Below are 858,829 nucleotides of genomic sequence, written 5' to 3'. Positions count from 1 at the left end.
CTCATTTTTTCCCGTCTGATTTTGACATTAATAGGATTAAAAATCAAGATATTTCATGCAAATATAATATGCACAAACGGCAGAACATTATCTGAGGTGTGTTATAGGCTTATTATTTCTCAAATTCCTCGATAATCTTAGATTTCTATACTTTTTCTGCTGAGAAGTCACGGCCAAAATCGGTTAAAATCAATGGAAGTGGTAAAATATTTTCTCTCTAATAAATTCCTCCTCCCCCTGCCACCACTTAACACCGTTTGGGGATCGTTCACAAGGAACAGTTGAGAAGAGAACACCGGTTTGGCTTCGTAGTTCTTTCATGTGAAGTTATTTAAAATCACTAAACTAAGCTGCAGTGCTCTGTGGCGTAGTGGTTAGCGTGCTGGACAATTCAAATTATATTTTCACGTTCGCGCCGACCTACCGTAGTCGTTTTTTTTTTTTTTTTTTTTTTTCCTAAACAACTGGAATGGACTTTTCTTGGTGGCCGAACTGTTAACGTTGCAGATGTTCTTTTTTTTTGTTTTTTTCACACTTTATTTTCCTACTTTTACTCATGACTCCGGGTTTGATCCTTCCTACTTACCTACGATAACATTTTTTAAAACTGCCCCCCCCCCCCCCCGTCCCGGAAACAAACACTCGGGCAACGCCGGGTACTCCCGCTAGTGGTTAAATAATGCTGAACTTAATCACTTTTTTATGCCTCCTCCACTGTGCACTCACGGGGGACCATGCATGCTTCACTTGTTTTCTTTTTTTAATTTGTAACTGTATAGTCATCACTTATCAAGGCTCAGAGGCCACTCAAGCATAAGGACAAATGGGTACTGTGATGATTGGTAATGGTGGAAATTGGAAAATTTGTTAGAAGATGACTCATCAGGAACTTGTTTACATTGGACTTGAAAACGATCACGTTATAGTCAGCTGGGAAGCAGCTCCATGGTATTGTTTCTAGGGAAAACTTTGCTCATGGAATTTATGTTTAGTTTTAGGCACAGATGAAGAGCAAGGGAAATTGTTGATAGTACTTTTGTGTGAAAAAAATTTTTTTTTTTTTTGTTTTCAGCTTTTTCACAAAGCTACTTGTTGTGACCCAGTTTTAAATTGTAAATTAAAAACAACTTTCTCCTCCTACTCCCACACGCGTCGTACACTTCGAGAACAAGTAGCCACCCCCACCCCTAAAAAATATTCATTAAAAAATTAAATTCCACCATTGTACATTTCGGTTCATTTGTACACAGGTTAGCCATTTTATTCTTTCCGTAAATTATAAATAAAAAATACTCCCCATCCCAGAAAAAAAAAAAAAAATACACTGTGACCAAGCAAAGAAGTCAGTGAGAACACATCTTCTCCTTAGCATTTTACAAATACTTTTATATCGTGTATAAAAAGCTTAATATTTTCAGTGAATTCTTTCCGATCCATTTAATTCTAGGTATTTTGACTCCTAGTTTCTTCAATTTTCGTAGGTAACACTAAGACATAGTTTCTTCTAATTAACAAATTTACTTTTGTCGATCACAATAGTGAAAAAGTGATACTGATCCAGTTTACGAACCCATCTACGGCAATTTTGTATCACAGTTTCCTTGCAAGCTACATAAACAGTCAGAAGATGCAGAAACGAAGACTGCCAAATGATTAATTCAAAATGTAGCGTCCTCCTTCCTCCATGTTCAGAATATATTTCTGCTTAGAACTTAACACTGGGACGGATTTCACATTGACATGGCATGTTGAACATAATTTTTAGTTTAAAAAACGTCTTGATTTAATGAGCTTTCCCGCCTTTATTGAAACGTGTCTTCCGACAACTGATTGGTTAATCACTTCGGCATCTTTTGGCTGCTTTCGTAGGTTTTTTTTATACATATGCATCACCTATTATCAAGGCCCAGAGGCCACTCGAGGATAAGGGTTAAAGAGTGTACAGTAGTCAATTGGACAATATAGTAATCATTAGTAATGGAAATTCAGTAAATTTGTTACTTAAGTGGCACGGCTCAAGAACTTGTTTACGTTGGACTTGAAGACAACCATATTGTAGTAAGCTGGAAAGCAGAAAAATGTAAGCCAGTTCCACGGGTGTGCAGTTCTAAGAAAGAAGGTTTGTTCATGGAATCTACATTTAGGTTTAGGCACAGATAAAGAGTGGAGGGAATTATTGATAGTGTTTACAGCTAGACGAGTGTTTCTTGTGAAAGTTTGGCGAGGATGGAGGGGCATAGATTGAAGCTCAGTCGAGCACTTGCCATGAACATAACAATAAAGCAAAGACACTCGCAGCATCTCTTCTGTGAGAAAGAGGTTGCAGGGAAGAGAAAAGGACATCTACGAGGCTACGAAGTCTATTGTGAACTCTATCAAGGCAGGACTCCATAGATAGAGAATTGCATCAGAAGTGAGATATCTACTGGATCGATAGAAGGATCCCACCATTTTTCCAGCGGCCTTGGCAACGGTTTTAATGGATATGTTCCATTTCAGATCAGGAGTAAAGGTCAAGCCCAGAAACTTGTCAAAACATGAAGCCTCCCCAAGACAAGAGCCATTCATTTCAGTTGATACCAGATGGGGATCAGAGCATTGATGATGTAAAGATAAAAGCTTGGTTTTAGATGCCAACATGAAGTTGCCAGAGATTGTTCATAAATTGTATGAGTACCAAAAAAGTACATAATAGGGATCAATCCTGAACATTGTCTCCTCCTGCTAGTACATAACTCGACTAGCTACAACCATTATCAGCAATTTCCCTTACACTCAATCTGTGCTTAAAACTAAACAAAAATTCCATGGGCAAAGCTTTTCCTTGAATTGCTTGTCTGTGAAACACAATACCATGGGGCTACTTCCCAGCTAAATATTACATAAATGGTGGCATTTTCATCTAAGAGGTCATTCCAAAAGTAAAGCCTCCTATTTTTTAACTTATAATGTTGAAGAGCTACAAAGATAAGAGTGGTACCATTAAAATGAGCAACCTTTTTTCTCCGGAATCTATTTTTCTACATCGTCACCACCATTCTCAATGCGCTTTTGCCAGGAATTCAATGATGCATCTCTGCTTCTGATGCACATCCATGACAGGGGTTGCTTTCTTAGTCTCACACCATCAATATCTGCAACAGAGAGATGAAACTTTCAAGTCATCATAACTATGTAATTTGCAATCTCTTAGATCCTTTTGGCAGAATAAAAAATAGGAGGCATTACCTTAGGAACTGCGAGTTTCAGAAGAGATAGCTTGAAAATATGGAAACATAGTGAGTTTTCTAAATTAGATATGGATACTTAATTTATTCTTAACAAGAAAGCCAACATAATACAGTTTGAATATTCTCTGCATTTATACTCAAAATAAGTTTCAGTATGCCTTGAATAACTTTGTCACTAGTTGTCTTCAAGTTGAGGCCGGAAAAGGGAGTTAACTTCCTATGTTTATATAGGCTTGTTTGTTAACTGCATCACGTGGAATTCATCCCTTTGATCTTTGCGTTCTGCTTTGCATGTCTTCATTTTTTATTTCTATTGGCAACAAATACCCACAGCTACCGTGATTTAGAGGGAATTCAGATTTGTTAGTTGTTCAAAAATTAACTGGGATCAATTTTTTTAGGTTGATATTTTTGCAAGAGTCAATTCAGTTTCTTAAAACTTCGGAGTTGGAACCTTTTTTAATCAATATCACCTCTCCCTCTTCTGAGATTGTATTCAAATGTAATAATTGTCATTATCAGATTTTTTAATGGCAAACTTGTAATCTTTCTTTTTTTTTTTTCTTTTTTTTTTTTTTCTTTTTTTTTTTTTCTTTTTTTTTTTTTCTTTTTTTTTTTTTTTTTTAATATCTCTATTTTTATAAAGTCACAAATGTTTATATATTTGTACAGGATTTACTACAAACCAATTAACTATTCTTAAACTTGGAACACAGCTGCTAGGTGTGAAGCATCCAGATGGGATATATTTAATTTAGTTTTATGCAAAGGTAGTGGAAGCTCTTAAATTCAGGTACCTTATTTTTGTATAATTTTAACAATAGGTATAAAGCATCAATCAATGAATATTCGCAAAATTTCATTTTCCTTGGGGTATTTTAAAAAAAGTTTTCACGGCATTTTGAAATGGTTTTTTATAATAGCACAATTTCCAATTTCGATGTCAGATTTGCATTGAACTTGATCCATAGTCATTAGACAGTAAATAAGCAAGATTCCATGAAATTTGATTTCTTAAGTCCTCTTATGCTTAATCTTTAAATTGTAAACATTTTCTAGAATCAAAATCATGTAATGGGGTTTGATTAGAATCCAGAGTCTTACCACATTTATTTTAATCTTTGTAAGGCGATATAAGTGGAACACATCAAAATTAAAGAGAATACATTTTACCCTTCCTGGGACGGGTATTCTTATATTTATGCATACGGTTTGAAACCTTGGAATCAGATTTTTCCCCCCCCCCTTTTTTGCTAGTTAATTCTTTTAATTTTGGATAAAAAAATTCTTTTTCAATAATGTGTGTTTTTTAAACAGTTCACCCACTTCTAAATTCAACTTCTAAATATGCAGGACTTTACGTTGTGAACGAAACAGTCGCATTTACAAATGATTTTTTTTCAAGTGTCGAATAGAAACAATAAAAGGCTTATTTTTTGTTTGTTCTGTCACCAACAATCTTCCAAAACTCATTACGAGGGTTATGACAACAAAATATTATTGTTTTGATACTCGAGTATATATCTGTTGATATCTTATGTTTTTATATAGAGTGATGTGGTTCTTGGTAGATTAACTGTGCCAAACTGTCAGATATATACTTTAGAGTTAAAACGAGAAGGCGAATATTCTGTTGTCCTAACCCTACTAATTACTGATTGAAAAATGTTTTTTCAATCTTTTTTTTTTTTTTTAATAAAATGAGAAAAAGCAAATTCTTTAAACAATAAAAGTTTAATAGAATATATATATATTTTTTTTTTTACAGAGCAGTCATCACTTATCAAGGCCTGAGAGCCACTCGGGGATAAGGGATATTGCGTGTACAGTAGTCAATGGGATAATATCGTAGTAATCATTAGTAACGGGGATCTGATAAAGTGTCTTACTTAAGGTGGCGGTTTATCAGGAATTTGTTTATGTTGGACTTGAAGACCTCCAAGTTGTAGTCAGGTGGGAAATGGGCAAACGGAAGAGAGTTCCACAGACGTGCACTTCTAAGAAAGAAGCTTTGTTCATGGAATCTACATTTTGATTTAGTCACAGATAAAGAGTGGGGGAAAATTATTGACAGTGGTTTCAGCTAGACGGGTGTTTTTCTTGAAAGAAGGATGTTTTTATTTTTTTTCTTAATAAAGTATGTTAAAAAATATCTAAAGAGCTTCAAATGCTTATTACGTTCAAGTTTCAACATAAAATTCAGTGCATATTTAGAATTACAATTAAACATAAACAGAAAAATCTTTATGATGTACGTACTCATCACTGAACGAAGATGTGATGATTCTAAAAATCATGTGAGTTTGGCTAGTAACTTTTCTATATGGCTAGTATGAAAATCTTTAGTTGCCAATGGTCAACTAAAGATAAATTTGTCCGTAGAGCCCTGTCCAAGATGAGAACAGTAAACAGAATAATTCAAATTATCAATCCTAATCTAAAAATAAATTTGTTTGTGATTCATAATTCACTTTTCTTATATAAGAAAAGTGAATTATGAATCAAATTTTTAAGAAAGTTTTGCTCAATAACTTTTGTATATTTTTGCCTTGTAGGATCGGCACCTGCTAGCCCTGTAGCCAGTCCCCTCAGCCAACGCAGTGCATCTGGAGATGAAAAATCTGGTATGTAGTATTGTCACAATGGTGTAATTGTGGAGTGGGGTATACTATTTATAGACAATTGGGCATAGGATGTTTTTTCTTTGTGGAGGGAAAGATACCCATTATACTACAAGTCACTTTTTTTTTTTTTATCAAATTGATGAAACTTTTTCATAGTATAGGTTAAGATGAACAGACTATTATGATTATTTGAGGTAATATAGGCTACTGAAGTATTTAATTGAATAAACAATCACCTAATTCAGTCGTACTTCCATCTGTCAACATAAGGATGAGACAAAGTCTGATCTACGCTTTACTACATATACAAAATTATGCTATGGAAACATTGATGACTCAAAAATTATCCGATCAGGCTGAAATGTTGCATAGTGGTTAATGTTATTAAAAAGCACTGGAAACATTGGAAGTTGCATATAAATTTTTACCTTGATTGAATGTGTCAAAGTTCAAGTAAGATGTCAGACTTCATTGGCTACAATATAGACCATAGTGAGTGTCTACTATAGTTATCGCTAAAAGGGAAACTTTCCTCTTTTCGTTGACCTTTTGATCCAGATATCCCAAAATAAAATCTGTCCTAGGTTAAATTGTGACTGACAGTTTGACCCAGTTTGGTAACAATTGGTCAAACGGTGTGGACGTTTGGTTGTAGACAACCAAAATGACAATTGATTTTTTAAAAGTATGAAAACGATAGAATGTATTAATAATATTCCTTAGTGCAAGAGTTTTTATCTAAAAAAAAAAAAAAAAAAAATTAATTTTCTCCAAAAACATAAAAAAGCTATGATTTCAATTTTATAGGAAACGACACAAATGTTTGAGAGTCAACGTCTTCAGTATAGCCTAAAGTTAACATCTTTTAATACTTTAATTTTTACTTTGCATAGCATTAATACCAAACATTTTCTTTTCCATTTGAGCTCTTCTGGCCTTTTTTTCCGAAAAAATTTGGCTTTAAAGATTTTTTTTATACTTTTCCAACTTGAATTGTTTACATTCATTATTCAAAACAATAGTTATATACGATCTTTTATGATTTACAAAAAAATTAAAATACGTGATTTTTGTAATATAGTAATATTTAACTAATTGCGACATGACAAGAAGATAACATTGTTGCTGAAATTGAAAAAAAAAAAAAAAAAGTATTGTTAAGACCACTGAATGGTTCAAAACTGCAATTGAAGCACATGTTCCCGCACAGAAATTCTATAGCAAGCCCCACTCTCCCCAATGGTTTACTTCTGCTTGTGCAGCTGCCATTTGTCAAAGGCAGCATGCGTTCCGCAGATTCAACCGACATAAGTCCAGCTCAAATAAACAGAAGTTTATAGAAGCTAGAAATAATTGTAAGAGAGTGATAGAGACAGCTAAGACAGATTACTCTGAAACCACCAGAAAACACATCGAAGCACAGAAATTAGGAACCCGGGATTTTTGGAAAATCTACAACAGTGTAGTAAATAATGGACAGTCAACTATTCCCCCACTATCAAACAATCATGAGGTTGCTTGCACGGCAACTGACAAGGCTAATCTGCTTGCCAGTCAGTTTGCCTCAAACTCCACACTGAACTCAGTACACCACTCCCTCCCTGATTTTCCTCTGCGAACAGACACCACACTAGACGATTTGAAAATCACCCCTTCTCAGGTACATGCTATTATAAAAAACCTAGACACCTCAAAAGCATGTGGACCAGATCTCATCCCGGCTGTGCTATTAAAAAAATGCTCTGCCAAAGTTGCTCCAGTTCTCTCCAAACTTTACAATAAATGCCTTAACAAATCTTGCTTTCCCGACTGCTGGAAAACCGCCTCTGCGGTACCAGTCTTCAAGAATTCTGGTGAAAGAACTGACCCAATAAATTATCGCCCCATTAGCCTCCTCCCGCTTTTCGCCAAAATATTTGAGTCCTTAGTTAATCAAGCCCTAGTCCAGCACCTAACAGCTGCTAAACTCCTGGCAAACAATATGGATTCAGGCAAGCTCGTTCAACAGCAGATATCTTAACTGTAGTTTCTGAACGTATATACCATTCATTGGACAAAACAGGGGAGGGTAGAGCGGTGGCCCTTGATATATCTAAGGCTTTTGACAGGGTATGACACGATGGTCTTCTAAGGAAAATTAGATTATATGGAATCACTGGAAGAATTATCATGCAACACAACATTAGCTACTTTTACTTACTCTACCGCTCTCCCTCGACCCAAGACTGCACCATAATAAACAAAGTATCTGACAGCATAGACACAGCACTCTCCTTCGACACTAGCGCCCAAGTACATGTATTTGGTGACTTTAATGTCCATCACAAAAATTGGCTTGGATTCTCTACTTATACAGATGCAGCAGGCAGCGCAACTCATAGCTTCTCTGTATCTCACTCCCTATCGCAAATTGTTACTTTCCCAACCCGCTTCCCTGATCAGGAAGAGCAACACGCATCACTATTAGATCTGTTTTTGACCACAGTTCCTGATGATTGTGTAACGAAAGCCGACAGCCCACTTGGGAACGCTGATCATGCGGTAATAATGGTTGAAATCGCCCTAAACTCCAGACCCAAAACTGAAGAGCCAGTGCTCAAAACAACGAGATATTATAAAAAGGCTGACTGGGAAGCTATCAGAGATCTTATCAGAGACGCCCCATGGGGAAATATTTTTTCTCTTCCTGCTGAACAGTGTGCAACTGAGACCACTGAATGGTTCAAAACTGCAATCGAAGCGCATGTTCCCATGCGGAAATTCTATAGCAAGCCCCACTCTCCCCAATGGTTTACTTCGACTTGCGCAACTGCCATTGCTCAAAGGCAGCATGCATTCCGCAGGTTTAACCGACATAAGTCCAGTTCAAACAGACAAAAGTACATAGAAGCTAGAAGTAACGTTAAGAAAGAAATAGCGACAGCTAAGAGGGAATTTACGGAAACCACTAAAAAACGCATCGAAGCACAAAAATTAGGAACTCGTGACTTCTGGAAAATCTACAACAGTGTAGTAAATAATGGGCAATCAACAATTCCCCCACTAACCAACAATCACGAGGTTCTTTGCTCAGCAACCGAGAAGGCTAACATGCTTGCCAGTCGGTTTGCCTCCAACTCTACACTGGACCCTTTAAACCACCCCCTACCTGACTTTCCTATGCGGACAGACGCCACGCTAGACGATCTGGAAATCACCCCTGCTCAGGTGCATGCTATCATAAAAAACCTTGACACTTCCAAAGCATGTGGACCCGACCTCATCCCAGCTGTGCTATTAAAAAAGTGCTCAGCCGAAGTAGCTCCAGTTCTCTCCAAACTCTACAACAAATGCCTTAATGAATCTTGCTTTCCGAGCTGTTGGAAAACTGCTTCTGTTGTACCAGTATTCAAGAATTCTGGCGAAAGAACTGACCCATTAAATTATCGCCCTATTAGCCTCCTCCCACTTTTTGCCAAAATATTTGAGACCTTAATTAACCATGCTCTAGTCCAGCACCTTACAGATGCTAAACTTCTGACCGACCATCAATATGGATTTAGACAAGCCCGTTCCATGGCAGACATCCTCACTGTAATCTCTGAACGCATATACCATTCACTGGACAAAGCGGGAGAGGGCAGAGCGGTAGCTCTAGATATATCTAAGGCTTTTGACAGGGTATGGCATGAGGGTCTCCTCAGGAAGATTAGATCTTACGGTATCACTGGTAGAATACTTAACATAATTAAATCCTTCTTAGATAAGAGAAAATCCAGGTTGTCCTCGACGGTCGTACGTCTAAACAATATAATATAAATGCGGGAGTGCCCCAGGGATCTATCCTTGGTCCTCTGCTGTTCCTGATATTCATAAATGACCTCCCCGACAAAACTGCCTCTGAGATAGGTATATATGCTGATGACACCACACTCTATAGCAGGCACGACAGGAAAACAAATGAACATATATCTAAAGTAATGGCAGAAACACTAGAGGATGACCTCAAATCAGTAGTGGAATGGGGACAAAAATGGATGGTAACGTTCAATGCCACCAAGACAAAACTGGTTTCATTCAATAATTACAAGAAACCTTCTCTACCACCTATAGCAATGGCCAACAACTCTTTAGCTGAGAGTACGTCTTTCAAGCTCCTTGGCCTAACGTTCACAGGAAACATGAGCTGGAACAATTACATCGAGGGCATTGCCAGGGCCGCTGCGAGGAAGGTGGGCTCTCTCTACCGTGCTAGAAAACTTCTAACACCCGAAAGTATCATGTACCTCTATAAGGCCACTATTCGCCCATGTATGGAGTATTGCTGTCACATTTGGGCCGGTGCATCGGCTACTAGTCTCTCGCTCCTTGACGGTTCAAAAGAGAGTCGCAAATCTGATAGGCCCTAAACTGGCATCAAAACTTCAGCCTCTGTCCCATCGTCGAAACGTTGCATCCCTCTGCCTGTTCTACAAGTATTATAATGGTGAATGCTCTGAAGAACTGCAAGCACTTGTGCCCCCACGACGTGAACACCCTCGACAGACCCGACAAGCTACACAATCCCACCCCCACACTGTAGAGATCCCTAGATGTAAAAGATCCTTCTACTCCAGTAGTTTCTTCCCCAGAACTGCTAGACTTTGGAATTCCATTCCAGGTCACTGCTTCCCCAACTGTACTGACATGCATAAGTTCAAGTGCAATGTGAACCAACATCTCGCTGCCCTAATCCCTACATAGTACCCCAGTAGATGTTTCCCTTGATAGTAGCCCCCTACATTAAAGTGGCAATGTGCCTTGTTTGGGGTGAAAATGTAATAAAAAAAAAATTAAAAAAAAAAAAAAAAAAAATTCATAATGTAATTAAATCCTTCTTAAGTAATAGAAAAATCAAAGTTGTCCTCGGCGGTTGTACATCTAAACAATATGACATAAATGCGGGAGTACCTCAGGGGTCTACCCTTGGACCTCTATTATTCCTGATATTCATAAATGACCTCCCTGATAAAATTGTTTCAGAGATGGGTATATTTGCCGATGACACCACTCTCTATAACAGATATGAGGAGAAAACAAATGAACACATATCCAAGGAAATGGCAGAAACACTAGAGGATGACCTTCAATCTGTAGTGGAATGGGGACAAAAATTGTTGGTCACATTCAATGCTGCTAAGACTAAGCTTGTTTCCTTCAATAACTACAAGAAACCTTCTCTACCACCAATAGCAATGGCCAAGAACACATTGCCTAAAAGTACTTCTTTTAAACTCCTCGGCCTAACGTTTACAGGGAATATGAACTGGAATAGATACATTGAGAGCATTGCCAAGGCTGCTGCAAGGAAGGTTGGCTCCCTCTACTGTGCTAGAAAACTACTTACGCCTGACAGTATCCTATACCTCTATAAGGCCACCATTCGCCCATGTATGGAGTACTGTTGTCACATCTGGGCTGGTGCATCTGCTGCTTGTCTCTCGCTCCTGGACAGGGTTCAAAAGGGAGTCACCAACCTGATAGGTCCTGAACTGTCATCTAGGCTTCAGCCTCTGTCTCATCGACGAGATGTTGCATCCCTCTGCCTGTTCTACAAATACTTCAATGGTGAATGCTCTGACAAACTGCAAACACTTGTACCTCCCCGACGTAACTACCCCCGACAAACCCGACAAGCTACTAAGTCTCATCCCTTTACAGTAGAGATCCCTAGGTGCAAGAAAGCCTTTTACTCCAATAGTTTCTTCCCCAGAACTGTGGGTCTTTGGAACTCCCTTCCGGGATTCTGCTTTCCCAATTGTACTGATATGCAGAAGTTCAAGTGTAATGTTAACAAACATCTTTCTACTCCTCTCCCTTCATAATGACCCTGCTAATTAAGTCCCTGATAGTAGCCCCCTGCTTCAAAGTGGCACTGTGTCTTGTTTGGGGTGAAAATTGAATAAAAAAAAAAAAAAGAAAAAAACTCTAGTTTTTGGCTGCCAGATTTCGCTACAATAACGAAAATCTAAACAAGTGAAGAATGCTAAAAACTAAGGTGGATAACTCTTAATCATTTAGTAAGAGTTATTTCCCTTAACTTTGAAAGTGATTATTTAAGTACAATAGAACCTTTGGGATACAGCATTTAAAATTAGTGATAAAATACAGTACAGTATATAATAGATATGTATACAATCAAATAACAAATAATACGGCAGGTGGAGCAAATACCGTAATCAGGCCGGAAAAACACTGTATTCCACATCATAACGTAAAAGAAAAGTACCTTAGGGCCACCTTATTCCATATATATATATATATATATATATATAAATAACTACATTGCTGGACGAGTTAGGTGATTTTTTTTTTTTAATGTGTTGCAGTGTACAGCAAATAATGGATTCAAGGTTTTATTTGTCAGCTCTAATGTTATTTAGATTCAACTTTTCAAATCTAGAAAACTTATGTTTATACATAAAATCAAATTCTTTTTTGAAAAAAGAAGTAGCATTAATGCAACAAGCCATGCAAAAAGATGGATACATTATAATAGTATTATATTATATTGTTGGTAGAGGTGACTAAAATGTGCAGCCAAGACAATTTTATATATTAGAAAATAATCCCACACTTAAGATGAAACGAAAAAAATTGTAGAATTAAAGTAAACGGTTTTTGAGAATTAGCAAAGAACTTGGGATAAAAAGGAAGTTGTATTGATTCATTTCGTATGAATCAAGCGATTCTATTGTTGGCATTGGTTTCCTTGATATCTTTCTAGTTAGAATTCTTTCTAGAAATACATCAGGTACTTACAGGATTTGAATTTGGCACACCCAGATTGTTAATTTGGTGGATTTTTAACAGTATTTTGTATAAGTTTTTTAGTTTTAACTCATTTTCCAAACTTTATATATTTAGGCGATCATCGTGCCGCCATTTCTCTTGTTCACATCTATCTTTAAACACTATGATTTTTGAATCGATTAAACGTTTTAAAGTTTTTTTTTTTGTTTTTTTTTTTTTAATTACATTTTCACCCCAAACAAGGCAAATTGCCACTTTGGTGTAGGGGGCTACTCTCAGGGGCAACAACTACTGGGGTACTATGTAGGGATTTGGGCAGCAAGGTGTCGGTTCACGTTACACTTGAACTTCTGCATGTCAGTACTGTTGGGGAAGCAGGGACCTGGAATGGAATTCCAGAGTCTTGCGGTTCTGGGGAAGAAACTATTGGAGTAAAAGATCTTTTACATCTAGGGACCTCTACAGTGTGGGGGTGGGATCTAGTAGCCTGTCGGGTTTGTCGAGGGTGCTCGCGTCGTGGGGGCACAAGTGATTGCAGTTCGTCAGAGCACTCACCACTAAAATACTTGTAGAAAAGGCAGAGGGATGCAACATTTCGACGATGGGACAGAGGCTGAAGCTTAGATGCCAGTTCAGGGCCTATCAGGTTTGCGACTCTCTTTTGAACCTTGTCAAGGAGCGAGAGACTAGTAGCCGATGCACCAGCCCAGATGTGGCAGCAATACTCCATACATGGGCGAATGGTGGCCTTATAGAGGTACAGGATACTTTCGGGTGTTAGTAGTTTTCTAGCACGGTAGAGAGAGCCTACCTTTCTTGCAGCGGCCCTGGCAATGCCTTCAATGTAATTGTTCCAACTCATGTTTCCTGTGAACGTTAGGCCAAGGAGTTTGAAAGATGGACTCTCAGATAAAGAGTCGTTGGCCATTGCTATGGGTGGTAGAGAGGGTTTCTTGTAATTATTGAATGAAACTAGTTTAGTCTTGGCAGCATTGAACGCGACCAACCACTTTTGTCCCCATTCCACTACAGATTGGAGGTCTTCCTCTAGTGTTTCTGCCATTTCTTTAGAAATGTGTTCATTCGTCTTCCTGTCGTGTCTGCCATAGAGTGTAGTGTCATCAGCATATATACCTATCTCAGAGGCAATGTTGTCGAGGAGGTCATTTATGAATATCAGGAACAATAGAGGTCCAAGGATAGAACCCTGGGGCACTCCCGCATTTATATCATTGTTTAGATGTGCGACCGTCGAGGACTACCTGGATTTTTCTCTTATCTAAGAAGGATTTAATTATGTTAAGTATCCTACCAGTGATACCGTATGATCTGATTTTACTGAGGAGACCCTCATGCCATACCCTGTCAAAAGCCTTAGATATATCTAGAGCTACCGCTCTGCCTTCCCCCGCTTTGTCCAGTGAATGGTATATACGTTCAGAGATCACAGTGAGGATGTCTGCTGTGGAACGGGCTTGTCTAAATCCATATTGTTTGTCAGTCAGTAGTTTAGCATCTGTAAGATGATGGACTAGAGCATGGTTAATTATAGTCTCAAATATTTTGGCAAAAAGTGGGAGGAGGCTAATGGGGCGATAATTTGATGGGTCTGTCCTTTCGCCAGAATTCTTGAATACTGGTACAACAGAAGCAGTTTTCCAACAGCCCGGAAAGCAGGCTTCATTAAGACATTTGTTGTAGAGTTTGGAGAGAACTGGAGCTACTTCAGCTGAGCCCTTTTTTAATAGCACAGCTGGGATAAGATCGGGTCCACATGCTTTTGAGGTGTCAAGGTTTTTTATGATAGCATGCACCTGAGCAGGGGTGGTTTTCAGATCGTCTAGTGTGGCGTCTGTCCGCATAGGAAAGTCAGGTAGGGGGTGGTTGGAAGGGTCCAGTGTGGAGTTTGAGGCAAACCGACTGGCAAGCATGTTAGCCTTGTCGGTTGCTGAGGAGACAACCTCGTGATTGTTGGTTAGTGGGGGAATTGTTGATTGCCCATTATTTACTACACTGTTGTAGATTTTCCAGAAGTCTCGAGTTCCTAGTTTTTGTGCTTCGATGCGCTTTTTAGTGGTTTCCGTAAATTCTCTCTTAGCTGTCGCTATTTCTTTCTTAACGTTATTTCTAGCTTCTATATACTTCAGTCTGTTTGAACTGGACTTATGTCGGTTAAACCTACGTATGCATGCTGCTTTTGAGTAATGGCAGTTGCACAAGTCGACGTAAACCATTGGGGAGAGTGGGGCTTACTATAAAATTTCCGAATGGGAACATGCACTTCGATTGCAGTTTTGAACCAGTCAGTGGTCTCGTTTGCACATTGTTCAGCAGGGAGAGAGAAAATATTTTTCCATGGAGCATCTCTAATTAGTTCCCTGATGGCTTCCCAGTCAGCCTTATTATAATATTTCATTGTTTTGAGCACTGGCTCTTCAGTTTTGGGTCTAGAGTTTAGGGCGATTTCAACCATTATCACTGCATGATCAGCGTTCCCGAGTGGGCTGTGGGCCTTCGTTATGCAGTCATCGGGAACTGTGGTCAAAAACAGATCTAGAAGTGATGCGTGTTGTTCTTCCTGGTCAGGGAAACGGGTTGGAAACGTAACAATTTGTGATAGGGAGTGAGATATAGCGAAGCTATGGGTTGTGCTGCCCGCTGCATCTGTGTGAGTAGAGAATCCAAGCCAGTTTTTGTGGTGGACATTAAAGTCACCAAACACATGTATTTGTGCGCTAGTGTCGAGGGACAGTGCCGTGTCTATGCTGTCAGATACTTTGTTTATTATGGAGCAGTCCTGAGTCGAGGGAGAGCGGTAGAGAAAATAATAGTAGCTAATACTGTGTTGCACGTTTAGTCTAAAGCACATAAAGGCTTGATCATCTGTTTCTAGGTTTGTTTCTCTAGTCAAGGGAAGGGTATTACGAATGTAAACTCCAAGTCCGTGCATATGTCTGTCAGAGTCCTTACGGCAGAGTGGGAGATATCCAGGCGTGTTAAAGTGGTTAGAGGGAATGGAGGAGTGTAGGTTAGTCTCACTTAGTGCTAAGATATCCGGGGTATTTGTTAAGAGAAATGCTTCAACATCAGCTAAGTTAGTTCTAAGCCCACGGATATTTGTGAATGAGAGCCTCAAGGGAGGAGGCAAGTTGAATTTGTTTGTCCCTAATCCTGGTTTAAGCTTATTTTTAGATTGTACTGTCGTCATATTTTTTTTTAAGAGTTTCGGTAAGGGGGAGCTAAACAAGAGGTTATGCGGAGCTTCAGACATGCATCACAAGTAGACCATCAGCTGACCTTTCTCCAATTAGGATTGTGGCCTCAGGAAAGCCCACCGGGGATGAGTGCAGGGTCCCTTTCCATGCGCGTCATGGCACTGCAAACAACCCGATATTATTCAACTGTTGATGGAGCAGCCGCTCTAAGCGCTACCAAAGAGTTAGGGCTCCTGTACTACCAGTCGGGAGCAGCAGCCAGGAACTGTCAATCCGGTACCCTCAACCCTTTAGAAGAAGGTCAACCCAATCTAATCGCTCAGGCATATCTTATACTCAAGCACTCCCAAATGTTCAGTTTTAGGGGTGGGGCATGCTGGGAATGGGGAAGAACGGCGTTCATTGCCCTAGCCAGGAAACAAGATCTACCGCTGGGTGTTTCTGTCGAATCACTGAGATAGTGTCTCTGCGCTTGACTAATAGGCAAAGAAGGAGTATGGAAGCCGGGCGATAGACAGAGCCTATCTACTCCTTAAGCAATTTAGGTTTGCAAACCGGTGAATTTGTTTGAGTCACCAGCTCTAGGAAGGTTGTCATCCAAGACTGAAGAGGCCTCTCTCCCCTTTGGTTTAGTTTCAGAGTTTTCCTTCTCCTAGACGGATGATCTGGGAAGACCTACTGAGTCCGTCAGCCCTGAGAGGGTTTTCTCCGCGCCTAGGTTCTAATCCAGGTATTTCTGCGACCTCGCGTTGTTAGTGTTACTGGGTTAGTTTGTGGGGGATTATATCTCTACTGATTAGTTACACTCCTCAAAGTGATTTAGGGACATGCTATTTACTTGTTAATGGATAAAGGGGGTGGGTGAAGTTCATGCAGTGTAAGCGTCTATGTTTGTAAGAGGGCTTGTTAGGGAGGAGATAATGTGATTTTAGTCTTACCCTTTTTTTTTTATTTTATTAATGTTAGCTTAGGTCTAGTATAGTGTTACAGTATGAGTAGGTATTAAGAATTGAGCTACGAGTTGTGCCCGAGCTATTTTAGATGATAGGAGGGTTAAGATGTAAGTGCAATATAGCATGGATAAGACAGCAAGTTTTGAGTCATGCGTAATTAGGTGAATAGATATATGGGCAGGTTTTCAGTAGGTGCGAATAGAGTTGAAGTTGTAGGTATTTTTTAGTAAGAGTCATGGGGCGTTTTGCATAACAAGGAGTGTCGTTTCAATAACGTAATTAATCGTTGCAAAACTCGAGGAGACAGTTGTGTAGTGCATATCGCTTTGTTTCTGGGTACTTTGGCTGTTAAGTACCTGCCTTTGTGTGCATAGGCTGTTAAGTCCCTTACTGGATAGGAATGAGCTGTAATGCATGCCTTAGAGGTAGAAATGTTTAGATGTTTAGTGATGGCTAATTAAAACAGTTTGCATGTGAGGGATTAGGGGCTGGAAGTTAGCGATTCCACTACAGATGCGGAGCAATGTGGGAGTTTAGTAGCGGATAGGTTGGAAGGAGTAGATTGTTAGCGTTCAAGAGAAGAGGGGTTATTTATTTACAGATGGATTTCCATTAGGATTTGAGTTACAGGTAAGGTTTAGTTTGAAGAAGGGAGGAATTTTTTTTTTTTTTTTTTTTATTATGCATGCAGGTAAGACAAACGCAATCGTCTTGGAGGTAAAATGTATAAGATTTCGTAGCTAGCTATTAGGTTTTTCCCTCCCAGTTATAGGGACAGCTAGTTCGTTGGGATTTGGAATTGTAGTCATTAAGGTCAGGCGCAGAGTGTTGCATCTATTCAGAAAATTAGCCCTGGTATCACAGTTGGTATTATGTATATTGCAGTTACAAATATAGTGCCAGTCAAATTATGAGCCACGTGCAGTGGTTTGGTATGGTATGGGTATCATGGAGGACACTTAAATACAAGCAAGCGTACAGTGATTGCATATATTAAGTATACTACTTAAATAAAGTTCTTCTGTCTTCTATAGTAGAAAGAAAGGTGGTCCTAGCTCTTCTATATTCTTGCAGAGGCTATTCGTTATCGAGTAGAGTTCCTCTGACCATAAAAACGGCTCGCGTGGGACTAAGTGTTAGAGACCATTTTTACGCATATGTAATTAAAATGCATTAAATAAATACATTTAAAGAGAAGGTATACACAGTTGTAAAAGCAAAAAGAGAAATAAATAAACAAAGTGAATAAATAAATAAAAAATAAATAGAAGAAACGACTCGCATGGAAGCAAAGAGTTAAAGACAATATATGCGCATATAGTTAAAATTAGTCAAAAGAAAAAAAAAAAAAAGCAGTTGTGCCATTTTGGTAATATTAGGATTTGTTAAATTAACTTAGCTTATATTGTTTGCCCATCTTCAAAATTGTCGCGTCTGTCAGCGAGCATAACCCTGTTAGTGTGACGGCTTCCCTTCCTTTCCCCGGATTTTATATCTATTTATAGTGCGCACATGTGTATGGTAATTTTACTTTTTTATTTTTTTATTTTATTCTTTATTTATTTATTTTTTTTTTTAGGTTAAAGTGAGTAAAAACTTTTCCAGATAGGTAGAAGAGTAACTTATCTTGCTTTTGAGAACATTTATTTATATTTTTTTTAAATTTTACCACTTTTTCATACCTCTGTGGATTGTAATATAAACCCTAACCACTTAGCCACCATTACCTCCAAAGTACAGAGTTTACTTTTGCTCATAGGTTAATCTGATCCTAACGAACAAATAGAATTATTGTATAGTTTTAATAATCTCCTCCCCCATATAGAAAGATGCTGCAGCTAGTTGTCTATATATATATTTGGAAATTAAAATTTCTATTTTCTTTTTATTTTTAGGAAGTGCATCTGATTTTAACGAACATTCCGGTTCTGACAATGAGGGGAGCAATCGGTCTGTAGCTTCAGCCAAAAGTGATGCCGGAAGTGGACAAGAGAGTGGAGCAGAAAGTGCACCTGGGTCACCGCAACAGAGTGGCTCTGAAGTTGGCAGTCCAACTCAAAGTAACCGGAGCAGATCAGGCAGTCCACCAGGCTCACCTGCATCGTCTGCTGCCAGTGGCAGTGATGCCCGATCGCGAGCAAGTAGTCCTGCTGAGAGTGACCGAGGTAGTGTCCGGAGCAGTCGGGCCAGCAGTGTTGCCAAGAGTGATGCAAGTAGCCATCCAGCTTCCCCCGCACAGAGTGATGAGAGTCGTCCAGGATCTCCTGCAGGTAGTGATGCTAGTCGACCTGGCACCCCAGCAGAGAGTGATGCCAGTCGACCTGGATCCCCAGCTCGTAGTGATGCTAGTCATCCTGGATCTCCAGCTCATAGCGATGCCAGTCGTCACAGTTCTCCAGCACGTAGCGATGCCAGTCGTCATAGCTCTCCGGCACGTAGCGATGCCAGTCGTCATAGCTCTCCGGCACGTAGCGATGCCAGTCGTCACAGCTCTCCGGCGCGTAGCGATGCCAGTCGTCATAGCTCTCCAGCACGTAGCGATGCCAGTCGTCACAGCTCTCCGGCACGTAGCGATGCCAGTCGTCATAGCTCTCCAGCACGTAGCGATGCCAGTCGTCATAGCTCTCCGGCACGTAGCGATGCCAGTCGTCATAGCTCTCCGGCACATAGCGATGCCAGTCGTCATAGCTCTCCGGCACGTAGCGATGCCAGTCATCGCAGCTCCCCGGCACGTAGCGATGCCAGTCGTCATAGCTCCCCGGCACGTAGCGATGCCAGTCGTCATAGCTCCCCGGCACGTAGCGATGCCAGTCGTCATAGCTCCCCGGCACGTAGCGATGCCAGTCGTCGCAGCTCCCCGGCACGTAGCGATGCCAGTCGTCACAGCTCCCCGGCACGAAGCTATACTAGTCGACCTGCATCACCAGGTCAAAGTGATGGGAGCCATCCTGCTTCACCAGCAGAAAGCGAAGGTAGCAGACCGGCTTCCCCTACTCAGAGTGATGATGCTAGTCGACCTGCTTCCCATGCAGAGAGTCATGGCAGCATTGGTGCTTCTCCACATAGTGACAGGAGTCATCCGCCATCGCCTGCACATAGTGACAGAGGTAGCCATGGTGAGGGAGGACAAAAAATGGAAGTAGATAATGAAAGTGACAAGGGACATTCTGATGATGAGGGAAAAGCTTCTGGAGATAAACGTAGTAAGGCGAAGTCAGCGTCAGATGCTGAGACAAGCGAAAATGCAAAGGCCAAGTCTGGCAGTGATGATGAGGATAAACAGAAATTTGATAAAGCATCAGAAAAGGCTGGAAGTGATGACGAAGATGGCAATAAGTCCGACGGTAAGAGGTCGTTAAAAAGGCCACGTGTCAGTGATGATGAAAGTGGTGAGGAACATGCTTCAGACAAACGTTCAGATGCTGGCAGTGCCAGGAGAGCAAGCGACGACGATGATCACAAATCTGAGAAAGGCTCAGTAGCCGAAAGTGCAAAGGGCAGAAGTGATGATGAACGGGCATCAGGAAGTGAGAATGATCTAGATTCTGATGATGGGCCGAGGAAGAAAAAGAGGGCAAAACTTGCAGGTGAGTATCATCTTTCTTTTTTTTTTCTTGTTTTTCTCTGCTGTTTCGTCTTTTTCCTGATTTTTTCCCTCTATCTTTTTTTTCTTTTATCTTTTTTTGTTTTATCTTTTTTGTTTTATCTTTTTCCTTTCATCTTTTTCCTTTCATCTTTTTCCTTTCATCTTTTTCCTTTCATCTTTTTCCTTTCATCTTTTTCCTTTCATCTTTTTCCTTTCATCTTTTTTCCTTATCTTTTTTTCCTTTCATTTTTTTTTTCCTTTCATTTTTTTTCCTTTCATTTTTTTTCCTTTCATTTTTTTTCCTTTCATTTTTTTTCCTTTCATTTTTTTTCCTTTCATTTTTTTTTCCTTTCATTTTTTTTCCTTTCATTTTTTTTCCTTTCATTTTTTTTTTCCTTTCATTTTTTTTTTCCTTTCATTTTTTTTTTCCTTTCATTTTTTTTTTCCTTTCATTTTTTTTTTCCTTTCATTTTTTTTTTTCCTTTCATTTTTTTTTTTCCTTTCATTTTTTTTTTTCCTTTCATTTTTTTTTTTCCTTTCATTTTTTTTTTCCTTTCATTTTTTTTCCCCCCTTTGATCGTTTCTGTTGTTTTCCATAAAAAATTTACACATTTCAACTATAAAATTCATGATAAATGTAGCGGTACTCATTTATTGATTTTCCTTTAAGAAACCTGTATCTTGGGAAATGAGACCAAAATGGAAGCTTTATAAATCTGGACTAAATTAATCCGGCTCTGCTCATCACTTATTAACAGAGAAATACATTAAAAAAAACTTAGCTGGTTGAAATAGCAAAACAAATCCCAAATCACATGTAAAAACCCCCCTACTTAATAGGAAAATACCTTTTCAGTCAAAACCAGGGAAAAAATAGTCAATATTTTTATATATATATATATATATATATATATAATATATAATATGGAACTCGCTCAAGACTATATGAAGCCACTTGGTGTAAAGAACTAAAAAAAAATTTTTTTTATTTCAAGGTCAAAAACTAGCTAATGCAAAGTGTTTGATACATAAATTCCAACCAGAAAAACAGTCATTTTTCCTCTTTTTGTCAGAAACATTGCTCATGGAATGTGAGGACTATAGGACAATAAGCGAAGTAAGAGTTACAAGTCTGCTGAATGCAAAGTCAAGATTCATTTTCTACTTTCCTTGAACATAAACCGACTACAAACAGCATAACCCAAATATCAAGAAATTCTAGAAAAACTTCAACAACAAAAAAAAGAGGAGAGGAAATTACAAACTAAAGACAATCCCAATAAAGAAAAACATAAGAAATAATTGAAAAAAAAAAAAAATGAAGGGAAAATTTAAAAAAAAAAAAAAAAAAAAAGCCAATTAAACAGCAGGAAAATTTAGTCAAAACTCCTTAAATAACTCTCACTGAAATTTTAAGAATATAATTGCGAAAAAGGAGTACAAGAAAACGTAAATTTTTATCAAACAAGAAAATAAAATTACACTTCCTTCCATTCACTGTTAGAAAACAAAATACTAAAATGGACGCAGAATCACATTTCCTGTTCCAGATGACATTCATTTTCAGTTCCTGAAATGCCCATGGTTCCATTCTTAGGAAATTGATGTCAACCAATCTACTTTGAAGTTTGGCCAAGTAATAATTTTTTAAAATGCTGAACAAGTTTTTTTGTTTTTTTTTATTGTTAATCTTTTGATTTATTTTGTTGGATTTTTCCTTTAGATTCAGATTCCCATGCTAGTGAAGCTGGAAGTGATGATGAACAGGTTGTAAGAAAAAAGAAACGTATATTCAGTGACGATGATGATGATGACAATGATGAACAGAAAGAAAAAGGTTCCGATAATGAAAACATGCTTGGTGAGTTGATCGTTGCACTTATATCATTATAAAACTCTAGCCATTGATCATTGCATCTTGTCTTCGACTCGGCAATTTTATCTTTTTAAAAACAGGATGACAGATGTATATATATGCTAGTGATGGGATGGTTCCAATATTTTTCCCCGATTCCGATTCTTTGTAAATCTCTAATTATTTAACTATAATTTGCTATTTTCCCTGATTTTTGTAAAAAAAATTTAAATATGCAGATATTTTCCTAAACGTCAAAACACACTTCTGGAGTGTGATCTATCAATTTTAGCTTTACTGATATAATAAGACCAATAAATATTTATTTTATCATTATTAGCAGCAGTGGAAAATTTTACTTTAAAAAAAATCAAATTAACAAAAAGACAAAAGAATTGTTTTTGGCATCGGAAAATAGGTATCAATTTTTCCGATTCTGATTAATCGTGCCAACACTAATATATACATACATATATATAGAGAGAGAGAGAAAGAAAGAGATGAAACATTGTCTTTGTTTCCAGGTCAATTCCATTGTTTATAAAACTGAATTTCTAAATATATTTTCTTACATAAATATCTCTGTAATATTTTATTCATAAACATTCCTTTCTTTCAAAACATTCTCCATGCATATCTCTTTCTACAGTTTTACAAATCAATAATAATAATCGGGTAGACCTCTGCCATTGCCTGCCACATCATAACACAGGTACTGCACTGTGATCATAGCCAAAAGGCCCAACATAACATTCATTTTTTTGTGGAACTTTCAAATAACTCATCTTGTTCATCTTTCAAATAACTCATCTTGTTCATTTTTCCAGCTCTCCTAAAAAGCTATCTTAGTTTTTTTCATTCTTTTGTTTTTACTGTTTTCCATTGTTTCTTCTTCTGCTCTGCACTTCTGCACTTGCTCACTAATGGACCAGGAGACCAGGGTTCAGTTCTTGTCCAAGTCATACAAAAGACTTAAACCAAAAAAACCTACTTAAAGCCTCCTTGCTAAATATTCATTATTAGATCAAGCTAATTTTTAAGAGAGTATGGGTTATTTGTGTAATCTGTAATTCTAAAAGTCATTTTTTTAAATGTTTTGATAGTTATTTTTTATTAGTAAATTTTTATGAATCGGCATGGTACAATTTGACTGACTTTATTCTCTTGTTGGTGTTTTCCTAGATTCTTTCTAGAATCAGATCCTTACAGGAGGGACCACATGAAGGTTGCCAACATCAATAGGAGAAGTGATGCAATGGAACCAATAGGATTCGAACTTGGCATCCTAGATCATCAGTCCATGCTGTTATCCATTTCACTATTGCCAATAATTTTGATAATCACTTTATAATAGGATGGGTAAATTTTTCATTGCAAGAATTCAGATTTATATGATTTTATAAAGCCACCTTTTAAAAAAGTTTGTAATTTTATAAAGCCACCTTTTAAAAAAGTTTGTAATTTTATAAAGCCACCTTTTAAAAAAGTTTGTAATTTTATAAAGCCACCTTTTAAAAAAGAGCTCGTAATTTTATAAAGCCACCTTTTAAAAAAGAGCTCGTAATTTTATAAAGCCACGTTTTAAAAAAGAGCTCGTAATTTTATAAAGCCACGTTTTAAAAAAGAGCTCGTAATTTTATAAAGCCACGTTTTAAAAAAGAGCTCGTAATTTTATAAAGCCACGTTTTAAAAAAGAGCTCGTAATTTTATAAAGCCACGTTTTAAAAAAGAGCTCGTAATTTTATAAGGGCAGCAAGTTCCATTGATGTACTTTGAAAACAAACAAGAAGTCAATACTATGGTGGTGAAATGGACTAAACCATGGACAGTGTGAGATTTACTAGGTTAGACTTTTGTGGGTTTTTTTTATCCTTTCCACAAGATGTAGACTAGTCGTTGATGCACTAGTCCAGATGAAGCGACAATACCCTATGCATCTGCAAATGGTTTTGTAAAGATATGTAATACTGGCAGTTGAGAGAAGTTTTCTAACCTGGTAAAGGAAGCCCACCTTCTTTGCAGCAAATTCAACAGTATCAATTTTGTATTTCATGTCGGTGAGCGAACTAATATTACTATAAGATGAGGTATCTTTTCTGCATAGTCTTCAAGCAGCTGTCAACAATTTTACAATACACAGGGATCCTATCATATGCAACAGTGACGGCATACAACTCCTAATCAATAACAAAACATCTAAATAATATGATCCTAGCTGCAGTACATTGCATGGAGAAAATTGCTAGTTTTGCTCTACAGGCCTTCATGAGAAAGTATTTTGCCCAACATCTTGATTGGTATGATTAGGTCTGCTGTCAGTCATCTGAAACTCCAAAATGTGTCCTACATTGATGTGAAGGCTCAAAGCTACGTAGGAGGCTGCTTAAAACATGAAGATCATCGGTTGATGATTACTTGATCCTGGTGGGCAGCACAAGCAAAATGGCTATAGGCAGGAAGAATTGAGAGTAATTCCTGAAATGAACCTGAAGTATGAGACAAGTAAACGCAAAATGAAAATAATGTTATGTGTGAGTGTTAGGCTGAGAAATTTGTATTTTTGGGAAAAATGCTATTTGTCATGGCAATTGGTGGTCGCAAATGTTTCTTATGTATGTATATATATATATATATATATATATATATATAAAAGGCAAATGCGCGCGCATTTTTTTTGTATCTCTCGAAAAGGCTTTTTTCACCGGGATTCTGGGGGGTACTATGTCTTAGAACTTTTTATATGCCCCCTAGATAGTAATATATACGATTTGCAAAGGGATGTCGTGTCTAGATTTATTTTGATCAACTTTTATAAAAATCGCACGATTTTGCTGTCGTGTGTTTGTTTGGCTTTTTAGTATAAATAAAGTGGAACTAAATTGAAACGGTGTATGTTCGCCGCTTTCCTGCCGGAAAGTCCAAAAAGCAAATCAGCTTTTGATCAATGCCGTGAAAACAGTCACATCAAACAATAGCTTTCATTTGGACACCCCCATTTTTTATGGGAAGCTGAGTTTCAACCCAGCATCTTGGGGAAACAAAACCAAAACAAACTTAACTGCGGGATTGGTGTTTGACCTAATTCACTTTTTAGTTAAGTCATCACGCTTTTCTTTGTTTTTTGTTTTTTTTTTTTGTTTTTTTTTCACTTTCATCTCAAGAATTTAGGTTTGAGCCTACTTCCCTTTTTTCAAACACACGGGGCATAGCCGGACCTTTCTTATTACATCCCATTCATATTTAATTGTTTTTTTGTAAGGGTTATTACTTTGATTTGTTTTGATTTTACCCCCCACACACCTCTAAACACACGGGCAACACTGGGTACCCCCGCTAGTAATTATTAAAGGAGTTCTGTCTTAGTAGCATTTAATGTAACCGCCCATTTTTGGTTCCATTCCAATACAGACTGAAGGTAATTTTCTAAGGATTCAGCTATTTCCTTGGATATGGGTTCATTTGATTTGCTCAACAATAGTGTTGTGTCATCTGCAAATCTACCCATCTTGGATGCAATTGCATCTGGGAGGTTGTTTATGAAGATTAGGAATAAGAGATTTGAGGATTGTCCCCTGGGAAACACTCACGTTAATGTTTAGATGTTGGATCATCAAGGACAACCTGGATCTATTATATTAAGTATTCATCTCATAATACCATATGGATTAATTTTCTTGAAATATGTCATACGGTACCATCAAGGGTATAGCCAGGAAGAACCAAGGGAAGAGGGTTCAAACTTTTATAGCAAAAATTTTACAATGTTTTGTTGGTTTCGTTTTAGTAAAGTTTTCTTTCATTTTATAATAATTAGAGCAACCTAAAAATTGCAATGAATGTTATGTGAAATTTAAATATTTTGATTGAGTTATGAAATTTTTTAAATAATTATTTGTCAAATAACTCGACCTGATTATTAAAAGCAATTTTTGTGTTGCTCTATAACTTTTTGTGTTTCATAGTTTTTTTGTTAAACCTTGGTACCTTTTGCCACACTCTGGTTGTAATTAAATACTTATAGATGTACGAAACGATATGAAGTTTTGTTTTGTTTTCATACAAAAAATTTTAAAAATCCATAAATATTTGAAACAGAACAAAACGAATTCAACCCTGCCTGCAAAATTATAGGTAGGTAAACTTTGAGGCGTTATAATGAAATGGCAGGCAAAATCAAATCGCAAGCAGTAAATAATTCACTTGGTACCATCATAACTTCACCTGCTTTATCAAGTGTATGGTATGTGCTCAATGATAAGTGGATATTTTCAGTAGAATAGGATTTCTTATAGTGTTTGTCAAAGTTTATCATTTTGAAGATGGAAGATTGATTCGATTTGAGAGCGCAATAATTTTGCATGTCAGTTCTTTCGCCAGAATTCTTGAAAACTGGTACCAAAGAGACACTTATGGATTCAATAAACTAGAAATCAATTTCTGATCAAGTTTTTTTTTTTTCACAGCAACTGCCGATGCCATTTTTGGCGATATGGATGATGTATCTTCTGATGATGATGATAAAGGAGAACCGAAAACGGTAAGTTTGCAACTTGATTATAATTTCCAACAAATAAACGTGACATCTTTGCTTTTTATATGGTTAGTTGATTACAGATAAAAATTCTTGCGTGTCGACATAGAGATTTATGTAAAAATAGAGAACCAAGGTTAACACTAAATTTCTCTCTCTTCCCAAAAAACAAACTCTCCTAACCGGGATAGACAAGCAATTTTGGGAACTGCTTTGAAAGTTCTTAAGAAATTTCAGTCAGTCATAATTGTGTTTCAGTAATATGAACACTTCTTTGATTCAATATTCTGACGATCGATAATGGAGTGAACCACATTGTTTACTGAGTTTCTTCTGATCTCTACAACCCCTTTCTCTCGAAAGAAATTGCTCGTTTATCTCTACTCTTCCATTATTTCCTTTGAAGGTGCTCGACTGAGCTCCAATCCTTTGTTTCTTCTCATAAAACACTTACTGCGAGAACTCATCTTGCTAAAATAACAAAAAGAACTTTCTTTTATATGTCTAACATTATATAGAATTTTTATCAATATAGTTTCTTTTCAAGAAGTCCCTAAAGACTACAACATTTTTTCAAGTCTAATGTCAACAAATGCTTGTCATAAACCGTCATCGTAGGTAATCCATTCTTTCTACTCGTCAGTTTCAATCTCATAATAGTTTTCATTTTAACTAATGGTTCATTTTGTCTCTCATACCTCTCTTTGAGTGGCTTTTGGCCTTTATAAGTGATCACTTATTAAAATATGTAAGCAATTTGAATTTTGGGATTGTAATCGTACACTTTATTTACCTTGTGTAGATGGGTATTTTAATTAGTCTGTACTAAAAAGCTGTTAGCATGATTGTCGTTTCATTTATTAGCATAAATTTTTGATGCATTTTTCTTTTTTTTAATTGTTTCTCAACAGCAAGTTCCTGTTATTGAAGATGACGAAGAACAACCGGCAGCGGAAGAAGAACCACCAGAAACAATGATTGAAGTTGAAATCCCACGAATTGTGACGAAACTTGGCAAATCTCTTCATTATGTCAAGTTGCCCAATTTCCTCAGTGTTGAAACTCGGTAAAAAAGTTTTGCTGGTTACTTAACGTTTTCATTCTTTTATCTTCCCTCTCTCGTTTATCTTCGATTTCTTCCCTTCTCATTTTTGTTTTTGTCCAGAATTATTCCCATATTTAAAAAAAAATAAATAAAAGGAAAAAAACTCTTCATGAAGTTACCCGACAAAACGAAACAAAAATTCCAAAAATCATGTAAATTGATCAAGTAGTTTTATTTTTATAAAGAAAATCATTAAGCAATTAATGGGAATTCATAGTCTATCTATCTAGTATGAATTGAGTTATCTCCCTTTGTTTCTTGAAATTTTTTTCAAAATCGTTAGTAAGATGGTTACTCCTCAGATTCATAAAATTTAATTTTCTTTATAAAAATAAAACTACTTTATTATGTGATTTTTGGAACATGATATTTTCGTTTTGACCTATTTTAACTTATAAAAATGATCCATTTATATTTTTTCTTTTTGCTTATAGGCCGTTTGAAGCAATGACTTATGAGGATGAAATCGATGAAGATGAAGTATTGGATGAAGAAGGTCGAGCCAGGCTCAAACTTAAGGTCCGTAATGACGTTTCCTCTTGCAAATTTTTCACTTTAGTTTTTAGACAAAATCAAATTTCATCAAATGACTAATACCTTTTGAACAGATTCAGTTAAACACGGTTCAACATTTTAGCAGGATAGGAGCTGTTTATCGGAGTCTGAATAAGTTCATTGCTTTAGGAGTTGGTCAGACATTTTAAAATTTAAAGGGATGAAAACTGTTGAGGCAAAGCTGTTGCATTATTACTTCAGATTTATTTTAATTTTGTAACCAGATAATTAAAACGAGAAGTAGCTGTCGACAGTCACAGATCAAAAGTGAGATTCATGAAATCCTAATGAATCATCCACTGCAGCCATATACAGCATAATCACGTTGACACTTTGGTTCTCATTAGATCACCAAAGTTAAGCAACATTGAGCATGGTTAGTACGAGGTGGGTGACTAATTTGGAAGTACCAGGTGCTGTATGTAGGAGGATATCAACATTTCCCTGCAAGAATTGAAAAATCCTAACATTGTCACCTCCCCTAATGGGGATATACATGCGACTGGAGACTGCTTGTGAATTTCACACTCCCATGAAACTTCCTCTTTTGGAGGAAGCTGGTTAAACCTGCTTATGGTTAATGCTGTAACTTCCATTTTTTTCCATCCATTGCAGCCAATTCAACCATATTGATATGCCTTACATCACCAGTCGGATGCAACCAATAAGGCATCTTTCACGATATTGTCATTTTCTTTCAGTGTTACTCATGTTGACCCAAACCTTAATCTCCCACAACAAAATCCAATTTGTATACATTATCAATTGTTTGTACCAACGTGTGACGGAGAAAAACATTCCATTCCTTGTTTTCCCATTCCTGTGCTAACACGCTTGATGTTTGATTAACGCAGTTGCCATCCTAAGCCAACCACAAATAAGATCATCCACAAGTTTCCCCACACAGGGAATGTTACGTCAAGCCTCCAGAAATTTGTTCAACTCTGGATAATAAAATATTAACCTTCTGCTTGTGACTTGCACAACCACAATTAAATGAATTAGACTCTCGGTACGTTTTTTCATACACATCCCAGTTATGGTCAGGTACTCCTGTGTTTGTTCATCAACTTGCTGGTGAGCAATTGCTTGTCCATTTTGACAGGACAGTGAATACATAATCTGATTGAGCATTATGCTGGAGTTGGGTTCATTATTTGAAATGGTAGCTCCTGCTTCAGTGACGTGCACATCTAGCAGCTCTTCCAAATATCTTGGTATCATTGTCGCAGGGCAGGAGAAAGATATAAGATGCCTTCAATAAGTTTCCAAACTTTTCGTAGAGACATTTGAAATTCTTGTAGACTCTTGAAAGGTATTTTCTGGCTATACATCTTATGAGATGACTGATCAATTTTTATGATTTCAGGTTCAAGTGAACAGCTACCACAGAAATTGGAATACACCCTTGATTGTCACAGCTGGTGAATTTCAAAAGTGAAATCTGGACATAAGGATACTTTAGAAGAACGATATGCAATAAAATTCTGTTTTAAACTTGGAAAAATTGCTGTGGAAACGTATGGAATGCTTCAGACTACTTTTGGACCATATTGAATGAATTGAACATCAGTTTTTGAGTGACATAAGAGATTCAAGGAAGCTAGGGAGTCTGTGGGAGGAGTAAGGAAGTCAGAATGTCGGTGTTGATTGGCCAAATAAAGAATTTCATAGATAAGTACCGTCGTGTGTCTATAGAGACAATAAGTGCACAGTTTAATGGCAGTGTGGGAACTGTACACACAATTATTCCCGAGGAACTGAAGATGCAGAAAATTTACGCATAGTTTGTCCCAATGGTGCTCTGAGAAGATCAGAAAGAAAGGCGTTGTCACGATCAAGATGGGCATCAATACAGTTTCTCACCCTCCCTATGGTCCAGACATTTCTTCCTGTGACTTTTGATTATTCCTTAAGCTCAAGGAAAACTTTAGAGGCTATTGTTATGAGACAAAGAGATGTCAGAGGCTGTGATGAGTCATTGATACACACTCATACAAGAAGACTTCCATGGGACCTTCCAGAAGTTGTTAGAACGGTACAACAAGTGAATTGCATCCGGAGAAGATTACTTCAAAGGGGACGAAAGTTTCATGTATGTACTATCAATAAAAGTGCCTATACGGAAAAATTCTGGAAACTTATTGAAGGCACCTCATAAATCCTAAGACTCGCTCTAATTTCTTTTGGCCTCATAATTACCTTTGAGCATGAAAAGAAATCCAGCTAACAATCAAATGCCTCATCTATTAGGTCGTCGTTCACACAATCTTTCTCTACGAGTGCAGAACCTGATCCGTGTGCTTAGCTGACCTTCAACAGTTGGAAGTCTTTGATCGGTGGTGTCTTCGACACATTCTCAGGATTTGTATCTTCGATCACATCCCAAACGCCACAATGCCTGCGCAATGTAAGTTTTCTAGACCTGAGGCAGTACTTGTTAGAAAGCTCTGATTGTTTGGTTATGCACTTTCTCGTCTGTTAACTGGCCTGATTCACACGGCAATATTACCAACACTGCTATCAGGATGGCGCAAGTAGAGTGGTCGTTAACTGAGGATGTGGCTGAAGACAGTCAAAGTTGACTTGGAAGCTATGATCGATCTCACGTGTTCGGCATGCAACGACAGAATCACAAATGGCTCAAGTATGCTGAGAAATCAACAGATGACAAACCTGGATGGACTGTCTTTACTCGTGATGCAGTGAATTCATTTACAGTCACCTCAACTCACCCCAAGTGACTGCTGTTACAAGGATGAGTATGAACTCTTTAACGATGTTAATCTCCAAGAGATTAACGTTCAGCAATCATTAATCCTTAACATTCATCAGCCGAATCTTAATCGTGTCGAACCTATAACGTTCTCTTGCTAGCTATCAATACTCTCCCCTTCTCTTTCCACTCAGGGGTTTTCACTTGCTTGGGACTGGTGTCCTTTAACTAATGCTCTGATCATGTCTGCTTGATTCTATTGCAGCCAATGTACCGTTTTTCATGGCAAATTCTTCACTCTTGGCTGACTATGGTTTACAACCTTTTTTTTTTAATTATGAACTTTTTTGTCATGTATCAAGATGATATATCCCCTTTCAAAAAATGTCTGACTCAAAAGTATATTCATACTAACAATAATAAACTAACGCTAACAGTAATAAATTAGCGCTAACAATAGTTTAATACAAATGCTAGCAGAGAGAAAATTCAACATGACCTTTCAGTAGCAAAGCATAGTATTTTTTCTTTTCTTTTTTTTTTTTTTTTTTTTTTTGTGGCTCTAGATCCAGTTTATTTTCTCATCTGTGGTGCCAATTCCGCTCTGAAATTTTGGAATTCCCATCTGGTTGAGAACCATTGGTTTAACTTTTGTTGGCGTCTTTGCTTACAATTCTTCACTAAATGATGAATTCGAAGCAATAATAACAGATACATGAATTAGCAGCATGTACCTGGTTGCGTTTCTTGAATGGATGTGGAAACCTATTTCTTGTATCTATATACTTTCACACAGGTTGTACACAGAACACCTCAATTATGCACCAGTTACCTGCCCTTGTCTTGATTAACGTTTTAGCCGACAGACAGCGTTCTATTTCCCGTTCCGTTAGTTGCCTATCTCTATTCTTTCTCATCTAGCTGTCGATGTAGTACAAGCAATTTCCCCGCGTGCTTTGACTGAAGCATTATCATCTTAAGGTAAGACGATATCAAGCACCTTAAACTCTTGTATGTACTCACGCATACACAATGAAAATGCAATACATACACGCAACGAACATTCTAACTCTATACGTGTATACACAATGAAAATTTTTAACTTTGTGCTCGATTACACACAAACACACTCTGTATTGTTCAATACTTTTCCATGTAATTAATCCTTGTGAATGTGTAAATATGTAACTGTCTTATTGCGCTTCCTTTAAACGTCCTCGTTAAACTTGCTCCTTATTGTTAATTGTAACTAATGGCAACCTCCGACCTTCAACATAACAACCTCTAGGAAATATCAAGCACGCAACCTACAACTGGTAACAAGGTGCTTCTACAGAATTGGGATGAGATTTTGTAGTCGATAAATGGAGTTTTCAGATAAAAAAAATATGGTTTCAACTGATATTTTTTGCCAATTCTAATAAGTTACAATGGTAGCTTTCAAATTATGCAGTCGAAATTACCTGAATATTACTGAATTATTAAAAAAAAAACACTTTAATCATGTTAGCAGATGAAAAATTGCTGCCATCTTGTTTAAAATCAAAACGGAAAATAACCTCCCTTTTGAATTTTCTTGTATTTTACGATCGTTTTCATCAAATTCTATTTATCTTCTTTAATAAACAATTTTTTGCCTCATGAATTTTCATAATTTTTGATAAAATCATCTTAAAAATACAAGGAATACGTAGATACCATTGTTTTCATGTGAAATTCAGTTTTATGATTTCCGAAATTTTGTCCCAGTAGTGTAGAAATGCCAGTAACAATATCCGTTACATAACCTCTTCCCCATGAGTGATGTTGGTCCATGCTTGGAACTGTTTTAGTCATGATGTCCATTCTGGATCAGACGTGAAGAAAATCTCTAACATGTATTGGCAACCTCGACACATACACGCCATGCTTCGTTCAATGAAAACCAGAGTGAACTGTTGTATCTCCTAGAAAAACAGTTTTAAATATTTGTGTTTTGATGCGTGTGTGAATATAATTGCAAATTTTGAGAATTACTGCTTTCACCAGTTTATATAAGGATTATGTTTGATTTTAATTTACAGCTTTATTTTATTTTTATTATTTATATTATTAATTATATTTATGATTTATTTTATTTATTTTATTATTTTTATTATTTATTTTATTTATTTCATTTTTATTTTATTATTTTATTTATTTTATTATTTTATTTATTTTATTTTTATTTTTTATTTTATTTTATTATTTATTTTATGTATTTTATAATTTATTTTTTTATTTTATTTTTATTATTTATTTTATTTATTTTTTTATTTTATTTTTATTATTTATTTTATTATTTATTTTATTATTTATTTATTTTTTTTTTTTTATTTATTTTATTATTTATTTTTATTTTATTTATTTAATTTATTTTATTAAAGGTTGAAAATACGATCAGATGGCGGACAAAAAAAGATGAAGAAGGCAATGAGATAAAAGATGCAGAGGGAAAAGTTCTTAAAGAAAGCAACGCTCGGATGGTACGATGGTCGGATGGAAGGTGAAATACTCTTCTTTTTTGTTTCATTTTTAGAATATATAAATTTTTATTTTATTTATTCTCCAGTTATTGTAAAAATACAAAAGTTTAATTTAAAGTACAAAAAAACTAAATTTGAAAAAAACGAAAGAAAATCATTGCCATTTCTCTTAGTATAATATATATGTTCTGATATAATGCAGTTGACACCCTACATAGGTTGAACTAACTTCATCTGAAGGAGGAAGTGTCAAGGAAATATTTATAAGCAGACCCCAGTAGCATGTATATCCCAATCAGGGGAGATAACCATGTCTTCCTACATACAGCGGTCCTGGATATGACCTTTAACTATATCCGATGGTGAGGCCCCCAGCTTGTGGGCTTTGGGGAGTGTGGAGCCTCTCTTTAATTGCCATTGTTCCCAGGTTCACTTTGACCCAGAGTGGTAGTACCTGTTAGGGTCCCAATTATGGGTTAATTGAAACCGACTTGAAAACAACAAATATATTCTATTAAAAAATTTTTCCTTCAAAATCTTTGGATTCGGCGTTAAATAACCTGAAAAGGGTTGATATGCTGTAAAACAAAAACAACCAACCAAAACTACATACAACAGTCCTTGTGTTCTTAAATAGTCACCCATCTGATACTGACCAGGCTCAGCCTTGCTTAACTTCAATGATCTAACAAGAACCAGTGTGTCAACGTGATTTCAGATTGGCAGGTAAAATTTGCATTGTTAGGAAGTGAAGTGGTTAATTACCTCTGCTGTTATGAGATGCCCTTAATAAGTTTACAGGCTTTTTCATGTAAAAATGTAATAAAAAATAAATAAAAATAACATAATCTGTAAATTACATTCATAAAGAGCATCCGTAAGAATTGAATACTGGATTAAATTTAGTCAAATTTAAAATGAGTTGATAGGAATTTAAAAAAAAAAAAAAAAAAAAAAAAAAAGTTGTTTTAAATGTATTTAATTTTAATGTTTTCACTTTTTATTTATTTTAAAGTATATCACTCCATTTGGGTAGTGAAATATTTGACGTCCATCCGATGTTATTGCAAGGCGATTATAATCATTTATTTGTCCGACAAGGAACTGGTCTTCAAGGCCAGTCCATATTCAGAACAAAACTCACATTCAGGTCAGTCTATTCATCTTTTTTTTTTTTGTTCTTTAGAATTCAACCTAATTAAAATCAAAAATACAGAAAAATCTTTGCAACTGTTCACGGAACAAAATCATACTCCAAAAATCACATAAATTAATCAAGTAGTTATATTTTTAACTAAGAAAGTCAAATTTTATGAGTAAACAAAAAGGAACTGTTTTGCATCGCAATTTTGAAAAAAAACAAGGACATAAGTTCACAATAATTCAGATTTGTGAGATTAGCTTTGTAATGCTAGCGATTTCACATTAATTGCTTTAAATCATTTAAAAGTGATTTTCTTTATAAAAAGACTATTTGATCAATTTACGTGATTTTTGGAATTAGATTTTTTGTAGTTCTTTTTGTTTAATTTGAAATAAGTACCCTTTTTCTTATATAATCATTAATAAATATGCTTACTTTTGAGTTAATGCTTTTTTTTTTTTTTTTTCAGTTAACAATTAAGTTGATTCCCATGTAATTTTTTAATTTCAACAATTATAAAATTACAACATTTAATTTTTTGGCTAAGATGAGAATTTAGTATATATTTTAATACATTTCATTTGTTTGTCTTCTGTCAATAAGGATGAAATCCTTCCAGACTGAGACAATTTTATTTGCGTCCTAATCCAGTGTGCCCCTTTTTGAGGATTGGATTTTCCCCACATTAAAAACAAACCTAGCGTTTAACTCTGTCCTTATTATCCGGATATAAAGACAATGGTATTTCCCCACCACCTCCCACCCCGTATATATTTAATAGGCTTAACATTCACAGGCTATACAAACTGAAACAAATACATTGCAAAGGCTGCTGCAAAGACAGTGAGTTTCCTCTATCGAGCTAGAAGACTATTCACATCTGAGAGTATCCTGTATCTCTACAAAGCCACCATTCACCTATGCATCTAGGCTGGTGCATCTCTGTTTTGGATAGGGTGCAAAAAAGTCTTCAATCTAATAGGTCCCACTTTGTGAACTAAGCTCCAACCCCTCACCCATCGATGCAATGCTGCATCTCTGTGCCTGTTTTACAAATATTTTAATGGAATGTACTCTGATGAACTCGTTGCACTTGTGCCCCCTCAACGTACATATCCCCAACAAACCTACTTAGCAACAAAATCTCTCTCCTTCACTGTTGAGGTCCCTAAATGCCAGAAAGTTAATAGTTTCTTCTCTCAAACAGCTACTGCTACTCTGACTGTACTGATATGCAGAAGTTTAAATGTAATGTAAACCAACATCTTGTTAATCTTTCCTAGACATGGGACCAAATAGTAGCTCCTTACGTCCAACTGGCGATATGTCTTGTTAGGGGTGAACGCAAGTAAAGATTTAAAAAAAAAAAAAAAGAAACTTTGTTATTTTTAACAAATCTGACATTTTAATGGTGATGTGCAAAAATGGATCGATTTATAGATTTTCATAAAGATTAAATTTTTTCAGTATGGTATGATGCGGACAATAAGTTTTTAGTTTGATCCGATCAAACCTCAGAAATCATTAACTTTTTGGAAAGAAGTGTAGGTGCTTTTTAAGATAGTCGACAAATCCAATTTTTTTTAAAGATGTCGTTTTATACCACAAACAATATTACAAAAATAGTAAAAACACCCGTCTAGCTGAATCCACTGTGAAAAATTTCCCCCACTCTATATCTGTGCCTAAATCAAAACGCGGATTCAATGAACAAAGCTTCTTTCTTAGAACTGCACGCCTGTGGAACTCTGTTCCGTCTGCCTGCTTCCCTCCGGACTACAACTTGGATGTCTTCAAGTCCAATGTTAATAAATTCCTAATGAACCGCCCCCCTAATTAAACACTTCATCAAATCTCCACACTAACCTAATGTACTTGCAATAACCCTTATCCCTGAGTGGCTTCCGGGCCTTGATAAGTGGTGATCACTGTAAAAAAAAAAAAAAAAAAGTAATGTCAAAAAATTACAGAAAATCGAGTAGAAAATTATTTGTAGTTAAAAGTAATTTTTATTGAAAATTCGATAAAATTGCATTTTTTCTTAGCTGTCAAAAAGTAGACTGGAGGAATCTACACACGGGATATAACTATGAAACAAATACTTTAGATTACTTGTCATGGCTGCCATATTTGTTGTCTATAGCGATAGATTTTTTTGTTTTTTAAACTAAAAACACAAACGTTCAATGAATTTTCATAATTTTTAAATATGTTACTATTTTTGACATGATATTTAAGTATATAATGTTGTTTTTGCTTAAAAAGGCATATTTAAAAAATTGATATCTTAACAAGCATGGAAGTGTAGTATCTGTTCTGATACTATACTTAATTTTTTTCTCTCCTCAGTTATTGAAGTAGTAATCTTAGACTTGGACAATTTTTAATTTTGTTCCTTTCGGGGGAGGGGGTGCTGCATATTCCTCTCGCATAAAAAAAAATCAACTTTGTGTCGACTCTGCTCTCATGGGGGAACGAGTAAATAGGAACGTAAGAAAACAAAAATTTGATCGATGATTATTTTTAAGCTTTTCGTCACACATGAACTGTGCAATTTGAGTCTGGTTTTGTAAAGAACTTTGTTTTAAAAGTCTGTAAAAATTTGAATCTTTTTTTTGTTTTTTTTTGTTTTTTTTTACATTTAACCATTTTCTCCCTTGTAGACCGCATTCCACAGAGTCTTTCACTCATCGAAAGATGACAATGTCATTAGCCGATCGTTCAACAAAAACGCAAAAGGTTAAAGTTATTCCAATTGCTGGAAATGATCCGGATGCTCACAGAGAAGAAATGATTAAGGTAAAACTGATCGTCCGCCTGCTCACACCTACATATGATGTCGACACTTAAAAGCAACAAATTCTTTTGAATTTTTTGTACAATTAAAATTAACATACGTGTGTCAATTGGTTCTTTTAACTTAATAAAAAAAAAAATACATAGATTTCATGAAATGAGAATGCCATATTCCAAAAATCACAAATTGATCAGTTTTTTTTCTTTTTAAGAAAGTCAAATTTTATGATTTTTAGCGATTTTGACAGCCAGGGGAGACAACTCAATTCGGCTTATCAAGATCACAAATCAGTCTTGTATTGAATACAATTTTCTTTTTAAAAATTATAAAATGATTTTCTATGTGATAAAAAACAACTTAAGTGATTTTCGGAATATGGCAACGTCATTTCATAACAAGTACATCTTTTCTGTATTTTTTATTTTATTTAACGAGTACGTATAAATAAGCAAAGTTAAAAAAACTTAACAGGAAAGTGAGGAGGGAGGCTTCATTAACTATTCTGTACTTTAACCCAACAATTTATTAATCAAACAATATTTTAAAAATTGAATTTAACTTAAAATCCTATCGAAAAAAAAATAGCACGGTTCATAAACTGCAGAAGTACATTTTTGTTGTATAAGTTTAAAAATGTGGAAATGTGTGCAAATTTAAAAACTAAAATGACTTTTACTCCATCCCGGGCAACACAGAATAGATACAGCTGGTTAAATATAATGTTGATACGTTGATTGTGTTCAGAATTATATCACTAAGATATCAAAAGTTTTATCTTCATTCTACCAAAATGTCGATAAGTCCCACTTTGTCCACTAAGCTCCAACCCTTGTTCCATCACTGCAATGTTGCATCTCTGTTCTTGTTTTACAAATATTTTAATGAAATATGCTCTGATGAACTCATTGCACTTGTACCCCCTCGACATACATATCCCCAACAAACCCACTTTGCAACAAAATTTCACCCCTTCACTGTTGACGTCCCTAAATGCCAGAAAGCTTTCTACTCTAATAGTTTCTTCCATTGAATAGCTAGACTTGGAATTCCCTTCCTGCTTCCCTGACTGTACTGATATGCAGAAGTTTAAATGTAACGTAAACCAACATCTTGTTAATCTTTCCTAAGCATGGTTTCAAATAGTAGCCCCTTACGTCCAAGTGGCGATATGCCTTGTTATGGGTGAACGTGAGCAAAAAAAAAAAAAAAGTAAAGCATATTTTCTATTGTCAAATCCTAATGCAATAAGAAAACAATCAGGATTGCAAACAAAATGATTTTGGAAGGAGTCAACGTTGAATTCCTAAGAATTGGGGTCAGATTTTTTAAATCTTTGAATAATCAACTGTCTGAATATTGGAAGACTTTAAAGTATGGAATCAGAATTTTATGCATCGTAAAAGTTGGAGTCCGCCGTTGTACTGATTTTGTAACCATGGCAACCATCCAATTTTAGACTTTTCTCTCTTGCTCACATATTCCTCATCGCAAATTAACAAGTTCGACAGAAAGATTTGACAAGATTCACCTGGCAGAGGTCTATGGTTACATCAGGCAATGAGAACTTATGATTTCTGATCATAACTACTTTTAAAAATGAAGAATATTGCACTGATAATATATATATATATATATATATATATATATATATATATATAAGTGAGAATGTGTGTGTAAACACTTCTCAACCTATATACACAACAAGTCTTTTTTCTACAGACTTGAAATTTGGTGTATAAGGTAATCAGACATGTAGAAAACCTTTTAATCGGTTTTCATCTGGAAAAAAGGGCTGCTTAAGGAGTCAACATTGAAAAATTGGTATGGAGGGGGTAATAATAAGATTTTTCGTTGTTTATCAACTGTTTAACGACTGCACATGCGTGAATCATTGACATGACAGCTTATGTGAGGAATAAGGTCCGAAAACATTTTAAAGATCATGGCAAGCTGGCCTAATGGTTATCATACTTGACTCGCTGTCTTTAGATTTTAGTTTCGATCTCAGTTCGGGAATTTTTTTTTTTTTTACTTACAAGAAGTGAATTGTTTAGAAAAGACATACTTGTAATCGATAGAGAATCGTCTCTATAATAATACTTAATCAGCATGAATTAAAATATCATATTTAAGAGTATCTTTCAACTGGGCAATGCCGGGTACATCTGCTAGTGAATAATAAATTCCCAACAAATAAACATGATATCATGTCAAGAAACCAAAACGTTAAGATTTCAGTCTGAGGTTCCATCGACTTATTTGGACTTTCTTGTAAATAGTTTAAAACATTATCATGGAAAAATAATTCTGGCTTTGGTATCACATAGATTTCTGATTTACAAAAAAAGAATTCAAATATAAGTGATTTTTAAAAAAATGGTTAAATTTGTCAATAGCGTTTGTAATTATTTTAATAGTTTAAAAGATGTTGAAGTTCTTTAACAATTATAAAATCCACTTGCAACAAATCTGCAACTCAAGCGAGCATATTTTTATTAATACAAATAGTACAAGATAATTTTGCACAAATTTTAATTTAAAGATTTTCTGTTAAGAAGATTAAAAAAAGTTAGTCATCCTTTTTTTTCTGTTTTCTAGTCTCATTCGCCCCAAACAAGACACAATGCTATTATTTGGGATTATATCTACAGAGGCACTATGTAGGGAATTGAGCAACGAAATGTCTGTTCACATTACACTTAAACTTCTGCATGTCAGTACAGTCAGGGAAGCAGGAAACCAGGAGGGAATTCCAAAGTTTATCAGTTTGAGGGAAGAAACTATTGAAGTAGAAGGCTTTATGGCATCTAAGGATCTCGACAGTGTAGGGGTGAGATTTTGCTACTTGTCAAGTTAGTTGGGGTATGTACATAAGGGGGCCCACATCAGTTCATCAGAGCACATTCCATTAAAATACTTATAAAACAGGGATGCAACATTGCGGTGATGGGACAGAGGTTGGAGCTTGGTTGATAGTGCAGCACCTATTAGAGATATTTTGGACAATTTGTTTAAGTGATTTTAAAGCAAATACAATTTGTTTCTCTGCATTTGTGACTTATTAGCATCAAAATAAAATTCAATGAGACTTAAAACATTTCCTATTGATGTAATTACATGTTCCAAGCAAACTAACCTTTAAAGTTTCGTAACGTCAACAAGTGGTTAAAGTGTCTACTTTGCTCGGAACCAATATTCACAATTTTTAATCCATTATGACCTGAATAACGAGGTTGATGATTAAAAAAATTTTATTAATTTTAGTAAGTTTACTACGATTGTCTTCAAACTGGAAAAAATATGGAGTTCAATAGTTAAACTTCCACTGAAAATTTTTGCATTTTATAAACTTACCTTGATTATTGTTCATAGTGCTTGAAAAAAAGCATGTTTATGACAACAAATGAAATCCTCCATTCTCTGTGACAAATGGTGGCATACTGAATGTAAGCAATGGACAGTTGCAATATGGAGGTATCTGGCATCTACTCAGATACTGAACTAATATGTACAAGGCGTGTTTGAATCAATTCCCACTAAATTTATGCTGTTACATTTATCTTCATTTATGACTGAACAAATCAGTTCAACCAGGTCATAACAAAAATAAGTAGGCAAACCAAAAGTGTTTTTCACTAATTTGCTTAAAAATTTGCTCAAAAACAATTGATGTTGGTAATAGGAATGTTTACCAGCACTTTTGTGAATCTGATCAGTTATATTCAAATAATCTATTTACCCCCCCCCCTCTTTTTCTCTTTCTTCAGAAAGAAGAAGAACGACTTCGAGCATCAATTAGGAGGGAAAGTCAACAAAGAAGAATCCGAGAAAAGGCTCACGCTCGGGGCTTAAACTCCTCATATCTTGAAGGAGATGGAGATGACGAAGACGATGAAGATGACACTTCTATTTCTTTATCGGCCATTAAGAAAAACTATAAACCAGGAGCAAAGAAAGGTAAAAACAAATCCATGTTTTTTTTGTTTTTTTTTCTTTTGTGTTTATTTTGGAAGGTTAATTACGCCGGATGTGTACGTTTGCCTTTAAGTGTTGCATAACTTTTGCTTTTCTGAAAATTTCTTAGCTTTTCATATTATCTTGCATGAGTTTAATATTTGACCATTTTATTAATGTCGATTTTTATATGACGAAGAGTGCAATACTTGGGAATTTTGTTCTAGAAGCTGAAATGGATAAAATTGGCAGGACGATTTTTTTTTTTTTTCATTTCAAAAAGTTCTTCAGAAACTTCAAAATCTATCCCAAAACTCATATTAATGAATCAACAACAAAATTGATTGCAATTCATAAAATGTACAAAAACGTTTTCATCCTAGAAAAACACTAATTTTTTTTTTGTTTTCTCCTTTCGGAGAATAACCATGCTTCTTAAATGTACAAAAATTGCAATGTTTTAAATATTTCTATCTATAGTTATATATATATATATATATATATATATATATATATATATATATATATATATAGTCCTCCATATACACTGTTTCACAGCTCATCAGTGCGGCTAGACAGGCAACTACCTCAAGCCAGGATTGAAACCCAACTGCCTGTACGACAGTCAAGGCTCCTAACCATTACACTAATCGGTTGCTGCTGTGCAAGTCGTGAATTAACAATGTTTTGACATCGTCCGAAATACCTAAGCTCAATTTGTTTACACAGAGCATTGCTTTATATGCTAATGTTAATTCATGTATCACTTCTCAATATGCTCAACTCAAGATGAGGAGCATTATATATATATATATATATATATATATATATATATATATATACACACACACACATACTTGTGTATGTATATATATATATATATATATATATATATAATTCATAAAAACTGAATACAGAAAGTATAAAAGTTTATAACTTTATTCATTTTCTATTGGTGACTTGCAGAACTACAAGATATTATGAAAAAATTTAAAAAAACTTTTTACAAGAACATAATTTTCAACCGATCCTTCGGTCTTCATCAGTGTAGTGAAAGTGATACACATGCATTGGGGAAGATGAAGGAGGATTAGGTACAGCCAATGAGAAGGTGCCACGTCAGTCTTAAATACATATAAGTACACACATGCACACAATACATATGTGCATATAAAAGAAAAATTAAAAATTCAACCGTAAATAAAGATGAAGAAACGCACATTTAACTGTCTAATATATTGAATTCCAACGATAGTATTTATTCCAAGAGAGAATAAAAATCTAAAGGATATAAGACGTTTTGAGAAGAGACGCTGTAAAAACATAAGGCAGCAGCTATTTTTTCATTCGAAAAAAGGAACAGAAACATTGCTTTCAATTTCAACTAAATTTTGAAACAAATACAGAACGCTTTTATTTTACACATTTATATACACACACACATATATATGCATATATATATATATATATATATATATGCACACATATATATCTCTATAAAAGTGAGAATGTGTGAGAGAGAGAGAGGACACTTCTCAACCTATATACTCAACAAGTTTTTGATCTACAGACTTGAAATTTGGTATATAGGATATTCAGACATGTGGAAAACCTTTTAATCGGTTTTCATCTGGAAAAAAAGGCTGCTTGAGGTCAAAATTGAAAAATTGGTACATGGGGTCATCAGATTTTAATCTGTTTGTCAAATGCACGTGTGAATCGTTCACATGACAGGTTCTTTAAGATTAAGTAGGTTTGAAAACACTATTTTTTGTGTCAAGCTGGCCTAATGGTTATTATACTTGACTCACTGTCTTAAGGTTTTAATTTCAATCTCAGTATTTTTATTTTTTTTTACTTTCAAGAAGTGAACTGTTTAGAAAAGACATAATACTTGCGTGCACATGTCTCAGTTTCTTGCGGGGTTTTCTTTTTTTCTTTTCTTTTTTTTACTTCACTTTTTTTTTTTTACTTCTTTTTTTTTTTACTTCATTTTTTTTTTTTTACTTCATTTTTTTTTTACTTCACTTTTTTTTTTACTTCATTTTTTTTTTTACTTCATTTTTTTTTTTACTTCATTTTTTTTTTACTTCATTTTTTTTTTACTTGATTTTTTTTTACTTCACTTTTTTTTTTTTTTACTTCATTTTTTTTTTACTTCATTTTTTTTTTTTACTTCATTTTTATTTTTACTTCATTTTTTTTTTACTTCATTTTTTTTTCATTTTTTTTTTTACTTCATTTTTTTTTACTTCATTTTTTTTTACTTCATTTTTTTTTTACTTCATTTTTTGTTTTTTACTTCATTTTTTGTTTTTTACTTCATTTTTTGTTTTTTACTTCATTTTTTGTTTTTTACTTCATTTTTTGTTTTTTACTTCATTTTTTGTTTTTTACTTCATTTTTTGTTTTTTACTTCATTTTTTGTTTTTTACTTCATTTTTTGTTTTTTACTTCATTTTTTGTTTTTTACTTCATTTTTTGTTTTTTACTTCATTTTTTGTTTTTTACTTCATTTTTTGTTTTTTACTTCATTTTTTGTTTTTGACTTCATTTTTTGTTTTGTTTTTTTTACTTCATTTTTTGTTTTTTACTTCATTTTTTTTTTGTTTTTTACTTCATTTTTTGTTTTTTACTTCATTTTTTGTTTTTTACTTCATTTTTTGTTTTTTACTTAATTTTTTGTTTTTTACTTCATTTTTTGTTTTTTACTTCATTTTTTGTTTTTTACTTCATTTTTTGTTTTTTACTTCATTTTTTTTTTTTTTTTTTTTTTTTTTTTACTTCATTTTTTTTTTTTTACTTCATTTTTTTTTTTTTACTTCATTTTTTTTTTTTTTACTTCATTTTTTTTTTTTTTACTTCATTTTTTTTTTTTTACTTCATTTTTTTTTTTTTACTTCATTTTTTTTTTTTTACTTCATTTTTTTTTTTTCTTAATGAATGTAACATTACATTTAACACCGGGCAACGCAAGTTACAGCTTGTATGTATATATATAGTCCTCATAAAGTTAGGTTTAAATGTAATTTTTTTTTTTTTTTTTTTTTTTTTTTTTCATGTTTTTGCAAACTTCAAATATCTCCATTTCCTTTTATCTACATTTTCCGTCTTCAAATTCTTATTCATTTCATATAAAAACACTTTCCAGTTTGTTTGTTTTTTTAAAGGAACATGCATTTGACTCTAAGGAGTTCTTAGTGGGCTTCCACTATTCAATGGAACACATGTAAAATGCACTTCATAAAATATGAGTGTGAATTAAATACATCTCCTGATTTTGCAATTATGTTTAATGAGATTCAATCCTAAAGTAATTAACCAATTATGATGAATTTTGGAACACAGTTGCTAAGGGGTCCAAATGTGGGTTATATTTGTTTAATTTAGCTCAATTTTAAACTTTATTGACTTTTCACTCCTTTTGTATAAAAAAGGAGTGAAAAGGTCTTTTTCGAAAATTCAACTAATACTTCAGATTTTTATTAAATTTTTACTTTATTAGACAAATTGATAAATACTCTACAAATTTAAGTTTCTTTTGGAGTTTTTTCTTGGGGGGGGGGGCATAACATGACAGCAAATCTCCTTTTGAAAATTGAAACAGATTTGCATTTCAAAATTAAGCAAAATTCGCTGAATCACTTAAGAACCCTTAAATCTTGGACATTTTTCTAGAATTAAAACTGTCATATATCTCCTCCTTAGGATGGGGAAAATTCTCAGGACAGTTTTGCACAACTTAAATATAAAAAGCACTTCTGTGTGTGCAGATTCATTCCCTATGTACTCCAAAATGGCTGTGCTGATTTTTATTAAACTTTAAACAAATATACTTTGTGTGTGGGAGTGTTCTGAGATAGATTTTATGTCGGAATGCCTCTTATAAGTATCGAAAATCAATTTAAAAAATACGCTTGGAAAAGGAGCTGTCGAATTTTTAACAAAATTAACACCCTTACATCTTCTAACATTACAAGTTGAGTAGTTTTATCATCGCATAAGCAGGAGCGAATGAAATCAACAGTAGGTTCTTTGATAAGACAGGGGCGCATTAAAATGTTTCTGTTTTGGAGATAATTGAACTTTTTAGTTTTGAATTTTAAGCTTTAATTCAAGCCTTTATATGAAATTAATCAACAGTAGGTTCTCTACAGTGCAATGTAGATTACAATGTATTGTAGACTGCGGAAGGCACTTGAAGTTCTCTCTTGGTGCACTAGAGTCGATCCTCAACTAGAGCGTACAATCTATCGATTTGATTTAAAAATGGGCAATTTCACCGATTTCGATGACAATAAAAGTATGGTGTGGAACATTCATCCTCATTTAATCCCGGGCAACGTCGAATTTCCCTGCTAGTGTATATATAATCTTAAATTAAAAAAATATGATTTTATTAATGATTGTTTCATTTTTTTTTTTTTTTTTTTCATATTTTTGTTTCATTGTTTTGTTTCATTTTTCAATGTCTAATTTTTTTTCGTTTTAGATCGAGCCAATATTTATTCTTCTGACAGTGATGATGATGACAGTGATGACGACTCTGACAAGGAAGACAAAAACAAAAAGTCGTTGAAAGCGAAAAAGCTGGACAGTGATGACGAGGTGATTCTCATACCCTTTAATTAATTTCAACTTTTAAGAAAAATTGAATTCTATGTGCGTGTGGGGATGTTTCAGAAAATTACAACAACATCGGTACTATTGGTTTGAAATCCTAAATCTATTTAGGAAATGAAAGAAACTTTATAATTAATTGAATTAGCATCTTAAAATAAATTTTTAAAAAACATGTTTAATTACTTTGTTTTAAGAATAAATCTCCAAATCCCAAATATTTTTTTTTTTTTTTTTTCGGTTTCCATTTTCATTAAATGACCGGCCTCTAATAAGACCAGAAGTCTCTTGTCGCCTGACAATGTTTTTTAAAATTGAAACAGTAAATTTATTGTAGCGACTTATGATAATTTTATTTACATAAACTAAATAAAATAACATCCTGTTCTTTTTTAATTGAGCACTATCAACAACCTTGTTGAAATTCAATGGTTTTTACTTTTGAGTTTTATTAACCCAGAATATATATATATATAGTAGAGTCCCGGGATACGTTTTTTTCGGGTTATATGGAATACAATGTTTTTTAGCCCCTGGTTACAGTATTTGCCCCACCTTGTAGCGTTATTTATAATGTTATTTGATTATATACATGTATATTATATACTGTACTGTATTTTGTTACTAATTGTTAATGCTGTATCCTGGGGTTCCCCTGTGTGCGTGTATGTCTATCTCTATATATATATATATATATATAACTACTTCATTTACTCACATAAATTTAATATACGAAAGTATAGATTTATGCGTAAACTTGAAGTATTTACTTCAAAAGTGCTCAATACGTAGGTAGAGCTAGTTAGTAATTTATAAAATATATATGGCGACTAAGCTTGATTTAACATTAAAAAAAAAAAATTTATAAGAACATTTCAAAATTCATAATGATTGGTTAATTAATTCAGGAGTGAATCATTATATATATATATATATATATATAATGATTCACTCCTTAATTACTTAACCAATCATTATGAATTTTGAAATGTTCTTATAAAATTTTTTTTTTTTTTAATGTTAAATTTTTCTGAAACGATAATTAATAACTATTACTGGTTATCTCCCTTTACTTGAGCTATTCTTTTAGAAACTCTAGCAAGTATTGACAAGTGTATCACTAATCTTTAAAGCTAATGATTTATGTCTTGGCTTTTCCCATTTGTTTTGTTTTCAGTTTTATTTCTTTTTTTTTAATAGGATTCTGGGTCTGATTCTGCTCCTAAGAAGAAGAAAGCCCGTATTGTCGAGAGTGATGATGAGAACAATGCTGGTAGTGCCAGTCCAAATGAAGGCAGCGCCAGTGCAAATGAAGGTAGTGCCAGTCCAAATGCTGGCAGTGCCACCCCAAATGATGCCAGTGCAAATGAAAATGAAGATAACAATGATTCTTCTTAAACTAAAACATTTTGGAGAAAGCAAACACGGTACAATTTTCCACCTCAGATTGCATTAAAATGAATTCCTTCGCCTTGTCTGATTAATGAAAAATCTGACAGGAGTCAGTTAGTCGTATCTCTTCCAAATGACGTAACATTAAATAGTTTAATAGTTTGTTTTATTTTTTTTTAATAAGTCTTAACATAAAGTGTCTTTTGAGATTTCTAAAATTGTATCTGAACTGGATTTCTTGAAAGATCTTTTCAATTTTATCATCTCATTAATGCTTCAAAAACAAATGTTTGTCGCTCGCTTATAAAAATAATTCAAATCTTTAAGTTTTTACTTTGCTCAGAATTAAAACAAAAAAATTTAACTTTTTATTTGTCAAAGAGTTTTAAGATAAAATATGCTCAATCAAGGGTTTCATTTTTTTTAACTTTTGAGATGTGGATTGATAATTTACATTTGCATTATTGGGACTATTGTTTTCATCAACTACATCTGTAGATATCCGTTGTACTTTTGGGTGTGTGATACCATCGATTTTCTTAAACCCAAGCCTACCTGCATCTTAATTGTTTGTCGAGGCCATGTGAGTTGATCAATTCATCTCTGGTCTGTCAAAGCTGTCCTAATCTGATTGGAGCTGCAACCTGCTGTTAACTGTCCCAAACTGCAAACCGTTCTAAACTAGCTCTGACTCCTAAATTTATTAACTCAACCCACTCCAGTCCTTTGTCTTAGTCATCATCACACTTGATTAATAGAAAGCATTTCTGCATTTGCCCTGTCAGCTGGGAGATGCTGATTGTTTGGAAACTGACCATCTTCCCTCAAAACTCGGCCCTGTCGGTGGGGCATTAGAATACGCCGACTGCCCTCCCCCCCCCCCCCTGCAGAGGGTAAAAGTCCCTCAATGGGGGTCCTGGATATGACCTTAAACTATATCCAGTGGTGAGGGCCCCAGCTTGTGGGCTTTGGGGAGTGTGGAGCCACCCTTTAATTACCATTGCTCCCAGGTCCACTCTGACCCGGAGTGGTAGTACCTGTTAGGGTACCAACTATGGGTTAAATAGAAACCGACGTGAAAACAAATATATTCTATTAAAAAAATATTTTCTTCAAAATCTTTGGATTCGGCATTAAATAACCCAAAAAGGGTTGATATGCCGTAAAACAAAAACAACCAACCAATCCCTCAAAACTTCAAAAAGATCACAGCAGCTTTCTATCGTTATTTTACTAACCTCACTATATTGTCGGAGAGCAGATGTTCTATAATTTTGTAGATTAAAAAGAGTCTCCTTTGAAATTACGTCCCAGATATAACCTTAAACTATATCCAGTGGTGAGGCCCCAGCTTGCAGGCTTTGGGGAGTGTGGAGCCACCCTTTAATTGCCATTGCTCCCAGGTCCACTATGACCCAGAGTGGTAGTGCCTGTTAGGGTTCCAATTATGGGTTAAATAGAAACCGACTTGAAAACAACAAATATATTCTATTAAAAAAAATTTTTCTTCAAAATCTTTGGATTCGGCATTAAATAACCTGAAAAGGGGCTGATATGTCGTAAAAAAAAAAAAAAAAAAAAACAACCTTTGAAATTGCCATGTTCGACATACAGATTCCAAAATCCAACACGAGTCATTTGAAGAAAATTGAAAGTTACATCAGCCAAAGCGTTGTGAGAATAACAAGAGGTGGCGAGTAGTTGAAATAATCCAAAATATTAAAAAAAATATTCTTATGTCAAAATATTTTAAATGATTAATAAAAAATGCATAAAATTCAAATTCAGTTTGAAATTTGTTCATTAACATTTGAATCTTTCAATTTATTTTGTAGAAGAAAATGGAAAAATTTTAAAACATTCAGTCTTTTGGGAAATTTTTTTTAAGAAAAAAAAAAGAAAAACTGTTTTGGAATTCTTGTGTTCAAATGCATTCTGAGGGAATTACAGCACGCCCTAAAATATGGTTTATTGTAAATAATTGTCTTTTTATATTAAAAACTATTTTTATGGTGAATTTTCTGTCTTTATTTTATTTTTTACTTGATTAATTAAAAAAGAAAATCATCTGAAAGTGCACGTGGTTGTAAGTAAAATCAAATCAAATAAATGTTATAAAAAATGTTGGTTCTTTACTACAAGAGAGGTACTTGAGAAACACAAAGAAACCATAATTTTTTTTTTTTTTTTTTTTTACCGTTTAACTAGAATTCAAATCAGGAAATTGATTTTGTTCAAGTTAAAAATTAACGCATCAGCACATTTTTAAAAATCTATAAAATCATTCGCTAAGGAAATTTATTTTGTTTGCTGCTCTATTAAATGTGAACAATTAACTAAAATTCTTTTTGTCTTAGCAATGCGGTCTATCCATAGATGGTATATCTCTGTTCACACTGGATCAACATAGAACGGGAATATCACAAACTTTAATAAAAGTTTGTGATAGAATGCATTACAGCAATTTGTACAAGATACAAGTGTGGAATTTTCGTGGGTCCCTATGGATACAGCTTACTTCGTTGTCTTGTATTTCTGTCTAGAGTTGCCTGTTTTCACCTCAGACACAAAAACCGTCCCCTCATGACAACGATCGGTTCTACGCATGCGTCAGATGACGTCATGACCTGATTTAGTTTAAATAGTTGAAGAACTGACTAAATTTAATGTATGTCGTGTTAGCTCAGTTGGTTAGCGCGTTGGTTCATTATCTAAACGTTTTGGGTTCGAATCGTGGATTTTTTAAATTTAAATATTGAACCAGTGTTATTTAAGCCATTTTTCACGTAACGTTCGTGTTTTTTTTTGTTTTTGTTTTTACTTTGTACCCACCGATTTTTTTTTTTTTTTTTTAATTTTAATATCGAAACAGGCTTATTTATGCCATTTTTCACTTTTTATTTTTTTTTTAACATTCGTTTTTCTGTCTTTTTTGTATTTTCGATTTTTACATTTAACATCGTTCGTTTGCCTTACATTAGTTTGTTTTTTTTTTTTTTACAATGTTTTGATTTTTATTTAAGAGCACACACACCTCCAAACACCCGGGCAACGCCGGGTACCCCCGCTAGTCTATAATATAAATCTTACCTGTCTGTTTAAATGTATGTATGTATGTTTGTATGTCTGCCTAAAACTTTCGACAGAGGCAATGGATTTTCATGAGACTGGTAATGTTTTGAAGCTCCATCTTTCGGACAACAAATATTGAAAAATTGGCTAAAAACATTAATTCCTTCACCCTCAACTGGGCACTTTTCTTCCGAGAGGGGTTGCTTTTATTCGCCAGTATTTTCAAAAGACTAGCCCTAATTTAAACCTTTGTCACTTCCGGTTTGGCGATGGGTGCAACAGCAAAGACGTCACTTTTTTTTGGGGGGGGGTCACATTCTTTTCCTCCTTCGTGGTACAGGTTTGAGCTTGCCTGCCTACTACCACTTTTTTTTTTCTCAACACACACCTCCAAACACCCACACAACGTCAGGCACCCAGGCTAGTATAATCTATGCTACAGATAACTAATAATTATTTAATAGGAATCATTTAATAGGAATTGGTTCGCGTTACAGAAAATGACTTCAAAGTCCTTGTATGATACTTTTACCGTCCACAAATAATTTGCATATTTTTCAGGAATGTAATTTTCATTCTTAGCTCCATTGTCCAAACTGATTATCTCTCAACCAATAATTCCACTACACGTTTTCTATAACTAATGCTTGCAAGTACTAACTTGCTCCCAATTCCCTTTCCACAAACTAAGCAGGGAAAGTTTTCATCTTTCTAAAGGTTTTCCATCACTTTGGTGTTGGTAATAACCTTTATTCTCAGAGCTTCATTTTTAATAGAACTCTTTCAAGTCAATAAATGTGCCATTAATTTGAGCATGAAAAAACATTCTGTGCAGTACTTGAACAATCTTCAACTTGTTTGATCCTAATTACAAAAAGTGTGTATAATAAAAAAAAGTTTTGCATTTGAGATAGCACCCTTTTAGGTTTTCCTATTCTATAAGAAAAAAAAAAAAAAATTCTTTCAAGTTTTCTAACCCACCAGACCCCAAACAAAACGGGAAGAAACGTCTTTGACGTTTCTTCCTGTCCGGTCGGCTGTCTCTGCTGGGAAGAGGGTTGGCCTTTTTGGATCATGGCTCCTTGTTGTATGGATGACGCCAGCGGGTGCCTACTTACCCATGTTGTCTCCGATCCAAGTCACTCCAATCAGACTGGTGACGTCATAAGAAAAAAAACAAAAAAACTTGTAAAAAGTCTAAGAGTATTATAAAAGCAAAATAAAACACTAATTGTTTCGTAAATGTATAACAGTTGCGTGTTGGAACACTGCAAACGTCTGATTTCTTAAGTTCGTGATTATGGTAGGGGTAGGGGTTGAGCGCGGCTCACTTCTTTTGTTGATACGAGATTCAACACGTTTTGCCTCTCGTCCAGAAACTTCTCTACTGCTTTATGGGACATCAGTCATCTTGCGACCGGCGGTCTGTTGGCTCAACGTTTTGACCTCAGTAACAGAAAAGACAAGATTTACACGACTTTGCAATTTGCCATGGTTATATACCAAATTGCCAGTGGCGGTTAGAAATTGATCCTCCATTCATATGTATCAAGTGTTTAAACCGGTCAATTATCGTCACCAGACATTTGATACCATATTCCTACATATCAAATGTCGACGCATTCAACTTTCCTTTATTATTTTTCTCCATCCTATTTTTAGCGATGAATTTGTTTAAAACTGACATTTTTTTCTGTTTATCTCTTTCTTTCAAAAAAGAAAATGTAATTTAAGCTCTCTTAATTTATGAATTAAGTACCAGTAATTTTAAAACCCACTAGCCAGGTTCGATTTCTCATGCCACATTTCCCTAATATTCAACATCAGACGCTTGTGTGACATATCTAATCAGTTAATGTAAAAAAAAAAAAAAAAAAAAAAAAATCACATCACACACAATATCTTAGAAAATCTGTTTCCGCTACAACTCATGTTAAAGGCATAAGTTTATCTTTAGTAAAATCCTGATAGCTAAACAAAGACATCCATAATTCAGCTCTCGAAAATGTAGTTTATTTTTAAATTTGTTATGAGACTAAGCAAATAAGAGCAAGGCTAATGCAAAGTTTTTGTTCATTAACAAGGTATAAATAGGCTAGCAGGTGAGATGGCAGCTATTGAGTTACTTCAGCTGAATCTTTTACTCTTGCCAGTTTAGTTTTACAGTAGGATTTTGTCATGGGGAAAATAAGAGAATTGATGTGCAAGTTGATTTGTTTGACTATATATTATATAATCAATGTTACACATATAGATGTGAACGTATGTGCATCAGGTATTGAAAGTTTTGACATTTTTAAAGGAGCATTGTTTTGCCGACTTACCAAAAACTACAGCCTATTTTTTCACTGCTGTCCATGTTTGTGAACTTGTGTCTTTGGGAACTTTTGTCCCATTTGACTGTTCGTTGCTGGCCAATCGCAAAGATCCAGACAGCGTGGCTTTGTAGAAAAGTTTCATCACAGTTCAAAACATCTTTTGGATCATATCCACGAAAAATTTGCGGCAAAACATGTCACCCATTCATTGATAGAACCGTGATCTGTTGATGTTGATTCGCCATGAAATTTTTTTTAACAAAACGTTATTTGGCCTGCTTTCAGCACATGAGTCAAGCCATTGCTCAGTTCAAAATCCACTTCCAAGATTTATTATGGCCAGTTGTGATGCTTTCTGCCTACTGACATGATCAGTAATGGTAGCTCCACGAGCACATGCTTGCATAAACTATTGTATAAGCGCTTCATTAACATCCTTGTGCACGGATTGGTGCTTTAGTTTGCAATTAGTGTTTCCATTCATTTGCATGCAAAATCTGAGATTGTCTGGAGAATTTTTATTGCTGTTGAATAACACGTTCCATATGTTTTGGTTGCAGTGGACAGTTTGAGTTTCTTCGCTTTGACATCAATGAACTCCAGCTGTTCAGAGCTCAGAACTTTTTGAGATGCCAGTATAACTAATCACCAACAAATGCTTTTCAGTGGCAAAATTAACTTGAAGTGTTGAAATTTGTTTATTACTGCTGAATACTGTTCTGTGCGCACAAAAAAAAAAAAAAAAAAAATCCGTTTGTTTCTCACTGATAACTATAAAAAAAAAAAAAAAAAAAGCAGGCATTGTTTCTCACTGACGCACAAAATCATTTCAAATGAACCAAAATGCGGATTAAAAATTCAGAATTAAGATTTGAATTTTTTTTTTTTTTTTTTTTTTTTTAGTATTTAAGATTAAAAAAAATATTTTCAAATGAAGTTATTTTCCTCTCAATCCAAGACACATCTAAAAATTGTTGGGGACCAGAAGTGAAGTGTTCCACCTTCGTCTCATGGAATTTCTTTTTTTAGTTTATTAAATTAACTTATTTCCTTGCTGGGTTCACTGATTAGAATTGTTCAAGTATAATATTACTTCACATTTCTAGTATTTTACTCGATTTGTTTTCTTTTCATAAACTCTTTCGCCAATTTCTGAGACTAACTTTTTATGGAGATGATGGTTTTGGTATTCATTTTTGTTCATTTGAATCCTTTCCTTGGCAATTTCCATAATTATGCTTTTGTGAAGGTCTTTTTACTTGAAATTTTTATTATTGAATTATTTTGTTTCAAATTATCTTTTGCAAAAAATTTTTGCTTAGTCGATGCTAGTAATCCCCCTTGCATAATTTTCAAAATATATAAGCGGTTAGTACTTTAATATTTAAGCAATTTTATTTCGATTTTCACTCTGGCTTCATCCTTGAAGTATATGGAAAACATAGGATAGGGTTGTGATAAAGGGACATAACTCTTGTATCGACAAGATCAGAATAATTCAATGTAATTTCAGAAATTTATTCATATTCTGACAAATTTTTGCTTAACATAAATACGATTTTCCAAGGTAATAATAGAAATGCCTTTTCAAACATCATTGCCACTTGTTAATTCCTTTCTGAAACAACCTTCCCCCATATCATTGCACAATTAGGCAAACAAAGGTCAGATTTAGTTGCATAACTAGATTATCTCTTCAAGTGTGCATCTTTGGAACAAACCTAACTCGGTGTTCTGCTTTAGCTGCTGTGGGACGTAACATGGCGATCAGTCAATCACGACACCAAGTTTCAACTCAACACCTGTGCAACAGACGAGAATTTACATAATTGGAAGAGATCCATCATTTCTTACATGCAAATCAGAAAAAAAAAAAAATCTATAAAATTGAATTTTACCATCCTTGCCCAACAGCTCCAGACAATAGATTTTTGTCAGGGGAAACTAATGGCAAAAAAAAAAAAAATAAATGGAATCTGGGACCACAAATGCATAATAGAAAAAAAAAAAATTAACAGCTTAGGTTGGAGATATGGGAATATTAAACGTCAACAGCAATCTGGACTGGGACCATCACAAAATTGCGGGCATTATCAAACTGATATAACCTTGTTAGATGGCAACGAATAACTTCCAGCATGAATGCAAGTTGAGATCGGTGCACACTAGTCGATTAGAATTTCCTGTGAATTGAGATTATTTTCAAGAAATCCCTAGCTAGGAGGTTCAGGTGGAGATAGATAAGTCTTTTCAATTAAGGCAAATATAACGTCAGATTACTTACACAGGTCTTCAGTAAATACGATCCTGTCAATAAGAGGGTTTTTTTCATGAGCATACCAAACCGAAATGAAAAAAAAAAAACTTTCCATAAGAAAATAAAGTTTCTTTTTCTGTTGATATTTCATTTAAATTTATTTTCTTCTAGATAGCGTTGTTTTGATTTCATCGGTGACGCTCGGCCTAATCCAGCTGTTAACGTCATGCTCCCGAAAAAGCCGGGCAAACAGTTATGTCTGGTTCAAAAACAGCCTTTGCTTTCCAGACAAAGTCTTCTAATTACCTTGTAGGCTATTTGATTAAATTTGTATTAAAGAACAAGTGAAACAGAATGAAAGGGAGAGAATTGAGGGGGATTTTATTGAAAGCAGTCGAGTGGAGTACATTGTTATTACGTGCATGTTTGGGGGGGGGGGGCAAAAAAAAGTGAATTTATTGAAATTCTGGAAAAATGGATTACAATAGAAAAATGTGAGCATGAAAAGTAATATGGTTAAGCTTAAACATGAAAAAGTAAAGGACTAGTTGTTAAAACTGGAAAAGAGGACAAATTCTAGTAAAAAAAAATATATATATAAATTTATAACTTAAAATATTGCAGCATCAAAAGTTTTTTTAAAATTCTGTTTATAACAATCAATTCTTGCAATATTTCAAGTTATAAATTTATATTTTTTTTTTACTAGAATATCTTATCCTTTTTTTTTTTTCCATGTTTAAGCTTAACCATATGACTTTTCATGCTTGCATTTTTCTATTGTAATTTAACTCAATCCTCATTACCTTAGGGCCTCAATCTGTTACATAAATACAGTTTAGACAGGTTAGGGTTAAATTTCAAGGAGAGCAAATTAGAAAATTTGGGTCAATATATTTTGCCCTGCAATGTTCTCATGCCTTGAAATGTACGAACATTTTTAATGGATTATTTGGAAACATGAAAGCACTGGATATTGAATACGAATTATTAATGATCAAACTTAAATGTGAATTACACATTAAATAGTTGATTGTAACCATGTTCATCTTCTGCCAATTATTTTAACCCATGTGTTCTAACATGCAAATATCCTTGCAGAATTTTTGGATCACTCAGAACTAAACAGCTAAAATACCAACTTGTGTCTAGTATTATCTGCAATCACATTTTCAAAACATTTGTTATACTCATATCATACCAAGATTGCAAATAAGTTTTAAACACTCAAGATCAAAGATATCAAATTATGTCAAGTTATGTCAAGTTTTTTTTGTTTTTTTTCTAACGAGGTTTGCTCTTGCAAGTATTATCAAAGTTGACATTCTTTAAGAATCACTGGGTTACATTATCTCGTGCCCGCTTTATCTCGTGCCCGCTTTATCTCGTGCCCGCTTTATCTCGTGCCCGCTTTATCTCGTGCCCGCTTTATCTCGTGCCCGCTTTATCTCGTGCCCGCTTTATCTCGTGCCCGCTTTATCTCGTTATTTTAGTTAGTTTGGAAAACAGCTGCATCATCTCCAAGCAACATTAGGATAGTATTTAAATAAACCTAAAAATAGTATTTAAATAAACCTAAAAATAGTATTTAAATAAACCTAAAAATAGTATTTAAATAAACCTAAAAATAGTATTTAAATAAACCTAAAAATAGTATTTAAATAAACCTAAAAATTTTAACAAATTGAAGATTTAGTGTCAATCTGTCCTATCCAGAAAGATAGGACTAGTTAAAATATTTTTATTAGGACAAGATATTTATCTGAATAAGATAATTATCCAATTAGTCACTATAGCTGCTGTAAAAAAGGTCAATTAGCAAAAATGTATAGAATCACTTAAAATCCATGGATGCAATACTGTTAATCTTTTGTAAAGCTGAAATTTTGTTTCAGCAAAAACAATTCTCCATTCTTGGGAAAAAATAATTTCGTAACAATACTTAAAATGATTATCAAATTTATACTCAAACTTTTAAATTTCATCAGTTATATACTTTCAATATAATTGAAATACACCAGGTGAAACAGTAATATGCTCAGATTTGCATTTAAAATATAATTTACGGTTTCTTTTTAGATGGATTTAAAAAAATTTGCAACTTATTTGATTATTTTAAATATACAGAGTACAATTACAAAAAGGTTTTTTTAAATACATTTGTCATAAGTTGATTTACTCGCTTAATATAGTAATTTTTATGGCTTGATTTGGAGAAGTTTAGGATTGCATTCTGAATAGGACATAATTTCTGTTTAACATTTAATCCCTCACATTTCAGAGAGACAAGAATCTAGTCTGCAGGAGATTCAATAGACCATAAATTCAAATAAGTTTATAAAAATGGTAAGATACCACTTCAGATTAGTGGTAAACAAATTTATTTTCAGTCTTGAGAATTAGTAATAAAATAAAGGAACTGGTGTTAAAGAAAAAAGTTTTTTCATAAAGCTGAAATTTAAATAAAGCAAACTGGAAAATGTCATCCCTTTAAAGTTGTAAATCTTTGAAAAAATGAACTCAATAAAAAAAAATAAATAAAAAACAATGTGTTTTTCCAACAGCAAATTTATTATAAATCTGTATTTAGATATTGAATGCTGGCAGATATGTGTCAACTGCACGCCTGCCAGAAATGTTCCAAGATGATGTTGCTAACTTCATAAATATTGCATCAACATACCTCAAATACATCTTTCATATCAAGGAACTGCAGGAATTTGTAAATACTTGTTAGAAATACTGCACATTACTAATGAACTTAAAGCAGAAAAATGATGAAAAGTTATTTGGATGGGAGGGAAGGGGGTATGGAAAACGGTGTTTTTTGCCTGAAATTTTAAATGATGATTTGTGAGGAGTGCAGTGTTAAGTGTCTTCAAAAATGACAAATTTGTCAGTTGAAATTTGTTTTCAAGAGTTCCAAGTTGTTCAGCAAGTTTCTCTTTCCCCAAGTCATCCATTTAGCTGTAGCACTAATAGCCGTCATTACCCCACCGAGAACCACCTCTGGGATCTGAAATTAAAAATTAGTTTTAATTAAAACTATGTAAAATTAAAATTTTATAATCATAAGAGTTGAAAAATCAAAACAGAAACTTTACTTACTGTCATAATTTCTGCCACCACCACTGTAGGAATCTCCATTGTTACATTCTCTGGCAAAATGACCATTCTGTCCACATTTGTAGCAGCCACCACCTCCTCCACCGCCGCCGCCACCACCTCCTATAAAAGCAAAACCAAGAATCGGTAAAAATGAAAACGTTTGCGGATCACATTCTAATCACCTATAATTACGCAGTTTAGATACCCCACCCCCACAAATCCCATATTTTTTGCGAAGCTGATACGGTAATATTGTGAACATTACAAAAGAGATGACACTACTTATATGTATGGTCACATAATTATACAATCAAGATGCACATTCAATATAGAAATTTTCATTCTAATCACTTGAAATCTTACTCAACTAAATTTCAGAGAAATAGTTTTCTTTAGAAAAGATAAAATTAAAAATATTTTTTTTTTAAATATAAGTGTAGAAATTATAATTGATAGAACTTACCAAAACTGCGGCCACGGCTCATTCCACCTCCTCCGCTGCCTCCTCCTCCTGAGGAAGAACAGTCTCTGGCAAAGTGTCCAACATCACCACATCGGAAGCAGGCATTGTTGTTGCCACCGCCGCCGCCACCACCACCAAATCGGCCTCCACCTCCACCACCACCTGCAAGAACGAAGAATAAAGTTTATAAATATTCAAGAATTACCAAAATAAAATATGATTTCAATATTTGAAGCAGCCAAAATCTTACCATTCATCATTCCACCATTATAGCCATCTTGAAATGATCCATCAAGAACCTGTTCAATCATAATCCTGGCTGCATCTTGATTCTCTGGGATTCCCATAATCTCAACTCTTCGGTCACCATTTTCAGAATCACTGTTGTGAATCTAAGTAAAGAAAGGAGAATAATGTGGTATTCATGGATATAACTTCAGAAATATTTTATATCTACTTGACAAGTCAAAACGAGGAATCACCCCACCCCCAGTCTTCATGATAAAATGTTTAGTCTAATTCAACTTAATGTATAAAAACTGCTCAACACAATGTTTAAAAATAAAGGAAAACAAGTTAGTGTTCGTTTGATCATGAAACCAAGTGGAAATATTACGAGCATTGTCAGTTTTTCACCAATCCAATCATTAATACAGCCTACAGATTTTCATTCATTTCACATATCTGTACAGTTTTAAAGCATTATTCAGAATACGATTCATTACTAGCGTTGGTAGACAAAAAAAAAAAAAAAAAAATCATATTCTTCTCATAAAGCTTTTATTTGGATTCAGGTTGTGCAAGCAAAATTTCACGTTCCCATAATAAAAAAGTGCAGCTCTAAAAAAAAAAAAAATAAAAATAGATGAATCCGTACAACTTCCACGTTCAATATGAAACTAAAGCAATTAACTGATGGAAGAGGGTGAAAATCTAAAAACTGCACAAATATTCCAGCAAAACTCATGTCGAACTTTTCCACATTAACAATTTAGGCGAAACAATGTATCAACTTAATTATGAACCATGCTTTCAGTTATGACAGTTGAAACAAACTTTAGTGAGCAAATTCAAAGTATCATTCAATACCGAAACTTAAGGGTAGCTTATTGATTACAATCGAAAACTTAGAAAGAAAAAGAAAAAAGGGTTTTTCTTGAATACCATTGTGATCCATTAGGTGAACCGCCATATACCAAACCTTCAATTGTCATACTTCTTATATGATGCCAGTTTTATCAAAATGTCATGATTTGGGAGAAATCAGACATAACAGGTCAGCATATTCTTTGCCACATATTTCAGGTTTCAATCGGACTTCTTCAGTGATGAATTTGACCCCTTTAACCTCGTTATGGTTTTATATCACCGCACAAATATCTTGCTCAAAATGAATGTCACACCTTTAGATCACGTTATTGCCTTCATATTCAAATTGTCATCTTCCAATTACAAAAGATCAAAAGGATTCATTTATCAAAGAAACTTTATAAGTCCTCTAGCCTTACGACTTGATCATTTTAAATCAGTTTTGTAGGAACATAACAAAAACTTGAATTAAATTTTTTTTTTTTTAAATTTCCTTTTAATTGCAATGTTTCTTTGATTTCATATTCAAATGTTGAAGTTGTTCAAAGCGTCGAAATATGCGTTTTGTTAAAACCAATATAGATTTGAAAAAGTAGGCATGATCAGGTTTGAGACCCAATCAAGTTTTGTGACTTTTCATTGTGCGGCAAGCAACTATCAATTGAAATGTGGTTAAAGCAGCTGCAAAGCGACATCAATCTACTTCCAATCTACTTTATCGAACCGTTAGTAACCGTTTTGCTCATGTCAATCCATTTGCCTGTGGTACAAAAGAATAACATTAAAATCAGTGTCAATCAATGGCTCACGTTGAAAAGCATCCAAAACTGTTCACAAGTACAAAATTACAACTATTACACAATACTAATTCACCAAATTCTGCTGTATAAAACCGTTTCAATATCTGCAGAATTCAGTTAAGCATTTTCAGGGACATGCTAAGAAAAGCCTTAGAGAAGATCACTCCAAGTTCACATCAGCTGATTCTGTTCTAATATGTGTTTTATACTCAGAAATGCCAAAGTCAGATGCTAAAAGACAATATTCAATAGCTCTGCCAACTCTTAAAAAAAAATAAAATAAAAAATAAAAATAAATCAATAGTAAAATAATTTTAACCATAAAAATTATTTCTAAAAACAGCAGGACCCATACGTTATTTAATGGATTTGAGTAGGAACTGCTGCATTTAAAGTCTTGTTTTAACTTAAATCTTACGTTTCATATCAATAGAATGCAAGCTGATGTATCGCAGTTTACTTTGTGTACAATGACATGAAACTAAAGTCATTGTGTAATGCCCACGAGTTGAATCTTAATCCGAAAGAACCATAAGTAGCTGCAAACGTTATGTCAATCAATGCATAAAGACAGAATACACGTAACATCTTTTCTACCAGATCTCCAAACAATTCACTATCAACATCACTGTAGCTGTGTAGCAGCTACTTTAAAAAAAGGGGGGGGGGGCTCAGAGACAAGACAGTTTTGTTATTCAACATCTATTGTACAACATGGCTTAGGCATAAAGTTCATTCAACATCCTGATGTGTTCAAGTCTTACTATTCAGGTTGCACTTTATTCATTGCCATCAAATACTCTGCCACCCAAGCAGTCTCTTCTTAAAGTCATATTCCAGTGGATAGCTTAAAAACTCGATTCTTGTCGTTAACAGTTTTCCCCACTGAACATGTCAAAACTTTGGATTTCAAATTACTATTAACCAACAAAACCGGTAAAGAAAATACAGCCAACAGCAGTTAACATACGATTTAGTGGAATAAAACAGTGTTGCACAAGAACATTGCCAAACCATTCCGGGTGTCCAGATTGTTGGAAAAATGCAAATTAATCTTTTTAGCACATGTTACATTCGACAACACAACCACAAGTATTATTTTCCAAGTACAATATCTCACGCGTCCTTTTCCAAATAACCAGCAAATTCACAACATTATTCGACAAATTTCTAATTTTTCAGGTAAAACGGACATTATCCATACCATTTAAATGTCTTTTCACCAAAACAAATGAAAAACTACCAGTCGGCCAGTTACTTCAAACCAAAACAATTTCAAACCCATCAGAAAATAACTAATATAAATGTTCGACGTTTAATTTCTTGCAACTTTCCATTTTAAATGAGATCCATTTTAATTAAGTTAATCGAAAAAGCACCAAATCATTTTCTTTCAACATTGTGTATATATATATATATATATATATATATATATATCAAAACATTATGTGCACTCTTGACAACTCCACATGCAATTCATGAAAATTGAAAAATTCAAATGAGATTTAAGCTTCAGCAATATCAGCACAAAAAATAACGATTCAAAAGTTTAAATTTCCAGGTGTGTTTTCAGATAAAAATGATTTGCAAATGCATTCAAAACTTCACACTATTTCCAACATTTTGATAACTTAGTGGATTTTAACTTGCATTATCCGTGTTTAAAGAATTCAAATCCAAATTATTTAGCAATTAAAACAAAACATACAAATCCAGTACTAGTTTCATTGATCTGTTAAAAATACTGGGATAATTTCATAACAATTTTCCGCTAAAAAGAAAATGATACAATCAAAAAATATCCAACTTAAACATTTAAAATAACTAAAGTCACAATTTTAAGACCTTCACATTTATAAAATGTGAAAAAACATTTAAAATCAACAAAATGCCAACAGCAAAACATCAAAAATTTTAAACATTTTTATTTATCCCAGTAACATGTTTAGGTTAATATTGCTAAATCAAATTTGTGGCAATAAAGAAAAAAATCTAAGCCCTAGAAATGAAGACATTTTAAAAATATTAAAAAAAGCCTATTAAAGTTAAATGCAAATTAATGCAGCATAAAATGGGCAATGGTAATAAAAACATTTTTCATATAAACTACAAGAAAACAAACTATTGAAAAATGGTTGGCATTTCTGAATAATAATAAGACTTAAAAGAACCGTTACCTGTCCTGTTGGACAAGCGCTGAGTGACAATCCACTTCCGGAGGAGTTACCTGTCCCAGACAAACCATGGCTCGGCAGCCAACCTGACTTTATACCTTGATACGGGCTCCAGAATTCTGCTCCATCTCACGGATCCTTGAACCTTTCCTGCCTGCGAAATAAAAAAATGTTTTAGATAAGAAATTTTTTTACTAAGTTTCATGTTAAACATTTAAAATAGTTTTGTAACAAAATGTGCAGAATTTGATTAAGAAAAAAAACTTGATTACAAATTGAATAGCTATTTAGAACAAAATGTGATGCGTTAACAATCCAATTACTCATTGTTAATTATTCGTTTTTATGAAAAAGTGGGCAGGTACTAATTTGGGACGAACACAGCAATTGATAAAAAAATCAATTAACCAATTAAAATTTTTTTAAAGTTGTTAATGAGTGGCAGGAAGAAAACTTGCAAGAGAGTAAAAGCTCTTCCTCCCTCTAAATGCGACTAATCAAAAATAATCTGAATTATGTATTTGATGTAAATTGCAAAATACTAAGAATATATGCCATGTTTGCTATAAATTGGTAGAAGCGAATATTTTGTACAAGTTATTGCACTGTAGCAGAATTTGTTTTCTTTTGTCACCAAAATGAGCATTTTCATAAGTTTTTCATGTGTAAAAATACATTTACTCTTTTTGAAAAAATAAATTTACTTTTTAGGGATTATCTTTAAGAAAAAGAAAAAAGAAAATTAATCAAAAAATAAAATCATTTTGCCCGTACCTGGTAGTAAGCTTTACAAAGAAAAAGAAAATATTTTTCTTGTGGAAAGGAAAATTATAGACTATCAAACACGTCACTATTTTGAAGAATTTTATATATTCCCTAGGTTATATGTACAATTTGCGAACGCACGTCGTCTACATTTATTTTGATCGACTTTTATAAAATTGCCTCTATTCTGTCCTTTGTGTATTAGTTCGGCTTTCATATAAATGATGCGAAACTCCTCAAAGCAAGTCGTCAGCAGGCTTTCGTGCCAGGACATCTTCAAAGCAATAAGCTTTGATCAATGTTGGAAAACCCTTCATAGCAAACAATTGCTATTCATTTGGAGAGTTCCTGCTTTTTGGGGAGAGCTGGTTTTCCCCAACATCGTGGGGAAACAAATAAAACGGCATAAAAGCGTAAAGCTTAACTTATTTGTACAAGTCAACTGACATCGCTTAATTTGAATACTTTTCACTTCCTGTCTGTCTTCGCGTCATGGGTTCGCGCTTTCCCGCCAACACATTTTTTTGTGCTCAACACGCCTTTAAACAACTGGGCAACACCAGATATGCCCGCTAGTTTTAAAAGCTTCAAATTAGTAATATTAAAATTTTTTTTTTACAGTGTATGAAAATTCCAGACTAAAATTGTACTTATCTACGCTTTGAAACAGTGATCGTTTTTAAACCATAAACAACCCTGTTTAAAAAAAAAAAAATCTAGCAAAAGTTAACTAAAATTAAATTTCATGAAATTTCGATACGTATACAATTTTAAGTTAACTTATATTTTAAAAGCAGTTTTTATTAAATACTAGCCTGGGTGCACAGTATTGCCTGAGTGTCTGGAGATCTTTGGCGCAAAACAAAAAAGTGGTAATAGGCAGGCAGGCTCGAACCTGTACCGCAAAGGAAAACAAAAGTGGCAAAGGTTTTTAAGGCTACTCAATCAAAAAGAGGGGATGACTTGAGAATATCGGCGAAAAAAGCGACCCCCCCCCCCTCGTTGCAGAAAAGTGGCCAGTTGAGGAACTTGGGTTTTTGGTCAATTTTTTTTATATTTGTCGTCTGAAGAGTCGAGCTTCAAAATGATACCGATCTTGTGAAAATCCGTCGCCTCTGTCAAAGTTTTTGTGAAACAGATACATACATTTAAACAGACAGGTGAGATTTGTATTATAGATGTCAGGGGAAATATGTATTTTGTTTTTAGGTGTTTTCTAACTACCCCATATTTCAGGTTACAAAAAGTATAATTTTAGGCCCATAAAAATTGTAATTTTATAAAGCTAAAGAGTTTAAATAATAAAAAGTGGTTAATTTTATATATATATATATATATACTAGCATGGGTACCTGGCATTGCTCAGGTGGGGAGAGAGAGAGGTGATATACTAGGATCATTGAGCAACCAGCCCCCCCCCCCATTAAAAAAAAAATTAGCCGCAGTAGCCAGGCCTGAACTTGTAACACCAAAGAGGAAAAGGAGGTGAAAAAAAAAAAGCAAACACGCTTATGACGTCAAAGACCTTCAAAACAAGGTTTTATAAACGTACATTGAGATTGATAGGTATATGACTTGCAAAAATCGTAAACGCAAAGACTGACCCCCTCCTTGCAATAAAACAACCCACTTGATCAGGAGAGAATCTTTTTGACCAATTTTTAGATATTTTTCATCCAAGAGATTGATCTTTCTAATGATACCGATTTTGTCATGGTCCGATGCGTTTGCCAAAAGTTTTTAGCAGACATACAAAACAGACACATTTTCGCTTTTATATATTCAACTAGCGGGGGGTAAAACAAAGAATAAGCTAAGTAAAAAAAAAAAAAAAAAAAAAAAAAAAAAAACGAACGTTAAAAAATCTGAAAAACATGAAAAATGGCTTCAATATTAAAATTAAAAAAAAAAAAAAAAAAAAAAAGAAAGACATCTCACACCACGATTCGAACCCAAAACCTTTAGGTAATGAGGCTGCGCGCTAACCAACTGAGCTAAGACAACGTCCACGAAATTAGGTTGCTTTTTCAAAGGTGTGTGGTGTTAAATAAAAATTTAAAAAAAAAAAAAAAAAAAAACGGGGGGGATCGCACCCTGAGGCGAAGTTTGAAAATAAAATCGGCCAACCAGAATAAGTTACTGAAAGATGTTTGAATTTATTTAAGAACCAAATTGACAGGTGCGTGCACGGAAGTCGTCGAGCGTTACGACGTCAATGACCAGGTTTGTTTGTTTGTTATAAGCGAAGTAAACAAGAAAACGTTAAAACTTAAGGGGGGGGGAGACTAACATACGGCAAACGAACGATGAAAACAAAAACGAACACGTGAAAAATGACTTAAATAAGCCTGTTTCTATATTAAAATTTAAAAAATCGGTGGGTACCCGGGTGTTTTGGGGTGTGTTTAGTCAAGGGTGGATTAGCGAAGTATCAAAAAAAAAAAAAAAACACGAACATTATGTGTCAATATTTAAATCTTAATCGGAAAAAAGAAAAAAAAACAAAACCTCACACCACAATTCGAACCCAAGCGCTAATCGACTGACCTAACGCGATGTACATGAAATTTGTTCAGTTTTTCAACTATTTAAAGTAAATCAGGTCATGACGTCATCTGGCGCATGCATAGAACCGCTAGTCTAGCAGTGTCAGAAATTTCGTGAAAATAGCGAATAATTCCACCCCATCTTTCCAAGCTTATAACTCCTCGAAAAATGCAATTCAAGCCCTAATATTTTTTTTCAATTAAAGGAGCAAGGAGCAAGATTTCATTAAAAAAAAAAAAAGTGTTTTTTCAAAAAGGTTTTAAACTTCGGACTTTACAGGTAAAATTCTACAAGAACACTGTCTTTTTTTTTTTAAATTTGAATATATTATGTATTGACCTTTTCTCTTCAATTTGTGAGTAAATAATTATGTACTTATCCGGGTCTAAATTAATTATTAGACATTTACAAAATGGGAGGCGTGAATTATTCGACCCCCTGTCTTTCCAAGCTTATAACTCCTCGAAAAATGTAATTCAAGCCCTAATTTTTTTTTTTTTCAATTAAAGGAGCAAGGACCAAGGTTCCATTAAAAAAAAAAAAAAAAAAAAAAGAAAAAACAAATAACGTGGTTTAAAAGAAAGGTTTTAAACTTCAAACTTTACAGGTAAAATTCTAAATGAACACTGTCTTTTTTTTTTAAATTTGAATATATTATGTATTGACCTTTTCTCTTCAATTTGTGAGTAAATTAATAATTTACTTTCGGGTTACTAAATTAAGTATTTACTTTTTAATAGACACTTAAAAATTGGGATTGGGGGGGGGGTCGTGAATTTAAAAAAAAAAAAACGTTTGTCTAAAATATTATATTCGATTTATTGGAAAGAACATAAAATTTCACATTGACCCTGAAAATATCGTAAAAATAGAATCAATAGAAAAATTTTGATAGATTTTTAATTGAAAAATATTGAGTTCGGAAAATTCATTACTGTTTAAAAAAAAAAAAAAAAAAATTTCTATTACTTTTAAAACAACTGTAATAGTTTATTTTGGAAGTATAATCCATAAAGAAAATAAATAACCCACTTTTAACAAATTCCGAGATTTTTATATTGTATTCGCAGTTTCGTGTTAGGGGTGTCAAAAATTCAGATACACCTACCGCTAGTCGTCACGAGAAGACCGTTTTTGTTGACCCCCCCCCCCCCGTTGACTTGTGAAGTGTTAATCAGTAGGTGTATCAATTGGGGGGGGGGGAGGTTGACATCCCTAACACAAAACTTCGAATAAAATATAAACTCGTAATTTCTCTTGAAGTTTGGTTTTGGGTTGTTTATTTTCTTTATGGAATATACTTCCAAAATAAACTATTAAAGTTGTTTAAAAAATAGAAAAAAAAAAAGTTTACAAAGTGTCTTTTTTACGTAATGAAATCAATTGAATTTTATGAGTTAAATATTTTTAAATTTTTAAACCTTAAAAATCTATCCATTTTTCTATTGGTTCAATTTTTACGATATTTTCAGGGTTAATGTGAAATTTTATGCTCTTTCCAATAAACGAAATATTTTAGACAAACGTTTTAGTTTTTTTTTAAATACACCCCCTTCATTTTGAAACGTCTATTCAAATTTAAATAATTTACGCATTAAAGTTTTATATCACAAATTGAAGACCTGTAAAGTGTAAAACTTTTTTTTAAACCATATTGATTTTTTTTTTTTAAGTGGAAGCTTATGTTATGCTTGGATTGTCAAATATTGGACGCTGACGACAATTTTTTTTATTTTATTTCATTCAATGTTTTCTTTTAGATATTAAAAAAAAAAATTCACTCAATAAAGAATTAAAATATATTAAATCAAAAATTTATGTATTTCTTTAAGAGTATAAAAAAAAATTTAAAAATGGAAATTTGGTAAAGCGAATTTTTAGTAATCGGCTAAAATCCATGAATGAAATATTTTGCAAATATGGTAGCACATACTGACTACTTTGTAGTTGAAATGAAATGTCAAAAATACAAAATTCTTTGTTTACATTGGCGGGGCGGGGCGGAGTGGGGCGCAACAACACCGCCGCCACACCAATGTAAACAGAATTTTTGTGAAGTGTTAATCATGACTCTGCTCGATAAATTTCAGCACGTTACTTACGGAAAAATGGTTATGTTTGTAAACTGCTCATGAAAACTGAATTTTTTAGATCAATTAAAAAGCATTAAAAACTACGAAACATGAACCACATTTGTTTTGAAAATGCCCGCTAAAAATTCCTCTGCATGTGAACGCAAGAACCGAAATTACGTGAACAAATACAGCGATCCGATGCGATACTTACTTTTTACTTAAGGAAACTAATAAAATGCTGATTTTTTTAAATAAATGATTTCTCTTCAGTCTGTGCGCGTGCGTAATCAGCCATTATAGCCGATTTTATAAAGAAAATAATCCATTGGAAAAATATTAATGGTATTTTTTTTAGATTAGGTCCACCTTTTGGCGGCCATCTTGGGGGGGGGAGATTTCACTTTATTTAAAATAAAAACGAGAAAATTAAACAAGATTTAGTTTTTCCTTCAATGTTTCTAGAAACTTATTTTACCGAATCTGTACAAATGTAAAATAAATGTTTAATGTTTGTTTTATTTTATTCAAATCTTGTTTAATGTTTTCGTTTGTTTTATTTTATTTTACATAAAAGGAAAATTCCACAAGCACCCCCACCCCCAATTGGAGGGAAAAGAAACAAATTTTTAATAATTTTTTCGTTTAAGTGAAAATCCGTCTCCCCCCCCCCCCCCAAAAAAAAGGGCAGGTCAGGTCACTCGAAGAAAACATTGACTAATCAGATTAAAAAATGATTTTATGAAGACAAGGAAGGACATTTTTATTTTCAATTTCGATGATGGCGATAAAGTAAACAAAATAACCGGCTTCGATATTTTGTTCTATGCTTACAATGGTTATTTTTTTAAACAAAAAATACTATTTAGCGCAAAATAATTCGTTCAGCAATAGTGCCGATCCTCAAAAAAATTCTCTGGAATTTGTAACGCTAAAATTGGATTCAACCAATATATTTTTATCTACTAGTTCGAGTTCACGCTTTTTCTAAAATACAAAAATAAAATTACGTAACATAAGTGCATAAGCACTAACTGGTGGGGGTTGTTAAATCCTGCAAAATAAATAAAATACCGCAGGTATCGTAAAACTTTAAACTTAATATTCAATTTTCCTGTTAATAATTACATAAACTCCGAAAAAAAAAAAAAAAAAAAAAAAAAAAAATTCTTTCCTTGTAAAAATGATGTCTCCCTCAATCGAACAACGTTCAACATCACAGCCGATGCGTATTTCACTTGTACGTCGGCCATTTTTCCTTTTCGACGTGAAAGGGTTAGAGGCTATTTTGTAACCTAAAAATGGGTCTGCCCAATTTTCTTTTTCAATGTAAAGAACAGCTTCCGAAATAAACACGTCAACCGCTCTATGTTAAAAATTGTGGAGGTGGACCTAATGTAAAAATTTACCGTCATCCGTGAAGAACAAACTACACAGGTGTCTTTGTTCTTGAAAATTATAATATATTTGTATAAATTATACAAATACCGTGACAGCGAATTAGTAGAAAAAAATGTACCCTAACCCAGTTTTCAGATTCGTGTTCAGCACACCGAAACGTAACAGAATACTACGTAAAAGATTTTACTAATTCGCTGTCACGGTGTTTGTATAATAATACCAAAAAAAAAAAGGTACTCACTCAATGCCTATATATATTAAAGGGAAAGATCAAAGGGAAGTAGAGTTATCATGGGAGTGGAGTCGCGGCCTCTTTTACCACTTAGTGTGGCAGACAACGAAAAAGGAGCTTTCGAATCGCCCTCGACTATAGATGTTTAAGCTTTTAAGAGTACCAAGAAATTCAGTTACCAATCACATCGAACTTGTACACCAAGCTATTCGTCCCCTCAGGAGAGCAAAGACAAGTTTTTTTTTTTGTTTTGTTTTTATGGGAAATGGGATAATTTTCAAGAACAAAGACACCTGTGTAGTTTGTTCTTCACGGATGACGGATCATCGGAGGGGAGACGAAAGGGCGGGGCTAAACCTTTGCGGTGGTGATCGTTACAAAATATTTGCTTTTTTTTTTTTTTTTTTTTTTTTTTTAAATATATTCAGTATATGGGAGAACACGGTTTTCCACAAAATAAAATGCGATTTTCAATAAATTTTAAAGTGGAATTTTATACTTTACCAAATCATCTTATGTGGCAAATAAAAAGGGAAATGTGAAATGGGTCAAGATTGCCATAAAAAGATAACGATCCTATCAGCAAAAGCATTTACCTAAATAGTAAATAATGTGAAAAATTGAAATTAAATAGAGCTTTTAATTTTTCTTTTTTCTTTTTTTACAGCGAAAACAAAAAACTCGGACATTTTTACAGCCAACTACAAAATGGCGAGTTGAATACTAATCGCTGATTGGTTGAATCAATTGCAGCCAATGAAAATCGAGGAAGAACGCTGGCTGGGGGAGACGAGGCCATTTTTAGAAAAAAAAATAAATTATTGGACAGAGTTCATAATACATACATATAAACTGTTCATACATCATATATAAAGTTTTTTTTTTTTTTTTAAATAGCTTTAGAAAGCATTAAGGTATTTATGCAGATTACGGACCATGCTAAATTAAAATTCTTAACATGAAGAGAAGACACTTTGTAAATATTTCGTTACTTTCATCTAACAACTTAAAAGATATTAAACTAAAATTTAAAAAAAAAATTTAATTTGAACTGCGCGTAATTTATATTCCATATGGAATTATTTAGTATCAGAAGTGGAGTAGTTTTGATTTGCTAAAAATTGTACTGAAAATTTGAAGTCATTTAAAGGATAAATTAGGTCTTTCTCTTTGATAGAAATAGCTCTATCGCAACTTTTCTTTTTCCGCTGAATATGTAGTTGAATAAGATATTAAAAAAAAAAAAAAAAAAAAAAACATTGTTTAATTCTGATATAAAGTAAATTTTTTTTTTTTTTGGCAACACATGCAAATTTATGAACACGAGATAAAATAATTCGCATTCGATCATTATTAAAAAAAAAATAAAATAAAACACATTTACCAATAATAGCTCCTACACTTGATGAAGCAATTGTCATAAACATGGAATTGCCACCACCATCATCATAACTTCTAGATGAATTTTGTTGTCTTCTTTGGTTGTACATTTTGGTTATGTCAACGACTAATAAAATGCAGACTGCGTACGGTGAGGGCTTTCCTTAGAGTGAAAAGTCTTTCTTGTCGCTGAATGGTCGATATGGCTCACTCCACTTCTCGTTGTAATGAAAACAAAATCTCGTCATTGCGTGAATAAACGAATTATTAATTTAACTTACATTTTTTTTATTATATTTATTGAAATATCGATTAAAATATAAGAATAATTTTAAAAACTCTATCAAAATTAATTAATATGTGAAAAAAATACTGAAAAAAAAATTACCATTTGAAAGTTATGTTTACAATAGAAGAAATAGAAAAACATAGCTTCTATGGAAGCACATACGTGTTATGATAAAAGTGTTTCCTGTCTTTGCTTTGTTAATAAAACAATTTAATTTTCCTTTCATTTCATTGTTGAATAAAAAAAGATTTAGACGAAATAGTGGACATATTAGATCTAAAACATAGCATAATTCACTTGACTCGTCTGCATTCTCTACAGAGCTTCATCACGGCTTCAAACCGTTTTCTATTGTCCCTATCTTTAAAAACGCTGACGATCCGTCTGTTAAGTTTAGTCACTGAGAAGCTTGTTGATTTTCGGGAAAATTTAAGCCTATTTAGTGATGCTCAGAATGGCTTTCATGGTTTTCAACTGCTGATCTTTTAACTGTGGTAACTGAACGGATCTGTTGGTTTATGGATAATTCAAACGAGAATAGGACCATTGCACTCGACATTTCGAAGGTATTCGACAAAGTGTGGCATTCTGGCATTTTACATGAACTGCAAGGTTATTGTATTGGTCGTAAATTTTTGCCATTATTAGTTTTTCTTTCTTTCTGATCAAAGCTTGCGAGTAACTCTAAATGGGGTCTCTTCATTCGCTTGATGTAGAGGGTTGAGAGGCTTGAAGGTGTCAGGTGACCATACAACTAATAAAGTAGACACGAGGCAATGAAGTAATAGTAAAAGCAAGGAAGGATGACAAACACGGATGATCAGTTAAAGATGATGAGCATCGTGACTTTATTGTTTACCAAGAAAAAGGTAAAATGTACAGCAATGGATTTAGGATTAGCTGGAACAAGAATGGGCATTTTGCGAGATTAAGATTATTGGGTTCTCGTATAAATCATAATTTTACCAGCAATAAAATATATATATAAGATTATTGGGTTCTGGAGGTAGGAACTGGTAGCCGGACATTAGTGGACATTGGTATGGATAGCTAGACGTCAATGGGTGCTGGAACAGATAGCAGAACATCAGCCGGCACTGGAACAGATAACTGGACATCACTAAGCAATGGAATGGATAGCGAGACACCAATAGCCGCAGGAGCAGGTGACTGGTAGTGTTGGAGCTGCAAGAGGGAGCTACTACAATGAGCTGGAGTTGCTGCTGGAGTCACTGTAGGAGTCATTGGAAGCTGCATGAGTGAATTGAAGTCGCTGCAAGAGTTGCTGGAAGCCGCAGGGTTAAGCTGGAGTTGCTGGAGACTGCAGAGGTGAACTGGAGTTCTACAGGCTCCAGAAGTAAGCTGGAGTCACTGGAAGCTGCAAGAGTTAGCTGGAGTTTGTGAAAGATGAAGAAGTTGTTGCTATTTTCCTGCAAAGATTGTCAGAATGATGTGTGCAAGTGGGTCTGCAAGGTTGATGAGATGATTCATGGTGTTCGTACCGCTGCATGGTTGGTTGAAAGTGATAATTGAGTGCAAGTGAGCCTGCACGATCATTTGAGTTCTTAGTCTGCATGTGCATCTGCAGAGTTCAAGAGATAAATTCAAGTGAGTCTACAATGGTTGATTCATGTCAGTTCTTAGTCTGCATGTGCATCTGCAGAGTTCAAGAGATAAATTCAAGTGAGTCTACAATGGTTGATTCATGTGATGGGGTGAATTGTTGAGATTGATGATACACTATGATCAAGGTCAGTTGCACAAGGTTTGCAAGTGAGTCTGCAGGGCCAAGTACAAGTGAGTCTGTATGGTGTCAAAGCATGTTGCTCAAAGTGATTAGGTCCTCTGTACACATAGTGAATCATCGAACGTCCAGTCATTAAGTTCTTAATGTGTGTATTGCAGCTTAACTGGGACTGGTAGCTGGAGATCAGTTGGCTGGAGATGAGGAGTGAGCTGGGGAGCCTCTAAAGTGAGCTGGAGTTGCTGGAAGCTACAGAAGTAAGTTGGAGTCTGCAGAAGAAAGATGAAGTCACTGGAAGCTGCAAGAGTTAGCAGGAGATCTAATGGAGTGAGCTGGTGCTGGTTGTGCAGGAATGAATTAGAGTTACTTCCAACAAAAACCTAACAGCCAGCCATGGTTCTCCCCAGAATGTGCTGCTGCTATCGCGCACAGAAATCACTTTTTCCATAACTACCAACGTAATAGATGCACTGAGACTAAAGCTGCTTTCAGGACTGCCAGCAACCACTGTAAAAGAGTAATAAAAAATGCAAGAGAGCTATATGCCCAGTCTGTTAAATCCAAGGTAGCTGATCAGCGGCTTGGTTCCCACCAGTTTTGGCAAATAACAAATAGGATCTTGAACAGAAGTGTGCGTTCTATCCCAACCATTATCAATGGACCAGAGGTTATCTCGTCAGCATCAGACAAGGCCAAACTATTTGCAAAGAACTTTGCAGCTAATTCTACCCTATGCGACGAAGGCCATCAACTCCCCATATTTCCTCCTATAACACAGAACAAGCTAGGTAACATACAAATATCCGTGCATGAGGTCGCCAAGCTAATCAAGAACCTAGATTCCAGTAAAGCAACTGGCCCTGATGGCATCCCAATTATAGTGTTAAAAAAGCTTCAACCAGAACTTGCTCCCATACTTACGAAACTATTTAAGCGCTGCCTTAAGGAGAAGTGCTTTCCGACCCCCTGGAAGACCTCCTCAGTTTGCCCTGTATTTAAGAATTCAGGTGATAAGTCATCTCCCTCTCAATACAGACCAATAAGTCTCCTGTGTGTTATGGGTAAGTTACTGGAATCAATATTAAATAGAGAAATAGTAAACCACCTCAGCAGGAATAACCTTCTTAGTGACACACAATATGGTTTCCGCTCTGCAAGATCTACCGCAGATGTGCTGACGGTTATATCCCACAGGATTAGTGAATCTCTTGACAAAGGCTTCCTTTCTAGGGCAATTGCTCTCGACATATCAAAGGCCTTTGACAAAGTATGGCATAAGGGTCTACTTCACAAGATTTCCAGCTACGGTATAGCTGGAAATGTTTTCTCAATCATTAAATCATTTCTCTCTGATAGGCTCATAAGAGTAGTGGTAGATGGACAAAAATCGGAGGCCTGCAATATAAATGCTGGAGTCCCTCAGGGGTCAATCCTGGGCCCAACTCTCTTCCTGATCTACATCAATGACCTCCCTAAACACATACTTAAATCATTCGTTGACATCTATGCTGATGACACGACCATCTACAGCAACACATCAAAGGCTGTAAATGACGAAGTTCTCTCGGATTCTCTCTCCTCTGATCTCGAGCGCGTGGTTCAGTGGGGGAAGATGTGGCTAGTTACCTTTAATGCATCCAAAACCAAACTCCTATCCTTACATCATCAACGCTCTGATCCCCAGCTGGCATCAATTGTGATGGATGGCTCTCGTCTGGGTGAGGCCCCGTGTTTTGACAAGCTTCTGGGTTTGACCTTTACTCCTGATCTGAAATGGAACACGTACATCAAGTCTGTTGCCAAGGTCGCAGGAAAGATGGTGGGATCCTTCTACCGCTCCAGAAGATATCTCACTACTGATGCAATTCTCTATCTATACAAAAGCCAAGTACGGCCAAGGATGGAATACTGTTGCCATATCTGGGCAGGAGCTGCCAAAAACAGCCTATCATGCCTTGACAGAGTACAAAATAGACTTCGTGGTTTAGTGGGGGATGCCCTTTTCTCTACCCTGCAACCCCTCTCCCACAGAAGAGACGTTGCGAGCCTATCCTTGTTTTATCGTTATTTTCATGGCAGGTGCTCGTCTGAACTCCAATCCCTGGTCCCCCCTCGCCAATCTTTCACGAAAAACACCCGTCTAGCTGAATCCACTGTGAAAAATTTCCCCCACTCTATATCTGTGCCTAAATCAAAACGCGGATTTCATGAGCAAAGCTTCTTTCTTAGAACTGCACGCCTGTGGAACTCTGTTCCGTCTGCCTGCTTCCCTCCGGACTACAACTTGGATGTCTTCAAGTCTAATGTTAACAAATTCCTAATGAGCCGCCCCCCTAATTAAACACTTCATAAAATCTCCTCACTAACGTGATGTACTTACAATAACCCTTATCCCTGAGTGGCTTCCGGGCCTTGATAAGTGGTGATCACTGTGTAAAAAAAAAAAAAAAAAAAAAAAAAAAGTGAACTGGAATTTATAGTTCATCTTTCTGTCCAATTAAAATTTTACATAACTTTGCAAATGGTTCTATAAGATCCCTGTGTGTATATATATCTATAATATAAATCTCACCTGTCTGTTTAAATGTATGTATGTATGTATGTATGTATGTATGTATTTATGTATGTGTGTATGTCTACCTAAAACTTTCGACAGAGCAGACGAATTTGCACGACATTGGTATCGTTTTGAAGCTCGACACTTCAGATGACAAATATTGAAAAATTGACTAAAAACATTAATTCCTTTACCCTCAATTCCTGCATTATTTTACAGAGAGGGGTCGCTTTTTTGTCGATATTTTCAAAAGCCATCTCCTTTTTTTGATTGACTAGCCTTACTTTAAACCTTCGCCACTTCCGGTTTTAAACGCAACGGCAAAGACGTCAGGTATTTTTTATATATATACATATATATATATATATATATATATATATATATATATATATATATATATAGAGAGAGAGAGAGAGAGAGAGAGAGAGAGAGAGAGAGAGTCATCCACATACAGTACTGTTTCGCTGTATCACAGCTCATCAGTGCGGCTAGACAGGCAGCTACCTCAAACCAGGATCGAAACCCGACCGTATATTAGCAGAACTAATATACTGGCATTGCCTCATGGAAGCATGATTCAAAGCCAGAATAGGGTTGATAAAGGACCCCCCCCAAAAAAAAACAAAAAAACAAAACAAAAACAAATTAAACTACGGTTTTTAGTGGAGACCACTGATGGCCCTGAAAAATGGGCAAAAATCAATGAAGCCTAATTCTTACTACCTTGAGGAACTTTTGTTAGTATTGTTTGCTTTATCATTTTTAAAAATTTTATTTCGATACTAACATATATGAATGAGCAACCTTTCTTTGAAATGAATGCTTGCCTTAAAATCTCTTCACAATTCCATGTTTTTTTTTTTTTTCTGTTTTTATAGCATTTATGAGTTTTGCGGTGTCCACCTTCAACATAACAATTCTTAATGGCCCATTAGTTTTATTATTATACACTATAACTGAGACGGGGTTTATTTTGAAGAGTTTTTTGTTTTGCTTTTAACACTTATTCAAAAGTGCTCATTAATTTAATTATGGTTAATTACAGTTATCTTTAATTGCTTCAATTTGAGATTACTCTTTCTCCGTTTCTTTTGAAAGGTCTGTGCATTCTACTCTTTCTATTCTTCTTTTCTAATTGCATATCACCTAAAATGATCTGTTTCAGGTTGAATATATCTTCCCCATAGCAGGCCATTTTCTTTTATGTTTTCTGTCACAATTGGGATTGTGATGGTGGCTAAATTGTTAACAACATGAACTGAAGTTGATATTCCAAGTTTGAATACAGTTAATTTCTATAGAGGCACTCTCACTTAGGAAGGTTGGTCTCTCAGGAAAGTAGTAGATTTCTTTCTAGAAATAATTAGCAAAATCAAGGACGAATGACAACAGTGGCGGCTTGTGCTTAAGATTAGTGGGGGTGCTGTTTAAAAAAAATACCTATTGTTTTAATATTATGTAAAAATAAAACAAACATAAAAAATATACATAATTTATACGTATGCACACGTATAAAAATACAATAACTTAAAGGAATCCTAAATAAATGTAAATATTTTTATTATTTTACTTATTACATTCATTTGAAAGTAAACGTCATTTTTCTTTAATTTGTGAGAAAAGATTGATAATTTTCTCCTTAACTTCTGAATGACTGCTGAAGAACTTTTTTTCAATTGAAAGCACTGCAAGTGTATTTAGTCTTTCGCAACCCATGGTGCTCCTTAGAAAAGTTTTTTATTCTTTTCAGAGTAGAAAAACAACGTTCTGCCTCTGATGTAGTCATAGGAATTGTCAAGATAATTTTATGAGATTTGTGATTTCACTAAGAACATCGTTTAAATTGTTTTCCAAAATAAATTTCAGGAGATCAATTACTTTGCAATACTCATCGATATCTGACCTACTATAAAATATTTCTAGCTCAGTTTCAAACTTTTCTTTGTCAATCATGGGATATGCTTCAGTTGTCAAGGATATCTCTTCGGTAGGTAGTTCTTTCTTAAAACTAGCAAAGATTTTCTTGTTAAACAATTTAGCAAGTATTAAATGTTTAGTTGAAGAATATGTGTCCGTTATATCAACAGATATATAGTCACACAGTTCTTTAGCTTCGGCCTTGAGTGTTTGTGAAGGATTTTCACAGTATTTGGAGTTTCTTATCTCTAAAGTAGCAGTTTTGAAATTTGTTATGTATTCAATGACTTTATATATGCTAATTTCCCGAGATTGCATTTGATTATAAATAATTTCGACATGAGACATAATTTGATGAAATAGCTCTAACCAAAATATCAAATTTTCGGCGTTGAAATATTTCAGAATTCCTGTCGCTTCTGCAACGGTCTCATCTACATATGATGTTGACTGAATTTCAGTGGGACAGTTTTTTCATGCTTGAACATTTTCATGAACTCTATTTATGGTCCGTATGTTAAAGTTCCACCTTGTGGCGGATGGACGTGGATGCTTCTTGAGAATGGACAGATGCTGTGGTGATCTAGAAAAGAAAGTCGGAATAGCCAAAATGTTAGAGATAAATATTCTAGCATTTCGTGTAATGCTTGCTGCATTCCTCATTATTAAATTAAGTTGATGCGCATAACAGTGAGTGAAATGTGCATTGCTATAAACTGCTTTTATTTTCTCCTGAACACCCAACTTTTTTGCCTTTCATGACATTTGCACCATCAAATGTCCGAGCTATCAGTTTTTGGCGAAGGATTATATCTAATTGTTGCAGAATACATTTTGATATCCCATCAGCGGTTTGGTTTTCTGGAATAAAGAATCCCCAAAAGCGTTCAAGTATTTTTTCATCCAAGACGTACCGTAAAACAATGATCATCTGTGTATGTTCAGACACATCTGTTGTATCGTCAGCCATGACAGTTACAAAGGAAGCTTTGTTAATTTCTGCCCTTATTTCATCACGGTATATTTGTAAAAGACAGTCAAGTATGTCATGCTGAATGGTCTTGGAAACACCTTTGAAGACACTACTGGTTTCTAAGTGATTCTTTAAATCTGGATCTAATTTAGATGCAAAATTTAATAATCCTCTAAATACACCTGGATTTACTGAATCATCTTTTTCATCATGTCCTCGTAAGGGAGTTTCAAAGTTGCCACAAAAGAAAATACAATCTATTATTTTAGATTAAATTTCAAATGTTTGTTTTTAAAAAAATAATTATTAGATCAGGGTTAAAGTTTTGAATGAAGCAGATTTAATATTTTTCCATCATATTTTCCCTTTTGGCAATGGTTTAAACCATTTGTTTGATTAAAAATTCGATATTATGCATACACGCTTACTTTCTTAAAAGGTGTTATAATTTTGACCAGGACTATATATATATATATATATATATATATATATATATACGTAAAAAAAAAGACATTATTTTTGAACCAACCTAATACTATGTCATTCTAATACAGTTTCCTGCTCTAGTAGCTTCTTTCCAAGGTTGTGGAACTCTCTTCCTGCTCACTGTTTTCCTTCTACATACACCGTTTTTAAGACTAAGGCCAATAGGCATCTCTTGTGTTCGCGATAATCAGCTTCCCTTTCTTGTTAGCTCCTAACATAAAGTAGACTCATGCCTTGTCTCAAACGATTTCCATAAAAAAGAAGGCAAATGAATAGACTTTTGGTGTGAAAAAAAAGCGCCAAGTTTTCATTTATCTAATAAGTAAACTACAAATAAAGTTGGAAAAAAAAGCACCAAGTTATTATTTACCTAATAAGTAAACTACAAATAAAGTTGGAAAAAAATGCACCAAGTTATTATTTACCTAATAAGTAAATTACAAATGAAGTTAGAAAAAAAAGCACCAAGTTATTATTTTCCTAATAAGTAAACTACAAATAAAGTTGGAAATAAATGCACCAAGTTATTATTTACCTAATAAGTAAATTACAAATGAAGTTAGAAAAAAAAGCACCAAGTTATTATTTACCTAATAAGTAAATTACAAATGAAGTTAGAAAAAAATGCACCAAGTTATTATTTACCTAATAAGTAAATTACAAATGAAGTTAGAAAAAAATGCACCAAGTTATTATTTACCTAATAAGTAAATTACAAATAAAGTTGGAAAAAAATGCACCAAGTTATTATTTACCTAATAAGTAAATTACAAATGAAGTTAGAAAAAAATGCACCAAGTTATTATTTACCTAATAAGTAAACTACAAATAAAGTTGGAAAAAAATGCACCAAGTTATTATTTACCTAATAAGTAAATTACAAATGAAGTTAGAAAAAAAAGCACCAAGTTATTATTTTCCTAATAAGTAAACTACAAATAAAGTTGGAAATAAATGCACCAAGTTATTATTTACCTAATAAGTAAATTACAAATGACGTTAGAAAAAAATGCACCAAGTTATTATTTACCTAATAAGTAAATTACAAATGAGGTTAGAAAAAAAAGCACCAAGTTATTATTTACCTAATAAGTAAACTACAAATGACGTTAGAAAAAAATGCACCAAGTTATTATTTACCTAATAAGTAAATTACAAATGAAGTTAGAAAAAAAAGCACCAAGTTATTATTTTCCTAATAAGTAAACTACAAATAAAGTTGGAAATAAATGCACCAAGTTATTATTTACCTAATAAGTAAATTACAAATGAAGTTGGAAAAAAATGCACCAAGTTATTATTTACCTAATAAGTAAACTACAAATAAAGTTGGAAAAAAAAGCACCAAGTTATTATTTACCTAATAAGTAAATTACAAATGAAGTTAGAAAAAAAAGCACCAAGTTATTATTTACCTAATAAGTAAATTACAAATGAAGTTAGAAAAAAAAGCACCAAGTTATTATTTACCTAATAAGTAAATTACAAATGAAGTTAGAAAAAAATGCACCAAGTTATTATTTACCTAATAAGTAAATTACAAATAAAGTTGGAAAAAAATGCACCAAGTTATTATTTACCTAATAAGTAAATTACAAATGAAGTTAGAAAAAAAAGCACCAAGTTATTATTTACCTAATAAGTAAATTACAAATGAAGTTAGAAAAAAATGCACCAAGTTATTATTTACCTAATAAGTAAATTACAAATAAAGTTGGAAAAAAATGCACCAAGTTATTATTTACCTAATAAGTAAATTACAAATGAAGTTAGAAAAAAATGCACCAAGTTATTATTTACCTAATAAGTAAATTACAAATAAAGTTGGAAAAAAATGCACCAAGTTATTATTTACCTAATAAGTAAATTACAAATAAAGTTGGAAAAAAATGCACCAAGTTATTATTTACCTAATAAGTAAATTACAAATGAAGTTGGAAAAAAATGCACCAAGTTATTATTTACCTAATAAGTAAATTACAAATGAAGTTAGAAAAAAATGCACCAAGTTATTATTTACCTAATAAGTAAATTACAAATGAAGTTAGAAAAAAATGCACCAAGTTATTATTTACCTAATAAGTAAATTACAAATAAAGTTGGAAAAAAATGCACCAAGTTATTATTTACCTAATAAGTAAATTACAAATGAAGTTAGAAAAAAAAGCACCAAGTTATTATTTACCTAATAAGTAAATTACAAATGAAGTTAGAAAAAAATGCACCAAGTTATTATTTACCTAATAAGTAAACTACAAATAAAGTTGGAAAAAAATGCACCAAGTTATTATTTACCTAATAAGTAAATTACAAATAAAGTTAGAAAAAAATGCACCAAGTTATTATTTACCTAATAAGTAAATTACAAATGAAGTTAGAAAAAAATGCACCAAGTTATTATTTACCTAATAAGTAAATTACAAATGAAGTTAGAAAAAAAAGCACCAAGTTATTATTTACCTAATAAGTAAACTACAAATAAAGTTGGAAAAAAATGCACCAAGTTATTATTTACCTAATAAGTAAATTACAAATGAAGTTAGAAAAAAATGCACCAAGTTATTATTTACCTAATAAGTAAACTACAAATGAAGTTAGAAAAAAATGCACCAAGTTATTATTTACCTAATAAGTAAATTACAAATGAAGTTAGAAAAAAAAGCACCAAGTTATTATTTTCCTAATAAGTAAACTACAAATAAAGTTGGAAATAAATGCACCAAGTTATTATTTACCTAATAAGTAAATTACAAATGAAGTTAGAAAAAAATGCACCAAGTTATTATTTACCTAATAAGTAAACTACAAATGAAGTTAGAAAAAAATGCACCAAGTTATTATTTACCTAATAAGTAAATTACAAATGAAGTTAGAAAAAAAAGCACCAAGTTATTATTTTCCTAATAAGTAAACTACAAATAAAGTTGGAAATAAATGCACCAAGTTATTATTTACCTAATAAGTAAATTACAAATGAAGTTAGAAAAAAATGCACCAAGTTATTATTTACCTAATAAGTAAATTACAAATGAAGTTAGAAAAAAATGCACCAAGTTATTATTTACCTAATAAGTAAATTACAAATAAAGTTGGAAAAAAATGCACCAAGTTATTATTTACCTAATAAGTAAATTACAAATGAAGTTAGAAAAAAAAGCACCAAGTTATTATTTACCTAATAAGTAAATTACAAATGAAGTTAGAAAAAAATGCACCAAGTTATTATTTACCTAATAAGTAAACTACAAATAAAGTTGGAAAAAAATGCACCAAGTTATTATTTACCTAATAAGTAAATTACAAATAAAGTTAGAAAAAAATGCACCAAGTTATTATTTACCTAATAAGTAAATTACAAATGAAGTTAGAAAAAAATGCACCAAGTTATTATTTACCTAATAAGTAAATTACAAATGAAGTTAGAAAAAAAAGCACCAAGTTATTATTTACCTAATAAGTAAACTACAAATAAAGTTGGAAAAAAATGCACCAAGTTATTATTTACCTAATAAGTAAATTACAAATGAAGTTAGAAAAAAATGCACCAAGTTATTATTTACCTAATAAGTAAACTACAAATGAAGTTAGAAAAAAATGCACCAAGTTATTATTTACCTAATAAGTAAATTACAAATGAAGTTAGAAAAAAAAGCACCAAGTTATTATTTTCCTAATAAGTAAACTACAAATAAAGTTGGAAATAAATGCACCAAGTTATTATTTACCTAATAAGTAAATTACAAATGACGTTAGAAAAAAATGCACCAAGTTATTATTTACCTAATAAGTAAATTACAAATGAGGTTAGAAAAAAAAGCACCAAGTTATTATTTACCTAATAAGTAAACTACAAATGACGTTAGAAAAAAATGCACCAAGTTATTATTTACCTAATAAGTAAATTACAAATGAAGTTAGAAAAAAAAGCACCAAGTTATTATTTTCCTAATAAGTAAACTACAAATAAAGTTGGAAATAAATGCACCAAGTTATTATTTACCTAATAAGTAAATTACAAATGAAGTTGGAAAAAAATGCACCAAGTTATTATTTACCTAATAAGTAAACTACAAATAAAGTTGGAAAAAAAAGCACCAAGTTATTATTTACCTAATAAGTAAATTACAAATGAAGTTAGAAAAAAAAGCACCAAGTTATTATTTACCTAATAAGTAAATTACAAATGAAGTTAGAAAAAAAAGCACCAAGTTATTATTTACCTAATAAGTAAATTACAAATGAAGTTAGAAAAAAATGCACCAAGTTATTATTTACCTAATAAGTAAATTACAAATAAAGTTGGAAAAAAATGCACCAAGTTATTATTTACCTAATAAGTAAATTACAAATGAAGTTAGAAAAAAAAGCACCAAGTTATTATTTACCTAATAAGTAAATTACAAATGAAGTTAGAAAAAAATGCACCAAGTTATTATTTACCTAATAAGTAAATTACAAATAAAGTTGGAAAAAAATGCACCAAGTTATTATTTACCTAATAAGTAAATTACAAATGAAGTTAGAAAAAAATGCACCAAGTTATTATTTACCTAATAAGTAAATTACAAATAAAGTTGGAAAAAAATGCACCAAGTTATTATTTACCTAATAAGTAAATTACAAATAAAGTTGGAAAAAAATGCACCAAGTTATTATTTACCTAATAAGTAAATTACAAATGAAGTTGGAAAAAAATGCACCAAGTTATTATTTACCTAATAAGTAAATTACAAATGAAGTTAGAAAAAAATGCACCAAGTTATTATTTACCTAATAAGTAAATTACAAATGAAGTTAGAAAAAAATGCACCAAGTTATTATTTACCTAATAAGTAAATTACAAATAAAGTTGGAAAAAAATGCACCAAGTTATTATTTACCTAATAAGTAAATTACAAATGAAGTTAGAAAAAAATGCACCAAGTTATTATTTACCTAATAAGTAAACTACAAATAAAGTTGGAAAAAAATGCACCAAGTTATTATTTACCTAATAAGTAAATTACAAATGAAGTTAGAAAAAAAAGCACCAAGTTATTATTTACCTAATAAGTAAATTACAAATGAAGTTAGAAAAAAATGCACCAAGTTATTATTTACCTAATAAGTAAACTACAAATAAAGTTGGAAAAAAATGCACCAAGTTATTATTTACCTAATAAGTAAATTACAAATAAAGTTAGAAAAAAATGCACCAAGTTATTATTTACCTAATAAGTAAATTACAAATGAAGTTAGAAAAAAATGCACCAAGTTATTATTTACCTAATAAGTAAATTACAAATGAAGTTAGAAAAAAAAGCACCAAGTTATTATTTACCTAATAAGTAAACTACAAATAAAGTTGGAAAAAAATGCACCAAGTTATTATTTACCTAATAAGTAAATTACAAATGAAGTTAGAAAAAAAATGCACCAAGTTATTATTTACCTAATAAGTAAACTACAAATAAAGTTGGAAAAAAATGCACCAAGTTATTATTTACCTAATAAGTAAATTACAAATGAAGTTAGAAAAAAAATGCACCAAGTTATTATTTACCTAATAAGTAAACTACAAATAAAGTTGGAAAAAAATGCACCAAGTTATTATTTACCTAATAAGTAAATTACAAATGAAGTTAGAAAAAAAATGCACCAAGTTATTATTTACCTAATAAGTAAACTACAAATAAAGTTGGAAATAAATGCACCAAGTTATTATTTACCTAATAAGTAAATTACAAATGAAGTTAGAAAAAAATGCACCAAGTTATTATTTACCTAATAAGTAAATTACAAATGAAGTTAGAAAAAAATGCACCAAGTTATTATTTACCTAATAAGTAAATTACAAATGAAGTTAGAAAAAAAGCACCAAGTTATTATTTACCTAATAAGTAAATTACAAATGAAGTTAGAAAAAAAGCACCAAGTTATTATTTACCTAATAAGTAAATTACAAATGAAGTTAGAAAAAAACGCACCAAGTTATTATTTACCTAATAAGTAAATTACAAATGAAGTTAGAAAAAAATGCACCAAGTTATTATTTACCTAATAAGTAAATTACAAATGAAGTTAGAAAAAAACTCACCAAGTTATTATTTACCTAATAAGTAAATTACAAATGAAGTTGGAAAAAAATGAAAGAATCACGGGTATAATATTTATTTTGCCTGCATTATATGTTGCAACCACCTACGCTAGTATAGAGATGTTGAATGAAGACCTGGTTGGGTAAACGAAGCCCAGTTGAGAGTGAGGAAAAGGTGAGAAAGACTAGGAATGAATCCGTCAAAGTTAACCTCCATCAACGAAACGAATAGAAATGATTTGCATTATTCAGACTATACTTCTCATCTTGGATGTTATTCTCACGATGTTTCGGTCAATGTAACCTCTGACTTTCTTCAGGTGTGTCTTGTCGAACGCAGCATACACTTAACAGTTCCTACGAAAATGCCTACTGCTCAAACCTACAAAAATGTGCAGGTTTGCTGCAACATCGTGTCTGCAATCGTCAGAAATATGGATAACTAGAAGATGTACTCTGCGTTGTTGGGTATTAAACGTAACGTTAAATTCCTTAAAAAAAAGGAAATAAAAATTTTTTAAAAACCCGGAAATAAACTAAAACACGTGCATGCGAGTATTATGTTTTTCTAAGCATCTCCTGTTTTTTGCAATAATAATCTTTCATTCTTGTTAGCTTCATACATCAAGTGGCCTCATACCTTGTCTCAAGCATTTTCCATAAAATAAAAAAGGCTCACATACATATATTATTTCGTGTGCATATTATTCAACGTAAATTTGCATAAATGAACACTTACTGCAAACAACTGTTAGCTATATAATTATAAAACTCAAATGACCTTGTAACAGGTGTTGTAACCCCACATCCGGTTTATGACTTCCAGTTGCACATGCGTACATAAACATAAGCCCATAACAGTGTAAACAAATAAACACAAATCGCTACTTTTGCAGAATTTGACCTGCACACTGAAATATTAACGTTATTATTTAGAAATTATTATTTAACATGGGAAGGGTGGGGATATTTTGCAACTAATCTGTTTACAACTATACTGTCAAAATTTTCTTAAAAATAAATCAACTTTGACCCGTTGACAACCATAAGAACAATTTACAACGGCGATTTCCCAACCATCTTCCTTTTTTTTTTTTAAATTTATGCTCCATTTTTTAATACACCTTTCTTAAAAACATTCATACATTTTCTTCTACACTACCAACATAAATAAATAACCGCCGAAAATATGTTTTTTATAATTTGCGTTACAAATAAATAATCAATGCGACAATAAAACGCGTATGAGCCTTTTTCAAGTCTCACACAAAAACTCAAATTCACATTTCAAGCTATGTCATATACATACATGCACACAAACATATGCGCCCACGTCCACACATGTACACATATTCACGTTCGCGTACATACACCCACATTCACGTGTATAGACACACACGCTAACGCGCACACGAACGCACACATGGACAACGTCACTTCCGCTTTCTAAGGAAATATACACATGCGCAAATGACCACCGGAAAGAAGTATAAAACAAAGAGCAACAACCGGTTTCTTCCTTTTTCGAGACTAGACCCCTAGGGGGAATGTCGGCACGCTAGCCGCCGCCGTTTCAGCGTGCGCACACGCGTACCTCACGCCCACTTACTACTATGTATGGGGCACGAGCTAACAGACCGTATGTACACATTCACACTCTTTCTCTCTCTATCTACTACTGATCCCTGAGAACACCTTCGCGTAGCTGACTATTAACTGATGTCAACTCTCATATCCTCTTCTTTGTCTACACGCTGGACTGTCATTCTCGTTTCCACTACAGCACTCATTTCTCTTCCCAACCGCAAACAAACGATAGTGACCCGAACTTGAGATGAACACACATTTCCTTTTCTTGCTACAACACCAGTCCCACAACAAACATTGGTTACATATGCGCGGACATGAACACATGTTATATCTAAAACATGCATTATTTCTTTCAACAGCAAATAAACGACGTTTATCTTATCCATCATTTAAGTCTTTGTTTCCTTCAATTCCATTCGTTTCATTATTTTCTTGTGCCGAGCTAGCGTATTATTATTATATCCTGGTCCGCTACAAACGTACTGTTTTACTGTGTGCGTTTTCAGTGTCCCAGTTGTTTTTTTTTTTGTTTTTTTTTCGCGTTTAAGCAATCCAAATAAACAAGTGTTAATATTTTCTGCTTTTTTTTTTTTACATTGTTCATTTCCATATTATGGTTAAGTTATTTTAACATACTTTTCTTACAAATAAATCTACATTAATCCGTTGACAACCATAAGAGCATTTTAGAACGGCGATTTACCCACCGCCTTCATTTTTTTTTTTACATTTTCTTCGCCATTTTTTAATACACTTAGATTTTTTTTATCTACACTCTTAACATGAATAAATAAATCCGAAAGCATTTTTTTTAATTTTTCGTTACAAATACAAAATCCGTTTCGCCCATAAAACCTTCATTAAAATACAATAATTATAAACAGAACAACTCATAAAAATCTATCTATATTCTTTTTTCATTCAAGAGATGTTGCGAGTTTGTCTCTGATGTATCGTTATTTTCATGGAAAGTGTTCAACTGAGCTTCAATCTATGCTCCCCCCTCGACAAACTTTCACAAGAAACACTCTTCTAGCTGTAAACACTATCAATAATTCCCCCCACTCTTTATCTGTGCCTAAACCTAAACGTAGATTCCATGAACAAAGCTTCTTTCTTAGAACTGCACGCCTGTGGAATTGTCTTCTGTTTTCCTGCTTTCCGGCTGACTACAATATGGTTGTGTTCAAGTCTAACGTAAATAAGTTCTTGATGAGTCGTTCTATATAAGTTATCAAATTTGCCAAATTTTCATTACTAATGATTACTATATTGTCCAATGTCTACTGTACACTCTTTAACCCTTATCCTTGAGTGGCCTCTTGGCCTTGATGAATGGTGATGCCTATGTAAAAAAAAAATATATATATATACTTTCATAGAAATTTCTGTTATGTCACAAAAATTCTTATAAAATTTTCGATCTAAAAATGTTTTGTAAAGTTTTGTTTTCTCAATTTTTCGTTTACAAAACTTTATATTTTAGCTGGCACTTATTAAATGGTGATCCTTCTATTCTTTTTTAAAATTTTGCACAAACATTAAACATGATATGAGTAAAAAAGTAACAGAATGGATTTTCCAGGAAAACTCTGGTTGTTTCCCTAGAGGTGCCTTTCGGATTAAAATGGCTAAAATTGAGACTTTTGTGCTCATTAAAAAAAATTGATGCTTTGGATTTTTATAAAACTTTCTGAAAAGTTGTAACTAACTGATCTATATCTATATATCTATAAAAGTGAACGTGTCTGTCTGTCTGTCTGTCTGTCTGTGTGTCTGTCTGTCTGTGTACATTTCCCTACGCAATAACTCTGTCAATTTTTAGTCTATAGACTCGAAATTTGAAATACTGGGTACTGAGATTTGGGAAAATCGATGTGATGGGTGTCAGCCAGAAATTTGGCTGTTAAGGGGTCAAATTTCAACGATTTGACCTTTAAGAACTCTACCAAACTCCTCCGACAATTTTGGGTCTAGACACTTGAAATTTTAGATATAGGTTCCTTGAACCTGGATCTAACTTAATAAAGTGATTTGAGCCCGAAACTATAAATTTTAAGGGGTCATAATACGGGTCAAAGTTTTAAAAAATTAACCATTTTTTTTGTTTTTTTGCTTTTTTTGCACAGCATACACCTCCAAACACCCGAGCAACGCCGGGCACCCCTGCTAGTATATCTATAAAAGTGAAGGTGTCTGTTTGTCTGTCTGTCTGTCTGTGTGTCTGTCTGTCTGTGTACATTTCCCTACGCAATAACTCTGTCAATTTTTAGTCTATAGACTCGAAATTTGAAATACCGGGTACTGAGATTTGGGAAAATCGATGTGACGGGTGTCAGCCAGAAATTTGGCTGTTAAGGGGTCAAATTTCAACGATTTGACCTTTAAGAACTCTACCAAACTCCTCCGACAATTTTGGGTCTAGACACTTGAAATTTTAGATATAGGTTCCTTGAACCTGGATCTAACTTAATAAAGTGATTTGAGCCCGAAACAATAAATTTTAAGGGGTCATAATACGGGTCAAAGTTTTAAAAAATTAACCATTTTTTTTGTTTTTTTGCTTTTTTTGCACAGCATACACCTCCAAACACCCGAGCAACGCCGGGCACCCCTGCTAGTATATCTATAAAAGTGAAAGTGCCTGTCTGTGTGTGTATATCTGTGGTGTACATTTCCCTACACAATAATTCTGTCAATTTTAAGTCTACAGACTTGAAATTTGATATACAGGGTACTGAGATTTGGAGAAATCGATGTGATCGGTTTTTGGCCAGAAATTTGGCGATTAAGGGGTTAAAGTTCAACGATTTGACCTTTGAGAACTCTACCAAACTTCTCCGACAATTTTGGATCTACACACTTGAAGTTTTAGATATAGGTTCCTTGGACATGGATCTAATTTAATAACTCGATTTGAGCCCAAAGCAATAATTTTTAAGGGGTCATAATAGGGGTCAAAGTTAAAAAAAATCGACCGCTTTTTTTTTTTTGCTCAACATACACCTCCCAATACCCGGGCAACGCCGGGCACCCATGCTAGTTTCTATATAATTTTGTTTGTCTATACTTCATGATAACTCTTGGGTGTGCCCCAGGGGCTCTTTTAGAGCTAATAAAAACACTCCATTTTGGGGACTATTTTACCATATTTGTCCAAGATTTTCTGTGTATGTCTATTTAGCAGCTTTGCATGGTGTTTAACTCAAATTTAAATATGTAAAGGCTTTAGGGACTTTTGGGGCTAAATGGGGTGGGGGAATGATGGACTCCCTTTTTTGCATGGTGCAGATCTCAAATTTATATGTTAAGATTTAAAACTATCAGTTATTTTGAGTTTAGCGTGGTTTGTGAATTCATCATGAAGAGACTGATACTCGAGCAGCGTTTAATAAATTGCAAATGACACAATCAATTTACTGAGAGAAATATTTGATGAACGAATAATTTCACGAAATGGACCATTCAACTGGCCACCTCGTTCATGCGAATTAACCCCATTAGATTATTTTCTTTAGGGATATTTAAAGTCCCATGACTATGCTGATAAAGCAGACACAATAGACCACTTGGAAGACATTTGATGCATGATTTCCGAAATACAGCCTAATTTAATACACGCGTAAGTTGTGGGGAGAGGGCATATGCTCATTATTGTATTTAAATTATAGATGCCAAAAATTATTCTTTGGAATAAATCACAAATTTGTATAATAAAAATACTTTTCTGTGATTTATTTTAATTTAAAAGACGCTACCTCTAAAAAAAAAATCCTTTATTTATTGATGGGTTGGTTTATTCATTCATTTTTCTTTCTGATATGATTTTGATAATAGTTGTGAGCCTTGTTGCTATCCGCGATAGCCAATTCCTGTTTACTGAGTGGTGATGAAATATTTCTTGATAGATTGGGTTACTTAAGATAGTGATTATAGTGGATCATCTTTGTTGAAGACCGCCAGAGTTAATTTGCTCATAATGAATCTTAGCAGTCGTGTGTGACTGATAAGAATCTATTTAGCAAATAGAATTTCTTTTCCTTGGGTGTGTTTGGACTCTTACATGTGTAACAATATCCAACAGGTGCTCGGCTCCAAGGGTGTCTGTTTCTGATTGAATAAAGTTGGATCTTGATAACCAATCAAAATCAAGCATTTTATAGAAATCATTTTTTTCTACTGTTGTTTTCATTGTTGTTGTTACTTGATCGTACTGCTACTTTTGTTGTTAGTGTTCTCTCAGAACAAAATGTTATTAGTAAGACGTTATTTTTTTCTTATGTTTAATTTTTCTCTGATTAGACGAGATTGTGCGCTGACATAAGCCCTCCCATGACAGTTTTCTGAACCTTATTACTTCCATTCTGGCTCATGACAGATTGGAAGCAGTACTTTTATTTGTGACATCACATTAAAAGATTTCCCAGCTGAGTCAATGGGTTCCCGCTATCCAGTTTGGTTTTTCAACAGCCCCCCCCCTTTCCTAGATGTACAGTCTTCACACTGGCTGAGGAACTCTGTCTACCACTACATAGTAATTCTGCAGAATATCAGTGGGAGGCTAACAGGTGTTACACCTTGTACAAGGGTGACCTGGAATATACATAACCACATACCTAAATACATACAGCACCTAGTATTCCCAAATGGTGACCCATCTGATACTGGCCAGGCTCAATTTTGCTTAATTTCAGTATTATTTATTAGTTAGGAGAAAAACTTAACTCAGAATAAGATTCCGAAGAATCCAAAGAGTATGAATGTTTGTATACTATTTTCCTGTTTTTCAAAAGTCAGTGTTAAACTGAATTGCCTTGCAATGTTCTTGTTCCAGTCAAAAAGACCCGACATGCACAAGGCAGTTGGCTATAAAACCTGATCTGGGCAGATGTACATGCACCCGTTTGACTATACGTTTCCTCTTAACTCGTTATAAAAATCGGTCAATGAACTTTTTCTGTTTGTTGATAAAATGATGCATAAACAAAACTGATTACTAAATGAACCCATTCTCTATCTTACAAAATGCACACTTTGTCTTTATACAAAAATTAGCCTGGGTGCCCGGCGTTATCCAGGTGTTTGGAAGTGTGTGTGGTTTTGGGTAAATCAAAACACCCGGGTGTTTGTGTCAGGGAGGGGGGGTAAAATAAAAATAAAAACTTTTGGTAGGTAAGTATGAAGGATCAAACCCGAAACCTTGAGTCGAAGTTGGAAATTAAAGTGTGAAAAAAAAGTGCGACGTTAACCACTGGGCCACTTCGAAATAGTAACGGAAACGTTTGAATTTATTTAAGTATTAAAAATTGGCAGGTGCTCGTACTTAATGACTTAATGAGGTCAACTTTGACTGCGGGGCAGTATTTTATTTACTGTGGGGCAGCATTTCCCCAAGATGTTGTGGGGAAAACCAGCTCCCCATAAACAGGGGATTGTCTAAATTGAATAGCAATTGTCTGATATAAGGAGAAACTCCACATTGATCAAAGCTGATTGCTTTCGGATGTTTCTGGTGATCATGACCAGAACAATGCCGCCAGAAGTAGTTTCGCTTTTATTATACAAAAAAGGCGAATCTACACGTGGTGATTGAAAAATGCTGAATATTTAGCTTTTGAAAGTTGGGCAAATTAAATACACACGCGACCCCTGTTCGTAACTCGTAGATATTATGATTTCAACGTGATATAAAAAGTTGTAAGAATGAGCGATGACCTCGAGAAGCTGCCGGAAAAAGCCTTTTGCAGACATACACAAAAAACCAACATACATACATACACACATTTTCGCTTTTATATTTATAGACTAGCGGGGGTACCCGGCGTTGCCCGGGTGTTTGTAGGTGTGTATGGTGTTAAATAAAAAAGAACCTGGGGGGGGGGGTAGGATCGAACCGGAAGCCCTAAGGCGAAGTTTGAAAATAAAATCGGCCAGCCAGAATGAGTTAGTGAAAGATGTTTGAATTTATTTAAGTAAGAACCAAATTGACAGGTGCGCGCCTGGAAGTCGTCGAGCGTTACAACGACAACGACGACGTCAATGACCAGGTTTGTTTGTTATAAGCGAAGTAAAAAAAGAAAACAACGTTAACACTTAAGCGGGAAAAAAAAACACAAAAAAAACTAACATAAGGCAAACGAACGATGAAAACAGAAAAACGAATACGTGAAAAATGGCTTAAATAAGCCTGTTTCGATATTAAAATTTAAAAAAATCGGTGGGTACCCGGGTGTTTTTGAGTGTGTGGTCAGGGGTGGATAAGCGAAGTAAAAAAAAAACAGAAAAACGAACATTACGTGAAAAATGGCTTAAATAACACTGGTTCAATATTTAAATTTAAAAAATTGAAAAAAAAAAAAACATCTCACACCACGATTCGAACCCAAAACGTTTAGATAATGAACCAACGCATTAATCAACTGACCTAACGCGACGTACATGAAATTTGTTCAGTTTTTCAACTATTTAAAGTAAATCAGGTCATGACGTCATCTGACGCATGCGTAGAACCGGTCGAGAGGGCCGTTTTTGTTGACCCCCCCCCTGTCGAAAATTGTCGATTTCGGGGTGAAAAAATGAACGTTTTTGGCCAATTTTTCGATATTTTTTGAGCGAAGGATGGAGCTTCAATATGATACCGAGTTTGTGAATATTTGTTGTGACTGTCGAAAGTTTTTAGCAGACACAGAAACATACACACATTCATACATACATACATTTTCGCCTTTATATTTCTAGATAATGAATGATATTCAACTAATGCAGCCACACAAATCAGTATCCACGCATACAGTCACCAATTTTTTTTTCATGCATTATTCATGGTGAAATGTTTTATAAACTTCATAATAATTTACCTATCTATTAATGTTGGGACAATTAACTGAATATTGGAAAAATTGGAACTTTTGGGCTTATGGAAACCAGGAAATCTGTGCATATTATCTGATAGGAAAAACGATTCTTTAAAATTTTTTAAATTTGTTTGCCCTAAAACATAATTCACTATTTCTGGAACTAATGATAAAATGAATATTTACTGATTTTAAACGACCAGTTAAATAAAAAAAAAGCCTTCCCCATTAATGTATTTTTATATCTGCATAAATATATGCACATATTACATAGGTTTATTTGACAATCCAAAAAATAACAACTCTATATTTATTTAGAGATTTTAAAAGAATCAAAATCAGAATCAGAATCGGTAATTGTATCAGAATCTGAAATTTAGAACAGAATTCATTTTTGCCATTTTGTCATTTGGAAGCTCTTACCTTTCCAAAACTCTGCTAGCATCATCAAGCAATTGAAAATAGTGTTTTGTGAACTGAGCCACAAACTGAGTTACTTACTGACAATGGTGCAGCATTTTGCAGAGAGAGATTTACTGAGCTTGCACTGATATGGGATGTATATGTATGATTTCGGTGCACCCACATACCATCAGAAAATAGAATAGCTGTGATATCACATTGCACGATCAAGATCATTGCTACAAAAAATCGGTGCTCAATCTTGGAAACAGTATATTGGCACAATGTTACACCAGAAGATGACAAAACAGCTTTGACTGTCCTGGCTGACACAATCTACACCTATAAGATCTGAATTAAGGGTATAGACTAGTGTTGGGACAATTAATCGGATTCGAAAAAAATCTGAAAAATCGGAATCGGTATCGGAATCGGTATCGGAATCAGAAAAATTTGTACCGATTTTCCGATGCCAAAACGATTCTTTTAATTTTCATTTTTTTTTATTTGATTTTGTTTAAAGCAAAATCTTTCATTGCTGGTTAGAATGATAAAATAATAAATATTTATTGATTTTAAACCACCAGTGAAGCTAAAATCGATAGATCTTCCTCCACAAGTATATTTTTATGTTTAGGAAAATATCTGCACATTTAACATGTGTGTTTTTACAGTAATTGAAAAAAAAATACAACTATATAATTAAATATTTAGAGATTTGTAAAGAATCGGAATTGGAATCGGTAATTGTATCGGAATCGGGAATTTAGTACGGGGAAAAATATTGGAATCATCCCAGTACTAGTATAGACACAACATTTGTAGTTGATACTGCAGTTTCTAATCCATATATAACAGGAGATGTTGTTTGAATCAAGAATCTGCATAGAAAATGTATGACATGGTTTATCAACGTAACAGTGACAAAAAATAAATAGCTCGCAGTCTCTGATGATGAAATACAAGACCATATAAAGAATGCGTGTCCAGCATGCAAGGAGTATTGTACCATCAGTGACCATGTGACTTCCTCAGATGATGAAGCCCTCGATGTATGAAAGATCAGGCAAAGGACACTCTTCAAAGTGTGATGTGCCTAATAAACCAGGCAGGACACATCTGCAAGTCCAACATAAACAAATTCCTGATAAACCACCCCCTTAAGTAAGACACTTTATCAAATCTCCATTACTAATGATTACTACGATATTATCCCATTAATTATTGTACACGCAATAACCCTTATCTTCGAATGGCTTCTGGGCCTTGATAAGTGGTGACTACCATGTAAAAAAAAAAAAAAAAAGAAAAAAAAAAGAGGTACCTGAGAGCATACCGTTAAAAGAGAGCAACAGATAAAAGCTTGTTTCCCCACATTGCCATTTGTGTGATGTTGGGATCAGGGAGTAATGTGACTGACATGCGTGGAAGAATGCAGTGTGTGTACTCTTATTGGACATCCCTTTGAAGTCAAAAAATGCACTTGTCTGGAGGGCGATGTAAGGATTACAGTCAAGTCATTTGTCAGTGAGTTTGTAGGTCACTCTTAGTCTGTGTTGACGTAATCATTCGAGTTCGTATTGGGATTACTGGTTGAGTCGTGTCGATGTTTCCGTTCAAGTTCATGTTGATGTTATTGCTCAAATCCATATCTCCATTCCATTGCTGTTAGATGCATGCCAACAACAGTTCCAAGTCAAGAGTTTTCTTGTGTTTTCTTTTTTTTTTTTTCTGATGCAAAACATAACGTGTGAGTTGAGCTAGTTGGTTAGCAGACATAAAGGTAATATAATTCCAATTGGTCTTGAGTTTATTCCCGCCTTTCGCCACCATGATGATGAGCAATGGAGAGAGAGAATGCCAGTTTGTTTATATTGAAATTTTGACTCAAACTCCTTGTATTTGTCCAGGAAAATAGCTGAGCAGAAATCAGTTGGCTTCCAGTGTGCATACCATACTAAATACGAGGTACCTCGCTGTTTGCACCTCCCTTTTTTTTCTCAACAAGAGTTGGGATTATTCCAAATAAATTCCATTCCCTTCTCACATTACCTGAATTAACTCCAGAAGATCAACAAAAACTTTTTCTTTAATGACTAAATAAATTTAGGGATTAAAACAACAACAGCAACAACAGTTGAACAACAGAATCTGCTGTTATTTTCGTGCTTTATTGTAAAATAAACGATAACCTAAAGAAGCTGTTCTTAAAAATAAATATTGAATTCTTTTTTTGCGAAGTTCACGTTTGTAACAATTATTTGCAAGTTTTCAAATTCAACTACTTCGAGCCTTCCATATTTTGTCTCATCTTTTTCCGGAATAAACAAACGTTCTAATGATAGATATGTAACGTACGATTTACGAAGTAAATTTTTAAAATATATCAGAAACGAACGTATCTCATGTACTCCACTCTTTTTAAATAGGATTATTTACTGGCTATATTTATTTTAACCAAACTTATCAAATTAATTGGGAAAGATAAGTATTTATTATTTAGGCCATTCCATCACCACTAGTACTCCACACTCCAATCCATGACAAACTTGAACCAGATTTTCATCAATTAAACTCAAATATTTAAAATTCTTAATGTGTTTATGTGCAGTAATATAACATACGCTAAAGATTTCTTTTATGTATATAAATAAAATAAAGTAAATATAACTATTTCCAGATTATCTCCATCCATTGTGTTTTTCTGCTGATGAGGTCGTGATTAAGCAATTGAGTATTGTCGTATATATATATACACACACATATATTTTATGAAATAATATTAAAAAAACAATTTCTTTGTTATTTATATTTGAACATCATTTGTTTTGTTTGTTTTTTTTTAACCCAAGTTAATTATTTATTTGTATTTATTTTCGGGCGTAGATAAAAAAAAAAAAAAAAAAAAAAATTCTGTTTCTGGTGTAACCGTAAACCACCCTTTCTTGTATCAAACAGGAATGGTAGACAATATGGCGGAAAATGTAGACCCTCTCAACTGGTCGGTTGATATGGAAGTTAGTTTGTTCCATGCGATGCGTGGACACAAGCCTGTTGGTATGTTATAACCATTTATATCTTTATTTTACATATATATAGTGCAATGCGGCTGAAAAATAAATTTATAAAGTATATTTTAGTAAGAAAAAAATGTACTCGGTAATGAAGGCAGCATCATAGTATGCATTAAAATTTAGTTTTCCTTTTCAAATATTAAACAAAACTAGTTTCAAGTTTAATTATTTTTTCATGTTTAAAATATTTTATGTTACAGCATTAGAATTGATTGTTAAAAACCATTTACATTTACAAAATGTTAAACGTAACTCCGTTTTATTTTCTGACACTAATGCAGAATACGGACCGTGCTGAAATAATAGTGTTATTATTTAGAAACCCAGTCTTAACATAGGAAGGGGAGTCCGTTCTTTCTGTACTTTCACTTAACAAATTAATCAACAAAAGTTACCATAAAAAATTTAATTTAATTTAACTTGAAAATTATATCTAAAAAAATAGCACCGCCCGTATACGTACATTAAGTACCTATTTAAAACGTATTTTTTTTTTTTTAATTTTAGAATGGATTTTCTTAATTTAGAAATGCTTTAAAATAAAGTAATTATAATTTTCGTTTTAATATATTAATATAAAGACGTGATTTACCAGTATATGTAATATACGATGAAACCTTACAAATCATATTTACTTCGTTTTATTTTTATTAATTTATGTATTATTTATTTATTATTAAACAATTTGATAATCTAATTTTCACCTCCGTGTTTCCTGTGTTATATATATATATATATATATATATATATATATATATATATATATTGATTCCTGCTGACCGTTCTGCTTCACGATGAATGCCCTGGAAAAGTTTCTTTTAATTAATGTTTACCAGTTTTAAAATAAGCGAACGAACTTGGCTTATTTCCCCCCCCCCCCCAGGATAACAGAATATTTTAACTATTAAACACTAAGAGACTTTTCCAGGGCATTCATCATGAAGCAGGAACGGTCAGCAAAAACTGGGCGAAAGAAAAAAAAAAAAAAAAAAAAAAAATACGAAAACACGCGGAACTTGGGAATAACTAATTTTATTTTAATTCACTATGTGGCTTCAAATTTTTTCCTTAATTACATTTTAATGCGCCAATTGGTTTTGTGATGATTCAAATTTAATTTTAAAAATTTTTTATGTCAACATCATAACTTTCTATCGATCTCCCATGTCGTAGTAGCAGCAACATGACGTCAGTTGGTCATATTTCAAAATATGTTAATTTCTTATTTCAACTATTTAAGCTGTAATTTTGAGATTTTTTTTCCAGATGAAAGCGTCGTCGCATTTTTTAAAGAATGCGGATTTTTAAAAGTGCGAAATTTAATTGTCTAAGAAAGTATTTAGTTCTCTCTCTCCTACTGCAAGAAGAATTAAAAAAATAATCCCCTTTTTTCCCCCTAAGGATGATGGAGAGGATGGGGTGCATTAGAAAAAAATGTCGACATCCTTATCATCTTACTCAGACTTACTTGAAAATATTTTGAATAAAGTAGTCTACAGTAAATGTTTTTGTTTTTGTTTTTTGGCTGAAGTGAAACTAATGGGCACCTAAAATTAGTTAAGAAGTAAAGAAAGAACCCCCCCCACACACACACACATACACACCTGCAGCCCTAGTTTTTATGGCCTTGCACCTAACTTGTAAATCAGGGATATTTAATTTTGTGCTTCTTCGTTATTAGAGTGAAAATCGAAATATTGAAGTTCAAATAAAAAACAATGCTATCTACTGAATTGTTATGTCGCAGTAATGAGCATATCCAAAAGTTACGAAAAACGATAAAGTAGAAAATTAATTGGTGCTTATGCACTGCATAGCAGTATCAGAATTTTTGTAGGAATTTTTGACACCCCTAACACGAAACTGCGAATACAATATAAAAATCTCGTAATTTCTCTGTTAAAAGTGGGTTATTTATTTTCTTTATGGATTATACTTCCAAAATAAACTATTACAGTTGTTTTAAAAGTAATAAAAATATTTTTTTTTTTTTTTTAAACAGTAATGAATTTTCCGAACTCAATATTTTTAAATTTTTAAACTCAATATTTTTAAATTTTAAAATTTTAAAAATCTATCAAAATTTTTCTATTGATTCTATTTTTACGATATTTTCAGGGTCAATGTGAAATTTTATGTTCTTTCCAATAAACCGAATATAATATTTTAGACAAACGTTTTTTTTTTTTTATTCACGGTTCCCCCCCCCCCCAGTGTCTATTACAAAGAAAATACTTAATTTCGTCTCGGATAAGTACATAATTATTTACTCACAAATTGAAGAGAAAAGGTCAATACATAATATATTCAAATTTAAAAAAAAACGGACATCGTGTTCTTGTAGAATTTTACCTGTAAAGTTTGAAGTTTAAAACCTTTTTTTAAACCACGTTATTTGTTTTTTCTTTTTTCTTTTTTTTTTTTTTAATGAAACCTTGGTCCTTGCTCCTTTAATTGAAAAAAAAATTAGGGCTTGAATTACATTTTTCGAGGAGTTATAAGCTTGGAAAGACAGGGGGTCGAATAATTCACGCCTCCAATTTTGTAAATGTCTAAAAATAATTAATTTCGACTCGGATAAGTACATAATTATTTACTCACAAATTGAAGAGAAAAGGTCAATACATAATATATTCAAATTTAAAAAAAAACGGACATCGTGTTCTCGTCGAATTTTACCTGTAAAGTCCGAAGTTTAAAACCTTTTTAAAAAAAAAACACGTTTTTTTTTGTTTTTTTTTTTTTTTTTAATGAAATCTTGGTCCTTGCTCCTTTAATTGAAAAAAAAAATTAGGGCTTGAATTGCATTTTTCGAGGAGTTATAAGCTTGGAAAGATGGGGTGGAATTATTCGCTATTTTCACAAAAAATTTATGCACTGATGTAGCAGTATCAGAATTTTTGTAGGAATTTTTGACACCCCTAACACGAAACTGCGAATACAATATAAAAATCTCGTAATTTCTCTGTTAAAAGTGGGTTATTTATTTTCTTTATGGATTATACTTCCAAAATAAACTATTACAGTTGTTTTAAAAGTAATAAAAATATTTTTTTTTTTTTAAAACAGTAATGAATTTTCCGAACTCAATATTTTTCAATTTTTAAACTCAATATTTTTAAATTTTAAAAATCTATCAAAATTTTTCTATTGATTCTATTTTTACGATATTTTCAGGGTCAATGTGAAATTTTATGTTCTTTCCAATAAACCGAATATAATATTTTAGACAAACGTTTTTTTTTAAATTCACGCCCCCCCCAAGTGTCACCCATTTTCAACTTTCTCTTAAAAAGTAAATAATTAATTTATGGTTAATAGTTTTATATATCACAAATTGAAGAGAAAAGGTCAATAAATAATATATTCAAATTTAAAACAAAAAAAAAATCGCTTTTTTAGAAATTTACCTGTAAAGTCCGAAGTTTAAACCCTTATTTTATAAGAACACATTGTTTCTTTTTGTCTTTTTTTTTTTTTTTTTAATGAAACCTTGGTCCTTGCTCCTTTAATTGAAAAAAAAATTAGGGCTTGAATTACATTTTTCGAGGAGTTATAAGCTTAGAAAGATAGGGGGTCGAATAATTTACGCCTCTCATTTTGAAATGTCTATTAAAAAGTAAATAATTAATTTATGGTTAATAGTTTTATATATCACAAATTGAAGAGAAAAGGTCAATAAATAATATATTCAAATTTAAAACAAAAAAAAAATCGCTTTTTTAGAAATTTACCTGTAAAGTCCGAAGTTTAAAACCTTTTTAAAAAAAAAAAACACATTGTTTTGTTTTGTTTTGTTTTGTTTTTTAAATAAAACCTTGGTCCTTACTCCTTTAATTGAAAAAAAAATTAGGGCTTGAATTACATTTTTCGAGGAGTTATAAGCTTGGAAAGATGGGGTGGAATTATTCACTATTTTCACGAAATTTCTGACACTGCTAGCACTGATGTTACTATTTTTTAATAGTATTTTGAAGTTTCGCGGTATCTTTTTTTTTTTATTATTAAATTGTTAGATGGAAATACAGAATAGTTACAAAACACCCTCCCCAGCGTTATTTCAGCGCGATACAATAAGTGCCAATTAATTATTGAAAAAAATAGTTTTCTTAGAGTTTTGTTAAAAACAGCAACAGAAGAGTTTCACTGGTAACAAGGGAGATAATTATGTTCTTGGCTATGTTCATTACTGCGGCATAAAAATTAAGTTGATACTATCGATTTTACTTAAAATTCAATATTGCTTAATTTCGCACTCATTGGGAAAAGGCATTTTTAATTTTATTTACGAATAATAATCTGTTTAAGTTATATTTTTTTATTTACTCTAAAAAGTTTACAACCAAAACAGTAATAAACAAAAAATTAGGCACAAGAAGGCCGCTCAAAAATTGAGGAGGTGGTGTCTATAGTCCTCCTTGTCACTGTACCTTTGCTAGTCTATGCTTGATCCTAGTTAAAGTTTTCATTCACCACAATACTGGGGGGTCATACCTAAGATTCCCAAATCATATCGTGTGTGTGTGTTTTTTTTAAAGTAAACAATAAAATCATAAAACAATTAGAACAAAAGTTGATAAACTTTGGTTTCGTAATTCAATTAAAGGCAGCTACTGTGTTTTATGATACACTAGGGGGGGTACCCGGCGTTGCCCGGGTGTTTGGAGGTGTGTGTATTAAAAAAAAAACGTTGGCCGGGTGTTTGGAGGTGTAAAAGAAAAAAAAGTTTTAGTAGGGAGGTAGGATTGAACCCCGAAGCCGTGACGCGAAGGTGGAAACGAAAGGCAAAAACAGCCAGACACCTAACCATCTTGGCCACGAGGGGAGAGGAATTGATAAGTGAGTTTAGTTAAGATTTATAAAGTGAAATATACACGTGCGAGGAAGTGGCGTGATGTTTAACCTAGTTTTGCGCTGCAAGCCAGTTACTGTTTTCCCCGCTTTTCGAAGACGCGATGAGCTGGTAAAAGTTGAGCAAATTAAATACACATGCGATCCCCCCCCCCCCGTTCTTAAGTCGTAGATACTATGATTTAGACGCGATATAAAAAGTTTTAAGAAGGAGCTAGCCGAGCGAGAAGGCCGACAAAAAAAGCCTTTCTCGACGAAATTAATAAATAATACTCATCTCAATAATGAATTCCAATTAAATATGTTTCCATATCATTTCATGTTTCGTTTCATGCTTAGTAGGGACTGCCAAAAGTCACCACAGAATTACCCCACCCTATATGTAACACAAGGTAACTATCATAAATTAATATTATCAGTATAAATTTTGTACCATTTAAAAGAAGGGCAAAATAAACCAGTAATAATTTAAAAAAGATTTTTTTCATCAAACAAAAATAATGAAATTGCGAGACGAAAATCATGTTTACATAATTGGCGCTTTAAAATGACGTTCCCATGTAGTAGACATTCTGAACGTGAAAAAATACCCGTGTTTAACAAATCTAGCAAAAATCAAGTAATGGTCAGATTTTCGTGAAATTTTCGATACTTTTTAAATATAAAGTTATAATATAAACATGACTCTTGCCACCTATTTTATGACCAGATTAAAACCGATTCAAAATTAATATTGCGTTAAATTTTAAAGTTTATTAAACTTTTTTTTTTCAATTTTAGATACTTTTGTTGTATATTGGTTTATATTTGAGATGATATATTAAAACATGTCATGAGTTATCTAGTGGATGTGAGATATTGTTCTTTTAACAGACAGATAATAAACGTATAAATCGTATGTATGTTGTTTAGCCAGGAGGACATGATATTGACGTGTAAACTGAATCATGTTGTATTAGACTTACCGCACGGGATATTTTTACAGTTCATATGTAAGAAGAATAATATATGCTTCATACCTTTTTTTTCTTGAAGAGTTCCTCTGTATCTTTCTGCTGCCCCGTGACGAACCATGAAACGATCAGCACCATCCAATTGAGACATCTGTTCTTATTTGTGAAACCATAAAACAACTCTTCATATTTTTATAATATAAATTTATTACAGTTGTCTCAAATGGTTTTCACAGGATCTGCAGTTCATCTACATGTTCTATTCTTACAGCTCGCTCCCTAGCTGTCTGTCCACCCCTGTCTAGACGTCTGTCCGCTCTGGTGGTCAATCCTCAACTCTCTGAATCTCTCCAAAACTAACTACATGACGTGTTCTCTTACATCACCTAATTACGTGTCTAAGACCAACCTAATGTCCACAACTAGTTATTTGTTTATTCAAAACCCCAAAATAATGTTTACATCTATTTTCTATTTCACATTCCTTTTGCGATTCACATGTCAATCATTTCTTCCCCAATTTAATTGTTTATTCTTCTAATCATAATAACTGATCCAGCGACCATCTGTCGCTCAAATCAATTAATAATACAATAACAATAATAATAATGTTTTGATCCTTGACCCCGCTTGCCACAGTTAACAGATACTACGCTATGATCACAGCCTAAAGGGTCATAACATTACACTTCAAAAACTTCTTTCGTTAACGTTTGTTTTTAATTTTAGTAATAATGAAGTGGTCGGAGGCACTAAACTGGTAAAAGGGAAAATTATTCCCAAGTAGCATTCAGGAGGGAAAAATGGTCTTTCGTATAAATAATTTAAATCGTTCCAAAGTATTGAAAACTTAAATAAACAAATAACATGTGTAGTGAACTAACAAACTATTTTATTACCACTTTTGCTCTTCCGTAGAGGTCAAAAAAGTTATGTAACATTTTATTTTTGTGTTATGTTTTCTACCCCCACTGAAAAAAAACAGATTTTACTTAATTATTTCTAAAGATAATAGTGAATTTTATTTTACATTTCGATAATTTAATCTTTAAGTAAACTATTTGAATATAAAGTAAATTCCTATTAAATTCAATTAAATTCCGGTAGTAAATAATAGTTAAAAAAAAAAAAAAAAAAATCGTTCACCGTGGCTCGCATCAAGCACATCAATTGATGACATCACCAGATCATATGTACATTTTGCAAAAGTTCACATAAAAATGGTAGTGCCTAATGCTTAGTGACTTACGTTCCATATTTAGCTAAACCATGTCCACTTCCGGCATCTTAACTTTGTGTATAGAATTTTTGGATTTATCTTCAAATTGTAGGTTTTTCATTATTGTAGCGAAATTCTAAAAAATGATATTTCAAATGAAACCTCTAGTACTGAATTGTCATATCACAATAACGAAAATATCCAACAATTATGAAAAACAATAAAATAGAAATTTAATTATTCATGAAAAGTTTTTAACAACAATTAATGAAAATTAAGTTTTACTAAATTGGCCAAAGATTTTCAGTTTTCAGAAAATATTTACCTCCCTTTTGTTACAATTAGAACTCTCTGGTTTCTTTTTTTTTTTTTTTTGCAAAGCTCAATTTTCTGTCCTGATCAAATATTCTGTCGATAATGTAGAATGAAGAAAATGGGGAAAAGAGCACGACCTTGGTTTACACCAGTATACATATTGAAGAATTCTGATTTCTTTCTGTAACAACAGATTTTTATTTGCATAATAGACCTTTAGCAGATGAAACAGATTGGGTGGAAATCCATCATGACTCCGAAAGACTCTCGCGATTAAGTCTCATGCTGCAATAAAAACAGTGAAATATACAACAGTTGCCTGCTGATAGGACCAGCGTTGTTCCAAAATCCGCCTTCATGAAAAAGTCGGATCAGTGCAGATTCAACGTCTCTTGATTGGTTTTGTCAGGTTTTAAGGTTTGTATTTGAAAATGATGTAGGATAATTAAAGAGTTTTTTGATGACACGCCAAACACACTTATTCCATGATAGTTGCTGTGGATACGCCGAATACCTTTTTTGTAGAAAGAGAGAAAAATTGCATCACTGGAGGATTTTTTTCTCAGCACCAAACATAGCAGAGTATGGCTACGAGATTAGGACATTTGTATATTTCTGCTAGAAGCTCATCCATCATTACCAACTGATTTGTGGTTCTTTAACCTTTTTTTTTTCTTCTTTAAAAGTAAGGTCTTCTAATTTTTTTTTTTTTTTTTTTGAACTTAATACAAAAATGTTGAACAGCTATGAAGACTGGAGTGTTATCATTAAAACCAGCAATCTTTTGTGCTCCAGAATTTATTTTCCTACATAGTCACCACTATTCTCAGTGCACTTTTGCCATCCTCTTTTCATGCCGCTGTCATAAAATCTGGAACACACTTTGTAGCCACTCTGAAATGGACGAACTCGTCTCCTAACTGTGCTGACATCAACTGCATTGGTTTCATAAACGTTCAACAGGAGCCGATGAATCTTGATCAGTTCAATTTTTTCTGCATGGAAGAATTCAATTACGCATCTCTGCTTCGAATGCATGTCCATGTCAGGAGGGTTTCTTTCTTAGAGTCTCACATTGTCAATATCTGCAACAGAGAGATGAAACTTTCAGGTCATGAATGCATAAGTAACAATATAATTCGTAATCTCCTATGAACATTTGAGCGGAATAAAAAAATAGGAGGCATTATTTTTGGAACATCCCTTGTATTACTTTAATCTCATTTTTGATTGGTGGATCGCAGTTGGGATAATAGATGGGGCCAGCAGTTTTGATGCTGAGTATTTGCATGTAAAGATTGGTTCCTTATATTTTTGCTTCCACATAAACTTACATAGGTCCATCATTCTGTAATGTGTTTCACAGTGGCGTTTATTCAGTATTTTTGTATAACTTGACCCTAATTCATAACATGTCAAACAAGACTTATAGAAGTAGGTCAAAAATGTGGTCGCACACTTTGCATTGCTGGTGGGGGTATTTCTTTTTTTTTCTTTGTTTTTTTTTTTTGTTTTTTTTAACTCTTATTTCAATTTTTTTCTACAAAAGACCCGTAATTGCTAGCAAGAGGTCAATCGCAATCAAGTTAACAGTATGGAATACTGCTGCCATATCTGGGCAGGAGCTGCTAAAAACAGCCTATCCTGCCTTGACAGAGTACAAAATAGACTTCGTGGCTTAGTGGGAGATGTCCTTTTCTCTTCCCTGCAACCTCTCTCCCACAGAAGAGACGTTGCAAGCCTATCTTTGTTTTATCGTTATTTCCATGGCAGGTGCTCATCTGAACTCCAACCTCTGGTCCCCCTAGCCAATCTTTCATGAAAAACACCCGTCTAGCTGAATCCACTGTGAAAAATTTTCCCCACTCTTTATCTGTGCCTAAATCCAAACGTAGATTCCATGAACAAAGCTTCTTTCTTAGAACTGCACGTCTGTGGAACTCTGTTCCGTCTGCCTGCTTCCCACCTGACTACAACTTGGATGTCTTCAAGTCCAACGTAAACAAATTCCTAATGAACCGCCCCCTTAAGTAAACACTTCATTAAATCTCCACACTAACGTACTGTACTTGCAATAACCCTTATCCCTGAGTGGCTTCCAGGCCTTGATAAGTGGTGACCACCGTGTAAAAAAAAAAAAAAAAAAAAAAAAAAAGTGTATTTTTTTTCTTCTATACTAAAGAAAGATAGTATTTTTCGAACATGCCACTATTTAAAAAAACTATTTTAACGACTTTTTTTAACATTTTCTTAAACTTTTTTTTTTTTTTTAACTATTCTTGCTTATTCTTTTGTTTGTCTTTTTTTGTTTGTGTTTTTTTTTATAACAAATCCTACTTTATTTGTTTTTTTTTTTTGTTAGGTGTAAATCGGTTCTTTCAAATGATATGCATCCACGAAAAACTAAATAATGCCTCAAGTAAAAAAATTCCAATTACTGATGTCTGGAAACATTTGGGGGAAATGTATGATCTCATGGCATTGGTAAGTTCCTATTGCGTCTCAAAAATATCAGATTGTTATGATGAAAATGATCTAAATTTCATTTCAGTGACTGTCATTTACTAATTTTATATCAGAGTATTATTTTAACATGAATGATACGTATTATGTTTTTCCTTTTTTTTCTTTTTTAAATCCTTTTGAGATCAGGCTTTATAATTTGTGCATTCATTTTTTCATTTTTTAAAATTTTTTCTTTTTTAATTTTTTTTTTTTTTTTTTCGGACTGTTATCTTCATCTTCATAGTTGTTGTTTTCACCCTGCTTCAACCCACTCATCCTCAGGTGGTTAACCGCGATGGGATAAGAATGCTGAGTCTCTTAACTGTGTCCTCAGTAATTACTGCCTTCCATAGTTGTTGTCTTATCATGTTTTGGCCAACTTATCCTCTGGCGTGCTTGGATGGAAGAATTGAAACCGCTATCTTCAGACAATGCTCACTTGGAATGGGCCCATGGTGCAGTGGATAGATAGATGCACCCCCTCGACAATAAAAGTATTGGAAGTGTGGTCATCATTTGATCTCGGTCAACGTCGAGTCTCCCTGCTAGTGTGATAATATTTGATCTTTTCAATTATTTGAATTTTCAGATTGTAACATATTTTATTTAATTTTTCAGAATGAATCTGAGATTTTTCCCTTCCCGAATCGTCCGTGTGATTTTGAGCTGTCCTCTGCAGACTACCATGACCTTTTTAGCGGAGAATTTCCTCGCTACAAATCAGAATGTTCAGACTCGGCTGATGATGTGAACAATGTTTCAGTCAAATCTGAAATGCAGGGAGAAATCAAATCAGAGGGTAAAGGCAAGTTTCTTCTCATTGATTGATATTATTGGCCGTTCTTATTATAAGTCTTAATTAACCCATTTAATCCCAGGGTATCTAACCTTTTTTTTACTGTTGAATTGAAACTTTGTGTAATGTCTAAAAATGGGTTAGAATACATAAATTGAAAGATAAAAAGTTTATTCATAAAGCAAAATATTGACTGTTCTATAAATAGGACACTGATTACATGTGATTATATTTTCAAAATCTATGAGCTGTATAGTCAAGATCAAATTTACACATTACGATAAGGAGTAAAGCAGTTCATACAAAGAGTTACATTGCACTTTTGGCAATAAGTTAATGGCTTACTGTTGCGAGACTCATTTATATAAATTCATACATCATCGAAGAAATAGAATTTTAGTAAATTTCACAAGAATTTTTAAGAGGATTCCAACAACTCTTGGAGAGAAGTTAATGAATTTAGATGAATTTTATTCTTTCTTCAGAATAATTATGCAGTGAGCTGTGCTATTATATTATCATATAGATTTAAAAAAAAAAAAAATTGATGTTTGTGCATCTATGTTACCGTGCTATTTTTTAAATAATATTTTCAAGTTAAATTCAATTTTTATGATATTTTTGTTTATTAAATTGTTAGATGACAGTACAGAATAATTATAAAACACCCTCCCCCTCCCTATATTAAGAATGGGTTTCTAAATGTTATTATTTTAGCACGATAACATAAATGCAGAAGTACCAAGGAATTATTTAGTGTGCTATTGTAGCGTTATCGTTAACAACTGAAAAGTTCTTTCTAAGTTTTTTTGTTTTTTTTACATGTCTTTCACGTTCAACTCCTTCAATCTTTTCTACTTTCTTTTAATAGTCAGCGGCAAGTTTAAATGTCTTATCAACATAACATACAAATTACCTTTTTCTTTTTTTTCATTAGTAACTTTGCCATTTCTCTTCAATTTTATTAAGGGCCGTTTTATCGACTGATTATTTGTTTAACTGGGTCTCATTAAGAGATAATTTATTTATGGAGAGAGATTAATGTATCATTAATAATTATTTACTTCTTAAAAATAAATTACTAAGTTATGCCACCCGAAATTTGCAAAAGTTTTGCCTGGGCGAATTTTTTTTTTTCTCTCAAATTTTTTTTATTTGATTTTTTTAAATTTTTTAATAAACAATCTTCAAGTTTTGTGTGTACTAGAGTACTGATTAAAGATGTACCTTTTAAAAGTTGACTTTTTAAGAGTATTCAGATCTGTTTTGAGTGAATATCACATTCAAAATTGTTGCCGACAAGTAGTTTTCATGATATTAAGACCTTCATTATCCAATGTATTCCATATTGTTTTCACTGGTCGCCATGTTTGTTTTTTTTGTGCATGCAATTTGATAATAATCCACTGAAAAAAAATTGAAAAAAGATAAAAATAAAAAAACTATGTAGGAGACATATACTGTTCGTACGCTTGAACCAAATGATTGAATAGAAAAATAATTACAAGTAAAAATAAATTTTATCAAATAATGCAGTTTTATCATAATTGTTATATAAACTGTACGATAAGCTGACTTATCTTTTTTTTATTTTCCTTTAACTTCTGCAATTTTAAATCACAAAATGGCAGATCGAGAATCTACGAAAACAGCAATGTGTGTGTGTGGGGGGGCTTTTTTTCTTTTTTTTTTTTTTTGTAAAAAAAATAGTTCTAGAAGATCTATCATTTTTCATAATTTTTGAAATTTTTACTAACTAGCAATTCAGTCTGGCTTTGCTCGGGCCCTATGTACTGTTCATAACTTTATGTGTATATATATATATATATATATATATATATATTAAAAAAATTGACTCCTGTCCATGTAAAATTTGATTCGTGTAAAATTTCAAATATTTAGACCCAAAATTGGCAGAGGAGTTTGGTAGAATCTGCAAAGGTCAATTCTTTCAATTTTGACCTCTTGTCAGCCAAATTTTCGCCCAAAAACTGATTAAAAAGCTTGCTGCATATCTGAATATCCTTTATGCAAAATTTAAAATGTTTAGACTCAAAATTGGTTGAATAGTTTGATAGAGACTGCAAAGATCAAATGTTTTGAACTTTGATCCCTTAGCAGCCAAATTTTCGTCCAAAAACCAATTAAAAAGCTTGTCCTATGTTCTCTATGTCCTAAATTTCTTTAAAATTTGACCCCAATTTTGTTTTGGGCTCAAATCAAATTAAAGTTTGATCCATATCCAAGTAAGCTACATCTAAAATTTCAAATGTTTATACCCCAAATTGGCAGAGGAGTTTGGTAGAGTTTTCAAAGGTCAAATCGTTAAATTTTGACCTCTTAACAGCCAAATTTCTGTCCAAAAACGATTAAAAATATTTTCCCAAATCTCAATACGCCTTATGTCAAATCTCAAGTCTGTAGATTGAAAATTGACAGAGTAGTTTGGTAGGGAAATGTACACACACACACACACACACACAATTTCACTTTTATAGATATATAGATTTGAACATAACTTGTAATTACATAAAAGTGTTTTTATTTGAAATGCATTTTTTAAATATCCAATTATAATGCACAAGCACCCAAATTTTAAATAAAATAAGAAACTTGTTTCTTTTTCTTTCTTTGTAGGTGTGCAGAAAATTCAGTTGAAAGATATTTCCAGTGCCTTGTCAAATGCAAGCGCTCCGACCAACTCCCCTTTTCCCCCCTCTCTGGTATCTGCGCTCGCATCTGCAAATACTGCTGAGAACTCTTCTAAGCGTAAACGTACCAGACAAGTGCAGACCCCAGGAAGTGAAGGCTCACAGGCGAAACGCAGAAGATGATTTATGGGGACAATATAAAAATGAACAAAGTGGTGTGATTGTGAGAGAAACGAATCGATTTGTATGAAAAATGGGTACTTGTACAGTTTAATCACGACATTAAAAAATGAAAATATCAAAGAAAAGGTTAAATTGTACGTATTCGTTATGGAATGAAGTTCTCCAAAAAAAAATTCACTTAATTTTATCAAGCAGTTTTTTTTTTTTGTTTTTTTTTTTTTACACAGAAAAAACAATTTGTTATGATACCGAGCAAAAGGTTCAATTTTTAGGAAGAAAAGCCAGTATTAAAGATGGGGAGGGAGTGTCGGCGCTTTAAATTGAGTTATCTCCCCGTGGCGTGTTCTAAATATCCAAACAAAATTTTAAAAAATTCAAAAATGTCTACCTTCAACATGTTGTCATAAAAATGTGTTTTTCTGCTGTAAAAAAAAAAAAAAAAAAAACTACTCTATCAAATTAAGTCAAATTTTTTTTCAGAGATCTTCAGTCCAAACCGGATACGTACAATATTACCTTTTTTTGATATTTTTATTTTTTAATGTCTTGATTAAACTGTACAAGTGTCGAAATATATTAAAAGATGTAGAGAAAAAAGAAGCTGAAGTTTTTTTTTTCTCCATTTTCATACAAATTGTGGATTCTCGATATCACAATACAAAAAGACTATTTGCATATTTTTATTTATTTCATTAATTTTTATTTTTATCTAATTAAAAAAAGTGCTTGCAGCTCACTTCAAGAAATATGGTTTTTATTTTGCATTTTAATACTGACCATATTTTTATGAAGGTGGGAAATCACAAACTCAATTGGATTTGTAAATAAACATTTTTTATCAGTTCTAACAATTAAAAAAAAAATGTTATTACTATTTTAAAACATTGGTTCGTTGTTTTTATCTTTTATGGTTCTTGCCCAGAATTTGTTCTATTAAAAAACAAAAATAAATAAAAATCTGTATTATGTGCGACAGAGCGCAGCAAGAGTAGCAGCAACAACCAACATATGCAAATGACCGAGCCGTGTGCGAAGTGATGTTATAGCAAGGAAGAAGGAAAAAGAAAAACGTGTCCTGAAAAGGACAGAAATAGATGTGTTACACTTCTGACCCGAGAGCGACAGTGAAAGACGTGTCCTTAACATGGCCGGACAAAGACAGAGTACGATGTGTTTGACACGCCAGTCTTTTTAAGTATATTAGAGTCTGAGAAGACGTTATTCTGGAAGTACCTGTAAATAAATGTCTTGTTTCAACCGAAAAAAAGTGAGTCAAATTCTATTCTTGTCTTTGTGACATGTCTGCAAAAAATGTGTGAGACCCGAGAGTTGGCATATAACAACGATGTTACATATATACTTACCCATGACAAAGCAAAAATATCATATTCCAAAAATCACATGAATTAATGAGATAGTTTTATTTTTAAATAAAAGGATCAAATGTTATGAATAATGGAAGAGTGGCCATCTGCAAAAAAAGAAAATCAAGGGAGGTAAGTTAACAATAATTAAAACTTGTGCGATTTGTGTTGTAATGTCTACAAATCTATATATTAATACGATAGCGAGTGTGTTATTTTCTGTGTCACGCTTACATTTTTTTTTTCTAAGTGACTGTCGTGTGTTATGAGTTTCCATTTCTTGTAATAAATAATTTTACTAAGAATTCATAAGTTTTAGTTTCAGTTTTGATTATAGCTGAAGGAACTCGAGTTATATATATATATATTTTTTCTTTTTTTTTTTCTTCATAAGTTTTGGGTTCAATTTTGATTCAATCTGATGCTCCCAAATCATACCGATATATTTTTTATTTTCACAACTTCATAATATATAAGAATCGATAGAAAATTGACTATAATAATAAATGCTACACCAGGTATCCTTGCTAGCTTAGATAAATACTTTTGCAGTTTTAACAAAAGAGCTACAATAATATTAGGGTGTTTCCATTTACGCTGAACATACACAGAATGCCAACATCAATATATTACATATGAATGAGTTCACTGTGGAATTTCCACAGGTCCCGCTAGTTCCTTTTTTATATATATATACTAGCAAAAGTACCTGTCGTTGACTGGGTTCAAAAACAGCCTACAAAAAATGGACTTTAATTTATGAAAGTATGATAGGTTATGAAATGAAAAGAAGGGTTGTAAAGAGATAGCTTCGAATTTGGGGGTATCAAAACTAAAGCAAAATATGATGAAAGCAAAAATAAAATAGATAAACCCCATAATTTATTATACCATACCTGTTCATACGGAAACACTTATCACAATATTCTGTGGATCTATATTAAAAAACCTTGTTAAACTTTGTGACATATTTCCATTCTATTGAGGTCAGGTGCGAACGAACACCCCATAATTTTATTATACCATATTTCTTCAAACTGAAACATAATTATCAAAGTATACTTATGCAGATAGATATATGAATAGTCTTTATTAAAGTTTGTGCCTATTTCCATTCCATGGAGGCCAGGTGCGCATTTACGTTGGCTTAACTCTTTTCATGATTATTGGAAAAAAAGTTTGGTACTCCTTGGGCGTTGAGTTCCATGGCGACCAGCAGGAAAAAATAATAGTCCCTCCCTTAGTCCCTCCCTCCTAGTCAAGCCTGATGCATGCGCACATAACATTTTTCATTTACTGATGTTGCCGTTGGAACTAAACGATTATTTGTCACTTTTACAAACATTTATTATTTTAGTTATTTTTTTTATTTTTATTTTTTTACATTAGGTCCACCTCCACAGATGTAAAGAACGGCTTTCAGAATAAACACCCTCAACCTTTCCATGTTAACAACAGATTTCAGAATAAACACCATTTGGGGGGGGGGGGGATATTTACAAAATTTAACTGATATTTGTTGTCAACATACCCATCCGCAAATACTATTAAAAAAAAAAAAAAAAAAAAAGTCGATAAAAGTCGTCATTTAAAAAGAAATTTAAAATCGAATGTTTGTAAAAGTGAGAAATTATTAATAATTTAATAACATTTTTCTTTTAATATTCATAAAGAGTAAAACTTTTTTTCAAAGTAAATAAATAAATAATTGTTTGTAAATGTGACAAATAATCGTTTAGTTACGGCAACGTCATTAAATAAAATATGTTACGTGTGGGGTTGGAGACTAAGGGAGTAACATTTTTTTCTGCTGGTCGCCATGGAACTCAATGCCCAATGAGTACCAAAATGTTTTTTTTTTTTTTTTGTCAAATAAATAAATTTCAAGCAATTTTTGCAATAAATGATAAATAGCAACTTTGTTAATTTGACTCGCCCCAGCATATTATAAACACCCCATGTTAAAACGGCTTTCGGAATGGACACCCCCAACCTCCCCATGTTAAGAACGGCTTTTGAGGTTTGTGGAAGGGCATGTTTAATTTGAAAGCAGTTTTTAACATGGGGAGGTTATGGTGTTTATAATACGCTGAGGCATGTCGTAAAAATGAAACAGTTTAGAAAAAGTTAAAACAAACTTTTTTATGTAAACAATGCCGTGAAAGAAACTAAACAATTAAAACGTAATGTTTCATGAGTGAAAAGCCTTAAGATAAATAAAGGAATTTAAAATTAAAAAATTGGTAAGATACATAAATGAATTTAAATTTAAAAAATATGGGATTTTTTTTTTATGCTAATGTTGAGAGTGATCCGCGCTATTTTTTAAATCGTATTTCCACGTTTTTAATTAAAGTTTTATGTTTTTTTATTCAATTGTAAGGTTAAAGTACAGAATAGGTACAAAACACCCTCCCTTCCTCATGTTAAGAATGGCTTTTTAAATAATGTTATTATTTCAGCACGGATCACTCTCTGCATAAGTACCTTTTTTTTTTTTTTACTTATCTTGTAATTTGAGAGTAGTTGAAACGGAAGTTACCGGAAATAAAACCTGGCAGTCTCGCAGAAACGACTTACAAAAAATATTTATACTTTAATTAATATTTTTATAATTCGCTATGTTAAATTATTTTAATAACATGCAAACATTCATTGACTTTAGAGATAGATTTTCTGAAATTTCAATTAAATTGGTAATGTAGAAATATGGTTTATCGATGTTGAACGAACCAAGAATTACATTTATATATTATATATATATATATATATATATATATATATATAAACAAAAATACTCAATTTATGTAATTTTTGCAATATAATATTTTTGTTTGGTCATGGGTAGATACATTATACAGATTTCTTTATTTGTGTCTTTTAATATTGGGGAAATTCTGAGCAAGAACCTTTTTTTATTTATTTTTTTATAAATGAAAGCATGAAAAACGTATTCACAAATTACCATCAAGTCATCATTTTGGTTCTTATCACAATATTTCAGTTTTTCTCTGTCATAATTCTTCTGGAAAGATTGATCAAAACTTATTTAATCTGTGGTCCATGTCAGTGCTAAGGGTTCATGCCTCCCTTACCAAAATCTGTGGGTCAGAGCTCCAGTCTGACCATGCCGAAGCTAATTGTCCATAGCCTGCAGTGATATTGACTTCTTGCCTGGCAAAATATTGCTGCTTCGTTTGTCATTGCAGTTGGATAGTGACTTTCCCAAAACAAGTGAAGCCAACGTAGACTTAAGAATGTTTGGATGTAGATACTTAAGATAGTTAATTCTTTCTGCCTATCAAAATTTTGCATGTTATAAATGCTTTTTCAGTATTAATTATTTCTGTAAATAGACATTTAAGTTATTATATTTACACAAATGTTTCTGTAAAAAAATATCCCCCACTCTGAGTGAGCCATGAAACTCTATTCTTCTTCGAAGTAATCTCCTCCGGCTGCAATGCACTTGTACCATTTCAACAACTTCTGGAATGCCCATGGAATTCTCTTGTGTGAGCGTATCAATGACCCTCGTCGTCACAGCCTCTTTCATTTCCTCAATTGTCTCACAATGACAGCCTGTAAGGTTTTCCTTGAGCTTAGGTAATAACCAAAAGTCACAGGGAACAAGGTTTGGGTTATAGGGAGGGTGAGGAGTTGTCTTGATGCCTATCTTGGTCAAATAGTCTGTCTTTCTTTCTGATCTTTTCTAAGCACCCTTGGGACAAACTTTATGAAAATCTTCCATATTCTCAGTTTCTCACAAATAATTGTGTGTACAGTTCTCACACTGGCCTCAAACTGTGCACTTATTGTCTCTATAGACATACGATGGTCTTTGTCCATGAAATGCTTTATTTGGCCAATCAGCTTTGGTGTTCTAACTTCCTTACTCCTCCCACACCTCTCATCATCCCTCACAGACTCCTTGCGTTCCTGGAATCTCTTATGCCACTCAAAACACTGATGCTAGATTCATGCAAGATGGTCCAAAAGCAGTCTGAAGCATTCCTTGCGTTTCTGTGGCATTTTTTCCAAGTTTAAAACAGAATTTTATTGCATTTCTTCTACGTCCAGATTTCATTTTTGAAATTCACCAACTGTGAAAATTGGGCTTTTGTAGGGTGTATTCCAATTCCTGCTGTAGCTATTCATTTGAACCTGAAAGCATAAAATTGGTCAATCATCTCATAAGATATATAACGATAAAATACTGAATTTTCAAGTCTACGACAATTTTAAATACATGTTAAAAAAAAAAAAAGTCTGGAAACTTATTGAAGGCACCTCATATACTTAACTTTTAATCTTTAATTATAGTAATAACCGACTTTATAACTGCTAATTAAAAAAACTGAATAAGATTCTATTCCTTTAGGCGATTACGTGTGAATACTCTGAAAAAACTAAGTTGCAAAAAAAAAAAAGAAAAAATGATCAAAAATAATTTAGAAGTTAGAGTAGTGGGGATCATGTTTGGATATAAATTTAATGTATAATGATCCCCCATTTCCTGGTCATTCTTGCCTTTTAGAATAGTTAGTACTCCAAATTCTTTGGATATTTTTTCAATTTGAAAAGTTAGTATATATATTTTAAAAATTACACAACCACTAAATCTAGGTCCAAGTAACAAGTTTACCTCCTAAAAGTGTTGTCCTTGAACCTGTCGTACCATTAAGCTTAAATCTGAGTGACAAATCCCACCCTACCCCAAAATTTCTTTTAACCCTACCACAAACCAAAAATCTCTTTTAACCCTACCACAAAGTCCGAATGATACCCACTTTAAAATAAAAAAAAAACCCTTTCATAACTACCACTAACCCTAATTCCAAGTGACAAGTTTTCCCATTATACAAACTGGCTTAAAACCATACATAATTGTCTAGAAAAATAAAGAAAAAGACCCTCCCTCTTTAAAAAAACAGCACAATATTTGTCCTTCATAAAAAATAAATTAACTACTCTAAAACGCTAGAATGAACTGGAAATGATGGATTATTCTACATTTAATTTATATGTGAAATTAATCCCACACTCTAAAATGTTTTTTTTTTTGTGCCAAGTTTTCAGGGTGTTCCCACAGAATTTCCACTAATTTCCTGAAGTTTGCGTAACAAGCCTCCCCCTCCTCCTACAAAGACCTTCTTAAAAGCACACATAATAGTCAAAAAATGAAAAACAAAAAAATCACAATATTTATTTCTCATAGGAAAAAAAAAAATGATTAACTGCCCTAAATCATTAGAATGGCCCTAAAATCTAAGATTAAATTTTATATTAAATTTATATAGATATATATATATATATTTTTTTCCAAGCTTTTTAGTGTGTTCATGTGTCATTACCTAAAAAAGGGAGAATTACATATTTTATAGAGGCAGGTGGGGGTCGATATACGAGTAGCCGAATGTGTTAATCTATAATAATACCAAAGAAATCTTGCAATTTATACATTTTTAAACAGTTCTAGTGTTAGATTTCAGTTTCTTTACATAAAATGCATTACAATTCAACTTTGAGTTGTATAACTTTTTTTTAAGGATACATGGAATTTTTAAGTTATTAACAGATATTTATGTGCATTTACTGCAGATTACATGGAAATCATTAAGTTCTGGAGATTTTCAGTCCCATATTCGAATTCTTTACAGAAATATGGCAAATTTCATTGTTTTGTTTTTTTTTTTTTGTTTTTTTTTTTGTGTGTGTTTTAACAAAGATTAAAATTTTTACTGAAAAAATAGTGTAAAAAAAAATGTGACAAAACTCATATGATCTTAGAGGAAAAGATATCCAAATGTATGAGGCACAAAAATAGTCAAAACTTCATTATTTTTAGTCAGATTTTAAAACATTAAAAAGCTTTATTTTTAGATCATCAAGTTCTTTCTATGTATGCTATTACTGAAATATTTTAAGCCCTTTTCAATTTTTTCATGTGTATTGCCCTTAGCAATAGGATTTCGCAAATTGGATTTAGCAGAGAAGCCAACAAACGAAAAAAGGGTAAAAAATTTAAATATATGAAAAATAAATGTTGCCAAAGGCAAGATAAGTTGCTCTTCTACCTTACTAGATAAAGTTTGTGTGTTTTAACACATTTTAAAACTTTTATTCAGTTCAAAAAACAAGTAGTATCGAGTTGGTGAATTAAACTGACAACAACATGGCCGACAAGAATATGTCGTCTTTGGGGTGTCAATAATGTTTCAAAAGCCCAAAAAATTAACAAAATACTGATAGAAATCCACTAACGGGGGGGAAAAAAAGAAAATGTTTATTTATTCATTTTTTTTTTAAACAAGAAATTAGCATTAACTATAATAATCGTCTCAGGATGATTAACATGGGCTATATTTAGTTTGATTTCGTTTTATGTAAAGGAGGTAAAGTGTGGGGGTGGGTGAAAGCCCTTTGGGAAAATTCAAATAATTTTGGTTTTTGTGAAATTTAAAAAATTGGTATTAGGCATTAATTAATAAATATTCCCCAAACTTTCTTTTTCTTTGGGGGTATTTTAAAGAGTTTGTAAAGGACATACGATTGCAAACTCTTATTTTAAATTTAAATATTTAAGATTTGCATTAAATTTTATCTGTAATCATTAATTAATTAAGCAAGATTGCCTGAATTTCTATTTCTTCTTAAAACTTCTTAAATATTAGACTTTTTCTAGAATGAAAATCATTTAATGAATTTTAATCAAAATTGAAATAAGGATTATAGACAAAAGGCTTAGTAACATTCTATCTTGATTTTAATCTTGAGATAAATGAAATGTTCTAAGCAATAAAAAAGGGAGATAACCTCTAGTGTCACTGAAGTATTAGTGTTATAAGACATAAAAATAATACAAAACTGTTCTGTTTAGGGAGTTAATTTTACCTGCCCCAGGATGAATCGTCTTCTAGTTATCTATTTAAATGATATAACATTGAGATGACCAATCATATAAAATGTACAAATTTATTTCTTGTAATGTCCAATAAAACAAAATTATATTTTGAACATAATTGGCATCAGTAATTGAATACTCAGTGATCAAAGTTTTGTTGCTTGAAATATGAATCAAGTTGCTAAACTTGGATTTTTATAATATATGGGAGATAACTCAATGTTAGTTGTATTTAGGGGCGCTTCTTCATGATTAGAGTGAAATCTGGTTGGTTGGTTGTTTTTGTTTTACGGCATATCAACCTTTTTCAGGTTATTTAATGCCGAATCTAGTTATTTTGAGGAACGATTTTTAATGGAGTATATTTTTTTTTTAAAGTCAGATTCTATTTAACCCATAGTTGGGACCCTAACAGGTACTACCACTCCGGGGCAGAGTGGACCTGTGAGCAATGGCAATTAAAGGGTGGCTCCACATTCCCTAAGGCCTGCAAGGTGGGGCCTCACCATCGGATATAGTTTTAGGTCATATCCAGGACCTGAAATCTGGAAATCAAAATATTGAATTTCAAGTAAAACTAATGGTATCAACTTAATTATCATGTTGCAGTAATGAACATATCCAAAAATTACAAAAAAACATAAAGCAGAAAATTAATTATTAATGAAAACAGTTTTTGGAGGCAATTAACGAAAATTGAGTTTTGCCAAATTGGGCTAAGTTTTCAGAAAATAATTACCCCTCCCCCCTTGTTACGATTTGAACTTTCTGGTTAATTGTTTTTGTTTTTTAGTAAAACTCAATTTTTTGCTAATTATCTTCAAAAATTATTTTCATTAATAATTAATTTTCTACCTCATCATTTTTCGTAGATTTTGGATATGGTAATTGTTGTGACATGACAATTAAGTAGATACCAGTGGAGAGTGGAAGGAGAAAATAATTAAGAAGAAAAATTGTACTACCACCATTAATTTAGACATAGTTTGGATTGTGATGCTCCAAGGAAATAATATAAGATTTTATTATAACAGATGAATGCAACAGCAAATGTGCACAAAACCTATGTAAGATAGTGGCTAGTAGTCTGATCATAATCAATTTATATGTGGCATTTGCGTTTGCCAAGCTATAATTGTGTTTGCCTAGGGGAATAATTTCTATTTTATTATATGTAGAGAAGAGAAGAGAAGAAGATAGAAATCTATTACTAATGAAAGATTTGTATCTGTAGCAGCTGAAACTTGCTACAATCACAGGCAGGAGCTAATTCTTGTGGCCCGAGATCTGAAATCCATTTCCCCCCTGGCTTGTCTAATCAGTAGCCAGTTCTCAATCATGTGACCGAGTACATAAGAGGCAAAATCTGAAACTCCTACTCTCTCTTTCCTCCTGACCCTTCCAGGCAGCAGACTTCACCGGGGCCTTTTGCCCCTGGCCAAATGTGAGTACAACAAGCAAACTTGGCGACCTTCTAACTCCCATTTGTTTCCACATGCGGTACCCACACAAACTTTATTTATCATGCTACAGAACTGCTCTCGTCGATACACCGACACACCCACACCCACGACAACACATCAACACACTGAATACCTTTTCCTTTCTTTCTCCTTTAACCAGCCTCCTTCGTCCTGATGATGACTGGTTACAAACATGTGTAAACGGAACTATTCTCTCCTTCAACAGGCCTTACTAAAGTCTAATCTTCCTCTCCACCTCAGGTACTCTTTTCACAACTACTAGAAATACAAGTGCGCACGAATACTGAACTCTTCTACTAACCCATTTCTCTCTTGTACACACTACTAACAAAGATGACAAATAAAGTTGTTTATTAAATGTTAAAGTGAGACTTATTTATATTGTCTTCATTATTAACTAAAATGGTGACCCTGGATTACGAAACCTTCTATGGCTTTATTTATTATTTTCGTTTTCCTAGCCTTATAACGGGACCAATACTGTACCAACCACACCGGGTGTCCTTAACCTCGTCGGATTCCACCCGATATGACAGGTGTTCTTTCGATCGTATATTGTCCCGTCACAAGTTGGCCTGTTCATCGTCTTCACCCACTATGTTTTCATGGTGGGGCGCTTTGCCTCTCGATCGAATCGTCTCCTACCTTGTGTAGGTAGTCTCTGGGTACATCAATCACTCCGCTGGTCTTTGCGGCTTGCTGCAAAATGAAGAGTCCTTATCACAAACAAACAGAACTCCGGTCTATAATAATAACAAACTATTTATTAATTTAATTACTTCATAACAGCTACTGTCTAAAGTGAAGTGACTGACTATAACAGTGAAACAATGTAAGACCAGACCAGTAAAGTCACAGATTCCCCATTAACACAGGCTAGTTAACATCATAACATCAGGCCCTGAGGGCTCCAAAATTGGGAGCGCTTGACTAGCCCAGCCGTTCAGTTTGCTGGCTACAACTCTACTCTTTTTTTTAATTTCTTTTTCTAAATCCAACCCTTTTCCCCACCTCTTCAGAAAGTGGTTACCAACACCCTTTCTTTCTTCCTCTTAGAGCTTATCTCTACCAAATTTTAACCCTCGTTTGCACTGGCTTTTACTTATTATCAAATTAGGAGTGATTATTATTATTGTTTTTTCTTTTTCTGACAAAATCCCATAGACATTTCTGTTTTGTCCCAATCAGACATCAACACCCCCTCTTCTGTCCTCTCTTCCTCTATCCCGTCCAGTCAAACTCCCCCTCTCACCACAATATGCACCTCGCTGCATGCATTCATGACACCAATAGTATCATAGCCTCTTCAAAACAACAAGCTTTCAGTATCGCTAACATTTCATGTTGCTGCAGGATTCTTTCCTTTAAAAAAAACATCATCGCTACACACTATTAACTAAAAAGTTGAAACATTTTCAAAAACATGTGTCACAAAAAAAAACTAAAAACATTTTAGCGGAAATACATTTAACTAGAAATACTTCCCACATTTTCACGGAAAAAAAAGTTTCAATCGGATACATTTCCTCAAAACGAACAAAACAAAGAAAAATATTTTTCTTTCACAACGGCTACATACAAAAAAAGGAGTGACCACTTTCTTTATCTTTGAGAATACTCTTAACACTTGACTTGTATTTATTTTCATGCTACCTTTTTCTGTGACAAACTCCCTGCCTTTTACGTGCACCATGGATATTATAACAATAACGACAACAACAAAAACATGGGTCAACTCGACTCCATTTACACACGTGGCACAAATATTCTCTGTTACAAGAAACATTCTCCTCTCAAAATCATTTCACAGAAAAGCAACATTTTTTAGTTCAAATTTAAATAAATTATATTCAATTCTACAAAGAAAATTTGAACACAGTCACAAGCACCAAACCTCGTGTTCACAAAAAAAAACAGATTTTACAAGCAGCTGTCACTGACAGAGATATTACAAAATCCTCACTACCTCGAATTTTCTAAATTACAGCTGACACACATAAAAGAACCTTTCTTTTATTTTCATCTAATCTAACAAAGGGGTATCTGTAGCAGCCGAAACTTGCTACAATCACAGGCAGGAGCTAATTCTTGCGGCTCGAGATTTGAAATCCATTATCTCCCTGGCTTGTCCAATCACAAGCCAGCTCTCAATCATGTGACCGAATACATAAAAGGCAAAATCTGAAACTCCTACTCTCTCTTTCCTCCTGACTCTTCCGGGCAACAGACTTCGCCGGGGTCTTTTGCCCCAGGCTGAACATGAGTACAACAAGCTACTATAGCAACCTTCAAACTCCCATTTGTTTCCATGTGCTGTACCCACACAAACTTTCTTTATCATGTTACAGAACTGCGCTTGTCGATACACGAACACACACACACCCACGACAACACGTAAACACATACACACACACCCACGACAACATGTAAACACACTGAATACTTTTTCCTTTCTTTCTCTTTTAACCAGCCTCCTTTGTTCCGACGACTACTGGCTATAAACACGTGTAACCTGAACTATTCTCTCCATCAACCAGCCGGCATGATATTAAATCTATCTTTACACACAAGAACACTTCAACCTACTAACCTGTTTCTCTCTGGTACATGCTACTAACAAAGATGACAAATAAAGTTGTTTATTAAATGTTAAAATAAAACTTCCTTTCGTTATCTTCATTTATGACTACATATCCTTTGCTATTACTATTTTTCAATGCGTAATTCAAAGTAGTGTAGTACCTTTTCTGTGATGATATTATCCTCTCAGGGATTACCTCCTTTTCTTTGAAAGGCTATAGTGTAGTATTTGTTCTGTTGTCATAAGACCATACTCCCAAGCATTACCTCCTTTTTGATAATATTGACATGTCCTGTTGATAGAAACAAATGGAGGATCGAATAGAGTTTTATGTAAAAATGGAAACTAACTGAGCATAAAACGAAATACAAAACCAGCACATTACTCAATACACTGATTGGAACCAAAACGAAATAAAAAAAATTTATTCAAAAGAAGATATTTAGTTTATTAAAACAAAAAGTCTTGTGTAATTAGTAATTATAGTAGTCATCGCAAATGAACATAGTTTTAACATAACATTTTGTTGAGTCTCAAAGTTCCTTGTTCGACTAATTATAATAAATTTAATTGTACATTTTAACTTACAGTTTTAATTTTATTTCTCTTTTATATATATATATATATATATATATATATATATATATATATATATATATGTATATATACTAGCAAAAGTACCCGTCATTGACTGGGTTCAAAAACTGCCTACAGAAAATGGACTCTGATTTATGAAAGTATGATAGGTTATGAAAAGGAAGGGTTGTAAAGAGATAGCTTCGAATTTGGGGGTATCAAAACCAAAGCACAATATGATGAAAGTAAAAATAAAATAGATAAACCCCATAATTTATTATACCATATCTGTTCACACTGAAACACTTATCACAATATTTTGTGGATCTATATTAAAAAAACTTGTTAAACTTTGTGACATATTTCCATTTTATGGAGGTCAGGCACGAACGAACACCCCATAATTTTATTATACCATATTTCTTCAAACTGAAGCATAGTTATCACAGTATACTTACGCAGATAGATATGAAAAGACTTTATTAAAGTTTGTGCCTATTTCCATTCTATGAAGGCCAGGCGCGCACACAGACCCCACAATTTTATTATACCATCCCTATTTAAGTTAAAACATACTTATCAAAGTATTATTATGTATCAAAAACACTTGTAAACGTTTTTTTTTTAATTTTTAAATTTTTTATTTCCATACTTTGTGGACTAGGTGCATATGCAGACCCCACAATTTTAATCAATCATCATTATGCCAGATCAAACATACCCATTCCTGTGTCTCAATACATCTTCTATTATTATATGTGATCAGTTTTCTATAATAGTCAACCATATAGGAGCCTATTCATGACCAGACACACACACACACATGTTCAGCTTTATATATATATATATATATATATATATATATATATACATGCACAGACATGACAGTAAGGAATAGGCATCCATAGAAACAGTTTATTTCAATAAATATATAATTTATAGAATAAAATAAAAAATTAATGGTCACAAATTTAATAACTAATACTTGATTGACATTCCCTTTGCTGTTTTTAATGCTTGTACCCTTCTAGGCATGGCATTGATCAGTTGACAAATACCATCTTGAGAAATTTCTTGCCATGTCTGATGCAAAAATGCTAAAAATTCCGGCGCAGAAGACGGCTTCCTTTTCTTTTTGCAAAGGTTCCGGTCTAATATGCCCCAAAGGTTTCCAAGTGTGTTCATATCCAGAAACTGACTTGATCATTGAAGTTTATTAATCCCATTTTGGCTCAACCAATGCTGTGACAAGGAGCTCCATCTTTCATAAATAGGGAGTTAACTTGATTCATTGTACAACTTGGCAATATTGGTAGGAGTCTTTCATGTAATATTGAAATAGATTTAGCAGAATTTATATTTCCTTTGCACTCCACCAGGTCTGAGCGATCATCACTTCAAATTGCGCTCCATACCATAACTGAGAAACTCCCTTGTTTCAGCATTGGTTGCAGTGTTTTGAAGTCAAACTCTTGCTAAGAAAACCTCCATACCCATACTCCTCCACTGTTGGAAAATAATTCAAATCGTCACTCATCAGAAAAAATGACATTGGTCTAAAAGGTAATAGGTATCTCCACTATCTCACAAGCCAAATCTTTTCTGTGCTTGATATTGGCAGGATGAAAAAGAGGTTTCCTTCTTGCAGCTCTACTATATAGTAGTTCAGCTTGTGAAGATACCTGACAACTGTTTTAGGACTGACACCAGCTTGTGTTGCAATATCAGAAGCTTTGCACTGTTACAAGATGCAAGGTTCTTTCAGAGGGCCTGGGGAACCTGGATGAAGTTTCAATGTTGTTATATGCAATTTTAATTAGATACTCTAAGTTATTTCAGCATTATTCTTATCTGCAAATATAAATAAGCATAATTCTAGGATGCGAGACATAGATATACTAGAAAAATCCAAGTGTAATGGAGTAACCCCTCCCCCTTAGCTAGGTCTGACATGAATGTAATAACAATATAAGATGCCCCATAGAGGTGGCGAACTATACATTGACAACTCTATTTTCTTTAATTGCAGATTTGGCAACTATTGGTTCTAAATCTAGCTCTAGATATATCTAAGGCTTTTGACAGGGTATGGCATGAGGGTCTCCTCAGGAAAATTAGATCATACGGTATCACTGGTAAAATACTTAACATAATTAAATCCTTCTTAGATAAGAGAAAAATAGAGTTGTCAATTTAAAGTTCGCCACCTCTATGGGGCATCTTATATTGTTATTACATTCATGTCAGACCTAGCTAACGGAGAGGGGTTACTCCATTACACTTGGATTTTTCTAGTATATCTATGTCTCACATCCTAGAATTTAGTTTGAATTTATTATCATATGACTCAAGAACGGAATGGATTTTCCTTTATTGTAGTCTATGTTATGTTAACCAATGTAGATATGACTTGACCACAATTATGTGATGCTACAAACATGGTGGTTGTCACTCATATTAATGTTTCCAATGTAGCAGTAATAAGAGTAAAAATATAGCCTCGAACAAGGTGATATTTAAATACATTTTTTTTTCAGAATTTTTTGTGAATACACACAAATATTTTTCATTTTTCATGGGAATCGCTTCAGGCAAAGCATAAAGCCACTTGATGTAAGGAACTGAAAAAAAAAAAACTAAAACAAAAAATACAACTTGCTTATGATAAGTGTTAAATGGATAAATTCTGACTCAGAAAACAGCAATTCTTTCCCCTTTATTAGAAACATCACTCATGGAATGTGAGGACTAAAGGACAAAATAAGGGAAGCAAGAGTTATGAGGCTGATGAAAGTAAACCTAAGGTTGATTTTCTACTCTCCGTTACTTTGCTATTATATGGACGATAAAACATTTCAATGATCAAACATAAAAAATGTATAAATTAATTTAAAATTCAATAAAATTATAATTTTCACATAACTGACATCTTTATCATTGTTGAATACTCAGTAATTATCAGAATAGATTATTTTGTTCAAAATTGTTTTAAGCTATTAAATTATATATTTTTCATTTTCTTGAAATGTATAAAAACAAATTAGAAAAACAATCTTGGATTCTTATAATACATGGGAGATAACTCAGTGCTGGTTATATTTAGGAAAAAAAAAAGAAGAAAATGGTTAATTTTTTACAACTAGAATACCCATCCAGAATGGGTAAACTTAATTGCTTCAAATTTTGCACCATCTTTATATCCCATTAAAAAGACTAAAATAAAGATATACTGCTACTAAACCCAGGGTGATTAATGTGGGCTATATTTAGCTTGATTTTATTTTATGATAAGGAGGTAAAGTGGGTGTGAGAGCCCTTTTCAAAAATTTAGATAGCTTTGATTTTTCTGAGATTTTAACAATACGTATTGGATATCAATTAATAAATGTGTGATCTAAAATGCTACAAAAGGCAAAATAAGTTGCTTTTCTGTAATTAAGCAATAAAAAAATGAATACAAATCTGTTTGTGTGTAGTCTGTAGAGTTCTGTGTAGACCAAAAAAAATGAAAAAAAAAAAAAAAAAAAAATGGCTGCCTTTTCACTTTATATGCTTGTAATATGGTCACCTAACATGCAAATGAGATACTTCCGATTGGATATAAAAAACCTGAGTTTTCAGAGACTGGGTTGATTTTGGATTTGGATGTCAGAATAGCAGGCATTGTCAGCAGTGCGTTGTGTTCTAGAGTTGAGTTTTGACAGTAGAGTGTCGAGTTTTGGAGTAGCATGTTTTGGGTAGCAGTGTGGCGAATTTAGCATTTGACTGTTTTATTCTGTTCCTCTGGAGTATTTTAAAGTGTTTTTAAGGGGCATAATATGGGCACAACCTCAGATTTTGAAAATTCAAATATTTCAGATTTGCATTGGATTTGATTCATCGTGATTAGTATTATGGATTTTGAAAACAAGATCTTTTCAGATTGATATTGATGAAACAAGATCTTTTAAGATTGATATCGATGAAGCAAGATATTTTTTGCATAAATCTTTTTCAGGTCATTTTATTGACTGATGAATAGATTGGCCATGAAAGTTTAGACAAAAATATATAACTTCATTATATCTGCATTTAAGTTTAAAACAAAAACAGGATAAATTGTTTGAGATTTTTAATGGTAAAAATGCTAAACTGCGATCAAATAAATTTGAAAATACTTTTTTTTTTATTGCATTTGAAAATACATTGTGTTCCTGTTTAATTATTTTTTAATGGATATGCACAAATCTAAGACAATGGTAGAATCCTTAGAAAATGACCTCCAGACCGTAGTGGAATGGGGTCGTAAATGGATGGTAACATTTAATGCTGGTAAGACTAAACTGCTTTCCTTTAACAATTACAAGAAGTTTCTCCAACTACTGATGACTGTAAATAAAGGAAATAAAATAGAAAATTAATTTGCTTGACCGATAGTGGTGGTGGTGGTGGTGGGCGATTTGTTTTTTTAACTTAAAAATGAATCACAACTTGTTGAAGACCACATCAGCCGCCTTAAGGGAGGAAAGGAACAGTTGAACACAAATGCTAAACTTTTGTTGACAAAATAAAACAATCTGTTATATTACAATTCACAACAATCATTGAATCAAAAGACAATAATGAATAATAATCAATGTCTTTTTATAAAACTACGAGGGACATTCTGAAAGTAATACCTCCGATTTTTTATTCCGGTTGAAAGGATCAGAGGGGATTGTGAGTTGCATTGTTGTGACGACTGAACTTATGCATTCATGACCTCAAAGTTTCATCTCTCTGTTGCAAATATTTACGGCGTGAGACTCTAAAAAGAAAAAGCAATTTGTGTCATCGATGTGCATCAGAAGCAGAGGTGCGTTATTGAATTCCTCCATGCAGAAAAAATTGAACCGATTAACATTCACCAGCATCTGTTGAACGTTTACGAAGCCAATGCAGTTGATGTCAGCATAGTTAGGAGTTGGGTTTGTCGATTTCAGAGTGTTGATAGATATGTGAATGACGAAGCACACTGTAGACTTTTACGATCGAGGCATCAAGAGGCTGGCAAAAATGCATGGAAAATGATGTTTACTATGTATAAAAATAAATTCTAGAGCACAAAAGGTTGCTATTTTAATGGTACAACTCTTGTCTTCGGAGTTCTTCAACTTTTTGAGTTAAAAAATAGGAGGCTTTACTTTTGGTTGGTTGGTTGGTTGTTTTTGTTTTACGGCATATCAACCCTTTTCACGTTATTTAATGCCGAATCCAAAGATTTTAAAAGAAACATTTTTAATAGAATATATTTGTTGTTTTCAAGCTGGTTTCTATTTAACCCATAGTTGGGACCCTAACAGATACTACCACTCCGGGTCAGAGTGGACCTGGGAGCAATGGCAATTAAAGGGTGGCTCCACACTCCCCAAAGCCCGCAAGCTGGCGCCTCACCACTGGATATAGTTTAAGGTCATATCCAGGACCTTTAGTTTTGGAATAACCTTCATAATATGCAAATTAGTTAATCTTGCAACTGACATTGTATATGTATAAGCAATAATTTCTGCAGTTTACAGAAATCAAGTTACTAACTTTTTTGCAAATCTATTATAATAAAGGCATATTCCTGTCTGTCTGTCTGTTCACAAGTTAATTAATATGTACAAAAGATACACTGTTTCATAAATTAATTTTCATACTGACGTTCCAGCATGATTTCTATTGTAATATTATTTATTCAAAAGTAATCTACATTCAATGGGTAACCGCATTTACATATTAAAGAAAATCTATTTTTATAATTAGCTCCATATTATTAATTATTTGTTGTAATAGAATTATTTAATTGTTCTATTTAGAAATACTAGCACTTCAGCCCGGCGTTGCCCGGGTGTTTGGAGGTGTATGTTGAGCAAAAAAAAAACAAAAAAAAAGGTCAATTTTTTAAACTTTGACCCCTATTATGACCCCTTAACATTTATTGATTTGGGCTCAAATCAAGTTATTAAGTTAGATCCATGTCTAAGGAACCTATATCTAAAATTTCAAGTGTATAGACCCAAAATTGTCAGAGGAGTTTGGTAGAGTTTTGAAAGGTCAAATCGTTGAACTTTGACCCTTTAACACCCAAATCTCAGTACCCTGTATATCAAATTTTGAGTCTGTAAACTTAAAATTGACAGAGCTATTGCATAGGGAAATGTATGCAGACACACACACACACACACACAGACATGTTCACTTTTATAGATATATAGATTAGTTAAAGCTGATTTATTTAATTTATTAAAGTTATTTCCCTTTTAAGCTACTTTGCATTTGATTTTCATAATCCAAGATGTGTTTTATGCTTCCTTAAATCTAACATGTGGTCACTTTTCATCACAAGATATTCGGTGTATCTTAAATAGTATGTCACTATTCCCTCTGCCTGACAATATGTTTCAACAAGCAACGCTAGGTATATACAGCTAGTGTGTGATAAAAATCAAATTTGAAATAAAATTCTGAATTCTACACTACTTAAAAAATTATGCTCCATTTAAGGAACAATGATAAGAAAAAGGCTAATTTGAAATTGGGTATTTTCTCTTTGTGTGTGAAATGGGTTCAACTGTCTCACTTATTGGTCCCCCGATAAAGGAGGGATTGAACCTAGTAATTCACTCCTGGTCATCTGTTCGTTAGTTCACACATTTCTCAATAACCATGCCTTGGATTTTTTTGTAATTTTACACAAACATTAGTCAATTAGTCAAAAGTAAATTTTTGCCAGAATGCATTTTTTGGGATAACTCTGGTTTTTAAAAAAAAAATTGTACAAACGTTAATTATGCTGAAAGTAAATTTTTGCCAGAATGAATTTATTCACTCACTAGCATGGGTGCCCAGAGTTGCCCGAGTGTTTGGAGGCGTGCGTTGAGCAAAACAAAAAAAAGTGGTAGTAAGAAGGCAGGCTCGAACCCGTACAGCGATGAGGAAAAGAACGGGGAAAAAAATGTGACGTCTTTGTTTTTACGACCACCGCCAAACCGGAAGTGACATAGGCTTAAATTAAGGCTAGACAATCAAAAAGAGGGGATGACTTTCGAAAATATTGGTGAAAAAAGCGACCCCTTCCTGTAGAAAAGTGCCCAGTTGAGGGTGAAGAAATTAATGTTTTTAGCCAATTTTTCGGTATTTGTCGTCTGAAGGGTTGAGCTTCAAAACAATACTAATCTTGTGAAAATCCGTCGCCTCTGTAGAAAGTTTTAGGCAGACATGCAAACATACATTTATATATTGGTAGCTCAAATTTTCGACCCAAATTGATTAAAAAGCTTGCCCTCTCTCTTGAATACCCTTTATGTAAAATTTCAAATGTTTAGACCAGAAATTGTCTGAGTAATTTGGTAGAGATGGCAGAGGTTAATTCTTTTTTAACCTTGACCCCTATTATGATCCCTTAACATTTATTGTTTTGGGCTAAAATCAAGTTATTTAGTTAGATCCATGTCCAAGGAACCTATATCTAAATTTTCAATTGTTTAGACCCAAAATTGGCGGAGAAGTTTGGTAGAATTCTCAAAGGTCAAATCGTTGAACTTTGACCCCTTAACAGCTAAATTTCTGGCTGAAAACGGATTACAAAAATTTTCCCAAATCTCAGTACTCGGTATATCAAATTTCGAGTCTGTAGACTGAAAATTGACATAGTTAATGCATAGGGAAATGTACACAGACAGACAGACACTTTCACTTTTATAGATATATATAGATAGATGTAGAGGGATCCCGTATGCTCGGCTTCTTCATTTAGAAGTAGACAGCGTAAAATCAGAAGCAAGCTACCCACGTGAAAAGTCTTTCGCAAAGTGTGTGAATAGGGTGAGAGGATAGCAAAATTTGTTGGTGCTTATTCAGATTTGCACTTATGGCGGCAATTAAAAATAAAGAAAATACAGAACTGTCTGTATGGTGTACGTACCAGTCACAGAAGGAAAATGACATATTCCAAAAATCATATAATTTCATCAAGTAGTTTTTTTTTTATTATTCAAGAAAATCAAATTTTACTCTGTGCCGATGAGGTGGGGGGGGGATAGCAGAATCAAGGGCAGATAACCAATTTTCATTAGAATTTTTTGTTATTGTTTGATAATGTTGGAAAGACAACTGAAATTTAAGATTTAAAACAAACAATAATTGATTAACATAATGTGTATTTTTTAAATTATTTGATTTTTCAGAAAATAAAATTTTCAAATCATGAAAACATTTTTTTAGAAGGGTCATTTTATATAAGTTAAAAAATAAAATTTGAAGAATATCAAAATGGCTTTGACCTTCACTTATCAGTAAAAAATGGCAAATTTGTTTTCAAAAACAAAAAACTTGATCAATTTTTTGTGATTTTTGGAATATACAATGTTCATTCCATGACAAGTAAGTACGATAAAAAAGTTTTTCTTTATTTTTGTTTATCCCTATAAGTGCCAAGCTGAATAAGCACCAAATTTTCTGTTGCATAAAAAAAAAAAAAAAGATGACTGGATGAGATGGCTGTAAAAAAAACAAAAACAAAAAACAAAAACAAGAAAATATTTTAAAAAACCCCAAAAAAACCCACCGGTTTGGAAGCAAATGTCAGCTCCACCAAAACTCCAAATTGCAGATTGAAAGGTTTGGTGGTTCTTGTGTAGAATTCCTCTTTTTTATAAAAGAACAAAAATAAAGAAAAATCTGTACGACGTGGTGAAATGAAAATATCATATGCCAAAAATCACTTAAATTGATGAAGTAGTTCTATTTTCAAAAAAAGAAAATCATTTTAAGCGATTAATGGGAATTTGTAGGCATTACAACACAAATCTAATAAGTATGAAATTCTGTTGAGTTATTCTCCCTTTGTTTCTTGAAATATTTTTTCAAAATTGGCAAGACAGTTACTTCTCAGATACTCATAAAATTTGATTTTCTTCTTTAATAATAAAACTGTGGCAATATTGTGCATTCCAGGCGAAGTTAAATAACCCTGCTGGTAAATTCTCATGATTCATTTATCACTACCGGCAGAAATTTTAATTCCCAGAAAAATAAGCTGGAAAAAATGACAGGGGTTACTTTCTTAAGAGTCTCACACCGTCAATATTTGCAACAGACAGATGAAACTTTCAGGTCATGAATGCATCTTTCATCATAACAATGCAATCACAATCCCCTCTGATTCATACAACCGGAATAAAAAATAGGAGGTATTACTTTCGGAACGTCCCTCATAGTTTTATAAAAATCATTGATTATATATATATTTGATAGTATGTGTTATTTTGTGTCATGCTTATATCTTTTTTCTTCTGAGTGACTGTCGCTTGATTGTTATGACCTTCAATTTCTTGTAATAAATAAGTTTACCAAGAATTCTTCATAAGTTTTGGTTTCGGTTTTGATTATAGCTGATGAAGGAACTCAAGTTATATATACATATATTTTTTTCCATAAGTTTTGGTTTCGATTCAAGCTAATTCACCTCAATCATGTGGATATATTTTTTTATTTTCGAAATCGCAATTATTTATAAAATATAAGAATTGATAGAAAATTGACTATAATAATATATATAAAATCTGCATGAATTAAAATCTCATATTTAAGTGCATTTTACAATCGGACTTCCCTGCTAGCTTAGATAAATACTTTTGTAGTTTTAACAAAAGAGCTACAATAATACTTGGACTTTTGGGTAAGATCAAAGTGTAGTATCTGTTCCGGCAGATGCTGCAGGCTATGACTAGCTATGACTAGCAAAGACCAGATGTGGGGGCAACCCCACATGCCTGACCTTTAACCAGCTCCCATTTCCCACCTCTCCGGAGCTGGTCCCCCTTCCCCCCCCCCCTTCACTCCTCACATTAAAAATTGGCCTTGTGCCTAATTTGCTCGGTGGGGGAGCAAATAAATACCATCTGTTCTTCAGATGCAGCACTTCCATTTCTCGTTCTCTTTCAGTGGAGGAGAAATCCTTCACGACTGAGACAATTTTTATATTTGTACCTTTTCTCCATGTTAAAACCGACCCTGGTGTCTAACTCTGTCCCGTGGGGAGGCATTGTAAATAGGTATAATAATATCAGGGCATCTCCATTTATGTTGAATATCTCCAGAATGCCAACATCAATATATTACATATGAAAGAGTCCGTTGTGGAATTTCCATGGGTCCTGCTAGTTATTTGTTATTGTCTTTTAATTCAACGATTGTTTTGGATTGTAATATAACAAATGATTTTGTTTGCATGTATTGGTTTATTTCGTTGACAGAAGTTTAGCATTTGTGTTCAACTGTTCCTTTCCTCCCTTTTATTTTAGGGCAACTGATGTGATTTTCAACAAGTTGTGATTTATTTGGAACTCAAACAAGTTCCTTTATTGGAAAATCCCCTTGCTTGTAAGACAATCTCTAGCAATCATCACATTAGTTTGCTTCCAAGAATTAACTGCCAAGGAAAAAAAAAAAAGAAAGAGGTTAATTGAAGGCCAATTAAAAGTGCTTGTAAAAAGTGATTTTTTGAATGTGATATTTTTGCTTTGGCACAGGTACATACATCATAAAGATTTTTCTTTCTTTCTTTTTTTTTATATATAGAAAATTCTGGACAAGAACCGATACATTAAATGGCAAAGAAAAAGAATCAATTTGTGTATTAATTCTTTTGCGGACTTATCCTCATCTTTGTAGTTGTTATTTTCACCAACTCATCCTCTGGCCTTCTTCAGGTGATTAACCTCGATGGGATAGGAATGCTGAATCTTGTAACGGTATCCTCAGTAATTACTGCCTTCCGTAGTTGTTGTCTCACCATGTTTTGGCCAACTAATCCTCTGACCTTCTTTGGATAGGATTGAAACCGCTATCTCCAGACAATGCTCATTTGAACTGTACAGACTCAATGCCTCTATCCACTGCGCCATCAACCCTGATTCCAACTCCGAAGATGAAGATAACAATGAATACACAAATAATGTTACCTCATCTTAAAGGCTTCCAAAAGAAATTATATATATATATATATATATATATATATATATATATATATATATATATATATATATATGATTAGTGTTTTTGGAAAAAGAAATCCAGCAGAAACGAAAATCTGAAAAATAAGAGCATATTTATATTTTGTGTACAGAAAGTTGTTAGATGAGACAAGCCATTGGTACCGTCGGTTTCAAGCCCGATAGTTAGGACCATTTAAGATATCCATATCAAACTCTCTTCAGCCCATGACGAGTATTGGCTGAATATCAAATGATATCCATATCAAACTCTCTTCAGCAGACGAGTATTGGCTGAAGAGAGTTTGATATGGATATCTTAAACAGTCCTAACTATCGGGTTTGAAACCGACGGTACCAATGACTTGTCTCATCTAACAACTTTCTGTACACAAAATACAAAATATATATATATATATATATATATATATATATATATATATATATATATAAGAATAACAGTATAGTTACATTCCAAGGTCCAAATATTTATTTTTCATGCAAAACAGCTCTTCATGCATGTTCAAACTTTGGTACATGTTTTACAGATGTTTCATTAAGCAGAAACAAGTGATTATCATTATGTCAAAACTGTCTCTTTTCAATATAACCCTAGTTAACCAATTACAGAAAATAAATATTAGATAAATGAAATAATAGTAATAAAAATAAAAGTAATTTCTTTGTAGAATAAAAAGATATTCAAAACACTTTAATCATACGTTGAATAAAAGTCTCACTTTACAATACGAACAAAAATGGCTGTCGGACGAAGCATACAATGTTAAGTTTTCTATAAACTTTTTTCTTCTTGCAGCATTATACTGTCATGCATTTTTCTATTTAAGCAAAGAATTTCTAATGTTTCTGAAGAATTTAATACACAAGTCGATTCTTTTCCTTTGTTATTTAATGTACCGGTTCTTGTCCAGAAATTTCTTCATAAATAAAGAAATTCTCTAAAATAAATAAAGAAAAATCTGCACGATAAGAGACGGTATTGATATAATAATAACCGTTTGTTTCTGCATTATGAAATGGATCTGTAAAAGATGTACTGAATTTTAACATGCTTGAGGAGTTGTTTTGCATGAAAAATAAATGTTTGGATCTTGGAATATAATTGGTATACACAAAGAGTGAAATATAATTGAAAACATTTTACGAATAATTTTTTTTATGTGAACATACCATCAAAGTTTCATGTTCCGCACACGTCTCTATATTGTCCAGATTTAATTTTTCTAAGAGGTTATCAGATTTAAGCTTTTCTGCAAAACTCAATGTTACACATCCATCATATCATTCTCGTATCATTTCTCTTCCTGCAGCACGTCTTCAACTCTCACTTATATTACAAAGAGGTAATCTATCATCTTAATTTGTGTTTTAATGTTAGATTTTGCATTCATGAAAATATAGGTAATTTTTAACATTAGGTCAAATCCTTAAAAAAAATAGTAATTTTAGAAAACTTACGAAATTGTGAAGAGATGCATTTTTAAAAATTACTGGAAATTAGACAGTAGAAATGTACATTATTATTAAGAGGAAGATAAAGATTGTGGTATGTATATATTTATATATATATATCCATTCATATGTAATCACCTTTTTCTTCACCATATTCCCTCTGCTTCACTTGTATTGTTTTCAAGTAAGATCTTTGACTTACTTGTTTCATCAAATACTTTTGTATGCAAAATCCGATCCCGCATTTTGCTAATTCCTACCCTCTGATGAGAAGGAAAGTATTTCTTCGAAACTCCGCGGATTAAGGACTATCCACTCATCTAGTGTTTCCTTTTCAGATTAAATATGTTTTTAACTCATTTCAAAGTGTTTTTTTAACATGTTTTATTAACTGTTTGCTCGTATATATATATATATATATATATATATATGGGAAAATATGCTTATTTAATTATATTTCACCTTTTATTTATACCAATCTTTTCATTTATGAAGCTCGATGTAACTACAGAGCATATAGAAAGAAATGACAAAAAGTCTATAATCCAAATTTCAAGGTGTTGTCCATCTTACCGTTTATTTCTTTAAGCATGTTAAAATATTTAAGTCTGTACAGCATCTGTTTTGTAGCACACAATCATGTAATTATTGTGTCAACTTTTAAAATGTATTCCGCTCTTAACTCATCAGAGGCAAAGGAACTCATCAACTTTAAAAGAAAATAAAGGAATATTAATAATTAATATATGCAATTGTGTTTTCTTTTATTGACGCCATCTTTGATTCCAAGATGGCGTAACTAAACGAAAACACAATTGCAACTTCACTTCTGATTTTTGGATTTTGTAATCATGTCCATGTTTTTTTAGTTTCTTTTAAAGTTGATAAGTTGCTTTTCTTCTGATGAATTAAGGGCGGAATAAATTTAAAAATTGACATAATAATTACATGAATGATGCTGCGCTATGAAACAGGTGTTGTCAAGAATTGAACATTTTAACATACTTAAAAAAAAAAATGACCTGTAATCAGAACATCTTGAAATTTGGAATATAGACTTTTGTCATATATATATATATATATATATATACCAAAGGGGATTAAAGAATATTGAAAGATTCTTTAAATAGAGATTTATCAAAATATGAGGTGGAGCATAAACATATAAAGTTTTAGACAAGATAAAATAAGTATATACGCACACACATTTTCAGCATGAGAACTGCTTATGATATGACTAAGTTTAAATGATCTACCACCTACTAAAAATGCAAAATACATTATTTATAAATATATCGTAAATTATTTTTATATGACAGTATATGCATTTGTACGTTGCATTATTGCATCAATCCATGTTGCACAGTACAGCTATGTATATTTTTTGTCATTACTCTGATCACTTGCATTAGATGGAATCATAGTTAGATGGAATTATAATTATGGTTAGGCTAAGATTAGGGTTAGATTTAGGTTAGGATAAGTTTAGGTTATAGTTAAGGTTAGCTTAATATTTCAGTTAGATTAGGGATAGTTTAGGATAAAGGTAAGGTTAGAATTAGGTTTAAGTTTAGTTTTAGGTTGGGATTAGGGTTAAGTGATTATTAGTGTTTGGTTAGGATTAAGGTTAGGTTAGTAACTGCTAATAGCCTCAAGCAGACTTATAGATGCTCATCAGTCATGGTGGAGTGGTATTTGGACTTAATGATCTTCATGTGGCAAAAGGCTGACTAACATAAGTGCATCCAAATAATGCAGTTAAGAAGGTAGCACATCTCCTGATGTTGGGGTCCTCAGTGAGTAAGTTCCATAATTGTCTATGAGCTTTGGCCTTCAGCCGAATGTTGGCTTATAGTGTCAGAATCTCATCCCTCGCTCCAGAAGAGTTCAGGTGAAGCAGTGTTGCAATTTTTGATGTGACTGAAAAAAAAGGTTGTACGTGAATGTAGCAATTGGTTCAAGGAAAACAAAGTTTTGAAAGCGTTTATCGAACTCTGTTGGACAATTGCTAATTTGCTTTAACTATTGCGCACTATCAAGCTATGCACATCATTGCTCTTGTGTCTCCAGCTCTGCTGCAAGGTTCTGAAAGTTGGCCAGCACTAACGTTCTTTTTTTTCGATACCATGCGATCTACCCATAAAGTCTTGTAATGCCCCCCCCCATCAATGTTTTTTTGCCATATTGAACTGACAAGTTCATATATGTATATTTATTTTATCTTTTATTTATTTATTTGCGGACTTCATAGTTGTTGTTTCACAACGTTTCGGCCGACTATTCCTTTGGCCTTCGTCCGGTAGTTAACCGTGACAGGACAGGAATGCTGAATCTCTTAACTGCATCCTCAATAATTACTGCCTTCCATAGTTGTTGTTTGTCTCACCACCTTTTGACCAACTAATCTTCTAGCTGGCTTGGGTAGAATTGAAACTGCTATCTTCAGACAATGCACACTTGGAACCATAGAGATGCAACACTTACATCCACTGCACCACAGGCTCCAAAGATGAAGATAACCGTCCACAAATAAATAAATATATAAATTACTCATCTCAAAAGATTCCAATAAAAAATATATATACATAATTATTTTATCTTGTCTATAACATTTATACATTTAGGCTCCACATCCACATGTTGAGCTTCTTATACCTTGATAAATCTATTTAATGAATCCTTTAATATTCTTTAATCCCCCTGATATGTATATCTACATAAAAAAAAAAATACATATATATATATATATAAACACACACACACATACATATAAAAACACACACACATATACATATATATAAACACACACATATATACATATATATAAAAACACACGCACATATACATATATATAAAAACACACGCACATATACATATATATATTTAAATAAGGGAGTAGTCACCAACAATGTGTATTTTTTAACATTATTTTGTTATTCCGTGTCTTGGTTTTTCATTGAGAATTATGTTTGGATCATTGTAATAATGTTTTTAAGTCATTGAAATCGTTTTTATGCGCATTTCAAACGGTCTGTGATGCGTCCTCGTCAGAAATTATTTTTAAATGTGTTGGAGATGTAAAAATGGCGATTTTCGTAGTTAATTTGAAGTTTTTCCAAGGAATTTCTGACGAGGACGCATCACAGACCGTCTGAAACGCGTGTAAAAACGATTTCAGTGACTTAAAAACATTATTACAATGATCCAAACATAATTCTCAATGAAAAACCAAGACACGGAATAACAAAATAATGTTAAAAAATAAACATTGTTGGTGACTACTCCCTTATTTAAATATACATCTTTCTTTCGTTGGAATTTCTTAACCCATTTTATATATATATATATATATATATATATATATATATATAAACACACACACACACATATATATAAAAACACACACACACACACATACACACACATATATATATATATAAAAACACACACACACACATATATATATATAAAATACATATATATATATATTAAAAAACATACATAAAAACAACAGAATTGAACTGATTGTATGAAAAAAGTTGCAGTTTTCTTTTATATGAATACTAGTACAAATATTGAACATTGGATCAAAACGCACTAGTTGTTATATACAAGTTCAGACTATCTGGATCAGTATGCATCTACTCAGAGTACAGGGATTTGAGTAATAGTGATTTTATGTACAAAATTACCAAACGGCGAAGATTTGCTGATCCAAACATTTTTAATTAAAGAAGATGAATGCGTGTTCAATGATCATTTTTTATGCACATATGAAATAATTGAATCAAAGATGGAATACTCAGCTGAAAAAAAAAAAAAAAATCAATTTTAGAGTCAGTTTAAAAAAATGCTCACTCTGATTCTTGCAAACATTCCAGACTCCTTGTCTCTGAATTTAAATCATAATATTGAAAGATGAAGAAAAAAAGGATGCAGTCTTGCTTAAGGTGATGGCGTGTGTATGTGTATATATATCATGTATGCACATAAAATTTTATAAGGAAATATATTTTGTGTATCGATTTTCAGTATCTATTTCAACAGTGCTAAATACAGGAGTAGAGGTAGGTAGTAAGTTATAAAAATATATATGGCAATTAAGCTACACAAAATTTTTTATGCTTGATCCTTGTGAGTAAAACCAGTTTCATGAATTAGCCTGATGAGTTCTCACAAGGATAAAATTCTGTGTAACTTGATTACCATATATATTTGCATAACTTACTTATACATATATATATATGAAAGAAAGAGTGAGAGATAGAGAAAGAGAGAGATAGAGACAGAAAGAGTGAGAGGCAAAGAGGGGAGGGGAGAATTATTTTTCATGACATAAGAGTAGCCATCAAAAATTCAATTTTAATTATGAAACTACGACCAACAAGTTTCTCTAAGTTGACTTCCTGGAATGGTCCTTCAAGATTTTCCCATTTGCTATCTGAAACCACCGAAGTCTCCCGACTATGAGGCAAAGACTGAATATACACATGTTGGCCGGTGGCAGCCCCACTGCGTATGCATATCAGTTTGTCGCCTTTAGGCGAACCCAGCGTGATTGATGACGCAGTTCCAAGGGGCTCCATTTGCCCGACTCCAACGCAATTGCTGCTCGACAAGATCTGCCAACCCATCAGCTTACTCAAGAAGACGACAATGGCGAGATGATGAAATGCAATTTGCCACATGAGCAGGTCCTCTAGCTCTTTTGGCTCAAACGATAAGATACTGACTCTACCATCGCGACTTATTGCTTTTATAGTGTCCGTGCCAATCTCCAACACAAGTGAAGTCCTGTTAATTTCGTAACCTAATGAAGTGATGTTTATCTTCACACTGGATTCTAGACTGCTATTCAAACAACTCCAGTGGGTAGATATCTGAGGATCAGGCACATTAATAGCCATTCTATCTACTGTCTCCATCACACGCTTCCGCAGTACAGCATGCTTAGTTTGTTGAATAATCTGTTCCAAAAGGGTTTCATTCTCTGTCATGTCCATGAGATCTTGTCGGTTGTAACCATGGGGACCAGCAAGCCGCCTGCGTTTGCTTAATCCAAGAGTTGAAGTGACCGGTTGTGGAGGTGGGTGATAGATAGTCTTGAAGTGGGCCTCGCGTAGTAACTGGTGTAACGAGTGTTCGAGTACGTGATTGTGATCGACTTTCTGGGAACTTACTTTCTTGTCCTTGTCCGTGTAATGGCAGAGTACAACCGACAGCTGGACAGCCGGAAATATGCTCGCGATTATTTGGTTTCCGACAACCATGTGAGGGACTTGTGATTTCAGCTGCACAGCTTCCCGAGCTAGCTGTGAAAAGAGTTCTTTGCAAAAGAGGACGTTTTGTGCGACTTCCAGCTTCTGGTGCCAGTAGGCGTCTGAAGGGACAGGGCACAGACCGCTGGGCATTTTCAATGCAACGCTAGTAAGATCAGAGAGTTCTGGAAAAGTTTTCACTTCAATTTGAACATATGCAACTCCTTCAAGCTCACTTGGAATAATAACTTCAAGGCAACTCTTTACTTTACCTGCGCTTGCATCCATATTGTCCACATCTTTCGTGCTTTTCACCACTTCGAAAGTTCCACCTTGCCAATACCTGGAACCAACAGATTTATAGCTGAAATCTCCGAGTATTGTATTTCCTACTTTCTTTAATCGCCAATTGTGCCGAAGTTTCAACAATTCTATGTGGAAATCGGGCTGGGCCCGTGCGCTTGCTTCTTGTTGGGACTTCTTTAGTCGTTCGGTCCCATTTATAAGGACAGCAGCCGCGGAGACGAGACTCCTCTTTTTCGCCACCAGCTGTACGGCTGCTCGAGATTCACTCCGATCGCGATCGCCAGACACAGGATCGAGTACCATATAGTGTTTCTCTTTAGCGATATTAACCACATCATAAAGAACACTTATTTCAGTAAGAGCAGACTTCAATTTATTTCTTACCGAATCCCATGGCCAAAGTGATGGCTGGAATGGCGCTAATACTTTCTCCTCGGCATCTTTCTCTCCCTCGGATGTTGGCTTGCCTTTTTCTTCGCTTTCATCTTTGTAGAAGTCTATCTTGTGTGAAAGTTTTGTGAGGTTTTCGGACATGGAAAGCGGAGGTAAACATAATTCCTGTCCATCAAGAGTGACTTCTTGAATTTGTTGTTCGATAACAGACTCGACGCTAACGCACACCTCGCCGGTCGCCATTTTCTTACGGTGATTGTTATAAAATGCGAAACGGTATAACAACTGCGCATTAAAAATGAATAAATTAATAAATTTTTCTGTTAGAAGTATATTACTTCATAAATTTTCATAATTAAAAATATATTTTATTTTCGAAAAAAATTTTTTTTAAGGTTCTTTATAAAAGTAATGTGTTATTTTCAAATTTCGTTTCGCCAGCTTTGTTTGAAATGGATAGGGGAAAAAAATGTAGCGGAAGTTTGAAACCGGAAGTTTTGGTTTCTTTCTGAGTTACAACTTCGCCGGCGAGGGAGAACAATCCTCTTCCTATGCCTTTGTTTTTTTATTTTTTATTTATACGCCTAGTCAGATAATTTATTGTTTATAATTAATAACAATGAAGTGTCATTACGAATTACTCGGCGTGCCCCGTGATGTCGGGGACGAGGAATTAAAAAAATCTTATCGGAAATTAGCCCTTAAATGGCATCCAGGTAAAAATTACGCTTTTTCATTTCAATGACAGCGTGTGAGAAGTATTTCCGACCAACGTATTCATAGATAATTTTTAAAGAAGAAAGAAAAAAAAAAGACAAGAAAAATGTATAATAACGATGTTACTTGGTTTTTACAATTAAAAATAAACCTTTATTTCGTTTAACTTAAATAAAGATCAAAATTCAAGAGCATTTATAAGACGTTTTAATTTATATATATTATAATTGTTTTCGTCCGTTCGCCCATAACACATGGGTTCGTTCAATCAATCAACACATGGTGTCGATTTTCATTTAAATTATTTTGACGAATTTTAACTTGTTTAGATTGTAAATTAATATTATCGTATAATTTTGATCAATTTTATTTGAAATAATGGTGTTAGTGCACTTACTGATCCGCGCTATTTTTTAAAATCGTATTTCCAAGTTTAATTAAAGTTTTATGATATGTGTTTTTATTCAATTGTAAGGTTAAAGTGTAGAATAATTACAAAACACCCTCCCCATGTTAAGAACGGCTTTTTAAATAATAACGTTATTATTTCAGCACGGATCAATAAGTGCACTAATACCGGAATAATAAACTTTTATTTTTACTTATTTCAGTATTTTTTTTTTTTTACGACTTAACCCAGCGTAGTATAAACACCCCCAACCTTGCCATGTTAAAAACGGCTTTCGGAATAAACACTCGCAACCTCGAAAGCCGTTCTTAACATGGGGAGGTTGGGGTGTTTATACTACGTTTTGTTAGGTCGTAAAAAAAAAATATCTGGGCAGGGAGCTGCTAAAAACAGCCTATCCTGCCTTGACAGAGTACAAAATAGACTTCGTGGCTTAGTGGGGGATGCCCTTTTCTCTACCCTGCAATCTCTCTCCCACAGAAGAGACGTTGCGAGCCTGTCCTTGTTTTATCGTTATTTCCATGGCAGATGCTCGTCTGAACTCCAATCTCTGGTCCCTCCTCGCCAATCTTTCACGAAAAACACCTGTGTAGCTGAATCCACTGTGAAAAATTTCCCCCACTCTATATCTGTGCCTAAATCAAAACGCGGATTCCATGAACAAAGCTTCTTCCTTAGAACTGCACGCCTGTGGAACTCTGTTCCGTCTGCCTGCTTCCCTCCGGACTACAACTTGGATGTCTTCAAGTTCAATGTTAACAAATTCCTAATGAACCGGAACCGCCCCCTTAAGTAAACATTTCAGCAAATCTCCTCACTAACGTAATGTACTTGCAATAACCCTTATCCCTGAGTGGCTTCCGGGCCTTGATAAGTGGTGACTGGTGATCACTGTGTAAAAAAAAAAAACAAACATTTTTTTCTTTTTCAATTAATTTTTCCATTTTTATTTTTATAATTTAAACGGGTGAAAATGAAAATATTTTTTAGAAGGAAGACTCCAATAATCGGCAGACCTGAACAAGAATCATCCCCCTATAATTTTAACCGGTATTTCTGCAGTTGGTATTTTTTTTTTTTATTTTGTTTTACGACCTAACCCAACGTAGTATAAACACCCCCAACCTCCCCATGTTAAGAACGGCTTTCGGAATAAACACACCCAACCTCGAAAACTATACTACATACTAAAACATACTATAAAAATTATGAGGGTGATTCTCGTTCAGGTCCCCCCAATAATGTAATCGATAAAATTAAACAAACAATATTATTAACTTAAATTTGCTAAAACGATCACCCACTTCCGGACCAGGTAGTGTTTGGGGGTAAATTACTTAATTTATGGGGGTGAAAAAACACAATAATAATAATAATAACAACAACAACAACAAAAACAAAACGAAGATACAAAACAAATAAATTACTAGGTAGCAGTGCAGAGAGTGATCCGAACGTGAATAATAACGTTATTATTTAAAAAGCCATTCTTAACATGGGGAGGGGAGCGTGTTTTGTACCTATTCTATACTTTAACGTTACAATTGAATATAAAAACATATCATAAAACTTTAATTAAACTTGGAAATACGATTTAAAAAAATAGCGCGGATCACTCTCTGCACTAGCACCAATTACTAAAATCAAGATAAGTTACTCTTCTACCAATATGGACAAGTTTTTTCTCTTTGCATTTTTTATTTCAGTTTAACTTATTTTAATTTTTTTTTTTTTTAGTTCAATACAAAACTAGTGTAAAAAGTTAAAGCGAAAAAATGGCTGACATTACACTGTTACGTGGAGTTTTGGTAATAGCTCAAAAATTAAAAAAATCACCTGAATCCTGCTTAGCAGATTTCACCAACCTCCAAGAACAACTCGAGCCCGCTTCACTTGCAATAATTGATCCCAACATACCCCTTACAGTAGAAACCGATGCTTCGGACGTTGCTCAGGCTGCCACTCTCAATTAGAACGGCCACCCAGTTGCTTTCTTTTCCCGATCTCTTTCCGTCAGCAAGCAACATTACTCTTTGGTCGAAAAAGAAGCACATGCCATCGTCAAAGCATTGCGTAAATGGTATCACTACCTTATCGGTTTCACCTTTAAACTCATTACAGACCAACGCTCCGTAGCTTTCATGTATGACCTGAAACACTCAAGCAAAATAAAGAATGAGAAGGTAGAACGCTGGAGAATCGAACTATCGGCCGTTTACAATTATTATATTGTCGAGAGAAAGATAATGCAGCTGCAGACACACTTTCTCGAACGGTTTGCCTCACAACTAATTCAACCAGTCTATGAGACTTGCACGTTTTATTGTGTCATCCAGGCATCATATGAATATCTCATTTTGTACGTCTGCGTAACCTCCCTTACTCCATCGAGGATGTTTGACAAACTATTGGGAACTGTTCCATCTGTGCAGAATCAAAACTGCAATGTTTTTCATCCCGCTAATTTTTAGCTTATCAAAGTGACACAACCATTTGAACACTTGTGTTGACTTTAAAGGTTGCCTGACATCTAATAGTCAAAATAAATGCCTATTAACAATCAATCGACGAATATTTACTCTTCTCCTTTGCCTTTCCTTGTCAAGATATGCCCTCACAAACATTCCTAAATTATTTGTCGACTATTTTTGCTGTTTGGCATGTCTTTCTTTATTCACCCTGACATTCCTTTCAACAGAACTAACAGATTTTTTTGCATAGAAAGGGAATAGCAACGAGTCGCACAACTGCCTATAACCTGCAGGTAAATGGCCAGGTAGAACGAATAAATGCCACATGATGGAAAACAATCGCTGGCATTGAAGTTGCGAAGACTGATAATTTCTCATTGGGAATCAGTTTTGCGTGACGCCTTGCATTCCAGTCAAGAGCGAATATTCCAGTATAATCGGAAATCAACATCTGATACCTCTCTTCCCAGTTGGCTTTTGAATCTATGTCCAATTTTGATGAAACGTTACGCATGGTCATCTAAGTACGAACACTTTGTCGATGAAGTTGAATTGCTAGAATGAAACCCTCAATTAGACTTACAACTGGAAGGGAGGAAATGGTGTCACTGAGTCAACTTGCCCCCAAACTACAAAATGTAGCACCTAATACTAATGACTGTTATCTCATTGGAGACTCCATCTCTACAATCAGATTCCTCATTTGAATTGGGTGTATCTGAAGAACCTTCTGAAACTTCACAGGCTGATACAATGCTCGATAAGAACCTATCGAAACTCATCCTTAGACAACAACGTGTCCATCCCTATTATCTAAGAAACATAGATGCTTGAACCTTTGTATATCATTTCATAACCCCTCCCTGAACTCTTTCCACTCGGGATGAATGTCATATTAGCATTGTTACTTTGTGTAAAATCTTAGCAATTGTTCATTCTTCTATTTCAGATGTGATTTTAAATGAATAAAGTTTTATTAACTGGTTTTCATTTGTCTTTTATATTCTAAATCATTACATATACATTTATACATTTAACTGCATTCATTTATCAAGTTTGATATGCATGTGTCGTTAGCTCAAGGGGTTCTGAATACTAAAGAGATAAATATTTTGATTTTGATTCTTGCTGATGGCACCCAAATTATCTATTTTTAAAAAATTGAAATCAATACAGGGTGGAACGATAAATTTGTCGCCCTAAAGAAAACAAAACTACAGCTTTATTTTAAAACTTTTATTGAACAAATGAATTCAGGTAACTTGATTATGTAGTAGAGCTGACATATATTCAATGTAGCCGCCTTCAGCCTCAATCACTGCCTCTATACAGGTCTGGAATTGGAAGTATGCCTTTTTTACAAGCACCGATGGATGATCAGGTTGGCTTTGGTGTTGCTGGAGGTTATGTTGGTAATGTTCTCGACATATGATCAAGCGAAGTAGTCCAGTGGGTTCAGATCGAGGGGAAGAAGGGGCAGCAGGGAGAGCAGAGTACAAAGTCATAGCACTTCTCTTGAAACCAAACCGGGGTCTCTTTGGTCTTGGGGGTTGGTACCATGCCTTACTCCCACACCCAGGGTCTACCAACAGCCACTTGATTGCACCAGGGGATCACCACACTCTTCAGCACATCCAGGTACACTGTGGTGTTGACTTTCAAGCCGACTTCAAAGATATGATGTGGCCCCCATTTGAAACCGCACCTAAGATCATAACTGTGGCTGGAAATAGTTGAGCCGGGTCTTCAAGCATCGAACCATCTGTATTTGCATTTTGAGGGTGTTGGCAATGGTCCTTAGTGTCGATAATGACGTCTGTCTTCTGTTGAATGTTTCTGACATCATAAACAATCGCTTCTATTTTAATAAATGACATCATCCCTTTGTGATTTTATAAAGGATTCATCCAACTTCCAACTTCGTTTCTATGGATTAAATTATCTCTTTGTGATGTCATCCAGTGTATGCAGAGAGAGAGAGAAAAAAAACTAGTTTTAATAGTATATAGATAGATATAATCATCCATAAACTGTTTTGTTGTATCACAGCACTTTGGTGTGGCTAGACAGGCAGGTGGTTCAAACTGAGATTGAAACTCAACTGTTTTTTCTTTTGGCACTCATATTTCCTAATCGCTATGACATTAACACAATGGAAATGTTAATATTTATATAAACCATATCAATCACTGAGTCATTTTTTAAGAGCTTTGCATTATCACTAATGGTAGCTAGTGATTTAACTGACTGCACACACACACACACATACACATACACGGGGTTTCCAACCTTGCTGGTCATAAAATAAGCTTAAATATATTTTAATTCATGCAGATTTCATATTTATTATTACAGAGTCAATTCTCTATTGAATATTATATTGTACCTAATATATAATAATAATGATTTCAAAAGTTAAAAAAAAGAAAATATGACGTGGGTGTCATCAGCTAATGTACGGCACAATCACGTTCTAACCAGATTACTGAAGTTAAGCAATGTTGAGCCTGGCCAATACCAGATGGGTGACCATTTGGGAAGACTAGGCGCTGTATGTACTTTCTGGAAAGGTTGGGCGTGGGCCCAGCACCCTCACCCTGTAAAAAGAACTCCTTGCTACAAAAACATCTACGAAAGTTGTAGATGGCCTATGCCCCTCCAGGGGCTTAAAGGTAATGGGTCATCAGCTAGAATTGAAACCAAAACATTTAGCACTCCAGCCGCATTCCCTACCATTTGAGCTAACTCAACAGATAGATTAGAAAGTTATAAAATTAAACCGTTTTTAGCTATGATTAGTTTATGCATGCACAAACTAATAGAAATGTCAGCAAGTTGAAATGAACATTTTGCATTTCAAATTGCCGACTTCTGTACATGTTATTCATTGATTCAAACAAAGATTTTACTCGTTATAAACCATCCTTAGTGTATGATTACTATTTGCTGTTAATTTCAGTGTTATGTGACCAGTAGTTTTAAACATTATTAGTTAAATATTTACACACACACACACATCTACTATTTTATTTATATATAATATATATGTACATAATGAATGAATGACAAAAGTCTATATTCCAAAGTTCATGATGTTGACCATTATTTCTTTAATTCAGGTGACATTTACAATTCTTGGTAGTATCTATTCCATAGTGCAAAATCAATCACCTAATTATATCAATCAGTGAATCTATTTTGCCCTTAACTCATCAGAAGAAATAGCGACAAAAGGACATAAAATGCGTTTTTGACATGATTAAAAATCCGAAAATTGGAAGAGAAGCTGTAAATACCTTATGATATGTTTAAATTACGCCATTTTAGGGACAACTACCATACAGTGCGACATAATGCAGTGTATAACTATCTCCACTGGACACCTTTGTGAACTTAGAAAAGCCTAATAGTCAAAATAGAGAATCTTTTCATTGAACTCAGGAACTTGTACATATTTCAAAGTGTATCCTTTATTTAATTTGTGAGGACAGATTTTTCTTTTTTTTTAAATAGAAATTTCTCCAGACAAGGCATGAAGCCACTTTCTGTAAGAAGCTAAAAAAAAGCGGGTCAAAAACTAACCAACGATAAGTATTAGATTGATAGATCCTGACCCAGAAAACAGCAATTCTTACCTCGTTGGCAGAAACATCGCTCATGAAATGCGAGGACCAAAGGACAAAATAAGAGACACAAGAGTTACGCGGTTGCCGAAAGTGAACTTTGGGTTTACTTTCTATTCTAAGTATCATCATCATCATCAGCTGATCTGCAAGGTAATAGCATGAACACTGTTACCGGGATGGTGCAAGAAGAATGCTGGTCAACTGAGGATGTGGCTTGCAATGGTCAAAGCTGACTTGGGAACTATGACCAACTTTTGTGTTCTTGGTGTGTGACCAATGTTGGAATCGTGAATGGCTGAAGAATGCTGAGGAGTCAGCAGCAGGCAGACATGAATGGACTGCCTTGACTCGTGATGCCGCAAATTCACTTGGAGCTGGTTCAACTCACCCCAGATGAATGCCATCACAAGTACAAGTAGGAAGTACACGCACACACATACACATGTTTATATATAGGAAGAGGTTTGATGATCAATACTTCAAAGAAGATATGTGATCTCAGCAACGACAACAAGTGCAGGTTCTGCCATACAGAAGTAGAGTGTGAACTGTCTGATATCTAGTTGGAAGGTTATGCTGAGGGATAGCTACCATACACTGCGACATCATGCAATGTATAAATATCTGCACTGGATGATCTGTAAAAACAAGTCACGCACCATCCACTATGAGAAGTCACACACCATCCACTATGACAAGTCACACACCATCCACTATGACAAGTCACACACCATCCACTATGACTATTCAATTCCTTCAGCTACATGCTTAGAAAAAAAAGTTGTTTAACCTGACATAGTGATTATTTTTAAATAATTTGACTTTGCTCTTTTTATTAAAAAAAAAAAAATTTGGAAAAGACATTTCTCATTCAGCAATGAGCTTTGGAAGGTTGTCGGTAAAAAAAATGCACAAACGCCAAAAGATAAGCGTTTTATTATTTCTAATCGCCATTTGGAAAAATCATTCTCAAATGCGACTTTCACTCACAATCTTTAACCCTGGAAGTGACACAGCAGATGAATGGTGCTGATTTTACACAAGATGGGATGATTTGCTATCTATGTGGATGATATAAACAGAATCCCAGTTGTTGTGAGCTGACAATTGTAATAATTTTAATGTTTAAAAAGTTTTCCAATTAGAATTTATCTTATTAAATTAATCAATTATATCTGTGAAATTCAAGGGTACAGTTATCTCCCCTTAGTTGAAATTTAAAGTTAAATCAGAGTATTTATCTAGTTTATGACTCAATCTGTGGCAACTTTGCATTGGCAGATTATGTAAAAAGCTAAAAGATGTCGAAGCGATTATCCAATCAGCTGGCAGAAGATAAGTTTCAATGAAATTTAGTTTAACTAGTTTGTTTTATTGCAAGATTAGCTTTCTCTGCAATATTCTGCATTTACTGAATTTTTTTTATTTAAATCCTGTTCTGTTATTTTTAATTTCAAATCTTGAATTGGAAATTAAGTTGTTTTCCTGAATTTAAAAAAAACAGAAAAATCTTTATGATCTATGTGCCTGTCGCGGAATGAAAATGTCATATCTCAAAAATCACAAATTAATCAAATTTTTTTTTTTTGTTCAGAAAATCAATTTTTTATGATTTTTATTGATTAATAGTAATTCGTAGCCATTACACAAAAGCTACTTAATCAATTTGTAATTTTTTAGAGTATGACGTTTTCATTCTGTATTGGATTTTGTTTTTATATTTTGGGGTTTTAATTAGGTTGAATTCTAGACATGAACCGGGAATTTCCTTCCCTAAAGTTTTCAAAACATTATTTTGTGTTTCTCTTTACTTTTTTCTAAACGGAGATATGTCTTCATAAAAATGTAAAAGTTTGGAGTAGCATTTTTAAAATTATAATTTACGCAATATTTTGTAGAGGAGTTGTTTTTTTTTTGTTTTTTTATTCACGTTCACCCCTAACAAGGCATATCGCCACTTGGACGTTAAGGGGCTACTATTTGGAACCATGCTGAGGAAAGATTAACAAGATGTTGATTTATATTACATTTAAACTTCTGCATATCAGTACAGTTAGGGAAGCAGGGAATTTCAAAGTTTAGCTGTTTGAGAAAAAGAAACTATTAGAGTAGAAAGGTTTCTGGCATTTAGGGACTTCAACAGTGAAGGGGTGAGATTTTGTTGCTAAGTGGGTTTGTCGGTGATATATATGTTGAGAGGGTACAAGTGCAATAAATGAGTTCATTAGAGCACATTCCATTAAAATATTTGTAAAACAGGCACAGAGATGCAAGATTGCAGCGATGATGGGACAGGAGTTGGAGCTTAGTTGACAAAGTGGGACCTATTAGATTGAAAACTCTTTTTTGATCTGATACAACAGGGAGAGGATGGTGGTAGATGCATCAGTCCATATGTGGCAACTATATGCCATGCGTGGGCAATGGTGGCTTTGTAGAAGTGCAGGATACTCTCAGGTGTGAGTAGTGTAATTATTGATAACTGAATATTGATTTGTTTCTTTCCAGATAAGAATCCTGATAATATAGAAGAATGTACTGTACAGTTTCGCCTTATCCAGCAAGCGTATGAAGTTTTGGGCGACCCTCAGGAAAGAGCTTGGTATGACAAGCACAGAGATGCTATCCTTCATGGAGGTATGTATTTTATTTTGTTATTTAAAGATTAAAATAAAATTTTTTTGCAAATCACTCCAGACATGGCATGAAACCACTTGGTGTAAGGAGCTAACAAGAATGAAAGAGGATTATCACAAATAAAGAAAATGCCTATTGACCATAGTCTTGAAATAATCAAGGCTATAAGAAGGAGAAAAACAGCCAGCAGGAAAAGTGCTCCACAAGTCTGCAGTTCTTGGAAATAATCTACTAGAATAGGAAGCTGTATTACAGTGGGGGTATCAAAACAATGAATTTATGGAGACCACTAGACTAATAAGTCAAAGAGTTGGAACAAAGGAAGCAGAGAATAGTGTTGTCTAGTCGGTTTTCTCTGTAATGATTTATCTGTTTATCTCTGTCACATGTATATAATCATGTTTGTTGCATTTCTACAAAGATGCTGCTAGTAAATATAAACATTCCAGCATGTTCTAGCTATTCTGATAATCAAACACGGAGACGGTTTCATTCCAAAACTGTTTTTATCTAATTATTATTTTGCCTGTCAATGGTCACCCGACATGTTAAGCAAGGGTGGTGAAAAGTGAGGTTGGGTTTGACGAACTAACGACATAACGATCGTGCATCTCTCTCTCCTGTGTGTTCATCAGACCTCTTGCTTTTATTGACAAATTCTTTCTTTGTTCCATCAGAGGTCAATATGTATGTACAAGTCCTACCTGGTATTTTCTTTATTCTGTGCTAATCTGGAATTTGTGTGTGTACACGATCTCAAAATTCCTTTATCCAATGATAGATCAGACAATTTTTCACCTCTTATCAAGACCTGTAGGCCACTCTAGGATAAAGGTCAAGTGTTAAGTAGATGATGAGACAATATGATCAGTTATGGTGGAACTTTGGTAGCGCTAGATTATTTAAGAGGACGGCTCAATAGGAATATATTCACATTAGATTTGAAAATGACCATGTTATATTCATCCGAGAAGCAGTCCCATAGTATTGCGTTCTACAGATGGACAGTTTTAGGAAAGAAACTTGGCTCATGGAATTTCCATGTAGTTTTAGACACATATAGAGAGTAAGGGAAGTTGCTGTAGCTAGGCAAGTATTAGGGAGAGACCATAGATTGGAGCTCAGCCAAGCATCTATAATATAAAAGCATATTTTTTGTATTCTAGCAAAGGCTTTTGGATGGGAGGGGCGCTTGGGGGTGGGTTACTGTTTCTTAGAACTTTTTATATACTCCCTAGATTATAATATCTCCAATTTGCAAAAGGATGTCATGTCTATGAGCCTATCTTTATTTTATCGTTATTTCCATGGCAAGTGCTCATCTGAGCTCCAATCTCTGGTCCCCCCTCTCCAATCTTTCACAATAAACACCCGTCTAGCTGAAACCACAGTCAATAATTTTTCCCACTCTTTATCTGTGCCTAAATCAAAATGTAGATTCCATGAACAAAGCTTCTTTCTTAGAACTGCACGCCTGTGGAACTCTCTACCGCTTGCCTGTTTTCCTCCTGACGTCAACTTGGATGTCTTCAAGTCCAACATAAACAAATTCCTGATGAACCGCCCCCTTAAGTAATGACACTTTATCAAATCTCCAATACTAACGAATACTACAACACTATCCCATTGATTACTGTACACACAATAACCCTTATCCCCGAGTGGCTTCTGGGCCTTGTTAAGTGGCGAGCGACCTCCATGTAAAAAAAAAGAAAAAAAAGTCCAATGTAAAGAAGTTCTTGATGAACCATCCCCTTAAGTAATCCAATTTACCAAATTTCCACTACTAACGATTACTATGATATTGCCCCATTGAATACTGAACACTCAGTAACCCTTATCCTCGAGTGGCCTCCGGGCCTTGATAAGTGGTGACTCCTTTGTAAAAAAAAAAAAAAATGTCTATCTTTTATCTGAGTGACTTTTACACGCTGTTTTCATGGTATTTCCTGGTTTCTGCGTGTTTGTTTGGCTTTTCCATATTAAAAAGTTAAACAACCTGGAGCAAACGGACCTTCATGGCACCCGTGCCAGGGACGTCCAGCGTCCAGAAAGCAATGAGCTTTGATCAATGCAGGCAAAACCCGTCATATCAGACAATTGCTATTCAGTTGGACACTCCCCTTTTTATGGGGAGCTGGTTTTCCCCAACATCTTGAGCAAATATGCAGAAACTGGCTTGCAGCCAAAGTTAAGTGCATGATTTTATTCCCCTATGGCGTGATGTTTGACCTTGTTAAATTTACACCTGTAACTTTTTAATCGTTTAATTTCAACCATTCTCACTTCTCTGCCCTCTTAGCGTTGTGGTAAGATGTCAGGCTTTCTTTTTCGCCTTCGCGGGTTCCAGCTTACCTGCTTACTAAAACTTTTTTTTTTCTTTTACACCTCCAAACACCCAGGCAACACCGGGCATCTTCGCTAGTCTACTATAAAAGTAAAGATAGATAAAATAGAGACAGATTCTCAATGTCTTTTCTGTAAAGAAATAAGGAGTTGAAAAGGTCCTCTTTCACTAAATTTAAAAAATGGTTTCATGTCAAAGCAGGAAGGGTTACTCTTAGGAGCTCCACCCCAAATGTGGATACAGTACTTCATATTAGGACATATTTAACTCTTGTATGGTATTACTGGACGAATACTTAACATAGTTAAATCCTTCTATTATATAAAAGGCGAAATGGGCATGAGCGTTTGTTTATGTCTGCGAAAGGCTTTTCATATCGGGCTTCTGCTGTCGGTTAAATTCTGGGAAAAGTTTTCCTATACTTCCAAAGTCATAATATCTCAGATTTGCAAACGGACACCGTTTCTTTCCTTTGTTTGGATTGAGTTGAAAAAAAATTCCCACTGTGCCGTTGTCTCAGGTGTTTGTTTGTCCTTTTTGTATAAATAAAGCGAAACTATTCGAACGACAACACCTGGCCTTCGGGCCGGGTAGCATCTGTTCTGAAGGGAAATCCTTCATACTGAGATAATTACTATTTATTTGGATACTGCCAGAGTGCCCCGTTTTTGGGGGAGTTGGTTTTCCCTCAGATTAAAAATGACCTTGTGTCTAATTTGCTTTCGTGGGACATTTAAAAACAACGCCATTTCTTGTTTTTGATTGACTACGGTAAATTTAGACTTCCTGGCATGTCATAGAGTAGTGGAAAGATGTCAGAATTTCTTTCACTTTTTTCTGCCTTTGCATCACAGGTTCAAGCCTGCCTGCCTGCCTACTACCACTTTTTTTTTTTTTTCTCAACACACACCTCCAAACACTCGGGCAATGCCAGGCACCCAGGCTAGTCTTAAATAAGATTGTCTTTGATGGTTGTACGTCAAAACAATATGATATAAATGTGGGTGTACCTTAAGGGTAAATCCTTGGACCTTTATTATTCCTGATATTCATAAATGACCTCTCTAATATATTGTTTCTGTGATAAGTATATTTGCTGACGACACCACACTCTATAACAGATCTATGGTAAAATTTAATGAACATATATCCAAGGCAATGGTGGCAACCCTAGAGGAAGATCTCCAGTCTGTAGTGGAATGGGAACAAAAATGGATGGTAGCCAAGACTAAGCTTGTTTTCTTCAATAATTACAAGAAACCTTCTCAACCATAAATAACTATGACTAAAGATACATTAACTGAAAGTATCTCTATCAAACTCCTCAGCTTAACGTTCACAGGGAACATGAGTTGGAACAGATACATCAAACGCATTGCCAAGACTGCTGCAAAGAAGGTGGGCTCTCTGTCATGCTAGAAAGTTACTTATGCCTGGGAGTATCCTGTACCTCTACAAGGCTGCCATTCACCCATGTAGGATGTATTGTTGTCACATTTGGGCTGCTATTAGTCTTTCACACTTAAACAGAGTTCAAAAGAGAGTCGCCAACCTAATAGGTTGCACTCTCAGCTAGGCTTCAACCTCTGTTCCATCGACAAAATGTTGCATTCCTATGTCTGTTTTACAAGTATTTTAATGGTAGGTGCTTTAACAAATTATAAGCCCTTGTGCCCCCCTCAACATAGATACACTCAACAAAACCAACAAGCAGCAAAATCCCACCCCTACACAGTAGAGATCCATAGGTGACAGAAAGCTTTCTACTCTAATAGTTTCTTTTCTAGGACTGCTAAATTTTGGAATTCCCTTCTGGGTTCCTGCTTCCCCAACTGTACTGACATGCAGAAGTTCAAGTGTAATGTAAACTGACATCTTGCTGCTCAACTCCCTACATAGTATCACTGCAAATTATGTCCCAGATAGTATCTCACAACATCCCACTATGCCTTGTTTGGGGTGAAAATGCAAAAAAAAAAAAAAAAAGGTAGAGAATTGGAGTGGTAGAACAATCCCACCATTTTCCAGTGATTTTGGCAATTTTGGTCGGTCTATTATTTTAGGTCAGGGGTAAAGGTCAGTCGCAGAAGCTTGTCAAAGTAGGATGCTTCTTCACAACAAGAGCTGTTTATTTCAATTGGAGCAAAATGGGGCATGAGCGTTGGTGGTAAAAAGTTTTGCACCACATGCTCCAGGTCGGCAGAGAGAGAATCAGAAAGATCCAGGTCTTTGTGGACTTTTGAAGTGTTGCCATAGATGGTAGTATTGTCTGCATAGATGTCGATGAAAGAATGAATAATGTGATCAGGAGGAGACTTGGGCCCAGGATGAAGATCTGAGACACGCTTGCATCAATATTATGAGTTTCAGTTTTCTGCTCATCAACGACTACTTGATAAAACCTTTCAGAGAGAAAAGATTTTATTCTTGAAAGGACATTCCAGCTATTCTGTAGTAGCTGGAAATATTATGAAGTAAACCTTTATGCAAAACTCTATCAAATGTCTTATATATATCGAGAGCTATTGCTCTAGAAACAAAGCAAATGTCAATAGATTCACTGATCCTTTGTGATATTACTGTTAGCACATCAGCTGTTGATCTCTCAAAACAGAAACCATATTGCATGTCGCTGAATAGGTTGTTTTTGCTGAGTTAGTTGACAACTTCTCTATCACAGACTTACGCATGCGTTGGTAGTATTTATAGAAAAGACTGAGATCAACAACATGTAAAAACATAAATTTTAGGGCACAACTTATGTCTTTGTATTATTTTTTTGTCTTTCAGGACTCGGTCGCGGCGATTTTGAAGATGATAGTCTGGATGTTTTCACCTATTTTAATTCGTCTTGTTATTCGGGATTTGGAGATGATGATAATGTGAGTTATTTTAACCTTTATTTCTTTTAAGTTCTGGGTTTTACAATTTTTATTTTATTGCTAATATAATTTAAATTCATTATGCAAGTGAATTACGCATGATTTTTTATAAAAATATGAATTCATTTATTTTTAAAAGACTGGCCTACTTAGTATAATGGTAAGAGATTTCATTAATTGAGATTCAAGTCGTACCAAAGATGCCAAAAATTGTAATTGATACCTTGTTAGCGTCATAAGATGAATGGAGTTAATCTTCAAAACTGCCAAGCTTGAAGATCGAGATAAGACACTGTAAGAAAATGTCAGAACCCTGACCATAGGAAATCTCTATATAAAAGTGAGAATGTGCATGTGTGTGAGGACAATTCTCCACCTATATACTCAACGAATTTTTGATCTACAGACTTGAAATTTGGTATATAGAATATTCAGACATGTGGAAAACTTTTTAATTGCTTTTCATTTGAAAAAAGAGCTGCTAATGGGCTAAAATTGAAAAATTGGTACATGAAGATCATCAGATTTTTATCTGTTTGTCAACTGTTTCATGAATGTGCATGTGTGAATGATTCACATGACAGATTCCTTATGTTAAGAATAAGTAGGTTTGAAAACACTTTTTAAAGCTTATGGCAAGCTGGCCTGATGGTTATTGTACTTGACTCACTGTCTTTAGGTTTTGGTTTGAGTATTTTTTGTTTTACTTACAAGAAGTGAACTTTTTAGAAAAAAAAACATAATACTCGCATGCACATGTCTAAGTTTCTGTATGAATTAAAATACAATATTTATGCGTATTTTACGACTGGGATAATGATGTATCCTGATTGAAAACTAAAAGTAATAACTCTGTTTAAATATTAAAAAAAAACGAACAAAAACAACAGCAGAAAAAGTTTTGGCTGAAGTTAATAGTTTGACGACATAGCATTACGCCACGAAGCCAGGGACTTTAGAAACAGTCGAAAACAAGCATTTAAAAACGATGGTGGTTTTCTAGGTCAAATATCATGCCATAGCAGCAGGAGCAGAGAAAAACGAATTCACGCGAATTTTGTCGGAAGATAAAAGTGGTGGAAATAAAAGAAATTTACGACGTCGTTTCGTAAGTGTTAGATATTATGATCTTGGTAGCATATAAAAAGTTATAAGAATGAACGAGCAAGCCGAGAAGCAGTCAGAAAAAAATCTTTGCCAGACATACAGAAAAAATGCACACACACACACACATTTTCGCTTTTATATATATAGATGTCTTATATATTAGTTATTTTTTTTACTTACTTTTTTTTTTTTTCGAAACTGCTTCCCCAAAATCGGAAATTTATAATGAAGGGCCTGTTAGAAGCAAAGATGACTAAATTTATCGATTGAGAAAATAAAACGATAAATACATTCTATTTAACTGCACATATATCGGCAAAATTCTAAGAAAACAAGAAATAAGACAGAAAAAAAATAAAACAAAAAGAAAAATGATAAAATAACATTAGGAATTGTAAGCAATGCAATGTGAGGGACACCATTTCCAGAGAGACAGATGACCCCTAATTCACAATAGCCCTTTATGTCCTCGTGACAATATGTCTTATTTAGAGGTGAAAAAAAACAAATGTGATGTTTTTTTTTTGTTTTTTTTATAAAAAAAAAAATTTTTTTTTTTAGTTTTCAGTTTATTATTTTAAAATATCTTGTGTATATTCATTAGCAAGAGGACCCGATGTCGCCCGGGATCGAATGATGATCGACAAATGTTCCACAGTATATTTTTATTGTCATTAAAATGAGTGAAATTGCCCATTTTTCAATCAAATTGATTGATTGCCTGCTCTAGTCAGGGACCCACTGCAGTGTATGAGGAAGAAGCTTCACATGCCTCTCTACAGTGACTTAGTCCACAATACTTTGTCATCTGCATTGCACTGTAGAGAACCTACTGTTGATTTTATCAAATTATTTTTATACAATACCTCGAATTAAACTTGAAAATGCAAAAATTCAAGTATCATGGTTTGATTGTGTTCTGATTGTTTTAATTGTGTTCTAAACAGAAACATTCATTTCAAACGTGCACCTGTCTTTTCAAAGAACCTATTAATTTTATATGTCGGGCTCTTCTGCTTGTGCGGTAATAAAACTTCTAAAATGCATTTGTGATGTTAGGCTGTGTAAGGATGTTAACTTGATTTAGAATTGGACTGTTCCTTCTTTAATCAAATTATGTTTTTTTTCGATTATTGATTTTTGATACTTATCGGAGTCATTCTGATACAAAACCTATCTAAGAACACTGTCAGCCACATAATGTGCATAGTACCAGCTAATTCAGAGTCCATAGGGAATAAACTCACAAACGCATACAAAGTGCTTTATATATATATAGGAATTTAATATATAATTATATACGGCATAATCACATTGACACAAAAGTTCTCATCAGACCATTGAAGTTAAGCTACATTGAGCCTGACTAGTCCCAAATGGGTGACCATTCGGGAATTCTAGGTACTGTATGTGCTCTCTGCTTCATTGTTTCCAGTTGTCCTGAACCTCCACCTGCTACTGGTGTTTAACAATTCTGACTCAGGAAAGGTATAGTTGGAGACTGCACAACTGTTGCCGCAAAAATTCCACTTGCAGGCACCCTTAAAGTGGGTATTCATAGTCTGTCAAGACTGAAGGAAGCTACCACAGATTTAACTCTTTACCGACAAATTGTATTTTCAAGTCGCCTTTAAAAAAAACAAAACAATTTCTTACTCTTATGACTTATTGGCCCAACTGGTCTTCAAAGTACAGATCTATGCATGGTTCAACAAGTGGATGAGGGGTTCGTTTATGTCTGTGTGTCAGTTGCATGTTAACTTCTGTCACATGTGCGTTTCATGATTAAAAAATTTATTGCATAAAAAAATTCTGGTGATAAAAAGTTAATACTTATGTTTTTGAATCAATCTATTATTTATTGAATATTTTTTTTCTCTTCTATGGACGTTCCATCCATCCAGCGTGGCTGTAGCTGAGATTGAACTCACTACACGAGTTTGTAGCATAATTCAAATCTTGTCGGTAGCTGAATACTTGATGCTTCACCAGGGCTATCAAGGGTATTTTTTATCATGACGCCATCACTAAAAGGGGTGCCTACCACGGCTTAAGAGAGTCCCATCTACCCTCGAGAGAAGGATAGACCATGTCAGTTTCTCAACCTGGTATTTTACCACACGGTACAAGTTTTTCTTTTTTTTTTTTTTCTTTCAGGGTTTTTTTTCTGTGTATCGAAATGTGTTTGAAACAATTGCCCAAGAAGATTACAAGTTTATGGATGATGATAATGATTTTGAAATTCCTTCGTTTGGTTACAGTGACAGCAGCTATCAAGAGGTAAGTGGAAGGTTTTAAAAACAGTAGTTACTCGCATCAAGTGTGGGACTTTGAGTATAGAAATACATTAGTTTAAAAACTAGTCTGTTGAATAATTTTGTGCATAGTGAACACACAGACACAATTTGTAAAAAGGATAGAATAAGCTGTTGTCGACCTTTTGACCTCACCTCTGACAGGTAGGCATCAACACAAACTTCTGTCTAGATATCTTTTCCCTTTTTTCTCTCTTATTTTTCCCATGGCACGTGACAGTGACGAATGATGCACCACACGTTCCAAGTTTGGTTTACATACACACACCGACTCAGTGATGAAATGAACTACTGTGTACTGATCCAGCTTTACAGCAGTAAGCTAAACTTTGCAAAATTATGGACAACCTCTACAATCCATGAATTACCTCGGTAACAACATTAAACAAAATATTTAATCTCAATCCAAACATGATCACCAGAGATCAACAAATACACACGTACGCAATGCACACATGGTCTTTTACGTTTTCCAATAAAAGGTATTGTCTGTATAAAAATTTTTTTTTTGTTTTAAATGAAGTCTACATGTACCTCTATAAACTTAGCATCTATTTTCATTAATTTATGTTGCCAAACATGTAATGTTACGGCAACTTGAGTGTCTGGTTTAAGTTATGTCAGAGTTTCTGCATTACTTCCATTGGTTTTTTCCAGAATTTCCCCTATGTCAAAAAGCAAAAATAAGCAAAAATCTGTATGATGTACAATCCCGTGACAAAACGAAAATATCGTATTCCTAAAATCACATAATTTGATCAAGTCGTTTTATTTTTATAAAGAAAATCATTTTTAAATGATTAATGGGAATTTGTAAGCATTGCAGCACATAGCTGGCAAGTTTTGAATTATTGTCTAGTTATCTCCCTTATTTTATTTATTCATTTATTTATTTTTCAAATAGTGGGTAAAACAGTCACTTCTATGATATTCAAATTTAATTTTCTTATTTAAAAATAAAACTACTTGACCAGTTTACGTGACTTTCGGAATATGATATTTGTGTTTCATCACGAGTATGTACATTATACAGATTTTTCTTTATTTTTGTCTTTTAACACAAGAAGAATTCTAGACAAGAATGAAAATCTAAATCTAAAAGCTCCCAATACTGTCCATTCAATCTATATACCATAAGCAAAAAATTGATCAGTACTATTTTAAAAGCTAATCGCGTATGTATCTTTCAGATAACTCACCATCTTCTTTTAGCAATTAATTATTCTGTGTGTGTTTCTCCATCTCACTTTTTCTTTCAAAAATTAAAAAAAGAAATAACAAAATGACTCATTGATTATTATTTACAAATATTAATCTCTTTTTGCCCCAACACCTGAACGTGGACTAAGAGGACACAACCTGAAGTTGTTTCATTGGAGATTTCAGCTAAACCAACATAAAGCCGCATTTTCCATCCTCATAAAGGCTTCCTGGAATAGACTGTTGCTTGTCAGCATACCAATGACGGATCAGTTCAAGACAAAATTGTACAAGTGGTGGTCAACTGTATTTCCGACTGTCTAAATTCGTAATGCCTCTTCCTCCCTCCTTGTTCGCTTTGTTTTTTTTTTCTCTCTTCTTAATGGTAACGAAACATGTTTTTATCTATGCTGAATAAATTGAATTGAATATTTTTGATTCTGTCTCTCTCTCTATCTCTCTCAAAAAACAAAAAAAAAAAGAATCCATTTCTACAAATTAAAGAAAAAAAAAAATGAATATGGCTTACTGATTTTTATTTTTTATTGAATTTTTTTCTTCTTTTAAGGTTGTTAACAAGTTCTATGGCTATTGGTCCAGTTATTGTACGGCCAAATCGTTTGTGTGGAAGGACAAATATGATATCCGTGATGCCCCAGACCGTAGAACTCGTCGTATGATAGAAGCAGAGAATAAGAAATTTAGAGATGCTGCAAAAAAGGAAAGGAATGAAGAAGTCCGAGTATGTATTGTTCAAAACTCCTTTGAATTTAATCTCTCTCGATCATTATTCATCCGTGTTTTCATTAGATACTCACGTACATATGTCTGCGTGTGTGTGTATAGTGATGAAAAAGGAACAAATCAAGTTATGTGTTCATCAATGTCTTTATTTCAAGACTTCCTCGGGATGATTAAGTTGAAGAAAATAAAATGACAGTATAATATTTGAAAATATATTTGTTGTGAAAAGGATATCTTTGTTCTATTTCAGAATGAAAAAATCATTGGCATTTCAAAATGTGTATAGCAGGAGTGATTGATTGATTTTTTTTTTTTCATGTCATATAGTGATTTAGACATTTAAAAAGATATGCAATTTATGTTCCTTTTGAATAAGTATAGTCATTATAAATCAAATATGGATGTCTAATTGAAATGAAATGAGTATATCTTTGTTTTGGACACAGGTTAACTCACTTACACCATAGAAAATATTACCTATAATAAAAAATATATATAATCAGTCAATAAATAATAGAAAATATTATATATAATCAGTCAATAAATAATAGAAAATATTACCTATAAAAATTATTATATATAATCAGTCAATAAATAATAGAAAATATTACCTATAATAATTATTATATATAATCAGTCAATAAATAATAGAAAATATTACCTATAATAATAAATATATATAATCAGTCTATAAATAATAGAAAATATTACCTATAATAATAAATATATATAATCAGTCAATAAATAATAGAAAATATTATATATAATCAGTCAATAAATAATAGAAAATATTACCTATAATAATTATTATATATAATCAGTCAATAAATAATAGAAAATATTACCTATAATAATAAATATATATAATCAGTCAATAAATAATAGAAAATATTACCTATAAAAATTATTATATATAATCAGTCAATAAATAATAGAAAATATTACCTATAATAATTATTATATATAATCAGTCAATAAATAATAGAAAATATTACCTATAATAATTATTATATATAATCAGTCAATAAATAATAGAAAATATTACCTATAATAATTATTATATATAATCAGTCAATAAATAATAGAAAATATTACCTATAATAATAAATATATATAATCAGTCAATAAATAATAGAAAATATTACCTATAAAAATTATTATATATAATCAGTCAATAAATAATAGAAAATATTACCTATAATAATTATTATATATAATCAGTCAATAAATAATACAAAATATTACCTATAAAAATTATTATATATAATCAGTCAATAAATAATAGAAAATATTACCTATAATAATTATTATATATAATCAGTCAATAAATAATAGAAAATATTATATATAATCAGTCAATAAATAATAGAAAATATTATATATAATCAGTCAATAAATAATAGAAAATATTACCTATAATAATTATTATATATAATCAGTCAATAAATAATAGAAAATATTACCTATAAAAATTATTATATATAATCAGTCAATAAATAATAGAAAATATTACCTATAATAATTATTATATATAATCAGTCAATAAATAATAGAAAATATTATATATAATCAGTCAATAAATAATAGAAAATATTACCTATAATAATTATTATATATAATCAGTCAATAAATAATAGAAAATATTACCTATAATAATTATTATATATAATCAGTAAATAAATAATAGAAAATATTACCTATAATAATAAATATATATAATCAGTCAATAAATAATAGAAAATATTACCTATAATAATAAATATATATAATCAGTCAATAAATAATAGAAAATATTACCTATAATAATTATTATATATAATCAGTCAATAAATAATACAAAATATTACCTATAAAAATTATTATATATAATCAGTCAATAAATAATAGAAAATACTACCTATAAAAATTATTATATATAATCAGTCAATAAATAATAGAAAATATTACCTATAAAAATTATTATATATAATCAGTCAATAAATAATAGAAAATATTACTTATAATAATTATTATATATAATCAGTCAATAAATAATAGAAAATATTACCTATAATAATAAATATATATAATCAGTCAATAAATAATAGAAAATATTACCTATAATAATTATTATATATAATCAGTCAATAAATAATAGAAAATATTACCTATAATAATTATTATATATAATCAGTCAATAAATAATAGAAAATATTACCTATAATAATAAATATATATAATCAGTCAATAAATAATAGAAAATATTACCTATAATAATTATTATATATAATCAGTCAATAAATAATAGAAAATATTACCTATAATAATTATTATATATAATCAGTCAATAAATAATAGAAAATATTACCTATAATAATTATTATATATAATCAGTCAATAAATAATAGAAAATATTACCTATAAAAATTATTATATATAATCAGTCAATAAATAATAGAAAATATTACCTATAATAATTATTATATATAATCAGTCAATAAATAATAGAAAATATTACCTATAAAAATTATTATATATAATCAGTCAATAAATAATAGAAAATATTACCTATAATAATAAATATATATAATCAGTCAATAAATAATAGAAAATATTACCTATAATAATTATTATATATAATCAGTCAATAAATAATAGAAAATATTACCTATAATAATTATTATATATAATCAGTCAATAAATAATAGAAAATATTACCTATAATAATAAATATATATAATCAGTCAATAAATAATAGAAAATATTACCTATAATAATTATTATATATAATCAGTCAATAAATAATAGAAAATATTACCTATAATAATTATTATATATAATCAGTCAATAAATAATAGAAAATATTACCTATAATAATAAATATATATAATCAGTCAATAAATAATAGAAAATATTACCTATAATAATAAATATATATAATCAGTCAATAAATAATAGAAAATATTACCTATAATAATTATTATATATAATCAGTCAATAAATAATAGAAAATATTACCTATAATAATAAATATATATAATCAGTCAATAAATAATAGAAAATATTACCTATAATAATAAATATATATAATCAGTCAATAAATAATAGAAAATATTACCTATAATAATAAATATATATAATCAGTCAATAAATAATAGAAAATATTACCTATAATAATTATTATATATAATCAGTCAATAAATAATAGAAAATATTACCTATAATAATTATTATATATAATCAGTCAATAAATAATAGAAAATATTACCTATAATAATAAATATATATAATCAGTCAATAAATAATAGAAAATATTACCTATAATAATTATTATATATAATCAGTCAATAAATAATAGAAAATATTACCTATAATAATTATTATATATAATCAGTCAATAAATAATAGAAAATATTACCTATAATAATAAATATATATAATCAGTCAATAAATAATAGAAAATATTACCTATAATAATAAATATATATAATCAGTCAATAAATAATAGAAAATATTACCTATAATAATTATTATATATAATCAGTCAATAAATAATAGAAAATATTACCTATAATAATAAATATATATAATCAGTCAATAAATAATAGAAAATATTACCTATAATAATAAATATATATAATCAGTCAATAAATAATAGAAAATATTACCTATAATAATAAATATATATAATCAGTCAATAAATAATAGAAAATATTACCTATAATAATTATTATATATAATCAGTCAATAAATAATAGAAAATATTACCTATAATAATTATTATATATAATCAGTCAATAAATAATAGAAAATATTACCTATAATAATTATTATATATAATCAGTCAATAAATAATAGAAAATATTATATATAATCAGTCAATAAATAATGGAAAATATTATATATAATCAGTCAATAAATAATAGAAAATATTACCTATAATAATTATTATATATAATCAGTCAATAAATAATAGAAAATATTACCTATAATAATAAATATATATAATCAGTCAATAAATAATAGAAAATATTACCTATAATAATAAATATATATAATCAGTCAATAAATAATAGAAAATATTACCTATAATAATAAATATATATAATCAGTCAATAAATAATAGAAAATATTACCTATAATAATTATTATATATAATCAGTCAATAAATAATAGAAAATATTATATATAATCAGTCAATAAATAATGGAAAATATTACCTATAATAATTATTATATATAATCAGTCAATAAATAATAGAAAATATTACCTATAATAATTATTATATATAATCAGTCAATAAATAATAGAAAATATTACCTATAATAATTATTATATATAATCAGTCAATAAATAATAGAAAATATTACCTATAAAAATTATTATATATAATCAGTCAATAAATAATAGAAAATATTACCTATAATAATTATTATATATAATCAGTCAATAAATAATAGAAAATATTACCTATAATAATTATTATATATAATCAGTCAATAAATAATAGAAAATATTACCTATAATAATTATTATATATAATCAGTCAATAAATAATAGAAAATATTACCTATAAAAATTATTATATATAATCAGTCAATAAATAATAGAAAATATTACCTATAATAATTATTATATATAATCAGTCAATAAATAATAGAAAATATTACCTATAAAAATTATTATATATAATCAGTAAATAAATAATAGAAAATATTACCTATAATAATTATTATATATAATCAGTCAATAAATAATAGAAAATATTACCTATAATAATTATTATATATAATCAGTCAATAAATAATAGAAAATATTACCTATAATAATTATTATATATAATCAGTCAATAAATAATAGAAAATATTACCTATAATAATTATTATATATAATCAGTCAATAAATAATAGAAAATATTACCTATAATAATTATTATATATAATCAGTCAATAAATAATAGAAAATATTACCTATAATAATAAATATATATAATCAGTCAATAAATAATAGAAAATATTACCTATAAAAATTATTATATATAATCAGTCAATAAATAATAGAAAATATTACCTATAATAATTATTATATATAATCAGTCAATAAATAGTAGAAAATATTACCTATAATAATAAATATATATAATCAGTCAATAAATAATAGAAAATATTACCTATAATAATAAATATATATAATCAGTCAATAAATAATAGAAAATATTACCTATAATAATAAATATATATAATCAGTCAATAAATAATAGAAAATATTACCTATAATAATAAATATATATAATCAGTCAATAAATAATAGAAAATATTACCTATAATAATAAATATATATAATCAGTCAATAAATAATAGAAAATATTACCTATAATAATTATTATATATAATCAGTCAATAAATAATAGAAAATATTACCTATAATAATAAATATATATAATCAGTCAATAAATAATAGAAAATATTACCTATAATAATTATTATATATAATCAGTCAATAAATAATAGAAAATATTACCTATAATAATTATTATATATAATCAGTCAATAAATAATAGAAAATATTACCTATAATAATTATTATATATAATCAGTCAATAAATAATAGAAAATATTACCTATAATAATAAATATATATAATCAGTCAATAAATAATAGAAAATATTACCTATAATAATTATTATATATAATCAGTCAATAAATAATAGAAAATATTACCTATAATAATTATTATATATAATCAGTCAATAAATAATAGAAAATATTACCTATAATAATAAATATATATAATCAGTCAATAAATAATAGAAAATATTACCTATAAAAATTATTATATATAATCAGTCAATAAATAATAGAAAATATTACCTATAATAATTATTATATATAATCAGTCAATAAATAATAGAAAATATTACCTATAATAATAAATATATATAATCAGTCAATAAATAATAGAAAATATTACCTATAATAATTATTATATATAATCAGTCAATAAATAATAGAAAATATTACCTATAATAATTATTATATATAATCAGTCAATAAATAATAGAAAATATTACCTATAATAATAAATATATATAATCAGTCAATAAATAATAGAAAATATTACCTATAATAATTATTATATATAATCAGTCAATAAATAATAGAAAATATTACCTATAATAATTATTATATATAATCAGTCAATAAATAATAGAAAATATTACCTATAATAATTATTATATATAATCAGTCAATAAATAATAGAAAATATTACCTATAAAAATTATTATATATAATCAGTCAATAAATAATAGAAAATATTACCTATAATAATTATTATATATAATCAGTCAATAAATAATAGAAAATATTACCTATAAAAATTATTATATATAATCAGTCAATAAATAATAGAAAATATTACCTATAATAATAAATATATATAATCAGTCAATAAATAATAGAAAATATTACCTATAATAATTATTATATATAATCAGTCAATAAATAATAGAAAATATTACCTATAATAATTATTATATATAATCAGTCAATAAATAATAGAAAATATTACCTATAATAATAAATATATATAATCAGTCAATAAATAATAGAAAATATTACCTATAATAATTATTATATATAATCAGTCAATAAATAATAGAAAATATTACCTATAATAATTATTATATATAATCAGTCAATAAATAATAGAAAATATTACCTATAATAATAAATATATATAATCAGTCAATAAATAATAGAAAATATTACCTATAATAATTATTATTATATAATCAGTCAATAAATAATAGAAAATATTACCTATAATAATTATTATATATAATCAGTCAATAAATAATAGAAAATATTACCTATAATAATAAATATATATAATCAGTCAATAAATAATAGAAAATATTACCTATAATAATAAATATATATAATCAGTCAATAAATAATAGAAAATATTACCTATAATAATTATTATATATAATCAGTCAATAAATAATAGAAAATATTACCTATAATAATAAATATATATAATCAGTCAATAAATAATAGAAAATATTACCTATAATAATAAATATATATAATCAGTCAATAAATAATAGAAAATATTACCTATAATAATAAATATATATAATCAGTCAATAAATAATAGAAAATATTACCTATAATAATTATTATATATAATCAGTCAATAAATAATAGAAAATATTACCTATAATAATTATTATATATAATCAGTCAATAAATAATAGAAAATATTATATATAATCAGTCAATAAATAATGGAAAATATTATATATAATCAGTCAATAAATAATAGAAAATATTACCTATAATAATTATTATATATAATCAGTCAATAAATAATAGAAAATATTACCTATAATAATAAATATATATAATCAGTCAATAAATAATAGAAAATATTACCTATAATAATAAATATATATAATCAGTCAATAAATAATAGAAAATATTACCTATAATAATAAATATATATAATCAGTCAATAAATAATAGAAAATATTACCTATAATAATTATTATATATAATCAGTCAATAAATAATAGAAAATATTATATATAATCAGTCAATAAATAATGGAAAATATTACCTATAATAATTATTATATATAATCAGTCAATAAATAATAGAAAATATTACCTATAATAATTATTATATATAATCAGTCAATAAATAATAGAAAATATTACCTATAATAATTATTATATATAATCAGTCAATAAATAATAGAAAATATTACCTATAAAAATTATTATATATAATCAGTCAATAAATAAGAGAAAATATTACCTATAATAATAAATATATATAATCAGTCAATAAATAATAGAAAATATTACCTATAATAATTATTATATATAATCAGTCAATAAATAATAGAAAATATTACCTATAATAATTATTATATATAATCAGTCAATAAATAATAGAAAATATTACCTATAATAATAAATATATATAATCAGTCAATAAATAATAGAAAATATTACCTATAATAATTATTATTATATAATCAGTCAATAAATAATAGAAAATATTACCTATAATAATAAATATATATAATCAGTCAATAAATAATAGAAAATATTACCTATAATAATAAATATATATAATCAGTCAATAAATAATAGAAAATATTACCTATAATAATTATTATATATAATCAGTCAATAAATAATAGAAAATATTACCTATAATAATTATTATATATAATCAGTCAATAAATAATAGAAAATATTATATATAATCAGTCAATAAATAATGGAAAATATTATATATAATCAGTCAATAAATAATAGAAAATATTACCTATAATAATTATTATATATAATCAGTCAATAAATAATAGAAAATATTACCTATAATAATAAATATATATAATCAGTCAATAAATAATAGAAAATATTACCTATAACAATAAATATATATAATCAGTCAATAAATAATAGAAAATATTACCTATAATAATAAATATATATAATCAGTCAATAAATAATAGAAAATATTACCTATAATAATTATTATATATAATCAGTCAATAAATAATAGAAAATATTATATATAATCAGTCAATAAATAATGGAAAATATTACCTATAATAATTATTATATATAATCAGTCAATAAATAATAGAAAATATTACCTATAATAATTATTATATATAATCAGTCAATAAATAATAGAAAATATTACCTATAATAATTATTATATATAATCAGTCAATAAATAATAGAAAATATTACCTATAAAAATTATTATATATAATCAGTCAATAAATAATAGAAAATATTACCTATAATAATTATTATATATAATCAGTCAATAAATAATAGAAAATATTACCTATAATAATTATTATATATAATCAGTCAATAAATAATAGAAAATATTACCTATAATAATTATTATATATAATCAGTCAATAAATAATAGAAAATATTACCTATAAAAATTATTATATATAATCAGTCAATAAATAATAGAAAATATTACCTATAATAATTATTATATATAATCAGTCAATAAATAATAGAAAATATTACCTATAAAAATTATTATATATAATCAGTAAATAAATAATAGAAAATATTACCTATAATAATTATTATATATAATCAGTCAATAAATAATAGAAAATATTACCTATAATAATTATTATATATAATCAGTCAATAAATAATAGAAAATATTACCTATAATAATTATTATATATAATCAGTCAATAAATAATAGAAAATATTACCTATAATAATTATTATATATAATCAGTCAATAAATAATAGAAAATATTACCTATAATAATTATTATATATAATCAGTCAATAAATAATAGAAAATATTACCTATAAAAATTATTATATATAATCAGTCAATAAATAATAGAAAATATTACCTATAATAATAAATATATATAATCAGTCAATAAATAATAGAAAATATTACCTATAATAATAAATATATATAATCAGTCAATAAATAATAGAAAATATTACCTATAATAATAAATATATATAATCAGTCAATAAATAATAGAAAATATTACCTATAATAATTATTATATATAATCAGTCAATAAATAATAGAAAATATTACCTATAATAATTATTATATATAATCAGTCAATAAATAATAGAAAATATTATATATAATCAGTCAATAAATAATGGAAAATATTATATATAATCAGTCAATAAATAATAGAAAATATTACCTATAATAATTATTATATATAATCAGTCAATAAATAATAGAAAATATTACCTATAATAATAAATATATATAATCAGTCAATAAATAATAGAAAATATTACCTATAATAATAAATATATATAATCAGTCAATAAATAATAGAAAATATTACCTATAATAATAAATATATATAATCAGTCAATAAATAATAGAAAATATTACCTATAATAATTATTATATATAATCAGTCAATAAATAATAGAAAATATTATATATAATCAGTCAATAAATAATGGAAAATATTACCTATAATAATTATTATATATAATCAGTCAATAAATAATAGAAAATATTACCTATAATAATTATTATATATAATCAGTCAATAAATAATAGAAAATATTACCTATAATAATAATTATATATAATCAGTCAATAAATAATAGAAAATATTACCTATAAAAATTATTATATATAATCAGTCAATAAATAATAGAAAATATTACCTATAATAATTATTATATATAATCAGTCAATAAATAATAGAAAATATTACCTATAATAATTATTATATATAATCAGTCAATAAATAATAGAAAATATTACCTATAATAATTATTATATATAATCAGTCAATAAATAATAGAAAATATTACCTATAAAAATTATTATATATAATCAGTCAATAAATAATAGAAAATATTACCTATAATAATTATTATATATAATCAGTCAATAAATAATAGAAAATATTACCTATAAAAATTATTATATATAATCAGTAAATAAATAATAGAAAATATTACCTATAATAATTATTATATATAATCAGTCAATAAATAATAGAAAATATTACCTATAATAATTATTATATATAATCAGTCAATAAATAATAGAAAATATTACCTATAATAATTATTATATATAATCAGTCAATAAATAATAGAAAATATTACCTATAATAATTATTATATATAATCAGTCAATAAATAATAGAAAATATTACCTATAATAATTATTATATATAATCAGTCAATAAATAATAGAAAATATTACCTATAATAATAAATATATATAATCAGTCAATAAATAATAGAAAATATTACCTATAAAAATTATTATATATAATCAGTCAATAAATAATAGAAAATATTACCTATAATAATTATTATATATAATCAGTCAATAAATAGTAGAAAATATTACCTATAATAATAAATATATATAATCAGTCAATAAATAATAGAAAATATTACCTATAATAATAAATATATATAATCAGTCAATAAATAATAGAAAATATTACCTATAATAATAAATATATATAATCAGTCAATAAATAATAGAAAATATTACCTATAATAATAAATATATATAATCAGTCAATAAATAATAGAAAATATTACCTATAATAATTATTATATATAATCAGTCAATAAATAATAGAAAATATTACCTATAATAATTATTATATATAATCAGTCAATAAATAATAGAAAATATTACCTATAATAATAAATATATATAATCAGTCAATAAATAATAGAAAATATTACCTATAATAATTATTATATATAATCAGTCAATAAATAATAGAAAATATTACCTATAATAATTATTATATATAATCAGTCAATAAATAATAGAAAATATTACCTATAATAATAAATATATATAATCAGTCAATAAATAATAGAAAATATTACCTATAATAATAAATATATATAATCAGTCAATAAATAATAGAAAATATTACCTATAATAATTATTATATATAATCAGTCAATAAATAATAGAAAATATTACCTATAATAATTATTATATATAATCAGTCAATAAATAATAGAAAATATTACCTATAATAATTATTATATATAATCAGTCAATAAATAATAGAAAATATTACCTATAATAATTATTATATATAATCAGTCAATAAATAATAGAAAATATTACCTATAATAATTATTATATATAATCAGTCAATAAATAATAGAAAATATTACCTATAAAAATTATTATATATAATCAGTCAATAAATAATAGAAAATATTACCTATAAAAATTATTATATATAATCAGTCAATAAATAATAGAAAATATTACCTATAATAATTATTATATATAATCAGTCAATAAATAATAGAAAATATTACCTATAATAATAAATATATATAATCAGTCAATAAATAATAGAAAATATTACCTATAATAATTATTATATATAATCAGTCAATAAATAATAGAAAATATTACCTATAATAATTATTATATATAATCAGTCAATAAATAATAGAAAATATTACCTATAATAATTATTATATATAATCAGTCAATAAATAATACAAAATATTACCTATAAAAATTATTATATATAATCAGTCAATAAATAATAGAAAATATTACCTATAATAATAAATATATATAATCAGTCAATAAATAATAGAAAATATTACCTATAATAATAAATATATATAATCAGTCAATAAATAATAGAAAATATTACCTATAATAATAAATATATATAATCAGTCAATAAATAATAGAAAATATTACCTATAATAATAAATATATATAATCAGTCAATAAATAATAGAAAATATTACCTATAATAATAAATATATATAATCAGTCAATAAATAATAGAAAATATTACCTATAATAATAAATATATATAATCAGTCAATAAATAATAGAAAATATTACCTATAATAATTATTATATATAATCAGTCAATAAATAATAGAAAATATTACCTATAATAATTATTATATATAATCAGTCAATAAATAATAGAAAATATTACCTATAATAATTATTATATATAATCAGTCAATAAATAATACAAAATATTACCTATAATAATTATTATATATAATCAGTCAATAAATAATAGAAAATATTACCTATAATAATAAATATATATAATCAGTCAATAAATAATAGAAAATATTACCTATAATAATAAATATATATAATCAGTCAATAAATAATAGAAAATATTACCTATAATAATTATTATATATAATCAGTCAATAAATAATAGAAAATATTACCTATAATAATAAATATATATAATCAGTCAATAAATAATAGAAAATATTACCTATAATAATAAATATATAATCAGTCAATAAATAATAGAAAATATTATATATAATCAGTCAATAAATAATAGAAAATATTACCTATAATAATAAATATATATAATCAGTCAATAAATAATAGAAAATATTACCTATAATAATAAATATATATAATCAGTCAATAAATAATAGAAAATATTACCTATAATAATTATTATATATAATCAGTCAATAAATAATAGAAAATATTACCTATAATAATTATTATATATAATCAGTCAATAAATAATAGAAAATATTACCTATAATAATTATTATATATAATCAGTCAATAAATAATAGAAAATATTACCTATAATAATAAATATATATAATCAGTCAATAAATAATAGAAAATATTACCTATAATAATTATTATATATAATCAGTCAATAAATAAAAGAAAATATTACCTATAATAATTATTATATATAATCAGTCAATAAATAATAGAAAATATTACCTATAATAATTATTATATGTAATCAGTCAATAAATAATAGAAAATATTACCTATAATAATAAATATATATAATCAGTCAATAAATAATAGAAAATATTACCTATAATAATAAATATATATAATCAGTCAATAAATAATAGAAAATATTACCTATAATAATTATTATATATAATCAGTCAATAAATAATAGAAAATATTACCTATAATAATAAATATATATAATCAGTCAATAAATAATAGAAAATATTACCTATAATAATAAATATATATAATCAGTCAATAAATAATAGAAAATATTACCTATAATAATAAATATATATAATCAGTCAATAAATAATAGAAAATATTACCTATAATAATTAATATATATAATCAGTCAATAAATAATAGAAAATATTACCTATAATAATTATTATATATAATCAGTCAATAAATAATAGAAAATATTACCTATAATAATTAATACATATAATCAGTTAATAAATAATAGAAAATATTACCTATAATAATTAATATATATAATCAGTCAATAAATAATAGAAAATATTACCTATAATAATTATTATATATAATCAGTCAATAAATAATAGAAAATATTATATATAATAATTATTATATATAATCAGTCAATAAATAATAGAAAATATTACCTATAATAATTAATAAATAAATAACTGAATATATTCTTCAAATATGTTAAAAATTATAAGGCATACATTAATTTTTCAATTTTTAAAGTAATTTTGATTGCAGAGTGTAGTAAGTAGGAAAAATAACTCCAAATCTCCAATAAACGAAACACAAATATTTCCAGAAAATTATTACAAAACATTTAAATCTAAAAACCCTTATTTTAAAAATATTTTTGAAGAATTAAGTGCCTAAAAAATAGTATTTTTGTCATTCGTATCTTTCGTATCCTGAAAATTTTTTATATGCTGGAACAAAAAAAAAAATTACCTCACATTTCATAAGCTGAAAATTTTTTAAACATAGTCTGTTATATCTAGAGATTCCATTGTATATATTTTTTGTTTTAACTTTTCATTTCCTTCAAAATTCAGCACAAACTTTCTGGATAGATAACTATTGTATTCCTCTCATGATATTCGTTTTCTTCATGAGCACCTTCCACATCATCAGGTTTATCCAACAAGACTATTCAAATATCCTGCCAAGTATTTTTTTCTCAGTACTGGTACAGTTTAATCAAGACATTAAAAAATGAAAATATCAAAAAAAAGGTTATATTTTATGTATCCGTTTTGGACTGAAGATCTCTGAAAAAAAATTTCACTTAATTTGATCAAGTAGGTTTTTTTGGGGTTTTTTTTACAGTGGAAAAACACGTTTTTATAACAGCATATTGAAAGTAGACATCTTTGGATTTTAAAATTTTTATTTAGATTTTTCGAACATGCCATAGGGAGATAACTCAATTTAAAGCGCCGCCACTCCCTCCCCATTTTTAATACTAGCTTTTCTTGCTAGAAATCGAACCTTTTGCTCAATATCATCACAAATTGTTTTTTCGCTGTAAAAAAAAAAAACTACTTGATGAAATTAAGTGAAATTTTTTTTCAGAGAACTTCATTCCATGACATATGTACAATATAAACTTTTTTTCCGATATTTTCATTTTTTTAATGTCTTGATTAAACTGTACAAGTACGTTTTTCTCAAACACCCTATAATAATTATTGTAGTAAGCCTCTCATAAAACTCATCTTCTACATCTCCAAACCAGATTGTGGCGCATAAACATATATCACAGTAGTTCATACTATTTTAATTTCTAAAGCCAAATTTATTAGTTAATTTTATTTTGTAAAAATTAGGTGCAACAAGGTTTTCAACAAATGATCAAGTTTTTTCAATAACGCGTTTTTTATTTTTACCCAAAAACAAGGAAAAAAAATAGTATTTCTTGAATAAACAAAATGGTAAATATCAAAAAGAAAACTGTAGAAAAGATTATGATATGAAATTTTTACAAAAAGGATAAAACTTGAAAATTTTGTTAAAGAAATAATCTGAGTTTGTATTGGTTAAACTCCTTTGGATTTAATCTCTCTTTATCATTGTTCATGGTTTCATTAGATGCTAATGTATGTGTGCGTGTGTGTGTGTGTGTGTTGCGGTGATTAATTGGGAATTGGAAAAATTAGAACTTTTGGGGATAATGGAATCATAATAATTTGTGCCTATTTTTCGATGCCAAAATGATTCTTTTAATTGTATCTTTTTTTTTTAAATCTGATTTTGTTTACAACAAACTCTTCCACTGTTGGTAGTAATGTTAAAAAATAAATATTGAGTTTAAACAACCAGTAAAACTAAAAATTTCTAGATCATCCCCCACAAGTTTGTTTTTACATTTGAGAAAATACATGCGTATGTAACATGTGTTTTTTTTTTCGGTAATCAGGGAAAAAATAATAACTCTATAGTTAAATATTTAGAGATTTATAAAGAATTGGAATCCGGAGTATAATATGGAATCAGTAATTGTATCAGAATTGTGGAAAATATTGAAATCGCTCCATCACTAGTGTGTGTGTGTGTGTTTTTTTTTTTTTTTTTTTTTTTTTACAAGGTGGTCACTACTTGTCAAGGCCCGGAAGCCACTTGGGGATAAGAGTTATTGCATGTACAGTAATCAATGGGATAGTATCATAGAAATCATTAGTAAAGGGGGCGGTTCATCAGGAATTTGTTTATGTTGGATTTGAAGACATCCAGGTTGTAATCAGGTGGGAAACAGGCAAAAGAACAGAGTTCCACAGGTGTGCACTTCTAAGAAAAAAGCTTTGTTCATGGAATCTACATTTTGGTTTTGGCACAGATAAAGAGTGGGGAAAATTTTTGACAGTGCTTTCAGCTAGACGAGTGTTTTTCGTGAAAGATTGGCAAGGGGGGGGGCAGAGATTGGAGTTCAGATGAGCACTTGCCATGGAAGTAACGATAAAACAAAGACAGGCTCGCAACGTCTCTCCTGTGGGAGAGAGGTTGCAGGGAAGAGAAAAGGGCATCCCCCACTAAGCCATGAAGCCTATTTTGTACTTTGTCAAGGCAGATTGTTTAAAATATAATTATCCACTGACATATGTTTCGTCATCTATGACTTGTCAGAGTGGTTGAATCTAGCGAAATTCAAGATCGGGTCCCCATTGTAAGAAACCAAAACCTCTACCATTGGGCTATCTCGCACGACTGTATATATATATATATATATATATATATATATATATATATATATATATATATATATATATTTATTTGTTTTTACATGAGCAGTAATATATTTCTACACAGTCATGAGCATGTTTTGGTCAGCTAGTTACCAGTAACTAGAGACCTCTTCAGGTAATACAGCTTATACAAAAGCAAAATTTGCAATGAAAATATCAGGTCTTCTCATCACAGGGAGTTAATATCTATACAATCAAATGTTATTTTTCACAACATTTGATGGAACCTCCCGATATTAACAAAGTTTGAATTCTCTGAAGTTGCTTCGAGTGAATAAACTGGACAGTGTACTTCATGCTCTTCATAAATTGCAATCTGATCAACAGGTTCAGATATTTAGAAATCGGTTCAGATCACATCCTTATCCAACATGAGTTGCTCGTATTGACCATAATGCTTTATCGTGTTGATCCAACTCCATCCATATAACAGGCTGAGAGATCTAGTATATCATATGCTACAAAATGTTATATGCCATCAAGCTGATCACTGCCAACATGCAGACTTTGTTGTTTTAGCAAAGCATATCTGTAAACTTAGACTAGATTTCAACTTTGTAAATCCTCAGCTAAGACCGTTATGAACACGGGCTTTGGGGAGTGTGGAGCCACCCTTTAATTACCATTGCTCCCAGGTCCACTCTGACCCAGAGTGGTAGTGCCTGTTAGGGTCCCAACTATGGATTAAATAGAAACCGATTTGAAAAAAAAACAAATATATTCTATTAAAAAATTTTTCTTCAAAATCTTTGGATTCGGCATTAAATAATCTGAAAAGGGTTGATATGCCGTAAAACAAGACAACCAACCATGTAATGTGTAAATGTATAAAGCATCAAATAACCATTAAGCAATTATGGGTTGGGCTTTTCCTTTCATTTTGTTACATTATTGTATAATTCTAGTGTTCTCTGCAATGCGTTAGTTTTAATGTAAATCAAAAATATGTTTAGAGGCATGTATAAAAAAAAAACAAAAATGCAAAGGCTCATTATAAAAGATGCTGGAATGTAAATGGCCCTTATAAAATACTAGCAGGAAGACCAGACGTTACCCGGGATTGAATGAGGATCAAAAGATATTCCACATTACCAGTACTTTTATTGTCATCAAAATCAGTAAAGTCACCCATTTTTTAATCAAGTTGATTGCCTGCTCTAGTCGGGTACTCACCACAGTGCACCAGGAAAAAGCTTCACATACCTCTCCACAGTAACTTAGTCCACAATACATTGTAGTCTAATTTTTATATAATGGCTTGAATGAAAGTTTAAAATGCAAAAGTCAAGTATCATACTTTAATTGTGGTCTAGACAGAAACATTCATTTCGAACGCGCTCCTGTCTTATCAAAGAACCTACTGTTGATTTTACATGCTTGGCACTTCTGATTATGTGGTAATAAAACTTCTCAAATGCATTTACGATGTTAGGTTGTATAAGGGTGTTAACTTTTTTTAAAAATCAGACTGTTCCTTCTTTGATTGGATTTTTACAATACATATCTGAGGCGTTGCAATACAAAACCTATCTAAGAACACTTTTCAGAGTTTATAGGAAACAAACTCACAAACATACAAAGTGCCTTTTATATATAAGTAGATAGGTAGAGATGGAAAAATGCAATCCATATAAAAGAAGTAAAAAATACAAATATGATCATTATAAAAGATTAAAAAAAAAGATGCAAAATTTCTTCTTCATTGCAATTGTTATGAAGAAAACATCTCACTATTTTTTAAATCAGTAAATTTTGGGTAATGGTGACTCCAATAGAATTTGGCTAGCATCTCATTGGCAAACAATATTGATTTGTTTTTCTTTTTAATTTCAAATTTTCCATAAATATTATTACATGATGCTTGCTAATGACGTATTTTCAATTTCAGCAATTGGTTGCATTTGTTAAGAAGAGAGACAAGAGAGTAAAAGCTTATAAGGTAACCAAATTCTTTTCATTTGTTTTTTTTTCATGAAACAAATAAATTTTTTGTGTTCTTTGTTCACAACTTTTGAAAGTAGTAGTTTTTAATTTTGTTTGAGAATTGTTTTGGGGAGAAATTTCTTTTTTTTTGTTTTTGTTTTTGAGAAATTTCTTTTTATAAAAAACAAGATAAAATGTTTTATAAAAAAATGATAAAATGTTTTATAAAAATACAATCAAATGTTTTATAAAAAACAAAATAAAATGTATTATAAAAACAAAATAAAATGTTTTATAAAAAAATGATAAAATGTTTTATAAAAAGCAAAATAAAATGTATTATTAAAAACAAAATAAAATGTTTTATAAAAAAATGATAAAATGTTTTATAAAAAACAATAAAATGTATTATAAAAAGCAAAATAAAAAGTATTATTAAAAACAAAATAAAATGTTTTATAAAAATGCAATTATGTATAGTTTATCATATTAGATGAAGATGCCCTTCATTCTTTGATCTTAGCTAGATCCGGATCAGGATATGATCTTAAATTATATCCGATGGTGAGGCCCCAGGTTGTGGACTCTGGGGAGTGTGGAGCCACCTCTTAATTGCCATTGCTCTTAGGTCCATTCTAACCCGGAGTGGTATTACCTGTTAGAGTCCTAACTGTGGATTAAATGGAAACTGACTTGGGGAAAGAATAAAAATTATATTTTATCGTTATTCAGTTGTTTCATAAGTGTTTCTAATGCAAAGAAACCAAATCAGCCAAACATATGCAAGCAAAAATTCAAATTTAGAAATATCTACAAAGATTAATAAAAACAGATTCAAGGAACTGATAATAAAATCATATAAAAAGGGCCACACTGCTACACAAACCTATGAGGCTCTGTCGGTGGGGTATTAGTATACGCTGACTGCAAAAAAAAAAAAAAAAAAAAATTAAAAAATATGTATGAAATATTATTCTTTGCTAGTTCTATTTAAAAAAATTTTTTTAAAGTAAAGATTTAAAAAGAGGTTTTTCAATCAGTAATAAGCTTTTTTTTTTTTTCACCAACAATCTTCCAATCACCAAAAGATAAGCGTTTTATTATTTCTAGTTGCCAGCTTGAAAAATCACTCCCATGAGGCTACCTGTAATGCTTGAGCAGCCCAACTAAAGGGATGATGTGGCTTGCAACACTTCACTAATCAGCTTATCATGTTAGCCCTTTCTCAGATATACAAAAATTTGAATCAGGACAATGGCTATAGGGTCAATCTTGGGGTGGAAGTATGTATATCCAGGGCTTTACGTTGCGAGTGAAATGGTCGCATTTGGGAATGATTTTTCAAGCTGGCAACTAAAAATAATAAAATCTTTTGGTGATTGAAAGATTGTTGGAAAAAAAAAAGAAGCTTATTACTGATTGAAAAACGTCTTTTTCAATCTTTACTTTAAAAAAAAATTTTTAAATAGAACTAGCAAAGTCAAATTATTTAAGAAATAATATTTTATACATATTTTTTAATGAAGATTGTTTAAAAAAAAACCTGTTTATGTCTTCAAGTATCGACAAAAAATTTGGTGTATATTTAGAATTACACTTATTTAAAAATACAGAAAAATTTGGATGTACGTACTTGTCACAGAATGAAAATGTCATATTCCAAAAATCACACGAGTTTGGCTAGTAATTTTTCTCTTTGACTAGTAAATGAAAATATTTAGTTGTCAAAGGTCAACTAAAGATAAATTTGTCCGTAGAACCCTGTATACCCTTTTCTGTCCCCAGGTGAATAATTATCTTGGGAATGAAACCTCATAGATAGAATTTTGAATTATCAGTCATCAGCATGAATATATTGGCTATGTAGCCCTGATGTCACTGGGTGAATAGATTTCCTCCTAGGCATAACCCCTTATGGGGTTCCGAGGTGGGTGGGGAGCATAGCCAATGAAACACCAAAAATTTACATATAGCATTTAGCAAATCCCAAGCCATTGCAAGTAAAGTCATGAAATACAGTAAAAAATCATATCCAGAATCTGATATATATGCACACACAGATAACGCAACAGAGGAAATAACCACTTATTATCCAACATACATAGTTCTTGAGTTGGTGGATGACAAACCCATCACTAAACTCTCACCCTTCATAATAGAAAAATATCTCATAGCAAACTTGGTTCAAGTCAAAAACAAGAAGTTTTTTTTTTACATAGGCATAACCACTTATCAAGGCCCAGAGACCACTCGAGGATAAGGGTTAAGAGTGTACAGTAGTGAATTGGACAATATAGTAATCGTTAGTCATGGAAATTCGGTAAATTTGTTAACTTAAGTGGAACGGCTCATCAAGAACTTGTTTACGTTGGACTTGAAGACAACCATATTGTAGTCGGCTGGAAAGCAGGAAAATGCAGAAATAATGCTAAGAACCACCAAACTACACAACATGAGAATAAAAGCGTATCCCCATAAATCTCTCAACGCATCAAAGGATGGAAAGCTCAGAACTGGATGATTATACAATAGATGACATCAAATAAAACTTTCAAAAACAACTTGTAATAAGAAGTAAAAAAAGTCAAGAAATAAAAACACATACATCGTCACATTTAAATTTCCCAAACCTCCAACCAAAATTAAGATCGGGTACATAATAACTCAAGTGGAAATCTATATCCTTAATCCACTTAGATGTTACAACTGCTAGAAGTTTGGGCACCACGAGAACTGGTGTAACAGAAGGTAGATATGAAAAAATTGTAGAATGGATGGATCTGACCACCATGAAGCCACCTGCCAACAACTAAAATGTGTAAACTGCTAAGGCGAACATTTAGCTGACTCAAGATTCTGTGAAACATGGAAGAAAGAAAAAGAGATAATGAAAATTAAACACATCCAGAAATCCAGAAAAATTGTTGAGACTTCCTATCCAGCCTGCCCTTACTCAAGAGTAGCTCAACCATTGCAAACTACTTCCAATTCTGAATGTCAAAAATGTGATCTTCTCATAAGAAAACTGGCAAATATGAATTCAAGCGAACTCCTAACTTTTGTAAAAGAACTACAGATCTACACTCAATAATCTAAACAATCCCCATCCCAAAACTCTATCTACACAACCAAAAAAAAAAAAAATACTCGAGCAAGAATTAACGCCATTACAAGACTCACAGTAAGAAAAATCAACACAAAATCCCCAAATCCCTCCAAAATCAAGACCAACAAAATTTCCAAAAAAACAATCTTGCTGTACGGAAACCACACAAACATACAAAGACAAATCCCAGTATAAACAGTCTAAATCTAAATGTCATGACAAGCCACGTCAACGATCCCAATCCAGACACAAACAAGAAACAAAAACTACAAATGTAACATCTGAATTAAGCAACAGGTATAACACACTAGAAAAAATGGAATTGGAAGAAATTCCTCTAAACACCACAAACAAATCTCATAAAGCAGAAGATTCTCAAAAACACAAGACCTGACACTAAACCATTGTTGACATGGTAACGAAAAAAAACAAAAAAACATAATACAATGGGACTGCAAGAGTATAAAACCTAACACCAAAGAAATAAAATGTAAAATAACAAATTGCAAACCCGACATAATATGCTTGCAAGAAACTCTACTAAAAAAAACAGATAACATCACTTTCAAAAGATATAACATATATAACCAAATAAACAAATCAACAAGAAACAACTGACCTATTGGTGGCAACTCCATAGTAATCAATACTACCAATACAAACGAACCTCCAGGCAATAAAAGTTTTTCGCAGAACAATAAGCATCTGCTCAATTTACATCCCTCCAAAACAGAAAATAAACATAAAACAAAAACTAATAGGAATTGGTTTGACAACACTAACATTAAGCAAACTATTACTGACCTAAACTTTCGTCCGACAAACTAATCATTTTCAAATTGTACAAACACTACACACATATAAACCATATCTGGCATGAAATGACCCACTGTGATTGATTTTCTGTAAAACTAAACTGCTCCTCCTCCTAGTTAGATCCATAATAAGAAATTTATCTTATTTTATGATGGCTTTTGGAGTGCAGCTTTTTCGTTGGTGGGACAAGTACTCTTGTCCTTTTGGGGGTGAGAGATCACAAAGCTGGCATTCACAATACTAATCTTTGGAAGCTGTACAAGTTTTCTGAAAGAATACTTTGTTGAACCAGGAAATGTCATATTAAGCATATTATTTCCTCTGACATTCCAGTTGATCCCTACACTTTCTATGGATGGATTTTAAATGATTGTAAAACATTTTCTTCAGTCTTCCTACAGAATAAATTCTAGTTCTAAATTTTCAGAAAAGAACATGATCCCGGAGTTGATCCTTCAACAGGGAAATGACATTGCCAATTCAGCAGAACTGGCATTTGTCAGTTCTAAACGTGACACTCGTTTGCATATTACAGAAAAATAATAAAAGAAGTATATATAATGGTATGAGCCAGGTAAAAAAAAGAAGTTCCTGACAAACTCAATAGCTTTGCCATCCAAATATCCACATCCGAGTTTTCATCCATCTCCATTGTCTTACATGTCTTGCGTATAAACTGGTTATCCTCTAACTAAGCCCATCTTTAAGACTCACATTACATATTCATTGTATCATTCTTAAATCGTTTCTCTCATGCAATGCATGTCCTCAACTCTCACTGGCCAGGTTTCACTTTAATACATCATCTTAAACTATATCTGATGGTGAGCCCCCAGCTTGTGGGCTTTGGGGAGTGTGGAGCCACCCTTTAATTGCAATTGCTCCAAGGTCCACTCTGACTCGGAGTGGTGGTACCTGTTAGGGTCCCAACTATGAGTTAAATAGAAACTGACTTGAAAAAACATATTCTACTAAAAAACTTTTGTTCTAAATCACCGGATTCGGCATTAAATAACCTGAAAAGGGTTGATATGCCGTAAAACAAAACAATCAACCATATATCATCATACTGCATATACATGTCAGATAGACTCTTTCCTTGGTCGATAATGATAATAACTCTGCTGGTTAGTAATAGTAGAATTTCTCTGTACTTAACTCTATCCACTCCCACCTCGCAATCACGCAACCACCTGCTCCATCCTGTGCTCCAATTATATCACCAAGGTAACAAAACTTTGCCAACCTCAATATCTTCAAAATCCAAATATATTTTATCCACATTCAAATCCTCATCTTCATTGTCTTACACTTCTTGCATATAAATTGTTATCTTCTCACAACCTACCAGTAATTTGATTGCACTTCTTTGGTACTCAATGCTTACAAGTACCACAAAAAAGATTTGTACCTGATTCCCTGTTCACAAATTGAAATCAAAACAAGATGGCGACCGAATTTGACCTGATGTCATGTTAATCTACCAGTGAATCGATTGCACATCTTGTGTATCCAGTGTTTACAAGTATTACAAAAAGATTTAAAACAAGATGGCAACCAAATTTGACCTGATGTTGTGTGATTCTGCTTATTTACATAAGTTTGGTACTTTTCAAGCATGTTTTTCTGAATTTTAGATGCATAATACTAACAGGATTTTAAATGGAAATGATTCCTCATTTCGTAATGTATAACAAAAAACAGCATCAAGCTATTTTTAATGCCTAAACAGATTTTTTTTCTTGCATTCTTCCATGACTGCGCAATTTTATACATTATCAAAATTTTCAAACTCTATCCATGTCATTCATATTAAGTTCTGAAGAAAATAGTGATATTTTGAGATCTTAAATTGATTTGATTTTTAAGATATTCTTGTTGAACTTTGTGTTGATCTAAAACATTTTTATGGTTGGTGGCTAATGCTATTCATATTTTTAAATATATTTTTTTTCTTTTTTTAATTTTTAGGAACAAGTAGAAAAGAAAGCAGCTGAAATTGCCCAAAAGAATGAAGAGAAAAGAAAGAAACAGATAAGAGAACGATTAAAGTAAGTTTTTTGATTGACAAAATAATATTTTGCTAGGGATACTCAGCGAACAAGGCCATTAAGGTTGCATATTACGACAAAAAAAGTTCACAAAATATTTCTATTATAATAAACTTTTTTTCTTTTCTTTTTTTAAAATTTTTTTTTACCATTTCATTTTTACCGGGGAGGGGGGATCCTACCAGATATCAGACATTCCAACCATCCTTTTAAGTGCAATTGTTTGTATCTCTGTTGCACTTGCTTCACTAGGTATATTTGCCAGATAACTTAAAAGTTTTTTTTTATTAGTGTGGTTGCTTCTCTAATTACTGGAATGATAGAGATCTTCCTCAGATTCCAGTTTCTTTTCATGTCATACATAAGACCTTGGTATTTCGTTATTTTAAACTCTTAGCTCTGTTTAATCCAGCATCATTGGCGACACTGACTTCTACAAAGGTTGCTTCTTTCTCCTTCTTGTCCCATATCACTAGGGCCAGTTTAATAGCACTGTTTTTTTAGGTATCTAGCTCTAAGAATTGCATAGCCATAGTCGATGGTGCATGACTTATTTCCAATTGTTCTTTCTGGTAAACATGTTTCCATGACTTGCTGCTACAATCAATATTCAACATTTTTGCAGATGATCCAGTAGCGATATTTACACACTCTATTGTGTTGCATTTTGTAGTAAAACTTTTTGTTTTAATTTTCTTGTTTTATTTTTGCTGAGGATGGGGAATTCATTTGGATGCCAGACATTCGCCCACTATTTCAGTCACTCCAACTGAGAGATCTTTTTAAGATTCTAACTGTTTCTTTGAGTGCAATTTGAATGTTTATTGGTATGAAATCCAGGATAATATTAAAATAGTATCCCGGGGGGGGGGGTATTTAAATTGTAGAGATTATTGAAGAATTTGTATGGAAGAAAAATTATTTAATAAACATCAGTTCAAAAATAAAAGAAAATTGATGCATTAAAAATGAGTGAAAGCAAACTTATTTAACATATAAATTTATCCTGTCAAATATTCAAAGTCAGGCCTGAATAACATTTAGGCTGAAAATCAAATTTTTTTTCTGAATAGCCAAATTTCATCTGTTATTGTTGTACTATGTTATTGCCAATATAATGATATACTTAGCTACAATTTATTTCAAGAATTACTTTGTTTGACCTAATTGATTGCTAATATCAAACAGTTTTAAATAATCACATAAGAATAAAAATCTGCAAGGGGGATAACTCCTTTTAAATTGAAGAATGTAATAAAACTTGATTATTTTAAGTTTTCAAACTATGCAAACAAATAAAAGTTAAAAGGTTCTTCTTCGTTGTTATAAGAAAATTCGAAAAATGAAATATTGAATTTTAAGTGAAACCAATGATATCTACTGAATTGTTATGTCACAGTAATGAACATATCCAAGAATTATGAAAAACAATAAGGTAGAAATTAATTGTTAACGAAAACAGTTTTCGAAGACAATTAGTGAAAATTGAGTTTTGCAAGAAAAGAAAATGGAGAGTTCTAATTGTAACAAAGCAAAATTTAATTTTCGCTAATTATTTTAGAAAACTTTTTTCATTAATAATTAATTTTCTACCTTATCATTTTTTTGTAATTTTTGGATATTTTAATTACTGAAACATGACAATTAAGTAGATATCATTGGTTTCACTTAAAATTCAATATTTCATTTTTCAAATTTTGCTACAATAACGAAGAACTAATCAAAAACTAAAATGTCATTGCATCATATGTAATGTAAGGTAAATACAGCAAGTTTATAATTTTTATTTCCTTTTTGATCCTGAATATTTGTGGTGCGTATTCAGTTTTATCCCAATGTTAAAAACTGTTCGTAAAAAGAAAATAAACAAAAATTATATCATTATTTTCATGGCAAGTGCTCAACTGAACTCCAATCTATGACTCCTCCCCTTGCCAAACTTTCACAAAAAAAACAAAAAAACACTCAACTAACTACAACCAGTATATACGATTTTCTCCACTCTCTATTTGACCCTTAATCTAAACGCAAATTCCATTAACAAAGCTTCTTCCCCAGAACTACCCGCCTGTGGAACAGTGTTCTGCTGGCCTACTTCCCGATTGAATACAGCAGTGTAGCCTTCAAATCCAATGTAAACAAGTCAAGTTCTACCCAATTCACACCATTAACGATTCCTACACTATCACCTTACACTCATTAACCCTTATCCTTGAGTAGCCTTCGGGCCTTGATAAGTGGTGACTTGTAAGTAAAAAAATAAATAAAAAAGTTATTTACATGTTAGGTTTAAAAAAAATCACACAAAATCATTGAGTATTTTTTAAATAAAAAAAAACATTTTAATGGCAATATATCTCATCCACCATGTTTTTGCTTACATTAAGGTCAACAACCAAGGGACATAATTCAATGCACAGTCATCATCATAATAATGCTGGCTAGAAATTGTTTACTGATCAAATGTTTAATTTTTTTTTAAGTGTTTGATTTTCTCTTTTGGTAAATCTCCAGTTGAAAAACATATTTTATATCGAGCTATCTCTAAATTTCTTTGATATTACTGAGTTCCAAGTGTAATCACAGATGTATTTTTTTTTATGGAATTATACTTTTTCAATCTGGAATCTGAAAATGGCATTAAAGAACATATTTATTCTTAAGCATTTATATAATATAATGTTAGCCACGACTAGCAGGCTGTCTGCCATTGCCCAATAGACTTAAATATGATATTTTAATTTATGCAGATTTCTTATTTCTTATTATAGAACCAATTCTCCATTAATTATTATATTGCACCAAATATATAGTAATAATTTCAAAAGTAAAAAATAAAAATTATGATTTAGGTGCTATCAGTTAAAATTGAAACCAAAACATTTAGCTCTCCAACCTTATCGATTATTATCCGACCTAAATTCATATGCATACAAAAATTGCAAAAAATAATGTTGTTTAACGTATAAATATATATTTATGTATGTATAAATATATATTTATGTATGTGTCTAGTAAAAAATATAATACATTTATAACTTAAAATATTGCAGCATTAAGGATTGATTACATAATGTTATAAATTGAATTTAAAAAAAAAAATTTTGAATGCTGCAATATTTTAAGTTATAAATCTATTATATTTTTTACTGGAATATTTTGTCCTTTTCTTTTCCAGTTTTAACAACTAGCCCATTACTTTTCCATGTTTAAGCTTAACCATATTACTTTTCATGCTCACGTTTTTCTATGTAATCCATGATTTTTCCAGGCTTCCAATAAATTTCAGTCTTATTTTTTTGCCCGATAAACATACACATATGTAATAACAATGTATGGCACTCATCTACTTTCAATACTTGCTGGCAGTTTCAGCCATTCTTTTTCGTAAACTTTCTTCAATTTCTTGATGTTCTTGGGATCTCTTGCATGCACTCTTAACTTGAAAGTTTTCCACAGATTTTCGATGGGATTTAGGTCGGGTGACTGGCTAAGCCACTGTAGAATACTAATCACATTATCCTTAAACCATTTCTTAGTTATTTTAACCTTGTGCTTGGAATCATTGTCTTGCTGGAAGATAAAGTCACGGTCCAATCCTAAATCTGCATCACTCTTGAACAGATGTGTTGATGAAATCCTTGTGTATTTTGCTGCATTCATTTTTCCCTTCTATAATTTCTATTTCTCTTACTTTTTGCAGAAAAGCAGCCCCAAATCGTCACACTTCCACCTTCAATTTTTACAGCTGAAACGGCATTAGATAATTTAAATTCTGTGCCTTTTTTACTCCATACATGGGTGGGCATGTTTCTTCCGAAAAGCTCAATTTTTGTTTCATCTGACCAAATAACTTTGGTCCAGAAGTCATCCGATTTACATTAATATTTATAAACAAATTTCAAATGATCTTTCACATGTCTACGACTCAACAGTGAAGTCTTTCTCACTGATTTAGAATACAAGCCTGTACGATTCAATGATCTCTTGATTGTGTCCTTGCTTACTTTAAGACCTGCTTCCTGCAAATCCTTCTGAATTTCTGAACGAGTCAGAAATGTTCTTTCTTCACGTTACGAGCAATGTAACGAGCAGTAACATCATTTAATTTACGTGATCGAACACTTCTTAGAAGATTTTTAATATTACCATCCATTGTTTTCCACTTTCTCATGACATCCCCAACTGTACCTACCACCAAATTTAGTTCTGAAGCTACTTCTCTGTACCTCTTTGAATCTTTATACCTTGTTATGCTTTCCCGGCACATATCATTAGTCAGTTCCTTTGTTTTAACCATTTTAAAAGAGTAATGAAAAAGGCAACTTGCGCAGTGTCTAAGAGTTGTTATCAACTGACCTGTAAGGAGCCGGAACCCTGGGATACCTTCTGATTGGTTAAAATATTGTAGCAAGATGAAATGACTGTTTAAGAATGAAATTTGATAATGTGTTAAATACTTTTGCAGATGGGTAATTTAATTTTTTGTTAATAAATATTTGTCAATTAAGTATATATTCATTTTTGTTTTATTTTTAAATAGATAATATCTGTTCAAAGATTGAGTATAAATTTCATTCATATTAACTTGATATTTCTATAGAAATATGAAAAAAAACAACAATGTAACTTTTGCTACCTACTGTGTGTGTGTATATATATATATATATATATTAGTGGGAGACAACTAAGCAAAAATGACTCTAAGCAAAATTCATCCTAAAGCAGCAAAACTAAAGCTGGTTTGCCAGGACACTATATATACAAAAGTAGGCAAATTTGGTTTAAAAATAAAGATTCTTTTTTACCAATTATCATATATTTTAACCATAGAATAGTATTATAATCTTCAAAAAGCCTGCAAATTTTCATGTAGTTTCGTCCCATAGAACCAAAGATATGAGCATTTCAATATTCAATTTGGCTACGAGTACACACATATCCATATATATATATATATATATATATATATATATATATATATATATATACCACCTTTTTTTGGCAATTTTAAAAGTTCCAAATCTCAGCGACTATTGATCAGAATTTAACAAATGAAGGCTCATTGGAAAGGTAATTACCTGAATTGTGTAGTGGGTTATGTGACATTTGCTCTTAGGGTGGCACATTAAGGGGATCATCCATCATCCAGAGCCTATTTTTGGCACTCTTTTACAACCATAAAATGTTTCAATCATAGTCATTTGTTTTCCTAGTTTTGCTTAAGAATTACAAAATATCTGATATTTCTCCAAAACCTCTGACCTTGATGGAGGGGAGACTTGCTGCTATCGCTTCAAATGATCTGAAATAACAAAATAAAAATTGTCTCAGTCTAGAAGGATTACTCATCCACTGATCGAAGGTGAAGTGTAGTATCAGAACAGATGGTATTTATTTGCTCCCCCACCGAGCAAATTAGGCACAAGGCCGATTTTTAATGTGAGGAGTGAAGGGAGGGGGAAGGGAAAAAGGGGACCAGCTCCCGAGAGGTGGGAAATGGGAGCTGGTTAAAGGTCAGGCATGTGGGGTTGCCCCCACATCTGGTCTTTGTTAGTCATAGCTAGTCATAGCTTGCAGTATCTGTCGGAACAGATGGTATTTATTTGCTCCCCCACCGAGCAAATTAGGCACAAGGCCGATTTTTAATGTGAGGAGTGATGGGGAAATGGGGACTAACTCCCCAGGGAGTAGGAGAGTTGGATAGTGACAATTGGTATGAAGGGTTGCCCCTACATTGACCAAGGTCTTATATGTGAGGTTGCCCACACATATGGTCTTTGCTTGCAGTATCTGCCGGAACAGATGGTATTTATTTGCTCCTCCACCGAGCAAATTAGGCACAAGGCCGATTTTTAATGTGAGGAGTGAAGGGAGGGGGAAGGGAAAAAGGGGATCAGCTCCCGAGAGGTGGGAGCTGGTTAAAGGTCAGGCATGTGGGGTTGCCTCCACATCTGGTCTTTGCTAGTCATAGCTAGTCATAGCTTGCAGTATCTGCCGGAACAGATGGTATTTATTTGCTCCCCCACCGAGCAAATTAGGCACAAGGCCGATTTTTAATGTGAGGAGTGAAGGGAGGGGGGAAGGGAAAAAGGGGACCAGCCCCTGAGAGGTGGGAAATGGGAACTGGTTAAAGGTCAGGCATGTGGGGCCGCCCCCACATCTGGTCCTTGCTAGTCATAGCTTGCAGTATCTGCCGGAACAGATGGTATTTATTTGCTCCCCCACCGAGCAAATTAGGCACAAGGCCAATTTTTAATGTGAGGAGTGAAGGGAGGGGGAAGGGAAAGGGGGGACCAGCTCCCGAGAGGTGGGAAATGGGAGCTGGTTAAAGGTCAGGCATGTGGGGTTGCCCCCACATCTGGTCTTTGCTAGTCATAGCTAGTCATAGCTTGCAGTATCTGCCGGAACAGATGGTATTTATTTGCTCCCCCACCGAGCAAATTAGGCACAAGGCCAATTTTTAATGTGAGGAGTGAAGGGAGGGGGAAGGGAAAAGGGGACCAGCTCCCGAGAGGTGGGGTTGATATTTATTTGCTGCCCACATCAGCAAAATGTGGCACAAGGCCGGAAAGTGGGAACCCCGCAGGCTCCCCTAAAGGAGGGGCACTCCTGCAATTTTAAAAATTGCCTGAGTAACCCCGTCGGCATTCCCCGGTCGGGGCGCCTCAAGCAGCAAGCAATAAACTTGCCCCACCGGAAAGCCCGGTGGCAAGGCCTGGGAGGGTGGACCTCCTAGGTATTACCCAGGCGGTGTACCTCAGTCCAACAGGTGCTGGGCCGATTCCCGGCCCTTCACCTGTTGGGCTGAGTGTCAAGTGACGAATCCTTGACTTGACTGGTCAGATATGTGGGGTTGCCCCCACATATGGTCTTTGCTAGTCATAGCTTGCAGTATCTGCCAGAACAGATACTACACTGTGATCTTGGGCTAAAAGGCCAAGCAAGCATTGTTTCCTATTAGTTTGATTCATTCCTATTAGTGTTGAGTTGATTAATCAGAATCGGGAATCAGAAAAATCGGAACTTTTGGTGGTATTGGAATTGGAAAAAATTGTGCCCATTTTCCAATTCTAAAAATGATTCCTTTAATTATCTTTAATTGATCTTGTTTAAAACAAAATCTTTCACTGTTGGTAGTAATAATAAAATAAATATTTATTGATTTTAAACGATCAGTAAAACTAAAATCTATAGATCACCCCCCCACACACACACACACACAAGTGTGTGTTTTACGTTTAAGAAAATGTATGCATATTTAGCATGAGATTTGTATTGTATTTAGAGATTTATAAAAAATCGGCATTGGTAATTGTATTGGAATCAGGAAAATATTGTAATCATCCCATCACTAATTCCTATACACTATGAATGTCGCTCCATACCTTTGATTACTGAATGTTAATTATTTTTAATGTTTTTCTAGATTGATGGAAAATTATAAAGAAACAGAATGGTCATCTTCGTCTCAAGTTGAGTCTGAACTTAAACAACTTGAGTCTTTGCACCAAAAAGAGTTTGGCGATGTCAGTTCAGAAGGTACGTTTTTCTTTGTTTCTTTTTTTGTGCGTTTTAATTGATTATTTTAGACTTGTGCGATGTGGTTCAGTGGTTCACGACACGGACTGACAACCTGGGTGTCCCAAGTTCAAATCCAGTTTGTTCCACAAAATTATCACTTTCACTTAGGATGTTTGCAACCTTTACATGGTCCCTTATGTAAGAACTGATATCTTTCTAGAAATAATTCCGATGAAAAAAATATTGGAAAAAACCAATGCCAATAGTAAAATCTTCAGATTCATACAATGATGATGAGCAATCACTTTTACTTAGGATGTTGGCAACCTTCACATGTACCTGATATCTTTCTAGAAAAAATTATGACTAGAAAGATAGCAGTGAAACCAATGTCAACAATAGAATCTTTGGATTCATTCGATGATGATAATGACTTTACATTAGTGAGATGATATTTATCTATAAATGTTGCACATGAAAATGTTAATAAAATTCACAGTTCTTTCTGTCCTGAGCCTGTGATAACCTTCTTCAGTTCAGGAGATTGTTTTGATAAACAGTTAACTCCACGGATAAAAATTGGAATAGAGGGGAGGTTAGGTCTTGTGATTGTGGAGCCTATTTCATATCACAGGCAACATGAATTAGAACAAATACATTGAAGACATTGCCACGGTTGCTGCAAAGAAGGCGGGCTCTCTCTACTGTGCTAGAAAAGTACTCTCACCTGAAATTATCCTATATCTCTACAAAGCTGTCATTCACCCATGCACGGAGTATTGTTGTCACATCTGGACTTGTGCGTCTATCACTAGTCTCTCACTTTTAGACAGGGTTCAGAAAAGAGTCTCCAATCTAATAGGTCCTGCACTGTCTACCAAACTCCAATCCCTGTCCCATCACCACAATGTTGCATCCCTGCACTTATTTATTTTACAAGTACTTTAATGGAATATGCTATGACGAACTCGTAGCATTTGTGCCCTCTCAACATAAATACCCCTGACTAACACAACAAACAGCAAAATCCCACCCCCTACACTGTAGATATCTCTAGATGCCGGAAAACATTCTACTCTAATAGTTTATTCTCTCAGACTGCTATACCTTGGAATTCTCTTCGGGTTTCTTGCTTTCATGACTGTATTGACATGCAGAAGTTTAAATGTAATGTGAACAAACATCTTGCTGTTAAACTCCTTACATAGATTCCCTGTTGATATGTTCCCAAACAGTAGCTCCTGTGTCTTGTTTGAGATGAATAACAGAAAAAAAAAATCGTGTTCTCAAAGGCATTCCAATGAGTCATTTGAAGTTTAGAGATCGGCAAAACTATTGAGCATCTCTCATATCACCTCTTTGGTTGCTCATGGCTGCCTCAAATTTCTTAACGACCTCTAAATAAGTATTTAGTATTAATTGTGACGTATATTGAACAGTGATAAAATAAAGACATTCATGACAAACTTAGTACACAAGTCAGGCATAGACTGTAGTTTATTTTGTGCTTGTTAAGCTATAGTTGACAAATAGATTTTAATATATCGTTTTAAGCAAAAACAATATTACGCACTTAATTGTCATGTCGAAAGTAGTAATATATCCAAAAATTACGAAAATTGAGTAGAACAACTATTGTGTTTTTAGTGAAAAAAAGTCTAATGCTATAGACAACAATATTGCAGCTATGACACAAGTGATCTGAAATATTCTTTTCGGAGTTATGTCCCCTGTGTTCAGCCTGCTTACTTTATAACGTCTAAGAAAAATGCAATTTTACCCAATTTTCCGTAAAAATTACTTTTAACAACAAATAAATTTCGACCTCATTACTTTTCATAATTTTTGGATATATTACTATTTTTCGGCATGAAAAGTACATAATATTGTTTTTGCTTCAAACAACATATTTTTAAAAAATCGATCTGTCGGCTCTGTTCTAACAAGCACCATTTATTTACATTTAAGTATAGATGAATTGCACAAAGGATGGCGAATTTTATTAACGGTTCCGTTGGTAACATTTGGAGGTGGGACTATATATATATTGCACAGAAGTTAGCAATTTTTATAGATGCAAATTGATGAAATTTTTTTGGTGTATCTTTGCTATTAGAGCGAAATTCGAAAATCAAAATATTAAACGAAAGCATGCTACCCCTGTGGATTAAATAAAAGGTTCCGTTTGAAATTTGTACAGATTCTGAAGTTTGACAAGAAGATCGGAGGTTGACTGAAATGTTTTGAAAATCACACTCAAGACCAAGAACAGTATTCCGAAAAATCCAAATAATTCGGATTCTCATCTTTTTACAATATTTGATTGTTATTTTCATGTTTCGGTCAATGTAACCTCCGACCTTCTTCAGATATATCTTGTTGAACTTGAGGAATCTTTCTGTCAAATTTGGGAATCTATATAGAATTTCAAACGGGACCTTTTATTTAATCCATAGGAGGGTAACATACTTTCGTTCTGTCAGCAATGACTGAGTAGAAGTCCTAAGTAATTTGCAGTTCATCGAATTTCTGTTCTCATCTTGAGTGTCGTTTTCACAACGTTTTGGTCTATTTAACCTCCAACCTTCTTCAGATGTATTTTGTCAAACTCAGGAATTTGGATAAGGGAAAAAATTAAAAGAAAAAAAACGCAATAATATATATATATATATATATATATATAGTAAAATGTAGTAATAATAATTAGTAATAAAATAGGGATATTTACAACTAGAAATAAAAATAGGTTCAAGGCTCACAAAATTCGTACTAGAACTGGACATGTGGCGCAATGGTTAGAGTACTTGGAAAAATCAATTGTGAAAATGATATTCTCCTGAAGGTTGAAGGTTCAATTCTCAGTATGGTTGACCGAAAAATACAATTGTGAATTACTTAAAACTTCTATACAGTCATGGCTGATGAAACGAGAGTGTACTACTCTTGTGAGGTAAATAAAGTGTTCTATTCATTCCCGAGTTCAACAAGATACATCTGAAAAAAGAAGATAAGAGGTTACATCGATCGAGAACAGTAATCCGATGAATTCAAATAATAAAAATAACATTTCCAAAATTCAGAAACGTAATTTGACTGTTGCCTGCACTGAGGATTAAACCTTCAGCCTTCGGAAGAGTGCCAGTGACAAGTAAATTATATCAAGTATTTTATCCACGTATGAGAATAGTGATCTGAATAATACATATAAATTATCGGGGAGAGAGGCAATGATCTTAACTTTCTTTTGGTGCTTTTAATTGTAATTATTTTTAAACATTTTAATGGTTTAATTTTTCCCTTTTTTATTTTTTTTTAAATATCTAGATTCCTTGGGTCAGGAAGAAGAAGAAGAAGATATATCTGACTTATTTTGTGTTGCATGTAATAAAGCTTTTAAGAGTGATAAAGCGTAAGTATCTATACTATTAATAAAATTCTAAATGCTTATTTATTTATGTGTGTATATATACCAATAAGACTTTCGAATGGATCCACCGAATTGAAAATCTTTTTTTTTTTCCCTGAAAGGTGTGAGTCCCTAGATTGTCCTTATATGGTTCGTAACGAATAATGCCGAGTTACACAAAAAGTCTGAAATAAAAGTTTTTGGGCCGTTTCGTGCAGTTGTTGAAAAAGTTACCTGCCCATGTCAACAGAATTTAGCACTGTCTGTATACAGTTGCGGTAACATCTTTTTAATTTTAACCATCATTTTATCCAACGTTTACTCATTATCCTTACCCTTGGTTAGGGTATTTTTGTTTTTTTAGTGATTTTGTTTCGTGCATATGGGAATTTCCCATACCCAGAGTTCATGGGATAAGCGTTGATGGTAAGACGATATTGAGTGTACTCGATTTTGTGTTTAACTCGGCGTTGTGTGTGCTGACACAGCGCAGCCGCTAGTATTGAATATTTTCTTCCAAATTGTTTACTCACATTTATTTGGCATATTTACTGGATGAATATCCAACAAAATGTATAAAATAGAAAAAAGGATATAAGCCAAAAACATAAACAATTAGAACAAAAACAAATTATCATCAAGACATGATTTTGTTTACTTTTCAAGATTTTTTTCAAGAAAATTAGTTTTTCTTTTTGATGCTTGTGCATTGTAAATGGATATCAAAAAATACACTCTAAGTAAAAACACTATTATGTACTGGCATGTCGTGTTGAAATTAATAAAAATTCAAAAAAATGATAGCGTAGAAAATCTTCTAGAATTATTTTTTAAGAAAAATAAAACATTATCGTTTATTATTGATCCGCCATTTTCTATTTAAAATAGCAGAAAGTTAACTGAAAACAAGGGAGATAAATCAGTTTGTCATGGAATTGGCTGCAATGGAAGAAACCGATAAAACAGCATTATTCGATAAATTTTATTTTTTCTTGTAATTATTTTTGTGCTCAGTCATTTTTTTGGTAGGAGTACTAATTTCAACATGATGTAATTACGAAATGTTTTCATTCACAATACCTTTTTTTTTTTTATATCAAATTATAATGCACAGCCATCATCTTTTTGCTTATATCTTTTTTTTTTTTTTTCTTTGTACCTTTACATACGTATGAAAGTATGGATACAACAAAATAAGTAAAATAATCTTTTTTAGGAATAATGTTTTTTTTTATGGAAATCGCTCCAGACAAAGCATAAATCCACTTGATATAAGAAGCTAAAAATTTAAATATTACTTCAAGGTCAAAAAGTAACCAACAATCTCCATGTTAAAAAACGACCCTGGTGTCTAACTCTGTCCAGTGGGGGAGGCATTGTAAATAGGAACAATAAGTATTTGATAGATAAATTCCAGCCCAGAAAACAGCAATTCTTCTCCCTTTGTCAGAAACATCACTCATGGAATATGACAGCTAAAGGACAAAATCAGGAATGTGAAGGTTACGAAGTTGTCACAAGTAAACCTAAGAAGGCTCACTCTTTACTCTCTTTTGTTATTGCCAATATTTTGCTCAATTATTATATTTTTTTAGAAGCGTAACATTTAAATTTATAATATTTTTGTGAAAAATTAAAGTTAAGTAATGTTACTATTTGTATCTATATAAATTAGAATGCACATAAAATTTCGACTGAAATATATTTTGAGAATACCATATGAAAAAAAACGTTTTCATTTAAAATTTAAAAATAGACTCAAATTCAAAATTAAAGTTTTTCAAATTATTGGTCATTCTAAATTATTAAAAAAATTTTAATTTAAAAAAATTATTTAAAAGTTGTTTAAATTATTTTTCATGTTTTTTTCTTGCATTTATTCTACATAAGTAAAAATAAGTTTTTCAAATTATTTTCTTTTTAATTTTTCTTTTACTTATAGAAATATTAATAACAGTTGTTTCTAATAACAGCGGCTATTTACAAATCATATGAATGGTATACTTTATCTAGATGTGGTTCTGAAATCAGTCATCAGTGATGAATTGGTTTCACCGCAAGTTTTAAATCATTTAATCTGCTTCACCAGCAACCCAAGAATTTCTCAAAAGAAGATGGCTTCCTTTCCAAATACTACATAATTCTACGTATTGCATAAATATTGCCAGCTAAAAAATCTAACAAAAGAAAAATAGGGTATATGTGACATGGGCACTTAGCATCAACCAATGAAAATTGTTCCAGCAATTGTCAAGATTGATTTTTTTTCCTTTCTTTTCACTATAGTCACTGCTTAACAAGGCCTTGAGGCCACTCAAGGATAAAGGTTAACGGATGTCAGGTGAAAGAACACTGTGATGATCGGACATGGTCAAAATTGGATGAGTTCATTTATTTTTGAGGATGATTCATCAAGAATTTGTTGGATTTGGAAACCATATTATAGTCAGCTGGGAAGCAGCTCTGCGGTATTGTGTTCCACAAATGAGCAGTTCTCAGAAAAAAATTCTGCCCATGGAATTTTTGTTTAGTTTTAGGCACAGATAGAGAGTAAGGGAAATAACTGATAGTGGTTGTAGCTAGTCTTGTCGTGAACGCCTTATAGAAGGGAGGATATAAAGTAAAGCTCAGTCGAGCACCTGCCATGAAAATAATGATAGAGCAGAGATGGGCTTGCAACATCTCTTCTATGAAAAAGAAATAGCAAATGCTTATCACCTATCAGATTTCAAAGTCACTTTTGTACCAGGTTCAGCAGGGCTCTATGGACAAATTTTTCTTTAGTTGACCTTTGACAACTAAATATTTTTGTTTACTAGCCAAATAGAAAAGTTACTAGCCAAACTCACATGATTTTTGGAATATGACATCTTTGTTCTGTGATGAGTATGTACATCATAAATATTTTTCTGCATATTTTTAAATAAGTGTAATTCTAAATATACAACAAATTTTATGTTGATATTTGTAGGTATAAAAATTCTGATTTCTTCAGATGTTTTTTCAATAGCCTTCGTAAAAAAAAAAAGTATATGGTTCTATTAAACTTTTTTTGTTTAAATAATTTGACTTTGTTTTATAAATAAAAAAACTTGAAAAGATATTTTTCACTCAGTAGTGAGCTTTGGAAGATTGTCAGTGAAAGCAATACAATCGCTAAAAGATAAGCGTTTCATTATTTCTAGTCGACACTTTGAAAAATCACTCACAAATGCGACTGCTTTACTCGCAATGTAGAGCCCTGTCCAAGCAGAAAAGGGTGCTCTGAGCAGCTCCTACCCAGATTTAGCAACAGTGTTCAATCTTTGGGTGTGTTTGGCTCTTATACAGGTAGACAATTGCATCAGGTGTTGTTACATAGCGAGATGGTATTTATATGACCGTGTATATACAGTACTAAGTAAACGTACGTGTGTATATACATGTTTGAGTTCGTGACGTATTTGTGTCACGGAGGGGTTCTATACATGTGTATACTGTTTGTATTGTGATGTGTTTGAATGTGTACGTGTCACTACTAAATTTCTTTTGCGTTCTTATAATAACAGACCATATGTATGTAACTATGTACGTTGTGTAACAGACTGTTGTCCTTACCTAAAAGTCTATTTTAGCGGCCCATGATTCGTCTAGATGTTGGCGTGTGCATGTCAGAACAAATAACATATACATTTGACGACATACCTGTTCTTTTTTTTTTCTTCTGGGTGGTTAGCCAACCGTCCTTGGGGTGCTGGAATCTGTTAGAATGGAACATTCAAAACAGGATTCAAGATGATATGAGATTTTATGTATTTATTTCACTCCCAGGTATTCTCGCCATAGCAAAGGAGTGGTCAATGATCTTGGCTCATGGTGGTTCGTCTACGTCTCCATTCTGAGACTTCTCCCCCCTCATGGGGAGACCCATTTTAGCCCATCTTGTTCATTCGACATCTTCAATCCAACTCAACGATGCTTGCATAAACTGGAACACGTGACATGGGACACGTCATGTCTAGTCACCTGTTCGGATACTTTCCGGTGCAAACTGACCAGGTTACAAAGTTTGACAACCTCTCAAATCATGGTGCTTCCAATCTCTGTTGTCTACTTATCATTAGACAGATAGATATATTGATAGCTACACAGATAAATAGACATATAACAGATAATTTACTGCTTCTGCCTGACCACTTTCTAACAGAATGAGTCAACCATGTTTTTTAGCAACCTTGGCACAGAGTTTAATGCATGTGTTTATTTCAGATCAGAAATGAAGATCAGTCTCATTCATTTCAATAGGGATCAGGTGGGAACCAGAGTGTTGATGATGGAAAGGGAGAAGCCTTGTTTTAAATGCATTAAAATTAACCAGTCACCTTTTTCCCCCATTACACCATGTGCTCAAAGTCAGGAGAGAGAGAATGAGAAAGATCTTGGCCATTGCCGTCTTTTGAAGTGTCGTCATAGATTGTCGTGTTGTCTGCGTAAATGTCTATGAATGATCTAAGAATGTGATTTGGGAGATCATCGATGAAGATCAGAAAGAGAGTTGGGCCCAGGCTGGAACCCTGAGGGAAGCCAGCATTGATACTATGAGCTTCTGATTTCTGCTAATCAATAACTACTTTTATAAATCTATCAGAGAGAAAAAAAATAATAATTGAGAGGGCATTTACGGATATTCCATTACTGGAAATCTTGTGAAGTAGACCTTTATACCATATCCTACCAAAAACCTTTGAATATGTCAAGAGCAATTTCTGGGTCAGAATCTATCCATCTAATACCTATTGTTGGTTAGTTTTTGACTTTGAAGTATTTACTTTTTTACCTCCTTACATCAAGTGACTTCATGCTTTGTCTGGAGCAATTCCCATAAAAAACGGAAATTGCTCTAAAAATGAAGCCCCCATCTAGAGATTCACTGATTCTGTCAGCGTATCAACTGTAGATCTCTTACTTTTTTTCTATTGTGTTTTTCTACCTTGATGAGTTGTTTCTATATTCATAGATTTTATAAAATTTTGGTGCTAATCCAGAATTTCCCCTATATTACAAAACAAAATTAAAGAAAATTCTGTATGATATACATAGTCATGACAAAACAAAAATATCATATTCCAAAATTCATCAAGTAGTTTTATTTTTGTAAAGAAAATTATTTTTAAGCAAATTTAAGTTTTTCAGTGCCTCTCCATCCTCCCATCTTAAGAATGACCTTCTAAAATCTTGATTTTGAGTTATCTCCCCTTCCTCCCATTTTCTTTTTTTTCTTTTCAGAATGTTTTAAAGACAGCATCATGATATTATCACTGTTTGTTTAATCACAAAATATGATTTTTTTATTTAAAAAAATAATCACACTGAATCCATACGTATATTTTGGTATGCTCAACTTAATAATTAATGAAATAATCAATTTACATGATTTTTGGAATGTAATATTTTCTTTTCGTTATGTGTACATACATCATACAGATTTTTCTGTATATTTTTTTTTAATATGGGTGAAATTTTCGCCGAGCACCAGAATGTTTTTCTTTTTTTTTTTTTTTAAATATTCATTTTTGGTCCCCTGACAAAGGAGTGATTGGACCTAGTAATTCACTCCTCCTTGTCCATACTTTTGTCACTAACCATGCCTTGGACTTTTTAAAAATTTTACACAAACATTAGTCATGGTGAAAGTAACTTTTTGCCAGAAGGGATTTTCTGGGATAACTCTGGTTGACTCCTAGAGAGCATTATATGGTAAAATTGCCCTCGAATCGTTCATCCATACATTTGTTCACACTTTTCTCAATAGTCACACCATGGATTTTTTAAAAGATTTTGCACAAACATTAGTCATGGTGAAAGTAAATTTTTCACTTATGAAGAGGGACCCTGCATGCTTGACTTGTTTTTTTTTTTATTCATTTAGTTGTTTTGAATCATTTTATTTGCTGCTTAGTAAATTTGCTTTGGAATTATTTGTCTTCTTTCTAGTTTTGCCAATCACGAACGGTCAAAAAAACATAAAGAGAATGTCGCCTACTTAAAACAAGAAATGGAAAACGAAGATTTACTTTTATCAAATGTTGTTCATGAGAACGAGGTTTCCAAAGAGACAAACTGTGATGAGGATGAAATGAAAACTATGGATGTTGCTGAAGATGAAGAAGAAGTGATGTACACAGAACTAACATCAGACAGAAAACAGAAGTAAGTTTACTTTTTTTTTAATAAATTTTCAATAAAGATGTGGAGAGAGTTATTTCCCCTTTGTTTTTATGAGTTTTTCCAATTCACAACTTCAGATTTTGACATCAGACAATAAAATGATTTTGATTTTTTTATTCCAATTATAATGTGTTGCATTTTCATCTACATAACACGTCTGCATAATTATTTATATCAACTCATGTACATACTCAAATGCAGTATGCTGCATACTTATATATATATATATATATATATATATATTGTTTTGCTAGATTCAGGCGCTCTAATTAGTTGTGGATGATGAAACATATGTCAATGGCGAATTATATTTTAAAAACAATATATATACCGGTCCCCATTTGGAGGTACCAAATTGGTAAACGGGAAAATTATTCCCAAATGGCATTTAGGTAAAAATGCACTTTCGTATAAATAATTCATTCAAAACATATCACAAAAACAAATAAATAACATATATATATCAATACATGGTATATATATATATATATACCATGTATTGATTGTGTCTTTACATGTATGTATCAACAAAAGCGTCTATCATCAAGACAGTACCCCACCCTCTCTATAGTCCTAACCTAGCTCCTATGACTTTTGGCTATTGCCTAGGTCCAAAGAAAACCTTATAGGCTGCAATTATGAGACAGTTGAGGCGATAAAAAAGACTGTGATGAGGGTCATTGAAACGCTCACACAAGAGGATTTCCACGGGGCTTTCCAGAACAAATGCATTGCAGCTAGAGGAGATTACTTTGAAGAGGACTAGAGTTTCGTCTGTCTATTAACAATAAAAGTGCAGAAAAAGTCTGGAAACTTATTGAATGAACCACATATCTCATCTAAGAAATATCGTCAAATGATACCAGAAACATTGTTGTTGTGCACATAATTTTTTATTGAATTTTAAATTAAAAATAATTCCAACCCACCTGATTAAAAACAATTCCAACCTACCTGATTAAAAATAATTCCAACCCACCTGATTAAAAATAATTCCAACCCACCTGATTAAAAATAATTCCAACCCACCTGATTAAAAATGATTAAAAATAATTCCAACCCACCTGATTAAAAATAATTCCAACCCACCTGATTAGCAGCAAAATTTGACTCCTTCACTGTAGAGGTTTCCAGATGCCAGAAGATTTTCTGTTCTAATAGCTTCTTTTCTCTGATAGCTGCATTTGGAATTCTCTCTCTGTCCTCCCAACCATACTAACATACACAAATTTAAATGTAATGTGAACAAATATTTTGTTGACACTCCTACTTGTCTCTTTACCACCACAACCACCACCATCATTATTTTGGCCTGTATCACAATAGTCCGTTCAGTGGCCATACTCCTTGTTTATGATGAAAAAAAAAAAAAAAAAATTAAATAAAAGAGATAAATATCTTTTTGTTTTTTATATTAAGTAAAAATTATTTCTCAATTAAAATAATTTTAGACTTTGATAAATTATGTTGCATTGTTTTTTTTTTCTTTTCATGTTAAAAATAACTGAAATTTGTATTTTTAATTCATCAGCAGAAAATTTTAAGTTCATCATTAAATTATGTAATGTCATTCATATTTAAACCAAACTGATTTCAAGTTTTATAAAGATGAAAAGTATGACTAGGTGTCCCAAACTTATCGATATTCATATACAGTGATGCAAAATATTTTTAAAAAATACCAAATTTATCTTAGTATCTCATTTAGTGTCAGATTTATGGGCATTCAAAGTTAGTTGGACATTTTATTTTGTTCAAATATATATAATATATATTAGGCGCTTCTACACTATTAGGACGAAATTTTGTAAAACCCTGTATACTGGATGTCACATGAAAACAATGGTATCTATGTATTCCTCATATTTTTAAGATGATTATATCCAAAAATTACGAAAATCGATAAGGTAGAAAATTATTTATTAAAGAAAACAAAAAATAGAATTTGATGAAAATGATCTTAAGACACAGGAAAGTTCAAAAGGGAGGTAATTTTCCATTTCGCTTTAAACAAAATGGGGGCAATTTTTATCTGCTACTACGATTAAAGTTGTTTTATTTAATAATTCAATAATATATAGGTAATTCCAACTGCATAATTTGGAAGCTACCATTTTAACTTACTTGACAAAAAAAAAAATCAGTTGAAACCATTGTTTTTTATCTGAAAACTGTATTTATCGACTACAAAATCTCGTCCTAATAGTGTAGAAGTGCTATCTATTATAGTTAATACAAGGCCAACTTAAGATAAAAGCTTCAAGTGAAAAATCTTTACAAATATAACGCCATAGTTCATTAAAAGAAAATATCAATCAAATTACATAATTCTTACATCGACGCAGTCTTAAACATTTGTGAAAGTCACATGCTATCACAAAAATTACGAGGAAATGATATAGAAAAGCAACTTTTATTAATTAGTTAGGTTTTATTTTAGCAGCTTATGATTCATGGCATCATATAGATTAAGCTAATTTTGTTTTTTAATTAATACATCCACAAAAACTTTATTTCAATCATGTAAGCTCTGCTCAAAGCCTAATTTGTTAATTGGGCAGAAAAATGGATCAACTTTACATTTTATTTACCAAACCTTTTGTAAAATGTGACTCATTAACTATATAAGCCTAAAACTTTTTTTACTTGATTAATATTTGGATGAGGAATTCAAAATAAAACCTTGATTTCTTTCTGATATTGAAATCTTTTTTTTTTTTTTTTTTTACACGGTGGTCACCACTTATCAAGGCCCAGAAGCCACTCAGGGATAAGGGTTATTTCAAGTACAGTACGTTAGTGTGGAGATTTAATGAAGTGTTTACTTAAGAGGGCGGTTCATTAGGAATTTGTTAACGTTGGACTTAAAGACATCCAAGTTTTGTGGAGTGATCCAACTTTTTGGCATGTAAAAAAAAATTAAAAGGTATTGACGTCAAAACCTTGTAATTTGACATATAAAAGAAATCGGTCAATTTTAAAAAAATATTTACAATGGCGATCGGAGGGCACTTGAGGATAAAGGTTAATGAATGTTAAGTGGTCACTGAGACAACAGCCTGGTGATCGTTTTTTGGTGGGGATTAAGCAACGTTGGATTATTTAAGGAGATGAGATAGCAACAACTTGTTCATATTGGACTTGAAGATGACCATGTTGCAGTCAGCTGGGAAGCAACCAGCGGAAAAGAGTTCCACAGGTGCGCAGTTCTAGGAAACAGCTTTGTTCATGGAATTTGCGTTTGGATTTAGACACTGATAGAGAGTGGAAGAAATTGTTGGTAGTGGTTGTAGCTTGACGAGTGCTTTTTGTGAAAGTTTGTTTTTTTTACATGGGGGTCACCACTTATCAAGGCCCAGAAGCCCTTGGAGATAAGGGCTATTGTGTGTACAGTAATCAGTGGGGTAGTGTTGTAGTATGCATTAGTATTGGAGATTTGATAAAGTGTCATTACTTAAGGGGACGGTTCATCAGGAATTTGTTTACGTTGGACTTGAAGACATCCAAGTTGAAGTCGGGAGAAACCATTAAAGACATCCAAGTTTAGCAGGGGGACCATTGGATAAAGTTCAGACATTGGCTAGGATTCACTTCCATACATCATCACATTATGTACACATTCCTTATAGAATCATGGTAATGCTTTGCTGATTACTTAAAGTTTAGTTTTTTAAAGTATCGCTTCATTAGTTTTATTTGTATGTTCGAATAAATAGAAATAAATTTGCATACAATCAATAAACTAAAACTATAGAAAAAAATCTCAAGGAAGAATATTCTGTTGATTTAAATTTGATCAATAAATTGTTTGCTTTTTTCATTAGTCATACTCTTCTCATCATGGAGGTTTTTCTCACAACGTTTCAGCCGATGTAACGTCCCTCAGCATGAAAATCATCAAAATCTAGGCTATTATTGAAATGGTCTTTTCCCTATTGATTGCAGTATGTTGCTGGTCCTCTGCTGTTTTAGAAGGTTCACCTTCACCGTCTCCTTTTGAGAAGAAGGGTTAATTTATTGCTAATTGCCTGAGGCATCTCTACTGTGAGGAATGCTCAGACAATTTTGTAAGTCAAAGTGAGTTTTCTGAAGGACGCTGGTTCTTTAAATCCCACTCTCCAACCCTTATGTCACATAATTCTTCCATGAGAGGATGATAAAAAATTCATTAACTCTTATCCTCAATTTGCTTTTGGCCTTAATAAGTGATGACTCCTTAGTATTAAACAAATAAATAATTAGAAAAAAATTAGCAATCTTATCCATTGCAAACTAAAATCTTGTTGTATTCATAAATTTATTTGATTTTTAAAAGATGAGATCAGTAATATAGATAAGATGTTCATTAATGATTAAAATGAATAAAAAAACTTCAATCATGGTAAAATGTTAACAACTTATGGGATTTGTGTTGTAAGCAATGATTTATTTTATTGTTATAGACACCAAATCTCTATTATGATATATTTGTCTTTTCAAGCATTTTAAATGATAATAATATAAAATATATATATATATATATATATATATATATGTATGTATATATATATATATTTTAAGGGTTATGAGAGTTTTTTTTTAAGCATTTCGATATATATATATATATATATATATATATATATATATATATATATACTAGCATGAGTACCCGGCATTGCCCAGGTTGACATGAAGTTCCGTTTGAGCACACCTAAGGATATTAATCATTTTCATCATGGGCAACATCGATACCTCCACAACAATTTCAAAAATAAAAGAATGGATAAAAACATATAAATATAATCGCCCCCAAAAAAAGAAGTACGTGATACCCTCTCCACCAGATATTTCGGCAGAAGAGATACAAAGAGAAGTAATTATTCTCTGAATATTGAGCACTTTTTGTTGCCTGTGCGTTGAAAAGAATCCTCCCACTGCCCAAATAAATAAATAAAAATAAATCAAAACAACTTTTTGTTTCAATAAAAATAGCAGTGAGTGCCCAAACGACTGCAAAAAATAAAAAAATTAGCCAAGTAAGAAGGCTCAAACCTGAAACGCGAATGAAAGGAAAAGGTAATTTTGAATCTATTTTGCCCACTGTTCTAAGACGACTTTTGTACTTTATGAACCTGAAAAAATAACTTTATGAACATTAAAGTGTGCGTAATAGCGTTTTTTTTATTTTTTGTAAAGGCACGTTTTTCACTAGCTTTTTTTTTTTTTTTTTGTAAATAAAGGAAATTTTCGATTTGCTTTTTTGAGTGTGTGGTGGTGTTTCTAAAGTGTGGCTTAAGTTTGAATTCGAAGCAGTCAAAGTTTCAAGAATAATAAAAGCAAACAAATGAAATCTTTTCAGTTTATTCGTGTTTTTTTTTTTTTTTTTTTGAATATTTAAAAAAAAACAAAAAACATTTTGCTGTCTACACAGAATTATTTTTTCAAGCTAGAAACTTATTGAGATTATCAAATTATTTTATTTGGTGAAGAGTTTGTTCTTTTTATGTTTCAAAGTTTCTAGGGGGAAATAACTGTCTTTAAAAAAAAAGTTGATGTCGGAAATAATTCCAAATAAATTCAATTAAATATGTTATCAATTAAATTGTTATTTAAAGTTTATTAAATAACAATTTTAAATAGAACACTTAAAACAATTCTCTCGCTAGAAACATTAACTAACATACCGCTATTTAGTAAAATCGATTTTCCTTAATGCAATATGCAAATGATGTGGCCTCTTAATTGTATATTTTGCAAGAATCATACTATATATAGAAATAAATGAAAGAATAAAGTAACAGACCTTTTGTATATATTAATCAAATTGTGAACAAACAAACAAACAGACAGGAATACGAATTTATATTTATATATATATTATTTATAATAAAATTAGTAAATGTGATTTTTTTTAACTAACAGGCCAAGATCACAGTGTAGTATCTGTTCTGATGTTGCACTTAATCTTTTCTGTTCTCAGTCAGTGGAGGAGGAGTCCTTCATGCCTGAGACAATTTTTATTTTTGTTCCTATCCAGAGGGCCCCTTTTTGGGGAGCTGGATTTTCCCTACATTAAAAACCGACCTTGTGTCTAACTCTGCCCTCATGGGAAGGCAAGTAAAAAGGAACATTAACATCACTTTAAAAATATTCAATTTTAATATTCTATATCAAATCCATTTAGTCAATAAAAATTTTATCCCAAAACATAAAAACCTGTCAGCTCATTAAACTTTTAAGTATTTAATACTAATTTGTTCTTAATGATTGGTGAATCAGAAGAATAGGTGACTTGAAGCAAAACAGTGTCAGATAAAAAAAACATTGCATTATAATTAATTATTTTTTGCATAAAATAATAAAATGTTATTGAAAAAATTTAAGTTTATAGAAGGCAGAACAATTCAAAGCTGAGATGGGTAAACTAAAACTGATGCAACTAAAGATATAATGGTGGAACCAGCTATGCAGTTTCACTTTTATTGATCCAATTTATGTGTATCTGTATAACCCCCCCCACACACACACACATACACACACACACACACACACACATATATTTATATGTTTTCTTTATTTTTATATACAATATTTTACATTAGGATGTTACTTGCATCAGGTCAGGTGGTGTCTGTGATGCTATATTTCAGGATACCTTCCTTTCGTCAGTCATGTGTATAACTTTCAAACATACAAGGGAGGCTTTATTATAGATGGAGCCATCTGCAGTAAAACCTGCCATGCACATTTGAAAGTCATACACACGTCTGACAAAGGGAAGGCATCCTGAAATATAGCATCACAGACACACCACTTGACTTCCTGCTGCAAAAACAGCCTATCCTGCCTTGACAGAGTACAAAATAGACTTCGTGGCTTAGTGGGGGATGTCCTTTTCTCTACCCTGCAACCTCTCTCCCACAGAAGAGACATTGCGAGCCTATCCTTGTTTTATCGTTATTTCCATGGCAGGTGCTCGTCTGAACTCCAATCGCTGGTCCCCCCCTTGCCAATCTTTCACGAAAAACACCCGTCTAGCTGAATCCACTGTCAAAAGTTTCCCCCACTCTTTATCTGTGCCTAAATCAAAATGCGGATTCCATGAACAAAGCTTCTTTCTTAGAACTACACGGCTGTGGAACTCTGTTCCATCTGCCTGCTTCCCACCGGACTACAACTTGGATGTGTTCAAGTCCAACGTTAACAAATTCCTAATGAACCGCCCCCTTAAGTAAACACTTCATCAAATCCCCACACTAACGTAATGTACTTGCAATAACCCTTATCCCTGAGTGGCTTCCGGGCCTTGATAAGTGGTGATCACTGTGTAAAAAAAAAAAAAAAAAAAAAGTAAAAATGCATGTAAAATATTGTATTAAAAAAACATATTTATATTATACATATACACATCAATTGGATCAATAAAAGTGAAACTGCATAGCTGGTTCCACCATTATATCTTAAGTTGCATTAGTTTGAGTTTATCTGTCTCACCTTTGCATTGTTCTGCCTTCTATACATTTAAATTCTTCTTATATACACATTAAACAATGCTTCAAGCAAACTACTCTAACTTATTAAATGTTATTGTTTAACCCTTTTGAATTTGTTTTTATTATTATAAAAATATATAACTTTATGAAATATTTATTGATTTTTTTTTTTAGGAAAATAGAATAACTTTTTTTTATCTGTCACTGTTTACTGCAGACTTTGAGTTGCCTGTTTTTGACTTTGAGTTGCCTGTTTTTCTGATTCGCCATTTCAATTTTATTTTCTTTGTTAAAATTAAATATTTACATAAAGTTGTAGCTACTCTTTGTTTGTTTATAAACTCTTAGAGTTTTGGAGATAGACTCCCCCCCCCATCCCATAATCATATATTCTCTGCAAGAGTACTTGGGTAAGTATATTTCATTTTGATGAAAAGAGTAACGAATTATTGTAATCAGACTTTGCGCTAGACACTCATAACAAAGAAATACAGCATTTCACCATTTTTTTATCTTAAAATACTATTTATGACATGAAAATTAAAAAATTCGAGCAAAAGAACAGAAAGGTTAAGAGAGATTCAGGACTTAGAACAAGAGTACTTGGAGAAGAACATTTCATTTAGATCAGGAGAGTATAACATTATCATAATAAGGCTTTTCGCTTGACATCCGTACAAAAAGATACCACATTTTACTTTATTTTATTTATATCATGAAAATTATAGAAATTAAAAAATAAGAAATGTTAGAACTTATGCAGTTTGCAGACCGTGCTATTTTTTTAGATAGGATTTTCTAGTTAAATTCAATTTTTACATTATCTTTTATTTATTAGATTTTAAGGTGAAAGTACAGATTAGTTTGAAAAAAAAAAAAGCCCCTTCCCTTCCCATATTAAGAATAGGTTTCTAAATAATAATGTTATTTCAGCATGGTCCATATTCTGCATAAATACCCGCCCTCAAAATATAAATACTTTGATCGCATGGTTAATTTACTTCAAATTCTGAACCTCATGCAAATTGCTTTCATTCTGTTTGAGTATGACCCCCCCCCCCAAAAAAAAAATCGCATCCCAAAATAAAAGGCTTAAACAATTAGAACAACAAAGATTCAAAGTTTTATTATTATAAATCTTTCATTGAGCAAAGTCAGAAAATTTAAATCATTAGAAAAAATAAATACTTGCATAGAATACAGACTGTGCTATTTTTTTTTTTTAGATAGGATTTTCAAATTAAATTTAGTTTTCGCAGCATCTTTTGTTCATTAAATTGTTAGGTGAAAGTACAAAATAGTTTAAAAAAAACAAAAAACAAATACATGTTAAGAATGGGTTTTGTTAACGTTATTATTTCAGCATGATCCGTATTCTGCATAAATACTGAAATGTTCTTGAAACAGGAGTACAAAACACATTGATCCTCTGAAAACGTTGGGTATGACTCAGCAGACTGAAAGATTCTAAGTTTACTAATATTTATTATTTCAATTAATGTTGCTTTGTTTGCACGCCTTTAACCCAATCAATGTTGAATACCTTGTTGAGCTCATCTCTAAAAACTGAATATGTAAAATGTAAAAAGATAATGATAAAAAAGAGTATTAGAAAAGGATAAGATACAAATATTCATTTTAATGTAAATCTGATGCTTTCCGGATCAAAATTAATTCATATAACATTTATTGTTGAGTATTTTTTTGATTTTGAAGTGTGCCTATTTTATCTGCTTCTGTATAAGACTATGGTAGCACAAAATGATCATTATTTTATTTGTTTAGATGCATGAAACATCAAAAAATAACATTCACAAAACAATTGTGATCTTTATGTTGTTGGTAAAATGTACGATTAAAAAAATGAAAAAATTTGCAAAAAATAATTGTTTTTTTTTTGTTTTTTTTTAACAAAATGTACACGATTCTAAGAGTATATAAAAAAAAGTCCTCCTCCCCATGTTAAGAATGGGTTTCTAAATAATATTATTTGAGCATGTATCGTATTCTGCATAATTACTGAAATGTTAGTAAGACTTTCCAAGCTTGGAACAGGAGTACAAAATGCAATGGGTCTATATTGATCCTCTGAGAACATTGGGTATGACTCAGGGGACTGAAAGATTATAAATTTACTGATATTTATTCTTTCAAATTAATGTTGCTTTGTTTGTTTGCACTCCTTTAACCCAGTTAATGTTGAATACATTGTTGAGCCCCATTCTAAAAATTGAATAATAAAATGTAAAAAATAAGAACAAAAAATTGTATTATGGGCTGGTTGCAAAGGGACATAAGGTTTCTCACTCAATCCCAGCAATGCCGGATCTTCCTGTTAGAAATGGATAACAAATATTCTTTTTAATGTAAAACTGATGCGTTCTGGATCCAAATCAATTCATATAACATTTATTGTTGACTACTTTTTGATTTTGAAGTGTGTTTATTTATTTTTTTATGTATATAATTCCTTACATCAAGTAGCTTCATGTGTTGTCTTGGGCAATTTCCATTAAAAAATTCATTTTGAATTAACAATTATTTAATCGTTAGAATCAAAATTGCTGCCTTGATATACACCATTTAAATATGTTTGTTTTTATATATTTACAAGTGAAAGTTACTTGCATTATTTAATAGTTTATCAAATTGGGAAGATACATTGGAATTTGGTAGTTGTCCGGAATATTCTTATTAAGGTAGTCTCTTGCTTTAAACGCATGATGCGGTAGTGTTGAAACAATTTAAATCAAATCAATCATTGAAATTAAAGCAAAGAAAGTGGATATTAAAGCAGTATTGGAAGTCTGAAAATGCTGAGAATAAACATTACGATATGGCAAGAAGTTTTTTTACATTTCTCCACCTTCACGCCAGACAATTTATTAGATAAGAAATGAATTTGATAAATCTCGTTTGGTGAGCGATGCACCAAAATCTGGACATCCGAAAACTTCTGAAACTGAAGAAAATGAAATGTTAGTTGCTATGACATTTGTGAACAGTCGAAAGAAATCTACACAATATTCTTCTGCAGAACTAACCACTTCCTTTAATATCTGTAAACATACTTTTGGGCCACCTTATATATATACACGAGCAAACAGTTAATAAAACATGTTAAAAAACACTTTGAAAAAGAGTTAAAAACATATTTAATCTGAAAAGGAAACACTTGATAAGTGGATAGTTCTTAATCTGCAGAGTTTCGAAGAAATACTTTCCTTCTCATCAGAGGGTAGGAATTAGCAAAATGCGAGATCGGATTTTGCATTCAAAAGTATTTGATGAAACAAGTAAGTCAAAGATCTTACTTGATAACAAAAAAGTGAAGCAGAGGGAATATGGTGAAGAAAAAGGTGATTACACGTGAATGGATAGTTTGGTGAAAGATAAATAATCCAATGATGGTAAAATTCAAAAATATAACTTCAAGAAAGTTATCGAGCTTTTACATCTGGCTGAGATAACTTTATAAATATTAATTCTTTAATATTTATAATATACTTTAGTTTTACCATCTTGGATCATTTTGGTAAATTTAATTGTAATTTTATATATATATATATATATATATATATATATATATATATTTGTTTACTGTTTGTGGGAAAGAATTCCAGCAAAGTGCTCGATTATAAAGAAAAAACTTTTCAAAATAAGAGCTTAACATTTATTTATTAAAAATTGTACAGAAGGTCAGAAAAACATTGGTACCGTCAGTTTCACACCCAACATAAGGGGAACCAGTTAATCGTAAATAATGTTAGGCTCTCATCAGCCATTATTTTCTGTTTCATTCATTGGAAACCAGGGCCAAATATGTTAAATCTATTAATATATCTTAAATAATTTAATAAAACATAAACATTATTAGAGATAACATCGGCGGTCCTTGTTTGCTTGTTAAGATAAATAGAAAATAATGGCTGCCGAGAGCCTAACATTATTTACGATTAACTGGTTCCACTTATGTTAGGCTTAATACTGACTGTGCCAATGTTTTTCTGACCTTTGGTACAGTTTTTAAATATATACCAGTAAATAGATTATATATATATATATATATATATATATATATATACACACACACACACACACACACACACACTAGTAAATAGATTCTCCCTCAACTCACATATATTTTTCTAGGGTCGGAAGATATCAATGTGAATGAACAGCATACACTGATCCCCCCTTTCTCCAAAAGAGGAGGCAATGATTGAGAGAATAATATGATGAATGAACACTATCCCCCACTTCAAAAAAGTGTTAATGCCTATAAGGGTGATATCATGACAACAAAATAGATATTATGCTTATATTTTAAGTAGCTATAATTACATGAACCATTCATATTTAAATAGCTATAAAAATATACACAACTTACATTTAAATAATGATACACCATTTCTATTTAAATAGCTATGAAAATATACACCACTTATATTTGAATAACTATGAAAATATACACCATTTCTATTTAAGTAACTATAAATATATACACCATGTATATTTAAATAACTCTAAATATATACACCATTTATATTTAAATAGCTATAAATATATACACCATGTATATTTAAATAACTATAAATATATACACCATTTATATTTAAATAAGTATAAATATATACACCATTTATATTTAAATAAGTATAAATATATACATCATGTATATTTAAATAACTCTAAATATATACACCATGTATATTTAAATAACTCTAAATATATACACCATTTATATTTAAATAAGTATAAATATATACACCATTTATATTTAAATAACTCTAAATATATACACCATGTATATTTAAATAACTCTAAATATATACACCATTTATATTTAAATAAGTATAAATATATACACCATTTATATTTAAATAACTCTAAATATATACACCATGTATATTTAAATAACTCTAAATATATACACCATTTATATTTAAATAACTATAAATATATACACCATTTATATTTAAATAAGTATAAATATATACATCATTTATATTTAAATAACTCTAAATATATACACCATGTATATTTAAATAACTCTAAATATATACACCATTTATATTTAAATAACTATAAATATATACACCATTTATATTTAAATAGCTATAAATATATACATGATGTATATTTAAATAACTATAAATATATACATAATGTATATTTAAATATGTATAAATATATACACCATTTATATTTAAATAAGTATAAATATATACACCATTTATATTTAAATAAGTATAAATATATACACCATTTATATTTAAATAACTATAAATATATACACCATTTATATTTAAATAGCTATAAAAATATACGCTGTTTATATTTCAGTTGCTATAAACCATTTACAATTTAAGAAACTATAATCTAGGAACTGTTAAAGAACACTTGGAAATTTCACTCGAGGAAGGGAAAGGGAAAGACAACATGGATTTCTATGGATTTCTAGAATAGAAAGAAAAATACATTTTATTCACACATTCATTGAGTAATTAAAAAAATCAAACAAAGAAGTGATTACACCTTTAAAATTATGATAAAAAATGTTCAAAATTTGGGTTTTGAATTAATATGTTTATTAGATATTAGCTGAAATATCCCTCTCAGAACATGATCATAAAATGAATCTTACCTGATACTTTTTGTAAGCGCAAGAGAGCAGACTCCAAGATACTTCAAAACCATCATGAATATTTTGTCATTGTAAAAATAAAATAAGTATGTGAAAGTAGAGATTACACAACTGAAGTCATGGGATTAGAAAATGTTTTAATCTTGAAAACATAATAAAGAAATATAAGTTAGAAAGCAATTAGGATAATACTTAGATTTCCTGGTTATATATTTTTTTATTTTTCATTAGAAATTACATGTGTGCACAGTCAAACGTTTGTTTCCGTATCATATTGTTGTATTTGTAGATTGTGTGTGTTTGTTTGTGCGCTGTTAAGAAAAAAGAAGTCAGATGCAGTAGATACACATTTATCTGTGAATAATGATTCCCATGCCCAATATTTAATGATTGTTTTTCATTTGTTGAATGGATATATAGAGATAAATAAACATGCATTTCTTTTATGATTTCAATTTAAATTAGATTAGTCATTTTTATTTTAATTATTTATTTGAATTATAATCATACATATTTGATTGAATTTGTATATACTTTTGATCTTGGCATTCATCTATTTAGAAAAAAAAAGGTATTTCTATAATAGGTAATGAATGAAAACTATATATAGCCTGCTGCTAATGGCAAAATCTTTAAAGTTGAAAAAAAAAAAAAAAAAATTGACAATTTTCTTAAAGCAGATTACAATAAATCTCTCGTTTTTATATAATATTTATTTAAAAAGAAAAATATTATATTTAGTAATTTCACCAATCAATCTAATTAAATTAAGTATTTTGTTAAAATATATAATTTTTTTTCTTTATTTTAAAATAACTTTTTTTTTTTTATCAATTTGGACATTACTTTTCTTAAAAATAACTCTTATCAACATCTAAAACATCTAACCATAAAACTAGGTTTCTTTATCTTTGTATATTTTTGAAAGTGTTACAAAAGTGTTTATTAGTTGCAATACGCTTATGAATAGTGAAAATATCTTTTTGTTTATGATGCATGAAGATGTGTGTTTGTGTGATACATAAATTAATATTTTTCAAAACATTAATATGCAGAGAGCAGAATAAAAGTTGCTTTCACGTCACATTTATGAATGTATTTGGCCATTTAAAAAAATTTTCAATGCCTTCTTTTTTCTTTTTCCAAAAATTTCCACTTGAAAATGATAGTTTATATTATCATTATGTAACCATTGTATCATGGTCAAATATGTTTATAAAAACTGAAACATACATTTTTTTCTTAACGAAAGAACTTGAATCTTTGAAAGTTTGCAATTTTTTCACATACCTTTTCATTTGCATAAAAAAACGTGTCCTTGCTGTATATAGAATTCAGTCAATTTTTTTTTTATATAGAATGACAGATTTTTTTGGGAGGGGCAGGAGTAAAAATGTAAACTTATAAAACAAAAAAAAAAAAACTGTCAAAAAATCACTTGTGTTAATAACGGAAAAAAGGAGCGTTCTTTCTCTCTGAGCTGTCTTGATGTGTGGTGTTTTTCTTTTCGTCAGTCACCTCCCCGCTATCATTCGGATAATATCCATCAGTGCCAAATGCATCTTCTAGTTCATCAGAATTACCACGACGTGTCTTTTTCCCACTATTTCTGTGATTATTGTCCAGCCCGTTGAATCTGTTGTCGAGAAAGTGGTTAAATCCCGTTCCAGTATCGTACATGCTTGTCGGCACGTTGTATCCACGTTTGTGGCTGTTATGTCGACCAAGACTAAGATGATCGTAGTCTCTTCTGCCAGGACTGAAATTATAACTGTCAGCATTATCGTAATCCACGTGATTCGGATTAAATCTGTCCAGTCCAGAATCGTAGCCAGGTTGATTGTAATCAGTCATTCCATAATTGAAATCGTAATCGTTTTGGCCATAGTTCAGATCATAATCATTTCTGCCAACATTCAAATCGTATTCATTTCGGCCATAGTTTCTGTTATAGTTAAAATTCGTTGGACTTTTATCGTAACCAAATGAGTCGGGTGCTGAAACAGATGAAGATCTTCCTAGGTTCATATTATACACTCTTCTCTCGAAATCCGAATCGTCTCCTCGTCTATTCAAGTTATACCTGTCTCTGTCTCGGTGAATATTGAATGCCATACCAGCGCCATACCTGTCCCTTCTTTGGTTGATGTTGTACTGAGATCGTAGACGGCCTGATCGACGTGAATTTGCTGTTGCAGCAGCCTGTATCCGTTCCATCAGGGTGGTGTCATCTGAGTTTGCCTGGTCAAACATTAAGAGGTGGTTATTCATTTGACTGAGATAATCAGTATTTGGATTTCCATCCTGGAAATTGCTGCCTTTGTTTTCTGACGACTCTCCCGAGTCCGCCTGAGCACTGTTTTCATTCTTTGTCTGACTGTTACTATAGCTCGGATGTTGTCTTCCATGGAGATCCATATTAAAAGTCGGAAGCAACCGTACGTCTCCCAATCTTGACCTTTCCATATGGCTCACCCTGCTTAATCCGTTCGACTCTGAACTACTTTGCTGGTGGGTGTCTTCGTCACTACTTTCGTCTGATCCTTCTGGACCCCTCTCTCTTTTTTCTTCATCTTCAGGACCTCCACCTCCTAAGTGGTGTAAATCTCCATTCATTGGGTAGTTTGGAAAAGCATCTGGATCATAGGGGATGGGTAAAAGCTCAGAATCCGGGTATGATAATCCTGGATCAGTTTGTCCCCCAAGATGACCTTGGCCGTTAGTGGTTTCCAGGGGTAATAAATGCGTACCATATTCATCCCCAATCTGATTGCCATAAGGAATTCCGTCTCCTCCAGTTGGATACAGGCGTGGGACTCCATGTTCATCTATTCCATGGTACAGATGATGTACTCCATGTTCATCTTGGAAAATATGACCACCTCCATGTTCGTTCCCACCTGGGAAGCCACGACTATGTTCGTCCAGTCCTGGGAAACCACCGCCATGTCCGTCCAATCCGGGAAAGCCACCACCGTGTCCGTCCAATCCTCCAAAACCACGACCATGCTCATCTGTAAATTGATATCCATGGCCAGGTCTATGGTCACTTGGACTTTGGTAGCCATGACTGCCTGGTCTGTAATCATGTGTACTCTGATAGCCATGGTCTGGACTGTGGTCCTCTGGACTGAGATAATCACGTCCTATTCCATGTTCATCTCTTCCTTGATAGCCATGGCCAGTCTTATGTTCATCTGGATCTTGATAACCAGGACTGTGACCATCCATTCCAGGAAAACTACGTCCTATCCCTTGTTCATCTGTTCCTTGATAACTCTGGCTTCCTCCATGCTCGTCAATATCGGCATAACCACCCCCAAGTGTTCCTTGTTCCTCCGTGCCATGCGTTTCAGTCTTTCCTTCAAGCCCTGTATCACCTTCTTTTCTGCCGTCTTTGGAAATCCATACGATGCCAGCATTGCCAGCTTTCGCACCATCCGACAGTGTGTCCTCTTCGATGTTTTTTGGGTTTGTTGATTCCATTGGGAAATTGATTTCCGGTGTGTATTCCACGTTTGGCTCATTTGCACGAATAGCCATTGGTTGGAATCGACGTTTTCTTGACAATCCACCATCATAATTGTCATCTCCGTGCAAATCATAATCGTTATCTCCTTTCATTAGAGGAACATTAAAAGAAATCCGACTTTTCCGTGGTCTGCCAAACATCCGAGGGTATTGTTGTCGTCGGAAATTCATACTTCTGTGATTGTCATCTGTTCCACCGTAATCTTGCTCATCATGTTCAGCGTGGAGGTCAGCATTTATGTTGTGACCCATGCCCCAAGAATGACCAGCCTGATGACCACTCTCCTCATATTCATCTTCTTGATCATATGGTAATATAGGTGGCGGTCGGGTTGCTTTCACTGATATTATTGGCCTTAAATAATCTTGGTAGTAAATTTCTTGTCTTATGTTTTGAATCTTTCTATCTACGTGAGTTGGGGGTTCAGGTTTCAATTCTGGCAAAGTACTAATCAGTGGGGTTGTCGTGCTCAGTACAATGTTTTGTGTACTTTCCGAGCCTCCATCCGTCGTAGTTTGAAGCTCTTCAACGTTTTGGTGTTTTTCTTCAGTGTTTCGCTGATTCTCTTCGACGTTTCTGTGTTTCTCTCCAGCATTTCTTTGTTTCTCTCCGACGTTTTGGTGTTTCTCGTCACTGTTTCGGTGTTTGTCATTAACGTTACGGTGTTTGTCTTCAACGTTTTGCTGTTCCTCTTGTGGTGGTGGGGGTGGTGGTGGAGGTGGTGGTGTTTTTTCACTTGTAATCGATAGAATCGTTTCACTTGCATTTAATCCGTCGTTCTGACTCAGCGTGTCCAGAATTTCTGGGCTGAAGAAACTGTAGGCTTGCCTTTTTGCTCTGTGTAAGAACCTTTTCTTGATGTTTTTATCCATGTGGTAATGAGGTAGGTCCCCAGTGTAATTTCCGGTAATCCTCGGCTTTCTGCCTTTATATCCGCCCCGCAGTTCGCTTTTCAGGTGTTGCAATAGCCGACTGTGCACTTTGACGTTGCCAGACATTTTATCAAATTTCCGATTCATCATCTGCAATTGTCGATCATTTGAGCTCAGCTTTTTAACCAAGAATCTAATCATCGAATCAACATTGGTTTCTTCTTCCGCTGAACGAGGACCCATATTCGGACGTCCTGTGCCAGCTGTTATAAAAAGTAGCAGAATCAGCCCTGAGATGATGGCGGCATCCATGCTTAGAGGTAGTGTTAGACCAATGCGCTTGGTGGATTCTGCTAGCCACCTCTTTCTAAATCTGTCGCACACTGGCTTAGCTTGCTGCATGTCCGGTCCTTAAATAAGCTCCATCGTCCCTACCCACCTGCTTGCTGTTCCTTCACAGCTCCTCCCTCATATCATGATCTTGTCATATACCTTTGTTTGAATAAATTGCCTTTAAACTTCAAGGTGTAATTAGATACTCTAGATATTGTCATATATAATAGAGCACCTTTCTCGTTCTCAGGGATTTTTTATTATTTTTTTCTAATTTTCTTTCCTCCTCTTTCGAAGCCCCCCCCTCCCCATTCACAGTTTCTCTGCTGGGTTTATTTTGCTCTTTTTTTATTATTTTTGAATCTTTAGACAATGTTTCAGGTCAAACGGGTTGGTGGATGGATAGATTGTAGATGCAGGTTTGCTGGATTAAAAAAAAAAAAAATATCGTGTGGAAAAAAAAATGTTTTTGATCCCCTACCTCCATCTATGCACGGATCAATTTACTAAATAATTGTCAGCTCAAACAATGGCGGCTTTGTCGTCTGGCATATTCTGTCAGGTGAAAGAGAGAATAAGTTCATCACAACATGGACACTTTCGTTTAAAAAAAACAAGGAAACTCTTAACTCGTTGGGTGGGTTGTGGCAGGTATGGACCAAGTAAAATCTGTCTTTTTTAGTTCCATGGTTGAAATTCAAGGGGAATATTATTTGGAGATATAGTAAACATATACGGAGTCTGCTGGATACTAGCTAGCTTAACTGTCTAGGCATATCTTGACAAATTGAGTAATAAAATTAATTATGAGGACAAATTATCAAATAGAAAATGGAAGTTCTTATTGTTGTTATTTTTTTTTTTTCACATCAATTTTTTTATTTTCCTTTATCCGTGTTATTTTTTTTATTTCTTCAAACAGTGAAACCTAATATCTCAATAAAAATTACTTAACAGTGTGTGTGTATATATATATATATATATACACATACACACATTACATATAAAAGAATGTAAATTCTTAAAAGCAAACTGATTGCAAGAGATTAATGGATTTATAAGCAAAGGATTTTTTTTTAATATAATGTGCAGATAATATAAAAATTTATACTAATATATATATATATATATATATATATATATATATATATATTTCCATAAAAGTTTATCGATTTTCAGTATTTATTTACTAATATAAGTATATAAGAATAGTATAAATTCTTTAAAGACATATCTATCTATCTATCTATCTATCTATCTATATATATATATATATATATATATATATATAGTGTAAGTTAAATTCTTGGGATTAAAATATGTATAAAAAAATATATTCAAAATAAGAATTTATTGTTTGTAAGTAAGGAATATATGGAAACTAATTTTATTTATTCCTTAATCCATGGATTTTCAGTAATGGCTTGATAAAAAATATCATACAGCATAGACAATGAAATGAGTTCAATTATTTATGGGATATTCCTGTCAGGTCAGATGACATTATATAAAAAAAGGGGGAGTGTAAAATGTTTTTGATTCCTAATGGGGGTATGAGACGAATGGATTCGCCAATCATTTTTATAACCACCGGCTGTGCTAAACAAACAATGAAAACGTTTCAAAATTATTATAAAAATTGTCGAATTTTGGATTCAATCAGTTCGCCGTTAACTACGCCACGGACCGCATTTGATTCTTGGCCGCCATCTTGGTTACTGATCTGAACTACGATGCCATCTTTGTTCAACACAATGTCTCAAAACTTAACAGGTTAACTACGCCACGGACCGCATTTGATTCTTGGCCGCCATCTTGGTTACTGATCTGAACTACGATGCCATCTTTGTTCAACACAATGTCTCAAAACTTAACAGGTTAACTACGCCACGGACCGCATTTGATTCTTGGCCGCCATCTTGGTTACTGATCTGAACTACGATGCCATCTTTGTTCAACACAATGTCTCAAAACTTAACAGGTTAACTACGCCACGGATCGCATTTGATTCTTGGCCGCCATCTTGGTTACTGATCTGAACTACACCACCATCTTTGTTCAACACAATGTCTCAAAACTTAACAGGTTAACTACGCCACGGATCGCATTTGATTCTTGGCCGCCATCTTGGTTACTGATCTGAACTACACCACCATCTTTGTTCAACACAATGTCTCAAAACTTAACAGGTTAACTACGCCACGGATCGCATTTGATTCTTGGCCGCCATCTTGGTTACTGATCTGAACTACACCACCATCTTTGTTCAACACAATATCTCAAAACTTAACAGGTTAACTACGCCACGGATCGCATTTGATTCTTGGCCGCCATCTTGGTTACTGATCTGAACTACACCACCATCTTTGTTCAACACAATGTCTCAAAACTTAACAGGTTAACTACGCCACGGATCACATTTGATTCTTGGCCGCCATCTTGGTTACTGATCTGAACTACACCACCATCTTTGTTCAACACAATGTTTCAAAACTTAACAGGTTAACTACGCCACGGATCGCATTTGATTCTTGGCCGCCATCTTGGTTACTGATCTGAACTACACCACCATCTTTGTTCAACACAATGTCTCAAAACTTAACAGGTTAACTACGCCACGGATCGCATTTGATTCTTGGCCGCCATCTTGGTTACTGATCTGAACTACACCACCATCTTTGTTCAACACAATGTCTCAAAACTTAACAGGTTAACTACGCCACGGATCGCATTTGATTCTTGGCCGCCATCTTGGTTACTGATCTGAACTACACCACCATCTTTGTTCAACACTATGTCTCAAAACTTAACAGGTTAACTACGCCACGGACCGCATTTGATTCTTGGCCGCCATCTTGGTTACTGATCTGAACTACACCACCATCTTTGTTCAACACAATGTCTCAAAACTTAACAGGTTAACTACGCCACGGACCGCATTTGATTCTTGGCCGCCATCTTGGTTACTGATCTGAACTACGATGCCATCTTTGTTCAACACAATGTCTCAAAACTTAACAGGTTAACTACGCCACGGATCGCATTTGATTCTTGGCCGCCATCTTGGTTACTGATCTGAACCACACCACCATCTTTGTTCAACACAATGTCTCAAAACTTAACAGGTTAACTACGCCACGGATCGCATTTGATTCTTGGCCGCCATCTTGGTTACTGATCTGAACTACACCACCATCTTTGTTCAACACAATGTCTCAAAACTTAACAGGTTAACTACGCCAAGGACCGCATTTGATTCTTGGCCGCCATCTTGGTTACTGATCTGAACTACGATGCCATCTTTGTTCAACACAATGTCTCAAAACTTAACAATAATGCAAGGAGAAAGTTAAAGGTACTAGAGCAATCAGAGTTGAGGTAACATCCAGAATGTTCAAAATTCCAGTAATGTTTTTGCCAGTAATGTAATATAACAATTTTCCAAGTTGCAAATATCAAGTTGGTCATTTATTACTTTTCAAACGGTATCCATTACAATATTGTTTCATATTGCGACTAAGAAGTCTGCAAAATTATGTTATTGCTTCACCATAATCTTCGAAACAAGAAGGAATGGCAGAGCATATCGGTTGCATGTAAGTTGTCCAAAATGGTGTTTTTATAAGTTTTTTAAAAGTAAACATCTGATGAGTACGTGACTAAATATGCAGCAATAACATAATTTTGAAGACTTGTTAGTCGCAACATGAAACAATATTGTAATAGATATCGTTTGAAGAGTAATAAATGACCAACTGAGAAAACTTGATATTTGAAACTTAGAAAATTATTATATTACACTATATATATATATATATATATATATATATATATATATATATATATATATATATATAAATGAAAATGTCTGTTTGTGTATGTCTGTGTACATTTCCCTACCAAATAACTCTGTCAATTTTCGGGTCTAAACATTTGAAATTTTACATAAAGGGTATTCAGACATACAGCAAGCTTTTTCATCAGTTTTTGGGCAAAAATTTGGCTTTCAAGAGATTAAAGTTGAAAGAGTTAAGCTTTGCAGACCCTACCAAACTACTCCGCCAATTTTGGGTCTGAACACTTGAAATTTTAGATGTAAGTTACCTGGACATGAATCAAACTTTTTAATATATATATATATATATATATATATATATATATATATATATATATATATATATATATATATAGTAAGTTAATAAGGCATAAGCCTGACGAATTCTCATGAAAATGAAACACAGAATATTGCCATATATATTTTCATAACTTACTACCTAGCTCTACCTATGTATTAAGCACTGTTGAAGGAAATACTGATAAATTTATGCATAAAATTATATCTTCGTATATTTATGTGATTAAATTGAGTAATCGTATATATATATATATATATATATATATAACATTTCCTTTGCATGCAACTGATAGCTTTGTTGGAACTTGGAAAATTATTATATTACACTATATATACTCCCCCCCCAAACGGCATTCATTGAAATTTATATATAAAAAAAAATTTTTCTTTATAAAAAACTTTGAGAAAGATTTTTTTAATCCATTACAATTGGTGTATACAAACTGTGTACACTTTAAGTAAATGATTAACTGATATATATATATATATATATATATATATATATATATATATATATATATATATATTTTATTATCATTATTGCTGCATTTTCACCCCAAACAAGGCACATTGCCACTTTGTTGTAGGGGGCTACTATCAGGGACATAAGCATCAGGGGTACTGTGTAGGGAGTTGGGCAGCAGGATGTCGGTTCACGCTACACTTGAACTTCTGCATGTCAGTACAGTCGGGGAAGCAGGGACCCGGAAGGGAATTCCAAAGTCTAGCCGTTCTGGGGAAGAAACTACTGGAGTAGAAGGCTCTCTTGCATCTAGGGATCTCTACTGTGAAGGGGTGGGATATATATATATATACTGAGTTACAAGTTTTTCAACCTTTAAAACTGCATTTAAAAATTCTCCTTTGTTTATAAATCAATTAATCTCTTGCAATCAGCTTGCTTCAAAGAATTTATGCTATTCTTATATATATATATATATATATATATATATATATATATATATATGGTATCCACAAAGTCTGGCTACATTATGTAGCCAGACTTTGTGGATACCCTATATATATTAGTAAGTCTGAGTAAATACTGAAAATAGATTTATTAAGTGATGTCTAATACCTAGTGTTAAAATTTCTAAAAAATCGGAAGCATCTGAAATTTCATGAAGGGCTTCCATCTCTTTCTTTGCTCCCTTAGTATAAAACTAAATCAAACTAAATATAGCCCACATTTCCTACCTTTATGCATAATAACTCTGTGCCAACATTCATACATATATATAAACATACCTAACTTCATAAAAATATTTTGTTTTGCTACCAATTAATGTAAGCTTTTAGTTGGAGTTTAGATTTAAAATATTTATCCGTTTTATTGTTTAATGTTTAATTGGGTACATCGCATTTTGCGTTTGAACTCTTCAATTTCTTAAAATCTGTGGTTGTGTTTGCAAAATCCTTTTTTGTTTCAACTTATTTGTCACTGATCAGTGTGACTATGTGATTAAGTTTCCACATTCTAAGATTCTTTTTCTTTTTTCTTTTCTTTTTTTTTTTTTTTAGTATTTCAACCATTTTTATCAGAATTATCCTTGGTATTGTGTAATCCTCTCTTTGACTCCAATTTCTTCTATTCGTTTTTCCAGATTTTTCAGAACTATTTCCAGTTCTCCTATAATTATTCTTTGTATTCTATATTTACCCTCAATTGTAGCTTTATCCTACGATCTTCTCAGACGATAAAATCTACGAATTGGCAGGTTTTTCGTTCTTGTTGACTATTATCGTGTCTAGACTTTTTGCTTGGATTAGTTTATCCGTTTATATTTTCATGTTTCAGAGGATTTTATGCTTTTTCTAATATTGGTTAAATGTATACAACTTGTTTTCATTTTCAAATTTTATTTTACTTCAAGTTTCTTCTTGTTCATTGATGTTATCTTGTTATGTGAATCAGTTTTCTGTACTTTGAATCTATATATTAATACCGTTAGTGCTTTTAATGTATGTATGTATGTATGTCACGTTTTCCAGATTATAAATTATTCGATCGGGAGATCCTATTTATTAAAAAGGGATAGAAAATGATAACATACTCTGAACATTTCATTAGTATATAGATACGCTAATTTAATGTTTGTAGTATGTTATCACTTTCTTTCCTGCTTTTTTAATAAATAGGATCTCTCAATCACCAAAGACACAATGTAAAAAAAAAAAATTTTTTTAAATAAAAAGAAATGTTACTTTTGGGCCGTATGTGAAACTAAAATATACCTTCTTGGTCTTCTGGCTAGGATCCAAGGGTAGTATCTGTCTAAAGATGGTCTAATGATATTGTGGGGTTTTGTTCATGCCAGGTGTCCATACAATGAAAATATGTCACCGACTCCTATGAGGATATTGGAGATAAACCATAATAACCAGATATATTCTGACACTACATTGACCAAATTACTTAGATAAATACTTTTACAGATTTAAAAAAGGGCTGCATTAATATTGCAGGGTATCCATTTACACAAACTGTTTAGCAGCAATATATTACATATGAAAGATGTCTCTGTGGAATTTCTACAGGTCCCACTAGTTTTTTTTTTTTTATATTTCAACTGTTGGCCATGCTTTGCATGGTGTGAACCCTTTCTTTGATTCCAGTTTCTTCTTTTTTCCTTTTCTAGTAGTTTTACCAGATTTTCAGAACTGTTCCCAATGCTCCTATGATTATTGGTACTTCAATAATTTTCTTCATAATCCATATTCCTCTTTTTATATCTCTGGCAAGTCCCATTGTATTTGCTTAGTTTTTCTGTCTTGTTGTTCTTGCAGATCATTATCAGTGATCGCTTTCTGGTAAAAGCAGGTCATATTCCCTATAATCTGAGTGACAACAAGTCTCCCCCGATTTCCAATATTCTCTGCTTCTTCGATCACTGTTACAAATCAATTTATGTCCTCATTAATAACACTCGCATCTTACTTTGGAACTTGAGTGGCAATAAGTCATTTCATTCTCCCAGAATTTTCACAACCATTTTCTGTAGCACCAACCAATTTTTTTTTTTTTTTTTTTTCTGTAAAGGTGTGTGAGATTATTAGATGATTTTATTATTTTTTTTTAAATATCTAATCTTACGGTTTCAGTTCCATTAGTTTTGTGTAGTGTTCTTCCTATATTTTTCATTGTTTGCTATCACCTGGTTATGTGGGTTGATTTCTGCACTCAAGGATTTTTCTTAATATTTCAACTGTTTTCATCAGTTCCTTGTTTTGTATGGTGTCAATCTTCCTGTTGATTCTGAAACTGTTCCTAGTGCTCCTACAATGACAGTTTTTTTTTTAGCCTTACTACTTCCGTGGCAGCTCATGAAAAATTGGAAGCGGTCATTATTAGAAGATTGCTATACAGGAACAATGGGCTTCCTCTATCCGGTTTTGTTTGTCAATAGAGCTCCTCTTCCCTAGATATAGTGCCCTTATCACGGTTGAGGAACTCTACCTCGCGTATTGTAACCCTCCAAAATATTAGAGGGAAGCTAACATGTTCTACACCTTGCACAAGGGTGACCTGGAACTGTGCAAGGCAGGTGTATTCATCTCCCTCAGCTATTATACATACATGCTTATCTGAATACATGCAGCACCTAGTATTTCCAAATAGTCACTCATCTGGTACTGGCCAAGTTCAACATTGCTTAACTTTGGTGACCTAATGAAATCCAGTGTGTCAATGTGATTGTGCTGTGTATTTGATTAGTTTTTCTGTGACCTTTATCTGCACCTTATGACATGCTGGGATGCCGAAATCTATTGTGCGACAGTTTTTTCTTTTTGTAAACTATTATCATGTCCAATCTTTTTGCTTGGCTGAATTTTTCCATTTGTATTTCCGTGGTCAAGAGGATTTTGTGCCTGTACCTACATGTTCACTATGCACTTGTTTGCACAGTTCCTTGTGGATCACATTCATGACCCAATCGTGCCTGTTTTTGTATTCAGCTTGGGCTAGTTTTCAAATTTATCACTAAATACTTGTCATAGACCGTCCTCATGAGTAATTTTGTTTATGTCATTCATCATTTTCGATCCTCTCCATAATATTCATCATCATTCAACTGACAATATATCTATCTGTCTAACCATTATCCTTGAGTAGCTTTTGATCTTAGCAAGTGATGACTAGGGCTATGATAACAGCATATTCTTTTCATTGTTTTAACTCTTGAGTATATATCCGTTAACATCTTACATGTTTTTATATAGACAGATGTGGTTCTCGGTTGATCAAGTGTGTCTGTGTCGGATATCCGAGAGTCAAAAGAATGAAAAGAATATTCTGTTGTCACAGCCCTAGTGATGACTCATTAATAAAAGATAAATAAAATTCCCTTGTAATCTGCTTCAAAGATACAAATTGATAATTATTCCTTGAGCATGAAAGTGACATTTAATTGTGCTCTGTACACCCTTGACATACATATCCCTGACAAACTCGCTTAGTAGTAAAATCACACCCCTTCACTGTTGAGGTCCCTAAATGCCAGAAAGCTTTCTACTCTAATAGTTCCTTCTCTCGAACAGCTAGACTTTGGAATTCCCTTCCTGCTACCTGCTTCCCTGACTGTATTGATATGTAGAAGTTTAAATGTAACGTAAACCAACATCTTGTTTATTTTCCTTAGGCATCGACCCAAGTAGTAACTCTTGATGTCTAAGTGGTGATATGCTTTGTTTTGGGTGAATGTGAGTAAAAAGAAAAGAGATTTATGTAGAGAACCGCATGACTAGTTGAGCCATTGCTCTTTTCAAGGAGTACTTGACATATTCTCCCTTTTTTTTTTTCTTATCTCATTTTATTTTAACATTTTTTTTGTTATCTTTTACATTTGTCATTGTAAAAACACAAGACAAGTAGCTAATTGTTTTGTTTTTTGTTTTTGTTTTTTTTTTTTAGATTTTTATTTTTGTTTTTTAAAGGGGACAGCAGTCTTTTATTGACTTTCCTTCATGAGAAAGGAGACCCCTTGAATTGTGAAGTGTCTCTATTTCAGGACCCCCCCCCAAAAAAAAACAACCTGTACTTGCACCAAATTAAATACATATAAGCAATTTGTAAATAATGTTAAAGATATGGTCACCTTTCAGTTTTCTTTGGCTATCTAAAAATAAGCAAAGACAAACAAAGCTTTTTCAAAAGTTTCACTTGTATTATTTTATGAAATAATATTGGATAAAAATAGGAAATTGATGTTAACATATTTAATTGTAGCAAAAAATTCCTCTTTTTCTTAGTTTGAAATACATTTGTTTCCTTTTGGTTAAAAATGTAACAGATTTAAACTTTGGGTTATAATCAGGATTGTCTTCCCTTTTTGACATCCGGTTTCTGCTACACAGACGGGACAACAGTGAGAGGCAAAATATGGTTCCTTCTGATTAATGCTTATTTTCATCTTAGATAATGTGAATGTGTTAACTGTTGAGACATGTTGAACAAAGATGGTGGTGAAGAATCAGTGCAGTTCCGATCCTGAGTGTTAAGTAATTCCTAGTAACAAAGATGGCGGCGAAGAATCAAATGCAGGTTTGTGACAGAGATGACGGCGAATTGATTGAATCCAAAATTCAACAATTCTTATAGTAACTTTGGAAGCTTTTCATTGGTTGGTTATTATAACTTGTGGTTATAAAAAAGAGCGTCGAAATCGTTGGTGTCATACCCCTATTAGGAATCAAAAACATTTAACAGAAAGCCCCCTCCACCTTCTCCCATGTTAAGAATGGCTTTCTTGTCTGCTTGACCATGTTTAATTATTAAGTCAAATGGACAGCAGAAACTGGAAGTTGGAAAGAATAGCAAACCAAACTTTGTTTTCTGATTCTAGTCTTTATTGATAATGATTACGCCACTCACATTGCCTGCTAGTATTCTGATCAAGCAAATATCTCGATCTCCATATATAATAAAATGACTGCAGAAATTCCCCTCTGGACCAAAGTAGCATAGATATCCATCTTCACATTATTCAAAGTGACATTTTTTTTTTTTTTTAAACATTTCTACTTTAATGGAGATTTTTCTTTTCTTTTTTCTTATCAAATTGATTTATATCCTCTTAATTATACATTGACCATTTTTATAACTCTCTAACTTTAAATCAATTAATTTAACCAACAATACGGCATAATCATGTTGAACTGGTTCTTGTTAGACCATCAAAGTTAAGCAAAGTTGAGCCTAACTATTTGGGAATATTAGGCTCTGTGTGTAGGAGGACGTTGATACCTTCCTGCAACAACTCCAAAAACCTAATGTCGTCATTTCTCCTGATTGAGACATACATGCGACTAGGGACTGCTTGTAAATTTAATATTCCCTTGACATTTCCTCCTCCAGAGGAAGCCAGTTCAACCCATGTAGGGTGAATGTTGCTGGCGTACAATTTAACCAGCAATTTTACATTGGGTTTCCTCAATCTGACCATTGGGGCTAACAGTTGCTAAAAACAAAAACACAGGTTTATCAATTTAAAAATCTTGTGTTTCTTTAACTCTAGTCACATGTCGTATAGATAGGTCATTAAATGATTTCTTTTTAAAATTTATAAGATAATATATAATAGTAATGCTTACTGCATAATTGTACGGCACAATCATATTGACACACCGGTTCTTGCCAGATCACCGAAGTTAAGCAACGTTGAGCCTGGCCAGTACCAGATGGGTGACCATTTGGGAAGGCAAGGTGCTGCATGTAACTTCACCCCCACCCTGAAAAAAGAACTCCCCACTACAAAAACATCTAGATAGTTGTGGATGGCCTATGCCCCTCTAGGAGCTTAATACTATGTTGTTTTTTTATGGTTTTACTGCATAATTGTTCTAAAGAAACAATAAAAATTCATCTATATTCATCAACTTGTTAAGAGTTTTTGGAACCCTTTTGAAAATTCTTGTGAAATTTACTAAAATTCTATTTCGTCGATGATGTATGAACTTATATAAATGTGACTTGCAATAGTAAGTCATTAACTGATTGCCAAAAATAAAATGTAATTCTTTGTGTGAACTGCTTTGCTCCTTATCGTAATGTGTAAATTTGATCTTGAATATATAGTCTCCTGATTTCTAAAATATATCACATGCACCTAGTATCATATTTATAGGAGAGTTAATATTTTAAAAAAGAGCCCATGAGGAACGCCCAAGAGTTATTACAAAGTATAGACAAACAAAATTATATAGAAATCAGTTGGTTACAGCTTTTCAGAAAGTTTTATAAAAATCCAAGGCGTCAATTTTTTTTTAATAAGCACCAAAGTGTTAATTTTAGCCATTTTAACCCGAAAGGCACTCCTAGGGGTGCAACCGGAGTTTTCCTGGAAAATCTGTTCTGTTCTTTTTTTACTCATATCATGTTTTATGTTTGTGCAAAATTTATAAAAATTCCAAGGCGGACAGAAAAATGGACTAGGGTGAATTTACAGGTCCACCATCCTTTTGTCGGGAGACCAATTAAAAGTTTAAATTATTTCGCTACATCCATCCTTAGCAATGCCGTGTGAGTATAGCTAATTCATATATACGTATATATACTTTGCCAGTGTTTGCTTTAATATATAATATTATAGAGTTACGTCAGCAATTCAAATTTTCAGATGTAAATTATTATTTCTGATAACCTTAAAAAAAAAACAGCTACTGTTGACTCTTTGTTTAGAGTCGAGGATTTCTTCTCGAATTCATTTCAGATGGTGGAGTTGCTATTTGTTTCCCAATGCTTTTTAAAAATTTCAATAGGATAGGACCAAACTATCGTGAGTTCCAAAAAACCTAAATCACCTAAAAAATAAAAATCAGCAAGGAAGATAATTCATATTTTAGATTGAAGAATATGATAGAAGTTATCTACTTCATATGCAAACAAATAAAAATTAAGTTAAATACAGGCAGAATAGCATCCTTTGAAACGCTGCAGATTAAGGATTTCTTAATAATTTTTTTTTTTTTTAATATTCTGTCGAATAATAAATTTCCTTATAAATTCTAATTTCCAGTCTTGATTTCTTGATAGATACAAAGTGGAACGATGAAATTGTCACCTTAGAAAAGGCGACATAATTCCATTTCCATTTGATCAAAACCGTTTTTTTTTTTTTTGTTGCATATCATCTACTAATTGGCCGGTGTGTACATATCCCAAGAGCAATAGGAGCCTTCTATCATGTTTGAAAGTGACACAATGTTCAACGAGTGAGATTGAAGATGTGCCACTTTTTATTTTATATATATATATATATATATATATATATATATATATATATATATAAAATAAAAATTACAATTACAATTACTTAGCTCTCACGCAATCCTCCTATAACAGACACTAATATTTCGTCTTAAAGTTATCCTTCTTCCCATCCTCCATCTGATATAGTTACTAATCCAATATACCACGCGAGCAGCCCCTCCATCTACAATCATACAACTAGCAATAATAATAATAATGATGATAATAATAATAATAATAATATTGCTTCTAACAGCCATCCTAACACTAACAACACTCATTATCCCCTCCAAAACAATCGTCGTACTATCATTGTCCCACCCTTTGTTGAACACAATGAACAAAATTCAAACTATTTAACTAATACAAATCAGCAAATTAATATTAATATCAGACCGCGAGCTTTTAATAAAGTACATATATCGGCACTACTTCAACATTAATTAAGGAAAGAATATCAAACCACCTTTCTTCTGTTAACAATCATAATTCTAATAATAACCAAGGAACTTCTCTAACCATTTTAATTAAAAAACTTAAGTCTAATAATACCCCCTTTTCAATCAAATGGACTATCATAAAAAAAGTTAAGTCTTATTCTCCAGGCTCTAAGTCATGTCGACTCTGCACAACCGAAGCTATAACTATAATTACTTCCCCTCAAAGTAACAATATAATAAATTCTAAAAACGAACTGATCTCTTTCTGTAAACATAAGTCCAAATTTAATTATGGTAATTTTGAAATTACATAGCTATTACTTTAACCTTTCAGATATATATAATTTTTCTTTAACATTATCGTTTCTTTCTACATACTTTCTTAATACTTCATAACTTTATAATCCTTTATTTTAATTCTTTATTTTTTCTTTGCTTGGCCGTGTTTTTATCTGCAATTTCCGTTTTAGTCTTTAAATATTCCTATCTATCAATTATATCAATCTACTTACACATTCATATCCTTTTTTTTTTTTTCTTTACATAGGCATCACCACTTATCAAGGCCAAGAGGCCGCTCGAGGGTAATGGTTAAAGAGTGTACAGTAGAAATTGGACAATATAGTAACTGTTAGTAATGGAGATTCGGTAAATTTGTTAACTTATCAAAAATGGCTCATCAAAAACTTGTTTATGTTAGACTTGAAGACAACCATATTGTAGTCAGCTGGAAAGCAGAAAAACGGAAGACAATTCCATAGGCGTGCAGTTCTAAGAAAGAAGCTTTTCTCATGGAATCTACGCTTAGGTTTAGGCACAGATAAAGAGTTGGGGAAACTAGTGATAGTGTTTTCTGCTAGACGGGTGTTTCTTGTGAAAGTTTGGTGAGAGGGTACCATAGAATGGTGCTCAGCTGAGCACTTGCCATGAAAATAATGATAAAGCAGAGACAAACTCGCAACATCTCTTCTGTGAGATAGAGGTTGCAAGGAAGAGAAAAGGACATCCCCCACAAGGCTACAAAGTCTATTTTGGACTCTATCAAGGCAGGATAAGTCCTTTCTAGCAGCTCCTGCCCAGATGTGGCAACAGTACTTCATCCTTGGACGTACCTGGCTCTTATATAGATAGAGAATTGCATCAGCAATGAGATATCTACTGGATCGATAGAAGGATCTCACCATTTTTCCAGCGGCCTTGGCAACGGATTTAATGTATGTTTTCCATTTAAGATCAGGAGTAAAAGTCAAGCCCAGAAGCTTGTCAAAACATGTGGCCTCCCCAAGACGAGAGCCATTCATTTCAATTGATGCCAGATGGGGATCAGAGCGTTGATAATGTAAAGATAAAAATCTAAATTCATATCCTGTATGTACATTTACTTATATTTTACTATATGCATTTACTTATATACTTACTTGCTTTATCCAGAATTTGCATATACCGGCCATCCTCTCCCCTTAAAATTTTTATTTTATATCTATTTTTATTTTTTATTTATTTTTATTTATTTATTTATTCCATTTAGTGTCTTTTAATAACTCTTGCTGACATTTTCTTAAGTAATAACCTGTACATTTCAGTTGACCTCTTTTTTTGCCCTATATTATTTGCGCCTTTTAATGTTATCCTGTCTGGGTCATTTTGAAATTTGCTTTTCTAATTTATATTTAATTCTATCACCATTTGATCTTTTTTTTTTCTCTCTCTTCTTCTTTACTTATTTTTTTTAATTACACTTTGTTCTCGGCAGCCGTGTTAAAATCATATCTTATTTTTCTATTAATATTATTGGAATTTTTTCCCATTTTCCTTGTACATATTTGTGAATTATTCCACGGATTTCAGCATTTTGGATTATTTTGGACCATCTTCCAATTACGCGATTTCCTTGGATTTTACTTGTGCGAATGGAAAATAAAATACACTTTCTTGGACTTACATTTTTGGATTTTACCGTCATTGAATACTTTACCTTTCACCTGACTATCCATTCACGTGAAATCACCTTTTTTTTTTTCACCATGTTCTCTCTGCTTCACTTTTTGTTATCAAGTAAGATCTTTGACTTACTTGCAGTTTCATCAAATACTTTTGTATGCAAAATCCGATCCCGCATTTTGCTAATTTCCTACCCTCTGATGAGAAGGAAAGTATTTCTTTGAAACTATCCACTTATTAAGTGTTTCCTTTTCAGATTAAATATGTTTTTTAACTCTTTTTCAAAGTGTTTTTTAACATGTTTTATTAACTATTTGCTCTTATATATATATATATATATATATATATATATATATATATATATAATTTTAAATATATTGAACAAAAAATTGAATTTTTTTTTTTTAAATGTTCAATACATATATGTAGCAAAATTGTAAGTAAAATTATATAGACATCAGAAAAACCAAATACGGATTAATCAATGTTTCAACGATGAACCCCTGATGATATGAGTAACATCATCCAGACATAGATTAATCCATGTAGATACATTTTATCATTGCGCCCTGTATAATTTCACTTATATGTGAGAGATTATTCAATGTTTACAAAATTTATGCTCAGTAGTTTTATATTATCATGATAATCCTAGTATAAATTTATTTATTTATTTTAATTGAAGAACAAGGGAAGTGGCGGGGGAGGGGGTAATATGCAGAACAAATGTTTCCCAGGCAAGCTGGTTTTCCTGATTGTTCGTTTAACAATTTCAAGTGATTTTGTTTACATTATCGCGAATTGCAAAGAAAAGAGAGAACGGATAAAAGAAAAGGCCAGTCTATCATTTCCACCAAGCGGCACAACTGGTGGACTGTCACTGTATTATCTGTTGACACTGGGAAATTGATTTCTGTCATACGGCTCTACCAGTTGTTGAACCCAACAGACAAGTGACTTTACTGATGGCTGCCTAGCAGTCTTGCCTGTAATTGCACCCTGCAAGGATGGAGGACGGTGTGTACGGATGTGTTTTTGAAGGGAGGGGGTAGATTTGACACTGTCATCCAACAACCATGTTTTAGAAGACTAGAATAATACAACTGAATGTGTTTGCTGTCTGCTCTCAATAGCCTCTGTCTTTGGAAGGTTATTAACGTGTTTTTTTTTTGTTTTTTGTTTTTTTTTTTCAAATAACATTATAAACCATTTTTGTTTTATATATTTGTATTTTTTTTCCTAATTTTTTTTTCTTGTGCAGTTTCTTTAACAAATGATGATCTGGTACTTTAACAACAAAAAAAAGTACAGGGAAGAATTAAAAAATTTTTTTTTTTTAAATAAACGGACAATTTTATGTCTTAAATATCATAGTCTTTAAAATATTGTAAGAATTGTTCTTCAACTTGGAAAAACCATGCAATTGTCTTCTGCTAGATATTTTTTTCAATAAGTATTTAAAACTATTTGTATTCATTTGGTGAAATCCTATTGTGGAAGACTGATAGAAAAATAATTCAAAATATTGTCATTGCTACAGTCTTTTTTAGTAAGATTAAGAAAAAACAACTTTACTTTATTGTGAGAAGGATGTTGTAGTTTGCTTAAAGCATTGTATGTAGTTTGAAAGGAGTTGTGTTTGAAGACTGTATTAATGTGGTTCATAGGAAACACTGTGGACACGAGTTAGCATTCAATTATATTCTGTTTATTTATCAACATAATGTGTCATATAAGATGGTCGGTGTAAGTGTCTCTAATTTTCTGGAGTAGTATCTCTTCTTCAGGGGGCCGAATAGTTGTGCATGTTTCTTTTTATTTTCCCCCTGAAGAAGAGATGCTACTCTTGAAAATTAAGGACACCAACACCTACCATCTTGTACGACACATTATGTTGGCAAATAAACGTAACATAATTGGAAATTATTGAAAATTTCTTCTAATATTGCCATTATTCTTTTATATGTTAACTCATGTCCACAGTGTTCCCTATGAACCGCAGTGATATAGTCTTCAAGCATTACTCTGTCCAACTTTTGTCTTAGTTTTCTCCTCATTTTGATTTTCAATATTTTGTTATAATAATATTTATCAAATTTTATTTTGATTTTCAATATTTTGTTATAATAATATTTATCAAATTTTATTTTGATTTTCAATATTTTGTTATAATAATATTTATCAAATTTTATTTTGATTTTCAATATTTTGTTATAATAATATTTATCAAATTTTATTTTGATTTTCAATAAATATTTTGTTGTAATAATATCCATCAAAGTTAGCATTGTTTGTATCTGCACGCTCGCATTTAAAGTCCACCTTACACCTCTTCACAGTTTCCGATAGAGTAGAGTTCCTCAGCTTTACACGCAACACGAATTGGAACAAATACATTGAGGACATTGCCAAGACTGCTGTAGAAAAGGTGGGCTTCCTCTATCATGCTAGAAAATTACTCCCACCAGAGAGTATCCTATGTCTTTACAAAGCCACAATTCACCCATGCATGTTGCTATATTCAGGCTGGTGTGTCTGGCGCTAATCTTTCACTCTTAAACAGGGTCCAAAAAAGAGACTTAAACCTAATAAGTCCCGCAGTATTAATCAAGATCCAATTTCTGTCGTTTCACCCTGTACTTGTTTTACAAATACTTCAATGGAATCTGCTCTGATGATCTTGTAGAACATGTAGACACTCCCATCTACACTTGACAAGCAGCAAAATTCCACCCCTTCATTGTGAGGTCCCTAGATGTCAGAAAGCCTTCTACTCCAATAGAATCTTCCTTTGAACTGTTAGACTTTGGAATTCCCTCCTGGTCTCCTGCTTTTCTGACTGCATCGATGCAGAAATTTAAATGTAATGTAAACAGACACCTCACTGCTCAACTCCCTGCATAGTGTTCCTGAAAATATGGTCCTAAATTGCACTATGCCTTGTTAAGAGTGATTAAAACTATTTAAAAAAAAAAAAAAAGTAAAACAAACAAATGTGTAAAATAGAGTCTTGGAAAAAAAAAATTTTTTTTCATTTTCCAACTATTTGAAGTAAATACCGTAAATTAACTTGGTGTAAAAAATAATTTAATGGATAAAAGCACATACAAATTACATATTCAGAAAGATTATTTCCAATTATAACAGAAATGGAATCATGTCATCTTTTCTAGGGCAGCAATTTCATTGTTCCATTCTTTATATAAATATTAATGTTTATATTTGCTTTAAGTTTACAGAATAAATAAATAACGTTTCAAAGCTGTTATTGTCATTAAAAGCAACAACAAATCTTAAATTTAAAAGCGGTAAAGAACAATGCATTCAAGTTTTGAGTCATTGTAGCTCAGTGGTAGAACACCAGACTGTGGATGCTAGTATCATAAGTTTGATCCAAATGCATGCTGATGACGTCTGAGAGCTAGAAACATTCATGTCCATGGGTATATACATGCATGAAACAATATCTAATAATAAATCCAAATATGTTCCATAAAATAATATGTATATATATATATATATATATATATATATATATACACTATTTCATTTACTCACATAAAATTAATATACGAAAGTATAAATTTATGCGTAAACTTTAAGTATTTACTTCAAAAGTGCTCAATACGTATGTAGAGCTAGTTAGTAAGTTATAAAATATATATGGCGATTAAACTACACTGAATATTCCGCGTTTCATCCACTGTAGGTCTCCTCAGGCTTCTGCACGAATTTTGTGGTTGTCTTTCGTTTCGTTTTGTTCTTTTGTTTATTTAAAATGGACATTTGTTTCGAAAGACAACCACAAAATTCGCGCATAAGCCTGAGGAGTCCTAGAGTGGATGAAATGCGGAATATTCAGTGTAGCTTAATCGCCATATATATTTTATAACTTATATATATATATGTCTTCAAGTCCAATGTTAACAAATTCCTAATGAACCGCCCCTTTAATTAAACACTTCATCAAATCTCCACACTAACGTAATGTACTTGCAATAACCTTTATCCCTGAGTGGCTTCCGGGCCTTGATAAGTGGTGATTACTGTGTAAAAAAAAAAAATATATATATATATATATATATATATTATCACGAAATGAGCTTATAGCATTTCAAAGCTGTTAATATTGCTAAAAACAACAAATCTGATATCTATCTATCTATCTATCTATCTATCTATCTATATATATATATATATATATATATATATATATATATATATATATAGTCTCGCTGTTTGTTTGTAAAGAAACAAGCAGCTCGAGCACTATGAAAGCAGTGAGTGAATGTTTATTTAAAATGGACATTTGTTGAGGTCATTTATGAGCACCGCTCCCATGGGCCAATGGGTAGAACTGCTGACTATCAACGCAGTGGTTGTAGGTTCAATTCTCAGCTAGGGAAAGGTGCTGATCTAGCCGCACTGATGAATTGTGATACAACGAATAGTACTGTATGTGGATGACTATATTTTAAGCCCCCCTTCCCTTGGGGGAGTGCACTGTCGTAAATGAATTTCACCCGCTACTTAAGTGGCTATAAAGCTATGACACTATTGGTGTCATGAATGCATGCAGCGAGGTGCATATTGCGGTGAGAGGGGGTGTTTGACCGGACGGGATAAAGGAAGAGAGGGCAGAAGAGGGGGTGTTGATGTCTGATTGGAACAAAACACAAATGTCTATGGGATTTTGTCAGAAATAGAAAAAACAAATAATAATTGTTTTTATCTCATTGTCGTTATATATCTGTTAACATGAAAGGTTGTTTTTAAAACCTCTGTTGAGAAGTATGAAGAGATCCAGAGATCCTTAGCTGATTAAGGCTGACAACTTAGAATGGGGGTCAAGGGTAAGGGTTGCTGCCAAGCATTGTTTGACCTGGAATGACTAATCACTCCTAATTTGATAAGTAAAAACCTCAGTGCAAAGGAGGGTTAAAATTTGGTAGAGATAAGCTCTAAGAGGAAGAAAGAAAGGGTGTTTGTAACCACTCTCTGAAGGAGAGGTGGGGAAAAGGGGTTGGATTTAGAAAAAGGAATTCTAAAAAGAGTAGAGTCATTGCCAGCAAATTGAATGGCTGGGCTGGTCAAGTGCTCCCGATTTGGGAGCCCTCAGGGCCTGATGTTATGCTGTTAACTAGCCTGTGTTAATGGGAAATCTGTGATTTTACTGGTCTGGTCTTACATCGTTTCACTGCTATAGTCAGTCACCTCAATTTAGACAGTAGCTGTTATGAAGTAATGAAATTAATAAATAGTTTATTATTGTTATAAACCAGAGTTCTGTTTGTGGTGAGGACTCTTCATTTTGCAGCAAGCCGCAAGGACCAGCAGAGTGATTGATGTACCTGGATACTACCTACACAGGGTAGGAGACGATTCGATCGCGAGGCAAAGCGCCCCACCATGAAAACACAGTGGGTGAAGACTATCAACAGGCCAACTTGTGAAGGGACAATGTACGATCGAAAGAACACCTGTCATATCGGGTGGAATCCGACGAGGTTAAGAACACCCGGTGTGGTTGGTGCAGTATCGGTCTCGTTATAAAGCGAGTCTCACTGTTTGTTTGTAAATAAACAAGCAGCTCGAACACTATAAAAGCAATGGGCAAATGTTTATTTAATATATATATATATATATATATATATATATATATATATATATATATATATGATATTTCAAAATTCCTAATGATCAGTTAATTAGTTTAAGAATGGATACAAACATATGTACATATCTAACTTTATATAAATAGAGATGTTTTTATTGAAAAAATGCTGAAATGTTAAAATTATTTCCAGTTTTCGTTAATTTTTTTTTTTTTTTTTTTACTCAAATAAAAAAAGCATAAACTAGAAAAAGATTTCAAAAGGTTTCAAAACTCTCGGACATTTTTGTTATGCAATGTAAACCTTTAAAAAAAATCTGTTATTCTTGTCTTAAGAAACTGAAGAGATTCTTGACAATGCGTGCATTCCTTTTTGGTGATTGGCAACTAACCTATTTGTCATCTATTCCTCTTACATTTTTCTTTCTCTGCTTTTTTTTGTATCAGGCTATCAAAGAAACAAAAGAAGAAGAAAAAGCAACAACGGCTTCTTGCTCAGGTATTTTGCATTTTTGTCCTCTCCGTCTTCTTAGAATTTTTTTTTAACAAATTTCATACGAAAAAGCTAAGTGGTTAGACAATTATAAATGACTCTTGAATAATATGGTTTGTCAGTTTTGTTCTTTTATTCTATCGCTGTTCGATTATATATGGGGACACTTTGGTAATTGTCTCATTAGCAGGATGTTTGATCCTGAATGTGCTTCACTCTCTGGACCTTAATCCTCGACACATTTTTATCTGTGCGATTTTCAAAGGACAGTGTCTATCAAAACAATACCTGGACTTTTCTTGGATTGAAAATGTCCATCACAGCCAAAATAAAGGCAAAGTCAAGAGAGGTTGTTTGTTGGAATTATTGATAATTTTGCATTTAGGTGTGATGAAACAAAAACTGTTGGATATTAAGGACTAAAAGTTGGTGGACAAGACAAGCATAGACTAAAGTGTATTTGCACCAAATATGATTGCATTACAAAAAGGATTGTGAATTTTATTAAGATTTAATGGATGGTATTGGGGGGGGGGCATATCTGTATCAACTGAAATAAATGATTCATGTATGCTATTCTATTTTATGAAATTGTCTGCGCAATTTTAAATCTGGTCGGATCTATTTGCCTAATTAATACTGTTCAGAAAAATATGAATCCACAACTTCTCTTCTGTTATAGGTAAAATAGCAACTTTTGTTCAACTATTTGAATATAAGTGGGGAGACTAGGCCTCAGAAATCTGTAGTCCTGATATTTCTTTTCCCCTTGCACTAGCAGAGAGAAAGGCAATGTCAACAGCCCAATAAAATGATCCTTCTCCAAATTTAGGATCTAGTTATTTTCTTTGTGTTGCTGTGCCAAATTTTGATTTTAAAGCGAAAATATATTCCCACAGTATAGCAGCTACCAGGGGACACCAAGAAATGATTCCAGATGAAATATCCTCAGTCTTGAAGACCACTGTGTTTAAGCATTGAAGATACAAAGTATGATTTAAAAAGTTCATCTTCTTTTGACATTAAATCACCCAAAAGGATTGATAAGCTGTAAAACTGGCCAATGAAATTGGTGCATCAGCACAAAGTTTGTTAACAAAGTGTTTTGTGATGATTAATGTGTAATTAGGAAAGTGTCAATTATTATAGGAAAGGGACACAGATGACTCGGAGCTGATGTTATATCTCACTGATTGTCAACATTTTATATGGACCTTTTTTATGATAAGGTGCAGCGAACTAAGTATTATAGTATCCGTTTGATGCACAGTTATGGATTAAGAGATTAGCCACCACAATACCGCATTTACACTTTCATTTTCTAAGAAAATACTGGACTAGTATGGCTGAAATTTTGTATGGACCAAAGGTGCAATCAACTAAGTATTATGGTATTCATTCAATACACAGTTAAGGATTAATAGGAATCTATATATTAATAGGAATCTATATATTAATAGGCTAGTGTGTGTGTTATTTATTTTGCTAGAATGGATTTGACAGCTTAGGAGGTCAGTTCTATTTGTTATTGTTTTCTTAAAAAGTTTTCAGCAAAAATATATTGAGTCAAATTTGAAAGCATTAATAAAGTTGAACAATGCGATTTTTGGGGGTTTTTTTTAAGAAATAGACATATTGTTTATTTAATTACAAATTTTTGGTTTTCAAAGAAACTTTTTTCAAGTAGGGATATTAAAGTGTTTTTTTTTCTTTTTCTTCAACATTGTTCCGTTTGGTGTTTTTCACGGCCACGGATCACCGGGGATGAGTGCAGGGTCCCTTTCCATGTGCGACATGGCACTACAAACATCCTGATATTATACAACTGTTGATGGAGCAGCCGCTCTAAGCACTACCAAAGAGTTAGGGCTCCTGTACTACCAGTCGGGAACAGCAGCCAGGAACTGTCTATCCGGTACCCTCAACCCATCAGATGATGGTCAACCCAATCTGCTTGCACTGGCATTACGGTATTCAAGCACTCCCAAGTGCCCAGTTTAAGGGTTGGGATGTGTTGGGGGTGAGGAAAAACGGCATTCATTGCCCTAGTCAGGAAACAAGATCGACCACCGAGTGTTTCTGTTGATTCCCAGTGGTTCGACCTCTACGCCTGGCTAATAGACAAAGAAGGAGTATGGAAGCCGGGCGATAGACGGTGCCTATCTACTCCTTAAGCAGTTTAGGTTTGCAGACCGGTAATTTGTTTGAGTCACCAGCTGTAGGAAGGTTGTCATCCAAGACTGGAGAGGCCTTCCTCCCCTTAGGTTTAGCATCAGAGCTTTCCTTCTCCTAGACAGATGACATGGGAAGATCTACGGGTCCATCAGGACTGAGAGGGTTTGTCCCGCGCCTGGGTCCTAATCCAGGTATTTCTGCATCCCTCGTGAGGGTAGTTAGTGTTGTTACTGGGTTAGTTTATGAAGGTTATATATCTACTGAGAAATTATACTCCTCAAAGTGATTACGGGACATTGCTATTTCATTGTTTGTTACTGGAGGAGGGGGTGAGTAAGAGTTCATGCAGTGGAAGCAGCTATATTTGCAAACAGGTCTGTTGGAAGGAGTTAATATGGTTTAATGTTTTTTTTTCCTTTAAATTTATAATTGAGAAAATAAATAAGTAAAAAATAAAAAGTAAAATAAAATTTTCTTCCTTTTATTTTTATGTTGGCTTAGGAATAGGATAATGCGTTACAGAATGGCTTGATATTAAGAATTAACTAAAAATTGTTGTACAAGCTCTGGATATTTTAGATGGCAGAAGGGTTATGTGTATTCAATAGATACAAGTAACGTCATTTTCGATAAGTACAATACAGTACAGGTGGAAGTAAATTATACGCTATGGCGTCTACATTATACAGTAAATAGATATATGGGGAGATTTCCAGTAGATGCGAATGTATGGGGTTATGGGTGTTAAGTAGGTTTCCATTTCTAATAAGGATATCTTCAGCTTACGTTTATAAATCAGGAAATTGTATTTTGTGTTACAGAGTATCGGTTCAGTTTTTGTATTTAACATTGTAAGGCTAAGGAAGAGGCAGCTATTGCTATGTAATATAGATAGCTGTAAATCTAAGTACAGACCGCAGTTAGTAAGTATCTACTTAGTTAAGAACAAACTAGTGCATGCCTTAGGGGTAGAAATGGATGTTTAGTGATCATGACTTCCAATCGGTCAGCATGCGAAGGTTAAGGGCTGAAAGCTGAGGACCCCCATCCAAGTCGTGTGTAATGTATGCATGTTAGTGGCAGCTTGGGGAGTAGGGCAGATTGTTAGTTTCCAGGAGAGGGTTAAACCTAGATTACAGTAGAATTAATTATTAGAATTTTGAGTGTCAAGTAAAGTTTAGTTAGAAGAAGAAAAAAAAAATTTTTTTTTTTTTTAATTTAATTTAACATGCAAATCAGACATATGCAGTCGTCTTGGAGGTAAAGTATATATATTGGATATACATAGAATCCAGCAGGTGTTTGTACCGTAATGAGAGAAAAACTATTAGTGTATGGTGCGTCGGGATTCATAGTAAAATACAATCAATTTGGTACGGCTCAGTAAAAGTCCTAGCAACATAGCTATGGTCACTGCATTTAAGTTACAAATATAATTAAAAGTAAGACAATGTTCAGCGATTTGATATAGCTAGCAGGGAAGCAACATTTCAATACAAGCGAGCTTATAGTAATAGATATTAAGTATACTACTTAAATAAAGTCCTAGCTTCCTATATAGGAGAAAATAATTCCTGATTTTTGGGACATTTTGGAATTTTGCCTAGCCTTTTTATCGCTAGTTTACTTGAATATAGCATGGGTGCGAAGTGTTTTGCCCCTTTCGAGTGTGTGTGTGGGGGGGGTGTGACAATTTTCATCTTAGTTTGCAAGACAAAAATAAACAAAAATATACATTACTAAAACAAATAGAAAGACAAAATTATAACGAGGCACCATGGTACATTTGTTAGGAGTTAAGATGAGTTTTTAAGAAGAAAAAAAAAATTTAGTACTTAGCGCGTTCCGGTTTGCTTGGCCGAATGACAATGTGGAAATGTCTTTTACATGTGTGTTAATCGAATCTAAGCATAGATTTCATGAAACTACAATTCTTTTGAAAAGTTTTTGTTAAATTTCAAATTTTCTATTCTATATAAAATATTTAATAAATGCTGAAAATTAAAAAAAAAAAAACTGAAATAATTATGTGAATTTTGGTCATTAAATAAACAAAATAAAAAAGATTTATTAGTTTGTTTACAAAGAATAGTTCCCTATTAATTTAGAGTGCCCCCCCCCCCCCCCATAAGCCCCCTATTATTGCTTTACCTTACCTTCAAGGAGAGTCTAATTTTTTGTATGTTATTGTCAAATGAAATATATTTTTATGTGTTGTGTCTTCAACACTCAATCACAGTAGTCCTCCATCACAGAGGATACTTCATCCAAAATTGTCTCTTGTCATCCCCTGATGGCTGCAACACTGTAGGAATGCATTCTTGCCCTAGAATCAAAATTTAGTATAACAGAACAAAAAAAAAATAACTAGATCTCGAATTTGGAGATGAGCTATTTTATTAGGCTGTTAGCATTGCCTTTCTCTCTGCTAGTGTCGGTGAAAAGAAATATTGCTATGAATTTCTGAAGCCTGATCTGTTCATTTATGATTGATTTTTAAGTCATTTCTTTTCACATCTTGTCACTTCTAGCTTCTAATTCAGTCCCTGCTCTTCACATCCATTCCTGTATTGTGTGACATACTTCCTTCTAGTTCATGTTCTCACAGGAGACAACTCCAAAGGCCAACTATCTGACTATTATTTTTATGTGCTAACATTTTCACACAACGAATTTAAATCATTAAATAAGTAGTAATACACACGGACAAAAAAACGCTTTGGATAATCACAGATTTCAAGGTAGTTCTACTAAAATAGCCATATTTTTTAAACCAAAGCACTTCAAGTCTTCAAATTACTACTGTTTTGTTCGGAAATGAATATACTTTCAAATGAATTAATAAATATGAATGTACATTATATATTTTAAGAGTTTTAAGCAAATAAAGTGATAAAAATGTGAACGTCATAAAATGGCGTTTTCGGTAAGGTTTTGTAATGACCCCCCCCTGTTTTCTAAACGTCCGTACCGTGATTGTATGAAGAATTTCGTCATGAAATTTGGGAATCAATAAGAAGAGGTGTTAATCTTAATACTGTCAAGTGTCCGAAATATTTTTGACCATTTCTTTTTTTGTTGTGTTAAAAATAAGACTTTAATATGCCGAGTATCGAACATTTTCAAAAAAAAATTCTTCGGACACCCAGTAGTAAGTAAATCAATCTTTTTACTATCTTTATCAATTAAAAGTATTATTTTATGTTGAGTAGGACCGCGGTAATTGATAATTTAAAAGGACCTACCCGAAAAAAAAATTGTTTCTATTTTTCGAATTTGGTCAAATGAAATTAGTATTACTAGAAGCAGCAGCAGCTCCAGCCTGTAGAATCAGCCATAGCACAGTATATAAACAAACACGCGTTCTTTAATTTTTATTCAAGAACAAATTAAGAGAAACATGAAAATATGAATATAAATGTTCTTATGTTTAATTAGAGCTATTTTGTTATCAGAATAACATTAGTTTAGAACTATTCGGTTTTCAGAATGTATAATAACAACAATCCCAACCAATTCGGCATTATGAATATTTTTCGTCAAATTTAAAAACATGGTTAAAAAAAGCAAAATAAACTTTTGTAGATATATAGCTTGCATGCACGTTTATTCTTTAAATTAGTTTTGAACAGCGAATTAAAACAATGTTTTACTGCGAACAGCCACAAATGTTTTTTTTTTCAAAATCAAAATAAGTATCAAAATCTCGTTTATACATAGATTCGAAAAAGTTGTCAAAAAACAAATGTATAACAAATAAATGTTATCAAAGGCAAGATAAGTTACTTTTCTACCTAACTGGATAATTTTCTAGTGTTTTTATTTAATGTAGCATGTTTATTCAGCTCGAAAAACGTACAGTGTTTACCGATGTATTGGAAAATTAAAAATGGCGCCCGGCCCGACTCTCTTTGACACGGTAAGTTTGAGAAAAGGAGTTAAAAATTAAAAAAAAAAAAACTATACAAAATACTGTTAAAAACTCACCGAATATATGTCAGCCTATGTCACGGTAACATATATTGAGCGAGTTTCTAGCAGTATTTTGTCTACTTTTTTATTTTTAACTCTTTTCCCCAAACTTACCGTTTCAAGAGAGTCGGGCGCCATTTAAAATTTTCCAAAACATCGGTAAACACTGTTTTCAAGCTGAATAAACATGTTACATTAAATAAAAACACTAAAAAATTATCCAGTTAGGTAGAAAAGTAACTTGCTTTTGATAACATTTATTTGTTATATATTTGTTTTTTTGACAACTTTTTCGAATCTATGTATATAGTAATACAAACCCTCAAAATCTATATCAATATTCTTGAAATTTTAAAGGCAGTTAGAAAACACATCAAACTACAATTAGGAAGCTTTTTATTTCGTTAATTTTTTTTTCTACTTATTAAGTGAAAGATATTTTTACAACCTGCTCCAGCGTAGTATAAACGGCCTATGGAATTAACACCTTCAACCTCGAAAATAGAAATCAACAAATTTATGGAATTTTCTTTGAAATTTCGCAACGCAGTTTCTTATTAAATTAAAACTAAATATATAATATAAAGCCAATAATTATGAACCGCTAACAGTAAATATGAGTGATGAACGCTCTCTTTGAAAAAAAGCTCTCTTAACTTCACCTCTAATCCAAATTATGTGTGGCAAGTCTCCTCCTAAAACACTCTTTAACCCTAACAATAACACTAAGTTCGAGTGGCAAGCCCCCCCACCACCAAAATACCTCTGTAAGCCACATACAAGCATCTAAAACAAACAAACAAAAAATAGATCCTTCCTTAAAGAAAAATACACATAAAAATAAATTGGTTAACTGTCCTAAAATGCTAGAATGGCCTGGAAATGGTGAATTATTTTACATTAAATTTTTGTGAAACTAACCGCTCCCCCCTCTAATATTGTTTTTGTTAGCTTTATCTCTGTCAAGTTTTCAGTATGTTCACACATAATTTTCCTTAGCCCTACAATTAATTCAAAGTCCGAATGGCAACCCTCCACATATTCTCATTGCATAGAAACCCTCTTAAAACTACACATAATCATCTTAAAAAAAAAAAAAGCATGCATATTTTCCCATAGAAAAAAAACAGTTAACTGCCCTAAAATGCTAGAATGATCTGTAATAGGAAATTATTTTACATTCAATTCTAAAATAATTTGTTTATCTTTCATTAAAGTTTTTCATGGCATTTTATACATAATTTCCTAAAAAGGTAGAATCACATTTTGGAGGGGTGGTCAGAAGGAGTTGAGTGGGGTTAAACAGAAGGTGTTAATCTACAATAATACCAAAGAAATATTGCAATATATTCATTTTTAAATGGTCTTATGTTTAGATTTAAGTTTTTTGTACATAAAGCACATTACAATTCAACTTTGAGTTCTCCAACTTCTTTTCTGTTTATGGATACATGGCATTTTTAAGGAAGTGCTGCATATTTATGCACATTTACTGCAGATTATTTGGAAACCATAAACTTTGGGAGATTTTCAGTTGCATATTTTGATTCCTTGTACAAAAATACACTTATACAGTAAATTTCATTTCTTAGTCTTGTGTTTTAACAAAGATATGACATTTTTACTGAAAAAGTAGTGTAAAAAATGTGACGAAACGCATATGGTCTTAAAGAGGGAAAAATATCCAAACGTGTGAGGCACAAAAATAGCCATAACTTCCTTAATTTTAATCAGATTTTAAAAATTTAAAAATATTCTTTCTTAGCTCATCAAGCTCTTTCTATGCATACCAATATTGAAATATTTCAAGCTATTTCAATTTTTTCATGTGTATTGCTAAAATAAGTATCAGTTTACATGCCCTTTACTATTAAACATTTAGATAGGCACTAGAAAGGTTTATATAATTATTATAAAATCATCCCCTCCCCTAAAAAAAGCAAAACAAAACACTATACTCTGTAACTCCATTAGAGATGAAGACTTTTATTTACAGACATTATGCAAAAGCAGTTACACATGGCGATTACCGATAAAGATTTGATTATTGATGAACTTACATCAATCATGTGAATAAATGAAAAGAATTCAACACGTTTTTTACTAAGAACTGTAGACAAATATTTTCGGTTGTATCATTTGAAACTGTCGATTTAAAGTGTATGTTAGTTCAGTAAAACAAATTTGGACTTCCAAAGACACAGGTGAAAATTGTTCACCAAGGATTGTTTTTTGTTTTTTTTTTACTTGGGGGGTCACTACTTATCAAGGTCCAAAGGCGACTCGAGGATAAGGGTTAATCTATGTAAGGTGATAGTGTAGTAATCGTTAATAGTGTATATTGGGTGAAATTTGTTTATTTATTAGAATGACTTAACAGTAACTTGTTTACATTAGGTTTGAAGGCTACCATGTTGTATTTAGCCGAGAAGCATGCCAGCAGAACAGTGTTCCAAAGGCGAGCAGTTCTGGGAAAGAAGCTTTGTTCATGGAATCTGTTTTTACATTTAGACACAGATAAAGAGTGGGGAAAATCATATATAGTGGTTTTAGCTAGTCGAGTATTTTTTGTGAAAGTTTGGCAAGGGGAGACCTTAGATTGGTGTTCAGATGAGCACTTACCATGAAAATAGCGATAGAGCAAAGACAGGCTCGCAACGTCTCTTCTATGGAAAAGAGGTAGGGAAGAGAAAAGGGCATCACCTACTAGATTTCGAAGCCAGTTTTAAATTCTATCAAGGCAGGATAGGGCGTGCCAAGCAGCTTCTGCCCAGATGTAGCAACAGTACTCCATTGATAAACATTTGATTAAATGCATTTTTATAAATTCTTTTATCAAAATATTTGCAATGGCTTTGAAATAATACAAATGTTTGTTGATTATCTTCATTGTGAAATGAGTTGGATTTCTGCATGAAGTTCGTAAAGATTGTGTGTTACAATCGTCTTGTTTTTGTGATCATAGCTATTCATTAGATTTGAAGCTTAGTGGTTGCATACAGAGTTGAAGAAGGCTTGACACCTTCACTTCATTGATGTATAATTCCGCAGTGACTAGATGACAGCAATCCTAATATTGATTCCCCGTGGATTTTTCATCATAGCTGGATTGCTGCCCTAATACCACTGGGTGCCAAAATTGGACTTGACAGGAGTGTGGGTGTGAGGAGGGGGTAATGGGTTCACACTATCTAAGATTGCATAAAATGTTGAATGGCCTGTGCTACACTAGGTGAATCTGAATGTCAGATGTTTTAGAGGAAAGAAGACACCAGAGGAGCGACATTTATATATTTTTCTTGGAAGTGTTGCCAAACTTATTAAGAACCTTGTTGTTAGTAAAGCAACTGGTTCTGACAATATTCCAATCATAGTGCTTGAGAAACTGCAACCTGAACTAGTTCCCATTGTTACAAAACTGTTCAATCGTTGCTTAAAGGAGAAATTGAATACAGCATAATTACATTGACATTAGTTCTCATTAGATCATCAAAGTTAAGCAACATTAAATCAGTACCAGATGGGTGACTATTTGAGAATACCAGGTGCTGTAAGTAAGCGGATGTCGACAACTCTCTGCAAGAACTGCAAAAACCTAATGTCGTCATCTCCCGTGATCAGAACATACATGCAACTGGGGACTGCGTGTGAATTTAATATTCTCATGAAACTTACTCTTACTGGAGAAGCCAGTTCAACCTGCCTAGAATAAATTTCACTAGCATATATATATATATATATATATATATATATATGTATGTATAGGAGAAATACTTCCCATCATGTTGGAAAACTTTGTCGGTCTTTTCAGTATCCTTGAGTGACCTCTGGGCCTTGATAAGTGGTGATTCCTTTGTAAAAAAAAAAAAAAAAACTATTAAAAATTACTGAAGATTGGTCTTCTGCATCTCAATACAGACCAGTTTCCTGAGCATTATGACTAACTTGTGATAAATCAGGAAGTTGTCAATCACTTCAGCAAAATAATCTATTCGGTTACAAGCAATTTGGATTTCATCTTACAAGCGCGACAGCTGATGTGCTGACTGTAATATCACACAGGGTCAATGAATCTATAAACAGAGGCTTTGTTTCTAGAGCAATAGTTTTTGGCATATCAAAAGCGTTTGATAGGATTTGGCGTCCAGGTTTGCTTCATAAGCTAGTTATGGAATATCTGGAAATGTCATTTCAACCATCAAATTCTTTTCTTACTGATAGGTTTATAAAAATAATAATTGATCGGAAGAAATCTGAAACGGCTGGTATAAATATCAGTGTGCTTTAAGGATCCAATTTGGACTCAACCCTCTTCCTAATATTTATCAATGACCTCCCAAATCGCACTTTAAGATCATTCATTGACATTTATTCAGATGAAATGGTTATCTATGGTAACACTTCAAAGAGTATTAATAATCAAGATCCTTTATTTTTTTCTTTTGCTGACCTGCAGCATGTAGTGGGGAAAAAGATAGCTGATTACTTTTAATACATCTAAAATCAAGTTTCTCTCCTTCCACTACCAATGCTCAGATCCTTATTTTGCTCCAATTGAAATGAATGCATTTCTTCTTGATGAATACCCCTACTTTGCTAAGTTTCACTTTAGACCTGACGTTGAATATTTAAATCAGATCTTTTGCTTAGGTTACTAAAATGTCTGGAACATTCTATTTAGAAGAGAAGTTGCTAGTATTTCTATACTCTCGTTATTTTCATGGTAAGTGCTTGGCTGATCTCCAATTTATTCACGTTTAAAGAACATTCAACGCAAAACCTCGTTTAGCTACAACCATGGTAAATGATTTCCCTTCCTTCCTTTGCATACTTTAAACAAAACTTCCATGAGCAAAGTTTCTTTCCAAGAACCATCTGTCTGTGGCACACAATGCCATTGTAATGTGGCAGTTACACATTCCTTTAGTAATTCATAAAAATAAAACTTTAATAATTCATAAAAATAAAACTTTAGTAATTCATAAAAATAAAACTTTAATAATTCATGAAAATAAAACTTTAGTAATTCATAAAAATAAAACTTTAGTAATTCATAAAAATAAAACTTTAGTAATTCATAAAAATAAAACTTTAATAATTCATGAAAATAAAACTTTAGTAATTCATAAAAATCAAACTTTAATAATTCATTAAAATAAAACTTTAGTAATTCATGAAAATAAAATTTTAATAATTCATAAAAATAAAACTTTAATAATTCATAAAAATCAAACTTTAGTAATTCATAAAAATAAAACTTTAGTAATTCATAAAAATAAAACTTTAGTAATTCATAAAAATAAAACTTTAGTAATTCATAAAAATAAAACTTTAGTAATTCATAAAAATAAAACTTTAGTAATTCATAAAAATAAAACTTTAGTAATTCATAAAAATCAAGCTTTAATAATTCATGAAAATAAAACTTTAGTAATTCATAAAAATAAAACTTTAATAATTCATAAAAATAAAACTTTAGTAATTCATAAAAATAAAACTTTAGTAATTCATAAAAATAAAACTTTAGTAATTCATAAAAATAAAACTTTAGTAATTCATAAAAATAAAACTTTAATAATTCATAAAAATAAAACTTTAATAATTCATAAAAATAAAACTTTAGTAATTCATAAAAATAAAACTTTAATAATTCATAAAAATAAAACTTTAGTAATTCATAAAAATAAAACTTTAGTAATTCATAAAAATAAAACTTTAGTAATTCATAAAAATCAAACTTTAATAATTCATGAAAATAAAACTTTAGTAATTCATAAAAATAAAACTTTAATAATTCATGAAAATAAAACTTTAGTAATTCATAAAAATCAAACTTTAATAATTCATGAAAATAAAACTTTAGTAATTCATGAAAATAAAATTTTAATAATTCATGAAAATCAAACTTTAGTAATTCATAAAAATAAAACTTTAATAATTCATGAAAATAAAACTTTAATAATTCATAAAAATAAAACTTTAATAATTCATGAAAATAAAACTTTAATAATTCATAAAAATAAAACTTTAATAATTCATGAAAATAAAACTTTAGTAATTCATAAAAATAAAACTTTAGTAATTCATAAAAATAAAACTTTAATAATTCATAAAAATAAAACTTTAGTAATTCATAAAAATAAAACTTTAATAATTCATGAAAATAAAACTTTAGTAATTCATAAAAATCAAACTTTAATAATTCATAAAAATAAAACTTTAGTAATTCATAAAAATAAAACTTTAATAATTCATGAAAATAAAACTTTAATAATTCATAAAAATAAAACTTTAATAATTCATAAAAATAAAACTTTAGTAATTCATAAAAATAAAACTTTAATAATTCATAAAAATAAAACTTTAGTAATTCATAAAAATAAAACTTTAATAATTCATAAAAATAAAACTTTAATAATTCATGAAAATAAAACTTTAATAATTCATAAAAATAAAACTTTAATAATTCATAAAAATAAAACTTTAGTAATTCATAAAAATAAAACTTTAGTAATTCATAAAAATAAAACTTTAATAATTCATGAAAATAAAACTTTAGTAATTCATAAAAATAAAACTTTAGTAATTCATAAAAATAAAACTTTAGTAATTCATAAAAATAAAACTTTAATAATTCATAAAAATAAAACTTTAGTAATTCATAAAAATAAAACTTTAGTAATTCATAAAAATAAAACTTTAATAATTCATAAAAATAAAACTTTAATAATTCATAAAAATAAAACTTTAATAATTCATAAAAATAAAACTTTAATAATTCATGAAAATAAAACTTTAGTAATTCATAAAAATAAAACTTTAATAATTCATAAAAATAAAACTTTAACAATTCATAAAAATAAAACTTTAACAATTCATAAAAATAAAACTTTAATAATTCATAAAAATAAAACTTTAGGTCAGGAGGAGGAGGGGGGCAGTGTGAGAAGAATACAAAGTTGTAGCACTCCTTCTGAAGCCAAGCATGGGTCTCTTTGAACTTGTGGACCAGCGCTGAGCCCTGTTACCCCACTCAGTGCTTACCAGCAGCCACCTAATTGCACCAGAGGATCACCACACTCTTCAGCACATCCAGGTACACTTTGGCATTGACTTTCAAGCCGACTTTGAAGATGTGAGGTGCCATGATATGACCCTCACTTGAAACCACACTGAAGACCATAACGGTGGTCGCACACTTCTGTTGAGCCGTGCCCTCAAGCATTGATTCATTCGGAGTTGCAATTTAAGGGTGCTGGCAATGGTCCTGTTATCATAACTTGGATTGTTAGAAAGCAGGAGTTATACAGCAGTGCATCTTTAATCTTGCTTGTTGAACATTGCGTCACTTTCAGACATGATAGAAGGCTCATATCACTCTTGGGATTCGTACACAACTGGCCAGCTAGTAGATGATCTTCAACAAAAAAGAAAACCAGCTTTTATTAAACGGAAATGGAATCATGTCATCTTTTCTATTGTGACAATTTTATCATTCCACCATGTAATATGATGGAACTTGGATTTTATTGCTTGTTTGTTTAATTGTAGCTGTTGGATGCAAGAGAAATAATCCAATGCACTTTTTTTGCTTCCCATCGAAACAGAGTTGCTTCTCTTTTTCTCTTTTATTTATAAAGGAGTACTTTTTATTTCTTCGTTAAATTTATTTACAAATGGATAAGAGTCTCATACATGCACGGTGGTGGCACACCGGCCCACACTTCTTCTCTGCTTGTCAGTCATGCTATCAGGCTCTCTATTTAATCAAGCTTGGCGTCAACAGCAAACATGTTAAATAATCTTTTACTTACGTCATCCAATGTCAGCTTTGTTGTAAACGACTGTTTACACTTTATTTCTCTCTTTCCAAAATAAGGGGCTGTTTAGTTCTTTCTCATCGCAAGAACTTAGACACGAGGGTTGGAAAGTGGGATTGAGAAGTCGCCTCACCCTCCCAGGGGGAACACTCTGGCCTGCAAAAGTGCTTGAACAGCCCCGTTGACATTCCTTGATGAAGGTGCCTCAGGTGATTAGCAATAAACTAACTCCTTCTCAAAGAGAGAAAGCAAGGTCTGGGAGGATGGACCTCCTAGAAGTGCACAGAACTAAACTCCCACTGAAAAATCAACAGAGACTGGATCATTACTGGAATGGCTCAGGATAAAAATCTCTGGCCGAGTTTTTTCCAAATAATTCTTTATTTGGTTCTTTTTAAATTATTTGCAAACAATGTGTTGAGGCAAAGCCTGTGCTCTGCCTATTAAAATTACATATTTTCTTATAAGAATAATAGTGCTTTAATGTTAACACTGACGTACTCACTTGACCTTTTTGCCTAAGAGCAAAAAATAATAAAAAAAGATTTCTTTACATACATTTTTCACATCCAAACAATTGGGGATCATTCGAGAAGGTTTAACTCCACGGCGTGAATGAGGTATTGCGGTAAAGAGTAATCGCAAAGTTTTGTAGGTCATTAGAAAGACCCTCGATACCTCCATCCATCCTCCCAAATCCACAGAGCTCTATGCCTAAGTAAAATCAAAGATTTGAATTTTGAACTATTAAAATATTTTTTATCGTGATATGATATTATTGTAATTTTTTATTTTGCTAAATAAATTGGCTAAGAGCAGAGTATAGTATCTGTTCTGATACCACATTTCATCTTTTTTTTTTGTTCTTGGTCAGTGAATGAGAAATCCTTGTAGACCGAGGCAATTTTTATTTTTGTTTCAATTCAAAGTTCTCCTTTGGATTTCCTTACATTAAAAACTGACCTTGTGTCTGACTCTGCTCTCGTAGGGAGGAAAATAAATAGGAACATTGAAATGCTCTAATGTTCATATCATAGATTTTATTGTAAATACTCGATAAGTTAAATGCTGTGATTTGACAATAAGTATCCCCCCCTCTCTCGTTACAAAGCTTTGTTATAAATAAAATTAACTAAAATTTTGTTTTTGCTGTTTACGGATGTTTGGAACGACCTAGATCCCACAATACTTTTGTAAAATCAACAAATCCAAAGTAAATATCACCATCAGTTTTTTTTTCATAAACTTCTATTTAAAAAGAAGTTGTTTATCTTTGCATAGGGTTTTGTTTTTAATTCCATCCAAGACAAAAAGACTACAAATACAGAATGGTTAAAATCTGTATTTCAATATTTTGTCTTGATGAAGAAATAGTAATGCCAATAACTCCTTATGTCCAAGTAGCAGGATCCAAAAAAGAATCTTAAATCTTATAGGTCCCTGTCCCATTGCTGTAATGTTGTATCCCTGGCCCTGTTTTATAATTATTTTAATGTGCTCTGATGAACTCATTGCATTTATATCCCTTCAATGTACATACTCCTGAGTAACAAAATTTTACCCCTTCATTGTAGAACTCCTTAGATGTCAAAAAGCCTTCTACTCTAATAGCTTCTTCTCTCATACTGCTAGACTTTGGAATTCCCTCCCTGTTACCTGCTTCCCTGATTGTAGTTTTATGCAGAAGTATAAATGTAATGTAAACCAACATCTCGCTTATCTCCTCTAAACATGGTCCTAAATAATAACCTCTTACGTCCAAGTGCCTTGTTTCAGCTGAACATGACTAAAAAAAAAAAAAAAAAGAAGTTATTTAGAATCTTTTATGATTATTAAACTGTTTTAAGATTTCTTAAGGTTTTTACTTTTTGTAAATGAAAACAATTTATAGAAAATAGCTACAAGAAAGAAATTTGTGTTATTCGAAATATTGTTCTGCTGTGTATGTGGTGTCTAGATAATTATGGCATGACCGTGATCATCTGTCTTTGTGTGTGTGTCACATATAAGCAGATTTTAAGACATCTTTTTCTCCTTCTTCAGTAAGTGCCCCCTCGCGACAATTCATACATGCTCCCAAAAATTTGATTTGATATTATTATTTGAAAACAATATCTTTATTTTGGATTCTCCACGTTTCCTGGAAACATCTGCATCGCTGAATTAATTCCAATCTCTTTTTTTCTTTTTCCGTTTTCTTATCTTGAATCAAGATTTTCTTATTCTGACTAACTGACTAGAAATGCATGGGCGTCCCTATTTATTTTAAGGTGTATGTGTATGGCAGTAACACCCCATTAACCAGTTTGCACTCCAAATACACTAGCCTGCCTTGTGACCCCTGCTAGCACACAGTTGTAACACGTCTGTGACTTGAAGTAAACAAGTTTGAGACCGGTCAGTTTTAACCTTTTGGCCTCTCTGCATTCAATTTGAACACAAACAAGTTGGTTCCAGCCAGGACTGCGTTATCCACGTTATTGGCACACAACAATATTCTTCTTATCTTGTTTATTATTTTTCATATTGTTTCATTCAATGTAAGCTCTGACATTCTTTTACATGCATCTTTCTGAATTTGGGAATCTTTGTCAAACTTGGAAACAAGAAAAATCTACCCTCATGGATTAAATAAAAGGTTCAGTTTGAAATTTTGTATGGTGTTTCAAAGTTTGGCATAAAAATTTCCAAGTTTGAAAAATGATTCACCTGAAGAAGGTCAGTGGTGATATTGGCCGAAACATAGTGAAAATGACAATCAAGAAAAAATAGTCGTCCAAAAAATTCAAATATTAGTCTTCATCTCAAAAATAACAAATCATTGGAAGTTAATTATTAGCAGTTATTCAATTTATGATCGTATGATATTTTGTTATTCAATTCATGATTGTATGATATCTTTTGTTATTCAATTTATGATCGTATGATATTTTGTTATTCAATTTATGATTGTATGATATTTTGTTATTCAATTCATGGTCATATGATATCTTTTGTTATTCAATTCATGATTGTATGATATCCTTTGTTATTCAATTCATGATTGTATGATATTTTGTTATTCAATTCATGATTGTATGATATCTTTTTTATTCAATTCATGATTGTATGATATCTTTTGGTATTCAATTCATGATTGTATGATATCTTTTGTTATTCAATTCATGATTGTATGATATCTTTTGTTATTCAATTCATGATTGTATGGTATCTTTTGTTATTCAATTCATGATTGTATGATATCTTTTGCTATTCAATTCATGATTGTATGATATCTTTTGGTATTCAATTCATGATTGTATGATATCTTTTGTTATTCAATTCATGATTGTATGATCTTTTGTTATTCAATTTATGATTGTATGATATCTTTTGTTATTCAATTTATGATCGTATGATATCTTTTGTTATTCAATTTATGATTGTATGATATCTTTTGTTAGTCAATTCATGATTGTATGATATCTTTTGTTATTCAATTCATTATTGTATGCTATCTTTTGTTATTCAATTCATGATTGTATGATATCTTTGTTATTCAATTCATCATTGTATGATATCTTTTGTTATTCTATTTATGATTGTATGATATCTTTTGTTATTCAATTTATGATTGTATGATATCTTTTGTTATTAAATTTATTATTGTATGATCTTTTGTTATTCAATTTATGATTGTATGATATCTTTTGTTATTAAATTTATTATTGTATGATCTTTTGTTATTCAATTTATGATTGTATGATATCTTTTGTTATTCAATTCATGATTGTATGATATCTTTTGTTATTCAATTCATTATTGTATGATATCTTTTGTTATTCTATTTATGATTGTATGATATCTTTTGTTATTCAATTTATGATTGTATGATATCTTTTGTTATTCTATTTATGATTGTATGATATCTTTTGTTATTCTTTTTATGATTGTATGATATCTTTTGTTATTCAATTCATGATTGTATGATATCTTTTGTTATTAAATTTATTATTGTATGATCTTTTGTTATTCAATTTATGATTGTATGATATCTTTTGTTATTCAATTCATGATTGTATGATATCTTTTGTTATTCAATTCATGATTGTATGATATCTTTTGTTATTCAATTCATGATTGTATGATATCTTTTGGTATTCAATTCATGATTGTATGATATCTTTTGTTATTCAATTCATGATTGTATGATCTTTTGTTATTCAATTTATGATTGTATGATATCTTTTGGTATTCAATTCATGATTGTATGATATCTTTTGTTATTCAATTCATGATTGTATGATATCTTTTGTTATTCAATGCGTGATCGTATGAAATCTTTTGTTATTCAATTCATGATTGTATGATATCTTTGTTATTCAATTCATCATTGTATGATATCTTTTGTTATTCAATTTATGATTGTATGATATCTTTTGTTATTCAATTTATGATTGTATGATATCTTTTGTTATTCAATTCATGATTGTATGATATCTTTTGTTATTCAATTCATTATTGTATGAAATCTTTTGTTATTCAATTCATGATTGTATGATATCTTTGTTATTCAATTCATGATTGTATGATATCTTTTGTTATTCAATTCATCATTGTATGATATCTTTTGTTATTCAATTCGTGATCATATGATATCTTTTGTTATTCAATTCATGATTGTATGATATCTTTTGTTATTCAATTCATGATTGTATGATATCTTTTGTTATTCAATTCATGATTGTATGATGTCTTTTGGTATTCAATTCATGATTGTATGATATCTTTTGTTATTCAAATTTATGATTGTATGATGTCTTTTGTTATTAAATTCATGATTGTATGATATCGTTTGTTATTCAATTCATGATTGTATGATATCTTTTGTTATTCAATTTATGATTGTATGATGTCTTTTGTTATTCAATTCATTATTGTATGAAATCTTTTGTTATTCAATTCATGATTGTATGATATCTTTGTTATTCAATTCATCATTGTATGATATCTTTTGTTATTCAATTCGTGATCATATGATATCTTTTGTTATTCAATTCATGATTGTATGATATCTTTTGTTATTCAATTCATGATTGTATGATGTCTTTTGGTATTCAATTCATGATTGTATGATATCTTTTGTTATTTAATTCATGATTGTATGATATCATTTGTTATTCCATTCATGATTGTATGATATCTTTTGTTATTCAATTCGTGATCATATGCTGTCTTTTATTATTACATTCCTGATTGTATGATATCTTTTGTTATTCAATTCGTGATTGTATGATATCTTTTGTTATTCAATTCATGATTGTATGATATCTTTTGTTATTCAATTCATGATTGTATGATATCTTTTGGTATTAAATTTATGATCGTATGATATCTTTTTTTATTCAATTCATGATTGTATGATCTTTTGTTATTCAATTTATGATTGTATGATATCTTTTGTTATTCAATTTATGATCGTATGATATCTTTTGTTATTCAATTTATGATTGTATGATATCTTTTGTTATTCAATTCCTGATTGTATGATATCTTTTGTTATTCTATTTATGATTGTATGATATCTTTTGTTATTCAATTTATGATTGTATGATGTCTTTTGTTATTCAATTCATGATTGTATGATATCTTTTGTTATTCAATTCATGGTCATATGATATCTTTTGTTATTCTATTCATGATCATATGATATCTTTGTTATTCAATTCATCATTGTATGATATCTTTTGTTATTCAATTCGTGATCATATGATATCTTTTGTTATTCAATTCATGATTGTATGATATCTTTTGTTATTCAATTTATGATTGTATGATGTCTTTTGGTATTCAATTCATGATTTTATGATATCTTTTGTTATTCAATTCATGATTGTATGATGTCTTTTGGTATTCAATTCATGATTGTATGATATCTTTTGTTATTCAATTCATGATTGTATGATATCTTTTGTTATTCAATGCGTGATCGTATGATATCTTTTGTTATTCAATTCGTGATCGTAAGATATCTTTTGTTATTCAATTCATGATTGTATGATATCTTTTGTTATTCAAGTCATGATTGTATGCTATCTTTTGTTATTCAATTCATCATTGTATGATATCTTTTGTTATTCAATTCGTGATATTATGATATCTTTTGTTATTACATTCATGATTGTATGATATCTTTTGTTATTCAATTCATGATTGTATGATATCTTTTGTTATTCAATTCATGATTGTATGATGTCTTTTGTTATTCAATTCATGATTGTATGATGTCTTTTGGTATTCAATTCATGATTGTATGATATCTTTTGTTATTCAATGCTTGATCGTATGATATCTTTTGTTATTTAATTCGTGATCGTAATATATCTTTTGTTATTCAATTCATGATTGTATGATATCTTTTGTTATTCAATTCATGATTGTATGATATCTTTTGTTATTCAATTCATGATTGTATGATATCTTTTGCTATTCAATTCGTGATCATATGATATCTTTTGTTATTCAATTCATGATTGTATGATATCTTTTGTTATTCAATTTATGATTGTATGATATCTTGTTTTATTTAATTTATGATCGTATGATATCTTTTGTTATTCAATTTATGATCATATATCTTTTGTTATTCAATTCATGGTCATATGATATCATTTGTTATTCAATTCATGATTGTATGATATCTTTGTTATTCAATTCATCATTGTATGATATCTTTTGTTATTCAATTCGTGATCATATGATATCTTTTGTTATTCAATTCATGATTGTATGATATCTTTTGTTATTCAATTCATGATTGTATGATATCTTTTGTTATTCAATTCATGATTGTATGATGTCTTTTGATATTCAATTCATGATTGTATGATATCTTTTGTTATTCAATTCATGATTGTATGATGTCTTTTGGTATTCAATTCATGATTGTATGATATCTTTTGTTATTCAATTAATGATTGTATGATATCTTTTGTTATTCAATGCGTGATCGTATGATATCTTTTGTTATTCAATTCGTGATCGTAAGATATCTTTTGTTATTCAATTCATGATTGTATGATATCTTTTGTTATTCAAGTCATGATTGTATGATATCTTTGTTATTCAATTCATGATTGTATGATATCTTTTGCTATTCAATTCGTGATCATATGATATCTTTTGTTATTCAATTCATGATTGTATGATATCTTGTTATTCAATTCATGATTGTATGATATCTTTTGTTATTCAATTTGTGATTATATGATATCTTTTGTTATTCAATTCATGATTGTATGATATCTTTTGTTATTAAATTCATGATTGTATGCTATCTTTTGTGATTCAATTCATGATTGTATGATATCTTTTGTTATTCAATTCATGATTGTATGATATCTTGTTATTCAATTCATGATTGTATGATATCTTTTGTTATTCAATTCGTGATCATATGATATCTTTTGTTATTCAATTCATGATTGTATGATATCTTTTGTTATTCAATTCGTGATCATATGATATTCTTTGTTATTCAATGCATGATTGTATGATATCTTTTGTTATTCAATTCGTGATCATATGATATCTTTTGTTATTCAATTCATGGTCATATGATATCTTTTGTTATTACATTCATGATTGTATGATATCTTTGTTATTCAATTCATGATTGTATGATATCTTTTGTTATTCAATTCGTGATTGTATGATATCTTTTGTTATTCAATTAATGATTGTACGATATCTTTTGTTAATCAATTCATGATTGTATGATATCTTTTGTTATTCAATTCATGATTGTATATCTTTTGTTATTCAATTCATCATTGTATGATATCTTTTGTTATTCAATTCGTGATTATATGATATCTTTTGTTATTCAATTCATGATTGTATGATATCTTTTGTTATTCAATTCGTGATCATATGATATCTGTTGTTATTCAATTCATGATTGTATGATATCCTTTGTTATTCCATTCATGATTGTATGGTATCTGTTGTTATTCAATTCATGGTCATATTATATCTTTTGTTATTACATTCATGATTGTATGATATCTTTGTTATTCATTCATGATTGTATGATATCTTTGTTATTCATTCATGATTGTATGATATCTTTGGTTATTCAATTCGTGATCATATGATATCTTTTGTTATTCAATTCATGATTGTATGATATCTTTTGTTATTCAATTCGTGATCATATGATATCTTTTGTTATTCCATTCATGATTGTATGCTATCATGTGTATTTCAATTCATGATTGTATATCTTTTGTTATTCAATTCATGATTTTATGATATCTTTTGTTATTCAATTCGTGATTGTATGATATCTTTTGTTATTCAATTCATGATTGTATGATATCATTTGTTATTCAATTCATGATTGTACGATATCTTTTGTTATTCAATTAATGATTGTACGATATCTTTTCTTATTCAATTCATGATTGTATGATATCTTTTTTTATTCAATTCATGATTGTATGATATCTTTTGTTATTCAATTCATGATTGTATGATATCTTTTGTTATTCAATTCATGATTGTATGATATCTTTTGATATTCAATTCATGATTGTATGATATCTTTTGTTATTCCATTCATGATTGTATGATATCTTTTGTTATTCAGTTCCTGATCATATGATATCTTTTATTATTACATTCCTGATTGTATGATATCTTTTGTTATTCAATTCGTGATTGTATGATCTCTTTTGTTATTCAATTCATGATTGTAGTATATCTTTTTTTATTCAATTCATGATGGTATGATATCTTTTGTTATTCAATTCATGATCATATGATATCTTTTGTTATTCAATTCATGATCGTGTGATATCTTTTATTGGACTATTTTGTTCTCCTTTCCGTAGACAACTGAAGTGGAAGAAACAAATAATGTAGATGACGTCGCGAAAATTCTTGAAGAGAAACTGGAGATGAATGAGTCGGAATCATCAGCCTATGAACCAGCTGTGTAAGTAGCATTATTATATTGTCATCAGTATTGTTGTTATTAGTTTTCATTATATATCCAATTCGGTAAATTATATAATAATAATAATAAAAAGATGAACTATAGCTGTATCTATTTGATGTTGCCGAAGAAGCAGTGAAACCATTTTAGTTTTTACACTTTATCTCATTTTCACATTTTTAAACTTATACCGAAAAGGAAATTAATTTTTAGTTGTAATATAGATAACTCATATTGTATTCTTCAATTCAGTATGAGTTATCCCCCTTGATGGTTTTTATTTTTTAGGCGATTATTGAAAAATGTTTGATATGACAAATCACTAAAGTAATATTTTTTTATCGATTATGGCAACGTATGATATTATATTTACAATAAAATGGCACAACAATAACAAATGAAAATTGGATATTCAGAGGCAAAATTTAAGTCATCAGCTTAAATGTTATTTGGGTCTGACTTCGAAAATCCGACAAGATAACTTTATATGTTAGGTTGAAGAATAAAAAAAATATGTAAGAATAAGAAAGAAGAAATTATAAATATGTTTAAAATCACTGTTGACTTTATGATAACCTTATCAATCTTTGAGAGGTTATTTCAGGTATCTTTTTTTTATGCTAGGTGGCTCACATTAAATAAAGGAGTTTAATGACTTTTACTGTTGTTTATGCAAGTTTGGCATAAATACATTTTGACACACCACTTCCCGTTAGATCACTAACGTTAAGCAACATTGAACCTGGTTAGTACTAAAAGTGGGTGACCATTTGTAAATACCAGGTGCTGTATGTGATCTCTGCTTATCTCAGCATTTTTTCCAGTCGTCCAGGACTTCTCTTTGCCACTGGAATCAAATAGTGTTGATTCAAGAGCAGCATAGTTGGAGATCATGCAGCCCTTGCTTCACAATTACATTTGCAGCTACCCTTGCAGGGAGTATCCATTGTCTCTCGAAACTGAACGGAGGTGATGTCAGTACAAGTCCTATGGTCAGAACATTGTTATATGAACATCCATCAAAAGTGCTATTATGAAGTAGTGGTCACTGATGTAAACAAGTACTGTGTCAGACTGAAGGGGAGGGAGGGATCGACTTTTGAGGTTAACTTTTATGTCTGAAAGCCCCTCCTCCTCCTCCTACTACTACTACTACTACTCTTTCTTCTCAGTGTGTTATTCTTATTATAGTTATCTTTTTGTTCCCAGGATTGCACAAGCGATAACAAAGCACACTTCCTTTTTACAAAATGTTTTCTCTCAAAAAAAAAAAAAAAAAAACCTGCTTAAAATCGGTGGCAGGGTTTATAGGTGGCAGCACATTTGATGGAGGTGGGGACAGCAGCTTTTGTTCTCCTCTTTAAATAACAAATTACCTTGAAAATGAATTCTATGAAAAATAACAAACCCTTAATCTTTTTTAAAAAGAATGAAAAAAACAAACAAAAAAAATCAAAACCAGCAATGTCTAACTCGTGTCTTTAAGTCGTGCTGTGAAGTTAACTCCAAAAGTGGGGAGGTAGATGCAGAAATGGTAATTTGTAATCAGATTTTTTTTTTTTTTTTAAACACAACTGAGGGGTCTGATTTTATTTTTTCTGATTGAATATTCACTATAAAGCAGGGGAGATGGGAGTCAACAATTTTTTTGTAGGAGTTGGGTCAAGTTCTTCAAAACCAGGTTCAGAATTCCTATTTACTTATCTCCTCATGAGGTCAAAGATTTTAATGTGGAGAAAATTCAACCCCTTAGAAAGGGCCACTCTGGATCGGGACAAAAATTGAAATTGTTTCAATCTAGAAGGATTTCTCCTTCACTGAATGAGGATATAATAAATAGCATCAGAACAGATACTGCACTTTGCTCATAGCCAAACGACCCAGACAGAGTCAATCGTCGGATTTTTTTGTTTTTGGGTTTTTTTTTGCACACTTTCTCAGTTCTGGTTGACTCAAACATTCCTACCACTTTTTTGTCCAACTCTGATACTTTCTAACAACCCCACCCCTCTCAATTTTTGGAATGTTGAGTGGGGGGGGGGGGTCTATCGTTTGACAGTAAATCTAATTTATTACTATGCCTATCTGTCTCTAGTTTTTCAAAATGCATCTTCTCTAAAACATAAGGTCGCAGAGCAGCACAAGGCAGGTCAAATGATTGCATTTATTGTAGACTGTTCTTCTATGTGTTTTTAGCCGGTAAAAATAGCTGCTAATGGGTCAAAATTGAAAAAAATTGGAACTTAGCAGGTGTAAGTCAACTTAAAGTGCCCTTGTATGTATATGTAAATATGTTTATATATGATTTTTAACTATTTCTTATTCGTCTGACAATAACTCAAACGGTAACAACTAAGGCTGGAGTGCTAAATATTTTGGTTTCAATTTTAGCTGATGGCACCCAAGTCATATTTTGTTTTTTTTATCGTTTAAAATCACTATATATTGGGTACAATATAATAATCAATAAAGAATTGGCACTATATTAATAAATACAAAAAGTTTATTTTACGATCAGGCAATACTGGACGCCCTGCTAATGTACTAAAAATGTTAAAAAACAATAAAATGTACTAAAAATGTTAAAAAACAATAAAATGTACTAAGTACATGCGTTTCTGTTAATTATATCAGTGTTTATAACTTCTTATTTGTACTTGAGGTAGAATTGTGTTTTTAGTGGTCAAAAAAACAAAAAACAAATATATAACAAATAAAAGGTACTTGTGCACTTATGCTACCATGCTGAAATAATAACATCATTATTTAGAAACCCATTCTTAACATGGGGAAGGAAGGGTGTTTTGTTAACTATTCTGTACTTTCACCTAACAATTAAATAAAATAAAGCGTGAAACTTGAATTTATTTTTAACTCATTGTCAAGACCATTTTTTCGAATCTGTAAAACAAACTCGTTTTTTTTTTGTTTGTTTTTTTACTGAGGATATCTGAATAATAATAATTAGGTGGTTCGATAAAGAATTTCATTGTGATGCATTTTGTAAATTATTACCTTGTTTTCACCTTAACATTTTTTTTTTTTTAAATGACTACCTTTTAAGGTTTTCAGGTATGCTGAAAACAAATATCGCATTTAAATTTTCCGCAGATAAGTCGCTTTCCAGATATTAAGGAATGTCATTTCTTATGTTATTGCTGGTGGCCATCTTGGTATGCGCGTTTGCACATAGTTTCTTCAGGTGTCATTTACACGCTTGCACGTACCAAGATAATATAAAAAAAATGACATTGCTTAATATCTGGAAAACTATTTATTTGCAGAAAATTTAAATGCGATATTCGTTTTCAGCATACCCTAAAACCTCTAAAAGTAATCACTTTAAATATTAAGGTGGAAACAAGGTAAAAAAATTGCCATTTTATTCCTTTGTTTACATAGTTGAATTTTCAGTAAAACAACAGAATAGAAATGACAAAAATTTCCAATAACTGGTGAATATATAGTTGTTGCTTATCAGGATTCCTTGTATCTTGGTACTGTGAAAGCTACATCGAGGATTCATGGAGAGTACGATTTATGGTTGCATCTCAGGAAATAGGGGTGTATTTTGGGCCAGATAAAGAGGATTTACAAAATTGAAAATTGGACGGGTCCCAAAATGCATAAGTTCTGGTCGACTATGGGAATTTCTATCTTTTACAGAAATCCAAAATGTATATGAAAAATTTTCTTCAAATTATTTTTCAGATCAATTCATATCTACTCAATTTTTTTTCTTTGAGAGGAGTAGTAAATACCGGCCATGAATGCTCCTTAGGCATTTCATGGCTACACCCCAGATTAAGATCTCCTTCAGTGAGGAGGCAGGAAAATGCCTACTCTCAATAAATTATATTTAAATACCATTATAATACTTAGTTTTATTCATAGACACCCACTGTATGATACCATGCGCCAGTTTAAAAAAAAAATTGAAATTTTTACGTCTTAATGGCTTATGGTAAAGAGATACATCAGATTTGACTGCATAATCAGAAAGAGCACACCATTTTACATAAGAGTGCCAAGTTTCATGAGAATAGCTTGAAAAATAAATAAATGATGGCAAAAAAATGTTCACTGAAAAGCATAAATTTTGCCACTTAAAATTCTCATAACTTTTGAACTATTTTCAAACGGTTTTAAGCATCTTTTATATAGCTCTTTTTATGCAAGTTGATAAAATAAAAATTATCTATAAAGAAAAAATCAACTTGTAATGCTAATTTAAGTTTCTAGTGAATATACACTCCATAAAAAATAACTGGGAAAAATTATGCTTCACCAATTTTCACATCAATGTTCTTATAAAATTATAGAATTACAACAGTAATTTAATTTTAATTTAATAAATTATTATTTCTGATAACCTAAAAAAAAAAAAATACGTACGGTTGACTTTTTATTTAGAGGATTTTTTTCTGAATTTATTTCGTCCAGCCAGGATTGTTTGACTTGCTATTTGCTTTTCAATATTAGTTTTTTCTTATGCTTTTTTTTTTTTTTCATTTCAATAGGATAGGTCTGAACTAGCACAAGTTGCAAAAAGAAAACAAAACATCATTTTTTAAAGAAAAAGAAATCACTAACCATAATTTTGCTTTTCTTAAATTTTTTTCCTTTAATTTTCTTCTGTATTGGTGGGTGGGGAAAAGATGTCAGATGTTCAAAACATCACGTTAGTGATTGAAAATGATATTGAAATAGAACATAAATGTTGTTCATTCAAAGAATATCGTCGTTTTGTGCTATCAAACAGTACAGACACGCAAGCAAAACCCACACTTTTATAAGTATATAGATACTAGCAGGGAGACCCAATGTAGCTCGGGATTGAATGAGGGTCAACAAATGTTTCACCCTCCAATACTTACCTGTCATCGAAATTGATTGTATTCAAATCAATTGATTGACTGCTCTAGTTGGGAACCTACTGCGATGCACTGGCTGAAACCTTCATATGCCTCCCTGCACTGACTTAGTCCACAATACATTGTAGTTTACATTGTCTTGTAGAGAAACTTTTTATATAATGGTTTGAATCAAAGTTTAAAATGCAAAACTCAAATATAGTTTAGTTGTGCTCCAAACAGAAATATTTGTTTCAAACGCACCCCTGTCATATCAAAGAACCTACTGTTGATTTTATATATTGGGCCTTTCTGCTTGTGCAGTAATAAAACTACTCAAATGCACTTATCATGTTAGGCTGTATAAGGCGTTAACTTTAGTCAAAATTGTTCTGTCATTCATCTGATTTTTTCGGTGATCGATACTTACCAAAGACATCCCAAAACAAAACCTATCTAAGAACATTGCCAGGCACATAAAGTACATTTGTGTGAAATTTCCAAAAAAAAATCAGCCCAGCCATTTTGAAATCCATAGGGAATGAACTCCCACACATACACAGTTCCTTTTATATAATAGTAGAGATAAAGATTATCACTGGACTCTAGCGATGATGATTCAAGAGAAGTTGAAGATTGTACAACTTTTACTTCACTATAGAATCTCCATGCAAACATCTTCGCAAGGGATATCCAACGTCTCCAGAAACTGGAAGGAAGCAATATATATATCTAATATATAAAAGGCAGAATGTGTGTGCGTGTATGTGTGTGTTTGTTTGTTTGTATGTATAGCAAAAACTTCTGACAGATGCATCAGAACATGACAAAATCGGTATCGTTTTAAAGCTCGGTCTCTAGGCGACAAATATCGAAAAATTGGCCAAAAACATTGATTCTTTCACCCTCAACTGGCCGTTTTTTACAATGAAGGGTTGGTTTTTGCGTCAATATTTTCGCAAGTCATGATTGACTACCCTTAATTCCAACACTCGTGACTTCCAGTTTCGCGATGGATGCATCAGCTACGACATTAGGTTTTTTTTCCACCTTCTTTTCCTCCTTTGCGTTACAGGTTCGAGCCTATCTGCCTGTCTACTACCACTTTTTTTTTTTTTTTTTTGAACACCTTTCTCCAACTGGTCTGCCTACTGTTGCTTGGATCTCCTTCCTTAAGGGGTTCCTTACTACACCACCTCTCCACACCCGGGCAACGCCAGGTACCCTCACTAGTATATATATATATATATATATATATATATATATATATATATATAAGTTATTTTGGGAAATTTTAAAAGTTGGAGCTAAATAAAATTTAAGCTGAAATATCAAATTTTGATTCTGACTAACCCCCCCCCTCCTCGCTTTTTGTAACAATATTATTGCCACTATAATGACATATTTTGCTAAAGTTTATTTAAAAATTGCTTAGTCCTGCCCGAATAATTATTAAAATGGAAACATTTTTCAATTATAACCAAAAAATAAATCAGCATGGGGGATAATTCATATTTTTTGTTATTATTATAGAAGAATATAATAGTTGTTTCCCCTTACAGCTAAAAATCTTTTTTGTACAAGTTTAAAAAATGTCCTAACAAACAAAAACTAAAATGATTTCACCACATCCCAGGTAGGTAATACTAGTGTACGTAAATATATATATATATATATTTTAATGTTTGGATTTGTCCGAATAATCTTGAAACAATTGTAACTAATGATGAAATACACTGTTTGTTGCTATCAACCCATTCCTTGATGTCTTGGTTTTTGTTAAAACAATATATGAATGCTCAATTATGAAATATGATAATTTTGTAACCTACAGTTTAAGTCATCTTTTTTTGGCTTAAAATTTTATTGGTATATGAATGATTACTCAATTATATAAACCCAGTAAAATTCGGAATATTATGAATAAGACTATATATATATAAAAGTGAACATGTCTGTGTGCATGTGTATTTCCCTATGCAATAACTCTGTCAATTTTCAGCCTACAGACTCGAAATTTGATATACAGGGTACTGAGATTTGGGAAAATCTATGTGATCGGTTTTCGGACAGAAATTTGGCGATTAAGGGGTAAAAGTTCAACGATTTGACCTTTCAGAACTCTACCCAACTCCTCCGTCAATTTTGGGTCTAAACACTTGAAATTTTAGATATAGGTTCCTTGGACATGGATCTAACTTAATAATATGATTTGAACCCAAAACAATAAATGTTAAGGGGGCATAACAGGGGTCAAATTTAAAAATATTTACCTTTTTTTTTTTTTTTTGCACAACATACACCTCCAAATACCCGGGCAACGCCGGGCACCCATGCTAGTATATATATATATATATATATATATATATATATATATATATATAAATTATTAGCAATGACTTTTGATTTAAAATATTATTCTGTTAAGTAGCTTGTTATGGAAACCTTATTTTGTATCTTGCTTTACAGGTCAACGAAACAACAAACAACAGAAAAAGCAACCCCAAAACCTGTTAAAGAATCCCAACCAGAGTTGACAGAAAAAGAAGAAAAGTTAAAGAAAAAGATTGTTGAAGAGAAAAGTGCTACAGTGTGTATAATTTATTTTTCTTTTCATAGTCAATATTACCTGTTCTAAAAGTGGGACGAATATTGAAATAAATACAATGGAACCTCTAGATATGAAATTAATTTGTTTCGGTTTGGTTTTTGTATCTTGAAATTTTCATATCCTGAACTGCGTTTACGTGTAATCTATTCCAAGCCCTATTCATTGAATTTATAAATTTTATAAGGGAAAACTAGAATGAAATCAGAACCAAATAGTACTTAACATAACCATTTAATACCTTCACTTGCTGTTTATTTATTTATTTTACATACAAATATAAATTCAATTAAAAAAAAACTACGGATATGGCATAATTTTCTAATCATTATTTTAATCATTACTCGTAAGGTCATGACCTCAGTCAAATTTATGGGCACGTTTCGAAGAAAAAGGATTCAAAGTGAAATGAATTCTTTTAAATTTCTTACCTCTAATTTATGATTTCTAATAATAACAAACCCTTTACAAAAATTTCAGCAGGTGTACAATAAAAATTAAAACAAATTTTTCTTCAATCTATATTCTTTTTAATGTGGTGAAAATTGGAATGCGTACATTAATTTTTAATAATTTTAATTTTTTGAGAGGAGGGTAGAAAAAATAAATTCAAGTTCAAGAAAAAATGTTTTCCAGATAAAAAGTAAAAACGAATATTTCCAGAAAATTACTAACAAAAATTTTTTATTGAAAGGCAAAACAAAGTCTGCTGGACATTTTGGTGAATAAGTCAAATAAAGATTGAAGTTTATTTGTACCAAATATAGTTGGATTGCACAAAGGATTGTGAATCTTATTAACCAAAGTTATTTTTGAGGTCACCAAAACTAAGGAATCATAAAATTTTCAAAACTATTCAATAAACATCTGCTTTTTATAAAAGGCAATGCCATACTCAAAACAATGGCATCTCAACAGTTTAGAGATGATACCCAGACATTAAACACAGTTATATAGACACAAATATTGTTGAATGATGGCAACCTTTGATGATTAATGGCAACCATCTGTCTAATGAAACAATAGGATTCTGCATCTAATCTATAAAGTCAAAGCTGGAGTTGCCTCTCCAGATGCAGGAATGGATGGGCGATAAGGAGACCTAGATTTTCTCAATTACAAGAGTCCTCCTCTCAGCATTGCAGACCAAGTTTGACAGAAAAGTAAGTCCATATGGTAGAAGGCAGTGCAGCTGCCAGAAAGGTGTTACATACCATATATGCAATAGAGAATTGGCTCTGTAATAATATGAAATCTGCATAGTTTTATAAATAATTAAGCATATTTAATTTGTTAGCTTGAAATAAGAGTATAGTTATAATTTCTAACGCCACATCAATGAGTATTTCACGCATTCAGCTTTGATTTTTCTGATTAGCTTTTCTCTCTTTTACAGCAACTGCATTTTTGTAACACGTGCAGCAAAGATTACCCGACACGCAACAAACTTTTTGAACATTTAAGAGAGAGCGGACACCAGAACAGAATTCCTAATCCAAAAATGGCCGCCAACGCAGCCGTTCAAAATAAAAGTTCCAAGAAAGGGAAAAAGAAAGATCGAAGATGATGAAGAAATTAATAAATAATATTAATGGTACTTCATCGTGTTTTTGTTTTATTTGATCGCAAATATTAAGAATTTATGCTTTTCTTACTCTCCATTCATCTTCCGATTTCTCGAAATTTTTTCATTAGCTTTGCAAAATATTTTGCATGCTGGTCATGAATGAGGAACACTGAGATTGGTTGAAAAAAAATGGCAATACTTTAAAATATTTTAAAAATTTCCTGTCTTGGTTATGCTTCAAAATCCATTAAAGGTTTGGATTACTTATTATTGACATGAATTATATGCAGACAAAGAATAGAAAATGGACTGTAGATTTACTTTTGATAGTCTTGTAAACCCCCCCCCCTCCCCATTTTGTTCTTTAGTTTTCATTTTCCATGAGTAATGTTTTTTGACAAAGGGGGAAAGAATTGCTGTTTTCTGGGACAGCTCTTCTTTGGAGTGTCTGAAAACAAAATTTTAAATAAAGATTTCATAAGTTTCTGGTAAATATTATTAAAAAACTTCTCCATTTATTCATATAAATATTAACATTTTAGTAATTTTTATATATTGCATATATATAGTAAAAAATAGGACAATAATCCTCTCCTAGTATTCATCATCATTCTGTTAATCTCATTAACTTTGAGTATGTTTTAGCTTTCATGAGTATTGACTAAAACAAAAGAAAAAAGGTGAGCCTAGACAAACTTTGTTTTTTCTGAAAATGTCAAATGAAAAAAAAAAAAGATCACCACTTATCAAGACCCAGCAAAGGCCACTCGAGAATAAGGGTTAATGAGTGTACAGTGGTCACCAGGAAACCAGCGTAGTACTCGTTAGTGGTGAAACAAGAAATTGCTAAAAGAAATATGGTTAAAATCCAAGGATCCCTCATTTTATGGTCGTGTGACACTGCCGTTACAAAAAAAGAAGAGGAAATAAATAAAAATCCAGGTTGGCATTTTTTACCGTTACTCTGCTTTCTCGACACGACTTAAGTCTCTTGCTATCGTCCATCTTACCTGATGTATGCTTTTTTCTCTGACCTCACGCTGGCCGTAGTCAGCTATATCTCATCTTTGACTTTACATGTCCTTTTTCTTCGATGTCAACTTTGTTTCTCTCCTTTTTCTTGTCATGCCAACTCGTGTACACTTCCTAATTTGCATATGTGCTTTTTTTGGCTCCTGCTGCTAATATCTTTGCGAGCCAGACATCCTTTGCTGCTGCTGATGTTTTCCAATTTGCTCATATGCGCAATCTTACAGTCGTCTCTGTTGATTCATGTTGCAAGCAAAGCGGTGCAGAACTGCATATCAATTTAATAGGGTGGTGATGGGTGGCATTGCATCTTTCCCATTCTTTTTTGTGTGCTGGGTTAAAATTTTCCCTGACTTACATGAAATTATTGAGCCTTGACGTTCTTTGTATTGAAAGAGGCAATTGCACATAGCGGCAACCAATGAGGAGGACTTCATGCAGATCAGGCAATTATGATCTTTGTGATCTTTATGCAAAAGTCTGCCTCTCTTAACAATTTCAGCATCAGAATAAATAGATGAATGGGATGATGTTTGTAAAACATCTTTATGCATGCAGTCTTTATATGTGATGCGTTAAAATAGTCACTTATTTTGGGGTGATGGGGTCTCTTCCCTGATCAACCTCTTCAGGAGATCCTACTGACTCATCACTAGCAGAATCAACTGCATCAGAATTGTCCATGTAGACAATTCAAATGGTCTTTGACAATTAATATTTGTCATCACTAGTGCTACCAAATAAGGTCGTCTGAAGATACCAACATCCTGACTTAAAATGCACCAAACATTAATGTTATTGTTTGTTTTGGTTTTTTTTCCTTTCCCTTTGCAAAACTCAATCATGTTTTGCAAAAACAAAAACACTTTTCATCTGCAAAGCAACCAAAGAACATGAATAAATATTTGAAGATATAAAGAACTTTTACCTAAATGATCATATTTGGCATTAAATAACCCAAAGATGGTTGATATATTGTAAAACAAAAAAATAATTGTTTATCGTCGTCAGCAAGGTTCTTAGTGTTCTACAGATGAGTATCCATTTTGTTTAGAGAGTATGCTTTGTTGGTGTTCATGCATATACTCTACTGAGATATTTATTTTGCTTTGTCAGAATATATGAAGGATCCGTACAGAGTCCATTGCTTTTCATTTGTATCTTCGAAACATTGTTCATGAAGTTTTGTATTGGTTGTTCACAAGAGATGCTTTATGCTGTTCATTTATTATCTGTGAAACAAAATTTTTTTTTTTTATATTATTCAATTTTCACCCCAAACAAGGCACAGTGCTAGTTTGAAGTAGGAGGCTACTATCGGGAACATAATTTGCAGGGGCATTATGAAGGGAGATGAGTAGCAAGATGTTTGTTCACATTGCATGAACTTCTGCATGTCAGTAAAGTTGGGAAAGCAGAATCCCGGAAGGGAGTTCCAAAGTCTACCAGTTCTGTGGAAAAAACTGTAGAAGGCTTTCTTTCACCTAGAGATCTCTACTGTGAAGGGGTGGGACTTAGCTGCTTATCGGGTTTGTCAGGGGTATTTACATCGAGGGGGTACAAGTGCTTGCAATTCGTCAGAGCATTCACCGTTAAAGTACTTGTAGAACAGACAGGGATGCAAGATTTTGTCGATGGGACAGAGGCTGAAGCCTAGATGACAGTTCAGGACCTATCGAGTTGGCGACTCTCTTTTGAACCTTGTCCAGGAGCGAAAGACTAGTAGTAGATTCACCAGTCCAATGGTTCTCGCCACATCATAAAAGTTAAGCAATGATGAGCCTGGCCAGTACCAGATGGGAAAGCTAGGTGCTGTATGTACCAGGCCGAGTTGTAGAAATTTCCAAGTTGGTATCTGGGGCTGCGTTTAACTCACTGGAGGAGATACACCCCCCCCCCTCCCGAATCAAGACGGAAAGCAATGGGAAACTACCGTCTTTACTTGTCGTCCCAAGATTAACATGGCTCTACAATTTGGAGAACCGTGGTCGCCAATGTTTTTAAAAAAGAAAAAAAAGCAGCAAGGCTGCTGGCATGGTATGAAAACAATGGAAGGTTATTGGTTAAGTTAAAGGCTTGGCGGAAAGCTATGAAATACCAAAAGTCTGAGAGTGAATGTTACTAAAATCAAAGTGATGATCAGTGGTTGCAGTATATATAGTTCTGTTGTTTGTGGAAAATTTTTGTGGTACTAGTAAGCATTTGGTTTACTAGGAGTTGCGGTGGGATTACAGGTGTTGTATGCTTATATTTGTGTCTCTTTTTTTTTTCACCCCAAACAAGACATTGTGCCACTTTGATGTAGGGGCTATTATCAGGGACATAATTAGCAGGGATACTATGTAGGGAGTTGAGCAGCAATATATCTGTTTACATTACACTTGAACTTCTGTGAACTTCTGCATGTTAGATCAGCCAGAGAAACAGGGACCTGGAAGTGAATTCCAATATCTAGCAGTCCTAGGGAAGAGAGTTAGAGTAGAAAGCTTTCTGACATCTGGGGATTTTTACAGTGTAGGGGTGAGATTTTGCTGCTTGTCGGGTATTTATGTAGAGGAGGTACAAGGGCTTGTAATTCATTGGAGCACCTACCATTAAGATACTTGTAAAACAGGCTGAAAGATGAAACATTTCATCGATGGGTGTCGACCAGTACACCTTTTAGCCCAGCAAATATCTAACATGAGAGAAGATGACTTTTGTAAAAAAAAAAAAAAAAACCCTCTCAACGATTTCCCCTAAATTTAAACTCGGATTTCATGAACAAAGCTTCTTCCCCAGAATTGCCTGCTGTGGAACACTGTTCCACTATCCTGCTTCCTGGTTGAATACAACATGGTAGCCTTCAAATCCAATGTAAACAAGTTCTTTTTGAGCCACCCCCACAAATAATCAAATTCTACCCAATTTACATCATTAACGATTACTACGTTACCGCCTCATATTCATTAACCTTTATCCTCGAGTGGCCTCCGGGCCTTGATAAATGATGACTTCCAAGTAAAAAAAAAAATGCGTTGTCTTTAATGAGTCTATTAATTTATGATTGTTAAAGGTTCTGATATGTGAGTCATCTAGTGCGTTTTTTATGGTGTGTTAATATGTATACACACATTATTAATAGTTTATAGGCATCGTTGTTGATTGGAACACCAGCAAAAACATACTTCAAATCTTCTTCCCATGCATCCTTTCCATGTGTTCTGAAATTAAAGGTGTTGTTCTCTAAAAATGAAAATGCTCAGACATGAATCATCTTTTAATATAATCATTTATTCATTGCTGAATTCTTTTTCAGAGTTGACATGCTTTGTATAAGATTCCATTTCTCTTAAGTTGCCCCCTTCTGAATTCCATGGGCGTCTGTCCAAAATCCTTGTCCGTCTGCGTACCCATTGATCCTTGCTGTTTTTTTGTCACATACCTTTGTTTATATTATGGTTAGCTTAAATTCCATCTATCAAATTAACATCAAGTTAAAATGTTTGCAAAAATTTAAATGTAATGTGAACAGAGATCTTACTGCTTAACTATGCATTGTGTTCCTGTAGATGTGGTTTCAAATAGTAGTCCCTTAGATGATATATTTTGTTTGAGGTGAATAAGACTAAAAAAATGTTAGTAACTGTCGAAAGTCTTTTCTTAAAACAATATATTTTATAGTGAAGACAGCCGTGTTGGGTCTACGTGTGACAGGCGAGAGTATCTATGTCTTTCTTTGTAGCTGCATTAGAAGCTCTCTGACTGCACTGTCAACTTCTAAAGGTCACCGGATGGAGTCCTTAAAGGTCAAAATAACTACACCCTGATCGACCATTATGTGACCCCACAACATGACTAGGGCTGATTTTGGCCAGAGGAAACAGATCACAATGTTTATGACTTCTTATCGTGTGCTTTTTACTGACTTCACCCCTTTCAGCGTTGAGAAAAGTAGAAAGTGAATCTTGTAACTCTCACTTGATTCCTTATTTTGTCCTTTCGTCCTCATATTCCATGAGCAATGTCAGTAATTACCCGTGTAATATGTACATATATTTTTGGAAATGTAAAAAATTAGTGATTGGACGATGAATCAGAATCGGAATCAGAAAAATTTTAGCCTACTTTCCGATGCCAAAGCCGCTTCTTTCAATTGTCTCCTTTTTATTACTTTATTTTGTTTAAATTAAAATCTTCCACTGCTGGAAGTAATGCTAAAATAATAAATATTTGTTGAATTTAAATTACCACTAAAACTAAAATCATCCACTCCCACAAGTGTCTATTTTTATGCACATTTAATGTGTTTTTACGGTAACTGGGGAAAAATAACAACGTTATCATTGAATATTAAGAGATTTTATGAGAATCGGAATCGGTAATTGTATCAGAATCAGGAATTTAGTATGGAATCGGGAATCATATCGGAATCAGTAAAATATTGGAATCGTCCCATCACTAGTAAAAATACACTTGTGGGTATGAGGGAGGGTCAATAGATATTAGTTTCAAAATATATAAATATTTATTATGTTAGTTCCAGCAATTGAAAATCAAGTTTGAAACAAAGACAAACATGAAACAATTAAATTTTATTTGCAACAGCAGCAGGAGCAGCACTCCTCCTGAAGTCCACCCCTTCATCAACATGGTAGAGAGAATGGCAATATAGTAATGTTAGAGCTATGGAACTAACAGGTGAAACATAAGAATTAGCGAAGTAAATATCTTTAAATATTAAATAAAAATTAAATATTATATAAAAAAAAGTTAAAAATTAAAAAACAAACTAACGTAAGGCAAACGAAACAAAAACAAAAAAGAAAACAGAAAAGTGAACGTTAAAACTTCTTTAAAAAATCTGAAAAATACCCCCCCCCAAAAAAAACATGTGAAAAATGGCTTAAATAACCCTGTTTTAATATTAACATTTAAAAAATCGAAAAAGCTGGGGGTATCCAGCGTTGCCCGGGTGTTTTTGGGTGTGTGTGGTCGGTCGGGGGTGGGGGGGTGTTAATGAAAACCTAAAAATAAGCAAAGTAAAAAAAAACAGAAAAACGAACGTTGAAAAATCTGAAAAACCCCGTGAAAAATGGCTTAAATAACCCTGCTTCAATATTAAAATTTAAAAAATCGAAAAAAAAAAAAGTCATCTCACACCACGATTCGAACCCAAAATGTTTAGATAATGCGGCCGCACTCTAAGCAACTGAGCTAAGACGACGTTGATGAAATTATGTCGTTTTTTTTAATCTTTAAACTAAATCAGGTTCCGACGTCATTTGCGCATGCGTAGGACCGAACTCGTCATGAGAGGACGGTCTTGCAAAAACTTTCGACGCGGGTCACGGATTTTTACCAGATCGGTATCATTTTAAACTTCCAACCTTCGCCTAACAAATATCGAAAAATTGGCCAAAAACGTTAATTTCTTCACCCTGAAATCAGCAGTTTTCTACAAGGGGGGGGGGGGTCAACAAAAACTGTCCTCTCATGACGAATTCGGTTCTACGTTGGAACCTGATTTAGTTTAAAGATTAAAAAAAAGAACACAAAAAAAAATGATCTAATTTCGTCGACGTCGTCTTAGCTCAGTTGCTTAGAGCATGGCCTCATTATGTAAAGGTTTTGGGTTCGAATTGTGGTGTGAGGTGTCTTCTTTTTTTTTTTTAGATTTTTTAAATTTTAATATTGAAGCTGGGTTATTTAAGCCATTTTTTATGTAACGTTCGTTTTTCTGCTTCGCGTTTGCTTTACATTAGTTTTTTTTACTTTGCTTATTCTTAGGTTTTCATTAACACCCCCCACCCCACCTCCCCACTCCCGCCCGACCACACACACCCAAGAACACCCGGGCAACGCCCGGGTACCCCAAGCCATTTTTCACATGTTTTTTTTTTTTTTTTTGGGGGGGGGGTATTTTTCAGATTTTTTAACGAAGTTTTAACGTTCGTTTTTCTTTTTTTGTTTTTCCGATTTTTACATTTAACATCGTTCGTTTGCCTTACGTTAGTTTTTTTGTGTTGTTTTTTACTTCGCTTATTCTTATGTTTTGTATTAACACCCCCCACACCCGCCCGAGCACACACACCTCCAAACACCCGGGCAACGCCGGGTACCCCCCCGCTAGTCTATAATATAAATCTCACTTCTCTGTTTAAATATATGTATGTATGTCTGCATAAAACTTTCGACAAAGGCGATGGATTTTCACGAGATTGGTATCGTTTTGAAGCTCGACCCTTTGGACGACAAATATCGAAAAATTGGCTAAAAACATTAATTCCTTCACCTTTAGCTGGGCACTTTCCTACAAGGAGGGGTCGCTTTTTTCGCCGATATTTTCGAAAGTCATCCCCTCTTTTCGATTGACTAGCTGTAATTTAAACCTTCGCCACTTCTGGTTTGACGATGGACATAACGGCAAAGACGTAACTTTTTTTTTTTCATTTTCTTTTCCTCCTTTGCGGTTCAGGTTTGAGCTTGCCTAACTACTACCATTTTTTTTTTTTTTTTTTTTTGTGTGTGTTTGACACACCTCTAAACACCCGGGCCACGCCGGGCACACAGGCTAATATAACATAGATACTACTTTCTAAAAAAAGTCTCTTTTTGACATTTTTATTTCAAACGTAGACGCAAGCCAACATACACATCAGAGACTTGATTGCAGGTGTCAGAAGTTTATTATCGCCAGATTATTGGCCGTATAAGTGTCACTGTTAGCATTTTTGGGCTTTGTCACCAAGATTGGTCTTGTGTCACGATTCCAGTACGACTAAGTATCTTACTTTTAGCAGTAAACATTCGGCATTAAAAACAAAAACAACTAAAGGAAGCGAATGAATGACAACAGATGTGAACACGTTTTTTTTTTTTTTGGTTGATGTACAAAGTTATGATTAGACATTCTTCTTCAGAGGTGGGAAGGGGGATTAACTTGTATGTTTCACACTTAAACACTTAAAAACATTTTTTTTTACGCATTAAGTGACTGTAGGATGAAAATGCCACCTATGTAATCTATCTATTTATAAAAGTGTGTGTGTGTACGAGGACACTTCTCAACCTACATTATCAACGAATTTTGGATCTGCAGACTTGAAATTTGGTATATAGAGTAATCATACACGTAGAAAACTTTTAATAGATTTTCATCCGGAAAAAAAGGGGTCAAAATTGAAAAATTGGCACTTGGGGGAGGGGGGGTCATCGGATTTTTATCTGTTTGGTAATTGTTTCACAACTGGGCATGCGTGAATCGCTCACATGACAGGTTCCTTATGTTAAGAATAAATAGGTCTGAAAACACTTTTTAAAGATTGTGTCAAGCTGACCTGATGGTTATCGTACTTGACTCACTGTCTTTAGGTTTTGGTTTCGATCTCAGTTTGAGTATCGTTTTCTTTTTCTTTTTTTTTATTACTTATAAGAATTGAACTTTGCTTGACCAGATCAAAATCACACAAATCGCGTTACATAGTCCTTTGGCTGAGAGCTGCAAATAAAACCACTCAAGCTCTGGAGAGGCACATAAACCCAACTGTCCACTTCAAGCGTTCAACTCCCAATCTTCCTCTTTCTCTTTGGGGATGGGTGGGGGACTGGCTATGATTGCCTCTCCTTCCTTTCTCCTGAGACCTCTTCATGCTTGACTGGCTTTCACCCTTTGTTAATGATGTTTGCCCAGAGGTTGACTACTCCAGACACCCACAGAAGCTAATACCTAGGACTGCATCCATTCCTGGGGCTTACTTACAGATAATCCTGGGCAAGCTCCTCTCACAAAGTTGATCCCAGTGAGACTCTTCCCACTGAGACATTTACTTTTTCGAACAAAAAGAATATCTTTTGGGTGGTCTGATTGTGGCCAGAAATATCCTCGACCCTCTTACACACCTCTTCCTCTGGCCTCGCATCCAACAACTGTATGTCTACAATTCACATGCACTAGCAAAACCTGCTGCACAGCAAATATTTACAATTGTCCTTCTCACCATCAATATTTCTATTACTGAAGAAGGCCGAAGGGAACATCAGCTGAAACGTTGCACAATCATGGAATGAGAAATATCTTTAATCAAAAAATATGTTTTGATAAAGCTGATATTTTTCTGGATGGCATAAAAAATTAGTTTTTTAGACAGAAAAACAAATAACATGCAGCAAATATGAGTTTATAAAATTTCTATAAAAATAATAGCCATTGTATTTTAAATATAGAACTGACCCAAATGATATAAATTAATGATTACTAATAAATACTCATATAGCAATACTGTGCTACATAGTTCAATACAAATAATAATAAAAATTGTTAGAGGCAATTTTTATTTCATTCCTTCAGTCGAACTCCTATTGACAAACAATGTCCTTTTTGTCCTGTTTCTTTTGAATGTTCCCTTTTTTATGTAATGTTTCGCTGACTTCTTTTTTGGAGATGAACCATTGCATGTTGAAATTACTACGAGTTCTTTTTTAACCCCATTACAACAACGACCATATACTTTTATGATGATATTTGTACTTGGTATTTGTGTGTGTGTATGTGTGAGACCATCGACCCTTGAAACGCTAACATCCACTACTTAGTTGTCTGTCGAGGCCATGTTTGTCAGATCAATTCATCTCCTTATCTTTTCTGAGCCACAACCTTCCTCAAAACTGGCCATAAAACTCCCTCTATCTCATTTAAACTGTTTGTAAACTGTAAACTATCAACTGTTGCAAAACTCACTCTCACTCTTCAACTGTCCATAAAGTAGCTTTAAATATATTGGACCCCTATGTCCGATCTTTTGTTCTAGTTGTGACCACACCTTGATTAATTATCAGAAAGATAAAATATTTCAGCTTTCCTTTGTGTACCTTGGTGAACAACTCCTTCCCATTGTCTTTTTTTGCTGATCAACTTATTTTCTCTGTGTAATCATTTCCTAACACTTTGAAGGGAGAATGTCCATAGTATCACAGACCTAGCAAATAACAACAACTTACTAAATAAGATACAAAAATTGCTGAACGCGAATGAAATAAACCCATAATTTCTGAACACATAAATAATCAGACTAAAAAGTATACAAAACTGAATTCTATACACAACTTTTGTTTATAAAGCTATATTGGCCATTGAAATAGAAACAAATCTGATTTTATCTTATCTCTAAGTATATTATAATAGCTGGATGAATAGTTGCAATATTTTAAATAACAAATTAAAGTCTTAAATATGTGCAGGATGTTTGTACGGGTTTCTTTTAGTTTCTTCATCATCGCTGTTTCTCTTCGTCGCATTTCATGTTTGATTGTCTATTGTCTCCTCTGACTAAAATGAATAAACTCTTTTCATGCAGGAAAGAAACAAGGAGATGTTCGCTGAGTCTTCTTCAAGGTTTCATATGGAGAGAATAGACTTAGGAGAAAGAGACAAATGTTATTTACTTCTTAAACTTTCTAATGAGTAACGTAGACGGACAGACATCAAAGTAACATTCGCCTTACCTTATCAGTTTTCTACATCATTGGCAGTGGTGTGGCCTATTCACGCACATTCACAGACGTTAGTTTTCTCTCTGTTCAAAAACATGACATCATTCTTCATCATCTTGACCCCTGCATCAACTTTAGGTCACCCATCTTTTATTCAACCCTGGGAACGATTCTGTTCTACAGATCTGGGTTATCACTCACTAAGTGTGACTCTTGCCAAAGTTCATACTAGCTAACTTAATCACAGTTGCCGTAGGGTTCCTAAAATGTAACAACTGAAGAAGAAAAGACTTGAAGATGCTCTATTCTTTTTGCAAAAAGTTACGAATGGTATCTGGCATTCCACAATAAAGTATTCAGTTCTAAATATATATATTCAAACATTGGATCTCTTATTTACTTTTTAAAATACTTGAAATTAGATATAACGAAATGTAGTTCACACATCCTAACAATAAAAGTTAGAATTTCAACAATACTAATGTGGTAATTCTTTCTAACTTTGAAGATGCGTTAAAATTAGTGATGGGACGATTCCATTAGTCTCCCACCCATTCCATTCCAATACAATTACCAATTTTTTCAAATTTCCAAATCTGATAGAATTATCGATTCCAATTTTTTTTTTTTTTTTTATTACATTTTCACCCCAAACAAGGCACATTGCCACTTTAATGTAGGGGGCTACTATCAGGGGAAACATCTACTGGGGTACTATGTAGGGATTAGGGCAGCGAGATGTTGGTTCACGTTGCACTTGAACTTATGCATGTCAGTACAGTTGGGGAAGCAGTGACCTGGAATGGAATTCCAAAGTCTAGCAGTTCTGGGGAAGAAACTACTGGAGTAGAAAGATCTTTTACATCTACGGATCTCTCCAGTGTGGGGGTGGGATTTTGTAGCTTGTCGGGTCTGTCGAGGGTGTTCACGTCGTGGGGGCACAAGTGCTTGCAGTTCTTCAGAGCATTCACCATTATAATACTTGTAGAACAGGCAGAGGGATGCAACGTTTCGACGATGGGACAGAGGCTGAAGTTTTGATGCCAGTTTAGGGCCTATCAGATTTGCGACTCTCTTTTGAACCCTGTCAAGGAGCGAGAGACTAGTAGCCGATGCACCGGCCCAAATGTGACAGCAATACTCCATACATGGGCGAATAGTGGCCTTATAGAGGTACAGGATACTTTCGGGTGTTAGAAGTTTTCTAGCACGGTAGAGAGAGCCCACCTTCCTCGCAGCGGCCCTGGCAATGCCCTCGATGTAATTGTTCCAGCTCATGTTTCCTGTGAACGTTAGGCCAAGGAGCTTGAAAGACGTACTCTCAGCTAAAGAGTTGTTGGCCATTGCTATAGGTGGTAGAGGTTTCTTGTAATTATTGAATGAAACCAGTTTTGTTTTAGTGGCATTGAACGTTACCATCCATTTTTGTCCCCATTCCACTACTGATTTGAGGTCATCCTCTAGTGTTTCTGCCATTACTTTAGATATATGTTCATTTGTTTTCCTGTCGTGCCTGCTATAGAGTGTGGTGTCATCAGCATATATACCCATCTCAGAGGCAATTTTGTCGGGGAGGTCATTTATGAATATCAGGAACAGCAGAGGACCAAGGATAGATCCCTGGGGCACTCCGGCATTTATATTATATTGTTTAGACGTACGACCGTCGAGGACAACCTGGATTTTTCTCTTATCTAAGAAGGATTTAATTATGTTAAGTATTCTACCAGTGATACCGTAAGATCTAATCTTCCTGAGGAGACCCTCATGCCATACCCTGTCAAAAGCCTTAGATATATCTAGAGCTACCGCTCTGCCCTCTCCCGCTTTGTCCAGTGAATGGTATATGCGTTCAGAGATTACAGTGAGGATGTCTGCCGTGGAATGGGCTTGTCTAAATCCATATTGATGGTCGGTCAGAAGTTTAGCATCTGTAAGGTGCTGGACTAGAGCATGGTTAATTAAGGTCTCAAATATTTTGGCAAAAAGTGGGAGGAGGCTAATAGGGCGATAATTTAATGGGTCAGTTCTTTCGCCAGAATTCTTGAATACTGGTACCACAGAAGCAGTTTTCCAACAGCTCGGAAAGCAAGATTCATTAAGGCATTTGTTGTAGAGTTTGGAGAGAACTGGAGCTACTTCGGCTGAGCACTTTTTTAATAGCACAGCTGGGATGAGGTCGGGTCCACATGCTTTGGAAGTGTCAAGGTTTTTTATGATAGCATGCACCTGAGCAGGGGTGATTTCCAGATCGTCTAGCGTGGCGTCTGTCTGCATAGGAAAGTCAGGTAGGGGGTGGTTAGAGGGTCCAGTGTAGAGTTGGAGGCAAACCGACTGGCGAGCATGTTAGCCTTCTCGGTTGCTGAGCAAAGAACCTCGTGATTGTTATTCATTTTAAATCTTGAAATATTTAACTATAGATTTTTTTAGGAGGGGTTACTTTAATTACCTGTGTAATATGTACATTCAGAAACGTAAAAATACACTTGTGAGTAGGGGGAGGGTTCTATACATATTAGTTTCACTGGTAGTTTTCAAATATATAAATATTTATTATGTTATCATTAGTTCCAGCAATTGAAAATCAAGTTTGAAACAAAGACAAACCTGAAACAATTAAATTTTATTTGCAACAGCAGCAGGAGCAGCACTCCTCCTGAAGTCCAACCCTTCATCAACGTGATAGAGAGATTGGCAATATAGTAATGTTAGAACTAGCAGGTGGAAATCCAGGAAGAGTCGGCATCAAGATCTATCATCATAAAGTCACTGTCTCTTTCTATGTGTTTGACAAATAAAGACGTGTCAGGTGCAAAATCACAAATCAATCAAGAGTAACAAAGTTGCTTCTGTGCCATTCTTTTGTATGTTATTGGCCAAACCTTCCCTGACTTTGTATGCAACTGCTGAGTTTTGTTGTTCTTCAGTGTTAGGGATAAAAACCTGCAATTTTGCAGGTTAATGAATAGATGCAGCCAACAAGGAGGACTTCATGCAGACCAGACAAATCCTTTGTATGTAGATGTCTGCTTAACAACAGCAGCTGGGGAGATGATGATGGCTATGTGATACATAATGATACAGACTGAAATAGATTTCATGGCAAAAACATCAATTTTAATTTTTATTTGTTTGCACATTTTTTTTTTTAAAACAGAAAAAGAAATAAAAGTTTAGTTGTAAGGGGAAACAGGAGTCTTACTCCGAAATATATTTCTTTAAAAATAAACACCTGTTTATTTTATAAAAAAAATTTCGCGTTGCAGTTTTGGCTTCAAATGTATTTATACATGTTTTATTCTTCAAATTTCACTCAATGCTTTGAACAGATATACACAAAAATAACTCCCCAGATTTTCAAAATGCGCAACCACGCGTCACCTATCCGGCCTAATAAAACCCCGCAGTTAACAACATCATGTGAACTCTTCATCGAACTATCTTCCACTACATCATGTTGAGGAAGAAGAGAGAGAAAAAAAAAAGATTGATAAAGGAGTCTTACTCCGGAATATATTTCTTTAAAAATAAACACCTGTTTATTTTATGAAAAAATTTCGCGTTGCAGTTTTGGCTTCAAATGTATTTTTTTTTTACATAGGCATCACCACATTATCAAGGCCAAGAGGCCACTCAAGGATAAGGGTTAAAGAGTGTACAGTAGAAATTGGACAATATAGTAATCATTAGTAATGAAAATTTGGTAAATTTGATAACTTATATGGAACGGCTCATCAAGAACTTATTTACGTTAGACTTGAACACAACCATATTGTAGTCAGCCGGAAAGCAGGAAAACGGAAGACAATTCCACAGGCGTGCAGTTCTAAGAAAGAAGCTTTGTTCATGGAATCTACGTTTAGGTTTAGGCACAGATAAAGAGTGGGGGGAATTATTGATAGTGTTTACAGCTAGACGAGTGTTTCTTGTGAAAGTTTGGCGAGGGGGGACCACAGATTGAAGCTCAGTCGAACACTTTCCATGAAAATAACGATACATCAGAGACAAACTCGCAACATCTCTTCTGTGAGATAGAGGTTGCAAGGAGGAGAAAAGGACATCTCCTACGAGGCTACGAAGTCTATTTTGAACTCTATCAAGGCAGGACAAGTCCTTTCTAGCAGCTCCTGCCCAGATGTGGCAACAGTATTCCATCCTTGGACGTACCTGGCTCTTATATAGATAGAGAATAGCATCAGCAGTGAAATATCTACCGGATCGATAGAAAGATCCCACCATTTTTCCAGCGGCCTTGGCAACAGATTTGATGTACGTGTTCCATTTAAGATCAGGAGTAATGGTCAAGCCCAGAAGCTTGTCAAAACTTGAGGCCTCCTGAAGACGAGAGCCATTCATTTCAATTGATGCCAAATGTGGATTAGAATGTTGATGATGTAAAGAGAGAAGCTTGGTTTTAGATGCATTAAAAGTAACCAGCCACTCCTTTCCCCATTGTACTACGTGCTCAAGATCAGAGGAGAGAGAATTGGAGAGAACTTGGTCGTTTACTGTCTTAGATGTGGTACCATAAATGGTAGTGTCGTCAGCATAAATGTCTACAAATGATGTAAGGATGTGATTTGGAAGATCATTAATGTAGATCAGGAAAAGAGTTGGGCCCAGGATGGATCCCTGAGGGACACCGGCATTAATACTGTGAGCTTCTGATTTTTACCCCTCAACTACTACTCTTATGAACCTATCAGAGAGAAATGATTTAATAATTGAGAAGACTTTTCCAGCTATACCATAGCTAGCGATCTTATGAAGTAAACCTTTATGCCATACCCTATCAAAGGCTTTAGATATGTCAAGAGCAATTGCCCTAGAAAGATTGCCACCGTCGAGAGATTTGCTAATCCTATGCGATATAACTGTAAGCACATCTGCTGTAGATCTAGCAGAACGGAAACCATATTGAGTGTCACTAAGAAGGTTATTTTTGTTGAGATGGTTGATTACTTCTGTATTTAACACAGATTCTAGCAACTTACTCATGACGCACAGGAGACTTATTGGCCTGTACTGAGAGGGGGATGAGCGATCACCTGAATTCTTAAATACAGGGCATACTAATGAGATTTTCCAGGGAGATGGGAAACTATTCTCCTTAAGACAACGTTTAAACAGTTTTGTAAGTATGGGCGCTAGTTCAGGTTGAAGTATTTATACATGTTTTATTCTTCTAATCTTTACTATATTCTTCAATTAAAAATATACCCTTCCTTTTAAATTTTTATTTTAACTGATAATTTTAAAATGTTTCATATTACCAGTCGTCTAATCCAGACTAAGTCATTTTTTCAATAAATTGTAGCTAAGTATGTTTTTTGTATATTGTTAATAAGATGGTACTACGATAACAAATGAAAATTGGGGATGATAGTGGCTCAGTGGCTAATGATATAGACTGAAAACCTGAGTGTGCCAAGTTTGAATCCAATTCGTTCCACAGAAACTCTCACATCAAACCAACACTTGACCTTGTGTCAAACTTCCCAGAGAAGGGGTAAATAACAAATGAAAACTGGCTAGTCAGAATCAAAGTTTGATTTGTCAACTTTAATGCTATTTGAGTTTAACTTTGAAAAGCCGACAAGATAATTTTATATATTAAAAGTCCTTAGATGAGCTTTCTTAATGGGAGGTGATAGTGGCTGAGTAGGTAATAACACGCACTGACAACCTGGGTGGACCAAGTTTGAATCTAGTTTGTTCCACAGAAACACTTTCACTTAAGATGTTTCCAACTTTCTGGTCTCTCTTGTAAGTACCCAATGTCTTTTTAAAAAGAATTCTAACTAGAAAGATAACAGGGAAATGAATGCCAACAGTGAGAAAAGTATTTTGTCGGTGCATATGCACATATTACTACACTTATAGATGAATTCAGATGTTTTTATAAAAATTTTGAAGGTTTCAGAGGAGAAAGTTTTTTGAATATTTTACTTAAAATTAAAAAAAATATATATATATTAAAAGAAATAAAACAAACCTAATTCATTTCATTAAATCATTAATTCCAAACTAAAATTTTAGAGAATTTTATTATTCATACAGATTCTATTAAAAATCTTTATAAAAAAATGAAAAGAAAAAATAATGTTTTTATTCAAAATTTGACATATTACATTCTTTCAAACATCTGTACACAGATATATATATATATATATATATATATATCTCAAGTTGTCAATTATCAGGATATTTTATTTTCAGTCGGCTTTTATTTTAGAATCCAACATGATTGGACCAAGTTCTCCTGATCGGAACTTTTGTAGAATTATATTCGCTGCAGCGGTGAAATCTGGTCTGTAAACTATTCGACCTGAAAAATATCAAAAACATTAGAATAAAGACAACAATTTGGAAAAGAACATGCAATCAAGTGGAGTTAACTAAAGATTGAATAGAATTAAATTACTTTGGTATAAAAAAGATCTCTTCTTTGTTTTCATAGATAGTGGATACTCTCACTCTCTCTCTCTCAAACACTGACTTTGTACTAACTTTTCTTCAATTTACCATCAGGGTGAGGAAAAAAAATGCATAAAATTCTGAGGATGAAGCCTACCTCCGAAATATTAGTTTTAAACAAATAAATGTTTGCTTACTTTTCATAATATTGCATTGAAATTTGGCTTATAAACATATTTTATTATATATATATATATATATATATATATATATATATATATATAGATAGATAGATAGATAGATAGATAGATATAGATATATATAGTAATTAGTAATTTATAAAATATATATATATATATATAACTACTTCATTTATTCACATAAATTTAATATATGAAAGTATAGATTTATGCGTAAACTTTAAGTATTTACTTCAAAAGTGCTCAATACGTAGGTAGAGCTAGTTAGTAATTTATAAAATACATATGGCGATTAAGCTACACTGAATATTCTGCGTTTCATCCAACTATAGGATTCGTCAGGCTTATGCGCCTAAGCCTGACGAATCCTATAGTTGGATGAAACGCAGAATATTCAGTGTAGCTTAATCGCCATATATATTTTATAAATTACTATATATATATATATATATATATATATATATATATATATTACTAGCAGGCCCCCACCAGTGTTGCCTAGTCATAAGATACAATTAAATATGATAGTATAATTCATGCAGATTACATATTTATTATTATAGAGACAATTCTCTATCAATTATTATATTAAAAAAATATATATAGTAGTGAGATCAAAACTAAAAAAAAATATATGACTTGGGTGCCATCAGCTAGAATTGAAACCAAAGCATACAACTCCTTAACCTCTGAACCACACTCACACACATTTTATATATATATACAGTCCTGGTCAAAATCATAAGACCACTTAAGAAAGTAAGCATTTACACATATTATCGAATTTTTAATCAAACAAATGGTTGAAATCATTGCCAAAAGGGAAAATATGATGAAAAAAAAATGAAATCTGCATTGCATATATATATATATATATATATATATATATATATATATATATTATTACGAATGGTAATAAAAATAAAAAGACATTTATGAAATATAAATGAACAATGAAACAAAGTGCCCTCTGGGTTCGATAAATCTTGCTGAAACAGAAGAATGGGGAGACTCAAAACCCTGAAAATGTACGATAGACGAATGAACAACATATGAAAGTAATGAAAACCCAAACACAAGTGGTAACGTTTCAAAATTAATTTTATTATAAAAATAAACTATGAAAATGGGAATGAGGTTAAATAAAATAAAAATTAAAAAATTACGAGGATGTGGAAGGGGTATCTTAATCTACTATCTAAGAATGCTGACAAAAAATATATCGGTACAAAAAAATACACCAATACAAACAGAATGATGGCAAAATGAATAACTCGCCAATTTAATACACAAGAGAGAGGTATGAAGAGAGAGGGGACTTACAGTTTTTACTTTTCTTTTTTTCTTTCATTTCAGGGGTTGGTTAAAAACAAATATCTCTTTTCTTTTCTACGTGAAGTTTAACCACCATTCTATTCACTTCGGATGACTGTTCATAACATGCGATACTTCTATGTATTATTCATCCGGTGTTTTGCAGTATGTATTTTTGGTTCACCGTGTTCCATGTGTTCGTATGGCCGGCATTATCTCCTTTCTTTTGCCGTTTGGATGGGGTTTTTTCCCGGCATCATCTCCTCTGACAGTGTCAAGTCGTTTCTCCTCCCCTCCATTGTTGGGATGAAATTTTTTTCGCATCTGCCTGGCACAGTGTTTCGAAGAAATACTTTCCTTCTCATCAGAGGGTAGAAATTAGCAAAATGCGGGATCGGATTTTGCATTCAAAAGTATTTGATGAAACAACAAGTAAGTCAAAGATCTTACTTGATAACAAAAAAGTGAAGCAGAGAGAATATGGTGAAGAAAAAGGTGATTACACGTGAATGGATAGTCTGGTGAAAGATAAATAATCCAATGACGGTAAAATCCAAAAATATAACTTCAAGAAAGTTAATTGAATTTCCATTTGCACAAGTAAAATCCAAGGAAATCCCATGATTGGAAGATGGTCCAAAATAATCCAAAGGCCGAAATCGATGGAATAATTCACAAATATGTACAAGGGAAAAGGGGAAAAATTCCAATAATATTAATAAAAGAAAAATAAGATATGCTTTTCACACCGCTGCCGAGATATAAATATAAATAAGAAAGATCAGGGAAGAAGAAGAGGGGGGGGGAAGAAAAAATTAAATGGTGATAGAATTAAGTATAAAATAGAAAAACAAATGTCAAAATGACCCAGATAGGAAATGTTAAAAGGCGCGAAAAAAATATATAGGGCAAAATAATATAGGTCAACTGAAATGTACAGGTTATTACTTAAGAAAATGTCAGCAAGAGTTGTTAAAAGACACTAAATGGAAAATAAATAAATTTCATTTTATATATATATATATATATATATATATATATATATAGATGTTTGTTTTGGTTTTAGTGATATGTTTTGAATGAATTCAATTATTTACGAAAGTGCATTTTTACCTAAATGCGAGTTGGGAATAATTTTCCCTTTAACCAATTTGTGATACCCCCACATGGGGAGCGGTATATTATATTTTAAAAATAATATATATATTACTCCTATAAATTCGTTTTTCTTTTGTGTGTATTGATATTCACATTAAAAACCCACTTTTCTATTTATTTAAAAAGAAAATACAATTTTCTTATATATGGGTTGTGGAAATGCATTCACTAGCAAAAGATCTAGCTAATTTGCATATTCTTTTAAACATTCATTTAAATTAATTCCTTATTAGTTTTTTCGGTTTTCTTATGGGATGATCATCTAGAGTTAACTATTACGTGTAATTATATTCATGCAGATATTCTACATGATTTATACTTGCATAATATTTGCGTAAAATCTTTACAGTAAACAAAAAATTGTTTCCATATATATTTATGTATACGTATATATTTTTGTTTAATCTATTAGTCTATCTATCTATATATCTATAAAAGTGAATATATCTGTGTGTCTGTGCACATTTCCCTACGTAATAACTGCCAATTTTTAGTCTACAGACTCGAAATTTGATATACAGGGTACTGAGATTTGGGAAAATCTATATGATTGGTTTTCGGCCAGAAATTTGGCGATTAAGGGGTCAAAGTTCAACGATTTGACCTTTGAGAACTCTACCAAACTCCTCCGACAATTTTGGGTCTAAACACTTGAAATTTTAGATATAGGTTCGTTGGACATGGATCTAACTTAACTTGATCTGAGCCCAAAACAATAAATGTTAAGGGGTCATAATAGGGGTCAAAGTTAAAAAAATTGACCGTTTTTTTTTTTTTTTGCTCAGCATACACCTCTAAACACCCGGGCAATGCCAGGCACCCATGCTAGTATATATATATATATATATATATATATAGGAGAACAATAGAAATGGGAAATGAAGTCACAAAACTATATATTGGTGGATATAGATCGGTTCATTTATTCAATAAGGGAATACAAAACAATTAGTTTGGGGATAGAAAGTAGAGTAGATTCTAGGTAACATAATGGAGGAACAAAATAGATCAAATAAAATTATAGATGATGTTGGGGGAAGCTTTATATATATATATATATATATATATATATATATATAATAATTTATATATTATATAATTGTGCATATATATATATAATTATAATTTTGCAATAGCCAAGACAACAATATATTATAACAGGTTTAAGATGCATTTCTTAAGTGTTCAGTTTGGACAAGTTATTTTATATTAAACTTAAGCATTATTATTATTTATTTATTCATTAAGCATATATTCCAAAATGGTTAATCATCAAACACAGCATACAACTGTGATAAATATAAAAATATACACAATATTTTAATATTTATCACAGTAGTATTTTGTGTCTCATGATTAGCCATTTTAACAAAAGAATGTTGAAGCTTGTCCAAATGGTTAAGAGACGATTGTAACATTAAAGAAATACATCTTATGATAAATCTATGATAATATATTGTTGTCTTGGTTATTGCGAAATTATAATATATGTGCTCGATAATTAATACTGATAATCGTTGAGCTTAACTAATTGGGTCGATTAATATTGATTTTGCTTTAATTGGTATATGAACACTACCAGAATTTAAGTAAATTTTGGTTAAAATTATATATATATATATATATATATAACTACTTAATTTACTCACATAAAATTAATATACGAAAGTATAGATTTATGCGTAAACTTTAAGTATTTACTTCAAAAGTGCTCAATACATAGGTAGAGCTAGTTAGTAATTTATAAAATATATATGGCGATTAAGCTACACTGAATATTCGGTGTTTCATCTACTCTAGGACTCTTCAGGCTTATGCGCATAAGCCTGAGGAGTCCTAGAGTGGATGAAACGGCGAATATTCAGTGTAGATTAATTGCCATATATATTTTATAAATTACTATATATATTACTATATAAATTACTATTATAATTATAAATTACTATATATATTACTATATAAATTACTATATATATATATATATATATATATATATATATATATATATGTCTCTAAATGTCGGAAAGTGTTCTACTCTAATAGTTTCTTCCCTTGGACTGTTAGACTTTGGAATTCCCTCCCTGCTTCCTGCTTCTCTGATTGGACTAACCTGCAGAAGTTTAAATGTTATATGAACAGATATCTCGCTCATCTCCTCACAGTTTCCTGTAGGCATATTCCAAAAAAGTCTAAATGGCAATACACTTTGTTTGGGGTGAACAAGTGTAAAGTAAAAAAAAACTACTAGAGATTATCATGTCTGCTATTTCAGCAACTGGAATGAGAAAGTCTTCTTCACTGACCTTGGTTTGAATCAATTGATCGACGCTTGGAAAACTTATTGTTCTTCTGGGCAACATGGTTCAATAAAACAAGAACATCATCTGTTGGTTCAGTCAGTCCAAAAACTTTTAAGTATCTGACAAAAGGAAAATTAAAACTTTTTATTGTTATCATTCTTAGCGTCCATAGGACAAAAGTTATAAATATCAATTGGCTGCAATTAATCTCAGGTCGACATATTTACTTTATTATAACAGATTTTTTGTGTCAGTTTAACCAAAAACTATGACATTTGTCAAAGTGATTATATTATATTTTTTATAAATCTGGAATGCTGAAAATTATTCTATTTCTAGAATTTTCAGTCCGTTAAAAACAAATATAAGTTATAGCCGGGATTTTGAATCTAATTTTTTGCCCCGGATTAATTTTGCTAATCCATTCATATTATTAAAAATAACTCCACTTTTTTTATTTATTCATATTAAAAATAACTCAACCTATATAAATATATATATATATATATATATATATATATATATATATATACCTATAAAGTTAAGTTTTTTTTTGTTTTTTTTTTTGCACTGAACTTGATATCAAAGCTTATTTTTTCTATTTAAAAATTGTTAAAACGATCTTCTTAATGGACTCAGTCATGAATATGCAAGCAACTTCATAAAGCTTAACTAATTTGCATATTTCTTTGAAAAACGTGCATTCATCAATTAATTATTCATTTTTTATGGTTTCTAATTAGATGCTTATTTTCATCTGAGTATTACACTAATTTCTATTTATGAATAGTTTCTACATTATGCATAATTACATTGAATTTAGGATGAAAACATTCTAGCACATGGATATGCTTTTAAATATATATATATATATATATATATATATATATATATATAAGTAACTGTGTTTGTCTATGTGTGTGTGTCTGTGTGAAACATTTATCAAACTCTTTTCTATTTGGTCTACAGATTTGAAACTTGATAGATAGGGTATTTGGACTTTGCGAACACTTTCAATTCAATTTTTAGCTTGTAAAAAATAGTTGATGTTGGTAGGAGTCAATCAGAGCTTGAAGTCACTTAATTATTATTCATTTTTATCCATCTGGAGATAGTTGAAATGGTAACGCAGGCTGAAGTACTAAATAACGATTAAGGCTGAAGCGTTGAATGTTTTGATTTCGATTCCAACTGATGGCACCAAAGTTATTTTTTTAACCTTTGAAATTATTACTATATATATTGGGTACATGGGTACAATATAAGAATCAATAGAAAATTTGCTATCTGGCCTTCTATACTGAGGCAATTTTTATTTTTGCCTACTGCCAGAGTACCTCTTTTTGGGGAGATGACTTTCCCCCACATTAAAAACGACCTTGTGTCACATTTTGTTTTTTTTTGGAGAAGCAATTTGTTCTATAATAATCAATACAAAATCTACATGAATTAAAATATGATATTTAAGCGTATTTTACATCTGGGCAACGCCGGCTGACCTGCTAATATATATATATATATATATATATATATATATACAGTGATGATCATATTTATTGGCACGGTAAAATAAAAGTTAAATTTTGTCTAATAAATTCTAAAAAAGGGATTAAATTAAAGAAAATAACAAAGTATATTATGTATTTTTAACTGGCCTTTCCGATGCAGCAATCGGATTTTAGAAAAAATAAATAACAAAGGAACAACAAACATAATTGCAAAAAACCCTTGTTCAAAATTATTGGCACGATTTATTTAATAATCAATTGTATAGCCTTTGGCCTTGATTACCTTCCTCAGTCGCTTTTCATAGTTTACAACCAAGTTGTTGCACTCTTCAGTAGTAATTTTAGCCCACTCTTCCTGACAATAATCCTCCAATTGAATAAGATTCTTAGGCTTCCTTTGCATTACCCTCAATTTTAATGTTCTCCATAAATTTTCAATTGGATTAAGGTCTGGGCTTTGTGATGGCCACTCCAAAACATTAATATGATTGTCCTCAAGCCATTTCTTAGTCAGTTTAGCCGAATGCTTTGGGTCATTATCTTGCATGAACCACCAACGACGACCAAGTGAGAGCTCTTTAGCAGAGTCTTTCAGGTTTTCATCCAATATTTTAACATAATCTTCCTTTTTTATGCTACCTGTGATCTTAACAAGTCGCCCTGGTCCTGAGACAGCAAAGGATCCCCAAAACATCAAACTGCCTCCACCGTGCTTCACTGTGGGTATGGTGTTTTTAGGCAGGAAAGCTTCGCCAGATTTTCTGTAAATATAAGACACTTTATTATGGCCAAATAACTCTATTTTCGTTTCGTCAGTCCATAGAACACGTTTCCAGAATGCAACATCTTTATCAATATGACGTTTTGCAAAGGCTAGCCTTGCTTTCAGGTGCATAGGCTTCAATAAGGGAGTCTTTCTCGGACAACATGCTTTTAAACCAACTCTCTTCAAAACTCTACCAACTGTATGTCGAGATACATTCACTCCAGAGGTGCTCTGTTCATCAACAATCTCCCCAACAGAGATCCTTGGGTTTTGTTTTACTTGTCGAACAATTTTCCGTTCATCTCTTGGGGAAAGAATCCTTTTTCTCCCTCTATCCTCTAAACTCATAACGTGGCCTTGCGATTTGAACTTGTTTATTATGGCTCTAACAGTGGATTTGGGAAGGTTTAGCTTCTTTGAAATCTTATCATAGCCCTCCCCATTGGTATGGCATGCTACAACAAGCTTCCTGACGTCTTCGCTGTGTTCCTTAGTTTTAACCATGGCGATTGAAAATTATAATTTAGTCACTTATAATAGTTTAAATAAATCGCTATCTAAAAATTATCTGAAAAAAATTATTCACTGAATTAGCGTTAAACAAGCATAATATGGCTATAAAAAAGTTCAGAAAGCACGTAAACCGGAAATTGATTGATATTATACTGATACTAAAAGAAAAACAAAGCCGTGCCAATAATTTTGAACAAGGGTTTTTTGCAATTATGTTTGTTGTTCCTTTGTTATTTATTTTTTCTAAAATCCGATTGCTGCATCGGAAAGGCCAGTTAAAAATACATAATATACTTTGTTATTTTCTTTAATTTAATCCCTTTTTTAGAATTTATTAGACAAAATTTAACTTTTATTTTACCGTGCCAATAAATATGATCATCACTGTATATATATATATATATATATGAGCAAACAGTTAATAAAATATGTTAAAAAACACTTTGAAATGAGTTAAAAACATATTTAATCTGAAAAGGAAACACTAGATAAATGGATAGTCCTTAATCCGCGGAGTTTCGAAGAAATACTCTCCTTCTCATCAGAGGGTAGGAATTAGCAAAATGCGGGATCGGATTTTGCATGCAGAAGTATTTGATGAAACAACAAGTAAGTCAAAGATCTTACTTGAAAACAAAATAAGTTAAGCAGAGGGAATATGGTAAAGAAAAAGGTGATTTATATATATATATATATATATATAGAAAAGGACTTATAAAGTAGTAGTAGTAGTAGTAGTAGAAGTTTGTGTTATTCTGTCGGTTATTGACACAGCTGAGTTGGAGCTCCACTGCACCCAGCTGTCCACTTCATGCATAGGTCCAGTCCACCAGACAATTGATGTTGGAACTAGGGTAGCCTGGTGTTGGTAGCTGGTTAGGTATCTTTTCCAGCCAGACGTTCAATTGTTTCTTGAAAGTGTAGGGGATCACTCTCCTTATATTTCTTTAATAAATAAATTTATATCGTAAAATAATTTAAAATGCAGGTTTTAATAGATAATTGCCTCATGTTATTAATTTATAATTCTAGTGTGTGTGTGTGTGTGTGTGTGTGTGTGTGTGTGTGTGTAACATAAAATTTATTTTGCCGGATTTTCAAAGTCAGACCCAAATAACAATCTGTCTGGCAAATTGCTATTTCATTCGAACTAATCCTTTTTTTTTTTTTTTTTTACATCCATTACTAATCATCCAAAAATAACTTGAGTAAAATTGTTAGGAATTTTATTAGACTGGGACAATTTTTTTTATGACCTAAACAGAACCAACCGCTTGTGAAATTAATAAAAATTGTGTTAAGCTTTAGATTTATTGGTAACATGGAGGATTTTTTAGTTATTGCTTTAATCTATTAATACTACATCATATATTTATTACATTTAGTTGTATAGCAAAATTTATGTGTAAAATACTTTGTTTGAATAAAAACAAATGTATTTTCAATGTTCCAGTATAATGGATTTCCCCACTACATTCATAGCTCCTTTTTAGCCATAAATTGATTTCTCTTACAGTGAATTTATTCTGATTCATTTACAACTTTCATTACAACATAAACTACAAAAAATCGATTAGAAATATTTTATAGACATAGTTTACAAAAAAGAAAAAATTAGCTCCAATTTTAAACTGTTGTACACAATTTTCATACATTATTTATTCATTTACAACTTTCATTACAACAAACTACAAAAAATCTGTTTCTTAGAAATATTTTATGGACATAGTTTACAAAAAAAAAGAAAAAAATGACACAATTTTCATACATTATTTTGGCAATAAATAAACTTTACTTTTAAAATTATTATTAATACGCAATATTAATAGATGCTCTTGTGTGACTTTTTAGTCTTAATTAGTGATGAAATGATTCCAATATTTCCTTGATTTTGATATAATAATAAGATTTTGTTCTAAATTCTAAATTTTAAATCTAAAAAAAAAAAAAATACTAAAAAAATCAAGATGTAATTCTACTGAAACATATGTCTAAAATCCTTATTCTGATTTGGATCAAAAGTCATTAATTGATTTTTATTCTAGAACATGTCTCAAATGTAAGGTCTTAAGAAGAAATAGAAATTCATGGAATAAATTTGATATATTTGAATTTCCAAATAGGAAGTTTCTTTTCTTAAGACCTTTGAAACACTGGAGCTGAAATTTGGGAAATAAAATAAATTTGAAAAAAAAAAAAAAAAAAAAATGATTCACCCTGGCAGGGGTAAATCAATGGATCAAGTAGAGAATAAGTACCCCAATTGAATTCAATAGGAAGAAAGAAAAAAGGACGGCGGTTTAACCTTGACATCGGTTTAACCTTCACCTTCGTACGCACATTGGCTTTGTAAAGAAATATTGCAACAAGAAAACTTTTTTAACCAAACTTTGTATTGATATATATATATATATATATATATATATATATATATATATATATATTTTTAAATAATAATAAAAACAAGTTATATTATTATGTTGCGACAATAAAACTTTTAAACAAAACTTTGGATTGATTTTTTTTTTAAATAATATTAAAACAAGTTATATTATTCACTCACGGCCAAAGACTGATTTTTCTATAGAATGTGTTTATATATTTACATAATTTTTTACAAAATATTTTGTGGAGAACAGGATTTTCCCTACATTAAAACCCGACATAAGAATTGAGAATTTAGGATTCTGATCCCTTCCGCCAGCAGTCAGTTAAGGAGAAACAAGCAAGATTTGAAAATTACATTATTTTCATATAACTTATTTTTATAAAGATGAAGGGTAGTGTCACAACATGCAAACATTTTATAATCTATTTTCTATAAAAAAAAAACAAGCTATTTGCTTACCTCCTCACAAGGGCAAAAAACTACAGGTTATAAAAGCATTTCTAAATAAAATCATGCATTTTATTAATATTATTGATTATTATCAGGATGTTGATCTTTTTTGTCAGGGATCAATAAAGAAGTCCTTCTAGACGGAGGCAATTTTATCAAAATTACATAATAATCAATAATAAAATACATAATTTTATTTAGAAATGTTTTTATAGCGTTTATTTTTTTATAAAAAACAAAACAAAAAAAAAAAACATTGCTATTTGCTTGCCTCCCCACAAGGGTAAAATTAAATACAAGGTAAGTTTTTAATGTAATGAGCAAAACATATTTCAACAGATATCTCTCACCCAGACATCGATTTAATAAACAGTTCGCAGCTATTCTACTCAGTGTTATAAATTCTAAATTCTTACACTGGTTTTTAATATAGGGAAAATACTCTTACCCACAAAATGTTTTGTAAAAAAGTTATGTAAATCAATTTTGACCACAAATAAATAATATAATTCGTTTTATTATAAATAAAAAAAATAAAAAAAGCAACCCAAAGTTTGTTTTGAAAATAATTATAGTTATGATACAATAAAAAAAAAAAACTATATATCAATACAAAGTTTGATCTAAAAAGTTTTATTGTCGTAATATAATGATATCACTGTTTTTTTTTAAATCATTTAAAAAAAGAAGCAATCCAAAGTTTGGTTTAAAAAATTTTATTCTCACGATACAATAATATAACTACTTTTTATTTAAAAAAAATATATATCAATGCAAAGTTTGATCTAAAAAGTTTTATTGTTACGATATAATAATATAACTGGTTTTTTAAATTAATTAAAAAAAAAAAAAAAAAAAAAGGCAATCCAAAGTTTGGTTTAAAAAATTTTATTGTCATCATACAAAAACATAACTACTTTTATTATTAAAAAAAAATATATATCAATATAAAGTTTGGGTTACAAAGTTTTATTGTCGTGATATAATGATATAACTGTTTTTTTTTAATCATTAAAAAAAAAAAAAAAAGCAATCTAAAGTTTGGTTTAAAAAGTTTTATTATCACAATATAAAAATATAGCTACTTTTTATTATTATGTAAAAAAATATATATCAATACAAAATTTTTAAAACATTTTATTGTTGCAATATTTATTTACAGAGCCAATGTGTGTGAACTGCGAAGGTGAAAGTGAAACTGGTGTTGAGGGAAAGGCGTTCTTTTTTTTCTTTCTTCGTAGTAAAGTTGGTCAAGGGCTTTATTCTCTACTTGGTTCAAATCAAATAATTTCAGAGCATGCATACATACACATTTTTAGTTTTAAGTCGCTTAATTTTTATCCATTTGAAGATAGCGCAAACGATATTGACGCTCATCTCCTCCTGTTAAAATTTCACAAAAATCAGTGCATCTGAATTCTTGTGGAGAACTTTTTTACTCCATTTACATGAAATCAAATTAAACTAAATATAATCCACATTACCATCCCTTATGCCTAGCAGCCATGATAAATAATCATAATGATCGATTGATTAGTTTAGGAGTGAATCCTGTACATATAAACATAACTTTATGTAGTGTTATAAACATACAAAGAAAACTTGAGTAGAACACTTACTGAAATTTTTTATGTTTATTCAACCAAAATAACATGTAGTCTACAATAAGATCTTCTCCGACCAAATGATCCTGAAGGCAAGCTAAGAAAACAAAGAAACAAGATTAACAAAAAATAAAACAAGAAAGGTTTCAGCATTTTACTATTAGCAAAATTGAAAAGTGAAAATCTCTAAATAAGTTACATTCTCTTTGATTAGAAATATATTTTTTTTTGCTTCTAAGAATGCTCAATTTAGAAGAAATTGTTATTTGAATTATTTTAGTTTGTTTTAGGGCCATTTAATGTTGAAGCCGAATATTACTTCAAGGGAGACAAATATTGTTTTAAATATATATATAACCTCATAAAAACATTGCACTCAGGTCTGAACTCAACATTATTACTGCATAAATACAATAGATCTAATTGGATTTTCACTCAGCATAGTTGATTTCACAGTCTGCAACAGAATTCATATGATTAATCCTTCCTTTTCCAGCTATGTGTAAAGTAAAAATGTGTGATCAATTTAATTGTATTTCTGCATTAAATAAAGGGTTGACTTGCGGTAAAACAGACCAATATAATATAATTTATATAATTTAACAAATTTTAATTTTACTTGAATTCCATAAAATTTCATTTTCACTCAACAAATCATTAGGAAGAAAAAATAATACAAAGTTCTGAACATGATATGAAAAGGCAATGCCTTTTATAAAAATCAATCAAAAATTATTTTTATTGCATGTTATCTATAATATAAATCTTACCTGTCTGTTTAAATGTATGTATGTATTGTATGTATGTATGTCTGCCTAAAACTTTCGACAGAGGTGACAGATTTTCACAAGATCAGTATCGTTTTGAAGCTCGACCCTTCGGATGATAAATACTGAAAAATTAGCTAAAAACATTAATTCCTTCACCCTCAACTGGGCACTTTTCTACAAGGAGGGGGGTCGCTTTTTTCGCTGATATTTTCGAAATTCATCACTTCTTTTCGATTGACTAGCCTTAATTTAAACCTTTGCCACTTCCGATTTGGCGATGGACGCAACAGCAAAGACGTCAATTTTTTTTTTTCACGTTCGTTTCCTCCTTCGCGGTACGGATTAGAACCTGCCTGCCTGCCTACTACCACTTTTTTGGTACTTGTACGGTTTAATCAAGACATTCAAAAATAAAAATATCAAAAAAAGTTATATTGTACGTATCCGTTATGGACTGAAGATCTCCGAAAAAAAATTTCATTTAATTGGATCGAGTAAGTTTTTTTTTACAGCGGAAAAACATTCTTATGAGAGCGCATTGAAGTCAGCCATTATGGAATTTGTTGAACACGCCACGGGGAAATAACTCCAGTTAAAGTGTCAATACTCCCTTCCCATCTTTATTATTAGCTTTTCTTCCTAAAAATCAAACCTTTTGCTCGATATCATAACAAATTGTTTTTTCGCTTTAAAAAAAAAAAAAAAAAAAGAAGAAGAAAACTACTTGATGAAATTAAGTGAAATTTTGTTTTGGAGAACTTTGTTCCATAACGGATACGTACAATATAACCTTTTTTTTTTTTTTTTTTTTTTTTTCCGATATTTTCATTTTTTAATGTCTTGATTAAACTGCACAAGTACCACTTTTTTTTTTTTTCTTTTTTGCTCAACACCCGGGCAACGCCAGCCATCCAGGCTAGTAAAGAAATAAATACTACTAGCAGAACCCGTGAAAATGCCACGATAGTTGAAAATTTTTAAAACACATTATAAATAAAATGAATAAAAAATAAAATCAAACAAATAACGAATTTAAAACAATTTTTTAGCATTTTTTTTTCAAACCTTTTAAAGCTAAAAAGAATTGATCTAAAAAATTTAGATTTTTTGGTCAATGAAAATTCAAAACACAACACGTTTTTTGTTTTCTTTTCTGAAATTTTTATATAAATTATTAAGGAACAGATGCCAATCCACTTGCACATGTCTTTAAAATTCTAAAAAGAAACGGTACTAGTGCATTTATTGATCCGTGCTGAAATAATAACATTATTTAAAAAGCCGTTCTTAACATGGGGAGAGGAGGGTGTTTTGTAACTATTCTATACTTTAACCTTACAATTGAATAAAAAAAACATATCATAAAACTTTAATTAAACTTGGAAATACGATTTAAAAAAATAGCATGGATCAGTAAGTGCACTAGCACCAAAGAAACTATAATAAAAAACTTAGTCTACGCACAACATGACTTTTTTTTTAATTATAAAATAAAATAGGCAATTTGAAACCCTAAACAGACAGCCATGTTTTTTTGTTTTTGAAAACTTTTGGAGAGGAAATGGTTTTAATGATTTTTAACTGATAAAGAGCAACTATAAAGGGAGGTAATTCATTTCTCATTAATTGATATTTGCGATAATGGATTTTTTATGACACCGGATATACAGAGAAGTAAATTAATATTTAGATTTTTAGAAGCAAAATTAAACAATTATTTTTTTTTAACTTTGCGTAATTATGTTTATTTTTTACTTAAATCTAATATATAAAGTTCTTAAATTTTCAAAGTCAAACCCAAATAGCAACATATCTGATATATCTATATTTGATTATGACTATGCAATTGGTATTCATCTTTCTTCTACCATGTTCTTTGCAAGAAAATATTCTTTTTGATAAGAAGGACGTTCCAAAAGTAATGCCTCCTATTTTTTAATCTGTCCCAATGTATCGATAAGGACTACTAGCAGAACCTGTAGAAATTTTACGGTAGTTGAAAATTTGCAATTGGATTGCAAATTACATTGGTGTGATGATTGAACTGATGCATTCATGATCAGAAAGTTTGATTTCTGTTGCAGATATTGATGGTGTGAAACCCTAAGAAAGCAACCCATGTCAGAAGCAAAGATGCATCATTGAATTCCTTCATGCAGAAAAAACTGAACTGATCAACATTTACTGGCGCCTGTTGAACATTTACTAAACTGATGTGGTTGATAATCAGCACAGTTAGGAGATGGTTTTATCAATTTCACAGTGACAAAAAATGTTTCAGACTTTTACGACGAAAGCATCAAAAGAAGATGACAAAAGTACATTGAGAATGGTGGTGACTATGTAGAAAAATAAATTCTGGAGCACAAAAGTTTGCTCATTTTAATGGTATTGCTCCTGTCTTCGTAGCCCTTTAACGTTTCAGTTTTAGAGTAAAAAATAGGTCTTACTTTTGTAACAACCTTTGTATTTCTTTAATTTTGGGTAATTATTATATTTTTTTATTATTATTTTAATCTAATATATAAAGATGTTGAATTTTCAAAGTCAGACCCAAATAGTAACATATCTGACATATTGATATTTGATTTTGACAAGCTAATTGATATTCATCTTTTTCTTACCACGTTCTTTGCAAGAAAATAATAGGATTCTTTGATAAAATAGCCACTCTTGCGAGGAAGATTGTTAATATGGAGATAAATTTAAATAGTGATCCAAACAGCTGCATCATAATTCTTGTTCCCAAATTGAATTGAAAGTCATGTTTAATTTTAGAAGAGTTTCCTATGGGTAGCTAATCTGTATAAGTCCTGAGATTAAAAAGTTTTTAGTAGGTAGTTAATCTATAGAAGTATTCAACTGTAATAGTTTGCAGACAAAGAGCAATATTACTTTTTTGTGCAGACATGAAAAATTATGTGAGAATTCTAAAATATCCAGTATGTTTAATTGAGTGATTTCTGTTTCTAGCAGAGTGTGGCTCCATTTGATTGGTCAGTTCCTATCACCAGTGTCTATAAATAGGTCCTTCCAATTTTTTTTAATCATACCCTCTCATTATATCAAAAATATTGCAACAAGCTTAATTAATGTAAGGAATATAACTCTTCGTTTTTCATTTGAATTCAGTACCAACTGAATCGGGCAACAGCTGTAAACCGGTACAGTGAGCAAGACGATCACGATCTATTCAGTAAATGCACACACACACATTCATAGAACAATTTAAAAGAAGTTAAAAGGTCAGCTTCATATTAATAATAGGTGAAGATATACAGACATCATTTAATTATACGTGTGTTTAAAATTGGTTCATAGAAATCAAACTTAAATATAAAAAAAGATGTTTATCAGTTATAAACATTTTTTTTTTTTACTAAAATATAAAATCAGAATATGTTCTTTTACTTACAACAAAGAGCTAACTTCATCCCAGTGTTTATGTTTTTGACTTCTGGTGCTAAAACTCCTGGTGTATCATAAATGTAAATTTTGGGGTCAGCTGAAACCTTTGGAGATAAGAAAATGAAGAAAATTGAAAAATATATATAAAGACAAAATGTATATAGATATTTAATAAGGTTGCGTGCAATACAGAAAAAATATAATAGTGAAAGAGGAGATAAACAAAAACAAATAACTGAATCTTCAAAAACGGATCTACATTTTTTTTTACAGCAAATCTTTCATATTTTTTTTACAGCAAATCTTTCATAGTTTTTTTTATAGCAAATCTTTCATAGTTTTTTTATTAGCAAATCTGTCATAGTTTTTTTTTATAGCAAATCTGTCATAGTTTTTTTTTACAGTAAATCTTTCATATTTTTTACAGTAAATCTTCCATATTTTTACAGTAAATATTTCATATTATTTACAATAAAGTTTCCATTTTTTTTACAGGAAATCTTTTGCCTACTGTAAATAGAACTTGTGATCAAATAATTTGATATTTCAGTAGCATTATATATATATATATATATATATATTTACAAATTATATATCATGTCATAATTAATGTAGTGTGAAAAATGAAAAATGAAATTTCCTGAACAAAAATCTGGCTTTCAATTGCAATCTAAAAAAAAATAATAATAATAATAATAATAATAACGCCCCCTGCAAAAATTGCAACTCTAATTCCCAATCATAACCATGTTATAGTCATTCAGAAAGCAGTTCTACAGTACAGAGTTTCCACAGGCTGGCAGGACCGACCATCAATATGGATTTAGACAAGCCCGTTCCACGGCAGACATCCTCACTGTAATCTCTGAACGCATATACCATTCACTGGACAAAGCGGGAGAGGGCAGAGCGGTAGCTCTAGATATATCTAAGGCTTTTGACAGGGTATGGCATGAGGGTCTCCTCAGGAAGATTAGATCTTACGGTATCACTGGTAGAATACTTAACATAATTAAATCCTTCTTAGATAAGAGAAAAATCCAGGTTGTCCTCGACGGTTGTACGTCTAAACAATATAATATAAATGCCGGAGTGCCCCAGGGATCTATCCTTGGTCCTCTGCTGTTCCTGATATTCATAAATGACCTCCCCGATAAAATTGCCTCTGAGATGGGTATATATGCTGATGACACCACACTCTATAGCAGGCACGACAGGAAAACAAATGAACATATATCTAAAGTAATGGCAGAAACACTAGAGGATGACCTCAAATCAGTAGTGGAATGGGGACAAAAATGGATGGTAACGTTCAATGCCACTAAGACAAAACTGGTTTCATTCAATAATTACAGGAAACCTTCTCTACCACCTATAGCAATGGCCAACAACTCTTTAGCTGAGAGTACGTCTTTCAAGCTCCTTGGCCTAACGTTCACAGGAAACATGAGCTGGAACAATTACATCGAGGGCATTGCCAGGGCCGCTGCGAGGAAGGTGGGCTCTCTCTACCGTGCTAGAAAACTTCTAACACCCGAAAGTATCCTGTACCTCTATAAGGCCACTATTCGCCCATGTATGGAGTATTGCTGTCATATTTGGGCCGGTGCATCGGCTACTAGTCTCTCTCTCCTTGACAGGGTTCAAAAGAGAGTCGCAAATCTGATAGGCCCTAAACTGGCATCAAAACTTCAGCCTCTGTCCCATCGTCGAAACGTTGCATCCCTCTGCCTGTTCTACAAGTATTATAATGGTGAATGCTCTGAAGAACTGCAAGCACTTGTGCCCCCACGACGTGAACACCCTCGACAGACCCGACAAGCTGCAAAATCCCACCCCCACACTGTAGAGATCCCTAGATGTAAGAGATCTTTCTACTCCAGTAGTTTCTTCCCCAGAACTGCTAGACTTTGGAATTCCATTCCAGGTCACTGCTTCCCCAACTGTACTGACATGCATAAGTTCAAGTGCAACGTGAACCAACATCTCGCTGCCCTAATCCCTACATAGTGCCCCAGTAGATGTTTCCCCTGATAGTAGCCCCCTACACCAAAGTGGCAATGTGCCTTGTTTGGGGTGAAAATGTAATAAAAAAAAAAAAAAAAAAAAAAGTTCTATGAAATCAACTTTGTTCATTGAATTTACATTTAGTTTTAGGCACAGATAAAGAGTAGGGGAAATTGTTAACAGTGGTTGTAGCTAGACGAGTGTTTAATGGGAAAGTTTTGCAGGGAAAGATCACAAATTTAAGCTCAGTCGAACATTTGCCATAAAAATAGTGATGGAAAGAGATATAAGCGCAACGTTTTTTTTTCCTGTAAAAAAGAGATTGTAAGAAGGAGAAAAAGTCATTGGTCATTAGGTTCAAAATATTAAAAAAATTTTTTTTTATTATTAGCTATATGGGCTGAAAGCATAAGAAGAGTTCAACAGAATATATTTTAAAGTTTGTATGAAGTGCAATTTTAAGTTTATTTAATCATTTTTCACAAATGTAAAATAAATCCAGCAGTTAACAATTTTATTTATTTATTTTTTATGGAAATCACTCTAGACAAGGCCTGAAACCACTTCATGTAAAGGGCTAAAAAAATAAAAATTCTACTTCTCAGTCAAAAACTGGCCTACAATAAGTAGGAGATAAAACAGCAATTTTTCGCTTGGTAAGAAACGTCGTTCATGGAATGTGAGGAATAAGGTACAAAATACAGCAAGCAAGAATTACAATGCTGATAAAAGTAAACCTAAGTAATCCGTTTACTATTTTTTTTTTTTAATGCATGTTCACCCCTAACATGGTAGCTACTATCTGGGACCATGCCTAGGAAAGATTAACAAGATGCTGGTTTATATTACATTTAAACTTTTGCATATAAGTACAGTCAGGGAAGCAGGTAGCAGGAAGGAAATTCCAGTCTAGCTGTTCAAGGGAAGAAACTATTAGAGTAGAGATTTTCTTGCATTTAGGAAGCTCAACAGTGAAGGGGGTGAAATTTTGTTGATAAGCAGATTTGTCAAGGACATGTACTTTGAGGGAGCACAAGTGTAACGAGTTCATCAGAGTACATTCCATTAAAATATTTGTAAAACAGGCACAGAGATGCAACATTGCGGTGATGGGACAGAGGTTGGAGCTTAGTTGACATCTACACTGGTACTACAGAGGCCATCTTCCAGCTATTAAGGAAGCTGGGCATTTATTGTTGAGCTTGGAAAGTATAGGGGCTAGCTCAGCTGAGCATTTCTTGAGTAGTATAGCAGGGATGAGATAAGGCCCACACGCCTTAAAACTGTCTAAGTTTTTTATGATATTGCGGACATGAGAACGGGTGATTTTCACATCATTTAGTGTGGCTTCCATCTGCATATGGAAACTTAGGAGTTGTTTGTTGACTCTAAAATGGAGTTGTAGGTGAATTGCCGGGCAAGCAGTTCTTCCTTCTTGGTTGTCTCCTTAAATGATTTAGTTAAATATTGCTTACCTTGATTTTCTCCATAACTGATCGAGTAATTCCAGCTTTAGCACCGACAGGAGTGGCTTTGCCTGAAAATAATATGAATTTGTTTCATCAATTTTGTTAGGTGATCAAATATGTCTGCCATTTAAGCTGGCTTTGCATTTGTAAAACAAAATATATATATATATATATATATATACGACTAAAACTGTGTATTCTGCTTGTTTCTTTATTATTGTGTTTATTTGCGCCTGTGCACACTTGATGATGTCATCAAAATGACATCACTAAAGGATGTGATCGACTGCTCACTTGCCGTTATGACAATTTATATGAACATTCTTTTACCCTGGAATGCTTAATATTTCCCAATGTTTATTGTCTCAAATCCTTTGACTGATATCCTCTCACATATTAATGCTCAAATTATACATTCCAATAAACAATAGTGGAAAGCTTCGCATTTCTCAAATGGATCAATCTGTGTGTGCGTCTGCAACCCAACAAATTCCTCTCACCTGCCAAATATCCAACAATGACACCATCTATTAAAACAGAAATGAGAAATGACCAGACACAGTGGATAACTATGACTAACATCATCCTTCAAATCAGCGAGAGTGTGGCGACTTAATTGCAAAGTAATTCCTACAAACGCTAAAAATCAAATGGTTCTAATTGCTTACACTCTTTCCTTCTCTGCTTTCTTGGAATTTATTTTCCTCCTCACTTCGTAAAACAAGGAAGTTTACACAGAAATGTGCAAACTTGATATATTTTCCAAAACCTGCAAAATGACTAGTAGTAATAGTAGTATCAGATGGATTAGACCTCTATACAGCTGCTTTAGTCAGTTTGAGAAATTGTCTTCAGATAGATGAACTGACTGGACAGTGTAAGATCCAGCGGTCTATGACCTGGAGGGTTTCCTTGTATTTTGGGCAGATTGAGGAGTTTATTTATCTTCACCTGTTTGTTTACTGTAGTCCTGCAGTGTCTTGTTCCGATCCACTATGCGGCTACCCAGTGCTTCCTACTATTTGTAGCAAAATTTGGGAGGCGCAAAGTTGTGACACACAATATGGTTTCCGCTCTGCAAGATCTACCGCAGATGTGCTGATGGTTATATCTCACAGGATTAGTAAATCTCTTGACAAAGGCTTCCTTTCTAGGGCAAGTGCTCTTGACATATCAAAGGCCTTCGACAAGGTATGGCATAAGGGTCTACTTCACAAGATTTCCAGCTACGGTATAACTGGAAATGTTTTCTCAATCATTAAATCATTTCTCTCCGATAGGCTCATAAGAGTAGTGGTAGATGGACAAAAATCGGAGGCCTGCAATATAAATGCTGGAGTCCTTCAGGGGTCAATCCTGGGCCCAACTCTCTTCCTGATCTACATCAATGACCTCCCTAAACACATACTTAAATCATTCGTTGACATCTATGCTGATGACACGACCATCTACGGCAACACATCAAAGGCTGTAAATGACAAAGTTCTCTCTGATTCTCTCTCCTCTGATCTTGAGCGCGTGGTTCAGTGGGGGAAGACGTGGCTGATTACCTTTAATGCATCTAAAACCAAGCTCCTATCCTTACATCATCAATGCTCTGATCCCCATCTGGCATCAATTGGGATGGATGGCTTTCGTCTGGGAGAGGCCCTATGTTTTGACAAGTTTCTGGGTTTGACCTTCACTCCTGATCTGAAATGGAACACGTACATCAAGTCTGTTGCCAAAGTCGCTGGAAAGATGGTGGGATCCTTCTACCGCTCCAAAAGATATCTCACTACTGATGCAATTCTCTATCTATATAAAAGCCAAGTACGTCCAAGGATGGAATACTGCTGCCATATCTGGGCAGGAGCTGCTAAAAACAGCCTATCTTGCCTTGACAGAGTACAAAATAGACTTCGTGGCTTGGTGGGGGATGCCCTTTTCTCTACCTTGCAACCTCTTTCCCACAGAAGAGACGTTGCGAGCCTATCCTTGTTTTATCGTTATTTCCATGGCAGGTGCTCGTCTGAACTCCAATCTCTGCTCCCCCCTTGCCAATCTTTCACGAAAAGCACCCGTCTAGCCGAATCCACTGTGAAAAATTTCCCCCACTCTTTATCTGTGCCTAAATGAAAACGTGGATTCCATGAACAAAGCTTCTTTCTTAGAATTGCACGCATGTGGAACTCTGTTCCGTCTGCCTGCTTCCCACCTGACTACAACTTGGATGTGTTCAAGTCCAACGTTAACAAATTCCTAATGAACCGCCCCCTTAAGTAAACACTTCATCAAATCTCCACACTAACGTAATGTACTTGCAATAACCCTTATCCCTGAGTGGCTTCCGGGCCTTGATAAGTGGTGACCACTGTGTAAAAAAGAAAAAAAAAAAAAAAAGTTAAAGATTTGATTTTGGGAGATTTTTCAGATTTGTTCAAAAACTTTTATGCGAACTTATAACCTCTGTTTTATCTGGTGTACACATGTATTTTTTTCTTAATCTCTTCCTGCCTTCTTTGAATTTTTTATGCCACTCAAAAACTGATGTTTGATTCATGCAAGATGGTCTAAAAGCAGTCTGTGGCATTTTTTCCAAGTTTAAAACAGAATTTTATTGCATATCGTTTTTCTAAACTGTCTTCACATACAGATTGCATTTTGAAATTCACCAACTGTGACAATTAGGCTTTAGTAGGGTGTATTCCAGTTCCTGCTGTAGCTGTTCATTTGAACCTGAAATCATAAAAATTGATCAGTCATCTCATAAGATGTATAGCAATAATATACTGACTTTTCAAGACAATTTTAAATGCCTGTACAAAAAAGCCTGGAAACTTATTGAAGACACATCATGTATTGTATCTGGAGTAAAGAAATTACAAATTAAGTTTTATATAAATTAAAATGAATAAAAGGTTTAAAGTCACTTTAGTTTAAGAGTTTATCGGTTAAATATTTTCACATAGACACACACACATACATACATCTACTCTTTTATTTATATAGAAGAGTTGAGTTTAAATTTTGTTTTAAATTGCATCCCCCAAACAGAGGCAGACAGAAATATAGTAGAGAAGATTTGATTTGGGGAGATTTTTCAGATTTGTTCAAGAACTTTTCTGAGAACTTATAACCTGTTTTATCTGGTGTACACATGTATTTCAGTTTGTACTTTAAAATTCTAAAGTAAAATCCTTTTTTTAATCAAATTCTTACCTTTTTGTACATGCGTTCTTCTGACTGCGTTTATAAAGGAAGACTTGCCAATATTAGGCACACCGATCACCATTACATTGTACTCTGAAAGCTGCAAAGATATTGCAAAACAATTTTTCTAATGATAAAAAATAATATTTTATTATGTTCAAATTGTTTGCAAGGTCACTTCTATAAGGTGAATATTTACGACGTGCCTTAAATAAGTTTCCAGCAATCTGTAGCATTTTTTTTTTTCAAGTTTAAAACAGAAATTTTACTGTACATCGTTTTTCTAGTGTCCTTGCATTTTTGAAATTTACTAACTGTGATAATCCGGCTTTAGTAGAGTGTATTCCAATTCCTGCTGTAGCTGTTCATTTGAATATGAAATCATAAAAATTAATCAGTCATCTCATAAGATGTATACCAATAACATACTGAATTTTCAAGCGCCTACAACAATTTTAAATGCCTGTACGAAAAAGTCTGGAAACTTATTGAGGGCACATCATATATATACAAATCACACATAAAAAAACATATATATATATATACACATATATATATATATATATACACACACATTACACATAAAAAACATATATATATATATATATATATATATATACAAATTACACATAAAAAAACATATATATATATATATATATATATACAAATTAAGTTTTATATAAATTAAAACAAAAATGAATAAAAGTCACTTTTAAAGCCTAATGAAATTAAAATTCTAAAATTATGTAAAATTTACAGAATTTCGAATTTTTTTTAGATAAGAATTAATAATTTATATTCTTTGAATTACTATTTTCATCTCGGTTGTTAATTTTGCGGCATTTAAACAGATGTAAGCTAAAGGAAAGTTGGAGGTTACATCAGTTGAAGCATTGTGAAAATAACAACCAAAATGTGAATAGTACGAGGGTCATTTCAATAGTAAAGCCTCCTATTTTTTTTAACTCTAAAAGTTGAAGAGCTACAAAGACAGGAGTAGTACTATTAAAATGAATGACCTTTTGTGCTTCAGGATTTATTTTTCTACATAGTCACCACCATTTTCAATGCACTTTACAAGGAATCCAAATGATGCATCTCTGCTGCTGATGATGTATATCCATGATAAGGGTTGTTTTTTTAGAGTCTCATACCGTCAATATCTGCAATAGAGAAATTAAACTTTCAGGTCATGAATTCAGGTTAGTTATTATAATAATGCAATTTGCAATCCCTTCTGACCCATTCAGGCAGAATAGAAAAATAGGAAGCATTGGTTTTGGAACACTCCTCATAGGTTGAATAATCCAAAATATTATTTTATAATTTGTTGAACAGGTGATATTGTTATTACTGTTTTAAAGACAAGAGCCATAAATAAACATTGAATAAGAATTTAAATTATTCAGAAAGAAATGTTGTAAAACATTAAGCTGAATAAGGACCAACATTGAAGAAATTTCCAGCAATTCGGAAGCATAACTCAATTCTAAGGGAGGTAACTATTTTACTAAAAATTTTGATAAAAATGATTTTTTTTCAACTACTTTATTTAATATAACAAAATTTGGCACTTCTGTTTTAGAGGATCATGTAAGGAAGATAACTCCCATTTATTAAAAAAAGTAGCATTGCCGAAACAGTTTACGAAAATGAATAAAAAAGAAACTATATCACATATTGATCCCTTTTGGATTTTGGTCTCATGCCACAAGGCATATCCGGAAATTGTTGGTGACCAAGATTGAGATGTTCCACCTGAATCTCATAGAGTTTCTTTGGCGGAATAAGGAAAAGTATTCCCTCGCATGATTATTGCAATAAGGAATCAATATGTAATATAATATTTTTTTTATTAACACAAGTTCATTTATTTTTTGTAGTTTTGACATTGTTTCATTGTTACAGTTTTTTTTAGTTTGTTAATGGTAATTAACAAGTTGAATTATTTTATTACTTAACATTTAATTAAAAACGTTTATTTTATTACTTGATATTGTTTCATTTTTAGTTTGTTAATTACCTTGTTTCCTTTTTTAATTGATTAACTGATTATAATTGTTCAGGTATAGTATTCATGTATTAATATTTTTCATTTGTATTCGTTTTTGTTACTATTATTATTAAAATATTTGTGTATTCGTTTTTGTTAAAGTTTATTAATTAATGCGTTTCATTTTTGTAAACTGCTTCAACAAGTCTTAAATTATTTTTAAGTAACTTGGAGTTATCTCCCTTAGATAATCCGCCTCTAAAACAGAAGCGCCTAAAGTTTTTTTTAACATAAATAACAAAAATGTAAAATGCAACCATATTGTGATTTTTCTTAAACAACAGATCCGAGTAAATGTAAGAAATTTTTTTCAACTACTTTAGTAAAATAGAATTATCTCCCTTAGAACAATGAGTATTTGGCAATTCGGAAGCTTAACTCATTGTTCTAAGGGAGGTAATTCTATTTTACTAAAGTAGTTGAAAAGAATTTCTTACAGATATTTTGGTTTTGTTGCTTTAAATACTGCATAAACTAAATATTTTTAAAGAAACATTAAAATCGTATCTCATTTTTTGGAAGATTTTTCTGGCTCTTGAAAATTGAATATAATTATGGCTAGAAAAATCTAATGGAAATTGCAGATGTGATTAGTTCACTTTTGATTGGTTGCTTTTATAGCATGCCAACACTTGTTGGGTTATTTTAGGCTGGAACCTCATCTAGAAAAAAAACTAATAATTGCTTTTTGAATTATTTTGTAATCATTACTATAACCTATTATAGAGACCTGTTTTTTTTTCTTTAGATATTCCTTGATATTACAATTTTTACTCTAAAAAGTTCTAAGTTTCTGTATTATAGGAGGACATGCTTTTTTGTACGTTTCCTATAGTGTCATTGTTGAATTTTAATGAAAAACAAAACAAGCAACAACAATTTAAAATATGATTAAAAAATAATATACAAATGTTGTTTTTTTTTTTACATGTAAAGAAAAGAAACCTGAACTAGAAGAAATGATTTAAACTTAACTCTAAATGAAAATTTAATTGTTGTGAGTAACTATAAATTTACGTAACTTTTTTTTTGACTGTTCACATTTTAAGATAATATCGGCCCAGATAAGGGGAGATAAGTGCGATAAGCCATACTGCAAAGGGAGGTAATAAGGTATGGAAGTAGAAAGTGCAAAATTCAGATCTAATTCAGTTAATAAGCTTAACAGAAGTGCCCATTTCAAATTTAAAGAAAATGAAAGAAATAATCGGTTTGAGGTCTCATCAATACTTCTTTTGGATTAAGAATAACAACCAAATCTTTGAAGGGTTCCAAGGCATCTACAAGAGTTCTAGCCTGAAACACTCAAAATGGTGTCCATTTTAGGTTGATAGAGTTAAGGATAATAATCATAATTATTTTTATTTGGTTGATAGATTTTAAAATTAATGCTTATTTAAATATGTTACTTGTATATAATCCTTCTATGTTCTTGCTAGTAAAGTCAATCATCTAACAGGAATGTAGATGAAGTTTACCCTTAGAAAAAGCAGCAGCAGCAGCAGCAGCTTTGTGAGCAAAATTTCTCTACGTCCTTGCTAGCAGATTGACTTTGCTCTAGAAACTTAATCAACAGGTGTTGCTCAGATTTTAAAAAAATCAAAGAAATTATCAGTAGTTGGATGAAACGGATGAAGCGGGTTTGGTTTGGTTTGTTTTATCAACTTTTATCAAATTTTACTTCAGTCGAAATTCTCAGAAATCAAGGGGCCCACAACCTGGGGCTAACACTTGAACTCTATATGAGATACATAGATATTCGAATGTTCCGTTTAAGTTCTTTATCTCTCAAACACTGAGTTAGTAAAGAAATTGAGAACATAATTTTCCTCTCCCCAATAACACCATTTTCATACGTTGTAATATATCTTTCTTTTTGGTCTCTTGGCCTTACTGGATTCCAGGACAAGAATTTATCTAGTCTGGTGGAGTATCCAGCTTCGTGCTATTACTTGAGGTAACATCACTTGGAGAAGGTGCACCATTCCTCGTAAAAGCTAATGTGGGTTAGCCATAGTGAGGAGATCTTATTTGGGCAGCGAATACTATGTGATTTTGAATATTTGGTCAGAGTTTACTTTTATGAAAAAGTATCCTCATGCCAAGTTGTTTTGACAAACCCCTGTACAGAGACCTTAGGCACTCGAGGACAGTGGCTAGTAGGCATTCAAGTTCTCCCCCTTATCAACCATGTATGAGTAATTTAATGCTGAATAAAGTTGTCAACTTGAGTCCTCCCGGTAGGATAATTATTTTATATTCTTAGAAAATATTATTCCAAGAAAACTTTTATTTTAGAAGGAAATTTTACAGTGAATATGGGAACATTATTTAAAAAAAAAAAAACAAAAACATCATCTTCGACAATGATAATTTTATTTGTTCAGAACACAATTGACTCTCAGTCACCACTTTTTAGTATCTATTTGGAGGAAAAAAAATCTCTATCTCAACTATTATATAAAAGGAACTTTGTGTGTGTGAGTTTGTTCTCTATGGACTCCTAAACAGCTGGGCCGATTTTTTTTTTAAAGTTCACACAAATGTATTTTATGTGCCTGGCAGTGTTTTTAGATAGGTTTTGTATCAGAATGTCTTCAATAAATATTGATAATCGATCATCAAAAAAATCTAATGAAGAAGGAACAGATGCTTTTGACTAAAAGCCTAACGTCACAAGTGCATTTGAGAATTGAGAAGTTTTATAAATGCACAAGCAGAAAAGCCCGGCATATAAAATCAACAGTAGGTTGTTTGATATGACAGGAGCACATTCGAAATGAATGTTTCTGTTTAGAGCACAATTACACAGTTGAACTCATTATTAGAGATAAAAAAAAAAGTTAATAAAAATCCACCCCCCAAAATTAGAATTGTCCAGAAATTATCATCATTTTTACGTTAAAATTATAAATGAAACTGACCTCCCACTCTAAATTTTAAAATAATTATTTTCTTTTCTTTCCACAAAGTTTTTCAAGGTGTTCATACATAACCATTTTAAAAAATCTCTTTTTTTTTGGGTGAGGGGGTGATTATCTGCAGGTGTTAATCAACAAATTTATCATTATTATGAGTAATATTATTATTATTATTATTATTATTATTATTATTATTATTAATTCTATTCTTATTATTAATATTATATGTATCTTTTCATTTTACAGTCACAACTAATTAAATCTTTATAATTAGGATAAAAAATATGAAAATAAATAGGGAGAAAAATAGAATAGTTAACAATGTCCTACCCTTCTCATGTTAAGAATGGTTTTTATTATTTGGAAACTCATTTTTCACATGGGAAGAGGCTTTGTTAAGTATTCTCTTCCTATGCCATCTTATTTTGTACAATTTTTTATGAAAAAAAAAATTAGACAGCATTTTGTACACTAATGGTAAAGTAATACAATTCAGCCTTGTTTTAAAATTAAAATAAATCATTAAAAAAAAATAATTAATGAAAGTTCGTTTTTAAAGGAATATGCAAATTAGTTAACTTTTATGAAGTTGTTTGCATATTCATGACTAAGTATATTAAAAAGTTTGTTTTATTTTTTATATAAAAAAGTGGGCTTTTAATATCAATGTCAGCGCGACAAATAACTCAACTTTATATGTGTAAAGATATATTCCACAGACACTAAACCTGTTTGAAATGGAAGTTTACCTCTGTTCTCTTGTATCTTGGATGGGTGTCGATAAGTTTCATTATTGTTGGAATCAGCTGAAAGAAAGAAAAAAACATTCAAGTGAGAAAAAGTTAACAAATTTTAACTGAATGAATGCAACACATGAAGAACTTTACCTTTTTTCAATGCAGTCGCATTCAACTGTTCTACATCTACTAACTCAAGAACTCTTATCTATTATTTTTTTTTATTTCAACATGGCCATATCATCGAAGCTTCCTGTTCTGTACATATCTCCCTACCTATACTGTCCAGATTTAATATTTCTCTGAAGACTAACATAATACATCCACCACATCATTCAAACAGTGAAATAATTTCTATTGTGTATTAGAGATATAGAAGGAATAAGTTATATCTTTTATAAAGATGAAGAAATCATTTTCCAAAGAGAGAGAGAGAGAAAAAACACACACACACACACATGCAGATATTTCTATACCAAACTTATATAGGACTAGCCTGGGTGCCCGACATTGCCTGGGTGTTTGAAGGTGTGTGTTGAGCAAAAAAAAAAGAAAAGTGGTAGTAGGCAGGCAGGCTCGAATCCGTACTGCAAAAGAGAAAAAACGTGGAAAAAAAAAGGTGATGTCTTTGCCGTTGCGTCCATTGCCAAACCGGAAGTGGCGAAAGTTTAAATTAAGGCTAGTCAATTGAAAAGAGGGGATGACTTTCGAAAATATCGGCAAAAAAAAGCGACCCCTCCTTGTAGAAAAGTGCCCAGTTGAAGATGAAGGAATTAATGTTTTTTTAGCCAATTTTTCAATATTTGTCGTCCAAAGGGTCGAGCTTCAAAACGATACTGATCTTGTGAAAATCTGTCGCCTCTGTCGAAAGTTTTAGGCAGACATACGTACGTACGTACATACATACATACATACATACATTTAAACAGGCAGGTGAAATTTATATTATAGATGTCCCAAATGAAGCTGATGGATTAGAAATGTGAATTCAACTGAAAGTACCACTTCACGATAAATATCCGGTTCTCAATGATGTCATGACTCAGCTTCTTTTGGGACACCCTATATAAAAATAAAATATGAGCTGCTTTCAATAAGTTACCAGATTTTTTTTTTGTGTAAAAAATTATCGTAGACTCTTGAAAATTCAGTATGTTATTGTTATACATCTTATGAAATGACTAACCAATTTTTATGATTCCAAGTTTAAATGAACAGCTACAGCAGGAATTGGAATACACTCTAATAAAGCCTAATTGTCACAGCTGGTGAATTTTAAAAATGCAATCTGGACATGAGGACACCTTAGAAGAATGATATGCAATAAAATTATGTTTTAAGCTTGAAAAAAATGCCACAAAAACATGGAATGTTTCAGACTGCTTTTGAACTATCTTGCATGAATCGAGCATCAGTTTTTGAGTGGTATAAGAGATACAAGGAAGGTAATATTTTAATGATACTTAAAAAATTTTTTTATAGTATTTATTTGGATTTTATTTTTAATATTTTGACAAATTTTTACTAGACAAAGAATGAAATTTTCAATAAATTTTCCATATTTTCAAGGATTTTTCAAGGTAATAATAGAAATAAGGCCTTTTTAAGGCAAAAGTCAAAATTCAAGGATTTTTTTAAGTCTGTACGAACTCTGAATTCTAACTTTTATTTTCGTTTATTTGATATGTAGACTTGTTGAAATTACGTAACTTACATTCACTTTTATGGTTTGTGGAAACTGCTCCTTACAGTTTGTCCATAAGATTTCTTCGATGCCATCATTACGTAATGCTTGCAGAACCGTTTCCTTTTGCTCCATGTCACAGAGGTCTGCTTTGTTCAAGATGAGAAGATGTGGACGGGCTCGAAGTAATCCACTAAACTTGGGATTATTTCCTGAAATCGGAATCTTTTCATGCAGTTAAGGAAAGCAATGAAAAAAAAAATGGAAAAGGATAAAATAATTCACAGCATAAAAATAAAAAAAAAAAACAGTTACGTTTCTGAATTTATGAGATGAGGACTGATTATTCATATTATTTGGATTCTTTGAACTACTGTTCTCATCTTGAGTGTCATTTCCATAATGTTTCAGTCGATGTTACCTCTGACTTTCTTCAGTTGTAGGCTGTCGAATTTGGGAATATTTCTGCTGAACTTAGGAACTCTGGTCTGCAAAGACCCATGGTGCAGTGGTTAGAATACTTGGAAAAATCAATTGTAAAAGTGATATTCTCCTGAAGATTGAAATTCAATTCTCAGTGTGGGTGACTGAAATATAAAATTATAAATTACTTAAAACCTCTATCCAGTCATGGTTGATGGAATGAGAGCATGTTACCCCCGTGAAGTAAATTAAGGGTTCCGTTTGAAATTCTGTTCAAATTCCCGGAGGTTACATCAACCAAAACATTGTGAAAATGATACTGAAAATAAGAACAGTAGTCCGAAGAATCCAAATAATATGAAAAGTCAATTATTATCATCATAACAATCGATAACTGCTATAATTTAACCGAAAATTAGACCACAATGATAAAGGAACTAAACTACGTATAATCTAAAATTTATTTTTATATACACAGGCATGAAAAACGTAAATAGATGCCCTCCCCCCTAATTCATACATGTTTAACATTTCTGCTTTCTTTGAGGACAGCTAGCATGCAATGCCATAGAAAGCAGCAATAAAAGTTTGAAATATCAACATTTGATGCTAATTGACATTTTGTGTTTCAGATATAAATATATCTATCAGATATCACTGGCCAAAGGAGCATTAGAAAGTTCAGAGGATCTATAATATAGTTTGGTTTTTGGAGGTGGAAAACTTCAGGATTCTAGTTTCCATTGTTAACCAAGTGGTTTGTTCAATTTATCAAAGAGGAGAAAAGAATCAACATTATTTCACCTAGGTCCATCAGGACCCTATGACAACTGTCTTCATTATTAATGATAATAATTATGTGTGTGTGTGTGTTAATTGATTAATTAAGTTCAGGTATATTACTAACATGAACTAAAAACCAATATTATTTCAAAAGTGCTCAAAACGTGTGTAGAGCAATTATATAAATAAAATTGTATAGTTGGATGTCAGTGTGGGTACTGTGTACACAATTATGCGCAAGGAACTGAAGATATGGAAAATTTGCACAAATGCACCAGTTCATAACTCCATCTTTGTCACAGACTATTTGACCAAAATGGGCATCAAAACAGTTCCTTACTCTCACTATAGTCCAGACCTTGCTCCCTGTGGGAAAACCTTAGAAGCTATTGTTATGAGACAAGCGAGGAAATGAAAGAGGCTGTAACTAAGGTTACTGGCACGTTTACACAAGAGAACTTCCATGAAGCTTTCCAGGTTGTTGGAACAATACAGCAAGTGCATTGCAGCCGGAGGAGATTATTTTAAGGGGGGGGGGGAGGACTAGAGTTTTATATGTGTACTATCAGTAAAAGTGACTGTACATGTATTAATTGCCTTATATGCACCTTATATATATTAATTAGATTATTTGAACTATTATTATACTTATATATATGGGATCTGTGGAAATTCCACAGCGGCATCTTTCATATGTAATATATTACTGCTGGGCATTCTGTGGACGTTCAGCATGAATGGAGACCCTGTGATAATATTGTAACCCTTTTGTTAAAACTGTAAAACTATTTATCGAAGTAATCTGATTAATGTAGTGTCAGAGTATATCTGGTTATTATGGTTTATCTCTAATATCCTTATACTAGTCTATGAATTGAATCTTTAGACATAACAGATACTACCCTTAGATCCTAGCCTAAAAGCGACATTTTTTTTTACATTGCATCTTCGGTGATCGGGAGATCCTATTTATTAAAAAGGAGGATAGAAGGTGATAACTAGGGCTATGACAAGAGCATACTATTTTCATTATTTTGACTCTCGAGTATATATCAGTTAATATCTTATATGTTTTTAGACAGAGTGATATGGTTCTCGCTTGATTAACTGTGACTAACTGTGTCGGATATATACTCGAGAGTCAAAATAATGATAAGAATATGCTGTTGTCACAGCCCTAGTGATAGCATACTACGGCCATTAAATTAGCTTATACTAATAAGTTACTGTTCGTAATATGTTACAGTGTGATCCGGATATAAGAGATTTCTCATCCGGCTCGTAGGCTGTCTTATATCCGGGTTACATTACATCCGAGGTTCTTATATCCGGGTTACACTGTACATTAACACAGGCTCTAATTTAGGAGCAGAGAAAATTTAATGTTCGTAGTATGTTATGAGTTTCTATTCTCATTTTTAATAAATAGGATCTCCTGATCAAATAATTAATAATCTGGAAACCGTGATACACATACGTATGTGAAAGGTACTATAGTATTAATATTTCGATATTATTACAATATTTTTTGTAGCTTCAACTATTTAAGAACGAGTCTTTCTAAAAAAATATATTGATTTCCTCCTTTTATTATTTGCATTATTCGAACTATTGTTCTCATCTTAACCGCTATTTCTATTGTTCTCATCTTAACCGCTATTTCTATTGTTCTCATCTTAACCGCCATTCTCACAACATTTTGCACCAATGTAATGCCTGCACCAAATTTCAAATGAAACACTATATTTCATCCACAAAGGTAGCATGTTCCCATTCCATCAGCCCTGATTGAGGAAATGTTTTTAGTAATTCGCAATTGTATTTTTAGTATCACCCGCAGTAAGTCTTGAACCTTCAACCTCCAAAAGAGTATCACTTAGAACTGAATTTTACCTAGTACCTTATCTATTATGCTATGGGTTCTTAAGACTTCAACCTGGTCATAGATGACAGAGTGAGAGCTTGGTACCCCCATGGATTAAAGAGTTCCATTCAAAATTCTGTACATATTGCTGAATTTTACAGAAAGATTCCTGAGTTCAACAAGATACACCTGAAGATGATATCAGCTGAAACGTTGCGAAAATAATATTCAAGATGAGAATAGTAGTCCAAATAATACAAATTGTTAATCCTCATCTCAAAAATTCAGAAATAATAATTCACAAATCTGGTAAAGAAAGGATACCCTGGCATCTCGGATTTCAATAACACAATCTACTTTTTTCAATCGATTCAGCATCTGCTGCATGCCTGTGAAAAAAGAAAATACAAATTTTAGAAATGTCGCATCTTATTTAGAGATTTACATAGTCTCGTATTATTTAACAGCAATTTAACTTCTATTAAAATTTAAAAAAGATCAAGTAATGCAGAAATAAAGTAGTTAACCTATTAGCAATGGAAAATGGAAATGTGTTTTATTCTTAAAATGACATATCTTCAGATTTGACATGGATGTCCACATCACATCCATCCCAGAATAATAGCGAAAATGTCTGCACATAATTGCATATCATCAATTCAAAAAAGTGATGTCCAATTTGGCACACAGATCAAACTACATCTGCAAAGAAATCAAACCTGTTCGGTTGCTTTTGGATAAAATTAAAGTCAAAATTATTCTTTCTACAAGCATATATGTAACCTCTGCTTGAAAAAAAACAAAATAAAATAATAAAAAAAGAAAAAAAAAAGAAAGAATCTAATTACAATTCAATTTATTGAATTAACCATTCCATTAATATTTAAATGTAATTTTTTTCACAAAATTGCTTTAAACAAGGCATGAAGCCACTTAAGGTAAGAAAAAAAACAGTTCAAGGTCAAAAACTAACCAAAGATAAATTTATATGGATATATTCCAATCCAGAAAACTGCAATTCTCCTCCTTTGTCAGAAACAGCGCTCATGGAATGTGAGAACTAAAGGATAAAATAAGGGAAGTGAGTGTTACAAAGCTGCCGAAAGTAAAGACAAGATCCACTTTCTACTCTCCGTACAGCTAATTCTGACTAATGCTGATAGTTAAAGTGAGTTTAATACAAATTATTATTGCAGTTCCAATCTAGTTATTAGGTTGAAAATGCTTACATTAAAACAATGTTCAAAAGATATGTTTTTTTAACAATATTTATGCAAATTTCCTATTCCTATATACAGTAAGCATAAACAACGATACAATTAATGTTAAAACAATCATTGTATTTCTTCTTAAAAGAAATCTAAAAAAAAATCATTTAAAATAAATAAATCTTATCTGTCTGTATGTATGTATGTATGTATGTCTGCCTAAAACTTTCAACAGAGGCGACGGATTTTCATGAGATCAGCATTGTTTTGAAGCTCGACTCTTCGGACACAACAAATATCAAAAAATTGGCAAAAAAGATTAATTCATTCACCCTCAACTGGGCACTTTTCTACAGGGTGGGGTCGCTTTTTTTGCCAATATTTACAAGAATTATCCCCTCTTTTCGATTGACTAGACTTAATTTAAACTTTTGCCACTTCTGGTTTGGCGATGGATGCAATGGCAAAGATGTCACATTTTTTTTTTTCACATTCTTTTCCTCCTTCACAGTACGGGTTCAAGCCTGCCTGCCAACTACCAATTTCTTTCCTTTTTTTTTTTTTTTTTTTTGCTCAACACACATCTCCAAACACTCGGGCAATGCCAGGCACTCAGGCTAGTCTATAATATAAATCTCACCTGTCTGTTTAAATGTATGTATGTATGTTTGTATGGTTGCCTAAAACTTTCGACAGATGCAACGGATTTTTACGAGATCGGTATCATTTTTAAGCTCGATGTCTAGTACAACAAATATCAAAAAATTGTCCCAAAACATTAATTCCTTCACCCTCAACTGAGCAGTTTTCTACAAGGAGGGGTCGATCTTTTGCAAGCCATTTTTGCACGTCATTGTATCGGTGGGATTGACTTTGCCTAATTTTAACATTCCGAACTTTCGGTCGCGTCATGGAGTAGCAGTAAGACATAAGATTTTCTTTAACTTTCTTTTCTGCCTTTGTGTCACGGGTTCGAGCCTACCTACTATCATTTTTTTTTTTTTTTGCTCAAAACACACTTCCAAACACTCGACAACGCCAGACACCCAGGCTAGTTTAAAATAAATCAATCCAAGGCAGACAACTCTATTCTCATTTCTATACTATTTATTATTTATTAATAGAATATTTTCGTATGTTAGATTAATTCTTTATATGATTAAGAATTAAAGGAACAATATGAACAAAATTTTTTTGTAGCATTGAGGAAAAAAAATCTAAATGGATCATTAATAATATTCATAGCATAAAGAAATAAATTGTCAGTAAAAACTTTATATTTTTTGCATTAAATTAAAACGTTCATGTATCTTCAGTTTCATAAATTATCAAGATAAAAATAAACTATCAATAATAATAATAAACATATTTTTATATTTATTATTATTCGTATTATTTCTTTCTTTTTCTTTTTTGTTTTGATATGCAGGGTGGGACATAAGTCCTGTTACAAAATTTCAGAACTATATTTTATGATAATATTAGAATAAAGTTACTGTTTTATTGTCATTATATGATAATATAATATATACTTACTTATTTTTCAAAAACAGAAGATACTAATTTTTAACAATGTCTGTTTAATTGATTAGAAGATTCATTATAGAGCAGCATGAGAAACGCTTGCATCCACCAGAAATATTCAAGTTAGGGAAAGACCTAAAAATCAAGAGAATGTTTCTAAAAAGATGATTGAGCGTTACCTGGAAATTTCATCGATCAAACAATCAGATTATCCCCACACTTCAAGAACTCATAAAAAATGTTAGGGGAAAAATCAGGCGAAATCCAAGAAGAACCATGAGACAAATGGAAAAGGATACACACCAAGGACTATGCGAAGAATATTTCAAAGTGAGCTACAGATGTCATCCTATATGCTTGAAAAGTGAGAGCTTACGAGATCTCTGCACCCGGATTTAAATGCGCAACAGTAATTTTAATATCAGCACATGGACTTAGGGTTACTACTTGCACCCGGCTTAAAGAAGGTATGGGGATTTACCTCCAGAGATGGCTATGTGACTGGTCTCCAATCTCGTCGAGCGTGAGCAAATTTTATTGCCTATCGAATTTACCCGAGTTTAATCAAGACAGCGAAAAGCGAGCATGCAAAAAGGGCAGCACAAGAAAAAGAAAAAAAAGTTCAATGCGAAATAATGAGGAGGTCGGAAGCAGGAATATAGTTTAAATGTATTTTTCTTTTTTTTCTTTCTTTTATATGGGCTTTGTTTATCCTTTTTTTTTTTTTTCGTATAAAACAAATAAACAAACAAGCAAAAAAAAAAAAAAAAATAATAATCCAGGATTGCAATCACACAAAAGTCTCTTTGATGAGGAAATAGAGGAGGAGAAATTCATGAACCTTCATGGTCAACTCAGAGTCACCTGTATAATGTTTTAATTCTTTCTTTTTAAGGTATCATTCCCTTTTTTTTTTTCACTGCTCATTCCACGAGCCGAGCAAAACGAAAACATCGCCGAAAATACCAACTCAGACTCAGTCTTTTTCTGTCTTTTTTCCTCTTTTACCTCGCCTCTCAGCAGCTGCCACTTCTGCTCTATGGCCTATGGCATTCGCATGGTCTCTCATGGATTCTATAAATAACCTGCCCCTAGCAGGGTCGCGGTTGCTCTCCAATGAACTTACGTTCGTGACCTGGAGTCTCAGTTTTCTTTCCTCAGCTTCCTCTGGCTTCAGATTGTGACAACCGACAATTGCAAAGATACTCATCAGAAGTCAACTCTTGTTAAACTGTATCTAAGAGGACACGTTCAATAAGATCATCTTAAGGGAGGAACAGTTATTCTCACTTCAACAGTCCCACAATCCTCAAAACGATAGAATCCTTGCAAGAAGTCGTGAGGCAACACCTGATAAAGCAGGAAAGGTTTTCAGAACACAGAAACCAGCATCAGTGATGGTTTGGGCAGCCATTTCTGAGAGTGAGAAATCTCCACTTGTTTTTTTCCCCTCAAAGGGTTCAGATTAACAAAGAACATTACATTGAGGACATTCTTGAAGGTGCACTGACCCCATAGTGTAATTCCGTGTACGGTTATCAAGTTTTAACTCTCCAACAAGGTGGTGCGACAAGCCACACTGCTCATGTAACACAGAAGTGATGTAGAGAAAACTGTCCATCCTGAATAACCAAAGAAGGATGGCCTCCCTCATCACCTGATCTTAACGTCCTCGATTATTCTTTGTGGTCAATCCTGGACAGTGAAGCTTATTTTACTCCTCATTACAAATAATTGAAGCTAATAAGATAAAATATTAAAAATTACCTTAATTATTTTTTAATTATCTTAAATTTAACCCTTCACATTATTAGCATTAGTGCCTGGCGTTGCCCGGGTGTTTGGAGGTGTATGCTGAGCAAAAAACAAAACAAACGGTCAATTTGTTTAACTTTGACCCCTATTATGACCCCTTAATATTTATTGTTTTGGGCTCAAATCAAGTTATTAAGTTAGATCCATGTCCAAGGAACCTATATCTAAAATTTCAAGTGTTTGGACCCAAAATTGTCGGAGAAGTTTGGTAGAGTTCTCAAAGGTCAAATCGTTGAACTTTGACCCCTTAACAGCCAAATTTCTGGCCAAAAACCGATCACATCGATTTTCCCAAATCTCATTACCCCGTATATCAAATTTTGAGTCTGTAGTCTAAAAATGGACAGAGTTATTGCGTAGGGAAATGTACACAGACATACAGACACGTTCACTTTTATAGATATATAGATTTTTTAAAAATTTAATAATTTTTTTAAATTTAATAATTCTTTTAAAGTTTTATTTTATATTTATTTAAATTTTATCTTTACCTTTTTATTTTAAGTTTATTCTAAATAAAATTTAAATTCATATATTCATGCTTTATTTCATTATATATTTATTGCCGTTAATTGTCGTCCCTTTATTTATATGGGGTTATGTGTTCATTTAAACAGGACATTTACCTTTCAGAGAGGTTTTTCCATAACACCCCCCCTCCCCACCCGCTAAACATACATATATACACACGCGTGGGCGCACACACATATACATACACATACATGCACACACTCCCTCTCTCTCTCACACACACACACGCGCGCACACACACACGCGCGTGCGCGCACACACACAAACACACACACACGCGCGCTTTCTTCCTTTCATATTCATAATCTATCGGCGTCGATTATTAAGTTATGTTTTTAAAATTTGAAACTCTGAGCCTTAAAAGCTCGTTTAACGTTTTTTCTCTATTTGTTCACTTTGCTTTGTTTCAGTTTTTTCATTGTAGCTGATGAATTTACGCTGACTTTTTCCAACCTCTTATGGTTGATTCAGCGCAATGAAACCAATGGTACGACCTTGAAATATGTATATATAGTGTCGTAATAAATAGTGTATCTTCAGCTTTCACATCCACGATCGAGCACTTTATTGGATTTTTTTTCACCACCTCCTGACACGCTATATATATATATAAGTTAAAAAATATATATGGCGATTAAGCCATATATATTTTTTAACTTACTAACTAGCTCTACCTACGTATTGAGCACTTTTGAAGTAAATACTTAAAGTTTACGCATAAATTTATACTTTCGTATATTAATTTTATGTGAGTAAATGAAGTAGTTATATATATATATATATATATATATATTTCTGTAGAAATATATTTTCTTATAATATATACCAATCCTTATTTAAGAAGCTCAATATAATTACAGAGCAATATAATGAATAAATGACAAAAAGTTATATTCTAAAATTCATAATGTTGATCATCTTATAATTTATTCCTTTAATTCAGTTGACATTTACAATTCTTGACAGTATCTGTTCGTAGCACAAAAGCAATCACTTATTATATCAATCAGTGAATCTATTTTTCCCTTAACTCATCAGAAGAAATAGTAACAATGAATCCGTCAAAAGGAAACGAAGTGTGATTTGACATGATTAAAATCTGAAAATTGGAAGAGAAGCTGCAAATATCTTTGATATGTTTCCATCACGCCATTTTACGAATTTAATATTTTGCTAATGACTTTTTTTTCCTCTGAAGAGATGAAAATGGCGTAATGGAAAATTAATGGTGTTGACTTTCAAGCCGACTTCAAAGATGTGAAGTGGCATGATGTGGCCCTCACTTAAAACCATACCAAAGACCATAAACATGGCCAGAAACTTTGAACCGTCCATAGTTGCATTTTGAGGGTGCTGGCAATGGTCCTATTGTCATAACTTGGATCAGTAGAGATCATGACTTGTACACAGCAGTGCATCTCTGATCTCGCTCGTTGAACATTGTGTCACTTTCAGACATGATAGAAGACTCCTATCGCTCTTTGGATTTTTACACAAATGGCCAACTAGTAGATAATCAGCAACCAAAAAAGAAAACCGGTTTTCATCAAACGGAATTGGAATCATATTGTTTTTCCTAGGACGACAATTTTATCGTTCCACCCTGTACATAAACAACCAGAAGATGTTTTCCTGCTTTCTTTTTTTTTTTTTTTTAATGGCGTATTTCAATTGTGTGTTTACCAGCAGAAAAATCTATAGATTATATACTACCAAGCAATTATTATAATTCCTTATAATACGCTTTTTAAAGTAGGTCACATACTATAACGATTCCTTACGATTTTTATCCAAATTAAGATTTTGTAAACAAACAGAATTAGATGCAAAATGTAGTCTTAATATTGTAATGGTAAACTTTTTTGTTTGATAAATTTGACATTGTTCAAAGCAAATAAACATTAGTAGTTTCCATTAGATGTTTTATAGATATACTAACAGGACTCGTTTCCCGGCGTTGCCTAGGATGGAATATAGCAGAATGATTTAATATTGAAAGAATATCTGTAAAATATTTTAGGTGATAGAGTGGGAGATCATTATGTGTGGAATTTTTTTGTGCTTCTACAGAATTTGAACCAAACCAAATCGACTTTTGCCAGAATAGATCTAAAACCTTAGGTTAGAGTTAATTTAGGGTTACGTTAGGATGAAAAGTTAGCATGGTTGAAATTCTGAAAACTTATGAAAAATATTTTCAAACAAAGAAAACAACATTCTAATTATAAAAACCAGTTTAATATTCTCGTGTGTTAATAATAATCAAGTTTTTAAAATCAACTTATTAATTGCCCCCCCCCCTCCCCGCCAAATCTTAACTAAAATATAATGGGGCAAGTGTTTTTCTGATAAATACTTGTTGTGAATTGTAAAGTTAGGTTTTTACTGCATTTTCTTGAAAAAAACAAAACATGATACATTTAATAGAGACAAAGTTGTTTGAGATCCATTTCAGAGGAAATAATTTAGATTAGAATAATTTGAAATAGAAATTAATCAGAACTTGTTGTTAAGCATTTGTGTCATTTGTTCTATGAAGAAGAAAAATAAATGAATAAATCTAATCCATAATTGTTTAAAAAGAAAAAACGTGATTTACTATTTTTGTATTGTAAACGAAAAAGACAGATGTTACTGAAACATTATTTGTCTTAGTCTTATGTTTTGCTGTATTTAAAAAATATTAATACTTAATTTTTAAAGGAGACGTAAGAACTTTACTCTTTACTTTTTTGTAATATCTAAAATGGAACCGGTTGTTCAGGTTTGTAAGTATCGGTATTTTCGTGTGGTTTCGAAAAAGAAAAAAAAAATCTATTGTATGTGTTTCTACATAATTTGAACTAAACCGACTTTTACCAAACTAAACCTGAGGCTTAACTTATGGTTAATTTAGGGTTAGTTTAGGATTAAAAAGTGTTTGGTTCAAATCGTCTAAGTACTAAAAGTATTTTCAAACTGAAAAAACAAAAAAACAAACAAGCATTCTAATGAAGAATGATATTCTTATGTGGTAATAATAAAAAATTGTTGAAAACAATTTATCCCCCCACCCTGTTCACAAAAAAATCCTATCTAAAATATAACGGGTGGAGGGGGGGCGTTTTTCTAATAAACACTGGTTGTCAATTTAATTGTAAATTTGGTTCTTTTAATTTTTTTTTGTTTTTATGAAAATTTAGTGTGTTTAAAATAAGTGAACTGATCCAATATTGTTAAATTAAAAAACACCTTAGACTTGAGAATCATTGTGAAAACCAAATTCGATGGTAACAGATTTATTTTTCAATAAATAAATTAAAGCAATTAAATATTTTGATATCTTGAGAATTTATTTGGAACTAGCCTGGGTGCCCGGCGTTGCCCGGATGTTTGGAGGTGTGTGTTGAGCAAAAAAAAAAAAAGACAAAAACAAAAAGTGATAGTAGGCAGGTAGGCTCGAACCTGTACTGCAAAGAAAAAAAAAACCATGACGTCTTTGCTGTTGCCTCCATCACAAAACCGGAAGTGGCAAACATGGAATTTAAGGCTAGACAATCGAAAAGAAGGGATAACTTTTGAAAATATCGGCGAAAAATAAGCGACCCCTCCCTACAGAAAACTGCCCAGTTGAGGGTGAAGGAATTAATATTTTTGGCCAATTTTTCGGTATTTGTCGTCCGAAAGTTTGAGGTTTAAAACGATACCAGTTTCGCCACGTTCAGACGCATCTGTCAAAAGTTTTTAGCAGACATACAAACACACCCACACACAGATTTTTTTTCCCTTTATATAATAGACTAGCGGGGGGGGGGGGAGGTACCCGGCGTTGCCCGAGTGTTTCGAGGTGCATGTGTTAAAAAAAAAAAAAAAACGTTTGCCGGGTGTTTGGAGGTTTAAAAAAAAAAAAAAGTTTTAGTAGGAAGGTAGGATTGAACCCGAAGCCTTGATGCAAAGGTGGAAACAAAAGGGAAAAAAGCCAGCCACCTAACCATCTCGACCACGAGGGGAGAGGAGTTGGTAAACATGTTAAGTTAAGGGGTAAAAAGTGAGTCAAGTCAAAGAGGTTTGATTGACAGGTGGCTGCTTAATGAGGTCATCGTGGGAGCGTTATGATGACATGGCAGTTTTTTTATTTACTGCGGGACAGTCTTTTGGGTTTTTTTACTTTGTTTCAATGTGGGGCAGTTTTGGCTTCCCCAAGATGGTAGTGGGGGGGGCGGGGAACCAGCTCACCACTTAAAGGGGATTTTCCAAACTGAATAGCAATTGTCTGATATAAGGAGAAACTTCGAATTAATCAAAGCTGATTGCTTTTGGAAGTTCCCGGCGATCGCAACCGGAACAGATCGCGACCAGAACAATAACGCCAGCTCCGAATTAGTTTCACTTTTATTATACAAAAAACCTGAATCCATATGCGGCGATCCAAAAATGTGGAATATTTAGCTTTTCAAATTCGGGCAAATTAAATAGACAGGCGACCTCCGTTGTTAACTCGTAGATATTATGATTTTGACGTGATATAAAAAGTTTTAAGAATGAGCGACGGCTTTGAGAACCCGCCGGAAAAAAGCCTTTTGCAGACATACATAAAAAGCGAACATACATACATACATTTTTCGCTTTAATATATATAGACTAGCGGAGGGGGGGTACCCAGCGTTGCCCGGGTGTTTGTAGGTGTGTGTATGGGGGTTGTAAGTTATAAACCTGAAACGATGTTAAAAAAATCGGACTCCCCCCCAAAAAAAAGACAGCAGAAATGATAGCAGATAGCGAAATTAATGTCATGCATATGCAGAAATGAAGGTTGTTTTTAAATCTGGCTGAAGGCCAGTTAAACTTCCAGCTTTCTGCTGTTTTATTTATTTGATTTCCAACAATGTAGGGGAAAACCAGCTCCCTCCAAAAAGGGGGAACTCTGACAGTGTCCAAACGAACAGCAATTGTCTGATATGAAGGGTTTCCTCCACATTGATCAATGCTTATTGCCTTCAAGATGTCCCAACCAGGAAGGCCAAGCAGTATACTTTTGTTTCAATTAGTTTCGCTTTATTTATACGAGAAAGACAAGCAAACACTGGAAACCAGGGATTTTTTTTTAAAGTCAATCAAAATAAAAATAGAGACAATGTCCGTTTTCGAATGAGATATCATAATCTGGGGAGTATAAGGAAACTTCTCCAAAATAATAACATTGTCGAGAAGCCTAGCGAAAAAAAGCCTTTCGTGGACATACAAAAACGCGCGCACCCATTCTGCCTTTTATATAATAGACTAGCAGGTGTACTCAGCATTGCCCGGGTGTTTGGAGATGTGTGTTGAGCACAAAAAAAAAAGTGTTAATAGGCAGGCAGGCTCGAACCCCTGACGTGAAAGCGGAAAAGAAAGTGAAAGAAAATGTGACGTCTTACTGCTACGCTACGAGGCCATAGGAAGTGAAAAACATTCAAATTTAGCGATGTCAATCAAAAAGTTTTGCTAAGTGAATGAGTTCATGCAGGTCCAGAAATGAACATTGGCTGAAGGCCAGTTCAGCTTTCCGCCATTTCATTTAAAAAAAATCTTTTGTAGGTGTAAAAAAGAAAAAAAAAAGGGGGCATTGGTGGCAGGTAGGCTCGAACCTGGAGCTTTGAGACCAATAGGCTGACGCCAAACACATGCGCTACGGCGATGGAAGCAATGTAAGACGTTAAATATAGCGATTAAAAAGTGAATGAGTTCAAATTGAGGTCAAACATCATGCTATTCCGCAGTTTTAAAGTGTGTGGTTAATGAGGTCAAATCCTTTTACTGCGGGATATTTTTTTTGAGTTTGTTTACCCAACTTTGTCTGGTTTTGTTTCCCCAACGTGCTGAGGAAAACCAGCTTCCCCGTTTATTAGGGGAGTGTCCAAATGAAAGCAATTGTCTGATATGACGGTGACCGACATTGACCAAACGTCCATCGCTTTGTCAGGGAACTGCGGATACGATTCAGTTTCACTTTTTTATACTGAAAAGCGAAACAAACATTCGGCGATCAAAAACAATCTTGAAAATAGCGCGTAAAAGTCGGGCAAATTAAAGATAGAGGCGACCCCCATTCTTAACTCGTAGATATTATGATTTAGACAGTATATAAAAAATTTTAACAAGGACTGACCCGAACAAGCACCCCCTCGAAAAAAGCCTTTTGCGGACAGACACAAATAGTGCACAAACAAACACACATTTTCGCTTTTATATAATAGACTAGTGGGGGGTACCCGGCGTTGGCCAGGTGTTTAGAGGTGTGTGTGGTCACCCGGGTGTTTGTATGAGGTGGGGGGGTTAGAATAAAAAAAAAAAGTTTTGGTAGGTAAGTATGAAGGATCGAACCCGAACCTTTGAGACAAAGTTGGAAATTAAAATGTGAAAAAAAACGTGTGACATTAACCACTGGGTCACCACGAAATACTAACGGAAACACGTTTGAATTTATTTAAGTATTTAGAATCAGCAGGTACCCGTTTTAATGACTTAATGAGGTCAACTTTGACTGCAGGGTAGTATTTTATTTACTGCGGAAAGCTTTTTTTATTTTTTTTTGTTTCCCCAAGATGTTGGGGGGGGGGGGAAACCAGCTCCCCATAAGGGGATTGTCCAAATTGAATAGCAATTGGCTAATATAAGGAGAAATTCCACATTGAACAAAGCTGATTGCTTTCGGACATTTCTGGCGATCGTGACCGACCGGAAAAATAACGTCAGAATTAGTTTCGCTTTTATTATACGAAAAAGCCTAATCCACATGCGGCGAAAAATGTTGAATATTTATCTTTTCAAAGTCGAGCAAATAGACAGGCGACCCTCGTTGTTAACTTGTAGATATTATCATTTAGACGCGATATAAAAAGTTTTAAGAAGAAGTGAGTCGACTGTGAAACCGCCAGCACCTTATGTCATTCAGCCCCATCATCAGGCAGATCAGAAACACCTGCCAGTGATGTTCCAGCAAGAATCCCTGAACCAGCATCAAATGTGGAAGAAAAGTGATTTGAAGTGCCAACAAGCCCACTTCTCTCACCTGAGAGAGCCGTATACGTGGTCACACTGACAGTTAGAGACCCCGCACATACGGCAGAGCCGACACATGTTAAGCCTACTGTGCAGGTGGTCACACCAACAAATGCACATGCCACACATACGACTCCCCTACATACCGCCCCCAAGAAGCCCTTCCATGGCTTTACGCTGACTGGCACTGCACAATGCTCCTGGTATCGCTGAAGCCAAACTAGGCAGCAGGTCGCGCAGCCATCGCACTTGTGAAATTCAATGGTAATTGTATAGTGTAAATAGTTAGAATGGGCTTTGTACAGAATTTTTTGTCGTGCCTGCAAAAAACTCGCCGTACGTGAGGGAGATAGATAGTATTGTACTTATACCCCACATGTTAACCGCGTCATGCTCACTTACACCCGTCTCTATTGTTCCAGAGTGTGACCAGCAGTGCATTCTTTTCCATGTCATTTTCCCAAATTTCATATGAACTTGGGGGGGGGGAGAGGGATATTTGTTGGACCAAGCAAAGCTGCGGTCATCTTGTGAATGCTCATGTAAATATGTTCAAACGGCACGTGTCATTTTTGTTAAAGTCTAATCAAGTGGAACCCAGTCATCAGTTAACATAAAAAAATTGGTCGTCGCTACTCATGTTGTGGAAAAAAATGCAGAACATTCTTAAGCGCTAGGTGGTGAATTGGTATTCCAAAGATCTTCAAGCGCCTCGTGTCAAGACCGGTGGTTCCACTGCTCACTTGCCTACCAGTTCCCTGCTCCTGTCCGCTTGTTGGAAGGTGTGTCTACTCATCTATTTATTTTCATCACTTCTTCCCATGTTTTCCTTTAACCCCCCCCCCCTCTTGTGAACTGAACCTGCTACCCCAACTGCTCTACATCTACTAACCCAAGAACAAAGTCTTGTTTTGCACACATCTTCTTATACTATTTATATTTAATATTCCTCTGAGGTCATCTTTTAGTGATGGAGCAATTCTAATATTTTCCCCGATTCAGATACAATAACCGATTCTGTACTAAATTACCAATTCCAATACAATTACAACTTTTTTCCCCCAGTACCCATAAAAACATGTTAAATGTGCAGATATTTTCCTAAACGTAAAAATACACTTGTGGGGTATGTTCTCTCGATTTTAGTTTTACTTGTATTTTAAAATCAATAAATATTTTTACTATTTTATTATTATTACCAGCAATGGAAGATTTTGCTTTAAACAACATCAAATAGAAAAACACAATTAAAAGAATCGTTTTGGCATCGGAGAATAGGCACAAATATTTTTTATTCCGATACCAATTCTGATATCCTCAAATATCCCAAATTTTCCGATTCTGATGAATCGTCCAAATACTACTGTCTTTAAGATTCACATTACACATCCATCATATCTCTCATCATATGTACTGCATGAAACTTTGACACACTTTAAAATTTTCAATTCATCAAATAAGTTTTGTTATTTTTCATGATACGCATCTCTTGCAGTACCTTCCCATTAATGTATCACGAGAAGGTTAGAATCAATTAATGATCTTCAATAGTATTTCAACAACTGTTGGCTAGAAGTAGTGTTTGGTCAATTAATCGGAACCGGAAAAAAAATCCAAACTTTTTGAGGAAAAAATTGTGCCTATTTTCTGATGCTAAAGACAATTCCTTTATCTTTTTTTTTTTTTGATTTTGTTTAAAAACAAAACCTTCCACTGCTTTTAGTAATAATGAAAGAATAAATTCTAGTGAGACCTGTGGAAATTCCACAGGGGACTGATTCATATGTAATATATATTGATGTTGACATTCTGTATATATTCATTGTAAATGGAGACGCTCTGATATTATTGTAGCTCTTTTGTTAAAACTGCAAAAGTATTTATCCAAGCTAGCAGGGATGCTCGGCGTAGCCAGGTCGTAAAATATGCTTAAATATTATATTTTAATCCTTGAAGATTTTGTATATATTATTATAGAGTTAATGTTTTATCGATTTTTATATATTATAAAGTTGTGATTTCAAAAATAAAAAATATATCTATATTACTTGGATTGATCAGCTTGAATCAAAATCAATCCCAAACTTATGAATATATAACTTTAGTTCCTTCAGCTATAATTGAAATCAAAGCCGAAACCAAGACTTATGAAGAATTTTTTTTCTTTTTTTTACACGGTGGTCACCACTTATCAAGGCCCGGAAGCCACTCAGGGATAAGGGTTATTGCAAATACAGTACATTGATAAATTATTTTTAAAAAATAAAATAATTGGAGTGCCATTAGCTACAATTGAAACCAAAACCAAAATTAGGAATTCTTAGTAAAATTATTTATAAAAAAATTAAATGACTTGAGTGCTATCAACTATAATTGAAACCAAAACCAAAACTTATGAAGAATTCTTGGTAAAATTATTTATTATAAGAAATGGAAGTCCATAACAATTAAATGACCCGGATGTAAGCGTGACACGGAAAATAACACACACACACTATCGTATTAATATATAGATTTATTTATTTTAAACAAGCAATAAAGCTGAAAGCTATAGATAATCCCCTACAACTGTATTTTTACGTTTGAGAAAATATCTGCACATTTAACGTGTTTTTACGGTAATTGGGAAACAATAAAAATTTTATAGTTAAATATTTAGATATTTATAGAGAATCGGAATCAGTAAGTGTATTGGAATCAGGAATTTAGTACAGAATCGGCAATTATATCGGAATCAGGAAAAATATTGGAATCGTCCCATCACTAACTAGGAGCAAAGTGTAGTATCTGTTCTGATACTACAATTAATTTTTTTTATTTTCGCTTCTGTAAAGGGCAATTTTTATTTTAATTCAGAGCGCCTCTTTTTGGGGAGGTGGATTTTTTCCACATTAAAAGCAGACGCTATGTTTAACTCTGCATTCATGGGAAAACAAGTAAATAGGATCTGAAGGAGAAAAGAAAGTAAACCTTCAGTTTACTTCCAGCAGCCTTATAACACTTGCTTCCCTTATTTTGTATTTTAATCCTCACATTCCATGAGTGATGTTTCAGACAAAGGGGTAAGAATTACTGTTTTCTAGGTTGGAATTTATCCATCTAATACTTATCATTGGCTGTTTTTGACCTTGAAGCAGTATTTAATTTTATTGTTTTTTTTTTTTTTTAATCTTTTTACATTAATTGGCTTCATGCCTTGTTTGGAGCGATTCCCATCTAAAAATGTGTACGTGTGTTCCTCCTCACAAGTTGCTAAACATTTTACCTCGCTTTATAGTATCACGCGAAACAAAAATAGAAAAGGATTTGATGACGAAGACGAGTTACAATCTCTTATTTTCAAACCTACAACAACAGACAACGAATCACGTGCTTAGCAACTGAACAATGCTTCCAACAACCTCAGACTGTTTTGTCACCGGATACGTTTTCGTTTGTTTGTTTTTCACAATGATAACAGGCTCAATTACAGTTTAGTGGCTGCGTTTAATTTTTTAAAGTTTTTTTTTTTTTTTTTTTTTTAAGATCATCTTCAATAACTAACTTCACTGATAATGTGTTTTAAAAATGAATGGTTTCATTCAAAATACGATAGAGTACCAACCAAAGATTTACCTTTTAAAAGTTGATTTTTTTTTTTTTTTTAGGTATTAGGGAATATCACATTTAAATTGTCGCAGACGTACTTTTTATAATATTACGACTTTTATTATCGAATGTATAACCTTTTGTTTTCACTGGTCGCAAACGTTCTTGCAAGCGGGTATTCATTTTTGCGCAACAAATAAGTAATTTTTCCCCTCGAAGATTTTTCAGGTATGCTGAAAACGAATATTGCATTTATTTTTGCGTAAACAAGTAATTATCCGTATTTGAAGACATTCAGTATCCAATTTAATCACTATCGGTTTTACTGGAGGCCATCTTGTTTTCGAAAAACGAAAAAACACCAAAAAAAAAAAAAAAAAAAAGGCCAAATATGCTTTATGTAATTGTCCCGCCCTCAATGTAAACACAGAATTTCTGTGAAATGTTAAACAGTATTCTACTCGGTAAATATCGGCGCGTTACTTAAGGAAAAACGGTTAATTAAATTGCAGAAGCACCTGTTAAAGTACACAAGTTCTATGCTTGAATACCCCCCCCCAAAAAAAAAGAACGAAAAACATAAAAATATGTTTTGGAAACCGCTCGTGAAAACTTACTGACAGCATTATTTTTACAATTAAATGAGATGAAAACCTTATTATATGAAAAATATGTGTTGTCATTTAAAATGTCCGCCATGTATTCATGCACCTTGTGAAACGCCAAGTGACTACACGCGTGCGCACATTTCAGTAAAGAAACCGATCGCATGTAGCATAAACGAAGGCGGTGAAATGGCGTAAAGGAATCCCAGGGTCCAGACCATGCAAACGGTAAATTTGCGACGGGTTTGATTATCAGACTCGTTGTCAGCGACCTCAGGTACCCTAGAAAACCAAATTAGAGTAGTCGGTGTTCTGTTGTAGTGTAAGGTAATATTTACCGATGAAACTAAGAATGAAAAAAATGAATAATAAAATGAATAAAAAAATGAATAAAATGAATAAAAAAGAAAGAAAAAAAAATGAATAAAAAAAGAAAGTAAACAAAAGATTGTCCGTTTCGATAGAGGGAAGCGGAAAAATATCTGGAGGAGGGGAGGAATCATTTCGGCCTTGAAGCCGAAAAATGTTTTGGGGGCCATGTGTGGAAATTATCTTCCACCATCTTTCTTTCCTTTTTCTTTCCTTCTTTTTGCTGCTCTGTTCTTCCTTCCTTTCTTCTTAACCCCTTTCCTACCCCCTTCCCTAGCTTCCCCCTTTTTTTTTTATGTCACCTGACTCCCTTATGCCCGTTGATTGGATGCAACGTTTTCGCGCTAAATTGAGGCACGTGTGTGATATTTTGAGTTAAAATAGTCAGTTGTGAACAAGGCTTCGAGGGGACCAGAACGGTCGAACTGTAGGTCTCGGATAAAAAGGGACGCCTGGAATTTACTAAGGCGTTGTACAACTCTGTCTTGACGAGACATTAAATTCGTTGAAAAGAAAAACGTCTGGGGATGACGCCCAAAATTGAATGTCCCAAGTTTAGTGAAAAGGATTCAGAAAACGATATATTAGCCTTCCTTAATTTTCAGCGGGAATTCGAAAATAGCGTAGTGGACTTAGAAAATGACGCCCTGAGGTTAGTTGTGTTGAAAAACCATTTGTCTGGCTACGCCTTTCAACTGGTGCGGCACCTCTCTATATCTGAGGAAAACTATCGCATAGCCACCGACATTCTCGCGTCGGAATTTCTAGATAAGGACAACATTGTGGATTCTGTTTTTTCCCATATATTGGGTATAGAGAAGTTAAGCAACAATTTAGTAGCAAAGAAGTTCTTGAATTCTGTTAAGGCTCAGGTTCACGAATTAAATAGTTCCTTCAGTTTAAATTTCTTGGAGATGAACTCTCCCGGAAACAAGTTGTTAAGTCATATTGTTTTTAGTAAGCTGCCCACTCTTTTTAGGTCTGAGTTGATACATAAAATAGGAAATAATTACCCTACCCTGGAAGACATACTAGACCACAGTTCGGAAATATTTCGAACGATTGAGTTTTGTAAAAATAAGGAAACATATCCTCGGAAGGTGGCTAGTATACCTAAGAAAACATTTTCCCCTAGGTTCATGGGCTCTCCTGATGCTAAAAAACCTTCCACACTGGAAAATTTTCATATCCAGTCTACTAAGATTGGATTTAAGTGTAATTTTTGCCGAACCAATAACCATAACGGTTATTCCTGCAAGTTTTTTCCTTCTCATGCTGCCCGGTTGAGGAGGTGTAAGGAGATTGGCTTATGTAGCAAGTGCTCGAGCCCTTCTCATGCAGAAGAGTCATGTATTTGCAAGGGTAAGGAGTATGGAATGTGCTGGCTATGTAATAAGAAGGGTCACTGTAGAGTGCTGTGTCCTTCTGTTGGGGGTGAATCTACTGCTTCTAATGCTTGTTGGCACTTGAATAGCTCTTCGTTACTGCCTGTTGTTGAGGTTGCCGTCGACAATGGATCTGGTGAAAGTGTATCTTTCAACTGCCTTATCGACACTGGTAGTGAGCGATCCTATTTGTCTGGAAAAATGTTGGATGCCTTTTCTGATATTAATACTCCCATGAGAGATCGTAAGTTTCTGATTAAGACCTTTTTGGGAAAAGAAGTTAAACACTTGAAGGAAGTTAATCTTCAAGTGAGGTTTCCAAATTCATGCCATTCTGTGTTGTTCTTGGTGGATGATGATATGGACCTTTCTTTTCGTGTTCACGGATTGAATTCTGTGGTAGAAGACCTTAAGAAACATCAGGTCAAATTGGCTGCTAATTTCTCGGAGTTGAGAGATGACACTTTGCCTGTATATGGCTTACTGGGTGTGGACGTGCTTAGGTTTTTGGGACCTATGAATTTAAAGGAGTTTAGAGAGGGCCTTGTGTGGGAATTTCCCCAAGGAATGGTTTTGTTTGGTGATCTGGGGGATTTTGGGTCTCCTCCTCCCAAAGACCTGGAAAAGGGGTTGGAATTGAATTATGCTCAAGTCGTCAAGGAACACTCTGTGTGCGACCTCACTCATGTATATTTTGCGTTGAACCCCAAGTCTGTGTATACTGATCCGTTCAGTTGTTTTGAGGAGTCTTCTGTTGAGAGGACTGTGGAAAAAATGTTTAGTTTGGAAACCATAGGTATTGTTGAGGAGGAATTCAGTGATTTCGATAAGAATATGATTGAGTCCTTTCGCTCCTCCATTCGCTTCATAGATAACTCTTACTATGTCAGTTTGCCTTGGAATGAAGAAAAATTAAAATCGGTGCCTGCTAATCATCAGGTGTCTTTGTCAGTTTTGAATCGCGTATCGAAGAAGCTGACGGAACAGGGGTTGTACGAGGATTATTGTCAGGTCTTCTTAGATCAAGAAAAGGAAGGAATAATTGAAAGGATTGTGGTTACTCCTTCCGATTTTAACAAATATGTATGGATTCCTCATCGACCGGTGATAAAACAGGATTTACAGTGCACGACCAAGATTAGACCGGTCTTCAATTGTTCTTTGAGAACCGGTGGGAAACCTTCTTTAAATGACTGCGCTTATTCTGGTGTCAATATGTGCACTGACATGCTGGATTTGCTTTTGCGGTTTCGGATGAACCAGTATGTTCTACTGGCCGATATTCGGAAGGCCTTTTTAATGATTCGTTTGAATGACGAATGTGACAAAAATAGATTCTGCTTCTTTTTAAGATTGGGTGATGAGTTGATCTGCTTTAGATACAACACTCTTATATTTGGCTTTGTATCCAGTCCTTTCATACTGAGCTACATGGTTCGATATCATGTGGAGAAATACCCTCCTGGTCCTTGCAGGGAGATGCTTTTGGGCCACTTCTATGTGGACAATCTGGTGAAAACTCATAATTCTGCTGAAGTTCTGATGCAGCTGTACTTGGAAGCTGTTTCTGTCATGGGGGAAGGTGGATTTTCCTTGAGGAATTGCTGTAGCAACAATGAAGTGCTTGCTAAGCGAATGTTGCAGGATAACAGTCTCTCCTCCCACGGTTCTGACACTGAGAAGGTATTGGGCTATTTGTATAACCCCTCCTCTGACAAAATGCGAGTAAGTTCTTGCATTGAAGGAAGATCAGTATCCTCTAAGAGGGATATTTTGTCTGTAAATTCCTCTGTATTTGACCCCCTTGGCTTAATGCTCCCTATTACTATTAAAGGTAGGATCCTTCTTAGTAAATTGTGGAAGTTGAAAGTATCCTGGGACCAGCTGGTCCCACCCGACATTATGGTTGACTGGGAGAAGTTGTATAAGGATCTGGTACGTATTGGGGAGCTTGAATTCGACCGTTACTCCGTGGCTTCCGATTCTTCAGCCACGTTGATAGTGTTTTGTGATGCCTCGAACCTGGCCTATGGAATCGCGGTATATTTACATCAGCATGGAGAAGCCAGACTGATATTCGCTAAAGCCAGGGTTGTTCCCTCTGTTAAGAGAACCTTACCCACCTTGGAGCTGTTAGCGGTATATTTATGCATGAAGCACATTTCTGTTCTGGTGAAAATACTCCCTTTGGAAGTGCTCAGTTCTGTGATTATCGCTGTAGATGCACAGGTAGTACTGTCCTGGGTTTTATCTGACAATGTCCATACGAAATGTCAATTCACTCGTAACCGGTTAAAAGATGTAAAAGCGATGGTAAAAAATCTTAGTGATAAAGGTTTGACAGTGAAGTTTAAGTATGTGAAGACTGATGACAATCCTGCTGACTTTGTCACGAGGGGTATGTCCCTGAACAAATTTAAAATGATTTTTACTCGTTGGTTATTCGGGCCTGAATGGTTGAGAGGAGATAACTTGATCTGGCCTAGTTATGACCTGAATTGTCTTAATCCGGCTAGCCAGATGTTGATCAGTACAGTTACTGGTTGTGAACCTGTCTTTCAGGGCAGTTATATAATTGAAGTAGAGAGATTTTCTTCGTTGAAGAAGCTCATTGGAGTTTTGATTGCTGTATTCCGATTTATATCAAAAATGAGAGGTATTGTTCTCGACTCTAGTATTAAGGCGAGATTGTACTTGCTCAGAATGACACAAGGACTGTTCCTTTCTAAGGAAAAGGATTATTTGTCTAAGTCTGATGGCGGTGAAGCCCCCCCTTTGGTTTCTAAATTTAATTTATTTTTGGATGATGAAGGATTGATTCGCTCACGAGGTAGAATTGGTAAATCTACTTATTTTTCTGATGCAGTCCTTCATCCTATTCTGCTTCCTAAGTCTTGTCATGTTACAAGTTTGATAATCATGGATTGTCATTTGAAGTGTAAGCATCTGGGAATTGTGCTACGCTTAGCAAAATCAGAATGTTGGGATTTTGGATACCCAAAGCTAGACAAGCTATTAAAACGGTGATATCTTGTTGTGTCGTTTGCAAAAAATATAACACTCTTTCCTTTAGATATCCCAAGGTTACAAATTTGCCTAAGCATCGGGTTAATTTAGTTAAGCCGTTCTTGCACACCGGGATCGATTTTACTGGCCATTTGTGGGTGCATGAAGGTGATGAAACTAAAAAGATGTATATTTTAATCTTCACCTGTTTTAGTGTGCGAGCTATACACTTGGAACTGTTGCCTGATATGACCACTCAGTCTGTGGTTTTGGCATTTTTGAGATTTTTCAATTTTTATGGGGTCCCTTCTCACATTTATTCGGATAATGCAAAGTCCTTTGTGGCGGGTTGTGACCTTGTTAAACAGGTTTATTTGTCTGACGAATTTAGAGGGACAGTTGATGCCCATCTTATCAAACACGAAACGATACCTTTATATTCTGCTTGGTACGGTGCTGTGTGGGAAAGATTAATTCGAGTTGTTAAAAGTTGTCTTTTCAAGGTTATAGGACGTAGGAAGTTAAGTTATTTTCAACTTTTGACCGTTCTGTCAGATGTGCAAGGATCTGTTAACGATCGGCCCTTGACCTATCGTTGCTCTGATGACTCTGGCTTGGAGGTGATTACTCCTAATGCCTTTGTGCATCCCTTCCATAAAAACTCTGTGTTTTTGTCCTTAGAAGAAGATTGTTTCCTGAATAACCCCCCTAGTAAAGAAGATCTTATTGAGAGTCTGGGATGTAGAGATGAATTCTTGAATCGTTTTAAAAGGCTATGGTATGAACAATATCTCTTGGGTCTGAGGGAGTTGTCGCAGGATCTTTACCAATCTGATTTTGAAAATATGATTAAGCTGGGTGATGTCGTTTTGATAAAAAACCCTATGAAGTCTCGTCCTTACTGGTCCTTGGGAAGGGTGGTTAATCTAACTTCTGGATCGGATAGCTTAGTTCGGTCAGCTTTAATCAGAAGGAGTGATGGCAGCACTCAGGAACGTTCCTTAAGGAACTTGTGTCCTTTAGAACTTTCCATAACCCACTCTCACCAAGCTTCTAACGATGGAGAGGGCAATTCTCTGAGCTCGGGGACTAGTCAGGACAGGGAAAACTTTCAGTCTAGGCCTGTAAGGTCTGTTAAATCTTTAAATGAAAGAAATCCAGAATACGTTTGGTATTAGATTGTTGTTTGAGGATTTTTTCTTTTTGTCTTTTTTCTTTTTAGGGAGAGTGTGGAAATTATCTTCCACCATCTTTCCTTTTTCTTTCCTTCTTTTTGCTGCTCTGTTCTTCCTTCCTTTCTTCTTAACCCCTTTCCTACCCCCTTCCCTAGCTTCCCCCTTTTTTTTATGTCACCTGACTCCCTTATGCCCGTTGATTGGATGCAACGTTTTCGCGCTAAATTGAGGCACGTGTGTGATATTTTGAGTTAAAATAGTCAGTTGTGAACAAGGCTTCGAGGGGACCAGAACGGTCGAACTGTAGGTCTCGGATAAAAAGGGACGCCTGGAATTTACTAAGGTGTTGTACAACTCTGTCTTGACGAGACATTAAATTCGTTGAAAAGAAGCACCAAGTTTTCTAAGACACTTGAAAACTAATATCATTATCCAGAAAAGATAATAGAAGTTGAAAAGAAGAATCTAGTTTTCTAAGACACTTGAAAACTAATATTATTATCGAGAAGATAATAGAAGTTGAAAAGAAGAATCTAGTTTTCTAAGACACTTGAAAACTAATACTATTATCGAGAGAAGATTATAGAAGTTGAAAAGAAGAATCTAGTTTTCTAAGACACTTGAAAACTAATTCTATTATCGAGAAAAGATAATAGATGTTTTGAACAGAATATTCGCCGCAGGGAAGTTTTCGAAGATACCAGAAAACACCAGAATATACAGCCTCAAGAAATTTCGACCTTGCTGAAAGGACTACGAAAAACGAATTTCCAGGAAAAAGAAAGAAAAAGGGAACTTTTAAACAACACAAACTCCAAAAAATAAAACCCACAAGAAAACGAACTTTCTAAATGTTCCTTTCGTAAAAGGGCGCCCAGAAGCTTCCAGTAAGTGATCCCCTCCTTTTTCCCCCCTTCTTCCTCCTTCTCTTTCTCTCTTTCCTTCTATTTCCCTTCACTCTCTCTCCCCCGTTTTGGTTACTACTACAAGACAAGACTCTTGTAAGCCAGATGGACATTTTTGGCAGCCCATAGTGGTCATTACTTTTTCTTTAGATATCTTTGTTAATAAATTCTGTTTCTCCTATTTTTTCTCTTTTTGTTTGTAATTTTTTCCTTCAGTTTCAGAGTTAGTAGTAACGATTAATTGTTTAAGAAGAATTAACTTCCACGGGACAAAGTGGATAATAAAATTTCTTCACATGTTTTGGCTCTTTTGGCTCTTTTTTTTTTTGCGTTTTTTCCTAAATGGGAAAACAAGATGACCGCCAGTAAAAACTATAATGATTTCAAATATGGATAACTATTTGTTTATGCAAAAAATAAATGCGATATTCGTTTTCAGCATACCCGAAAACCAGCAAATGTGTAGTTTACCGGCGTAAATGATTTGACAGACAAAAAATTATAAAAATCATTTTCATATAAAACACATTATTAGACCCTAAGGCTGAAATAAAACTCGAAAAAATTTCATTTTTATTCCTTTTTCGACATTTTTTATTAGACTAAATGTGTGACAATCGAGACCGCCATATTGTTTTTCAAATTTGGCCTTTCTAAGGTTTAACAGATTGGCCTTTTTAAGGCCAAATTTGTTTTTTTTAAAGCCAAATTTTGCCCTTTTTTTTTTTTACACTCCTTGAACCGCCATATTTTTTAAATTTTTTTTTAATGACAGGGTAAAAACTTTTAAACAGAGATTTAAATAAATACTGGCAATAAACATATATATTTTCCGGTAAGAAATCCAGCCTAAAATTAATTCTTGTTTTGTGATATTATCACTGACTGTAGAGCCTGTAGCATGAACGGCTCTCCATAAAGTCAGCGGCTTTCACAGCAAATCCTTCAGTTCACCTAGGAAGTTAGGAGTACTCCCATCGAGACGACTCCACTCTCTACTGCTATCTGTCACTCTAGTTTTTGAACCTGCTTCAACTCCAGCTTCCCGCTCACTCCTGCAGCTTCCAGCAACTCCAGCACTCCCAATTACCAGCTCCTGTGGCTCTTGACGTCCAGCTACCTACTCCATTACCCACTGACGTTTGGCTACTTGCTCTGGCATCAGATCCCATCTATACAACTCAGATCAATCTGACGCACGACATCTTACCTCAGGGAGCCAAGAATCTCAACCCTGCAAGACAGACGCCCGTTCTCACTTGAGCTGATCCTGAATCTATTGCTATGCATTTTACCTTTTTTTTAATTTATTTCATTTTCACCCCAAACAAGGCACGATTCCACTTTGACGTCGTTGTAGGGGTACTATGTAGGTAGTTGAGCAGCAAGATGCTTGTTTACATTACACTTGAACTTCTGCATGTCAGTACAGTTGGGAAAAGTAGAATCCCGGAAGAGTTCCAGAGTCCAGCACTTCTGATGAAAAAAACTCTTACAGTAGAAGGCTTTCTTACATCTAGGGATCTCTACTGTGAAGGGGTGTGATTTTGTTGCTTGTCGGGTTTGTCAGGAGTATTTACGTCAGAGCATCCACCATTAAAATACTTGTAAAACAGGCAGAGGGATGCAACATTTTGTTGATAGGACAGACGTTGAAGCTTAGATGACAGTTCAGGACCTAGCAGGTTTGCGACTCTCTTTTAAGCCCTGTCCACGTCCGAGATGCACCAGCTCAAATGTGACAACAATACTCCATACATGGGCAAATAGTGGCCTTGTAGAGGTACAAGATACTTTCAGGTGTAAGTAACTTTCTGCCATGGTAGAGAGAGCCCACCTTCCTCGCAGTGGCGCTGCCAATCTATCTGTTCCAACTCATGTTCCCTGTGAACGTTAAGCCAAGGAGTTTATAAGAAGTACTTTCAGGTAATGTATCTTTAGCCATATCTATTGGTAATTGAGAAAATTTCTTGTAATTATTGAAGGAAACAAGCTTAGTCTTGGCAGCATCGAATGTGACCATCCATTTATGTCCCCATTCCACCACAGATTGGAGGTCATCCTCTAGTGTTTCTGTCATTTCCTTAAATATGTGTTCATTCGTTTTCCCCTTGTGCCTGTTATAGAGCGTGGTGTCATCAGCAAATATACCCATATCAGAGATAATTTTATCAGGGAGGTCATTTATGAATATCAAGAATAATAAAGGTCCAAAGATATACCTCTGAGGTACATCTACATTTATATCATAGTTTAGATGTATGACCGTCGAAGATAACCTGAATTCTTCTCTTATTTAAGAAGGATTTAATTATGTTAAGTATTCATCCAGTGATATCATATGATCTGATTTTCCTGAGAAGACCATCATGCCAAAACCCTTAAATATATCTAGAGCTACCGCTCTACCCTCTCTGCTTTGTCCAGTGTATGGTATATACGTTCAGAAATTACAGTTAGGATATCTGCTTGCCTAAATCCATATTGTTGGTCGGTCAGAAGTTTAGCAGCTGTAAGGTGATGAACTAGAGCTTGCTTAATTATGGACTCAAATATTTTGGCAAAAAGCAGGAGGAGCCTAATGGGGCGATAATTTAATGAGCCTGTTCTTTCACTAGAATTCTTGTAAACTGGTACCACATGATATTTTCCTATTCAAAAATTTGAAAGAAAAAAAAAGTTCAATTTTATTTTTATTAAATAAAAATATTTATTAATAATAATTTCACACTCGTCTGGTCTTTCTAACCGTTAAATCTAAAACACTTTCTTTTATATTTTACTAGCGGGGGCGGGGGGGGGGGGTACCCGGCGTTGCCCAGGTGTTTGTAGGTGTGTGTATGGAGGGGGGGGGGAATAAGTAATAACCCTGTTAAAAAAATCGGAAAAAATAAAACAAAAAAAATCAGAAAAAACACATGCAATCTTAAGATAACAACGTTGTGTGTGTAGAGGTGGGGGGTAAGAAAAAGTCCCGGTGTTTAGAGGTGTAAAAGAAAAAAAAAGTTTTGGTCGGAAGGTGGGCTCGAGAGTAAGGCGGAAAAAAAAGCTCGATGCGTTACGCATTCGCCAAAGACAAACAAGTAAATTGTGACAAAATGAAACGTTTAAAAAAGCAGCACGTTAAACTAACATGAACGTTTTCTAGGTCAAACATGACGTCATGGTCGCAGTAGTCGTGGAAAAGGCAAAATGAAGGAAGGATTTTTTGCTACACCCTCCTCGTACAAAACTGATAATTTTAGGTGAAAGAATTAATGTTTTTGGCCAATTTTTCTGATTTTCCTCTGCGAACAGATGCCACACTAGATGATTTGAAAATCACCCCTTCTCAGGTACATGCTATTATAAAAAACCTAGACACCTCAAAAGCATGTGGACCAGATCTCATCCAGGCTGTGCTATTAAAAAAATGCTCTACTGAGGTTGCTCCAGTTCTCTCCAAACTTTACAATAAATGCCTTAACGAATCTTGCTTTCCCGACTACTGGAAAACCGCTTCTGTGGTACCAGTCTTCAAGAATTCTGGTGAAAGAACTGACCCACTAAATTATCGCCCCATTAGCCTCCTCCCGCTTTTCGACAAAATATTTGAGTCCTTAGTTAATCAAGCCCTAGTCCAGCACCTAACAGCTGCTAAACTCCTGACTGACAAACAATATGGATTCAGGCAAGCTCGTTCAACAGCAGATATCTTAACTGTAGTTTCTGAACGTATATACCGTTCATTGGACAAAACAGGGGAGGGTATATATATATCTAAGGCTTTTGACAGGGTATGGCACAATGGTCTTCTAAGGAAAATTAGATCATATGGAATCACTGGAAGAATTCATAATGTAATTAAATCCTTCTTAAGTAAGAGAAAAATCCAAGTTGTCCTCGACGGTCGTACATCTAAACAATATGACATAAATGCGGGAGTACCACAGGGGTCTATCCTTGGACCTCTATTATTCCTGATATTCATAAATGACCTCCCTGATAAAATTGTTTCGGAGATGCGTATATTTGCTGATGACACCACTCTCTATAACAGATATGAGGGGAAAACAAATTAACACATATCCAAGGAAATGGCAGAGACACTAGAGGATGACCTCCAATCTGTAGTGGAATGGGGACAAAAATGGTTGGTCACATTCAATGCTGCTAAGACTAAGCTTGTTTCCTTCAATAACTACAAGAAACCTTCTCTACCACCAATAACAATGGCCAAGAACACATTGCCTGAAAGTACTTCTTTTAAACTCCTCAGCCTAATGTTTACAGGGAATATGAACTGGAATAGATACATTGAGAGCATTGCCAAGGCTGCTGCAAGGAAGATTGGCTCCCTCTACCGTGCTAGAAAACTACTTACGCCTGACAGTATCCTGTACCTCTATAAGGCCACCATTCGCCCATGTATGGAGTACTGTTGTCACATCTGGGCTGGTGCATCTGCTGCTTGTCTCTCGCTCCTGGACAGGGTTCAAAAGTGAGTCGCCAACCTGATAGGTCCCGAACTGTCATCTAGGCTTCAGCCTCTCTCCCATCGACGAGATGTTGCATCCCTCTGTCTGTTCTACAAATACTTTAATGGTGAATGCTCTGACGAACTGCAAACACTTGTACCTCCCCGACGTAACTACCCCCGACAAACCCAACAAGCTACTAAGTCTCATCCCTTTACAGTAGAGATCCCTAGGTGCAAGAAAGCCTTTTACTGCAATAGTTTCTTCCCCAGAACTGAACTGCGGGTCTTTGGAACTCCCTTCCGGGATTCTGCTTTCCCAACTGTACTAATATGCAGAAGTTTAAGTGTAATGTTAACAAACACCTTTCTACTCATCTCCCTTCATAATGACCCTGCTAATTAAATCCCTGATAGTAGCCCCCTGCTTCAAAGTGGCACTGTGCCTTGTTTGGGGTGAAAATTGAATAAAAAAAAAAATAAAAGCTTTAAAATGATACCTATCTGGCAAAAATCCGTGGCCCCTGTTGTAAAGTGTTTGTGAGACATACAAACACAAACATTTTCGCTTTTATATATATAGACTAGCGGGGGGGGGAGTACCCGGTGTTGCCTGGGTGTTTGTAGGTGTATGTATGAGGGGGGGGGGTTAAGTAATAACTATGTTTAAATATTATAAAAAAGACGATATTAAAAAAATCGGAAAAACCAAAACAGAAAAAAAAAAATGGCATAAATAAACCTGTCGGATCGAACTTGCAATCTTAAGATAACAACGCTGTGTGTATGGGGGGTGGGGGTAAACTAAAGAATAAGCGAAGTAATAAAAACCGTTGCCCAGGTGTTTAAAGGTGTAAAAGGAAAAAAAAATAGTTTTGGTCGGGAGGCGGGACTGAACCCGGAAGCCTTGACGCAGAGGTGAAAACAAAAGCCAACTACTTAATCGTCTCAACCACGAGTGAGAGTAAGTTAAGGCTTATAAAGTGAGTGAAAGAGGTTTGATTGACAGGAAGACGCTAAATGAGGTCATCGCAGGATCGTTACGATGACGTGGCAATATTTTTAGTTTTCGCTTCCCCCAGATGATTGTGAGAAGAGGGGAAAGCAGCTCCCCGTTGTCCAAATCGAATAGCAATTGTCTGATATAAGGAGAAACTCCACATTGATCAAAAGCTGACTGGACGTTTCGGCACGAAAGTCGAGAACAATGTCGTGTTTGAATTGATTTCGCTTTTTATACAAAAAAGCCGAATCAACACGTGAGAAGCCAAAATAGCAATAATTTTGTAAAAGTCGCTGTAAATAAATCTAGACGCGACCCGCATTCCCAAATCATAGATATTATTATCTAGGAGCTATATAAACAGTTCTAAGCGATAGTACTGTAAGCGAAAAAAGCCTTTTCGAGACATAGAAAAAATGCGCATGCACATTTGCCTTTTATATATATACTAGCAGGGGTACCCGGCGATGCCCGGGTATTTTGAGGTGTGTGTGGTTTTGGGTAAATCAAACTAAACTAAAATAAAAAAAAAGTCTTGGTAGGTGAGTATGAGGATCGAACCCAAACTCTTGAGGCAAAGTTGGAAATTAATGTGTGAAATAAAAAGCGTGCGACGTTAACCATTGGGTCATCGTGACATACAACGGAGGCACGTTTGAATTTATTTATTTAACTATTAAAAAGAGGTGTCCACAATAAAAGTTGACTCTGCTGCTTCCATTTGACCTAATTAAGAAGGTCAAATAGAAGTCACGCAGTTAACTTTTGCTGCAAGGCAGCGTTTGGGTTTGTTTACCCAAATTTTACTTTTTTTCCCCAACAGATGTTGAGGAGGGGAAAACTAGCTCGCAATTGTCCAGATTGAATAGCAATTGTCTGATATACAACATTGAACAAAGCTGATTGCTTCTGGACGTTTCCCAGCGCGATGCCGAGAATGTTGTTTTAGTTGGAATTAGTTTCGCTTTTTATACGAAAAAGCCCAATCAACACGCGAGAAGCCAAAATAGCAATAATTTTGTAAAAATCGACGTAAATAAATCTATACGCTACATGCGTTCTCAAATCTTAGATATTATTATCTACGGCCTATATAAATACTTCTAAGCGATCGTTACCTCCCCGGGACCGTGTGCGAGAAAAAGCCTTTGCGAGACATACACAAAATGGTCACACACATTTTGCCTTTTATATATATATATAGATATAGATTTAGTTACTAGCAGGATCCATGTATCGGCATGTCCCAGTGGAAGTATACCCCCACCTGTAAAAATAAAAACAATTAAACTATGGTTGTTAGTGAGAGCCACTGCCGGCCCAGCAAAATAGTGGCCACTGATTGTACTGTGCTAAAGTAACAACAGTAGTACCTATAAATCCATTCTTAACATGGGAGTTTGATTACGCGCTGTGTTCATACTGTGCTTTCACCTAACATGTCAACATTGAAACAACTAAAAAACACTGCTGCAGACCTGAGCAATGATTTCACTAGTCTTTAAATTTTCCTATCATCAAGTACAGGCTTAATTTTCAGATTAAACACCAAATTTTAAGTAGTATTTTTAATGACTGTAATAGTCAGGGAGCAATTTGTAACGATAACGATCTAAGAAACGGAACATACACTTATTTTGACACATTAGATGTTAATGCTACCCCTAGCCATTAAATGTTTCTCTTTAATGGTTGTAAGATGTAAAAAAAAACAAAAAAAAAACGCAAATATTTAGGAGTTAACCTGTTCAATATAGTCCAGAGTGAACATCTTCGATATAGCCCTAACTTCCGCAGTTTTCTAATTGTTTTTTGCGTTTTTTTAATAGAAATCTTAATATAAAAGATGCAAATATTTGGGAGCTAAAGTCTTCAATACATAAATATGTATGTAATATGTTGGTTTGAAACATCACCAATCTACATGTACTGTGTGTAATGGTATAAAAACACGATAGCAATGGGTTTTTATTTTTTCTTTTGTTTTGACAAAAACGTAATATATCTTTTACTGATACCATAATTTAATATTAGTAAGCATCCGTTTATAAAGCGTAGAATTGTATTGTGGAATATCAGAATATATAGAGCTCAGTCTATCAGAATGGACAGACTTGGAAAGGGAGCCTTTATTATTTACTAGCGGGGGTACCCAACGTTGCCCAGGTGCGGAAAAGTTTTAGCGTAAGAGTATTGAGCAAAGCCCTAAAAAAATAGCAGTGTAAAAAAAAGTTAGCCGCAGTAGCCAGGCTTGAACCTGTAACGCTAAGAAGAAAAGGTGAAAAAAGGAAACGCTTTAGTCATCTTGCCCACGCGACTTGTGACATCACAGGCCTTTGAAATAACGTCTTTTATACGTCTGCAAAAATGTTGACGCAAAAACTGACACCTCCTTGGAAAAAACAGCCCAATTGACGAACAAAGAATTGCTATTTTTATTTGCATATTGGTCGAACAACTTATTGTTATTTCAGATGGTACCAGTATCAACCCGGTCCAATGTGGCTGAGAAAGGTTTTTGGCAGACATACACATACATACAGACCTTTTGCCTTTTATATATATACTAGATAGGGGTACCCGGCGTTGCCCGGGTGTTTGGAGGCGTGTGTCTTTTTGGGTAAATGAAAACAAAAATCGTTGGCTGGGTGTTTGTTTTAAAAAAAAAAAACGAAGCCTTGATGCGCAGTTGGAAAATAATAAAGTGTGAAAAAAAAAACGACGTTTAACGGCAGGTGCGCGTTTTTGATGATTTTTTTTTTTTTTTTTTTTACATAGGCATCACCACATTATCAAGGCCAAGAGGCCACTCAAGGATAAGGGTTAAAGAGTGTACAGTAGAAATTGGACATTATAGTAATCATTAGTAATGAAAATTTGGTAAAGTTGATAACTTATATGGAACGGCTCATCAAGAACTTATTTACGTTAGACTTGAACACAACCATATTGTAGTCAGCCGGAAAGCAGGAAAACGGAAGACAATTCCACAGGCGTGCAGTTCTAAGAAAAAAGCTTTGTTCATGGAATCTACGTTTAGGTTTAGGCACAGATAAAGAGTGGGGGGAATTATTGATAGTGTTTACAGCTAGACGAGTGTTTCTTGTGAAAGTTTGGCGAGGGGGGACCATAGATTGAAGCTCATTCGAACACGTTCCATGAAAATAACGATACATCAGAGACAAACTCGCAACATCTCTTCTGTGAGATAAAGGTTGTAAGGAAGAGAAAAGGACATCTCCTACGAGGCTACGAAGTCTATTTTGAACTCTATCAAGGCAGGCCAAGTCCTTTCTAGCAGCTCCTGCCCAGATGTGGCAACAGTATTCCATCCTTGGACGTACCTGGCTCTTATATAGATAGAGAATAGCATCAGCAGTGAGATATCTACCGGATCGATAGAAAGATCCCACCATTTTTCCAGCGGCCTTGGCAACAGATTTGATGTACGTGTTCCATTTAAGATCAGGAGTAATGGTCAAGCCAAGAAGTTTGTCAAAACTTGAGGCCTCCTGAAGACGAGAGCCATTCATTTCAATTGATGTCAGATGTGGATCAGAATGTTGATGATGTAAAGAGAGAAGCTTGGTTTTAGATGCATTAAAAGTAACCAGCCATTCTTTACCTCATTGTACTACGTGCTCAAGATCAGAGGAGAGAGAATTGGAGAGAACTTGGTCGTTTACTGTCTTAGATGTGCTACCATAAATGGTAGTGTCGTCAGCATAGATGTCTACAAATGATGTAAGGATGTGATTTGGAAGATCATTAATGTAGATCAGGAAAAGAGTTGGGCCCAGGATGGACCCCTGAGGGACACCGGCATTAATACTGTGAGCTTCTGATTTTTGCCCCTCAACTACTACTCTTATGAACCTATAAGAAAGAAATGATTTAATAATTGAGAAGACATTTCCAGCAATACCATAGCTAGAGATCTTATGAAGTAAACCTTTATGCCATACCCTATCAAAGGCCTTAGATATGTCAAGAGCAATTGCCCTAGAAAGGTTGCCTCCGTTGAGAGATTTGCTAATCCTATGAGATATAACTGTAAGCACATCTGCTGTAGATCTAGCAGAACGGAAACCATATTGAGTGTCACTAAGAAGGTTATTTTTGTTGAGATGGTTGATTACTTCTGTATTTAATACAGATTCCAGCAACTTACTCATGACGCACAGGAGACTTATTGGCCTGTACTGAGAGGGGGATGAGCGATCACCTGAATTCTTAAATACAGGGCATACTGATGAAATTTTCCAGGGAGATGGGAAACTATTCTCCTTAAGACAACGTTTAAACAGTTTTGTAAGTATGGGCGCTAGTTCAGGTTGAAATTTTTTGAGTACTATAATTGGAATACCGTCAGGGCCAGTTGCTTTACTCGAATCAAGGTTTTTGATTAGCTTGGCAACATCACGTACAGATATACGTATATCACATAGCATGTTTTCTGATACAGGAGGAAATATTGGGGGTTGGCAGCCTTGATCGCAAAGGGTAGAATTAGCTGCGAAGTTCTTGACAAAGAGTTTGGCTTTGTCTGATGCTGACGAGATTACCTCAGGTCCATTGATAATAGTTGGGATGGAGCACACGCTTCTGTTCAGGATTCTGTTTGCTATTTGCCAAAACTGGTGGGAACCAAGCCGCTGCTCAGCTACTTTGGACTTAACAGAAAGAGCATACAACTCTCTTGCATTCTTTATTACTTTCTTACAATGGTTGCTGGCAGTCCTGAAAGCGGCTTTAGTTTCCATACATCTATTACGTTGGAAACAGTGGAAAAAGTGATTTCTGTGCGCAATGGCAGCAGCACATTCTGGAGAGAACCATGACTGGCTGTTAGGTTTTTGCTGAAACTTTTTCGAGGGTATGAAACGGTCAATACCTACAATTAACCATTCCGTCAGGTCTAATACTATAGAGGACACATCCTTTTTAAACATGGAATGCAGATCAGATATAAATGTACGGAAGCTATCCCAGTCAGCCTTAGTGTATCGATATACTGTACGATGGAGAGGTACGTCTGGGGACTTATTACATTTCATTTTTATCTTAATTGATACAACAGAGTGGCCGGAAGAGCCAAGAGGAGACAGAACAGAAACTGAACATAGTTCAGGGCAAGTTGTGAGAAAAAGGTCTAGTAGGCTCGCATACTGGCCATCATTGTCGGGCACACGGGTGGGTTCCTGAACAATCTGAGTGAGGTCATAGGCAATGGAGAAATCATGACAGAACCTTCCCTCATCATCGGTCTTGTTAGAGTGGGTCAACCATTCGACGTTGTGAACATTGAAGTCACCACATACGTGAATGTTAGCTGAAGGATAAGCAGATAATTTTCTTAGATATGCTTTGAAAGATAGTAACTCCGCTGTTATGGGGGCGATAGAGAGTAAATATAAATGCCGTAGTGTGAGCTAAAGCAACCCGGAAGCACATATAGGGTAAGTTAGGATCTTCCCGGGAGATGTCCCTACCACATGGAAAGTTATCCCTAATATAGGCACAAATTCCATGCCCATGGCGATCTTGGGGGTCAGATTTAGAAGTTAAGTTAGAGTATCCTTTAATTGCGAACTCTTCTAGGGAAATAGCCTGTCCAATGCCAGTTTCACTTAAAAATAAAAGGTCTGGTTTAGTCTCCTGTAATTGGGTTTCAACCTCTGGAAGGTTAGAACGTAGACCCCTGATGTTGGAGAAGGAGACATGGTAGTAAGAGTCAACGTTAGAAGTTGGAGAACCGGGTTTAATCGTGTATTTTTTCTTGAAACTTGTCATGATGAATTTTTTGAATTTGTGGACTAGGTCGTCAGATTTACTTAGAGCAGGACAGAGAGGGGAAACTAAGAGAGAAAAAGAAACGAAGAATTTTTTTTTTTATTTGCAGCTAATGATAAGGTAAAGCCGTAACAATTACCCACTAGTATGGCATTGAGAGGCCCCACCAGAAGCTACTGCATGGTTCAGAATCCATTCACCAAATGGCAATACAGCTACTTCAGTACTTTGCACCTGCTGATAGGACAGCCTCCTTGGTGGTTAATCCAAGGTTCGGGTCCCTGACTATCAGGCGGATAACGTCAGCCCAGACAAAACGTTTACCTCCAGCACCCTTACTAGTGACATGGCTACAAGGATAGACATAGAAACAGAAAATTTCCGCCATCTCTGCCAACTGTTCGCGCAAAATACTGCCAACCTAGAAAACAGCTTTTTCTTCTCCCTTTGTCAGAAAAATCACTCATTAAAAAATGAGGACTGAGGGACAAATAAGAAGAAGCGAGAGTAACAGGAGCTGCCGATAACGCATCCACAATGCGTTTTCTACTCTCCATTAAAAAAAAAAAAAACTATTAAGTATTGTACTTAATAAAAGTCCAACGGACGTGTTTAAGGGAAAGTATGGTGATAGATTCCCCTCCCACGAACTAAGAATGAGTACAAATTCGTAATCTATTTTTGCAATCAACTTGGTAGATAAATAAACATTTATGGACGAGAAAAAAAGCTAGCATTTAATAAAACAGAAATACATAAATTAAATACTGAAATAAAATGGAGTTATTAATATTTGAATCTAAAAATAAAAAGTATGATTAAAATTGAAAACACTTATCTCAACAAAAAACACGGCCGATTCCAAAATGTAAACTGAAATGAGGAAATTTAAGTTAACAGCGTTCAAAAAGATTTTTTTTTTTTTTTTCAAATTAACCGTTAAAAGAAAGCGTGATTTTATTCTGAACTTTAGCTAGTCACGTTATAAGAAATTTACGATAAAAAAGAAAAGCGTATGGGAGGGGGGGGTCTTCCGAAAGTTACTTAATGACATCAACTTTGTGTGCATGACGGTGTTTTATTTACTGTGAGTCTGTTCGCTTCTTTCTTTATACGAAAAAGTCGAATCGACGTGTGGCGATCGAAAACTGTTGAATATTTAAGTTTTGTAAGTCAGGCAAATTAAATACACGCGACGCCAGTTCGTAACTCATACATATTATCATTTAGATGTGATATAAAAAGTTTTAAGAAGCAACCCGAGCAAACAGCAAGCGGAAAAATCCTTTCTTGGACATACACGAAAAATGCACACACACACACACAAACATTTTCGCTTTTATATTTATAGATATATTTTTTTTTTTACAAGGCCTGGAAGCCACTCGGGGATAAGGGTTATTGCGTGTACAGTAATCGATGAGATAGTAATTGTTCGTATTGGAGATTTGATAAAGTGTCTTACTTAAGGGGGCGGTTCATCAAAAATTTGTTTATGTTGGACTTGAAGACATCCAGGTTGTAGTCAGATGAGAAACAGGCAAACGGAAGAGAGTTCCACATGTGTGCACTTCTAAGAAAGAAGCTTCGTTCATGGAATCTACGTTTTGGTTATAGACTAGTGGGGGTACCTGGCATTGGACGGGTGTGGTGGGGTGTATGGAGGACTTAAATCAAAACAATAATAAAATAAACGAACAAAAATAATGTTTTAAAAATCGAAAAAAACAAAGACAAAAAAAACAGCCAATGTGATGGAAAATAAAGAATAAGTGAACGAAAAAAAATGGCATAAATAATTCTGTTTAAATATTTAAACTTTACAAAATCGAAAAAATAAACGCCATATATGTCAGCGTGAATATGCAACCTTAAGACAACAACGCTGTCACTATAACCACTGGTCTACGATTGTATCAGCAAATTAACATCGTTTTATTCCTATTTAAACTAATTAAAAAAAGAATGTTTTTTCTCGCATGCGTGTTTAGCTAAATTGTCATAAAGGAATGATTTTTTACCAACTCCCTCATAGCGAACGTTTATTTCTATAGGAAATAATTGACCGGTTATTCTCATTTTCACATATTATTTGACAAGACATCAGCATTTCAGACGGTGCCGATTTTGACCTTGTCCGATGCTGCTGAGAAAAATTTTAGACATACATACATACATACATACATACATACATACATGCATACATTAAAACAAACAGTTGAGATTTATATAATAGACTAGCCTGAGCGCCCAGCGCTGCCCAGGTATTTGGAGGTATGTGTTGAGCAAAAAAGAAAAAAAAAAAGTACCTGTACCGCGAAGGAGGAAAAGAACATGGAAAAAAAGAAAAAGGCGACGTGTTTGCCGTTGTGTTCATTGCAAAACTGGAAGTGGTGAGGGCTTAAATTAAGGCTAGTCAATCGAAAAGAGGGGATAACTTTCGAAAATATAGGCGGAAAAACGACCCCTCCTTGTAGAAAAGTGCCCAGTTGAGGGTGAAGGAATTCATTTTTAACAAAATTTTCAATATTTGTCGTCCGAAGGGTCGAGCTTCAAAACAATACTGATCTTGTGAAAATCCATTGCCTCTGTCGAAAGTTTTAGGCAAACATACATACATACATACATACATTTAAACAGACAAGTGAGATTTATATAATAGACTAGTGGGGAGTACCCGGTGTTGCCTTGGTGGAGGATATTGGCACAATGACAAAGCGGTGTTAAGAATGGTTTTCACATCGTTAAAATAAAAAAAAGATAGAGAGAAGTGGGTAATTTGTTTTCCATGCTAATCATTAGGCCAAAGAGGACAGTGAATTCAATGAGTTGATTATTAACTTTTGCCCGGGTGAAGGATATTGGCGCAAGGACGAAATAAAAAATTTAAAAAAAGATAGAGAGAGAGGTGGGGTAGGGTCGAAGAAGGAATGGGGATGTTGTGGCGGCCGCGGCAAAACTTAATCTTTTAGATCAATCAAAAAGCCTTAAAAACTACGTTATCACAAAAAAAAAAAAAAAAAATGAACCAGATTTAAAAAAAAAAAAACTTTCTTGTTTCAAATGTCTGCTAAAGATTCCTCCGCGATGTGACAAGTCACTTTACTACGCGAACGCTGTAAGAAATTCTGCAGAAATAAGCAAGCTTTTTATTGGACGGTTTCTCCACCCATGGATTTATTTTAACCAATCAAATTGCATGTTATAACTGCCGAGAATGTTCTCAACGCCAAATTCCTTTTCAGACCAGAATCCAAAAAGACGTAGCGTCGGATACACGTGGATTTCTCACTCGAATCGAGGCAGCGAAAATACTTTGCTGCTTCGAGACGTTTTAAATGCCCAAATGTGGAGTGGAACTTTATTATTGCAATTACCAATGCCCTTAAGTAGGGCGAATTTATATTTGAACGCTTGTGTTACAATTTGATGTCTGTCGAGACGAAATTAAGGTCTGTGGTTTAAGGTACCTTGTCCGCCATTGGCCTAACTTTACAGGACTCCTCATGTATGCCCAACTAGCAGCATCCGACTTGGAAGTCACCTCAACATATCCAACTTGCGCACTCTTTCGTCAGCGGGAATTCTACCCAACTTTTATCGAAGACGAACTATTATTCCCTTCGGGAATGTTACCAGCCCATAATGGCAGACAGCTGAAGATGGCGCATCTTTTGCAACAAGGACCTTTTTTTACTTTAATAAAATTTACGTTGAAGTCATAAGGTGAGCTTGTTGTAATTTCAGTTTGGTTTTCTTCCATTCTGCCAGGGGCAAAAACTTTGTGAGAGAAATCTCACAACGCATCATGTAAGAAAAACGTTAGCGAAAGTGGTGAAATGGCGCACAATAGTCCCAGGTTCCAGGGGTTAATACCATGCAAACGGTAAATTTGCAACGGATTTAAATGCCAGATCCGTTTTCAGCAAACTCGATAACCCCTAAAAACACAAACTAGAATGGTTGGCGTTGTGTTACACTTAAAATATTTGCCATTGTATTTTCAAGTTAAATTCGAGTTTTACGATATTTTTTATTGTATTGTTTTATTGTATGTTAGATGAAAGTACAGAATAGTTACAAAACACCCTCCCCCTATGTTAAGAATGGCTTTCTAAATAATAACGTTATTATTTTAGCACGGTAACATAAATGCGTAAATACTGTTATCTGTAGTATCGCGCTGTTGCGCCGTCGCGGTGTACTGGAGTGACTGAATCACTGAATCTCTCTCTCTCTCTCTCTCTCTCTCTGTCATAAATATGTATGTAAACATAAAAGGATAAAAATTAAAGATAGCATACTTTAAAAGGAAACGCTTTTATGGATATTTAAAAAAAAATTAAAGCCTATCTATTAAAAAAATAATAATAAAATAAAAAAATAAATAAAAAAATAAGGTCAATGTGCACTAGTTGTCCAACCTGCAAAGGGTGTTTATTCCGAAAGTCGTTCTTAACATTGGAAGGTTGAAAATAAGAAAATGCTTTTCGAAGTAAACACCCTCAACCTCCTCATCTTAAGAACGGCTTTCGGAATAAACACCCTAGTCCAGTATTGCAGTGCACTGCAGTAGTACTACTGCACTGCAGTACATTGACCAAAAATGGTGCTAGAGAGTGATATCCGCGCTATTTTTTAAATCGTATTTCCAAGTTTAATTAAAGTTTTATGATATGTTTTTTTTATTCAATTGTAAGATTGAAGTATAGAATAGGTACAAAACACCCTCCCCATGTTAAGAACGGCTTTTTAAATAATAACATTATTTACGTCCGGATCACTCTCTGCACTAGTACCCCAAAAATAATGGCTATCTTTAGCATTAAAAAAAAAAAGTTACAGCATAACTATTTATTATACCTTTATGCATGTGACCCGGAAACCATTTTGTAACATCCTTGTCAGCAAAAGTGAAGGATTTCCTAAAAATATTTACATTTTTGACAATGTTGTTGATGTTAGCCATGGTTCATATCTTTTTTTCACACGCCGTTACGAAAAGCGTATGGGAGCAGACATGTTTTACGTAAACCGGATGTTTGGGTATTTTTCATATTCTAAAAATTTAAATAAAACGAAACGAAACAAAATGAAACGAAACGAAACACGATGTCTGGTAGAATAGATTGATTTCTTTCAGTTAAATCAAGTGTTTTTGGTCTATATGCATATAATATTTTTCTTTCATATAAAATAACAGTGGCAAAATAATATTTTGTCTAAAAAAAAGCACTGTTTTATGTTATGTTAAGATTTCTTAACTTGTGGAGCGGGTAAGAAAAAATAAAAAATAAAAAGTACTTTATCGACACCAAGGTCAAGTTTTTCTCCAAAATTAAAAAAAAATGCTATTTCGACTATTAAAAATATATATAGATAAAAAAGCTTTATGCTAAATTTAAGTTAGACTATGAAATTTTGTATATAGGCATCTATCTATCTCTCTCTCTCTCTATATATAAAACGTTATCAAAGGTTTTACATTATAATTTCATAATTTTAACATTGTCGCTACTGACGACGACGACGACGACGATGATGATGCTGAAAAAGGCGTTGTTGTTGTTGTTGTTGTTGGCGATGAGGAAGAGGAGGAGAAACAGAAAAAAGGATGAAGAGGATCTCGTGATATAAGTATTTACGCTCGTATTTTTATCTTGTCCGTGCTGGATGCCGGATGTGAGGAGCTAATGTTTATGTGAGAAAGAGAAAGTACCAACAATGAGCGACTCTAATTTTATTAGATTCTCGTCTAACAGTGTCGGTGTCGGGTGTTGTTGCACAACACGCTTATTATTCAAGACTTTCTATTAAATAATAATAATAAAAAAAAGGCCCACCATCCTATAAGCGGATTTTTTTTTTAAGAAGCAAACTCGTGTTTGAAAAAGGAGGATGGAGGTTAATATCACTGGACAGGCGAAACCCGTGGAGGTTACTTGCGTGGCTGAAGTGAAACCTTTGGATATTGGAACCATTTCATCGGAGAATGGGGAAGCGACGCTGTCCGCTTTTGGGGTTTGCGAGGACGATGAAGAAGACAAGTTGTGCGGTTGGTTGTCAGTCAGGCCGAACACAAGACTTCTACCCAAGATAAATAAGCAAAGATATTTCGTCTTCTCCGACAAAACTTGCAAACTTTATCACTATAGGAGTCAACACGATATGCTTCCATTGGGAGAAATTGATATTTACAATGCCTCCTTCAACTTTGAGGCAAGTAATTTGGATAAGCCGGGTCTCTTTGAAATCAGGTAAGTTTTACAATTTTCTTTTTATTTTGTGGAGATGGGGGGGGGTTGTTTGCTTACAATTCATTCATATTCCGACTAGTGTCTATACGGCTATGGATTAAATTATTTAATCCATAGTTTGAGGACAGTTGACATCCAAGTCTTAAGTGTGCAGCTAGTCAAAGAGAAGGATGTGGGGGGGGGGACACTTTTTCTTTTTCTTTTTTTTTTTAATCTCTGGATTGTTTCCAGTCGATCTGAACTTTTCCTTTCCACTGTGCTTTAATGCCGTTCCAAAAAAATTATAGAGATTGCGCAACCCTTGCTTCATTATAGACTTGCAGCAGATGGACTCTAACAGGATCTCTCGATAATTAAGACTGGAAGGAGGCCTATCTACATCAAAATAAAATTACTTGCACATAAATATTTTATTTGTGTGGTCGTAAAAAGGTCCTGCCTGCAGTCGAAATGTTATGTGAAGTTACTAGTAATAATAATAATAATAATAATAAACACTTAAGCGATAAATAATAAAATAAATAGCTTCCTTCATTAAAAAGTCATGAAGACTGATCTAAATAATTATCTTTATTAAAAACGATCTTTGGGTTTTAACAATTTTATTTTCAGCGTTTTCTTTTCTGCACATGTGAGTGTGCTATGGACGCCACCCCCTGTTAATTTGAACGGCAAACAGAATCGATAAGTCTTATTATTTAAAAAAAAATACTTTAAAATAAAATACGATGAACTGTTAGGATAAAAAAATAGTTTTGTTTACAATTAAAACAATTTCATTTGTAACGCGATAATTATTAAAACGTTCTCAATAAGTGTATTGTTTTGTTTTGTTAAGAGGCCGAAGACATTTTTTTTTCTTTTTTGACATTTGTGCATGCCGTAAAATCAAAGTTCGTCTAATTAAAATATGCGATTTACTTTCATCTTTGATTGATTCGCATTGTTATAAAAAGAATAACAATTTATGTTTTTTACTCGGCTTTCAGAAAAGCTAACAAAATAAGTTGCCAAAATCTACGACAGTTCAGTTGTTTATATTCGGCGACCCGCCCTCTTGTTTTAATAACTAAAAATGAAAGTCTAAAAAAAAAAATCACAATAATAAAATTTTTAAAAAGTACACCTACATAAATTCTGATTGACCCTTTTTAAAACTGAATTTTTTACAATGTAAAAATTGAATTAACCCTTAAAAGAAGAAGAAAAAAATGTTAAATTCTAAATCGATTTTATTTTTGTTTTTGTTATTTATTGTTGATCGTTTCTTACGAAGGTCACGTTTCTAGTCCCGTTAAAATGAAATTTCAATATTTAATGCCATTTTGTTTGTTTGTTTGTTTCAAACATTATTTATGGAAATTTTTCCTTTGCATTTTTGATTCTAAAAAAAGGTTTTATTATTCATTAATAATTATTTTATTTATTAATACTTAAGATCATTCTGCAGTTTGCAGACCTTGCTATTTCTTGCGTATGATTTTCAAGTTGAATTAAATTTTTTACGGCATCTTTTCATTAAATTGTTAGTTAAAAGTACAGAATAGTATGTTAAGATTAAGAATATTTAAAAAAATTAATAACGCTATTATTTCAGTTCATAAACTGCAGACGAATCGAACCATAAGAGGTCCAGTCTCCCAGGAGAAGGGGTTAATCGCCTGAGGCGCCCTTACCGGTGAATGCAGACAAGACTGCCCAGGCACTTTTGCCGGTCACTCGGTCAGTGTCCTTCCTCGGGGACGCTGACTTCTCAATCCCACTTTCCTACCCTGGTGTCTAAAAGTTCTTGCAATGGAAGAGAATTAAATATCAAACGTGTAAAAAATATAATGTGGGAGGAGATTATTTTTGCGGTATCACCGGTCAAAATGTGTGACGTCACACTTGGCCTCCATGGCACACTTATCATCAGTATACCCACCCTTTTTTTTTTTTTTTTAATAAAGTTTACATTTATTTTATTTACATTTTATTATTTTTTCATAAAGCATAAATGTTCATACTGCTACAGAATTTGAACTGAACTTTTTTGTTTGTTTGTTTGTTTGTTTGTTTTTTAACCTCTCCTTAAATTCGACAAAAGTAGGTTTGCTTCGGTTCAAATTCTGTAGAACCACCAAAATTTTAAATGTTTATATTCGTGGCAGAACCAAACAAGTTAGTTGTGGGAATTTAGCTGAGAAGCCAACAAACGAAAAAAGGGTCAAAATTCCAATATATCATAATATATATCAAATAAATGTTGCCAATTTAAAAATGTGAAAAAATAATTAATTTCTCAACTATTTTAAGTTGCATTTTTCTTGTTTCTCGTATTTCGAATCTGTTTTTGTTTCTTCAATTTAGTGCTTATGCACTTATGCTACCGTGCTATTTTTAAAAATATTATTTTCAGGTTAAATTTAACTTTTACGATATATTTTTTTATAAAATTGTTAAGTGAAAGTACAGAATAATTACAAAACACCCTCCCTTCCCCATCTTAAGAATGACTTTCTCTTTCTAAATAATGACATTATTATTATTTCAGCACGGTAATATAAGTACCAAAAATTTAATCAAATCTTTGTTGTTCGTTTCATTTATTTTTTCTCACAAGTAAAAAAAAAAAAAAATGCTTAAAACTGACATTTTACGATAAAAAAGTTCTCGGAGGAGGAGGAGGAGGAGGGGGTAATTTAAATTTCAATTTATTGATTCATTATTTAAAAAATGGTTCTTTATTATTACTGTTTCCACTTCACTTCCGGTTATCCCCCCCCCATGTAAGAATTTTTTTCTAAAAGAATAACTTTATTATTTAGAAAGCCTTTCTTAACATGTGGAGAGAGGGGCGGTGCTTGTAGAATCAGTGGATAGCGCAAAGCCAATCAGTCAATCTTTAATAAAAAGAATATCATTAATACATGGAGATGATGTATTTCTACATCTCCCCCTGGTGCTAAAATTCCTTTAAGCCACGTTTGTTAAATGGCTGTAGATTTTTCAATGCCCGTGCCATCTGTGTGATATTCGCATTGGGTCTGACAATGGGTATATCCGCTGCATCAGAAACATTGTTGTCTTGGAGTAAGTTCGGCACTGACAAGCTTGTTGGACTGGTATTGTGCAGGTCTTGTGGTGAGGAATTGTCAATCTTGATTAGTTGTTTGCTTCTGGCAGGAATTATTGCGGTTAGCATTGGAATCGAGCACCTTTTTAAAAATCGCCTATTCTCCAGCGATACCCTCCCTGAGTGGCGCATCCAAACATGGTATTGCCGACAGTAGTGCCTGATTTGAGCCACTTGGTTTTCTTTGTGTTCTTGAACCCAAACGTGGGGTCCAACTTCCAAGGACGGCAAAGATCGTACATCGTTATTGTATCGATTTCTCAAGACCTGATCGCAGACGGCGAATTTCTTCTTGCGTTGTTCAGCGGAAATGATCCATTCATGATGGACCTGGTTATGTTGAGGATTTGAAGGGATATTGCCTCGGAGTTTTCGATAAAACAGAATCCGTGCAGAACTTAATCCCAGCTCCGGTATAAGCGTGTTTCTGTATTGAAGGATCGCATGAGCCGCTTTGTCATTATTGAGGCTGCCATTGGCTGATAGATTGTTGTGGATGATGTGTTTCGCAGCTTTGACTGCCAATTCAGCATGTTTGTTTGACTTTGGGTACACAGCAGATGATGTTTTGTGTTGAACGTCACACAACAGCAAGAACTCTTCAAAAGTGGTGGACTGGAATTGGGGTCCTCTCTCAGTACTGAGTTCTTTTGACGCATCATAGGCTATGAAGAGCTCTCTGAAAATTTGGATGAGATGGGCCGAATTCATCTGATTTTCTGCAATGGTAGATGCAGGGCCAGCAATTGAACCTGTTCACAACAACAAGGTAACTCTCTGATTTCAAAATAGTCGCTGCAAATTTTTTCCAATGGGAATGTAGGAGGATCATAGAGAGAAAATGGTTCTGGCAGTTGAGTAGGTGCATTTTCTGTGCAATCCCTGCGACTGTCGCGATGGTACTGAATATTTCTGGTGATTCCTGGCCAATAAACAAAAGCTTTTGTATTATTCTGCATGGCACCGGCTCCCTGGTTTGCCAAATGAAGATTTGTCAAAACTCGGTTGCGAAGAGCATGAGGAATCATGACACGGTCATCAAAAAGGACGAGGTCATCTATGATGGCCAATTTATGACGAACGTTCCAGTATTCCCGAAGGTGAGAAGGGAAAACCCTGCTGAATAATGTCAATGAGGTCTTTGCATTGTGGGTCAGCTTGCGTTGTGATGCTGACTTGTTCCACAGTGACGTGTAGCAGGTTCTCGGCAGACATAACCATCATGGACTTTTCCAGGCTTTGCAAATGTTTTGATGAGCTGATTTCTTGATTGGTAGGCTGTTCCATGAAGATTGATGACACTGCAGAATGTTCGGAAGGAAAACAAGGAAAGTGCATCTGATGTGCGATTCCATTTACTGGGGAAATGTATCCCGTTGAATGTCCATGGAAGGGTCGACTCCTTTTATGATTAAAGTTGTAGGTTTAATATGCTTGAAAGTTTCTGTCCTTAAAAATTCCGAGTAATTGTTTGTGGTCAACACTTACCGTTAATTTCTTGCATCCCAGTGTGAACATTCTAGAGTGCAAGAGGTTCCAGGAAAGGGCCAATGCTTTGCCTTCTGTTGGGGCGTAATGCGACTCTTTGGGAGTGGGGAAGCATGATCCGGCAAAAATGATCCTCCAACCATCGTTACAGCAAACAGGGAATATCGGCTGGCATGTGCAGTATTTCTGCGACAACACGTACCTGATCCTGGTCTTGTTCCAATCCAATTGGATAAAAGTTTTTCGTGAAACGTCAAATGAACGTACACCTTTTTTTAACAAGTTGAATAATTTTGTATGTATGGAATTGGAAAATTTGCAATTGCAAACAATGTTTTTGCTGCCGGGTAACACTGTTTGGGGTAATTGAGAGGCCAGCAAGATCGATAGTGCGGCGTCCAAACTAAAATTTCTTGATGTTGCCAATGATACCATTTGTGTATAAAAATGTGAGAAAATCTTAAATGGGATAAAAGTGATCCTTGGTACACTCATCATAAAGCAAAGCGTCATCAACGATCTTGAATTTTTGTCGTATATCAGATAATAATTCATCATATCGGCAGATATATGCATCACCAGCAGCAAAGAAACCCTGAGACATTCTGTAATGAATGTGGTCAGAGATTGACTTTGGTCATTGAGAAGCATTGAATGGTAACCGTCGATGGTGTTAATCAGTTTTCCTTGTGTTTGCTGGCACTTGGGATGCAACATGAAATGGGATGGAGTGTGGTGTGTTTCTTGCAACGCCTGACTATTGAGATGGCAGAAGTCTATGGTGCATCAAGGTGATCCATCTGGTTTCGTTACTATGACCATTGAGCTGCACCAAGTCACAGGAGTACCCGGGTCTGTCTGCGGTATTTGGAACTACGTGTAGGTTTCGGATGATGTCTGCAGCTTGGCTTGATTACAGAGGGTGAATTCAAAAGCCTCAGCGTGATTCACGATTTCGTCTATACTTTTCAACTGATGAAGATGTCAGTTTGCAGCAGGTGATTTGAGATACTCTGTATAAACTGAGTTTTGATGTTTTCATTGGCAATGTCAGTTTGGCAATTTGGACACAAAAACACACAGTCAATGGCAGCAGCACGAGGACGAGTAACAAAATATTGGCTCGTTTCATTTTCATGCTGACAAAGATTGTTGAACGTCATTTTGTGTACCACGACTCTGAACAAAGTTACCTCATCCAATTTGAAGAACGGCGAGTGTGAGCTGACAATCACATTTTGTACAGTCAGCTCATCACAATTAAGCAATGATCTATGATGAAGGCAAGTTTGTGAGTTACTTGTACATGTCCCAATCAACACAGTTTTCAGAATTTTTTTTTTTCAAAGGAGTCACCACTTATCAAGGCCCGGAGACCACTCAAGGTCAAGGGTTAATGAGTGTACAGTGGTCAAGGGGACCATGTCAGCCATCGTTAGTAGTGGAAATTTGGTAAATTGGATTGCTTAAGGGGATGGCTCATCAAGAATTTGTTCACATTGGACTTGAAGACAACAATATTGTAGTCAGTTGGAAAGCAGGAAAACGGAACAGTTTCACAGGCGTGCATTCCAAAGAAAGAAGCTTTGTTCATGGAATCTACGTTTAGGTTTAGGCACAGATAAAGAGTGTGGGAAATTATTGATAGTGGTTTCAGATAGACGCGTGTTTTCCGTGATTTTTTTGTTTTTTGATGAATTTTTGTAATTTTTGAATATATTACTATTTTCGACACAAGTGCTGTTGTTTTCGCTTAAAACATTGTGAGTGTTATTTTTACAACGTTTCGGTCAATGTAACCTCTGACCTTCTTCAGGTGTATATTGTCAAACTCAGAAATCTCTATGGAATTTCGAACGGAATCCATCATTCACCGAACAGGGGTAGCATGCTTTCGATCCATCAGCCATGATTAGGTAGAAGTCTCTAGTGCTGACCGAGCATTGGTTGAATGATAGATCCCGTTCGAAATTCCATAGATTCCTGAGTTCGATGATATTGAGCATGTAGTACAATGGGGAAAGGAGTGGCTGGTTACTTTTAATGCATCTAAAACCAAGCTTCTCTCTTTACATCATCAACATTCTGATCCACATCTGGCATCAATTGAAATGAATGGCTCTCGTCTTCAGGAGGCCTCAAGTTTTGACAAGCTTCTGGGCTTGACCATTACTCCTGATCTTAAATGGAACACGTACATCAAATCTGTTGCCAAGGCCGCTGGAAAAATGGTGGGATCTTTCTATCGATCCAGTAGATATCTCACTGCTGATGCAATTCTCTATCTATATAAGAGCCAGGTACGTCCAAGGATGGAATACTGTTGCCACATCTGAGCAGGAGCTGCTAGAAAGGACTTGGCCTGCCTTGATAGAGTTCAAAATAGACTTCGTAGCCTCGTAGGAGATGTCCTTTTCTCTTCCTTGCAACCTCTATCTCACAGAAGAGATGTTGCGAGTTTGTCTCTGATGTATCGTTATTTTCATGGAAAGTGTTCGACTGAGCTTCAATCTATGGTCCCCCCTCTCAAAACTTTCACAAGAAACACTCGTCTAGCTGTAAACACTATCAATAATTCCCCCCACTCTTTATCTGTGCCTAAACCTAAACGTAGATTCCATGAACAAAGCTTTTTTCTTAGAACTGCACGCATGTGGAATTGTCTTCCGTTTTCCTGCTTTCCGGCTGACTACAATATGGTTGTCTTCAAGTCTAACGTAAATAAGTTCTTGATGAGCCGTTCCATATAAGTTATCAAATTTAACAAATTTTCATTACTAATGATTATTATATTGTCCAATTTCTACTGTACACTCTTTAACCCTTATCCTTGAGTGGCCTCTTGGCCTTGATAATGAGTTGATACCTATGAAAAAAAAAAAAAAAGAAAAAGTCCAATGTGAACAAGTTCTAATTGAATCGTCCCCCTAAGTAATCCAAGTTTCAAAATTCCCACTGTTTACTATGCTAAAATCACAATGACTAATGTATACCTATTAACCCTTATCCTCGAGTGGCCTCTGGGCCTTGATAAGTGGTGACACCCTTGTAAAAAAAACAAAAAAAAATATACACCTGAAGAAGGTCGGAGATTTATGTTGTGAAAATAACACTCAAGATGAGAACAATAGTCTGAAGAATCCAAATAAATACGAACAATCATGCCTCATCTCCAGAATTCACAATCAAATGTAATTTGCACACTAAAAATAATTAAATAATAAAAACGATTTTTCAAAATTTGAATTATCTGAGAACAGTTCAAATGTTAGTAATTATTTGCACTTGTGACTTTCTTTTTTCTGTTTCGAATTTAAAAAACGGTGCTTATTCAGATTGGCACTTATGGTGGCAGTTAAAAGTAAAGAAAATACAGAAAAGTCTGTATGATGTATGTACCAGTCACGGAATGAACATGAAATATTCCAAAAATTACGTAATTTGATAAAGTATTTTTTTATTCAAGAAAATCAAATTTTATTCCTTGTCAATGCGGTGGGTGGGGGAGCAGCGTTCATGAAGGAATCAAGGGTAGAACCGATAATTTCAATTTTCTTCCTTTGTTTTTTTTTTTTTGTTTGTTTTTGAATAATGTCGGAAAGACAACCGAAACGGAAAATTTAAAACCAAACAATTTATTAGCATAAACCTATATTTTTTTCAGAAAATAAAATTTTCAAATAATGAAAACACTATTTTAGAAGGGTCATTTTATACAAATTAAAAACAAAATTTGAAAAGCATTAAAATGGCCCAGGCCTTTACTTATCGGTAAAAAACAAATTTGTGTTTCGAAAAAAGCAAAACAAAACAATCTATTTGATCAATTTTTGTGATTTTTGGAATAAACCATCTTCATTCAAGTAGGTACACGATAAAAGTTTTTCTTTTTTGTTTAGTGACATACGTGCCAATCTTAATAATCACAATAAATAAATAAATAAATAATAATAAATAAAAAAAAAAATAGTACAAATTTCAGTGTCCAGCGTTCGTAAAGCTAGAATGATTTGTTATGCGAGTGCAAAGTATTACAAGCGCATGTTTTTTAAATTACAACGACCATTATGAGTTGCATCTTCCGCTTCCGGTGCGGATTGCAAACCCACGTGACTTATTTTTCAATATTTCTTCTGATCCAGGGCAAGTTGGTTGATGGACGCCCAACTGTTGAGAGATGTTCAATCAAAAACATTTTCTCTCCATCTTCTTCATGGCTTTCCTCTGCTTCTTTTACCTTCTAACATACCCTCAAAACATAACTTTGACAGGCCAAATGGTTGATCGTTTGACATGACTAAAATGTTTAAGGGTTTTATTTTTGATTTTATCAAATAGAGAGGGTAAGGAAGTAGTTTAACGGAGGGTGGATATATATTTTTTTTTTCGATCAGGCAATATCCCGTAATGAAATGCATTACGTGATTTTGAAACATCTCAATGCGATTGGTTAGTTGTTTAGTCCCTTACAGAGACTAAACCAGGCCATATAAAATTACTGGGAGGACAAATTAAAAAACAAAACAAAAAAACTTTACTTTTTGATTTTAGAATGGTGCTGTGTTTTTGGAAAGCCACCAAATCCAACAACTAGTAAAAGCAAGAACACACCTGTGAATGACGTCATTCGTTTTAATTCTGTTATTTGATTGTAGTATCTGTTTCTGTCTGACCCATATCCGGTCACAGTTGACTGGTTTGCTATGGAGCAGACTGTGTTTAGCCCTTGGAGACCGTCCTTTCAGGTATTATCCTCTTCCATTGGGATAAGAAGATTTGTTTATCACTAGTGTGAGAAAAATAAGTTAAACTCACCTGACTTGAGGAGGTTGTGATCGGAGGAGGGTCGGGTTCGTTTTGAACTAAGCAAAACCAGGTGACGTTTGACTCGTGCTTATATCTACTGCTGCTGCTGCTTCTGATGGAAGTGCTTGCATATGAATGACTGTTACTATTTAAAGGATTGCTTCCATTGGGGCAGAGTGTGCTTAGATGACGGAAACTTTCAGTGGACATTATTTATTACCGATAATAAGGGTACAGACGCACAGGTTGATCTCAAAGACTTGTGTTCCTTGACTCCTTATTAGAGCTGAGGGTCGCGATCTTGCAAAATTTCGCAACCGTTGGCCCAACTCTGATCTACCTACTTTCTTTTGATGTCAGAATTTTTGACACTAGGCACCTAAGGTGCTCCTACCGGGGAATTCCAACGAGCGCGATCACTGCAAATTTGCATCCAGAATTCCCACTTTTGTGAGAAACTCGACCCCCACCCACTATGTTAAACTGACTTCATGTCTAATGTTGCTGTAATCGGAAGTCGCTAAATGACCTCTCTTGCTTAGCTTTTCCTTTTGTCTATTGTTAAACTGATGAAAAGTTTATCTCATCATTGTGATGAGTCACCGGGGGGGGGGGGGAAACATTAAAAAAAAGTCATAAGATTCTCCCCTCGTTTTTAATCGATAGTTCCCATCCCAATTTTTTCCTAACGAAAAATATTAACATTTTTTTTGTCAATAATTGGTATCAATAAAATAAAATCAACCTTGCATGATTTTATTTTCTTGCGCCTGGCCTTGCCTAGTCGTAAAATACGCTTAAATATGTTTTAATTCATGCAGATTTTGTGTGAAAAATAACTTGGGTGCCACTAACTAAAATCGAAACCAAAACATTTAGTGCTTCAGCCACATTTCCTACTGTTTGAGCTATCGACATAAATAAAAAGGTTGTAAAATTAAACCACTTGAAGCTATGAATAATTTGTGCATGTGCAAAAGTAATAGAAATATGTTGGCAACTTGAAAGAAACTTTTGGCATTTGCCAACAATATTTTTGTACGCGTTATTCATCCAAACAAAGATTTTACTCGTTATAAACCATCCTTGGTGTATGATTACTATTTCCTGATGATTTCAGTGTTATGTGACAGTAGTTTAAGAATTTATCGGTTAAATATTTGAACACAGACAGACACACCACAGCTACTGTTTTATTTATATAGACTAGCAGGGAAGCACGGCGTAGCCCGGTCATAAAGTACACTTAAATATATTTTAATTCATGCAGATTTCATATATATTATTATAGAATTAATTTTCTATTGATTCTAATATATTATAAAGTTGTGATTTAAAAAATAAAAAAAATATTTTTATCTATATGACTTGGGTGCATCAGTTTGGACTGAAACCAACACTTATGAAGAATTCATGGTAAAATTATTTATTACAAGAAATGGAAGGTCATAACAAACGACAGTCACTCAGAAGAAAAAAGATGTAAGCCTGACACACAAAATAACACACGCACTATCGTATTAATATATAGATTATGAGTAAGCTTCTGTCCATCCTTGGACTTACCTGGCTCTTATATAGGTAGAGAAATGCATCAGCAGGTAGATACTGGATCGATAGAAGGATCCCACTATTTTACCAGTGACCTTAATAACGGATTTGATGTATGTGTTCCATCTCGGATCAAGAATAACGGGTCAAGCTCAGAAGCTTGTCAAAACATGGAGCCTCACCAAGACGAGAGCCATTCATTTCAATTGACTGAGGGGATCAGAGCGTTGATGATGTAAAGATAGAAGCTTGGTTTTAGATGCATTAAAAGTAACCAGCCAGTTTTTTCCTCATTGTACCACATGCTCAAGATCAGAGGAGAGAGAACTTGGTCGTTTACAGCCTTTGATATGCTACCATAGATGGTAGTGTCGTCAGCATAAATATCTACGAATGATTTAAGGATGTGATTTGGAAGATTATTGATGTAGATCAGAAAGAAAGTTGGACCCAGGATGGACTCATGAGGAACTTTTTTCTCTGAAATGTGCATCCGTACATTCCTATCGTGAACATTTGTCTAATTTTTATCATTTTTTAATTTAATTATTTTTTATGTTCCAGCTTTTAAATTAAAAAAAAAAGTTTTATTTTTCAAGATTATATAAAAATTATGTTACGCCGAAAATTTCACATTCCTGCAAGCAAGGAAAATATTAGAATCACACATATAAAAGTTATGCGAAACCTGTAATTCAAAAAAAAAAAAAAAGTAGAAATATTTTTTGCAATCATAATTTTTTTTGTGTGAAAATATTAAATAAACAATACTTAATTCAATGATAATATCGGTAGTTCGAGAAATTAATTTTTCGTTGAGTTATAACAAATTCATTAATACGGACTTTAGAGCTTTTTTGGTAATGTTCCTATAAAAATTGAATTTTTTAATTGTTATAATTTACGATGCTTTATTTTCATAAAAAAGCAAAAATAAATTCATGCATTTTTTTTTTTTTTACTACTGAAAATCATAAGTTTAATAAAGGTATTTTTGTTTAAACAATAATGCATTTCCACTAAGATTTAAGTAAAAATAATGATTTCATTATATCCAGTGATTTAATAAATACTGAAAATTTAATTAAAATTTGTTAATTTTCTGATTTTTGGTGAATTTTTAAAAAAGGGAGGGTTCAAAATATTTATTCATTTTGAGCATCGGCATTCATTTTGCACGTACCTAATAGAAACATCTATCCACGCTTTTTCTCTATTAGAAAGTTCGGGTTTGTATTACTGTACACATAGATTCGAAAAAGTTGTCAAAAAACAAATGTATAACAAATAAATGTTATCAAATGTAAGATAAGTTACTTTTCTACGTAACTGGATATATTTTTCGTGTTTTTATTCAATGTAACATGTTTATTCAGCTCGAAAAACATACAGTGTTTACCGATGTATTGGAAAATTCAAGATGGCGCCTCACTCCCTCTTTAACACGGTAAGTTTGGGAAAAGATGTTATAAATAAAAAACTAGAAACAATATTATTAAAAACCCGCCGAATATATGTCAACCTATGTCACGGTAACATATATTGAGCGAGTTTTTAACAGTATTTTATCCAGTTTTTTATTTATAACACCTTTTCCCAAACTTACCGTGTCAAAGAGGGAGTCAGACCCCATCTTGAATTTTATAATACATCGGTAAACACTGTATGGTTTTCGAGCTGAATAAACATGTTACATTGAATAAAAACACGAAAAATGCATCCAGTTTGGTAGAAAAGTAACTTATCTTGCCTTTTGATAACATTTATTTGTTATATATTTGTTTTTTGACAACTTTTTCGAATCTATGTGTACAGTAATACAAACCCGAAAGTTCAAAGAGCAAAATTTTAAAGAATGGGAAAAGGAACTAACGAGTAAGAAAATGATACTCCATTTCAACGAAATTTAATGAATTGAATGACGTTTAATTTATACTTTCGGGTGCCTAACTAATTGTTGAGTTCATTCACATGAAAAACTTTAATTCTCGTCTCCGGTTTGGTATATTTGAAAAACCCGATAACATATATCAATCTTAGCTTGAAGATTTTTTTCCTTAAGCTAAAATTTTCGAACAGTGAATTTGCTAAAACCGCCTTGATCACAACGTGAATAAGAGACGAAAATTGAATTTAGAGTTCCGGAACACATTCCCAACATTCGCAATTACCACCCGGGACTTAGCGTTAATAAAGAACAGATTAAGTTTAGAAAGAATTCATATATAAAGTCACTAAATCATGGCGTGAGTAGCTTGCGAAAAAAAAAAAAAAAAAAAAAAAGATCCGTGTAGGCATTAATATTTATTTTTTTTTTTTTTACTTTTATGGTAAATAATTATTTTAACTGTAACACAACGACAACATTCTAGTTTTTATTTTTAGGGGTTATCGAGGGCACTGAAAACTAATCTGGCATTTAAACCCATCACAAATTTACCGTTTGTATGGTATTAACCCATGAACCCTAAGACTATTTTGCGCCATTTCACCGTCTTCTTTTACGATACGCACGAGCGGTTTTTACTGAAATGTACGTTTGCGTATGTGCGCAGTCATGTGACGTTTTATAGGGTGGATGAATACATGGCGGACATTTTAAATATACAAGCACCTCATTTAATAGTAAAAATAACCTACCTATTTGAATAAGTTTTTAGTGTTTAACATCACCGCATGAGTGCATGAATACAAAAAAAAGGTAAAAGTGCTGTAAGAAATTTTTCAGTCATAATGCAAGCCCTAACTGCCATTGTATCGATCGATTTGATTGGTCGAATCTAACCAGATATGTCACGTGCCTTTCCAGACCAGCGAAGGAAGGACTCATTTTATTATGTCTTCTCGGAAGGAAACTTGGGTGCTAACATTAGTACCTTCTTTGCCGTGGGTGAAGTATGAAACATTTGTAAAAGCCTACGAATTAGGCTTACTTATAAGACAGAATGTCTACAACCGCATAAGACTTTTCTTATTATCGTGAACTTTCCATCTTTGGTATTCAGCCTGTTTGCGTCGTTACCAATTTTTTAAGGTCATGAGGTCCAATGGAACACGGCTAATTTCATCCTTCCCTGCAACAGATTGCGACAACATTGCCGAATGCAAAAGGACTCTTACTACCGCTTCATTGAAGCAAAATACCAGCTCCAAAGTTGGACGCAAGATGGGCGCACTATCTCGCAATAATATCCTGTGTACCAATAAAGTTTGTCTTGAATTTTACAGGTAGGGTTTGTTGTTTTGTGATTGTCTCATTTCTTGCCTTCAACAAAGAACATCGAACATATTAGATAAAATTCCCATCTTGACAAATAATAATAATAATGATGATAATAATAATAATAATAATAATAATAATAAAATAATAATAATAATGATAATAATAATAATAATAAAATAATAATAATAATAATAATAATTCCTATCAGTGCAGCATCTTTTCACCCTAAAATAAACCTTGGGGATCACTGTTCTATATTAATTTAACATAAAATGAGCACCCACTTTTTGTTGGGGGTTGGTCAATGTAAAATGGGTAATTGTGACTTAGTAGACCAACACAAAACCTACCTTAAAAAACTTGTTTTGTAGGGGGTTTTGGGTGTGCTGAAACGAATATCACATTTAAATTTTCTGTAAGTTTCCAGATATCAAGCAATGTAATTCTTTGTTATAAGTGGTGGCCTCCCCTCAATAAAAAGTGGGCGCTCATTTTATGTTAAATTAATACAGAAAAGTGATCCCCCATGATCCCCCAGGTTTATTTGAGGGTGGAAAGATGCTGCACACTTTTTTTTTTTTTTTTTTGTAGTCATGCGCTCACGTGGTGGTAGTAAACACTAAAACCTTATTCAGATAAGTAGAAGAGTGACTTATCTGTTATATATTTGTTGTATATTTGTTTGCTTTGACCATTTTATTATTTAGAAATAATTTCTTAATGTAGGCGGGGACTTTTTTTCTTTTTTTGCAAATTGAATTGAATTTCAAAATACTAATAAGTGTATTTTTACTTAAAAAAAAAGGATTCTTTTAACAACCATTTTCTATTTTGACACTGATAGCATTATTTTTACTACTAAATGAAGTGAAAGCTTTATTTTATGAAAAGTATTTCTTGTAATTTAAAATGTTTGCCATGTACTCATCTGCCTTGAGAAACGTCACGCGTGATTACACACATGCACGAACATACATTTCAGTCCCTTCTGATTAATGTTTACTAGTTAAAAAATATTCTTTTATTCTAAAAAAACAGCCAAGTTCATTAGCTTATTTTAAAACTGGTAAACATTAATCAGAAGGGACTTTTTCAGGGCATTCAACGTGAGGCAAAGCGATCCGCACCAAATAAAATGAAAGTAAATATTTTGTAAACAATCACAAACTGGACTTGAACATTGAACAAAACAATTTCTGGTGATTAAAGAAAAAAAAATGCTGTTGACTTTTTATTTCCAAATTCATTTCAGGTAGTGCGGTTATCTGGCTTGCTATTTGCTTTCTCGCACCTTTTTTACTTGGGAGTTACTGCATATCAAGGCCTAAAGGCAACTCTAAGATAAAGGTTAATGAATGTAAGGTGGTCACTGAGACGTCAGCCTAGTGATCGTTGGATAGTATATGATTATTTAAGGGAGCGAGACATGAAAAACTTGTTTATATTGGACTTGAAGATAGCCATGTTGTAGTTAGCTGGAAAGCATGCCAGCAGAACCAAGTTTCCTGCACACATATCAGTATTTAGTTGTGATCTTATCAAAATCAATTAACTACACATGTTTGCATATATGCTGCAAACAAACTTCCAAAAAATCTGTTATTGTGATGTGTTTGTCGAATGTCAGAAGTCAAGATAATAATGTGATGTGGTCTCCGGTTTTAGTAGAGGCCATCTTCGTCTTTGTGTATAGCCAAAAACCACACTGGCATGTAATATGAATTTGGACAAAATGTTATTTTAATGAATGAAGAAAATGGAGATATATATATATTCTCTTTAAAGATGCCACATTAATAGGGATAGACCCACAGGCATTTATTCATTTGTGTGTCTATCCCTATTAACGTGATATCTTTAAAGAAAATATTTATAGCTCTAGTATTGCACTATTGAGCTATCTAAATGAGAACTTATATATTCATATATAATCACTGCCCCCAAGTAGTTAAATTACATATAAATATATAAGCCATATATATATATATATATATTAGTCGCAGTTTCAACCAAAAGAAACCACTCATCAAAAAAAGATCCCAATTCAAAAAATAAACATTGCACAGCCAGCGACCCTTCGACAAGTACTTTGACGTGAATAATTATCCCGTGGAACACTGTAATAGTACAATTCTCGCTAGAATAATATTCACAGCTTTCTCAGTTTCAATTTGATATGACACATGAATATAAACCTCAAACAGATGACTCCCTACAGTCTGTTAAAACACAAAACGAAAATGACGACCAGCACTGGAAGCTGCTTTGTCTTCAACTACGTCCACCGGATGAGTATAAATATAGCGTTTTTTTTTTTTTTTTTTTTTTTTTTTTTTTTTAACAAGCAGTCAGTTGCAGCTAGATCACCGAATGATGAGGTTGGGGCCGTCAGTAGCCTAACCCAACACAGCAGCAGCCATGCCCACACACAACGGATTAGACTTACCTTGCCGACAGCGGCCAAGCCCAGTAGAAGCAGCCAGCAGCCACTCGCCGTTGACTCACTCGATTTTCAGCAGTCCAGCATCTGAAGTCAGCGCATATTTCCTGTAGCCACTGGTGATGACCTCGTAGCCGTATCAGTCCAAACACCAGCTGGACTCCAACTCTCAGCCTAAGACCTCCTACTTCCATTCGGTTTCTTTTTGGAAAATAAACCTGAGCACATTTATATCCATTCACGACGGTACCTACTGCGTTTGTCATCTCTTCTTTGCCCTCATCGTTTTTCGTCTTTTTCTTGCCTGTGTCATCTTTTAGTCGTAGGGTCGATTGCAACCGGCATTTGGCCCGCAACACACATATATAACATGCACGCATAATAAACCGAAATAAAATGAAACTTTGAAATAATGAGTCACCAGGTAACAAGTGCTACGTTAAAGATAAACATAGTTTTTATGTATGAAAAATTAGAAATACCAAAGTTTTGAAGCAAACCTTTTCTATAAGCAATAAGAATATGTTATTTTAAGTTAGTAGACGTGTTTAGGTTAAGAAGTTGAGTAGATATTAATTACAAATAAAGATGTTCCTTGTGTGACTATATGTGTATTTATGTATTTGCCAGCAAATATGTATATGCGTTACCTTTTGGTTATTGTAGTACATGTTGGATATGTGAGTCATGAAATTCTTTCGCCTTGACACCTATTCCAAAGGCCCGGGTGGAGGTCCTTTATGCATGTGTGGCTAGTAAAGTCTGAATCGTTTAGATTGTTTATCTCATTACTTAATAGGAATTTCTAATTTTGCACTGGTTTATTACTTTCTCGTATAGGTGTTACTTTCTGAAACTTGAAAAGATTTTAATTGGTTGAAAATTATTTGATTTAACACCTTCATGTTAACGAAGCAGAGAAGGAAAGAGTATAATCATAGTCATTGGTATTTTAACATTAGTAGGAATTCTATTTTTATAAAAAATGTCTAGCTTGCTATTTCATACAGTGTTCAGTTTCAGCACAACGGTCCCAAGCATTGATAACTATGAAAACCCTGCCAGTAATGACACCTAACAATGTCAAGAAGATCCGATGACAAGACCAGTCAAGCAAACGTAGCTGACGTTGTATCAATCCCTGGAACTAAGGGGATGTGTTTATCGTCATATTGTATCTAACGACAGAGAAACTGGTTGTTGTGCTAGGGCGTAACAACCATTCCAGACATGTCTCCATAACACAGCCACTAGTGTCACAGGAGAAGAAAAGGTTGTATGCAATCATAGCTATTTGTATTTTAACGTTTGTAAGAATTTGATTCACGATTCAATCATCACAAGATGACCTAAATACACTCTTTTACTGTTGAGATCCCTAAATGCGAGAAAGTTTTCTACTCTAATAGTTTTTTCCCTTGAACAGCTAGACTTTGGAATTCCTTTCTTGCTATTTGCTTCCCTGACTGTACTGATATGCTGAAGTTTAAATGTAATGTAAACCAACATCTTGTTAATCTTTCCTCGGCATGGTTCCAAATAGTAGCCCCTTACGTTAAGTGACGATATGCCTTGTTAGGGGTGAACGTGATAAAAAAAAAAAAAACACATTCCTGCAAGAATCGGAAATAACCATTATATTTACCTTTTAATAAGTCACACGCCCTTTATACCCCTTCCTCGCAATATTTAGTTCAATATGATATATAATCACGCAATATTTAGTTCAATATAATATATAATCACACAATATTTAGTTCAATATAATATATAATCACACAATATTTAGTTCAATATAATATATAATCACACAATATTTAGTTCAATATAATATATAATCACACAATATTTAGTTCAATATAATATATAATCACACAATATTTAGTTCAATATAATATATAATCACACAATATTTAGTTCAATATAATATATAATCACACAATATTTAGTTCAATATAATATATAATCACACAATATTTAGTTCAATATAATATATAATCACACAATATTTAGTTCAATATAATATATAATCACACAATATTTAGTTCAATATAATATATAATCACACAATATTTAGTTCAATATGATATATAATCACACAATATTTAGTTCAATATAATATATAATCACACAATATTTAGTTCAATATAATATATAATCACACAATATTTAGTTCAATATGATATATAATCACGCAATATTTAGTTCAATATGATATATAATCACGCAATATTTAGTTCAATATAATATATAATCACACAATATTTAGTTCAATATAATATATAATCACACAATATTTAGTTCAATATAATATATAATCACACAATATTTAGTTCAATATAATATATAATCACACAATATTTAGTTCAATATAATATATAATCACACAATATTTAGTTCAATATAATATATGATCACACAATATTTAGTTCAATATAATATATAATCACGCAATATTTAGTTCAATATAATATATAATCACACAATATTTAGTTCAATATAATATATGATCACGCTGACACATTGGTTTCCATTAGATCACCAAAGTTAATTGCCATTGAACCTAGTCAGTATTAAAATGGGTGACCGTTTGGGAATATCAGGTTCTGTATGTGAGAGAGCTCTCTGCTTATTACAGCATTGTTTCCAGTTGTCTTGGACTTCTTTCCACTGGATTCAAGCAATGTTTGTTCAGGAGAGACGTGGTTGGTGATCGTGCAACCCATGTTTTACTATAGATTTCCTGCACAGGCACCTTTACAGGGGGCATCCATTTTCTCTCAAGACTGAATGGGGGCCTTTTTATCTATTGTTTACTTCTTTTCCACCACTGGAAAGTGTGACACAATAAGGAAGGTCGGCAAAGTCAAATCAGTGCCCCTAAAGGAGGAGCACTCTGGCTTAGCAAAATTTGCCTGAGCAGCGACGCCTCAGGCAGTAAGCAATAAACTTACTCCACCTAAAGGACAGGAGACAATGGCCTGGGAGGGTGAATTTCCTAGCACTGCACAAGACTAGCAATACACTGCAGTCAAGAGAGTATAGGCCATTTTTTTAATGGCCTATACTCTGTTGAGTTTTGGTACCGAGAGAAAAATCCTCCACTTGTTTGAGTGACTACACCACTCACTACTTGTGCTTTGTTCACAGTATGATGTACCTATTTACAATGCCTCCCCACGGGACAGAGTTAGACACCAGGGTCGTTTTTTAACGTGGAGAAAAGGTACAAAAATAAAAATTGTCTCAGTCGTGAAGGATTTTTCCTCCACCGAAAGAGAACAAGAAAATGAAGTGCAGCATCTGAAGAACAGATGGTATTTATTTGCTCCCCCACCGAGCAAATTAGGCACAAGGCCGATTTTTAATGTGAGGAGTGAAGGGAGGGGGAAGGGAAAAAGGGAACCAGCTCCCGAGAGGTGGGAAATGGGAGCTGGTTATCGTCCTTTTATGCTTGGTTTGAATGTTATCAAGGATTAAGCATCACTGAGATAATTTCCTATTTTTCTTCTGAAAAGAGGAAATCATCTCAGTGATGCTTAATCCTTGATAACATTCAAACCAAGCATAAAACGACGATATGGAAAGTAGAAAGTGGATCTTGGATTTACTTTTGGCAGCTTCATAACTCTTGCTGCCCTTATTTTGTCTTTTAGTCCTAACATTCTATGAGCAATGTTTCTGACAAAGGGGGAATGCTTACTGTTTGCTGAGCTAGAATCTATTCATCTAACACTTATCGTTGGCTAGATTTTGATTTTGTAGTCTTAATTTATTCATATTTAGCTTCTTACGTCAAGTTGTTCTGTTGTGGGAGGGGATGGGGCATCTGCTTATATTGATTCAATGTTCATATTTACCACATATCAGCCTTTTTGAGGGGTTTATAAGAACGAAATAAAACATACCTTTATATCTTGTCCCTCGCATCTTTTGACTGTGTCGGCTTCTCTGGAACAAAAACTTATAACGACAATGCCAGTCTCATTTCTCTGGACAATTGGAACTTTATTTATTTCACGGTCAAAGTCGCGTCCCTGTTCTCTGCCTATCTTGGGAAAGAGGATGGGAATTTCTCCATCGATTCAACTGCCATACATCGCTACCTCTCGCTACTTCTACGAGAAGTCTCTACAAATAACTAATGACTGTGTGTCTTTCGGACTCAAACTGTTGACTCTAAACTCAGACATGTACGTTTCTATATATTTTAGGGGTAGAGGAGGGATATGGGTCCCTATGTCACTGACACGTCATTATGCACATCCTTGTCAAGATTGTTCCAGTTTTAAGCCCAAGTCAACCAGTTTGATTTGGTTTGACCTCCTTATCCCGTCTGCCATAGAAAGCCTGTTTAACCTCTGTCAGCTTGGTCTTCATTACAAAGTGGCTTCATGTCTTGTCTGGAACGACTTCCATAAAGAAAAAATATTTATGTCACTAGTGTTATCATTGGGACTGTGTTTGATCCCATTTCTTTAAGATACAAAAATCTATCATCCGTCTCTGATATTACATGAGGGAGGGGACCCAACAATGACGTGTAGAGGTAAGCCTTGTCACATTCTGTAACTAAGATCTTTGTTTAGGCGCTCGGTCCTAGGCTATCCTATTTGGCATAACCTCTGGGATAGAGTTGTCTTTATGCCAGCTGCTTAAGGCTCTGCTATCGGAGAATATCATCGCATACAGTTCAGACTATTTTTATTAAGCTTACAGAATGCCGACTTGGTGACCCCCATATCTCCAATATTAAAATGACTTTAGGCCTAAGCTTGCTGCAGTGGATAGCCTGGAAATAAGTATGGAATGTAGAAGAATGATTTGGAATATTTTTGTAACAATTTATCCTTTTTTTTAAGCTTTGGTCTGTTATATCCATTATTTATTGACTTAAAGCCAGAAAAAATTATTTATTGGAAAAAGCAGGAATAAAATCCATAAAAAACATTCACTAAAGTAAAAAAAATATATATTTAAAAAATAATTTTAATTTTGGGCTTTAATCCGAAGCAAGTTGTAACAAAACACACATTTTAATTCGAAAAAATATTGTTTTATTTTCATTAGAGAAATCACTCCAGACAAGGCATGAAGCCACTTGATGTAAGGAGGTAAAAAAAAAAAAATCACTTCAAGGTAAAAAAAACTTGATAAGTATTAAATGAAATAGAGTCTGACTCAGAAAACAATTTTTCACTCTTTCTCAGAAATGTCGCTCATGGAATGTGAGGACTAAAGGACAAAATAAGAATCAAGAGTTACGGAGCTGTTGAAAGTAAATCCAAGGTCCATTTTCTACTCTCCACAGTTCATTTCACGCACAACTGTCGATACTCCTTTTGAATCAGCCACCTCTTCAGTACTCTACTCTTTTCCCTCAGGCGATTCATTCATAATTGACTTGTTTTAGCTTTCCCTTTCACTTTTAAATCGCTTTCCCCTCTTCTCTAATTTCATGGAATCGATCAATGCTTGATTCTGCAGTTTGATAACGTTTTTAATATTCATTCTGACATCAAGGAAAATAGATTAGTTAATATTTTTTAAAATTTTTATTAGTTTTATTTTTATATTTTAGATCTAGGAAATATCATGCATATATACATGTAAAATATTACGTTACGTGTGCTATTTTTTTTTTTTTTTGCAAGCACATAAAGCGATTACGAATAGAAGACAATTATTAATTTGTATAGTATGCTTGATAGTGAATACTGCTGCATAGTTGTGTTTATTGTGCACGCAAACATGGTAGATGAATGAGTTTTGAATTATGGGATCGATTTCAAATTAATGCCATTGTCATTGCCGATGCATCAGTCACCGCTAATGTAAAACAAAAAAAAAAAATGAACTAGCACAAAAAATGCTTTAATTAAATGCTGTCCATTTTAGGATTTGAACCTGCGACCTCAGCATTAGATGTTATTGTTGTGGGTGAGGTATCTATCTATAATGATCATTCTTATGCTGGAAACAAAGATACTATGGCAATGGGCAAATACGATGATAAACACAGAAATTAAAGTTCTATAAAAAAAATAGATGGAATAATTGTTTTTAATTGAAAGCCATGTTTAATTTCAAAAACGTTTCTGATGGGTAGCTAATCTGTATAAGTCCTGGAGATGAAGAAAGTTTTCGGTGGGTAGCTGATCTATATAAGTCTTGAACTTGAAAATTTGACAGACAAAGAGCAAAGAGCTTTCTTGCGTGGACACGAAAAATTACGTACAGGAAGTCTAAAAGAACCAATATTTTTTATGGAGCAATTCCAGTTTCTGATTGGTTGCTAGCAGAACGTGGCTTCATTTGATTGGTCAGCTCTTATCGCCAGTGCCTATAAATATAACTTTCCAATTTTCTTTAATCATCCTCTCATTATAAAAAAAATATTACAAATTGGAAATATTGTGACATTAGATATTATGGCAGTGAGCAAATGTATAAATCTATAGAAGTGAGTGTAAGGACACTTCTCAACCTATACACTCAACGAATTTTTGATCTACAGAATTGAAATTTGGTATATAGGATATTCATACATATGGAAAACTTTTTAATCGGTTTTCATCTGGAAAAAAGGGCTGCTTAGAGGTCAAAAGTGAAACATTGGTACTTGGGAATCATTGAATTTTTATCTGTTTGCCAACTGTTTCACATATGCACATGTGTGGTAGGGAAACATGACAGCTTTTTTGTGTTAATAAGATTGTTTGAAAACACTTTGTAAATGTCATCTCAAGTTGGTCTAATAGTTTTCGTACTTGACTCACTGTCTTTGTTTTGGTTTCGATCTCAGCTTGAATATTTTTTATTTACTTACAAAAAGTGAACTATTTAGAAAAAACAGAAGACTTGCATGCACATGTCTCATTTTTTGTATTAATTAAAATATAATATTTATGCATATTTTATGGCCAGGCAACGCTCGGCGGCCTGCTAATATGATGATAAATACAGGAATTAGTTGCAAAAAAAAAAAAAAATAACAAAATAAAAAAGGGATAAAATAGTTGTGAACGGTTAGGTTCAGTCGCCGGCATCACAGGAATTGAAATGTTGAGTGCCTGGCCAGCATGCTTCTCCAGCAATGATGATTCAAATGTTGAGGTCGCATTGCAGTTGAAGGACAACTTGAACTGAAAAGGATAGGGTTTGTTCTGAGAAGCACAAGCGGTATTTGTAAGTGTTGTAGTTTATTGTTCATCGTTATCTTAAGAAAAACAGCATATTTTCAAGAGACTAAGCAAGCTGTGTCTCAATCGACTATAAGATGTCCTCTTTAAGGCTTATGTAAACAAATACTTGTTGAACTACTATCTTGCATAATTAATTCCTTTGAAGTAATCTTCTGCCCATTCAATCTGTCGTTTGTAGTGCTAGCCGTCATCGTTCAACTGATAATATCTTTAACACTGATCTTCAAGTGGTCTTAAGCATTGATCCAGAGAACAAAAACAAAAAAACAGTTTTTTTTTTTTACTTATAAAATAATTAAAGACAAATACAATGAATTTTAGTTAGTATTTAGATAACGGTCTCTCGTTCAAACTGGGATCAAATACTTTTGCATTGAAACTTAAGTTGATGCCAGAAATTACTTTGGTTTTGTCAATTTAAAAAGCTTAAAAATTACTTTCGAATTCAGCAGTATAAAATCAACAATTATGAAAATAAATCCATTTTTATCTTTTAATAAACTAGCAGGAGAGGAGGCCGTGCCAGGTCGGAAAATAGGCTTAAATATATTTTAATTCATGCTGATTTCGTATTCATTATTACAGGGCCAATTCTCCATTATATATATAATAAAATACGCATGAAGTGCGCTTGAAAGCCAAATTACAATGCAATTTTAAGAAAATAAACAAATATTTTACTTGTTTGAAATTTATAATTCAAATATATTTCGGAGTCAAACTCCATCCTCAGTATTTTGTTTATTCTTTTCTTCTTCTTTCATGCCATGTTGTAAAGTTGGAGAAAGAAAAGTCGATAGTAAAGATCCGCGCGTTGTATCTCAGCGGTTGTATTTTGAAATGTCTGGAACGGTGTGTTGGCTACGCGAGATTAACGTCAGGTGTGTGAGTTCCGTTATAGAAGCGTTGATTTAATTTTTACAAAATAAGATATGCATCAAGTGCATTTGATGCATATTTTATTTTGTAAAAACAATTCTCTATCGAATATTACGTCGAACCTTATATATACGTGTGAGATCCTAACTAAAAAAAATATATATATCATATGACTTTGTTGCTATCAGCTAGAATCGAAACCAAAACATACATCTTTCCACTCTCATTCCTTAGCCTCTAAGCCACGCCCCCCATATATATATATATATATATATATATATATATATAGTAAAAATAAAATAAAAATACAAGCGATGGTTGACGTTATGTTATTTGAGAAGGAAAACCGAGAATTAAAAAAATAGTAATCAACGTTTCGTCCCTATTTCAGGGAACATCATCAGGATTTTGTAGGAAAAAATGTAGAAAAAAACGATTACAGACCACATGCGAGTGAAAAAGGAAAAAAATCCTAGTCTTTCCCATTTATTTTTTCCGATTGTTAGTCACTTGCGTAAAAAAATTTTTTTTTACCAATTGCATATTTGTTGCTTTAGTGGTCAGTATTTTTAAACGTTAAACTAACAAATATATATTTTCTACACAATGACATTGCAACATAAAAAATAAATTATATTTTAAAAATTTATTTTAAATTCTCCAATAGAACCATGTAAGAAGCATAAATAATTAGTGATTATTGAAACTGAACATGCCGGTATATTGTTTTTTTTTTTTTTTTTACCAATTGCATATTCGTTGCTTTAGTGGTCAATATGTGTGTGTGTGTGTATGTATATATATATATATATATATATATATATATATATATAAATTAACAAATATATTCATTCATATTTCCTACAAAACTACATTGCAACATAAAAAAAATAATTATATTTTAAAAATTCATTTTTAATGCTTCAATAGAATCGTACAAGTACAAACGAATAGCAGTTATTCCTGGTGTATTTTTTAATTCCAAGTTTTTCTCTCTCTCTCACACACACTCACACTGTGTTCCTATTTACTTACCTCCCCACGAGGGCATAGTTAGACACAAAATCGGCTTTTAATGTGGAAAATTCAGTCCCCGAAAAAGGGGGACTCTGGAGAGGAACAAAAATAAAAATTGCCTCAGTCTAGAAGTATTTCTCCTCCACTGATTGAGGACAAAAACGTTAAAGTGTAGTTAACTCTGTTTCTCTTCCCACTCTCTCTCTCTGTTTCTCTCCATCTCTTCCCCCCCCTCTCTCTCTCTCTATCACCCTTTTGATCTCTCTTTGAGCCCCTTTCTCTCTCTCTCACTCCGTCTCTATATATATCTCTCTCTTTCTCTCCATTCTTCTGTCTCTCTCCCTCTGTCTCTAATTTCCCCTCCCCCTCTCCCTCGCAATCCCTCTCTCTCTCTCTCTATTTTCCTCTCTCTTTCTCTTTTTCTATCTCTCTATCTTCCGCTCTCTAATCCCTCGTCCTATTTTAGTCACATAAATTACTTACAGTGAATAAGGCATTGTTAAAACATAAAACAATCCTGTTTTAGTCACTTAAATTACTGTGAAAATAGAAAGTTATTTGAAAATTACTGCTAATTAGGACAACATCAAGAGGAACTGGTATAACCTTTTTAAATAAATTGATTTTGACAACCATTCAATCACAAAATGGCATAGCCTTAGCTCCTGCTTCATGTGGAATAGCTGTGACCTTACTTCCAGAACTGCTCATTCTGCTTTGAAATTACTATTAAATGTTCAATTTTTCAAAACTCCCATGTTTAATATCTCCAAAACATTCAGTATAGGAAAAATATTTCAGAAATGCAAACTCATTGTTTGGGATAAATGCGCAATGGCACACAAAAAAATCACTTGAGGCTCTTGATCAATCCTTGCCAGATTTGCGTGGCAATGTCAGATCATTCAGGAATGCAGTAATATTGCTTGCAGGAATAACAAAGTAACAAACGTTACCTGTAATTCCTCAATCAACACCAGCAGATAAAATAAATGCTTCCCTCAAATACTTTACTTGTTAGTGCTATGTGAAGACATTAAACTTTACTCTAAATATGCGTATCCAGTTGCAGAATGATTGATCAGCAGAGAAATTTTTGCATCAATTGTTGGAAATTGCGAATGGAAAAGTGCTGGCTGATCCGAGTTCAGGGTGAATTTCGTTGCCTCATAACTTCTGTCATTTAGTTACACCAAAAGAAGAGTTGGTAAAAAAGGTTTTCCAGATATTCAAATTAATTATAAGAATTCCAGTTGGCTGAGTGAATGAGTTATTCTTGCAGCTCAAAACAAAGACGTGCATAAACTTAATGATATTATTCACCATCATCTTACTGCTGCTAAACAACTGACCGACAAATAATATGGATTTAGGCAAGCACGTTTCACAGCAGACATCCTAACTGTAATCTCTGAGCATATATACCATTCACTAAACAAAGCAGGGGAGTGTAGAGCGGTAGCCCTCGATATATCTAAGGCTTTTGCCAGGGTATGGCATGATGGTCTTCTAAGGACAATTAGATCATATGGTATCACTGGAAGAATACATAATGTAATTAAATCCTTGTACAGGGAACATGAACTGGAATAGATACATTGAGAACATTGCCAAAGCTGTTGCGAGGACGGTGGGCTGTCTCTACTGAGCTAGAAAACTACTTACATCTGAAAGTATTCTGCCACCATTCGCCCATGTATGGAGTACTGTGGTCACATTTGGACTGGTGCATTTTTTACTTGTCTCTCACTTCTTGACAGGGTTCAAAAGAGAGTCGCCAACCTGATAGGTCCTGAACTGTCATCCAGTCTTCAGCCTCTGTCCCATTGACAAAATGTTGCATCCCTCTGCCTGTTTTACAAGTACTTTAATGGTGAATGCTCTGACGAACTACAAGCACTTGAACCCCGACATGAATACCCCCCCCCAACAAACCCGACAGGCAGCTAAATCCCACCCCTTCACAGTAGAGATCTCTCGGTGTAAGAAGGCCTTCTACTCCAATAGTTTTTTTCCCAGAACTGCTAGACTTTGGAACTCCCTTCCGGGATTCTGCTTTCCCAACTGTACTGACATGCAGAAGTTCAAATGTAATGTGAACAGACATCTTGCTACTCATCTCTCTTCATAATACCCCTGCAACTTATGTCCCCGATAGTAGCCCCCTACTTCAAAGTGACACTGTGTCTTGTTTGGGGTGAAAATTGAATAAAAAAAAAATTCAGCTTAAAATTCCAAGCAAGGTAGTCGCATACAAATCCGTCAACACTGTGGAAGCAGATGAAGTGGTTAATTATCCAGCAGAATTTTTGAATTGCCACCGCATATACTGCAATTGAAAATTGACATACCAATTATGTTGCGAAATATAAATCAACCCAGGCTTTGCACTGGCACATGGGTTGCAGTAAAAAAGTAATGAATAACATAATAGAAATAACAATCTTGACAGGACCTTTCAAAGGTGAAGGTGTCCTCATTCCATGCATTATGATTTCACTGGATACACGATTTCAATTTAGGAGATTACAATTCCCAATTCGATTGTCGTTTGCAATCACCATTAACAGAGCTCAGGGACAATCTTTACAATTGTGTGGCTTACATCTACACATTGACTGTTTCTCACATGGACAATTTATGTTGCGTGTTCAATAGTCGGCATACAGAAAATCTCTATATCTGCTCAGAAAATGGAACAACAAAAAATTGTGTATCCACAAGTACTGGAAAATTAAGCATAAAAGAAACACGCATTTTCTTATTTTAGGATTTTTTCCATTTTACCGAATTGAGCCACAGTAACATGTGCAGGGTACAGCTAGTGTGTGTATGTATGTATGTATGTATATATATATGTGTGTATATATATATATATATTTTGTTTGAATTTAATTCAGAAAAAAACATTTTTCAGAACAAATTTATTGTTTGAATAAAAAATACAGTTAAGATTTTTTTCCTTAACTCATGGATTTTCGATGTAGGCTCATCTCCTCAGAGGAAAAGTCATTGGCAAATATTAGATCTAATTCGTAAATCTGATTTGTATCCTTTATTCAAACGATAAATTTCTGTTCTTAAAAATTGTTTTCTGAATGAAATTTAAACAAACAAACAAAAACTATAAATTCCATTTGCTCTATCAAGTATATTGATTTATTCTCTTTTTGGCTGGGATTGTTTTTAATATTACCTCCTAAAAATATTCTATAAGACTCGATACCACATGATTCATTAATGTGTGTTCCTATTCGCCTCAGGATTCTGATATATATATATATATATATATATATATATATATATATTTGTTTACTGTATTTTGGGGAAAGAGTTCCAACAAAGTGCTCGATTACAAAGAAAAACTTTTGATATAAGAGCTAAATATTTGTTTATTAATTATACAGAAGTTCAGAAAAACATTGGTACCGTCGGAGCTGAACATCATTTACGTGTTACCATTAACGGTTTCCCCGTTGTGTTGGGCTTGAAACCGACGGTACCAATGTTTTTCTGAACTTCTGTATATATATATATATATATATATATATATATATATATATATATATATATATATATATATGTGTGTGTGTGTTTGGCAGCATCAGTGAAAGCCTGCAAGCAATTAAAATAAGCAGATCCCTTGACAGATTCATATTCCAATTGATTGCCATGGAAACGAATAGAACAATTGGTTCCATCACGTTCAAGATACTCAGTTGCCTGGGTCTGTCAATGACCTGCCACACCAGGGACCATCAAGAGTTGACTTGGCTCTATGAACGCCTCTCCATTGCCATTATTTGAGGGAATGCTTTGATTCTGCTTTCTACCTTCCATAAAATGAAGAGCTATAAACACGTCAGTGACACCATTAAAACGAGTAGCCTTTTGTACTCCAGAATTTATTTTTCTACATGGTCACCACAATTCTCATTGCACTTTTGCCAGGAATTCAATGACACCTCTCTTCTTCTGACATCCATCCATGTTGCTTTCTTAGAGTCTCACACTGTTGAAGGTGCAACAGAGAGATGAAACTTTCAGGTCATGAATGCATAGGTTCAGTCGTCATAACAATGCAATTTGCTATCCCCTTTGATTCATTCAGACGGAATAAAAAAAGGAGGAATTACTTTTGGAACGCCTTCGCGTGTGTATATAATATATATATATATATATATATATATATATATATATATATATATATATATATATATATATATATATATATATATAATAAGTTTATCTAAATAATAATCAAAAGTCCTATATCCATGGGATGTTTTTGTGGAGTAAGACTATTTCTGATAAACAATTATCATAAATTTTATCAAAAAATAAATAAAAGAAAACAAAAAAAATCATTTACAACAAAGACATTATTGACTGACCAATATTGTTAATTTCACACATGAAAGTCGTTTCATCTTTGTATTGTAGATAAATGCGAAGATATAAGAACTAATTGATGGATGGTGTAATGTTTCTTTGATGTTGTTCATGGCGGATGAGATTTGTTGTAAAAGTGGTTCAATAAGAAACTGGATAATTCCTCGTTGATACCGTGAAATAGAATATATACACGCACATGAATTGATTATTTCAGCATCACTGCAAATAAAACAATTTTAAGAGCGAAGAATGCTATTCCCTTTTGTTTCACTTGACTTCAGTCGAAATTCTCAAAAATTAAGTGCCCCCCCCCCTTCTTGGGTCTAACACTTGATCTTTATATCAGATACATAAATATTCGAATATTCACATAAAAATATCCTTTATTTCTCGAACACTGAGTTAGTAACAAAAAAAAAAGTTGAGAACATTATTTCCTTCCACTCCAATTGACCATTTAAATATGCTATAGTGTATATTTCTTGGATTCCAGGATGAGAATTAATCTAGTCTGGTGGAGTATCCAGTTTCATGTTGTTACTTGACGCAACACCATTTGGAGAAGGTGTACCATTCTTTGTAAACGCCAGTGTAGGTTAGCCATACCGAGGATATCTTATTTGGGCAGCAAATACTATGGGTTTGGAATATTTAGTCAAGGTGTACTTGTAAGGAAAAAGTATTTTCTTAACAGATTGTCCTGATTAATCTCTGTACAGAAAGATTTTAGACACATGCAGATAATGTCCAGTAGGCATTGATGATGGACAATCAGACAAGGATGCATTTAAAAATCCATGCTTTTGAAAAGATTGAGCGTGACTCTGAAAATTCGGATTTTAAGAAATGTTTGTTAATATCTAAAAATACAAATGGTTTCTCTTTTTATATCAGTGTTTTGGTTCATTTTACTTCAGGAAGTTCTCACTAATCAAGGGTCCCTTAATGGCATTAACACATGATTTCTCTGTAAAACACATAGCTATCTGGGTATTCAACCAACACCAATATTCTCCTTTGCATCTTAAACGTTGAGTAAGTAAAGAAATGAACATTTTCTTCTTCCAAATTGGTTAACTATGTTCTAGTATATTTTGTTTCTTATTCTTACCGGATTCCAGGACAAAAATTCATATAGTCTGGTAGAGTATCCAGTTTTGTCCTGTTACTAGAAACTGCAGTATTCCAGATTATCCTCATCCTTCAACTGTCCATGATCAATGTCTTGAGTATTTTTTTTCCTTGAGAAATCGCAACTCTAAAAAAAATCATGAAAAAAGAAAACCTTGTTACTTATTAAATCAGTTGATGCGGTTTCCAGGCCGGTTGGGAAACTGATGACAAATGCTGGCGGCCATATTGAATTCTAAATGAAACCTGTACTATACACTTTCTTATCATATTCTTTTCTTATAAGAATTATATTTCAGTAATAACAAGTTACTTTCCATACATCCTGTATGTGTGATTTCTCTGATCGGTCTCAACGTTGTTTAATTTAGGTGGTCAGACGAGAACTAATGTTTCAATGCGACAAGGTGTTTAGAAAATCAATGTCATAACTTTAAGATTATGTTCTATAGGTATGAAAGATTCTCATTTGGTGTGGCCACTGCTTTTGTAATACAAACTCCATTACTCGTCTGATTTCTTTTTAATTTTCCATTTCTTCCTCTCTGGTTTGTGCTGATCATATTTATTTACCTTTATTTGGTCTACTTTATTCTGTTACCTGAAAGAAGGGCCACAATTTGCAAGATACCAACTGGCGCCTCCATGTTCGCTTCTCAAAGAAACCCCTGACAATCAAGACATCTTTCTTCTGATCCCTATAGCCTTTATGCTTGTTTGGTGCCATTTTGTCATGGTTTTGTTGAGTTTTGTTATTGTTTGTGGCAATATCAGTTCAGACTTATTTCACTTCACATGTCTCTATCGTATATGTAGAAATAGCAGTGTGTTAGCACACACATACATTATGTGTTAGATATTTACAATAAAGAATGTTCATTAGTGTTTGTTTTATAAACCCAGCAAGTTATGTCCTCGATTTTCCAAAGAACCTGTATGCATATAAAAATACTTATATTAATTAATCTTGGAACGAGTAATCAGAATCGGGAATCAAAAAAAATCCAAACTTTTTGGGCTATCAGAATTGGAAAAAATTGTTCATGTTTTCTGATGCCCAAAACAATCCTCTTTATAATTTTTATTTATCTGTTTCTGTTCAAAAATTATTTTCCATGGCTCGTATTACTGATGAATGTTTAATCTACCAATAATACTAAAATCTATCGCCCCCTCCCCCTTGATAGGTAATCCCCCCCCCCTAAATGAAAATTTAAAAAGAATCAGAATCGGAAAAAATATTGGAATCATACCATCACTAATGTAACATAGCGCGGACGCACATTTGCAAATGCATGTGAAATGACGTCACAGTAGGAAAAAATAAAGACTTTAAAAGGAGATCATGTTAGAGATCCAAATAACGTTCGAGATCAAGTAAGAGGCATGGATGATGTCCGAAAGCATGATCACGTGAGGGAAGCCATAATGGTAACAAGAGAATGAGGAAATAAATTTCGTACAACAAAAAAAACCGAGTTGAAGTTCTTTTCTGTTTGTCTGCTTTGCGACTGAGGCATACAACGTGTTGGTTCCTGGACAACGTTACACTAAGAGAAATACATACATCTTTATTTTGTGTAGATTGATGCTGTAATATTCTTCTTTCAGCTTTCCTAAGAGACATTTTATTTATTTTTGTCCGAGTGTGTATTTGTTGCTTGCAAACAATACCTTTTTTATGTTCTTTGTTGATCAATATTGAACTGTCTTATTTTAGATAAAGTTCGTTTTATTCCTTGTAGACAACTGTCTCTTCTTTGAAAAGTTCCTTTTCAGGATTTTTCAAAGACATTGCGAAAAAAAAGGAAAGTTTTCTTTGATTTAGCCAAAGATTCTTTCAGAAATTTTATTTTACTGCAAAGTCCACAAAACATGTTAGTTCCATAAACCTACGTTTAGTTTCCTTTTATATGTACATTTGTTGCTTTTTTTTTTCTTTTTTTTTTTTCAGCATTTCTATTGCATTTTCATAGTTTCTGTTTTTTTTTTTGCTTTAGCGTTTGTAAAAAAAAAAACAAGAACTAAAATAAAGTTAATAATAATAATAAACTAGCACAACCTGTGGAAATTCCACAGTGACATTACCCTCTTTTATCCCAAACAAAGCGTATTGCCACTTTGACGCAAGAGGCTACTGTTTGTGTTAATATCTAGCAGGAGACTGGCGGAAATTGTGCAGCGAGATGTTTGTTCACATTACATTTAAATTTCTGCATGTCAGGGAAGCAGAAAACAGGGAGAGAATTCTAAAGTCTAGCAGTTTGAGTAAAGAAACTATTAAAATAGAATGCCTTCCATAATCTAGAACTTCAGCAGTGCAAGGGTGGGATTTTGCTGCTTGTTAGGTTAGTTGGATGTACGCTGAGGAGGCAGAAGTGCTATAAGTTCAGCAGAGCGCATTCCATTCCCTCATCATAAAATGACTTGTCAGCTAAATATTCTCTTTAAATAAAAAAAGGGGAACGTTTTAGCATATTTTTTGTGAAATTTAAATATATTAAAAGTATTAAGGTGCTCTCGCAGAATTTTTAATTTTGATTTCAAATGATGTATTTTCAAATAAGTTATAATAGCTTTACTTTATATATTATTTTAATGAGCGTTTTTCGCTCTATCTAATCGTTTAAATTACAATCGTTTTAAAACAATTGTTTTCTTTTCAAAACGTTGAATACAAGATGGAGAAAAAGTAAATTTGCACAATTTTTTTTATTCCAATTTAAGTTAGGCTGAAAAGCTGCTGAAACAGCTTGTGATATCAATGAAGCATTTGGCACAGGAACAACTACTGAATGCACAAAAAAATTGTGGTTTAAGAAATTTCATGGTGGTGACAAGAGTCTTAAAGATGACAAGTATAGCGGTCAGCCATCGGATGTTGACAACGATCAATTAAGAGCCTTAGTCAAAGCCAATCCATGCACAACTGTTCGAGAACTTGCTTCTGAATTAGACATAACGCATACGACAATTTCCAACCACTTGAGGGAGATTAGAATGACAAAAAAAAACTTGATAAATGGATGCCTCGCGAATTGAACGACAACCAAAAGAAATAGCGTTATGAAGTGTCATCTTCCCTTTTTTTACGCAACAAGAACGACCCGTTTCTCAACTGGGTTGTGACCTGCAATGAAAAGTAGGTTCTTTACGGCACTTGGCGATGCTCAGCTTGGTAGTTAGACGTCGACGAAGCTCCACAACACTTTCCGAAGCTAGAGTTGCATCAAAAGATGGTCATGCTGACTGTTTGGTGGTCGTCGACCAGTCTTATCCATTAGTTTTTTTAATGTAGGTGAAACCATTATGGTGGAAAAGTACTGTCAACAAATGGATGAAATGCATCAGAAACTTCAACAACAACACCCAGCATTAGTCAACAGAAAACACCCAATTCTCCATGACAATGCCTAACCGTATTACTTATTTTCATTGCAGTTGGAGTGATCGGGTGATCTCATCTTATAAAAAAAAGAGGGATTGGTGATATACATGCAAACATGAAATACCTTAGCATATTATAACGCTAAATTATTAATAAAAAAACATTTTTTTCTATTGCAGATAGACATTAAATTTATTTTATTTTTTGTTTCTCCATGGGGGGCAGTTAGACATGAGGGTGGTTTTTAATGTGTCGAAAATCCAGCTTTCTGGGGAGCTAGATTGGGAGAGATACATACAAATGCAGTAAAAAGGATGATTAGAATCTTAAAAAGATTTCTTGGTTGAAATGTCTGAAATATTAAGATGCTCCTTCCCTTACTTAGAAGCATTCCCATCTAGAACAAAATGATAACATAAAAAAAACAACAAAAATAAAAAGTATGATAAAAAACAGATACATCTATAATCATGTTGACGTGGTCCTGTAAGATCAAAGTTAAGTGACATTGAGCCTGGCCAATCCTAAAATGGGCAACCATTTGAGAAGACCAGGTGCTATAACAAATTTTTTTTTTTTTTTTTTTTTTTTTACACAGTGATCACCACTTATCAAGGCCCGGAAGCCACTCAGGGATAAGGGTTATTGCAAGTACATTACGTTAGTGAGGAGATTTGCTGATATGTTTACTTAAGGGGGCGGTTCATTAGCAATTTGTTAACATTGGACTTGAAGACAACCAAGTTGTAGTCCGGAGGGAAGCAGGCAGACGGAACAGAGTTCCACAGGCGTGCAGTTCTAAGAAAGAAGCTTTGTTCATGGAATCTGCGTTTTGATTTAGGCACAGATATAGAGTGGGGGAAATTTTTCACAGTGGATTCAGCTAGACGGGTGTTTTTCGTGAAAGATTGGCGAGGGGGGACCAGAGATTGGAGTTCAGACGAGCATCTGCCATGGAAATAACGATAAAACAAGGACAGGCTCGCAACGTCTCTTCTGTGGGAGAGAGGTTGCAGGGTAGAGAAAATTAATCTACAAATCTATTTTATAGATAAAAAAGACACGTAATTTCAACATAAATGACCCAACGATGGTTGATATGCCATAAAATTACTGACTAGAGCTAAAGCACTTATGTTGGGTAAAACTATAATCTCAAAAATATGCATCCCTTCCATCCTTTTATAGAACTTTACTAAGCAAGATCTTTTTTGGACCCTTTAATAACTGTGCCAGAAAGTAAAATAAATTTTATAAAAATATATTTAGTTATTAAATATTAAAAATTAGTTATAATCAAAACTGTTAAAGTAGAGCCTATATAATTGGAAATATTGGCTTAGAAAATATTTAATTTATGAAGTTATTTTTTTTTATTATTAATGAATCCCGGCTTATGAAGAGTAAAAGTTATTTAAGGTCAATGAGATTATCGATTGGATTATGAACAATATGAGAGGATTGGAAAACGATGCTGGACCAAAATTTGATTTCTCAAGTGGATCAACAAGTATACACAAAAATGTGGACAAAAATTTTATTACTTAAGAGGATCGCTCAACAAGTAAAGGTATTATATACAGTGGTTTGAAATGTCGTTAGATATATTTGAGTTTATGTGTGTATACATAACTATATACATTTGAATATTGATCTCTAGTGGTTATATCAACATGTGTATAACATTTAAGGAACTGTTCAGAAGACCTATACACCTTGCAAAACATTGAAGTGGACAATATCTTGTCAAAGGTTCTTGGTTTACCCGTTTAACCTGGTTCTTGGTTTACCTGTTTAACCATCGGACCTGGGATAAAAAATTTTCAACATCTCTGAATAAAAAGTCCAACACAGAAATCATCAATAAAATAATATTTGCACGTCTTCATTCCCGGTAGTCCCTTTTCTTCTTAAACTTGCAAGCACCGTTCTTATTCACATTTCTAGTCTGTTGGATTCGACCTGCCTCCCGGTCGTTTGGAGAAACCTAACTTCTCTTGTCAACTCCAAAAATTCAACTCCTCTAACTAACTCAATCTCCACGTCTCATCCTAAGATCCACGTCATCTTAAGTGACCTCTACGTCAGACTACTAAAAGTTCAAACTATTTTTAAATGATTATTATCAATTTAATCGTTCTAAAATCCATTTTGTTTAAACTATTTTTCTAAACATTATCTTTCTAGTTTATATTTATATAACATTTATTTTAACTAGAATTTAATTTCAAACAACAAATTAATCCTAGGCTAGCAAGGTTATCTGGCAGCGTCCAGCATTTATGTTACAAAAGTTGTTTTTTTTTGTTTTTTTTCCAGAGTTAACGAACTTTAAATTAAAATAAATCATAGGAAAATATTTTTATTAGACAAATATGTGGTTTATTCTAAAGATTTTTTTTTTTTTTGGCATTTATAATTTGATTTCAATTTCGGGCATATGGCTTGCATGTATATGACGTAATCTGGAAGTCCAATTTTCAAACTCTACATATTAGCCTGTATTTTGACAATAGCACATCAAATGTTGTCTTCCAAGTGGTCTGTTGTGTCTGGTTTATCAGTGTAGACATGGAACTTCATATATCCCCAAAGAAAATAATCTAATGCGGTTTAATTGCCTGAACGATGTGGCTAATCGACAGGTCCATTTGATTAAATTATTCACTCATCAAATGTTTGTCTCAATAAATTGATTGTATCATTTGCAAATGCTGCTATGGTGTCAGTCTCTTCATGGTGAATTGCTAAACCAAACTGAACTCAAAATAATCGATAGTTATCAAATCTGCAATTAAAGAAAATAATTATCAATTTAGACGGCTCTAAAAACAACACTCTATATTTGCTGACATTGGACTTGGAGGTGTAATCTGCAGGAAAGCAGTATCGTGACAATGTGTTCTGATAGCACATTCTTGGAAAAAAAAAACCTCTGTCCAGGGAAATTTTTAAAAACCATCTGATTTACTTGAGAGAATTTACAGGTAATCATAATAAGGCGGCAGTCATTATCTAAATTTGTCCATCTTGTTTTTAGATGTCTTCAAATTTTAAGCAAATTATGCAATTTTGCTAAAACAAATGAATAAAAAAGATGCAGTTAAAAAGAGGCGTGACTGAGACAGGAAATAAAAAGAAAGAAATCTCTTTGGATATTAATATTTACGGAAAAGTATTTTTAAAGGCCAATGCACAAAACTTTGAAAAGGAAAATGTGTTAGAAAGAAAAATCCGTTTGAATTGTTTTCCATTTGGTTCGTTTCTATTCATGAATATGAAAATAACGATCTTCAATATCTTATGACTTGATATCCAAGAATAATCAATACAAGAAATTCTTTACAAATCAATAATTCCCTTCCATAGGAAAATCGATGTGTGTGTTGCGGACACAATAATTAAAATACTCATCCAGGTTTAATGAAAGATTAAAATGTTTATTATGACAAAAGTAATAAAACTAACCAGAAGACACTAGAATGGAATGGTTAATTACTAGGGATGTGACAACAGCATATTCTTTTCGTTGTTTTGACTCTTGAGTATATATCTGTTAATATCTTATGTTTTTATGTAGACTGATGTGGTTCTCAGTTGATTAACTGTGTCTAACTGTATCGGATATGTACTCGAGAGTCAGAAGAATGAAAAGAATATGCTGTTGTCACAGCCCTATTAATTACAAACAAAATGGAATATCACCACAAGAGAAATATGGGGTGGAATGATGTGCTATTTTAAAATTTTTATTGAAAAAATCACTTCAGGTAACTTTATTATGTAGTAGAACTGACATCTATTCAATGCAGCTGCCTTCAGCCTCAATCACCATCTCAATACGAGTCCGGAAATGGGAGTATGCCTTTTCCACAAGGGTTGGCGGGAGCTTGGCGAATACGGGTGATTAGGCTGGCTTTGGTGTTGTGGGAGGTCATGTTGGTGATATTCTCGACATATGATCAAAGTAGTCTTGCAGGTTCATGTTGGGAGAGGAGGAGGGGGTCAGTGAGAGAGAAGAGTACAAAGTCGTAGAACTCCTCCTGGAGCCAAGCCTGGGTTTCTTTGGACTTGTGAAATGGTGTCGAGTCCTGCTGCCACACCCAGGGTCTGCCAATAGCCATCTGATTGCACCAGGGATCACCACACTCTTTAGCACATCCATGTGCACTTTGGTGTTGACTTTCAAGTCAACTTTAAAGATGTGAGGTGGCATGATGTGGCCCTCACTTGAAACTACACCAAAGAACATAACCGTGGCCCAAAACTTTGTTTTTATCACCCTGGGCATGCCCCTGTTATTCGTGGCAATCCAGCGATACATTTTGAGGATGCTGGCAATGGTCCTGTTGTCATAACTTGAATCCGTAGAGAGCATGAGTTGTATAACAGCGCTTCTCCGATCTCACTTGTTGAACATTGTGTCACTTTTAGACATGATAGAAGACTTTCATTACTTTTGTGATTTATAAACAACTGGATAACTAGTAGATGATCCGTAACAAAAAAAAAAAAAAAAAAAAGACACCGGTTTTCATCAAACAAAAATGGAATCAGGTCTTTTCTATGGCGACAATTTTATCGTCCCACCCTGTACTTTTAGCCGTAGCTTGAGAGGGAAAAGAGATAAAAAGAGGGATGGAGATATAACAAACAGAAAGAGACTAATTTTAGATTTAGTTGTTTTTTTTTATGTATTTCTTTATAATGATTAACACTGATCATGAGACATCATTATTATAAAAAAAGTGACCCGTTGGATCACCTATTGAACTCTGGTTAGATCACTTGAATTGTAGAAAAAAAGTGAATTTGCAAAACCAGTTAAATAAAAAGTAAAGACAAAATCCAAAATTAGTCTCCTCTTTACTATCTTCACCTCTCTTTCTCATGGTTCCCTCTCTAACTGCAGGTTAAAAGTATTATTACTATGGAGATATTTCCTTTTATTTATAATGAACTATTCCAATCTAGTGTCTTCTAGTTAGTTTTATTACTTCTGACTTAATGATAAGTCACCAAAGGAAGAGTGAAACCCTATAAAATAATAGTAATGGCATGCTGAAACAACATAGTGAGGTAAGAGATGATTACCTAGTGAGTTAATTGCAAATTACGGCTAATAAGAAAAATTCAAATGGAAGTCTTTTTGTTTGTTTTTTAAAACGCATCTCTTTTCAAAAATTGAGGAATATTTTAGCATGTATTTTGTGATTAAAATATAGAAACAAAAGCCTAAGGAAAACCGATATTGATTAGCTCAGATTTGGTATAAATCTAAAATATAGTTATTCACAGACAGCTGTTTTGTTATTCGTTTCATATGCTAAGCTACCAAAGTTAATCTTCCTCTTAAGTCATCAAATCTAAGCTTTCCTTTAAGACTCACATTACACATCCATTGTTTCATTCTTATATCATTTCTCTTCATGCAACGCATGTCCTCAACCCCTAATGGTCAGGTTTCATATCCATACATAATTCACACTGCATACACATGTCTGATCGACTCTTTCATTGGTTAACTGTGGTAATGATTTGCTGGTTAGTAATGGCAGAAGCTCCCTGAACTTCATTCATTCCTAACTTTTGCTATGACACTAGCACCTGCTCCGACCTGTGCTCCAACCGTATCATGAAGGTAACAAACGACAACCTCACTATTTTTCACCATCCAGATACCAGTAATTTCATTGCACTTCTTATGTATTGAATGTTTACAAAAATATGAAAACATTCCATCTTGATTTCTTAACCTGTGATATATCTGCAACGACAGACATTTTTCATGCATAACTAAAAATAATAAGTTTCCCTATTTCTGTAGTATCTTCTGGTGCTATCGGATTAGGCTGTCTGAAGATACCGGCTTCCTGATTAAAAGTGCACTAAAGATTGATGTTATTGTTTTTTTTTTGTCTTTAAAAAAACTCAGTCATGTTTTGCAAAGTCAAAAACAACAATTTTCCTCTACAAAACAACCAAACCAAATCAAATACCATGAATAAATATTTGAAGATCTAAAGAACTTGAAGCGTAAAGAGTTTCCAAAATAACTGGATTCAGTATTCAGGGTTGATATGCCATTAAACGTAACAACCAAATCAAGTCAATGTATGAATACTATAGAAGTAAAGAGAGTCGTTTTGGCTATTTAATTTACTTGCCTGTTTCAAGTCTGTATGAACACACCATGTAAATTTGATAACAAAAAAAAACAAGAAACATCACTAAAAGCAGAGAAAGAAAATGTAAACTTACTTGCATCATTTGTAAAAATAACATTTTTGTTTTCATATTTTTGTAAACATTCAATACATAAGAAGTGCAATGAAATTACTGGTAAGTTTGTAAGAAGTGAAAAACGGAGATGAATGAAAATTCAGGTGTGGATAAAGTATATCTGGATGGTGAAAAATATTGAGGTTGTCGTTTGTTACCTTCGTGATACCGTTGGAGCATAGGTCGAAGCAGGTGCTAGTTTGAAAGCAAAAGTTAGGAATGAATGAAGTTCAGGGAGCTTCTGCCATTACTAACCAGCAGAGCACTACCACAGTTAACCAATGAAAGAGTCTATCAGACATGTGTATGCAGTGTGAAGCATGTATGGATATGAAACCTGATCAGTAGGGGTTGAGGACATGCGTTGCATGGAGAGAAATGATATGAGAATTATACAATGGATGTGTAATGTGAGTCTTAAAGGAAAGCTTAGATTTGATCACTCAAGAGGAAGATTGAGTCTTGATAGTATAGCGAGATATGTGCCGTGGCTTTGTTTTCCATCTTTTATCGTTCTTGTTTTGGCCATGTCGTTGTCGACTTTTTTTTTACACTGGTGACTGTTGAGAGACGCACGAGTCCACAAGTATAACATTTAAATAAACACGAGAAATAAAAAAAGCACAGACTCTGATGCTTCATATATATATATATATATATATATATATATATATATATATATATATATGTGTGCGTGTGTGTGTGTGTGTGTGTGTCTATATGCTAAGGTTCACATCTACATCCTGTGGAGGTTGAGTTCATCTCGATCGTCCAAAGCTTTTCCGACCTGAACCAAGCCACGATCTGTCTACGACTATAGTCAAAGTCCAACTGTTCAAGCGTCCAACTCCATTCTCAACTCTCATTATTGTAAAAAGTCTGACTCACACTGTCGTTGGTCCGTCTGTGGAAAGCTAACCTTTGTCATAAATCGTTTCTATTGTTGTTAAGAACTCATAGGCTGTCGCACCCTGTGGCACTCCCTAGCGACATAAAACTAAATATCTCTATCTAGTATTCAGTCTTTTTGTTATATTCATTCGTCACACTCGAATTTAAATCTACTTTTAAAACAAATTTCTGTCCATTGATAAATCTATTTACTATTTTATTTGTTTTCCTACTTCCTTCGGCCGCAGGTCAACGATAATATCACAATGGTATGGCCGCATTAAAAGAATAGATGAGAATTCTTGAGTTAATATATGTAGAATAGCTGAGGTAGCAGATTCGGTTCACAAGGGAAGGCCAAAAAAAAAAAAAAAAAAAAAAGCAGGAAGGAAGGAGCGATAAAAATGGGCCGGAGGGATAAAGACTTGACCAGAGATAGGTTACTTTCTTAAAGCCGTCTAATGCATGCCAATGGACGTTACACCCAAACTGATGATTACTTATTTTTTAATTTAATTTTTATTCATTTATATATGTCGATTTTTATTCATTTCTATTATTATAATGTACAAGATTCGTCAGTGTTCATTTTTAAGAATCTGTTTGCGTCAGTGTTCATCTGGAGCGAGTTCAGCTGGTTCTAAATGAATTTGTAGAATCATTAGTCAAAGCAATAAAATTTTTATGGAAAACGGTCAATATTAAATAGGTTCAGTGATGAGACAAAATCTATCAATATCTTTAAAATGTGTGTGTGTTTGTGTGTGTAAGGACACTTCTCAACCTATATACTCAACAAATTTTTGATCTACGGACTTGGAATTTGGTATATAGGGTATTAAGACATGTGGGAAATTTTTAATCGGTTTTCATCAGGCAAAAGGGCTGCTACGGGGTAAAATTTGAAAAATCCTTATTTTTTTTTTGGGGGGGGTATCATCGGATTTTCATGTTTGTCAACTGTTTCATGATTGCATATGTGTGAATCGTTCACATGATAGCTTCCTAATGTTAAGAATAAGTAGGTTTGAAAACATTTTTAAAAAATCGTGTCAAGTTGGCTTTTATGGTTATCGTTACTGACTCACTGTCTGGGTTTTTATGGTTATCGTTACTGACTCACAGCTCGAGTCTTTTTGTTTTTTTTTACTTACAAGAAATGACACGTTTAGAAAAAACATAATACTCGCATGCACATGTCTCAGTTTCTTTCCGTTATTTTTAATTTCATTTTTTTTTTTTTCTAGTAAAGCTATAAAATGACAAATTAAACTTGCTACTAAAGGTTATGTGCCGAAAGTTTTCATTTTTTGGCATTCAACTTTTCATTTGCTATTTTATAGTTTAGTTATCTTACACCTATATTACGTTGAAATACTGGTTTTCATCAGATCATTGAAGTTGAGGAATGTTTGAGCCTTAAATGAGTGACAGTTTGGGAATACTGGCTAAAAAATCATTTTCTCTAAGTTATGCTTCAATACTAACAATTTCAAGACTTGTTATGAAGGAAAAGGAAAACTCGGAAATGCTACTGATCGTAGCCTCTAGTTATCTTCGATTTCTCCTTATCAGTCGATTTTAGGATTATGCAAAGCTTGCTTCATTATAAGCTCTCCATTGAGTAATAAGTGTTTTATTTTTTTTCTTTATTTAAATGTTTAATTTTTCCTATTGAAGTGCTGCTTAAAAATCGTTGTTTATTAGAAAAGATTTGACTTTCATACATTCCACTCGGTCTAGTGAATATGAAGAACCAAATTTCATTTAGTTTTAACAATGTTTAAATTCAGTGGACGCAGACTACATATACTGTGTGATTGTTAAAAAAATATTTTATAAATTACTGAAACAATTTGCTGTAGACTGTCAAGACTGTAAACTTGTTTAAATAGTTTAAAAAATAATATTGGCTTATTTCGTGATATATATATATATATATATATATATATATATATATATATATATATATATTATTAGTATTGGGACGATTCTTAAATTTTTAACAATTCCGATACCAAGTACGATTCTGATTCCCGTGGAATTGTTGTTTTGAAATATACCATTATATAATTGAAAGTTTTTATGTAGTGAAATAATTTGGTACAGCGGAAAAAATGGAAATACAATTACGGGAATTTTGAAAACGATTTGATTTTTTTTTTGTAAAATTTCTTTCATTGAAGATGAAAGTCAAAACAAACATTTTAACCATGAATTAAACATGCACCGTGAAATTAATAATCAATTAAATATGCAACATGAAATTAATCAATTAAATATGCAACATGAAATTAATAATCAATTAAACATGCACCATGAAATTAATAATCAGTTAAATATGCTCCATGAAATTAATAATCAATTAAATATGCATCATGAAATTAATAATCAATCAAATATGCACCATGAAATTAATAATCAATTAAACATGCATCATGAAATTAATAATCAATCAAACGTGCACCATGAAATTAATAATCAATCAAACGTGCACCATGAAATTAATAATCAATTAAACATGCACCATGAAATTAATAATCAATTAAACATGCACCATGAAATTAATAATCAATTAAATATGCATCATGAAATTAATAATCAATTAAATATGCACCATGAAATTAATAATCAATCAAACGTGCACCATGAAATTAATAATCAATCAAACATGCACCATGAAATTAATAATCAATTAAATATGCACCATGAAATTAATAATCAATTAAACATGCACCATGAAATTAATAATCAATTAAACATGCACCATGAAATTAATAATCAATTAAACATGCACCATGAAATTAATAATTAATCAAACATGCACCATGAAATTAATAATCAATCAAACATGCACCATGAAATTAATAATCAATCAAACATGCACCATGAAATTAATAATCAATTAAACATGCACCATGAAATTAATAATCAATTAAACATGCACCATGAAATTAATAATTAATCAAACATGCACCATGAAATTAATAATCAATCAAACATGCACCATGAAATTAATAATCAATTAAATATGCACCATGAAATTAATAATCAATTAAACATGCACCATGAAATTAATAATCAATTAAACATGCACCATGAAATTAATAATCAATTAAACATGCACCATGAAATTAATAATCAATCAAACATGCACCATGAAATTAATAATCAATCAAACATGCACCATGAAATTAATAATCAATCAAACATGCACCATGAAATTAATAATTAATTAAGCATGGACCATGAAATTAATAATCAATTGCATATGCACCATGAAATTAATAACAATCAATTTCAGGAGTTATTTTATATATTAAAAAATATAAAGAAAAAGTAAGTCATGATTAATTCAACAAAAATACAATAACATCAAATTTCAAGGGGAATAACATATTTTGTTTATCTTTTGATATTCATTTTTTTGTTTTATTTTCTCTTTATCTTCGATAACTCTTTAAAATTTAACATTTTTCTCTCAGCTTCAATCGCTAACTGATTTTTATTTCACTTTCTAGAATATTATTTATAAATGGAATTTAAAAATAACTAAATCTTTGATTATATTTTTAACCTTTTATATTCAATCGTCTCAAATTATTCCTATTTATTTATTTGACTTAAAAATATTTTTAACAATAATGTTATTTTTAAACTTAAATAAATTGGTTTATTTCTATATTTATTTTTATTATATAATTATATACTTATCGTCCTTTAATGTTTATTCTTATTTAATGTCTTAATTTACCTTTTATTTCTATATAAAGTAAATTTTTGGTAATTGTTTATTTCTTTTGTTAAATAAAAGTAATTTATTGAACTTTTTAAATCGTCTCCGCCTTAATGCTGTTTATGACAACCTTTTTATTATTTTTTGTTAGGGGTTGGGAAACATTTACCTATGCTCACATAACGACTGTGATACCAGGCATCGGTGAATGACGACTAAGCCCCTACAGTCCTTTAGTTGAACGGCTCTGAGAGACTATTCAAAGGATTAAAACAAAAAGTTAGAAGGTTTTTAATAAATTTTTCACTTTTTTTTGTTTTTGTCGTGTAAAGAAGTTTCAAAAGAAATGTTTAATTGCTTCATTCACAGAATATTTTAATGAAATGTAAATTTCTAAAAGAAAAAAAAATTAAATTCACTTACTGCATTTATTTAACAGATAGCAAAATGATTGTTTTCTTTTGTTTTCGAAAGACCTGAAGCGGAACCGTCAGTCAGTATAATATGTAGTTCTAACGTTTTTGTTTTTGTATACTTCAAAAAAGCCGACACCGACTGTCAAAGTTTTGTGAACTAATACCGCGTGATCAGTTTCGTTTTAGGTTTAGAAATATTTCCTGAAACCGCCTTCATTCAGAAAACAGAAAGTACATATATTGTTCTATTAAACCTTTAGATAATTCTTTAAATTCTTTAAATAATTTGACTTTGCTTTTTTTATTTTTAAAAAAATATAAAGATGGACAAGACATTTTTCATTTACTAATGAGATTTTTCATTCATTTACTAATAGAAGAGTGTTGGGAAAAAAAGAAGAAAACTGCCAAAAGATAAGCGCCCTCTGTTTAAAAATTTTTTTGTTAGTCATCAGTTGGAAAAACCACTGATTTTTAACATGATTTACTCGCAATGAGAGCACTGTAAAATCTTTTTTTTTCTAAGGGTTAAGTATTCATCAACTTTTTCATGGACTTGATGTAGTTAGGCTGTTTTATACATAAATAAACTTCGCTCACAAATGAAAACAATGTTACCTCACAGCCTCTAAAGTTTCGCAACAGTACAAACATAACTAATCATGGGCCTCGAAGTTTCGAAATAGACAAACAGCGCCTATGTATGTGATGGAATAAGAAAACTCATTAAGATAAATAAAGATTACCTTTAAAGTAGTTACAAAATTCTTGTATATCATATTAAATGTGTTATGAAAGGTTCTGACATTTTTATCATAAATTTTTGACAGCATTAATCTCACTTCAAATAAAAAGTTGAACTTAAAAATATAAGAGAATCATAATGAAAGAATCGTAAATCTAAGGTATTTTTTAGTGATGTAATTCCAATTCCTCCCCCCCCCCCAAATACACAATTCTTACGATTAACGATTCTTTGGAATTACTATGTGGAGCTGACTGACGGTAGTCAAGTAAATTATATAGTTTTGAAGATGGGTGATACTAAAATCTCTCTAAGAAATAATAATGGTGAACTTTGTTTCTGTATTCTGGAAAACGTCTTTTTAATTCCAACATTTTAAACAAATTCTGTGCAAGCTGCCATTAAATCAAGGTGTAAATATAAACTTTAAACTCATTCAATAAAAATTGGTTTCTTCAAATGGAACTGTATTCGATATTAAAGAAAATGTTAGATTATATTCTTTAAAAAAGTAAAGTAGTCCCACCAAATACCACCTGCATGATTTGGAAACTTGGCATAAAATTCTAGGACACTACAATATTTCAGATATCAAAAAGTTACTGAATGTAGTTGACGGAATGAAAATAAACTTAAAAACTTCACAAATTGAGACGCTTGTTCCTCATTTATAATTAAATGTTGACGCATTTATACAGATATTTTTGTTCAATGTCTCTTTTTGGGGAGTTAGAATTTCTCATTTAAAACGGATCTCATACAAAAACACTGACAATTTCTTTCTCCTTTTCTTTTTTTCTTTGCTCCCTTTCCTTTTTTTTCTTTGCTCCCTTTCCTTTCTTTTTTTCTTTGCTCCCTTTCCTTTCTTTTTTCTTTGCTCCCTTTCCTTTCTTTTTCTCTCTGCTCCCTTTCCTTTCTTTTTCTCTCTGCTCCCTTTCCTTTCTTTTTCTCTCTGCTCCCTTTCCTTTCTTTTTCTCTCTGCTTCCTTTCCTTTCTTTTTCTCTCTGCTCCCTTTCTTTTTCTCTTTGCCCCCTTTCTTTTTCTCTTTGCCCCCCTTCTTTTTCTCTTTGCCCCCCTTCTTTTTCTCTTTGCCCCCCTTCTTTTTCTCTTTGCTCCCCTTCTTTTTCTCTTTGCTCCCCTTCTTTTTCTCTTTGCTCCCTTTTTTCTTTTTCATTTTGCTCCCTTTTTCATTTTGCTCCCTTTTTCTTTTTGCTCCCTTTTTCTTTTTGCTCCCTTTTTCTTTTTGCTCCCTTTCTTTTTCTCTTTGCTCTCATTCTTTTCTTTTTGTTTTTGCTCCATTTCTTTTTTCTTTTTCCTCCCTTTTTCTCTTTGCTCCCTTTTTCTCTTTGCTCCCTTTCTTTTTCTCTTTGCTCCCTTTTTCTCTTTGCTCCCTTTCTTTTTCTCTTTGCTCCCTTTTTCTCTTTGCTCCCTTTCTTTTTCTCTTTGCTCCCTTTTTCTCTTTGCCCCCTTTCTTTTTCCTCCCTTTCTTTTTCCTCCCTTTTTCTTTTTCCTCCCTTTTTCTTTTTCCTCCCTTTTTCTTTTTCCTCCCTTTTTCTTTTTGCCCCCTTTCTTTTTCTTTTTGCCCCCTTTCTTTTTCTCTTTGCCCCCTTTTCTTTTTGCTCCCCTTCTTTTTCTTTTTGCTCCCTTTCTTTTTCTCTTTGCTCCATTTCTTTTCTTTGTCTTTCCTCCCTTTCTTTTCTTTCTCTTTGCTCCCTTTTCTTTTCTTTTTCCCTCCCTTCCCCTTTCTCTTTCTTTCCCTTTCTCCTCTCTTTCCCCTTTCCCGTCCCTTTCTCCTTTCCGATCTGTTTCCCCCCCTCTCACGTTCTCTCTCATCATGACCCAAATAAAATTCTTTTAAAACGTTCAAAATACAAGAAAGTCATTTTTTTCCACAATAAAAATTGTCTTCCCCCTCTCGTATACACTAATTTGATCCCTATTTATCTCGAGACAACACTAAATCTGATAAGGTGTGCTTATTGTATCTCGTGTAGTTTGTAACTTTTAGCAGTTCGCGCATACACACATACAGGAACAGAAAAATACGATTTTCCTTTATATTATAGGATGATGGACGAGTGACCGTGTAAAAGTGCTTCTCACCTTTTGTACCTCATTATTCATATTTATTGGCAGCGAAACTCGATGTTGTCTTCCATATCACTGGCGTTTTTGATCAATTAAAACTTTCTATAGGATATGACGTGCATCATTAAATCTCATGATATATCAAGAAGCAAACAAACGATACCTTGTTTTGATGGAAGGAAGCCTTTTTATTATGCTTCCTTTAACCTAATCATTTATCTCAAGTCTTCGTTGTGCAACTAATCTGAAATAATGCCGGTCTTTCTCTGCTCACACTAGTATTGTTTATAGTTGTCCTGAACTTCTCATTGCCACTAGACTCTAGCAATGCCGGTTTAGAAGAGGTGTGATTAGCGATTATACAACCTTTACCTTACTATCGACTCCCCACACACGGGAACCTTACAGGGATTATCCATTGTTTCTTGAAATCAAACAAAGATCTTAAACATGATACACATAATGTGAAGATGACTTTTTTTTTTTTTTAAATTTGTAATTTTTCTCATTAATTTTTAATTCATCTATATATTTATAAGTGTATGTAAGGACACTTCTCAACCTATATACTCAACGAATTTTTGACTACAGACTTGAAATTTGGTGTATAGACATGTGGAAAACTTTTAATCAGTTTTCATCCAGAAAAATGGCTGTTAAGGGGGTAAAATTGAAAAAATAGTATTTGTCAACTATTTCACAAAAGCACATGTGTGAATCGTTCATATTATGTTAAGAATAAGTAGGTTTGAAAACACTTTTAAAGAGCTGGTCAAGCTGGCTTAATGGTTATCGTATTTGACTCACTGTCTTTAGGTTTTGATTTTGATCTCAGCTCAAGTATGTTTTTTTTTTTTTTACTTAGAAGAAATGAAATGTTTAGAAAAAAACATACTTGCACACACATGCCTCAGTTTCTTTCAGTTTTTTTTTTTTTTTTTTTTTTTTTTAAAGAAATTTAATGTTGCGTTTAATACCAGGCAGCGCCAGGTACATCTTCTATTAATTTATATTTTTATCAGCAGTACTATTATACTTTTGAACGTCTTAAGGCACACCCAGCATCACAAGGGTGTTTCATGCTAAATTTTGCAAGGTTTTGGATCCTTTATGTAGTTAGTGTCTTTAGTATAATCAGCAATAACATGAACATTTCTACAACACGGAATCTAAAGGATGTTTCATGTCAATTTCGTATAATTCTTTTAAGTAGTGTTGGAACCTATAAGTGACCAACAGATAGACAAAAATTGTTAAATAATAGATATCAGTTGAAATGTAACATTATACACGTTTACACACAGGACCCACACGTTGTAGCACAGTACATCGTAAGGAACATAGGACAGGTAATAACTCGACTTTTTCTGTTGTAACAACGCGATTTATTTCCGGGTACTTTCCTAAATAAAACATGATCGTCTTCTCTCAAGTGATTGTGCTCCTTCACTCTAACGTCTGTCATCTCTAACATCATCTCGAACGTGCTCCTTCGTCTGTTCCGCACATTCTTTTTTTAAATATTTTTTTATCCTTACGGTGACGTCATTTCGCATTTTGTATGTATTTGCATCCCATCACTTACCCGTCTGCGATGACATTTGTTTTCTAAAAGAAAACAAAAAATAAGCACATAAAATTGCTTGCACTTACACGGCATACTTTATTAAATATCGGAAATGTAATTTATGCAACCGCTTTTCATATGAAAACAGTTTGAACAATGTTTTCTCTGTTTAGAGCTAAATGAATAAATAAAAAAAGCAGAGCTAAAAAAGTCCAATCCATTATTGGACAACACATGAACATAATTGTATAATTCGTTTGCTTTTTGATAATAAAACTGATAGTTGTTTACATCAAAGTGTTTCAACTTTTGCTGCAATCTCGTATTAAAAACAGAAATTATCTTTGAAGAAAAGAAGTTTGCAATTAATAATAAAAAATCTTTAAAAAAAAAAAAAAGATGAATCTATTTTTTCATAAAGTAGAAGAGACAATTTATATCTATAATTATTATTTTTGTATGTCTTTCATTTATTACGTGTTGATTTCAAAAAGACTCTCTGAACGAAAGAATTATGTCAAATCTAGCATAAATAACCCTTTTAATTCCGGGTTAGTCATAAAAGTGGGGATAGAATGAACATAGTATTATTAATGATTATGAAAAATTACAGACTCCAAAACTATTGTGTAAAATTGTACCAAAATTGGTATAAAGGGCCCAGGAGAAACTGACTCTAACATAATAAAAAAAACTAATTATGATGTTTAAATAAAAACTCAAAAACTCTTCTCATATACTGGACCTGGGATCAGTAATTCATTCAACCCCATAGATCGGATCGTGCTATAATTATGGGTCATGGGCCAAGGTTATTAATGAAAAAAAAAAAGGAAAATCACAAAGCCCTGTCAACCTAATATTTAAAACCATAATTAAGATAAACATTGAGTATATATATTATTCCTTAACTAGCGGGGGTACCCGGCGTTGCCCGAGTGTTTGTTTCCGGGACGGGGGGGGGAGTTTAAAAAAATGTTATGGTAGGTAAGTAGGAAGGATCAAACCCGGAGTCATGAGTAAAAGTAGGAAAATAAAGTGTGAAAAAAACAAAACAAAAACATCTGCAACGTTAACAGTTCGGCCACCAAGAAAAGTCCATTCCAGTTGTTCAGGAAAAAAAAAACAAAAAAAAAAAAACGACTACGGTAGGTCGGTGCGAACGTGAAAATATAATGTGAATTGTCCAGCACGCTAACCACTACGCCACAGAGCACTGCAGCTTAGTTTAGTGATTTTAAATAACTTCACATGAAAGAACTACGAAGCCAAACCGGTGTTCTCTTCTCAACTGTTCCTTGTGAAAGATCCCCAAACGGTGTTAAGTGGTGGCAGGGGGAGGAGGAATTTATAAGAGAGAAAATATTTTACCACTTCCATTGATCTTAACCGATTTTGGCCGTGACTTCTCAGCAGAAAAAGTATAGAAATCTAAGATTATCGAGAAATTTGAGAAATAATAAGCCTATAACACACCTCAGATATTGTTCTGCCGTTTGTGCATATTATATTTGCATGAAATATCTTGATTTTTAATCCTATTAAGGTCAAAATCTGACGGGAAAAAATGAGTTCATTTTATTTATATAGAGATTGGAATTCATTTTTGAGATGAGCATTATATATATTAATTTATTTTTATTTCGGACTATTATTCTCATCTTTATTAGTTGTTTTTCATCTTTTATCGGTTTGTTTATTCACAACATTTCAGCCAACAATTCCTCTGGCCTTCGTCAGGTGGTAACCGCGATGGATAGGAACTTTGAATCTCCTAACTGCATTCTCAGCCATCACTGCCATCCGTAGTTGTTGTTGTCTCACCACATTTTTGGCCAAGTAAACCTCTGGCACGCTTTGGGTGGGATTGAAACCGATATCTTCAGACAATGTTCATCTGGAACTGTAGAGATTCAACATCTCTATCAACTGTGCCACGGGCCCCGAAGGGCGATCAAGGTTGGATTCTTTGATCTTATAAATCCACGTTTATTTATTATCTGATCTTCCATAGTCGGGTCCATACCGATTGGTATATATATTATTCTTTAATTGGAATTCATTTTTGAGATTAGCATTATACATATTAATTTATACTTATTGAATTATTATTATTAAACATTGAGTAATCAGAAAAACAAAATTTAAAAAAAGTCGCCTAACAAAAATTAGTTTTCTCTCAGAGAACGTCAAAATGCTTCAAATGAAAACAATCAGTCAAATTGAAAGGAATGCAATTATGATGTGTATGTTTGAAACTATCATTGAAAATTGTACCACAAACAAAAACGTATATATGAGTACAAATAGTTGCAAGAATACATGCATGCAATAACATTCATGAGGCATGAAATAGAAAACTGACTGAAACAACATTGTCCTTTTCAAGCTGTCCCTGCCTAATGTTAGTCGCTGAAATTTGACCCCTTGACAGCCAAATTTCTGGCCGAAAACTGATTAAAAAGATTTTGCCAAATCTCAATACCCTTTATGTCAAATCTCGAGTTTGTAGACTGAAAATTGACAGAGTAGTTTGGTAGGGAAATGTACACACATACACGGACAATTTCACTTTTCTAGATATACAGATTTTGTCAAATTAAAATTATACTTTCGTTGAAGCTGCTGCTATCTTCCTGATATTTTGTTAGGTGAATCTCTTTATTTGTTGCGTTTTTGAGGTGTAAATGAATTGCAGCCATGCATGCTTTCTGCAGTAATTAAACAATTACAGAGATCACTTTTTGAAGAATGCAGAATTTTTTCAATCACACCCCAACAATTAAGTTGCTATTACTTTCCATCGCTGGCAAATCATATCAGCCACAAATAGTTGCTTTATTGCGAAAAGGTTAGAGGGAGGGAGGTAGAGGGAGGGGGGAGTTAATTACATGTTAAGTGCATTGCTTTATTATACCATTTTGCTCGATCATTTTTTAAATGCATATTCTCAGCTCGGTTACTTTTAAACTGATGAGAACTTCCTTTATTTCTCTCTCTCTCTCTCTCTCTCTCTCTCTCTCTCTCTCTCTCTCTCTCTCTCCTTTGTCTAACATCACATCTGCCTAAATATCATCAACTTCCTTTTCTCACGATCTTATACAAGGATGGTCAACTATTTGATTTGTTGACGTTTCCATCTAGAGTACATTCTTTTTAACCATTAATATGTACTCGCATATCAAGATCAATATTTAACGGGAGCACATAAAAATATCATGCCATACTTGGCAAAAATTGAAGGTTCTATATTTAAATGCTATGAGATAAACTTTAGATTAAAAAAACATTCACACAAATACAGACTTTATTCAATGTTTTTATTCAATTATACAATTTTTTTTAATGTGAATATTGCGTTTGGTGTCTTTTTCTTTTTATAATTTCTTCCGTATTTGGTTTGATATCCATTAAACAGATTTTCATTTTTTTTTTTTCTGTTAAGAGTCTTGCTAATTTCTTTTTCAATAAAAGCCTTTTTTTTACCCATGTAGGATATTCCGGTTGTACTAAATGTAAAATCACAAGGAAAGAGAGAAGGACCTCTCTCTCTTTCTTTCTCTCTCTCTCTCTCTCTCTCTCTCTCTCTCTCTCTCTCTATATATATATATATATATATATATATATATATTAGGGATAGGACGATTCCAGAATTTTTACCGATTCCAATACAATTACTGACTCCGATTCTTTCTAAATCTCTACATATTGAACTATAAGTTATTATTTTTCACGATTACCATAAAAAACACATGTTAAATGTGCAGATATTTTCTTAAACGTAAGGATACACTTGTGAGGGATGATCTATCGATTTTAGTTTTACCAATAGATTAAAATGAACTATCAGCGATAGAATATATTTCTTTAAAGAAAATCAAATAAAAAAGACAAAAGAATCGTTGTTGGCAGCGGAAAATAGGCAGAAATTTTTACGATACCGATTCCGATACCCCCCAAAATGTCCAATTTTTCGGTTCCCAATTCTGATTAATCGATCTAACACTAATATATATATATTTATCACACACGGCAGTACGACTGCGACAACCATCATGTCAACTGAACAACAAACGTAAACTGAACACTTCCATCTACACGATTCAACACTAACAATATCGTTGATGCAAATCGACATGGTACCAAACACTTCCGTTGACACAACACGATCCCAAGCAACTCTGTTGATATGATACGGCACAATCCCGAACAGCTCCATTGACACAATGTTAACAATTCCATTGATACGACCTCACACACTACCAGAGCAATCTCGGCAGTTCCTCGCTAATGATTCTGGCATCATCTTTTGTAGCCCTTGAACGAACTTATTTTTGCCGTAGGTGGACCTGACTAAGATACTGACATGAGTCTTATGCTCTATCGTGCATGCCCATCATATTAAAATCCTAAATGTATCAAAGAGTACACTTTTTTTTTCATTTTAAATCCTTGATCACTAGAATTATTTATTTTTATTTTTATTAAAAAAATGCTAGTTTATTCAAATATTAGCATTGGCACATGACTACTTTCATGTATATTTGTGTAGTTACACAATTAAAAGGATCGTGCGGTACACTATGGCATGGGATGGAGGTTGAGAATCCCGGTGCAAGGATCAGTCTGTGTGTACATTTGTATGTTCACTTCAACTGAAAAAAGACAATGAATACCCACAAAGTTGGTATTTTTTTTATCAGCCTTGTATAGATAATATCTAAAATTTAGGAAAAAAATTATTCATTATTTGACTCTAAACTGGCAAAGATTTCATCAGAGGGAGGGGCGGTTTTCCCACCAGAATATGTACTAATTAACGGGAAGTAACTCCTATTTTTTAATCAAGAAGTTACTTCCCTTATGTCCTCAAGGAATCTATAAATGTGTATGTGCGTTCAGAGAGGAATGGGCTGAGTGGAAAAGGGAGATAGATAGAAGTTTAAATGAAAATGTTACATTTTTTCCCCAAGTGACGTCGGGTAACTGTACTAGCTCATAAATATAAATAAATTTGAACAATTGAAAATATTTTGAGTAGAGTTACCCGTAAAGTAAATGTGCCATTGTGGTAATTGTTAAGAGTAGGATAGACCAAAGATGAATATTGACCCTACACTTTCGAGGGCCTTGTGCCTTATTTGTTAAATTTGTATAACTATATTCTTTTGGCACATGAATAATTCCAAGTCTACTATCTGTTCTGTACTCTTTTAGAGATGAAATCTTTTTGGACTGGGACAATTTAAATTTTTGTCCCATCCAGGGCCTCTTTTTTTTTTTTTTTTTTTGGAGAGCTGGATATACCTCACATAAAAAAACGACCTTGTACCTAACTTTCACTGGTAAGGAGGCAAGTAAATAGAGATTAAAGCTCGTCCTTATTGGCTAGTAAAGTCTAAAAGAAACCAGTACGATGTTCTTCCTATGTGCACACGCATACAAACAATATATGATGGTTTTCAATTGATTTACTTGATATGAATATCAAACACTGTGTTTTTTTTTTGTTTGTTTGTTTGTTTTTTTTTTGGTTTTTATTTGGTAAACATTTCTTTCCCGCGAAGAGCTTCATGTGAGAGCAAACAAATATTTTTGTTTTTTTAATTTTTGTTTCTCTCTTCTGTAAGTCTTGCGTATTTACTCATTCAATTAATGGCTTGTCTTCAAGCACACTACTTAATTCTGAAGATAACAGCAGAACAACCTTTTCTATTCAATCATGTTAGATTCTGAAACATAAAACCAAATGATATTTGTTTGAGTGAGCTGACAAGGAACTCTTGTTTCATATAATGTACCATATCGGTGTTGTGTACACTTTAATTAAATGTCGATGCACCAAAAGATAAGAACGACCGGACAAGCATTTTTTTCTTTTAGTTAGAAAAAACCCTGATCTCTATATTAATAAAATTGTGAGTAAACGTGTTCAGCCAGAACTTATTCCTCATATTAAACTTCATCCATAATATAACTTGTTCTCATATTAAACTTCATCCGCAATGTAACCTCCGGTGAATTTTTCAGATTTCCTCTATTCGATAGTTCCAACTGTTAGCAAGTGATAAAAACTATATATACTTCATTGTAAGTAATTAATGAACTATGCATTCTATATAATACAAGACCTCGGATGGAGTTTGTTTGGGTATTAAAAATATGGAATCAAATTACCTATTTGGATACTTATTTGTATAAAAGAAATTATTTAAAATAAAAATTTGTACAAAACTTTTACAGATTTTCTTTAACAATTATTTGATTATTTTTAACCAAAGCAACCAATTTTGATTGAACTCTGTTTACTGTGAATCTCTAATCGGTCGTTCTTCTGGTTTGCAAAATTGTGTGACCACATCTTGTACGCGCATGCGCGCTTCATCTTTATGTGGCGTATGCATTATTGTTTTTATTATTTACTCTTAATCGATGTTTTATTGAAATAAAAAATGCAATATTGTAAAATACAGTGAAATGAGAAAAAATCACCTTTTAAAGAAATAATTTAATTTCGAAATTAAATCCATCAGGATGTATTTTGCTTTCTTTGTAAACAAATCAATCATTTTTAATCTTTTTTTAATAGTTGGAAAAAAAAAAAAATAAAGTGAATTACTTCGTGACTCTTCCAAATTTGAAAAGAACTTCGAAAGAATTTAAACGGCCAACTAGAAAATTATTTCTAGCTTTAAATTCTTATTAAATCCTTTTGTATTAAGATTGAAGTTTTGGAAGCTACTTATATCCAAAAATTTTATAAATAGATTTGTACAAGACTACATTAACAAAATTAGTTTTATAACAATTTTGTTGAATTAATGGTTTAATGACCAAATTATATCATAATAAAATGTAACTTTTAAAATCTTATTTAAAATAGTGCTAAAATACACAAACGACACAATTACAAAAGAAAAAGTGAAATAAAAATGAAAAGATTCCCAAGTAATACCTGGTTGGTACAGATGATAAATTTCTCCAGCTCTCCTAAACACTTACTAAGTTTAATAATAGCACACTAGTGCTGATAATGAGGGTATAGGAGTAGATTATAAAATACAGCTTAAAAAAGTGACACTAAGACAAAGGTCCATAAAATGCATTAGATGAAATGGGGGCAACTCAAAACCGGCAGAAGAAGGAACGAAGAAAAACATCAGTGTGAAAAGAAACCATTAAAATTGCAAGCATATTATATATGCAATTGTCAATGATAGTTAAAAGTTTTATGTGTCGACTCCATTAGTCTGTTTAATAATCTTCCGGAGAAAAAAAATCTCATACTTGAGCTCTTAACCTTTTTTTTTTTCTGTGAATATATTCTTTATTTTAAGTTTGAAACAAAGCAAATCAAAGAAAGAACCAAAAAAAAAACAAAACAAAAAAAAAACAAAAACAAAAAAAAACAACAAAAACGCCTATTAATATCAAGGGGAAATTCTTTTGGTATTTGAAAGTGTGTTCTATGAAAATTTGAATCACATCTAATAATGCGATTGTCTCCTGTTGCATCATTATTTTATGCAAGTTTTTTTTATTGATTTGGTGATATAAGCAGCTATGCTAGGAAATTATAAAACATTAGAAGAAAAACTAACTTAATTCCAATAAGGTTAGTGAATTAAAATATAGAATTCGGTGAGAATTACATTGTGATTACATACCGTATCTCTGTCTATAATATTAACTAAGTATGGATATAATCACTGAAAAAAATTGTGAAAAAGCTTACATCTGAAGAAGGTCAGAGGTTACATCGACCAAAACGTGAAAATCACACTCGAGATGAGAACAGTAGTTCGATGAATCCAAATAGTACGTATTCTACATCTGTTCATCCAAAAATTCATTCTTTCAATGTGACCAAATAGACGATTTCCTCTTCTGCACATATCTCCCTATATTGTCCAGATCTTACCTTTTCCTGAGGTTATCAGATTTATAATACTGTTGATTGGATGGAACCCTGGTGCTTCACTGGTATATCTAGTTTTGAGAGATTCAACTCCTAGGCCAGATGGACTGTCCGCTAATTACTACAATACCTACAGGCCCTGATTACATTAGATATATCCACCAGTAGATATCAGGCGGGTGTATATGTGTGTGGTTGGTTGCATGATAGAATGGATGCACGTAGGTGAAAATGACAAATAATTGTTTAGGTTAAAGATATCTCTTCTTATATACATTTAATCTTTTCCTGTGATTATCAGATTTAAGCCTGTCTGTATGACTCGCATTACACATCCATTATATTCACATATCATTAATCTCCATATCAACCCTCACTGGGCAGATTTCACTTCCACACATCGTTACACTGCTCACACAAGCCTATATTTTATTTAACCAACATATGAAACCTGACAGGTACTACTACTTCGCGTGAGTTGGCCTGGGAGTACTAGCTACTAAAGAGTAACTCCATACTCCTAAAAGCTTCCGAGGCCTTGCTTACAAGATATTAATATCCAGTTTGTAATTTAATAAGTTGAATATATGTATATGCCGTTTTCATCCAACAGCAATAGCAGGCTGACTGTTCAGTCTTTAGAAATAATGGATACCCCCTGTAAGGTTGCCTTTGTGGAGTCAATTGTGAAGCAAAGGTTGCATAATCTTCAACCATACCTCTTTTAAATTGACACTTCTTGATTCCAGCAGCAAAAAATTGCACGACTGGAAACAATGCTGAGATGAGCAGAGAGCTCTCCCACACACAGTATTACAAAATGGTCAGTGCAAAGCAATCTTAATGTTGCTTAACTTTAATGGCCTATAGGAACCAGTGTATTAATTATCATCATTATTTGTTTAATATTATTAGGAGTACACGATTATAGGTTATTAGGGCTAAAAAGTCTCATTTTCATAAATAGATGCTTGCAAGAGAAAGTTGTAATATTAGAGAAAAATATAACTGAAGGTTCCCTTGCATAAGATGACAGAAGAAATAAAAACAAAAACACAAAATGACAACAAAAATGTCTTCACATAAAACTTCATTATCATCACTAACAAGGTTTTCTAACAGTACTAGAAAGGAATATTCTGAACAAAGCCCGTGAAGAAATGATATGTGCATTTATTCATTGTTTTTTTTTAATAATCTGATATTATATTCATATATTCATTGATGTTCGGCATCAGCATTAATTTGTTTTGTACATTGTGTTCACGACAGCAGCAATAAAATAAGTGTTGCAGACGGAAGCTTCAAACAGATTTATTTGAACAAAATCTTTGGAGATCAAATGCATTCAATGACAAGGATAGTTAAAATATATAAATTTTTCTTAATAGGAATTTTAGTGCAGCATATCATTTTATTTTACAGGCTATTTTTTTTTAAAGTTTGTTTAGTGATATTTCGGAGGAGAGAAAAAGAAGCTCTTCACTCACATTTCTAAGTCACTTATATTTCAAACCGGATTTTATTTCAAACATTTTTATGTGGATAGGCAGCATTCTATATTTTAATATTTGTAGCAAATCTTTTTTTTTTTTTAGTTTTAGTTTTTCTTAAAACTGTTTCATGTCAAATAAACATTTTGTAATCTGTATATCTATAAAAGTGAGAATGTGTGTGTGAGGACAATTCTCAACCTATATACTCAACGAATTTTTGTATCTACAGGCTTGAAATATAGAGTATTCAGATATGTGGAAAACTTTTTAATTGGTTTTCACCCGGAAAAAGGGCTGCTAAGGAGTCAAAATTGAAAAATTAGTACTTGGAGGATCATCATATTTTTATCTGGTTATCAACTGTTTCACAACTGCGCATGTACGAATCGTTAACATGACAGCGTCCTTATGTTAAGAATAAGTATATTTTAAAACACTTTTTAAAGAACGTGTCAAACTGGTCTAATGGTTATCATACTTGACTCACTGTCTTTAGGTTTTGGTTTTCATCTCAGCTCGAGTATTTTTTTTCTTTTTTGCTTACAAGAAGTGAGTTGTTTAGAAAAAACATGATACTCACATGCACATGTCTCAGTTTCTTTCCTTTCTTTACTTCATTTTGTTAAAAGCGATTTAACGTTACATTTAATATTGGGTACATCTGCTAGTAGACTATACAAAAATCAGTCTTTAAATTGGATAAAAGATTTTTTTATTTTTGTTTTCAATTTTTTTTATTCTTGAGCTTGATAGTATTGTTTATTTTTGTAGAATAATCAGAAAAATTCTATGAAGCAGTTATTCACGCTCCCTATCTCCCCTTTTCAAAAAGACAACCCGCCAAGTAAGGTCACAAAAAATCCAATTGTTCTCAAACTGATAACTACTGATTATTTACTTCCTTTCCACTATCTTCAGACAATGTTCATCTGGAACTGTAGAGATTCAACGTCTCTATCAACTGCGCCAATAAAAGATGAAAAACAACAACTAATAAAGATGAGAATAATAGTCCGAAATAAAAATAAATTAATATATATAATGCTCATCTCAAAAAGAAATTCCAATTAAGGAATAATATATATACCAATCGGTACGGACCCGACTATGGAAGATCAGATAATAAATAAAAGTGGATTTATAAGATCAAAGAATCCAACCTTGATCGCCCTTCGGGGCCCGTGGCGCAGTTGATAGAGACGTTGAATCTCTACAGTTCCAGATGAACATTGTCTGAAGATATCGGTTTCAATCCCACTCAAAGCGTGCCAGAGGTTTACTTGGCCAAAAATGTGGTGAGACGACAACAACTACAGATGGCAGTGATGGCTGAGAATGCAGTTAGGAGATTCGAAGTTCTTATCCGTCGCGGTTACCACCTGACGAAGGCCAGAGGAATAGTTGGCCGAAACGTTGTGAATAAACAAACCGATAAAAGATGAAAAACAGCAACTAATAAAGATGAGAATAATAGTCCGAAATAAAAATAAATTAATAGGTATGTTCACTTTTTGTGTATGTCTGTAAAAGGCTTTTTTCCGAGAAGCGGTCGGGCGGCTCACAACTTCTTAAAACTTTATATATATATATATATATATATATATATATATAAAAGGCATATATATATATATATAAAAGGCATATATATATATATATAAAAGGCATATATATATATATATATAAAAGGCATATATATATATAAAAGGCATATATATATATATATATAAAAGGCATATATATATAAAAGGCATATATATATATATATATAAAAGGCATATATATATATATAAAAGGCATATATATATATATATATATATAAAAGGCATATATATATATATAAATGGCATATATATATATATATAAAAGGCATATATATATATAAATGGCATATATATATATATATATATATATATAAATGGCATATATATATATATATAAATGGCATATATATATATAAATGGCATATATATATATATATAAATGGCATATATATATATAAAGGGCATATATATATATATATATATATATATATAAATGGCATATATATATATATAAAGGGCATATATATATATATATATATAAAAGGCATATATATATGTATATATAAAAGGCATATATATATATATATATCTATATATATTAAAGGCAAATGTGGCATGCGCATTTTTGTACGTCTCAAAAAGGCTTTTTTCGCCGACGGTCCTGGAGGGGGGGTACTATCGCTTAGAAGTGTTTATATACCCCCTAGATTTTGGTTTTCATCTCAGCTCGAGTATTGAAGATTTGGGAACGCGGGTCGCGTCTAGATTTATTTACAGCAACTTTTACAAAATTATTGCTATTTTGGCTTCTCACGTGTTGATTCGGCTTTTTCGTATAAAAAGCGAAACTAATTCAAAGCTAAGACGCTGTTCTCGGCAATTGCACCGGGGAACGTACAGAAGCAATCAGCTTTGATCAATGTGGGGCCAAACTCCTTATATCAGATAATTGCTATTCAATCTGGATAATCCCCTTTTCATGGGGAGCTGGTTTCTCCCTCCCCAACATCTTGGGGAAACAACCAGCCAAAGTTGGGTAAACAAACCCAAAAGCTGCCCAGCAGTAAAAATTAACTTTTATTGCGGGCACGGTTCAATTCTGTTTTTAATACTTAAATAAATTCAAACGTGTCAGTTACTCTTTATTGCTGGCCGAACTGGTAACGTGTCAGGTTTTTTGCACACTTTCTTTTCCACCTTCGCCTCAAGGCTTCGGGTTCGATCCTAACTACTTACCAAAACTGTTTTTTTAAGCCCCCCCCCCAAACACCCGGGAAACGATTTTTTAAAAAAAGTTTTACATTGTTTTTTTTAATATTTAAACAGGGTTGTTACTTCGCTTATTCTTTTGTTTTGATCCCCGCCTCCCTGCCAAACACACACACACACACACCTCTAAACACCCGAGCAATGCCGGGTACCCCCGCTAGTCTCATATAAATCATAATATCTACGAGTTAACAACGGAGGTCGCCTGTTTATTTAATTTGCTCTACTTTGAAAAGATAAATAATCAATATTCTTCTTTTCGCTCGCCGCATGTGGATTAGGCTTTTTCGTATAATAAAAGCGGTACTGATTCTGGCAGTATTTTTCCGGTTGTGATTGCTGGAAATGTCTGAAAGCAATCAGATTTGATCAATGTGGAAATTTTCCTTATATCAGACAATTGCTATTCAATTTGGACAATTCCCTTGTTATGGGGAGCTGACCCCCCCCAATATCTTCGAAAATAAAAATAAAAAAAGCGTTCCCGCAGTAAATAAAATACTGTCCTGCAGTCAAAGTTAACCTCATTAAGCCATTAAAACGTGCACCTGCCAATTCTAAATAGTTAAATAAATTCAAACGTGTTTCCATTAGTATTTTGCGGTGGCCCAATGGTTAACGTTGCACTTTTTCTTTTTTTTTTTTCACACTTTAATTTCCAACTTTACCTCGAGGGTTCAGGTTCGATCCTCATACTTACCTACCAAAGTTTTGTATTTTACCCCCCCCCCCGACACAAACACCCGGGTGTTTTGATTTACCCAAAACCATACACACCTCCAAACACCCAGGCAACGCCGGGTACCCACCGCTAGTCTATATATATAAAAGGCAAAATGTGTGTGTGTGTTTTTATGTCTCGCAAAAACGTTTGACATGGGCCACGGATTCTCGCCACATAGGTATCATTTTAAAGCCTGAACCTTCGCCCGACAAATATCGAAAAATTGGCCAAAAACATTAATTCCTTCACCCTAAAATCATCAGTTTTCTACAGGGTGGGTGTAAAAAAACCGTTCTCTCATGATAAGTTCGCTTCTACACATGCACAAATGACGTCGGAACACGATTTAGTTTAAATAGTAAAAAAACCGACCCAATTTCGTCAACGTTGTCTTAGCTCACTTGATTAGAGGTCAGCGTCATTATCTAAAGGTTGTAAGTTCGAATCGTGGTGTGAAGTATGTTTTTTTTTTTTTGCTTTCGATTTTTTTTTTTTTTTGAAACGGGGTTATTTAAGCCACTTTTCACGTTCTATGTTTTTTTTTTTTCGGGGGGGGGTTATTTTTCAGACTTTTTAAAGAAGTTTAACGTTCGTTTTTCTGGGGGGGGGGTCCATCACATTTACGTTTTCTTTTTTTGTTTTTGTTTTTCCGATTTTTACATTTAACATCGTTCGTTTGCCTTACGTTAGTTATTTTTTTTGTGTTTTTTTTCCGATTTTTTTATATAAAATATTTAATATTTAAAAATATTTACTTCACTTATTCTTATGTTTTGATTACTCCCGCCCGAGCACACACACCTCTAAACACCCGGGCAACGCCAGGTACCCCCCGCTAGTTTCATATAAAAAGGAATAGCCCAAAATTTGAAAGTATTTTTTAAAGAAATCTATTTTTGACAAAAAATAATTCCCCAATAAAGCTTTAGGAATTACATTTTTCATTTATAATATTGATTTCACAAAAGTAAAATAAATGATAATGAATCATTTTTTTTTTTTTTTTTTTTTTTTTTAAAGAAATAAAAGATGATTCTTGATATTCTAATGCATTCTTTTATTATATTTGTGATATCATTGTTTTTCTGTTCGGCGATGCAGTTAAAAACAAAGGCCTATATCAAGATCAAACAAATTTTCATGTTTAAAGCAATTTTTAGAAGAATTATTACGTTTCTGAATTTTATAGATAACGATTGATTATTCCTATTTTGATTCTTTAGACTACTCTTCTCATCTTGAATGTTTTTGTATGTGGTCGATGTAACCTCTGATCTTGTCGAACTCAGAAACTTTACAGATTTTTAATGGAACCCTTTTTATGATCCATGGGAGTAACATGTTCTTGTTCGATCAATCAGCAGGGATCCATGGTGCAGTGGATAGAATACTTGGTAAAATTCAGTTCTGAAGGTTGAAGGTTCAATCCTCAGTGCAGGTGATCCAAAAATACAATTGAGAATTACTTAGGACTTCTATCCAATCATAGCCGTTCAAATTTCTATGCATATTCCAGAATTCGACGAGATACACCTGAAGAAGGTCAGAGGTTAGATCGAACAAAATGTGCATATAATATTCAAGATGAAAACAGTAGTCCGAACAATCCAAATAAGAGAGTTCTTGTTAATTACATATTTCAGACTGTTGTACTCATCTTTGTTTTTGTTTTTTTTTTGTGAAGGAGTCACCATTTATCAAGGCCCGGAAGCCACTCGAGGATAAGGGTTAATGAGTGTATAGTAGTCAATGGGACAATATAATAATCGCTAGTAGTGAAAATTTGGTAAATTGGATTACTTAAGAGGACGGCTCATCAAGAACTTGTTCACATTGGATTTGAAGACGACGATATTGTAGTCAGCTGGAAAGCAGGAAAACGGAACAGAGTTCCACAGATGTGCAGTTCTAATCTTGCATGTTATCTTTATAAAGTTTTGATCACTTGTACTCTTTGGCCTTCTTCAGCTGTATTTTGTTGTAGCTGACAATCCTTCAGAAAATTCCAAAGATTTTTCTTAAATTAACCTGTACTGGTGCTACCCAATCAGGTTTACTGATGATATTGACTTCCTAACCAAATATTGATGCTATTTTATTTTATCTTTTTTGTTTTTCATTGCAAAACTCAATCATGTTTTCCAAAGCCAAAAAACAAAAACGTTTTTTCTTCTACAAAACAAGCAAACCAAACACAATGAATAAATATTTGAAGAGATAAAGAACTTGAAGCATAAAACTTTTACCAAAATGACCGGATTCACCAGTAAATAACCTGAATAGGGTTGATGTGCCATAAAACAAAATAACTAAATAAAATTCACTGAAGTCGGTGGCCTTCATTTTGTACATGTATTTTTAGATATCTTGTATTGTTGAATCTGTCCCCATGGATCCAAAACATCATTTGAAATAGGAATTGTTAAGGTGTTAAATAATCCAAAAACATTGATATGCTGTAAAATAACAAAGTCATGCAGTTTGTTTTCATTTCCTTTCTATGTTTTTCTCTTATCCATTTTGAACATACGTTATTGGAATTTTATCTGAAAAAAATTGATAATCAAATGAGGTCACTGTTTTGCAAATTTGGCTCAACAACTTCTCGCTTATCTATGAACTGTAACTCTTTAAGATATTTTGAATGAACAACTAAAGTAAACATATTTGACTTGTTTGTTTTTTAAGTATTTTATCTTAACCTCTTGTTAATAGATAATACACGGGAGTTGAATGTGAATATAATTATATATATATATATATATATATATATAGTAATCCACATAAAGTACTGTTTCGCTGTATCACGGCTCATCAGTGTGGCTAGACAGGCAACTACTTCAAGCCAGGATTGAAACTTGACCGCCCAAATAACAGTCAAGGCTTCTATCCATTACGCTATTCGGCTGCTGTGTGGGTAGTGAATTAACGATGTTTTGACATTGTCCAAATGCCTAAGCTCGATTTGTATATACATACACACACGCATACATATATATATATATATATATATATATATATATATATATATATATATATATATATATATATGTGTGTGCGTGTATGTATACTTTATCATTTTATATATCAGCATGAAATGTTATCAGGAGATATAATATTTTATGCATTAATTTCTCGGTATTTACATCAATAGTGCTAAATATGTGGGTAGAACTAAAAAGTTGAGTCACACCTATACAAAACGAAACAAAGAGGAAGCAAAAGTCAGTTGAACCTTTGTCTAAGAGAAGTCCTGCTATTGGCTAGTGAAAGCATTAACCTATGGACGAAGAATCATATATATATGTGTGTGTGTATGAACTTGTCTGTGCATGCATGGAACAGTCACTGCTAAACAACTGTCGATTCTTGGTCTACAGACTTGAAACTTAATGTATAGAGGATTCGAACCCATGGAACAAATTCGATTTGGTTTTTAACCGGTAAAAGTAACTACTAAGCGGACAAAATTGAAAAATCGGAACTTAGCAGGCATAAGTCGACTTAATGTGTATCATCTATGCATGCACATCTATAAATTTATACGTTTAATTGCATTAATTTTTAAAATTTCGATATCTATGTGTCCTTATGTCAGATGTTCGTGAATACCGCTGGAGAGCTAAATGTTTTGGTTTCAATTCTAGTTGATGGCACCTGTCATATTTTTTTTTAACTTTTGAAATCGCGTATGGTCAGGCCACGCCAAGCGGACAATACTATGTATTGAGTACAATATAATAATCAATAGAGGATTGGTTCTATAATAATAAATACCAAATCTGCATAAATTAAAATATGGCCAATGTCAGGCGGCATGCTAGCTTAATTATGAAGTCGGTGTAACAGTCGAAACAAACTTTTTTAGAAGTTTTTTTTTTTTTAATGCAGACAGAAATAATTCCTATCAAATCTCCTTTTTGTATGGAACCTAAATTAGTTTGAGATGCAAAAGTTTACATTGTTGCTTGTAATAAGATAGGAAGAATAAGGTTTTAAAGACCAGAACTTTAATTCCAATCTTTCTAACTCATCTGAGTGTTTCTATTAATAATTTCTACAATAACCTATTTTGCCTAACACAAAAACTCTTCCTCTAAATAACGCCATTTCCCATCTTATCCATTTCCAGAATGTTTACGTTTTTTTAAATTTTTCTAGTCATCTTAACATTTGAACTGTAATACAACGAAATAGTCTCTTTGGATGACTCTCTCTCTCTCTCTCTCTCTCTCTCTCTCTCTCTCTCTCTCTCTCTCTATGTATCTGTCTATCTCTCTCTGTACTTTTATCTCTCTCATTTTATCTCTATCTCTTCCTCTATCTTTCTCTCTCTCTCTCTATGTATGTATGTATGTATGTATGTATGTATCTATATATATATATATATATATATATATATATATATATATATATATATATATATATATATATACCTTCAAGAAGTAGTAAGATGGTGTGAATATTTTCATTCTCCAATTGACATACTAACCATTGAGGCACGTCTGAGGAATCTCGCCAGCTCTGGCGGAATGAAATGAATTATAATACAAAATGTCTAAAATGTTGGTTTGAGTTCATTCTTTTTTACTTGCATATATAATCAGATAGATAGAACGAAAATGGTTTATTTATTTTTTTACTAACCCCCAAGCCAACATGCGAAATTGATTATGCAATGATATTAATGTATTAATTTAAGTGCTACCCTAGGTAAACCATGCAGCACTAATTTGCTGCCTTTAACAGATGTGTATATCTTTTCCTGTGAGTAACCATAACTCTACAAACGACATTGTGTTCTTCAATTGAATAGTACCTCCACACTCTGTAATTAAAAACTAGCTAACTCACACAACAAAATCTCAACATGTAAGTACGAATGCCTCCTATTTTCTTTTATTCCGCCCGAAATGATCAGAGGGGATTGCAGATTGCATTGTTATGATGACTGAACTTATGCATTCATGACCTGATAGTTTCATCTCTCTATTGCAGATATTGATGGCGTGAGACTCTAAGAAATAACCCTTGTCATGGACGTGTGTCAGAAGCAGAGTAGCGTCGTTGAAAAAATTGAATTGATAAACCTTCATCATGTAGAAAAAATTGAATTGATAAACCTTCATCGTCGCCTGTTGAACGATTATGAAGCTGATGCTTCAGCACAGTTAGAAGATAGATTTGTCGATTTCAGAGTCGTGACACATGTGATTGACAAAGCCAGCTCTGAACTTTAATTACCAAGGCATTAAAAAAGGCTGGCAAAAGTGCATTGAGAATGGTGGTGACTATGTAGAAAAATAAATTCTGGAGCACAAAAAGTCGCTCGTTTTAATGGTGTGGCTTCCATCTTCGTAGCTTTTTAATGTTTTAATTTTTGAGTTAAAAAAATAGGAGGCTTTACTTTTGGAACGATCCTCATATAATAAAGAATAAGATTATACTTAGGAATATGGGGAGTAATTTAAGAAATCAATACTTCTGCATTTATCAACCCGCAATTTCTACAAAGTTACTCGGGTGTGCTCGGCAGATGACGGAAATAACCGAAAACGGTCATCTGAGCCTTCCTTCATTGTTAAATCCCTACGAGCAAATGATATTGGTAAACAGAAAAACATGGAAATACAATAAATATAAAAAAGATAACATTAACCTACAGTAAGTTTGCCAATAAAGAAATAATTTTTTACTTGTAAGAAAATATTTTGGTTTTATTTAGATTTTTTAAAATTTATTTTTTTATAGTTTTGACAAAGTTTTTGAATAAAACTTTAAGGAAGAAAGTTTTTGTGCATTTTTTGTTTGTGTGTATGAAAACAGATGTTTAAAGAATGGATGAAGAATTCTAAGGAAAGCTTTCTTTCTTTCTTTCTTTTTTTTTTCCAGAAATTTTTTTTTTTTTTTTTCCAGAAATGTTTTTTTTTTTTATATGTTACTGATTAGTGGTTGAGGAAGGAATCTGTAACAGGCCAAGAAATATTTCCTTTCTCTCAGACAAGGATAAATTAGTAACACTGTCTTCTTCCATTTTTTGCTTTCGGAATAATTTACTTTAATTTTTAATTTTCTTCCAATTTATATACATAAAAAAAAACTCTGCTTACATTCTTATTGACTAAAGCTTGAAAGAGCATTTGACTTTCCCGATGGTTATTCTTTTCTACCATTGAGATCGGCCTAAGCGTTTATCAAATTGCATCCAGCCGTTTCTGCCGGGCACATTCGAGTAACTTTGTGGAAATCGCGGGTTGATAAATGCAGAACTACCAAAAAATCTGACACCACAAAGGGATAAATATAATATGAGAGACTGGTAATCTTGAACTTAATATTTATTCATCACTGACCCACACTGAAGAATTGAACCATGCACCATGTTATGGAACTCTCATCACTTTGTTCTTGGAAGAATGAAATCAACTGGTATTCAATGTATTGTATTCTTCGTTCATGCAAGTATCTCTATTGACTTTTGCTTTATGTTCTAATTCCTCTCTTTTGATTGCCTTCATCTGATGGCCTCCCATTGCACTTGAGGGTTGTGTATTCATCCTTTGCAATCATGCAAGGAAGAGTTGGGGGGAAACTACGAGATGGTAGTGTGTCTATCCGTCTTGCAAACCAGTTTTTAACCCACCCACAGATTAACATATAAATGTCAATGGCTACTCGAAATTGCACTGCTTGGAAGATTACGGATTAATAAATATAATTATGATGGAAATACTTACAGAAAATTGGGAGTGTGTATAAATATATATATAAACTTAAAAACATGATGCACTACACTAATAAATTTAAGTAAAAACCTAAAACACTGCTCTTTTATACAATTAAAGTATTTAGTTTTGTTTTTGTGGCATATCATTTCTGTTTTATTTAATGGTGAATTCGATCATTTTAGAAAAAGTTTCTATGCTTAAAGATCTATCTCTTTCTCTCTCTCTCTCTCTCTCTCTCTCTCATATATATATATATATATGTATCTTATCTGTCTGTGTGCAGAATAGTTTCTATCAAGCAACTCTGTCAATTTTTGGTCTACAGATTTGAAACTTGATGTATAGAGAATTCGGATCTGTGGAACAAACTAGCATTTTTTTATTAGGCGGTAAAAATAGCTGCTAAGGGGTTAAAATTTGTAAAACGTCGGAATTTTGGAGACGTAAGCTGACTAAACGCATATTTTCTACGCATGTGCAAATAAACATTTATACTTTTGACTACATTAATTTGTAAAGTTTTGATATGCATGCAAACTTAACTCAGATGGTAACGAAAAATGCTGGAGAGCTAAATGTTTTGGTTTCGATTCTAGCTGATGGCACCCAGGTCATATTTTTTTTTTTCAAAAGCAAAAGATACCTGTGCAACCTCATCACCATTCCTGGGTAGAAATGCCTCAGGCGATTAGCAATAAACTAACCTCTTTTAAAAGAGACAAAGCAAAGTCTTGGGAGAGTGGACCTCCTAGAACTGCACAGAATCAGCATTACGCTGCAATCAACAGGGAACAAATCATTTTTGAAATGATTTGACTACGTTTATCTCTGTTTTTATAAAGATATGTGTAAGATAATGTTTCTGTGTATAGAATTCACTCCTAAACTAATCAACCGATTTTGAATTTTAGAACACAAATGCCAGGTATAATAGTGAGTAATGTGGGCTATATTTAGTATAATTTAGTTTCATACAAAAGGGATGGAAGCTCTTCATGAAAATTTGGGGAGCGACCATTTTTTTTGAAATTTTAACAATAGGTTAATAGACATTAATAAGTATTCTTCGATTTTCAATTTATTTGGAGTATTTTAAAGGCATAAGATGAGTACAGCCTCCTATTTAAAAATTTATTTGGAGTATTTTAAAGGCATGAGATGAGTACAGTCTCTTAATTAAAAAAAAAATTGTATTAAATTTGATCCATAGTCATTAGACACAAATTAAGCAAGATTTACTTAAGGGTTCTTAAGAAATTAGAATTAAGTTTAAGACATTTCTAAAATCAAAATCATTTGATGAATATTAATAAAAACTCAAATAATGTTTTATATTATGTTATCTTGATTTGAATCTTTGTAAGGGGAGATAAAAATTGTGTTGAATTGTTCGGTTTTTGGAATTCATTTTACTGGTCCTGCAATGAGAATTCTTCTCGGTGTTTAAATAAACATTGTAGATGTAATTTACAAGCACTTCTCTTGAAGCCTAATTGTAAGAACTGTTCACTCTCAACTAGATAGTTGAGGGTTCAATCCCAGGCTAGAGAATGGGCATAATCACGAGTTATCATTAGATCACTGAAGTTAAGTAACCAGATGGGTGACTATTTTGAAAATACCAGGCGCTGTATGTAGGAGGACGTCAACGTTTCCCTTCAAAAACTGCAAAATAGTGTCACCATTTCCCCTAACTGGGATATGCATGCGATTAGGGACTGTTTATGAATTTGATGTTTCCTAGGCACTTCCTCCTTCAGAGAAAGCCGGTTCAACTCGTTTAAGCTTAGTGTTGCTGGCTTAGGAAGTAGTGCTAGTCTAGCCATACCGAAGAGCTGTGATACAATGAATGATGACTATATATATAATAAGTAACACCAACACGTCATGAGCACTCTCATTCTCCAGTTGATATACTACTAGTTATTGAGGCATATCAGAAGAATCTTTCTGGCTCTGATAAAATGAAATTATAATGTGAAATGGCTAAAATGTTGGTTTGAGTTCTTTCTTTTTTTTTATATATATATATATATACTAACTATACCCTGCCACGCGTTGCTGTGGCTCAATTTGGTGTAATGGAAAAATCTAAAAAAAATAAAAAGAGAAAATGCATGTTTCTTATATTCTTAGTACAGCAATCCATTCCAAAAGTGTTTAAAAAAAATATCAAAATGAAAAAAGCGGTACTCTTGCAGAATCTGACCTGGATCCTTAGGAGTTTCCATCAATTATGGCTTGGGCTCGACCAGAAGTCATTGGATTAAGCCGAACATTGCTGAAATGTTGAAACGGTTGATCGAGTGTTTTTTTTGTGTGTTTTTTGTAAATGTTACGTTTCAAATAATATTTTGGTGGGGAGGGGGTACTATACACAGATTCAAAAAGTTGTCCAAAAACAAATAAATAAAAGCAAAGGTAAGATAAGTTACGTTTCTACATAACTGGATAATTTGCTAGTGTTTTTATTTAATGTAAAAGGTTTAATCAGCTCGGAAAAGCACACAGTGTTTATTGATGTATTTGAAACAGACAAATGGTCGTAGACTCTGTTGAATATGTTAAGTTTGGGAAAATAAGTAAAAAACTATACAAAACAGTGTAAGAACCCCGTGAATAAACGCCCCCAACCTCGCAATAATAAGAACGGCTTTTGGAATAAAAACTGACAATCTCTCCATGTTAAGAACGGCATTAGGAATAAACACCCTCAATCTTCCCATGTTAAGAATGGCTTTCAGAATAAACACACCTAACCTCTTCATGTAAAAAACAGCTTTTGGAATAAATACCCCCGTCCTCCCCATGTTAAGAACGGCTTTCAGAATAAACAACCGCTACCTACCCATGTTAAAAATTGTGGAGGTGGACCAAAAGTAAAAATTAACTTTTTTTATTGAAAATAAGTTGTTAGTTTAAAGCACAACGCTAATGAGTATCACAGTTTTAATAAAGAAAAAGCAATCATATTTTCTTATATAAAAACAACTCCAAAAAAAAAAGTGTACTTTCGAGTTTGTTAAAATAAGTTTTAGGGGGGGGGTTACTTATGTTCACGGAAAATGGGCGTGTAAATTTCTAGTTTATCGATTTTGAACAAACCAGACATTTGATTTTTATATATAGATATATATATATATATATATTTCGGATGATTTCAAAACCTCGTTAATTCACGTCTCGCACAGCTGCCGCCGATTAGCGTAATAGTTAGGAGGTTTGACTGTCGTACAGGCAGTCGGGTTTCAATCCTGGCTTGAGGTAGTTGTCTGTCTAGCCGCACTGATGAGCTGTGAAACAGCGAAACAGTACTGTATGTGGATGACTATATATATATATATATATATATATATATATATATAAAGAGGGTGTCAGTAAAATAAGAAAATGACAATATAAAAATATATATTAATGTATATAGATTTATTCAATATAACTCCCCTGTACACACACACATACACACACACACACACACACAAATATGATTGTTTTTTTTTGTTTTTTTTTACTACCCCCCCCAAGCCAACGTACGAAATTGTGCAATGGTATTAATATCCTTATTGATACATTAATATAAGCGCTACACTAGGTAAACCATGTAGCACTAATTTAGTGTCTTTAACAAATGTTTATATCTTTTTCTGTTAGAAATAACCAAATCTTATGTTTTCTTTTTATTCCGGAGATGTTTGTCATTTATTGTTTTAGTATGCATAGCTTTGCATACAGGTGCACCCATCATTATTTTTATCACCATATGTGGGAACCTTCAGTACGATTTTCCAAGTGATATTAGAAATGTTTGTCGACCTTTTTCCGTTGGTATTCCAATAATGCTTGGATAGCATTGTCCTCGATCATTTGCATCTTCAGATTACTGTTTTCATCTTGAGAGTTATTTTCACAACGTTTCGGTCGATGCAACTTCCGATCTTCTTTCACGTGTGTCCTGTCAGACTCCAAAATCTGCATGGAATTTCGAACCCCATGAATTGAATGAAGGATCCCATCTGAAATTCTCGAGTTCAACAAGAGATACCTGAAAGAAGGTCACATCAACTGAAACGTAAAAATAACACTCAAAATGAGAACAGTAGTCCGAATAAACCAAATAATACGAATAATCAATCATCATCTCAAAAAAAAAGAAACATAGTTTTGTTTCATTCGTACTATTTTTTCAGATCTCAGACATTCGTTCACTCTCTCACACAGTTAGACCAAAAGATCTTTATAAGCTTATAACCGTTCCTTTAAATGCAATTGTTTGAGTCTCTCTTGCACATGGTTCACCGGGTGTTCGTATATGTATGTATATTTTTTTTAAATATGCTATGCATATTGTATTGATGAATTGAATTCAGTTCACATTGTAACAAAGCGCAGACGCACACATGCAAATGCATACGAAATGTGAAATGACGTCACTGTAAAGAAAAAGACTATGAAAAGGAGAGAGAACGTTAAAGAAGACGATCACGTGGGTCTCGCCACAACCGTAATGAGAAGTCACACATGGCGGGAAAATGAGGAAATGTCGAAACGGTGAATTCGAGTTATTCTTTATCGTGGTCTCCTTTGCGACGTACTCTGCTACAATATGTTGGATGTATATAAACCTTACAACATGTGTTATAAATCTGCTTTGCCCAAACATTGTTTACTAATGTAAAGCCAAATCAAATCAACACAATTATTTCCCAAAAATTTGTTTCCTTAGAAGGAGTAGCTTATGTGAAGTGAACAGGATGTACATATAAGTTGGTTTGCACATTAAACACTTATTTAAATACTTTGAAAGATAATAATGTTACATTAAATTTTGAAGTGTCATTATTTCCGCTAAGAATATTTAATCTCAAATTATATTCTAATAATAATAATAATTATATATATACATAAAATACTATTGTTTCATGCTTTGGCAATCATCAGTGCAGGAAGTGACGATTGCTGTTGGTTGAAGGATTCAAATCCCACCATAAAGCCACCTTTGACTCCATTAGTAAGGAAGGTTACCCCTGGGCCACTATCAACCGCCACGAGAATCAAGGGAAATTTAACATTTATAAAACCAAATACAGGCAATGTCATTAAGATGATCTTTAGTGATCGAGTGACCAGAAACGCGATCTTGCACAAATCTAGCCGACCACCTTTTATTTCCCAAACAGTGCTCAACTTTTAAGAGCTTCTTAAAGGGGCGTAATATATAAACACACCCCATTGATATTTGGTTAGATTGTTTGAATCGGATAAAAAAAGGACTTTGCAAAACTAATTAAATTTCTTTTTTTAAAAAGAAATACAATCAGATGGAGAATTTCATAAGCATTAAAATCATTTTCTAAGATTTCTAATTTAATAGCGGTAATGTTGAGTGTGCTGACCATTTTGGAGAGGTGAGAGAACCTCATGAAAAGAAGGTCTCAGTCTTTCTCTACAATCTCACCATAGATCGTAAGATATATTAATGATATTGTTTTCAAACATAACTCAATCCTAGAATTTATTATTTTATCATACAATGAAGTGACTTGACCCATCCCCTCATCCCATTAAAATTATTTTTTAAATACATATTCATTGCTCATCGTCTAGACATGTTAAGCCCCATAAATCTGCATATAAAGATGTTAAGCTGCATCTAATATTTCTTTACCAGATTATAATGCTTTATGAAACACTGTCAATATACGAAGGTCATTCAAAAATTTAAGCCTCCTATATTTATACTTAAAAAGTTGAAGAGCTATGAAGACGGAAGTGCTACCATTAAAACAAGCGACCTTTTGTGCTCCAGAATTTATTTTTCTACATAGTTACCTCGATTCTCAATGCACTTTCGTTAGGAATTCAATGATGCATCTCTGCTTCTGCTGCACACATCCATGTTGCTTTCTTAGTCTCACATCGTCAATATCTGCAACAGAGAAATGAAACTTTCAGATCATGAATGCGCAAATTTAATCATCAAAACAATGGAATTTACAATGCCCATGATCCATTTAGATGGAATAAAAAATAAAAATAGGAAGCATTACTTTTGGAACAACCCTCATAATTATTAATAATCTGAGAATCTCTCCCATACAACCTTAATACAAAGTGATAAGATTAAAAACATTTTATGTTATAAAATAATTAATTTAATGAAGGGCAGTTGTCTGTGTTTGTATGACCTATGAAAAATGTAAAAATACAAAATAAACACCCACAAAGTTGGTATTTTCTTGATCAGCGTTACTCCGGATGTATAATATCTGAAATTTAGAAGAAAAAAATTCTAATTCTTTGGGGAAGAATTAGCACATAATTAGTTAGGGGGTAGGGTCATGTTTTCCAGTTTTTCCATTAGAATGGAATCATCATCTACGCATGTGGCACTCAGCCTGAGCGTCTTGAATTTGCTTCTTCTAAAGGTGGAAGTTTCATGAGAAAATCAAATTCACAAGTGTTCTCCAATCACTTGTATGCATACATAGTACTTTTTACCATTTTCTTTGTAAGCACCGAAAATTGTGTTTCCTTTTTTGAATTATGGTTTTACATTCACCTACGAAACTTCAAGTAAACCAATTCTCTGTAATCAACAATTAAAATTGAATATGATTAATTAAAGCCTCTTTAAAACAATCCTAACTTTTCTTATTCTCAATAAATCACAGAAAAAAAGAACTCCAACGTTCTGAGAATCTAATTATATAGTATTTAGTTTTATCAGTGCTTTTCATTATGTTAGTGTTTTTTTTCTTGTTTTTTTGTCAAACGCCATTTTTAATATTGTAGGAAATGAACACTGTGTATTGTGCTTTATAGTAAAAACAGGATACATGAAATAAAGTGTTTGAAACTTTGAATTCATCGCATCAAACTTAGTAAAAAAAAAATACCTATTCAGATGCTTACTTCTAGGAAACATCAGTTAATGAAAAAAAAAAAATAAATAAATAAAAATAAGGAACCGCTTATCCAGGCAAAAAGAGACTCAATGATATGGATTGAGATTGATTGTTGCTTCAATGATGATGAGTGTTATGAGAGGATTGAAAAAGATGAACGAAATGAACAAAATTTGATTACTTATGGTGACGGTTGATTTGAAGACGACCATGCTATAATCTACATGGAAGTAGTTCTATGGTAATGTGTTCCACAGGTGGGAAGTTCTTGAAAATTTTCGTCTGATACTGGGCACACAGGGGAAGAAATAAAAGTTCTTTTCAGTTGTGTGATAGCAAGATAAGTTCTTGTTGTGAATGTCTTAGAAATATGAACCAGTAAATGGAGCTCAGTCGAACATGTACCATGGAAATAACAAGTGTATGAAGACTAGCAACGTCTAGAGACTGTAAAGAATAGACGGACCAGTCTCCTACTAGATTGTGAAGTTGATTTTTTAATTTAATTCAAGAAAGAATGCTCTGAGCGACACCTCCCTGGATGTGACAACAGAACTCCATCTAAATTTCTCAATATAAAGAGAAAGAAATTAAAGAATAAAACAGATTTTAAAAAATCCATTTAATGACACTTTTCAATCAAACACTTTTCCCTGTATATGGTTTTTGCATGTTTATTTCAATATTTGTATTACAAATATATGTATTTTAAACTTATTGTAAATGTATGTATATAATGTATATATTTCTTGTCTACCTTGTTCGTCATTTTTATGCATAGCACGTCATACATTAAAAACTATTTCCCCATGTATTTTTACCTGTTGCTTCCAATCGAATAAATTTGTTGCTTAATATAGAATTGGTACTGGGTAAATAAGGATTAAAAATAAATTACGTTTGTGTGACATTTTATAAAAATCGGGCCAGCTGTTTTGGAGTCCATAGGGAACACAAACACACACACACACACACACACAGAGCTCCTTTTATATAATAGAAGATAGATAAATATATGTATTTAACGTATGTTCTTTTGTCTACCTTGTTCATCATTTTCATGCTTCATACATTAAAACTATTTACTGGTGTATTTTTACCTCAGCCTTTGGATCGAATAAATTTGTTGCTTAATATAGAATTGGAGCAGGATAAAGATTAAAACCATGATGGCTATATTATTGATTTCCATAATGTTCTAAAATAAGTTTTCTTTTCAGTAGGTCAAGGTTGCAAAAAAAAAAAAAGCAATTTTTTTTTAAATTTCATTTTTTGATTTACTTTCTTTTTGTCCCCTGTAGAAGCTCAATTCGGAAACCAATTTAGAGCCTCTGTCCTAACCTGTTATAATCATGATAAACGTTTATTTTGATTTATTGAGGCAAATTGGGAGATTGCCAATGATGCTAGCATCGTCAGTTCTAGTCCTCATAAAAAGATATCCCGAAGTGCATATCAATTGGCGTGTTTTAGTCATGCAAATAATCTGGTGTAATCCTGTGTAATTACATTGGGTGAGAAGGGATGCATATTCTGGCGCCTACTCTGCTTATCTCCCTTTCTTGAGCAAGTATTTTTAATCTGCTGAAATTAAGGTTTTAAAAGATTTCATGAATGATTAATTTTCATGACGGTCACTTCATTCATGCTCTGAATAAAACTGTCATAGAGAGGCAGGCTGATAGGAAACGTACATCTGGTGCTACGGAAGTAATTGTGGCTGTGAATATTATGTCTGCTTTTATAATTGGATATTTTGGCACGGGTAGATGATCAAAATAGATTGTACTATTGACATATTTGCATAATAATGATGGTGCTGGGATATTAGTTGACAGCATCTCATTTCTATATAGGAAGATGCGTGGTGTAGAGAGTACAGATGCAGACAATTGGTTCAACGTGCCAGTGTATGAGCTATTGCATCGCTATCACTAAACATATGAATCCATATATTTTCCCCCTCTCTAGTCCTACTGAATCAAACTGTCCAAAGATGTTGGCTTCCTGACCTAAAATGCACCAAACATTGATGTAATTGTTGTTTTTTCCTTTCCGTTTATGAAACGCAATTCAATTATGTTCCACAAAGGCAAAAACAAAAACAGTTTTTTTTTCTCTACAGAACAACCAAATTAAACACCATCAATATTTAAAGATATAAAGAACTTGAGGCCTAAAAACGTTTACCAAAATGACTGAGCCTGAAAAGGGTTGACATGCTGTAAAACAAAACAGCCAAACTAAACACCATGAATAAATATTTAACAATATAAAAGAACTTGAAGCATAAAATCTTTGCATAAAACATTTTTACCGTTTTTTTCTTTCCCTTAGCAAAACTCAATCATGTTCTGCAAAGATAAAAATAAAACAATTTTCCTCTACAAAACAGCCAAACCAAACACCATGAATAAATATTTGAAGTTGCAAAGAATTTGAAGCATAAAAACTATTTTCAAATTACTGTGTTAAGCATTAAATAATCCAAAAACTGTAAAAAAACCAACCAAACAGACAATAATTTCCCTCCAGCTATGGGTTAAAAAATAAGACCAAACGCCCAAGCTTTGGTTGTGTAGCTCATCTAAAAAAACTTTGAAATAGCATTGGTCTTTCTCTGCTCATCCAGCATTGTTTCCAGTTGTAATGAACTTCTCCTGCCACTAAATTTAGATAATACCAGTTGAGAAGATGTGTGGTTGGAGATTGCACAACTGTTACGTCACTATAGATTTGCTATGCAGACAATATTGCATTATCTTCTAAAACTGAATGGAGGCATTTACATATATTTTGGGGGTGAAAAAAAACCCAACTTTTTTTTTCTTCCAAAATACTCGCTGAATGACAACAACCATTAACAATTTCCCTCACTCTCTTTCTGTGCCTAAAACTAGACAAAAATTCCATGAGCAGAGTTTCTTTCCTAGAACTGTCTGTCTGTAGGACACCATACTATGGGGCTATTTTTCAACTGTGGATTTGTGTGTGTTTGTATATCCGCTAAAAACTTTTGTCATGTGCATCATACCTACACCAACGCGGCATTGTTAGAAAGAGCGATCTCTTGGATAAAAAATATTAAAAATTTAGAAAAAAACTGTCCATTATTTTGTGTGGAAATATCGTTTTCTTTAAAGGTGGGGTCAGATAAAAACCTTGCTTTTGCAAACTGCGCATGCGCCAATTGACCTTATTTTCTTCCATAATTTGCAACATTTACACGTCTGCATAATTGTGGGCACATTGGTAAAAGCGTTTGGTTACTAACTTCAATTATGCAAGTTCGCGCTCAGCACGTGTCATTTTTTTTTTTTTTTTTTACACGGTGGTCACCACTTATCAAGGCCCAGAAGCCACTCAGGGATAAGGGTTATTGCAAGTACAGTACGTTAGTGTGGAGATTTAATGAAGTGTTTACTTAAGGGGGCGGTTCATTAGGAATTTGTTAACGTTGGACTTGAAGACATCCAGGTTGTAGTCAGGTGGGAAGCAGGCAGACGGAAAATTTTACTTTTGGTTTCATTTCTGGCAGCTGAGTCCCGGTATTTTCTTTTTTTTTTTGTTTGTTTTTAAACAACCGGGCAACACCAGACCCCCCCCCTCCTACTAGTCTTCCATAAATTTCAAGCATTTGTTTTAATAAAGCTCACTATATAAGAAACAATATATCCCAAGAGAAAAGATTTTTCAACATAAAAATAGTTTGGTAATTAAAAGCTGATCAAAATATCCTTATGGTATGGCAAGAATGTTTTGCACTTTCTGTCTTAAAAAATTAAAAATCTAAGAAACTTATTTTTGAAGCCATGTTAATATCAGGGGACCTTGATTTTAATATAAACAGGATAATCTTGATTCTTGAACTTCTGTCGGTTTATGCAGCTGTGGTTGTCGTCATCAACAGCAACAGCAGCAGCAGCAACAGGGAAATGACGGTGGTTAAGTGGTTAACGACAAGGACAGACTACCTGGTTATGCCAAGTTCGAGCCTAGTTCATTCCACAGAAACATTTTAATTTACAAAATTTAATTCAAATTTAAACAACGCTTCTATCGCAGGAAAAAAACCCTCCTCATTAATATGATATTAATGGATATTTTCAAAAAAGGTGGCTAAGCAACGAATTTAGAATGAAGCAAGGTTGAATAATCTCTAACCGGGCTACTACAGGGTAGAATGATAAAGCTGTTGCCCTAAAGAAAACAACACTACAGCTTCATTTTAAAACTTTTATTGAAAAATTCAATTCAGGTAACTTGATTATGTAGTTGAGCTGACATGTATTTAATGTAGCCACCTTCAGCCTCAATCACCGCCTCGATACGAGTCCAGAACTGGGAGCATGCCTTTTCCACAAGGTGCTGGTGAGAGCTCTGCCAATACTCAGTGAATGGTGGCGATCAGGCTGGCTTTGGTGTTGTGGGAGATCATGTTGGTGATGTTCTTAACATGATCAAATGAAGTAATCCAGCGGGTTCAGGTTGGAGGAGAGGAGGCAGTGAGAGAAGGGTACAAAGTTGTAGCACTCTTTCTGAAGCCAAGCCTGAGTCTCTTTGGACTTGTGGGCCGGTGCCAAATTATGCTGCCACACCCAGGATCTGCCAGTGGCCATCTGATATCACCAAGTGGTCACCACGCTCAACACATCCAGATACACTTTGATGTTGACTTTCAAGCCAACTTTGAAGATGTGAAGTGGCATGATATGGCCCTTGCTTGAAACCACACCAAAGACCATAACTATGGGTTATCCGATGCATTGAGCTGTGCCCTCAAGCATTGAACTGTCTGGATTTGCATTTTTAGGGTGCTGGAAATGGCCCTGTTGTCATAACTTGGATCGGTAGAAAGCATGAGTTGTACAGTGGTGCATCTCTGCTGTAGCTCGTTGAACATTGTGTCACTTTGAAACATGATAGAAAGCTTCTATTGCTCTTGGGATTTGTACACAACTGACCGACTAGTAGATGGTCTGCAACACAAAAAGAAAACCGGTTTTCATCAAACAGAAATGTAATCATGTCATCTTTTCTAAGGATGACAATTTTATTGTTCCACCCTGTACAAGTTTAGCATTGTTCAAGTCCAGTGGCAAGTTGCAATTGTAGATGACCAGAAGCATTGCGAGGATAAGCAGTGAAGAACTAGTGTTTTATCAGAATTTTCCTTTTACACTAGTTTCTCTCATTACATTTGAGTTTTGTCTGCGTTATTATTTGAGTCATAGCTAAGAAATCGATCCATACCATTCTCTTGGATATTAAAGAAAGCGTGATTTCAAATTCCTAATTCCAAGATTAGCTTTTCAAAACAATTTATATCTCACTACTTATTTTGATTCCCCCCCCCCTAGTTTCTTATAAATCATTAGAAAGAAGAGAAAAGATGAAGAGTTCAACAACTATCCTGAAAGGTTATATTTTATTTTAGACAATTTATATTTTTATGATGATCAATAGTCTATTTTTGGTTTCACTGAAGTGTTCAGATGCCAGTATTGTTAGGAGTCATTTATCTTTATGGTCAATATCCATAGATTCATATTCTTTGGACGGTGTATAGAAGACAAAATTTATTCGAGTCTAACATCAATACCCGGGAGATGACCTCAAATTGTAGAAATAAATTGTCCACAGAATTCTCATTATGGTTTTCTATAGTGTTGCAGGGATGCTTCCCAGTTAACTACAACATGGTAGTTTTCAAGTCCAATGTTAACAAATTCTTATCGAGCTGGCCACTTAAGTAATGAGTTTCACTCATTTCCAATCTTCTGAAGGTGTTGTTCAACACTGCCAACCTTGTTAGCCCTTATCCTGGAGTGGCTTTTGGGTATCAATAAGTTATGCCTCTCAAATAAAATAGTTGCATATAATTAAGTGAATACAAGTTGATATTTAACTTGTAGTTTAATAGATGTTCTCACCTTGGCTACAAAATTCAAGAGAAGTGCTGGGGAAGTAAGTAAATAGGGATTTACTTGGAATTGTTAATCAAGAATAACTTTGCAGGCTAAATAAGATTCATTTGAAATTCCGGGATATATTTCTTTTCGTCTGTCTGTTCATTCCACTTTTTGTCAGAAACTTCTGGTCCAATCTAACTGAAATTTTGCATAGACCTTTGTTATAAGTATTATATCCGCTCAATGAACAGTTAGTGATTAATAGGGATTAGTATTCAATGCAAAAATAAGTATGTTTAACCGGGTTCAACCATTAATTTGACATAAGCACTCTTTTTAAGTTAATGTTTAAGTTAAGTATAATATATATATATATCCTCAAAAGAGTTAAGTATAATATATATATATCCCTAAAAGAGGGGAGACTGGCCTTGATGGAGGGGAGACTAAAACTTGCTGCTATAGTCTCAAATGATTTGAAATAACAGCAAGAGAAGACTTGACTCCAAATATTTCTCATATGTGATATCCTCTTTTCTTTTGGAAATAAGGTACGATTATGAATATCTCCAGTATCAAATAATCTGTGAAATTTACTTTATGCATGAAAACCAAAAAGGGGAGATATAACAGATGAGAAATATTTGGAATCAAGTTTTCACTTCTGTTTCAGATCATTTGAAACCATATCAGCAAGTTTTAGTTTCCCCTCCATCAAGGCCAGAGGCTTTTGGAGGAAATATCAGATATTTTGTAATTCATATGCAAAACTAGGAAAACAAATGACTATAATTGAAACATTAATAAAGGTGCAGTATTCTCCCACCTTCAAAAAATCCTTTAAACTTACCACCAGTATAGGTTTTTGAGGATGCTAAAAACGAAAATAATGTTTAAAATTCCAGGAAACGAGTAGTTTCAAAGATATGAAGAAATTATAGTTTCAAAAAGTGAGGATCACTTTTCTATATTAATTTAACGTAAAATGAACATCCACTTTATAGCCATCTTTGGAGGGGGAGGGCGTTTGTTATTTTTTTTATGTGGTGGTGGTTATTTTGTGATTATGACCTGGTAGACCAACATTAAAGGAACCTTTATTTTCAAACCAATAAAATATGCCCAAATTTGCCTACATTTATATATATATATATAGTGTCCTGGCAGGCTAGCTTCAGTTTTGCTGCTTTGGGATGAATTTTGTTTAGGGTTTTTCTTGGTTTAGTTGTCTCCCCTGTCGCCTTGCCAGATAACTAATATATTTGTTTGTTTCGCATATGATAAATTTATAGGTTGTAATTTCAAATTCGATCGATTTTATTAAAAATTATTTTAAAAAATCAATAGAATACAACAGACAATAGAGATATTCAAGTAGTCTCTCTGCTACAATTAACACTTTCTTCCTCATCCCAACCCCCACCCCGCTCTCTCTCTCTCTCTCTCTCTCTCTCTCTCTCTCTCTCTCTCTATCGTATATCATCTGTATCTTTTCTTTTCTATGTAAATGCTATATGTAAGCCTTCGCCTTTCTCCCTCTGTTTTGGTCATCATGTGATGCTTTTCGCATAACGATTACATGACCTTGAGGTCACATGCAAATTATATTTGATTAGACACCGAGTTCAACATGTGCTTTGTATTTTAAAGAAATCTGGCTTAACTCTGAGCAAAGTGAAGTACCTGTGCTGATGCAACAACTACTCTGTCAATTAGAAAACATGTCTATATTTTATGATTTCAAGATTTTCAAAGTTTCTTATTTGATGGAATACAAGTTCTAGGGAACAAAAAAATGAATAAATAAAATAAAATAAAAAAGGTAAAATTTTCAGCGATCTATTATAAGTACTTTGTCCTGCACAGAATTTATCTCCCATAGTAAAAAAAAAAAAAGTATCGTCTAATGGCCCAGAATTGGGATCATTTTACTTTACATTTTTATGCCGAACTGATCAATTTAAATTCTAAAATAATTGTTCTTCTTTTTCTTTCCACAAAGATTTTTAGATTGTTCACATGTTATCAACCCCCTCCCCGCCGCCCCAAAAAGTAAAATCTCATTTGTTTGTAGTAGCGAGGATGAGGGAAGGCTCCGCGAAGGGTGTTAGTCTACAATAACACTAAAAAATAATAGATAGCAATAATATGTGAGGTAACTTCTAGCAAGGTTTATCGTATTCTTAAATGCTGAGATTTAAATTCCCACTCGAGTTAAAAATTAATATTTCAATTTTATATGTATTTTAAACTTTAAAAAGTTTTTTAATCCTGACGTTTCTGAAGGAAGGACCCGTACTTGGAAAAATCAATTGTAAAAAATGATATTCTCCTGAAGGTTGAAGGTTCAATCCTCAGTATGGGCGACCAAAAAATACAATTGCGAATTACTTAGGACTTCTAATCAGTTATGGCTGATAAAACAAGAGTATGCTACCCTCGTGAAGTAAATAAAGGGTTCCATTTGAAATTACGTCTAAATTCCCGAGTTCGACAGAAACATTCCAAGAAAGTCTGAGGTTACATTGGCTGAAATGTTGTGAAAATCACACTGAAGATGAGAACAGTAGTCCGATGAATCCAAATAAGATGAATTTTTTAATCGCCTTTGACGATATGAGGACCCATCACGGTGCACCGGGAGTAATGTCTTCCCACAATAACTTAGTCTACAATAAATTGTAATCTACATTGCACTGTAGAGAACCTACTGTTGATTTTATAAAATTATTTTTATATATAATGGCTTTAATTAAAGTTTAAAATGCAAAAGTCAAGTATTATGTTTCAATCAAGCTGTAAACAGAAACATTCATTTTGAATGCGACCCTGTCATATCAAACATCTTATGTTATTCTATATGTTGGGCATTTCTGCTTATGTGGCAATAAAACTTCTCAAATGCACTTGTGATGTTAGGCTTTATAAGGTGTTAATTTTGGTTAAAATCGCCTGTTTCTTCTTCGTCGGATATTTTTTTTTTTTATTGATACTTATCAAAGACATTCAGAAACAAAACCTGTCTAAGAACACTGTCAGATACATAAACTACCTTCATGTAAAAACTAATAAAAATTGGCCTAGCCGTTTCGGAGTCCATGGGAAATGAACTCGCACACATACACACAAAGTTCCTTTTATGGAATAGTATAGATTTAAATCATTTATTTATGTAAAAAGATCCTTATTATACAAAATGAATCACCACTTACCAAGGTTAAAGGCCAGTCGAAAATAAGACTTGATGAAATTGTCAGTTGGCATCGCATTGAAAGGATTTGAAACATCACCAACAATTGTTTTTAGAATTACTTGCAGTTGAACTCCCTCCCCACGCATACACATATTTTAGAATTGACAGTGGAGAATTAGTTACACATACAGGGTCGTGCAGCTAAATTGGGACTAACATAACTTTTTGTAAATTCGCTATTTTCAAAGGCAAATAATGATAAAACGTAATTTTAACTTATATTTATTTCTTCTTTATTGTCTACAGAACAAAATCATTCGATGTGAGCACCCTTTGCGTCAATAATTTGGGAGATTCTCGAGCGAAACCGTGAACAACTCCTTTTTACATTCTCGGGGTCAAGATTACGAAATGCCCAACGAATGGCGGCCTTCAGAGAGTTGACACTTGGATGTGAAGTTACGTTAGACTCTCCCTCAATGGCGCCAAACAGCCAATAGTCACAAACATTTAGATCTGGGAAGCTGCTGGGCCAAATATCCTTCGGGACCATCAAAGGAAGATTCTCCTTCAGGAAATCCTGAACTTTCTTTGCTCCATGAGCGGGCGCAGAGTCTTGAACGAGCATCACTTTGAAGGGGTCGTAGTTCCTACGTATCCAAGGCATCAAAACATCTTTCAGAATTTTCAAGTACTCCGCTGTGTTGATTTTAAGGCCCGCTTCGATGAAATGAGGAGGTATCACCTTACCATCACTTGCGACGGCTGCAAAAACCATCACAGAGGCGGGATTTTTGCTCTGCATCACAGGAGGACCTTCTGAAGGATCGTAGGCAATTACCTGAGTGTTCTGGCGATTTGCAACCTCATCAACAACGAACTTTTTCTCGTCAACAAAAACGCGGACATGTCCTCCTTTGTGTTTCAGATAGTTCAGAAGCTTTGGGAATCTTTCAGCTCTTAGGGCTTTTGCGCGGGGTAGTTAAAAGGTTACGGACTCTCCTTACGTATGACTTCATACCAAGGTCTTTCTTGACTGCCCTGCTGATGGTGCTACGACTCACTCTGCGCTTTTGTGCCAGTTTTGACATCGACTGACTTGGGTCTGCCTTCAACGTCCTTTTCAGCCCAGCAAGGAATGTTTTGGTTCTCTTTCGATCACGGCGGGGACTGTGTCGACTTCTCTGAACCTTACCCTCTGCATCAAAAGCAGCAACAACTCGATAAACAGTCGATTTCACATAGCCTGTGCTCTTAATAATGTCCGAAACAGAGTTCCCGGCGCGTCTCATTTCACATATCGTCGTTCTTCGTGCTAATTCCGCCATATTTGAGCGAAGTATGCCAGATCTTGATCTGAAATATTAAAGCAAAGTGTTTTATAGATTGTCTGCAAAAAAAAATTTAGTCATAGGTTAGAAATTACGGAAGATATGTGCTGTTAAATTTAGTTCCAATTTATCTCCACGACCCTGTATATCTGTTACTGCTTTAAAAACAAAATTTACTTTACTTACAAAATATTCCAGAATATATAAATATTAACATAATACCTGTATTTTGCTTCTTAATCATATTATTGGCGTTCTCCCCTATTTCTTTCAATGAATTATAGAATCAAATATTCCCCTGTAAAAATTATTCTTTTTTATCTATAAGAGAAGAAAAGCTATGTTTAAGATTGTAAAGCCTAAATGTTAGCTGACGTGATATTGTAAGCAAACATAGGTGGAATTTGATGAACGACATTATCATTATTATTTAAAAAAAGTTTTTGCGAATTAGTCCACTGGGCAAATTATTCCAAGAGGGTTGATTCTATAATAATACATATGCAATCTGTATAAATCAAAATATCATGTTTAAGCATATTGTATGATCGGGCAATGCCGGGCGGCCATCTAGTAATATATATATATATATATATATGAACAAATGATTAATAAAACATGTTAAAAGACATCTTGAAAAAGAGTTAAAAACATATTTAATTTTAAAAAGGAAGCACAAGATAAGTGGATAGTCCTTAATCCGCGGAGTTTCGAAGAAATACTCTCCTTCTCATCAGAGGGCAGGAATTAGCAAAATGCGGGATCGGATTTTGCATGTAAAAGTATTTAATGAAACTACAAGTAAGTCACAGATCTTACTTGGTTAAAAAAAGGGTGAGGTAAGGGGAATAGGAGGTAAAAGAAAATGATAAAAAGATTTCACATGAATGGATAGTCCGGTGAAGGGTGAAAAATCCAAGAATGGTAAAATCCAAAACGGTCGAATTAAAAATTTCCAATCCAATGGGTAAATTCCAAATGGTCCAAAATGATCCAAAAGACAGAGTTCCTTGGAAAAAATCGCCAATGGAATGAATTCCAAATCATTAAAAGAAAAAGCACTGGAGAGAATATTTAAAACACGTCTGTCAAGGCTGGAGGAATCAAGTAAATGAAGGTTTAAAAAACCCAAAAAAACCCCGGAAAAGCGGTGAAAGTTTAAATTTGAAAAGCAAGGTCAAACTGACCCAGACAAAAAGCGTGAAAGTTAGCGTTAATAATTAGGTCAACTTAGATATGCACGTGAAAGTCCCAGAATTAAATTAAGAAACACAAGTCAGAAGAACAAATAAATGGCTAAGTTTATGAAATGGAGCGTCTATTATATTAAAAAAAAAAAAAAAAAAAATGAGAGTAAATAAATTAAAAATCAAAAAGTTAAAATTTAAAAAAAACAACCTATATATACATATAGTAAGTAAGTATGAGGATTGAACCCGAACCCTTGAGGCAAAGTTGTAAATTAAAGTGTGAAAAAAAAAAACGTGCGACGTTAACAATTGCCCCACCGCGAGATGCTAACGGAAACACGTTTGAAATTATTTAATTACTTGGATTTGGCAGGTGCTCGTTTTAATGAGTTAATGAGGTCAAGTTTGACTGCGGGATAGTATTTCATTTACTGCTGAACGCTTTTTTTCCCCCAAGATGTTATAGGAAAAAGACTAACCCACATGCGGCGAGCGACGAATGTTGAATATTTATCTTCCCGAAATCGAGCAAATTAAATAGACAGGCGAGCTTCGTTGTTAACTGTGAGATATTACGATTTATATGTGATATAAAAAGTTTTAAAAAGTTGTGAAGCGAGCGACCGCTTCTCTGAAAAAAGCCTTTTGTTGACATACAGAAAAAAGCGAACACACATACATACATACATTTTCGCTTTTATATATATAGATAGATAAGATGTTGAAAAAGGATTGTGCATGATACTTATGGAGGCATATTGTTTGAATTTGAAATTAATCTTTTTAAACTGCGTTGGTATACATTTTCTATTTAACTTCCGTTAATACTTTATGACCTTTCTAATGTAATTTTGTGAGTCATCTAAAAAAAAAAAAAAAAGAAAGGAAAACAGATAAACAAAAGCAAACTTATTGTCTGGTGGGGAAAATCCGGTTATTACTTTCAATGTGTGACTTTTCAAGATTATAATACCGCTACCATACCATTAAGCAAAGTGCATTTTTTACATTTTCTTCGATAAAGTTGTGGCCAATCAGTGGCCGGAATTTATCACTGTGTGTTTTCCTTTATTAACTAATCTTTTCATGTAGTTTAGCATTTTTCTTTCTTGGAAGTTGTGATGAAATGAAGTGTGGAAGTGGGTAAGCCTCTTACTCTTATCAGCTAATGTAAGTGTAATGAAACGGTCATACAAAACAAGAAAAAAAGCCAAGCATAAAAAAAACAAGAAAAAAAGCCAAACAAAAGAATAATCATTTCTTTTTTTAAAATATAGTGAAAAGGTCCATGGATAATTATTACTAGAATGCAAGTCAGGATGTGATGGACTTGGGCCAATTCAACTTCTGTCCCAGGAAGGATCTTTAGAAACAATATTTCTACAAATCTTCTCTTCATGGATTTAACAGAGAAGAGTAAGTCTATGGCCTTTATGGAAGCAACAGAGCATCACTTTTTGTCACTCTAACTTACTTGATGCAATTAAATGAAGGAATAGGGAGAGAAAAAGAAAGAGGATGAATGTCTGATACTTTGTTTTTCATTGGTTTGATAATTTTTTTAGTTCATTCAAATGTAGAAATTAGACATTCCTGTGAGCTGTTGGGTCACACGCATTATTTATTTAGTTTTGATTTAATTCATAAGAATACCCATAATGCATTGCAACACAAGCACTACCATTATTTTAATCCTGTCATACAAACATATATAACTTTATAGAGATAGGAGGTATATCCTAATCTATTGGGTTATAATCATTACTATTATCTATATGCCTATAAAGTTGAGTTTTTATTCTTGCTCTGATATTGATATTAAAAGCCTATTTTTTTTCTATTTTTAAAACAAACTTTTTAATATACTCCGTCATGAATATGTGGGCAATTTCATGTAGATTAACTAATTTGCATATTGCTTTGAAAAACAAGCATTCATTAATTATTCATTTTTTTATGATTTCATATTAGGCGATTGGTTTCATTTAACTATTAAGCTTAATTCTTTTTATGTATAGTTTCTACAGTGTGCATAATTGCCTAGAATTTAGGATGAAAACGTTTTAGCACAGATATGTTTTTACATATATGATCTTATCTGTGTGTGCAAAACGTCTCTACCAAACTCCTCTCTAAATATTTGGTCTATAGATTTAGAATTTGATATATAGGATATTTGGATCTTAGGAACACTTTTGATTTGGTTTTCTAGTCTGTAGAAATAGTTGCTAAGGCGTTAAAATTGAAAAAATATGGTTGATCTTGGCAGGAGTAAATCAACTTGCTTCTGAGCATGCATACATATACATTAAAAAAACTTTTGTAATTATTACTATATATATATATATATATATATATATATATATATATATATATATATTGGGTACAATATAATAATCGATGGAGAATTTGCTCTACAATAATAAATACAAAATCTGCATAAATTAAAAAATATATTTAAGCTTATTTCACAACTGGGCAACGACGTGTGGCCTGCTAGTTTATTCTACTTTGATTTCATCCGAAAATTTATAAACCTTATTTCAAATCTGTTTAAGATATTCTTTTTGCATAACTAAACATAAATCTCTTATAGTAATTGTCTGTATTTTTTAGATGAGTTGTTTTCATTGATTGAGATTGTCTGACTGACTTCCTCATCTTGGTTGTTATTGTCACAACGTTTCGGCCGTTTTGCCCTCCGGCCTTTGTCAGGTGAACGGTTTGTTAGGAGTCTCGAACCCAACCCTTTATTATTATTACCGGGGTACCGTGTTCGGACTCCAGCTAGGCTTTGGGACATAGTTGCTGATTCTCTGTTTTTCAATGTTACTTTTTCACTGCCTTCGTTCAGGATTGAACTCAGCACCTTTGGGTAACTGTAAACTTTGATACAACGTCTAGGACCACTCGGCTAGGACAATTCTTAGTTGGTTTTTGTTAATGTTAAATCTATGTTGTTATTCAAGGTTTTCTCTCTCTATCAGAGGTGTCCAAATTGCATTCAGCTCTATGCTTGGTTTGCTCAGTAGGTTGTTATGTCCGAGCATGTGAGCTGTTTGTTTAAGTTTTCTCACTTTCCAATGGGTCTCTCTGTTTATTATTTTTACTTCATCCCATAAGGGGCGATGATCCCCCCTCTCCATCCAGACATGGTTGGCTATACCCGATTTTTCCGTCTCCCCTTTTGTTACCGCTTTTCGGTGTTCTTCCACCCTTACTTTAAGGGGGCGGCATGTTTCACCCTTGTAAACCTTTCTGCAACTGCATGGGATGGAGTATATGCAGTTTTTGGTCATGTTCTCATCCATGCGGGGCTTCACTCGTACCAGGTGTCGTCTGAGTGTTGACTCGCTTTTGAATACCGTCCTGATGTTGTAGGGGGCACATATTCTCTGAATCTTTTCGGAGATGCCTCGTATGTATTTTAGTAGCTCCTGCCCAGATATGGCAGCAGTATTCCATCCTTGGACGTACTTGGCTTTTAAATAGATAGAGAATTGCATCAGTAGTGAAATATCTTCTGGAGCGGTAGAAGGATCCCACCATCTTTCCAGCGACCTTGGCAACAGACTTGATGTACGTGTTCCATTTCAGATCAGGAGTGAAGGTCAAACCCAGAAGCTTGTCAAAACATGGGGCTTCTCCTAGACGAGAGCCGTCCATTTCAATTGATGTCAGATGGGGATCAGAGCATTGATGATGTAAAGATAGGAGTTTGGTTTTAGATGCATTAAAGGTAACCAGCCATGTCTTCCCATACTGAACCACTCGTTCGAAATCAGAGGAGAGAGAATCAGAGAGAACTTTGTAATTTACAGCCGTTGATGTGTTGCCGTAGATGGTCGTGTCATCAGCATAGATGTTGTCAACGAATGATTTAAGTATGTGTTTAGGGAGATCATTGATGTAGATCAGGAAGAGAGTTGGGCCCAGGATGGACCCTTGACAGACTCCAGCATTAATACTGCAGGCCTCTGATTTTTGTCCATCAACCACTACTCTTATGAGCCTATCAGAGAGAAATGATTTAATGATAGAAAGAATATTTCCAGTAATACCGTAGCTGGAGATCTTGTGAAGTAGGCCTTTATGCCATACCTTGTCGAAGGCCTTTGATATGTCAAGGGAAATTGCCCTGGAAAGGAAGCCTTTGTCAAGAGATTCACTAATCCTATGAGATATAACCGTTAGCACATCTGCGGTAGATCTTGCAGAACGGAAACCATATTGCGTGTCACTAAGAAGGTTATTTCTGCTGAGGTAGTTGACTATTTCTCTATTTAATATGGATTCCAGCAACTTACTCATGACACACAGAAGACTTATTGGTCTATACTGAGAGGGAGATGACTTATCACCTGAGTTCTTAAATACAGGGCATACTGACAAGGTTTTCCAGGGTGTTGGAAAGCACTTCTCCTTAAGACAAGGTTTAAACAGTTTCGTAAGTATAGGAGCAAGTTCTGGTTGAAGCTTTTTTAACATTATAATTGGGATGCCGTCAGGGCCAGTAGCTTTACTGGAATCAAGGTTCTTGATTAGCTTGGCGACCTCATGCACAGATATTTGTATATTACCTAGTGTGTTCTGTGTTATAGGAGGAAATATGGGGAGTTGATGGCCTTTTTCGCATAGGGTAGAATTAGCTGCAAAGTTCTTGGCAAATAGTTTGGCCTTGTCTGAAGCTGACAAGATGACCTCTGGTCCGTTGATAATGGTTGGGATAGAACGCACACTTCTGTTCAGGATCCTATTTGTTATTTGCCAAAACTGGTGGGAACCAAGCCGCTGATCAGCTACTTTAGATTTAACAGACTGGGCATATAGCTCTCTTGCATCTTTTATTACTCTTTTACAGTGGTTGCCGGCGTTCTTGAAAGCAGCTTTAGTCTCAGTGCATCTATTATGTTGGTAGCTATGGAAAAAGTGATTTGTGTGCGATGGCAGCAGCACATTCTGGGGAGAACTATGGCTGGCTGTTAGGTTTTTGTTGGAATTTTTTGGATGGTATGAATCAGCCTATGCCTACAATTAACCATTCGGTCAGGTCGGATACTATAGAGGACACATCCTTTTTAAACATGGAATGCAGAGGTAGATCAGATATAAATGTACGGAAGCTATCCCAGTCAGCCATGGAGTATCGGTATACAATACGGTGGAGGGGTATGTCTGGGGACTTATTACATTTCATTTTAATCTTAACTGATACAACGGAGTGGTCGGAGGATCCTAGAGGAGAAAGAACGGAATATGAACATAGCTCAGGGGAAGTTGAGAGAAAAAGGTCTAGGAGGCTTGCATATTGACCTGTAGTATCGGCCACACGGGTGGGCTCGTGAACAATCTGAATGAGGTCATAAGCAATGGCAAAATCATGACAGAACCTCCCCTCATCGTCCGTCTTATTTGAGTGGGTCAGCCATTCCACGTTATAGACGTTGAAGTTACCGCAGATGTGGATGTTAGCCAAGGAATGTGCAAACAGAATGTGGTCTATTTTCTCAGATATGCTCTTAAAGATAGTAACTCCGCTGTTGTGGGGCCGATAGAGGGCAAATATAAATGCAGTAGTGTAAGCAAGTGCAACCCGGAAGCACATATAAGGTAAATTAGGATCTTCTCTAGAAGTATCTCTACCACAGGGGAAGCCATCTTTAATGTAGGCACATATTCTATGCCCATGGCGATCTTGAGGGTCAGATTTAGATGTTAAGTTAGAGTATCCGTTAATTATGAACTCATCTAGGGAAGTGGTCGGCCCTATTCCAGTTTCGCTTAGAAAGAATATGTCTGGTGTCGTCTTTTGTAATTGGGTTTCAACCTCTGGAAGGTTGGAACGTAGACCCCTGATGTTGGAGAAGGAGACATGGTAGTAGGGGTCTACATTGGAAGATGGGGTTCTAGGTTTATTCAAATTTTTTTTCTCGAGATGTTTCATGTTAAGGTTTTGGGATTTGTGGAACAGGTCGGCATACTTGGTTAGAGCAGTACAGAGAGGGAAAGTAAGAGAGAAAAAGACAGGAATTTTTTTTTTTTTTGTAGCACATGAAAAGGTAAAGCGGTAACAATTACCCACTAGTATGGCATCGAGAGGCCCCACCAGAGCCTACTGCATGGTCCAGAGTCCATTCACCAAATGGCAATACAGCAGTCCCAGGACAGCCTCTTTAGTGGTTAATCCAAGGTTCGGGTCCCTGACTATCAGGCAGATAACGTCAGCCCAGATGAAACGTTTACCTCCAGCAACCTTACTAGTGACATGGCCACAAGGATAGACATAGAGACAGAAATATTTCCGACATCTCAGACTACTGTTCACCAAGTACTACCGACCTTTAAAGCAGCTTTTTCTTCACCCTTTGTCAGAAAAATCACTCATTTGAATGAGGACTGAGGGACAAAAAAGGAGAAGTGAGAGTTACTGGAGCTGCCGATAACACATCCACTGTATTATCTATTCTCCATTAAAAAAAAAAAAGAAATGGGGGGGGAATGGGTACAAGGGACTTATTAATATCTACTTCGTCCGGTGCTCAATTATCAATTCAGGACGCTTTTAAAGATAATCTCCCCTCCCATATTAATGGGTGGATGTTTTTGGCATTATATATCTCGAGTTTGAATCATTCGAGCTTCCCCTTATAATTAAAATCCAATGATTAACTTTTATCAATTTGTGAAGTCGACTTAATATTAATTTACATTTGAGTTTAGATAATTATTCAAGATTTTAATTTGGGAGGTTCTCGTTTACATAGGTGACTTTTTTTTCTTTTTCTTTCCGTTTTACATGTAACAAGACGATATTGGTTAACAGCATATTTGACAAATATTTCAGAACAGAACAAAAAAGCAAGACAAGATAAAATTTAGTTACGAGTTTTTAAGTCAAAGCCATAATAAGAAAGCAGCGGTAATTAGTACAAATTAGGTTCAAAAGTTGGAAACATTTTATCTCCAGAATGGCGAGGACTTCATCAAACTTTCACAAAAAACACTTGTTTAACTACAGCAATTAGCAACAATTTCCCCCACTCTCTACATGTGCCTAAATCTAAACGTAGATTCCATAAACAAAGTTTCTTTCCTCGAATCTCCAACCTGTGAAACTCTTGCCTGCTTTCCGACTAAAATATGGTCATCTTCAAGGCCAATGTAAACAAGCTGTCCCCTTAAATAATCAAATTATATCAAATTCCCACTACTGTGCTGTTGACTTGATGATTACCATACACTTAACCTTCATCCTTGAGTGGTCTTCAGGCCTTGATAAGTGGTGACTCCCTTATATATATAAAGTTGCCAACCTAGTAAATACACTTTGATTTAGCATTCTCCGGTAGTGTATTTACTGTATTTATTTTATTTGTTTTTTTTTTTTTTTTTTTAGCTATGCCAGATTTTTTCCAAAATATTATTTTTGTTCCCATCAAAGGGAAATGATCCCAACTCGAAAAAAGTACTTTTTGAAAAGAATTAAATCAAATAAAATCTTTTTTTATTTTTAACATGGTGCAACGATCCACAAGAACCCCCCCCCTGATAAACTAGAATGGTATATTGATTTTGTAGGAAGAAAGCTATCGATGACAAAGAAACGATAAAGAGATTTACTTCACTTGATATATACTTTACTTTCACGATGTGCATTGGATGAAAAACAAAAAGCTTCAGCTCACCCACCTTTTACACTTTTGAACAAGTTTTTCAAAATATTTCTTCATTCTATTATTGGTTAGGCATCAATCGTCAAAATTATTGAAAACAAGATAGAAAAGAAAAACAAACATTTTTATAGGGATTTAATTATGACTTAGATATTGTGTAGACGAATGTTATCGCTTAAGCAGATAGAAAAAGGGACATAACTTTAGTCCTTTTATATTAATATGATTGTCAGAATAAAATTACTACTGGAATAGTAGTAGAGATTTGCAATGAAGCAAGCAGATAAGTGTTTTGAAAGAAATCGCTTACCATTTCGACTTCCAGTTAATGTTGGGTTATCAGGAGAGAATACATGCTATTTCAGGGCCTTGCTCTTTTTAGTTTATTCACTTGTAGACTTGTATATAATCATGTATGTCATCTTTTTTCACTTGTGGGATATTTCATTTCATCCTCCGAATAATATCGGGTCATCAGGAGAGAATACCTACCGTTTCAGGACCTTGTTAATGATTGTCATTACCTAGCTACAGATCTCACCAAAGCTATATTTTACCTGATACAAATAAAAACACCTATATATGGTGGATTATTTATAATTATGTACATGTATATGTGTGTATAATAAGTATAGATCTATAGTGCTAAGTATTATGGTTGCACATCTAAAAATAAAAGTAGGTTTACGGCTCTCAAAATTCATACTATAATTGTCCACAAGAACTCCTGACGTAACGGATGAAATATAAGGTAAATTCAGTTGTAAATCACATTCCTCTGGCGATTAACAGTTCGATCCTCAGTGTGGGTGATATAATTCAATTGTGAATTAAGACTACTATCCAGTCAAGGGAACAAACAAAAGCATGCTATCCCCCCATGGATTAAATAAAGAGTTCCATTCGAAATTCTCTGCAGATTTCTGATTTTGACAAAAAGATTTCAGAACTCGGCAAAATACACCTGAAGAGTAAAGATGAGAACACAAGTCTGAATTATCAAAAAAATCAGGCCTAATCTCAAGAAGTCTGAAGAAAAAGATTGGAATGGTCCATTATAAACAAAAGTGATATCACTTGAGTAATAATACTATTTAACTCGTAGTTGTGTGTATATATATATATATATATATATATATATATATATATATATAATGTGTGTGTGTCTATATATATATATATAGAGAGAGAGATAGATGGGGAAGCAGGGAGAGACTAATTTTTTTAATTTAATTTTTTTATATTTAACTAGCTTTACAAACTCAGATTGCTTGAATCAGGAAAATCTTACTCGATTGGAATGGATGACTCAGCAGATGGATTTTTTTCTCATGTAATAATGATTGTATATAATTCTATTTTTACTGTTTTTACTTTTATTTATTTTTTTGTTTAATAACATTGAAAATATTCCATTATGACATTAACTAGAAAGAGAAATGTGTTTATTTTTCAACACTAAAAGTCTAATTTCATTGACATGAAAGAGAAATAAAAAATATTTTTTAAAATTCTTTGGATGACATCAGATATTTTGACAGTAATTAACCTCATAAACAATTTCCCTTACTCTCTGTCTGTTCCTAAAACTAAATGAAAATTCCATGAGCAAAGCTTCTTTCCTAGTGCTGCCCGTTTGTGGAACAATACTATGGGGCTGCTTCCTAGCTGACTATAACATGGTCGTTTTTCAACGTAAACAAGATCTTATTGAACTGTCCTTGTAAATAATCAATTTTTACCCAATTTTCACGGTTACTGATTATTATGGTGTTCATTCAGTAAGCTTTACTTTTAAGTGGCCTTTGGGCCTTGAATAGTAATGGCCCCCTTGTAAAAAACAAAGCAAAATAAAAAACAATTTGCAATATACTTTTCTGTAAAGTTCGTTATATTTGGCTTTGTCGCAGTGATATCTTAAAGAAATATATTAATGATATGCTTTAAAGAAAATATCTATGTTTTAAAGAAAAATATGTTTTAAAAATATTTATTTTTAAAAATATTGATTTCAAATAAAAATATTGATTTAAAAAAAATATTGATTTCAAATAAAAATATTGATTTAAAAAAAAATATTGATTTCAAAAAGAATATTGATTTCAAATAAAAATATTGATTTAAAAAAAAATATTGATTTCAAATAAAAATATTGATTTAAAAAAAAATATTTATGTTTCAAATAAGAATATTTGTTTTTTTAAATAAAAATATTTGTTTCAAATAAAAGAATATTTATGCTTCAAATAAAAGAATATTTATGTTTCAAATAAAAATATTTGTTTTTTTAAATAAAAATATTTGTTTCAAATAAAAGAATATTTATGTTTCAAATAAAAATATTTGTTTTTTTCAATAAAAGTATTTGTTTCAAATAAAAGAATATTTATGTTTCAAATAAAATAATATTTATGTTTCAAATAAAATAATATTTGTTTCAAATAAAAAGTATTTATATTTCGAATAAAAATATTTCTTTCAAATAAAAATATTTTTATTTCAAATAAAAATATTTTTGTTTCAAATAAAAATATTTTTGTTTCAAATAAAAATATATAGAGTAAGAATAATAGAAGTGATTAAAAAACACAACTGATAATCAGCATAGACAACAGTTATATGAATCGTAGGAAAGAAAAGACATAAGTGAATGGAATATTGTAATTTTAAAAGTATTTAAATACATTTACATTTTACTTGCAAGTCATTTAATGGTAGATCTCTTAAAATGAAAACATTTTTATTATACCGCAATAATTACAGTTGTATTATTTGAATGATTCCAACTATTGTTCTAATCTTGAGTATTATTGTTAGTGGAAAGCACATGAAAGAATAATCGAAGTTTATTATAAATTTATGAATTCATGATAATCGATGATTATTATTAATTCAGAAATTAATTAATTGTATTTCGTAAATTATATTATAGGAATGTTAAAATCTTAGTTGCTATTGTTATTGGAGTCGAAGTTAGAGTTGACGTTAACAAAACAATTCTGTAAGGAATTTGAAAATCTATGGACCAAGTCAGCTGGTAACAACGTGAATTTATAATCGCATGTTTGTGAGCGTGATGGATGACGTCATAGGGATTGTTGATGTAATATAGAATTAAGTTTTTGAGTTGAGATCGGAGGATCGAAAAGAGGGGATTGTAACGCTGGAAACGGCATCAAGGGAAATCTTCACGATGTAGTAATGTGGCATTTTGTGGTTCTAAAAAATATTTTGCCTGTGAATAATAAATGCCTAGAGTTGTAAGCCATGTTTACTTTCAGCACAATTTCCGATGGTTAGTTGTTCTACACAAGTCCTGGAGGTGACTGGTTCTCAGTAGACAGAACAAAAGATTCTTCATGTGTTGACACGAAAAAAATATGCAAAGTTGTTACAGAAAATGTTTAATATTTATGGAGCAATTCTGGTTTCTGATTGGTTGGTAGCAGAACGTGAATTAATCTGATTTGTCAGTTCCTAGCAGCATCGTTTATAAATAGAATCTCCCGACTGTGCGGGATCATACCCTATTATCAATCAAAAATATTGCAACAAAATGTATGTATGTTTGTATAAAAACTGGTTTTTGTGTTTGTCTTTTAAACCCAGGTACGTAATTTTGCCTTGTCATCGTTAACACAAAGAACATTGTCCATCCTTCATAAACACCCACTCTTGAGTATATAATGTAATGACTAGGGCTATGACAACAGAATATTCTTTTCATAGTTTTGACTCTCGAGTATATATCCGACACAGCTTCTCAACCGAGAACCACATCAGTCTATATAAAAACATTAGATATCAACAGATACACACTAGAGAGTCAAAACAATGAAAAGAATATATGCTCTTGTCCTAGCCCTAGTAATGACACAGCCTTCATCCAACATATATGCGCATATTAGTCCTATACATTACCTTGGTCCTCTCTTCTATGTTCCTCCGGCCGCATAACATCTAGTCTCTCTTCTGTGCTTCCCTATATGCAACATTATTTGCACAATGTTTTCGTCAGTGTAATCTCCGACCTTCTTCTAAAATTAAGCAATGATGAGCCTGGTCAGTACCAGATGAATGACCATTTTGGGAATATGAGGCACTGTATTGTGTTGTGTTGGGATGTAGAAATTTCTAGGTTAATATTAGGGGACACGTTAAAACTACTGGGAAAGATGCGCCGTTAATCTTTTAGACATTTATCTAGAAGGAAAATTCTGTAAAACTTGTGGTCTACTGTCTGCTCTGTCTTTGTAGCAATCATTTGCATTGACTGAGGCTAGCAGTGGTTCCAGAAAATGTGGAGTGTCCTACACACAGCCTTCTCCACTGTAAACAAATCCTCTGTGGATTTCTGGCAACTTAGTTGCCTGTACCTTATACGTTGAGATTTTACAGGAGAGTCCATTTTATATATATATATATATATATATATATATATATATATATATGATTTCACATACATAATATGTAGTAATAAGTTGAGATCTATAGTGTTAGCTAGTAAGATTGTACATCAAATATAAAAATTGTCTGCATGGGCCCGTGGCATAACAGATAAAGTACTAGGTAAATTTACTTTTGACGCTCTTCAGGAGGTTGAAGGTTCAATCTTCAGTGTGGGCAAGATGAAAAATACAATTGCAAATTACACAAGACTTCTACCCGGTCATGACTGACGGAATGGAAGACTGATATCCACAATGGATTAAATTGAAGGCTCTGTTCAAAATTCCATGCAGATTCCAGAATTCAACAGGTTACATTGGCCGAAACATTGTGTGAATAACACACAAGATGAGAGCAGTAGTCCAAATAATATGAATTATTGATTCTAATCTAAAAAATTCAGAAACTTAATTACACTTGTTTAGAAAAAATTAGATAGAAATAAATATATTTTCTAAATTGATTTGATATGTTATAATTTGATTTCAAGCATCACCTCCAATTGCTGAGATATAAATGTACACAGAAAACGAAGACTTGAATCTTACGAGAAAAAAGTGTTCAGTTATGAACATTTATTTGAATAAGTTTTTCTCTTTTTGATAAACACACACACGTTTTATGGTCTTCGGTTCAAGATCGATGTAGTATCTGTTCTAACGCAACACCACCTTTTCTGTCAGTGGAGGAGAAATCCTTCATGACTAAGACAATTTAAAATTTTGTTCCTATCCAGAGTGCTCCGTTTTGAGGAGCTGGATTTTCCCTACATTAAAAACCGCCATTGTGTCTAATTCTGCCCTCGTTTTTTTTTTTTGGGGGGGGGGGGTGAGCGAATAGTAACACACACACACACACACACACACACACACACACGTTTATGGTAAACGTTTGAGTGCATTATGGTTGCTATAATAAACGGACAAAAGAAGAAAAAAACTAATTGTTCCATTCAAATTAAATCTTTCTAAAAACAATAATGACATTGAGGCTTTCTAAAAATAACATTCTTCAAAGAACTTGATGGCTTAATATTGGCAAAAACAAATCAAAACATTTACAAAGACAAAACAAAAGCATACTATTTCGTCTGAAATGTGATTAACAGTAATACAGCATTTAAAAGAGGCTGATATTTCCTTTACTAAAGCTATATAAAAAATAATATATGTGATGTCAATTTCAAAGATATAATGATAATTTCTCAGTTGGCCCAAACAAGTAGTTCATTCAGCAAAATAATAACCATGCAAAAAGGAAACCATTTTGTTAAATGACCCGTTCCTCTCTTAAGTAATAAGTCGGTGGAAATAACCTAATGTATATATTTATTGCATCTATTTATTCCACTCCACTTATTATGGTAATTCATTATGAGTTCTTATTTCGACGCCATTTGAATGCTCATCACCGAGATGTAGCCAAGTGGATGCCATATTGAATAACACTTGACAATATTCCTGGAAGATAACGCTCACAGTTGGATGGTTCATAAGTGTAAATGTCAGGGTTTTCTATATAGGTTATACGACAGGCACACTTATACGCAAAGACGGAAGTAGTCTTGATCTAAAAGAATGACTCGTTGAGTTTCTTTGTCTTTCTCTTATAGGCTGAAGCCATTTATTAGAAAATAACTAGTCTGAAACTCTTTCACACGAAAAACATCGTTGGAAAGTTTATGGTAGGGCATTTCATGTTAAATAAGTACAGTTTATCATCAATAAAATATAACAAGAAATTTCAAAAAACAACCACAAAAAAACAAAAAAAACAAACAATATACTTATCATTGGTTTTTATTTCCTTGTAAATCCTGGTGCCTTAAAGTGGTTTGAATAGTAAAAAAAAAAAAAAAAAAATGCATGCTATCATTAGTCTAAAGAGGAGAGCAGAAAGTGTATCTTAAATTTATTTTTAGAGAGCTTCAGCTTCATAACTCTCGCTTCCACTTATTTTATCCTTTAGTTCTCACATTCCATGAGCGATGTTTCTGGCAAAGGAGAAAGAATTGCTGTTTTCTAGGCTGAAATCTATCCATCTATATTTAGAAATTGTTTAAAATGTTAAGCGTAAGCGATTTTTAAAAATTGAAATTTGGGGAGTTTTGCTTAATTGCGATCTGATGACTATCGATGAAGCTTAATGCAAATCTGAAATATTTGAAGGTTCAAATAGGAGGTTTTGTCCATATTATGTCTTTTAAAATACATTTAAAAAAGAACCCCCTAAAATTTAGGGAATATTTATTAATTGATGTCGTTAGATATGTTTTTATTATTTCTTTGCATCAAGTGGCTTCATACTTTGTCTTGAACAATTTCCATTAAAAAACAAAAAACAAAAAAACAAAACAAAAACAATGATTCTGGTAAAAAGAAAGTGATATTCGGTTTTTATTTTAGGCTTTTCAGCATAGTGAGGTGATTAAAAAGCTGATGTATGCATTCAGGTCCCACATTCTGCAAATCCCAAATATAAAAATATTGATCTATCTATAAACGAACAGTTTGGTAGTTTGGATTAAATGTATTTTCAGCACCCTCAATAATGTTAGCAGACTGAAAGGAACTTGTTTAACATGACACTGTATACAACATCTGCATTATTGGGATTATTTGAACTATAGATAAAATGAAATAAAAAAGGAAAATAATATAAAATATTAACACTTATCTTACATTATTAGGTTTAAAGAATAACAACGGTGGAAATTGGTAGGGTGACTCCATAAGAACTTGTTTACATTGGACTTGAAAACTACCATGTTATATTCATCTGGGAAGCAGCCTTATGGTATTGTTCCACAGACGGGCATTTCTAGGAAAGAAACTAAAAAAAAAATTTTTTTTACAAAGGAGTCACCACTTATCAAGGCTCAAAAGCCACTTGAGGATAAGGATTAATGAATATAAGGTAATAGTGTAGTAATCGTTAATCGTGTAAATTGGGTAGAATTGGATTATTCAAGGGGACGGTTAAACAAGAACTTGTTTGCATTAAACTTGAAGGCTACCATACTGTAGTCGATCAGGAAGCAGACCAATGGAACAGTGTTCCACAAGTGAGCAGTTCTAGGAAAGTAACTATCTTTGTGGAATCTGCAGTTAGATTTAGGCACACATAGTGTTGATAGTGGTTGTAGCTAGTTGAGTGTTTTTTTGTGAAAGTTTGGCAAGAGGGACCATAGATTGGAGCTCAGACGAGCACTTGCTATGAAAATAATGATAGAACAGAGAAAGGCTCGCAATATCTCTTTTGTGGGGAAAAAGGCTGCAGGGAAGAAAAAGGTGCATCACCTACTAGGTTTTGAACTTGGGCTTGAAATCTACCCAGGCAGGATATGGTGTGCCAAGCAGCTCCTTCCCAGATGTGGCAACAGTGCTCTATTTTAGGACGTATTTGGCTCTTATGCAAGTAGAGGATGACATCGGCAGTGAGAATGATTCAATCATTTTTCTAACGATCTTGGCAACAGATTTGATGTATGTGTTTCATTTTAGATCAGGAGTGAAGGTCAGTCCCAGAAGCTTATCAAGACATGGAGGTTTCCCAAGATGAGAGCCATTCATTTCAATTGATGCAAGATGGAGGCCAGAACGATTATGATGAAAAGAGAGAAGCTCGGTTTTAGCTGCATTAAAATTACCCCCCCCCCCCGGTCATTGCACCATCTGCTCAAAATCAGAAGAGAAAGAATCAGAAAGATCTCGATTATTGGTAGCCTTTGAAGTGTTGCCATAAATTGTGATGTCATCAGCATCTATCTATCTGGTCAGGCTCCTTGCCCAAACCAATGTGACTCTCTCTCTCTCCAAATTTTCCTATCTTCATCAGCTGCCGGTCCTGGATATGACCTTAAACTATATCCAGTGGTGAGGCCCTAGTTTGCAGGCTTTGGGGAGTGTGGAGCCATCCTTTAATTGCCATTGCTCCCAGGTCCACTCTGACCCGGAGTGGTAGTACCTGTTAGGGTCCCAACTATGGGTTTAATAGAAACCGACTTGAAAACAACAAATATATTCTATTAAAAAATTGTTCTTCCAAATCTTTGGATTCAGCATTAAATAACCTGAAAAAGGTTGATACGCTGTAAAACAAAAGCAACCAAACCAATCCATCAGCTGCCACTGATATTGCATCCAATGCAATTTTCTGGATGTAAGTGGATCTGGATTGTCCTATGCTTGTGTGTCTGTGCCGTGTAGTCCACGGCAATACATTTTTCACCAGCTCTTGCTTGCTCCTATGGCAGTGACTAACAAATCATAGACACTACTCTGTGATGGTAGAAAATATGGCAGGTAGGTTGCCATAAAATTGTTGCTTCATGGGATGATCTAGTCAAGATATATTTAACACTGTTCGTAACATACAGGTGTACATGCTGTCTAGCTTCCTTTTCAGTCTTTTGGTGCGTGTCCAAGTTGTACCACCATAAACAAGGACAGACTCCACCACTGCTCTGAAGAACTGCCATCAACATAAATGTCTACGTATGACCTAAGAATGTGATTTGGGAGATCATTGGAGATCAGGAAAAGAGTTGGACCCAGGATGAAATCTTGAGGGTCGTCAGCATTGATACTTTGAGCTTCTGATTTCTGCTCATCAACAACTACTCTTATATACTTATCAGAAAGAAAGAATTTAATAATTGAGAAGACAATTTCCAGTTATTTCGTAGCTGGCGATCTTGTGACATAGATCTTTATGCCATACCTTATTAAAAGCCTTTGCTATATGTATCAAAAGCTGTTGCTCTAGAAACGAAGCCTTCATTGAGAGATTCACTAATTAAAGTTAGCACATCAGCTGTAGATCTAGCAGAATGGAAACCATATTGCACTGAGTAGGTCATTTTTGCTGAGGTGGTTGACCATTTCTCTATTTCTTACTGATTTCAGCAATTTGCTTATGACACAGGAGACTGGTGAAGTTTTCCAGGGTGTTGGGAAGCATTTCTCCTTAAGGCAATGTTTAAACAGCTTTGTAAATATGGGAACTTTGTTCATGAAATTTTCATTTAGTTTTAGGTACAGATAGAGAGTAAGAGAAATTATTGACAGTGGTTGTAGTCAGACGAGTGTTTGAACTTCTCCCCAGATGTGGGATGTACTTAGTTTTTATTCAGGTTGAGGATAGTGTTAGTCCATTGTTTTGGCTGATGTAGTTTCAACCTTTACAAAATTGGGAATCTTCATGTTGAGCTCAGTAACCTATGAGGAATTTCAAATTAAATTTTACCAACACGGTGACGATCATGAAGAATCTTAGTTTAGTCATAGGTCCAAACAATGTCACCTTAAAAAAAAAATTAATTTTAGATACACACAAACATTTGCCTTTCTATTTATATCATCAGCCCACGCTGTTCTGCGACCTTAAATTAGACTAGGCATAGTCATGATCCATTGGGTCACAACCATTTGATTTTATTTGAAAAAAAACCCAACAAAAACATGATATTCTATTAAAGTTATTCTTGCTTAATTAAAAACTCTTTATGCCTACATAACCTTTATGGATGACTTAAAAGTAAATATTCTTATTTTGCTATCTAATTTACATGTCTGCTTATGATGTGTACGTACACACTGTTTAAATTAGATTAAAATAGTCACCCTTTCTCTAAATGCTCACAGAGATATTAAAGGATATTAGAAAGTGGTTGAATCGTCAACATATAGTGAGAAAGAGAGAAATACATATATAGCTAAGAGAAATATGAGTGACTTGTTCAGTTAATGAATTCAAGATAACTCCATCCTAAAACTAAGATGTACTTTGCTATATATTTTGTGTTATTCAAGTATATAAGAAAAAAATCTGTAACAAAACAAACGTTGATCAACTCACATTTAGTATAGTAATAGAGTGCTAGTAACTAATTTAGTTTTGATATTTCTAATCTTGTCAAAAACTTGATTTAATCTTTATTATATTTGTGGTGTGTCTGTCTCTCTACTAGAAGATGCAATTGAAAAAAAAAAAAAAAAAAAGAAAAAAACCCCGAAGCTCTATACTAGAATAAAATAACTTTTATCATGTAAAACTTTTTGAGGATTCCAAAAGTGATTTAGTTGTTTTTCTTTTACGGTATATCAATCCTTTTTGGGTTATTTAATGCCAAATCCAGTGATTTTGGAGAAAGTTTTTATGCTTCAAGTTTTTTTTATATCTTCAAATATTTATTTATGGTGTTTGATTTGGTTGTTTTGTCGAGAAAAAATGTTTTTGTTTCTGACTTTGCCAATAATTTGTTTTTTGTTAAAATAAAACTGCCTCCACCCCTAAAAAGGAGATTTATTTTACTTACACTAAATCACACAGATGTGATGTATATTTGTTTAAACATTTTTTTCACTGCCAAATTGAATCATTAAGATGATTGTTTGTTTTGCTTTTATGGCATATCAACACTTTTCAAGTTATTTAATGACGAATCCAATAATTTTGGAGAAAGTTTTTACACTTAAAGTTTTTTTTATATCTTCAAATATTTATGGAGTTTTGTTTGGTTGTTTTGTAGAGGAAAATTTTTGTTTTTAACTTTGCAAACGGCGAATAAAAATCAGAAACGTGTGTTTGCTTAAACATTTTCACTGTCAAATTGAACGATAAAGATAATTGATTTACTATGAATAAATAAGTATTTGCTAAATAATAAAAACACACCATTTCATAAACAAAACCAAAAAAAGATTTTGTATTATTATTATTAAGTGATTATATTTACGTTTATAAAAACAAATAGTGTAGAAAGAAAATAAATTAAAACTTGACTCTGAAAATCAATGATTATTGTAATTATATAAGATAACTGAAAACAATGTGACAAAGGTAAAAATGGATTTATCAAGGCAAATAGTTATATTACAAATCTTAATGAGAAAAAATATGTGATCCATAAAAATTTGGAATTATTAATGTGAACAAAATATGTGATCCATAAAAATTTGGAATTATTAATGTGAACAAAATATGTGATCCATGAAAATTTGGAATTATTAATGTGAACAAAATATGTGATCCATAAAAATTTGGAATTATTAATGTGAACAAAATATGTGATCCATGAAAATTTGGAATTATTAATGTGAACAAAATATGTGATCCATAAAAATTTGGAATTATTAATGTGAACAAAATATATGGTCCATAAAAGCTGCAGTAAGATGAAAAATTAATGCTGAACGAGTTTGTCGGGGATATGTACGTCGAGGTGAGGGGGTACATTAAAATACTTGTTAGACAGGCACAGGGATGCAACATTGTGGCGATGAGACAGGGGTTGAAACTTAGTTAACAGTGTGGGACCTATTAGATTGAAGACTCTTTTTTAGACCATGTCTGAGAGGGAGGTTAAACTAAAAGAAACTGATGATGTATATTTTACATCTGTTCACGAAGTAAAAGAAATATATTTATATACACATCATAAAAAGCATGGAATGGTTAAAGAAGCGACGGAATCAATACATCATCTTAAAAGATTCTGTTGATGAATAAAATCGAATTTTGTTATTGTTTCATTAATCAGGCCTAAGACTTATTGCGTAAAGTGTTATATTGTTATTCAATTTTGGTTCTCGCTAACGCTTTTTCTCACACTCTTTGGTTCTCGCTAACTTTTTTAGCATTAATTGAGATCAGATGAGTTTGAAGGACAGACGTATTTGAACACAGTAGCATTTTCTGTCGCAGAAAGTCTTGTACTTTATTTGATCCAGGAGTTGATCTTGAAGAAACATTACTTTGGTCGAATGAAAATGACTTATTATATCTTGCATCAAAACTTTTCCAAAATGAATATGGCTGGCATCACTCTCTCATTACTAGCAATAGCGTTGAACATAATTATTAATGCTAGAATTTTACTTTGCCTAACCAAAAGAAACGGATGATATTCAGTTTCAGTATGTACTAAAGATGGTAACCAAGTTTTCGAAAAAAAATTTCTCTCCTCCCATTCAACGTATTTGACTGCTTTTATGATTGAAATGATTAATGATATACAACTATCACCCTAGGTTGGTGGAAACGGCTATCTTTCCAATGAGCGAGTCATATGATTTCTTCCATTCCAGCTAAGGTGGTTCATCAAATCCTACATGGTGATGGTGAGTTATTATATCTTCTGGCATTGGATTTCATAAATTGTTTATCCGGAGATCCTTTCTAGATCTGACCCATTTTTTTCATTCTACAGTTGAAATGTAGTATGCCGCAAAAAATATTTCAACTATAACATTTCGTTAATATACTATTATTATTATTATTTGGGAAGGAGGCGTGGCGCAGTGGATTCTCTACGGTTCCAAGTGAGCATTGTCTGAAGATAATGGTTTCAATTCTACCTAAAGAGTTTGCCAAAACCGTAGTGAGACAACTGCTATGGAAGGCAGTAATTCATGGGGATACAGTTATAAGACTGAACATTCCTATCACCTGAAGAAGGCCAAAGGATTGGTTGGCCGAAACCTGGTGAAACAACAACAACAACAACAACACAGTCCACAAATAGATAAATATAACATTTCTGGTTGGATTCTATAGTTTTCATTATTTTACAACAACGTTCATATACCTTAAGTACAAGCGTATAATTTAAATATTATCATAGACTTATTATTGTTTGAAATTTTACTCTGAGGAGGATTTAATCTAAAGTTTTAGATCTGATGACCTCAGAGGATTAAACCAAGAGTACAGGGAGATGTGTGCAGAATATGAGATTTCGTTTGTTTGATCACATTGAAAGAATGGATAAGTTTTTAGGTTAATAGATGTAGAACAGTTGAAGTAACAAGGCCAGTTGACAGTGTAAGACCAAGAAAAACATGGGTGTAAGTGATGAGGATGCGTTTGAGAAAGAAAGGATAAATAATGACCCACCCGAACAAAGATTTTACTTGTTATAAACCATCGTTGGTGTATGATTACTATTTCCTGTTGATTTCAGTGTTATGTAACCAGTAGTTTAAGAGTTTATCCGTTAAATATTTACACACACACATATATCGATCTGTTTTATTTATATAGATTAAACGTTTTAAACTGAAAATAAAATATATTTCGTTTTATGTCAGTTGGCAATTTTCAGAATCTAATGTTTGAACGTTTCCTACTCATATGAAAATACACTTATGCTTTAGTTTCTAGTCATCGATCTGAAGAATATCTATATATTGACTTATATGCTTGCTACAGCCATCTTTCTATATTTGTAACAAAAACTATAAATATTTCTTCGATATTATTCCGTATTTATGCATATTAAAAAAATATTCAAATAAATGCAAATATTATGATGGCTAGATAAATCCATGTCTCCCACTTGCAGCCACTTAAAAAAAAATTAGTTTGTAAACATTAAAGTTTTATTGTACAACGCCATTATTGATCGATGTCAGCCTAGTTATCCTCTCCTTGTTAGTGGTCTTTCTCTATTGTGTTATTGGGCAGTTGTAGCTATGCGCATTTTGCATCTCGTGTTTCGTAGCTACAGGAAATTGCCTCAAGAACCGTACCACAGGAACTGCACAAGCCGTAACCTTTTGTGCCTCTCTCTCTCTCTCTCTCTCTCTCTTTCTCTTAGCGATTGTGTATTTTTCTTTAAATGAACGAGCTATTTGTGTTTCTCGTAGTGGCTCTATGGCAAACAGCTACAGACAACAATTGTTCTCTTTCCCAATGAGAAAATATTTACATCCTTGAGATCTGAGGAATTGGAAACAGAAATGGCTAAGATTAGTTCTGCAGAATCAATATATTCTGATGAATACTAACTGACAAACGCTTCCTTGAGCTGAACACTCAACATCCAAGAACCATTCTTAATGTGTGTCAGCATCTGTGGCCCAACCTTCAGTCATCTCAAGTATACTAAATTATACTAGCAGAACCCATGGAAATTCCATGGTAGTCGAAAATTTTTATAAAACATATTATAAATAAAATGAATAAAAAATAAAATAATAATAACGAATTTAAAACTTTTTTTTTTTTTTTAGCAAATTCTTTAACCTTTAAAAGCTAAAAAGAATTGATTTAAAAATTTTGATTTTTTTTTTTTCAATGAAATTCAACACAAAACACGTTATTGGTTTTTTTTTCTGAATAATTTTTAATAGAAATTATAAAGGAACAGATGTCAATTAATTTGCACATTTTTTAAAAATTAAAAAATATATATATAATAAAAAAGTTAATCTACTAAACGTGGACATTTTCTTTATTATCAAATAAAATACCCAATTTCAAACAATAAACAGACAGCCATGTTTTTTTATAGGCATCACTACTTATCAAGGCCAAGAGGCCATTTGAGGATAAAAATTAAAGAGAGTACAGTAGAAATTGGACAATATAGTAACCGTTAGTAATGGAGATTCGGTAAATTTGTTAACTTATATGGAATGGCTCATCAAAAACTTGTTTACGTTAGACTTAAAGACAACCATATTGTAGTCAGCTGAACAGCAGAAAAACGGAAGACAATTCCATAGTCGTGCAGTTCTAAGAAAGAAGCTTTGCTCGTGGAATCTACGCTTAGGTTTAGGCACAGATAAAGAGTTGGGGAAACTAGTGATAGTGTTTTCTGCTAGACGGGTGTTTCTTGTGAAAGAATGGAGCTCAGCCGAGCACTTGCCATGAAAACAAAGATAAAGCAGAGACAAACTCGCAACATCTCTTCTGTGAGAAAGAGGTTGCAGGGAAGAGAAAAGGACGTCTCCCACAAGGCTACGAAGTCTATTTTGAACTCTATCAAGGCAGGATAAGTCCTTTCTCGCAGCTCCTGCCCAGATGTGGCAACAGTACTCCATCCTTGAACGTACCTGACTCTTATATAGATAGAGAATTGCATCAGCAGTGAGATATCTACTGGATCGATAGAAGGATCCCACCATTTTTCCAGCGGCCTTGACAACGGATTTTATGTATACGTTCCAGTTAAGATCAGGAGTAAAGGTCAAGCCTAGAAGCTTGTCAAAACATGAGACCTCAAGACGAGAGCCATTCATTTCAATTGATGCCAGATGGGGATCAAAGCGTTGATGATGTAAAGATAAAAGCTTGGTTTTAGATGCATTAAAAGTTACAAGCCACCTCTTTCCCCATTGTACCACTTGCTCAAGATCAGAGGAGAGAGAATCAGAGAGAACTTGGTCGTTTACAGTCCTAGATATGCTACCATAGATAGTAGTGTCATCAGCATAGATGTCTACGAATGATGTAAGGATGTGATTTGGAAGATCATTAATATAGATCAGGAAGAGAGTAGGGCCCACGATGGACCCCTGAGGGGCTCCAGCATTAATACTAAGAGCGTCTGATTTCTGCCCATCAACCACTACTCTTATGAACCTATCAGAGAGAAATGATTTAATAATTGAGAAGACATTTCCAGCTATACCATAGCTGGAGATCTTGTGAAGTAAACCTTTATGCCATACCCTATCAAAGGCCTTTGATATGCCTAGAGCAATTGCCCTAGAAAAAAGGTAGCCTCTGTCGAGAGATTCGCTAATCCTATGAGATATAACTGTAAGCACATCTGCTGTAGATCTAGCAGAACGGAAACCATATTGCGTGTCACTAAGAAGGTTATTTTTACTAAGATAGTTGATTACTTCTCTATTTAACACAGCTTCCAGCAACTTACTCATGACGCACAGGAGACTTATTGGCCTGTACTCTGAGGGAGATGACCAATCACCTGAATTCTTAAATACGGGGCATACTGATGAGATTTTCCAGGGTGATGGGAAGCAATTCTCCTTAAGACAACGTTTAAACAGTTTTGTAAGGATGGGCGCAAGTTCTGGTTGAAGTCTTTTGAGTACTATAATTGGAATACCGTCAGGGCCAGTTGCTTTACTGGAATCAAGGTTTTTGATTAGCTTGCCAACATCACGTACAGATATTTGTATATCACATAGCATGTTTTCTGATAGAGGAGGGAATATAGGAGGTTGGCAGCCTTGTTCGCAAAGGTTAGAATTAGCTGCAAAGTTCTTGGCAAAGAGTTTGGCTTTGTCTGATGCTGACGAGATTACCTCAGGTCCATTTATGAGAGTTGGGATAGAGCACACGCTTCTGTTCAGGATTCTGTTTGCTATTTGCCAAAACTGGTGGGAACCAAGCTGCTGCTCAGCTACTTTGGACTTGATGAACTGAGCATACAACTCTTGCATTCTTTATTACTTTTTTACAGTGGTTGTTGGCAGTTCTGAAAGCGGCTTTAGTCTCAGTACATTTATTACGTTGGAAGCAATGGAAAAAGTGATTTCTATGCGCAATGGCAGCAGCACATTTAGGAGAGAACCACGGCTGGCTGTTAGGTTTTTGCTGGAATTTTTTTGAGGGAATGAAACGAAACGGAAATGATTTTAATGATTTTTACTGATAAATAACGACTATAAAGGGAGGTAATTCGTTTCTTATTAATTAATGTTTGCAATGATAATTTTTTTTGTGACACTGGACGTACGGACAAGTAAATTAATATTTAGATTTTAGAAGCAAATAGAAGAAATTCATGTTTCTTGAGTGTAAAGCCATTCTTGTAATAGAAAAATGACGAAAAAGGAATGGCTAAATAAATAACTATCACAGAGAAAAGAAAATTATTCAATTCTAAATATTACGAGAGCCAATCCAAAAGTAAGGCCTCCTATTTTTTAACTAAAAAAACTAAAACGTTAAAGGGCTACAGAGATGGAAGTGGTATTATCAAAACGAGCGACTTTTTGTGCTCCAGAATTTACTTTTTACATAGTCACCACCACTGCACTTTTGCTAGTGATGAAAGATGGCTAGGTCAAAGGTTCAGTTTATGACTCCTATCACTGTCGTCACCCTGAAATCGACGAACCCATCTCGTAACTGTGCTGACATCAACCGGATCAGTTTCATAAACGTTCAACAGGCGATGGTAAATGTTGATTGGTTCAATGTTTTTCTGTGTGGAAGAACTCAATGACACATCTCTGCTGATGCACATTCATGACAGGAGTTGCTTTCTTAGTCTCACACCGGCAATATCTGCAACAGAGAGATGAAACTTTCAGTCATCATAATGATCCAATTTGCAATCCTCTCTGATCCATTTGGGTGGAATAAAAAAATAGGAGGCATTACTTTTGGAACGCCCCTTGTAAATGTAGTTGTCCCAAGCAAAAATAGGTAGCATTAATCCAGTCAGAAGTTTTGAATTGTGAAGAATTCCAGGTAAAAAAAAAAAAAAAAAAATTGGTAGTATTAATCCAGTCAGAACCAGCAGTTTTTTTTTCTTTTGCTTACGTCCACCCCTAACAAGGCATATCGCCACACTTGGATGTAAGATGCTACTATTTGGAACCATTACAAGATGTTGGTTTACATTACATTTAAATTTCTGCATATAAATACAGTCTGGGAAGCAGGTAGCAGGAAGAGAATTCCAAAATCTAGCTGTTGAAGGGAAGAAACTATTAGAGTAGAAAGCTTTCTGGCATTTAGGGACCTCAACAGTGAAGGGGTGAGATTTTGTTGCTAAGCGGGTTTGTCAGTGATATGTACATCGCGGGGGCACACGTGCAACGAGTTCATCAGCACACATTCCATTAAAATATTTGTAAAACAGGCATAGAGATGCAACATTGCGGTGAGGAGACAGAGTTTGGAGCTTAGTTGACAAAGTGGGACCTATTTGATTGAAAACTCTTTTTTGGACCCTATCCAAGAGGAAGAGGTTAGTGGTAGATGCCAAGTCATTCTTAACAAAAACTCAGTTAAAAAAAACAAAAAATTTTAAATGCTGACATAAAAATAATTTTTTGCCAATGAATCAGGTTTTAAATTTCAGAGGCAATAGAAGAAAGAAGAAAGGAAAAAGAACCTTATATTTCACTCCCACGCACATTCTCATTCGTCATACAATGTAAAAAAAACAACAAAAAAAACCCAAAGTATAGCTACTTTTGTCTTAGATTCCCAAGAAAAAGCATTCAAATTCCAAGTTGTTCGATTTCTGAGAAATCAATGTACGACCTTCAATAAGTTTCCAGGCTTTTTTTCGTACAGGCACTTTTATTGATAGCATACACATGAAACTCTAGTCTCCTTCAAAGTAACCTCTTCCGGCTGCAATGCACTTGTTGTACCGTTCCAACAACTTCTGGAAGGCCCCATGGAAGTCCTCTTGTGTGTAAATGACCCTCGTCACAGCCTCTTTCATCTCCTCAATTGTCTCATAACGACAGCCACTAGGGTTTTCATTGAGCTTAGGGAATAACCAAAAGTCACAGGGGACAAGTCTGAACTGTGGGATCTGAATTGATCAGCTTAACCATCTCCCTGCTGTCATGACAGCATCTTTCTTTCTGATCTTCTCTGAGTACCTTTGGGTCAAACTTTGTGCAAATCTTCTGCATCTTCAGTTCCTCGTGAATAATTATGTGTACAGTTCTCATACTGACCTCAAACTGTGCACTTATTGTCTCTATAGGCTTAAGTAGGGTGTATTCCAATTCCTGCTCTAGCTGCCCATTTGAACCTGAAATAATAAAAATTGGTCAGTCATCTCATAAGATGTATAACAATAAGATATTGAATTTGCAAGGGTCTACAGCAATTTTAAATACCTGTACAAAAAAAGTTTGAAAACTTCTTGAAGGCACTTCGTATATACTCTATAGAGCTTCTCTACAAACTTCTAAACAAAATTCTGCCACTTATGATCTTGGGCTAGTCTTTCAACTGCCAGGAGTTGCATGCCAGTTTCAACTTATATCTAGTGAGCCTATCTCTAGTGAGCCGATGATCCGCATGATTTTTTGTGAATAAAATCTACTTGATATCAAATCTGATAACCAGGAAACCTGTTCAAACCATGTTAATCTTTTTTTTCTCCAAATATTGTTGATGGATTTGTTAATATTAAGCCTCGTTCTGATGTCTGCATTTCCTCCTCTATTTCACAAAGTTACTTCAAGAATAGTTTTTTAACATTTAATCTCAAAGACATTAACTTCCCTCTCATACTCTGCTAGTATAATCCATATTTCGCTTGCATATACAGCAACAGGAACTATCAATGCATTGTAAAGTCTTAACTTCAGGGGGCATTGATATGCCCTTCCTGCTCGATATTTTTTTTCCTTTAAATGTCCAAATGTAGATGTTTCTAATCCAAACAAAATCTTAGTTTTCTTTTTATTTATTTATTTATTAATTTTTTGTCTTGTATTACTTGAACTACTGTTCTCATCTTGAGTGATATTTTCAGTGTTTCAACCGATATAACTTCTGACCTTCTTCAGATGTATTTAGTTAAACTCTACAAATCTTTCTGCCAAACTCTGGAATCTGCATGGAATTTCAAGTAAAATCCTTTATTTAACTCATGCTTTTGTTCCGTCAATCATGCCTGGGTAGAAGTCCTGAGTAATTTGTGTGATGTAACAAAGTAGTTGATAAAATTCAGTTGCAAGTGACACTCTTCTGGAGGTTGAAGGTTCAATCCCTACTACAAGTCATACTCAGAAAACAAAAGCAATTATGAATTACTTTCTACTTCTACCCAGTCATGGCTGATAGAATGAGAGCATGCTACTACCATGGATTAAAGTGTTCCATTCGAAATTTCATCCAGATTTCCCAAGTCCGACAAGATACACCTGAAGGAGTTCGGAGGTAACATCGGCAGAAACATTCTGAAAATGACTTTCAAGATGAGAACAGTAGTCCAAATAATTCAAATAATATAAATTATCAATCCACCTTTGAAGAATTTAGAAACAGTTTATTATCTATTAAAATATCTCCATTAGATGAAAAGGTTTTATATTCATAAATAAAATATTATAAATAAAAAAAAAAGAAGCTTAACCAGGCCTAGGGACAAACAAATCCAACTTGCCTCCTCCCTTGAGGCTTGTATTCACTAACATTCGTGGGCTTAGAACTAATTTAGCTGATGTTGAAGCATTTCTCCTAACAAATACCCCGGATATCTTAGCACTAAGCGAGAGTAAACTACACTCCTCCATCCCCTCTAACTACTTTAACATGCCTGGATATCTCCCACTCTGCCATAAGGACTCTGACAGACATATGCACGGACTTGGAGTCTACATTCGTAACACTCTCCCCCTGACTAGAGAAACAAACCTAGAAACGGACGATCAAGCCTTTACGTGTTTTAGACTAAACATACAACATAACATTAGCTACTTTTATTTTCTCTACCGCTCTCCCTCGGCCCAGGACTGCACCATAATAAACAAAGTCTCTGACAGCATAGACACAGCACTCTCCCTCGACACTAGCGCACAAGTACATGTATTTGGTGACTTTAATGTTCACCACAAAAACTGGCTTGGATTCTCTACTCACACAGATGCAGCGGGCAGCACAACACATAGCTTCGCTGTATCTCACTCCCTGTCACAAATGGTTACGTTTCCAACCCGTTTCCCTGACCAGCAAGAACAACAAGCATCACTTCTAGATCTGTTTCTGACTACAGTTCCCGAGGATTGTATAACAAATGCTGACAGCCCACTCGGGAACGCTGATCATGCAGTGATAATGGTCAAAATTGCCCTAAACTCTAGACCCAAAACTGAAGAGCCAGTGCTCAAAACAACGAAATATTATAAAAAGGCTGACTGGGAAGCCATCAGAGATCTTATCAGAGATGGGAAAATATTTTTTCTCTTCCTGCTGAACAGTGCGCAAATGAGACCACTGAATGGTTCAAAACAGCAATTGAAGCACATGTTCCCATGCGGAAATTTTATAGCAAGCCCCACTCTCCCCAGTGGTTTACTTCTACTTGCGCAAATGCCATTGCTCAAAGGCAGCATGCATACCGCAGATTTAACTGATATAAGTCCAGTTCAAACAGACAGAAGTATATAGAAGCAAGAAGTAACATTAAGAAAGAAATAGCGACAGCTAAGAGAGAATTTACTGAAACCAATAAAAAAAATGCATCGAAGCACAAAAATTAGGAACTCGTGCCTTCTGGAAAATCTACAACAGTGTAGTAAATAATGGGCAATCAACAATTCCCCCACTAACCAACAATTACGAGGTTGTTTGCTCAGCAAACTAATATGCTTGCCAGCCGGTTTGCCTCAAATTCCACACTGGACCCTTCCAACCACCCCCCTGCCTGATTTCCCTTTGCGGACAGATGCCACGCTAGACGATCTAAAAATCATCCCTGCTCAGGTGCATGCTATCATAAAAAACCTTGACACTTCAAAAGCATGTGGACCTGATCTCATCCCAGCTGTGCTATTAAAAAAGTGCTCAGCCGAAGTAGCTCCAGTTCTCTCCAAACTCTACAACAAATGCCTTAATGAATCATGCTTTCCGGGCTGTTGGAAAACTGCTTCTGTGGTACCAGTATTAAAGAATTCTGGCAAAAGAACTGACCCATCAAATTATCGCCCCATTAGCCTCCTCCCACTTTTTGCCAAAGTATTTGAGACCATAATTAACCATGCTCTAGTCCGTCACCTTACAGATGCTAAACTTCTGACTGACGAACAATATGGATTTAGACAAGCCCGTTCCACAGCAGACATCCTCACTGTAATCTCTGAATGTATATACCATTCACTGGACAAAGCGGGGGTGGGCAGAGCGGTAGCTCTAGATATAGCTAAGGCTTTTGACAGGGTATGGCATGAGGGTCTCCTCAGGAAAATTAAATCATACGGTATCACTGGTAGAATACTTAACATAATTAAATCCTTCTTAGATTAGAGAAAAATCCAGGTTGTCCTCGACGGTTGTACATCTAAACAATATGATATAAATGCGGGAGTACCTCAGGGGTCTATCCTTGGACCTCTATTGTTCCTAATATTTATTAATAACCTCCCCGACAAAACTGCCTCTGAGATGGGTATATATGCTGATGACACCACGCTCTATAACAGGCATGACAGGAAAACAAATGAACACATTTCTAAAGAAATGGCAAAAACACTAGAGGATGACCTCCAATCTGTAGTGGAATGGGGACAAAAATGGATGGTCACATTCAATGCTGCCAAGACTAAGCTGGTTTCCTTCAATAATTACAAGAAACCTTCTCTGCCACCAATAGCAATGGCCAGTGATTCCCTATCTGAGAGTACATCTTTCAAACTGCTTGGCCTAACATTCACAGGGAGCATGAGTTGGAACAATTATATTGAAAACATTGCCAGGGCCGCTGTGAAGAAGGTAGGCTCTCTCTACCGTGCTAGAAAACTACTGACACCTGAAAGTATCCTGTACCTGTATAAGGCCACCATTCGCCCATGTATGGAGTATTGCTGTCACATTTGGGCTGGTGCATCTGCTACTAGTCTCTCGCTCCTAGACAAGGTTCAAAAGAGAGTCGCCAATCTGATAGGCCCTGAACTGGCATCTAAGCTTCAGCCTCTGTCCCATCGACAAAATGTTACATCCCTCTGTCTGTTCTACAAGTATTTTAATGGTGAATGCTCTGACGAACTGCAACACTTGTGCCCCCACAATGTAGACACCCTCGACAAACCTGACAGGCAGCTAAATCCCACCCCACGCAGTAGAGATCCCTAGATGTAAAAGATCTTTCTACTCAAGTAGTTTCTTCCCCAGAACCGCTAGACTCTGGAATTCTATTCCACGTCCCTGCTTCCCCAACTGTACTGACATGCAGAAGTTCATGTGTAACGTGAACCGACATCTTGCTGCCCAAATCCCAACATAGTGCCCCAGTAGTTGCTGCCCCTGATAGTAGCCCCCTACACCAAAGTGGTAATGCGCCTTTTTTGGGGTGAAAATGTAATAAAAAAAAAAAATTTAGCTGGGTTCACTTTCATTGTCCATTTCTTGCAAGAGGTTTTCAGCATGTAAAAACGTATAAGCAATAATAATTGAACTGATGCGATATAAACAATATTTTGTATTATTTTGATTAATTGTACTTCTGTACTCATCTTGGGTGTTATTCTCACAACGTTGCCCTGGAAAAATGTCTAAAATAAAAAAATAAAAAAATTCTTTGAGGGTCAACTGGGCAGTTCTCACATAATGTTATCAGGACATAAACGGTTCTTTTAATGTTTTCATGTAGTAATAAATGTATAACGTTAAAATAATGTTATCAGGACATAAACGTTTCTTTTAATGTTTTCATGTAGTAATAAATGTATAACGTTAAAATAATGTTATTAGGACATAAACGGTTCTTTTAATGTTTTCATGTAGTAATAAATGTATAACGTTAAAATAATGTTATCAGGACATAAACGGTTCTTTTAATGTTTTCATGTAGTAATAAATGTATAACGTTAAAATAATGTTATCAGGACATAAACGGTTCTTTTAATGTTTTCATGTAGTAATAAATGTATAACGTTAAAATAATGTTATCAGGACATAAACGGTTCTTTTAATGTTTTCATGTAGTAATAAATGTATAACGTTAAAATAATGTTATCAGGACATAAACGGTTCTTTTAATGTTTTCATGTAGTAATAAATGTATAACGTTAAAATAGTCTGCAGGAACCCATGGCGCAGTGGTTAAGGTATTTGGAAAAATCAGTTGTGAAAGTGATATTCTACTGAGGGTTGAAGGTTCAATTCTCAGTGTGGGTGACCAAAAAATACTATTGCGAGTTACTTAGGATCTCTATCCAGTCACGGCCGATGGAACGACATCATGCTACTGTTAAGTAAATGAAGGGTTCCGTTCGAAATTCCGTCCAAATTCTGGAGTTCGATGAGTTACACCTGAAAAAAGTCGGAGATTACATCAACCAAAACGTTGTGAAAATAACATTCAAGACGAGAACAGTAGTTCGATGAATCCAAATAATACGAATAACAAAACCTCAAAAATTCAGAAACGTTAAAACAAAGAAACACAAAATTTATATGCCAGAACAAAATTGGTTAACTACTCCAAAATGTTAAAATAGCCTGAAAATGGTATATCATTTTGTTAAATTTAAATGCCAAAATGACCTTATTATTTCTAAAATAATTCTTTATTTTTTGTTTTGTTTTGTTTTTCTTGAGGATTTGATAATAAAAATTTAAGTAAATCCTTTAGTAGTTTTTACACTACTTTCAAAAGTTTACAGAAATATGCCGGCAAGTTGAAAAGAGAAATGTTCATTTTAACTTGCCGACATATTTCTATTAACTTTGCGCATGTGCAAATTCATTCATAGCTTGAAATGGTTTAATTTTTAAATCTTTTTTATCTATCAAACGGTAATAAGCACTGCTGGAGCACTAAATGTTTTTGTTTCGATTCTAGCTGATGGCACCTAAGTAATTCTTTTTTTTTTTACTTTTGACATATTAGGTACTATATAATATTTGATAGAGAATTGACTCTGTAATAATAAATATGACATCTGCATGAATTATAAGATATTTAAGCATATTTTATGACCGGATCCCCCCCACTTCCTGCTAGTGATGTAATAATTATGAAAAAACCGAAAATGACTCAGAATTTCTTTAAAAGTTTCAAAATTAGTAGACACTGACTTTGGATTTTATTCATCGTTTCTTACGTTTCTCTTTAGACTATTGTCATTATCAACACCATTCCTCTTCAAAGGTAGAGAGGAGGAGGAGGAGGTAATTGCAAAGAGTGGTTTCAATAGCGTTCTACATGCCTCCTAATTTTTATTCATTCACTGCCCACTAAAAAAAATGAAGGATTTCATCACATTTAAAATTACAAGACACTAAATTTTCTTTAGGTTTTCTCAACGTAATTTTGTTTGGTACTATTTAAAAACACCATATTATCGATATCGTCAGCACTATTTCAAAACACCTTATTATTGTTTCAATCAGTACATTCAATGAAAAAAAAAAAGGGATGAGGAGAGGGAGGGGAAAAAAAGGAGGAGGTTGAAATAGAGAAAGCGATAAAAGTTTTATATAAAGGTGTTATACACACTTTTTAATTTCTGTTTTAGTTTTTAAGGTCCCAGACAACGCTGGGTAACCCTGTTTAAAACTTCTATATTTAGTCAAGAGTAAACTACCTCTGCAGACTACATAAAATATTGCATTCAAAATTTTGTATAGATTCTGGTGTTTGACCTGAAGAATTTCGGAGGTTACATCAACCAAAACGTTGTGAGAATAACATCCAAAATGATAATAGTAGTTGGAATAATCCTAATAATACAAATTAATTTTCATCTCAAACATTCTGAAACATAAAACTATTGGTACCTGTGTGTTTTATGTTTGGAGGAAAAGTTTTTGCTTCCATTTTTGAAGAGTTCTAGTGAAGAATTTCAAAGGAAGACAATTCATGACTTTCTTAAAGTTCATAACTTTTAATGATTATTTTGATTTACTAGAAGAGGTAATCGGTGTTGCCCGGTATAAAATGTAACGTTAAATTCATATATATAAAAAAAAAATGAATTAAAAAAACGGAAAGAAACTAAGACATGTGCATGCAAGTATTATGTTTTTTCCAAACAATTCTCTTAAGTAAAAAAAAAAAATTCGAGCTGAGATTGAAATCAAAACTAAAAGACATTGAGTCAAATATGATAACCATTAGACTAGCTTGCCATGTCTGAATACCCTATATACCAAATTTCAAGTCTGTAGATTAAAAATTCGTAGAGTATGTAAGTTGAGAGTTGTTCTCTCTCTCTCTCTGTCTCTGTCTCTCACACACACACACTCACTTTTCAGGCCGCCCAATGTTGCCTGGTTGTAAAATATGCATAACTATCATATTTTGATTAATACAGAAACTGAGGCATGTGCATGCGAATATTATGTTTTTTCTAAACAGTTCTCTTCTTCTAAGTAAAAGAAAAAAAAATACAAGCTGAGATCGAAACCAAAACCTAAAGACAGTGAGTCCAGTACGATAACCATTATACCAACCTGATACGATCTTTAAAAAGTGTTTTCGAACCTACTTATTCTTAACATAAGGAAGCTGTCATGTGAACGATCCACGCATGTGCAATCATGAAACAGTTGACAAACAGATAAAAATCTGATGAACCCCGATTGCTAATTTTTCAATTTTGCTCCTTTAACAGCCTTTTTTTTTCTTTTTTTTTTTTTTTTTTTTTTTGAGTGAAAACTGGTTAAAGTTTTCCACATGTCTGAATATCCTATATACCAGATTTCAAGTCTGGCGATAAAAAATTCGTTGAGTATATAAGTTGAAAGTTCTCCTCACACACACACACACACATGCTCACATTCTCATTTTTATAGATATATAGATTACAAAAATTAAATTTGGAAAAATTCCGTTTTTTTTTTTTTTAAGTTATACATTGTCATATAATGACAACTTTCATTCATTTCAGAATTATCATTTCTTGCAAGAGACTGTTCATAAAATTTCGTTTTTGAAAAAGTCATCCATTTTCAAAAAAGGTTCCATCTTTTTTTATTAGTTGTACCTTTTCATGTAAATATAAAAAAATACCTGCTGTAATTTATTTTGAAATTCTATTATTTTATAAAAACTTGTAACATTTTTTTTAATTCAATAAATGTTCAGATATTTTATTTTGTGTTATTGTTAATGTAGTGTTTGTTTTGCTTTTACATTTTTGCCAATATGTAATACTAAACTTGAACAACTTTTTTTAATGGTTTCCCCTTAGAATTCTTCAAAAATGAAAACCAAAAAAATTGTCCTCCAAACCTAACATGCACAAGTGCCGAACTATTTTATTTCAATCTTCACATGTCTTTACAATGAACGACTAATACTTGTTAATTCATAACAGATGCTCTTCTCATGTTTTGCTTTTATAAATTGCTCTTCCCTCCAAGGATTCTAGCCATAATAGAAATGTCTATTTTTAAAATACTTGAATCGATAAATTTGCTCCTGAAAACAATGCCAAATAATTTGTATTTCCTTCAGTGTTTTCTATCTTGGGAATGTTTGTCCATTTTCAACTTGCATTTTTTAAAAAACTTTAGCTTCGCATAAAATTCTTATTTTAATCTTTTTTTTACAATTACAATGCAGTTTTCAATATGAAAGACTTTGATAATTTTGCTAATTTCTTTTGTTTTTCAACTTTTTATCTTTATCAGTTTTTGTCAGCATAAAAATAGAACGTTTCTCTTGGTTAATAATTAATTTAATTTAATAACCTCGGTGTTCGGTTTCCTTTCTGTTCTTTGGTTATCTTGAGAAATTTTAATTTAATGAGATGAATATCGATTGAATTAACAATGATGCTATGTTTTTTTTTTCCTCTCCAATTACATGTTGTATTCCATTAAAAAAGGAATGTCCTATCTGTCAATTAACATTTAAGTGTAAAATGACTGGCCTTGTGCCTTATTAGGTTGATCAGAATGTCAGATGTTTGAGAAGAAGTCAAAATTTGAACCCGTTGAAAGGAGGATCAAACAACTAAATCAATCTCTATTTTTATAAAGTTAGAGATGTGTTGTATATGGTAGTAATCCTGGTCGAGTGAAAAAAGTTTAGAGGTCAAAAGGGTCAGAAAGCGACACTAGATGGAAGTTATGCAAATCACGTGACTTTCTGTGGGAATTCCCTTGCTTTCTTAGCTAGCAAGATTTGAATGAGGAAAGGCGTGTTTTTGCATGCTGTCCTAAATATGTAAACAGCATGCGTCAGCAACTGATGTAGTGTATCTATCGCCTTCTCTCTTTCACTCACTCACTCACTATCTATCTATCCATCTCTATATTTCACTTACTCTCTATCTCTATTACTCTCTCTCTCTCTCTATCTTTATCACTCTCTATCACTCTCTATATCATTCTCTCTCTCTACCACTCTATCTCTATCTATCATTCTCTCTATCTCTATCACTCTCTCATTGTTTCTCTCTATTTTTCTCTATCTGTCTCTTTCTCTATCTCTCTCTTTCTATCTTTACCCTTATCCCTATTTATGCTCATTCTCATGAGATAATGCAAGTCCAGCAACATAGTCTGGTCAGTATCAGATGGGTGACCATTTGGAAATGCTAGGTGCTTTATGTCATCTTCTTATAACTTGGATATATATGCGGACTGCTTGTGGATTTGATATGCCCTGTAAACTTCCTCCTTTGGAAGAGGCTCTATCAGTGCGGCATCAGAATATGCTGTCTGCTCTTCTGCAGAGAGTAAAAGTCCTCCAGTGGGAAGAGAATGCCTATCCAACATGCTCTTACTCAAGAGTATCTCAACCATTGCAACCCACTTCCAATTCTGAATGCCAAAAATGTAACCTCCTCATAAGAAAACTAGCAAATATGAATCCAAACAAACCTCTAACCTTTATAAAAGAACTACAAACATCCATACAAGATCTAAACAATCCCCACCTCATTTTGGTTGTTTTTTTTCTACAACGTTTCAACCAATGTAACCTCCGGCTGTCTTCAGGTGCATTCACACTGGATGTTATTGGTAAATGTTGAAAAATAACGCTGAGTCTTTCTTTTTTAATAAATCCACGTCCATTCTGTTTTTTGATATGATGTTTGTATATTTTTGAGATGAGGCTTGATAGTTAGTGTATTATTTGGATTGTTTGGACTATTGTTCTCATCTTGGTGTTTTTTTTTTTTTTTTTTTTTTTTTTTTTTACCACAACGTTTCAGCCGAATGGACCTGGATTTATTAAAAAATAGAAATAGACTTGACACTATTTTCCACTATTCACCAATAACAAGATGGTTGGAGGTTACATTGGCCGAAACGTTGTGGTAAAAAACAACCAAGATGAGAACAGTAGTCCAAACAATCGAAATAACATAAAAAATAATTATGAAGCCTCATCTAAAAAATATATAAACATAATTATTTCAGTAGTGCAATATATAGATTTTCAGCTCAGTGAATATTACTCCAATATATCACTGGTAAACAAAAAATAATCAAAAACGATGTGGGCAGATTAGAGGCTGATGCAGTCTGAGGAAGTCCTCATAATTCCATTAGTGAAAAGGTCCGAATTCGACCTGGAGTGAACGAGCACTAAAGATGAGGAATATTAAGAAGGAACTCTTCGATTGCAGAGGTGACGGATTCTTTTGTAAATTGGCCAATTTATTGCCTTTGTGGTAAAAAAAAAACAAAACAAACTGAACTGATTAGTTATTCCCTTCGCATTAGTTCTATACAGGCTCATATACGACTAAAGATGAATGCCTCGAAGGTTAAACAGGAATCGATGGTGGAGATTGAATTATGAGTAGAGATCTAGAAAATAGAAAGACAAAAATTCTGTTAAACGAAGTGGATAACGTTTCCTATTTTCTGATTCCATTTGAGATGTTTGGTTGCAACAGCTTTTGAAGTGAAACAATACAAGAGTGGAATGAGAAATGGTTTTATGTTTCTACGTTACGACATATCAACCCTTTTTGTAATGAACGAACAAGAGAACATCCTGTTTTGCACCATTCATTATTGGGAAAATAGAGAAAAACTTACCTGAGTGAATGTGGCCTGACTCTGTGTCCAAATGGAAAAGTACTATCCATGCCGAGTGTAAATAACGTTAACATGAATCTCTGGGTAATATGCAAATTTTGGGGCAAGATTCAATTCTAGAGAAAGGATCAATTGGATGACTTGGTCAGAAAGGGAAAGAATAACTTTTTGTTTTGAGTTTGTGAAATGTGTTTGTGTTGCAGTTGGGCAAGAATTTTTGCTCAATCACGGGCAACCCAACACGTGTAAATGGTGTCACGGGCAACCCAACACGTGTAACTGGTGTCACGGGCAACGCAACACGTGTAGCTGGTGTCACGGGCAACGCAGCACGTGTAACTGGTGTCACGGGCAAGGCAACACGTGTAGCTGATGTCACGGGCAAGGCAACACGTGTAGCTGATGTCACGGGCAAGGCAACACGTGTAGCTGATGTCACGGGCAAGGCAACACGTGTAGCTGATGTCACGGGCAAGGCAACACGTGTAGCTGATGTCACGGGCAAGGCAACACGTGTAACTGATGTCACGGGAAGCCCAACACGTGTAAATAATGTCACTAACAAAAATATCTCACCTCTACATAAGGTATTATTTATATTAAAAATTTAAAAAATGGCTTAAACTTGTGGAATAAAAAAATATAAACTAAAATTCATATAAAATAGATAATTACATGATATGGTGTTATTGTAAAGTTCTGAAACAGAAAAATATTCGAATCATGTGATAGGACAGATAGATTTTACATTTTAGTAGCAATATGTCTTGTTTTAGGTTAGGTGATAACAAAAGTAGAAAATAAATATCTATTATGCCAATCATGCAGTCCTCCAAAATTTGTTGTGATAAGATTTGCATTTTTTCTTTAATTTTTTTTTTCTTTTTTAATTTAATTTTTTTTTTCTCTTTTTTTTTTTTTGCTCATTTTCACCGCAAACAAGGCATATTGCCACTTGGGATCGTGTCTAACAGGGGAGTGTGGTGAGTTGAGCAGCAAGATGTCTGTTCACATTGCTTTTAAACTACTATAAGTTAGTACAGTCTGAAAAACAGGAAACAGAGGGAATCTTTCCGGCATCTAGGAACCTCAACAATGAAGGGGTGGGATTTTACTGTTTGATGGATTAGTCGGGGGTATGTACATCAAAGGAGTATAAGTGGAAGGAGTTAATCTTCTGGAGGTTGAGAGTTCAATCATTACTACAAGTGATACCTAAAAATAATATAATTCACACTTCTATTTGGTCATGGCTGACGGGATGAAGACAATCCACTACCACGGATCAAATAAAGGAATCCGTTCAAAATATGTGTTCTCAAGTTCAACATAAAGATTTCCAAGTTCTAAAAGATGTGCCTGAAGAAGGCTGGAGATTACAACGGTCTAAACATTCTAAAAATGATAACACAGGAAATGTAGTCCAAATAATTCAAATTAGAAGCTTCTGTTTAAAATAATGTCACTTTTGATTTCAAAATCATTTACTCCATTTTCGTCTTGCTCTTCCAACAAATATTATTCATATTATTATTTGTTTGCGATTTAAACTGCAATTTTCACTTTGGTATTCATAGTCGTTTGTGCATCAATATTTGGGATAGTGTTTTAATATATTGATTTTTTTTTTTAAATAATTTTTTATGAATAATAAAAGGGCTTTTTTGATCTTGGTTTCATGGAAGAAATACTTAAAAAATTTTTTTACAATAATTCCGACATCTCGTTAAGAGTGGAACTCTGTGTAAAAAAAAAAAAAAAAGGAAAAAAAAATAAAAAAAAGATTTTTCATTGTTTAATCTTGTTTCGATTTTTCTTTCCTTCTAATTTTGTTTCCTTTTTTATGATCTCTTTGTTATAATTTTTATGCTCTCTCTTTGTCTCTCACTCTCTTTATGTGTGTGTCTCTCGCTCTCTCTCTCACTCTCTAATAGCTAATGTTGCAAACTATGGAATTACTATCATTGAGAGTATCTCTAGAAAAAATTAACCACATTCTGTCTGCTCATACCTTGGATAGCATCCGTTTGTGGAGACTTCAGTGTTCACAATGTTGAATGATGAGCTCAAACAAGACAGATGATGAGGGGGGGGGGTTTCTATCATGATTTCTCTATTGCACATGATCTAACACAGATTGTTCACGAAATCGCTCATACGACTACAATATAGTCGTCTTCAAGTCCAATGTAAACAAGTTCTTGTTGATCCGTCTTCTTAAATAATCAAATTATACTCAATTTCCACCCCTTATAATTACTAAGCTGGTTTTCTGGTGACCCCCATACATTCATTAACTTGTATCCTCAAGTGGCTCTTGGGCCTTGATAAGTGATGTAATTGTTAAAAAAAAGAAAAAAAAGTGGGTGGGTGACCCCCTGGAGTAAATGTGGTATTATAGCAATGAAAACCATAGACAAACCTCAAGTAAAATGACAAGGACGATTATAGACCCCCCCCCTCCACACTTTTGTAGTCTAGTCACGTAAGCAAAAGCATGCCTCTTACTGTTTAACTAAAAACTAAAACGTTAAAGAGACATGAAGTTGGAAGTGGTACCATTAAAATGAGCAACCTTTTGTGTTCCAAAATTTGTTTTTCTACATAGTCACCACCATTCTCAATGTACTTATGCTAGTCTCGTTTGATGTCCCAGTCATAAGTCTGGAGTGCACTTTTTCACTCGTATTTCTTTTGCGACTTTGAAATCAATGAACCCATCTCCTAACTATGCTGACATCAACTGCATTAGTTTTGTAAACGATCAACTTGTACCAATGAATGTTGAGCGGTTCAATTTTTCTGCATGGAGGAATTCAATGATGCATCTCTGCTTCTGGCGCACGTCTATGACAGGGGTTGCTTTCTTAAGAGTTTCATACTATTCATATCTGCAACAGAGATGAAATTTTCAAGTCATGAATGCCTAAGTTCAGTCATCATAACAATGCAATTTTGAATCCCCTCTGATAATGATAGTAAATGAATTACACACACACACATATATATATATATATATATATATATATATAACTACTTCATTTATACACATAAAATGTACGAAAGTATAGATTTATGCGTAAACTTTAAGTATTTACTTCAAAAGTGCTCAATACGTAGGTAGAGCTAGTTAGTACTTTATAAAATATATATGGCGATTAAGCTACACTGAATATTTGGCATTTCATCCACTCTAGGATTCGTCAGGCTATGCACATAAGCCTGGTGAATCCTAGAGTGGATGAAACGCCGAATATTCAGTGTAGCTTAATCGCCATATATATTTTATAAAGTACTATATATATATATATATATATATATATATATATATATATATATATATATTCAACACATTAACACAAGAGACGAATGGGTTGGGCGGAGGTGAAAGACAAAGTTGGGGAGAGAGAGAAAAAAGATAAAGTTCTTCCCTCCTTCTTAAAATCCTTTTTTTACAGAAGAGATGTTGTGAGTCTTTATCCTATCATTATTTTCCTGGCAAGTGTTTGATCAAGAATCTAAAACCTTACACTGTCGGCCAAGTTTCAACCTTTGTCTCATCACTGCAATGTTGCATTCCTGTGCCTGCTTTACAAGTACTTTAATGGAATGTGCTCTGATGAACCCATTGCACTTGTGCCACCTCAATGTACATACTCCCAACTAATCCAACACAAGTGGCAAAGTCGCAACCCTTCACTGTTAAGGTCTATAGATGTCAGAAAGCCTTCTACTCTAATAGTTTCTTCCCTTGGACTGATAGACTTTGGAACTCCCTTCCTCTTTCCTACGTCCCTGACTGTACTAACCTGCAGAAGTTTAAATGTGAAATGAAGAAAAATTTTGCTGCTCAACTCCCCACAGTTCTGTTAAACATGATCCTTAATAGTAGCCACTTAAGTTCAAGTGATAATATGTCTTTGTGGGGTGAAAAAGAATTTAAAAAAAAACTTGTCTAATAGGAATGTAATAGCATGTGTGAAGATATCAGCAGCAGCCGAAGAATAGATGGCTAGTAAAGGTATTAGCAGCAGCAACAGCCGTTTGAGCCCTATGCAAATTAGCAAGTGTGCACGGGCTTGCGTCAAAAGAAAAAAAGGACACCACATGGTCGGAGAGAAGCAGTTAATTATCTGTTTATCTATCTATTTATCTGTCTATATAATTATCTGTCTAGCGGAATAAACAACAGAGAATTTAAAACGTGACATGTTTTGACATGTATCCAACTTTGTGACTGAATTGCACCAGAATTATCCAAACGGGGACCAGACTGTCAGGTGTTCCGGTTTAAATAAGCTGAGTTAAGTTTAGCTGAGTTGGAGCCTGGATGCTGAACAAACAAGATGGGTTAAGAGGGTCTCCCCATGAAGGAGGTGACAGTTCAATAAAGAACCCCCCAAGCCAAAGATCGTCAGTGACTCCATTTCTGCTGACCGGATGCCTGGGAGTGAATAAAATATATATAAAAACACACATCGTCCTGGGTTCATGTCTTGAAGTGTCTTTGTTACAGCAGATTCCAGTTTCTCCAAGACGGTGGTGAATCCTCCAGAAGCGACCAGCAGCAGATAGGTATGTCGTCTTTGTTGACACATGCACCCAAAACACTAGATAAGTCACAGACCGTTAAGACATTTAGGACACGAGGACAACAGTCCGTTATACTAAGAACAATGTACATATAGATATATATGTCCCGTTAATGAAGGATATATGAAACCAACTTAATGAGGACAACACAACATATGTTAATTTGGTTCCAATGCAACACAATGAGTAGGGCCAGAAAAGAAGTTGCCACAATCAATCAGCAATGATCTTTATTTATTTGCAGAATGTTATCCTCATCTTCATAGTTGTTGTTTCACAAATAATAATATGCAAATTACTCATCTCAAAGGGATTCCATATATATATATATATATATATATATATATATATATATATATATAGTAGCGTCCAAAACTAATGGACAAAATTTTAAAACCTAATATTTGTTAGAAATAACAACTGTGAAAAGCTGAAATTTTGACAACTGGTAGTCGCTATCATCCATAATAACATGCTAAAATTTGAATCATTTGCAAAGGATGGAAAAAGTATTATAACAATTATTTATTTATTTTCAAAATAGGAACGTCAAAAAGTAAGGAACAAAATTGAGAAAAACAATGTAAACATATATCCTAATTTTTTATTTCCTCTAAAGAATAAGTCTTACTAAGTCATTTGTAAATGTTGCATAAGCCGGCACCATGGCGAAACGCCAAAAACTTGATTACTCTGCGAGACAAGCTATTGTGAAGCTACACAAGGAAAAGCACACCATTAGAGAGAGTTCAGAGAAAGTGAAACGTTCCAAAAGTGTTGTAGGCAGGGTTGTTAAATCTTACAATGATACTGGCAAAATAATTAGTGCTTTTAAAACCGGCAGAGCCCGCAAAACTTCTGCCAGAAAAGATCGAATAATGCAGCATATGTCATTAAAGGACCGTTTTAAGTCTTGCACAGAAATTAAAAGGGTTATGAATAGTACCTCGTGTGTTAATGTGTCAAGACACTGTTTCTAGACGACTGCAAGAAATACGGCTGTTTAATCGAACCCCAGGGAAGAAACCATTTGTTAGTTCGAAGAATAAGAAGAGATTAGAGTTTGCAAACAGGTATTTAATTTGAACATATGAAAATTGGGCAAAAGTAAAGAGACATATTGGTGAAAGATTAAGTACAAAGTGTACTAAGAAAACTGTTAAGTTTGGGGGCGGAAGCGTCATGGTATTTGGAATGTTTTCTAGCCAAGGTACAACGCCTCTTGTCCGGTTACAAACTCATGTAAACGCGCAGATCTATAAAAACATTGTTCAAGATCATGTTGTGCCAATCATACAGAATTCAGGTTTCGATAGGGCTACTTTTATGCAAAATAATGCCCCATGTCACAAGGAAAAGGTGGCAATGAGTAACTTTAGCGAGCAAGATTTCGTAATTATGGATTGGCCACCGCAAAGTCCTGACTTAAATCCAATAGAAAATCTTTGGAAGACCTTAGTAGTGAAAGTTATGGAAAGAAATCCCACTAACACAGATTTGTGGGCGAAGCTTCAAGAAGAATGCTCTAAAATTAGTATCGAGGATTGTCAAGAACTGATTCATTCTTGTAGTCGAAGATGTACAGCTGTCATTAAGAGCAAGTGCTCATTTACTAAATATTGATTATACATGTATTTTTATTGTTTTTTGCCTATTTACATTTCTTTTCTCAATTTTGTCCCTTACTTTTGGACGTTCCTATTTTGAAAATAAATAATTGTTATAATTTTTTTTCTATCCTTTGCAAATGATTAACATTTTAGTATGTTATTATGGATAATAACAACTACCAGTTGTCAAAATTTCAGCTTTTCACAGTTGTTATTTCTAACAAATATTAGATTTAAAAATTTTGTCCCTTAGTTTTGGATGCTACTGTATAGCAATGATCTTATTTATAAACCAAAACTATTCAAAATCTCAAGCCGCCATTATTTGCTGTTCAAACTTTTACTAATTGTTGTCTAGTGAAATTGTCTGCTACACATCTGATAATTTTATTAGAATCATTTATTAAATTCTGTAGGTCTGTCTATCTCTTTATGCTGGTCACTTTCAAGAAATATTAATACCCAAACAAAATAAATAAACACAGCACTCTGAATTTGACCAGTACTAAATGAACTGGACACAGAAAAAAGCGACTTTGCATTGAATGAAGAATTAAAAAAAAAAAATCTGAATAAATTGATTGAATTGAATCAAGAGGTTTTAGTCCTATTGTATGGGTTTGTGATTTCAACTATTTTGCACAGCAAATTATATGATAATGTGGCCAATTTGTTCCAATGCTTTATTTTTTATATCTTTTTTATTCGATTTTTATTTTAATGTTGGCTTTGGTGAAACTCATTTGCCAATATTTTTTTTTTTTTTTTTTTTTTTTTTTTTTTTTTGCTATCAGTTTATTCTTTTTCATTCTAAATTGTCACAAATTGTTTAAAAGAATATCAGTTGCATTGAAGAGGGGGGACAAAAAGAAAATACATGGAAAAATTAAAACTGGTAAATCTATTATATAAAGGAAAGTTGTCTGCCTGTGTGTCAAGCAAATAGTTAAAAACTATACAAGACACGCAACAAAGGTGTTATATTCTTTTTTAGCATTGCCTCAGACAAAATACAGGTACATTTTTTTTTTTTTTTTTGTTGATATATATTCATTCTTTTGGAGGCCAACAGGAACATCTCGTCAGCAGGGTCGACATTTAAAGAACGATTGTTTTTTTGTTTTTTTTAATGTTATGTCAATAATATTTTTACAATTGCCAATGAAGGGTTTGTTTTTTTTTTAAATAAAGATGTAACTTTTTTATCTTGTTATCCATGTCCCCAGACAACACCAGATAACCATGCTCATTCGCAGTAAATCTATTTTTTTAAATCTTGCACTAAATGATAGGATAATAAAGATAATATAAACTGGTATAAAATAATTCCTTGAATGTTGTTGAATCCTTAAAGGTTTCTATATAAATTTTTTTTTTAAATAAAATAGACGGAAGTTTCAAGAGCTCCTTCGGCTATCATCTCATCAGGAGAAAATCGATTGCGTAAAAAATAATATTATGTCGAAAGTTTAAAGAGTTCTAATGGGGAACTATTGAATGTGCCAAAAGTACAGGATCAACTAAGATTAAGTTTATTAACGTTTAAAAACGATTAAAATATTGGCACAACGAAGGGGGGGGGAACAAAAAAAAGACGAGAGAAAAGATTCAAAGTTCCCCAACGAGAAACAATGTGTTTGCTGTTTCCTTTTGCTGGCAGAAAGAAGGTTTACGCACCGCAATAGAGACAAACTCCGAAATTTTTAAATGGTTTCTGGAGTCTGCTCTATGTAGCGTCTTGAACCATTCTATTTTATATCTATTGGCACAGCACGGGTTGTCAACCAAATGCTGGCCAAAAGCAGAGTCCAAGGCTGCAGAAGGAGGGTGACTACCAGACCCTATCCTCCCTTGTCTGATCTTCGATGGAACATGCTGGTTTATATGAGTTAAAAGATGCAAGGATGTTCGCCCAACATAACCAGCATCGCATTGGCATTTGAATTGATACACAATATTGCTATTTTGGATGTAAGGCAAACTAACCTTGTGAAAAGAAGGAAATGCAGGTCTCGTAGTATATACCAAACGCAAGGACACAGAATAAAAACAGTCGTAAATACTTCTGCTAATCTGTTTGGAAAGTCTGTTACTCTTTTCCCCAATCCACAGTAATTTTAAATAAACCGGGCATTTCAAAGGTCCAAACTTTTTAGGGGATTTAAAATCCGCAACCTTTTTGAAAATACAGTCATTAATAAGGTCAACAGGATAATCATTACTGATGAATATTTCCCTGATCTTATCGAGTTCGGCCTCTAGTCTGTTAAGCGAACAAATCATGAGGGCTCTATGTACCAAAGTATTAATTAAGCTGACCTTATGTGATTTTGGTACAAAAGACAACCAGTTCGCATATAGGCCAGTAAATGTCGGCTTCCTATAAATTGTAGTGAGAAAGCCCCACACCCCCTTGAACGTTCGATAAGAATATCCAAGAAGGGAAGCGAATTGTCCTTCTCACTTTCCATAGTGAACTTTAGAGCTCCATGCAAAGAATTGAACCTATCAAAAAATATTGACGTTTCATCTTGCGATGGAAAAATAGTAAAAGTGTCGTCAACATATCTGAAATATGTAGTGGGTTTTGTTATAGAGTTGAACAGAACGGATTCATAGTATCCGACAAAATTGAATTCTTTGCATACAACTTATATATAAATGACAAGTCTATATTCCAAATTTCAAGATGTTGACCATCTTACTGTTTATCTCTTTAAGGATGTTGAAATGCTCAATTCATGACAGCACTTGTTTCGTAGCGCAGAATCATTCATGTAATTATGCCACTTTTTAAATTTATTTCACACTTAACTTATCAGAAGAAAGGAAGAGAAGTTGCAATTTTATTTTCTTGTTGTTACACCATCTTTGAATTTTAAGGTAGTCACCAATGCTAAGTTCACATATTAATAAGTTGTATTTATTTATTTGTATATGCTCTGTAATTATATTGAGCTTCATGAATTTAAAAAAATTTTTTTTTATCAATTTTCACCCCAAACAAGACACAGTGCCACTTTGAAGTAGCGGACTACTATCAGGGACTTAAGTTGCAGGGGCATTATGAAGGGAGATGATGTTTGTTCCCATTACACTTGAACTTCTGCATGTCAGTGCAGTTGGGAAAGCAGAATTCCGGAAAGGAGTTCCAAAATCTAGCAGTTCTGGGGAAGAAACTATTGGAGTAAAAGGCTTTCTTACACCTAGGGATCTCTACTGTGAAGGGGTGGGACTTAGCTGCTTGTCGGGTTTGTTGGAGGTAGTCGTGTCGAGGGGGTACAATTGCTTGTAGTTCATCAGAGCATTTACCATTAAAATATTTGTAGAACAGGCAGAGGGATGCAACATTTCGTCGGTGGGACAGAGGTTGAAACCTAGATGACAGTTCAGGATCTATTTGGTTGGCGACTCTAAAGGATTGCTATAAATTAAAGGTGAAATATAATTGAATAAACATATTTCCCATAAACATATATATATAACAGTTATGTATGGAAGCCCCTACGCTGATGGGATCAACATCATAGGAAGATTAACAGCAAAACACAAACACACAAAAATTAAATTAAAAAATATGCTTTTTTTTTTTTTTTTTTTTTTTTGAAGCATTCTTTGCTGAATTATGATTTTGCTTTAATCTGTTTCAGGTCTGAAGGGAAGATTTATTCTTTGGATGCTTCAAATCGGGTGAACATGATGTACTGGTTACAAGCCTTACAGAAAAAGAGACGGAAATACAGTGAAACAAGAGCCGCTAAAGACCCAGTCAGACAGGTAAGCAACTCTTTTTTTTTTTTTTTTTTTCAAACTCTTGAATATGTTTATATCATTTCCATAAAATCAAAAAATTAACATTATTCTTTTCCTCTAATTCTTATTTTATTTAAATATTGTTAAATAATAAATGGATGCATATATATTTTAAATTTAATATTGATTCAAGATATTTTGGGGCATGCAATCTAAGCCCATATACCATAAATCAACTATTGCTTTTTTGTTGAATTTTATTTAATGTTTTTGTTTTTAATTTTAGAAATCATTAAAAAAATTTTAAAATAATATTAAAATATTTTTTAAACTTAAATATGAAATAAAAATCTATTAAAATGTTATTTTTAATCCTAAAATTTAATTAAAAGACTAAATTTTATTTGAATCTTAGATTTAAAAAAATATTAACTTTCTATAATTGTAGTCTATTATATATTTTTATTATGGTGAGTGTTATTTCTTTACAAAAGGCCAATCAGTAACTGTGCAGTATAATGCGATTTCAAATGAATAAAACACTATTACATACTTGCGTGTCTTGTCAAAATTATTATAAATTCCAAAAATTATAAGAAAATAATCCAGTAGAAAAAAATTGTAGATAAAAATAGAATTTATTGAATTAATAAATTTTATCGTATGTTTTAATGTGGAAGGCTCTGTGACGAGTTTTGTATAATAAACATACTTCTCTCTTGCTTTCCTTCAAGTCCATCATTGAAAAAATAGAAAACATTTGATCGCTAGTATCCATGATTTTTTTTGTGAAAAATAAATTTAGTACATCTTTTACAGGACCATGTTTTTGTAATTTTTGGAATTTATACTAATTTTGACATCACACGAAGGGGTCATATCTTGTTTGTCCCAATCGCCCCATCTGGAATGTGTTCTGATGAACTTGTGGCACTTTCCTGAAATCTAATAAGTCCCACATTATTTTACAAGCTCCAACCTCTGTCCCATCACTGCAATGTTGCATCCTTGTGTATGTTCTACAAGTACTTTAATGGAATGTACTCTGATGAATTCATAGCACTTGTGCACCCTTGACCTACTTACTCCTGACTAATCCAACAATCAGCAAAATCTCGCTCCTTCATTGTAGAAATCCCTAGATACTGGAAAGCATTCTAGTCTAAAAGTTCCTTCCCTTAAACTGCTAGACGTAGAATTCCTTCCTAATCTTCTACTTCCCTGACTCTACTGACATGCAGAAATTGTAATGTGAACAGACATCTTGCTGCTCAACTTCCCACATGGAGTTTCTGTAGATATTATTCCAAATAGTAGCCCGTATGTCAAAATGGCTATTATGCTTTGTTTCGGGTGAAAAAGAGTTAAAAAAAATAGTGGAAACTGAAAGTTAAAAAGAAGGCAATCTTGATTTTGACGCAGTTGTTCATACATGTGCTCTTCTCAGATGGTTGCTACCATGGGATGTCATGTGGCCGAGTAGATTAGCTCTGCCACAGACACGGCACACATAGTTAGACTGAAATGTGTTAAGGACGTTTGACATGGATCACTTCCGGAGAACATGCCTCAAGTTGAAGTATTGCAGTCACCTTTTCTTAAATCCCCTACAGTCATCATAGATAGTCTCTCACCTAACCAATCAACTTAACACCTCCTTCTCCCACTCTTTCGTGCTACCAGATCAGGCTGTCTGAAGATAGCAGATTCCTGACCTGAAGTTCACCAAACATTCATGTTATTTTTTTCTTTGCAAATGTCACTCATGTTCTGGAAAGCCAAAAACAAAAACAATTTTTGTCCTACAAAACAACCAAACCAAATTCCATGAATAAATATTTGAAGATATAAAGAATTTGAAACATAAAAGCTTTTTACAATATTGCTGGATTTGGCATTAAGAAATTTGAAAAGGGTTGATATGCCATTAAAAACAAAGAAACCAAACCCTCTCCTCTGCATTCATGCTAAGGGCCTTAAGATTATTTTTAATGGCACCCTTAAAACGTCCCTTTTGCTTTCGTCTTGTACATTTACCAAATAACAACAATACACAAGTTTTTCACACGGCTTCATTTTGATGGTGATAGCGTTGCTTGACCATGCACTTTTCAAGTCCACCAAAGGATTTACTAGCACTTTTTTTTATCCTTAGATGCATTTCAGAAAAAAAGTGCTCACAGGATATTTGAATAAGTCAGTTATACTTAACCTGACACAGATGTTCATGTTTGATATACTGATGTCCTGGTGATGTAACGAACATTAGTTTTCTCCAAATTGATAGAGAGTTCAAAGATAGGATGCATTCTAGAGAAAAGGTTTGTTATCATCTGTAGAAGAATAGAATGTGGAATTTCAAAAGAATTGATCGAGTCGTTTCTGAGTCTTAAACACAAAGTTCCTTTTATATAATAGTAGAGATTTTAGATCACGTTCTGGCACAATCTTTTTTTCCCAATGGCTTCAGGAAAAATGGATGGCTCGACGAAGTTCTTGTGGACATATAAGATTTTGATATTGTGAGTAGAGCAACACTTTGGCCAATTCTGGACTGCCAACCACGATCTGTCACAATTCTTAGATTGGATTTACTTTTCGTTTCGACAAGCTTCTGGGTCTGACCTTTATTCCTTATCTGAAATTGAACACTTACATCGAATCCATTGCCAAGGTTGCTGTAAAAATAGTGGGTTCATTCTACCACTCCAGTAGATATCTCACTGTCGATGCAATTCTTTGTCTGTATAAGAGCCAAATATATCCTAGGATGGAGTACTGTTGTCACATTGGGGCAGGAGATGCTAGAAACACCTTATCCTACCTTGACAGAGTTCAAAATAGACTTCATAGCTTAGTGGGGGATGCCCTTTTCTTTTTCCTGCAACCTCTTTTCCACAGAAGAGATGTTGTGAGCCTGTCTCTGCTTCATCATTATTTTCATGGCAAGTGCTCATCTGAGCTCCAATCTATAGTCCCCCCTTGGCAAACTTTCACGAAAAACACTCGTCTAGCTAAAACCACTATCAATAATTTCCTCCATTCTTTATCTGTGCCTAAATCTAAACATACATTCCATGAACAAAGCTTCTTTCTTAGACGTGAGTAGAGCAACACTTTTTTCTGTTTCTCTGCTTACCAACTGACTACAATATGGTTGTCTTTAAATCCAATGTGAACGAGTCCTTGATGAGCCATCCCCTTAAGTAATCCAATTTACCAAATTTCTACTACTAACGATTACTATGACATTTTCTTATCGACTACTGTACACTCATTAACCCTTATTCTCGAGTAGTCCCCGGGCCTTGATAAGTAGTGACTCCTTTATAAAAAAAAAAAAAAAAAATTTCATCAACCTTGTAACTCTCACTTCCCTGATTTTGTCCTTTAGTCCTCACATTTCGTAAGCAATGTTTCTAACAGAGGGGGAAGTATTGTTGCTTTCAGAGTCAGAATCTATCTATTTGGCGCTTACTTTTAGCTCCTTACATCAAGTGACTTCATGCATTGTCTGGAGTGATTTCTATTAAAAAAAAAATTTTCCTTGGTGTGGATAATGAAGTCTGTCGTCAGTATAGTGGAGCTACCACATAAGGTTTTTGAAAGAGTTGGACTATGCATTAAAGTGGTTGAAGATCTTGCCAGTCATATGGAAACATGAAAACACTCAACATTATAATCCTGAAAAGCATAGAAAATGGTTATTACAAAATATATAGAAAAACATATCAATGCAAGGAAAGGATACCTTCGTTGACTGCAGAACATCTCTTGCCAAAATGGAAGTATCTTTTCAGGTCTTGATAAATTTATCTAAGAATTGTGACAGATCGTGGTTGGCAGTCCAGAATTGGCCAAAGTGTTGCTCTACTCACAATATCAAAATCTTACATCATGTCCACAAGAACTTTGTAGAACATTATCCATTTTTCCTGAAGCCATTGGGCAGAAAAGATTGTGCCATAACATGATCTAAACTCTCTACTATTATATAAAAAGAACTTTGTGTGTTTAAGACTCAGAAACGACTAAGCCGATTCTTTTGAAATTCCACAGGAAGGTATTTGATGCATCTGGGAGTGTTCTTCTATAGGTTTCGTATCAGAATGCATCTGATCAGTATTGAAAATCGATAATAAAAAAAAAAATCTGATTAAAGAAGTAAGTTCAATTTTGACTAAAGTTAACAGATTTATACAATCTAAGATCATAATTGCATTTGAGAAGTTTTATCACCGAACAAGCAGAAAGGCCCAGGGTTTAAAATCAACAGTAGGTTCTTTTATAAGACAGGAGCACATTTGAAATGAATGTTTCTGTTTAGAGCACAATTGAACCATGATACTTGACTTTTGCATTTTAAACTTTAAGTGAAGCCATTATTTACCGATAATTTTGTAAAGTCAACAGTAAATTCTCTACAACACAATGTAGACTATAAGATATATAGAGGAGGAGGAGGATCCCTAACTAGAACAGATAGTCAATTGATTTGATTAAAAAATGGACGATTTCACCGATTTCAATGACAATAAAAGTATGAGCGGATGAAACATTTATTGATCTTCATTTAATCCTGGACATCGTAGGGTCTTCCTGGTAGTCTTTTATTTATTCTTTAACTAAAATATTGGTTGATCTCTTTGGTAATTTGCATTTGTCGATCATAATTGAAAAATATTTCCATATTATCAGTTGTCCGAGTGGAACTAACTTTTAAAAAAATAAAAACGTAACAAAGATGTTATTAGAATGTAAATAATATGGTATAGTAAAACATGAAAATTAGCTACTCAAAATCAAATTTGGATATATCGGTTTAAATGCCATTTAAGTCCAACTTTTAATATTCCACAAGAGAGCTTTATATGTTAGAAGTTGCGATTTGTGTTGATTTTATTTAAAATCACTCTGGCGTTGTGAGATAATTAAGGGACACACTCGCCTTCTGATCTAATTAAGCAACAACTTTCCAAAGACCTTCCTTATTACTTCAAAAAACCTTTTATCTGGATAATTGCCACAGACAGAATTTGTTGCTTTCCCTTTGTATAGTGAAAGCAGAATGACATCTACCCAGTCCTGTGAAACAGAGGCACCAATCCGGGCAAAGTTTTGTGGTGATTTTGTCACCTCTATAATGGAAAACCTTACCAGAGATGCCATCAACCTCTAATTTTAGTGAGATCCAAACTGGCAGGAAATTATATTGCTTCTAAAGATTTATCAAATTTCATAAAAATTAAAACCTTCCTACGACCATAGTTTCAGTCATCTATTATTACACTTCTTACCATATTTGTACATCTTTCATTACTTTAAAATATGTTGTAGTTAGGTTTCAAATGTGACTCATTATCAACCCTGTTTCATAACGCTGAAAAATGTATGGAAGCACAGAGGTGTAAGAATAAGAGAAATGATAATATCCGTAGCACGTATGAAAGGTGTATGTTTTTTAAAAAAGCAATATTTGAATATTAAGAAATGTTAAAGACTATAATATAAATGTCCACCCATTTTGAACAATTATTGTTTATGATTATTTTGAAGTATTTTTTTTTTTTTTTTTTTTTTTTGGTTTCTTGAATTTATTAAAAAAAAAAAAAATGTAAAGTGTATCACATTATGAACCCGGAATGGCTATTCAAACAAGCATAGATATAATGCTTGTGTTTACCTTTTAATAAAGTTAACTATACCTGTCTGCATGTGTCTGAAACTTATGGCATGCAAAACGATGGATAGTTGAGCTGAAGTTTGTTAAAAATGATCTTTTTAAATTCCATAACTTCGGTTGTGTAATCTGTATTTTCACACACTCTTCCATCATACTAAGTTTTTGATTACTTTGAAGTGTGATCTTTTCAACTTATTAAAGATTCCGAATATTTTTCATAAATATAAACCTTGCCTTATAACACTGAAGAATATATGGAAGCACAGATGTATAAAAATATGCAAAATGATAATATATGTGGAACTTATGAAAGGTGTATTTTTATGCATGCGCTTAAATCTAAGTATATGTGAATGCAAAGATGAAAGATTATTACAGAAATGTTCACCCATATGAATCCTGATCAATTATTGTTTTTGATTATTTCAAAGTATTTTATAGCTTAGTCTCTTGAACATATTAAAGGTTCTGTGTCTTATTATAATAAATCCATCTAATATAGATAATTCGTAAAACAGACAAATCAAAGGAAAATTGAAACAAAAAAGTTCTAATTTGGTATAAGGATAAAGTAACAGAATTTACTGATTGGTTGTTTTTTTTTTTTTCTCTAATGATTGATAACTTTTATTTCAGTTCGTTTCCGTTTTAAAATGTTTTGTTTCTTTTATTAAGTGAAATATTTGAAAATATAATAACAGTATATTATTTATGTTGTATTTATTTTTTTATGTAATTGATTTAGTGAATCATTTTCAAACGTATTCACCTACTCTTCACAGGTTTGGATGAATCCAGACCCGGTAATTTTTTTAATAAATATTTTATTTTCGTTTTGCTAATTTCTTTTCTTCTCTCTTATTTCATAAGCATTTTTTTAATTTGAATGGGGGAAAAAAATCAACATTTCTGCTTGTTAATCGTGGAAACTTTTTACTTTTCCTACTAACAAGAGCTTGCTTGGCTTTTATTAACTATTTTAATATCTATTTCTGAATATATATATATATATATATATATATATATATATATATATATATATATATTAGTTGTACCTACCTGGTGTTGCTTGGGATGCAGTGAAGTCTTTATAAGTTTTAATTTATTAAATCTATATGGAAAAACAAATAAAAACTTAGTTGTAAACGAGACAATGTTTTTTTTTTTTTTAATATTCTTTAATTAAACATATGAATTGATTTTGTTGATTTCGATTTTTCAGTTATAATTGAAGAATATTTCAATATTACCAGATGTAAACTATTTTTTTTTATTGCTCATAAACTGTAGTGAAAAATGTTATAATGCTAATAACATAATATAACAATAATTAATGAAAATTAGCTAATCAGAATCAAATTTGGATATTCCAGTTCAAATACTATTGAAGTTCATCTTTTAAAATCTCTCAAGATAACTTTGTATGGTAGAAGTTAGTTCTTGACTTGTTTGTTGGTTGTTCACTCCTCCTATCTTCATAACCATAGATATTTTTAAAAGTACATTATGTAGGATACTTGGATAAATATATTTCATTTTGATCAAAAGCAGTAAAATATTGGAGTCTGCGTTTACATGGAACATTCATAAAAGGGCAATGTTATGTGTTATTATTTTACTTTATTAATAGCATTTACTTTATTTATAATGTAAAAAATAAATGTAGAAGTTAAATGAGATTAGGAATGTTCATAATGGGTTCAGAGCTTGAAGCAGGAGTACACAGATTTCTGAATTGATTCTCTAGAAAAGGCTTACTTTGAAGGAGTTAAATTTATTGAAATGTATTTCAATAAATCTCACTGTACTTGTACAATTACCACCTAACTCTAACTGATGCTTACATCCTTGAATCCCCCCCCCCTGAAGTTGAATTTATAAAATGTCAATATAAAGATAAAAATGTTAATATAGTGCGATGGGCTGGGCATCAAAATATATAAGGTTTCTCATTTAATTCCGGGCAAAATAGTCGTCATACTAGTATGTATGTATAAATTTCCAGGGTGATTGGAAAGTAGTTGCCTAAATGGTAATCATTTATTAATGAAATATGATTCTTACAAGAAATGAATCTGCTAAGAATGTGTTTCGCATAGAATTTTATTTAATATTCAATATGGACGTCAGCATTCGCCACCAGCTTCTCAAGCTACATGAGAACCGCTGATTTCACAAGGAAGACCTAGTGAATGTCAGCGATATAACTCTTTAGTTTTTGTTGTTTCTTTCCCTTTGAACTTTGACCTGCTTCTTCTTGGTTGTTAATTAAACATCTTTCAAAAAATTGTTGAAATGTTTTCCCTTTTCTTTCGGTTTTTCTCTTTTTCATTCTCTTATTTTCATTTCCACTCATTTTTTTTTATATCTCCTGTTTGTTTTTCAATTGTAAATATAAAAATTAAATATGATCTCTTTCTGATGAAATCTTTTGAATAATAGTACAGGTATAAATTATAGCATGTCGTGTTCAATGCTAACTCATGTTTTGTAGCAAATGATCCAGCATTGATTCACTATAAAACAGGCACATTAACACAAACCTCTCGTTAGATCTCCCTTTAGATTTATTAATGTTCTTTCATCTATAATTCATATATTGTGAAGAGGAAAGATTTGTCGAATTAGTAACATAGGACTTTCCATGTTGGCAGCATTGTGGAGTTATTGCATCCTATGAAAACTAATCATATATGCAAAAAAAAAGTGTAAAGAGTTTGCGAAATGCAGAAAAGAAATGAAAAATAAAAATTGCAAATGAAAGGATATGCAGTGATTAAGTCGTTCCAAGAAGGCGAATTGATCAGAAGATTGAATGTTCTCATAAGTAGTCACAGTTGTAATAGGCAAAATTGACATAGCGATCCGAATGAAAAATCCAAAATGAGTGTAATTTAATTATTCTGTAGAAATAAAAAAAAAAAAAAAATTGCCAGCGATAGAGGAAAAATTATTTTTCAAAGCGTTAAATTATTTATATATATATATATATATATATATATATGATTACTTAATTTAATCACATAAATTAATATACAAAAGTATAAATTTATGCGTAAACTTTAACTATTTAGTTCAACAGTGCTCAATACGTAGGTAGAGCTAGGTAGTAAGTTATAAAATATATATGGCGATTAAGCTACACAGAATATTCTGCGTTTCATCCATGCTAGGATTCATCTGGTTTATGCATGATGAATCCTAGCATGGATGAAACGCGGAATATTCTGTGTAGCTTAATCGTCATATATATATGGCATCAATTGTGATGGATGGCTCTCGTCTGGGTGAGGCCCTGTGTTTTGACAAGCTTCTGGGTTTGACCTTTACTCCTGATCTGAAATGGAACACGTACATCAAGTCTGTTGCCAAGGTTGCTGGAAAGATGGTGGGATCCTTCTACCGCTCCAGAAGATATCTCACTACTGATGCAATTCTCTATCTATATAAAAGCCAAGTACGTCCAAGGATGGAATACTGTTGCCATATCTGGGCAGGAGCGGCCAAAAACAGCCTATCATGCCTTGACAGAGTACAAAATAGACTTTGTGGCTTAGTGGGGGATGCCCTTTTCTCTACCCTGCAACCTCTCTCCCACAGAAGAGACGTTGCGAGCCTATCCTTGTTTTATCGTTATTTTCATGGCAGGTGCTCGTCTGAACTCCAATCTCTGGTCCCTCCTCGCCAATCTTTCACGAAAAACACCCGTCTAGCTGAATCCACTGTGAAAAATTTCCGCCACTCTATATCTGTGGCTAAATCAAAATGCGGATTCCATGAACAAAGCTTCTTTCTTAAAACTGCACGCCTGTGGAACTCTGTTCCATCTGCCTGCTTCCCTCCGGACTACAACTTGGATGTCTTCAAGTCCAATGTTAACAAATTCCTAATGAACCACCCCCTTAATTAAACACTTCATCAAATCTCCACACTAACGTAATTTACTTGCAATAACTCTTATCCCTGAGTGGCTTCCGGGCCTTGATAAGTGGTGATCACTGTGTAAAAAAAAAAAAAAAATATATATATATATATATGTGTGTGTGTGAAGTGAATTATTACTTGTGTCAGTGTCAGACCTTTTAAAATGTCATGAATTGGTTTAAAACATTTGGAATATAGACGCTTCAGCTCTGCTTATAACCAAAATAAATGTTTTTCAAAGAATTTGATTAATAAACAATGGCATTTGTTCTTAAGTAGCCTCTGGTCTCCTTGTGTTTTCAAATTGAGACCAATGCTGAAAAGAGGGAAGGAATTAAATCAATCATGTGTCGAATCTTACCTGTGTGAAATAGTTGGTAAAATTTAAATATAGTAATTAAGCAATTATTTCTTTAGTCAGGAAGATAACACAGACGATAGTCACAATGAAAGTAAAAACCATTGATTGACCAAAAGTAACAATCAGAAAAGTCTTTGTTTTTGGCAGAGTTGATTCTAGCCATTCGTAAAATTAGGCGACCTGTATGCATCTAGATATTCCTACTACGTTTTAAGCATTGTTTAGCAATAAAAAAGAGAACCTTAACCTTGAACTTGGTTGCTTTTAATTGCATCCCCAAGCAGGAGATAACCAAACAGACGGTCACCATAAATATAGTAGAACTATTGAAAGAGTTTAAAACAGGAAGCAATAAAGAAACAAAAAATTTTAACAAATAATAAATAGGCCGATTTTGGTAAATATTTTCTTAATCTGTTTTTTTTTTTTTTTTTTTAACTTTTATTTTTATGGATTATTTGAATTTTTCGGACTACTGTTCTCATCTTGAGTGTTATATACACAACATTTCAACTAATGTAACCTCCAACCTTCTTCAGGTATATCTTGTCGAACTCTGGAATCTTTCTGTCAAACTCGAGAATCTGTATGAAATTTCAAATGAAACCCTTTATTTAATCCACCGGAGGTAGCATGCTCTCATTCTGTCAGCCAACACCGGGTAGAATCAATTTTAGTTTATCATATCACCTGTACAATTTCTATCACCCACATTGAGGATTGAACCTTCAACCTCCAGAAGAGTATCACTTAGAACTGAATTTATCTAATATTTTATCTCTTACATCATAGATCTTTGTGGATAAAATACTAGGTAAGTGACACTCTTTTGAAGGTTCAATCCTTAATGTCGGCGATATGAATTGTGAATTACTTTTCTGTTTATAGCTTATAGAATGAGTATGCTACCCTCATGCATTAAACACAAGGTTCCATTGAAAATTTAATGCAAATTCCAGATTCTTTTTTCAAAATGGTTGCTATTGTTGTTAAACTCGCTAGCAATGACTTGCATGATTAATCTACTAATAATTTGTTTTCAATTCTGCAATCAAATATCTTTATTTTTCCTATCTGAACAGTTTATATTTTTCTTTTGGTTTGTTGATTCAAAAAAATTTTTTATTATAATTTTTTATTATCAATTACCCATAATGCCTTATGAAATTCTTCCCTTCCTATTTCCCGTCCAAGTATTTTACGTTTTTGGTTTAACTTTGTTGTTGGTTCTCCAGAACATGGGTAAAAAACAAAAAAAAAAACAAAAAAAAAAAACAGATAGAAAAACGTAAAAATTCTAAAGGCAACATTTGAGCTTTTATCAGGGATTCAGCTTAAAAATAAAACAAAGAATTTTTTTGACAAACTGAATTCTACCACTAAATTTGTCAGATTAAAATAAAAACAAATATTGGAGAGAAATTGATTTTTTAGTTGCTTAATAGCTACGGTTTTACATCAGTTCTCAGACACTGGGACCATAACAATATATAGATAAATGATTGACCATTCAGTAGATCACAAAATTTAATTACTCCATGATTTCACATTCTATATAAATAAAACAGTCGATGTATGTATGTGTGTCTGTGTGTCTGAAAATATTTAACCGATAAACTCTTAAACTACTGGTCATATAACACTGATAAAGAGAAAATAGTAATCATACACAAAGGATGGTTTGTAACAAGTGAAATCCTAGAATGGATGAATAACACATGCAGAAATACATCGGCAAGTTGAAATGCAAATTGTTCATTTCAACTTGCCGACATATTTCTATTACTTTTGCACATGTGCAAATTCATTCATAGCTTGAAGTGGTTTAATTTTAAATATATATATATTAGTTAAAGAAATATGGCTCTGTAATAATAAATTGGAAATCTGAATGAATTAAAATATATTTAAGCATATTTTACGATGGGGCAACCCCCCCCCCCCACGCGAGTAATGAAGTAAGTCTGAGAATAATTCTTATGTTCCGTATTCCTCCCCCACCACCCCCAAAAAAAGAAAGAAAAGAATTTTAAAAGAATAATTGATTCTGGTACAGCTTTTGAAGGACAAAAACCAAACTGTTTTTGTGTGGTTTTTTTTTTTTTGTAACCCTAAACCAAACTCTAATCGTACTCTAAGCCAGCCATTTTCAACCTTTGGTCCATCATTGACCCCTCGGCTTTATGTATTTTTCCATTTACCCCCTACTCCTATACAAAAAAAAAAAATTATAGCCATCATAAAATGATATCCAGAAACAAGGTCAAAAAGAACCTTTTTATTGTTTAAGATTTTAGGTTTTGTATGAAAATAGTATTATACATTCATATCACAAAAAATGAAGAAAATCAAAACGTTTTTCTAAATAGGAAATTATGAGTTAATTTGTATTACGTTTTTTAGACATGACACGATCTGAAAAGTAATAATTATTTTTTTAATTATCAGCTACTTCAATTATTTACACCTGACTATGTATTTTTTAACTCCTAGGAGTAAATTTACTCCTGATTGAGAACCTCTGCTCTAAGCTAAACATAACCTTTTGTCTGATTTGAAAGTTGTATCAATACTAATTAATTCCTTGATGAGTGGCAAAGATTCTCCCGCGCAGCTAGAACTAGAGGTAATTTATATTGCCCTCCAGGGTTGAGTTCATTTTAACATGCAGGTATGACAAGCCTGCTAGTGTTAATGATGAGTCTAATTAATCTATTCAACCAATCAGAAAAGTAATTTAATTTTACTCCAAACAATTTCAAAGTAATATCTACAAAGCTTTATTAACGCGTTCTGCTTCAGAACTCTTGCTTTTTTTCATGCTTGCTTTTTTTCTGTTTGTTCAAAAATTCCTGAATTTTGCATTTACTAATTTGAATGAAAAACCTATTTTTATTTTTCGTTATTGAAGCCGTTTAATTTTTTGAATGCAGTTATTATTTTGTGCATGCTTTTTTTGTTTTTGTTATCATTTTTCTTTTTAATTATCAGTTGTTTGATTTTTCTATTTCAATATTTTGTTTATCTAAAATGCTAATGCATAATGAACTTTCAAGCATAAAAGAGAACACAGATTTGTGCTAATAAAATCTCTAATATTCAATAATTTCCCATTATATTCAAACATTGAAGTATTAAATTGATGTTATGTGTAAAATCACGACCACCGAGAGTAAGAAGGCCTGTTAACCGAAAAACGTCTGCAGGCAATGTAGGTAAGATTTGTCAGACTGTCGGTACTATATGAGGGCCATTTGAAAAAGAGCAATAAAACATTTTTAAAAAGAAAAAGCAACACAGTTCGATTAATACTGAAACTGAATTTTATTTAATATAAAATATAAATATTATCTATGTAAAATTAAGTAATTTTAAAGCAATATACAATTTAATATTGATAAAACTGAATTTTGAATTTAGGAAACAAACAATTAAAGAAACATTAAACACAAATATTCTTTGGCCTTCGGAACAAGATCACAGTGTAGTATCTGTTTTGATGCTACACTTTACCTTTTCTGTCCTCGGTCGGTGGAGGAGAAATCTTTTGTGACTAAGGTTTTTTTTTTTTTAATTTTTTTTTTTATTCAATTTTCACCCCAAACAAGGCACAGTGCCACTTTGAAGCAGGGGGCTACTATTAGGGAATTAATTAGCGGGGTCATTATGAAGGGAGAAGAGTAGAAAGATGTTTGTTAACATTACACTTGAACTTCTGCATATCATTGCAGTTGGGAAAGCAGAATCCCGGAAGGGAGTTCCAAAGACCCGCAATTCTGGGGAAGAAACTATTGGAGTAAAAGGCTTTCTTGCACCTAGGGATCTCTACTGTAAAGGGATGAGACTTAGTAGCTTGTCGGGTTTGTCGGGGGTAGTTATGTCGGGGAGGTACAAGTGTTTGCAGTTCGTCAGAGCATTCACCATTAAAGTATTTGTAGGACAGGCAGAGGGATGCAACATCTCGTCGATGGGACAGAGGTTGAAGCCTAGATGACAGTTCAGGACCTATCAGGTTGGCGACTCTTTTTTGAACCCTGTTCAGAAGCGAGAGACAAGCAGCAGATGCACCAGCCCAGATGTGACAACAGTACTCCATACATGGGCGAATGGTTGCCTTATAGAGGTATAGGATACTGGCAGGCATAAGTAGTTTTCTAGCACGGTAGAGGGAGCCAACCTTCCTTGCAGCAGCCTTGGCAATGCTCTCAATGTATCTATTCCAGTTCATATTCCCTGTAAACGTTAATCCGAGGAGTCTAAAAGAAGTACTTTCAGGCAATGTGTTCTTGGCCATTGCTATTGGTGGTAGAGAAGGTTTCTTGTAGTTATTGAAGGAAACAAGCTTAGTCTTAGCAGCATTGAATGTGACCAACCATTTTTGTCCCCATTCCACTACGGATTGGAGGTCGTCCTCTAGTGTTTCTGCCATTTTCTTGGATATGTGTTCATTTGTTTTCCCCTCATATCTGTTATAGAGAGTGGTGTCATCGGCAAATATACCCATCTCCGAAACAATATTATCAGGGAGGTCGTTTATGAATATCAGGAATAATAGAGGTCCAAGGATAGACCCCTGAGGTACTCCCGTATTTATGTCATATTGTTTGGATGTATGTCCGTCGAGGACAACTTTGATTTTTCTATTACTTAAGAAGGATTTAATTACATTATGAATTCTTCCAGTGATTCCATATGATCTAATTTTCCTTAGAAGATCATCGTGCCATACCCTGTCAAAAGCCTTAGATATATCAAGGGCCACCGCTCTACCCTCCCCTGTTTTATCCAATGAACGGTATATACGTTCAGAAACTACAGTTAAGATATCTGCTGTTGAACGGGCTTGCCTGAATCCATATTGTTTGTCAGTCAAGAGTTTAGCAGCTGTTGGGTGCTGGACTAGGGCTTGATTAACTAAGGACTCAAATATTTTGGCGAAAAGCGGGAGGAGGCTAATGGGGCGATAATTTAGTGGGTCAGTTCTTTCACCAGAATTCTTGAAGACTGGTACCACAGAGGCGGTTTTCCAGCAGTCGGGAAAACAAGATTCGTTAAGGCATTTATTGTAAAGTTTGGAGAGAACTGGAGCAACCTCGGCAGAGCATTTTTTTAATAGCACAGCCGGGATGAGATCTGGTCCACATGCTTTTGAGGTGTCTAGGTTTTTTATAATAGCATGTACCTGAGAAGGGGTGATTTTCAAATCATCAAGTGTGGCGTCTGATCGCAGAGGAAAATCAGGGAGTGAGTGGTGTACCGAGTTCAGTGTGGAGTTTGAGGCAAACCGACTGGCAAGCAGATTAGCCTTGTCAGTTGCCGTGCAAGCAACCTCATGATTGTTTGTTAGTGGGGGAATAATTGACTGTCCATTATTAACTACACTGTTGTAGATTTTCCAAAAATCCCGGGTTCCTAATTTCTGTGCTTCGATGCGCTTTCTGGTGGTTTCATAGTAATCTGACTTAGCTGTGTCTATCACTCTCTTACAATTATTTCTAGCTTCTATATTTTTGTTCCTATCCAGAGTGCCCCTTATTAGGAAGCTGGATTTTGCCCACAAGATTATATGTTCAAATATTTAAATAACTATTATTTTAAATACAGAAATTATATTTAAAGTTTTGGTTTTCTGTTCTTCTATGTCCATTTTTTCCCCCCCATGTTTTTCATCAAAATGTGTAGCGTATTAGTTGTCTCATAGGCCATCATCAATGATCGCTCACTGGCAGTAACCTGTGGTGTTCCCAGGAGACAAAGTGATAACAAGTCTCCCCAGATTTCCAGAGTTTTCCACCTCTTGACCACTTGTGCAGATGATTGCATGTTATCACAACAGTTTTTGTCACTAATTTCTCGTTGGCATCGGCCATTGGTGTTTTTGGGGTTTGGGTGACAAAATGTCTCCCGAAAGTACCAGATTTGAACTGCACACTTCCAGTAGAGATTTGGTTAGTACTCTCTCACCTCGGTCTTTCCATCCTCCCTGACCCTTCACAACTAGTTGGAGTGGTGCCAGTCAATGTCATCTACATCAGTTTCTTCTTATTATTACTAATCTATATATTAATATGATAGCGTGTGTGTTCTTTTGTGTGTCACACTTTCCGGAAAATTTGATTGGTTGAAATTTTATTCTGGAATAGACATTTAATTTCGGAATATACTCTAGGTTCTATTCGATTAGCGTATTCTCACTGCTATATTTGTTTTTAATTTTATAAAATTTAGGGCTTTATCTTTCAAAAGTTGTTAAGAAATAATTGATTTTAAGTTAATCTGTAATGAAAAACTATAACACATCTCTCGGCTGGTGGGGACAAAAAATTGAGCAGTTATTTGTTTTTTTTCATTGTTTATTTTTTTTACATTTTTTGAAAGAAAGACAGAGCGCACGAGAGAGAGAGAGAGAGAGAGACGCTGATGTCTTCATTAATAAAATATTATTATTAACATGTAAACAAAAGCCAATATATGAAACATCGATCTTAGCGACACATTATTAGCGAAACGAAACTGGTTTTGTACATAAAATCTTTTTATAAAAACATTAAATCTGAAAAAAAAAATATATATAAATATATATTAAATGACAGTTCCTTTTTGTAACTAAATTATTTGGTCAATATCAAGTTTCTTTCCAACTCCTCAAAAACTTTAAAATGATGACTTTAAAAGGTTTTCGGCGGTGCTGAAAATGAATATGACATTTAAATCTGGGGCAAAGTAATTTTCATGATATGAAGAAATTACTTCTAAAAGTGGGGGATCACTTCCCTATATAAATTTAAAGTAAAATGAGCACCCACTTTTTGACCATCTAGTAATTTCTTCATATAAAACAAATTTAACTGTGGTATTCGTTTTTAGCACCCCTGAAAACCGGCGCTGTTTTTTTTACTAAGAGATTGGTTCATTTTTTTCATATGTTAGGATACTAATAAATAAGTAAGCTTACATGAGCAGTTCACAAAAATATACTCGTTTTTCGTTCGTTTTTTTTGAGGTGGGTATTCAATTATAGAGCTTGTATAGTTTTTAACAGGTGCTTCTGTAGTTTCTGTAAATAACGTGCTGACATTAATCATTAAACCATTAAAGCAGAATCGTTTAATATTTCACAAAAATTCTGTTTACATTAGGGGATAGTGAAAGGGCGGCTGCTACAACGTCACCTGCCCTTTCACCGTCCCCTAATGTAAACAGAAATTTTGTGAAATATTAAACTGCAGAAGCACCTGTTAACAACTATACAAGTTCTATAATGAAAAAGAACAAAAAACAAAAGTATGTTTTTGTAAACTTACTGACAGCATAATTAGCGTCCTAAATTATGAGATGAAAAAAATGAATGAATCGCTTAGTAAAAAAAACAGCGCCGGTTTCGGGGGTGTGGAACACGAATATCACAGTTAAATTTGTTTTATGATATGAAGAAATTACTAGGTGGCCAGAACGTGGGTGCTCATTTTACGTTAAATTTATATAGGAAAGTGATCCCCCATTTTTTGAAAACGTAATTTCTTCATATCATGGAAAGTACTTATCTGCCCCAAATTTAAATGTGATATTCGTTTTCAATACCACCGAAAACCTTTTAAAGTCATCATTTTAAAGTTTTTTGAGAAGTTGGAAAGAAACTTGACATTGACCAATTATTTTTATTACAACATTGTTTTAACTAAAATAGTTTCATGAAAAACTGTTTTTGCTTTATAAAGTGTTTTAATCTATATTATAATACGATAGCGTGTGTGTTATTTTCTGTGTCACATTTTTTTTTTGTTCTTCTGAGTGTCTGTCATTTAATTGTTAAGCCTTTCCATTTCTTGTCATAAATAATTTTACCAAAAATTCTTCAGTTTTGGTTTCGGTTTTGATTATAGCTGAAAGAACTCAATTTATATATACATACATTCTTTTTTTCTTCATAAGTTTTGGTTTCGATTCAAGCTGATGCACCCAAGCCATATGGATATATTTTTACTTTTGAAATCAGAAGTTTATAATATATAAGAATGGATAAAAAATTGACTCTATAATAATATATACGAAATCTGTATGAATTAAAATATCATATTTAAGCATATTTTACGACCAGGTTATGCCGGGCATCCTTGCTAGCTTAGATATATACTTTTGCTGTTTTTAAAAAAGAACTACAATAATATCAGAGTGTCTCCGTTTATGCTGAACATCCACAAAAATGCCAACATCAATATATTTAATATGAAAGAGTTCACTGTGGAATTTCCACAGGTCCCATTAATTACTATTATTATGATAATAATAAGGGTGCTTGTGCAGTGTACACACATGTATTTTAAATAGTATTTCCAAGTTAAATTAAATTTTGGGTTTGTATTACTGTACACATAGATTAAAAAAGTGGTAAAAAAGCAAATATATACCAAATAAATGTTATCAAAGGCAAGATAAGTTACTCTTCTACCTATCTGGAAAGGTTTTTAGTGGTTTTACTCACTTTAAACGTGTTATCGCTTTGAAAATCATACAATGTTTATCGATATATTTTAAAAAGAAAAATTTCGGTATGCTCGCTATTGAACTCGGTAAGTTTGGGAAAATGAGTTTAAACAAAAAAATTATACAAAATACTGTTAGAAACTCACTCAATATATGTTACCGTGACATAGGTGGACATATATTCGGTAGGTTTCTATGTCACGGTAACATATATTGAGCGAGTTTCTAACAGTATGTTGTATAATTTTTTTGTTTAAACTTGTTTTCCCAAACTTAACGTGTGCAACAGCAAGCATGCCGCCATTTGCATTTTTCAAATACATCAGTAAACACTGTATGTTTTTCGAGCTGAATAAACATATTACATTAAATAAAAATACTAAAAATTTATCCAGTTTGGTAGAAAAGTAACTTATCTTGCCTTTGATAACATTTGTTATATATTTGTTTTTTGACAACTTTTTTGAATCTGTGTATAGTAAAACAAACCCGTCATGTAAATTATTTAGTTAAAATGTTATAAAAAACCAAAAACTTGAAGTTTTAAATATATTTCCAAGAAATAAATTACACCTGGTGCTAAAATATTGAAAATTCACCAATTGTAAAAAAACCAAAAAAAAACTGTCGTCAAAAATGCAAACTTTAAAATATTTGGAAATACTCAATGAAAAGTTTTATTTATTATTAAAAGAACAGACTGAAAACTATTATATAAAAATTGTTTGTTTTGCAGTAAAAAAATAAATAAAATGAAATGTTCGACTTTCTCCGATAGAAAACAAAGTTAAAAAACTAGTTCACTTACTATATTTTTTTAGATAAAATTATCCCAAATGTGCAATTATAATAATTATTATCCAAATGGAGAATTGTTCTTTCTCTTTAGAACATAGCCATATATTTTATGCTTTTTAGCATGACCACGTGGTTGAATACCGGAAACTTTCTATACCTACAAGTTGAACAGGAAGTGACGTTACGCTGTCATGTTCACTGGCCTTCTCTCTCGGTGGTGGTGGTGGTAAAATTCATTCTAACACTACTTCACTGATAAATGTCAATGGACAGTGGTGGCTGGTCTGTAGCTGCAGTATTCTCTATCTTTACACATGCGCACACACACACACAGACAAGCTGGTCCACTAAGAAATAGTCATAAAAACTAATTACTTTATGCTTGTTCTGCATAAAATTCTATCAATTTCACCTTTATCACTAGGGCTATGATAAGAGAATATTCTTATTGTTTTGACTCTTGAGTATATATCCGACAAAGTTAGACACAGTTAATCAATCGAAAACCACATCACTCTATCTAAAAACATTAATTGATATATACTCGAGAGTCAAAATAATGAAAAGAATATTCTCTTGTCATAGCCGCCCTATCTATCACACACCCTAAGCATAAAACATATTTGGAGGTGTGTTGAGCAAAAAAAAAAAAAAAAAAAAAGTTGTAGTAGGTTGGCAGGCTCGAACCCGTGATGTGAAGGTGTGTATAAGGGTGTTGGTTGAGCAAAAAAAAAAAGAAGAAAAATAGAAGTAGTAAGCAGGCTTGAACCCGTAATGCGCCAGAGGAAAAAGAAAAGTTCCTATCGATGCGCCTACCGTGGTTGTGACATCACGGGCGGTCGAAATAACGCCTTTTATGTGACATTGTTTACGCAAGGTTTGAATGACTTGCAAGAACTGTCAGCAAAAAAACTGAGCCTCCTTGTAGAAAACTGCCCAGTTGAAGGTGAAGGAATTAATGTGTTTAGCCAATTTTTTGATATTTGTTGTCCAAAGGGTTGAGCTTCAAAATGATACTGATCTCGTGAAAATCTGTTGCCTCTGTCGAAAGTTTTAGGCAGACAAACATTCATACATACATTTAAGCAGACAGGTGAGATTTATATAATAGATGAAATTTTTAGTAAAATAAAAAGCATTACACCAAATAAACGTCATGTGACAGTCAAGCCAAATAATATCTGATATACACATACATAAAATTCATAATGATCGGTTAATTAGTTTAGGCATGGATCCTGTCCTTACAAATATATAAACATATGCTCATATATAAAATTCATAACGATCGGTTAATTAGTATAGGTTTTATCTTGTAAATAAAAGAATGTACTTCATAAACAATAAAAAAGAACATCTATTGTAGCGAGAGAAGAGTAGTTGAAAGAAATAGAGAGACACAGAAACATAGAGGGGAAATAGAGAGAGAGGGGTAATCTCCTTTGGGAACTCTTATTGGTATATCTTTTTTGCTAACTAAGCATTTCATTTAAATTATCTCCCTTGATAATGAACATTTTTGTAGTTTATTCTTTCATATTATAATACATCAATGAATTACTATTAATATTGACGAAAATTTTGCAGATATAGAGGAAAATAATACAGTAAAATTACAAATGAATAACAGCAAACATTAATTAATTGTAGACTATTTAAAAAGCGGTTATGCAAAGTAGATATTCGAATGTCTGTGTCTTTCGAGCCTACTATATGTAGATATATACATAATATTTCAAAATATTAGTTTAAAAATACATAGCCATATAGAAACTCATGAGAAATATATAGCATCTTTTCTTTGTCATTCTTTTTTCTTCGTCTTTTTGTTCATCTTTTTTTCTTCCTCATAAATATACATATATTTAATTGAAATTTATTTCTGATAGTGTGCTTTATGTTATGCATAACGCCGCTTTTTATGATGATGCTATTGTTTGCACAGATACTATTACTAAACAATAGATCATTTAATGTGCAGAGCTGGATATGAATAAAGAATATCACAACGTGAAAAATGAGACTCTCACAGAAATTAAACCTCTGAAAAGATTGACCGTCTAATATGGTCATTATCTAGGACTACCGGTTTAACAAACTATATGTCAAAAAAAAAAAAAAAAAAAAAATCAAAATTTTACAAATAACTTCTCTCCAAAGCCCTGCTGTAAGCTTTTGTTTACGAGTTTATGAAAAATGTAACCCTATCTCCTTATTGCATCGGCAGTGAAATATGAAGAACGTTTTTATGTTTTTAATATTGGAAATTTATTTTTACCAGTATACAATATGTTTTGAAGCTGAAGTAATATTATCCGTGCAAACATTAACTTCCTCTCCCCAAAAAATCAACTTTAAACAAGAAAAATTGAAAATAACAATTGAATAAATAACAACCAAAAATTTAAACAAGGAATTATAATAAATAAAAATCCTTAACTCATGGATTTTCAAAAATAGGCACTTTCCATCAGAGAATAAACATCAGTAAAAACTTACCTGTTTAGCCACACTAAAATGCTGAACAGTGTATGCGAATGACTATATGCATATGTACATACAGACATTTATATATATATATATATATATATATATATATATATATATATATATATCATCTACATACAGTACTGTTTCGTTGTATCACAACTTATCAGGGCAGCTAGACTAGCACCTTTCCCTAGACAGGGATTGAAACTACAACCATCATGTTGATAGTCAGCAGTTCTAACCTCCGACTCATAGGATCAGTGCTCGCAAAGAATCTCAACAAATATCCATTTAAATAAACACTCGTCCACTGCTTTTACAGTGCTCAAGCTGCTTGTTTATTTACAAACAAACAGAGTGCCTTGCTTTATAGCTAATTTAAGCAGCGAGTGGGATACATTTATGATAGTGCTCTACCGAAAGAGGGGAGTGCTTAAAATATATATATAGTCATCCGCATACAATACTGTTTCGCTGTATCACAACTCATCAGTGCAGCTAGACTTTCCCTAGCCAAGGATTGAACCTACAACCATAAGGTTTATAGTTGGTAGTTCTAACCTCTGGCTGTATATATATATATATATATATATATATATATATATATATAATAATGTTTGTATGTATATAGTTATTCACACTGTTTTGCTGTATCACAGCTCATTAATGTGGCTAGACAGGCAAGTACTTTAAGTCGGAGTTGGAGTGTTTTGTTGAGTCGACAATTCTAAGTACAAGACATGAGTAAGCAAAATCTCAATATTTATATAAATACTATCAACGATCGAAGAGTAGTTCATTAATCTTTCAAATGGCAACAAATTAATTCAATTTTTGTTCTGTTCGTAATTTGTTTTTTGTTTCTTACTTTTCGATTTTGTTTCTAATCATTGGAACAGCATATTTCTCAAGAGGGAAGCAAGTAAATAACAATTCTGATTATATCCTTCTGGGAAATTATTGCTTATCACTTTTGTTTCTGCTATTGTTTTCAACGATACACATTCTTTGTCGGAAAATCCAAGGAGTTTAACGATCATACATATGAACTGTGGTGAGTTTAAGCATCAGATCTGTTGTATTCACATAATAGCTTTGGAAAAATATAAACCTACTTTTCCATCCATCTATACATAAAAAAAATCAATAAAAATATATCTACAATTTACAGTAGTTGATCAGTTGTTAACAATGTCTACGGAGTTTATATTTGAACTAGCAGGGAGATCCGACCTTACCCGGGATTGAATGAGAATTAATGAATGTTCTACATTTCCAATACTTTGTGTCATCACAATCCATTTTTATTTTTACTTTTTTTTTTTTTTTTTTTAAATCAAATCGATTGATTCCCTGCTCTATTCAGGAACCCACCAGAGTGTACCAGGAAAAAATCGCATACCTCCCCACAGTGACTTAGTCCACAATACATTGTAGTCTACATTGCACTGTAGAGAACCTACTCTTGATTTTATAGAATTATTTTTATACTAGCAGGACCCGTTAACCGACATTGCCCAGTGGAAACATGACAGATCCAGAACAGAATCATTCAAGAATCCCCCTCAAAAACAAATTAAACTACAGTTGTTGTTGGTGGCCAATGCTGTCCCTGGAAAATAGCAGATACTGACGGCCATGATCCAAATGAAATAATCTGGCTTCCACTGTCAGGCATTGTTTTTCAGTGGCAGCTAGTGATTGTCAGCACTGTTGGCTACTAGCGATTAGTGTTGGTTTGGGGCAATAACCTGCAGGTTCTGGCTGATTCTAAAGAAAGCATTTACTAACTCTTTAGATTGAGCAAAAAGTAGATAGCTGCCTTCTACTGATGACAGTATCTTTCAAGTCGGACATCGTTTTTCTTCTCTGTATACTGCATGCATTTTTTCTAAAAGTAGTTCTAGCATATCTTCTAAATAATAAAATACTCCACGGAAAGTAATAAGAAAGCAAATATATAACAAATAAGTGTTTTGGTAACCAACAAAATGTATGTTGAGACCTACCTGCATAATATTTTTGTGTTTTAACTTATTTGAAGTCTATATAATCGCTGAAAAATCGAAAATTGAATATTGCTACCCATAAAAGAAATTTTTTTTTTTTTTTTTTTTTTCATAAGGGATATTTTGGGGTCAGGGTGTAGTGGCGTGTCAGTATGATGTGCCTATTTACATTGCCAAACCAATAGTGTGTTTACATTTTGAGGGTGTTCCGTCCGAGCAAAGAAAGAGCAGTATGTGTTTGATAACATTTTATGTTAGTTCTGTGCGTGCAAGGAAAGAGTTAGCAATATGTGTTAAAATGCCAACGTTCACAGGGAACATGAGTTTTTACAGATACATTGAGAGCATTGCCAAGGCTGCTATGAAGAAGGTGGGCTCTCTATACTGTGCTATGCGGCTAATCTTTTTTGTTTTGTTTTGTTTTTGTAGTTGCATGGGCACTCGCTATCATTTTTATTGAAACAAAAGTTGTTTTGATTCATTTTTTGTTGGGTGGGGGATTCAGATTTTTCTTCCGTTCTTTTTTTTGGGGGGGGGGGCTCAATATCCTTAGAATAGCAGCTGTGTCCAAACTAAATTTCATGTTCACCCAGGTAATGCTGGGTATCCATGTTATTTTTTAATAAGAAGTAAATGAGTAAAGTAAATTTTAGGGGGTAAACTAAATAAAATGAATAAAAGGAATTATGATAAATATGAAAGTATGACTGTTTCAGTATTGACAAACAAGTGAAAACACATTCTACTGATATTGTAGTTTAAAAAAAAAAATAATTTAAATTGAAAATAATATATAATAATTACCAAATTGGAGAAAATAAATTTAAGGAAGTAAATTATATTAAATAAAATGCATAAGAGGAATGATTATAAATACGAAAGTACGGCTGAAGGGGATAAATGAATAAATAAATAAAAAGATAGAGACCTGACCAACAATGGAAATACACCATCGACATCACAGATATGAATTTGACTGTTTGTGACATGTAAAGATTGTGTTTGAATGTTTTTTCTCCATAGAACTGTCTGAAGTATTTGCTACATTAAAAAATACAGTGATAACATATTTTTACTGTTTGTTGAAGATTGCTAACTAAACAGATCTGTAACATAGACTCTTGGAGAAAAAAGAACGTGTGTTTTCAAAACTTGTGAATTGAACTTTAATATATATATATATATATATATATATATATATATATATATACACTAGCAGTTCAGCCTGGCTTTGTTTGAGCTCTATGTACTGTTCATAACTTGCCCGATGTGTGAATACCCTTCATGTAAAACTTCAAATATTTAGACCAAAAATTGTCTGAGTAATTTTATAGAGACCACAGAGGTAATTTTTAAAAATCTTTGACTCCAATTTTAGCCCCTTAATATGTATTGTTTTGGTCTCAAATCAAAATAAAAAGTTTGACCCATGTGTAAGTTATCTACATCTAAAATTTCAAGTGTTTAGACCAAAAATTGGTAGAAGAATTTGGTAGAATCTGCAAAGGTCAATTCTTTCAACTGTGACCTCTTGTCAGCCAAATTTTCGCCCCTAAAACTTAAAATGCTTGCCGCATGTCTGAATATCCATGATGTAAAATTTCAAATGTTTAAATCCAAAATTGGCTGAGTAGTTTGCTAGAGACCGAAAGGTCAAATCTTTTGAACTTTGACTCCTTGGCAGGTAAAATTTTCGACCCAAACTGATTAAAAAACTTGCTCTATCTGTGAATACCTTTTATGTAAAATTTCAAATGTTTAGACCAGAAATTGGCCGAGTAATTTGGTAGAGACCGCAGAGGTCAATTTTTTTTTTAATTTTGACCCCATAATATTTTTTTTTGTGGTTAAATCAAATTAAAAAGTTTGATCCATGTCCAAGTAATCTACATCTAAAATTTCAAGTGTTTAGATCCAAAAGTTGTGGAGGAGTTTGGTAGAGTTTTCAAAGGTCAAATCGTTGAACTTTGACCCCTTGACAGCCAAATTTCTGGCCGAAAACTGATTAAAAATATTTTCCCAAATCTCAATACCCCTTATGTCAAATCTTGAGTCTGTAGACTGAAAATTGACAGTTATTTGGTAGGGAAATGCACACACAGACACACACATACTTTGTGCCATCTGAAATGAAATTGGAAGGAAATTCTTCACTCTGTTTCTATAATGAAATATTCTTTTTCTTTTCATTTCTTCTTCTATACCGATTTATTTACTTTATTTTTTTAAATTTTTAATTGACCAATTGAAACGTTATTTTATATGAATGCGAGTTCAAACAATGGAAAAGAATATTTTTATTATCTTTATTGACAGCTAATCACTCATATATAATGAAAAACTTTTATATGTTTGCAGCTTGGTAAGCAGAAATTAAAAAAAAAATGTTTTCAACGTTAACACATAATTTTTATAAATATATAGAAATTACTAGATGTACCCAATGTTTTTTCTAGATGTATTATGTTTTTTCTAATGGTTCACCTCTTGTAAGTAAAAAAAAAAAAAAATACTCAAGCTGAGATTGAAATTAAAACCTCAAGACAGTGAGTCAAGTACAATAACTATTAGGCCAGCTTAACACAATCTTTAAAATACATATTTTAAACCTACTTATACTTAACATAATGTGAACGATTCATGCATGTGCAGTCGTGAAACAGTTGAGAAACAAATAAAAATCCAATGACTTGCAAGTACCAATTTTTACCCCTTAGCAACCGCTTTTTTCCAGATGAACACGGATTAAAAAATTTTCTTCATGTCTGAATACCTTATATATCAAATTTCAATTCTGTATATCAAACATTCGTAGAGTATATAGGTTGAGAAGTATCCTCACACACATTCTCACTTACTGGAATCTTAAGGAGATATCAATCATACCAGTTATTATACGTGTCACAGGGCTTCTGAAATAGAACCTGAAGTCCTACCTAACATATATTCCTGGTGAACCAAGTGCAAGAGAGATCCAGACAATTGCATTTAAGTGAACAACGAGGATACTAAAAAGAGCTCTCGGTTGGTTTCAATAAAAAACGGGGGAATTCTGGCAGCCGGTTTGGCTGCCCCATACCCAGCATTACAATCTTCAAAGGAAGAAAATTAAAAAAAAAAAAAATACTATTAAAATTACATATAAGGTGTTTATTATTTATTTTTGTTTAGAGGCAGCAAATTTTAAATTAAAATAAATCACAGAAAATATTTTTTATACAATTATATGGTTTATTCCAAAGATTTATTTTTGGTATTTATAATTTAAATACAATTTTGGTATTTATAATTTAAATACAATTTTGGGCATATGTCCCTGCACGTAGATCGTGTAATCTAAAAGTCACATTTTCACAAACTCACTGCATTGAATATTGTCATCCAAGTGGTCTATTGTGTTTGTTTTATCAGCGTCGGCATTGGACTTTATATATCCCCCCCCCACACACACACAAGAAAATAATCTAATGGGGTTAAATAGCACAAACAATTATTCGTGCATCAAATTTTTAAAAATAATTTTCCAAATAAATTTGCACAATTTGCAACTACCGTTCTGGTGTCATGATGAATTGCCAAAACAAGCTGAACTTAGAATAATCGATAGTTGCGAACTCTGACATTAAAGAAAATAGTTGTCAATTTAAAGTTAACTGCCTGTAAAAAAACAAAAAAAAAAACACCCTGTACATTCCAAAAAATTATATGTAACACATACTTCTTTTAAAACCATCAACATTTTGGATAGAATTAAACATAATATTCTCAATGTATCTTTTCTCTCTATCTCTATGTATATATATACGTACATTATATATATATACGTACATTATATATATATATATATATACGTACATTATATATATATATACATACATTATATATATACATATATATATGCATACATTATATATATACATATATATATACATACATTATATATATATATATATATACATACATTATATATATATATATACATACATTATATATATACATACATTATATATATATATACATACATTATATATATATATACATACATTATATATATATATACATACATTATATATATATACATACATTATATATATATACATACATCATATATATATATACATAATATATATACATACATTTTATATATATATACATACATTTTATATATATACACATACATTATATATATACATACATTATATATATATACATACATTATATATATATACATACATTATATATATATACATACATTATATATGTACATACATTATATATATACATACATACATACATTATATATATACATACATACATTATATATATACATATATACATTATATATATATACATTATATATATATACATTATATATATATACATTATATATATATATATATACATTATATATATACATTATATATATACATTATACATTATATATATATATACATTATATATATATACATTATATATATACATTATATATATACATGTACATTATATATATATGTACATTATATATATATATATGTACATTATATATATACATTATATATATACATTATATATATATACATTATATATATACATTATATATATATACATTATATATGTACATTATATATATACATTATATATATACATTATATATATATACATTATATATATACATTATATATATATACATTATATATAAATATACATTATATATATGTACACATTATATATATACATTATATATATATGTACACATTATATATATACATTATATATATATATGTACACATTATATATATACATTATATATATATATGTACACATTATATATATACATTATATATATATGTACACATTATATATATATATATACACATTATATATATACTTATACATTATATATATACATTATATATATACATTATATATATATACATTATATATATATATATATATATACACATTATATATATGAAATAAAATGGAGGTGGAAGGACCTGGATACTCAACGTTTCGCCCGATTTATGCGGGCTTCTTCAAGAGGGATGGTCATTGACCATCCCTCTTGAGGAAGCCTGCATAAATCGGGCGAAACGTTGAGTGTCCAGGTCCTTCCACCTCCATTTTATTTCATATCGTCGGATTTAATCCAGCTCAACAATCATTATATATATATATACATTATATATATATACATATATATACATTATATATATATACATTATATATACATTTATATACATACATTTATATATATATATTTATATATATATATTTATATATATATATACATTATATATATACATTTATATATACACATTATATATATGCATTATATACATTATATATATAGATGTATACATTATATATGTATACATTATATATATATATATATATATATATATGTATACATTATGCATTATATATATATATGTATACATTATATATATGTATAAATTATATATATATATGTATACATTATATATATGTATACATTATATATATATGTATACATTATATATATATGTATACATTATATATATATGTATACATTATATATATATATGTATACATTATATATATATGTATACATTATATATATATATATGTATACATTATATATATATATATGTATACATTATATATATATATATGTATACATTATATATATATATATGTATACATTATATATATATATATGTATACATTATATATATATATATGTATACATTATATATATATATATATGTATACATTATATATATATATATATGTATACATTATATATATATATGTATACATTATATATATATATATGTATACATTATATATATATATATGTATACATTATATATATATATATGTATACATTATATATATATATGTATACATTATATATATATGTATACATTATATATATATGTATACATTATATATATATATATATGTATACATTATATATATATGTATACATTATATATATATGTATACATTATATATATATGTATACATTATATATATATGTATACATTATATATATATGTATACATTATATATATGTATATGTATACATTATATATATGTATATGTATACATTATATATATATGTATATGTATACATTATATATATGTATATGTATACATTATATATATTTATATGTATACATTATATATATGTATATGTATACATTATATATATGTATATGTATACATTATATATATATGTATACATTATATATATATGTATACATTATATATATATGTATACATTATATATATATATGTATACATTATATATATATATATACATTATATATATATATGCATACATTATATCTATATATATATGTATACATTATATATATATATATGTATACATTATATATATATATGTATACATTATATATATATATATATGTATACATTATATATATATATATGTATACATTATATATATATGTATACATTATATATATATATATATGTATACATTATATATATATATGTATACATTATATATATATATATGTATACATTATATATATATATATATGTATACATTATATATATATATATGTATACATTATATATATGTATACATTATATATATATGTATAGATTATACATATATATATATGTATACATTATATATATATATATATAAATAATGTATGTATGTTTAATTTTTTGGATTTTGACTAAATAACACAGAATGTACATTATATGTCTTAAGTATTATTTATTTTATAAAAACAAGATTTTCTTTTGACACAAAGTTAGTCTTTCTAATTAAAAAAATATTTATCTATTTACATCATATTTTAATAAACAAATTATTATTACAGCCTCACTTCCTGTTCGATTTCATCACTAAAACTATATTCATACAAAACATACAAAACGTTTCATTTGTTTATTACTATTTACAGACAGAAATAGACATTCGAGAGTAAGAGAAATATGCCAATTCAGCCATGCAGCATTGATTCGGGCAGTAATTTTTCTGACGAAACTGCAGCCATTGTTTATAATCGAACTGAGATATTTAAAACCACTCTCTTGAGAAGATCCTAGTCATCACTATTGATAGTCCAATGTCCGTCTTTATCATTGTCTCAAGTGAACCAGTCAATCTAGAATTGCACTTGCCGTTGCAGATAGTTTATTTTCAGAAACAAGAATGATGTTGTTTGTATGCGAGTGTTGGAATGTTGTTGTTTGTATGCGAGTGTTGCTACGATTAATCGGAATCAGAAATTGGAAAAATCAGAACTTCTGAGGATATCAGAAATGAATTGTTTTTTCTTTTTAATGCCAAAAACGATTATTTGCGTTTGTTTTGTTTAAAACCATTTTTGCTGATATTAATGATAAAATGATAAATGTTTATTGATTTTAAACTAATTATAAAATGATAAATGTTTATTGATTTTTAACTAATTATAAACTGATAAATGTTTATTGATTTTTAACTAATTATAAAATGATAAATGTTTATTGATTTTTAACTAATTATAAACTGATAAATGTTTATTGATTTTTAACTAATTATAAAATGATAAATGTTTATTGATTTTTAACTAATTATAAAATGATAAATATTTATTGATTTTTAACTAATTATAAACTGATAAATGTTTATTGCTTTTAAACTAATTATAAAATGATAAATATTTATTGGTTTTAACTAATTATAAACTGATAAATGTGTATTGATTTTAAACTAATTATAAAATGATAAATATTTATTGATTTTTAACTAATTATAAACTGATAAATGTTTATTGATTTTTAACTAATTATAAAATGATAAATGTTTATTGATTTTTAACTAATTATAAAATGATAAATGTTTATTGATTTTTAACTAATTATAAAATGATAAATGTTTATTGATTTTTAACTAATTATAAAATGATAAATATTTATTGATTTTTAAACTAATTATAAAATGATAAATATTTATTCATTTTAAACTAATCATAAAATGACAAATTTTTATTGATTTTTTATACCAATTCTAACATGACAAATAGTTATTGATTTTAAATCAATTCTAAAATCACAAATATTTATTGATTTTAAACTACTTCTGAAATGACAAATGTTTATTTATTTTAAACTAATGATAAATATTTACTGATTTTAAACTGATAAAATGATAAATATTTATTGATTTTAAACTACTAATAATATCTAAAATCTCTAGATCACCTCTCCATCAGAGTATTTTTTACATCTGTGAAAATATATGCATATATTGTTTTTACATCTGTGAAAATATATGTCTATATTATTTTTACATCTGTGAAAATATATTCCTATATTATTTTTACATCTGTGAAAATATATTCCTATATTATTTTTACATCTGTGAAAATATATGCCTATATTATTTTTACATCTGTGAAAATATATGTCTATATTATTTTTACATCTGTGAAAATATATGTCTATATTATTTTTACATCTTTTTTTTTTTTTTTTTTTTTTTTTAATTCAATTTTCACCCCAAACAAGGCACAGTGCCACTTTGAAGCAGGGGGCTACTATTAGGGAATTAATTAGCGGGGTCATTATGAAGGGAGAAGAGTAGAAAGATGTTTGTTAACATTACACTTGAACTTCTGCATATCATTGCAGTTGGGAAAGCAGAATCCCGGAAGGGAGTTCCAAAGACCCGCAGTTCTGGGGAAGAAACTATTGGAGTAAAAGGCTTTCTTGCACCTAGGGATCTCCACTGTAAAGGGATGAGACTTAATAGCTTGTCGGGTTTGCCGGGGGTAGTTACGTCGGGGAGGTACAAGTGTTTGCAGTTCGTCAGAGCATTCACCATTAAAGTATTTGTAGAACAGGCAGAGGGATGCAACATCTCGTCGATGGGATAGAGGTTGAAGCCCAGATGACAGTTCAGGACCTATCAGGTTTGCGACTCTTTTTTGAACCCTGTCCAGGAGCGAGAGACAAGCAGCAGATGCCCCCAGCCCAGATGTGACAACAGTACTCCATACATGGGCGAATGGTTGCCTTATAGAGGTATAGGATACTGGCAGGCGTAAGTAGTTTTCTAGCACGGTAGAGGGAGCCAACCTTCCTTGCAGCAGCCTTGGCAATGCTCTCAATGTATCTATTCCAGTTCATATTCCCTGTAAACGTTAGGCCGAGGAGTTTAAAAGAAGTACTTTCAGGCAATGTGTTCTTGGCCATTGCTATTGGTGGGAGAGAAGGTTTCTTGTAGTTATTGAAGGAAACAAGCTTAGTCTTAGCAGCATTGAATGAGACCAACCATTTTTGTCCCCATTCCACTACGGATTGGAGGTCATCCTCTAGTGTTTCTGCCATTTTCTTGGATATGTGTTCATTTGTTTTCCCCTCATATCTGTTATAGAGAGTGGTGTCATCGGCAAATATACCCATCTCCGAAACAATATTATCAGGGAGGTCGTTTATGAATATCAGGAACAATAGAGGTCCAAGGATAGACCCCTGAGGCACTCCCGCATTTATGTCATATTGTTTGGATGTACGTCCGTCGAGGACAACTTTGATTTTTCTATTACTTAAGAAGGATTTAATTACGTTATGAATTCTTCCAGTGATTCCATATGATCTAATTTTCCTTAGAAGACCATCGTGCCATACCCTGTCAAAAGCCTTAGATATATCAAGGGCCACCGCTCTACCCTCCCCTGTTTTATCCAATGAACGGTATATACGTTCAGAAACTACAGTTAAGATATCTGCTGTTGAACGGGCTTGCCTGAATCCATATTGTTTGTCAGTCAAGAGTTTAGCAGCTGTTGGATGCTGGACTAGGGCTTGATTAACTAAGGACTCAAATATTTTGGCGAAAAGCGGGAGGAGGCTAATGGGGCGATAATTTAGTGGGTCAGTTCTTTCACCAGAATTCTTGAAGACTGGTACCACAGAGGCGGTTTTCCAGCAGTCGGGAAAACAAGATTCGTTAAGGCATTTATTGTAAAGTTTGGACAGAACTGGAGCAACCTCGGCAGAGCATTTTTTTAATAGCACAGCCGGGATGAGATCTGGTCCACATGCTTTAGAGGTGTCTAGGTTTTTTATAATAGCATGTACCTGAGAAGGGGTGATTTTCAAGTCGTCAAGTGTGGCGTCTGTTCGCAGAGGAAAATCAGGGAGTGAGTGGTGTACCGAGTTCAGTGTGGAGTTTGAGGCAAACCGACTGGCAAATAAAATAAAATAAAATGAAATGACAGCTCAAGCAAAAGTTACGTTTAAACCAGGACCAAACTCAAAGAAAACCAACCTGCCTCCTCCCTTGAGGCTTGCATTTACTAATATCCGCGGGCTTAGAACTAACTTAGATGATGTTGAGTCATTTCTCCTTGTAAACACCCCGGATATCTTAGCATTAAGTGAAACTAACCTTCACTCCTCCATACCCTCTAACCATCTGTGAAAATATATGTCTATATTATTTTTACATCTGTGAAAATATATGCCTATATTATTTTTACATCTGTGAAAATATATGTCTATATTATTTTTACATCTGTGAAAATATATGCCTATATTATTTTTACATCTGTGAAAATATATGTCTATATTATTTTTACATCTGTGAAAATATATGCATATATTGTTTTTACATCTGTGAAAATATATGTCTATATTATTTTTACATCTGTGAAAATATATGTCTATATTATTTTTACATCTGTGAAAATATATGTCTATATTATTTTTACATCTGTGAAAATATATGCCTATATAATTTTTACATCTGTGAAAATATATGCCTATATTATTTTTACATCTGTGAAAATATATGTCTATATTATTTTTACATCTGTGAAAATATATGTCTATATTATTTTTACATCTGTGAAAATATATGTCTATATTATTTTTACATCTGTGAAAATATATGCATATATTGTTTTTACATCTGTGAAAATATATGCATATATTATTTTTACATCTGTGAAAATATATGTCTATATTATTTTTACATCTGTGAAAATATATGTCTATATTATTTTTACATCTGTGAAAATATATGTCTATATTATTTTTACATCTGTGAAAATATATGTCTATATTATTTTTACATCTGTGAAAATATATGTCTATATTATTTTTACATCTGTGAAAATATATGTCTATATTATTTTTACATCTGTGAAAATATATGTCTATATTATTTTTACATCTGTGAAAATATATGTCTATATTATTTTTACATCTGTGAAAATATATGCATATATTGTTTTTACATCTGTGAAAATATATGCATATATTATTTTTACATCTGTGAAAATATATGTCTATATTATTTTTACATCTGTGAAAATATATGTCTATATTATTTTTACATCTGTGAAAATATATGCATATATTGTTTTTACATCTGTGAAAATATATGTCTATATTATTTTTACATCTGTGAAAATATATGTCTATAATATACGAGTTTTTACAGTACTCCAAAAATAAAACAACAACTTTATAGCTAAATTTTTAGAGATTTCTCGCTTCCCTTATATTGTCCATTAGTCCTCACATTCCATGAATAATGTTTCTGTCAAAAGGGAAGAATTGCTGTTTTCTGGTTTGGAATCCATCCATCTAACATTTATCGTTGGTTATTTTTTTTACTTCAAAGTTTTTTGGTTTTTTTTAGCTTCTTACTTCAAGGGGCTTTATGCCTTGTCTGGAGCGATTTCCATTAAAAAAAAAATCAGAATCAGAAATTTAGAACCGAATTGGTAATTGTGTCAGAATCAGGAAAAATATTGGAATCATTCCATCTCTAATGCATACAGAATCATCCATGATGATATAAAAGAAATGCATGAAATGTGCTAATCGTTTGTGTTTGTTGAAAAACTTTTGGTATTTTTGTGTTCATTAAAGATCATTTTGGTCAAGTTAACCATTTCTGATGGGATGTTATGCACAAGTAGAGCATTCTGGATGACTGTTGAAGGCTTTTTCCAGATCAAGAAAAGCCGTATATAAAAGAATCTAGTTTTTACCAAATTTCCTATCAGTTGGACTGCGTGTATGGTATGTATTAGGTTGATGCAAAAATAATGTCGTTTATATATATATATATATATAGTTGAACGTCAAAAACATTATTTTTGCATCAACCTAATCCCACAAATCCATATGTCAGCAGATGATTTCTTGCATTGCTGATTCTTTCAAAGATTTACATCAAGGGAGAATTCTGTTTAATCAACCGGTAGTTGCAGCAATTAGCCAGACTGCTTTTCCTTTTCCAGATCGATATGATATAATACTGTTTTTCCAGTTAGATGGGATGCAGTAGGGTGCTAGTGGGTTAACTGCCACGCTTTCAATGAGATGATATCAGGCCAGTTTGCCTTGCTATAAACCACCGCAGCTGTGATCAGATGAAGAGTGCCATGAACAAGATTGGCAAGTGCAGTTGGATCATGGTGGAATTCCTTAGTCGATATCTTCTTAAAATAGCAATGTCTGTGCCCATTTCCATATCGATGATCAAACTGCTGTTTTCTTTATTCAAACGAGAAAAAAAATGATCAATATTTTCTGTTTTCTGATGATATGACTTGGCAGTAATGTTGCGCACTCTTTCGTGCATATTCCGTTTCTCATAGCGGCCTTTGAAACACATAGTTTTGACTGTTATTAGAAGTTTTTCTGATCTACCTCCGATTTAGCAGTCGTATCATATGAAACATTCACACAAATTAATGATTTTCTTGGACATAAAATTTCAAAGCATTTTATGCTAAAATCACACGTCCTACTGATACTATTAGTATTAGTGCTATTATTATTTCAATTTTTGTTCCCCCGACAAAAGGAGGGTGGACCTGTAAATTCACCCTTGTCCGTTCGTCTGTCTGCACTTTTCTCAATAACTACACTTTGGAAATTTTTGAAATTTTGCACAAACATTACACATGATATGAGTAAAAAAGTAACAGAATGGATTTTCCAGGAAAACTACGGTTGCTCCCACCCCCTCGCCCGGGGTGCCTTTCGGGTTAAAATGGCTAAAATTTACACTTTTGTGCTTATTAAAAAAAAAAAATATGATGCCTTGGATTTTTATAAAACCTTTTGAAAAGTTGTAACTAACTGATTTCTATATAATTTTGTTTGTCTATACTTCGCGATAACTCTTGGGTGTGCCCTAGGGGCTCTTTTAGGACTGATAAAATCACTCTATTTTTGGGACTATTTTACCATATTTGTCCAAAATTTTCTGTATATATCTAATTTAGCAGTTTTGCATGGTGCTGAACTCAAATTTAAATGTGCCTTAGAGACTTTTTGGACTAAATGGGGGGGGTAAATGATGGACATTTCATTTTTTGGTGCAGAACTCAAATTTACATATGTTAAGGCCTAAAACTGCACTATTTGTTCATTTTCACCAGGATTTGACTTTTGGACTTTTGGGGCAAAATGGAGGCGGGGAGGGGGGGCAAATGCTGAACATAGTCGTTTTTTTATGACTTGTTCACTGTGCACTCATGAGGAACCATGCATGCTTGAACTTGTTATTAGTATTTTTAGGGTTGCTTTTTTTTCCCAAATATGTGGAGTCCCAAATCATGTGATGAGGATTTAGCCACGTGATCACCAATATAAAAGACATGACTCACAAGTCATTTCCTCTTTACCCTTTTTTAGGGCTCGCCATCAAGATGGCAACATGTTTGCCAAACTCATAGATTATACTTCTTCTTCAATGTAACATGTGGTCCTACATATCTTGGTAAGTTTGCTTTTTTCATATCTCCTCTATGTATTAGGAGTTTGTGACTTAATTTTTTTACTTCTTTGCCAGGTTAGACACAAGGTCAAGTGTGGTTATGAAAATGCAACACACTAGGATGTAATAGAAGGTATTACTCATGCAAGCGACAGTTTGACCTGTTGACTGACTGGAAAAGAAAAACAGAAAAAACATAATTTTGTAGATGGGTTCTTTATATACATGTGGCAATAATTTGCATATGAGGGGAATAGTGGTTATTAAAAGAACGAATTGGAGAGAACAGACAGTTGAGTGTTTGGCAACAAAAGGAACACGCGAAATTGAAGAAGCTGTGTGACTGTTGTGGGAGTGCTGTAAATTTCTATTTTTTTTCTTTTTAGATTACATAGGATAGGCACACTATGCCTTACAAAATATGCCTGAGCAGCCTTCGTGATATTGTTCTGTAGGCGATTAGCAATATCCTTTCTTAGAGATCTCCTAGGACTAAACTTAATCTGTCCTTAAATCAACAAAGCCACTGTTATACTATTTTGTATCATAATTCTATGATACAAAATCTGTGACATGTGTTTGTGTACACCTGCACTTCAATAGCATTCTCTCTCTAATATCTTATGTCGACAGGGGTGCTGTCAAAAGTAGTAAAGTCTTCCACCCAACATGCTCACATTTTAAGAGACAATCCTCATTCTTTTTAGGGAGTAACGTTTTCATGTAAGCTTATAACAATTCAGTACGCATATAATTTGTTTTGTCAAAGTTCCACGGACTAATTAGGCAAACATATAGAAGTAAAGGAGCAATGCATTTTTACATGGTGCTTTTTGCATCATTTCTCTTTCTCTTCAAGGCATGAATTTTTTTTTAATAAGCACAGAAGTGTTGATTTTAGCCATTTTAACCCGAAAGGTACCCTTTGGGGGGGGGGGGAACCGGAATTTTTCTGGAAAATCCGTTCTGTTACTTTTTTACTCGTATCATGTCTAATGTTTGTTGCTCTTAACGGAATTGTAGGTCATTAAATTATGCTGTGAAAATCTTTGAAATGTAATAAATGTAGGTAAATTCTTGGTCTATAGTTACTTTGTAATCGCTTCCTTTTCACTGCCTACTTTTTATGTGATTCTCCTTTTAGATATTTCATACATGCACACACATGTATATGTCCTTTTATGTCCTTATATGGTGTGTGATGTTTTTTAGATGCAAAAAAATCAAATTAAAAAAAACAATACAAGATTTGCCCTTAAAAAGCAGAATATACATTTTTTATACTAATGAATCACCACTTATCCAAACCAAAAGCAATTTGAGGATAAGAGTTAATGAGATTTGCTGGATTGTCAGTTGAATCATAAAGAATATTATGAGAGGATTGAAAATAATGAATGGAATATGAACAAAATTTGATTTGTTTCTGAATTTTTGAGATGAGAATCACTGGCCGGCAATAAATTTGTTGTCTGCATCTTTTAGGACGAATCTGATGCGCTAAATCCAAAAATCACATTGGTTTTGCTTAATCAGGTCAAATTTTTGAGCTATGGCTACATGTTGTTTTTTACGTTTTTGTTCACATGTATGCATGTGTGGAGTATTTTAGAAGAAATTGGTGAGGGTAAAATGCCATAATTTGATTGGAAATGATTATTTTAATGACAAGAAATATTCAGGTCTGATAGTTCTGGGTGTTTATGCGGAAAAGGGATCAGTTTGAAGTCATAAAACCTAGAAATCTTCCAAAATTTAGTGCTCAGCATTACACAAAGAATGACTGGCCTGTGTGATGGGGGATGGGTTCCTTACAAAGAAAGGAACCCATCCCTCTCTGATGGACAGAGACAGAATACTCTCCCCAATGCTGCACATCAAACTCAGCTCATCATCAAGGCTCTGAACAAGGATGGTGACTGCTTCACTTACTTGTGCCAGGCTTTTCCAGGATTGACCATGGAGAAGTTGAAAACTGGCATCTTTATAATTTTTCATCTAGACATTATCGTTTCCGATGACCTAAAAAAATATGCCAACCATTGACTTTTATTATAGAATGGAGAATTTCTTTTTAAATTCAGCTTAGGCAGTGGGATCAGTATGAGGTCGTTGTCTGTCTTTCTTGTTTTACCATTTGAAATAGTTTCGTCTGAGGGGAGGCTAGAGAAAGGCACATGTTTTACCCGTTAACCTTTACATGACGAGATGGACGTTCATAAAATTATTCGTACTAGCAGGACCTGTGGAAATTCCAAAGCAACACTTTTTATATGTAATATATTGCCACTGGGCATTTTGTAGACGTTCAACGTGAATGGATACCCCGCAATATTATTGTAACCCCTTTTGTTAAAACTATAAAAGTATTTATCTAAGTAATCTGGTTGATTTAGTGTCAGAATATATCTGGTTATTAAGGTTTATCTACAATGTCATTATAGGTGTCTGTGACATATTTCCATTGTATGGACACCCGGTGCGAACGGAAACCTGATGATATCATTATACCATAAGACCACGAAAGTATATTTTAATTTCACGTACGACCAAAAGCGCAACATCATTTTTTTTATTTTAATTAAAAAATTTTTTTTTTTACATTGCGTTTTCAGTGATCAGGAGGATAGAAGGTGATACCATGCTATGAACATTAAATTAATATATGGATACGATAATTTAATGTTCGTAGTATGTTATCACCTTCTATCCTCTTTTTTAATAAATAGGATCTCCTGGTCAAATAATTTATAATTTTGAAACTGTGACATACGTGCATATGTTAAAGGTACTATTATATTAATATATAGATAATGATAAATACACGTTGGTCTTTATTATACAGTGATGGATTTTGAGAATCCTTATTCTTCCATTTTTCTATGCAAAGAGCAGCTATTCAACACTTGCACATGTTATTTTCTATTTTAATATCCTCATTCAATTACGTTGGCTTTACCAGCTATTTTTACCCCGAAATAAATTGCAGTTTATCTTCATAAAATCCTTTCAGGCTTTTCTGATGTTCCAAGAAATTCTTTGTGCCATACTTTATGGAAAGTTTCTTGACTAATCAATGGAAAACGTGTATTGATCTTCTCTATTATTTCTATTGCTTATTCCGACATCACTCCAATCATGAAAGTTATATTTCTTGCTCTGGTATTTTCAATAATTCCTTTACAATACTGTTCTTTCCTGATTAAATCTGTTACAAGTTCTCTTCATAGGCTTTTAATTTCAGAAATAACCAAGAGAATTACATTTATTTCAGTAAAATTGCCTGCTGACAATCTTGTGTCTTCGACTAAAACTCCAAACTTAAAATAGTCACATTAACAAAACACACACACACACACACACACACACACACACACACACACACACACACACACACACACACACACACACACACACACACACACAAGAGAAATAAATAAAGAGAAAGATCAAAAATCTTACTCTGCCTTGATAAAGTTCACAATAGACTTCACAGCCTAGAAGGAGATGCCCTTTTTTCTTTCTCGCATCCTCTTTCCCATAGAAAAGATGTTGCAAGCCTGTCTCTGCTTTATCGTTATTTTCATGGCAAGTGCTCATCTGAGCTCCAATCTATGGTTCCCCCTTGCCAAACTTTCACAAAAAACACTTGTCTAGTTGAAACCACTCTTAATACTTTCCCCCTAGTTTTATCTGTACCTAAACCTAAATGTAGACTCCATGAACAAAGCTTTTTTCTAAGAATTGTCCGCCTGTGGAAGTCTCTTCCATGTCCCTGCTTTCCAGCTGACTACAATATGGTCGTCTTCATGTTCAACGCGAACCAGTTCTTGATTAAGTCATCCCATTAAGTCATCCAATTTACCAAATTTCCACTACTAACGATTACTACAATATTGTCCTATTGACTACCGTACACTCATTAAGCCTTATCCTCGTGTGGACTCCAGGCCTTGATAAGTGGTCTCCTTTATTAAGAGAAAACTCTAATGCCTACTAGACATTATCTATGAGTATCTAAAGTCTCTCTATAGAAGGGTTTGTCAGGACAATCTGGTATAAGGATACTTTTCCCTACAAGTAAACCTTTAATAAATATGATATGACTTACATCAAGAACGGTACACCTTATCCAAGTGATGTTTTCTATAGTAACAGCACGAAGCTGGATACTCCACCAGGCTAGATGTATTCTTATCCTGGCATCCAGTAAGACCAAGAGACAACAAGAAAGATATACTATAATATTTTAAACTGGTCAAATGTGAAGAAGAAAATTAATATTTACTTCTTTCCTAACTCAACATTTGAGATGTAAATGAGAACCTTAATGCAATATGTAAATATCTATGTATCTCATATAGAGATCTAGGATGAGGCCTCTTGAATTTTTGAGAACTTTGATCGATGTAAAATGAAGGAAGAGACATATGTCAGTTTTTCTACAATAGAAGCATCGGTATAATGAGAATTTTGAAAAGCAGTAAAGAAACCAAATAACACAATGCAGGACATTTTTTTATTTTTATTATTTAATTATTTTTGATTCAAGGTGATACGGGCAATTTTTTGCTTCGTTGTCGAGATCTTACAACGTTGCCAAATATCTCGGATTTCTTTCAGAAAAGTGTAAAAAAATTATGCTTTTTTTTTTCTTTGAAGGAAAATAACCAACAAAATAAAAGTATACAATTGCGAGTTAGTATGAAAATTGTAAACTTTGAAAATTGTAATGTTCGCCGCTTTATCTCTCTCTATTTCTCTCCATGTCTGTCTGTGTGTGTCTCTCTCTCATATATATATATATATATATATATATATATATATATATATATATAAGCCTGACGAATCCTATAGGGGATGAAACGCTGAATATTCAGTGTAGCTTAATCGCCATATATATTTTACAAATTACTAACTAGCTCTACCTACGTATTGAGCACTTTTGAAGTAAATACTTAAAGTTTACGCATAAATCTATACCTTCGTATATTAATTTTATGTGAGTAAATGAAGTAGTTATATATATATAGATTTCCTAATTTTACATGTGAGTTAGCACACATTGGACAATATATATATATATATATATATAAAAAAGTGAAAATGTCCATATGAAAAAAAATCTTGCTCTTTGTTTGAAAATTTTTACAGTTCAGGACTTATACAGCTAACTACCCAATGAAAAATCCATTTTTTCGTGTCAGGACTTATACAAATTAGCTACCCACCGGAAACTCCTCTAAAATTATACAGCTTTAATTAAAAAAGGTATTACTTTTGGAATGCCCCTGGTTTATACCTAACTTTATGCAAGAGAAATTTAAGAGCCGGCCAATTATGTCCTCAGAAAGTGAAAGCGTATATTGGATTAGATATAAGTACTATAAAACAGCTTTTGTGCTTTGGAGGACAATAATATGCTCAAGAGCAATTAGTCAGAAAAACATCCGGGTTTTAGTGGTTTTATCACAACTCATCCTGTGTGTGTGATAAAATTTACTCCATAGTGTACTGAAACAAAAATCTATTGATATATATATAAAAAAAAAACACAACTGTTTCTACCAGAAAATATTTAATGATTTTTTTTCATTCTATCCGCATTAATAATGTGGAAAACGAGGCAAAAAAATCTTATGAAAGCAAAAGTGTAAAAATGATGAATTAACTAACCCAGAATAAACACTAATGGAGAGATCCAAAGACCGTCAGCTGGAATGTGATGATATTGAAGTATTATCTTGGTATCTAATTTACATTGTTGACAAATAAATTATGTAAATTAAATGGAAAAAAGTGTTCAGAGAAATATCTCTATACATAATAAAATGACATTTTTCCCCTTTAACTATCGAACTATTGGAAACCAAATTCCTATGCAAATATTTCGCACTCACCATTCAAAGTTAATACTGCAGTGTCTTCTCTTCCTAAAATACACACATTTCGTCTCCCTTCTAAAAATATATATTTTTTTTACCCTCCTTGCCTTACTCTCTCAACCACATAATCCCACATAGATAGTAGCATATATTTGTCCTCTTTACTTTTACTCCTCCCACAAATTTCGAAATCACTTTTGTTATTCATAGTCATACTTATCTACAAGACACCGGCTAATTATTCCACTCACTTACTTTAATTCCATACATATTTCTTTGACTGAAAATACAAAATAATGATTACTTCTGTTCATTCCATACTTTAGCAGAATGATGGAATCGGCAGAAACCAGCAATTGGATAAACACCTTAAGGTTAAAAGCAGTTGTTCTTTGATTAACAGAATATTATTTCCAAACACGGACAAAACGATTCTCAGTATTGATTTTGCGCTGCTCATTGCTGTTGTTTCTTTTTAATATGATTGTCAGTCATGTTTATGTGTTATTTATTAATTCAATAAGTCGCGATAAGCTGTTTGCATGGCAAATATTTTTAGATGTTAGGAACTCAATCTTGAAGTTGTAGTTTAAGAGAATCGTTCCTCAATGAAGCAATCCATTTGCAGTATAGACTAGCAGACCTTTCTTGGACCTAAAGATTGTTATCAGGTGTTCATGGTCTATTTGTAGTATGAATCATCTTCCATGTAGGTATCTGTGGAACTTTTTGACAACACATATTCCTTTTTATCAATTTGAGAATATTGCTTCTCAGCTAGAAGTAGGATCTGGAAGCGTGTGCTACAGCTTTTCACAAACAATCTGGCAGTTTATGGAGAATGCAAGCACTGATGCGGTATGAGCTTGCATCACTTCTTAGTGACATGCAATATGGTTTCCGCTCTGCAAGATCTACTGCAGATGTGCTAACGGTTATATCACACAGGATTAGTGAATCTCTTGACAAAGGTTTCCTTTCCAGGGCAATTGCTCTTGACATATCAAAGGCCTTCGATAAGGTATGGCATAAGGGCCTACTTCACAAGATTTCCAGCTACATTATTTTACTTAAAGTTGTAAATAAAAATGGATAATATTGATTTTATGCCCATTTTTATTTACAACTTCAAGTAAAATAATGTTTTTCTATATATCCATAAAAAATAAATATTGCCAAAAGATAGACATTGCCTGGTTGTAAAATACGCTTAAATATGATATTTTAATTTATGTAGATTTCGTATTTATCATTATAGAGTCCATTTTCTATAGATTATTTCATAAAATAAAAAAAAAATAACTTGGGTGCCATCAGCTAGAATTGAAACTGAAACCAAAATTTATAATGCTTGAGACGTTACAGAATCAGCCATTGTCAATTCAATAAGAAATAGTTAAAAATAAACTATTAACATACAAATGTATATATTTGTGCATGCGTAGAAAAGCAGTTAAGTCGACTTATGCTTGCCAAGTTCTCATTTCTTTCAATTTTTTACCTTCAGCAACTATAAAAAACCATAAAAAGACGTTCCCCCAAAAACAGTCATTTGTGCTGTCTTACGCCTCAAGAGATACAGTTTGAAAAAAAGGAGACAGATAGACATAGTGAGTTTATAAATGAGATTGTTTCTCATAGTAGTTAAGAACTCTGATATTTCAAAATGAGATAAATTCTGCAATGTATTTTTTACGTTTTAAAAAATTATGATGGATAGACAGATACTACTCATATAATATCAAAGATATTTTTAATACTTCTTTTAATCTCACCACTTTTAATTGTATTTTAAATAAACAAATCTGCAATCATGAATTTTATTTTTTTTTACAAGTTAGTCACCACTTATCAAGGCCCGGAAGCCACTTGGGGATAAGGGTTATTGTGTGTACAGTACATTAGTTTTGGAGATCTGATAAACTGTCTTACTTAAGGAGGCAGTTCATCAGGAATTTGTTCACATTGGACTTGAAGACATCCAAGTTGTAGTCAGGTGGGAAACAGGCAACCGGAACAGAGTTCCACAGGCATGCACTTCTAAGAAAGAAGCTTTGTTCATGGAATCTACGTTTTGATTTTGGCACAGATAAGGACTGGGGAAAATTTTTGACAGTGGATTCAACTAGGTGGGTGTTTATCGTGAAAGATTGGCGAGGGGGGACCAGAGATTGAAGCTCAGACGAGCACTTGCCATGGAAGTAACGATAAAACAAAGACAGGCTCGCAACGTCTCTCCTGTGGGAGAGAGGTTGCAGAGAAAAGAAAAGGGCATCATTCACTAGGCCACGAAGCCTATTTTGTACTCTGTCAAGGCAGGATAGGCTGTTTTTAGCAGCTCCTGTCCAGACGTGGCAGCAGTACTCCATTCTTGGACGTACTTAGCTTTTATGCAGATAGAGAATTGCATCAGGGGTGAGATATCTTCTGGAGCTGTAGAAGGATCCTACCATTTTTCCAGCGATCTTGGCAGCTGACTTGATATACGTATTCCATTTCAGGTCAGTGTAACGGTCAAGTCCAGAAGCTGATCAAAACATGGAGCTTCCCCTAGGCGAGAGCCACCCATATCAATTGATGCCAGATGGGGATCAGAGCATTGATGATGTAAAGATAGGAGCTTGGTCTTAGATGCATTAAACGTAACCAGCTACCTCCCCCACTGTACCACATGCTCAAGATCAGAGGAGAGAGAATTGGAGAGAACTTTGTCATTTACGGCCTTTGATGTGTTGCCATAGATAGTCGTGTCATCAGCATAGATGTCAACGAATGATTTAAGTATGTGTTTTGGGAGATCATTGATGTATATCAGGAAGAGAGTTGGGCCTAGGATGGACCCCTGAGGGACTCCAGCATTAATATTGATAGCCTCTGATTTCTTCCCATCAACTACTACTCTTATGAGCCTATCGGAGAGAAATGATTTTATGATCGAGAAAACATTTCCAGTTATACCATAGCTGCAAATCTGATGAAGTAGGCCCTTATGCCATACCTTATCGAAGGCCTTTGATATGTCAAGAGCAATTGCTCTAGAGAGGAAGCCTTTGTCAAGAGATTCACTAATCCTATGAGATATAACAGCACATCTGCTGTAGATATGGCAGAATGGAAACCATATTGCATGTCACTAAGAAGGTTATTTCTGCTGAGGTGGTTGACTACTTCTCTATTTAATATGGATTCCAGCAGCTTACTCATGACACACAGGAGACTTATTGGTCTGTACTGAGAGGAAGAGGACTTATCACCTGAGTTCTTAAATACAGGGCATACTGATGAGGTTTTCCAGGGTGTTGGGAAGCACTTCTCTTTAAGGCAACGCTTAAAGAGTTTTGTAAGTATGAGAGCAAGTTCTAGTTGAAGCTTTTGAAATGAGGATTGGTTATTCGTATTATTTGGATTCATTGGACTATTGTTCTTATCTTGAATGCCATTTTCACAACTTTTCTGTCGATGTAACCTCTGACTTTCTTGAGTTGTATCTCATCAAATTCTGGAATAAATGAAGTAAATAAAAGGTTCTGTTTGAAATTCCATCCAAATTCCCGAGTTCAACAGAAACATTACCGAGTTTGACAAGAAGAAGGTTGGAGGTTACATCAACCGAAACGTTGTGATAATGATACGCAAGATGAGAATAGTAGTCCGATAAATCCAAATAATACAAATCTATAATCCGATATTTGTTTTGATATTTATTTAGTAATTTTGTTTTCCTGCGTGTTAATTCCAGTTATTCTTGCTCAAAGTTTAAAAATGTGATTGCATATTTAATTAACAAATAGAAAATAACAGACAAATATCTTTTTATTTTTAATTGAAATATTTTTCTATCCTTCACAGCTGAGTAAGAAATCCATTCTTGCACTGTCTAATGAAAGTGATGGAACCGCTTCAACCTCTGAGAGTCAGACAGGTTCACAGACACCAGCTTCATCATCAAGAACAAGGCTTTGGTCTTTGGCAGCTCTTCAGTCAGAAATTGTTAATATTCTTAACAGTCATAAGCAGCAAAGAACTCCAGGTAAGCCATTCTAGTTTTCTCGTTGCTCTTAAATGTTATTTTGTTTCAAAAAATTCTCCATTTATAAAATAGTAGTAGGTAGAGTTAGGACAATTAATTGGAATTGGAAAAAAATGTGTCTATTTTTTTTATGCCAAAAACGATTCCTTTAATTATCTTTTTCTTAAAATTTGATTTTGTTTAAAACGAACTCTTCCCTCGTTAGTAGTTATAATAAAATAGTAAATATTCATTGATTTTTAAACTACCAGTAAAAAGTAAAACCTATAGATACCTCTTGCAAGTGTATTTTTTATGTTTGAGAAAATATGTGCACATTTAACATGTTTTTATGGTAATTGAGAATAATACCAATGTTATAGTGTAATATTTAGAGATTTATGAAGAATTGGAATTTGTAATTGTATCGGAATCAGGAAAAATATTGGGATTGTCCCATTACTAGTAGTAGGGCTATCAGCATTACTTGTTGCAAAGTGTATTATATTCCTATTAAAACTTCTATATCCCTCCTGTTTCCCTCTTCCTTCTTTTCACTCTCTTTTTTTCACCACTCAGTCATTCCTCTCTCTGGACATGCACGTATACAGAGACAACCTAAATCAGCATTAGGAAAATAACTCTGAAAAAAATTTACTTTTCTTTAGCTAGTGATTGGTAAAACATCTTCCCTTTGCCAAAATCTACACTGGTTTAAAGTCAAAGAATGAATAATTTTTTATAAATCTGATATGTTATTCATTCAGGGCATCGCAAAGCAAGAAAATACTAACTTTGTGAGTGATTTTTGTTTTTGTAAATATTTTAGAGTTTTAGTTAGACATAGATACACACGACTGCTCTTTATATAATAGACTAGCAGGAGTTTGGGGTGGAGGATCATGTCCAACACATGACAACAATAATAGTTGAATTCTTACTGGCAGTAATGTGAACAAAGTATAACTAAAAATAATCAATATTTTATTGTTATAATCGCAAATTACTTAAAAAAAACAAAACAAAAAAAAAAAAAACAAACAAAACTACATATGAACATACAAAAATCTAAAAAAAAAAATCCTGCTATTTGTTTGAATTTAATTTGTTATTGTCATCAGAACAAGTTGAATATTATGTAAAAAAAAACAAACAAACAAAAAACAATTAGTCTAACAATTAATTTAGTTTGACTCAGATAACTGCTAACATTAGACATTTTTGAAAACACTGAAGAATATAATAGGAGTTGTGTACTTTATATTTAAAAATATGCAAATAAATAAAACTAAAATGATTTTACTGCATCTTGGATGCTGCTGTGTAGGCACAGATAGTGTGTATATATATGTGTGTGTGTATATATATATATATACACATATATATATATATATATATATATATATATATATATGTATGCAAATTACAGAAATAATATTCCAACGTGATAGAGAAATGAAAAAGGAAGAAACTAAATTATGTTTTAATCAGTAAACTCGTGTTAAAAGAAGATAATTTTAGACACAGGTTTACTTATTTACACTATAGAAAAAATTAATATAATAATTATTCAATAAATAATAAAAACGAAAACTATATTCTTAATAACTTTTTTTTGTTCTGAAATAGAACAGCATCCTTTTCACATCACAAATGCAACAAGTATTTCCTCAAATATCCTACTGGTATTTTATTTTCTTCAAACCATTCATCCCAAAGAAGTGTTGAAATAGAGAAAACGTTGCTGAACAGATAATTTGGTTTGTAGCTTTTTCATCTCTCCATATCTATCTATCTATCTATCTATCTATCTACCATATATATATATATATATATATAAGGTAAACAAACAACAAATTTATGTACGCTTGTTTCTTAGACGATATTCTTTTATCGATATTGACGCTCCTCATTGGCACGGGGAATTGACACATAGTTAAAGAATAACATCATGACCAATATGAGATCAACGAGTATTAAATCGTCAAGAGGTGAAGATACAACAAGATGATTGCGAAGCAGAAACTTTTATAAAGGAACCAACTATTACCACGATATTATTCCATTGATTATTGTACACAAAATAACCCTTATCCCCGAGTGGCTTCCAGGCCTTGATAAATGGTGATCCTCATGTAAAAAAAAACTAAAAAAAAACATATTAAACATATATTGGGGCACAAAGAAAAGGAAAATTGTTCATATGATAGGCAAATATAAAAACACATATTACAATATATATTCTTGATTTTTAACTTTTGAATTGAATTTCTACAGTATTTTGAATGCTTGGTCATTACAACTATGCTCTCCCTTACTAAATAAGAATTGACTGGCTATTTATCCGTCTATTTTTTTTTCTTTTCTCTGGATACAGACCACTATTCTTATATATATATATATGTGTGTGTGTGTATAAGTTCCACCCAACATAAATTAGGCAAATGGTTAGCTGAGATCCTTACATCTGTTCTAGAGACATACTCTTGATTCGGCATTCCTGGTTTATTTTGGTTTGCTGAATTTATTTGAGATTAAGAGTTCTTCTAATACTGGGTATCTATGTTCTAATGACGTATTCAGCTTTTTGCACTAATATGCCTCTTAATTAAATTATGAGAATTTGTGCTGATAGTTCCCTTGCTAAGCCTCATATTTCTTGAATTCATCAGTTTAGCTACTAAGTTTGTTGAATTCAGCTTTGACTGAAACATCATCAAATGAATTGTGTAGCAATGGGAAGTATTTAGGGTCTAATATTGTCCAATATTTTTGTTGGGTTTCAAGAGCAACTGCTGTTTGACCAGTTGTCTAAATCGATGTGCTATATATCTGTAATGTAGATGCAGCTTTTTCCATACGTTCATCCTGTATCGAAGCTGAAGTAGTTGTTATAACATTTAAATTTGCTTCACTCTGCATTGATGTTTACTATGAAGGGTGAGGTTAATGGCTCATTACCGTTCTTGGATATTATTGTCAAAAAATCAAGCATGAGTTTTGTCACCAGTGTATACAGGAAACTTTACAAGTCAGTAGCTGGTGTTCATTCTACCCTAAAATCAGAAAAATAAATCTGATCAAAACTTTAGTTCATCGAACTTTGTTGATTTGCTCTAGTACTAAACTAAATGTTGAACTTCAAAACATAACGGAAATCCTTTTGGCTAATGATTATCCTTTATACATAATTACAGACTCAAAATTTGATATACGAGGTACTGAGATTTGGGAAAATCGATGTGATCTGTTTTCGGGCAGAAATTTTGTGATTAAGGGGCCAAAGTTCAACGATTTGACCTTTGAGAACTCTAACAAACTCCTCCTACAATTTTGGGTCTAAACACTTGAAATTTTAGATATAGATTTCTTGGACATGGATCTAACTTTAAAAAAAAATTGACTGTTATTTCTTTTGCTCAGCATACACCTCAAAACACCCGGGCAACGCCGGGCACCCATGCTAGTACTTAACTAAAGATGATCATCCCATAAGAAAACCAAAAAAACTAATAGGGAATTAAAATGAATATATAAAAGAATATGCAAATTAGCTAGATCTTTTGCTAGTGAATGCAATTCCACAACCAATCTATCTATATATCTATAAAAGTGAACGTGTCTGTGTATCTGCCTGTCTGTGTACATTTCCCTACGCAATAACTCTGTCAATTTTAAGTCTAGACTCGAAATTTGATATACATTGTACTGAGATTTGGGAAAAGCGATGTGATCGGGTTTCGGCCAGAAATTTGGCTGTTAAGGGGTCAAAGTTCAACGATTTGGCCTTTGAGAACTCTATCAAACTCCTCCGCGAATTTTGGGTCTACACTCTTGAAATTTTAGATATAGGTTCCTTGAACATGGATCTAACTTAATAACTTAATTTGAGCCTAAGGCAATAAATTTTAAGGGGTCATAATAGGGGTTGAAGTTAAAAAAATTAACCCTTTTTTTATGTTTTTGCTCAGCATACACTTCCAAACACCCAGGTAACGCCGGGCTGAAATGCTAGTATATAAGAAAATTGTATTTTCTTTTTAAATAAATAGAAAAGAGTGTTTTTATTATGAATATCAATACACACAAAAGAAAAAGGAATTTATAGGAGTAGAGATAGACTAGCATTGCTGGATGGCATTGTCCTTTCGAGTTGAAACTCCTACTTGTGAGATATTGGCTTGGGGTTATTAGCTGGTTGGATGACCGCGTCTCTTGTCGAGACGAAGGAGGTTCATTTCACAGTCGGATTTCAACACGGTTAGCTTGATCTGTGTTGGTTAATAGAAATTCTTGTGTGCGGGGCGTTTGCTCAGTTGGTAGAGTGCTTGTCTCGCATACAAGAGACTCGGGTTTCGAATCCTGAATTCGGATGTATCTAACTGATGAGCCCAAATGAGGGCGAAACTCGAGTCTTGGGTTTCCGGTTCGTTGACTGTCATGGCTCTTGTTCGGCTGTGGAATTTATCATATATCTGTGAAAATGTTTGTCTGTCTCTGTGTGTGTCTGTGTGTGTACATTTCCCTACACAATAACTCCGTCAATTTTCAGTCTACAGACTCAAAATTTGATATACAGGGTACTGAGATTTGGGAAAGTCGATGTGATCGATTTTCGGCCAGAAATTTGGAGATTAAGGGTCAAAGTTCAACGATTTGATCTTTGAGAACTCTACCAAACTCCTCCGACAATTTTGGGTCTAAACACTTGAAATTTTAGATATAGGTTCCTATATTTTAAGGGGTCATAATAGGGGTTAAAGTTTTAAAAAATTGACCGCTTTTTTTTTTTTTTTTTGCTCAACATACACCTCCAAATACTCGGGCAACGCCGGGCACTCTAGTATATTTATGAAATATTTATGGGCATGCTAGTATATTTATGAAATATTTATGGGCATGCTAGTATATTTATGAAATATTTATGGGCATGCTAGTATATTTATGAAATATTTATAGGCATGCTAGTATATTTATGAAATATTTATGGGCATGCTAGTATATTTATGAAATATTTATGGCATGCTAGTATATTTATGAAAGTGAAATTGTCTGTGTGTGTACATTTCCCTACCGAACGACTCTGTCAATTTTCTGTCTACAAACTCTAGATTTGACATAAGGGGGAAATCTTTAATTGGTTTTCGTCCAGAAATTTGGTTATCAAAGTTCAACGATTTGATCTTTGAAAACTCTACCAAACTCCTCTGCCAATTTGTGGTCTAAACTCTTGAAATTTTATGTAGGTTATTTGGACATGGATCAAACTTTTTAATTTGATTTGATCCCAAAGCAGTAAATGTTAAAGGGTCAAAGTTACAAAAAATTTGACCTTTGCAGTCTCTACCAAATTACTCAGCCAATTTTTGGTCTAAACATTTGAAATTTTACATAAGGTGTATTCAGACATAAGGCAAGCGTTTTAATTGGCATTTGGGGTCAAAGTTAAAAAGATTTGACCTTTGCGGTATCTAGCAATCTATTCAGCCAATTTTGGGTCTAAATATTTGAAATTTTACATAAAGGGTATTCAGACATGCAGTAAGCTTTTTAATCAGTTTTTGGGCAAAAATGTTGTTGCCAATAGGTCAAAATTTAAAGAGTTGACCTTTGCAGACTCTACCAAACTCCTCCATCAATTTTGGGTCTAAACACTTGAAATTTTAGATGTAGGTTACCTGGACATGAGTCAAACATGTATATATACATATGCACATAAAGTTATGAACAGTACATAGGGCCTGAAATGCTAATAAGGAATGAAATTCTTGCTTTTAAAGATGGAACCTTTTTGAACCCTCATAAATGTCTGGTATATGTGAAGCTCCCATGGATTTATGTTAAAAGCCAGGAATTTGCACACAAAATTTCTGCAGCTGTTTTTGTTCTTCGCAACTTAGGTTTGAACAGTGTTTAGGACAAGAAACGTTTTTCCCTCCACTCAGTACAATATGATTGTTTATTGCTTTAATGGTTAGTGTTGGGCATACCATTCAGCATTTGCAGGTAAGAATTTCCCAACACATCTCCCTTCAATACGTAGGCACAAAAATAGCCAATATTTGGACAGTTATAAGCCCATAAGTTGGCCATTGGTGAGCAGTTATTTCAGTGCCAAGTCTACACTGAAGGATACACACAGAGCTTTCTCTATTTTGCATAGAGCATACTCGAAAACACATTTAAAAATTCTCGAGGTGGTTGGTATTAATTTGCATCAACCATCTCTGTGCAAGCAAAGGAAATACACCCATAACTTGAATTCAGTAGACTTTTAAAATATTTATTTATTTATTTACCCCCCCCCCCGCTCTCTTTTTTTACAATGTCGAATTAAAATAAAAGAGAACGGAAAAAAATTTCGAAATGTTTTTTGGTTTTCCTTTCTAGTGACTTTTCTTCTTTCTTTAGTAAAATAAGTTAAATCTAAAAAAAAATTACCTCAACGATAATAATATCATTGCACTCAGTATTATTCAAATGTTTATGTTTATTAGTGACTTGGCAAGCAGCAAAATTGAAACTGGTCTGCAGGATACTATATATACAAATGTAGGCAAATTGGGCATATTTTATTGGTTTGAAAATAGGTTCTTTTTTTACCAATTGTCATGAAATTTTAACCATAGAATAATAATCTTCAAAAAGCCTGCAAATTTTAATGTAGTTTCGTCCCATAGAACCAAAGATATGAGCATTTCAATATTCAATTTGGCTATCAGTATAGCTATATCCATAGATATACCACCTTTTTTGGCGATTTTATAAGTTCCAAATCTCAGCGACTATTGATCAGAATTTAACAAATGAAAGCTCGTTGGAAAGTTAATGACCTAAATTTTGTAGTGGGCTATGTGACATTTGCCCTTAAGGTCGCCCATTAAGAGAATCATCCATCATTCAGAGCCTAGTTTTGGCACTTTTTAGCAGCCATAAAATGTTTCAGTCGTAGTCATTTTTTCCTAGTTTTGCATATAAATTACAAAATATCTGATATTTCCGCCAAACCTCTGGTCTTGATGGAGGGGAGACTAAAACTTGTTGCTATGGTTTCAAATGATCTGAAATAACAACACGGAGAGACTTGATTCCAAATATTTCTATTATGTTATATCTCCTCTCTTTGGTTTTCATACCTACAGTAAATTTCAGTGTATAAGAATTATTTCATACAGGAGATATTGATAATCGTACACTATTTCTAAAAGAGGGGAGATATAACATATGAGAAATATTTGGAATCAAGTTTTCCCTTGCTGCTATTTGAAATCATTTGAAACCATAGCAGCAAGTTTTAGTCTCTCCTCCATCAAGGCCAGAGGTTTTGGGGAAATATATATATATATATAATTTTAATTGGACTTCATTATTGAAATGAGTATTATTTATATTAATTTATTCATTGTGGACTATTATTCTCATCTTAAGTTGTTGCTTCAGGACGTTTCGGCCAACTATTCCTCTGTTTTTCGTCAGATCGTAACCGCGACTTGGCCAAAAATGTAGTGAGACGACAACAACTACGGATGGCAGTGATTGCTGAGAATGCAGTTAGGAGATTCAAAGTTCCTATCCGTCGCGGTTACCACCTGACGAAGGCCAGAGGAATAGTCGGCCGAAACGTCGTGAAACAACAACTAATAAAGATGAGAATAATAGTCTGCAATAAATAAATTAAAATATATACACACATGTGCATACATGTTTCTGTTGAAACTCCTTTAGAAAACCAGTGTCTTTAACAGTTACATCAGAAACATGTATTCACATATGTAGTCAATAATGTTTGTATTAATAAATATACTATAATTACTCTACTTGTCATTGAGTATTTTTTGATAAATATCTGTTTTTCAGTGGATTTACATTTAGAAAACTACAGCAATACAATCATATATATATATATATATATATATATATATATATATATATATATATATATATATATATAATGTTTATGCGAAAAATATGCCCATTCAATTACATTTCACTCTTTATTTATACCAGCCCTTTTCTTTATGAAGCTCAATGTATGTTAAGACAGAGCATATACAAATAAATTGATAAAAAGTCTATATTCTAAGTTCCAAGATGTTCAGCTTACCATTTATTTTTTTTCAGCATATTAAAATGTCCAATTCTTGACAGCACCTGTTTCATAGCACAGAAACAATCATACAATTATGTCAATTTTTTAATATTTTCCGCTCTGATTCACCAGAAAAATACAAACTCATTAATCCTAAAAGAAAATAGAAAGAATATGGGCATGATAACATAAATTTGAAAAAATCAAAAAAGTAATTTCAATTGTGTTTTATTTACGCTGTCTTTGATTAAAAAATAAATAATATATATATATATATATATATATATATATATATATATATATATATATATATATATATATATAACTTAATACATTGACTGACTTTTTCTGTGCATTTTTATTCAGAAAGTAGGCTTAATGATAGTCGTTGTCTGTAGTTGAACATTATTTTCAAATTTCATTCATCGTTTGATAAAACTTTTAAAGAAAAATATGCACATAGCCAAACTATAATAATTAAATGGAGAGAAGTGCTTCTATATACAAAGAAAATGATTGTGGCATTTGTAAATGTGTTTACATTAAGATGAATAAAACTAATAAAATAATAACACACACACACACACACACATATATATATATATATATATATATATATACATATATATATATATATATATATATATATATATATGTATACTAGATTACCCGTGACTCTTTGAGTCAGTTATATTAGCTTGGAATTCATGTATGAGCGTGGCACTTGTGACGTAAAGAAAATAGTTTTTTTTTTGTTGTTTTTTTGACATAACAGAAACATTTCTATGAAAGTATATTAAAACAAAAAAAGAATATAGATAAATTTCTATGAGTCGTTCTGTTTATTATCATTGATTATTTTTGAAAAAAAAATTTAGTTACTGAATTATAAGTGGTTGGTCATACTTATAGATAAATGTGCACTGAACAGATACCATTTTACTTATTATAGTTAAATTCAAATTTTGATATATCTGCTTTTTTTTTTTTTTATATCGTTCATTTCAGTATTATGTTTAAGTTATTTTAAACTGTACTCTTCCCATGTTAAATAATAATTTGGAAATAATAACGTTAATATATTAGTGTGCAGGTCATGTGCGCATGCACAACTGGATGTCGTAACCCGGAAATTGTTACAAGGTCATTTGAGTTTTATAATTATATAGATTATGAAGACATTTTGTTTAATAAATCGTGGAACTTTGACTTATGCTACTTGCAATATATTAACTTTCTGTACTGATCTAACATTGCCCTAAAGCCATTATGTTCAATAACTACACTTTTTTGTTAAGTTCCATATCTCAGAAAAAAAAAAAAAAAACAGTTAAGAACACTAGCTCTAAGTAAAAGAATAAATGTTGTTACTCTTGGCTTCTTTTTCTTTTTAGGTATTTATTTAAGAATGTGTGTATGTTAGCAAACTAAAAAATAAATTGTAGCAAACTGTTAGTTTATTGCTAATAACCATAGTATAACAATAAGAAATGAAAAATCTGAATTAAAGTGTTATTTGTCAGCTTCATTCATAGGTACTTATTCAGAATAAGGGCCATTTTATAGTCAGAATCGTCCAGGCGGTTTACGAAAAAAGCCAGAAAGTGTTGAATGAAAGTTTTTTGTAATAACTGGTCAATTTTATTAAAGAAAAAATATATTTCTATTATTTCAAAGATAATTCAATTAAAAATTGAGAAATAAAGACAATATTTTTTTGTTGTTGCAAAGAAAATGCAATAAATAATGAAACTTTAAGAAAATTAAAACTAAATTGATTAAAATTCGTTAATCGTTTTTGTTGACTGATTTGATTTAATTGGTTCAGCGTTTTGGCATTTTCCATAAATAACCCGGACGATTCTAATGATAGCATGGTCCTTACTGCATAAGTACCAAATGATATTTACGTCTAACTTTTAAAATTAAGCTGACATAATTTTATATATGTGATAGAAGATAAGAAGAAAACATGTTAGTATTATAATTTCAAAAAGATTCATTTAAAAAAAATTTATCAAAAAGATTAATTTAAAAAAAAATTATAATATCAAAAAGATTCATTTAAAAAAAAATTATCAAAAAGATTAATTTAAAAAAAAATTATAATATCAAAAAGATTAATTAAAAAAAATTATAATATCAAAAAGATTAATTTAAAAAAAAATATAATTTCAAAAAGATTAATTTAAAAAAAAATTATAATTTCAAAAAGATTAATTTCAAAAAATTATAATTTCAAAAAGATTAATTTAAAAAAAATTATAATTTCAAAAAGATTCATTTAAAAAAAAATTATCAAAAAGATTAATTTAAAAAAAAATTATAATATCAAAAAGATTAATTAAAAAAAAATTATAATATCAAAAAGATTAATTTAAAAAAAAATATAATTTCAAAAAGATTAATTTAAAAAAAATTATAATTTCAAAAAGATTAATTTCAAAAAATTATAATTTCAAAAAGATTAATTTAAAAAAAATTATAATTTCAAAAAGATTAATTTAAAAATAAATTATAATTTCAAAAAGATTAATTAAAAATAAAATTATATTAAAAAGATTAATTAAAAAAAAATTATAATATCAAGAAGATTAATTTAAAAAAAATTATAATATCAAAAAGATTTATTTAAAAAAAATTATAATATAAAAAAGATTAATTAAAAAAAAAATTATAATATCAAAAAGATTAATTTAAAAAAAAGAAGATTTTACCCTAAATGAATTTTTTTCTTATTTTAAAAGATAAAATTTAATTCAATGATTTTGTATTACTTTTCATATTCGAGGGTCGTTCCAAAAGTAATACATCCTATTTTTTAACAAACAAACAAAAAAAATAGTTGAAGAACTACAAAGACGGTAGTAGTACCATTAAGACAAATGACTTTTTGTGCTCCAGAATTTATTTTTCTACATAATCAACACCATTCGCAATGCACTTTTGCCAGCGATGGGATGGTAGCTGTTCATGAGCGTCCACAGTGTACTTTGTCACTGACATTTCTGTTGACACTCTGAAATCGACGAACCTATCTCCTAACTGTACCAACATCAACTGCATCGGCTTTGTAAATGTTTAACAGGCGCCGATAAATGTTGATCAGTTAATATTTTTTTTGCATGGAGGAATTCAGTGACGCATCTTTGCTTCTGATATGCATTCATGATAGGGGTTGCTTTCTTAGAGTCTCACACTGTCAATATCTGCAACAGAGAGATGAAACTTTCAGATCATCAATGCATAAGTTTAGTCATCATAACAATGCAATTTGCAATTACCTTCTTATCCATTCAAGCGAAATAAAAAATAGGAGGCATTACTTTTTGGAACGTCCCTCGTATTAAGGGCTACCATACTTTCTTCAGTGCTTAGGATCTCTAAAGGTCTCATTCCGGCTTGCTTACTCTGTACAATTATCTGACAAACTTGTATTTTCCTTATCTCATCTTTCTCTAAGCTTCCATAGATTATTTTGGTTATTGATTTTTCTGACTTGCAATGGAATAGCTTTGTTCCTACTTTTGAGTGCGAGTGATTCAACCATTCCGTATCTCCTCCCCCTTCTCCCAAAATATACAGTTCTTCGCATCCTGTCTATATTGCTATGTTTAGTCCATATGAATTAACCATCTGTCATTGATGTGTGTGTACACCATTGTCTAAAGCTGGCTGGATGCTTGCCAATCTTGGATGGCTCTGTCTGTATCGTAGTGAATATGACAAAGTAAATTTATGGTAATTTTCATGAGAAGTCGTCGGACATCATAAGAAAGTTTGCTACTATAATTATACCATGCAGGGCGAGATATTAATGAGTGTAATCGGATATGTATTTATATGGTATGAATAAGTGATATTGCTCTTGTCTTAGAGGTCAATATTTATAGTGATCAAAATGAGTTTTTCACAATTGCTTAACTTATTAAACTGGAACTATTTTTTCACGTGATCACAACAGTATATATTAGTTCATTGTAGTATAATTCTTTTTATAGGGATTGTGTATATTATCCTTCTTTTTATAGGGATTGTGTATATTATCCTTTTTATAGGGATTGTGTATATTATCCTTTTTATAGGGATGGTGTATATTATCCTATTATAGGGGCTGTGTATATTATCCTATTGTAGGGATTGTGTATATTATCCTTTTTATTATAGGGATTGTGTATATTATCTTTTTTTTTTTATATTATCCTTTTTATGTTATCCTTCTTATAGGGATTGTGTATGTTATCCTTCTTATTATAGGGATTGTTTTTATTATCCTCCTTTTTATAGGGATTTTTATTATCCTCCTTTTTATAGGGATTGTTTTTATCCCTTTAATAAAGATTATTTATAGTATCCTTTTTTTATAGGTATTTTTATACAGTGTTTTCCATTTTTTAGAAGTGGAAACTTTAAATTGACAACTCTATTTTCTTTAACTTCAGATTTGGCATGTATCAGTTATTTTTTATTCAGCTTGGTTTGGTAATTCATCATGACCTGACACCAGAATAGCGTTTGCAAATTATGATACAATGAAAACTTGTTCATGTAATTTAACCCCAATTGATTATTTTCTTTGTAGATATGTAAAGTCCCATGTCTACGCCGATAAACCAGACAACAGTACCAAAAATTAATCTTTGGAACAAACCAAATATTTGTATAATAAAAATATTTTTCTGTGATTTATTTTAATTTAGAACTCGTCCCCTCTACAAAAACACTCCACTTTCTTTCTCTATAGATTATTTATATTATCTTTTTCTTTTTATAAGAAGTGTTTTTATAAGGATTGTTTCTGATGCTTTTCTTTTAATAGAAATTCTTTATATTATCCTTGTTTTTATAGGGATTCTTCATATGATTCTTTTTTTGTTTTATAGGGATTGTTTATATGACAGTTCATTCATTCCTAACAAGGCATATCATTACTTGGATGTAAAGAGCTATTATTTGGGGCCAGGAAAGATTAACAAGATGTTGGTTTACATTACATTTAAACTTCTGCATATCAGTATAGTCAGGGTAGCAGGAAGAGAATTTCTAAGTCTAGCTATTCAAGGGAAGAAACTTTTAGAGTAGAAAGCTTTCTGGCATTTAGAGACCTCAACAGTGAAGGGGTGAAATTTTGTTGCTAAGTGGGTTTGTCGGGGATATGTACGTCGAGGAGACATAAGTTCAACGAGTTCATCAGAGCACATTTCATTAAAATATTTGTAAAACAGAGATGCAACATAGAAGCGATGGAACAGGGATTGGAGCTAAATAGATATGACATCAGAAAGTGTTTAGATATGATGTTAAAATAAATTACCGCCATTGGATGAGTATATTCTATATCATGTGATAGTTTTAAATTTGAAAACTGAAAATAAATCCATTTAACTAAAAGTCTTCATCTTTTAGTTCCTGTTGTCAGGAGTGTCTTTCAGTTATACATTTATCATAGTCATAGTGGCATACCATCTTTCACAGTAACTTGAGCCAGTTTTCTTTGTTGCATTACTTGATCCTCATTTTTTGTCTAGAATTTGATTTGAATTCATATTTCCACATGTGACATCTTGAAAAAAAAAAAAAAACTCCACAAACAACAATGCTCCCTCCTCGCAAGTTTATACACGCTACTAAGTTTTATGCATCCAGCTGAATCATTAAGCAAGATGGTTGAAGCCAATATCTTGGCATATACACTGAAACATCTACATACAAAAGACTCTGCTTACAAAATTTTCACCTTATGAAATGTGATGTGAAAATCTTTTTTGTCTCTGCATATGAAAAAAATCTTTCAGTATATGAAAGATACATATGACAGAAGACTATTTTTCAGGTACCTAATTTTTTGAAAATCTTTTTAAAATTGTAGTTTTATTTGATTTAAAAATTTTTTTAGTAATTTTCTGGACATACTTGTGTTGATTTTTATCTGGGAAAAAAATTTTTTTTACGTTAATTTTTTTCTATTATTTAAAAAAATTGAAAAATTAATGTACTCATACCGATTTTTATGCATTACAATTTTTATCTCATTTAAAAAATATAGATAGAGGAAAGATTTTCTGTTTGAATTTTTATCGTACACCCTCTAAAATTTTGTAAGGCTTGTAGGAGTTTGCTATTTTTCTTGGAAATCGCAAATTAGCAGTAACAAAGTAAATTTCAAGGTACGAAAACCAAACTGGAACCAATTAATTTTGTATTCAGAGGTTCCACTGTATTTTCCCTCTGGAATAGTTCATTTTCATTTTATAATTTGAGGTGTTCACCTGAGCTCATGACTCTGAAATCAGTTTACTTTGAATGATGTTCCGCAGTTGAGTCTCAATTTAGAGTTAGGTTTCTTTGCAGCAGCCATTTTCTTATATTATTCAAAAGTCAGTAGTGATAAAAAGTCAAGCATGAACCTTTAAATCATATTAATTTACACCCAACACTTTCTCCAATAATTTGATCTTTGCATGGAATGCATACAATTTCGTGATGACTTTATCGCTGCTGCTATTGGTTTCCTGCACTAAAATACACCAAACATGGATGCTATTGTTTTTGTTCCTTTCGCTTTGCAAAACTCAATCATGTTATGCAAAAACAAAAATTTTCCTATACAAAACAACCAAACCAAACATGATGAATAAATATTTTAAGATATAAAGAACTTTAAGCAAAAAAAAAAACTTTTCTAAAATTACTGATTTGGCATTAAATAACTTGAAAGATTTTACATGAAATTTCGGAACAATTTTATGAAACAAAACCATTCCAAATACTAAAGTTGTTTATCTCCCTCCAATGGCAGGAAAATTAAACACAGGGCCAAGAAAGTGAACTTTAAAAAACCAGCACCCTAGAAGAAAAAAACTCTGGCAGAATAAAAGTTCTGAAGGTGTGAGAAGGTAAATCCTGAGAATGTGGACCTCCTAGAACTGCATAAGACTATACCTCAGACTGGTAGAGATCAAGGCCATATCAGCCATAGCTTTCCCAAGACTCTGTTGGTATGAAATAACCACTCTGCTACTTATCACACTTTCTAAAAGTGAATCAGTATAAAGATGATTCCCAAGAAAAGTTTTCAACGTTTTGATATTGTTCACAAAGGAATTATTTGTGTCAGATTGAAAGAAAAGTTTCTTGCTGTCAGTTTTCTCGATGTACAAAAGCAATATTAACAAGTCTGTGTCTGCAAATGGCTGATTTTGCTGTTTCCACGTCTGCATTTCCATTTGCTTGTCTGACAGCTTTATTGCCTTGGATGCACTGTTATTGTTTTTGTTATTGTTGGAATTTACGACGTCTCAACCTTTGTCACATCATTCTATGCTGAAATCGTATGATTTTTGTGTATACTTGTTGATTCACTTGAATCAAATTTTTGTCCTCCATCGTTTTCCAATCCTCTTATATTATTGTTCATTCAATTGATAATTTCATTAACCTTAAATAACTTTTAATCTTCATAAGCAGTGACTCATTAGTATTAAAAAACTTGATAAAACTTCAGAAAATTAAATATTTTCTAAGCCAATATTTCCAATTATATAGGCTCTACTTTAACAGTTTTTATTATAACTAATTTTTAATATTTAATAACTAAATATATTTTTATAAAATTTATTTTACTTTCTGGCACAGTTATTAAAGGGTCCAAAAAAGATCTTGCTTAGTAAAGTTCTATAAAAGGATGGAAGGGATGCATATTTTTGAGGTTATAGTTTTACCCAACATAAGTGCTTTAGCCCCAGTCAGTAATCCAAACATCCTCAGATTCCTAAAATTTTAGAAGTTGTGACTTTGACCTACAAAATTTTCCATCAGTTGTTATTTTATGATTTTACAACATATCAGCCATCACTGGATCATTTTATGTTGAAATCCTCTCCTTTTTATGTATACGATTTGTAGATTAATATGAAGAGATTTGTTACATACAGCACATAACCGTTTAGTACTGACCATAGATAAAGTTGCTTAACTCTGTTGATCTAATAGGAACCAGTGTCTCTATTTGACTATTGCTGTATCAGTTATGATTATTATTAATAATTCTTTGTTGCTTTCATTGGAAAAGTAGAGCGCCTTCTTCCAAACAAATTTTATTGCCTTTGCAATATTGATAGCATTTTCCACAGCGTTAGTCTTCCTATGTTCGTGCTGGGTGTGATCCTTGGTATTTGTTAGGTCTTTCATATTTATCATAATTGCTTATATGGCATAATCATGTAAACCTTCTGGTTCTCGTCAGATCACTGAAGTTAAGCAACGATGAGCATTGCCAGTACCAGATGGGTGACCATTTGGGAATAGCAGGCACTGTATGTGCTCTCTACTTACCTTGGCATTGTTTCCAGTCGTTCTGAATTTTTACTTGCCACGGAAATAAAAACAGTGCTAACACAGGAGATGTGTGGTTGGGGATTGCACAACTCTTGCCACAAAAAATTTCACATGCAATTATTAAGCATTATTAGTGATGTTTGTGGTTTTCATCGATAGTGATGGACGGACAGTTTAATTGCTTCTCCATATTGTTAGACAATCAAAGATGCATAAAAATCAATAAGTGCTGACGATTTTTATTTGGAATTTTTATGCAGTTTTCATATTCTGTTATTTTTCTTAATGCAATTTATCTTCCAATTCTCCATGAACTAAAACAACCTTAAAACATTCCTTAACTGTTTCTGTGTTTTAGTGTGTCATTAGAGACTTGGGTATTATCTTTCTTGGGTCAAATCTTTTGAACATTATTATATCCAAAGAACTCAAATCATCACTCTGTAGTACTTATTCCCTAAACTTTTTTTCCCCCAAAACACTTTGGCAAAATTAAACTGAGTAACTGGTATCATCATGAATCGGATCTTCCACTTCTGGTGCAGATTGCGGACACATGTGACTTATTTTTCACCATTCCTTCTGATTTAGGACAAGTTGGTTGATGGACGCCCAACTGTTGAAAGATGTCCAATCAAAAATATTTTCTCTCCACCTTCTCCTTGGCTTTCCTCTGCTTCTTTTGCCTTCTAACATACCCTCAAAGCATATCATTTGACATGGCCAAAAAGATTAAGGGCTTTACTTTTGATTTTATCAAATAGAGGGGATAGGGAGTAGTTTGATGGAGGGTGGATATTTGGTTGTATTTTTTCGATTAGGCAGTGTCCCATAATGGAATGCATTACGTGATTTTGAAACCGCTCACTGCAATTGGCTAGTTGTTTTGTCCATCTGATACAATCAAGGCCATGTAAAACTACTGAGAAGACAAAAATAAACTTTTAGTTTAACAGTTATCGACACCCTTTTTGAGTAATGTTTAGGTTAAACTGTGTTTTAATTGTAGACATACATTCTGTTTTCTCTAGGTTTATTTCTAATCCTATCTCCTTTGCATTCTTTGCTGATACATCAACAAAAAACTTGACGTTCATGTGTGCATTCATTAACCAGAGCGATCTGATCAGCACAGGTAACAATGGTAACCTGGTTCTTAAACAGAACTTCATTGTGATTGGTTTACATATTTTGCCCATTTCTACCTACACAACATTATTACGCTCTTATCCAACATATCCAAACATTAAACTATATTTTTCAAAACTGCTGCGTCTATATTAACCTTTTATTCCATTCATAGTGGAAATTTTGGTTTTCTTTCATGCCAAGATAAATTTTCTGTTGTGCCAAACTGTTTAAGCTTATTTATAACGGACACTACTATCCAGTTTGAATAATAAAAAAATAAACTTAGAATAGCAAACCATCTTTATTGACAATAATTGCAGCTTGAATTCTGTTAAGTACAAATTTGTATTGTTCCCCGAAGGAATCTTTGTCCATTTTCAGCTAAAAGTCTTCAACTTTTGTAGTGATGATGGTATATTGACTCTTTACTTGTTTTTCTAAAATGCATCATACAGGTTAAATGCATGTTTACTAATATTAAGATTTGAGGACTTTGTTGGTCAGATAAAATGTTCAACTTGGGTAGAACGTTCTTTCTGCCACCTGGTAACAACTTTAGCTGTGTGAATTGATTCATTATTATCCTAAAAGATTGTTTCCGTCAGAATTAGTTGAACTTGGTAAACCCACGTTGTCAGTCATATCATTACGTCTCAGCTGCTGCTGCTGCTGCTTGTTATTGCTGTTGAGCATCATATGATGACGTTGATCAGATGAAAAGCTTAGTTTTGACTAATAATTCTGCCAAGATAAAACTCATCATAGAACCGCTCTATATTTTACGGTTGGAAGAAGACAGTTTGGACCAGAATGCTTCTTTTTGGCTGTCTCTTGCACTCGGCTGATAGCCGGAAACAAGGTACAGAATGACTCATCCAGGAAAATAATATTCTTTCACTGATCGAGAGACCAATTTTGTAGATTTTTTTGCTAAACGTTTTACGACATTTACTTTATGAAAGTCGTTTTGTAAAATCTGGCTTTGTGCAGCTCGCAACAAATATTTTTGCAAAAAAAAAAAAAAAAAAGTGAAAAACCTTCATTTTTCTTTCCCCAATCGACAAGTTAACTATGTTGTAGTATATCTTTTTGGGGTATTTTAGTCTTATCAGATTACAGGATACGCATTCATCTAGTCTGGTGAAGCACTTAGCTTGGTTCTGTTACTAAAGGCAACATCATTTGAAGTGTTGGGTGACCATACCGAGGGGTTCTTATTTGGCCTTGGAATATTGTCATTTTAAACATTTGATCAAGGTTTTCTTGTAGGGAATAGTATCCTCATACTAGGTGGTCCTAACAAACGCTTCTACAGAGAGATCTGAGATACTTGAGAACAGTGTCCAGTAGGCATTCAAATTCTTTCTATATGTGGCAATTGTTTAGTGGTCTGGCTTAGCAAATGGAGTCAAATGTAGCTGTAATGCTAAAAGGAATAGAAAGTGAAAAAAAAAAAAAGAACTGTTTAATCATCATGTGCGCTGTGACATATGATGTTGCCACCATTTAAATTAAGCTTAGTCATTGCAAGGCATATGATGACTTTGCAAAAATGTCGATGAAAAAAGTGACCCCTCCTTGTAAAAAACAGCCCAGTTGATGGTGAAAGAATTAATGTTTTTGGCCAAGTTTTCGATATTTGTCTGATGATTCAAATGATATCAATTTTGTAAGTGTTGGTTGCGTGTGTCAAAAGTTTTAACAAGACATACACACACACCAGCACACGTTTGATTTATATTATAGAAGAAGAAATGGTATACAGGCTCTGAAGGTGGAAATTAACATTTATTGAGCTTAATGCTTGTTACAATTCGAAATATAATCTATAAAATATATACCTCAGTAATATATACTATTAGAAAATGTACCTGGTGTTGCCTGGTATTAAACGTAACATTAAATTCCTTAAAAAAAACAAAAATAAAAAAAAACAGAAAGCAACTGAGACATGTGCATGCGAGTATTATGTTTTTTTCTAAACACTTCACTTTTTGTAAGTAAAAAAAAAAAAAATATGAGCTGAGATCGAAACGAAAACCTAAAGACAGTGAGTCAAGTACGATAACCATTAGCCAGTTTGACACGTTCTTTAAAAAGTGTTTTCAAACTTTGTGAAATAGTTGACAAACAGATAAAAATTCTATGATCCCTAATTACTAATTTTTCAATTTTGACTTCTTAGCAGCCATTTTTCTGGATGAAAACCGATTAAACAGTTTTCCACATGTCTGACTATTCTATATATGAAATTTCAAGGCTGTAGATCAAAAATTTGTTGGGTATATAGATTGAAAAGTGTCCTCACGCACGTTCTTACTATCATAGATACATAGATTTTATCTTGTGTGTGTGTATATATATGTGTGTGTGTGTGTGTTTGCATCTGAAAATATTATTCTGGTATTATTAGTGCAGGAAATGGGAAAGAATTTTGATGCTATATGAAGAAAATATCTTGCCATGCATTATTGATTTTGTTCAGATGAAATTTTGAGACATTCCATTTGTGTAAATCATATAAGTGTGACAAGATTTATTTTTCTCACCCTCTCTCTTTCTCTCATCCTTTCTCTCTCTCACTCTCTCTCTCTCTCTCTCTGCGCGTTTCTTTCTGTATCCATCTGTTTCTCCATCTGATTTTTTTGTTTTACTCTACATCTTTTCTTTCTCGCGTTTTAAAAATGTTTATTTTTTCAGCTATTTTTGCAATCTTTAGTTGTTTTTACAAAAAATCTGGCAATGTTCAGTCTTTCATTTAAATTAATTTAAATGTGCAAAAAATGTTTAAATTCACTTCCTCAATTATTTGTGCATCTACTTGATGTTTGAAATGAGGAAACTTTCTCAAAATATAGTTGTATTTAAACACATGTAAACTTTTGTATTTAAATACATGTAAACTTTTGTATTTAAACACATGTAAACTTTTGTATTTAAACACATGTAAACTTTTGTATTTAAATACATGTAAACTTTTGTATTTAAATACATGTAAACTTAAACTCTATTTACATCAAAAGACCTTTTGTTTATTTACTTCTATGACACATGAAATAATATTTTCAAATAATCTACAATGGATCACAAACACTTATAGAATTCCCTAATTTGCATACATGATAAACAATTTCTAATAAATTTTTAATCTGCAATATACATTTGAAATCCGTATAATCTTTATTATGTAGTTGGGGTGGGGGGGCCTTGATCAGTCATAAAATATGCTTAAATATATTTTCATTCATGTAGTTCCTGTATTTATTATTACAGTCAATTCACTACTGAGTATTTTATAGTATATATATAGTATATATATATATATATATATATATATATATATATATATATATATATATATATAGTATGTAGTAATGATTTCAAGAGTTTAAAAAAAAATAACTTGGGTACCATCAGCTAGAATCGAAACCAAAACATTTAGTGCTCCAACCACATTCCCTACTCTCTGAGCTATCAACAGATAAAGATATAAAATTAGACCACTTCAAGTTATGAATGAATTTGCGTATGCAAAAAAGTAATAGAAATATGTCAGCAAGTTGAAATGAACAATTTTGCATTTCAATTTGATGACATATTTCTGTATGCGTTATCCATCCATCCGAACAAAGATTTTACTCATTTAAATCATCCTTGGTGTATGATTACTATTTCCTGTTAATTTCAGTGTTATGTGACCAGTAGTTTAAGAGTTTATCGGTTAAATATTTTCATGTAGACATACATACATCTACTGTTTTATTTATATAGATATGCAAAACTTTTTTCGATAATAACAATATTATAATTATTATGAATATGTTATAAATGTTAATAAAGTGATGTAATAAAAGTTTAATAAAAAATCTTAGAATTTCATTTTCAAGAATGCTAATTTACTTGAAAACTACCAGGGATTACCTTCTTTTTTGTTTGTGTATGTTAAAACTCAGAAAATATAAAGACGTGCGTGTGTGTTTTCTATTTTCTTAGCCAAGACACAGGGCAAAGTCGAGTATCCCTGCTTGTAAAATCCTTCAAGTCCAATGTAAACAAGTTCTTGTTGAACCGTTACCTTAAATAATCAAATTCTACCCAATTTACACCATTAACGATTACTACACTACCACCTTACATTCATTAACCGTTATCCTCCAGTGGCCTTCGGGCCTTGATAAGTGGTGACTCCCAAGTAAAAAAAGAAAAAAAAAAAAGTTAAAATCTATTTTATTACTTATGATATTCTATTGGCTTTTCTATAATATTAGCTCAATTGCTTCCCAAAGCTTAAAGATGTGACTCTTTTCACACTATATGAGTTGCTCGAAGGATAAACTTCCAATGATATCAAGTAAATGTAATTTCTTAATTTTTTAGATGGTTCCAAGTGTACCAATCACGATGAGTATCACTGTCACCTTTGAGGTTTATTTGGGTTTTCTTTTTTTTTCAATTTTAAGCCCTAATATCTATCCATCTTCTCTTTCTCACTCTGGGTAATGTGCTGGTCTTCGGTTGGAGCTATCTCATCTGGTGCTCCCACTTTTGTATCTTTCTGTATTAGGGTAATGTTGTGTTTTACCTTCATAGTCATCTCCCAAGTAATTTTAAATTCTTCATTCTCTGTGGCTGCATGTGTTGACGTTTTTTTTTTAAATTTTATTTCAACCCAAACAAGGCACAGTGCCACTTTGACTTAAGGGGCTACTAATTGGGACAAAATTTACAGGGATACTATGTAGGGAGTTGAGCAGCGAGATATCTGTTCCCGTTACACTTGAACTTTTGCATGTTAGTACAATCAGAGAAGCAGAGATCCGCGAGGGAATTCCAAAATTTAGTATTTCGAGGAAAGAAACTATTTGAATAGAAGGTTTTCCGGCATTGTGGGGGGGGGGGATTTTACTGCTTGTCAGATTAGTTGGGGTATTTGTAAGTATTAAAGAGATGGTCAGGTTGATGATGATTGCCACCATAAGATGATTGAAACAATAGATGAAATGGGCAGAAGGTTACTTGAGAATTTATTATCCACGAGGACGACTTATCAAGTATTTGTTTATACTAGTCTTGAAGACGGCGATGTTGTAATTGGTTAGGAAGCAACCTTGTAGTATTTTAATACACAGATAGGATGTTCTAAGAAAGAAACTTTGTTCATGGAAGTTTTTTGTTTTTGATTCTGAGTGAGAAAGAAAGAAAAGTTCTTTGCTGTGGTCATAGCTAGGTGAGTTCTTGCTGTTAAAGTTTTACAGCATGTGTTGGGGAATAGCAATCAAGGATTGGAGCTGAATCGATTACTTGCCACATACTTTTGAAATACTAATGTCTCAAGTAATTTTAATATCTCCATCCTTTGTGATTGCTTTGATGGTCATACTACTTGTTGTGATACTCTGTTTCTCTCATATTCTCTATACATCTCTCAGGTGACCAGTAAAACTACTTTTTCTTGGTATTTCCTCCACTCTCTCTTGGGAAAATTTTTGGCATACATTGAAGTCTCTGAATACCAAATCTTGCTTTGTTTTGTTCTAAACATATGTATATATGCATATATTTAAATAGGTTGAGGAATTATGAAATTTGTTTTGCAAATATTTCCCAAATGCTTTTTTGCTCTTATTTATTTTGTTTTCAGCATTGGTGGACATTCGTTTGTAATTTGGATTTGTGCCACTTTTTATAGATTATTCACAGACAGATCAGAATTGGGGGATGCAAGAGAGAGAAACATTTTAACCTAAAAGTTTTGTTTTGTTGTATTTATTGGATGTTTAGTTTTGTGTTTACAGACGACTAACTGGACGTCTGGCGTTGCCTGGTCATACATTACAATTAAACATATTTTAATTTATACAGATTGCATATGTATTATTATAGAATCAATCCTCTATTGATTATTATATACTACAACGAATAATTTGCCCAGTGGACTAATTTGCAAAAAAAAAAAAAAAAAAAAAAATGTCATTCAGTTAACTGAAAAAGCCACAATCTCTCACTTAGTTATCTATGTATTTCTCTTACCCTCTCTCACTGTGTTGATTAAACCACTTTAATATTAACATCTTCATGAAAGTGTGATTCTTATTTTCCAACATTGATCACTACTTGCTTTAATTCTTTATCTAATTTGCATGTGTTAATGCTGTGCATGAACAGACCACAAATACACATGTAAATTAGATGACAAAATAATAAGTCTTTACTTGTATATTACCATTATTGATAGTATAGAAACAAAGACAACATTCTTTGTAGCTAAAAAGGAAAATGTCTTAACAAATATGTAACAGTTAATGGATTTGGGAATGAAATCAAAATGAAATAATAATGGCTTCAACTCAAAGGGTCGTGGATACATCTAATAAGACTATACTTGTATAAAACGTACAACCATCTATGGTAACACTTTAACGACCATCCATCCACCCCTTTGAGCCTCTGGAGGGGCATAGGCCATCTACAACTTTGTAGATGCTACAGGGTGAGGGTACTGGCCCCATGCCCAACCTTCCCAGAAAGTTCATACAGCACCTAGCCTTCCCAAATGGTCACCCATCTGGTACTGGCCAGGCTCAACGTTGCTTAACTTCGGTGATCTGGTGAGAACTGGTGTGTCAACATGATTGTGCCATACTTTGACGACCAAGATCTTTCTAATTCTTTCTTCTGATCTTGAGCACATAGTTTAATGAGGAAAAAAAAAATGGTTGGTTATTTTTTTTGTGTGTTTAAAATTAAGCTTCTCTTTTTTTTCATAGCCAACACTGGTCCCCACTTGGTCCCAATTGAAATGAATGGCTCTTGTCTTGAGGAAGCTTTGATAAGCTTTTGGGACTGACCTCCACTCCTGACCTGAAATGGAATACATCAAAACTATTGCCAAAATCGCTGGAAAAATGGTTCAATCATTCTATCACTCTAGCAGTTGTTATCTCACTCCTGAGGCAATCCTCTATCTGAATAAGAACCAATTATGTCCTTAGATGGAGTATTGTTTCCATATCTAGGCAAATACTGTTCAGAGCACTCTGTCCTGCCTTTTTAGGATATAACACCGACTTCATAATTTAATGGATGATGTCCTCTTCTCCTCCCTATTACCTCTTTTTCATAGAAGAGTCATTACTAGTCTTTCTCTACTCAGTTGTTATTTTCATGGCAGGTGCACGACTGGGCTTCAATTTATATTCCCCTTTTAAAACATTCACAATAAAATTTCATTTAGCTATGACAACTGTTAATAATTTTCCTTTCTCTCTTTTTGTGCTCCAAATTAAAAAAAATTTCCATGAGCAAAGTTTCTTACTTAAAACTATACATGTGGAACTAAATACTGCAGGGCTGCTTTTGAGCTTACTACAAGATGGTTGTTTTCAAATCCAATGTGAACAAATTTTTGTTGAGCCTTGGACCTTGATAAGTGATGACCCTTAGTGTTAAAGGAAAAAGGGCTGTTCCCTTTTCCTGTAAATAAGAACATTAGATAAATGGAAAATGAGATTAGGATAAGCCGAGACTCGAACCTTGTAAGCAAGGTTCAGAAATAGATTTAGAATTGGAATGTTAGAATTTTGCTATTGTTTAATTCCATATAAAATAGTTAGATATTGTTTGTATTGTAGAAAGAATTAATTGTTCATTCTTTTATGAAAACTGAATTAAAAAAGGTCAGCTAAAAAGAATGAACAATACAAATTAAAAATAGGTTAAAAAATAGGTTAGTTGAGAATTCTTTGTTTGCAGACATATGTTTTGAAAATGGTGCTTAGTCACGTGAGTTGGTCACGTTTTGGAACCACATATCTGACGTCATAGCAGAAAGGGAATTTCTCAATGTAGGAACGAGGATTAGCAGAGTCATCAGTAGGGCAGTCAAGTTTGAACAGTTAGCAGTCGGTTGGAAAGAGCTGACATGGTCAGAGGAGGGTCTCCTCAAAGGCGAAGGGGTTGAAGTTTAACCATGTAGAACCAATGTGAATTCCTGACGTCAAATCATTCGACCGGTCAAATGAAATAAAGAACATCATCGATTTTTGTAACTGTTGTCTTCGTGTCGTCATACCACAAATTGAAGGTAATGTGTTAATCATCTTATTATGAACTTTGTATAACCCCCTTCCAAGTAATGTGTCCCCTCCTCCATCATAAGTAATGATTCTCCCCCTCTGATGTAAAAGAACAGTATAATTCCCATCTCTCACTGTTATAAATGTCTTGCCACCCTCATCGTTAATATGAACTCCGCGTCATCTTAAATATGACCCCATCCCTATGTAACATTAGTAACAACAAAACAAAAAACAAAACATAATCCTTACTATAATGAAGATTTTATGTGTATATTTGAATCAAATATTGGAATTTTAAAAGAAACATGTAGTTTGATTGTTTGGATTGGGTATTTTATTTTTCAGCATATCAACCCTTTCAGGGTTATTTAATGCCAAAGCCATTTATTTTGGAAATAGTATTCATGTTGCATCCAGTTATTTTGTAGCAAGTTTTTATTTGTATCTTCAATCGCTAGTTTGTAATGTTTGATTGTTTTATAGAGGGTTTTATCGTTTTTGTTTCCTGCTCTGCAGAATATGAAATGTTTTTCAATGGAGAGGAAAAATGGTTACGGTATTCATGTTTGGTACATTTTAAGTAGTTTTAGTCATTACTCGGGAAGTAGGAGAGATAGAAAGAGAAATGGGAAGAAAAAAAAGGCGGGTTGTTGTTTTTGTTCTAGGTTTTGCAGAACATAATTAAGTTTTGCAAAAGGGAGTAGGAAAACAAAAAGCATCAATGTTCCAGGAAGCCAATATCTTCGGGCAGCAACGCCAGGAAACCTGTGGTGATTTATTGTTTGTTGAAAATCAAAAGTTAGTCCAGAATGATGAAATTCCTAAGTATAAGATTCATAGTTCCATGTGTCAGGATATATAAGATACACACCTCCAAGAATTGATAGAATTAAGCAACACATTCCAGCACGCATAATTTTAACTCTCAGCAGAAAGTGTTGTATTGCATTCATAGGTTGGTCAGTATTTACTTGTTAATCCTGTTTGTGTACAAACGTGACTTTTAAAATCTCGGTCATCTTTCTATTTAGAAGTTTTGGAAATGATTTACATTTTTTAACAGCCTTCATTTTTTTTTTTTTTTTTTACTTGAGAGTCACTACTTAGCATTTTGTAGATGAAATGATTTTGTTTTATTTCCTGAATCTTTTATGAACATTGTAAGGATTCCATCTAACGTATAATTTTGCTGTTATATCTAATTCCACTTAAATTCTTATCTTACTCTGTCTGAAATATGATATTCTTAAAGGATAAATGACCTAAAATTAACCATTTTTTTTCTTATTAGTTGCTAGATGCACCTATCTGGTGTTGCCTGGGAGTTAGAGAAAAAGGAATGATTTATTTACAAAAAAATAATTTCGGTGATTTTAATTTGATAATTCAAATTATTTTTTTAAATATGAATTTTTTAAAAGTTTATTTTTGTACTTATTGATAATCGGTTAATAGTAAGATAATATTAAATATTGCTAATCAATTAATAGGGAAGTAAGAAATACAGAAACATACTTGAAGTTTCATAATTTAATAAAAAGGAAAAAAGTCTATATTTCAAATTTCAAGATGCTCATCTTACTGTTTATTTCTTTCAGCATGTTAAAATGTTCAATTCTTTATATATATATATATATATATATATATTGAGCAACCACCTACCAGTCCTAAAAAAAATAAATGGATTTTGTTTCAAGCAAAATAGCAGTACAAAAAAAAAGAAATTAGCCGCAGTAGGTAGGCAGGCTTGAGCCTGTAATGCGAAAGAAAAAAAAGGAGGTGAAAAAAGCAAACGCACTAGTCATCTCGACGATAGCTACTTATGACGTCACAGGCTTTCGAAATAATCTTTTTTAAGTGTACGTTGAGATCACTAGGCATATGACTTTACAAAAATGTCGACGCTAAAAATTGACCCTTCTTTGCAAAAAACAGCTCAGTTTATCAGCACAGAATTAATCTTTTTGGCCAATTTTTAGATATTTTTTATCCGAAAGATTGATCTTTTTAATGATACCAATTTTGTCATTGTTTGATGCGTCTGTTAAGTTTTTGGTGGGCACACACACACACACACACACTCGAACATACATTTTGCCTTTTATATATATATATAGACTAGCGGGATACCCAGCGTTGCCCAGGTGTTTAGAGGTGTGTGTGTGTGTGCTCGGGGGGGGGGGGGTAAAACAAAACAAAAGAATAATCGATGTAATCACCCTGTTTAAATATCATAAAAAATATTAAAACTTAAAAATTTATTTAAAAAAACAAAAGAAAACTAACGTAAGGCAAACGAATGATGTTAAAATTTCTTAAAATCGGAAAAACAAAAACAAAAAAGAAACCGCGAATGTGATGGGAAAAAAACAGAAAAACGAACGTTAAAACTTCTTTAAAAAATCTTAAATAAAAACAAAAAAAAACATAGAACGTGAAAAATGGCTTAAATAACTCTGTTTCAATATTAAACCTTTAAAAATCGAAAAAAAAAAAGACATCTCACACCACGATTCGAACTCACAACCTTTCGATAAAGTGTGCAAAAAAACCTGACACATTACCCGCCAACAAAGAGCAACTGAAACACGTTTGAATTTATTTATTTAAGTATTAAAAATAGAATTGACACATGCCCGTTACTTCTATTTGACCTCATTAATGAGGTCAAATAGAAGTCACGGAGTTAACTTTTGCTGCAGGGCAGCTTTTGTTTTTTTTTTACCCAACTTTGGTTGTTTCCACAAGATGTTAGGGAGGGGTAAACCAGCTCCCCATTGTCCAGATTGAATAGCAATTGTCTGATATAAGGAGTTTGGCCCCACATTGATCAAAGCTGATTGCTTCTGGACGTTTCCCGGTGTGATTGCCGGGAACACGCCTTAGCTTTGAATTAGTTTCGGTTTTATACAAAAAAGCTGAACGAACACAAGACGGGCTAAAATAGCAATAATTTTGTAAAAGTTGCCGTAAATAAATCTAGAGGCGACCCGCGTTCCCAAATCATAGATATTATTATCTAGGGGCTATATAAACAGTTCTAAGCGATAGTACCCCCCCCCCCGGGACCATCGACGAAAAAACCTTTTTGAGACATACAAAAAATGCGTGCGCACATTTGCCGTTTATATATAGAGACTAGCATGGGTACTTGGTGTTGTCCGGATGTAGAGAGGTCGTATACTAAGCATATTGAGCAAGCAACCTCCTAAAAAAATGAAAATAGCGAGTACCGGTGTGAGCGCAAAAAAAAAGTTAGCTGCAGTAGCCAGGCTCAAACTTGTAATGTGAAAAAGGAAAAGGAGGTGAAAAAAAGCAAACACATTAGCTGTCTCACCCATGCAACTTGTGACGTCACAGGCCTTTGAAATAACGTGTTTTGTACATCAAGATCGTGAGGCATGAATGACTTTGCAAAAATGTTGACGCAAGAGCTGCCCCCCCCCTCATCTATGCAAAAAAATGACCCAGTTGACGGTCAAAAAATTAATCTTTTGGCCAATTTTTCAATAGTTGTCGCCCGAGAGATCGATCTTTCTAACGATACCAATTTTGTCATGGTCTGACATTGTTAAAGGTTTTTGCAAGACATACAAACATACACACACACACACACACATTTTGCCTTTTATATATTAAACTAGCAGGGGTACCCGGCGTTGCCTGGGTGTGTTGATGTGGTGTAGTAAGGAACCCCGGATGGAGAGAGGTGTTAAAAAAAGGGGTAGTAGTGGGGAGGATATATCAAAACAACAGTAGGCATCCCGAGTGGCGAAAGGTGTTAAAAAAACAAAGAAAAGTGGTTGTAGGCAGGTTCAAACCCATAACACGAAGGAGGAAAAGAAGGTGAAAAAAAACTAACTTCTTAGCTGATCCGTCCGTGGTGAAATCGGAAGTCGTGAGCATTGGAATTAAGGGTAGTCAATCGAAAGGAGACGATGACTTGCGAAAATGTAAAAAAAAAACTGACCTTTGTGGAAAATAGTCGAATTGAGGATGAAGGAATTAATGTTTTTGGCCATTTTTTCAATATTTGTTGTTTGACATGTCAAGCTTCAAAATGATACCGATCTCGTCAGAATTTGATGAAATACAACCGACAACTTTAAATTCATTTCAGTGTGTGTGTGTTTTTTTTTAAATATCATAATATTAAAATACGTTTTTTTAAATATTTACTAATTTTTTCAATAATCATCTCCAGACTATGAACTTAAAATGAATGAAAAATATCAAAACAAAATAAAAATTGTTTCTTATCAAAAAATTTAGGAGAATAAGATAAAAAGGACGATTCTAATATAATCTGTAAAAAGTTACTAATTTTCACAATTTACTATAATTCATAGAAAAAAAATATAGTTATTCTAACATTTTCGAATTTTTATTAGATTTTTTTTGACATTTTTCATTCTTTTTTCATTTTTTGCAAATTTTATAATACATAATTCTAACTCTAACCTTAAAACAAAAACGGCTCTTCAATGTGGATAGACATAGTGAACATTTTGCTAGTGTAGTTTTACAAGCTGGCACTTGTTAAATGCCATTTTAGAAATTGACTTTCAAACTGGCCAGGTCTTTATTTCTTTTAAATTTAAATTTTTAGTCGCGTGCAAGCGACTCTATAAGTCGGTCCATCGGTCGGTCTGTCCGTAACACTTTTGTGCTTGGCCTTTTTGGTTAAGATCAAAGGTCTGTTGTTAATAGATGCTGTTCTTAGTGTTTTAAGTGTAGTATCTGTTCTTACTACATGCTGTACTCGTGATATAAAGTGGGGGATCACTTTTCTGTATTAATTTAATGTAAAATGATCACCCGCTTTACAACCAGTCAGTCTCAAAGCCATTCAAGTCATTCTCCAGATCATTCAAGTTGTTTTTGAAGGATTTCAGTTATTTCTTAAGGTCATTCAATTCATCTTTAAGTTCATTAAAGTCATTCTAAGTCATTTACTTTTTTATTTATTACAGCCCATTTTTCGGTCATTTTAGTTATCTTTAAGAATTTCATGTCAATCCTACATTCACGCATTCATTCATTACATGAGAGCACGCAACTAATGGCTATTGGCCTTGTTTTTTTTATTTTTTTTACTCATGTTCACCCCTTACAAAGCATATCGCCGCTTGGACATAAGGGGCTACTATTTGGGGCCATGTCTAGGAAAGATTAACAACATATTTGTTTATGTTACATTCAAACTTCTGCATATCTGTACAGCCAGGGAAGCAGGAAGGGAATTCCAAAGTCTAGCTGCTCGAGGGAAGAAACTATTAGAATAGAAAACTTTCTGGCATTCAGGGACATCAACAGTGAAGGGGTGAGATTTTATTGCTAAGCGGGTTTGTCGGGGATATGTACATCCAGGGGGATACGAGTGCAACAAGTTCATCAGAACACGTTCCGTTAAAATATTTGTAAAACAGACACAGTGATGCAACATTGTGGCATTGGGACAGGGGCTGGAGCTTAGTTGATAAAGTGGGACCGATTAGATAGATTAAGTCCAAAAAAGATTTGTCAAAGAGGAAGAGACTAGTGGTAAATGCACCAGGCCAGATGTGGCAACAATACTCCATGCATGGGAGAATGGTGGCCTGGTAAAGGCACAGGATACTCTCAGGCGCAGGTAGTCTTCTAGCTCGATAGAGGGAACCCACCTTCTTTACAGCAGCCTTTGCAATGTCCTCTATGTATTTGTTACAGTTCAAATTGCCTGCAAATGTTAGGCCGAGGAGTTTGAAGGTAGAATTCTCAGGTAGGGTGCGATTTGTCATGGATATAGGGGGTTAGAGAGGCTTCTTGTAATTGTTAAAGGAAAGCAGCTTAGTTTTACTAGCATTAAATGTTACCATCCATTTGCGGCCCCATTCCACTATAGTCTGGAGGTCATTTTCTAACAATTCTGTTATTGTCTTAGATTTATGTACATCTGTTCTTCCCTCATGCATATTATAGAGTGTTGTATTATCAGCAAATATACCCATCTCGGACAATATTATCAGGGAAGTCGTTTATGAATATCAGGAATTATAATGGTCCAAGTATCGACCCGAAGCACTCTGGCATTAATGTTATGCTGCTTGGATATACGTCCATCAATAACATGTATGCTTCTATTGTCTAAGAAGGATCTGATTATATTTAGTATATGTCCACTTATATCATACATTTTAATTTTCATTAACAACCCTTTATGCCAGACTTTTTCAAAAGCCTTGGATATATCAAGGGCTACAGCCCTGGCTTTGCCCGCCTTATCCAGTACATGGTAAATGCGTTCAGAGATGATTGTTAAAATATCTGCAGTAGAACGACATTGCCTGAATCCATACTGTTTGTCAGAGAAAAGATTTGCTTTTGCGAGGTGGTGAACTAGTGCTTGATTAATTAATTTATCCCTCTTTTTCTCAAGTTTATCCTTATCCATTCCTCCTATGTTTTCCTTGGCCTTCCACTGTAGGCTGAGCCTGCTACCCCAACTGTTCTGCATCTACTAACTCAAGAACTCTAATCTATTCTTTCAATATGGCCAAACCAACAAAATCACCTATTTGCCACACATCTTACTAAATTGTCCAAATTTGATCTTCCTCTGAGGTTTTCAGATCTAAGCTTGTCCTGTAAACTCACATTAAGCATCCATCATATCATTCTTATATTTCTCTCCATGCAACACATGTCCTCAACCCTCACTGACCAGGTGTAAATATAAATATAATTAGACCTTTGACAGAATTGAAATATACACTAATTTATTTTTATCTTTTCAATTAAACTAATGAGGTTTTATTTTTTCAGGCTCCCTCTCAATTTCTCCAACAGTCAAGCGACACGGTATAATTTGTAAGGACAATCTCACTATTGTGATGGCACTTCTAATTTTAGTCTAAATTTTTCTTGCATTGTAGAACAATTAGTTCGTTTAGCAGTAGAGTAAATTGTATAGACATGCTTTTAAAATATGCAAGCCTAACACATTGATTTAGCATATTTTTTTATATTGTGAATATGCAATTTTTTTTTTTTTGACAATTGTTTGTAGTAGTCGATTTTGTAGTATAGTAGCAATGCACATGAAAAAAAAATTGAAATTGCTTAAAATATCGCAATGATGACATACATAGAAAGAGCTTTATGAGCTAAAAAAGAACCTGTAAATCTACAACTAATGAATTAAGGAAGTTATGACAATTTATGTTTACTTTGATTGCTGTTAAGTTTGTAGCGGAGTTTCATATTTTAAAGTAATATTATAATTATATTTATATATAAAATAACTTGCGAATTGATGCGCTATATTATAATATTAAATATTTAAAAACTTTATTAAAATGAATGAAAAAAATAGTTGATTTTTATCAAAAGATTTAAAAGAATAAAATAAAAAACAGCAACAACAAAAAACTGCTCGTCAATATGGATGAACATAGTGAGTGTTTTCGCTAGTGTAGTAGTTCTCATCATATTCGTTTTGCAAGCTGACATTTGTTGGATGGCTTGATTTGAGAAAAAAACTTTAAAAAATTTTTAATCTAAAAATAAGATTATGACTATTTTTTATTTTGCACATTTGGATGTTTTCCCCTCTTTCAGACCATCACAATTTTTATGCTACTTTTTTAGTAAAAATGTTATATCAAAACACAAGATTAAGTTGCCATATCAGTGTAATTTTTTGCAAGGAATCTGAATATTTCACAAAAAATCTACAGACGTTAACAGGTTTAAAATGATCATAATTATCCAGTAATACAATATATCAATTTAAAAAAAAAGAAGTAAGCTAGAAACTAGCAAAGAGTGGTTTTAGAATTTTTTAATAAGATAACTAATAGATTTCTATAGTTAATAATCAAACAATATTATTTGCAGCAGAGATGTTTATAAGAAATATTGGAATAATTTTGGATTTCTTTTCTGAACAAAAACATTTAAGATTACTATTTTCAGATACTTTTTTAATCTATTAAGTCGTCAGTGTAAAGTAAATCTAATATAAAATTTAATTGCAAATTTCCTTTTCGAGTTATTTTACTTTTTATGAACATATTTTTTTAAGTGTTTTTTCACCTCCAAATAATGCACAGTGCCACTTGGATGTAAAGGGCTACTATCTGGGTCAAAATTTGCAGGAACACTATATGGTGAGTTGAGCACCAAGATGTCTGTTTACATTACATTTAAACTTCTGCTTGCCAGTACAGCACAAGAAGTAGGGACTCTAGAGGAAATTCCAAAGTCTAGCAGCAGTTTGAGGGAAGAAACTATTTGAGTAGAAAGCTTTACAGTATCTGAGGGGATAGTCACAAGTTTATACATAAATGGCTTGAGTTCGTCCGAGCACATTCCATTAAAATATTTATAAAATAGACACAGTGATACAACGTTTTTGGACAAAATTTGCAGTTTGATCGACAGTGCAGAACCTATTAGGTTGGCAACTCTTTTCTGAATCATGTCTTGGAGTGAGACTAGTAGCAGATGCACTAGTCCAAATGTGGTAACAGTACTCCATGCATGATCGAAGAGTGGCCTCGTAGAAGTACAGGATAATTTCAAACATAAGTAACTTTTTAGCAAAGTAGAGAGAGCCCATCTTCTTCACAGTAACCTTGGCAGTACTCTCAATGTATTTGTTCCACAGTATCTGTGAACGTTAAACCGAGGAGTTTGTACAAAGAGCTTTCAAGTAGCCATGGCTATCAGTGCTTGAGAAGATTTCTTGTAATCATTAAAGGAAAGAAGCCATGGCTATCAGTGCTTGAGAAGATTTCTTGTAATCATTAAAGGAAAGAAGCCATGGCTATCAGTGCTTGAGAAGATTTCTTGTAATCATTAAAGGAAAGAAGCTTAGTCTTGGCAGCATTGAATGTTATCATCTATTTATGTCCCCCATTCAGTTCAGACTGGAGGTCTTCCCCTAAGGTTTCAGCCTTAGATATGTGTTCATTCATATTCCCCTCATGTCTATTATAGAGCAGAGTGTCATCAGCAAATATACCCATCTCGGAGACAATTTTGTCAGGGAGGTCATTTATGAATATGAGGAATAATAAAGGTCCAAGGATCCCCTGAGGTACACCCGCATTTATATCATGTTTTTTGATTTATGTATTTTTTTATTTTGCTGAAAATTTACAAAATAAAAGATTAGGCACAAGGTCACTCAAAAATTGGGGAGGGGAGATCTATGGTCATCCTCGTCACTCTACCTTTGATTGGTCTGCACCAATCCTGGCTAAAGTTCTCATTTACCATAATACCACAAACACACCAGGGGTCGTCCTACTTAAGATTTACAAATCAAATCGTTTTTTTGTGAATAAATAAATAAATAAATATATATATATGTGTGTGTGTGTAAAAATAGAATTCTATAAAAAATCATTTTAGTGCTATTTAATTAGTGTGGATTGGGGGGTGGAGTCCAAAGAAATAAATAAAAAGTGTTACTTAGACCCTCCCAAACCTTTCTAGATGGTAGACCACCCACTGGTTTCCGGCTTGATGTCTCCCCCACCCAGAAAACAAGCCGGTTAATCTCTAAATAGGGTTGAGATCAAAGAAAAATTAGAGTGGAGGAGTTGGGGGGAATATATGATATTGCTCCAAGATAAGATCAATTATTGGGGTGGTTGGGGATGGGGTGAAAAAGAAAAGTTGGGATGTGGCCATCTTAGAGGTTTCCTATCAGGGATGAAGGGGGAGGGCATTCACTCGCTTAGCTAAGAACCTAATCTAGACAGGGCTTACCTTAAGGGGTTGGAAGTCCCACAGAACCTGGAACCGTGTGTACCATGCTTGGGCGGAGAATACAACTCCAACTTGGCACCTCTTCATGCACACAATCTCACTATTCTCACCCATCTTCTGTCATAGGCTGCGGGATGTAATCACATCTGATCTTGACTTTCAGCTAGTGTTTGAAGAATGAGATCAGATCCTGATCAGCAAAAAATTCAACCCCACGTTTCTCATTCAGTTGTGACGTCCATATCACCATTCTAGCTGTGGCTAGAATCGCAAGAAACACTATTCATCTTAACGTTCTATGGCGGTTCGGCACTGTGGATGAAGTCTGACTGGATTTATTTTTGTGTAACCACAATTTATTTTTGTAATGGGAGTTAATTCTATATTCATCTATTACAGATTTACTTCCCTTTGTTTAGAAAAGAAAAATTATATTTGATAAAAGAAATGTGTCAGGTTGACAATAAAGCTTCAGGAAGTGCCATAGAGCTTCGTCGGTATCTAACCACTGAGCTGAACATCGCTGGTTATCGTAAAGAATCTACTTTTCATCACAAGTTACAACCCGGCTGAGAAACGGGTTGTTCTTGTTGCGTAAAAGAAGGGAACATGACATTTCATAGCGGCGTTTCTTTGGTTGTTGTTCAATTCGTGGGACACCTATTTATCATGTTTTTTGTCTTTCCAATCTCTCAAGTGGTTGGAAATCGTTGTATACGTTACATCTAATTCAGAAGCAAGTTCTCGAACTGTTGTGTGTGGATTGGTTTTGACTAAGGCTCTTAATTGATCGTTGTCATCATCCGATGATCGACCACTATGCTCATCATCCTCAAGACTCTTATCACTGCCACAAAATTTCTCAAACCACCATTGTGCTGTGCGTTCAGTAGTCGTTCCTGGGTCAAATGCTTCGTTGATATCGTGAGCTGTTTCAGCAGCTTTTCGACCTAGCTTGAATCGAAGTAAGAAAATTGTGCAAATTTTCTTTTTTTTCTATGTTGTATTTAACGTTCAGAAAATTGTTTTAAAACGATTGTAATTTAAACGATTAGATAGAAAACTATTTAAAATGATATATAAAGTAAAAGTATTGTAACGAAAACTTAGTTGAAAATACATCATTTGAAATCAAAATGAACAATTCTGCATCCTTGTCAACCTAATTCATAACTCTATTCGTTCATTATATACTTATTTTATTTATTTTTAAAAAAATATAGAAGCAAAATAAATTTCAAGTAAATAGACTATTGGACGACATTGCATATGTGTAGCTAGTTATATATAAGTGTTTACTAGTGAAAGATCAGTTATATCGGCTTTATAATTTTAAAAGTTTCAAGAGTTGGAATCAAAGTAGATTGTTAAAGCAGTAGACTCCGTGGTCATTTCATACTCATGGAAACGCAGAAAATATGCGTAGACCTCATTACACAGCAATAGCAATTCACATATTTTACATCAATATCGCTACGTCTCTCTTTTATAAAATAAAATAAAAGCCATACATAGTCAAGGGAATGTAGACGTTGATAAGCCATTCATGCAACCACTTGGGAAAAGCAGATGAAAGTGTAGACATCTTTTTATGTTTATTGAATTTTTTAACGCTCTTGCATTTTAAATTTGCAGTGCGCCTGCGCCATTAACGTTGAAGCATTTTTGATGCAGGGAAAACTAGTAAAAAAAACAAAACAACAACAAAAAACGATGGGCTAAAAACGATTAAGTTTTTTTTTTTTTTTTTTCATTGTTTTTACTAAATTAGTAGAAAATAAATGAAGACCCAGTTTTAACCGTCCTATTACCGTTTTCATTCATATTTTTTAAATATAATTTTCAATTTCAAGCTATAAAGAAAATAAAAAGTTCTCTACTAGCGCTAAACTCTATATTACTGGTTTCATTCATAGTATTTCTATAATTTTTAATTTTAAGTCAGAAATAAAAGAAAATATTTTCTTTGCTGTTTTTAGGGATGTCCGATATGGACGAAAATGACAATATTATTGTAAAATAGTTCTTGTGTTTTGAAGTCATAAAGAAAGTATCTGAATTTGGGATAATGTGAAAAAAAAAACAAAATACTATAGATTTTTTGGTGGACGTCTAAGAGATTGCCCCCCCCCGTCCAACCTCTTAATTTCACAATTTACACTTTTTTAAAAACCATTTTCACTTTAATCTCATATCGATTACAAACTTAACTTTCAAAAAAAAAATTTTTTTTAATAAATTAAAAAAAAATATTTATGACTTTTATTGTCAGGATCAGTTTTCAATTATAACATTCGGATCAAGTAAAGAATAGATACCCTGTAGCAGACGACGCCGCCTGGCGGTGACAAGCGCACAATTCAACTAACACCGGTGATTCGACCTTGACATTGGCACAAGCACATGGCGTCGGGTGTTTGTAAACACGTCAAATAGCAAACATGCTCGAATATTCACCAACAAATTTTTTTTTATATATTTACAAAACTTTTGAAGATTTAAAAGAAAAAAAATATATTTACAAAACATTTTTTTAAAGTAAGTAACAAAACAAACGTATTTAAATAAATGGGTGTCTTTCTGTTTCGGATTTTTTCCACCCAGATTAATATTTATGTACCGTGTTTTTTTTTGTGGGGGGGGGGGTTCTATGTGCGTTTTTAAGACAATTTATTATTTTTTTTATTACATTTTCACCCCAAACAAGGCGCATTGCCACTTTGGTGTAGGGGGATACTATCAGGGGCAACAACTACTGGGGTACTATGTTGGGATTTGGGCAGCAAGATGTCGGTCCACGTTACACTTGAACTTCTGCATGTCAGTACAGTTTGGGAAGCACTAAGCAGTGGCCTGGGATGGAATTCCAGAGTTTAATTATTCTTTAAAACATTACCTTCAGCGGCAATTAATATATTTTTAAAATAATATTTTTAAATATTAAATTTTGACGAATATTCGCTAGCACGATTTTTAAAAAAATAAAAGATATTTAAATAAATCAGTGTCTTTCTGGGTGCGTTTATAATATATTTACAGAACTTTTTAATAACTGTTTTATTCTTTTTATCAAACAAAAATAGAACTTTTATAATGGCATATATATATTATGGACTGTTTTTCAAACATCAAAATTTTAAAATTAAAGTTAGTTTTATAAAAAAAAAAAAAAAGACGAGGTGTTTTGTTTTCAATTAAATTATAAACTTTATTTTAACTTTCAACAAACTTTTATAGACATAAAAAAATAGACTTTATAGATATTTTATAATAATTCTTTTTAAATATATTTAACAAAAAGTGTTTTTTTATCATTTCATTGTTGAATAAAATTTTAAAGTGATAAATGGCGAAAAAAAAAATATCTCGAAAAAACAAAACACCTCGTCTTTTTTTTTTTTTTTTTTTTAAATAAAACTTTAATTTTAAAATTTCGATGTTTGAAAAACAGTCCATAATATATATTTCATTATAAAAGTTCTATGGTTTCTTTTTTTAAAATTTATTTTTGTATTTATTGACTGTTTTATTCTTTTTATCAAACAATGATAAAAAGAATAAAACAGTCAATAAATACAAAAATGAATTTAAAAAAAAAACCCAGTCCATTAAGTTCAAATAAAGACTGAATAAAACTTATTAAAAAAAGGTTCATTCTATACGGTTTTGGACATTTTTTTTTCTGTGTACGTTTTTAATACAATTCAATATATATTTAAAGTGCGATGTGTCGGTGGTTAGTGAAGGAGAAATAATTATAGGCCGAGGCAATTTTTATGCATAATAAAATCACAAGTATAAACAATCGAGATTTTAAAATATATTTTATTCACATATCTTTTTATAACTTTTATTTTTATAAAGATGAATTCTAGATAGAAATCTTTGGAACTGGTCGCGATTTGAGTTCCCTGCCGAACACCATAAAAAACACTGCCTTCTCCCTACGCATGAGCAAAGGACATGTTTTAGTTGCCATAGTAACTAAACGATCATGAATTTTTATCGACTTTTTATAAGTTTTACTGTTTATGAATATTGAAATAAAAGAAATTACTACACATTTATTAATAATATCTCACTTTTATCGCCTTTGTTTTTAATCACTTTTATCGACTTTTTTTTTTACTGTTTATGTGTCACTTTTATAAACTTTTTCTTTTCTTTTTTAAATAGCATTTTCTTTTTAAATGACGACGTTTTTACTGTTTATGAATATTTAAAGAAAAATAATTACTAAACATTTATTAATAAAAAAAAATGGGTGCTAGTGCACTTATGATCCGCGCTATAGTTTAAATCGTATTTCTAAGTTTAATTAAAGTTTAATGTTGTTTTTATTCAATTGTAAGGTTAAAGTAGAGAATAGGTACAAAACACCCTCCCCATGTTAAGAATGGCTTAACCTTACAATTGAATAAAAAAAACATTAAACTTTAATTAAACTTAGAAATACGATTTAAACTATAGCGCGGATCATAAGTGCACTAGCACCCATTTTTTTATTAATAAATGTTTAGTAATTATTTTTCTTTTAATATTCATAAACAGTAAAAACGTCGTCATTTAAAAATAAAATGCTATTTTAAAAAAAAGAAAAGGTCGATAAAAGTGATAAAAAACAAAGGCGATAAATGTCCTTTGCTCATGCGTAGGGAGAAGTCAGTGTTTTTTTTATGGTGTTCGGCAGGGAACTCAAATCGCGACCAGCACCAAATCTTTTTATAATTTTTATTTTTATTAAATAAAAACGCACTCAGAAAGACACCCATTTATTTAAATATCTTTTATTAAAAAAAAAATCTTGCTCGCGAATATTCGTCAAAAGTTTATATTTAAAAATATTATTTTAAAAATATATTAATTGTCACTGAAATGTTTTAAAGAATAATTAAATAAATATTGAATTGTCTTAAAAACGCATACAGACCCCCACTCCGTCCCCAAAAAAACACACGGTACATAAAAATCAATCTTGATCGAAAAAATCCGACACAGAAAGACACCCATTTATTTAAATATCTTTTATTTATTAAATACGTTCGTTTTGTTACTTACTTAAAAAAAATGTTTTGTAAATATACATTTTTTCATTTAAATCTTCAAAAGTTTTGTAAATATATTTAAAAAAAAAATTGTTGGCGAATATTCGAGCATGTTTGCTATTTGACGTGTTTACAAACACCCGACGCCATGTGCTTGTGCCAATGTCAAGGTCGAATCACCGGTGTTAGTTGAATTATGCGCTTGTCACCGCCAGGCGGCGTCGTCTGCTACAGGGTATCTATTCTTTACTTGATCCTAACATTCTACTAAATTGAACACCCACTTTGTGGTCATCATTGAGAAAAGAATGGCGATTCTCTCATGTGACCGGTGAATATTCTCGTCTACAAAAGGTATTAGGAAGGGAACTTTCTTAACCCCTCCCTTTTTCTAGATTTACCTCTCTCACTCCAGCTGTTTATCTAGGGTAAATTTTTACTTTCTTTCCAACTCAAAACTCACCTTTAAAATGACGATTTTTTTCTGCTAAAAACGAATATCATGGTAATGTCCTATTTTAGCATCGGAAAAAAAAATTCCAAACATATTTGAAAAAATTCATTCTTGGAGTAGCCATTTCAATTTTTACCAAATGCTTAAAACAAAAAAAAACATAAAATTTTTTTTTTTTTTTTTTTGTAATTTCTTATGGTTAAGATTCTTTCAAACGAGATGACGTGATTGGAATAGATAGCTGAAAGAGAGGTGGAGACGAGTTAAGTAAGTTCCCTTTGTAACCCCGTTTATAAACGGGAATATTCACTGATCACGTGAGAGAATCCCATTTTTTTCTGGATGATAGCCACAAAGTGGGTGTTCAATTTAGTAAATCGTTATTGTTTGAAAACTGATAAGTCATAAATTTTTTTTTTTTAAATTTTTTTCGAAAATTTTTTTTTTTAATCTGAAAGTTTGTAATCGATGAGATTAACGTGAAAGTGTTTTAAAAAGTGTAAAAGTTGTATTTAGAGATGAGGAGTCAATCTCATAGACATCCACTGAATTTTCTACGTTCTCATTTTGTAGCCGAGTTTCGTTGATCTAAATAAAATTTCGTACTTTTACTATTGTTTCGATTTGTTTTCTACTTATCACAAGACACGTTAATAATCTTTTCTGTGAACCAGCATATTTAATTTGCATATTTTATTTGCATATTTCATTTGAATTTTTAATGTGATAATCAGTGTCAGAAGAATATACATCATCCAGTGCTTAAATTAAAATTGAATTCAGGCATTTACAAGGTTCATCTTGCATATATATATATATATCCGATCCTGCATTTTGCTAATTCCTACCCTCTGATGAGAAGGAGAGTATTTCTTCGAAACTCCGCGGATTAAGGACTATCCATTTATCTAGTGTTTCTTTTTCAAATTAAATATGTTTTTAACTCATTTCAAAGTGTTTTTAACATATTTCATTAACTGTTTACTCATATATATATATATATATATATATATATATATATATATATATATACTAGCAAAAATACTTATGCTTTAAGTGGGACTTTGCTGTATGCTCGGGTACAAATTTTTACATTAATGTGAATGTTGAACTGCTGAAGGAGGGAACAATTTACTAGTTTGTGATTTCTTGATGAACATACCATTTTTCTTCATCCTTATTGGACCAGTCTTGCCTCCATCTTCTGGTTACCTTCACTTGAACTTGGGATAAGAGTGATGGTCTTGCTCGGTATACTGTAGAAATTCTTTAGGGTATTTTTTGGAGCGTTTGTTGTCGATCATACATGAGCAACTTGGATTCAATGGTCCATAAGGTCCGTGCACCGTATGTGACATCACTTTTGCGTGAAGGTCAGAGTCTTCCTCTTTGTCAGGGATCTCTGCAAAATCTATGTAGTTACAACAAATCTTGCAGCAACTGAGGCAGTGGTGGAAAGCTATCAAGTACAATCTTGCCAGAAGACCAATAACAACCAGGGGTTTCTCCTTTAAATTTCACAACTGAGAAATGCTGACATACTTTGGCCATTTTTCCTATGTCTACTGAAGTAAATGATTTTTATGGTAGAGCAATCTTTTCTATTGCAATTTTCTAATTTTTGTTCTCTCAAAGCAGTCGTTTGTTGTTTAGCTGCCTCTTTTTCTGTCGTTTGGCAATCATACGTTCTCTTCTTCCGGCCTCTTGCTCATTCCCTTGGGATAGGCAAAGATTTGTTCAGTTTCTGATTCATTCTCTCATCTTGGAGCTTCTCTCAACTCACCTCATTCACATCTTATTGTTTCTTCGTTTGTTTCAGTTTGTCGTATTGCTTCACTTTCCCAACCATCTCTTTACCTTTCTTGAATTTCTTTTTGTAATGAATTTAACCACCTTGCAGCATGTCTAGTTCTGTCAAATTTATTTTGGGTTGCTCTTTCCAAATTTGTTAATCTTGCTTTCCTTTCTCTTTGATGTAATCGGTTGAGCTCCAGACGTCTACTCCATGTGAAGCATTTTCATTGGAGCGAATTGCAGTAACTCTTAACCTGTTAGCTTCTAATCTTGCTAGTCTTTCTTCCTCAGTTTCGTTTTTAGTTCGTTTAGGTGGCATTTTTAGTGCCTATCTGAAAGGGGTAAGTATTATCTTAAATTTTTAAAAAGAATTCTATGCATCGCAAGAAAAGATCCTTAATGATCCATTACATTGGTTTTGGCAGCATTATTCTGTAAGGTCAAAGTTAAGCGATATGGTGTAATAAATTTTGGCCTATGTTATGGACCACTATCATGCTAAATTTCATCAAGATGAGGAGATGAGGGTGGAGGAAGGGGATCTGATCCAAATTCACAAAGAAGTTTGCCGGCACCGAACCACGACTTGGTGTGCACCATCCCTAGGTGAGGGAGTTTGTCAAGAGCTGCACCAAATATGACCTTAATCTTTGACCTTGAAAATGGTGTGCTCCATCCCTAGGTTGGAGACCATCATGTCAGGTTTGATCATGATTAGTCCAGTGGTGTGGTTTGTAGGAGAGTATATATACATACACTATGACTTTGACCTTTACCTTGGAAAATTGTGTGCACCATCCCTAGGTGGGGGACTATCATCATGCTAGGTCATGATCAATCCAATGGCATGGGCTGTAGGAGAGTTGTATATACACACACACAAACACTACTACTATATATATATATATATATATATATATATATATATATATATATACATACATAGCACAGGTATCTTTGCTAGTAGATATATATTAAGTTTAGAAAGCAAGTACAACACGGACTTAAAAAAAACAATTTGTTTATAATCAACTAAGTTTCAGCGATATAATGCCATTATCAGGTATAGAATCGGTTTGTGATTTTTCTTTTTCCTTCCTCGTGGCATGTTCTCACTAGAAAAGTAAAATTCGTGTGTGTGTGTGTGTGTGTGTGTGTGTGTGTGTTTTTTAACGTCGATATGTTAAATGTTCCAATCGGAAGGAACGTGTGGCTTGCATGAAATTAATGATTTTTTTTTAAGCATTGTTTGAAATTGAATCGAAATTTGTAAAATTAAAAAGCTTATACAATGCAGAATTTAAAAAAAAATTAAATATTTATTTGTTTGTAATCAAACGTTTATTCAAAAAATTTGTTTTGTGCTGGCTTTTAAAAACTTACAAATTTAAATTTAAACAGCGCTTACATCAAAGAAAAAATTCACACACACACACATATATGTGTGTGTGTGTGTATATATATATATATATATATATATATACAGGTGAATTTTTTCTTTCTTACATTGAGCTTCTTAAATAAGGATTGATATGTATTAGAAGAAAATATAGTTCTACAGAAATATATATATATATATGGTTTTTGTTTGAGAGAAAGAAATCCAACAGAATGCTCTATTATTAAGTAATAAGAACATAATATTTATTTTTTAATAATGTTACAGAAAATCAGGTCAAATCAATATGGTACTATAGGTTTCAATGCCAAAATCAAAAATTAATGTTTTGTTGCGTTTATTTATATTTAAAAACATGTCATCATTGCTATCTTCAACCATATTTGATTTTTAAGCTCTGAAACATTAATTTTCACTGTGAGCCCACTCCAGGCTTTAAACCTATGGTAACCATGTTGATTTAACCTGATCTTCTGTAATATATATATATATATATATATATATATATATATATATATATATATATATATATATATATATATATATATATATATACTAGTAGTTCAGCCCAGCTTTGCTCAGGCCCTATGTACTGTCCATAACTTTATATGGATATATATATATATATATATATATATATATATATATATATATATATGTTAAGAAGATTTTTTTTGTTCCTTATAAGCGCCGGTTGAGTTTGAATAAAATAAATACGTATTATATACGTTTGAAGCCAAAACAACGCATTATTACAAAATAAGCAGACATTTATTTTGTTTGAAATTTATGTTGAAATTCATAAATATATTTCGAGGCAAAGCCTCATCGTCATGTCTTTCTTTTTTTTAAAAAAGAAAAGTAAAAAAAAAAAAAAGAAAGACATACTGAAGATGGGACTTTGCCTCGAAGTATATTTATGAATTTCAACATAAATTTCAAACAAAATAAATGTCTGCTTATTTTGTAATAATGCGTTGTTTTTGGTTTCAAACGTATATAATATGCATTTATTAAAAAGTTTGACTTATGTCGAGGTAACCTACATCTAAAATTTCTAGTGTTTAGACCAAAAATTGGCGGTGAAGTTTGGTAGAGTTTTCAAAGGTCAAATCTGGCTGAAAACCGATTAAAAAGATTTTCCCAAATCTCAATACCTTTATGTCAAATCTCGAGTCTGTAGACTGAAAATTGACAGAGTAATTTGGTGGAGAAATGTACACACACAGGCACAATTTCACTTATATATATAATCTCATTGTTCACTTGTCTATACTCTCTGTTTAAATGGATGGCACCATCCTCTTTTTGCTTCAACATTTAGGACATGAAGAATTTTTTATAGATGTCTTCAACTTATTTTAGTGGATGATCTCATCTTTTGATGTCATCCAGTGTGCGTAGACAAACATACACGATAACAAACAACTAATGTCCACAGAGTTATTTATACATATAGATTAGGAAACCCTGGGTAGCCTGGTTCATCTCAGTCATTAGCACTTTAAGTCATCTCTGAAACATAGATTCATATGCCTTTTTTTTTTTTTTTTTGTCAACATTTTTGCGTGTATATAGTATACATTGTATATGTTGCAATATTTTTTATATGAGAAGGTATGATCACTGAAAACTGGAAGGTTCTATTTATAAGCACTGGCGATAGGAATTGATGAATCAAATGGAGCCATGTTCTGCTAGCAACCAAGCAGAAACCAGAATTGCCCCAGAAAAATATTCAATCTTTTAGCATTCCGGCACACCATTTTTTTATGTATCAACATGAGAAAGATCTTTTGCTCTTTGCCTGCAAAATTATAAAGTTAAAGACCTGTACAGAACAGTTACCCACTGAGAATTCTTCATCTTGTCCAGAATAGCCACCCATTGGAAACTCTTCTGAAATTAAACCTGGCTTCCAATTCAAGAGTATATATATCAAATAAACAAGCTCGTAAGCTCTGGATACCAGTTTTTCTAGGACCGGGAAACTGATTCCAAATTTCTGCTGCTTTATGACTATTCTTGTTCATGTGTACATGAAAGTTTTTGAGGTGAACCTAGGGTGAACCTAGGGTGAACACAGAAAAAAATATGGTAGGGAAATCCTGTTAGACAATATGCAGTTGTACGTACCTTTTTCCTTTCTTTTTTTTGGGGGTGGTGGTGCATCTTTTGCATCTGTATCTATACTCAGCCATCTTGACCTTATCTTGACACTAATATGTATAAATAAGAAAGTGAGGTTGATGATGAGCAACTTGTCATGCTATAATGCAATTCACTGTCATCAGTCATACGATTGTATCTTTTGACATTATCTTTAGTTGTCAGACTTGTTCAAATCAACTCAAACAGAACAAAAGAATATGAAATGGTTCGTGTTGTTGCAATATGAAAAACATCATCATATGATGGTCAAACGGGGAGGAGGGGGTAAAGGGTGATAAAATACGAACATTGGTGTATTATTATCTAGATTGAGTTTATGCATAAGTTTAAAAGATTTTGTATGCTGTAATTACAGGAAACGCAAAAAAAATTCGGCCAGCAAACTTATTATACTAAATCTTAGTTAATCAACGTTTGTTTCTCTGAGTTTTTTTCTATGTATTTTACTCACATAAATTATATGTTAAAATATTCCTTGTTTTTGGATGTTTAAAAACAATCCATTTGAATTGTTTTAAGTGGAATTTACAATTTACTCACCAAGTTGCTTATCTTTTACTGAGTTTCTGTTTATTACTCTTCTCCTCTCTCACTGAATTTTTGTGGACTTCCTGCTTTTATTTTGATCAGTATCACCCTCATCTCTCTCTTTATTTCTCTCTGTTTATTAACAGTCAGAGGTAATAAAAGTAACTATAGCATAGAACATTATAACTTTATAAACAATAGGAAATATCATTGCATGTATTAATACTATTTAGCTTATAGCTGGAGAGAACAAAGGGGATAGAAAAAAAAAACGATATAGCAAACAGAAAGATTAATTTTGTCTTTACTTTTTAAAAAATTTAACTGGCTTTGCAAACTCACTTTTTCATGATCCTAAGAATCAGTAGGTCTCATTTTTTATTAGTATTTTATGAATATAAATTGTACATTTTCCTTTATTGTTTTGTTGTATGCTTTTCTTGTGATAGTTCTAGTGACTTTATGTGAAGAACATGTGTGTACCATCTTAGATTCAATTCATCATTACTGCATTGGTGAGTTTATGACTAGAAACATTGTAGAATATTTAAGACATTTATTTATTCAATTCTATAACAGGCACTGGTCGGTTTGTTGGTTGATTCATAAACTTCTAGGTCTATAAATTATAATCTCCAAGTTTAAGTAATTATAAGGAAAAATCTGCCAAGCAAACTGTATGCTTCGTGTCTTTCTCTTACTGTCATAACATAACTATTTCCAAAGTACCCTCTCTCTAACTACCATCTCAGGATAAATTAACTAATTTCTAAGAAAAAAAGGGGTATGTTGCATAATTTAGATCAGTCTTCCTAACATGGGATGTTCCACTATGGAAATTCTGTTTTTTTTTTGTTTTTGTTTTTTAGTTTCTTTTTTTAATCATTTTGCTTTTGCTGGGGATGCGGTATCCTACTTGATGCCTGACATTCATTCACTATTTGAGAGACTTCAACCGAGAGATATTTTTAGGAACTTGTTCTTTAAGTGGAATAATATTGTATCTGTCTCGCAGCAGAACCTTACGATTGGATATCAGGGCTACAAATATGTGTTGTTCATAATAGAGTATCCAATGTTTTTCTAGAAAGAATGCTGACTAGAAAAATATCAGTGAAACCAATGTCCACAATAGAATTTTCGGATTTATACGATGGCATGATGAATAAAATATTGTACTTGTGCATGAATAACTAAAGATGTGAATTGAAATATATTTAAATTAGGTGCATAAAGAAAAGTAACTAAATTAATAAAAGGAATAAAAGATCTCCATGATAAAAATAGGTTAGAATTCTCAAGTTTAACTACTTTATTAAAAAGAATAAGTTTAATTGGGACCTTTAAAATAATTAATGGGATTTTTAAACAAGGAACAGTTTTAATCCCTCTCAGCACTAGAGATTTATTGATAAGAAAAATTTTAAAAGGTTACCACACAAATTTTTTGTGATAGGACAATATACTTTTTGAAAAAATAATTTAATCAAGTTAAAAACAGCACTAGTGTAAACGATTTAAAGAATGAGTTAAATGAAATCAGAAACAATGAACTTCCCAAAACAGTTTTTAGTCGTTTTGATGAAATGTTTTAAATGTTGTCTTTATAATCAATACTTACTTTGAATATCAGCAGCAGGGAGGTGGCAGTGGTGACTGGGCGTGCCAAGTTCGAATCCAGTTTGTTCCACACATAGACAACCTTCACTAGAAAAAAAATCTTAACAGAAATATATCGGAGAAACGAATGCCAACAACATTCATCATCAAGAATGATGCTCAACAATCATCATCATCATCATCATCATCATCATCATCATCATCATAACATCTCTTTTATGTTCTGGTATATTTTAAACAGCTTTTAGAATTGACTTTCAAACTAACCTACTTCTGTCCAAGTTTTTATTTATTTAACACTAGCCTGAGTGTTTGAAGATGTGTGTTGAGCAAAAAAAAAAAAAATTAGTAGGCAGGCAGGCAGGCTCGAACCCGTACCGCAAAGGAAGAAAAAAACATGAAAAAAAAAATGTGACGTTTTTGCCCTTGCGTCCATTGCCAAGCCAAACTAAAAGTGGCGAAGGTTTAAATGAAGGCTAGTCGATCAAAAAGAGATGATGACTTTCAAAAATATTAGTGAAAAAAGCGACCCCTCCTTGTAGAAAAGTGCCTAGTTGAGGGTGAAGGAATTAATGTTTTAGCCAATTTTTCGATATTTGTTGTCTGAAGGGTTGAGCTTCAAAACAATACCTATCTTGTGAAAATCCATCGTCTCTGTTGAAAGCTTTAGGCAGACATGCATATATACATACATACATACAGGTGAGATTTATATAATAGACTAGCGGGGGTACCCGGCGTTGCCCAGGTGTTTGTAGGTGTGTGTGGTGTTAAATAAAAAAGAGCCCGGGGGGGGGGGATCGAACTGGAAGCCCTGAGGAGAAGTTTGAAAATAAAATCGGGCAGCCAGAATGAGTTAGTGAAAGATGTTTGAATTTATTTAAGAACCCAATTGACAGGTGCGCGGCTGGAAGTCGTTGAGCATTACGACGACAGCAACGATGACGACGTAGGTTTAAAACAATGTTAACACTTAAGCGGGGAAAAAAAACACAAAAAAAACTAACGTAAGGCAAACGAACGATGAAAACAGAAAAACAAACACGTGAAAAATGGCTTAAATAAGCCTGTTTCAATATTAAAATTTAAAAAATCGATGGGTACCCGGGTATTTTTGGGTGTGTGGTCAGGGTGGATAGACGAAGTAAAAAAAAAAAGAAAAAGAAAAACGAACGTTACGTGAAAAATGGCTTAAATAACACTGGTTCAATATTTAAATTTTAAAAATCGAAAAAAAAAAGAAGACATCTCACACCACGATTCGAACCCAAAATGTTTAGATAATGAGCCAATGCACTCATCAATTGACCTAATGCAACGTACATGAAATTTGTTCTGTTTTTCAACTATTTAAAGTAAATCAGGCCATGACGTCATCTGACGCATGCGTAGAACCGGTCGAGAGGGCCGTTTTTGTTGACCCCCCCCCCTGCCGAAAATTGTCGATTTCGGGGTGAAAAAATGACGTTTTTGGCCAATTTTTCAATATTTTTTGGAGCAAAGGATAGAGCTTCAATATGATACCGAGTTTGTGAATTTTTGTTGTTTGTCAAAAGTTTTTAGCAGACAAACAAACATACACACATACATACATGCATACATACATTTTCGCTTTTATATATAGATTATTTCTCTCAAATCCATTCTTGTGATTGCCTTCCATATTTTCTTTAAGCCTTCTCCTGCTATCAACCCTGCTATCTCAACTGTTCTACATCTACTAAACGAAGAACTCTCATCCATTCTTTAAATGTGTCCAAATCTACAAAGTTTCCTTTTTTGCGTACATTTCTATACACTCTACAGATTTACTCTTCCTCCGAGATCATCATATCCAAGCTGTTCTTTAAGACTCGCATTACACATCCATCATATCATTCTCATATCATTTCTCTCCATGCAACGCATATCCTCAACCCTCATTTGCTAGGTTTCACTTCGATACAAATTCACACTGTACACATGCCTGATAAACTTCCTTTGGTTGACACTGGTAATGCTATGCTGGTTAGTGATGATAGAAACTCCCCAAACTGCTTTTAAAACTTTTGCAATCACATGAATACCAACTCCTCCCTGTGATTCAATGATATCACCATCGTAACAAAACGTCCCAAAACGGCTGCAGGGAAATGATGGTGGCTCAGTGGTTAATGACACGCACTGACAACCTGGGTGTGCTAAGTTCAAATCCAGTTCGTTCCACAGAATCACTTAGGGATGTTGGCAACCTTCATGTGGTCCCTCTTGTAAGCATCCATTATTGTTCTAGAAAGAATTCTTAATAGAAAGATAATGGAGAAACGAATGCCAACAAATCATCATGATTGATGCTCAGCAAGAATCAGAAAATGACTACTTTCAAAAAACAAATGTTGAAAAGCATTTAGAGTTGAGTAAAAATCTACAGAATTGGTCTCTTGATCAGTGAAAGAATATTATTTTCTTGGATGAGTCCTTCTTTACCTTGTTTCCAACTATCAGCCGAGTATATGTGAAAGAGACAACCAAAAGGAGCATTTTGCTCCAGACTGCCTTCTTTCAACTGTAAAATATAGAGCGGTTCTGTGATGATACGAGTTTTATCTTGGCAGAATTATTAGTCAAAACTAAGCTTTTCATCTGATCAACGTCATCATATGATGCTCAACAGCAATAACAAGCAGCAGCAGCTGAGAAGTAACGGTGGCTAAATGGTTAATGACACAAACTGACAACCTGGGTTTACAAAGCTCAAATCCAGTTCATTCCACAAAAAAAACTTTCATTTAGTGATGTAGGTAATCTTCATGCTAGTCCTTCTATAAGTACCTAGAAAAAATTCTAACTAGAAAGATATTGTAAAAACAAATGCCAACAAAAATCATCTGATTTATACGAAATGAACAAATGGTGCTTAATAACAATCAACAGTAACTTAATACCCGTTTTTTTTTTTTTTTTTTTTTTACTTCTAAAATAATCCATCTCTGGCTAAGTCCATTTTAATCTGTATTTATCTTTAAATTTAAGACTAGTTTTTTTTTTTTTAAATTGTGCGCCATCGTAAGATAATGCAAGAATTTGTTAAAACAGCGGAAGAAACATCTTAAAATGTTTTCGATATTAAAGCAGAAGGATATGTTTTGATAAAATTTAAATTGCAGGAAGTTTGAAGAAATTTTTTTTTTTCTGAATTTTTAAGATGAGGATTAATTATTTATAGTATTTGCATTCTTCGAACTACTGTGTTCATCTTGAGTGTTATTTGTCCGTAAGGCATAATGGATAAAGCATTGGATAAAATTCATTTGTAAAATTACACTCTTCTGGAGGTTGAAGGTTCAATTTTTAGTGCAAGCAACACTCAAAATACAATTGTGAATTATGTAGGACTTCTACCCAGTTTGGGCTGACAGAACGAGAATATACTACCCTTATGAATTAATTAAAGAGTTCCATTTAAAATTTTGTGCAGATTTCTGAGTTTGACAGATTCCCAAGTTCAACAAGATATACCTGAAAAAGGTCAGAAGTAATATTGACTGAGACCTTGTGCAAATAACACTCCGGATGAGAACAGAAATAATAAGAATAGTTTTTTTTTTTTTTTTAAATAATGTTTTTTTTTGCATAATAAATCATTATTTTAACACTTTTCACTCATTTTAGATATATGTGTATGCGTCTGTGTGTGTGTGTCTTCTGCATGTTGACATATGGACTTGATTCAGTTTGATTCAAAATTCATTTCTGGGCCGTTTGATGGTCTTTCACAAAAGTTTTAGCAATTTCCGAGGTTGCCTTTTTCATGAATCATTTCAACACGTCATCATATTGCTTACAAAGGCTTTTGTTGTATAACGATGGAACACGAGCAATATCATCAAAATGGCTGACCATTATTTATTACTGCGCAGATTCACCTGAAATTGTGCACTGTTGTGCATACCAGAGCTGCCAACCTTTCATGAAATATGACAGAACCAGCAGCCAACAACAGGATTATTTCATCGATGTAATTTGCATATCAATTTGGAAGATATGCATGCATGCATTGAAAACTGTTCTAGGCATTGTCCATTTTCGGGGAAATCTTTTCATATTAAAATATTAATGTTCTACGATAAGATGGTCGACTTTTAATGATTCGATTGAATGCATCTTTTGATAGTTTCCTCCAGCTGTTATCATTTTTGTATGCATGTCTCTACGACCATATCTATACACATGCAATACAGCACAAAAAAAGTAGTTTCACATTAAAATGTTGCATCCACGTGACTGTTTTACAAGCAGCAAAATCCCACCCTTTCACTATCTGGAGCGATTTCCATAAAAAGAATACCAAATTCTAATCTGGCTATAGCCATGCATGTTGAAATATTTGCCATTGTGTTGCTTTAGCTTTTGATTGCTTTTCAGACTTTTTTTTTTGCTTTTTTTGAATGAAACAATCTCAACAAGATGCAATAATATCTATATTTCGAGAAAGAGCTATCCATCAGTTGAAATTCTTCATTTTTTTAAAAATTTGCTTACATTTAAAACATTTAAAGTAATTCATTTGGAATCGTTAATTGTATATAATTCACAAAATTAAGTTATATCCTATATAATATTTTGATTGCAGAAATTCCCCTCTTGATCAAAATACCATAGGTTTGCAACAACATATGCTACATACAAATTTATTATGTCTAGATTATTAGCCACTATCTTATGTAACTTTGGAACGACATTTTACATGCATTTAGTTGTTATGATAAAGTCTTACATTTCATCCTAGCAACATCATCACAATCGCAACATCTTCAAAGTAGTTCCTATTTTTCCTTCTAAATCTAAAGTCCTCCCACCGCCGGCAGTCAAGACTGGGAAGAAATATACACATAACTATATTGTCCTGACACCCTTTTTAACTGGATTGTACACTCATAAATATACAATTACCATTCCACTTTCCAGTTTGAAAATAAAAATTTCTCCCTTCTAAAATTCCGGCAATTTTCATTGGTTGAGAGCTTACAAATCTATTATTCCAGATTAAACACCTTCTTACAAAAAAAAACGAACATGTTAGACCTTTACAACTATGGCCGCTCTCTCTACACAAAGCATTAGTTTTACAAATATTATACCATTTTATATTTTAATCCAAGGAACTATATAAATTGCAGGGAGAAATTTGTTAGGAGATATTGACAACAATGCTATCAACAGTCGTTTGGTTTTGTTGGTATGGGAGACCGACAATGTTATGAAAATAATTGTGTAAATGTGAGCTGTTAGAAGAGAGATCAATTTCATATTCAAGTTTTTTTTTAAAGAAGTTAATGTATCTAATTAAACTTTACCCCTCCTTTTTTTGTCACTATATTTAATAAAATGATAACATTTTTCCCCTTATAGGAAACCAAAGAGGCCATTCCTATGCAAATATTTCACACTCACAATTCAAAGTTTATGCTGCAGTGTCTTCTCGAACTAAAATATGCACACTTCATCTCCATTCTATAAATATCATATTTCATCTTCCTTGCAACACTCAGCTACGTAATCCGATGTAGGTAGTAGAAAATATTTTCACCTCTTTAGATTAACTCCTTCCACAACCTCCAAAATCACCAGATCTTTTTGTCATAGTGATACTTAGCCACTATGACATTGAGACGCAGTTACATATATGGAAGCCCATGCTAGCAAAATTGTACGTTTTTTTTCTCTAGATGTTTTCTTCATCAGACAGACTGTTATAACAGGACTTTTTATGGCTTCTTGGTCTCTGTATTGATAAAGTACTTACATTACTGAATAATTGTATTAGGTTTATTACTGTTTATATTTTCGATATTATTCTGATTATAATTTGGTAAATTCACCTAATATCTTTTTCTTATTGCTGTTATTTTTTTGTATTTACTGTCATTGTTATCTAATTTTTATAGACTCATATTGTACCGTAAAAAGATCCTACATTGATTAACTAATTTTAATGCTATTACTCTTATTATTATTATTGTTGTTGTTATTTGTGTTACTATTAATATTACTGCACATGTTATTTGTTTTTCTCAGTATTCGACAAATAAAAAAGCATGTTCCTCTTAGTGAACCAGCCTCTCTTTTTTAATAACCGCTAGCAGACATGTTTACGGGTTTTTTCTTAATTCACAACATTGATTTTGTGGTTTTATGTATTTTAACATAAAAAGGAAATGTACACGCACAATTTCTATACAATTTATATAAATAGTACATATTCTACAAACTATTGAAATCATTCAGTCGTAACAGTTTCGCATTTGTCTTATTTTTTATTTTTATTTTTTCTTTTGCTCAAGTATAATATTGCTTAGTTGTGTACACACTTTTCACATATTTTCTTTTTAATTTTGATTTGATTAGGTGTTTTTAAAAAAAACTACAATTCTACTTTGTTCAAAATGTGCTGCTGTTGAATACATATAAGATTTATGACTTTTAGGTGAAAGTAGTGCATAGTCATAAAAGTTCTTGTCCATACTGCACAGAAGTAAACCAACTAGGACTGTAATTTTTACTTTCACCTAACAATTAAAAAAAAATGAACATATTGTAACGTTATTGTCATCATTATTTATATGCCGCATCATGTGACAGTTAAGTGGAACATCAATTTGAAAAAGAATAGTATGGGAACTCTTTTTTTCTTTTTTTTTTTGCATAAATATAATACAAATATGGGTAGCGGGACAGTCAAGGGAAAAGTAAGACGCCTCCTTCCCTCTGCTTAAGAATCCACTCCCCCCCCATTACCATGATAGACAGGTGGCACCTGATCGCCATCAAACTACTCTACGACAACCAACAAAAAATAACGGGAAAGATTATGGGTAGAAGAAGCAAAGAATGATAGCGAGAAACATGTTGACAGTTTGAACACATGGGCAATATAAAAAATAATGAGTAACAATGAATTCATGAATGCCTTGAAGGAGAGAGATAGATGGAGAGCTGTAGCCGTCAATTCTGGAATGAACGAATGAATGATACAGTATTGCTTGGTTATGTACACACCTTTCACATATTTATATGTCCAATTCGATTAGGTATTTTATAAAAAATATGGTTCTAGTTGGTTTACTTCTGTGGAATATGGACAAGGACTTTTATGACTATTCAGTACTTTCACCTTACAATTTAACAAAAACATATTGTTTGTATATTATTATTATTTGTATACCATATAATGTAACATTTAATTCGAAAAATAGCATGGGACATATTCATTAAAAAAGCAGTAACAGCCTAAAAAGAATAGTGCCCGACAGTGACTGCCACTGCCATAAAGTACCAGCTTGAAGTGACTAAACACAGTCGATTTCATTTCAGAGCAGTCCAATGGGGTACAACATTGGTTGTGATCGATAATTGCAGAGAAAGACAGTGCCAACCAGTAAAAAAAAAAATAACTGTCTCAATTTCATTTTGGAGCGGTCCAATGAAGATCACGCCAGGAACCAACAGTGACAATCATAAAGGCATCCAAAGTCCACTAGTAAAAAAACTCAATACAGCACTAACTGCTACTGATCATCACTCCCTGTCAATGGATGTCAGTGCCCAACAGTTGAAGACAATTTCAGTTAGGAGCATTCCAATGGAAGCTGACACTGATCATGGCCACCAGTGAGTTCCAGTTACAAAGGCAGTCAGTGCCCAGCAAAAAACGCTGTAAACCAGTACTAATCGCCAGTAACTAACAATGATGACAATCACTGCCGGTGGTTTCTGCTATCTGCCACTGCCTGACAGTGGAAGCCAGATAGTTTTATTTGGGCCTTGCCCACTATTTTCTACAGCTGGCATTGGCCCTCCCACTAACAACCAGTTTTATTTGTTTTGGAGGTGTGGGTGGGGGTGGGGGGGTCTTTACCGATTATCTTCTGGCTTTGTCATACTTCCACTGGGCAACGCCGGTACACACGTTCTGTTAGTTATAAATAATTTAGAAATGATATCTCTTAGTGTTTTGTTTAATATTTTATTGACTTTATAAGTTTTGTAAATTTACTTTCAACTAGAACCAAAATACGAAACCTTGGAGTGTAGAGTTAACCCCCTTTTTACCTATGCCAAACATAGCAACTTATACAACTAAAGAAGGTTGGCGGTTGCATCAACCGAAACATTATACAAATAACACTCAAGATAAGAACATTAGTCCGATTAATCCAAATAATATAATCATTCCTCATGTCAAAAATTAAAAACTGTAAGAATTATTCTATTTCTATGTTATTGTTATCGATCATAACATGTATTGAGTCCTGTTGTCGTATTTGGTTGAGTGAATTTGCCTTATTTGAGGGTTCTTGATAAAAAACAAAAATGTGTCTGTAATTTGATTGGCATCAATTTCTTTTTCTCTGCAGTTTCTCTCTCACAGATGTGATGTTGCTAGTCAGTCTTTTTTCTATAAATACTATTATGGCATGCATTCTTCAAAAGTGTCTGATCTATTTCCTGCTTTCCTTGTACCAGCTCGTTTTATTTGTTGGTCTAGTGATTTCCATTAATTCGCTGTTTTGATATCTCATTGTAATACATCTTTCTAAGATGGTGGATTTTTTTTTTTCAGAACTGCAGACTTGTGTAACTCACATTCTGCCGACTGTTTTCTTCCTACGTGTAGCTTTGGTCTTTTCAAGACTAAGGCCAATAAGTATTTCCTATTTGTGTGATAAGCATCTTTCATTCCCATTAGCTACTTATATTAAATGGTTTCACACCTTGTCTGGAGCAATTTCCTTAAAAAGAAAATTCTATTCATGGTGTTATTTTTTAGCTGAATGCCAAGTTTTTCTTTGTTTTTTATTAAATTAAAAAAAAAAAATATTTTACAAGGAATTCAATGTTAGTATAAATTTTAGATTTCTCTTAATCTTTTCCCTAGTCTGTACAATACACTTAGAAAATTGTTGGTGAAATGCAATTTTTGATGGCCAAACTGCTTCGAAAAGGGGCCAAATTTGTGAAATTTGACTTTAAAAAGGCCAATCTGGCAACCCTGGACAAGAATATGATGGTGACTTCTCTTTGATGTAGCCTCGTTTTTTAATATTATAATAATAATGTGATCATTGCTTAAAGATTGTCAATCTTTACAACAATGATCATATATGTGCTTTTATTTTTGTCTTGAACTATGTAGCACAATATTACTTTTTGAGTATTTATTAGTCCTTATTAATTTATATGATTTGGGTCAGTTCTATATTTAAAATGGACACTTTTTTTCATAGGAATGTTAATAAACTTATATTTCTTTGATGCTGTTGTTGTTTCTGTGCTAGCTGGAAAAAAATCAACTTTATCAAAACAACAAAAATTTGTTGATTAAATATATTCCTCATTCCGTGGAATTTCCACAGGTCCTGCTTGTCATTAAATATTACACTTTTATTTTTTTTTTTTTGTTTCTTTCAGCTAATTCTTCCAAAAATGATGAATGGTTAATGGTAGACAATATCGGAGACATTCCTACAGTAACAGTAACTGATGCTTCAAAATGTTTTGAACACACTAAAAGTTTTGACTCTGCAAAAAGCTCAGACTCCTTGAAAAGTGGAGACACAGTCAAAAGTGGCGATACTCCTAAGACTCCTGATAATACCAGATCTCAAGACAGTGATAAAATACCCGACTCTCCCAAATTGGTGGATACTCCTAGCAAACAACTGGATGGTAACAAAACGGATACTTCAACAAAGAACCGTACACCAGAAAAAGGAAAAGGTCCATTTAAGTGGAAACTGAAAAAAACACTGAAAGGTTCTGAGTCACCGAATTCTGGAGTCTACGCATGCGAGAAATGCCGCCAGGTATGTTTTCAGAATTTCCTTTGAACCATTTAAAGTTTGTGTGAAAAAAACATGCGTTCATTTTTTTTTATTAACTTTAATTCAGCAAAAACAAGACATTGCTGCAGAGACATAAGGAGCTACTATGATTAAGGGCCAGATTTATAGGGACATCCAAAGTGGGGAGTTATGCAGCAAGATTATTCACATTACTATGATCATAGGCCAGATATTTGTAGTTAAAAAAAAAATGAAAAGTTCTCAACGTCTGTACTACTTTCTACGATCCAACCTACTCAGTTCGGTTTCAAGAACTAAATTTCCCTGCCCTTTCAATTTCAGTTTTTTTATAATTTCCTTTTGGGGATCAAGTCTCATTGATATACAAATTAATACATATCAGACTACATCCCCCATTATCTTTGAAGATCATCTCATAACTCCGTGCCCAGATCAGCACTCACATCAACTTCAAACACTGCTAGACACTAAACACTACTAACTTCTTGAGCACCACTAGAGACTACTAGCCTTTTGAGCACCGCTAGACGCTACTAGCCTGTCGAGCACCGCTAGACACTACTAGCCTCTCAAACATTACTAGACTTTACTGGCCTCTCAAACACTGCTAGAAACAAATTACATTTATAGTGGCATCCAAAGTGGGGAGTTGTGCAGCAAGATTATCCATATTACTATAAATTTGTGGATGTCGGTACAGTCGAAATGGGGAGCAAAGAGTGAATTCCAAAGACAAACGATCGAAAGAAAGAAAAAAAAAAGTAAAAACGTTTTCTGGCATCACTACAGTGAAAGGGTGGGATTTTGCTGCTAGTCAGGGGGGTATGTGCATTAAAGCGGTACAAATGCAGTAAGTTCATGGTAAAAGAACTTGTAAAATGAGCACAAGGATGCAATTGATAGTGCAAGACTTATTAGGTTAGAGACTTTTTTTTTACCATGGAAACGGGAAGCAGGGAGTGAATTCCAAAAGCAAATGATCTGAGGAAAGAAAAAAAAGTTTAAAAGTTTTCCATTATCTGGAGATCTTCTGCAGTGAAGGGGTGGGATTTTGGTGCTGGTCAAGTTTGATGGGAGTGGGGTATTTACGTTAAAGGGGTACAAGTGCAGTTAGTTCATCGGAACATATTCTGTGAAATTATTTGTAAGACGAGCACAGGGATCCAACTTTACAACGAAGGACAAGAGCTGAAAGATCGGGTTAGGTTAGAGACTCTGTTTTGGAACCATGTCCAAGATGGGAAGAGTAGTGGTTGGCGCACTAGCCCAGATATGGTACCAATATTCCATGCATGGGCGAATGGTGGCTTTATAGACATACTGATGGAGGGTGGGCGGCGCCAGACATTGCCCGGTCATAAAACACACTTAAATATATTTTAATTCATGCAGATTTTATATTTATAATTACAGAGCCAATTCTCTGCTGATTATCATATTGTACCTAATATATAGTAATGATTTCAAAAGTTTTAAAAAATTTCTTCCAAAACTTATAATTAACAACTTTTGTTGTTAACGAGTCATTGGAAATGTCTCATAATCTATCGATTTTTATTATTCCTAATTAATTTTTATCTTAAATTTGGAACTTTTTTATTTTTTCCTTATTGAAATATTTAGCTATTTTTCCTTGAATAAAAAGTTAATGGAAAATTTTATAAAAATAGAAACCTTGAAACATCTTATGATATTTACTTTTTCCAATAAAAATGGACGATTTTTTTTCCATTTCCATCGAAAGTGATATGAATAAATTCCATCTGTATTTAATTCAGATTTATAATTTATGTTTCGTATTATCTTGAATGATTTATTTCTTGATTTCATGAACTAGAACAATTTTTGTGATTGGTCAATCTTTGTATGAATTTAAAAACATTTTTAATTTATTACGTACACCTTTCCCCTACAATAACATCCGGTGAGTGACGTCACCAAATTCGGTCTTCCTGGGCTCCCGTTGGTCACTCAGAATCTGGTTGTCATTCTGGCTATGGTCTTGGGGGTTTGAAGGTCCTGTCTGACAAATCACCATTTCTCTCATGTTGAGAAAAGATCGAAAGAGCAAATCATCTAACGCTGGTCATCAAAGTTTGTATCACTGTGAAGCAAAGGTAATTTCAAATTAAAAGAAGAAAGAATAACGCTTCAACGACTGATCTTTTTGAATAAAGTAACAATAATTATTTATAGAAAGACTTTACAACCCTGGTCAAGCACAATTCTTCAACTTAAGCTCTTAATATTCATGTCTGGATGGCACTAAGTCTGGGCGATTTTTTAAGTTCAGTAATTTCAACTCTAAGTTTGAAGGTCAGTTTCTTAAAACCATGGAATCAGCGGGAAGCAAAGCTGAGTCTGGACGATTTTCAAGTTCAGTCATTTCAACCATAAGTTCAAGGGTCAGTCTCTCAGTGGCATGGAGTCAGCGGGGAGCAAAGTGAAGTTTGCAAAACTTGCTTATGTCTTGACTTATATGGAGAATTAACTAGAGGATGACTCCACTCGTCTCTCAAAAAAATTTCACTTACAATTCCTGATAAGACATTATTGGTAATATTATCTTGTCATGTTTACTGGTTCTAATATGCAAAGAATAACATGAAGCCTCTTCATGTAAAAGACTGAAAATAATGCTACTTCAAGGTAAAAAACTTGCCAATGATAAATGTTATATGGAATAGATTCTGACCCAGAAAACAGCAATTTCCCCCCCCCTTTTTGTCAGAAAGATCACTCATGGAATGTGAGGACTAAAGGACAAAATAAAAGAAGTTTGAGTTACACAACTGTTGACAGTAAACCTTACATCCACTTTCTTCTCTCCTTGTCATTGAACATAAACAAATCAAACTTAATCGCCTATCAGTTCTATCGATTCGAACATTTATTTTTTTGTGTTAAGTTTCAGAACTATTTTATAATAGTATATCACATAGCAATTTATTTTTATGTCATTTTTTTATTATATTTTGTCGATGAAATTAAGCTTGTTAATAAATTTACTTACTTTTATGACAAATATCTATCATCTATATATATATAAAACCGAAAATGTGTGTATGTATGTTTGTATGTATGTGTGTTTGTGTGTCTGCTAAAATCTTTCGACAGACAGAACAAAAATTCACAAACTTGGTATCATATTGAAGCTCCATCCTTCGCCCGAAAAATATCGAAAAATTGGCCAAAAGCGTTCATTTTTTCACCCCAAAATTGACAATTTTCTACGGGGGGGGGGAATCAACAAAAACCGTCCTCTCATGACGAGATCGGTTCCACACACGCGTCAGATGACGTCATGACCTGATTTAGTTTAAATAGTTGAAGAACTGACTAAATTTCATGTACATCGTGTTAGCTCAGTTGGTTAGAGAGTTGGTTCATTATCTAAATGTTTTGGATTCGAATCGTGGTGTGAGATTTTTTGTTTTCGATTTTTAAAATTTAAATATTGAAGCAGGGTTATTTAAGCCATTTTTCACGTAACGTTCGTTTTTCTATTTTTTTTTTTTACTTCGCTTAGTCTTAGGTTTTCATTAACAACCCCACCCCCGACCGACCACACACACCCAAAAACACCCGGGTACCCACCGATTTTTTAAATTTTAATATCGAAACAGACTTATTTAAGCCACTAAGCAGGGTTTTTTGACGTTCGTTTTTTTGGGTTTTTTGACTTCGCTTATTCTTAGGTTTTCATTAACACCCCCGCGCACCTCCAAACACTCGGGCAACGCCGGGTACCCCCTCTCCCCCTCGCTAGTCTATATATATAAAAGCGAAAATGTGTGTTTGTATGCATGTGTGTTTGTATATTTTGCAAAAACTTTCCACATGGGTCACGGATATTTGCCAGATCAGTATCATTTTAAAGTTCCAACCTTCGCCCGACAAACATAAAAAAATTGGCCAAAAACGTTAATTCCTTCCCCCTAAAATCAGCACTTTTCTACAGGGGGGTGGGTGAGCAAAAACGTTCTCTCATGACGAGTTTGGTTCTATGCATGCGTCATACGACGTCGGAACCTGATTTAGTTTAAATATTTGAAAAAGCGACACAATTTTTCAACGTCGTCTTAGCTCAGTTGCTTAGAGCGCGGCCTCATTATCTAAAGGTTTTGGGTTCGAATCGTGGTGTGAGATGTCTTTTTTTTTTTTTTTTTTTTTTTTTTTTCGATTTTTTTAAATTTTAATATAGAAGCAGGGTTATTTAAGCCATTTTTCACGTGTTTTTTTTGTTTTTTTTAACGTTCGTTTTTCTGTTTCATGTTTTCTTTATCGTTCGTTTGCCTTACGTTAGTTTTTTTTTGCTTCGCTTATTATGTTTTCATTAACACCTCCACCCCCATCCAACCACACACTGAAAAACACCCAGGCAACGCCGGGTACCCTCTGTTAGTCTATATATATAAAAGCGAAAATGTGTGTATGTTTGTATGTATGTATGTGTGTTTGTATGTCTCGCAAAAACTTTCAACATGGGTCACGGATTCTCACGAGATAGGTATCATTTTAAAATTCCAACCTTCGCCCAACAAATATCGAAAAATTGGCCAAAAACATTAATTTCTTCACCCTAAAATCATCAGTTTTCTACAGGGAGGGGTCAGCAAAAACCGTCCTCTCATGACAAGTTCGCTTCTAAGCATGCGCAAATAACGTCGGAACATGATTTAGTTTAAATATTTAAAAAAAAAACGATCCAATTTCGTCAACGTCTTCTTACCTCAGTTGCTTAGAGGGTGGCCTCATTATCTAAAGGTTTTGGGTTCGAATCCTGATGTGAGGTGTCTTTTTTTTTTTTCGATTTTTTAAATTTTAATAATGAATTGGTTTTTATTTTTCAGATTTTTTAAAGAAGTTTTAACGTTTGTTTTTCTGTTTTATTTTTCCATTACATTTGCGTTTTCTTTTTTGTTTTTCCCATTTTTACATTTAACATCGTTCGTTTGCTTTACGTTAGTTTTTCTGTGTTCTTTTTTTCGATTTTTTTAAGTTTTAACATTTATTTTTTGAAAAATATTTACTTCGCTTATTCTTATGTTTTGATTACCCCCCCCCCGCCCGAGCACACACACACCTCTAAACACCTGGGCAACGCTGGGTACCCCTCTCCCCGCTAGTATTCTATAAAAGTGAAAATATGTCTCTGTGTGTGAGGACACCTCTCAACCTATATACTCTCCAAATTTTTTATCTATGCACTTGAAATTTTTGTGTATAGAGTGTTCAGACACGGGGAAAACTTTTTAATTTGTTTTCATCCGGAAAAAAGTGTTGCTAAAGTGGTCCAAATTGAAAAATTAGTACGTGAGAAGTGACTGGATTTGTTTCTGTTTCCAACTGTTTCACAACTGCGCATGCACGGTCGTGAAATATGACAGCTTTCTTATGTTAAGTATGAGTTGGTGTGAAAACATTGTTTCAAAGTCATGTCAAGCTGGTGTAATGGTTATCGTACTTGACTCACTGTTTTTAGGTTTTGGTTTCGATCTCAGCTCGAGTATTTTTTTTTTTTTTTCTACAAGAAGCGAACTGTTTAGAAAAAACATAATACTTGCATGCACATCTCAGTTTGTTTGTTTTTTATTTTTTTTACTGCATTTTTTTTTTAATGAATTTTAAATTACATTTAATACCTACGTTATTTCTGTTTATAATCAATAAGTATTCTGCGTTTATTAAAATATAATATTTATGCATATTTTACCACCAAGCAATGCCGAGTAGCTTGCTAAAAAAAAAAAAAAACACTTTAATCGCAAAAGTGAGAATGTGTGTGTGAGAACACTTTTCAACCTATCTACTCAATGAATTTTTGATATGCAGACTTGAAATTTGGTATATAGGATATTCAGACATGTAAACTTTTTGATCGGTTTTCATCTGGAATAAATGGCTGCAAACACTTGTACCTCCCCGACGTAACTACCCCCGACAAACCCGACAAGCCACTAAGTCTCATCCCTTTACAATAGAGATCCCTAGGTGCAAGAAAGCCTTTTACTCCAATAGTTTCTTCCCCAGAACTGTGGGTCTTTGGAACTCCCTTCTGGGATTCTGCTTTCCCAACTGCAATGATATGCAGAAGTTCAAGTGTAATGTTAACAAACATCTTTCTACTCATCTCCCTTCATAATGACCCCGCTAATTAAGTCCCTAATAGTAGCCCCCTGCTTCAAAGTGGCACTGTGCCTTGTTTGGAGTGAAAATTGAATAAAAAAAAAAAAAATTGTAAAATTGGTATGTGAGAGTCATCGGATTTTTATGTTTGCTGTTTCACGAATGAGCAGTCATGAATAGTTCATATTACAGATTACTTGTGTTAAGGATAAATAGTCTTGAAAACACTTTTTAAAGATCGTGTCATGCTGGTGTAATGGTTACCATAATTGACTCATTGTCTATAGGTTTTGGTTTCAATCTTAGCTCGAGTATTTTTTTTTTTTTACTTACAAGAACTAAACTGTTTAGAAAAAAAACATAATATTTGCATGCACATGTCTTAGTTTCTGTATTAATGAAAATATGATAATTATGTGTATTTTATGACTGGGCAACGTCGAACAGTCTGCTAGTTTGTTTATATTTAATTTGAAAATTACCATATCATAGTATGCAGTCTTATGGTAATGTGTTTTGTAGATAGAAAGAAACTATGTTCATGGAAATTTCACATAATGCTAAGCACAAGGAGGAAGGAAAGAAAGTTCTTTTCAAAGCAATAATCTTAAAAATGTCCATACTCCCAATCTTTTCTCAGTGTTCTCTTATTTCTTCACTTATTTTCCTTGTCGAACTTAGAATGGGCTTCTCCCCAATTTTGCTTACATCAATCTAATCAAATGATGGTATTTATCGATGAATCGATCAGACAGCGATGGGGCTTTGGTTGAATATTCACAATTTGTATCCCCGTGACTACTGCAGTTCCTATTCTTATCCAAAATTGTATTGATTTGGTTGAGAAGAAATCCGTGTCAAATTGTATCCGACTTGAGTGTTACACAGGTGTGAATGTTAAATTTCTATATTTGGGTGCATCCCAAAAATAATGATGAACTTAATTTGGAACCAGGCAAAAATTTGGCATCATCTGTTGCTAAGGATTCTTCTTAGCTTTACAGCAAAGCAGATTTATGGCAGGTGTTAGAAAATCTATACTGTACTTGTCAGTCTGTCCGAGGATCCAATTGTAAACAAGATTTCCATGAACAAGGGTTTTTATGAAGAGATTACCATCTGTTGAAAACATTACAACAGGATTGCTTCCCAGCAGACTACAAGATGCTTGTCTTAAAGTCCAATGCCAACAAATACTTGTCAAGCTATCCTTTTAATCAATTTTTTTTGTCCACCCTATTTTTTTTCAATCTTCTCATAGTCTTGTTCATCATCCAACTGGCAATCTCATTAAGTGTTATCCTCGAGTGGCTTTTGGTCTTGGTAATTGGTGCCGTTAGTAAAATTTTAGGCGTATCCAATGATGGTATTAATTTTTTATTAGTGAGTTTTATAATTACAGTGTTAGGATCTTCGTTTGTCTCATACATCCATAAAGAGCAAAGACAACATTTTATCTTATCTATCTATAAATATAAAAGCAAAAATGTATGTATGTATGTATGTATGTTCGCTTTTTGTGTATGTCTATAAAAGACTTTTTTCCGAGAAGTGGTCGGTCGGCTCACAACTTAAAACTTTTTATATCACATATAAATCATTATATCTACGAGTTAATGGAGGTCACCTGTCTATTTAATTTGCTCAACTTTGAAAAGATAAATATTCAACAGTTTTCGCTCGCCGCATGTAGATTAGGCTTTTTCGTATAATAAAAGCGACACTAATTCTGGTGGTATTTTTCTGGTCACGATTGCCGGAAATGTCCGAAAGCAATCAGCTTTGATCAATGTGGAAATATTTTCCTTATATCAGACAATTGCTATTCAATTTGGACAATCCCCTTTTTATGGGGAGCTGGTTATCCCCCCCCAACATCTTGGGAAAATAAAAATAAAAAAAGCATTCCTGCAGTAAATGAAATACTACCCCGCAGTCAAAGTTGACCTAATTAAAACGGGCACCTGCCAATTCTAAATAGTTTAATAAATTCAATCGTGTTTCTGTTAGTATGTCGCGGTGGCCCAATGGTTAACGTCGCACTTTTTTTTTTTCCACACTTTAATTTCCAATTTTGCCTCAAGGGTTCGGGTTCGATCCTCATACTTACCTACCAAAACTTTTTTTTTATTTTACCCTCCTCCCCCGGGAGTTTTGATTTACCCAAAATCACACACACCTCCAAACACCCAGGCAACACCAGGTACCCCTCGTTAGTATATATATATATAAAAGGCAAAATGTGCTTAAGTTTTTGTATGTCCAAGAAAGGCTTTTTTTCAGGGGGGTTCTCGGGGGGGGGGTTACTATCACTTAAAAGTGTTTATATACCCTCCTAGATAATAATATTTAGGATTTGCGAACGCGCGTCGTGGCTATTTCGGCCCCTCTCATGTTGATTCGACTTTTTCGTATAAAAATGAAACTGATGTGAAACTAAGGCACTGTTCTCAACCCACGGGCCGGGAGCGTCCAGAAAGCAAATGGACGTTTGGTCAATGTCATTGTTTTCACTGTCATTGCTTTCATTTGGACACTCCCCTAATAAAGAGGGAGCTGGTCTTCCCCAACACGTTGGGGAAACAAAACCAGACAAAGTTGTGTAAAAAACAAACTCATAAGAACTATCCCGCAGTTAAAATTAAGTGCGGAATTTCATTTCCTTTGACCTAATTAGATTCGCCGCGCACCTGCCATTTATAAACGTTAAATTTGGTAAATAGGATATTCAGACATGTAAACTTTCCTTTCGTGTGCGAGCGGGTAACTTACCAAGTTTTTGCCTCAACGTTCCGGGTTTGATCCTACCTACCTACCAAAACTTAAAAAACTTTTTTTTTAAATTTTACTTTTTCTTGTTTTTACAGCATGTTCGTTGTTTTTTTCTGATTTTTCAAAAGAAGTTTAATATATGGTTTGGATCTACAAACACACACACCTCCAACACACACACTACCAAACACCTGGGCAATGCTGGGAACCCCCGCTAGTCTATAATATAAATCTTACCTGTCTGTTTCCATGTATGTATGTATGTATGTATGTATACCTACCTAAAACTTTCGACAGAGGCGAGCGATTTTCACGAAATCGGTATTGTTTTGAAGTTTGACCCTTCAGACGACAAATGTCAAAAAATTGGCCAAAAACATTAATTTCTTCACCCTCAACTGGGTACTTTTTTACAGGGAGGGGTCGCTTTTTTCGCCGATATTTTCGAAAGTCATTCCCTGTTTTTAATTGACTAGCCTTAATTTAAACCTACGTCACTTCCGGTTTGGCGATGGACGCAACAACAAAGACATCGCATTTATTATTTTTTTTTCACATTCTTTTCCTCCTTTGTGGTACGGGTTTGAGCCTGCCTGCCTACTACCAGTTTTTTTTTTTTTTTTTTTTTTTTTGCTCAACACACACCTCCAAACACCCAAGCAACGCCGGGCACCTAGGCTAGTTTTATATATAACTTGAAAATGATAAAATTGAGAAAATAAGAATAAAAATGGAAATATAGGGATTTGGAGTTCTTGAGTCAAGAAAACATGGTAATTCTAATTTATTTCCAGGCAAAGCTGATGGGTGTCAACTTTTTATTTATTTTTTTTTATTTATTTTATTTTTTTTGTATATTTGCACATGTGTAGGAATAACATGTTTAGTCAACTTACGTCTGGCAAGTTTCAATATTTTCCAATTCAGCAGCTATTTTACCGGCTAAAAACCAACTGTTTAACCCTTATCCCTGAGTGGGATCCGGGCCTTGATAAGTGGTGACCACCGTGTAAAAAACAAAAAAAAACAAAAAAAACTACTCCTATATAAACCTACTGGACTGTCCACCCACCTCCTTTTTTTTTACCCTGATCTTTGTTTGTCATTCCATTCACCAACAAAGAAACCTACCTGTGTTCTGTACAATTTATAACTCAGATATTCTTTATATATAATTTGTGTTACTTTGTTCTGTGGATATAAATTCATCACATTTTATTTGTCTGCAATCACGTGAAACACTGCTCACCTGATTAATGACTGAATTTTAAACACAAAAGTTTTAAAATCACCTGTTTATGAATTCATGTCCATTTGAAAGGTTGTATAGAAATAAATAGTTTGGGATGAGACGTTGATCTCAACTCTTACATTTCCTCAGGTAAGTTGAGAACTTGGTTTTGATTCATGTACTTGGACTTATTTTATACTAGCAGGCTGCCTGGCATTGCCTGGTTGTAAAATATACTTAAATATGATGTTTTAATTTTTATGCAGATTTTATATTTATTATTATAATACTAATTCTCTATTAATTATTATATTGTACCCAATATATAGTAGTGATTTAAAAAAAAAATGGCTTGAATGGCATCAGTGAGAATCAAAATATGTAGATTCGTAACCTTATTTGTTATTGTCTGATCTAAGTCCATGTGCACATAAAAACTTTAATAACGTTGTTAATGATATAAATGTATATTTGCGCATGTGTAGAAATAACATGTTTAGTCAACTTACGTCTGGCAAGTTTCAATATTTTCCAATTTAGCAGCTATTTTACCGGCTAAAAACCAAATCAAATTGGTTCAACATGTCCAAATCCCCTATATATCAAGTTTCAAGTTTGTAGACCAAAATTTGATAGTAATTTGGTAGAGACCATTCCTCTCACACACACACACAATTAGAGACTGTGTATTAAATTCCTGATTCTGATTCATCTCTAATATTTCTCTAAATATTTAACTGTAGACTTGTTATTTTCCCTGATAACCATGAAGACACAGGTTAAATGTGCAGATATTTTCTCAAACATAAAAATACATTTGTGGAAGATGATGTATAAATTTTAATTTAAAATCAATAAATATTTATTATTTCATCATTAATACGAGCCATAGAAGATTTTGTTTAAAATAAAATTTAAAAAAATTAAAAGAATCGTTTTTGGCATCGGAAAATAGGCACAAATTTTTCCGATTCTGATACTTTAAAAGTTTGGATTTTTTTTCAGATTACCAATTCTGATTAATAATTCCAACACTAGTAGATATATCCAAAAAGCAGACCATTTAAAAAAAAAAAAATCATTTCATGCATTCTAAGATTCTTTTATAATAAAAAATAAGTTTAAAGACTAAAAACATAACTAGCCTTTAAAAACAGGCAAAAGTTATAGCCCATTGACTTTATGCTACATTGATGATTGAATATCATTAAATTTGTGCTCAGTTTTGCATTAAATAATCCATATTAATTTCTAATTTCACATTGAGTGGATACAATAATATTTAATTCACTGCACCTTATTATAGCAATGGCCCATGTCAAATTTCAGTCAGACCGCTCAGTAGTTTTTTTAGGGAAAATGGAGCGGACAGAAAAAGAGAAATAAAATATAGAATATGATTATTATTAGTAAGAGTGATTAGTAATAAAAGCATTGGTATATCACACAGAAGAATCCTGAATAAAAATTGTTTTAGTTTTTGTAATGTCAAAAATTGTCTTATGGGGACTTTGAAAGAATGAGCGATAAAATTGCTGAATTCTTTTAAAGTTGTTAATCAATTTTATGAAATAGAATGAAAGTGTTTGGAGATATGAAATGTTTGATACTGTGACCCCCCCCCCCAAAAAAAAACAGTTGTTTTGGGTTTTCATACATTTTATTTCCTCAGGATCCTCTTCTTTATTATATGGATTTGAAAAGTTTCACCTTCAGATCACAACAGAGGAACTTTTTTTATCCATTGCCCTCAAGCTGGGTTAGCGTCCTCATCCCCAACTTTGAGAAGCCATTAAACAAATCTTTAGATAGACAACCATTGTTGGTAACATTTCAAAATGAACTACTTTTTATTTTAAATCTTAAAAACTATGGTCTTATGATAGACCTAAAATCACAACTTTATTGTCATATTTTTTAGACAGGAAATGGCCCGATTCCCCCTCCCCCATCATGCTACTCAAACTTGCAAATACAATCAATAAGTAAAACTTCAGTCACCAAAGTATATTTTACTTCACTTCCGTATTTAACCTATGAGAATTGTTTTCTTTTATATGAAAATCGCTCCAGACAAAGCATGAAGCAACTTAATGTAATGTAAGCAATGTAAAAAGCTTAAAAATAATACTAATTCAAGATCAAAAACTAACCAACAATGAGTGTTAGATGATTATATTCCGATCCAGAAAACAGCAATTCTTCCTTCTTTCTCAGAAAAATCGCTCATGGAATGCGATGACTAAAGAAAAAAAAGTGACAGGAAAGTTAAATCTGTTAAGCAATTAATATGAATGTTGTTTTTTTTTATTTTTCAGTACAAACAGAGAACCACAGAATAAATATATCATGTTTTAGTTTTCAAACATTTGTCATTTGCTTTGTTAAAACAAAGAATAATGATTCCGATGTGAAATTCTATTCCAAGCTTAAGTATTTTCAGTCAGTCAGTTGTTGGCATGGGCTTATCTCTCTACTTTCAAAATTAAATTGATTTAAGATTAAAAATCTGTACCTTTTGTTTCTAAGGATAGTGTTAGTGACTCATTTTGTCTTGAGAAATGAGGTAATCTATGAAACAGTACCTGCATTATTAAGAGTTCATGTTGAAGCTAAAGTTGCTTAATAACTAACCACATTGCTTAATTCCAGTGGTAAGAACAAACCCAAAATCACCGAAGATACTCAAATACAAAAACTAATAATTTAATATGAAAAGTGAATGCTCGACCATTGAATCACCTTTTCAACTAAAAAAAGGGAAAACAAAAAGAACAATTCATTGTGTGCTTAATTCACTTAGTCTAACATAGTTACGTCCCTTGCATTTGACACCCTATCCGACACAAGCATCAAGAAAAATTCATTGTAGAATGCTTGTATGGAGGTATTTTTTATTCATATTTGTCGGTTGTTTGATTCTAACATTTTGTAATTGTATAAATGAATAAAAGTTTCTGGTTAAGAGGTTGATAGATTTTTAATGGGGAATTCTTTCAACCTCAACAGATTGCCAACGGGTGTCTTGTTGGCAGAAATCTTGTCAACAACTATATTGTTAATTTATAAGTTCACCCTTCTTGGTAGTCGTAATGATGACCATGTCGACAGAAACAATTATTTGCTCTCATTTTCTCTTCTGTTTTGTAATAGTAATTGTAATAATGTAATAATTGACACTTTCCCTTTCAACTCCTTTTTCATAGATGATTTCAAATGTGTCCTCCCTCCATTTCTTATGACAATGTAATCACACTAACCCTGTTTTTCTTTCTTCCAGTTTTTCTGTTCTTTTTCTTTTCCCTTTTCTTTCCCTTTTTATTTTATTTTTATCTCCATTTTTTATCTTGTAAAGTCTTGATGTTCTTTTTTCCCCCTATCGTTTTCTGTGTTTGGAATCTAAAATGTCACTTAACCTACCACCCCTCCCTTTTAAATTTAACGTTTTATTTTTATTAAAAAATTTATTTTCTCAATTCTTTCATTTGAGAACCAGACGCTTTCAGTGGTACACAAACTTTATTACGTTGCCTGGCGAGGACTCTTGTTTTTTTCTGACCAATTATGTGGAACATTAGCATATTCAGTGTAGCAACTATGTAATATTTGTCCGTATAAATAAAAATATATATATATATATAATATTTTTATTTATGAAAATAAAACAATGTGAATTAAGTGAATACTTCTGTGACTTTGGAATGTTTAATAAAGTTATATATGCTTTTATAGTGTGAATTCATTTGTATTGACTTAAGTGTGGCAATTATGAATAACTTTATTGAATATATACATCATAAATAATAAGTATATATGTTTACAAACGTATGTGCATATATATATATATATATATATATATATATATGCTAACATGGGTGCCCGGCGCTGCCCGGGTGTTTGGAGGTGTGTTGAGCAAAAAAAAAAAAAAAAAAAGTGGTAGTAGGAAGGCAGGCTCGAACCTGTACTGCGAAGGAGGAAAAGAATTGGAAAAAACGTGACGTCTTTGCTGTTATGACCACCACAAAACATGAAGTGGGATGGGTTTAAATTAAGGCTAGACAATCAAAAAGAGGAGATGACTTTCAAAAATCTTGGCAAAAAAAGCGACCTCTTCCTGTAGAAAAGTGCCCAGTTGAGGGTGAAGAAATTAATGTTTTTAGTCACTTATTCGGTATTTGTTGTCTGAAAGGTCGAGCTTCAAAATGATACTGATCTTGTGAAAATCCGTCGCCCCTGTCGAATGTTTTAGGCAGACATGCAAACATACATACATATATTTATATATTGGTAGCTCAAATTTTCGACCCAAACCGATTAAAAAACTTGCATTATCTCTGAATACCTTTTATGTAAAATTTCAAATGTTTAGACCAAAAATTGGTTGAGTAATTTGGTAGAGACTGCAGAGGTCGAATTTTTTAAAACTTTGACCCCAATTATGACCCCCTTAACATTTATTGTTTTGGGCTCAAATCAAATTATAAAGTTAGATCCATGTCCAAGTAACCTACATCTAAAATTTCAAGTGTTTAGACCCAAATTGGCGGAGGAGTTTGGTAGAGTTTTCAATGGTCAAATCGTTGAACTTTGACTCCTTAAAAGCCAAATTTCTGTCCAAAAACCAATTAAAAATATTTTCCCAAATCTCAATACCCCTTTTGTCAAATCTCGAGTATGTAGACCGAAAATTGACAGTTATTGTGTAGGGAAATGTACACAGGCAGACAGACAGACAAACACTTTCATTTTTATAGATATATATATATTGGGACGATTAATTAGAAAAATCGGAACTTTTAGGGGCATTGGAATCTATATTTGAACCAGAAAAATTTATACATATTTTCTGATGCCAAAAACGATTCTTTTAATTGTCTTTTTTTTATGTGATTTTGTTTAAAACAAAATCTTCCACTGCTGGTAGTAACAATAAAATCGTAAAAAGTTATTGATTTTAAACAAACAGTAAAACTGAACTCTGTGTGTTTTACGTCTGAGAAAACATCTGCTTATTTAACGTGGTTTTCATAGTAATCGAGAAAAATACACCTACATAGTTAAATATTTAGAGATTTATAAAGAATCGGACTTGATAATTGTATCAGAATCGGAAAAAAATATTGAAATCATCCCATCACTTTTCTATATTGTTTTGGTAAAATGTTTCTTCAATTATATTTCACCTTTTGTGTATACAATCTTTTTTGTTTGGAAGCTCAACTTATGTTAAATATAGCAACAGAGCATATATAAAAGAATAACAATATACTTACATTCCTAGATCCAAATATTTAGTTTTCATGCAAAACCGTTTCTCCAGCATGTTACAATTTCGGTACATTTTTTATAGATCTGTTTCATTATGCAGAAACAAACGGTTATTATTATGTCAATACCGACTCTTTTTGTGCATATAATCTTCACAAAAATTAGAACTCTTTGCTTAGAAAAAAAATTGCATTACAATATAATGTCGTGAGAAGAAAACGAACATAAAAAATTGAACATTGTGTGTTTAAGTAGCCATCTTTATTCATATTGTTACAATGTTATTGAATTTTTGAGATGAGGATTGATAAATCGTATTTGGATTATTTATATGTGCTGGGCAATAATCACCTACTATACAGACCTAGTATAGAATTTAATATAATATGTGAACCATTAGTTATGAATAAGAGATGAAGTCACAACAATTTTATATATATATATATATACACTGCCCAGCGTTGTCCAGTCATAAAATACATATAAATATTATATTTTAATTAATACAGAAACTGAGACGTGTGCATGCGAGTATTATGTTTTTTCTAAACAAAAAAATACTCGAGCTGAGATCGAAACCAAAACTTAAAGACAGACAAGTATGATAATCAGTAGACAGCTTAACACGTTCTTTAAGAAGTGTTTTCAAAGCTATTTATCTTTAACATAAGGAATCTGTCATATGAGTCATTCACGTATGCGCATTTGTGAAACAGTTGACAAACAGATAAAAATCCAATAACTCCCATATACCAATTTTTCAATTTTGACCTCTTTACCAGCCCTTTTATTTGAATGAAAACCGATTAAAATGTTTTCTACATGCCTGAATATCATATATACCAAATTTCAAGTCTGTTGATCAAAAATTTGTTGAGCATATAGGTTGAGAAGTATCCTCACACACATATACACACGCATTCTCATTTTTAAAGATACTAGCAGTTCAGCCCAGCTTTGCTCGGGCCCTTTGTACTGTTCATAACTTTATGTGCATATGTATATATTAAAAAAGTGTGCATATGAACCGTAATAAGAGATAACATCCAGAATGCCTTTCTATATAATAGGCTTCCTTAACTACCATAGAGAAAAGTTGGTGGAGACAGCAGAGGTCAAATTTTTTTAAAATTTTGACCTCTTAACATTTATTGTTTTGGGCTCAAATCAAATTAAAATTTTTGACCCATGTCCATGTAACCTGCATCTCAAATTTCAAGTGTTTAGACCCAAAATTGGTGGAGGAATTTGATAGAGCCTGCAAAGGTCAACTCTTTCAACTTCGACCTCGTGGCAGTGAAATTTTCGCCTAAAACTTGATTAAAAAGCTTGCTGCACGTAAAATTTCAAATGTTTAGATCAAAAATTGGCTTAATAGTTTGCTAGAGAAGAAACAGTAAAATCTTTTGAACTTTGACCTCTTAGCAGCCAACGTTTCGATTAAACCGATTAAAAAGCTTGTCCTACGTGTGAATACACTTTATGTAAAATTTCAAATGTTTAGACGAAAAATTGACTGAGTAATTTTGTAGAGACCGCAGAGGTAAATTTTTTAAAAAAACTTTGACCCTAATTATGGCCCCTTAGTATTTATTGTTTTGCGCTCAAATCAAATTATAAAGTTAGATCCATGTCCAAGTAACCTATATCTAAAATTTCAAGTGTTTAAACCCAAAATTGGCGGAGGACTTTGGTAGAGTTCTCAAAGGTCAAATCGTTGAACTTTGACCTCATAACAGCCAAATTTCTGGCCGAAACCCAATTAAAAATATTTCCCAAATCTCAATACCCTACATGTTAAATTTCGAGTCTATAGACTGAAAATTGACAGTTATTTGGTAGGGAAATGTACACAGACAGGCAGGAAGACAGACAGACACACACACACATTTTCACTTTTATAGATATATATATACATATATACGAGGGGTGTGCAATAAGTAATGCCCCTGACCCACTTCCCATAGCAGTAGAGCAACGAAACTTGGCACAGTTATTAGTCTTTCTCTACATAGGAACCACCTAGAGTTATTCATTTCTCTCATTGTTTGATGCAGCTCTGGAGACCGTTTTTGTAGAACACCCCAGGTTGGTCCTCCAACGATGACGTGACTTCAAAAATCAAGGCTGCATCATCTGGGAAACGCTTTCGTTTCAAAAACAACTTCATAGCTGGGAAGAGGTGAAAGTCAGAGGGTGCAAGGTCAGGAGAGTAGGGAGGATGGGGGAGGATTTCATAACCACACGCTCGTGCTTCTGATCTGGTGACATGCGAGTTGTGGACCGGAACGTCCCACAGGAGGAGAGAAACTTTGCTGATCTTGCCCCGCCTCTTGATTTTGATAGCTTCCCTTAATTTCTTCAAAAGTGAAGCATAATAGGCTCCTGTAATTGTGGTACCCTTTGCCAGGAAATCTGTCATCACTACTCCGTCCTGGTCCCAGAAAACTGTGAGCATGACCTTGCCAGCAGAGGGCTGCACCCTTGCCTTCTTTGGAGGTGGTGAGTTCAAGTGCTTCCATTGCATTGACTGGGCTTTGGTCTCTGGATCATAGTGATGGACCCAGGTTTCATCCTGTGTAATCAGTCTTTTGAAAAACTTTGACTCATCTTCTTGGCACATCTCCAAATTCATCCTCGAGCACTCAACGCATTTTCCCTTCTGGAATGGTGTGAGCAACCTGGGAATCCATCTGGCAGACACCTTATACATATGCAAATGGTCATGAATGATAGTTTCCACAGACCCTGTACTAATCTTGACATCTTGGGCTATTTGGCACCGATCTTCCAAAAGGGCAGCCTCAACTTGACGGATAGATGCCTCATCAATGGCTGAAGGGCGGGGGGGGGGGACCAGGTCTGGGAGCTGTTTCCACAGACTTCCGACCATGTTTGAATTCACGATGCCAGTGTTTTAAAAGGTCATATGATGGGGCATTATCACCATAAGTTTCTTTCATTTCATCTTCATCAAAAGTCTCCTGTGGTGTGTGTCCTTTCAAATACAAAAACCGGATCACTGCTCAACAGGCTCCATTTCACACCTGACTCAGTTCAAACACCTGTAAAACAGAAACCACAATTAGTTCAGAGCTGTAATTTGCCACATAACCCGTAGAAATATAAATGATTGCACATGCAAAATTTCAGCTAGATCAGACTACTGGAAGTGGCCGGGGGCATTACTTATTGCACGCCCCTTGTATATATATGTATATGTAGTAATCCACAATAATAAATAGTGATATATAAGTAGTAAGATTGTACATCTAAGAATAAAAATCAGTTTAATGCTTCCAAAATTCATAGTAAAATTGTCTGCGAAGATCCATGGCATAGGGAATAAAGTACTTGGAAAAATTCAGTTGTAAGTTACAGTCTTTTGGAGGTTGATGGTTATCCTCAGTGCAGGTGACAATTGCGAATTACTTAGTACTCCTACCAGGTATGGCTGATGGAATAGGAGCAATTTACTCCTGTGATTTAAACAAAGGGTTCCATTTGAAATTCTGTTTCGACAAGACACACCTGAAGAAGGTCGGCGATGACATCGACTGAAATGTTGTGAAAATAACAATCAAGATAAAAACTGAATAATCCAAATACCACAATTTAAGTTTACATTTCAATGTGAAATTCAAACTATTTCATTTATGATAGAGAAACAGCTAAAATAAAAACATAAATAAATCTTGAATAAATGACAGATTGTGGTTGTTGACTTTTTCTTTTTTAGAAAGGGGTCACCACATATCAAGGCCCAGAGGCCACTCGAGGATAAAGATTAATGTGTGTACTATAGTCATTGGGACAATTACATAATAATCGTTTATAGAAGTAATTTGGTATAATTAGATCATTCACAAGGATGGCTGAACAAGAACTTGTTTACATTGAACTTGAAGATAATGATATTGTAGTCAGCTGGAAAGCAGGCGAGCAGAACAAAGTTCCACAGGCAAGCAGTTCTAGAAGAGAAGTTCTTTTCATGGAATCCATGTTTAGGTTTAGGCAACGATAGGGAGGGTTTGTGAAGGATTGGTGAGGGGGGGGCATAAAAAAGAGGTTATGTTCCATTTCTTGGAGAAAAGATAAATAATTTTATAGCATTTAACAAAAACGTAGGTAAGAAAGATTTTTAAAAATCGGGATAATTAAAACCAACAAAATGTGAAATTATTGCTTTCAAAATCAACAAGCTCAGTGACGAAACTGTAAATAACAACAAAAATAAAAATAAAATAACGCCTCTCTGAAAAAATGGTCAATGCTTAAATGTTGAAATTAGATCTTTGTGCGCCATTCAAAGAATACATATCGGGACATAAATGTCATTAAAGTTTCCTTTTTGCTTTGCAATTGAAAAACAGGCGGCATAAATAGTGTCATTTCATACAAGCAAATCCACTTATAATGACAGGTAATGCCAGCAATTATAATATTGTTATCGGAATCAATTGAATCGAAAGCATTCTATTAAAATTTACATAAAATTTTCAATTGAAACAATAGTAACGGATTTACCATTAGTGATCAGTATTTACATTATAAATCGGACGAGCCAATCAATAGTTAAGATCAGTTTATTTTAGAAAAAAAACAACCAGGGATGACACTCGTGATTGTCCACGTGTTAACTGAATGTGTGGAAGCAATATGTTATGTCCACATCAACTTATGTGCACATCCACACACATACATAACACTCATATACAAAACCATTACAAGAGTGTGATAGCCGCAGTTAAATATAGGTATACCGAGATGAGTAGAAAATGCATTAAAAATTAAAAACCGGCTTCTTCAGTTTTTGACAGACTATGGATACCCACAAAGAGGTGAAATTTTTGTGGTAGATGTACAATCTCCAACCATACCTCTCCTGAGTTGACATTGTTTAATACCAGTGGCAAGTGAAGTGTAGGTACAAGACGACTAGAAACAAATGCCGAGATAAGTGAAGAGCATATACAGCGCCTAGAATTCCCAAATGGTCACCCATATGGTACTAACCAGGCTCAGCGTTGCTGAACTTTGGTGATCTGATGAGAACCGGTGTGTCAATGTGATTATGCAGTATAGAAAAATGCATTGAGTTGCAGAAATTAGAAACTGGTGTTAGGGTTAAGTGGAAATGAACCAATGGGCAAACACTACTAAATCACCATGTTGTTACTTGCACAGCAAGGCTGAAGTTATAGCCCAACAGTTTACCTTAAACTCCACTTTGGACTTCATAAACCACTTCCTTCCAAAGTTCCCACTAACCACAATTGATCATCACCCTTCTCATGTCCTGAATATCATTATAATATTTTTATAACGAGATGAAGATGTTTGATGATGTTAAACAGACAACATTAAACGAGGCGACACATAGAACACGTGATAGCACATTGGATCACGTGGTCTTTCATGCACGCATGTGTACTGTTTACGCATTCAGCAAATGCATACTCACTGCACTTGTGGGTTATTGCTGTTCAATTAAATAAATATATGTGCGGTCTGATCTTCATTCCTGTTTGTCACTTTTTCCACGTGACCATATCTTGCATTGTTGATCACCCAATAGCTTGATCTCTATTACCTGAGATGAATAAACTCCATGTATGAAAACACAAGAGACTTGTTGGCGATTTAAAGGTTTATGAAAAAGAATTTCTTCATAGAAGAGGAAAGACTGTTAATTATTCCTTATAAAAAAATGGATTAAGATTATTTTCTAACTTCTAAAATATAAACTACATTAATATTTTCTTATATAACTTAAGAATTTGTTGATTGATGGATTCGACCAAGATTTGCCCGGATTTCTACATTAACACATCTGCTCTCTGGCTCCCCTCGACACAAACTACATAAAAACACTGTTTCAAATGTGAATCAGCTGAACATGTAATCTAACTTGTGTTGTAATTTCCTAACTCGCTAGTGAGTATATTTCACTTGCTGCCAGGCCATACAGAAAATGCACGTAAATGACGCAATCTTAAAATTTATACTAGTTGTCTCAATCTCTACCTACCGACATCTGGGCACAATATATAACATCATAAATAACCTTGACACCTCCAAAGCATATAGGCCTGAGCTTATCTTGCTATAGTAATAAAAAAAAATGCTATGCTGAGCTAGTCTCCAACTTTTCTAAACTCTACAACAAATGCTTTGCTGAATCTTGCTTTTGTACCAGAGTGCATATGAGCATATCAACAGCAGTTGAAGGATGGATAGTAAGCGATTGTATTAGCAGCAGCAGTGGCGTTTGAACACATATGCAAATTGACAAGTGTGCTCGGGCTTGTGTCTGAAGAAAAGGAAAAAAACACCATGTAGTCAGAAGAAAATATTCTGTTGAAAAAGATGGACGTGTAAAATCAAAGAGAAAAAATGGCTGTCTACAGCCAGCGTGTAGTGGAGTAGAAAGAAAAGTGTGAGCAAGGACGTATGGCCGCACGGTGGCAGAGAGACTCTTTATGCTGGTGTTGAGATAGGGAGAAAGAAAAACAGTAAAAAAAAAAAAAAAAAAAACGGTAATAAACAACTTGTGTTAAAAAAACAAAGAAAAGCTGAATCGGATTTATTTCTTCTTGATTGTTTATAGCTGTGACACATATGAAAACTGTGACGCGTATGAAAATATGAGCAGCAGCTGAAGGATGGATGGCAAGTGATTGTATTAGCAGCAGCAGAGTTTGTACACATATGCAAATTGGCAAGTGTGTTCAGGTTTGCGTCTGAAAAGAAAGAAAAAACACCACATGGTCAAGAGAAGAAAAAGTGCAGTTGAAACAGTTGAGTGTTTAAAGTTGAAGAGGAGAAATGGCTGTCTACAGCCAGCAAGTAGTAGAACATAAAGGAAAAACGCCAGCCAGAGGAGATGGACATGTGGTCTCGCAGTGGCAGAAAGAGACTCTTTAAGCTGGTGTTGAGTAGGGAAGAAAGAAAAACGGTAATAAATGACTTGTGTTAAAAAAGAAAAACCTAGTCGGATTTATTTATTCTTGTTTGTTTGTAGCTGTGACAGTACCCACGTTACACTTCTCTGATAGCTGGAAAATTTCCTCTGTTGTACCAGTTTCTAAAAATTTTGCTGAAAGAAAAAAATGACCTGTAAAATTACCCCTCTATAAATCTCCTCCCATTCATTGCTAAAACTTTTAATAATTAATCAATCTAGTGATAATCTGCTACATTCTCTCTGATGAATTTAGGCAATCATGTTCTGCTGCGGATATCCCAGTGGTCATTTCTGAATGCATATATCATACATGCATGGCTGGATCTATTAATTCCACAACGAACCAGTGTCAGTCCCAGCTAAACGTTTATAATTTATGAACATAAAATGGCGCCGCCATGAAATAAATGGCCGTCTGTGCCAAACTTTAAAATATTTTTACTTGTTTCATATGTATTACTATTAATTGTAGGTCATTGTGTTTTTATATAAATCGTTTCTGTACAAATTTCCATGAGTTGGACTCTGTTATAAGGAAACAAGTTATGCAATCGTTTTCACATAATGAATTCATATATGCAAGCACAATTGCTGTCTTGTGCAACAGCAAGTGTCAATTGATATTTGTCCTCTACAATAAAAATAAAAACAAAAGAAAACTACTGACTTGATTTTTTTTCTTTTCATTCCCAAGTTTTTTTTTCTTTTCATAGGCAAGCTATTCAAGTGTGGTTATCTACTGAACTGGAAAAAGAAACGTAACCATCAGATAGCAGAGACTTTTACTAATTATCCACACGATTTTGTGTATGCAAAAACAGGTGTTGTATAGATTAATGATGTTTTAATCCAATACATTTCAGGTGAAAATATTATTATGTGTCATGTCGACAGTAGTATAAATTCCAAAAATTATGAAAACTGATCCAGAAGAAAAATAATTACAAGTATTAATAAAAATAGAATTTATCAAATTATCGCGTTTTATTGTATGTTTTGATGTGGAAAAGTTATGCAACCAATTCATTATGACAAACTGAATTATCTCCCTTAAATTGACTTAAATTAAGTGTTTGTCATTTAGAAACACAAAATGTCAGAACGTAATTGTGGGTGATTTTTTTTTTTTTTTTTTTTTGTTGAAAATACATCTAGCACATCTTTTACAAAGCCATTTTTCGTAATTTGTGTGTATATGAATATGTTCCATCTCGTACATGTTGAATAGTAGGGTTTTATATTTTATCTGTATATTCATGTACGTGTAAATGCGTGTATGTATATACGTTGTATCATTTAGTTGATCGTCTAGTGTGTATATTTTAACATTTATGCAACAGTTCTAACAGGAAACGATTAACGTGGACGTATCGGAACAGTTGTAGACAAACAGTTTTTTTTAACAGATGTAAATAACACAACACATACCTGAATTATTTACCAGCATTTATTTTCATGATTTCAGCTGACATCTTTAAAGATTACAATGTTCAACTAACGACTGACTAGAATCTCCCCAAATCTACATCTCATTATGTGTCTCAGACGAACAGCTGATGTAACCTCAATCTAGTTATTTGTTTATGTAAACCAAAAATCATATTTACATCTATTTTCTATTTTTGCATTCCTTTTGTAGCGATATTATTATTTGCTGTCAATCACTTTTTCCCAATCTAATTGTTTATTTTTCTAATCATAATAATCGCTTCAGCGACCCGCCATCGCTCAAATCAATTAATAATAATAATAATGTTTTGACCTTTGGCCCTGCTTGCCACAGTTAACACAGATACTATGCTATGATCACAGCCAAAGGATCGCATTATAATGTGTAAATATGTGATACTGTTTTCATCTGAAATGTGTTAGTTTAAAACAGCAATAATCTACACAAGCACCCAAAAACATATTTCTTTATTTGTACAAAGTATGCATGTATCTTTATATAGTTGGGGTCACTGCTTATCAAGGCCCGAAGGCCACTCGAGAATAGGGGTTAATGAATGTAAGGTGGTAGTGAAGTAATCTTTAATGATGTAAATTGGGTGGATTTTGATTATTTATTAGAATGACTTAACAGGAACTTGTTTACATTAGATTTGAAGGCTACCATGTTGTACTCAGCTGGGAAGCAGGCCAGCAGAACAGTGTTCCAAAGGCGGGCAGTTCTGGGAAAGAATCTGTTCATGGAATCTGTATTTACATTTAGGCACAGATAGAGAGTGGGGAAAACCATATGTAGTGGTTTTAACTAGTCAGTGTTTTTTGTGAAAGTTTGGCAAGCGCGGACCATAGATTGGAGTCCAAACAAGCACTTACTATGTAAATAGCGATAGAGAAGAGATAGGATCACAATGTCTCTTCTGTTGGAAAGAAGTCAGAGAGAAGAAAAAAGGGCATCACCTACTAGGTCTTGAAACCAGTTTTGAACTCTATCAAGGCAGGATAGCGCATGCTGAGCAGCTCCTACCCAGATGTGGCAATAGTACTTCATTGTAGCGCACCTGGTTCTTATACAGATAGAGGATTGTATCGGGAGTTAGATAATTACTGGAGCAGTAGAGTGATCTTTCCTACGATCTTTGCAACCGATTTGATGTATGTGTTCCATTTCAGATCAGGAGTGAATATCAGGACACGGAGCTACCCCAAGATTAGATCCATTCATTTCAATTGGGGTGTGGTGGGGATCAGAGCAATTATGATGAAAGGAGAGAAGCTTGGTTTTCGATGCATTAAATTTAACTAGCCACCTTTTTCCCCATTGTACCATGTTCTCAAGATCAGAAGAGAGAGAATCATAAAGATCTTGGTCATTGCTGGCCTTTGAAGTGTTGCCATAGATTGTGGTGTTGTCTGCATAAATGTCTACGAATGATCTAAGAATGTGATTTGGGAGAGTATTGATGAAGATCAGGAAGAGAGTTGGACCCAGGATGAAACCATGAGGAACACCAGTGTTAATACAGTGAGTTTCTGATTTCTGCCCATCAACCATTACTCTTATAAACCTATCAGAGAGAAAGGATTTTATAACTAAGAGGACATTCCCAGCTATTCCATAGTTGGCGATTTTGTGAATCAATTTTGTGATAAAGCGATTATGCTTAATGAACTAATAAGTTCAAAACAAGCCTTTTTGAAAGAAACGACAAGTAATAAACTGGAAAAAGGTCCCAAATATCTGCAAAACAGTCACTTTTAAAAAGCAGTATCGAAAAATAACGTTCTTACACTGAAAACAAGTAAAATTTCATTTGATTAAATCTTGTTTGAAGACAAAATTTTTGGAAAGAATCATTTTCGAAACTGATAAGACTACTTTGCAAACTGTGAAAATGACGTGCATAAACTAGAGAGAGAGAGAGAGTCGGGGGGGGGGAGTACGTTACTACCTTGAATTGAAGTCACATAGAGAAAATTCGCCTACTTTATTTGAATGGAAAGAACAATATAATAGCATATTATATAGGAAAGAATGGTAGTTTTTTAGAGGGGGGGCATTATGAGATTACAGAACATTGTTTAGATTTATAGTGAGAGTAAAACAAGCAAACAGTATTATAAAAAAAAATTGGGTTATTTAAAAAAAATTTTAAGGGCAGAATATAGCACAATTACCCATTTAAAAATTCAAATATTTCAGATTTGTATTTGATTCATACTCATCAGCCACCAATTAAGCAAGGTTCCTTCAATTTCAATCTCTTCTTAAGACTCCTTCAGCTTAAGCACTAAATTTTAGACATTTTCTATAATCAAAATAATATAAGGAATTTCGATCAAAATTAGAATAAGGATTCTAGACATAAGGTTTTTTATTATTACATCTTAATTTTATTCTTCGTTGGGGGTGGGTGGATATAAAAGTGGTGCAAAACTAATTTAACCCATTGTGTGACGAGTATTTAAATATATGTATGAATTGTATTGGCTCTGTTATAATTTTTGTTTTTTTTAATTTAGCACATTGAGCACTCATGGAATACAAATTTATTAAATACAATTTCATTGCAAACGTAAATTTGTTTTCTGATTGTGAATATAAAAAAAATTATATTTACTAGATCTTCAGAAGGTCTAGCTGGTTTATCTTTCAATCATTGGTCGTCATAATGGATCTATGAATGAAAAATATAAGAATTCACTCATTTGTACTTTTATTCTCATATTTAAGTTGTTGTCTGTATATGGATGGTTTCTTCTTATTAACTGATGTTTTATAATGTGATGGTTCTGGTAGAATTGGATTAATGTATTGATGTGCTAAAAATAATCTGCATTTGATGTGTATGATGGCACTATATACCACTATGATAGTGGAGGTTTTAGTTGGAGTCAGAATTGTTTTATCCAATTCCGACTCCTTAAGTCCAATAAATTTATTTTTTTACGTGGTTTTCCTGTTTGGTTTTACCAATTGCACAATTTAGCATTTTTTTTTTTTTTTTTGTATGGTTTTGCTTTTATTTTTGGAGATATATTTTTTTACTGTACTGCAATGCTTCTACTTCAAGATATTTCGGTCCATCGGATCCTTGCAAATCCTGTCTGGACAACTGTTTTCGCTTTGGTTGTGACGTCACACAGGATCAATGAAAATTCTGTCTTTGAGTGAGATCACTGTGGATTACATCGGTCCTGAATCAAATGGAATTTGGCAATCGGATTAGTCCAGGATCAATCCGGAATTACAATCTTATCCGAAAAAAATGGGCCTAAATCAATAAGAAGCAACCCATGCTACTATAGCCTTTTATAGCTTATTCCTGTTTTTCCTTTGATCCCCTTTCCATGAAGGTAATATTATCTTTAAAAAAATTTCTCTGTATAATATGTCTTTACTCCCCGCTTTTGATGAGAAGCGTTTTGCTTCGAAATGCCATGACCTAAAGCGGTTTCCCTATCCTTAAATATTGTATTCCCTTTTTAACTGATAGCATGATAAAATTTCATTGTAAATGTTAAACGTAAAGAATAATATACATGAAAAGTATTTATAAAATGCATGCTGAATAGGTGTGGGAGGCTGATATATGGATCTACAGAATAGATCTCCACATAGGGATCCAGGAGTCGGGAGTCGGAGTCGAAAATATCAGTTGGAATCGGCACATCCTAGGAATTCTAAGAGTCGGAGTCGGATGATAAAAATCCGACTCTGCAACCTTGACTAAAAGAATCGATAAGAGTTCTTGGATTAAATATAGAATAGTTGATGGAGTAGGGCAGTTGGCAAAATGAAGCCAAGGAAAACATGGGATAAACAAGTGATAAGGATGGACTTGAAAGAAAAAGGGGTAAATAAAGACCTGGTCAAAGGTAGGTTTGTTTGCAAGTCAACTTCTAAAAGCTGTTCAACGAACGCTAGCATGTAAAACGGATATTAAATCGATGATGACACATAATAATTCTTGCAGTATGAGTATGTTGCGGTTAGTCCAGTAGAGAGTGGGGGGGGGCAGATACAGATAAAACTATAAACAATCATTTCGAAAGAATATCTAACACTAATTTTAATTTTTTGATATGTTTAGCATAGATCAAAAGATTATCACATTCGGATCAAGTAATTATAATGCATTGTGCTTGGTTGACTCAATTATTTGTTGGTTAGAAACATTACGTCCATTGTTTTTTTTTTTTTGTTTTTTTGTTGCTGTTTTTTCAACAAGATTTTTGTCATATTGATCCTCTTAATGAAAGCATTTCTTTAAATCTCTTTGAAATCGCAATGTTTTATTTTATAGTCCAAACTGCTTATTTAACACTCATAGAATAATGATTTATGTTATCAAAATTGTGTGACCACTTCTTGTGTGTGTGTGTGTGTGTTTCATGCAACGATGTGACGTACGTTGTTATATTTTATTTAATTTTACTTAATGAAATCATGCAAGGTAAAAAGTTCATTACTATACATACAAAGAATGAGAGAGTGAACATCTAATTAGTGTTCACTCTTTTCTCCCCTTCGTGTACACTAGACAATAAGTACAAGGCCACTCATCCCTCTCCGCATTCGTCACTTAATCAGCATTCTTCCCTCTTTATCATTGCTTGCTGGTTTTGGTGCTTGTGACTCTTTCTTTATCATCCGTGCATTAATAAAATTATCAAACAAGGTTTGTCTGTTTCTTGCTTATGTGTAAATTTGATAAAAAGATGCAGGGAATTTTTTTTGCATTTACCCATAATCGAGTGTTTATTGAAATCCAAAATAAAATAAAGGAAAACTAAAAACATTTTTAAAATTCTTATTTAAAAACAAAAAAAAACGAACAAACTGAAGCTATGATTACATTTTGAATCATTTTTGTCCAAGTCCTCCGCTCAGGAATATGTCTCCAGCCGGGCAACAAAAATTGCCACAAATCAATAATAATTGTTTGATGTTTTCCTGATAATATCAGTTTCTATTGAAAGTCAGTCATGGCAATCAGCAGAAGTTTCCGATCAGATCTCATTGGAACATACTGGACAGTGTTAATATAACACTGGACAGTGCTAATATAACGCTGGACAGCTGTACTGTCTGAGACTAGCGAATTCTATAGAAAGATGTCACAAAAGGTCCTTGTGTTTTCACTTCTTAAAAGTATCTGCATTCTTATGAAGCCTGTGTTGCTTGGATAACATCTTTGTTAGACACTCTATTTACCTGACAAGACACGTCTTTGAATGCTGTGGAATATTTGATTAGAAACTCTACAGCTTGTCAAGAAAAAGTTTCTTTCAAGAATACAGCTATCCTTTTATGCTGTCTGTATGTTCGATAATTCCTTGCAAACGGAAACTTTTAAGTTTGACCTATCATTCCAAACTATTCATTTTTCTACATTCTTCCCATGAAATATTTTCCAACAGTGAAAACGAAATCAAAGAATTTGCAACTGTAAACATGCACAATGATGCATGTTTAGTTATGGTGCTAGGCATGCTACAAACGACAGATCTGTGATGAGAAAAATGTATGGATTTGGATGTGATAACCCATAGCAGGGTTTACTAACCAGGGTTTTGTGAAACTTTGGGGTTCTTTAAGAGCTTGCCAAGGGTTCCTTCAAGAGATACAGATAAAGTCAGAGATTATTATGCCTTTGCACATATGTGCAAATGAATAAACTTGAAAAAGGGTCCAGTTCTTATGTTTGAACTTGTTGTCAGAAAATGTTTTCCAAATTCTCAATAAATTTGAGAAAAGAATTTTTTTTTTGTTTTTTAGCTAAATCGATTATAAAAAGAAAAATATTGATTGCATTGCATAAGAAGGAGAAATAAACATTGAAAATATTTTCTTATGTAAGGTTCTTTTGAGAAATCACTATTGGAAGGCTTCCACAAAAGTAAAAAAAAAAAAAGATCTAGGAAACGAATGCTATTTTGTAAAAAGTAATTTTTTCACCTCTTATAAACGAGGTTCCATACTGATAAATTTAGCAACTTGAGATCACACAGCAATTATGTCCACTTCAGTTGATAAACTTCCTGTTTTATCAGTTTTTATGTCCACTGATTAAACAGCTGATCATTCTGACTCCAAACACGACTGTCATTTGATGCCCCTTTCTCTCTCTCCCTATCTAACTATAATATATATATATATTCTAAGTAAAGCAGAAAAGGCAATTTTTGCATTTGAGCTCGGCTGGTGACCATCTGTAAGCTTTGCTCATTAGGAGATGTTTGGTTCAGTCGAGCTCTGAGTACAGTCAGGATTTTAAGTGAACCGTCTGCTGATTTTTATTTGGTAGAAAGTGACTGTTCTGATTTCAAGTCTATTATTTGGTAGAGAAATTAGGTATACTTTTAAACTTGTGTTCAAGTCTAACGTAAATAAATTCTTGATGAGCCGTTCCATATAAGTTATCAAATTTACCGAATTTTCATTACTAATGATTACTTATATATATTGCCCAATTTCTACTATACACTCTTTAACCCTTATCCTTGAGTGGCCTCTTGGCCTTGATAATGTGATGCCTGTGTAAAAAAAAAAAAAAATACATCTGTTGTGGATATTGACGTGCACACATGCACGCACTGTGTCCAGCATTTCATGCAATTTGCACCAACTGTTTAACAAAAGGACACTAAAAAAAATTGCACACAGCAAAGAATATAATTGGCCAAACGGAAGAAGAAACCACTTTAATATTTAAGTTTCATAAATATTAATGATGATAAAACTGACAAATGGACAATAACTATAAAACTACTTAAAAATAAAATGGAGATGAAAATTTATCTTGAAATAAGAATAAATATTTAACCAGAAAAACAGTGCTACAAAAAAAAAATCAATATCAAATGTAAATAAAACAATAATAAAGCTAATGGGCAGCAAACATAATGTCAAAAATCAATTAGTGACATTCATCGTAGTAAAAACAAACTCAATTCCAGTGCTGAAGAAATTAAATATAATAAAATAAATATCCAATCTAGAAACAGATTTAAAAAAACAAAAACAAAACTGCTTACAAAATATGAGCATTGCTTTGGTTTGTTGTTTTACGGCATATCAACCCTTTTTGGTTATTTAATACCGGCACCAGTAACTCTGGGAGGAGTTTATGCTTCAAGTTCTTATAGTTATATCTTCCAATATGTTTTTGTTCATTTGTTTAGTGGCATATCGACCTTCAGTATTACTTCATGCTTGAGTGGTTGTTTTGTAAATGGATCTATGCTGTATTTTGTGATTTTATGTTTATGCAGGGTGGCCCACTTAAAAGTAGCCCAGTAAATGTAGTAGAGAGGAGGAACATTATTTTATTGCTCAAATTACCTGTAGCATTGCTCAAATTATGTGTAGCATTGCTCAAATTATGTGTAGCATTGCTCAAATTATGTGTAGCATTGCTCAAATTATGTGTAGCATTGTTCAAATTATGTGTAGCATTGTTCAAATTATGTGTAGCATTGTTCAAATTATGTGTAGCATTGTTCAAATTATGTGTAGCATTGTTGAAATTATGTGTAGCATTGCTCAAATTATGTGTAGCATTGCTCAAATTATGTGTAGCATTGCTCAAATTATGTGTAGCATTGCTCAAATTATGTGTAGCATTGCTCAAATTATGTGTAGCATTGCTCAAATTATGTGTAGCATTGCTCAAATTATGTGTAGCATTGCTCAAATTATGTGTAGCATTGCTCAAATTATGTGTAGCATTGCTCAAATTATGTGTAGCATTGTTCAAATTATGTGTAGCATCGTTCAAAGTATGTGTAGCATCGTTCAAATTATGTGTAGCATCGTTCAAATTATGTGTAGCATCGTTGAAATTATGTGTAGCATTGTTGAAATTATGTGTAGCATTGTTGAAATTATGTGTAGCATTGTTGAAATTATGTGTAGCATTGCTCAAATTATGTGTAGCATTGCTCAAATTATGTGTAGCATTATAAAAGATGCTGGAAGTGCTCCCCGTTGACATCTATGCATTTCTGGGCATGTTTAACAATGTTTGTAGATACTGCCTGTAGATTTTCTCTGGTGATTCTCCTGATAGTGTTGATAATTGTTCTCTTTTAGTTGGTCTAGATTGTGAGGATTATTTGCATAAACTTTTATTTTAAAGTCTCCCAAAGATAAAAATCACATGATGACAAGTCCATGAATGTGGTGTCCATAACCCTTTGATTATTGTTCTCTCTTCTGTAAACATGTTATGAACTCGTGTCAGTGATCTGTGAAACTTGTGGCATGTAGCGCCATCTTGTTAGAAAAAAATTGCATTTTGTCTTGTTGTGTCAGTTGGTCGTTAAGAGAAAGAGAGATCGGGATACTTTTAAGTGGGCCATCCTGTATAATGTTGGTTTTGTTCGTTGTGTACATTTAGAGTTTTGGTAACTTTTCATATTGGTGGTAAAAAAAAAAATTAGATTTTGTTGTATATTCCACTTTTTTAAAGCAAGTCCATGATCATGATGGTTTCAATTTCTTTAAGTATTTTTTTTTTAATTTTCGTTTATTAAAATATTTTCCTTTTTGCTTTGGTGAAATTGGCAAATTACCATGCATGCATAATACCACGGGGGACAAAATTTCATTGGCAACAATACATCCAAGAAACAAACAATCAAGTTTAACACCAATTCCGAATGAAGTGGTCAAAACGCCATGGGCCAAAATAGGACCAGTTATTCAATAACGTTTTCTTAATAACAGTGGATTATACAACAAACATTTCTTAATAACAGTGAATTATACAACAAACATTTCTTAATAACAGTGAATTATACAACAAACATTTCTTAATAACAGTGAATTATACAACAAACATTTTGATATAGACCAAGTTTCAAATTTGCAATCTGAAGCAATACTACAAGCAAAATCATCATTTGCAGAATTTAGAATTCTTCAAATAATCATAGCTAATAAAAGACTGAAATTGAAATCACGTCATTTCAAACTATATTTTAAAACAATGAGATATTAAACATATAACCTGTAGTTTGATGTGCATTCATTTGCATGTCAATGAATTAGCTGCCCTAAAAAGATGTTATAAAAAGACCGTAAGTGAGAAGATGGGGTAGTGATTGGCAACGAATAGAACAAGATGAATATAAACTGTTGTAAGCATGCTGTCAATTATTTATTTTCTTAATGAGATTACATAAGTAATTTCGAGAGAAATATAAAGTTGATACGAGAGTCAGATTTTCTGAAAATTTGTCGTGAAATGGATTAAAAGATGACGTGGGTTGAACTTTATGGAAAGTGTCGTCAGTCATCGTAAAGTGGCAAGATTAAAATACAATTTGGGTTGGACTTTTGAGAAATGCATCGTTAAGTTATGGAGTTAAGTTACAATGTGAGCCTGACCCCTTTTTTTTTTTTTTTTTTTTTAGAATTGGCATCGTTGTGTAGTGTGAGCTAGTTGTGTCTATCCATGTAGTGAGGGCTATCTGTGTCTAGCTGTGTAGGGATAGCTGTCTAGCAATGTAGTGCTGGCTAGCTGTGTCTTGAACCCCTGGAGAGGGTAGTGTCAATCTGGGTCCTGGTTTATGTGAGATTAACCTTAAAAATCATAGGGGTGTATAGTTTTATATTCATGGATTTGCATATCAATGAATTATCTATCCTAAAAAGACGTTATAGAAAGATCGTAGGCAAGAGAACGGAGGAGTGGTTGGCCGCAAACAGAGCAAGACGAATGTAAAATAAGCATGCTGTCAATTATTTATTTTCTAATAAGATTAGATAATCATAAATCTAACCTATCCCCAATCAAAAGCGATGGGTAAAACTATGAAAATAGCACTAAAAAAAAAAAACTATAAAAAAAACAATCAAAGTATATGATATTACTAATATGACTGGTCCTGGATATGACCTTAAACTATATCCGATGATGAGGCTCCAGCTTACTGGCTTTGGGAAGTGTGGAGCCATCCTTTAATTGCCATTGCTCCAAGGTCCACTCTGATCCGGAGTGGTAGTACCTGTTAGGGTCCCAACTATGGGTTAAATAGAAATCGACTTGAAAAATAAAAAACAAATATATTCTATTAAATTTTTCTTCAAAATAACTGGATTCGGCATTGAATAACGTGAAAAGGGTTGATATGCCATAAAACAAAAACAACCAACCAACTAATACGATTAAAACTGCACCTTCACCAACTAAAGCACAATATACAGATATACATAGTAAGTTACCATACAATAAAAAATATTCAATCCTCATAGGGCAAACATTAAAATTCAAGTGAACTAGATACACTTAAACCAAACATCTAACAGTGGAAAAGTATTTTTTTAAATAATAAAAAAAAGTTAATTTTTTATCACTCATCATTTGTTTATAGTGGTGAAGGCTTTGTGTAAAACCAACCACACTTTTTGATATTACTGCAAACCTTCATCAGTGCAGATAACTGCCACAGGACAAAGTATACAGTAGACCACAGGTTTTTACATCAGAGTTTCCTTCTCTTAGATGCATGTCTTAACGAAGACTGGGGGTGCATCCTTTCCAGTTAATTAATGCACCTCCAGATACCAACCTGGGAATTTATATGACTCACCACGGTACATACAGCGAATAACCTTCCCAAATGGTCACCCATCTGATACTGACCAGGCTCAACGTTGCTTAACTTCGGTGATCTTGCGAGAACCGGTGTGTCAATGTGATTGTGCCATACTAGCATTTCAGCCCGGGGTTGCCAGGGTGTTTGGATGTGTATGTTGAGCAAAAAAAACGTGGTAGTAAGAAGGCAAGCTCGAACCCGTACCGCAAAGGAGAAAAAGAACGGGAAAAGAACCTGACGTCTATGCTGTTACAACCACCGTCAAACCGGAAGTGACATTTTTTAAAATTAAGGCTAGACAATCGAAAGGAGAGGATGACTTTAAAAAATATCGGCGAAAAAAGCGACCCCCCCCCTGTAAAAAAGTACCCAGCTTAAGGTGGAGATATTAATGTTTTTAGCCAATTTTTCGATATTTGTCGTCTGAAAGGTCGAACTTCAAAACGATACTGATCTTGAGAAAATCCGTCACCTCTGTCGAAAGTGTTGGGCAGACATGCAAACATACATACATACATTTATATATTGGTAACTAAACATTTTCGACCCAAACCGATGAAAAAGCTTGTCCTATCTCTGAATATCCTTTATGTAAAATTTCAAATGTTTAGACCAGAAATTGTCTGAGTAATTTCGTAGAGACCGCAGAGGTCAAATTTTTTTAACTTTGACCCCTATTATGACCCCTTAACATTTATTGTTCTGGGCTCAAATAAAGTTATTAAGTTAGATCCATGTCCAAAGAACCTATATCTAAAATTTCAAGTGTTTAGACCCAAAATTGTCGGAGAAGTTTGGTAGAGTTCTCAAAGGTCAAATTGTTGAACTTTGACCCCTAAAGAGCCAAATTTCTGGCCGGAAACCGATCACATAGATTTTCCCAAATCTCAGTACCCTGTATATCAAATTTCGAGTCTGTAGACTTTAAATTGACAGTTATTGCGTAGGGAAATGTACACACACAGACAGACACACAGGCAAACAAATACACAGACACGTTCACTTTTATAGATATATAGATATATCTGTGTATGTGTGTGTGTGACTCAAAAGTTAAGAAATGAGGGTGTAGAGTTGTATGTTTTGGTTTCGATTCTAGCTGATGGCACCCAAGTCATATATATATATATATATATATATATATATATATATATATATATATATATGTGTGTGTGTAAACGCAACGAAATTTAAATTTTCATCCCATTTTTAAAACAGAACGTTCTCCGCAAGTTTTACAAAAAAAAAAAAAAAACTTCCCTAACCCTTTACTTTTTCTCTTGTTTAGAAAAAATATACCACAACCCTTTTTTTTCTTTGTTTTAAAAAAATATACCACAACCCTTTTTTCCCCTTGTTTAGAAAAAATATACCACAACCCTTTTTTCCCCTTGTTTAGAAAAAAATATACCACAACCCTTTTTTTCTTGAATAAAAATTTTAAAAAGATGGCGGCCATTGCACGAAAGCATTGAATTTTTACGATGTTACTATTGTACATTATTATTGTCAGTGAGAATTTAAACTGTTATATTTGTTCGCAGTAGACCCGAATACACTGTAAACAGTTGAATAGCAAAAAATAATCAACTTCTTAAAGGTAAATCTTTGGATGGTTCCTCCAGTGCATTTTCACCCAACCAACCTCCTAAATTAATAAAATTCAGTTTGAAATACCGTATTATAGACTCCCGAGTTTGAAAAGATACACCTGGAAGATTAGAGATTACATCGGCCGAAACGTTGTGAAAATAAGAATCAAAATGAAAATAGTAGTCCAAATAATACAAATGATCAATCCTCACCTAAAAAAAATTCTCAAACTCAGTATCTTGAACATATCGTTCGAGTTTGAACGAGACACAAAAAAATAACTTCTCATCTATGGAACACATTACCAGGGGGCTGCTCCCTGAAGATTATAACATGATCGTCTTTAAATCAAATGTCAACGAATGCTAGAAGTATGGTACTGTGCAATTCTAGGAAGTCTATTTTCCTAGGCTTTACCTTCTCAGTCTTTGGGAAAGGGTTAGTTTATTGATAATCGCTTGAGCTGCTCTTACCGAAGAACAAATACTTGTCATAAACCGTTTCCACAAGTAATCAAATGTTGTTCATTCCATTTATAAATTTCCAATCTTCTCGTAATACTTTTCATCATTCAACTGACAATTCATCCATGTGTTGGTAACGCTTATCCTCAAGTGATTTGTCGTCTTGATAAGCGATGTTACTAAACTTGTAAAAGAAAGAAAGAAAGAAAAATTGTAAATCTTAATGACACTTTTCCACTCCTTAAAAAAAAGAGGAAAAAAGAAAGAAAAGACTGCATTAATTATAGGTAGCAAAACTGAAACTTGTGTCTTATGCAGTAGAACGAGTTCACAAAGGATATCCTCTGACATATGACCACAATCAGACTGAATAGACAACTTATGAAGAGGTGGATATGGAAAGGAAACTCAATAAAAATATTATTAGTACACATTTTTATATTTGCAATACTGGATGGACTTATCTTTTGTCATGGATGGAAATTCAAATTTACAGGTAGTTATTTTATATTTACACGCACAAACACGCTTATATATACTTTTAATCATTTGAAACAAAAATGTTGTTTGTATAAATTTGTATTTCCCGAAAGAAAATATTTTGGTGTTTGTTATGATAGTCGACGGATCGATTTTTTTTTTTTTTTTTAACATGTCGTTTTAAGCAAAAACAACAGTATTTACTTAATTGTTATGTCGAAAATAGTAATATATGAAAAAAAAAACGAAAATTCATCGAGTAGAAAATTATTTATAGTTGAAAGTAATTTTTACGGAAAATTGGGGGAAATGGCATTTCCTCTAGACGTGAACACTTTGAAGATTGCGAATACAAGGGACATACTTATCTCCCTTTTCGACATCTTAATGGCGGATTTTTTTTTTTAAGGCCATGGCGATAAACTTTTTTTCTTTTTTTTTTTTTTACTAAAAACACGATAGCAGTTATTCTACGGTGAATTTTCGTAATTTTGGGGTGTATTATTATTTTCGACATGACAAGTAAGTGCTATTGTTTTTACTTAAAAAACAAACACTAATATTTTTGCTTGATAAACGCTTAACCATTTATGAGCTCTCAAACTATGACTTTTTGTGCAAATTTTTCATCGAGGAAAAAATGAATGAACAGAAAAATGCTTTTGACGATAGGCAGAAGTTAGCACACATTTGTCTGTTGTTTAACGCGTTATTTGATGTATTTTGTGTGTGAATGGTTTTTTAAGTTCTCTCTCTCTCTCTCTCTCTCTCTCTCTCTCTCTCTCTCTCTCTCTCTCTCTATATATATATATATATATATATATATATATATATATATATACTAGCAGGCCGCATTGCCTGGTCATAAAATACACTTAAATATGATATTTTGATTAATGCAGATTCCGTATTTATTATATTATATTTGTCCCAATATATAGTAATGATTTAAAAAAATAAAAAAATAACTCGTGCGCCACCATCGAGAATCGAAACCAAAACGTTTAGCTTATGATTTACTTTTTCTTTTGACGTTAATGCCTGAACTATGAAAACTACAAGGCTAAAAATTAAAACATGAACCAATGGTTATTACGTTATGCATGCATATTCGTAATGCTGTCGTTCGACCTTCACCTGGCAAATTCCGTTTTTTTTTGTTTTTTTAATTTTCACACTTTTGCATGGATTTTCCCCGGCTAAAACCCAAATATAAAGTTCTGCATAGGTTCGAATATCCTATATATTAAGTTTCATATCTGTAGACCAAAAACTGACAGGAGTTTGGCAGGCAAAATTTTTTAAACAAAAATATATATGCATACATAAATATATATGGGAAAATTTTTGTGTTTGCTATAACCTTTTTACGCAAATATTAAGCAAGTATAAATCATGTAGAATATCTGCATGAATATAATTACACGTAAGAGTTAACTAAAATTGACCATCCCATAAGAACTTTTTTTTATAAATGGGTTGTGGAATTGCATTCATCTGCAAAAGATCTAGCTACTTTTCATATTTTTTAAACATTCATTTTTATTAATTCCCTATTAGTTTTTTCGGTCATCTTTTGCAGATGAATGCAATTCCACAACCCATATATAAAAAAAAGTTGTATTATTTTTTTAAATAAATTTTATCCCGGGCCATCAAAATTAAGAGATTAGAACATTCCTATAATGACCTGGTCAGTTGATTTTGCAGTGGATGTTAAATTTTGTGCAGTTCTAGGAGGTCCATTCTCCCAGGCTTTGCCTTCACTTTTTGAGAATGGTTAGTTTATTGCTAATCGCTTGTGGCACTCTCACCGAGGAATGCCGACGGGGCTGCCCAGGCACTTTTTGCAGGTCAGAGTGCCCCCTCCTCGGGGGTGTTGACTTCTCAATCCAATTTTCCGACCCTAGTGTCACAGTTATTGCAGTGGGAGAGAACTAAATACCATAAATAGAAAAAAAGGGTTTTTAATATGAATATCAATACACACACACACAAAAATTAGTACTAACGAATATATGTTTCCTTGCCAAAATCAGACCGGCAGAATTTAGGTTATTTATACGGTTTTTTCTTTATCGAGATGAGGTATGATGCTGTGCAGTTCTAGGAGGCCTATCTGCCCAGGCTTCTCTTCTCACTCTTTGGGAAGGGGGTTAGTTTATTGATGATCGCTTGAGGCACCCCTACCGGAGAATGCTAACAGGGCCGTCCAGGCATTTTTATCCCCCCCCCCCCACTTTTTTTTTTTTTTATTAGAGTGCCCTTTCTCTAGAGCGATGGCTTTTCAAATCCCATTTTCCTGGTTTTGTCACGTCACAGTTTCCCGTCCTCAGAGGAAGATAAATAACTGCGATCGCATATTTTTTGTTGTTTGTTAGCTACATAAATTTTAAGTGGAAGTAAATGTTAATTTAAACTTACATTTCACCACAAAAAAATTGTTTGGTGCTTCTCTATCATAATAACGAAAAAAATATTGAATTTCAAGTAAAACAAATGATACCCACGTAATTGTTATATTGCAAATAGTAACATATCCAAAAATTACAGAAGATGATAAGGTAGGAAAATAATTATTAATAAAAAACAGTTTTCGTTAAAGTTTAGATGAAGAATAAAATTTGCCTGACATTTTGAATTATGTTCATTACGTGACGTAAGCAACAGAACTTAATTATCTCCCCTGTCAACTTATATATATATATATTTTTTTTTTTCTTCTATTAAGTGTAACATAGTAATTTAACATCATTTTACAAATTTCTTTTTCCATTAATACTTATTTTTCTACCTAATGTTTTTCGTAAATTGTTGATATGTTACTATTTGAGACCTGATAATTATGTAGGCTCCATTTCTTTTACTTGAAAGTCAATATTTTTTCGTTATTTAGAAGCAGCAATTGTTTTATTTGGATTGTCTAAAACAAAATATTTAAAATCTCTGATATTAGCGCCAACGTTTATTTTACTAAAATTAATTGAACGCGATTAAATATGAAAAGTGTTGATAATAAAACAGTGAAATTAAAAGTTGGGCTTCACTCTTGCTCTTTTACAATTTTTGTAATTTCTATTTAAATATCCTAAGAAACGAGCCTGAGCTATGGGCAAAAATTGCTTACTGGTGTACAAATGTTCCGTTTATCAAACTGGACTTCCTGTTTTAGTTTAAATTCGCTGGGAAATATATATTTGTAAAATATATTTAAATAAAATTGTGTACAAAAGTTTAATTTTCTCTCATGCCAATTTGGTTATTTATCTTCTCTATATAGATAAAATGAACTCATTTTTTCCCCGTCAGATTTTGACCTTAATAGGATTAAAAATCAAGATATTTCATGCAAATATAATATGCACAAACGGCAGAACAATATCTGAGGTGTGTTATAGGCTTATTATTTCTCAAATTTCTCGATAATCTTAGATTTCTATACTTCTTCTGCTGATAAGTCACGGCCAAAATCAGTTAAGATCAATGGAAGTGGTAAAATATTTTCTCTCTAATAAATTCCTCCTCCCCCTGCCACCACTTAGCACCGTTTGGGGATCGTTCACAAGGAACAGTTGAAAAGAGAACACCGGTTTGGCTTCGTAGTTCTTTCATGTGAAGTTATTTAAAATCACTAAACTAAGCTGCAGTGCTCTGTGGCATAGTGGTTAGCGTGCTGGACAATTCACATTATATTTTCACGTTCGCGCCGACCTACCATAGTGGTTTTTTTTTTTTTTTTTTTTTCCTAAACAACTGGAATGGACTTTTCTTGGTGGCCGAACTGTTAACGTTGCAGATGTTTTTTTTTTGTTTTTTTCACACTTTATTTTCCTACTTTTACTCATGACTCCGGGTTTGATCCTTCCTACTTACCTACCATAACATTTTTTAAAACTCCCCCCCCCCCGTCCCGGAAACAAACACTCGGGCAACGCCGGGTACCCCCGCTAGTTTTACAATAAAACAGGAAGTTCGGTTTGGTAACCGAACCATTTTTACTTCAAATCAAGATTTTCACTTGATAATGGTACGATCGGATTTAGGGTCGCTCATACTTCCGAATCGCCTCCTAAGATTATTGCTTCAATATCACACTGTCTGATCACACATTTTAAGATGTTCAAATTTTAGGAGTGGTTGTGTGTGTGGGAGTTAGTTTGTTATCTGTGTATAATGTAAAATGAAACTTGTGAAGTTATATATTTTTTAAAGAATTCTTCACATCATTCTAAATTGTTTTTGCTTGAATTGGTTTTTGAAAAGATTTAACCATTCAATTTTTAGAGGGGGGAAATTTTGGGTGCTTGCTTTATTGGTGATCTTTCAAACAAACATCATTACATACTTAGGTGTCATGGCGGAATTAATTCCAAAAATTATGAAAAAACAATCCAGTAGAAAAATGATTACAAGTAAAAGTAGAATTTATAAAATTATCGAGTTTTATCATATGTTTTAATGTGGAAGAGCTGTGCGACCAGTTCAGTATAACAGACAAGGGAGATAACCCTTAACTGTAATATACAAATGAGAAGACCGCCATTTTTAAACCAACATATTTCAGAATGTAACTGCAGCTGACTTTTTGTTAAAATATCTAGCATACCTTCTACTGGACGATTTTTCATAATTTTTGGAATTTATACTAATTCGCCATGACATGTAAGTATGTAATGTTTTCATCTAAAATGCGTTGGATTAAAAGATCAATGTAAACCAGCGCCAAATGTTCCTTGTACGTTTAATAAAAATTATCCTCTCTGATTTAAATTCAGAAAAGATGTTTGTAAATTGGATTTTTGGTTAAAGATATGTTTAAAAATAAGAGAAAAAAATCATTTGTATGTTGAATTTCAGTTTGAAGAATTAAATTATTATTTTTTTTTAATTTTAGTGATTAAAAATGTAGAGGATCACCTGTAACATTTTTTTTTTTAAAATTTCTTATGTAAATTATTACTGAACTAGCATGAGCCACGGAGATTTCATGGAATGAGAACAATATATTTAGTCAACAAATATGATTTGATAAAGCTGATATTTTTCTGGATGGTGCAAAAAAATAGTGTTTTGTACAAAAAAAACAATAACACGCAGCAAATATGAGTTTATCAATATTTCTATGAAAATAGTGTTCATCATATTTTAAATATAGAACCGACACAAATTAAATACTAATAAATAATCAGAAACTAATATTGTGCTACATAGTTCAATAGAAATGAAATTACATTGTAAGAGATAATTGTTAATTTAATCTTTCAGTCTAGCACCTCTTGGCAAACAATGTTCTTTTTTGTTACAGTGTTTCTTTCAAATGTTTTTTTTTATGTAACATTTTACCGACTTCTTTGTTTGGTAAAGAACCGAAATTACGAGTTCCTTACACTATTACAACGATGATCATATGTTATTATAATGATATTCGAAAACGCGGTTATATCAAAGGGAGATCACTCTCATATTCTTGTCCAGGGTTGCTAGATTGGCCCCTTTAATGCCAAATTTTGCAAATTCGACCTTTTGTTTTTGTAGCAGCTTGGCCTTCAAAAATTGTATTTAGCCTTTTTCAAATCGTAACGTACGGAATAACTAAGGAAGGAACAAGCAGAATATTGTATTAAAAAACGTGGAATAGAAATGTTGAAATAATCTTTTATTTGTTTTTCTGCATTATTCACATTCATTGCTGTTTGTTTTTTATGATTTTGTTTAATTATATATCTATTTAATTTTTCAATCAGTAAAAAATTGAAACACAATCGATTAGTTTCTACATGTAAGACTAGCAACCCACCCAGCGTTGTAAAATAATTCATGCAGATTTTGTATTTATTATTATTATTATTATTATTATTATTATTATTATAGAGCCTATTCTCTATTGATTTTTTGTTGATTTGTACCAAATAAATAGTAGTGAGTTCAGAAGTTAAAAAAAAAATGACTTGGGTGGCATCAGTTAAAATCAAAGCCAAAACAGTTAGTATTCCAATCTTAGTCGTTACTGTTTTAGTTATTGTCAGATGAATAAGAAATAATTAAAAATGAACTGAAAATTAACACATAAATGTATGTCTGTGCATGCATACAAAGGCACTTATGCCTGCCAAATTCCATTTTTTTTTTAATTTGGATTCTTTAGCACCTATTTTTACCAGCTTATATATATAAAACAGCAGTTCTCAAAAAATACAATCATTTGACCTGCCTTGGAGCGATCTGCAAACTTGCATCTCGGGGGAGATGCACTTTGAAAAAAAGAAAACAGACACACAGACCTAGTGAGTTATATATATATATATATATATTATTTATTTCAAATTAAATTGTGATGATGAGCAGTAAAGCAAGATTTATGGTTGCTTATTCATGATTCAGATCCTTTAGAGTTAAGATTCAAAATTACATTGAGAGCATTGCCAGGACCGCTGCAAAGAAGCTGGGCTCTCTCTATCGGGCTAGAAAGCTATTAACGCACCAAAGTATCCTGTAACTCTATAAGCCCACCATTCGCCCATGTATGGAGTATTGTTGTCATATTTGGGCTGGTGCATCTGCTATTAGTCTCTCACTCCAAGACAGGGTTCAAAAGAGAGTCGCCAACCTGATAAGTCCTGAACTGTCATCTAAGCTTCAGCCTCTGTCCCAACGGCGAAATGTAGCATCCCTCTGCCTGTTCTACAAGTACTTTAATGGTGAATGCTCCGATGAACTGCAAGCACTCGTGCCCCCTCGACGTAAATACCCCCGACAAACCTGATAAGCAGCTAAATCCCACCCCTTCACAGTAGAGATTCCTAGATGTAAGAGAGCCTTCTACTCCAGTAGTTTCTTCCCCCAGAACCGCTAGACTTTAAAATTCTCTTCTGGGTTCCTGCTTCCCCAACTGTACTGACCTGCAGAAGTTCAAGTGTAACGTGAACCGACATCTTGCTGTCCAACTCCCCACATATAGTACCCCTGTAGATTATGTCCCTGATAGTAGCCCTCTACATCAAAGTGGCAATGTGCCTTGCTTGGGGTGAAAATGTAATTATAAAAAAAAAAGATTCCTTAAAAAAATGGATGTAACAAATGCTATAAAAATAAAACTTTAAAACTAATATGTGCTAATTAATAACGAAATGAAATAGATAAAATATAATAAACAATTTGAATAAAGTTAAATATTTTTTAATTGATATTATTGTTTTAATATTTACACATACACAAAGCAAAAACGAAAAATTCTTGTTCAAAATAATAACGAAACTCGAAAAATTGAATTTCTATTAAAAACCAATGTTATCTATTTAATTTTTATGTCAGTTTCAATTAAAATTATTTAATGTTATTTACTTAACCCTGCGTTAGTCACCTTGGTGTTCCAAACATGGCTAATCCGATGGGGTGTTTATACACCCCAATACAAAAATATTCATAGTATTATTATTTTTTTATTAAAAAAAATTTTTTTTTTACATGGAGGTCACCACTTATCAGGGCCCGGAAGCCACTCGGGGATAAGGGTTATTGCATGTACAGTAATCAATGGGATAGTGTTGTAGTAATCGTTAGTATTGGAGATTTGATAAAGTGTCTTACTTAAGGGGGCGGTTCATCAGGAATTTATTTATGTTACACTTGAGGACATCCAAGTTGTAGTCAGGTGGGAAGCAGGCAAACGGAAGAGAGTTCCACAGGCATGCAGTTCTAAGAAAGAAGCTTTGTTCATGGAATCTACGTTTTGATTTAGGTGTAGATAAAGAGTGGGGAAAATTATTGACAATGGTTTCAGCTAGACGGGTGTTTATCATGAAAGATTGGCGAGGGGAGACCAGAGATTGGAGCTCAGACAAGCACTTGCCATTGAAATAACGATAAAACAAAGACAGGCTTGCAACGTCTCTTCTGTGGGAGAGAGGTTGCAGGGAAGAGAAAAGGACATCCCCCACTAAGCCACAAAGTCTATTTTGTACTCTGTCAAGGCAGGATAGGCTGTTTTTAGCAGATCTTGCCCAGATGTGGCAGCAGTACTCCATCCTTGGACGTACTTGGACGTATTTTGTAAAACATAGTTATCTTGCTGGTTCAGGATATAACTATAGTCCCTGTTGTACTGTTTGAATCACTTGTAGTTTGTTGATATTTATATAAAACAATACCATAAAATGAATTATAAAACCAAGGAAAAATTTAACAATTTTTAGATTTAGATCAAAGTTCTTTAAAAATAGTCAGAGGATACACCAGTTTGTGGTATTTTTTGATATCTATGATGAACACAAAATGTTTCCAGGAATTGAAATAGCAAGAAACATGTTTGAGTTCATTACATAAACATTAGCTTTCAATCTGATTCACCTCCAAGGAAAACTGGGATACAACTGCACCATATTATGTGTGCTGTACTCTTACTGAGTCAGGATAGTATTGGGAGGGAAGAAAAGAAATAAGTTGCCAACTAAGAATTATAAGCACTTAAGCAAAATTGGGGTGACAAAACAACCTATGGGACTAATACAGGGTTAATTGTCATGTTGCAGTTCGTAACGTATTACTGCATTGTTACATAAAACATGTATTTTCACGATCCATGGATTCGCCACTATTAATTTTGAAATGTAACTGGAACAAGGGAAGTAATTCAGAGTTTAAAGTTTTTTAATTAAATTTATTACATAACTCATTAAAAACAAATAGCTACCTTTTTAGCACTTCATGAAAATTCAGTTATGTTTAAATTTTGGGAAATTTTAACAATGTTAAAATTTCACAAACTTAATGAAATTTTCAGTATTTATCAAATGATAATGAACTAATTATTTTTATTTAAATCTTAGTGGAAATGTATTATTTTGTTTAAACAAAAAATACCTTTACTAAAGTTATGATTTTCAGTAGTAAAAAAGAAAATGATTTAATTTATTTTTGCTTTTTTTATGAAAATAAAGCATCATAACTTGTAACAATAAAAAAAAATTACAGGAACATTACGAAAAAAGCCCCTAATGTCCGTATTAATGAATTCGATATAACTCGAAGAAAACTGAATTTCTCGAACTACCGATATTTCCATTGAATTAAGCATTGTTTATTTATTTAAAAAAAAACAAAAAAACTTTTATAATAGCAAAAATATTTCTACTTTTTTTTTTTTTTAAATTACAGATCTTGCATAATTTTTTATCTGCAAGATTTTAATAATTTCCTTGCTCGCAAATTTTTATATAATATTGGCCAATAATTAAAAAAAAAATTTAATTTAAAAATAGGAAGATAGAAAAATAATTAAATTAAAAAATGGTAAAATTTATACAAATGTTTACAATATAAATGTATGGATGCACGTCTGGGGGGGGGGAAGAAACTCAGCACCCCTCCTTCCTTTTAATTACTATTATTATTGCTTATATTTGAATTCATATTTTGAAACGTGACACAAATCATAAATCTATGATGTCATGCTGAAGTCATAATTATTTTTTATGGTAATGTTTTAAGCTCTGTTTATAAGCAGATTCATACGGCACAATCACATTGGCACACCGGTTCTTGCCAAATTATTGAAGTTAAGCTACAATGAGCTTGGCCAGTACCAGATGGGTAACCATTTGGGTAGGCTATTTATTTATTTCGCTCCCCAATATGCTCAACCCAAGATAGGGGGCATTCACATACAGTACTATATATATATATATGCTTCTCTAAAGGAGTTGCAGCAGAAACATGTATATCATTAAACACTTTTTGATAAACACCGGTGGTTTAGTGGATTTACATCTAGGAAAGTACAGCACAATCACGTTGACACACCGGTTCTCGCCAGATCACCGAAGTTAAGCAACATTGAGCCTGGTTAGTACCAGATGGGTGATGATTTGGGAATTCTAGGCACTGTAGGTGCTTTCTGCTTATCTGGACATTGTTTGCAGTCGTCCTGTACCTCAACTTGCCACTGGTATGCAACAATGTTAAATCGGAGAGGTGCAGTTGGAGACTGCACAATCTTGCCACACAAATTTCATGCGCAGGCACCCTTACAGTGGGTATCCATAGTCTGTCAAGATTGAATGAAGCCATATCTAGGAAACTACGATACAATCATTATATAATGTTATGTTTAGTTATGAAGCAGAAGATGCAGCATCTCAGCAGCCAACAACTGATGCAGACAGTTTCACGTTTCAACTATTCTGAGTGGGAAGATGCTTTTGAAAATCCTGAGAGCTATGCTGTATTTTGTCTTTGTAGGCATGTCTGCGTGTGTCTGACACATTGAGATAAAAAAAAAACTGTTCTAGGTTATTGTTGTTGTTGAGATGGTTGATAATTTTTTGGGCGTTTATCAGTTGCAAGATGTCAGTTTCTATGAATCCAAACAAGCAAAGCGTCTAGAGTATGTCAACTGTATAATGGAAGGAAGGTACTCACTTGGTTGCATGTCTGAACAGATTCCAGGCAATTAAAGTTTTGAACAAGATGGATGTTCTAGACTGATGGAAAGTATTTGATCGCTTAATGCCCAAAATAAATAAATTGATTTTTTTAATGCCCAAAATAAATTGATTTTTTTAATGCCCAAAATAAATAAATTGATTTTTTTAATGCCCAAAATAAATAAATTGATTTTTTTAATGCCCAAAATAAATAAATTGATTTTTTTAATGCCCAAAATAAATTGATTTTTTTTTAATGCCTAAAATAAATAAATTGATTTTTTTAATGCCCAAAATAAATAAATTGATTTTTTTAATGCCCAAAATAAATAAATTGATTTTTTTTTCCCAAACTGCATTACAAAATCAACTAAGATATGATTTCTGTTATTAAAATCTATGCTGGTCACAAAAAAAAAAAAAAATTGAAATTTGTTCCAGTGAATTCTTTAACCGATCAGCTGACCTTCAAAATAACCTTATCTAATAACAAGTGATCATGTCTGACCAATCAGAGTTTATTTGTATCTCTCATCCCCTCTCCACATAAACTTTATTATATAGCAAAACCAACTGTCTATGTCAGGTCATCTCTATCATATATAAAAGGCACTTTGTCTCTGTGTGTATGTGAGAAGGGGAGAGTTCTCTGTAGACTCTCAAACGGTCAGGGTGATTATTTTGCAATTGCACACAAATATACTTCATGTGTCTGGGAGTGTTCTTAGATAGGTTTTGTATTGGAATGCCTTCAGTAAGTATTGATAATTGAAAAAATTTGAACAAAAGTTATTTTGACCAAAGTTAACACCTTATGCGGCCTAACAACATAAGTGCATTTGAGAAGTTTTTTCACCACACAAGTAGAAGGGCCCATCATATAAAATCAACAGTAGGTTCTTTGATAAGACAGGGGCATGTTTGAAATGAATGTTTCTGTTCAGAGAATAATTGAACCATGATACTTGACTTTTGCATTTTAAACTTTACTTCAAGCAAATAAACAAATAATTTTATAAAATCAACAGTAGGTTCTCTACTGTACAATGTAGACTACAATGTATTGTGGACTACGTCACTGCAAGGAGGCATGTGAACTTCCTCCCAGTGCATCACAGTGCATTCCCAACTAGAGCAGTCAATTGATTTGATTGACGATTGGACGATTTCACTGATTTCGATAACAATAAAAGTATTGAAAGTGTGAAACATTTATTAATTCTCATTAAATCCCGGGCAACATCGAATCTCCCTGCTAGTTAAATATTACTATAATCAATTACGTCATTTACATTGTTTTACTAACCAAAGTCTTAATCTTTTAACGTTAACTAGTACAGTGTTACTCTAGAAATGGATTCATTATATCCTCTGACACATCCTTTGTTCTTTTTAATAACTGCAAGGGGGGGGGTTAAATCCACAAATATTTGAACGCAATCAAGTTTTGTGAAAACTGAAAATAAAGCTTACATTACTGAAGTTATGGTTTGGTTTATATTTTACAATGTTAATCCTTATAAGTGATGTTGAAACAACTATTGGAAATGATTTATTGTATACTATTTATTGAACACAAGTCGCTATTTTTTTTTTTTTTTATCTCATTATGGGTTCAAATTATTATTTTGAAGTGGTCGGTGTTACGTTATCGATTTTTTTTTCTTTTTTTTTTTTGACAGAGGGTATTTAACAGACTATTCAATGTCTTGAAATAAAGCTGGATATTTTAAATGCCTTCCACATTAGAAGTAACTTAGACGAACTCTGATTGTCGAATTCAAGTTGTCTAGTTAAAAAGATGACTATTATAAAGGACACTTTTATGAGAATTTTATTTACGTTATTGTTTCTGAAGTGGTTGACATCAGTTCAGATCATAAATGAAAGCACGTTAAATATGAATAATGGATATTAACCGCGCTATATCAAGTTGTCATCTGAATAAACTATAACTGATCAGCGTCACAACGTTTATGTGTCTTTTAGTGATGTTGAACAATCTAATGTTGCAATCGAAAGTCGGCATCTATCTATATATATAAAAGGCAAAATGTGTGTGATCATTTTATGTGTCTCGCAAAGGCTTTTTTTGCCGCGATTCTCGAGAGGCTTACTATATCTTAAAACTTTTTATATACCGTCTAAATCATAATATCGAGGATTTGCAAACGCACGTCGTGTTTAGATTTATTTACATCGACTTTTATAAAAATCGCACTATTTCGCCGTGTCGCCTGTTTGTTCAATTTTTAAGTATAAATAAAGTGAAACTAATTGAAACGTTGCCTGTTCTCGGCTTTCACGTCGGAACGTCCAGAAAGCAATCATTTTTTGATTAATGTGGAGTTTATCCTTATATCAGACAATTGATATTCAATTTGGACAATCCCCTTTAAATGGGGAGCCGGTTTCCCCCACCATCATCTTGGGGAAGCGAAAACTGCCTCGCATTGAAACAAAGTAAACAAACCCCAAAAAGCTGCCCCACAGTAAATAAAATACTGCCACGTCATCGTAACGCTCCTGAAAGATTGAAAGATGTACTCTCAGACAGGGAGTCACTGGCCATTGCTATTGGTGGCAGAGAAGGTTTCTTGTAGTTGGGGCTAAATTTTATCATAGTCCTTTAAGGTTTGAAGGAATAGGGATATTTCTACCCATTTTGACCCCCCCCCCCAAGATATTTTGGAATCTATTCATAATTCAGTTGATATATAAAACACCTTTCTTTCTTTATGAACATACCCATCTATAATATAAATCTCACCTGTCTGTTTAAATGTATGTATGTATGTATGTATGTCTGCCTAAAACTTTCGACAGAGGCGACAGATTTTCACAAGATCAGTATCATTTTGAAGCTCGCCCCTTTGGACGACAAATATCAGAAAATTGCCAAAAACATTAATTCCTTCACCGTCAACTAGGCAGTTTTCTACAGGAAAGGTAATTTTTTTTGCTGACATTTTTTACAATTCAACCCTTGCTTCCACAACGTCACATAAAAGGCATTATTTCGACCGCCCGTGACATCACAACCACGGTAGGCACATCAGTAAGACCGTTTGTTTTCTTTTCACTTCTTTTTCCTCTGATGCATTACAGGTTCGAGCCTGCTTACTACACCTATTTTTCTTTTTTGATCAACCAACATCCTTACACCCACCTCCACTTTCTTTTCCGCTTTCACGTCACGGGTTCGAGCCTGCTTGGCTACTACAACTTTTTTTTTTTTTTTGCTCAACACACACCTCCAAACACTTAGGCAATGCCGAGCACCCAGGCTAGTTATTTTATAAAAATATCCTGAGAAGAGTTTTACTCCTGTCCTTCATGACAAACAACAACATAAGCCCGATCAAAGATATAAAGGATAATAGTTTTCTCTATTTTACAAGAGTTATAGCATTTTTCCTGGCAGTAGGGAGGTGACGGTAGTCAAGTGGTTAAGGACACGGACTAACAAAAAAAGGTGCTCCATGTTCGAATCCAGTTCATTCACAAAAATCACTTTCACTTAGGTTGTGGCAACCTTTGTGGTCCCTCCTGTTTTTCTAGAAAGAATTCTGTCTAAAATATCGGGGAAACCAATGCTAACAATAGAATTTTGTGGTTCCTCCGATGTTTTTCTAGAAAGAATTCTGTCTAAAATATCGGGGAAACCAATGCTAACAATAGAATTTTGGGATTCACACAATATGATGACCTGGAAGTAAAAATTATATTTATAAAGTTTAAAACAAATGCAATTCTCTTTTCTAGTTTTATTGATATGCTAATTGAACCAGTTGTATTCACTACATATCTATGTACTAGACTTTTTAAAAACGGGCAAAAGTTATACCCTGTTGACTTAGAATGAATGCTTTATGCCAAGTTGATGGGTGTATTCATTTTTGCATTAATTCCCAACATTGCATCGAGCAGATACAATAATAGTAAGTTTGGTGCACCTTATAACAAAGTTCCATACACAATTTCACCTAAATCGGCCAATAGTTTTTGAGAAATGATAAAATGATTTCTTCTTCCCTCCCCCATAACGTCATACCCTCGTACCTATTTTTATTCATATATATATATATATATACTAGCGGGGGTACCCGGCGTTGCCCGAGTATTTGTTTCCGGGACGGGGGGGGGGGTTAAAAAATGCTATGGTAGGTAAGTAGGAAGGATCAAACCCGGAGTCATGAGTAAAAGTAGGAAAATAAAGTGTGAAAAAAAACAAAAAAAAAAACATCTGCAACGTTAACAGTTCGGCCACCAAGAAAAGTCCATTCCAGTTGTTTAGGAAAAAAAACAAAAAAAAACGACTACGGTAGGTCGGCGCGAACGTGAAAATATAATGTGAATTGTCCAGCACGCTAACCACTACGCCACAGAGCACTGCAGCTTAGTTTAGTGATTTTAAATAACTTCACATGAAAGAACTACGAAGCCAAACCGGTGTTCTCTTCTCAACTGTTCCTTGTGAACGATCCCCAAACGGTGTTAAGTGGTGGCAGGGGGAGGAGGAATTTATTAGAGAGAAAATATTTTACCACTTCCATTGATCTTAACCGATTTTGGCCGTGACTTCTCAGCAGAAAAAGTATAGAAATCTAAGATTATCGAGGAATTTGAGAAATAATAAGCCTATAACACACCTCAGATATTGTTCTGCCATTTGTGCATATTATATTTGCATGAAATATCTTGATTTTTAATCCTATTAATGTCAAAATCAGACGGGAAAAAATGAGTTCATTTTATTTATATAGAGATAAGAACAAAGAATTAATAAAACATGTTAAAAAAAAATTAACAAGAGTTAAAAATATTTAATTTTCAAAAAGGAAACACAAATTAAGTAGATTGTCCTTAATCTGCGGAGTTTCGAAAGAAATACTTTTCTTCTCATCAGAGGGAAGAATTTAGCAAAATGCGGAATCGGATTTTGCTTGCGAAGTATTTAATGAAAGTGCAAGTGAGCCATAGAACTTACTTGGTAAAAGTTTAAAAAAATAGTGAGGCAGAGGGAATAGGAGGAAAAAAGAAAAATGATTTCACGTGAATGAATGGTCGAGTGAAGAGTAGAAGATCCAATGACGGTAAAATCCCCCCCAAAAAAGTTGGTAAAAGTCTGGTATCCAGAAGTTAAAATTCAAAGGAATCCCGTTACTGGAAGATATTTTGAGGTCATCCAAAAGGCAGAATTCCATGAAATCACAAATGGGCACAAGGAAAAAGAGTTCAAAATATTATTATAAAAAGAAAGATAAATTGTGCATAGAATGAAGAAATGGAGAAATTTCAAGACGATTCTGCCAAGGCCAAATTTGAAAAATGTGTGTGTGTGTGTGTGTGTGTGTGTGTGTGTGTGTGTGTGTGTGTGTGTGTGTGTGTGATCTTGTCTGTATGTGCAGAACGATCTGTACCAAACCACTTTGTCAGTTTTTGGTCTACAGACTTGAAATTTGATATATAGGAGATTCGGATCTTTTGATCAAATTCAATTTGATTTTTAGCCACTAAAAATTGAAAAATTGTAGTTTGGTAGGCATAAATCGACTTAATGTGTATCATCTATGCATGCATTAACATTTAAAGTTTTGATGTCTTTAGTTCACATGGTAGCAAATACTACTAGAAAGTTAAATGTTTTCGTTCTGATTCTAACTGATTCCAGGTTTTTTGGGTTTTTTTTACTTTTTGAAATCACTACTATATATTGGAGAATTGACTCTATAATAATACATCCAAAATCTGCATATATTAAAATATCATATTTGAGCATATTTTATAACCGGGAAAGTCTAAAGTAGATTTATTTCTGTAAAAATAAAAGATTTTAGCAATATTTTTTTTTTTTTGTGCATGTACTTGAAGTTATGTCTCTTGAACCAGAGTTACCTGTCTTGGTTGAATTTTTTGTCTTTTGTTTTCCTATTCTCTTCAGGGTTTTTTTTTTTTTTTTACGTTGGAGTAAAATTTACTTGTATAAAACGATAGAAGAATATTAACTGACTTCAAATTCAAAGTGGAATATTTTCAACTTGTGTTTACAATAAGTGACAGTGTGATTGAAAATATATTGAATTTAGCATTAAATGGGTTTAAATTTCATATTTATCTGTTTGTGGAAATTATATTTTTTGTTTTTACTGTAATTCATTGAAAGCAAGGCACATTGTCATTGAGATATAAAGAGCGACTGTAAATTAGGGGACATACCTACAGGAGCATCCTAAGTGGGGACTTGTGCAGCAAGATGTTTGTTCACATTACAGTTAAAGTCAACAAATTAAAGAAAACAGTTACAATTAGAGTTTTACTACTGTTTAATGTAGGTAAAATGTTTTCGTTTGAGTGTCAATGGGTTATGCCCAGACCAGCAGAAATATTAAAAAAAAAAAAAAATTTTTTTTGTTTAACCAAATTGATTTAATGCATGCATATTCACTATTTATAACCATTTTTAGTGAGAGGTCGCGGATTTTTACATTTGGAAGTTGAAATGCAAATAACAGTGAATATTCTGCTTTTGAAATCATTTGGATTTGTTTGGAAATGGACAATTTTATGAAACAAAGGAGGACTATTATCGTCATCTTTATAGTTGTTGTTTCACAACGTTTCAGCTAATTATTCCTTTGGCTTTCGTCAGGTGGTCAACTACGGCGGGATAGGAATGCTGAATCTCTTAATTGAATTTCAGTAATTACTGCCTTCCATAGTTGTTGTCATCTCACCACATTTTTAGCCAACTAATCCTCTGGCTGGCTTTGGGTAGGATTGAAACAGCTATCTTCAGACAATGTTCACCTGGAACTGTACAGATTTAATGTCTCTATCCACTGTGTCAGTGAGAGGTCGCGGATTTTTACGCTTGGAAGTCGAAATGCAGATAACAGTGAATATTCAGATTTGGAAATTATTTGGATTTGTTTGGAAATGGACAATTTTATGAAACAAAGCTTGCATTGAGTAAATTTTGTTTGCAATTTGGAGGAATGATATTTTCAACATCATGAGAATCAATAGTTGAAACCGGAAGTAGTTTCTTTACATACGAGTTTAGCACTGTTATCCTCTGAATTCTCATCATACTTTTTTAATAACGTTGGTCTATCTTTAAACCAAGTATATAATATCAGAATTTGAGGTTCCATTAAATTTGCTCACTATTAGATCTACCATTAGTAACATTCCAATTAGTTTTCCTTAAGAAGATTTCAAATTCAGTGAAAAATTTATAAGAGTTGTGTAAAAATATATCAGACAGTCAGAGGGTTAGAAAATATATGCCACTGCAGTATTTAAGAAAAAGATGTCTCTATTTCTCACTAACTAAACCCTTTACAAACGAATTCAGTAGTTGAGAAAGCAGTAATAACTACACACACACAACACAAGCTACTGTTACTATAATGATTCTCTTTCAGATCTGACCAATACTCAGTTTTTTCTTTTCTCTTCAATATTGAATTTTTTAGATCATTTCAAATTTGTTGACATAAATAAAACCTGTATTTTGTAGGGATTGATTTTATCATTTATTTGATTACATGTGCTTCCCTCTATAAAATTAGTGATCCTGACTTAACACTACACAACCATCTGACCTCTTACCAAAGCAAAATTTCATGATATGATGTCAGTCTAAACTTGGGATTTTAATTAAATTTTTTTTTTTTTGCATTAGCAAAATATTCTTAAAATAAAATTCAGTGATGGTGGTTTATAAATATTAAATAATATAGCTTTTTATTTTATGAGGATTTTTTTTGTTATTATAAGTTACATTATTTTTTTATTTTTATTATTTTTTTTTCAGTTTGAACAAGAATCTATGACAATGAAAGATGATCTGTCATCTGTTGAAGAAGAGCTTGAAGCCAGTCGCGTTGTGGTGTCTTTTCTTCAAAAGGAAATTGATCAACTCCAACGTCAGATAAATACAAGGCAAGTTACAGATATCGTTTTACTAAACCATTAAAAAAATATAAAATGGCTACAATTAGATTGTGGTTTTGCATGATTCCGTGTCATAAAAATTATTCTGAAAATCAACCGTCCCAGGGAAGTTATGTTTTCCTGTTTGTCTGCCTCTTCTCAATTTACATTATCATAACTGATTCGGATCTTCTTGAAAATTTTGCTCGCGATGTTTTATTGGCCGTTGAGTGTAGATCAAGTCATTAGCTTTAACTGATGAGTGTAGGCCTTTGCCTTCACCCCACCCCCACCCCATATATGCAAATTGAATGAGAATAGCTTAATCACATGACATAGAAAATATTTGAGGTCAAATTTTAATGAATATACGTTAACGAAGATACACATAATAATGTTAGATCCTGGTAGCAGGAAAGGAGGGAGGTTTGTTCAACCAGAAAAAGATGAATATTTATGTCATTAAATTTTGAATAATCTAAAGTTTGAGTAATCTTTGTAGTCCTTCTTCCAGAGGAAGAACCAACAGAGAAAGTCTTCAACACTGAACCACAAGTAAAAAGAAATCTAAATTCAATTTTGGAAGTTATCTTATTCTGTATTTGTATCTCAGATTTATTTTTTTTTTTCAGCTGCTGACGAAATAACGTTTTTATAACCAAACGCATTCTTTTTCAAAACCAGAATTACAAAATCAAACGGCATTGTCATAACGTTTTTGATCATCAAAGAAAAATGACCTTACACCTGTGGTCTCCTGGATAATCTTCAATAGGTAACACCACAAGTGCATTTGAGAAGATAACACAGGGCATGTTGGAAATGAATGTTTCTGTTTAGAGCGAAATTGAACCATGATAGTTTACTTTGGCATTTAAAACTTTACTTACAAACAAATAAAGAAATAATTTTATAAAGTCCATTGTAGGTTTTCAAAAAACTTCAACCAAAAATGCGACTTATCCCTGGAAGAGAAAATCAGAATTTTATGGCATGAACATGATACCACAGTAACTTAGAGGATAATCTTGCTGTCAACACAAAAATAAGTTTATGCTAATAAATTGGTTAGCATATAGGAACTTAAGAACTCTTCACCTAAAATTAAAACAAAACAATGGTTCGAGTCAATAAACGGGTCACAACAAATCTTTTTTACAATAAAAATCTGAAAAAAATCTTTATAATGTATGTATTTTGTCACAGCATGAAGATGTCATATTCCAAAAATCACGTAAATCGATCAAGTAGTTTTTTTTTTTTTTATTTAAGAAAATCAAATATTAGGAGACATTTTATCAAAGACAAACTTCACGACATCTTGTTTTTGAATGATACACTGCTAGCAACACCTATTGGAAATATTTGGAATATAAGATCGGCAAGGGGCAGATAATCGACTTTCTACGTTCTAGAAAAAAAAAAACTTGGAAAATTAAGACATTTATAAGTTTTTGAGGATGTTGAAAACGAAAATAATTTTTAAAATTCCAGCAACCGAGTAGTTTCCAAAATATGAAGAAATATTTTATGTAAATTGAGCATCCCCACATTGACGCTCCTCCAACAAAAATTCGGCAAATATGTATTTCAGCAGCGTAAATTCAAGTTTTACATTAGTGGTGGCCATAAAGTGGGTGATCATTATACGTTAAATTATTATAGAAAAGTGATCCCCCATTTCTTGAAACTAATATTTCTTCATATCTTGGAAACTACTCGTTTGCTGGAATTTTAAACATTATTTTTGTTTTCAACATCCTCAAAAACTTATAAATGTCTTAATTTTCCAAATTTTTTTTCTAGAGTGTGGAAAATCGATTGTCTGCCCCTTGCTGATCTTATATTCCAAACATTCCCAATAGGTGTCGCTAGCACTGTATCATTAAAAAACAAGATGGCGTGAAGTTTTTCTTCGATAAAATGTCTCATAATATTTGATTTTCTTAAATAAAAAAAAAACTACTTGATCGATCTATGTGATTTTTGGAATATGACATCTTCATGCAGTGACAAGTACATACATTATAAAGATTTTTTTCAGATTTTTATTGTAAAAAAGATTTATTGTGGTTCGTTTATAGACTTGAATCAAAACAATATAATATTAGATAAATTAAGTTTTAATAAACCTTATATCTCTATAGAAAGTTGGGTATGTTTATATATTTGTATATACATGATTACCTTCTAAACTAACTAACCGATCATTATAAATTTTGGAATACAGCTGCTAAGCATAGAGGGCCCAAATGTGAGTTTAATTTAGTTTTATGCAAAGGAGGCAAATAGAGGGTTGAAAGTCTTTTGTGAAAAGTCAAATACCTCCGAATTTTCTGAAATTTTAACAAATATAATAGACATCAATTAATATTTCCAGAATTTCTGGGATTTTTTTGAGTATTTTAAATAATTTTTTTTTTTTCACCCCAAACAAGGCACAGTTCTACTTTGATGTAGGGGGCTTCTATCGGAGACATAAGTTGCAAGTTTACTATGTAAGGAGTTAAGCAGCAAGATGTCTGTTCACATTACACTTGAACTTCTGCATGTCAGTACAGTTGGGAAAACAGGAACCCGGAAGGAAGTTCCAAAGTCTAGCAGTTCTGAGGAAAAAACTATTAGGCTTTCTTACATCTAGAAATCTCTAGGGTGGGATTTTGCTGTTTGTCGGGTTTGTCGGAGGTATTTACGTCGAGAGGGTACAAGGGCTTGTAGTTTGTCGGAACATTCATCATTAAAGTACTTGTAGAACAGACAGAGGGATGCAACATTTTGTCAATGGGACAGAGGCTGAAGCCTAGATGAAAGTGCAGAACCTATCGGGTTGGTGACTTTCTTTTGAACCCTGTCCAGGAGTGAGAGACTAGTAGTAGATACACCATCCCAAATGTGACAACAGTACTCCATACATGGGCGAATAGTGACCTTGTAGAGATATGGGATACTTACAGGCATAAGTAGCTTTCTAGCACGTTAGAGAAAGCACATCTTCTTCACAGCAGCCTTGGCAATGCTCTCAGTGTATCTGTTCCAGCTCACGTTCCCTGCAAACGTTTTGCTGAGAAGTTTGAAAGAATTACTTTCAGGTAATGTATCTTTAGTCATAACTATTGGTTTGATCATAAATCATCCAGTGATTATTAAAATCTTTAAATAGAAAAACATTCATCTTTTTATATAAATTTTGGACAAAATATCCGTTACAGTATGTGATCAATAATTTATATCTTATGCAGCTTATTAAAATTCATACCATATATCAATTGATAAGACAGTATTGATTTTGACACTCAAGAACCAAATTTGAAATTTTCCACCCAATGTAATTAAAACCAATTATACCTTATGCTGCCAAAATCTAATTATCAAATGATTCTATTTCTAATTATGTTTTTGGCCCATCTAATTAGCTATTAAGTATCTACTTAGTTTATGATTCAGTTAATGACTTCTTAATTGGTTTTAGGAAGGTTTAAATGCATTGTTCTTTTCAAATAACTTTAACTGGTTTAATTCCTTGGCTTTTAGGTTAAGATCAAAGTGTAGTATCTGCAATGATGTTAACTGAGATTTAGATAGACAGATAATGACTAAAAACCTTCTCCTGTCTCCATTCTTTATATTTTGATGGATTTGTGTTTAATTTGTTAAAATGTATTTTTTTGTATTATAGCAAATAAATAATTGTTGTGTATTATGTATGTAATATATTCTGATACTACAGTTCATATGTTCTGTGCTTGGTCATTAAAGACAAATTCCTTCTAGACTGAGGCAAGTTTTATTTTTGTCCCAATCTAAAGTGCCATCTTTTAAGGAGTTGGATTTGACCCACATTAAAAACCGACCGGTTTAGGAGAACATTTTAAAAAAGTAAAAAATAAAATGAAAATTAATCATTTCTACTGGCCTAAACATATTTACATTTTGACGATAATATGGAACAATCAAGATGCACCCACAAGGCGGGTATATTTATTTTTAACCATTTTCTCATGCATTTTTATTTTAAATATTCAGTTTTTTGGGGATCAACCGAATTAGTCAATGGGTGGAGTCAACATTTTGGGGGATTTAATATATATAATATGATAAAATATATATATTGCTGTATATTGATTTATTTGTCAGTTCAATAGGGCAAACATCAATGGAATTAGAGGTTATGAATACTCTTTATGCCTTGGCATTTCACAGCCTCATGCTTCTCCTCATAAGAGAAGGAAAGAACTAGGTTACATATATAGGGAATGTGACAGCTAGTCTAGGGTAAGATTATACATGATGTAGAAGAGAAATAATAAAATGAAGGTAGCGAAGGGATCCAGGAGGTTCATATTATAAGAGTGGATACATTAAAAAATATACTAAATATATAATATTAAAATACAAAGAATATAAAATATTAAACAAATTTATAATAGAAATTATGTAATATATATTTCTAGATCTTTCTCCTCTCCCTCTCCCTCTCTCTCTCTCTATATATATATATATATATATATATATATATATATGATCGCAGCAAATTTGCTTTTGAACATTGCCATCGCTCGATATAGCACAAAAAAAAAAAAGAAGGTATATAGAAACACAAAAACATTCAGTGATGGGCTGCGCGAATATGGCTTTTAAGCCCTGCCAAACTCTGGCATTCCTTGGCACACATTGTACAGACATGTGCACCACTAGCAGCACATTCTTGATGTTCTTTTTTATGTAGGATTAAATGCCGTTTCAAACCGCCTGCCGTTTTGTACGTCCGCCCGCAGTTGACACAGGTTAACTCTGGCAACTAAAGACTGCTTTGTGGCCCACTGCGCCGATGAGTAGTCTGGGTGGCTCATCAGCTCAACTCTGCTCAGACATATTCTTCCGCACACTTCACACTCCGGACCAATTTGGCGCCCCCTCCCATCCACAGCTCCTTTCACCCTCCCTTTCCGGATATCGCACTTCAGCCACTCATACTGGGTTCGATCTGCCTCAAACTTGCCAACACCTCCCCACAAGGTCCTTCTCCACCCTCCGCGATCCAAAGCAAGACTCTCCCATGTTCTTTCATCAATCTCACATTTTTTTAAGGTGGATCTTAAACAATCCTTGAATCTCAATTTAGGCTTTTGAGCCAGACGTCTTCCCTCGGCGAGCTCGCCATAAAGGAGTTGCTTGGGAAGTCGACTGTCTAACATCCTCACCACATGTCCACTCCATCTCAGTCTATGCTTGATAACGTGAGCCTCAATGCTAAGGCATTGGGTCCGTTCAAGCACCTCCACATCACTGACATACGTCTGCCAACCCACACCTAAGATTCGCCATAGGCACATCTGGTAAAACCGCTCGAGACGTCTCAAATGCTCCCTGTATGTTGTCCAAGTTTCACAACCATAGAGAAAAGTAGAGAGAATGCATGCGGCATAAACCTTAATCTTAGTTGGCACATATATATATATATAAATAGATAGATATATTATAAATTTCTAGATCTCTCTGTCTATATGTATATATAATATATACATATATATATATATATATTTTTTTTACACAGTGGTCACCATTTATCAAGGCCCGGAAGCCACTCAGGGATAAGGGTTATTGCAAGTACAGTATATAAGTGTGGAGATTTAATGAAGTGTCTACTTAAGGGGGCGGTTCATCAGGAATTTGTTTATGTTGGACTTGAAGACATCCAAGTTGTAGTTAAGTGGGAAGCGGGTAGACGGAACAGAGTTCCACAGGCGTGCAGTTCTAAGAAAGAAGAAAGAAGCTTTGTTCATGGAATTTACGTTTTGATTTAGGCACAGATAAAGAATGGGGAAAATTTTTGACAGTGGATTCAGCTAGATGGGTGTTTTTCGCGAAAGATTGGCGAGGGGGGACCAGAGATTGGAGTTCAGATGAGCACCTGCCATGGAAATAACGATAAAACAAGGATAGGCTCGCAACGTCTCTTCTGTGGGAGAGAGGCTGCAGGGTAGAGAAAAGGGCATCCCCCACTAAGCCATGAAGTCTTTAGCAGCTCCTGCCGAGATATGGCAGCAGTATTCCATCCTTGGACGTACTTGGCTTTTATATAGATAGAGAATTGCATCAGTAGTGAGATATCTTCTGGGGTGGTAGAAGGATCCCACTGTCTTTCCAGCTACCTTGGCAACAGACTTGATGTACGTGTTCCATTTCAGATCAGGAGTAAAGGTCAAGCCCAGAAGATTGTCAAAACATGTGGCTTCTCCTAGACGAGAGCCATCCATTTCAATTGATGCCAGATGGGGATCAGAGCATTGATGATGTAAAGATATAAGCTTGGTTTTAGATGTATTAAAGGTAACCAGCCACCTCTTCCCCCACTGAACCACGCGCTCGAGATCAGAGGAGAAAGAATCAGAGAGAACTTTGTCATTTACAGCCTTTGATGTGTTGCCGTAGATGGTCATGTCATCAGCATAGATGTCAACGAATGATTTAAATATGTGTTTAGGGAGATCATTGATGTAGATCAGGAAGAGAGTTGGGCCCAGGATGGACCCTTGAGGGACTCCAGCATTAATACTGCAGGCCTCTGATTTTTGTCCATCGACCACTACTCTTCTGAGCCGATCAGAGAGAAATGATTTAATGATAGAGAAAGCGTTTCCAGTTATACCGTAGTTGGAAATCTTGTGAAGTAGGCCCTTATGCCATACCTTGTCGAAGACCTTTGATATGTCAAGAGAAATTACCCTAGAAAGGAAGCCTTTGTCAAGAGATTCACTAATCCTATGAGATATAACTGTTAGCACATCTGCGGTAGATCTTGCAGAACGGAATATATATTTTTATTATAAATTTCTAAGTCATATATATTTCTTTTCCAAGTCTATGTATATAGTTTTATATTATTCAGCTTTTCATATGATAAAATTCAGACTTTTATCTCTGGAAAACAAAATTGCTCAAGATTAATGGATTTTAACAGATTTTAATTAGTTTTAATAAAAAAACAACAACTTTCTTTCACTTTTTGACCATACTTACTTCAGACTCAATTAAAATCCGAGTTCTAGGCATTCAATACTTGAGTTTGATATAGGAGAAATCAACAAGCAAACCGAACCAATAAATCAGCTAAAAAGTCACAATTAACCATAGTCATGTATGGATTAAGCATGATATCAAAGATTGGCCTTGTGCCTTATTTTGTTTAATTAACTTTGGTTTACGAAATAAAATAAATTAATCAAAGCTAAATGTAAACAAAAATATAAGTAAACAAATAAAAATGTAGGAAAAAAGAACTAAAGTGTACATCACAGGAAACTGTAATGGAGATAGAATGAAAAAAATATAAATGGAAGAAGTTATCAAAAGGCGTAGGAGGAAGTAAGAAAAAAGGAAAGAGTTATGGGGGATGGGGAAGGAGAAATTAAAATTCAAGACAGGAGCGGATGTTTTTTTTTGTTTTTTTTTTTTTTTACTTAGCTGAAGTTTGTTGGTAGGGGGAGGTATTTAAATGTTCACCTCAATTCTATAAATAGAATTGCTATATAAAGAGTTAAAAGTTAATGAAGGTTATGGGGGAAGTTTTTTTTCTATTGAAAATTATAATTGAATTTTAATATTTTAGCAATAATTATTTGGCTTAATTCGGTAGCGTAGGGGGGAACTTAAATTATTAGTTACAATTACCGAGTTAAAAATGTTTTGAATGAAAACTTTGAGAATACTAAAGTAAGGGTAGTATTAACAAGCTTTTATGTGTTAAAAAAATTACTGTGGATTCAGAGAGATTATGGGATTTTAGAGTATTTTAATTATTAAAGATATATAGAGGATAGTTTCGAAGGGCGAGTAGCAAGGGTCATAGTTCAGAGTTCTAATATGGAATATCTATAATTCATAAATGGAATATCTATATTTAATAATCTGGACAAAGTGATTGAAATTCCAATTAATGATAATAAGTAGAGTCCAATTAGTTTAGAGATTAGATTAAGTAACATAAAAAGGGTTAAATTACATTTAAATATAAGGAGTATATTAGGATGTGATTTTTCAAATTGATATATAGGGAGGGACTGCAAGATAGATGTAAGGATTAGGAAGTGGAGAGAGGGGTAAAGTTAAAAAGTATAAATGCTGAAAAGGTAGAGGCACACTTAAAAAAAAAATTAAAGAATGAGTTTCAAAGAAAAGGGTGAGAAAAAAGAAGATTAGATAGATACAATAGATTATCAGATAATGAATCTTAATTGGAGTCTGGTGGGTGAAGAATAGGTGGTTACAGAAAAGTTTCGAGTTAGAGTAGCATAAAAGTGATTATAGAAGGGAAGGATAACCAACAATTCTAAGGAAGGAGTAGAACTATAAGTTCTCTCGGATGAATAATATAAGTATAATGGAATAAGAAGCCCAAAGGAGTAGACTTAAATGGGGGAGGCTGATCAGTAGAATTCAAGTAATTTCCATATTTAAGTTTCCTTTTATTCCTACATTTGGCTATAATTTCATTTTTATAATTTATTATTTATTACATTTAGTTTTTTCTTGATGTTGTAACTATAGCAATGGCCTCGGCAAAGGAGACAACATTGGGACCCTGGATGGTAAGATCTAGATTTCTTTAGTATTGTCGATTTAAAAAAAAAAATTAGTATTATTGACTTTGAAGTTTCTAATGAGGGTAGTTAGTGGTTTTTGCTTTAAATGTATCACTTTAGATAGGCGAGAAGTGATTGGAGATGCATGTTATAATAGTATAAGTGGATAATCCTATATAAGTGTGAATTTGGGGGGGGGAGCATAAGGACAAGTAGATGGAAAAATGGTAGTAGAGTGTGTGGTTACGTTTAGCATTGTAGGGGCATGTGAAGAATGAAAGATTATCAGGTTAGTTTATAAGGTTAGGGAGGTGGGTTGTGTTGGGGTATGGTGATGTTTATATTAGGATGTTGGGTTTTAATTTGGCTCATTTCAGATACTGGATTAGTGTTCGATAGGATGTAAAGTGTTGTGCTAGTGGTACGGTAATTCAGTAACTGTGCAGGAATAAATAGCATCTGAATGCATGCCACCATTGTTTACGGGGCAGTTTTTTGATAATTGGAAGTTGCAGTTAGGGTAGGTATGGAATGAATTGCTATTTAAAGTTTGAAGGGCATTTATTTTTTATTAGCGTTTATTATAGTCTGGGCTCAGTTAGGCATCATGAAGAAAAATCTTTATGGAATTTTTATTTTAGTGCTGTATCTGTGTGGGTGTCTAAAGGAGTTTTCGGCAATTAAAAAATTTTTTTTGGAATATTGGTTTTTACTTTATTATTGTAAGCAGGAATTAAACCATATAGTTTCTTTCTTCTAACCTCTTTTATAAGAGTCTATCTGTTTATTATATTCAATATTGAATGACGGTTCTTTTCAAGGGATTTATTAATATTAGAGTGATAGTATTTTTCGTCTATATTGTTTCAAGGTCATGTTATGAGTGACTATATTGTATGAGTTTCTATGTTTGTTATTGTTATTCTTAATAGAAGTTAGCTTTTCGATATATCCAGAGTTTGCCAGGGCTGCGTTGTAAAGAATCAAAGATGGTATAATTAGCAGATAGTTTAGAAATTTTATATAAAAGGCGTGAAGACATTAATGACAGATCTGGTTTGGTTAGAGAATCTATGGACATAGAAAAATGAGAGGTTTGGCTTATGGTAGAGGCTGTAAGTGCCTTCTTTTAGTTTTAGGGCTACATCCAAGAAGTTTGAGGTCTTTTTCTCCATTGTCTGCATTTATAGAAAGGCCAAAGTTCCTAAAAAAAATCCTTCAGTTCAATGATAGTCTTATTGTATAGTCTAGATCTAACTCTAGTTATGTATAAAGTGTCATCTCTATAAAGATCGCCCTGCAATTGCTTATCCTTAAATTTAGATCTTGACTCTTTGAAGAGGAATAATCCAAATAGATCCATGATTTAGGACTGAATCGGAAGATCCCATCACTATGTTGAAGTATTCAGAAGTAATCTTCCTGGTCCAAAAGTTATCAAAACATCTATTTTCTAGTTAGAAGAATTTAATTTCTAATTCAGTGAGACCTGAATTGCTTTTAGCTAGGATAATTGTCTTATTTAATAGGATTGATTTCTTTTCTTGTCTTTTTGTTAGCAATTCGTCTATCAATAATTCTGGTGCTCTTCTTCCTGATTTTCCTTCTAAAATTAATAAGCCTCTTGATTCTATAATTATCATTCCAAAGATGGTTGCTAGGGTTCTTTTTGATCTTGACCAATCTAAGCCTTTTGTCCTGATTCAATTCCTGTTGTTGTTCTTGGACATTGTTCTGAAATTTTTTCTATCCTCTCCAAATAATTCAGCCTCTGTTTATCAAAATCATGTTTCTCTTGTTGGAAAGAATTCTCTGTTGTCCTTATCTTTAAATATGCTGAGTCAACAAAGTATCGTCCTGTAAGTCTCCTCTCTATTATTAACAAGTTTTTGAAAGGTTAGTCAAGCTTGTTGATTTTTCTGGAAAATCTGGACCTTTTTAGTGATGTTCAGTATGGCTTTCGAAGGCGTTCGACAGGTTGTGGCTTCCATGGTTTTCATTCAACTGCTCATCATTTAACTGTTGTAACTGATCTGTCGGTTTATGGATAATTCAGGAGAGGGTAGGGCCATTGCACTTTTCGAAGGCATTCAACAAGATGTGGCATTCTGGTCTTTTACATAAATTCTGAAATTGTATTGGTGGTAAAGTTCTTGACATTATTAGGTTCTTTCTGATCAAATCTTGTGAACATTTATTTATGTCTTTATTTTCTTTTCCTATAAATACTGGTGTTCTTCATGGCTCTATTACAGGCCCAACTCTCTTTCTTTTCTATATCAATGATCTTCCAGAGAATTAATATTTATTTTGATGATACCATTCTCTATTTTGGTGTTGATTCTTGCCTATATCCCTTGGATCAGTTGAAATATGCAGCTAATCTAGAAGTTGATGGGCTCAATTGTAGATTGGCGTATGAAATGGTTTGTTTCATTTAATCCTATTAAACCTCAGTTTGTGTCTTTCAGTTGTAGCCATGCCCCTTTTTTTTTCCTAAGATTCTCTTGCGGAAAAATTGACTCTTGGTCTTTCTTTCTCATCAAATTTTCCTTGGAGTAGATACATTTATTAGATCCATTGCTCTTTCTGAATCTTATAAGATAGGTTCTCTTTATCGTTCTAAACACTTTCTCACACCTGAGGTTATTTTCTATCTCTATAAATCTACTATCAGACCATGTCTGGATATTGTTGTCATACAGCTCTCTCACAGACGTCATGTTGCTAGTCTCAATCTCTTCTGTAAATACTATTATGGTATGTGTTCTTTAGAATTGTCTGATTTATTCCCTGTTTCTCCTGTTCTAGCTTGGTGAAAAGAAACTGGAATCTTAAGATCTCCACCATTCCAGTAATTATAGGAGTAACTAGGCTCATGAAAAAGAATTTAAAAAACTACCTGGCAAATATACCAGATGATCCAAGTGCAAGAGAGATTAAAACAGCTGCACTTAAAGAGATGGCTAGAATCTTAAAAAAAAGATCTCTCAGTTGGAATATATGAGATAGCGGGTGAATGTCTGAACAAAGCTCGAAAAGAGAGAAAGGTAAGAAAGCTGTTTGTGTGTGTGTGTGTGTGTGTTTTTTTTTTACATTGTAAACGTAAATGAACTCCTGTTTTATTTAATATTTAGTAGAGTAATCAGACACGTTTACACACACGTTAATATGTAGACACTGAAAACCCAACGCGTTGTAGACTTCCACAAAGAAGACAAAGAATAAGAAAGAACTTAAACTCGCTGTTTCTGGTTTTAAGAAAATACCTTTATTCCTCATTCTCTGGCAACATGTGACTTCACCCATGTCTCTTAGGTAACCATCTTGAACATGATCTTTATCTCTGATCTATCCTCTCAAATGTAATTCTGATCATCATTGGTCTCGCATACGTTCTTCTTTTAATAAACTTTTTCCCTGCCTTGCTTTGACGTTATTTTGCACGCGGCTCGGTCATTTGCATACAGTTGCCATACGTGCATCTGTGCTCTATTACACATCCATACACTTAGGATAGTTTGCAGTAAATCTACAAATGATTTCAGCACCAAACATGGTTCTACAAAGTGTCATATCGAACGTTTGAGAACGATAGATGCGTTTCAAAGCAATGAAAAGAGTTAAAATTATCAAAGATTTGTTAGTAAGTGAAACAAGCAGTAATTGTCTATAACGATTTGGTAAGGAACTAATTTATTGGCTCATTAAAATCTTGCAAGTCTCGCATTTCAAACGATGTTACAATAATGATTGATACCAGTTATATCGTTTTACAGACTAATGATCAAATTTGAGACCTGCCTAAGGCAAATTTCGTTCATGTCTTATTTGTACATAATATTCAGCTGACAAGTTCAAAACTTTGAAAGCATATATATCATCTAAAGCAGTGTTTCTCAACGTGGATCCTTAGGACCACAAGTGAATCTGAGGAATTTTGAATTAGGCCTAGAGCTTTCATTTGGGTCTGGAGTAAGCCCAAAGGAAAATATATGGAGATTGAAATTCTAGTTTTTCTACTGATGTAGAATTATGAAATCATTGCAGTGTAACTCCATTAATCTTAAAAATCAAGAGAACACAAAGAATTAATTTCTGTTTTTACTACATTTTTGTTATGTTAATAAAAAACATTTTCACGTTACTCGAAATTTTTATTGAAAGTTATGTGGGCCTGAGATTTCTTTTGGTGCTAAAAATGGGCCACAAGGGGAAAAAAGGTTGAGAAGTGCTGATCTAAAGTACTTTATACCAGATAGAAAAGTGATTCATTTTGTCGATGATTCCATGTTTATTCACATATTTTTTTAGTCTGAGAACGTTAGTATTAAATCTAAAAATACATAAAGTTGGTTTATTTCATTTGTTCCCTAATCTACTCTATTAATTATGAAACTATAAGAAAACTAGCAGGGGAGGGGCTCAGCTTTGCCCGGGCATAAAATACACTTAAATATAATATTTTAATTTGTCCAGATTTCGTAAATATTATTATAGAGTCGTGATTTCAAAATTAAAAAAATTAAGTATTTGGGTGGCATCGGCTAGATCGAAACCGAAACGGTAGCATTCATAGCTGGCGACATTATCACTGTACCAACGTTACACGCATATGAACTGATTACTGATTAAAAATAAAGTAAGATCAATGTACAAAATGTATAACGATTTTTTTAATTTTGACCCATTTGAGATCCCCCCCCCTGCGACTTTTAGTTTCGTAGGAGATAGTTTGAAAATATGGAGACAGACAAACCAACATATAGCCTTTTATATAATAGATTTGAATAAATTGGTTCTAAGAACCCCACAAAATAAACAGATCCGTTTCGTTTTTTTTTTTTTGTTTTTTTTTCTTATTTAAAAATCCAAATGCATATCAGCATATCAAAACAAAAATAATTATTAAAATATAAAATCATCATTCCTTTAAAAGAAAAAAAACATTTTATAAAATTTGGTACTTGTACAGTTTAATCAAGACATTAAAAAAATGAAATATCGAAAAAAGTTTAAATTGTACGTATCCGTTATGGGATGAAGTTCCCCGAAAAAAAATTTCACTTAATTTCATCACGTAGTTTTTGTTTTACAGTGAAAAAACAATTTATGATACCGAGCAAAAGGTTCGATTTTTAGGAAGAAAAGCTAGTATCAAAAATGAGGAGGGAGTGTCGGCGCTTTAAACTGAGTTATCTCCCCGTGGCGTTTCTAAACTCCAAACAAAAATTTTTAAAATCCAAGATGTCTGCTTTCAACGCACTTTCATAAAAACGTGTATTTCCGCTGTAAAAAAAAAAAAAAAAAAAAAAAAAGTACTCGATCAAATTAAGTGAAATTTTTTTTTTCAGGGGTCTTCAGTTCAAAAAGGATACGTAGAATATGACTTTTTTTCGTTATTTTCATTTTTTAATGTCTTGATTAAACTGTACAAGTGCCTAAAATTTATTAGAATTGTAATAATCTATATATATAAAAGCGAAAATGTATGTGTGTATGTATGTACGCTTTCCCCCGATGTCCACAAAAGGCTTCTTTCAGAAAAGCGCTTGCTCGGTTCACAACTTCTTAAAACTTTTTATATCATCTATAAATTGTAATATCTCAGAGTTACCCACGGAGCTCGCCTGTCTATTTAATTTTATTGACTTTCAAACGTTAATTATTCCACATTTCCCGCATCGGCACGCGTTACATTCGGTTTTCAGTATAAAAAAAAGCGAAACTCGACTCTAATCACAGGCCGAAAGCCAGTTATCTCAAAAAAGCTAAGTAACGTTTGTTCAATGTCGACTTCATCATATCAGACTGTAGCTTTCATTTCGCTCCTCCTAATAAACAGGGAGCGGGTTTTTAAAAATAAACAAACCGATTTATTCACCTCATTCAAAACTGTCCCGCACAAAATCCTAACTGCTGAATACCTATCGCCGTCATGTCAGTCAAAAACGCGCACCTGTTTTTTTTAAAACACTATTATTCCAACTGCGCGTCGTGAAGGCTTCGTTTTTTTTTCACATTTTCGGGTTTTTTTTCACATACCCTGAAAAACACCCGGGCAACGCCGGGTACCCCTCGCTAGTCTATATATATAAAAGCGAAAATGTATGTGTGTGTGTATGTTTGTGTGGCTGCTAAAAACTTTCGACAGACTGAACAAAAATTGACAAACTTGGTCTCATATGAAAGCCCCATCCTTCGCCCGACAAATTGGCAAAAAACGTTAATCTTTTTACCCTGAAATTAACACTTTTCTACGGGGGGGGGGGTCAGCAAAAACCGTCCTCTCATGACGAGATCGGTTCTACACATGCGTCAGACGACGTCATAACCTGATTTATTTTAAATATTTGAAGAAGGTCAGTTGGTTAGAGCGTTGGGTCATTATCTAAAGTTTTTGTGTTCGAATCGTGCTGAGATTTCTTTTTTTTTTTTTTTTCGATTTTTAAAATTTTAATATTGAAACAGGGTTATTTAAGCCATTTTCCACATGTTTTTTTTTTTTTTTTTTGGTGTTTATTTTTCAGAAGTTTTAACGTTCGCTTTTCTGTTTTCTTTTTTGTTTTTCAGATTTTTACATTCAACATCGTTCGTTTGCCTTACGTTAGTTTTTTTGTGTTTTTTTTCTTCGCTTATTCTTATGTTTTGATTACCCCCACCCCACGGGTACCCTCCTCCCCCACTTTATTTTTCAGATAAGTTTTAACGTTCGTTTTTCTGTTTTCTTTTTTTACTTCGCTTATTCTTAGGTTTTCATTAACACCCCCACCGCCGCCCAACCACACACACATCCAAACACTCGGGCAACGCCGGGTACCCTCCTGCTAGTTTAAATATAAATCGAATAATAGTAGTAAATTAACTTAGAACAAGATGAACATGATTAATGCGTTTGTTCATTTAAAGTTTGTAAATAAATTTAAAAAAAAAAACCTACACTAAACAGAAATAAATATTTAAAAAATATTTCCCTCTACTAAAAATTGACTTTGTAATGAAAAAGAAAATCCCCAAACAATTTGGTTTCATTATCTGTTTGTTTACCGGCCATATGCATCGAAACTTAACCAGTGTCCCTTGTGTTTTGTATATTTTGTGGCGTCCTTAAAATCTAACTGATCCAACAATTTAATGTGTGTTCATTTTTTTTTGTTTTTGTATCAACATAACTTTGATAATTACGCATTGAATTATTATTTTTATCTGTTGGACTCCAAAATGCAGTCGCATAAAATAAATCGCAAATTTAAATCTATAAGCTGAATTTTAATTTATTTAATCTAATAATTTTATTATGAAATTAAAATCTATTACATTTGCATTTCTGTTTCTTCATAAATAAGTCAGACGTTTTGAATCTTTTGTTAATAGTTGAGAAAAATAAATGAATTACTTTGTGAGCCTTCAACAATTTTTAAGGAATTTGGAAGCATTTAAACTGTTGAAGAGAAATTCAATTCTAGCTTCAAAATTATTAACGAATTTTTGCATATTCAAAGAATGAAAGTTTTAGAATCAATTTATATACACTCTCTACTTATATATAAAAGGTACTGTGTGTGTGAGTTCATTTCCTACGGATTCTGAAACGGCTGAGCCAAATTTTTTTTTTCCTGAAATTTCACACTAATATATAACATGGTCGTTACATTTTAACACGAACCCGACGTTGTGTATGAAAGTCTCTCAAAGAAACAAGCAAAAAAAATTCAAATGTTCTTAAGTTGAAAGAAAAGGCATTTATTAAACCGTTTCATCACCAAGACACTGACACATATTTTCCAAGCCAGTGACAATATGGTTGCATCCCTGCTTTTCCTCTCGGAGTCAATTAAGTTACTTAGTTCATAGCTACAACCAGCTGCTATATCTGCAGCTCGGCACATGGTTGGTCGACAATTTTGTTAAGTTTGGATTGCATCTTTTTTTTTTTAGTTCCTGTCGCACCAACATGTGCTTAAGTGTTCTCATATTGGCACAAGGTTAAAAAAGACGTTGCCGTGTCAAAACATGCTCTTTCTTCTCCTGTGTTGACGCATGCTTTTTTTCCTCTCTGCTTTTCTATTCCTTCCTCTTCCCCCATTCTGACGTCACCTTGTGCCATGGCTTGGCCATTCGCATATGCAAGATGTCGTTGCTGTTACATACATGTCAGTGGCTTCGTTACAAATATACTTTGTGTTTGGGGATGATCTTAGATAGGCTTTGTATCGGAATGCCTCTGATAAGTATAATCGAAAATATCTGATTATAGAAGGGACAGTCCAACTTTGACGAAAGTTAAACCCTTATACAGCCTAACATCACATATGCATTCGAGAAGATTTTAGCACTGCACCAGCAGAAGGGCCCAGCATATAAAATCAACAATATATTCTTTGATAAGACAGGGGCACATTTGAAATGAATGTTTCTGTTTAGAGCACAACTGAACCATGATACATGACTTTTGCATTTTGAACTTTTAGGGAAGCAATTTTTTACAGATAATTTTATAAAATCAACAGATTTTCTGCAGTGCAATATATTGTGGACTAAGTCACTGCAAGGAGGCATGTGAAGCTTCCTCTTGGTACACCACAATGAGTCCTCACTGGGAGAAGGCAATCAATAGATGGGTGATTTCACAGATTTAGATTGCAATAAAAATATGGGAGTGTGAAGCATTCATTGATCACCATTAATCCTGAGCAACATTGGGTCTCTTTGCAAGTATATATATATATATATATATATATATATATATATATATATATATGTATGTATATATATATATATATATATATATATATGTATATGTATATGCTTGTGTGTGTATATGGGTATGTATGAATATATATGTGTGTGCGGGGGGGGGGGTCACAAGTTTTCTAATCATCCTAATTCTAATTCTATTATAAAATCCATAGTACCTTCTGTCTCTAGAAGAATTTCTTTACTTTCCGCAGACACAAAAAAAACATTCAACCATAATGCAACCTTCTTCAATAACGCCTTAAATATTCAGAGTATAATGAAAAAATACAATATAACCATAACCCCATTACAGTCTAACATCCCTAATTACCTATAATATGATTAGAAATAAATCCTATTCCAGAAAGCAATCTATTCTGCTGAATAATAACTCTAATAACCAAGCACCTAACCAACATAACTCTGCTCAATGCAATAATCATAACAAGCTAAATCCCCTCAACCATCCTAGAAAAAAGAAAAATATTTGGTTTAACCCCCGCTTTCAGCTCAAATGTCAAAACAAATATACCAAAAGAATATTTTGATATTGTAGAAAATTCTTTTAAGCAACCACATAGATATAGTACCATATTTAATAAAATTATATTAAAATTTCCTACTCTACAATGCCTAGCCTAGCACAAACGATAATAGCATCTAATAACAAAAAATTAAATTAGCTCAGACCACCTCCTTCCCCTTAATGCCAAAAACTAACTGCAATTGTAACAATATGAAAGACTGTCCACTCAAAAACGATTGCATCCTCAGAAATGTCATATATTCATATATTGTTACTGAGTTACCTTGAAAAAAAAAACTACAATAGTTGCAAATAATCCTTCCATGACAGAAATCCCCTGTCCATTTACTACTCAAAATACAACTCCAATTATTGAGCAGTATTAATGCTGGAGTCCTTCAGGGGTCAATCCTGGGCCCAACTCTTTTCCTGATTTACATCAATGACCTCCCTAAACACATACTTAAATCATTCGTTGACATCTATGCTGAAAACACGACCATCTACGGCAACACATCAAAGGCTGTAAATGACAAAGTTCTCTCTGATTCTTTCTCCTCTGATCTCGAGCACGTGGTTCAGTGGGGGAAGAGGTGGCTGGTTACCTTTAATGCATCTAAAACCAAACTCCTATCCTTACATCATCAACGCTCTCATCCACATCTGCCATCAATTGAGATGGATGGCTCTCGTCTGGGAGAGGCCCCGTGTTTTGACAAGCTTCTGGGTTTGACCTTTACTCCTGATCTGAAATGGAACACGTACATCAAGTCTGTTGCCAAGGTCGCTGGAAAGATGGTTAGATCCTTCTACTGCTCCAAAAGATATCTCACTACTGATGCAATTCTCTATCTATATAAAAGCCAAGTACGTCCAAGGATGGAATACTGCTGCCATATCTGGGCAGGAGCTGCTAAAAACAGCCTATCCTGCCTTGACAGAGTACAAAATAGACTTCATGGCTTAGTGGGGGTTGCCCTTTTCTCTACCCTGCAACCTCTCTCCCACAAAAGAGACGTTGCGAGCCTATCCTTGTTTTATCGTTATTTCCATGGCAGGTGCTCGTCTGAACTCCAATCTCTGGTCCCCCCCTCGCCAATCCTTCACGAAAAACACCCGTCTAGCTGAATCCACTGTGAAAAATTTCCCCCACTCTTTATCTGTGCCTAAATCAAAACATGGATTCCATGAACAAAGCTTCTTTCTTAGAACTGCATGCATGTGGAACTCTGTTCCGTCTGCCTGTTTCCCACCGGACTACAACTTGGATGTCTTCAAGTCCAACGTTAACAAATTCTTAATGAACCGCCCCCTTAAGTAAACACTTCATCAAATCTCCACACTAACGTAATGTACTTGCAATAACCCTTATCCCTGAGTGGCTTCCGTGCCTTGATAAGTGGTGACCACTGTGTAAAACAAACAAAAAAAAAAATCGACCGATCCACCAATCGTTTCACCCACAAATAACAACTTAACAACCAACAACAAAAATGATAATATCAATATTGATGAATATAGTAATGATTGCAACAATAATAATAGCAATAATAACATTAATAATGATAATCCGTCTAATTTTTCTTAAGACACTTCTAATACTCAAAACTTACCTCTGAATATAGATCAAAATATGTCAGTACGAATTGAATCTACTATTGCTTATTATAACAATCTGAATTTAATCATAATCCAACCTCAAATTCTAATAGAAATCCACATACCATTAACACCACACAAATGCCAGGTAAAATATACACTTATATTGGTGCTACTTCAACATTAATAAAGGTTAGAATATCTAACCATAATTCTAATTTTAATAATGAAATCACTGATAATAACCAGGGAACTTTCCTAACCACTTTTTTTTTTTTTTTTTTTTTTTTTTTACACAGTGATCACCACTTATCAAGGCCCGGAAGCCACTCAGGGATAAGGGTTATTGCAAGTACATTACGTTAGTGAGGAGATTTGATGAAGTGTTTAATTAGGGGGGCGGTTCATTAGGAATTTGTTAACATTAGACTTGAAGACATCCAAGTTGTAGTCCGGAGGGAAGCAGGCAGACGGAACAGAGTTCCACAGGCGTGCAGTTCTAAGAAAGAAGCTTTGTTCATGAAATCCGCGTTTTGATTTAGGCACAGATATAGAGTGGGGGAAATTTTTCACAGTGGATTCAGCTAGACGGGTGTTTTTCGTGAAAGATTGGCGAGGGGGGACCAGGGATTGGAGTTCAGACGAGCACCTGCCATGAAAATAACGATAAAACAAGGATAGGCTCGCAACGTCTCTTCTGTAGGAGAGGGGTTGCAGGGTAGAGAAAAGGGCATCCCCCACTAAACCACAAAGTCTATTTTGTACTCTGTCAAGGCATGATAGGCTGTTTTTGGCAGCTCCTGCCCAGATATGGCAACAGTATTCCATCCTTGGCCGTACTTGGCTTTTATATAGATAGAGAATTGCATCAGTAGTGAGATACCTTCTGGAGCGGTAGAAGGATCCCACCATCTTTCCAGCGACCTTGGCAACAGACTTGATGTACGTGTTCCATTTCAGATCAGGAGTAAAGGTCAAACCCAGAATCTTGTCAAAACACGGGGCCTTACCCAGACGAGAGCCATCCATCACAATTGCTGCCAGCTGGGGATCAGAGCGTTGATGATGTAAGGATAGGAGTTTGGTTTTAGATGCATTAAAGGTAACTAGCCACATCTTCCCCCACTGAACCATGCACTCGAGATCAGAGGAGAGAGAATCCGAGAGAACTTCGTCATTTACAGCCTTCCATTAAAAAACGTCAATCTAACAACATCCCTTTCTCTATAAATTAATTGGGTTATTCTTAAAATGTCTTACACCCCAGGTTCTAAGTCTTGTCACCTATGCATATCTGAAGCTATAAGTATAATTATTTTTCCCCAAAGTACCAACTTAATTAACTCCAAGAGCGAACTTATTTGCCAATGTAAACATAAGAAAAAATCAAATATAACCAATTTGAAATTACTTAGCTCACCTCTTAAACCTACAGCTATATTTTTTTTTTTGTGAGACTAAATTACTTTCCGTATCCCTATTGCTTGTACACTAGCTTTTTTCCCTTTAGTTTCACTTTTTTCCTACATTTTTTCACATTATTTTATTTATTTTTTATTCTCTCTCTCTCTCTCTATATATATATATATGGTTGTGTGTTTGTGCATGCATGCATACATTTTTATAATAATTGTGTGTGTATGCATACATATTTATAATTTATAATTCTGCATTAAAATTAATCAACCCAAATTATTTTCCTATCTGGGTCAAATTGACCCTTTCTGACCTATATCTATCCATTCTAAAAATAAATTTAGAAAGATGAATCTCCATTTGCCCAATTCCCTTCTTTCTCTCTCACCTCCCCCCTCAACTATGTCTATCTCTCTTTTGCGCCTTTCCTCTTGTTTTGTTTTTTAATGTCCTTTCCTCCTCTCAATAGCCAAAAAAAAAAAAAATGTTGCATATATTGACTTCTCCACAATCTGATGATTTTCCTTGAAACTCCATTTTACCCTGGACATTTATATTTCTGTTTTCTCATGGATTACAAGTGCATTTTTAATGGACCCATTTTGGATTTTCCCTGTTCAGGATTTTAACATCTTTCCCATTGGATTTTTATATCTTTTTCTCACTTTTTTCGTTTCTTGCTTCCTCAATCCCCTTGAATCCCTTCAAACTGAAACTGTTAAATGACTTTTTTGATGCAAATATGATAAACTTCATATTTGTTTCCTGTTATGCATTAACCTGCAAAGTTTATTGTATATTTTGCAAACCTCTTCCCTCTGATGAGAAGAATTTCATTCTTCGAAACTCCATGGAATAAGAAGTTTTCTTGTTTTATTTGTATTCCTTGTCGAATAATTAAAATTTTGTATACCTTCCTTATAGCTTTGAATAAATTTTCAATATCAAGATTTTCATTTTATATTGTGTGTTTGTATATATATATATATATATATATATATATATATATATATATATATATATATACTTTGTATTTGTTTTTACATAAGGAATAATATGTCGATACACATTCATGAGCAATTACTATGATTACTACACTTGTTACTGCATGAAACACAAGCGTTTGCAGATATAAAAATAATTATTAATATTTACTCATAATGTGTGTGTATATATATATTAGATTGGTGCAAAAATAATGTCGTTTTTATATATATTGTTGAACATAAAAAAAATACATTTTTGCACCAACCTAATATATATATATATATATAAGAATACAAATTTAAGACTGTAAATTATATTTTACATGAATTTATTGTTCGACAGGATACTCAAATAAGATATATTAAAATTTCCTTAATTTGCAGAGTTTCAAAGAAATGCGGTCTTCTAATCAGAGGAACAATATTAGTAAATAAATATTATAGTGCCGCTAAGAAATTGCTGGTAGTAGTATTAATTGAAACAGCATTATATGAAAGTTAGTCATAAATGCAAAAAAAAAAAAAAAATGTGCAAAGAGTTCATAAAATAGGGGAAAAAATAAGAAATAAAATGAATAAATTAAAAGCCAAGCATTAAAAGACCGGCTGAAAAGATATGTAGAGGTTAGATATTATCAAGACAAAATGATGACAGGAGAAAATGTTCGTATATGAAGAATCCAGAATTATACTGTTGACAAGTAGATTTAAATTAAACTCCAAAGTGTGTGTAATCCAAGTTTGTAAAACCATAATTACTGTAATTCATGTAAAATCATAATTACCAGCTATGAGAGTTGTTATGCTTACTAAATTGTCCATAAATGAAAAAAACTTTAATGATGTGAAATAATCTTTATTCCTCGATTGTTTGCTAATTGATTTTTCTACAAATCTGGATTACAATTGACAATGGTCACCTGGATAAGTGAATGTACAATGAAAGTTCCTAGGAATTTATAATACAATCAACTGGCCGGTGAGTGTTTGTTGAATTGAGCTAATAAATAATTATTTGAAAAATAGTGTTTATGATTAGCAATTTATCCCAATGCAAATTTCAACCATACTGAAAAAAATCCGAGATGCTGACATGATCCAGCTGAGGAGTTCTAATAAAATAAATAGATGATTACAAGCAATGAATATCCAGATAATAATTCCAATTATAATGGCACTCAGTAGAATGCATACATCTTCCAAGGCTCTGCAGTAAAAATAAAAGCTATCAAATTAAATACAATTTATCAAATAAAACTAAGTTAAATATCTGATATATAAAGTAAAATCAGTCTTTCTTGATTTTTGTCATCGATAGCTTTCCTTCTACAAAATTAATATTTTAGTCCTTTTGGTAGAGCATGTTTTTGAAAACAATAAAATGTAATTTGATTTAATTTATTCCATTAAAAAATTGACTGAGATTACAATATTTTTTCGTATCAACATAATCTTTAAAACAAGGGACATAAGTCTGTATTCGTTGATACAGTTACATCACAAACCAAAAATAAATTGCAAGTAAAAACACTACCGGGGAGTGCCAGGAAGGCAGAGCTAGCTTATTATAATAATACTTAATTATTACATTAATTAAAGGGAATTATATCATACTGATGTCATAGTCAATTTTGATATCCTGAAGCAATTAAAACAAACAGAAAACTAGAAGTAACTAATTGCCACAACCACCAGAAAAAGCTGATGAAAATATTATTAGTTATTCTCTGAGAAAAACATGACATATTGAAATATTGTCAAATTTCTATATAAAAAAAAATCAACTATTGAGAATAATTTGAAAGCAATAACTAAGTGTTTCTTTTTAATTACAGTAATGATTTTTATTGGAAATCTAATTTTTTGCAATTATTCAATGCATTGATTTGCTAGAGATTGAGATTTGGAAGCCAGTTTCATAGCCCAGACAAATGAACTGGCATTACCAGCAGGATCGATTATATCAAGTGAAAAATATCTCATTTAATCATTGATTAACAGTTATTGATTTTAGCTTCAAATATGGCAAAAGGTTAATGAAGTACCATGAGAAAAATGGAAATCTTGAATTCCAATCACAGACGAAACAACAATTTTATTTTCTGCAGGCAAGCACCCCCGGCAATGCCCTAAAATTAATTTGAAATCCTGTTTATAGCCTTGAACCCCTCCTTTTCTCTTTTTTAATAATTATAATTTTCTTATTATTTGGATTCTTCGGACTATTGTTTTCATCTTAAGTGTCATTTCACAACGTTTCGGTTGATGTAACCTCCAACCTTCTTAGGTGTATCTTGTCGAACTCGGATATCTAGACGGAATTTCAAACGGAACCGTTTATTTACTTCACGAGGGTAGCATGCTCTTGTTCTGTCATTGTGGGCGACCAAAAAATACAATTGCAAATTACTTAAGACCTCTATTCAGTCATGGCTGACAGAACAAGAGCATGGTACCCCCCTATGAAATAAAGTGTTCAGTTCAAAATTCTGTCCAAATTCCCGAGTTCGACAAGATACACCTGAAAATGGTTGGAGGTTACATTGACTTAAACATTGTGAAAATGAAAATGACACTCAAGATGAGAACAGTAGTCCAATGAATCCAAATAATGCGAATAACCAATCCACATCTCAAAAATTTAGAAATGTAATATAATTATCACATTTCTGAATTTTTAAGATGGGGATTGATGATTCATAATATTTGGATTCTTCGGACTACTGTTCTCATCTTGAGTGTTGTTTTCACAACGTTTTGGTCGATGTAACCTCTGATCTTCTTCCATGGTATAGTAGATAAAGTACTTGGTAAAATTCAGTTATAAAGTTACTCTTCTAGAGGTTCAATCCTCAGTCAACACTCAAAATACAATTGCATATTATTTAGGACATCTACCCAATCATAGCTGACAGAATGAGAGCATGCTACCCCTAGTGATTAAATAAAACGTTTCATTGAAATATTGTGTGGATTCCTGAGTTCGACAAGATGCACATAAGATCAGAAGTTACATCGACCAAAACGTGAAAAATAACATTAAAGATGAGAACAGTAATCCAAAGAATCCAAATAATGTTCATATTTCAATCCATAAATAAAATTGTTATATCGTACTTAAATAAAGAGAATGGAATCACTTTTTTTTTCTATAAGAAGAAAGGGAACTAATAAGCTCTCGCATATTTTCTAGCTCAATTCCCCTTATGTCTTCTGTTGAGAGTTGTAGTGTGATTTTGATCTATCCTATTTTGAGTGTAGATGGACTCTTCCAGAGACTATGAATAGAGGTAAAACTAAATATTGTGCCAGCCATAGTCACAGTATTAGAAACAGACTTTTTATGACATACTATTTCTGTACTTCTGTTAATACACTTTTGTAAATATGCCAATATGTCTTAATTATTATCAGGTCTTCAACTTCACATTTAATAAATGTTATTTTCTGTTCTATATAACTATCAGAATGTTCAATGAGCATAACTAAATGGAATTCATAAGTTTCATCTACAAACCAAACAATAACTTTATTTTATACTAGCAATCATCCCCAGCATTGGCCAGAAATAAATATGAATCTCTGTGTACTCCCATAACATGTTTAGCCCTTCCATCTTTTGCTGGGAATTCATATGGTAAAGTTTATAAGGTTCTTGACTGATTAAACATTTACTAATTTAAATTATATACTGAACTGTTGATCTGATGTATGTACCGATTCGCTTGTCTAGGTGACTTAATTCTATGTGTACTTATTATTCAGGCCTAAAATGAATTTATATCTAGATTGGTGCAAACAATTTTGCAAAGTTTCATGCTTTTTATTAATTAATTTATCCCTGGAAGATTCAAGAGTGCATAAATTACATTTTCTCATAATTTTGTATGACAGAAACAACATCTTGAGAATGTTACGATGCATAAGATTTTAAACAAAAAACACTTCTGTTGAGGAATTCTGTCTCCAAGAATTTGCAGTTTGCAGGTGATAACTTGAAAAAAAACATAAAAGGAATTTTCAGCACTTTATTTGCTGTTACAGTGCTCTCTATTCTATGTATTGTGGGAACTGTAAGCTCCTTTCCCGCTAAGAGAATGCACAGAGGACGTCCTCACTAGTCCGTGACTGTTTGTTTCCTCGTTTTTTGATTCCACAGCTAATATCTGTTTTTGTGGATACCTTAACTGACCTACAAAAGATTTTCATTCATTTTTTTTTAAATTGATCAACACTCACAACATATCTGAATTCCACCACCACATTCTTAACTCATTCCAAGCTTTTTCTGTCCAACATTTTTATACAACCCCAATCTCCACCTACACTCCTGCTCATAGCCCCGAACTGCATTATCATTTTTATTCTTGTTTTAATTTATGTTATTTTACATTTATAAATAATTTTCGGTTAACAGACGTTAAACTGATGATATTTTTTCTTTTTAATATCTACTCCTCGTCTGTTTCGTTAATTCTATATTTCCTTTTTTTTCTCTTCCAGAAGTGAATTAGAAAAAGAAGATAGTAAAAATGTAGAAGAAATGCTGAAAGTTCGAGATGATAACATTGTCAAGTTAGAGCACCTCTTGGCAATGACCAAAACAGAAAAGGAATCCCAAGTTGCATCAACACAGTAAGAAGAATCAACGATTTTTTTCCCTATTATTTATTTTATTCTTTATTCATTGACGTTTTTATATAAAGGAGTTTTTTTTACTATTATTTATTTTATTCTGTATTTATTGACCTTTTTATATAAAGGATTCTTTTTACTGTTATTTATTTTAGTCTTAATCTTATTCAATTTGTTATTGATTTCCCATGTCATGACAAAACGTTTTTTGTTTTTGTTTGTAGAAGTTGTCATCTGGCAAAAGATGGATATTTTTAATGATCGTTTCATAAGATCTAATCTCGAATGGGGTTTACTCACCAGATCATATTAGCCAAGATTTTTATCAGTGATGGTTATCTCAAAACAATCGTCCAGACTATTTCTAAACAGACAAAATCAGATATATTGACAATTTTGTTTGCATGTGTGACGATCATGCATGGAAATACTCAAGAATTGTATATTAATGTCTAAGGCAGACCTACCACTGGTGAAAATGAGTTCGTTCAAGGGCTATAAAAAGCCAATACCAGAGTCATTTGAAAAGTAACTGCCAAAGTTGCTCTGGTAACTTGTTGTGTTGAGTCATTGCATTTAGGATAGTGTTGAATCAGCAGAGTTGTCGGTATCATGTTATGTTGAATTGTTGGAGGTGTTTGTGTTCGAATCGATGAAGTTGTTCAGAATTGTGTTGTGTTGAATCATAGGTGTTCGAGTTCAAATCGACATTGTTGTTCAGGATCGTGCCATGTCGAATCAACGGAGGTGTTCGGGGTCAAATTGATAAAGTTGTTCAGGCTTATGTCGGGTCACGTGGATGAAATTGTTCGGGTATGTGCTGTCATGTATGATAACAATTTTTTTTGTTCTCTCTTTCCTCATGAAGCAACAGTATGCAGGTGTTCTTATCATTCAATAGCAATAAAATAATCGAATGGTGATAAAAGACTGCTGAACATTAATGACTGAAACTTGGTGGGCAAGTCAAGCATAGACTAAAGCATTTTTAGGTCATCTTATATGCATGAAACAGTAGAGTAGATTAACTCTCAATCCCTGCTTGGAAAAATAGTCAGTTTTTTCCTTTCACTGAGGGTTGCTTTTGAATTTGATATTTCCTAGAAACTTTCTCTCTTTGAAGCAATCAGTTCAACCCACCTAAGGTGAATGCTGCTGCTGCTTAGTAAGTTGGGAAAAGTGTTGTTAAATTTCTCACCATGCGCACACTCTTTCAGAGAGTATCAGATATGTATTCGCTATAACTGGAAATTAATTTTGGTGACTTTAAACTTCAAAACGGAATATTGTTTTAGTTTGATTAGCGTCAAGTACTAAATCAATCACAAAGAACAAATAATAATGTGTAATTAATGTGGAGACGAGTAAAAAACAAACACTTCAAGTTACAAAATATATATATTTATTTTTTAAAAATCAAAAGAGAAAACTCAGTTCAATTGTACACAATATCTCCAATTAATCTGTTTTTGTGTGTAAAGAAAAATATATCTACTCTAATAGGGTCCTGGATATGACCTTAAACTATATCCAGTGGTGAGGCCCCAGTTTGCGGGCTTTGGGGAGTGTGGAGCCACCCTTTAATTACCATTGCTCCCAGGTCCACTCTGACCCGGAGTGGTAGTACCTGTTGGGGTCCCAACTATGGGTTAAATAGAAACCAACTTGAAAACAACAAATATATTCTATTAAACATTTTTCTTCAAAATCTTTGGATTCGGCATTAAATAACCCGAAAAGTGTTGATATGCCGTAAAACAAAAACAACCAACCAACCAACCAACTACTCTAATAGTTTTCTTAATCAGGATAAGTATTTTCAGAAAACATTGAGTCAAAATAAAATATATTTATGTAATGGAAGAAAAAACAAGAAATAGACTAGTTCAAATCAAGTATCGATATTTCAGACGTAAGATGGGTCTTACTTTGAAAATCTTTCAAGTTAACTTTATATTTATTATAATATAAAACTCGAATCATCTTGCTTGGGCGTTGAAACTGTCCATCCGGTTTACAAGTTCCGGTTTGAAAAATTCTGCGCATGTATGAATAAATAGAAACAAAGTCATGAAAGGTTTTTTTTAATTGACAAATTTTTTGCATTTAAAATATGCAAATAAAAACAAAACTGTAAATGCCTTTTGCTTTTTTGGTTTTTTTTTACATTGTTTTATTTGTATTTTTGGAATGATTTTCAAACAAAAGAAAACAAATATGCTTATAATTTAAATTATTCTGTAACTGACAGTTTAAAGATGTTAAAATTACTTGTGTATATGTGTGTGTGTGTGTGTATATATATATATATATATATATATATATATAACTCAGATCAGTTTGCCCAGTTGTTGAAACCATGTTTATAAAAAGAAATTAGTTAACTATCAACACATCTTTTTTTATAAATGGAACATAATAAACAATCGTACAATAAGTAACTGTTACCAAAGGCAATGAAAGTGACATCTCATAGTTAACTGGTTGGTTAAGAAAAAGTAACTTAAGAGTTAATTAGTTAAATATTTACACACAGACAGACACACACATATACTTACATCTACTGTTTTATTTATATAGATAAAGGGTTTTCACCATGTGCGTTCTGTCACTAACCGTGTTTCCAATTTTATTTGTTGTCATAGTTACGACTATTATTATTATTAAATATTTCCATATACAGGGTGGAATGATAAAATTGGTGCCCTAGAAAAGTCGACATGATTCCATTCCCGTTTGATGAAAACCAGTTTTCTTTTATTGTTGCAGACCATCTACTAGTTGGTCAGTTCTGTACAAATCCCAAGAGCGATAGAAACCTATCATGTCTGAAAGTGACACAATGTTCAACGAGCGAGATTGGAGATGCACTGCTGTACAACTCATGTTCCCTACCAATCCAAGTTATGACAACAGGATCATTGCCAGCATCCTTAAAATGCAAATCGGGATGGTTCAACGCTTGAGGGCACAGCTCAATGAAGTTTCCGATCATGGTTATGGTCTTTGGTGTGGTTTCAAGTGAGGGCCACATCATGCCACTTCACATCTTTGAAGTCTGCTTGAAAGTCAACACCAAAGTGTATCTGGATGTTCTGAAGTGTGTGGTGATTCCCTGGTGCAATCAGGTGGCTGCTGGTAAACCCTGGGTGTGGCAGCAGGACTAAGCGCCAGCCCACAAATCCAAAGAGACCCAGGCTTGGCTTCAGAAGGAGTGCTACAACTGTGTACCCTTCTCTCACTAGCCCCCCTCCTCCCCTGACCTGAACCTGCTGGACTACTTTGTTTGGTCATATGTGGTGAATATCACCAACATGCCCTCCCTACATTTTTTTTTTCTCAACATACACCTCCAAACACCCGGGCAACGCCGGACACCCAGGCTAGTGTCTCATAAACCCAATGTGAGTCAATTATACATAGATTTTATTTGGGCCGTAAATACCATGTGCTTTTCAATATTTAGTCAGGGTTTACTTTTAGGGAAAATATCCTCATACCAGATTGTCCTTACAAACTCTTGTACAGAAAGACCTTAAGGATAGTGTCTAGTAGGCATTCAAGTTCTTTCTAGAAGGCATTCAAGTTCTCACCAATGTGTGTGTATGTGAATATATACAGTTAGTCAAACCCGGAAATATGCGTGTATAGCTGCTTACCGGATGTTAATTCTCAGTAAAGCACCATGTATCATTGATCATAGATAATAGCTATTGTTCTTTGTCAGTTTCTGCAACCTTGTGTTATAGCCAGTATTGTCTGGTTGAGAGGAAAGAATTGACATCCTCATTTCTTGTGGGCATGACTAATTCAAAACAAAATCTGTTAAACTCTGCATGCCAATGCGTTGAAACTTGATGCCTTAATAGACATCTAGTTTCATCAGACTGTCAAATTTCCTGTTTCAAATCTTCCTTAATTCTATTTTCATATTTGGAAAATTACGTTTTTTTTTATTATTGTTGGGACGATTAATTGGAACTGAGAATCGTAAAAAATTAGAACTTTTTAGAGTATCAAATCGGAGAACTTTTTTGTTCATTTTCCGATGCCAAAAACGATTCTTTTAATTGTTTATTTTTGTTTTGTTTTTTTGTTTTGTTTAAAACTTGATTTTCCATTGCTGACACTAATGACACATATTTATTGACTTGAAAGTATAAGTAATACTAAAATTTATACATTACCCCACCCACCCGCTACAAGTGTATTTTTACGTTTGTGTCATGGAATACGTTCATTATTAATAAATTACATTTATAAAGAAAAAAAGGAACACGGTTCAATTTATAGCAAAACTGAACTTTATTCAATATATATATATATATATATATATATATATATATATATATATATATATATATATATAAATCTTATTTTCTATATTCACTTGGCAAGAAATTCTCTTTTAATTGAATACATCCAAATGTAATGGCTGATGAAAACTTACTTTCTTTGGAGCGTCAAAAATGGTTCAAAAATGGTCCAACAAAAAACAAAATGTAGATAGAAATCTACCCAATAGTTGTCACTGTGACACTCCGGGCATTTATTAGGTGGATTTCTATCAGTATTTTGTTTATTTTTTCGAATTTTGAACCATTTTGACACCCTGAAGAAAGCATGTTTTCATCAGCCATCTTGATTGCCTGTCTACGTTAGCAAAGCTTTGGATTTTGTGAAAAAAAAAAACACAAACACACACACACACACACACACACACACACACAAAACTTATCCAGATAGATAGAAGAGTAACTTATCTTGCTTTTGGTAACATTCATTTGTATTTTAATTTTTTACTCTTTTTTTCCCCCATTTGTTGGCTTCTCTGCCAATCCCTGAAAATAGTTATCTACCTTCTTTCAGTTTTGTTTTTAGGCGTTATCTACCCCCGGTTGTTTCTTGGGACCCGTGACCAGATTAATAGACCAAATTCAATGACATCAGCAGGTTACATGACTTTAGTTCCTTGTTAATATATTACAAGGCCATGGTACGATACACAAGTATTGAAGTCTGGGTCTGGCGGTAGTCATGATGAATTATGTGTCTTTGTGTCAAATTTAAATATCTAAATATTGAGATACTAGCAGGGAACATGATATTGCCCGGGATTAAATGATGATCAAGTGTAGCAGTGTCAGAAACTGATCCTAAGAATGCGTGAAAAAAAAAATTTTTGAATAATTCGACCTCTTATCTTTACAAGCTTATAACTACTTGAAAAATGTAATTCAAACCCTGATTTTTTTTTTCAATTAAAAGAGCAAAGATTAAATTTTAAAAAATAACAGGTTTAATAGCAAATTATGCAATATTTGCTTTTTTAAGTCGGTTTTCTTTAAAAAAAGATTTGAAGAAAATCAACAAAATTTTACTTACTTCGGTTATAAAAAATCAATATAAATTCGAAAAATTCACTTACCTATAAAAAATACTATTGAATGTTTGGCTCCATTCTTCAGAATTTATCCATATTTATATTTTAAATTCCATTTATTTTTTAAATAAAAGAATTTTTTTAAACAACTGTTTGAAAAAAGCGTGATTACGCAAGCATTTTTACGTCTTTATCGAAAAACCGGAAGTAGCCGTTTGTCATTGTTCAGAATTACAGATGGACAGAAGGCAATAAAAACCACACGTTCGCGTTAGCTGTCTAGCCTGTGCCTGAAGAAATATGTGTTCCAATAGTTTAAAAATAGTCAAATTTTACTTATAAGTTTTTGCCTTTAAAAAAAAAACACCCAAGGAATTTTTCTTTCTTTTCTCAAAGAAATACATAAATTTTTGATTTATTATATTTTCATTCTTCTTTATCGAGTGAAATTTTTTTAAAAAATATCTAAAAAAAGAAAACATTGAATGAAATAGAAAAAATTGTCATCAGCGGCTATTACTTACTAGACAATATAAGCAGAACATAGGCTTCCAATTAAAAAAAAAATCAACGTGGTTTTAAAAAAAAATAAGTTTTACATTTTGGACTTTACAGCTAAATTTCCAAAAAACACTTTTTTGTTTTAATTTACAATTTATTTATTTATTTATTTTTTGATCTTTTATCTTCAATTTGCGATATATAAAACTTTGTTAAGTAAATTAATTATTAAAATTTTAATAGACATGTCAAAATGAAGGGGGAAGTTAATTTAAAAAAAAACGTTTGTCTAAAATATTATATTTGTTTTATTGGAAAAAGTATAAAATTTCACATTGACCCTGAAAATATCGTAAAAATTTAACCATTAGAAAACTTTTGATAGATTTTTAAAGTTTAAAAATTGAAAAAAAATTAACTCGTAAAATTCAATTGATTTCATTACGTAAAAAAAATGGCTGCATGAAGACACGCCGGTACTTTGTAAACACTGTTTTTTAAAAAATAAAAAATATTTCTATTATTTTTTAAACAACTTTAATAGTTTATTTTTGAAGTATATTCCATAAAGAAAATAAACTTTTAAAAGATAAATTACGAGTTTTTTATATTTTATTCGCAGTTTCGTGTTAGGGGTGTCAAAAATTCCCCCCAAATTCTGATACACCTAATTTTTCACACTCCCATATGTTTATTGTCATCGAAATCAGTGTAATCGCCCATTTTCCAATCAAATTGATTGCTTGCTTGCTCTAGTTGGGGCACATCACAGTGCACCAGCAGGAAGCTTCCCATCCTTCATGCAGTGACTTAGTTCACAATACATTGCACTGTAAAGAACCTACGGTTGATTTTATAAATTATTTTTTATATATTATGACTTGAATGAAAGTTTAAAATGCAAAAGTTAAGTATTATGCTTCACTTGTGCTTTAAACAAACATTAATTTTGAACGCGCCCCTGTCATATCAAAGAACCTACTGTTGATTTTATATGCCCAGCCTTACTACCTATGAGAATGGTTTGAATTGAAGTTTAACATGAAAAAGTTAGTATCATGATGCAGTTGTGCTTTAACCAAAAACATTCATTTCGAATGTGTCCCTGTCCTATAAAAAAACTAACTGCTTGTGTGGAAATGCAATTGTGATGTTAGGCTGTATAAGGTGTTAACGTTGATCAAAATCACCTGTTCCTTCTTTCATAGGATTTCTTTTATTGATTATTGATATTTATTGAAGACATTCCGATACAGAACCTATCTAAGAACACTGCCAGATACATAAAGTGCATTTGTGTGAAATTTCATAAAAATCGGCCCAACCATTTCAGAGTCCATCGGGAACGAAGTCACACACACACACACACACACACACACACACACACACACACACACACACACACACACACAATTTCCTTTATATAATAGCAGAGATAAATTTAAAGGTTCTCTTTGTCCTTGACGTAAATATAGCATGAAGAATATCATAAACCTTCTTAACAAATAAAATTGTGATTTAATCCAAAAATATAACTTGAGAAAAGTTTTCAAATGCATCGCCAAACAAAAAAAAAACGAAGATAACTTTCAAATTAGTAGTGTCTCACATATTATGAACTGGCAAGACTACTTCTCATCGCCCGGATCCTAATTTCTGTAAAGTATGCAATTGATTACAAAAAATAAATAAATAAAATGGAAGTAAAATTAAACTACCTGATTAATATTGCAATTTATAATGTTTAAGTTCATTTTAAGACAAAATCATTATTTTTTACAAAGAAGTCAGTGCTTATCAAGGTTCAACGGCCACTCGAGGATAAACATGAATGAGTGTCAGGTGGTCAATGAGACACCACCATAATGAACAGCAGTGGTGAAAATTTGGTAGAATTTGGTTAAAAGGACAGCTCAACAAGGATTGTTTACATTGGACTTGAAAATGACTAAATTGTAGTCAGTCAGATGGAAAGCAGTTCTGCGGTATAGAGTTCCAAAGGCGGGCAGTTCTAGGAAAGAATAAAAATACTTATGGCTTGAGTAAAATTTTAACTCATAACTTCTGTCTAGAAGTATGCCACACTAACCGGTTGAGGCATCTCTTCAATTAGAAAACGCAATACTAATAACTACATAAACTAGTTTTAAGAATAAATAAAAGAAAAACAAGTGAAGCATGCATGGTCCCCCGTGAGTGCACAGTGAACGAGGCATAAAAAAATGACTAAGTTCAGCCCCCCCACCCACCCAATGTTGCCCCAAAAGTCCCCAAGGTCTTAACATATTTAAATTTGAGTTCAGCACCATGCAAAACTGCTAAATAGACATACACAGAAAATTTCGGACAAATATGGTAAAATGGAGTGTTTTTATTAGCCCTAAAAGAGACCCCAAAAGTTATTGCAAAGTATAGACAAACAAAATTGTGTAGAAATCAGTTAGTTATGACTTTTCAGAAAAAAAAAAAAATCCAAGACATCAATTTTTTTTTAATAATCACAAAAGTGTCAATTTTAGCCATTTTAACCCAAAAGGAACCCGTAGAGGGGGTAACCGGATATTTCCTGGAAAATCCGTTCTTTTACATTTTTACTCGTATATCATGTCTGTGCAAAATTTTCAAAAATTCCAATTGAGAAAAGTGTGAACAGACGAACGGACAAGGGTGAATTTACAGGTCCACCCTCCTTTTGTCGGGGAGGGGGGATCAAAAATGATAATATGGAGTTCCGAATTGAAACAGAACAGATGTTGCTCATTTATTACCAGGCAATACCGGACTATGTATCCAGTGAATGAAATCTATTTATAAACGTATGCTGTTTGTTTATTATGTTCTTATTTACTTTGCCTCCCCACGAGGGCAGAGTTAGACACAAGTGTCGTTTTTTAAATCAACAAACCAGGTAAACTTTAGTTAACTGATCAAATTGCATTTTTTTTTTTTTTTTTTTACAGGAAAATCAAGAACGAGAACGAGGCTTTAAACCAACAAGTGAAGAAATTACAAGATGAAATCAAAGAGAAAGAAATTTGCATTGCGCAACAAACAAAGCAAACTGAAGAACTTATGAAGGAAAGCCGCAAAGGATCGCACACTCAATGGTATGAAGATGATGGAACTACAACCAAAGTCATTAGTGACAACTTTAAAAAATTGGAAATCTTAAACGTAAGTTATTGCATTTATTGGTTTAGTTTGGTTTGGTTTGTCCGTTTTATGACAAAGCAAAATATATACACAGGACACAAATTAATAGATATGCATATAAACTTGCTAGTTTATTTAAAACTAGCTGTATGCCCGCCATTGCCCGGTCGTACAATACTACGCTTAAACATATTTTAATTTATGCAGATTGCGAATGTATTATTATAGAATCAATCCAGTGTTGATTATTATATATTACTAGCCTAAGTGCCCGGCGTTGCCCGGGTGTTTGTAGGTGTGTGTTGAGAAAAAAAAAAAAAAAGTTGTAGTAGGCAGGTAGGCTCGAACCTGTAACGCAAAGGCGGAAAAGAAAGTAGAGGTGTGTGTAAGGCAAAAAAAAAAAAAAAAAGAATTAGGAGTAGTAAGCAGGCTCGAACCCGTAACGCGCCAGAAGAAAAGGAGGTGAAAAAAAAAAAAAATGGTCTTATCGATGTGCCTACCGCGATTGTGACGTCACGGGCTGTCGAAATGTCTTTTATGTGACGTCGTTGACGGGAGGTTTGAATAACTTAAAAAAAAAAAAAAAAGTTGTAGTAGGCAGGTAGGCTCGAACCTGTAATGCAAAGGCAGAAAAGAAAGTGGAGGTGTGTGTAAGGCAAAAAAAAAAAAAAAAGAATTAGGAGTAGTAAGCAGGCTCGAACCCGTAACGCGCCAGAAGAAAAGGAGGTGAAAAAAAAAAAAAAATGGTCTTATCGATGTGCCTACCGCGATTGTGACGTCACGGGCTGTCGAAATGTCTTTTATGTGACGTCGTTGACGGGAGGTTTGAATAACTTGCAAAAATGTCAGCGAAAAAACTAACCTCTTCTTGTAGAAAAGTACCCAGTTGAGGGTGAAGGAATTAGGTTACATCGGTGTAATGTAAAATATTCCCCTGTAAAAGATTTTTTTTATCTATAAGAAAAGAAAAACTATTTTTAAGATCAGCTTTTTGGATTTTCGATACTTATTGGATGAATTTCTGTATAAAACATATCTAAGAACACTGCCAGACATATAAATTACCTTTGTGTGAAATTTGCAAAAGATAGGCTCAGCTGTTTTGAAACGTATGAGGAAGGAACTCACACACACACACTATTTGCCTGTCTGTCTGTCTACCTCCATATTTTCAAACTCTATCGCTTCTGAAACTAAAAGTCACAGAGCGGCACCAGGGGCTTCAAATGATTGGATTCGTTTTACAGGCTATTCTTTTATGGGTCTTTAACCGGTTAAAATTGTTTTAAGGGGTCAAAAATGGGTCAAAATTTAAAAAAATCGTTAAACATTTTGTACATTCATCTTAGTTTATGTTTATTTTTAATTGGTTTATATGCGTGTCATGTTGGTACAATGGTAACGTCACCAGCTTTGAATGCTACAGTTTCAGTTTCGATTCTAGCTGATGGCACCCAAATACTTTTTTTTTATTTTTGAAATCACGACTCTATAATAATATATATGAAATCTGGACAAATTAAAATATCATCTTTAAGTGTATTTTATGACGGGGCAAAGCTAGTCTCTCTATCTAACACTTATTGTTGGCTAGTTTTTCATCGTGAAGTAATTTTTTTCTTAGCTCCTTACATCAAGTGGCATTATGCCTTGTTTGGAGCAATTTTCATTAAAAAAAAACAGTACTAATAATTAATAACCCCTTTGAATTTTTTGGCTTTCTGGTCATGAATTCATGAACATTATTCAGAGGGACTTTATGTTTCATCGATTGCAAGTTTCTGTGCAAAATGTATGAGAAACTGAAGACGGATGAGAATTCAGATATGGAAAACATATTTGGATGCCAGACCTATTGAGGTTCCTATTTACTTGCCTCCTCACGAGGGAAGAGTTAGATACAAGGTCAGTTTTTAATGTGGGGAAAAGCCAGCTCCCACAAAGGGGCACTGTGGATAGAAACAAAAATAAAAATTGTCTCAGTCATGAAGGAATTCTCCTCCCCTGATCGAAAACAGAAAAGATGAAGTGTAGCATCAGAACAGATACTACACTGTGATATTCGCTTGAAAGCAGGGCTATTGAGGTTCTTCAGAAGTTTTGTTACTTTGGTGATAGCATTGGAGCACGGGGAGGAGCTGGTGTTGCTGTCAATTAGAAGTTGCTGGAATAAGTTTAAGGAACTTGTGTTAATCAATGAAGAGTTTATCAGACATGTGCATGCAATGTGACGATGCATGGAAGTGAGAACTGTCTACTAAGAATTGAGGATATGCATTGCATGAGGAGAAACAATATGAGAATAATACAATGGATAAATAATGCGAGTCTTAAAGATCCTATTACCTCAGAGGAAGATATATATGGAGGATATGTATGTTTAACATTCACCAAAGATGGGTTGAGTTGTCTCCTTCTATAGAACGCACATCATCCTGAATGAATGCAGACTACTCATGACGGTATGCAGTGGCCAAGATAGTTATGGCAAGCCAATCTTGGGACTAGTGGCAAACATTGTTGACTGTAGGTCGTGTAATTATGTCTTTAGCTGACCTTTGTCGCACCCTAAAAGAGAAGTTTTGGGAATTGGTTTGAGCCACGTATTGTGTCCTGACCAAGAAAAGAGGCTATGTTAACCCTTTTTATTAATGTGCCCAACTCGCCCGAGAGATGGCCTCTGATTGGGTAAATCAGAAAGGAAGTTAAATGCTTGCATCAATCAGCACTGAGCTTATAAATCAAACATAGATTCAAAATTGTAAACTATGAACTATCACTGCTGCTGTTGACGCGGTCGTCTGCAATCACCACTACTGCTACAATTTTTTTTTTTTTTTTTTGATGGATAGAAATATATTTTTTTATTTTAAAGTAATTCTGGTTCTGTAAAAATGTTTTAATTTTAGTGAACTCTTTACAACAAACTAGAAACTTGTGTTCAACAAATTGCATACAGTAGGCGTAAATATTAGGTTGGTGCAAAAATATCATTTTTTGACGTATATATATCTGATAAAAAGACATTAATTTTGCACCAACCTAATAATATAAATACACAAAACGGGTTGATATGCCGTAAAAAAAAAGCATAAACAAAAAAACATAACTTAAGCATTATGTCCTTTGCGCCGTGCCTCAACTGAGTCACTGGATTATTAAATTTCAGATGGCAATTTTCTGCAACATCAGATAAATTTTTCTAGCATGAAATGATAATTTCTAATGTAATTTATTTATTTATGCTTCCATGGCCATCTTGATGAAAACTATGTTAAAAAAAAAGGTGCGCAATCTCATTTCAAAATTAAAAAAAAAAATATGAAACAATTTACTTAAAAGAAAAGATGAAACAATCCAAATCTAAAAGACAGAAAAATCATCCATTCAATGTTTATAAAAAAAAAAAGAAGAAAACTTGTTTAAAAGAAAATTATCTTAAAATATTTAGCAAAATCATTAAGAATGTTTAAAATACTTAAGCAATTGCTAACAAAAATAAGAACACAAACAAGTTTTTTTTTTTTTTACACGGTGGTCACCACTTATCAAGGCCAGGAAGCCACTCAGGGATAAGGGTTATTGCAAGTACAGTACGTTAGTGTGGAGATTTAATGAAGTGCTTACTTAAGAGGGCGGTTCATTAGGAATTTGTTAACGTTGGACTTAAAGACATCCAAGTTGTAGTCCGGAGGGAAGCAGGCAGACGGAACAGAGTTCCACAGGCGTGCAGTTCTAAGAAAGAAGCTTTGTTCATGGAATCCACGTTTTGATTTAGGCACAGATAAAGAGTAGGGGAAATTTTTCACAGTGGATTCAGCTAGACGGGTGTTGGCTTTAATATAGTTTTTTTTTTTGTTTTTTTTTTTAGAAGCGGCAAACTTTAAATTAAAATAAATAGCAGAAAAAATATTTTAATTATACAAATATGTGGTTTCTTCCAAAGATTGATTTTTTTGTATTTACAACCGATAGTTGCCAAATTTGCAATTAAAGAAAATAGAGTTGTCAATCTAAAGTTCGCTTCTCTTCTAATAAAAACATTCTCTATCAACATTAATTAATCAAATATTATATATTTCGGCATATAAGGCGACCATCAGATAAGACGAGGTACAAAATTGGAGCAAATGTTAATAAATTTATATATCATTTGTATAAGACGACTGCTAAATCATGAAACCACGTTTGTTTAGCCTAGGCTAGAGATTGCAACACCCAGTATCTTATGAAATAGTTTTTTAAAGATGATTTTTTAACTTTAAGGGTCGTCTTATACGCCGAAATATACAGTAAATTAAAAATATATTTAAATTTTTATATTAATGTCAAAATTAAGAAATTATATATTTAATAATCTATTATATAAAAGCGAAAATGTGTTTGTGTGTGTGTGCACTTTTTTGTATGTCCGGCAAAGGTTTTCTCCGGGTGAGCGCTTGGGGGGGGGGTACCGTTTCTTAGAACTTTTTATATACTCCCTAGATTATAATATCTCCGATTTATGAAAGGAGGTCGTCTCTTTTATTTGAGCGACTTTTATGTTATAAAATTTGCACTATTTCTTTCTCTTGCATGTTTGTTTGCGCTTTTCATATATAAAAGCGAAACTACGAAAGTGAAGTTGTGTTTTCGGTCTTTCGTGCTGGCACATCCATTAAGCAATCAGCTTTGATCAATCTGGGGGAAGCCCCTCGTATCAGACAATTACTATTCATTTGGACACTCCCCTTTTTATGGGAATCTAGTTTTCCATAACATCATGGGGAAATAAACAACTACGCAGAAAGCTTCAAGCTTAACTGGCTTGGCGTGATTTCATTTCTGTATGGCATGGTGTTTGACCTAGAAAAGCAGATATTTGTTTAAGCACCTGCGTTTTTTAATCGTTTAATTCCAACCATTCTCACTTCCTCTGCCCTCTTAGTGTAGCGGTAACATGTCACGTTTTCTTTTCCAACTTCGCCTCAAGGCTTCGGGTTCGAGCCTACCTGCCTACCAAAACTTTTTTTTTTTTCCCTACACACACCGACAAACACCCAGGCAATGCCAGACATCCTCGCTAGTATATAATAAATATTGACTTACTTGAATTTCATCAATGTTTCTGTTGTATATTGTAATTATATTCTTTATTTACAGGACATGGTTCATGCCTATGAGATGCAGAACAAATTTTTAAGTATTGAAATTCTTGAATTAAATGAACTTCGGCAACAGAGTGAAAAAAGAGAAAAGTTACTTAGCATGTGAGTAAATAAATACAGTTTTTCACTAAAAATTCTTTGCTTTAGTTTTAAATTTTTTTACAAGATGAACGATAAAATTGTCGCCCTAGAAAAGATGACATGATTCCATTTCCTCTTGATAAAAACTGGATTTCTTCTTTTTTTGTTGCATACCATCTACTAGTTGGCCAGTTGTGTACAAATCCCAAGAGTGACAGGAGCCTTCTATCATGTCTGAAAGTGACACAATGTTCAATGAGCGAGATCGGAGATGCGCCACTGTACAACTCATGCTCTCTACCAATCCAAGTTATGACAACAGGACCATTGTCAGCACTCTCAAAATGCATCACTGAATTACTATGAATTACAGGGATGTGCCTAGGGTGATGAAAACAATGTTTCCGGCCATGATCATGATCTTTGGTGTGGTTTCAAGTGAGGCCCATATCATGCTACCTCACATCTGCAAAGCTTGCAAGTGAACACCAAAGTGCACCTGGATATGCTGAAAAGTGTGGTGATCTCTTGGTGCAATCAGACTCTGGGTGTGGCAGCAGGACTTGGCACCGGCTCACAAGTTCAAAGAGATCTAGGCTTGGCTTCAAAAGAAGTGCTACGACTTTGTCCCGTTCTCTCACTGCCCTCCATCCTCCTCCCCCGACCTGAACCTGCTGGACTACTTCATTTGGTCATACGCTAAGAACATCACCAACATGACCTCCCACAACACCAAAGCCAGCCTGATTGCTCCCATTCACCGAGTATTCGCTAAACTCCCACAGGCTCTTGTGGAAAAGGCATGCTCCCAGTTTCAGACCCATATCGGTGATTGAGGCAGCTACATTGAATTTTTTTTCAATAAAAGTTTTAAAAATAAATAGTGTTGTTTTCTTTAGGACAACAAATTTATCGTTCCACCCTGTGTAGTCTGAATTTTATTTTTCTTAAGCTGTTTTCATTTTATCTTATATATAAAGTAAATTTGATTTTGCCTCCTTATATTTGTCATTTATTAACAAAAAGTCTGCTATCAGTCAGACATGGCAACTATTGGTCCGTGTTAAAAAAGTGATTTTGATTTTGATTGATTTCATCAATCATTATATTATCATGATCAATATTTTATATTATCATGATCAATATTTTAGTCTTGAATAAAAGAGGACAATAATATTCACTCTCTAATTCTGATGGACTCCTACACACCCAATTTACAAGCCCTGTCAGTCGGACATCAGAATGCGTCAACTGCCCCCCCCCCTGCAAGGAATAAAAGTCCCTCAACCACTTGTTGGCTGTGGATGCAACCCATGATGCCTTAGGACAGAATCCTGATGATTGAAAGTCAGGTTTTAACACCTCCACTTCCCAACACACAATTTTGGTCCTTACTTGGGTTAAATTAGCAGTTGGTGAGGCCCAATCCGATCAACCAACTGATCATGTCAGTCCTTTTTCAGAACTACAAAATCTGAATTAGGACGATGGCTATAGGAGCAATCTTACTGAAAAATGATGCATACCCCTTTCTGTCCCTGGGTAAATAATTATCTTGAGAATGAAAACCCAGGGTCAGAAATTTCAACTGTCAATCATCAGTAGGAGTATATTGGTTATGCAGCCCTGATGTTACTAGACAGATGGGTTTCCCTCTTCATTTTAGAAAGAATTTTTATTTCTCTCCCACAACTTAGACATCAGGGTAAAAAAATAAGATTGAGAAATCAGCGATCTAGAGGAGGGCACTGACCTACAAAAAGGGCCCCTCAGGCAGTTAACAATAATCTAACCCCTTCTTAAAGAGAGAAGGCAAAGTTTGAGAGGGTGGACCTTGTAGAACTGCACAGAACTTAACTCCCATTGCAAAATCAACAGGGACTGAGTCATTACAGGAATGATCTAATCTCTGTTGATTTTGGAGGCCGAGGATAAAAATTCACCGGTAGTAAAACCTTTTTCAAGTGTTTTCATTGGCTAATGGTATATTATTTCACGTAACCCATAACAGTATGGGTGCACAGATCGGTAATAATCATTCACATTTTTTTTACCGCTAACATATGTTTTTCTGTTGTAATTTTAAGACTAAATTTTGTATAAATTAATGTTTTAAAAGGATTAATAAGACATAATAAAAAATTAAGATTAACAGATAAAAAATATGATGACTATTATTATGCATTTGTGCCTCGGTTGATTAGAATCAGTGTTTCCTTCCTTCATTCTACACATTAATATGTAAATGCTGTTCATTATTATTTAAAAATAACTTGCACAAAATTTTATTTGACATAAACAGTATTTTTTTCAATACATATTTCAAATGGAAACATGAAGTTGGAAAAGTGTCAGCAAGTAGAAGCATCTTTAATTGGAAAGCATAGAATAAACAAATAAACTGTTTTAGATGCAAATAAAAGATTTTTTTCTAATTAATTTTGGATTTAAAATCCCTCATAAGAGAGAGTTCTTAAGTTCTGTTTGTATTTCTTTCTTTTTCCTTGCAATGAGGGATTTTAAATCCGAAATTAATTAGAAAAAAAAGGAAGAGAATAAAAATCCTTTCATTTGCATCTAAGAGTGTTCTAAAACAGTTTATCTGTTTATTCTGTACTTTTCAGTTGAAGATGCTTGTACTTGCCAACACTTTTTCAAGTTCATATTTGGCGACCACACATATTTCCGGCTTAATAAATAAAATAAGAAAAAAACTAGAGAGTTTTACGTGCAATACCAGCTAGCACAACCTCAATAACACAACACGAGGATGGACTTTTTATTCCAGAGGAAGAAAAAAAGACCAACAAAACTTAAGAAGTCTTTCTTTGATGAAGGATTTTAAATCTGAAATTAATTAGAAAAAAAATCCTTTTATCTGGATCTAAAAGTATGTTCTAAAACAGTTTATCTGCTTATTTATATTTTTATTTTAAAATGGAAATATTTTGTATACGAATATAAATACACGATTTATTTAGTCATATTAGAATCGTCCACCTTTGAGAGCTAGAGGTTTGCTTCTTCGTTGGATTATTAAACTTTCAAATGTAAACATAAAAGTTAATTTATTATTCAAAATGAGTTACACAAAATTTGTTTCTTAAATAAACAGATTTTTTTTAATTCATACGTAAAATAAATTTGTTTACAAATTTGAATACAAAATTTATTCTATCGAATTAGATTTTCTGCCTGAGAGAGAAAGTGATTTATAGAAAAAAAAAAGAAATATAATACATTCAATTTGTGTATAGAAAGTGTGCTGTTTTTAAACAAGTCTCTTTAAAAGAGTAATTAACATAGCACGTTGCAAATTTGATTCCTATCAGAAACTTCTTTTTTTTTTTTTATTAAACTATACTTAGATTTTTCTTGGAGTAGGAGGGGGGGCTATTATATAAGCATTCAGCCACCTTGCATAGAAAAATTTTAGGGTTTTTTTTTTGCTTATTACTTAAGGTTCCCCCACCTCATCCAATTTTTACACATTCGTATGTGTGTTTTTCTCGTATCAATGTAACTTTGATAATTACACCTTGGTTTAGATCTATTCATTTTATTTAAACTCCCCCAACAAATTCATAGACTTTTTTTTAAGAGGGGGGGGGGTAAACTATTATTTAAGCTCTGCCCCAACCTTGCATAGCAATTTTAGAAAGATAACATTATTTAAGCACACAGCCCTTACACACACACTTAGCTTTTCCCTATTTCTTAAGACCCTCCCCCCCAAAAAAGTTTTTGTTTTTATGAATCAAAATTAATTTTTATACAACTACTAAATCACTGATGATCTTCTGGGTCAGTATTTGTTATATATATTACTAGCTGTACCCTGCCACGCATTGCTGTGGCTTGATTTAGTGTAATGGAAAAATCCACATATTAAGAACGCCTCTAACCTCCCCATATTAAGAATGGCTTCTGGAATGAATACCACAATTCTCCCCATGTTAAGAACTGCTTTTGGAATAAACACCCCCAACCTACCCATGTTAAAAATTGTTGAGGTGGACCTAATGTGAAAAGTTTCCTTTTATTTTGTATTTTTTTAATAAATTGTTAGTTGAAAGCACAGGATAGTTACCAAACACCATCTACTCCCCATGGTAAGAATGGCTAAAAAAAAATAACGGTTTTCTTGGTAGAAACTTATCTGTATTTCACCTAACCATTTCTTTAATGAAGAAAAAGCATTCATATTTTCTTATAAAAAAAACAATTTCTGTTAAAAAAAAAAGTGTATTTTCAATTGTGTTAAAAGTTTTCTGAAAAAAAGAAAAAAAACTTTAACCTAACAATTAACGATAAAAAAAACTCCGACAATCGACTGATGTATAATTTCGCAATTTTTTTTTTATAATTTCACGATATCTTATTTTTTAATAATAAATTGTTAGCTGAAAGCACAGAATAGTTACAAAACCCCCTCCCCTCTCCAATGAAAAAATATAAAAAAGGTATTATTTCAGCACAATACCAAAAATGCAGAAAAAATGTACTTTCACCTAACGATTTATAGTTTTAGTAATAAAAATAAAATTTTGGGTACTTATATATTTTTGTTACTGTGCTGAAATATTATTTTGAAAGGCATTCTTAACATGGGAAGGACGGTTTTTTTTTTTTTTAACTAATCTGTGCTTACACCTTACAGGTAAAAAATAATAATAAATTGTTAGTTGAAAGCACAGAATAGTTACAAAACCCCCTCCCCTCTCCAATGAAAAAAAAAAATAAAAAAGGTATTATTTCAGCACGATACGAAAAATGCAGAAAAAACTGTACTTTCACCTAACAATTTATAGTTTTAATAATAAAATGCATAATTTTTCCTGATGACCTGATATTATCTGGTAACCGAAGAATAATACCTCACAATTAAAAATACCCTACAACTAATTTATGAATGAGATAACTACAAAAAAGAAAGTGCCAAAATGATCCATATTTCTATTTTGAATGTTCAACACTAACTAGAAGCTGAATGGATATACTTCACATTTGAAAACAGTCTTTTGAATAAAGCCCACTGAATTGACGAGTCATCAGACATTTTGTTTCTTCCTTTCTATTTTAAATTCATATTGTTGGATTTTTTATCATTTTATTATCATATATTATTAAATATATGATTTCTTAACTTTGACATTAATATAGAGATTTGAATATATTTTTGATTTTAATTATTTGAGTGATTAATGTTGATATTAAAAACAACTTGTCTGTATTTATTTCTTTAAGCAATTTTTAAGTATTTCAAATATTATTTGTTTTTAAATGATTTTGTTAAATATTTTAAGGTAGTTTTCATGTTTTTTCTTTAGATATTGTTTGAATGGGCGATTATTTCCATCATTTTCTGAATGGGTGATTATTTCATCATTTTTGAATGGGTGATTATTCCATTGCCACTTTGGTGTAAGGGGCTACTATCAGGGGCAACAACTACTGGGGTACTATGTAGGGATTTGGGCAGCAAGATGTCGGTTCACGTGGCACTTGAACTTCTGCATGTCAGTACAGTTGGGGAAGCAGGGACCTGGAATGGAATTCCAAAGTTTAGCGATTCTGGGGAAGAAACTACTGGGGTAGAAAGATCTTTTACATCTAGGGATCTCTACAGTGTGGGGGTGGGATTTTGCAGCCTGTCGGGTCTGTTGAGGGTGTTCAGATCGTGGGGGCACAAGTGCTTGCAGTTCATTAGAGCATTCACCATTAAAATACTTGTAGAACAGGCAGAGGGATGCAACGTTTCGTCGATGGAACAGAGGCTGAAGCTTAGATGCCAGTTCAAGGCCTATCAGATTGACGCCTCTCTTTTGAACCTTGTCAAGGAGCGAGAGACTAGTAGCTGATGCACCAGCCCAAATATGACAGCAATACTCCATACATGGGCGAATGGTGGCCTTATAGAGGTACAGGATACGTTCGTGTGTTAATAGTTTTCTAGCACGGTAGAGAGAGCCCACCTTCCTTGCAGCGGCCCTGGCAATGCCTTCAATGTAATTGTTCCAACTCATGTTTCCTGTGAACGTTAGGCCAAGGAGTTTGAAAAATGTACTCTCAGATAAAGAGTCGTTGGCCATTGCTATAGGTGGTAGAGAAGGTTTCTTGTAATTATTGAATGAAACTAGTTTAGTCTTGGCGGCATTGAACGTGACCATCCATTTTTGTCCCCATTCCACTACTGAGTTGAGGTCATCCTCTAGTGTTTCGGCCATTTCTTTAGATATGTGTTCATTTGTTTTCCTGCCGTACCTGTTATAGAGTGTGGTGTCATCAGCATATATACCCATCTCAGAGGCAATTTTGTCGGGAAGGTCATTTATGAATATCAGGAACAGTAGAGGTCCAAGGATAGACCCCTGAGGCACTCCTGCATTTATATCATATTGTTTAGATGTACGACCGTCGAGGACAACCTGGATTTTTCTCTTCTTTAAGAAGGATTTATTTATACTAAGTATTCTACCAGTGATACCGTATGATCTAATTTTCCTGAGGAGACCCTCATGCCATACCCTGTCAAAAGCCTTAGATATATCTAGAGCTACCGCTCTGCCTTCCCCCACTTTGTCCAGTGAATGGTATATACGTTCAGAGATTACAGTAAGGATGTCTGCTGTGGAATGAGCTTGTCTAAATCCATATTGTTTGTCAGTCAGAAGTTTAGCATCTGTAAGGTGATGAACTAGAGCATCATTAATTAAGGTCTCAAATATTTTGGCAAAAAGTGGGAGGAGGCTAATAGGGTGATAATTTAATGGGTCAGTTCTTTCGCCAGAATTCTTGAATACTGGTACCACAGAAGCAGTTTTCCAACAACGGAAAGCAAGATTCGTTAAGGCATTTGCTGTAGAGTTTGGAGAGAACTGGAGCTACTTCGGCTGAGCACTTTTTTAATAGCACAGCTGGGATGAGATCGGGTCCACATGCTTTTGAAGTGTCAAGGATTTTTATGATAGCATGCACCTGAGCAGGGGTGATTTTCAGATCGTCTAGTGTGACGTCTGTCTGCATAGGAAATTCAGGTAGGGGATGGTTGAAAGGGTCCAGTGTGGAGTTTGAGGCAAACCGACTGGCAAGCATGTTAGCCTTTTCGGTTGCTGAGCAAACAACCTCGTGATTGTTGGTTAGTGGGGGAATTGTTGATTGCCCATTATTTACTACACTGTTGTAGATTTTCCAGAAGTTACGAGTTCCTAGTTTTTGTAATTGTCTGTATTTTTGAGATGAGGTGTTTTCATTGATTGAGATTGTCGGACTGACTTCCTCATCTTGGTTGTTATTGTCACAACGTTTCGGCCGTTTTGCCCTCCGGCCTTCGTCAGGTGTTTTGTATCGAACTGGGGAACCGTTTGTTAGGAGTCTCGAAGCCAACCCTTTATTATTATTACGGGGGTACCGTGTTCGGACTCCAGCTAGGCTTTGGGACATAGTTGCTGATGTCCTAGTAACATATGGCCGAGTGGTCCTAGATGTTGTATCAAAGTTTACAGTTACCCAAAGGTGCTGAGTTCAATCCTGAACGAAGGCAGTGAAAAAGTAACATTCAAAACAGAGAATCAGCAACTATCCCAAAGCCTAGCTGGAGTCCGAACACGGTACCCCCGTAATAATAATAAAGGGTTGGGTTCGAGACTCCTAACAAACGGTTCCCCAGTTTGATACAAAACACCTGACGAAGGCCGAAGGGTAAAACGGCCGAAACGTTGTGACAATAACAACCAAGATGAGGAAGTCAGTCCGACAATTCCTAGTTTTTGTACTTCGATGCGTTTTTTAGTGGTTTCTGTAAATTCTCTCTTAGCTGTCGCTATTTCTTTCTTAACGTTACTTCTATATACTTCTGTCTGTTAAATCTGCATATGTATGCTGCCTTTGAGCAATGGCAGTAGCGCAAGTAGAAGTAAACCATTGGGGAGAGTGGGGCTTGCTATAAAATTTCCGCATGGGAACATACGCTTTGATTGCAGTTTTGAACCATTCAGTGGTCTCGTTTGCGCACTGTTCCGCAGGAAGAGAAAAAATATTTCCCCATCTCTGATAAGATCTCTGATGGCTTCTCAGACAGCCTTTTTATAATATCTCGTTGTTTTGGCTCTTCAGTTTTGACTCTAGAGTTTAGAGTGATTTCAACCATTATCACTGCATGATCAGCGTTCCCAAATGGGCTGTCGGCATTCGTTATACAATCATCAGGAACTGTGGTCAAAAACAGATCTAAAAGTGATGTGTGTTGTTCTTCCTGGTCAGGGAAACGGGTTGGAAATGTAACAATTTGTGATAGGGAGTGAGATATAGAGAAGCTATGAGTTGTGCTGCCCGCTGCATCTGTGTGAGTAGAGAATCCAAGCCAGTTTTTGTGGTGGACATTGAAGTCACCAAATACATGTACTTGTGCGCTAGTGTCGAGGGAGAGTGCTGCGTCTATGCTGTCAGAGACTCTGTTTATTATGGTGCAGTCATGGGTCGAGGGAGAGCGGTAGAGAAAGTAAAAGTAGCTAATGTTGTGTTGCATGATTAGTCTAAAGTACATAAAGGTTTGATTATCCGATTCTAGGTTTGTTTCTCTAGTCAAGGGAAGAGTATTACGAATGTAAACTCCAAGTCCATGCATGTGTCTGTCAGAGTCCTTACGGCAGAGTAGGAGATATCCAGGCATGTTAAAGTAGTTAGAGGGGACGGAGGAGTGTAGGTTAGTCTCACTTAGTGCTAAGATATCCGGGGTATTTGTTAGGAGAAATGCTTCAGCATTAGCTAAATTAGTTCTAAGCCCACGGATATTTGTGAATGCAAGCCTCAAGGGAGGAGGCAAGTTGGATTTGTTTGACCCTAAGCCTGGTTTAAGCTTATTTTTAGATTGTACTGTTGTCATATTTTTTTTTTTTTCGAAGAGTTTCGGTTTAGGTAAGGGGGAGCTGAACAAGAGGTTATGCAGAGCATCAGACATGCATCACAAGTAGACCATCAGCTGACCTTTCTTCAATGCAGCAAATATGAATTTATTAATACTTTTATGAAAATAGTGGTCATTGTATTTTAAACATAGAACTGACCTAAATGGTATAAATTATTAAGTACTAATAAATACTCAGAAAGTAATATTGTGTTACATAGTTCAAGAAAAATAATAAAATCACTCCTTTAATTTACTCCTTCAGTCCAACACCTCTAAGCAAACAATGTTCTATTTTTTTTGCCCTGTTTCTTACAAATGTTCCCTTTTTTATGTTATGTTTTGCTGACTTTCTTTGAAGAACTACTGCATACAACAATGATCATATATTATCATAATGATATTTGAAAACGAGGCTATATTAAAGGGAGTTCACTCTCATATTTTTGTCAAGGGTTGTCTTTTGAAAACCAAATTTTGCAAATTTGGCCTTATTTGAAGCAGTTTGGTTTTCAAAAATGGTATTTGACCGTTTTTTAAAGCGTAACATACAAACTAAGGAAGGAAGGAAGGAAGGAACAAGTAGAATATTATATAGATTGCATTTCCGGTTTTTGTTTTCACCTGAAATTTGATTTTTATTTTGAACTTGCCGTTTCATTTCTTTTTTTAATTTTACAAAAAACAAAATTTTTTTATTCTGTACTAGCGAGGGGTACCCGGCGTTGCCCGGGTGTTTGGAGGTGTGTGTGGAAACTCTGGGGGGGAGGGGGGTGTAAAAAAAAAAGTAAGCATGAGGATCGAACCCGAACCGTTGAGGCAAAGTTGTAAATTAAAGTGTGAAAAAAAAAAAAAAGTGCGATGTTAACCATTGCCCCATCGCGAGATGCTAACGGAAACACGTTTGAATTTATTTAATTACTTGGATTTGGCAGGTGCCCGTTTTAATGAGTTAATGAGGTCAAGTTTGACCGTGGGAACGCTTCCCAAGATGTTATAGGAAAAAGACTAACCCACATGCGGCGAGCGACAAATGTTGAATATTTATCTTCCCGAAATCGAGCAAATTAAATAAACAGGCGAGCTTCATTGTTAACTGTGAGATATTACGATTTATATGTGATATAAAAAGTTTTAAAAAGTTGTGAAGCGAGCGACCGCTTCTCTGAAAAAAGCCTTTTGTAGACATACAGAAAAAGCGAACACACATATGTACATTTTCGCTTTTATATTTATAGATTGTCAAACACAGAATTATGTACCTTATTTTTAAGATGGAGTATTTATGAAAATAAATCTGAGCCGGTCAAAGTATTTTCTGTAGGAATCCAATCCAATCACATTTTATTCTTAACAACATGCTGCAATGATCCACCAAAAAACTAACAAACCAGAATCAAATATTGATTTTGCATTGATGACAAAAAATGGAGAAAGTGACTGACTTTACTTTTATATATTCAAAGAGTTTGTTAGTATTTCTAAGCATTTATTTGTTGTAAATAACTTGTGTAATTGATGAACAATTATAAACTGCTAAAAAGAATTTGCAGTGAAAATCAAAATCACTTAAAAGCTTTGGATTTCTACCAAAGTTAAACAATACCAAAGTTTTATAGCATTTCCCCAAAATATGAACCCTACCTTTTCTGCTATAAACTGAAATATATGCAATATATATATCTATAAAAGTGAACGTGTCTGTCTGCCTGTCTATCTGTCTGTGTACATTTTCCTTCGCAATAACTCTGTTAATTTTAAGTCTACAGACTCGAAAGTTGATATACAGGGTACTGAGATTTGGGAAAATCTATATGATCGGTTTTCGGTCAGAAATTTGGCTGTTAAGGGGTTAAAGTTCAATGATTTGACTTTTGAGAACTCTACCAAACTTCTCCGACAATTTTGGGTCTAAACACTTGAAATTTTAGATATAGGTTCCTTGGACATAGATCTAACTTAATAACTTGATTTGAGCCCAAAACAATAAATTTTAAGGGGTTATAATAGGGGTCAAAGTTAAAAAAAAATTTACCCTTTTTTTTTTTTTTTCCCAGCATACACGTCCAAACATGCGGGCAACGCCGAGTACCCATGCCAGTATATCTATAAAAGTGAACTTTTTTATGTGTGTGTCTGTATACATTTCCCTACACAATAACTCTGTCAATTTTAAGTCTACAGACTCGAAATTTGATATACAGGGTACTCAGATTTAGGAAAATCTACGTGATTGGTTTTCGGACAGAAATTTGGCTGTTAAGGGGTCAAAGTTCAACGATTTGACTTTTGAGAACTCTACCAAACTCTTCCGACAATTTTTGGTCTAAACACTTGAAATTTTAGATATAGGTTCCTTGGACATGGATCTAACTTAATAACTTGATTTGAGCCCAAAACAATAAATGTTAAGGGGTCATAATAGGGGTCAAATTTTAAAAAATTTACCGTTTTTTTTTTTTTTGCTCAACATACACCTCCAAACACGCGGGCAATGCCGGGCTGAAATACTAGTACATAATAATAATGACATTTTAATATATCATACTTTCTCATTAGATTATCAGTTAAATTACTTATATCATCAAAATCTAATTATTTTGTGTTCTAGCAACAGCCGTTTACCATTAATTTCTTGTTGATATTAGCTGTTGGTTTTCTCCAGAATTTTAGTAGCAATAAGTCTCCAAGATTTAAATCCTATCTGTGTCCTTTCAGTGGATGTCTGGATGGTGCTACCTCTTCTCGTTTTTTGTTTTTTTTGTTTTTTTTTGTTTTTTTTTCTCATACTTAGGTGTTTTACAATCATTTTATTTTGTGGCATTATACTTTTTATTTGGTGGTGGTTGATATTAGATAATGGGATTTTTTTACATATATTAATATGTAATCATCATAGTCCTTTGGATTTGTGGAATGTTTTTTTTAATCTTCTATATTAAGGAAAGTCAGAATGTCCCCTATTTCTTTGACTGGTATAGCTCCATAAACAAACACCATATATAGAGTTATATGTCACATGTTTTTAATTGTTTATAAGTATGTGCTTTCAAAAAAAAAAATAGTCCTGTTCAAATTCACTAATAGTTATATTTTATTCACTTGCCTATTCTTTTTACTTTGTAATTTAACTGTGTGTAGAACGTTTAAATTAGAAGTGACTACCTCAAAGTAATAATTCCTTATCCTTTGACTTGGAACACTGTAAAAGAAATATGGCAGAACTCTAATTAGTCACTTTTTTTGTATTATATTATCTGTCAACTCAATTTCTATTAATCACTATGCCTGGAGCAATTATAAAGTTAATAAAAAAGACTTTCTGAAATTACTTTTCCAGATTATACAAATAATACACAAATATTCATAATTTTCTTTACTCTGATGTCCTTAGAATATACATACCAAAACGTCCCCTATAATTCTTTGTTTTAAACTCAACGTTAATAAAACATTGCGCATTATTTTTCACTATTGAAAGTTGATCATGAGTGTTTAAATTCTTGGTCCACTTACTGAGAAAAGACAAAGGATAATAAAGATAATTATTAGCTTTGAACTAGAAAAAAACACATATTGCCAGTCAGTTACCATAGAAACATAATGTAGGTGACGCATCACACAACCAAGCAGGTCAGTTAGCATAGATACTATAATTTCTGTAAATAGTACCATCCCTTTAGTATTTATGCATAGACGCTATTATTTATATAATTGTTTTTTTTTTACAATAAAAATCCCTGCTTCTGCATAAATACATTACTGTTGATAATCTAAAGGCTGTGAGTTCAATCCTTGTATAGGGCAGTACATTTTCATTTTCTCTTCAGTCTCATTCCAAAATGAATTTTCACTCAGCAATATTCAAAAAGAATTTGACGTTAGTTGTTCATTATTTTAATATAAATATGTTTTATTGTAAGATAAAACATATTGCCTAGGTATTCAGTGCATGATTGATTCATTCAAAAAAAAAAAGTGACATTTTTCTTGATCGCGTTTTTTGGAACAAATACTCAAGTATTTATAATAAATTAGGAGAATATTCATCATAGGATGGGTAAAATTAATTCTCCAAAAAATAGACTTGGAAAGTTCTTGAATTTAGACTTTTGCCTTGAAAAGGCGTTATTGCTATTATTACCTTAAAAAATCCTTGAAAATATGGGAAAATGCCTTGAAAATTTCTTGAAAGGGCTTTAAAAATTATATTCTTTATGTTCAGTCAAAATTTGTGTTGAAATATTAAAAATTCATTCAAATCTCCGTCTGTTATTGTTCTTATAATTTTTTTTGAGGGGGGGGAGGCATATGAGGGGGAGGTGTAGTGGCAGTCGCCATAAATAAAATTGACCCTTCTCCACTCTCTAAAAAAATACTTTTCTTGTGTGGACAGGACTCTCCAATGGTGAATTCTGCCCCTTCCACCACCAAAAGAAATTGTTATAATTGAATATGAGGACGGTAAAAAAAAAAAAAAATGGAGAAAACGGCAGCCATCTTGATTAGAAATTAAATGTCATAAAGAGAGTTAATGTTTGAGATGAAATAAAAAGAATTTAAAACTACTTAAAAACACAAATAAATGATGCAAGTAGGTTGCAAAATAACTTTTATTGGCTATGGTAACACTTATTTGTTGTATATTTAAATTTTTACCACTTTTTCTAATCACTGTGGATTGTAAAACATACCCCAAATTTTGTTTTGATAACTTGAATTTTGTCTGGAGAAGGCTTTGAAAAGTCCTTGAAAATGGACATTGAAAATCTGTATGAATTCTATTTTATGACCCCTTATGAAGATTAAAATCAAGATATAATAATACTAAACCATATGTCTAGAATCCTTATTCTAATTTTGATCAAAATCCATTAATGTTTCAAATTTAAGGCTTAACGGATTTAACAATGAAATTGTAATTCATAGAATCTTGTGTAATTGATCTCTAATGACTATGGATGAAATTTAATGTCAATCTGAAATATTAGAATTTTCAAATAGGAAATTGATCTCATATTTTGTTCTTTAAAATCCTTTAAAATACTACAATGAAACTGAAATATGAGAAATAATTTTTCTAATACCTATTGTTCAAATTTCATAAAAATTGAATTTTCGTGAAAAGCCTAATTTTTTGCTGCCTTTTCCTAAAACTAAATTAAACTAAATATAGCCCATATTATCCACTCTTAAGCTTAGCAACTGTTTCAAAATTCATATCAATAATGATCGGTTAATTAGTTTGATTGAATCCTATATATAGAAATTGTTATGAGACCATTACCTACCCATTGCTGAACTCTTCCAAGTACTATATTAATCGATAGCCAAGTACTCTTGTGAATATTGAATACTTTACTGATATTCAACTACTTTTCTCTGTATCGTGTTCCTTTTTTTAATATATCTTTAAATTTATACCATGTTCAGAGTTATCTTTTCGGGATCCTAACTAGGTTCACATCAGAAATATATAAACATACCTACCTAACTTTCTATAAATAGATGAGCTGTCCCTGAAATAACTTAAATAAATAAAAAGTAAATGACTGAGAATGACTTTAATGAACTTAAGGATGAATTGAATGACCTTAAGAATGACTTGAATGCTTAAAAAATAACTGGAATCCTTCAAAAAAAAAACTTGAATGATCTGGAGAATGACTTGAATGGCTTTGAGATTGACGGGTTGTAAAGTGGGTAATCATTTTACATTAAATTAATACAGAAAAGTGATCCTCCACTTTATATCACAATAAGTACAGCATGTAGTAAGAATAGATGCTACACTTTGATCTTGGCCAAAAGGCCAAGAAAAACTTAAAAAGCTAAGAACAGCATCTATTAAGAACAGACCTTTGAGCTTAACCAAAAAGGCCAAGCACAAAAGTGTTACGGACAGACGGACCGACCGACAGAGTGACTTATAGAGTCGCTTGCACGCAACTAAAAATTGCATGATTGATAATATAAATAGATAATGATAATGGTGTATCTATCTATCTATCTATCTATCTGTATATATATATCTATGAATTATAATGTTCATCACACAGAGAGGAGTGATTGACAACCATACACTATGAAATCAGTTATACTGAGTTCACATCCTATCAGATCTATTCTGATTATTTATATATTAATACAGTATTTATCTTTCAATCAAAGATGAAATAGGAACATGTGTTCAATACAATGAATTATGTTTTTGAAATGAAATAACTACAAAAGTTGATTTGCTGTTACACAGATAAATCAAACCTGTACATCACTCGAGCATCATTATTATTTAAATATTTTGACTTCTTGAAGTTTGGCTGATATAGTTATCCAAGTTCTAAATGAAGACTACAGTGCTGTAAGTAATCTTTTAGTTTTTGAAAAATAGCCACACCCCACTTGAAGCTCAACCTTATTTCACATTCAACCCGAATGGTAAATAGTTGGTTCAGTAGTTTTATTTATTTCCTAGTCTTGTGTTTAGTGGTCGCTTACTCAGGTTTCATAAATAGTGATAAAAGTTCATTTTTATTAGAATGGTGTGGTTAAGTAGCAATAAATGGGTCAATTTCATTTTATGCTACTTATGTTTGCTAATTTCTGCAGCAAAACAAGTTATCTGGAAATAATGGCTCAAGATGATTTGCTTCCTGCACGGTTTTAATATGTAAATTCAGTGAAAATTTTTGTGGGTTATAAAAATTCTTACTGAAAATTACCGTTTATCATGTTTTTTCATCCCAAACAAAGCTCAGTGCCATTTGTACATAACAGGCTACTATGATTTGGGACCAAGTCTACAGGGATACCATGTAGGGAGGTGAGCAGTGAGAGTTGAGCAGTCTATTCATATTACATTTGAACTTCTGCATGTCAGTACAGTCAGGGAAGCAGAGACTCAGGAGGGAATTCTAAAATCTAGCAGCTTGAAGGAAGAAACTATTTAAGTAGAATGTTTTCTGGCATCTAAGGATGTCTAGAGTGTAGGGGTGAGATTTTTCTGCTTGTAGGGTTAATTGAAGATATTTATAACAAGGGGGTACAAGTGCTTTGAGCTCGTCGGAGCACATTCCATTAAAATACTTGTAAAACAGGCATAGAAATGCAACATCTTGAAATCGATAATTGAAAATAGGCAAGTGAATTTCTAAAGTGGGTAGGGACTTAAGTGAAAAGAAATTAAATAGATGTAGAGTTTAGGAGTGGATGATTTCCTTTCAATATAAAAAAAACAATTGAAGAAGTCAAGATGAAAATAAAAGTGGGTAGCGTTCTTATTGCTAAAAAATAAAAGTGGAGACAGGTATCATTCCCACACCTGGCTCAGAGGCTATTTTAACTGGGCTGGGGTCCAACAAGACTAAGGACTGTATGCATGCCATATTCACATAGGGAACACATACTTATACTGGACTCTCTTCCATATGCATAAAATTATAACTTGTACTTGTTCTATAACATCTAATTTTAATCTAAAGCTCATTCTTAAAGTACGAGATCACATCCTGATCAGGAAAAAACGTAACCTCTTAAAAACCATTCCTGTAATGACCTGGTCTCTGTTGATTGCGGTCTAATCTAGTTCTGTGCAGTTCTAGAAGGTCCACCTTCCCAGGCTTTGTTTCTCTCTTTGAGAAGGAGTTAGTTTATTGCTAATTGTTTGGGGCGTCCTTGCCAGGGAATGTTGACAAAGCTGCTTAGACACTTTTTGCAGGTCAGAATGCCCCTCCTTGAGGGCACTGACTTCTCAATCCCACTTTCTAACCCTGGTATCTAAGTCATTGCAGTGGGGGCCCTGTCGATGGGGCATTAGAATACGCCGACTGCCCCCCTGCAGAGGGTAAAAGTCCCTCAATGGGGGTCCTGGATATGATCCTAAACTATATCCAGTGGTGAGGCCCCAGCTTGTGGGCTTTGGGGAGTGTGGAGCCACCCTTTAATTACCATTGCTCCCAGGTCCACTCTGACCCGGAGTGGTAGTACCTGTTAGGGTCCTAACTATGGGTTAAATAGAAACCGACGTGAAAACAACAAATATATTCTATTAAAAAAAATTTTTCTTCAAAATCTTTGGATTCGGCATTAAATAACCCGAAAAGGGTTGATATGCCGTAAAACAAAAACAACCAACCAATCCTTGTAGTGGGAGAGAACAAAATACCACCATTCTAGTTATAGTCAGGATTGCAAAAAACGCTATTCATTTCTCCTTGTCTCATTGCAGGCCAATACTGTCAGTTACACAATCCAGCATAATCCCATTGACACAGTGTTTCTCGTTAGATTACCAAAGTTAAGCAACGTTTAGCCTGGTCAGTACTAGATGGGTGACCATTTGGGAATACCAGGTGCTGTATTGAGAGAACATCGACATCTCCCTGCAAGAAGTGCAAAAAAAAATAATAATAAAATAATGTTATCATCTTCCTTCATTGGGATATAGATTAGACCTAGGACCGTTTGTAAATCTAATATTCTCTTGACCTGACACTCCCTTTTTTAGAGGAAGCCAGTTCAACCTGCCTAGGGTGAATGCTGCCGGATGGCTAGGATTGCTCTCAGTCACACACAGAACATTCAGCAGTTTGAGATCTATACTACACTTTGATCATTATGATAATTGATGAACTGGCCTACAGGTTCAGTTGAGAAGATAATTTAAAAAAAAAAGAAAAAGGGATGCTTGTAGAACAACAAACAAATAATGATGGTTTTGATAAAAAACAAAACATTTTTAAGATATTAGTGACTGTCAATTGAAGAATTACAAAAGATACATTTAAAATCTGCTTAATTCTTTACTTTTTATTGCAATACGATATCCTGCACACCTATGTAATAGTGTTGAGACAATCAGAATTAGGAGTCAGAAAAATTGGAACTTTTGGGGGTATCAGAATCTGTATCGAAATCAGAAAAGTTTTGCCTATTTTCCAATGCCAAAAACGATTCCTTTAATTATCTTTTCTTTTTTTTAATAGATTTTGTTTTAAACAAAATCTTCCACAGCTGGCAGTAATAATAAATATTTATTGATTTCAAACAACCAGTAAAGTTAAAATCTATAGATCACTCTCACAAGTGTATCTTTAAGTTTGAGAAAATATATGCACATTTAACATGTTTTTTTTTTATGGTAATCAGGAAAAAATAACAATTTTATAGTTAAATATTTAGAAATTTATAAAAGAGTCGGAATCAGTAATTGTATCAGAATCGGGAAAGGTATTGGAATTGTTCCATCACTACTATGTACAGACAGTGCATATAGTGTATTACGTGTTGATCTTCTTCAGATATTAGAAATTTTTAACTAAGTCTCTCCGTCCATTATATGACGTAATCACATTGACACACCAGTTCTCATCAGATCACCAAAGTTAAGCAACTCTGAACCTGGTCAGTACCAGATGGGTGATCAGTTTCAGGATTCCAGCCGCTGTATGTAGGAGGACTTCGACGTCTCCCTGCAGTAGTTGCAAAAAACCTAACGTCATCAACTCACATAATGGGGATATACATGCAACTGGGGACTGCTTGTGAATTTCATACTCCTATGGAACTTCCTCCTTTAGAGAAAGCTGGTTAAACCTGCATAGTGTTAGTGGCATTTCCAACCATTATTGTACTCTCTATTGCAATAAACCTTTTTTTCCTTCTTCTTTTTTTTTTTTTTACATGGGGGTCACCACTTATCAAGGCTCGAAAGCCACTTGAGGATAAGGGTTATTGCGTGTACAGTAATCAATGGGATAGTATGGTAGTAATTGTTAGTATTGGAAATTTGATAAAGTGTCTTACTTAAGGGGGCGATTCATCAGAAATTTGTTTATGTTGAAGACATCCAAGTTGTAGTTAGGTGGAAAACAGGCAAACGGAAGAGAGTTCCATAGGCGTGCACTTCTAAGAAAGAAGCTTTGTTCATGGAATCTACATTTTCTTTTAGGCCCAGAGAAAGAGTGGGGAAAATTACTGACAGTGGTTTCAGCTAGACGGGTGTTTTCGTGAAAGATTGGCGAGATTCTACTATTTGGTTGCTCATTTCAATCGAGTATCAACCTTGTTTATTGTAAATGTTTTTCAAGGCTACAATTCACGGCAAGAACTCATCTAGCTACAACCATTGTAAATAATTTTCCTTTCTTCCGTTTCTAAAATTAAATGCATCTTTTATAAGCAAACCTTTTTTTTTTTTTTTTTGTAGAACTACCCGTCTGTGAAACAATACGGTGGGGCTGATTGCCAGTGAACTATAACATGGTCATTTTTCAAGTCCAATGTTAACAAATTCTTGTTGATCCGTCCTCTTAAATAATCAAATTCTGTCCAGTTTCAAACCTCACGGTGTTGTCTCACTATCTACCTGACTAACTCATTAAACCTTTGTTGTGGACTGCAACAAAGATGCAACTCTGTATTTGGTGGAAACAAAATATAATGAAAAGAGGGACAAATAGAACATAAAAAAAAGAGTGGTTGCATGTCAATCTGATTACCAAGTATGCATAATGTCGATAGACATATTCTTCCGGTCTTTGTAGTAAGCAGAAGAGTTCAATGTTATCCATAAGGTGGGCACCACAACACTAAGCTAAATTGAGGTTGTTATCTGTAAGGTGGGGAAAACATCATTAAAAGAGTTTGTAAAAACTGAATTTAACTTGGAAATCTTAACTGTAAAAAAATGAAGTCTGTATTCTGCATAAGCACCCTAATCATAACCTGTCGAAAATGATGCTTATTTGTCTTGCAACAACAATTTGTCATGGAGTCTATAATGTAACAATAAGTAACTTTAACTTAAAAAAATGTTTTTTTTACACTAAGTCACTAATTATCAAGGCCTGAAGGCCACTCGAGGATAAAGGTTAAGCAGCATAAAGTGGTTGGTGAGACAACACTAATGATCGGTTGTTGTGGAAATTGGGTAGAATTTGATTATTTAAGAGGATGGCTCAACAAGAACTTGTTTATATTGGACTTGAAAACGATCATGTTGTAGTCAGCTGGAAAGCAGCCCTGCAGTATAAAGTTCCACATGTGGTCAGTTCTTAGTAAAAGAAACTTTTTTCATGGAATTTGCGTTTAGTTTTAGATGCAGATAGAGAGTAAAAGAAATTGTTGGCAGCGGTCATAGTTAGACGAGAGTATTGAAAAGAAAAACAAATGCAAAAAATAAAGATAGTGGTTATACGTCAGTCCGACTGCCACGAGTGCATAACTTTTTGTGCCTAACTTCGATAGACATATTCTCCTGGTCTTTATAGAAAGCAGAAAGTTCATTGTTATCCATAAGGGGGACACCACAAAACCCTTATCTTCGAGTGGCCTTTGGGCCTTGATAAGTTGTAACTGACTAGTGCATTCTAAAACTAAGCAAAAATTCCATGGGCACAGTTTCTTTTCTAGAACTGTCAGACTGTGGAGCACAATACCATAGAGCTGCTTCCCAACTAACTATAATATGGTTAGTTTCAATTCTGATGTAAATAAATTCCAGTTGAGCCGTCCTCTTAAATAATGAAACCCTGCGCAACTTCCACCATTGCTGATCATCACAATGTTGTCTCACCATCTACCAAACACTTATTAACCCTTATGTTAGAATGACTTCCAGGCCTAGATAAGCAGTGATCCTTCCCAAGTAAAAAATAACACTTTTCTTAATGAAGGAGGGTAGAAAATGGATATTGGGTTTATTTTTGGTAACCTTGTAACTCTTGCTTCCCTTATTTTGTCCTTTAGTCTTCACATTCTATGAGCGATGTTTCTGACAAAGAGGGAAGAATTGCTGCTTTCTAGGTCAGAATCTATTCTTTCTAACACTTATCATTGGCAAGTTTTTAGTAGTAATTTTTTTTTTTTTAGCTCCTTACATCAAGTGTTTTCATGCCTTGTCTGGAGCTATTTCCACTAAAAAAAAATTGTATTTAGTGGTTTATTTGTAATTGAATGTAAAATCATATAAGAAATCATAAACATTTGCAATGGAAAACCATAAGCAAATGAAGGAGATAACCCATATACAATAATGTAATAATATAATTATTTGTTGTTTTTAGTATTTGGAAGTTGACCTTTGTCGTCTTGAATGAATTAACTTGGAAGTAATTATTTTTTTTAAATATTTTGCACGTAGACACAAAATTTATAAATTATACTTTGCTCTTTCACAATTATTTGAGAAAAAAAAAAAACGAAAAAAAAGGGGAGACAAAGAAAAAGAAGGAAAAAAGGAAGAAAAAAAAAAGAAAAAAGGAAGAAAAAAAAATCACTATTGGCTAAAATTTTACCAACGATTGATGACTATATGATTTATTTTGCCAACTAAAACCCAGAATTATGAACAGATGTGACCATATAATTGTTATTATCAATCGACTATTGGTTGATCAATATGGATTTCACATTGGCATTTCTTTTTGGAGTATGAAATCCATTGAAGAGTGAAGTTTTCACAGTAGATATCTTCATATTTTATCTATATGTAACCGTGTTTATGTGTTGCCTTTTGCAGTCATGTCGGCTTGCGTTGTCACTTGAGCCGTTTTCTATTTCGTCTTTCCTCTTTTCAGGGAACTTGCTAAGCAAGAAGCCAAGTATTACAAAATTATGAGCAAATATCTAATCATTTTGGAGAACCTGAAAAAAGTCACTCAAGGTTGGTTTCATTTCATTGTTTTGTTTAAGAATATCATTATTTTATTATTTTTTTTTTACATTTCTAATGTACAAGGTTCATTCCAAAAGTAAAGCCTCCTATTTTTTTTAACTCAAAGTTGAAGAGCTACAAAGATGGGAGTGGCACCATTAAAACAAACAATCTTTTATGCTCTGGAATATATTTTTCTATGTCACCACCATTCTCAATGCAGTTTTGTTTTGCCAGGAATTCTATGATGCATCTCTGCTTCTGACACACGCCCAGGACAGGGTTGCTTTTTTAGAGTCTCATGGTACATATCTGCAACAGAGAGATGAAACTTTCAGGTCATAAATGCATAAGTTCAGCCATCATAACAATGCAATTTGCAATCCCCTAATGATCCATTACTTTTGAAATGCCCTTTGCATGATTATTTTAGTTTGGTTTGTTTTGTTTTACAGCATATCAACCCGTTTTGGGTTTTTTAAATCTTTACCACCAGAATTTTTTTATGCAATAAATAAGTTTTTAAATCTTGAAACCCACACGTGACAGAAGTTAGCGTGCAACTGACGCACGACCATAAACAAACCCCTCATTCACTTGCATAGACCTGTATTTAAAGACCAGTTGGGCTGACAAGCTATAGGAGTTAGACCTATACAGGTGTTTAAGAATAAGAAACATTTCCTATACAGGTGTTTTTTGGAAGGTGACTTGAATGTACAATTTGGCGGTAAAGGGTTAAAGTCAAGTTCTTTATATCTCCAAATATTTATAGTGTTTGGTTTGGTTGTTATTTAGAGGAAAATTGTTTCTGTTTTAGAATTTGCAGAACATGATTGAGTTTTGTAAAGAGAAAGGGTGGGGGGGGGAATAACATCAATGTTTTGTGCAATTTTGGTTAGGAAGTCACTATCTTCTTATCTGGTAGCATCAGATATTTTTATTTAAAGTTATAACAATCTAGACTTCACAGATTTCGATGACAATAAAAGTATTAGAAGCGTGGAACATTTGCTGATCCTCGTTTAATCCCCAGCAACGTCGGGTTTCCCTGCTAGTGATATGATAAAAAAAACTGTTGTTTTGTATCAGATATTATTGAATGTCAAATTTTTTCGTTCTTTTTTTCTCCTTTATCTGATTTCGTTTTAGACATTAAACAAATGTCTTTCAAAATGTTGGCGAAACTCCCTTCCTTTTGGATTTTTCTTTTCTACTCCCTTCTCATATCTGTTTACAACTGCAAATATCTAAAGACATGATAACCTATTTCTAATAAAGTATTTTGAATAATGTTGTAGTGTGTCCACCCTACAGATAATAATGAATTCTTCCACTTACTATAAAGACCAGAAGAATATGTTTCTCGATGTTATACACAAGTCATGCACACAAGCACCTCCTGGTCTTCTTGGTCCGGGAATAAAAGTTCAAAGTGTAGTATCTGTTCTTAAGATGCTGCACTTAAAGTAATCAGTTTTGGTCAATGTGAGGGGAAATCCTTCATATCAGACAATTCCTATTTATTTATTTGGGCCCTGCCTTGGTGGGAGCTGGTCACCCCCCCTCACACACACACATAAAAAAACGACTCTGTGTCTAATTTACTCTTGTGGGGAAGCAAATAAATACACACCAGTCATGCACACTTGGCAGTCCGACTGACGTATACTTACACGCTTCATTTGTTGTATTTTCTTTTCTGTTCCTGGTGCTACCAGATCAGGCTGACTGAAGATATTGGCTTCCTGGGATAAAATGCACCTAACATTGATATTTTTGCTTTTCTATTCCCTTTTACAAAACTTAATTATGTTCTGCAACCCCCCCTTCCCTTTCCCCTGTCTCCTTTCCCTTTCTCTCTCCCTTCCCGACTGATCTCTCTCCCATTGCAAAACTCGTTCATGTTCTTTAGGGCAGGGAGCAAAAACAACAAAGTCCATTACAAGACAATCAAACCAAACACTACAAACTAAAGGGTTGATATGCCGTAAAACAAAACCAAATTGAACTCTACAAATAAATATTTGAAGATATAAAGAACCTGAAGCATAAAAACTTTTCAAAATAACTGAATTCGGCATTAAATAACCTGAAAATTGTTGATATGCTGTAAAACAAAACAATCAAACCTTTTTCTGTTCAGTATATTTTGTTTCTGCTAATAACAGAATTGTGTCTTCCGGATCTTTACAGGACCACAACAGATAATGGAAGACGAAATATTAAATCTCAACATACAAATTGATTGTATTGTGATGCTACACCCCCCCTTTTTTTTTTTTAAAACACTTTATCTTGTGCATTTTTATCTTTCATTCATATAAACACGTGTGTGTGTGTGTCTGTGTGTGTGTACTGGCACATTGCCTGACGTTGCTCAGTCGTAAAATATGCTTAAATGTGATATTTTAAATTTTGAAGATTTAATATTTATTATTATAGAACCAATTCTCTGTTGATTGTTATATAATTTACGATAATATAGTACTGGTCACCCAGCGTTGCCCGCTCATAAAATGTGCTTAACTATGTTTTAATTTATGTGGATTTCATGTTTATTATTATAGAGCCAATACTATATTATATTGTATCCAATATATAGTAGTGATTTCAAAAGTTAAAAAAAATATGACTTGGGTGCTATCAGCTAAAATCGAAACCAAAATATGTGGCTCTCCAGCCTTATTTGTTACCATCTGATCTAAGTTCATATGCATATAAAAATTTTAAAAAATAACGTTGTTAAAAATATAAATGTATATTTGTGCAAGCATAGAAATAACATGTTTAGTTGACTTAAACTTGCCAAGTTTCAATTTTTTTTGTTTTGATTCTTAGCAGCTATTTTTGCCAGCTAAAAAACCAAATCGAATTTGTTCAACAAGTCCAAATCTCCTATATATCAAGTTTCAAGTCTGTGGATTAAAATTTGGCAGAGTAGTTTGGTAGAGACCGTTCCCCACATAGACAGACAAGGTCATTTATATACACTAGATCAGTCGTTACTCATTGTGTTATCTTGTTTGAATTGATAAGCATATATACAAGAAACTGTAACAATATATAAGCAATATGATGACAATTCACTTCCACAACAAGAGTGATTTTTTTTTTTAAATTTAAATAATTTTTTTTACCAAAGTAGATAAAATGATACACATTCATTTTCCAACCAAAGAAATAAAAGATCTCGGTTTCTGATTAAAATTTGACATTGGAAGCCACCAAGAACATCCTCTACAACTACAGACATGGATTTCACAGAAGGTTTTTGTCCAAGGGATTATTCTTACTTGCATCACTCAACTCAACATCACTTTACCTAAACGACATATGCAAACACTGATGAATCTCTCTCATGATTAAGATATTATTATGCTTCTATATATGATTAGCAGGCATTGTCTGAGGTCATAAAAACTAAATAAAAGAGGTTAAAATGTGTGTGTAACATCTTTATATTAAAACTCCTATCTTTACACCTCTCTCTATCTGTCTTGCTGTTATTCTCTTTTCTCCTCCTTCGCCATTTATCCACATACTTTCCTCCTTTTTTTTTTCACACTCCTCTTTCATCTTTTCTTTGTATAATAGATAATATTGAAAATGACTGAAAAACTGATTCCTCTTACCAAACCTGATCCAGTTGACACCCAAAGAATGAGTAATTTTGTCTTATTTTTAGATATTATACATCCAGAGTAATGCTGATAAAGAAAATATAAACTTTGTGGGTCTTTGGCTAGTTTTTTTGGACTTTTAGTTGTATTACAAACAAACATACATACATACATACATACATACATACACACAGACAACTGCCTTTTATATAACAAACTGGGGGAGGGGGCATTGCCCAGTCATAAAAATATTTAAAAAAAAAAAACAAGACTTGAGTGCTATCAGCCAGAAATAAAAGCAAAATTTTGTAAGCCAAAAAAAAAAAAGGGAAAATGCTTTGTGCCGGGTACAAACTCATATAACTTAAATTAGTAAGCGAATGGGACCACAATGCGCAGTTTGCAAACTGTGTGGAAAGGAAAGTTTTTATCTGACCCCCGCCCTTCAAACAAAATTACATTTCTACATGAAATAATTGACGATTTTTTTTATATTATGTGTCTAAGAGATCGCTCTTTCTACTGATACCACATTTGTGCTTATACAATGCGGATGAGATAAGTTTTTAGCAGACATGCAAACACACTCAAATACACAGACAACTGAGATTTATATAAAAGAAGATAAGCTTCATGGCAAAATAATTATGCCTAGAAAACACACATTGACAAAATATGAAAACACCTACAAAATAACCAACTCTCATCAACAATTACATTGAACAAATCTTTCAAAAAAAAATTAGTAGATATCCTACATAAAATATCATTTTACCATCCTCATTTTATATGAAGTAATGGGACAATTCCAAACATTTTTTCTGATTCCAATACAAATACCAATTCCGATTCTTTTAAAATATCTAAATATTTAGCTGTAGAATTATTGTCTTAGATTTTATTTTTGGATTACCATAAAAACCCATGTAATATGTGCACATATTTCCGTAAAATATCCCAAAATATTTTGAATTTTCTGATTCCTGATACTAATTAATCATTTGAACACTAATTATAATGAAAATCCACAAACCAAACTCGCCTCCATGACCCATTATCTGTCATGTATCATCACTCACAGAATTACAAAGTTGTCACAAAAATATTAAATTCTATTGAATGTAATCAACTCCTCACATGTAAGAAACTCAAGCGATTTTCTCAATAAAATTAGAACTATAAATATTTATTAGAAAACCATGACCAGTATAGAATTAGCATCCCTATATACGAATATACTAGTTAAAAATATCTAAATCTATTAAAAAAAAAAAGCATTAAAAAAACATTCATCTCTCTTCCCATCAACAGCATCATTGACATATGCAAACGCATCATGACCATGATTTACTTTAAATTTAAGTACAACAATACAGTAGAACCCTGGATACGTTTTTTTTTTTTTTTTTTTTTCAGGTTATCATGTGGAATATAGTGTTTTTCCGGCCTGGTTATGATATTTGCCCTGCCTTACGGTGTTATTCATAATGTTATTTAATTATGTACATGTGTATTATATACTATACTGTATTTTGTTACTAATTTTTAATATGTATTGTATAAAATTTTGCTTAGGCCCCGCCATACAGCGATTTCACCTTATGATCCCAACCCCGGAACAGATTAATGCTGTATCCCGAGGTTCTACTGTATATCAATGTTATTATTTTGTTCTAGTTGGGGATAAAGCAAGAATTCATTTGTTATCTTATACATTTTAACCGAGAGATCTTTTTAAGATTGTAACAATCCTTTTAAATGCAATTGTTTGAATCTGTCTTGCACTTAGTTCTATCAGGTATATTCCCTGTGTAGTTTTTGAAATGCTTTTTCAGGAGTTTGGTTGCTCCTACAATTAGCGGAATGATGGCAATCTTCCTAAGATTCCAGTTTCTTTTCATGTCGTACATAGGACTTTGAGAAACATGATGAACAGCCAATCAAATAAAAGCTTCACACATGGCCACTCAGCTTCAGTTGAGATCAGGTTGAATCCAACTGATTTAAAGACCGTGTTTTTTAGCACATGAAACTCTCGGTAGCAAGCTGTAAAGTTTTTTGCATTTGATTATCTGTTCATGATTTATAATGTTATTTGATTATATACATATGTATTATATACTATACTACATTTTGTTACTGATTTTTAATATTTCATAACCCGATTTTACTCATCACTCTTTAGACATTAAATATGTTCTGCTGAATAAATCTGTCTTATTCTGTTGCAGTTGTTTGACGTACCATTTATTTGTATCATTGTATTATGTTTTTTCTTTCTTTTATTAGGAGAGAGTGGACACAAACCAGAAGTCGTCAGACAATTACTAGAAGAAGTTTTGGACTCGGAACTTAACTTCAAGGGTGATTTTGCCTACTCACAAACGTAAGATTATTTCTGCTTCCTATCCATTTTGTCCGTTTTCTGCCATATCTTTTGTTTATTAATTAATGCTGAAACACAATTCCTTATTCTAAATAATTCATGTTTGTAGAGAAGCTGAAGAAAAAGGTGAAGAAATCTCTGGTTCAATCCAAAATTATTTTCAGTGGCTGATAATTTATTTCAAAGTAATTTGCGATTCATTGTAGTGGACAGCTCATGTTTGATGCATGGTGGCTGATAATGTTACAAAACTATCAAAGGGTTATGTTGGTCAGCTTTGTTTTATTTAAAATAACTGATAATTTGTCACAAAAATATTTGAGGTTCATCTCTTATTGGTGCATGTTTCATATGTGGTTGCTGGTTTATTTATGAGTCAACACCATGACGATTGGTAATGATGGAAGATTGAGCAAATTATGATTATCTAAGAGAGCGACTTAACAAGAATTTATTTTTTGTGTTATTCATCAGACTACAGTTCTCATCTTGAGTGTGATTTTCACAATTTCGGTCGATGTAACCTCCGACCTTCTTCAGGTGTATCTTGTCAAACTCTGGAATGTTTCTGTCGAACTCAGGAATTTGGAGGGAATTTTGAGCGGAACCCTTTATTTACTAAGTAATTGACAAATATATTTTTCCGGTCGCCCACACTGAGGATTGAACCTTCAACCTTAAGGAGGATATCACTTTTACAATTGATTTTTCCCAGTGCTCTAACCACTATGCCACGTGTCTTTGCAATTAATTCTAGTATGAATTTTTGGAGCCTTAAACCTATTTTTAATTTTAGTTGTAAATATCACGATTTATTACTAATTATTACTATATATTAATGTATATCTATTTATTACGAATTATTAATCTATTTATTACTGATTATTACTAATTATTAATGTATATCAATCTATTACTAATTATTACTATATATTAATGTATATCTATTACTAATTATTACTATATATTAATGTATATCTATTTATTACTAATTATTATTAATTGTTAATGCATGTCTATTTATTACTTATTATTAATAATTATTAGTTTATATCTATTTATTACTATATATTACTATATATTAATGTATATCTATTTATTACTAATTATTACTAATTATTAATGTATATCTATTTATTACTGATTATTACCAATTATTAATGTATATCTATTTATTACTAATTATTAATGTATATCTATTTATTACTAATTATTAATAATTATTAATGTATATCTATTTATTACTAATTATCACTAATTGTTAATGTATATCTATTTATTACTAATTATTACTAATTATTAATGTATATCTATTTATTACTAATTATCACTAATTGTTAATGTATATCTATTTATTACTAATTATTAATGTATATCTATTTATTACTAATTATTACTAATTATTAATGTATATCTATTTATTACTAATTATTACTAATTATTAATGTATATCTATTTATTACTAATTATTACTAATTATTAATGCATATCTATTTATTACTAATTATTAATGTATATCTATTTATTACTAATTATTACTAATTATTAATGTATATCTATTTATTACTAATTATTAATGTATATCTATTTATTACTAATTATTACTAATTATTAATGTATATCTATTTATTACTAATTATTACTAATTATTAATGTATATCTATTTATTACTAATTATTAATGTATATCTATTTATTACTAATTATTACTAATTATTAATGTACATCTATTTATTACTAATTATTACTAATTATTAATGTATATCTATTTATTACTAATTATTACTAATTATTAATGTATATCTATTTATTACTTATTATTACTAATTATTAATGTATATCTATCTATTACTAATTATTACTAATCATTAATGTATATCTATTTATTACTAATTATTACTAATTATTAATGTATATCTATTTATTACTAATTATTAATGTATATCTATTTATTACTAATTATTACTAATTATTAATGTATATCTATTTATTACTTATTATTACTAATTGTTAATGTATATCTATCTATTACTAATTATTACTAATCATTAATGTATATCTATTTATTACTAATTATTACTAATCATTAATGTATATCTATTTATTACTAATTATTAATGTATATCCATGTATTACTAATTATTACTAATTATTAATGTATAACTATTAATTACTAATTATTACTATATATTAATGTATATCTATCCATTACTAATTATTACTATATATTAATGTATATATATCTATTACTAATTATTACTATATATTAATGTATATCCATTTATTACTAATTATTACTATATATTAATGTATATCTATTACTAATTATTACTAATTATTAATGTATATCCATTTATTACTGATTATTACTAATTATTAATGTATATCTATTTATTACTAATTATTACTATATATTAATGTATATCTATCTCTGTTTTTCTTACTTTTAGATTATGTGATTTTAATTCTTGAATTTTTGTTGAAAGATTTTATTTTCCTGTTTGTGACTTGCAAATAATTTTTTTACAAAGTACATATGGAACACCTTTTTTTGAAAGTTAGCACTTATCAAGGTCCCAAGGCCACTCGACTTTAAGGGCTAATAAATGGAAGACGGTAGTGTAATAATGGTGTGGGTAGAATTTGATTATTTATGAGGAAGGCTCAACAATAACATTTACATTGGATTTGAAGTCTACCATGTTATATTCTACCAGTAAGCAGGCCCGTGGAACAGTGTTCCACAGGCGGGCAGTTCTGGGAAAGAAGCTTTGTTTATGGAATTTGCACTTGGATTTAGGCACAGAGAGAAAGGGAAATCATATATAGTGGTTGTAGCTAGTCTAATGTTTTTGTGAAAGTTTGACAAGGGGGAACCATAGATTGGAGTTCAGTCGAGATTTGCCATGAAAATAATGATAGAGCAGAGACAGGCTTGCAATGTCTCTTCTGTGGGGAAATAAGTTGCAGGGAAGAGAAAATGGCATCACCTACTAGGTTTTGAAGCCAGTATTGAACTCTATCAAGGCTGGGTAGAGCACACTGAGCAGCTCTTGCCCAGATATGGCAATTGTACTCCATTTTAGGGCTTGCCTGGTTTTTATACAGATAGAGGATTGCATCGGCAGTGAGATGCGTATTTGAGTGGTAGAGCAATCCAACTATTTTTCCATTGATCTTGGCAACAGATTTGATGTGTGCGTTCCATTTCAGATCAGGATTGAAGGTCGGTCCCAGAAGCTTGTCAAAACATGGAGCTGCCCAAAGACGAGAGCCATTCATTTCAATTGGGGTGTGATGGGGGTCAGAGCGATTATGATGAAAGGAGAGATTACCTGTTTGTAATGTTCTTTGAAAATGTTGGAATTTCTTGTTTTTTTTTTTATTTCTTTATTTTTATGATTTCAAATTGAAAAACTTAAATAACACTGTGCCTTGCTTGGACCAATATCTTCTAAATGTTGTGTTGAACATTAAAATGCAGGAACTTTCTTCATTAACTGAAATTTGCATATAGCTGTTGTTAGATGCATCAAGCTTAGCAAAGTGTCTAAGATTATGCATTTGTGCAAAAAAGTCTTCTGTTGTAGGGAGTTTGAAATGTTGCTTTTTGACTCTGTTGAAGTTTCTGGGATCCAAAGTGAGAATTTTTTGTTGGCTTTTTACAGCAATGGAATTTACCGAGTCTATAGATTTTATAATTCCAAATTCTGTCATTTTTCTCAAATTCTATTTTAGAAGGAATAAAGTCTGTACATGAATTCTTTATATACATGTGGCATTAATTTGTACATGAGAGAAATAATGGCTATAAGAAGGACGAATAAGAGAGGACAGTGGACTGAGTTTTTGACAGCCAAGAGAGCATGGACATTGAGAGTTGATATTGTGAATTACGATTTAAGTTAATAGGAGTTGGTACGAATTGTGGTATTAGTGAGAAAGAGTTCTGCGTTTTTTTTCTGTTGACAAAGCATCAATTGAAGCAAAACCTCCTTTAGATTCTTCCAATAGATTATTCATGTCAGACAGCTATGCTGCATAATCATGTTGATCTAATGGGAACTGGTGTGTCACTAAAGTTGGGTATTGTTGAGCATTGTTAGTACTAAAATGGGTGACCATTTTGCAACACCAGGTGCTGTATGCACTTTCCACTTATCTTGGCATTGTTTTCAGTCATCCTGGACTTCACCTTGTCCTTGGCACTGGAATCAAGCAGTGCTGACTTAAGAGAGGAGTGGTTAGTAATTGTGCAACCTTTGCTTCACAGTTCAGGGCATGTCATCCATTATCCCTCCAGAAAGATCAGATGGTCCTTATCATTCTAACATCGAAACAAAATTCTCTGAATTAGTTTTAGATCTTGTACTGGTTTCACATCTATGATTGCTTGTGTGTCCATTTCTGTAACAATGACTTTTATTTGTTTTTTCCTAAGACTTTATTGTTATAAACGATTTGCTGAACTGATGTTTTCTTGCAGTTTGAGTCTTGAACAATTTTGTTTTTTTTAATATTCTATGAATGGCAATACTGTTGTATCTATTCCAGAATCAATTTTGAATCGTGTGTTTGAATAATTCATTTTTATTTCCACGGTTCAAATATATTTTTCTTAGTCTTGAGTGCTTCTATTTTGCGTACACTGGATTTATTTGAAGCGATTGTATTGCATGTATGGACATCGTCATCCGAGTTATTATCGGAGTATGTTTCCACTATGTGCAAATCAATGGAAATTTTTTGCACATTTTTTTTTTGTATAGTACCCTTTTTTTCTGCATTTTCCATAAATCTTTTGAAATGCGAGACACTTATTTGTTTAGTGTGCATTACCATAATAATGACAGTTATTGTGATAATATTAACTTTACATTTGCATTTTCACATGCTTTCTCCATCTTTTTTTTTTTTTTTTTGTTCACTATCATGTCTCAATGTAGCATGGTGACTTTCTTTCAGTTTTGGTGCCTTTCCGTTGAGTTGATGTGTAACGTGGCTATTACGCTTGAACTGTGTTCGTTACAGGTCAAACTTCCCTCTCTACATACAAATCTAGTTCCCTCTGCAAATTATCCTCTTAATACAGACTATCCCAAAAGTATTCATCCATTTTGATGCGTATTTATATTTCAAAATATAGTTAATTTAGGGACATCATATAAATATATAATATGTTTTATTTAATTTAGGCAAAACATTAGAAGAAAAATGCAACATTATCCAATTATATCAATAAATCTTAGCAAATCATGTAAATGAATTTTGTAAAAAATTATTATTATTTAGTAAATTGATGTAAATTTAGTAAATGTTTTAGATGCAATTAATTTTATTCCTTCTATCAAAAAATTATAATCAGTATAATCGTTTTTTATAATGAGAAAATTTATAAATATTTAAAATCTTAAAAAGTGCAACAAAATGCCAATTACATTTTTTTAGTGCATAAGGCACATCTGATTGAGTGTAAATAAAATAGTTTTTTTTTTTTTTAATTTTAGTTATCTTCCTTTTTATAGTTTAATATTAATAAATAGTTTTTAGTAAAATAATTTTCTGGTTAAACATTTTGTTGAATATTTTTCTGTTGAGGCAGAAATCTTTTTCCAAGAAAATATATTCCAGGTTAAAAATATCCAAAAGTAAAAACCATTGAATTTCAACAAGGTTATTGACAATGCTCAATTAAAAGAGCAAAACATTTTATTTGATTTAGGTCAACAAAATATATTGATTCACCACATATCTTTGTATTAAATCTCTGATAGCACTATCACCAAATTCACACCCTTGTGATTTATGAAGTTCTACTTGTCTGTATGTGAAAATTTGTATCTAAGAAATTATGTAGTTTACAGTGCATGCCAATTTTTTTTTTTACTAAAAATACTTGCGATTAGTATAGAAAGGTTGAATAGAGAGACGAAAAATGTGTAAAATAAGCATTAAAGGTACAAAAACACATGAAAGTTCCACTGAGATCAACAGGATTGAGTCATGACCTCTGTAAAGCAGGCCTGTTCACTGAAAAATGACGTCATGCAAGCAAGATCTGTTGAACAATCAGATTGTCGATCATGAATGAGAGCTTAAAAAAGACATTAGAAAACTTTTTAAAAGTTGCATTGAAAAATAGAAAAAATATTTCAAAATAGTTAATTTTGCAACACTCTATTAATGCATTAAAATGTCTCTAGTTTCGTAGATCAACAAATTCACACTGCTATGCCTTATGACAGAATTCTATCGCATATTTATCAAATTTATGAAGTTACACATGTCTGCATGTGGAAAATTGTGTCTAAGAAATTATGTTCTTCCTTGGTTCACAGTATATGCCAAATTCTTTTTAATAACAAATGTTTAAGAGTATAAGAAGGCTGTAGCAATGCAAACAGCAGGGTGTTAAAATAATGTGATGTATGAACAAATGAAAAAGGATCTTGTAGAGCTTGTTTTTTTATGCCTTCATATATTTACTGGCGGGGTGGGGGGGTGGAGGCTTTGCCAGGTCATAAAATATGCTTAAATATGATATTTTAATTGATCCAGATTTCGTATATATTATTATAGTCGTGATTTCAAAAGTTATTTGGGTGTCATCAGCTATAATCGAAAGCAAAACTATAGTATTCAAAGCTGGTGACGTTACCACTGTACCAACGTCACACGCATATGAACTGATTAAAAATGAACTAAGATTAATGTACAAAATGTATAACGATTTTTTCCACTTTTGACACCTTTATGATCCCTTAAAAACTATTTTAAAGGCTAAAGACCTATAAAAAATCAGCCCATAAAAAGTCCAATCATTTGAAGCCCCTAGCACCACTCTGCGACTTTTAGCTTTGGAGAGATAGGGTTTGAAAATATGGAGACAGATATATAGCCATTTATATATTAGATTTATTTTCCAGATCAATCACAAACACAAAACACTAAAATAGACTTACTGTTTGAGATAAGTGAGATGGGAGAAGCCTTTGGTATTTCCAGAATATAATCTTTTTTTCAGAAAGGAAAGGACTAAAAAAAATGTTTAAAAAAAAAATAAATAAATAAATGAAAAATATAAAAATGGAACCGGAAATGGGCAAGTGGTTAAGCTGTTATGCAGAAACAGGACTTATTTTGAATTAGTTTGGTATTCCAATCATTATGTTATTTGTGCATACTGATATGCAAGGTTCATTTCTTCATTGGGTGTGTCAAAATTGAACATAGAATTAATGTCATGACTTTTGAACCACTGAAGAACATTAAGGTTTTGATTTTTTTTTTCTTCCGGCTTTGCATTGCTTTCTATTGCTGACAAAAAGGTTAAATTCTTTGTCCATGTTTTTCTCCAATGATGCAGCAGATTATGTTGATTACTCTCTGATGTATGATTATCAAAATGTGAATACTTTAGTCTTCTGACACCAGGTTATTTGGCACTCATGATCAGTATAGAAAAATTGAATAGAGAGAGATCAAAAACGTGTGTATAACAAGCAACGGTTTTATGCATGACAAATTAAGGCACAGCAAATATTTGACAAGGCTCACTTGCTCCTGCTATTTCTCTATTCATATGATATTTAGGCATGGCAAATTGCATACTTTTTTTTCATTAAAAATCTTTGTAACAAAAATAAACAAAATGGTTTGTTTTTTTTGCTTTTGTTTTTTTTTTTTTTTTCAGATTTTTGGGGGAAATATTTTAAATATGGGGTCAAACGTAAAAAGAAAAACAGTTCCCTTGAATTAAAAGAAAAAAAAAAATTTTGTTTACTTTTTAAAAAATGTAAATGCTTTTTTAATAATAAATGTTTACCAAAAAAAAAAAAAAAAAAAGAATAGCAGTGAAAAGTAAATATATCAGCAAATTATTTAATTCCCTCAAATTTTAGCCAATCAGTCTGAAGCAAAAAGTTGTTTCCTTTTTACAAAGATTTTTAGCGAAGAAAGAAAAAAAAGAAAATTTGCACGCTAATTCGACTAAATCCAAATCGGTTGCTTCTTATCCCTTGACATAAGAATTTCAGGTTGCTTGAATGACGTGCTTAAATATCATATGAATGCACTTGTCATTCTTTGTCGTACATTTATTGTACCTTAATTTGTGGTACATAATTAGCAAAACCCTAACAAGCGGTAGATTTTATTATTAATCTAAAATGCAAAAAGGTTGTCTGAACGCAGGAGAATTCCACTGTGAACTGCTTGTGATCAAAAAAGACTGAGCAGTTGATAAGTTGATAAGGAACTAAGATGGCTTAGGTGCAACAATCCATTTTAACCTTTATTTGGACTAAAATAGGAGGTCAGAGAAGCACGATCTTATCAATCGATCAGTCATGCCAAGCCACATCATATATAACTCATAACTAGAGCTATGACAAGAGAATATTCTTTCCATTATTTTGACTCTCGAGTATGTATCAGTTAATATCTTATGTGTTTTTAGATAGTGATGTCGTTCTCGATTGATTAACTGTGTCGAATATATAACCGAGAGTCAAAATAATGAAAATATTCTCTTGTCACAGCCCTACTCATAACGAACAGCTTATACTTTTCTCTAAACTCATCACTGATATCACTAACACGCATTCCAAAAAATATGATGGAAAACAATGGTTAATCAATTTGGAAGATAGGGACTCAGTATGATTGCTAAGCTCAGCTAATCTGATACATTTGAAGAGAAGAAACGTTGGAATGCGGATGCTCCATGATCCCTATTAAGACAAGTGTATCTTCCATCATGGCAAGACGAATGCATTTCTCCAATAGCCATCTAATAATTAAAGTAAAACAAGCAAAAAATGAAGCCTTTAATATGCAATCAAAATATAAACAAGACGATGCATCCGTTTCAATGAAAATGACTCTCAGTTGTTTGAGAGTTTATTGTGCTTATGACTTACAACTCATTTAATGCAGTACTTTTAGAAAAAAAAAAATATTAAAAATAAATAACGTTTTTTTTTCAATCTGATCACATCGAAAAAAGATTTGCCAAACTTTATATTTTTAGATAATTAAAAACAATTTTATTTTATAACAATGTCAAGAGAAATTCATGTCTGGAGAAAAATATAAAATAATTTTTAACAGTGGGGGGAAAAAAAAAATCATGATCATCCATCCATAGAACCGATGTCCAGAGTGTTGAATCTTTATCAATATGTTTATTAACAAACTGTAATCGGGCTTTAACATGTTTTTTTTTTATTAAGGAGAAGAGTCTTCTTTAGTCAGTATCCTTGGAGTCCTTGCGTCTTCAGTGTTCTTCTTGGTGTTGAAATTGAAATGCCAATATCCTGCTCGCTTAAATGTTGAAATGCTTTCTTGGCTGAGGTTTTCAGGCTCTTTTTGATGTTTCGTACAACTTGTCTAACGGCTCGAGATGAAAATTTCTTTTGCCGGCCTTGTCCAGTAAGATTTCGAGTAGTATTAAACTTCATATGTGTTTTGATAATATTTTGAATTGTTGACACAAAACGCTTCGAGATTGATTTGTATCCACTCCCACTGTTGTATGCTTCCACAATTTTCGTTCTGAATTCAACGCTGTGTTCATTCGTTTTATCAATTCATTTTTCTTTCATAGTATAATGTAAAATTGCATATTTTATCAAAAGATACGATTACCAACTTTCTAGGAAAAATATTTTAAAAGAAAAAAGTTTTTTTTTTTTTTTTCAATTTAATTTTCATATCTTATACTTTATTTTATGCAAAGGTGGTTATATATTCGGCATAATCATGTTGATGCACCAATCCTTGTTAGATCACTGAAGTTAACATTGAGCTTGGTCAGTACTAGATAGTTGGACATTTGGGAATACCAGGCGCTGTATGTAGGCATCTCCCTGCAAGAACCGCAAAAACTTGACATCGTCATCTTCCATGACCTTGATATACATGTAACTGTGAACTGTTTGTGAATTTAATATTCCTTTGGCATTTTCTCCTTCAAATGAAGCTGATTCAACCCACAGAGGATGAATGTCGCTGACACACAAAGAAGATAATGCTTTCTTATTTGTTAGTTTATCCAGATGTGTGTGCACAGCTTAGTGTCTACATCTCTTGACTAATCGCCACCAAACTTGCTCAAATATTAATCATTTTCTAACTTAGAACTGATTTAATTCAGAGATATCCATATCACTGTAAAGAAGTAACAGTTTTGGTGATAACTTTGGTTCTATCTTCTAGACTTGGTACTTGCCTCATATTGTAGCCAAAGATACAACACACATACACACAGACAATTGTCCTTTATATAATAGACTAGCAGGTTGCCCGCTCATAAAATACAAATAAACATTATATTTTAATTAATGCAGATTTCTTATTTATTATAAACAGAAATACTATAGGTATTAAACGTAACGTTATATTCCTTTAAAAAATGAAGTAAAAAAACAAAAAAAATGGAAATAAACTGAGACATCTGCATGCAAGTATTATGTCTTTTCTAAACAATTCACTTGTTGTAAGTAAAAAAAAAATACTTTAGCTTAGATAGGAACCGAAACCTTCAGACAGTAATTCAAGTACGATGACCATTAGAGCAACTTGACACGATCTATAAAAAGTCTTTTCTAAATCTACTTATTCTTAACATAAAGAAGCTGTCATGTTTTCCAGCTGCTCATGCGCATACATACGTAAGTTATGAAGTCTATTTTGTACTCTGTCAAGGCAGGATAAGCTGCTTTTAGCAGCTCCTGCCCAAATGTGGCAAAATACTCCATCCCTGGATGTACTTGGCTTTTATATAGATAGAGAATTGCATTAGCAATGAGATGTCTACTGGAGTGGTAGAAAGATCCCACCATTCTTCAAGCGATCTTGGCAACAGATTTGATGTATGTGTTCCATTTCAGATCAGGAGTAAAGGTCAAGCCCAGAAGCTTGTCAAAACATGAGTCTTCTCCAAGACGAGAGCCCTCCATTTCAATCGATGTCAGATGGGGTTCAGAGCGTTGATGATGTAAAGATAGGAGCTTGGTTTTAGATGCATTAAAAGTAACTAGCCACCTCTTCCCCCATTGTACCACACACTCAAGATCTGAGGAGAGAGAATCAGAAAGAACTTGGTCATTTACTTATATTTATGATGTATTGCCATAGATGGTAGTGTCATCAGCATAGATAAATTTTAAGTCTGTAGATAAAAACCCATTAAGTAAATCACATCCTTACATCATTTGTGGACATTTATGCTGATAACACTACCATCTATGGTAACACATCTAAGATAGTAAACAACCACGTTCTCTCTGATTCTCTCTCCTTTGATCTTGAGCACGTGGTACAGTGGGGAAAGAGGTGGCTGGTTACTTTTAATGCATTTAAAACCTATCTTTTATCTTTACATCATCAACGATCTGATCCGCATCTGGCATCAGTTGAAATGAATAGCTTTCGTCTTGGGGAGACCTCATGTTTTGACAAGCTTCTGGGCTTGACCTTTACTCCTGATCTGAAATGGAACATGTACATCAAATCCGTTGCCAAGGCCACTGGAAAAATGGTGGGATCCTTCTATCGATCCAGTAGATATCTCACTCACAGGTATGTCCAAGGATGGAGTACTGTTGCCACATCTGGGCAGGAGCTGCTAGAAAGGACTTATCCTGCCTTGATAGAGTTTAAAATAGACTTCGTAGTCTCGTAGGAGATGTCCTTTTCTCTTCCCTGCAACCTCTTTCTCACAGAAGAGATGTTGTGAGTTTGTCTTTGCTTTATCATTATTTTCATGACAAGTGCTCGACTGAACTTCAATCTCTGGTCCCCCCTCACTAAACTTTCACAAGAAACACTCGTCTAGCTGAAAACACTATGAATAGTTCCCCCCACTCTTTATCTGTGCCTAAACCTAAATGTAGATTCCATGAACAAAGCTTCTTTCTTAGAACTGCACGCCTGTGGAACTGTCTTCCGTTTTCCTGCTTCTACAATATGGTTGTCTTCAAGTCCAGCGTAAACAAGTTCTTGATTAGCCGTTCCACTTAAGTTAACAAATTTACCGAATTTCCATTACTAACGATTACTATATTGTCCAATTGACTACGGTACACTCAATAACTCTTATCCTCAAGTGGCCTCTGGGCCTTGATAAGTGGTGATGCCTATGTAAAAAAAAAAAAATATAGGTTGAGAAGTGGCCACACACACACACACACATACTCACTTTTATAGATATATAGATTAGAAAAATGCATAATTCATGATATTTAATTCAGTGAGAAACGCACGATGGAGTATTTAAAAGTTATCTATAAAAAAAATTCCAGAAAGTTTTAGGGTTACTACTGCACATATTATGAAATCATTTATTCTTCAATAAATACTGAAAATGTCACTACTATCAGGTAATTATTTTTTTTATTTATTTATTTATTTATTTATTTTTTCAACGTTTTAAAAAGTCAGGGAGGAGAGTATTTGTTTATCTGTCAATTTTGAATGCTGACTAATATTGGATGCCACTTTGTTATTTTGATGAAACTTTGAAAAGTGAAAATATATAAATAACAAACGTTTCAGTTGTTTGAACTGTCGGCATTATTGATGTATAGCTTTAACTCTGTTATAAAGTCCATTTGCATCAAGTGTTCAGTCAATTCAATTTTTTATTATTTATAATTCTCTGACCTTTTTTTTTTTTTTAACCCTTTTTCACCCCAAATAAGGCATATTGTCACTTGCATTTGTCTAACAGGGGGCCGTAGGAGTTGAGCAGCAAGATCTGTTCACATTACATTTAAACTTCTACAGATTAGTACAGTCAGAAAAGCAGGAGGAAATTTCAGCCAAGCAGGCCGAGAAAAGAAACTTAGAAGTAGAAGGCTTTCCGGCATCTAGAAACCTCAACAGCAAAGGGATGAGATTTTGCTGCTTGTCTGGTTAGTCAGGAATATGTTCATTGAGGGCGGGGGGGGGGCGATGGTCATCAGATCACATTCCATATGTGTAAAAAAAAAAAGCACTGGGATGTGACATTGTTGTGATAGGACAGCGGTTGGAGCTTGGCTGATAATGCAAGACCTATTAGATTTGAGACTCTTTTTTTGAACCGTGTCTAAGAGTGAGAGACTAGTTGTGGGTGCAGCAGCCCAGATGCGGCAACAATCCTTCATGCATGAGTGAATTGTGACTTTGTAAAAAGATATATCTGTGGTGGGAATAAGTTATTAAAATAATACCTTCTCGTCGTCCTACTGCCCGATTTGTTAAAATTCTGTAGTTTCAACCAAAACCATCTCACGCTTATCAAGATAATTCTGCAATTAATTAATTTTAAAACATCTTAAAGAAAAGAAATGGTATTTTCAAGCTGTTGCAACCTGATCGTTTTTGAATTGCAAAGTCGGGTGGTGGAACAGAAAAAAAAAGAGAAAATACTTATTCCCGATTCCACTACAATTACTGATTCTGTTTTAAATTTATGATTCCGATAAAATTACTGACTCTGGTTCTTTTTAAAGCTCTAAATATTTAGCTATAGAGTTGTTGTTGTTTTTTTGTTTTGTTTTTTGTTTTTAATCCTACAACCCATGTACGATATTGTTGCAAATGTAAAAATACACTTACGTATGGTTTATACACGTTTAAGCTTTTAATATCAACTAGCGAGGGGTACCCGGCGTTGCCCGGGTGTTTTTAAGTGTATGTGAAAAAAAACAGGTGCCTGTGAAAAAAAAACGAAGCCTTGACGCGCAGTTGGAAAATAGTAAAGTGTGAAAAAAACAAAAAAACAGGTGCGCGTTTTTGATTGACGTGACGGCGATAGGTATTCAGCAGTTAGCATTTTGTGCGGGACAGTTTTTAATGAGGTCTATAAATCGGTTTGTTTGTTTTGAAAAACCCGCTCTCTGTTTATTAGGGGGAGCGTCTCGTGCTACTGTCTGATATGACGAAGTCGACATTGACCAAACGTTACTTAGCTCTCTAGAGACCACTGGCTTTCGGCCAGTGATTAGAGTCGAGTTTCGCTTTTTTTATACCGAAAACCGAATGTAACGCGTGCCGATGTGGGAAATGTGGAATAATTAACGTTTGAAAGTCAATAAAATTAAATAGACAGGCGAGCTCCGTGGTTAAGTGTGAGATATTACAATTTATAGATGATATAAAAAGTTGTGAAGCAAGCGAGTGCTTCTCTGAAAGAAGCCTTTTGTGGACATCGAGGAAAAGCGTACATACATACATACATACATACATACATTTTCGCTTTTATATATATAGATAAATATTTAACATTTTATCATTTTTTAACAAAACTAGTGTTTAAAAAAAAAAAAAAGAATTGTTTGCCATTGTAAAATGGCACAGATATTTTTGATTCTGATTCTAATATTCCCCAAAGTTTTGACTTTTCCAATTTCGATTAATCATCCCAACGCTAATTTTAACGCTTTTCAAACTCTTTTAAAAATATTTCAGAGATATACCTGACTAGAGTACACCCGAGTAGATTACTAGTTGATCCAATACTGTTTGTTGTGGATTGGCAATTAACCTATATCTAAAGGCTGTTCTATCTGCCACCGGGTGAATGGGAGATAGTTACTCTACACTACTTCTGAATAAAAAATAACTCAGTGGAATCTTTATAAATAATGACTAGTATATATATGAGGGGTGTTTCAAAAGTAATGCCTCCTATTTTTTTTATCTGACCAATTGGATCAGAGTAAATTACAAATTGCATTCTTATAATGACTGAACTCATGCATTCATAACCTGAAAGTTTCATCTCTCTGTTGCAGATATTGATGGTGTGAGTGTTAAGGAACAGTCGCCTGTTCTTGTAAGTGAGTAAATATGAGATAGGATAGCCGAGGATTCGAACCTGGGAAGCTAGAGTGGAATTGAGAATTCCGATCATAAGTTAAAATAAATAATACAGAATGTTATTGAAAATGGAATGTAGAATTACCATTGTTTAGTTCACATAAAATAGTTGGATATTTGTTTATTGAAAAAGAAATGTGATGATGCAATTTTGTTTCTGTTAAAGAAATGAAATTAAAATAAGGAATTTAAAAATGAACAATGGAAAATGTTATACTTATTTGTAAAGTGGGTTAATTGAAAATTAGGTTAGAGAAATCGGTCTTTGTAACAAGGCATGTTCAAACACGTAAGGCATGTCACGCCACGAGTCCAATATTCACGTTGTTTGGTCATGCAATGACGTCATGAGTTTGCAATATAGTTAGAGCTTGGCAGAGAGAAAGAAGTCAGTAAGTCAGGAGAGAAGAGAGAAGTCAGAGGTCGGACAAGGTTGGACAGACAGAACTGACATCCGCCTTGGGAAGCGAAGGTGAGAAGGAAATCATGTAGAGACTTTGAATTCCTTGATGCAAAGCCATTGACCGGTCGAAATGGAGTAAACGAACATCATCATATTTTTGTAACTGTTGTCTTCGTGTTATGTTATTGAACAAAGGTATTGTGAATCTGTATTATAGACTTGTGTTCCACTCATCTGTAATTATAAGAACTTTGTGCATAAACTCATCTAAGAATATGTCTCTATCATCTTAAGAATGCGCCCCCCCCCTCAGCTATTATAAATAATGAATGTTTCTTCATTATGATAGAAGACTGAAATCCTCATCTCAAAAATATATGTGTTAAAGAAAGATAATGTTTATAGAAATACTCCCGCGGAACTGTCAAACTGTATAAATGTCAATGTCTATCAATCTCTCAACCTCTCATTTATCTCTATCTATCTAGATATCAGATTCCCTTCTCAAAGTGTATTACATGTTCCCATCAGCACTGTATTAAAATGTCCCCGTCTCAACAAGAAATATATAAGACTCTCTCATTAATATGAACAGTCAACATATATATAACTCATCCTTCTAATAACACCCAGTATGTAACATGAGACTCTAAAAAAAAAACAACATTTACCATGGACATGCCTCAGAATCAGGGATGCATCATTGAATTCCTCCATGTAAAAAAATTTGAGCAATTAATATTCACTGGCAGCGATTGAATGTTTATGAAGCTGATGCAGTTGATATCAGTGCAGTTGGGAGATGGGTTCATCAATTTCAGAGTGGTGACAGATGTGAGTGACAAAGCGCACTCCGGATTTTTATGACAGTGGTATCAAAAGAGGCTGGCAAAATGGTGATTATGTAGAAAAATAAATTCTAGAGCACAAAAGATCGCTCGTTTTAATGATACCACTCCTGTCTTCATAACTCTTCAACTTTTTAGTTTTTGAGTTAAAAATAGGAGGCCTTACTTTTGGAATGACCCTCGTACAACCTGCTTATTTGCTTCTTTTTGTTAAAGACAAGATGCTTTTTTTTTTTTTTTTTTTTTTTTTGCTTTAAATAAATTAATCAATACTTCATTTTATTATCATTCTCAATTCTTGAATTGAGAATTGTTGTCCCGCTTGACGATTGTTCAGAAAAAATAATGATGTTTGGGAATTCTTTTTTAATTCCAGAAACTCCCCTGAGTATGACTTGTACGGATTTGCCAGACATGCCCCCTCGAAAGACGGAGACCTTTTGTCGGTGCGAGCCAGTGAGATGCAGAGGAAATCTGAAGAATTAAATACTAACATCAAGGTCAGTTTCTTCCTTTAATAAATGTGTTCTTATATATGTGGCACAAAAAATGTCTTATATTTCTGATTTTTTAGATAAGGATTGATTAGTTGGATTATTTGGACTACTATTCTCATCTTGAGTGTTATTCACACATCGTTTCGGCTGATATAATCTCTGATCTTCTTCAAGTATAACTTAGCAAAATCAGGAATCTTTCTCTCACAAAGAAATATAAACAGAACCCTTTATTTTATCCAAGAGGGTAGCATTCTCTCATTTCATCAGCTATGACCGAATAGAAGTTTCATTTGCAATTATATAGCATCGTCCGCACTACAAATATAAGATGAGCTTACAACTCAAATTTATATCCTTTCTTTACTTCAATTCAGATCAGACGGTTTGATGATACTGGGTTGCAAACTAAAAATATGCTGAACATTGATATTGCTTTTTTTCCTTTCCATTTGCAAACTCAATCATATTCTGCAAAGGCCAAAAATAAAACAAGTTTTAAGTAATTTGCAATTATATTCTTCATAGCATTCCACACTACAAATATAAATTCAAATTTATATCCTTTGTTCAATTCCATTCAGCTACTGTTTTCTACTTCAGAAATATATTTTATCCCCAAAAGGCCCTCACATCACATGACTACTCCAATCCAAACCAAGAATGAATTACAATTGGGACTCATACTTAACCTTTAAAAGTTTATACATAAAAACGCATTTCCAATATTGTTTTATTTCAGTAACCTAGCGTATGTTATCTAGAACTCACAGGTGTAATCATTTGCCTTTCACTATGTGTGATTTGATACTTCGAGTATTTTAAACAAAGCTGAATCCTCAAGTTCAAAAGACAAAACAGAGAACAATATTTTTCGATACATTTTTATGTGTCAAGATATCCAAGTGACCTTGTTATGTATCAAACGTACCAAGGGGACATTTTAATGCTCACCAATTATTATTTAAACAAAGAAAATAAAATATTTCTAGCCATAATTTACAAAAATAATATTCTAATATTCTCTAAAAATGAAAAATAATTTCTTTTCTATTTCATCCTGTAAAATTTATTTTGAAGAGAAAACAAAAATGTCCTGCCCCGTACATGGATTGAACTCACAACATTCAGATTATGAGACTTTTGAGATTTATTTTATCTCTCTAATCGTCTCCTATCTCCAGTTTCTATTTTCTATTCATTGTCACATTTTATATTATTATTTTAGTTATCAGAAGGATAGACATGGACACACGTTCAACTCATTGTGATGTTGGTCCTGGATATGACCTTAAACTATATCCAGTGGCGAGGCCCCAGCTTGCGAGCTTTGGGGAGTGTGGAGCCACCCTTTAATTACCATTGCTCCCAGGTCCACTCTGACCCAAAGTGGTAGTACCTGTTAGGGTCCCAACTATGGGTTTAATAGAAACCGACTTGAAAACAAATATATTCTATTAAAAAATTTTTCTTCAAAATCTTTGGATTTGGCATTAAATAACCCGAAAAGGGTTGATATGCCGTAAAACAAAACAACCAACTAACCATTGTGATGTTTTTTGGGTTTTTTTTTTTAAGTTACTAATGAGTCACTGTTTCTTTATGCCAAAAGTTACTTTATGATAAAGATTAATGAGATGAATTGATTATCAGTTGATGAATATTATGAGGGGATTTAATGTCTCTGAAACAGTAGCATTACTACCAGATCAGGTTGTCTGAAGATACTGGCTTCCTGACTTAAAATGCTCCAAATATTCTTTTTTCCTTTTCCTTTGTAAAACTCAATCATGTTCTGCAAGGTCAAATACAAAAACATTTTTTCTCTATAAAATGATCAAACCAAACACCATGAATAAATATTTGAAGATATAAAGAAATTGAAACCTAAAAACTTTCTAAAATTACTGGATTCAGCATTAAATAACTTGAAAAGGTTTGCTATTGATATACCTCAAAACGAAACAACCAAACCAAATACCATGAATAAATATTTGAAGATATAAGGAACTTGAAACATAAAAACTTTTTCCAAAATAACTGGATTTGGCATTAAATAGCCCGAAAAGGGGTTGATATGCCATAAAACGAAAAAACCAAATCAAACACAATGAATAAATATTTGTATATATAAAGAACTTGAAGGATAAACATTTTTTTTTTTAATTACTGGATTTGGCATTAAATAACCTAAAAAGGGTTGATATGTCATAAAATAAAAACAGCCAAAGCACCATTAACACCAAAGGCTATTTGAAGGTAAAAATTAATAAGAAGGATTGATTGTCAGTTGATGAATAGATTTAAAGTCTCCATATACCACTCACTCAAAGCAAGAGCTAACCAAGAAAACAGCATCAGAGACATCATTTATGGAATGTGAATATCAAAAGATAAAATAATGTATAGGAGGAGGCAAGTGTTATAATCCACTTTCTACTCCCTAGGTATCCTTTCAAACTACCAAAAAAGAGGCACTCTGGATAGGAACAAAAATTAAAATTTCCACAGTCATGAAAGATTTCTTCTCCACTGACTAAGGTCAGAAAAGGTGAAGTGTAGTACCAGGACAGATACTACACTTTGATCCTAGCAAAAAGGCCAAGTATAAAGGCCAAGAATGTTTGTAGGTAAACTATGAATGTTGTTAATTAATTGCATTTTTTAAATTTATTTTATTTTAGGAGATTGACGAAAAGATCACGCACCAACATAAATGGGACAATTTCATGACGGGATTGGATAAAAGAGAATTACAAAGATCTTCAGAGTTGAAAGCATTAATTCGATCAGGAATTCCATATGAGCACAAGGAGCGTATATGGAGTGGGTAAGATGTCACTTTCTTTAAATCTTGACTATTTGCATCTTTATCTTCATCTTGTGTAGGGACTTCTGACTTTAAGGGTTTTACTCTAAAAGATGTGTAAAAGAAGGCCTGTATACTAAGAATGGCACATTTAATGAAATCCAGGGACATGCTGTAGAATGAAAACAATTGTACCTTATCATGATGATGTAATTGTTTTCATATATATATATATATATATAATGCTGATAAGAAAAAGAGGTTACCAGTTTGGGAATTTCAAGGGGCATTGTATTTATTTGTTGCAAGTTTGAGTTATTTTAAAGTTTTATATCAGGAGTTTGCACAAGAGTTGGTTGTTTCAAACAGGACAGTGCCACTGTGAAAATATTTTAACAACAAAAAAAATCATATGTATGATTATACATATATACACATGGATTGGATCAATAAAAGTGAAACTGCACCATTATGTCTTAAGTTGCATTGTTCTGCCTTTTATAAACTTACATTCTTCTTATATACACATTAAACAATGCTTCAAGCAAACTACTTTAACCTATTAAAATATTTTAAGGTACTTTGTTTTTAAAAATGTTTGACTTGGTGATTTTTTTTTAGTTAAGTGAATTTTTTTAATGTTGAAATGATTGTTAATTTTTAAATAATGGCTTCGTATATTTACTGGAATTCTCTTGGAAACAAAAAAAAGGTACAGAAAATCACTTTTCTTTCTTTTTGTTCTCTCTTAGATGTGTCAACTTTTACGTTGGTCATCGACGGAAACACTTAGAACCTGACCATTATCAAAATTTGGTTGCACAGGTGATGAACCAAAAACCCAATCCTGAAGCGAAACAGGTAAATTCTTTTTTTTTTTTTTAATTTTAAAATGTTATCCTTTAAACAAAGAAGGCACAGGTAATGTGCAGACACAAAAGCCTAGAAAGAAAATGGCCACCGAGTTCAGGTTTTATAAAAAAATTGAAAGAAAACCTTACTCCACATATAAATTATAAATTGTTTGTAATTAAAATTTATTATACTCAAACAAAAGTTTATTTATTTTTTTATTGGATGACTAAATCTATCTTTTTAAGATTTCCATTTCCAACCCTCAGTTGACTGTGAATAATAGTTCGATGCACGTATTAAATTATAGATTTCACACCTCCTTTTAACCTTTTTCTATCACTGCATCAACTTGCTCTCTCGAATTCACATTAGTCCCGAAGTTAATTTAAGGGATCATCAGTTGTTTACCATGAAACACTGTTTTGGGGATTTAGAAATAAAACAATATATTAAATCATGGCTCCCCAGCAGTGTTGATCAAACACCACCTCCCTTAATCATAAGAATAAAAAATGTTTCATATATATATATATATACTAGACTACCTGTGACCCGTTGGGTCAGTATGTTATATTAGCTATGGAATTCATGTATGAGCGTGACACTTGTGACATAAAGAAAATAGGGATTTTTTTTTTGACATAACAGAAACATTTCTATGAAAGTTTATTAAAATGAAAAATCACAGACGGATCACTCAAACATGAAAAAAAAATCTTCCCTATTCGTGTAAAGTTATCTATTTTTCCGAATAATCGCTCAAAAATCGAAAATTAAACATGATTTTCCTACGAATTGAATGCCGATGAAAGTCATTTAGCAGCAAAAACGCACATGAACCTACTGATGAGAAATATAAGAATGAAAAATCCATATTGGAATCCTTCAACCAAGTTATAGAAACTTAAAATCTAAAAAAAAATAATTAATAAAACCCGAAGCAAAAAAATAAAACCTAAATAAATAAAATAAAATAAAACTAATATTGAAACAGATTAGTAAATGTGTCAACAAATTCACCGTTCTCACACAACAATTTTGTATCTAGAAATGTAAACAAAAAATAAAAAAAGAAGGAAGGAAAAGGGACGGATGGAGAGTAGTAGTAGTAGTCTTGGCTTTACTACAATTGTTCTTATGTTTGTCAATGGGTTAAAGTTGTTTAGTTGTCAGAAAATAGCGACAGTATAGTTGTAATAAAGAATAGTTGCAAAACACCCCCACTCTTCCTATGTTAAATAATAATAATTTCGAAATAATAACGTTAATATTTCAGTGCACAGGTCAAAATCTGCAAAAGAAGCGATTTGTGTTTATTTGTTTACGTTGTTATGGGTTAATGTTTATGCGTGCATATGCAACCAGATGTCATAAACCGGAAAGTGGGTTACATCACTCGTTACAAGATCATTTGAGTTTTATAATTATATAGATATACATATATATAGTAAGTTTTGAAAATATATATGGCAATTAAGCTACACAGAATTTTCCACATTTCATCCTTGTGAAGATTCATCAAGCTATTGTGTAGCTTAATTGTCATATATATATATATATATATATATATATACAAAACTTACTACCTAGTTATACTCACATATTAAGCACTGTTTGGGTAACTATGAAAAATAGATACATAAAATTTGATATATACAATAGAACCCTGAGATACGGTGGCCCTAGAATGTATTTTTTCTTTTGAAGTTATGGTGTGGAATACGATGTTTTTCTGGCTCCTGGTTACGGTATTTACCCCGCCTTACAGTGTTATTTATTATATACATGTGTATTATATATTGTACTGCATTTTGTTAATAATTTTAATGCCGTATCTCGGGTTCTACAGTGTATAGTGTGTTTCTCGGCTAAAAGCAATGAATTTCTATATGTAAACTATTTTATTTCATTTTGTAAGTTTTTGTTTCCATTTTCTTTTTCCAGATTGAACTTGATCTGTTACGGACACTACCAAACAACAAATATTACATGTCTTTGGAAAGTGAGAAAATACAAAAACTGAGGAGAGTTCTTTTAGCCTTCAGCTGGCAATGTAGCGCTGTGGGTTATTGTCAGGTAAGGTACAACACTTGCTTCACTAGATGCTACAGTCAACTTTCATTGGTTTAAATCAGAATTAGAACTTCATAGCAAAAAAAGGGTGGGCTCCCTTTACTGTGCTAGAAAATTACTCCCATCTGAGAGTATTCTATATCTCTACAAAGTCACCATTCGCCCATGAATGGAGTATTGTTGCCACATCTGGACTGGTGCATCTGCCACTAATCTCTGCCTCTTAGACAGCATCTAAAAATGAGTCTCAAATCTAATAGGTCCTGCACTATCAACCAAGCTCCAACCTCTGTCTTATCACTACAGTGTTGCATCCCTGTTTTATAAGTATTTTAATGGAATGTGCTCTGATGTGCCCCCCTGATGTACATACTCCAACTGACCTGACAAGCAGCAAAATCCCACCTCTACATTGTAGCCAAGTTTCAATCTCTGTTTTATTGCATCCCTGTGCCTGTTTTTCGAGTACTTTAAGAGAATGCACTCTGATGAACTTATTGCTTTTGTACACTTTTGACATACATACATACCTTCAACTAATATCTGACTAGCAGCAAAATCCCACTCCTTCACTGTTGAGGTTCCTAGTGTATTAATGGATGCAACCCTTCTCTATCCTCAAGAGTTGTGGCACTCTTCAATAACGAAGTTTATTTTTTACATGAGGAAATCAGCAGGAGTGAACTCACAGCGAGGCAACCTGGAACTTTAAGTGGATCATAACAAGTAAAGTGTCCTGTCAGACCTTAGCAATCATGTGTTGTGGTTTCTTCCAGAAATTCACTCTGCTACCATTTGTTCAACCTTGTTAGTAGTACTAGAAGAAAAGATAACACGTCGTCACTAGGGTTTGACAGGATGTTTTATTTGTTACGAAACTCACTACTCAAGAATCCATGTCACCTTTGAGACCGCTCCTTCTGATTTACTTGAGTAGAAAAATAGACTTTTGTTACTAAAGAGTTCCATGACCCTTACAGATAGAAAAGAGTTAAAGTTCTTGTGATTTCCTCCATAGCAGTAAAAAAATATTTTGAGACATTAATCAACAAATCGCGCCAAGATTCCGTGCTGGAAAAATTGAAGATAGACGCTTTAAATATAGATTAGTTTCCGGATAACGCAAGAAGTTGATGGTATAACACTGGATCACACAGGTTATATATCAAATTTAGAACATCTGCGAGTGGAGCTCGGAAGGACCTCTTATAAGCTTGATTAGCTCAATCCAAAAGAGCAAACACTATACTGAAGAATAGTTGGACAGTTAAACTGAGCTGTGCAAAGTTCAAGACCCATTCTAACTTTTGAAATGATTGACATGAGCACCAAACTCAATGAAGCAACAGTGAGTGACTTGATGCAAGTGATAAAAACAATTGGACACTTAAAACTAAAACAAATCCATCCAATTATACCTACAGCTGAGGGGAAACAAGGTCAACGATTAAGAGTTTTTTTATTTTTACAGATGCTGTTTGTTGAAACCTGAATGATGGAAAAAGCAGTGTTGGGGTTTACTTCGTATGGTTGAAGAACAGATTTGGAAATTGTTGCCCATAGCTTGACAGGCTGAAAAGATAAGGAGAGTTGTTAGATCAACAATAGCAGCAGAAAGTTTTGCTTTGCTAAAAAGTTTAGAGGCAGCAATATACTACAGGGAGCTGATAACCAATCTTTTCAGAGCAGAGCAGCCTACCAATCACAGCTTTTGTAGATAACAAAAGCATTATTGAAGCATTGCAGTCAACTGAACTAATTGATAATATGCATTTGTGAGTTGACATTGCTGCATTCTGTGAAACGCAGTGCAACAAATGTTAAATGGTGGTCAGGGAGATTCAGTTTCCCAATCTACTCACAAAAAGAGGATCATGTTGAAACAAACAAACAATGACTGAATCCCTAGAAAATGACCTCCTGACCGTATTGGAATATGGACATAAATGGATGGTTGCATTTAATAGTTGTAAGACTAAGTTGCTCTCCTTTAACAATTATAAAAAGCCTCTCCAACTAACCCGATATCCATGACAAATAACTGCCTGAGAATTTTTCCTTAAAACACTCAGCTTAACATTCACAGGAAATATGAACTGGAACAAATACATTGAGGACATTACAAAGATTGCTGCAAGGAAGGTGGGCTCCCTCTATCCTGCTAGAAATCTACTAATACCTGAGAGTATTCTGTACCCTCTACAAGGCCAATTCACCATACATCTGGGCTGGTGCATCTGCCACTAGTCTCTCCCTCTTGGATAGGGTCCAAAAAAGTCACCAATCTAATAGGTGCCACTTTGTCAACTAAGCTTCAACCCCTGTCCCATCACTGCAATGTTGCATCTCTGTGCGTGTTTTACAAGTATTTTAATAGAATCTGCTCTGATGAACTCATTACACTTGTGTCTCCTCGACATATATATCCCTGACAAACCCACTTAGCAACAGGACCACACCTCCTCACTCTTGAGGTCTCTAAATGCCGGAAGGCTTTATATTCTAATAACTTCCCTCAAACAGCTAGACTTTGGAATTCCCTTCCTGCTACCTGCTTCCCTAACTGTACTGATATGCAGGTTCAAATGTACCATAAACCAACATCTTGTTAATCTTTCTTAGGCATAGTCCCAATTAGTAGCCACTTGTTTGGGGTGAAGGTGAATAAAAAAAATAAAATGAAACAGATTTTTCATGATAAAACTGAAATAAAAAATCCAAAATAGATTCTGAATCATAAAGAGAGTTTCATATTCGTTTACATTTACTATGGCAGGGATTGGGGGGGGGGGGGGGTGAAGAGAGTGAATTACAGTGACACACTTATTATAAACAGAAGCAACTAGGAGAAGGGGTATTCGATTTTTTTTTTTTTTTATATGGAGGTCACCACTTATCAAGGCTCGGAAGCCACTTGGGGATAAGGGTTATTACGTGTACAGTAATCAATGGGATAGTATTGTAGTAATCGTTAGTATTGGAGATTTGATAAAGTGTCTTAAGGGGATGGTTCATCAGGAATTTGTTTATGTTGGACTTGAAGACATCCAAATTGTAGTCAGGTGGGAAACGGGTAAACGGAAGGGAGTTACACAGGCGTGCACTTCTAAGAGAGAAGCTTTGTTCATGGAATCTATGTTTTGATTTAGGCACAGATGTTTTTAGTGAATTACAGTGACACACTTATAATTCTGAATTTTTAAAATGAGGATTGATTATTCGTATTATTTGGATTCTTCAGACTACTGTTCTCATCTTGAGTGTTATTTGCATAATTCACAATTGCTTGCACTCTTCTCGAGGTTGAAAGTTCAATCCTGAGTGCGGGTCACACTTAAAAATACAATTGCAAATTACTTAGGACTTCTATCCAATCATGGCTGACGGAATGAGAGCATGCTACCCTCATTGATTAAATAAAGGGTTCTGTTCAAAATTCCGTACAGATTTCAAAATTCTGTACAGAAAGATACCCGAGTTTGACAAGATACAACTAAAGAAGGTGGAACATTAAATTAATTGAAATATCGTGAAAATAAAATTCAAAATGAAAACAATAGTCCAAAGAATCTAAATAATACAAGTGACACTCATTATCAACAGAAATGAATAAGGGGAGGCGTATCCGATTTTCATTGTTTTATTTAAATCATTTTAATATATTAATTAATTCTTATATTTATTTGAAAAACATTATAGTTGTATTTATACACACAATTCCATTTGACTCAACCAGTATAATAACATAGAGTTTTCTTAAATTCGTCCTCAAGCAATATAATTTAATTTCGGAAAAATGTTTGGAAGCCATAGTTTTTGTTTTTGTCTTGGATCAATAAATGAATGAGAAAATAAGAAATCCAAAAAAGGAAAAACATGTATTCAACTTATGTTCTTTGCTTTTATTTAATACTAGCAAAAATTTTTTTAAAAAGTGGTAGTAGGCAGGCTCGAATCCATACTGCGAAGGAGGAAAAAAACATGAAAAAAAAAAATGTGACGTCTTTGCTGTTGAGCCCATTGCCAAACCGGAAGTGACGTAGGTTTAAATTAAGGCTAGACAATCGAAAAGAGGGGTTGATTTTCGAAAATATTGGCGAAAAAAGCGACCCATCCCTGTTAGAAAAGTGCCCAGTTGAGGATGAAGGAATTTATGTTTTTTGCTAATTTTTCGATATATGTTGTGTGAAGGATCCAGCTTCAAAACGATACCAATCTCGTGAAAATCTGTTGCCTCTGTCAAAAGTTTTAGGCAGACATACATACATACAAACAAACATACATACATTCATACAGACAGGTGAGATTTACTTATTTAGTATTTCAATGTTGAACACACGCTTCATTGGCTACTCAAGTATTGAAGCATCCCTTCTTGAATGGCCATTCAACCATACATTTTTGAATAGGCAGTGTGTTTCTATACTCGAACACTTTTGTCACCAGTTTATCCACAAGAGTCACTCTATCCACTCTCAACAATTGCAGTCTCTCTTCTTATCTCCCTCTCTTCAATATTCTCATTTTTATTTTTAAATCACAAACTAGTCTAACTCTTACCACTTACTATGCATCATTCCACCTATTTGTGGGTGAATAGGTCTGGCCGTTTGGTATGGGTTGTCCTCGAACAAGATGGATTTGAGTTGGTGATAGCAATCGTTTGATGATGGAACCAAATTGTGTACTCCACGGAGTTGTTCACAGAAGTGTGACAATCTTTTGTTTCCTCTTCTCTGGCATCAACCACTTTTTTTCAAGAGATGCTGTACACAGAAACTGAATTATTGTTGGTAACTTAATGAGTTTATTAACAATATAGCAAAAGATAAGTTACTATAAAGTTTACAGAAAGAAATGGTGGTGCTTCTTTATTATAAGAACGAAAATCGAAATATTGAATTTCAAGTAAAACCGATGGTATCTACTTAATTGTCATGTCAAATTTAGTAACATATCTAAAAATTATGAAAAACAATAAGATAGAAATTAATTATTAATGAAAATAGTTTTCAAAGAATTTCAAATTTATACATAAACTAGCAGGTGTGCCCGGCGTTGCTCGGGTGTTTGGAGGTGTATGCTGTGCAAAAAAAGCAAAAAAACAAAAAAAAAATGGTTAATTTTTTAAAACTTTGACCCCTATTATGACCCCTTAAAATTTATAGTTTCGGGCTCAAATCACTTTATTAAGTTAGATCCAGGTTCAAGGAACCTATATCTAAAATTTCAAGTGTCTAAACCCAAAATTGTCGGAGGAGTTTGGTAGAGTTCTTAAAGGTCAAATCGTTGAAATTTGACCCCTTAACAGCCAAATTTCTGGCTGACACCCGTCACATCGATTTTCCCAAATCTCAGTACCCGGTATTTCAAATTTCGAGTCTATAGACTAAAGATTGACAGAGTTATTGCGTAGGGAAATGTACACAGACAGACAGACACACAGACAGACAGACAGACAGACAGACACGTTCACTTTTATAGATATATAGATAAATAACATGAAATCAAGGGAAGTAACAGATGTCTGTCTTATTACAATTAATGGTGGATATCACAATCATGGATTTGTCAAAGTATATGTTTTCTGTAATAATACAGTAATATTTAACTAATTTAAATATGACAAATAGATAAAATTGTTTTTAGTTGAAATGGTCATAAAAAGTAAATAGATACAATTGATTTTTAATTAAAATTTTTTTTTTTGTTATCAGATTTCGCTCTTACAACGAAGAATCGCCAAAATGGTTTATACTCTCGTGTGGCGATTAAAGTTAATATAAGTTTTAGAGAATGTGATGAATGTCTCTCTCTCCTTGGCAGGAACGTGAATTGCTATATTTTTTTAAGAAAACAAATTCTTTGTAAATGAAGAATTTTGATCGTCCATAATTACCAAAGATAAGAGGGGAGTTGTGCTCTATCCAATTGACTCTCTTTGCTCTGACTAATTGTATCAGAATCCATTTAACCTTAAGATTATTCCTCCATTCTCTCTAGCCATAATAAATTCCTCCTTTCATTTGCCTTTCCATCCAGCTTTGATAAGAACCACTCCTGGTTGGATAAAAAAAGAGGGAAAAAAGCAATCTTTTGAAATTTAAGTTATCAGAACCAAGGGATGCCCTTTACCACCACCACCACCCCTCAACCCTAACAAAAGAAACCATTCTTGTTCTTGAAACTCAGATTTAACATAGTTTTGCTATTTACTAATAACCAGATGATCTTTTGAAACTAATTCTGGTGCCCAAGGTTCCGGGTTTTTTCAATCCATATCAGTTGTTGTGACTCAGAGAAAGAAATGTGTAAGAAGAAAGAAAAATATATATAATTTGGAGAAAAAATTTTTTTTTCAAAGCCAGCTTTTTAGTTACATTTTTTTTTTTCTTGTTAATCAATATTATATTTCCTCTTAGTCTGTCTGTCTGTTCCATTTCTTTTTTTTTTTTTTTTAACTACTTGGCCAATCTGCCTGCAATTCTGTATGAACCTTTGTTACAATAAAGTGCAGTGAACAAACTATTATGGCATCTGTTTGATGCAGAGTTAGGGATTAATAGAGATTTTATGCAAATGAGCACAAATTTAACTATATTCACCTATCAATTTGACATAAAGCACTCATTCTGAGTCAGCGGGCTATAACTTTTGTGCATTTTAATAAGCAAAATGTCTGGTCTTTTAAAATTTTTTTCCTATTTCTTGATTTTGTTTTTTACTTTAAGCTTAGCTCAACTCGCCATTTGATCTATGCATGCAATAAAATTTTAATTCAGGACAATTATCCTGTTATGCCCAATATACTCTTACCATAAAAATAATGATGGCAAAATATTGATTAGGAATCATTTCATAATCAAATAAACAAGAATCAGACTTTTTTTTTTTTTTTTAAATTTGATCCACTTCACGATCCAAATAGAACTGTATTAATTTTCTAAGTCAAAGAGCCCCAGAGATATGATCCTCTAACCTTTTTTTTTTTTTTCGAATTTGATCCACTTCACGATCCAAATAGAACTGTATAAATTTTCTAAGTCAAAGAGCCCCAGAGATATGATCCTCTAACCTTTTTTTTTTTTTTTTTTTAAATTCTTTTTTGGAAGCATGTCTGATAGGGGACTGTGGAGAAGATGTCTGTTTACATTACATTTAAACTTCTGCCTCATCGAAACAGGAAACAAAGAGGGAATTCTAAAGGTAGAAACTATTAGAGTAGAAGGTTTTCCAGTATCTAGGAATTTCAACAGTGAAGGGGTGGGATTTTTCTGCTTGTCAGGTTATTCAGTAGTATGTATGCTGAGGGTGCATAATTGCTATGATTTCAATGGAAAAAATGCTATTAAAGTACTTATAAAACAGGTACAGAGATGCAACATTGCGGTGATGGGACAGAGGCTTGAGCTTGGCTGACAGTGTGGGACCTATTAGATTTGAGACTCGTTTTTGGGCTCTTGATAAGAGTGAGATACTAGCTCCAGCCCATATGTGATAACTAGAGCTATGACAAGAGAATATTCTTTTCATTATTTTGATTCTCGAGTGTGTATCCCTTGATATCTTAGATGTTTTTAAATAGAGTGATGTGGTTCTCGATTAATTAATTGTGTCGGATATATACTCGAGAGTCAAAACAATGATAAGAATATTCTCTTGTCACAGCCCTAGTGATAACAATATTCAATACATGAGTGAATTAAGGCCTTGTAAAGATATAGGATGCTCTCTGGTGTGAGTAACTTTTTCTAGCACGATAGATAGAGCCCGCCTTCTTTGCATTAGCAACTGGACAGAAGTTTACCAAAAATGTGAACCCTATCAGCATTCGTTGCATATTTATCTTGTTTATAATCATCAAATGTTTCCTCCTTTACAGGGATTGAACCGTCTTGCTGCTGTTGCTTTATTGTTCCTTAACGAAGAAGATGCCTTTTGGTGTCTTGTTGCGATTGTCGAATACCTGCTACCTCAAGATTATTACAGTTCTTCTATGGTGGCCGCACAAACTGACCAAGTAAGATTACTTTATGATTTGAATTAATAAAAATTAAACTTATTTATATTGATAAATCAGGGCAGCAATATACAAATGTCCATCCCATAATAATATTTACAATTTGTAAATGGAACCGAAAACCTTAATTTTAAATTGAAATTTGAAATATGCAATTTTTTTTTTTTTAAATCCATACATATACTCTGACTATAAATGTAAAATTTGACAAGGGACCATATATATATATATGACTACTTCATTTAATCACATAAATTAATATATGAAAGTATAAATTTATGCGTAAACTTTAAGTATTTACTTCAACAGTGCTCAATACGTAGCTAGGTAGTAAGTTATAAAATACATATGGCAATTAAGCTACACAGAATATTCCACATTTCATTCACGCTAGGATTCATCAGGCTTATATATATATATATATATATATATATATATATATATATACTCCTTGTCGAATAATTAAAATTTTGTATACCTTCCTCACAGGTTTAAAAGTTTTTTGAAAATTTGAAAAAAAATTTTCTACTTCAAGATTTTTTATTTTATATATATATATATAATCTCATTATGCTAAAGATTAAAGGTTTAACATAACATTATATCTGAAGTCATACAAAAGCCTTTCCAAATTAGAAAAGACCGCTACCACCAAATCAGGCTGTCTGAAGACACTGGCTTCCTAACCAAAAATGCATCTAGCATTGGTGTTGTTCGTTTTTCCTTTCTTTCCAAAACTCAATCATGTTCTGCAAAGTTTAAAATAAAAACAATTTTCCTCTAAAAGACAGCAACCAAACCAAACACAATGAATAAATATTTTGATATATAAAGAACTTGAGCATAAAACTTTTACGAAAAATTTGGCATTAAATAACCCAAAAAGGGTTAATACGCCATAAAACAGAAAAACCAAATCAAACCAAAAACAATGAATAATTATTTGAAGATAGAAAGAACTTGGAGGATGAAAAGTTTTACCAAAATAACCAGATTTGGCATTAAATAATCCAAAAAGGATTGATATGCTGTAAAACAAAACAACCAAACATTAGACTGGAATGGTGTTCAGGTGAGTTGGAGAAACATAGAAAATCCATCATAACAAAAAAAAAAAAATGTCTGATTTTAGTTGATTTTCACATCCATTTTCTACATTAATTTTTTTTTAATACGAGGGATGTTCCAAAAGTAATGCCTCCTATTTTTTTTATTTCACATGAATAGATCAGAGTCCATTGCATTGTTATGATGACTGAACTTATGCATTAATGTTCTGAAAATTTCATCTCTCTCGGTTGCAGATATTGACAGTGTGATGTTCTCGTGGACATGTGTCAGAAGCAGAGATGCATCATTGAATTCCACTATGTAGAAAAATTGAACCGATCAACATTCATTGGTACCAGTTGATCGTTTACAAAACTGATGCAGTTGCTGGTAGCATAGTTAGGAAATGGGCCCATCGATTTCAAAGTGTCAAAAAAAATGTGAATGACAAAGCGCACTCCAGACTTTTATGATTGAGACATCAAAATAAGCTATTAAAAATGCATTGAGAATGGTGATGACTATGTAGAAAAATAAATTTTGGAGCACAATAGGTCATTCGTTTTAATGGGACCACTCCTGTCTTTGTAGCTCTCCAACTTTTTGAGCTAAAAAAATAAGAGGTCTTAATTTTGGAACAACCGTCATGTTATTATTTTATACTTTGTTTTTTTTTTATAGTACCTCCATATTTTGAATTCTTGCTTTGGCTCTAATGCATTTTTTTTTTTTTTTTCAAAATTTCCAGCGCGTTTTAAAAGATCTTGTTCAAGAAAAGCTGCCCCGTTTACATGCATATCTTGAGAAGGAGAGTATAGATTTATCGCTGTTTACATTCAACTGGTTTCTTACCTTATTTGTTGATAATGTTCCGCCTGAAACCTTTCTTCGGATATGGGATACATTTTTATATGAGGGTAGTAAGGTAAGACGAAATAATAAATTTTTTCTTTTTAAAACTTTTTTCTTTTTTATGAACATTTTTTTTCTTTTACTTTTTATAATTTTTTTCTGTTTCTTTTTATAATTTTTTTATTCATATTTTTTTCGGTATTATTATACAAACACCGTGACAGCGTTAGGGTTAGGGTTAGGGTTTAGGGTTAGGGTTAGGGTTTAGGGTTAGGGTTAGGGTTAATTCGCTGTCACGGTGTTTGTATAAATTTACCTTTTTTTCTTTTTGTATAAATTTTTTCTTTTTATTTTCATAATTTTTTCTTTTTATAGATTTTTTCTTTTTCTATAAAGTTTTTATAAAATTTATTTCTTTTTCTTTTTATAATTTTTTTCTTTTTTTATAAAAGTTTTTAAATTTTTTTATACAGATTTGTTCTTTTCATAATTTTTTTTCTTTTTGATAAAAGTTTTTTCTTTTTGATAAAAGTTTTTCTTCTAAAGTTTTTTCTTCTAAAGTTCTTTCGTGTTTTATAAAGTTTTTCATTTTTTTTTAATTGTTTTCGTCTTTTATAAAGGTTTTTCCATTTTTTAAAATAAGTTTTCTGTTTTTTCCTTTATAAAATTTCTTCGTTTTTAAGATTTTTTTATCTGTATTTTAGCTCTCAACATATGCGATTGAGCATGCTATTGATTTCTTTTCGACACGTCGACACCCTATTTATTTTATTTGTTTATTCATTTATATATTTAATTATTCATTCATTTATTCATACATTCATTTATTCATACATTCATTTATTCATGCATTCATTTATTCATTTATTTATTCATTCGTTTATTTATTTATTCATGCATTTATTCATTCATTTATTTATTCATATATTCATTCATTTATTCATATATTCATTCATTTATTCATACATTCATTTATTCATACATTCATTTATTCATACATTCATTTATTTATTCATTCATTTATTTATTTATTCATACATTCATTTATTTATTCATACATTCATTTATTTATTCATACATTCATTTATTTATTCATTCATTTATTTATTTATTCATTCATTTATTTATTTATTCATTCATTTATTTATTCATACATTCATTTATTTATTCATACATTCATTTATTTATTCATACATTCATTTATTTATTCATACATTCATTTATTTATTTATTCATTTATTTATTCATACATTCATTTATTTATTCATACATTCATTTATTTATTCATACATTCATTTATTTATTCATACATTCATTTATTTATTCATTCATTTATTTATTTATTCATACATTCATTTATTTATTCATTTATTTATTTATTCATACATTTATTTATTTATTCATACATTCATTTATTTATTCATTCATTTATTTATTTATTCATTCATTTATTTATTTATTCATTCATTTATTTATTCATACATTCATTTATTTATTCATACATTCATTTATTTATTCATACATTCATGTATTTATTCATACATTCATTTATTTATTCATACATTCATTTATTTATTCATACATTCATTTATTTATTCATTCATTTGTTTATTTATTTATTCATACATTCATTTATTTATTAATTCATTTATTTATTCATTCATTCGTTTATTTATTTATTCATTCATTTATTTATTCATTCATTTGTTTATTTATTTATTCATACATTCATTTATTTATTCATTCATTTGTTTATTTATTTATTCATACATTCATTTATTCATTCATTTGTTTATTTATTTATTCATACATTTATTTATTTATTTATTCATACATTTATTTATTTATTTATTCATTTATTCACTAACGGGTGGGGGGCTTTACCCAATCGAGTCGAGCAATTGATAAAAAATTGGATAAAAATATAAGAATTTAAAAAAAAATCGAGGCATAGCCAATCGATTGCACCGTGGCCCATATGTGTAGGTCGTCAGTATTGCACACTTCATGAGTGCGACGACCTGGGTTCGCGCCTATGTCGGAGTACGTCACTGATAAGATGCAGTACATCAAAACCCACTTTGGGTCTCTGGTGCTACAAGATCAAACTGTCTATTGATGCGGACTGAGACAAAATGCACCTACATCGATTTTCTGTTTTTGTTTTCTATTCTCTTTTGTAAAACTTAATTATGTTCTGCAAAAACAACAACCCCTTTCCCCCTCTCCTTTCCTTTTCCTTCCCTACTTACCAACCCCGTCGCCCCCTCTCTTTTTTCCCGACTGCCCCCCTGCAGAGGGTAAAAATCCCTCAATGGGGCAACCAGTTAGCCATGGGTTGCTACCCGTAATGCCTTAGGACATGATCCTGGTGATTGAGCTAACCTAGACCTGGGGGCATAAAAATCTAGGCACTGCAACACATTACTTCAGCCCTTACTTTGGCTAGACGGAGAGGCCCGATCCGACCAATCGGCCAGTCACGCCAAGCCCTAGCACTTACACCCAAAGTACCAACTACCACAACAAAAAACGAAACTTAAAGGTACTCCCACCTTTTTTTTTTTTTTTCTTTCTAGCCCCACTACAAAAAATAGGCAAACCAAGTAAGTGCTAGAAGGTGGTGGCAAGGGTCAATCAATTGGAAAGACCAGAACTCAACACTTCATCTGAGTAAATGTATTTTTGAGGACATATTGAACAGAAAATGTAGTGCTTGAGAACTCCTTATCAAAAGAGTATATCCTCCACGTAGCCCCGACATGGTCAAGGCGAATGGGTTTCCCCCCTTACTATGCCCCAATTTTGGACTCCGAGGTGCGTAGGGAGCATGGTTGATGAAAAATAAATCCCAAAATCCATGGCTGATAAAAACAAATGCATCCCCCTCAAAACCCTTAAAAGAAACCATTCCTCTGACTCTGACCTCTCAAGCTCAGATGAACAAAAATTCAAAACTAGAAAAATCGCTCCAACTATAGATGAAGGAAACTTCCCACGATTCTTGGTTATTGAATTAATCGAAAATAAAAAAAATTGGAAATTTATCACCTTTCCTAATAGAAAAGACATTATCCACAAAAAGTAAACCAAATATGATAAAAAAAACAAAAGATGGAAATCTACTAGTTGAGATAACCAATCTTAGAGATGCTCAATCTCTACTCAAAATGAAGAACTTCCATGAGTACAAGTGCAAAGTCTTTCCCCATAAAACATTAAACACTTCGAAAGGAGTAATTCAAAGTTATGAACTATCGCTAGCAACTGAAGAAGAAATGAAAACCGAATTAGAAAAACAAGGAGTAATCAACCACATCTGCATAAACATAAAAAGAAACAATAAAATAATAACCACGAACACATACATATTAACGTTTAACAAACCAACAATACCCAAGGAAATAAAAATTGGCTACTTAAATATAAAAGTAGACCAATATATCCCAGCTCCATTAAGATGTTTCCATTGCCAAAAATATGGACATCATAAAGAAGCCTGTAAAGGAATAAAAATATGTGGAAAATGCGGCAACAAAGAGCCTGACCACACCAAAGAAAAATTCATAAATGAGGTGAAATGCGCTAACTGCAAAGAAGATCACACGGTCTTCTCTAAAATATGCAAAACATAAAAAAGAAAGAGAAATTATAGAAGTACAAAAAAACACAACCTTTCCAGAAGCCAGAAAAATAGTTGAGACGTACATGAAAGACAACACATGTGCTGAGACAACAAAAAAGACAACTAAACCATACCAACATAATGAAATACATGATCAATATAGGGAACTGATAAACAAACTGATTACATTAAATATTAAAGAATGGCCAGAATTTCAAAATAGCCTAAAAGAAAAATACTCAAATCTGGGAAACAAAATAGAAATAACAAATCCAAACAAAGAAAATAATATTCCATCCACAACAGAATCATTAAAAAAATTATCACAGAAACCAACAAAACAACCACCAGAAATTAATAAAAACATAAGCAATGATAAAACAGCAAATAAAGAATGTTCCAGAAAAGAAGAAAACCAAACAATAGACACTCAAAATAGATTCCAAATTCTAGAAAAAATAGAAACCGAAAACACCCTAGATAAAAAAAAGAAACCAAACACAAGTAATCAAGAGGGAAAAATGAACAAGAAGCCAAAACAGCAACATCTCAAGCAAGATCCAGATCGACGTCCAAATCCAAACAAAAAAAAGAAAAAAACTTAGCAAAACACTTCACCAAAGACACAAACTCTGACAAAAGATAAACCCTCTACTTCTAAAGAGATGGAAATAGAGGAAAACTAAACAGCCTCATGGATAGAAATAAAACACAACAAATTATTCAATGGAATTGTCGTGGAATAAGATCTAACTATAATAAAGTTCTTATACTTATCTCACTCTTCAACCCAACCATTGTCTGCTTACAAGAAACCTTCCTACAAAACAATAACAATTTCAAAACACCAAACTATTAAAAATACAACTATTTCCATAACACAGGCCTTCGTGCTAATGGAGGCACCTCAATTCTTGTAAGGAATAACATACCTCAAAGCAATTTCTCTGTCAAAACAAATCTCCAAGCAATTACAACTCAAGTCATATTACACAAAACAATCTGCTCAATATACCTCTCTCCTCATGAACCAATAAATGAAAATGAACTAGAAAATTTAATAAAACAACTACCTTCACCATTCATTCTTCTAGGAGACTTTAACTGCCACAGTACGTTATGGGGATGCGAAGTCACAAACTCAAAAGGAAACAAAATTGAACAATTAATTAACAAAAATAACTTGTGTCTTTTCAATCAAAAAAATCCCACATACTTAAATCCAACAAACGGATCAACTAGTGCCATTGATCTTACCATGTGTGATCTATCAAGCTTCTTGGATTATACATGGAGCACTTACGAAGAACCCTGTGGAAGTGATCACTTCCCTATTATAATCAATTACAGTAACTCCATCCAAAACCACAATCCCAGGTGGAACACAAACAAAGCCAACTGGGCAGAATTTAAAGAACTTTGTTCACTAAAATTAACAGAACATCAAATCCAAACAATAGAAGAATTCACGGAAATACTCATAACAATAGCCAAAAAATACATACCCAAAAATTCTCCTCCTGGAAAAAAAAACAAATCATGGTCCAATCCAGAATGTAAAACGGCCATTAGACAGAGAAAGGCAGCCTTAAGAAAATTTAAAAAAACAACCCACAACGAACAACTTAATAGAATACAAACACCAAAGAGCTAAAACTCGAAAAACAATTAAAGAATGCAAAAGATCCTGCTGGCAACAATTTGTCAACAAAATCAACATCACCACTAAACCCAAAACCGTCTGGGAAATGATTAGGAAAATAACTGGAAAATATAATCCGAATCCAATCAAACACCTTTTCACAAATAAACAGAAAATAGCTGATAAAAAAGATATTGCTAACACACTAGCTAAAACCTTTGCCGAAAACTCATCATCAAAACACTACAATAGACAATTCCAAATACTTAAGAAACACGAAGAAAAGTACAAAATAAACTTTAACTCCAAAAACCAAGAGCCTTACAATGAAATCTTCTTCCTCAATGAACTAGAAACCGCCATAGAAAAATCCCATAACTCAGCTGTAGGACCAGATGAAGTGCACTACAGCTTCCTTAAAGAAATTCCGGCCAAATCATTAAAATTCCTTCTCAAAATTTATAATAAAATATGGAAAACAAAAGATTTCCCAACTTTATTGAAAAATGCAACAATAATACCAATACCCAAACTGGGAAAAGATACATCAAACCCAGAAAACTACAGACCAATAGCTTTCACAAGCTGCCTATGCAAAACGTTCGAAAGAATGATTAACTACTGTCTTATATGGTATCTAGATGACAACAAAATAATTTCTGAAGTCCAGTGTGGATACCAAAAAAAAATCGAGGATGTATAGATCACATCACTAACCTCGAAAATTATATCAGAGAAGCTTTTATCAATAAGGAACACGTAACATTTGTTTTTTTTTTTTCGATCTTGAGAAAGCATATGAAACTACCTGGAAACACGGTATCATAAAAGATCTCCACAACATTGGACTAAGAGGCAGATTACCTGAATTCATAAAAAACTTCCTAACAGACAGATCTTTCCAAGTTCGCATAGACTCAACTTTATCAGACCCACAAAATCAAGAAAAAGGAGTGTCCCAAGGCAGCATATTATCAACAACTATCTTTAACATAAAAATCAATAACACTATAAAAGAACTCTCTCCTGATATACATAACTCCTTATATGTAGATGACTGCTCAATCAGCTACAGATCTAAATACACTCACACTATTGAAAGAAAACTACAACATAACATAAATAAAATTAATAAATGGGCAACTAAAATGGTTTCAAATTCTCCAAAACTAAAACAAAATGCATCCATTTCTGTAACCAACGCAAACTCCACCCTGACCCAACCTTACAGATTGAAGGGGAACAAATTCCATTTGTAAATGAATACAAGCACCTGGGAATCATTTTTGACAAAAAACTAAATTTCATTCCACACATCAATCACATCAAAACCAAATGTAATAAAGCATTATAACTCCTACAAGTCATTGCCCATACAGATTGGGGAGCTGACAAGAACACACTACTCAAACTATATAGAGCATTAATTAGATCAAAAATAGATTATGGTAGCTTCATATATCAATCCACCAGAAAGTCATATCTAAAAACCCTCAACACAATATGCCACTCCAGGCTAAGACTAGCACTAGGAGCATTTCCAACCTCCCCTGTAGAAAGCCTGTATGCAGAAGCACATGAAACTCCTCCAATGCTCAGAAATCAAAACCTTGGTCTAAAATACTACACAAAACTTACAGCCAACTCCACAAACCCAGCACACAATAGCACTTTAAATCCAAACCGTAAACATCTTTTCGACCAAAAAGAAAATGCAATCAAAACCTTTGGACTTTGAATAAAATCGATTTCCAAAGAAGCAAGTCTATCCATAACTAAAATTCACGAAACTGTCCTACTCAAAACTCCTCCCTGGAAAATCGTATCCCCTAACATCTACTTAAGTTTAAGTAAATATGAAAAGAAACATACTCATCTAATAACTTATGATAATCTCGATAAAATTAAAGAAAAGTATACAGACCACACACACATCTATACAGATGGGTCTAAACAAAATAACGCAACAGCCAGTGCAGCAATACTCAATAAATCAATCAAAAAAACAATCAAACCTCCCAAAAGAAACCTCAATCTTCAGTGCTGAAATACATGCTCTAATCCTAGCTCTCAAACTCGCCTCCAATAACAAAAAAAATGGACAACCCCCTAATTGCAAAATTACTCCAAAAATGAACTGAACTAAACAGTAAAAAAGAAATCATTTTCTGCTGGATACCGAGCCCTTCCGTTATTAAAGGTAATGAATTAGCAGATTCTGCAGCAAAAAATGCCTTAAATTTCCCAATCGATGCAAATTTTAAAATTCCATACATAGATCTAAAAAGACATATCAACGCATATACAACAGAGAAATAGCAAACCTGGAATGAACACCTTAACAACAAACTTCACGAAATCATGCCAAAACTCAAAAAACAAGAACAAAATACGAAACTAAACAGAAAAGAAGTCGTCAAACTAACAAGAATAAAAATAGGCCATACTCACTTAACCCACTCATATCTCCTAAAAAAAGAAAGCCAACCTATCTGTATACCTTGTCAAACACCACTCACAATCGAACACATTAATTTAATGTACTGATTTTGTAACAGTAAGAAATTGATTCTAAAAAGAAAACAATATTAAAGAGTTATTTGATAAAAACAATCCCCACACCATACTCTCATATCTTAAGAAATTTAAAAAGAACCCTTTATACAACGGTCCTGGATATGACCTAAAACTATATCCGATGGTGAGGCCCCAGCTTGCGGGCCTTGAGGAGTGTGGAGCCACCCTTTAATTGCCATTGCTCCCAGGTCCACTCTGACCTGGAGTGGTAGTATTTGTTAGGGTCCCAATTATGGGTTAAATAGAATCTGACTTAAAAAAAACAAATATCCTCCATTAAAAATCGTTCCTCAAAATAACTAGATTCGGCATTAAATAACCTGAAAAAGGTTGATATGCCGTAAAACAGAAACAACCGACCAACCAACCACTTTGGGTCTGGCGTTGTCCGTTGTCAATGCAATTGCTCGACTCTATCTAATTCTGGGTTCTAGCTTTATAGTGAAAAGTGTATGTGAACGGGTATTTATATATCTATCTATAATCTCCTCTTAATGTCTAATATATATATATATATATATATATATATATATATATATATATATAAGCTGTCAGTGTAGGTGTGTATGTATATTTCTTGAATATTTTTTCCTGAAGAGAAATTATTTTGATATATACCTTTTTTTTTCTTTTTTTTTTATTGTGACAAGAAATTAAAAAATAATTTGAATCTTGTTTTACATAAATGCTGAGTTTGAATGAAAATAATTTTGAAATGATAGTAAACTGATTTTGGAATTAGCTTAAAATGTATTTTTAAACACATATTAAACTCTGTTTCATAGAAAAAGAATATTGAGCTTGTATTTTCTTTGCAAGCTGAAAACTGAATTCAATTTTGGAAGCGCTAAGGTGATTTTTTAAATAATTAATATAATAATATTTTATATAGATATAATAGGTTTGTTAATAAAAATGATTTTTCAGAATCATGGACATTGTTAAATATTTATTTCTGGAACTTGATTCAAATATTTGAAATTATAATTAAGTCTTGAATTCACCTTTTTATATATATATATATATATATATATATATATATATATATATATATATATATATATATATATATACAGGGTGTTTCAAAAGTCTTGGAAACATTATGAGTTATTAAAAATCGTTATGTTCCCAAGACTTTTGAAACAACCTGTATATATAATGTCTTTAATTGAAAAACTTCTTCGAATTCTTGGAAGTTGTTTTCTTTTATCTGCTGCAACAACTGAATTTATCTCATTTTGGATTCTTATATTGGATTACTATATACGTGAATATTGTTTCTGGACATACCCGATCGCTACATATCCTTTTACCTTCATTTTCATATCTTGCCTGCATATCGTAAATTCTTTCTACTAACTTTTATGCATATATGATTAGTTTCATAATATGTAATTTCAATTTATGCTAGTATCAGCAAAATCTTAGCTTCACTATGACAATTATTTTGCTAAAATCTTTTCTCTGATGAAAAGAATGCATTCTTTGAAACTCTTTGGATTAAGAAATTTTTTAAGTTTCTAACTGAGTTTCCTGTCAAATAATAAATTCTTGTAAATTATAATTTACAGTCTTTAATTTCGTTCTTATATATATGTATGCAATATTTGAATTTCTGTCGTTGAATATTCTGAGCATTTACTGTATATGTCTGCTGACTTGGAATTTATAGGTACTTAATTTCCCTCAATTCTTGTGTTAATTGCTGATGGCCTTGACGTAGAATGCCAGTTTATGCAGTCAAGGATGACTTTGTGACTGGGTTTGAATCTTTTGACCAACAGTAATTATCACTTCCTACTCTGGTGATTGCATAAGCATGAAACACTTGCGTCTGTAGGTCTGAAAATTATTATTAAAATTCATCTTAAAAAACACATTTTAGTTATATATATGTGTGTGTGTGTGTGCATTTCTTTTCTCTTAAACTCTGAACCAATCCTCAATGCAAGTTTATGGACTGTTGTTTCTTTTCTCTGTTCATAGGTGTTATTTAGATTTGCCCTTGCATTTTTCAAAGTTGCTGAGGATGAAATTGTCACTCAGAAAAACAATATGGCTGTGAACAAATATCTTCAAGTTATGGGTGAAAATATGGTCAACTTAAATCAAATATCCCAGGTAAGAAATAATGCGAATCCCAAAAAAGTTGTTACAATTTTTGGATTTCAGGCAGAGCAATCGGAACTCTGTGATTGACTGTTAAAATATTAATCTTAATATATTGTATTCAATCTTGATATTTCTTGGTCTCATCTCTTTTTGTTGCTTCCTGATTAAGTTAACGAATCTGAGAGAGGAATTGTTGTAAATAATGGTCATTCGTATGAAACTATTACGTTATCTAACATGAACGGCACCCATGTAAACAAGTGTATACATTTTGTGTTTGTTTGTGACGTGTCCTAAATGTGTTACTAAATGTCTATTAGGTTCTTCACTTTCTGAACCTGTTATGTTTCGTGATCGTCTAATGTTCATAGGTATGCGTGTGTGTGTCATGTGTATCTTCGACATACCTTTATCTTCTCTGCTCACTGAACCTGGTCCATTTTAACTTCATCTTGTTCTTGGAGGGGTCTGGAATCTTTTGAACGAAATGCATTGACTCTAAGACCATGATTGGTTTTTACATTAGTTTTTATTTCACTTTCCAGAATGTTGCGCAGATGAAAATAGAAAGTGAGTTTCTTTGCTTGTGGTCTGAACAGTCTACATTGAGGGACACATCACTCCCTCCCAAGAGCGGAGGAGAGACAACCGTAAAGCCCAACTGCTCTGCTTCAATCCCAAGTTCCAACTCTTTGATGATTTCCAGCTAACCTGATCACGTGACTCACACATAGATCCGATCAGCTGACGAGACCTTCTAGTAAACTTGTCTATGATCTAGCTTTGTCATATTTTGACAGGTTTTATGAAAACATCATCACATCCATCTCTTGTCTACCTCTCCAGTTAGATAGCTTGATAGATCGAGATGGACAGACAGATAGATAGATAGATAGATAGATAGATAATTTATTCTGTTCTACCTATTTCATAACAAAACTAATGTCATATTATTTCCTTCCTGTGTTCGGAAAGTGTCACTGTTTATGACTTTAATGAGTTTGAATAAATAACTGCTGCCTAAGCATATATGCATGAAAACCTGACATGGTGACATGAGGCAATAATGAAAACGCAGCAACTTTAGTAAAAGCTTGTGTTCCCAATAATGCAGAGTTAAACAGAGCTGAGAAAGAAAAAGGTAACAAAATACCAAGGTCTCATGTGTGACCTGAAAAGAAACTGGAATTTTAGAAAGATCTCCATCATTCCAGTAATTATAGAAGCAACCAGACTCATGAAAAAGAATTTCTAAAAACTATCTGGCAAATATACTTAATGAACCAAGTGCAAAAAAGATACAAACAATTTTACTTAAAGAGACAGTTAGAATCTTGAAAAGATCTCTTGGTTAGAATATATGGGATAACTGGTGAATGTCTGGCATTTGGTAGGATGCTGGAACAAAATGATTTGCAAAAAAAAATGTATAATGATAATTTTTTTGTTTTTACTTTTTAGATTGCATTCCATTGGCTGAACCCTTTTTCAATGCGATCAGTAGCATCCAAGAGACAGTCGCATCTTCTTCAAGTAAAGGTAATATCTTTTTTTCTAAATTCAAGATAATTACAAGTTACTTTTGGCTTTTTTTTTTGGGGGGGGGAGGGGGATTATAGTACCTGTTTTGCTACTACACTTAATTTTTTCCTGTCGTCAGTCTGAGTTATTTTTATTTTTACCCCAATCTTTTTGGGGAACTGGATTTTTCCTTACATGAAAAACTGACATTGTGTTGAACTCTGCAGATGTGAAGAAGCAAGTAAATTGGGACGCAATTGACAAATGGATAATCATCTCAACACAAGGAAGTATGTATACCAAGGGAGTTAACTCTCTCAATTACTTAGAATGTCAATAACCATAACTTACACACACACACACACACACACACAAACGAAAAAGCAATAATGAACATAACTAAACATAAAGCGATAAAAATCGTCATGTATTTCAGATAAATCTTCATATTTCAGCTTTAACATTTCTAACTTAAAATTTTTTTTTTTATTCACGTTCACCCCTAACAAGGCATGTCGCCACTTGGACGTGAGAGGCTACTATTTAGGACCATGTCTAGGAAAGATTTACAAGATGTTGGTTTATGTTACATATAAACTTCAACAGTAAAGGGGTGAGATTTTGTTGCTAAGCAGGTTTGTTGGGGATATGTATGTCAAGGGGGCACAAGTGCAACAAGTTCATGTGAGCACATTCCATTAAAATACTTGTAAAACAAGGACAGAGATGCAACATTACAGCGATGGGACAGGGGTTGGAGCTTAGTAAACAAAGTGGGATATATTAGATTGAAAACTTTTTTTTGGTCCCTAAGGCTAGTGATAGATGCACCAGCCCAGATGTGGCAACAATACTCTATGCATGGGCGAATGGTGACCTTGTCTTTCCATAGTCAACCATGCTGATGTCTTGTGGATATAGCCATGCATGTGTACATAAATAACTATATTTTATCAATAATAGATGATTCGAAAGGCATAATACCATCTCTTGAAAGATCTCACACACACACACACACACACACACACACAAGGGTAGTTTAAAAAGTAAAGCATCCTTTTTTTTACTCAAAAAGTTGAAGACTTATGAAGACGGGAGTGGTACCATTAAAACAAGTGACCTTTTGTGTTCCAGAATTTATTTTTCTACATAGACATTGCCATTCTCAATATAATTTTACCAGGAATTCAAAGGCGCATTTCTGCTTCTCACACTCCTCCGTAACAAGGATGGCTTTCTTAGAGGTTCATACGGTCAGTATCTGCAACAGAGAGATGAAACATTCAAGTAATGAATGCATGAGTTCAGTCATCATAACAATGCAATCTGTAATCTCCTCCAATTCATTTGGACAGAATAAAAATAAGAGGCATTACTTTTGGAATGCTCCTCATATTTATGAGATCTGTTTTTGTTTTCATCTTCAATCGTTTTGTGTTGCATTATCGTCTCTTGAATGGAGCCCTGTTTTTGGAATCGTAACTCTATTCTGGAATGTGTTTGGGTGTGTGTGTGGGGGGGCTTTAAATATGATCATTCTTTTGGAGCCAGGTCAAATAAAGAAGCAATTGGTCTGCTTTTGTTGCGTATGTTAATGTTTATGAATAATTAAAAGGACGATTTTTATTGGTTGAAATTAAAAGCTGTCTTTTCTGCTAATATATAATTAAAAAGACGTCTTTTTTTTTTTTTTAATCAATATATCTAAAAAATTCTTTCCACAAGAAAAGTCAACAAAACTTTTTCTAAAGAAAAGATCGTACTTTAAAAAGGCGTCGCTATTACCAACATTTTTGAAAATGAAGAACTTACTTCAAAAAATCTTTTAAAAGAAAACAGAAGACCAAAGTTAAGTGTTGATTTTACTGTACTTTATTGGAGCATGTGTGAATGTACAAGGTGAGCCAAGAGTAAAAAACGTTTGAAGCATAAGAGGCAAACTTCAAAGCTGTGTAAATCAAGAAGGAAAACAATTTGAACACTTGAGTTGATAAATAACATTTAATTTTTATTAATATAATTGTATTATTACATATAGTTGTATGTATATATGTAATTTCTAAAATGGTTTTTACTATCCACCTACTTTTGGCTTACCCTATATATATATATATATATATATACACACACACACACAAGTGGTCTTTGTTTTGATTTTTTAAACGATAGTAATGTTTATGTCTCCGCCTCGGAGAACCGGTGTTTTTCTTAGAAAGTCGCCCAATTTTATTTGGATGTATTTATTTATTTATTATTTTTAAAAACAGTAATATACGGACACGCGTGTTTCGGAGCCCTACTCCTCTTCAGCGTAGCTTGACTGTTGGTAGGATTCGAACCTTGAACCTTATGTATTTCAGTCCAGCGCCCTAATCCACTGTGCTATGTTGCCATAGACAATTTACTGCTTCGTTTTTAGCGTTCATCTGTTTAAGTGGTTTTGTTTTGATTTTTTAAACGATAGTAATGTTTATGTCTCTGCCTCGGAGAACCGGTGTTTTGTCTTAGAAATCGCCCAATTTTATTTGGACATATTATTTATTTATTTATTTATTATTTTAAAAAAATATATATATATATGATGCATTTCCCAGCACTCTCCAGCCAATACTAATATCATTGTTCGTATATAGCACGAGAAAACTTAGTGACAACGTGGAACAGAGGGAGTGGCGGTTGACAGTGGTCGAGACAATCGAGCGGTCCCCAACAACCGAGTGCGTGTCTATCCTTTCTCCTTCTGCCCAACAGGCTACCCGCTTTGTTTATATATCAGTCTCGAATTTCCGATGCACCTGCGATGCCAACGACTTTAACCTGTGACCCCATCAACGAGTACATCCAGCCTCCGCTACCGTTGACAATTTAACATCTCCAGATGTTTTTGCATGATGCACTGTGTGACGTATATATTGCTTTAAATATGTGCAATGATTTTACTTGCTTAAGAGTTCCTTTTTCTTATGAAGATGTTAAAAAAAAGTGCTAGTCTTATTGAAAATAATTTTCCTAACAGGTTTGAAGTAATTTTGAAAGTGATCGTTATTTTCTATTTCAGGCCGAACTGGCACAATTAGATGCACTGCGAGAGGCTTATCGGGTTTCGCAGACGCAGGCGGCTGCGAAACAAAAGCAGACAGAAGAGGAAGAAGCTGCTACACATTTGAAACCAGAAGAGAAATCCTCGGAAATAATCAATAGCGAAGACGACGATTAAGAAGAAAAAAAAAGCAGCAAACCTTTTTTTTTTTTTTAATTATTATTATTGAACTGTTTACGAAACAACTAAATTGTGATGTCAACTGATGAAGGAAAGATAAAAAAAAAAGTAAAAAAAAAATATATTTAAAAACAAACAAATGATGGTGCTACATACATCGTTAAATATGACATAAATCTGGAGTTGATTAAATGTGATGACCATTCTTTTCAAAATTCTAACAAATTTATGCAAATCCGACTGTTAGGTAACTAATAGGAATATGAGAATCTTTTATAGATATTTTCTTTTCATGGAAATCGCTCAGACAAGGCGTGAAGCCACTTTAGGTTGCATAAGTTTTGTTAAAATTTTGGACATGAAGGCCAAAAGCTCTAATAGACACTAAATGTCTATCTTATTGAACAAAATATGCACAAAAGTATGAAAGCTGCCTAACTATACAATATATATATATATATATATATATATATATATATATATATATATATATATATATAAAAAGATAGTATGTACGATTACTGGAGTATATTCTGAACATAGCATTTTCAGTAATGTACCATGTCATAATATTTCTGAAACATGTTTGACAGTTTCCCATGTCTCAAAAAAAAAGTGAGAGAAAAAAAGAATGAAACAGTATAAGAGTTAGAAAGAGAAAGAGAGTGGAAAAGAAAGAAAAGAAAAAAGACAAAATAAAACAAAAATAGAATTTGATTGTTACTTAATGTTTTAAAAATAACAAATCAAAAAAACTTGAATTTTATCAAATTCTTTGTTTTTGTTTTTTAATTTTTATTTTAAACCAATGTTATGTAAAATTGAAATAGATGAAAAAAAATTTAAACCTATCAAGGTTGCTTTATTTTTATTTATTTTTTTTAGAAGAAGAAACCAATTTTTTTTTTTTTTATATTTCGTAATTTGAAGATTCTTTTGTAAATTTAAGAAAAAGTGAGCTGTGTTTTACCTGAATAACTGCAGAACTAACTCTTCAATGTGAGGAGACAAAAAGGACTTCTTGCTAAACTTATGTGTTAAATATGTGCTTAAATATGTTGTTGTTGTCTTGTATTTTTTAAAATATGTTCATTGAATTTTTATGAAATACTTAAAAAAAAAAAAAAAAAAATGCAGGAAATATTTCTTTAAAGAACTGATTAAATGCCTTCCCAACAATTTAACTTCTTTAAAGGTTAAAATGATGAGTGCTAGTATATAAAAGTATGAAAGTTAAAAAAAATTTTTTGTCAAACAAAGTGTTAATAACAATTAATAAGAAAACCATGTACTTTAGTAAGTTTTTTAATTATTTATATTACATGTGCGTACGTATGTATATACACATACACACTCAAAAGAAATAGACTACAAAAGTAATAGATACCGGTTTAACGTTTTTGCTTCCTTTGTCGACAGCCATCAAATGGAACTATATAAACCAGTAGTAGAAGTTTGAAACATCGATATTTTATATTAATGAACATTTGGTATTATTTGGATTATTTATACTGCTATTCTAATATTGTGTGTTATTTTTATGTTTCGATTGATGTAACCTTCGACCTTCAAGTGTATCTTGTCAAACTTGAGAATCTTTCTGTTGAACTTTGGACTTTGCACAGAATTTGGAACAGAACTCCTCATTTAATCCACGGGGATAACATGTTCTTGTTCTGTCAGCCATAACTGGATGGAAGTCAAGTAATTTGCAATTGTATTTTAGTATCACCTGCACTGAGAATTGAACCTTTAATCCCCAGAAGATTGTAATTTACATTTAAATGTACCAAGTTGCTGACAAGTCTAGTATGAATTTTGGGAGCTATAAACTTATTCTTGTGTTCAACGAGGTACATCCGACAAAGGTCAGGGGTTACTTTGAGCAAAACGTTGTGAAAATAACACTCGGGATGAGAACAGTAATTCAAAGAATCCAAAAAATACAGATTATCATTCCTCGTCTCAAAAATTCAGAAACATAATAAATACTTATTGTGTTTTGTATATCAATACGTCAACATCCTCTATCAAAAATTAAGTATGATACGGGCCAAAAAAAAAAGAATTAGAATTATTAGAGGAGCCATATTTTAGATTAATCAGATGGTGGACTTAATCGGTGTCAAAGTCACTGTTAACCACATGATTGTCTAATTCATCAGCGAGGGAAAATAATCAATATTATATTGACAAAGTTCATGGGGGGGGCTTCTGATAAGTCTTAATTGATTATGATAAGAAAGGTGTCTATTTGCATCTTTCATGTGTGTGTGTGTGTATATATATATATATATATATATATATATATATATATATGATATAGATATATAAAATGTGAAATCAGCCTTTGAGAAAAAAGCAATTGAATACAGAAAACTGTGGCCCACTGTTTTGTCTAATATTAAACATGTGGATATATATATATATATATATATATATATATATAGTAGCTGGCCACCCGTAAAATATGCATAAATATTATATTTTAATTTGTACAAAAAACTGAGACATGTACATGCGAGTATTGTTTTTTTCTAAACAGTTCACATTTTGTAAGTAAAAATAATACTCTAGCTGAGATCGAAACCAAAACCTAATGATAGTGGTCAAGTACGATAACCATTAGGCCAGCTTGACATGATCTTTTAAAAAGTGTTTTCGAACCTACTTATTCTTAATATAAGTAATCTGTCATGTGAACGATTCAGGCATGCACATTCGTGAAACAGTTGACAAACAGATAAAAATCTGATGACTCCCACATACCATTTTCAATTTTTACTCCTAGCAGCCCTTTTTTCCAGATAAAAACCGATTAAAAAGCTTTTCACATGTACGAATACCCTATATACCAAATTTCAAGTTTGTAGATCAAGAATTCATTCAGTTAATAGGTTGAGAGTTGTCCTCACACACATTCTCACTTTTCTAGATATATATTCATTTTAAAATGTAATTTTCTGTAGGATTTGAGAATAAATATACATGGTAAAAAATCAAAAGATGAAAAAAATATAAGACGGAAAAGAAGCTCAGTTTTCTGTTATAATTAACTCCACTGACATGTTTTGCCTTTCAACTACTTCAGTAGGGTGGATTTGATTGAAAAAAAAACGTATAGATGAAACATTGATTTTTAAAATTTGTATCAATTTGAACTTGTGTGTGAAATTCAATTAAAATGTTTCCAGAACATAATGACATGAGTCCGAATTTCACTTGTTTTTTAATTTAAAGCAATCTGAAATGAAAATAATTCAATTACACTACAATGATCAGGATGTGTTCTATGATGTCTTTATTTAGTTAAACTTATTAAAATATTGTTTGGATCAGACTATTGTTCTCATCTTGAGTGTTATTTGTGCAATGTTTCATTCGTGTAGCCTTTAACCTCCGTCAAGCATGTTGGCTGTTATCTTGTAAAAGAAAAGAAGAAAAGTTACTGGCTCCATAGATGGTTTTGTATTCTTGGAGCTTTTTTGTTTTTTTTTTGTTTGTTTGTTTGTTTTTTCACCGTGGTTTTGTATGTGTGAAAAAAAAAAAAAAAATTGATTGACAAAGGGAAGATAACTCTAATAAAGTTTGATAGGGGATTATCTCTCTTTTATCTTTGAAATTTTAAGAGGGGTGTACAAATTTTTGTTTTTACTGCAATTAGAGTTCCCAACAACATTTTACTTGGCCTTTTGGCCAGGAGCAAAGTGTGGTATCTGTTCTCATGCTGCACTTGCCTTTTTCTGTCCTCAGTCGGTAAAGGGGAAATCCTTCATGAAAATTTTTATTTTTCTTCTTGTCCAAAGTGCCCATTTTTGGGGAGCTGGATTTTCCCCACATTATAAACCGACCGTGTCCAACTCTGCCCTTGTGGGGGGGGGGCAAGTAAATAGGTACAATTAGAGTTCCCATATGCTGCTAATTTCTATGCCTCGTCTGCTTAGTAATTTTTCTAAAAAACACACACAGCCCTCATCTAAAAAATTCAGTACTGTAATTATTAAAAATAGTTCAACATATTTGTTAACAAAGTGATCATGAAAATATTATGATAATAACATTGGAAATACACCTTTCAAAAAAGTTTTTTTATTTTTTTAATTTTCTTCCTTTGAAGACTCTAACGTTGGGTATAGGGCAGCCAAACCAGCTGCCAAAATTGCCCTGCTTTTTATTAAAACTAGGCTGTAGACACTCCCGTGCAAGAACGGCAAAAAATTAACACCATTTCCCCTGACCATAATATACATGTGACTTGAAATCGCTTGTGAACTTGATACTCCTATGAAACTTCTTTCTCTGGAGGAAGCTGGTTTAACCCACCTAGGGTGAATGTCACTTGCATTATATATTTTATCTGAAGAGTTTATTTGTGTATCAAAATAGTGATGCTACCAAAACAGTTAACCTTTTCCACTTTCTTGAATCTTTTTTTTTGTTGGAGGTGGAATGAGGGGGGGTCAATTTGAAATGCACATCTTCACTAAATAAACATCTTATTCAAAACCTTATATTTTTTGCTTCCCCGCTGAAGAAATTGAAAGATGAAACATGTCAACTGAATAAATTGTTTATCATAACTTTTTTTGTTGTCACTTTTAACGATATTAAGTGATGCTTATATCTGTAAACAAAATTCAGAATATATATTTGGGTTGGATCCACTGGAGTGCTAAAAGGGAATATGTCTTATTGGCAATTTGCCTACATTTTTACCATTAAAATATTTTCCAGTAGTAAAAAAATATTAATTAAACAATGTTTTATAATTGCACCGCTTTTATTTTTCAATTAGTCATAATTTTAATTTTACAATTTATTTTGTTCAATTTGTGGAATTACGAATTTTCTCTATGAAAACCCAACATAGATACTTAAGGAATGATAAAAAAAATACTGTTTCTTTATCGAAAAAGTGAAAAAAATATTTGATGCTTCTACAGAATTGGGACGAAAGTTTGTAGTTGATAAGATAAAAAAAATAATAATTTCAACAGATTTTTTTTGTCAATTCTAATAAGTTACAATGGTAGCTTCCAAATTATGCAGTCGAATGAATTATTAAACAAAACAACTTTAATCGTGTTAGCAGGTGAAAAATTGCTGCCATCTTATTATCAAAACGGAAAATTACCTCCCTTTTGAACTCTCCTGTGTCTTACGATTGTTTTCATTAAATTTTATTTTTTATTTTCTTTTGATAAATAATATCGATTTTCGTAATTTTTGGATATAATCATCTTAAAAATATGAGGAATACATAGATACCATTGTTTTCATGTGAAATTCAGTTTTATGATTTCCGAAATTTCGTTTCAATAATGTAGAAGTGTCAGAGATTTTCTTGATTTTATAATTTGTAGAGTCAAAAGATATGTTTGATTTTCAATTTTAGTTTTTTTTTATAAAATTATCAAACAAATGATCTGAATAGGAAAAAAATTAAACGTTCATATAGTTTATGTAAATTAAGTATACTAGATAAAATTTTTTACTTTTTCAGAATTTTTTAGATGAGGATTGATAATTTGTATTATTAGGACTACTATTCTCAAATTGGTTATTATATTTACAACGTTTTGATCAATTTAATCTTTGACCATCTTCAGGCACATCTTATCAGATTTAGGAACCTTTTAATCGAACTCAGGATCTTTGTCAAATTCGAAAACATGAATGGAATTTTGAAATGAAGTGTTCAGTTTGAAATTCTGTAAAGCTTTCCAAATTTAACATACAAAATTCCCCAAGTTCAGCATAAAGATTTCCAAATTGAACTAGAAAGTTCACAAGTTTCAAAAGATGCACAGGAAGAAGGTTAGGGGTTATGTCGACTGAAATGCTATGAATATAATAGCAGGATGAGGATAGTAGTCTGAATAATCGAAAAATACTGTTTCTTTATCGACTCTGGTTTAATGAAAAAAGATTTGATTTTTATTTTTTGTAGAGTCAAAGCATATTTTTGATTTTCAATTTTAGTCTTTATTTATAAAATTATCAACCAAATAATTTGAATAGAAAAGAAATTAGATGTTCATATAGTTTATTTGCATAAATTAAATAATAATAGACTGATTTGTGGTTGATATTATTTCTTATTTCCTCAAGTTTAAAATTTTATGTCAATACATGGCAGATCTTGCATTCGGTAATAAAATGAAGTTTCCATGGGGAGTAGAGAAATAAAACTTTACAGAAATCACAAAATACATCCTGATTTGTGATCCACACCCCTGGATCTATCATGTATATATATATATATATATATATATATATATGGTAAAACTGGTAATTAGTAAAAACCTGAAGAGAGTGCTCAATACTATTGCAGAGCAAATATATGTTTTATTTTTTTATTACCGTTTTATCTGTTTGGTTACATAACAGCCTCGTCAGACCTTACAGAAATGGTTCTGTAAGGTCTGACAAGGCTGTTAGATCGTAAACACGGTCCAACATCCGAAACATATGTAACCAAACAGATAAAACGGTAATAAAAAAATAAAACATATATTTTGGCTTAAATTATCTGATGACATAGGCTGGATAATTTGTTTATCCTGTCTATAGAAACAATCTTATGATTTAAGCAAATACTCCCGAGGTGGAAATAATAAAAACATATTTAGCTCTACCAACATATTGAGCACTTTTTCCCTGTTTTTTTACCAAATATACCTCTTCATATATATATATATATATATATATATATATATATATATATATATATATATAGCAAAAATGGTAATTAGTAAAAACCTAAAAAAATGTGCTCAATACTATTGTAGAGCAAATATGCGTTTTATTTTTTATTACCGTTTTATCTCTTTAGTTACACATGTTTCGGTTACCGAATCATATTAGCAATCCAGTAACCTTGTCAGGCATTACAGAAATGGTTACTATGATTTGGAAAAATGATATTAGGGGTACAAAAAAAAAAAAGCAAAAGACGAAAACTTAACTACTGTCGATCTCCCCCCCCTTTTTTTTCGTCTTTCATTTTTTTAGTACTCCTCCTAATATCATTTTTCCAAATCATAATAACCATTTCTATAACGTCTGACGAGTTTACTGGATTGCTAATACGAGTCAGTAACCGAAACATGTGTAACTAAACAGATAAAAATAAAACGTGTGTGTGTATGTATGTATATATATATATATATATATATATATATATATATATATGTGTGTGTGTGTGTGTTGGGATGATTAATCAGAATCAATATCGGGAAATGTGTGCCTATTTTCCGATGCCAAAACGATTCTTTTAATTACCTTTTCTTTTTTTTTATTTGATTTTGTTTAAAACAAAATCTTCCACTGCTGGTAGTAATAATAAAATAATAAATATTGATTTTAAACAAATAGTAAAATTGAAATCTATAGATCATTAAACTAGCAGTTAAGCTAAAAACTATAGATCCTCTCCCACAAGTATGTTTTTTTATGTTTGAGAAAGTATATGCACATTTAACGTGTTTTTATAATAATTGAGAAAAAATAACAATTTTATAATTCAATATTTAGAGATTTATAAAGAATCGGAATCAGTAATTGTATCAGAATTGTGAAAAATATTGGAATCGTCACATCACAAATATATATACAGAGTGAAACGATAAAATTGTTGCCCTCAAAAAGACGACATGATTCCATTTCCATTTGATGAAAACCGGTTTTCTTTTTTTGTTGCAGACCATCTACTAGTTGGCTAGTTGTGTACAAATCCCAAGAGCGATAGGAGCCTTCTATCATGTCTAAAAGTGACACAACGTTTAATGAGCGAGATCGGAGATACGCCGCTGTAAAACTCATGTTCCCCACCGATCCAAGTTATGACAACAGGCAATGGGCCAGTACCCTCAAAATGCAAATCCAGACGGTTCAACGCTTGAGGGCACAGCTCAATGCATCGGATGACCCACGGTCATGGTCTTTGGTGTGGTTTCAAGTAAGGGTCACATCATGCCACCTCACATCTTTGAAATCGGCTCGGAAGTCAACACCAAAGTGTATGTGGATTTGCTGAAGAGTGTGGTGATCTCCTGGTGCAATCAGATGGCAACTGGCAGACCCTGGGTGTGGCAGCAAGACTCAACACCAGCCCACAAGTTCAAAGAGACACAGGCTTTGCTTCAGAAGAAATGCTATGACTTTATACCCTTCTCTCACTGCCCCCCCCCATTCTTCCCCGACCTGAACTTGCTGGATTACTGTTTGGCTATATGTTGAGAACATCACCAACATTATCTCCCACAACACCAAAGCCAGCCTGATGGCCGCCATCTGCTGAGTGTTTGCTGAGCTCCTGCCGGCGGTTGTGGAGAAGGCATGCTCCCAGTTGCGGACCGAATTGATTTTTTTCAATAAAAGTTTAATGCAGATTATATTTTTCTTTCAGGCAACAATTTTATCGTTCTACCATGTGTGTATGTATATATATATATATATATATATATATATATATATATATATATATATATATATGACACAAAATAGAAGAGATCTGAATATTTCTATTGTATAGATATGTACAGTATTTTTTTTTTTATATAAAATAAATTTTTTTCCAAATCTTTTTTTTTTTATGTTTAAGGAAATGAATTACTTTTTGATTGTTTGGATTTCAAGTATCCAAAAAAAAAAAATTTTCCATGTTTTTTTATTGAACAAAAACTGGAATATTACTTATTAATAGATTAGCTTGTCGTTTGTGTGTTCATTAGTTTAAGGCAAAGCCTGATTAAGAATGTAGGTTACAGAACTAGAACTGATCAATAGTTGATCACAAATCATATTCAATTTATTTAGTATAGACGTAAGATTAGCTTAGCACAGTGGAATTCATTCATGGTCAATTGAGGAGAGGTGAATTATGTTCTCAACTTCTTTATTAACTCAACGTTTGACAGGTGAAGGAGATTAATTTAATTGACTATTCGAATATCGATGTATCTCATATAGAATCAAATGTTGCCCCCACCCTTGATTTCTGATAACTTTGACTGAAGAAAAAAAAAAAAAAATAGAATCACGCACGCACACACACACACACACGCGCATACTTTGATCTATTTTCAGAGTCAGAAGATAATGAATACCCCTTGAAAGAGTGTGTGTGTAAGACATTCTATAGAGAAGCAAAGGTTGCACAATTATCAACTGCACCTTTCTTGAACATAAATTGTTTGAATTCAGTGGTAAGGATGAGTCTAGGACAACTGGAAACAATGCTTGGAAAATCAGAAATACTTACGTTATTTCAAAGTTTTTTCTTCTCCTAGACTAGTTGCATAAGCAAGGTTTGAGAGTAAAGTCTATCCTATTATTTAATCCATTATTGAAAGGGGTATATATCGACTCTTAAAATTGTTGATGAAAGTGATGCAGTAACTTGGCATGTCGACCACACAGTCTGTGTCAAAAACCACAGCATAAGATCACTTCTGTTTTTAAAAAAAAAATATATATATATATATATATATATATATATATATATATATATATTGGCTCACAAGGAGCTTTCACACAAATCATCAAAGATCTCTCCTTGAAAATTACCCGTGGTGTTCCCTGAAAGCTGAGTGACAACAAGTCTCCCAAAGTTTCCAGTGCTCTCCACCTCTTTCGGTAACATTTGCAAATGAATTTGCATTATCGCAACAGCTGTTTACCATTGATTTCTTGCTGGCAGCAGCCATTGATCTCCACTGGAATTTGAATGGCAATAAGCCTCCCCAAAGTACCAATTTCCTTTGAACTTGTCCAGCAGAGGTCTGGTCAGTGCTCTCTCCTTGGTCTTTTCATCTTTCTTGACCCTTCTCGGCTACTTGGTATCACTCTTTAGGTGGAGGGCAGTGATAGGGCAATGACAGAGGATAGGGGAGGGGATAGAAAAATTATAGTATATTATCATTATTATTATTATTATCCAAAAATCCCTTTTAGTATGGTTAGATAAGTATCTGCTTTAAGCTGGGATCCAAACTAGAGTGTCTCAATAATTGTCAGTACTTATAACTTGTAGGCCATTTCGCTGCTGCTAAGGTAGGTGAAATGACAATGATAAACATTGTCAAATGCTGGAAGCTTTGTTCATTTCCATAAAATACATTGCATTTATGTTAGTGGCAGTTTTTTTTTTTCATTTCATTTACCAGTATGCTCAACTTAAGGAAGGGATCACACACACACACATATATATGTTAGTGGCCTGGCAACCTAAGCAAAATTCATCCCAAAACAGTAAAAATATACAAATGTAGGCAAATTTGAGCATATTTTATTGGTTTGAAAATAGGTTCTTTTTTACCAATTGTCATAAAACTTTAACCATAGAATAGTCTTCAAAAAGCTTGCAAATTTTCATGTAGTTTCGTCCCATAGAACTGAAGATATGAGCATTTCAATATTCAATTTGGCTACCAGTATATATTCATCCAATATATATATATATACATATATATATGAGTGAGAGAGATACCACCTTTTTTGGCAATTTTATAAGTTCCAAATCTCAGCAACTATTGATCAGATTTTAACAAATGAAGGCTCGTTGGAAAGGTAATAACTGAATTGTAGAGTGGGCTATGTGATATTCGCCTTTAAGGTCGCACCTTAAGGGGATCATCAGGAGCTTATTTTTGGCACTTTTTACAACCATAAAATGTTTTGATCATTGTTATTTGTTTTACATATGAATTACAAAATATCTGATATTTTCCCAAAACCTCTGGCCTTGATGGAGGGGGAAACTAAAACTTGCTATGGTTTCAAATGATCCTAAATAAGAGCAAGGGGAGACTTGATTAAAATATTTCTCATATGTTATATCTCCCCTCTTTAGTTTTCATACATAAAGTAAATTTCACAGTGCATAAGGATTATTTGATACTGGAGATATTCAGAATCGTACCTTACTTCCAAAAAGAAGGGAGATATAATATATGAGAAATATTTGGAATCAAGTCTCCCCTTTCTGTTATTTAAAAAAATTTTTTTTTTTTTTTTTTTTTTTTTTTTTTTTTTTACTCATGTTCATCCCTTACAAAACATATCGCCACTTGGATGTAAGAGGCTACTATTCAGGGCCATGTCTAGGAAAGATTAACAAGATATTTGTTTACATTTAAACTTCTGCATATCAGTACAGCCAGGGAAGCCAATAGCAGGAAGGGAATTCCAAAGTCTATCTGTTCGACGGAACAAACTATTAGAATAGAAAGCTTTCTGGCATCTACCAGCATTATAAAATAGAAAGTATAAAATATAAAACCGTTATCTGTAACCTAGCTCCTCTTTCCTCTTCTGACAAGAAGCATTAAGCTTTGAAATGCCATGGTATAAAGAGTTTCTATAACTTTAACTTATCTTTTATGTTTTCTTTATTGAACTTACAAATAAATTCATATTTATTTTGTCTTAAATTATATAATCAAACACATATATAGCGGTTTTAGCTAAATTGAAAAAAAAAATTAATAGGAAAAGTTTTTTTACAATTGTTTCAAAGTTTGTTTACTTCTAGAATGTATATTTTAACAAATACTTTAAAATTCAAATTCATTGTTTACTTTTCCTTTATATGAGAATTGAAGACAAGAAAAATCGCTTAAACTTATCAGAAATAGTATGTTCTAATTTAAAAATGACATATTATTTGTCATATGTTCATAAAGAATTTTTACAAAATCTTGTTAATCCTTTTTTACCAACAAACTTCATCAAGCAATGCATCGCTATTATAAGCGGAAATTTTATATAACTTTTTTTTTGCACTTGTTATATTTCCAACATTGCAATTCTGCTGTCAGTTAAAAAGAATGGATCAGCATTACAATGGATTTTAAAATAACCTCCATCATAGCAATAAATCTGTTGTCAGGGACGCTGGGAAAATGGTGGGATCCTTTTACCACTCCAGAAGATATCTCACTACTAATGCAATTCTCTATCTGTATAAAAGCCAAGTACGTCCAAGGATGGAGTACTGCTGCCACATCTGGGCAGCAGCTGCTAAAAACAGCCTATCCTGCCTTGACAGAGTACAAAATAGACTTCATGGTTTAGTGGGGGATGCCCTTTTCTCTTCCCTGCAACCTCTCTCCCACAGAAGAGACGTTGCGAGCCTGTCTTTGTTTTATCGTTATTTCCATGGCAAGTGCTCGTCTGAGCTCCAATCCCTCGCCCCCCCCCCCCTTCACCAATCTTTCACGAGAAACACCCGTCTGGCTGAAACTACTGTCAATAATTTTCCCCACTCTCTGTGCCTAAATCCAAACGTAGATTCCATGAACAAAGCTTCTTTCTTAGAACTGCACGCCAGTGGAACTCTTTGCCGCTTGTCTGTTTCCCACCTGACTACAACTTGGACGTCTTCAAGTCCAACATAAACAAACTCCTGACAAACCGCCCCCTTAAGTAAGACACTATCAAAACCCCAAATACTAATGATTACTACAATACTATCTCATTGATTACTGTACACGCAATAAGCCTTATCCCTGAGTGGCCTTCGGGCCTTGATAAGTGGTGACCCCCATGTAAAAAAAAAAAATAAAATAAACAATGCAGACTTTCATATTCTTTCTTTATCAGCCCTAATCACAATTCTAGAATTGCGATTCTAGAATTGCGATTCTAGAATCCACTTTCACAAACTTGAAAAAAAATTTTTTTTTTATTTTTGTTACTCAATTTCCCCCCTAACAAATCATATCACCACTTGGACATAATTATTTGAGACCAGACTTAGGAAAGATTAACAAGATGTTAGTTTACATCACATTTAAACCTCTGCAGTTAGGGAAGCAGGTAGCAGGAAGGGAATTCCAAAGTCTAGCTGTTCGAGGGAAGAAACTATTAGAGTAAAAAGCTTTTTGGCATTTAGGAACCTCAACACGTTCCATTAAAATACTTGTAGAACAGGCACGGGGATTCCCACATTGATTTGCTCTTTGCATCACAATTTTTTTTATTAAAGAATCTTGAATCATCCTTATACATATGAAATATTGGAAACGTTTTCCTGTCTGATGGTCAGTCAGTGATAGCCATAGCCTGGCACCCCCAGTATTAAAAAAAAAAAAAAAAAATCAGTACTTAGAAAACAAATTTGAATAGTTCTCTTTTTTTGCCTCATCGTCAAATGTTTTATATAAGTATTTTGAGCAACGCTGACTACATTGTGTTCAGTTTAACTTCAGGTAACCAACAGGCATGAATTATCAATTTTCTGTCAGCCATGTCTGGGGTCCCAAATCGAAATAAATAAAAGTGACTGGTATTTGAAAACTGATGGATAAAACCTAAAACTGGGTGATCCAAGAACTTGGTTAAAAAAAACGAAGAATTTATATAATCTAACAAAATAAAGATAAAAGAAGTGTAATTAATAAAAATCTGATGTTTTTTGTAAGAAACAAATGCAAGATTTTTGAATGGAAAAAAATATGTGATTTTCAAACCAGTTCTATTTGAAAATATACATTTTATTTGTGTTTGGAAAAGCATCGTATTTCGGTGGTGTTGTTTACTGTGTCCTGCTAAATCTATTCCTTTCACTTGATAGCATAATTAGAATGTTGAAAATACAAAATCCTACTTTTTAATATTTTACTAGCTGTGCCTACCCGGTGTTGCCTGGGAAATTTTTTCTTTTTTATATCTTTTTTTTTTTTTTTTTTTTGTATCGTTTTTCTGTTTTATTCAAACTATGCTGCTTTTTAGTTTCAGAATTTTTTTATTTTTGTATATGACTTTAAAAGTTAAATTTTTGAAAGGTCACAGGCAGATTCCTTTTTTTTTTTTTTTTTTTCAATTAATAACAAAATATTTGTTAGTCATCCTAAGAAAAGAGTTATTTCCCTTAGGCTGAATTAACACTATTAAAATAGCTAATTAGTTTATAAAGGAACAGAAATGCATTGGTATTAATATAGGGTACATTTTGAGATACAGCAAACTTTAAATTAACAACTCCATTTTCTTTAATTTCAGATTTGGCAACTATCAGTTGCTTTGGCAATTCATCATGAACAGATTGCCACCCAAGCAGTGTTGACAAATTGTGTAAATTTATTTATCTTTACTGAGAGAAACATTTTATGAACGAATAATTCCATGAAGTTGACCTGTACACTGACCACCTCATTCGTCCAATTTAACCCCATTAGATTATTTTGTTTGGGGATATGTAAAATGTCATATCTATGCTAATAAACCAGACACTATAAACCACTTGGAAGATAAAATTTGATGTGTTATTGCTGAAATACAGCTTAATTTGATGCATAGAATTTGTGAAAATTGGACCTCTAGATTATGCCATATATGCGTGAAACTGTATTTAAATGATAAAGGAATAAACCATATATTTGTATGATAAAAATATTTTTCTGTGATTTAATTTAAAGTTTGCCGTCTGTCAAAGAAAGCACCTTTTACTTTATGCTAATGCATATTTTGCTCTGAATAAATAATGTGTTGATAGTAAATAGATTTCCAATGATAAAGACAAAAAATGGATGCTGAAATCTGTGATTTTAGTACTTATATGTGTGATTTAAATATATTGGAAAAAGCCTTAGGGAAATAAACGTTGAATAACTTTAGTATAATATATATATATGTATATATATATAAAGCAAATGTTTATTATCAAGCAAAGTACCTCGATGCTTGCTGGGAGCCTGTTTGATTAAAATTAAATGTTATAAAAATTAAAAAAAAAAATGTATCCAATACAAAAAGTTTTATTTCAATTAAGATTTATTGAAATTTTTAAAGGAATATTCTGTATTGAATACGTTTTTTTATGTTTGACTTTAGTTAAACAGACTTGCAGCATATGTTGGGGGGACTTTGCTTGATGATAACTGCAAATTCTTGATAAAACAGAAAAAAAAGGATTAATTTCAGAAAATAGGGGGGAAAAGAAATAAAAGAGAGAAATAGTAAGAATTTATAAAGGCCTTTTTGTCTGATCTTTCTTAGAAAACAAGAAAATGGAATGTGGAAATAATTATATCCTCTTACAATATGAAAATTCTAATATATATATATATATATATATATATATATATATATAATGTATATGAGATATTTTCTTACATTTTTATTATCATTCTCTAATGTTTTCTTCTGAAGAGAATCAGACAAAGAAGTTTTTAAAGGAGTTTCCTATTTCTATTATTTATTTCTGTCTTTTTTATTTTTTTTATTGATAATATATAGGGTGTCTAAAAAATGTACTCACACTTCGAATGACGATAAAACCTTTATTTATGGACATAGACTGAAGTGGAATAACTTCAAATACAGAAGACAAATGTAAGTGAAGAATCATGTTTCCAAATGTTCGAATTGATGACCATTATTGACAAGACAATGCTTATAACAGTTAAATTGTGAGTAGATTTTTTTTAGACATGTATATATATATATATATATATATATATATATAATCTTAATTTAACTCTTGTGACATAATTGCATATTATGGCAATATTAAAAGTTGCTTTTAATAATATGCTCAGGTGGACGATACTATAATTAATATTCTTTGTTTGTTATCGTCATCATGTGTTTGTTATCAAAAAGCTACTATCCCAAATTGTAAAAGAAAAAAAAAAGTAAATTATTAGGGTGGTGCAAAAAATAATGTCGTTTTTTGCTGTTCAACTTCATATCAAAAAAACATTATTTTTGCTCCAAACTAAGAAATTAAATGATGCAGACTTTCATGTTATTTGCTTTAACTTTATCGGCCCTAAATTCAATTGGTAAACTCCTGGAGTCAATAATATATTGCATTTTTTTTTTCATTCATTTGGTAGGCCAGTTTGAGGACTGCATATTAAAATACAATGACATCTTTATTGCTGTTGCATTCATGAGTTTATAAATTGAATGCCCATAAAATCGTGTGCTGTTGTATATGTCTCACTAGTCTGAGGGAGATAACTCTATTTTACTAAGATATTAGCGTACTGTGAGCACCCATTTTTTGGCCACTTTAACTCCCTATTTTGTATGTTTGTTTTTTTCTTAATAGTTCCTTTGAAAAAAAAAAAATTATTTAAATTTTTATTTAAAAGAAACAAAAATTCAAATCAAATCCGAAATTCTTCAGTGAATGCTACAAAAGTTTTTAGTACGATTCTTTAATAAAAAACAAAAAAAACTTTCATTTTCATTTTTTAACAGTTTAAAACTTTAATTCAATTTTTCATATGACAATTTGGGACGCTAAAACCAACACATAACATTAAACGTTACAAAAACATTAATAACAACAATAAAAATAAAAAAAGCTGATATTTGGACTTGACAATGAATTCGACGTTGTTATATATATCGTCACTGATCACTGATTCAAATTTTTATTTCTTTTTAAAAAAAATTTGTTTCACAGGAACTAATAAGAAAAAACAAACAATAAATAGGGAGCTAAAGTGGTTAAAAAGTGGGTGCTCACTGTATGCTCATGCCTTAGTAAAATAGTTATGTCCCTCAAATCAGCGTCAATATATCCAACAATACCTAAAATTGTGTATGTGGCCACTTCTGGCTTTAAATTATTAAAAAGTGGCAACTCAGTGTGTTTAATAAGTTGCTTTCACTGAATTCAGGAATTGTCATCTGCAGATAAAGGACAGTGCAAGTTGAGTATTTAGAATAAATCTGATATCTCTTAAACAGTGGCGGCTTGTCCATAGGTGCAGTGGGACTTTAGCATCCCCCTTTTTTTAGTCTTGCTAATATGCTTTCTTCATAATTTTAAATTTGCCTTTTATCAGAAATTATAGGTTTGTCAGGTAAATTTTTCATTAATCTTTTTCCCAACCGATTGCTTGAATATTTTTTAATTTATTATTAAAATCAGGTTTTTAACAGTCAATACATTGTTTTGCTAAAACTTGTATATTTTCAATTTTTCATGAATAAAAAAATTAATAAAATCTTATTTCTAAACAAAAATGATAAAATTTTAGTTGTAAAAAAAAAAAATTGATAGAATCTTGTTTGTGAACAAATAGAATTCTATTTTTAAAATATATTAGAATCTTAATTGTAAATAAAAATTATTAGGACCTTATTTGTTAACAAAAATTGATAAAATCTTATTTGTAAAAAAATTGATAATCCCACTGCACCTATGTAAAAAAAAAAAAAAAAAAAATTGATAGAATTTTTTGTGAACAAAAGTTGATAGAATCTTATTTATAGACAAAAAAAAATGATAGTTGTATTTGTAAAAATAGTTGGTGTAAACCAAAGTTCATGGCATCTTATTTGTTATTTGATAAAATTAATTAAATTCATAAAATCTTATTTGTAAAAAAAATCTAATAGAACTTTTATTTGTGAATGAAAATTTGATAAAATCTTATTTGTAAATAAAGTCATAATATCTTATTTGCAATCAAAATATTACTAAAATCTTATTTGTAAACAAAATTTTTTTTTTTCATTTTAACTCCCAATAAGGCACAGTGTCACTATCTGGGACATAGTTGCAGGGACACTGTGTAGGGAGTTTAGCAGCAAGATGACTGTTTACATTACACTTGAACTTCTGCATGTCAAAGAAAATTTCAAAGTCTAACAGTTCTGAGAAAGAAACTATTAAAGTAGAAGGTTTTGTGGCATCTGGGGATATCTACTTTGTAGAGGTGGGATTTTGCTGCTTGTCGGGTTAATCAAGGGTATTTACATCGATGAGGCATAAGAGCTTGTAGTTCATCAGAGCATCTACCATTAAAATACTTGTAAAATAGGCAGAGGGATGCCACATTTCCTTGATGGGACAGTGGTTGAAGGCTAGCTGACAGTTCAGACCATGTATTTTGTTTACAAATAATATTTTAAAGTAAAAAATAATATTAAAATTAAGTTTTAGAATTTATTTCAGAAAATAAATATTTTTCTAAATTCGAACAGATCGATAAATATTAAACAAAAAGACTTAAAAATTGAAATTTTAACATTCTTTGAATTTTATGCAACAACATTTAATGAAATAACATTTTTTTTAAATAAAATTTTTTGCAATAGTATTTTATGCAACATTTTATGAAATAACATTTTATGCAACATTTTATGAAATAACATTTTTTGTGAAATAGTATTTTATGCAACATTTTATGCAATAGTATTTTATGCAACAGCATTTTTTGAAATAACATTTTATGAAATAACATTTTATGCAACGACATTTCATGAAATAATATTTTTTTACTGTTATTTCACCCCAAACAAGGCATAGTGCTACTTTGATGTAAGTGCATGCTAGGAAAGTAGATCCCGGAAGGAGTTCCAAAGTCTAGCAGTTTGAGGGAAGAAACTATGTTAGTAGAAGGCTTTCTGGTATCTAGGGATCTCTACAATGTATGGATGCGATTTTACTGCTTGTCGAGTTAGTCAGGAGTATTTATGTTATATGAAATAGCATTTTATGAAATAACGCTACCAAAACCTAAAATCACAAACCGCCACTGTTTATACAGGAGTTGTTTATAAATGAATAAACAAATGTTAATAATGCAACCTTTTCATATCTTTGCTTACCGTCATCAGCCATTCATTTTTTTTTTTCTCTCAAATAGCAATAGATGCAAAGTACACTTGAACTGAGAAGCCATTTTTTTTTTCACACCTAATTCTGTTTTTGAAGCATTTTGATATATTTTGTTATTTCCGATTTTCATACATTCTCTTTGTATTTCCTTTGTAGGGAGATTCTAGTGTATGAACTGATCAGCTCCTTTTAACCATTGTTTTGTCTTTCAAAAATTATATTTTTATTTTCTAAAAAAAAAAAAAATACCTTTTTGATGATATTTATTCGAAACACAAAATGGTTTACTAGCTCTAATAAATGATGGAAATCAAAATATGAATTTTTTTGTGTTGTTTAATAGAAGCGCTGCCAAAATTTTTGATTCTTCATAAATTCTTCAAATCTTTTGGATTCTTCGGGCTACTGTTCTCATCTTGAGTGTTATTTTTCACAATGTTTCAGTTGATATAATCTTTGACTGTCTTCAGGAGTATTTTATCAAACTCTGGAATCTGCATGAAATTTCAAACGGAACTCTTTATTTAATCCACAGAGGTAGCATGCTCTTCTCCCATCAGTTATGGTTGAGGAAAAGTCCTAAGTAATTTGCAATTTGTATTTTATATGTTGCACGAACTGAGGATTGAACCTTCAACCCCCAGAAGTGTAACTTTTACAACTGAATTTTAACAACTATTCTATCCACTGTACCACAGTGTTGAATATTAGATTCTTGGGCAACAGCTCATTGATTGCCAAAAACGTGAATTGAGAGATGGCATTGTGATTATCAATTGTTTAGATGTGAAATGTTTCACTAAGAGAAAGAATGTTAGAAAAGGAATTTATGGGAATGTAAGTTAGACAAGCAGAATTGTTAAAAAATACATTTAAAGTCGTAATTAAAAAGTTTGGAATTTATCGTCAAGGGCGTGAGTTCGGTATAGAAACATTGATTTAATTTGAATAAAATAAAATATGCATCAAGAGCGTTTGAAAGCCAAATCACAACGTAATATTAGGAAAATAAATATTTTACTTGTTTGAAATTTATAATAAAAATAATTTTCAAACAAGTAAAATATTTGTTTATTTTCCTAATATTACGTTGTGATTTGGCTTTCAAAAGCTCTTGATGCATATTTTATTTTATTCAAGTTTGGAATTTAATTTCATAAACAATAATATTATAGTCATATAGATATTTAAAACAATAAAATGTTACAGATATTGTATTATTGGATTCCTGGGCATTGACAAGTCACCTAAGCAGCGGTGATTATTATTGGCTCACAAGGAGCTTTCACACAGATCTTCAGAGATCTTTTCCTGAAAACAGCCTGTGGTGTTCCCTGGATGCTGAATGACAAGTCTCCCCAGGTTTCCAGTACTCTCCACTTCTTTCGATAACGTCTGCAAATAAATTTGCATTATCGCAACAGTTGTTTGCCATTGATTTCTCGTTGGCAGCAGCTATTGGTCTTTGCTAGAATTTGAGTGGCAAAAAGCCTCCCCAATGTCCCAGTTCTCTTCGCACTTATTCGGCTGAGATCTGGTCAGTTCATCGGTCTTTCCTTCCTCCTTGACTTTACTTGGTTTTATTATTATTATTATTATTATTATTATTATTATTAATATAGAGATGTAGATGTCATTAAATAAGAAACATTCAGAGAAAATTTTTTCACAACAAAACAGAATGTTGGAAAATAAAAAAAAATATGTTGAGTAGTAATGAAATTTAATATCATAAATAATAATTTAATATCATAAATAATAATTGTAATGTAGATAAATGAAACTTGGTTTGAAATAACAATAAGGTGAACTTTTGACGTCAGTGTTGAACAGACAAAGGGATAAGAAAGTGGTTGAGTTGGCTAGGGTTGGGGGATTTAGTCGCTGAACTTCATGGAAGCACTACCGATGGACATTATAGCAAGAAGAAAAGACGTGCAACTCTAAGAACATTCAAGGAATAAATGTTATATAAAATATCATCTGGTGTTTGGTGTGCTTCTGAGGAAATCTTTTTGCAGCTTCACAGAACCCAAAAGAGAAATTCAGTGAAACAAGGTATACACCCCTAGAAAAGATGTTAACCGTCCTCAATAAAGAACTGTCCTTATACATAATTGTCTGCATTTGGTGAACTGTTTATTGAATGTATATACACCTGCTCACACTCAGCCATTCACTTGATGAACACTATACATACAGAAAGAAAACTATTACAATAATACAATATGACACGTATATACACACACCAGACATACATACACTCAACACCCTACAGACGATACGGACTGTGATAGAAACATAAATGTACATAGACGTGACATATCATACGTAAATATATACACACCGAGCATATAACGCAGGGTTTATTTATATAATGAAAGACTGCAATTTTGGTTTTAGCAAGCAAGAGTTATTAATAATTTATAATAAACAATGATATGACCTGGACAATAACGACTAACCTTTTTTAATTACATTTTCACCCCAAACAAGGCACATTGCCACTTTGATGTAGGGGGCTACTATTAGGGACACAGGCTACAGGGGTACTAGATGGGGAGTTGGGCAGCAAGATGTCGGTTCACGTTACACTTGAACTTCTGCATGTCAGTACAGTTGGGGAAGCAGGAACCTGGCAGGGAGTTCCAAAGTCTAGCGGTTCTGGGGAAGAAACTACTGGAGGCTCTTTTACATCTAGGGATCTCTACTGTGAAGGGGTGGGATTGTACTGCTTGTCGGGTTTGTCGGGTTTGTCGGGGGTATTTACGTAGAGGGGGTACACTTTTTTTGTGTGACGTCAGTTTAATGGACAAAGAAAAGTTATCCTATACTGACGGTACCCCCAACAGGACAGGAGTTATTCAGTTGGGAATTAGTTTGGTCAAAGAGTTTGTCAGTCAACTAGAGACAGTGTAAGAACCAAAAGAGAAAGGCGTTGCAAATCCCTGAGGAAAACACATAACTGTGAAAATGGAAATAAACGAGGAAATACAAAAGCCAACTTGATCTCTCTGACTGACTAACATGTATATATAAAGACTATCTCTTTGCCTGTTCAGCTCTCTGACGTCAAGAAATTACCGAGTTTCTGCTTCACAGCAAATGCTTTCCTTTCAGTGTCTAAGGTTAGTAGTCTGTTACTAAACAGCCATTATGTACTTACGTTGATGGAACTGTCATGTTTGTTGAACCTGTTCGGAGCATAAGTATATGCCATCCTGAATTATTGACTGTTAAATTATCCATATGTTATGTGAATTGCATTTGAATATGTGTAAACATGCGCGCACACACACATACTTGCAAATGAATATTTGACGTCACCATTCACTAGACGACACAAGCCACATGCACATATAGAGGGAATATGGTAAAGAAAAGGGTGATTACACACGAATGCATAGTCTGGTGGAAGATAAAAAATCCAGTGACTTGGATTTTACCGTCACTGGATTTTTTATCTTCCACCAGACTATGCATTCGTGTGTAATCACCCTTTTCTTTACCATAGTCCCTCTGCTTAACTTTTTTTGTTTTCAAGTAAGATCTTTGACTTACTTGTTGTTTCATCAAGTACTTTTGCATGCAAAATCCGATCCCGCATTTTGCTAATTCCTACCCTCTGATGAGAAGGAAAGTATTTCTTCAAAACTTCGCGGATTAAGGACTATCCATTTATCTAGTGTTTCCTTTTCAGATTAAATATGTTTTTAACTCATTTCAAAGTGTTTTTTAACATGTTTTATTAACTGTTTGCTCGTATATATATACATATATACATATATATATATATATGTACACACATTATATTATACAGCACGTTGATGTAAACGTTATATAACATGTATCAATTTATCACATAGACATGGATATGCACACGTTATATAGACCAGTATGCAACAATGGGTCCTTGCTATAAATATTCAATTCTCATCTAAAAAATTCAGAGACGTTCATAAAATAATTGAGATATTACTTCAGTTTTTATGAAGTGTGACTACAAAGGATGTGATGCTGTTCATATAGTGTAATTTGACAAATCAGTAGCATCTTTGAAAAGTGCCAAGAACAATGCTAACAATTAATATCATTGATGAATGAAAAGGATGGATAAAAACATAAATGCCATGAATGGGTCACCAGTTAGTAAGTGCTAAATTTAACAATGGAATTTTGTGAATGAAAGTGAGAAAACAGAAGTTAAAGAACAAAACATATTTATATATAAACAATTTTACAGAGATGTAAAATATATTTTGAAAGACTAAAGTTTGTTGAGAAAGCTTAAGAATCTTGAATGAAAATTCTACACAAACATTAGAAAGTGTCACTTCAAATTTCCTTTGTGTGTGTGAGAGAGAGTGAGTTTACCTTTTTGATGGTGAAATTATAACTGGAGAGAAAGCAGTCATACCTGAAGCAATTTCAGCTTCGGGCACTCTAGTGGATCTCTTTGGGATAGCCAGTTGTTGTTGCTGATTTTGTTGACCAGGTCACTGTTTTTATAAGGTTTGTTATTTTGACCTAGGATTATTACGTTTAGAATTTAAAACAGAAATCGTTTTCATTGGTTGAAAACTGTAGAGTTTGCATCTCTATGTAAAGATCAAACTGCCAGAGCAACTGACTTTATTACTGGCTCCCTTTTCAAGAAGAAAGAAAGATATGAAAAAGGAAAAAAGGGAAAAGAGCAAGCCAAAGGAACAAAGAAAGAAAAGGAGTTGCTTATATTAGCTATTAGGTTGATGAGAAAGATTTTGTGGAATTTATAAATTTGATTTCAAATGATATATTTTCAAATAAGTTTACGTTATAATATTTTTAATTATATAGCATTTTAAAGAGCACTTTTCACTCTATCTAATCATTTAAATTACAATCGTTTTAAAATAATTATGTATTTTTTCTATAACGTTGAATACAAGATGAGAAAAAAGCAAATTCACACAATTTTCTTATTTCAATTCAAGCTAGGTCGAAAAACTACTAAAACAGTTCACAATATCAATGAAGCATTTGGCCCAGGGATCACTACTGAATGCAACGCACAATGGTGGTTTGAGAAATTTTGTGGCCGCAACGAGAATCTTGAAGATGATGAGTGTAGTAGTCGGCCATAGGATGTTAACAATGATCAATTAAGAGCCTTAGTTGAAGCCAATCCATGCACAAGTGTTTGAGGATTTGCTTCTGAATTAGACGTAATGTATATGACAATTTCCAACCACTTGAGAGAGATTGGAAAGAAAAAACTTGATAAATGAGTGCCTCATGAATTGAACAACAACCAAAAGAAATGCTGCTATGAAGTGTCATCTTCCCTTTTATGCAACAAGAATGAACTGTTTCTTGACTGGGTTATGACTTGTGATGAAAAGTGGGTTCTTTATGACAACTGGCGATGCTCAGCTCAGCTCAGTGGTTAGATGCCAACAAAGAAGGTCAGGTTGACTATTTGGTGGTCTGCGACCGGTCTCATCCACTACAGTTTTTTGAATGCAGACAAAACCATTATAGCATAGAAATACTGCCAACAAATGGATGAAATGCATTAGAACTTCAACGGCAACACTCAGCATTAGTTAAGAGAAAATGACCAATTTTTCTCCGTGACAATGCTTGACTGCATGTTGCTAAACTAACTCTGCAGAAGTTGAACGAATTTGACTATGAAATTCTACCTCATCCGCCATACTCTCCAGACCTCGCACCTACAGACTACCACTTTTTCAAGCATCTTGACAACTTTCTGCATGAAAAATGCTTTAAAAGTCTAAGCGATATCAAAAACACCTTCAGCGACTTTATTGCTACCAGAATGCAAGATTTTCACATTACTGGCATAAATACATTTGTTTTGCGTTGGTAAAATTGTGTTGATTCTGATGGTGCTTATTCCGATCGATAAATTTTTGTTTGAGTCAAGATATGTTCAACTGAATTTAAAAGTTAAAAATCACAAGAACTTTCTTGTCAACCTGATAAGTCTCAAAGCTAAACTCCAATCAGTCTTATTAAGATCTCATTTTTGGTTCTCTATTATTATTTAAAAAAAAAATGATAATTTTAATTCAGTTTTTAGTAACATTTTGTAGGAAAAGACGTTTTCATTTATCACAGCAATTAAAATTTGTTTTTTCTTTTTTTCACTCCAAGCAAAGCATATCACCACTTGGACGTAATTTAGGACTATGTCTATTGGTTACTATGTGAGATGATGATTGAGATATCTGTTCACATAACATTTAAACTTCTGCATGTTAGTACATAGGGAAGAAGAAAACAGGGAAGGAATTCCAAAGTCTCGCAGGTCAAGGGAAGAATCTATTAGAGCAGAAGGCTTTCTGGTATCTAAGAACCCCCAACAGTACTGGAGTGGGATTTTGCTACTAGATGAGTTTATTGGGTGTATGCACGTCAAGGGGGCACAAGTGCAATGAGTTCATCAGAGCACATCATTCCATTGAAGTACTTGTAAAACAGGCAGAGCGATGCAACATTCCAGTGATGGGACAGAAGCTGGAACTTGGTTGATAGTGTGGGAGATTGCAGACTCTGTTTTGGACCCTGCTAGTGTTGGATGCACCAGCCCAGATGTGGTAACAATTATCCATGCATGGACAAATCATAACTTTGTAGAGGCACAGGATACTCTCATGCATAAGTAACTTTCTAGATAGAGTCCATGTTCTTTGCAGCAGACTTGGCAATGCTCTCATTGTATCTGTTCCAACTCATGTTCTGTGTGAATGTTAAACCGAGGAGTTTGAATGAAGTACTTTCACGTAATGTATCTTTAGCCATAGCTATTGGTGGTTGAGAAGGTTTCTTGCAATTATTAAAGGAAAGAAGCTTAGTCTTAGCAGCATTGAATGTGAATATCCATTTTTGTCCCCATTCCACCACAGATTGGAGGTCTTCCTCTAGTGTTTCTGTCATTTCCTTAGATATGTGTTCATTCATTTTCCCCTTATGTTTGTTTATTATAGAGTGTGGTGTTGTTGGCAGCAAATATACTCATCTCAAAAATAATTTTATCAGGGAAGTCATTTATGAATATCAGGAATAATAAAGGTCCAAAGATCGACCCTTGAGTTACATCCACATTTATATCATATTGTTTTGATGAACAACCATTTAGGACAACCTAGATTCTTCTCTTATTTAAGAAGGATTTAATTACGTTAAGTATTCGCTCAGTAATACCATATCATCTGATTTTCATGAGAAGACCAACTTTTGTATCAGAATGTCTTCATAAGTATCAATAATCAAAAACTTTTATGAAAGAAGGAACAACCGATTTTGACTTAAATTAACGCTGTATACAGCCTAACATCACAAGTGCATTTGAGAAGTTTTATTACCATACAAGCAGAAGGGCCCAGCATATAAAATCAACAGTAGATTCTTTGATATGACAGGGGTGTGTTTGAAATGAATGTTTCTGTTTAGAACACAATTGAAGTATGACTATCATATATCACTAGATTAATTAATGATTCAAAAGTCTTTGGAAATAGTAGGAGACTTTTTTTAAGGTAAATTTTTTCCACTAGAACTCTTTTAAACACTGGTACCACATGGACAATTTTCCAGCTATCAAAGAAGCAAGATTCAGCAAGGATATTCGCTATACAATTTCGAGAGGACATTCCTTTGTTGTTATAGCAGGGACAAGATCTGGTTTGGAGTGTCAAGTTTTTTATAAGCTCCTGGACATAGGAAAGGATGATGATTAAATCCTCTAGAGCAATTTCCGGTCCATGATGAGAAATAAGGGAGGAAGAGGGTTGTCAAGACAAAGGTAAAGTTTAAGGCAAACCGTTAGACAAGCAGTTTTGCTTTATGCGTTGCTATGCAAGTATCATCGGGTTAGGCTTAGATTGTGGGGGATTTTTAATTGCCCAGTTTTCACCATTCTATTATGTATGGATGTTCATCTGTTCAAACTACGATGACAATCTGGTCATTGTGGAAGAATCATAGATGACTTGTGCTAAATTGTGAAGCAAGGGTTGCACAATCTCTAACCACTTCTCTCCTGAGTTGGCACAGCTTGATTCCAGTGGCAAGAAGAAATATAGGACGACTGGGAACAATGCTGAACTAAACAGAGAGAACATACATAACCTGGTATTCCCAAATAGTCACCCATTTAAGTACTGACCAGACTCAACAATGCTTAACTTTGGTGATCTAACAAAAGCTGGTGTGTCAATGTGATTATACTGTATTATAGAGTTTCCAGAAATCATGAGTTCCTAATTTCTGTGACTTGATGCATTTTCGAGTCATCTCAGTTCTTGCCCCTGCTTAATAACACCACCCACTACTCAAAGAAGTCCAACAATCTTTCTACAAAAAGAAAACAACTTTCTCCTGTTAACAATACCTGAGACATCTGGAAGCTCCTTTCCAAAGGACATTGTTCTTTTCTTAGACATCCAACCCGAGTATCCAAACTTCATCATTTAATTACTCTGAAGTTTTACTGTCTTGTCGAAAGCATGATTAATTATACTAATCAAAAAATGCAAATTTTTTGTCTGTATAAACATTGTCAACGTATGTTGAGGTTGACTTCTTCATTTGGTTGTCTTGTGATAATATAATGTCCATAATAGACCTCATTACTTGTTCAGACCAAATCCCAACCATGCTATGCAGTACCTTCTACCTTGGAAAACAGAGTTGTTTTTTGATCTGCACTTGGAGATAAGCAGATTGAAATCTTAATTCGCTGGTGCAAATACTATCAGCTATCACACACTCTCATTCACAAAAATGTCATCAATATAAGATGTAGCTATATTTATGATCTCATCCTGGCCTGCATTATTAAAGGGGCGACATTGAATCCAAATATGAGGCGGGTAAGACAATATTGTTGTCCCTTGATCTCCACTGTTTGGAATGGTCAAAGAGATTTGTCAACATGTATTTCCAAATCGGCTTGGCATAGGTCTAGCACTGCAATGTTTGGTCCTTGCTGTCACCATTCCTTTAATTTTTGCAATTAAACATCCGCATTGGTCACATACACATCCATGTACTCATTTAACTTCTGATAATCCATAATGGGCCAAACTTTCTGTTTGTTCTCTTCCACAACAGCCATCAGCAGGATTAGACGTTTTGGGCACCCAAGTTCATTCTCTGGATATGGCAGTAGCGAAGCATTATCGATTCACATTCGCAGTTCACGATCATATTCCTCACAAATTTATGCTGGGGCTGGATATTTTTCAAGTCTATTTTTCAACATAATTGGAGGTTGGTCACTAGCTTATTTCCAAGATGCAGTCCACTTCCGAGTGTTCTTTTCATACTCTGTGGAGAAATCAAGCTCAGTAAAGGTGATGACAGCAAAATTTGTTTTGTTGAAATGTGGAAAAGTTACCTCACCGGCACTAGACACAGCTTCTTCTCCCAGATTGATTGCATCCAGCCCAAGCAACAATTCAAATCCAAGTAAGTATCCATCTACAATTAAGACTTCTATGTTAATGCTCAGTTTTGCACCAATGTTAACTTGCACCATTTTTTTTCCACACCAGCTAAGTGTGTTTCTATCTGCTGTAAGCACAGGAATCACTTTCCGTGTCCATTCCTTACAACATGACTTGTGGACTAGTGACTGTGTGCATCCAGTATTCACTAGAGCTGTACATAATAGTTTATTGATGTGAACAATTACAACCGGCTATGTGCCATTTACAACAGTTTGGGGGATAAGATTGCTACTAAATTCTTGCCCTTCTGCTTGGTTTCCACGCAAAATCAAGCAATATGCCCCTGCGACTGACATCAATAACACATGATATTTCTTTAGAGCTTGACACCAGCACCTCTGACAGTCTCACTAACCAGTAGACAATCACTTGTCCTATGATTGGATCCATGACAATAATAACACCACTGGAAAGTATCTGTCTTCTTAGATGTGCTTTGTGCTGGCCATGCAGCTACTGCAGCTTGCTCTGTAACTCCAATGGAGTTCTTTAAAACGGCATGAGCGCGCGCCATCACGTGTGACAGATCTAGGTTATCCATCTGGGAGGATGCTCATAATAGTTCTTTCATATGTTCATGCAATTCAGCGATGAATGCACATTGCAGGCACTGATCTGATATGCTACCAAACAGGAACACAAGTCTGCGTAATTTTGCCAAAAGTTCATTGACCGTTTCACCTGGTTGAAGGCGATGTGCTTCAAACAACTTCCATGCAGAGACGGGATCTAAGGCAAAGGCTGTGTACAGCGTTTTCTTTACACAATCAAAATCCGCACACTTTTCCTCACTTAATTGCAGGTTATACTGCATATACACCGCCTGACAAGCGCATCAGAATGATGTACTCTATACATTTCACCCCACTCAGTTGACATATTAGTTTGGTTTTCTCTAACCATTCCACTGTCCGAAGTCACTGCCATCAAACACTGGTATAATCTTTGGGTCGAAGGCCATAATGGCCGAAATAGCTTGTTATCCAGTAATTATCTTCCGTGAAAATCGATGCTGGAATGTCGAGTAGACAGAAAGAGAGATGTGTCTGGCTTCATCGCTGATTGGGTTCTCTCTGCTCGCTGACTGAGGTTTCCAAAAGGGCTAAAAAAGTTCCTTACAATACTTCCGTTCAGTTTCAAAAGACAAAGGATACCCCCTGTAAGGGCAGTTGGGCATGTAATTGTGTGGCTGGGGTTGCGCAATTCCCAACCACACTTCTGAATCGGCACTGCTTGAATCCAGTGGCAAGGACAAATTCAGGACGACTGGAAACAATGCCGAGATGAGCAGAGAGCACATACAGCACCTGTAAGCCCCAAATGGTCACCCATTTGGTACTGACCAGGTTCAATGTTGCTTAACTTCGGTGATCCAGTGGAAACTGGTGTGTCAAATTTTTATACAATCTTAATGTGAAAAAAAAATTTAAAAAAAAACAAAACAAAAAAATAATTGTATGTTGCCACATTTTGCTAAAATTATGTTTTGATAAATTTTTATACAATCTTAATGTGAACAAAAAAAGCAAAAACAAAACAAAAAAATAATTATATGTTGCTACACATTATATAATCGTACAAGGAAAAAACCCCAAATAATTCTAAAAACAATCCATAAATTTTTCATGTTTTTAACGTTTATTTTATTTTCACTTATAAATCACTCATGCAAAAGAAATATGAAAACATTTAAATTACATTTTTTATACAATAAATGTTTTGCTTTTTCTATATTTTCGTGTTATTTATTTCGTTATTATATATTTTTGCGTTCTCGGAGACACTTGTTTATATTTGAGGATCAGGGAATGGCCGGTACAGGGCATTTCTTGTTCAAAGAACAGGGGTCGATAACTCGTCTCAGTCATCTCATGGCACTGTCATGCAGAAGTGCCCCCAACAGAGTAGGGGGCATTGATTTAGAAAAGAAAAAAAGATTATTTTATTTGTGATTGCTACAAAGTCTTCAAACAAAATAACGCCTCTAAAAATAGTATAGATTAGTTAGAAGTTTATAAAAAATGATGAAATATTTTGCTGAACATAAAAATGTGTGACTATGGCCTCATGGTTATAAAATGGATGAGAGGTGGTTTAACAAAGGATTGAATGTTCGTAAAATGTTTGTAGGTATGTATGAATTGACAAAGGATGAATGTTCGTAAACGGTTTGTAGGTATGTATAATTGACAAGGAATTAATGTTCATAAAGTGTTTGTAGGTATGTAGGAATTCACAAGGAATGAATGTTCGTAAAATGTTTATAGGTATGTATAAATTGACAAGGAATGAATGTTCGTAAAATGTTTGTAGGTATGTATAATTGACAAGGAATTAATGTTCGTAAAATGTTTGTAGGTATGTATGAATTGACAATGGATGAATGTTCGTAAACGGTTTGTAGGTATGTAGGAATTGAAAAGGAATGAATGTTCGTAAAGTGTTTGTAGGTATGTAGGAATTCACAAGGAATGAATGTTCGTAAAATGTTTATAGGTATGTATAAATTGACAAGGAATGAATGTTCGTAAAATGTTTGTAGGTATGTATAATTGACAAGGAATTAATGTTCGTAAAATGTAACTTATCTTTTGGAGATGGAGAGGGTTAGGGTAGGCCGGTCATCCTGCTGTCGGTGATGCATGTCCTGGCTTGTAACTGGAAAGCGAGTCTCTTCTTTCATCAGTGCTAGCAGCCCAGCGTCTTCGTCTTTTTTCTCCTCCTCTCTTTTCTTTGGTTTGTGTGAATTAGGCATTGTTTAGAATTGAAGGCGTTTGGCCCATAACATGAGAGCGTAGTCGGCTTCAGTTCACTGGTGCCTTATTTCTTTTTCTTCTTCATCTCTTTAGGTCGGGTGGGAGAATGTCCGTGCGTTCACTGACGCAGTTGGGTGAAAATCTCCTGTTCCATCCTCTCGGTTCCCTCAAATACCCTCGTTTTATAGTGGCACACCGGCTCCCAGCGACTGTGATATTTGAGGTGTTAATTTTTAGGCGCGGAGCTCTGCCATTGGTTGATAATTATTTTGTGGTTATCTTATTTTTTTCTTCCCAAGCGGAAGCGATGCGTGGAGCCATGTGCAAACGACGATTTTTTATTTTGTCTCTCATGGTGGATGCGTTAACATCCGGTTGCCAATTCTCATCATGTTCCCACACATATTAGATATTCATCGTTAGTTATTTAGACGAGACATACACATTTAAATCATGATTTTCTTTTGTTCAGATGGGTGCAGTAAATAAACTTTTAACTCGAAATGACCCCTAATGTATAACATAAAACACAGAAAAGAAACATTTATAATGCGTACACAGCTTTATTTTCTCATATAACCACTGTGCGCACTCAATGGATTTTACCAAAATGTCGTAGTTTATTTTCTTTATGTTGATTAAAAATAAATAAATGAATATACAAAGATTTTATTTGACTTCAATTAATTATTCTAGATCAAGCGGTGACCTATGTGTATCAGAATTTTTGTAGGAGTTTTTGACACCCCTAACACGAAACTGCGAATAAAATATAAAAAAACTCGTAATTTCTCTTTTAAAAGTGGGTTGTTTATTTTCTTTATTGATTATACTTCCAAAATAAACTATTAAAGTTGTTTTAAAAGTAATAGAAATATTTTTTTTTAAAAAAACAGTAATGAATTTTACGAACTCAATATTTTTTAATTTTTAAACTTTAAAAATCTATCAAAATTTTTCTATTGATTCTATTTTTATGATATTTTCAGGGTCACTGTGAAATTTTATGCTCTTTCCAATAAACTGAATATAATATTTTAGACAAACGTTTTTTTTTTAAATTCATGCCCCCCCCCATATTCAAGTGTCTATTAAAAAGTAAATAATTAATTTACTCACCAAAGTTTTATATATCACAAATTGAAGAGAAAGGGTCAATAAATAATATATTCAAATTTAAAACAAAAAAAAGTAGTGTTTTTTTTTTTTAGAAATTTACCTGTAAAGTTCGAAGTTTAAAACCTTTTTTTTTTTTAAACCACGTTGTTTGTTTTTTCTTTCTTTTTTTTTAATGAAACCTTGGTCCTTGCTCCTTTAATTGAAAAAAATTAGGGCTTGAATTACATTTTTTGAGGAGTTATAAGCTTGGAAAGACAGGTGATCGAATAATTCACGCCTCCCATTTTGAAATGTCTATTAAAAAGTAAATAATTAATTTACTCACCAAAGTGTTATATATCACAAATTGAAGAGAAAAGTTCAATAATATATTCAAATTTAAAACAAAAAAAAGTAGTGTTTTTTTAGAAATTTACCTGTAAAGTTTAAAACCTTTAAAAAAAAAACAAAAAAAAAACACGTTGTTTGTTTTTTTGTTTTATTTTTTAATGAAACCTTGGTCCTTGCCCCTTTAATTAAAAAAAAAAATTAGGGCTTGAATTACATTTTTCGAGGAGTTATAAGCTTGGAAAGACGGGGTGTAATTATTCACTATTTTTCACGTTCGTCTTCTTAGGAGTACCCGTATTCTTACAATAATGTAATTCATCTTAGGAATTTTCCTCCACTGTTGTTTTGCATTTGTATTATTTCTAAATATCAACTTAAAATATAATAATGTAGGTTTATAAAACCTAGCTATTAACATTTTTCGAACTTTACACAATCGACATCTGTAACATTTTTTTATAGGGGTCGCCATTTTTATTTACACCGTTTTGTGCTGCGCATGCCCGATCCGATCCTTTCTTCCGTTTCAGATTTTACATTGCGTGCCGTATAAATCTTTTTAAAATGGTAAGAAATTAATTTATTTTATTTCAGACTTTGTAGTGTGTTTTATCTTGTAATTTAAACGGTGTATATCAAACAAATCGATTTAAAGTTGTAAGTTTTTCATAGTTAATGATAAAATAGAGAGTTGAACATTTTTCTTTCTTTCAACACATGCGGTTTAATTTCCCTTGTGATAAAAAAAAAAGAATTTAATACTAAAAAATTCTAACTTCGAGCACTTAAACGATTTTTATTTGAAAACAGAAGTTATGGCATCATAGTAAATATAGTTTGAAATTGCTAATTGATTATTATTATTATTATTATTATTATTTAAACTAGTTTTTAATTCATTTCCTTGGCCGCTTTCCATATGCCGTTTGAACCGTTTAACATTTACGAAATTGTCATCAAGTAATATTTTGGACTTTTTGGTACGATTTAAAAAAACAAACAAACAAAAAAAACAAGTAACAAATTTGTGAGAAAAAAAGGGGGGGGGCTATGGCTTGATAAAACTTGTATATTTATTTACATCATTTGCGTTAATTTTTAAGTACTTATGCAGAGATCGAAGAAGGTACCGTGCTGAAATAATGTGATTATATAGAAACCCATTCTTAACATGGGGAGGGTAGGGTGTTTGGGTATACCGGTGTTTGTAACTATTCTATATTTTCATCCAACCATTAAAAAAAAATAAATAAATATTGACGAAGGTTTTGCCCGCAACTGTCATCTGTAAAATCTTGTATCTCGCTATTTTTTTTTTTTAAATAGTATTTTGAAGTTAAAGTTCTACGATGTCTTTTATTAAATTGTTAGGTGAAAGTACAGAATAGCTACAACACACCCTCCTCTCCCGATGTTAAGAATGGCTTTCTAAATAACGTTATTATTTCAGCAATGTAAGTGCATAAAGTACCGTAAAATGAGACGAAATGATTTCCGATTTTGTTTAAGGTAATTGAAAAATTGGTTTAGTCCTTCTTAAAAACTAGAATTAATATTTAGGTATTATTATACAAACACCGTGACAGCGTTAGGGTTAGGATTAGGGTTAGGGTTAGGGGTTAGGGTTAGGGGTTAGGGTTAATTCGCTGTCACGGTGTTTGTATAGTTTTACCAATATTTATATATTGTTTTGTTTTTTAAGTGACTTTTTTTTTCTTTAGGGAGAGTGTCTGTTACTACTATGTGTGTGCGCGTGCGTCTCTCTCTCTCTCTCTCTCTCTCTCTCTCTCTCTCTATGTATATATATATGTGTGTGTGTTTAAAATAAACTAAAATACGTCGAAAAATCATAACTAAATCCCATAACGAGAAAAATCTATAATTGTCATCAAACTACGCAGTTCATTTTTTTTTTTTTTTAAACATTCTTTTTTGGCCGGCTTTATCAAAACGGAAGTACTATTTCCACGTGTTATTCGAGTCGCGAAAAGAATATGCAGTCCATGATGTTATTGTTAACTTATGTAATTACCTGGCATATCGGCGTTGTCCGGGAATGGATGAGGAACCTGTGTATTCCTGCCCCAAGCTCTGACCCCTCACCCCCTATGTTAGAGATCAGTTATAGTACAGTTACTTGTCTAGAATCACTCCCATCTCCGATTGGGTAGCTTTTTTTCTGAATGGCCTGGAAAAAACTTTAAGCGATTAAAACTGTCGCAAATAGGTAGTTTTTTTTTTTAATTATTATTATTGTTTATGTCACATAAGATTGAGGAGAATGGGGGGGGGTGATTGATTAGCAGTGTCAGATGTCGACATTAAAAATAGGGGATAAAAATTTGAATAATTAGACTCGCTATCTTTCGAAGCTTATAAGTACTTGAAAAATGTAATTAAAATCCTTTTTTTTTTTTCAATAAAAGGAGCAAATACCACATTTTTCTTTAAAAAAAGATTTCAAGAAATTCAACGAATTTTAACTTACTCTGAATATAAAAAATATATATAAATTTCAAAAAATCACTTACCTATAAAAAATAATAATCAATGAGTGCTTCCATTCTTCATTTTAAGAATTTGTCGATATTTATATTTTATATTCCATGTACTTTTTTAAAAGAATTTTTTAAGCAAGGATTCCAAAATACCACGATTATAAATTGTCATATCAGATGTTCACAACGGAGTGGTCTCTTTTCTTCCAGTTGAAAAATATGAAGGCCTAAAACCGCCATAATTAATTATTTCAAAAACGTAAAAACAACACATTAGACTAAATATATGTCAAAAGTAATCCCGGAAACAAACATTTGAAGGGCTGATATGTGTCTTATCTCCCCTTTGAATTTCTGGCATGTGTTTGCTGTCAATAACCAAGTTAGTCAGTTATGGGTCACCGTAATTGAAAAATGATCATTAGGGTCTGCCAAACGATTGTGAAAAATGGACCGCATCCGTGACATTAGATTTGTGTTAACTATACGAACTATGGAAAAGCAGAAGCGACTTAATGATTTTATTTAAAACCTTTGTTTATCTTCAAACTGCAATTAATAATTAAGCCTTGTTATAATTTTGTTAGGTTTTAAGATTTATACAGTTTAACGATTAATAATATTATAAACATTTGTATATTAAATATGAAATACAGTTTTACTGAATGTTCTTTTGGTTACCTACGGCCTTCCATATTTTGTGCGGTAAAAAGAGGCATACAAAATATTAGGGGGGGGGGCTACAAAATGCTTAATATTTGTGCAATAATATTTTCAAATTGGTTTTAATCTGGCGATAAAATAGCTGGAAAGAGCCATGTTTTTATTAAAACTTAATATTTAAAAACAAAATTTAAACACAATTAAAAATCTATGTTGTAATGGAACATTTTGAAATAATGGAATTTTAATCGTTTTAATCTTTTAAAAATTAATTCATTTTTAGGAAGTTTCTTTTTCTTGCCAATTCAACTGATATATATAGTATATATTAATTTGAAAAAAAAACGCTATTTAAAAAAAACATTAACTTTATATGTTTTTATTGCAACTTCAAGTTAATTTTTTGTTCAGTATATGTATTTAAATTTGTTAAAAATATGTTTAACTTATTTGAACTCTTATGTTTCATAAATAGAAATGTCAATAGATTTAAATATATTTTGTTCAAATTTTGAAAAAAATAAATATGGGGGGGGGTACACGCACTAAAAAAAAATATTTTCCCTTGTATATTTTACGGAAACTGCATTTTATATGTAATTTCATTCTAAAATGGATAAGTCTCGAAAATTTCACGAAAATCTGACCATTAGTTGATTTTTGCTAGATTTATTAAACACGGGTATGTTTTCACGTTCGAGATGCTTACTACATGGGAACGTTATTTTAAAGCGCCAATTATGCAAACACAATTTTTGTATCGCAATTTCATTATTTTCGTACAATGAAAAAATTTAAAAAATATTATTACTAGTTTATTTTGCCCTTCTTTTAAATGGTGCAAAAGTTATATTGATAATATTAATTCATAATAAAGTTAAGTTTTACATATATGAGGGTTAATTCTGTGGTGACTTTTGGTGGTGCCTAATGATCATATTTCACTTATCAGTTGAATAAGTTTACTTTTAAATACAAACCCGCCAACAAATTTTCCATTTTTTTTTTTTATTCTCTTAAAGAACTAGCAGGGGGTACCCGGCGATGCCCGGGTATTTGGAGGTTTGTGTGGTGTTAAATAAAAACGAACCGGGGGGGGGGGGATAGATCGAACCCGAAGCCCTGAGGTGAAGTTTGAAAATAAAATCGGCCAGCCAGAATGAGTTAGTGAAAGATGTTTAAATTTATTTAAGAACCAAATTGACAGGTGCGCGGCCGGAAGTCGTCGAGCGTTACGACGACAACGTAAATTTGTTTGTTATAAGCGAAGTAAAAAAAGAAAACAACGTTAACACTAAGCGGGAAAAAAAACACAAAAAAAATAACGTAAGGCAAACAAACGATGAAAACAGAAAAACCAACACGTGAAAAATGGCTTAAATAAGCCTGTTTCGATATTAAAATTTAAAAAATCGAAAAAAAAAAACATCTCACACCACGATTCGAACCCAAAACGTTTAGATAATGAACCAAGGGCTTTAACCAACTGAGCTAAGGCGACGTTCACAAAATTTGTTCGGTCTTTCAACTATTTAAAGTAAATCAGGTCACGTCATCTGATACATGCGTAGAATCGGTCACTGTCACGAGAGGACCGTTTTTTGTTGACCCCCCCGTCGAAAATTGTCGATTTCGGGGTGAAAAAGTTAACGTTTTTGGCCCAATTTTTCGATATTTTTTAAGCAAAGGATGGAGCTTCGATGTGATATGAGTTTGTGAATTTTTGCAGCGTCTGTCGAAAGTTTTTAGCAGACATCCAAACATACACACAAACATACATACATACATTATTTTCGCTTTTATATATATAGATATATATAGATTACATGAGTTTTTGATTTAAAATATTTTATTTTTTATGCAATTAATTTTTTTTTCAAAAATCAAAAAAACAACAACATTGAATGAAATAGAAAAAATCGATGTAGGTGTCCCAATTTTTACTGGACAATATTATCAAAAATATGAGGTTTCACTTAAATAAAAAAACAATTGTGATTTTTTTAAAAAAAGGTTTTAAACTTGGACTTTACAGGTAACTTTGCACACACATATTCTTTTGTTTTTGTTTTAAATTAGATTATTTTATTTATGATCTTTTACCTTCAATTTGTGATATCTATAAATCTGAGAAGAGAAAATTAATTATTTTTCATTTTAATAGACAGTTCAAAATGGTGGAGGGGATTTAAAAAAAAAGTGTTTGTCTAGAATATTATATTCAGTTTATTGGAAAGAGCATAAAATTTCACATTCAACCTGAAAATATCTTAAAAATTGAACCAATAGAAAAATTTTGATAGATTTTTAAATTGAAAAAAATTTAACTCGTAAAATTCAGTTGATTTCGTTATGTAGAAAAAATGGCTGCATGTGCACGTGCATGCACTTTGTAAACACTTTAAAAAAAAAATATTTCTATTTTTTAAAAAACTTTAATAGTTTATTTTGAAAGTATATTCCATAAAGAAATTAAACAAATCACTTTAAAAAAAGAAATTATGAGTTTTGTATATTTTATTCTAAGTTTTGTGTTAAGGGTGTCAAAAATTCTGACACACCTAGTGATTGATTCTACAAAAATATAGGTTATCTTCAGATTCCGTCACCCGGTGTTTACAAAGGTTTTGCCTGGAGCTATAATCTACAAAATGTAATAATTTTTCATTTTTTTGTATTTGTGACCTGGAAGATCAAATAAAGACGTGCTATTAAAAAATAAGGTTAATTTTTACGATGTTCCCCAGCGTATTATAAACATCCCAACCTCCCCATGTTAAGAATGGCTTTCAGAATACCCCCCCCCCCATTTCCCCATGTTAAGAACGGCTTTCGAGGTTGGGGAGTGTTTATTCCGAAAGCCATTCTTAACATTGGGAGGTTGGGGTGCTTATAATATGCTGGGGCACCGTTGTAAAAATTGACCCTTTTTTTTTTTTATTATTAGATAGAAGCACGATAATATATATATATATATATTATGTTATGTTTTTATGTTTTTTTAGGGGAAGGTTTGTCACTAACCCATAGTTAGTGATAAAGTAAATAATTATCTATGCATTAATACCACAGTAATTTTGACATATCTACGTGTGTCACGGTTTCCAGATTAAATTATTTGATCGGGAGATCCTATTTATTAAAAAGAAGGATAGACAGTGATAACATACTATGAACATTAAATTCGTATGTAGATACAGATACATGCGACAGGCAGAATGAATGTTTGAATGAACGGAATCTGATGCATCCTATTACCATCAATTTCTTGTGGCTGCCAAAAAGGAGATCCAAAAGAAACTAGAGGAGGTATTAGGAGAGATGGGATTTCCCATATGGTATTGCTTAAGGAGGAATGTCAACAACTGGTAACACTGCCCGTCACATCTTGCATCATGGTAGCAGAGGCATTGTGATTCAGATGTTACCTGACCAATTTCAAGGTGTCATGATGCAGATTGGACAATATCTTTCGGTCATCTTGCGGTTGTTTTCGTCGTCAGAGAACATCAACGTCTGAGAGTACAAGAAAGTTTGCACCCTTTTTTACTTAATATATTTAGAAAGTTTCCCTACTCAATCGAAGAAGAAATTGCTTTAGCCAGTAGATTTGATGTGGATTAGTGTTCCACTGACTCTACACAAACTACTCGCCTACTCTTGGAACTCATTGAACGATGGTCGTTGGTTGAAGTGTTTTGACAAATCTGGTTTTGAGGCCAGCAACAACATTCTTTGCTCCATCCGCTTCAAGTTGGCTCGCAAAACCTCTCAAGCAGACAATTTGGAAGACGTGATACACCGATTGTGGGTAGATTAAAATCCTGAAGTAAACAACATCCCACTGCAAGCTCAGCCATTCTGCAAACATTGCAGCAAGTATGGTCATTCTTCATGTTACTGTAAGAAAGGCCACCCAGTCTCTGGGTCTCTGAAAAATGACGACGCTCTGTTTGAGAAACTAAGTTGTTGAGGTGATGATGCGATGTTTTGTATGTCGTCTTAATAGTTGAACATGGTTTATTTTATAAAGTCAGATAGTAATGTTGATAAGAATTTCGAAATGAAGTTGGCAATTTTCAAGCTTGTGGGTCAGCACAATAACATATTACTTCTTGGCCTACTACCTAGATTTTGTTTTTGTCTTGGTCCACAAAACCCAGAAATCTATTATTAATAAGTACATTGAACAAATCATTTCTTTCTGTTATATAATACATTTCCAACCATTATCAGGGGATCATTTTAAGCCAAATATTGCCCAAAAACATGTTTCCGGCCGGTAATGCGCAAATATCGTAATTTGGACCCAGATCCTTTAAAAATTAAAAGTTTTGAACAAATCCATTTACCACTGTAATTAGCTCAGTAATACACTTCCAAAGAACTCTCAACCATTATCAGAGGATCATTTTTAGCCTAATATTGCTCAAAAATGTGTTTCCGGCCTGTAATGCCCAAATATGGTAATTTGGACCCAAACCCCTCAAAAATTGAAATTTTTGAAAAAAATTTTATCGCTGTAATAAGCTCAGTAATACATTTCCAAAGAGTCCTCAACCATTATCAGGGGATTATTTTTACTCAAGATATTGACTTATTTCCAATATTTCATCCTCTCAACCCACCGTGAGGGCAAATAGCAGACACACCGGAAGTTAAAAAGTATATTAGCTGACTATTACCCTTGTTTCCTTTCCTTGATAACTGATGTACTGATTTCATATGAATCTCCACTTTGAAGTTGTGAAGACTTGTTATGAATGTTTTATGGTTTAAGGTAGAGGGTTATATTAAGAGTCTGTTAATTTCTGGAGTGTAGAATAATCCAATTCTAAAAGAATAATCTTTGGAAAACCGTATAGAAATATGTGTGAAATAAGGTAGAAATTATCAGTTGAACGGATTAATGTCGGAATTTAGTTGTCTTGTAAAAAATTGACCAATCACAAAGCAATAATTTGTCCTCACTTGAAATATGTTTGCCAAAGTTGATTTCTGATTCTCTTGAGCATCTACAGTGTTGTGCCATCAGATATATAGTACGTTTTCTGCTGTAATCATGTTCCCTCTGCTTGGATTAGATCTGCTGTCTGCTTGCCGGAATGTAACAGTTGCTTCTGTTGCCTACAGATTATTTCATAGTTTTTGTCAACCACAATGTTTAAATATCGACCTGTGTTGCAGCTGAACAGACCAAGTCCTGAATGTGCTACCTCAGAATTTTGTGAATGAATATCATTGTCACGTTTTTCGAGTTCTGTATTGTCTATTATGATATTCCTAAGTTTTATGCATTCCCTAATTAGCCTCTGACGGTTTTATGACCAAGGCTTTATAAAGGATAGAAAAAACAAATCTAAATTCTTATCACCTATATTATGCATGTTTTTTTTTTTTTTTTTTTTTTTACAGAAGCCTATTATGCTCCATGGCCACGAGAGGTCGATAACGCAGATCAAATATAGTCGTGAAGGTGATCTTATATTCTCCTGTGCCAAAGACTCAACCCCAAATGTCTGGTTTGCCCTCAATGGTGAACGTTTAGGAACTTACCATGGACATGGTGGTGCTGTCTGGTGTATTGATGTTGATTGTATCCTTTTCATGAATGGTTCCCTTTTTTCTTTTTTTTTTTCTTTTTTATCATAATTGATATTTGTCGCTTCACGTAAATAGTAATGAGTCTTCAGATGTTAACTGTTATGAGTACAGAAATTTTTTTTTTTTTTTTTTAAAAGGAGAAAATGCATCAGCAACCAAAGATCGTAAAACTAGACAAAAAACCTTCTTACATGGTAGAATGATAAAAGTTGTTGCTTTAAAGAAAACAACACTACAGCTTTATTTTAAAACTTTTGTTGAAAAATCAATTCCAGTAATTTGATTATGTAGTAGAGCTGATATTTATTCAATGTAGCTGCCTTCAGCCTCAATCACTGCCTCGATACAGGTTCAAAACTGGGAGCATACCTTTTCCACAAGTGCCGTTGAGAGCTCTGAATACTGAATGTCCACAGAATGCCCAGCAGCAATATATTACACATGAAAGATGCGATTGTGGAATTTCCACAGGTCCCGCTAGTTATTATTATTAACAACTGTGCATTTATTATTATTAACAACTAGCATAGTAATTTTTATTTCTTTTCACATTTTTAAACTTAAGGTTGACAACTACTATTATATTCTTCAATTAAAAACAAATCCTCCCATTTTCTAATTTTTAGGTGATTATTTAAAGATGTTTGATATTAGAAATTGTCTGGATTGGACTAAGTAATTAAAAAAAAAAAATTTAACTAAATATGTTCTACAGGGTAGAGCGATAAAGTTGTCGCTCTAAAGAAAACACTACAGCTTTATTTTAAGACTTTTGTTGAAAAAATCAATTCCGGTAACTTGATGATGTAGTAGAGCTGACATCTATTCAATGTAACCACCTTCAGCCTCAATACGGGTCTAAAACTGGGAGCATGCCTTTTCCACAAGTACTGGTGGGAGCTTGATGGATGGCGGCGATCAGGCTGGCTTTGATGTGGTGGGAGGTCATGTTGCTGATGTTCCCGACATATGACCAAACAAGTAGTTCAGCGGGTTCAGGTTGGGGGAGGAGAGGGGTCAGTGAGAGAAGGGTACAAAGTCGTAGCACTCCTTCTGAAACCAAGCCTGAGTCTCTTTGGACTTGTGAGCTGGCGCCGAGTCCTGCTGCTATACTCAAGGTCTGCCAGCAGCCACCTGATTGCACCAGGGAATCGCCACACTCTTCAGCACATCAAGGTATACTTTGGTGTTGACTTTCAAGCTGACTTCAAAGATGTGAGGTGGCATGATGTGGAGCTCACTTGAAACTACACCAAAGACCATAACCGTGAGTTGTCTGATGTGTTGAGCTGTGCCCTCAGTGTTGAACCGTCCGGATTTGCATTTCAAAGGTGTTGGCAATGGTCCTATTGTCATAGCTTGGATCAATAGAGAGCATGAGTTATACAGTGGCACATCTCCAATCTTGCTTGTTAAACATTGTGTCACTTTCAGAAGGCTCCTATCGCTCTGAAGATTTGTACAAAACTGGTCAACTATTAGATGATCTGCGACAAAAAAACAAAACCGGTTTTCATCAAACGGAAATAGAATTATGTTGTCTTTTGTAGTGAAACAATTTTATCATTCCACCCTGTATTGTTGTTAATACATTATTAACAATAGCTAATGAAAATTAGCTAATCATGATGAAAGTTTGATTTGTCAATTTAAATGTTATTTGGGCTTGACTTTGAAAATCTGACAATATGATTTATGTTAGATTTATCTAGTAGTAATGACAATATTGATCCTTTTATGAACATCGAACCTACTACAGGCCTACGGGGTTCACTGCTGATCCCGGGACTGGCTGTCCATAACTATCTTAGCCGCTACGGACTGTTGGACTGTTATGCGAGATCTGCATTCATCCAGGATGCTGTGTTTTGTCGAAAGATTAACTTAACTCATCTTGGATGAATGCCGTCAAGTTTATGAACACATTTCATGCCATATTTTGTTGTTGATTTTAACTAATTTACAAGCGTCATTCTAAAAGTACATCCTATTTTTTTTTTTAACTCAAAGTTGAAGAACTATGAAAACAGGAGTGGTACCATTAAAACAAACAACTTTTATTCATATTTATTTTTCTACATGGTCACCACCATTCACAATGCACTTTTGCCAGGAATTCAATGACATTTCTCTGCTTTTGATGCATGTCCATGACAAGAGGTTGATTTTTTAGTGTCTCACAGTCATGAATGCATAAGTTCAGTCATCATAACAATGCAATTTGCAATCTCTTACTTACTCCATGTGAGTAAGGTAATTAAAAATAGAAGCCATTACTTTTGGAATGCTCCTCGCATTATTTCTGTTTTCTTTTTTTCTTTTAAACTGGTTTCCACATCTTGGTTGTTAAAAAATCTTTAGAAAATTGTAAATAATGAATATTTCTTACTCTGTAGGAGTTGAGTGATTGCACAGCAAATGCAAAACAGGTGATGTCTCTTGAAGTTGCACACTTGTAGAGGCTGTCCATTGTTTCTACAAAGAGAAAACCAATAATGATTTGATTTACGCTTCAAGAATACTGTTATATGGAGGTGGCTTGTTGATTCCATCATGCTGAAACTTTCATCCTTGCTGCTTAAAAACAAGTGACAACAAGTTTCATTTTAACTACATATAGTTTTTATTTTAATTTTACATGCCATTGCTCGTTGAAAGGGTAAGGGATACATGCACAGGAAACGAGTGCTTTTTCTCATTCATTTCCAAAGATTTCTGTTAAGTCTCTTCTGTCTCTCGGTTGTCTGTTGCTTCATCACTACCACCATCTTTTTCTCCCCCTCCCCCTCTTATTCGTTCCAGGCAATGAGAGTTACTTTGTCTATAATTCACAGTACATTCTTCAACTTGGTCAATATCTATATTTTTGTCAGTATATATGTTCGTTCCACTTTTTCTTGGAAAGTAATGGGCTGATCTGAGGTAAATTTGAATGGATCTTTGCTATAAGGTGGAGCGAACTAAGTATTATGGTATCTATTTAATGCACAGTTAGGGATTAATAGTAATTAAACACCACAATATTACATTTACTCTAGAAGTTTCCTTGGAAACTACTGAGTTGATCTGACTGAAATTTTGTATGAGCTGTTGTTATAAGATGCAGCAAACTAATTATTATAGTATCCGTTTGTTGCACAGTTAGCGATTACTAGGGATGAGTATTTAATGCAAAGTTAAGCACTAATGTAAGCATATTCAACCATCAATTTGGCATGAAGCACTTCTTCCAAGTCAACAGGCTATAACTTTTGCACGTTTTTAACTTTTGCTAAAAAGTCTACAATAATCATTTTGAAATTCTTTTATGTTTTTTCCTTAATGTAACTTAAGGGGAGACCCAAAACATTTTGACTGGATCTGCTGATAATTCTTGCAGACTATGGAACTGCGAAAAAGGTAACATGTTTCTTTCTTTTTTTTTTTTTTTTTTTTTTTTAACTTTTATGTAAATTCTGTAAATTTACCAGAAAAGAATAACCTATGCATTTCACTTTATTGATTATAAATAACATATTTAATTTTTCTGTACCATCCAAAACTAAATTGTCTGAAAATGATGTTCGTATTCTTATGTCACATGACACCATATGAAATAATAACCCTTTGTTTAACCCAGCGTTAGCCACATGGGATGTTTTTGTCACCTCAATTTTGCTTAAGTGTTCATAATTCCTAGTTGGCAACTTCGTTTCCTCCCTCTCAGTACTCACCTGACTCAGTGAAAGTATATAGCACATGTGATACGGTGCAGTTGTGTGTCAGTTTTCCTTGGAGGTGAATCAGATTGAAAGTTAATGTTTATGTAACATATTTATTTTCCTTGCTATTTCAATTTATGAAAACATTTTGTGTTCATAGATATTAAAAAATAACACAAACTGGTGTAGTTATTTTTAAATAAATTAGATCTAAATCCAAGATTTTTAAAATTTTTCCTTAGTTTTATAATTTATTTTATTGTATTATTTTATATTGATATCAACAAGATACAAGTGATTCAAACTGTTCAACAGGGATTATAGTTATATCCTGAACCAGCAAGATAACTATGTTTTACAAAATAGTAACACTATAAACATTTTTTGTATTTATGTGTTTGAACACATCATGGGACTAACCATGTTTAGAACAACCAAGTGACTAACGCAAGGTTTACTCTATTTTTAAAAAACATCACGATGCAAGGGAAATAGCTCTTATCAGCCTTCTTAATATTTAATCAAGTTCATCAAATTGATGTTTATATGATCATCTCTGCAAATAGGTGCACCAATTGTATTACTATCAAACTCACCATTCATGTTTTTTTTTGTTTTGTTTAACTTTTTAGTTAGTATATTTGTTTTTGTTATATAATTAACAACCATACATGCAGAACATTGCCTTTAGTGCAGATAATGTATCTGTTGAAAATTTAATTGATACCAAATTGGTAGATCAGAGTTGGGTCAGGTGTAAAAAAATTGCAAAATATTGTTAAATTGTACCCCAACTCTGTCAGGAGTCAAGTTCCTAAAGATTATGAACTAAAGCTCATCAGAATTGATAAAAATTCTCTTGACTAACTAATAATCGACATATATGAAAATCACTCGCATTCTGATAGGAAACATAAAGCAAAGTTAGGAGAAATGTTTGTAAATAATCAGCATACATTCAAATCTAAAGGCACCCGGTCCACCTCATAATGCATAAGCCATTTTATTTTTCTCACATATTAAAAACCGCTGCCTTTCTAGTCGTACTATAGTTTGACTTTATACAGCTGGAGTAGGGGTTTGTACAAATTAAGGATACGTCCTTGATAATCAGTCCGACCATTGGGTTTGTTGCTGTCATGATGAGGTATGATTTTCTTCAGCTCTCAGAGATCGATCCTTCCGAGAAAGTTTATTGCTCATTGTCATAGGCGCCCTCACTGGGAAGTGCTGACAGGACTGCTTAGGCATGTTTTTCTAGGCCAGAATACACTTCACCAGACATGCTGGCTTCTCAAAACCCCACCTGATGTGTCTAATCTCCCACCGATAAACATATTGTCAGGTTTCATAAATCTGTAGAAAAAAAACAGTTTTCGCAAACTTTAAAAAAATTTCTTACATCTAGCCTACAAGATTTTTTTTTTCGCAGCACCAAAACCGACAGATCTGAGCCATTAGTGAGATGGCTTTTTATCCCTGTTGACTTCTTAGGTTTTGCCTTCTCCCTTTGAAAAGGAGTTAGTTTAGTGTTAATTGTTTGATGCGCCCCTACCAGGGAATGCCAATGAGAAAATGCTCTTCTAGTGCGCGGGATTATGAATCTCATTTTCCGACCTTTGTCTCACATCTTCCCATGATGGGAGAGAGATATATAATTTCTTATGGTCCTGTAAGATAATGGATTCTTTTGCTAATTAAATCTGTTAACTATTTTAGCTAAATTCTGATTTTGTAAAAAATTTTTCATTAGACTTTTTATCAGAGGATGAAGTTCACTGAAAAGAATTTGATAAGAAATTCTGGAATTGGTTAAAAAAAAAAAAAAAAAAATCAACTCATTGACACCCCCCCCCTACCAGCATAACCACACACACACACTGCTTTCTCTAACAAAGATGTTTCAGCTAAATTATATTTAATCAATTCTTTTTTCCTAAATTCTTTAATGAATGAAATAGTGTTTTAAAATTTGGAAATCATCTCCATGATTAAATTAGAAGTAAACTGTAATCTTCATTTATGGTTACAACAATTTGATGTGTTATTTAAAAGAAGTATGTGTTAAGTATGTATTATTTTATTTTTATTGTTTTTAGAATCCTTTCAGATGAGTCTTCATAATTTGTGTATTAATTTTTTTGCAGACTTTTGTTCTCCTCGTTTTCATAGGTGTTGTTTCATCACATTTCGGCCAACTCATCCTCTGGCCTTCTAAATAAAACAATAATATATAATAACCATTTGGATGGATCTGACAATGGAAGACCAGGTAAGAACACAAAAATTGAATTTATAAGACCATAAAATTCAACCTTGATCGTACTTTGGAACCTGTTATGCAGTGGATAGAGGTGTTGAGTTTCTACAGTTTCAGCTGAGCATTATTTGAAGATAGCAGTTTCAATCCTACCCAAAGCAGGCAAGAGGATTAGTTTGCCAAAATGTGGCGAGACAACAACAACTATGTAAGGCAGTAATTACTTGGGATACAGTTACACGACTCCGCATTTCTATCCTATCACGATTAACCACCTGAAGAAAGCCAGAGTTGGTCGAAACATGGTGAAACAACAACAAATAGGAAAATGAGGATAAATCTGCAAAAAAAAGTGAATACACATCATAGTTAATATTTATTAATTTTTATTTTTTTTTTTTTGTGTTAAAAAAATTAATGCTAAATTAGTTTCATCCCATTAAATTAATGCTAAATTAGTTTCATCCCATTAAATTTTTGATAGATTCATGCTATGAAATCGCATACAAATTAACTGCAAAAACTAAGGATTTTCACTCTTCTTTCAGGCACGCAATTGATCAATATCCCTACCAACACAGCCGTAAGGACCAACGGTTTCTCGTACAGTGGCCAACTTATCATGTTTTCTACAGACACAACAATGGGAAAGCAATGTACCATCTATATATATGACATTCGGGATGACACTCAAATCAGTAAGTGGACAGTAGTTACATTTATTTAAAAAAATTTTTTTTTGTATTTGTCCAGAATTCCCTCTGGTGCTATCAGATCAGGCTGTCTGAAGATATTGATTTTCTGACTTAACTGCACCAAACATTGATATTGTTTTTTCCTTCCCTTTTCATGTTCTGCAAAGTTCAAAACAAAAACAGGTTTTCCTTTATAAAGATTATGATTTTTATCAATTCTGATGAGCTTTAGTTCATAATCTTTAAAAACAGGCTTTCCTTTATAAAACAACCAAACCAAACCCCATAAATAAATATTTGAAGATATAAAAAAAATTTAAAGCATAAAACCTTTTAACAACATTACTGGATTCGTCATTAACCGTTATGACTTGAATTATTGAAGTAGATGATAAAAAAATATTTATTAATTTTAGTTAAAGGGTAATGATACTATGATTGTCTTCAAACTGGAACAATTATGAAGTTCAATAGTTAAACTACCACTGAGAATTTTTGCATTTCATAAACTTACCTTGATTTATTATCCATAGTGATTGAAAAAGTGTGTTTATGACAACAAATGAAATCCTCCGCTCTGAGACAGATGGCGACATACTGAATGTAAGCAATGGACAGTTGCAATCTGGAGGTATCTAGCATCTACCTAGATACTGAACTAATACGTACAAGGCGTGTTTCAATCAATTCCCACTTTATTTATGTCGTTATATTCATTTATTTACGACTGAACGACTTAGTTCAACCAGGCATAAAGGGTTAATATGTCATAAAATAAAACAACCAAACCAGGATTTCCCCATGTTTGCAAAAAAAAAAGAAAAAAGAAAAATCTTTATTATATATGTATCCATGACAGAAAGAAAATATATTCCAAAAATCATGTAAATTGATCAAGTAGTTTTATTTTTATAAAGAAAGTGATTTTTGAGCAAATTAAAGTTTTTTTGTTTTTTTTATGCCCTCCCCCATTTTATGAATTGTTTCATAAAATCTTGTAAGGTTGAATTATTTGCCCCCATCCCATCCCCTCCCCTCCCTCCTCGTTTCATCAGCCTGTTTTCAAAATTGTGTTGCAAGGCAGTTGCTCTACAGCTAGCAATAAAATTTGATTTTCTTATTTAAAAATAAAACTTTGATCAATTTACATAATTTTTGAGAATATGGTATTTTCTTTTTGTCACAAGTATGTGCATTCTGATAATTTGTATTTAGTTTTTTTTGTTTTTTATATATATGGAAATTCTGGATAAGCACCATTTTTTAAATTAAAAAAAAAATTTTACTTTTTGTACTAATTGAACCACCAATCCCACACAAAGTTTCTAAAATTTTCTTGGACAATTTTAACTATAAAGATTATAAAAAATGTTTTGCTTATTGGGAGGAGTTGATGTACATCATGTGTTTTAGTTTTTTTTTTTTTTTCACTATCCAATTGAATTATGAGTAAAATTTACAACTTTTAATGTATAGTCAACTTATTCATTAAATTAATTTTGTTTCTTGTGTATAGTTTAAAAATATGCGTCATAATCACGTTGACACACAGGTTCTTGTCAGATCACCTAAGTTAAGCAACAACAATCCTGACCAGTACCACAAGTGACCATTTGGGAATGCTAGACTCTGTATGTACCGTGTTGAGATGAAGAAATTTTCAGATTTGTATCTGGATGCACATTTAATTCACTGGAATAGATGCACCCTCAGTCTTCATAAAAACATGCATCTAGAAGAATGAAAACTGATTTAAAAACCAGAGATCCGTTGTCTGCTCTATCTTGTGGCAGCCATTGCATTGACAAAGATTAGCAGTCGTACCAAAAAGTGTGGATGGTTCTACACAAAGCCTTCACCACTATAAACAAATCATCTGTGTGGATTTCCGAACAACTTAGTTGTTGTGGCCGAACCTCATACGTCTAAATTCATGGGAGTATCATCAAAGTTTAAAAAAGAATTATATACCTTGATCATGATTCATTGTGAAGTTCAAATTCTGTGTTTTATGAGGCTGAGAAAAAAAGTTTTTGTGGAATTTTTAATTTTGATTTTAAATGATGTATTTTCTAATAAGTTTATAATACCTTTGCTTCACATATCATTTTAAAGCGCATTTTTACTCTATCGAATCGTTTGAATTATAATCGTTTTAAAACGGTTATGTCTTCTTTTCAGTATATTGAATACAAGATGGAAAAAAAGCAAGTTCGCATAATTTTCTTATTTTGATTCAAGGTAGGCCGAAAAGCTGCCAATATCAACGAAGCATTTGGCTGAGGAACCACTACTGAACGCACAGCACAATGATGGTTTAAGAAATTTTGTGGCGACAATGAGTTTTAAGAATGATGAGCATAGTGGTTGGTCATCGGATGTTAACAACGATCAATTAAAAGCACACAACCATTTGAGAATTTGCTTCTGAATTAGACGTAATGTATATGACGATTTCCAACCACTTGAGAGAAATTGGAAAGAAAAAAAACTTGATAAATGGCTGCCTCACAACTTGAAGGACAACCAAAAGAAACGTTGTTATGAAGTGCCATCTTCCCTTCTTTTACGCAAAAAGAGCGACCCCTTTCTCAACCGGGTTTGTGACTTGCAATATAAAATGGGTTCTTCACGACAACTGGTGATGCTCAGCTCAGTGGTTAGATGCTGACGAATCTCCACGACATTTCCCAAAGCCAAAGTTGCAGCAAAAGGTCATGACTATTTGGTGGTCTGTGACTCATTCATTAGTTTTTGTAATGCAGGCAAAACCATTACGGCAGAGAAGTACTGTCAACAAATGAATGAAATGCATCAGAAACTTCGACAACAACACCCAGCATTAGTCAACAAAAAAGACCCAATTCTCCTCCATGACAATGTCTGATTGCGCATTGCTAAACTGATCCTGCAGAAGTTGAACGGATTGGGCTAAGAAACTCTGCCTCATCTGCCATACTCTCCAGACCTTTCATCTTCCGACTACCACTTTTTTAAGAATCTTAACAACTTTCTGTATGAGAAATACTTTAAAAAAAACTAAGTAATATCAAAAATACCTTCAGCGATTTCATCACCACTAAAACGCAAGATTTTTACATTACTGACCTAAATACACTTGTTTTGCATTCGCAAAAGTGTGTTGATTCTGATGGTGGTTATCTCGATCATTAAATTTTTGTTTGAGTCAAGATATGGTCATCTGAATTTAAAAGTTAAAAATCACAAAATCTTTCTTGTCAACCTGATAGATTGAAGATCAATTCTATGATGAGATTAATGCTAGGCTCAGCTTTATTTTGATATAAATCTTCATGATACAGTGAGCTATGATTAGTTTTAGGTTTTTGTTGATAGGAATTTTATCTTATAGGAGTTTTGTGAAAGAGTACACTTTTGCAATTATTTTCTACTCTTTGTGTCGACCAATACTTTTTATAAATAAGAACTTTGTTACATATAACAACGGAGCATTATGAATGAATAATAATTTTGCTATATTTCAAAGTTTTTTTTTATTTTGAAAAAAATTATTGGTAAGATGGATAAAACTTTGAACTTTGGAATATAGCCAAATTGTTGTTTAATGTCTATATATGTGTGAGCAACTACACGAAGGTTAACTAATTTGCACGTTCCTTTGAAAAATGATCATTAATTAATTACTTATTCATTTTTTATGGTTTCTTATTAAACTTAGGTATTTTTTTTTTTTATTTTTTTTTTTTTTGTGGTAAATTTTGTTAATTATGTTTCTTGGCATCTTATATTTCACTTGTTCTGGTGGTCTTCATCAGTTGCTGGTTGAGCCTGAGCCAACATCATGGAAATCCGGGTCAAAAGATGTATGAGTACTATGATTTTTTTTTTTTTTTTTTTTTTTTTTTAAAGCGTTAAATTCTTTTTCTGAAGTAGTACCTCCAAAAGGTAAAGTCATTTCAATAATGTTTGTCTCTTAACTTTGTGTTTTTTTGTTTTAATTTTCTAATGTTTAGAAACGGGCAAACCTGCAAGAAGTATCGAAGTGGCCAACTCCAAAGTGACCTGTGGTATTTGGGGTCCTTATGATGAGTACCTGATAACTGGTCATGAAAATGGAGAGCTTAGCCATTATGATATTAAAGTGAGTTTTTAAAATTCTCTATTTAATCCCTTATTTACATCTCAAGGTTTTAGTTTAAATAATAACAAATAATAGTTTTATTGAATAAGTCTTGTATTATATAAAAAAAAAAAATTCTACTACAATTCTTTATTCAAAATCTGATTACGTTAACGTTAAATAATAAAGTTGGAGATGTTTTATATATAAAAAAAGGTACTTGTTTTGATTGATTAAGACATTAAAAAGTGAAAATATTGAAAAAAACATTATATTGTACATACCCATTATAGAATTAAATTCTCATAAAGAAAGATTTCACTTGATTTGATCAAGTAGTTTTTATTTTTTACAGAGGAAAATCAAATTTTCATGAGATTGATCATTTTACGGCCATCTATTTCGTAAATGAGGAGGGGGTGCCTTTAAATGAAAAAGGGGTTAAAAAAAAGGAGAGAGAAACTCTGTAAAATAAGTGAAAAAAGCTAAGATATTTATTTAGGTATTTTTTCTGCTCATGTTTCAAAATAATCTCATCAAACTTTAAGCTGTGATGGAGTTATCTCCCTAGGCGCCTCCCCCTCCTCGTCCGCGAAATAATCAAGATGGTCGGATACGGGCGATCTCATTAAAATTTGATTTTTCTCTGTAAACAACAAAAAAAAACCTACTTAAATTAAGTAAAAATTTTTTTTTATAAGAACTTAATTCCATAATGGGTATGTATAATATAATTTTTTATTTTTTTTTATTTCAATATTTTCCTATTTTTTTAATGTCTTGATTAAACAAAACAAGTACCCAAAAAAAAAATTATCATATACTAGCAAGAAAACTCGACGTTGCCTGGGATTGAATGATAATAAATGTTTCACCCTCTCATACTTGTGTGATACTATAAAGTGGCCCTGATGTGGATTTGAGCCACTAAGTGCTGAGGGGGAGGGGGGTAATAGACAAAGGAAGAGGAAATAGCTTAGAATAAACAAAGAAATCGGAAATATCCTACAATCAACAATAGATAGGAAGTAACAAACAATAACAATAGAAACCTACTGATAAAACAGGGAAGGGCAGCTCCCGGTAGCCAGGGTGTGGTGGGCGACCTGAGATACCAAGACAGAGGAGACAGTCAGTTGACATCTAAATGTGCTAGACGGCAGATGGAAGTTGGACAGTTAGAGTTGACAACTAGATACCCTTGACGGCAGATGGGAGTTGATAACAACTAAAGTTGAACAGTTATAGAGTTGACTGTGAAATCGAGACGTGGACAATTTTAGAGTTGACTGTGAAACAGATAGACGAATGTAACATCACTAGAACGGGGAGAAGACACTCACACACTCACAAGTCCAACAGTCAATTTATATGTGAACATTGGCATTTGTGTTTTTCCTTTCTTTGTTCATATTTCTATTTTGTGAACCGCGTGTATTCTCATCGACAGTCGCCAACGGGAAAATGATGATCCGGCCATAAGAATAGTTGAACGAAAAATCCACGGTACACGACGTTGGGAGTCTGCGATCTGTCGAGGGCGCGCACGTCGGGTTACACTTTTACTGCTATTGAACTCAATGAACTTGCCTGTTTTTCAATCAAATCAATTGATTATCGGCTCTAGTTGGGGACCCACCACAGTGCACCAGGAGGAAGTTCACATGCCTCCCTGCAGTAACTTGGACTACATTATGTTGTGGACTATATTGCACTGTAGAGAACATACTGTTGATTTTATGAAATTGGTTACATAAAGGCTTCAATTAAAGTTTAAAATGCAAATGTCAAGTATCATGGTTCAATTGTGCTTTAAACAGAAACATTCATTTTGAACTTGCCTCTATCTTATAAAAAAACTTACAGTTGATTTTATGTGCTGGGCCTTTCTGCCTGTTCAATGATAAAACTTCTTAAATGCACTTGTGATGTTAGTTTGTATAAAAGTGTTAACTTTGGTCAAAATTGGACTTCCTTCTTTAATTGGATTTTTTTGATTATCGATTTTCGATACTTATCAGGGGCATTCCGATACAAAGCCCGTCTAAGAACACTTCCAAACCTATTGAGTACATTTGTGTGAAATTTCAAAAGAATTGGCTCAGCGTTTTGGAGTTCATAGGGAACAAACTTACACGCACACACAGTGATGTTATATATATGTAGATAGAGATTCTCAATCAACCATTTTCTAATTTAATAGCAAAAGTTAAAAAAAAAAGTTAAAATTTAATATCAAAAACAAGGGAGATAAGTCAGTTTGTTAAAAGAAATCAATAAAACTGCATTATTCGATAAATTTTATTTTTTTTCTTTTCAGCCATTTTTTGTAATATTTGATGAATTTTTTACTATTTGACTAGTAATTAACATACTAATATTTTTTTTGTTTTTACTTAAAATGAATTTTTTGAAATTACAATGAACAAGCACCAAATAAATTAATGTGAAAATTCAACTTTGCTAGTTTTAGAAATTTTAGATGCTAATTTGCTAACTACATAAAAGTTTATTGCTAATTACATTGCTAATATGGACTATTTGAATTGCTGTTGTCATCATTATTTTAATAGCGTTTCACTTGAGTTAGCCTCAATCTTCAGGTGCATTTTTTAAAACTTAGGAATCAATACTGGATTTTGAACTGTACCCTTTATTTAGTCCATTGGGATAGATTGTTCTTGTTTCTTCTGCCATAACAGGAGTGTTAAGCTATTTTTATTTTATTCTTAGTTACATGATTGTAGTTGTATTATTTGGATTCTTCCGACTAATATTCTCATCTTGAGTGTCATTTTCACAACGTTTCGATTGATGTAACCTCCGACTTGCTTCATGTGTATCTTGTCAAACTTGAGGAATGTTTCCGTCAAACTTGGGGAATCTGGATGGAATTTCGAAAGGAACCCTTTATTTACTCCATGGAGGTAGCATGCTCTTGTTCTGTCAGCCATGACTAGATAGACCTAAGTAAATAGCAATTGTATTTTTCAGTTGCTCACACGGACGGAACGTGAGCATGCTACCTATGTGAAGCAAATAAAAGATTCTGTTTGACATTCTGTCCAGATTTTTGAATTTGATTGAAACATTCCAGAGTTCAATCAGATATTATTTGATCAAAAGATCCTATTTATTAAAAAGTAGGATAGAAAGTGATAACATGCAATAAACATTAAATTAACATATAAATACGCTAATTTAATGTTCAAAGTATGTTTTCACCTTCTATCTTCCTTTTTTAATGAATAGGATCTCTTCGTCACTGAAGATGCAATGTGGAAAAAAAAAAAAAAAAAAAAAAAGTCACTTTTGGGCCGTACGTGAAAGTAAAATATACCATCTTAGTCTTCTGGTTAGAATCCAAGGGTAGTATCTGTTCTGTCTAAAGATGGTATCATTATATCGAGGGGTTTCCATTTGCGCCGGGCAGCCATACAATGGAAATATGTTACAGACTCCTATAAGGTTATTGGAAATAAACCGTAATAATCAGATATATTCTGACACTGCATTAATCAGATTACTTAGATGAATACTTTTACAGTTTTAACAAAAGAGTTACAATAATATCGCAGAGTCTTCATTCACGCTGAACGCCCACAGAATGCCCAGCAACAATATATTACATATGAAAGATGCCGCTGTGAAATTTCCGCAGGTCCCGCTAGTTAATATTCGGTTGCTAACAACTTTCTTTTCACTTTTTTTTTTCTTTTTACCCAAACTGATGACGTCCAGCTATAAAATTTGAAAGCATTTCATAAATTTACGACTGTAATGCTATGTAAATAACTTGATTATCAAAATTTATGTAAGGGAGATTACTCGGATATTGAAATGTTTTTAATTCTTAGTGCTGGAGTTATTTCTCTTTTTTCCCCATTCTAATATATGAAATCGTAATCTAATATAAATCTCACCTGTCTGTTTAAAAGTATGTATGTTTGCCTAAAACTTGTGACAGATTTTCACAAGATCTGTATCATTTTGGAGCTCAACCCTTCGGACGACAAATATCGAAAAATTGGTTTAAAACATTAATTCCGTCACCCTTAATTGGGCAGGGAGAGGTTGTTTTTATTTTTGCCAATATTTTCGAAAGCCATTCTCTCTTTTAAATTGACTAGCCTTAATTTAAATATTCGTCACTTCCGGTTTGGCAATGGGCACAACAGCAAAGACGTCAGTTTTTTTTTTTTTTCACATTCTTTTCCTCCTTCGCGGTACGGGTTCAAGCCTGCTTGCCTACTACCACTTTTTTGTTTTTGCTCAACATACACCTCCAAACACCCGGGCAATGCTAGGCACCCAGACTAGTATCAAAGAAATCTTATTTTATTTATTAAAAAAATATACAGGATTGTATTCTTCTATTCTGATGACAAATTGGACAATGTTTTCAACCTTGAATTCTTTACAGTGGTTACTTTTGTTTAAACTGTACGACTGTACTGTACTGTTGTACTGATCGAGAATTTTTTTTTATCCATTCCTTATGTCGTATAAAGAAATGTCTGCACAATAACCCTTATCCCCGAGTGGCTTCCGTGCCTTCATGTAAGAAAATAAAAGCAGTTTGCCTTTTTATTATTTCTTCAACCTATTCTATTTCAAATAATCTTTGGCTTTTTTTGCATATATGGTTTTGTGCTGAAATGCTTTTGTCTCAAGCTGCCTCTCTCATGCTTTATATCTTAAAAAAAAAAACTTGCGCCTTCCTAAAATGTTGTTCTTTCTTCTCTAGTCATGTAACATCTTTATTTTATCTTTTTTAACCAGACTGGGAAACAAGTTTTGTCTGTGAGTGATCATAAAAGAATGATAAACGACATCCAACCATCTCGTGACCAGACAATGTTTGTTACAGCATCAAAGGACAACACTGCCAAGGTAAGAAACAATAATAGTTCTTTTAATGTTTGTAAGTGTTTATTTTATTGGATTCCTTTTTTTTAAAGGTTCATTTTATTGTGGCAGAAACCTTTCTTGTGTTAACTTTGTGCAGTTTCTTGGCATGCTTTAAGTCATTTTTCTTGCATTGTCTTTCACTGAAATTGTCCTATTCTCATCTTATATTAGACAGTGTGTGTGTGTATAGTCTGTTTATCATACAAACATTATTGGTTACATATGTGCATACATGTTTCAGTGGAATAGTCCTTTTTGGTCTGATGAGGTGATCTCTTTGAATTGAAATTTCACTGAAACATGTATGCACATATGTAACCAATAATGTTTGTATAATAAACAGACTATATACCAGCTCTGTCCTCCATTGAGCACTCTTTAATAATCACGCGAGTTTCATTGGATTTACATCTAGGAAACCAATCTATACAACCATTTTATTTATTTATATCAATCTATACTCCTATAAATTCGGTTTTCTTTTGTGTGTATCGATATTCATATTAAAACCCTCTTTTCTATTTATTTAAAAGAAAATACAATTTTCTTATATCTGGGTTGTGGAATTGCATTCACTAGCAAAAGATCTAGCTAATTTGCATATTCTTTTAAACATTCATTTTAATTAATTCCCTATTAGTTGCTTCGGGTTTTTTTAATGGGATAATCATCTTTAGTTAACTATTACGTGTAATTATATTCATGGAGATATTCTACATGATTTATACTTGCATAATATTTGCAAAAAAAGTTTATAGTAAACACAAAATTGTTTCCATATATATTTATGTATACGTATATGTTTTTGTTAAACAAATCTATATATATCTATAAAAGTGAATGTGTCTGTGTGTCTGTGTACATTTTCCTTTGCAATAACTCTGTTAGTTTTCAGTTTACAGACTTGAAATTTGATATACCGGGTACTGAGATTTGGGAAATCTATGTGATCGGTTTTCGGCCAGAGACTTGGCTGTTAAGGGGGTCAGAGTTCAATGATTTGACCTTTGAGAACTCTATCAAACTCCTCCGACAATTTTGGGTCTAAACTCTTGAAATTTTAGATATAGGTTCCTTGGACATGAATCTAACTTAATAACTTGATTTGAGCACAAAACAATAAATATGAAAGGCTCATAATAGGGGTCAAAGTTAAAAAAAAAATTGACCTCTGCGGTCTCTACCAAATTACTCAGACAATTTCTGGTCTAAACATTTGAAATTTTACATAAAGGATATTCAGAGATAGGACAAGCTTTTTCATCGGTTTGGGTCGAAAAATTTTTGTTACCAAAGCCTGCCTTCCTACTACCACTTTTTTTTTTTTTTTTGCACAACATGCACCTCCAAACACCGGGCTGAAATGCTAGTTATCTATATCTATAAAAGTGAAAATGTCTGTGTACATTTCCCTACCAAATAACTCTGTCAATTTTCGGTCTACAGACTCGAGATTTGACATAAGGAGTATTGAGATTTGGGAAATTTATTTTTAATCGGCTTTTGGCCAAAAATTTTGCTATCAAAGGGTCAGAGTTCAATGATTTGACCTTTGAAAACTCTAAAAAAAACTCCGATGCTAATTTTGGGTCTAAACACTTGAAATTTTAAATGTAAGTTACTTGGACATGGATGAAATTTTTAAATTTGATTTGAGCTCCTAAAAATAAATGTTAAGGGGTCAAAATTGGAGTCAAAGTTTTAAAAAAAATTTGATGTTTGCGGTCTCTACCAAATTACTCAGCCAATTTCTGGTCTAAACATTTGAATTACATAAAGTGTATTCAGAGATTGGCCAAGCTTTTTAATTGGTTTGGGTCAAAAACTTGAGCTGCCAAGGGGTCAAAGTTTAAAAGATTTGACTTTTGCGGTTTCTAGCAAGCTACTCAGCCAATTTTGGGTCTAAACATTTGAAATTACATACATAACGGGTATTCAGACATGCAGCAAGCATTTTAATCAGTTTTGCCTGCCAAAAGGTCAAAGTTGAAAGAGTTGACCTTTGCAGGTAACTTGGACATGGGTAAAACTTTATATTCTGATTTGAGACCAAAATAAAAAATGTTAAGGGGTCAAAGTTTTAAAAGAAATTTACCTCTATGGTCTCTACGAAATTACTCAGACAAATTTTGGTTTAAACATTTGAAATCTTACATAAGTGTATTCACACGTAGGGCAAGTTATGAACAGTACGTAGGGCCTGAACAAAGCCGGGCTGAACTGCTAGTAGATATATAGATGACTTGGGTCCATCATCTTGAATCGAAACCGAAACAAAAACTTATAAAGAATTTTTGGTAAAATTATTTATAAAGAAATAGAAAACTTCAGTGCCATCAGCTATAATCCAAACCGAACCCCAAACTTATGAAGAATTCCTGGTAAAATTATTTATTACATGAAATGAAAGGTCTGCCTAAAACTTTTGACAAAGGTGACGGGTTTTCACGAGATCGGTAATGTTTTGAAGTGTGACCCTTCGAACGACAAATATCGAAAAATTAGCTAAAAACGCCTTCACCCTCAACTGGGCACTTTTCTACAAGGAGGGGGTCGCTTTTTTCGCTTCGAAAGTCATCCCCTCTTTTTTGATTGACTAGCCTTAATTTAAATCTACATCACTTCCCGTTTGATGATGGAAGCAACAGCAAACGCGTCACGTTTTTATTTTTTCTTTCTTTTCCTCCTTCGCGAGCCTGCCTGCCTATTACCATTATTTAAAAAAGTTTTTTTGTTTTTTGCTCAACACACACCTCCAAACACCCGGGCAACACTGGGCACTCAGGCTCGTATTAAAAAAATCCAGTTAAAAGTAATTCGAGACCTCTTCAGCCAATACTGCTTTTGTATAAGCAGTATCAGCTGAAGCTTGAAATAAAGAGGAAATGTTGATGAGCATATAAATAATTTGTGTTTTTCCATTTTTCATTGTATACGTGTAATCACCACACGAAATGGATTTGCATACCTTTTGATTTTCTATCACCTTTTTCTATTTTTGTGCAAGTTAAAGCGGTGTTTGGTATTTCTACCTTATTTCCTCCTGAGGCTTGCAACATAAATTGACAAAAAAAAAAAAAAAAAAAATTTCTTTGGTGCTTCTTTTGTGGGAGTCTACCTCTACCATCTTTGTCATACACGATCATTTTAGAAAAAAAATCAAAAAATAAAAGCATTTCTATATTTTTTTTGTCTTTTACTTTACAGCTTTTCTTATTTTGCAGATAATCAAATGTTTACCGAAATGTTTTCGTCATCATGTAATTAAGGATATTCAGTTTTACATTAAATTTTTATAAGGATAAGCAACCTCGCTAATTAAATTAGCGATTGATTATGAATTCTACAAGTCGCAAGTGGCAAAAAGGGGAGATAACTGCGACTATTAAACAAGGGGAGATAACTGTTAAACAAATCTGCGCTTCTTCGTTATAACAATGAAATTCGGAAATCGAATTATTGAATTTCAAGTAAAACCAATGCTATCTACTTAAGTATCATGTCGAATTTAGTAACATGTTTAAAAATTATGAAAAACGATTAGATAGAAAATTATTAATAAAAATAATTCTTGAAATGATTATAAGTTTATACATAAATAACATGAAGTCAAGGGAAGTAAACAGATATGTCTTATTACAATTAATGGTGGATATCACAATCATGGATTCGTCAAAGTATATATTTTATGTAATAATAGAGTAATATTTAACTAATTGCGACATGACAATTAGATAAAATTGTTTTTTAATGAAAATTAATTTTTTTTTTCTCGACTTTTTGATTTCGCTTTTATAATGGAGAAGCACCAACAAAGCTAACTATTAATAAGTTAATTGATTGACAAGATCTGAATTATAATCATATTTGGGTTAACATCCATTTTACATGCTTTTAGAAATTGACTTTCAAACTATTCTATCTCTGACCAGGTCTTTATTCATCCTTCTTTCTCTTGAGTCCGTTCTTATCACTTTTTTTGTTTTTTATTTGGAGGGTTACCACTTATCAAGGCTCAGATACCACTCAAGGATAAAAATTAAATGTTAGGTAGATGGTGAGACAACAGGATCAGTCATGGTGGAACTTAGGTAGGGCTAGATTATCTAAATGAACAACTCAATCAGAATTTATTCATATTAGATTTGAAGATGACCATGTTATAGTTAGCTGAGAAGCAGACACACAGTATTGCGTTCCACAGATGGACAGCTCGAGGAAAGAAACTCTGCTCATGGAATTTTGATTTACTTTTGGACACAGATAAAAAGTGAAGAAACATTTCGGTCGATGCAGCCTTCTTCAGGTGCACTCCATTGAATTTTCTCCTGTGAACTAAACTTGCGACCTCAACGTTACTACAATTACTAACCCAACAACTCTCATCTCTTCTCTCCCTCTCTCTCTATAGATATATATATACATGTACATGTATATAATTATTTTCTATAATAATTATTATTTCTGTGAAAATGTTTTGTTTTATTTTTTTCAATTATATTTCATCTTTTATTAATACCAATCTTTAATTTATAAATCTCTCTGTAATTACAGAGCATATAACAAAAGAAAAATCGCATAATAAAAGATAAAATATAAGCTAGTTATTTATCTTTTTCTCAAACTTGTAAATAAATTTTTTTGTTTTTCAGTTGTTTGATTCTAGTTCACTGCAGCACATGAAAACTTACAGGACAGAACGCCCTGTTAATTCTGCTTCACTTTCTTCCCTCGAAGACCATGTAAGTATTTTTCTTTCTTTGCAGCTCGGAAAACAAAAAGTAAATGAATTTCCAAACTAAAATTCCTTTTAAGAATAAACAATTTTAACCTTTTATGACCCGAATTATGATGGAGATGATTTTAAAAAATATTTATTGTTAATTTTAGATGGCAGCAACTGAATGTAAGCAATGGACACTTGCAATCTGGAGGTATCTGGCATCTACCCAAATACTGAACTAATACATACAAAGCGTGTTTAAATCAATTCTCACTTTATTTATGCCGTTGCATTCATTTATTTACGACTGAACGAATTAGTTCAACCAGGTCATAAACGGTTAGATTGAGAGAAATCTTTTTTTTTCTTTAACTTAAAAAATGCAGCAATGAAAAACACTAAGAAAAGCAAGATTACAAAATCACAGAGAAATGTTAATTTTTTTTTAACAAATTTATCAAGTAATGAAAAAACAAAACCAAAAGATATTTTTCTGTTTATATTATTTTTAGATGAGAAGAATTGGTTATTCGGATTCTTTGGACTTAGTGTCATTTTCGCAACATGACATACCTGAAGAAGGTTGGTGGGTACATCGACCAAAACCGCGAATATAACACTTAAAATGAGAACAGTACTTCAAAGAATTCAAATAATACAAAAATATTCTTTTGAAATTCTGTACAGATTCTTCTGTTCAACAAGATGCACTTGAAGGTTGAAAATCGACTGAAACATGAAAATGACACTCAAGATGAGAACAGTATTCTGACGAATCCAAATAATACGAATAAATATTTTTATATCAAAATAATGTTTAAATGCAAACCATGAACTACGAACATCATCAGTTTCTTTTTGAATATTGTTCAGTGAAATTTATATGTACGTGTAATTGAATAGAAATGAAATTTATATGTACGTGTAATTGAATAGAAATGAAATTTATATGTACGTGTAATTGAATAGAAATGAAATTTATATGTACGTGTAATTGAATAGAAATGAAATTTATATGTACGTGTAATTGAATAGAAATGAAATTTACATGTACGTGTAATTGAATAGAAATGAAATTTATATGTACGTGTAATTGAATAGAAATGAAATTTATATGTACGTGTAATTGAATAGAAATGAAATTTATATGTACGTGTAATTGAATAGAAATGAAATTTATATGTACGTGTAATTGAATAGAAATGAAATTTATATGTATGTGTAATTGAATAGAAATGAAATTTACATGTACGTGTAATTGAATAGAAATGAAATTTACATGTACGTGTAATTGAATAGAAATGAAATTTATATGTACGTGTAATTGAATAGAAATGAAATTTATATGTACGTGTAATTGAATAGAAATGAAATTTACATGTACGTGTAATTGAAGAGAAATGAAAACAGAAAATGATGTAAATTATAGATGTTATAGTTTTAATATTTTGGATAATCCCCTGACCTTTATCCAAAGTGTTTTTCTCATTAAAACACATCTGTAACTTTTATGAATAATTTCCAATAAATACCTTTATCAGTCTGTTTTGTTACAAATTTTTTTTATATTGTTTCAGTTGTCTTTTTATAGTTAAAGAAACAACACATGCGTTAGCGGTCAATAACATTCTTGTGTTTTCACGTGTCTAGAAGCTTTATGCGAAATTATACATTTGAATTGCAATAGAATTTCCATTTTCTTTGTCTGATTCAGCCGCAAGCAAGTTAAGGAAATCAGTTTGATTAGTTTAGTTGGATAACATAATGTTAAAAATGTTGTATTCAAGAATATATCAGATGTGAGTAATTGACTTAATTGATAAAACACCAAAACTATACAATCTGTTGTGCAGAATTCAAATACAATTGAATCTTGATTTAATATTATACGCCTTGACAAAAATGTGCCTCCCTTCCTTTTTATATTCAAATCATGATATAATAAGTGTATGCATTGAATATCCTTAGCAGAAAATCATATTGGATTTCCCCATCTAGCACGTAAATATAAGTTTTATACATTTAGATAATATTCAACACTAAATAAGTTTGTCAGATAAAATCAAATAAATATTTTTTATTTTATTTATTTATTTTTTTACAAAATGTGAGAATTTTTTTTTTTTATATAATAAAAAAAAATGATTTTTTTTTTTTATTATAAAAAAAAAATGATTATTTTTTTTTTGTTGTTAACCTTGTTTTTCATTTCTCTGTTATTTTTTTTAGGTCGTCTTGGGAGGTGGCCAAGAGGCCATGGAAGTTACCACCACTTCTGCCCGTGTTGGAAAGTTTGATGCACGTTTCTTCCATATGATTTTTGAAGAGGAATTTGCCCGTGTCAAGGGTCATTTCGGTCCTATCAACAGTGTAGCTTTTCATCCTGATGGCAAAAGGTAAAAAAGAAAAGAAAATTATACTTTTAAAAAATAATAATCCAATATTGCTGATAAAATAATTTGACATTACCAGTAAAAAAAATGAGTCTAAAGTTTAAAAAAATTTTTTTTTTTTTTCTTCAGCTTCAGCAGCGGCGGTGAAGATGGTTATGTACGCGTGCATTACTTTGACCAAAATTATTTTGATTTTGAATTTGAATTTTAAAACTGAATTTTCTGTTGTATGACAGAATAAAATTATTTGAAAAATAAAGTGTCTTTTTTCAATACTTGAAAAAATTTTTACAGAAAATTGTATGAATGTATGACTATTGCATATTTCTTTGTGCTGTGGAAGTTATGATATATACTCCCCACCCCTGTGTAATGACTTCTAAAGTATGACTGACGAAAACGACCTTTGTGCATTATCAAACCTTGAAATACAAGAGTGATCAGTATTTGAGTTTTTCCAGAATGTCTGTAGTTTCAGATTTTATCAAATAATTGTCTGGATTTAAAGAAAAAAAATGTTCATTTCTTATGAAGATGTTTACATTAAATTTAATTTCTTCCTATGTTAGAAATATCCAAACACTTTATGAAATTCAATGTTTAAACAAATTAAAATAATGTAATTGTTTTCTTTTGTAGATTTTTATTATATTTGAAAGATCATAACAAAATTGGTTAAAAAATGAAAAAAAAAACATGTTTAAATATTTTTAAATCTGATATTTGCCATCAAGATGCATCCTGAAATAAATTTCTAAATAAAGCATGAATAATGTTAGGAATTTAATTTTTTTTTCTTTTTAAAATATTAAAAAAAAAAAAACTTTTCAATGAAAAATAAAATCGGTTAAAATTTATTGGAGAAATATAAAAAAATATTTTTTGGTTTAGTAGTTCATCATACCAAAAAAAAAAAAAATAGATCTTAAGAAAACATAATCATATAAATAATGTTATTATAATTTAAAATTTTCAGACAATTCCCTGCACTATATAACTATAACAATAATATTTTATTAAACACAACTGTAACTTATCTATATATATAAAAGCGAAAAGGTATGTATGTTTGTTTGTCTGCTAAAAACTTTTGACAGACACAACAAAAATTCACAAACTCGGTATCATATTGAAGCGCCATCCTTCGCATGAAAAATATCGAAAAATTGGCCAAAAACGTTAATTTTTTCACCCCGAAATCGACAATTTTCGACATGGGGGGGGGATCAACAAAAACAGTCCTCTCGTGATGACGACCGGTTCTACGCATGCATCAGATGACGTCATAACCTGATTTACTTTAAATAGTTGAAAAACTGATTAAATTTTATGTACGTTGCGTTAGGTCAGTTCATTAGCGCGTTGGTTCATTATCTGAACATTTTGGGTTCGAATTTTGGTGTGAGATGTCTTTTTTTTTTTTTTTTTTTTTTAATTTAAATATTGAACCAGTGTTATTTAAGCTATATTTCACATAACGATCGTTTTTCTATTTTTTTTTTTTTTTTTTTTTACTTCGTTTATCCACCCCCGACCACACCCAAAAACACCCGGGTACCCACCGATTTTTTTTTTTTAATTTTAATATCGAAACAGGCTTATTTAAGCCATTTTTCACGTGTTCGTTTTTCTGTTTTCATCGTTCGTTTGCCAATGTTTTGACCCCCCCCTCCCCGCTTAAGTTTTAACGTTGTTTTCTTTTTTTACTTCGCCTATAACAAACAAACCTGGTCATTGATGTCGTCGTCATAACGCTCGACGGCTTCCGTGCGCGCACCTGTCAATTTAAACATCTTTCAGTAACTCATTCTGGCTGGCCGATTTTATTTTCAAACTTCGCCTCAGGGCTTCGGGTTCGATCTGATCCCCCCCCCATCCCCACGGTTTCTTTTTTATTTAACACCACACACACCTCCAAACACCCGGGCAACACCGGGTACCCCCGCTAGTTAAATATAAATAACACATCACATAACTTTGAATCCTTTTCATTCTTTAATGAAGAAAGATATTTAATTACATTTATTAACCTCTCAATTTTTTTTTTTTTTTACTTGGGAGGCACCACTTATCAAGGCCTAAAAGCCACTCAAGGATAGAGATTAATGAATGTCAGATGATAGTGTAGTAATCGTTAATGGTGTAAATTCGGTAGAATTTGATTATTTATAAAGGTGGCTCAACAAAACCTTGTTTACATTGAATTTGAAGGCAACTATGTTGTATTCAATTGTGAAGCAGGCCAGTGGAACAGTGTTCCACAAGCGGGTAGTTCTGGGAATAAAGCTTTGTTCATGGAATCTGCGTTTAGATTTAGGTACAGATAGAGCGTAGGAAAAATCATATATAGTGGTTGTAGATAGTCGAGTGTTTGGCAAGCGACAGATCATAGACTGGAGCTCAGATGAACACTTACCATGAAAATAAAAATAGAGCAGAGACAGATTTCTTGTTGGGAAAGAAGTTGCAGGGAAAAGAAAAGGGCATCACCTACTGGGTTTTGAAGTTCGGTTTGAACTTTTATCAGGATGAGGCAGGGTGTTTTTCTTTTTTTTTTTTTATTATTCCATTTTCACCCCAAACAAGGTACAGTGCCACTTTGATGTAGAGGCTACTATCGGGACATAAGTTGCAGGGAGTTGAGCAGTAAGATGTCTGTTCACATTACACTTGAACTTCTGCATGTCAGTACAGTTGGAAAAGAAGAAACCTGGAAGGAAGTCTCGAAATTCTAGGGAAGAAACTATTAGAATAGAAGGCCTTCTTACATCTAGGGATCTCTACTGTGTAGGGGTGGGATTTTGCTGCTTGTCGGATTTGTCTGGGGTATTTACACCGCTTATAAGCTTGTAGTTCATTGGAGCATCCACCATTAAAATACTTGTAGAAAATATTTGTAGACAGAGGGATGCAACATTTCGCCGATGGGACAGAGGCCGAAGCTTAGATAACAGTTCAGGACCTATCAGGTTAGCGACTCTCTTCTTGATCCCTGTCCAGGAGCGAGAGACTAGCAGCAGATGCACCAGCCCAAGTGTGACAACAATACTCCATATATGGGCGAATGGTGGCCTTGTAGAGGTACAGGATACTTTCAGGTGTAAGAGCCCATCTTCCTTGCAGCAACACTGGTAATGCTCTGTCCACATATTTTCGTGGCAAACAAAACAAAAAAAACATTGAAATAAACTTATCGTCTAAACTTAAGTTTGATAATAAGCATGCTTTATTTAGCACTTCTCTATTTCTATGTTTTTATGGCAATTATTTTTCATTTTTTGAAGAGTTCCACGCAACAATCACAAAATTTATTGAAGTTTTGCAAAACAAATACATGCCCTAACACAACAATTTTATTTTTTAATTACAATTTTGAAATAAATTAAAGCAATCAGTTTGAGGTAGTTTTAAAATTTAGGAATAAATGATGGTTAATTATTAGAGTTTATCCTTCAAAGACTACCGTGTTTAAATATATGGTTAAGTGTCAGTTTTAGTCATTTAGAACTGCTTTAAAGCTTCACCACTCATTTTTTGACCAAATTTCAAACAATTATTACAGTTTATAGATCACCTTCTCGGCTATATTAAAATGTTTTTTTCAATTTTCGTTCAGTAAAACAAGTTATGATGAATTTACTGGTGTTCAAAATCGTAAAAAAACTTAAGGAGTTGAATGACGTTTTTTTATGGCTGGTTTCCATAGCAACCACATCGCTTCAACAATTACTGTTGCTACCAATTCACTGCTCTTGCGAAAAGAGAAGTAACAAGTAAAACAGAATGAAAGGAGGATAAATGGGGAGATTTTATTGAAAGCAGACGAGTACCGTACATTGTATTACATATGTGCATGTTATGTTTATGGGGGTAAAAAATAAAACTGAAATTAAACAAAGAACAAGTGAATTTACTCGAATTCTGGAAAAATCATGGATTACAATAGAAAAATGCGAGCATGAAAAGTAATATGGTTAAGCTTAAACATGGAAAAGTAAAGGACTAGTTGTTAAAACTTGAAAAGAAAAGGACAAGATATTCTAGTAAAAAATATAAATTTATAACTTAAAATATTGCAACATTAAGATTTTTTTTTATTTAATTTATAACATTATGTAATAAATTCTTGATGCTGCAAAATATTAAGTTATAAATTTATATTTTTTACTAGAATATCTTGTCCTTTTCTTTTCAAGTTTTAACATCTAGTCCTTTACTTTTCCACAAAATGCGCTCTGTGGCCCCTAATTATTTTCAAGTCAGTCCTTTGTTTTCATTGCAATAGTTCTGCGATGTTAAAAAGAGCCTTACAGCATCCAGGGGCCTTGCGCCCCCCCCCCCCCCCCGCTTAGGAACATTGCGAATGATTTTTCTATTGTAATAATAAAATAAAACATAACTTGTTTGTTTTAAATAGGATCCATACTGTAGGAGTCAAACCGATATTAACAAAGAAAATTAACACGTAAACATGTTTTTTGTTTAATTCCATGTTTTTATTTACATTTCAAGACAATGAAAAAAAAAAAGAAAAAAAAAGACGTTTATATACAGATAAAGGGAAGTAACTCTCAAAATCACTGAAAAAGTACGCATAAAAAAATAGAGGTCCAAGGGAGACAACTCTTACAAATTTCACAGTATTAAAACCGATATGTACTTTGATAATTTCCAACAATAAGTTCAAATGGTCAATTTGGAATATTCTGAAATGTACGAAAATATTTGGTACTTTAAATTTTTTTTTAATTTTCTATATAAATAAAATAGATGTATGTATGTATGTATGTGTAAAAATATTTAACTAATAAACTCAGGTCACATGACACTGAAATCATCAGGAAATAGTAATCATACACCAAGGATGGTTTATAACGAGTAAAATCTTTGTTTGGATGAATGAATGACACATACAGAAATACATTGGCAAGTTGAAATGAAAAATGTTCATCAGCTTCTAAACTCCTGACTGACAAACAATATGGATTCAGGCAAGCCCGTTCAACAGCAGATATCTTAACTGTAGTTTCTGAATGTATATACCGTTCATTGGATAAAACAGGGGAGGGTAGAGCGGTGGCCCTTGATATATCTAAGGCTTTTTACAGGGTATGGCACGATGGTCTTCTAAGGAAAATTAGATCATATGGAATCACTAGAAGAATTCATAACGTAATTAAATCCTTCTTAAGTAATAGAAAAATCAAAGTTGTCCTCGACGGACATACATCCAAACAATATGACATAAATGCGGGAGTACCTCAGGGGTCTATCCTTGGACCTCTATTATTCCTGATATTCATAAACGACCTCCCTGATAATATTGTTTCGGAGATGGGTATATTTGCCGATGACACCACTCTCTATAACAGATATGAGGGGAAAACAAATGAACACATATCCAAGAAAATGGCAGAAACACTAGAGGATGACCTCCAATCCGTAGTGGAATGGGGACAAAAATGGTTGGTCACATTCAATGCTGCTAAGACTAAGCTTGTTTCCTTCAATGACTACAAGAAACCTTCTCTACCACCAATAGCAATGGCCAAGAACACATTGCCTGAAAGTACTTCTTTTAAACTCCTCGGCCTAACGTTTACAGGGAATATGAACTGGAATAGATACATTGAGAGCATTGCCAAGGCTGCTGCAAGGAAGGTTGGCTCCCTCTACCGTGCTAGAAAACTACTTATGCCTGCCAGTATCCTATACCTCTATAAGGCAACCATTCGCCCATGTATGGAGTACTGTTGTCACATCTGGGCTGGTGCATCTGCTGCTTGTCTCTCGCTCCTGGACAGGGTTCAAAAAAGAGTCGCCAACCTGATAGGTCCTGAACTATCATCTAGGCTTCAACCTCTGTCCCATCGACGAGATGTTGCATCCCTCTGCCTGTTCTACAAATACTTAAATGGTGAATGCTCTGACGAACTGCAAACACTTGTACCTCCCCGACGTAACTACCCCCGACAAACCCGACAAGCTACTAAGTCTCATCCCTTTACAGTGGAGATTCCTAGGTGCAAGAAAGCCTTTTATTCCAATAGTTTCTTCCCCAGAACTGCGGGTCTTTGGAACTCCCTTCCGGAATTCTGCTTTCCCAACTGCAATGATATGCAGAAGTTCAAGTGTAATGTTAACAAACATCTTTCTACTCTTCTCCCTTCATAATGACCCCACTAATTAATTCCCTGATAGTAGCCCCCTGCTTCAAAGTGGCACTGTGCCTTGTTTGGGGTGAAAATTGAATAAAAAAAAAAAAAAAAAAATTTCAACTTGCCGACATATTTCTATTACTTTTGTACATGTGCAAATTCATTCATAATTTAATTTCCTAGTTTAATTTTAAATCTTTCTTATCTCTGTCAGTAGCTCAAACAATAGGGAATCTGGCTGGAGCGTTAAATATTTTGGTTTCAATTCTAGCTGATGGCACCCGAGTCATTTTTATTTTTTTTAAAATCTTTTGAAATCATTACTATATATTAAGTACAATATAATATTCAATAGAGAATTGGCTCTGTAATAATATAAATATGAATTAAAATATATTTAAACATATTTTATGACCAGCAGGGCCGGGCACCCTGCTAGTATGAAATAAGTTTGTTAGTATGAAATAAGTTTAAAAGTTTGCGTAAATTTCTTGAGAAACGACAAGGATGATAAAAGTAAAAAAGAGGGATGAGAATTTTTTTTTCTTTGAAATGCCAGTCGTGATATCAGATTTCTTCGTTGATGCAAAAATAAGCATATGAAATCTTTTTGTCATTCGTTAGACTTCAAGTTGTTGTTACTTGGTTATTTGTTGTTGGATGATGCTATGTTCGATTCTCTCGATCCATCAAAATGTACATGAACAGGCAATCAAATTGTTTAGAACATAACAATGGCTTCTGAAGGGAAGTGTTCATATTCACATATGGCAGATGTATGAGCGAATATTAAATGTATGGAATAAGAAAGTAAACACAGACGGTGCAAAAATGTGGCAAATGTATGAAAGTTGCCGGTTTTGTCAAGGAGAGTGAGAGAAAAAAAATAATTACTGAGTAAGTATCCTGCTAACATGACGGCAAATATGACTTGTTTGGGAGACTCTTCTTGGAAATATAGGAATTTGTGATATTAAATAAAATCGACTGATAATATCTGCAAAACATGCACCAGTTATTGGCAGGTAGTGTAACCATATTGAATTCTCTACCTGTATAAGAGCCAAGTACGGCCAATGATGGAGTACTGTTGCCACATTTTGGCCAGAGCTGCTAAAAGCAGTTTATCCTGCCTTGACAGAGTTCAAAATAGACTTCGTAGCTTAGTGTGGGATGCCCCTTTTCACTTCCCTGCAACCTCTTTCCCACAGAAAAGACGTTACAAGCCTGTCTCTACTTTATCGTTATTTTCATGGCAAGTGCTCGTCTGAGCTCCAATCTATGGTCACCCCTTGCCTGACTTGCACGAAAGACACTCATCTAGCTGAAACGACTATCAATAATTTCTTCCACTCCTAAACGTAAACGTAAACATAGATTCCATGAACAAAGCTTCTTTCTTAGAACTGCACGCCTGTGGAATTGTTTTCCTTTTCCCTGCTTTCCAGCTGACTACAATATGATCGTTTTCAAGTCCAAGGTGAACAAATTCTTGATGAACCATCCCCTTAAATAATCCAATTTACCAAATTTCCACTACTAACGATTACTACAATATTGTCCCATTGACTACTGTACACTCATTAATCCTTATCCTCGAGTGGCCTTCAGGCCTTGATAAGTGGTGAGGCCTTTGTAAAAAAGAAAAAAAAAACAGGTAAAAACCTCTTTAGCAGCAGGAAGATATAAGAATTTGAAAGTGGGATGCCTGAGCAGCCACATCAAATTCTCAGGTGATTAGCAATAAACTAACCGCTTCTCAAAGAAAGAAGGCAATGCCTGGGAGGGTGGATGTCCTAGAATTGCGCAGGACCAGCAACATACTGCAGTCAACAGAGAAAAAGATATTTAAAAAATATTCTGCTGGCTTTTGTTGCGATGGAAAAAAAATCTCCGCACTTTTCTATCTATATGCAAATCATTATGTTTGAAATGAAAAAAAAACAATAACGCACAAAGTACACAATGAACAGATTGATCTACGAGGTGCCTTCAATAAGTTTCCAGACTTTCTTCGTATAGGCACTTTTATTGATAATACACACATGAAACTCTAGTCCCCTTCGAAGTAATCTCCTCCGGCTGCAATGCACTTGCTGTACCGTTTGAACAACTTCCGGAAGGCCTCATGGAAATCATCTTGTGTGAGCATGTCAGTGACTCTTGTCACAACCCGTTTCGTATCTTCAATTGTCTCATAATGACTGTCTCTAAGGTTTTCCTTGAGCTTAGGGAATAACCAAAAGCCACAGGGAGTAAGATCTAGACTACCGGGAGAGCAAGGAACTGTTTTAATGAATGCCCATCTTTGTCAAATAGTTTATAACAAGGATGGAGCATCCTTCGGACAAAATTTGTGCAAATTTTCCCAATCTTTCAGTTCCTAGCAAATAATTGTGTGTACAGTTCCCACACTGACATCAAACTGTGCGCTTATTGTCTTTATAGCACACGACGGTCCTTGTCCATGAAATTCTTTATTTGGCCAATAAACTCTAGTGTTCTAACTTCCTTACTCCTCCCACACCTCTCATCATCCTTCACAGACGCCCTGCCTTCCTTGAATCTCTCATGCCACTCAAAAACTGATGCTCGATTCATACAAGATGGTCCAAAAGTAGTCTGAAGCATTACATACGTTTCTGTCGCATTTTTTCCAAGTTTCCAAAAACAAAATTTTATTGCATATCGTTCTTCTAAAATGTCCTCACGTCCAGATTACATTTTTGAAACTCACCAGCTGTGACAATCAGGCTTTAGTAGGGTATATTCCAATTTCTGTTCATTTGAACCTGAAATCATAAAAATTGGTCAGTCATCTCATAAAATATATAGCAATAACATATTGGATTTTCAAGAGTCTACGGAAATTTTCAATGCTTGTACAAAAAAGTTTAGAAACTTATTAAAGACTCCTCGTATTGCAACGTTTTCTAAGGTTGTAAAAAAAAATCCAAATGTAAATTTCTCGGCAAAGTATGTCTTCGTTGTAGTCGACATTAAAATTACTGGAAAACCTGATAGCATGTTACAAGATTTTCTAGCGACAATAAAAAGTGATCAGATCACTACAGTCAAGTATAAACAAAAAAACTGTCACTAACTGATCAGTTATTGATTAGCTTATCTGTAATTTATCTATCCTCTGCCTTACAGCAATCTTAAGAAGCTGGTCGAGTATTTTCCAACTGTAATCGGTTGCAACTTTGAAATGGAGTTGAGGGTTTTCCCTCGGCACAAAAACTAACAGAATTTCAGCCATTGTTAATATGGATTGTCCTCTGTTAGTTAAAGCATGTCTTTGGTCTTGTGCAGTTCTTGGCGATCCACCCTTCCTTTTGTAGTAGTAGTAGTAGTAGTAATAATAATAAAAAAATAAATATATATATATAAAATCAAAAAGAAATATAAAAAATATATCCTATATAAAAATATAGGAACAATCGTTTTAAGCAAAAGAAGGAAATATCACATTTCACCCGTAATTGGTGAGAAAAGGATATATATATATATATATATATATATATATATATATATATATATATATATATATATAATGTTGTTTTGAAAAAAGAAAAACCGAATGAATTTATGAAATTATCAACGTTTCGTCCCTATTGTAGAGGACATCTTCAGGATATTAAAAGGAAAAATGCATAAAAAGAAAACGATCATAGACCATACGAAAATGAAAAGAAAACAGTGTTAGAATCCTACCCATATCGGGAAGCAAACTATGTGTGTGTATTCCCGATATGGGTAGGATTCTAACAGTTTCCTTTTCCTTTTCATATGGTCTATGATCGTTTTCTTTTTATGCATTTTTCCTTTTAATATCCTGAAGATGTCCTCTGCAATAGGGACAAAACGTTGATCATTTCATAAATTCATTCGAGTTTTCTTTTTTCAAAACAACATAACGTCAACCATCGCTGGTATTTTTATTTTATTTTTATTCATATATATATATATTCTCTCTCCAATTACGGGTGAAATGTGATATTTCCTTTTGCTTAAAACGATTGTTCCTATATTTTTATATAGGATATATTTTTTATATATATATTTTTTTTGGTTGTTGCTTTTCGATGTTAGTTGAACGAGAGAGAGAGGGGGGATGCATATGCGATAAATACAATATAAAATAAGAGGGGCAAGATCAAACAAGATATAACGAGAGAGGAAGAGCGTGATAGACAGACATTAAAAATAGCTTAATGTGATAATTGCAATTTTAGTCAAATTAGAACAACCAAAATGAACTTTTTTCAAATATAACTCAATCTCAAAATCAATGAACATTTTAGCATGTATTTTCTGCGATAAAATATATTTATATATATTAAAGAAACAAATGTTGATCAACAAAGCTTAAAAAGAAAACAGCAACAAAAAATATAAATTAGTATTATTTGTAGTTAAGAAATGGAAAGTTATCTCCCTTGACTATATTTTCTTTTAGTCAGGCCCTTTCCCCCTTATTAAATAAATTGAAAGTTAGATGCCTAATCGATATCAACTCATTAAAATCAAATTGTGAAGAGGGGACACTTCCAAGTTTGCCCAAAGCTGTTTTGAAAATTATTAATTAAAAAAAAAAAAAATTGTAAAATTACTTGCCTTTAAAAATAAAAAGTTGTCTCTCTTGAATACAATTTACGTTTTACTTTGGAGTTATTCCCCTTGTTTAATAAAATGTTATTTGCATTAAAAACGTTTTTTTTTTTTTTTATTAGGAAAATGTGACGATAATTGCACATACAGATCACGAATTCATGAACCGCAATCTCGGTAGAGACCCTGGCTCGGAACTACTGTGATTGAATGATAAATATTGCATAAATGTGTGTTTGAGAGCTAGTTTTTTTGAGGCAAAAAAATAAGAAAAAAATAAGGCCAAAAGCATTATTTGAATATGTATGAAAAAATAAATGTAACAAAAAATAAAAAATATTTAGTGTGGAAAATATAATAAAAATTAATTAAAATGAAATGAAAATAAAATCAAAACAAGTAAAAAATAAAAGTGTTATGGCTTGCAATAAGCCAAAAAAGAAAACAAAAGAACGGAATAGGGTTTAAACAATGTATTACTGGAACAACAACGTAAAAAGGTTACAACTGAAGAAAGTAGTAAACGTCACCGAGCAGGCGAGGGTCGCTCTGGTGTTTAATCCACACCTGGGATCAAAAAGTCTATGGTTTATATAATGGATAGAACAGTCCATTTGGAGGGTGATTCCCCCCCTCCATCCCAAGCTGATTTCCGCAGTTGTGAAAATCAGTATTTCTTCCTTTTGGAGCAGACCACCAAGGGGTCTGTGCGCCTCCTCTTTCTGCTGGAGCATCTCGGTTCTGACATCCCTTTTGGAGGGTCTATGTCAAAACAGTCATACACAGTTTCAATCACCTCACTGCCGTCCTGCGGTGGTTCTTTTTGTTGATCCATCATAGAAGCGTTTCCTGATTTGGTTCAGGTGCCTCTTATGTTGGAACTTTGGGCCCTGAATGATGTATGTAACATTGCTGATTTTTTGTAAGATCGTGCCCTGTTCCCAAAAAGAAACGTTATTTCTAAAATGTCTAAAATACACGTTATCTCCACTATTAAACCATTTCGTTGGCATTATAGAGGTTGTTGTCTACTATGTGTTTGGGTAGCAGTTTATCAAATACGGATTTTATTTTCCGTCCAAACATGATTTCTATTGGGGATCCCACATCTAGTTTGTTCGTATTTCTCGTGATTCTGTAAACCTGCAGAAATTGCTGAAGGGCCTTTTCTGTCGGGATACTGGACGCCTTTTTTAATGCCCTTTTAAGTGTATTGACGAAGCATTCGGCCTGGCCGTTGCTTCTGGTGTGGTACTGGGGTGTCATAATATGCTTGACTTGATACGTCTTGCAGAATTCTCTGAACTCTGTCGAGGTGAACTGTGTAGCGTTGTCGCTAACCAAACAGTCTACAACCCCAAACCAAGGAAACAATTCCAATAAAAAATTTGTTGTTGTTGCCATGGTCAGCTTTTGCATCTTAGTACCTCTGGCCATTTAGAGTAAAAGTCAACTACTATCAGGTAGTAAAAATCCTCCACAGGTCCCGCATAATCGATGTGGATCCTCGACCATGGTTGTTTAGTCTTTAGGCCAAGGTTTATATTATACAGCCTTTGCATCTGTTCACCACGTCGGTAATATATTGGTCCATAACTGGCTAATAAACAAAACTTCTTATTATGCTTTTCATTCTGTTTATTCCTGGATGCCCCATGTGAAAATCCCTGAGAATTCTTTTCTGAAGGGTTTGGGGGATGACAACCCTTTCACCGTATAACAGTATTTCGTCGCAATTAGAAAAAATGTCTGAACTGGTGTCACCCAGTGTTAATTTCTGCTTTGTGGTTTGAATGAAATTGTCATTTAGGGATTCTGACTTAATTTCCTGAAGTGTGACCGGTAGTTTGTGGATAATATTGTTTATCATGGTTTTTACATCACTATTAATATGTAGTGCCGTGATTACTGAATCTTCAAGAGGTTCCATTTTGGCAGGAATCAGTTTCGATAGACCGTCTGCATGGGCTCGTTGTTTTGAGGGGAGAAATTGAATCGTAAAATTGTAGTTCAACAGAATAGTTCCCGATCTTAATAGTCGGTTCGCAGTGAATGTTGGAAGTCCTTTTTTTGATCCAAAAAATGGATATCAACGGCTTATGGTCGGTTTGTAGAAAAAAATGTCTTCTGTACAAGAACTGGTGGAATTTTGAAACTGCAACTATAATTCCTAGGGCCTCTTTCTCGATCTGAGAATAATTCTTTTCCCCTGGCAAGAGAGTCCGTGATGCGAAAGCAATAGGCTGTTTCAAGCCATCCGGCATTCGATGTAGCACGCACGCCCCGATGCCATATTGACTAGCGTCGCCAGCTACTATTATGTCCAACTGCGGGTTGAAATGTGCTAGGAATAATTTTGAAGTCAGGATTCTTTTTATTTCTTGGAATGATGTCTGGAAATCTTCTATCCACTCCCAAGCCTTATCCTTTTTCAGTGGTGCGCGCAATTTGTGCATATTTGGGATGAACCCCTGGTAATAATTTTCCAAACCTAAAATCTCTGCAATTCAGTTATGTTTACTGGTGCCGGCATTTCTTTAATAGCGGTCAACCTCTCTTGGTGTGGGCGTCTGCCATCTTTATCGATTATTTGACCCAGGTATTTAATTGTTTGTAAAAAGAACTCGCATTTATCTGCTTTGATCTTAAATCCATAATCTTGTATTTGACTGAATACTTGTCTGATATGTTTTTCATGTTCCTCCCTGCTTTTGCTCGCTATGATAATGTCATCAAGATATGTGCTTGTGGTGTCCAAGCCGGACAGCATAGTATCCATTACTTGCTGGAATATTGCAAGTGCCACCTTGACACCAAACGCGAGTCTTTCATATCTGTACAAACCCCGATGAGTGTTAATACAGAGGAGGTTAGCACTTTTGTCATTTACCGGAATCTGTAGGTAAGCGTTGCTTAAGTCGATCTTAGAAAAAACCTTGCCGCCATTTAATTTCGTGAACACTTCTTCTGGACTCTGTAATGGATAGTGAAAATCTAAGGACCCGTTGAGTCCGGTCGCGAAGTCAGCGCAAACGCGAATTTTCCCGGACCTTTTCTTTATGTAAACTGCCGGAGCAACCCACTCACTCTATTCAATTTTAGCCAGTATACCGAGGCTTTCTAATCTGTCTATTTCCTGATTTATTTTGTTCAGGAAAGCGAACGGGACATTACGTTTCTTTTTAAACACCGGTTGTGTGCCAGGTTTCAACTTAAAATCTGCGTCCATTTTTGTACATCGCAGGAGTAAATAGGTTTGTGAATTCTTTTTTAAAACAAGTTATAAGTTTCTCCGTTTCTGCTGGGCGTGTATCTATTTTCTTGCAGAATGTGAATATAGGAAGATTCTAGAGACGAAACTCTTCCATGCTGTCAGAACCGAACAGGTTCTCACTATCTTTTAGCACATACAGTCTTAGTTTTTTTGTTTTCCCCCGTAAAGTGACGTTTGTAATTAATTCACCTTCAAAATGAATTTTTGTACCATTAATGGCCATCGCCGTTCTGTTAGTTTTTAACATAGTCGGCTTTCATAATATTTTCCACGTTTTGAGATTTATCATTGAAAGATCCGATCCACTGTCTAATTGGAATTTTATAGCCTTGCCGAAAATGTTAACCGTTACATATTTGCGTAGATTTTCATCTATGACATCCTTAGTTCTGGTTTGACGTACACGGCTTCTATTCTGAGTTTTTCTACAGTGCGAACTTTTATGACCGATCTTATTGCATAAATGACATCTTTTTGTTAAAAATGGGCAATCCCTTACCCAATATATTCCATCACATCTGAAACAAGCGCTCGATTCTTTTAGTTTTTCTGAGTTTCGGTGGTTAGTGTCTTTGTGCCATTTCGACGGTTTTTTCTTAGTTACTTTTTTTATATTCGCGATGCTTGCTTCGATATTTCTTGCATCTTTTTTTATAATTTGTACTTTTTGACAATCCTCAGTCAATTTTTGAAGTGTTAAGTTCGGTTCATTTTCTAATTTTGTAAGGACTCTGCGCCTGATTTCCGCATCTTTTCCCGAGGTTAACACTTGCGCAAACACAAGACATTTAAAATTGTCTACTGTTAGTTCAGACAACTTAAAGTCATCACAGTGTTTATTCACTACAGCTGCATAGGTGGCAAAATCGTCATTATTGTCTTTTACCACATTCAAACATCTCCAACGCTTATGGAAAAGAGACGTTTCCGGCAAGAAAAGTTCTGTTAACAAATTTACTGTCTCATTGAATGATAAATCTGCTGTTTTCCAAGGCAAGATGTAATCCACGAATTTATCATGCTCAGCCGTTTCCAATTTTCGTAGTAGAAGTCTGGTTTTCTTTTGATTAGACCATTTGTTGCAGTCAATATTAAAAAAATCTTCATAACGCCAAAAATACGCTGCGAATGATTTTTCCCTTTCCTCATATTTAAAATTGTCTATCGCGGTCCATATTGTATTCTGAGAAAATGCTGAATTGCTTTCTGCATTCGCATTATTCTTAACAATTTCTGTAAGCAATTCCGCTGTTCGTTATTGACGTTCAGCTAACTGTTTTTGAACTTCCTTTTGCTGTTCCTCGGTTCGTATTTGACATTCTGTTAACTGTTTTTGCAATTCCTTTTGCTATTCCTCGAATCGTATTTGATGTTCAGTCTAGTGTTTTCCGGATTGTGACTGACGCTTTGCGGCATCGATATGCAACTTGGTCAAATGTTCCAACGCTACTTTCAATTCATCCATTTTGCTTTGTCAGCATTAGCAATTTCAAAACGTTCGCTGAATTTTACAAAACCATGTTATTATTTCTTATTTCTTCCTCCAGACAATAAAACAAACAGAAAAAAACATAAATGTATAAAAAGTTCATTGTCTAAAGAAAAAAAAATCAAGTGTATATTTTTCTCCAGAAAAAAAAAAAAAAAAAAATGACGCCCGATTTTAGCAGCGAAAACCATAAGTGACAAATTCTTTTCCAAAAGTATAAATATTTACCTTTCTAAGTTTTGACGAAGCTTTTTGTTTTTGCAACTCTTTGTTTCCGTAATGATCTGCGTTTTTTTTTCTTAGTTACCATGAACCTTTCAGTTGCAAGTGTTATGTTAGACACTTCCTTAGGCTTGATAACATTTGAGTCCGACGTCGTTAGTACTTTTAGAATACCATTTCAACGCAAGTATTTTTTTTTCAATGTCGTTACTTGTTTCGATTTTAGTATGCTCCTTGAATCCAATGTCGTCAGTGTTTAGTTTTTTTAGAACACTGCTTTTAAACGTGAGTACGTTCTCCGAATCCTATGTCGCCAGTGTTATGGCTTGCAATAAGCCACAAAGAAAACAGAACAACCGAATAGAGGTTAAACAATGTATTACTGAAAAAAAAAAAAAAAAAAACAACTGAAAAAAGTAGTAAACGCCACCGAGCAGGAGAGGGTCGCGCTGGTGTTTAATCCACACCTGGGATCAAAAGGTCTATGGTTTATATAATGTCCATTTGGAGGGTGATTCCCCCACAACAAAAAGTATGAATCAAATTGAATTAAAGAAATAAAAAAAATTTGAAAAATAAAATAAATGTTTACTATATTTTCTTAGTTTTTAACCAATATTCACATTATAGTATGATTATCTTTTAGTAGTTATGTGAACTTCATTTCCGTATTCATGTATTCTGCACTGATATGAAAATGAAGACTATAGCGAAGTATAGGATTCCTAACCATGTAACTGCTGAAAATACGCTACACATTTTGATGAAAAACATTGGAAAAAAATGGACATAGAAGAACAGAAATCAAAAACTTTATAAATGTAATTTCTGTATTTAAAAGTAATAGTTATTTAAATATTTCAACATATAATCTTGGGGGGGGGGAATCCAGCGCCCCCCCCCAATAAGGGCACTCTGGATGGGAACAAAAATAAAAATTGTCTCAGTCATGAAGGATTTCTCCTCTACCGGCCGAGGATAGAAAAGGTTCATTGTAGCATCAGAACAGATACTACACTGTAATCTTGTCCCGAAGGCCAGG

At 32.8% G+C, this 858,829-nt stretch overlaps 8 protein-coding genes, 1 long non-coding RNA gene and 1 pseudogene across 31 annotated transcripts in view; 5 read left to right on the top strand and 5 right to left on the bottom strand.

The window, feature by feature from the left end:
- The window catches only part of LOC145280213 (uncharacterized), a 67,079-nt gene extending 17,942 nt beyond the window's left edge, over positions 1-49,137 (top strand). For both annotated transcript variants that reach the window (XM_080131990.1, XM_080131989.1), the window contains exons 2-13: positions 5,786-5,854; positions 18,689-20,380; positions 22,103-22,240; positions 26,698-26,771; positions 27,677-27,831; positions 28,305-28,389; positions 33,547-33,665; positions 34,661-34,795; positions 37,453-37,588; positions 41,354-41,543; positions 46,033-46,148; positions 47,361-49,137. In XM_080131990.1, the coding sequence (XP_079988116.1) occupies positions 5,786-5,854; positions 18,689-20,380; positions 22,103-22,240; positions 26,698-26,771; positions 27,677-27,831; positions 28,305-28,389; positions 33,547-33,665; positions 34,661-34,795; positions 37,453-37,588; positions 41,354-41,543; positions 46,033-46,148; positions 47,361-47,558 (3,107 nt within the window). In that variant the 3' untranslated portion in view covers positions 47,559-49,137. The remainder of the gene's footprint in view (positions 1-5,785; positions 5,855-18,688; positions 20,381-22,102; positions 22,241-26,697; positions 26,772-27,676; positions 27,832-28,304; positions 28,390-33,546; positions 33,666-34,660; positions 34,796-37,452; positions 37,589-41,353; positions 41,544-46,032; positions 46,149-47,360) is intronic.
- An 8,612-nt stretch (positions 49,138-57,749) lies between these two features.
- LOC145280212 (uncharacterized) lies at positions 57,750-71,498 on the bottom strand. 2 transcript variants are annotated; one of them, XM_080131987.1, is made up of 6 exons: positions 71,235-71,498; positions 62,932-62,987; positions 59,021-59,162; positions 58,771-58,932; positions 58,308-58,427; positions 57,750-58,215 (listed from the first exon to the last, which is right to left on the bottom strand). In XM_080131987.1, exons 1-6 carry the CDS (start codon positions 71,338-71,340, stop codon positions 58,175-58,177), a joined length of 627 nt encoding a protein of 208 aa, XP_079988113.1. In that variant the 5' UTR covers positions 71,341-71,498; the 3' UTR covers positions 57,750-58,174. The 2 variants fall into 2 exon arrangements, with proteins under 2 accessions (XP_079988113.1, XP_079988114.1); XM_080131988.1 differs by having other exon boundaries at positions 58,308-58,424; positions 71,235-71,446.
- A 24,196-nt stretch (positions 71,499-95,694) lies between these two features.
- LOC145280111 (uncharacterized) lies at positions 95,695-111,547 on the top strand. Of its 5 annotated transcripts, none has more exons than XM_080131861.1 (5): positions 95,695-96,086; positions 97,077-97,175; positions 106,893-107,014; positions 107,654-107,840; positions 110,469-111,547. In XM_080131861.1, the coding sequence occupies exons 2-5, from the start codon at positions 97,079-97,081 to the stop codon at positions 110,663-110,665; spliced, it is 603 nt and encodes a 200-aa protein (XP_079987987.1). In that variant the 5' UTR covers positions 95,695-96,086; positions 97,077-97,078; the 3' UTR covers positions 110,666-111,547. The 5 variants fall into 5 exon arrangements, with proteins under 5 accessions (XP_079987987.1, XP_079987988.1, XP_079987985.1 ...); XM_080131862.1 differs by having other exon boundaries at positions 95,701-96,086; positions 107,654-107,834; XM_080131859.1 differs by lacking the exon at positions 95,695-96,086 and adding an exon at positions 96,503-96,778.
- A 28,022-nt stretch (positions 111,548-139,569) lies between these two features.
- LOC145280109 (mediator of RNA polymerase II transcription subunit 17-like) lies at positions 139,570-142,276 on the bottom strand. The gene has a single exon (XM_080131855.1). It carries the CDS (start codon positions 142,242-142,244, stop codon positions 140,373-140,375), a length of 1,872 nt encoding a protein of 623 aa, XP_079987981.1. The 5' UTR covers positions 142,245-142,276; the 3' UTR covers positions 139,570-140,372.
- A 214-nt stretch (positions 142,277-142,490) lies between these two features.
- On the top strand, positions 142,491-274,763 carry LOC145280110 (dnaJ homolog subfamily C member 21-like). Its single transcript, XM_080131856.1, has 14 exons — positions 142,491-142,717; positions 151,733-151,861; positions 156,999-157,090; positions 160,355-160,477; positions 162,281-162,454; positions 180,885-180,935; positions 186,813-186,892; positions 194,322-194,434; positions 197,741-197,825; positions 203,796-204,011; positions 242,711-242,762; positions 265,597-265,700; positions 273,023-273,143; positions 274,558-274,763. Exons 1-14 carry the CDS (start codon positions 142,621-142,623, stop codon positions 274,726-274,728), a joined length of 1,608 nt encoding a protein of 535 aa, XP_079987982.1. The 5' UTR covers positions 142,491-142,620; the 3' UTR covers positions 274,729-274,763.
- Positions 274,764-291,256: 16,493 nt separating this feature from the next.
- LOC145280107 (mitochondrial ribosome-associated GTPase 1-like) lies at positions 291,257-367,609 on the bottom strand. Of its 3 annotated transcripts, none has more exons than XM_080131854.1 (10): positions 367,475-367,609; positions 325,483-325,547; positions 322,119-322,313; positions 320,417-320,473; positions 314,703-314,793; positions 311,508-311,569; positions 308,033-308,129; positions 303,863-303,944; positions 296,621-296,736; positions 291,257-291,556 (listed from the first exon to the last, which is right to left on the bottom strand). In XM_080131854.1, the coding sequence occupies exons 2-10, from the start codon at positions 325,543-325,545 to the stop codon at positions 291,444-291,446; spliced, it is 876 nt and encodes a 291-aa protein (XP_079987980.1). In that variant the 5' UTR covers positions 325,546-325,547; positions 367,475-367,609; the 3' UTR covers positions 291,257-291,443. The 3 variants fall into 3 exon arrangements, with proteins under 3 accessions (XP_079987980.1, XP_079987978.1, XP_079987979.1); XM_080131852.1 differs by lacking the exon at positions 367,475-367,609 and adding an exon at positions 364,405-364,600; XM_080131853.1 differs by lacking the exon at positions 367,475-367,609 and adding an exon at positions 364,481-364,593.
- LOC145280106 (TBC1 domain family member 2B-like) lies at positions 364,950-779,224 on the top strand. 8 transcript variants are annotated; one of them, XM_080131844.1, is made up of 22 exons: positions 365,121-365,798; positions 501,808-501,934; positions 508,376-508,396; positions 549,150-549,330; positions 581,749-581,793; positions 607,166-607,560; positions 662,762-662,889; positions 678,036-678,068; positions 689,232-689,363; positions 698,208-698,421; positions 703,543-703,649; positions 725,112-725,197; positions 731,101-731,197; positions 747,692-747,815; positions 750,497-750,642; positions 751,374-751,482; positions 753,421-753,552; positions 761,432-761,569; positions 763,368-763,544; positions 773,302-773,436; positions 774,889-774,966; positions 778,007-779,224. In XM_080131844.1, the coding sequence occupies exons 1-22, from the start codon at positions 365,440-365,442 to the stop codon at positions 778,163-778,165; spliced, it is 3,123 nt and encodes a 1,040-aa protein (XP_079987970.1). In that variant the 5' UTR covers positions 365,121-365,439; the 3' UTR covers positions 778,166-779,224. The 8 variants fall into 8 exon arrangements, with proteins under 8 accessions (XP_079987976.1, XP_079987977.1, XP_079987975.1 ...); XM_080131845.1 differs by lacking the exon at positions 508,376-508,396 and having other exon boundaries at positions 365,109-365,798; XM_080131847.1 differs by lacking the exon at positions 581,749-581,793 and having other exon boundaries at positions 365,112-365,798.
- On the bottom strand, positions 718,232-718,357 carry LOC145280612 (U2 spliceosomal RNA; annotated as a pseudogene).
- Positions 779,225-810,888: 31,664 nt separating the features above from the next.
- On the top strand, positions 810,889-842,289 carry LOC145280103 (eukaryotic translation initiation factor 3 subunit I-like). Its single transcript, XM_080131841.1, has 9 exons — positions 810,889-811,047; positions 819,057-819,237; positions 822,579-822,644; positions 825,755-825,904; positions 829,897-830,024; positions 834,786-834,896; positions 839,567-839,656; positions 841,867-842,033; positions 842,160-842,289. The coding sequence occupies exons 1-9, from the start codon at positions 811,045-811,047 to the stop codon at positions 842,239-842,241; spliced, it is 978 nt and encodes a 325-aa protein (XP_079987967.1). The 5' UTR covers positions 810,889-811,044; the 3' UTR covers positions 842,242-842,289.
- LOC145280105 (uncharacterized) overlaps positions 841,695-858,829 on the bottom strand; it is a 124,349-nt gene continuing 107,214 nt past the window's right edge. For 5 of the 8 annotated variants that reach the window (XR_013868540.1, XR_013868544.1, XR_013868543.1 and 2 more), the window contains 2 exons: positions 850,926-850,980; positions 841,695-842,020 (listed from right to left, as the gene is read on the bottom strand). This is a non-coding gene — a long non-coding RNA (uncharacterized LOC145280105). Of the gene's footprint in view, positions 842,021-850,826; positions 850,981-858,829 lie in introns of all 8 variants that reach the window. The other 3 variants (XR_013868542.1, XR_013868545.1, XR_013868541.1) reach the window with 2 other exon arrangements.

The sequence above is a fragment of the Euprymna scolopes genome, chromosome 7, assembly GCF_053919585.1.
Source record: "Euprymna scolopes isolate OS-2025 chromosome 7, ASM5391958v1, whole genome shotgun sequence".
Classification (NCBI taxonomy): domain Eukaryota; kingdom Metazoa; phylum Mollusca; class Cephalopoda; order Sepiida; family Sepiolidae; genus Euprymna; species Euprymna scolopes.
The sequence above is the reverse complement of the archived record's forward strand: the minus strand, read 5'-3'. Positions and strand labels throughout refer to the sequence as shown.

What these genes read in the sequence shown, in the direction of transcription:
- LOC145280212 (XM_080131987.1), bottom strand. Translation starts at nt 71,340, where the DNA reads ATGTACAACCAAAGAAGACAACAAAATTCATCTAGAAGTTATGATGAT. An exon ending in AAGTGTAGGAGCTATTATTG is followed by an intron (nt 62,988 to 71,234) that starts GTAAATGTGTTT and finishes TTTATTTCGCAG; the next exon opens with GCAGGAAAGGTTCAAGGATC. An exon ending in GAGCCGTGGCCGCAGTTTTG is followed by an intron (nt 58,428 to 58,770) that starts GTAAGTTCTATC and finishes TTGCTTTTATAG; the next exon opens with GAGGTGGTGGCGGCGGCGGT.
- LOC145280111 (XM_080131861.1), top strand. Translation starts at nt 97,079, where the DNA reads ATGGTAGACAATATGGCGGAAAATGTAGACCCTCTCAACTGGTCGGTT. An exon ending in GCGTGGACACAAGCCTGTTG is followed by an intron (nt 97,176 to 106,892) that starts GTATGTTATAAC and finishes TTTTTTTGTTAG; the next exon opens with GTGTAAATCGGTTCTTTCAA. An exon ending in TGTATGATCTCATGGCATTG is followed by an intron (nt 107,015 to 107,653) that starts GTAAGTTCCTAT and finishes TTAATTTTTCAG; the next exon opens with AATGAATCTGAGATTTTTCC.
- LOC145280109 (XM_080131855.1), bottom strand. Translation starts at nt 142,244, where the DNA reads ATGGCGACCGGCGAGGTGTGCGTTAGCGTCGAGTCTGTTATCGAACAA.
- LOC145280110 (XM_080131856.1), top strand. Translation starts at nt 142,621, where the DNA reads ATGAAGTGTCATTACGAATTACTCGGCGTGCCCCGTGATGTCGGGGAC. An exon ending in TGGCGATGTCAGTTCAGAAG is followed by an intron (nt 194,435 to 197,740) that starts GTACGTTTTTCT and finishes TTAAATATCTAG; the next exon opens with ATTCCTTGGGTCAGGAAGAA. An exon ending in AACAACGGCTTCTTGCTCAG is followed by an intron (nt 242,763 to 265,596) that starts GTATTTTGCATT and finishes TCCTTTCCGTAG; the next exon opens with ACAACTGAAGTGGAAGAAAC.
- LOC145280107 (XM_080131852.1), bottom strand. Translation starts at nt 364,510, where the DNA reads ATGGCTAACATCAACAACATTGTCAAAAATGTAAATATTTTTAGGAAA. An exon ending in CACAAACCATAAAAGTGAAT is followed by an intron (nt 320,474 to 322,118) that starts GTAAGTTACGTA and finishes TCTTTCTTTCAG; the next exon opens with CTGATTCCAACAATAATGAA. An exon ending in CAAGATACAAGAGAACAGAG is followed by an intron (nt 314,794 to 320,416) that starts GTAAACTTCCAT and finishes ATATCTTTGCAG; the next exon opens with CTTTCAGAGTACAATGTAAT.
- LOC145280106 (XM_080131844.1), top strand. Translation starts at nt 365,440, where the DNA reads ATGGAGGTTAATATCACTGGACAGGCGAAACCCGTGGAGGTTACTTGC. An exon ending in TAAGCAGCAAAGAACTCCAG is followed by an intron (nt 549,331 to 581,748) that starts GTAAGCCATTCT and finishes TTATTTTTTCAG; the next exon opens with GCTCCCTCTCAATTTCTCCA. An exon ending in CCAATCCTGAAGCGAAACAG is followed by an intron (nt 751,483 to 753,420) that starts GTAAATTCTTTT and finishes TTCTTTTTCCAG; the next exon opens with ATTGAACTTGATCTGTTACG.
- LOC145280103 (XM_080131841.1), top strand. An exon ending in TCGGGATGACACTCAAATCA is followed by an intron (nt 825,905 to 829,896) that starts GTAAGTGGACAG and finishes TCTAATGTTTAG; the next exon opens with AAACGGGCAAACCTGCAAGA. An exon ending in TTTCTTCCCTCGAAGACCAT is followed by an intron (nt 839,657 to 841,866) that starts GTAAGTATTTTT and finishes TATTTTTTTTAG; the next exon opens with GTCGTCTTGGGAGGTGGCCA.